At 39.8% G+C, this 1,153,433-nt stretch overlaps 2 protein-coding genes and 1 long non-coding RNA gene across 6 annotated transcripts; 2 read left to right on the top strand and 1 right to left on the bottom strand.

Annotated features, from left to right (window-relative positions):
• Nucleotides 1-222,569: 222,569 nt before the first annotated feature.
• CTNNA2 (catenin alpha 2) lies at nt 222,570-703,860 on the bottom strand. Of its 4 annotated transcripts, none has more exons than XM_063157887.1 (19): nt 703,763-703,860; nt 643,758-643,864; nt 602,430-602,625; nt 583,410-583,576; nt 579,581-579,700; nt 577,244-577,510; nt 560,230-560,433; nt 340,512-340,592; nt 324,223-324,375; nt 286,900-286,992; nt 286,481-286,637; nt 283,396-283,596; nt 268,742-268,893; nt 260,534-260,647; nt 257,184-257,365; nt 254,757-254,862; nt 251,644-251,778; nt 239,012-239,155; nt 222,570-223,743 (listed from the first exon to the last, which is right to left on the bottom strand). In XM_063157887.1, the coding sequence occupies exons 2-19, from the start codon at nt 643,857-643,859 to the stop codon at nt 223,456-223,458; spliced, it is 2,862 nt and encodes a 953-aa protein (XP_063013957.1). In that variant the 5' UTR covers nt 643,860-643,864; nt 703,763-703,860; the 3' UTR covers nt 222,570-223,455. The 4 variants fall into 4 exon arrangements, with proteins under 4 accessions (XP_063013957.1, XP_063013956.1, XP_063013958.1 ...); XM_063157886.1 differs by lacking the exon at nt 703,763-703,860 and adding an exon at nt 697,425-697,537; XM_063157888.1 differs by lacking the exons at nt 239,012-239,155; nt 703,763-703,860 and adding an exon at nt 697,425-697,468.
• LRRTM1 (leucine rich repeat transmembrane neuronal 1) lies at nt 380,949-383,754 on the top strand. The gene has a single exon (XM_063157891.1). It carries the CDS (start codon nt 381,853-381,855, stop codon nt 383,413-383,415), a length of 1,563 nt encoding a protein of 520 aa, XP_063013961.1. The 5' UTR covers nt 380,949-381,852; the 3' UTR covers nt 383,416-383,754.
• A 171-nt stretch (nt 703,861-704,031) lies between the features above and the next one.
• LOC134418900 (uncharacterized) lies at nt 704,032-713,688 on the top strand. Its single transcript, XR_010027872.1, has 2 exons — nt 704,032-704,131; nt 711,440-713,688. It is a non-coding gene; the product is annotated as an uncharacterized LOC134418900 (long non-coding RNA).
• The last annotated feature ends 439,745 nt before the right edge of the window (nt 713,689-1,153,433 follow it).

Below are 1,153,433 nucleotides of genomic sequence, written 5' to 3'. Positions count from 1 at the left end.
TCTAAAAGCATGGAGTCAGATTCATCTTTCCTTCCCTTGATGGGGGTCTCAGAAAATACTACACATATTCACATAGATTTATATATATATATATATATATATATATATATATATATATTTCACACTCTTCTGCAAAGCCACAGTGAAGAAAGATGCTGAGTTGTGGAAATGATCTTTCAGCTGTTTCAAGGACGAGAGATTCTCTTCAACACAAGTCTGTGCTCCTCATGCAGATGAGCCCGTGCCCTCCCCAGCAGAACCCTGCTTTCCTCCAGGGCTCTCATCTGTAGCAGCTCTCCACGAGATGAACACACACAAATGGACAAGGCTCTCCAAGGCACTGGTAAGAATTACATTTACCATGAGATAATGTGCCCCATGGTGATTATAGCTCTGTCTTTTAGGAGCAAGCTGGATGCACTTGCTGGCAAAAGTGGGCATAGACTCATAAAGGTTTCTATCACTAGAAATTAATTCTCTGGTATGACACCTCCTGCTTCAAATTAGAAGTAAACATTTAATGTTAAGGAGCAGCATATTCTTAACCTGATAGTTTTGCTTCTGTACCAAGTATATTCTGCTCCTTGGGGCTGTTTTTTAAATGGTGTTATTTGTTATTAGCTTCATAGCTGGCATTTTTAAAAGTCATATGTTAACATATGTGCTGCTAAATAATTCCTTATATGCACAGAATATATAGTTACATAAGGAATGTGATGTATAATACTTGGTGTAAGCACACACTTCTCCATCTGCAGTTCTTTCTACCTTTAATAGAAAAAAATCCCACAGAAAGTATAATATTTTAGCTCTTTAACCCATTTCTGATCTGTATTTAATCCCATTATAATACATTTTTACTGGAAAAATAAGATGATTAATACTTTGCTACAATTATTCCCTAATGTCATATTCCCTAACAAAATTCTTAGCCCATTATTTCTTTGAAAAAAATCACAGCTTTCCAATCTGTAAGTGTATTACTCAACTGGGACATGTTTTTTTTTGGCTGTATTTCTTCCTTTTCTTTCTTTTACTTGCAGGCAGAGAGGTGGAAGGCTGACAAGGAGCCAACTATAAATCATTCATTTTCAGAATGGTGTTTTGATCAACCTCTGGAACTGAGGAAATGATCATTGCAGCCTTTGGATGCGGTCTAAATTATGCCACAGGCTGTGGTTCCCTAAGTGACCATACAACACCTGCAAACTGCACATTCCTGCCATTATTTTCTTATTACTCTGATAATCCAATCTTTTCCAGTTTTCTCATATGGAAGGTGGTAGCTTGAAAGGCAGAAAGGGCAGAAGATCAGGATTTTAGACTTTTATTTCACGGGAATGAATTTCTGTGTTTTCCCAGTCCTGTTGTTAATAAAGCCATGGAAATTCTAAGTAATTTCTACCATATCCACAACAGGCTGTTTCACTGGGTTTTTCTCCATTCAGTAGATATTACTCCAGCACAACTGGGATAATGTGTCAGTGGGGATCCCTTCTTCTCCTTCCCTCAGCACAATTTCCTCAGGGACAGGATTGCCTTGAGCACCAGCAGCCAGCCAGGGATGCTGTAAGGAAAGCAGTGACTCGTGCTGTTATTGACCTTTGGGAAACTGTGCCTCTGGAAAAGCAGTGCCAAAGCCTATAGCAGCAAAAATGAGACTACACAAGGAGCTATAAAAACTTAGCTGGATCTTATCACATCCATGTGGAAGAGATAAGCACAGTCTCAGGCACTGAGGTACCTCAGAGAGCAAGATACAAGGGACACTGATTCCCACTGATGACTCAGGTAAGTCCACAGGAACCCTCTGGTTGTGATAAGTTGTTTTCTGGCTTTTTCATTAGGTATGTATTTATTATTTATTTATTATTTATTAAAAACCCCCATTTTTCCAGGTAGTGACACTGGCTTGGCAGGAATTTGTGCATAAGCCTGTTAAAAGTATGTGAACCTAATCTGTATAAAAAGCAGAAACCAGGTTTGCATGGTGTGGAGGCACCAGCTGCCACCAGTTCTGGTCATTAGGAGATATTTCTTCACCAAAAGGTTGCTCAGATGCTGAAACAGGCTGCCCTGGGCAGAGGAGTCACCATCCCTGGAGGGATTTAAAGGACATGCAGATGTGCCACTTCAGGACACGGTTTAGTGGTGGCCTTGGCAGTGCTGGACTTCATCTCAAGGGTTTTTTCTAAATGATTGTAGGACTCTGTGTTCCGTCCACTTGGGACCTCAGGTCCCCAACACCTCGACAAGAGATCCTGAGCACAGGGTGTGCATCCATCCTGCTGACATCCCCCTTGCTCCTGTTGTCTGGAGAAGGCTGAGGACAGGAGGCCCATGAGATGTACAGCTCTGCACGCGGTGAGTGACACAAACTTCAGCCTTGCCAGTCCTGGCACGTGTGCAGCAAGGGTAAGGAAAGCCTCTGAGGTGTCTAGAAACTTGTATTTGGAACTGAAATTCTTCAGGGATATGACATTGTCCCCAGAAATCCTCACTAGAACTGCCTGTGAATTTACTGAGTAAATCCAAGTCAGACTTCTGTAAGACCCCAACTGGATTTATAGAATCCATTGAAATAACTGACCCAGCCACAGCAAACGTCAAAATTTTAAAGATATGGTCAGAGAGAGATTCCATGTGATGCTTCTTTAGGTGGGGCAACCATCAGTTCAAAGGCCACAGCTCTGCCCATTGGGTTGGGATCATGGAGCGTGTGTATTCCTGGTGCCCAGGGTCAGTCAGTCCATCCCAGCATCAGTCAGTCCATCCCAGGGTCAGTCTGTCCATCCCAGGGTCTGTCAGTCACTGCCAGGACCACCCTTGGGGCTGGGGACAGAGGGGCTCAGGGCTCCTGGTGAGTTCCAGCTGCCCAGAGAGGCTTTGGGGACATTCCAACTGCCCAGAGAGGCTTTGGGGACGTTCCAGCTGCCCAGAGAGGCTTTGTGGTTGTTCCAGGTGCCCAGAGAGGCTTTGGGGATGTTCCAGGTGCCCAGAGAGGCTTTGGGGATGTTCCAGGTGCCCAGAGAGGCTTTGTGGTTGTTCCAGGTGCCCAGAGAGGCTTTGGGGATGTTCCAGGTGCCCAGAGAGGCTTTGGGGATGTTCCAGGTGCCCAGGGTTCTATGGCACACTCTTGCTGGGATGGGGCCTTGGGAGACTCTTGGTGTCTCTTGGTGTCTTGGGTGTCTCCTCTCCTTCTGTGGGGCACAGCCCAGCCAGGGAATGACCATCAGGGTGGCTTGGGCTGCCCACTTTGCCAGGAGAGCCCCAGGAACTCCTGCCCAGTGGTTTGTACCTGGGGTGATGATGTCCAGAGCTCCCTGAGAGGGTGGGCTGGGCTCTGGGACTCATCAGCTGGGTGATGAGGGTCTGTGACATCACAGAGGGTGGGTCACAGTGGGCTCTGTCCCTAAGGACAGCACCAGGCAGCCCCATGCAGCTGGACTGGGCTCATTCCTGTGTGCCCGTGCACGGGGAGGGCTGGGCTGGATGGGCACTGGGCAGATGCCCAGGGGGGTTCCCAACCCTGAGTGAGGGCTGAGCCCTTCAGAGCGGGGCAGGGCTCTGCCCTGGGGCTGGGGACAGTGGGAGCTAGGGCTCTCTGTGCTGCCTTTTGGGGCTGTCCCTGCTTTGCCAAGAGACCCCCTGGCACCTCCTGCAGTGGGTTTGGACTCGGTGCAGATGCCCAGAACCCACTGAGCAGGGGGTAGGGTTGAACTCTGGGATTTGTCAGCTCTGGTGGCTGTGACACTACAGGGACAGGTGACAGTGGGAGCCATCCCCAGGGACAGCACCAGGCAATCCCCCTGCAGCTGGGCTTGGGCAATTGGTGAGTGCAGGTGCACAGGCAAGGCTGGGATGGATGGGGATGGGGACAGATGCCCAGGGGGGGTGTCTAACTCAGAGTGAGCCCCTCAGGGCAGGGCAGGGTGCCACTCTCTGGGCTGGGGGACAGAAGGGCTCAGGGTTCCCAGTGGTGCCAGGGAGGCTTTGGGGATGTGCCAGGTGCCCCTGGTTCCATGGAATACTCCAGCATGGCAGGGATGGGGCTTCAGGAGACTGCTCAGGTGTCTTTTGCCCTTTCATGGGGCACAGCCCAGCCAGGGATGACCATCAGGGTGGCCTGGGCAGGATGGGCCCTGTGCTGTCTCCAGCCAGGGCCTGCAGTCCCTTCAAGCCTGTTATCTCTGTTGGATAAACCTTTCTTCCATCTCCTCCAGGCCATGGCTGTGACAATGATCCTTCTCCTGGTTGTGCTGGCCGTCCTGCCTGGGCAGATACAAGATCCACAGATTGATATGGCCGCGGTGCGGCAGATCCAGCAGCACGAGCAGTTTCTGAAGCAGGAGGTGATGAGGCTGCAGCAGGAGCTTGAGTGGATCAGGTCACCCCCACAAGAAGCTCCACTCCTCTCTGGGTTGCAGCTCTGCTTCTTGTGGGCTGCTGCAGTAACCCTGCTCGTGGAGTTCTGCTGGCTGAGCTGGCAAATTAAGCTTGCCCCCTGCAGCTGCCGTGTGCAGGACAGCTCTGGCAGCGAGGAAGGAAATGGCAATGAGGATGAGAAGCTCAAAGGACCATGCCAAAGGGTCAGGCTGTTTTCTGTGCCTGACTTATTGCCCATGCAGGAGCTGTCTGAAATATGCAAGGATGTGAAGAAGATGATGCGTGACGTCCTCCGTGTGTGCCGGCTGCTTTCCAAGGACTCTTTCATGCCAGAGATGTACCCAGCCACAGGGAAGAACGGCATCCATGAATCCTGGAGCATCTTTGAGGACCGAATCTTGTACCAGCTGCTCGTGTACCTGCAGCCACCCCCCAGGCACTCTTTCAAGCTGGAGCTCTACTATGAGACATATCTGCCAGAGAGGTGCTCCAACATCCGCGTGGTGCCGGAGTGCACCTGCTCGAGGACAGCAGAGAAAAGCCAATGTTTTGCCCACCCCTCCAAGAACAATGATTCCCACCACTCACCCCTGCTGCAGAACCTCTGCACGGGCTCCTACTTGGACGTGGAGGAGATCGCCTGCTGGGTGCAGAACCTGGTGCAGACGGCCTGGGAGCACCTGGCCCAGTGGCAGGACTGGCAGCTGACGGTGCTGCCCAGCTCCCACTCCTGCCGGCTGCTGCTGAGCGGCCCCTCCGACATGCAGCTCTGTGCTGTGCTGGTGTTTGCCGTGGAGCAGGGCAGCCCAGGCACCTTCCTCATCCTTCAGTAGGGGTGGCAGCGTCCCCAGGGCTGCTTTGGGCTGGGGCCGGCTGGGGACTGGGAGTAGACACAGACAGACAGACAGACAGACAGCTGAGCTCAGCTGCCCAAAGGGATCTGCTGAACATGGGATCGGAATATTGAAAGGGGAGGGAGAAGGAAGAGGAATGGGACACGTTTGGAGTTAAGGCATTTATCTCCCCATGACGGAGCCCATCTTTCCTGGAGATGGTGAACACCTGCCAGCCCATGGGCAGACAAATGCCATAACTCCAAACATCTCCTCAGAATCACAGTCACTCAAGTTGGAAAAGATCTCTGAGGCCCTGGAGTCCATCCTATGTCCCAACACCCCCATGGCACTAAGTGTCATGTCCAGTCTTTCCTTAACACCTCCAGGGAGAGTGTTAAATGCCTCAGCCTTTTCCTTACTTTTGGTGACTCTATTCCCTCCTGGGTCCAGTAAGGAATGCAGGTTTCCCTTCTTGGCCCTCCTATTGCCATTAATGTCTTCATAAAACAACTTTTCATTATCCTTGACAAAAGTGGCCAAATAAGTCCTGAGCTTTTGCCTCTCTGGTTTTGTTCCTACATGACCTAAACGCATCCATAAACACTTCCTGAGCTGCTTTTTCCAGAGCTGGTTCCCCTGCTGGGCTCCCAGCTGTGCCAGGAAGTGAAGTTCTCACCCAGCCACTCCAGGGCCCCCCAGGCTGCCCCTGCTGGGTTGAGTTTCCAGCAGGCATCCAGCAGTTTCCTCCTCCTCCCTTCTTTCTCACTCTTTATGAACAGATCCTGATGGAATATGGTACAGAACATCCCTTTGGGGTGCCCTAACCCTGACCTTGGGCTCAGCTGTGCTGTTTGTGTCTGCTCCCAACTACCCAAGCACCCTCCTGTGGTTCCAGCCCCAGCCAGAAATTAACACCACACAGCCCTTGCTCAATGCCCTTCTCTTCCCCCCTACCCTGGTGGAGTGGGGAGGAGAATCTCAAGTAAAACTTGTAGGTTTAGAGAAGTTTAAAAATTAATCACTTTGAGAAGCTTAGTAATGGAAAACAAAATCAAATGCCGTACTAGTGGTAAAAATAATAATAGTATTGATGATAAAACTGAAAAGGAAAAAAACCTCAAAAACATGCGATGCACAATACAAGTGCTCACTGCCTACTGACCAGCAATGCCAGAGCTGCCTTTCTGAACCAGATCAGGCCCTGTTCCAGATGATCCCCCCAGTTTATATGCTGGGCATGCCATTCTCTGGTGTGGAATGTCCCTTTGGCCAGTTCAGGTCATCTGTCCTGGCTGTGCTGCCTCCCAGTTCCTTTTCTGTGCCTTCCCACTGACAGAGTATGAGACCCAAAAGAAAAAAAAAACCAAAACATCCTTGACTTAGGATAAATAGGGCTTAGCAAAACCAAAACCATCAGTATTTTGTCAACATTTTTCTCCTTCTAAATCAAAACCACAGCACTGTACCAGCTACTGAGAAGAATTTAATCTATCCCAGGCAAACCAGGCCATCCCCAGCCCCCTCAGCAGCATGGCAGTGTGAGAAGCAGAAAAGGCCTTGATGCTGTGCAAGCACTGCTGAGCAATAAGAAAAACATCCCTGTATTATCAACACCCTTTTCAGCAGAAATCCCAATGCAGCCCCACTCTGGTCACTAAAGAAAATTAACTCAACCCCAGTCCAAACCAGTGCACTGAGAAACAAGTTTTGAACTATTTTCTATGGTAGAGAGAGAACAAAATTCAAGCGCCAAAGCCTGCTAGCTAGTTGCAGTAATAGTACAAAGGTCATTTTTCCAAATGGCCAAACTGCACCCCCAGGCTTTCAGAATTATGTGCTGTGTCATTATTAAGAAAAATCTCATTGCATTAAGAAGCAGCCATTGCTTTTTAAAAGACAGAGGCAGTGGGTTTAAAAAAAAAAAAAAAAACAAACCCAAGAAAGCCTTGCCACAAAACCAGTGTGAGCTGCATTTGAAAATAAAATTTGTAGTTCAAATTGAGATTTCTCTGGCTCCTGTTTCCACCAGCAGCCATCTCACTGAGGTCTGACAGGTGTTTGCAGGGTTGCTAGGCCCCTGGGTTAATTCAGTGCATGAGGAAAAGTGAGATTAAATTATTTCTGTAAGTAGAGTTTTGACAGATTAATTGAAAAGGTGAACTACTCTCCCCAAATAAAAATATATGAAATCAGACCTCAGACATCTTACAGTATGGGGAAGTGGACAGAGAATGCCCCAAGTCTCAGCTTAATATTAGCTGGAATATCAGACTTCAAACTTGACTCCAAGTCAAAAGGGAGGACCTGTGCCAGCAGCCATGCACCAATTCAGCCCTGAGAGTTGTGAATAAGCAGCACATTTCAGAGCATAGAAGCAATTTTCCTCAGGAGAACTACATCTAGACAGTCATAAATAAACAAGCTCTCATGGTTTAACATCACAATTCAGCAGATTTGCTCAAGCTCAGCAGCTGTGGGATCTAGATGCTGAGGTTTCCTGGTGGGCCATTTGAATTCTCTTTCCACAACTGTTTTTCCAAGTCCAGACAAGGGGCTGGCAGATTTTACTCTACGTTCGCAGTGGGATGACATGCCCAGAATATTTGTGCCACTGTTCATGTGAGGAGAATCAGCTTGATCACTTGTGATGATCTGTTTATAACCCCACTGGGGCAAAGCAGGGCTAGAGCAGAGCCAGTGGAAAGTGTGACTTCTCAAAACATGCCCAGTGCAGACTGGGCAGACTGGGCAACCTCCTCTGCATGTTGTTCCCACTGAGCTGCAGAGCTGGATTTACAGGGTCAGTGTTGGGCAGAGGGAATCTCATTTCCTGTGCATCCCTGGCTGTGTTCTGAAAGCAAAGCAAAACCTCCCACAGCAGAGGCCTCCAGTCCCCCTGGCCATGGCAGCAGCACTTCCAGAGCTGCTTTATTTGCTGCGCCCTGGGTGCTGACATGAAACATCCCAGCTCTGTCAAACTGAATGGATTTTTATTATATTAGCAAAGATTTTGTATCTGCAGAGGACCCTTCAGCTGTAAATCACAAACTGTACTCAGGTCACATCCCCTGTCCCTGAGCTGTGATGCCTCTACTAAATTTTGTTATCTCCAGGCTGATACATTCACTGTCACCTGCATGTGTCTCTCTGTGTGAGCTACTTCTTTCTGACCAAACACAATCAGTAAAAATAGAAATTTCTACTAATCCCATCTCTGTGGGACCACAGAAACCCCTGACATTTGTCTGTAAGCTCTATTGTACACCTGGCCAGAACAATTCAGATTCTCCAAAGACTTTGTGTGGGCCAGCTGTGTTCCCTCAGGACAGTCAGGGTGTGTCACTGACCTCTTCAGGTGTCAGTCAAAAGTCAGTCTTGGAGCTCAAGGCAGGGCTGGACATCTCATCCGCATCCCACAGCACCACTAATACTTTGTGATACAATAATACATTGTCTTATCTCTTGCACAAAATCTTTCCTTGTTCTAGGAAACTTGGCCTTAGTAATAAAGACAATAGGCAAGTCAGTGTCTCTGCTGATTGTCGATATTGATTAGATTTTGCAGAATCCACAAGAATTGAATCTTCTACCAGCTCGTCATGTTGCTGCAGCCACCCCCTGGTCACTCCTCCATCCTGGAGCAGCACTCAGAGAGGTGCTTTGACATCCCTGTGGTGCTGGAGCATCTGATGGGATGAGTTTTTTCCTTATTTTCTCCACTACTGGGTCAATGAGCTGCCTGAGGATCAGAGCTCACTGCTCCTAGAAACCCTCTGCACAGGCTCCTGCTCACACCTGGAGCCAATCTCCAGCTGGGTGCAAACCTGGCTATGTTCAGCCTGGCTGTGTTTGCCTCAGTGGTGCCTGATGATACTCCTGCTCCTCCTGAGCAGCCCCTCTGAGGAGCAGAGCTGCTCTGAGATGGTTTTGGCAGCCCCTCTGAGGAGCAGAGCTGCCCTGAGATGGTTTTGAGGCCCCTTTGAGGAGCAGAGCTGCTCTGAGATGTTTTGGAAGTCCCTCTGAGGAGCAGAGCTGCTCTGAGATGGATTTGGCCGTGCAGGAAGGCAGCACAGGCTGATCCCAGGGTAGGCAGCAGCCAGCTCCCCAAGTTTAACTGGGGGAGAGTCAGATTGGGAGGGGTTGAGGCTCATGTGGGTTTGTATTTTCACTTTGTGCTTCCCCAAGGCCTGGTTTACTCTAGGGTAGAGTTAGACTTCTATCATACTCAGTACGGAGCTACATATACTACATGTACCCAATGTACACATTTTTATGGTTTGAGTGAACTTTTTCTATGCCAATTGTGATTAAATGCTCATGAAAATTATGGAAGAGCTTAGAAACACCTCATTCTGTATATAGTTTTTGCTCATAGTTTCCATATTCTCAAAATCTTTTTTCAGGCAATCATATTTATAAGGCTTTCCTGTTTCATCTTACCCAACACATACCACAACCTACAACAACTGCAAAAAATTTGATTAAGCCTTTTGTTTCCAATTTGATGGTCATTTGTTTTACTGGCAAAAGATCTGGCACCTTTCAAACAACCTTTGATGATCACCTCCTCACCTGCTTGCCAAATAAGTGACCAGGTTAACGCTTCATTTGGTCCTTTTCACAGCAAAAAAAAATAAAGTAATTTAAAATTTGGTTGAGTGTCCATGAGCAATAGAATACAGGATATTTCCATTTAACAAGTAGGAGTGGCTTCTTAAAACAGTTAATCTTTCATACATGCTTTGTACTCACTTGTAGTCTCATTCTCACTTTTTATATTCGTTTTTTTTTTTGTTAAAGAAAAGGGAAAGCAAATATTTTTTATTTATTTTATATGCAGTGGTGATGTGAAGGAATCAGTAGTAACCAAAGTTGTACTTATAAAAATAGCTATTTAATAATCCTTGTTTTCCACTGTGTCTACTGTAAAGGAATATATTTACTGTAAAGAAATATATTTCAAGAAATATATTTCATCTATAAAGAGCAATTAACTTGTGCGATCACTGTGTACACTAAGACATTGATTCTCCTCAGTTCTGCATTGCTGTTAGACTCTGGCTGAATGTGTTAACTAACCCAGGACTGACACATTAGAGAGGAACAAAAAGTGTTTATTTCAGAGGAGTCTGAACCACTCAGTTTCCAAATTATTAGAGAAAGGATGCCCACTGTAAGGAACTGACACTCTTAGCTGTACATTTTATTTGATTGATTTTCATAGTAAGTCTCTTTGTAGTGTTCAGATTTCCCTTTTCCAGCAGAAGATGAGATAATTTAAGCCCAGATATGGCTTGATGTAGTTGCTATTCAACATATCAATTCACAAAATCTTATTTATTGTAGCTAAAAAAAACCTGGCAAAATAGATCTGTAATGAAAAAGAGTGTTAAATATTATGACTGTGAAATACTCTAATAAAAACTAAAAGGCCACAAAATATAAGGGTCAATGTGTGTCATTAATTTTATGTTCATCTGCTGTCTTGTATTGGTTAATTTTAGTAGGTAGGTCTAGCAGCTACTGACCAGAAATGAGCAGAATGAGTAGGAAATATAAATCTTATTTACTATGTAATCTTATTAAATTTATACATGTATGTGTGAGCTATAAACTCTCCCTCTCTTTTATATAGATATATACGTATATACGCACATATAGAAGTGCCAGAGTTTTCTCACTTGGAAATCTCCAAATCTGTCCTTTTGGGCAAGTTTAATGCCAAAAATCTTGTTCACTATTTCTTGGAAACTTCATCCAAAATCGGCCTCCTGCATGTGTCACAAATGAGTTTTGTGGAGTACTCACAACTCAGCCATCAGATATGGTGGGGATCTTAATGGTGAGAGAACAAAGGCCTTTCCTAATCATTCAAACCATTTCAAATCAACCAAAACGTTTAAGAATTGAAATATTTCTTACTTTCTGGTACAGGTTCAGGCACATCTTTTGAAGAAGGAGCAGGAGGAATAGGAAGAGTGGATGAGAGAAAACTCACCTGCCTTTATGGGGTACTATGCTGTAACAGGGCATGTAGGTTTCTAAATCCTACACATGTCTTAGGGCTGTAAGCATACAAGAGAGGGATTTGCTGAAATCTGAAACAAAAAAAAATAGTTAGGTCAGTTATGAGTTCAAGCTTCTGCAAGTTACACGAATAATTTCATCATTTCTTAGTGGTCTGGCAAAGAAAGACCAATGCATCCTGCCATGCTCCCTTATTGCCAAGTTACCACATCTCACTCAGAGGTCACAGCTTTTACTCCTCATGATTAAATTGCCTGGCATGTGTGAGTTAGAGCCTTTAAGTCATTAGTTTCTAAGCATATGCATTTTCTTGGTTCCTCCTCATTTGCTGCCCATCATTGTGCAATTGATTGTCTAAAAGCCTAATCAGTTGGTTTTCAACAATTTGCAACGGCCAATCAATCATGTCTGTGAAAAGTTAGCAGTTCTGTCTGGATCTAAGTAGGGTTTGGATTTTAATAGCTTTGACACAGCAAAAGAGATGCCATTTTTGGGCGGAAAAAGATACTGCACAACCACTGCTCCTCACTTGTTAGAGTCTTTAATTTTGCAATGCACTCTTATATTAAGCAATGAAAAGTGTGGGTCACCTTCCTGCTGCTCCATGAGATGTGACATTTTTGACTCATAGTAAGATTAGATAAGGTCTTACTGTGATACTACAGTTATTTTATGTATAAATGAATATATATATTCTTCTATATATGCATTATATATTAATATATATATTACATATTTATATGTAATATATTACATATATTACATAATAATATTTAATACATTACATATATTAAATATTTCCATCTGGAGCTGGATGGGGCAGCCCCTAAGCTCTCCTGACAGAGGATTCCCTGCAGGCCCTGCTGCCAACACCTTGCCATGGACACCAAATAAAAAAGATAACTAAATTCTACTAATTATTGCTAACTGCCAGTGGGGGAGAGGTTGATGGGAGTTGCAGATTCCTTCGTTAAGGATTTCACCTTTATCCATACCTACAAACCTGATCCAAATACACTTTGCAATGCCAAGAAAGAAATCTCATGGCTTGTGTAGAGAAATCAGATATATTCTGATATATCAGAATTATTTCAGATCAAAAAAATAAATATATTGCTCCTGAGCTGAGTTTGTGGTGAAACACAGGCTTTTCTTCTGAGGGATACGGGCTGTTGTTTCTAGTGTTGTAGGTTTGTACATTCTTGTTAACACAGTCGTGGCTACAAATATTTTTCTCTCATCTCCTGGAGAAAAGATGAGAGAAAATACAGCTCTGTTTTCTAAAAGATAAATCTGTAGCCTTTGTGCTCTGGAGAGGAGATCTTGCTCTGCTTGTTCATTAATCTACCAGGCATCATCACAACTGTGGGGAGTCCCAAGCAGAGTTTATTGGCTGTGCTCTGTTTGTGAGCGTGGTGAGAATTGCACATGGAAATTTCCAGCTGCTCTATTCAGGAAGAACAAGTCCTAAAAACAGTTTGTCTGTGCAATGAACAGAACCTAAATCATATTCTCCCTTAAAAAGCGTGACTTGACTCATTGCAGCCTCCAAGTAGGATTTTTGGAGGCTCCATTCATGGTTGTGTGGAAGATGAATGGTTTCTTTGGTGCACAGGAGCTGACTGGTTTCACAAGGTTCATTAAAGAATGGTTAAAGGATGGGGCATAAAAATGTGACTAAAAACAATAACCTAGGTTTCTAATATGGAACAAAACAAGTGTCATTTGGTCTGCCTTAGGTACTGAAGCTATTGAATGGTTTATCCGCAAGGAAACAAACAGGAATATGTTCTGTAGAGATTGTTTAAACTTCTTGGACTCAGGCTATTGTTTGTCATGCATTGTCTGCATTCCTTAGGGATGGATATTGCAATAGAAAAAACCCATACAGAAGTTTGTCAGGAGGTTCCTCGATGAGAACAACTACACAATGAAGTTTAATACTTCCACTCGTGGGACTTTAAAGCAGGCTTATTATTTTCTAGAGCTTAAACTGTTCAGGATAAAGTATCCTCCTTCAGACATCTGCTTCACAGTACATGTGATTTTTTAAGTTTCAATTAATACAGCTGAACCTTCTCCAATAACAGGATTCAGAGGAGTGAAAGATTTTTTTTTAAAGGTGTTTACAATCTAATCATATAGAAGTACCAAAAAAAGAGTAAAGCTAAGGCAGAAAGCAGTGAGAAAGGTAACCAAATATTACAAAGGCATGCAGAGTGATTAAGAAAAAGGTATAATTAGAATAAGAACAGATGTACCCTGAAAAAGGTATTTGAAGGGGAGGGAATGGAAGGAGAAAAATATATTGTCATGACCAGGGAAAAGTATGAACACAGAGAGTGTTAGGAAATGATGCACTGGGAGAAACTCCAGAATTGTTTCTCTTGGCCTTCTTTCTTTGTCAGTTAATATCAGTAAATGCTACCATCAAGTCATATTATTATTCTTTTTCTAGTCATTGGCCACGTGAGAGAAAACCACCTCCTACAGCTGTCACTGAGGCGGCTGAAGTGACAGATCTTTGCTTCTGTAGATCTGAGGTCCCCAGTCTGTCCGTCCAATGGCCCAAACTGGAACCTTTCTGATGCCTTGTGATGCAATACCACACACCAAAACCCCTTCAGATGTTCAATTATGAAAAACTCTTCCACAAGATATTCCCAAAGGCTGTAAATCCAAGCACTTGAAGTTCACTGAATGTCAGAACTGACAGCTGCCTTTGTGACCTGCTTGGAGTGCTCACACCATGGGAGTCTCTCAGCAAAAATTCCATGGCATTTTTCTCACAAGACACTTCTATTAGCTCAAAAGCTGTAAGGAATTCATGGCATGGATTGTCACAGTGAGGTGAAATGATAAAAGATATTGAGGGGCTGGAGCAGATCCAGAGAAGGGAACAGAGCTGGGGAAGGGTCTGGAGAACCAGGAGAGGCTGAGGGAGGTGGGAAAGGGACTCAGCCTGGAGAAAAGGAGGCTCAGAGGGAAATTTACCATTTTCTACAAATCCCTGAAAGGAAGGTGGAGCCAGGAACAGTGTCTTCTCTCAGTAAGAAGAAATAGGACTAGAAGAAATGGACTCAGGTTGTACCAGGAGAGGTTTAGTTTGGATTTTAGGAAAATCTTGTTCTCAGAAAGGGCTCTCAAGATCTGGAAGGCCAGTGGTGGAGTCACCATCCCTGCAGGGACTTAAAAGACATGTGGCCCTTGGGAACTGAGTTCAGTGGTGGCCTAGTTTTAGTGCTGGGTTAAGGGCTGGACTTAAAAGGTGATCATAAAAGTCTGTTCCAACTTAAACATTTTATGATTCTAATGCTTTTTTTTAAACTCATCACTAACTGTGTGGACTTAGTGCCTGAACAACAATAAAAACACCATTCATTTTTCCTAAGTTTTACACACCTTTAAAACCTTCATTCTTATTAAGATTGTTTCACTTAAGATTTTTTCACATTATTTTCACTTGTCGTTGTTTCTCATTATTTGCACTCTTTGTTTTCTTCTTTTATTCCTGTGGTCTCTTAGGTGTCTCACAGATCATTCAGTGTGGATAAGGAGAAATAATTGCAAGTGTTTGAGTTTCTGTGGCCTAATGAGTAAGTCTAAGACACCCAAGTGAAGTTTTTTCCAGTTTACTGAATACATTAAAAAGAAAAACTGCCCCAGAAAATGTATTATAGTGGTTTGCAAAGACAGTGTAAGCAAATATATAGCTCATGGTTGAGATGAATTTGATTTATGCAGTTATGTTGTTCAGCTGGTGGTGAATCCTTTCTCATTTTTAAAGGAGAATGCTGATGCTGTAGAACAGCTGTCCCTCATTCCTCACATTTCAGTCTATGATGATGACAAACAGGGTCAGGAACACAAGTTGTTCCCCTCTTTCCTAAATTCTGCAAAATTTCATAGCTAGTGTTCAAACAAATAATCTATTAAATTGTATGTTCTGCAAAGCATTTTTTTTAAATCCATTAATTACTATGACAAGATTTTATTTTTAAAAAAATAAAATATCAGAAACTTTCTGCAAATGGCATTTTTTTAAAAACAGATTTATGCATTTCCTTTCTCACTTGGACGTTTTATCCCTCATGTTGTTGCTACCTGTGATCTCTCCACCTCCCCTGCTGCTGCTCCTGTAGCTGCCCTGGTTCTCTGTGCTGCTGAAAAGGGAAACCAAAGCAAATGCAGAGCCCAAGTGCCTGTTCAGGGAGGTCAAACAGCAGACCCCACATGAGTCTGACCCTCTCTGACTCCAAGTTATCTTTCCTCCCCTTTTGGACAGTGAATCTCAGCTTGACTTCCACAGCTGGCCTTTCTCTGCGTGACAAACTGATATTTATTACCTTGTTAAAGGATAGACACAAGAGAAACAAAGGGGAGTTAGACCCAGTGCAGAAAAACAGATTTATATATCCTATGAACTGAAAGTGTTTAATGTGGTCAAGAGGACAGATGTGATAACTGGCATCTTGCAGTAAGAAAAACCAACAAAAAAAAATGAAAGCGCAAGTCTTGCTAGCAGGGATTGTTCTGGCTAACAAGAGATTATTCCCTACAAATAAAGAGTGGCACTGGTAGTCTATAAAAGCACACAAAATAATTACTGAGATTTTCATTACCCTTTTAATGTGGTCTCAGTAGTATGGGTGCTTTCCTGTTTTTGTTTCTCTTTCTCTCCTTTCCTACTCCTAATTTTATCTTCTTGAAATCTGGGCAATTTAGGGTTGGATGGGTTGGAGTTTGCTAAATCAGTGCTTTGTGAAATGCTTTATTTTGATTGAATTCTTGCCTTAAGTTTTGCCAAATTCCTGATCTTCTAAAGTTCACCAGTAAAGTTTGGTTTTTAACCTCTTGGGAACTTCTGCTGATTTCTCCTTTGCACCACCTCAGGGAAATGTAGTATCTTACATTAAATAAACATTTAAATAAACTTGCTGGGACCAGGGCTTTACACCTCTGTTCCAGGCAAGGTTAGGGAAGAGATCATCCTGAGTGCCAATACACATGGAGGACACCCAAGAGATCAAGTCCACCCAACCTGGACTTATGAGAAGCAGAATGGTCCTGTTTGACCAACTTAATCTCCCTCTGTGAAAAAGTGGCACATAGTAGATGAGGGAAGGGCTGGTGGATGTACCTTGGCTGATGGTTGTAATGCCTTAAGTTTAACTTTTCTAATTTCCAGATTCTGTGCTGCTTTTAGTGTGTGGGTCTGAGCTTCATGTTAAGTGTGGTAAGATCTCTTCACAGAGTACGAAGACAAAACAATTCCTTCTCCAGCTGGACACCAAGGACAAATGATCCAAATCTCAGCCCCAAGAGCAGAAACAATGGCAGAATGAAGAGAGAAAAACAAGGAGGATGGGACTTCATAACCTGAAGCTATAACTGGACAATTAACTCCAAGATGAAAATGGAGCAGAACTTAAAAAAAAGGAAGCGACCCCATGACCTCTTGTCCATTTTGTGACCATTTTGGTTCATCTTGGGTGCAGCCCTGGCTGGGCTCTTGTGCTGCCCAAGGTGCATCCATTGAGGCCTTCTAATAAATCCCTGCTTTATTCTTTAGCTCTGTCCAGCCTCTGTTCTAGGTCAGCCTTCTCAAGCTGTCAGTTGGACTGGGTGATCTTGAAGGTCTTTTCCAACCTTCACAATTCTGTGATTCTTTGTGCACCTATGAAAAACCTGTTTTTTTCACTCACAGTGCACTATGAGAACTTTCTTTAAACCAAAGAATTCCCAACAGGAAAGCAGCTGAAGCAGAACCCAGGAAATTTGGTTTTTTGCTTTGTGATACCATTGAATTTAGAGCAGTTCAAGGCTTTAATATCTTAAAATATCAAATATCTTGAGATATCTCTTTCTTGGCACTAGAAGAAACCTATATTATAGTAGATTGTAAAATTTATCTACCTAAAGTCAGAGGAATTCAAGAGGTCACCCAAGGCAGACTGGTTATTTCAATTAATGTATTTTTTAGAGCAAATCAGACACTCGTACTTCATCACCTGTGAAACACCTGTGAAGCTTTTTCAGGGTCTGTGACAGGTTAAGAAGAAAATCAAGGCCCATGTCTGTAAAGTCATACTAGGCACTACAACTTCCTTGGGAAATGTTTAACAGGACAAAATCTGAAAAAGTGTAATGCCATCTATATTGCCAGGACACTGAGTCCTAGTGTCATTAATCTGAAATATGAGTCAGCCTTCTACTACTATTTATGTTTCAATTTTTGTATTTATAAAATATCACAGAAAGACTTGACAAGAATCCAAAATACTTGACAGCAGGAAGCATACATACATATTCTCATTGGTTTTCTTTAAAGGGTTGTTCGGGGTTTTTTCACATTTTATTATTGGGAACTCCCTAATATTAAGTCCTATCTAAAATAGCCTGTGATCATTAAGAGTTCTTTGCTCTTAATTAATTTTCCAGAAGGCTCCACTGTTGATTTGCTCTTCATGACACAGGTATGAAATTATTTGGTTGGTGGGAAGTAAGACACCATGGAGCTGTTTCACAAAGCTTTTCTATCTGATTGAAAATATTCTGTTTATAGGGCTTGCCTTGAAACAACAAAATACTTAAAATTCAAAACCCATGGATGGGTTTGGGAATTCATTTTGTTATCTTCTTTTATTCATGTTGTTAAAGCAATCCAGGAATTGAGAAACGCATTAGCCTAACCCTGGGGAAATGCATGGATATGCTAAAGGCTGGAGGAAAGCAGAAGGCTGGATGGATAATGAATTCACTAAAGATTTTGTTTTTATCAACTCTATCTCAAAAGTTATTTCAAACCATGAGAAAGTAACCCTTTCATTGGGTTGAGCTCACAGACCAAACTGGCCAAGAGACCTGTTTATGTGCAAACCTGTCATCAGCTTTCTGCTCTGTGCTTTGAAACAGAGCAAAAAGGCCCTCAAAACAATGGTTTAATACTATTTTATCTGTGCTGGCTTGTCAGACAGGTGGCAACAAAGGAAAAGTCAGGCACTGATAGTCTGTAGCATTTTTTCAAGACTGTTGTGCTTGCGACACCAAGAGCTCCAAATTAATTTTTAACACTGTACAGAAGTGGGAGTCATAGTAGTCGTTCAAAGGGCCTGATAGTACATGTGAGACTCAGTGCTGAAAATTGGTCATGACCTTTCTTTTCATGTGTTGGATATCACTGAAGACAGAATTAAATGAGGGGAAAAAAACATCAAAAAAAACCCATCAAGGAACTTAGAAACCCACTTTCTGTGTGATTATGTAAGGCACCAAAATTGAATTTCTTTGGCATTTAATGTCGTTTCCTATTTTTACTATATTGGTTATTTGTCTCTAATGGTACTCTCCAGTTATATTTTCTGTGTAAACATCAATTTTTTACTATTAGAAGATATGCCAGAAGTTCAGATTATGCTGGCATGCATCTTTTATACTCTTTTCAGCTGAAAGAACAGCAGCATCATAGAAAACAATTAAAGCCCTGTTGTGGCCTGTTATGAAGTGACATGTATATAGGATCATTTATTCTGAACCAGAAAATAAATCTTTGATTTCAGGTCAGTTTGAGGCTTCCCAAAATTGTGGTGAAACAGCACCCACAGTAAAATTTTAAAGCATTCTTTCTTTCTAACTTCTTACTTGCATGTTTATTCTAAATATCCACACACAGAGGGAAAAAAAAAGAAAAAAAGGGATTATGTCCTAAAAAGGTGCTTCTTCTCTTCCACATGATTAAAAAGTGTTGGCTTCTGAAATCAGGTTTACATAGTTTGATGGAGTCATATTTGAGGCAAATTAACTGACTAAGCTTTATGATATGAGTTCTACCCAACAGGACATTTGGGGTATTTTTACTGCCTTTGATTTAATAAACCATCACCTGAAATCAATAAATATTTATAAAGATGGTGTTCAGGAAACATGGAATAGCAGTATCTTGACATGAATTGAAATAGCCTTTTTAAATAAAACCACAGGATTTTATTTAAAACCTATGTAAAATCTATTAATGGAACAAATACCTTTCTAGTTTGCAGTTCATTCAGATTTATGTGTCTCTTTTCTGGCTTGTTTCACAAAATAATCTTTTCTACTTTGTGACTTTCCTTCCAATCCCTCTATTACTAAGCACTATTTATTTTAAAGCTCCAAGCATTCAACAGCAAAGTAATTTGATTTGGTGAGGATATGTTTCCCTCTAATTTCATCATCACTTTCTGCTTGTGATAAAAATCAGCCCAGCACTTCCAGGAATAAGGTTCTGCAGAAAGCTGGTGAAATTGTGTCTCATGAAAATCAAGGGAAACATCAATTAAAAAATTAAATTAGGAGAGAATTTAATGAATTCTTCCCTGTGAGGGTGGGGAGGCCCTGGCACAGGGTGCCAGAGGAGCTGTGGATCCCTGGAAATGTCCAAGGCCAGGTTGGATGTTGGGGCTTTCAGGGACCTGGGATAGTAGAAGGTTTCCCTGCAGATGGCAAGAGGTGGAACGAGATGAGCTTCAAGGTCCCTTCCAACCCAAACCATTCTGTGATCCAGTTCTCACCCACTGGGTCCTGATTTCCCTTTTCCTGGTGGATTGAGGAGCAGTGGAGGAACAGACATGGTTCAGTTCCCTTTCCCTCTCTTCACAGCCATTGAGTTTTGCCCATTAGGGATGGCAGGATATGTGGAACAGATCTACTGATGTTTCTACTGCCAGATAATTCCCATAAGGATGTGGGAGGTCCTTATTTAAGGGAGCCTTGTGCTCTGGAATTCTTTATTCCTGTATGACACAGTAAAAAGGAGCAATGCTCCAAGGCTGCAGTTTCTTTTTGCACCAAGGAGTTTTTCTGCTGTATTTTTCCTAATCTCACATGGTCCTGCCACCAGAGCAGTCTTTCCAATACAAAAGACTGTGCCTTTATACCTCCTTACTAGAGACCCCTGTAGTGTCTTTGGATTTTTTTTTCCTTTTTTAAAACCCTTCTCTGAACCCTTAAACTCTTCACATATCACCTTGGTCCCTCTGTCCTACTTGAAGTGTTTCTGGATCTCAAGACCCTTTTTATTTCTCAGTCAGGAAGAAAAAAATCAGCATTCCTGGCTTGTTTCAGCTGCAGTAAAAGCCCAGTTAAGATTTAGTGACCAGCTATTACCACTTGTTTGACAGTAACTTAGCACAGCCATTACCATGAGCAGTATTTGGCTCATGCTCCCATAGATGTATCCAAGACTGCAACAGGCCCTTATTAACAGCCTCAGAAGGCTGACCAGAACTCATTAATGTGCATTCAGAGCACTCAATCCATCATGGTGGGGCAGAAATGCAAATTTTCTCCCTTGTTCTGTGGCATGTGCTTGGGTGAATATATCTAAAGCTTCTTCCAGAAGAGCAGCCATTCTCATTCTCGTGTAAAACTTGTCCCAGCTTTGCATCTGCAGTGACTTGGAGATGTAAGACCTTTAGCCCTGTAAAAAATACATTTTGCTGTGGAGGACAGAGTAGAAGAGGTTGAGAGAATTTGGTTTCTTTTGCCTCAGCAATTAAAGATATCATATTGCTGTCCTGAGCTGTCTGGAAGGAGAATATGGAGCCAGACTCTTGGATAAGCACAGGGAAAATACAAGAGACAACAAATCTCAATTGAAATGTAGGAAATTTCAATAAATATGAGAAAAAGATTTTTCTTCATAAAAGGCAATTAAAATATTTATCCTTTGAGATATTTCAGAGCTTGATTGGACAAGTGCTTGTGCAGCATTTGGAGCTTGCTTGATTCCATGATAAACTTCATGTGAGTTTGCTTCCTCTGCATGGCCTTTCTGTGTTGGAAAGTAATTATATCATTTTGAAAAACAAAAAACACCTCTGTAGCTGCTGTTGTGGAGAGTGCTGAGTTTACCTCACCTTTAGTGGGCCAGCACATTATGGGGCATATTTACTTCATGCAGTATATTACTTAAAAATATAAATGTAAAATATAATCTGTTTGTGTTTCCCATTAATACGTGATTTAGTAAAAATGAATTAATCTATTAATGGCAAAGCAGCTTTATAGAATTTTGATTTCCCTCCAAGTCTTTTAAAGGAGTCCTAATTTTAAGTTATTGCTCCAGCTTTCTAAAAAACCAACCAGTAAAATAATTTTTCACCTTTTCATTCTCTTGGTTAGTGTTATGCCAAAGTGCTTTGCAGAATATTTAATCAAATACAGAAACTTGTGTCAAGATTAATAGTTTACAATTTCCAATGCTCTAAGTACCATTATGTTAACAAACATTGAAATGTTAATTACAAGAATAAATTAGGCAACCTTAATATATATTTCACTATATTAAATGTAGGGATTTTTTTTTCAGAATTATAAAGCAAGGGACAAAAAGAGTGGACAAGAAATAATACACAAAAATCAAAGGCAACAGATATCAATAAATATCATCTGTTGCCTTGCAATTTAGGAAACTTCAAATTTCACCTACTGACTCTTGCATAAAACCTAAAACTAGTTGCTCAAATAAGACACAGATAGGTTAAAATGAAACAATAATTTATTTTCAATGTCTGTTGAAGCATTATTTCAAAGCCTCACATGACAAAAAAAAAGCAGCCATATCCCCAGGCAGATTCTTTCAGTGGTTAATTATTTTCACATTACATTTTAGAGGTTTGTTTTATGCTTGGATGTTTGTAGCTCTCCAGCAGAACAATGCAGGCACTTGTCCCACCATGGAAAATGAAATAATTCTGTCTCACTACCTTGTGCTGCAGAGCCCCATCCTTCAGGCTCTCACGTGGGAAGGGAGATCAAGGTTTAATATTCTCATCATGCTGAGAGTGCTCTGTTCATATAGTGGAGCATATTTTATTTTAGGGCACTCGCAGCCTTCCCTGTCAATGCCATTTATTTAGCCAGTGTGAGAGAACAAAGGAAAATAATTCCATAAATTAGGGATTAGGAACTAATCTGGAGTGCCAGGATTTGAGATCTAATTCCACTGAATATGAAAGTGGAACACTGTCCTTGGGATAACTCCAGAGAAAGGCACAATCACATCCCACAGGTTAACTGGGATACACTTGTGAGTAACGAGAGATCTGTGATTCAATCGCCACAGGTGGAGAGGAAAATTGAATTTCCTTGCCCTATCTGTTCTTTGAGTGCCTAAAACAGTGGTTTATTGACTAAAAAATGGGTGATGTTCCTTCCTTACCTGTGTCCAGTTGGTGCCCCCAGAATTTAAGCCAGGTCTAGGTTGCAAATTTCTCTCAGAACTCATTGTTTCCTTTTTGCAGGTGCTGAAAGAAAGGAAGAGCTGTTTTTCATCTTTCTCTGTTGAAATGTGGAAACTCTCAACAAGAAGCTGAAATTACAGTAAATGCAGCTCTTCAGCTGAAATTTAGACCAGGTTTGATAAAGAGTATTAAAAAGTCATGGAAGGGAAATAAAAACTTGATGATAACATGGCCTGGGAACGACTCTGCTATATTTTTATAGCATTTATATTTTATTATTAGTCAAGTGAGACATAGCAGATTTCAATGTGACTCCATGCTTTTTTTTATTTCTCTCCTTGATTTAATTTTAGCACAGTCCATTCAATTCCAATTTCATGCAAGTGTGAGGCAAAAGCTTTCTTTGCCCACAGTCTTGAAAGTGCAGATGTATTAACAGTTGCTGAATTAATAAAGACCTAAAATCTCATATACACATTGTGGTAATAATTTAAGAGAAGTCCTGTATAAATTGTGTGTAGTTCTTATTTATATATGACAAAAGGAGAACAACACCTCTTTTTTTCATATAATTTTATATTTTTTTAACATGCATTATAAATGTAAAATTTATTTCTGAGTTGCACAATTTTCTATTTCTATATTCTATTTACCAATCTCTCTTTTCTCATTAGCATGAACCTACACTAGAAGTTCAGTACATTTTCTTGGATTTTAAAATAAAATATGTTTCCAACAGAATTCATGTGCCCTATGGGACATGGGGAATATTTCTTTAATGGACTGGAACAACAATAAGTATTGAGAATAAATAATACAATCTGCTTTGCCTTGCTGTTGTTTAAGCTATTCCAAACTTAACAGAAGTATTCTGGACTGAGCATCCAGCAGGGCACTGTGCATGGAATTTACAAACAAGAAGGATTTCAAAGCTGTAGAGAAGCAAAGTAGAATATCTATGAGCTGTCAAGATATGGCAGATACTGAAGTAACCCAAATTTTAACTTAAAATATATTGATGCACACACAAATACACTTCTCTCTCTCTCTCCATAGATGCATATGTTATATATATATATATAGTGAAGTCAAACTGAATAGAATAATTCCGATTATTTCTCTCACCCTGACTTCTCTATAAAATATGCTAATGGGAATTGTAGCTCTGCTCTAGAATTCTGAAAGTTTTTGCCTTTTTTTTTTTTTAAGAACATTACACTTGGGGGTTTTGGGTACATTTGCAAAAGCCTTACTGCATTTTGAAAGAGGCCAGTTATTTTTTTCCTCATTGAGGTCCTGCTGTCATCAGTAAAAGACAGACAGCAAGACACAGATTATTGTATAATGTAAAAACTAAAATGTGGACTTCTCTTCAGAAATAAAAAAAAAATCACAAAAACCACCAAACCTTGGTTTCCATGTAATTTAAACCACTTACAGCCTTCTCCCAGTACCAAGTATAATACTAGATGCAATTATATTTTTCCTCTGACCTTTTCACTGATATGTAGTGACATTATCATTTTGACACATCAGGGTAGGATAATTAGAAAATTAAGTGGATTTTTTACAAGTAGGAACAATCTTAAATTGATTTAGGCAATGCAAGAGAGCTTTTTTCAGAATTGCAGAGACAGAAACTGACAGGGAAGTATCCTGTCTTGAGTGAAGACACAAACATAACATGTTTTCACATGAAAGAAGATAGGCAATTAGTTTCAGTGCTCCCAAATTATTATACAGCCACGAGGAAATGGGAAAAATACACACAGATTTCTTCTGTTGAATTGTTAAGTCTATCATATTCTCTTCCTATTTGCAAACCTGGGACCATATTCCTCCACACAGATGGAAGAGGTAATATGATACATTGAAAAAACAAACAAACAAACAAACAAAAACAAAAAAACCAGCAAAATCAGAACTTTCCCCAAAGAATTTGGGCAAAAGTTTCAGTGAATGTACATCAGTACCTTCATTTGGGTTAAACTTGAAATGTGAAGATTTCACATTTTGGAGGACTGAGAAGTTCTGTCGCCTTCCACGAGAAGGTTTTACCTACAGAAAAATCATAGAGAAGCTGAATGAAATAGGAGCTCTACCTCCTGTTGTGTCCTCAGCTTTGCTTGAGAGGCTCAGGGCAAATAACTCCAGTGAGATAAAAGAACTTCACAATGGTTCAACCTTCCTACAGTAAGGTCATATCAAGAGCAGTGGGGATTTATTTCTGTGTAACTGGGAAATCATGGAATGGTTTGGTCTGGAAGGGACCTTAAAGCTCATCCTGCCATGGCAGGGACACCTTCCATCATCCCAGGTTGCTCCAAGCCCCATCCAGCCTGGCCTTGGGCACTTCAGGGATCCAGGGGCAGCCACAGCTTCTCTGGGCACCCTGTGCCAGGGCTCAGCACCCTCACAGGGAACAATTCCTTCCCAATTTCCCTTCTACCCCTACTGTCTTTCAATTTGAAGCCATTTTCCCTTCTGTTATCACCACAGCGAACATGCAGACAAAAATGTGGGAGCCACAGGTGGATTAGTTTCCTACCTTTTCCCTTCATAATCCTTTGTTGCAGACATTTCTCCACAGAAATCTTTTCTTTCGGATTTCTGCGTCTTCTGGAGGCCAGAGGCTTCAGAAGACAAGGTAAACAATTATTATCAGCTGCTGGGGAATGCAACAGGGACACCTTGATTGGCTCATTTCCTATGTGTATAATTAAGGGCCAATCACCAGTGCAAGCTAGGGGACTGAGTCCTTGAACACAACTTTGTTGTAGATTCTTTTCTATCGATTCTTTTCTAGCCTAGCCTAGCTGCTCTGCAAACCTCTCTCTATATTCTATTAGTATAGTCATAATGTATTATATATAATATCTTAATAAATCAGCGTTCTGATCAAGATACAAGATTCACCGTCTCTCTATCACCAGCAGCGCCCACTCAGGTGCGGTAATAATCCTTTTTTCTTGAAATAGTGTGCAGTGATCCTAGTTATTTAGCCCAGTCAATTGACGTCTGATTTACATTGAGTAAAGTTTATTATAAGCAATTACTTCAAACATATTTTATTTCAAAATCAATATACTTCCATTTTTTTTCACAGCATACCCACCTTATGCAATTTCTATATAAAATGCTGAAATTAATATAATTCAAAATAAAAATACTTTATCTGATCATTAAATCAAATTTAACTGCGACTCAAAATACTTTTGTCTGTTTTGTTGAAGATAATAATATTGCACCAACACTCCAATTTGTTTCTCTACAGAATTTCTCTGTAGATTCCTGCATGGAAAATAATTTCTTTGAAAAGTTAAACAGCACAAAGCAACTCTAGACTTTCACAGTGAAGAAAGCTGTGATGGTCATGAACTGTCACACCATTTAAATTTAAAAAAATAGCATAGGGGTTTTTTTGTTTTTCCTTTTTCTTAGTTCAAAACTTGTTGCTTGTTTCATTTTTTTTTTTAATTTTGAAATATGTGTTTAAATAGAACTGTAACTGAGTTTCTTACTACGTTAAATATCTAACAATTGTTTTGTAATTTAAAATATGTGATTTATTGAAAAAAAGCTTGTCCACATAAAGGTTATTATTAATTTCCACATTCTTTCCCTGATGTTTATTACTGTCACTTACCTGTGGGTCACACACATCTAAGCAATACAAATCCTCAATCTCTACATGGGTTTCCTCTTCAGGCGCATTCTGCTTTTATATGTGGGCTCTTTATGAGGAGATGGGTTGATTTACCAGGCATTTATCTTCAGCTGTGCATAGTTTTCAGCAAATCCTGCTGCCTTTTAAATTCTCTGAATTTCTCCTTATCATGTCTTTTTGTGTTACGTAAAATAGTAAAAGGAAAATGGCCACAGTGGCTAAGCACACAGATCAGTGCCACCACATCACTCCATCCAATAAAGTACTTAATGATTTTCAAGCTGAGACAGAAATTACCATTTTTTGGGTTGTGTCTAGTGATATTAAGGGTATATGACTATGAAAATAAATATCACTCTACTGATAGCTACACTATTTATATGTATTAGTTCAGAGACCTATGGAAAGAAAAATAAAGTTGTTAAAACTCTGGGGAAATAATTTATCAGGTTGGTCCATCATCCTGAAATGTTGAAGAGCTGAATTATTTGATCCAGTATTCTTTGCATCAATGTTGAATGGAAACCTGTTCACCTTCTCCTGGGTTTCAGGGTGGCCACATGGCTTTCAACACAAGCTGCCTCATAAATAAGGGATCTCAGCTATCACAGTCTCCCAGGCACATCAAACCACCTGCCTCAGCTTGTTGAAACATCCCAAACCATGGTACGTTCAAAGAACATCCCCTCCCAGCCAAAACTTCAAATGGAAAGTAGCAAGAATTGATTGTCCTAGTGCTATTTCATTTTTCCAAGAGGCAGTTTTATTATTCTCATTATGTGGCACAACCCTTGAGGAAGAAAATCCCCAAAGAAGTTCATTACAGCATGATCATACCAAAAACTCCTCCACCTGCCTTTCCTACCTGACAGATTTAGGAAATATTGACTAATGCCTTAGAAATCATTCTTGATGTGAAATTCTTCTTAGAAATCCCCTTGTTTTCATGGACTCTTTGTACTATCAGGCTGTTAAAATCTCACTGCTCTCTTTTACTTCCTGCTGAGGGAGCTGGAGTTGTGTAGCCTGAATAAAAGGAGGCTCAGAGGAGACTTTATTGCTCTTTACAATTCCCTGAAAGGAGGTTGTACCCAAGTAGGTACTTTTCTCCCAGGTAACAAGAGGAAACTGCTTTAACCTACTCCAGGAGAGGTTTAGATTGGATATTGGGGGAAAAGTCTTCACAGAAATGCTTGTCAAGCACTGGGAAAGGTTGCCCAGGGAAGAAATGGAGTCAGCATCCCTGGAGGGATTTGAAAGCCATGTGGAAGTGGCATTTGGGGACGTGGGACAGTGGTGGGATTGGCAGTGCTGGGGGAATGGTTGGAATTAATGATCTTGGAGCTGTATTTCCAACCTCAGTTGTCACAGGCATCTTTTTATGGAAAATCCTTTCCTTAGGATTTTTCCTCCTGAGAAGCTGACAGGCCTCAGGAACAAAATGTAAACAATGGTTATCTGCTGCTGTGGAATGCAACAGGTGCATCTGGGATTGGTCTCATGTGGTTGTTTCTAATTAATGGCTGATCACAGCCCAGCTGGCTCAGACTCTCTGCCCAAGCCACAAACCTTTGTTATTCATTCCTTTCTATTCTATTCTTAGCCAGCCTTCTGAGATGAAACCTTTTCTTCTATTCTTTTAGTATAGTTTTAATGTAATATATATCATAAAATAATAAATCAAGCCTTCTGAAACATGGAGCCAGATCTTCGTCTCTTCCCTCATCCTAAGACCCCTGTGGCCACTGTCACACTCAGTGATTCTGTGGTTCTCTGATTGTGAGGTGTCATTCAAACATGATAAATCAGGGATGGAGCAGGCCACCAATCTGTATGCATTATACAAACATGAAGATTTTGGTTAAAATTTGGTGTGCTTTATGTAGGTACCTACTTTGCTTACAAATACCTTTAAGCAGTTGGATGCTGAATCCCAGGAACAATTTTCCAGTTAAGATCTTACTCCACCCATCATCTGCAAGGAGGGAGAAGAAGGCAGAACTCCTCATGCTGTGTGAACAGCTCTTAAAAATTCCTTTCTCTTCACCAACCGTGTTCAGAATCAAATTCCAAACTGGACAGAACAGAGTTAAGGTGGGAAAGTTGCACACAACCTAAAGGCAACATAAAGCTGCAGAAAATGGCTTGACCGAAATGCCTGAGAGATGAGGCAGAAACCGTTCAGCAAATTGGAAATTGTGAGTCATTAATGATGCATATTGTTCAATTTACAAATTAAATTAATTGTGTTAAAAGTTCATGGTTGTGAGTCAAGTAATTTTTCAGAGCATGCACATATTTCGAACCATTAAGGAATTTCTGTGGATGGAAAGTGAGCTGCTTTTGATGATTATGTCTCTTTCTTAAGAACCCTAAATTAAATTTTTAAAATGTCAGGCAAATTACCCGTGTGAGCATTTCTGAGGCACAAAACCCTTTTAAGGATGTTATTTCTTCATCTGGTGAGACCCACTATGCCTGAACATACAGCACACGCTGCAGCATCTGGCCTTTGAAGCATTAAAAGCTTCTGAAACATCTCAGAGGCTAAAGTCATTATGAGGTGTATTTTTAAATTAATCCAATAAATTAAGCAAGAGCTTATTAAATTCAAGTTACATTTATGGTTTTTTTTTTCTGTTCCATAGCTATGAAAGAAAGAAGAAAACACTGCTTATGTTCCTTGTTCTTTAACTGTTGCACTGCAATTGTTTAGATAGCAAGTATGTAGCTTACTCTTTTATCAGATTTATTTTTCTAGACACTAATTTGAGAGACTATATATACTAATACTAATACTAATACTAATACTAATACTAATACTAATACTAATACTAATACGAATACTAATAATTATTCTTAGTATTAGTATTAGTATTATTTTAATGACTTCTGGGTTTTTTGAAGAATAGTACAAAAGAAATATATTCTTTGAACATTTTATTATTTAATTTGTGTATTTACATTTTCTGCATGCAGAAAATAAACTACACAATAAAAGGTCTTACCTGAGAGGAATGTATGAATTAGTGATCTGTTTTTGTGTTACATTTCACTCTGTGATCCTGACTCCATTTAGGTGATGTGGTGATCTCAATTTAGAAGGCGGATTTTCATCTGGAAGCTGAAGAAAGCTTTTTCTCCAAGTTCATAATCATGTTCCTGCCTCTGCCAGAGGAATTTGTGAAATTTCTGGAAGGACTCAGGCCAAAATTGAGCTTGAAGCTGGGGAATTTTGCAGTTACATGATTGAGTGTCAGACACTGGGGAGAGGCAGGAAAGTTCCTTTACCAAGACACAGCACATAGGTCACCCCAGCTGTGTTTCTCTGTACCCCCAGGCCACAGTCTCTGGGGAAATTCTCTGGTAGAGAATTTGAAATATGGTTCTATTCCAACTTCATTACTACCAGGCTGATGATTCCTCCTCTTCCCAGACCCTATAAGCAGGAGACAAAGTGTAGGTTTTTATAACTAACAGGAACGGAGCTTCATCTAACAGGAATGGAGTAAGTTTCATGATAAAACATCAAGTTTCCATGATAAAATATAAGAAATACTTCAAACATCCCATTGAGAAGAGCACTAAGGCAGAGGAGTGCTTGTCAGAGGCATGAGGAGGAATAAGAGGAATAAGAAGGACATTTATGATGAATTTTAAACACAACCAGGATGAATTGGCTTTGAAACCCATTAAAACCTTTACACATATGGACACTTCCATGAAGTTGGTCAAGTTTCCTCAGCCTCCAGGACACCCTCTGGAAACAACACCCAACTTCCATGGGCTTATGGGCACTGACAGTAAGCAAATCTGTCCTGAAAGAAGTATTTTAATGCCTCTCAGTGGCTTTTCTTTTCCTTAAATGGAGAATCCCTGCCAGCCCTGTGACTGTGAGCAGCACTGGCCCATGAGCCATGAGATGACAGCATCCCATCCCATCCCATCCCATCCCATCCCATCCCATCCCATCCCATCCCATCCCATCCCATCCCATCCCATCCCATCGCATCCCATCGCATCCCATCGCATCCCATCCCATCCCATCCCATCCCATCCCATCCCATCCCATCCCATCCCATCCCATCCCATCCCATCCCATCCCATCCCATCCCTCTCCCCAAATCTGGCACTTCCCTCCCTCTGCTGAGGGACTGTTATTCCAAACCAGAGATCTCTGCTTTGCAGGGGTGACTCACAGCCTAGTGGAAGGCTATAAATATTCATTCCAAAAAATGCCAGAATCTGTCTGTCTCACCAGCCTGCTTCAAATTAAATTCTGCTGCTCGTGTTGAAGGAGAGAGTCTGGGATGGTGGGTAATGAAAGCTAAACAGGAGCAGATCTGAGCAGCCACTGCTGCCGTGACATCCTGACACAGAAACTAAGATGCTTCACCTTAAACACATCTTGGGAATCTTTCATGTGAAAAACCACAGTAGCATGTGCTAAAATACAGTGGTGTGAGCTGTCAGTGCACGAACTGGGGGCTAGGGAGCTATTTTTGATTAGGTATGACTAGCAAAAAGGACAGACACTGAGTTAATAATCAGTTCCAAGATTAAACACACCTCTCCCTCTTAGCTTCACAGTGGATGGCATGTTCATGTTTTATAAATTCTTGCTGTCTAGATCTCAGGAGGTGTGGGTTTTTTTTTTTTTTTATTTTATTTTCACCCTTGTCTGTTTTGAGTAACTTAAGGGGAAAAAAAACCTATTCTACTTCAAAAAACTCTTCATTCAAAAAGCAATAGCTGTAGGTAGACTTTATATATTACTACTTAAAAAATGGGAGTAATAACTACATTGTTTAGCAAGGTGTATGCATTCTGTGAATACTACGAAAGTGACAGTGATTGTCTTGTTGCTCTAGACACGCTCACAATACCTTGTTTTCCCTGGATCTGCATGAAATTTTCAGAAATCAGGATTTGGGATTATTAAAAGCTAAACTTAGCTCAACAAAGTGTCACAATGGTTCAGTAAACAGCAATTTAAATTAAAGTGCTTAGTAGCATCAGGTACCACTCCAGAAAGACAGAGGAATACTCTCAGCTCCACTTGGAAACCTCAGACTCCCTACAAACTCTTCAGTGGGCAACAGAATTTGGCACAAGGATTACTCTTTAATCTTTAGGAATTTCAATCAAATGCTGAGAAAAGTCCTACAAAATGCCAGTGTCATATTTGCCAACTCCTCTTAGATGGGCACAGTGTCTCTCTGGAATGAAACCTCTTTTCAGGCAGCAGAGTTGTTTGACAGCTTTATGAAATTTAGTAGCAGGATTCCAACTTGCTGTTTGAAATGCCTGGATCCACGAATGTCTGTGTGGGAGCAACGTGTGGGCTGGGTGATTACTACATGCAGTGTCTCCTGGAAGTGCTCTCAGAGGGGGTTAGAGAGCTCTTCAGATCACCCTGAAGTCGATTCTGATGTTCATTCAGTCTGAAGAGTTCCTCTTGTCAGTGGGTAAGTCAGCCAGGAGCTCAATAGCATTGTGGAAATACCAGCTTCAAGCGCCATGTGATATTTCCTAGGCTTCCTGAGGTTCTTTATCAGGCTGTTATGTGGGATATGAGAAGCTGTTAATGAACAAAGCTTCATTGCCTTCTGGAATAAGGCTCTGTTAGAGCCCTGGAGAAGAAGAAAAATGAAATTTTTGTTCTTCGTTATACTTCCATCTGTATGGGTGGATTTATGGAAACAATGGTTCTCAAAACTCATAGGACCAGAACTTAACTCCAATGGCTTCAGCTAAAAATCTACCTTATGCCAGTTAAACCTTGCTGTGATAAAATGTGGGAAAAAAGGTCCCTTCCCATCCAGACCATTCTGTGGTTCTGCTGCCCAGTCCCCCACTGTCTCTGCAAATCCCAGATAAAATTTAACCAGAAACTCTCCTGTTGCAATACTGCAAAAACCAGACACCATCCAAATTAACATCCCTTGTCATTTGATCAGTGCTCCTGTGATGTTTCCTAGACTTCCTCAGGTGCTTTCTCAGGCTGTAATGTGGGGTATGAGAAGCTGTTAATGAACAAAGCTTCATTGCCTTCAGGAATAAGGCTCTGTTAGAGCCCTGGAGAAGAAGAAAAATGGAATTTTTGTTCCGCATTGTACTTCAATCTGTATGGGTGGATTTATGGAAACAATGGTTCTCAAAACTCATAGGACCAGAATCTAGCTTCAATGGCTTCAGCTAAAATTTGCCGTATGCTAAGTAAACTTTGCTGTGATAAAATGTGGGAAAAAAGGTCCCTTTCCATCCAGACCATTCTGTGGTTCTGCTGCCCAGTCCCCCACTGTCCCTGCAAATTCCAGTGATAAAATTTAACCAGAAACTCTCCTGTTGCAATACTGCAAAAACCAGACACCATCCAAATTAATATCCCTTGTCATTTGATCAGTGCTCCTGTGATATTTCCTAGACTTCCTCAGGTGCTTTCTCAGGCTGTAATGTGGGATATGAGAAGCTGTTAATGAACAAAGCTTCATTGCCTTCAGGAATAAGGCTCTGTTAGAGTCCTGGAGAAGAAGAAAAATGGAATTTTTGTTCTGCATTGTACTTCCATCCATATGGGTGGATTTATGGAAACAATGGTTCTCAAAACTCATAGGACCAGAACCTAGCTTCAATGGCTTCAGCTAAAAATCTACCTTATGCCAGGTAAACCTTGCTGTGATAAAATGTGGGGGAAAAAAGGTCCTTTCCCATCCAGACCATTCTGTGGTTCTGCTGCTCCGTTCCCCACTGTCCCTGCAAATTCCAGTGCTAAAATTTAACCAGCAACACTCCTACTGCAATACTGCAAAAACTAGACACCATTAATATCCCTTGTCATTTGATCAGTGTTTTGCTTGAGGTTTCATGGAATTTCTCTTTGAAATGCTGTTCAAAGCATCACAGAACTGTGTGAGATGTCATCCATGGGATTTTATCTTTGCATGGGATAAAGTGTATTTCAGGCTGCTGCATCATGTCCCTGTGTGGGTTGTATTTTATAGCATTTTATCACACCATTCAATGTGTGTGTTTTGAGGTCATTTATGTAGACATTTCATCCAACACAAAGCTTGGCCTTTTAGCAGCAGGTAAAACTCTTCGGGGGAAATATTTCAGAGGGAAGGCTTGAACACAAGTGAAATTACAGGAATTCAACAGAGCACAAATGAGGGAGGAACCTGAGGACAGCACTAACCTCTCTGCTGCTGACAGCATTTATTTCATATATTTGTCTGTGGGAGAGATGAAGAAAAAAATTGTTCCTTGGTTGTTTTTCCAGCATAGAATCATAGAATCATTAGGCTTGGAAAAGACCTCCAAGATCATCAAATAGATGAGCTATATCCTGGTAAAATCTCATTGGGGACCATTTTGGTAACTGGCAGACAAAGCAACTTCTTGTCATCTATCAAGATTCATTAAAAAAAAAAAAAGAAAAAAAGAAAAAAAAAAAGAAAAAAATCTTTTTCTTTGGTCCCACTGATCAGGGATTTGCTCTGCCACCATAAAAAAGAAGTCTAGACAGCTTTACTTTTCCTCTGCAGGTCCCAGCTGCCATTGCCCCAGAAAGCCAATTTAACACAGTATGCAAAGCATTTTCCCAACCCCATTCTGCCCAGTTCCCAGTGGGAAAAAAGCCACAAAAGTGCTGTTTCAGAATCAATGGAGAAAAATGTTCACATTTTTATTCTTTGATTTTCTTGATAATATTTTCCCTCCGAAGCCCAACATCCCCAGGCAGCATCTGGCAACAGAGCTGCTGAGAATTCAGCTGAGGGATGGAGAGAGTTTGCCTTTTGGAAATCAACCCATAGGTGTCTGCTCTCCATCCCTGGATACACCTCAGGCCAGCAACACAAGCAGGTAAGCAAGATTGGAAACCACATTCATATCCCTTCAAACCCAAACCATTCCATGAATCTGTGGTAAAGATAAAGATTGAGGGGTGGAGAGTAATTTATATTAAAGATTAGGACTTTTACTGAAATGTGAGCAGTTATGTTCTTATGAGTGCTTAAAGTAAGGCATGCTGTAAAGGTATATTTCTATATAAACATAGAAGTGAACTTCTGTGGAGTTTAAAAAAACCATAAAAATAATTATGAAGTAGTTCATTAAACACTCAGGAATTATCTTCTTAAATTTTGATGGAATATTACATAAAAATTAGAGAAAGTAGTCTAACCATTGGTTTAATAAATATATGATTAAGATCACAAGAATGGTTCCCATGAAACTCTCTTGAAATATAATTAATTACTTTGCTGTATTGCGTAGAATATTAATGAAATTTTATTCCTCAGACATTATAATTTTCATGAAGATTCATAGAAATATTATCAAAAAGTCGAACAAAGAATAAAGAAGTAATCACAGACACAAAAAAAAAATACATGAAAGTCACTTTTTCATATGAAAAACATGTCCTTTAAGAGTACACTTCTTAAACTCATATAAAAATACTAAACCTGGATTTTCAAAGAACTTTTGAAAACACTTCTCTTCAAAAGAAATTTCGTTGTCATAGGATAAAAAGAGAAGTTGTCCTATGGATTAACTAGTGATTAACAAGTAGGGGAAAGGTAGGAAATAATTAAAACTTTTACAAAGAAGGAAAGTTGCCAACATATGTAATTTAGAAAAGATACAGAGAGTGAGCTGAGAAATGTTAGTGATTTTTCAAATTTAACCAAAGAAGTAAAGAGAGACTTGGCTGTAACACCAGCTGAAGGAGGTTGTGGGTATTAGTGACAAGAAAATAAAAAATTATGTTAGATGTTGATAGGAGCATTGGAGAAACATCTCAGAATCTCTTGATATAACTCTGAAAAAGTATTAATAAGTAGAAGTAAGCCAAAAAGCAAAATAATGCTGGGTTATTGGGAGAGAAATAGAAAACCAAAGGGGAAATACTTAAAGCCACGGTGTATCTTCTGAGAGTGGTCACATCTTGAGTACCACCCCTTTTTACATCAAGAACCATGAAGTAAAACTGAAAAAGGTGTAAAAAAAGGAAAGAAGCAAATGGCCAAAAGCATCAGAGTCTGTGTGAGAGATCAGAATGAGTTGCAGAATTCCAAAGGGAGCAATTTAAATTCTACAGGGAGGGATTTTACAAATCCAGCAAGTCCATCTTGGTCCATTTACTGATTTACATCCATCAGGAAGGGGTTGAACTTAGATGAAAATAAGGAAAAACTCCTTTTCAAATTGATACCTGAGAATTTCCCTGCTCCTCTGCATCAGTGACCCTCATCACTGAATTTCTTGATTATGCTCATCTTTATGGTTGCAAAACTCCTATCCTCAATGGAAATTTCTGCATCAGTTCCATGATCAAATTTGTTGCAGTTTTATTTTTACCTGGAGAACAAAATCCAAATAGATTTTAAGTATTTAGCACAAGTTATAGATCCAACATCTGGCCTTTATGGAGGGAGTTTGCAGAGCTATAACTTCTGCCCTCCACACAGTGTTATTAAAAAAAAAAAATGGAAACCAACCAAAAAAAACAACAGGATCACCTTGCAAAAAAATCTGTCACCACTGTTGAGGCTTCTCTGAGCCTGCAGAAAGCAGAAGGAAGGGTAATTGCTCAGCTGATGCAAAACGAGGCTCAAGGCTACAATTATTTAAACAGTGATGCCTGCTGGCCATGCCTTCAGCTACTGAGCAGGGCTGCTTCCCTCCCCTGCAGCAAGTAAACTTGCAAGGACTGATATATTTTGTACAAAAATGGATATTTTTCCTTCCAAATCCAGTGGCAGCTACGCATCTGATGAAAGAATGGGTTTGTTTGGAAGTCCTGCAAAGGCAGTAGAACATTTATTCATCATGAGAAACAAATCTGAGCATGATGTTTCAGTCTTTTAGATTATTCCCCAATTAAGGTTTTGGTAGGTTTTTCTGTGTGGGGAGATTTAACCATCCTTTAATCATCCCTGAGGATCTTCCTTGGATTCACTCCAGTATGTTTTGTCTCTCTTGTACTGGGAAGCCCAGCACGGACACGGAAATCCAGGTGCACCTCCCCATCCCTCCAAGAATCCCCTCCCATCACCTGCTGGGAATGCTCAATGTCTGAAGTGAACGCATCAATTTTTAAAAAGGCTTTGTGTTATTTTTTGGGATTCTAATGAATGTAGAATTTATAACCAGTTCTGGTTTGTTATCTAGGCGCACATCAACAACAAAAAGCACTGTTTTCTTCAAAAGAAAGATCCTTGTCAAATGTCTATGCTGAGAAAAAACAGCACCTAGATCTGAAAATCTATTCTAAAATGTTGTCCTAATTTGTTACTCTCCTTCCCCCATTCTCTTCCCAGTGAGCCTAACATATTTGTGCAATAAAAGTGCATCTTTTCAGAAATTCAAAAGCACAATTTTCATTCTTTGGAAGGAAAGGAAGGAAGATAAATAGCACAGCACTCAATGTGACAATGGGAACAGTAAGAAATGAAAGTAGAGCCAGAGTCGACATGAAAACATTTGATTTACAAACCTGCATCAAAATTATATACAGAAACAAAATGCTGGAAGTTTTGTATTCTTCATCTGCTGTCATCTGTGCTTATTTTGTGTTCTGCTACCACATCAGGGTTCTCACTGTGGAGTATCTAAACTCTTAATGTACAAAACAATAACTTGGATGATAAAGTCCATAAATTCTCTTTACTTTTATAATTACAATCAGTGATTCAATGGCTATTGAGAGGCAAAGGGCAGAAAATTCTATATCTTCATAAAATTTAAAAATAAAGAACGTAACTGTGCTCTCATGATCATCTAGACTGACCTTTCTGCATTGACTGAATCATTTCTCCCAGAGAGAGAATCCTGTAATGACTCCAAAAAGTCGAGGTTAAATGAGAAAATAGTATCTCAAAGTCCTGGGTTCCATCTAGATCTGTCAAAAAGACATCTAGTACAAACCACACAATTATGGGCTCCTTCTTACAAACAGGGAAATTCAGCCATTTGGAAACAAATGCCTAGGGTACATGGAAAAAATCATCCAAGAAGTAAATATTTTTCTAGATAACAAAATTTCTAAAGTCTAAAATGAGGTTAAGGGCATGCCTGAAAAATGGATTTTTAAAAACATATTTTTAAAAATTAATATTTGGGTTTCATCCTCTGTATCTACAGCAGGGTAATTGATTATCTCCTTCCACTGACTGGAACAGGATAATGAATGCCCAAGTGTATTGGCTCCTAAGATAAGGTGGAGGGAAAAGTTCTCCAGGATAATATGGAGATTTAAAAAAAAATATTTCACATCCATGTGAGGGGAAAAATACAATGTATGAGGTTAAATATTCAGGGAGCAAGCAGCTCTCTGATAAATGCATGCAGCCAGCTGAGCAATAAAAGCTTCAAGTAAAGAAGCATCCACAGAACAGTTTGGGTTTCCTTCAATAAGTAAGAGAATGGGAGAGTGGAATGACAGGAAAGGGACTGGAGCCCCTGCCATGGCTCTGGCACAGCCAGATCAGCACAAAGCTACTGTTTGACAAACAAATATTTTGAATTACCAGAAAGTGTATATATATTTATTTATAATTTCAGCAAATTTTGTGGGTCTTTTGCTAAATACATGTTCTTCTTAAGTCAATCTTCAAGCTGGATAAATAATATGAGATTTTTTAAATGTTAAGAGTTATAGGGTAGTGCAGCAGGAGTTATAGGGTAATTTGCAGAGATGCCTTAAAATTAACCCCAAGCTCTATCTGGAGTTGTTCGTTCATTTGCACTTCAGCCTTTAGTCCATGGGATTTTTTCTATTTTTTTTTTTATTTTATTTCATACAGCATTAAACTTAAATAGCAATGAAAATATTAAGGAAGCCTAAAGTGAGAAGTAGGTTTGTGTATAATCAGTTCCACTGAACACCTGTGAACTGTTGAGTTGAACTGGGTTACAACTGGGGCTGTGCTTGAAGAGAGGGAGAAATGTGTGTGAGGATGTTTAACTGAGTTTTTTGCCATGAATTTACAGTGCAGTAATGCTGGTTTTAGCCATGCCTGTGGCATTCACATTCTCTGAAAAAATTCCTTCGCCCAGGATTTTCTCCTGGGAAGCTGAAAAGCCTCAGAGAAAAGGAAAACAATTCTTATCTCATTTGCTTCTCCTGTGTTGTGCTCATGTGGAATGTGTTTGGAGATTGTTCACCCACAGGTGATTGTTCCATTGGATTCTGCTGGGAGTTGTTTTCACTCTTTGGCCAATCAGGGCCAAGCTGTGTCGGGACTCTGGAAAGAATCAGGAGTTTTCATTGTTATGTTTTTAGCATTCAGTAAGTATCCTTTCTGTATTCTTTAGCATAGTATAGTATAGTATCCTTTTATATAATATATAATAAAGTAATAATAATAATATAATGTATAATGAAGTAATATAATATAATATAATATAATATAATATAATATAATATAATATAATATAATATAATATAATATAATATAATATAATAATAGTAATATAATAATATGATATATAATAAAGTAATAAATTAGCCTTCTGAGAACATGGAGTCAGATTCATCATTCCTACCTTCGTCAGGGCACCCCACAAATACAATACATCCCCTCTGGTCCCATCTCCCACTTTCAGAGCAGCAGATTAGACCAGCCTGGGCAGCAGAATAAAGCACCTGGAGCAAGCTGGGATAGTGGGAGGTGTCCCTGCTCAGAGCAGGGGGTTGGAACAAGGTGGTCTTTGAGGTCCCTTCCAACCTAAACCATTCTGTGGTTCTGCTCCTCCTTTGGGCTGGACAGCATTTGTATGCCTCAGGTCACACAATCCACTTCTGGGCTGCTCAGCACAAAGAAAAATTACTTCATTTTGCAAGTATTTTTATATATAATCTTAGCACTAGAATAACTGTGTGCAAAAACCAGTGGTGGACACAACGTGAGCTTTAATAATGATCACAAGGCTTGCTGATCTGAATAGAACACTAAGGAAATGCCTGCCAGAGGCTTTCAGTGCATGATCTACATCCAAACCTGCAGAAAATTGATGAAGTCAATAAGAAAGGACCATCCTGAGAGAATGCTGAGAGGATACACCTACTGTGACCACACATCACAGGGACAGCACTTGCATGGCTCAGGTCACACAATCCACTTCTGGGCTCCTCAGCACAAGAACACAATTACTTCATTTTGCAAGCATTTTTTAATATAATCTTAGCACTAGAATAACTGCATGGAAAAATCAGTCCTACACACAATGTGAGCTTTAATAATTATCACAAGGCTTGCTGATCTGAGAAATCTAAGAGAATATGAGAAACTAATCAGGGCAAACTACAAAAATGCCCGCCAGAGGCTTTCAGTGCATGATCTTTGTCCAAACCTGCAGAAAATGGACAAAGGCAGTAAGAAAGGACCATCCTGATAGAATGCTGAGAGGATACACCTATTGTGACCACACATTCAGTTTTCAAAAGCCAAACCCCTCCTTTTCCTCAGACAAAAATCTGAGCGCCAATAAGATGAAATAAGAGCTCTTGGATTGTTGCAGAGATGTGCATTTTGTCTCACCATTTAACTCCTTGTGCTCAAAACCACGAGAGGTTTCATAACGAGCTGATTGCCAAATTATCCCACAGAGAGATGGGTTTTCTGAAATAGGCAGGCCCTGTGAGACATTTATGGAGAAAACTGACATGCAGTTTGCTGCAGTTTCACTTTCTAAAATCATCTGAGGTCTGACGCAGTGTATGCAGAGCAAAACTGCACAGTGCCTTTCAAGTATAGGAACATTGTCAAAATCTGCCAGTTTTAAAGTATAAAATACAGTGATCCTCTGGCAACTCGGTGAAGATCTAATATAGATGGAATTTAAATACAAGTGGGAGATAATAGGTATTCCTACTTTTGTTCAGAAATAAATTAAATCCTCACTTTGATTGTTCCTTCTGATTTGCTGCACTTTTTCCACTTTCTCTAAAATTTAACAGCCATTCAATTCAGATTCCTCCCTGTACTGAGATGAAATTGGCAGAGAACATGTTCTGATTATATTCTTAAGCTCAGTCATCATGGGTTAAAATTATCCATTTTTAGATTTACATCCCATGTTAATCAGGAACTTGATCTTGACAGATTTTGAACAAGCCAATCTAGAGGCAATTGGCTGTGTCTTAAACCATGCATGCTCACTTATCCAAATAAAAATCTGGCCTCTCAAGAGGCAGGGTCGTTAGAACACATCCTTTTTGAAGGTTGAAGGAAAAGCAAGGAGGGACAAAACAGTAAGGAGTTATTTTTAAATCTTAAAACTGCAAATACTGAATTGGAAACATTTTCATTGAGCGCAGTGCACTCTGTACCTTTGTACACGATGACTTCTTAGCTGAGCTCTGCCCTGTCTCCACATAGCAAGGCATTCCATGGACAAATAAAAACCACATTTGTATTATGGAATAGAACAGCAAAATTTCTGTTTATTTCATCAGGAAGAGAAAAAAAAGGTAGCTTTCCATTTGGAGATGCATATTGATAGTAGAGACAGCTTAAAGTAAAAAATTGAACGACACTTCAGTGAACTAATTTAATCCAGGGGAACATGTCCCTTGTCAGAGCCTCTCGTCTTTTTCATGAAGGGCACCAGTTCCATTTACAAGCCCAACTATGGCTTTATGAGAACTCCTGATGGAAGCATCTTGACTTGCTTTTCTGCCGGGATGCAGGGCACATTCATGGCATTTCTTCACACTCAAAGGAATTGAATTGAACTTTATCCCAATAGGAAGGGATTTACTTATTACTCAAATAGATTAGTGCATAGGAGGGATTATTTGGAGAAAAAAAAAAAAAACACACATAATTTACAAAGAAAATAACAGATAGTGACATTAATTGCTGAGCTCTGTTCTGCCTATTAAAAGTTGAATGAGGCAGCTTGACAGTTGATTTTGTTATGATACACATGGGATGTTTTTGGTGGTGGTTTTATTTCTAACATGCTCAGGGTCTGGTTGGTCTCATTTGGTTTGAACCTTTGTGCTGGGCAACAAGGTATCCCCAATCTGATGGCCAGAGCCACCACCACCAAATGTCAGCTGCCAATAACTAACACTTAAAAAATATAGAAATTACTGTTACCAGCAATGCTGTCTCTTTCTCTGATCACCAGGTTCTTTTCTCTCAACCTGTATTTTGATAAAAGGTCTTTAGAGACATGGTTAATTGAGTTTGAAAGGAAAGGATTGTATTTGAGAGCCCAGGGAATCATTCTCAGTCCCACATTCCTTCTTTGGTGGTGCACAGAGCAGTTTTCGGCTTTATTTTATGGACCTTCTTGGAAACAGCAAATTTTAGTAGCAACATGGCCTTAAGGAGATTTTCCCTCTGCCCAGTCACCTACGGAATGAAAAAAACAGATACAAAGGAGTAGAGGAATATGCAGGGTAACTAATGTAAAAATTCTAGTTTTGGTAGGATTATAATGATCTCCTAAATTCTCTGTGCCCATGGTTTCTTTCAGGCCTTCACCAAAATCCCATTCTGCTCAAATGTAGTGGTCAGAAAGACTGGACTTGAAATAGTAACTTTGACTTTAAAATAGAAAGAGCTTCCATTGAAAGGAATGGAGCTCCCATCAGCCTAATGCAGCTGTCCTCACTCTTCAGCAGAAGCTATTAGAAAGATTTCAATGAAAATCTTGCATTTAAAATGCCATGAAACCCTTAAAGGGAACAAAAAACCCACCAAAACCAAACATACAAATAAAAATTCACAGAGGAAAAACACTTTGGAAGAGAGCATTTCAAATTACTAAAGGATTATCTGCATGGGATGCAGCTAAATTATTTAGATGATAAAAGACAGTGATAATATTCCTATGAAGCTATTTTGATATTAAAATATGTCACCACAGTTGTTGTTTATCAGGAAGAATTTCTAAGTGATGATATGAGGAGATGTTTGCTGCAGGTTTTATTTCCTGTCTAAAATGCTTTTAAAGATATGGTTTTAAAATAAAAAGGGTTGTGAGGGAGTGAATAAAAACAATTTGAAAGTGAGTTTGTAAAATATTTATACTGGTTCACTTTCCCCCCCTAATTTTAAGTTACAGAATTCCACAGGATCACAGGATGGGTCAGGATGGAAGGGACCACAGAGACCCATCTGATCCAACCTCCCTGCCCAAGCAGGTTCGTCCTAAATCAGAATTTTATCCTTGTGTAAATCAGTCTTTCACAGCTGGAGGTCTCTCCCTAAGAAACATGAAGCATAAAATGATACCACAGCCAACTTAACCATTTTGAGCCTCATCCATTTTTTGGTGTTCTTGTTTCACCAAACCAAGAGGTTACTTCCACACAGGAATGATTATACAAGAATTTATACAGGCTATGGTTCATTGAATTAGAAAAAAACAAATCAAACAAAAAAACAAAAACCAACCAAAACCAAACCAAACCAAACCAAACCAATAAAAACCACCACCAAATAAAAAACAACAAACAAAAGAAACCCAAAAATACTTAAAGAAAAAAAAAAATAAAGAAAACAAACAAACGAACAAAATTTTAAAAAATTAAGAAATTACCAACAAACAGCAGCAAGAAAAACCACCAAAAACACCCAAAGAAAAATAACAAAACAACCCACCAAACAGAAAACCTAATTTTGGACTAGGACAGTGTTTCATCAAGTATTCAACTTCTTGCCTGCCCAACCTCAGCAGGCACAGACACAGAGACCCCTCTTCCTAGGTCTTTTTACTGCTATGTTCTCTTAAATGTGTGGATCTAAATAACATTTATTGAATAAATTTATCCAAAAGTTGAGCAGGGAAGGCCCATGTAGAGGAAAATCACTTTATCAGAGTTCCTGACTTGATGAGGGGTGTTCTGCATATGCCCTGAGTGCAGAAGCTCCAAAAGCAGGAACAAATGTTCTTGGATAAAAAAGACACAGCGCTCAAAATTTATCCTGCTCAGGTTTTCTTCCTGCAGTGTTTTTCATCTTAGCAGATCGTGTTCCCTCATGACTGGAAAGAGAATATTTTACCTGAAGGTCATTCCTATGTACATGATCCTACGTGACTTGAACTAATGAAAAACACCAATTTGCCTCACCTCTACCACATAGAAAGGGTTCACTGGGAGAAAAATTATGTGAATTCAGTTTTGATGTCTTATCCCCAGCGAGTTCACAGTGCAACCCCTCAGACAAATTGTGCTCTGCTTCCCTCAGAACAATATATCCCAGCAGGAAGCTCCAGTGTATTTCCGTCCGTTTGTCCCTCAGTCTCACCTTCCTGGTGCCAGTTCTCTTCATTCATGGCTAGATTTATTAGCGTTTTCTATTACCGTCTATATGGCAGATTATCTTTTGTCAAGTGGGCAGTTTGCCTTATCTCTCTCTATGAGTGATCACAATCACTCCTCCCCTGGGAGGGGACATCTGCTGATAACAGCTATTGAATGTCCGTGCATGGCTGATAAGAACTACAGCATCCCATTGGGAGATGTGAGCCCAGGGGGAGGAGCCAAGCATTCCTACCCAGATATAATCTGGAGATTCTGGAACACCAGCACGGCTTTCTGCACTGGATTTCCCAGAGGAACAGCAGCTGCCTCTTCCACTGGATCTTCAAAGGAAGAATACACCTTTCTACAGATCCCTGCTCCAACAGAACCACCCCTGACACTGCAGGAGGGCTGCAGCCACATTTCCAATGGGACTGCTGCCAACATCCTGACCCACAGGGTGTCAGGTTGGGTTCTGACTCTGTCAGTGTTGTTCTAGTGCACTGCATTGTTTATTTTATCCTTTTATTTTCTTCCCTATTAAAGAACTGTTATTTCCCGTTCTCATATGTTTTGCCTGAGAGTTCCTTAATTTAAAATTTATAGCAATTCAGAGGGGTGGGGAGGGTTTACATTCTCCATTTCAGGGGAAACTCCTGCCTTCTTTAGCAGACTCCTGGCTTTCCAAACCAAGACACCACATTTGAGCCATTCCTCACTAAAACCTCGATATCAACACTACAGCACTACAACATGGAGTTAAAAATCCAGGTGGTTCAGTTCTCCTACAGCTCCTTTGGTGTTGCCCTGTTCTTCTAAGTTCTTCTAAGCCTTCTGATGTTTACGTTCTTGTAATGAACTTTCTCACGTACTTTTATGTAAATAACTATTGTTTACATTCTTCTCTGGAGGAGGAGAAATTTGATGGACTGTTGTCTTGTCCAGTGTCATTGGAGAGGTGGCACTTTCATTCTCCAATCCACTGTCACTTTTGAAAATCTATAAATGTTGGAGTCAGAAAATAAACTTCCCTTCTCTTTTACCTTGGAGGTTCCAGTGTTGTTTTATTTTGTGTCCTATAACGACACTGTGGCATCTCACCAGCCAGCTCCATGCAGATTTCTTGTCCATAGAGACATTTAAATGAAGGTTTAGGCACCTGTGCCCCTCTCTGGACCTCCTCCTTCAGCAGGTACTCGTGGCCAGTGTGTCCCAACCATGGAAGAAGAAACGCTGATAAAGGACAGCTCATAATGACCTTGACTGAGATTTACAAGATTCTCTAAAAATGAATGGGGAGTTATCTATGGTGCAAGCCCTGAAATATATGTCCAAGCAATATCTGGTGACAAAAGTGCTAAATTCAACCTTTAGTCACTGTGTTTAGCAAATTGTGAGTTATTTACACATACCATTGCTGGGAACATGGGTTCCATTTGAATTGCCTTCGGTGCTCGGTGGATTTCTGCACTAATAACGCTCGGTATAATTTGTGCTGTCACCACCTGTAGTGTACTAATTTAATTTTGGTCCCATCCAAGCATCCATCTGCTCACAAACATCAGCTACAACAGCCTGAAGGCTCCTCTGCAGTGTGCCAAGCTCAGGTGTGTACATGAGTGTCCTGCAGCAGAGGCAAAATAACTGATGGAGAATATTTGTCTCTGCTGGGGTGAGATGGTCCCAGTGTCACTCTCTGAATGAATAAAACCTTACACGTGAAAAGCAAGTGAGAAAAGCGAGTTAAGTGACCTGTAAAATCACATATAGGATTCTGTTGATCCAAAAGACAAACTCTTGCATGATACCAAAAAATCTTAGCAAGAACAGTGTGCAATACCAACTGATTTGCACAGAAAATGCTGAATTACAGTGGAAAGTACAAGTCAGCTTCTTGCTTTGAAAGTAGAATTAAACAGAGTGCACAGGAAATGCTCTAAGCTCTCTTTCAAGAGAGACTTCTCAAAGAGACTCTCCTATGGATAAGTTCTAGAGTTTGCAATTATTATTCTGTTGGATGCTGCACAACCAAAACAGAAAAGCAGAATACAGTAAGAAAGGTCTCTGACACTAATAGAAAAAATGAGAGACATGCTCTGAAATTTAATTTATGTTCTGCAGCAGACAAGATAAAAGTAAAGCTATGAAACAAGACTGAGGGGTGGAAATTCAGAGATTGAAAATTACCCTGAAAAAACCTGTTCTTTTATTTGGTAGTAAATCCCTACCAAGCAGGAACTTTAAGCTTCTGCTAGACACATCAGAAAATATCTGAATTTGCAGCTATAAGTAGAGTACCATATCAGTATGCACACTATACTTGGTTTTATGTGTTTCTTATGTAAATGTGTTTCTGACTTTCTAAACAAAGCTGTAATCTTTCCCATTTTTTCCATAAAACCCTTTTACTTTGTGCTTTAAGCTTACACAATGTTTAAAGTGGAGTCAAGTGCATTTTACACTCACAGCGCAGCACTTCTGTAAAAACAAAGATTTCAAACAAGTCAGCATAGAAACAATCACTCCATGTCTTGTCTTCATATCTTAAGAACTGATATATTTTCTCATTAAAGTAAAAGAATCAGTTTGCCCATGGCTGTTAGCAGGCAGGAAAAGGAACACAGAGGTACAGCCAGGCATGTTCTGTGTCATTTTGGCCAGGGGCAAACCCAGAATGTCTCAGAAGATACTCAGGGGAAATGTAACAGGAATACAAAAGGCTCATCCTGGGCACAAAAAGTGCCACCAATTTTTGAATATTAACTGAATTGTCACTTTTTGATACATGCAGAGTTTTCACAGACACCTAGAGTGCCGAGACTTCTGAATTTTGAGTTCCAAGCATCCTTAACCTGCTGCAAAGCTGAGCACATTTCACAATCAACTTCCCAGATGATGACACGGGTTTATGACTCTGTTTAATGGGTTTAAATTAGTGCTACCCATGTTTTATCTGTCATCTTCCACTGATGGGAATTCCAGAGTGCTGTGAACTCCAACATTAGCATTCTCTGTCCAAATCTCCTTGCACGAAGCACTGAGTGTCTGTTTAACATTTATCATTTCTCCCTCTTCAGCAAAGCTGAACACAAACACTCTTCCCTTGACACCACTAAAATATCTAAATGCAGGACAGATTAAGCTCTGTTGGTTTTGTATTTTCCTTATAGAAGGTGAGTTCTTTCTCTGGGTTTGTTTGTTTGTATAAAGAAGCACTCTGGGCTCAATGGAACAGACTGTGAAATCCCAGCAAGATATAAGAGGATTTGTGTGTCAGCTTTAAAAGTTGACCCCATCATCTCCATAGAATTACAGAAAGTTTCCAGACTTAGCATGTGAAAACAAGTGAAACTGTAAACAAGCAAAAAAAGGGTATTAACCTCATAACAAACTGTTCACCTTCAGGGTTTTCTTAATGATCAACAGCACCCTTGAATTTTTTGGGTCCTTTGACAGATGACATCCTATGATAGATGACTTGATCTCACTCATATGCCAAATTACTTTTAATGTGATTAATAAATCTGTTCTGTCAGAGGTATGGTGAGCAGTTGAGGAGATGCCATTCCATAGGAACCAACAGGAATTCTCACTCTTATACAATATTTTGTGCAGGGATACGGCCTTGTTGGGAGAAATGTGTTCATCACTGATTTCAGCAGTCATCTCCCTTCCCACTTCAACCCCTGAAGCTCAGGGGGAATGAAGTTATGGAACAGAATATTCCATTTGGAGGGTCCTGTCCTGTCACCATGATATTTTCTCAAAAATCCTCTTTACCCTGGATTTTCTCCTAGGAAGCTGAGAGACCTAAGAAAAGAATGAAAACAATAATTATCTGATTGTTTCAGAATGTGGTCTGGAGATTGTTTACCCACAGGTGCATCTTTGATTGGTTCCATGTGAATTATTTTAACTTAATGACCGATCCCAGCCAGCTGTGTCAAACTCTGAGGAGTCAGTCACGAGTTTTCATTGTCATTCTTGTTTAGCCTTCTGATGTGTTCTTTCTTTCTTTCTTTCTTTCTTTCTTTCTTTCTTTCTTTCTTTCTTTCTTTCTTTCTTTCTTTCTTTCTTTCTTTCTTTCTTTCTTTCTTTCTTTCTTTCTTTCTTTCTTTCTTTCTTTCTTTCTTCCTTCCTTCCTTCCTTCCTTCCTTCCTTCCTTCCTTCCTTCCTTCCTTCCTTCCTTCCTTCCTTCCTTCCTTCCTTCCTTCCTTCCTTCCTTCCTTCCTTCCTTCCTTCCTTCCTTCCTTCCTTCCTTCCTTCCTTCCTTCCTTCCTTCCTTCCTTCCTTCCTTCCTTCCTTCCTTCCTTCCTTCCTTCCTTCCTTCCTTCCTTCCTTCCTTCCTTCCTTCCTTTTCTTATAGAATAATAAATCAGCCTTCTGAGAACATGGAGTCAGATTCTCATCTCTCACCTCATCCTGGGGACCCTCACAACACCACACTGTCCTGATCATCTGGTCCAACGGCCTGACCAGCTCAGGGCTGACCAAAAGTCAATGTTGTCAAGCATTTCCAAATGCATTTTCTTAAATGCTCCTTAAACACTGATGTCCTTTGGGGCACTGATCCCAAAGTTGGTGGTGGGATCAAACTTGGTCCCTGTTGGACCAGGGTCATAAGCTGGCCTCTTGTCTAATGGAGATTTCAATAATTTACTCCTAATTTACACCAGAGCAAATGATGTATGAATCTGCATCTCCAAAGCGTTATTTATTATTAGAGAACTTCCAATGCTAGCATAAATCTGCATTTTCAACTCTGGGAACTTTCGGGTTTGGCATTGCTATTAAATTAGCATTTGATTCCTGAATTCAGTCAGAGAAGATGTAATTTTCATCAGTGTCAGAATTCAAGGAGACAAAGTTATGCTTCCTATTGATGACTTAAATAATGGATAGTGTATATTTCCACAGTTATATATTTCCTAACATCAGATTCCTGAGTTCATCTGAAATGAGTATTGCACATTACCCCTTGGCTGAAAATGAGGGCACACAGATGTCAGGGTCTGAACAATGCTTGTAGTCATACAGTTCCCAAATGACCAATGGCCTTGGGAGCAAAAACTAAAAATCTTGTGTCTAATTCAAACATACCAAACTTTCTGAAAACTTAAATTTCTTGATTAATGTTTCCTGTTGTTATTTAATGAAAACATAAGTGTCCAACAAGCAGTGGCTCCTTCTGAGAACAGCGTTGCTATCGCAGTATTCACTGTTGCCATATTTCCAGATTCCTGCAGCAATCTCTTTGAAAGCAGAATTGAAGCCTTCGGTGGGTCTGTGCCACAGATTCAGGAAAAGCTGAATTATTTGAGCCAAATAGCTCTGCTAAGAGCCAGGTCCCCATCCCATGGCACTCGGATCTCAGCACTGCATTAACTGAGGGAAGTACAGTGACGGGATACTGCAGACTACAGGGAGAAATCATGACAGAAAATAATTCATGAGACTTCAAAAATTTGTTTCTGAAAATAGTCAGGAATGTACATTAGAAAGCAATTTTTCAGGGTCTACATGAAAGAACAAGTAGTTTTTCCCCTTCTCATGTCTTTGAGTGTCTGATATCCTGTCATTCAGAAAAACATGTATGATTTTTTTCTTCTTGTATTTAGGATATTAATGTATGTATAATGTAAATCTTCATTGAGATTTCCTTTTGTTTCTTTCATTGTTTCCATCCACAACAAGGACACCCAGAGTTATAACATATAAAAAGACAAAAAACACCTGGGCAAACAACACATATCCCCTATCTTTGCAACTGGCCTCTTATATATCCTATTCTTTATCATATATGACCTTGTTTTTTCAATTTTCTCCTCACAAATAGAATTAGTTTGACTTTAAATATGGCAATTTACCCTAGGAGCAGGAAATTACAATATTAATTTATTTTTTCTTTAGGGCTGGACAATTATTGTTATTATTATACTAATTCTCAGCAGTCCAGTGATAACTCTGAGAAATGGCATCTGGTATGAGAAGAATTCTGTTTTAAATATACATTATTCACGTGTGTCTCCCTTTAAAATTACCTGGCACAGAGCCAGGAAGATAAGGGTGACTGAAGAGTCATGCTTTAAGATGATATGCCATTGTAGCCCTTTGCTAGCTTTGTAATGAATGTTTTAATTAAAGAGCAGCATCAGGCAGGCCAACAGCTGGATCAGATTGAGCTGTGATTCCTAATTTTCACAATTTGGGCTCTTCAGGTCTGAGAGAATTGGAACATCCTTAGCCAATTATCTCTTGATATTCATTATTCTGCAGGTACATTATAAATATAACCTAATTTTTTATGGTACAGTAATATATAAAAGGGAAGAGGACTTTTCAGTTAATGTTAGACAGCAGTGTCCTTTTAAATAGAAAAATGCCAGATTTGTTAAAATAAACTATGAAATAATGAAGTAAAACATGACCTTAAAAAGACCTGTCCTCAGTGACATCTTGCAGTCATTTTTCTGCTAAAATGCAGACAGATATTTATTTTAAAAAGGACAATGCTGGCTCCAGAAGGCAAATTTGTTCTGATGCTTTGCTGTAAGAGTTTCAGATCTATGGTTGTCTCCTTTTATGGGCTTCAAAATTATATAGAAAAATAGGATAGCTGAAACATCCTTGATTTATCTCAATAAATTAACCATAATAATAATAGGTAAGGAATTTTTCTGATACTTGCACATAACTAGATAAAACTTTATTATTTTGATCCAACCTTTCATAATATCAAGAATTTTAGGGAGAAAGCTGGAGCAGAAACCCAAGATTTCAAGTCAAAACAGCTGATGATCTGATTTGGACCAACATGACATAAATATGTTTTTACCCCAAGTTATGAGAACAGTTTTTGATCCTTAGACAACATTGTTTTACCAGCGAAATGCAGAGACGTAATACAATGTACTCCATCCAGTCAGCTCAAATCTGCATGCTTTAAAAAAGCAAAAACAAGTTTGGATTCATGTCCTACATTCAATAGACCACCCTGAAGTTCCTGGAGCCTGTCAGTTTAACCCTTCAGAAATTTGAGCTTTCACTAGCATTTCTAAAAAAGAAGCAACAAGGCTTGTTAGTAATGTAGGTTAAAAGCATGTTCAAAGGGATGCAAGAGAGAAAAGAAGGATTTACCTCTTTCAATGTGTCAAAAAAATCTGAAAAATCCTCTTCCCTGCCCTGTCACCTATATTTTTCTACTCTGTTACCTCAAAGAAGGTGGTCAATTAGTGAAAAAAAAAAAAAAAATCAGTCTTGACAGGTAAAGGGTGAGCAGAAGGGAAGGGAAAACTTTCCAGTTGTGCTACACTGCTACAGGGTATGGGCGTTTCTGCTCTGTATGAGCAGAATTATGAGAAAAATAATAATGAGGAAAATAATAACACTGAGGAGACAAGATGAAATGGAAACCAGGGTGAGGAAAAGGTGGCTCAGGGGGGACGCTGTGGCTCTGCACAATTCCTGACAGCCAGGGGGTTCGGGCTCTGCTCCCAGGGAACAGGGACAGGAGGTTTAGGTTGGTTATCAGGGAGAAAATTCTTCACCAAAATGGTCATCAGCTCTGGGACAGGCTGCCTGTGGAAGCTGTGGAGTCCCCATCCCTGGAGGGCTGTAAATTCCATGTGGATGTGGCACTTGGGACATGGTTTAATGATGGCCCTGGAAGGGCTGGGGGGTCAGTTGGATCTGATGGTCTCAGAGGGCTTTTCCAACCTAAATGTGTCACAACGGGACACGAAATAAGCGACACTCACACGCTGAGATGTCCAAGGCAAAAAAGGCGCGTTTATTTCTGGACCTCAATATTTATAGACTTTCAAAAGTGGCCATGGATTGGAGGATGAAATTGCCACCTCTCCAGCCACACTGGTCAAACCATCAGTCCATCAATTCTCTCCTCCTTCAGAAAGGAATGCAAAACAATCATTATTTACGTGAAAAGTGTGTGGGAAACTCCATTACAAAAATGTAAATGTAAAGAAATTTAGAAGAACAGGGTGACATAAATGATTCTATTTTTCCGTAATAAAACCTTGGATTTTGTGCTCCTACCATATTGTGTGAATTTTGAATAGCTGCATGAGCCAGGTTTAGAAAACGTGCCCAGTGTTCTTCCTACATTGCAATTTATAGAATTAGTAGGCAAATTCTTCTTACCCAGCTCCTAAATTATGCATTTGTTACTAATTTCTAATAGATGTTTATCTCAGGAGTAGCTGCATTTTATATTATCATTAAAATCTCATTGAAAAATATCTCAGGAGACTTTGGGACAGAACAGGAGATATAAATGGAATTTCCTATTAATATTCCATTAAGTTAATAATATCTGTCTAAGTGAATCACAGTTGTATTTCCTGCCAGCTTTTAAATACAGATTATTTTACTTTGGTGTTTAAATTCCCATTGTGTACAGCTGTGCTAGTTTCTACGAGCTATTTTTTTTTAATTGTTTATCTTGTGTTCTTTTAAAATGTATTATAGATAAATTATTGAGCTGGAGGCAGAGGTATAAGAAACAGAAGATTCCAAGGCAAAATAATGAATTTGACATTGTGTCCAAAGCATAAGCACACGTCTCAGTGAACACCAGACTCTATCTGATTACACATTAATGCACTGCTGGCTGGTTGTTTATTTGCTTTGACAGTGGGTCCAGAGGAGCGCTCAATGAGCCTTAATTGTCTTAATTTTTACAGAACGGAGGGTTTTTCTGGGATTACATTTCTCATCAGCTTCCAGCCACATCTCTTCACACTGGTCACTTCACATTTGTACAGAATATGGGCTGCTTCATCAGAGACTCCACTGGGTTTGAAGAGGAGAATCATTTTAAAGGCTAATAAGCGGGGATCAAATTGTTTCCTCCTGTAAATAGAATTGAAATAAATATAGAATAGAAATAAGCATAGAATTGAAATAAACAGAAGTTTTGCATCATTTCCACGAATGCCTCCCATGCAAAACTACCACATTGTGATGGAAACTTGGAGAAGGTTGAGCTATTAAAGTTACCTCATTTTCTTGTGATTTTTAAAAATTATTGTCAGTATTATTGTTAGTATTGAAAACCTTCACTCTTGGTTTTCAGTGGGAACTATTCCTCTTTTTACAGATGTACAAGAAAAAAATCAAATCAGCCAGAGATTTGTCATGGGCCTATGGGCTACATGTCTCTGGTTTAGATACCCATGTAAGTCTGTTGGTATTTTTTATTGTTAAAATTGGAAGAACAGTAGCCCTGGTAGATTCATTTTGGATCAGCTGTACCAGTCTTCTTGCTATGATCTCATCATTCCCCTGGAATTTTCCTGATATCAATCTGGTTGTATCAAAGTAAGATCAAAATTAAAGCTAGCTAGGTTAACAAATCAAAGCCTAGAAAAGAAATTATAATAGAAGTTCATTGCATGAGGGGACCCTGAAATTGTGTCTGTTGTAAAATAAATGTAACGTGAAAAGCCAGAAGTCCTTATGGAAGGGGAAAAGTAGCTACCAATTGCTTGAGAAAGAATTGTAAGAAACGGTAAGAATTGAAAGAAATGGTAAGCAGATAGACGAATTGGGAGTGATGCCAGAGCAGAAGTGTTTAAGGAAACAGTGGTTGCTCTTCTTCCTCAAGCAGCTCATCAGTTCTGCGCCGTGGGTGTTCTCGTAGACCAGCAATGTCTTCATCATCCATGGATGCCACCGGGCTTTTTTCTTTTTCCTTCGCTCAGTGATCTCCAGCTGGAAACCCTGATGTTAAAAATGCAGAGCGCCGTGTAGCCATGAGTCACTGAAGTCAGAAACAGCAGGCTGAGCTTCCAAAGGAGCCCCAGCACAACCTGCAGATGGTGGGAGCTGCGCAGGCAGCGGGATCGCGGCTCCCGAGCAGCACTTCCCAGAGAAGGTGTATTGCTCTGCTTGGTGTCTCTGCTGAGTTTCCAGGGAAACTAATGGCTAAACTGAGTGTGCACAGGCTGTTCTCTGAGGTGGGGACATTATTTTCACAGGTTCACAGCTCCAGATAAAATTTCCCAAAGGACAGGTGAGCCAGAGCAGAAGAGCTTAGATGCTTGCGCTGGGATTTCAGTGGCTTGTGTTGGTGCAATTATCAGCTTTGCCAGCTCACCTGTGTCACAGCAGAATAATCTAAATATTTTGGTGCTACACTCTACTATCTGGCCTCTTCAAGAGATCCTTACATGTATTTATATATTTTATAAAGAGAGAGAAAAAGTTATGTCTGCTTGAAGAGCACTTTAGCATTGTAGAGGACAGATGAAGTGTTTAAGGACAGCATTATTGACAACTATTCTTCAGTTTTGTTGACAAGTAACATAAGCTCCACAGGCACATGTCTCTGCAGAAAATGCAGAATAGACATCACTCTGTTATTCTAGAAATTTTAAATCTTATTTGCATAACCAATATTTAAAAGAGATCATGAAGATCTCATGCAGAATAATTTGCTGTTGTTGAAGAATACATAGATAATTTCTCAGTCAGAAGATGTTTCCAGACAGTATATTTGTCCTAAAGCCTCATCTTTATCACAGCAATATAATTTTAAACTTTATTTTATAGCAATTCTGCCACTACACATTGGATAAAATCATTTAAAGGGCACTGCAGCAAAGTTCATCCTTTAGTCATCCTTTCTAAACAAGATACAACAACCATCAGGCTACACTGGTGTAATAAGACTGTTTGCTTGTTAACATAAAGAAACTTCAGTTATTCTGCATGAAATTAAAGTAGTTAATTCAGGGAAATCCAAAGATATTTACGTCCTGACACACAGGAATAGCTCATTTGCTGTGATTAGAAGAAACCTGAAGCAAGTAGGAGTTATGGCATTCAAGTCTCTGGGCAGTCAAAAATCATTAAATCCACACCCTGCATTTTTCTCCAGCACTCCTGGCTCTAGTGACAGGCATAACAAACCCCAGTTTGTGATTTAGAGGGGAAATAGGCATCTGGCAGATGGAAAAATCAGTTTCATCAAGAACAAGATGGGTTTGGGAACACTCCTAAGGAAATCTGCGACTCCTGGGGAACCTCTGCATCTCGAGACACGTTGCCTGAAGATCCTGAATTTAGGAGACACAAGGGAGAAATGTCCCAACCAGTTATTCTGCATGAAATTAAAGTAGTTAATTCAGGGAAATCCAAAGGTATTTACCTCCTGACACACAGGAACAGCTCATTTGCTGTGATTAGAAGAAACCTAAAGCAAGTAGGAGATGTGGCATTTAAGACCCTGGGCACTCAACAATCACTAAATCCACACCCTGCGTTTTGTTTCCATCACTCCTGGCACTGGTGACAGCTATAACAAACCCCAGTTTGTCTTTTGGAGGGGAAATAGGCATCTGGCAGATGGAAAAATCAGTTTCATCAAGAACAAGATGGGTTTGGAAACACTCCAAAGGAAATCTGAGACTCCTGGGGACCCTCTGCATCTCGAGACAATTGTCTGGAGATCCTGAGTTTAGGAGACACAAGGGAGAAATGTCCCAGGGAGATGTGGCTGGGAGTTCATGTCTTCAGTGCAGGAGTCAGACTTGGCACTTTAATTTCCTTTATGGATTCAACCCTAAATAGCTTCCTTTCATGATTAGGCTGTGCTGCTCACAGGAATCTTGTTGCAAAGCAGCAAATTTGACATCACATGCAGGTAGTAATCTACAGATGGGACTGTGTCTTCTTGTCAAAGATGCTGAACGCATTAATAATAAAAGAGACAGAGAGAGAGAAAATGTTCACTTATAATGAAAAAGCTAATTTAACTTCCTGCCAGAAAGGCCATAACATATGACATGAAATTAATGCCAGCAAAGAAGTAACTTCCAGTTGGTTTATGACTGATTTAGAATTAACATTGTCCTTCAGAATTAAAAAAAAAATAAATCAAAAAACCAAAACCAAACCAAACAAGACCCAGAACACAGAAAACTGTGTGAACTAAACTTTTCCCTATCTATAATTCACCCACCCTCCAGTCCTGCATTTGGGATTTTTTGATATTTTTGAGAAATATGAATATTTCTGAGACCTGTGTTTTTACTTACACTGTTTTAATTTATTTTTTTTTTCTGGGAGGGGGGAATTTTTGTTTGGTTGGTTTATTGTTTTTCTTTGTTTGGGGGGGGTTGTTTGTTTGCTTGATTTGTGGCTCCAATTTACTCTATGATATTACAGTATCACTGACCTTGAGTCTGTAGACCAAAATGTAGATCAGATAAGCAACTCTGTATTCAGAATATGAATATGATTAAGGTTAAATCAGACTCACAAAAGCCAAAGTAGAATGAGAACTTAACTTGCCAAGGGATGCACCATACTTGGCAACATGCTTAACAAAAAACCCATTAGATTAATCTGCTCAGAATATAAAATAATCATCAACAGCAACCACTGCTGAAAAGAATTGCTCTGGAACTGTGAATTTAAGCCAAAGTGAGTGAAGTCTAGATCAGATGTGTGACAGAGAGAGAAGAGATGGATATAATTTAATCACACTGTAAAGTCAATATCAGTCTGCAGGAACATTTGCTGTTTACTGCAATTTCCACAGGCCTCTTACAGATTTTCATTTTTAAATGGAGGCTTGCATAGGTTTTCTTCTGCATAAAAATTGTGAAGTAAAGGCTGCAAAGCATCATAGAAGCTCACAGGACAGCTAAATATAAGGATATACATATGCAGAACAAGTATGAGAATTTATGTTGCTATTCTAAAAACTTATGCAGGGCTAAGATTGGTGAATAGACACAGGGAAACTTTACCACAAGAGAAAGCAATGAAATAGGAAAATAAGGTTTTGGGCTTATTATTTTTTAAATTTATGGTCCATGAAATGCATTCAAGAGTTCAAGCCATATCTTCAGGTGATTTAAACTGGTAAAGTTCTAAGGAAAGGAAGAAATCTTTGCTGAATTCCAGTGTCTCAGGATCCTCCTCACACAGAGATGCCAAGTTTCAATCTCCACGTTGCTGCCACAGGTCACACACAGCAGGAGAAGCTGACTTTCCTGAAAAAATCAGATTATACAAGGAAGCTGATCTGAGCTGACATGATTTGATTTGGGTTAGAAGATTAATCCCAACTTCAGCTGCCAAGGGCTTTTAGATAAATAGCACTTAGCCCACTTACACTGAATGGATTTTTCTTTTTTTTTTTTTTTTTGGTAAGGAGGGAGTATTAATTAGAACAGCATGGAAGTGTAAGAAATCTGCAAAGACTTACGATTCCTGTGACAAAGGCTATGAAATATTGCTGCCTTCAGAGATTAGAGTGTCCATGTTCAGAATGGGATGTGCTCTGTGATCTGCTTAGCTGCTGTACTCGAGGCTCATCTGCTGAGGAAAAAAATATCAAAATCACCAAGGCGAAAACAAAATAGCCTGGCCTGCTTCAAAAGGAGGCACAAAAAAAAAACCTTTTGTGAGGACAAAAGGTTTGAAAGTATTTCAAATACCATCCCTGGCCTGAGGCTGAACAAAACCTTAATCCAAGGCAGGACAAGCATTGTGACAAGTGAACATTGCAGTGCATGGGTGACAGCAGCTCTGTGTTGTCAGCAGTCAGATGAGCTCCTTCCACGTGTGTTTCCATCTGGTGCGCCCTCTCTGAAGTATTTTTTGGTTTGGACATGTCATTGCTCAGGTTTCTTGTTAGAGCTGGTTGTTCCATAAGTATCAGAATGTTTGGGTAGCCTGTCCCCAGTTTAAAGCTGTGGCACAACCAGAATTCTGGTTTGCTAAAGCTCAGTGAACAACCCATTCATAAAATATTGGATAGGTAATGAATGTTCTCTGGGATTTCCAAATGAGGTTTTATCAAAACCCTGTTCCAATGGCTGGAAATTTGTGCAAAAAGGAGGGCATTGACACTCGGCTTCGAGTTCCCCAAATTCCTGGCCTGCTTCAAAAGCACTGTGAGGACAAAAGGTTTGAAATTATTTCAAATACATCCCTGGCCTGAGGCTGAACAAAACCTTAACCCAAGGCAGGACAAGCATTGTGACAAGTGAACATTGCAGTGCATGGGTGACAGCAGCTCTGTGTTGTCAGCAGTCAGATGAGCTCCTTCCACGTGTGTTTCCATCTGGTGTGCCCTCTCTGAGGTATTTTTTGTTTTGGACATGTCATTGCTCAGATTTCTTGTTAGAGCTGGTCGTTCCATAAGTAACACCCATTCATAAAATATTGGATGGGTAATGAATGTTCTCTGGGATTTCCAAATGAGGTTTTATTAAAACCCTGTTCCAATGGCTGGACATTTGTGCAAAAATGGGAGCATTGACACTCAGCTTTGTGTTTCCCAAATGTCAAGGGTTTCGTTTAAGGTACAAGAACTCCCTGTGGAAAATCACTGCAGACAGGTGGCTCAAGGACAGGCACCCATCCGAAATGTGTGTGATAGGTGGGCAGGTGTGGGGGCGTGGAAAATGTCCAGTAGAACTGGCAAACTTCTTCATAGATATTTTTAAATCCTACCTAATATCTGGACTTGGACACAGAGACTGGATCACCCACACTGAAATGATGCCATTTAACCAAGCTGAGGTAATGCTATGTATAAAGAAGCTTGACATCCATAAAAAAGTAAATTACTTCTTTTGAAATAAGAAATCCTGGAATCCATATATAGATGGGCAGAAGAGCAATCCTTTCCACCACAAATTATTCTGTGAGTTGAAGAGTTTAGACTCACTCTTGACTGTCCAGGCCTTACGAATTTTCCACAAACATGTGTGGTCCAGCTCTTAGGACATGTGGTTATTTAGGGAATTTGAACAGATCCTATCCCACTTGTTTGTGTTGTCTCCCTTTATTCCTATAATTGTCAAGGACAAAAAATTAATTTGTAAATTCAAGTTTTGCAGCTGCATGTGCTCCTTTTCTCTTGTTAATATTTAATTACTCCTACCACAACCTGTAGGAAAAAGGGAAGACTTCAATCCCATTTGTATTATTCAATGGCATAATTCTAGCAACAATTTTCTGGCTTATTTCATCTCAGTTTTAATTTTGTAGATACATCTCTATCCATCTAAATACACACAAAATATATATATATATATATATGCATATATACATATAGGTGTGTGTAATTGTGTGCATATATAAATATATAAAAATATAGACAATATATATTGATAAAAAAAATCTTGGGTAAGAAAAACACAATAGCATTTCCTTTCCAGAATCTTATTTTCAGTAGGTTATCCATTCACACTCATTCCCCTTACAGAATAAAATGTGAACTGTAACATCCCATAGTTTTCTGCTCAACTAAATTGGAGTTAGGTATTCCAATTTTTAATTGGAATTTCCATGTGAAAGAAATACTAACAAAATCTTTTCCCTTTATTTTCTTGTTACAGAAAACATATTCTCTGCATTTCTCCCCCTCAAGAACACAGATGTGGAACTAATAGTTAAGTTTTAAAGCACAAATAACTTTAAGGCCAACAAAATTAAGTTTTTGGAAATTGCTTTTGGAATGGCTGCTGAGTTATGACAGGCTCTGTCTGAAAGCTCTGTCAGACAGCCTCACACATTTTCCTTTTAAGATTGTTTATGATTAGAGCTCTGGGTGTAAATCAAGGAAAAGAGGTGACAATTTTCATTGGCTGGAGACTGAAAATAGTCAAGGTTCTCTGTGGTCCACCAAGATAAGTACATAGGTAAGAAAAGTATTAAACTGCATATTTTCCCTATTACCAGTGATTTGATGTTTTCAAGCAATAGAAGATAAATGAAAACAGAAATATGTGGTGTTCTTCACCATAAGAATAAGGCAGGAAATAACAAAAGTTTTACAGATCTCCTGTCTGATGTGTTTATAACAGTGTTCAGCTACTACCTGGTGTGCTTTTCATCAGGAAACTTCAAAGCACTCTTCAAAGCAGATAATATTTAGGGATATTTGGGAAAAATCCAGCTAAAACAAATTTTGATCAGGTTTTGCATAAGGAGGAAAACCAAAAGAACTTGATTTCCACCAGCCTTCCAAGGCATCGGGTAAGTTTTTCACATAAAGTACAAACTTCACCCCAGGTTTTTATGGTGTAACACAGGCACCACAACTGCCTGAAGCATTGTCTGAGAAGGAATTTGCAATTTGTTCACTCCTTTAAAACTGTTGTTGATCCAGCAAGACTGTAAGGAAATAAACTGATTTTTAATCAACCAAGACATGGGTGTGGTTAGGGGCTTTACAGGTTCACTTTTCACATCTCAGTCATTGATGTAGGGAAAGTTTGGAGGACTGTGATATTGTGAGGTCCCCAGGATGAGGTGAGAGATGAGAATTTGACTCCATAAGGCTGATATTATATTATATTATATTATATTATATTATATTATATTATATTATATTATATTATATTATATTATATTATATTATATTATATTATATTATATTATATTATATTATATTATATTATATTATATTATATTATATTATATTATATTATATTATATTATATTATATTATATTATATTATATTATATTATATTATATTATATTATATTATATTATATTACTATACTAAAGAAAGAGAAAGGATACATCAGAAGTCTAAACAAGAATGACAATGAAAGCTCATGACTGACTCCTCAGAGTCTGACACAGCTGGCTGTGATTGGTCATTAATTAAAAACAATTAATATGGAACCAATCAAAGATGCTTCTGTTGGTAAACGATCTCCAGACCACATTCTGAAGCAATCAGATAATTATTGTTTTCATTCTTTTCTGAGGCCTCTCATTTTCCCAGGAGAAGATCCTGGGCAAAGAAGATTTTTCAGAAAACATCTTGGTGACAGAGGACCTGTCACAAAACTGCTTAGAGGGGACAAGGAATGGCCACAATCAGGTCTCATGGGTAAGAATGGGATAAAACTCCTCCTTGAAGAGGCAAAATCATCTCAGTTCTTATTTGCCCAGAGCAGCTGTGGCTGCCCCATCCCTGGAAGTGTCCAAGGCCAGGCTGGACAGGGCTTGGAGCAGCCTGGGACAGTGGAAGGTGTCCCTGCCCATGGTACAGGGCTAGAATGAGATGATCTTTAAGGTCCCTTCCAACCCAAACAATTCCATGATTCTTGATATTCATGTAGCTCCAATGCATGGACAGTTCTTGTGGCAGGTTTATCCTGCAAGATGTGAAATTTCAAAGTTTCTTTGTTCAAAGTCTGAATATTGTATTGTTCATGTCAAGGAATTGAAAGGTGAAAAACAAACTAAAGCCATTCCCTAAGGTCCTTTCCAAAGCTTTTTTACTGACCCATGTGATGCCTGGAGAGGATTATTGCAAAGCAAAGAAACAACAATGAAAATCTTCTTTACAGGAAAGGTTTTCAATGCATAAAAGGTATTTTTTCTGTGTGTAATATGGATGCAGAATGCAGTGCTTGATGACCCCAGAGGTGGCCTCTTCTCCTAAGATAGATGACAGTGTCCCTTAAACTCGTCCTGGTGGAGTAGAGGAGTTTATTTCTGCTGAGCCCCTGCACTGCACAGAGGTGCCTTAGTGATGGTGGCTTCAGTGCTGACTGTGCTGCAATTAGAGACTCAACTCCAAAATCTCCATGTTCATTTCACAAATGTCAACAAACAGACATCATTGCACTGCATCTTTTAAGCCTGAGGGATCTGATTTTATGTTGTATCATTTTAAGTTTATGTCCATTTACTTCTCTGAAATCAGTGGAGTTAGAAATGGCATAAAGCTGGAGGAAGTAGTGGTGAGTCATGACTGATTTTCAAATAGAGGAGCCAAGTGTTTATGGTGGTTTCACAGTGAAGCCAGAATAAAAGGGGAGGTCCGGAGTGGGTTTTGATGTCTTGTGTGAGCCTGTAGCTCAGCTGGCATGAATCCGTGCAAACCAAACCCAAAATCCAACACGTGCACACATCCCAGCTAACAAAACCTGCTGACTTTTACATGGCTTTACCTGCAAGGTCACTGTCATTTGAAATATTTCCCCTTGTAAAGTGGTCACAAAAAATCTGCAAGTGTAAGTAATCTGGGAGAGTTTGCAGGGAGGAATAGCTGCACAGAGAGAATGCAATCAGAAAAGATCTGAGCAGGTAAAAAGAGAATACATCCAAACAAAACACCCTGAAAACAAAAGTAGTATTCTCCTCTCCTCTTTGTGATCTCACAAATTGATCAGGCAACTGCCCAGCTTCAAGCCTGAGCTCCTTCTGTGGATTGTTGTCTTTCTGAATTAGTGGCGAAGTCTCCAGCCTGGATTAATTGAATCCATACATTTAATGATGCACAGCCAAGCATGGCAGCACTCTGCAGAGCAGCCCAGAGGTGTTGGCCCCTTCTCAGTCCCACAGGTGGTGATTTAGGGATGAACACCAGCGAGCCCTGAGTCAATATCCCCCCAGTGAGTATTCCAGTGCTACCACATCACCTTGGAGGGATGGAATTCCAAGCCCTTTTTTACTCCTCTGAAATACAGGTGGGTGCTGGCCTCAGAGCACTGCAGTAAAGGAGTGCAAGTGGTGTGCCCTGCACTCAGTGAACACTCAGTGTGTTCTAAGGATTGTGCACTGCTTCACACCATAGCAGTAAATCTGGATCAATACAGTAAATCTGGATCAGAAGCCCTCCATGTTTTGGGGGGGGAAAAAAAAAGCCCATTTTTTTTCACATTTCCTGGTGGAAACTCTCTTGCATTCCTTCTCTCGTACATCCAAAGCACAGTGCGAATTTTAATAAACAAACAACTTACATGAAATTAATCTTTCCCTTCTACTTTATCTATAATTAGTGACGTAGGCTTGATCTTGGTTTTGCCATCCTAAGACTGAGAAATATTTTATAGATGTATTTTTACCATAGAACTCTTCTGTATCAATCTACTGTAATTGTTGTTTAAAGGCAAAAACCCAGGAGCAAATATTTTCTGAAGCCAGAGGAGAGCAGGGAAGAGATGTTTAGAGAATTGGGAACTGCCAAATTACAGCCCCACTGTTTTTCCCCTGGAAAAGATGCAATGCAAATTGTGGAGTCCAGCAAAGGAACAATCTGAAAGCTGTGAAGGCTGCAGGGATTGCTGGACAGCACCTGGAACAAAGAACTTTCTCATGTGAGCAAGGATTGGGGAAGCATTGAACAGAGTGGCCCTGGAATGTCCAAGAAATGGGCAGATGTGGTGCTTGGGGACAGGGTTGAGGGCTGGACCTGGCAGTGCTAAGTTGATGGTTGGACTCAAAGATCTTAGAGATCTTTCCCTAAAATATTCTATGATTTTATAAAAAATTGTCATTCATTCATGTAGTCTCATGGGAGAAAATAACATTACAGCAGGAGTTTTTTGGGGAACATAAATATATTGAGCTGGCAAATGTAGAACTGCGTGTCCAATATCTATTTTTTAAAGTACTTTCATAGTGGCAGCTTAAATTAATAACTAAAGCCCTTAAAACCCCCCACCATGACTATGCCAATTCTATGCTAATTCTCTAATACAAACATACCCAGACTGCTGATCCCACCATCTACTATAGATAATTAATTTAAATGTGTTGCAAAGTAAAAGTTTAGATCCACATTCCCTATGCAGCTAATCAAGAGAGAGATCTTACAAGGGAATGCTGCAATGCAGAACACCTAAGATTTGCTAATGTGAAGTAGTAGAGTGACCGAAATTCAAAAAGATCCTTTGGAAAGAGAAATCTGCTGTTGCACAGGCAAAAAATGAAGATATAGCACTACAGGGAAATGACTGGTAAATGAACACCGTATCCAGGGGCTGTATCTTTTGAACTTTGAACAGGAAGAAAAAAAAAAAATGGCATATCTCTATACTGCGAAAAATGGCAATGGCAAAAACTCAAGACAATATGAAGGTGCCAGAAGCCTCATAATTGAGTGGATTGTGTGTTCTTTTTTATAGGAATGTCACCATCATATTTTCTGAAAAATCCCTTTGCCCAGGATTTTCTCCTGGGAAGCTGAGAAGCCTCAGAGAAAAAGGAAAGCAAGAATTATCTCATTTGCTTCTCCTGTGTTTTGCTGCTTTGGAATGTGTTTGGAGATTGTTCACCCACAGGTGATTGTTCCATTGGATTCTGCTGGGAGTTGTTTTCACTCTTTGGCCAATCAGGGCCAAGCTGTGTCGGGACTCTGGAAAGAGTCAGGAGTTTTCATTATTATCTTTTTAGCATTCTGTAAGTATCCTTTCTGTATTCTTTACTATAGTTTAGTTTAGTATTCTTTTTTATGATATAGTATAATAAAATAATAAATTAGCCTTCTGAGAACATGGAGTCAGATTCATCATTCCTTCCATCACTGGGAATCTCTGAAAATACAACATAGGAACACTCAGAACAGAATCTCTCTCTTTTAATGTTTTCCTCCTCAGGAGGAAATGAGGCAGAGAGAGGCTTTTCATGGAGATGGACTGCTAAAGAAGATGCTGTGAAGGAAAGCAAAGTACTTGAGAATAAATTATATTGCACTTGCCGGCCTTGTTTTGATTTTGTTTATTTAAATTTTCAGATGGTTTCCTATTTTATCCCAGATCAGACAGAAATATGGAACTATACAGTTGTAAGGGCCAAAAAAGCAGGTTTTTGTATTCTTTAAAGTAGGTTCAGCTTGGTTTTTGTATAATCTTTTCATGATGATCTCCCATGTTGGAGCTCCCCAGCTTGCCTGGTCAATATATCCCAGTGTAGCCCTGACAGTCTTTTTGCTCCTGATGTTTGACCCAAATTTTCCATGCTAGAAATAAAGCAATCTGCTCTTGTCCCACCCTTCAAGGAGATAGAGAAGTGATAATTGCTTCTCTCTGCTGAATTATCTTCAGGATGGGGTCTGTAAAGCTGTGTTCTGTAAGCAACACTGGGCTGTGAATAAGTCCTGTAAACATCTAAAAGATAATATCAGACCAGAGACCAGGGCAATTCCCTTTTATTCTTTTTTTTTTCCTCTGCATATTTGAGCAATAATTCTATTTGCATTTTTGCTATTCAGGTGTTAAAACTGATGTCCTAAGATGTGCCTCAGTCAACAGAAAAAAAAAAAAAATTTACATGATTCTCACCTGTCTGCTCCCTTGGTTTTTATGATGTTACAACAACTTTCAATTTATTTCTCCCTCTGAGTTTAATATTTCCCATCTTATCTTATGCCAAATCTCTCCTGCCCTGTTGCTGCTGGTTCCTGCAGGGCTGTGAGGTCTCAGAGGGTGTACAATTTCTGTGTGAATACAGATTAAAATGCCAATGTGTGCATTCACCCCTAGTGCTTGGATTTCTCCCCCTTTATTTTCAAATTAGAATTTTGTTTGCTCACAGCTCCTGTAAAAGTGAGTAGAGTTGCAAATGCTGAAAGAATAATGCTTTCAGTTTCGTTCCAATTCTTTTCTTCAGTTTGTTTTTGTTTTGTCTAAGTTTGTTTTTGTTTTGCTTTATTTACCTTTCTAACTCCTCATCTACTGCAAAGAATTGGATATGGCACAATAAACTCCCCCATGTAACTCAAATCACATGAGCTCTGCAGTGCAAGATGTTACTTGCAGGGCTGAGGTAGAAATAGAAATGTCAGCCTTACTCTGGAACTTGCTGGTGTACACTAAAACCTGTCCTGCCTCCTCCCCTCATTACCAGGTAAATGAAATTGAGTGGGAAAACTGCTGGAATAGGCCAGGGAGAAAAAACAATTATCCAGGCTGGTGGTCACAACCTCACAAAAACACAGAGTGACTCAGCTCTGGGAAAAATGAAGGTACAGCAAGAGGAAATCGTCACAAATGCAGGGTCATGCTGGAGAAGCAAGATTTATCACTTGATCTGCGGGATTGGGGTGCCATGGTCAGGACACCTCATGCTGGTTCATGGATCAATCATTGCTGCACAGCCCAGGAGCAGCTGCAGATTCCCCAGGGCCAGAGCTGGGTATAAAGGATGGGAAATAAAGGACGTTTCACTCCACCTTCAGGAATGATTTCAACAAGAAGTTTCTTTAAACAGCACAACACCAATGTAGTGACAAACCTGACTGAAATTCCCTTTCAAGATTTTGAAAGACTGTTGGAATTTTTCCCTCTTCCTTTTCCAACAGGAAAAACCTACAGAAGCTTCTGTACAAGACTGTGCAAGTGCTTCCAGTGCAGCTGTCCCAAAGCACCTGATATACTGCCAGCAAATCTTTACGACTACATTATAAACTAATTGTTCTCCTGGCTGTGAGCAGGATGAGAAGAACATACTTTAGATGCAAATACTTTTAGTGTAATATTGAAAGTTCTCTCTCCGTTACCTGCAGCCACAGTAAATCTCTTTAAAATACATCCAGGCAGCAGGACTGTGTTCACTACATTCCTGCTCAGCCAGGTACTCCTTTTCCAAGGGAGGTGTCAGAGCAGGAGGCAGCACTTCTCAGCAAAGATTGCATAACTGAATCAGAAATATTAATTCATACATGCTTAGTTAAAATGGATGGTGCTGCAGTAAAGCATCTGTGTTGACAGATATCTCCTGCTCTCTGCAGCAACTGAATTAACAGATCCTCTCACAGTGTAACAGGAAGAACTACCTAAAAGCAGAGCTGAGGGTTAAAAGAGAATACAAGCTTCTGCTTTCAGTCCCAGTCACATTATTAACTGCAAAATCAAGCTGTGTTTTCATCTAGGTATTGGTCTGAGCTCCTCTCTGCTTACACTGCCAGGAACATGTGAAACACAGCAGCTTCCTGATGAGAAGATCACAGAGCAGAATAATGACAATTCCAGGAATGAACTGCCCCTCCTGTGCTGAAAGCTGCACCAGGCCCTGACCCCCCTGACTCCAGCAGCACCAGGAATATTGGCTGTGCAAATGAATATTGATCACACAAACAGCAACCAGGAGGTTTAGGTTCTGTCATGATTGAGGCACCATGCAGTGAGGAGAGGTGAGCACCAGAGAACACAAAGAGCTTTCCCAAGCAGGTGATGTTACTGCCTGATAAAACACTTGGGATGATGTGAGGATCAATACAGGACTCTCAGAAGGTTTAGTACACAGCTGGGTATTTATGTGAACACTAAAGGTCAGTGCTCTTCAGCCCAGAGACAGGCACAGCTCGTGCAAACACCACCCAGGAAAAATCCAGGAGCAGGAAAACAGAGGAACTGTGTGTGGGTCAGTCCTGCCCAGAGCTCACCACACACACAGCACCCAGTGGCCTCCTCCAAGGATAGAAGGAGGAAAGGTGTGGTATTTTTGGGGTCCCCAGATGGAGGAGGAATGAATCTGACTCCATGTTCTCAGAAGGCTAATATATTATATTATATTATATTATATTATATTATATTATATTATATTATATTATATTATATTATATTATATTATATTACATTACATTACATTACATTACATTACATTACATTACATTACATTACATTACATTACATTACATTACATTATATTATATTATATTATATTATATTATATTATATTAACTGAATAATAGAAAAAGGATACAAACAGAAGGCTTAACAAGATACTAATGAAAACCTCATTACTCTCTCCAGAGCCTCAACACAACTGGCTGTGGTTGGTCGTTAAGTAGAAACAATTCACATGTTGGATAAACAATCTCCAACCACATTCCAAAGCAGCAAAACACAGGAGAAGCAAATGAGATAATATGGTTTTCCTTTTTCACTGAGGCTTCTCAGCTTGCCCAGGAGAGGAATCCTGGGCAAAGAGGATTTTTCATAAACTGTGATGGTGGCAGCAAGGAAAGGAAGAAGGCAGGAAAGGCAGCAGCAATTCAGAGCAGCCCTGAGCAGCCCAGCTCTGCTTGGTTCCTCTTGCTCAGCTTCCCTGGCATCCAGAGATGCAGCAAAAGACTGAAAGGCAAAACTGCTGATTTTCAGAGCCCTGCCAACCACCAGAATTAGTAAAATCCTGGTGGGCCCATTATCTGCAGATACAAGAAACTTTATGGACTTAGGAGAAAGGTGGGTTTTGCTTTGTTCCAGAGGGGGAATTATGCTTTGTGAAGGCTGGCCTAGAACAGAGACTTCACAGAGTTAAAGGATAAAGCAGGGATTTATTTGAAGGCCTCAATGGATCTACCTTGGGCAGCACAAGAGTCCAGCCAGGGCTGCACCCAAGACGAAAAAAAATGGTCACAAAATGCACAACAGGTCACGGGGTCTCTCACTTTTAGAAGTTCTGCTCCATTTGCATCTTGCAGTTCATTGTCCAATTATAGTTCCTGGTTATGAAGCCCCATCCTTCTTGTTTTTCTCTCTCCAGCCCACGGTGTTTGTGCTCCTGGGCTGAGATTTGGATCATTTGTCCTTGGTCCCCAGCTGGAGCAGGAATTGTTTTGTCTCCCTGCTCTGTACACAGAGCTCACCATCCCCTCATATGAAGCCCAGACCAACACACTAAAGCAGCACAGAATGTGAAAAATATAAAAGATATAACCTGAGGTATCAGGAACAGGACAGACCAACAGAGCATTGAATGGACAGCCTTTCCCAGAAGTCATTTTTCTTCCTTCAACCAAGAACATCATCTGTTTTTTTTTTTTTCTCCTGCATTTCTCTGAAAAGCTGAACACATTCCAGTTAGTGTGGATCGTTGGTTAATCTTAAGGCTTCCATCAAGTGAGGAGTTATGAAAATTACACACTGGGGGAGTGGAGTGAGAATTTTGCTGGGGGATAAATAGTACATTTCATGGGTTGTGGAAGGAAAGGTAAACTACTAAGGAGAATATGAAGGCCTGAATAAGTTAGAGTAACTTAAATTGCAGACCCGTGTTTCTTTGCATATAATCCAACTATTGTGAAGTAGGCAAAAAAAATAAAATGTTTTGCTCTTGCTTTAATGTAAGGGCAAATTAAATTAAAAAAATTAAATTAATTATAAAAATTAAATAACAATAGCACCAAAAAATAAGCAAAATATGAAAATATATAAAATAATGCTTCACATGAGTGCATAATGCAGTCTACTTGTTCTTGCAGCTGTTTTAATAGATGTGGATCCAAAGAGCCCCCCTAAATGTCTTGGACTGTATAGGTAAGAAATCTGATTTTAAAATTAATTTTACAATTGTATTGTACAAGATTTATAATTGATAATGGACAAGAACAGGTATTCCTGACACTTGTCTAAGTTCTTTTTCTCTCTAGCTGGAACTAGAACTTAGGAACAGATTTTACTGTCTTGTTCAGCAATATCCTCTTTTGACTTTGAACATAAGAAAGGAGAAACCATAAGAAAGAAAAGCAAGAGAATTAACCAGACTTTCCAAAATCTAGGTCTAAAGAGAAGGACAGAAATAAAGACTGCAAAGTGAATATAGAATCTTGTCTACCTCATTAATGCTGTATTTTTTTCCAGTAGACAAAAATCAGAAATTATTTAAATAGCTTTGATCTAAATTGAAACAGAATCTCAAAATTTCTAAAAAACAAAAGCAAATAAAACAAACCCAAGGCAAAAAAAAAACCCTAAAAGTTTTTTCAAAAAATTAAAATTAGTGCAGGCATTTGTTATTTTTAGGAAGGGGAACAGTCTGCCTGGTGCACGGTAGCTCTTTAACTGGCTTAGGTAGAGTTCTTTGGAGTGAAAAACTTCCCTGCATAATGGGAATTACCCAGAAACCAGACAGCCCTGCCTTTGAATCATTTCCCTGCCTCATGCTTCAGAAACTGATGACAGCTTGAAATCCTGGGATACCTGGAATGACCTTTGAAAATTCATTCCTTGCAAGTCAAACAGATGGGCACAGAACACTTTGCTGTTTTGGAAAACATTAGTTTAAATCATTGCTTCAATAAAACATTGCCTTTATTGCAAATCCTGGTTTGCTATGAATATACACAGCACAACGTTCCAGATCAGCTCTGGCTTTAGCAGGAACTGCTCTGTTTTCTCCCATGTTTTCAAATTCCCACATAAGATGAAGAAAAGAGAAAAATTACCCAAAGCACGATGAAAGCTATTTAATGGTTTGCTAGGAGAACAGATATCTGTAGTCAGAAGATCAAATACCAACTGAGCTGGTTTAAAAATTAGGTTGCTGCGCTGCTTGGCGCAAGTCTACATTATCACATACAAGAAGTCTGCCATGAAATTGGCATTTCTGGAGTATTTCTGTAGCACCTACAGGCAATATTCATGAATGACACTTTCTTAAGGCGAAGCCTTAGCAAATATGTCCTTTGCCCAATTTAGAACTGAAGATGTGCAGCAAAGCTCTGCGCAGAATTGAAATTTCCAGCATGCCGCTTCACCCCCAGGCCCGGGCCTTGCTTCACTCCCTTCCCAAACACTCTCTGGAATCTGACGTGCAAAAGGTGAAGGGAGGCCCTATTAATCAAGCACAAAGTACATTAAAGCACCTAAATAACTTGTTTATACAAATGATGTGCCCCACTGTAAGTGATGAGGTCAGGAGCCCCATTTGTTGTGCGCTGCCATTTTATCGACGTGGCAGGAGGCAGCGGCAGCTGCAGTTCTGTCACGCTCTGCTTTCCTCCCCTCCCAAAAGCCATCACTCCTGGGCTGTCAGAGCCACTGAATATCCCAGAGCATGCTGCATGGCTGATAGAGCCCTGCCTGGGCCATTAATCATGCAGGGAGTTAAATTTCCTCCGTCAATATGGAAATTCTGCAAGGGCGAGAATGCGTTATCAATTTTTATTGAGGGAGTGACAGCAAGAAAAGTGGGTCAGTGTGAGGTTGCCTTCAAGCAGTCTCTTCAAAATTAAAATTGTACTGACTAGCTGAATTTCATAATGTGATTTAACTTCAAACTATTTTCCGTGTCCTGTTACATACCAGGTCTCAAGGACTGACCTTTTTTTTTTTTTTTTTCTAAAGTGCATCCCTTTTTATAAGTATAATATCACTTCAGGCAGAAGAAGGAGGATTTGAAACATTATCCCATGACAAGGTCATTGGCTATGGCAATAAAAAGAGATTTTCCAGGGTCTTGCCAGCTTTGGAAAACATTTTAGAAAAACAAATTTACTGACAGGGATATTTGGAAATCCCCCCAAACTATCAGTAGTTCATCAGGTTGTCCAACAGGTACAGAGATTAAAATAAAGCAATATGAAATATGTCAGGCATTGCAACCTAACATTCTTGCATTCATTAAGTGCAAGAATAAAAAAAAATAAAAGAAAAAGTTATGAAAACTCAAATCAGCTTCAATAACATCAAAATTCAACTTATAGAATTATGGATGATCAGTATTAACATAAAAAGATTTCTGAGGGAAGAGACCCCTTTGATCTAAAAGACAAAAGTATAATGAGACACTATAGATGGAAGCTGGAGGGAGATATATTCAGATCAGAAACAAGGGAAACATTTTAAGGATGAGTGAAATTAACCATTGGAACATTATCCCTGGGTGGACAGTGAATATTTCATCCCCTGGCATTCTTAAATCAGTAATTTTCTATAAGAATGCATTGACACATTTACAAATTGTTATGAGATTGATACAGGAATCACCGGGTAAGGAGGAAAATAAATGGGCAGGTGTAGAGTATTTGTTAGATATTTGTTCATAAATGCAATATAATATAATATAATATAATATAATATAATATAATATAATATAATATAATATAATATAATATAATATAATATAATATAATATAATATAATATAATATAATATAATATAATATAATATAATATAATTACATAATTATAGTATTATAATTATAGTATATATATATATATATATATATATTTATTCTATTATATAATGATCTCATTTTTTTTCCTTGTACAGTTTTCCTTCTTATAGTCATGACAACTGCCCATGTTTTTGGTTTGGGTTTTTTCCATTACTCCTTACCTACTGCAACAGAATAATTGTTTACTCTGATGAAGATATTTCCTCCTCAGTGAAGGAGATATGGTAAGGGGTACAGGATTTTTTTGTGGGGTTACTTTTCCATGACACCAAAAATAGCAACTTTCATTTAGTACTGGGGATGATAATACACAAACCTCAGAGGATGTAATTTTTGTTTCCAAGACAGAGCAGTAACTATTTTGTACGATGGGCTTGGGAGGTAGAGAAATGGTAAACAACATCTGCAGTAGTTAAAATTAAGGATATCATTCTAGCAGAATCACTTCCAAAAGTTGGATTTCTTCCTCAAAGAATGATTTAGTGGTGAAATTCTCTCCCACTGAATACCCTCTGCCTCTGTTCCTGTTGAGCATTTGAATAATCTCAGCATGCAACACTTTCATTTGCAGCCTGTGAAGTTACACATGGAAGAAAATTAATGTGTAACAAATAAAAAATTTATTTTAATTTTTATTCCTTCTGACATTCTCTCTAATTTTGAAATACTGGCCAACACTAAAGAAATCTCTCAAAAATAAAAGGACAATTTGACCCTATCTGTAGTCGATTTCCCCATGTACAAGGCTGCGTATATTTACATGAAAAAAATTGAAATTGGCTTCACTCAGATTGAGTGCTAGGAAAGAAAAACAATACATCATCCTTGATTTACTTATATATCTGATCAGAAATTCACCTGTCATGAAGAAAAAGAGGGTTTAATATTCCCTAAACATGACAGGAGACAAATGAGAACCAAAAGTGGAACTGCTTATTCTGGGGAGAACTTTTTATTTCACTTTTTTTCTTCCTTGCTCCTGTAAGCTGTTCTTGAACCTGAAGCAGCACTTGAGAGGGTCACAGGCTTGAACTGCTTTCTCTTTACATATTTCAGTTCATGTTCCTTTGAGTGGGAAAAAACCTGAATCTGCTGATCCCAGGGTTGAGCAGGCTTAGATTGATGCCTCCATTCTTTGTGCCAGCAAGTGACCTTAATTCACATATTCCATCCATTTTAATGTATGGTATTATTTACTGCACTGACTCAGTGTACTGCTTTTTAAATATTTATGAAAGCAGCCTTTACATACAGAGCCCTGATGTTTATCCTTTGGCTGCTGACAGGGAATGAGCAGTGCATGGTTTGAACAATGAGTTTGGATTATGCAGAATTTATTGCTTTTCTTTTTTATCTCTTTCATGCCACAGACAGAAGCTTTCATCTGTTATAAAGTACAATACTGTTTTCTCCACATGATAGCATTACTGCCTTACCAGATCTTTTTTTTTTTTTCCTAACCCACCCTGTCATTCCTGGCTTTTAATCTCCCTTTGTGCACCTACACATCCCTTTTTTTTTGTTAATAGAACACAAATATTTTACTGAATTCTTGATGTCCCATGTTCTACTCATATTTTAAGAGTGTCATGCTCTATTTGAGTGTCAGGATGAAGACATCTAGTGTAATCTCTTTTTCCTGTGAGTGCTTCTGACTTCTTTTTTCTCTGTATAATTCTGTCTTGCAAGGAGCCTTTTGCAAACTAATGTTCTTAAGAACACTGGAGATGAGAACAGCTCACCTGTGGCATTGCAGAGAAATGAAACAGGCAGTGGGTGAATGGCTGGGGAAGTGAGATATTAGAAAGAAAAAAAGAAGCAATCCAACCACAGTGAAGCAGTCAAAAGCTTATAGCTGGAATGAGGGATAATGAATTAAAAATGAGAAATGTGTGTTTCTTCGGAGTGAGGTAGATTCTGGTTGGAGCTTGAATTGACGGTTCTGAAGGATTTGTCTGTGAAAAGGGTGCTGAGACTGCAAAAGTGCAAGTTTGTCCTCATCACTGGGCATTTGATCTGCTCAGGGGAGGTTTTCTGCCTGCATTCAGTCTGCCCCTTGGGGCTTTGGGTCAGAACTGATCAATTAATTTCATATAAAATCACCTTCAATTTGTAATTGGGGTGGTTATTTACATCCTACTTCTGAGGTGATGCTAAACTTTGTTGTGGTACAAAGAAGTTGAAACAAAGTTAATAGAATAAGAATAAGAATAAGAATAAGAATAAGAATAAGAATAAGAATAAGAATAAGAATAAGGATAAGGATAAGAGTAAGAATAAGAATAAGAATAAGAATAAGAATAAGAATAAGAATAAGAATAAGAATAAGAATAAGAATAAGAATAAGAATAAGAATAAGAATAAGAATAAACAATAGTATATTTATTTAGGAGGAACTTCAGGAAGCAGCATCTCAGGTGATAGAAATTAAATGTGGGTCATGTTTGAAAACCACAATTTCAACTTCACCTTTTAAGTTTATTTGCCAGACTGGTGTTGGAAATTTCAACAGAATCTATTGCTGATAACACCTCAAGTTTTAACATTTCACCATAAAAACGTCCAAATGCCTGATATACTAAATAAAAATGTCAAAATGCCTGATATGCTAAAATAACTGTCTAAGTATGGAAACCAGGAGCATGGTGAAGCAGTGGCAATAATCTCAGGAGGACACCTACATCTTACAGTCTGAAACTGTGGATAATTATTTCATTTAATTTGCAGAACTGTGAGTTCTGCTGTTGCTCACCAGCGCTGTGACCATTTTCCAGATTCAACTGGTCCTTTCAAATCTCTTCCCATTGGGAAGACCTATAATTTTTACATGAGTCCTAAAAAAGCCCCAAATAATTTTCCTTGATCCTGCTGGATCACAGCTCTGCACAGTTGATTGTTCTGTTGGCAAAAGCATAAAAAAGACAAGCGGGAGAAACATATTTAAAACTAAAATCTTCAATTTGAAAAAGAACAATAGTTTTTCCATAAAATCTTGAATTAGAAAAAGAACAATAGTTTTTTTCCATTAAAAAAAACAATAATTTTTCCTGCAATTTGTAAAAAAATGTCAAGGGAAGTATATGCTGTTGTTTATTTTTATTTGTTTTGTTTTATTCCTTCTTTCTGTTTTGGTAGGAAAGGAATCAATGTAACAACACAAATTCATTTTATACTTCCATAAATTGTTCACAAACTTTAAGCCTAGAATTGAATATATCTTGCATTTAGGAGTTACTGGACTAATATTTCTGCATGTAAAGAGGTAGTGGATTAATTATTAACTAGTTTATGAGTAAAAATAATCAAAAGCAATAAACTGGTACTAAAAGGCCTATACAGCAGAAATTTTTGATACTTCTTATGCTTGTAAAACTTCCATCATCATGCAGATAATTTTTTATAATTTGCGTGGTTAGCTATTCACTCTGCAAGTGGACTCCTTTTTTGCAGCTAAAGGAACAAGGACATCTAGGAAAAAAAATATTTCAGGATCACAAATAAAATAAACTTAAGGTTTTCCCCTTTGATTCATGCACCTTTTGGTTTCTTTAACTTGGGGAATCCACAAACTTAATCCCAAAGATTTCTTCTGGTCTGCAGTATTTGATACTTTGAATATTTTTTTTGTCCTGTTTTGTTTGTTGACCTCCTATAATTAAAGCCCTGTAGTGAAACAATCACCTAAATTCCTCACAATTTCACAGTGTGTATTCCAGCTGTACCTGTCTTTACAAATACAAGTTCAAAACTATATTTATCCACAATCCTGTGAACATGTAAAGTGTCCACATAAATCATAGAGTACTACTAACTTTGACCAGTTTACCTAAAAATTAAGAATGTGTTTGCCAAAAAAATATTAGGAATATTAAGAAAGAAAATACTCAGCTTGTTGTATCCAAAGCCTATTCCATACAAAACTAAGGTTTGTTGACTAGAGGCTCAACATTAATAGATTGTGATCTTTCTGCTGGTAGTTTGGGGTAAATCTGAAAAAAGAATAAATAAAAAAATATTACATATATATATATATATATATATATATATATATATATATATATATAAAACAGGGTTAATTATAAATTTAGGTGGCATTGGAATATGGTATCATATTTAAAGTAGTATCTGCTTCAGACAGCTTTACTCTAAAATATTCTGTCAAGAGAAAAGAATGGGTAAAGCCTGAAAATTGAGCTCTTTTTTCACTGTATGACTGATAAGAAATGCCATCAACTGTGCAGGAAATCTTTGGAAACAAGGAATATTTTATGCAAAATCTAAGCATCATCAGAAATCATCATTACCTTGGCTGCCATAGTGAACAGTATTACTGCAGAAGCAACTATATAAAAAACCAAATAAATTTCCCTAAAGAAAAGACCCAAGCCTTGCAATTTCCCTGTCAAATGCAAGATTATCATCTACTCATAAATATCCTACAGGGAAGCCAAGGGATCTGAGTCTGGGCACGTTTTATGGATATGCACCATATGGATGGAGGGGAAATGTCTACATTGACAAAAGAAACCACTGAACAAACAAAACATTATCTCTGGGGTCCAAAGACAGACAAATTTACATAAGAAATGAGTCCTACAGTGTAAAAAGAAGGTTAATTCAGCATTTCAAAAGTTTATCCAAGAACACGATCAGTTCCATGAGCTAAAGTCTCCAAGATTAGAAGGTTTTTAAGTGATATTAGCAGGTTTAACCAGAAGATTTTAGGGAATTAATATAGGCAGCACTGAATAAATTCTATGAGCTGTGAATTCTAGATTGGATTTAGATTCTGTAAATGCAACAAAAATGGCTTCATGATAGTGGATGCTTTGACAAACCAGAGCCCTGCTCTTAAAGAAAATGACCCCAAAGTTATTTGCAAACATAAAATGCTTTGTAGCTCTTGCCAAATCTTTACCTAAGAGGTGTGTGTTCTTTGGATAGACTGCTTAACATTTCCTCACTGTGCTGTCTTCTACAATTCATAAATATGGACCCATAAACTATGGAAATATGGATAAATTAACCAAAAATTAATCTGAATCCATATCTGAATACACTCAGAATGAGAGGGCTCTATCTTTTCATGTTTGCTTATCAATAAGTGTGATTAAAAATATCAGTGAATCTGAGGAGGTTTGAAGGTCTAGTGATGCAAAGATGCAAAAACATTTGAGCCTCGTTGAACCTGCCCATAACTATCTGATCCATAATCTGGGTTGGAAACTTGATAAACAAGCTTTCCCAGGAGAGCTTCAGATTTCAGTTTCCTCACATATTTTTCAATGGCCTATTTAATATAATTTCCATGCTTAATATCTTTAATTCGTTTTCTTTTTGAACTTCATCCTTTGGGAGAATTTTTTTTTTTTTTTTTATATATACACACTAACAGATCAGTGTGTTTGGACATGGAAGTTTTATCTTTCCCTCTGTTGTTCCAGATGCACGACACAAAGATAAATAAATGTCATCTGAATCCCAAAGGACCATCTACTCTGGATTCTGCAGCTATCTTTGCTCCTGAAAGAAAGACAAATTAAGATTGCTAGAAGTGATATGAACAAAGAAAACAAAGGTTGGATAGCCTTGTCCACAGAACTGTGTGTGAGCTTTCAGCAACAATTTCAGGCACTCACAAAGCAGCACTTTGGCTTTGGAATTGAGTTTCCAGCTGCTTTTGTATTCTCAGGGATCCACAGGTTTGTTTCAGCCTGCCTTGAGCTTTGGTTGTGCTGCCAATCTTCTCTGTGGTTCATCCTGCCTTCATCCATCTTTCTCAGCAAAACAGAAATTCCTTGCTCAAACTTCCTGGTTCCTCTGCTTCTTGGTATTTTTGAATATGCCACACGAACTGTTTTCAGAGTTTTAAAAGCTTCAAGTTATTAGATGGTCCAGTCAGATTCTGATACATCACAGACCACTAAATGTCACCAAATTATCTCCTGACAGACAGCAATCACTTTTTATTCATGCTCTTGAATGACTTTGAGGATTTCAGGAGGCTGAGGAGTTGTCACAGTTTTTGTAGTTCACTGTAATTATTTTCCATGTTAAGGATTTGTGCTTTGTTTTGAATTTATATCAATCCATTTCTAAATTTCAACAATTATGCGTGATTAAAGGTCCTTTAGCACTTGGCATTTTCTTCAGAGAGAGTATTTATGTGCTCTAATGAAGTCAGTTCTCAATCTCCTTAGGAAAATCCAAATATTTATCACTCTCTGGCATTTCCTATGTCTTCAAAAGCCTTTCTTTGTGCCTGCTCTCTGCTCATTTCTTCTTCTTTTTAATATCCTTCTAAAATCACTGAGCATTCTCACTGAGAACACAGTATTCCAGTGCTGGGCTCACAGATATCACTGTTAACCTTCATTTTTAATGAATTAATCCCTGCTTTGTACATCAGGAATCACAGTCACACCATTGCACAGAAAGCTTGATTTTCTTGACTGCAGAATTCTTAGATCCTTATAGTTCCTTAAATCTCCAGCACTCACTCTCCATAACTGACTTTAATTGCTCCATGGTCTCTAATACTTTATCCAGCTGTGCTGACACGGGATTTGTTTGAGAGATCCAAAATTATCAAGTAAAACAAAGCTCTTTGTGTGACTGGTGCCTCCCTTTTCTATTTAATTGTACACAAATCCTTGGGTCATCTCCAGGTTCCACCAGGAGTAAATTCAGATTTGTCTCTGGGTGACTGAATGGCAAATTCCCCATCACTCAGGAGTATTTCCCCATCTCCATCTCAGTGTTTTCCTTCACCTCAATCTTTTTGACTGTGAATTTAACCTGAAAGACCTCCAGGAGTTCCTCCCCAGTCTGACAGGAGAACAGCACAAGGGATGAAGCATTTGTTGAGGTCTTTAGATAACACCAAAATGATGGATAACTTCACATTTGCATTTTTGTAACGATTAGGATGAATTTTGTCGTTTCCACTTGGCACTGCTCTGACGAACCAAACCCATCAAGAACTCTCCTGGATGAAGAAATGTGTGACATCAATAAATACCCAGAAGAACATTTTCTTCACCGTTGCAACTCTTAAAAGCTTGAGAGAGAAAACCACATCAGCAGCAGCTGCAAACATGGAATCATGACTCAGTTATGTTTCTCCTGAATTAAATTTACTTCCATTAAAAGTCCATCATTGCTGTATCATTGCAATCAGGCCCGGTAAAGATTTTTTTTTCTTTGTTCCATAATTTTATCATTTGCACCTCAGTCATCAGAACACACAAACGACCTTACAGATCTGCAAGTCACAGAGAGCATCTGGCAGCTTTGTGCTCAACCGCCCTTCACAGCAGGTATCATTCACAAAATGATATAAGCACACCTTGGGGCACTGCTGTTTGCACCAGCAGCTGCATCAATCTCTCTATAAGGAATACAGATTTTCATGGATTTTACTTGGCTGTAAAACTCACTTTCATACTGGCACTGCCTGACTGTCATGAAGTTTTTTAAACATATTTTAAAATAGAGAATAAAATTGACAGATTTCAAAGAAAAAGAACACCAGCTGTATGCAAGTATTGAAATCAGGCAAGTTCTTGAATTTCTTGAATTCAGTGCACAGCCTGAATTATAGGATATTTCATTATTTATTTTCTAGGCAAAGTGATAAATTCACAGAACAGTGTCGCAGACATTTTTTATGAAAAACCTTTTTTTTAGGATTTTTCCTCCTGAGAAGCTGAGAGGCCTCAGGAACAAAATGTAAACAATGATTATCTGCTGCTGTGGAATGCAACAGGTGCATCTGTGATTGGTCTCATGTGGTTGTTTCTAATTAATGGCCAATCTCAGTCAGCTGGCTCGGACAGAGAGCTGAGCCTCAAACCTTTGTTATCATTCTTTGCTATTCTATTCTTAGCCAGCCTTCTGATGAAATCCTTTCTTCTATTCTTTTAGTATAATTTTAATGTAATATTTATGATAAAATAATAAATCAGCCTTCTGAAACATGGAGTCAGATCCTCATCTCTTCCCTCATCCAAGACCCCTGTGAACACCGTCACACAACAGGATGGTTTGGGTTGAAAGGCAACTTAAATCTCATCCAAATCCAACCCTGTGCCATGGGCAAGGACACGTTCCACTGTCCCAGGCTGCTCCAAGCCCCATCCAACCCGGCCTTGGACACTCCAGAGATCCAGGGGCAGCCACAGCTGCTCTGGGACATTTATTCATATTTAATTATCAGTTGTTCTACAGTCACAGAGTAATTTTTCATTTGCTACAGCAGAGTGGCTCTCTTGACTCCCATGACATTGATTTGTCCAGCAAAATTGGGGTCCATCAGACTGAGCCTGAATTTGTTCCTGTAATTATGACACAGATTAGATCTGCCCTGGCTGTGATCTCAGCAGAGCCCTAAGAGCTGTTTGCTGGAGGTGTCTGTCACCAGCTCTTTATAATGTTATTTTTTTTTCACTTCTTATGGTTACCATGGTGTCTATGAATGCCAAACCCACCTGGTGTCATTTGGGACGCTCCAGGACACTGAGTGTGGCTTGCAGCCGCATTAGTCCAGAGGATGTGTGGCTTTTCCTCCGCCCTGTCTGAACCTGAGGAGATGCCCCAGCTCTGCTGCTGTGCTTGGAGAGGCTCCAGATCCCTGGTTTGCAACAACTGCCTCCAGACTCTCACAGGCATCCGCTTTTAGATGTGGCAGAATCTGCAAGCTGAGGCCCATTCCAAAACTTGAGTGTTTCACCTAAATCGAGAGAAGCACTAAACTGTACAGTGATAAAAGTAGCAGGAACTTTGGGCCTAATTCTGGTTATAGCCTGATTTTTGAGTCAAAAAGTGTTTTAGTGTTCATATTTCCCCACTGAATATGTGGAACAGGGGATATTCCAAATACAGATGACTGTTCATTGCTTAATTAAGAGCTCCACTTCCCAGTGGCAATGTGTTTGCACATTAATTCTGGTTGGAATAGCTAAAAAATAGTCACCACTAGATAGAAAACACAATATATTTGGGTCATTTTTGGTAAATGACCCATTTTCCTGGGACATTTCTGAATAATCTCAATCTTATTGTGACTAGTAAAAAAGGTTAAAAGAATTTACACTTAAAAATACCAGGATTGTGATTGGGATTTTTTTTGCATGAGCCTTTTTTCCAGGCTCCTCCATGGCTGGGGTTTTCCCCAGAAAGTCTTGATATAAATGAGCTTCAAAGTCACCTGTGAATAAAGAGATAAGAGACAAGGTTATTTTGGAGAGTTGAAAGTAGTGTATTGCTGTTCCCTATATAAAATCACAGTTCAGCAAATCAGGCTATTGGGGTCTGGGAGAAAAGTCTTTCTTTCCTTTCTCCCTATTTTCTTCTCACTTGCCTCTCTATAAAAACCCTCCAAAACTTCCCTGAAGTTAATGAAATGTCACCAGAGTAAAAGGAATCAATTTCAGGCCATTTATGTTGTCTCACATTTGATCTTTTTCTGGATGTTTTACTTGTCTTTGTCTTCCTTTCTTATTTCCCAGGAGAACAAAATAAGCAGGATCAGAGCCCAGTTCATCACTGGATTTTTTTACGCCAGCACAAAGCCATTTATTTCAGTGCTTTATGCAGGTGTGAAATTTGATTTATGATGTTTGGATGTGCACATCCACAAAGTGATAAGTTACAAAGGAAGCACATTAGAGGAAAGGTAATGAGATGAGAATCATGATGTTATTTTTCAACTTACAGTTTGTTAAAGATTTGTTTCTTATTAAATGCCTGAGAGACAGTGTATCAAATTTAAGGTTTCAGAATTGAAATATAGAAAGATCTCTAACTGTCATAACAACAGCAGATAAAGTATCAATAATTTCTGTTTTGAATGCAATCTGAAATTGAATTTCTTTCATTCTGTGACAAAGTTGATAACAAAGCAAAATGAAACATTCCAATAATGTACATCCCATATTTCTGAGAATAAATATTATTTCTTTGTTGAACAGCCTGGAAATTGTCACATTTCATATACAGAGACATTAAAGTATTAAAGTAAGCAGTGATTTGCAATCAGACTAGATTTGCAATCAACTAGAACTTCAAATTCAAATTACATTATTAATATGGTCCGTTGCCTCTGCCCGTTCCTTATGTTATTACCTACAAAGTTCCATTCTCTTTTGGTTTAGTTTATGCTGTTTTTGCTCATGTTCAAGTAGTTTAAAATGTGAGTTCAGCAATGTATTCCAGACACAACCTAGCTTTGGTGTTCCTCAGATGCAAAACTCCTCTGGAATGTTTTTGAATAATCTTTCTCTCTAAATTACGTACATACAAAATCCCTTCTCCTGGTGTTGGCTGTGCCAGTAGTTACTCCCAGCAGTACTCAAATTGTATCCAGAGGAAAACTCTGTTTGGTTTAAGAAAGACAGAAAAACTTAACCACAGATATAAGACATAGCTTTGATTAACTTCTGGAGATCAGGTCTGGTAAATATTTTAAAAATAATTATTTTTTTTAATTAAAATTAAATTTAAATGAATTAATTTTTAATAAATTAATTAAAGTTAATTGTTTCAAAGGAAAACACAAGTCTGGGGGAAAAAATGGAGGACATATTCTGAATAGGTTTTACCTTTAGAATCCAGTGTGGAGCAGAGAGTCAGGAAAAATGAACTTTTAAGCATCCTTGGTTTGGGTAGACTTTTGGTGAAGTGCTTTACTCTGTATTTGTAAGGGAAAAGACAAAACACAAGGTTTATAATTCTCATCACCAAAACATACTTGAATAATACAGAACAATCATCTGCAAAAAAAATAACCCCAACCTCAAAGGATTTGGAGAAATTATCTGGTGGCATCTGCTGTACTGCCACTGGCAAAAGGTGAATCATTTAGCATTCTGCCAATGCAAAGTCTGTGGAAAACTTTCTTTGAATATCTGTTTAGCTGGTGGATATGTTTTGTTCAATATTAAAAATATAGCAAACAAATTTAACCTTGTTGTTGTTGTTTGTTTGTTTGTTTCCCCTGCAGGGCAAATCACTGGTTCTTTATTTAATATATTCTGGCCCAAAAGGAACTTGGCATTTAAACATATACATAACTTTGAACACAAGCTTAAAGACAATGACTTCTCACATGCTTGGGTACCTTACTAGGCTGGGACCTACAGGCCTAGTCCAATTTCAAACTGTCTTTTCATTCATTTTAATGAATATTAGATTGGATGCTGTGTGAATTCATTTCACCATTGTCATCTCCCAGTATTTCTCCCCGGGGACTGAGTGCAAATATTTGAGATTCAGCATGTGTTGCTTATCACTTTCATTTAGAAAATATGCCATGTTTTCCATCTTCCTGCTCTTTGAATGGGTGAACACAGAAGAGCTTCCCACAGGATGCCTTTCAGATTTAAATCTCACCTTCTAGAGATGCTCTTATGAGGATTTGATTTTCATTTGCTGCGAACATTTGTGCCAGTAAAACTTGATTGTCTGGATGTGTGCAGAAAGTGAGCAGAAAAGATGTGAGAATTTGAAATCCTTTGCTGTTAAATCTCTTTTACATCTTTTACTGTGGCTGGGGAAGAGATGAGGGTTGGCTGCAAGAACCAGGCAGAGAATTTAATTTTGCCAGTCATATTTTTCAATGGATTAGCTGAAATTTCTCTAAAGCCTAGAGTGCTGAGTATTTTAGGAAGGCCAGTAGAGAAGAAAAATCTTTCAAGATCCTGGGATTCAGTTCAGAGTGACAACACAAATGGCAGCCAGTGCACACACACAAAAGGAATTGAGGGAACTAAATGACAGCTGACAGAAAATGTTTGAATATGCATTAAAGCTGGGAAAGTAGTAAGGCCATTTTCTGTTTAAACTCTCACATTGCACAGATGAGAATTGTTAAAGAGCTGCCACATTCAGCATCGGTGGCTCAATTTCAGTGGTGAGAAAAGTGCCTGTGAAGTGTTATAAGCACACACGAGTTGTATGCTAAATGGTTACATTTGTTGATAAAACTTGTGAGTAAATACATAAAAATGTTTTCAGAAGAAAAATTTCTCTCTAAGCTGGGATTAAATGAGATAGAGTTTATATTTATCCCTGGGCACAAACTTAACATACCACAAAATTCTATAGAAACAGTTACAAGCCTAAATAATCAGTTCACTTCAGAGACAGCCTTATAAATCATGTGGTGAGCATGTTTGTGTCTAAAAATGAAAGAAATTCCCTTCACACTTAAATAATTAGAAGGGCATAGATGGAGAGAAAAGACGAAGATCTGCTTCCATGGAAATAATATCCTAAAAGCTGGGTTATCAATCCAACAGGACAGATTCCCTAACACAAGAGCTACCTTTTAAATTAGCTCCTGTAAATTAACCAGCTCAAATAAACATTGGCAGGATCTTATCACCATAATGCACAATCAAGTCTACACTATTAAAATTCTACTGGAGAAAACTTAGTGTGAGATAAGGCAGACATGAATGATCATTTAACATTAATCCTGATGACAACCATTTCCACTTTGCTATTGAAATTCCCTCCTTCCTACATTTTCATTTCCAAATACAATGCAAACAACATGCTCCAATCCATCACTTCTACATCCACCATAATTTTTATTTAAAGCCCTGTATCTTAGATGTATAAGCCAATGAAGATAATTTATCTTCCCTCTTGCTTTCCAGTCTCACTGAAGGGAAGGAAAGGTGGAGTAAGGTAAGGTGGGACAGAGAGGTAACAGGTAAGAGATGGAGTTTTGGGGTGAGTTGCCAGTTTTAACACTGACTTTTGCATTCAGAATTCATTCAGGGGTGAATCACAAATGTTGGCAACACTCAAGGCTTGTCCCAAACCAGAGATGTGTTTGGCATCACCTGAATGTGATTATATTGTTACCATATCTAAGTCAGGATGAGCCACCTTGGTCATCTCTGCAAAATGATTCCGAGTTCGGGTTTGTCACAGAAACACAAAATGGTGCCAGGTTGTCATAGAAACACAAAAATCACGGAATGGTTTGGGTTTGAGGGGATCTGCAGACCACCCAGTTCCAGCTTCCCTGCCATTGCAGGGACACCTTCCACTGGAACAAGATCCCACTGCTCATGGTCCTGAATTCCCTTCACCCCTAAGTGTAGGGAATTAGGATTTTAGTCATCACAGGTTTTGGTCTTTTACTGAAAATGAGGACTTTATTCTGAAATCTCCCTCACAGATCAGTGTAATAGAACTGCTGAAAATTTTGCTTAGAGCATGATTTAGTAAAAATGAGAGTTTCTTTATTTTTTTTCTTTCTTTTTCCTGGAAAAAACAATCTAACACAGCTATTGCATTGAATAATTTTCTAAATGAAGACAGAATTTCATTCAATCTCCATCTGAAGATGCATCTGGGGATTTCAGAAGGTGAGCAAACAAATAAATGAGAAGAGAAGAAAATAAAGCCAACATTTTAATCAAAATTCACAGTGACAATAGAAAAATATATATTTGTAAAATGACTTGAAAATTATGCCAATATAACAGTGGCTCTGAAAGAAACATTAACTAAAAATTACAGTGAAAAAAAAGGGATAAAATGCAATCCTTATGCATGGAAGTAAGAACAAGGGCTCCATCAACTCCTGCAAATGCAAATCAAGACATTTAACATTTTGAAGAAGAGCAATATAATGCAGCAGGACAAATTTGTAGACAAGAACACATTTTGGGGACCTGATGGATTCCACCTGAAAAGCAATTCACTTATGCTAACCTCAAAAGAAATATTTAGAGTGATTCATGGCTCCATCTGGCTTCTCTGCATACAGAACAGGTACTGGCAGTCATGAACTTTTCATCTTAAAATATCAAGAGAACAAATCCCTGTCAGAGGCACTCTGAGTGTACCTAGGAGAGGAAAACTGTGTTGCTAACAGAATGCATTTACTGGCTGCAACCATGCTCCAGGAATTTAGATCCCAGGAATTTAGGTCTGACATTCTTAAGTTGTGTCAGAATAAAACCAGAATAAAAAATTCCTATAGCTAAGAAGAAGAATTTGGATAGGATTGTCATATGTATTGTAGCCAAACATAAGAACAAGAGTAGGGAACAAAGAGGCTGATTAAAGCAAATCCCCAGCACTCTTCAAATATTTACATTTTTAGTGATTGATAAACAAACACTCAGGAAGGTTTCACTTGTCAGAGTCGCACTGAGGTGCTTTGTGACAAAAGATGAGATAATTGTATTTTGTAATAGGCAAAATGCCATTAATACCCAATGAGGATGAGATGGATTTGATATGTCTGCATGAACAACTGCTATCATCTCCCTAAGCCCTCCAAAATGAACAGTGCTGAAAATCTCTTCTCCCCTTCTCTGCTGACCCATGCACAAGGAAGTCTTGCTGGCATGAAAATGGGAGAAAGACCAGATAAGACAGTTTTCACAAGGGATGGCCAAAAAAAAAAAAAATCCAAAAAAAGAGAAGTGTCCAAATCTTCAGTGGACAGTTAAGATCTGTGTCCTCACTGACTGTCTTTACTGAACACATGCCTTAAATGAAAAAACACTTGAACACCTCCCTGTCTGCCCGGTGTCTCTGTGATTCGGCATCCTGTGGCAGCATGGTCAGGCCATTGGCATCTGGGTCCTGATTAATCCCACCCCAAGCTGCCACCTTGTGTAACCCCTTCAGCCAGCCAGAAATATCGCTGGGCTTCTAATAAAAATATTACAATACTTTTTCCTCCAGGAGAGGCATGTGCTTTTCTATTCCATGTGATCAGATCGTTGGGAATGCAAGATAATTTGGTTTACAACCAGATTTTTTTTTCTTTCTCACTGCTCATTAATAGGTCTGTGCACACAAGGAAAATTTCCTCATTATTTTTTGTGCACATTTGCATCCTGCCTGTGTGTTCTTCTCATTTTTATGAAGTTAGGTCATTTCTTTCAGATAAAGTTGGTAAAAAGGCTTATATTACAAGTCTTTGCAATTCTTTTAAGAAGAGAATGTTTCAAAAGAAAATGGAAGTTTCTGTGGAACATAGTTTAAGAAAAGTGTTTCAGACTGACATATATTCTATTTTTTCAAAATGTAAATTGATTACATAACCAATTTACATAATATAAAATATAATATATAAATATATAATACATAAATATATGATATATAGATGTAAGTGTACTTATTTCATCTTTATATAATGTATATATATATATATATATATGTCAACATATATTTACATAAATAAAGAGCAAAAAGAAGAAAAGAAACTGAACTATTTTGCATAATAATGTCATGGGCTATGAAAATTGCATTTCAAAACTTCTTTATATCAGACCTGTCTATTCTAGGCCAAATATCCAGGATAGAGATAAGTTAATCTTGACTGCTGCACTTTTAAAAAAATTTAGTTATTCATGGCAAACTACTACTATCATGCTAATGCTACTAAATACTAGTAGTATTAGCTAAAATACTTCTAATTTTAGTAAAATTATCCCTTCTGCATTGAGCGAATTATCCCTTCTCAGTGCAGAAGGGATAAATTTACCACTAATTGTCATGAAAAAGAAAAAAAATTCTTTCTCTACTCTTGAGTAATATTAATGGCCATCTTGGCAAACTTTTACCCCTTCTACTTACACTCACGCCTTTTATTTTCTCCTTCCTATTATTCATTATTATTTTCTATTTTCAATCAACAGTCAAGAACATCTCTTAAGGGAAATAGTATTTTGTAAAGTACATACATATTTACATTTGGAGCCTCTTCTCTTAAGGTACATATTATTTTATAAAGTACGTGAATTTTTACAGAAAATTTACTTCAGTGTGTGGCTTTATGAAATAAAAGGAAAACAGGTCATGGAAAAAAAAAACAAGGAAAAAAAGGATTATTTAAATAGAAATAAATGAGATAACTTTCTAAATGAAGAAAAATGAATAAAATAACAAAGCAAAGCAGAACAAACTTTAAAAAAAAAAAAAAGCTAAACAAAAATTTGAAGGTAAGCTAAAATTTGGCAAGACAGAGTTGCGAAACTATTTAAAAATATCACAGGATTCTTTTCTGTGTGAGAGGTTCCTGCACCATCAGGGATGAACCTGTCTTGTGCCACCAATGTTCATTCTCACAGGAGGCACCACAGCAGGGAAAGGTGTTGAGGTGTTTGATGCCAGCGTGAGTAACCAAACTAACTACTGCAAGCAACATGTTCCCCTGTTAGATTTCTCACTGGGATCCATTAAACAGCAGTTAAACCACACTCTCCAAGAGTGAAGCCAAGACCTTGTCAGAAACACGTGGGGGGCACCTGACCCCAGCCACTTCTCAGGAGCATCATGATAGATGGTGATATTTGATATTTAAAACTAATCCATCATCCTGGGCAATACGCACTGAACAGAGAGAAGACAAAAAGAAGGTGAAAATTTCATATAAACCACAGAATTATTCCACCAATTCACAAATTAATGCTCAAGGTTTGAGGTAAAGTTAGAGATCTAAAGGTATTTGATTTACTGGCTCCATAATGGTGGAGAACGGTGAGGCTTAAAGTACAGACAGTCTGAAATCTTCATTTAGACAGCATTAAATAAACGCAGCCAAGTGCTATATTTAAGTATTAGACAAATATTTTAGTTTTCAGTGTCTCTTAGGGCTAGTAAAAATCATATCTGCAAAATCACGGAGAACATTCAATCAATTAAAGGCAGATTTGCAATCTCCATCAATAACATCTCCCTCTCCTTTATCTTCAGTTTTAGAGATTAAAGTTTCCCCTGTGGAAACAAAAAAAAAAAAAACTCTCCTCATCAGCCTCATGATAAATATTCTCCATCCATTGTTGGCTGCTCAGTTCTCCCATCAAACAGATTCTGTTGAAACATATTTCAAGTTGTTTTGAAATCAGCATGCAGACGTGGAATTAAAAAACCCCACATGCTGTTGTTCTTTGATCACCTCTCCATGGGCATTTTTCTAGGGTCACACAGAAGGTCTGACTTGGTGAGGCAGAAAAAAAAAAGAAACCATAAAAGGGATTCTATTCTGGCTGAGAGCACAGGAAGCTCCTGAGAGAACTGGTCTCATTTCCCCCTTTACTACAATCTGGCCTTCTTCCTGTAGGCAAATCCTTTAAATGAGACTTTCTAAAAGTGTTTTATTACCAACAACTGAGGACAGACACTTCAAAAATGGCAGGCTATAAACAGACAAAAATCCCCCAGCCTAGAGGTCTTTTGTAACTTTGATTCTTCAAGCTCAGTTTCTCATTCTTCTCTTTTGAAATCAGTTGAGGATAACTGGGTTTAATTCAAAACCACAGGCTGTCCCTATTTGTAAGATAAAGATAAGAAAATATACATCAGCCCTGGGCAAGGATGATATCATTAATGCTGGGAAAGCTGTGCAAGATTTGTGCACTAAAGCAACTACAGGTGTTCTTAATTCAGGTATGTATCCAAACCCATCTGATTCCCTAATCCCTAATTTAATCCTTAATCCTAAATGTCCCAGGGTGTTTATTTGAAACTCTGAGCTACTTCCAAGACCTTTGACATGGTTTCACACAACATCCTTGGTGCTAAACTGGAAAGATCCAGGTTTGAGGGATGGACTGATGGATAAGGAGTGGGCTGGATGGTGACACCCAAGGAACTGCAGTCAGTGGCTGCTACAAGTGGCAAATGGAGACTCTGAGGGTCATTCCTGAGACCAGATCTGTCCAATATCTTCATTAATGACAGGGCCAGTGAGAGCTAATTGCAGCCAGCTTGTGGTGGCACCAGGCTGTGTTCTGCAGAGGGAATTGCTGCCATCCAAAGGGACATGGACGGGCTGGAGGGGTGGAGAGGGTGAACACCCTGAAATTCAGCCAGCCCAAAAACAAGGTCCTGCACCTGCACCGAGGCAGCTCCAGGTGTCCAGATGGATTGGATGATGAAGGGATTGGGAGCAGCCCTGTGGAGAAGGAGTTGGGGATGTGGGTAGATGGAGAATTGGGCATGAGCAGCCCAGAAATCCACTTGTACTGTGGCCAGCAAGTTGAGAGAGGGGTTTGCTTGAAGAAGGCCTCAACTTTGGTTTTGAAGGTTCATTTTTATTAAGTTCTTAGAGGAAGGAGGGCTTTTGTAGATGGAGGACATTCTACTTGCTTCAAATGTCAGCTACTCTATATGTACGGAATTTGAACAGTGCCTGAAAAAATAATGCCAGGGCTCTGTTCTATTGTCATATAATTAGCATTATTTTTTACACAACAGGATTGCAAATAAAAGAAAAAAAAATCTATCCTATTAAAAAAGGATCCCTATATTTCTGTGTTTTTACCTGCTGAACGTTATGGTGAATTGCTCTAAAACAAGGAGTTCCATAACTTATTTGTTACCCTTCTCTCTGCTTTTATCCCCTCCTTTCATTTGCAATTAATTTACCTATAATAATTTAAAGATAACCCAATGAACAAAAATAGAAAAAACACCCCAGCTTTAATAACCTCAATAGGTTTATACCATGAAAGATCAAAATCATTAAGCAATATAAAATTGCACTATATATTATTAATGTATCTATAATTAATCCAGCCAAGCAGTGCTAACCAATGATAAAAGTTTTTCCACCACAACCCTTGCAAACAACAAAGGTTGCTCTGTTAATTAAAAGCAGCAAAGGGCTTTTTAAACTTTTCTTAAAATTCTTTAATCGAAACAGTGCAGCTCTGCCCTGATCACAAAGCAGGGTGTGTAGCAGAAGGTCTCACTGTGCTGTTTCTTTAGAGGGAATTTCTTAAGATGAGGTGTATTGTTTTTTGTTGCACAGGAACACAGCAATAAACTCCCAACCCATGAGCAGATTGCAATGCACCCAGCTATGGCCATTCATTCAAACCATAACAAGATCTGTATGGCCCTTCAGAGAGTTTTACAAAGAGAAATTCCAATATGAAAAGGCTTTAGTCTGTTTGTTTCTCTGATCTAAAGAAAAAAAATCTGAAAGGTTTAGACGTGCTGCAGTGATAAAACAAAAATATTGGCATTGTTTTGGGTGCGTTCTGATATTCCCTCTCCATTTTCCTGTTTGGCATCCATTTTTGGGATAAAAAGCTTATGTTATTGTTTTTCAGCAATTGTATCTAGTTTAACATATTCTCCTCTGCCCTGGGGAAGACATAGCTCGATATACCATTCATCTAGAAACAACACTGGTTGGCCTTACACAGCTTTGTATGTGAAATATTCAATTCCTTTCATCCAGCTCAAAAAATTGCCCACTAAGAATCATAAGATTAGAAGGAAATGCACTTGACAAAAAAAAAAAAAAAAAAAAAAGGAGCAAGGCCCCAAAACACAGAGACTTGAGAAATTATTTATAGAACTAGTTTTAAATTAAGTGTCCTCCATGTAGAACTAGATACCAATCTGGCTGCCAAGGTGGGATGCAGCCTTTTCTGTGCTTCCACACTTTAATATCCCTATGATGGTAATTAAAACAGAGTGAAACAGTAAGCTTTATAAATAAAAAGAAAGCAACATCTAAGTTGATTATATTTCCTCCTTTTATTGTGATTTTGACACAAATGAAGACAAGATATATTTTATTCATTTTCTATTTTCTCTTCAGGTTTTGTTTTATGGCCCTCAGGGATACAGGAGTGTGCATGTAAAGAAGTCCATAAATTAAACCAAACTGTGTTTATGGTAATACTACTACATCTTTACTATGTGTTAACTTAATGTGAGCAAACGACAATTTTCATGGTAGCTCATTTGCATTTCCAGCCCTGCAGTTTCACAGGTATTTTGAGATATCAGTACTTTGCTTCTGGAAACCACTACAGTAAATGGAAAATTAAAACAAAACCAAATTAACCTAACAAAAAAAAAAAAAGTAATAACAACAAGCTCTAAGTTCTCATCTCAATAATTTCCCTTCAAGTAATTTCCATAGACTCATAAAATCATAGAGAAGTTTGGGTTAAAAATGACCTTAAATATCATCTTGTTTTAACCCCATGATATGGACAGGGACATCTATTTTGTGCCATTCAGATACACTTTTGCAAACAGGTGGAGATGGGGACTCTGAATCTGTCTGCAGCCTGCTCATTATTGATTATCAAGACAGTTGGATTATGAAGAAAAGCCCTGGGTTTGGGTCCTTGTTCATGGAATTACAGTATTTTGAGCCTCAGACGTTAAAAGTTATAATTTTACATTCATAACAACAATGTGCTTCTCTCAGTGGGTCATTATAAAAAATTTTCAAAGAGAATCATCTGGTAAGAAAAAATTTTAAAAATATACTTTTTCCTCTTCTCCAGAGGTGTTTGTACCCTCTGGGTCAAGGATGTGGGCAGAAAGATTTTCTTTTATGTCTTTGGTTTGTTTGTTTTATGAGTGACCAGGACCAGCCTTTCACACCGACCTGTGGATCTAAGCTTTCATTCTGCACCTGCCTTCACTCTCCTTAGGGCCTGAGCAATTCCTTTCCAAAAGAGATAACTGCAGGTGACAAAAGCCTCACCAGAAGTTGTTCAGTGAAAGGTGCCACATAGAGCCCTTCACCCCCAAAATGTGTGGTGTCATCCAAATGTCTGAGTGATGCCCTAAACAGAATGATATTAGTGGTTAAGCTACAGCGATGGCAAAGGGCGAAGGAACCTTCCTGTGCCTTCTGCTGTTGGAAATTGTTCTCAACTCCAGGGGAGTTTCCAATAATGTTATATATGGGATCATGGAATACCCTGAGCTGGAAGGGACTTACAAGGATCATCCAGTCCAGCTCCTGGCCCTGCACAGACACCCCAACAATCCCATCCCATTCCTGAGTGCTGTCCAAATGCTCCTGGAGCTCTGGCAGCCTTGGGGTGTTGTATTTGCAGTGACCCCCGTGGCAGGGAGGAATGATGAATCTGACTACATGTTCTCAGAAGGCTAATTCATTACTTTATTATACTATATTCTATTAAAGAATACAGAAAGGATACTTACAGAATGCTAAAAAGACAATAAGGAAAACTCCTGAGTCTCTCCAGAGTCCTGACACAGCTTGGCCTGATTGGCCAAAGAGTGAAAACAACTCACAGCAGAGTCCAATGGAATCTGTGGGTGAACAATCTCCAAACACATTCCACATGAGCACAACACAGGAGAAGCAAATGAGATAAGAATTGTTTTCCTTTTCTCTGAGGCTTTTCAGCTTCCCAGGAGAAAAATCCTGGGTGAATGGATTTCATTAGAAAATTTGGATGCCGCATCGGGGCTGTGCCCAATCCCCCTGGGGGAAAAACGTTTTCCCTAACTTCCAACCTAAACCTCCCCTGGACACAACTTCAGGCCATTCCCTCAGCTCCTGTCACTAGAAATAAAATGAGAAAAAATCCTGCTTCTTCCATAGGTGCATTTCTCCTTCCTGAAATACTCTCAGATTTTCACAGGCATATTTTCCTACCAGAAATATTGCTATTATACCTCACTCCTCCTATAGAGATGATGGGAAGAAAAGCAAATGTTTCATCTCCTTATTATGCAGAAATTAATTGAGTGTAAGAAAATTCTATTGAATCCAGCTAAAAATACTGTGCTTTCAGTTGTCATCCCCAAGTCATATGCTTTTTAGGTTCTCGTGCAAGTGCAGGAGATTAGTACACACCCCATTTAATCTGATCACAATTGTCTGCCATTTTAATTAACCTTTATTGGCATGCCTATATTGCCAAGAAAATATACTTTGAGAAGCCCCATTAATAACACTATTATTTGTTAGGCTGAGGGGTTTTTTTCAATTTTACCCATCAAATTCTTTAGACAGATAATAAATCTGTGCAGTCTAGGTTTACTGGTAGGCTGTTTGTTTTGCTATGTTTTTTAACAACACATTTGAAAGTTAATTTTCTGAGAAAAGGATGCTTAAGAAAATAATTTTATCCTTACCTTACAGAGATAAAAACTGAGGCAGAGGTTATATGGTTTGCCCCTTGCTTTACAACTGGTTTAAATGCTGGGTTCAGTATGGGTGATAAAACAGATAACCCAGATAATTCAAATGCTTATTTAAATTTAAATTGAAATATTTATGAATATTGAAAAATTTATTTTATTTTTTAGAATTTCGATTGAAATATTCATACCCTCCCACTTCTCATCCTTGCTTGCCTCCCACTGATCTATCCCTACCTGATTGTGGCTCATGCAGGCTGGGGGCAAGGAGATGGTCCAGATCCTTTTATCCTCATCAGGAACATGTCAGTGAAGCCATTGAAGCACCATGTGGCAATGGAGCATTTATTTCCTTATTTCCTGCAGCTGATCACCACTGGCCTGAGCACTGGAGACCAGGGAAAAGTTACAGCTGAACTGACCCCTGTTCCTTGAACATTAGGTTAATCCTCTCTTTCCTGAGGCAGGCTCCTGTCCCGAGCCTGCCCACATTTCCTAACCCACAAAATAAGCTCCTGAAGGCAGTGTTTTGATGTGTTTTCCAAAATCTTCCAGAAATCACATTTTCTTCTTTTCTGCTATTTTTCTTCTTTGGCATTACACTCTGACTCCATATGCTGCTTCCTTCTACTATAAAGTTATTAAAGAAATCTCAGCAGAACCTCCCCCCACTCTTAATTGGATCCCTTCCACTTTCCTTGGGAAGACAGAGCACTAAAGATGATTTGTGGCTGATTAGTTGTTCTCAAAGGAGTTTGAATGAACCATCTTTACTATCACCTTGCTCTGCAAAAGCACAGACAAGCCAGCAAGAGCAACATTTGCCACTCTGCACCCACTTTAAAGAATTATCCTGGTTTCACTTTTTTAAAAAAATAATTATAGACCTAGTAGAACACATGTGTTGAATTGAGATTTTCCATTTGAATAATAAACACTGCCCTCCATGCAAGTGAAAATCACAGTTCTGGCCTTATGGGCTTCTCCTGCAACAGCCTTGTGAGGGAGAAATCACAGCACATCATAAATCCCATCCAATATTGAAACTCATGCAGAGATAACAAGGTGAGAATGAGTCCTGTTTGTTCTCAGTTATGCTATCACATTTATGGCTGCTTAGCCCTTGAAAAACAAGTAAAACATTTTGTATCTGCAGGCAGAAAAAAAGACATACTGTAAGAGAGAAATACCACAGTTACCTCTTTAGATTTTCAGACTTTTTTAGGTAATGTTGCTTATGAGCTGCTTTATTTTTATTTAACATGAAACAAGACATGAGGAAAAGTAGTAAAAATTTCAAACAGTAGTGAGAGTGAAGTTTTCCTTAATTGCAAATAAAGGGAAAATTGGAGATAACATGGTGAGAACTGAAGAGAAGAAGGAAGCAGTGAGAATTAACTTTGGACATTTAGGGTTCTAAATTTGGAAATTTGGAGTCTTTTGGACACTTATTGTTCTAAATGTCTTTTGTCAAAATTATTTCTACTTCACTGCTTGTGCTATAAGACACATCAAATAAATACTAATGGAAATGTATTGTTAGTTTCAAAAGAAGTTTGAATACCAAATCAGCAAAGTCCACTGATAAAGCACTGAATAACCCTAAATGTTTTTCCCATACAAACCAGGAGCTGTGTCCCATATGATAAGAGTAAAAGCAATGTTATCCTATTGATAAACAATAGGTTTGGTGGAATAAACTAAGCAATACTCCTCCCTAAAAAAGCTTTTCTTTTATTTTTTTCTTCCCTCTGCTCATTATCAAACTTATGGTCCAAACCATTCTCAGTTTTCCTTTGCCTGGACATCACCTAAAGAATGTATGTGTTTAATTTCATATGCTTATTTTGCTGCAATTCAAAGTACAGACAAAGAAACGAGCTGTGTTAAATAATTATCCTTCAGGGGGAATTAATTAAGGGCAGTAATTATGCTTCTTTGCCTCAATAATTCTGTGATTTTTTAAGTCCAGCTTGCCCCTGTCAAAGGGGATTTCAGGAAAATTCATATGCTATGGCTCTGGTGGTAAGGAAGTTGCCATCTGATTGTAAGGACTCCTTTTTATTTCTCCTCTAGAAGAGGAGAAGAAAATGATCATATGAAAATGATCAATGTTAACATATGATCATAAATTACCACTGGACAGAGACCTGTGAAATGGCTTCTGTATGTGGGTAGTTCATTAATTCTGTACCACCAAATAAAAGCAGTTGTGTTCTTTCAGAGCAGCTTTTGTGGAGTCTGTAGCATCATATTTCTGAATTTACAGACAGACAAAATAGTTTACAGGCAGTAAATTGTTTATGCATGGTCAAATAATGTATAAAACATTAAAGCAGGAACAGATTCCAGAATGTCTCGTTGCCATATCTGGGTTTTGACCACTGGATTGTGTATTTGGTGTTTGTGTATTTGAGTGGGAAGATTATCAAGGCCACAGAAGAAGCCAAAAGCTCACAAATTGGTTCACACATCCAATTGTCCTCTTTGAAAATCTGATTTTGCAGTCCTGCAGTGGTAGGAGTCTCCCAAATCCATGTAGGACACTGGCTCTGAAGCTCTTTAGGACTGCATGAAACTGAGATAATCAACCATATGCAGTACTGGGTAAATATCTTGCTGCGGAATTCCTTTTTGCATTCTTAATTCCAGAAGAAAAAAGTATTTTTGACTGGGCAAGGCCAGAGGACCCTTTTGGAATAGCAAGGACTGTTGAAATATTTCCTGGACAGACCATGACTCCATTATAGGATAGATATTCACTTGCTCAATTCCCTCTCCTTTTTCCTGACATTGTTTCATTTTCTGCCAAATACAGATTAAATTTTATGTGTCTGAGGAGTGATAGATGGTGACTTCAAGGCAAAAAAAAAAATATTTAGAAAAGCTTGCACTGTGTTCTACCCCGTTGATAATTATTGGCAGCCTCACGTGCAGCAAACTGAAGAACTGTTCATCTGTTCTAGAGATGACTTTAACAGTGATTTATTGAAGGATTGTTTTACTTCTGTGCATGCATGTCTCTAATTTATTGTTTAAGTAGATAAATGGAGAATAGAACCAAACTACATTTTTTTTTTAGTAACAACAAGTGGAGGAAAGGGGTAACTCAGTCTACAGGGAATTATTTCCCTTGTATTAAAAAAAACACACAAAATATCCTTATTTAATCAAACTTCAGTATTATTATACAAACTGGGAATCAGAACATTCAGAAATTCAGGTCAATTTTCTTCCTTGATCTTCCTGATATCTCACATTTTTTACCTGCTATAGCAGATCTCAATAAAAGTAAGGAAACTTCCTTAGGAGATTTTTTAACAGCAGTCAGGTCCAGAAATGTCACCTACAATGGGATAACTGCTGATATGAAAGGAAACCCTACCAAAGGTCTTTTCTGAGAGAAAAGATGTCCATATATACTCACATGAATATATATGCATACCCATACACACACTCACATTTTTGGGTGTGTAGAACACCAAACAGCTAGCAGTAATTCAAGCAGAGATTAAATGAGATCTCAGCAGGCAAGCAGGACAAGCTCCAACAAATAATTTCACTGGGCTCAAAGTTGAAGTTGTGTAGCCTTGGGCAAGGCATGATCACTGTTTTCATGGAACTGACCACTGGAAACATGTGGTTATGTTGATTTTCACAGCAGATGCCTGGCAGAAGCAGTAAGATGGGACAAAAATATTCCGTGGCTCTATTTCTGTGTGTTACCTGAAAGAAGATCCCAGCACACGGATCCTGGATCCATTCCCATCGGCGTTGCTCTGTGGCTGAGGGATGCTCTCCTGCTCTCGCCTGGCAGCAGGAGCCCAGCAGGACATTTCCCCTTTCCTGGGAGCCCCCACGGGTGGGTGCTGAGCAGAAATTTGGCCACTGCCACATTCTGAGTCCCTGCCCAGGCTGGTTCCACTCTAAAATTCTGCATGAGGCCTTGTGATAACTCCATGGTGCAGCATTCAGTTCAGTTTAGGATTATTCAGAGAGCTGATTGCCTTTAAACTACCAGCAGAGAAGGGCAGGAGTGGCAAAGAAAGAAATTACTATATTTCATATTTTCCATGCATACTAATGAATTATTTTAATTAAATCCAGATAAAGTTCCAGACACAAGTGTTGTGCTTCAAAATCTTTTATTTCAGAAGTGGTGACATGAATCCCTTTGATTTCTTCATCTCCTCCCCTTCTCCTGCTACCAAGCTGAAACAATTATATTAATTCACTGTGAATTTGTGATTAGTTTCACTGATTCTGAAACCCCATTGACTTTTTTGACAAAAAAAGCTTTTCAGCTATTCATCACATTCTACTGCAGAGCTGTGGGGTGGTAAACCACACCACAAAGGTGCACAATTTATTAGAAATGCTGGATCAGCATGACAAGAACCAACAGAACAGACCAGCCCATTGGCCTGGATTTGTCTGAACTGTCAAAGCAGTTCCTGCTCATTGAAACACAGAAAATATTTAAATATTCTCCTGCAGCCACTACTTGGCCATGGCTGATCTGGAAGACTTGGAGCCTCAAATTAAACTTATCAGAGGTGGGTTCAGGGTAACAAGTTCAGATAGGTGTCTTATTGTCTATGTGACACCAGAATGTGAAATCTCTTCTTGAGGAATCTGTTGGTATTCTTGGCATAACATGGAAGTCTGTAGCTTTTTATTTAGTCTCACTTGATGCCCGTTTCTCAAAAACCTTCAGTTATACCAAAGTCCCCTTGGTCACCATAACAAGACAGAGTCTGGAACAAAGCCATCCCCCCCTCAGCCTGCCATATACAGGGGCTGATAAAATGTTTTCTGTGATCTCCACTCTTCCAAACTCCAAAAATGGGTGATTAGAAGATAAAGGCCTCCAGAATACAAAGGAGGGTGGTACATGACAGTATCATTCATAATTTCTACTCTCTCACCAAAAAAAATGACACCCCCAGCCATATCATCAACTAAAATAGTGCAAATACAGATTCTTATCTGTCACCATCACATTTTCTGCAAAAATCCCCTTGCCCAGGATTCTTCTCCTGGGAAGTGAGAAGCCTCAGAGAAAAAGGAAAACCATATTATCTCATTTGCTTCTCCTGTGTTTTGCTGCTTTGGAATGTGGTTTGGATATTGTTTACCAACAGGTGATTGTTTCATTGGTTTCACGTGAATTGTTTTTACTTAATGACCAATCACCATCCAGCTGTGTCGGGACTCTGGAAGGAGTCACAAGATTTTCTTTATTATCTTTCAGCCTTCAGTCTGTATCTTTTCTGTATTCTTTAGTATAGTTTAGTATAGCATTCTTTAATATAATATCATAAAATAATAAATATGCCTTCTAAGAACATGGAGTCAGATTCATTCATTTCCCCCTCTGACGGGGGGCCCAGAAAATAACACACTTATTCACAAACATTAAGACTTTCATCAGACGTCAGAGACTTCTACAGATAGCCAAAGAACTCTTTCAGATCATGGCAAGCAGGACAAGTCATTCAGTTTGGCTCAGAGTGTGGAATTCTGAATTAGTCACAAAGATTGCTGTTCCTGGAAAGCAGATGCGAAAACCATGGATTCTTTCATGGTAAACCCCTTCCCAGCAAAAAATTATTTCCCACCCAGCCCAAGAAGATTTTGAGATTTTCTTCCTATAATATAAAATTGACCATTAGACAGCAAGGGTTCTTTGTCTTCTGCCTGCAGAAGATGAAGGTAAAGCAAGAAAACAGCAGTAAGTTCACATGGAATCAGGTTTTCTCAAGGACCAGGCACTTCTCTCAATCCCCCAGAACGAATGGAAGTTAAGGAAAGAATATAGCAATGCAAGAATTTCCATTTTCTTTCCCCAAAGATTCTAGAGGATTTATCTAGGAAGAGTTGCGTGTGTGGATTTCTTCAGCCCCTCTAACACAGACCCTTTGCTGTGTTTAGAGCTGAAGAAGTTGACTCCATTTCACCTGGCTGTGAAATAATTTAGCATTTAATCCTAGTTGCTTTCTAGTAGTGCTGGTTCCAAATCTGGCAGAGCACCAAGGTCTAGGGAGAGAATAAGGGAACAAATTATAATCTTAAGGGACTCTGGACATTAAAAGCCACACAATATGTCGTTTTTATTGCTGTTAATATTTGTGGCTATCACAGTGCCCTGAAATTCTAGGGATGGATTATGATCCCAGCACACTAAATACTAGTTTCTACAATAAAAATGGTACAAGATGACTAACTTCTCTTTAGGGAGAATAGATGCTGCATTATTCCTCAGGGAGCATTTTTCTTTCTGTTAGTAAAATTGACTGATAAACCACCAGCATCTTGATTTGGGATAGATGGACTGCTGAACCTTGTTTCCATTGTCAGAAGCTCTGGGAAATCCATTTTCATGTCAATGCAACAACACCTCAAGTCCCAGCTGGTTTCTCTATGTTCCTGTTATCTGGGACATTTCAGCTTCACAGCTCAGGAAACTGAAATATAGAAAGGAATTACTTGTCCAAGGTTACAGGGCAAGTTGTGGCAGGAACAGGAATAGAAAATGTAGGTGGCAAGGCACATCACCTTTCTGAAGAAACAGAGCAAAATTTCTTTTCATTCTCCACCTTTCCCTAATGTATTGTTACAGAGCAAATTCAAGGTAAAATGTCCTTTTAATTCAAGTTCTTTGTTTGATTTTTCTGAATTTAAAAGAAAAGACAACATTGTTAGATGCCATTTTTAGTTATAGATAATACTTTGTATTTCTTTTATTACAAAGGTAGAGAGGACTCAAAACAGTTATTTCTAATTACTGCTATAATTTTGCTTCCTTAGCAGAAAAACAATTCATCACATTGATGGAGAAGGAATTAAAAAACCTATTTGTTTTACCTGGAGTACAAAAATATACCACACCACAATAAAACTGAAAGTTCTGAATTCTTAAAATTTTGCAAAAGCCTGATTCTTAATTGGGAAATAATTAATTGCTTCTAGATTTCAATAATGCCATTCCCACTTTTCCATGCTAATGAATACTGCAGGAAGAGTATGTCACCAAAGTGTAATCAAAGCTGGTTTGGTTTGTGAATGATTGACAGGGTTTGTGGCATCCACATTCTCTGGGAAAATCCCTTTGCCAAAGATTTTTGTCCTGGGAAGCTGAAAAACCTCAGAGAAAAAGGAAAACAATTCTTATCTCATTTGCTTCTCCTGTGTTGTGCTCATGTGGAATGTGTTTGGAGATTGTTCACCCACAGGTGATTGTTCCATTGGATTCTGCTGGGAGTTGTTTTCACTCTTTGGCCAATCAGGGCCAAGCTGTGTCAGGACTCTGGAGAGAGTCAGGAGTTTTCATTATTATCTTTTTAGCATTCTGTCTGTATCCTTTCTGTATTCTTTACTATAGTTAAATTTAGTATTCTTTAATATAATATAGTATAATAAAATAATAAATTAGCCTTCTGAGAACATGGAGTCAGACTCATCATTCCTTCCTTCATGGGGGCACCCCACAAATACAATAAGGGGCAGAAGCAGAACCTGAGTGTTTTTTCAATCACCTCACACTAATTCTTCATTTAGACACTGAAGTGCACTGCACTAACAAAGCTAACACTCCCCCAGAAATTATATAAATGCAAATATACAATGCATCTCTCATTTCATGGCATTAATATGAGCCCGGCACATCAGCACAAAAATAAAAGCATGCGTAATCCAAAGTGGACTGCCACAAATTAACACAGTGGGACAGGAAGTACAAATTACATCATGTATTTGTGCCACCTGAGCGGTGTTTAACACTCCATTGGTAGGGGATGATCGACTGGCAGGCCTGTCAGAGGCACACAGGCTCATCAGAACCCTCATTAGCTGCACACTGGAGTGACTGGGGAGGGAAATCAATACCAGCTCAGCAGCAGGAGGAGAGCAGGGAACCTCCATCTGCAAATCCTCAGCCATGGCAACTGAGCTTTCTCGTGCAGCTGGTGCCTATTGAAGTAGAAGGGGTTTGAAATCACAGTAAAGATTTATAGGGCGAGATCCACGGCGAGGTTTTTGTTCTGGTTTTGCCCGGAATGGAGGCTATTGAGCCTTGAGTAATGATTAAAGAAAACTGAGCAGGTTGTATCACCAGGACAGTTCATTTTCCCTTATTAAATGGAAAGAATAAGTGTAAAAAGCACCAGAAGATTCAAGGAACAAAGCTGGTCAATCAGTTGATACAGTCTGGCCTGGGCAGGTCTAAATGAGAGGAATTAACAGGAAAAGATGAAGATATCTTCAAGAATCTGCTATACGCTGGCAAAGGAGATTTTTGGTAGAAATTAATGCTGTCACCCTGATTGTGCTGCCGTGAAGTACAGAGAGTTTGTCACTAGAATCTGTATTAAATTCTGAGCCTCTCTATGGAAAGCTACAGAACAGTCAAAATTTACTTTGTCCCCTCACTGACCCACAGTGAGTAAGAATCAGAATTACAGAAGCAGAGGTAAAATGACTTAACCTCTGAAAGGCCTTGTACTTCAGAGACCAAGGCTTGCCCTGTATCATACTCTTTTCTCCAGATAAAAGGGTTTATTGTTGGTATTACTCACTCTTTCTTCCTGGTCACACTGTGGTTTTTTATATAGCAGACAATTGGGAATTGGTTTTCCTCATTGGAAAACCAGGCCATGGTATTAAAAGCTTAATTCTCCCCTCATGATGCATAATTAAGAGTTGACCCATCAATAGTAACCTCCATTTTACTTTAAATGCCTTTTTTTTTAACTATCTTTGAATTTGAAGTTGAGTTGGTTATGATCATTAGATTATTTTAATATTAATGAAGTGATTACTCCTAGTTTATTTTATTTGTCATAAACCATTTCTAAAGGGAAAGGCAGATATGCCATTAGAAGTTCTAATATATCTGACTCTTCAATTCAAAATCAATCAATTTTTAGTTCTATATTTTTTATTTCACTTGGGATATTCACAAGGTCACATTTCCAATACTTAGAGTAGATGCTATCTATCTCCTACATTGCATTAAGAAGTGGAATAAGGGAGGTAGAAAAATGTATTTTTAATATGATAGGTACAATGCCTAGACCAAAAATAAAAAAAAAAAAAAAGAAAGAAGGAAGGAAAAGAAAACCTAACTGCATGAAAATGTGATCCAGAATTTTTAATTCTACAATTGTAGATTTGCCTGTGCACAGGAGATTTCATTGTTGCAGTTCACAGTCCATAAGTCCATAAGCTGTCAGTTCATTTTATACATCAGTTACCCATCTAACTATGTACAAAATGTTGTGAAATCTTGTATATCCATCCTGCATTATCCACTGAGCTGTGCAGACACGTTACACTCTGCTCTTTTTTGTGATTTCCTTGGCAAGTACAGACAAACACTGTTGAAAACAGGAAACACTTTAAAAAACACAGAATTTTCAGCTATTCTCCCATTACTTTCAGTGGGAATAAATCACCCAACTTGTCATATATGAAGACACAAAAAATCACATTTACACTATGCCTAAATATATTTAATTTTATACCTTAAAATACCTGGCTTCCTTTGAGGAGATCCCTCACAGCTTTTTTGCAAGATCAAGGTAAAAGATCAGGTAAAAAAAAATCGTACGCCTTGCTAAAAATAAGTGTTTTACTTTATTGTATTTTACTGTACTAAATCGTCATGAACTGCCAAAATTGACAGTTTCAGATTGCAGAATAATATCTTCATCCTCTAATTTTTAAAACTGAAGAACAGCTTGATGTATAACTGGGAGCTGGAAGAAGAAAAGATTGAAGGCAATTTTTGTATTAGTTTTGTGTGAGATGGGGATGTTCTGGCAAAAAAAGGTGTCTGATATTGTAACACAACAAGAATTTTCTCATTTTGAATACTTTTGGCAACACTTTTAAAATCTGGTAAGAAAATATTTGTTAGAAACCTTAACATCCTGTCAGAATATTTGTCGCTGTGAACTCAGGGGTGTGACTACTTTTGACTGAATGATTTTTATGCTACAGAGAACTGCGAAAAAGGAGATCCCCTCCTGTTACCCAGACAGAGATGCTGAGGGCTCATCTTTTCCCAGAGGCTTCGCAAAAGGGACAATTGAATTTTTACCAGTGTAAAAGGGGGAAAATCAATCAAGAGATTTTACTTAATAGCCTCATGAAATGCACAGTTTAGTATTCATTTTCTTGATGGGAGAGGATGGATGGTCGTTCAAATAACACATTTGCAAGAAGTGATTTGTCTTTCTGCAACTGCAAAGATTATTTTGTTGTAACACATTTGTTTTGCTTAGGACACGCAATAAAGCATAAATTGAAAAAAAAGAAAGCCAGTTAAGAGAAAAGTCTGATAAAGTTAAGTATAAATTTCTGGTCAAGGCTCTAAAAAGAATTTTGAAGGCTAGAAAAATTAAAATATTATGAATTCCTGATGAACTGCTTAATTAAAATCACCTCTTCATTGTCTTTGAGAAGTTGAATTCAGAGTTTTTAATCCAATGGAGCAATTTCTCTACCTTCACATATTTTTATCTCAGTTTTTATGAGTAAAAAGTAGGAGAATTTTCTTAATTATCTAAGAAAATGTTTATTTAAAGCATATTATTCCACCTAAATATTTTTAATTTATATTATTATATATTACCATATATTATGTTAATTTATTTCTAAAATTGCAAAACCAAAGGAAACCACAGAGCCATGATGTGACATTTAAATTATCATTATAATAATCTGTTACCAACACAGTCCCAGCTGCAACTCAGTAAAAAGTTACTTTATAACTCTAAAATATGGAAAAAAGTTTCAAATTAAACTTTCTTTTTCTTTAGAAAAGAAGAAAAACCTAAAAGATCAAGATTGTATTTTCTTAATTTAGACACATCAAAATGTGTAAAGATTAAATGATGTGACAGAAGCTGTGCAAGAAAAGTGATTGTGAATTTAAGTTAAAAAGAATTGTCTTAAATTTTCACTTTAATAGATGTAATTTGACATGTCAAATTCAGGAAAGTATGTATGCATAATGAAAGTTCATTAAAACATGTACATGCTCAAATTTGGTCTGGATATTGGTGAAATTTACCCTCTAATTTTAAATTAGATTATAGTTAGCCAAGGATTTCTGTAAATCCCTTCATTAATCTCACAGCTTCCTGGGACAGGCAGATTTCACAATTCAGAGTATGGGCACTAAACACAGGATGGTCAGTTTTGCTTTAGTTACTTGTTTTTATTGTGGTGTTTTCATCCATTTCAGGATGAAAACTTTGATTTTGGCTGCTTTATCCGTGAGGATGACTGAAACAAAGGATCAACTCTGAGACCTTTCCCTGTGCAGAGATTTCCCACGAGATGTTCCAGGCTCAGCTGGGATCTGGGGGTCACAGCTCCATTCTCTGATGTGTCTTCAAACCCAGGAAGCTTTTTTGGGGTATAATTCTGTGTTTAGGAAATCTCATCCTCCTCCAGCTCCTCCTCCAGGCCTCCCTCTGTCCCCCTTCAGCCCCCTGGGCTTTGTGTGAGGCAGGAGATCCATCCCTTTCCTGACCACCGAAATCTCTACTTGGAACTTACCTGGAGCCACTTTTGGTGAAAACAATGAAAATTTACCTCCAGCATCAACACAATGAGGCAGAAACAAAGATTTATGAAGACAAAGGTAAGAGGTATGTGGGGAGAGGGCAGAAGAAAAAGAAAAGAATTAATTATGAATAATCTAATTATCATCAGACTAAATTCCAAACATCTCTATTTCTCTCCTTGTGTCTGTCTGACATGTTGTCAACATTTCCTTTATTTCTGTGGCCAGCAACCTGTTCCCCTGCCCATTCCATGTGCCCAGGTTGTTGCATCAGGAAACATTATTTCCTTGGCAAAATGTTCTGGTTTTTATGTCCAATCCTTTTCTTAAATCTCCCTGGGGTTCCATTTAGATTAAAATCCTCCTTTCTCCCACCAAACAGTATTGATCCTTAATTTATTTAGGAGGCAGTTTCAGCACTCCTTCTTCCAGATATTGACTGCTCTTACTGCCTTGGAAATGATAATGGCCCTTCAGAAAAAAATAGGTGCTATCTCTTGCACTTGAGTAGGCATTAGAAAAATATTAACAGCTCTCCCCCACTTGGGAAGGCAAGGAGTAAATCTCATTTGGGAAGACTTTTCTGTACACTGAACCTTGTATCTCATATTAATGTGGAAAGTCCTAATGATACATCTACAGAATTGATGCTTGTAGCTCATTAGTGGCTGTTGGTTGAGACAGAAGTGAAAGCAAAAATATAAAATAGGTCTAAGTAAAGTTGACTGAACAGTCTTCTAAGGAAAATGAAATAAGCCAGGTCTCAGTTATTTGCATCAGGATCTGTACAAAAGGAAAGCTGTTACAATTGCAATTGCTAAAAAAAAAAAAAAAATCTGTTAAAATTGTAATGCTAGCATTTATCTGGCTGTGGTATCTGCTCAGACTCTGCCTCACAAGGCATAAATCCATTATCCTAAGAAAGAGCTCATAAGAGAACAGTAACATCTGCAGGTTTGCATGTTCTGTCAGAAATCTTAATTACATCCTACCGTGGTTATGAAAGACTCTCTCTCATGTATCACCTGGTTTAACTCTCTCAAACTCTCTGTTGCATTTCCCACAAAAAGCAGACATTATTCCTCAGACTCCAGGTAAGAGCCTGAAGTCCAAAAATGAAGAGGCAATCTGCAGCCCCACGCTGAGCACAGAGCCCTATCTGAACTGCAGCATGCAGCAGGGATTTAAGAAGAACATACAGTCCAGTCAATGATAAAATGTTTGTTGCTGCCTCCCTGGAAGTTGTAGAAAATCAATATCCCCATCAGTAGCAGGTCCACTGGCTCTAACAGGCTGAGCTTTGCAGCAGGCTTGGATTTCTTAAATTCAGTCTTCAGCCTGAGCAGGGAGGGAAATAAACGTGTCTGTGTGTGTGTCAGTGCCTTGTGTGTGTGCTTCTGAGGGAGAGGGATGTGCAGTGAGCTGGAAACCAATTAAATTGTAATGGTAGATAGGTGATGAAAAGGGCTCTGTAAAAGCAGGATAGTGCCAGAAGCTGGAGTTTATAAGGTACCTGGTATCCAGTGAATAATAATAACATTCAACATGTTCTGAAGTCATTTACTTGTAGGGAGAACTGGAGTAAGAAAAGCAAAGCTTAAAGAAAAAGTGAAGTTCAGGCAACAAACCTAGAGGAAAAAATGAAAAAGTGTCAGATCTGATGCTTTAAAAATACACCCAGTAGTACAAAAGAGCAGTTAATAATGAAAGGCTTGAGGATGACCTGTACTGACTGCCAAACCTCACAGAAAATAACCCTAAAATGTTAAATGGTTGTGATAAGGACTCTCATTGAGGAGATGGGAAGGAGGTGGGGAAAGGTATGAGTCATGTAACCACTTTCCCAACCCTCTTGCATTTATCATCAGCATCCTCAAAGGATACCCTGATCCTTAAAATCCAGCGTGGCCTTTAGGCAGATGCCAGTGGAAATATGGGGTGGTTGGCCTGGAATCCCAACTGTCCCCACCGTGCCCTTTGTGCTGCTGCACCTTCACTTCTCCCTTGCGCTGATGCATCAGGTTTTGGCTTTCCTATTTTTCACATTCTGTGCTGCTTTAGTGTGTGGGTCTGGATTTCACATGAGGGGATGGTGAGCTCTGTGCACAGAGCAGGGAGACAAAACAATCCCTGCTCCAGCTGGGCACCAAGGACAAATGATCCAAATCTCAGGCCCAAGAGCACAAACACCGTGGGCTGGAGAGAAGAAAACAAGCAGGATGGGACTGCCTGGGCTAAAGCTGGAACTGGACAATTAACCCCAATATGCAAATGGAGCAGAACTTATCAAAGTGAGGGACCTTATGACCAGGTGTCCATTTTTGTGACCATTTTGGTTCATCTTGGGTGCAGCCCTGGCTGGGCCCTTGTGCTGCCCAAGGTGCATCCATTGAGGCCTTCTAATAAATCCCTACTTTAGTTCTGCCTAGTCTCTGTTTTGGTAAGCCTTCTCAAGGCATCATTTCAGGGAGGGAAGGGCAGCTCCTCCTTGGGATGGAGTTCACCTTCCTGAGGCGACAACTTGAACAGTCCAGCCTGGGGGCTTGACCTCCAGCGGAGATGTCAATGGAGACATCAGTGCAGAGTCACCTCCAGAGGCTGAATGAGCTTATGGGAAGATCAATTCCCCCTGCTTTTCATGGTTTCTCTGTCTCCTTTGTGCACCTTCTGCTCTTGGTTTGCTCTAATCTCCACCTCCCCTTCCCCATTTGTAGCCCAGCCTAACTTTGACACCAGGAGAGCTGCAGCACCAGTCTGAGAGAGAAGCTTCACCTCTCAGACTACTAAACCCATCAACCAGGCATGACCACCACTTAATTTTCTAAGGAATAAATAAAAAAAGCACTCTTGGTATAGCCCCCAGAATTACAGAATAAGGAGAAGGGAGGAAGGAAGTTTTCCTCAGCATGTTCAATCTTCACCCTGTTGAAAACAGGATGCTCAGGGGAAATATTTAAAAACAGCTTCCAGCCTTGATCAGCCTCTGGCAAGAAGCTGAATAAAAAATGGAACCAGCACAGTCTCCCTAAGCATGGTTTGAGTATTGAAAAAAAAGCCAACAAGCTAAACATCCCCTTGAATGTTTCTGCAGCCACATCTCCAAGTTTGGGCAGAACAAACAGAACTCTGCACACAAGGTAATTTCTGAGAATTACTGAAGATTTTTGCCATTAGAACAATTATTTGGAAGAAAAGCCACATTTATGCACATGCTAAAATCAAGGCAAGAAAGAGCTCTCTGTATAGGGAGCAAATGGAGCTATAAGCAAACCAGTTGGAAACTATTGTTTTTATATAGCCAGAATAATTAACAGTGGTTTCAATTTTTGAATAAAGGAATAATTAGGAAAAGATAAGTCAGCATCCCTTAATTAGCCCTCTACAATGAGTAGCAAAGACAAGTGCAGTAGGTTGACTCTGGTCATATTGGAACAGGAACAGAATAAAACCACCTTGCTCTGAACATCCAATTTTACCTGTTGAAACCTCATTATTTCCTATAGGGTTGTATTGTCAAAGAGATAGAGTTAAACATTGAATTAAGCTCAAAGATATTTTCAAAATAGTGTGAAATAGTACACCATTTTGAAGCATTACCCTCTCCAGTTTTTTGTAAATAACAACAAATATTCAAGGCTTTCTTTTCCTTCCTTCCTTCCTTCCTTCCTTCCTTCCTTCCTTCCTTCCTTCCTTCCTTCCTTCCTTCCTTCCTTCCTTCCTTCCTTCCTTCCTTCCTTCCTTCCTTCCTTCCTTCCTTCCTTCCTTCCTTCCTTCCTTCCTTCCTTCCTTCCTTCCTTCCGACACTTCCTTCCGACACTTCCTTCCGACACTTCCTTCCGACACTTCCTTCCTTCCGACACTTCCTTCCTTCCTTCCGACACTTCCTTCCTTCCTTCCTTCCGACACTTCCTTCCTTCCTTCCTTCCTTCCTTCCTTCCTTCCTTCCTTCCTTCCTTCCTTCCTTCCTTCCTTCCTTCCTTCCTTCCTTCCTTCCTTCCTTCCTTCCTTCCTTCCTTCCTTCCTTCCTTCCTTCCTTCCTTCCTTCCTTCCTTCCTTCCTTCCTTCCTTCCTTCCTTCCTTCCTTCCTTCCTTCCGCCACTTCCTTCCGCCACTTCCTTCCGCCACTTCCTTCCGCCACTTCCTTCCGCCACTTCCTTCCGCCACTTCCTTCCGCCACTTCCTTCCGCCACTTCCTTCCGCCACTTCCTTCCGCCACTTCCTTCCGCCACTTCCTTCCGCCACTTCCTTCCTTCCTTCCGCCACTTCCTTCCTTCCTTCCGCCACTTCCTTCCTTCCGCCACTTCCGCCACTTCCGCCACTTCCTTCCTTCCGCCACTTCCTTCCTTCCGCCACTTCCGCCACTTCCTTCCTTCCTTCCTTCCGCCACTTCCTTCCTTCCCTTTCTTGTTCTTTCTTTTTCCTTCTCTCTCTCTCTTCCTTTTATTTCTCTATTAATTTCTTTCTCTCTTTGTCTTTCTCTTTCTCTCTTTTTATTGTGTCACAGCTTCTGTGTTGACAGATCTGCTTTGAGATCAAAGCTCCACTGATTTTTATTGGTTTTGTTCTGGTATTGATACCTCTCACATGACACGTGAGGGAAATCACTGCTACTGAAATCAGCCAGCTAAAAACCCAAATCCCTCAAACAGAAAGAAATTAGAAAGAGAAATGGCCTGTGGTGTTCCAGCAGTAGTGGAATGAGGATCAGGTGTCCAAGTTTAAATTTGGAGCACTTGCAATCAATAAAGGTGCTTCAGATTTGTGCCCGCGTGAGAGCAGCATTGCTTTGTGATATGAGCATAGAATTTAAGAATTGCCATATCCATGGGTCCTGCTGTGGTTTCACTGGAGGAGCTTCCACACAGAGCTGAACAGAAGCAATTAAAAGTGGTAGTGGCAGGTTATAACTGTTAAACACCTTCAGAAGTTTTTGTCTTTTTAGAATATTTTGTAGTAGTTTTCCCATTGGGATTTCCATTTAGACATCCTCGGTGGATTAAAGGCATAAACAATCCCATTTCACTCCCACAGGTTTGCAAGCTGAATACCTGTCAGCCTTAATGTGAAAATAGAGGAAAAGAGAAAAAATTTCCTTCTAAGTATAACAGAGATCCAGTTGGTAGCTCACAATTCAGCAATAACCACCCCATTCTGCATCTCTCAGTGGGAACTATGGAACTCAATAAGATTTCACCAAATTTATTATAATGGTAGAATTATTTGAATAAGTCTATCAGAACACCTGAAGAGACTGATGGAGTATAAATACCATTTCCATTAGGATGTAGGTACGAGTCAAGCTCACCTGCCAGCAAAAAAGCTCTCACACATCAGCCTGGGATGTAGCTGTGCTTGGGGCCTCCTGTTTGATTTTCCTGAAAGTCAGGCTCATTTCTCTTTGCACAATATGCAGGTTCCTTTCCTTTCCTTTCCTTTCCTTTCCTTTCCTTTCCTTTCCTTTCCTTTCCTTTCCTTTCCTTTCCTTTCCTTTCCTTTCCTTTCCTTTCCTTTCCTTTCCTTTCCTTTCCTTTCCTTTCCTTTCCTTTCCTTTCCTTTCCTTTCCTTTCCTTTCCTTTCCTTTCCTTTCCTTTCCTTTCCTTTCCTTTCCTTTCCTTTCCTTTCCTTTCCTTTCCTTTCCTTTCCTTTCCTTTCCTTTCCTTTCCTCCCTTTCCCTTAGCATATAGGTTATTTTTTATGCATTGTAAGGAACAGTTATCTATCCATGGAAAGAAAAGCATAATTCATGCAATTTGACTGATCATGACTTCAATATGGTTGGAATAAACTGCTGCAAGAGGCTGGCAAATTGCTGTTCCTTCATCAGCCCCTTTTTGCATAGAGCAACACAGGAAAATAATTCACTTCTCCTTAGCTGTAAATGTTCTCAATTCAGTCCTCCCTTCCTCTCTCTTACACAAAAATAACTAATTTAATAAAATACCAAAAAGCACAACAAAGAAGGGGGGAACTAATTTTGAAAATAACTTTCTTTTGAGAATTTTCAATGCTAAGACAATCTAAAGATCCAATGCAAAAAAGCTGTTTGAAATGGTGTCTGGATAGTTAACCCCAAGGTCTCAAGAATTCATTGATGTTTGAAAATTTCTCCTGAGCACAAAACCAAAACAAAATCAAAACAAAACCCAAAAGGAGAGATATTGCAGTCTGTTGTTGAAAAATCAATTGCTGCGGTCTGCTGTTGAAATGAAAAATGAGAAGACACTTTGAGGCAACTCTTAAATCTTCTCTACATCCCTGCTCTCCAGGAGACTTCCCTATCCTGCAGGAAAAACTGAGTTGTGTATTTCCAAATGTACCTCTGCATCCAAAATATATCAGAATATATTCTGGTGAATATATTCTGTGACCATTATCAGAATATATTCTGTGATCATTTTCCCAGGCATCTCAGATCATGCCAGCATTGTTTACATCCCAGCAGTCTGTCTGCTGTACTCATGGTTTGACAAGATCTAAGTTATTGGATAAAGGACAGGAGCTCATGAGGAATAATTTCTTTAATGACATCTCCTGATTAAGAACTTCATGTGAGATCTGCCTGTTACAAAGTTATTAATCCACCTAATGTTCTTTGTTCATTCTATGTATGGAAAGTTTCTTTTATTGAAATGACAGCCAGTCATACATCAAATGCTCTGAGAAAGCCATAGTTTCTCCATCACAAACAGACCTTTTTGGCTAGACCTGAAATTCTGTCAAATAAAACATGCTCTTGTTTTAAAAAAAAACTTCTTTGAAGCTATGCTGACATTAATCTTACGGTTCTTTTCTTCTAGTCCTTTGCTGCTGGTGTCTGCCTCCATATTTTAGTAGTTATGCTACTTCATCTAGAATAAATCAACGGATTGATACAGTTTATTTCCCCACATCATTCATTTTAGCCCTTTTCCATACTGAAATTAGTAATTTTCCAAACTCTGGAATTGAGACATGATTACTAACACTCATGGTCCAGAGGGCCCTTTGGGTAACTCCCTCAATGCTTATGACACATTGCCTTGGTTTGCTGATTTATGTCAGAACCCAGGACATCCCTCTGGCTGTCCTGAGGAGCCCAGACCCTGCCAGGGTGCTCAGAGACCCTGGCACAGAGCCCAAGACCCCTGTGGGTTTGATTATGACCCACGGAGCAAGTTACCAACCTTAGATGCAGATCTGCAAGCCACGAAAGTTTAAGGAGAATGACAGTGAATTTATCACGGGGTGGATTTATTTTGGCGTTTCTAGAATGAAAATTCAGGAGGCAAGATGGAGGGATCTGGGCATGTCCAGTCTTTCCTTCTCCTTCTTGGCCTCCATCTTCTGCTGTGATGGTGGCACTTTTGGATTGGTTTAGAGTAGAAGCTCACTGTCTAACATAGGTGATGGGTATTGGAGAGTAATTGTAAATATTGTACACGTAGCTTTTAGTATACAGACATAACACTGCCCTGGGGGCAGGCAGAGTGCCTGGAACTGTCCTGCTGAGCAGACCTCAGCTGGACAGGAGAAAATATTTTGTAGATAAGGAACAATAATCAACCTTGAGACTGAGAACTGAAGAGCCCTGACTGCTTCTTTGAGCATTGGGCTGGGAAAAGAGACTTTCTAACATTTCTTGGGGTCACTCTGAGTACCGAGAGGCCCCGAGAAAATTTATTAGGATTTGCAAGTTTTCTTTCCATCCTGAGGGCCAGGAAAGCTCAATCACCTTTCCCAGCAGGGACAGGCGGCCTGGAGCTGACACAGGATGAGGGACATGCAGACTGTTTCTCATTCTGACACTCCTTAAGGGGATATCAGTGGGTGCCTGCCCTTAGTGAGCATCCATTCCCCCTACATGAGCAGTGCCAGCTGTTTCTCCTCTTCCTCTTCCCAAACTTTACCTGAACAGCTTCTAGCACATCCCAAACCCTGCCCTTGCCATCAACATTTTCAGTTCATTTGCATCTGACAGAAGCTGCTGCCCCTTCAGTTGTCTTAATTTTCTTCACAAACTCCCTTTCCTGTGATCTCCAGACTTAGAGAAAGGCAAATCTGCTTTTAAAATGTCCTGTATCATAATTTTTTTAATGCTAATTCCTGTTGTAGTTCCCCACTTCTTTTGATTTCATTTGTAACATTCCTACATTTTTTGCTGGCCACAAATTCTTTGCACATAAACAAACCTGACCAGGCAATAATCATGGGTTAGCTGCAGAGCTGCTATATTTTAAATTAGTGATTAAATTTTTACTGAAAACAAAAAACTTTTCCCTAATATGAACTTTGCTGTGTTTCTGATGTTTTAAAACCTGAGTTGGCTTTGTCACTATGTCAAATTAAAACTCCTCAGCTAAAATTGCTCCATGTGACACAATTTTTGATGTAGTTGAGGTCATTCTCTATTGAGAATAAGAAGTCCACAATAAATTCCTCCCCAGCAATTTCATTACATGCAACTACAATGAATTAGTATTTAGAGTCCTGTAACTCTCAGTGGTCTGTGATTTATGAACATCTAGTACTGACCCAGCAATTTCCTTGCATTCTGATTTTTAACAATCACCAGCTCCATCAGATTTCCTTTCTGGGTATGGTGTTGGCAACAATGCACACAGGCTCGTTCTTGACAGGTAATTTGGGGTTACTTTTCACACATAAAGGATTTTCAGCTTGGATTTCATGCCTGAGAATTCAAACATGACTGACCTGTTTTAGCCTTCTCTGTCTTGTTTGTTTACAGGTCTCTTGACTTGGGAGAGATTTAAATTACCACATTAATACAATCTGTTTTCTCTATACTTGACCTAATATCCCTTGATCAAAACTCTGCATCTGGTGCCATTTAAATACTCTGGTTTTTATATCTCCCGAGCCCTTTCCTCTCTATACTTCAGGAAAACCTCTCCCAGGATAGGTTTTCTGGGAAATTCATGGATAGCCTGGATATTTTTAACTTTCATCTTTCTACCCAGATCAGTCAAGCTTTGCAGATTGTGAGGAGCGGTGCCAGATGCTGTGTCAGAGTCCAGCACAGATGGAGCCAAAGGTAGCCTGGTTTCAGTCCCACACTCCTGCCAGCCCCTGAGTCACGGTGTTTGCTGTCACTCCCAAAAGGGAATGAACAATCTTGATATCCTCCCAGCTTTACACCAAATCCCTTCCTCTTCTCCTAGCACCCCCTTTTCTGTGGCAAGTGCCACTTTGGATGCTCTGTTAGTGATGTCTGCACTTTTATTCTGCTTTGGGCTGGGGTTTGCCTCCATCAGCCACCAAAGAAAGACCTCTGTGCCAAGAGCACTGCCCACATCTCCTCATTAACAGAGCTGTGCCTTCAGATGGGGAAACAGGCTGAGAGTCACTGCAGCAACTGCTGGCACCAGAAGGGCTGGGAATGGATGATGTATGGATGGATGATGGATGGATGGATGGATGGATGGATGGATGGATGGATGGATGGATGGATGGATGGATGGATGGATGGATGGATGGATGGATGATGGATGGATGATGGATGGATGATGGATGGATGGATGGATGATGGATGGATGGATGGATGATGGATGGATGATGGATGATGGATGGATGATGGATGGATGGATGGATGGATGGATGGATGGATGGATGGATGGATGATGGATGGATGGATGGATGGATGATGGATGGATGGATGGATGGATGGATGGATGGATGGATGGATGGATGGATGGATGGATGGATGGATGTTCCATCTCCACTTCAAACCAGGACAATTTCTTAAGAAGTTCTCTATCAGAGCATAGCAAAGTGACAAGCAATGATCACATTTTCCATACCCTAATTCATGATGCTGTCTTGAGGTTTGTTCTTTCCTCCCAAAATTTGGAGCTCACTGGATGACTTACACAACCAGTGGTAGCAAAAAAAGCCTTTTACCCCCTGTTCAAACATCTAGTGTTAGATGAAATGGTGAAACCATGGATAAACAGGCCTCATATCTTCTGATTAGATTTTTAATAAGTCACAAATTTGCATCTTTTCTTAGCAAATTTAGACAAACTTGTTAAAATGAAAAGATTGTAAGTTAACTTTAAACCAAAGAAGAGAAATAGTTTTCAATTATGTCAACAGATTTATCTTGTACATTCCTTGCATCTGCTGAAGTGTTATATCTTTAATATAAAATAACTGCTTGGTCAGAGCTGGGCTTCATTTTCCTTGAATACAGGCTTTGGGAAACCAGTCATGTGTTCTGCTTAAAGCTTTTTACATTATTTGCAAAATTTTTCCTGTTAAGAAACCCATAACATCCACAGAAAGTGAAAGAAATACTGTTGGCTGGAAAACATTTTGAAACTTCTGCATTTTATGCAGCAAAGAAAAATGTCTTTAACAGCTGATACACTGGGCTCATAATTCAAACTGTCCCTCATTACAGACCTAAATTTATCTTCCATCCCACACAGATTTCTACTCTATCCCAATTTTCCTACTCAGAATTATTCACATCAGAAATGTGGGCCCATGAAATGCAGGGCAGCAAAAATGTTATTTATGCTAAAGTAACCAATCCCACTTCTTATTTCAGCTTTCTGCCTGTGGGTTTATTGTGTCCTCCCTCTCGGGGCCGAGTCCCACATGGTATCTCACATTTGCACCCCAGCACATGGAAAATGAGGTGTCTTTGCCTCTGAGAGCTTCAATTAATCCACCAGGGCTCAGCCATAAAGTACTATGAAGAGCTGGAGGCTTTATTGACCCCGAGCTCTCCGGATGCATTTTTTGCCATGTGAATTATTTAAAGTCCTTCATGAGTTTCCCTGGGGCCTTTTCAAAAGGAACTCACCTTCAAACATGCTCTGGCCAGCCCTCTCTGCTTAATCTGCTTTCTCTAAACAGCCTGAATTCTGGCAGCATCTTCCCACCTCTTGTGGGGTTTGTGAGGGTCTTCAGAGCAAGGTGAGAGATGACAATCTGACTCTATGTGTTTAGAATGCTAATTTATTATTTTATGACATTATATTACATTAAAGAATGCTATATATAAATTATATTAAATATAAAGGACACAGAAGGTTTAACAAGAATGAATAATAAAAACTGGTGACCGACTCCTGAGTCCAACACAGCTGATGGCGATTGGTCATTAAATAAAAACAATTCACATGAAACTAATTGAACATGCACCTGTTGGTAAACAATGTTCAGACTACATTCTAAAATAGCCAAACACAGGAGAAGCGAATCAGATAATTATTATTTACATTTTTCTCTGAGGTTTCTCAACTTCCTATGAGAAGAAATCCTGGCAAAGGGATTTTTCAGAAAATATCATGGTGACAACTTCTGGGAGGGGAGTGGAGCCCAACAGTCAAAATTTTCAGACCACTCTGCAGTTACAAGTAATTATTATATTCTAAATTACTGGCCTTTTTTTTTTCCAGGACAATAGAAAAGATAGTCTAATAATTATAATAGTTCTGATGCCCTGTCATACTTCTATGCACAAGATTTATCTTCATAAGGAATGTGACAAGTGATGTTATTTCAGAATTGCACATACATGGCTTTATACAGGCCCACAAGTTCAAGAATACTTGATTTTAGTTAATTTACATTAAACCTATTTAATAAAGCTATAATCATTCAGAAATTGCTTCAGAATAACAATAAGATTTTCATTTCACAGCCTTTTTCAAGAAAAATTTCTCCATGAAAATCAACTCAAAATTATATGGGGCACAGGAATTCATTATGAAAGAGTTCTGTTAATGGAGTCTGATGATTACTCCAAACAATACTTCTGGGAAACTTGGTCCCCAAAAGCTTTCAGCTGATGAATCCAAGAGTTCAGCCTGAATATTATCTGTAGGAAATACAACAAATAAAATACAACAAATACAACAATAAAAAAGCTAAAACAGCAGCAATAGACAAATGAATTATGGCTCTAATTCTTTTTTCCATCAGACTCCAGTGAAAGCTTTTTTGATTTTTTTCTGTTCCTGTAAGCTTAACCAACATTTTTGTTGCTGTTTATGGCTTATAAGGAAATCATCACAAATCATCACACATCAGCAAATTCAGAACACAGTAAAGAAACATCTCTACCCTGGTTTAGCATCTCTGTTTTTTCCTTTCCAGCTTCTTCACCTATATTTACAACATAGACTCTGAATAAACAATTTTATTGACTATGCATGACCTCTCTTTTTCCATCTCCCTTTCTTATTTTCAATTTCTGGCTCAGCCAGGAATTATTTAATGAGTTCATCCAAGTCTTACCAGGAAAACCTGCCCTGCCTTGTATTTTTTATGCACCACTGACAGTGACAGCCTTACTAAATAATAAGTATTGATAATAAGAACACCACCATTACCCCAGCTCTTTTCTTGATCTAACAACTGTGACACAAGCCACCAACAACATAAGAAACCACTTTATTCACCAAACAGTCCTGACATTAACTTCCCCAGCAACAAATAATTATCTAAATAATTTGTAAAATTGTCAAGCAGCAACCTGCTTTTTCTTCTGCAGCTGCCACCAATGTGATGGAATTTCCATTTGCAACACAATGAAATATTTAATTTGGAGTGTTCTGGATGCTTGTAAGATGCTGCTCTTACCCTGAAGGGAGGTCCTTACCTGATGCACTCTAAGATTTCTTTCTCCTTTGGAGTTAATTTTAGATAACATCAGATGAGGATCTAGCCTACAGAATTAGTATGGCTCAAACCCAACAATGAGAAACCTTCCTGTTGGATCAGAATTTAAAGATTTCCTTCTTCCCTTCCATGAATCCATAGCACACAAAAGTGCAATTCTGTAGGACAATGGTAGCTTCAGTGATAATGAAGGTGGATTTTTGAAATTCCAAGATTTTGTGGAATTCTATACTAGGGCCAAAGTAAAATTGCAAAGACAGGATCTGAAATACCCAAGCAAAGCAAGATCTCATTTCTTCCTAAATTGAGACAATATCATACTGCTGTCCCCAGAAACCAAGTTCAATTAAATCTATTGTGAGGAAATGACTTTCTACTGTATGTTTGCAGTAATTGACTTATTTTTCTCTTTAATTCAGATTCTGAGTCAGGAAAATAGATAAGTCTGATTCTTACTTCAATGCTGGAACTTTTATCGTAATTGAAGACAAAGAACCCCCATAATTTGGCAGGTTTGTATTTTTTATAAAAACCCCCAGCTTATAGATTGTTAGAATATTTCACACTGATGCTCAAAATAGTCTTTTCAGTTTTCTGAAAATCCTTTATAACTGTGAGGAAAAGTCAATCTCTCCTTTATACATTGCAATCAATTAACAGGTAGAAGATTTTTAAGTCTTTCTTTATTGTAGTTTCATGGACCACTAAGATTGTGAGACACTGACCAAACAGTTATTAGGACAAAAAAAACAGTGGGAAGATATTTCAAGTTCTAACATTTTTCTGACTGTTGGACTCTACACACATCTGCAGGAATTTATGGATTATTTTTCTAATAATATAGCTGTATCTGAGAAAGCTATCAGAGAAAGTGTCTGCTTGAAAGTATAGACAAATTTTTAAAAAAGTATTTCAGGGAGTGACTCAAAAGTCATAAATGTCACAACACCAAAGGCTTCATGGGGAATCATCAGTCAAAGTGAAAAAAAAATTTAAAATCAAATGATTCTACCCATGTCCTCAATATTTGCATCTTTTCCCCAAAAAATCCATCCTCACACAAACGCTCAGCAGCTCATAAGTGTTTCTAACTGAGGTCTCTTGAAGAGCAGGGATCATTATCAGAACTTTTCCACTTCTCTCTGTTCCCCTCACTCAAATGATCAGCAAAAGTAGGAACCCAGAAATCTTTTACAAACCTTTTCTTTCTAAAAATAACCAGAATTCAGTTTACCTCTTACAGAGAGAGGGGCAATAGTTATCAAAAATTATTTGCACCTAAATTACAAAGCAAATTTATTTGGCCCTCAGTGGCAGTAAGGACAATAATTTCACACTGATGGCAAAGGCAAAGCAAGATTGGTTCAGAGCTTACAGATGAAAAAACTCTGATTTTCCTTTGCTGCTGTGTTCTCCCCACTTCATGCCTGAAAAAGACACAGGAGCAATCTGGTTCATTTTTCTGCCTACATAGTGATATCATGTTCTGATAGTGAATACAGCAAATTCCACAACTGCTTTGGTTTGCATTTGCTTGAATTAAAAAAAAAAAAAAAAAAAAAAAAAAAAAAAAAAAAAAAAAAAAAAAAAAAACTAATCCAGGTAGTTCAATAAATAAGCATGTGAATTCAGTTTCTGAGCAAACAGGAAATCAGTTAATAAATTGAATTAATTCAACCTTCCTGCATCATTACATTGTAATGAAATCGGACAATAAAATTCCTACACAGTTACAAAAGTTTAATTTAATAAACAATGAATTCTGCCATGTTCTCAGTACTCTCAGGATCATTTATACATTGAAATTTTGCCCCAGCATTGCAAGTGGTGGTGTCTCATCCCACTCCCTTTTAGGACATATAGAGTCATAGTGTCTCAGAACCATGGAATTGTTTAGGCTGGAAAATATCTCTGAGAGCATCAAATCCAACCATCAACCCAACACTGCCAAGTCCACTGCTAATTTATTTCTCTAATCACCACATTTGTACATTTATTTTACATTTCCAGGGATAATACATAATTCACCTGTTTAACTCTTAAATAAAACATATTTTACAAACTTCCCTGCCTTTATTCAAACTCCCTGCCTTTATTCAGCTGTTCAGTGAGCTTCCATGAGCCTACACCACTTAATATCCCTAAAAGTGAAGCACTAAGACTGTATCTGGTGATAAATTTGCATATCAAAATGGAAATGTGAGTTCACATTGGAAAGGCACAATAAGAAGTGATCAGAAATTAAGAAGCCACACTGATAAAGCCAAAGCCTGAATCTCTCACTAAGAATTCACTATCAAATCACACTGAAAATACCTATTGAACAGCACATAATCTCATTAACTAAAAGTGAAAATTATACTTAATTCTTATTCTCTGAAGGTATGAGTTACAATAAATCCTACTGACATAGCAGTGCATGGGCCCAGGAGCTGGGATCTATTATAATCTACTTAACCTCTGAGAACCTAATTTCCACTTGAAATAATAATTAAAAAAAAAAATCTTAAATACATTGACCTCTAATACATGCAAAATGTTGGAATAAATCAAGTAGCAGTGTTAATAATTGACTCTTTACTAATGTGATGCTATGAAAGAAAAGAATTTAGTAAGCTTAATGCTATCCCTAATTTGAAGCTCTAATAGTCCATTTTTCATATTACTCCTCCTGCCAGCTTCCAAGGTAAATCTTTTTAAGCATTTTGGAGAGGGATTAAAGATGAAGTAAGAGAAAAGTAGTTGCAGTGCTGTGGTCTGAAGTGGAACATAATTCACCACTTTATGCCATATTTCCCACATCAGGCAATGGTATTTGGGATTTACAGTGATTTTTAGTGACAGAAACTAAAACTGAAGCTTCATTGCAGCAAATGTTATGAAAATAACATAACTTTAAATAGCAAAAGAGTGAAAGAAATCAAGCCACACTCTGTCCAGTTTTGAGGATGGAGTATGGAAAGCACAGACAGGAGAAAACTGTACCAAAGTCACACTAAAGTTGAGACAAAGCAGAAAGTGGAGACAGTATGTTCCAGTTGTTAATCAAGGTAAATACACACCCTTCTTCCCTCATCAGTTCAGTGCCTGATTTTCTGCACACCAAATGTAAAATCTGCCTACTCACAACCATTCCATTCCATTCCATTCCATTCCATTCCAAAGTTCCAAGAGCCACTGACAAAAGATAAACAAGCATATCTGTGAAGGAGGGAATTTTCAGCATAGTCAACAGTCAGAAATGAAACATTATACTGCATTTATTTCATGATTTTTATCATGTTAGATAGGAGAAAATATTTTTGGAGAAATCTCCTTTTTATTACACACACAATCAGGATAATTTTCAAGGTATTTAAGAAGGGATGGGGTCATCTACATTGGTTCTGCAACTGATTTAAATGTCAAAATGTGTTGGGATGCAGTCCCTGCGACATCCACGTGAATGTAACACTGCCAGGAGAAATTTGACAAGAAAAACATTTTCAACATGTAAATGTCAATAGAGGTTCCAATTGCTACATTTTCTGGCTGAATAGGAGCACAACATATGTAAAAACCAATACAGATGTATTCCACCATATCTACTTTTATATTCCAGGAATAGCAAAGTGAGGAATTAATTCCCTGCTCCCTGTGGGCAGGCAGGAGTTCAGCCATCCCCAGGAACACTGGGCTCCACCACACGTGGTGGTGGCAGAGTTGGGTTTCTCCCTCCTGGCAAAAAGTTATTTTATGGAGCCCAGTGCCCTAGTGCTGTAGTAATCCCTTTGTACCATTGGTATTTAGGGAACTGAAGCATTTTAGCTCCTAGTTTGATTTCAACCTCTTTAAAATTCAATGTTTTCAGCAAATGATCAAACTGTATCATGAACTAAAGTATATTTCAAATATAGATTTTTCCTGCATAAAGAAATAAGGTTTAGATTATTATTTTCTTTCCTGCATAAAGAAATAAGGTTTAGATTATTTTTAGATTATAATAAGGTTTATTTTTTGTTATTAGGTTTAGATTATTTTTAAGTGTACTGAGTCATTCTGCTCACAATAGCCACTTGTCACTCTTAATAAGCATTCCTGAAGACATAGCAAATCATTAACAGATTCATGATCTTTGACAAAGGATCACAACTTATTTTATATCAGCTGGGTAAACCTGCGACCCTGCTTTACTTGGAGCTAATTAATTCTGACTTTCCCTCAGTTATGCTGTTATGGAGATCCATGTTTTGGGTCTAATATCACAGGAAGAGCTGTCACAGCATTTTCCAGTTTAACTCTACTGAGTGAAAGTGGGCACTGGTGCATGGAAACAGAGACAATGATGGGGAGGTCTGGAGTGAGGATTTCCCAGAGAAACCATGGAAGTGTGAGACAATCACAGATTCATCAAAATGTTTAGGTTGGAAGGATCCTCCAAGATCAACCTCAAGACACCACTTAACCCTGTCCCCAGGTGCCCCATCTACACAGCTTTTAAATTCCTCCAGGGTTGGGGATACCATCACTGCCCTGGGCCACCTGTTCTGGGCTTGTCAGTGAAGACAACTTTCAGTGAAAGAAACCCTTTCAGTGAAGAAACCTTTCCTAGTATTCAACCTAAACCCCCCAGGTGCAACCTGAGGTTGGAAGGGCCCTCCAAAGATCACTGAGTTCAACCCTTAAGCCAATAGTGCCAAACACACCACTTTACCCTGTCCCCAGGTGCCACATCTACAGCAGAGCTTTTAAATTCCTCCAGGGATGGGGACTCCAGAACTTTCCTGGGCCACCTGTTCCAGGGCTTGTCCACCTTTTCAGTGAAGAAATTTTTCCTAATACTCAGCCTAACGCCTTCAGTTGCAATCTGAGTTTGGAAGGGCCCTCCGAGATCACTGAGTTCAACCCTTAAACCAATAGTGCCAAACACACCATTAAACATGGCATCAGGTACCACAACTACAGGGCTTTTAAATCCCTCCAGGGATGGGTGCTCCAGCATTTTCCGAGGCCACCTGTTCCAAAACCTGACCCCCCTTTCAGTGAAGAAACTTTTCCTAATATCCAACCTAAACCCTCCAGGTGCAAATTGAGGTGATTTCCTCCTACAACAGCATTGACAGACATCAGCACTCAAGCCCAGAGCCAAACAGGCAGACATGAAATGCAACAATTAACCATGAAACAGAGACATTCTCAATCAGGACCTGACCTGATGATCCTGCAGAGAATGACCTTCAGCATGGACAAGGCAATCGGGTCTGTGTGATTGTGGGCTTTGAATTGATGACTACTGATGCCATCTAACAGGTTAATATGTGCACATATTTTCAAAGGATTTGGCTTCCTGAGCTTCTCTAAAATAAAGGGTGTCCCCAAATTCCTTTTTTCAGCAATGCACAAAGTCATGGACTAATCCTCAGTTACTCATTCATGTAAAGGTCTGTTCCCCAACATGATTCTTTGCACTCAGAATAATTCCTACTGCCCAGTTGAGAATGTCTGTTCCTAATTAAATTAAATCTACCACTATATCTAAGACATAGGCTCTTTATAATTTTTTACCTCCCTGCTGTCTTTGAGGGCTGATAGATAAATAATTTTGATTTGATACTTATCACAACTTCCTAATAGTTTCATTAAAATTCTTTTCTTTGTCTGCCTTTTGTTTTAATGCTTTATGGGATTCAATTTCCTTTGCTAAAACATATGACCTGCAAAATTACAGTGGTGGAAAAGGGGAATTCAAAACCTGATTTCAGGTGATTTCACATTCATTTTCTTTTTTGAACTTGAAAGCTTGAGTGGATTAATGTAGATTCAAGTTTTTTAGAGCACTTAACACATTGCACAGAGAGCTTTGCCTTGCACCTGCCTCTTGAAACATTTGACTTTTTCCTGCTACATGTCCTAAATCTGTATTGTGATTAAACCCCAGCCAGCAGCAGCATCACACAGCACTCATTCCTCATCACTGAGGGAGAGAATTGGAAGGGTAAAAAGTCAAACCACAGTTACAGTCAGCTAAAAGAGATATAATCCATTGGCATCTTCCAGGGAAAAAGTGATTTGGAAACACAAATTCTATGAAGTATAAATCCAGTAATCTAGGAACAGATTGCTAATTACTTATACAAAAGAAATCAAGTCAGTCTTCATAAATCAGCTGCAACTGCAGCTGTTTAGGGAAATGAAATGACAATTCCACGCTCTACTGAGGACAACACAATATTATTTTAAAGAAATGCTGCTATAGACCTATGGGTAAATATTTGGGAGTTATTTCAGCTTGTAGTTAGAGCCACAGCCTCACTTTTCTCCTATGAGTGTACATAAGATGTTCATAAGATGTTACAGCTGCTGTTTCACAGTTATCCTTGCAGTACTGCAGTAAACTTTTATTATTACATATGTCATTACTTAATAATTCATAGGCAGACCTGTATCCTGTTACTTTTTAGGAGTTCTTATAATGAAATCCATTTGCTCTGCCTTGCTTGATCGATACTTCAGCACAGTCATACAAATCATTGACTTTTCTCCCAGAATCAAGGCCAACCACACTGAGAAAACTGAGCAGGTTGGTGCCAACCTTTTTTATCCTTTTTGAACAATCTATTCCTCTGACGACTTTCCCAAACCAGCTGGGCTGGTCATGAAAACAGGAGCTGGACTGGTCAAGGTTTGGAGGGCAGTGCTCCTTCCTTAACTTTTGGAAATGCCTCCACAGTGTTCTCATTGTAGCTGCTGGATGCCAGAACCACTGCAACGAGCAGGAAATGCTGAGTTCCAACGCAAGGTACATTCAGGGCCTTGCAGAAAACAGAGCAGAATCTCTGCTCTAAGACTGCAGTAGGTTTTCAAGATTTGGAAGCTGAAGTTGGAATTTTGTAGGATACAGACAGCAATGGAAGACAGAATGTGAAAATGTATGCCTTGAACACCAATTCTTTGTGAAAATTATCGCAGAAGAGATTCCTCAAAAGCATTGCAGACACTCTTTGTGCAGTCAGAGGGAGGAGTCTTTGCCAATGTCCATCCCAAAAGAACTGCCAAGCAAGGACATGAGGAGATGATGACTTTATAATGCAGAATGTTTTTATCTGCATTTCAGTAACTCAGTGATAATGTAAATTATATTAAAGTCTGCAGCAAGTGGATGAAATATAAAATGAGCCAATATTCCACAGATAAAGTCTCTAGATTAAATTAGCTCTGCTTGTTACTAATATAGATAGTAAAAATGGCTGATAAGGCATAGGAGAGGTGAGGAAAACGGGTCTAAAAAAGGAAAACAGATAGGTCTAAAAAAACATGAGAAACAACACAACAAGGGACAGGAATAAGATGCAAGAACATGAGAACCAAGACTCCCTTACAACAAAACAGGTCTTCTAAGAGTCATCTTAATGTGGTCCTAGTCATCACTGAAGAGCATCTAAGTCCAAAATCCCAGAAAGTTTTTCTTAGATAAGAGCTACAATGACCAGCTTAACATTTTAGTGGATTTTGTTTGCCTTTTTTCACTGGTTTTGAGAATAATTTATGAAAGAGCAAAACTGGGACTTGTGTGAGGGACAACACAAAACAAGGATCAAGGCACTGCACAGATCCAACTGTTAAAGAATTCTGTGCTGCTTGAGAAGTTTTGCCTCAGTCAAACAATGAAAATCAGCCATGAGATTGATTTAACCAGGAGTGTTGCTTCTCACCCTCAGAGTAAAACAGCTGGAGGATATTGATGAACCCCACCCGTTTCTGCACATATTTTATAAATATAATCTACTTCATCTGCTTCCACAGTTATTTTGGTGGGGTTTTATTCAAGATACTTTCTAGGTCTTTATTTGATTTTAGGCTGTTTTCCCAACCCAAGGAGTATCCAGCTCAGGAAATGCATTTTTCCTTCTCTGCATATGCATTTCAACGTTTGCATTTGTCATTTGCTAAATGCACTATGACACACCATGGCTGCAATTCCCTGAAGAATTCCTCCTATGATAAAGTGATTTGGAAAGCAGCTGATCAAGGCACTGGGCTTGTTAAGTTTCTAGTAATAGCTACATCCATAGCTCCAGGAAGGTAGCAGCAGATGTTAAAATGTGTTATTGCTGCTGGATAAGTACAGTTTGCAAAAATAATTTCCAGTAACAGGCTTCCAGCTTTCAGTTGCCAGGACGTTTATTCTGGTTATAAAATACATACATAATGCTTTTTTAAAAATACATTTGGTAAGCATGCAGCCATTCCAGAGTGCTTTGATCACTGTGTAGCCATCAGGATGAATTTCTGCTTAGTCCAGCTGCCAGAGGCCATGGGGACTGCCTAAAGAACAACGAGGCATAGCTGCATCTTAAACGAATCTGGTTTAAAATGAGGAGATACCAGGGGGAACAGTTCCTGTCCACGGCCTAATTGCACGTCCCCATTCACAACTCCTACAGTTAAGTCTGTGTTAATGGCAATCAGATGCTGCTGTCGAGTGTGACTGCAGGGTGTACCCAAAGTGACTCCAAAATTAGTGCACAGCTACTGCAAAACAGTTCCTGTCTTGGAGGATGAAATCTGAGGTATGAGGATTTATGTACTGCCATGCTCAATATTAGAAGCCCTAATTTTAGGGGAGTTCACCTTCGTTAGCCACATGAGGAATCTGCTTGGGCTGCCAATTGAGAAAACCCTTTTGATGGGCTCACCAAGGAGAACTTGAACAAAAGCAAGCAGAGCATCCTCGGCCGCGTGGGCAAACGCCTCCTCTGACTCACTGTGACACTCTGAAGCAAAACTAAAGCCTCATGCCATTTCACCACTGTTTCATTATCAAAAACTACAGGATACAGTAAATTTATTTAACAACTACTGCAAATTAGCAGAGCTATAATTAAGAGAGAGATACTTCAAACGTTGTCTCACCACAGGGTGAGTCCTTGTGCTGCTTCTTGATGTTGTTAGGTCAGAACCTGCTTCCTTTGGTTTTCTTCTTGACTTTCTTTTCTAATTATTGATTTTTTTATAGACTCCTAGTTATAACTGTGGAAAGAATTTCTCTGCTGAAATAGAGGCACTTTATAATGCACCTTTGTCAACCTTTATTTCTCACTTCTTGTGGTTTGGACTGTCATATCCCTTGCTCTTTTTTCTTCAGTTGTCTGTAGTTTTGTTATTTGTTTGGGGTTTCTTTACCCCTCAGTTTCCAGAGAACCATTCTCTGGCTATGTAAAAGTAGTTAGACAATTCAAGTTACTCTTTATTAGAGTGCAAGAAAAAAATCAAAGGTTTTTGAATTTTAAGTTTTTCTTCCTAGCTCTTTGCCTGCCAGGAATCTTTGCCTACACCTGGTTTACTTTAGGTCCTAGACTGGAAATAGTTGATCTTTTAAATCCAATCACTCTCCAGGACTTTAATATTGAAATAGAAGATTTTTTTTTTTGTCATTAGGCACCAACAGCACAAACCATTTACTAAAGGAAGGTCTTTGTGATCTACCTTTCCATATCACAACAGCAGATGGGCCTTTCTTTTAAAGAAAAGAATAATTAGGAACACAAGAGCTTTGAGGATCTGGTCATGCCAAGAAGCAGAATTTCAGAGGTTTGGGAAAATAACCAAATAACCATTGAAAAATAGAGTTTAAGAGCATCTGGGGTAAAGTGGCAGCTGAACTTGAGGATTGCAGTTTTGGTTTCAGATAGTCAGAACTGGAGGTGGGCTGGAACTTATGAATGAGGGAAAGAGAGCAGGAGGGAAAATAAATACATACTATTTATATATGCCTGTGGCATTAAATAATTGTGAGGAATATAGTAAGTGAATTCCATCCATCTGTCCCACAAACCACCATTAGTCAGTAGATTTTTTTATAAGTCTCTTATCAGAAAAGAGTGTTGAGACTTTCTCCCCCTTCTTTTTCCATTTCCCTTGTGGATCACACTAATGAATCACTATTTTTCCAGATATTCTCATTTCTTCTCCAAAGAGGCACTTCATACTTCTTAATTCCAATTTTAATTATCTCTTTAGGAAGAGGCTTCACTATGTGTGATTTATTGTACACAGGAATTAAAGAATAGATAAAGTGCACTACCTAATTCTTTCCTTCTTGAATTTTCCTGCACTGAATTGCAGAGTAGAAGGTGAAAATTGATAAGAATAGCCTTGCAATACATAAAAATTTGGTGCCAGCCACCCAATTTCTTAAAGTACAAATTGACTGTGGTTTTATGAAATAATACATTAAAAAAGTAAATTGGCAAATAACCAAAGGAAGACTAAATGTTAATAACCAGAGTAATGCATTGGTAGTCAATGTGCATATGCAAATAGCAAAAATACTGTATTGTAGTAACATACACTATATATTACTATATTCTCACCTACTTTTAGTCCAAAATCATTTCAAAGACAGAAATATATATAATTGACAATACTTACAATTCTAGGTCTGATAAGTAGGTACATCACTGCATATCTTTTTTTTTGCAATTGGCCTTAAACTGAAATACTAGATGGTTGTTCTACCATTTAGATGTTTTCAAGCAAATACACGTCTTATGTAGAAAACAGAGATTTTGATCAAAAAATAATTTTAGAAAATGAACTCAGAAAATAACTCTTGGCAATAAGTAAAATCTTATCTAGTTCCTAAAAATCTAACTAATGCATATTTCTGTCATGTGTTGATGCAGGCAGAGGAGATAATCTGATTATTTGACAATAAAAGTATCTTTTATCTGTAAATGATCACAGTTTAGCCACTTCATTAACTCCATGTTTTGAATATTTTACTAGAAAATTTTCTCCAAGCTATTGCTACACCAAAATTAAAAACTCGTACTTGACCTAGAATGTCTTTTAGGAAGTCATTAATTTTCAATCCAAAGATAAATGATAGAGTTGTTGTTCTGGTGACTAATTATGCTAATTGTTAAATTTGTGTGGTTTACAGTTTCTTACACTTCTTTTTTCTTCTGATGGACTAAAGTGCTCTTCACTTTTAGAAGTCTCAGAGGATGAATTAACACAGAACATCAGCAAGTCCTCTCTTAACCTTCATTTGCTGAGTTAAATGCTTGGATGTTTTATGTATTTATTCATTTATTAATGTAAGGCTGCTTTCCCAGAACAACTATAGCTTTTTCATTTTCTGAATCTTTTTCATTCAGCAGTGCTCATTCTTTACTACTTTATCTATAAGCAATAACAATTTTTTATTTTTAGTCAGTACTGCCTTGGTTTTGCACAGAGCATTGTATTTGCTATTTTAATGAGGACCTCATCCACTAAACATTATTGCTTATCTCATACAAAGACAAGAAGTATTTTGAAAGAACATACATCTTGAGTTTAGCCCACTTTTGTCTGGTTCACATCACAATTTGGAATATGTTCTCTGAAGTTTCAAAGCTCCCTAATGTAAAGCAACAAAAATATTTACGTAAACATGGAATTAAGGAAACAAAGAGTGAGATTCACTCACAGACCAACATGCTCAAACCTTAGCTGGGTGCTGGGGCTGGCAGACAAAATGCAGCATCTGGAAAAGACTTGTGGCCCTTTGGACATCTGAGGGCTTTTCCTGGGGAATGTGTGTGTGGGAAGCTGAATTACAGCACAGAATCATGGAATATCCTGAGCTGGGACACACAGGGACCGTCCAGTCCAACCCCGGTCCCTGCACAGACACCCCAACAATGCCAGCCTGGGCATCCCTGGCAGCGCTGTCCAAACTCTCCTGGAGCTCTGGCAGCCTCAGGGCTGTGCCCATTCCCTGGGCAGTGCCCACCACCCTCTGGGGAAAGAAGATTTTCGGTTTTTCCTGACTTTCCACATCAACCTCTGCTAGGACAGCTGCAGCCATTCCCTCAGATCCTATCACAGAACACCAAAGATCAGTCAGTGGAATCTGAAAAGCTCCAGAGCTCACAAAATCTCTTGTGAAAGAGCTGAAGTCCTGCACTGATGCTGCTGATTGATCTCCTGCTACAATAACACAAAATAAACTAAACTGGCAGATATGCCCACACTGGCCACTGGTTTAGGTGTCTAATCTTCAAGATGAACCCTTTTTAAACCAGCTAAATTACAAGGTAGATAAAAGAGACCTTTGCCTCCTGCGTTGCTGTGGAAAATAACCAAATAAAATGGTGTGTGAATAAGTAGACATTAATGCAGCTTTTTTTTTTTTTCCCTGCTTTGTGGTGTATTTGCTATTGTAACTTAAGGACCTGCTGCCCTAATTTTTCCTTGGAAGTTGCACAAATCTTTTTAGGTGGCACTGCCTTGTGCTTGTTACAAAACACTGCTGTTTCAGATTTGGGTATAATCTGCCAAGTATTTATGGCCCAAACTAAAACTTGCAGGCAAACTTTCCTTTTTAACTTTACCTTTTCCATTTTGTGCACAATGTGTAAGAAAGAGTTCCAAGGCAAGTGACACTGTTCTCCTTTAAACTGTTCTCCTTTAAATCCTAGAGCTATTCTTATCAGAGCGAATTGAGAGAACTGAAATTCTTTTGTATTTTTAAACTGTTCTTTAATTAGGAAAATGCTATAATTATGAAAATCTGAAGGGGAAAAGAAAAAGATTGGATTTTTATCATAGTTAACTAACTAAGCCCAGCTTGAAAATTTTACTCTGTGGTATTTTTGTACCTGCCTGCCTGTCTAGCAATAGAAAAATTACCTTCAATTGCTTTTTTTACAATACTCCAGAAACCATGGGTCCAAGACCTGATAGACATTATTTTTCATTCAGAGACTGAGCATTAAGTGACCAGAAAAGTGTAACCTGGCCTTCTGTGAGGTCCTCTGTACCCCACAGCAGGGCTGCACCTTATAGTAGCTTATCAGGTTCAAACCTTCATCAAGTAGTGTAAGCCACAGTGAGCAAAACATTGATTTGGTGATAATCAGAAGGCTGGAATGGTAAAATGTGTCAGGGCACAGAGCTCCTGACAGTTTATTTTCAAGCTTACTGGTTTCAACAAGGTATATAATTACTCACAGACCACAAAACCAGTTTAGGACATCAGAATTAGCCCCCATGTTCAGCTCCATTTATCAGTCCCACAGTTTAAAATGTTGGAATCCTGGATGAAATTTAGCACCAGGATAAAAAGGAAAGTAGATTTTTTTTAAAAAAGTGGATCATGGGTGAAGAAGGAAATCATATAGGAAACATATGCAAGAGGTTTGCTCTGCAGAAACAGGAGAGTGGGATTCTGTGTGAAAGAGGGATAGTTTCAACATTTTTCTCGGCCCTCCCACAAACCCAGAGGGAAAGCAGGATTGTAAGATGTGCCCAAGGTTCTGCAAATCTGTGAGTGTCTTTTTGAAAACAATACAGGCATCCAAGTACTGCTGTGCTCCAGACACTTGGTAGGGTTCCATGAAAGAATGAAATGTTGTGCAGATGGAAGATCACAGGAATCCCAGGGCTCCCAAAATTCATCCACCCAGAAAGAGCCACTGGCACCACGGCCACACCATAGCAGATGGCTACTCCGAAGCAAAAGTGCTGCACTTCCTACCTGAAACTGGTTCATTTACAAAATATGCAAAAACTAAGATCTACAGTACGTCATGAAGTTTTTAATGAACAGTAAAAACACTTTGTGTGCTGTGTCTGCTTCGCTGTAATTTTAAAGTTGAGTGCTGGGTTTAATAAAAACCCTGGAGAATCATTGTTGCCTGCTTTGAAATTGCTCAATATGGAAGCTTCTGTCCTGAATTCAAAAACTTTCCAATAGGCAACGTTTCTTAGTGAAATTGGTTAAAATTAAAGAAGTAGCAATTTCAGTCTTGAAGTGGTTCAAATCTGAGTGTAATCTTCGAAGAAGATATGTTGAGATAACCCTATGAAAAATTAAGTTGATTCAGTTTATGAACATACTGCATAATCTTTTTGGTCTTCTTTTTAAGCAGAACTTCCAAGCAGACAGTGAATTATTAATAAGTGATTAGTATAGGCCTCAGAGCCTGTCCAAATTCAGCACCAGCCTCAATATCTTATAGTTGAATGGTGAAATCTCTTAGGAAAATCTCATGCTCTTGATTCACAATGATCCTAAATGGAAAGCATTTGTTTTTTTTTCTTGGACTGTTCAAAAGCTGTGTTATCCTTCTCATAACTTATCCAGTTCCTACTACTGAGTATTAAGATATCAAGATGCTTCTCTTGTTTCAAAGACCCTTCCAGTGTCAGATATTTTCTCACTTGATCTAAGTCTTATACAGCTAATTGCACTGATATTATAAAACTCTCCAAGATTTTGAGCAATTTCTGGCACTCCATGAAATCTTCAGACTTGCACTTGCATTTGAGCACTACAAAATTTGCAATTTCAGGTTATATTATTGCCATGGTTTAACCCCAAGCCCCTCACAGCCCCTCACTCATTCCCCCACTATGGGGATTTTGAAGGAGTTTTGAATGAGTTAGAGATGGGAGCTCTGAGTTGGTTTTGATGATGTGGTTTATTTTCTTATTTTCTACATAGGAAAGTTTCCTTATTTTCTACATAGGTAGGTTTTTTTATTTTCTTATTTTCACAGAAGCGTGAGTTCAGCTCACATCATTACAGCATGGTTCAGAAGGACACAAGGCTTTAGTTACAAGACTTTTTAATGAGTTATTGACTAATAAAACACTGCTAATAAGGATATTTATGATTTTGACCTAATCTTTAAATATTAATCTTTAAATATTTTGTCTTATGGGGACAGGGGAGAGAAGCAGGAGGGTAAAAGCTACAAAACTCTTGGGTTGAGATAAATACAGTTTAGTAAAGCAAAGCCCACACCAGCCACTGGGAAAAAAAAAGCCAAAACAAGCAAAATTATCATAAAATAGATGGGTAGAATTAAATTTATAACTAGTCACAGGAGGACTGCAATGAACAGACAATCACCAATATATGGCAATACAGCAATTTTTTAAAACTACCTTTGAGGTCCAATGTCGAGCCAATTTTTAAGATGCTTTATGCCATGCTAAACTTAATTGCTCTAATTAGGCCATCAACTTAAAAATATTCAGTGTGTTACTGTCTGAAAAATGACTAAACAGCAGCATAAAATGAGAAAGAAGTTGCAGAGCACTTTATAGGGATGGAATCACAACAAGGCTGGCAGCCTCCAAAAAATATTTCATTTAATACAGCTCAAAACTCTTAAAATATGAAGCCCTTAGAAAGAGAATATTAGGTTACAAATGTGAAGCACCTCCTTCTAGGGCAGACCAGCATTCCAGTCATCAGCTCACAGTAATACTTCAAACACAAATATTACTGGACATGGGTCTTACTTTTATGCGCCAAGAGCAACCTATTATTCACAATTTCAGTTTTACTGACAGAACCACTCTAACTGCATTTCTCAGGTCTGTCATTCAGAGTGCTTAAAGATCACACTCTGAGCACTCAAGAATAAATCTATCTGGAGCTAGAAGATGAATTATATTACAAAGCTGGCATCAAGTTAAATTGTTCAAGCAGGGAAAAGAGGTTGGAAAAAAATGTTCACGGCAGAATACCCACAAGTCTGCAGGTACAAGGCACAAATATTGGCACTGCCTTCTCAGGTAGATTCCTTTTGCTCCATTTTTATGATGGAACTTGGAAAAACAAGAATAATTTTTCCATCTTGAGGCAGCATCCTGAAGTATACAAGAGGACCTCTGCCTCACCATGGAAAACATCATTTAGGAAAAATATAAAGCTGGGACATCTAAATGTAAAAGCACCACAAACCAACACAAACCAACCAAACAAAAACACTCAATAAAGCTGATTTCCATTTAATGTACAAAGAATTGAAAGGCAACACCATGAATATTCCCGCGGCTATTTGTAATGCAGGAGGTCAGAAATTTTGCACTTTTACTCATGACCAGCATTCAATTCCCAACTGTTCCCATCATTCCCTGTTGTCCTCAGGCATACAAGGATTCTGCTCACGAGGAAGAAAATGCAATTTCTGTGCACACTCTGCATTATCCAGGAAAGGGAAGCACACAGACACTGGGCACTAAACTGAAGTGGGCATCAGAGCTGCTGTGGGTTCCAGCTCACAAACCAGGCAGAACATTGGACAACCTAAGCCAAGCACAGCAGTCACAACATCCAACATCACCAAACAAGCACACATGAACTCTGTGTATCTTTTCATTTTTCACTTTACCATACACTTCATCCAAGCATCTCAAAACTCTTAAAATTATTTCTGAAATCTTGCAGAACCCCTGAGAAGTAAATTGCCATGACTTGCCACTTTACAGACCGATACACTGAAATTATCAAACAGCTCAGCACAGCACCAGAGCTGGGGAAAGAATTTCACACATCTAACACCTTCCCTTCAGTCCTGAATAAAAATGTCTTAAACTGCCTATAACAAGTACTCAGAGACACCCTGGCAGCTCTGAGAGACACATTTTTATTAAATTCTATTAAATTGCAAAAATAGATGTTTTGCATTAATTGATTTTCTTTCTTGCCATCCCTTCTAAGCAGCCAGTGAAGTGTTACAGTTCTCAGAACTGAGCAGGTAGAGACTCATCTCACCAAATATTTTTTATGTGGTATTAAACAGGACTTTTCAATACAGATTCACAGAAACAGTCAGAGAGTTCGTTGGGAAGGTAAATTCGGATAATCCTGAGAATCTTCCTGAAAAACAAGTATCCAGAAATATTTATGTCTCGAGAGATACTAATGTGAGCTTCCATATCTAATCAATTCCCACTCTTTTTTTTTTTTTTTTTCAGTGCAGAGGTTATGATCATTTTGCCGTAGAATTGTTAAATTTGGATGATCTGTAAGATAATCAGATCCAACCTTCAACCCAGCACCACCACCATGTTCCCCACTAAACCACATCCTTGAGTGCCATTTGCACATGGTATTTTTGAACACTTCCAGGAATTGTGACACCACCGCTGCCCTTGTCAGTCTGTACCCAATCTTTACAACTCTTCCTGTGGAAAAAAAAAAAAATTCTAATTTCTAATTTAAACCTTGCCTGGTGCAAGGTGTGACCATTTCCTTAGGTTTAGCGAATTTTCAGTGTCACACAGTGATATTTTGTCAAAGATGTTCACAGACATAATGTTTAAAATCTATTAAATTAATAAGTTTATTGATATGGAATGAAACTGGGATTAATTAATTAAACTGGGATTAATTAAACTGGGATACCTGCAAAATATTTCCACTAATTTAGCTCCTTTGAATTGTCTCAGTGTAGTGGCAGGGTATTTGGCCAACAGCCCTGCATTAACTTGGTACTGAGAAGTGAAACCTAAAAAGGAAGAATTCCACTGAGAGATGGAATTATTATTATTTATTCCTATTATTATTATTATTATTATTATTATTATTATTATTATTATTATTATTATTATTATTATTATTATTATCATTATTATTATTATTATTATTATTATGCTACACTTCAGGCAACAATGAGTTAATTCTGGCTTTCTGGATGCTGACTACAAATTGATGGAAACATAAAGAAATATTGGACCTAATTTGTTCATTGTTATCACCCCGTTTCATTTAATGGACATTAGTTCTTTAGGAAAGGGACATCCTCTTCCTGCATTCTGCAGGTGCACAGCCCAGATATCCATGTCTCTGACTGAATCTCTAGCATTAAAAACAGATCTCACCCTCCATTATAGTCAAAATGCTAAAAAAGCATTCAAGCAGGCACTCTATGTAGCCCACAAAGAGCATCTTTCAATGATTGGCAGTGGTGGTTTTGTTTTTTGGTTTTTTAAATTTACTCTGGATTTACTCTGGGGTGGTTTTTTTGTTTGTTTGTTTTTTGGGTTTTTTTTTTTTTTTTTTTTGGTGGTTTGGTGGCTTTCTATTCCTTAAGCTGCTGTTTGGGCAGATAAATAAGTTCAACAAAGATTAGATATTCATGAATTGAATGACAGTGAAGAAAAATTGGGGTTTTTGATCTAGAGCTTCTTGGCTTCCTGTGCTACTCTAGGTGTGAACGGTGCAGAACTCAACATCCTCTCAGGCTCATTCCAAAATACACAGCTGGGCTTTAACCCAGTTCTCAGCTCCAAAACAAAGAGGGTGAAAATGAGGGGGATTTTGGGAAGGAAATACTTAGTGAGATTATTTGCCTTTTTTTGTTTGTTTGTTTCCTTTTCCATGTGAGATTCTTGTTTTTATGGGACACCAGAAATGCAGTTTGTCATGTCTTAGCATGGACTGGGAATCAGTGAGATGTGTAAAATTGCTGGGCACAGATTATCCACTATGCACATTTCTGATTTAAGTTATGGTGAAAGCTGAGAGTTAAAGGGTGATATGGAGAGGTAGAATGTGCTTTAATCTTTCCTTCTTTAAAAAATTTCTTTCCCTATATCTCACATTTAATACTTACAAGGGAATTCTTCCCCTATTGTGATAGATTTATCTCATGAACGCAATTATGTATTCTGTCCTTGAGGCTGAAAGTGTTCTCAAAGAGTTCTTCCTGTTACTCAAAGAGAAAAAAATCAGTAGAAAGTGCAACACTTTTTACAGTTTATGAATCCAAATCAGCAGGTCTAACTGTCCATTGATCTACTGACAAGCCGTAATAAATATTTTAAAAATCGCATGTCCTGAAAAAAAAGCCCCAAACTTTTCAGAATTTTTCAGTCCTGAAGGGCATGATTTTTAATATTTTAAAATCTAGAGCAGTCCTTACTGTCTGCAGTAAGGCTCAGTGTTAAATTAGAACTGCACACCTAGAGACATTTTTGCTCTTGTATCAATAAGTATAAGAGGTAGCCAATTAGTTTGCAGCTGTGCCACTGCACTGATTTCATTGGATTTACAAGATAAAAAACCCAGTTAAAAAAAAAAAACAAAAAAAAAAAAAACTGTTAATATTAAGACAGAAATCTTCCATCTTGTTAATACACACACAGCCACACGAGTTGCAGACAACATTAATGTTTCAACAATTATTTTCATTCCGAGGGAAGGGGTTCCTCTCTCAAGATGCACTGAGCTACATCCTCTTCTTAATTGCTGCTTATCATCCATTCTCCTGCTCTTTCTCAGCCGGGGATAACAAGATCTGTGTGTCCCATCCTCACTGCCAGGGGAGCCTCACACCCTTTGAGAAGGAAGGTCTTCTCTTTATGCAGAGAGATGAGCTGACCTGCTCTCCACTGCTTAGACAAATTGTAGACAGTGTAAGTGACTCTAGAGGTCCTCAATCTGTCACAAAGCCAACGCAGTCCATGGCTAAACCTCCTTCCACACGCCTGCCAAATGTTTCTCCTCACATGCTGACCCACGCTCTATGGATCTTCTCATTTCCCATCTTTCGATCTTTTATTTTCGTTTCCTGTTCTGTCTCTGAATTTCTCTTCCTCTGTGCCCACTTACCATATGGTGTGTTCTTCCTGATCCTGCCATCAAGCAGAAATCCAGACTCCCATGATCAGAGCGTCCTCTTTGCTGTGTCAGCACAGCCCACAGAACCACAGGAGCGTTTGGGTTGGAAGGGACCTGTCAGCAACTCCAACACCCTGCAAGGGCACCTCCAAGGGACCTTGGGAACACCTTCAAACCAGAGGACAATAAGTTTAAATTTGATATTAGGGAAGAATTCTTCCCTGTGAGGGTGGTGAGGCCCTGGCACAGATTGCCCAGAGAAGCTGTGGCTGCTCCATCCCTGGCAGAGTCCAAGGCCAGGCTGGATGGGGCTTGGAGCAACCTGGTAGAGTGGAAGGTGTCCCTGAACATGGCAGGGCATGGAACAAGATGGTCTTTGATGTCCCTTCCAACCCAAACCATTCCATGATTCCATGAGCCTCAACTAGACTGATTTGCTCATAGCCCCGTCCAACCTGCCCTTGCATGTTTCCAGGGACGGGCCATCTAACACTTCCACAGACAACCTATTTTACCACCCTCATTGTAGAAAAATTCCTTCTTCCTTCTTGTATCTAATCATTGATGGTCTACAGGATCTCAAAGAACATCAAGACCTCAGCTCACAGCCCAGATAACTGTGTATCCATCCAGTAAATCTGTGTCGCCATGATATTTTATGAAAAATCCTTTTCCCATGATCTTTCTCCTGAGAAGCTGAGAGGCCTCAGAAACAAAATGTAAACAATGGTTATCTGCTGCTGTGGAATGCAACAGGTGCATCTGTGATTGGTCTCACCTGGTTGTTTCTAATTAATGGCCAATCACAGTTCAGCTGTCTCAGACTTTGGTCAATCACAAGATTTTATTATCATTCCTTTCTGTCCCTTGCTAGCCTTCTGATGAAATCCTTTCTTCTATTCTTTAGTGTAGTTTTAATATATAATTTTCTTTTAATATAATATATATAATAAAATAATAATTCAGCCTTCTGAAACCGGGAGTCAGGATTCTCATCTCTTCCCTCATTCTGGGATCCCTGTGAACACCACCACAAACCTGCCCAACAAAGGTGGAGAACCTTTCTCAGTTGTGGACCCCAACTGTTGAAATGGAAGAATTTGACACCATGAGCAGACCTTTATTAGCTTTCTGTGTTATGCAGGATTATTTCAATTTCTATTGTGGAGCACTGCTACTTTACGCAGCATGGTTTCTGACACCAAGTGGTCCAGAGACTACTTAAGCCTTCTGAAATATCTTCCAGACCATCCACAGTAGCCCATGGTTCATAACCATCTGTTGCAGAGACCCAGATCCTCATCACTTAAATTAAGGATATTTTTTTCAGCTATAACAATGATTGAGCTGCACTGAGTTGAAGATGACTTGACTAATGGACTCTTTAGAGAAGTGCAGCCACACAAAAGCCAGGCATAACTGGCAATCATGAAACATTCTGGTTGGCCCCCAAAAGTGGGGATAAGCCCCCATCCAGCTTCCCATGTCATCACCAAATTGGAAAGAAATAAGAAACAACCAACATCTGGCCCCCTATTTCCTCTTTGCCCCTGTGAACTTTTAAAATTATGATGTTGTCATATTAACGAGGAGAAAGTGTTTAATTTATTAATTCATCTTTAAAAATTATGGGTGAAGTTGTGTACCTAGTCATTACATCTTTTCCTAATTTGATGCATTAAGGAATGTTATATTTGGTGCCATCAAATGATCTCCCTTAATTATGACAATGGGTAATGATGGCCATTAAAGTAATGACATTTGTCACCATCAATAGTGACAAGGGTAATGAATAATGAATAAAATTTCAGCAGAGACACTATAGTCCTAAATTCCACTCAGCAACAGGCTAGAAAAACACAGAAACAAAATAGTTCCCTGAGGACCTAAAAAGTTTAAGGAAGACAGGAGAGAAGCTTTAAAATCCTGAAACACACTAGTCAAGAAAGTTATGGATTAATGATGTGGCATTAAAAAAACCCACTAAAACTTCAAAGCCTTGTGAGCAAATCCATCCTATTAGATCTGCAATAATGTCACCCCATATATTCTTTTCCTAAAGAAACACAAACTGGTTTTTAATGTGACTGCCCACAGCTGAATTATGGCATTCAGTTCTGGTCCCCACAACTCAAGAATGTTGTGGACGGGCTGGAGATGATCTGAAAAAAAGCCACAAAAATTTTCAAAGGGCTAGAAATACAAAGTTGTGTCTTTTTACCCTGGAGAGAAGGCGGCTCTGTGGACCCTCACCACAGAATTCCAGCACTTATAGGGTGACTACAAAGAGGGTGGAAGCTCTCAGGGAGCCCATGGAGAAGGCCAGGGACAACAGGCATGAGTTGTGCCAGAAGAGGATTCATCCAGGTATAAAAAAGAAATTCTTTACACTGGAACAACCTCCCCTGGAATGTTGTAGTGTTCCCCATCACTGGCACCTCTCAGAGGTGACTGAGCAGGGTGCTCAATAATCCCATGTAGGTTCCAAATGCTGGACCAGGTGATCTTTCAAGCTCCCTTCCAATCTGTCTGATGGATTGTTTTATGATTTCACCGAATCCCAGAGGTTGTTTCTATCCTGATCTTGAACAGAAAAAAAAACCCTGAATTAAGAATGCAGGCAAGTATTTTGAGACTAAGGAGAATTATCTTTTTGCCCACTTGCAAAAGTAAGAGTTAATCTGTCTCTGTGATGCTTCCTAGTCTTGCTCTTGCATATAAGCACAGTGGATTCTAAACACAAGAATATTTTATTTTCTTTCTGACATGAACATCCTGTGTATATGCAGAAAAATACAGCACATCAGTCTTGCATTTACACATTAAATTTCCATGAAAAGTGATGTAATGTGGCACAGAGAGTGTTTCTGCCAAGAGGCTCGAGGAAATGACTAGGGCAAAGACCAGCTCAGGCAGGCCTACAGTTCATACCATAAATACCACCAAGCCTGGTGTTATATGTTTGCTTTCTCCAAAAGAAAGGAGAACTTTATTTGTTCTCATTCTCTCTGACCAGATTGTTTCTCAAGCTACAGACCAAGCAGGGAGGAAATCTAACTGAAGTAAATCTAACTGAACTAATCAGTGATTCCAGCTGAACTGTCCTCATGCAAAACCTCTTCCATTACCTGCAGGACCTACTGCCCACTTTAAAATTGGCAAGGACAACACTTAAGGCTGCTCTGACATCTGCTTTTCTAGGACATGACATAGTTCTGCTGAAATGAATGAGAGTACATTTTATAATAAGTGTCTTGCTGGCTTTTAATGAAATGATGCATTATTAGCAAAGATTAAAAGAAGTAATTATGCACAGTGTGGTTGAATGATGGCTGTGGGGCCAGAGATGATAACTATGTCTGTGCATTTGAAAACTGAGCATTAAGAAAAGGAAGGGTTTTAATTTTTAAGGTGGCAGAGATGGGACAGACTTCATTAATAAAACAAAACAAAAAAAAAATCAAAAAAAGGAAACCACAGCTGGAAATTCACTGAAGGTAATTTTGGACTCGATATCAAATGGCAATTTGTCTGCAAACTAAATTCTTCAAAGTGATTGTGAAATCTCCATGAGTTTGACTACTGAAAGCACAATGAGAAAAAGTATATTAGAAGAACCCAATGAATTATTTCTTGAATATGGAAACCAGATTGCCTGGATGCATCCTAGACAAAATGGACAGCTGTGCCAGGAGAAAGGTCAAACTCTGGGCAGTGAGAATGATAATTTCTCCTAGTACTCTCATATGGATGTGATTTAGCTCTTACCATGTGGGGATCTACAGCCTCTGAGATGAAAAACATCACAGTCCAAGACCATAATTCCATTTTCCTGGCATACAAATCTCTGAAACTCAGGCTTCTTCAAGCACAGCTTTGATACCATTTAAAAATAACTGGTTTGGAGATAAAAATACTTAAAGCAGAGTTTAAATAGCAGCTGTGACCACCAAGTTATATCATCTATTAACTGTGCTAGCAGGGATCTATAACTGTATTGGAGTCAAAGAAAAATGCCCTCATGCAAAATAAATGGCATCAAAACTATGTTGAAGTGAAATCTTTAAGATCATAAATTTGAGCATGGAGAGAAAGATCTGAATAATTTGACAAGGTATGGATAAAGAGTTTCACTAATTTCAAAATGGAGTTTGCTAATTTTGTGTTTGCCTGCTTAAGAAGAGGACTTAGTGCAACATCCCAGGAAATACCTACCTACCCTACAACCCATGAGCATATTAAATGGAAAAAAAATGTTCACAACTGGAGCCTCAAAAGGAATGCAAGCTCAAAATAATCTTCTTGCATGGAGCACTTTTATCCCCATGTACTGCTGGGCAGCAGGATAAGAGCTGAAAGAGCATTTCAGTAAATGCTGCTCTCTTTGTCAAGGGTAGCAAAAGACTTCACTGGTGTTTTCTCATCCTCAGACTGTTGTTAGAGACAGGCATGAGTTAATGCTGGTACTCCCCCCTCCTCTCATTTCTCCTCCCTCCAGAAACCAGAAGTAAGGGGGAAATTGCTGATGCTACTGCTCCCAAGGCAGGCTCAGCCCATCAGGAAATCAAAACCGAGTCTATGATTAATGCGATCAATTAAAAAAAAGAGGAAAACTCCTTCAACTTCAAGAAAATCTTTCATTTTCCCCCATTATGAGTGTCTTATTCAGCTGAGGACAGTAAACAGTCCTATGTTCAGTGACAGATATTACATTCCAATGGACTGGAAATGTGATGAACTGTCCAGTTCTGTCCCTCAAAGGCTGCACTTTCACTGGAGTGAAACACTGCAAAAATGGCAACCAAACTGCCCGGATTTATGAGCAATCCAGAGGACACAGGGTATGGAACATGATCAAGACCATAAAACTCCTGAACTGCTTTAAAATATTGAACCTTTAGAACATTATGTTCACTAAATAAGACTTAGTTGACAAAAAAATGAACAGGTATGAACTCGGCATGGATTAGTCTGGAAATGATTTAGAGTTCAGTGAACAGTCCAGAGTACATATTCCCTGCTGATTTGGCTTCTGTGTGCAAACTGCCTGTGAATGAGAACTAGAAAAGAAGAAAAATGAAAATTAATTAGGCTAAAATTACTACTTTGCATTGTATTAAAGAAATTAAGAAGCTCAATAGAAGACAGATCAGAAAGGACCTAAAAACAAAAAATTTTATCAGGTTTGATGTGGAAAAGAAGAGCTCACAGACATGTGGTAAAAATGCATATTAGGATCAGAGGAATGAGGTAGGAAGCCTTCTTACTGGGAGCCTCAGATGTAAATTGTAGAGTAAAACAAACTTTGTCCAGGGCATGAGAAGAGGAGGATGTGGTAGTGAATATTCCAGACAATGAATATTCCAGATCATGAACCTTGCGAATATTACTTGCAATTTTCAATCAGCTCTAGTGCAAATGTCATGAGGTGCTTTTTCCTCTCCTAAGGTGTGGTGATGGTTTACTTTTCACAGTTCAAATCCTTCCTAAACTTGAAGAGCTTGTCAGTAAATACAGCTCTTTGGTCCTCTGCATGTTCAAAAAATATTATTCTTCCTAAAAGAACAAAGGCAGGCTTGTGGGCTCCTGTGTTTGGAAAATAAACACAGTGAAGTTTGGCTGACTTGTGGCTGCCCCATCCCTAGAAATATTCAAGACCAGGCTTAGAGGAACTTGGGATAGTTAAAAGTGCAGGAGAGGTTGGAACCAGATGGTTTTTAAGATCCCTTTGAACCCTAACACCCCTGTGGTGTTATAACTGTATTTTTCCTTTAGTATATATTGTAATACACTTAGCAGGTAAGAGATAAGAGGTCGTGAGCTTGTTTTCCTTTCTGTGGAGTCCACTTCCCCAACCAGAAAACTACAAACAAACCCAAAACCAACTATTTTATGGCTGAAGTCTCAAGATGAGAAATTAGCAAATTTGAAATCAGAACAGTGGCACCCATTGTTTTCTTTCTTATCAAGGTGTTTCCACAGTGAGACAGAGTGAGAATCTCAGTTTAATCTAACTCAGTCTCTTTCTAAATCCCCAGATCAAACACTCCCACATCGAATTTTTTTGTTATACATAAGAAGAGTTCAATAATCTTTAAGAATTTTGACTAAAAAACTAGCAGTTTAGTTAAAAAGTTTAAGAACAAAGTTGGTTCTTAATACAACAGGAATATTTCATCAGGCATTACTTACTTGTCTGATTTTGCTGCAGTTTCATTAAAAACTGAGTGTTAAAAGACAATTAAAGCTTATGCTGAAAACACAAAAATATAAAAAAAAAAAACCAAAACAAAAACCAATTCCCCCCAAAATCCAATAAACAAAATAAAATTATAAAGAAACATGACCTAAGCTGGCAAAGGGAAATATTCTTGATTGATGTAATTACACAAAAGACAGGAGTATTAATTATGAGCAAGACACCACATGTAAAAATCTTTTGTGTATTACATTCTGTGATGCGGCAGAATTCAGATAATTTGTTTTTTAATGATTAATGAAGTCAGAATCATTAGTATGTGGGGTTTTTTTTTCCCCTACAAAGAATGAAGCAGATGGATCTGTCAGGGCTTTATAAAGTTCAAATTAAAGATGAGGATTTTCCTCTCCACTGTTTGTCTTGATTCTATGGGGGAGGAGGAATTGAGAAGGAAGAATAACTGCTATTTCTTTGATCAAACCAATTTAGGATTCTGCATGAATTCTGAATAAATCCCTAGGTGTTTGGGGTGGGGTTTTTTTCTCTTTTTTTTTTTTTTAATCAGTTGGGTTTTCAAGCGGGTAAACTGCATTTTATTCCTTCTCCAGAAATTCATATTCTTATTTCTTAATAAGCCATTATCAACAGGATTTCAAGGGGGTTGCATTGCAATGGGGGCTTATTTCTCTGCACTTTTATTGTTACTAGAATTCAGTCTCTGACTCCAAGGAAATGCCTATAGGCAAAACTAAATCAATTAAATCCAACTTATCATCCTCCAGGGCCCTTCAGCAGACACATCACAGCACAGACATTTGGGATCTTTTCAGCTTATGCAACTGTTCAATCAGAGCAAAGAACCCAGACTGCTGCTGGGATTCCTAGAAGAGAAACACTTGCCCAAGAACATCATCCAGAGCATGTGTTTGATGTCCAGCCTTCTTCAGAGCTTCACAGAGGCTTTTCTCCTCCTTATCACATTTACTAACCATGACAATTGATATTCTTGATACACAATTGTCCCACAGTTGAGCTCCAGCCCTTGCCAGTTAAGACTCTCAGAATTCCAAATATTTCAGTCCAAGACAGGAGATCATCACATTTGCTCTATTTATATTTTTTCTAAATGTAAATAAGAGTTGTGTAAAGACTTAGTGCACATCCAGGCATGAAAACTGCTCACTCAGGCTAATACACCTTTATCAGACTCCCACTGTGTCCTAATTGTAAAGTGATTTTTTATAACTCCCAGGTTTAGCAGAGAGATGTGACAATTGATAGGTATCATTTGTCTGTCTCTGAGACTCTGGTGCCCACATGGCAAATCGGAGACGCAAAATCCAGGTGAAGTTCTCTGGCAATGCTGCCCCACAATGACACAACCTCACCCCAGGGCTGCTGCTGCTTCCTGGAGTTTCGAGAGTTCAAACTTAGAAATATCAAACCCCATGGACCCAAACCTTCCTGTGAGTACAGGCAAGCTGCAGGATTGCCCAAACTGTCTGGGAGCCAGAGAGAGGCATCATTGCACTAAAACACCTCACAGAAAGTCCAGTGATGACTTTTTCTATTACACAGAGAAAACATTCCCAGAAGAGAGAGCATGAACTCATGTTCCCCCCCTCTGTTGCAAGCTCATGGCTTGATTCCTCCAAAGAACCTTAAAATCTCTTTTGCACAGTGACACTGCTCAGCTTTGCTTGGATTTCATGGAATTTTTAACCTGTTCAGTCTAAGCTGAAGTGGCTGAAGTTCCAATGGGGTCAGGTGTGCAGTGCTCACTCCAGCTGTGGATTTGGCAGGCTTGGAGGGACAGGATCTCACAACTGATCTGAGCAGAAGGGAAATCCCACAAGAACCACGTAGAAAAACCTTCTATACTGGTTGTGAGTTTTGAGGATCACAACTGGGCAGCAAAACGCACACCAAGCCCATTTGTGCTTTCATGAATTTTGCCCCTCACCCCTAAGGCAAATGGTTATCTCTGGTCATTTGATATGGAGATGTTGAGTCCCTTTCTGTCACTGGTCATCAAACAGTCACCCTAACACACGCCTGAAATTAATTAAATTTACCTCAGATTAAGAAAATCCTATGTTACAATTAGAATGCTTTTCTGGACACTATCTGTTTAATCACACATCAGTCTGCCTGATTATAATTGAATGCTCCTAATTAATTTTCCACTGTCCACCACTCCATATTATTGTGAAAAAAGGCAAGCCTTTCCCAGCAGATTGCAAACAAGAATTGCATATTTTTTTCCTGAAAGAAATCATCTTAATGAAACTTGATACAAAATTTGAAGCAAAATATGAGCACGAAGATAATATCTGCATTTCTTATTGAAATAATGTGGAGATTTCAATGTCATTGCAAGCAGTTACCTAAAGAGTTAAGAGAGGCTTTACAGATTTCTCTGTCTGCAGTAACAGCCTCTGTGTTACAAGAGAAACAGAACTTGCTGTAAGAATATAAACCTCTAATAAGATGAGAGACTTTTACTAAGCCACTCATGCTTGAAGTCTATTGAAAAATAATCTTTGGTACAGTACTCCCAGAAAAGAAGTGAACTGAAATCAATATCCAGTAAAAAACAGATTAAGAGACCAAGCTAAAGAAATCAGAAGTTACTCAGCGGAACAGATATATATCTTAAAGATTATCATTGATCATGAAAGCATGGGGTCTTTCTAGCTCTGAGGAGAGAACAATTTCTAAGGGCAAGACCCTGTCTCCTCTTTCACTTTAGGTACAACCCCTGTAGCACAACAAATTTTAGATCTCGATATTTTAATTTAAAATACAGTGGGAAAAAAATAAAAGTTCAGATATCATCTGATCATGGGGAGAAAATCTAGTTTTGTACAAAAAGGAGCTTATTTTCACTAACACATTTAAATATGTCCTTGTTTTTCTATGAAAAAAAAGACAATTAATTTCTGAGATGAAAGATGATCATGCAGCCGGGAAATGAACATTCAGCAAACGTGAGGTTGTTGCCAATATCTTCAGAGACCTTTGACCAATTTAATTACTCCATAAAGCCATCCCTGACTCCCAAATGTCAATAGTGATAGTGTGCATCCTTCCCACTCAGCTGGCCAAGGCTTAGGACCTGTCATAAACTCCTTCTATGTAAATCAGCCCATAATTTCCAAATACAAAATGATCTGTATCACAACAGCCATTTTCCCCTCTCCTTTGCTGTATGTTAACAGAATCAATTTGCATCTAGGAATGCACTTCTTTAAACTTTTAATTACTATTATTATAAGAAGATGCAAGACCAAAAAGTTTAACAGTAGAGAAAAGCCAAATACCTTAACAAGAACTGCAGGTGGAATGTTTGATTTCACATCTGAATGATTAATCTCAGCAAATTAAACAAATCTATTTCAGTGAACAACATAGTAACTTATTTTCACTGTGACAAAATTCAAATCCTGGTCTACTCAGTACTCAAAAAATTATAGAGGGAAAATAATACCAGAAGGAATTAACAGGATGGATATTCTATTTTGTTCTTCATTAAAGTCTATTTAGTATTGAAAATGGTTTAATATTTCCAACATACATCCATAATTGTTTGAGTACTTATTCAGCAGAGAGTATCTCGCAACCTCAAAACACCAAACTTCAAAATGAATTCAAACACTCAGTCTAGTTTTATATTTTCACTGCTGTAAAAAGTTTTAAAACATATGTCACCAAATTTGCTTGGTTTTCTTGTCCTCTGGATTACTTTTTTCCTGATTTAGTGTTTTATTCCAATGCTTCATAAAAAAGTTTCACATTCTTAGGTGGGTTTCTCATTCTCCTTCACTATTCTTTCTTTTATCATTAGAAGAAGAAGTTTAAATATGTAAATACATAAGAGCATCCCAAAAGCAGACACCTTTGAAATCCTCCATCTGCCACAAAAACAGACTTTTTTCTTTCCAGGACTAATATTTAAGTTTGCAGTGGTGGTCACTGAATGGACAAGAGGCAATGGGTACTTATGGAAATACAGGAAATTCCATTTAAACATGAGAAAAATCAAATTTATTGTGGAGAAGATTGAATGCTAAAATAGGTTGCCCAGAGACATTTTAGGGTCTCCATTGCTGGCCTATTCCAGTCTCTATGATTCTGGGATTCTAAGGTTTACAATAAATGCTGAACCTTCCAAAATATAGTGATGTAAATATCTAATTGTTTGTTTGCTCACACTTGATCAGGTGGTCATAAGCATATTGCATCCTAAGCTTGCTTCTAATATCCCTCACAGGGAATCCCAGCTGTGCCATCCCATTGGACAAAGCCTCTAAGTTTTAAACAATTTTCCTGTGAAATCTTTCTTCTCCATCTGAAAAAAAAAAAAAAAAAAAAAAAAAGCCACAGCAAAAAAAATATTATATACAAAACCAGATTTTTCTTATTCCCCAGGTATTTGCAGATTTGTTTCTCTTATTCTCACTCCTCTCTCCAAGTGAAGATTTGGGGTTTGGGACTTTTTTCACTTTTTAAGTCTGTTATCCCAGAGGCACCACCACCATCACTGAAGGGCTCAACCTTGGACAGCAGTGGGTCTGGAATTCACCCTTTGGAAATGGGGGAAGTTTCCAAGAGCCTCTATCACCCCTGCTCCCAAATCCTGGCCACACAATCCCAATACAACCCATTTCTCACAACTTCTACAGCCTGGGACAAAGGAGGGCTGATCCTGTGATCTTCTACCTGTTGGCTTTTATTTTCCTCTTTCCCCCACCCTCTGTTCCCTCTGCTGTGGTATTTTTCACTGCAGAGCTTCAATTTTTTGTTCTTGGCCTCTCCCTTGATCAAGCACAACCTTCAGCCTGCATTTGTGCTTTCACAGTTTCCCCAGCTAGAGGCTTAAATTTGGGACAGCTTGTTGGAGTTCAAAGCCATAGAATTACCCACTCTGAAATGAGGGGAAATTATCCCCTTGCACTGACAGCTCCCCAGTTGTTTACTTCCATTTTTCCCTTGTGCTCTAGTGAGCAGGCACATTGTCTCCTGCTCCATCTCTTTTCAGGCTGGCACAACCCAAAAGGTCTCAGAAAAAGATGTTTTGTCTCAGTTCAACTTGGATTGCAGCTCTTCCCTCCCTTTTGGACCAGCAGACTGGAGAAAGAGGCCCACACCCATATTGTGCCTTAGCACAGAGAGAGGGCCAGGTTCCTTGTGCATCATCTTCAGCGTTGTCCTGGATTGCCAAACAAATTGTATTCTGTTTGCCATCTGTATGGAACTTGTCTTCTATTAACTGGGCAGTTTTCCTCATCTCTTCCACACCCAATCCTCCCTCCAGGGGGGAACATCTGCTGATAACAGCTATTGAATGTCACTGCATGGCTGATAAGAACTACAGCATCCCACTGGGAGATGTGAGCCCAGAGGGAGGAGCCAAGCATTCCTACCCAGATATAATCTGGAGATTCTGGAACACCAGCACGGCTTCTCCACTGAATTCCCCAGAGGAACAGCAGCTGCCTCTGCCCCTGGATCTTCAGAGGAAGAGACTGCACCTTTCTCCAGGACCCCTGCTCCAACAGAACCACCCCTGACACTGCAGGAGGGCTGAGCCACAATTCCAATGGAACTGCTGCCAACACCCTGACCCACAGGGTGTCAGGTTGGGTTCTGACTCTGTCAGTCTTGTTTTAGTTTACTGCATTGTTTATTTCATCTCTTCATTTTCTTCCCTAATCAAGAACTGTTATTTCCTGCTCCCATATTTTTGCCTGAGAGTCCCTTAATTTAAAATTGATAGCAATTCACAGGGACGGGGTTTACATTCTCCATTTCAGGGGAGGCTCCTGCCTTCCTTAGCATACACCTGTCTTTCCAAACCAAGACAATGGTGTAGTTTCTGAAGGACAGGCCAGATTGACCTGCTGCTCAAATCTGGGTGGTAATCACCAAAACAGACTTTGAAAGGCAAACATTAAAATTAAAAAGTTTCCAGACAATACACACTAAGGAAGTTGCATCCCATCCTTCTGTTTGGGTGTGTCCAAGCTCCTTGCTTTTTTGGCTAACTAGCTTTCAATTAAAATAGTGTGCATATTATTACTGATGTCAGAAAGCAAAACATTTTAGAGTTTGTCAGCAGGGGAGGAGCCCTGAATGGTGTTCAAGGAGGAGAGTGGAAAGGAGAGGTGTATACGACAGATGCATCCAGGAAGAGCTGTATGTGATCAGATTCTAAGTGTTTCTGCTTCAGTGCATAGCCATAAATGCCAGCTGAAAGTTAACTTTGTTGTTTATCAAAAGCACGTTAATAACTTAATTGAAAACCAAAGCGCTCTATTGATTGCAAATGTAAATTGGCAATGCTGTGGTCTCTGCCTGCCAGTCAATGACAGCAGCACGAGTCAGGGAGGCAAAAACAGAATGAGGGAGCTGATCACAGAAGGCATTGAAGGAGGACATAAATTCTAAATATCTTCATATTTCAGTATCAGCTGGCTCCCTTCAATACAACTTCCTGCAGCAGCTGATAAAGATTCAATCCCTACAGCCTGTTTCAATTTGAAGCTCGGATGAGACACACACAGACATCCCCACTGCCCCACCACAACCTCCATCAGGGGAGAGCAAGAAGCAGTGCAGGGTCACAGGGGACAGCCCCTCAGGGAGCACTGTCTGCACTGGCAGCTGCTGGGTGGGATCAAGGACTCCAGAACATCTCACTCTTCTCCCCAGCTGTACTTTTACTGACAAGAATGGCATAAAACTTTCAAAAAGTGACCGTATCCAGAGAAAATAGATGCAAGCAATTGGCAATATTTCAAGAGGGTGATCAAAAATCTTACTTTGGGGAGAGAGAGGGCAGCTTTCTTGTAAAGATGGGCTTTTCCGTACAGGATCTACAGCAAAATCCTTTTTAGTAAACATGAACAACTTAATATTGCTTGATTTTTGATACTGATAAAAATTCATTTAATATCAACAATGACTCACTCAGTGCTAGAGTCAACAAGCACTTAAAATCTGGGTTTATAATTCACCCCTCCCTGCCATTAAATTCCCAGCTATCAAACAGCACAACATTATTTTGTAATTTTTCTGTGAATGTCTTTCCATATTGTTTACAATAATAAGACTGAAATTCACTTGAACTCTACCAGTGTAGCCTGAGTAACTCCAAATTCAACCCCTATTATTATATTATTATGCAGAAAGGGTCATAAGTGTGATTTGATTGATGCTATTTGTTTCCTTCACACAAATGAGAGTTTCCCTCTGAGCACAGCAGATACTGGCTGGAACAATATTTTTATGGAGATAAAGCATCTTTTAAAGGAGAATTAAAGTAATTCATAAGGAGCTGAACTAGAAAATCCTGTGTTCCTCGGTATTGGAGTCCTACTGCTACATCTCCTACTGCTTTCCCTTATCATGTTCCCAAAATCTTTTCCTTCTTGCAATATGCAGTACAGGGAAAGCCACTGTGGTGCTGCAGCTGCCTTGTCACGGATCTGGACCATTCCCTGGGGAACTGAGCCTGGTTTAAAGCTGCCCATGCATCAGTCAGGATGTGCTGCTGGAAACACTGGCTGCCCAACCAAATCAGGTTGAGCTTATTTGGTTTGCTTCGGTTGGAAGCACTGGTTTGGGTTGTTTGCCTGTTCAGAATTCTCACAAAAATTTTTGACCTTTATCTCTCTCCATTTGCCACTTCTGACAAATGGAGCAACAACAGTCAGCAGATTCAAAAAGCATAAAGAGGAAATGAAGCATCAGGTACATAAAGCACTTGGTCTGATCAGCCTCACTTACACATAAAATTATTCTGCCCCCCACTTCTTCAAATTTGTTCATTTCCAACTCCATCAAAACTGCTAGGAGTAAGGCAAACATACTAATCTGATAATAAGTAATTTATATAAACATATAATCTGCTAATTTCAGACAGACTGGTAAGGTGAAGCCACATCAAATATCTAATACTAGGGGGGGGAAAAAGGCACATAAAGAAAAATGGTTTTGTTAGATAACAATAAAAATGTTAGACACAATAAAAATGCTGTAAAATCTCATAAATCTTAAAATGTCAAGTGACAAATTATTTTATAAATTACTATTTAAGTCAAGTAGTAGTTGACTTGATTTTTTTGAAGAAACTATAATTGAAGTACTTTGAAATTTTTTGCTGCCTATATAAAATAAAATAATTGCATAATTAGCACATAATTACTTTCAGGAGTGACTAATTTTGGATTCCACTAAGTAGGCATTAATTGCTATGCTGGCAACTGCAACACAAAAAGTCAGAAAGTGAAAACCTTCCCCTATCAAGGTCAGCATTTGCATTGTAAAACCATCAAAATAGTGTTAAATCAATGGATAGTCCAACATGCAGAGGCTGCAGGGCTCAGGGCAGTGGGATGGAAGGACAGCCAAGGCATTGCTGGCAGAATTCAAACTGACCTCACCCTCAAAGCTCTGGTTTTGCACCCAGTGAAGACAAATATTTCCAATGGCTTCACTGCTGCAGGATTAGGTGCATTGATCAATTATCAATTGGCTGGTGTTCATTAGCTCTGCAGAGTCCACTTTGAAACCTCTTCTCCCTCCTCTGTCATACCAAATTACTCCTATTGTTCAGTTTGAGGAGCTATAGACTCATAATAAACAAGTGTGAATAAAATTATTATTTTATTTCATAATCCAGGGCTCCATTCACTGAGTTGCACTTCATGATTTTTTGTGTTATTAAAATATTTGTGATCAAATTTTTTTTTTTTTAAAGAAAAAACACCAAATAACCCACACATGAAACAACTTCATTTAATTACCATTTTTGTCTCCTAGGACATCAGGAAACTTTAATATATTCCTAAAGCAAACTAAATATATTAACACTGCATCCATTGCTGGCAAGCCTTTCTTCAACTGGAGGTCAAACCCCATTTGATCTTTGAAACCTGTTCATACTTTTTTTGTTCCACTTTTGATATCAACATTTCTCATGAACCTGAAATCACCCAACATAGCTGAGATACTGACAATATCAAACATCCCAGTTTAGTCACCTCTTATTTCTATATCAGAAAAAAACCCCTACCAAATGGCTACCTTTTTTTGTTTAATGGTGCTGTACAGTGATTGTCCTTTTGCATTTAAACACATTTTAAATAAACCAATTTGTGTTCTTCTGAAATATTAGAAGGTCCGGTTTTAGATTTTTATCCTCGTCCTGCTCACATTAACATCAGTCTTGCAGGGCCTTTTTTACTATTTTTACTTCTGTCATTCCTACAGTTTCTGCTCTGCATCCCATTCATATTTCAGGGATCTCAAAGACACAATTAGCTGTAGTGGTCAGCCTTACACACAGGTGGCCCACAAGTCGCATAAATGGCTGTGGAATAATCTAAGCGTCTCAAAAAATCCTAAAAAGTAGATAACTGCTGGAAAAGTTTGCCTGTCTTTGGACAGGAACAACAGAAGGAACCAATGGGAGAAAAGCCTTTTTGCAATTCTTTCATGGAGTGTGACCTTCAGCGTACCCAGGCTGTGTGAGGGAAGGCAACTCCTGCCAACCAGATTAAATTGTCAGAGTGAATGAATTTAAAGCCGAGGTTTTAACTTTCTACCTATTTACATATCACATGGAGTTTAACGATTAGCAAATTAGACACAAATCATGTGCAAATCAATGCAAATTACCGGTTCACACACACAATGTAAACTTCATTTTTCATGTTGGGATGTAGCCAGTGCCTGGTTAACAAGCATATGGATTTCTGATCCGGGGTAAATGAGCTACTCCCCCCTCCTCCCCTCTGATTCCTCCACTTGGCACAAACCCACCACATTTCTCATTCAATCCACATAATTCACTCAATACTCTCCTCATGTCAGGCTTCGTGTAGGCAGGTAATAACTTCTAGAGTCATTAAATTAGGCCGTGTGCTTTCTCTAATTTGTGCTCCTTGGTTGGGGTTTTGTGGTCACTTACACTAATTAGAAATGCTCAGTTTATTAACACAAGATATATGCTTTGGAAAGCTCCTGGTGAATTCCAAGGTGTTTATAGATCCCTGCAACTTTCGTTGTCTTGACTTTTGAACTGTGTCATACGTAACTATTCTGAACTGAGCTGATGCAAGCCCTTTGATCTCATCCTATTAATTAAAACCCATTGCATTTGCTGCTTCTCCAACGTCTCTTATTTCAGACAGGATTTCCGTTTCCCTGAGAGAGATTGAACACAAACAGAATCACAGAATCAGGCAGCAGTTGTGAGCAGATGTTGGAACCCAGGACATTCCTCTGGCTGCCCTGGAGGACTCCAGACCCTGGCAGGGGCTCAGAGGTCTTGGCATGGAGTGACAAGCACCTGTGACTTTGATTTTAGCCCATGGAAACAATCACCAACTTTGTGTGGAGATTTACAAGCCACAAGAGTTTGAGTAGAATGATAGTTAATTTGTCACAGGGTGAAAAAGTAGAATTTTGGGGATTTAGAACAGGGGTTCAGGAGGCAAGATGGAGGAATCTGGGCATGTCCTGTCCTTCTTCTTGTTCTCCATGTTCTGCTGTGATGGTGGCACTTTTGGATTGGTTTAGAGTAGAGACAAGCTGCCTAAAATAGGTGATAGGTATTGGAAAATTTTTGCAAATAAAGTACATGTGGCTCTTAGTATAAAAAACTAACACCACCCCAAGGATGGTCAGAGTGCCTCAAACCAACCTGTCAAACAGATCTCAGCAGGTCAGAGAAAGAATGTGATGCATAAGAGAAAATAAACAACCTTGAAAACCAGGGCTGAGGAATCCTGACTTCTTCTGTCACAGGGCTGGGAAAAAAAGACTTTTGATACCTCAGGAGATATTTCAACCACAGAAACCCAAGAGCCAGAAGCAACCTCTGGAGGTCTGCTCTGCAAACTTCTGCTGAAAGCAGGGGCAGCCTCCAAGATAAATCAGATTCCATAGAGTCACAGAACCACAGAACGGTTTGGGTGGGAAGAGATCTCATAAATCATCTCATTCCAGCCCCTGCATGGGTACAGACATCTCCCACTATCCCAGGTTGCTCCAAGCCCCACCAACTTGCGCTTGAACATTTCCAGGGATGGGGCAGCCACAGCTTCTCTGGGCCACCAGTGCCAGGGCCTCATCACCTTCATTAGGAAGAATTTTTTCCTAATATCTCATTTAAACCCATTATCATCCAGTCTGAAGCCATTTCCTTTAGTCCTGTCTCTTTCTTGGGCAATTCTGAAGTCTGAAAAATCTGCAGGTTCTGTGATTCTGCTCCTTACCTGCTGAGCCTCTGCTCCTGTGCTGAAGGGAAAATGAATTCCCAAAACTCCAGGGTGAATTTCCACTGCAGGAACCTGTGGCCTTTGCCTCTTGACCTTTCCTTGTGCAACCCCAAGGCTCTCCTCTGTCTTCTCTCTGTGTCGCCGCAGGCAGTGGAAGGAAGCTTGCTCTAATTCCCCTTGCAGCTTCTCTCATTCCTGTGCTCCTGCCTCCGGCCCTCTCTGTTGTACTCACACAGATTTCTCATTTTTTGGAGGACTCCAAAAGATTTTCTATAGCCTCCTCAGTAGCTAAAATAGCCAACTAGCTTTGGTGTGCTGCTGTGAATTAGCCGTGAATTTTGAATAATGAACTTTTTATGCAACTAACAACAACAATTTTTCCCTCCTCTCAGAAATTCTGTGGAGCAGAGACTTTCCTTTAAGGCCAGGTGAAGAAAAGGACACCTGGAAAATTCTGTTTATCACCCTCAAGCTGATTTTGGACTGTTGGAGACAAGGAAGATCAAAACACACAAATCAAGGAAATGTGCCCACTGGCAACATATAATCCTTAAAACTCCAGTGTGCCTCACGGAAAATCCCACACAATGTGTGCATACAGCAAAAGTTGAACTAAAAACATTGCTGAAGTCACAGCATCCATTTAAACTGCCTCAGGCAGGAACATCTAGCTGGGAATGAGTGATTTTAGGCCCTATCAGATGTGAATAACATAAACAATCAAAGAAATATGTCTTCTCTGACATGACCCTTAATCACTGCAAAAATAAAAGAGAGAGACAGTGACCTTGATTAACATTGTGCTGCTGAATATGATGTGAGCGAACCCATTGATCATGGATTCCAGCAGCTGGGGACATACAGAGCCTTTGTTTTTATCCCTTCATTTAGCACCTACAGAATTTAAGGTATGATCAAAATAGAGGAGAGCATTATACAGGCTGCATCTGTAATCCTCTGCTCCCTGCTGAACACAAAGCTCTTACGTCTTTTGTATGAAATAAGAAAGAAATACTCCTGTAACCTGGGCTCAAGAGGAATTGCCAGTTAAGTTTCCATTTTAATGTGTGTGCAGGAGGACAGAGTTAAAATTCTGCAGGCAGTGTGTTGTTGACCATTATTTATGTAGCTTCTGCAGCATAAATAAGTTAAATGTGCTATTTTTATTATTATTATTTATTTTGGAGGATTTGGACCTTAAGAGTCACCTTTTCCTCAGAAAGGTGTTTTGTTCTGTAGCAGTACAGTCATCCCTACAACATATTAAATTAGATCTTTTTTTTCTTTTTTAAAATGTTAAAAGTAACATCTTTCCCATCAATATTTATTTTATTTTTTTAGGCTTGCTTATTTCACAGTTCATCCTTCTCCCATCTAAGCTGCTCTTTCCTTTGCTCCTTGCCTTGCTGCCCAAAGAAATTAATTCTGCTATGCCCATGGTTTTGCATGTATAAAACATCAGATACCAGCATTTTCTGACCTTCTGCTTCTCTCAGAATTCTGCTCATTACTCTGTGGCTTCAAACAACCAGGTATTCATAAATTTTAGACTTCACAACCATCCATCTGATGTTTCAAATGTTTTAAGAGGCTTAGTCAACAAACATCCAGCAAGATGAAATGCGCAGAGAGCAGCTACAGTCTGAATCCTGGACAAAAAACGTCTACAAATAATTACAGGCCTCTCTCATGAGCCCCAGACACATCCACACAGACTGAGGTTACAGTTCCATGCTAAATCCAGTATCATAGCTGGCATTTACAGCCCCAAAAGTTAAGGGCTCTGGGAAGGATGTGTGGCTGTAGCTGATTGCAAACTGCTGGGAATTATCTCAGCAATGTCACAATTCCCAAATTGTGCTCAGAATTTGTTTCACAGGAAGTAATTTACCAGGTTAAGGGCCCAGGTTCAGGTTGATATGTGGATGTACCCCGGTTCTCCAGGTCCTGAGGGTAGCAAAGAGGGGGCAGGTAATGTTTAATTGTTTAACAGTAATTAGGAAATCTTTTATAGTGAATTGGGAAGTGAACAGGGAGTTCCTTACAGGTTTGAGTACATGAGTTGCTATTGAAAGCCTGCCCTCCTACAGACATCCACTTCTGAAAACACCTCAGTGCTTTGGGTTTAGGAATTAACCTACATGGGCACTGCAGTGACAGAATTACTTCCTCAGCCAGGAGACTTCATTTACAGCCCTGCACTTGAGATTTTTGCCCCTGCTGCAGTATATCACAGAAACTCATTAAACGAGGCGGCTGTGAACCACTTGCTTTGTATCTAAAAATAAGTTCAGTGCCTTATTTCCACCATGGGATCAATCCAAGAGGGAGATGCTTTTCTTAAGGAATCCAAATGCACCATCATGAACACTGCATCTTTTTTCCTCAGAAACCATATGGATTCACAGAGCAAGTGAAAAGGTTTTGAGGTTTATCTTTTTTTCCCTTCCCTTTAGCTCTTAAGTCTGGGCATTGTAAAGGAGGGCTGAGCACTAAACTGAACCCACAAAGAGCTTAGAGCAGGAGCAGGTCTGTCTGCAGTGCCCCTATTGAATCAAAATAAGCTGACATAAGCTGGATGATGGGATGGCTGGTTTTGTGCTCTCAGAGCTTTTAAACCTCTGCTGAGCTCGAGTGGTGATCAGACTGAAGTTTAACAAAATAAAGCAGAAACAACTCTCTCTAGCTTTGGATGAATGCTCTTTATCACTGGCAAACTTAAGCCTTTCTTCTAGGTGTTCACTCTGTGCACTTTATCTGCTCCCAGGATTGCTCCATTGTGAAGAGGAGCACAAGTGTGATCCTGCTCTGAGCCACAGCTCCCTTGGGAGGATCTATCAGGCAAAGCTGCTGCTGTCTCAGCTTCTGCAGAAAATTCATTCCAAATATATATCCCATATAAAACACATTTGATTTTTTTAAAAAATACACCTCCCTCTCTCCAAGTAAATGCAGCTTCTGTTGCAGCTCAGATGTAGAGCCCTGGATCTGAAGCAGGGATAATCATGATCAGATTTACCAGAAGATGATGACCATGAGTAGGAATTCTATTCCAAATTTGCTACTTTTTCTTCATAGGTGTTTTTCTAATCTTTTCCACAGGCATCACCTCCAGACAGCTTTTGAGCCATGCAGTTATCTGTGCAGGACATTTGAATTCTATCTTTGCCTTGGTATGCATGGCATTCACTAACAGCCTGACACCAACAGGATGTGTGAGCACAAACATTTTTTTTCTTAGACCCCAAAACTCCAACATGGGTCTTTCGATGCAATTTGGTTTTTTCCAATTTCCTATCTTTCCTCAGAATAGAGGAGCAGGAAGGGAGTGATTGTGTGTTAGCAAACACCGAAACAAAATAAAACTGAGGAGGTAGTATTAGAAACAGATAATCATTTAGGTTGGAAAAGACATTTATGAACATTTCGTTCACCTGTTAACCTAATGCTGCTAGGGCCACCACTAACTGGTTAAGTGCCAGAACAGAGGTTCAAAGGTTTAAACCTTCATCATTGGAAAGTTTCAATGTTCAACTGACAAAATCCTGAATAATATGCTCTGACTTTGAGGTTAATCCTTTTTTTTTTTTAGGAGCCTTCACTACAGACCTTATATATGCCCTCACAACCCAATTTCTGTATGATTGCAGTACGTAGACAATAAAAAAAATTGTGAACCAAAAGTGGGATTAAATATGTGCAAATTAGATCCACAAACATAGTCAACAGCCTATTTAGACCTGTAGTTCACTCTGTGGACCATCCCTGCTGCCTGGCCTCAGGGGAGGTGGGCTGAGATACAGGACAGTGTCTGCAGGTGGTACTGTTTGGTTGTGCTGATATTTAGCAGAAGAAAGGAGCTGATGGCTTTGATTTAGGGTTTGTGATTTTACATAACTGACAAGCCAGGCAGAGTCTGTGGATGGGTGTTTCCCATCACAGTCAAATCAAAACAAATAATATGGTTAAGGCACCATACAAACTGTTTGGGATATTGTCATATCATTACATGGCTTCTATTTCTGACAAACATTACTTACATTTCAAAGCACTTTTTTCCCCCCAGCTTTCCATATGTCAGCTGCTATCAAAATACACTATTTAGAATTAAGTGGAAATAAAATTAAAATTACTATTTTCTCTAGTCTCTGATCTTCAAGTGCTCAAAGAAAATCCCAGACACTGTAATGCGTGCTAAATGTCCAGCTTTATCCATAAATCTAAGACCACTCTACTGCCTGCAAAGATTGTCCAAGCACAGGAGGATTCCAGCCTCAGCCTTGTAGCAAATAGCAAACCTGCACCTTTCCCAGGCATTGTTTCAGTCACTCAAAGCTCATCTAAAATAGAGAGCTCAAGACTGGGATAAAGATTCTCCCATTTCATATAAATGCTAAATATGACTGTCTCTTTGGAGGGGTACCAAGCTGTTCCATAGTGTCAATATGTGGTGCTAGAAAGCTAAAAATAAGAAATGAGAAGGAACAATACAGACTCTTAGACAAAGTGGCACTGTGGGAAAATCTGTCAGAGAAGCTTCTGGGTGACTGTTGAGGCTCTAATTAAGTTCAGAAGGTACAACCACAGAATGGTTTAGGTGGAAGGGACCTTAAAGCCCATCCAGTTCCAACTCCCTGCCATGTGCAGGGACTTTCCACTGTCCCAGGGTGCTCCAAGCCCCATCCAGCCTGGCTTTGGGCACTTGCAGGGATCCAGGGACAGCCACAGCTGCTCTGGGCACCCTGTGCCAGGGCCTCACCATCCTCGCATGGAACAATTTTTTCCTAATATCCAGGCTAAACCCCCTCTCAGTTTGAATCCATTCCCCTTGTCCAATCACTAGATGCCTTGTGTCTCTCTCCATTTTTACTGAGCTCTTTAGGGATTGGAAAGCTGCGGTGAGGCTAGCCCAGAGCCTTTTCTTCTCCAGGCTGAGCAATCCCAGCTCTCCCAGCCTTTCCCACCAGCAGAGCTGCTCCATCCCTCTGACCATCCTGATGCCTCCTTTGCATTGTCATCTTATTGCAGGGGTTCCATACTGTTGTCTCCTTATCACAAAGAGGTCCGTGCCTTCTTGGTGTTTCTCATGGTCACCTCCTCACAGCACTGACTCTCTTCCTTCTCACCCACCCACCCCACTTTTTTATAACATCTTCATCTCATTGCTTACAGCTGTGGCCTGTTAAAGTCAGGCCTGCTCCTAATCTTTGATAATTGGCCCAGCTGCAGCTCCTTAGGGGTAAGATTACTTTCTGCACTATCTTTATTTTCTTATATTCTCTTATATTCTATACCCCTACACCTTTGGACTTGCTCCAGCAGCTCCAGGTCCCTCCTGTGCTGGGTGCCAGGGCTGGAGCAGCCCTGCAGGTGGGGTCTCACCTGAGCAGAGGGGCAGAATCCCCCTGTTCCTGCTGCGGGACCAGCCCAGGACATGAAGGATTTCAGAGATGGGTCATGTCCAGCTCTCACCCATCAGCACCTCCCAGTCTTTCTCCCAGGGCTGCTCATGCCCTATCCTGGTACAAATAACTGGTCTGAGAAGTGACATGAGCACAGAATCACACACAGTCTTTGAAGTTTCATCAGAAATGCTCCTAAATGGCTGCTTAAAGCCAATTTCAGGTCATAAGGAAAAAGGCATCCATCCAGCATGCTTCCATTTCATCTAAATCCAAGTTCCAGGTTGAGCAAACACAAAAAGGAGAAAGTGCTGAAAGCATTGCAATATTAAAGAAGAAAAAAACCACAAACCTTTCTTGCATTAGCTGAAAGGATTTTTAAAGGAGTTCTCTTGACCTATTATGGAAAGTGGTTTCTGCCAGTTCAGGTGAGGGCAGTACAGTAGTGGGCACAGTGTTAGGAAAGAGAAATCACTCAGATTAATTAGCAATATAAATGCAGATTTCAACAGGTGAGTGACAAGCAATTGCTGAAGCTGGATGTACTTTCAGTCTTAAATTCAGATAGTGATGTGAGGCTATGAGACAGCCATAGCATGTTAATGTAAAAAGCTACTCAAAAAGTTAAGATGAAGGTTAAAGCCTGCTTTGAGCATGTACACTTCAGCTCCAAATTTATTGATGGATGTGAATGGAAGAACAGTTTACTCATACAATGGTTTTACAGACCCTGATCTCATGTGTAGGGAAAGGCATTAGTGCCAACCTCATGCTAATAGATTGCTGGGAAACAAGAACAAAGCAAAGGATGATCTGTGTTGCTGAGAGACTCAGAGTTTGATACCAGTGGGAAATTTGCTTCAGACAGGTTTACACCACGCAGTAAATAAAGCACTGAGTTTGCAAGATTGTGTGGATGCTAGCTCACTAGGAAAGTTTGGCCAACAAATCAGTTGTAACCTTGAGTTTGTCACCAGCCTCCCATCCATTATCCTATTCTTCCCCTTCTGCAGTAGCTCTTACATTACATATTATGTCTCCTATTTTCTACAAGAGATAACCCAGATCTCTCCAGTTTTCTTCAGAGCCAACATTTCTTGATCTCTCATCACACTTCCTGCTTCCTTCTATGTTTAGGTATAAATAATCATCTCCAGCTTTCATATTGGAGTTGATTATTTATACCTAAACATAGAATTTTGAACCTAAGTATGTCCTTTTTTTCCCCTTAATCCTTTTTTCTTAAGACTTTGGAACAATTAAATCCAGGTTTAAATGAATTGATTCAATCAGTCTTTGTTCTGAACCAGTTATTATGGTGCCAATATTAATGGTGTATGTTTATTTACATGGGTAATTACTGAAGCCTCAACACAAAATGCTTTCTGACCTTGCACTTTGGTCTAAAATACCTGATATTTTTTTTCAAAAATTACTTCTCCCCTCCAAAAATGTGATATTATCTTTGTAGGCTTTATATTTACCCTTATCCTATTGCACTGATCCAGCCAAATGGAGGTGTCTGAGTGGCCTCAGATCAGAAACAAAATCCAGGCAGAAAAAGGCTGTTAATTCACTGGGCTTTTCTTAGAGCTCCAGATTTTCAATATAGTTACAGCTGACCTTGAAACTTTGGATTTGTGGCTGAGGAGATAATGGCAGAAGTGCTGATAGACTAACTAGTGTTTTGGGATATGAATCTGGAGTTTACTCCCACTAGCAGTATATCATTCTGCAGCTGAGGTATTACTTATCCTGCTACTCTTACCCCTGTCAGCTCCAGGAGTTATCTCCCTCCATATCATTAAGGGAGAAAAACCCTGTAGAGTGGCATGAAAGAATTTACACTTTGGAACAAGGAGAAAAAAATATAAAAGGGAAGAGAAGGTAACACAATTTGTGTGCAAGCCATAAAGTGTGCGGCAGTGAGAAAGGATGAGTTTCAAAGAGAGGGAAAACAAAATGCAGTTACTTTATTACTGCAAGAGATTAAAACAATCCTAAAATCCTTCAATAGGGTGTGTGTTTGTGTATGAAATCCCACACAAACACACCCAAGTCCTTAGATGCTTTTTTTAAAATTTCAAAGTATTTCAATACTGATTACCTCACACATTTTCTCAAATAAAGGGTAAAAATAATAATTAAGGTTCTACTGTATGGAAACAGGTGATTTTAGCGGCAGCTGGTATGTTCAAAATCTTTAGAAAATACACCACTAACCCTTACCAAAATCTAAATTACTGCCTGCATTGAATCCCAATGATCTGTGTTCCTGGAAGAAAAGGGCAGATTTGTTCAAATGATGCTAAAGAATTGGAAGAATCCTGAAAATAAAATTTTGCAAGTTTTATTCAAATGATGCTAAATAATCCAAAGGATCCTCTAAGAAAAGGGACCGGTGATGGTAAGAGATCTGAACAGAGGCAAAAATCTTCAAAATTCAGCCTGAAGCAAATTTCAGTGGCTCTGGTCATATTCCAGATTACTGCAGTTGTTCAGTATTAATCTTTTCTGTTGTGTTATGTCTAATGCTTGTTTGAAGAAACAATATTGGAAAATGAAATTGAAAAAAAATGGACCGGGACACAGGAAATAAATTGCAAGTTGGACATCAAAATTACCAGGCAGGGCAATTCTAAAGCAGCCAATTTTCACACAGACCTTGGTGATTCAAGAGAACACACTCTTAATCAATAAGCCTGTATGACACACAGCCAAAGATATGTTTTGTACTTACAGACATTCTAAGAATGATTTGTAAATATTTTGGTACCAAGGTTTATTTTAAAACCCATAATATAATCCCAATATAGAGGAGGGAAGAATCAGAAACTTTCGAAATACTTCTTAAAATGAGATATGGGAAAAGAGTTGGTCTCAAATCCAGGGTCAGTTGGTCTCAAATTGTCCAAGTAGATCTTGATGCTCTGCTGCTTCTGAGAGCCTGCCCTGGGCATTCATGAGTGAGGACCAAATTCCCCACCCCAAACACACAGACAGAGAGGGAGGAATGGAGAACACAAAGTCTCACAGTCCCCACAAGAGATTTGGCTTGTGAAAGAATCCTGAAAATCATTACAGCAGTGATGAGCAGGTGACATTAATATAAATTTGAGTTTTCTATTTCAGTCTGGGGAGAGGGAAGGCACTCAGGAGAGCTGCAAGGGACTGGATGCTGCTGGGGAGGCGTGTGGTATTTGCTGGGTTCCCAGGAGGAATTGATGAATCTGACTCCATGTCCTTAGAAGGCTAATTTATTATTTTATGATATGATATTATATTAAAGAATACTATACTAAACGATACTAAAGAATAGAGAAAGGATACTTACAGAAGGTTTAACAAGATACTAATGAAGAACTTGTGACTGTCTAGAGTCCCAACACAGCTGGCTGTGATTGGTCATTAAGTAAAAACAATTCACATGTTGGATAAACAATCTCCAACCACATTCCCAAGCAGCAAAACAAGGAGAAGCAAATGAAATAATATTATTTTTTCTTTTCTCTGAGGCTTGTCATCTTCCCAGGAGAAGAAATCCTGGCAAAGGGATTTTTCAGAAAATACGATGGTGACAGAAGTGCTCAGCCACCACAGCTATTAAATGGATGTGTAACTTTGCCCACTTTCATTTAGAAAATGCCTTTTCCAGCTCACCTCTTGGAATCATTAACATAATTAATAATTGCTAGAAGCTGCCTCCTCTGCCCATGCTGGGAGTAGCAATTTCCTGGGTAGCTGCAGATCCCTTGTGTCAAAGTTCCATGGAATGGCGGGGTGAGGATGGAAAGTGAGGAATGTGCAGCCTTCTTTCACACACATAATGTTGTTGTGCTCATGATGCAATACTTTCTCCTGTCCTTTTCCTGGCTAAACCAAGGGAAACTGTATTCTACCCCATCCCTGCACATTCATTCTGTTCCTGTGGTCAAATAAGGGTTCAGACGTATCACAGCACCAATATTAACTGTATTGTACCAAGGCCAATTGGATGAGGCTGCTGGAGGTGGAATTACAGAAAATTCTGAGTTGTAAAGAACCATCAAGGATCATCAAAGTCCAGCTCCTGGCCCTGCACAGGGTCACTCCCAGAATCCCACCCTGTGCAGATAATATTCTCTCCTCACAAAACAGCTGCTTTGCCAGTGACCTGGCTGGTTAGTCAGCCCCCAAATGCCTCAGGTTTTACTTTTTGCTTTGCAGGGTGGCCTTGGGCAATTATTTTCCACTTGCCTAAACTTCCCTTTCTCCCCCTACAAAGGATGTGCAAGTGATCTGCTTCTATCAAGTGCTCCAAGAGATTAAGATATTCTTTAACTTTGGAAGCCAAGTACTCACTTAACTGATTCTTATCTCCCCAGGCAAATTTTCCTTTGCTGTTAAGAAAAAACAATAATCTGGAAAGGCACCAACAAAGAGCTTTCATTAGTGTGGAATAAAGATTGTCCTTATAATCTTCCAAGACTGTTGGAAGTAGTACTCTGCCAGCTAAAGAACACAAATTATATGGCAATAATATCTTGCCTGCACTTTCTGAGGAGATCAAACACTTTGTGCTTGCAGATTATGCACTTTTTATGGAGAATCACAAAATAGTTTGGGATGGAAGAGGCGTTAAAAACCATCTAGTCCAACCCACCTGGAAAAAGCAGGGAAAGAGGTGGGGTCTTCTAGGGAAGAGAACTCGCAATAATTATTGCTTACTATTTTGTCTTGGTTTATAAAAGACAGGAGTCTGCCAAGGAAGGCAGGAGCCTCCCCTGAAATGGAGAATGTAAACCCTCCCCACTCCTCTGAATTGCTATAAATTTTAAATTAAGGAGTTCTCAGGCAAAAATATGGGAACAGGAAATAACAGTTCTTTAATAGGGAAAGGAAAAAAATAAAATGATAAAATAAATAATGCAGTACACTAGAATAGAGTCAGAACCCAACCTGACACCTTCTGGGTCAAGGTGTTGGCAGCAGTCCCATTGGAACTGTGGCTCAGCCCTCCTGCAGTGTCAGGGGTGGTTCTGCTGGAACAGGGATCCTGTAGAGAAGGATGTATTCTTCCTCTGAAGATCCAGTGGGAGAAGAGGCAGCTGCTGTTCCTCTGGGGAATCCCGTGGAGAAGCCGTGCTGGTGTCTCAAAACCTCTGGATTATATCTGGGTAGGAATGCTTGGCTCCTCCCTCTGGGCTCACATCTCCCAATGGGATGCTGCAGTTCTTATCAGCCATGCAGTGACATTCAATAGCTGTTATCAGCAGATGTGCCCTCCTGAGGGAGGAGTGAGTGTGGTCACTCAAAGAGAGAGATAAGGCAAACTGCCCACTTGACAAAGGTAATCTGCCATACAGATGGCAATTGAAAACATCTTGCATTGCAATCTTCAACATATTTAAATGCCATTTTCCTTGGAAAGGCAGCAGCTGTCCTGCCACAGCCTGAGTCCCTGGCTTTCTCCTGGCATCACCTCCACACCTCTTATACAGCTCCCTGCTATTCCATGCTGTGCCCTCCTGCCCAACCCTGCAGCTCTGGACTGTAAAAGTGCCATGTTTTACAGCTGACAGTGAAGATGGCAATGCTCAGGAAATAAATTCTGAGCCCTCTGATATCAACAGGCACCTTCAATCCCATGAGGAGAGCAGAGCAGCCCCAGCAGCTGCTGGCACAGCTCTCCTGACCTCACACTGCCCCAGCTGCCAATGGCCAATGGTGCAAGGCAGGAGCACTTTGGTGACATCAGGAACAATTCCTGGTTTGGGTGGGAAAATCTGCATTGCATTGTTATTTATCTGTTGGGTATTTTCTCTTTTTTAAACCTGTGTGTCACTGCTGATGCTCTGGGAAGGCAAGCAGAGTAATCTGAGCTCCATCTAATGAACTTGTGCTAATGAAAAAAAGAGCTGGGCTGTGCTGTGGTCTGTTAAATTTAAGTTTTTAAATTTTTTTTTCTGATAACAGCAATGGTATTAAAACAGACCCTTTGTACTAAGAAAATGGAATTCATAGCTATAATCAGAATTTTATTCTCATTGGTGAGCTAGAAAGAGAACACAGTCTATAATATCATATTGTTGGTGCGCTTCCACATTCATTGCTTATTTATTTCCCAGGAGCTTAAAACATTTTTACTTTAATCAGTAAAGAAGCAGCAATTTCCCATAATATCTTTCAGATCATACAATGTCTATATTGAGGCTATCACGTGTTGTTTTTTCATCTGTGGTGGTTTTGTTTCTTTTGGAGGGGTGGAGGGTGTGAAGAGGGAGAAGAGACAGCATTTGAGAAAGAATTGTATAACTGAGACTACACCCTCAAGCTCTCAGTCAGAAACTGCCAGGCAACAAATTCTGCATCCAAGACATTCAATTTTAAATGAAGAGGTAATCTCTGGGTTTATTTTAAAAGGAGGAAATAAAAAATGGGGCAGGGATTAAAAAAAGAAGAAAAAAAAAAATGGTAGTTACTCCAACTTAAATATTGACCAATTCTATGATTTAAGGTATCCTATTCCTGCTTCAGCCTGGTCATGTGCTCCTGAGGGGATTTCTGTGAAACCTGGTACATAATCATCAGCAATTTATCTTCATCTGTCAGAAACCATCCAAGTCTCATCCATACCACGAGTGTCCTTCCTGTGGCTCTGTCTGTCGGTGACAATTGTCACATTCTGGAGCTTCAGGCAGCACAAAGTCTTCACTGGTGCTGTGTCTAATGGATTCACACACTCTGCATTCACATTAATATTTACTGCTAATTATTGTTGCCAATACAGAGCAAATAAACCAAGTATGAGGATTTGTTTGGGTTTTTGAGTGAGCCTAACATCCCACAGCAATATCTTTAAGCTGCAATGCATCCCATGAAGTTTTATCAGACTTGTGCCACACAGCATAAGGGAAATAAATGCCAAAGGCATTAAAAATATAGGTTCTTGCCGTTCTTTGAAAAAATGGCTCTGTGATCACATTGTAGCATAGAATGTAACTTTGTATTTCAAATATTTTTGTTCCTGTCTGTGTATGAGTGCATTGATAAGATAATGAAACATAGAAATAAGATATTACTGAACAGCTTTCCTGTGTGCAGCTATGCCAGTTGCAAAAAGCACTATCAGCAGGAGGAATAAAGCAGCCAAAAATCAAAGTTTAGGAAGGCTTAGGAAGATTATTGCATTACCTCCAGTGCAGAGGAGATACAGATCTTAAACATATTCCAAATCTATTCAGGCTTTAAAATAGTTTGGAATAGTTTTCATCAATTTTATTGAGAGCCCATATATAAACACATATTGTAAATAACAGGGATTCTGAGAAGCATAAAATTCCTAAGAGTGCACTGTTATTTCCCTGGGCTGAATCAGCTCTACCTAACTTGGGTTTGGTTAGAGCCACCTCAGGGAAAACAGGGGATGGAAATTGTGCAGGATCCTCCAGCGAGTTCCTGTCATGCCTGGCTGGCAGGGACCACAGCCCTGCAGCACAGCAGATCCTGATGGAAGCTTTGGAGCACGGCCATTCCATCAGACACAGAGCACACTGTCTGGCATGAGATGTTATTGTGTTTGCAGGGATGCCCTGACAAGGCAGGAATGATGAATCTGACTCCATGTTCTCAGAAGGCTAATTTTATTATTTTATGATAATATATTATATTAAAGAATACTATAAGGATACAGAAAGGATACTTACAGAAGGCTAAAAAGATAATAATGAAAACTCCTGACTCTTTCCAGAGTCCCAACACAGCTTGGCCCTGATTGGCCAAAGAGTGAAAACAACTCACAGCAGAATCCAATGGAACAATCACCTGTGGGTGAACAATCTCCAAACACATTCCACATGAGCACAGCACAGGAGAAGCAAATGAGATAAGAATTGTTTTCATTTTTCTCTGAGGTGTCTCAGGTTCCCAGGAGAAAAATCCTGGGCAAAGGGATTTTTTCAGAGAATGTGAATGCCACAAGATGCTGTGCTGGCTAGAGTAGGATGTGGACACTGCCAGGAGGTGATTTGGATCAAAGATACAGCCAATCACTTAAAGTAAGCTCAAGAAGGGGAGATAAACAAGTCAAACCAATTTTAAAGAACAAAAAAAACAAGGTAGGACTAGGGGGATTTGCTTTAAAGTGAAAGAGGAAGGATTTAGATTTGATATTGGAAATAAATTATTTATTTTGAAGGTAGTGAGGCCCTGGCAGAGGTTGCCCAGAGAAGCTGTGGCTGCCCCATCTCTGGAAGTGTCCAAGGCCAGGTTGGATGGGGCCTGGAGCCACCTGGGCTACTGGAAGGTGTGCCTGCCCATAGAGAAGATGGTCTTCAAGATCCCTCCCAAGCTCAGCCATCCTATGACTCTAGGATATTATCATCTTAAAGCATCTTGAATCATTCATATTATCAAATATTTCCTGCCAAATTCAACGAAGTTTCATTACTAGCTTTCAATCAATTAGCTTTTCCCTTCATGTGTCATTTTGCCCCACTTGAGTCCCCAAATCCTGCAGAAACCATCATGTGGTTAATAGTTGACTTGCCACCAGGCAGAGGACACGATGTCAAATATGTGTCATGGATCCTCATACAGATCCACCTACCAGCTCACCCCAGAAACACTTCGAGAGCAAATTTCACTTGCATTGAGTTTATGGATGCAAGATTGGCTGTTGAATGCATTACTGCAGTAGAAAAACAAATGATCACAACAGAACAATGATTTTTCCTCTCTCCGAAAGGAGCACTGCAGAAATCCATTCCTGCTGAAGTACATCTCATCCTGAGAGGTTCACAAATAGCAGGTTTTATTCTTGACACTCACTGGTGGCAGGGTGGTTAGTTTTTAGATTTCATCTTTCCAGCAAGGTCATTTTCCCTAGTGAATCAGCACTTTGGCATCTCATTTTCTCTCTGAAATGGGGCAAACAACGCCTAGCATAGCAGGAACACAGGAACACAGGAACACAGAAATTTTGGGAGATGAGAGACAAGAAAAGGGTCAGACAACTTCCTTTGTGCCAAGGAAATAAAGCCACTGACTGATGGCTTTATTTGGATGTAGGGCAGACAGCTTGCAGTGGGTCCATTAGAAGTGCCTTGATCTTAATTACATTGACTTTTAAAAGCTTTGATTAATTATGACAGAGAGCAAAGGTTTCCAGCAGAGAGAGGACTGTATCAGAAAACAGCCCCTGATGTTGACCAGACCAGGTCAGTGTTTGAAGCATTTTATGTCCCATAACAAACTGGACACAAAGCTGTTTCTAGCAGGATTATAGATGTTAAGAAACGTTTATATTGCTCAAAGAGATAAATGATTGCAGAAGACTAGCAATTTCTTTATTTATTTGAATTGGTGGAACCAAATGAAAGGAAAGAGAAAAATAACAGTTTGAGAGGGTTTTGAAAGCAAATCAGAAAATGTATTTATTGTAGAGATGGAATTTTTTTTCCCAAATTGAACTAAAAAAAGCTTAATTTCTAAAAAAAATTGTAAAATTCATTCACCATGTGAATTACAAGGTCTTGAGAGCCTGTGTAAACAGAGTCAGATGCTTTGCATCGTCCCACTTCATTTCCATCGAAACCCTCAGTGGCTTTCTCAGGTTGGTGCAGCAATTTCCTGATATCTATGGCACTATCATGAAAAATGATGTGCTCGCCTGAGTTGCATAAGGAACAAATTTGCATTCAGTCCCCCAAAGAGCCATCAAAGGTTGACATGTCCTTGAAAGCATCACTTAAAGTGGGGATTCATTGAAAACGAGCTGATAGTGGAGCTTCCCAATGGCTCTGGGAAGGCAGCAGAGGAAAATTGAATTGCCCTGTGCCGGGGCTGCTGTGTCACCAGAGCTCTGGGTGCCAGCTGGGTGACAGGGTTGGAGTGGCTGCACAAAGGCACAGGACACAGGGCTCTCTGCCTCCTTTTCTACACCTTTAATTCAGCCATGGCAGCAATTCCCAGGGCTGCTCTATCAGGGCATGTCCGTTAACATTTCCAGTCCTGCTACTAATGACAAGAATAGGTGACAGATTTAAGAGAGTGAGATTCTGCCTCTGGACTGATTTTGCAGTGCTGATATTTGTGGCTTCTTAAATCTCAGTGTTGCAGACATTCCCAGCTTCCTTGAGTTCAAAGCTTTTTTTGAACCCCTGACAATTTCTGGCATTGTTTTTCTCCTTAATATTTATATCCCTCCTTTTTTTTATCTCACAACAGTAATTATTTTTCTTTTAAAAGCCTCCTGGAAATATATATCCTATTTATTTTCCTGATAATCAAATTATTTCAAAATGTATCAAATTATCTTCATTTTTTTTTTATATTTAGTTTTTAGCATTACCATTTGAGCTAGATCGTACTGTAACATGTAGAATTATTTTCAATACTGAAATTTAAGTCTATTTGAATGAGCTTTATATGATATTTTTCTTTGTCACCTATGCTGTTACCCCATCAACCTTCAGACTAAAGCTTAGAGGGAATAGATTGTAGTAGTGATAACACACATTTCTAGATAACTCCGCTTGAATTTCAAGATCTGATTAAATCTGAAAAACTCCCCAGTTTCAAAAATACTGGTGAGATATGTGTAACAAAGACTCAGGAAAGAAGATATGATCAAATTAATCGAAATTGAAAAAAAATTAATATAATTTGCAAATGAAGTGACTACAACTAAATTAACTGAGATGAAATGAAGCACAGTGAAAAGGACAGCAACTTGTCAAAATTATTCACATGAAATCCCAAAATCAGAAAAGAAAGATAAATAAAGAGACAGGAGGAGAGATTGGAGGAATTAAATGCAACAAAAGAAAGAGAAAATTTTGGAACAAAGTCAAAAAAAGAAAAGTGAATGGGATGACGTGAAATGCACAGAAATGGACAAAACTTCACCCAATTAATCTTCATTGAAATCACAAAATTTTATTTCCTTTCCTGAAAGGAAGAATTTGAAATCAGAGAACAAAGTGGGAAAACACTCTGGAAAGGATATAGGATAAAATCAAATGCAATAAAAAAAAACAACTTCTAAATGGAGTGACTACACCAAATGTACTGAGATGAAAAGAGGTCAAGTGGGGATGAAAGCAGCACCTCAGGAGAGCATGCATCAGCAGTGCTGAGGGTCAGGCAATATAACACAAGAGACACAGAGAAAATTCAGGAGTCACCTCATGATGTATTGCTTTCCTCAGTGCCTTCAGAATGGGGCTCTGTCACCAGCACTACAGTGACATTACAGTGATATATTGGTGCTGCAGCTTCCCCACCCACCCCTCCAACTCCCTCTTCACATCTGACACGACTCTAGGTACAAAATGCAATTTCTCCTAAACTGATCCTGGTCACTGGGATGTCCCTTCTGAGAGTTCAAGCTCAGAAATTCAGGTAATTGCCCTCCCTGGATTTTAGGGCCAAGCAGTCATGGGGGCATTTCAGAAAAAATCTGGAATTTCATTTCACAAAAATGAAACATAAATGGTTCCTTGGTGGGAACCACACCTTCAAAACCTTTTAAGCTGTTGCCCTCAGAGGAGGGGTCCAAATAACAATTTTCCACATGTACAAGGGCAACAAAGCTTAGGGGAGCAGCATCAGCATATAAGCGCACAACCTGTGTGTTTTCCAAATGCTGATTACAGGGAATTAAGGAACCCTGGCAATGACAGTGTGGGCAATCAAAGTGGAAAGCACCACAAAAAAAAAAAACAACTCTAATAATCATCACCTGAAAAAGCGTATTCCCTACTTCAAGTCATGGTCCCACACAAAGCATTAAACAGAAAGCTGATGTTATATTTACTGCCTTCACAGAAACACCTGCGCAGAGAGTGAACCTCAGGGAAGAGCACACAGCAAGTTAAAAGTAACTTGAGCACGTGCAAGGACATCTGAGTGAAGGAGGAACTCAAACTTCTCTGCAATTAGACCTTCCCCTCACTGCACATATTTTTATCCCTGACATGAATGCATTTTCTGAAAGTTACGAGGTCCAAATTCTCATCTATAGTCTTAATTATAGCGAAAAAAAATTACAGCTTAACTGCAAACATCAAAATTCATTTCAACAAGTTCAAGTTAAAAAATATGAAAGTTTAATTACATATATTTGATTTAATAGTTGGATAAAAAAACCTTCCTCTTTCCTGTTTTTCCTTGTATAGACCTTTGCCATCACAACACCCACCATCCAATCTTCTCTTCCCCTTCCTTTAACCAGGGAATAGAATGGGCAATTTTTAATTTATTTTTGTTTTACAGGCCTGTCCATGCTGATGGCCCCAGTGTTTATTTTGCCCTGGCTGTAACATGGTTGTTACGTACTGCAGTTATGTGCAATAAATTGAACCTGTTGTAATAAACAAACCAACTTTCCATCCTTTGGGCAAATTTGCACAACCTCTACTGCCTTCTCCCCATAGGTTCATGTCACAGACATCTTTTATGAAAAATCCTTTCCTTAGGATTTTTCCTCCTGAGAAGTTGAGAGGCCTCAGGAACAAAATGTAAACAATGGTTATCTGCTGCTGTGGAATGCAACAGGTGCATCTGTGATTGGTCTCATGTGGTTGTTTCTAATTAATGACCAATCACAGTCAGCTGTGTCTCTGTCTGAGACACAAGCTTTTGTTATCATTCCTTCTTTTTCTATTCTTCGCTAGTCTTCTGATGAAATCCTTTCTTCTATTCTTTTAGTATAGTTTTAATATAATATATATCATAAAATAATAAATCAATCCTTCTGAAACTTGGAGTCAGATCCTCGTCTCTTCCCTCATCCGCAGACCCCTGTGAACACTGTCACAGGTTCACATCAGAAAATAAAAATCAAAGCACTAAAGGACGTCAGGTCCTCAGGTGCAACCGAGACAGAAATTCTCCAGTGGTTGTGGAAAGGGCAGACAGCTTTTCCTGCTGGCAATAATCCTTAAATTACTGCCTTAATTAAGCATTTAGAGATTTTACTCAGGGATGTGAGGATGTGTTTCACATAGAGCTGTGCTGCAGTTGTAGCAGAGGAGTCTCCTCCTGGCTCCCTGTGTTGTGGGCACCTTCATCCCCAGCCTCCTCCTCATGGTTGGGGTTTGATTTGTTGATGTCTCCGTCCCCAAAAGTTCTCACCCCTCACCGGAGTGAGTCCAGAGGAACCCACCAAGGGCACCAGGGGGATGGAGCAGCTCTGCTGGGAGGAAAGGCTGGGAGAATTGGGATTGTTCACTCTGGAGGAGAGAAAGCTTTGGGGTGACCTCACTGTGGCCTTCAGTGAGGCCTGAAGGGAACCCACAGGAAAATGGGGAGAGGCCTTACAAGGGCCTGGAGTGACAGAACAAGAGGGAATGGATTCAGACTGAAAGAGAATGGAGTTAGATTGGATGTTAGGAAAAAAATTGTTCCCTGTGAGGGTGGGGAGGCCTGGCACAGGGTGCCCAGAGAAGCTGTGGCTGTTCCTGGATCCCTGGAAGTGCCCAAGGCCAGGCTGGACAGGGCTTGGAGCACCCTGGGATAGTGGGAGGTGTCCCTGCCCATGGTATGCGTGGATGACCCTAAAGCTCCCTTCCAACCCAGGCCACTCCATGATTCCATGATCCATGCCCCACTTTCCTCCATTTCTGGAGCAAATAAAACCCTAACACTTCAGAATTCTTTTTCCTTTTTTATGAAGTTTCTTTGGTGACTTTTTGCCCTCATCTCATCTGTCTTGAGCCTCTCTCTTGCTAACCTCTATGACAGTTCTCTAAAAACTTATTATGTCCCCATCAATCCCTCCCTTCACTGTGACACTTTGTGGCCACTGTAATAAAGACTGCAAAAGTGACCAGGGCAGAGGACAAATCCACACCAACAGTTCCTTGGGGTTTATAGGAAGGACATAAATAAACCAAGAATAAATGGAGTCTTCTCAGCTGAAATAGTGAAAAACTACCTTGTCCTCTGAGATTCAAACATTTGGTAACATTGGTTTTATTTTTATATATTCCTTTAATTAATAATCAAATTAAGCAAAAGGGACATCTTTTTTTGCTTTGGATTTGCACAGGAATTAGCCCAGTGAAGTCTGAAATTGATGTCCTTCTGTACAACAAATGTTGATTACAGCCTCTCCTCTCTAGAAGTAATTTATTTATATTTTTCCACATGATCATTAGTGAAATATTATTGAACTCATAAAAAAAATCATAGAAAAATTAAGTTCTGCTAATGATGACAGAGAGATTCAGATCTTTCTGTTTTGTATCTCACAACTCCACTGGAATCTGCCAAACATTCGATGTAATACCTCATGAAATTGTATTTACACACCAGCAGGTATATCTATGCCATGTAATCTGAGAAAAGAGGGAAAACAGAAAAAAATTATTAAACAGGAGTGCAGCAGGAGGAGCAGTGAGGCCTCTAATAGCTCTAAGAACCTGGCTCACACTGGATCTTAGAACTACTCAAGGTTTTCAAGTGCTAATGAAATTTCCCCGCTAGAATTCATTCTTTTCAACTGGCAGGGACCAGGGAAATTTTCATAAAAGTTTCTTCCTTGTGTTGTTTACAGCTACTTTTAGATCTTTCACATGGCTTTCAAATTTCAGAAAGAAGGTGGAGGGTAAACAAATATTTTTAAACTAGGTGTGATTTTTTTTTCCTTTTCTCTTTAGTCAGCTTTGTTAAATATATTCACTACATAAGCTTGAAAGAAAAAAAGGGAAAAAATTATAAGTTCTGCTGAAATATACAAACTTAGAGGGGTTTGAAAACACCCAGCAGAGCAAGAACATAAAAAAGAATTTTATAGCATTTGTGAAATGATAAAATCTAAATTTGCAGATTTGTTTTTAGGTTTGTATAGCTGTGGAAGAGGATTTTTTTTTAAAGATCTTTTAAAGTAATTCACGTCACAATCAGTGTCTTGACTTGTGCCATCTTTGAACTCAGGGAATGTAAGGAATGGCATCTTCAGATCTCAACTCCTGTTTTACCAGTCATGCTGCACACATTGCTTTGATCTCAACCAAATTTAGCTGAACTTTCCAGCAAAACCAGGACAAAACTCATCCAATTGCAGGAAAATTTTAGCCTCCTCAACCTAATTAAGGAAGAGGCAGAGAAAATCAACCTCTTGGAGAAATATTTGGGTAAATACTGACACCAAATAGTCAGTAGAAATTATTGGGCTGTAGCCAGTCCTTTTCTTAGCAAAACCCTCTCTAAACAGTTGAAATCAATTAAATATTTTGTTATTTTTTATATTGAGGGAAGTGTTTCATCACTAGTGAATTTCTTTTATGACACCTTGTTCTTATCTACAGGGTATCCACCTATCTTTGTTTCTGTAACTGAACTTTCCTACAAAGTTCATTGCCTTTCAATTTTTCCCTTCTATCAGTGTAAATTTCCTTCAGAAATGCTCCTTATCTCTTCCAACTCTCCTTTCTGTATATACAAGTGGCTTATTCTTCTGTTTTGGGGTTACTTTCTTGCCTCCTGGAACTCCTTTAAAAACCTTGTCTGGAAATTCGTAGGATGAGGAGAACTCAGCTGCAGTTTCTCTCCATTAAAAACCACCCAACCAAACAAAAAAACCAAACAAAACAAAAGCAAAAACAAAACCAAAACCAAAAACAAACAAAAAAAAAACAAACAAAAAAAAGAAACCAAGCAAGCAAAACTCCCTGCATTTACTCCTAATCACAAGTAATTTTGAAAACATAACAGGAAAATCACACAGCCTTACTCTGTCTTTCTCAGGGCAGCCCACTGCAGGTCAGGGTTGCCCAAACAATGAAAATCTGCTCATAAAAAATCCTTTGTCACCATCACCGGGTTTAATTCCATAAGCCCTACACATTTCTCATCCATGGGAGCTCCCATCTCACTTTCAGACCATGATCTTAAAAGGATTTATCAGCATTGGGAGATTTGTTGTCAGTATTCCCACTCCCCTGTAAATTGCTGGCTTTGGAGAGCAATGTGGGACCTTGACACTGATCCTTCTCTCCCTTCAATTGTCAGAAATTAGTTTAATTTGGTGGAATTGCATTAGTGGGAAACCAGATAATGGTCCTAACTCAATAAAGAACATTATTTGTTTACTTTTAATCTGGCAGTCCCACTGAAGTTAGCCAGCCTTGAGTATGTTCCAGAATAGCAATGCTTTTTTGAGTGAGGATTGGAATATAAAGGTGTTCAGCCTGAATATTTCCTCTCTAATCTAATACAGAAGCATATGTTCATAATTTAGGAGCCTGTGATATAGGACAGAGAGAGAAACACTTGGCATGAATAACTTCACTGATAAACCTGTTATAGAGGGCTTAAAAACTGAGAATCATATAAAATGGCCAAATTCCCAGGCACTGTCAAAGGGGGAGCAATGAAAAAGCAGATTCCAAGTTAAGAGCATCGTGTAGAATTTGTAGATACTCACACTGCATTTGGACTGCTGGTCATACACACACACAGGTGTCCCCTGCAGCAGGATTTAAATGGTTTATTCAGCAGCTGCCCCTTGATCCCCCCTCTCCCTTCTCTCATGTGCAAACGAGTCTCACTCGACTCCCAGACCCCACAGCAACTCCTGCATTTGGCTTTGATCTTTCTGATCAGTTGTCAACCTGCACATGCCCTGCTCTCTCCAGAATCTGAGCAAAAACAGAAGTCTGAAGAAAATCTCAGTCTTCATCAGTTATTCCTGATCAGTTTTGAATTCCTCTAACTTTATGCCAAAATTAAGGGACAATAATTATTGTTACCAAGACCCCCACGGACAGGAGCTTCCACCCCCAGGCTGGTTGGTCTGTCTTGAACAAAAAGACTCATGGTAATTCCATAAAATCTTCAACTCACATGAAGAACCTAATTTTAAACCTTCTCAGCTAAACACAGCTGACTGGCTTATCTCTATAACTACTAAGACTGTAATAAATTGATAGTAATTTACATGGGTGTCCAAATAATGGGGTGTAATGAAGAGATTAGAACGATGTAAAAAATGTTACATCTTATTTTGACTGAATATAGTCTCAAGACAAATTACCAAATTAAGAGAAAAATATTTTGATTGCATTCTATGTGATCAAGATTTTGTCTGCTTTGGAAATGGCAAGCAGTTAAACTATATCACTGAAAAGATAATTTGTGAAGGAGCTCTGAAATAATATGCACAAAAAAAAACCCCCAAAAGCCTTCAAAGAAGATGAAAGATCTTTCAGGTCTGTTTTTGAAGCAGAGAAAAAACAAGAATATATTTATACAGCTGATAGAAAAGCAAAAAGGCGTGATGGTTTAGAAGTTAAAATCAATGTTTTTTGGTTTTTTTTAATAGCAAGTGTTTAAAAGCACGACTGAGTCTTTAACATAGCAGAAGTTTTAATTTCTTTTAGGATAAGTGGAAGGCCAAGTGGGCTTGGCCTTGAAACTTTTACGTCAGGTTAAGTTCTGTGCACCTCAACAGGTTTTGCTCTATGACCTTCAGGCCTTATGCCCTCCGTCTCTTAATTCCCTGTTTCTAAAATAGGGGAAATGTTTTTTTTTTTCTGCTTCCCAGGATTTCTGGGAGGATCAATACATTAAGGATGCAAGACATTCAGATGTGGAGGTGATGGGAACTGTACAGCCCCGAGATGGATGGCTGCTGAGTGGAAGCCAAACCCTCAGTTTCCAGAATCTCAGAGAGATTTATATTCTGGTCCTTACACAGGGGAGAGCTGCATAAAGAAAATGTGACCTTGAGATTCTGTGTCTCCTGTTTTGCTTGCCTCAGTGCCCAGTAAGAAAACCCTGTAGACTGACCCAAACCTGCTCAATTTCCTGCCTCATTTTGGGGTCCCAATAAGTGATCAGACTCCTGCACTGGCCAATGCCCTCTTGCACTGTTGGTTAAAAGGGAAGGAAAAGTGTCATCCTTTTAAGAGAGTCTTGTACCTTGCCCTGATGTGATGGCTGAGACCAGAACCCCAAGTGCAATTTGGTGACATTCCAGGTCTATAAAAGACTGACAATCCCACCCAGGAGAGAGCTGTGTCACTTACACATTAAAGTGTCACTCTTCATATGTCAGTGACTGTCTCATGCCTTTGCCTCTCAGTTCCTTAAGAGATACAAAAAACACATTTCAAGAGAAATTCTCTCTTTTCTTCCATCCCATCCACCTGATGCATCAAGACATTGCAGCAAAGACCACTGCAAATGCAGACAAATGGAATAAACTTGTGACAAAATGGAGATGGATATGGTCCTCCTTGGTTTAGCTTTTTCACAGCATTTCAAAATGTTAAAGCAAGTCTAGCAATACAACCTACCAAATTCAAAACATGTCTGATGCAAGATAAAATCAACAAAAAAAAAATCTCTTTAGAATTAGAGAGCTATTGTGGCTGAGTAAGGATTCAGAAAGCAGAATCCAGATCAGTGTTTCCTAAACAGATCAAGTGGAGGGCAGGGATGCAAAAATCTGTACTTGGAAATCAATAAATATGGCAAGAAGCAGCAAACAAGAACAAATCAGAGAGGGCAAGGTGCTAGAAGTCCAGGTTTTATACTCCCCGTTTTAACATGAAGAGGGATTAGGAAGTGTTATTACTTCCCTTCTGTTCAGGCACAGAACACAGCTAAAATAGAAGAGAGGATTATTTTTTAGCACTGAATGAACAGAAGCTATGGAAACTGAGAAGAAGTAGGGTACAGCATTCATTTTTGGTCCTAATTAAACACTTTCCAATCTCACACTGAGGGCAAAGTTCATCTGGCTTGACAGAAATACTGCCAGACAAAAGAGAAAAGGAAGGAACCTAAATGGCTGAAATCTCAGCTAATACAGCAGGAGTGATTGTGAGATTCATGTTCTTCATACAACAGCAAAGGAATTCAGTGTTTATTGATTCACTTGACCAAGAATTATGTTACACTCAAAACAAATAAGATATCAGGGAAAGCAGTGCATTATTTCCTGCTAGTCATGCATAAGCAGTGCAAGTGTTCTCACAAAGCTTAATGTAACTTAAGCACAAAAATAATAAAGAAAATATTTTATTGTTTGGATAGCCAGTTTGACACTAGACCATGTATAAAACAAAAACCATATAAATTGAAAGAATTACCAAAGTCACAACAATCAGACAATGGGCTCCAGTGTACACTATATTTTCTAATTATAGAAGTTTATGTTAATTCTCTTCTGTTTCTTTCCAAAGAGAGGAGAATTCTCGATCTCCTTCTGAATTCTTCAGTGCTTATTACTATAGTAACCAAATGCTTCAAAAACATTAATTAATTTTCAAAATATCTCTGTGGAAAATGAAATCCAACTGGACATGGTCCTGGACAAATGTTTTAAGGGGGCCTTTGTTGAGCAGGTGGTTGGACCAGACGATCTCCAGAGGTCTCTTCCAACCTCAGCCATGCTGAGATTTTGTGAAAAATAACATTGTCCTCATTTTATTGAAAGGGAGAAGAGGTAGAGGGTTATTAAGACTGCTGTTTTCTGCATCTCCCTTTCAAAACACATTTGTATAATATTTTAGGCATATTCGCATTTGTCTCTTCAAAGAAAAGCTCTTCCCATCTTTAGTTTAGTGTTTTTGCAGATGAGATACAGACTTTTCCTTGAATATCAAAGAACTGACAGCCCAGTACTGAACCAGCACTTCAGGATCAATCAGTCCCAGATCTTTTATTTTTCTCTCCTGCTTGCTCATGATCAGGATCATCTTTATTTGTTGATCTCCAAACCTCAAGCTATGAACCTATCAAGCTGCTTTCACAAGATCGTTTTCCCTAAATTAGCATGCCTACATTTGTATTTAGTGTAGGGAGGGGAGACAGACCCTTCTGTGGCTGTCCTTCCTTCTCCAAAATCTGCTCCAAAATATTTGGCTCAGAGAATTCAACAAGAATATAAACCAGCTCAAAACCAGACTGAATCTTGTAAATTTACAAAAAACCTGAACAGAGAGATTTACAACAAGGACAGTCAGGAAACAACATGATTGAGTCTGATGCAGACATAAGAAGTTTAATTCACCAGGCATTTAACTCCAGCAGCCTCAGAGCAGTCTTTTCCACATTTAAGTTTAGCTGACTCTAAATTAGGAGGAGATTTTGTACCAGCTGAGCTTTGAAGGTAAAGAGAGGCTTTGAGGTTTTGAGTTTTTGCCTAGAGCTTGGATTCTCTACCTGGAATTTTAGGGGCTTCAGGAACTTTTTCTTGCCTGACTGTCACAATAGGACACGAAATAAAATGACACACACACTGGAACCTGCAAGGTAAAAAAGAAGGGAAGTTTATTTTCTGACTCCAGCATTTTTAGATATTCAAAAGTGGCAGTGGATTGGAGGATGAAAGTGCCACCTCTCCAATGACACTGGACAAACCAACAATCCATCAAATTTCTTCTCCTCCAGAGAAGAATGTAAACCAATAATTATTTACATAAAAGCGCGTGAGAAACTTCATTACAAGAATGCAAACATCAGAAGGCTAGAAGGACTTAGAAGAACTTAGAGGAACTTAGTGGAACTTAGAAGAATGGAGGGGCAACACCTGACATCCAGCTGAAATAAACCCAGCTGGTATTGCACCAAGAAATTCAGGGATTTCAGTAGATTCTGCCTGGAAAAAGCCTCCAGCCAAGAGTGGGAGCCACAAACCCAGCAGCAAACCCTGTGCAAAGCAAGTTCCAGTGCTGGGCTGGCTTTTTCCAGCTAGGAGGAGCTTTGCAGGTAGCTGGGTCTCAGTGCCATTCAGCTGCAGTCTTTTGGCAGGCAGCAAACACAGCAAATCAGCCCCACTGAGTGCAAATCATAAAACAAAACCTCAGAAACATCAGAGATCAGCTATCACAAACTTCTAATTTTGTTATTTATATCAACAACAATAGCCAAATAATCATATACTTGGGAGCCTAGCAGGCACACTAGTGGGTTTTACAAAAATTATGCTGGTGCCAGACTGAAAATACAAAAGTAACAGAGAGGAAGAGTTGAATTTTCTCCTGCTTAAAGATTTATTTTTCTTTCTTGAACTTTCCATAAACTTCCTGGTGATCATCCAACACTATTCCTTGGTTACAACCATGTCAGCTTCCGGCAGGTTTGCCAACTTCACTGGGAGCTGAAGGGCAATTTCAGCTACTTGAACACTTCTATTCAGGTGCTGCTCTCGGCTGAGGCAGGCAGGCAATGTCTGTGCAAACAATGTGGTAGAATTCAGCAACTGTAGTAGAGACAGCTGAGAAGATCCTCAATATTGTCTCAAAATGCAATTTTTAGTAATAGTGCCAGCAGATTAATTAAATTTGAGGGGAATCTCAGAAGCATGACCAAGTGGAGTAGATGTGGTTGCAGTAGGAGGAGAGAAATATAGAGTAAAATTCTATCTTTGGGTTGTTTTAACCCAAACTGTGTGGAACGTGCAGGAGAGTCCCTCTGGCACCTTTTCTTCCTGCATTGTCACAGGTGAACAAAAACATGAAGAGGGGTGCAGTGAAAATCAGCATTAAAGGAGGTAAATATCTGATTCCTTTGCAGAGTGGAGCATGCACTGTTGGCTGGCTTTTCTTTCTCCCATGTTCTCATTCCTTTTTCATTGAGGCCGCCCCGTGTCTGTCTCACACTCCTCAGGGAATGCTGCTCAGTTCACGTTAATTCATTTTCCTTGAAGTTATTCCTCTGCCAAAAATGTCATTTTTGCGCCTTTAGCCTTTGCTCTTAACCATAACCAGCCCTTCTCTACTCACACTCTGCTCATTATTCTTATTTAGGTGAAAATTCCTCAGTGCAAGTTTTGTGGGTGTCTCTGGGTTTGTCCAATATTCAGCTCCAGTTACCATGCATTTAATGGCAATTACAACAAATACACAAGCCATAAAAGGGGTGTGTATGTCAGGTTTGAAAGTAAGAACAGTCCTAAAAGAAAAGTCTTCAGGCTTTTCCAATCTTGAAAAGAAATTCAGCATAGAATTTTATACATTAATTAGGACAGAAATAAATATTTGAAGTAGGATTCCCCTTTTGTTTTTCTTTTTTTTTTTCACATTAGTCATGATGATAAAAAATCTTTTTTCTTTTTACTGTGCAAAATTAGAGTTAAACTCAGGCTAAGCCTGTTTACTTTCTTGAAATCTCATAGAAATATGGGACACTGCAAAGGCTTGAGGCTCAAAACTTTAAAAAGGCAAAAATTTTCAGAAATTGCAAAGAAAGTGAGTGTAGCTTCCACAGATTAAAAATTGAAATTAATCATGTGAATCAAGATAATTTGTTTGTACCATCTTGATGTCATGTGTGTGTTCTATGATTACATTCTAGAAAACCCTTTGGAGACAGGCTAACTTTATTATTCCCATTTTATAAGGAAGATTAAGATACAGAAAGAAGGGTCTGACATCATTTTAAAAATCTGCAGTAAGGTCAAAAATTGACACATTCCTACTGTTCCAAACACAAAATTGTGCTTCCAGTACAAATTGCTAGACATGAACCTTTTTTATAAAATACTAATTGATTATAAACTACTGTGGATGTTGCTTTTAATGTGATACAGATGCTTGGATACACCAGGTTTCATATCTTTCATAAAACAGATGAGCAGGTGTAAAGAACTTCATAAGAATATTTAATATCTTACCTATTATGAAAGTTTTTCGTGCAGATTTTCATATAGCGAAGCTAAGGATGAAAAGAGATTTAATTTTCTTTCTCCTCTAATGTGCCATTATAATTTATTTAATTGTGCAAACATATATGCAGAAATATAATATATATGACTGTGAAAAAGAACTCTGTGGCATCATAGAATATTAATGTACCCTGCAGCTTTTTTATTACTTAGCTCTGAATTGTACCTGGAGAGGCACTGAGATTACTGATGCAGAAAGCAGCATTTTCTCGAGGTAGGTCTATTGTTTTATGGTCCAGCAGCATGTCACCAGGTGCAGGGCATTCCTGCCATCTGCAACAGTGTTTTGTCCTTATATAAAATCTGTTCACAGCTCTGGTACAAATAACAAAATACTACTCCCATTTAGGGTTTTGTGTGGCGGCCACAGCTGAGTCCAAAGCGCAGGATAGGAGTTTATTCAGGTTATTTGCACTGCTGAGATCTTCCAGGTCTCCTTTTAGCTACTTCATGTGACTGTTCACAGGGATCTGAGGATGAGGGAAGAGAGGTAGATCTGACTCCATATTTCAGAAGGCTTGATTTATTACTTTATGATATATATTGAATTAAAACTATACTAAAAAGAATAGAAGAAAAATTTCTCATCAGAAGGCTGGCTAAGAATAGAAAAGAATGAATCAACAAAGGCTTGTGGCTTGGACAGAGAGAGAGCCAGCTCTACTGTGATTGGCCATTAATTCCAAATATCCACACAAGACCAATCCCAGATGCACCTGTTGCATTCCACAGCAGCAGATAACCATTGTTTACATTTTGTTCCTGAGGCCTCTCAGCTTCTCAGGAGGAAAAATCCTAAGGAAAGATTTTTAATGAAAAGATGTCTGCGACAACTTCATGTACTGAAAATTCCCAAATAAATCTCAGTATGATATCAGTTTAACCACCACAGTATTTTAGAGCAGGCTCCTAGCTGTGTGAGCTGAAACTGGGGAGGTTGAGACAATCATCTCCTCCTGTTGCTGTTGTGAGAAGTGAGAGTAGGAGACATCAGAAGATTCATCAACCCATATGTGTCAGATCTGCTGAAGTTTTGTAATGGATTGGGCTTGGCAGAGATCCTCCTCTTGGTTTGCACTTGGAGAGGTGAAGTATCAGCTCTGCTGCTTGGCAGAGAACAGGAGCACTCATGGGCAAAGAAAAAAGGAAGGAAATTTCCCAAAGTGGAGGAGACAAGATATATGTGTGTCATTTCTGCGTTTTGCCCTGCTTAGTTGCTGCACAGAAAAATGGATGGAGGAAAAGGATTACCAAGAAAAGCTTCTCCTTCAGGCTGGGGACACAGGGCAGTGTCTCTCCTGGAGTCTGCAGCTGAGCAGATATTCCAGAGACCCCTCTTGCTGCTGGAATATTGGGTGTAGGACCAGCACAGCAATTTGGTATCAAGAGCCATAAGTAGATCAAAGTGCACTCAGGAAGGAAAAGGAAATATTTAAGTCTTTAGACTTAAGAGCTTTAAATAGTGAATAGATAAGTATTAGGGAATGTATATATAAATCCTCCACATTTGCTAAGGAGCTTTCCTTGATGCCATGCATAAAATAACTGCCTACTGTACAATATTCTGCATTATCTGCCAGCCACCAACAAGCACAAGATGCTGAAGGAAATGAAACTTCAGTTGCAGACTGATGAGAATTCCTGCTTTTCAATGAATAGTCTGATGGAAAGATGTGTTCCATAAAGAGCAATTTAAATAATACAGTCCTTGAATTTTAGTCACAGGTATTCAAGTACCCATATTTTAACATTGTGGTCTCAACCAGGTGAAGACTGAACAGAAGTATAGAACCCACATAGGGTTATAAAATAATCCTATTTTCTGAAGTTTGGGATTAAAGAAGAAAGATCTGCTTATATCTTGAGCTGAGAAATTATTATTCCATTCAAGTAATCTGAATAGAAGGGTGCAATTTTAATTATTATAAGAGGATGTAAATGCAGCAAAATTGAAGAGTTGCTTATTCACAAAATTATTGTGCCATTCTTCTACAAATAAAATGAGGCAAAATGTATTTTGTGGTTTGAAAGTTTAGGCAATACTAATGCAGTCAGTATATTTCTGATGTGTATCTCATTCCATAGTCAAGTGAGTTCCAATCAACTTTCTCACAGAACCTGCACGTACAAATTTTAACTGGCAAATTAGATAGATGTCATCTGTTGGCTCTTTTGGGAAATAAGAAATCCCTCTACAAGCTCATCAAATTAGTTTCCAGCAATTGTATGAAATGATATTAAGTGATACCAGGCTATGTTTTATTTATTTGAAAGTCTGCATTGGGAGCTGATGAGTTCAAACCCAACAAAACAATCCCAAGGGTGATTTTTATGAAAATGTCTGTTTCAAACCACGGAGTGAATGTGACACTTCTGAGTGACTTGGGCATGGGCACCACTCACACATAACCTCTGCCACTCAAATTAGGGTTTGCATTCCAGCTGAACCACAGGAAACAGAGAGACCTGGAGGCACCACCAGGTGTAGCCTCCTCTCCTGGGTGGGGAACACCAAATTCCATCTGAAACCAGCTAATAAGGGAGATTCCCACCCCCCTGTAAGAAATAACAAGGGGTTGTTTCAGCAGGGGAAAGAAATTAAAATGGAGAACTAAATATTGGCTTTCTCATCGTGGTCCTTTCAGATCATCCTGAAGTTTTTACTGCCATTGTCTGCACACTTACAGACCTTGCCAGTGAGTTTTTGTACCATAGAGAACCACTTGGAAAACTCCTGAATTCTTCACTGCAAATTGGTCAAAACCTGGCATTTTTGCCACCTCAGTCAGAATCCTTGACTATCTGAACAGAGCAAAAGTTTTCAAGTCTCACATGCAAACCTAATGCATTTTACCAAATTCCATGATTGTAAGATACACAAACACACTTGCTAAATCAAAGTTATCTATTCCAGAAATAATTATATGACATTAGAAGTTATTTTTGTGTAGAGATGGAGTGAAATTGGAGTTCTGTGTGGGAATGGCATTGGAGAAATTGGAGAATGGCAGCAATCCGTTATAAATGAGAAGGAAACTCCACAAATAAAGACACAAAATCTAGACGAGGTAAACAAACTGTTTTCCAGTGGTGTGACTAAACCTCTTGGGAACTGAAAAGGATTGATTTATTTTGTGGCCATGTAACTAAAATTAATTTTTTTTACCACTTTCCATATGTTAAACATTCTCTTAAAATTAACTGTTAATTATTAATATAAATTTGTTTTGATTTTTATGCCAATTAGGGATTTTTTACAGACTTTTATAAACTTATTTAAAAGTACTTGGTTTCAAGTACTTTTCAATCTGGACTCAAAATTACTTCAGTTTTAGCCTATCTGTAATATTCATTAAGGCAAAACAAATGAAGTTAAAAAAACCCCACCTAATCATATTCCTAATAAATTCTTGTGGGTTTTCCTAAAGCAAATATAGCAGAATCATAAAATGCTTTGGGGTTGGAAGGGGCCTTAAGGATCATCTGGTTCCATCCCCCTGCCATGGGCAGGGATGGCACCCACTGGACCAAGCTGCTGATCTTCCACACCCAGCTGGCATTTCCAGAGATGGGGTAAATTTGGTGCCATGCAGGCAGTGGGAAAGGCAGGGACCTCCAAATGACAAATTGCAGCTGACATGGGGAGCCCAGACCTTCTACATGGGTCAGAGCAGCTTGAGGGGATGCTCTTACTCCATGGAACAGGGACAGCAGAAGGAGGAATCTCTCTCACATGCTGCATTTCAAAATTCTCTCTGTACTGATCTAAGAAGACACATTCAGGCAATTGTTTTTCAGGGTTTAAATAACATCTCTCTGTTTTTCAGGGTTCATCTCTCTGTACATGCTGGAACCCTGGATGCTGAGAATTTTAAATTTTAATTCTACCCCTCAGCAGCCGGGCTGCTGGACCATTTCAGCACCTGACACCACTCATGGCCCCAAGTGAGAGCCAAGGAACAGCTGTGCCTCTTGCACCACCCATAAGAGCCAGGATTCCCTGAGGGTTTGCAGGTGAGGAATGTCCATCTGCAATCCTGCCCCCTCAGGACCCTGAGTGCAGGGAACTGTCCACAGGGCTGGGCTCAAAGGTGATACCTTGAGTTTTAAGTTTCTCTGTTCTGCTTTTTTTTATATTAAGTGTCACTGGGATCTTTTCAAACAGGGGTGAAGACAAAACAATCCTGTTGCAGCTGGACACTCAAGGACAGCTCTTCAAACTTCAGGCCCAAAGCACAAACAACATGAAAAGAGGAGGGTGGGCAAGCAAGCAAGGATGATGAAACTTCATAATTTGAAGCTATTAATTGGGCAGTTAACTCCTATATGCAAATGGACAAAAACTTATAAGAATGTGAGAGCTTGTGACCAAGTTCTCTTTTCTTCCCATCTTGGAGCCATTGAGGCAGAGCAATGACTGTGGCTGTAGTGCTGGGGTGGGGCCTTTGAAGGCACTTCAATAAATATCAATAAATATCCACTTTATTCCTCTGAACTCCCTCTAGCCCTATGCAAATGGACTAAAGCCTTTAAAAATGTGAGAAATTGTGACCAAGCTCTCCTTTACTTCCATCTTGGAGCCATCTGGGCGGAGCCACAGCTGTGGCTCTGGTACTGCCAGGGTGTGGCCTTTGAAGGCCCAGCAATAAATATCAATAAATATCTATAAATATCCACTTTATTGCTCTTAACTCCCTCTAGCCCTGTGCAAGTGGACTAAAACCTATAAAAATGTGATCCAGGGGCTCATGACCAAGCCCTCTTTTGCTTCCATTTTGGAGCCTTCTAGGCAGAGCCATGACTGTGGCTCTGGTACTGCTGGGGTGTGGCCTTTGCAGGCCCAGCAACAAATATCAATAAATATCCACTTTATTCCTCTGAACTCCCTCTAGCCCTGTGCAATTGTACTAAAACCCATAAAAATGTGATCCAGGGGCTCATGACTAAACCCCATGTGCTTCCATCTTGGAGCCATGTGGGCAGAGCCACAGCTGTGGCTCTGGTACTGCCAGGGTGTGGCCTTTGAAAGCATTTCAATAAATATCAATAAATATCCACTTTATTCCTCTGAACTCCCTCTAGCCCTATGCAAATGGACTAAAACCTATAAAAATGTGAGATCTCGTGACTAAACCCTCTAGTGTTTTCATATTGGAGCCATCCTGGCAGAGCCACAATTGTGGCTCTGGTACTGCTGAGGTGTGGCCTTTGAAGGCCCTTCAATAAATATCAGTAAAATATCAATAAATATCAATAAATATCAATAAATATCCACTTTATTCCTCTTAACTCCCTCTGTTCCAGCCCGTTAAGGCATCAAAGGGACAGAGAGGAGGGGAAGGTGAGAGAGGGGGCAGGAAGGGGAGGGAGAACCCACCGGTGTCACGAGAGAAACACCCAGTGGGTTGTGTTCATCTTCCAAGACTTCACTTCACTTGTTCTACTTCTACTTTATGCCATTCCCACACAGAAAAATGATATTCACTGTGAACATAATGAATGCATGTTGAGAGCTAAGTATAAGTAAACATAGGAAGGGTTTGGGTTTTTTTTTTCTAAAGATACAGCAAAAATCACACAAACAGTGCAATAACTGGGAAAACAAGAGCTATAAGAGGAAATTCTAAAATACAGCTAATCCAAATGTTGCTATTTTTTGCAAAAATATTGGGCGTACAGCACATAAAGAGAGTTCCTCAAATAACTTCAATGCTTTTCTGACAGAATATTCTAAAGGGGGAGTGACAAATAAACCACCTTTAAAATAGTATTTATCTGGGACAACTGATAATAAGTAGCAGAAAATACAATCTTCCTGTTACCAAATTATGTTACTGTAGCCTAAATTCTTCCCAGAGATGTGACTGCTGAAGCTACAACGCTTTGTTTTAAAACATCTAATCTGTGTGTATAGCTATTAATTATTTTGTAGGAAATTACAGATGTATGTTGACTCTTCTATTCAATAGCCTGTGATATATAATCCATCTATACATGGTTGAATAAATCACCAAATTCCAACTTTAATGAAAATATGTAGATATACATGTAAATATGTGTATAAAACATATTGTATAGATAGAATACTGGTTGCTAAATAGAGATTTAGTTCAGAGACAGATTTGATATTTTAGTCTTATCCTCCTGCATAAGGCCTAGGAAGATAAATTCGATGCCATCTTCAGCTGGATTTAGAAAGACTCAAAGAATTGTTCTGGCATAACCCTTAAAGCTTAACTGTGTGTAACAACTTCATATTCTTCACTTTGGCAAAAGCTACTTCTGCTTGCATGGATTTAGTGACACAGCAAAATGTCACTGCTTCTTCTGCTTGTGTAAAGATCCAACATCTCAGAGAGAAAATGTGGCTGTGATGGAGTCAGAATGAATTTTGCAGTATTTAAGTTTTATTCCTTGCATTTTCAAGTTAGGGCTGAAGACAAATGGCTGAGGCTTCTGACTAAGCCCTGGCTCGAGGGAAAAAGAGAAAGAAACACTGATAGAATTTGCAAATCCTTCAGAACATTATACCTTAGGCAGAGAAAGGAGTGGGTCCATTGGTAGAAAGATTCATTTTAGGAAACAGGTTTAAGCTCATTGAAGCACACTGGAATTTTTCTATTGATTTATTTTAATGGTTTAAAATTGTTTAAATGGCTTAAAATGATTTCTCTTATATAAGTTTTGGGTTCAATGGTATGATCTTAAAAAATTCCTGACTATGTTTGACCCCAGAGGCGTGAAAAGATACATCACATTTCTCAAACAATTTCACTAAGGAAAAAACTGTGCACATCAGAAAGGCCAAAACATTTTCGTTTGACATACTCAGAGCAAACTTCCTCACTTTTGCATGGTGAGATGATATCCCTTTCCACTACACCCACAATCAGCATGAATCAGTTTAAAAGAGGCTATACACACAACCAGATTTTTGGAGGGGTCAACTGAAAGGGGAACAGTTTGGGATTTTTGCATATCTCCATGCATGGGCTGCATATTCAGCTGACACTGAGCAGCACGTTCAGCAGGAGAAAGAAGTTAAAAATGGAGAAGAAAGGAAGGAGAGGAAGGAAGGAAGGAAGGAAGGAAGGAAGGAAGGAAGGAAGGAAGGAAGGAAGGAAGGAAGGAAGGAAGGAAGGAAGGAAGGAAGGAAGGAAGGAAGGAAGGAAGGAAGGAAGGAAGGAAGGAAGGAAGGAAGGAAGGAAGGAAGGAAGGAAGGAAGGAAGGAAGGAAGGAAGGAAGGAAGGAAGGAAGGAAGGAAGGAAGGAAGGAAATGACTTTCTGATCAAGTTCCTTCCAGATCATTCCTGAAATACACTGAAGCTTTCAGTGCCATTGTCTATACAGTACTTGCCTGCTTTGTCCTTTGTCATTAAAGGGGTAAATCAATCATCACAGATCCTGAATTCACTGAAAAAAATATTGGTTAGTGGAGCTGTGCCAGCTCAGGAAAAAATGGCCCATTGACTTCTCCCTCTCAGTGACAAAGGGAAATGTTCTTTCAGTAAAAGGCAGAATTGATGGCCTTTTCTTGTTGATTATGAAGGTCAAAAGGCTGAAGGAAAAATACAGCAACTGGACAGAGAAAAACTATCTTGGCTGAAGAGCCCATGAACTGCCAGTGGCACCAAATGTTTTGTTTCATTTGCATTGACACCCTCAGTGAGATTCACTGACCACCCCTCCAGCCTTATTCACCCCATACCCATAAAAATGTAACAATGGTGCTCACTCTGGCTACAAATACAATTCTTGAGAGCCTCATTCTGATCCTTTGGATCAATAAAACACCCACAGCTCATTTCCATACACCAGGGCAGAGGTGCAGGAGCAGGAGGCATTTCCCAGTCTGACAAGCTGGGATTAACTGCTGTGTAGAGTCACAGAATGGTTTGGGTTGGAAGGGACCCTAAATCTCATCTCATTCCCACACCCTGCCAAGGCAGGTACTCCTTCCACTATCCCAGGTTGTTCCAAGCCCTGTCCATCCTGGCCTTGGGCACTTCCAGGGATCCAGGGGCAGCCACAGCTTCTCTGGGCCTCCCTACCCTCACAGGGAACAATTCCTTCCTTACATCCAATCTAAATCTACCCTCCTCTTCTTAAAGCCCTTGCTCCTTGTCCTCTCACATAACTATGAACTGTTGTTCATTGTCCTTCTGGTACACTGAGATAAATTAATTGGGCTTCCCTGTTCCCCACTGAAGCAGGCAGCCCATCTCACAGAGCAGCAGCTCACACATGCTGGTAGCCCATCTAAGACTGTATATTTTTAAATATATGTTGTAGAGCTTTTATCGGTAGTTTCCTTTCACATCCAGCTGTTTGGTCTCTCTCCAGTGCTAGTCCTGTGCAGAAAGCCCTGTTCCATCCCAGCCAGGCTTCCTGGGAGCACAGAAACCAATCTTCTTAGGCAAATCAGTTTATGTGCAACTCTAAGCATGTGCTAATTTGAGCTGATTTATTGATGCCAGCATCCTGCCCAGTGTGTGTGACAGCAGCTGCCCTGCTTTAAAGGATTCAGGATCTGCCAGTGGGGGTAAACCACTCTGCATCCTGACATCCCTTCCCTCTTCCAGGCTTTTCTTCTGTGCCAGTTCTTGGGCTCCCTCATCTCAGGGACCACAAATGTGTCTGGCCTGGAGCTGGTTCCCCTGCGGAGCTTGGAAATCCTGTTGGCTTGGAAATCCTCATCTCCCAACCCCCAGCACCCACAGAGGGTCAGGCACAACTGAGCCCCTCGTGTCTGAACAACTTTTCTATTCATTTTCCTCCCCTTGGGAGTTCACGGCTTGACTAAGAGCTTATCTTTCATCTGGATGAAAAGAATTCCATCTGAATTTAGCAGCTTTTCTTACATCCAGCTTGTACTAGGGGGTTTGATCCAAAAACCTATGGCAGCTTTTCCAGTTTTCTCAAAGTGATTTGGGTTGGGCTTTTAGCAACAGGATTCTCTTCTGATGGACATAATTGTCCCACAGAGGCTGAGAAGGTGCACACAGCCAAATCCTCACAGGCTGTCCCTGCCACTCACAAGTTAAGCTAGGTGGCCCTGTGAGTACATCTAAGAGAATGACAAGTGTGATGCATCATTTCTTGCAAGTGCTGTGATACTGCAGCCTACAGAAGGGTCATTTGATTCACCCCAGGTGAAAAAACCCAGTCACTGATTGTGTGTTCTGATTTGGTGTGTTCTGATTTGGTGTGTTCTGACCCAGTAATTTCTTTCAGTAACCTCTTGATTCCACTAGTCTGCAGGAATCCCTCAGTAGAAACCAAGGATTTATTCAGCTCATGCCATTCAGCCTTATTGTAAAATCCATCAGTATTTATGAATATTGTCCTGGAGATAAAGAGTCTCTGAAAGTTACTGCATGATTAACAGGTAAGCCTTGATTCAAAGACAATTTTTAAAGAGAGCTTACACATTCAAACACATTTCTTTACACCAAAATACTTCAGGAAGATCAGTTGGCCGCTGGTTTTCTTGGCACATGAAGCCAAAGAGAGAAAAGCACATTAAACTTTCTATTCATGCACAGGATGGCTTCCAATCTTAACATTTGAATGCTGCAGCCCACAGCTCTGCATCATGGAATAATCACAGAATGGTTTGGGTTGGAAGGGTCCTTAAAGCTCACCCAGTTCCACCCCCTGCCATGGCAGGGACCCCTTCCACCAGCCCAGGTGGCTCCAAGCCCTGTCCAGCCTGGCCTTGGGCACTTCCAGGGATCCAGGGGCAGCCACAGCTGCTCTGGGCACCCTGTGCCAGGGCTGAGCAACCTGACAGTAAAGATTTCTTCCCAATCTACCTTCTTTCATTTTAAGCTGAAACCTTATATAGGAAGCCCTGAGGGAGCTGGGGGTGCTCAGCCTGCAGAAAAGGAGACTCAGGGCTGCCCCCATCACTCTGCGCAGCTGCTGAAAGGTGCCTGTGCTCAGCTGGGGCTGGGCTCTGTCTGCAGCAGCACTGACACACCCAGAGCACACAGCCTCGAGCTGCACCAGGGGAAATACAGGGTGGAGAGCAGGGAAAAGTTTTTCCCAGAAAGGTGATAAAGTTCTGGAATGTTCTGCCTGGGGAGGTGGTGGAGTCCCCATCCCTGGGTGTGTTTAACAAAGCCTGGATGTGGCACTGGGTGCCAGGGTTTGGTTGAGGTGCTGGGGCTGGGTTGGACTCGATAATATTGAAGGTCTCTTCCAACCTGGTCATTCTGTGAATTCTTTGAATCAATGACTTCTGTACTCAGTCAATTTATTAAAGATTATGATACCCATTAGAATAAAAGGAACCACATAAACATAACTTATTTTTAAAGAAGAAATTATTTTTCTTTCAAATTAATTCTTATTTCTTAAAAAAAAAAATTAAAAGCAGTGAGAACTATATTAGATTATTCAGCCACAGGATTAGTTGATCAAGATTATAGATGTTCAGTCCTTTGAATGGCACACATTTCCCTTGGGTTTACTTTCTTCTGTATTTGCTTCATAACTGAAATCTACCTTGGAAGAGACCCTGGCCCTAGAGAACACTTGGCAATGTTCTTGGTGGGAAGGTGTAATATATCAAATATTAGTAAGTAATGACATTAATTCCTTCAACAAGTTGAAAAGGGGAACCCAAATCAAAGAGCAACCACGGCTTCTTCCAAGAGGAGGAGAGCTGAGTGTGCTGAGGACATCTGAAAATCAATCCTGCCATATCCAACTTGGCAGAGCTCTCTATCAAATCATACTTCCCATTGCATGGTACCTTCAGGCTCCTGGGATTCTTTATTGAATCAAAGGAATTCTGACTGGATCTTTGTGGGTGTCTGTCCAGTGGGGCACAGCTGAAGAGATTTGTCAGGAGTATCTGCATCTTGCTGTATGACAGAAGGAGCAACATTAAACCACCTGACAAACATGGATATCTCCCTGCTCTTTTACATCTTTCTAGATCCCCATTTCTATCTCCAGGCACCCAAAACTGTTGATATTTCAGGTCATTTGCAATTGCAAATAGAAAACAACAATAATTGAGAATATCTCTGTGTGCTGTAACTACAAAGACACAGGCACAGACCTAAATTCCATTAATCCTCAAGTTTAGGTCACCCAGACCAACCATAACATAAATTGCATGGCACAAACCCTGCTGGGCTGTTTATCTGGGAAGCAGAAATACAGTTTCTGGCCCAAAGAAGAAGACAAAAAAAGATAAAAAATATTATCACGGTAAAAAAAACACAGCAAAAAACCCCAAAGCAAAGCAAACCAAGCTTCAAAAGTATCTTAAAAGTAGATGAAAACATTGCCAATTTGCAATTATATAATATGTCGTGCAAAATGCAAATAATGCTGAAGAAAAACTGCTTTGGCACGAGTCATTAAAGAGCCACAGCCTTATGAACCAGAGCCAGGGCTCTTCTTGCAGGCAAGAACAATTTCAGATTTTCCTGGCCATCCTTTTCCAAAACAAATAGCTGTGAAATTCCTATTTCCGTGACTTCAGATACTGTTGGATCTATATTAACAGTAAAAAGTCATTTTTGTATTTTCTTTTACAGATGCTGAACCTTATGAAAATCCCTTAAAAGAGCAAACTACAAAGTGTTGATTCCATCTTTCCAATATATCAGCTGGTAGAGCTCTTCCAACCTGAGTAAGCATGTAAAAGCTAAGCCATGCCAAGTAGTAGCTGGCACAGTTTTCTACCCTCCAGAGCAGGAATTAAACAAGGACTAAGTTTTTGAACTCCTCAAGTTTCCAGTTGTGCTGCAACTCTGCTTGCTGGGCAGACAAACTTTGCTTGGCCCCTCAAAAATATTTAAAACCGCTTCCATCAACTGTCCCCATGGTTTGATGAGTGGTGTTTAAAGGGTCTTTTGTAAAGATTAGTGCTATTTAAAGGTCTTTTACAAACTTAAAAAATATATATCTTCTTGTCAAATTGAGATGAAATTCATACAAACCCACCGGTTTTATTGCACATTCCCAATACTCTGTGGCATTGCACTGTGAAGAATACAGACAGCTCTCTGTGCTAGCTGGTAAATAATAACTCTGAAAACTGAAAAATCAGTCTTAGGAAAGCTCAAGTCCGATCTTAAAAAAGGAAACCCTCACCTACACTTGAATCTACATTCAGAGGGTGAGACATTCCCCAAATGTCGAGATGTCGACACCAAATACTTCGAGTTTTGCACTGAAACGTTGAGAAACTCAGTTAAAATCATGGCAGAGAAGGAAGAGTTAAGTGCAGCTCAATAAATATCAATATCCCCAGCAGGAGGAAAGTAGGACCAAGCATCACCTTGCCCAACAGCAGCTCCTGATCCCAGAATGGCTCAATTTCAGTCAGAGCTGCTGGTGACGCAAATTAATAAGGAGATGAATGAGTTGGCTGCTGTTAAAGGGTTGGCTTATTTGTCAGCATGAATGCCTCATAAGATTAAAAGATCTCATCCCCACTAAAGGCAGGAACTTTGTTATTATGAGTTACAGAAAACACATGAGATCCCTTTCATTTTAATATAATACTCTGTTAATTCAAAATGAAGGATTTGGTTGATACACACACAGTTCAGCTTTTGATGTGCTGTTGAACATTATCTTCTGCTGTTGCTCATTTCTTCTTTTGTTGTGGAAAGAATAAATCCTGTATATTTGCTCAACCCTGCTCATCTTTATAGTCTTCTCTTTTTTGTTTGATTTTTTGTTGTTTTCTTTTTGTTTGTTTGTTCTGGTTTTGATTTTTTTTTGTTTTAGGGGGTTTTTGGTTTTTTTTTTTTTTTTTTTGGAGGATTTTTTGTATATTTGGGTTTTATGTTTGTTTGGTTTTGGTTTTTTTAATTCTATCACATGTATTTATAGTGAATATTAAAAAAAAAATCTTACTCCCTCTGCCCAAAGCTTTCATTTGGTCTCATGACTCTGTTTCCTGTCTTGAATTAACATCAAACAGTTTGTCTGCAAAGACAGTGGCTCATGAAAATCACTTGGAGTAATTTCAATTTCACACTGATCACACAGATCTGAAGCCTCTCCAAGCAGAGATTTTCATCATAACAGAAAATTTGGGCTCCTGTTGGGGTTGTTGAGATTTCAGCTCTGTCTCTTGTTAGTTCTTGGAATAGATGTGTCATGGGAGCTTACCTACGAAATTGAATTGATTGCAACAACGATTCAGGATTAAACAAGATTATTGCATTTCCTTCCAAGTAACTTTTTTTTTTCCTTTTTTCCATTTTTATTTTTTTCCTGTCTTTGCTTGTACTTTGAACAGTATAAAATCAGTTCCTGGTTTTGTCCCACCTTCCCTCTCCTTCTTTTGCCCTTTCCTGATGTTGTTTTTCTGTTATTAATTCTCTTGCAGGTGCACCTGGAGTCCTCAATCAAGACCATGGGAGTGGTGATGACAGGCAGAGCACAGGTTGTGAAGCATCCCCACAGCTCTCCAATTCAAAACCAAAGGCACAAAAAATGCAGCAGAAAGACAAAAAGGCATTTCTGGAAATCTGTGAATGTGTCTCAGCTCTTCTGAATTTTCTGGTCATGCTCTGTTCATGTTTTTTTTTACTGTATTATTGTCCATACACCGATTTGAAAATGTCTTCTGCAGATTGTGAGATCACTGGCAGAGATGAAACCTGGTTCTTTGCATATTTGGAGCCATTGTAGGAATAAAAATCATTAGTTATACATAGAAAAAATAACTAAATTTTGTGATAAGAAAATATTTACTCCTTTCAACTACTCTGTAAAACTTTATTCAATACATGATTGTGAAGTCATTCTTCACAGATTTTCTTCATCATGGAAGAATATTAAATGTTTTAGGTGTTATGTACATAAATTAAATGTTTCTTCAGATTTTTCAGAAGTACTTTTGGTTAGCCTAAAACTGTTTGGATATGTGTTCAAAAAGACACATGTTGCATACTGTGGTAATGAATGATCTGGAAAAGATTCTGTCACCAGAAGGATGAAATTTTTTAAGCAATCTTAATGATGCTATTTCTTAGAAAAAAAGGAGGACCCTGGATATCATGCATGAATATTAATTTCTCTTCTGAATAGACTTATAGGTCTAGCATATAAGTTAGGTGTAACTTCCACGGCCTGTCCATGGCAGAAGGCAAATCTTGGTGACCTCCAGTGGTCTCTCCCAGCCTGAGTGACTTGGAGTCTTGGATGTTGAATTTATTCTTCTGCTCCTGCTCTTACTCAGAAAATAAAATTCTCTCCAGTTTTTTTCTAGCTTAGAACTTAATGCACACTGCCAGGATGCAGAATAAATGCCTCATTTTCCTTGAGAGGATTCAAAACCTTCTCTTTCTCCAGGAGAATGCACTGCAACATATTATGAATTTGCCAGGGTAAAATGTGCAAAGGATATCCCTGACCTCTTCCTTTTGGGTTTGTTTCATTTCATATAATGCAATTAAAGATTAGACTGGAGGGAGAGGGAGGAAGAGAGTGAGGGTGAGTTTAAATCTCTAGCCTAGGTGGTTCATGACTTCATCTGGGAAAATTCTGATTTGTGTTTTCTGCTCCGAGGAATGTTACTGTATTTTATACAGCATAGAGATAAATATAAAGAGAATAAGAAGAATTTATTCTAATTTAAATCCTCAGACTTTTTCTCACACCTCTACTGTTTTTTTTTTAATGAAATATGGCTAAATTCAGCCCCAATCACACTATAAAGCCAAATCTTATCCTTCCTGATATCCCTAATTTAGAATATCTGTCTACAAATATTCTGTTACATGTTTTTAGATATGTGCTCTTCTTCTCCTTCATATTACCAGAATAATTTTCCAGCAACAATATCCTTAACCAGCAACCAATTTTCAAAAAGCATCTCAGCATTATCTGATTTCCTATTGAGAGACTGTTGTGGTACTTAATAATGAGGTGAGCAGAAATATATTTTAATATGTATTTGTTACATATAACATCAAATATTGACATTTCCATCCTTTAAAGATTAAAGAAAAATAGATGAAATCAGGAAGGAGATGCATCAACTCAGGCTGCAGACTGGGAGATATTTGTCCTATAAAAAACAGCAGAAAACACACAGGGAGCCAAACGTTGTTTCCAAGGGGGAAAGTAAGCAGCTCTTAAAATGCTGGCACAAAGCTCTCTTCTTTTTAATTTTCACACTCCTCTCATCTTTTAGAAAATATTGCACTAGGAAATGCTGGACTTACTTAAAAAAACATTGCAGTAGTGCTAATCCTGGCCTCCTTAGCTGCAGAAAGGCTGGAAAAAGCAAAACTCTTCTCACAAGATGGAACATGCTTTACTCATCTATTTGCTCATCAAGCTTAATTTATCCTTCAGTGGAAGAGTTGATGCAAAGTTCACTTTCATCTCAAAACAATCTTGACAGGCAGGAAAAATCACAATAATTTTTTTTTTAATTTTCCTGCTTCTCATCTAAGATAAAACATTTTGATGATTTTGTCATCATACTTTAAGTCCTTATTTTATTTAAATGTTAGTTCCTCACTTGCTTTTGCATTCCCTAATATTCTCTGTCCTAATGCATGCAGATTAGGACTCACATTTCCTAACTTTGTAAACCTTCACACCCTGAGCAAGACACCCCAGGGGCCTTTTAATTTTTTCTGTCAAAGGTAAAAATAACTATTTTAGAGTTTGATCTTCTTGCCCAAAGGTAGTTTTCTGATTTAGGATGCAACCAGCAGCACCCTACAGTCACTTGCTTCTTTCCTTGTACTAAAAGAGGAGCCTTCGGTGACTCACTGTGATAATTTAAATATCTGCACTGTAGAGTTTGGTCAGGCAACCTCATCCCTGACATCAGGCTTGGACAATGCTCAGGTCATTCAACAAAAAATTGGAGAATATCTGATTGTATCAATAGCTTCCTTTTCCCAAAATCCCCTAGGTTTATTTTTGAGGAGGACCAAATCCCTGCAGAACCGACCCCAGTGATGCCAGCAATTGTTCACCTCCCCCAGGAACACGAGACAACAGCAGCCCCCACCTGCCCACAGTGCACAGGAATATCCAGAACCTTCCACCAGAGGACAAACCAACAAACCAGCCCCCAGCACAGCACAGGGAGGGAATTCTCTTCAGAGCCTCCCGTTTTCCCCAATGTTATTTATTACTCCTCATTTTACAGCAGCTCACTTGGAGGATGTAGCTCCCTCAATTTGTTTTACACAGACATTTAATTTATTTCCTCCTATCTCCACTTCTTTCCACCAAAACAAACCCTCAGGTGGCACTTGGGGACACGGGTTTGTGGAGGACTCAGGTTAATGGTTGGATTTAATTCCTTTAGAGGACTTTTCCAGCCTAAATGAATCTATGATTGGATGTGTCTCATGTTTAAAAGCCTGGCTGTAAGAATTTGAGGGTTTATTTCAATTTTTTCCTCCCTGTGTACTCCTTGTATCCAACAAAAAGCTGAGCAGAACAGTCTGCTGTCCTCAAGGCTTAATCCTGTTCCATTGCTGCAGCACAAGGGTAGGATTTTCATTATTATGCAGAACACAAAGCAAACATAGGAGTTCTTTCTGTGGTCAAAAGCTGGAGCCACAAATTGCAGGGGAATGCAAAGAGTGACTGTTCAATGGAAACTTGAAGCTGTAATAGCAGGTCACAAAACTTCTTCCAGCATACCTAGAATTTTGTTGTCACACAAAATTGCCCAAACAATTATGACACTGTCAGGACAAGTGGTGTGGTCGGAGGAGGACAGAAAATTTAGTGGTTTTTGCTTTTCCACTCATGTCAGTCATTGATTTTTTTTTCTTCCCCACTTATCAGCTTCTCTCTAGTGACCTATTTATTAGATAAACAAGATTCCTCTCCTTTAACTTTTTTTTTTTCTTTTAATTGCCTGTGATTATTAGAGAAGCACTTGTTTCCAGTCACTGTTTGAGCAGTCTCTCAGCTAAACACTGTGTTTAACCCTCTTTATATTACAGTAATTTTACATGTCAGAAATGCCAATAAAACACAAACAGGTAGCTACAAGCTTCTGTCTAATTTATCACATGCTGTATCCACACTGCAAAAGGTGTTTTTCCCTGTGAGGGCTGAAAACTGGGAAGCTGATGACATTTAAAGAGGAGCTTGTGTTGTCTGGGAGGTATGTGCTTCCAAATTGGAAATGTTGGTAACTGAGACCTCTGAAGACATGCAGGAGTTTATGTGCCCATAGATTGTCAGCTTCCATTACAAAACGTTTTTGTTATATCTAAAAGTACCTAAATTCAGCGGATAATCCCTTCAGGATCTCATCTAAAAGACCCATTCTAATCTTTGAGCCAGCAAAGATATTATTAGATTTTTCAACCCAATCTGAAGCCCTATCTTAGGTGATTTAAACATCTTTATAGGCACAATTCCTAGAAATTAAATATCAAATTGTTTGCATGGTCAAGTGATTTGCACAGTTCAGAGACAGGAGCTGTGAGGTGTAGAAGATCTTTTGGAAGAGTGCGAAAGGCTAAGGGGTATCAAGAGTCCCTGGGGCTGTTGGAGAGAAGGGAAACATTGCTGGGAGGGGGAGATTTGACCACTGCATCCTGCTTTTCACACCACCTGCCCACATGTCCCTGCAGCAGTGTTCAATCAGGAATTTTACACTGCTCATCCTCTCAAAAACTCCACCTGCATGAACTGCACCTCAGGGAGCTCCTCCAGACCTCCTGACACCACTGGTGAGTTATGACCCAAAGCCTTGGCCAAGTCTCCATAAATTGTCCTCAAGATCCTGGTGATAAACATCCCCAGTTTAAACTATCACAGCCCAAGAAATATAAAAATAACAGAAAAAACAACAATAACAGCAATAATATTATTGCTGTTACACAGGGTGTACTTCCCCTGAGGACATGCTGATGTCTCCCAGCCACCCTCCTTCAGCATCTCTGAACTGTGACATTTTACTCCCTCATTCACAAATAAATTAAGAATCAGCACCGTGCACAGGAAGTGAAAAGCAGCTCTGCTGAGAAGAGATTCCTCTGTGAAATTTCCCTGCCAACTCACAACTGCAACCCAAACACTGATAGCGCTGGTAGACAGCAGTGCCATGGCCTGGCTAGATAAACTAACATTAAATGGAAACCAGTGGCTTGAACCTAATGGGACTTGGAGTCACTGCTTAACTGGCAGAGGCCCTCAGCAGCCTGAAGATTGAACTGGAGCACTGATATTGATTCCTTAAAATGAATACCAGCAATAAAAAAATAAAATAAAAAAAAAAAGTGTACAAGCAACGAGACAGGATAGGAAGCGGGGGTGGAGCAGATGGGGGATATGGTGGAGAGAGACCATCTTGAGCAAGAACAGGCAGTTCTGAGGAAGGGGAATGCTAAATTATCCATCTTCAGCCAGTCTGTGATGTCTGATAGATGTTTCCTGAGAGTTATGCAACTCAGTAATTGCTGTTATTTTTTTTTTTTTTTGGTTCCACGCTGATTTCTATTAAACCATTCAACAAATGCGAATTTCAGAGCCGCTTGTCCAATTAGTCACGACACTTCACGGGTATCTCTGCTAGTGAGCAGAGCCTTCAGCCTTTGCTCATCCTCAGCAAAGCTTTGACCTCCTAAAACAAGGCCTGGTGCTTCCCAGGGTAAAGCTGCTTGGATCTGCCTTTGACATTTCACCATGCACAAGCAATTTGCTTAGTGTTGGGGTCAATTTCAAAAAAGATGGGTCCAGTAGGTGATACTCGTCAGAGAAAATGGGCAAATTATCCACCAATCTAATTTTTGGCAGATGAAACAAACATCTTTGTTTATAACACTTAGAGAAATAATATATTTTCAGGGAAAGGGAAATAAGAAATTAGTACTTTTCTACTTTAACTAATTTAGATGTGGCTGTTACCAATATGCTGCATTTCTTCTGAATGCTGAAAAAATCCCTTGCTAATTCTAACTGCCAAAAAACCTCTTCCCAAAACCCTCTTTTTGTCAGATTCTTGAAAGCAAAATATTTTTTTTAAAAGAACTGTTCAATAGAACATTTTAAAACAGCACTATGAAGTCTGATAGTAGCATGCAATTCAATCTTTTTTTGCAGGTAGACATTGCGCACAAGAATGATGACTTAATTGGCATAAAGAGAATGTCTAATCTATTCTAAGTTTTAATAATTCCTAGTTTATTGAATTGAGCAGTGAACATTAATTTCTTTATTCTACTTTTATGATGCATGATACTGTAGAAATGGCATTTTATGGTATTTCAATTTCTGCCGTCTGTACTGTTTGTAATGTATCTGACCTCAATTTATTTATCTGTAAAACAAAAGGAATGGTTCTGCTTCTTTTTTCCTTTTCCTAAAGAGTAATATTCCACTGATGAGAGTGTTATATAGGAATCACTGTTAGAGAATTTTCTGTACATTTGCATTTTAATTATGAAAATATCACCATGATTGTTTGCAATTATTCCAGGACAGGATTATTTTCACAAGCATGTTGGATACACAAAATAGCAGGGATGTGAAGTACACCTTCCTTCACAAAAACTCCTCAACATCAGCTCCAGTAGTTGATCACAGGATAAAGTTTATGCCCCTCCATCACTGCCACACTCAGATTTGTTCCTTTTCACACCACAAGAATGTGGAAGCTGTCCCTGCCCATGGCAAGGGGTGGGAACTGGACGATTTTTAAAGTCCCTTCCAACCCAACCCATTCCATGATTCTGTGAAGAATGACCTGAGACAGAAACTTGCATTTCTTAGGGACACAAATCCAGGGGCTCAGCTTTACACAGAACTTGTTAATACATAAACTTTGTGTCTGCATTGATGTTTTGCCCTGGGATTTCATGGAAACCTGCACACTAAAATAGACAAAGACTTGGAGTTCGGTCAGTGTCTCCTTCCAGGGTTCAAAATGTTGGAAATTGTGTTTTCTTGAGTAAAATGCTTCGTTCAGTTTTTTTTCCTCTTTCTTTCCAGTTGAAAGAAGAAATTCTGAATAACATTCAAACCATTTTAGTAAGAAAAAGTAATTTCTTTTCCCAGGGTAACACAATTCTCTAGAGCAAGCTTTCACCATAACATTTCGTGGAAAAGGTGGTCCAATTTCACAGTTATCTGATTTCTTGGGGTTCAGGACAGACAGAAAGATAATTGCTTGTGTTTCACACCTCATCCACAGAGCAGGAAGGACAGTGCTCGCTTAATCAGCTGCCTTTTAACACTCATCTTTCAGTTTAGTGGCCTGTCCTGTATTTACTCTGCCCTAGCCAACTCCAGCTTCAAAAACAAAATATTAATTTCTTCCTGAACCTTCTAGTGTGCTCATCACTTCAAAAACCAGCTACTTCTTAAATATTAATTAAATTAGCCTTTCTGGGAGGCAGCATGTGTCCGTTCTACTAAGGGGGAGCTGAAACACAAAGAGATTAAAATTGAGTAAATACAAATAATAAGGATTATCTGGCCTGAAACACCTAGAATATTTTTTTTTAGGGTATTTATCCCTATATCTTGGATAGTTTTTTTTTTCCAAGCACAGACTCAGTGGCTTTGGCTGCTACTACAGGAGCTCAGACTCTTGCCAGTCACCACGTGGGATGTGAAGGTGAGAGACCTGGAGGTGAGGGATGCTCAGCTGATGAACATCTGTGCAAAGTTTGGTTTAAATGACTTGCTGGGCATCACCTGATTGAAGGCAGAGAAAGAAATCTCATTTATTCCCTGCCTCACCATGAGGATGTGCCCCCTTCCTGCTGTCCATGGGCTGGCTCAGCCCAGCTGCTGACAGAAAGAGAGGATAAAGTCTGACAGACAACCTCCTCTGAACGCAGCCATGGTGTATTCCCAGAATTCCATCATACTTGTGGATTAAAACAGAATATTGCTGAAAAAAAAATTTATGTGCTTAAGTAATTAAAAATTGTCCCATAGTTTAGACTAACATGACAACAGAAATTTGGCTGTGCAGGTAGCAGAGAGTCAGATATTTTAACTACACGTTTTGCCTGATTTTGCCATGGTAAAGATGGGCTGTCAGTAATGCTCTGTCTGCCCTGTGATTTCCTCCTTGGCAGTCACTCATCACACTCCATTTCCCCCAGAAATATTGCTCAGCTGACAGGCTCTGCCATCCTTCCATTGTCCTATTTACTTTTCTTTGAACAATATTTAATTTGGGGAGTTGGCAGAGTGTGGACACCTATGAGCAAATCATCCTAAACTGCCTTCATCACCACCAGTGAGAAAGAGGCATTTCCCAGGGCTCAGTTAACTTCACATATTTCATGATTATGTGTGAGGATGTAATGAACTGGAGCTCAGCTGCACCCAGCAGTGTCATCTTTGACTGCAAGATTTACGTGTCCCCATTAGCCCAGATGAATGTGGGTGATTTGCAATCCTGGAAAAAAAAAAAAAATCTGAAAACACAGCAATCCCCTGTGTCCCTGCATCCACATCCTTCAAATGGAGAGAGTGGTGGTATTTAGATAAACCAATATTTAGATAAACCAAGTAACTACAGGCACATCAGCCTGACAGTGGTTATGAGGAAAATAATGGTTGACACAAGATATAGCAGATAAAGACCTAAAACAAGATGCTATAAATCACATTTTCTTTTGAAAGTGATCCTATCAAGCTAATTTACTGCCTCCTTTCAGGAAATTGCACATTATTAAAGTGTATGGTGTCACTTTTGCAAACTGAGATTGCTACAAGGCATTTTTTATGCCATCACACACCATTTGGGCTAAAACAAAAAAAAAAAAATCAGAATAATCTCTAACTCACAGTAAGAATACATAACAAGAAATAGAACAAGGGGAAACAGCATCAGCTTCTGCCAGAGGTTGGATATTTGGGAAAAAAATAGGTTTATGTTGGATATTTGGGAAAAATCCTTCACAGAAAGGGTTGGCATTGGCACAGCTGCCCAGGGCAGTGCTGGAGTCCCCATCCCTGGAGAGATTTAAAGTTGTGTGGATGTGGGGATGTGGCACTTGGGGACAGGGGTCAGTGGTGGCCTTGGCAGTGCTGGGGAATGGTTGGAGTTGATGATCTCACAGAGCTTTTCCAACCTCAAGAATTCTATCACCTTGTGATTCAAATGGGACGGAATTAGTTCACACTTTTTTTTCTCAGCTGGTTCAGAAGGACACAGCATAGGAAATGTTACTCTTGAAAGGATGTACTTTGGCAGAAAGGCCAGCATCCAAAAGAGAGGCCTTTTTAAACCGGTACATTGGGCAGGTGTGCCACATTCACATTCTCTGGAAAAATCCCTTTGCTCAGGGTTTCTCTCCTGGGAGCTGAGGAGCCTCAGAGAAAAGGAAAACAATTCTTATCTCATTTGCTTCTCCTGTGCTGTGCTCATGTGGAATGTGTTTGGAGATTGTTCACCCACAGGTGATTGTTCCATTGGATTCTGCTGGGAGTTGTTTTCACTCTTTGGCCAATCAGGGCCAAGCTGTGTCAGGACTCATAAAATAATAAAATTAGCCTTCTGAGAACATGGAGTCAGATTCATCATTCCTCCCTGCCACAGGGGTCCCAGAAAATACAATACAAGGTGTTCTAGTATTCAAAACCTGGTGAGTCCTGCCTAAAATACTGAGTGAAGAATGCAGAAACCATCCTGTTTTAAAAATCCTACCAGGAAATAACTTAAAAGACCTTAAAAGATTGACTACTGATGACAGTGTAGCTATTCTGGCTTAAATCAGATGATGATGTCCTTTGTGGAGAAGTCTCTGATTCTCTTCAAAACACACCTGGCTGTAACTATATTTTGTTAATATTTTTTCCTCACAGAAAAAATGTTTGTTTGTTTTCCAAAGAAAGATTTGTTTGATTTAAAGTTTGACAACAGGAAGATCAGTTACTCAGTGTAACCCATGAAAGCCTCAGTATATATTTTTCTTATTGTGAGTGGATATAAATATAACATTTTGGGAAACTCTAGTTATTGGACTTTCCTCCCTAAATTATATGATCTAGTTATTGGACTTTCCTCTCTAAATTATTTGCTAAGAAAATATTTATGAAATATTGTAACAAATACTTTTCCTCTCAAAGTAAATACTGACAATTTCCTAGCCAAGTCTGCTTGAAAATGTTCTAATTCAAAGCAGGTACTGTTTTAAAAACATTTGTCTTGTATTTATTTAAGGTGGAACTGACAGGAGAGAGGGAGGATTTTATTTAAGGAAACAGCATCAAAATAAAGAATTTTGCTGTCAGGTATAGAGAGATATAATAGAAAAATGTGGAGCACAGAAATATTTCCAGCCTTGGATATGTTCTATAAACTGAACCCTTCACCTCTAGCTCTTAAAATATTATGGCGAATTTATTCTTCATTTCTATGACAGAGGTGTTCACATGGCGCATCATTTGAATAATATCTTGTCCTTCTTCAGAAAAATTATCATCCAGGCTCTGTCCAACAGGGCCAGAGCTGGTCAGACAGAGGCCAGAGCTGCCAGGGGCTGTTTTGGGCCTGGAGCATCACAAGTCATCTCTAACTGTGCTGGGAACACAGGAGCCTCCTCAGTTTGCACTGAAGTGTTTTAAAATACAGAAACCTGATGGTTGCCAGGCTTCATTTTCTCCACCTGTCTGCATTTCCCCCCTGTTTGACATTTAACAGTGTTGATGTCAAGGTGCTCTGTGTTTCAGGAGTTATTCTTAAATGTTCCAACTTGAGCACAGACAGGAGCTCATTGGTAACACAGATCTCTGATTTCCTTCTTATTTTTATGCTCAGAGCCATCAGCCCTGTGCCTTGTACTTGTGGCATGCTTGAGAAAGTTTAAATGCCTGCAGCAAGGCCTCAGAGTGGAATCAGGAGTCTTGGTGGAGCCACAGTGAAATAATAAAAAGATACACACCAGAACAGTTGTAGCCAATATTAAACACTCAGCCATCCATTATTGATGAAATCTGCTCCTTGTGCCTGCATGAGAATGCCTTTCAGGATCTTAATAAGGCTTTGTCAAATAAATCCAGCTTCCTGCAGTCTGTGTGCTTCAGAAGCTTTAACTTGTTTAATGTTTGGGTATTTTTTTAGCTTATCCAAACTCACTGACTCAAATAATCACAGCCTGAGCTGTGAACACAGGACCATATTCACAGAACCAGCAAATCATGGAATGGTTTGGGTTGGAAGGGACCTTAAAGATCACTTTGTTTTACCCCTGCCATGGGCAGGGACATTTTCCACCATCCCAGGCTGCTCCCAGCCCTGTCCAGCCTGGCCTTGGACACTTCCAGGGATCCAGGGGCAGCCACAGCTGCTCTGGGCAATCTCTGTCTCACCACCCTCCCAGTCAAGAGTTTCCACAGAATATCCAATCTAAATACGCCCTGTTTCAGCCAAAGCCATTCCCTCTTTCCCTGTCACTCCATGCCCTTGCCCAAAGTCCCTCTCCAGCTCTCTCAGAGCCCCTTTGGGCACTGGAAGCTGCTGGAAGCTCTTCCCAGAACCTTCTCTTCCCCTTCTTCTTTGCTTCAAAAGATGATCTCACAAATTGGTGTGTACAAGCCTAAAAATTGTAAAAAAAATAAATAAATGTGTGAATATATATACACATTGACAAAATTATGGATTAATCTGGCCCAGATTCTGCATTACTCCAGTTAAATTCCAGTGATTTCCCCTTTCCTCTGAAAAGGAGCACAGCGACGGGCCTGAGTCACTTCTCAAGCAGTTCCACATTTGAAGAACCCAAAAGGCGCCAGGCTCGCGGAGCTGGTGATGCTTTAAAGGCACTCACTGAACACTCACTGCCAGTGAAAAAGGCAGAGCAAGCACTTGGAACCCGCTCTGCACGCCAGGGATCTGTGCCATGGAGTCCTCCAGCTTCTCCCACCCAGCAGCTCCCACCCCCTCACTGAGGGCTCCCTTGGCACCATCTCTGTGAGCCACCAGGGCGCTGCAGCTCCTTCCACAGCCAGCCATTCCAGGGGCCGGGCATTCCCAGGGTCCCTGTCCATGGTGCTGAAGGAAATCTGGGCTGGCAGTTTCAATTTTACACCATAAAGATAAAATAAACAAAAAAAAAAAAAAAAAACCCAAAAAACACAACCCACAACCCCCCCCCCCACCCCCGAAAAGTCAAACAAAAAAAAAAAAAAAAACCAAAAACCAAAAAAACCCAAAAAACCCCCCAAAACCAAGCAAACAAAACCAAAAACAACAAAATTTTTTTTAAAAACCCCAAACCAAAAAAAAAAAAAAAAACAAAAACCAAACCCAAACCCCAAAACCAACCCCAAAAATAATCCATTGAAACAACAGCAGCATTCCAAAGAGGTAATCAGCTGCCATTGATTGATTTTAGATTGGTTGAAGTAAAGAAAGAGTAAAGAAAGATTTTCCTTCCCTTCTTTTAAACAAAGCAAAACAAAAAGACCCTGTGGAAAGCATGTTCTTACTAGTACAAATTTCAACTGGGGTCAAATCACTACTGCTGCAGAAAAGAGATGTGCAAGAACAAAATATTTATTCAATATCAGTGCATTGTAAGCTAAGCTAACTTATGACTGAAGGGTCATTTTGGCAAAATAATTCTAATCAATTATAATAGAGGATATTCTGAATTGTCTCCTGTTTCATTTCTGCACATCAGGAATATAAAGTCACTTTAATGTTACTGCACAGGGCAAGAACCCACAGTTCTGAGGCATTGGTATTACAAAATGATACATGTTTTCTTACCAGAACCTCAGACAAAGATAATTACAATAAAACATATTTGGGACAATTTAAAAAAAAATATTAATTTAAACTCCTGATAAAATTCTTCACAAGGGGCCTTACCACTGGTGATATGACTCACTGCTTCACTATTATCCATATTTTACTGGTGTCTAATCTGCCAATATATGGATTTTAATACAGAATTAACTGCAGATAGAAGATTTTGCATAGCATACTTATGAAGTTCCTATTCATTGATATACATTTATGACCTCAGGAGTGAAGCTCCTGCAATTCCTGCACCACTTATTGTCGAGTTTAAATTGGTTTCTGAAGCTTCCACGGGGAGAGAGCTTCTGTGCTCAAGTGGCCTCCTACAGACACGGTGCCAGATCAGGCAGGTTAATGAGACAGGCAGCCAGAAGTGAGAATAAAGAGAATAAAGGCAGAGCAAACAGGTTAACAAACCCTCACTGAGCCCTGTGCTGCTCCTGGGCCCTCCCCAGCCCCAGCCCTCGGGGCACTGCAGGCAGAGATTTCATCTCAATCAGGAGGCAGGAAAACTTCTACATCTGATCATGGAAATCAACCCCAAAAATCCCTCATTCAGTGCAGAATTTCTGAATATCTGAGTAATTTCTCTCAGTATATCTGAGAGATCAGGTAAACTCATCTCCCCCACTTGATCCCAAAAATCAATCCCAAAATTCCCCCACTGAGTGCAGAATTTCTGGGTGTTTTGTAGAGGTCAGATATGTTGCATTGCAGCAAATGCATGATATTCTTACAAGATAAACTCATCCCCCTCACTTGATCCCAAAAATCAACGCCAAAACTCAGTGTAGAATTCCTGAGTATTTTGTAGAGGACTTGAGTATTTTGTAGAGAATTGCTGAGTAAACCATTCAGTAGAGAATTTCTGAGAATTTTGAAGAGGCCAGATAAACTCAGCTCCCCCACCCCATCCCAAAAATCAACCCCCAAACATCTCCATTCAGTGGAGAATGTCTGGGTATTTTGTAGAGGTCAGATATGTTGCATTGCACTAAATGCATGATATTCTTACAAGACAAACTCATCTCCTCCACTTGATCCCAAAACAACTCCCCCATTCAGTGCAGAATTTCTGAGAATCTGAGTAATTTCTCTGTGTTCATCGGAGAGATCAGGTAAACTCAGCTTCCCCACTTGATCCCAAAAATCAGCCCCCAAACACCTCCATTCAGTGGAGAATTTCTGTTTTTGGAAGAGATCAGGTAAACTCAGCTCCATTACTTGATCTCAAAAATCAATCCCAAAATTCCCCCATTGAGTGCAGAATTTCTGGGTAATTTGTAGACATCAGATATGTTGTATTGCAGCAAATGCATGATATTTGTACAAGATAAACTCATCTCCCCCCCTTGATCCCAAAAATCAACCCCAAAACTCAGTGCAGAATTCCTGAGTATTTTGTAGAGGTCTTGAGTATTTTGTAGAATTCCTGAGTATTTTGTAGAGAATTCCTGAGTAAACCAGTCAGTGGAGAATTTCTGAGTATTTTGTAGAGGTCAGATATGTTGTATTCACTAAATGCATGTTATTCTTACAAAATAAACTCATCTTCCCTACTTGATCCCAAAAATCAACCCCAAAACTCCCTCATTCAGTGCAGAATTTCTGGTTATTTTGTAGAGGTCAGATAAACTTAGCTCCTCTACTTGATCCCAAAATACCACCCCAAAACTCCCCCATTCAGTGGAGAAGTTCTGGGTGTTTTGAAGAGGTCAGACAAACTCAACTCCCTCATTTCCTTTGCAGCCATGGTCTGGTTTCCTTCTCCACATCTGCCACCAGTTCCCACATCTGCCACACTTCTGTTTATTTTTTAAAGCATTTTGGGAAAAGATTACTTGTACCTCCAAATGCAACCTGACCCATGGAATTATGCTAAATTCCCAAATAGTCCCTTTTATGCACTAGATGCAGTAAAGAACCCAACCAAACAACCCATAGAACAATCCAGTTTTATCCTACACAGTGCACGCACTTTGCACTGTGGTCTGCAAGCAAGTTTTGGGAGTCTCACAAAGGCACAAATTTATAAGTGGAGAAATTCAAGTGCCTGTAACGAACATACTGGCACTTCAGGGTCTATCTATGAGAATTGAAAGCCCAGGGAAAAAAAGGATTTCCAGGCAAAGGAAGCTGTTGCTAAGAGGGCAATGCTGAGTGCTTGGTTCCCACAGTAACACTCGTGCCACGCATGGCACAATTTCAGTTCAGACAACACACAAGTCCCCATAACATAAAACATGGAAATTAATCTCTCTCATCAAAGCCTACTCTGAGAAATCATACTTTGACAGAAGTAAATAAATCTAAATTTTCCCCCTCCCCCCAAGCCCAACAGAGCCAAAGTGAGGGAGGGCAACAGTCCTGTTTCAAACTTGAAGTAGCTGGGAAAAGTGTCCCAAAAGTGTATGGAATTTTATTTGCTCCTACTCTCCATTGCTGGCCCACAGTGTGGAGCCCCTGAGGTGCTTTCCTGGGCTCTCCCAGCCCAATTTCTCCCTGCAGCCAGGCAGCAAACTGAGCTCAGGGTTTAACAAAGGCCTCAGGTCACTGCTGGGTGCAGCCTGACAGGATAAAGCAGAGCCAGCTGTCAGCCCTTCTCTCAGGTGTTAAGAAAATTAATCCACAAGTGCCAGAGGTTTATGTCCAAAAAAGACAGAGAGGAGTCCTTTGTGGCTTTATTTGAATAAAGGAGAGGCCGTGGGGCATTGCTCTGGGATCTCTCCAATTTTTGGAGGACACAGCCTCCTTTTTATCCCAATTTCCCATCTGCATTTCCCTTCTCTCTTTCCCCATTAGCTGAGGTCCTAGAGAGGTACAGACTGCCCAGAACACCTGATACTGAAGATTTCCCTCTAATGTATAACCCTCCCTTTTAATTTTTAATTCTTATAGAATTTAAGGGTTTTTCTTCCCCCATTGTTTCTTTCATCTCTCAATGTCTAATTTCATTTATCAGCAAACCTAAAGTTTATTTGCAAAAGCAAATATCTTCTTCCATTCATCAATCAGTGGGATCCTTCCCATTGTTCCTTTTATCTCCCAGTGCTGGTTTTATCTACCAGCAGACCCACAGCTTGCTTGTAAAGCCAAATTTGCCATTCCTCTCAAAGGAAAATCCCCACAGAGTGGGTCATCCAGAAGGAACATTTTGCTTCTGACAAATAATGCCTTGGAGATGGTCTGGGATGGACAATCCTAATCCTCACAGCTGAGACACAAAGCTGCACAGCCCCACCCTACAGCACCTGGGGCAGAGGCTCCCCAGCCAGCTTGGAATTGCCTGGGAAAAGTGGTGGAAAAGGAGATGATCCCTGGAGAAGGGGAAATTGGGCTCCAGAACAGAGCCATGATGGGGAAACACAAGGAGGGAGCACAGAGTGCAGGGAAGGGAATCTGAGAGGTGCAGGCAGTGAAGCAAATGGGAAGGGAGCTGCTCTGAGGAGAGTTTCCAGTCAGAAAGCCGTCAGTGATGGATGGAAAACAAGCCTGGATTCAAGGAACCGGCTGGGATTGAACAGCTACCTTTGTCCACTGCACTTATTGGGGTTTTTATCCTTATCCTGTGTCGCGGACATCTTTTTATGAAAATCCTTTCTTTAGGATTTTTTCCTCCTGAGAAGCTGAGAAGCCTCAGGGACAAAATGTAAACATTGATTATCTGCTGCTGTGGAATGCAACAGGTGGATTTTTGATTAGCCCATCTGAGATATTTGTAATTAATGGCCAATCACAGCCCTGCTAGCTCGGCTCTCTGTCCAAGACATAAACCTTTGTTATTCATTCCTTTCTATTCTTAGCTTAGCCAGCCTTCTGAGAATCTTTTCTTCAATTCTTTTAGTATAGTTTTAATGTAATATAGATCATAAATAATAAATCAAGCCTTCTGAAATATGGAGTCAAATCCTCGTCTCTTCCCTCATCCAAAGACCCTTGTGACCACCGTCACAATCCTGTTTCCTCACTACATTTGTGCATTTTAGTTCAGAAAAATTATGGCATAATGAATCTTGACTTTTACAGTTCTTTTAATCTCCTTATAAAAGATTACAGTAGAGAAAAGTAGTGTGTTTCCTGTGTTGAAACCCCAGATAACTTTTCCAGCCATTGTAAAATGCTGCTTATCAGGGATTTACCTGCTCAGAAAAGTTCTGTGGGGCCATTTTGCAGCTCCTGGTTTCAGCTGCAGCTCAGGCACGGCCAGTTTGGTTATCTCCCAGTCATGTTCTGTGGCACAGGACAGATAACATCTCAAAAAACAACACGGGCAATCCAGAAGCCTGGACCCATCTGAATAGTCTGAGGTGAGGAGCAATGAGAACTCTGAAACCATTAAAGGCTTTGTGAGATGGATGCACTCAGCCCAAATTTCCTCTGGCAGAAATGTGTGATAAAGGATAAAGCTGTTTGACATTTCCTCTCTTCCAGGACACTAAAAACCTTCCTGATGCCATCACAGTGGGGAATTATAAGATACCCACCCAATGAGGTTAATATAAATAATGATGCTTCCTCCTGAACACAAAATGCTGAGGAGGTGTAAGAAAAAAAAAAATCATAAAATAATCAGTACCAAATTATTTCTTTAAGCAAGAACAGAGCTTTCAATATCTTGGCTGCAAATCTAAAATCCCACAGCTTTGGAAGGAATAAGAAGACAGAGAAAGCAGAAAATAAAAGAGCAAGGTGCTCTGTAGGATTGAATTAATAATGTAGAAAACCTCCCAAGTAAGAAACGCCAATCCTGAAAGGAAAAATAAAATGTCACTGCAATCTAAAATACTTCATCAATAATAGATGCAATTGACTCGGAATGAGATCTGTTGGCTCGGTTTTTTTGCTGTAGAAGTGCTGTAAATGCAGGTTACCTCCTGCGAGCTGCCCTTGTCACACACTAGAGAGAGATTCTGCTGCTCAGCTCCAACAACCTGAGGGGCCTCTGCAGCTCCTGCCAACACCCCTGAGCCCCAAAGTAAAATAAAATAAAATAGAATAAAATAAAATGAAATAAAATAACATAACATAAAATAAAATAAAATAAAATAAAATAAAATAAAATATAATTAAAAATTACAAAAATAAAAAATTAAAAATCATATAAAATTAAACTAAAAAATAAAAATAAAAAATGAAAAAAAACCCCCCAAAAATTAAATAAAAAAATTAGAAAAAGAAAAAATAAAAATATAAAAAATAAATAAAACAAATAAAATAAAAATTAATATAAAATAAAATAAGAAACAATTTAAAAATTAAAAAATTAAAAAAAAAAATGAAAAAAAAATTAAAAAAAGAAAAAATAAAAATATAAAAAATAAATTAAAAAATAAAATAAAAATTAATATAAAATAAAAAACAATTTAAAAATTAAAAAATAAAAATAAAAAATTTAAAAAATGAAAATAATAAAAGAAAAAATATTAAATAAAATAAATTAAAAAAATAAAATAAAAAATACAAACCATTAAAAAAAATTTAAAAATAAATAAATAATAAAATAAATAAATAAAGCATAAAATAAAAAATAAAATAAATAAAACATAAAATAAAAAATAAAATAAAAATAAAATAAAAATAAAATAATAAAATAAAATTTAAAAACCAAAATAAAATAAAAAATTAAAGAATAAAATTAAATAAAATTAAATTTTAAAAAATTAAAATAAAATAAAAAAGTAAAATAAGTAAAATCTTTTAAAAATTCAAAAATAGAAAAAATAAATAAAATAAAATAAAATAAAATAAAATAAAATAAAATAAAATAACATAACATAAAATAAAACAGATGAATGTGAATCCCTCCCTTGGAAAGACCCTTACCTTGCCCACATCCTCACAGCCAGGCACCTCCCTCCTCTGATCTGCGGAAGCCCCAGGGGAACAATTGAACGGAATGGGAGGCTCAGCTCCCCATAAATCTCTGGATTTATCTGAGCCCAGGCCCAGGGGAGCCAAGGCCAGCGTGCCCTCTGCAGTGGGACATTCCCACGTCAGCGGCAGCCTTGCCGTGTCTCCTTTGAGGTTTAATTGATGCCCTCTTTGTTAATCAGCTGCACCAGAGCAATGAGCCGTGATGGGGAGGGCATTGTCAGGAGACAAGTTAGAATGCCCAACACACGATTGCTAGACAAGTTAGAATGCCCAGCACATGATGCTCTACAGGTCAATTAACAAACCATATTCTCAGGCAGAGGTTTTTGGGAGTAAAACCAGGATAAATTATAAATTACAGGTTTTAGAGCTGCCCTGGTAATTTTCTCTCTCTTTCTCTGCCCCCCCACCAAGTTTGGAAGGCATTTGAGAAGGAGACTAGGGGGAAAAAAAGTAATTTAAGGAGTTTTTCTTCACATTTTTATAAAACCAAGGCAGTAGTTTCTGAAATGGAAACAAACACCAAGCTTTCACAGTTATATTTGAGTCTGAAAGCAGATTTGTGCTCCGTCTTTCCACAGTGAGGGAAGGGACTAAAAGATCCTTGTGCCTGGCTGTGCACAATTAAATGACTCGGGACAGGAGTCAAACTAATTTATAAATCCTCCCAGATTCAGTCTGGCCAATACAATCCCAGTGTGAAAACCTTTATCCATGAAATCATATAGGATTTCAATCAGGATACATATACTGTTTAATTTCAGACTGAGACTTGAAAATTTCCCAAAATCTGAAAGATGTAACAGTTTTTCTGTGAAGGATGGTGACCACAGAGTCCAGCCCTTTCAGGAGGGGAGTTGCAGGTATTTATTTTGGTACAATATTTGTAGATTTGATATCTGGAAATATCAAGTGACAACTAAATATATATCAGGGTGCTCTTTTTTTTTTTTTTTCTTTTTTTAATCTTTCTGAGTGGTTTCTATTGACTTCTGCTTTACTGGAAAAAAAAAAAAGAAACAAAACAAAACCACAAACACTACAGATCATTCAATTTTTCATAAAATTAAAATCAAATCAAATAAAACCTTAGGAATCAGGCAATAAAAATTAGCTGAGGAAATTGATGGTGATAAGGAGGATGCAGTAACAAGATATGTCTCAAAATGTAATCCAGAACAGTTCAAACAATACTTTTCCTGATGAAATATCTCTAGAATATTAACAGAGATTACTAGTTTAAATGTGAGTATCTGTGTAGATGTAGACTTAGACTAATTCAGTTCTATTTTTCTAACCATCAGCCTGTTTGAGGAGGTTCAGTGAGAGTCTCCAATATTTGTGTTTTATTCAGGGGACACAGTGGCCACAGTAGTTTAGGTCTCTTTAAGTCTGAAAATTTATATAAAACTTTTACAGACATGTAAATTTAAAAAAAAAAAAATATTTTCTTCTTTTATTTACAGCATATATTAACACAAACTGGGATGGGCAACCCTTCATCCTTGTGCTGGATAAGCACCACATGCTCCTCTGACTGCAATTTCACCATGAAAAGTCCTTAGGATGATAAAAAGGGGTGAAGAGAGACATTGAATATCAAATGTTTCCTCGATTCTTCCATAAAATCTATTAAAATTTAAATTATAAAGTCTCCATATACTTTTACATCTCTCTAAAATTTAACATCAAATAATTTTTGTTGAAATAAATACATATCAAAGTTATTTTAACCTATTTCTTCACATATTTCCAAGGAATTAGTCATAGAACTTCAAGATGGCAATACCTGACTATGCCTTGTTTTATTTCAGGATTTGTTTTTTGAAGCTCCTTTCCAGAATGTTTTCCAGTGCAAAAGTCTTTTTCTCCTCCTCCTCCTCCCAAAGATCCTAATTTGAAAATTTTCAAGGTACAAAGTGTAATTGCTTTCACACAAATTCTGTCACAGAGATATAGACTATAACACATTTTCATGATTTTTTTAAAAGCAAAAAGTTTTTTAAAGGATTGATTTGTGCAAAAAAAATCAAACCCCAACCCTAGAATTTTAGTGAAATAGCAATGCAAGTCCCCTTCAATCAGGAGAGATTCTTCCTCCAGGCTGAGGTGATAGAAGTTTACTCCAAAAAGAGAAAGAAAAGGTAGAAGTGGATAATTCAAAACAGAAAATAGGATATAAAGAAGTAAAGAAAAAGAAAAGGCAATCTGGAAGGGCTTATCCAATGCAGTTTTTGTGACTCCAGGAAATAGCTGTGATTTATGAACTTCTATCACTCCTTCCCCCAGACAAGTCTTTCATGTGTCCATGCAAAATAGGAGCTCAGATATAAACTGGTTTTTCCCCACAATCACTTTACAAAGTCACTGTTGTAGGTAAAAGGAAAAAGAAAGATTATTTCTAGGAGCAGCAGAAGCTCTTGAAGATGCACACCCTGAGAAAAGCAGAAATCTCTTCCTGTGGGCTGTGGCTCATGTTCAGTGCACAATAAAGCTGATGTGTGAGATACCTGCAGCTCACCCTGTGCCCTCAGGCAGGGAACTTTCCCACTGATCCACACAAACACAAACCTGTGTTTAAACTGCTCCCAGTGACAGGCAGCTCCCACAGTGTGTGGGGGATTTTTGAGACATCACTTCCAGCAAAGGGAGATCACAAATCTTTGCCCTTTGCTCCTCAAATACAGAAAATTGTGTGAGCAGCCAAGTCAGGTTAGATCAGGGCACTGGGGAAAGCTGGAGGAGCTTTTCTTCCCAGGATAAATAAATGACCCAGTGAAAACCCCAGAGGCGTTTGAGCCCCCAGCTGTGCCCTGTGCAGATCCACAGCTCTGTCTGAAGGAACAGATGAACCTCAGATGCACGTGGGCTTCACCTAACTCTGCGACAAAATCCAGTGACCCTAATTTATTCCACAATTACGGAACAAATAATGGATCTTCCAGGGCCTAACTAATGATGGAATTTGTGTATGACAAGCAGCAGAGGGGGCCTGGGAGATCCTGCAGGTTCCAGGCTGAGTAAAGCTCAGTGCAAGCTGAGGAAACCAGGGCCTAGTGTTCAACAGAGCCAGACTGGGCTTCCACACAGCCAAAACCCAATCAAAACCAAATATTAACCCACTAAAAACTGTGTCTGGGTTCATATATATATATATATATATATATATAGGTAAAATAATAGATTTATTTAGGTTGGCAAAGATCATCGAGTCCAACCATTCCCCCAGCACAGCCAAGGCCACCACTAACCCACATCCCCAGATGCCACATGCACACAGTTTTCGAACTTTTCCAAGCATGGTGAGCCCACCACTTCCCTGAGCAGCCCCTTCTAATTCCTGACAACTCTTTCAATGAATATTTTTTCCCCAGTATCAAACCTGACCCTCCCCTGGCCCAGCCTGAGGCCGTTCCCTCTGCTCCTGTCCCTGTTCCCTGGGATAAGATCCCAAATCCCCCCGGCTGTCCCCTCAGAGCCACAAGGGCCCCCTGAGCCTCCTTTGCTCCAGGCTGAGCCCCTGCCCGGCTCCCTCAGCCCCTCCAGACCCTTCCCAACTCCACTCCCTTGTCTGCACACGCTCCAGCTCCTCAGTGTCTGCCTTGGAACGAAGGAACCAATTTTATGTATTTATACATAAATGCACATACACAGACATATATATATATAAATTCAGGCATTGGGATCTGCAGAGATCTCAAAAAACTCATCCCATCCCATCCAAAGGTCTTGTGTGACATTCATGCAACATTCCAGCTAAATAAATGCAACAGCTTCTTCCTGGGGTGTAGATTTCTGCTTGTCAGATTTTTGGTCATTTCTCTGTATCCTGGAAATTTTTGTGCAGGCACACCTAGGGTACACATAATTAAAAACAGTCACAGTTATAAAAAAATAGTCAAATAGGTTATGAGAGATTAAGATTTAAAAGTGGATTTTTGTTTTCATTTATCCTCCTGCTAAGCATCCAATTCTATGGTTCACTGAGGAAACGGAACCATAAAGATAATTTAATATGAACTCCTCAAAATGCAGGCCAAAGAACCTTTTTTTTTTTTTTTTTTTAATAATTTCTGCATGAAATACTTCAGGAAAAAAAATAATAGATCAAACACATCCCCCAAGCAGAGTCATTACCTCTGAATATTCTAGGAGGCTTTGGAAACCCTGCTTTATCTCTCTTCCTTGTGTTTAATTTTTAGTGAGCAGGGATGAAGCAGGTAAGTACAAACATTTCACATTCTGCAGTGATTCCACTCTTTTCAAGCCCATTATTATTCAGGACTTACCAAACAACACTGGAACTTTCAAATTTTGCCCAAAGGGGGAAGATTAGATTGGGTACCAGCTACTCACCTATGACACCTCACCTAACATTATCAAAAGGAGGAAACATTCCTCAAGTAATTAAATATTTATTCCTTTAAAGGTATAACTAGAGCACGAAAATACATTTCTACCTCCCACAGCTTTTATCAAGCTGTCAAGTTCTCCATAACTTGGTGTTAACTGAGTCATAAAGGGAAAAATATCTAAAGCAGGGGAAATGTGTGAACCCTTGCTTGAGGATGCACTTGGTCATTCAGTGAGAAACAGAAATAAAATCTTGGTTATTCCTGATTTCTGCAGGTGCAGCTCAGCAGGAAATCAGGGTGTGCTCAACTTCCAAAGAGGTGCCTGAATTCCTTCCAGGATGATGTGGGATAATGCTCCTGCCCTTGGACACAGCTTCAGACCTGACCTTTCCCTTCTGGGCAAGCTCCTGATGAAGTTTCAACCAAAAAGTTTATCCTTTGTGTCTCTTCCAGCTTCCTTCCTTCTCCACACACATATTCATCATCTGAAAAATTAAATGAACAGCCCAGTCTGGTCTGACGAGTTGTTTATAAAAACAACCGAGTGTATTTATAAAATGAGTGAAAGGAGTTACATTGACTTATTTCCATCACAAGCCTTTAATTCAGATTCATACCAGGGGGTTCATTTAAAAAACCCCAAACTTACTAAATTTTTGCTTGAAAATCTGACTGAAAACTGCATTTTTATATAGAGAAATGTCATTTTAAGTCCATAAATATCCATCCTCTGTATTAAAATTGAGTTTCAGAGAGACACAGGAACCTTGCTTTGGCCAGCTGTCTTTGAGATACAGAACAAAGCACCAGATATAAAAATATCCACATTGTATTTTTGTTTTCATGGGACTGTTTCCCTCTGGGTTTCCACACCTTGGTCCACCTCTTTCTAAGGTGTAAAAGAACCAAACTATAGATCAGCATTTCGGACTCTGAGGGCAGTGTAGCAGGAAATTACTGGATCAAAGTGAATCTCTGCAGATGCTTTATTCCCCACTCCCTTATTGTCTAAGCATTTCATTTGTTCAGATTTAAACATATGAAAACTATCCTTCCTATGGAGCCAGGCACTTAAATTTATTTAACTGAGTTTATTTAAGTGAGTTCAATAATGAGATTGAGATCAGTGGGAATGAAGGATTAAAAAGTGCAATGTCTGAGTAATGGACTAAGTTATTTTGCTACACCTCAAACCTTTATTCCTTTGCATTAACGACCTGCTCAGTAGCTCCTTGACCTAAAATACAGATTTAGCTATGATAACTCTTCACTTTCAGATTCTCATTTTAATAAATAAACAAGTAAGGGGGAAAAAAACTTAGTAAAATTATTTTGAAAGTTATCTACAGGCTTTCTGTGTTCTCTGACTTTTTAATTCAGGAACTGTCTCCTTGCTGAAGATGTGCATTATAAACTGAAATACCTTCATGGTAATTTTCTCATGGTTTATAAAAATGGGAAGTTTATCAAATGGGAAGTTTATCAAAATGGAAAGCCAAAAATTTTCTCTAGCCTTCTTATGGCCACAGGTGAAAAGCTACAGACATTTCTGACTGACTTTGGTACCTTGGGTGTCCAATTCTCACAGAGAAAATACAATGCCTGGCATATGAATAACAGGAAGAGTGACCACAGAATTTAAAACCACACCAGAAACTGTCCCCAGCTCAGGGAGGCCTCTCTGACCTTCATGTTTGTCTTCAAAACAAGACATTTGCTGTATATTTATCAGCTGGAAGCAAATTATTTAAAAATAATTAAGTTCTGTCATTAAGAAATATATAAATATATTCACTTCTCTTGCATTTCAGGTACAACTTGAGTATTTTCTAGGTTGTCGGTACACAGGAAGATGTGTGTCACCCACACATTTTGGTTGAGAACCAAGGTGATAGTCATGAGAAAGGGCTGCAGATTTCTGAGCAAAGGTGTGGAGTTCCCTTTTTTCAATGGAGGAATGTCTCTAGAGAACATTTCCAAAATCCACATTATTTTTTTATGCCTACCCTTTATACTACACTCAAAATTCTTACAGATCTGTAAGATTTGCAAGATTTCAAGATGGAAAGTCTGTGGGATGAATTTTTGATTGGTGCAGTTAATGGAATTATCATTGTGGCAATTATGACATTGTTAAAAAGAATTTCACAATTTATTTTTTTAAAGATTTTTATTTAAATATTGAACTTGATGTTTAACAGTTCACTTTGTAACACTGGATTTTTGAGTTCTAAGTGATTACTTTTTGCTTATTTAGATTTAGTGCTTATTTTTGCTTATTTAGGTTCATAGAATCATGGAATGGTTTGGGTTGGAAGGCACCTTAAAGAACATATAGTTCAAAACTGTTGGTGCCTTACCTGATTTAGTCTCTCCCTGCATGACAGCAATTCCAGATTTTGTAATGATTCTCACGTTTCCATGTACTTTTCCACCACTTGTTTCAGATGAGTGGATAAAAATTGCACGAACAATTCAAGCACAGGCATCCAATATTTTCCTCTGTCAAACCTGTCCCCATCCTGTTGACTTTACTGCAAGAGCTGGGCACTGAACTGGCACATCCTGGTTGGGTCCTGGCCCATTTTTTCATGTGCATTACTTTATCATTTATCAACACTATTATTGTGTGACCATGAAGGTATTTAGAGAATAAATGGACAAAAGGCAAACAATCCATCCCAAAGTAGGACTCTAATGGCCATGGACTAATTTGCCCAAAATCACTCTGGATTTTTCCTTCACTGACTGATTTTCCTGGAGCATTTCACAGACACAGTGGCTTTTCTGAGTGAGTGGCTGGTCCCAGACTCCTTCCACTCTTTTCTTTATCCATGGAGCCCCCAGAACTGCAGAGTCCTCATGTTCACAGGTTCCATCAGACTCCGTGCTTTCCTCTAAACTTTTCCAAATTTGAGATGCCTTTTAGAGCAACAGCACCATTTTAAAGCAACCATTGAGTTAATCCATCAGAATTTCAGAGGAAACACTTCTGAAGAAGAGCAATTACTTTCCTTCATGGTAAATTGCCTATTTTCCTTTTTCATACAGCCTGCCAGGACATTTTTACTTGTCTGTTATTTGCTATTTTTGTCTTTAGACTCTGTATCTGCCTTTTGTCTCTGTAGCCTTATTTGTAAAGATCCCAATTACTTTTAGGGGGTTAATTGTTACCACAAGCAATGTCAGCCTATGTCAGACTCCAGGGCTTTGTAGGGAAAGCTCTGCAAGGACTTCCCCACATCTCAAATATTTTGGTCATGCCTACACTCTCCAGCTCTGACTGGGGAGCTGCTTTTATTACACAGCACAACTAAAGAAAGCAAAAATAGTAATTTCCTAAAAGACCTCTGAGAGTACATTTCTTTACATAGACTGTGTAGGAGGGCAATAGAACAAAATTTGGTGCTTTGCTATTCTGAGGAATAATCAGCGTATCTGAGACAACATCCGAACATCTCTCAAAAACTCTGCAAGGGCTGCACTTGTCACTGTTGCTGGAACTCAGTGTTTATCACAGTGTTTCAAATCCTCTGTGAGGCCACAAATGTTCCCTTAACTAGATTATCTAATTACAAGGAAAATTAATAGATGCTCATTGTTTTCTTTGATATATACACCCAGACTTTTTGATAATGATAATAACAGGCTCTGTAATTAAGTAACTGTTGGTGTCAAAAGGCAATAAAAGTAGATATTTGTGCAGTGGACTTTGTACAGGTCTGTAAAGCATGGCACAATAGGTGATTCCAAGGTTGTGAAGTGCCAAACTTAGAGGTGAATAAATTGAATTCTCTTTATGATTGTTCTGTGGTCTTGCATTTAAACAAATAATTTCATGGAACATGACACATATGTCTCATATGTATTGAGGGTTAAATCTGTCTCAGATTTAAACTCTGGTTTTGTCTCACTGACCATGTTTGGCTTATTCTGGTTATTACAAAATGAGAAAATTCACAAAAATTAAGAATAAGAAATGAAGCACATAGCAGAATTAGTAACTCTATACATCAACTATGATTCAGGAGATACCTGTGAGTCACAGACATCTTTTATGAAAAATCCTTTCCTGGGGATTTTTCCTTCTGAGAAGCTGGGAGGCCTCAGGAACAAAATGTAACCAATGATTATCTGCTGCTGTGGAATGCAACAGGTGCATCTGTGATTGGTCTCGTGTGGTTGTTTGTAATTAATGGCCAATCACAGTCAGCTGGCTCGGACAGAGAGTCAGAGACACAAACCTTTCTTATCATTCTTGCTTATTCTAAGCCAGACTTCTGATGAAATCCTTTCTTCTATTCTTTTAGTGTAGTTTTAATGTAATACATATCATAAAATAATAAATCATGCCTTCTGAAACATGGAGTCAGATCCTCGTCTCTTCCCTCATCCTCAGACCCCTGTGTCCACCATCATTCCTGTGCATTAAAGGAGACGAGCCAGACTGAGGATTCCAAGGTTAAATGAGTTTATTGAGTTAGTGGTTACAATGGTATGTCAGATACCTGTAATCCAAGCTACACCTACATATTTGCCTCTAAATTCTCACACTGTCAGTTTCCGTGTCTCTAAACATTCCACCACCAGGTCTTCTATTACTAATATAATAATAATAATAATAATCAGAATAATAATCATAATATAAAAGGCAATGTCAATCACCATATTGTGCTTCATACTCCACCATAAGGAATTCAATTGGCAAAAGTAAACCTCTGGTCATATTAATGGGATTAATTGAAATGTGAGCAGTCATAACACTACTGGAATATAAAGAACAAAATCTGGTTCAAAAGAAGCATTTTTAAGATGAATTAGTTTGAATCTGTTTTAAAAATTCACATACTATAATGAAGATGACTTAAAAGTTATATCATTTAATTATTGGGCCACACATTGAAGCATATTGGCTAGTACATTTTTGCACTGCAACAGAAGCAATACAAGCTTTATGGTCTACCATTACAATTCCTTTTTTTTTTTTTTATTTTTCACTTAATATACCTGCCAACCTAATGTTTCTTGCATGCATAAAAATTTCGGGGTTTAGACTTGAATTTATCATTTATTCCACACGTATACCCCCGTGACGCAAATTCTTTGGCCAATTTAATGCTATAATTTAGTTTAAAAAGGAAGCTTGGAGTTAAGTCCACTTCACATCAGAAGGCAATGCCCTGAATTTTGGGCACTGCAGAGAGAGTTATTTACTGGAACAGAGTCTCAGGTCGCATGCAAATTGTCACTTTGTCCCCCCCACCCCATGCCAGACGCACACAAGTCGGCAGGTACGCATACAAAAAAGAATATAAAACCCTCCTGGTAAAGCTCAGTGGTTTAGAATGAATCCATAGCTTTAAATTCACTTAAGGCCTGTACAGGGGAAATATGTTTCTTCTGGGACCCTCTCCTCACTCTTGTCTGATATTCTTCTGGTTTTTCTCTCTTTACTAGAGGTTTCTTCTCGGGGGCCTTCATCTTCCAAGATACAACTGGAGAGTTCACTGCAGCAGTGCCATAGACCTTCTGGTATTTAGTAGAAGCCACATATGATGCTTTCACTGTAAGGACCACAGCGTTCATCAGGTTTTTAGCTGCCTGGATGAGAGAAGTGGCACTGTCCAGCTGCAAAAACAGAAAACAAAATGAAATATAGCAAGGTTACTCCAAAACAAAATACAGCAAGGTCATTCCGCGGCTGGATCACTGGGACATTTCCTCACTGGAGCCTGGATCCTCCCAGATCTCATTAAAGATGGAACAAATCCACTTCCTCAGGGTACCCGGGAGTATCCAGCACTGGCAACATCATGCACTGAACAGTAAAGGTAAGACTGCGGTACCTCACATTAAAATTTTAATAAGCTAAAGGAAAACCTTGTCTTGTCTGGGTTTTCTTTTTTTGTCTGTTTGTGAGTTTTTTGGTTGTTGATTCTTCTTCCACAGTTTAAGAAGTTTTCTGTTTTCTCACAAACCCCCCTTTACTTCTTACTTAAACCTTTAAAAATTTACTGTTACACGTCAGCTGCAAAACAGGTCAACGGGGATTTTTCCCAAGTGTTCCAGTTTGTTCTAATTATTCCTGTTAGCCCAGGATAACACCCCCAGTGATGTCTACAGCAACAGTGTGAGGCCAGCACTGAGCTTGTTAAAGAATCCCATCTGAAAAGATGAAAGGAGCTTCTGAAAGCCCTACAGAAATGAAAAGATGAGACAGTTAACTGCGGGTTTTGGCAGCTCCTGCAATGTGTGAGTTTCTCCTGGTCTCGAGGAACGTTACTTTGTGGTTACCAGGCTTTTTGTGCCTTTGTGCTTCTCCCGTGCACGAACCTGCCTGAGGTTCCTGGGTGTCCTCAGGATGTAAGAGCCCTCAAGGACTTGCTGAGCTTCAAAACACTGGGACTTCCAGTCAGCAAGCTTCCATCACACACTGAAGGGAAGCACACACCCCTGGCCAAAATGTTCAAAAGGATTTCAACATATAATGGGGACTTCCGAGGCAATGCCTCAATGATCCACAACGTGAATCAGGTACTTGCCAGATCCAAGTGGATATTCTGAAAGTAATAAATCCCAAAAATATGCTCCTAAGGACTGTAGCAAGCCAGGTTACTACTTATGATGTTAAATTATCCCTTTCCTAAAATACTCAAGAGTGGAATACATATTTTTTGTGATAAAGATATACCATGGAAGCTTACTCAAGCCTTTCCCAGACTGTAGGAATGATATGGAATATAGTATTACCTTTATTTACCTCTTTGATTCCACCCTACATGTTCAGTAAATTTTTAGCTATTTTTAATTAGTACAAATGGCCTGTGTCACTCCAAACCTTTCCTGCTCCCTGTTTTGGGAGCACATGGCTGAGTAATATAAATGCTAAGCAAGGTAAGCAGGACAAACAGTCACAGGGCAATAACAAAAGCCACACCATACTTCACCTCAAGCATTTTGCATCATTAACAGAAGAGTTCAGGAGAAATCTCCTTCTGAAGGGTCAGTGACTGATGTGAACAAAAATAGACATTACAGAAATCCTGTATTTGAAACCACATTAATCTATACTTACCTGGGGTGTTTTATTTCCTCTGCTCTGGCCTTAAACTCATTATAGTTCATCAAACACATAAACAGCTACATACAGTGAGGTGAAAACAAAGAAAAAAGCATTTTTATGACATTCACGCACGTGGTGCCATTCCCTGAAATGCACAGTTAATTGCCTGCCCCAAGTAAATATTTTTCCCTGGGACTAATTTGTATTTCTGTTAGTAAAAGAAACGAAGTTAAAAGATGGAAAATTACATTACATGGCAGAAACATGACTGTTCAATAGGGAGTAATGAAATATAATCCAGCCTAGTGTTATTCTATAACCACACTGCTGCATGATTTATAAGGCAATCTGTATGTTTGTTGGCAAATACCAGATCACACTCTATTAAATTAGGATATTCTAATTTACTACAGAGATCTACAATCAAGCATTATTCATTGTTAAATGATTCTTTTTGAAACACTGGTGGATTGATATTGAATATAAAGTGATACCATCAAATAGTGTTTACTTCATAATCAGTGTGGATAAACGGACTGGATTGAGCCTCTATTGCACAGTGCTGAATGAATTCTGGTTGCTGAAGGTTTCCAACAGCTTCACATTTTACACTACAAGTAGCTGTTTTACATATATTAAGAAACAGAATAATTAAAGAAAGCATTTTAAATTGAGGGGGCACCAAAATTAGATGTTTAAACCCATACACAGTTCAAGCCACACCTCTGAAACAGCAATCAGTAATTTTATGGACTGTAGTCATGAGGGCATGCAGAATCTTCCATTCTTCACAATCAGATGCAGGCTGCAATGACACCTTTTTGGAAACCAGGGTTTGTATTTTGATGCCATTTTAACTCTCTTCAGTTTCAATATGCTGTTAAGAGTAGATAGCAACTCCCTGTTTTCACCATTAATAATCACATTTTAAGATGCAGATACTCAGTCTTTAATCCTAACATCCACTTATCCTGCAAAACACTTCCAAATCTTGGAACCAGAAAAGAGACATAAAACCCCACCAGAGGCTGTGAGTGTTCTCCAAAATCTGCTGGTGGTCATTCCATGCATCCAATTTGGCCACCTAAGCACTTCCCATGATTTTCTTACAGCCTCCAGCTCCTTGCTTGTGTTACGGCTCAGCAAAGAAGAATTAAACTGAATGAGCATCATCCCAATTAACATTTAGATCTTCCCACACCACTGTGCTGCTCCAGCTTGAAGCTGTGCTTTGCCACACAAAGCTGGAATGAGGCAGCAGTGAATCAAGGCCTCAGTGTGTTAATTCCTTACAAAATCTGGGCACGGAAACCTGTGCACTTTTCCAAATGTTATGTTAATTTAAAAAAAAAAAATCACAAGAAGGAAAATTACCATCTCAAATAAAAGCACCACTAGGAAAATTACTTCACAGTACAGAAGGCAACCTTTACTCCCTGCAATACCCAAAGAATTATAGATATAATGATGGATTTTGGCCCTAACAGCCAACAGAGTCTTTGACTTGCTGCAAGAAGTAATGGTGTTCTGCTACTTAGACCTCTTTAAAAATATGTTTGCCTGATTTTAGGAAAAAAAAAAATTCTCTCTACCATAAATGATAAACTTAGGTGACTGTCCCACAAAACTCAGTAAATGCTGAGGAAAATTCAAATTTCATAAAGAACCTAAGAATAACTGCACTGCACCTGGTAACTTAGAATTATTAAGGTTGGAAAAGATCTGCCAAGAATATAATTCCAGGGTTTTCTTCCCCCTAGAAAAGATCCTTCAGGTTTTGAGGAGTTTTTGAGCTGCTTATCAGCTGTTCTGCAATTTTCCTGCGCTATTTGAAGAATTTTCCAGAATCTTGAAATAATCAAGATTTATCACTTCTTTTACACATAATCTAAGTAAAATAACCAGCAATTGCACTAACAAAATAGCTGAAGAAATTGGAGGGAATAAAGCTGGAAATTTTTGTCCTTAACTGTAAAGCAATGAAAAGAGATGTTCTCCCTGCATTGTCACACTGCTGTAATGGGGAAGAATTATAATTTAGGTTTTAGAAAGGAGAAAATCTAACCTCCAGAGATGTCTTCATACTTATAAAATAAATATCCATAAAAATTAAGGGAAATTGAGAAAAAACCCCAAACCAATCTGTATTTCCAATGAGTAAGTACAGATTACTTATTGGAATCTGTACTTCCAATAAGTAAGTAAGACTTACTCCAAAGAGTAAGTCTTTAAAACTACAGAATGGGTAGTTTTAAAAGTGCTGGTTGTTTAAGAATATTTTATGTTATTACTGCTGACTTTAATAAACCTTGAAAAGAGGGTGAAGACATCAAAAGAATTGTAGATAGTTTCCAGTCTCCAAAAATTTGAGCAATGAAAATAAAATGACCTGTGAAATTACAGGCCAGCTCAGCTGACAGCACTCCCAAATGAAATGATGCAATGTCTGTGGCAGACTCCAAAAATAGAGGAAAGAAATGCAGTTAGTGGTAAACAAAGGGCTGTGTGGGCTAAAATATTTTCAAAGTGACCTACATCATATTTTGGTATGATTAAACTTTGAGTTGCTTAAAATAGTGCTGTGGGTATAATTGGATCTTTGAAAGGTCTTTTGCTTAGTAATACATGACAGTTTGATTAAAAACTCAGTTGACACAAAACTAACAAGACACGCACACAGAAGGATTCCAGATTCTCCAGCAGCTGTTTCCAGAAGTAGATATTCACACATACACACACAAAAATTAAAATATCAGTGATCAGCAGTGAATTTCACAGTGGGGTCTTGGAGAAACCATTTGGATGCTTCACAATATTAATATTCCTACTAAAATCTTGGAAAGGAAGTCAATCATTTGATGAAATTTGCAGATAACAATTGGGAAAGTGTCAAGTCATTAGATTGATGTCTAATTAGCTGCTAAAAGCCACAAATGTAGATTTAATTCTGGCCAGATCTACAGCAGATGATACCTAATTACACAATAAAGGACTTTATTCTCTGCAGGATCCCAGGCAATCACTCCTTGAGTACACAAAAAGGAGGAGAATGATTAAATAGGTTCAATTATCACATTCAGTTTATTGTCTGTCCACAGTCATGGGATACTGAGTCCTCTTCTCAATGCAAGAGTAATATTGAGGAACTGGGTAAAAACTTGAAAAAACTCAGTAACAAAAAACATCTTTAATGGGAAAGACTCAGCCAGCTCTGTTTTTTCCCACTTTCAAGTGAATGACTAAAAAAGTGAGTTTTCACTGACTGAAATCAGCAAGTACATGGTAACAAAGCTGATTATATTTCAAGTTCCAAAAGTGAGACAAAGATAAAACAAAACTTAAAGGCTGAGAGGCGAAGCCGGTCATTTTAGTTATTAATTACCTGAAATTATTTATTTAGCAGTTATATTAATTAATCAAAAGAACTCATGAAAGATTGATTCTATTTCTTGGAATTGTAAAATCAATATTGGATGGTTTTGCTTAATATGTATTAACTAGTGGACATTTTTAGTGCACATCAATTCAGGGAGCCTGGGCATCAGTTATGCAGGAAGGCTGATAACAGCCCCTACTGATCTTGAAAGGTAGGAAAATAAAAAATTAGCATGAGGAGCTACTGATAAATAAAGTTTGTCTGATTCACTTCGTACAGATTGGGAGGAGAAAATATAATTTATTTTACTCATTGAAATAAAACCTGTAGCTCCTCAAATACTCTTGGATAAGACTTGATTTGTACACCTTTAGCAGGTGACTTATGCACTGCCAAGCCCTTAAGGATTCTGTGAATTCTGGGTGAATTCCTTCTTTCTTCTCTCCAAATGAAATTCACACTTTTCTGGACAAGGAACAGTTGCTCTTATCCCACCACAAAGGTCAGCCAACAGTCTTCAGAGAAAATAAGGCTACAATTATGCAATTATGAACCTGGATGGTAAATCAGGAGTATGGATTTCTCAGCTTGCATTCTTGTGCAACAGAACATTTTCCTCTCAGCTGCGCTTAACAGTAAATCCATACCTGCGAGAGGTACGCCAGAAAAAGATCTTATTTATAAAATTATATCTTACATTTCTGTGGCACATTTCATGCATAAAACATGACCCTGTTAGAGAGAGCCAATGCAAGAATGGCCTGTTTGCTGTTCAGATGCTCCCTTCCCTTTGGAAGGAGACATCTGCTCTTTATCAGCACCACGAGGGGCTGTTTCAGTCGGGCACTTGAAAATCTCACAGGGCTCTTGCTAGCTGCAGTCCATTTGGAGAAAACTATCCTAAATACTTGAAAACCTCCCTCTCTCTCAAAAGAAGTCTTTGTCTGGAATGCAATGTGCTCATAATAATGTTAAAAATGGATCTGTAGCCACACAGAGAAAATTGTACTGTACTTGTCCTTTCCTAGCTATTTGTTTTCACATTTGACTGCAATTAACTTACTCCTTTATACATGATGAATATTTAATTCATTCTGGGGATAGTTGTGTTTTATAGGTGCCCAATCCACTGAATAACCACCCTCATCTGCATTTTTTCAATTACAGGTAAAAAACCCAGGGGATTCCCCAGCCGATTTGGTTGTATTAAACAAAGGCTGCCACATCCAAGGACAGCAGAAAGCACAAAAATACAGCAATAACTGTGGATATCTTCTCTCTTCTATGGACTATACTCACTTTAAAACACATTATCAACTGCTGTACGCTAATTTGCAAAAGCAAAAGCAAATAAAAATACTCCCAGAACTGACATTCCCAGTAAAAGGTAAACAGCCATAATAGAAATGCATTTCTACATTTGCTTTACTTATTCCAATTAAATATTTTAGTATTTCAGAAGCAAAAGGATAAATGGCAAAATGATATCCTAATTCATTTGCTTTGAGAAGAACACTTAATGGGAAAGCTCATATTTTAACAACTGAAATGGTGAAATGACAAAAAGACAATTGGAAACACCTGAAAGTTAACTAATTACCTAATTAGCTAATTATTTTTCTGGAAAATAATTATTGCTAGTGTCTCTCTAGCCTGCAGGTCTCAAAGGTGGAAAACACATTATTGAATTTTTCATAGATACTATTTTTTTTTTTAACAAATGCATTTACAGTGAACAAATTATTTCTCCAATACTATTGTTATGAAAAAAATTACAATAATTCATCTAGTTACCAAATATAACATAGGTTATTTCCTCAGTATTTAACATTTAATTAATATCTTGCTGCATTCATTTCAGAATTTAATGGGGGAAATTATTTTGACCCACAACAAAATCTTTCAGAAACATTTAATTTTCTTTTTCTACTCATTATCTGCCATTTCACAGGAGAAAAAAGCTGACAAACCAGTACCACAATTCTTACCACTCACCAGAACCTCTGTAAGGACAAGCAATCCTATACAGCATTGAATTTTTAAAATTCAATTGCTTTAGCAGTCTTTTTCCTGCTACAGCACTGTCTCAGAGCTTTCAGAGTCTGCTGCTGAATTAAAGCATTTCACAACAATCTGCATGCCAAAATATCTGGAAAAACACTATAGAGGACAAGGAAGAAATCCTCAGTGAATAAAGCTAAAGGAGTTTTGTAGATGGGGACAGAAAATTTGGTTGTTTATACCACACGTTCTCTTTGCTAAGGATGAAAGTAGAGGATGAAACACTTTCTACATCAACTCACAACTGAGAAACAAGGGAATGAGTCTCCTGCCAGGATGATTGATAACATTTTTCTTCCAAATCTTCCTCATTCTGCAGAGAAGAATGTTTGGAGGAAGATGGCAAGGGTGGAATGTCCTGGACAAAGAGCAGGAGTGTCCAATGACCATCACAACTCCAACGCTCCCCGAAGCAAACTTGGCACAACCACATTTACATCCTCAAAATTCTGCCCCATGGAATTTTCTCTGAGTCTTTGGATGATTTAACAGGAAATAGAATTCTGTATGACTGATTTAAACCTAATGTTCAACAAGATAAAAAGTCTGCAGCAAGATGAAGTCCAAACTCTATGTGATGGGAGAGGCAAACTCCAGCTATAACTGAATTTTTTATATTGCCTTGAGGATTCCTGAAGAAAATTAAGAGTAGGAAGTCTGTTAAAACTCAGTATCAAGCCCAATAACAAAGCAATTTACACCAATTTGCACAGGGATTCACATGCTTGAAGTCTACCCAAGACACAACATGGTCTGAACCTGAGGTCACAGAAAAGCAAGGGCAGGTCTCTGTCAAAAACATCAGTACACATTTCCATTACACATCCAATTGCAGCTAAATCTGAACAAAAAGAGGAAATAAATGATCTCTGACTAATCTGTGCTAGATCTCCCTGCTCCCAACTGGAGTTCTGACTTGTAATTTGAAGATAGAAATATATTTTAAAAGCCCAAAATAATCTAATGCTCTTTCAATCTGAGTTTAAGGAGCAAATCTTTTTGTTCTTTATCTACCGAACAGGTACAATAAAAAGAAAAAAACCTTTCTTTTTAACACTCTTACCTGAAATGAGTCCAAATCATGTCTGGTTGCCTGGAAATTGTACTCAGTGATAAAATGTAGGAGTCTTTGGATACAAAAAAAATCAATAAAGCACAGAAAGACTCTATGCTTTACATGAGTAAATGTGTTATCTCCTGCTATTCCTCCTGATTCTGTCTCAAAGAAAACAAAATGAAAAGCAGCACCAAGCAGGACTTAAGACTACAATGCTGAGAAATGTGCTATTTCCCCAAATTCTTTTTTAATTTGTACCAGTGTCAGACTGATATCTGTATGTGATTTATCTCCACATCTTCAGCAGTGAGGATCTGCCAGTTTTTGAGGCAAATCTGCTCCTCCAGCTCCTTTTCTGTCTCTAAAATCATGATTGCCAGGTCAGAACAGGGACACTTTGAAGATAAGTGCTCCATGGGCACAGCTGTTTTTTCTCAGGAAAAAGCTTGGAAGCAATGCATTAAACACATCAGAATAAATAAAATAAAATAAAATCTAGCTGTAGAATGGAAGATGATACCAGGACAACTACTCCTTCCTTACTAAAGTTTGCCTGTTGTTTTTCATTTGTATTTTACGTCTTGTAGAAGCAGACAAAGGTTTCAGCCATTCGAGATATTGACCATTTTTGAGGTGCTAAAAGGATTTTACTCCCTTGGAGCTGAGGGTCCTTCCAGTGTTGATCAACTCAATCAGTGAAAACATTCCTATCTCTGTTGGGTTCCCTGGGCACTCTCTAGGACTTTACAACAGTGTGCAAAGAAATTTAAAAAAATAAAATAAAAAAAAAAATCAAAGCTCCACCAAAGTCTTCAAGGGGAATCTCTATTTCAGTCAGACAGAGATGGCTTAATCATATATAACAAAACATTTAAATGGAAATTCTACAATTTTATACCAAATAAATTATTAATTGTTAATTGTTCTATTTATTTGGCCAAGTCAATCAATGGTTAAACAACATTCAGTAAGTAATGAGAGTTCCCCACTAGAAGGATTTTTTTTCCCTGGTCAATTACTGAACAAACAATTTGTAAATGCATCTGTTCATTACATTTTTAACTTTAGCTAACACTAAATGTCATTAAAAACCATTAAAACAGGTAGTAATTACCTGTTCTTAGTGCAAGCAAATGAAACCAGAACAGAACAAAAACATTTGTAAAGGCCATTGCAATTCACAGGGAAAGAACAAGTAAAGATGACAGCAAATTGAGAATAAATTGGAATGAATAAAATCTTGCTCTGAATTCTAAGAGCTCATTTTTATTACTCATGTTTCATTATGCAAATATACTTTAAGGATGAAAAGAACCTTTTGAGGTCATCTAGTGCAATGTCCTGTTGAAAATTTGAATTACATGAGGTTGTTCTGGATTTTGCTGAAATTCAGGTATGTCCAAGGATGGATAATTTCACATCTCTGGGCTACAGAACTCCACCCTGCACTTGAATTTCACTAGCCTCCGGTTAAAACATTTTTACCTTATCTCTAATTAGTATTTCCCATGTGAAAACTTTTTTTTTACTGTTTTTCCTGTCCCGATGTCCATGCAACTCTGCCAGGTCTGGATCTGGTTCTTCCGAACCCTCCTCAGAGGCAATGGCAGGCAACAATATTTCCTCTGAGCCTTCTTTGTACACATGCAAATGTATCTATGATCTGTGCAGATGATGTTGGCAATCTCATTTTCACTGCTAAAAGAGCAGGTGTCCTATCCAAACGGGGGGAAAAAAAAGAGTAATTGTAGAAAAGGAGGGAAAAAATCTTTTTTTGACCAATTTTTAATAGCTCACTGAAATTGCTGAAGTACAGTATGACTCTCTTCAGAAAATACTTGTGTTAGGGATTACAAATTTCAAATTTTCCTGGAGTCTCTTTTCCTTTGCAGTTCTGTATTTCAGGCAGCATTTTCCCTCAGTAACAAATGCAGAGGTACTGATACCCTCAATGGCTCAAATAATCCAAATGATTCCTGTGCTTTGCACCTCAGGACAACCATCCCTCCACAAAACAAATTAATTCAACCACATCTCCAGATAATCCAGAATTTACGTAAAGGAGATGAAGGTATAGACTTCAGAAGTATGGTGAAATGAAAAGGCATTTGCAGAGGCTTTTTTCATATAAATTTCTTATTTAGTGTACATTATTTCTTAAATAGTGTACATTAATCACGATTAGCCACACACTTGACTGATGCACTTAGTTGGCATCAGAAAAATTCAAACTGCGTGTCTTTAAATATTAGTAATGGCTGGTGTCACTTGAAGCCCCAGAATTTTTTCAGATGCCTCTCATTGAGCAATTTCCCTTGGAATGAAAGCAGGAAAAACAGGGCTGTTCCTAAAATCCATTGATTTGGTGTGTTTGGTGACTGAGTCAAAGTGTTCAGAGTTCTCATTTCCACAAATTGAGTCTTGCACCTCATCTACCTAATTCCAGGTTCTGGACCAAAAGGTTTCAGATTCCTTTTCTGCTTGGTGAAGAAGACCACGGAACACTCGAGATCTTTCATGGGTTCTTTCTTTACAGAGATAGGCCAGAGCACCTCGCCTTTAAAACTCAGTTTAGAGAACTTAAATTGCATTAGAATCCTAAAAATAATACAGTGAATCTAGGCAGGTGCTCAACATCTGCAAAGAAAAATTAGCTGTCCTTGGATTTGGCCTAGCGGTCCAAGAATTCAAACAACTTAATGAATGTTTTTGTGACTGTTTTTCTTAATTCTCTTTTGGTCCCCTAAAGTGTCAAATGGGCAAAAAACACAAACTGCAAGACATACAAATCTTTCCAACATCCAGAACCCAAAGAGATCAGGGGACCAAGACAGAAAATTTAAAATGCTCCTTAATAAGCAATTTGAACATTTCTGTTCAGGAAAAAATTAGGCATCAGCTCAGTTCACAGAAAGTTGAATTTACTTCTATAACAATATAAACCCTCAAAAGAAGCCCAAGGATAAACTTTCTTACTCTGTACACACAGTTTATTCACCTGCTTATTTTTTAAGGTATTACCAATCTAGGCAGCTGTCAGTGTCTACGGGGAATAAGAATCTCTGCCCTCTGGAAATGGCTCTGGAGTTCCACACTAAGGAAGGCTGGAGTGAAAATCTCAGATGCAGATGTTTACACTTGGCTAGATGAGTCACTATCCACACAGCAATGGAGATGAGAGCAAAAACCTCTTCATAATTCAATTAAAATCTTTCTGAATAATAAAATAATCAGTTTCCATCACACCAGGGACCTCCTCTCATCTTTATGCACAGCTTGAGTGGGGCAGCCTCCCACTGGTACTGCAGGATTTCTTTCTAATTCCGTCTTTTTCAAAACATACTTAACTTGGGTGAAGTCTTTCTCCTGTTGTTTTTTTTGGGGGGGGATGGCAGTATTTGTGGTTCACTTGTTTTTTGGGGGTTTTTTTGTTGGTTTTGGTGTTATTTTAATTTGGCCATCCAAAGTGGAAATTGGAATATCAAATGCAAACACTGGTCTTGAACATTAACTAAGTATTTTAGTAGTATACTATTTTAAAAATAGTAAACTAACTAAAAGGTTTAAGTTTCGTTTTTTTACATTTTAAATAGAAAAAATGTTATAAAGAAAAAATAAGTATTCTAAAAATATATTTTAATTCTCACCACTTTTTTTCTTTTAGTTACTATTAATAAAATTTTCTTTATACGATTCTAAAATTTTAAACCTACTTTAGCTATCTCTCAAATAGAAATAAGTACATAAGTAATTAACCAACACTAAAACCCACCACACTCATCAAGACATTAATTAAGAGATCTCCAAATTCAAAAAAACCTTAAATTAACAAACATTTGCATCATGAAGGAGTATGTATTGTTTGAAACCTATCATGATTCTATAGATCCTTTCTGCCTCGAGCGTGGCTCAGCATTATTTGTAGAAGGGAAATAATGGCAATATTTATTTCTGTTTTCAGTTTTACCAGGGTACACAATGTGTTTGCTTTGAGACATTTAGATGGGACTGATAAAAATCCAAGGGATTATTGATTAAAGAGAATCATTATTGATTGTCTTTGAGTGCAATTATCCCAGGATCAGAATGTCCAGGGTGTTGAGGCAGCCCTGGTTTCCTCCATCACCACACCCAATTCAAGTGTAAATGTGCGTAAATTTGTGTTGTAAATTCTAACAAGATGAGGTTGAGGTTTAAAAGGACTCAAATCAACACGAGGAGTCCTCCAGAATGCTGTGCACTGTCACTGTGACTTCTGCTGAAACAAGATTAAATCCACACGATTTGTGCTGAGGCAATGGTGCTAAACCAGCCCGAAACTGCAGGAAGAGAGGGCAGGGGGAGAAGCATCTCCGTGCCAGCTGACATGGTTTGGGAACAGATGGAGCATTTCACAGCTCTCCCTCACTTCTCACAGAGAAAAAGAAGGTAAGAACCAACCCACAAAGTTTTAATTCAGCTTGTAAGATAAACCAAGCCTGGCAAACAGAGAAAAATTGGGAATTTCAAATAGCTGCTTTAATCGTACTGAAAAAAATGCTTGATCCCTGTAGATGATCTCACATCATTAAACTATTGCTCACCTTTTGCCATTCTGGCTGAGGAATATATCTTTCATCTAAATGCTGATCTCCTTAAATATATAGGTGTAAATAGCCTAGTTATTATACTGGGTTTGTTTTGAGATCATTTTACACAACGTGCTTGCAAGTATAAATTTTTTTAAGAATGATGCATCAAAAATTAACTTTCAGTTTGCTAATAATTTATGAAGATTTAACTCACTCGAATTAGCATGAATTGGAAGAAATTTCTCAGATATTTGACTTAAAAGTTTTCATATTAAACACTAAATAAAATCAGCTGAAATCTAGGCCTTATAACATTTTAATTTAATGTAATGTACATGTAAATAATATTAAACAAACTTCATAATTTAGTGAGGACACATTTAAGCCAAGGCTGTAAATGTAGGAATCTGTGCACTTTGGACATTTTAATATTTTTTTTTTTTAAATCATAGCTGCCGGTAAAATAATTTAACAGGGGAATTAGCTCAGTAAATGTAACATGAGTTTATTTATTCTCCCAAAGTTAAGCTATTCAGCCAAACTCACAGCCTGGGGTTACCTGGACCAAAATTTGTTACTAGAATTGGCACGGACAGATTTCAGGTTAATTATTGCAACAGTTCATGTAATGTGGAATATCTTCCCCACTATACAGAAGTCAGCCAACTGCTAATTTGCTCATCTCACAAGACAACTTTAGAATGCAAATTTCTCTGGATTCAAAGTAATCCAGTGACATCTCTATTCCACTGATATCCCCTCAGAGCTGATCACTGTCTCTAATTCACCATCCTTACTGAATGACACCAATTCTGACTTTCTTTTCCCAATAATTACACCGGTCTTAAAAAGAGCTTCTCCAGGCCACCAAAATGCTTTTGTATCATTCAAGTGAGATTAGGGCACTGTACAGTTGCTCTTTGTGTTTTATCAATTCTGTGCAAAAACTGAAGTCTCCTGCATTATGCAAGAATAATTATGTGAGAAGGCAATTTGATAAACTCATCAGCAAAGGATGTGCTCAGGATCTAAATTAAATTTTACCTCCAAGCATTTGCCTCTGAAAAGAACAAACTTCAAATCATCTTTAAGAGCAGCAATTCCCATGAAGTTTTCCCAGTGAAACATTAGAGATTGACTAACCTGTTCTTTCCTTTTACTTTCCTGAAAAGATTAAAGTTTGCTGGGGAAGCTAAATTTGCCAGGCAAGTTCATGGCTTTGCAAAGGAAGATTTGAAGATTTCAGTGTCTGGTTTGCTAAAGGAATAAGCAGTAGTAATAAAACACCTTGTGCACATTATTCAAAGCTAGAAAAGCCTGTCAGGGAGACATTTTTATATTCTTTGTCATTATTTTTTCTCTTTGACAGGGAGGGAAACAACCATTTGTGAAAGTTTTGGTAGGTAGCTTTATAAACAAGACTCTTACCCTCCCTGAACTCCATTTAGCTGTCCTGTCCTTGGATACAAAGAGCATCCCTGAGTCATCAGGGAGGAATATCTGTGCATCACTATGGACCAATTCCCAGCAATGCCACTGACCAGAAGACGAAATGGTCTGCACCCTCACCCAATGGCTCACAGCCACCCAGTCACCTGAAAATAAAAGTATTTCACCAATCAGCCTATGAACCCCCTCTGCTAAAAATGCTGGGGCTGCACTCTCCTCCTGTGATTTATCCAGGACACGGTGCTGCCTTTTAGTGCCTCTCCCTGGGGTGTGACCAGACCCCACACAAAGCTGGTAAAGAGCTTTAAATGAACAAGAACAGCAAGATTTGCAGTATCCCTAGGGCCCAGAATCTACATATGATCCTTCTTCTGCCCTTTAGTATGAGAGCTCTGACATCTTGACAGCTTTAATAGAAACCCAGGAGGCAGAACAAGAAAGGAAGATCTTCGTAGTCCATCTTGTCTTTTTTAATATGCTGAGGGATATTAAAACAGTGAAGCAGTAATACTTGGGGCTGAGGGAAATGGGTAACAAGACAATGCTTTAAAGTAAAATTGTAACATTTAGGTAGTGAGACAAAAAACACACCAAGAAATTCAGTCAGCAGCATCCCTGCCCATCTCAAGTTCTTATCAAAGAAAAAAAAAAATCAAATGCTTTGATTTATAATTTCAAAGGCTAAGCCTGAGTTACATCTCTTCTGGGTTTTCTGCTTAATGTTATGTGTTCCACAATTTACCTTTGAATTTTATTTCATCTATGAAAAAAGTTTTATAATTGGCTTATTGTCAATACATACCTTCATATATATTCCGGATAAAGTGAATAAAAACAGTAATAGAGAATATTAAAAAAAATAGAAATCCTGTCCCATATAAACAGCCATTATCCACAGTAAATAATGATAAATATATAAATAACACCATCTATCTTTAATCATAAAGAACTTCAGGAAAATTATGGCCCAGCACCATAATTAAATACTGTAATTAAATTAATGGAAGTTCAGCAACTGAGTTCAGGGGGACCAGAGGCTGCCTTTGCACAGGGCAAGAAAAACATTGAAGGATCAGTTTAACCATCAGCCAATGGACCACCTGTGCAGGGAAATTGCTTTGCACTCTGGGACTTCTGGACAGGGAGGAAACGCTTCTCCACAGGTGGCTGAGACAACACATGCAATTAACTCTGTGAGTCCTGTGGTTAATTAAAATAAAAAAAAAAAAGAGAAACTATCAAACAAATCCCCCATTCTCATGTGTCTTCCCTCCACCCCCAGAGCTGCAGAGACAAAGATGAGACAGGAGGTTACTCACCGTTGAGGAGTCACCGCTTCCCGTCTCAAGCGTAGCTCCCTCAGCACAGGTGGGTGGGTGGGTGGAAAGTTGACTAGCCCTGCCCCCATCTATGACATCACACTCTACCTCATAAAAGGTAGTGAAAGTGCTCTGAACTCCAGTCTGATTTCCGAGAGATACAGAAAAGAGATAGTGAGAGAGAGAGCAAGAGAAATATTGTGCCGTAGCGTAGAGCGAGGAGAGAGGGAACGTGTGCTGAAGGAGCTATGCTTGGCCAAGGACACAGGGCCTCCTCCACGGTGAGCAACCCCACTGGCTGGGGTTCCTCTCACTCCTTCCCACAGCACAGGCCTTGCTCATTCAAAAGGGGGACTTTTGTGGCACCTTTTGATGACAACCAGTGAGGACAGAAAGCTCTATCCCAATTAAATGCTGGCTGACATCAGATCGGGCATGAATTTGGTCGATAGATTCCTCGTTTCATGTGTGGTTTTGTACAGCCAAACTGCACAAAAACATCCACACCAGTGCAAGCCGCTAAAATTTCAGTGATTGCAACAGGAATTATACTTGTGTTGCCCCATGTGGGATAAACATCCAATTCACACCTGTGGATTGACCCTTGAGTAGAGTAATCCAGAGGGTTGGGCCTCCTACACCAATGCATGAGGGAGGGCAGGAACAGAAGTATGGTTTTCTTGCACTGAAAATGAGAACTGACAAACCGTGCTGAAAGAACAAGTGAGGGAAGTATAAAAATTCTGGGCATATATTTATTTACAGAGCACACTTTCAAGTTCCAGATAATAGCAATAAAATTGCAAAGAGGTGATGTTTTTAAAAATACACATTTTTAGACAATGACAGCTGTACAGGCTGAGACACACTTTTTTTTTTTTCAAACAACATCCCAAGGACTGATACTGGAGGACTTAAAATGGGATATTCAGTCTACTTTATTGTAAATTATATTTTTATCATCCAAATTCTTGAAAAGCAGGTTTGGGAGTAAATATAATTGCTTATATTATCCACTGGGATTTTCTTAATAACTTAACTGTAGACTAAAATTGAAAAATAGTTTTTTTACTGCTGCTACACCTAACTCCATTAAATAAAACTGGTTAGAGAATGGGGGACTTATTCAGTGCCAGTAAAGACTGCTAGTGTAAGAGCCTGCCTTTTGGAAGAGGAAATATAAATACTCCCTAAATGTCTTTTGAGGGTATGTATTATAAGCACATAGAGTTAATATTGATGCTTTCCCTCAGGCTTTTTGGTGCTACAAGGTTCATGTGAATTATAATCTAATAATGATTAGTATTTCTGTCTTAATAATGATTAACGTGTATTCTCTGCTCTGTCAGTGTGTTCTTTGTTTTTGCCTCCTTTCTCTGACTGAAAAAAGGAAGTGTGTGACTCATGTCTAGTACCAGTCACTCCACCTGACAACAGAGTCAAGCATTTTCCTTCTTAACCTTCAAAACTTTTATCATCGTGGTTATCCTGCAGTATCTGCAGATGTTGCTTTAAAGCAGTGCGTTTGTGGGATTAAAAACTCAACAAAAATGGGTGCCCAGTGGGCGAAATGAAGAGTTATTGTGGCTGTTAGAGATGAGATGTAACTGCAGGAACACAATGCAAAACTAGGCTGCAGCTGAGGAATGCTAAATGTGACAGTGCTGTTCATAATTTAACTGTTTTCTCTGTACATCATCTTTTGATTACAAACTATTTGCATGTTTTGAAGACAGGAGGAAAACCTCCTCTGGTCCCCTGTATTGCATTGACTCCTTATTAATATTTATGTTTAATGGCCTGATAAAGAGAAAAGAAAAATCCAAATTTTAAAGGCTTTTATGGTAAAAAGTACCAAGTAGTATTCAGTGAATTCATAACTTAGGTAACCTATGGCTTGACTACTGCACCACAGTTGTTTTTGCCAAATAAAGTAGGAACATATTTCAAACTCCTATGGCCACCAGTCCTGATGGAGTCTATGTGAGGTTGCTCCATCTGATAAAGAGAAGGATGTTCAGAGGATATAACCTTAAATATCAGAAAAATTACACATGTAACAGCAGTTCTAAGATCTTGTAAAGAGAGAGTTTAGAGAGATAAAGACGTAAATTGTCTTTTATTGGGATGAAACATATGGAAAAGGCAGAATTAAATCCTGGAAGACTGAGTATGGCAAAGGACATTCTCCAGTAAAAAGAGAAGAAATATGGAGAAATATGGAAAATTCCAATAATGTGATATAAACAGTTCAATAGATTGGGTGGCAGATTATACCCCAGATGGTATTTTGGGGCTAATACTACTTAAATCTGAAATCTTGTTTTGACCTACTTAGTGAGATATCTGTAGCTGATAAAGGGAATATAAAGTGAAGAACAAAGTTAAGAGCTGTGCACATAGACCTAAACACAGTACTGAATAAAAGCAGAGAAAGAATACACCTCATGAAATTATTTTAAAAAGTATATACATTCAAGAAAGTGCATAAATCTTCCAAATGTTTCAAGGAACACAAGATTATTAAATGAATGCATGGAAATGCAAAGAGACAGTAAGTGAAAATTTTAATATCAAATATTTTCTTAAGGGATGTAAGTTAAGCCTAGCAACATAAGAAAAATATATAAATGCTGGTCAAGGAATTGATTTAATCACTTGCACCCAGCACCAGAAATCAGCTTAAAGTAGGGGTCCATGTTTAGCCTGACATCAAAGATCTGATGGAAAAAATCCCAATGTTCTTTCTTTCTTGCTCAAAAGGATGAACACGTGGTGGGAAAGGCAGGCACCGCAAAAGTACCTCTGGGTGCTGTCTGGGGAGTTTGAGAAAATCAACCCTGCAGAAGCATCACCCAGACTGGCACAGACACAGAAGGTAAAAAAGGATGGATTGTAAGGAATTGGAAAGAAAGCTGGAAAAGGCCATGTAAAAATGCCAAAGTGACACATATCATAAAAGTCTGAGAGCTTTACACAGACACACCTCTGACCCAAAGAGGGCCAGCTGCTCTGGGGCATCAGCATGATGGATAAGGGGGAAAATCCTTTTTGTACATTATCTGTCAGAGTAAAGGAATGATGAAATATGGAACATCCCACCTGACACTGAGTAAAGCTGTAACTTCTCTAACTTTTTGACAATGGAAATGTTGAATCCAGTTGCAGGTATAAAAAGGGGATGAAAATGTTTCTGCAGTCTTTTGGTTCAGATATTGATGCTCTAATCCTGTTTTACAGAATTCTAATTTGGTCTTTGATGAGATTTAGCACACATTACTTGCATATTTCATCTCAGTTTCCAGACACGCTATCACCTACCTGGGAACCCAGTTCACAAGGTTTTGATGAGGTATTAGTCAGAATCAGAAAGAACTGATGTTAAAGGAAAGCTTTTTGGGAATATCTAACAGTAAGAGGTTAGGATTGATTTTTCTGGTACTGGATAGTTTCTTTTACTTTGATTTCATATCAATGTCTTAATTACATTATAAAAAACAAACCCTTTTTGTTGAAGCAGCTGCTTATCAGCCATGTAAGATTAGATGTGATAACAGAACTATTCTTCCTGTGCTTCTATGAGGTACATAAATAATAAATGTAATAATGATATCACCCAAGTGTGGAAGAAAATATTTCAGAGGTTAAAGACAGAGGGATACTTTTAACCCTCCTCACTCAGTTAACTCTCTTCCTAAAGGCCATTATGACCTCCCTCGTTTAATGGAAACACATCTCTTTTGTGGATTTTATGAAAAACTTTGTTGTAAGCTGTTCTGTTCAGTATTTGCAGTTGATTTTGCTCAGGTTGGAAAAACCTGCTGATGTTTTCCCTTGAGTGCACATCTTCCTGTCGGTGAATAGTTCTTTGTATGTGTTACTTGTCTGCAACTCTGGTTGTCAAGAAACACAATTACAGTCAAAGTCAGTGATGAGTCTCAACTTTAGCTGTTATTCTTTTAATATCTGCAAAAGCACCATCTGATAGCACTTTTTAAAGTGGGATTTAGTGTCACCACTTTCCAACTCAAGGAGTTAAATAATTGCAAGAGCTACAAAGTGTACTTCTGTATAAGAAACACAACACAAAATCTCCTATTTTGAGTTAAATCTGTCATTATGGAAATTCAGTCCCCTGTAATTCCATGTGCAAGAAACAAACCTCATTTTCATTTATGGCTTTGGGATGAACCTATTAGCAAATCTGTGCTGTGCATTAGGAACTGAGAATGCCCCAGGGGAAAGGAATTCTTATTTAATACAAAATGGTGATGCTTGGTCCCAAACCATCTCTGTAAAGGCAATAAGATGGGAAAACAAGAGAACATAAAATAGCACCAAAGCCCTCTCTTTCTTTATAGTAATTCTTACAGGAATAGTCCTTTGGGACCACATCTTAGGGTGTGTTAGAATGGTCTTTGAGCCCTGCTAATTATTGTAGGGCTGCTGTAATTTGTGTATCACAAAGCCATTAAATTCCCATTTTCTTCCCAGCACATTCAGCATGGCCTGGAATAGGAAAACAGGCTGAAGTGAAGCTGTAACCACTGTAGCATGTGAGCCTTGAATTTTTGAGTGGCTACTACTTTTAAAGCAAATGCTGTATGCAACGAAGCACATACAATACTATTTCCTTCAATTCTCCAAGCTTTTTCAATGGTCATATTTGGTTCAAGTCTCAGTCTTGACTCTGTAACATTTGACATTGTTTTCATATTGTTTGGGGTGAGAAATGCTTTTCTTTGCAGAAAATTGTTCTAATGAGAAATTTCAGTAAATTTAATCTACACAAAAGCATGGCTATTAGTCACTTGATAAAGCACAAGAGCATGTTGCCCAGAGCCAAAATGCTTCTCAACAAGGATAAAAGTCTGACCTGTCTAAATTTAAACATACTGAATGCAGACATATAGATGGTGTGCGTGCTTCTTGTCTCCATGAATATATTATAATGAAGACAAGCGCAGTGTAATTTTGCTTTGCAAATTAAATTCTAGATAACATCTTTCCATTTATGCAGGATATATCGTTTCATATTTATGTGTGTTTACACATGCATTCATACAAACTGAGGTATTTTCGTAGCCCTAAACATAGCCCTAAATATAAAAATTGGAGCTTCAAAAGAAGTGGGATTATTGCACAACAAATATTTTCTTGTTGGATTTTTCAGTTGTGTCTTGAGCTTTGTTCACCTGCTTTTCCTGACATAAACTCTGTCTGCCACCATCCACCTTCTTTGAAGGAACAGCCATACACTAAGAAAAACAGATTAACCTTTCCAGAGGCTTCTGCACAGCTTTTCCTGTCTGTGGATCACAGTTATGATCCCCCTGATGCCCAAAGCTCAGGGTGTGCACTATCATCCAATCCAGCACCTTTGGCAAAGGCAAACCCTGTGAACTCCCTGACTCAGGAGCAAGATCCTGCAGGATCTTTCACATGGCTGAATCAAAACTCAGTAAAACTGTCACTTAAAAGAGAACTCTGGAGGACTCTTGTATAACTTTTAACTTGAAATGAGCTGATTATCAACATTAGATCTTATCAGCTGCTACACTGTCTGCTCCAGGCTTGGATCCCTCCAAGGAAGCCAAGCATAAACCCTCTGAGCTCCTGGTCCATGCTCCCTTTACTGGGAAGCTACAAATAATGAACTAAATTCCTATTATTGTCAAATATTTGGGAGAGGCATTGCACACAGCTTTAAAGTCACTACAGGTACATCTATTTGTCTCTTTTATTTTTTTTATTCATCTTTAAGATGTTTCATAGGATAATTAGGAATTCTTCATTGTTTTAACTTTGAGAAAGCCCTAAGAGCTTCTGTAAAATACATCATATGTAATGAATAGATGACCATGAGGGATTTTATCAGCACTCATTTTGATTAACCTGCATAACTCACTGGTGCCTTTGTCCTTTAGGAGTAGTAAATAGATTCAGTGTCAGGATGATAAATTTTTTATGTTACCACATCATCAGGTAGTCCCTTCATGGACAGTGTACTGAGGGACATTCTGTGCCAGCAGGAGTTGTAGACTCCTAAATTAGTCAGCTCAAACAAATTTGTTCCAGATAAAGGTTTATCCAAACCTGTATAAGTATATATGCTTAACATAGCCATATATTTTGGAACTGAACGCACTTCCTATGGCTGCATTTCACCCTCACACACATCAGTCTGTCTGCATACATTCAAACACTTACGCAGAGTTTACTTAAATATGTCCCCAACCCAAACTGTCCAGCTAAAACATATTTCTGTATTTTTCATGTTTGGTATATCTCCTAAACCAGATGACATGAGCTACTTGAATATACCCTATAGATCAAGGTCTCACTTTCACAAGCCAGCCCCAGCCTTCCTGTCCTGGAAGCTGTCTTTTCATAATGCCAAAATAAAGACCCTGAGTTTTTTATTTCCTCTACTTGCTTCTTCTATTAGGGAGGTAGAAATTATTGTGGAATTAACACACTTTATGGTCCTGACTTTATCTCAGTCCTTTCCCAACACTGCAATTCTTTGATTTCATACTCTTATCTTGTTTTTGGGTTGGCTTTCTTCCCCTGAATGTTTCATATCTCCTATTTCTTTAGCTTACTTCCTTATTATTTCCTAAGTGCTGTTCTTTACCCTCTGCTTCCACAGAATCACAGGATCAACTAGGTTGGAAAAGACCTCTGAGCTCATTGAGTCCATCCCATGGCCCAGCACCACCATGGCACTGAGTGCCTTGTCCAGTCTTTCCTTAAACACCTCCAGGGACTGTGACTCCACCACCTCCCTGAGCAGCCCATTCCAGTGTCTAATCACCTTTTCTTAATGTCCAACCTAAACCTCCTCTGCCACAGTTTAAGACTGTGTCCTCATACTGTGGCTGGTTGCCTGGGAGGTGAAGACAATCCCCTCCCTCCCCTGCTGCCCATGGTGCTCTGGATGCAGCTCGTGGAATGCGTGGTTTCTGGGCTGCCAGTGCACATTGCTGGGTCATGTGGAGCTTTTCATCAACCAACACCTCCAAGCTCTTCTCAGGTCTGCTCTCAGCCCATTCTCCTCCCAGCCTGTGTTTATGTCAGGGATTGCCCTGACCCAGCTGCAGGACCCTTCACCTGGCCTTGCTGAACACCATGAGCTCCTTGCAGACCCCCCTGTCCAGCCTGTCCAGGCCCCTCTGATGCCATCCCTCCCTCCAGCGTGCCAGTGGCACCACACAGCTCAGTGCTGTCACAAAACAAGTGCTGAGGGTGCCCCTGATCCCAGAGTCGATGTCAGTGACAAAGATGTTAAACAGGGCCAGTCCCACCACCAGCCCTGAGGAACACACTCATCCTGGTGTCCACTTGGACAGCGAGCCCTTCACTACAACTCTTGGAGTGTGACCAAGCATCCAGCTCCTTATCCACTTCTCTACAGTTCAGAGACAAGGATATGTGAGCCAGTTGTTCCATTTCTATGATAAATTGATAGCAAATCTCATTTTGTCACTAGCTGACTAACCTTTCTGCACTCCTGATAATCTTGACGAGAAGGAACCCAAGAGTTTTGTCAATTTACCAACTCTCCCTTCAGGAACCTTCCTTTCATATAATCTTCAATTCTTGCCTGGTTCAGGAGTATGAAATTGGTCTGCTTACCAAACTCCTAATCAACACTTTTCCCATTCTCTTAAGCATTTTAAATGCAAAGGTTGTCTCTGGTTGCCAACTTTAAAACAAAGGAAAACACCCCAGAAAGGCTTTCTGTTTCAGGGAATTGAAACACCCCATCAGTGGCTCTTACATAAGTGCTTGTAATCCAAATTCAATGAGAGATGGCCTTGCTCACTTTTAATAACAGGTGAACTTCAAACGACCTGATTTTTCTTTGAGTCTATAGAATTAATATGGAGTAACTTGATATTTTACTGCCCGCATGATACCAACTTGCTTTTACAGTATGAGGTAGTTTAGAGTGATTCAGCCTTAATTAAAAGTAGGATATTTAAGCCAATTTTATTGGATGTAAGAATTGATACGAAAACTGCTGGTGAGCTCATCTGAACTGCTGGATGCTCACTGTTATTCTCTGATAAATAATGAGGCTCATTCATATTTGATGAGGACTGACTCTTTCTGGTTATCTTACTCTTATCACTGATCACAAGTAAACATGTAATTATTTTGCAGTATATGCAGTATTTGTTCATCCTTTTATGTATCCGCCCTCCCAGTGCAGATGTTTTGTCAGTTTTCATCATATCCCACTCAAAACTAATGGGATGGCTCCAGCCCCTTCCCCGTCCTGTTCCTGCTAAATTCCTCATTTCAATTCCTCATTTCAATTCACCAAGCAATAACTCCTTGATAAACTCACAATCTCACCTACACTGCCTTGTATCTTCAACAGAATATAGGAATCCTTCTCTGGGTATCACAGTTGAGCCTATTAAGATAAACAGGACTTGGAAAATAACTGGGAACTGGATCCAGCTGAAGTGTATGTTTGGGGTGTGCTTTAGCTATTGATTCCACACTTTTGGACAGTGTTCAAAGGCACGTGGCTGCTACTCTGGATGACGCTGCACATCTGTCTGGTTCAGAAGTTTAAGACTCTGGCAAATTTTCTGATAATACAGCTGATTTTATCTGTCGGGCTCTAAATCAAACCTGAACGTGATAAGGAGCTGCCTTGGATAAGGGATTTTCTTAAATTCTGCTCAATTTAATCCTACAGGAAAAACTGTGGCAAATCTACTAACATAAACAAGAACTTTAAAAAATGCAAGCTCACAGCCTAAATGGATAGTTGGTAAATGAGCTGATCAGCTTCTGAGCAACAGTAAAGAGAACAAGTGGATATTTACTCTAGGATAGGAAATGAATACATAGAGTTGTTTTATTGTCATTCTCTTGCTAACAAGAGGCAGACAGAAATGCTAGAAAAATAAAGCAGCCCTAGAGTTAGAAGTCTAATTTTTTTATCTAAATAAGAAAAATCATTAAAAGCAACTGAGCAAAAGTAGCTCCCACAAAAAGGCAAGGCCATCAGCAAGAGTTAAGTATATGTAAATGGGATTTACTTCACTGAGAGCAGTGTACTCTCAGCACCTCAGAGGAATCATTCCAATACAATACTGCAAGTGATTATGAAGCAAATATGCATTACCTTAAATAAACCAAAGCAAGAGACAAAGCAAATTATTTTGAAGTGCTTTTACTCTGTAACTTCATTAAAGGAGGTTGTTTATTCTCAGAGGGGAACTAGAAATTGAATATTGAACTCTAAAATTACAGAAATGTAAATCTGTTTATGGACCAAGGTCAAAGAGAGTTCTATTATGAACAAGGCTATCATCTACACAGTTATAAATATTTAAAAATATTTTTTAATTTTTGGTAATAATTTCTTTTTGCTTTTATCTAACATCCTCCTCACCACTTTTGCTTATTTTCTCCCCTGCAATATTTTTTTGGGTTTCCAGGACTCCTCACCGAAGAACTGGTATCAAGGTTTTTCCCTATTTTACTTTTCAAAACTCCATTGGAATCAGGAATTAAGAGTCTCATTTTGGAGCATAAAAGGCCAAGTCAACAGAAGGTCTAAATTGTCCTTGTACTCTAAATATTAATGTGGGATTAACTGATGTGTGCTAACTCCCTATTGCCAGGTCTTACTTAACTGGTAAAAATAACTCTGCTATCTGCATGGAGGGAGTCTGATGGGAAAGATCAAAGGAGAAAAAGCAGAGGAGAAAAGGAATGGGAGGAAGAAAAGGGAAAACAACAGTGGGTTCTTTACTGAAATAATTCACAATTCAGGACTGTGACATTTTCTTACTTTTTGATCTGTTTTCCTATTTGCAGCAAAGTCACTGATGCCAAAAAGGACCCTTCATATGCTATGCTAGAATCATACCAATCTATAGAGGAAAAAAGCAAACAAGATCAGCTTTATGCTTATTTTCAGAGGTAAACCATACTGAATTACTGAATCTTGGGGGGGAAAAAAGGAAATAGAAGTTTCATCAAAAGACATACGGCACATTAAATGTTATGTACACAGTGTTTTTGAAGTTGTTGCAACATATTTTTCTCTAACAAAACTGCAAGAACTGTGTGGTGGCTTTCATCTGTCTTTTAGCTTTTAATTGGTTTTATGTCTCTTTCCTTTATACATAACTATGCATACACCCACACAAAGATTCAAACATACATATGCATACATTCATTCCATTTATAAATATTGATTAATATTCTTAATAATGAAAAAAATCAAGCAGAGATCCTACTCCCCATAATAGTTCTGAATTGCAAGTCATCTTTTGGATCGCTCTGCATTGTCTGGTGGTTCTTTGTAAACACTGTAGTAAGTTACAATATTGAAACAATTGTCATGGTGCTTGATATTTACATCAAAACACTTCAATATAGCACAATCACAGAAATTTACTTCTGCACTCATAGGTTGGGAAGCTTGAGTTCTGGATTCTCTAGTACTTCTTAAAACGTACTGTATGCAAGTTGCCAAATAATGGTATTTCATTTTAGTACAAATAAAATACTGCTTATTTGTAATTGGCTATCCAAGAGAGAATGAAGAAGAAGATGGAAGCAGAAGCAGCAAGTAGACAAGCAGATGTGGATGTGCACTTGGATACCAGACCTCTGGATAGCAAAGGAGCATACAGTACCCAGCACCCTGAGGATCAACAGCTCAGAAAACACCGCCAGGAAAGCTCTGCACTGACTGGGGCACGTCAGAGCACAAGATAATGCTCTCGCAAAGGGATGCACAGGAGTCCAGCTCACTACACCTCCTCCTGCTCAGAGCACCAGCAGAAGAAGCAAGCGGGGCAATCTTCACATTTTCAGTTTTGCCGAGTCTTTGGAACAGACCCAAATAATTTCCGTGGTTGAAGCTCATTTTGCCTTTGAGACTGACTGTGAAAAACCCCACCAAACAGAAACACAATGGTGATGGAGCCTGGGAAGCAGCCAACAATGCCAGACTGGAATGATGAACTCAAGCAGTTTGGCCACTGATAATTCCACAACGGATGGGGATGTTCCAGGAACGAGGAGATGCGCAAGGCTCACAATGGCTTATTCAGCATCCACAAACACTGAATAAAGAGACTCCAAAAAAGAAACACACACAACCACAAAAGCCAAGCCAGGAGAAGCACTGATTCGGGGGGTTGTTTCAGAGAGATGAACATGACAACTCAATGGTAATGAAAGGCTGGACCCGGATGGAAGGAGGTAAGAAAAGATCATGGCAATTATGATGCAGCATAGCTGTCAGTGATACAAGGACAGATCACGCCGCTGCTGTCAGGAAAATGGAAGAGGATTTTTCATTGCTGTGGGAAGATCAAGGCATTAAAATTACATACGTACATACGTCAAGAAGTGAAGACCAATTGCAGGACAGATACAGGAACCTTTAAGCAGCTCCTTTTAGGATTGTGTATATGACTTCAGAATGTCTGATCCAAGAAAGCCTGGCAATTGTTTAAGACCTTCTATAGTGCTTTGCAAAGAAAAAAAAAATAAAGTTATGTGACTGAGAACACTTTCTGTGACTTCTGGTATGTTTGAGGAAGGCCAGTGATGCCACTGGGGAATCTCATGGATGGAATGAAGGGCACAAGTTTGTTCTAATAATCTTCGTACTTGATTGGGCTTAAACAATGAAAGGGTGCTTTTTCAAAACCATGTTTGGAAACAATTTGTTTTGAGCATCTTGGGTCTCACGAATCACTATTGTTTTGAAACCACTCAGGAGAGTGGAATATGTTACAAATTTACATTCATATGGTCTGTACTTGAGTTAGAGGATAACAAAAGTGTCATGGGGCTAAACTAGTGTCAAAGAAAAAAATAAAAAATCACAAAGAGCAGTCATTGCTTCTTTGTGGTTCTAGCATACTCCCAGAGGCTCAAAGGCCAACACAGGAGGAGGAAAAACATATTTAAAAAATGTAAAAAACTCATTGCTTACAATATTACTGCTGCCTGTCTTTATTTCTGCAAAAGGTTGTATGTGAGAAGGTTGAAGTGTTCATAACTGGGTGTTATTAGAGTATATAATCACTGTGTTTCCAATAGGACTTGAAAACAGCATTTATATCAAAATTTAAAGTATTTTGCTGGCCTTCCAGAGTCGTTTGCTAAACCTAGTGTGCATTGGAACCTGAGTGAATGAATCCCATTAGTCATCACCATCTTAACAATATGCACATCATAGAGAGTTGGCTTCTGCACAGAGGAAGGAAATTACCAGTACTAACAAAGGAAAGAAGATTTATAACGAGCAAATACACAAAAGCTCCAAATAATTCTAATATTCACGGCTTGGCAATGACTTTCTAGGCTATGAAATTACTTTTCTTTTGGAGGAATGAAGATTCTACAAGGTTAGTATAAACAAAGGGTAATTGGAAAATCAAATTGCTCTACACAAGTTATTGTAAGGCCTGGAATAATGGTCATAGAATTAAAAAAAAAAAAAAAAAAAAAAAACCAAAAAAAACCCCAAACTTGTTTATGATTCAGTGTATTTTTGTTTTGTTCATTATTGCAATCAAAACTTCTCCCTTTCAAGTGCTACATGGGAAACAAGTGGCTAAACACAAATCCCAGCTTACCCCTGACACAATGAGCTCTCCTCCCAGGTTCTGAACTTCTGCCTTCACTTTGCTGCAGATGTTGAGCTGGTGGCAGTACAGGGCAATGCGCTGCAGGTAGGCCAGCAGATCCTGCTTGCAGGCTGAGTCTGGGCACTGCAGACAACACAAACACTGATCAGATGGAGCTGGGTTCATGAGATTAGAGACAGGTAATCAGACAGTGGCAGTGTGTGTGTATTAGGCGGATCTATTCCACTCTGCCTTTACATGAGGTACTAGATAAAATGTGAAAACTCAAATTCTACCTTTCATTTAACTCAAGATTTATGAATTGCAACCTAAAGATGCACTCTACCTTTCTGAAAAAGGAGAAACCTCTTTATCAGCATTATGAAAATAATAATTTTAAATTATGCTCTGCAATTATTTATGGAATTGTACTGAACACCCAAAAGGTCAGGTTTAACTTGAAACTCCAGGTTGCCTGTTGGATATCCAAGTTAACATCCAGTATAGACCAGTTAATGTCCAGATAAACCCAGTTCTGAGTGGTTACCCCCAATGCCAACTCCTGTGTGCCTGGCAGCCCCCCTGGCATTTGTGCAGACATCCAGGGGATTAGATCAGGTGTGCTGGATGGTGTGAGGGTTTCACAATCAATAGAACTAGAAAGGGCCCCAGTACAATTTATTCATAGTCTCTGGGACTCTTAATAGAAACTGCATCGTCCCTCACAATATCAACAGCATAACAAGCAACAGCCTTGTAGTTAATATTCCAAGTCTTGCCTCAGGAGAGCAGACCTCAGTAATTCACTCTGATGGAACAGAGCTAAAAGGGCCCACTGCTAGCAGCATGTCTCCAATAAATACTCTTTGGGGCTACCCAGCAAAGTCTGACTGACAATCCTCCTGCATAGCTTGGGGACAAAGATTCCAAATATACCTTTTTATCACCTTACAGAGTTTTATGCTCAATTAAAAAAATAAATATTATCAGAGCATTCCAAGCAAAACTGATAGAATTAAATGCACATGAGTCAACAACATCACAGCTCCAACCTTGAGATCACTGCTCTGGCCCCAGCAGCTGGCAGGGAATGTGCTCATGGTGAAGAAGTTGGAAATATTGTTGTCTATAACCTCAAATGGAGTCACTTGGCTTTTTTCTTGCCCTTTAACAATAAACAAAGCTGGAGCTTCACTATAGAGTCCTCCTCAGACAGTTGCCACACCTTTCAGGCATTAATCCCTAAAAGAACTCTTCTCCCTACGATGCCAATTGAATATAAAAATATTTACTCAGTTCTTGAAGTCTCTGAACTGAAAGGAGTGAATTTAAAGCAATACTTCTAAAGAGTAGTCAAGGCTTTACATATAAATACCTTGGAGTGAAAAAAATCTAAGGGCTCTTTCATTGGAACAATAATTAAAAATGCAGCTGTCCACAAAAAGTTTATATTGCTCAAGGGTCCCCAGAGTTCTGTGAAATATCATTAAAGTGCAAGCATTAAAACAAATACTTCATTCTCAAAATAATTTAACTGGTTATTATTAGGGTTACAGTCCTCTGAAATTTAAAATATGACTCAAGTCAAGGCACTCTTAGCATAACAAGTCTCCTTCTGTTTCTTTCTTTAAAATATTCCACCTCTGCAAACACTGCAGACCAGGAATTTCATCAGCTGACAGATGGATTTCTTCTTCCTGGTGTTAAAATGAACAGATGCTACATTTGAAGGACTGGAATGGGTTAACTACAGGAAAAATGCTTGCTGCTGCTGAAGAAGACCTAAACCCAACATTTCTGAGGCTACAGAAAAATGGAAGCTTTGGGGTTTTTTTGCCACTCTGGCCCATATTCCATGGCAAGGTGTTTCACACTACCACACTCTCACTTGAAGAAGAAAATGACATTCTTATTTTGAAGAGAAAGATTAGAGGCAAGGAAGTTATCAGTTCCCACTTCCAGCAAATTTTCTCTTGATGACAATGAAATGAAAGAAACCATAGGAAAGTTACAAAGAGAAAAACATTTAAGTTTAATTTGTCTGAATCCTAAATTAGCTATGTAGGACCTGGATTTGAATTCGGCTCTTTATTTTTAATACATTGCTCCCTCTTGCTTTCCTGATGAATAAATAAATAAATCTGAAAATATACATACAGCAAGGTCCTCTGTCCAGCTGTGACATGAATTTGGAAAAAGAGCTGAGGACACAGACCCCCCAACATGCACAACACACTGAGGCAAACCAGAAAATAGGGAGTCAGAGAATCTTGGAGGAGTAAAGAGTCAGATCAAGGGAAAAATGCTGGAAGAATGAGCTGAAAAGAATCCAAAGATTCTTACTTGAAGAAGAAAATGACATTCTTATTTTGAAGAGAAATACTAGAGGCAAGGAAGTTACGTGTTCCTACTTCCAGCAAATTTTCTCTTGATGACAGTGAAATGAAACAAAGTATAGGTAATGTTCAAAGGGAAAAAACAGTGAAGTTTAATTTGTTTAAATCTAAAACTAACTTTGTAAGGCCTGGATTTAAATTTGGCACTTGGCTTTTAATACATTTCTTCCTCTTGCTCTCCAGATGAATAGATAAATCTGAAAATATATATACAGCAAGGTCCTCTGTCCAGCTGTGACATGAATTTGGTAAAGGAGTGAGGACACAGACCCCACAACATGCACAACACACTGAGGCAAACCAGAAAATAGGGAGTCAGAGAACCTTGGAGGAGTAAAGAGCCAGATCAAGGGAAAATTGCTGGAAGAATGAGCTGAAAAGAATCCAAACATTCCTAAACACTTAGCAAGGGAAACGGAGCATCCAAATCCTTACTGCTTTTTGAACAGCAAAGCCATTTTGGAGGTGATGATCTCACAGATCTTTTCCAGCCTGAAGGAGTCTCTAGCTAATTCTATCAGGCCCAGAATTGAGGCCATTTCTGAAATTTGGAGAAATTCATTTATGAATTTCCTGCTCTGCAAAATGCTGATGGGTCTAGAAGAACCAATGGGAAGAGCAGGATCCAAGACTCTCAACGGGTAATTTTCTGGTAAAACAGACTTTTCCTACAAAAGGCAACTCATCCATAGAGGTTCCATCGTGTTCCAGCTTGTTTTGGGGTACCTGATCAGCTACTGCCCGTGCCAGTTTGTCCATCCTGGATCCTGCCTCTGCAATCTTCTTGGCTGCATTAATGACATCAGATGTGTTCTTCAGGGGGCCTTTCCCTCTGTGGAACACAGGACAATTACCCACAATCTCAACAAATCATGGAAAGCAACACTTTTAGTGACTTTGTTTACTGCTCATTTTTAAAATAGTAACACAAATGTCTTCTTAATTTATTACGAATTTGCCTTTTAAGTACTTTATAGTACAGCTTGATTAAGAAATCTTTCTGCTGTATTTCCTCTCCCTTACAAAATGCCTCACTGGCAATTTAGTCTGATGGTGCCTTCAAGCACATGAGCTGTACTTAATAGTATATGCATTTTTTAAGGGCTCATTAAGCCGATGTTGATCCTGGAATACACAACTATTTCAAAATGATGTGATTCCCAAGCCAGTGCTAAATGTTCAGCCCATCATGTCTAAGGCAAGAATGTCACATTTTAGAAAACTTCTTTTTAGAAGATTTTTTGTTGGAAAATAAAGAGAGGTGAAGCGTAATCATTGTGTTACGTTGAATGTTATACTTAAAACATGTATAATTAGCTTTAGGCCTGATCTTTCACCATATTTTTAAGATGATGTGCAAAATTCTGGTTTTAGTCATTAAAGCTACCAAAATGCATTAAGACAGAAGGTCTCTACAGACTTCTGTGAGTTTTCATCAGACTCAAAACTTTAAACCTGGTTGTACCAGTAAAATTGCTGCTGCTCCTGAGAAAGTCTCAACTTTCTCAGGAAGTGAGTTCATTTTCCATTTTTTTTTAATGTGGAAAATGACAATATGGTCGAACTTTTTTTTTTTTTTTTTTTTTTTTTTTTAATTGAAGAGAAAGCATTTTTTCTAAGCACAACACTGCATTATTTTTGGAATTTTTTAAAAATCTATAATGGCAAGAATTACATGCTGAAACATATTTCCATTTTAATCTTCTTTCCAGACTTTCATTACCACTTTAAACAGATGAAATACAAGTATCCCACTTCTGATGAACTTAAACTGCAGCAAAAGTACTTCTTGGTGACCTCATGTGCTTCTACATTAATTACATGAGCAGTTCTGACTGTCACAAACTCCATGCATTTGAAAAATTATTTTGTTCTAACACTGCTGAGGTTACAGCCAACCAAAAAGGTGTGAAAGGCTTGTTTCTGTTTTAATGGAATATATTAAACAACTTGTTGAATCTGATGCAGAGAGAGGGGCACTTTGATTTTTTTTTTTATTTACTTCAAATGTGTCAGTAATCTTTATCTCAGTCTCAAATTAGTTTTGTTCTTTTGATGCTAGAAAATACCATTATCAAACTGCCAATTTCATGCTCAATGTATCAAAGGTTGTCCAGGAGGTTGCAGAAATTGTGCACATTCTGGGCTGTTGCTTCAAAACATAATTTCTTCCTTCCATGATACAATGACAATGTTTGGGCAGTTTTCACCCTATGTTTTGTAGACAGAAGGATCAGAGACACCAAGACAATACAAATAGAAAAGTAACACAGAATTCTGTAAAATATCCTCTGCATCCATTTCCACCTCTTGCCACTACCCCAGGTTGCTGCAAGCCCCAACCAACTGAGCTTGAGCACTTCCAGGGATGGGGCAACACAAAGAGATGAATAAATGAATGTTTGATTTTAATCCTGGAAAAAAAAACAAAACAGGAAGATTTTCATCCTGTTTTGTGTAATCACATTTTGATAAATACCATTTAAACTTTTGAACCCACTTAAAAGATAAACACTGAACAAAATTTAATTTACTACAGTGATCTGGAATTCAAAGAATCTTGTCAACCTTTCTCCCTGGAGTGATTAACAACATGACCATAGTAAGTGACAATAATTCTGTTTTTATTGTATCATTAATGAATGGCCTCTGCAATTAGAGAAGAATAAGGCATCAATAGAGAAAAGAAATAAAAGCAAAAAAAAGAAATCATTACTGACAGACTCCCACAAAGCATTAGATCAAACCAGCTTCATTTCATTTGGGATTTTTTTTTTTAAGGAAGCTCAATGTTTAAATGATATAAATAGTTTTGCCATTATTTTTGATTGACACAAATTGTGCTGAAATGTTGAAAGTTCAGAGAGGCACATGCACTTAGATGGGTACTAAAGGAAATGTCACTGGAGTGTCTGTAAGGTCACAGACCAACTTTACAAAACGATCTGCAAATAAAAGAGACTTGCAAATAGCACAAAATCTTCATGTCATTAATCCCACTTGGACAAACACCCCGGGCAGTGTGTATGATGAGCATTCCTTGGTTTTCCATCCCCAAAACCACAGCAAATCATCTCAAAAGGGTACAAAGCAAGCAGAAAATGCGAGACGTGGCCCATCTGAGCTGCTCAGCTGGGGCTGTTCTGCCCTTACCTGGTGAAATCTGTCATTTCCATCATGATCATGCACATCTGCTTGGCCAGCACGATGATGTCATTGCCACTGTCGTCCCACTTGGCCACCTCTGCATCCAGCTTGCTCTTCTCTTGGTGGAAAATCTCCACCTGCTCAGCAATCTTTGCCTTCTCCTCCTGGGGCAGCTGGGCCATGATAGCCTGGAGAAAATACAGGAGTTGGGCATGAAAGAAAGGAAGGTACAAAATGGATCTTTCCAGCGGTCCCACCCAACAGCTTGAGTTACTTTTTATGGGAGCTGAAGATACCAAGTAAAATCCTGTAGGCATTTGATTTCTGTCAGGACATGTAAAAGCACATTCACAGCACGTTTATGCCTCTTCTTGCACTTCCAAGATGATAAAATTTCTATTTATGATGTCGTGATTATTCACCAGTTGACAAAGGAGAACTAAATCCCAATTTTGGGGAAGAATAAAACAAGTGACATTTATGGGAAAAGGCAGACTGAATTGCTGTGTCACCCCTAGTCTCATCCTCTGTCAGAAACAGAGGATTTCAGATTTACACAACACTAAAATGAGCTATGACACACAAGACAATACATTTGAAGTGAATTGTAACAAGTGTATCTTTAATGATATTTAGTGTTCCAATTTTCTCTTGGAAGAAATGCAAAAAGGCACTGGACAGGTTGGTACTGATCTGCCTCAGCATGAACAAAGCACAAAGTTCCTGCTCCCCTCCAAAAACACCCTAAAAATTATAATAATTACTTCTGAGGATCAAATGGACACTTTGAATAATGATTTCCAAGTTAAGCTTTTATTTGGCTCTAGGGGATCTGAAGACCACATTATGCATTTAATGGGGTGTGACACATATTTAAGTTTCATTACATTTTTTTCTTGTTTATGTCACTTTCAATCAGCTGAAGTCTTTTTCTACATATTCTTAAAATGCTCTTGGCTTTTAAAAATTCGTAATTGACCTTTTCCCAAACTGAAATTAAAAAGGGTTATAAACAGTAGATCAGAAAATGAGAAATTTGCAAGTTAATCAAATTAAAATTCAAGATGAGTTTTAATTAGGTCTTATCAATGTAACTCAGCAGTTTCAAATGTGAGCATAATAGTCTTTTTACAAAAAAATGCAGTGTAAGTCAAGCTAATAAATAAATATATAAAATGCACATAAAACAACAGAACTGAGGAATTAATTGAAATTAGGAGAATATGATAGGAGTAGTGAAATTTGGGAAGTTTATCTGTGTGACTTGCCTGTGGGTTCTTCAAGTGGCTGCTTCACCTGCACACTCTTTAAACTGGTAAACAGTGCTTTAATAATTCTGTTCCAGCTGCTGATGTGCTTTCAAAGCAGCCATATCCTACAGCAAATGCAGCCTGTAAATTCCACTTTTATTTCTACTGAAGACCAACGCAAGAATTTCTGCTAAAACACTACCAGCCTTATGGAGTAAGCATATTAAACAAATCCATTACATGGCATGAATAAAAGTATTTTGCATCTTTTCCACAGGAAAGGTTCAGACAAAATTCTATTCTGCTCAGAACTCCAGACTGGGGACTGGGCAGCTTCTGCTTAGCATTGTTTCCCTTTTAGGTTTTTATGATTTGTTGTTTCCTGTGCCATATTGCAATCTGTGTTATTCAGGATCTGTCTTTATGATATATTATGTTTATACAGCGTGTAGCTGATCAAAGCAGAAGGATTTAAGCACAGCAGTAATAATAACCACAATAAATGTAGTAGAATTTAAGAATTCCTAAATCCCCAGGTGAACTCGATTCTTAGTAAGAAAAATTACTGCAGTCTTTACTTGGGTTTTAGATCAAGAAAGGATGACATGCTACCCGGTCCTAAATGTAACCAAAAAGATGAGAAAGGCTGTGAAATCTGACAAAATAGTCTGTACTGTATCTCATTTCTGTTATACCTGAGATTTGCTTTAATAGTCAATACTTTGAATATCTCAAAAGGAGTTTATGCCCTTTAAAATATCAAAATCACAAAAGATATTCAACTACATCGAGAACAGTTCTGCCACCAGTCTCACAGTAAGGAATTCAGGTATCTTTTGCCTTAGGGATGTCATGATAAAACTCCCGTTTTTCTAATGGTGTGGGTAATTTACCATCTATATTCAATATTCAGGGAAATAATTTTAAGACAAAAAGAAATCTCTGCCCATTTTACTGGATCCATGCCTTGCATTTCTCCCACACCTCTGAGTAAGCTCCTTTCAGATTTTTGTTACTCCACTGTTTCTTTTCAGAGTGTAAAACCCATGTGTCAAGCCCCAACCCACAGCAGCTGAAAATTCTGTCCTGGTCCTCTGAGCTTTCACAGCATCTTTGCCTGCTGCTCTTTAGGTTCTCAGCCCTACAAATCCTCTTCCAGACTCCAAGGTAAGAAATCCCCATTCCAGTTATCAACTTTTGCTGGTGTTTGAGTGTGCTGGGAGGATGCTTCTTATTTAGTCCATAGCTTCACTTCTAGCACAACAGAACAAATCAGACTTGTGTGAAACACCAATGAAAATCATTCAGATAATTCCCAGTTTGCTGCTGGTTCTCTCCTGGAAAATGTTAAAATGCTTTTTTTTAAAAAAGCTCTTTTTTCAAATCAAATATATTGTCATGACGCATAAAATTATAGTCTGATTATTTTTTTTTAAATAATCTGAGCTGAGAAGACTATTCAGTAAAAAGCAAACATTCATCAGAGGGTGGCATAATCCTGAGTGTTAACAGGAATATTCCTGAGTGTTAACAGACTGCACTTCCCCAGCACCTGTGACCCCTGAAGCACTCATCAGCTTAATTTGCAATCCCCATGCACAGGCTGAGGTCGCAAATCACAGTGACTGGAGTTTATCATGATGTAATTACCCTGGTAAAATTACATTGACTCAGTAGCAAATGTCTTCAATTACAATTAAATTACAGGGACTACTCAGTAGCTTAAACAGATCTTCTTGACAGGTTTGCACACTGGGAAACATGACTAATGTAAGATTTCTCTGGATACAGCACATGGTGCACTGATGGGATTTTTTTTTTTTTTTTTTTTTTTTTTTTTAATTTGCTGACTACTCCCACATTTTCATCACATTCCAAACCTGCAAAACCTCCTCTTACAGCACTAGCTGGAGCAAGCAGCTGATAGCAGGCAGCACAAAAGCCTCAAGACCATTCAATAAATGCTACTCAGACAGGTTCGACGTGAGAAAAACCTTCAGCAGCTCTGTCAGCTTGGTGCCATCCCTTCTTAAACAACCCTGAGGGCTGTGAATCGCGTTCTGAGGCAGGGATCTCACTGGTCACACAGGTGGGGCTCGTACTCACCCTGGCGCTCTGGCCGGCAATGAGCTGGTCATCCTCGGTCTGGACGCTCGTGCGGCTGCGCACGTCGTAATCCTCCTGCTCGAAGTCTGAGTCGTCCTCCAGCTCCTCAGGGGTCTGCAGGGACACACGAAAGCCACAGAGAGGAGATGACCGGCTGAAAAAGGACGCAGAGCAAGTCCCCTGCACAGTGAGCTCTTATTTCATTGACTGCCAGCCCAGGAAATGCTGTTCTGTTCTCCTCTGAAATGAATTTGTCTGCCCCAGCAGTCAGGGACTGAAATTGAATTGTCTTAAAAATTAAATTGTTTCAACCCTAGTTTTCTTTACAAATGGCATTTGTCATTACCTTGCCACAACTTTTCTTGCTGCAATATCTCTTAACACTGTTAACATGATGAATGCAGTTCCAGGAACAAATATCCTTTGGAAACACTAACAACTGGAATGCAGTATTTTAAAATAATGTTATTTCATATATAAATGGTCGCTAACACTATTATATTACTGGAAACTACATGTAATCTTCAAAAGAGAAAGTAAATACCTGGGAAAAAGCAACTAACATCGTAGAAGAAAAATTTATCAAAGCAAATAAAATATTTCCCATTGAAAGAAATTGTAAATTATGTCAAGTGGTTTTGAAACAAACATGAAATTTATAATCTGTGTAATGTTGGTTCACATGGTCCTTTTCATGCACAGAGCTTTGGAATTTGACTCATACTCCTGCTGAGACATTGATGTCTTCAATGCTGATGCTACAGATGAAGAGAAAGTTTCTTGGAAGATTTACTAAATCAAGTTACGTATTTTCAGGCTTCAGATTGTTTAAAATGTTGGAAGGAGGGAGAAAAAAATAATTGATGGATCTGTTCATTTGGGGTTTTTCACCATCTAGCAAAAAGTTTTGAGAAAAAAAAGTCCTTATTTATATTCAGAGAGACAGTCTCCTTAAAGTCAGTATTAGTATGATATTTAATATAGAGGGTGCAAAAAAGTGGAATCTTTAGAAAGAAGATTATATTCCATTTTATGGTTGAATAGCATCTGGTAAAATAGCCTAAGTTCTGTGGGTACCAGTCATGACAAAGGTATGAAGAAAAAAAAAAAAAAAAGAAAAAGAAAACCACAGTAACTGTGGAGAAATCCTCACTTTCCTGGACACCCATCACCCCCAGTGACAACCTGGAAGGCCAAGGCACTACAGAAGAAATCATCCAGGCTGGCATTTGGCGCTGGGAGGCAATGTCAAGTTTCCCAGCAGAGGTGCTAATCACTGCCAGTTGTCATTACAGCTCTGTCTGGGGCTGCTCACTCACCAGGAGCGGCTCCAAACCCTCTAACAGAACACAGAGGAACCTTCTGGTGGTATTTCTGTTCCAGCCTGGCTCCCAACACCAAGTGCACACCCCTGTTTGTAGCTGCACAGTGAAGTGCACAGGATGGGGAGGGTAAAACACAGACATCCTGGTGGGACTGTGAGAGCATGAATTAAATATGGGCTTTGGCGCTGAGCTGGAGGAAGAAATAACCAGGTGTGACAGTGTGGTAATGAACTTGCACCTCTGAAGAGAGGCATGCACAGAGAGAGTGTCTAACAGGACAGGTGTTGGAGAATTTTGCTCAGAAATGGCTTATAGAGTTTTGTTCAGACATGCCATAATCATATACAGCTGATGGAAAAGTAAAAGGCAGCTGTGAGGAGCAAATTCTCAAAGCCTGTTCCTGTAAACAACAAAATTCTCAGGCACGTTTATGTAAACAGCAGAGGTTCTCAGGTTGTTTTTTAATAACAAGTAAATATCTTGTCCTTGGATAAGTTTTGGGAAAGCAAAAGTGACAAACATGGAGGCCTTGAGAACCATTCATAGCAGGGTGAGAAAACAAATCTTGGTTTCAATAACAAGCCACAGGTATTGAAAACAAAAGGAGGGATTAATGTGTAATCTGTGACCTATGATGAGCTCGGGTTTTGCAATATGTATGAGCTTAATTAACACTATTATAAAATGTGCATGATGGATTAATAAATTGGAGTTCAGTGCTGATCAGAGGATGGGTCGTCTCCCTTCGCTTTCTACAGACAGGCAGGAGAAGTTCAGATGAAAAATGAATTTACCTTCTCTCTACTGTCACAGGTGAAATAGAAGGATTGGTACCCATCCAATGGTCTTGTTTTCCAATCACCTTTAATCTCTTTGTTTTCTCTGCTCAGCTGCCCGAGGGCAGAATGAGACCTTCAAATCTGTCATAAACAGGCCAGGTACAAAGAGAATCCTACAACTCCCTGAGCAAAGAGTGCTCTCTATCACAAGGCTCAGCTGTTCAGAACAAGAACAGGGTGCAGAGCTTCAATGAACCAGCTGGCTCTTCCCCATCCTCCAAGTCCACTCAACAAGTTTCACTGGTCATTGTAAAGCCAGTACCCTTTCACACCCCAAATATACTCCTCTTAGATTCTTCTGTCTCCACTTTTATAAATAAGATTATAAAACATAATGTGCAGTCCTTTCCAAGTCCTTTCATAGTCAAACTTGAAGTAAAGATGTAATATTCAAAATATTACATCTAAACACGGTAACCAGTAAGGACATGAGGCTGCCTCTTAAAAAGAAAATATATTCTGAAAATTTGATACAAGGACTTATTCTTGAAGAAATATCCAGAAAAAAATGCATTGCTGTTACTGACATTCATGATCTTGAAATCTGTGGCCTTTAAAATACTGAAATTTAATGGGTATAAATGTTGAACTTGGAGAAAATGTAGTGCAAACCAAAAGGGCAAGTAATGCAACTGTTAGCAATATACTACAAGCATAAGACATCTTCCTATTCCCCTCTGTACAAGTGAGATCTAATTCAAAGTGATCTTTCAGATTCACTCTTTTCATGTTTTCAAGTGTGGTGAATTTTAAACTCTCATTTTCTTCCCCAAACAGCTGCATTTTGCATTAGGGTGAAGAAGTGGGGTTACCTTTTATCTGTTTTCTGCCATTTTGAGCATTTGCATGCTTTTCACCACTGCACCTTTGCTTTGTCTCAGCTGATCCCCTGGAGATGCAGCCCATATAAAATAAAGTCTCCCTTTTGTTTAGACACAAAGGTACCAAAAAAAAAAATTATATTGAATTTGACTTAAAGGACAACTCTTAGCAAGGCCTTCTAATACACCAGAATGACTCTAATTTTTGTGCACAACTAACAGGACCTTGATATTTAAAACCTTGTTTCCAAGACAACAGAGTCTGAGATTCCATTTCTCTGAGCTGGAAGATAGAAAGATGGATTCTGTCTTGCAGACACCTGGATTTATGGTCACACAAACATAGGAATCACAGATCTGAGGCTGGAGACAGCTTCCAAACAGAGCTGACAGCCACCAGTGGCAGAGGAAGCTCAAGTAATATTCAAAACTAATGGATTTTATGCACTGATTGATTTCAGCAGGAAAATGGACCATTTTCATCATTTTTAATCTGTTTTGTAGCACAAGCCATAAGAGTTCCCAAGATTTTTTTTCAAATACAGTATCTCTACTACACACAACATTCATCTAACTCAGAGGAAGTTTTCCAGTGAAGAAGAATCTTTCAGATCCTTTCAGAATCCCAGAAAAATCACACAATAAATATATGCTTTCCTTATTTGAGATGCATGTTTTATTTCTAATATGAATGTGGTGACTTTCAACTTCCAGGCATTGGAACATTGGAATATATATATATATATATATATATATATATATATATATATATTTAATATCTCTCTGGCTGTTTGATTGAAGAGCTTGCTGTGAACAAAATATCTTCCATCTATGTAATTTTTTAAATCTTTTGTGACTGCAGTATGAATACGTGAATTATACAAGTATAAGGAATAAAATGGCATATATAAGCAGATTTATGAATGCTATTTGTTTCATATTTCACCAACTCAAATGTACTTGATGAAGATAGAAACCCCACTTTGCTATGCACTTAAAAATTGTAAGATGCAATTACAAGAATTTCAGCACTGTGAACACCAAGTCAAGCTAACCTTGTAATGAGAGCAAAGACTGGAGAGATGAAAAGATACTCCTCTATTTTTTACAATGAAAATTCCTTCTAATTCTAAAAGACAAGGAGAAAAAAAAAACCCAGACTTTACAAGGTGCTTTTAAATCCAACTCCATGCTATTCTGTACATTGTTTTTGTACCACTGCAAGCAGCACCTGAGTGCCTCAATCAGAGACCCTCTCTCACTGCAGGTCTTCAGTTGTTTGGTGATTTACAGCAAAATCTAACACTTCAAAATCAATCTGAGGAGCAGCAGGCACTCAGTGGAAACACTAGACCTCACAACACCCTTTGGAGATAGGATGTTTCAAAAGATGATGGGATTCTGCACCAAATCTGGTTTTACAGAGGACACAAAATGCTGCAGCAATTTGGATTTTACACCAATGGCTGCCCCAGAGGTGATGGTGGCTAAGTCTGGCAGAGGAGAAGAGCATTAATACACCCAACAGTTGAGCATTAATACACTCCACAGTCATTTTTGCTGAGGTTTTTCTCCCAAGGACTGAAAATCCCTTAATGACATAGTAGAGTAGAAATGGAGGTAATAATAGAATGAAATATCCTGAATTGGAAGGAGCTCACAAGGACCATCAAAGACCAGCTCCTGGTCCTGCACAGGACATCCCCAAGAGTCACAGCTTCTTCCTGAGAATATTATCCAAATGCTGAATTCTGAATTATCCTGAATTCTGTCAGGCTTGGTGTGAGAGACTGAAATGGTTAATGGCTTAAAGACTGTTAAAAAAGGACTTGGCCATTATGGCAAAATTATATAAAGAAGCTGTGAGCACCAAAGCCCTGTTCCAATGTGCCTCCTGAGGGGAACTGGGCTGTGAGTTAAGCCACCTGATGTTTTCAACTCTTAATCTGTCTGTCACTCTTTTTCTCTCCCACCCTGCCCTTCTTTTTCTTCCTCTCTCTCTCTACTTCACACTACTGTTAAATAAAATCCAGCTTCAGCATATGGTCTTGTTTGCACCTTAACACAGGCAGAGGCATCTCTCTAACAATTTTAATAACCAGAACTCAGCACCTGGTGCAGTGACCACTTCCCTGGGGACCCTAATCCAGTGTCCAACCACCCTCTGGGTGAGGAACCTTTCCCTGATATCCAACCTAAACCTCTCCTGACAGAGCTCCAGCCATTCCCTCATTCCTAAGATGCTCCCAGAGGGCATCTCCAGGCATCCCCCCAGAGAATCAAGTTCACAGATGTTTAAAGTCTACTCTGTAACATGAACTAAACATGGCAAGAGGGAACACCTGGACGTTGGCTCCAACAGTGCACTCCTGATCCAAACAAATGTAATGCTCAGTTGATGTAGATGCCTCTAAATAAGAGGTTGCTAATGGCAAAGGCCATGTTTAATACCAGTAAATAAGAGTAAATTTGCCTTGGAGATTGATAAGAATGAGAAAAGTTGCCATTGTGAGTCCTTCTGACTGTAGAGAGGGTTTCTGGCCAATAACTGAGGGAATTTCATAGGCAGCTTTGAAAACACAAAGTGCAATTTCATCCCTACGCAGTAATAGGGAAGGTGTTGGAATGAAGTTATTATTTTCCTATTTTATTTCTAGGTTCTATAATTATACTCTTAAATTCATTTATACTACTTCTTAACTTGTGAAAGAGATCTTTTTCTTCTGTATAGATAATAATAATTCTCTTCAATGAAAAACTGAGTCTTCTTTCTCCTCCAAAGGGACAATAAATTCTCCCCTTTTGAGGGAAAAAGAGAAGAACAGAGACTATCCACCCTTTCTTTCAGCTTACTAAAAGTAATAACACCAACCAAAATTAATTTCAAAAGTGGTTTTATTTACTCTCTGGAATGAGGGGACTCAGATAAATTCAATCTTTCACAACTTGCACTCAATCACTGCCTGAAAATAATTGTGTCAGATGCTCTAAAAAGTTTGCAAGATTGGATTTTTTTTCCTTTTTTTGCAATTCTGAAAAAGTTTTATCACCTGAATTAAAGGGTGCATAATATTTGACAGATTATTAGATGAAAATATTCTAAAGGCTTTTATAGCCTCACCCCTTAATTATACATCCCATTTCAGTGTGAGATGTTCAGATGGAAATGTTAAAGAGTATCTCAAAGTGAAACTAATTTTGTTTTCTACAGCAAATAAGGTTCTGATTCAGCAAACTCTGGTCTGTGTAAGCTTATATATGTGGATTTTTCCAGTTAACTCACATGGATAATGAGTCCATTTATGTGCTTTAGTTCTCTGCCTGGGTGAGGAGTATTACACTGAGCTCCATAAATAAGTTAATTGTCTGAAGGCAAAAATAAATCTTCCTAATCTGGGCAAACAGAATTCATTAACTCAGATCATACAACGGGTGGAAAGTCATAGTGATATAATGGCAAAAGTAACTTGGGATTTTCCTAAGGAGACTGAGAATCCTGAGTGCTGATCAGCTCTCCAGGTACACAGAACTGTCAGGCAGTGACAAAGGAAGTGATCAGGCCTTCAAAATTCAAGATTTAATCTTAAAAACCTCTCACCAGGATGGACATCTCACGGCAAACTCTTGGGGATAACTTTGATGGGTAGAGGGTTGCTGGAAGATGGAGCTCTGTGTAGAGGACGGAAAATCCTGGGTTTGTAGGAGATCCCACCTGATGATTGAGTCTGTGCCACAATCACAGTTTGAAATGACTAGAAAAGATTAAAGTGTGCTAGGCAGTTGTTCTTGTCCTAAGAAAATTTGGAAATTGTTGTTACTAAGGAACGGGAAAATCAAAGGGAAAACAGATGCAGATCTTTCATTTCCCAGAATTGTAGAATGCTGGAATGGTTTGGGTTGTAAGGGACCTTTAAGTTCATCCAGTACCACCCCTGCCATGTTCAGGGACAACTTCCACCATCCCAGGGTGCTCCAAGCCCTGTCCAGCCTGGCCTTGGGCACTGCCAGGGACCCAGGGGCAGCCACAGCTGCTCTGGGCACCCTGTGCCAGGGCTCAGCACCCTCACAGGGAAGGAATTCAAGCAAAGATTTCCCTCCCCTTCCCCTTCCCTTCCCTGCCAATCCTCTGACACTGCACACCCAGAGAACAGGATGGCTTTGCCCCCACCACAAGCCAGGACAATAATTCACACCACCTGGGATAAGCACTGGGTATGAGAATGGAATTTATGTTTGGCAGTTATAAAATTAAGCCTGTCAAAAGCTTTTTCTGTAAATGTTAATACATAGTGGCAGATGACTAAAATGGAGCTATTTTGGAGTGTTCCAACTGCCTGAAGTCTTACATCAGTGCCATAATACACTCACAAGCACAAGTGCACACTACCTGTTTGCTCAAAGGGATCAGTTGACATTTCAGCCCTGTTATTCGCCTCAACAGATTCCTCTGTGATTTTCTCCATAGCTTTACATGTACATGGCTTTTATTAGGGCAGATTCAAGGCAATTTGGGTTTCAAATAACAGTTTCAGTTGCTGAAGAGATGTCCAAACCAGGTTTGGTTTGCTGTTTTTCTTTTTTAAATCTTTGTCTGCTGACTAAAGTGAAAAGTAACACACACCTACTATCACAATAATGATGTTGTTATGTGGTGTCTTTTATTTGTTTATTTATTTTATTAAAAGATGTCTAAAAAAATTGAATCAACTGGTTAGTCAACACTGAAATGACACATTTTTTACCTTGGTAAACATTCAAAACCATCCCTGCAGCAGCAAGATAATTTATTCATTTAGATTTTAACCAGACCTACCTCACATCCCAGGCAGCATACATACATTGGGAAAAAACCCCAAATAAACAAAAAATCCCCACAAACTTCGAAGAGCTTGGCAAATTAATCCTATTACTATGGAAACAGTAATGGAGTTTGCATCTATTGGCAGTCATGATCAAATCTTCTAGCTGATTAACATACTAATTGTGATTCATCCACTAAATAACCTCTTTATTTACTAATTCTTTTGCTGTCGGATATACACTTCTGTTTCACGGATGTTTCAATGTCAAGCTTTTCAATGCCAGCCTGGCGCATGTTTCAATGTCAATCCTTTCTGCCTCACTACGACACGAGGCTGATTCCAAGGAGCTTCTGCATTCCTGTTATCCACGAGCCCTCCCTGTAAACCCCAAAACTTTTCAGTCCCCGGGTGTTAGGCATACCCTGATCATGAGGACGGCTTTCCTGATGTCCCGGACGCCGTCGTAGACCAGGCGGGAGGCGTCGATGAACTCGTTCTCCTCGAAGGGCTGGGGCACGTTGGCACTCAGGGCTTCGATGGCCACCTCCACTTGCTCAGCAAAACGTGGCATCACTGCGTTGGACACAAGGAGAGGCAGCAGGGTCAGATTTGTGTTCTCTCCCATGAACAATTTGCTCTGGGGCATGGGTGGTTTCCAGGAGGCACGGCACACACTGTGCTGGAAATTCCACAGGGAGTTCATGGATGGGTTTGGACCCACCCTGCATGTGGGCGGCTCTGGCATTTTATCTGACAGCATGGAAATAACCATCCCTGTATCCATCCCTATATTCTCTCCTCCAACTGTGCAACAAAAATTAGAAAACTTCCTTCCAAACCTGTGATTTACTAACTTTTAAAAGGCTGCAAGACACCTGAGCAGGCAGTGAAGTTCATTTAACAGCTTTACAACCTGTAAAGAGCACAGCAAATATTTGTATCAAGTGATCAAAACAAACTGTAGCCATTATGCCTGCTAATTTACATAATTTACACTCTAGCTCATACTAATAATAATTTTATAAGAGATGAAATGGAAAATCAAGGATATACTTTTGTGAAGACACCTAAATGAACCTTCTGTTTCTTCACTATCACCATGTATATAACACAAAACATAGCCACAGATATTGGCTAAAAATATTATAAACTGTGGTATGAACTTATTTAATATACAATCAAAAGCTATTATTTACTTTGGTAAATGGTTTCAGAGCATTGCTTGAAGTAGCAAGAGACTTTTCTTCAAATTTCATAGAAGATTCCTTTGAAGGCATAATCACTTTCTGCACCTTGTGTTTGCAGGAAAATAATTCTTCCCTAAATCAGTCCTCTAATAACTCAAATCCAGATCCTACAAACATGAACATCAGGTCCCACTGATTATACTGCATTCCTGGACTTGTTTACTCATCTTAAAAATTTAACAATAATATTGAAGGACTATGCTCATAGAGGACAAACATAATCAATGTTTCATTAGAAACCTAGATAAAAAGATGCAGTTGAATTAATTCTTAAGAATTTAGGGAGCTAGGGTCAAGTTTATGATTTATAGAGAGCCATCTTTTCAACATATTCATATTACTTTTATTCTAGCATTTAGGTATCCAGATCATGTATCACTGACTTTATTATTTTGGCAATATAATTAGAAGAACAGGAAATTATGATTCCCACAACAGTTATTGCCTTTTTTGTTGGTTAAAATATTACCTTTTTTGCCCATCTTTTCCCTAAACCCTGTTTTTAGTACACTTAATGGTAACCCGACCCCAGCTGATGAATACAAAGGGGAATTTTCAGTGTTTTTTTCATCAAGAGCAGGGACATTCTTTCCCAGGAACTTCTACTGTGATAGGAAATGCTATTTTCTTCTTAACTAAATGTTCTTAAATTTATTTTACAGAATCTGACTTAAAGTAAAACCACAAAAACACATGATTTAAGAACAGTTTACATTCTGAAGAAGTGGCAGCAACCATGAGCTCAATCTTTCTGTTTCTGGCATTTAAATATTACGCACTGGATGCAAATGAGGAAACCTTTAAAGGGATCCAGGGATTCAAATATAGTTTATACATCACTAAATATATATGTGTACATATATCTGTTCATACAGACAGATGAAAGAACAGATTTGTGTTTTCCATGCCGATAATGTTCAGTAAGTTCCTGGGATACACTGGAGAAACAGGAAAAACTGATAGCAACAAAAGACTTTAAAAAAGTAAACATTAACAAAACATTGCCAGGCAGAGGGGAAACATTTTAATTACAAAGGAGTTTAAGAGAGATGAAAGTTTTGGAAAGAGTATTTAATAAATGCATATATCAAATTACCTTAATTAATAGAACACTTGAAAGTGTAGTAGGAGACTAATATGATTGCATAAGGAAGTCTCAAGCCTGAATATCAAAAAGCAATCATTAAAAATACAATCTAAACAAGTAAACCTAAAGAATAAAAGGGAATTTATTCAGAGTTGTTGCGATAAAACAAGTAACACTAGAGATGCAATAATGAAAACAATTTAAAAAAAGGAGGTAAACAACCCTAATATTTAGGATTAAATTAAATTAACCTTAAATTTCAGATTATAATTTCTTTACTAGCAGAGGTGGTCAGGTATTTGATATAATTGATAGTAGGTGCAACAGGCCTGAATTAGGAATGGGCAGTTTGAAGAACATCTACATAAGCATAAGGAAATTTATCTTTTACATATGTGTTCAAGTTAACAGAATATAGTAAAATTTACCCTACAGTTTTTAAGAAAAAAATGAAATAAATTTCTCAACCTTTTTCAGTGAACTCAAGAAAAACATTAGTGGTGGAAATTCCAGGGATTTGGGAAAAAAAAAAAAAAAGAAGCATCTGTCTATTTTAGATGAAGGTATATAATCTTAATATAAACGTTCTTGCAAAGGTAGAGAAGAGAAGAAGGAAGATTTACAATATATTCAACATAGTTTTAGTACCCAGAAATAAAATCAAACTTGACATGGAGCAATTAATGTTTAATTATCTGTAAATAATCAGCAGATGCTGGACAGGCAACAGATTTGTGGCGATAAGCTGCACCAAGCTTTTAGAATATTTCCCTTGACAGGGCAGAGATGGGGGGAGCAGGTACAACACAGCTGGGTTTGTCATGGCCACGTGTGACATTCTCAGAACAAAACAAGGGAAATTTAAATTAACATGGTTGTAAGGTGGAAAGTTACACTTTATTCATATTCCTGAACACGAGGTATTAATGCCTGACCACATTTATTGGCTGTGGAAGCTTCTCTGATCTGTTCTGATTTTGCAGACCTGGCTATAATTTAGCCCCTAATTTAAAATATGACATGTAAACATTATCTGCTGTTTCAAAATGGGAATAGATATTAAAATACTTTATGACTGCTTGCTTGCCAATGATATTATTACATCAGTGCTCACTTTTGATTGGGCAAGCAAGGAAAACCCACCTTTAATAGGGGGCTGTTACTTATTGCTTCTTTAAGCATATGTTACCATTTAATGCAGGAAGTTTTTGAAAATTGAGAAATTTACTATTCTCCAGTTAAGCTTATTGAGCTTCATGAAAAAAAAACAAAACAAAAAACCTCCAGTCTTTCTTCTCTATTATCTACCACACAAAGAAAGATATTCCTGTGTCAAAGGTGAAAGAACCACAAGTAAAATTCAGGCAAAGGCGTTCCTTAGAATCTGGAGTTAAAACTTGCAAATGTATCAGACAGAGAAAGATTCATTTATTATGCACAGAGAAATTGGCTATAAATTTTAGATTCAGCAGCAAATCAATACTTCTGGGGCAAAATTAAACATTGGTTTCTTAGTTTGAGCTGTGGCCTTGAAAACAGCCACACATATGCTTAGACTGAAAAATGTGGTCCATTAAAATCTCTCAGCCTAACTACATGAATTAATTAGGCACCTGCATAAATGTTGACACAATCAGGTCCCAAGTTAATAACAATACTTCTAATTCACTGACTTTGTCATTCCAACAAAATAAAGATTTGAAAGCCTTTCTGTAGATGAGTTTCCAATGGCACTGAAAGCAAGACCAATGCCAACAAAATCTAGGTTGAAAGGCTGCTGGAGAAAAATTTGGAATCAGAAAAGTTGAAATTATTTCCATTTTATCAACTGATCAATTCTTTTGAATTATACTTTTTTTTTCCTTTTGGCTGATGTTTAATAGAAACCCAGCATATCACCATGTGTGAATTCATGCCTTGATCAAACTTGTATTTTTTTTTTTGTGAACCCCTTTGTCCCACAAAGAAAATATTTTCTCTAAAGCTCTTTTTTTCTCCCACCCACACATATCTCCTACATATTAAAGTTATCAAGTAATTACCTGTTTCCTAAAAATATATTTCCTGCTGACTTCTTCTCCTACGGCAATCAGTTTGTACTGTGATTTTTGTACTTAGAAACATCACTGCAAACTTTGTTTAGTGATATGGGAACAATAAGATCCCTGATAGACAGAGAAATACTAGGTTACATAATAAAATTATTGAGATAGAAATTAAAAAAATGTTTGGGCGTTCTTGTTCGTAGCATTAGAACAAAAAGTTTCATTAATATGCAAGATTAAATGAATGCCTTGCTGATTTATTGTACTTTTATGGCCTTATTATTTAGGAACTTGAATTCCTCAGAATCTTAAGTAGATGTGAATGTTCAGAAATGTGGAAAGGGATAATTAAGACGCAAAAAAAGCAATAAAGGTCAAGGACCCTTCAGGTGCACAGTTTCTAATTCTGAGTAGCATCAATGGGAGTGAGGAAATTTGTCTAGTTTTGTCTCACATCATACAACTCAAAGTTTTAAATCTTTCTTTATACCAGACAGAGAATAGTAGATGCTTCCATGAGAAAATTAATCACACCAATCCTACCTTAAAGACTCCGGTTCAGCAGGATAAAATTCTGATTTTTCTCTGTCACTGAACAGAGAGGGAGGTGTTTGGCTGTCGCCCTGATTTTTTAAGATTTTCTAAGCCTTCTGATGTTGACATCCTTGTAGCGAACTTTCTCACACACTTTCTGTAAATAACTCATTATTTTGCATTCCTTTATGGAGGAGGAGAGAGTTGATGGACTGTTGGTTGTCCAGTGTCATTGGAGAGGTGCCACTGTCACCCTCCAATTCACTGTCACTTTTGGAAAACTATAAATGTTGGAGTCAGAAAATAAACTTCCCTTTTTTCTTCACCTTAAGAACAGCGATGTGAGCTTGTGTTCTTTTGTGTCCTATAGCAACATTTGGCTTAGACCAGATTTCTGCTTTAGACAACCAAGTTTAGGCACAAACCAACCCCATTTGCACCAAATCCTGGCACATTTTTGGCTCTGAATCAGGCTGAGCACAACGTGGCTCCTTTCCATCCCAATCTCACTGGAACTGAAGGGTTCCCTGCAATATCACCTCAATTTTTGAAAAGCACCAGCAGAGCTATTTCTTAGAGCTTCATTTTGAAAAGACAAACACCTACTTGAGTCTTTTTAGAATCCAAGGATTTGGATCCAAGGGAAGAGCCCTTCTCAAAGTCCAGGGGTTCCTCCTCAGAGCCAGACTGTCCTCAGACAAATCAGATATTTGAGCAGCAGAGAAGTGACTGCTCTCCTGTACCCACTGCACCAACTGTGCCCTCAAACCTTTGTATTTGCTTAGGCATTTCTATCCATCCTTAAGAAAACTGATTTTCCCTATGCCATGTTGATAGAGATACATCATTTAAGGTGCAAATCACCTTATCTATGTAGCCCTTAAATGGCTTTAAAAATCCGGTCAGTTGTGGGTAAGATTATTCAAGAATGACACGGCAGTCTAAAGGTTTGCTAAAAGTTTCAGGATCCCTGAAAATGTCTGTGCTTCTCCTAAACATCATAGTTGTTTGCGTCACATAAATCAAGAAAATTATCTGGAATGACAGGCAGGATTTTAAACTTAAAATTATCAGGGGAGACTAAAAAGAAAGAAAAACTAAGAATGATCCATTATACTACAAAAAAAATGCTCTGAGAAAAAAAGCTCAGCCATTATCCAGATTTAAGAGGTATTAGTATTAAACATTCACAAAGTTACAGCTTAAACATTTCAGGCCACTGGATGAAATTTCTTCTGTTAGTTTTTGTGTTTGTGTGGCTTGTTTCTTATTTTCTTTTTGTTTTGTTTTAATTTTTTAATTTACTTAACTGAAGAAAGAATTCAGTCTACTGGGAACTTCAAGTATTTAAACTAGGTATTTTAAAGATCATTCCTAAGGGATATCTGACATCCTCTGTCAAAGACAGCACAGTTTCTCTGTTCCATTTGACAGATGAATAAGGAATGAAATATGATACCTTATTTAGCTCAAAGTGTTTGTCAAAGTCTGTTTCTAAAAGAACTGCACATTCCTTATCAGAAGATTCTAAATACTTCACAGAATGTTTTTAAGTCCTGATCTCATATAACTCACATTTCAGTCATGACTATTATATTGCTAATTGAAAAGAAAAAGCTTTATAAAAGTCTACTGAAACATTACATAACATATCATCATCAGAAACGTTTGGGTTGGAAAAGATCCCTCAGCTCATGGAGTCCAACCCTTAACCCAGCCCTGCCAAGGCCACCACTGCCCATGTCCCCAGGTGCCCCATCCACGTGGCTTCTAAATCCCTCCAGGGATGGGGACTCCAACACTGCCCTGGGCAGCTGTGCCAGGGTTTGATAACCCTTTCCATGATGGAATTTTCCCAATATCCAATCTAAAGCTCCCCTGGCCCAGCCTGAGGCCGTTCCCTCTCCTCCTGTCCCTGTTCCCTGGGAGCAGAGCCCGACCCCCCGGCTGTCCCCTCAGAGCCACAAGGGCCCCCCTGATCCCCCTTTGCTCCAGGCTGAGCCCCTTCCCAGCTCCCTCAGCCCTTCCTGGTGCTCCAGACCCTTCCCCAGCTCTGTTTTGGGTAACAAACCCTGTGTCTCACTCTGGTGAAATGGTTAAAAGCCAGCTGTAAAATAATGAATATCCACATCTATAGCAGTTTGCAGTGAACACAAGACTTTCAGGAAGAATCAGCCTTCACTGCCAAACAATGATCTAGCCACAGCCAATAAAAACAAAATTCTCAGGCTTCCTTGAATGTATGGCCAAGTCCTGACCCTCTGGCCCACCTAAGTCTTCTGGCACTTCCCAGAAAGCTCCAACTTTATCTGTGGGTTTTTGCAACCCAGCGGATTCATGTGGGAATGGAAGAAATGGATTTTCCCATGTGCGGCCCAGGTGAGATGGACATTACAGAAATCAATGGCACGTCTGGAGCTCTGTTACCATGTGTTGGGAGACAGGGGGACACAAACTAAAGGGGAAAACTCATCTTCAAACTTTGTTCTGACTGAACTGCATTGACAGAAAGATAAATGCCAGGGCAGGGGCCAGGTAAGTGCTGTTTGCATCCTGGCCACCACTAATTAAGGACAGGTCCATCCCAAAGTGGACAAAGGAGGGTAACAAATGTCATTTGTGTCTCACCAGTTTCAGTCTCACTCTCCCCTCTCCCTGTGCACGACTACACACAGTGACCACCTCCAAAATATTATTCCTGCCAAACAGAACCCTTCAAGGTAATATTTCAAATGAAAGCAAGCTCTTCAGAAAATTCCCTCAAGAAAGCAGTTTCGTGCTGTTGGACACCAAGTAGATTATGTAAAAAGCAAACCACCCTTCCTGGCTCAGCTAGAAATTTGTGTATGAATATGTAGGTGTGTGTAGGCAAGGGGATGCAAGGAATACCAGTGCTTTTATTTTAAAACATTATTGTACAGTTCACACTTGTATTCACAAAACATTCTGTTGGGGTTCGTGGAACGATATTGACTCCATTTCTCTGCCTATATTTTGTAGACCTGGTAAATTTCTTCCTACTTCTACCACCACCCTCCTTATTTTAAAAAATGGCTTTTAAGAGCACGAAATGTTTTTGAGAACAGATTTGAAGAGTGACTAAATAATACTGGTTTATGAAAATGGGCATTTCTATTATATTAACCCACTGGTCATCATAGAAAGTGTCTGGCACATCCAAAATAGATAACCCTGTGTTTTTTAAACTCTCATTGAGTTGATTCACAGCTAAATCTTGAATTTTCTTTGATTATGTAATCCTTATATTGACCTTCCATTTCTGGATGACCTTTAGGTTTTGGAGAACAAAGTGGAAATATCTCCTTGGGGTTTTCAGGGAATATCCTCCTGTAAGCACAGCCCAACATCTTCAGCACTGATGTGAGGCTGTTGAGCATGGAAAGAAATATGATTTCTCAGCTGCCCATTACAATGCCACTGTTTTTCTGAGACAATGAATTAGCTCAGAACCTTTCTGTCCATGCAGATAATATAGATGTAAGTGTTCCATTTTAATTAAATTTAAAATTAAATTAAAATTAAATTAAATTAATTTATATTAATTAATTTAGAGAAATTAAATAAATAATATTTATTTATTTAAATAAATTAAATAAAAATTTAAATTTAAATAAAGAAGAAATTAAATAAAAATATATTTTAGAGAAATTAAATAAAAATATATTTTAGTCTTGTCTTTTTCTCCCAACCATCCCAACCAGCATTTTCCTTTTAGAAAATTTTGCTGCTGCCTATTCCCCTGGTAATGAATGTACAACAACCACGGTGCTGGCCCTGAAGTGACACAAGATTTCCCTTTCTGCTTGCTGAGAAATGATCACTTGTGCTCTGCCTTGTCACCAGCTCTTAATCCATCAAAGGCTTTAACACTCACCCCATGGTTACCTGGTTGCCAAACACCTGTGGGTGCAGCATGTAAGGGAAAGCCTTTGAAAATCTACATCAATTATGTTATATTCTCCTTTAGCACTCTATTCCATTTTTAAAAGCGGAGAGAAAAAGAACTAGCATTTCAGCTTTGAGCTACATGGTGATTTATTCATCTCTAATGTCTCATTTAATTGCTTTATAATGCATTTTATATGATTTCTTAGTGCATGCCTCTGTATATTGATCAGAGTTTCTCTAGTTAAAAATTCTTTGGATCAAACCAACAATCTGGGATGTTCTCTGGTCCTTTTGTAAAATATCTTTTCTTTAATAATGCATTATATTTTTCTTTTGTTGGTGGCACCTTGACCTTTGCATTTCAGTTTAGCAAAACTTTAAAGAAAATGCTACAGTACTTTGCAGAATAAAAGTCATAATTTGATCAGAACTCCTGGATAAATGATTTCATGTACTCAGGATGATGGTACCCATAAGTTTTACTATAACTACCTGAACTCCCATAAAACATGAATTTAGCATCATTTATTTTTTAAATAGGCTCCATTTCACATCTTTTAGCTCTCCCTCAGATTCAATATGGGATTTTTTTTTGATTACAGCTATGCTTAAATTCATCTTCTTGCTCCTACATTTTGTTTCCCTTCATATCACTGCTGAAAAATCCATCTTTTCCACATTTTAGTATTAGGTTTGATAACATCACTGAGCTGCCTTTTGCTAGTGATAAATATCTTTGAAGTTTGCCCTACTCACACTGATAAAACTCTCACAAGGCTTATTGCTGAATTGCCAGTAGTGCTGATTTTCAACTTCAACCCATTCTGATAAAGACAAAATAAAACAAAATTGTGTCAAAACAGAAGTCGGAGTGACCTACTTAAAACCAGTGAGTTACAAAGTTACTGGGATATTTTTAAAACATGCTAAATAGCTGAAACTCCAATTTCTGGTGTGAATCAGAAGATTTCAAATTTCCAGTGTCCTTCACAGGAGTAACCCAAGTAGTATGGTACTTGCTCTTCCAGGATGGTTTCCAGACAGCCCAGTGCAAACTGGAGCAAAACAACAACAAAAAAATTTGTTGGGAAGTTTTCACTGCCTTTCCCAGGCAATTCTGGTCTTACTTGTTCTGCTCTTATCCCTTTCATTTCCCGTTCACTTACTTTCATCACAACCCTGCAATTTCTAATCCATTTTTCCCAGCTTAAATCCAGCTCTTGGCCTTTAAATAATGTCACGGCTTTTTCTCCTTCCTGACCCTGAAAAATCTTGGAAAATAGGATCTGGCCTCATTGCCTGTTCCTTGATTTCAATTCTTTGTATTTGTTTAGAAGCACAGGCTTCTTGCCTTCAGTTTTTACAGATTTTGAAGTAACTTCTGAGTACACTTCAGTCTCCTCCTTGCTGAAGGCAATGGGAAAGTCTCAGCTGGCCTTGGTCACTTTGGGTACTGAGCTTGATGAGGAACCTCACTATTCAAACTAATTCTGAGCAGAATTATATAATTGTAATTCTGCTCTGTTTCCCCTTACTTCCTTCCCTTTCTTTTTGCCTTTATCCTTGTGTTTAACTTTTTCTTTCTTCTCTTTTCCCTTCCACCCTTCTCTCCTTTTTCCCCTCCATGGACAACTTGTAACAGGATGATTTCACAGCTTTCCACAAATCTGAATAGGAATATAACACTTAACAGAGGCACCCTAAAATAACTCAACCAAACAAAAAAAAAAAAAACAAAAAACCAAAAAACAACAAACCAAAAACCCACAAAGAAACAACTAAAAGCCATTGCAAAGCCAACCAATCAACAAAAACAAAGTCAACCTTGAAGTTCTGGTTTACACCTGCATGAGTAACATCAACTCAAATCTATGAGTTTGGTGTTTGTTCCCAGCAAGCCCCATCAGCTCTGTGGTTTTATAGGTTTCATTGTGGATTTTTAAGAAAATCAGCAAGCAAAACCTAAGTTTTTGTTATGGTTTGTAAAGGAAAATAAAAGACCTCTATTTTAAAAGGACTTTAACCAGTCTGTCACTCCCTAAAACTGCTGCCAGAGAAAAGAACACAGCCTCTATCAAGTACTTGGCTTTAAAGGCATTTTGTTAGAGAGGCACAGGCAGCAAAGCACTGAAACACTAAAAACTCCACCCTATATATTCCAATGGCTGTAAATTAAAACAACAAACTAATAAACCTTGGAGGTGAGACTGGCTATTGAAGCAATGTTTGCAGTTTCCATTTCTCAGAAACTATCAACATCATTGTCATGAGAGATTAATTTTCTCCCCCCTAAATAAAACCAAACCAAACCAAACTAAACCATTAGCAACGTGCTTGTCTTTCCAAAACACTGCATCCATATTTCTCCACTGTGGATCCAACCCAATACTCACAGAAATCTGTGGAAGAACAGGTTTAACAGAGGTTTTCCTTTTCTGAGTGGACAATTAAAAGCAAATAATAATTTTTTAGAAAAAGGTAATCTTCTTATTTCTTTTCCATCATCATTTAACTAAATTTTTCCCAGCTTCCAAAGGCACCTAAATTAAAATTAAATTAAGGTCAGCTAAAAAAAGAAAAACCAAACAAACAAAAAGAAAGAAGGAATAAAGATGAAAACAGTGAGATGTCCATGATTGTGCTTCTCATAAAGATTTTGATGTGCACATGTGTGGGTGGAACCTGAATCCAAACCAATCCAAATCAATCACTGTGGTATTCACATGCCCTCTGAACAGAGAGAAGCTGTGAGAGAAGCAGAGAAAAGAATGATCAAAACAATTCTTATCTCATTTGCTGCTCCTGTGCTTGTGCTCATGTGGAATGTGTTCTGGAGATTGTTCACCCAAGGGTTGCTTGATTGGATTCTGGTGGAATTGTTTATGTTAATTAGCCAGTCAAGTCCAAGCTGTGTCCTGACTGTTGGGAGGCAGTCACGAGTTTTCTTTTAGTATTATTTGTAGTATATTATAATTTAGTATAATAAAGTAATTAATTAGCCTTCTGATATCATGGAGTTTTGTGCATCATTCTTCCCTGCCTCGGGGGATCCTGGTAAATCTGATAAATCCCTGCCATCATTCCTGAGCGTTCGATTAAATCTGGGCAGGAACTCGAGGTGAGGAACTGAAAGAATATTGAAATAAATGCATGGATCCATAAATACCCAGATCAGGGAATCACTGAGATTGGAAAATCCCTCTCAGACCATGGAGTCCAACCCATGTGCTCCCTGTACCTGTCCCCAAGTGCCACAGCCATGGGGTTCTGAACACTTCCAAGGATGGGGATTCCAGAATGGCTCAGGGGGACTAAATTCCATTTTAACCACTTTATTCTAAGGCGATGAAATGAGTCAGTTAATTCTACTTTTAATCATACAGAAATCATAATCAATGCCTTTGTAAATGGCCTGAAAAGCTGCAGATAGAAAGTGTGCTCTAATATTAATGATCCACATTCACAACTGGCAGAAATTGTTTAAGCTTCATCAGCTTCATTGAATTTGAGCCCATTATGTCCCCTGAACTACTGCTACACAATTTGTTCATGATGCAAAGCTCTTAATATTGTAAACATAATATTTTAATTTTTTTTTAATACTCACAAGTTTATTTGCACTTTATAAAATAAAAAATAAGTAAAATCTTTGACTTGGAGGAAGAGGGACTTGTTAACAATTATTGAAGACCAACATTAACACATTGATGTTGTCAAGATGCACTCAGTCCAGAGTTTATAGCACTTAGTTATAATTCAAATTATATCAAAAAGTGAATTAAATATGGAACATAAGTATTTTCTGTGCATATTATTGATCTATATAATGGCACTTTATACCTGTCTGTGAAAAACAATTAATGATAAAATTTACAGAATGTTTGGTCATAAAGTTTAGCTAAATATAAAGCTCAGACATACATTTTGTTTTGTTTAAAATAGAAATCTTAATGGTAGGAAGAATTCTTCATAGCTCCTCTTCAACCAAAAAACAGCTTTAACAGAAGAGTGCAACAAAATATTTTACCATGTCAAACTGGCAAGATTATTTTCCTTCTGTGAATTCATAAAACCAGCTCAGAAACTTTTAAAAAGGAGCTAAATTTACAGTACTTATTCCACTGATCTCTTGTTGGGTAGTAAAAACAGGCTGACATTAAGCTGGGGGCTACAATACCACGAGTAATATTTAATCATCCCCAAATCAGTTTTTAGCTTATTTTGTTGATTCCTGTTCTCAAAGTGAACACAGAGACTGCAGAGCTAGAACAGTTTTGCTTTTCCATCTCAGAGGGCAATTCTTGGGCTTTTGGTTCAAAAGTCAGATTTGAAGTGTCCTGAACTGGTGTAATTTTCATTTGTCCCTTCTAAAATAATCTAAAAAAAATCAACCTCAGATGACCAAGTGCGAAGAGGCAGAGGAGGACCAGCTCAGACACCTCCAGACACCCACAATTTGTGCCCCTTTATCCCACCAGGGCACCTGATCAGTGCGTGGAGACCCAGTCTGTGAAGTCAATGAAATCGGGAGCATGATTCACCCCAACCCAGCCAAACCTGCTGCTTCAGATGAGAGCAGCCCTGCCTGCACTGAATTACTGAGAGCACTGATATAAAGGGCTTTAAAATGACCAGCACAGACCTAATCACCCACTCTGAGACGAATCCAATCCCTGCTCTGGCAAGGCAAAATCAGATTGAAAAAAGAAAAAAGAATATTTCTTCTCGCTCTATCAATCTTGCAGACTTTTCTACTTTTATATAATCTATGTATTTTTATTCAATCTAGCAGAATTTTATATTTTTTCAATCAGGTGGTGCATTTTCAGTTGCTTATATGTATTTTTCAATGAAAAGTTGTTTTGTTTAGCAACACTCCAGTCATCAGCAAGTACATTCACCTGCACAGACCAAAGAGTAATGTTTGCAGTGATTTTCTGCAGATGTATAATGCATAATCAATCAGCTCAGAAGAAAAGGCTGTGTATTATTTATTCAAATCATAGAAACTTTGATGTAGTGGCCTAGTCTTGATGTGTTACTGAATTTCTTCTCTTATATGGCTCCTGTCAGTGTGACTTCTGCAACAGCACTGAGTGGAGAATAAAAAACACACTCCCAGCCATGAATTTATTTGTTTGTATCTTCTTTTCAAGGACAGATCTCAAAGAACCACCTGAAAGTTTTAAATGACTAAATAAGAGTATTTCAATAACTCTTTCAGCATTGCACCAAACTCCCCTGTCACTATAGGACACAAAATAAAACAATATCAACATGCAGCTTTCTCAAGGTAAAAAAAAGAGTTTTTGATTTTTGACTCTAACATTTATAGATTTTTAAAAGTGACAGTGGATTGGAGGGTGAAAGTGCCACCTCTCCAATGACACTGGAAAAACTAACAGTCTATTAAATTTCTCTTCTTCCATAAAAGAATGTAAAACAATAAGTTATTTACTTAAAGTGTGTGAGAAAGTTTGTTGCAAGAATGTAAACGTTAGAAAGCTTAGAAAAATGTAAAAAAATCGGGTGACACTTGTTGAGAAGGATGAAAGTTTCACAAAAAAGTGTCACAGATATGTGTGCTTAGCAGAAAGATTTTTAAATGTAGAATCTGATGAAGGAATGGAGATGGAAGCAAGTTTTGATATAGAAGAAAAGAATTGCTGAGCCAGTCTCACTGGATAACCAAGGAGGCAAAGGGTGTGTTAGTGAGAAGGGGTTTTTATGGCTTAGAGCAAAGGATAAACCCACCCCAAACAAGAAGATGTTTGTACCAAGCAGAAAGAGAGCACAGGCAAACAAGGCAGCAAAGTTGCAAGTAGAAAAAAGGTCTCAGAATTTTCCACTGCAAGAAAACTGGAAAACAACTTCTAGCTTAAACTGTAATGCACTGACTTTTAGTGATTGGAGAACAGTGACATGAATATGGTAATTACAGTAGCTATGATAGGCTAGAGATAAAAGTTAAGGCATAGATTGGTTCTACTGTATGAAGATGCTCAGCAAAGAAAAGTCTATAATGCATTGTGACCAAAAGAAAAGTCTATAATGCACTGTAACCAAAATAAAAGTATATAATGCAATGTAACCTAAACTCAGGGTCTGCAGGGCTGCCTGCAGCTGGAGCTGACAGCTGTGGGCACAGCTCTGTCACCCACAGGACTGCTGTGACACCTTGGATGGAATAAACTGCATTCTGGAGAGCCCCTGGAGTCCCCTGTCCCTCATTTCAGCTCTTACAGACACTCACCAGTTTCAGAGAGCAGTTTGGTAGCTTCCAGCACCTTCTCAGTGTACACGCCGGTCTCGTAGTTCTCCATCTCGGCGTTGATGATGTGGATGACTCTGGCTGCGCGGCCCCGGATGGCGCCCGCCGTCCTGTCCAGCGTGTCCACGTCCCCCTCTTGCAGGGCAATCACACACTTGTTCACATCCTCCAGGATGTGGTTCTCTGCAATTCAGGTTAAAAATACACCTGGTTCAATTGCACTCTTCCTCACAGCAAAGCTTACACATTTGGGCAAATGTCAGTATATTAAAAAATGGGTATCTACCTTTATCCGGGCTGTAAAACAAAAGCTCTTCTGTGATATTGTCACATAACAGTAAAAATCTATGTGATATTTATCTTTAGTAGGGACTGGGGTGTTTGTCCCAACCTGTAATTCCTTAAAAACCACTCACAATAATTTCAAACATCACACTGAATGTTATCATAATGAAATTGTGATTAAAATGAATGCAAAAGGGAAAGCAGTCAAATCTTCTGTAGATTCTCTAATAAGCACTTGGGCAATTTTCTGAAGGTGAATTTACACTCTCTCATAAATGTTTATTACATTTGGCTCATTTTTGCCTAAGTAAGTCAGGAAAAAAAAATCACATTGAAAAGACAACAGAAAATATCCTTTGTAGATAGCACAAAACCTGGGCATGAGCAGTTCACCTCCCTCACTCCATCTATGCCAGAGAATAAACTGGGAATTTCTAATAACACACCCTTATAATTATATGGGACTGCATAATCTGAAGCAAGAGATGACAACAGTGACTGCTCAGAGGAGGTGATACCAAGCACCCTAATTGGATTCTTGGGAGATGCATTGTTATTTTTCTGGCTCTGGATCAGGCCATCTCCTCTCATGTGCTACGGCATCAGAATTTATGTAGTTTTCTCACATACAAATTATATGAAAGCACGAAGAAGACTCTGACTAGGTCAGATATTATTCTCTGCAGTCAGTAGAGTCAAAAATAATTTTACTAAGACAATGACTGAATTTCACATTTGACCAAACTCAATCTGAGAAACTCAGTGACTCTAAACAGCAACTTGATTTTCTGCTAGAGACACATCTGACACAAAAAGGAAATGCTGTTCTTTGTAGTAGTAGTAAAACAGGATTAATCAGTTCACCAACTGTTTTTTGTTAATTATCCTTTGCCACTAGAAAGAATGACTCACTAATCTTCACAGTTATAAATTCTGAGGTTGGATCATTTGAGGGTTTCAGAAGTGTTTTACATGATGTCGCATTTTACACTGCAACAACTTTGGATGGAAACTGAAAGTCCCCTGAGCTGTGAATTTGAATAACTTGCAAGGCAAAATTCTTTGTTTAAAACACTCCCTACTCAGAATAAAGAAGCAGTGCCTTGTTAAAATTTTTCTTTGCTGTTTCCATTTCACCATCACAAATTTGCTCTTAACATGGCACAAATAAATTTTGCCTAACAAGAAGCAATATATGAATTAGTACAGTGCATTTGGAATATGAAATAACTTCTTGAAATTATGGTCAGCTTTCTTCAGGTAGCCTCCAGATTATTAAAATATACCATCAAATGTGACGGTCAATATGAAGAGGAAGAGGTGCCATTTTAGGAGGTACATTTAACCAGATAGTGGCATTTTGAATGCTTCACTGGTTTAACATCCAGAAATAAAAAATACTCTGTGTAAGCTGAGGCTTCCAAGCTTTACAGCAAGAGCAACAGGATTTCTATTTCCTCATGTTTAACAGAGATGTCTGTGCAGAGAATTAGGAAAAAGGAATCTGCACTTTACAGAAATAATAATTCTCAGCTGCCTTGGAAAGTTTGGATCTAAGGCAAAACTCTGTTTGAAGGAATTAAGATTTGAGAAAAAGAAAAGAAAAACCCCATCATCCATCCAAATTACTTCTAGTTTATGGATACAAGCACTTGGAATAAGCAAAGTCCACAAACAAAGAAGAAAATGGACATTTGAGTCAAATTTCCAACTCTGGCACATGGGCTGGATCTGCAGTTTACAGCCTGGTCATCCTTTTCTCTCAGAACTAGTTCTGCCAGACAGAGTTTGTCAGCTTCAAATCTCAAATAAAAATCAATGTGCTCCCATATTCTGAAGTGCCCTACTGTTCTGAGAGCTCATTTTCATTTTCTTGCAATGCCTTGCAGGAAACACTTGCAGGGCTGTTGAACAGAGGAGTGTAATTAACTAAACCAAATAATTTCTCTGTTAATAAGGGTAACAGGATACAACCAAACAAGATAAAGAGGGCAAGAAAAGAAAGGATTATTTTAAATTATAAATATTGTTTTTCTTTCAATATTTTTTCCTCATAAACGTCTTTTAGAAAATTTAAGAAATACCAAGGAAAATAACATTTTGGCCAGACTGTCTCATGAAGTTTGGCTCTTCTGAGACATTTGAGTAAGCAAAGCCCTCTTGGCACACTCTATGTCCTTACTCACAACACTGAAATTCACACTTCTAAGCAAAATAGGAAAATGAGTTTTCTGCAGCAGAAATTAACCCAAACCATGCACCACTTTGCCACTACAGCATTCACTGGGTATGATCACATTATAACAACCCACTCTGCCACAAGCTGGAGCACTTTACCAGGAGGATGGAGGAACGACTGTGACCCCGGGTCAGTATTCTTCTCTTCTCCATCCCTTCTTTACCCTCCCCGCCCAGACCATCCTGTGATTCTGTAAAGTTCTCCTTTCACACAACTCCACAAGGATTCCAACAATTTCTACAAATACTCTCAGCCTGTAACAGGTCTGGAACACATTTTTAGAAGGTGGGCAAAACCCTGCCTTGTGCCTGATTTGGAACAAATATTCTCTAGGAATAGAAACACAAATAGGTGCAAGTTTCTGGGGGGTGAAGAAGGATTGCTACCAGGGATTAATTAACACGGCGTGGTTGGTCCTACCGAGTACAGAAGTTCAGCATTCCAATGCACATAGACTAATGGACTAATGATGCTTTAGTAATTACAGCTTTTATCTGCTCTGACCCAATGCTTCCATTTAGCAGTGTATTTTTGGAAAAGTACCTGAAACAGAGAGGAAATCATCCACTGAAGTGATGTCGTCGACGGCCTCAGTGAGAACTCGCACCTGTTTCTCCCACTGGTCCTTGAACACGTCCATGTTGTCCTGGGCTACTTTGCTCTGGGGTCTGGCAGCCAATGTCAGTGCAGCATTAATTACCTGTTAATCAAAGCCATTTGTTAGAGGAGGAGTGGTAATTTTTATCTTTTTTTTCCACAGGAAAGAGCAAATAGATTATGGGCTGTGTTAAAAATACAGCGTGCCACCCATTTGGTATGAAGGGTCTCAAGATATGGGTGTGTATTTCACAGTTCATGGAAATCAGGCAAAAATCTCATGACAAAGACAAGGCTATGCTCTTCTAATACTTTTAAGTCCTAAAGGACTCCTCAAGTAGGTTTTAGCAGGAATCTTCACTCACCTGTGGGCACAGACTATCAATCTGTGTGGCTGCCATACGGACTAACTTCACTCCTTCCTCATTATTGGAGATTGAACAGGCCAGATTTGCAACCTGCAATGAAATCACAAAACCATCAGGATGAGAACCAAGTTTTAGGCAAGTGAGCCATTTTATACCTTTCTCTGTTCTTATTAAGCTTTGCCTGAAATGAAAGGGTTTTCTACAAGAGGAATAATACATCTTCTGTGCTGGTGAACAGAAACCCTTGTAGATTATTTCCTTACTAGCAAACTGAACTACCCATCTTCTTTAGATTGTTCTCAGAATCTTCCTTCACTGTCAAGTGTTTCAAATCCTCCTCTATAGCTCAAAAATTATCTGCTGAGAAGTTATATAGGAATATAGAATATCCAGATATTTATCTGTAAATTTTCTCTTCTCAAGTTTCTTTTTCCTCTTATGAACTACATTCATTATTAATACAGGCAATCAGGCTTATCCATACACTCTGAGCTTGGCAAAAGGAGGGGGTTTTGATGTCCTAACACATAGAATCATACTTTTCAACCCATAATCAAAACTTATACCTTCACTGAGAGTGGGAAGTTACATATCTCTCAAATATCTTCATTGTTTCTGTGCATATTAAAATAATTTTAATTTTCATGTGGACTTCTTTATTTCTATGTGTTTTTCTGCCCTGCAGTAAAATATCCATTAGTAACAGTAAAGTAACTTAGAGATGTGAAATAACTCTGTTGAAACCTTGTTCTGTAATATACATCTGAAGATCTCATTCAAAGATCTTTAAATCCACATTTACTTGCCCTGGCACAGCTTTGGGAAGTGTGAAGCTCTAAGACTGAAGGCTATTTGGATAAGATAAAGACTTGGAGAGACATCTGAATGAGACCTAGAAATCAGACCACGTCTCCAGACACAGCAGAGCTGCATCTCTGTGGCTTGGATTCAAGTGGAGGGGCATGTTCTCCCAGATTTTACAAAAAATCCATTCCCAAATCTTTGTGCCAACTCCGTGAATGTGCCCTGGATTTTCCAAACAGAAATTCATGTCCCAGTGCACACTGTGATATTTAAATCACCAAGGTACATTTTGGGATGGGGGAACACAGGATATTTTTTAATCATCCAAAATTATAGCTCTTTATTCTACTCTGCATTAAAACAAACCTATAAAATTTTAAATATGCTTCCTTGATGTTATTCACTGTGCCTGAAGGCACAGCTATCAGTTGGAAATGATTCATGAATTAGTTCAAATGCCCCCATCTTCCCAATTTTCCTCCAGTCTCCCCTTGTGGTATTAATCTGTTCTCATCTGCAGTGCACACCCTGCCTTAGCCCTGATCCATCTGTTCTGCACAGATCCCATTTCACTTCCAGTTCTGAGCAGCGTGGTTTGCATAAATCAGAGCGCCAAAGCCCAGGCAAGGGAAGAACCCAAGGCTTCAAAGAGTCTTGCAGGCATTTCCTAGTCAAGATTTTATCATAATGTTGTGATTTTTATTTTCATTTCATGACGAGACAAATGAGTTGGTCTGTTTGTTAACAGCCTTACAGCCCTCCTGTCAAAAACCTTCTCCTGAGATGACATCTTCCAATTAGTTTACCATTTTCTGTAGTCACTTCTTTGCACACATCAAACAAAACCCTTTCATCTTCACCAGAAACAAGAACTAAGCAGGATAATATTTAGAATTCATTAACATGAGTGGAAATTACAGACTTTAAAAACTAGTAAATGATATTAAGTTTAGCAAGAGCCACCTTCCTGTATTAGAACTAAGTGGCTTTTCAGACTGCCCTCACATTTTGTGATTAACACAATGAGGATTTGTCCCAAGGCTTCAGATGTAACATTTACATTTTTGCAGATAGAAATATGTGATGAAGGTTCCTGGGAGTCATGAAATAGCCATCAAACGATAAAGGAGGTTTTGAGTTCCTCTGGAAGGGAGCAATGCAGATAATAATCAGCAAAAATAAAACTTATTTCTTCTCTGGGTCTGTTAATTACTCTTTAAATAGAATCTGATAGAAAATATTTGGATCTTGCAAAGTGCTCTGTTTTTCCAAGAAAGATACAGACACAATCAGAGATATATTTTTCCCTTTTTTGTAAAATAGACTTCAGTACATTGTTTTTGGTGTTACCATCAACACAAGAGTACAAATGTAATTATTGCTCCACTAAATATATATCAAAGAGCATTACAGTTATCTGTTTAAAAGAAATAATGCTACACATCATGTATAATCCTAAGTTTGATAGTTTCTGTGGTATTTTTCAAGCCTTGCATAAATCCAGCCCTGCATCATCAGCAGTCAGGCAGCAATTCCATTGCACAATCCAGCAGGGAGTGTGCCAGCCTGCACCACAGCAAGATCTGATTATGTCAAACAAACACAGAGATAAGCAATTTCCACAATGGCAGATGCAATCTGGATAAAATTGAATTCAGCACTACAAACCTATGACTTTACCTAAAACTTAATTTTTAAAAGATGGCAAGAAATAGCCTTTACTTGCTCCAGCCTGAGTTTCACTGCATAAGCATGGATCTGTGAAATAACACAAGCTTTAGGTACTCAATCACCAGATACCTCACTTTTTAATTAGTTTGATTGACTTTGTTATCAAATAAACAGTCACCATCAATTATTATTCTTGCCACAGCAAGGTCCACATGCATGCTATTACTTGACAGAAACTACAAGGTAATTCCCTTTGCTTAAGCTGATTATAAATTCAGCAACTTCAGATATTTTTCCTACCTAAAACTACGAATAAAAATATTAATATACAATTGCACCCCACTTAGCTGAGATATCTGGATGCATTCCCAAACTGATCCCTTTGGACAATGGATAAAAAAAGGGAAAACCCTTCCAGGGGCTGTTCCAGGTGCCTGCTTGGCTCATCCTCTAGATGTGTCTGGTTTGTTACAGCTGCCCCTGGTGGTTGTTGAAAAAGGTATTAGCGAAATAAAAGGTGTTTTACTGGTGAATTATAACTTGATTGGCATGGGTGTATTTAATAGAACAGGTTTTGTGAAGAACAGAGACACTTTTGAGCACGGGAATTTTATTAATGTGGCACTCCTGGGCTGGATGGATCAGAGAGCTTGGAAAGGAAAATAAAAACGCTGTGTATTAGTGCAGCTGCCAATTTAGCAGAACTTTGATTTGAAGCCTTTACCTTTGCACCTCAAATGCTCTGACTCCACCAAAGCATTGAAGGGGAAGTTTCCTGAGAGGCGATGGAAGCAACCAGGTAGTTAATTTATTTTTCTTTTCTTTTACTGTTTGCTAAGTTCCTTGAGAACTCAGTGAGTGCCTAAACAGAATTTAGGATTGTATTGAGATCAATGTGAACTGGCTGAAGAGTATTTATATCAAGGAACACATTTTAAATACCAAAATCAATGAACTGTGAATCATTCTCCAAAACACATGGAGAACTTAATAACAGTGAAACTGCTGTGTAGATGAACATTATTGTCCAGAATTTCAGGTCTGCTAAGCTGCTCTTTTACCATAAAAACAATTGCTGAACACCTCAAACCTGCCCTACAAGAGCACAGAGAGGTAATGAGCAAGAAGATAAACAGCCAGCTCCAGTGATGCTGTATTTTTATGTAATCACCAAATCCACTGAACCACTCCTCAGACTGGGGATGTGAAAAAGCAGGAACCAACTCCTCCATATGAATTTCTATCAGTGGCACTGACAGCCCAAGATGCATTTCTGCACTGTGCCATTATCTGTCTTAAATCATGCAAGGAGTTCCGTTAGTTTCAGTTATTTAAAATACACACAGGACCAGTTCCTATAAAATTTATCTGTCTGTATTATTTTTGTATTTCAGCCTCAGTTTCCTGCTGGATAACAGATTAGGGTGGGGAATGATTTTGTTTCTAATGAAATTTTTTATTACTCTTTGTGATGATCTTAGGACAGGAAAATTTAATTTCTGCCACAAAATTGCACTTCAAACTACAAAAGCAATCAAGGATCTTTCATATCAATTTACTTCATTTTTACACTGATTAAAATCAGGTGTAGCTACCTTTTATTGTGGCTTTAAATGAGACTATTTCCATTTGTGACTTGAGTCCTTTGTATTATTAAAGGTAACCATGACTATCAAGATCTATTGTGCTCTTCTGACTACCAAAACCCATTGTCTTCTGTTTCAAAATTAAATTCAAAGATTTAACATGGCCATTTGGAATTCAGCCTAAGTGAAAAGGTCCAAAAGAAAAATCTATAGCTTTGAGCAAAAATATAAAAAAGGGAGCAGTATAAGCTACAGCAAAAGAGCAAAAGCAACACAAAAGCTGCCGAATATCCTATTTCTTAGCATTTTCCTTTTATTCTTTTTTTCTCACCATAAATTGCTTCGAGGAAATAATACGGAAAAGGCTCTGTTCAGCTTCCCCAACCATTTAACCATTCAAAGGTAGAAAATGGAATCTATTTCTATCTCAGTTTCTTCATTTTCCATATTTTTGTAAACATTTAAGATTTCTTGTTAAATAGCTTTATTCACATTTTTATATTTATGTAATTTATGTTTTCACTACAATTAACCAGTGGATGTAATATGACAAAAAAAATGCAAGAAATTATTCTTTATTTAGGAAAATGCAGAGTAATTTACACAAACCCAAGCCACTGCCAAACTGATATGCCTACCCCACATTTGAGAAGCTGAAACTTTTTGAGTGATTCAGCTTGAGTTGAAGGTGGCTTAAGGCAGAGACTTCTGCAGCACTCACAGGGGACTAAAGCCAAGCAAATAATCAATTACCATGTTCAGCTGATGAGACGTAATTTGCTGAGCTGTGGTATCTCAACTATTTGTAATTATTTATCCATTCACTTAGTAATTTATCCAGATATTGCTTCAATCTCTGAATCCTTAAAAATTCTGACATATATTAATGGCGGTACCGCTGTAGGCAGCCCAGTGATATTCATGGAGCCACAAATAAGAGATTTTTTTTCTAAAGGAGAGCAGAGTTGAAGCCAAGTTACCCAAGATCTTCACCTTATTTATCCTCGCTGCACTCACTCAAGCATCCTATGATGAGCAAAACTCTATTTATCACTGGACAGGATGTTTTTGCCCATACACAAGCGAGTGCCAAAAAAATCAAAATGCCACTGAGAGTACACATTGCAGCAGATTCCTGTTCCTCACCATGCTCTGCAGTGCCAGCTTGTAGTGCCATGGAAATATTAGACTGTGGCTTCTCCCTCCCAGCCTATTCCATATGGCATGGGGGGAGCCATACTGGATAATACGGCCAATTTCCCCTCTTTTATATCAACCAGTCACTTCTCTAGATAAGAGATGGATTTTTAAGTTCAGCTGTACATATATTCCACATCTGTTAAATAATCTAACTGCATGCAAAGCAGTAAAAAAAGGCATCTCCTTTATAAATTAATAATGACCCGATTTAACAAGTTTGATGTTTGCTTTGAAAATTTCTAGCACCAAACCCTGAACATATTTACCATGAACTGCTCAGCCATTTACAATGTGTATCTAAGGAGATTGGCACCAGCAGGGTGTCAGAAAGCTACAGAGCACGTCAAGCACAACAGCTGAATTTATTTCATGTCTTATGTGCTGCCCACTGAACCTATGAAAACCTCTTTTCACTCTCAAAAGGTCAACAGCATTTTCTCTCTGTACTTACTACAGGAATGAGGCTTTTCCACACACTCCAACTCCTTTCAGACTTGCTCAGTGTGTATCAGATTTAGTTGGAAGAGCTTTAAAAGGTTTCTGCTTTTGGAAATATTCCAAGCACCTCAGACTTCAATGAATTCAGCAGGTCTTCGTCTGAGATTTCTGAAGGAAACCTGAGAGGGTTGGAAGCCTCGTGTGTACAGAAAACTCAACTCTAAATGAAAAGTTCCTAATTTTAGACTATTTCAATGAAGTGCTGTTAAATCATTCTGAATTTCCTTCATTTTCCAGGACCTTTCTTGTGCATGCCACAGTTATGACCTATAGGATGGAATAAAAGGGAGATCTAAAATCAAGTACCTTGAAAAGTCCTTCCACTTAACTATTTTCATAACTGAAAAGAAACCAACATTGGCTCATGTTCAATTATAGAGCTGCCAGTGAAGAACAGAAGAAAAAGGTATCATATTATATTTATCTTTTACTTTTCATATCAGACAATAATAATGATTTCAGATAGAAATAAAAAAAATCATACAAGTAAATACCATCTCTTATTTTCTTTCCTTTTTCTTTATATATGAAATTTGACCACAAAACTCTGTCTTCTTGAAACAGGGCAAGTTTTTACACCATATTGGTGAGCCTCAAGTGTGATAAATGTGCCTGATTGCAAACTCCTTACTGTGTATAAAGACCTTATAGAAGAAGATGGGACAATCTCTGATTTTAAACAATCTTTCAAGGTCATTGTGATTTCTCATTGTAAATTCTCTATGGAAAACCGGAGAAAGCAAATTGATTAAAGAAAATAATCAGGTGATTTTCTCAGGGCATTTCTCCAATGTAAACCTGAGGAAAATCATTCTGGAAGTTACTTCAGTTTCACATTTTGTTTTTTGTTAATTTCTTTTTCCATTTCATTCAGGGTTTCAGTTTTACTTTATTTTAATTTGTAAAATTATTCAAGCAATGCTGTTGGACACTTGCAGCAGACACTGCCCAGAAATATCAACTGCATCCTCAGCTGGAACCAATGGCCCTGACAGCAACTGCCCCTGCTCCTACCTGAAGATCCACTCTCACAATGAAAAATCCAGGCCCACATCTGTCAGGAATTCTCTGTTCCACTGAATCTCCAAATAGCTTGCAATTCAGGGACTTTAAAGAAGTGGGTGTGGATGTTAATCCCCAGAGCTGAAACCAGTGGAAATTCTTTGTGCTATGTCACTGTCATATTTTCTGAAAAATCTCCTTTCCCAGGATTTCTCTCCTGGGAAGCTGGGAAGCCTCAGAGAAAAAGGAAAACAATATTATCTCATTTACCTCTCTTGTGTTTTGCTTCTTTGGAATGTGGTTGGAGATTGTTTATCCAACCTGTGAATTGTTTTTACTTATTGGCCAATCAGGGTTCAAGTTGTGTTGGACTCTGAAGACAGAGTCACAAATTTTTGAGTAGTATCTTTTAGCCTTCTGTCTGCATCCTTTCTGTATTCTTTAGTATTGCTTTAGTATAGCATTCTTTAATGTAATACAGTAGCATAAAACAATAAAATTAGCCTTCTAAGAACATGCAGTCAGATTCATCATTTCCTCCCTTCGATGGGGGTCTCAGAAAATACCACAGTGCTCTGACTGAAAACTCCCTCAGGAATTATGGATGATCCTCCCTTGTTTGCTTAAGGGTGTGTTTGTGAGCCATTCAGCTGGAATAGAACTAAATGACAGAAGCAGTGGGGAGCCCAGAGATGAGGGCAGCAGGAAAGGGGTTCCCTCCTGAGGTTCACTCCCCCAGGAGCTGGGAAGGCAGCAGGGCACTCAGCATCCTCCCTTCAATGATTTGCTGACTACCTTGACATAATTTCTGAATTTTCCCTCTATTCATGTGCACCCACTACTGAAGAAATAAACAGCAAACAGCTGGAGTAAGCCAAGAAGAAGAGCACGACTTAGTTAAGACCAGATTTGTATTTTAATTTTAACTGGCCTTGAGCAATGTAGCATTGCAGATTGATAGAATGCAGCGAGTCTTTCTCCTACAAGAAAGCAGCTTGTAAAGATGCAGGGGATCTGCTCCCTGCTGTTCATCTATCCAGGTGGATCATGGAATAGATAACCTGCTCTAAACTGTGTCAGTCACATGACTGCTGAGTCTAGATAGTCTAGCTAAAAGTGATTAATTTCATTTATTGACTTTGTGAGTTACAGGTAAAACTGCATTTTACATCACATTTTACATCACACCTTTGTTTCCTTTCAACGAAAGCAAAGGTAAAATGCCCAACTACAACAATTCCTTCTGTAGAGGTCAGAGACCAGAGACCCATCTCAGTGCTTTTTCACCTCTGTTAGCAGGACTGGGTTCCTTTTCTATTTAATTTGATAACAGGTAAAGGATTTCAGACACTATTCCACCATTACTGGTCTATTCACAGTGAAACACCAGTGAACAAAGAATGCAGAGGTATACAACAAAAATGATGGCACTGGCTCTGAAATGTCAGGGACACATTGTCACACACAACAGAACCTTTCTGCAACAGTAAGTGTTAAGTTCCAAAGTGTGAAAAATGGCCAAAACAATTTCTTAGTCTGGTACATCAACAAAACTCAAAAAGTTTTGTGTATTAATCCTTTCTGGTCAATTTGCAGCCAAGGCCTCTGCTACTAAAACTCATCATGAATTATGAGCAATGGATCCTGAAATATCCAAGGAGCAAGAGGGCAGCCGGTGTCCTACAGAAAGAAGATTTACAACTCTGCAATGTGTGTGAGTCGATCCCATAAAGCAATTTTGACAACATACCCCTGGCAGTGCTGTAATTAATAGATATTAATAGCAAGCAGTTACCAAAGCAATCCATCTATCTAATAACAGTCCACTATTTTGGCAAAGTGCTCAGTGACCCTGGGACATGGACGCATGCCTGACTAGGCTGTGATAATTAAATGTTAGTTACATTATCAGGGAGCTGTATTTTGACAGCTGTTGAAGACAAAGAGGGGACTGTGTTGGAACTCAGAAAAGTTCAAGACATTAACAGAAGCTCTGAAGGCATTAACAGTGTGATATCAGATACCCCAGGGTATAAACAAAGCACAAATTATAATCACTGATCCCTACAGAAACATAACTTGCAGGTTGGATAGAACCAACTTTATTGAGCTGACCAGTGCGGATGGAGCTGAACTTGGCAGGGGATGCAAAGAACAAGAAGGGCTTGTGGAGGTGCATCAGCCAGAAAAGGAAGGTCACAGAAAGTGCATCCCCCCTGAGAAGCAGGACTGGCAACAGTTTGAACAGAAGAAATTGAGGTACTCAACAACTTTTTTGCCTCGATGTTCAATAGCAACCTCTCTTCCCAGAGGAGGGACTGGGGGAGCAAAGTCCCTCCTGCTGACAGAGAAACGAGGCTGGAGACCAGCTGAGGAACCCAAATGAGCACAAGTCCATGGGATCCAAGGAGATGCAGCCCAGTGTCACCATGATGTTTTATGAAAAATCCCTTCACCAGGATTTTTCTCCTGAGAAGCTGAGAAACCTCAGAAAAGAAATGCAAACAGCAATTATCTGATTGCTTGGAATGTGGTCTGGAGGCTGCTCACCCACAGGTGAATCTTTGATTGGTTCATTGTGAATTGTTTTTTATTAATGACCAATCCCTGTCCACCTGTGTTGGACTCTCTGGTCAGTCATGGGGTTTTATTATTCATTCTTGTCTAACCTTCTGATGCATCTTTTTCTTTAGTGTAGTTTTAGTGAATAACTTCCATGATATGATATGATATGATATGATATGATATGATATGATATGATATGATATGATGTAATGTAATGTAATGTAATGTAATGTAATGTAATATAATATAATATAATATAATATAATATAATATAATATAATATAATATAATATAATATAATATAATATAATATAATATAATATAATATAATATAATATTATGAGCTTTTTGAGAATTTGGAGTCAAATTTTCATCTCTCACCTCATCGTGGGCAACCTCACAACACCACAACACCCCGGAGTGCTGAGGGAATTGGCTGATGCAGTTCCCAAGGCACTTGCCATCATATTCAACGAGTCATGGCAGTCAGGGCAAGTCCCAGGTTGCTGCCCAGGCAAAAGGGAAACACTACTCCCATCTTTAAAAAGTGGTATTTTAAAGGCTCACAAAATCCCATTCAGAGGAAGAATGATTTTACATGAATCCAATTTTTGTCCATGAATAATTTACGAAATGTTTTTACAATCATTTAGTAATAGCTCAACAGGAATGCAAACCTAAGTCATCTGCCCAGAGCCAGAATGTGTAGACAAGGCAACAGAACTGGATGTTCCCTTCCCATTCCTCCTGTCAGCTTTAACCCTGGCATGGAGAGAGCTCATATTGGCTCAAAGCATCAGTTAGTTTACTTGCCTGCTTAGCAGCCCTTTTTTCTGCTAATAAATTGCTTTTTCTTTTGGAAAAGTGATATTTATGCTAATAATCCTTACAATAAGAATGTCTGACACCAAAAAACAAACACCCAGAATACTTTGCAGAAAAACTGTATGTTGATATGAGCTATTTTCCATGTTTTGTACTATAAAAAATTCATCAATCCATTATTCCTGACTTTTTGTCATGTCATGTCCATCCTTTTGGTATAACCAGAAAAACAGATTTCTTAAATATAGTTATTTACCACCAGCAGCATTTATACCAGTAAGGTAAGCACAGACCTGAGCACCTGCACACACTCATCCCCCTTTTTTCAACTAAAAATATAATCTTAGGCAGAGTTTTACCCTAAATTACCTCTTCTATATCACACATGGTCTCTCTCATATCTATTAAAAAGATGTTGGTCAAAAAGATGGCACTGAGAAACCTCAATGTGTTCTTAAAGATATGACAATGGCTGAGAAAAACTGCTTTTGCATTAAGGTCTCTCTCCTCAGCTATAATGGGGAATACATTAAAAAATCCCCACAGTAATAATTATTCAATGTACTGGGATACATATCCTCAAATTATCATTTCTCCTAATTTAAGAACGTATTCTTAAGGAGTTTTGCATAGAATTTTGGTTTTGTATAGTAAACATGGAAATTTTCATCTTAGTTGTGAATTCAATCATGTTTATTTGACTAAAACCTGTCTGAACCAGTCTTACATTTTTGTCCCAGTTGTCACATGTTTGCAGTTATGTGTATGAAAGCTGATTACCTTTGCAAAAGATCATCATTAGCTGAAATCATCCAAATCCATTTAAAAAACCCCCAGATTATTTATTGTGTATTACAGTGATGGTTTTTTACTTTTTTTTGTGGCTCCTCAAAAAATAAAATAAGTCATGTGAATGCAGCTAACAAACAACTAGTTTTTAATAATGAGATTTTATATCAAGAGCTCTTCATGTGACTTTCAGCACTAAACAAAGAATGGAAACAAACATATATTTAAGAAATCAACACTGATATCAAAATTCTAACCAGAACTGCAGACGCCTTTAATTCACTGCGCTTTGATTAATATTCTCCTGGCATGCAGAGATGACAATAATAAGTTAATTGTCTCTGCTGTTAGTTTTAAAGGCAATAGCACTGCGAATTTGGGACTTTTGGAAATTGCCATTTGAAATCCAAGGGCCAGCAGGTCCATGATGAAGTTGCAGAGAGTCTCTACAACAGTCCTCCTTAGTAATTTTTTTAAGGTTTTGAATAATTTAATTCAAAGGAACAGAGAAGCCTCAGTGAAAATTAAATTCAATGAAAAATTAAAATTTAACAAAATTAAATTTCATTGAAAACAGGCAACTGTTTTGAGGACACAAACCTTATTATCCTCATGATGCCTCACTGAGGACAGAGTTTTTAACTCATGGCCCACACTGGGGAATCTGAGGAGCTGAGAAATTTCTTAAAATCTGTGGGAAAAGCTTCACTTGGATGTGACACTTGAGCACAAACTACAAATCTCTGAGAAACCGTGATTCATCCTGACTGGTGTTTACAGAGCTGCCTCTCCGAGAGAAGAAAATCCTTTTTCCAAAAACCCACAGCAAGAACTGCACACCTGAAGAACCTCTGGCCGGGAAACCAAAGGAGAGTTTGGGTACATGAGGACAGACTTGGAGTTGGAAGATGTTCCAGTTTGCTTCCACAGGGCCTCCTGACCATTGGGATGATCTGAAATTTATATTTTTAACATGAGCCTGGATATCTGGAACCCCTCGCTGGGCCAAGGAGTAGCTCCAGCCCTTTGGTTTCAGGTTTCTGTAAGAACCTTTTAGTAAATCACCTCTAAAATTAGCCCCAGGTGAAGGAATGATGAGAGTACATTTCCCCCCTGTGTTATAGGGAAGCTATCTTTCATCATATTACAGGTCATTATTCAGTTTTCCAGGAACAGTTTTTAGATTAAATGATTTCTAAGATGTCAACCTGGAAGAGGAAAAAAAATGAAGGGGAAAAAAAAGAAAATGCAAGGACATATACAATAAAATGGAGCATTATTAAATCTTCTCTCGTTCTGCTTTGATAATTGATAATTTCACTCAATAATATGTCCAGGTAAGGTGATGGATGCTACCTGTATTAATTTTTTTTAACCCACAGGTTGCCCATCTGCGAAGCAAGTGAGGAATAACCCTCTGTCCTTCTTTTGGAGCAGGCAAATCAATTTATTTCAATGTTGGGAACACTGTGGCTAAGTCCGATCAGTTTTTACGGAAACCACAGAACATCCACGTCTCTGCACTGACATTAATATAATCCTGCCACAAGTTATGGAAATTGGAGCTGAAAGGAAAGCTGGCAGATGATGCTCCTGTCTGAACCACTGCTGGCAGGTGTTTGCCTCACTTAGAGCCTGCACTGATAGCAGTTGTATGGATTTCTGAACATGGAACATTTAATTAGGGAAAACAAACAGCAGCAGTGTGTGATGAGGTCAGATTTACTGCACCAACTGCGAGGAGTGTGCTCCACTCTGTGCTCAGGGCCCATTCAAATGGGTATGAAGAGATTGAGCAATGACAGCGACAGGAAAATAAAAAAAACTCAGCTCAATAAACATCTCTGCACATTTCTCCTTTGCAGACTCTCTGTGAGCTAAACTAAATCTGGTCTGTTCAAATTTGTGAGTGAAGAGAACAAGGAAAAATCCCATTTACCTACTGTACAGTATATTTGTATCTATTAGGACTATTTTTGCTTATAGTAAATTCACGCAACTTTAGGACCTTAAAAAAACCCCAACAATCCAAAAAACCCTTAAAATGGAATATACCAAGAAGATACCACCAGTGGAGATCACATTTTAAGCTAAAAAAAGTTTTGAAACCTCTTCATACTTTCTTTTTTGCATGCGCATTTCTGTGCTTGGAACATGACCCAAAGGATTATTGGTTGAGTCTAAAAATTAATCTTTTAAATTAAATTGCTACATGTTACCCAGGTTCTTACAGTATCTTTATGCACTTGGAAGATCAAAGAAAAAATAAAACTAAAACATATCTTTGAAGGATTTTTCTTTTTCTCAGAGAACATCTTTGTATCATCAGAACAGGTGACATGCCCTGATGTGTTTGATGTGTTATTGCTGTCTCCACTCAGATGCCTGTAATAGCTCAGACTCCCCAAACAATGCAAAAATAATGATGAAAGTTTGATCACTACTCATGTTATCTAAAGTGGATTGCAGTCAACTCAATTCTGAAAACCAATCCCTGTTCTTAGAGTGAGGAACAGCAATAGAAGCCCTGAACATATTAAAAGAGTAAGCAAATTTTAAATATGAATTCTTTAGGTTACGTGTGTGGGAGCAAGAGATAAAAGGAGGTCAAATGCAACTAGAAATAAACAATTCAGCACTTCCACAGTAAAGGTTCTATTCATTGTCTCACTCAATAATTCTCAATCCAGACACAAACCCCATCCACACAAAACGATGGAGCCTCTTCACTCAATCCGTCCCCTGGGACAAAGCTGGAGATCCTCAGCTCAGGTGGAACAGAAAAACTGCAGTGATTTACCTCAGCCCCGGCTCCTAGAACACACTCTGGTCTGTGAATTGCAGCTTTGAATAAAATGAATTCCACAATCAATCCAACAACCAACAACACAAATGGTTTCTGTGCTTTCACTTCTCCATCCGCACAATGGCATTCCAGAATGTTCAAGACACTCTATGTAGAAGTGTCTCTGTAGTGCCACTCCATGTATTGAAACGAATAGTAAAATAATATTTTCTAAATGTGACAATTGATCACCAAAGCTTTTCTTTCACTGGCATGAACAGGGCATGATTTGCTGGCCAAAGAGTATGTCATAGTCTGTATAAAAATGTATATACCCTTGCTACCATAAATAATGGGTAATGTATTACAGAAATTCATCAATCCTACATCCTTTTATTCTTCTAAACTTAACTCTTTTAATGGTTAATGTGCCATGTACTCACTGAACAGCCATCAGCACACATTTGCACTACCACAAACTGGAATTTATTCATCTAGCAGCATAGAGGGATTTGTTAGTTATTGGGGGTCAGTGAACACAGCTTTATAAACTGATATTGAACAGGAGGAACTGCATTAGAATGAAGTCAGAATAACAATCAGCCAAAGAGTCAGGTGAGTATTTTTTGCTTCAGCTCTTAAATACACTTTTTTTCCTTACTGTCAGGAAGCTAATTATATATATATATATATATATGAGTGTGTGTATTTAAAATCTTTACTTTCTTGCCATTACTATTTTGTTTAGCTCTTTAAAGCCCTTGACAGCTGCTGTGCATCAGGGGTTCCTCCCAGTAACTACAGGTCCCGAAAGGCAGCAGGTGCTCCAACCTCTCACTGCTAAAAGCTTTAATCCTAACTTTTTCCTCTGTCTTTCTCCAAAAATATGTTTCTGATATATCAAATTATTGATTCTTTCTGTGTGTTTTGTATTACAGGATCACCTGCCACAGGAGAATGAATCCTGATTTATGCTGGTGTGAGTGACAGGGGAAATGAGCTCAGTGGTTTTGGGGTAACAGCTGTGGAAAATGTTTATTTGTGGAAGCTCAAGGAAATCAATTCCATTTCTGAGGCAATGGAAATAGAACTTAGCCTAGGCAACTCCCACCTGAGAAGCCACCTTTTCTGAGGGATTGACAGACCAATTGTCTGCAGGATATTAACACCAACATTACACTGCAGTCTTAAGAAGCTCATCAAGAAATGAGGTAAAATCACCAGAACTGAGTGCTGACACAAAAGTGATATCCGAAAAATATCCTAACACATATACCAATAGTTATGCAGCCATTCACGAGTATTTAAATATTAAAACCTAAAAACAAAAAGTATTTTCCAGTTTATCAATTGAGGTCAAAAATTCCTCAATTTTTGTTTCCTAGCTGTCAAAACCCAGTATAAATAAAGGCAAATGGGCTTGTGCTGAGGATATTTGAACATTTGAAATTTGATGCTGAGAAAACACTGGTGTATTTAAGATCAGCATTACTCATTTCAGAAGTTCACAGAGGAACAGCTGATTTTCACATTCTGTTATTCCCAGTTTAGACAAGCATTCAATTTGAGAAGGGAGCACAGAGGTGATTTAAATTTAATATCTCGATCTCATTTCAAGAGAAAGGCTTAAACGCAAACACGGTCAAGTTGAAAGTCTTAATGTTCTACTTGAATTCACATGATTTATGGCAGGGGAAAATAAAAACCCTGCAGTGTTTCAACAGCCTGAGAAATACTGGTTTCATCTACATGGACTAGAGGAACCCAAATTCAAACTGCAGACACTCAAAGTAACATTTGACACTCAAAGTTACATTTAACACTCCAGCTGAGATTCGACACTGGCATTCAAACAAACATTCCAGCCAGGAATAAATCTGCCTTTGAAAAATCCTAAATATGAAATAGGGCAGGTACTGCATTCATCTCCATACAGATAAATAATATATATATATATAATTAGGCATACAGGACTGAACTCGTGCTCTTACCCTGGATTTACACACTGCAATTGAAGCCCATCCTCAGTCCTCAGTCAAATGCCAAATATGCTGCTGAGAGGGCTCAAGTGGAAGCTCTTTCTCCTAAGAAATGCTGTTCAAATTGGAATTTAGATGCCCAAATATGCTGGGGAAAGCTTCTCAGGTATTTTGAAGCATTTTTATCCATTTCCAGAATCACTCATTGGCTTTAGCGAGCTATTCTTCATGTTAGAAGTGCACTCATGTATTAACCAAAATTCCATTTTTCCTTTAATAAATGACTCTTTTCCTCGAGGCATTGTAGCCTCTACTGCCCAGTTCTCTATATATTCACATCAGAATATGCAAGGTGAGTGTGTAAGGGCAAAATGTGACAATCTTGTGCTTTTTCCTCAGCGAGAGACCTGCACTCATAGTGATGATATTGCTTTGCTGACCAAAGTCTTTATATGACACCACAGATTTCCATAAAACTCCCTAAATAAGGGTGAAAACAGAACAAATGCCAACACCACGAGCTTCAAGCAGCTCCCTGAGAGTTTTTTATAAGCTGTCTAATCCTTACTTACAGGAAGTAAATTTATTAAATTAAATAACTAAACATTTATTAAACAGCTAAATAAACTCTCTCATTTTGTTTGCTCTGAGGGAAAAAAACTTTCCTTTATACACTGGATAAGCCAATTAGAAAAGAATTCCCACCCAAGCCCAGTAAGAAGTACCCTATCCAACTCATGAGGATTTTGGAGTTGATGTTTCTTTTCTGGACTGCAGGCTGTTTTCAAACTAGGAGAATAATCCTCCTTAATATTTACTGATAGCCCAGCTGCTGCTATCAAGCAGTTTTCTGCTTTTAACAAGTTAAAACCTCATGTCCACTGTAAAAAGGTAGATAATAATCTGCCTGGTCTGAACTGGGAGAGCATTTTAACTTGGCAGTGATGTCTCTATCTGCATTAGTCTGTTAACAAAATAAAACAAAAAAACAATCTCACTATGATGACCCAGAGACAATAAGAATTGGAATATTTTTCCTGCTGCTGCACAATTTTTTCCAAGCTAATTCCACATTACAGGAGGTAATGAAGGGCAATGTAATTCCAAAAGAGAGGCTCATCTTCTGTCTGTGATACTATAAATTTGAAACTCAGTTCCTCTAAGTGATTAAAAAATTGTGTGCCCAAAATGCATTCATTTTTCTGCAACTTCACCCAGTCAACAAAACCCCCACAATTATTTTTACTCAGGCTCTCGGGTTACTAATGCTTTCTGCAGCCAAAGGAACACTTGGGTTTTTCACTCTGCCTGAGCAGTAAAATCTGGCTCCAGCAGATCAGAGCAATTTGTAGGAAACCAAATTCACAGAGTCTCAATCTGCTTTTCTCTCACAGCACAAACGAGAGAGCCAAGGGAAAAACCTCTGTACCAAAGGGTCTCAGCTGGTGACATTTTCCAGCAGGTAAAAGTCTTTGTTCTCTCCCATTCCACCTCCCCAATAGCAGTGGTGTCTCCTTGATTTTGGAATTTGGTGGGAAGAAGAGTTAGTATTTATCCATCCTTGTACAACGACCTAATTTTTAAACATCTTGAACTATTTCCATGCTTTGCCTGCACAAACAGCTTTAACCTCTGCAGACAGGCTCCAGAGCACTTTTCAATTATCCCCACTGCCTTTTGTAGCAAAGTTTAAACACTATGCAGAAAAACCTTTGAAATTTAATGAAAATCAGCAAAGGTTTTGTTCCAAACCCAAACACAATCAATTGCACATAATTCTGAACCTCCTTCAAAGGGTGTTTGAAATAAAACAGCCATTCCTTTGGCAAAACTCAGGCTAAAGCAGATAAAAGTGCTAAAGCAAGGGAATTCTAGTTCCTGAAAATCAAAGCAATCCTATCTAACCATTTATGTCTTAAAAAGGAGAATGTGTCAGCATTTGCGAAATGGTGTATTTCTTCAACAGTGAGCAAAATTTATTTAAAGAGAGTAATTACACACAATCCTTTATGCTGATAGTATATGATCCTGCTTTAAACTGCTATAGAGTTCAGAAATTCTAACACATCTACTTTTTCTAATAGTATTAGCTTATTTTTGTAAAAAACAAAGTAACACTATGTTTCTTCAACCTACATAAAACACAGGATTTCCTTTCTATCTGAAATCATAGATCACATGTCTCAGTCTGGAAAGAATGACAGGTGGAAAGAATGACAGAATTGTTTGGGTTGGAAGGGACCTTAAAGGGACCAATTTCCACTCTCCCCAGCCCTGTCCAGCCTGGCCTTGGGCACTGCCAGGGATCCAGGGGCAGCCACAGCTGCTCTGGGCCCCCTGTGCCAGGGCCTGCCAACTCTCATAGGGAAAATAAGCACAGAAAACTGAAAATGAAAATTTATTTCCTTCACTCCTGGGCAAATGCGGCTCTCTAAGCACACACACACACACACACAAAAAAAAAAAATTGCATAAAGAAATAACCAAGATCATAATGTCAACCTGCTATTGCATTTTCCCCCTAATGCATGCATGAAATACTTATCAGGATCAACTTTATTTTCTCCATTATTCATAGGCTTTTTTTTTATCAATCTCTCAATTAATTATTTTTTTTTTTTTTACCCAGAACAGTCTGGTGGTTTTTATACCAGAGTTTATGAGCTGTTTACAAAAGAACCCTGACATTTCCACATTTCAGCTTAGGGAAGGAAGTGAAGAATATATCAGCTAAACAAAACTGAGGGGGATGAGTAAAACAGTTCCAACAGCAATTAGTCAGGGCATTATGTTTGATATTACACACTACTGCAGGAAACACGACCAAGTTTCTAAAATATGCAAGAATTCCCACACAATTTCAAAAGATGTTACTAATACAGTAATTTATCCTGTGTTTTTCCTCCAGATCATTATTGTAATTGAGGTAGAAAATATATATGGCTGAGGGTTGCAATTGATTATAAACATACATGACAAATTCAGGAAAATTTTTTCATGACAAGAGAATAAAAACAAAGAAATTGTGCCAGACATATGATCTGAATATGAAATATGTGCCAAAAATATATCTATTTAAATAATTTTTGTTTTCTGTCTGGTGGTTGCAAAGAAAAATAATCACCAAAAAATTGTGTCAGGTTGATATCAAGTAAATTCCTATTGGCCAAATCCAATATGTTACAAATATATTGACATAAAAGTGTATTTCTTACCAGGAAAGCATTCATAGGAGATATTTCACACAGCTTCTCTCAAGTCCCAGGTTCCAGAATAATTCAAATCTATATTTATACAATATGCATTTCTGTATTTAACATTCCCAATGTAGATTTGTTTAGAGGTGTCAGGAGATTTTTTGTGCAGTTTTATGGATTCATTCAGCAGCTTCTGAGTTGCTCCCTCTGTTATTTTTGCATAAACCCACTGCTTTTACCTGCCAGCTTTACCCTTTATTATCAAGGCTCTATTCTTAGTGTTTAGGTTAGCATCTAACATCAACCCAAACATTTAATGAGCTGTCTTATTTTTCAGTGCTATTTTCATTGAAAATTTCAGCCTATTTTTCATGGAACTGACATTCTGGTGCACCATCCTGCCAGTTTTCAGCCCCATATAATCTCATGCTGTAAATGCAGGTATATTTATCAAACCATTATCATCAATTACCTGAGAGCTCCAGCTTCTGAGATATTTTATGAATTCCTGAGATTTTTCAGGGCACTGACATGACAAAATACATGGCAGTATGTTGTAAAATGGTTAAAACAGCATAACCAAAAAATGAGGTGGGGGGGAAAAAAAATCAGATTAAATACCACCTGCTAGTGCCCTTATCATGATCATTCTGCCTGTGCACATTTCAACAAACAGTTTTCTGGGAAGAAACTTTCCTTTTCAAGGGCAGAATCACAAGAGTCTCCAGGCACAAAGTGATTTCCACAAATGATTAAACACTATCCCTTCAGATTATCCATGGGCTCCCAGTAGATCTTCCCTTAAAGTGTAACTCACTCCTGTAACAAGGGATGTAAAAAACTGCTTTAGAAAGAGATATTATCCTATACCTGCATTGTTAAATAAGAGAATTCCATTGAATTATCTCAGCTCTTGCATGAGCTCTCTGATCCTCCTTTATTCAGAATTACAGATATATCTGCAAGGCCAAAAGGCTTGGACTTAATTCACTGAGGAACTTCCAAAGAAACCCGGATTTCCTCGATGCCCATCAGACCAAGTGACTGCAGAGCAGGGAAAAGATTAAGCAGAAATAGAAATTCTATTGCCTGATCAATCAGAAGGAATTATAACAATCCTGACAGGTTACAAGCACAGATAATAATCTATTGTAAGACTCATATTTGTGGGAGCAGCTTTAAAACCTAAATAAACCAGATCAGAACTAAAGCATCAAGACAGGAGTAGATAAAGATGTTGAAGAAATAGTGATAATTTAAGAAAATATAATGAATTGTTAATGCAAACCATTGAAAAACTTCAGTGTGTGTAAAAAGAGGAGCAGAAACTGAGAGGCACAAAGAGTTCCCAGGAAGTTTGAGGAAATAGAACATTATAAATGTTTTATAAATGCATCCAAGGTAAGTGCTTGGGAGGAAAAAAGAACCTCACATTCTGGTAGGATTTTCAAAACAAAATTTAAAAGATTCGTGGTCATTTTAGGAATAAAATTCTGGAATGGCTTTCCAATTGCTCTTTGATGTCGAGCTTGAAATTTTCTGGATTTCACAGATTAGAAACTGGCATGGAATTAGAAATTAGATTATTGAATATTTAGAGAATTTGAATGATTATTTACATTGTCACACTTTGTTTGCCTGACATTCAGCCTATTATAATCAGGGTTTTAATTGCCTCCTGTTTAGGATTTTGGTTTGTTTGTTTGCTGTTTCAGTCTTGTTTGTCTCTACAGGCAGCCTCCTCCACCCTCCTAGCAAGGATTCTGCTCTGCTGCTAAGTGCAGCATCTCATATATCCTATGAGAAAAATTTAATTATTTCAAATTTTAATTCTGCCCTGTCTTCTACCACAAGGAAAGGCTCTCTTAGACATCAAGATGAAAAAATAATAATGATAATTATCATAAGCATGACAGAGTTCCAGAATGAGGCACAAACATGAAATTTAATTTAACCAGAAGAACTTCTTGGAGATGATTATTTATATAACAAAGATGTATTCTTCACTTTGTAATAAAGTTGCTTATGAAATAAAAGTAGAGTTTCAAGTCACAGAACAGTTCCTTTATTTCTCTATCCTCCACGCCTTCTATGAATCATCTCAATAAAGACTAAATAAGTCTTGTAAGATTCAGATTTCCATTTCTTTATGCACACAAATATAGCTGGGCTTTTTTTATTTTCAAATCTGTATTACAACAAAAAATGTCACGCTTAGACAAGACATGGAGAATAACACACAAGAGCTTGGTTTTATTTCTTATATTACTGAAGAAAAGTTCACACAGGAAGAATGAAAACAAGTATAAAAACCAGTGCAGAAAAAGCTGTAGTGAAAAGGATCAGTGAGTAAAAAAAATAGATTTCTGCCTCCCTACTATAATAACTTCAATTGAAAGCATCTGTATTATTTAGTTGCATAAAGTTGTTTTTGTCCTTTTTTTAAAGACTGAAAAGCAAAGATGCCATCTAAACTAGACTTAATAGTGTGCTTACATCTGACAAAGGAAAATCAGTTTTCCAAGGTCTTTGTAATCAGATCATGCTATTTGCTTGTATCTGTAACTGTGTGTGTAACATTTGTAGTTGGTATAATTGAAGAAATCAGAATAAAAGCCCTTGTACAAAGCACATGATAATTTCCTAGCAGCCCAAAGGAAGCAAGCATTCAAAAATGTTGCTACCTCAGTTTGTTTTTTTTAAAATAAAAGTATTTTAAAATACAAGCATTTAAAATACAACAGATTTTGCTCAACTTTAAAGAATGTGTCAAACATCTTTAAAAATATGATTCAGTGATTATATATATATCTATATATATATCTATATCTCTATATATCTATATTTAATATTCAAGCTCCCAATCAGTGTTAGCTGAGTGCATTCACACTCCCACCCAACAAATGGGACAGGAGCCAAAAGGATGGAGCCTAAATTCATCTATGAAAAATGAATCTAGGACGTGGAAAGGTGTAATAATAATCATCTCTAAAGACAAAGAAGTGTTGAAAAAGGGTAAGAAAATGTTAATGAGACCTTTGTCCCTCCCTCAGAAGCCAAGGGTACTTTTTAACTGCTTTTAGTAACTCCTGCCTTTTACATTTTACTAGATATATACACTTCTAGTGTTTATTTTTCTGGAGGGGATTGCATCCCTCAGTTTTGCAATGGAGTATCCGAGTTCCTCCTGGAATTCTCTGTTAGGAAATAAAGATTTAGAGCTGGTAGCTATTGGTCTTACAATCAGCCTAAAAAAGGAGGGTAAATCCCAAAGAAATTGGGGGCATCAGGAGCTGAAAACAACAGAACAGTGAGACCAAAGAGAAAACCTGCCTGAAATGGCAGCAACAATTTTCAGGTGCCAATGTTCCAAGCCCTGGTTGTCCCCAGTCTCTTTCCAATGACAGTGAAAACAAAACTTTAGAATCTCTTAATAATAAAATCCATGTGCACTCCTAACAATGTTGTTTTCACTTCCTCCTCTGGGTTGGAAGAAAATCTAAGTTTTCCAGGCATTTCATCCCTATGGTTCTCACTAAAATCAATGGAAATCTCTTCCAATCCCACAAAACCTCTATAAAAACCTCCCTCCTCAGCTATTCCAACTGCAGCTGGCACTTGTTAGCTTGGTCTAGAGCATAAGAAGTTCTTGGAAGTTTATTTTATGGTAATAAAACCAGTTTAGCTATTTAAATGCTGCGAGTAGAGGTCAGCCAAGATGCAGCATGTCCCATCTGTTGTGTTACAGCTACATGCCAACAGAGCTCTCCACGCAGACAAGATGGAAACAGGAGCATCTCTGACAGACACTGCAAACTAAAATAAGCTTGGGGAGCTCAGGCAGGTGAAGATCCAGCTGACCACGGGCAGTGGCCCCAGGATGTTATTCCTTTGCTGCAGCTTTAAAGAAAATATCAGATAACAAAACTTGAGCCCTGCATGAGGTGGGAAATGCTGATGCTCCCCTAAGGCACACGAGCCACTGGTTGACTCACTTGCAAAGAGACTTGATATGTTGGTGTTATTACAAGGGAAGGATTTGATGTAAATGAAGCATTTCAAGCTCTCACCAGAAGGCAATTACATGCACACAACATCCCCTCTGCAAGAAACTGAAGGCAGATTTCGAAGAACACCACAGGAAAGAGCAGCATCCTCTGTGGGAAAAGCTTTTGCCACAGACATGAATTTTGTTATTCCAGAGGTTTCACCATATGCAACACATCATGAGCTGTCTGAAAGACATGTTTATGCCCATAATTGTCTAGGATCCACATATCCAGAGTTGGAAGGGACCCACAAGAATCATCAAACCCAACCCCTGGCTCAGCACAGACACCCCAACAATCCCAGCCTGGGCATCCTTGGGAGCGGTGTCCAAACCCTCCTGGAGCTCTGGCAGATTTGGGGCTGTGCCCATTCCCTGGGGAGCCTGGGCAGTGCCAGCACCCTCTGGGGGAAGAGCCTTCCCTGATATCCAGCATAAATCCCCCTGATGCTCCAGCCCTTCCCGGGGTCCTGTCCCTGTCACAGAGAGCAGAGATTGGAGCTGCAGACCCTGATGGGGTCTGACCCATCTCCTCCAGACACAACAGACCAGGTGATAGCAGCTGCTCCTCATCCAGCTTCTCTTCCAGAGCCTTCTCCACCTCCACAGCTCTTCCCCTGGATGATTTCTAACAGCTTTCTACCTTAAATATCAGAAAGCATCCAAGGGAGAGCTGCAAAGAGGGCAGATCCCTACAAAGATGCCCAAGGGAGAAGGGGATCTTCAGTCAATGCATCCCATGTACTTTGCCTGATTCCTCTACTTTGGGATGACAATAAACACCTTCTAAAATTCCATCTCCTCACCGTGCTGTCCCAGAGGGTACAGACAATAGCCATCTAAAAGGTTACAGGCAAAATTTGGGCAAAATTAACTTTGTCTTGTATGTTAGCAAGGTTCTAGCTATTTAAAATTAATCCTGGAAGTCTACTATGTTTACTTTTACTGGCTTAAATATAGTAAAGAGTAGGCTGCATCTAATGGTTTCTAAATGCTTAAAGTTTTGTGCTCACTTGTATCTAGACTACTATTTTAAGTGACATGCAAATAACAAGTCAACCAAAAGTCAAAAGATATTATGGATAAAATGCAGAAATTGGAACAAGGAATCTGAAAATCTCACTGATAGAACTCACAATATCAGATCCTTTTTCCCTATCTGCCACAGGTTCACTAATAGGATATTGCTTACAAAGTGGAGATCATATTAATGATTAAATTAAAAAAGCATTCTTAGTTTAAAAAAAAACAACAACAAAAACAACAAACCAACAAAACAAAAACAAAACCCAAAAAACAAACCAAACCAACCAAACAAAAATCCAACCAATTAACCAAACAAAAAAGCCCAACGAAAAAACCAAAAAAAAAAAAAAAAACCCAAAAAACCCAGAAGGAAACACTCCAAACCCCCAAAACTGATTCAAGACAGACATTTGGTGCTCTTGAGCACTAAAAAGTGTTTTAGGCAAGAAGCATCACCCAAAGAGAACCTGAGCTGTTGTTCTAACTTCAGCCAAGGCCTGGATTTAGTCCTGGTTGATGAACAGTGACATTGTGTCTGTGAAAATGGACGAAGATTTATCATTTTATCCCAACTAAACATTTTGTTTTACATGTTCACCTACAGCATGCAAAATGCCAAAGTTATTTGTGTCAAATATTAAAAAAAAAGGAAAGAATAAAAATTGCTATTCTGCTTTGAAGCTGTTGGAAAGAATTCTCCTCTACAAGAGAAAAGACTTTATGAAAGCAGGTAACAACAAAGAATGGGATTGGACTCAGCAAAAACACTGGGGAAGGATTTTTTTGTGTTTCTAACTGTGATGCATAAAAAAGATGAATCATTCTGATGATCGCTACCAATTTTGGGTATGTTTGGGTAACACATTTCAAAAATAGGGACAGAAATGCAAGTTTCTCAGCAGAATTCTGAGTTTTATTAGAAATAAAACTCAAAAAAAAGATGGTTTATGGCCATGATATGGATGAGAAAGAAGGTAACTTCTGCAGCAAAAGGCAAAGACAGAAAGCTGTAAGGTAAGACCAAGGTAAAACTGCACTTGCACATTTGCTCTCCAGAGCTCCTGCTGCTGCCTGGCTTTTTGCCATCTCATTCTCTGTGCACATTTCAGATGGGAAAACTGCTACCAACGACTTTCAGAAATGAAAATATATGGTGTGACTCAGGACTGCCTCTCCAATGCAAAAAGGGTTGGAAAAGGGGAAAAAAAAGATAGATTTTTACCTGGGGTGGAAGGGGACATAATGAATACTAGAATATTATAGTACATTTGAAAGATTCATTAACCTCAATTTTTAATTGAGCAGACAGTAAATAAAGGACTGACTGAAAATAATCAGATTAAATTAATGATTTATGGTCTTAAAGCTTTTATCTGTTAGGCTTTTGAAAATCATCTGTCAGAAATGAGTGTAATTAATACCTACATTGATGTAGAACCTTCTGCATAATGCTGCCAGTGATTTGTTCCTCCTATTTATTTATTTACCAGGATCCACTGAAATGGGCAGAGGCTACAGAAATACTGAGGTATTTTTGTGCAAGCCAAGGTACAAAATTTCATCTGCTCTTGCATAGACTGGGAATGTGAAGCGTTGCAGCTTCCTGTTTGTGATATTTAAGTGTTTTACTTTCTTTAAACCAGTGGGTGTTATGATAATTCAGTGATTAGCTGGAATACCATGCATGATTAGAGGTTTAATATTAATAGTGATTGTATTACAATATATAATATTGTATATAAAAATATGTATGTATGTATGTATGTATAATATATATAATACTGTATTATAATTAATGTAATACAATATTGTAAGAACTGTGGTCAGTAGCAGCTATTCCTATCTACATTTCAATTTTTAGAATATAAACCAACAAAATCACCAAACACTTTTGTTCAAAGGGATTTCCTTTGACACTGTTGTCACCTGAGAGGGGTCCCACAAAGCCTCAGTGATTTTCCTCTCCTGAATAAACTCCACAACTATATTAGGATCCCAATAAGAATAATAATCCCAGTGAGGACTGAGTCAAATAAAATTTCATTATTGCTTCTTTTTCATTTCCCCCTTTTCCTATTTAAAAATCTTTGTTTCATTGTTAATACACAATGCTGAATGCCTCCATGCTCCTTCTGACACTGCAGCAGGAACAATTCCTGTAACAATAAAGTACCCATGGCACTTTCAGCCATGTCACAAATGTGGTTTCAGACCCTATGGCTGCTCTTGGCTGTTTCCTTGGCCATGATAAATCCAAATCTTGATATTTCCAAGTGCCCTGAAGATCTGAACAGTACAAACTGTGTTTTGGGAAGGCAACAGCTCATGTGCTGCACGCTCTGCATAGCTACAATCAAAAACTGTCCTTGTTTCATTACAACTAAAAGAAAACCTGGAGCCCATGGATTGGTGCCCCAAAGGGCAGGAATATGAAATTACAGAGTAGGAGGAGACAGCAGCACCTCCATTCCTGGCTCTGTGATCAAAGGTTCTCACCACAAAGCAGTGGCTCTGTCACCCAGATACAATGACCCAGATTGGGGTGATTCAGTTACTCATCCTTCACAAGCAAGACCTGAATCCTCCAAACCTCTGGGCTGCAGGAAGTGCAGCTCTTGATAAAATCTGGACTTGCCCTCCCTTCTCTATCTCGTGCTTTTTCAAGCATAACATATTGTAAGGAGATTAAGGCTTACAGAACCACTTCTCCTCAACTTTTGAAGTCTTGGGAGCACTTCAGGATCATGAAAACAGGAGTTTTATAACCTGTGTACTGGGAAACTAAACTTACTGTTGAGATTATGCTTTCATGCTAAAATCCTTTTTAAAGCTACTTAAAAGTTCCTTAAGAAGTTGTCCTCAGGCTGAAGTTGCTGCTGCCTGCTCTGAGGCCATAAGAAAAACTTCCTGGGACTTTGAAGAAAATCCACTTAATTGTTTTATTTGATTTTCAGAAGGCCAAGCCTGGAAATAAAGCAGTGAAACCAATGATTTTTTTCAGGCTAAGTGATGGAGTCAGTCCTCCTTTATTGCCATCAATATTTCATAAAATATTTTCTAGTGAAGTCTGATCCACACACTTGTTCAAATGTTATTCTAGAAGAATAGTGAGGTGGTTTGTTTTATCTTTGAAAATTTAATTATTGTAAAAAATAATTTTTAAGCAATAGGAAGATTTGTTATTAGGTTTATGGCATTTTACTCAGTAATATCTAGATATTTTCTAAATGAGCTTGCTGCTCTTTTATTTCCTGAGGCTTTCCAAAATGTCTTCTCCTTCATAACCGAGCTCAACTTTTCACCTAGGATAATTCTGACTAAGAATACTTCCTTTCTGGATCCATATCTATGTGACATGATGAGTTTTCTTCTTGAATCCATGGGTTGTCAATAAGTTAAAACAAAAAATATGAGAAAAAAATATCTAGCCCCATATGTGCTTGACATCCAGCAGCAGCATTGCAAGCAGGTATGAATAAATCCACTGAAAATTCACCCTCAAACCTGTTCTTGCCCCAGGAGCTCTCCCAGATCACTATTCCTCACAGCCTGATCTGTGTCCATCCATATCATCATCCTGATTTCTCCTAAAATTTCCCTCATGCAATTCTGTAGCAAAAGCTTCCAGCAAGAGATGAATATTTTGTCCAAATAACAACTGTCCTGGGGGAAACAAAGACATGGTTTATCTGATTCCACTGCTTATCTTCAGGATCTGCTTTGACAGAAAAAGAGTTTAAAGCTGCCCAGGCCTCTCCAGGCTGAGAATATTGGTGTCGAAACACAACAACATCAGTTACTGAACCAATCCAAAATGGCAAAAGGCGCTTTTTATTCCTGAAAACACCTGGAATTCTAGGAAAGCACACAAAAGAAGCAATGTGGGATATGCCTAGGACTGGTTTACCATAACCACATTGCTTGTTAGCATCCCCCTAATGGGACAGAGGGGAAAAACCAGGGTAAAATCCACTGTGACCCACACATTGCATCAGCTGAAGCAACAGAGACACTCCAGTGCAATTCCAGTGTCCCTTGATACTGGGATTTAGATGCGTATTTTTTTCTGGATTAATAAATTAACAAATCAGTTTTATTACTCTGTAATAAATTACTCTGTATTTGAATATTTGACATGTGTATTTTGCTTGCAAAATCTTTCTACATAAAAACTGCTGCAACTTTTGTTCAAGATCATGACATTTCTAGATAAAGGATTGCAATTTCTTCTTCTGCATCAGTTCAAAACTCCACCATTTAACATGCTGTTCTGTGCTCAAATCTTTGACATGCATTTTCTCTGAATATCTACTCATTTTTAAGCAGGTCTGAATGCTCTCCAATATTTCTGACTCACTATTTCCTTGTAATTTTTTTTTTCAGTTTCCTCAGAAGTATTTACAGCTTTTACTAAACTTTCTGACTTTTTTATGTAGTTCTCCCCTTCAATTTCTGACCTGAAATGGCTCAATTGTTAATGACAAATTCCCTTACTCTACAGTAATTAGAGCTATTTCTTTAATTTCCTATTTTGTTGAGACCTTGGCAAAACATTTTAGATTCCTGTATTTCATCCTTTTACTCCCCACCATTCCCATTATTTCCCTTACACTTTGTGCTCTAAGACAGGCTATTTAATTAAGCTCTTACACTGTAAGATGCTCATGTAAAAGCACGGGGCTAATATTTAATGATTGAAATACAACCCTGCTAATACATCACAGAACAAAGGCCAAGATGCTAAACTTTTTACAGAGTAATAAAATGTTAACCTGTTTTCAGTAGCAAAAATTTATCCAACACACAGGTTTGAGGAGACACATTGAGGTACCCATTTAAAGAGGCACAAGAGAAAACATCAGTTCTGGTTAGGGCACAAATAAAACACTGTACCAAACAGGATATGAGAATAAAAAATAAAGAATGAGGTCAATTAGGTGGGGCTGTATAGAAAAAAATCCTTTCAGAACATCCAACATGCCAGATGTTTTAAAGCACCATGGTACACTAAGGTTACAAATTCAAACAACTGGTTTGGAGGAGCTAAATCCTTAATTTATGCAATCAGTTCATTAACAAAATACCAAGTGCTCTTGATTGTATTATTAACAAGTTATAAATCACAGAGACTGGGCTGTGATCAGATTGTACGGGATTGTAGGCATAAATGGATACTAGAGCTTGTAGGAGTCCTGTTATTTTGGGAAAATATGAATCACACAGCACAGAGCATGATCAGACTGAAGTGAGTCCCCTGCTCAGAGGGTGTTATTCACTACAAGAATATTTTTAAAATATTAGTGATTAAAAATTGAGTAATTTGATTTTATCTATTTTAAAGAGGCATAAAATAAGCACAGTTAAAAGTTAATTATAAAAAAAATCAGGTAACTGGAAAATATTGGGAATTTATTACCAATAAATTTTGCTGCAAGGAGATAACCAAGTATTTCTCATGAAAATAAGTAATACAGAACAGATAGAAATGTAAGAGGATTACAAAAAAGTATGAAGAAGTGGCTGCATCACGTTTTTGTTGATAGGAAATCCTCCAGCATTGTTTTCAATGAATAAAACCACATGATAAGTCATTTGTTAACAAATAATGACCTCTAGGAAATCAGATAACAGAACCAGCCCAGCACTGGCTTTATGTTTACAGTCCCAAAGCTAAAAATGCTTTCAAGTTGGCATGGGAGATTCTGCAGCAATTTCCCAGTTAGTATTTTTTAAAATTTAACTTTTAATCTTGTACTCTCCTGGGAAGGAAGAAAACCATCACCATTGCCCACAAGTTCTTAACTTCATGTAGCATTTGATTCTTATTTACATTACAGAAATATGTGTGAACAAATAAAATTATCCTTCAACCCTTTTGGTGTTGCTGTGAAATGTAAGAGTGCAGCAGTCTAAGAAAAAAGGGACAAATGAATAGGAAGTGATTATTCAAGGCAATGGCAATAGTCTCACTGCCTCTGGTGTGATTGATTGCTTACTCAGGTGTTGATAGGAAGAAATTTTGGGGACAGAGTTATATTGCCAAAGTAGCCATGAGATAAGGAAGCTCCTGCCCCTTCCAGCCATCCTAGGTTCCTTGGTTTCACTGGAAATCTGCCAAGGGCAGATGTTGAGGGATCAGCATCTGCAGCCAAGTTCTCCATGTCCAATCGTTTCATTTCCCCCTATTTCTGTGTCAGCAATGCAGTTTAGAGATCACAGGCTCTGCCGCTGCTCCCTCACCAAGCCTTGGGGATGGAGCCTCACATCCTGAAGGCGCTGCTGGCTTTTGGACAAAACCAGCGTTGACCATGAGTATTTACCTCCTTCGATACTCACTGAGTATTTACCTCCTTTAATAACCTCTCTTCTTCAGAGACAGGAACAGCAGAGGCTCTGAAAGCCACAAAGCAGCACCTGTTTCTGTGCCTCACCTTGTCTAAGGGCCTTTGATTCCATTTCAGCATTAACTGAGACACCAGAAGATGAAGCTGGCATGGATCCCAGTGGAATACCAATATCCAGTGGTTAAAGTCAGTAAAAAAAGCAGGATAAAGAGTTCACCCATTACCAGAAAGTTCTACCCTGAAAAAACTGGAGCTCATTTTGCCTCAAAGGAGGACAAACAGACATGAGATCTGGCTGCAGGAAGGACTCAGGAACTTCACCCACAGAGTCCAAACTTCTCATTGTCTCACTGCAAATAAGTGGATTGTGGCTTTAGCTATGTCAGTGCACTCCTGGTGTTTACCAGGAATTAGGAACATCTGCTGCACACACAGGGAAGAAAGGTCTGGGATGGAAATTAAAACTGAACAGATGAAACACTAGGACACAAAGGTAGCTCACAGCTTTAATTTCAAATAAAATCTCTCAACTTGAATGAAGAGCTTGAATTAAACTAATCTATGACCTTCTTAACACTCCTTGATTAGAAGCAAGGATTACCACTTTCTAAATTGTACTTCTTATCTAGCTTAAATGTCAGCTAAAAGAAAAAAGCAGAGTAAAAACTGATCTGTCTGTAAGAGTAAACCCAGGGATGTGCACATTTTTCAGGATGCAAGCTGGATGCAGAAGCTATGACAGAATATTGACACTTTTCCTCCATCATCAGAAGCCAACAGCTAGGTGTGTACTCTGATGAAGCAGCAGTGTGCACTTAAACAAAGAATAGAACATGTCAAGTATGTGTGAAAACACCAGCAGGAACAGTCTTTGTTCCTTGAACTGAAGTTGCAGAAATAAATGAGCCAATTTTTTTTGTTTAGGCCTCTTCCTCTGGGTTCTGTCTTAAATTAAAAGCTGTCAGTATATGGATTCATACAATATTTACAGAAGCACAAAGAAAACACTGTCAGCATTCCTTGTGAAGGCCACCACCTGGAAGGGGAACTCCCAGCACTGCATTGACCTCAGGTACATTGCAGAGTTACACAGATGATCCCCACTCCCTAGGAGAAGGTCTAGTTTTGCATCTCTTATCAAGCAAATAACAAATGCAAAACTAGACTTTCTGGTTTTCTGAGAGTTCTTTTTGGTTTTCTGAAAGTTATTTCTGGAAAGAAAAAATACTGTTTGGATATTAGTTCTGTTAATGCTGATGTAAATTGAGATTAAAGCCATTGTCGTAAAACCTTTCACAATTTTGCTCCTTTTCTCTCATTACCAATTGAGCTAAGAAGGGGTCACTGAGCAGGGCCAGCTGCTTATTTTGTGTGCATTGCTGACACTTACAATGGATTTTTCTCCTCTCCTGTCTTCAGCATGTAAACCTGTTCTCACATTTATGATGGGAAAGATTTCAATCAGTCTGAATTAGGGAGCTCCAAATAATTCAATTCTTAAAAAATGAAAGCTAGCCTGAATTGTGTCTCATAAAGAAGTTCAAACTATTTTCTGCTTTTGTTTTTTTTTTTTTTTTGTAAAATTAAAAACCCCATGCCCCTAACTGCCCAAAAGCAACCCCATTATCCTCTTCAAAGTGGCAATTACATGGGGGAAATTATTAAAGGGTCCTGAAAACTTAATGGATAGAGAGACTATAAACCAAAACCAGAATGGAGCTGTTAGATTTCATCTGCTACAAATTACCACCCAACCTTTTGATATTATTTATGTTCTTGCATTACATCCCCTTTAAATCACCATAAACCATTGCCTAACTCAGTTCTTCCACTGGCCTGGTGTTCTTAAAAGGCAACTTTGATTATTTGTTTTGTCTCCAGAAATCTTTTCATTTTGTATGAGGTGAAACAGACAGATCCATGTGGGCTCCACAAAACTCTTCACAAAAAAATCAATTAATGCAAAAGTAATAAGGGACTTTTGAAAAGGTGATCTTTAAGTGCTTTAAATATGGTGCTTCATCAGTTCATACTGAAGAAGAAAACACCTCTTCAGTCAGATTTTGTTGGAAATAAGAATAAAGCAACTGAGTTTAACTCTTGTAAATGTTCACTGACCACCAAAAAGCTGAAGTATTTCCATCAAAGCATTAAAACTCCTCAAAGTGAAACAACTAGTAGAAATATCTTTTTATACCCATCCTTTTGAGAATGGAAAGTCTGATCAAATCCACTATAATTTGAATTCCAACTGAACAGACTGCTACAATGGCTCTTAAGAATTTACTGGATGTTGAATTTCATCAACCAGGAAAACCTGTTAGATTTAATAATTGAATTTTTCTAGAAATAGTCCAGGGGACCAACAGTTAAACCATAGAACCTCTAGTAAACAGAACAATGCAAATTAATTATTAGCCTCCATATAGTGCTTTAATAGATGCATTGAATAAATCTGAGCTGATTTATCAGTCAGGTGCCTTTGTGTGGTAGATATTAGAATTATCTGTCATTAACCTTATGCTACTAATGAAGGTGCTTGGGTAGAAAAGTAAAATGACTTTCTAAGGTTACATCTGAAGTTGGCATTACAACTCAGGAATTTACTTTCAGTCATTGGAAACAATTTCTTAAAAAACATAAAGGAATTCATGAGGTAAAGATCATGACCGGGAAAGGCACCATCATTTCTCTAACCTCAGTTTCAGAAGGCAGAAAAAAAATGAGAAATGGCTGTGAAAAAACATTGCAAGGAAAAGAGTTACCCATCCAAGCCTGAACTGGTACCATCTAAATTCTGTTTTATTATATTATTATGATTTACCCCTAGAATCTGTCTGACAATTTGATTTATTTTGTATGATTTACATTATAGTTAAGGGACACCTCACTCTGTGTTTCCAACAAAACCCATAGACAAATCTAGTTGTCAGTGAATGTCTCAAAAAATGACAATCCATCTTTGTTGTTATTAATGTTATGGTAAGAGGTAGGGAAGGGAAAATATCATATAATGAAAATGGCTTTTGAGAGAAGATTTAAATATTCTGCAATATGGACTATAAAAGAAACTTAACCTCCTTAAGGCTCAAGCTGACAAAATATATTTTTAAAAATGTATTGGCTATGCAGAGAAAATTCTGCCATTTGTATTCAACAAATATCAAGAAGTGCAATTTTTTTTTCCCTCAGGATGGAAAAATGCAGGTTTCACATAAAGAAATATTAAAACACGTATTATTTTTTCCTGACCTTTTGACAGGCTGTCTATTGAGCTTGGTAGGACATCCAAAAAATTCAGATTCAGATTTCAAAATTAATGATTAATACTACAGAATTTTCACAGCATTGAAGTGGCAGTGCCAAATTCCTCTACCATGAGCAAGTGCAACTCCACGCGTTTCAGCAGAGCTGTGTTTGCACATCTTAGCAAGCAATGCTGGCCCCGTGCCTGGGAAAGCATCTTACATTTCACAGTCACTTGATTATGGCTCATCTTTAATCCACACTTTACTATTTGCAAGATACTTGACCCACAAAACCAGAGAAGTCCATCTGCTAAGGTTCCATTGTGCATCAGTAAGTAAAAATGATGAAACTATTTGAAGTGCAAAAATCTTGTACAAAAGGGACATAAATATATTCCAAGTACATATTTGCTTCTGCAGACTGATGAACTTGAAATTTGGGGTTAAAAATTTCACTCGCACTAGAAATTTGTTTTTCAAGATGCTTTTTACCTGAAGCAGAAATAGTTCTTACTATTAAAAGGGCAAGATCCACCTGAAAGAACCCATCCTTGGAAAAAAGTAAGAATGCACCCACAAGCCAGTACCAGCTGTCACAAATATACAGAATTCAATTAAGAATCTGCTTTTAATAGTCTGAAACAGCCTAAATGGAATAAAAATATTAGGTATTAGCCCTGAGACATCTATTGATACCAACATCGTTCCTTTTTGGTGGGGTACAAGATAACTACATGTCAAAAATCATTAACCAGCCTCCAGTTTGGTCTAAAATACAAATCTAATGTAATGTTAGCCTTGTAAAACCAACATAATTGAAACATTTTTTGTTTCATGGATTCACAGAATGCCCTGGGCTGAAAGGGGCTTTAAATTCCATCCAGTTCTACCCCTGCCATGGGCTGGGACACCTTCCACTAGCCCAGGTTGCTCCAAACCATGCCCAAACTGGCATTTCCAGGGATGGGGCAGCTTTTATGGGGGCAGCAGGGTCTCACCATGCTCACAGTAAAGAATTTCCTCCTAAGAATAAACCTAAATTCTCCCTCTGACAGTTTAACAGCATTACAGTTCTTTCTTCTTCCCATTAAAGTTGTGGGTTTTTCTGGCAGGGAGTTTTTGGCTCTTTTTTTTTAACTACACCCCTAAAAGGTATTTTTCCTCCTTTTATGCCATTACCTCTTATAATATTTTTAAAATATCCACTTAGCTATTTTTAACTTTTTTAATAATGCTATTAAACCTGTCATTGCAGCACTTTTCTGCAAATCTGTGGAGGATGTGAGTGCTATAACACTAACCCCACATATGTTCACTGCACATAAGCCTACAACTCCACTGCCACTATAATATAACTATGAACAAACACTGTGGAGGGGTTTTCCATTTGTTTGGGGTTTATTTTCCCTCTCTTTATACACCTACCAGCTATTTCTTCTTTTCATTGCCACAGCTCCAGTCACAAGGAGGCAGCAATAAATCTTTGCATCTACACAGGGGCTGGGAGGGAAGGTTGCTGACGGCCCTGTGAATCCTCTTGCAGACAACAGCAATAAAAATTACTGGATTAAGCATTGTACAGAAATTTTAGACCCCCAAGACCTCCCTTTAGGCACCTACAAGTTCAGTACTATAGGAAACACCTGATTTCCAGGGCAGAATGAGGTACCTTGACTCCCTGTTTGGTACGTGGCAAGAATGAGATGCTCTAGAACATGTGAAAACACAAAAACACGCATCCACTGTAAAAAAACATCCAGACACTTATTTTATCAGGGAACTATCCAGATTTAGTCAACATTAGCCAAGGAACCCTTATTCATTGCCTCAGCTCAGGCTCTACAGATTAGGATGAGTCCTGATTTAACAGAAGACATTCAGATGTAGCTCAGTACCTGTCAGATCAGTAGTTCCCTAATTGCATTTCCCTTTGCTAAACAGCAGATTTTGTGACAAGAAAATATGTTGCAAAGGGGCTACAAAGCCTTCAAAACATTGCTAGTGCAGAAAAATGCCACACAATGTTATGGAGCAAATCACCGAGTTATATTTTTCTTTAAAAACACAAGCACCTTTCATAGTTCTCGGAGGGCAAACCAAAATGAACATTATAATAATTTTATTAAATGTCCATTCCATGAGTATTCAAGGTTTCAATCATTATACTTTATACTCCTCATGGTAGAATAAAGCTATTTCAATATCATCCCTGAAGACTTGTAATTATCACTGGTCGACTTTACAGTGTGTCTCTTCAGAAAGAGAAGGTACTATATATATATATATATTTATTTATGAACTACAGACTTTTCAAGACCATATCTGTTCTTCAGGCTGTGCCTTCTCTGTAGGTCCTTTTCCCAATTTCAGCTCAGACTGACAATTAAGTCTAGAGCAGTCCTTGGCCAGGACCAGACTGTGAAGCACTGATTTGGCTTTTTACTTAATGGACATTCAGCTCAATCGTGCTGTTAGTGAAGCTGAACTGAAAATTTAATTCTTGCTGCTCATGCCTTTTGACAAAGTGCTGCAAACACCATTTCTAACATGCTCAATTGCTTTAATGAACCACTAAAACACAGCACGTTCCTCTGCCCCTCATCCAAACATTTCCGGGGCCATCACCGGTGTAAAGTTGACCAAAACTCCTGAAATAAGACCTCAAACATTTCTCCCAGTCTGTAACTTTTCCTGCCTCTCCTGGAGGTGCCAGAAGGAAACCTGGCTGTGTCAATAAGGTCACTTACTGTCGGAACCCAGGACATCCCTCTGGCTGTCCTGGATGCCTCGAGCCCCTGCCAGGGGGCTCAGAGACCCTGGCACAGAGTCCAACACCCCTGTGCCTTTGATGTTGACGCACAGAAAAAAATTACCAACCTTATACGAAGAATTGCAAGGCACAAAAGTTTAAATAAAATGATGGGTAGTTTGTCGCAAGGTGAAAAGTAGAATTTTGGAGTTTCTAGAATAGAGGCTCGAAGTCTCAAGATAAATAAAAATTTGGGTGTGTTTTGTCCTTCTCCCCTCCTTCCTAGCCTCCATCTTCTAAGTGATGATGGCACTTTTGGATTAGTTTAAAGTAGGAATCCACTGTCTAACATAAGTGATAGGTATTGAGAAATTATTGTAAATTATATACATGTAGTTCTTAGTATAAAAAATAACACTGCCTCTGAAGGCAGTCAGAGTATCTGAATCCAACCTGCCAGACAAACCTTGGCAGGTCAGAGAAAAAAATATTCTAGATAACAGAAAAATAAAGAACCTTGAATGTAGCTATGATGTTTTCTGAAAAATCCCTTTGCTAGGATTTTTTTCTTCTGAGAAGCCTCAGAGGAAAAGAAAAACAATAATTATCAGCTGCGGAATGCAACAGGTGCATCTTTGATTGGTCCATGTTGGTTGTTTCTAATTAATGGCCAATCACAGTCACTCTGAGAATCACGAACTTTTGTTGTCATTCTTTTCTATTCCTTTCAGGCCTTCTGATGAAATCTTTTCTTCTATTCTTTTAGTATAGTTTTAATATTATGTACACATATCATAAAATAATAAACCAGCCTTCTGAAACATGGAATCAAGCTTCTCGTCTCTTCCCTCGCTCTGGGGGAAGAGGGAAGTGAACACCACCACACTTGAGAACCAAAACAAAAAAAAATCCTAACTCCTCCTTCAGTTGCCAGGCTGGGGAAAAAAAAACCTCTCTGGCACATCTCAAGGTCAGCCAAAACCACAAAGACACCAAGCACTCACCTCCACCAGCTTGTTGGCGTGTTCACGGAAGACCTGAGCGTATTCCTTCACTTCCTTCTCGTTGCCGCTTTTGGCGGCCTCGATGAGAACCAGCAGAGGGACGTTGGTCTCCAGGAATGAGTCTGAGATGTGATCCATCACTGCCTTCCGGAGCTGGGACAGAGGACAGCACAGCAGTAAATAAATGACATTTATCAGCACACCCTCCTACTTTTCATGTCGAAGCACTGATGTGCTTCGTCTCGCGGTGTTGTGTGCGAATTTGGATTTTTTTTGCTTTCTTTTCTTCAATATTTGCAGCAAGCAAAATTAAAAACTTGAGGGCCCAGGCTCTGCAAAGCCCTCCTGGGATTTGTGCTGACATACACCTAATCCTACTGGCCTGAATGGATCTGTACAGAATGATGGTGATAACTCATGTAAGACACAGCAAATTGATGAGAATTGAAAGCTCCACACTACTTGAAAAAACAGTTCAGCTCACTAAAAAGGCAAATATGGATTAAGGAGCTTAACTCCAAGCAACCATTAAAAAATATTAGCCTGAATATTTCTAAGCCTTCTCTAATTCCCCCAGTGAATAGTATTCCATGCAATAATTAATATTTTGTGTAGCAGATGCCTTGTGCTTTGTATTCCCATTTGAATAGCTCCAAGAAGTATAAACAGAAAACCTTTTTAGCATTTTCCAGGAAGATTAGAAAACATATTCCAATTTATTCTAAAGGAAGAAAGAAACACTTTACAAGTTACTGAAGATTTAACACCTGTTAGTCCATATAAACATCTATTTGAAGCAATATTACTGTAAGAATGATGTCACTAACTTCTTTTCCACCTTGCTAATGACCACTAATTAATGTCAAACTTCTCCAAAATTTGAAAGACAGCCAGAAAAATGACTGAAATCTTAAATAATTCTTCCTGGAAGCTTAATTGCTCCGCGGGATTGTGGATCAGAAACATCTTGATTATGTTTTCTGCAGCTTTTGGGTTGTTAAGAATGAAAAACTGTGGACTCAAACAGAAGCTGGGAGCTATTCAGCCTGGAGCCTTGGGTGCCCATTAGTCTCCTTAAATCATGCATTTTTAGTTGGATGAAGCACCCAGAGAGGTAATTTTCTCTATTCTGAGCCCAGACAAGAAAGCTTTAGTTAGACAAGGTGCCATCAAAACACCCAATCACACTGAAAACTGGCCTATTGTCAGACATTGCAAATACACAATCCAAGATGCATTTGCTGTTTGATGACAGCAATTCTCAGCTCTATTTGAATAAGGAGAAAGCTAACTTTGAATATTTTTCTTTCATTCCCTGAGTGGCGCAGTAAAAACAAGCAAAGCAAAATAGCATATATGTGCTTGTAGGAGGTATTAATTTTATTTCCATCACAACTGAAGCAGTCAACGTATTAAGCAGTTCTCAATTCTCCTTAAAAATTAATTCTACTCAGATTCAACCTGGAAAGTTTTTTTTTTTCACTTTCAAAATGATTAAAGGCATTCAGAATAGCAAACTCAGTAACACATACAAACAGGGGGAGGAAAGAAGACAAAAAGAAGAAAAGAATCATCTATCAGAGACCTGCCAACAGTTAGGAAGCTGGTGTGTGTTTGCTAACACCTATTACATTTCCATCTTGTACTCTTTATTTTTTCTCCCATCAATCTGCTGCTCTCCACTTGCTGACTCTTATTTTATTCTTACATTAAAAGCTCTTTCAGACCATGCTTTGGGTCTATTTGCACAGCATCTCACACAATGGGACCCCAATCCATGAAGAGTTTTCAGAGGTACCATCTCAATATAAATAACAATATTGTTCCAAATACATCAAAACATTGCAAGAAAAAAGAAGAAAAGATGTTCTAAGATGCTGAATGTCAGAGAATAGTGCAGCAGCACAGCACCCTGCATGCTATGGTTGATAGATTTCCAGTCAGTATTTATAAAAACTTTTTAACTTAAGAATTCAGAGACATGGTGGGATTCTTGGGGTTGCTGTGTGAAGGACAACCAGAAGTTGGACTCTGTAATCCTTGTGGGTCCCTTCCAACTCAGGATATTCTGTGATTCCCTGTTAATTCAGTAGTTTCACCTACAGCCAGCATTAAGAGAGAAGTATTGCCAGAAAAGATGCATCATAAATTTGCATAATTCTCCTCTGCAGACATCCATTCCCCAGGGCTTGCTGGCAAACTCCAGATCAGGTGCCTGATTTGTGTACCCACAGTTAGACTTTGATGCCCATTGTATCAAAAAAGGCCAAATGGTAGCACTTCCAAAAAAACACACCAAGCTTTTAAAAATCCAAGGTGGCTTCCAGCTCATTCTCAGTGAAAGATCCCTAAAAATTTCCACTTGCTCAAGTTCAGGATGTGCCAGTGAAAACTACTGTCCACTGCACTAAAAAACCTTTACTTTAAATGCTAAATGAACACCAAACCTTTCCTGTTTGTGTCCTGCCATAAGGAGGGATCTGTTCCAAAGGCTTGTATTTATTCAGTGAACAAGAATTCAATTTTTAATCCAAGGTAATGTGCTGTTATGGATCAGGTTATAACAATATGCCCCATGGAATTGTAACAGCAGTCTCAGGATGTTCAAGTAAGCAGCTTATTTTCATCAGTGTCAAATATCTTCAGCTTACAACCACATACCAGAAATCAATAAAAAGGACAGCAAGAGCATCAGCTAACCAGCAATTTGGGGTTTACCATAGTAAATATACAGTAGAGCTCTTTCTGAATCAAAAGGAATGAATAAAATGGATATCTGGTTTCTAATGGTAACTGTGTGTTGTACTCTGAGGTTCATAACTGCAGCAGCTGAAAAAAAAAAGAAACTGAATTCTGCCTGTCACAGGTTTAATAAATACAAAATTAATACATTCTATTTTTCTTGTGCTGTGTTAATCATAGATGTCAGAAGAATATTTCTGGCCCCTCTTGTAAACAGGCACTATAATTTCTTCCGGAATTTGTTATCTGAGTTTTAGGACGTCCTTGCATTGAAGTTGAAAGGTAGAGTTAACAGGTTTTCTGTACGTAGGAGACCACAAATTTTGCCATCCTTCACCACAAGCTGTAAAGAAGGACTTGACAAAATCATTTGTTAAATGTGACAGCAGTATGAAGGCAAGACATTCATCCTGGAGCTCAAATGGATACATGACAAGGTAATATTAATGGCACCAGACACGACATTTAAAAGGACTGGCTCACCATTGCCAGTCTGTTTGATCCAATTAAGGCTATTCATCAAGGCAAACAGCTACTGGGAAAGCAATCCCGTGTGTTCCTGTGCATGCTGCAACAAAGTGCAGCCCAAGTGATGCCTTGTGCACCCAGAGATTTCAGCTTCACCCAGGCAATGCCAGCCCAGAAGGGAAAGGGAGAAGCTGTGACTTGAATCTGGAAGCAGCAAAAGCCTGTCATGTTTTATTCCAAAACCAGCACCAGGGCTTTGCTCATGCACCTGTATTAACAAATGCCTCTGCAATGCCTTAATTTATGCTGAGTTCTGATGTAAATATTATGACACACACTATTACTTGTAAGACAACGCTTTTAGGTTCTTTCCCCCCACAGGATTTTTAATTTAGAGATTAATTCAAAGCACAGATTCCACCACGTGAAACTTCATTTATTAGAGGAGGAAGCATATTAAATTAAGGTCTTGCTTAATTCATTTTGTCAGAGAGAAAACTTTATTGATGTACATAAAGCTAACAGATAAATAAATTTGCCACACCAACAAAAAATATAGAAGGAAAACATCAAGACCTGGAAATATTTCTGAAAGCATGAATGGTGCACAGGCAGATTTTATGCCTTTCCAGTTCAGTCAATTCCATCAGTTTATGGTGCACAGTCAAGTTGCTGCTTTTGATAGCATCATGCTCTACTGTTCTAAGCACTGTTTAGGGCACTTTTATCATTGTCAGTTCACAGCCATAATCGAGCTCAAAGAGGTTAAATGCCCACCAAAACGATGTTTACCATGGCTATATAACAATTTTAGAACGAAAATGTCTCAGTGCTACTTACAGTCTAGTAGAGAATTAAATGTCTAATCCTGCCACTGGAAGGTAAAGCCACAGCAGGAGATTAATGACTCCAGCAGATTGTTAAACTTTATAAAGCCTGGCAGTGCAGAGCTGCCTGTAACAAAAGTTTACCAAGGAGCACCTCATTCACCACTTTCCATTTAATGGGTGTTGCTACCCAGCTCCAGTTTGCACCTGCAGAGAGCTCCCGAACAGGCATTAATTCAGTTGAAAGGGATGAAAATAAAGCCTCCTCCACTGCAGCTAAGGTGTGTCACCTCCAATATGCTGTGAAATTGAGTTCTGGAGAATAAGGCAGTGACCATTAGAGGCTGCTGCAGTTTGGTGCTAAAGAGAAAAGTCTCAGTCAGTTCCGCAGAGTGTGTCACAAAGGATGTGACCAAAGAATGGTAACTTGGGGCATGGGAACAGCAACACCACCAGTTCTGTCTTGGCAGATTAAACAGCAAAAAGACTGATATTTAGAATATGTATCACACTTGCATACTCAAATCACAGATCTATGGAATAGATTAAAAAAAGTAAGATTTGAGACAAAGATAAATCAGGAAGAAGCACTGTTATAAAGACAGGTAATTCTTACTAGCATCATGAAATGGCCTGGATCTTAAAGACCATCCAGTTCCAACCTCTCTGCCATGGGCAGGGACAACTTCCACTGTCCCAGGCTGCTCCCAACCCTGTCCAGCCTGGCCTTGGGCATTCCAGGGATCCAGGGGCAGCCACAGCTGCTCTGGGCACCCTGTGCCAGGGCCTGCCCACCCTCACAGGAAACAATTTCTTCCTAAAATCTAATCTAATCTAATCTAATCTAATCTAATCTAATCTAATCTAATCTAATCTAATCTAATCTAATCTAATCCTCCTCTCTTTTAGTTTCAACTTCTCAATATATTTTCCATGTGTGAGCTTTCCTCTCTCCATAGAGAAGCTGCCATAATCAGGAAAAGATTTGGGGTGAATTTGCTAACAGAAAGCAAGTTGAAGTGACAATTTTTTGACCAAAAATTTGGAAGAGTATAAGAAGCACAAACAAAGAACATTCCTCCTAGTCATGGGCCACTACAAAGGATTCCTCAAAATGGTTCATGGCCCAAAGCATGGAAGGACCCAGTTACCAAGTGCTGAGGTACTTAATCCACATTTATTTAAATTTGTTTCTTTGCTGGGGTTTTTTTTGAGGGCCTAAGGTGGGTGGTTTATCAATTTTCATGACAGAAAAATTTTATACTGCCTTTTCAAAAAAATATTTTTCAGCAAGGGCAAGCCTCAGTCTTGCTAGCAATATTAGTGCAGTTACATAAAAGTAGAGAAAAAAAAATACGTTTGGGGGAATGATAACCACAAAACCCCCCAAACATGTGAGGATTATCAGGGTATGAACTCTGTCTTTCATGTCTGGATAGAACAACAAAGACCCAACTCTGATGGCAGTGCTGGGATTCTATTAAATATTTATTATTTCTAAAAATAAAGAATTATACAGTGGATTAACAGGTAGAGGACAGGACAGAGATTCCCATCAAAAATGTGGGAAAATCAGAGATACAGGTAGGAACTGAGCAGACAGTGAAAAGCATTAGGGAAGTCAAAATAACCCAGAAGTGAAAAGACAGTGATTAACTTTTGCATTCTCTATGACCTGAGAGGGGAGAATTGTGATAAAGTGAATGTGGGAGGATGAAATTGCAGAACGGGAAATTGCATGTAGGAACAAAGAAAGGGAAAAAAAAAACCCTATAGGTTATGCCAGAAGAGAAAAAAGGGACAAGACTTTGAAAAATAACCTTGTGAAAACTGAAGAGGACTGAAAAGTATCGAAAACATCACCAAAACTGCAAATCTAAAGGGTCTGATGTAAAACAGGTGGGACAAAGAAGAGGGCAATGAGGAAGAATAGAGATAATGGATTAAAAATGCAAAGATTAAAGTAAAAACCACAATCTATTGTGTAGTTTCATTTACAAATCTCAGGCCCTGTTGAAATGATACTTAAATGAAGCAGAGCTTTGGAGCTTTATGGTTTTTTAATCAAATACATTATATAAATAAATAAAATGGCGGAAAAGCTGGTTTGGGGAGATTAAACAGCTATTTGGTCAAGATGGGAAGGAAATTTTCTACAAATACTCTTAATGAAGTTATCCTCACTGTGAGCAGTCAGATCCAGTAAGCCTCACGGGTTTAATACGAGAAATGTCACACATGCCACACTTGCAGAGTAAATATTGCCTTCAGCTTCTCCAAGACCTGGAGACTGAGCCCAGCGGAAGCTGGTGACAGCTCTTGGGCAGACCTGTCTGTGCAAGGGCCAGACAATGGCTGAAACAAGATTAAAAATTGATTGTGTGCTGCAAAAATGGATTTCTCATCATCCTGCCCAAGAGTCACTCAAAGTCACCAGTGGATCCCGCCCCATGGACAGAGATGATTGATATCTGATACTATCAATTATCACCCATGCCTTTCAAAAAGCCCTTCCAGCAGTGAGATCAGTCTGGGGTTTGTTCTTGGTTGGGTTTTTTTGTCTTTTTTCTCATTTCACTTATCCTTTGTTTTGTTCTCCATTGCAGTAATTTTTACACAGTAAGAACTGCAAACAAACCTTTTGTATCTGGTTGCTTAATTAGAAGTAGAACATAACAGTAAAGATATTTCATAACACTTAGAAACAGAGTTAGTGAACAAAATTAATGTCAATTAAGAAACAAATGCAATATTGAAATCCCACTTGGCAATTAAACTCCATGTACTTTGCCACTGCTCATAAGCCATTAGGAAGATGGAATTTGAGAAGTCTTTGGAAAAGAATTATGTTTTCCTCCATGTTTACAGTGCTCCCTACCTCATGCTACTGCACCAACATTTGCAGCTATTTTTATGAACCCAAACTTCTGTAAGTGCCTTTAGCAGATGTGACTACAGGTCATTCTTGAGATGATACTACAGAACAGTGAAGGCTTCTTTATGCAAAAATATTATCTACAGAAGTCTCTTGAAATACATTTCTGGTGGGGTTTTTTTCTTTTTTTTTGGTCTAGCTTGTGGATATTTTTATTTATAATGTAGCAACATTACACACTTCCACTGAGCTTCTCCAACATTTACGGTGGTTTTTAATGAAATAGTATTTTAAAAACTCTACACTCATTCCTCTGCAGTGATTACAGAGGCAGGCATCTTCTAAACACAAAGATTTGATGGAACATCTGAGGTTTTATGAGGGCTCAGTATTTGAGGAATAATACACAAATTATGTCCAGTAATCTCTTCCAATGCAATAGAGCTGTCACTGAGTTCTGCCTCCTAATTCTTCTCAAGGCACTTTGAAAGGCCAACCCTCTGCTCACTGAAGGTGACTTCAGTTAAAAAAATAAAATAAAATAATAAAATCAGGTCCCTATTTCAAAAAGCAAAAGCACCCATGGTTACTACATTGAAGCTTTTGCATGAAAAAAATAATCCATCATGAATATTATGTTGCAGCTCAAAATTTCCTTTGTTTGATGAAACTTACACACTGCAGCCTTACCCAAAACTGCCTGATATGGGCATGGTTTCCTGAAATATGGCACCATATGTGCATCAGTAAACATTATGTGTAGAGTAAATTAAACCAAGCCTTATAATTAGGCAGTAAGGAAATTACTGCAGACCTGAAAGAGTAAATCAGCAGTATTAAAGCACTCTCCATTTCCTCTGGAGCACTTCAGAGCACCATAAAAACCTCAATGTCACAGTGATAAACACCTAGAAGTGCATTTTGAGGGAGACAAAGACACCAAAATCCTTATTAATTGTAATTCAAATAACGGGGCATTTTCCTTAATTCTTTAGATCAGATTTTGGAAATTTTTACTAAAAGTCCTTTCCCGTAAGGTAAGTACACCAGTTATTCTACCAAATGGGAGCAGACAAAAAGTGGAAGTATTGATCAGCATGCCAGGGGCTCCCAGCTCTTTCAGACCATGTTGGTGACATTCAGAGTGTCCCTAATCCTGGGGCCATAAATTCACTGGAAGCTGTAGGAGCAGAGGGCTTGGGGCATTGCTACCTCTGCCTTCTAAGCCAGCATCACCCCAGAGTCCAGCCTAACACCTCTGTGCCTAGAAAACAGCTACAAATCTAGAAAAGTACTACAAACAATGCAGTGCAACGCTATTAAATGATCACAAGGCATAAACATGTAGCCCTGGCACAGAAATAAATCTGTATTAGCATTTAATACAGATTTGGGAAGCCAGCTTCCACATTTTCATATTCAAGAGCGCTGGAGTCACTGCAGGTGAAAATCAAACCTATTGAGCAACAAGGGAAAGGGGCTGGGTTTCTCACAAGCAAGAGCTGATGCCACAGGTGGCCTTAGGTTCAAAGAGGTTTAGGTTAATTTGTGGCTGACTCCCTTTAAAAAATGCCAGCATTTTGTCAAGATGCATTTTCATGCAACAGAATGGGGCAATCTCAGCATTAGCACTGCACTTCCCCTTGGAAACAGCCAGAAACTCCCCCTGGGTAATACAGCACAGACTCCTGTGGATCATCTGGTTAAATGTGACCTTGCTTCAACCCTGCCTTTGCAAAAGAAATCTTAATAAACATTCCTGCCAGACTAAATTCTGAAGTTACAGCCTCCTTGGATATTCTGCTGCTATTTCACACTTGCATGAAATTCTGCATTTTCAGAACACTGCAGCAACTCTTACAAACTCTCAGTGTTATGTGAGCTAGGGAAGGTCTGTGACTATTTCATTCTCCGTTTTCTTGCCTTATTTAAATTATACAGGTATTGAATTTTTTTTAAAAAGCCCCCTTCAGGATTTATAACTTTACCCAATGTCCTTTTGTACATCAGAGAAGGAGAACACAGTTCCCCAGCCCCCCAGAAATGCACTGATTGCTGCACCGTGGGCTCTATGGACAGCTGGAAAGCCAAAGCACTCCTCACACAAACCCCCCTTTAGGGTGACCCAGTATGAAATCAGATTGTTCATGGCTCCCTATGCATTAAAGAGCTTTTACAAGACACATCCTGGAATCCCCAAATCACCCTCCAGAGATGAAATCTCCTGTGACTGTCAGGGAGGCTGAAGGAAAGCCACTTCTTTATATCTCCAGCTGATTTCTACAACTGACATCAGCTGGTCAGAATGTTCAGGGTTCTCTCTTTCCTCTTCCCCCTGGCCCCTCAAGTACGACTTTTTTATTTCTTTGGGTGTGCTCTTCATTGCCTTTGGGAAGCTGAAGGAAGTTTGTTGTATTTGTAACAAATTGTTGTATTTGTGTATGTAAGTTGTAAACTTAATGTATATTAAGTTTGATTAGAATTGGGTTCCCATTTTCCACTAAAGTTTGGGTGTTTTTTTTCTTTTTGAGCCATTACGCTTCCCTTGGGCTTGTATCTTAATATTCAGATACTGTGCACCTCCTAATGCTGGCACAACACAAGTGAGACAGCTTCACCTTCAGAAGAAACTTTATTTTCTGAGCTTCAGATCATTCTTCTAAAACTGGACAGCATGTCTTGCTTATCCTCACAGGATTGCTATCCTCACAGTCAGTTAATCATGATTTAGAGCACCAAGATTTAATTTCTAGGTGCTGCTGGCCCTTCCTACAGTATTTAAAGTCATCTGGTCTGGGTGTGAGACAGCTTTGCTGCAATAACAGGATGATAAGATTTCTTCTTTTCTGTGTTTTCCTCAAAGCATTTATATTCTGTAAAGAGGCAACCTATGTATATCTTTGAGTAGAGAGATTTAATCCACAGACTGAAAACTTATATAAGTGTCTATCTATAATATAATTGACATTGTATGGGTTAGCTGTGATAAAATCTGTTCCAACAGAACACATTCTTTCAGTTTTAGGTGTCCCATCAGTCTAATTCCATGAGTTAATATTCATGCTTTTTATTCTGAGAGTCCTCCTAGAGTCTACACCAATTTTTGGCAGGCTTCAACGTGCTAAACTTTTTTTTTACCCTAAATAGCATTCATAAACAGTGATACAAGTTAATCTACGTGGAAGTGAGTAACAGAAAGAGCAAACTGAGACACTGCTGCTCAAGGAACAGAGAGAGATGATAAATAAGCCTAAGAACATGCTGAAGCCTGGGATGCAGCTCAAACTGGAGTAACCCATATTAAATAAAGGACAGAAAATTGCAAGTCCTTTCAGAGACCTATGAAGTTGATAAAAGCTGAGTATGATCAAGATGTTGTCCCCAAGGTCTCTGTTTTACCAAATTTGCACAAATAAATTACAGGAGGTATTTGTCTCATCAAACTTGAGGGTTTTTCAAGCTTGACTTGCAGCTTAATACAGCTACTGAAACAGTATAATCTAATTAAAAGTATTTAGTGATCATTGTGGGTGCCTTCAAACTCAGGATATTCTGGGACTAAAAGGTAATATGATAATTGCAGATTGAAGGGAGGAATGTTAGAGAATATGGCTGATAACAGGCTGATGAAAATCATGCCCAGAGTCCACCAAGTGCCTTACAAAGGAATTTGCAAGAGCCCATCTTAGCACAGGGGAATGTAAATGACTGATCAAATATAGATAAGGGTCATGTGAAGGGATGTACTTACTGCATTATACATGAAGAATTCATTAGAGGTGTAAAAAGGGCAAATATGACCTGGATTTTTTTTTTTTTTTCATTTTGGCTTCTGCAGAGTGTGTGCCTGGTAGAAAGACAGCACAGCATGGTCACTATTAATATTAATTCATGCTTAAATGGCCAAACCTGATCCTGAGTACCTCAAAGTGTGTCCCCATTGCTAGGACACTGACAGTGGCTGTTGGGAAAAGCAAAGACTGAAAAGAAGCAATCAAAATCCTAACCCATCAAAAAGAGGGAAAACTCATCTCAACCAAATCAGAAATCTTGGAAAAACCTCTCTTACAGCTATCAGCCTACCAAGGAGCTCTCATTAAATCAGCAGTAACAAGGACAAACCCCAGATTCACCCAAAATCTTTGTGGGAAATCATATAGAAAAACAAGCTCTGTGACACTGTGGAAATCATACCAAGGGTTTATTTATGAATAGCAACCTGCCATGGTTATACAATACCAATGTTAGTGCAGTACCAGATAGCACAGGAGAGCAGAACCATACTCTGGGCTTTACATTCTGGACTGGTGTTCTGATGGAATGATGCTCATCACAGAAAATCTGCCCCTTTTTTTTTCAAACACATATTAATCAGTTGGCCAATTTTAAAACCATCTGACAGAGAGAAAATGTCTTGAAGATGGTGAATAGCTGGAGTTTGATGGAAAATTGTCTGGGTAGGAGAAGAGTGATCCAAATCAGTGTACTGGGGAGTAAATTTGTTTTGTGAAGTCAGAAGCTGGCTGGCTGTGGAAACCCAGGGCACCACAGGGAATATTTCTGTGTCTGCTCTGGGGTGCCCTGACCCCCAGGGCAGCTCTGACTCTGACCCTCATCCACGCAGAAAGTTTCCCAGACCTCAAGCTAGACTGGAATCCACAAAAGTGTGAAATAGATATTAATATTTATTTATAGGTAAATATTTGTATTTGCAATGCTAGGCTAAAAATAAATTAATAATTTTCAAAATTAAAATGGGAAGCTACTGGAAAAAATCCACACTAGGCTTTACAAAGCTCTCAGGCTTCTTTAAAAAAAAATTTAAAAAAATAAATTTCTGGATAATTTCTGGACATTTTCCAGTTTTTAAGAAAATTATAATTTTCTGCATAGAATTTTTTTCATGCAGTATTTCTAAGCAGCTTTAGTAATAACATAAATCTCAGTCTGTCAGAGTTGGATGAATCCTCCTTAACAGCTGTATGAGAGTATAATTTCCAGTATAAACTGAGAATTGGTGGTGGAAAGAAATCTTATTTCACCACCAAGTCCAATTCCTTCCACTTGGAGGCACAGGAAACCTTGAATGGGCAAAAATGGAATAATCCAGGCAGTAATGGCAGCACAGATGGGTGGTACTTAAGGCAAAACAAATTATTTTGGTTCTTCCACCATGAGTTCTGAGCTGTGCCCCCAGGGCTGTGACCAAACCCTCTGGTGTGTCCTTCCTGCCTCTCTCAGTGTCACCTCAGAGCTGCAAGGTTTGAATTTCAGGTGTGCCTGCTGCTTTGGGGTTACCTGTGGCATTTGAACTCTTGGGTTGGTGTTTCTCTTTCCTCCTATGCAGGAAAAACTAACAAAAGGATTGGAAAAAGAAGTGGAATTGCAACAGGATTCCAAAAGAACGGGAATCAACCAGCACCTGCTGCTGGCCTGGTTTGCTGTACCACCTGCCTTTGTTACCTTTTGGGTTTTGTCTCATTTTTTTAACTGCAGGCTTGCATACCAGTGGGAAAAAGAGATCCCCAATCCTGCCAACGGGCACAACTTCTTATCAGATCCAGTGCTTTCTCCAGCTTGTTCAAATGAAAGGCTGATTCAGCCTGAAGAAGAGAAGGCTTCAGATCTTCTAGCACCTTCCATTGCCTAAAGGTGCTACAAGAGAGCTGGACTTGTGGAAAGGGCATGGAGTGACAGGACTTCGACATTTGTAAATGGCTTTACACTCCCAGAGTGCACTGTTACAGAATCACAGAAATTTCAGGGTTGGAAGGGTCCTCTGGAGATGATCCAGTCCAACCCCCTGTCAAGGCAGCGTCACCTGGAGCAGGTGACACAGGAATGTGTCCAGGTGGGTTTGGAATGTCTCCAGAGAGGGAGACTCCAGGGCCTCCCTGGGCAGCTGTTCCAGTGCTCTGCCACCCTCAGCATAAAGAAATTCTTCCTCACGTTGAGGAGAAGCTTCTTGTGTTTTAGTTTATGGCCTTTAATCCTTGTTCTGTCATTGGGCACTACTAAAACAAGTCTGGCACCATCCTGTGATACCTGCCTCAGAAATATTTATATGGATTGATGAGATCCTTCTTAGTCTCTTTTCCAGACTAAACAAGTTCAACTTCTAGGCTATCTCCTCATAAGGGGGATGCTCCAGACCCTTCATCATCTTTGTGGCCTCTGCTGGACCTTTTCCAGTAGCTCCTTGTTTAAATTGCACTGAAGAGCCTGGGTTGGATTTTAGGAAGAAAATCTATACTGAGAGGGTGGTGAGACCCTGGCACAGGGTGCCCAGAGCAGCTGTGGCTGCCCCTGGATCCCTGCAAGTGTCCAAGGCCAGGCTGGACAGGGCTTGGAGCCACCTGGGACAGTGCAAGGTGTCCCTGCTGGATAGGGATGGGTTTTAGGGTCCCTTCCAACCAAACCAGGCTGTGATTTCATGAAAATCCAGTAAGGAATGGCAGCAGGAAGCCATGGGCTGGTGAGGTGTATCTGCTTCCAAGAACCTGCTCAGTCTGACTCAGCTTGATGTTCTCACTGGCAGTTTATAGTAAGACATATAATTAAATCTCTATAATAGTTTCCCAATTCCCAGGAGAGTTTAAATGATAAGTTTAAAAGATGTAATTCCATCAGAAAAAGAAATATTGAAGTGACTGTGAATTGTGAGGAGGAATTTAAGCACTGTGTGTTCCATCCACAATCATTACCCATGTCTGCATGTTATGCAGATAATGAAATCAAATCTCCCAGACAAAGAGCTAAGTGACCTGGGGAGAAAATGAAAAATCAGTCTTAGATGGGTGAATACTGAAGACTTGCAAGGGAGCCTGACTACGAATTGGGGAAAAAAAAAAAACAAACTATTTATCTATATTTGTATTTTTCATCATCAAAACACCTCTTGTAGGTTATTGTAGCCATGATATTTTCTGAAAAATCCTTTCCTTAGGATTTTTTTCTCCTGAGAAGCTGAGAGGCCTCAGGAACAAAATGTGAACAATGGTTATCTGCTGCTGTGGAATGCAACAGCTGCATCTGTGATTGGGCTCATGTGGTTGTTTCCAATTAATGGCCAATCACAGTCAGCTGGCTCCAACTCCCTGTGCAAGACACAAGCCTGTGTTATCATTCCTTCTTTTTCAATTCTTAGCCAGCCTTGTGATGAAATCTTTTCTTCTATTCTTTCAGTACAGTTTTAATATAATATATGTCATAAAAAAATAAATCAAGCCTTCTGAAACACGGAGTCAGATCCTCGGCTCTTCCCTCATCCTGACCCTGTGAACATGGTCACATGTTATCTAGTTTTATGGGTTAACTTTAAACATCCAAAGTCTGAAAAGCAAGGTTTAAAAGGGATTAATTAAGACAAAAGGCATGATGATATTCAAAGTTGGTTGTCTCTGCAATGATTATGCCCAGAATAGAAAGACTGAAATAGTGGGACACTGTAATCTCCACTGCAGCTCATGTCCTCTCAATATTCAGGCCTCTCTCCTCAGCCATCAAACCAAGCCCTCAGCGACACCCTCACATCCTGGGATTTAGCAGGGAGAGCACAGCAGGTCTGGGCAGCCACACTCAGGTACTCTGATGATTATATTCATGTGATGAAGCAGAGCATTGATCATGATTCACAGTCAGGATGCACATTGTTGAAAGCAGGCTCTATCTACCTCTATGTTTGTGCAAAAGCCAGCACAATTATGATTTAATCTTGATTAGTTTACTAGCAACTGCCACAATTTAATAAACATTATACCTACGTGATTAACTTCCATAAATATCAGAAACTGCACTAAAAGCTTCATCTCCAAGCAGGAAAATACAATATCTGCGCTTCACTTTACCCACATCCAGAATTCCAACCTCTCTGAGGATGAACATTCCATGAGGGCGAATACACATGAGAAGCACACAGCTTATTAAGACAGGTGCCGTTTTTATATCACGTTTCAGAGCAAATTTGGCTTTAGGGATGAGTAATTCAGGCAACTGCTGAGAGCCTCACACAGAACTCACTCATGTGTTAGTCTGCTACTTCCTTGAAGCAGTGAGAACAGAGGTGGGAGGCAACACATGGTCCCAGCTCCACTGCAGAGCTGAGGATCCCACAAATTTGGAGGTCAGAACAGCAGAGATCTCTCTTCTGTCATTAGCTGAGCAGCAGATGTGATGCCAGGCTCTATATAGGAGACTCAGTGATTCATATTGTCTCTAGGTCCACTGCAATGGGTTTATTTGGCAAAATAAGCTCTGACAAGATGATCTTCAAACACGTCTGCTAAAGGTTAGGAAGGAAGAGCTGAAATGAGCTGAGTTTCAGCAGTGCAGAGCACTGATTTCAAAATTCCTACAGGGGCCACTCTCTCCAAAATTATCGTGCTGCAAATAGGTACCTGAAGATACATTTAAATCTTTACTTGGTTTGGCAGTTTTCTGGATTTGGGATCATTTTCACAGAGGCCAGGTAGAATTTTCATCATCATCATTATTATTATTAAATTTTTTTTTAAAAAAAAAGCAGAACTGGCATCATCTCAAAAGGAGAAAAAAGACCTAAGAAGAGGCAATCTGTCCTGGCTCAACTTGAAGGTGTAAAGAGAAACCTCTCCCTTTTGGTTGCCAATCTCCTTTCACTTCTTTTCCATCTCAAGCTTTTTGAACTAACCTTTCTTTCTTATCACAAAACACAGTGATAAATGTAAGAGGAGAAAGCCAAGATGTATGGTTTAAACTAGGTTTTGCAGTTATTCATAAAATCATTGGATGGTTTGGGCTAGACGGGGCATTTAAAGGTCACCTGGTTTATTTCCCCGTGCCAGGGGCAGGGCCATCCTCAACGAGACCAGGCTGCTCAGACCCATCCAATCTGGCCTCGAGTGTTTACAGGGATGGGACATCACCCCTCTGGCAAAATTGTTATTTATTATGACTTTCTGTATATTCACAGGATCTTTATTTAATACAGAACCTTGGAAGTTCTCTTTGAATATATTTTACTCTTACAATTTTTCATATTCTGCTCTTCTTTCCTGTTACTTTAGTGAGAGTATTCAAATAAAACACAAATAAGCACATATGCCAGTGTTTTTATGACTGGGGTTTTGAGCTGCCAAGGCAGGGAAGGTCTGGACAATCTGCCTCCCCTCCCACATGGAAAGACCATTGGGGGTTGCACTTGGAATGCATTTCCTTCTCCCTTTTTTTTTGTCATGGGAAATGTTGCTACTTTCCTTAAAGTCATGTGCAATGTAGGGCCATGTTTAAATGAGGACACCAATTCTTTACACCTCCTCATGTGGAGAAACCGCTCTGAAGTTGGAAAGCAATGATTTCCTTGGGAAAAATCAGGAAATATTATCAAAAGCAGGGCTCACCTGTCTCCGAAGGTCTCGTGTTTTCTTGGTCATCTTGTCAATGGCAATGTTGAGTGGGTCTCCCTTCTCCTTCCTTCCAGTCTGTTAAAAACACAAAATTTTAGAGTTAGAGAAAAATCCTCCAGGCAATATAAACTTAAAAAATAATGATAAGGATTCATCAAAGGAAATTATTGCAGCTGTTTTGTTTGCTACCATCAAATTGTTATTTCCAAAGAAATGTTTTTAACACGTTTATGTGCAGGAGGCAGAGAAGATTATTTTAGAACAATCCCAAAGTGATAAGAACAAAGATTAAGGTGACTCACCAGAGAGTTCAGAACTTTTCCACCAATAAATTATGTGCATATATTATAGCTAATACTCAAAAAAATCTGGCAAGACCTTTCACTGTAAAATGAATATTAAGAGTTGCTAATCTCCATCCTGCCAAGCACTGGGAATGTTAAACATGATAATAAGCAGCAACACAGCTTGAGGACAGAAGGAAAATGGTCCCTACGCCTGTAACAGGAATCATATTGGCAGACATTAGGTTCAGTATAAAGAAGAATTCCACTTAAAACACTTTCCTGCAGGAAGTCTGAAAGCAAAACTCCTCACCAAGATTAAAAAGGGGGAAAAAAGCCTTTTGTGTCTCATAAGCAATGGGGGAAAAATATGGCTTGCAGGTTCAATGGCACAAAAAGCATTAAGTGACTTTGTTAGCTGTATTACCTTTCTCTTAAGAGAAAACTACTTCTCTAAAAATTTGTCACATCTTTTGCACATTGAACTCAGTTTGAAAGCTTTTCATCAAGAATCAAAATGATCTTCCATTCTTTCTGGCACTACTCTTTTCCTTCCCAAGGCTGTTTTCAAATGCTTCTATTTAGAATTGTTCCTTGCATATGATTAAGGGCGATTTTCTCCCTCCAGCTGAGCCTAATAGCACACGTTTCTGGGAGCTATTGAGAAGGCACTTTTGGGGTGGGATGGGGATTAAAGACAACCTTTCAATGATACCCTCTCACATGTACAGCACAGTTATCAGCCCTACATTGGCAAGGGGCCTCTGTTCCAGTCTTTGCTTTAGGCATTCAATCCAGGGAACGCCTGCTTTCTGTTACTGCCTGTAATTCTAATTATGACACGAGGCCAAAGCTTTTATGATCATTTAAAAATCTGTAAAAACCATCCCCTTCCTTTTATTTAGAAATTCAAACATAACAATATCAAGTGCCACCAGAATTTAATACAAAACATAAATTTACCTCTTAGCTTTCTAAAAAGGATCCATTACAAACTCTGGAGTTAATCACACAAATTGACACCAGAAAACAGGGAGAGAAAGCATTTGCTATCACATCTGTGTCACCCACTGATATTTTATCTCACTTTTCTTGTGTTCATCCTTTGACTGATGAACCTTCTTCTGGTCCCCAGCTGAAGAACCTCATCTCTTTAGCCTGAGCAATGCCAGCACAGGCTTTTGGTTTTAGATGTCCCAAACTCAGTCCCTGGTATTTTGTTCAAGACAGCAGGTGCCATAAGTGCACACAATCGAGCCTGTTTTTCCAGCTGAAGTTTCACAATAAAGCTGAGGCAGAAAAGTTTGGCTCAGGAAGCCTCTCCTGATGCTGGAATGGGCCAGCAGGGACTGCCAGATCAGCCAGCCTCAGCCAGGGTCTGGTTTGTGAGACTACAGAGTTACAGTCTAAGAAAACTTAGAAAAAAAAGAAAATTACTCCAGCTGTGTGCTGTGCAGTTGCAGAACCAAGTTTCCTTGGTGACATTCATGTTCTGGGATGCTCTATTTTCCCAGTCAAACAATTCAATTAATCTAATATTCTTTAAATTCTTCTCATTGTTTAAGCTTTAATGGACCGGCTTAGAAAGATCCATAACCACAGAAGACATGTTAAGATTTATTTTTATTTTTTTTTAGGGCAAAGATAACCTGTGTTTGGCACTTTCTCTTACCTTTTTTAAATAAAATCAGGGAATAATTTGGTAAACAGGCCAAAATTCCTGTGAGATTAGCCCAATAAGAACTAACACCAAGACACTTAAGTCTACACAGTGATGGTATTTTAAAACAAGTGGTTCACAATTCCCCTTCACTGACCTCATGCAGGGCACATATATTTGGTATTCACCACCAACATGGTGAGGTCAAGGAATTAATGCTTGGCACCCACTTAGGGGGTCAGAAAGTTGTCCTTGAGCAGGAACTTGGGAATCCTTCCAGGGCAGTCAGCAATGGGATACAGCAACACTAAATAAATTAAGCGTTTGATGAACTGCACCATTTAGAGGAAAAGACTCCTGGGTATTGGAAAAAAAAGGAGAAATTTTGGGATGGACCTCAAAGCTGGTAATTTCATTCCTAATCTGGGTGTTTTGTATGTCTCATAGGTGGGAACTCTCACTGAGAGCAAGCCCATGGCAGCCTAAATCCAGCACCCCTCCTAAAGCTCCCTTCAAATTTATCTGATAACTTTTCATCTCCACTTTTAAATAAACAGTGTTTATATATAAACAGTGGCCCTTAAGGTCCTTCCTATTGTGAAACACAAAACAACTGGGAACCCTTCTGTGACCCTTAGGCCACACAACACAAACTGTCCACATCCATCTGGCCAGTCCCTTGTCCCTGCAAAGCAGAGCAAAGCCTGTTCCACATTTCTGTGTGCAAATGCCCAAATTGTGCCTCAATGCTGCCTGAGATGCTAAATGGGATGTGCTGGAAAACTAAACCAAAACAAGAGATCCAGCTGAGCTCGCTCAATGGCAGTATTTTATAAACTCACACAAATATGGCTGAAATCTCCCATTCTGCACCATTTTTACTTATGCAGGGATTTTAACTGACTTTCACCTGTTACTTATAAAATGGCCTTTTAGTCTGTATACAAACTCCCTTCTTCAGCATATGATTTCAAAGAAATTTGTTTAGTAAATCACATTATTGAAAAATAACTAGCATGGCATGTGATGCTACATAGCTTCAGGCAGGTCTGTCAAACACCATCTGCTCTGTGCTGAAAATATAAGTTTATTAAAGTTTATTTATTTAAGTCCTTAAATACTCTTATTTTATTGTTGCTCTGTGATAAATTTTTGGCCTTCATTCCTAGAAGGGATAGAAAGGAATTTATTGGTTTCCTGAAAAAATGAAAAAGCTTGATATTGAGCCATTTGCCATTTCTCTGTTAATCTTTCTCTGCAAAGAGAAGAAAGATACTTTGGGATGAAAAGGAAGTAAAAATTGCTGCTGGCATTGGGTTAAAAGGAGAAGGAGGAGAAATGCACAGAATTACTTGAATGCCAAAATATCTGTATTCAAGTTCCTAAGGACAGAATTACATCTATGCATGGTGTGATGAGGAGAACTTTGCAACAGGAGAATGTATTAATCAAGTCCCTGATTTCTTGTGACCACGAACAGCATTTACATACTCGAGATATTTTCAAACAATTTTCTCAGTCTGAGTTGCTTCCATTCCAATTTCCTTAGAGCTTTTCCCTGCCCATCTGATTTATTTTCAGTTCAGGATGAGCCAATTCCCACAGGCTCTGACCAGGGGCTGTGCTGGCTGTAGATTGCCCCAGATGAGGAGAGGATCTTCCACTGCATTTCTACCCCGAGGCTGCAGGCCCCTCCATGTCAGATCCAGCTCCCTGAATATAATATTCAAGAGTTTTGAAGCCTGATTTGCCACCTGGCATGAGAAGTTGTGTGGTTTCTCAACACAACCATGTCTGGTGGTGGAAGAATTTAAGGTACTGACTGTTCTGCTACTCCAGAAAATGCCCACAGCCTCAACCAGTGCCAACAGTATTACCTGAACAACAAAGAAAGAACACAGAAATTTATATCAAACAAGAGCAAGATGCACTGAAGGACAGTGAGAAATTTCAGTATCTACTGAATGCTAGAAAAATCCCTGCTAAGGTACAGCACTGGTTTTCCTTTTTACAAAGACCTTTCCCTCTCCTTCCATTTTTCCTTTTTACACTTTAAACTGTTAGAATAAAGTATTAAACTCCCAAAATACGTATCACAACTATTAAGGACATTTACATCCCACAATTTGCTCATTACAGAACTCTTTTTATCAGCATGAGGTACTTAACAGAACATTTTTCTAACCCTAGAGAATTCACAGAACCAAGACAAGGACAGTCAGGCCAATCAGCCCAGGGACTCCTCAGTGCATTTCAGATGAGATATGCTCAGCCTTGGAAGAAGGTGCTCCAGACTGGAACTGTGTTGTTGGTTTTTCATAATTCCAGATATACCACTAATGAGGAAATCACAGAGCTCAAATTTCAGTGGATGAAATAGATGAAATTCCTACTACCAAAATTATTATGGTAAGGACAGATGTTATTGTAATGAATATCTTTGCATTGAAAAGTTAGGATCACCTAGAGACATTGGAGAAGCAAAGCCAATCCTTTGAGCATGTTATTCGTAAAAAAATCCCAGATGAACAAGGCTGACAATGGTAAACTATAAAAGGGAATGCAATGCCAAGAAATACACAAAAAGTGGGGCAACTGCAGGCTACAAAAAAATATCACAGACAAAACTCCAAAGTGTATCACAACTAAAGGAGTGATTGCTAGAGAACATTATTTTCCTTTAAAGTTAGCAATTTAGAAGCTCAGGGTTTCAATTAAACAGCAACAATATTAACAACAATACATCTATTTAAGATGTTTTGGAACCACCATTTTCAGACATTCCTCTTTTTTCTCTGCTGCTTCAGATGTAAGCCAAAATATCTGGGAGAGTCAATCTCCTCAAACATCAAGAGTGTTGCATGTCCAAGACACCTGCACTATTGTTTCAAGTAATTTGGCCTCCAGGAGACAGCTGGAAAGATTATCTATTGATCCAAAAGCTACCAAACACTGATCTATTTTTATATTTTCATCATCCCCTAGGTAGAGGGCTCCATTATTTACAGGTTATTCAGAACTTCAATATCACAATGTTTTATTAAGGTGTAAATTGCTGCTCAAAAAGATATCTGTCCTAATATTTTATTTTAAATGTTGAACATCACTCCTTTAAAACTATGCCAATGTTCAGCAGCCCTTTTAAAAGTGATGAAGACAAGCTTAGTACCAAAAGGAAAAATATTTTGAACAACAGGCTGCTGCATCAGTGCTTTTAAGCAGAAATCCAGGTTTAAACATACCAATACATAGACCTCTTCTGATAAAAGACAATTTATTTTGGGTCAGGAAAAGGCTAAACAATATATTCCAGGAGAAGTAGAGACTAAATTTCACTGTAAGTTATAAATTCTAGAAACTTTCTAAGGAGATGGGTCAGGAAAACAAGTTCACAAAATCTGTGTGGTTCCTCTAGAGATGAGTTGAAGAAGACTTCTTAAAATAGTAAGTTTAAGGAAAGATTGAGTGTTAAGAAGTCTCTTGGGAATGTGGTATGAACATGAATTACTTACTGTTGTACTCAGTTCAGTGATTTTATATTTTTATTTGTATAAATTATTTTGGTTTTAGAATTTCTTCTAAGGAAGTGCATTGGGGGTTCTGCAGTTACCCATTTTCCAGCTTCAATTTTGCTGTGGAAACCCCTCCTGTGGAACTGAAAGTTGTGCATTCCCATGTCCTCTTAATAACTCATTTATCTCATCAGGAGAAAGAGAAAGAAAGATAATTTTGTACAGAAAAGGCTGCATAGTAATGTCTTTAGAACTTTGTTTAGGTGGTAGCAAAGGAGAAAGGCTGAGTTACCATAGAGAAAGGGAAATACAGAAATCATGGAATCACAGTATGGTTTGGGTAGGAAGGAACATTAAAACTCATCCAGTTCCACCCCCTGCCATGGGCAGGGACACCCTCAACCAGCCGAGGTTGTTCCAGGCCCCATCCTGTTGTCATCTTACTGCAGGGGTTTCCATGCTGTTGTCTCCTCTCACAAAAGTTCCATACCTTCTTGGTGTTTTCTCATGGGCACCTCCTCACAGCACTGACTCTTTCTCCCGCACAAATCAGCCAACAGACTCCACTTTCCCTCTCACCCAGCCACCTCACTCTTTTATAGCATCTTCGTCTCACTGGTTACAGCTGTGGCCTGTTAAAGTCAGGCCCATTCCTAATCTTTGATAATTGGCCCAGCTGCAACTCCTTAAGGGTGAGATTACTTGCTGCACTATCTTTATTTTCTTATATTCTACACCCCCTACACCATCCAACCTGGCCTTGGGCACTTCCAGAGATCCAGGGGCAGCCACAGCTTCTCTGGGCACCCTGTGCCAGGGCCTTGCCACCTTCACAGGGGATAATTTCATCCTAATATCTGATCTAAACCTCTTCTCTATCACTGTGAGGCCATTTTCCCTTGTCCTATCTCTCCACCACTTGTAAATATTCTCCTGCAGCTTCCCTCCAGGCACTGGAAGGCCACAGTGAGGTCACCCCAAACCTTTGTCTTCTCCAGGGCAAAAAATCCCAAATCTCTTGGCCTTTCCCTCCCTCTGATCACCCTCGTGCCTCCTCTGGCCTTGCTCCAGCATCTCCCTCTGGTGCTGGGGCAGCTCTGCAGGTGGGGTCTCACAGAATCCCCCCTTTCCTGCTGCCCACCCTGCTCTGGATGCAGAGAAATCCCGTCATGGCCACTGAATTACAGCCCCTTCCTTCCACAGAAATGCTCAGTTCTAAAATGCCACTCACTAAATAAGCTGCTCATAAATGTATGATACAGACTATAAGTTCTCTTTAAATAAAACAATTGCTCTCAGCAGTGTTTAATTACCTTGTGACCAGTGAATCTATCTAGTTCCAGGGGAGTGTGAATAATTACAGCTATGCAGAAAGCTGGGGAAGCCACATCCTTGCAATCTCAGACAGTAAATAAAGTCAATAAAAATAAAATGAACCATGAGCTGGACACAGTATCAGTGCCTGAGGTGTGCAAATCTTATCCTTGGCCTGCATCCAAGCAAGTTTTATCTAGGTCTGTTCATAATTAAAACTAAGTATGTAATAAAATAAAGAAATAATAAAAACTGTACCCATTAATGGTTGAAGAAGATTCTCTTGTTATATTTTATGTGTGGTTTTTTATGCAGGCCACATCACCACAATTTCTGAATGCCTTCAAGCGTTGAATTAGTGAACTATGGTTTAATATCAGCCATGTGCAGTTTATTCTTTTAACCTCTCCAAAGTGGGAAAACTTGTGTGTAGGGGAGTATTTTACTTTGGTCTGTGTCATTATTTATCTTGTTTTGCATAATTCACTTCTGTAGCTACTCCTTGTCTTTTGGCAATAACCAAAGATTTCCAAAAACATCATCAATGGCAGCAGTTGGATTTGAAATTCCAGTTAGGATTAGGGCTTGATCATCCTGGTTCCCAGGTGGCAGCTGCTACTATTGACTGATATTTACTCATAATCATGTACTGCCATCTAAACTTAAAAAAAAAAAAAACAAACTGGCTGAAGAATTTACATTTAAAATTATTAGAGGCTGCATAAAATAAAAAAGAGAACTTTTTCACTCTTGAGAATGAAGGCAGCAACATTTTCGGTTTGGCGATTTTTTTTTTTTCAGCTGTAGAGGATACACTGAATAGTTTTGTATTTCTGTGCATTTTTGAACAAGGGTTTCCAACATCACTGTGGTGAGGACATATTCCTGCTTTTCTAGCTGGAATTCATTCTATTCCTTCTTTCTAGCCAATACTGGATTTTATAATATTCTGAGGCACTGAAAATTCAGAAAAGGCATCTGGTGAGACCTTCCTAAGTGAAAAACCTTGTGTAACTTCCAAATCTCATTGATTTTTATCTCATAAAATACATGCATTGTTTGGAGGGTTTTTCGACAGGGGGTGAAAGCCATGCAGCAATAAGAAATTCTTCCCCCTGGCAAGAATATCCTGCCATCATTAAGAGGTGTGCCATTTAATTAAATTCAGATTATAATGTAGCACTCTGTCATTCCAGAAAGCCGTGATAGTGCTCAGGGTAGGACCATCCCATTTAATTTTACCATTCTGAAATACTGAATCAAATCCAGTTATTTTAGCTCCTTCTACGTTCAAGATATAGTGACAGGCAATTTTAGAGCACCCATCTGTCTTGCATATTTATTTTAATACAGAGTTTATCATCACAGGGGATTGCTTCTCTCCATTGACAGTGGAAGGGAGCTTAAAGCACTTGATGATTAATTCTTAGAAGAATACTGAGTTACATGAGATAAACTGCTGTTTTATAGCTGCAATGAGTGTCCAGCCCTCCTAAAGATCAGGCTGGAGATTTTATCTTGGATAAACGTGTGACTTGCATGATTTTCTTCCAGAGAATTAAAAAATATAGCATTATAAAGGTGTGTTTTTAAAAATTCTGCACAATACATTCTTGTCCTCCGAGGATGCGATATTTAAATAAAAATCACCCTTTTCCCACTGTGTGAAAGAAAATAACTTCATAATTTAGTTTCAACATTGAATCTTAACACTTTCAGGTCCTTTCCAAGCTGGCAGCCTGTCACAAGAGAGACAATACTGATCCTCAGGGATCAATATTGGGCTCAATAGTGTTTAATATTTTCAAATAGGCCAAAGAGAAGTGGGTGGGATGAAAAGGTCCAGAAAGGGCCCAGGATGATCTGGGAATGCCATGAGAGGAAAGGCTGAGGGAAGCGGGTCACAGAAACATCTCAACTTAATGAAGAAAACCAAAAAACCCCTCCAGTTATACCTGTATTTCTCTAATCAGATGGTGACATCACCCTAATTTGGAGCTGAAGTTTGCTGATAAGGGAGGAACAAGGGAATGCAGCTGCAGGAGCCAAGACTGATACCCTGAGAGCGGATTTCTGATACGTCCTGTGTCACTGCCATATTTTCTGAGAAACCCCTTTGCCAGGATTTCTTCTCCTGGGAAGATGAGAAGCCTCAGCTTCGCCATGTTTTGCTGCTCTGGAATGTGGCCTGGAGATTGTTTATCCAAACGTGTGAATTGTTTTTAATTAATGACCAATCACCATCAGCTGTGTCGGACTCTGAGTGGTCAGTCACGAGTTTTTATTATTTATTCTTGTCCAGCCTTCTGATGTATCCTTTCACTTTCTTTAGTATAGTTTCAGTATAGCATGAATGGAATGGAATGGAATGGAATGGAATGGAATGGAATGGAATAGAATAGAATAGAATAATAGATCAGCCTTCTGAGAACATGGAGTCAGATTCTCATCTCTCACCTCATCCTGGGTACTCTCACAACACCACAGTCCTGGAAAAACCTCTGGCAGTGTGTGTGTAATGGGATTTCTGTCCCTGGGAATGAATGCAGGAGTGTTGGCATGCAAGTCAGCCTCTCATCCTCCTTTCTGTCCCTCTGTCCTTGGGAGCTGATGTCTGTGAAGCTTCCCCTCACTCTTTCCCATTTCAGGGGTGATTTTATAGCAATATGTGCTAGAATTTTAATAGGGCAGAATATTTCTTGCACTTAAAGAACATCTTTTCCTTTGCAATGCCTACTCAAAGAGGAAAACATCAGGGTTTTCATAGAAGAAACTGCACATTTCTATTCAGAAGATGCTGGTACAGAAAATTGATGCTGTTACGCTTAAATGCTTACAAAAAATAGAATTTTTGAAGAAAGAAATGTGAATGATGTAAACTGTTATAAAAACATCAGCCTCACTGAAGCCACACTAATTTACACCAGCTGAGAATCTCCCCACTCATCATTTAAGCAAAATCTTGCAGATGTTTCCATTTAGAAGGTCAGAAATGTTTACTCTAGAATTCAAAATTATTCTAATTTCTTCACAGACTTCTACTTGCAAAGGGTCCACTACAAACTCCTCATTTAACCACCAACTGCTTTGCAGCTGTAAATTGCAATCTGCTTTTAAATTGCTCCTGGATGCCTCCTCTTAATCTAAAATAATGAGAAAAAGGAGATAGTACACAATTTTCTCTTTCCATTCAGATATCAAAGCCCTTAGTGAAAGACTATGCAAATAAAAAATGTCAAAATTTACCTACTTAAACACAGGCTTTTGAGAAAAGTCTGTTCCATTATTTTAAGCATAATAATGTTCCTGAGTCATATACAGTTATTAACAAAACCTTGTGTCACGCATTTTGTTAAAATTCTGTCAGTGAAAAAGTTGATGCAATACAGGCAACTAAAAAAGAGGAGGGGTAGAGAAGCAGAGAACGTCTTACAACATGTGATGAACAATAATTCATGCATCTAAACTCTGAAATATATTGACTAAATCTTTGGTATGTCACAGATTAGTGGAAATACTTGTCAGAGCTCTTAGAGGAGGTGATCTCCATGTCTGGTATTTCTGTCAGTTTTATGTTTTATTCTCTTTTAAACAGCACCTGTAGCTCTTCTCTCCCTGGCTGGTTTTACACTAAAGGGTGCATTAGGAGTCACAGGAATTAAATGCAGGATTTCCTGAGATGCCTCAGCATTCCTTGAAATCATCCTTTCAGTATTTTCCAGCTCTCTCTTGGAGGAACAGTGGACTCACATAACACAGTTTGATTAAAAACAAAGGATTTTTTGTTTGTTTAGGTATTTAAGAAAAAGGCTCCATTTGGTAACAACATTTGTCTGCAATCTTGGCTTCCATAGCATGGACCTTTATGCATTATTTTTTAGCAAAGAAGCTTTTTAACCAAATCAGCAAATCTGACAAATGAAGTGACCACTGGAGGTTCATCAAAGCGTTCACATTTACAGGTATAAATTGAATTTTTCTCATGAAAATATTAAAGCTCCAACTCTGCCTTTCTATTTAGGCGCAGAATTACTGTTCAGGGCACAAAGACAAGTTTTACACAGAATTCAACCCCCCCAAATGTCTCCTGTCTGTGCCCTGGAAGCACAGAACTCTTTTGGCTGCACTTCCAGTGCTTTGATTAACAAATATCACTGAAAAATAGGATTTCAACCGGTTGGCTGCATCTGTCACTATGCAACAGACCTCTGGATGAGATGTGTATTGACTATTACATCTGCATTTCTTTCCTTTTAATTGCATTGTGCTTATATTCCTTGGGTGATCCATGAGGAAACAAGTGTTGTTTATGTCCAGTCAAAAATGTGATCATCAAGGCAGGCAGCTGAAAGTCAATGTCAACTCAATATTTCTGCTTATAACAAAGGACTGAATGTATCATCCAATGAATTATTTTCTTGGTTTTCCCTTATCTTGCCAGTTTCCTCCAGACTACCCAGGGAGGGTTTTTTCTCTGTGCATTCTCTTTAATAATCCAACTTCCTCTGAACACTTTATCACAGTACACAGTGAGACAAAATTTGGCATAATTTTGGGTGATGTTTCTTGGATCCAGTGAAACCACTGCTGCTTTCCAGTGCTGGACCCCACTTGGCACCTCCACAATTACCTGGGGATGTCTCAGACTTTCTGAGATCAGTGATGTGTGCTTGGCAAGGAGGGTTTTTTCTCTCTGACACCGTCCTGTGAAAACCTCACCTTCAAGCAAACAATGAGTGTGGGTTTTAATTGCAAATGTACCTAACTTCAGCTCTTGTTTGGAATGAATGGAGACAGAGCAAAGAAAAGAGCTCAATCCTCATTATGGTAATTAAGCTTTCACTTTGAGTGCAGGCTTCTTTGTGTCCACGTGCTCCTTTGTAGGACATCACAACTGTGAAGCAACAGGGATGAAATAAAAGAAAATAAAACTAGGGGAAAAAAAAAGACTTTTTAAACTCCAACCCAACTTCCAAAAGAGTTCAAGAGCAAAGATCAGCTCTGTTTTCACAGAGCAAATCCGTGGTCTATTCCTGCCACTGCCTCAGATCAATGTGTTAAGTGATACCATTCGAATTACTTGTCAGTTTAATCAGAGGAAGTGAAACACAATTACAGGGCATTAGTGGAAAAGCCAGCACAAAATAACAGAATGTCCATGTGGGATATCTGCAGCAAAAGCCTGTTGAAAATAACTCTGTGACATTTTCATCAACAGTCTTTTTTACAGAAAAAGAAACCTTTTGGAAATGCTATTACAAACTAATTAGGCATAAAATAATGCTTTACTTCTACAGACTGATTAGAGGCCTTATTTCCTCTTGTAGATATCAGAAATATTTTTGGCTTTTGTTTTGTTATTAGAATAAAATTAAATACATAAAGACCTTTACTGAAGTGATAACTGGTGCATTTACAAAGCCTCTCTGTGCTCTCTCCCAAGCCAGCAGGAGCTTTGCCATTATTTCCACTGAATGATTGGAGCATTCATTTGTCATGGACACTTCAAATTTCCATTGAATAAAAGATTTTCTTTTGGAATCCTCAAGCAGATGACTTGGATTAAGTGGGTGAAATGGGAGCAGGGAAGGGTAGGCATGACTCCTTCTCCTGCTGAAGGCAGGGCTGCAAATTTGGTGGATTCCGAAGGACAAAGAAATGCAAACCTGCCCTGAAATCCCTGCCTGGAGTCCCCGGGTGGGATATGCTGGGCTGGGCACTGTGCCTAGAGCCCCTCTGACTCTTTCACCCCAATCCACACCACAGCTCAGTTTCACTGGAATAGGTAAAAAGGTGCTCAGTTCAGAGGTGTAAAGAAAATAAGGATTTGTGAATCCCCATGATAGGAAAGTAGACTGAAGCCCTACATGATCCTAAACCATTAAAATTAAAATATAGGAGGTAGAATAACCTCTATGTGTGTTAGATTTTTTCCCCCCCTTTTTTTTTTTTTTTCTAATTTTAAAACCCCTATCAATGCATGCCTTCAGGACAGAACTGAAAAGAGCTGGAAAAAGCCTTCTCCTTCCAGACCTAATTGGATTTTTAAGATCCAAAAGAGATGGGGCCCAGACTTTACTCAGCACAGTGAGTCTCCTGGAATAAAGTGACTTCACTTTTTCACTTTTTTCAAGAGCCACAATGCATAGCCCAGGTCTAGGTGCCCCTATGGTAAAATCACTTAAAATGATCATCTTGTAATTCTGAGCTCAGAGACTCTGAGGTCTTTAATTGGATTTGGCCCTTTATCTTCTATATTCATGAGATAGTAATTAATTTGACCATCCCTGCCTGGTCCACAGGGTAATTGAATGAAAAGCTCTGCACAGCACATAAATGCCTTCAAAAAGAGTTATTACTATGACTGTGCAGTGTGACAAGTTAACTCTGCCCCCTTGGTAATGATGGCATTGAAATTCCCAAGGAAAGTGCCACTGGAGCCCATCTCACAGCTAATGGGAAAGGAAGAAAGTGAATATTCAACATGCAAAACCACTGCACAGTTGATACTCTGCCCTTTAAAATAGTGACAATTAAAATGTTATCCTATTTTTCCAAGTTTCCGTGCCACACCTTCATCTTCTGGCACTACTAAAACCCTGAAAATACCTCAGAAGGGGTCAAAAGCAATTTAGTTCTTTTGGTAGATTGCCACAAAGACTTCTTGTAAGAAATGAAGTGGAAAAAATGTTAAGGAATGTTAAATGAAATCACAGCAGACTGAAACCTGTGGTTCCAGTGCAAGACCTGAAATAAATGTGAACCAGATGCTAATTGGCACCACCTTCACTCTGATGCTCATAAATGAAACGAACGAGGCTTCAGAGGTGCCAGAGGAAGACCAGCCATCCAAAGAACATTAAAACAGGCTTGCATTTGGTTTGTCAGCTCCAAAGTTATTTATATCCTTCCAAGTCATCTAGGATCCTTCTGAAAATTCATCCAATGAGACACATGTGTACATTTTTAAAAGGAATGAAAGGCTGTGGAATTGAAATTCCTAAATCACGCTGGATGTGCCTTCCATTAGCAATCAGATTGGCTGTGCAGGTGAACTCCAGATCTGGGGCTGTACTGAGCTGCTCTCTGCAGGAGATTTTCCCCTGAGGATTGGGTAATGGTTTGTATGGAGACAAACAGGGTTGTTTGCAAGTCTCAGTGCAAATCATGCACTGCCACAGCCAGCTGCAGCTGTTTGGAACCCCTCTTAATGACAAATGCTTGCAAAACTAATTGCACGTGGTAAAAGTGCTGACTGACCACCACATCTGGTTTGATCCTTTTCCTCCCAGAAAACCTGAAGTTACAAATTGTCGCAGACATCTCTTATGGAAAATCCTTTCCTTAGGATTTTTCCTCCTGAGAAGTTGAGAGGCCTCAGGAAGAAAATGTAAACAATGGTTATCTGCTGCTGTGGAATGCAACAGGTGCATCTGGGATTGGGCTCATGTTGGATGTTTGTAATTAATGGCCAATCACAGTCAGCTGGCTCAGACAGAGAGCGGAGCCACAAACCTCTGTTATTATTCCATTCTATTCTAAGCCAGCCTTCTGATGAAACCTTTTCTTCTATTCTTTTAGTATAGTTTTAATGTAATATATATGATAAAATAATAAATCAAGCCTTCTGAAACATGGAGTCAGATTCTCGTCTCTTCCCTCATCCAAAACCCCTGTGAACACCGTTACAACAAACCAAACTTATTTTTAATATATAAGGATATCAAGCATTTTAATTAGGGTTATTCCAATAATTCAGCTTAATTCAGCTTTTAATTCAATCTTCTGTGATTTCAATATCAATCTCTGTATTAATACAATGCAGGATCCCACACTCCCAGCTTATTGCTCTATTCTTATATGCCACAACCTTTAATCCCACTGGCATTATCTTTGTTATCATAATTGAATAAATGACTACTATAAAGATGAGTTGATGAGTTATTTCACTCAAACAAGAAAAACTGAGGAACTTCTGCATATTCCACTTGGTCGTGATGTGCACCAAGAGGAGAACAACTGAATCCACAGTCTATGGGAACTTTACTTCTAATTCCCACTCCTGGTATCTAACATAACCACATTTTAGTGAAGTTTTCCTCACTATGGCAATTAGTGTTAAGGGTGAGTCAATTCCATGATGATCAAACACCTAAAGAAATAATAAAAAAAAAACAAACTAAAGCTCAGCAGGAGAAGCTCTGTGGCTTTCCACACCACATGATGCTTTTCACTTCAAAACTACCAAGTAAATTACTGAGAAAAAGTTACTGTGAATAAAATGGGCTGCACTGTGTTAAGTAATTATTTCTAAAGTGTGAAACGGGTAGGAAGTATCTCATCTCAAAGTAGTGCCATGATGCATATTACCTCTCCAGTATAAAGTGAACAGTCTTTTTTTTTTCCTCCTTTTTTCTTTATCTCGCAGGAGCAATCACAGGAATGAAAACTTTATTTTTCTAATGATTTTGTATGTGGGAGAGAAGTGTAAAGACTCAACCTGTGAAACTCTGCTGTGCTCCACTATTTGTATTGTGTTAGGATTTCGAGGAGAATGTTTAGAGGCTCATGAGCTGTCAGGAAATCACAGAATGATTAAGGTTGGAAAAGACCTCTAAAGTCGAGTCCAACAGTTCACTGCCATGCTCACCACTACAAACTCAGTAAATTATGAATATATTTGGGTGGTATTTCTCATTTAAGGAATTCAGGATAGTGTGATCTGTGTCAAAGACCAGCATTTCTGTGAGTGTTGAGAAATGCACCTCAGGGAAAATTTGATTTTGGAACAATGCAGGACACTGCTTGCATTGTTTGTCTTTCAATCCGGTCGTGCCACACACTCATTTTGCCCCTCAGTCCTGAAACCAGTGGTAAAAGAAAATCATTTTAATTGAAAATTTACCTCACAGCATATGGCTAGGGAAATGCCCTTCTTGCTTCTGAGAGAACAGAGGGGATTCTTGCCATTAATTAACACCTAGATGCATAACAACAGGCTGCAAGAAGAAAAGGCTGGGGTTTTTATTGTTTTTAAGTTTTTTTAACAACTATTATTAAAAGTTCCAAGGGTTGAGGAAAAGAAAGGGGAAAAACATGTAAAAATCAGAGGAGCTTTCCCCAAGACAAAAGGTGACACAAATTGGTTGTAATGACCTGGCTAAATACTGCTGTCTATTTAAAGAATAATTACACAGACATTAAAATATTTATGCAGCATTCATGTGAAATTCAGTCCCAGATCAAAATCAAGAGATAGCAGAGATTAAATAAGAGAATCCTAGCTCAGACTTAATAGCTGAGAAGCAGGATTATTTGTCCTTAATATTTTTCCTTAATCATCTGTTTTAGCAACATCCAATATAGTCTTTTACTTTCTTTTGTTCATACACATAAAAGATTCATTGCAAAAAGATCAGAAAGGGTCATTTCCTGAGATTAAATATCACATGGATATCCAAATTTTTCTTTGCAGGGCTGTGACTCCTGAACACTCAGAGCCATTCAGTGACTGCCTAAGACAAAGAGCAGAAGTGCATGCACGGAGTGTAAACTCATTCTGGCATCAGTCCTGGAACTGTCTTTGAGGTCTGACCTTCAGCAGAACTCCACAGAACACAGACGGGCTGGCCGGGGCTGGCCACAGGAAAGTGTTTAACAAGTCAGTGTTGCACAGCAGTTAAAATGGTGCAGAACAGGACTCCAAACAGAGCAAGTGAGCTCTGCTGAGGTATCTGTGTGTTCATGGCTTGCTCTCTGGCATCAGCAGGGGATGGACAAAACACTCGAGTATTAAGAGAGTTTGGGAGTTATATGTTGTTAATTTTGATTTTTAATAATTTATTATTAAATTTTTTCAAGAATAACTTTTATAATTCAATAATTTAATGTTTAAAATATTTTTATAAATGTGCATACTTCCAAATACAGTAATTGTTCGGTGGGGTTAGCCTGCATTTAGAGGTAAAATGCCAAGTCATTTTGGATGCTGCCCTGTGATGCAGGAAAATGACACAAAGTCATCAGGAAAGGCCACTTTGTCACATTCCCTGATGGCTGCATTCCTGCTGGGCATGGACAGGGAGTGGACAACCTCAAATCCTCAAATCCATGACCGCATCAGACTGATAAATTTAATTTTAATTTAATCAGACATAAATTTAATCTCACATGCTCATGCAAAACAAAAGGAATGAGTTTGTTTTGTTTATAAAGTTAATATTTCATCAGCTTCTCTTTACACAGAGATCTGTCTTTAAAAAAATAATTGCCTTAAGTGCACAACTGTGTGTACACATTTGCAGATATTTTTAAACTCAAAAATGAGATTTCTTTTCTTAGATTGCTAAATCAAGAGAAGAGTGCCCATCAATCATTTAATATAGCTAAATTCTGGTAAAGAGTGCTTTTTGAAAAAACAAAATGAGGCTGGAGAACGACTGCCTATGCCAGCATTCACTTTGACTGATGAACTTCAGAGCACTTTATTACAGAATTTTCTAGGTTGGAAGAGACCTTTATTACAACAAATAGCATCTCCTAGTGAAATTCTCTCCTTCTAATATCATTCTGCTCTACTAAAACGTGGTTTTGACATCAGAAACAAATTGCAACAGCGTGCAGAAGAATGAGTTGTTGCCTCTGAAAGCTATTTCCAAAATACCACATAACTTCAAATTTTATCAAGACAAAAAGAAAGCTGGGTGACACATATTTATTCATTTGTGTGTATGTAATGCTTTTGTAATTCCAATACACCATGTTTTACCGTCAAACCATTAAAATAAATCAAAATAATCATTTTTTCTTGACTGGTATCATTAATATTTTCAATGCTAAGAAAGACAGGGCCCAATATTATGGACTGTGTTAAATATCTTAATTCAACTGCCATTTTTCATTTATTGTCACTGCCCTCCTCAGCTGGGCAGGATAAGGTCAAGATAAATTCAGGGAGACATCCCTCACCAGTTATTGTCATGGGCAAAAGAGACTCAACTGGGAGGAACTAGTTTAATTTATTACCAAGCAAATCAGAGTAGGGCAATCAGAAATAAAATCAAATCTCAAAACACCCTCCCTGCACCCACAGAAATTATTCAGAGCAGTAAAAACTGATGTGGAAAAGTATTTTCTTCTGAATACAGAATTTTACAAAAACTTTTGGCTTCGTATCCTCATGACTTCTGCCTTAAATTGACTTTTGAATTATATTGACTTAACTAGTTTTGGTATGGCTGCTGATATTTTTTTATTATAAGACAAGCATTATTAGAATTGGTTATTTCTGTAAACCTTGAACCCAGTGAGTTAAATGTGCCCATGATTCTTCCCTTCTGTAATAAATCCTAATAACCCAACTGGATTTATAACAGCCTATTATACAGCACATTCATGAATATAGAGCAATTTTCAGTTTCCTGGACTAGAAATCATGATCATGTCTAATCTCCTGTGCCTGACAATAAGTTTATGATGTTTAGTGGAAAAGCTCACTGACTTCAGAGGTCACTGAAAAAGAGCACAAACTATTTTACACAGCACAGTTTTTAGGAAAAAAAAACCAAAAAAAAAAAAACAAAAAAAAAACCCCAAAATGAAACAACAACAACAAAACACCAAGAAAACCCCAAAAACCCCAACCAAACAAAAAAAACACCTTGTAGAAGGAATATAAAACAAATTCTCCTATTGCTTTTTGTGTTGCTCTACACCACATGGATTTTTTTGGGCCTTTTTATTCCACAAATGTTATTCTGAAATAAATACATAAACTCAGAGATTTATTTTTTTCTTTTCTCAAGTATTTTGGGAATTTCAAAGGTCACATTTTGAGGTTGGATGCCTCATCTCTGGGCAGGCCCCATTCAAGGTTGGACAGAGGTTTGATGTAGTGAAAGATTTCCTGACTCACAGCAGAGGGATGGGAACAGATGATCTTTAAAGGTCCATTCTATGATTCATTTGGATTCTGAAGTGTATTTTTGATTCAGTTTGGGATTTTTATTTTTTTCCTAAGCAGAGTAATTGAAGCTACTCAAAACCTGCCCTGGGTATTACCAGGATGAGAATTAATTCACCAGTCTAAGAAACAAAATTTAGATTTCTGAAAATGTCCCAGATTTTCTCTCTGCATTCTCCCACTCTGTGGAGTGGATTTGAGATCCTGGTTGAGCTCTGCTGGGAGAAGATGCACAACAGTGGCTGGGTCAGCTGGGGAGTTCAGGGAATTGGAATGAGAATTTGGGCTCAGATCTGATCCCTCACCTCCAAACACCTTTGTGTTCAGATTCCACCTAAACTGTAAATAAAACCTGCAACTTTGTGATTTCCTGCACTGATACACACTGTAAAAACTATTACTTTTTAAATTAATGCCTTGTATTGAATTGAGCATTGTAAAACCAGCATTTAAATACAACAATCCTTTTAAAAGAATGCATGGAAAATGAACAGAACTGCTTACAGAGGGTGAAATCCTCTGTTTTGTAAATTTGATCTGCAAATATTTATTTTCAAAAGCCAATAACCTAAACATTCTTCTGCCCAAGTCTTTATTTAAATGTCAATTACTATAGCACCAGAGAGCATTCCTACAGCTAAATGATGCTTCAACCAGCTTGCATTGATAAATGTTCTATGACCACTACAGACTATCTATAAAATACTTTTTATTCCATCCATTTGCAGGACTTGCATTGAACTAGCAAAGCAGTGGAAGGGGAATAAACCCTCTAGTGATTCCTAGAATGCACGTTATAAATATAGTACGGCGATTTTAACAAATTTTTATATTTACTATATTTTCAAAATTCCTGTTTGAGAGCCCTTGTGGGCTGATTCCCCTCTTTACATCTCTTTCAGGTGGCATTAACCCCCTGCACTGAACTTAATAAAGAAAAAATCCAGAGATGCAATAATGGCAATATCAAGAGTTTCAAATAGATACATAAACCCAAAAGTATGCTGCTTTAAAATAAAACATTTTTAAGGCATTTTTATGGGGTTTTTATGTATTAAGCTACTGTGCTTCAAATATCTCCATTAGAAATTTCCTTTATTCAAACAAAATCAGGAACACTTTGTGTGAAACGAACATACGAGAGCTTAAAACTGAAATGTTTGGTGATGTGGAAACAGAAGAGCTACAGCTACAGCAACCACAAAACATAAATAATATTTACCATCCTCCTACTTCACCATCAAAGCCCTTCCCCGTTCTGGGGCAGTTGCCACCCACTCCCTCTGTATCACTTCAGCAAGGCTGCAAACACCGCCCGACGTTTCTTTCATGTTCCACAAACACATGCAAATCCTTGTGCATATGTATGAGCACAGAGACACGCCTCCAGAATGGATCCCAGCTCCCTCCATCAAGGTCAGCATCCTCCAAATGGCTGCTCCCGAGCCAAGGAGTCTGATTGGAATGGGCATTGAAGATTTGGAATAATATGGTCACAGAGGATCCTTTCAGCCTGTAGGGTTCAGTCCTTCGTATCTCCAGTTTTAGAAATATTTTCTAATTTTTCCCTTGACCACCGGTTCAAGGTTTTCTCCTCTGAGTGGCAGTTCTGATGTTTATTGCTGAATTTCTGTCCATTTAAACAATCTCAAACGGACTGCCTGGGCTCATGTTGTTTTCTCACAACAGAATCACAATTCTTTTTGCGTTCCTTTCTTTTGCCTCTTTCCATACACCCACTAAACAACCTGGCTTTCCTCTGACAGGCTGTCAGGGCTCTGCAGAACCCCTGTGTGTGCTCAGGAATCTGCTCTGCTTCCAGAACTGTGCTTTTGTTCCCTGGGCTGAGGTGTACCCACGGCTCAAGACATTTTCTTTGCCTGCTGCTTCATCCAAGTCATCCTCATTCACCCATGAAATAATTTCTGGACTTGAGACACCTGAAGAGCCCGTGAGGCTCCTGTGCTCCAGCTTTGTTAAGCTGGAAATGCAGCCCCTCAAAATATCCCACTTAAATTCTCTCCTCTGCCTTGTTCCATTTCTCCTTTGCTTCCATTTCTCTACTTCAATGCTGCCCCAAATTTTTGTACTAATTGACTTTTCAGCCTTCACTCTCTTCTGCCACACAGGATCAACACAAAGACTTATTTTGAACAGTGGGATTGAGTGTTGTGCCCTCACAGAGACACATGAATATCAAATCTGGAAAAGATAAAAAAAAAATAAAAAAGAAACAACAAAAGGGAATATTTCACAAGCCTAGGAAAAAATAAAAAATTGAAATTCTGTATATTCTCTTTTTTTACCAGTGACTTAGCACAGTGATAAGTACAACAGCTAATTGTATTTGTGCAAACTCAATAAAAGGAATTGAAACACAAAACATTGCAAACTAAATGAAATAATAGCATCAGTCATCTCTGAAATCATTATCGTACTTGAAAAACATAATAAAATTCAAGTGCATGAGACTTTCCTGGAAATTTCCCACACACTTTCTGAAGACATCTGTTCAAAGCAGAAATGTAGGGTAAATTTCTGGAGAGGGAAGAAAAGAACAACAACAAAAAAAGCTGAAATCTTCCCGATTTCCCCTATAGATTACACGATGCAGAGCAATTTCTTTGGGGCATTTTGTGACCTTTTCCGCTTGTCTGAGCCTCTCCAGTGCTCTGGGGTGCTCCAAGAGAAGCCCTCAATCAGCTCTGGGAAGCTTCTCATGAGGAACAGAATGGACTTTTGGCTTTCTGTGTCTACAGACCCATCTTTAACTCATTCACCCCATTTAAATCCAGTGCTGGTGATGAAGGGACACCCCCAACACCCACAGGAATCTTTTGCTGATGCTCTGTCAACAAATTTCCTGTCAGTGCTGATATTGCACTGATCAAAACCCCATTAACCACTGCCACACTCACAAACACAAGCAAGAATTCAATTTAAATGTCATTTTAAATTCCAACTATTAAACTTTGTCACTGTTACTACCCTCATTTTTTTTCCTTACTCCAGGGCTACTGAGCATCTTTATGTTCACAGATTTTAATTTTAATTGCACACTCAACTACCCTAAATTATTAGGCAATGTACCAAGGTAGTGGCAAATTTGCATTATGGTGTTTTCTCCATATGCTAAGCAGGTTAAACTATATCACCCATATGGTAAATTCCTCTCTGCTGTGAGTAGAACCAGTGAATATGCTCTTTGTATGCCTGTAACAGACTGCAGAACTGTTCAGATCTGCTGACAGCTTCAGCAGACCTTGAGGAACCAGCACCACTTGTACTGGGCACATTTCTCTAAATATTAAATCACTGGACATATATATTTGTATAACTTCTGTCTCAAAACTAACATTCCCACCTGTTCCATCAAATACTTGAAACTTCCTCACAATATCAATACATGTAAATTTATGGGGTTTTCCCCCTGCTTTTTTCCAATATTGTATTTTTCCATATCTGCTTTAACTGACTACTTCTGAATCAGTTCTGCCTCTATTTTCTCTCCTCTCTCTCTACTCACCATTTCAACCTCATAAATTCCCAGCCAGTACTTCCCTGCCTTTCAAATCCACATATAGTTCTTAGCTTTCCATTTGTAATCCATCCTTTAACACAGCCCCTCACAAAGAGCCTTGACCAGCTCAGCTTTTCTGGCCACACAAATATCTGAGATTCACACGAGAGGAGAAAGGGTTGCAAGAGCTGTCAGAGGTTCCTGCCTTAAAATTGCAAGTTCAAATTGCAAGTCCAAGTTTCAAGTAAAATCTTGTCCAGTGCCAGCTCTGAGATTCCATTCTGGCAAAATGATCTGGAAACCAAAATATGGGACAAGGAACAGAGATCATAGGGAGAAAATATTGAGGAGGGAACTCATACCCCGCAAGGAAAGAAGCTCATGTCCTAAAACCATATTAATGCACAGGGTAAAATGGCTCTTTGGGGGTGATGGTGCCAAAACCTCATCCCAGCCAGGCTTTCCCCATGTCTGTGACACAGGTGGGTCCAGGCAAACAAAATATTTCTAAAGGTTATATTAAAAATATTCACTCCTTTATCTCTAATTCATGAGACAAAAAGAGAAATGCTCTGCATTAAGTGTTTCAAGGGATACACAGATCCCAAAGGCACTAGGATTGGGATCTGCCTTTGGGATTTTTCTGCAAATGCTTCTGCACAGCTGATGCTCAGGTGCAGATAAAAACCAACATCAGCTTGTGTGGCCATGTCCTGCTGCAACCCCAAACCAAAGCAGGGCTCATGTCCTGCAGGAAGGGGTAGCAGCCAGATAAAACGAGAAGATCATAATTAGTAACAGAGATAATAGATTTTACCACCTTGGGGAAAAAAATCCCCACAGCATTTAATAAGGAACATGAGATTTGAAGCTGCACTGAGGGAAATTTCATATTATAAAGAACATTTAAACACTGTAACATGATTCAGCAGAATGCTTCCACAGAGATTTCAAGGCTGTGGCATCAAAGATGGAGCAGAACAGCTCTGAATCCACCTGCTGCCAGCCCTTTCCAGAGCCCACAGAGGGAATATCTGCCTGGAAAACAGCACAACTGATCTGGGTCACCAGGAGCTGGGGACAGGAGGCACCTGAGAGCCTGGGTGCCACCAGCCCGTGTGTGACAGTGACCCCTTCAGAGGGGCAGGTCACACAAAACAAATCCTGAGATACAGATAAAGGAACGAGAAATAGAAAAGAATAAGCCAGCTCTGGATAAACTCGCTCATTTTTCTTTCCATGCCTCACTAAGGTATTACAACCTGGTGGGCATGAAAACCAAATTTCTGTGTGGGGCTGAGCTGAGCAGGATTTTTTGTGCAACAAGAGACAGAAGAAAAGGGTTGGATGCCCATGGTGTCGGTTTATGATTTCTGAAGCAAAAAATCTCTGCTTCAGCACAGGAACCCTGTGTGGTGTTTGTTCTCTTTAGCCTCTGTTTACCTTTTCTATTTATAAGCAGGAATATTTCATGCAGGTGTTTTGAAGATAAATGACATAAAGAAAAATACTGGAATTGCAAAAATACTGTTGCCCTGGAATCTGCAGATATACTTTAGATAGCTGGAAGTGCCTAGAGTATTGGACAGGTGTCAAATAAATTGTAAGAAACATTTTAATAGATCATTCCACATAAGCCAATGTTTCATGGAAATGCAGTTTAGATAATAAAAAAAAAAATCCTATCAGTTTGCCATTTATTGTGTGTGTATGGGCTTGTAAATAACCATTCTAGCAAACCAAACCAAAGCAAACCTCTTTGGGTATATTTCCAGGAGAATAACACTATGGAAAAAAAATAACAGGAGTCTTACTTCAGCTCAGAAAACCAAAGGTGCAAAAGGGTCACTTCATTGAATATATTCTGCATGTGAAATGGCCACTAACAGGGATGAAAAAGGCAGGCAATACACCCAACTTAATGCACATAATATATTCCAGGCCTTCACTGCAATAGTTAATGCCTTTGAGAGTCCTCAGGGGCACAGCTGTCCAGCTCCATCAATTTTTACACATAATGCAGGTAATCAGTGATTCAAATGTTACACTGAGCTCATAGAGACAGAATAGATTAATGTAGATTCATGTAGGAAGTCTCACAGAAGCTCTACAGCCAGACATGAGAAGGTGTATTTATTTAAAATAGCAGAATCTTATTTCATATTAAAATAAAATTTAGGAAAATCCATAATTCAGCACAAAGTGATTGGTGCATTTAAGTGAATGCTTACAATTCCCAGGCTCTGTGGGAAAGGCTGTTACACAATGAAATGGTGGAGATGGGAGCTGCAGTTGTGTGGGCACCTGTGGGATCAGAGCAAAGATGAAGAAAATCCCTTTTATTGTGAGTTCTTGCAAATTTCCTTATTTAAATTACAGAGTTTATTCATACTCTGCAGACTTTCTGGGCAGGCAGAGGAATGAAATATGCATTGCACTCTTATGCATGTTACCTAAACACTCTTTCCTTCTCATTACAGGACTCGGCTCAGCTCTAGGGGAGGAGAAAATTTATTTTGTTCTTCCTGTGTCCTGCTCATGAGCCTCAGATGGCACCAAGGCACAGTCAGGTAACTTCAACTCAGGCAAAAATTGAGAGGAGAAAAGGAAATCTTAGTAGGCAAGTTCTTCCATCACCACTGTTTGAGGCAGATTGAAACTTTACACAGTTTCATTAACATAATATAATTATCCATGCTATATAATGAGCTTTTAACCTACAGAAATTCACTTGGAAATGACACAGAAAGGTTTTTTCCTGGGTCCATCTATGTTTCATATCATCATTAATGACCTGGGTGATAGCACATGGAATACGCTTATTAAATTTGGAGGTGACACCGAGCTGAGAAGCACTGAAAGTGCGCAGGAGAGCAGAAAAAAACCTCCAAAGTGATTCTGACAAATTGCACTTATGTTCTCAAAAAGGGGGGAAAAAAAAAAGAGATGCAATTCCAACAGGGTCACATGCAAGATGTTCACTCAGTCAGGAATAAGAGCTATAAAAACCAGAGCAGCTCCATAGGAAATCTGCAGAAGAGGCTCCACGGGCTCTTGCACATCACAGGAGGATCACGAGCCACCAGTGTCACCCAGCTGCCACAAAGGCAGGTGCCCTTTGTGGAAAAGCCAGCAGCAGCCAGGAGAGCCTGTCCCCCCTGCCAGCAAGGTCTCAGCTTCAATACCTTTGTTTTGGGGCTGTGTAGTCAGAAAATGTGGAAAGTCTTGGAGGGCTCCAAAAGCAGCAGCAAAGATCAGCACAGGACTGCACCAACAGGAGAGGCCTGGGTGCATGGGCTGGGTAAACTCCTGGAATGTGAGAAGTGAATCACAGAATTACAGATTACAGGCTATCCTGAGTAGGGAGGGACCCACAGGGATGGCTGAATCCAGCTCCTGGCCCTGCACAGACACCCCAATAATCCCACCCTGTGCACCCCTGAGATGTCCAAGGGGCGTCCAAACCCTCCTGGAGCTCTGTGCCCATTCCCTGGGGAGCCTGGGCAGTGCCAGCACCCTCTGGGGGAGGAACCTTTTCCTTGAGAAGTCCTCAGAGCCTTCAGGAGGAGCTGATGTGTCAGGAATGACCAAATGAACATTCCCTTAGAGCAAAGACATGGACCAGCTGATTTTTTAAATCCATTGCACTTCCGTGGACGAAGAAGTCTAGCAATAAAGCAAGGATATAGCTTGCCCAGCTATAACTGATAGAAAGAATCAAGTAAAATGGAGCTGAAAAACTTTTAACTCTTACTCAGAGGTGTTTATTTTTCTTTAAGGGGACTGAGTTAAATGGGAACCTCCAAGTAAAGCATTCTTTATAAAGAGGCTCCAAAATATGGTCAGGGCTGAGACTGAAAGCTTTAAAGGCAATGCAGAAGTCCCCATCCCACCATTTTGGTGAGAATCCACCTCAGCTCCAGAGGATCCACAGATCAGAACACATTCTTAAACTCTGTCTATTCTCCATAGTCTAAAACCACTCAGCACTGAAGTAAAACTTTAGACTTCAAGTAAAATATTTTAAAAATTAAAATAAAATAAGCCCCTAGAATAGCTCCACTGTTGTATTCTATCTTTACTGGTTAAAGTGGAAGGTAAATGTTGGAAGTTTCTGCAAAAGATGATGTCCGACATACTGACTAAGACTCCATTTTTTTCCTTAGGAATTAAGTGCAACATTGGACAAATGAATCTTGTGGATTTGGTTTAGTAGTGGCCTTGGTGCATCATCTTAAAGGGCTTTTCCAACCTAAATGATTCTGTGATCCTACACTTAGTGCACATATCAATATTTTTCTGTTTCTTGATATTTTGATTAAGCTGAGTGGATTACACATTTCATATGAGGGTGTTTTTTAATTCCCACTCTGTGAAATGTTTCAGCTTTATAAACTGTCAAGCAAAACTTAACTACACACAGATTTTACTCTGTTAGCCTTGACATGATGTTATCCAAACTGGCATTCTCTAAAATTCCAATAGAAAATCTTGCAAAAGAAAATTGCAAGAAAGTAAATACATTTTTACAGTCTCCTGTAGCTGCTAAACGACTCTATTCTGTTTTGTAGAGAAACATCTGGAAAATTGACTTCAGAAAGAAAAGTAAGGAGTGTGATGTATGTATAGAAAAGTGGATTTTTTTTTTTTTGACTTCTGCAGTTGTTAGGCTAGAAATAAACCATGGAAATGGCTATGGGGGAAATTTCCCTGTATATATAAAAGTAATTATTTATATTTAATATTAATACAGACACAGCAGTTAGAGTGCAATATCCATTGTAACACCCACCACTGCTCCAGATTTTGATGGGCCCTCTTAGGTAATGTCACATTTGCAATCTCTGAGCGCAGCACTCAGGGAAAATCCAGTCAGGAGGAAACAATGAGGATGTGAATGTGCTTGTGAGCCATCCAAGGAACTGTCCTTGACAAGCACAAAGGAAAGCCAAACACCTGTCTGCCTATTATCCACTAGCAATCTCTTTTAATATCAAACATCTTTGCATTTCAATGGACACCTCAGTCTGTACAGCACTGAAAGAGAACAAACACTCCCAAACTACTGCATTTGTAAATGCCACATGATCATGTTTTAAAACCAGACCAGCAAAGGGAAAACATGCAATTTTGGTTTGAGCTCATAAATTAAAGATCTTATTCTAAGTCAAAATTTTATTATATCTGCTCATCAACATGAGAAGATTTTACAAACTAAAAAAAAAAAAAAAAAAAAAAAAAAAAAACCAAAAAAAAAAAAAAAAACTTTTTTAATTTATTGAGTCACTGACTTCAGAAATACTTGCCCATATGAGTAAGAGAGAAATTTTAAGGAAGGAATTTTTTGCAAAGGTGTGTGGTGGTTTTGGCTGGGAGAGAGTTAATTTTCCAGAGTTTTGGATTTGGATCTAGAGTTCTGGAGTTTCTAGAGTTTTAGGATGAGAATCGTGTTGATAACACACTGATGTTTTAGTTATTGCTCAGCAGTGTTTATTCTACATCAAGACCTTTCCAGTGTCCCATGCCCTGCCAGAGAGCAAACACATAAAAACCTGGGGCTGAGCAGGGCCAGGAGAGCTGACCTGAGGTGGCCAAAGGGATTTCCCATCCATGGGACACCATCCCAGGGAATAAACTGGGGAGAGGTGGCTGGAGGGGCCAATCACTGCTTGGGGATGGGCTGGGCTTTGGCCAGTGGGTGACAAGCAATTGCAATGTGCATAAATTGTTTTGTCCATTACTACTACTACTACTACTACTACTACTACTACTATTATTATTATTATTATTATTATTATTATTATTATTATTATTATTATTATTATTATTATTATTATTATTATTTCTACCCTTACTGTCTTAATAAACTGTCTTTACCTCAACCCCCAAAGTTTAATATTTTTCCCCAATTCTCTTTCCCATTCCAGCCAGCAGGAGTGGGGAAGGTGACAGCGAGTGGCTTGTGGTGCTCAGTTTCTGGCTGGGGTTAAACCCCAACAGCTCTTTGGGGACTGTTTTTCCTTTGCAGGTCGAGGTTGATTTTCCATTCCACATCCTCATGTCCTCTCCTTGGTCATGTGGGGCAGCCTGTGAATGTTGTGGACATTTCTCCTCTCTCCTGAGTAAAGAGATTTTTACTCCCAACAGCTGAGATACAGGTGGGGAGTAAATTGAGAGCAGGATGGGGTGGGCAGGCCCTGGCACAGGGTGCCCAGAGAAGCTGTGGCTGCCCCTGGATCCCTGGAAATGTTCAAGGATAGACTGGATGGGACTTGGAGCAACCTGGGCTGGTGGAAGGTGTCCCTGCCCATGGCAGGGGTTGGAATGAGATGGATTTTAAGGTCCCTTCCAACTCAAACCACTCTGTGATTCCATGATGTGCAATATCTGGATGGTTCATGAGCAAGACTTGCAGGAAGCATTGGTATTTAGTACCCCTCTCGTAAACACTGTGCTCACACCAGGAGCTGTAGGATTTGGATGGCTTTTACCAGTACTTAATTCTGCTGTGCTCTGTATTTTAATCAGAAACAACTGGTAATGACCTTCCCCAATGCACGAGATCTTCAGGACACGTTCCTAAATCCCATCCTCACTGATGCAGGTGGCATTCAAAGGGGCTTTAGCAGTGAAGAAAATAGAATCATACAGTTCAGGTGCAGGGAAAGATGCACAAATGTATGCTCTGCACTCCCTAACAGGAGCAACAAGGTCTTCCCAATCCTGGAACAGAATTTTTGATCGAGTGCCTGGTGGCGAATTTGAAATACTAGCCTGGGGGCCCTGATGAGACATAATTCCTTCCAGAACAAATCCAGCGTCCACATCCATTCCTCTAAAGTCATTATTGACCCAAGGGAAAATGCTGGCCTTAAGCAAGTTTTAATAAAGACTCTGGTGGAGTCGTTTCTGCAGCACTAAATGCGATAATGAGAAACAAGCCACTTAGCTCCAATAGAGCCAGGACCTGTATATAACCTGAAAGTCAGTTTGCTGAGGTTCTTGGGATTCCTTCCAGCGATGAAACACGCATCCAAAAGAGATCTAATTACCTTGCACACTAATTTGTTACATAAAAATCAGTCAGGCTTAAATGGACCAATATTCTGCTTGTCCTATATGAGTGTAATTTATTTTAATACTGTTTCTGTGAAGTAAAAATATCCATAGACTAATCAAGTCTGGGTTGAAAATCAAGGTTTTTACTAAACCAATAAAAGTGTGAACATATAAATCTGGCCTTAAATATTGCTCTACTTCAGAACTTTTCTTCAGTTTATTTTAAACAAGAAATGTTTGCATTTATGACCGCAGGACTTAATATAAAATAGCAAATTTTCCTACAGACTCTGGCAGATTGAGAGTTTCTTATGGGATTACTGAAAGTTCTCTATGCATGAAGTAGGTAAAAAAATCCTTGATAAGTAGCATGCATTAGTTTTAAGTTAGATTTGTAGGGTTTTTTTTTTTTTAAACTGTCCTTCACTCTATCCCTTTCTAACCATCAACCTCAAAATAAAACCTTGCTAGACACAGTGGAAGTGATTTGAAAATTAAACTACAGTCTTGCTAGAGAGAGATGGAGAAAGGACCCTTTGTGTGACTGTTGTGATCCTCAGCCTCCATCCCAGGCAGAGCAAGCACAATCTTTTGTGCCTGTGCTTGATGTCTGGCATTCACTCACAGAGAGATGCTTTGTTTTTTGGCTTCAAATTCTACAATCAAGTATTGAAGTTGTGAAAGTCAGCAGGGGAAAAACCAGAAATAGGCTCCTCTGCCCTGGTGCTCTGGTGGTACAATTGATGGGAGGGAATAGGAGCGCAACGGAGAGAGGCTGAGTGTGGCAGTGCTTTGGGCAGGAGGGAAACTGGAGAATATTCCCATGAATAAACCACGCAGAGAACCCCTGGGCCAGCTCCTGCCCTCACCCAAAACAAGCTGTATCCAGGTATTTCATTATGAAATTCACAAATTTACAAAGTTTTACAGGTCTGATCAAGCTTTACTATGAGCAGGAAAAATAAATAATTTGGCATTAATCAGGGGGAGATACAATTCCCAGCCAGACTGTCAAACCTAAAGCCAGTGTGCTGCACTTGCAGCCAACCCCTTCCTTTATTTCACACAAAAACAAGTCCCGGGTACTAATCCTCTTTATGAAAATTCCTAAAATATTTTCTAAAGTTACAGGGGAATCAGAGTGTAACACAATCCTCCTGCTTTATGATCCAGGAGAATTGGCACTTACAGGTTTTTTTTGTTTTTTAACCATCCTTTAGGTACTGTTTGAGTTGAAATCAGATACTGCGTGGTAATTTCAATAAAAGTAATATTGCCTCATGTTTCTGTGAAACTCACAGCTATTTATAGGAACGAGATGCAGGGGTGGGGGCACAGCAAATATTCCTGGTTTGAATGGAGATGAAATGTCAGGAAGACTGGAGTTGCCATCTACTGGAATGTGCAACGAATGACAACTGCCATGCAAAAATCCTGAATTTCCAGCATTAGTCACAGGAACAGTCCAGGTACTGCAAGGCTCCAGGACAAAAAAAAAAAAATACACACAAAAAAAACCCCGATCAAATATTATAAAGTAAATCTCCAAAGACAAAGAATTATTCTCCACTCAGCTTTTGAGAAGTCAGAAGATGCACAAGGAGGCTGTGTCAGACTAATTTTATTTGCCTGTGTCTTTATCCCCATTCAGCAATAGATTATATTTATCACTCCTCATCAGAACACTGATAATTGCACTTGCCAGCTTCAAAAGCACAAAAGAATGTCAGAATCTGAAAAGGAGAGAATTATAAATTCTTCAAGTATGGGCATCTAATCACCACTGCATTTTTCAACCACCACTTTTTAATACAAGATAATATTTAGGAATGTCTTCAGCTGATGAAACACAGAAAAACATAACACAAATCTTCTTAGAGCTGCTTATCATCAGACAGTCAGTCCACATTAATTTTGCTGTTCCAATAAAGTGTGGTAAGTTCATATCAGAAAAAAAAAAAAAAAAAAGAAGTATTCAAGTATTCACTCCTGTGCTTGTAGGTGATCTAAAGCAGAATTTTTGTTTCATACATCTAGATCTTGCAAAAGAGCGATTATTTAGCTAGGAAAGTATATACAGGAAGTCTTTACAGCTGGACAGACAGACAAACCAGACCTCTCCAGGGCAGTTCAGAGGAGAAAAGAAAACAGAAATGTCCTGAAAGTGCTATGACTGAAATGACACCAGAAGAGGAGGAGACTTGATGCTGACAGCAGCTGCAGCCCAGAAATTCAAGGTATTTGCAGATATCAACAGATCATGTCCCACCTCACAGCACCAAACCTATACACCAGGATTTTCTGCAAGCAGTTTAATATTTTCTCATGTTTAGTGAGGATGTTTATTAGTCTCTTAATAAATGGAGAGTATGAAGCGACTGCAGAGAAGTATCTGACATGTGAACTGTGTTATTATGATTAATGGAGTTCACACATAAAGGGTTATTTCTCTGGAAAACGTCAGATTGAATAATTACTGGAATTACTCCCAAAGGGCTTTAGAAAATGTTCTGCCCAGTTTCAAGTCACGTTCTTATCACGGTTTTCTTTTGACTAGAGGGTGATCTTTAATTGCAGATTTAAGTAAAACAAGTACTGTAAGCAATTCATTAAACATTATGAAAAATGATGTATTTCTCTAACAGTCCTTGAAAGCAGCTTTCACTTTTTACCCTCATCTTTAGGCAATATAGAAAAATCAAATCGATAAATAAAATGGCTTTCTTCTGCCTTTGAAACAAAAAGCACATTGTCCCTGTTTCCCTGCACCAGACTAGGTATAGAATATGCTAGAATTGATATATAGGAATATTACTGGCAATATTATTAAGATAAGTAGGGAAGAGACGATAGCATTATTTGGTCTCTTGGATTTCTTAAATCTAATCAGTATTTAATGGATACAACGGTGCCAGAAAATCCAGACAGACCGAGAACACAGCTCAGAAGCTTCTGAACGTGTTTCAGGGAAGCATCCCAAGGTCAGCACTACTTTGCAGCGCTGCAGATGCTTCCAACAGGCTCCACGCTCCTGCAGGGTGAGGACCAAGGAAAAGCAGCACAGACCAAAGGATAAAGGGATTTTCTTTGGGCTGAAGGTAAAGAAGCCAACACCACCCAACTTCATCCCACTGGCACTAGGGAAGCTTCTTCCCACTAAGTTTTCAATGTGTTCTGCTGCTCATTGCTCTCATAATCCTGATGAGAACAGCTTCAGGTGAACTCTGCTGGCCTGATGTCGATGCATGGGCCAAGCTCAGCTGCACCATAGGCTGCAGAAACCTCATTGTACAAATCCCATACCTGGGAGCAGTAATGCACTGAATTCTTGTCCAACAGTTGCCCTGAACACCAGAACTGTGTCATTGTGATATTCATCATGGTGTGGAGCCAGGCTGGGAGAGCTGGGGGTGCTCACCTGGAGCAGAGAAGGCTCCAGGCTGACCTCAGAGCTCCTGCACCTAAAGGGGCTCCAGGAGAGCTGGAGAGGGACTGGGGACAAGGTGTGGAGTGCCAGGCCAAGGGATGTGGCTTCCCACTGCCAGAGGGCGGGGTTGGATGGGATATTGGGAATGAATCCTTGACTATGGGGGACAGGTTGTCCGGGGAAGCTGTGGCTGCTCCATCCCTGGAAGTGCCCAAGGCCAGGTTGGACAGGGCTGGGAGCAACCTGGGATGCTGGAAGATGTCCCTGCCCATGGCAGGAAGCTGGAATGAGATGAGCTCTTTAAGGTCCTTTTCAACCCAAAATGCCTGTGATTCTCTGACACAGCAGAGGACAGTCCATGCTGGGCATTATGCAGGGACATAGGAAGAGACAATCCCTGAAATTAAGAACCGGAAACAGTAACACCCAACAAATCAACAACAACTGCAGATGTAAGAAGAAACAGGGCACAAAACAAGTAAAACAAGTGAGGTGCAATTAAAAGAAGCAAAGTGCGGGTCTGGACCTGCTTCCAGGATGGATTTTTGGCAGGTCTGGCACTCACTATTGTGCATTGCTGATCCACCTTTTGTCCCCTGCCTGCCATGGGTACAGAACATCCCCAGCCAGCGTTCACAGACCACACCAAGCATGAAGGGGAATCAGTCAGGAGTTTCACACCAAAAGTTTCCCAAACTTTTAGGATTGCTGCAAGGAATATTACTGATGCAATCATGAAAAGTGGGTATTTGTCCACAGCCATGTGTGCATCACACAGCATCCACTTAAACACAAACACCTTTTCATGGACAAAAACACCTGAATAATGGGGAAAAAACTACAATATATCTTGAACCATAAGCATTTTACAGATACTGACCTTTGGTTTTGATTTAGAGGCTCTAACTAATAAAGCTTGGCTTTGCACCAAATCTGAAGAAGAAAATCAAGTACACTCTTGTCAAATCATAATTAATTTGCACTACAAAAAAAAAGAGCAGAACTAAGCCAAGCATTCTTTAAAACTGGTCTCTAGAATTCAAAACACTCCATAAAATGTCCTGTATCTTGAAAAACAGGGTGATATTTTCCTGCCTTTTCAAGTTGATTACGCATCTTTCCACTCATTTAAAATATAAATTGAGTTTTAGGAAACAATAAGCTCTTCATTTTACAGGAATATTAAAGATTCAAAAGTACAGCAGTAGGAGAGGGAATGTGATTATGAAACACAGCTGAAGTGAACCCTAGAACTTTGTTAATGTTTGCCCTCCAAATCTGCTGTTTCACCATTAAAAACATGGCAGGGTTACTTACATTCATGCTACTAAGCAGATTTTGAGAATGTATTTAGCATATTCTTTCTAAAACCTTGGGAAATTCAGGATCTTTGGATTTGTTACTAGAATTTGGTATGCCTCTATATATTTATTTAAAGCAATGGAGTAACACAAACTTTTGATTACTTTGTATGTTTCTTCATTCTAAGACATGAAAAGTCTTCAAAATATATTGAAACCAAACCAAACAAGAGTCAGAAATGCATATTTCAAAGATTGCCATTGGAACTCACACAATTAAATTAGCTGTTGAGCAAAGCTGAGTTTCTAAGATTACACATACACCACACACAAACCTCCTCCACCATATAAACTCTTCAGTAATGCCTTGAGTATTTTTAAGTTGGTTTAAAAAAAGAAGGTCAGGTTATTCTCTCTTTTTTAAGAAGGCATGACTATCTTTTGTTATGTCTTTAAATATGTCCTTCTGAGACTCCTGACCCATGACTATTTCTCTTAGACATTACATCAGTTGCAAATAAAACGTAATGAAACCATAAATATTGCAGGTAGTCAACAAACCATCGTCTTTAGCCTTGCAAAAATCACAATGACTTTTCTCTGAAATATGAGTCTTCAACCTGGTTTCTGCATTATTAATTCTGTCTATGAGCTAATGATCCAGAGGCCCTCTAATCTCCCTGTAAGATGCAATACACATGCAGGATCTCAATGTATTTTATTCTGAGTTTTCCCTTCAGAATATGGAAATCATTGACTGGACAGGGCTTGGAGCAACGTGGAATAGTGGAAGGTGTCCCTGCCCACAGCAGGGAATGGAAGGAGATGGTCTTTGAGGTCCTTTCCAGCCCAAGCTATTCTCCGATTTTATGATTCTATTTTTCTATGGAGTCAGTTCAAATGGTGCTCTATGGAATGGGAGAGGACTCAAAAAAAGTCTTATTCAATTTCAAAATACCAGCAGCAACTTCATAACTAACCTGTGTTTCTAGAAATAATGTATCTACAAAGGCCAGCATGAAGTTTTTTTGTCTTTTCTGATGTTGCTTTAGAATACATTTGGAAATAAGTACAAGAAATGGATTAAGAACAACTGGTTGTCTAATGCTGAGAACAGATTTTCTGTTCTAGGAAAAATTTCCAAGAGCAGTTCATCCACTTGTAAAAAGACTTTCCAGAAGACTGCCAGGGACAGCTTTTAACTTGTTCATCCTTGCTTTTAATAACTGATTTCATAAATTCCTCTCTATTCTCCACATGTCCTGCACTTTGGAAATCTAAAAAGTGTTCACTGCCCCTCAAGGTGTTGCCATTGGTGAAAAGAAGGAAGGATTTTGCATCAGGAAGGTTATCCCAATGTATGACCAATGGCTTCTCTACAGCATGGTGCTACCTGCATCCCCAGGTGAGACCTCACAATTTCCCAAACAACACAAGTTATTCTGGAAAAGGACAAAAAATATTGGTAAAACATGATGGTTTAGGACCACAACCAGTTTGGCTAAAGGGAGGATTTTTCACAGCCCTAAATAATCCTCTATTGTGTCACTTAATCCAACCTCTTGGTAAGTGTGAGTAAATACACCACCAACCAACAAACCAACCAACCAACCAACCAACCAACCAACCAACCAACCAACCAACCAACCAACCAACCAGCCAATTGACCAGCCCCAGGTGAAACAGCTGGGAGAAGCAACATCCATGGAAGAACAGAACCCTTCAGTCAATATGAGTCTCAAAGCACAAATAAAATACTGCTTAGCACCAGAGTTAATAAAAAATAACCCTCACAGATGAACTATTAACAGTAGCAGAGGAGACAGTAGATGTATTCAGGAATGTGGATAAGCTGTGGCCCTCTCTGCTTCTAAGAGAATTGGAAATTAATTACAGTTCATTTGCTGGTACCTCCAGAAATGATGGGAAGGTCTTGAGATCAACCTTTGTGGTGTCTCACTTAGCACTTCTGAAGGTGGAATTAACTGATTTCCAAACAAATATGACCAACTAAAACCTCCGTGCTTGCTAATAATTGCACTCCACACCTGCTTCCTCCATTACTTCCTATGACATTTTCAGAGATATAAATTAGCAAGGGTTAATCAAAACCCAAGGTTTAAATTTTCACTTTTCCTGCAAACCAGGAGTTCCACCAGCCTGGTAACGTGACAGTAACACAGCAGCCTTTGCCTAGCCAGGACGTTGCATGATCTTCATGTGTTGATTAATCATAAAAGGATCATTTTACTTCTTGTCTTTCTCCCATTACCCCTGGAACCAGTCACTCTGGCAAGAGTTTTGCCATCACGACCAGACATCAAAGCTATTTTCACAAATACTTAAGAAAGTCAATCCTTTTTTAGCTTATTCAAGTAGTCTATCAGTCATGGATGGAAAAAAGAGTTACTTTTTCATACTCTGGATATGTTGTCCTAAAACCTGACATTTCTGCCCTGCTCTGACAATTCTGCACATGGGTCTCTTCTGTCATGGACCTTCTAGAGCAATGCATGACCACCTGCAAGTGAATGTGGTTGATGAGGATGGAATAACTGCAATGAGACAGAGAAATGTTTATCACCTTGTCAAAAACAAGAAGGTCATTTACATAAGAATGTCTATGATTTAAAGGGAGCCACAAATCCAATGTGCCTGTCAGGTACCGTAAGAATTTAATGACATCTGGAGCCAGCACGATTATTTTGGTCAAAATCTTGTATAATGTTACTCATTTTTATATCTACTAAAACAGACATGTTATAGAATTGGACTTCTTATCAGCTGAAATCATAAATTTTATACAGAATGGGCAGCCAATAAATGTTCAGGATGACCAAGACAGAAATTCAAGAGAAATAACAGATGTAGTTTGCTTTACCTTAGGTCATATCTTTTTCCCCCTTTTCTGCTTTTAAATGTTTCTTTTATGCAAAATGTCATGGTTCAGCACACTTGAAAATTAAAGAAAGACTACCAAAGATCAAGGTTTGAGTCCTTCCATTCATGAAAGGAAATTAAAATCATCACTAAGAGCATCACTTTTTATTATTCTGATATAAACCACTCAGAAAATGCCAAAAGGAAGAAGTACACTCAGTATTTAATAGGTTGTTTTGCCTTTTCATATTTTGGTGGAGAATTTATGAAAAGATGTGTGTATGAAGAGTTGGATATCAGCAGCCACATTCTGATCTCAGGCACTCTGTCCCAACTCCATCTGTCCTGGATTGCAAATTAAAGTAAGGTAAATATACAGGCAGAAACAGTAAAGGAATATCCAAGGAATTAGCAAAAATTAAATGATTCTGGGGTGAGTTAAATTATATGGGACATTTAATGGTTGGACTGGATCATCTTAAAGGTCTTTTCCAATCTTGATGATTCTATGATTAATCTGAACACAATATTAAAAATGTGTAGAGCAAATACATTGAACTACATTGAAATAAAATGAAATACATTGTTTTTCCTTTCCAGATTAAACAGTTTTGACCATTGCTGCCACTGAATTATCCTTGTCATGACTACATGAAGAGGCTTCCCACCTAAACTTTCTAAAACTTTATTCATGTTGTTCTTCTGTAACCTACTTCACATTGATTTAATCAAGCTCCTTTAAACACGTACAGTTTTGCCATTCTTAAAATGTTTTATAATAGCACATTTAATAAAGCTAATTTAAATCTGCTAATTTATAGAGACTTGCCAGAGGCTTTGAAACTTCAGAAAATGTGTAAACTTAACAGTTTGGCTGTGATAACAGCTCAGACAGTGGAAATTAAGCCCTTTGCATTACAATCATCTTCAAAGTGAATTCCTGGTTTGATTGAAAAAAGGGTACATTGCAAAAATGCAGTAGGACACCAATTTACAAAAGATATTTCAGATGCCCCAGTTCTTGAATTTGGTCACTACTGTGCCTCAGCATCAGAGCCTCAAACATACACTGTGAGATCTCTCATCTTAAGACTACCTGGATTCTTTTCTACAACCAAATTTTGGATAAGAGCAGAGTTTCTTCTTCAACAGCCCTCCGTTAGGGCTCTGAGAGAGTGCACTTAGGGCCATTAATTCTGGGTCCCTAATTCTGGCTGTCAGTCTTCCAGCTGCTGCTATACAGGTTTGCTACTGTCTGCTCTAATTCCTGCCTTTGAAAACCAAATGATAATGGATTATATGCCAGAGTGGGAACAGGCACATTGGTTGGGATCCAAGCTGTATCCCAGGTGATAACAAGGAGGAGCAGTGGAAAAAAAAAAATAAAAATATTCAGCTCTTCAGTGATGTATCAGGGAGCTTCATCTCTACTAGAAGAAGTCTTTATACATAGCATTTAAATGGTAACTAAGTGATCCTTATCATCATCTGATTTGCAGAAAATGGTAGCTTTCCTTGAAGATATAATTGAAATTTTCAGGGCTGCTGTTGCAGACCTCTCTCTAAATTTTTACATGGGAGAAGGCATTAAGGCTTCACCCAAAAAAAGACTTGTAGTGTTGCAGATTTTTAAGGGACACAACCTCATTGCTTTGAAGCTTTTTTCAGTATCTGTTAAGTTCAAGCCATCCTTTAATTTTTTTTCCCTGCTAATTGCACCAAAATATTCATCAAGGCAATCTGGAATATATTCTTGGGTGGGTTTTTTTAGTCTCTCCTGCTCCAATGCTTTTTCTGTCAGTTCTGTCACTGCTTTCCCTCCTGCTTTTGTGTACCGAGAAACAGAATTAAGGTGTACTGCAACCAGTGGACACTTGCATAAACAGCCTGCTTTGAATAAAACTGCATGATCTGGGGAGAGGAAAACCACCTTCAGCTCTCCTGCCCAAATGCTAAAACATAGATGAGGTTCATTTACTATTAAAGCATCACATTTTTGCTTTGAGACCACTTTGAAATGTTGTGAAGAGCAGAAAAATGTAAATAAATCAAACAGGGAGCATAAAAGCACATTGATCCCCAGGTTCTGATACCACAATTTAAATGGCTTATATTTGTAATTTATTTAAGACTGTTTCTGGCAAATCCATTAGTAATCAATTTCCTTCACACATTTTTATTTTTATGCACAAGAGCTTTAAGTTTGCCAGGACTTCTGCAAAGCAACTTTTACTGCATCAAATTACTGCATTCCTTGATCTCTCCCAGCACACACTCACAGCAGCCACACTCAAACACAATGTTTAGCTCTGCAACAGACACCACCAAAACAAGGAATTTCTTTTAAATTAACACAGTGTGAAAAAAGAAAGCAAACACAGTGGTTTTGCCCTGTCCCTCCAGCATTCTGCATCCGATGTCCACTTAAAACCAGCACGATCCTCTGCAATCCTTGCATCCTGAAATCCGTGTGGAACTTCTTCATTGGGTATTGATGCAGAATTGGGAGCTGTCAGCTCCGATTGCTCTCACCAGCACAGGGGCTTGAGATTCTATTTCATAATAGGAAAAGATGGCCAGCGTTTTCCTGACAGAAATACCATGCATTTTTCAGTCAGTAAAAATTACAGAGCTCATTGATGATGCCTTTCCCATAGAGAACGAGGACTGAAAATTACCCAGCAAAGATTTTTTGTTTCTTGGAACACGGAACAAAAATCAGCACGATCTGCTAAACTTATTAACTAATGGGGTTTGAAACCCCCTCTTTGCATGCTGCTGACACACTCACAGCAACCTATGCATTGATCTTATTCAAAAAGCACAGTAATCTTTATGCTGCTAGGATTTGAGTTCTGTGTGCCGTAGCATACACCGCAAAGAAAAAGGAAAAAAAAAAAAAAAAGCCTTTAGGAAAGGCATGTGCTGAACACACAAAATACGCAGGATGGAAAAAGACCAAATGTAATTAAAGCTTATATGAAATGAGACATTCCTATTTGCAGAGCTCTGGCTGCATTTCTATGAGAAAGAATGCACAGAATTTCAAATCATGCTCTATTTAGACAATGTCAGAAGAAAAAAAAACACATTTCCCCCCCACACACACCCCTCAATCCCCCACCCAAAGACCAAAAGGCAAATCTCATCATCGGAATTAGAGAGAAAAAGCAATCCAAAAAGACTGGTTTACATATTCCTTCCCAAACCAAGTAATCGAGTCTCTCCCTCTCCCGGCTAATAGCTTATAAATTCAGACTTTAAACAAAAGCATCCGAGGAAAAAAAAACAAGAAGAAAGAATCCTAATTCTCAAGCTTCCTACTTAGCACTGCCTCGCTTTTGATGATTTGTGCGGCTGTGTGTGCGTGCCTGTTTGAGAAATGGCGAGATAGGCTTAAAGTATTTTCCATTTCATCAAAGAGCATATATTACTTTCCTGGTTCGCTCCGATGTTGGTTTTATGCCCACCCCTTTTCAATCTGCCCATGTCTGAGATGCACAGTGCAGGCGTACAATCATGAGCAGCTTACGACACTCAGTGAACACTGGGTGCCTCTGCATGCTCTAGCAACATACTGCTCAGCTGAAGGGAAGGGATTCTTGCTGTCTCTCTCTGCTCTAAGCATCACCTAACAAGCAAAGCGAACAAAGAATGGGAAATAAAGCGACCCTTAGCCGGTCTGTGAATGAATGGTAACCTCTCTCTGGAGTAAAGGTTGTGCCGGTCCATGGTCGTTGCAAATGATGGACATTAAACAGATTGACAAATCCTGTGGAGTCGTTAGTAAAGAGTTTGGAGTTTTTTTCACGCCACAGTGTTAACTGCAGTGGAAAGGACAGAGGGAGAAGGAGAAGATCAAGCTCATGTACATAGTTCTGAAACTTGCAGGTCCTAGGAGGCAGCTCAAAAGCTAGCTGGACAAGCCTTTCGCTCGTTGAGCAGAAGCGAAGTGAGACATTGTGAGCTTGCCAGCCTTGCACAACATTGAAAGGGACTGAATTTGTAGCACAGAGGGGTCTTTTTTAGCTCTGCATATAATTAGTCCAAACACAAAGGAAGCAACTGAATGGAGGTTGTCACTCTCTGGAAAAGGGTGGGTAAGACACTTTTTAATTAAATTCTTTCATGAAGAAAGATTTTTTTTTTCCTTTGCTGCAGCATTTAAAATGAACAAAATCACTATCATTTTACCTTTGAATGTCTGTGAACTTTAATGCTGCACAGCTCCTGCATGCTATAAAGTGAAATATTTGCCTCTGTGTTTGTTCTGTTTGCTGTTTTGCTTTGGTTTTCGGGCTTTGTTTCGTTGGTTTGCCTTTTTTTTTTTTTTCTCTCTCCCTTAAATAAAATATGATGTAGAATTTGAAAAGACTCAATGGACATTCTCAAGCCTATTTGGAAATATTCTTGCTAATGGATTTCCTTCTTATTGGTCTCTGTTTAAACTGGCTGCTGAGGAAGCCCCCGGGGTTGATATTGTGTACGCTGGGTATCTTTTCTAAAATGCTTCCAGCTGTGAATAGTGGGTGTCCACAGCTCTGTCGGTGTGAGGGCAGGCTTTTGTACTGTGAATCACTGAATCTCACAGAGATGCCTCGCAACCTGTCGGGCATGATGGGCTTGTCTCTGCGGTACAACAGCCTTTCAGAGCTGCATGATGGACAGTTCACAGGGTTAATGCAGCTCACGTGGCTCTATCTGGATCACAATCACATTTGCTCAGTGGAGGGGAATGCCTTTCAAAAATTGCGGCGAGTTAAAGAGCTCACCCTGAGTTCCAACAAAATAACCCAACTGCCCAACACCACTTTCCGCCCCATGCCAAACTTGCGCAGTGTGGATTTATCATACAACAACCTGCAGTCTTTGGAGCCTGACCTGTTCCACGGGCTGAGAAAACTGACAACTTTGCACATGCGGTCGAACGCCATCAAGTTCGTGCCGGTGAGAATTTTTCAGGACTGTCGCAGCCTGAAGTTTCTAGACATAGGATACAATCAGTTAAAGAGCCTGGCTCGAAACTCTTTTGCTGGCTTGTTCAAACTCACTGAGCTGCACCTCGAGCACAATGACTTGGTGAAAGTGAATTTAGCCCATTTTCCCAGGCTCATCTCCCTGCACTCCCTCTGCTTGCGAAGGAATAAAGTTACCATCGTAGTAAACACTTTGGACTGGATATGGCAACTCGAAAAGATGGATCTCTCCGGCAACGAAATCGAATACATCGAACCTCACGTTTTCGAAAGTGTACCTCATCTCAAATCCCTGCAGCTGGACTCCAACCGGCTGACCTACATCGACTCCCGAGTCCTCGACTCCTGGAAGTCCCTCACGAGCATCAGCCTCTCCGCCAACGCCTGGGACTGCAGCCGGAACGTCTGCGCCCTGGCCTCCTGGCTCAGCAACTTCCAGGGTCGCTACGACAGCAACCTGCTCTGTGCCACCCCCGAGTACGCCCAGGGAGAGGATGTTTTGGACGCCGTGTACGCCTTCCACTTGTGCGAGGACGCCGACCCCACGAGCGTCAACACCTTCTCCCCGGTGACCAACAACAGCGAGCAGACGCTGGGCTATGGCTCGGCCACCGCCACCTACGACGCGCCCGACGGCGACGAGGACCGGACCACGTACGCCGTCACCATCACCATGCCCGGCGAGAACTCCGAGAACGCCGTGCAGATTCACAAGGTGGTGACGGGCACCATGGCACTGATTTTTTCCTTCCTCATCGTGGTTTTGGTGTTGTACGTCTCCTGGAAGTGCTTCCCGGCCGGCTTAAGGCAACTAAGACAGTGCTTTGTCACACAGCGCAGGAAGCAGAAGCAGAAACAGACCATGCACCAAATGGCTGCCATGTCAGCCCAGGAGTATTATGTTGATTACAAACCCAACCACATTGAGGGAGCCCTGGTGATCATTAATGAGTACGGATCTTGCTCCTGTCACCAGCAGCCAGCGAGGGAATGCGAGGTGTGATTTTCCTTTGGGATTTAAACAGTGTGCAACCAAATAACAGCGTGCAGGCAGACGGTGGCACGGGGTGGGAGGGGGGGTGCTGGGCTGTGCTGGTGATTTCTGACGTGCACCCCTGCCCAAATTGTTTAAGAGGGGCTGTCCAAAAGACTTGATATTTTAGCTTTATCGTGTCTTAAAAACCTTCAGGACAGCCAATCTTAAGGTTTCATATGCTAATACTCCCTTTGAAGATCTGTCAATATTCAGGAATATCTGAGAGTGTAAAAAAAAGGTACCAATTATTGATCTTTTGTAAACTAAGAAAACTGTTTAAAATAAAAAAAAATAGCATTTACAGTTTTTACAGACTGGTGTATATTACATGAATGGTTCCCTGTATACAAAATGCAACAGTTTAACCTCTCTCTTCCTGCTGAGTGTTGAAATGAAAAGTAGAGGAGCAAAGAAGCCACGTAAAATAGAAAGCTTAAAATGACCCAGGTGGCTTCCCATTGTAATTAGCACACATTCACGTACATCATGTTGCTGAAGATATGAAGCATGACACTGGAATTCTATTTTTGTTAATGTGCTACCTGTAACTGGATGTCAGTACAACAAGGAGCCAGAGCACCTCAGAAAGGCTGAAGTTTTGACTGTGTCACTAGGACAGGATTTCTGAGGATTTTTTTAAGTACAGCTCTCTTGTTAGTTGCTGTAAGGTCCATAAAAACTGCATTATAACCCCTAAAAGTATTTTGTATCAAAACCGATGATATTGTGAGGACTTTCTAACAAAAAACAACCAACAAAACCCCAACAAGTGAAACACTGCCAAAATGTGCTCATCCAAATTTTCTTTAATATTAAAAATCAAACAAAAAAAATGCTAAATTTAAAGGGTTTTACTTGCATTTGCCACTTCTATGCTTGTTTTGAGCTATGCCAAGAGCAAATACCCCCTCATTTTGTGCTCTGTGGTGCCATGGTGAAGAGCAAAAGCCATTATTTGGGTCTCAGTGGTGAAACTCAAGAGCAAAACCACTGTCAGGGTAGGACAGGGAGTTTTCAGAGCACCCCTCTGGGTCCTGTAGAGAAGTGCTGGCAAAGCCCAGCTCGTGTCCCTCCCTTCCCCTAACAAAACAACCCCAAAACCTCTGCAGAGGCTGGAGGCAGATGCACCCTCCTCACCAAGGACTGAAAAATGGCATTGATGGATTTAAGCAGTGATTTCATGATGTAGAATCCCACAGCTGTTTTATCTGACTGCCCTTAAATAAAGGCTTCCTTTCCTTGTATTTTGGATTTTTCATTCCAGAATGTGAACAAGCAAACGATTGATCTTTTCAGCAGCTCCTCTCGCACTAATTGACGATGAGGGAGTTTTATAACATCAGGCAGAGCATCTTGAAATTTTCTTCCTACAGCATTACATGTGAATAAAATGTGATGGATAATGAACTGGGTGACATTTCTATGCTTTGTACATGTTTCTCTATCCTCAGGTTACCACCAAGAGAGGAGCAATTCCAAAATTTTACATGTCTTTTAATGTAACACAGTTTTTTGGTTTTTTTTCCTTTTTCATTGCATTAAAGTGCTATCTACTCTTACAAGGGTACAGCAGGCTTATAAAGCAGAAAAACAGGCACAGAAGAAATAATTTGTTTTCTTGCACAGCAGGTTTTAGCCATTAATTTAAAATGTAAAGAGTGAATTTTGTGTTTCTTTTCTGACTGAAACTATTTTTAAGGAGTCAGAACTTATTTTCCTCTATTTGGTACATTTCATAGCATGTATTATAAAACATGAAAATAACCTATTAATCAAAATTTTTCCTCAGTGAGACTATAATATCATCTGTGAAAGCAATGAGACTATGTACTGGGAGAGGACAGTGTCACAGAAAATTTAATGAAAATCAACTGCTTATTTTTTTCCTAAAGCCACTGCAAATTCACCCCCAGCTTTCAAACAAGCAAGCACTGTTAAACCCAGGCTTTTCTCTCTTTAAACAAATGCACATTTCTCTCTCTGTGCCTCAAGCCCACAAGGGCCTGATCTATCCTGAAACTCCCAAGTGACCTGAGGGGTTGAGTGTGCATGTACAAACCCAGCAGGAGGGGCAGAGGGAAGGTACAGAACCCCTCCTCTCTTTGGGTTCCTGACCATGCTTGAAGCAAAAGAACTTTATGCCATGCTAACTGTGGGCCCAGCTATATTTATTTTCCCCATTAAACCTTTCTTTGAAATCAATAAGGAATTTAAGTGTGAAAAACTGGCTCTCTAACTTTGGACTGGGCTGCGTGCTCCCCAAGCCCCCAGGCAGCACTTGGGTACAGCCACTTGCCAGGAAGCTTCCAAAATCAGCCAAGGTTGTTAAAGTACTGTCTGCATATGGTAAAACAAAACATGAACTGGCTTTATTTTGATAATGACCCCTTGTTGGCATTAGGAAATGTGTTGGTGCAGTCATGGTTTGGCCCCTGTGAACCTCAGACAAGCCTGGTACCAACAATCAATCATCCCGTGGTTGTATTTCTGTGTATTTTTAGCAGTTTTGTGGGTTGTATTTGAAACACACGAGTGACTGCACCCCTCTGGAGTCATCCCTGCTGTTTATTGGTGTTAGCAACCTCCAGCTACGTTTGCAAAGATTTGAGCAATTCAGCCTTTGGAATTTATTCACCTCTGTGCTCCATGCATCTGGCACTGACAGCCCAAGTAAATGGAACAGAGAATTTTCCTTTGAAGGTGCAGTGGTTTCTTGAGTGAGAGCAGATTTGGGCTTTGCCTGTTGCCACTTCTCCTGGAGAGAGGTGGTGGCCACCAAAGGCTTGGCACCCTGAGCAGGATGATGGATGGATCCCTCCATGGAGAGCACAGCACTTATTAAAGGATGGATTTCAAAATCCTCCTGCAGAAATCTCCTCTAGAAGGGTAATCCCTTCTAGAGACAAGCTCCTGGTGATCCCCAGAGGATTTCTGGAGATCTTGACACCCTCTGAATATTTACTGGAGAAAAGAGGGTGTCACTGCTGTTACATGGCATGAAGACACTCCACAGGGTGCCCACATCCAGGCTGAAAATTTACACACAATATGTGTGGGTAATAAAGAAATAAAAGAGCCTGTATGTCATTTCAATCCAGCTATTGCAAATCCAGTTATTCATCCTGCTCCAGGCTACTTGCATTGGTGTATATGAGAGTTATTATATTTGTACTGCATTTAGAGTAACTGCAGGGACAGATTTTCCCCAATTCTTTCTTCCAAATTTCATGTTCAACAACTGCCCAGAGATAAGTTATTCCCTCTCTTTGATGCCCTTATTCTGGCCTATTAAATGGCTCCAAAAGGACAAAAAAAAAAAAAAAAAAAAAAAAAGAAAAAGGAAAAAAGGATGCTTTTGGGGTGAGCTGTGAACAGTGTTTTGTCCATGAACTGCTTGGGGAATATCAAAGGAAGGGAAATATTTTAAACATTCCCTTTTTGATGTTCCACTTAATAGGACTAATCTCCCTTTTATAATTAAGTAATTAACATTATTTTTTTATATTTAACTGCCTTTTTGTACATAAAACAGAGTGAAAGGCAAGCAGAAGCACTACCTTTCCTGAGCTGGTTAGCAGTACCAGTGTTACAGACCTCTAATATGCATTTTCTTGCTGCTAACATCAATACCCACTCACAGTGCACCCAGTGCTGAAGGAACTGTTGCTGTGTATGCTTTGAATGTATATAAGGGATGATTTATTTTCCTTTCTGCCTTTTTTCCCTTCCTTTCTGTATTACTTAAAAAAAAAATGGTATGAAACCACAGAATCGATGCTAATGTACCACATTCTGTTTCTGGGCTGAAAATATAAAATACAAAGAAATTTTGTTCAAGGTGCCAATTCCCTCCTTTGCCATGTCTGGGTGCTGCAGGGGGTGAGCCCAAGGGAGGAGCCATTCCTTGTGGTCACAGCAAGGATGCTCTGGACAGGCTGATCCAGCTCCCTGCCTACCTGTGCCACAGAAAGTCCATGAACCATCCCTAAGGGTATTTTTGTATGCTTTAATACATTCTGTATGTTTTCATGGCTAAGGCATTGAGGGGTAGTTGAAACTAGTCTATTTGATAATTCTGTTCAGTGCTGATAGAAAACCCCAAACAACTCTCATTTGCTTTTGAGATGGACTGCATTTGTTCCTTGTGTGAGTCTCATTCTGCATTAACAGCAAAAGGACTCTCTGAGTCCCCCTTCCTCCCCCCTCCAGCTTCTACAGTGGTATTCAGAATGGCAAAAAGGGAGTGTTTAATGAGGAAGCTCATTTCTAGTGCTATTATAATAATAATAGCAGTGATAATAATGAAATTAAGAGGAGACAAAAGATAAGAGGAAAGACTGGAGTAATGGCAACCAAACTCAGGGTGTTTCTGGATTCCTCTGCCTTTCCTTTTGTAAAGATGGTTAACCTAAAGAAGCAGCACAGATGAAAAACCAAGACTGAGGGTGGGTGGAGAAAGCAGTTTTAAAAAACTGTGCAAGCAGGGATGAAACAGCTTCTGCAAAGGAGGGTACACCACTAAATAGCTCCATGCAGCAGGAGGGAGCAAGGGAAGGGGTGAAGGGACAGCATGAAAGGGAAGATGGGAGCCGGTGAGAAGGCAAGGGGGGCACTGTGCACACACGGGAAATGAGATTTTTCCGCGCCTTGCCCTGCCACGTTGGGGCTGTGGCAAGGACAGCGGCAGGGGATTGATGTCAGGAAGATGCCCAGCATCTCTCAGCATCTCTGCCCGTGTCCCTTTCCCAGCGGGGCAGGAGGGAGCGCGGCCCGGCCGGACCCGCCGCCCCACACGCGTGCCCGCAGCGCCGGCACTGCCTGCGCCACCTCCCGTCCCCGGGAGCGCCGTGTGCCCTCATGCATCCACCGCACTCTGCCGCCAGCTGTAAGGGCTGCGTTTCTTAGCTATCCTGATCACAGTTCACCACTGGAAAAGCAGGCATTTCTCTTTTTTTTTTTTTTTTTTTTTTTTTTTTTTTTTTTTTAAGAAGCCCTCACCCAGAGGGATGGGTGATCATCTTGAGCTACTGCGGATTCTCCTGCTAATTATATCCACACTCAGAGCCAGCTTTCACATTCACAGCTCTAATGACAAACAGATCCGAGATATTTTTGCTGTGTTCCATTTACCATTATGCACCAAGGTTATGCTTTTCCTTGACCTGCCCAACCCAGGCTAATATTAACAAATTGAGCATTTATGCCAGTTCCTTTCCAAGCATGAAGTTGATTAGGAATTTAGGAAATGCTGGTGATTTAAAGATTAACCTTTCATATAATTACTGACATAAACCAGAGCTATTAAGGTATTAGAAACAACTATTCAGAGCATATTCTACATTAAAAACCAAATCACATTTAGAGCCATGCGAAAGACTTTCCATACCAGCCAATTTTTTTTTTTATTTTTTTTTTTTTTTTTTTAACAGCAGAAGAAAAACCTGGTGAAAGGAAAGGAGTAAGCACAGCCTACCTCTAAAGTTATGGGGAGGAAAGCAAAGCTATAAAAATAATACAGAAACCAAGCAACAGTCTTCTGCTGGCAAGACACAGCTTGTAATTGGGTGGGTGGGTGGCTGTGAAGAGCTGAGATGAATGCTGCAGAGCACTGTAATTTTATTGCACCCTGTCTGCTCTAAAGTGAACACACTTGCAATGAGATCTGTATTTCTGTGAGAACAGTGCAATTGGATTTTTGGGGGTTTTTAGTTTTGTCTTGTTGGGTTTTTTCTGTTTTTTTTTTTTTTTTTTTTTTTTTTTTGTTTGGTTTTTTTTGGGTTTCTTTTTTTTTTTAATTAAGATCACGTCACTTGTTGGCATTCAGGCACAATTCTTGAGGCTTTAAAGCAATTACTGTTCTTATTCCCTTTGCTGGGGTGATAGCTGGGGGGGACAGTCAAAGGGAAGAGGCTGCACTGAAAGGAGTTTGAGCTGCAAGTCCCAGATTTGCATCACAAGAGAAGAAATTCAGTTGAAAATAAACACCAGCTTTTCACCTTTCTCCCCATCTCTCCCTTTCCTAAAAACCCAAATATGTAAATATGATAAAAATCAGGGATAGGTGGCAGTGCTAAAGGATTAATACATTAATACTGTGCACATCTGAGCTTGGCAAACAGCACCTACTATTCTGCTAAGGCACTTTTATTTTAAATGATTTCCCTGCTCTCATGTTCTGCACATCCTCACCATACACAGTCACTTCTGCCAGAAAATGTCTTTCAGCATGGGTGCTATGGGAACATGACCAATTCCCTTCCATTTCTGAGCTAACAAAGACTAAATCCAAGATTTCAAAGGCAATAGGTAAGTAGAGAAATCTACTTCATCACTGAATTATCACTTTTAGCACAGCAGATTTCTCTGACTGATGTGATTAGACACTAAGCCCAGTTATTCATTTATTACCGACTTTATTTGCCCTTTTTGCTGATGTGCCTTTCTCCTGAGAGCAAAACAGAGCACAGCACTAGAGAGAGGGCTGAAAATGTTTTTGGTAAAATCTAAGATTTATAAAAATATGCATGGACACATCAAACTGATTTAAGGGCTGATTCAATGAAAAAAAAATGCAGCTTATGTACAGCAGATCTTCCTGCAGTAGCACACCTCTGTACCCTAGTGGTTACTGTCAGCTATGAGCAAACATCCTCCGAGAGCTGGGGGATGCAACCTGAAAACAGATTTCTAAATACCTTCCAAAATATATATTTTTCCTCTAATTTTTAACCTTTCTTACCCCTTCTCACATTTTTCATTCCCAGAGCCTCACAGGCAGGGTGAACCAAAAAACACGAGGGGGAGGAGGAAGAGGACAGCTCGGAAAATCCCAAACTAAGCTGCAAGACCAGTCCACAGCTTTTGAATTCCTGAGGTTTTGAGCCTTTTCACAACTGTCAGCCCTTTGAAACGTGTCTGCTACCAACCCTCTTTGCAGGATGAGAGCTAAAGCGAGCTCCCAAGGGTAAACCTGGATCTGTCTTTGTGGTCCAGTGCCTCTCTGACAGCCTGGCTTGCTTAGAGAGCCTGGTAAATATTAAAGAATGTTAATAATAATGAGATAAACCACCTAGGGATTTTTTACCCACTCTTCTTTTTTCTTTTTTTTTAAACTTGGCTCCATATTAAAGCTTATCATGACAGAAAATTTACTTATCTGATCCACATTACTTCCCAATGCAATTCTTTTTTCTTCCACAGCAAACAAATTTGTGGCTGCTGCTCAAAGGTTTGCTGTCCTCATGCTAAAGAGGCTGCTGGATGTCAAATGTTTACCTTAATTCCATGTAAATGTCACTCCATATTGGGCATTTTGTGTTTCTTTACCAGCAAATTCAGCTGCCTCCACCTTCACAAACCTTCCCCCTGCACCAAAACTCCCTTTCCAAACAGCCCAGAACCCTCTGCTCCTGTCAGAGCAAATTCCCAAACAACAACTGGATGCCATGAATTTCTTATGTAATTGCTGCAGTCTAATAAATTGGATGTGCATCCCATGGCCTGGGAGATGAAGAAATCCTGGAGAGAGCAAACAAGCAGGAGGAATGCAGCTGACATTGTCTCTCTGGGGAAAACCCACAAAACAAAATCCCTGTGTGGGACAGGGCTTGGGGAAGGTGGAGGGCACAGAGCACCAGCTGAAAAAAAGGGGGATTACATGGGATAGAGGAAATCACTCTAAAAAATAGAGGGGAGACCTGTAAAGGGGACAGTGCCCCTATGAGATGAACCATAAAGAGATTTAGGTGGTAACCAACACAGATGATCCTCACCAGGTGATGACGAAGCTCTGTGGTGATTTTTGATAAAAAACCAAACCTATATAAACCTACATCTGCAGTGGGAAACAGAAATCCACAAAGTCCCAGGGAGCTGAAACCAGGGCTTATTCCTCTGTCCATCTTTGCTTTGTCATGATTGGCTTTTTGATCAATGATTTTAAAGTTTTTGCTTTTCTTATTGCTGTCGTGCCCCATGGAGATTGTGCTTTGGCCTCATGGGGAATATGCCAAGACAAAAGTTGTTTTCTTGATGGGTGGCACTTCTATACTGAAGCAAACCTTTCCATATTGCTTTGTGTGCCTATTTCTCTGATTCTAGCAACTGTTGGGAATTAAATTAGGTAATTCCCTAGCTGGCAGAATGAAGAACTTCCCAAAAAGTTCCCTGAGTAGTTTTATGAAGTTACACTGAGTATCTTTCCTAATAAGAGTTGAAAACTCTTTTTTTCCCCCTGGTTCTCTTTTCCCACCATGTAGGATGCTCCAGCCCCAATCTGTCATTTTTCATTAGCACAGGAGTCAAGCTATGGCTATTAATGAAAACTCTTAATGAGGATTTGATGAACAAGTCCTGGAAAATCAAACTTGAAACAAACAAGCTAAAATCTGTGTCAGATCTATTTTTTCTATGCTAGAAATTGGGAAATGAAGGCCTGTATAAAGCACTAGGGAATTTAAAACAACAAATCATATTTGGACTTTTGAAGAGCTTTTGACAAGATATTCAGTTTCCCATAAATAAGACAAGCTCCATTGTCATAGAAAACTAGGTAGGATCTCAAAAATACAGTGGCTTTTTATTCATACAGGGAAAAAATGGAGCACAGTGTGGTCCCAGGGTCGAGGCTGCTGAATCATCTCAGCTATGATCAGGAAATAGATGGCATTTTTCAAATGACAGATTATTTATGTTGTGAAAAAGAAGGGAAATGGTGTGGATGTGCAAAGGGCGAATGGCTGAAGCTTATATAAGCTTTGATGGATGAAATTCTGAATTGTCAAATACAAAGCAAAAGACAAGATCTAAGGGGAACTGTTCATCTGTGCCTCGCTGATGTAAGCTAGAGGCAACAATTGGACAACTGTCTTCCAGGGGATTGCATTAAAATCTCTGCCCAGTGTGCAGAGAGGGGGGAAAAAAGAGGAAAAAAGGAAAGTGGAATAACATCTCTAATGGAACAGCTCTCAAGAAATTAAATAGTGTGATATAAAACACTCAGAAAATTCTGTTAACGCGAAGTTAGAAAAGGATCTAGGTAAGGATAAATCCCTGCCAGGTGAGAGGATGGATGGTTTGGGGAAGTTTGCCAGGAGGGAGGTGAAGGAACCGGACCTGCAGGAGCGGCAAGAGAGCAAAACGTGGATCCACTCCCCCTCTAGCGGCCGGAACCCACCGGCTGCTGCTGCAGAGCGCTCCCAACACGCCCGTCCTTTCCATTCCCCCTTCCATTTGATGTCACTTCACCCTATATCATTATTTTCTATTCCTCATTAAAGTGCCTGCTGCACTCCTGTGTTGTTTCTTGTCATTACTCAGTGCACAAGCTGTTGTGCAGATGGGTTTTTTATTTTTTGCTGCCTGCTTGCAAGAAGAGGATGCAGAGTGTGACAGGGGCCACGCACACCCTGGCATCAGGAACAATCATAAAATTTAAAAAATAACATTTGGAAGTCACTGTGCACGACATCACTGATGCAAAAAAAAAAAAAAAAAGGCATTAAAAACAAGGAACAGTTGTACAGAAATGGGAACATGGAACTAATTTGGTACATACATCCCTAAACTTCATAGATTAAAAAAGATACAATTTTAGGAACAGCATCTGGGACAGAGAATATCATGCAGTGGAAATGGTTTTCTTTAAATTTCTTACTCATGGACCAGTCACTGAATTTCAGTGTTTCCAACCAACCTGCACACCTGGGGAAACTGAGGCTGGGTGAATCCTTCACATCCCCACATCCTGAACACACACAGGTTATCCCTGGTCACTTACTCCCGCCTCTGTCCTATGTAGGACATGCATAGAACTGGAAGAATCACAATTTTTACAATTTTTTCAGAATAATTCAATATAACAGACTGTGGCATTCACATTCTGTGAACACGATTCCTTCACCTGGGATTTTTCTCCTGGGAAGCTGAAAAGCCTCAGAGAAAAGGGAAAACAATTCTTATCTCATTTGCTTCTCCTATGTTGTGCTCATGTGGAATGTGTTTGGAGATTGTTCACCCACAGGTGATTGTTCCATTGCATTCTGCTGGGAGTTGTTTTCACTCTTTGGCCAATCAGGGCCAAGCTGTGTCAGAACTCTGGAAAGAGTCAGGAGTTTTCATTATTATCTTTTTATCCTTCTGTAAGTATCCTTTCTGTATTCTTTAGTATAGTTTAGCATAGCATTCTTTAATATCATATAGTGTAAGACAGCAATAAATTAGCCTTCAGATAAGATGGAGTCAGATGGATTCTCTCCCCTGTCTCTGCATTTACAACACCAGACCATTTTCTGCTGCTGTTTGGTAACAATCTACCCTGGAACACTTTGTGGACAGAGGAGAGGAGATGCTGAGCTGGATGCAGAGAGGGGCTGGGAGCAGTGAGCGGGAGCTCAGCCCTGTCTCTGGCTGAGGTAACACCAAACACTTTGTCAGAACTGGGTGTTTTGTTAAAATTGCACAATCTAGCCCAAAAAAAGAAGAAGAAAACAGAAGAAACCTGGAGCAGAACTGAACATCCTTCAGTTGCATCTACTGCACCTTCAAGCTAATTGATTCCAGTGTAAGCTAATTGATTCCAGTGTGCCAGGCTGGGCTTGTAGGGCAGATGGGAAGTCACAAGGAGTTGTATTTGCCTCTTGTAAAAATCTTTCCATCACTTCAATTTTCTCAATTCCTGCTTCAAATGCCACCTTCAGCAGTGATTTTAAGGATGCAGCAGGTAAATTTATGTATTTGATAGGGAGAAATATTAACCCTTTCTAAGGTGATTTGCTAAGAAATTGCCTAAGAATGTATTTTTAATTAAGGCATGTAAGACACTCTTGTATGCATTTTAATAATTAAAGCAGGGCTGCGGCCCTTCTATAAATTATTCTGAAATTACCTGTTGACTATCTGAGATGGTGCCTTTTTGTGTCCTATTATGGCTCAGATGGAGTTCAGAGCATCCTAATTTAATTTGAATAATTAATTTGTTTAACTGAAACTGAAGAATAAAAATCACAAACAAGGCACATTTTGACTTCTCACATGTTAAATCTGAAGAGCAAACCCAAGTCTTGATAATGTGAGCTTGTTAAAAATAGCCAGACAACAGATTATTCCAAAGATTTGTATATAATGATGCAAGCAATTTGCTCTTCCATTACCAAATTAATTCAAATTTCTGTACATGGCAGATATTATTTGCTAAGTCTCTTCCGTGTGTACTCTGTGCTTCCAGAGGATTAAAGAAGGAATTTTGTCACTGAAAGAATAGGAAAACAGATTTGCAGATGTAGCAATCTCATAAAACCCTGAGCTCAGAAAAACCATTTCCAATGGCACCAAGAAGGAAAAATCATTTCCCAAATTGTCCCAAGCCTCTTCCTACAGAGATTAAAAGGACAATGATGCACCTCCTACGTGACTCCTTTCAACTGCCTGCAGGAACAGGCCAGCTCCCATTCCCTTCCCCTGATTAGGCTCAGGATTATTCCATGCCTGTCTCTTGGTTCCTATATTTGTCATCTTAGGCATTTTTTTGCAAGGTGAACACAAGTTATTTTATTCAGAGGTGTGAAAAAATTAAAAAAAAAAAAAAAAGAACTGGTCCTTGCTGCATTAGTCAGGTTTCCATCACTACGAAGTAAAGCATCAATTGGGATGAAAACTCTAGAAATCACTTTTTTTTTTTTAATTCTTGCCAACTACATAATTATGCCTCAAATGATTTTGTGCCAGGTGGTTTGGCTAACAGATGGAATGGTATATTTGTTCACTCTTCGTAAACCAAGCTCCTTTCAAAAGCTTGTGAGCCAAAAGTATCTAAATTATTGATTGGCAGTTATATATGCCTAATAAGTAATTAAACTAGCTACAAATTACAGTGACTCCTGTGAGCATTTTTAAAAAAATCATATAGAAAAGATGTGATTTCCAGTAACATTTTTAAATCGTGGCAGATAAAAATACTGGTGTGAAATGATGCACTACAGACAAAGGAGCTTTGGTAGGAAGCACCTCAGAAATGTCTAAAGGAGGACAGTTTGCATAACAGAGATCCATGTGCTGAGAGAGGGACCTGGGAGAACCTCAGGAGGTTCAGCGAGGCCAAGTGCAGGGTTCTGGCCCAGAAGGAGCCAACCCCAGGCACAAACACCAGGCCGGGTGCAGAATGGACGAGAGCATGAAGGACATGCTGGGGGGTGAGAGCTGCACGTGCCCCAGCCCAGAACCCACTGTGGGCAGCGGAGAAAGGGGATTCTGCCCCATCCCTGCTCAGGTGGGACCCCACCTGCAGAACCACCCCAGCCCCAGGGTCGAACAGGAGAAGGAGCTGGAGCTGCTGGAGCCAGTCCAGAGGAGGCCATGGAGCTGCTGCAGGGCTGGAGCCAGGCTGGGAGAGCTGGGGGTGCTCACCTGGAGAAGAAAAGGCTCCAGGGAGAGCTCAGAGCCCCTTCCAGGGCCTAAAGGGGCTCCAGGAGAGCTGGAGAGGGACTGGAGACAGGGGATGGAGGGACAGGACACAGGGAATGGCTCCCACTGCCAGAGGGCAGGGATGGATGGAATATTGGGAAGGAATTGCTCCCTGTGAGGGTGGTGAGGCCCTGGCACCTGTGGCTGCCCCTGGATCCCTGGAAGTGTCCAAGGCCAGGCTGGATGGGGCTTGGAGCACCCTGGGCTGGTGGAAGGTGTCCCTGCCCACAGACAGGGCTGGAACAAGATGGGCTTTAAGGTCCCTTCCCACCCAAACCATTCTGTGATTTCATGGTAAGACTGAAAGTTGTTCCAAAGGCTTACTTAGCCAACCAGAGCTTGTGAGCAGATCCAACTGCTTCTGAGCAGTCAGGTTCTCAAGACCATCCCAGAAAACACATCCTAAATATAACCCCACTCTGGAGGGAGAAATTAAACTGAAATCAAACCATGAGGTTTGATATCCATTAACTCCATTGGCAGTTATCTGGGGCTCATTCATCTCTTGCCTGCACATCCCAGAAGGAAATTCAGAAACCTTTGTCATGCATGGAATGGCCGGGAGTCCATTTCATCAGGAGGTGACACAATGACTGGGAATGTGCTGAACACACAGAGAAGGCACAGAGTAAATCCAGCCTGGCTTGGAGCACACGTGCCGATCAGCTGTGCTGAGGAGGCACAGCAGGGTTTGATGAACAGCACATGTCAGCAGGTATTTTCAAGCTGGAAACAGCCTGGATTGTCTCCTCCATAAAGGTACAAGAACTCTGTGACAGAGCTGACCCTGTCCCATTAAACATTTCCCTGAACATCTGCCAACGTCACTGATTTCCCAGCCTGTGTTATGATTCTCATCATAATCCCACCAAACTGAGGGCAAAACCAGATCCATCTCCCACCCAACCCTCCCATGGGAAAATAGCAATTAATTAAAAAAAAAAAAAAGGCAAAAAATGAGAAAAGCTTTTTCTCATAGTATATTAATATCTGCACTATTGCTATCACAGAGCTGTGCCAGAAACATTGATTTAATAGGCACTGCAAAGCAATTACCATGCAAATAATATTAGCCAGCAATTTATTATTTTTTTAGTGAAGTCCTTGTTTTGGCTAGCAGACCACAGTAACAGATTCCAATAAAACTGGGTAATTGAAAGAAATTGCAAGTGTCTAAATAGCTGTGACACCAAACATATGAAGCAGCAGTTCTCAGCCTGGCCTATTGGTCTGCTTGTGATTTCAAATATGGACAACCTGGGGAGCCAACAAAGGAACAGCCTACACAGCAAAAAGAGAGCACTGAAGCAACCAGAAGCAAAGATACTGAGGAAAACGCTCTTCATAGTGACATTAGCAAGGAGGACAATGAGGAATAATGTAGAGAGCTTTAAGCCTCTTAGAGAACAGCATTCCTGCCTCAAATCCTTCCTTTTTCCCTGATTTTCTTCATAAGAAACATTTTAATTTTTTTAGTAAGTCTATAGTTTTTAAAGCAATATCTGCTCATCTATTTATAGCACAGGATTGGAGACTTGCTCAGATGAACTGAAATGTTAAAGTCCATGTTCGGCTTCAGAAGTTGCCCATTGATCAGAGCAATAGGATTTTACCTAAATCACTTTGTGTTCTTCCTGTGCCTACCAGAAAACAAACAAAGTTTCTTAGCTCACACCAGAGTGCTGTGACATTCACAAAATTAAGGAAACTTCCCATTGCAAGACCTAAAATATTTAATTCCCATTGAAAAGAGATACTGACAGCTGTGTACTTGGAGACATAATAAGATGGCTAACAATTAAATTATGCCTCCTAGGAAATCTGGGACAGGAAAACATGTCACAGACAAGTCTGTCATCCCTGGAAAGACCTTTGAAGATCATCATGTATGCATGCACTTTCTGAGCAGGGCCAGCAGAAGCCAGAAAGGTCACTGGAAAGCTGGTAGAAAATGCCAGTAGCAAAATAGATGAACAATTTTTACAAAAAAACTTTCAGAGTGTTTGAGACAGCAAAAAGCTGATCATATTTTCAGCACTCAGTTTATCACTACAGGACTGATTTAAGAAGCAAGGGAAGGGTAAATGGGAAGATCCTGTGCTGTGTAAAGCAGGTTTACGTACAAACTCAGCCTGTTACTGAATCCATCCTAATGTAAGTGAACAAACATAAATGTATCATCAAGCACATGCCTCCTTTGAAATAAATACCAGTCTCTTAATGTCGTTACATCTCTAATAATCTTAATTATCTTAATTAGTAGTAATCTCTTAATTATGTTAATCTTATCTTACAAGGATACCTATGCTGACATGATAACTGAATTAATACTTCAGCATTTTACAGTCAAAATCTGCCTCATTTCCTCAACAGTTCTTCAGGCAGAATGGCAGCTGACATGACAAAATCAGGCAGGAACACATTTGGCATTTGCCACAAACCTATATCAAGATGCACAGTCTTGACTCTGTAGCTTTGCCAAGGAGTAGGAGGATCCACAGGCAAGGATCCCAGTTTTAGACACCAGAGTTTTAAATACAGTAGAGGTGGGTAATAAAGCACCAATTCTCCACACCTGAATTCAGTGCTCGGTGTCAAAGCCTGCATGGATTTTCACAAACTGGTGGCTCACAGTGCTGGGCTGGTTCTGTCACTGCTCTTTCAGATGTGACACTTTTTGGCAGAGCACAAACCCAGGGTCACTGAGGAGAAGGTGCCACTGGCATTGCTGTTCCCATCTAAGTGAACAGTGGGATGTCTCCCAATCCAAACATGGATCAAGTTTTTCCCACAGAATGGAGGTTGGCCTAGAACTGCTGCGGCAATAAAGTCTAAACCCACAAAATCTGTAGGTGAGTTGGTTTCACCCCTCACCACAGAAGCCCTGGAGGAAGCCAAGCTAATTGAGCATAAACTGCAATCTTCCCATTCCATGTAGGCTTTCACAGCCAAAAAATTATTTCTAGACCTCTCCTAGGTCTAGAAGTTGGTAGCTCAGCTCAGTTAATTTCCAAGTCTGAGTTTACCACGGGAATCTAAAAGACTGACAAGGACACCAGGATCACAGAGGAACCAGAACCTCTTTGGTTATGGAGCTTTTCCTTTGCCTCCTTCCACAGATGGGAGCTCAGCATGGCTGATGCTGATTAAACTGGAGCACGTCTGGAGAGATCTGGAGACAGATTTTTGGGTTTTTTCCTCAGACACATCACTCCATCAAAGGCTTGGCTAGATCTCACACCAATCTCTAATTCCCAGCTATCAATGCAGTGCTCCTGAATAACCTTGTTGTCTTCTTTCACTGTCAAGGGCCACCTTTGATTATTAGACAGCTAATAAAACACAAACACTGGTGATCAGACCATTTCCTTAGAACTCTGTGAAAAAGGTTAGAGATTTGAAACATATCAATGCTATCAGAGAAGGAAAAAAAAAATTGTTTTACTTCTGCCATGGTAACTAAGAGACGTGATTCTCAGATCACAGTCTGGTTCATCCAGAAGGTTTCTACTCCTCTAGTGATGTTACAGCCTTCATTTTTCTGGAAGTTTCTGCTAAATTTGTGTATTCAGCTGGCTGACTTCAGATTTTTCAAAGATAAGTGAAGATTCTCCAGAATTATGCTGGCAAGGGAGTGTCAGCTCCCCCCAGATATCTGGAGGATTCCTGGGAGTGTGAAGCCAGAGCTCTGGACACATTTCCTTGCATGGATAGAAAATGAGAGGTCCCACATTCCTGAGTCTTTTGTGACGGTGTTCACAGGGGTTCTTGGATGAGGGAAGAGACGAGGATCTGACTCCGTGTTTTAGTGGGATTGATTTATTATGATGTATATTACATCAAAACTATACTAAAAGAATAGAAGAAAGGATTTCATCAGAAGGCTGGCTAAGAATAGAAAAAGAAGGAATGATAACAAAGGTTTGTGGCTCGGCTCTCTGTCCAAGCCAGCTGACTGTGATTGGCCATTAATTAGAAACAACCACATGAGACCAATCACAGATGCACCTGTTGCATTCCACAGCAGCAGATAATCAATATTTACATTTTGTTCCTGAGGCCTCTCAGCTTCTCAGGAGGAAACATCCTAAAGAAAAGGATTTTTCATAAAAGATGTCTGCGACAGTCTTTAGCCACACAAGGACACACCCAGTAAAGGGAGCATCCTGCTGATTGTGACTTTGAGCAGCGACCTCCAGAAGCAGCCACAATTTCAGCAGTGAATTCCACTAAAACAACTGAAATCACCTCCAGCAAGGCCCTTTAGCTCTGATTGTGCAATACAAGTTTCCCCAGCAAGGCTCACCAACTGTTGCACTCCAAATTCACACCCCACTTCAGAGAAATTTCCTAAAGTAGGTAAATAATGTCTTTTTGAAAATAGAGATTTGCCTGATGTCAGAAAAAAAGAACTCCTTGTAATAAGGCACTGCCACCAGCATATCAAATGGCTGAATTAGAGCTAATTTAATACTTTCAGTCCAGGCTGGTGTCACCAGCCCCTAGAACTGCATCAGATGATATCCACAGGATAAGAAACTCTATTCCAGGCAAGAGTGGCTCTGAAAAACAATACAAGATTTTCAAGTCTTTCTTAAGGGAAACTGTTCAATCATCTTATCTTCTATGTGGAGTAAGATAAGAAGCAATCAGCTCAATTTGGAATAAAAGAGATTTGTATTCCATATTAGAAAGCATTTGCTAACTGTAAATATAGTTCAGCACAGAAGATGGAGAAAGTTCTGTTTGTGCCCAGAATTTCAGCATTTTAATCCTTTATTGCAACTGAACTGAATTAAGACTCTTCCAAATAACTGTCAATATTATCTTGCTTTTTAGGAACTGGAATATTTTGCATTCTGCTATGAAAAATTAAGACCTTCTTATGTAATCTCATAATATTTTCTTAATTTAAAGAAACCTGCACACACAAATATTTGAGTGAAATATAGATGTGCATGCATGTGTATTCACAAGTTTCTGACAGCACACAAACTGCCACATAATTAAATCATTAAATTGAATTAAGGGAATTTTCAGGGAACACCTAACCTTGGCAATAAAGCTGGTGTGTAGAAATCCCTGTGCTGGGATTCTGAGGGGTGAAATTCCTGCAGGTCTGTGGGCAGCTGCAGGGAGATGCTCACTGCAAGGTTTGATGGAAGAGTTGGTGTCACTCAGAGGGGCACAGACTCACATTTTTTCCTTGGAAGTGCATCCATATATTGTCACTAATTCACTTTGGATAGACTGAACACTGCTGCTCTTCAAGGTAATGGAAATTCCTGTTGATTGACAGCACAGACAGACCATTGCTTAGTGATTTTGAAAATAAAGTGTAATTGGAGACTGAAACAAGGACATGCTGTCAGCTTTATTCTATTTCCTTGTTTTATATGTAACATAAAGGTAGAGTAGGGCAGAGCTGTAAATCCCTGAGTTTATTTTATTAAGCTCCTAGTTTATAAATTGGACTGTTTTTGATCCCTGCTTTTCTTCAGTTGCTTTCATTCCAAGATTTTTTGTTATTTCAGTTTAAAGAAAGAAGACTGCCAGAAGCAAGAATGGGCATCACTAACTCAGATTGTTCATATTCAGAGCAGGACTAAAATTTGAACAATTCCAAATGGGTTTGACAGCAGGGATAAGGAACAGCTTAATTCAGCAGTGTCTTTATAATTTCATTTCTAAAATATTGCATACAAGTCTATTAAACATTGTTATTCAGAAGCTAAAATGACAGAATAGAATAATGGAAAGCATTTTAAGAATCTATTTAGCTTACTTGCCTGCAAAAAGTCAAAATCAATTGTATCATTCTTGACAAATGTGGCTATTATCAACACCCGCCACTGATAAGGATTTTGCAGCATCCTCAGGCAAAATCCTTCTGTGCTTTACTCTCATTACTCCTATTACACTGTCCTTAATTCTAATCTAAACCTTTCCTGCTGCAATGTTATTCTAGAACTATTTTTTCTCATCCAGCAGCAAAATGAAACCTGTTTATTCTATTCCACTTTGCAGCAGCATTTTTTGTCATCCGGGACCTGGAGGAAAAATGGGTGCAATTTTCACTTCTCCAGACAAAACACCAGTTCACTCAATCTCCTCTCATAGATCTGATTTTTTTTTCAAGGTCTTTGATCATTATTTTTATGTTCCTTTTCAATCAGACTTTATCTCTCTTGAAGTCTGTACCCCAGATTGACACAGCATTCAGCAGTGCTCTTCCCAGTGTGCTGGGGTGATGTCTCCTGCTTAGAATATCTTAGAAAACCTTAGAAAATCTGGCTGGCCCAGGAGCAGGTTATGGTGCACTGTAATTCACTGATTCCCAAAGAATCACTGCACACTGGATTTGTCATCCCTTTTTATAAAATGCTTATTTTGGTGGGTAAAAAATGAGGGAAGAAGATCAAGGTAAGATGTTTAAGGATGATAAGAGGATGATATGAGCAGCTCTGCTGTGAGGATGGGGGTGTTCACCTGGTGAAGAGAATATTCCAAAGAGAGCTCAGAGCCCCTTGCAGGGCCTGAAGGGGCTCCAGGAGAGCTGAGAGGGACTGGGGACAAGGGATGGAGGGACAGGACACAGGGAATGGCTCCCACTGCCACAGGGTGGTTTATTTGGTACACTGGGGAGAAATTCTTCCCTGTGAGGGTGAGGAGCCCTGGCACAGTCTTCCAGTTTTCCTAGAGAAGCTGTGGCTGCCCCTGGATCCCTGGAAGTGCCCAAGACCAGGCTGGATGGGGCTTGGAGCAACCTGGGATAGAGGAAGGTGTCCCTGCCCATGGCAGGGGTTGGAATGATTTGAGCTTTGTGGTCTTTCCAACTCAAACCAAATAATTCTGTGATTTATGATTTTGCTTTCTTATGAGTAAATATTGAAGCTCTGCATATCCACACTTACCAGTAATTAAAAAAAAAATTTCTCACTGTAATCTGTGTTTTGTTTAATATCTCAGTTGCATTCATACAATTCAGTTCTGGCAATACTGTGTATACATGAAACCACATTCTTTTAAGGCACCACTTATCTTTGGGTGAAACAGCTCATTCATCTAAATTGATCACACATAAATACATTCTGCACTAGCAGAGCTGTTCATTTATATTCCTATTTCAGCCAGACATTTAACCAGAAATAGCCTTATCCAGAAATCCAGGTTTTTAAAGTGACCTAAACTGGGAATAAGCCATTAAATATAAAATAATAAGTCCTTCTTCTCACAACCTGCAGTCTGGAAATGCACCATATTGGAAAACACTTGGGAATTATTTGAAGGAAATTTTGTTTCAGAAAATAATTTACCCATCAGAACAATTGCATACTGGGCAAGACACTACTAAGCAATTCTATTTTATGAGTATTTTGAGGGAGTTTTTTTGTCATTTGAAGTGGTTTCATTTTCTGCTCCCTCCCAGGGAATGGCAGCTCTCCTGGCAGTGCTGCAGTGCTTCCTCTGGATGAGGCCCAAGTAAGCTGACATTTGAGAGACATCACAGAGGTGACAGGAACTATATTAACTTTTATGAAAAGCCAAAGCTGACTCCAGAATACCTCAAACAAAATCAATCATTCCGTTTTGTGTAAAACAGGGTTAAATTACATCCCAAATATTATGTTAAGCTCTGATCGTTCTTGTAGGTTTTCATTAAACATTTTTAATAAAATAAAAATACAACAAAGAACATATCAGGAAGAATGCTTTAATGAGAATATGAATATTCAGATGGGAGATGTGAAAGTTAAAGCTCTGTAATGACCTGATTCAAAGGTCAGTGAAGCAAACAAAGAGACTTTGCATATCACAAGATCACAGAATGGTTTGGGCTGGAAGGGACCACCAAGCCCATCTCATCCCAACCCCTGCCATGGGCAGGGACATCTTCCACCATCCCAGGGTGCTCCCAGCCCTGTCCATCCTGGCCTTGGGCATTCCAGGGATCCAGGGGCAGCCCCAGCTGCTCTGGGCACCCTGTGCCAGGGCCTCACCACCCTCACAGGGAAGAATTCCTTCCCAATATCCCATCCATCCCTGCCCTCTGGCAGTGGGAGCCATTCCCTGTGTCCTGTCCCTCCATCCCTTGTCCCCAGTCCCTCTCCAGCTCTCCTGGAGCCCCTTCAGGCCCTGCAAGGGGCTCTGAGCTCTTTCTGGAGCCTTCTCCAGGTGAGCACACCCAGCCTGGCTCCAGAGAAGATTTGCTGTAGACCTGATATTCACCAGCCAAGGATCAGCCCCTAATTGTCAACACACACAAAGGTTTCTCACACAAATTTCTGATTTTTATCACAATCTCCGTGTGGTTTTCCTTGCCCTCTGCACTAAACAGCTGTGTGCACACCAATCTCCCTTTTCTTGTCTCCAAGGCTCACAGCTTTGGGCTGTTCTTTCTTATGCACCTTCCCATGCAAACAGCTTCTTCCTCCACACCTTTCTTGCCTGAATTGTTTTGTTCCATCCTGTCCTGTCTGTTTGCAGCCCTGGCACCAGCTTCTCTTCCTTGTCTCTCTCTCTCAGCTCCAGCTTTATCCCCTTCCACAGTATCACAAATAAAAAACATCTTCATGGCACCAGTCCACAAAGGGTCTCCCAATATCTATGGCCTGTGGCTACAGACCTGAATTTATCATTAATTTCTCCATATCTAGCCACATCCTCTTTTTTAAATTTTTATCTATTATAAGTTTTTTTTCTTCTCTTTCTGCTAATTTCATGCACACATTTCCTGCAAGTGCACTGCATCCTCAAGGCTCACTTTTACTCAAAGCACGTATTAAGCTAGAATCCCTTCCAAATATACTGAATTTCTAAGTTTAGCTGTAATATCAGGTTTTCAGACATTTGCTCCAGTTTCTGCTTGGGCTGTAATCTCTCTGGGACACGCTTTGTGTCTTCATTTGCATTCTGAATGCAACATTTTATAAATTATTTTTTTTAAATGTGAATTTTGTTGTTGTTGTTGTCACTTGTGACTTTAGCATTAAAGCTGTATCACAGTTAGCATTTGGAAAAATCTTTAGGAGGTTTCTGTTCAGTCCTAAATCAGGGAAAAATTGCCTGGACTGAATGAAATCTCTGACTAAACCCAGACTGACGTAATACTTCGATCTGTGAACACTGGAACTTTTCCATGACGTAAATGGATCCAGAGAAATAATCTAGAGACATATTATTAACAAGAACATTTATATATATATATATATGTATATGATTTAATGCTAAAGATTGTCTGATTGGAGGTACTTTGATACTTTTTTTGTACATGTGTGTGAGCAACCACAACCTGATATGTCCTGAACTTTACTGCTTTGGCATTACACTTATTCCCAAAAATTATTCTCATGTGGAAGCAGACAGAAATGTTGATTAGAACACATTAGCAACTTTATTTGGTACATTCAGGATTAAATATATCTTTTTTTTATGAAATTCTTTTTTAACTGTCTCATTTTCAGACTCCAGAGCAAGGACTGCCAAGAGCTTGAATGCAATCAATTTCTTTGTGAGTCTACATGAGTAACTTGGATAAACCATTCTTGTATTTCACATGGACACTCCAGCACTGTTAAAAGCAGCAGTTCATCTCTTCATTCCAATGCAATCCCCAGCTGAATTAATGAATTCACTGCCTGGCCTTGAATCTTTCGTGTTTGATTTAGCACAGGCAGGGGAAGTCCCATAGATAATCTCCCCCTGGCACCTCTCTCTCCCCTTCCATATTTAAGTGTATATATAAGAATATAAATACGATATAAATAGATGGATATGTATATTCATGCTGACTGATATTTCTGTTCCAGCCATGCTATCACTATGAGTGAGATAAGACTAATCCTAAGAATTTCTTGAATTGCTTGTAGTACATCTACAATAATTTAATACCATCAAGTAGTTAATACTTATCAGCATCTTCCGGAGCCCTTAGAACTAATTTTAAGAGCAGAGAGTGTGCCCACCCTACTAAAAATACAGATGCAGTAAAGAGAGAGAGCCTTTAGGAGAAAATAAGTTTCTATTATAAGGACAGAGACAAAACACTTGCTTTAGTCCCTCATTAGTTATCTATTTTAATGGAAGTGCTGCTGTTGTTTTGCCTTTAGCAGACACTGAGCCTTGGTGGAGGCCCAGCAGTGATCCCCAGTCAGGAGTGGCAGAGATCCCAAAGAGATTTCAGCCCTATCAGATAATAATGCTGCTGCTGAAAGCCCCTTCAGCGGGATCTTCAGATGGCTCTGCTAAAACGTTTCTCTTTCTGACTTGCCAGCAGCCAAACTAACAAGACTTCAGCGACAAATGATCTGTTTAACCCTCCAGAAAGGAATCCCAGCTTGGTTTTTAGGAGTGTTTCCATTTTTATGTCTGAACGACCGGACAAAGACACATCACCTTTCGACGAAAGTGAATGCAATCTCAAAGTTTGGAGAAGCATCTCAAAAATATCATTTCATCACAGTGTTTTTGTCTTTTTGTTTGATGGCTTTTGGGAAAAAAAGAAGTTATATACAGAATACAATAACAATCTGATCTACAGCAAGATTGCCTTAAATTCCTGAGAGGCTATTTCCCTAATTAAGCAGAACAAACTAATTATGTGTGGTTTTACCTTTCAGAGGTGGAGTCTGGAAACACCACACGTGCCTCAGATTTTAAATGTCATTAATGAGTTGATGCAATGACAGAGTCAGAGAGAACAGGTGTAGCTGGGACTTTTGGAGGTTATTTAATATTTCACTTTGTGTCATTGTGTCATGACCCTGTGCCATCTGAATGACCTTTTTTTTTTCAATATCAGACTTTTCAACAAAGTGAGTTTTGTTCTATTGCTAAGTTTATCTCAAAAAATGGTGAAGTTTTATTTGGTAAGAGATGCCCTCCTGTAAGGAAGTCTTGACTAAAGCAGTTAATTTTCACAGATGCATAAAAAAAATCAAACCAAATCTGCAAAGTCATTTTGTACTTGTACAGCTCTCAGAGAAGGCAACAATATCTCACTGATTTAAACATCAGATATACTTCTTCCAGTACAAGGACATTATTTTTATCTAAAAGCAAACTGGTCAAGGGAGTTTTATTGGCTATGTTCACTGAGCTGGAGAAAGTCCACGTTTGTCTTGACCCTCTTGGTCAAGACATTGTGGATTTTCAGCTTTAACCCTCCTTGTACTCATTTCAATCTCTCACAAACCACTGGAACTAAGAGTTACATAATCAGCTTCAACAATCTCTCTCTTTTTTCCCCATATCCATCTTTTCAAACACCTACATACATATCACATCCTCCTGAGTTGCTCCAACTCCAATGTCTGAACTAATTCTTCATGACAAGATGTCAATGTCGAGCATTATTGAGCCTTAAACAGAGGCAGTGATTGCCAAATGAAATATTCCAGCATCTTCCCAAGCAAACTGTTGAGAGCTGATTGAAGGGAGGGGCTGATTCAGCTGCACTTACCTACTTTTCCAAAAATAGCTTTTTAACCTCTTTTTTCTGTAACATTGCTTTCTGTTTCTCTGCTCTGAAGGGTGAAACAGTTCATTGCTCTGAGGGCTCATATGAGAATTAAGTTCAATTTTCATCACTGGAGCAGAAAAAGCTGTGAAGCCAAGGCACAGCAAAGACACTCTTGCCAAATAATGTGTGGTCTGCTCTCCTTTCTTTCACAATGTAATGGGAATGAGACAATGGTGCAGCTCAAAGGAAATTCTCATGGGCTCTTGAAAAAATAAATACAAAATTGTCTTTAAATTTTGAATCAAACATACTTCAACAACCACTGTTAAGGTGGGTGACTCATAAAGAGATGGTATTACACTAGCAGGGAAACAAAATTGCAAAAAAAATGGAATTACTTTTTTAAATTACTGTAATATATTGCTAAACCATCTTTATATACACACATCTTAAGAAAATAATGACAAAAATTCAAGCCAGGCCACAGAAGTGGAAATCTGGCATAATTAATATTCTTTTTGACAACTGTGAAATTCCTGGTTTCAGTTTGTAATTCAGCTGAGCTGATGACAGATTTCTCCACATCATCACTGATTTATGAGCTCATCTTGTCAACTTTTCCCCCCTTCCCACACTATGTACACAAGTTGAGGCAGTTTTTAATCCTCAGAACAAAGGACAGCATTTCAAGAAAAAAAACTATTAAATCATGCATATCCATAACTGCCTTTTGAAATTAAGCAGATTTTGTCTGCATGCCACAGCTCAAGTACTCTAAGGAAAGGACATAAACAGAAATCAAAGCTAGAAGAACAGCAGATGATCAGAGTCTGAATGTCTCAAACAGCTTCTCTTTTTCTCCCAGGGTTTTGGATTTTAGTTTGGTTTTTAGCTTTGTAAAAATGTATTTAATTTATTGGTTGTTGGTTTTCTATTAGATGGAACCTGATAATTTGCTCATATTCTTCTTTAATAGAAGGACTTTCTTGAGAAGTGAGTTGTTGGATCATTAATTAGCACACTGCTGCTAAGAATATTATTAATAAGATGAGCAATAATTCATCTAACATTGATATCATCCAAAGAGGAGAAATGCCCAATGAGTATCTATTTAGGTATCTATAAAAGATTAGCTGATAATGGAATATTTCCCTTTCCAGAGTTAAGAAGATATTAAAGAGTAACTCCAAAAGAAGCTGGAGATTTGAATCAGAATGTTTAATTGGTTTGTGTTAGAGAATATTAACAGATCTAGATGGTCAGTGCTCTGGGCTGGAAGTGGAAAAAGTACAGAAAGAAAAATGGCCATAAAAATGCATTTCAGAATTCAAACCAAACAAAAGGAGAAAAGAAGATATATAGTTATTTTGAGGCTGAAATTTTTACAACTTTTCATTTTAGGCAGAGAAACCTCACTGAGTATATAAACATTTCAAAAAATCCAGCATTTAAACTTCTCAAAATAAAACTTATCACCCAGTTTTTCTTGTCTGTCCTTCCCCTTTTACAACTGCAATCATCTTTTTGCCCTCACCCCTGCAATTCCAAGGATAAGGCTTGGAAGACAAGAGTGCAGCCATGCAATTATGGCACTTTTATTATCAGGAAGTCTGTCCTTGCATGGAGCTGCAGCACAGGCAGGTAGGAGAGCCTGGCTGATTCTCCTGATTAGCTGAATAATCAGGCAGTTGTTTCTCCAAATGACCTTGCCTGTTATGATACAGTTTATTATTATCAGCTTCCTTACACTGCCTGCTCTCTAAACACTCCTCTCTCTATTGTAATCTCCTCCGTGACTCAGGAGAATATATTTTCTCCTTTACTTTTCTTCCACTGAAATTGTCAACATCTCTCACTGTGCTTCCTCTTTGACCTCCTGGATCAAGGTAATTGAATGCTTACCTCTTGTTTTTAAATGATACCATTTAATGTTTCATTTCAAGAATATTTCACGCCACATATGATACACACAAGTTTCTGTAACCCTGCCAGGGAAGGAAATTTCTACAGAAACACCAGGGTCAGTTCATGTTTCCAGTTCACTCATCAAACATCACATTAATTCATTCAGCCTGAAATTCATACAGGAATTTATTAATTGCATTCAGGGGTCAAGCTCTACAGAAACCTTGTAGGAAGGATATTGTGTAAGAGTTTCTTGGGTACATGCTCCAGGAACAGTGGTGTGGGAAATTCAATGACTTCAAACAACCACATTTGCAAGAAAAAGGGTATTTAATTTGAATAACTACCAAGTCCATCACTTGTATGTGCTTCTTTTTGCTCTTGGTCCTACAGAGAGAATTCCGTTTACCTGTCTCAAATGCTAGGAAAAAAATAAATCAGTGCAAGTAGTTTTGTTGATGCAATTTATGGAGCTAGTTTAGAAAAAACAGAGAATGTCAGCAAAGGGAACTATTTTTATCACAGTCTATTGTTTAACAACCCTTCACGGTCAACAAATTTAGTGCACCTATAAAATGCAAGGCAGCTGTAGGGGATGAACCAGCAGTTTAAAAATACTAAAGAGCCAAAAATTATCCAAGCCCCATCTCCCTGATCCACTGATACTGCAGGGAAGTGAAGTGTACATACAGCTTTTACAAAAAGTCATCAGAGTTTTAAAAATGGACAATTTTAGGATGCAATTAAAGCAATTATTAAAATTAGGACAGTGAGTGAGTGTCCAGAGCTGCAAGCTGAGTTGCTGTGCTCAGAAATAAGCAGAGAAGTCCTCACAAGCCTGAGGTGAAGTCCACAGAAGAATATTGTGACATGTAAAAGAACCAAATTCACATTTAATGAAACTTTTAACTGAAAATTTATAATGGTCAAAGCTTCCAAAAGATAAAATTTAATTTAAACAATATTGCAGGGGGGTTGATCTTGTTTTTGTTTGATTTGCATCCTGATGGCATGGGAAACCATTGATCATTGGGCTCACTCTCCAGTTTGCTGGGGGAAAAAAGCAATTGCTTGAAGAAGCCTTGAATTTTTTCCCTGTTTCATGAGGTTTCATCGAGCCACCAAGTATCTGGCTCTGTATTGACTATTTTTGTCTTCCTGCTTCCATGCCTGCTGCTGTCAAGCCCACATCCCTTCTCTCCCCCACTGAAATCTCCATCACCAGCTCTGCCCTCCAACCTCCCTACCTGCTCCTCTTCCCAGCACTCTTGCAGGATTTCATCTCCTCCCCTGGAGTCCAGGATCCAGCTCAAAGATTTGGGCATTGACAAATATTTCTGTGAAAAGCTTGCTAAAAAGCTCAAGGAAAAGAAAAATCACAACAAGGAGCTGGAAGCCTGTTCCAAGGAGCAATGAAGGAGAGCCTTTCCCCACCTGGCTGAAAACCTCCAAGGCAGCACAGGGCAGGCTCTATTAATGCTTGGCTGAGTAATATTCAGCTTAGAAATCTGCTGTGTGTAGCAGCCAATAAATATTTGATCTGTGCTCTTACACTGTGGCTATAGGACTTGCAAAGACTCCCTGTACTCAGCAAAAGGTGCCCAAAAAAAGGGATGCACGGGGCTAAATTTTCCTGATTTGACCAGTGATAGAGCTGGTGACCCCTGAGCTTACATCACTGCAAGAACAACCCAATCCCAGCCAAAAATCTCACCATTGCAAAGAAAAATCACAGCCATTGTCAGCATATTGCAGCAGCTTCCTAAGTACTGAGTGTATTTATGCAGGTTAACAATTCAATTTTATGTTATGAATGCTGCTTTATCTTCCATTTTGTGCTGGAACCTTCAAGAGAGAAGCATTTCTGCTTCAGCCACAGCACTGAACGTGGAGGACAATCAGAGTCTGTGAGGTGGCTGATTTTTCATTCAAATGGAAACAGCACGGCACAAATAGTTGGCCACTACCCCAAAAAAAATCCATCCTGCCAGGCTGTTTTACAACCCTCCACTTCAGGAGATGGATCACCTGGTTCCTTTCCCTGCTTTTTTTTTTGAGAAATTTTCAACTAACACTCTGTTATTGCCAGGATTCAGGAGCAATTTTTAATAGTCTGTTTTTCACTTGGAGCGTTTGGTATTTTCCTAAGGAGATGAAATTTCTTAGAAGGTGCTCAAAAACACATCTTTGAGTAGGTGGCCTATGAATTCTCCTCCTGTGGATAGTTTTGAAGTCAGCCAAGAAAAAGTGGCTGTGGTTGTGGGTTGTTCTTCCTCTGAGGATAGATTAAATTCAGGACAAAACATGATCAGTGGGAAAAGTAAAAAAGGAACCCCTCACTTGCTAAATGCCCTGCCATAGCCTGATGGCCATAGTCTAATGCTATTTATTCATAGAATCCACTTTTTTCCCATTGGAAGAGCTTATCAAAGTGGCAAAAGCCATTTAAACCTGACAGAAAACACAGCAGACATGAAGCATTTCTGAACAATCACATCCAGGTAACTCTTCCCACATCTTCCCTTTGGCTGAATGTGGGATTTCTACATACTGGACCTTATTATCTCTGCATTTCAGAGACCTTTGATGTCTCTGTTCACATTTTGCAAAGAAACTTTTGTTTTCAGTTCCGAGGGTCACTCTAAGATGAAAAAGCCCTTGTTGATAATCAAAAGCCCAAAGTTTTCTGTGTCTCTGGGTCTTTGACTTCAAAATGCCTACCAAAAAATCAGTGCAAAAGGAACAGCATGGAATTTCATAGAATCAAAGGATTTCTGAGGTAATTTATCCAGATAATCTCTAACAATATGGAGAGAGTGTTAATCAGGAATATTACCTATTAGCAAGTGCCAAATTTACACATGCATCAGCTTTGTGTAAATTCATCTCATAACTTGAGTTATGAAGTCATCCCGCTCTTTCAAAAAGATTTTTCTTTGTCTTTTATTCCACAAGAAAAGCAAGTTCTTTCTCCTAAGGATAGATTTTCCATATATATATATATATCAGAATATTTCAGTTCATAGCATGCATCAACAAGTGGATATATCAAAGGAAAAAAGAAATATCTTTGCTGAGGGGTTGGAATAGATGATGTTCAGGATAAGAATTCAGGAAAGGGTCTGTGTGAGCTGGTAGCTGATGTTAGATTGAGATGGGTTTCTCTAAATCAAGGAGCCCTTTCCAGCTCCTGCTTTCTGATCCTGGGGTCTGATGGTGGTTTAAAGGAGAATATTTTATACAAGCTAATAATAATATCCTTACCAATACTGCAAAATTTTTCTGTGAGACTGCAGAACTGTCTGCATTCCTGCTTCCCTGTGCTCATAGCTCCTGCAAACCTTCACACTCCTCAGGTTTGTTTCTGTCAAAAAGATATTTCCGCTTCTTTGGATGGAAGAAAGAGCTCCAATACAAGCAGGGGAAATAATTACAAAATAAAATGAGAACAAAGCTGGAAAATCAGTGTAACACAGATCTGCATTTATGGCTGAAATCAGCCTGGTGTGAACACAGCAGGGACACAGCACCAAAGTCCCCTGAATGTACCAACCACAGCTTTGGAAATAAACTGAAATCACACCTGGCAGGAAAAAGAGGCGCCTCCTTCACCCTTTTTGCAGTGCTATGGAATATTCTGTCGTTCCAAACTGCTCCTGAGCTAATTTCACAGTTAGTGCCACAAAGCAAACACCTTTCAGAAACGTGAATAAATGAATTACTTGAATTCATTCATTAAAAGGGAGAAATAGTTCTGCCATAAACCCATTACTCACTGCTGCTTACATAATTTTTCCAGACCTGTTCATGCTGCTCTGTGTCTCAAGCTCACAGGTGACAACAGAGCTCCTCCAGGAAGATAAACTGATCCACAGACACACATTTTTTTCCACACTAATCTTCTCCTTCAAAGAGCACATAAACAGCAGCACCGGGAACTCCTACATAAATCACACAACTCAATAACTTTTCCACCTGCATATTTTTCTAATCCTGTCCTAAAAGGTGCTGGGATTCTCTAGAACAGAAAAAGGAAGCTCTTTGTCTCTGCAGATAAATAGCAAACAGAAAATAAAATACCCCAGAGAAAGTCAATATTTGGGCTTTTTTTCTTTTTAAATAAGAAAATCCTGATTCATCAGTATTGGGCAATTTTGTCAAGATTTTACTTCCCTTTCCTGAGCTCACTTTCTGAAATGAGGAAGACAGACAAAAAATAATTCCAACAGACAAAAGGCAGAATAAATTATTTCCCTTGTTACAAACCAGTGAATGTCTAACTGTGTATGCAAAGTGAAAGTTGCAGTGGGAGACACTAATTCCACACTTTTATTGTTTTGATTGCCAGGTTCAAATTCCTGCATCAATTCCTGTTCTCCTGCTATTCTGTGGTAAAAGGCTGGTGTGGGTCTGTGTTTCAAATACCTTCTGCATTCCACAAAAAACCTTCATAGCAAAAGAAATTGCTTTTGTAACCCTCATTTTCAGTAATTTTTTCTCATATATAAACACAAAAGCACACGCATGTGTAAATAAACACAAATTTGCCTACAAGGGCAACAGGGAAATAAAAGGCATAACTGAAAGCCACAGAGCAACGTGTGGAATTATGACTTGATTGAAACAGATTATTTCCATTATTGGAGACAGCACTCTATTAATATTAATTTAAGGCTAAATAACTGCAATGCTTAATTATTTGATTAATCAGGCAGCAGGCTCTTCTTGGATCCTCTCAATAAACTCTTACAGACCATTGAGGCTGAGGTCTCCTGTGGCTGAGAAGCTGGGACAGCAAATCATGCAGAGACATGGGTTTTTCTCCTCAAGGCTGACAACACACATTTTGAGAAGAGGGGGAGAAGAAATTCTGAGCAAGCCAGGCCATAAAATTGTACAATTATATGCAGTTATGAACAAAAAACTCCCTTTTCCCCTTTTTTTTTAGTAAGTTATATACATTTTGAAGTCTAGACATTTTGACATCAGACACAAATATTAAAGCCTTCACATGATATACCTGAGCTGAGATTATGTGTAACCCAACCAGAATCTGACTCAATTGATTTTTAAGACCCTTAGAGCCTTTCAAACTCCCCACCTGATCCATTTAACTCTGCCTGCTGCCAGGTACCAAAGGGATTATGGCTTTGCACCTGCTAGAAGTAATTGATTTAGGATGAGAGAAGTCTAATTCTAAGCACAGAAGTGATAACCAGATGGGGATGCATTCCTCAAAGAAGTCCAAGCCCTCTGTGTGAATAAACAATGATCTAGAGAAAATTAAACCTGGGATTTTCACTCTGAAGGCTGCTGAGAAAGATGCTCAGCCATGGCAGTGAAACATCAGTGGTATCAATGCCATTCTCAAAAGAATTGTGAAAACCTGAGGATTGTGGAGGGAAGTCTTCTCTCCATCCTCAGGCTTCCCAAACTGTTCACCTGAGCCCTGATCAAGCAGACACCAGCAGCTATTTTTTAGGCTAAGCAGCAGAATGAGCAATTAGAACAGAAAATTCAATATGAAGCGCATGGTGTGACAGCCCCACTGCCAGGAGCTTCCTGGTGCCGCCACAGAAACCATCACTGGAGGGGCTGGGGAAGATCACCAGATGTACAAGCCTTGTTTCATTGCCAAACAAGTAAAAACAACAGCTGAAAACAAATTAACCTATTAGCATTGACTGAATGGGGAAGGAATTAAAAAATAAATTAGTCCCTCCAAATCAGAAGAATTGGGAGGAAAATTCATTAGCAAAATTTCTGCAAAGGCTCAGGGTTTATAAAAGCTTCAGACCCTTTTCACTTCAGAAGCCTCTTAAGAAAGTGATATTCTACAGTGCCTTTTTACTTATTTTTGTATTTCCAAACTGAATGTGATTATGTCTTAGAGGAAATTATTTCTATAATAAATCATCAGACATCACCAATCTAAGAAACTGCTTTGACCACCTATGTCAAATGAACTGAGCTTTAAAGGTTAAATTGAGTTTTCTATTGTGGTTACAGACTGGTATAAACTCTGAGGAAAAAAAACCAGCCTATATAATTTCTATCATCATTAAAATGTCATGACATTCAGTCCTTAAGCTACAAAGAGCATTCTGAAAATTAAAAGGAAAAGAGATTTTGAAATAAATGACATGACCTTCAGTTCTTTACCACTGAACAGAAATTAAGGTGAAATTACCTGCTCCTAACACCCAGATTGCATTTACATTTCACCAAAAAAAGAAAAAAAAAATACTGAAAGCATTTACATGAATTCCAGAAGAATTTGATCCCCTAAATTCTTGGATATCTAAAAGTTTGGATGATAATATAGCATCCTTATGAGAATCTTGTGTGTAATACCAACATTCTTTTACAAAGCTCTTTGAAATCTGAAACACCACTGCAGAAAATCACCCCATTTTTCATACATCTGTGACCTTCAGTAACTCAACCACTAAAATGTCAGAAATAAACATTTCCCACCTATTATCAGTAAGAAAGGTGAGCACAGGTGTGGGAATTTACAGCCTCGATGGTGGCTGAGAGCAGATTGCAAACTCCCATCCCACTGAGCTATTGGGGCATCAAGGCTTGAAATCAAACACTGGTCCCATGGTCCACACACCATTTTTCTTTCCAGCATATCATTTGATCAGACTGCAGGAATGTGACCTGGAAAACTGGGAAACCCTGAATCATAAATTATCCCACACCTCTGCTAGCAGTCTGGGCAAGCTGGGAAGTTTCACTTTTAATCCAGTTTAAGGCACATTGGCGCCCCTGAGCCTTGTGCTGGTGCTCAGCCTGAGCTGGGTGACTTCACAATTGTGTTTTCTCAATATGAAATAGTAACAAAAAGTAATAAAAATGGTAATGAGGTAAATTAAGTGCAAGAAGTTAAATGATGCTGATCATATCATAACTCTGTGTCAGCTATCTTGTGCACAACATCCACACTGAGTTAAGGGAAGGAGGAGGTGTCAGCTGTTCTTTGTATTGAATGTGACAGTTTTGAAACCTAAAAAATCTCCTCAGATAATGAATTCACAATATAAATTCAAAAAGAAAACATTTTAAAGGGGTGTGGAATATCTTTTGTTCAGATGGGAAGAGAAAAAGCTTCCAATATACCCAAATACGTGTCAAAAAGAAAACAGACTAGATTACTGGTGATAGTAACCTGTTTTCTTTCTTGCTCTGTGTTTCTCATGTATTTTCCCAGGAGCTGGAGTGGGCTTGAATTTCCAGGTATCTGAATTGTAGAAAACAGCCAGATTCCTGGCACTGATATAATTCCCCTTCTGGTAAAGTCACAGAGAAGCAAAATGAGACGCTGAAGCTCCACGTCCCACTGCTGATTCCCCTGTGCCTTTGTCCAAGCTCACACCAGCCAAAGGAGTACACAAACACCAAAAAGCTTCAAATCCTCACTGCAAAGCTTAAGGTAAGCTCCCTTGGATTTCTAAAAATGCAGAGCACCTCAGTGCTCCCAAGTGACAAGGTGTCTCAAACTGGAAAGCCAAAAAAGAGAAAAGAGAGGGGGGAAAAAAAGAAGGACAAACAAAAGGAAAAATAAAGAGAAATTATTTACTTCCATGGATAGTGGAAGTATCTGGCCATGAAGCATAGAGTGCTTCAATACACTATAAGCATTTTTGTCATTTCACATCAAGCCTTTACCAGCTTCACCTTGACAGACAGAAAATGTACATTTTACAGCAATAAACTGCAAATTCCTGCTTTCCAGCTTTACTCTAAAATATGTATTATTGATAATTTAAGCACTATACATCTTGCACTGGGTATTTTCTCGATTGTTCACCTAGACTGGTTCATTACTGACATAAATATTGGCACAGAGAGTGCTGGGATACAATGCAGTGTGTGCTGAGATGATGTATCTACTCTAAATTTCAATTATATGTATCCCAGTGTGCATATGTGTATATATATAAATAAAATTAAAAATTAATATGTTAATATATAGTATTAAAATAATAAAAAGGATATATAAAATAATAACTAAAATAATATATAACATATACATGAATAAAAATAACAAAAATACAAAAATTATATATATATTCATATATATACAATTAGAACTTTTTCTTGCCTCTTTTTCACACTGCAGTCACTTTCAACTCATGTTCCTTTCCCTCAGCTCTATGTATCTCACTGCACCCTGGTTTATCCACTTGCACTGTTAATATTCCTCCCACACCTGCATTTCCTGACCTGTGGGGGCAGAGGTATCAGCACAGAGTTCAGCACAAAGACGTGGTGCTGGCTTCTGTCACATTTGAATTTATTTGCTTTCAAGAGCAGTGCAGTGGTTCTCAAATAGAGTTAATTCTGGTTTATTTTTTTCATGGTTGGATGAGACTTGACTTCACATTGATGACTTCTCTCCACCAGAAGCAGCCTAGATTGCCTTGGAATTGCCTACCCCTTGTTTTCCTTGCACTAACTTTTATTACACCTGCCTGGCTCTAACATTGGCCCCTTTTGCCACCATCCTGCTCTACTTTTTTGGTTCTCCACTCCAACTAACACCTGCCCTGCTGCTGGAGGCCTGGAGTGGCTGCATTTGGTGTCTGACCCATCACAGCCTCAGCCTCCTTCTTTCCCAATGCCCAGAACATTCTGAGGGCTGAAGCATCAACCCACTGTCCATCTCTTGCCTCCTCTGCTGTATTGGGCTGCCAAAACAACCTCACAGGCTCTTAGTAGGTTCTGTCTCCTTTTTATTGCTTCTCTTTTCTGCATTTCTGTTACTCTCATATTGCTGTTTCTCTGTTGTTCTGGAATACCCATCCTTGATGATATTCAAGTTTCCCTAGTTAAAACCTGGGAGCAATCTGGTCTAAGATGACCACAGGCTTGGAACAGAGACTTTCACAGGTCCTTTCCACTCTAACTTTTCTGTGCTTGTCTCACAACTAAATGGGAAGGAGGATCTGAATTGTTCATTCTGTCTTGATGCTGGGTATTACCCATGAAATCTTTACAGCACCATCAAATCTACCAAACTTTGCTCTGTATTTTCTTGACTTCCCTTCTTTTGTATGGAACTCTGACTTTTTTTTCCCCTTTGCCACCAACACCCTTTGTTACTTTATGTGTACTGAGATGAAGTAATCCTGTACCCAGATTCCATGAACAGCCCTCTGTCATTGCCATTTGGAACTATTTCATTTGCTCAGATCTGCTTTTCTCAGCAAATGATTCACAATTCCCATGAACTACTCCTGCTACTAATTACAGATTCATTAACTTTTTCAAAGCTACTCCCAAATACCACAGCTCTAACACTGCAGCGTCTTCTCTTTCAATTTTTTATTCCATACAAGAGAAAACGTAGAGAGCTCTTGAACAATGATCACAATCCATTGAGGGCATGAATCATCAAAACATACATAACTCCTTACCTTAGTGCCTATATAACTTCTCGAGCTATTTCCTCCTCAAAATAAGGTTAGAAATTCTTAATTCCTAACTTGCAATTTCTGTTATCACTATAAACCCAGCTTTTTTATGCTGGTGGTGTTATCATTATATAGCAAGAGTTCCATTGCCATTACATTGCAAGGGTTCCACATTGCTGGAGTTTTTTACCTCCTTGATGTTTCTTGTAGGCAGCTCCTCCAGGCACTGACTCTCCCTTGTCCTCACAGCAGCCAAGTGACTCCAGATCCCCTCAACCAACCAACCCACTCTTTTATAACACTCTTCTGATTGGCTACAGCTGTGGCTTGTTAACATCAGACCTGTTCCCAATCTTTAGTAATTAACACAGCTGCAACTCTTTAGGGGGTAAGATTACTTTCTACACTACCTTTATTTACTTATATCTATCCCCCTACAGGTGGGATGGTGACTCTGGTTGCAGCACCTATGGAAATTTATTCCAAATTTTGGACTCACCAGGCAGTGATCACTGAGAAGCGCTGGTTTTAGGTAACAGCATTTAGGAGACTCTGTACTGGTACAGAAAAAGTCTTGCTTCGTGCTGGGGCACTGGCAGAGATTCTGCAACTGCAGGCTGTCTTCAAGACTGACCTCCCCTTATCTCCTCCAAACATTTATTTCCTACACCTGACCATGTCTCCAGCTTTAAGAGACACCAGTGTAAATGCAGAATTTTACAGATGTAAAAAGATTGCACAAGGAACGTTGGAGAGCCAAGATTCCCAAATATATTTACTTCAGAGTATTTGAATTAAGAAAAAGTCTGGTCTTTAGGGAAAACCAGAGATGTTTTGTCCAGGGAGGCTGTGGTTGCCCCATCCCTGAAGGTGTTCAAGGTGAGGTTGGACAGGGTTTGGAGCAACCTGGTCTAGTGGAAGGTGTCCTTGCCCATGGCAGGAGGTTGGAAATGGTTGGTCTTAAAGTTCCATTTCAATCCAAACTATTCTGGAATTCTCTGATAAGACCCCTCTTTTTTTTTTTTTTTTTTTTTTTTTTTGTTGGTTTTTTTTGTTGGTTTTTTTTGTTTGTTTGTTTGGCTGTTTTTTGGGTTTTTTTTTTTTGTTTGTTTGTTTGTTTGTTTGTTTTTTGTCTTCATTAATAGAGTTTTTAATGAAGTCCTATAAATAATTCCACTGAGAAGCACAGCTGGAATGCAGCTTTCCCAAAGCACCACAGAGAAAATGAGGATTAACTGAAAGTCTTGAATCACTTTTCTTTACCATAGAAAGAGAAATGTGAAGCTCTCCCCTAAAGGAAAATTTTATGAAAACCAGAGTGCATTACCAGCGTGGCCCCAGCTGCTCTTGGATTAAAATATGGATCTGCAGTTGCAGAAATTAGAATCACCCAGAACTCTGCTGAAATTGATGTCACGATGCTGAAAGGGACGTATGGAGGATGTATGATGCTATAAAGGACGCAACCTCAGAACCAGATGGTCTGATCAAAACCCTCCCTATGTCTGAGAAGAGTCTTACTGATTTTTATAGGATTTGAATGATTTCTTACTGTAATAGAACTTCCTTTGTTGCTGGAAGATATTCTCCATTATTCTGCATTTATAAGTTCAAAGCATATCTTGGTAATTTCCATTAAAAAAACCCCAAACCTTCAGTTACAACTTTCTGCTGATTTATTCCACTTTAATTTCATAGAGATCATTCAGAAATAAACCCAACTTACTGCATCAGATCTTTTTTCCCCAAACATCTTCCTAATACCCAAAAATGATCAAGGATGCAAACTCTGTAACAGAGTCGGCTACTTTCAGTACCTGACTGTTGAGAAATATTTTAACAGGTAGGGTTCATGTTACAAGTCATAAATAAAATATTTCTTTTCAAAAATGTTTAACAGCAACAGTGGAAAAATCACCAGTGAACATCATCTTTTTCCTTGCATCAACAAGAACATGTGGCACAGAATCAGAGTAATAAATGCAGATTTCAGTAACCTGATGAGTTAGTTTAAGAATATTTCTGGAATAGTCAAGTGAAGTTAAATCTTCTCTACTGAAATTAAACAATCACAATCAAAGTGATGATTTTAAAATATCCCTGAATTGAGGGCATTCCTGAGGGTATTTCATCTCTAAGTAATACTTTCAACATAAAAATAAAAATTTACCAATTAAAAGAAATCTAAATTTTTTTTCCGTTATGGTGAAAAGATAGAGAAAACAGGAATGCAAGGAAATATGGATTAAAAAAAAAAGAGTAAATACACTGAGGGTTTAAAAATAAGACTCAATAGCTGTTTTCACATTGTTTTCCTGCATAGGTATTACTACAAAATGTAGGTTCCTATCACCAAAGGGGTATCAGGGGCAGCCAAAGGTGACACAGAGACCCCCTCATCAGAAGGCATGAAAAGACACTTTATTATTAGAAATCTACTCTTCTTACAGAAACAATGGTGGACCTAAGGCCTGATGGGCCTTTAGGAATCTTCTCTCACACTTTTGGTGAACTATGAACAGCACACTCTGGAGAATCATATCTATAAACAATGGTTACAGAAAGAGAGATAATGATTGTTTGAATCCTTTTCTCTAAGTTTCCCACAGCTTCTACTCAACTTCCCACGATTTTCCTGGGAGAACCATGTCTCTCTCTGTTCCGAGGATAAGTGATTCCACGGGTTCCCTCTGCTTTGTTTTTTTTAAAACTGTCCTCCTGAAGTGTGTTCCTTGCTTCCTCACATATTCCAGTTTTCACTCTTCAGCCTCTCATCCCATTCTCTCCCCTCTCTTTTCCTTTTCGAGTGGTTTTGCCCTTGAGCCCCAACCTCTACAGCAGGGCTGGTCCCCTGCTCCATTTAATGGGATCACTGCTGCTGGAAAGGGATGGGAGCACAGGGAGCCCTGGCCTCAGATACAGCTCCAGACTGGGGCTCATTTCCCACTTACATCCAATTCTGAAATCCAGTTTATTTTACAGAATGTGGAGTGTGGCATTCACAGGATTCCATCACCCAGGGTTTTTCTCCTGGGAAGCTGAAAGGCAGCAAGAGAGACCTCAAAGAAAAGGAAAACAATTCTTATCTCATTTGCTTCTCCTGTGTTGTGCTCATGTGGAATGTGTTTGGAGATTGTTCACCCACAGGTGATTGTTCCATTGGATTCTGCTGGGAGTTGTTTTCACTCTTTGGCCAATCAGGGCCAAGCTGTGTTGGGACTCTGGAGAGAGTCAGGAGTTTTCATTATTATCTTTTTAGCCTTCTATCTGTATCCTTTCTGTATTCTTTAGTATAGTATAGTATAGTATAGCATTCTTTAATATAATATAGTATCATAAAGTAATAAATTAGCCTTCTGATAAGATGGAGTCCTCCTCATCATCCTCTCCCCTCTTTGGGTTTGCCTGCATTTATAATAGTGGAGCACAATCCAAAATTGCTGCTGGCATTTCCTGACCACTGTACCAAGATTTCTCAACACCTGTGGGTTTTACAGAACATCACAACAGGGTTTTTATCTTGCCTGTATCAAACAAAAGTAAGGCACACCAGCAGCTTGGTATTAACACCCAAAGAGCCAGCCCTGCCTAAAGATGCACAGCTGAAAGTAAAGATAAATTGATTCAAGTCCTTCCAAGCTTTCGCAGCAGACTCTGAGCGCCAATTTGGTAAATAAAGTATTTAAGCCCTCAGTGCTATGCGGGCTGCTGTAAGATTAATATTTGAAAGTCTTTGGCAGTGCAAAAAAGGTCTTTAATTTATTTTCACTCTAGGAATCATGGTCAGCATCAGCACAGGAAGCTAGCTCTCTGGTTGTTCTTTTAATATCAACGTTTTTGTGGTATTTCCATCTCTTGATTTTGCTTATTCACTGCACAAGGGGCCCTGAAGCACTGACTCGAGGAAGGTCTGTCCTCAGCACACACTGAATAAACTTGGATCTCACCACTGGGCTCAGATTTATTTGCAGGGGTGACAGCTGAGTTAGCATGTCCCAGGAATTTGGAATTTAACTTGGCTGGGATTCAGGGCCAGCGAAATGAGCTCACCTGAGCCCAGCCAGGGGAGGGTCAGCAAATGTGTCACCCACCAAGCATTGTGACATCCAGGCTGCATAAACCCCTCAGGAATATGATGCTAATGTCAGTGAAGTTGGGAAGACTGGAGAGGACTGAATGCAAACCCCTAGTTTTAGATTTTGCCAGCTTGTGGGACAAGGAGATTGCTCTCTCTGTTGGATGTCAAACACCAAACTCACTCCTGCTGCAGCTGGTGCACGGCACACTCACATACACCCACTCATAGTACACAGAAATGCAGACTTTTCTGTGCCAGTCCACAGAACTCTCCACATCACAGCTGCTTTAAGTATATGGCAACTTCAAAATCAGACACGTTCTAATGAAGAAAATGTTTATGGCTGCCTCTTCTTCGGGAGAGATGGGATAAGTGAACAGTTCCAGAAATTATCCCCGGGGTCCCAGCAGGACTTCAAAAAGGCTATCATATTCTATCATTGCTAATTACACAGGGTTGGAGCACCAAATCCTCACCTGGAATATATAAATGGGTATTTCCAAATTGATGTAGTAGAGTCCATCAGGTAGTTTGGGCCCTCATGCAGTTAATGAACAAGGCCATTCAGGGCAGAGATGGAATTATTGGCTGCCACAGGTGCTCTGAGTGTTCCCAAGTTAGGAACTGAACTTGCTATCTGTGTCCCTTGGTGAGGGTCTGTAGTGACAGAGTTCCCAGGCAGGTGCACAATAGAGCTGCTCTACTGTAAAATCCAGGCCTTTTTAAGCAGCTAGCCCATTCTCATGTTTTTAAATTATAACAAACATAATTCAACCAACCACCACACACCATGATGTGAACACACAATGGTTATATAATTTGTTTTTCTATCCCTACTTCAGCTGAGTCTCTTTCTGACAGTCCTGTTCTACGTAGCCAAAGTCAGGCCTGAGCCATGGTTTCACAAGGCCTCTCTTTGATAAAGCCTTTCTTATCTGTAACACCTCAGTTCTGTCCATGAAGGTTTGTGTAACACAGCTTCTCTGACTCTGAATGCAAACCAGAACACTTTGGGCTGGAAAGGACATCAAAGCCCATCCAGTTTCCATCCCCTGCCATGGGCAGGGACACCTTCCACTATCCCAGGCTGCTTCAAGCGCCGTCCAACCTGGCCTGGAACATTTCCAGGGATGGAGAAAATGGCAACTTGAACTGCTCTTTTGCATTGCTTGCTGATCTGAATGGCTTTAAGCAGCTTTGGAAGCTCATGTTTGTACTGAACACAGTATTTAGGCGGTGCGACCACCACAAAGCAGAGACCACTGCAGCACTCACTTTGCTCTGGTGCACGTGTATGTGTTTATCTAATAACTCCAAGTCACTGTGACTCCATCACCCTGAATCCCTGACCATAAATGCCACTCCAGGGGACAGAAAAGCCTCAAGCTTGGGCACAGATCCCTGTCAGCAGTGAGCAGAACTGCTCTGCAAGTCCCATCTGCTGGGAGGTCAAGGCTTCATTATCAGAACGAGTAAATGAGAAATTAAAATGGACTCTGGCCAATTCAGCACATCTGCCGTGGAGCAACATCAACCACTGGAGCTTTCAGGGGAGATGGGCTATTAAATGGAGTTTCTCCAGAGACAGAGAAGGTGTGAAAGGCACAGCAGAGCTGCAGCTGCCTCTTGCTGGGACAAACCCACCTGATCCCATCCTCAGGAGCAGCCTTGGATGTGTCACAGCTCCCTGTGCTCTCTGAGGTGACAGTGCTCCCATGGCTCTCATGTCCTCAAATGGAGACATAACTAAAGCAACACAGAACTTCCTGGCTCATCCCTGCTCACCTGGCACTAACACCCAAATTATAAATTTCTGACAATTTCTTCAATGTGGCTCATGAACAGGTGAGTACCAGAGAGCTGCCTTCTACCTGTACTTAAAAAAAAAAAATAATAACAAACCCAGAGAGTTTAATTTCCAATATGAACCCAAATCACCTTGTAAACACAAACCAGCATTGTCCACAAAGCTAAGCACGTTGTGCTGGTGAGAATCTGATGCTGAAAATGGTGGTTTAGTGATTTATTATGTTAATTTTATTCAATAAGATTAGGTACTGAACTGTATTTTTACCAGGAAGTCAAGTTTGTTTGTAAAACACCTTTTTCATTACCCCTGAGCTACCTACAGAAAGGAGAAAAACATTTTTCATATTTTTCTTTCCAGGTGTTTTGATGCACCAAAAAATCAATGCTTTGGGTTCTCATTAAATGCATGACTCAAAAGAAACCCTAAAAAAGTGTGCTGGTTGTTTTTTCTTTTTAAATACAACAAAAAAACCCCACACATATTCTTTTTTTTTTTTTTTTCAGGAAAAATTGCTTTTATTTTTCCATAGTAGAGGTTGGTTCAGTAATTCTCATGTAAAATTTGAAGGGACCCATCAGAATCATCAAGCACAGCTCCTGGTCCTACCCAGGAAACCCCACATGGCCATGTGCCATGCAAAGACAAACCTACATTTTTAATAACCAATAATAATGTACTTATAATTCTAAATCCTAAAGCCTCAGAAAGCATAAAATAAATATTTGCAAATTAATTAATTAAAGGCCAAAAAAGGCTTTTGCTTCCTCTTCTTACTCTCACATTGTGACTAACTCTTTTTTACCAGGATGAACAATTCAGCAATGGTACAAAATTCTCCTATCTGTAAATACAACAAGAGGAACAGTGAGATGCAACAGCTCCAGGAAGTTTTTTATTTTTTTTTTTTATTTAACTCGAAGGATGACCAGTTTTTTAGGCTCAGGTCCATTCCTGCAGTAGTTGGTGCCAAACTCCACTAGGTGTCGTCTACCACTGTATTTCTACTGGGAATATGAAAACGCTGGCACTGAAGACACCTCACATTAATATTTCTATATATTAGTCCTTCCTTCTGTTCAGCTCTCTGGATGAATCTATAAATTTCTATTCTATATATTACTTACGCACGTATCTTATTATTACAGCCACTGTCACTACTCTTAATTAAGCTTCTTTTCTAAGAAAATATACTTCCTGGCAGGCATGGAAAGCTGCCACGTCCTCAGGAAAAATGAAATAAAAATCATCAAACTAATTCCAAAGGAAAACGAAACCTGTTTTACATGACATCCCTCATGCCTGAATGCTGCTGTTTTTGGATGAACACACAATTTCTGAGATAAAGCCAGAAACAATCAGTCAAGGAACCCAGATGAGGCTGTGTCAGGGAGGGTTGGGGTTCAGAGGGTGCTGGCACTGCCCAGCTCCCCAGGGAATGGGCACAGCCCAGAGGCTGCCAGAGCTCCAGGAGAGTTTGTAAAGCACTCCCAGGGACAGGGTGGGGTTTTTGGGGTGTCTGTGCAGGGCCAGGAGCTGGACAGTCCTTGTGGGTCCCTCCCAGCACAGGATATTCCATGATTCTGTAACAAAAACCTCCAGTGGTTCTGAGAGCTCACTGAATATCCTGGACATACCCAGAGCACCATCAAACCTGCATTGCTGAGATTCTGGCATTCCTTGGGAAGAGCTGGAGAAGTTGGGTGGTACCAAACCCACAATTGTCCCAAACTATTCCAGAGATCTGACTCTCTTAAGACAGCCTTTGCAACCCATCCCGTACAACTCAAATCTACCTCTTGTGATAAATGAGTAATGCGATGATTGACTCTCACAATTAATGGACAAATATCATGCATATAGGTTAAGAAAAGTTTATAGATTTATAGTTATGTTGTACGCCCTCACGTGGTTATCAAGGTGTCACAGACATCTTTTATGGAAAATCCTTTCCTTAGGATTTTTCTCCTGAGAAGCTGACAGGCCTCAGGAACAAAATGTAAACAATGATTATCTGCTCCTGTGGGATGCAACAGGTGCATCTGGGATTGGTCTCATGTGGTTGTTTCTAATTAATGGCCAATCACAGTCAGCTGGCTCAGACAGAGAGCTGAGCCACAAACCTTTGTTATCATTCTTTGCTATTCTAATCTTAGCCAGCCTTCTGAGGAAATCCTTTCTTCCATTCTTTTAGTATAGTTTTAATGTAATATATATCATAAAATAATAAATCAGCCTTCTGAAACACGGAGTCAGATCCTCATCTCTTCCCTCATCCAAGAACCCCTGTGAACACGGTCACATCAAGGGACAGCTGGGGTTGGGACATCTGGGAGGGCTGGCTTGTCACTCTGGAACATCTGACCTCAGTCAGGATTTGAGGAAGAGATCTCCACCACTGGACAGCAAAGAAGGGGCTGATGGACAGAACTTTCTGAGGAGTTAAAAAAGGGAAAACCTCTATTGTGACGGGGCTGAGCACATGGCGGGGAAAATCTTTTTTGCTCCCAGCCCAGTAATCTTTTTTCTTTATTCAGTCTTCTGTTGTATTTTTGATAAGGTTTAATAAACCTTCCTTAACTATGAAAAGTGAGTAGCTATTTCTCACACTCTGATCATTATAAATGCAAATCAAACATTCATCTGAGATTCCAAACCAGAAAATAACAAGACAAATGCTGTTTTCAAATGCACAGTGGAGTTCATGTAACATCAGTGTAAAAAGGTATCGTGGTTGCTGTCTGAGACACTGATACTGAAATGTAAAAAAACAAAAAAATCCTATCACTCCTTTTCAAGGCTGATAAACCCCAAATAAAAGGACTGAGAGAAAATTGCTGCCAGTGCATTCAGCAGTACAGGGCTGTCTGTGCAAGGAATGGGACCCAGAGAGACTTGCTGTGTTTACAAGAGTAAATAAAACCAGAAGGATGGAGTATTTTCAACAGCCAATACCTCTAGAAGAAAAGAGCAGCAAAAACTGACCTGAGTTAGAGAGCAATTCTGCCCAAGAGCAATTAGATGTTACAATCAATTAATTTCAGTTAATGCAGAAAAGATAAATAACCATTAAAAAGGCTAAGGTTGATGAAATGACTTCTCAGTTGGGAGTATGAACAACTGTTTTTAAGGTGGACACTTCTCTGCTTATCAAACATACATCATACAATTCCTGTTGGAAGAGGTTAAAAAAAAAAAAACGGCTTTCCGAAGCAACTGAGATAATATTACTTTTTGATTAACTTTGTAATGTAACCCTGAAAATGAAAATGTATCACAAATTAAATTTGATTTTACATTTTAGTTTATTATGCTTCAACATTTTACTTTCTCAAGACTATTCTCTACCTCAAAGAAACAACATATCATAATGTAATAAATATTTATCTCTGATAAGGAACCAGATAGCACTGGCCAAGTGCTAATTTTCATTCCTTCTTACCTCATTACTTAAAATGTTTCCAAGCTCAGGCCCATAGCTAGAATTTTTTAAATGCTGGTTTAAAATACTGCAGAATTATTACTTATTTTATTTTGCACAGTGTTCATGCTACACATTGGACATGGGTGGCAGGGGTTGGAATGAGTTGGGCTTTCAAGTCCTTCCAGCCCAAGCCATTCTGTGATTCTATGGTTCTACATTTTTTCTGTGGGGGTTCATAAAAGAGCTAGACTGGAAAATTTCCCAGAATTTCTGACTTCAAGGTGACTTTTGGGAATCATATTTAGCAAACTAACCTGAGTTAACTGGTAAAAACAAACCAAAAAATCTGACAAAAAAAATGAAAGAGGAAAGCTCTCTCTGTAGAGATTTTGTAGTTTTTTGTAACTTCATCCATGTAATCAATGTTTAACTCCACAGAAAATGTTTCCTTTATTATTAACAAAGATGGTGCAGCCTGGGTCACTTGCCCCATGTGAGTCTCTACTGTATCTCTGTTCCTACAGTTTCTCTTTACCTTTCCTAACGACTTCCTTCATTCCAATCTTTATATCAATGACCATAAAATGTTGGCGTATTGGACAAATAATGCAGTGTCACATCATTTCCAGTTCCATGTGGTGGCTTTGCAATTGGCTTCTCTCAACAGCCACTGAGTGGAAATCTTTACCCAGCCCACAGATCCCTGAGCACCTAAAGCAGCCTAAATTCCCACTATTATGGGAAACTTTTCCTCCCTCACCTCCCATGTACATTTATTTACAATATTTCCTTCTAAGCAGTGATTTATAAAAGATGCAGTAGTTAGGCTCTGAACAATAACACTGTCATTTCAGCAGGAGCAGTCAAGTCAGTCCTAAAAAACAAATTTTTTCCCACAATATCTCTGCACAAACCCCTCAGGATAGGGAACCCCCCTGTAATTAACAGCTGATCTTTTCTCATCCTGCCTTTTTTCACTCAGTTAATTCGCTGTTAGCATTAACAGAAATTTCCCAACTTACTAAATACCTTGCTATTTCCCAGCCAAACCCCCCAAAACACAAGTTCCTCCCTCTTCAAGAGGCATTTGGAAAATGGATGTGAGAAGAGCCCAGTCTCCCAAGAGACTGCAGGAGCACACAGAGATCTGTAACCAACTCAAGCAAACTGCTGAAAATTCAAATTATGAGACAAATCTAATGCTCCCAGATACAAACAAAGATTTATTCTTGGCAGGTTGGTTTTCCATGCCCTGCCCTTTAAGTGCAGAATTCACATCATATCAAAAATTGAGACTGTGTATTTTTGCAAAATCCAGAAAAGCATATCTAGCACTAAATGCTACACATTGATTGTGAAATGGAAGAGAAAGGGTGACTTGAGAGCTGGTTTTAATAAAGAAATGTTTCCACAAACTCTTACATCAGGATGATCCTTTTTGAGTCCGGTCTAACTCAGGATGTTCTACGACTCCATGTCAGCCAGGTTTTATGGTATTTTAACAAGCATCACCAGGCACACAAAGGGTTCACAAATGTGCTTTTCTAACGTGGAGCAGAAAGGATGGAGCTTCACCAGAAGGGAGGATTTCAGATCAACATGAGACATTGATCTTGCATGGCCAAGACCTGCTCATGGGTGAATTTTCAGACACTTTGTACAGTGTCCACCAGGGTAATGATCAAGGTGCAAGAATTATTTACACTCCCTTCTTCCTTTTTGAACCCAAATCCTTCATGGATAATGCTGCGACTGGACCAGACCTGGAGGAACAGGTTAAAAAAAATGACAAAAACCCCAACACAAACCATTTTGTGGTTCTACACTTCTATGCTTTCTTATAAATATTTTCCATATCCAATGCCAGGGATGTAAATGCAGAATTTCTGCCTTGTCCTGAAGAGACCACTGTGTCAGCATTGTAACTACTGGCCTCAAAGACTTGGCAGCTTCAGTTGCATAAATAGTTCAAACAGTCATTACTTCAGGGTTTTTGTCTGTGTAATGATAAGGAGATAATGGACATTTGGTCCAGGAAATGTTCAGAGTTGCACAATGGATCACAGCCCTGCGTGCCTGCTCACATGAAAATATCCCTTTTATCTTTGTACATAAATACACAGCAACCTTTGCAAAGTCTCCAAATTACTTCATTTTCTTGGGAGAAAGGAACTGTAATTGGGTGGGCTGTGCAAGCTCATCCTTCCTCCTGCTAGTTAAGCCATGGGCATTCATCTTTCCACAAAGAGCCCAAATTGTTCCCGTCTGCACTTGAATGTTTTGTTGTCTCATTTTAACTGACCCATCAGACCATAAACAGCGGCACAAGGCCCTCACATCTATTAACTGATGTCATTAGGAGTCCTTTCTCATTTATTGTAAAGGACTAATACCTCCTAGAGAAGAACTGAAAGTCTCATGAGCAGCCACTCTGAGGCAATGCTGATTAAATATAATTCCTCATTAAAAGATACCAAGCAGCTGGGCTTGGCTTTTTTGAGTATATAGACATTTCCTATTGAGGTCCAAACAAATAAACAAAGTTTCCTTTGTGGTTTTCTTTATCCTCCATTATTCCCCTCACAGAGCAGGCTTCTGGCTCACTGTGAAGAACAGCACAATTATATCCATGTGACTCTTTAAATTTCACCTACATCTCCCAAATAAAAAATATTATTTCCAATATAACTGCTGCCAGAAAACATTCATCAGCTGAAGGCTGTGAAACTTCAATTAACAGGTGACCTGTAGGCAGCATTGCCTGGCTGCTGGCCGTGAGCACACATAAAGCAGCACATTAAAACCACTGCTACATTAAACAGCTTCACAGGGCACCGAGCACCTGAAGACACTTTGTTCTCTTTCTGCCTTCACAAAGGAGATTGTCCCTTCACCGGTCCTGCAGGACACAAATGGTTCTTAGGGAAAGGCTCTGATTGCAGAACACAGGAGGACGTTAATAATGGGATCTGGTCCTTTAGCGATCCGTCGCTGTCTGTGTATTTAACAAGGAATTGTACAGCCTGGATATCCAGTAATAAGGTCATTCCACTTGCCTGGCATTATTAACGCCATAATCTGCTGCTGGCTGAATGGAGGTGGTTCAAAGGGTGCAGCAGGGATGTGCAGGAGGGCTGGGAGGTGACGGAGCCCGATGGCTGCGAAGCCGTCTCGAGCTGTGCTATCAGAGGGGACACGGGGGCACAGAACAACTCTGAGATATCTGTGGGAGCCTGAAATGCCTCCTGTAAGATGAACTGCCAAATGCCAGGCACACTTTTAAATGTTCTGGCTTAGACTTTTGTTCAGGGGAACCACACAGCAAGTGGAAAATCTTGAAATGCATTCAAGAACCTGATTAAATGACACCGTGTGACTATTCTGTTGGACCCAGCAGGGCTGGTATCTGTCAACCAGGCAGTTTATGGAGCTCTTTCACAGAAACAAATCATACCTCAGCAACTATTCACAAATTCTGATTCCACAGGTGATGGGATGTGTCTCTAAAGCCTTTCAGAAGCATATCAAGAACCTCCTTCCTGACTATGTTACTAATTTTTCTAATTTAAAACAAGCAACAAGATAATTTTTGGCAACATTTGGAAAAGCAGACTTTTTTCTTGACTGCTAATGATGCAAATGATAAAAACAATCTTGGATCTAATTTACCCTCCACAGAGGACTCTTGCACAGAAATTGTATTGACTCAGCTGACAACAGAATTTACTCCCAGTTAATAAATAAAAGCCTCTGTATGATATAATCAATGAAACAAACAAGTTGCAGCACTTCTGTATCTCTCTTCATCCACGGCTCTGTTTTAACAGCTTTCCAAGTAAGTCTGCCAGACTCTTCTGTGTTAAGGTCTTTTTCTTTTTTTTTTTTTTTTTTGCTTCAATAAGCATTTGATGGATTATGGACACAGTGAAATCCTATATATCAACGAGATTTTTGTTTTCTCTGGTCTTCTCAACTTTCTTACACCTTCCCTGCCCTGCAAACTTCCCAAGAATTATGGGTAGCTGGGTCAGCAGGTCAGCTACCTCCTTTCAGCATCCAGAAACTACACCCTGGAATATCAGAGAATAAAGGAATGTGAGGGGTCAGCTTTCCCAGGGCTTGCTTCTGCAGGAAGAGCAGAAATAGGGAAGATCTCAAAAACGCCAGGTTTATGTGGTTTACACCTTGTTTTCCTAATAAGCACCTTCAGTTGCATTCACTATCTCTTAGCAGAGGTGTTTTAAGTAATAACAAAAAGAACCATCCCAAATGTGAATGTCCTTTCCTGTGACCAGGCTGGGACTAAGCCATTCTCATAGCAAGTTGTCTAAATTTATCTGGTTGGGGCCAGCAGGTGTGAAATCATAAATCATTGAGGTCAGAAAATAAGATCACTGAGTCCAGCCATTAACCCAACACCACCGTGTTCACCCCTAAAACAACTTCCCACCTCCACCTTTTGAACAGTTCCAGGGATGGCAATTCCACCCCTATCCTGGGCAGGCTGTTCCAATGCCTGACCACTCCTTCCATGAATACATTTTTTCCTAACTTCTAATCTAAACCTACCCTGCTACAGCTTGAGCCCATTCCCCTTGGTCCTGTCACGAAGGGCAGAAAATTTCACATCAATATTCAATGGGAGGAAAACAAACAACAACCAACCAAACAAACAAACAAACAAAACACATAATAATTTTAAAATACTGATTTAAATTAATTGGCTTAAAATGCAGTGACACAGAAGAATCCATTGTTACTCCAGCAGAAATCAATAAGTAAGAACAATTTCCTGGTCTTGTCAGTCATCACAGCTGCTCTGAACATGTTTTCAGCCTGACTCTTATGTAGCACAACTGCACCTAAGGACTCCTTGACTCCCAAAGTTTCATCCTGCTCCTGTTAACATCAACACAACTTAGAAACCCACCATAATTTGACACCAAAAAGATAACACCCAAGGATATTGAAAACAGTAACTCTGCAACAAATTCCTTGAATAAAATTCATTTATTTGAATGACTCCTGGTAAATTAGCTCTGGGGGGAGGCGGGTTAGCATTGACAAACACACATCAGCATACATCTACGTACAGGAGTAAACCAAAAAGGGCCCTACTGAATAGCTCTAAGCAGATTTGAGGCACTGATAACCCAAGTGCATTCCCTGAGTCATTTTATATGTTCAGTTGGAACATTCTGGATGCTTATTTTGATGAATTGACTCAAAAGCAAAAGCCTGCATATGGATAGACTCATCCCATATGTCTTGCAGACTTCAGATGAACTGCAAATAGTGTGTCCTTCTGACCCAGTTTCATCTGAAGTTTTACCCTTCTCTACAGCAGGAAAAGACTCTGACTCTCCCTGTGATGGTGGATAGAGATTTATTTCCATCATTCAATACTTGGGCATTGAAGCTGAAAAAATTCCGAACACCAATAAACTCCTAAGTGAGAATAATAAACCCAGAGGAAAACTGATCAAGGCTCAGTGAAATGTTCTCATCAGAGCTGCAGGGGAAAGGTACAGATGTGCTGGAGGTACTGGATCCAGCCTCAGCATGGGCTGATCCCCCAGCATGGGCAGCAGGGAAGGGGGGATTCTGCCCCTCTGCCTCACTCAGGTAAGACCCAACATGCAGAGCTGCCTCCAGCCTGGGGGACAACATTAGAAGGACCTGCAGAGAGCCCAGAGGAGGCCACAGAGATGCTGCAAGGGCTGGAGCCAAACTGGGAGAGCTGGGGGTGCTCACCTGGAAAAGAGAGGGCTCCAGGGAGAGCTCAGAGCCCCTGCCAGAGCCTAAAAGGGCTCTAGGAGAGCTGGAGAGGGACTGGGGACAAGGGATGGAGGGACAGGACAAGGGGGAATATCTTCCCACTGCTAGAGAGCAGGGAGAGATGGGATATTGGGAAGGAATTGTTCCCTGTGCTGAGCCCTGGCACAGGTGCCCAGAGCAGCTGTGGCTGCCCCTGGATCCCTGGAAGTGCCCAAAGCCAGGCTGGATGGGGCATGGAGCAATCTAAGAGAGTGGAAGATGTCCCTGCCCATGGCAGTGGGGTGGAAGAAAATGTTCTTTAAGATCTTTTTCAACCCAAACCGTTCTGTGATTCCAAGATTCTGCCTCAACTGCTCTGAGCTGGTTAACACACAAAGCCAGTCTAAACCAGAACAAAGGCAGGGGGAACAGACAAGACCCTCAGCTGCAGCTCAATTTGTCACACTTTAAGTCACTGAACACATGGGATGACTTGAAAGGTTCTTGTCTCTTTTCCACTTACTTAAGAAAGCTGAGGCTATGACAGGGTTTTTTTTGGGGGGAGATGAAGTTGGGTGAGATACATTATTCATCACCTTTCAAAGTAGCACTGACTTTATCACCAGACATAATGCAAGTGGAAATTTATGTCGTATGTTATGCCAAAGGTCAGATTACACATAATCAGAATGGCCCTTTTGACTTTAAAATCCATAATGGTTACAGATTAGGAGCAGGTCCCTTGAAGGCAGCACAGTTACACGGATGGGAAACTGATGTGAAATGAAAGTCATTCATGACAACTTGGTTATATTTCTTTTTAATAATGGATGTCAATAAAGAAAGCTCAGTTCATTTTTAAATGACTGAACTTTTGAAGCGATCTGCTAATGGCTCCTGTGACATTGACAAAACCTGAACAACATTTATCAGGTACATAAAGCTGAGAACATGGGCTGTACCTTGCACCAGAGGAATTTTCCCTAAGCTATCCTATGCTTGCTGGAATCTTTAAGACAAAATGGCTTTTTTACATAATAAATATTACTACTGTCTCACGAGATATGAAATTCTTCCACTTCCCAACAAACCAGTATTTTTTATCTGCATAGAAGAGTGTGGTTTGAGTTCTGTCTGGAAAAAAAGCACTTTAATAAAATGTAATAACTTCAAAAGAGTGTGATAGGCAAAAGGTGAATGACATCAGATTTACACAATTTTAAATAAAGATTGTCTGACCATGGTTTAATTTCTACCCTGTTCAGTTTCAACGTTTTCACTGGGATTTGCCAGATGGATGCACCTAAATATGCAAAATGGGGTATAACTGTGAACAGGACCAGAATTTAATGGCAAAAGAGATCTATCACAATAGAACCAAAGAACATATTTTCCTAAAATGTGTACTATAAACCCTTCATATTTTGGCATCTTCAGGATTCTCATTTCAATATGGCCTTGCTGTGGCTGCCACATCCCTGCAAGTGTCCAAGGCCAGGCTGGGCAGGGCTTGGAGCAACCTGGGACAGTGAAAAGTGGCAGGGGTAGAACTGGTTAAAGTTCTTTAAAGCCCCTTCCAGCCCAAACAATTCTATGATTCTGTGATTGTTCTCCCCGTTCATAACAATAAAACAGCTCCTCTGTCCTTATTATATGATTTTTTAATGGCAGTTTCCCACTGACAGAATAGAATTATGTACTTTAATCATATGCTGACATTTTTATTAATATACTGACACAAAGAAACAAAATAATAATGCAACAGGTAAATTATTATTTAGCATGGCTGAGATGGGTAGTACTGCACAGTGGGTAAAAGAAGCCAGATGCTACAGCTAAAACTTCATCTGAAGTATCATTAATATAATTTCATTTCTCTGTAATTTGCTTACCTGAGGACTAGCAAGAATTTACTTTAAAAACAACTTGGACTCTCAGAAGAATTTCTAAACTTAAAATTAAACTGGACCAGTCATCAGCCTGCAGTAGTTTGCTCAGGGATTATGGAACATTTTAAAGAAACCCACCCTATAATTAAGTTATGGCCTAAATTCTTAGTGCAGAAGTTACAGAAGTTCTTTCTTTAAAGAAACCCACCCTACAATTAAGTTATTGCCTAAATTCTTAGTGCAAAAGTTACAAGTAAAACCCACAGCAGGAAGAGAACACAACATCTTCCAACCATCCATATTGTGCTGGCTCCTCCTAACCAAATGGGTTATAGAGAATGAGGCAGCTCCAAAATGTTTAACAGACAAAAATCCTTGTTAATCTTTCTGACAAGGAAAAAAATTCTTACTGCACCCCAAATCTGCTGACTTGAACATCCTTAAGCAGGTGAACTTAATCTCAGAAGGAGCATCCTGTCTGTGACACATCTCTAGGTGAGATTCCTCAATAATTCATAGCAAGGCAAAAAGAGTCAGAGAAATAAGGAAACCAAAGCAGGAAGAGGAATAAAGTCTTAATGATCATGAAAAGCCCTGGATTATGAGATGAATATTGTACAAACACACTCCAAATCTTAGTTATAGCCAAAGGTTTTAGTTTCAAGATAAATGTTTTCTGGAAATAAAAAGTCTTCTTACTTTTTCATCATAACCACTGCTAGAAAAATGTGTAAATAAATAACTATAGTTTTCTTAAAATTTTGATCAAATTTATTCAGATTTAGGTTCTGTTTCTCTTCCATTTCCTATCAAAATTTTCTTAATCAATTGTACAAGATTTTTTGCCTGTCTTTCTCTCCACAATTGCCACATGTGGAATTTTAAGATTCACCTACTGCACCCAGACACATCACCAGGCAAGGGTAGATGAGCAAGATATAATTAAGCTTTTTAAGACTTGAACATTACCACCACATCAGTAAAATTTTGTGATTGATTCATTAACAGAAGCTCTTCAAGAAACTATCTGGCAACAAGGAAAAAAGCCCTCATAGATCTGTATCCTGTTAAAAGATCAAAGACAGTCAATTTTGCCAATGAGGGGAAGTTATGAGCAGAATCCCACAGGGATCTGCTTTGGTTCTTTGCTCATCTTTATGTCTCTAATTGATCTAGAGCTGGTGAAGGAGCGAAATCTGCTTATATACCAAAATATTCAGCACAGTTAAAACTAGATAGGTATTAAAGGGTTGCATCACCCTAACAGTAGATTCACAACAATATTTCCTATTTTAGCAATTCATTCAGGCAGGAAATCTTGTGTTAGTTTGAGTTGTTCTGTAAAAGCACATTTATAAATGAACAGAAGGAATTCTTTTGAAAGGCTCAGAGAACAACACAGAGACCATGACCCATTAAGGTGTGGGGGGCACCTGTGCCTGCAGTGCCACAGCTGAGCCAAAGAACAGAAAATACAGACAAAAGTAATAAAGGTAGGAAAATTCTTCCATTCAAAATGAGCTATGTGGAGAAAGAAGAAAAAAAAAAAAAAAAAGGCAGACCCATACATTTATAAATTTAATGGAAAAGGTGACTAGAAGGTAATTATTCATTGCTCTCATTATACAAGACCTTGGGGAGAACTGCATTGAGTGATTAGACAGAGGAAAATAAATACTTTGTAACGCACAAATATTTGTCATAGATATCTTGGAGCCATATATTAAAGAACTCCAAAAGCAGTTTAACAAATTCAAGAATTATTACCTGAGAATGTCAAAGACGCAACTTTTATCTCAGAATAGCCTTGAATGGATACGAGAAGGATATCTCAGAACTTATTGATGGCTTCAGGAGCTGTTACCAGCTACTCTCAAAAGCAGCTTGGAGATCTTTGATCTCTCTACCTCTGCAGGTACAACTCCATCCTCAGTTTGTGGTGGACATCCTCACTTCACTCTCACATTTCCCAACATCTCCAGCTGCTCTCCACAATGCACCCATCACTCCAAAGCACAGAATCCTGGACTCACAGAATGGTTTTGGTTGGAAGGCACCTTGGAGAACATCTAATTCCAGCCCCTGTCCTGGGCAGGGACACTTCCACTAATCCAGGTTGCTCTGTGCCATCCACAAAACCTCTTCCCACCCAACTCTCTTACTCTGTGATGGGGTCCATCCATCCAAACCTTTTCACACAACCCTGAGTGTCACCATAATATTTTCTGAAAATCCCTTCACCAGGATTTCTCCTCCTGGGAAGGTGAAAGGCCTCAGGAAAGAATCAAAACAATAATAATCTGATTGCTTTGGAATGTGGTCTGGAGATCGTTTACTGACAGGTGCATCTTTGATTGGCTCCATGTTAATTGTTTTTAATTAATGACCAATCACAGCCAGCTGTGTCAGACTGAGGAGTCAGTCATGAGCTTTCATTGTCATTCTCTTTTAGCCTTCTGATGTATCCTTTATCTTTCTTTAGTATTGTTTTAGTACAGTATATATAATATAATATAATATAATATAATATAATATTATATATTATATGTAATATAATATATAATATATATTATATTATATTATATTATATTATATTATATTATATTATATTATATTATATTATATTATATTATATTATATTATATTATATTATATTATATTATATTATATTCAGCCTTCTGAGAACATGGAGTCAAATTCTCATCTCTCACCTCATCCTGAGGACCTCACAACACAACCCTGAGCTCTTCCCACACTCCTTCCTCACATCCCTTAACCTAGAGAGACCTTTTTGGCTGTCACAGCTCCTTCTGTTCTGTTTGATGAGGCTCCAGACTGTGCACTGACAGCTACCAGGGCTGGCTCCTCTCTGATGCTGAGTTCTCCTACAAGTTTCACTATCCCTGGAGAAGCAGAGCCCTTGCAGCTGCTTCACAAGGATCAAACCCGGCAAAACCCCTCAGACACAAAGCTGTTCTCACAAACTGACATGATTCTGATTTTCAGAATATTTGCTTCTCTTCTCAATTCTCTTTTTTTTTTTTTTTTTTTTTTTTTTTTTTTTTTTTTTTTTTTGAGGGGGGAAGCATCCTGCATCATTTACCAGCACAAAGTGCTCTTCTGGGGTGTGAATGCTTAGTATCTTTAACAATCAAGCAATTTATTCAAATGTCTAAAAATGGATATAATAGAAAATTATTTCCTTTGTGTCAGTTTTAAAAGTAAAAAAAAAAAATACACTGAGATTCAAAGTGAGACTCAATGGTTTCTGTACTGTCATATCTTATCTCAGAGTGGCTTAAATAAAACCCTTGAGAACTCCACCACGAGCCTATCAATGGGTTAGGGTTTTGTGTTAAAAATGCTTCTTCTCCAGAAGGCACAAATAATTGCTGGGAGAACAACCAGAGATCTCATCCAAAGGCATCCTACTGAATTCATCATACCTGGATCAAGCCCAAGGTTTGTATTACAGCTTAATGTATTTTTATACTGGCACTGTAATGAATTCCAACAAAAATAAAGCTCTAAAATGTTAAAGGGGGAAGAACAGGTTACACTGCTAAATCTAAGGAAACTTCGAAATGGAAGTGCTTCCTACACTCAGAGCATCAATCCTGCTCTTCTATTCCTGTCTACAACAACAGAAAAGTCCTACTAGGTATAAAAATCTCCTCCTGATGCTGTCTCCTTTTCAATGCATACAAGAAAAACTGCACTCCCTAAACATATTTCCCTTCACAAACTGGTATTTAAGTAACAATTTCATCTCCTCTTCTGCTCCTTGTTTAACTCCTGCATCTCCTTTCTCCAGCTCTGAACATTTAAAGAGCTTTATAACACTTTAATTAAATTAAAGTGAATCTGTTTATTCCGTGCAATAATTTGAGAAATAATCTATCAGTGGAGCTCACACTTCTCTTTTAGGGATAAATCTGATTTTTAACTCCCATTACTGAAGTCAGACTCAGAGGTATCCAAATCACCAGGACTGTTATTCCTTCAGGCATTTTCTTAGAGTAGGTAAAGAAAAATGTTTTGATGGTTTTGGTTTAAGGTGGAAACCTTTACCTACAAACATAAACTATCACCAGATCAAAAAAAAAAACCTAATCCAAAATTATGTTTGTCAAGTAATTCTTGGTGACTTTGTATTTTGCACTTTCAAAACTTGCCAGGGAAATACTGTATTTGTAGGGTGCCCAGATGAAGGAAGGAATGATGAACCTGACTCCGTGTTCTCAGAAGGCTAATTTATTATTTTATGATACTATATTATATTAAAGAATACTAAACTACACCATACTAAAGAATACAGAAAGGCTACAGACAGAATGCTAAAAAGATAATAATGCAAACTCCTGACTCTTTCCAGAGTCCTGACACAGCTTGGCCCTGATTGGCCAAAGAGTGAAAACAACTCCCAGCAGAATCCAATGGAACAATCACCTGTGGGTGAACAATCTCCAAACACATTCCACATGAGCACAACACAGGAGAAGCAAATGAGATAAGAATTGTTTTCCTTTTCTCTGAGGCTCCTCAGGTTCACAGGAGAAAAACCCTGGGCAAAGGGATTTTTCCAGAGAATGTGAATGCCACAGGGAAGAAGTGGTAAGCACATTTCAAGAAAGTTATCAAGATATTATGGTCGAGAACATGAGGGATTTTTCAATCAGAGAAGAAAAAGCAGTAAAATCTCATTTCCTCACAAAAGTTGAGTCAGCCAGGATCATGAATCTTGAATGTGAAAATTGCTGTTTGTTTTGGGTTTTTTTCCTGAAAACTGTTAGAATTGAGGTGCTATTGTTGGCTTGGAATGTTTTTGGTGCTGTACACCATGAATTTTAGAGTGGAATGTTGTCAGGGTGATGAAGGACTGCAGGAATAAAAGATTAAGGGCAAGAGGGGGTGAACTCATCGATATTTGTACTTCTGGAGGACCCAAGCATTGGCCACAAGGTCCTGCAGCATCACTGTCTGGTCCTTAATGTAAGCAGCATTGTTTATTTTTTTCCTTGCTCGGTGAAAAATGGTGGCAATTACATAAAACTGCAGAGCTACCAAGAATTTAATTTTGTGCTTTAACAATACAGAAATTAGGCACCGGCACAGCTTTTCTAAATGAGATTTGCTTCATTTCCCTGTCTCCTAGACAGAATGCTCCTTCCTTCCAGAATAAAATACACCAAAAATTATAACAGCCCAAGGGAATCCCCTTGACCACAGATCCCCTCCAGATTTTGGCTCATGGACAGAGAAATGTTGGGAGGCTCCAGATAGCAACCTGAAGGAAACTCAAGGCCCATATTTGTCCTCAAACATTTCTTCTTTCCCTTCCCCCAAATTTAAACAGAATCATTTTTTTCACCTTACCCTAGGTCTGCTAATTCCTTCTAGGCTAAAAACTAAGTTTGTTCAGATGTAGGTTAAACATTTTTCAGCTGCTGAGTTAATGCAGATCCCAGCAGGATCTGTGTCCTGGCTGGTAAATGCAGCAAACTGAGCCCTGTGCAAAGACTCAGTGGGTATCAGCACCCTGAGAGCAACTCAAAGCTTGATCAGTAATGTCAGCATGCCAAATCATGCTCTGCTTCATTGCTAGACACAGAAGGAGAAATATTTCAGTGGAATAGGATTTGTAAATAAGGATTTAAGCATTAGAATTGGGTTGGGTTTGGAGGGGGACTATTATTTTGGCTTCTAACTTGGCCAAAGCTATTACATGCTAAGTATGACAAATGCACTGAAAAGTTACTGAGAAAATAAAAAAAAAAAGGGAAACATACTTTAATGTCAATATTGCACTAGATTTTAATTTCTGGTGTCACAATAAAATCAGCTGAAATGCCTACCCTTCCTCCAATAATTTATCTTCCAGGGGTTTGGTTTTTTTTTTTTTTTTTTTGCAACCAGTATTAATGCCCCTTGCTGATCCAATGTCATTGATATCAGTATTTATTGCAGTTTTTGATTAGCTCTCTGCTACTATAATTCACGGAAAACAAGGCACAGCATAAATAAGGAATGCTGTAAATCTCCAGAGAAAGCAGAAGCAATCAGGTTCCTATCAAGGCTTGCAGTTTAGGCCCAGTTCTAATAACACACTTTATTGGGCACTTGGGCTAAGCCCGTCTATGCATTTCAGGTAGGTGCAGAATTTTGTGCTTTATCACATTTTACCCAAACTTCGAGGTGCGTGAACAGAAGAAAAAAGTGGGTATTGTTTGTGATGATGTGCATATTTCAGATGGTCCATCCCTGGAAGTGTCCAAGGCCAGGCTGGAAGGAGCTCTGAGCAGCCTGGCCTAGTGAAAGGTGTCTGTGCCCATGGCAGGGGTTGGACTAAATGAGCTTTAAATGTCCCTTCCACCCCAAACCACTCTGTGGTTCTGTGATTGCATAGCAAACATCTCCCTTTACATTATCTGGAGCAATCTGGGACTGTGATATCTCTTGGAGACTGTTCACACTGTCCCAGTGGCCAAAGGACACCCACTCCCCAAGAGAAATCTCAATCAGAGCTCTCTGAGAGGGCAGCAGCAATGTAAACTAATAAATCTCCTGTCAAATCAAGCGAGAGAGAAACCCAAACCTCACAGGTTTTGGCAGAGCCTACAGGTTCTGTAGCGCAAAACTAAAACAAAACAGAACAAAACAAATCAAAATGAAAGAACACCTACTGCAGCTTCAAGCTTTTAAACAGAGTGGGTTTGTGGTGGGGTTAAAACTTCTCTGAAGATGGGCATTTGTCCCAAGCTGTGTCAAGGTGAGCACCAAAAAGAGTTTTAAAAGCAGCACCAGTGCTTCTCCACCCTCATGGAGGTTTACCAGGTTTTTCAGACTCTTGTGCCTGCTTCAGATGCCAAACCCATCTTGTTTTTCCATCAGCGAGCTTGACATGATACTTTAATTATTTCTTAGGAAGCAGGCATAAAAATATAGGGTTAACATAGTGACAGAATTATGATGTGAGTTATGCAAAACTTAATCCTCTCTTAAAATACATGCTTGCAAATTATCAAGGAAATCTACACCTAATTTAATTTAACATATTTATTTATTTATTCATTTATGGGCAGAAAAAAGGGGTGGTTGCTAGATTTATAAATCTATAAACCCTAAAATTATTCTAGCATTTTTGCCTTGTACATATTGGACATAAAGTTCTACAGAAGTTTGAAGGAAGATAACTTGCAATACAAGGCTCTTCCCACTTCTAACACTGGTAATACTTGGCACACTGATTTCTGGAAAATGTAACAGAGTGAGAATTCACTTAACCCAAACCCTAATATAAAGAACTTGGTTTATGAGGAAGACAACATAAATTGTAGGGATGAAAAGATCAGAAGCCAATATGTGAGGCTGATTAAAAATTCCACAGAAGTCAGTTTTATATCATAATGGAGAATCTGCAAGCAAATTTCCATTGCAAATGTCATTTATCTATAAATATTAATGCATAAATATTAACTAAAGCTATTTCGTACAGCTACATTAATAGAACTTGCATATTCACGATGTAAATAAAACAGTTTACTATTTTTAATTTTATTACTTGTAAAACAAGATTTCTGGGCACATTTTATGTAACTAAATTATATAATTAACAAAATAAAATTATGGCTCTGTGTGCATAGCATGGAAGAAGAGAATCATCATCCCAGGTGTACTTACACTTTGCAGGAAGAATTGTGACCATATTAAAGATAACAGTAAAACGTAAATTTCAATGAGCAATATTATACTGCTTTCCACATATACAATTAAGAATGCTCTGGAGATAACTATAATACTCTAACACAAGTTATTACTATAATCATGCTACTGGTTGAAAGCCATTCAAAAAAAAAAAACCCTGAAACCTTCCAAGCTGTGCCAAGTGATGCCTGTTTGAAGGTGGAATGTGCTCCCAAGATAAAAGGCAGATCATCTTTAGTTGGCAGATTGTAAAAGATCACAGTAGGAGAAAAATCCTGATTTTCTAGGAAAACTGAATAAATGATCTGAAATGGATTTTTATTCATCTTGCAAAACATTGTCAAGAGGTGGAGCAGGGGGTTGGAACTGGATGGTCTTTAAGGTCCTTTCCACCCCAAACCAGTCTGTGGTTATATGGCCCAAACTGGCAATGCTCCACTGAAGCAAGTAAGGGTGAATGAAAATGAAGTTGTCAAGTAAATTTGGGGAGGAAATTCACAAAAAAAGAGAGAATCCAATCAGGGCCTGAAGGAGCACAAAATTGATTTTACCCAATCTCAGCCATCCCAAAGTTGTGCCTGTAAACTACATCAGACAGAGAGAAATGCATGTTCAGATTCCTCCCAAGCTAACACAGCACCTAGGACAGTCTATGAAATTATCCTCTTGCCTCCTTTTGCTGGCAACATGGAGAACATTGAAAAGAAATGCTTAATTTTAATTGTCTAAACAGTGGGTGAAGTGCAGGAAGGGCAGGCCTTGACTTTGTACCTGCAGGGGCTCAGCATGGCTGAATCAGCACTGGGGGGTAAATGAAGAAAAATGGGCTCCATAGAGATTTCCATGACTTTTCTTCATGCATATAAAGACTAACATAGATAAATTTAATCCCTACCTTGCTCCTGAAGTAACACAGAAAATGCTCTTTTTTTGGGGATATCCTGCTCTGAAAGTTGAGAATTGTGGTAACTGAATTATGAAAAACATATGAGGCGATCCCTTGGAATTGATTTGCTGCCCATCTGCATTGTCTCACCCTTCACATGAGACTGAAAAGAGAATAAAAGTTTTTAAAACACCTCTCAGTTTCCCCATCTATGGGTCAGAAAAGAGCTTAATCCAACATGGATGTCCCCATTCCTGGAAGTTGTAAAGGCCAGGTTGGATGGAGCTCTGAGGAACCTGGGACAGTGTGTGGTGTTTGGGAGGGTCCCCAGGACAACGGAAGAGGTGAATCCGACTTCATGTCTCAGAAGGCTGATTTATTATTATATTATTTTATATTCAAAGAATGCTATACTAAGCTATACTAAAGAAAGAGAAAGGATGCATCAGAAGGCTTAACAAGAACGAGTAATAAAAACCCCTGACTCCTTCCAGAGTCCTGACACAGCTGCCCATGATTGGCTCTTAGGTAAAAACAATTCACATGTTTGGATAAACAATCTCCAGACCACATTCCAGAGCAGCAAAACACGGAGAAGCTGAGGCTTCTCATCTTCCCAGCAGAAGAAATCCTGGCAAAAGTATTTTTCAGAAAATATCATGGTGACAACAGTGGGAGGTGTCCCTGCCCATGGCAAGGGTGGGACCAGAAGGTCTTTAAGGTCCCTTCCAACCCAAACCATTCTGGGATTCTGTGATACTTTTGAACTGCACCTGGAGACAAAGTCTGGGTGAAACACATTCTGGTAGTCAAGATATAAATGCATAAGTGAATAAATTGTATTAATTTTCATAATCTAAGAATACACAGAGAATTTTTCTAGATGATTATGAGGCACTGGTATCACATGTAACCTAATATTTTCCTGTGATTTAATAACTTTTATTTTCTTAATTATAAGCAGGAAAAAAATATTGTATTACATATGCAAAATTGTGCATAATGAACTATCTGCAAACCAGCATAGCTTAGCTCTCCCTAAATATAGAGTATATTTCTCATGAAAAACTAATAAAATATCAAGAAGAGAATTCTGTACTGGTGGCTCCAGCATTAACAGGTGCTCACATCTCTGTTCCCAAACCTTGGAGATGACACAGTCAGTTGAATCACTTCCCCCTGCAAATCCTCTATACATACATTAAATATAAAATATAATACATAATGTACAAACTGATTTTTCTGTAGTATTAATTCATTTTTTCCCAGAAATATCTGCCAGTTTTATGAACCAGAGCATGTTCTGAGAAGAGCAGAGACTCCCTGGAAATGTGATTCAGGTATTTCCATATGCTCTGTGCTTGTCACAGCTTTGCAAGGGAGGTTCTAATAAAGAATTTCCCAGTGCCTACACAAGCAACCCCTTCCAAGATGCACAAAGCCTAAAGTCACAGCCTTGGCCATTTTATAATTCAAATAATCTCAATGCAGAAATGTCTGTGAAATAAATAACAACATTTGATTAAGAAGTCAAAAAAAAAAATGCAGTGGCAGCAAACTGCATCCAATATTCTGTTTAGGAAAGCACATAAATGAAGGTTTTGCCTTAGGGCAGGAAATGTAATTTTCTTTCAGTATAGAGCATTTAGCATCACAGGATTCAAATCTAGCTGATAAACATGTCTAGCCAAATAAAAGTCTTTTCCAATAAATCTGAGCACTTTTAATCAACGTGCTTATCACAACTAAATATTTATTTACTAATTAAAATCTAAAACACAGGGCTTTTAAGATTAAGGGAATCAAGCCAGAAGGTTTGCATTTGTTGAATCTGAGTCCTGTGCTGTTTGCAGCCTGAGGTTTCTGGCTGGGAACCATTCTCCACACTTTTCCATACCTATGTGGGCTTGAACGTGACCCTACTCAAAAGAGACCACAAAAATCCCTCTGAGCTAAATCACTTTATAGAAGGGTGATAGCAGCTCTGAAAATACATAATTCAGAAAATTCACATTCAGGAAGGTGCAGGGGACACATCCTAATTGTCACAAAAACTCTGCAGTGTCACCCCAACCTCCACCATGCCCTGGGGAGCCCAACCACAACTCCCACACCCCTGAGAGACAACTCCCATAGTTGTGCTGAAAGCTTCTGCTCCTTTAAGTCTAGGCCAGGCTTAAGGGCAGATAAACCCATGAACAACTGGAGTTTATAAAAGCTGACATGGCAAAAATCTTCTAAATTCAATTTAGCAAATATTGTTCCATTTGGGGATGGAATCTTGTCTGCCCAAGATGCCAATATCAACTGAAATGTTGCAATTTAGGTTTCTTTATGAGGATCAAATCTCACCTCACTGGCTCTACAGCAATCACTATCACTGTATTTTTCAGCAATTTTATTTTCCTCTTACACTTTGTCACTGGAGACATTAAATAAAATGGTTAGATAAAAAAATAATACTGAAAGATTTTTTTAAAATATACTACTAAGGTATCTTCAGTGTTTTTCCCCTTCCCTCTTTCCAGTTTTGCAGCACAGTGAGAACATGGCCTTGCTCATAACTCTGAATGGCTCTGGCAAGCACTGCTGTTACCTGATGATTTTATTTTTATAGCAAAAAGATGCTCTTAAATTAATTCATCACTTTTTAAAAATTTTTCTTGGATAATTCCAGCTGGTCCCAAGCTCATTGAGCACATCTTGAATCAGTCTCAAACAACCTCAAGTTCTGCTGGTGTTTTTCCCCGTTGAAGGGTTGTTGCTCAGCCCATTCAGTTATGTAAAGAAAAACCCAGAACTTGGTGGACAATCTGATGGACAGCCAGGGTATCAAGAATTAAACCAACAAGTTTTATTACAATAAAACAAGTGACAGGTGAACCTCAGTTTTGCTAGAACCTCACCAACTAAGCAATTTGAAACTGTGTTATCTTTGATTTTCTACTCAATCTGCTAAATCCTGACATTTCCCAATGATTTATCTGCTACTTCAGAACTGGATGATTCCATTTGAGATAACAAATCTTATGAATGGTGCATAACACACTCAAAACTACAGAGAAGAGACCTGAGCAACTCTGCTGTGGTGGAATTCTCCTTGAGGCTCCATGGAATTTTCTCTTCATCATTCCTGCTTACACCCAGATACCCTCAATTAATTACTGCATATTCCATGTAGAAGAAACAGCAAGTAAGAAAAGGATCATCTTTTGAGAAGCACATTTATTAGCCAGGGCAAAAATCACCTTATGCAGGGTTGATTCACAAATACACAAAGAGGAGGATTTATAGACAAGCAGGGCAGTCTTTCTAAATATTTCCTTAATTATGGAAACACAGAGAAATACAGAGAGAGAGAGGTGTGAGGGTATCACACACAACCACTCTGAGGTTGTGCCAGCACCAGCTGCTTTGCCTGATGAAACATTAAGGCAGTTGGTAGATATGAACAGTCCTCTCAAATAAATCCCATTACTCAGTTTAAAAGTTTAAAACCAGGTACACATTTAACATCACTATGGCAGGAAACTGGAAATGCTCCTGGAACAACACATTTTTGCACAGTCTACATGGCTCACTAATGATACACAGCTATGCCCCTCCAGCTCTACACATATTTATTTTTAAACAATTATCTAATTTTGACACTAAACTATTCATTAACCATGCAATTCAAACCTAACCTAAACTCGCCTGCTTTGTTTGAAGTGTCCTCCCTCTGCTTCTGATTCATTCCTTCACAAATTTTCCTTGTCAAAAAATCCCCCATGCCTGCACTCTTTCTGATTTAACAGATTGGACAGGGGGGAGATCTCCTCTTTACTGCCATGGAATTATTGAATTTATCAGCAGCATATTCAGGAAAGAAACCCCAGGAAAAAAAAAACAACCCTCCCTGGAATGGGCTACTCACAGTCCTTTGCAAAGGGAACACCACTACAGGGGCTCAGGAACTGCGCTGGCACTAAAACTAACACAGATCACACACAGAATCACACATACAAACAACATTTTCATTTTAAACAATTAAATTAGGCTGCTACGATTCCGAATTAAAATTTTAATACCAGTAATATAAGTATTCAAAGCACCCATCATTTTAAGCCAGCAATTAAAAGAAGTGGGAAAAAAAAAAAAAAGAAAAGAAAAGAAACCCCAAACATTTTCCAGAATGTCATTTGAAATAAATTAATCTCTGTGCTGAAATGGAAATTTATTAAGTTTGTCAAGTGTTTTAATGAGACCTTCTTGTTAGAGCTCACACAGAATCGATGTCTGAAGGGAAGTCCAGCTCATCAAGCTGCAGCAGCAAAATTTACTGACATATTCTCCCTCTAATAATGTATTATCTTGACTTATTCTTGATATGACTTGTCTGGTCCTAACAGTAAATACAACCATAAAGCAATGAGAAGTCCCAGCAGGATGATGACACTAATTGCACTGCCTTGACTTGAATTCAAATTGCTGAGCAGTAAATGAGATTACTAGCCTAAAGATAATCTTAATTTAAATGTGCAGCTGCATTTATCTCATCTCAGATACAATTTTCCAAAGTGCTTAAAAAAAATAATACCAGGCAGGCATCGAAGAGGAACCTTTATTTCTGAAGGTTTTCAAGATAATTAAGTATCCTCATGTGTTTTGTTCTTTGGCCATATTTTATAACAAGCAGTAATTTGCAGATCAGAAGAGAAAAAATGAGGGAATTTCTTCAATTGTTGCAACTTTTTCTGCCTTTGATACTGTCTTCTAATTTTTGTTTTCCAGCATAGAATGTCTTTGATGAATAGAGAACCAAAGAGTTAAAACAGATGAAGTTTCAGACCCATGACTTATGGATAGTCCATCCTGAGTCATGTAATTTTCTTGCAAGCATTGTAAAACAATAGAAAACCTTCAGAAAATTATTTTAGAATATTAATTAATTTACCAATTCTAAAAAGAAACTAACGTGCCAGGTATTTTCAATTAAGGGATTATGCTGACAAGCTTAATTAGAGGAATCACAAACAGAAATTGTTTTTTCAGTGTATTTGCTCGTGTGTCTGTCCCCAGAATAAATGAGATTTCTCTGGAAATATTTTTCTTTTTCTTAAATTCAGAAACTATGTGGAATACATGCAGTTAGTAGGGGCTCCTACACTCTGTTGAGATTTGCAAGCCAAGACTGATTGCAGATTCTTGGGAAAGAGGGAGGATCCTGACTGGCACAATGCAAAGTCTCAAAATAAAAAAAAAAACAAACAACAAAATTCAAACCTACCCCAAAGACATTTGAGATGAAAACTTTGGAATGGAGTCATAATTTTAAAATGAAGATTTTTACCAGATATGAGATCAGCATCTTGGTGAAAATATCTCATGCCTTCCTCTTCTAAATCTCCTAACTCTTTATTACCCTTAAGTAATATTTCTTACTAGTTATGATAATTCAGAGAGTTTAGGGAGTATTTTCTACACCCCAGAATTCTTCAAGCAGCTTCCCAGAGCAAAGTGGATCAGGATTTCTTGTATTTCCATTTGGAGCAGGAAATACAATTTCCAACTGCAAAGGCTCTGTACATCCCAGCACCTGGGGCTCAGGCAGTGCATTAGAAAATTTAAGGAGTGTTAAGGTTACCATCACTTGAGTTCTCTTCTCCCCCAAGTAAATTTACACCTGAATTTTATGTCTGTTAATGCAACTGGGTTTTTTTTGCTCACAGTAAACATCAGCTTGAAGAGCAGAAACCAGGAGTGAGCAAATAAAGGAGGAATGTAGCAATTCTTAACAAAACCCCCCAACATTTTGATCTGAGCATAGAAATACATTTGCAATAGAGATATGTCCTCTGATAGATGTGTAAGGTGCCTGTAGCTATGTCTAACAAGGTCTCAGAATACAAATCCCTCCTCCTGCTCCCACATTTGAATGCTTCTGCATGCAGCCCTGCTTGCCTCAACAGGAGGATTTGTATTGATCTTCATTTAAAAGGCAATTCCTTTTATAATTGATAATTTTTCATCCCTTCCTACCTCCAGGCTGGCATTTACCAACGAAGCCCAGCAGCCTGTGCAAGTGCTGGAATGGAAAGGTCAAGGACAAGAAGGAGCTTTTGTGAATTGCAGCTTTCCCCCCATGCTCCTTCCCAAGGTGCTTTTTGAATTAACAAATTCTGTTGATGCTGAGCAGATGTAAAAGAACAAAAAAAGGATCTGGTTTGTGTCTGAGTTACATGAAATGAAACATTTTGTTCCACCTGGCTCCTGTTGTGGCCATCCCCCGTGCTGGCCTTGGCTTTGCCACCTCCCAGCAGCTCTGAAAAGCTCAGTCCTGTCAAGCTGCAAAAAGCAAATGCCAACTGTATTGTGATAAACGTCCCAAGATGGATAAATCAAGGTCTGCAGAAAAAGGATTCTGTTCCATTCCCAACCTCGATGGTGAAAATGGCTGGAGGATTAATCAATGAGAACTCCTCCTGTTTTTCAAAGGTACACAAGCACTGAGGCAGACTGAGCCCACCCTGCCTTACAAAGTAATAATAAATCCATTTATGTCACTCCTTCTAGAAGGACCCAGCTTCTATCCACAAGGATCAATCAATTTATGGTCTAGACATACCATTTAAAAATTACCTTTCCTCTGGGAAGATGCATGTTGGTAAAAGCAAAATGAACTCATATTTTTCCAGTATAATATTCAGTTATTAGCACTTTTTGCCTTTTTTTTTTTTCTACTAGAAACTATATTTGTTAAACATAATCCTTATTTTTTAACTCTCTGGATATATGATATCCAATGATGTTTTCTAACTAAATGTAAACAATCTCTTAATTCAGCAGAACTGCACAATATCCTATGATTTATTAATGCTGGTGACTTTAAAGTCCTCCAATTTTTCTAATGATCCCATTACAGCTGTTCTAATAATTTTAAAAACAATTGTTTGAAAGGAACTCTCAGATATATTAAGAATTCTGTGTATTGCTGACATAAAACTGATATTATCTGTTTACATCTATCATGTAACTGATGATTAATCTCAGCATCTATGGAATTTTATATAGGAAAGCTTGCATGCACTCATGTTTTTATTTTCCTTATGTTTCCATTGCTATTATACACTTCTGAGGCATGTTCCTTCTTGCTCTTAATTGTGATGGAATTTTTCCATGGTCTATTCATTTCAGGTTTCTTGTTGTTGCTGTTGTTCCTGTTTTTAATAATTCCTTTTCAAAAATTCCTGGAATTTTAGCATTATGTGTTTAGAAGACAACTTCCATTTAGAGATTTAGCTCATGCTCTTCGAGTAATTCCTTCATGACTATTTGTAAATATAAACTCTGTGGTGAATCAAGTCCATGACTCATCCAATTAATAAGCATCAAGTGTCTTATAAAAAAGAACTTAATTCAAGCCCCAGTTTTTCAGCCTGACCTCCTGTACCAGCAATGTTAACAAGAGGCAGCTGAGGGTTTCTAGAAAGAAGACTGACAAAGGGAAGGGTGGAGGAGGAATTGTAAACCACAAACACAAATCTAGAAATCTTCCCTTAAAAAAAAAAAATTCAATACTGGATAGTCTGGTATTCTTTTCTTTTAGGAAGTTATGGATGCTCTGCTGAGTATTTTGGTCCTTACAGCTTTGAAGGAGTGACATAAAATGTGATTACACATATCCACTTTTGCCTTCAGTGCTAGATACCTATCCTGTTTCTCCTCTTTGCAATTCCTGAAGTACCATGTGCTTGTATGGTTCAGCACAATCAGCTCTGGGTCATATCTAATGTTTTCTTCCATGGGAAAAAAGAGGAAAATGAAACATTAACATGTTCATTTGCATATGAAAAATCTGCAGATAGATTAAGGGTTGGTTTAATTTCATTTAAATATAACCAGGTAGAAATGAGACATCCAGCCCAAGCATTTATCCAGGCTGACTTTACATGGGAGGGAAGGCAGCTTCCTTAGAGGATACAGCCCCAGGCAAATACTCTGGATTAGGACATAGTTCTGATGAACAAGATCAGATTTGACCCTTGCATTTGAGCCAATCTGAGTTCAGAGTCAGATTCTGTTCTCCATGGTTTTCCTACATGACATGGCAAAGGCAGAATCCCCAGAGATTGGTCTCATGAGTCCCTTCACCACAGGAACATTCCCTGGTTGACTCAAAAGTTTTCATTTTCAGATGATGCATCCATCACACAGGAGAAACTCAATTCAGTTACCAAAAAATGCCATTTTATGGGCACCACAATTGATCCACATGGGTATTTCACAGAACATCTGCCCAGAGAAATGAAATTCCCAGAGTCATACACTCACAGGCCATGGGGTATTGAGTATTTAAATTGTCTGGAGCTGGTAGCACCCCACATTCTGGAATTTGTGGAGACTGAGCAGAAAATGTAAAAAAACAAGTTCCAGTTCCCTAAATGATAACCAATATCTAGAAAGATTAGAAAAGTTTGGAAAAAATTGGAGCTTTAATGGAAAATATATACAAGGGTTTTTTTTTTTTTTTCAATGTTAAGACTATGCCTACATATCCCTCATCAAGAACTGCAGAAAAATGGAATTTTGTATCCTTTCCTTGCTCATAGAATCTCTCCCACTCCTGTTCCTTCTTCCCTGACCCTATCTATGCCTGCTCTAAAATTCTGGTTTGAAGAACTCCTTCCTGTCTTTACCCCAAATCTTTCTAAATACAGTAGAAGTCTTCCCTGTCCACAGACTAAAGTGTTCCCAAATTGTTTTTTACAGCACTACTTTTTATATATAAAAAAGGTATGTTATGGTACTTTAAAAAGTAACTTTTAAAAGAAAAAAAAGTGTTTCTTGTTTAAGAAAGTCCATTATTCCATTTGAGGAGCGAAACAGCATTCTCATGGTAAGTAATAAAAAAAGCACCATGACTTAGCAGATGCATAGTAGGAATTACAGCTGAGTCTTTCAAGTTGCAGAAGAAAATGTTCAAAACCTGTTGATTTTGATTATAATAACTCAAAGAATTCCATCCCTTTAGATGCAACCATAAAGTCAGACAGGTTATTTAAAAAAAACACAAAGAAAAACAATGTTCAAGTGGGTGATTTGCTGAAGTGAAGCAGAGGTAGGCTTGGCTCAAGAGAAAAATAAAAGGATTCCATCAGTTCTTGCACTTCTGCAATATGCTCTTGGATACTTGAAATTATCTGACACATATATTCTGATCCTGACAAATTAAGAGATCCTTTCTGGAGAGTAAAGGCAGGCCTGAAGAAAGAACATCAAAAATAACATTACATGACTTTGTTTTGTGCATTGCTGGAGGAAAAAGCCCCCATCAAACAGAGCCTTCACAGCATCTGTACAAACACACTCTGCCCTGGGGCTACAGAAGGCAAGAGCTGCTTTACCTCCCCTTTTACTTCAATTTTCCAGCTTTATTCTGCCTTTTTTTTTTTTTTTTTTTTTGCCTAAAAGATTTTTACAAGCTCAGCCTCCTGCTGACTGATGTAACAGCATTTCCTTTGTATTTTATTTTCTCATCTCCTTCTGTGACTTCACAAACCCAGCTACTACTGGTGTTTTCCTGAGTCAGCCAATCCTGATGAACATGAGATGGAGCAAATGTTCCTCTACCACATCTCCTCTCATTTCACGCCATTTCATCCCTCACTTCACTTCCCTGTGAGTGAAATGGTCCATCAGCACTTGCTGAATACAGCAACCATCTCAGGAAGGGCTGAAATCTCTTTTTAAAGAGAATTTACATGCTACAAATTATTTTAGCAAAGTATACTTAGTGAGGAAGAAGAAGCACCCCAACTTCCTTGGTAAGGAGTAAACAGCAATAATAATGAACAATAAAAGAGCAGAGTTGAAAATGCAGGACTTAAAATGGCACAAGACAAGATCTGAGCAGCTTGAGGTCAATGAAGTTGGCAATTTAAAAAATAAAAATTGAAAAAGACAGACGACTTGCTGGACTTGGGATATGGCACCAGACTTCTGGAACAAAGATAGTGCTGCTCAATTAAACTGCTTTTCTATCTGATGGGGCTACTTGAGTAGCAAAAAAGTTATTAAATGGGACATCAGCAAAAAGTCTTCTTTACTGCAGCCCAGCTCTTCATAATTAGACTGATAAACCCCCTTGACTCAGGGGCTGCTCAGAGCATGGGTTCTTTAGAGCAGAATTCATCCTTTAGGATCTGGTGATATCTACTGCAATGCGCCTCCAAAGCATTTCTGAGAATTCCAACTAACATCCCTATTTTCACCACATTCTAATTTGCTTAATTATTTTTTAATCCACACTTTTGCCCTAATGTAACTCATATTCTTCAGTTCTTGTACATTTTCCAAACGTTGTTGTATCTTTTTGAAATTGCTACAGCCTTTTAAAGGATGGTTGCACTGTGGCAATAACCAAAAAACAGTGCTGGTGAAATATTTTGTTTGCTTTGAAGAGAAAAGGGATGGATAAGCTCATCATTATTTAAAAAGAAAGTGTATCTTAGGAGGCACATGTAGATATTCTTCTGCTGCTGTTTTACACCTAAGAAGAAGAAAAGAGAAAGGGAAAGGCACAAAAACAGGGGGAAGGAAAAAAAGACAATGACAAAGAGAAAGAGAAAGTTAAATGAAATAAATACCAAGGAGATGACTGAAAGTGGAAGGAAAGCATGTGAATCTCCAAATATCACTTGGAAAAGAAATATAATCTTCACTCACTTTTTGCTAGACTACCCTTGCTCAGTTTCTTTTTACCTTTTCCGTGGAAAAAACCTCAAGCTTTTCTTGTTTTGGAAAGTATGTCCTCACAACTTAATATCCCCACCTCGGTTTTGCATGATGTTGACTTTAATTTTTCCCCCAGGTTCTCTTGAGACTTGTCAGAAGATAAGAGGAAACAGTATCAATCCCTTTATTAAGGTCATTTACCCACCCTCCTGATATTCATTTTGCCAACTGTTTTCTTAATAACCCTAACACTTTTATAATTTCCACTGGTACTCTGAAATTTATCCAAGAATTAGCAGCCATCAAGATGTCCCCAAGCTAAGCTGTTTTACTTGGCCAAACTATGAGTTTCAGAAAATCATTATTTGAGTCCTTTGCTGCAGGAGCTTGCCACAAGCATGCTGCTAAAACCTTTCAGGTTTATCACAAGGACTGTAATTTTCTACTGACTTGATTTGATTAGACTTTGCTTTTCAAAATACTTACTGGTGGCCCAAAACTAAACAAACTGGAAGCAGAAATATATTTTTAAGACACAAGCAGTGTCTTAGAAGCCAGGGATGCTCTAAGGATTGTATGGAACTGGAATCCCACTTCAGAAAATTGAATAAATAAATAAATAATAAAGAAATCTGGATATAGAGAGAACAATCCTGAACAAATATCACATTGGCCATCATGTAGACATTTAGAAATGTCATTTTTTTTAGGAAAATCAAGCTCCAACTGAATTATCAAATACTTTCAGTGTCCATGAGGTATGTGGAGTACTCTCATGATGAGCAAACACTGGAAAAGTGAGCAGGGATCTTTGATGGCTGATAAAACCCAAATTTAGCCAAAATTTTGGATATCAATGCTGCCCATGGGAAAGGTTACAAAAGGAAAATTCCAATCAGCTCGTGTTGTCCTGTTGTCAGAGAGCCTGCCCACACTGCAGAGCAAAGAGGACACATCCAGAAATCGGGTTTCCTCCAGGGTCAGATCTAACTCACAGCACACACCTGGAAATTCTCAGAGCATTCTCAGGGGTGAGATCAGTCTGAACACCAAGAAAAGGCTGCACACCTTGACAATGGCACATAAAGAAAATTTAGGCAAATTATTTAGCATCAAAACTGAAGAAAGGACCCTGAAGCTCACCCAGAAGAGTTCTTGTATTTTTCCTTTCCTGCTGCCTATTCCTGTTTCCAACTATAGCTTTCAACTCGTGCAATTAATGAAATAAGGAGCCTAAAGAAGGAGAATCACTCATTATATAACAGGGATTTATCTTGGAACATAAGTCACTGATCAGTGCTTATAATCAAAGGCTGAAATAAGTTTAATTAAAAGTTATGCTGAGGCATCCTTTATCTTCAGCCATTCACTTCAGAGTTTTCTAGGTCTGAATTTTGGGGTCCTCCCTGTTCCCCTCCCTCCATTTCATCCTCCATCACACCCATTTTTCACAACCAAAAACTTCAGTCTTACAGAGGAGTGAACTAAAAAAATTCCTTCCTAGCTTATATTTTTTAATTATTGAATTAATTAATATCATTTAACATGATCATGCTAAAAATAATGGCACTGCTTCAAATTCATAAAAGCAGAACTATTTGATTAAAAACTAAAGATTTTTGGTTTATTCTGTTCAGTATGTATTTTCAGCTTAAGTAGGCAACTTTCAAAAAAAAAAACAACAAATGAAATATCAGACACTATGGAGAACTAAGAAAACTGCTATTAAACTACTAAACTCACCTAAAAAATAAAATAGAAAAAAATATTATTTTAGGTCAAAGGCAAAGACTGGATGTGTAAAATACAGCATTTAAAGTGAAAATGGCAAATTTTAGATTTACATTCATTTATCTAAGGGGGAGGCTAGACCAGCTTCATAGGTGCATCTTTTCTGTTGGAAAAAGAATTCAAAATACAACAAAACCTTCCCAAAAAAGCCAACAATTCAATTCAAGCATTCAAAATACAACAAAACCTTCCCAAAAAAAAGCCAAATTCTGCTCAGCACATACATGGAGAAGGGATGGATGATCTATACACCAGAAACCAGAATCAGTGTTTGCACAGAGCAAGTTAAGCTTTACAAACTCCTGGTTAGTCAATTCTTTCTCCTGCAAGGTACAATTTTTCAGCACCACATTTTTTTTTCATGTCCTTCCTCCCACATAATAAATCAGGAATATTTTCTGGTATTTTCCAAGGACAACAGATATAATATTTACACTGCTTTTTAATAATGCTGAAAGGTAACTTAAGCAGTAAATATACAGCTTTTCTGCTAAATCTTCCTATTTTCTGCTAATTTCCCTATTTTTTAATATACATTTCTGTACCTTATATATATTTTTAAAGAAGCTATCGATTTCCTCACACACATACAGTGATATTTATATCCATTTATGTTTAAATATCTGTTGAAAGATAACAACCCAACTTTGAAATATTTATCTTATAAAATACAGACGCTTGAGAAAATACTATTTTGTTAAGATATTAAAGGATCTTAAATTTTGGCATATCATTCCCTGCGTAAATCCTACGGATGGGAAAAGTTTTCACACAGTCACTCAGTTTGGTCTTGGCTGTGAATTTTCAGGGACTGTCACCCCTCACTGCAGTTGATTATGCAAAATGAAACAAAATTACACATTTCAAATGATGCTTTTTAGATGCAGTTTTGAGTGAGTTCTCACCAAAACTAAGACAGGTCAGTTGTGAAATCCTTGAGCCCCGTTAGCCTGTAAAATCTGTTATTTTTCCCTAGCATTTGGAAAACCTTTTCTTTTTCCCCTCCAAACCAATGCTAGTGAACTTTTAACACTCTGAAATGCCTGAAAGGTTTGGATTCCACGGGTGGATTACAATTCCTGACAATTCACAAAGTGCTGAACGACTGCTGTGACTCAGGAATACTGAACAATCTTATGGCAAAGGACTTTCCCTAAAGATACAGAACACTAAACCTTCATAATAAAGCTGGGTTGGGTGAAACATGAAAACACAGGGCTGCTGTGAGAATATTTAGCAACACATTTTGGAAGAATGGTCAAGAGTTCCTCGTGATTATAGTGAAGAGGGTGAGGCAGTAAAACCTGGAAGCTTCTTGGAGGTAAAAAGGAATAAATGGGGGGAAAGGATGGCAACGTCTATGATATCTGTGTTTCCAGGAAGGGTCTGGAGCAGCTGAGGGAGCTGGGAAGGGGCTCAGCCTGGAGCAAAGGAGGCTCAGGGGGGCCCTTGTGGCTCTGAGGGGACAGCCGGGGGGTCGGGCTCTGCTCCCAGGGACAGGGACAGGAGGAGAGGGAACGGCCTCAGGCTGGGCCAGGGGAGGCTTAGATTGGATATTTGGGGAAATTTCTTCACCCACAGGATGGTCAGGCATTGGCACAGCTGCCCAGAGCAGTGTTGGAGTCCCCATCCCTGGGGAATTTAAAAACCATGTGGATGTGGCACTTGGGGACGTGGTCAGTGGTGGCCTTGGCACCAATCAGGCTCAATGATCTCAAAGATCTTTTCCAACCATGATTCTGTGCTTCTAAGGCAAGTATAAAACCATTAATAAATGTTTTGATGACCACAACAAATGGCAGCCATTAAGACAACTACAAATTCATCTTTTGTTTTCTTTCTGTTTTAAAAGCACCTTCTCATTTTTAATGCCAAAGTGCCTTTGTAAAATACTGGTCATTGCAGTAGCCACCCTTCAGCTGCAGAGTGTCACAGAATCACAGAAATTAAAGGCTGGAAGAGACCTGTAAGATCATCAAGTCCAACCCATGTTCTAACAATTCAACTAGATCATGGCAGCAAGTGCCACATCAAGTTAAGTGCAGGAATTTAGCACAAGAGGTGTTTGCTTAAAGAAAAGATAAAGTATTCTTGGCAAGAAGAGGGGGAGCTAAAAGCTGATTTCTTCTTTCTTTCCCCCCCAAAAAAAGCAAAAAATGGTTTTTCTGTAAAGCATCAGTCTGAATGTGACCCTGTGAATGAGAAAGTTGTTCCGAATTGGGTTTTTATCTTAAATAGTGCTACAGATTTTATATCTTTTTCAAAATCAAGTTGTGAGTGCAATTAAGACACTCCACTGATGAACAGACGACTTGCTGGACTTGGGATATGGCACCAGACTTCTGGAACAAAGATAATGGGAAATCCCATTTGGGTTGAAAGGTTATTGGAAGCAGCAGCTTTTAATGGACAAGGCATTAGACATGGTGAAATAACTTGAGATTCGTTGCTATAGACTTCTGTGACTTTGAGGAAAATAACAGACAGTACTTATTTTCCCTATCTGCAAAATTCAAAAGTGATACTTTTTTATCCTTTGTCATGTATTTTGACATCTCTAGATAAAAGGCAAAGACAGATAAGTAATATTAAATTCTTTATTTGTGATGAATGCAATTATCTTCATCCATATACTTTTTATGGCCTTTTAAAAAAATTGAGTAGTTACATGGAGTTTCAAAATCCAACTTTATATTATGCCAAGTGATATTATTTTAGAAAAAGAAAGCATAGATCATTATACTTGACGGATCCAAAGGATAATTTAACCCATCACAAATAGGTGTCTTAAGTAATTTCTGACTTTTTTTTCCTCTGTGTGTCTCTCCATTGACTGACTAAAGAAGGATGATTATCTTACATTATGTGCAAAACTTTTCCACAGCTGCAAGAACCCCATAAACACAGTAAAACAGGATTTGGGATGTAAACTGAATTTTGGAGTTGTGAATTATGGAACTGTAGTGTTTGTATGCAAGCTGGAAGCTGAACACATCAGAACGCAGATGAATTAATCTTATCTACATGAGCACAACTATTAATGTGATGACAGAGACAGGTGAAATTTGGTGCTAAAAAATCATATTTTTTGGTGTTACCAAAATATAAAAATCATATTTTTAACTGAAGGGGTATAAAAAGCACACTGGAGATTACAAGGTAGAGTCTCTGTGTATTTGAAGAGTTTATTGCCAAAATTTTACTTTAGCTATGGGTTATTCCTCTTAGCTATGGGTTATTCCTCCATCCAGTTGTCTGGTGGATTTAGTGATCACTGAGCCACTGCTCAAGGGATTTCTGTGGAATCAATGTGACAACCACCTTATTATCAGGGATGAGAAGTCAGACTGATGTAATTATTTATGAGTTCGGTTTACACTGACTCAAAAATTCCCATTGCTTCATGTTTTTAGTTAAGTTTACAAAACTTCAACAAAAACACACTTTTTTGATTTATACCATTAGGACTTCTATCCAGCACATTCCAGTGCCTAAAGGGGCTCCAGGAGAGCTGGAGAGGGACTTAGGACAAGGAATGGAGGGGGCAGGGATGGATGGGATATTGGAAGGAATTATTCCCTGCGAGGGTAGGGAGGGATGAGCAGAAGGTGCTCAGAGAAGCTGTGCCTGCCCCTGGATTCCTGGAAGTGTCCAAGACCAGGCTGGATAAAGTTCTGAGCAACCTGGGATGGTGGAAGGTGTCCCTGCCCATGGCAGGGGGTGAAGCTGAATGGTGTTCAAGGTCTCTCCCAACCCAAACCGTTCTGATTCTGTGACTTCTCTTTAAAACTTTAAAATCTGAATTAATCCAGCTGCATATAAGCCAGTACTCATAGCAATTTCCTCACTATTTAGCCCCAACTCACTTCAGAAAAACAAAATAAAGTGTTCAAGAGAATTATCTGCATGTAAAACCTACACACTAATATGTGCATATAGGCTCCTTTATAAATAAACCATACTGTTCCCCTCAGTTACAAAAATACATAATTGCCCAAGCTTAGATATCTCCCCTTTGGAGCTGAAAAGCTGATATAAATAGTTTTCTTCATACACTTCAGCTACTCAAAATAAGAAAGACATTTTAATATTGCAAAAGTAGCTAAAGCCAATATTTGTTCTGCAGCAAGAGCTTGTGTTGTTTTCTTCTCCACAATATTTGGAGCTGTTATAGAGACATTGCTATATTAAACCTAATGGATTTCAAATTAATTCAGCATTTATATTCTGATCATATTTTCCATCTTATATCTGAAAGGATGCATTCAGCTGATAATAACAGGCTACAGGAAACAATACTGATTATTTGGAATTAAAATGGCCAAGTTGAAGCTGTTTGATGCTGGAAGGAGCCTATCAATGCCTTAATTTGCCAGGTGCAGCCAAGTCATTGACACAAGGACCAAGGAGGTGACAAGTCAAGGTTAAGAGTAGCAGGATTGGGTGTTTGGTGATGGTCCTGACTTCCTCATCCATTCCTTTGCCTAGAAGAGCATCTGGAAAAGCTCTGGCTTCTTCCTGCTATTTTTTTAATTATACCAATCCCAAGAGAGTAACAGGAACAATCTCATCTCAGAGCTGTGGGGTAACTCAGTGTCATGTACAATCAATAAATTATAAGGGGACACAACGAGACACAGCAGATCTAAATGCTAAAATCACACAGGAAATGATGCTGAAATCACACAGGAAATGCAATAAATGGCACATAGCAGCACTGCAGGTATCTCTTTACGTGCAAGTAAAGAATGATGTACAACATGAATTAATTTGCAACGTGAGCTTGGAGCCCAGAAAGCCTCAATGTGCCTCAGGCTGATCCCCCAGTGTGGGCACCATGGGAGGGGGATTCTGCCCCTCTACCCCACCTGCAGAGCTGCTCCAGCCATGGGGCCAACAGCAGGAGGAGCTGGAGCTGGTGGAGCCAGTCCAGAGGAGGCCAAGGAGCTGCTCCAGGGCTGGAGCCAAGCTGGGAGAGCTGGGGGTGCTCACCTGGAGAGGAGAAGGCTCCAGGGAGAGCTCAGAGCCCCTTGCAGGGCCTAAAGGGGCTCCAGGAGAGCTGGAGAGGGACTGGGGACAAGGGATGGAGGGACAGGACACAGGGAATGGCTCTCACTGCCAGAGAGCAGAATTAGATGAGATATTGAGAAGGAATTCTTCCCTGTCAAGGTGGTGAGGCTCTGGCACAGGGTGCCCAGAGAAGCTGTGGCTGCCCCTGGATCTCTGGAAGTGTCCAAGGCCAGGCTGGATTGGGCTTGGAGCAACTTAGGATAGTGGAAGTTGTCCCTTCCCATGGCAGGTGTGGAACAAAATGAGCTTTAATCTTACAACTCAAACCACTCTGATTCTCTCCAGAAGCAGAAATGATGTTTCTCTGCTCTTTCAGGGCTGAGTTCAGTGCAATACCCACCCCTCAGCCTCCTGGCAGCTCCCCCATGCACACAGCCCAGGACAAGCTACAGATTTCTGGCTGCAAGTGCAGCATTGATTTTCCATCCTTCCTTGGGCCCAGCAGCACTTAATCTATAGGCAAATGCTGCTGCCAGCAATACCCAAAAAAAGGCAATTTATGAGCCCTTGTTCTTCATCTCCATCACCAACCCCATCAGAAAGGTGATCTGTAGAGATTCACATTTGTTAGAGACTGGAAGGTATATTTTCACAAGGAAGGACAGATGTGGCTGCACTACTCACTGTGTTTAGCAATTTTACTGAAAACACACAATAGTGACAACTGCCAAGGGAAAATGATGCCCACACTGGGATCTTTCTGTGGGCTTACACAGCACTCAGTAATTGGCACAATCTCATTTTCAAGTCACAAGGAGGTTTTGACATCACTTGCCCTGGCAACCATTATCTGTCCATTAGATGGGAACAGAAAAGCTGAATCACAGAACTATCAAACCCAGTCCTTGCTACTGCAGAGTCACAGCTTTGAGCTTCTACAGCTTTTTCATGAATTTTAGTTGCTTTGCAGTCCCTATTATCTGCCTTTGACCAATTATCTGTAATAGATTGCACCACTGCCTGTTTTCATATTTGTGATGTACTGCTGGATATTTTTCAACAGGTAAAAAATATATTTATCTGCCTAAATCAAAATACTAATAACCACAAATGTTACATTATTATGATAAAACAATTTAAAGCTATGCTTCATACATCAACTGCCATAGAAATTTCCATAGCTTTTTTGTTCTCCCTACAGAATAAATTTTCACAATTCTTGCCCGTAGGTATAAAAGATTTGAAAGTTTCCACTTCAGAAATTGTAGTGATCTCCTATTGCTTTGGGGTTTTTCTCCACCACAAAAAATTTGTAGTCTTCTCCAGTGATGAAGATTGTGGATGGTTTTATCATGCAGCCAAGCAAATAACCAGAGTTTGGCCAAGCAGCCCAAAGTCATTTTTCAAGTTCTGCAGCTGTCTGCCACAGAGAGGTGATAGAACCTGGAGACTTCACTTTAATTAATCTCTCTTTTCCCTCATCTACTCTCCATTCAAAGTGGGTAAAGAAATGACCTCATCCATGACTGTAGAGATTGTTTTGAAGTTTTAATAATAATTCACTAATAATTAACTGTCTCAAATCTGCCCAAATGCAAACCAGATATTCTATAACCAGATAAGAAAAAAAGAAAAATAAAAAAAACCCACCATTCCTCCAGAATGTAAAGCATAATAACTTTACCTTTGAAGTTGTTCCTGCTCCACAAGAGAAATCTCTTACCCAATAAAATGTCATACATTCATGCCTGTAAATAAATACCTGTGTAGCAGTGAAAGTCAGCAATAATACAGTATTTTGTACTGGAACCTACACCTGGTCTAACAAATCATCTCCCTGGGCTCATTTCAATCACCTGAGTATGATCCTTACCACACCTGCTTTACTTTAGGATTAATAATGTTTACAGCTTCCCTCTGAGGCTCATCTGAGAGCAGCAAACAGCCCCCAGTGCCCATGGGCTGGTCCTGCTCCAGGTGCAAGCAATGATCCTTTACCACAATGACAATTTTCTAGGTCAAAATAAAACAAAGTAATGTGTGATTCAGGCCTGTGCTAACCAAGTGAAACACCTCAAACTGTTCCCAGCTCCTCCCCAGCAGCCAGCAAGGGCTGACTTTCAATTATTGCCTACCACTGTAACTGGATCCAGACAAAAATCTTAAAGGGACAACAAAAAATCTATGCAGGTAAACTTTAACAGAATTAATTTTCCAGTGAGTTATACAGCCTAAAACTCATGGGTAGATTTTAGCTGAGGAGCTTGGATTTTTTTCTGTGATTTTTTTCCTGTCTAAACCTGTGAGTTTGTGCCATCCTGCTGGGCAGGAAACCATCACCTTCCAGGAAGCTCAGCATTGATTTCCCAGCCTGAACCTGCAGGGACAGCACCATCCCTGGGACAGAGGTAAAACTCCTCACTACAGGAAATAAATGAGGTTTTATTGCTCAGCTTCAAACTCCAGAGGAAAGAGCCAAGCACAGAAAATAACACAAATGCCTATGTTCAATTAAAAAGATGACTAAAGAATATATAAAGATATAGATAAACACAAACAGAATAAAGCTATAGATACAGGAAGATGAGGAAGCAGATCCAGAGATGAGTGTCAAGGAAATGAAACATTAATAATGTAATGCCTGTCTTGCAGACAAAGGTATTTTTACTCTGAAAAAAGATTAGAGGAAGGATAAATAGTTCACAGCAGCTGTTTGATGTATCACTAAATATGCATTACTGGAAGATACTTCACTATAGTGGCAGTGAAATGGAAGAAGAAGGTGATGAGAGCAAGAAAATGTAGGAATTTCAACAGCTGGACCTTTTAAAAAAATTATATTTCAAATTTGATTTTATGAGTATAATTTACATTAAAAATAGTTATCCATGAGGGCATTGGTTTCAAAATTCTCAAATATAACAGATCCATAAAGAATTATAATTTGAAAATAAATTTTAAAAAAGAAAAGTCAACTAGCCCACCTGGTTTTCAACAAGGAGCCACAACTGCCAAAAGTAAAAGAAACTGGTTGGAAAAAATATATATGCTTACGCCATGCAGTAGATAGTAAAGAAATTTCGGTTTACAAATCTGAGAAAAAAAGAATCTGAATCTGGATGGAGCAAATCACAACCACTGGAATGAGGCCCTGACATCTCCCAGGAGCTCCTTCACCTTCCCTACCATCGCTTCCGTTTTATTTCTTTTTTCTTTTCCCTTTTTATTTTACTTTTTTAAAAACTGCAAGAAAAGAAACCAGGAGATGATTGCAGCTGATTTGAGGTGGGAGCCAGGCTGTGGATCCGCTGGAGCTGAATTTGTCACTGTCCCCTGGGCTGCTTTTCTGTTCTGACCTTTCTCGTGCATCCAGGATTTCCATGGCATTGCTGTGCCTCAGGCAGAACTGCTGCCCTTCCCTCTGGCACACAAACCCCTCATGCCAAGCCCAAAGCCAGACTCCAGGCTGACTTTACTGAAATAAACACCTTATTCCACCTGGGTATCAAGAGTTTACATTCTGTTGGCAGTTCAGACACTGGTGAGTGGGGGGAAAAGGACGAAACTCCTGGCTCAGTTTTCCCCTGAAGTTGTTTAAATTATGATGAAGCTGTTTTTTCTACCCAGACACTTTCCTGTGTGTCTTATACAGCATAATACAAACTCATTCAAAAAGAGATTATTCTTGTTTTTCTTAATCTGGACTCCTAAATGAAGTCCTCCTGCAGTTAACTCTATTTTAAATTATTTTTCTAATGCACCATAGGATTCATCTACATGAGAACACTGTTTCAATTTAACCATTCACAATTTGATTTAGTTGAATGCAACCTTGCTTTATTTCCATTTATCTTGTTACAGTTCCAGCTAATGGGGAATTGACTGAAGTTCTGGCTCAGCTGCACAGAAGCAAACAGCTGTAGAGATTTAAGATGCTCCTGCTCTCCAGCTGCTCATTCTGTCCCTCTGCCAGACCTTACTGTCCCTGAAATTTGGCAGAAGTGGGTCTGTCCTATAGCCTCAAGCACTGCTGCTGACATTTGTCCTGGTGCAAAGGAATTTTCACATCTTTTCCCTCTCAAATCTACTAAAGATGCAACAACCTTCAGAGAAGGGGCACAACAGAGCATGGACAGTGTCACATTTGAAGGTGACTTTGCTCATCTCCTGCTGAACAGCACTGGGTCACATGGAGGGCACCTTACCAAAACTGTCCTTTCACTGACACAAGAAAAACACCCTGCACTGTGATATCCCAAAGGTTTTCAAGTATTTTGCATAACTAATAGATTTTTCCAGTCCACTTCAATTCCTTTATGTCATGGAAATTTCATGAATTTTGAAGCATCTTGTAGGTCCCTTCCAACTCAGGATATTCTGTGACCTGCCAGGTTTGTTTCACAGAATTACAGCACAGTTTGGGGTGGAAGGGATCTAAAAAATCATCCTGCCATGGACAGGGACACCTTCCACTGTCCCAGGGTGCTTCAAGCCCCCTCCACCTCTCGGGTAGCTGGCTGGTAATTGCTGCTCCAAGATGTGCAGGATGTCTCTGTTTCAGCCCATGTGGCTGAAGAACGAGTCTGGACTTTTCAGTTTTCAGTCTTCAGGTTGTTTCTTATTTCTTATCTATAAAATTTTCTTTCTGCCCAGCCAAGATCTGCTCAGCAGGGCAGCCACAGGCACTCTGACCGCCCCCGGGGCAGTGTTGTCTTTTTATACTAAAAATTATGTATAACATATTTACACTTAATTCCCAATACCCATCACCTATGTTAGACAGTGCACTTCTACTCTAAACCAATCCCAAAGTGCCAACATCACAGCAGAAAATGGAGAACAAGAAGAAGAAGAACAAAGGCTAGACACACTCAACATCTTCCATCTTGTCCCCATAATTCCTATACCAAAAATGTTAAAATCTACATTTTCACTCTGTGATAATTTTATTATTATACCATTTAAACCTCCGTGACTTTCAGGTCTTAATACAAAGCTGGCAACTTGCTCTAGGGGTCAAAATTAAATCCCCAGGTGTTTTGGGCTGTGTGCCAGGGCCTCCGAGCCCTCCGGCAGGGTCTTCAGCAACTCTGCACATCCAAAGGGATGTGCTGAGTTCCAAGATCCAGCCTGGCCTTGGGCATTCCAGGGATCCAGGGGCAGCCACAGCTTCTCTGGGCTCCCTGTGCCAGGGCCTCACCACCCTCACAGGGAACAATTCACAGAATCACAGAATCACAGAATTTTCAAGACTGGAAGAGACCTATAAGATCATCTAGTCCAGCCGATGTTCTAACCGTTCAGCTAGATCATGGCAGCAAGTGCCACATCCAGTCTTTTTTTAAATTCTTCAAGGGATGATGCCTCCACCACCTCACTGGGTAAATTATTCCAGTTTCTGACCACTCTTTCTGTGAAGTAGTTCCTTCTTACTTCTAACTTACATCTACCTTGACGCAACTTGAGACTGTGTCCTCTTGTTCTATCCGTTGTCGCCCGGAGAAAGACGCCGACCCCCAGCTCACTACAGCCACCCTTCAGGAAGTTCCTTCCCAATATCCCATCCATCCCTGCCCTCTGGCAGTGGGAGCCATTCCCTGTGTCCTGTCCCTCCATCCCTTGTCCCCAGTCCCTCTCCAGCTCTCCTGGAGCCCCTTCAGGCCCTGCAAGGGGCTCTGAGCTCTCCCTGGAGCCCTTTCCTCTCCAGGTGAGCACCCCCAGCTCTCCCAGCCTGGCTCCAGCCCTGCAGCAGCTCCTTGGCCTCCTCTGGGCTCTCTGCAGCAGCTCCAGCTCCTCCTGCTGTTGGCCCCAGGGCTGGGGTGGCTCGGCAGGTGGGCTCTCACCTGAAGGGGCAGAGGGGATCTTTTCCAAGATCCAGCAGTTAAACACTTAACACGGAACCATTAAATGAGTTCCCTTTCAGGTTTCCAAAGAGGATTTGTCTTTGTTTGAGCTCCCCTGGGAAGGGAGAGCAGGGTAATGGAGCTCCTCCATCCCTGAGCAGCTGCTTTTCAGAACTAATCCTTAAAACAGAGCAAAGCCAGAGGGTTTCCACCTCCAGCACAGGTCAAGTCCAGGACTAGTTTGTATTTCTGCGTCCTTCCTTGCTCAAGATTGAAACCCAGAACACACCAACAGAGGGAAAAGTTTTAGACTACTCTGCCTGCCCTTCACAAATGTTCATGTATGAGGAGTATTTTTAGAAAATGAATGTGTATCTTTCCCAAGTTGCCACTTTGCCATCAGATCTCCCAAAAGACGGTTCATGGCACAGTACAGGTGATGGCTCATGCATGCCAAGTGTGTTCTCCAAAACCATCCTCCCACCATTTCAGGGCTCGTGATGTCATAGAAACTACTGAAACTTCTGCCTGGGAGCCCATCTGCCACAGCTCCACCTAAAATTGTTTGAGTGGCTCTTTAGAGAAAACAACACTGAATGTGAGAGGTTGTACCATTTAACAATCTCATTTTTTAATAGATATGGCAACAGTTTGGGCAAAGTCGTGAGGAAAGTGGAACAGAACTTCCAAACTGCCTAAATATTTTCATCCTGGTTCTCACAGGTAAATCCTTTTAAATGCACCCAATCATTGTGGTTTGATATGCTGTTAACCACTCCTTTCCAAAATCTCCTGATACTACAGCACAATTCAGGCTTGATTTGATTCTATTTCTATTTTTGTCTTTATCTTTCTCCCTTAGATCTCAAAGGTTATTTCATACACTACAAAACACCAAGTAATTACAGCCATCTGACTGCACTGGGGCCCTGGCATCCCTTCACACTGGATTCTTGAAAACATTTGCTCTCTGAGGACTATTATTCTTCAGGTTTTGCAAAATTATTTATTGCCTGGAGTTTTTTCTTAACTGATTAGCTGACAAAACTATATTGTGCAGAAAGAAAAAAAATCACTTCTGTTTTCACCTATTTGTTTTTAAAATAAAACACCTTGAACTTTAATAAAGGTGTTTATTACTACAATTCTACTCTTAAAAGTCCAAAAGCTAAACCAGAAATTCTTCAGAAGAATCTCAACATCTCTAATGTTTTATATTCTGGCACTGCAGGTTTGTTTATATTAATAGCAGGAGGTTTTGGGGTTTTTTTAGCTAAATAAATTTAATTTTTATTTTTAGTAAAGATGTTTAAGACAGCAGCATTTTGTGATGCTAAGAGGAAGAAATGTTGAGCTTATATCTTCTCACTTCAGGAATAAACAGTGTATTCAAAGGACTTTTATCTGGCCTTTCTCTCATTGCGAGGTTTATTACCTGACATAAAATTCATCACTTCTTTCCTGCTGACATTAGACTAAAAGTCATGAGAGACTCTTTTCTTGCTTTTATCCACCTTCCAGACAAGAAAGACTTCTGGCAGTAGCCAAAATATCTAATGGAAAGCTCTTCACTTGGTTAGCTGTGGCACCTCAGCATAAGGTAAAATATCACATTCTGTGTTTCTGCACTGAATAAAATCCCAGCCCAACATCTGGGCTGGAAGAAAGCTGGAGCATCACACAGTGAAATACACAGGGACACAAAGGTGCAGATCTTTTGCCTGGGTGCATAAATCCTGTTTTTTACCTGCCTGACTCACACCCAAAAAAGAACCCTTTGGTAAGGTCCATCTGCATAATCCCAAGTTACACAGACAGGTACCTGGGGGAGAAAAAGCAAAAAAAACCTTTTTATAATGTAAGTGGAACCAATGTTACTCTTGCATTAAGTCAAAACAACACTCTGATTATGATGGGTGAAGTATTTAATAATCCAGTAAAAATGCTAAAATGCCAAGGATATATGTAGTTATTATGTAGGATATTATGTCTGAATATATCTCTATTCTCTATTTATATATATATATATATATACACACATCTATACATATATGTATATATATATCTATATTTTATCTATCTATATATATCTGTATGTATCTATATATGTATGTATATATCTAAATATATCTATGTCTGTATATATCTCTATATATATATATATGCATATATATATACACATATATATGGATATATATAGATAACTACAGCTATATATAGATATGTAAAAGAATGTGAAATCATGCTGAAAACTCAGGTTTTCAAACAATGTCTCACCATACATTCCTCTTGTAAAGCCAAAAAAATATAAACCAGCCTCTGAGAGAAATGTCAGGAATAATTTGAGTGTGATATCACAAAAAGGTGAAGAAATAATCCCATTTCTTTGGCACATCCATGTCTGCAGAACTTTATTCCTCCTTCCGTTTCCCTGGTGTTTTTCCCCCTGCAGGAACCAGAGCTGTGCATGGATCACCAGCAATCCCACAGAGAGAGGGATCTCCCCACACCTTCCTACCATGACAGCCTAAATGGGGCTTCAGGTAGAAGGAAAATGGAAACTGTTTATGAACAACACCACAGAGAAAAGCAAGTTCTGTAAAGCTTTATATAAACCAGAGGAGTGAATTGAAAATTTAACATGAAAGGCGATTTCCCAAGAAAGCTGAAACAATTCCATGAGTGGCTGGAGGGAGGAAATAGTCTGTTTAGTGGATTAAAAGACTGACAAATATTTCTGAGGAATCTGAAGATGGACAGCAGTAGATAAATGCTCAGTGCTGTTCCAAGGAGTCAGTTATTTCCAAACCAGTAAATACGACAATCAGGTATTAGGTTAGAGACTTTATTTGCCTCATAACTACTTTGAGTGGTTTCATAAAAACTTTTTCTGCAGGACCAAGGTATTCAGATATTGAAGCCCAAACCTCATCCCAGTTCCCTTTATGTCCTGATCTGCCATTACTGAGTTTCTTCCCACTTCAAGTGGATGTGGAGGAGAGGGGGAAAGAAACCACAAGGAAGGAGGATGGGCTCTTTAGCATCTGTCCACAAGTCATCTTCCCACCAACATCCCTGAATTTTTCCCTGAAACTGAAAACTTATTGCATTCCACAGAGTTAAGGAATCTTTTCTTCCTTTTGTCCAAGGAGGCAGAATCTGATCTGCAAAGCACTTAATTATAGCATGTAATAATCTGCTTTTCCTGAACACAGAGAGAACAGATTAGACATCAATAATTTTTTTAACCTTGATTATTAAGGGAAAAATATAAACGCATTCAAAATGATAAATTCTGATTGAAAGGGAAATAAACATTACAAATCATGTGTCTTTCTCCGGGCAACAACAGATAGAACAAGAGGACACAGTCTCAAGCTGCGTCAAGCGAGATGTAAGTTAGAATTAAGAAGGAAGTATTTTACAGAAAGAGTGGTCAGATACTGGAATCATCTACCCAGTGAGGTGGTGGAGTCATCATCCCTCGAAGAGTTCAAAAAAAGACTGGATGTGGCACTTGCTGCCATGATCTAGCTGAACTGTTAGAGCATGGGTTGGACTTGATGATCTTATAGGTCTCTTCCAGCCTTGAATTTCTGTGATTCTGTGATTCCTTGATTCTGTTTTTATGTTTTGGTGCAGCATTTCAGCCATCTGCAAAACACCTCATAGCCTCACTTTAATCTGACTTTCTACCTCGCTGCAGGTTGACATCTATTGACGTCAAACTTTAAAAATGCTTCAATCAAGATCTCTATAATCCTCATAACTAAAATGTCTTTGTTCTGTTTTATGATCAAACATTTCTGAAAACAGAGCCACCAGTCCCGGCAAGCACTCCGGATGCTCAGAGGTGAGTTAAGGCACAATAAAAAACTCAGTAATCTCCCAAATCTCCCCGGAGAACGCGTTTGTTTATCACCGTGCCTGCAGACTCTCACACTGCAAATGTGCCGGCAACCATTTCCAGCAGACATGAATATCATTTGAAAAGTTTAAAGATGCACAGAAAAAGCAATCAACAGCTTCAATAAGAAATCTCAGGGAAAAAGTAAAATGATTTGGTAAACATGAATGATTGATAAGTTCTTCAGTGGAAAAAATAGGTAGAAATCAAGAAGCAATGACCTTTTGTACCCATCCTTTAAGCAGCAGGTTTTAGAAACTTTTGTATTGCCTATAAAATTAGCTAGAAGATAAATCTCACTATGGTGATTTGCTCTTTATAAGTCCAAAGCCACTGTTCTGAATTCTCACTGTATAATTACTTCAATACAGATAAAGCATGAGTCATCTGTTCTACTCTAACCTTTGCATTTAAATTTGAATTTTATTCCTGCTTATCTTTTTTCCTAAATTGATATTACTGTCTACTATGTTTATTAAAAACAACTTAAAGCCACACTGGATGTCAAATTGCACTGAGGCACCATTTGTTGTGTTATTTTAATTAACATGTCTCAGGGAGATTACAATTCTAATCATTTCTATTAAACTATGTCAAAGTTTTCTTCCTCTTAGATGTCAGATTTTGTTTCCTGTTTCAAGTTATGCCTTAACAACACAGAAGGCTTTCGGTAAATGCTCTGCACACCCAGGTAGGAAACTCAGAGGCACTGTCCTGTTTCTCTGATAACAGCAGAACCCTGGGTGATAAGGCAGTGTCCTTAGCAGGTTCCCAAATCTGTTTTCTCTGGATCTCTTCCTCCTTTCCCACCCTCAGTGAGACAAAATGTCTAAAACCTAGGAAATACATTCCCAGAATGAGATCAGTCAGAATCCCCTTCTCTCGTTAATAAGCAGGCCCTGGGGCAGGACTGTAATTGAAGGGAAATGAAAAAGCAAGTCTATCACATCTGGATGACAAGAGTTTAAGGTTAAATCATTGGGATCTCCACATATTTGCCCATGATTTATCAGAATCCCTGTATGGCACAGTGGGGCAGCCAGCTGGATCTCAGGTATTTACATGGATGAGTTTCTGTGCACACAGAAAAGGTTTAGTTCATCCAGTAAAATAGGGCATCCCCAAAGAAGAGAAATTATTAGCATCTGACTCCATTAATTCAGAATTAATGAAAAATGAAAAACTGCTTTATTAAACTATATTATATTGCATTATACTCTACTATAGCTATACTACAAAGAATACTAAAGAATAATATACTGTATAAAGATACATACTAAAGAAAACTCATGATGTCTCCCAACAGTCAGGACACAGCTTTTTCCAACTGGCCAAGAAACAAAACAACCCTCAGCAGAATCCAATTGACAAATCACTTCAGGTAAAAAATTTTCCTAACACATTCCACATGTGCAAAACAACAGGCGCAGCAAGTAGAGATAAGAATTGTTTTTCCTCTTCTTCTCTCTGTACTTCTCAGGAAAAAATCCTGAGAGAGAATTATGTCTCTCTGTTCAGAGAATGTGAATGCCACAAGTTCATACCTTGTTTGGGTGAATTTCTTACAGTTTGGCCCCAGTTATCCAACAGGAAGGAAGAAAATACTCCCCTCTTTAGGCTTAAGGCGGTTGCAATTACTTTTAAAAGATTTTTTTTTCCCTCTTTCTCCCTTTTTGGTGACCCAACCATGGGATCTGTTCTCCTCAGCCATTACGGAACTGCAGAGTGACACTTTCTGCCAATGTGAATAAACAACAGGACAGCATTTACTCAGCATTTTGAATGGGATTCCCTCTGTTTTTAAGGACTCTTTTCCATGATGGAGAGGAGCTGGAAGGTTCAGGGCCCATCGGAGCTGCCAGGGGGCCCTGCAGGGAGCTGACTCTGGAGAAGGTTCTGCAGATCTCTTGCAGAGAGAGCAGGCAGAGACATGTCAGTCTCAAAGACTCCCACACTGAGACACTACAGGAATACCTGCTGGTTTTGGTTTTTGTTTTTTTTTTAATGTCCCTTTTCTTAATTAAAAGATGAGTGGCCAATTTATTACCATCAAGATACTTTCACAGTCTGAAAGATTATGAGAGTCTTTCAGCTCTTAGTTTCTGGACAGCAGGATGTACTGACATAGACAACTTCACTACTGCCAATTAAACTCAACACTGCTGTCTACCTTTCCTTTGGAAATCTAAATAGAATTAATTGAGTCTGGATTGCCTTCTTTCTCTACCTTACATATAAAAAAAATTAAGATAAAGATTTGGTACTACAGTCAGTCTTAAGATGTATCATGTAATTAATCTGCCATTGTGGAAAAGCAGAACTTTCTCTGCAGATTTTAATTTGGGTCTTGATTGTAAGTAAATATCAGGATCTTTGAACAGAAGAGATTGAAGTCTTACATATGAAAAAAAAAATCATGAAGTCTTTACACAAAGCTCAAGTGCTTTGTCTCTGCTTTTGTTCCACAATGCAAGACTACAAGAAAAAAATCAATTATTGTGCTTCAATCAAATATATTTAACAAATTCCTTTCATTCTACCCATCTCTTCATTCTCACTTAAAAGCATGGTGTATTTCTGCCATCTTAATCACTTTTCACAATTCTTTGCTCATCCTACAACCTTTTTTCTACTGTTTGTTGAATTTTCTTACATATTTTGATCCAAATTACCTGAGTCCTACCATAATTTTCAGGATGTTAGATACCCTTCCATAATTATTTGGCAATGGCATAACTCTTTGCATAGTTCTCCATACCACAGTGTTTCTAACCTGCAGAAATCAGCAGCAGAGATTTCCCTGTGCTTCACCTGAGGAGGGTGTCACGTTATTTTGCAGTTTCTAACACACCTGTGGATTTTATTCCACTCATTTTCTCTAATTTTTTTTTTCTTTCCTTGACATTTGAATGGGGTTTGTCCCTTTCTCTTTTCTGGTACAAAAAAAAAAAAAAAAAAAAAAAAAAAAAAGTGGTTTGGATTTCAGAGTCCCTCAGTGCATGTTCAGAATGCCTATTTTGAATATAGAGCCCACCTCGGCAGGAGGATTTGCAGGAGCTCTCTAGCTTAAAAACTTACAAGAAGAAACAAAAAATCAGCTCAAATGCACCAGATTTTTTTCAGCTGATGCTCCTTTAACATTCACATTTGCTCACAGACCACTCCAGTCCTTGAGCAAGATATTTTCAAGCTTGGGAGGCTCTCCCAAGTGCAAGGCTCTTTTCACTCCTCTCTATTTAAACCCCTCCACACCAATGGCAAAAAAAAAAAAAAAAAAAAAAAGTGAAAGCAGAGGTTTCATCCCATAGGTCGATGCTGGTCCTGCTAGAAACTGCAGCCTCTCTGGCTCAGCGTGCACAGAGATTGCTGAGCTCAAACATTTCCCATCCCCACCTGCAGAGGTTTCCTCCAAACCCACTGAACAGCCTGTTCTCAATCTGTGTTCAAGAGCTGAAGCGACACCAAGCTGGGCTGGAGGAAGGGCTCCCCCTCCCTCAGACCCTGCCATGGCCCCAAAGGAGACCACAACCCAAATTCCTGGACATCCTGAAGCCAGTTGGTGCTGGGAAGGTTGGACCCAGTGATTGCAATGGTGCCACTGAAAGAAGATTTTGGGACAGCTGAGTGACACATCCTTCCCATCCTTGTTTGCCTCAAGCCCCACCAGCCTGAAGGAGCCAAGCAGAAAGGACAACAAGCACAAAATCAGGCAAAATGCTTTCACTGTCCGAATCTCACCACACAACCTGGCCTGGCTTTTGTCTCCCTGGCACAGGAGGGCACTCGAGCAAGAGGAAAAGGAAATGGATAAATGTGCTCTGAGATCTGTTCTCCTGGGAATTCATTGTTAAAAACTATTTAAGAGTTCCTAACATCCTTTTCAGACCCTTGTCGGGGAGTATTTCTCAGGTGAAGAGTGCTCCTTTTCCTCAATTAGAGTCTGGATTTAGAAGCACACCCTATCTCCCACCTCAGCATCGGAACTCCTGAGCACAACTTGGCCTAAAGCCGACGGAGTGAAGGAGTGTTTGAAGCACTTCATGGAATTGTGACAGCTTTCCCAGAATAACCTCTTCACTAACTGGGAGAGACAGAATTAGTTTTTCTAAGAACTGAACTGTCCCAATTTTAGCCCAGATTTTGCTAAAACACAGTGTTAAGAAAGAGTTCACATTTGACCAACAACTAAATCTTGCATTTCAGAAAACGTTAAGGTAGAAAGAAGAGAGGAAAAAAAAGGAAAAACATAAAAATCCCCAGACTAAAAAATAAACAAAAAAAAGCTTTCAATTCCAAGCATTCAAGACAAAACCCAAAGGAGACATTAAGCAAAGCCTGAAAAGGTTTCTGTTTAAAATCCATTTCCAGGAGAGCTGAATGGGAACAGAAGAGATGGAAAAGCTGAGGATGAAGAATTCACCCAGGCAAATTCTTTTCTGTCCTTATCCCTCAATTTAGCCTTCAGTGAATTTGCCCACATAGTCTTTCCCAAATCTTGGGAAGTGGTGGAACTATAACACAGTGGGATTCATAACTAAGAAAAATATTTTGATTTTTTTGTGAATGTCACTACTGATCCTGAAGCAGTTTCCAGATTGATGGCACTGACCTGCACCCAAAAGGTACATATGGATTTTGGCACCATTTCAACATCAAATTTTTGCAAAGGAAGTTAGAGCACTTTGCTAACAGTGGCAGAGTTTGGCAGAGCCCTGTAATTAATGTCTTGTTGCTTTTCCCTTTTGTCAAAGTAGTCAAAATAATGTCATATGGAATGATTTATTTTTGTTTGTTTGGCAGCTCTCCAGCATTTCAATAGCAGGAAGGCTGCTGTGCTCAGTGTTGATTTGTCCCAGCACATTATATTTGTACAACTTCAACCCTGTAGAACACAGCCAGGCAAGGGAATAACACAAAAGTTTTTTTAATATTCTGCCTTCGCAACAAACAAACAACCCAGAAGAGTGTATTTCAATTTTTGCCTGGGGATTAACATACAAATGTTCTGAAAATTAAGGATATAATTATGTGAAGTCAATTACAATTTTCAATTACTTATTTCCTAAGGCTTTATGCTCAGCAATGTTGGACATTCTGGGCTTGCAGCTCCTCTCAGTCCTGTTTATCATCTACAAACAAAGAAACACCGCAGCCAAATGACTCAGAATAAAAGGGTTGTAAATATTTTGGAGGTAAGCAGAAGTGAACAGAGTTGTGTCTCAGCTTCACAAAGTATTTGGGGTGGTTTTAGGACTCCTGACCCCACAAAGCTTTTGTTATGCTGGTGATAACAACAGAGAGCTGAGGACACAGATGGGTTGTTTTAGGGCTTAATTGCAATAAAAAATAAAGTTACTGATTAATAAAACCGATATGTGTGAGTGTGTATGAGCCTTTGTCAAATCTTATTCACAGTTTATAAGTAATAAAGAAGTGAGAGTCAATTAACTGCACCAAAGGCAATCACAAGCCCATGAATTCTTTTTACTGTATTGAGTTACAGCTTTGCATACTAATGGATCATAATCATTGCACTTTTCCCCCTAGAAGTTTCCTCTGCAATGTGATAATTATATAAATTGCAGCTTTTTTTTTTTTTTTTTTTTTTTTTTTTTTTTTTTTTTTTAGTGGCTATTGGGAAAAAGTACACATGAATTTTAAAAGAATCATTGTTTTCTTGCTTTTAGGAGAATCTCACATCTGTACACCCCTGCATCACACCTTCAGAGGAAACACTTTTGGGAATTATCTGCTGTTTCCATTACTGGAGGAGTCAATTCCAATATTTTGCAGAATTAGGAGAGTCAACAGTAGAGACAAACTAGGGGTAAGGTGACGGGATGGGGAAGGGATCCTCAGATAAAGCATTGAGTCTCTTCAGGATATCTGAAAACTTCTTGGAGAAAGGACAAAGGGGAAATGCAACCACATTGGAGATATGGGGAACATCCTGTGAGAGAAGATTCTTTGTTTATTCTTCAAAATAATTTAGAGAAAAAGATGGGTAATTACACATTAAGCACAGCATGAGTAATGTCAGTTTGGAGAGGACCTTGGCAGGCAGGCAGAGAAACTTTTGGGGAAGAATTCTATTGTATTCTGCAATTAAATGAGTATAAAGAATAGGGTCATTTTTAGGTGTCCTGTAGGTAATTCTGTGGTTCTTTAAAAAGATGATGAAAGGGTAAATCTGAACTGACAGAAGCCTTAAACCATTTCATCTGGATTTTTAAGTTCTGTGACAGCAAATCAGCTTTCATTTCCAGGTTCCATAAAACAAAGTTTCCTATCTATTTGCTACATGACTACAAACAGCAAAGTATTTAAATTATGCGAGGCTACAAGAATTGCCATGATTCTCAAGCAAATTACTGAACACCCTTAGAAAATCCCTTGAATATCTCTATGTACTAATGACCAAAGTCATTGTCAGTGTTATTCCTGCTATTCACCCATTACAGTTCAGTTGTGAAATCTAAAATGTGCTTGATAAAATGAGATTTTCATCAGTTACCTACTGCCAGCTAGAAAAGCAGAAAATAGAGAAAATGGCCATTTCTATTTCATATTGCTTAATATCCATCACTTTAATGGAAATGAGATAAAGTAGATAATGGCAGTAAGAATTGTATTAGCAGCACAGACATATATTACATATTTCTCAGAGGTACCACTGTTGTAGCATTTACATTGTTAATATTAAAATGTCTTGAGCAGCACAATCCAATGTAACCAATATTATAAATATTACCTTTAATATAAAAGACTTGAATGAGCTTTTAACCTTGAATTTGATACAGTGTTGAAAATAACTTTAATACTTGCATGGCCTAGCTACTTGTGAATAGCTAAGTACTCTCCCCCTCAAATAAATCTTTCTCCAAAGCAAAACTTGGTTGCACTATTCTTAGCTGTAATTTCCACTGCACATTAAGTGATCATAGACCTTTTCTGTACTTCTTTTAAGTATAACTCACAAGCAGAAATGTCAAATTAGATGAGACTTTTGAAGCTAATGTTAAATACAAATAAAGACTTTAAGTTATGTTCCATTTTGCAGATGTTTCATTAAAGATGAGTGTACAGGAAGGTTATACCCATGTTCTTATATCCCGAGTCAAAGTTGGACTGTGGTTTAAAATGGTTTTTGAAACTGAATATTAAAAAAAGAAAAAAGGCAAAAAAAAGGGCAAGCAACAGGGTCAGGAATGAGGCAAAAATGGGAATTCTGAGCACAAAATAGTAATGTCAGGCTTAGGAAAAAGGAGACTGTTGGCTCCAGTCTGCAGAATGCTGCAGAATGTCCAAGGAAGAAATGGCAGGGCAGAGCTTGGGCAAGGGAGAAACTGAAAAATCAGACAAGACTAAGAAGATAGTACAATCACACATCCAGGCTGGCAGTCAGGAAATTTGATTATGCAGAAAAAAATTGGACAGAATCTAAAGCACAAATCTGAATGTCTCTCACTGTGAAGAGCTGGATAACCAGGAGGTTTAAATGTGAGACACAGGTTAGAAATGAGGAGTGTGAAGCTCAGCTGTTTAATCTAGGCACCACTGGTAAGAATTTGTTTTAAGTCAGGCAATCATCAGGTGCAAATGGTACTGGAGGGAAGATCTATTACTCTAAATAAGTTTAAACTACCTGTGAGTAAGGCAAAGTGCAATACCAGGAGTGTTGGGCAAGCACAGAATGGAAATAATTGATGGGATTGAGTAAGGCAGAGAGTTTTCATCTGGAACATTTCTTGTCATTTATGTTCCAAAAAGAGGAGTCTGAATGAGCAAAACAGGAAAAAAATAGGAGTTAGGACAGCTTCAAAAAAGAAGCTAAACCAGCTGGGATTGTGCAGTTGTAGCAAAAGGAAGGCTGGGAGGGGCCATTGTAAAACTGCTCTGATGAAAGATACAGAATGGAATGGTGCAGACTAAGATTTAATATGAAGAACCTGGTTGGCAGAAAATTAATCCTGTGTGAATTGACAAGGAATGAATGCAATCTCAAAAATATAAAATTTCTGACAGTAACAAGACTGGGCTTCTGAAACGGCCCATCATGAAGTGTCAGGACAAAAATAACCTTTAATTTTAGTGACAATCTTCATGGATTTGCAAGCAGGATTAAAAGACAAGGCTGCATTATTGGGGGTCTGGTGGTGAGAAATGTCAGAGACTTCTTTTTGGCTTCATTTCTTCTCTCATAAATTTATATTTAAGGACAGATGAATTGATTCCCAGTGTGGGGCTTTCACTCCCTAAGCTGAGGCACAAACTCTCCTCTCTGTGGTGCACAAGGAACAACAGAAAAGTCCACTATTAAAAACACAAGTTCTGTTTTATTTTTCATAAAATGATGGAGTAATACCACAACCAGGAAAAGAAAAATACTCAACTTCAGACCTCCCAAGATGACACTAAAAAGTTAAGCAGCACTTAGTCTTCTTTAAGGTGTCAATTCTGCTCAGCGCAACTCTACGGCGCTTAATGCAGATGGATGGGCTGAGCAGACTCTGCAAAGACAAGGTTTCCTTCTTTACATCCAATCCAAAAGCTTTTAACATCTCTCTGTCAGGAATGATTTGACTGCTTATCAATTGCATCCCCCTACTACTGCAAAACTTATAATGAGAGAGGATCACAGGGAAGAAAAACCACGTTTGGAAAACTGACAGTAAAATGAAACGCTGTCAATCTGATGGGCTGCAGAGCTGGGCTCTACATTAACCTCACTGTGCTCATTAAAGCTCTCAGCCAATTAAAACAGCAGCCGGGCTCTGTCTGAGTGCTGCCACACTTTGGTGCTGCCAACAAGTTCATTTGTGGGGTCTCTCTGTTGGCCTCATAGAGAACAAGCTCTGGGACAGCCAAGGTCTCATGGTTTGCAACACAGATCAACTCCCAAAATAAAAATTGCCTCTCTTCACCTTTGATACAGAGGATGTGCAGTGCCTGTATGTAAGAAACAAGTCAAACTTTTTTCCTGGTTTTATTCCTGATTTATGTACAGTCTGAGGTTTCATACAATTCCTAAAGCATAGGATTTCTATGGATAAAACCACTCTGCTCTAAAAAGGAAAGATCTGGAATAGGACTCACTTCTTTCTTATATTAATAAAGAAGACATATAAAGTTCATCATTTATCCTGGTGTTCTTGAAAGAAGGAAGAAAATCAGTTTTACCCACAAACAATATATTTATCAACATACTAAAATGAGAATAATTGAATCAGCTTGCATACATATCTATAGGAACAATCAAACTGATCCCCAGGGTGAGAGCCACCATTTCCCAAATGCTTCTATTCTATGTGTCACTAAAATTAGAATTCTCCTCACATCCTCTCCATTTAGCCCATAGTTTTCATAATGGCTCTAATAAATAGCAATAATACTGGATATTTTCAAAGAACAAACTGGTGGCTTTATTCTCATTTCACAACACAGCCTAAGCAAAAGCAAAAATAAAATAAATGCCAGACATGCAGGGAAGACTGGGAGCAGTTCCATTAAAGTCAATAGTTATACATAAAAATACATAAAACGAGGAAAGAAGAAGAACAAATGTCTTTAGATAATGCATGAGAATCACAGTATGAACCCTCAGCAGAGATTCATCTACAAAGAGAAGTTAGTCAGGAGAATTGATTTTTAACTTGCTATTTCAAGCTGAAGGGAGAAAGAATAAAAATTTTCAGAGCAGCAGCACTGTCTGAAGAACTCTTTTGTGCTTAAACAGAAAGTCCTAAACAATTTTAAAACTCAAAGTATGGAAATTAGCATCACAATCCATGGCTTCTACTGCTTTCATCTGTGGTTGGAGCTTGTTATTTAGCAGGACCATCAATTTGGCATCTCCTGTGACCAAAGCATTGCTTTAAACAGTAAGTCTCATTAGCCAAAGTATTTGCATTATTTTCAAAAGCTTTAAAATATTGTATTTTTTTTCAAAATTTAACAAGCTGTAAGCATCTTTGATTTCCATCCCTGAATCAACTCAATTTAGCTGAAAGGAGGGGGGGAAAAAAGAGGTTTCTTTTGTCAAGAAAACTTCTTTTGTAAGAAGTTTTATTTTAAGAGAGGTTTTATGGAAATTTTGTGGTTTAACCTCAGCCTGCAAAAAGTACCATGGGACTGTCCTGCCCCACAGGGATGGGGAGGAGGAGCCCAAAAATGGAAAACCCAAGGCTTGGGATGGGAGCAGATGAAGAATTGGAATAAAATAAAAAATATTGTTGTTATTATTGATCCTACTAATAATAATTGATGGTGAAGATGTGATGAAGAGAGAGAGGCACAAACCCCAAGAAACACAAGTGATGCCCAATGCAGTGGCTCCGCACTCACTGCCCAGTCCCTCCCAGCACACTCCCCCAGTTTATAAACTGGGATGATGTTCTGTGACAAGGAATATCCCTCTGGCCATGCTGCCCCCCTTTGTTTCTTTTACTTTTCCAAAATCTTGGAGCAATGAATTTTAAATGTTTTTATTTTTCTGGAGAAAAGCCAGTTTAGCAAGGGAACTATTGCTTCATTGTCTCTCAGCTCCAGGTAACTCACCTGCATGGAAACCCTGGATTCTCTTTCCTCAATCCACAGAATGCAACTCAAGGCACAGGCGCCCAATTTTGTGGTTTTTATTTTTGTGGGTTTTTGTTTTTGTTTTTGTTTTTGTTTGGTGGGCTTTTTATGTGGGTGGGGTTTTTGTTTTGTTTTGTTTTTGTTTTGTTTTGGTTTTTTGGGGGGGTTGGGTTTCTTGATTTTGGGGTTTTTTTTTTTTTATTTTTTACTTTTCATTACTGACCCCTCAGATGTTTTAATTTATTTTGGGTCCATTCTTCATTCCAAGCCTGTTGGTAGAAGAGGAGGAAGTAAAAAGGTTTGGCAGCATGCTGAGTTCCAGTACTGAACCTTTAAGGTGTATATTCAATTCTAAGAACCAGGAAACTCAAGGAGTGGTTACATGGTAAATCCAATCAGTTTAATAAATATATTCCAGCTTTATGATGCCACAGATGCTCATTAAAGAGTTGTTTGTTTTTAAGTAAGATTTATTTAAATAATACATCCGCCGAATCAATAAAATGCCACCTCTGGCTGCATTTTTTACTCAGCTCTCACCTAGCCGTTCAAAATATTCAATAGATTTATAGTGAACTTCATTGTCCCCAGCTGCTGCTGGGTTTTACATCCTTTCACACCTAATCCTCACCATCTGCACATTCAAGATTAGACATGATCCCTCGTGGACCTTGCTGCGTGCGAGCATCCAGCTCAGTGGCTCAGACAAATTTCCCTCATCACTCAAACCACATCCTGTGCACCCACAATTACCTCACAGCGTCACAGAGAGGCTCCCTGGAGCCACAGAAATACATTCCTATTACTTGGCAATTATTCAGCACCTGGGAGGATTATGCTTTTAAATTACTCATAGACTGTTAGCACATAGATGCTACAGGTTTTCAGGGATGTTGAAAATGAGTACCTATGGTTATTGTCTGTTTATCACCTTATTAACACAGGGCCTGCCTAATTACACTGGTTTGAGAGTTTAGAATAGGAGTCTGATTGGTCAAAACAATCTGTGTACAAAGTACCTTCTAAAGGTCAGTTCTAAAACACTCATTATGGTTTTGGCATTTCAGATTTTTTTTTTTTTTTTTTTTTTTTTTTTTTGGTAATCATTCAAAATCTTAGTCCTGGAGCTATTTGAGCAGAAAAACAAACAATGCATTGGGACAACTCTAAATACTTTAGCCAATGTGTGCTGTATAATTCACCTTTCACATCATTCAAAGACACTTCCACAGCTTTCATCAACATTGCAGAGTTTACAGCTCCATTCTTGGCTACAAGGCCTTTGAAGTCACTGCAATCTCTGGCTGAAAAGTCAAATATTAAGCTGACATATCAGCCGTTAACTGCATTAAATCCTGCTGCCTAATTTGTTGTTTTGGAGGTTTTTAAGTTATTTTTCTAAGGAAGAGACCCTAACATCCTCTTTCAGGGGAGAATTAAAGCCTGAAGGATGCAGGCCAGCATCACCTCCATGTGATCTATGACAGTGCAGATATGGAGCTGCTTTGGTGTGGGGCAATTCAGGAAACAGAGACCTGGGGTTACCAAATCAGGGCATGTCTGAGTTCTACTGAACATGTGCAACTCAGCTGAAGTGGACAGAAATGATGGTGACACTGCTCCAAACCAGGGGAGTGACGTAAATTCAGATGACCAGCACAGAGCCACTGTAACTGAGTGTGACAGCAGCAGCTCATCCTGGGAGTTCATGGCATGCTCCACAGCCCAGATGCCTTGGATTGGGAAAAGGGTTTTACATGGGACCAAATTCATTCCATGCATGTGGATCTGAGGGATGAAAACAATTCCGACTCCTCTGTTTAGATATTCTTTTAATTCTTCTGTCTTTGCTGTAATTTATTTTTGCTTCACCAGAGTCCAAAGTGTGTCTTGGATGGGGAGTTAAAATGCAGCCTGTGTCTTATGAACAAGGTACTATTTAAATTAGAAATTAAATAATGCTAAAAAAAAAAGCCTATGGGAGTTGTCCCAGTCACGAGGTAAAATGAGCAATATTTTAATTTAATATAACAGCTCTCTTCCTCTCTAAAAATTCTGCCTCTTGAAGAAGTTCAATCTATGGAACAGAAATACCAATTTTGTCCTAATGTATTTTCCTTGCTATTTACATAATAATGAATAGTTTTAAACAAAAGGGGAAAAAAAGTTGCAATTTGTGTCCTGGAAAAACACCTCTATTTTTGGAAAAGCAATGAGCATGATTATCTTCCATTGAAGCACAAGAATAATAGGTATTAATGGTGGCACTTCTCCTAATTTCATAACCCATCTTCCCAGCTGAATGAAGCAGGGTTTATTCAGTGAGCCTCAGTGAAATCAAACATTTGAACACCACAAGGTGCTCAGCACTGTACAGCACAGCCTAACACTGCAAATACTGGATTTTAGCTTAGTGCTGGACAATGGATTAGCTGTACTAGCAGTCCTCAGTAACAAATACTCTTTAAAACAAAATTAGCCTTTAGAAAGAGTATTTCAAAACAATCAGTGAACCCCGAGAGCTTGGGGAAATACAACGCAAAGTCTGCAATAATAAATCCTGTAACTGCATTTTATTGTCTTCAGTGATTTTTCCATGGATCTCCTATCCTCTAATTTTAGAAAACAATTGTCTCACTCATCAGTTTTTTTGACTATAAAAGGGTCATTCCTAGGAACATGAAATATGGATGTCCCCCCCTCATGTACAGACAGAGTCCTTTATTCTCTCTTAGGAGTAACAAGTAACCATAAGAAAGAAATGATCATTGGCACAAAATTCCTGGCTCATAGACCTGAAATTTAACAGGAATTGTTGTAACAGATGGGAGCCTTACTGTTCTTTGACCCCCACAAAATGGGTCAGTTCATGATGTTTTCCAAAGCCAAGGTGCATCTGTTCAGTAGCTGCTGCTGAACATTCACCTGCAGGCACCTGGAGCTGCAGAGCCCCACTCACACCCAGCTGGGCAAAACTTTCTGCCAACCTCGTGCTGGATTCCTGCCAGCAGGCTGGAAACTGGTTCCTGAAATGGATTTGCAATTGGGAAGACAAGGCCACTGTTTTCACACACACATCCATCTGCTGAAGGCCAAGGAACTGTTCTTGAAATGAGAAAAAATACCTGGGCATGACTATTCCTTCCCAAAGGCATTTGGAGATGGGGAAGGGGAATGGACCTGGCTAAAGGAGGTGAAAATCTGCAGCTGATGAGAAGTTACTGAGACAGGATTTCTGCTGGGACGACGGCAGATGATGGTGTAATTAAATATTTACCTTAATGAGGGGTAACAAGGGAGTGTCCATAAGCAAAACTCGTATTTGCTCCTGCCTGCTTGGCCCTGCAGCCCTCACAGAGCTCTGATAACAATGTGTGTGTGTGAGTTAAATGTAATTATACACACACACACTTCACCCACACGCCAGTTTTCATATGGTGACATTAACATCCCTTACAAATTAATTAGACCTAACAAGACACCCATAATTAAGACTTCTGAGGTTTATTATTTCTCTTTTACTATTGGGAAACAGACCCAAGGAGATTAAGTGCCTTATCTAAGTAAATGAATCTCTAAATTACAGTGGGAACACAGTCCAGGGGCCTTGATTCCAAACAAATTGACTACTTAAGCACTGAAGGCTTTGTGCATGGGAATTAAACAAATTGTCTGAGTTTAGTTGCCAGTGTATCCTTTTCTGGATGAAAAAAATATTTCTGCAACTAGATATTAGCCAAGTTGTGAATCTTTACCTTAAAAAATTAAATAAATCCAACACCTGTCTGAACTTTTAATTGTGAGTGTTTACTTTCAGATGACTTTCAGCAACACATTGTCCATTTATGTTCATCTCTGTGAGATGCAGGAACAGAGCCTTTACCAAGTCACTGCTCTAATTATTGAAATGTTTTTGCAGATTGAGAAAGACATTAGATAAATCATATTTTCTATCATCAGGCTGTCTGATCAATTAAGAGAGGAGCACATACAAGTATTGAGGCATCATCTGGTTATTTTTTAACCTTCAGCTATACAGGACTTTGTAAAAAGCAATGAAATTTTAGGGAATGCTTCCCCTTCTGGATCACAAATAAACACTAATAAAAGTTCTGAAACACAATCTTGAGGTGGCCTTCATTTTCAAAGTCCATTTCTAACAACTACAGAATAAAGTATGGGAAAAATGCTTTAAAAAATGTTATCATTAATGAAACTTGCAGGAGTAGAGATGACCTGAAAGACCATCAGTTTAATGCAAAGTGGCAGCTCCTATATTCCTAATGTAAAGAAGCCATATAACAACCTACAGTCAAATCCATTAGCAAAGCTAATGACCTACTGAACTCAAATCACATTTTTTACTCTCTGTTTAATTATAAAATAACTGAATAATTGCAATTTAAGATCATCTGCAGGCAGTCCCTTATAAAACTTCATTATGAGTGAGCTTTAAGGAGCCCTTGTGACACAGAGTGGCATAGGAAATGTCACCTCACCTTTGCACGCCATTCCAACTTGAAAGAGAAGCAGACACTTATCTTTTTAGGCTTGAAATCCCTCATTATTGATCCACAGAACATTAATACGTTTCATGGCTTGTTTGTTCCCTAAAAATAGTAACTAGATTGTGTTCAAGTGCCACTTTTTAAGGAAAAAACAAAACACAGTAAAGTGGGACAAGCCTCAGTGCGCAGGTAGGTCAAGGCTGCCCAAACCCACTTTGGAAAAGCCAAAATAAATGATTCTCCAAAATCTCCACACATCATTTGCCTTATCTCTCAGTCCTGGGAACCTGGGAATCCTAAAATTGCAATTTGACTGAGCTCTTGTCATTCTCTGTCACTTATATCTCAAATTTTCCCTTGTGGCAGGCAGGTCATGGCTCAGTGTCTCCTTGGTCTCTATCAGTACTTCCTGCAGCAAAACCCAACATGATAAAATACACAATAAGTGCCTGTAGCAATCATTCCAGAAAAAAAAAAATTGAATTTATACAATAAGCAGTGATACCAGCAAACTACTTATGTTTTGGGGTTTTGGTTTTGTTTTTCTTTTTTTTTAATTTGGTGTAACTGGCCTGTTTTTTCCCTGCCACTAAAGGAGTAGAAGCTGGCACTCCACAACCACCTTGCTCCTTTCTTCTTGCCCATTTTTATTTGGTTGTAATTTTCTGCTCTGCTGGAACTGCTCTCAAACCAGCCTGGCTGGAGATACAAACACAGAGAAACTCCAGAACAACCTCCACCAGCAGTACCAAGAAACAGAATCATTTAGACATGTTCCAAGTACAGCAACAAACACAAGTACACAAGTATAGCTTGTCAAACACAGCAGAAGATGAGAAGGGAATGAGCCTTCAAGACACCTGAACCAAAAAAAGATGAAAGCTGGTCAAACACTGTTATTAGAAAGAATTGAAAATATCAATCACACAGGAATCTCTGGATAGGTGATGCCTTTTCCCGCTCCTAAAAATGACAGATAAAAGGAAATATCCACAAAGCAGAATTGTATTTACTCATCTCTCCAGCCCTGCATTGCAAAGGAATGCCTGGAAGTGCTCTGCTCTCTCTCCTGATCTATTCAGACCCTTGGAAAGGCTCCACAAGCATCTGCAGACATCAGGAATTATCAACCACTCCAGCCCCCTGCTCCCCTCCTGCTCCACTTCTGGGCAAAAAAGCCATGAGTGGCAAACAAAAAATGAGAATTAACAAACTAGAAATCCTTAACTGCTGAAATCATGAAGGGCAGAGTGAACTTAGTGTGATAGCCAAGGGAATATTAACAAACACTGTTATGTGACATATAAAATACAAAAATTTCCTGGCTGGGGCAATACTGGTTTTAAAGCTGTTTCCATCTGTGCAGCTCTCAGTGCTGCTTTCTGGTTCATAAAGAGATCATTTTACACTAAGCCCCCAAACTATTTTTCACAGATTTTTACAGTCTCTTATGGAAAAGCAGGGCCAAGAACTATCTTTCTTCTCTGCCTGATAATAAGCCCAGTTCTGAGCAATATCCCATGCACTTAATTTTTACCCCCCATACTTGAAACAAAAAGCTTCCAGAGCTGAAGATTTGCAAACAATGCGTGACATTCTTCTCACCTACATCTCACCTCCTCCTTTCAGTCTCCTGCATCATTTCTCTTTTTCTATCTTTGTTTAATTGCACCATCTATATTTCTTATATATATCTACCCCCCTTTACTTCTCCCTTTTTCCTCTAGCAAACTACTTTGACATTCTCCATCAGCTTTCTCCTCTCACCCAGCAGGTGGGTGCTTGGATTCTGCAGATATAGGGACCAAACCTCTTGGTCAATTTTATCAAGAACATTAAGGGAAAAAAAAATTAAGTGACAGAAGAAATAACCACACTTTACCAAAAAGTAGAATACATTGGTTTTAGGTTGAATAATGATGCTCACACCAAGATCAAAAGCACAGTGAGTCACAGGACTGCAGATCCTCCTGTTCAAGAATAAATGTTGGAAACTAAATCCTTGAACTTCCCAAACTAATTAACAAACAAAAGTCCCAACATTTTTCATAGTGGACCAAAAGGATGTAGGAAAATACAACAGGGGAGATGATTTAAGTGATGTCAGCTTTTCAAAACAACCCTTCACTCCATGATCTAGAGCTTTGACACTCCCTGTCTGAAAATTCAACTTATACTGACATTTTCTTCTTTCTCTGCAGTTCAGTTTAGCCATGAATCACCTGTTCTGCTGCTCCTGGGTGCAAGCTGCTGCTCACAATGTGACATCCCTGCCACTGTGCACTGAACACATTGCAGGGCTTGCTCCTGCTGATTGCAAATGGGACACAGGGATCTCTCAGATAAAACTATTTATTATGGGATCACAATGCATTTATACCTTGGTGGCCAGCCTTGCCTACCTAGCAATAAATATTTTAGGAATAAGCAACTCCAATACAGAGGATGAAAATCTGGGATGGAGAATTCCCATCTCCTGAAAATCACAGAATTGTCTCTCAGTGAACCCATAATTCTGCCAAAACACTGAGGGGATCTACCAGGTGATTTCAGCATTTCTAATTCTTATTTATTCTCCCAGTTCTCCACGCTTGAGTTTTTAAGCAACTTTGGGGATATTTGTCCCAATTCCTGTATTAGGAGTTACTTGAAAAAATTCATATGAAATTTGAAACTTTGCCTCAGTTTCCCAGCTCCACCTGACTGCAGCAACAACCATCAGCTCATCTGCAGGGCACAGCTGTTTTCATCACCCAGGCATCACCAACGACCACCTCACTTTATAAGAGATCAAATTACATGAAATAAATATACCTAGAGATTTAAAAAGGCTGGCTGAGAGATATTAAAAACAGATAAATACTCCAAACAAAAAAAATCTCAACAGTTTGGGGTTTTTTCTGTCTTGTGGGGAGAAAAAAGTTAAGACAATCAAGAGAATACTAAAATTATTTTGCTTATGAAGAGAAAATATACATGTGAATCACAAAGTTAACAGTGGCTGACTTTGCCTTTTTTTATTTCCAAATAATTCCACACTTGGGAAATTTAGGTGTGATTTTTTTTTCAATTTCCCCCCCAACCTCTAATTAAAAGTCACATTAAAAAAAATAAAAAAACCCTCATTCACTGATAAATATATGGAAACTTTAATAGTTACCATAATAAGTGTGCTAAATGTAGATACAAAATTAAATGCTATAAGTAGAGCTATTTATCATCCTGCTTTTACTTTCCCATTCACATATCTTATATACATATATATTTTTTTCTTTGGAGGGGTTTATATTTCACAATTCTAACTCCCATCCTAACAAACACATTTTTTTTTCCCTGTGTGCTAAAGAGCAGGAATGTTACACTTTATCATTCCACAATTCAGGAAGCAACACAACATTTGGGACAACAAAATCGTGACCTACACGTCTGTCTAAAATAACAATATCACAGTTTTGAGGGCTGAAGGAATCCAGTTCCACACCCACATCCTTTTATACTATGACTGTTCTTAAAGAACATCATTTCCCTGTCCCAGAGGCAGCTTCCCAAGTGCTGATGGCAGAGCCCTCACTCTGCAGACACCACACAAATACCACAGCTTCACTTTTTGACATTAATGGGTTTTCTCTAACATATGATGGAGAAAATGCCTCATTTCTCCCCATCATCTCCCAGAGAGATGCTAAGTGTCTTCAGTCAGCTGTGACTGAAGCCACCATGTGTGACAACATTCTCACAGCTTTGAAAGGAACAGGGAAAAATTTCCATAGTCTGGAGAAAGCAACAGCTTCTTGTATGCAAGGAAAAGAACCTGCCAGCTAATAAGAAAAATATTGTTATTTACTTTGACATTAGGAAACTGAGAATCAGACAGAACTTTAGCAATGTCATGAGGGATCAGAACACAGGGAAAGCAGTGAGGTTCAAACCCAACAGTCACAACCATCATCAGGCCTTGATGCTGCTCATCCATAGGGAAGTGGGAGCAAACCACCTGGAAGAAGACATTAGGACACGCTGGATGTGTTAACCCATCCCATTCCTGACATTCCAGGAGATTCCACACCTGGTGGGCCAGGCACAGTCTCTGCTGCCAGGAGGGAGGTGCTGACAGCAAATTAAAAGCTGCTACCAACATGAAATCACAATTAATGATTACATGATTATTCATTACAATTAATGATTACAGGAAACGACCCTGCCTTGGCACACACATTCCAACTCCATCCACGATGCTCCCTTTCCCCTTCACAGGACACAGAATTCAGGAGGAACACCTTCCAATTCCAGATTTTGAGATAAGAGATTTACCTATCTCACAAGGATCTGGTGGCTTCCCCAGTTCATTTTCAAAATGCAGATATTATTGAGCAGCCTGCTCCAGTGGGAGGTGTCCCTGCCCATGGCAGAGGGGCTGCAAGGAGATGATCTCTGAGGTCCCTTCCAGCCCAAAGCATTCAGCAACTCCATGATATCATTTATCTGTTATCTCACAATCAGGCACAGTCTCTGCTGCCAGGAGGGAGGTGGTGAAAGCAAATTAAAAGCTGCTACCAACATGAAATCACAGTTAATGGTTACATGATTATTCATTACAATTAGTGGCTACAGGACACGACCCTGCCTTGGCACACCAACTCCAACTCCATCCACGATGCTCCCTTTCCCCTTCACATGACACAGTCTTCGAATTCAGGAGAAACACCTTCAAATTCCAGATTTTGGGGTAAGAGATTTACCTATCTCACAAGGATCTGGTGGCTTCCCCAGTTCATTTTCAAAATGCAGATATTATTGAGCAGCCTGCTCCAGTGGGAGGTGTCCCTGCCCATGGCAGAGGGGCTGCAAGGAGATGATCTCTGAGGTCCCTTCCAGCCCAAAGCATTCAGCAACTCCATGATATCATTTATCTGTTATCTCACAACTAGAAAGAAACAAGTGCACTCCAGTGCATAAGTGCTGTAGCTCCAGCTCATTCTCACATTGCTTGTTGTGGTTTTATTTAGTTAAGAAATTTGCATGAAACATTCAGATGACACATGATACATATGTGCAGACACTTCAGTATTTTTTTACCCCATTCCTGCTGTTGTTGAGTGAAATGATGGCATCTATCACAAAAACAGAGAAGACTGTTACAACTCTACTACTGAGAGGCAGAATGTGAATAAATGATCCTGAATGGAGAGGTTTTTTTAAATGCTGCTTGTGTTGTGACAAACAAGGCTTCGACTTGGGCTTCAGGCTGCACCAGAAAGCCAGGGCAGATCCCTACCAGTTATTCATTAAGCCAATTTTCTCGTGCACAATAAGCTATTAAGGTCACAATGAATATCCTATAATAGCAATTGAAGAAAATAGAAGAAATACACACCACAGTCAGGGCCTTTACTGTAGTACATTAAACTTGTTTTCTACTCCATAGGGTATCCACAATTTTATGTCTTTCCTCCACAATGAACTTTATAAGCAAGCTAGAGGATTTATCCTGATTTCACTCTCTATCTCCAGATTAAGAAGTCAGAAAAACCAGAGCATGTGCTGCAGCACATTATCTTCTTACAAACAAATCTCTAGCAATTTCAGGAAGAATATAGATTCTCACAGAATTCAGTTAACCTCTTGGGTAAAACTGTATTTCTAAGTATAACTCCATGAATTTGTAGACAACAAACAGGCAGTATAATTTAGTGTTGGCACAAAAATATTTTACTGGGCCGACATAGCTCACAGCACTAACTCTCTGAAGTGCTCAGCAATTCAGGAAGGAAAGATTGAGAGAATGCTGGAATTAATTTACTCTACCACCAGAGATGGGCTCCAGCTCTATAGATGGGATATGAAGTTCAGTTGCTTTCAATCCACACATATAATTACATTCCATTTTTTGTTAAACAGACACTGCAGAATGGGTTTTGTTTGTGGGTGCTTTTGTCCTTTTCTCATTTGTCTTGGCTCACAGGAAAACAGAAGTATTATGGGAGACAGTTACAAGGTATTTTTTCCCCCAAACAAACCTTTATAACATAAAAATACAGCATAAAAATACAGCATAAAAATACAGCACAGCTTTTGTTGAGTGGATAGAAGGATCTAAAATCTTCAGGTTTCAGGTACTATTTTAGAAACACAAATTTTTTTCTCAGCTTTAACTTCTTTAACTTCTGGTGGCATTCACAGAATCACAGAATCACCTCCTAAATCACTGCAATACAGGAGCAAAGCCCCAACATTTGTTTGACACTGCCTGGATGAATTCTCATCTCTTCAGTGGCTTTTGCTGTGCTCCATTTTCTGATGGCAATAAGATTTGAATCTGTGCTAACAGGTGACTGTACAGTGAGGTTACAGCATCCAGGTAGGAACAAAGCGAGGGCTGCTCCAAGTCAGCTCCTCAAAGGCAACACCCCAAATCCAATTATGGCAATGCAGAATCCTCCTTCATGGGATTTACCCTGCTCTTTACAGGTCATTCCAAAATACCCCCTTCCTTTCTCTACTGTTTTAATTTAAGTGGTTTTTATTTTTTTCTTTACTAATTTTCAAAATTTAGCTAGGAGAATCAGGGAGGGATTAGCCAGCCAGTGTTAAAGAAACCGAATAGAGGCTTTTGGTGCAATTTTCACTGACTCTATCAAATCATGCATTTTTATCATTTATTTAGTTCAAACTCAACATCTGATGCATGGTTGCCTTTGATTCAGAGTGACAAGAAAAAACTTTACTGTTAAAGATTAATCATGTTCTTCTGTTCCCACTCTCCTTCTGCTCTTAGATTTAGGAGGATGCACTCAGCTGTAGTTTTATTTTCACATTATGAAAAAATCTGGTTTAGATTCCATGCATTTGTAATTTATTCTTCCACATTACTTACTCAATAGTAATGTAAGTAATGCATGTAATAAACACACATTTCATTCATTCCTTTTGCACTAATAAATGGTGAGTACTCTCAAAAAGTCCCTCTGCTTATCCATGATTCTAAAATGTGTAGTTTGACTGTTTCTCTTTGTGCTTCCCACCTTTGAAACGTCCTTATGGTCATTACCTCTCAATTTAGCATCACTTGGAAAAACTCTAACTCTGTTTTTGGCACAGGGATCACTGCTACTTCCCCTCTCCCAACTGTTCCAAGGCCCAGCTCCCACCATCACCACACTAAGAAAATGCATGTGCTGCACACCTCACCCATCACCCAATCCTCCTGATACCAAGAAATGATATTTTTCTCTTTTTCCCTAGAAATGTTCAAGTCCACAGGGCTTGGAGCAGCCTGGTTTAGTGGAAGGTGTCCAGGGGTTGGAACTGGGTGATCTTTACAAGTCCTTTCCAGACCAAACTATTCCATGGTTCTGTGATTCTCTCTTTTACTTTTGATGTTCATCTTCATTTTGTATAAAGCCTGCTGTGTCAGGAGCAGATCTGTCATTCCAAAACTTACCATGCATTTATCAAATCACACTCATTAATAACAAAAAAAGGAATAAACCCATTTTTTTGTCTTTAATAATCTCATTCATTTCTTATCTGAAGTTTAACAAAGCCATATTTTCACAGTAAGTAGCAATCCTTCCCACAGGACTGTCATCAATGTCTACAGAATTGTAGCTTTTATTTTAAATGGTATTTAAAAGAGCTTCTGTCATTTCTAGTTGCAAAGATAACTGCTGAAACATGAAAGCAAGAATATCAATGCTGTAGCTGCCTCCTAAGCCTGACAGATGCAGTGCCTCTTCTGCTGCTCAGAACAAGACACTGAGCAGCCATGGTGAAATTAAAACAAAAAAAAACCAAAAAAACAAAAACAAAAACAAAAACAAAAACCTAAAATTGATTTTTAAAAAAGCCACATAAGCAACTTTTCTCACTTTCTGAGAATGACTCCCCTCCACTTTGTGTTGCACCAAAGAAACTTGTGTGAAAACTCCTGTCTTCCCTGCTTGTCAAATTTGGCAGGATTTGATGATAAAAAGAGACAATTAGGAAGAAGTGTAATAGAAAAATATTCCTTCGAACACAAGTACAGGGTCCTGCACAAAGGAGAGGAGAGCTAAAGATGGGATCAGAGGGGGGAAGGTGAAGGAGGACAGATCACCCAGCTTCACTCTATGTTCACTGTTCTCTGGCAAAGTTATTTTTTCCCTTTCTGCACTCCAATCATGAGAAGCCCATTTCCCCATCCATGATTTTTCAGCTGCAAGGACCTAGCAGGGCCCCAGCCTGAAGGATGGGACCACATTTGTGCCAACTCTACACAGGGCACTGCAATCCCTCTGCCCGTGAGGGATGCCATGGCTGGCACACCAAAGGGTAAATTTCTCTGTGATAACACAATCTGCCCCATTCCAAGAGCAGTAGCTCATCTGAAACTTAAATCAAATTCTAAAACCATTTATTAAAAAAAAAAAAAAAAAGCCACATTCTCTTTCAACATAGAGGTAATCAAATATCTGGGCTGAATTTAATGGGTTTTATTTGATTCAATTACTACTGGGAGGACAAAGGTATTGGTGAGCTCAGAGCACTGAAGCAGTGCAATACACAAAAATACTGTGCATCACCAAAATCCTGCCATTCAAGGGGTTAATTGCAATGCTAGAATGAAACATATAACACTAATCACCATTTATTGTCAATTGTTTGCAAATGTGCAGATAAACAAAGTAAATGGATGTGACATATCCCTTTCGATAAACTAAATATAGGAATTGGACAAATTATTTATACATTAAGTGAATAAATTAAATAGAAAAGTTTAAAATACAATCCATCTTTAAAGAGTGAAGAAACTTCATTTCTGACTAAAGGAATTGGCAGCACTGGAATTTGAACTGAGAAAGCCTCAGTTCTACAATTACATCAACCTTTACTGCAGCTGCAGAGTTAAGTTATTGCCCTGGGATTGACTAAACCTTTCCCTGGAAATGACCAGAGCATTCTGAGCTGAAGGATGATATTTTTATGGACTGCTGGTTGCTTTTAATTCCTTTATAGCACATTAAAATATAGTCACTCTTTTAGCCATTTTAACTTTGTTTGGCACAAATGGTTGCACTTGAAATTCATCGACTTAAATGGTCCATGGAAGATGTCATTAAGAATTGCTGTAGCAGATTTTTTTTTTTAACTTGCAATGCATTTAATTATTAATGTCCTTCTATCATTTATGCCCCATTGTTTTTCAGATTTTCCACATCTTTCACCTTACCTGTTCAAGGAGTTACAGAAGCCAGAACAAAGAATTCCAGATACAAAGACATTCAGAGTTATCACCAGACCTTGCAATAGTCCTGAGTGTCTGCACAATGAGTTTTGGTGATTATATCCAAATATCCAAGGTTAGGCTCAATAACACACTGAGGGCAGCACTGTCATTTACACAAGACAATCTGGAGATAGGCTCATACACCAATGAGAATATTTATCATGCATATATATATATATATATATATGTGCATTATTTTTTTTTATTTGTTTCTAATTTAGGATGACTTCTGAAAATAATTGTATTTTTGTTTCTTTGGTCTACAGTATAACTTGAGGAATACAGGTTAGCTCACTGATTTTCAGTAACAAGAGGGCCTGTAACCTTCACAGACTATTAATTTTCCTAAGTTTTCCTTGAACAACTCCAGTGTTGTTAAGATTTAAATCTGTCATCTGGAAACGGCGATCTCCTTTCTGTAAAATCCAACATCAGAGTGACAGGCAGGGCTTGCCTTTGACATAAAAAAGGAAAAATTATCCCATAAAACTACCCTCATTCATCTAGCTTGTCTTTATTTCTGTATTTGTTTTTATGTATGTTAAAACACTCACTTCTTTTGTAACATTGCTGAAGTAGTCAAGGACAATCTGCTTTTCTGTACAAAAATAGAATTGTAAGAAGAAAAACCACTAAACCAAGAGTTATTTATTTATCTTTCTTGGACTCATTACCTATTAGCTATTCCTTTCAATCATTACCTATGATTTTTACTGTTTTGTAAATAAAATGGGACAAACCTCTTCCCTCTGGTTCTAATTTTCCAGGTGTACACCAAAAATTAAATTATTTTTTCGCATCTTGGAGTAATTTATCCCAATCCCCAATAAAAGCAGCCCCAAGAACGGGGCTGAGCCTCACCACCATCACCTCCAATTTCCAAAGGGAACAGCTGGAGCATGGAAGTGGATCTGGAGAGGTGGAAAAAGCTGTAAGAGGAAGCAACTGAATTGAAGGAACAGCAAAATTGAAAATATTGGAGCTCTCAAGGTGACTGAGAGCCAGGGAATTTCAGGTTAAAGGGCTGCTGCAGAGGTGCCCATAATTTTCTAAAGCTTAAGTCAGTGCTACATAAATCAGTACAGAAGAAAATACTTTTGGAAAAAATAAAACCCAGCAAACCAAACCCCAAAAGATTATTTTGGGGGAAGGGAAGGGAAGGGAAGGGAAGGGAAGGGAAGGGAAGGGAAGGGAAGGGAAGGGAAGGGAAGGGAAGGGAAGGGAAGGGAAGGGAAGGGAAGGGAAGGGAAGGGAAGGGAAGGGAAGGGAAGGGAAGGGAAGGGAAGGGAAGGGAAGGGAAGGGAAGGGAAGGGAAGGGAAGGGAAGGGAAGGGAAGGGAAGGGAACAGCTAGGAGCCCAAAATTCTGTATTCCTATGAAATAAAATCATTTATCTTAAGGTATATAATACATATGCTCAGTAGCAAAACAAAAGGGTTTATTACATTTGTGAAGACTAACAAGAAAATAACATTATTTCTCTAAGACTTGGGTTTTCTGTGAGTGCTGATTTATACAGATTTACACGGCCTGTGTTCAGATCAAAGATACATTGACTGAGTCTCATCTCACCAATTTCTTTCCTAATCTTTGTGGAAAATTATCTGACAGGAGGTCATGGAGCCCAGAGCTCCTGGTACCTAAGAATGTGTTCCTCCCTTTCCTGGCCATGCTCTAAACCAATCCTAATCACCACAAAATATCAATTTAGCACTTTCCAGGAGAGCATTAAATGGCACAACTCAGCTTTAATGCCAAAAAGCACAAACACAATATAAAACCAGAGGTTCAGTGTTGTAAACTCCTCATAGCCTTGGACACCATTTCTGGACATAAAGGGGGCTCAAACACACTGAAATATCTCCTTTGAACTTTTTAAGCTCTTTATAATTTGTTTCTGATGCTGCTTAATAACCCAAAGAATGGAATAACCCAAAGAAAGGAACCCATTGACTCACTAAAGAAAAAAATCATATTAAAAAAGAAACAAAGGAGTAAATACATCTGCAAACACTTTTCATTGCACATCCCTGTACTTTTATGTCTTTCAATAAAGGTGTGTTTTCTATGGGAAAAAGTTGATTTAACAGTAAAGTTAAAATTTCAGGAACAACAAACTGAATTTGCTTCAATTATGATATTAAGGAAGCATAAATGTCTCTGTTTTGAACAACACATATATGGAACTTAAGTAATGAAAGCATTTTTAATGTATCCTGACAAAAATTTGGATTTAGTTAGCAAAAACTTAAGAGAGAGTAGCAGTACCCAGTTATCCCCAAGAGTGCAGAACCCTGCCCATCATGTGCCTTTTTCATACCTGCACAAAAATATGGAAATAAAACTTGTCCCCTGGCTTTAAACAAATGCATTTGCATTTTCAGTCTCCTCTTCCTTTACAAGCCGTGATTTAGCTCAGGCTGGGGAAGCATTCTAGGCAAAAATCACTTCACACTTGTGCCATGGATAAATTTTCCTCCTAGACACCTCCTGTTGCCTGGGCTGTTCTATGTTTTCAGAAAGTCGTGGGAATCTTATTAGAAACTGTTTTCCAAGGAATCTGTGCAATTCACTGGGCAGATTGCATTGTAGGAGAAAAGAAAGTCTAGTTCACCAGGTTTCCTCCAGAGCTGGGAATACAGAAGCAGCAGCTTCCATGGGTGTACATATATATATATATGTATATATATATATATTTTTAGGATTGATAATTCAGTATGAGCAGAACAGAATGTATTTTCTATATAGGAAGCAAAAAAAAAATCAAAACAAAAGTATGGAATAGCCAAGAATAGTCCTAAAATTTCTGCACAGCAACAGAGGAACCAAAGCTTTCAAAGTCAAATAAGAACAACTTTTACATTTTTTCTTCTTATGCATTTTTCTTCTCATGCATTCAATGCTTTGTTCAGAGTTACAGTAACAATTACCACAACAATAACGAGCTTTGCTAAGACCATTCATTACAATTTTATAGGAAAAAAAAATAAAACACTAGTGCTTCATGTCCTCAGTAAAGAGCAGGTAAACTCTATTGCTGGGATTTCTTCAATAAGTAATCCACACTGAATTATCAACACAAAATGATAGACAGCAATCCAGATGACTGACAGAGCCTTTTCTTCCAATTTTTAATTTCCAAAATTTCACTCATTTGGGCCATTATTTCTCTGTTACCTCCATTTAACTTTTCTGCCTACATTTGGTAATAAAAAATTACTACAATGTGATTATTTAGATTATTATATATAACATACAAACACACACACAATTATATATATATAGATAGAGAGAGATAGATATATCTATATATACACACACACTACTAATTCATTACTTGACCTAACTGAACTCTTGTGTCACAGATTAATCTGTAACAAAATATTCCCAGGGGGTTTAAAATCTCCCTGAATAATACTCATTATACAATACTCACTATAAATGTAAAATTAACAAGGAAAGTTGCTTAAATATTCCCTCCTATTTCCCAGAGACTGGAAATTAACATTTTGAAAGTGGATGCAAATTAATTTTGGTATCTTATGGTCTTTAGCAATAAATAAGTGATATTGTTTCTCAAAATTGCTAACAAATTAAACTGCTGGTGTATTCTGAATTTTGCTACAGCATCTGCCTAATACAGTAAATACTTCAACTATATCATTGATAAAATTCTGTTATTCAGGTTAACAGGTCAGAAATTGTTACAAATATTGCTCACAAGTGTGTGCACACAGAATATGAAAACTCCACATTTAGACAACACCTGTAGGAACTGTGACACAAATACACCTAGACAAATGATAATATAACTAAATAACTAACTAAATGGAAGAGTAAATGCTGGGTCAAATCCTCCAAGAAAGAAAAAAATATCAAACTAGGGAAAGAAGAAAGTGAGATTTTCATTTTTTGATCCTAGGTCTTCAAGTTGTACAGATCTTTAAGAAATGTTACAAATTGCAGTAGAATAAACTTAATAAATGATTTTATATTCTAAAACAGGAAGACTAATGGGCACAATGGTTTCTTGTTAAATTAATGGGCAGTTAATAACTCTAATTGTACAATATTCCTACTTTGGGAATCCAGCATGATCTCCAAAGACAGTAAGAAATTAAATCCAAATGAAGGACATGACTAACTTCAGACTCACTGGGAACAACCAAGCATCTTTCCTTTTTTTATTCTGTTTTTGAGGTGCCACTGGCATCAGGGATTTTCTATGTGCTGAGTTCTCCCAGTTCTACAAAAAGTCCAGTTCTAGCTCAGTCTTTTGCATTTCCAAGGGACAAGAGGCAGAACAGCTGCTGCACCACTTGGACTGAAAATCATCTCTACTCCATAACCATTTCAAGCTAATTTAACTTTCTCATTATACTTGAAATATATAAAATACAAGCAAGCCAGGCTATGAGATCACCAACTAATCCCTTTTCCTGCTGCACAAACATGAACACATCTCCATTTTTCTCAATTTCTCCCCTATAGTTTCTTGTTGCTGCTGAAATGTGTTTCTGGTGGGGGGAATCATATGATAGTTCACATTTTTGGTCAAAAAGTGAGATTATTTTCACTGCCAGGAAGATCACTTGAGGATATATGAATACTGTATTTTTTGCCTCACTGACCTATTGATCTGGTATGAATCAACAATGACAAACACCAAATTTCCTGTTCCCTTCTCAAAAAATTACAGTTCAAATTATGTAACACAGGGAACATCTCAATTTAGAATTACATGAGAATATCAGAAAAGAGAATTTGGGAAATGTGATTTATCTTCTCCCATTGATATTATCAGGAGTTCTTTAAAGCAAAGCATTACAGAACGTTTCCTTTCTATTGATTCAACTCCTAATCCAAAGGTAACTGTTGGGGTTTGTACATTCTGATCCAACCAGGGTGTTCTAATCAAGCCCATTTTGTGTGTGGGTGTGTGGGAGGGGGCACAAGGAGTGTGCTTGGGGCTGCCTTTATTGAAAGGAAGGCTGAGAAGTTTTCTGGTGAAAGACTCTGTTGATAAATGGTGGTTAGGAGAAGAAAACTGGTTATTCAATGAACAAAGTGGTGTGTAATTTATTTTACTTCGTTAGATGCTGAATTCTTCAAACACTGCTAGGAATTAGAAAGGTTTGAAACCAATTATTGTAAGTACATTTAATCACAGCTTTGAAGTTACTTTCAACATAGCATGTTCCTTTTGATTAAATTATATCTTTCTGCCATTCCACCAAAAGTACCCAGTTCAAGGACAGAAGAAAAAAAGAAACAAAAAACCCAAACCTTTCAAAAGTCATCAATAAAAACAACAATAATTTTGCTGTTTTTTTCTGAAATATTTCCACAACCTCCTATTGCTACAAGAGTACCAGTTCCTGCAGAAACTTGAATACAATTTTGAATGCATAAAAATTATCACAAAATTAAACAATTATGTCATTATATATGGTACAATTAATTCCAAGCAGAGAAGCAGAACAGCAGAGAGCAGAAAGATGAACTAAAAATGCACTTGCAAGGTGCATAGATTTTTTTTTTTTTTGAGCAGAGATTAAAGGAGTTCAATAGACTCTCTCTCTCACCTTGCTTCTTTGTATGTACAGTACTGGTAATTCAAGCTCTCTGTTATGTGATATTTCTCTTTATCATGATAAATGATGGCTGAAAGGAGCAATTTTGGTTCAAGCCTGCCTCCTGCTTGAAAGAAAACTTTGGTTCAGTGATTTAAGCAAGGCAAAGCACCATGAATCTCATCCCTATTCCTGACTTGGACAGGAGCAACTGGAAATGGGATCAGTCCAATGAAAGAGCTGTGATTTAATTCTAAATCACAAACACAGCTCAAGATCTCAGTGATCCCCAGTCACCTCCTCTATTCTCAAATGTGCATCTTGTAATTCCGTGGTTTCACTGGATTTCAATTCCTCTGTAAAGCTCTGAGTGAAAAGAAAGAATGTTTTAATGCTCTTCTGAGTATTTTTTCTATTTTCCTTTGAAGTGTAAAGCACCAATACATTAATGCAGGACTGTGCATTACTTTAAGTCCCAGCCCTGGAAGTGTTCCAGGCCAGGCTGGATGGGGTTGGAGCAGCCTGGGATGCTGGAAGGGTCCCTGCCCATAGGGGGTGGAAGTCAATGATATTTAAGGTCCTTTCATGTTCTCTCACAAATAACCAACACACTAAAGGAGAGCAAAGCACTTTTACTTCTGTTCTTTGTTAGGATTATTAACTGGCTGCCCAGCTTGTAATAATAAAATAGTAAATTACCTTATGGCAGAAATTAATATATTTGATAACATAATGTTTTGCTTTTGTTTTTTGCATTTCCATTTCTACAGCATGGACTCTTCATTGCCTTTGGCTGAAGGGTTGGGAAGGGTAACTGGGTAAGATTTATTTTGTAACTCTGCAGAGAAGTGTTACAACCTTAAATAGCCAAAAAAGTCCCACAGAAACAGAGAAACAAAAGTAGATCTCAGTGGGCTAATTTGTCTTAGCTTTGTAATAGAAAATATTACCAAAGCTGTTTATGTGGATCACCAGAACTAAAACCAAGAGGAAAGAAGTGGGAAAAGGCAAAGAGTGGCCTGGAGTCAGGAGCTTGTGAGGGCAGTTAGAAATTTCTAGAGAAAAAGTAGGTTAAGGAGGCAAAATAAGCAGCAATACTTCAGCTGATCAAATAGAGATGTAGCAGTATAGAAATAATGAGATATCAAAGGGAAATAAAGGAACATGTACTGAATATTATCATCAACACTGGAGAACAAAAGAATGAGTGAACACCTCTTTCTTCTTCAACTCCAAAGCATAATATTCAACAAATAATTGCAGCCTATCCCCAAAATGTCACCCAAGTAAAAGGAAAACAAAACAACACCTTAATGGCACAAAGCAGCGGTTCTGCTTGTTCTTTTTACTTTCTGTCTTAATGACATATTCCATCAGTTCTGAATTTGTCAGAAACAGTGATTAGAGGAGAAAAAAAAGATCTCTTTTGTTATCGTCTACCCTAAACTTCAAAGCAGCAGGGACAGTGAGTGAAACACAACTCTATCAAAGTGAGCACTTCTAATCCTTAAGTTTGATATTTATAAATTTACAAGGCTTTCCTAGTCATGCTGCTCAGGACTATCACAGAAAAAGCACATCACAGGAACTGTAAATATTCTGAGGCACCTTGTTCTGTTTTGCCTCAATCTCAAGGTTCAGTGCACACAGCCTATCGAGAGTTGGGGGAAAACCAAAATCCCAAAATATTTTCCCTGCTTGTCTCAACAGACAAAGATTCATTAAATGTTATTAGGTATCACTCACTCACTTGGTGACATTCATTAATTTCAAGCATTGGTCAAATCTACATTTTAAGCAGGGAATTTTCTTTAGAACATCCCACATCTCTGCTCACCCTGGCTGTCCCTGTTACCATCATGCTCAGCTCATCTTTGAACATCCAGATCACCAGGATCTGGAATCATGGCTCAATCTGTTTTCCACAGGATCTTGATGAACCACTCCAAGCTTCCCAATCAATAAATAAATAAATTTCCATTGTGTAACTGAACTATTGGATAATTTCTAAGCAAACTGAAAGACTTCCTAATATTCAAGCAGCCTGAAACTGGAGAAGATTTTGTACTAAGTTTCTGTGGCAAATAGGAATATCTCTGCTGCAAATATCAAAACCTAATTGCTAATTAAAAAGCAATTTGAAGTCTGTTTGTTGTGGGCCTCATAATTAGGAATTTTATTTTAATAAAATTGTAATTCTTAAGCCTTTGATACTTGTAACTTCTAAACCAGCAACACATGTTTTTTGTTGATGGCTTTTATTTATCCATGCTCAGCTTTTAGACCAGCAGTCTTGATGTAAAATATGCCACACTACACAGATTTGCATTATATGGGTTTCTGATTTCTTTTTCAGTTAGCTACATCTTTTTTACATTTTACAATGTCAGCTCCTTAAATGGACCAGCTTTCGATAGCTAAATGCAGTGATTGTGTATTTCTAAATCACAGTCAGATTGAACACAAAACAGAATTTAGGAAATTTATGGTTATACCTGAACATTTTTCTTAAATATTTTCTCTTCATTTTGCTTTGTTTCCTTTGGATTACTGTGCAGAGCAACAGGACAAACTTTCTGGACAGACTTTACAGGAGTCTTGCACTCTTAGAGCTTGTGATGCTGTCATTGAAACACTTCTGCACGAGGTAACAAAAAATTGCAGACAGAGCTGTAATTATGCAAATGTGTAAACTCAGTGACAATGCACTAGCAGGGTCCAAAATAATTCCAGAGACAAAGAGGAAGGGAACAGCAGGAAGCAGAACTCCCTTTGGGTTGTAATCTACAGCCAAATAAATGACAATTTATAAACAACACAATAAAGGCTTTAATAGCTGGGGTAATTTTCAATGTATACATATCAATGCATGGAAAAAATACAAGAAGAGCCCCAAAACCCATAACCCATGACACTTTTAAAGATATATATAGATATATAGATTATATATATATATATATATATATATATATATATATATATATATATATATATATAGTTTTTCCTATATTATTATCAGCAAATACTACTACTACTACTAATAGCAATAATAATAACAATAATAATAATATTGCTCTTACATACTCAAAATTTTCTAAATTATTCTGATCTGAATATTTCCACAATTCCTTACTAATTACAAGGCTTCCTGCAATATTTTGCAGATTCTAAGTCAGCACTGTTGTATCTAGAGGTTTAATTTCCTACCATAAATCTGGACTGCAAATCTGCATGATCTTCCAGAGAACTGTCAATACATAACTAAAAGTAAAGGGAGAAACTTCTACTAAAAAAAAAAAAAAAAGATAAAAAAGAAGACCATGCAAAATATTTAAATTCTTATTAGAGGAGGAATTAATTTTAAAATATTTTTGTTAATCTATCACACACTTTGACATTCAATTTGCTTTACAAAATGGCATCATGTAGAGCTGCCAAAGAAAAGTCACCATGCTAGGAAGCTTGTCAGTTCAGTCTTTTACTCACATTGGGAAGAAAACCATCTTTAAAATATTAAATACTGCTGTGGGTTTTAGTCCCTCAGTAACTTCATGGCTGTGACCTTCATAAAAGACTTGGCAATCTCACAGTCATAGAACTCATCCAGGATATTAAGGAGAGCCATTGAAGGTCAGCACCGAATTGTCCTGATTAAATTCAAAATATAAAATCAGATTTTCACTGTGCATTTTCTTGCCCTTTCATATTTTAAATTCTCTTTGGTAATTAAAGAATACAAAAAATGCCTTAACAGTGAGATTATCCTTTGGTGACCACTGCAGGTAGTTTATAATGTGGCTTATTTTATAACACTGATGTTCTGAATCAGTGTGCAATGACAAGGGAAAGGAGAAAAAGAACAATCACCAAAACATGATAAAACTATTCATCCTGCTCCTAATTCATCATCTGGCAGATGTCAAACTGACCATGACCAGGCACCTACAGCAAATTGTTTGAGGGAAAATTAGGTAAGTGATGGAAAAATAAAGGAGATTTGGAAAGAATCAAAAGAAACACAAATATTTTAAATTCCTAGTTCCATTAGGCTTTACCTCAATCCAGCAATATCAGAGAAGGCATTGTGGGTGAGGAGTGGTTTCAAACCCACAAATGTGTCCCACAGCCACCCTTAGGGCTGTCATGGAGCCGCTCTCACAGCAGCCTCAGGAACCAAAATCCTCAGTGGGACCAGCCAGTGTGGGATCACCCCGCTGCAAGGAGCCACGGGATGGTTTGGGCTGGAAAGGACCTCAGAGAACATCCAGTAACCCCTGCCATGGGCAGGGACACCTTCCACCAGCCCAGGCTGCTCCAAGCCCCGTCCAGCCTGGCCTGGGGCACTGCCAGGGATCCAGGGGCAGCCACAGCACCTCTGGGCACCCTGGGCCAGGGCCTGCCCATCCTCACAGGCAATAATTTCTTCCTAATATCTAATCTAAATCTACCGTATTCCACTTTAGTGAATCAGCAGCCCAGTGGTTAAGCAGAAAAAAATCTAAACCTTGAAAACCATAAATAATAGTTACTCGTGTTACAATAATTTTAAATTATTATGGTCAAATTTACAGTACAATTGTGCAACAAGTACCATCCTTTATGAAGAGTAATGAGATGTTTTCATCCTAACACCTAATTGTCACTCTGTAGGTATCTGCAGTCTAGGCTGAGACCAAAATGCCAACTGAGACAGCAAGAAAAATCTAATTTGTCTCCCACACAACAAAAAAAAAATCAAAGTGAAAACGATCAACATCCCCTGGGTAAGAGCTGATGCTTTATGATCGTTCCTAACATGGGTTTTGCAGTATATTTCAAAAAAAAAAGAAAAATCAGAAATAAGCCAATAGCTACTGTTCATTCTCCTCATCATTATTTATATTGATGGATGCTTTCTCAACTCTCCCAGGCAGGGAAGAATCACACCCTTCACTGCAGAGAACCAGCACTCTGCAGATTGACAAAGCCTCCTATTTCTGCAGAAAACACAAAATACTTCCCCCAGCAAACATTCCAACATCGTCACCGTGCCCTCTCTCTCCCAGATGGGCTGTTTGTAGCAGAGAAGGGACAGGAGGAAGGAATTCCAGCAAAGCACAAACCATGGTGTTTGTGGGACAATAAACACCACCCCAGGCAGCACACGCAGCCCTCCTGCTCTAGAATATTCAGTGTTTTCAGAACTGATTTTGCCATTATTTCTAGGACATGTTTCTGAGGGGGAAAGAATCACAGGGAACCTGTGCTCACTGTTGTCAATAGACTTTGTGCATGAAGAAGAACATATTGATCTGCACTTTCAGTCTGGCCTGGTAGTTAATATCTAACTCCTAGCTGTGACTGTTTAGCTACATCATCTAATAATGACCAGTGATTTAAGGTAACTTACTCCTCAATTTTAGGACTAATGTAAAAAAAAAAAAAAAAGAAAAGTCAGTATGTCATTTATTACACTTTGCAGGTTAGACTCAAAATTCATCTCACCTCAGACAACTCTTCTGCTTCCAAGAGCTCCATCCAGAGCAGCAACCAAGCTGTACACACACCAAAAGCCGTTTGTGCATCCTAAAAATACTCCCATGATCCCAACACACTTTGTCTCACAGAGCTAACTTAAAGAATGCTTTTGTGGCATCCCCTGCAAAGCCAAATCATTCAAAATACACCCAACTCTGATGTCACTGGAGTCAGTGTATTTGGGTGAGCCTGTCAGAGCTCTCCTTATCTCCATTTCCTCAGCCTCCTTACTCACCTCATGGGCTACACACAAAGAATTCCCAGTTTTCCCAAGGTGGAATTGGCCAAGGGACCTGCAGAAGAGACTCAAACCCACACAAGTGGATTGCTGATCACATGTCTCCCAAAAAGGGATGGTCAGCGGTGCCCAATGTCTCCAACAAGAGTCATTTGTGGAAGAAAAATAAAGTCTTGTGATATTGTAAGTGGGGATAGAGGCTGCAACTGTCTAGGGCACAACTTCATTTCTTGGGAAATGCAAACCACCTTGGGAATGCTCCATAATGAGCTCAAGCAAGAGACAGGCCAGCAAAGTAGTACTAAAAATAATATTTTCAGTAGTATTAAAAATTATATTTTCAGAGCCCTGACATCCTTTGACAATTTAGGAACTACCCAGCTTCATTTCTGAGGCTGCTGAAGTACTCTGAAACTTACTTTTTAACAAGAGAACTTCAGGATTATCGTGGGATGTCTTGAGCTGCTTCACATCTCACCACCCAAGCTGATCAACCATTTAAAGACACAACAAGTAATATGATATAAAATCAAATATTCAAATATGTTGTGTCTTATCTACTATAATAAAATAACTTGATTCATTAGTCCAAAGCTGTTTTTCTTTTTCAAAGCACAGCCTGAAAGTACAAAATAACATCAGGTCACTCTTCAGATTTTCATCCTGTACTGTGTGCTGCTCTCAGAAGGAAATTATAATGCTTTAAAAAGGAATGTAAGGAAAAGCCTAGAATTATGTCTAACACAAACCCTGCTCCAGAACAAACAGCCCATGACAGGGCTTTTCTTCAGATTTTAGCTCTACCTCATTAACAGGAAAAGTTCAACTAATTGAAAAGTCAAACTTCCCACTTTCCTTGCTTTTTACTTACAGCCCTTCTAATGAATTTCTGCACTTTTACAACATTTCTATCTGCATTACTTAAAATGGCAAAATGATGTCTGTGATTGGACAAGTGTCTTCCCTAATACACCATAAGGTGAGATGTCTCATAGTTTGACAACATTTAACAAGATCTGCTCATTTCTGCAAATCCCCTGTTGCCCAAGCCCTTGATTAGACAGTGTTTCTGTGAAATCCAGCTATCTAATTAGCTTGTTTGATTATTTGAAATAAAATTAAGTCTCCAAAATTGTTAAATCACCGTGTACTTTTCCATCACATTGATTTGCTGCAAGTGGAGAAAAGCTGAGTACTTCTTCACCTGAACACTTCTCATCACACAAAATGACAAATCCATGGCTCTGCACCAGTTTGCCCAAGTTAAAACACCAGGAGTGGTGAAGAGTGGTCCAGACCCTGTTTATGGAAAGGGGTTGAAGGAGATTCCTGTCCCATTTGGATTAGGGACAGGCTGGAGCCAGGATCACCTCCACCCTCAGCTCTCTGCACTTCCACATCACAGAGGTGAACACTGCAGGGATGGTGACTCCACCACTTCCCTGGGGAGCCTGTTCCAATGCTCCGCCACCCTCTCAGCAAAGAAATTTTTCTAAAATCCAACCTGCACCTCTCCTGGATCACCCTGAGGCGATTTCCCCTTGTTGTCTCCATGTTTATCTTCATGCATGCCTGAAACTCAAGGCACTACATCATGTAATCAGTGGCAGAGCTCTCATCCCTTGATGGCATCTGCTTAGCAACCACAGAACACCCCAGGGAATTCCACTCCCATGACAGAATATTTCCATTCTTAACAAAAGGGGGATAAAAGATAGTCTGTTCCACATAATCCCATTTTGCTCCTCCATATTAAAATTCTGTTGGACTCACTCCTACTCATGATTAATCTCATTACTCTTCAATTGATTTGGAAAGACCAGAAACTCATTTTACACTACCCATAATTATTTCTGTAACACCAGCCAAAGCAAATTACCTTAATACATAACAAATCAACATGTGACTGCTCACATTAAAGGTTCCTCCTCTCAAAAAAGAACACACAGATTAAGGAAATGTAAGGAGCTCACCTAACACTGCAAATGAATGTAGGAGAAACTGAGGGAATGCATGTCAAACCCACAAACTTATTTTCCCCATCATCACATCCCATTAAACTGCTGGATGTAACTTTATTACTCTTCCTCATTTTTTTCTCAAGCATCCACTTCGTATTTTGATCCCCTGTTTGTTGTTAAAATGGCAGTAATGTTTTATAGAAATAGCCTAAAATTAAGACATTGTGTTTATCGCTGCAAGTTTTCAATTCCTTCCTTGACATTCTTTTCCAACATTACAATGAAACCTCTGGGAAAATCTAATTTAAAGAGTCATTATCAAGTTGTATTAAAAACAAATAAAACCGACCCACCCTCATTTGTCACAATTATTCAGCTGGAGCTAGCTCTCAGCCAAAGGTCACTCAAACATTACAAACTGGGTGACATCAGCATAAACTTTGCTGTTGTATTTCAGTGCTGCTGCTGGTGGCTGTGACTAACAACAATAACAAAGTAGACCCCCTTAACACTCCAGTCTAGGACCATTTTCTCTAATTTTAAGGTAATTTAAAGAAAATTAATTACCAAAATGCTTGGCTGTAAACAAGGTCTTGGAAGGTTGCCCATGGGAGGGGTGGAGTCATCATTTCTGGAAGTGTTCAGAAAAAAAAAAAGCAGAATTGGAACTGCACAACATGACTTAGTGGCCATGGTGGTATTTGGTCAAGGCTGGGCTTGATCATGGAGGTCTCTTCCAACCTTAAGGACTCTGTAGGGATTCGAATCTGATCTTGTTCTTTTCAGCTTTGAGAAGATGCAAAGCAGTTCTGGAACTGTCCACCTAAATTTAACACACTGTACTGCATGACTTATCACAACATCTGCCTTCAAATATATTATTCAGCTGAATATGAGCACTGCCTCCACATTCTTTTAATCAACTTATTAAATTGCACCAAGTTTCTAAACATTGTATGTAAAACGACAGGTTAAAAGGATAATCATATACACATTGTAGGACCAGAGTATTCTCTTTTTAAGAGCAAAATGACAAAGCTAAATATATATTGGAGGGCTTAGCATCTCTTCAGAGATGAGTAGATGCAGCAGTTCAGGTTCTAAATGAAGAAAATGGTCAGTAAGAGATGGTTATTTGGAAGCTTGGCCAACAATCAATAAATTAAGGGATCTAAAATAGGATAATCAGGTTGGACATTTAAAATGAACAACAATAATTACTATTTCATACAGTATCTAATTAAATTCAGAAACTCATTGTTGCGGGGAAGCTCAAACATATGAGTGGGTTCAATAAGTCTTTAGCAAAAGGAGTGGATTATGGGTCCACAGATGGCTATAAAAGCAGCGATTCACATGCTAATTTCAACTCAGGAAGTTTTTAAATCACAGCCTGTGGAAGCTTGGAAGGTTCAGCAGGGAAAAGCTCACTCCACACTTTCCATGCTCCTGGAACTCTTTGTTAAACAGCTCTTACTGGACAGGGAGCTGAAGGTCTGGTCTGACCCACTCCGATAGCTGTGTCCTGCACTTACTCATTCCTTGCATGAATTAGTCTCTTAAAAATAAATCTGCCTAAAAATAAATTGTCCTTTTTTATCTATTTAAATATAGATCTATTTTATATCTATCTTTATGTATTTTATATCTAGTTAAATTGGCCTGTTTTTATCTCTGGAGATAGCAGGGAAGCCAGTATTTTGTGCTTAGCTTGAAAGGTAGATACAAACTTCAGTATTTCCCCAAAATTTTCAAGCACAGCCTTGTTTATCTCTATGGAACACTCTGGGCTCATGTGCTGCTGTATTGTAAGAGACCTCAAGATCATTTGAGATGGAAATACATTTCTAAATGTTGGAACTGACAGGAAAATATCTGCAGGTGGTGCTGGTAAAAGTTCTCACAAAAACATATTTGTTTAAGGAATTGAACCATTATATCAACGAAATAGGTTTTTTTTTCCAAAAGACAATAACAATCAAAATGCAATGTACTATAAGTAAATTTTTAATATTGTAAAATTTCAGTACTCTATCTGTGTGATTAAATTCCCTGGTTAAGATGGCAAAATAATTACTCATCAAGCCCAGCAAAGTGCTTTTTTCTGCATGCATACTCCTGTGACAAAGTACAGTATTTCATTTAATTTTGGAGAAGATTACCACCTACCAGAAAAGGGATATAAAATGCAGTAAATCAAATTACAAGCAATAACACTGACTTTGGGGGTTTTTATTTAGTATTTTCATATTTTATTTTAGTTTTGTAGTGACAGCTTGTTTAAATGCAATTGTGTTCTTTGAACATAATAACAACAACACCTGGCACTTAGAAATTCAAATTATGTGTGAATTCTTTTGAAAATAACAATGATTTGATTCCCAGGCATCAAGTGGAAGCTACCAGTCACAACATGACAGAGAAGAGAAAAATGTTTACCAAAAGGAACAGAGTTATGGTACTTGACTCCAAAACTGGGATGGGGTAGAGATTCACATTCCCAGGTGTTTCCTTACGGATAAAACTCCATAGAACAACAATTTGGGAACTCCTTTCTCATTCTTTTTTCTCAAGGTCCTCTCCTCTCACACAGCTTTCCACCATTTCTTTTTCTCAGCTCTAACACATGAGTCTTGTTTTACACCCAAGAATAACATGACTTTTATTTTGTGGTCAGTTTGCCACAGTAATGTTGAGCCTGTTCTATCATTTCTTTGGTGCCGGGACTTTATCACTTCAAAGGCACAAGGAAATTCTTTAGGATTGATATGACTTTTCAAGTTAATTTTGAGATTGGCAACTTTGAGACTTGGAGATTGGCAACTTTGAGACTTGACACTCTCAGTAAGTTTGATGTATACTAGAAAAATTACAGAGGGAAGTTAGCTCTTATCCCATATATAAGAATTTAGCTGACAAAAACTCAATAATATGAGCAAGAGATTTCCCAAGTGCCAGCTCAACTCAACAAATAATTGCATGGTGATTAGTACCAATAAATCATTCACACTGCTTCAAAAATATTACAATATTTAAAATGGTGATGAATAAAGAAAGTAGAGACAAAAATTGTTATTAAGTTCTGCTCCATTCTGCTGTTTGCTTTGAATGATAAAATTGTGATTACGGATCACAATGTGATGTTTGATTAGAAGTATGTAATATCACATGGTAGAAAACTTAGAGTTTAAGGTGTTAGAATATAGTAATATGTGAAGCTAAAATACAGATTTTAGGCTGCCATTAATTGTTCTTCTTCACCTTCTTCATGAGTTAAGGTAATATTTTTGTAATTAGACAGGAAAGTTTACATTACAAGACACAAGTATTTAGTTATTGAGTTAAAAATAATTTGTGTCATTTCTTAATTAAATAGTTTAACTTTAAAAAACCTTGTAGAAAAAATTAGTTGACCATCTTGTACCTCGTTAGTGAAACACTACAGAACTCACACCTTGCAAGATTGTGCTTAGATAGAAAATAATAAACATCTAAGTCTAAACATGAAATATTATCTCAAGAACTTCAATCTTGACCTTAACAGAAGTAGAAAAAAAAGCTGAAAAAACAACACTGGGGAAAACCAAAGAATGAAAAAATATGAAGAACAGGCAATTTAAAAGACAAAAGGGGAAAAAAATATAGTCAAAGCACAACATAAGTAATAAACATCAGGTTCTGAAAACAAGAAAGAAAAGAATGAACTCAAACAAAACAAGTTGTTTCAGTGAAGAAAAGAACATAGCTAAGCTTTTCATTTTGAATGTGAAATACATACAAACAATAGAATGTGCATCCTGCTCTTTCAACACTTTCAAAAATACCTATTAAAAAAACCTTGAACAAGATACAAGCTGCTCTTGTGAAATCTGAAGCTTCATTTTGAAGACATAGCAAAGACAAAAGCAGAATGTGTTGAAATGCATTACTTGTCTTCTCCTGAACACTGTAATTGTGCTTACTCTGTATTCCTGCATGCAACATTGAATCCCTCAGTCTGCTGCCAGGTTTTCATTCCATATTGTGCATTATCGAAGTGTAAAACTGCTGAATGCGCCCCAGCACCATTTTAATCATTATTATAGACAACGTTCCAAGCTGATGTAATCAAATGCCTTTAATTATAGCAATCAAATACATTATCAGTTTACTACTGCTAACCCATATCGGGTACACAGAACAGCCTGGAATAGCAGGGTCTGCTATTTACACATGGCTTGGTTCAACCTCATGGCAAAATACCTCCTTCAGTCTAGGTGCAAATATTTTCACAGAATCATGGAATGGCAGGTTGGAAGGGGCCTCAAGGATCATCTGGTCCCGCCTTTCTTGACCAAAGCACAGTCTAGACAAGATGGCCCAGAAACCTGCAGCTGTACCTTCAATTTGTCCAGCACTGGGGAATCTACCACTTCACTGGTGCGACAGATGAATAATGCAATGTTTGACTCTCACAATTAAAAGGCAAATATTATGTATAGATGTTTAGAGAAGTTTTATAGACTCATAGTTGTGTTTTGCATCCCTTGCATTGTTAGCAGGGGGTGACCTGGGTTTGGGACATTTGGGAGGGTCAGCTTTTACTACAGCAGTACTGGACCTCCAACCAAGATTTAAGGAAGTGACCTCCACCATTGGACAGCAAAGGAGTTGACGGACAAAACTTTGGGAGGGGCTGAAGGGTTGAAAGGCAAAACAGAATCACAGAATGATGAGGTTGGAAGAGACCTCTAAGATCATCGAGTCCAACCCATGCCCTCACACCTCAACCAGCACCAAGTGCCATGGCCAGGCTTTTTTTAAACACATCCAGGGATGGTGATTCTACCACCTCCCTGGGAAGAGCATTCCAGTACTTTATTATTCTTTTGGTGAAAAATTTCTTCCTAATATCCAACCTGTACCTTCCCTGACAAAGCTTGAGGCTGTGTCCTCTGGTTCTGTCAGAGACCAACCCCACCTGTCTGCAACCTCCCTTCAGGGAGTTGTAGAGAGCCATAAGGTCACTTTTGAGCCTCCTCTTTTCCAGACTAAACAGCCCCAGCTCCTTCAAACTTTCTTCATAGGGTTTGTTTTCCAAGCCCTTCACCCGCCTCGTTGCCTCCTCTGGACGTGCTCAAGCGTCACAACATCCTTCCTAAACTGAGGGGCCAGAACTGGACACAGTGCTCAAGATGTGATCTCACCAGCACCAGCACAGGGGAAGAATGACCTCCCTGCTCCTGCTGGCCACACCATTCCTAATGCAGGCCAGGATGCCAAAACCTCCATTGTGTGGATGGGCACATAGTGGGAAAAATCCTTTGCTCCCAGTACTGTAATAATATTTTCTCTATTTTTTGATAAGGTTTTAATAAACCTTTTAATTTTTTTGTGAGTGAGTACCATTTCTCACCTGGGGAGATTATTCCAATGGCTGACTGTTCCTGATGGGAAAAAATTCTCCCCTTGTGTCTAGCTGGAATCTCCCCAATCAGCGAATAAAGAAACTCCACTACCCCTCATCTTTTTCACCAGCACTTTGGACCCTCTTCCACAGGGTCAAGTCCACCTCACTGATCCAGTCAGCCCAGTGCCAAAAAACTCCTCTCACCTCTTCTAGGCACGTGGATTCCACCCCTGCAGTATCTCTCTACTGATTAGCTTAGAATAAAAATTGCTTTAATAGAAATGTATGCTTTATATACATTTCATCAAAAAAAAAAGAGATGGGTTGTTTTATGGAAAATTCACAAAAGAAAGTGATTTATTTATTGCAGATTCCCATTATGGACAGGGGGAAGCACTCCTGGAGAGGACTAAAGTTGCCCAAAGAGTTCACCTTGTGACAGAGTGAGAGGACAAGGCCTTGAGCAACCCCATCATACACTGAAGGCAGTTTTGCTTCAATCAGACTTGATCAGATGCCATCCCCAGGTTCCTTCCATCAAAAGATATTCTCTGATTCTGCATTAGCACAGTAATGGCAATCTTAAACTTCAGTTCTGTGCGCTAATGTTGGGAAAAAAACTCAAATGCTACGATGCCACTGAGAATAAAATTCACAGTGAGAACTACTAAGACGTCATTAAGTTTCCTTGTTACATACATTGAGTTTCATTATCCAAATAAATTACAATTTCTTACTAATCAGACAATCTTTGCAGCACAATACAACAAGAAGTTGCCACAGTTACGCAAGTGAATCAGTTTGAGGGGGCCCTGAGAGTTGTCATGATATTAGGCATTCTATTTGGGGAAGTAATTATCCACACACGATGCAAATGATCAATCACTGTGAAGTTAGTAACAAATGTGGGGTTTACATGGCTCATTACTATCCACGATACAGAGACACACACACTACAGAAAGTTTCTTTGTCACCGACAATCACAAACACTGCAATATGTGTTTTCCTTGACTTAAACACATAGGAGTTCTGTGGAAGAAGAAGACAACATCCTCTTCTTTTATCCCAAAACAGTGTGAGGAGTCAGGATTCTTTTGTCGGTATAAGGTTATAAAAGGAAATACTAAAATACTTCAGGTTTTCTGTGCTGCTCTCAGAAAACCTGAAGCATTGGGAAGGTAAGTGCTCCCTCAGCCAGCAGGGAATAACAGCCAGGCCTGGCAGGAAAACTCCAAATGTAGGGTGACATAAGCAATGGAATATTCTCAGGATAAGATCAGCACCCAGCGCTGGGCACTTTTTGCACTTCAAAGCCAGGAAGGGATTCATTGACAATACTGACATCAAAGGCTGAGTCACTGAGGGGACTCGCTCACTGCCAAGGAGCTTTAAATACTTTCCCCTGCTGCACTAAGCTCTGAGGCTGCACAGTTTGGGAGATCACAGGTCAGGAAAAGGCCGGAATTTAAACAGCTTGGGACAAATCTTGGGATAGCAGCACCTGAATCTAAAAGCAGCAAGGTCACTGCAGGAGCAGCGTTTACTTCCCAGCATAGCCAAACCCTTCTCTTTAGAGATTATCTTGTTTGTTATTAAAGTAGTTGCCTAATTACAGAGAGGCAGCTGTATTTCCCTGTAATGACCCTGATTAAGGATGTGAATTGACCTCAATTGACTACTGATTTTTGCAATTACCTTTTAAGTGTGATAATGGGTATGTAAATGTTGCATCTGAACACAAAGTACCTCTTCCAGGTACAGAATGAGTTTGTCCATCAGGCATTAGATTCATGTTTTTCTTGGGATGGTTTTCTAGTGGTTTTTGCCCACTGCTGGCTGTATGAACATTAGTAAGCAGCAAAGTAGCACAGCACCAGGAGAAACTGAGACAAAAGTAAGATTTTACAAGGCTTGTGAAATCCTGAATCGAGTAAACAAGAATTGTCTAGGTCTGAGTCAGAAGAATTATAAAACAGGGTATTTGAAATACTAACTACTTTTTTTTTGAGCAGTTAAAATTTGTCCAAATAAAAGTAAATATAGCAGCAAGTTCATAATTAATATTATCAGAAGAAATATCAGCACCTTATTACTTATGAGTTGGACATCTATAGACCTTACTAAAAATTGCTTAGAACTGTCCTTAAAAAGGCAAATTAGTCCTTCAAAGCCCTCAAAAAACCCAGAAAATCCTATTTTAGATCCATGTTCCAAAGCTGGATTCAGATTTGTATGCTGGGAAAAATTAGATATTGATTCTGGGCTTCTTTTCTCACATCCAAGAAGGGACAGTGCTGAAGATATTACCTAATGTGTACTTGATAGAAAATTACAAAAGCAACGATGAAAGATAGTAGCCAAAAATATAATTTTGTGAATTCAATGGCTTATGAAAGAATGAGCGCTACACCTCAAGGCAGGATTTTTGTGCTAAAAGGCAAAGTCTATCAACATAAAAACTTGGCATTTCCAAGCTATCATTTGGCATTTCTTAATTCCCAGGTGACACACTGTATCTCAGAATGCTGTCAGCTGAAATATGTGAAATGAAAAGCCTAGGACCAGGACATCTAAACATGTACTTGGAAAAGAAAGAAACAGAAGTGTCACATTTTTTTTATAAATACCACAAGACAAATGAAATAGGAAATGAAGTTAAATAAAGGGTCACATAAATAAAGCCTCTGCAACCACAGGACTACCAGCAACCAAGCAGGAGCAGTACAAGCTTCCAATTTTAGAAAAAAATCACCCTGAGAAGGGAGAGTGAACCAGAGATCAGCAGTAGAGAGAAATTCCTTCCAGATTTCTCAGGTGGAGCTGTTTTGGCTATAAAGCATCGTTGACTTCAAAACACAGAAGAGGAAATCAGATAATATCAGAGTATTCATGAAGAACGCAAGAGCTGATCACTCGGCATCTCACAGAATGACAGAATGGTTTGGATGGGAAGGGACAATCAAAGCTCATCCAGTTCCACCCCCTGCCATGGGCAGGGACATTTTCCACCGTCCCAGGTTGCTCCAAGCCCTGTCCAGCCTGGCCTTGGGCACTGCCAGGGATCCAGGGGCAGCCACAGCTGCTCTGGGCACCCTGTGCCTATTTCTCTTTGGTAGAAGAAAGCAGGACACAAACTGCATCGAAATGCACCAAGGAACAATCCAAATGCTGAGAAATTGTATACTTAATACATATTTTAGGCTTTCAAATATTTTCCTCACTAGCTATTTCCTCTAGTGTTTGTTAACTTGCTATTTGCTAAAGCACTGCAATATTTGCAGTGTGTCAGAATCCTCATTAATCACCTGCTAAAAGCACCGAGCCAATCAGAATGTGAGGCACCCACCAGAAGGGAGCTCTGAACTGTGGTGCTGTCACCTCCCTCTGTAATAAACTGCTGTCATCATCATTACTCCTAACATCGACCCACTGTCCATGTTTTACAACACACTGGTAAAACACCAGCCTTTAAAACTGCCATCTTTTTAGGAGATTATTTCTTCAAGATCCAATTAAAAGAAAAAAGAAAAGATAGAAGAAATTCAGTAAGTTAATAAATGAGTTTCTCAAATTCAAAACTGTTGTTTTTCTCTGCTCAGTAGGACTAGCTCCTATAAAGAGAAACTCATATTTACCCAGTAAGGTATCTCTTTAAATCTTGTTTTAACAAGCTGCATTGACACACAGGAGATTCATATGCAGCATATCAAAATAAGAATTCCTCCCTTTTGCTCTTTGTGTGTGTGTGTTTGATATAAAAATTAAGGGAAAAAAATCCTCCTTAAGCTTTAAAGAGGATGATTCACCACAAAGATTTAATTCATTGAAAGGAAAAGACTACAATGCATTTTGAAATAAAAGCAAGAATACTAACACCAAATCTCAGTTCTACAGAGAAATAGAATTAATGCAACACACAGCTCAATATCCATAGGTTACTTATATTATTCACAACTTAGTAGCAGCCTACACTCCCATCATAAATGGCAATAAAGCTTTTCTTCATGAGAGCATCTCCTTTCATCTCCAACTAAGAATGTAAAAATATACTACCCTACCTAAAATATGAATTGCATCACTTCTAAAAATATACTGGTATCTATATGTGTCCCTTCACTGGAGGAATTTTTAGCACTATAACCAGGCAGTATCCCAACAGCTCTTTCAAGAATTAGCAGGAAGAAGAAAGGGGCTAAAATATCTGTTTCACTTGGGTCAGGCAGCCTCACGTAGCATCCCATGGTTTCTGCAGGCTGCCAGGCAACAACACTGTCTGGCAATTCTTATCTGCACTTCCTAAATTTCTGAAATTCAAGGAGCAGAACGGCAAAAAACGTGCATTAATGAGCCCAGCATTCCCACTTGGGTTCTTTGCTCCCCTATTCCCCCCACTGGCTCCCTACTCTAAATCACTGCGCTCGATTTCTGCAGCAGTGCATTTAAACTCTTGGAGTAAAAACAAAACAACAAAGAAAAGGAAAACAGGTTAAAATGCATGAACTCGGCTCAGTACTCATGATTTACTAGTAGTAAATCAGGGAGTATAGCCCAAAGGAATGTTAACAGGTATTCACTGCTTTCAGAAGAACTTTACATGATTTGAATATTGCTTAGCAACACCGACTCTATTTAAAGGGCTGTGACAATAACATATGTATGAGTAGGTCCAGAAAATAGCAGCTTCATGACATCCATAGCAGTGCTTTATCCAAAATTCTTCTGCTTTATGTCCTTGCTCTCTCAAGGAGCAGGTTCTCATTCCAGAGCCCAAACATGACTTAAAGGATCAAAGCAAGTAGAAGACTTAGAGAATGTCACACAGACCACACACTTTTGGCTTCTAAACGCTTAAAGCCACAGTCCTAACAAATAAATTATCATTAAACTTATTTTTTATTCTTTGGCAGAAGAAATTCCTACACTACCAAGTTCTGCCCTGTGCTTATGAAACACCAGAACATCTTTTAAAATGGATAAATTGAAGGTTTGTTTAACAGACGAAATAGACAGGAAAAAACAGATGCAGTGGGAGTTCTGTTGCTGTATCAGATAATGAAGAGGGGACTGGAGAGGTGACACAGAGATGTTCACTCCATCCTAATCCTCTCAACATCCTACTTCATTCCCACACAGCACTGGACCATGCAAACAAGGTACCAGTTTCTCAAAATAAAATAGTGGCAGCGAGTCATGTAAGATCTACTTATTAAAAACACAACAGGGAACAGGATTTTGTACGAAGTATTGCCTTTATCAGCTTAATGCAGTGGAATTGCTGCTGGAGTTAAACCACACCGTGGGATTGAGGAGCGCAGCAACAACGACAAAAATGACCCACGTATTTTACTGTGGAATATGATAGCAGACATCACAATAGGATAAGTCAGGCGTAGAGCGGAGATTTGGGGGCATTATTCTGTCCAAGAGGCAAATCGCAGGCACGATAGGGATGAGTTTTGCATTAGAAGCCATTTGCGGTGCGGGGATTCAGGCACCCTCCGAAGCCCCAAACCGCGCGGCAGCGCTGCCACCTGCTGGAACCCGGCCGCGCACAGCCAGGAAACATCAGCGATGCTGGATGGAGAAAAACATCAGCGATGCTGGATGGAGAAAAACATCAGCGATGCTGGATGGAGAAAAACATCAGCGATGCTGGATGGAGAAAAACAACAGGGGAAATTGGGGTATTTATAGCGGGAGCATGCAGATAAAACCGGATTAGATTCACGCACCCGAGAAAAGAGCATCAATGCACTCTCAGAGTCCTTCAGACCAAATCACATTTAAGGATCCCGACTTCAGCGACTTCTCTGCACTTGTCAGGAAGGACTCTTTTATTTTCCAAAGGGTTTGGGCAGTAGTCCAAGACACACAAAAAAAGATATAAGAGCAAACAGAACACATGCTAGCCCAGAAACATTCAACCTACTGTAATGCTGTAAATATCCACCATTACCAGAGTTATAATACCATGAAATCATCAGAAAAGACATTAACTGAAGTGAGTTTTTTCGGTATTTCTACTGAATGGAAAGAATATTCTTATTTTTACACAAATTGAACAGACTAACCTGCATTTCAGGCCTAAAAAGTAGAGCTTTTCCAAGTAAGACACAATTTCTGAATAAATTGATATATGAATATTGCCTCATAAGTAAATCACTGCCACTTGCCTTTTTTCTTTACTGCTCTGTATCTCCTTCCTTATCTCTACCTTTATATCTTCCTACAATTCCTATTACTTTTAATGTTTCCATGGCAATGACAGCAAAAGAAAAGATTAAATATGCTTTGTGTATTTCTTTCTTTTTTTACACAAAATTTTGGAAGATGGCAAAGGGAAAGAAATACCACATATCCCTCAGAGAGTGAAGAGTCAGGCCAATAACTCATTATGCAATCACGAGGATTTACCAATTAGCAGCTATTTGTATGCTCATCTTCATATACATTTAAACTGAGAACAGCTCTAAAGACAATCTGTTAAAAAAACAAAGGGAGTGAAAGTAAGAAAGTATAATCCAATAGAGAATGAAAGTTAAAGTATTTAAATAGAACTGCTAAGGGTTATTGGATACTTTCCACATAACATCCAAAGTTATTCTGCATTTCTATTCTGCAGTCTTTATATTAAGGCAAAAAGTTGCAGATCTACAGTTCAGAATAAATGGATCTTTGCATCTGGAATTAAAGTTAAGTAGGGGAGCCTATGCAACAGCTGCATTTTTTAACCCTACTCAAAGCAGAGGGCTCTCCTTTAATAGTTCACTTGTTGGAGGAAGAATTCTGCAACTCAGCTGCAATCCTCACATCTCAAAAACCTGCCAGATACACTAAAAACATAACTGAGACCATTTCTTGTAGAAATACTTTAAAATGTAACAAGGAAGAATTCATTCTATTTTTAAAGCACTCTCTTGAAGCACCCATGGATCAATAACAGACATTTCCACCTCTTTCATGGTAACAAAACACCCTGTGGATGTTCAGTACAACCCTTAAAAATACTCAGAGGTGCCTGTGCCAATGTCGTTTAAAGAGAGAATGCCCCACTAGGGGAACTCAAAATACAATGTTTTGGTACTTGCAGCTGTGGGATTCAGGAAATCTGAGCTTTTCTCTCCTTCTGCCCCACATTCCTTCCATTTTGGTCAATGTATTTCCTCTGAAAATGGAGCCTGGGAGACATCCAAAGTATTTGTCAATTAGGTAAAAGTGAATAAATTGTTCTGATGTTTTTTTCCAACTTTTTTTTGGGAGAAAACAATTTCCTAAACTAGGACGCTGACTCTAAAATGGTTGTGTCAAGGTTATGTTTAACAAGGAAAGGTTAACTGGATTATCCAAAAAATTTTAGGAATTTATATGATATTACTTAACTTCTAAACACAATCCAGCTTTTAGTCTTACAATAAACACAAACATCCAAATCACTACAGTGGTTCCTTTTTAATTTTATTTTAAAATGGTTTAGACCAAAGCTGATTGAACTCTGCCTCAGGCTTTTCTTCTAGATATCCATTTTAAATTCCTTTGGTCTCTTTTATAGACAGCTGAAATTGCTGCAGGACTTTTCATTTCTTGCTTTCGTATTCAAAGTCTGCTAAATGCTGGTTTACTGATATTTAGAGATCTGCTCTATTTTCAGAGGAAAGAGATATTTATATTTCCCAGGGAGTTCAAGTACTGAATATATGACAAGGCTCTGCAGTATCTACAAGGATGTGAACCCCAGAAATTCCAGTTCCATGAGTCAGATGAAATACTTCCCTGAAGCACTGCTAACTTGGTCATGTAGATATTGCATGCAAAAAGAATCTAAACCATCCTTCAAAAATTCAGATGGGTTGGAAATTGTATAAAAAATTGGCTTTTTCATTCGTTTTCAGAATATAGATCTTAACTCAAAATGTTCAAATATCTTTGGGGATATTTTTTCCTCTTTACCTCCAGTCCATAAAGGATCCATCACCACCTTAGGCAATGTGAAATGCTCCAAAGCTTTACTCTGAAATCAGACTGATCAACAGGTTCATGTGTGATGTGTTTGAAATTTCAAGATTCTCGCAAATTTACCATCATTTTTTCAGATATTTGGGTCTCTACAGACAATGATTAACCCTTAAATTACACTTAGAACCTCAGGGAGTTTATAAAAATGATGACCAAAATGAAAGTTTTCCTGTCCTGCAGTTCAGATGAGATGTTTAAAGCAGCTCTTTATAAGAAAGCAATAAATGATGGAAAAGTGGACATTACTTATAACTGCTTTCCATTCCCTGTCTGCAAGTGCTTACACAATTAACCTTTTGACATGAAGATCTCTTATTAATAAGAAATCTGGAATGTGTGTGCCAAGGAGTTTGGAAGTTAATATGATGTATTACTTGACTTGTGTCCAGAAAAATAAGCACACTGGCCTGTTATTGCCTATCTAATCACCTATTTTGTGTTCAAAACAGAGTTCCTATAATTTGAGTAATCCATCTTGATAGAATATTTTGTGATTAATTCATGTTTTCTCCCATTAAATCATCAGCCAAGGGACAATACCTACTTTTATACAGGATAAAAATGATATAAGGATATACTGAGTTCTATTTCAGCAGGTAATACATGATTTCATGTATTGTTCTTCATCACTAAAGTACATCATCCTTCCTTCTCACGTTTGGAGGGGTTTTTCTTCACTTTAATTGTCTGTGAAGGTTATTGCAATTTACAGAGTCAGATAGCTTAATTTTGAAAGCTTTCAGGCCTCCTGGGTCTCTATGTGAGCTTTCTGCAGAAGGAACCACACCCTTCTCTCACTATTTGGAAATCTTCACTGTTACAAAATACAATAAGGAGTTTGGATGGAGCCTTTTTCCTCTAGAAACATATGACAGAATAAATTTTCACTAAAAAAAACTGTTTTCTCCAGAAGCTGTTTATTCCCAAAATAAAGCACATCCCTTCAGAAGATGTATTTCTTCAGAATAAGAAGAAATGTTCCTTTCCTTTCCTTTCCTTTCCTTTCCTTTCCTTTCCTTTCCTTTCCTTTCCTTTCCTTTCCTTTCCTTTCCTTTCCTTTCCTTTCCTTTCCTTTCCTTTCCTTTCCTTTCCTTTCCTTTCCTTTCCTTTCCTTTCCTTTCCTTTCCTTTCCTTTCCTTTCCTTTCCTTTCCTTCCCTTCCCTTCCCTTCCCTTCCCTTCCCTTCCCTTCCCTTCCCTTCCCTTCCCTTCCCTTCCCCTTCCCCTTCCCCTTCCCCTTTCCCTTTCCCTTCCCCTTCCCCTTTCCCTTTTCCTTTCCCTTTATTGTTTATTAACTTAACTTCTCTAAGTCTAAGACTGTTTAGTCCCCAAAATCTCCTTTTTTTCACCCAAGAGCCCCTGCAACACAGATCCCTCACCCATCTGGTTACTCAGAGGTTTGTGATACTCATTTCTCTCCATTTCCTTGCTGCTCAGTCTTTCACTTACCCAAGTCCATCCCTTCTCTTTTATATAAAGGTTAATTTTAAAACCCTATTTTCCACCACAATGTGACTTTGTTCCTCACCTGCCAACACATCATTGTACCAAATTCCAAAGAGACAAACAGCCCAGAGATCTTTTAGGGCTGGTGCAGCTGCTGGGACCATTTCCCAAAAAAGCTGCAGGGCACAGAAATCCATTTTCCTGAGGAAAGGAGTAACAGCTGGGCGGGAGAAAAGGGAAAATCCTCATGAACAGCCAGAGCAGAGCTCAGCCCAGAAAGCTCTAAGGGCTGCAATTCCCACCTAACGCCATCGGGGTGGCAGCAGTGATGGGGAGGGATGGGAAGATAATCATGATGGATCATTTCACCCAGAAAGGTCAGCAAAATGCTAAGAGGAAACTCTGGCAGTGAAAAGCATGCATTTGGTCCTTCTTAGGTTATTGTAGGACCTGAACCACGGCTGGTTTGATGGTATTGATCGGTATTTTTCAACCTCAATGATTCTGATTTCCCACAGAATTTTCCAAATAGGGAAAAAATTGTGCAATAAAATGTGGTTAATGTAAAGACACTTGCAAATATATTGTCCATAACTGTAAACTCTCATAGTCTCACATTTAACCAAGGTTTAAAAGTAAAAATAAAACAAAAGCAACCAAAAAAAACCAAGCTAAAGACCAGGTGGGAAAATATATCAATAAACTAAATAAAAGAAAAGATTTAGAGAAGCCCATATAATTCAGAAAGAAATTGATAATGCAAAACTACACACAGGTTTAAACAGCTATTTTTGAAAACCATGTGAAGGTTTTCAATTAGAAATCAGTCTTGATTATATTTGTAACAGCTTGATCTGCCTATTTAAAATAAATATACTCCAATTACTTTCTCAAATGTTCTTCTCCTACTCTTAAATGATACAAGCTCATTTAACAACTGGTAGTCAAACATGTTCCAAACTGCAGAGGATTATTGTGAAGAAAAAATAATTCTGCCATTCTATAAAAAGTGGCTGGCAATTAGTGATTTCAGTTGGCCTTTTCTCCACAGTGTCTAGCAGAATGTTATATTTAAGCCTTATTAAAATGTACAGAGATTCTAAAATCTTAAATATAGATTTCCTTGTTAATTCTCTGTAAAAGTCAAATAGATAAAACATTAATGTGGAATCAATCTTAGACAATAGAGACGGAATGGCCATATTGGGTAAAAAATAAATCATTGTATTAATATACCAATATGGTCTGTAAAACCATTTGATTTTTCCAGAACAGTACCCTGTTGAACACTAGGCTTAAACTCTATTTTTACCTAAGAATAGCTTGAAACCTAAGAGGGTCAAGGGTAAATGAAAATGAACACTTTTAGAGTATATTTATATCTATTAAAATTAAACTGTCGGTTTTTTCCTCATCCGAATTTGAACTATCAGCTCCTCGTGTATCGTTTTCACACACTAGAAAATCCCTGCTTTCTTTGTCAGAAATATTCTACCCATAATTGATGGCTTGGAGAACAGATAGAGGATCAAAACTATTACTGAGATTCTTTACATTATGTTCTCCTCTCATTTTGCCATCAATCTCATCATTTATTTGTATAAAACTAGGACAATAAAGTTTAATTGTTTTGCTTTTTCATCAAACTGAAAAGGATCATCAGATCCTGATTTTGTTATTCAATATTAACAAGATATCAGTGTATCACAGAATGCCATATGTTTTTTACTAGCTTTTATCAAAATAAAGGTGAGCTGGGCTATAGCTTTAGCCATGTCCAGCACAAATTCTCTTCAAAGTTTTCCCTTTGGCAAGAGGAATCAGTGATGGCACAAAACCTCAGAGGAACTTTGTGACCATCTTTCTGTGTGTTTCCAGGAGAAGAATGTTTACATGGGTGAAAAAAATCTACAAGAAACCCCAACTCCCAGCAATGACCTACAGCCAGATTTTTTGGGGCCATGCAGGGGCAGTAAAAGTGTGGTTCACATTCTGGCCTGCGTCTTGCTTGCCCTTGCTACACACTAAAAGAGGATTTAAATAGAATCATAAAATCATTTAGGTTGGAAAAACCCTTCAGGATGATGGAGTTAACCCAGCACAGCCAAGGCCACCCCTAAGCCATGTCCCCACGTGCTACATCTACACATAAGAGCCCTTTCCATGGTGAAGTTCCTTTAGATTCTACAACCTCTACAGGCAGTGTGGAATAACTAAGCAAAGACCAGATCCAACTAAAGAATCACACTGTATTTTAATTTCTAGATAGTTGAAAAGAAAGAAGAAATATGTAGGTATCTTGCACCGCTTTTTGCTGTACTATATTTTAAGATCTATATTATTTTTCAGCTCAGTTTCTGCAGGCTACTGAAGTCAGTCTCTTCCTTACCCCTCCTGCACCAATGGTTGGGCTTCCCATTCCCTTCCCCCTTTATTGCCTCTCCCACCACCATGTCCAACTGTAATATTGTAAATGCACGGTGAGTTGTGTGGCAGGGAAGAACGATGCACCTGTCTCCACATTCTCAGAAAGCTAATTTATTACTTTATAATACTATATTATATTAAAGAATACTATACTATACTAAAGAATACAGAAAGGATACTTACAGAAGGCTAAAAGATAATAATGAAAACTCCTGAGTCTCTCCAGAGTCCTGACACAGCTTGGCCCTGATTGGCCAAAGAGTGAAAACAACTCCCAGCAGAATCCAATGGAACAATCACCTGTGGGTGAACAATCTCCAAACACATTCCACATGAGCACAACACAGGAGAAGCAAATGAGATAAGAATTGTTTTCATTTTTCTCTGAGGCCTCTTGCTGCCTTCCAGCTTCCCAGGAGAAAAACCCTGGGTGAAGAAATGCTGTTCAGAGAATGTGAATGCCACATTGTAACATAAATATTAAAATAGAGAAAAAAACAGAGCAGAGCGAGAGGCTGTGGCCCTCAGCAGTGAAGCACAGATTGCATTGTGGAATGGGTCATTTCCATGGCACACCAAAACAAGGATGCAATGCAATCTCTGGCGAAGACAAAAAGAAATATTTTGTGAAAGTTGCCATTTCCTCCCTTGACTTTGCCAAAGCTGAACAATTGCAATAGCTACAGGGTCTCTCACTGACTATATGGCAAACACAGAAAATTAGAAGCACTCCAACTGTAAAGAGTGGAATAATAATATTAAAAATTAATGCAATTAAACTATGTACTCCTGACTATCAAACACAGGCACAATCATTTGCCTTCTGTACATGCTGAGCTTAAAGGTTGGAAAAATGCTCTTTTTGGGAAGAATTTCATCAAGAAAAGACAATCTTTGTCTCTTAAAAAAGAAGACAGGCTACATGCACTAAAAAATTAATGCAGGAGGCAAGCCTGCAAGTCAGTGTGGTGAAAGCATTTGCAGAATAATGATAATATTTACTGCCTTTCCAAATTTTTATGCTGTGCATAAAACTTTCCAACTATTTCAAAGAATAACTCAGAGACAGGTTACAGAACAAAGCTGCTGGTATGTCTGTGTTTCCTTTTGAGAATGTGTTCATATTAATAAATATCAGTGAGATTAAATCAAAATAACAGGTATGGGGAATTGAGCATGGATTTTCTGAATCACTGGAGATTGCTACCATAGTTATTTATAGGAGCACTAAACAAATCTGCAATTATATTAAAATATAGGTGAAGCCTACATTAAAGCAGAGGAGGTGTAATGAAGATTAAAGAGAAAATACACTTACAACAAACAGATAAAGACAAAAATTACCATTTCCCACTGAACAGGGAAAAATCTTTTATAATTCATTAAGAAGAATTAAGTGAAAAGCAGGTGTACACATTAGAAATTATTCACAGCTTTAAAGATGTCAACAGCAGAATGTGCATTTAGATCACATTTTGTGATGTTCAAGCCTAAAAAAATAGGCATGAAATTCCACTCTGTGTTTTGAACAAAGATTATAATCTCTCATACAGGAAATTAAGAGACAAATATTTATCTGTATGTTTGTTTCTACTTATTTACGCATTACTCAGACAAATTTACTTCAGAAACAACCAACAAATATATCTAAAGAAATGAATATTTTTTGTCCAATCCTGTCCTGCAGAAAATGGAAAAACACAACTTATTTTCAGTTATCTTGTCCCTGTGGTTGCAACCCACAAATGTCCTTGGAAGAGCTGTGGCTGACGCTTCCCAAAGCAGGTGAGAGCCCTGATTTCCCCACATGCCCTGTGGAAAATGGGGCTATAACAGATCCAGTCTGCTCTGATTTGAGAACTCACCTTTCTCTAATAAAAGAGCCACAGCTGCTGTTTTAAAAAAGTTCTCCAGGTAAGGAAACTTCAGGGAGACATTACCTGCAGCAAGGACTAATTAAACTGAATTGATTTCCTCCCAAATGTTTCTCACTACTTATGGTTTAAGAACATGGCTGCACAGAAGACAAGGAAAACCCAAAAAAATGTATATTTAAATGGCAATTATTTTCTATTCCCCAGCTGGTTCTGGCAGTTATTTTAAAATGCCAGAGAATTCACTGCACTTTGATGAAGGCACTTGTTATTTTTTTAGTTGTGAACGAGACAATTCCAGGGCACAAAGTTCAAAAGACAGCATTCACAGAAGGCAATAATTAGACTCAACTACACTAAGATGTTGTTGAAATTGAACAGCTCTGTCTGGTTGTTGTAGGGTCAGAAATTTAATGTTGCACCATTTGGTGTAATGGCTCTGGTAACTGCTTGCTTATTTTCACACCTACAGTGGAAAGTAATTAAAGTCAAATCCTTTTACATGTAATTAGATGGCAAGACTCATTTAAATTGAATGCAAGAAAAAGAAGAAACGTAAAGGATCAGAAAAATGAAGGAAGCATCAGATTTTATAATTAGCAGGTCAGTACCTTCTCTAGTCTGAATTTATTCAGAAAAGAAAATGATTTAGTGAATGCCTGAGATTTACATCCTTTTAGATTTTATTTTTCCTTCAAAACATCAAAAATACAAAAGAAAGAAATGAATGTGATTTGCGAATTTTTAATAGAGCTTTTATATTCTACTCTTAGGAAGTAATTGTATTAAAATGAAAGTATAAAAATGTACATCATCTTATTTGGTACCACTTAGTATTTGGAGAAGAGAAGGTTTTGGGGTGACTCCATTGGTGCCTCCCAGTACCTGAAGGGAGCAAGCAAGGGAGATGGAGAGAGACGATTCACAAGGGATGGAGGGACAGGACACAGGGAATGGCTCCCACTGCCAGAGGGCCGGGATGGATGGGATATTGGGAAGGAATTCTTCCCTGTGAGGGTGGGGAGGCCCTGGCACAGAGATGTGGCTGCCCCTGGATCCCTGGAAGTGTCTAAGGCCGGGTTGGAGCCACCTAGGACAGTGGAAGGTATAAAATAAAATAATTACAATTAAAAAAAAATGAATTACAATAAAAAAATAAAACCATTGCAATGCTGATGGTTCCAACTATAAGGGGAAGGAATGTGATGTTCTTTAAGATCCCTTCCAACCCAAACCAGTCTGTGATTCCATAGTTCCACTCCATCCCTTTGGGGTAATGGTAAATCCTGCAGCACAAACGGGTTGTGGAGCACAGACTCTTTTCTGCATTTGCAGGAATTTTCCTTTAACTACTGAATTAAATTTCACAACCTTCCTGGACCTCTGAAGAGGTGAAAGCTCACTCTGAGATTAGAAAGGGAATCAGCATGATTTGACAAGCCATTTGATGTATTTGCCTGTAATAACTCTGGCTTTGCAACCTTCAGGGGGACAGAAAGCTGACAGCCAGAGAAAGGACACAAAGAACAGAGTTCTGTGACTGCAAGCCAGTTTTTAATAAAAGGCACCAAGGATTTTTATGAGGGGAAAAAATATACACATTTCTAAGCTTTTTTTAAACCTTTCTCATCTGGAAAACAGAACTTCTGATTGTGAGATATACCTAGTTATCAATATAAAAACTTGTAATAGTTTGAGCATAAAGTAGTTAAAAAGTCCTGCACATGAAGATAATTGGAGTATCTGATGCACAAATCAATATTATTTATCTACTGGAGGTGGTTTGACTTCAAAATCACATAAAATTGGAGAAAGTCTTAGAGAACTAGGACTTTGCAGTCTTTGCAGAAAGAGTCTTTGATTTGTTTTATCCTGCAAATGCCACTTCACCATGAAAACTTTCAAATCTATTTCTTTTTTTTTCCTTTTTATCCTTAATTTAAGTCATGAGTCTTACAGCTTCTTTGAGATTCTTGGCTTGATCATCTCAAGTAATTTCACTTTTTTGCCCTTAGAAGTCATCTCAGAAAGGCCTCAGCCTTCCCATTGTGCAAACACTGAAGATGCCAGTGCAGAAATGTAGAAATCCCTCTAAAACTCCACATATCCTACTGTCTAACACTAAAGTATTTTATCCTGGAACAATTGGGAAAACTAATTAAGCAGTGAGGCATATAAGAAAAGTGAGCAACACAACCCAATACAGCCATTACAAAAATCTGAATATTTCTGGATGCAATTTATTTACACATTTTCCACTCCATTAATTTCAAATGAAAATGTACTTATCAAGTCACTGAAAATCTTCCTCCTTAAATATGCAAATATATCTTCTGGCATTTCCCAATATTGAGTCACACAAGCTGTACATAAACAATAAACTCCAACTTGTTAAACAGCAAGCTTTTCCTCAATGCACTATAGAAATGAAGATTTATCAATTACATATTCTCAACTATTTTCCATCTATTGAGACTTAAAATTCCATACATAAGCTTGGCTAAAAACTGATGTTAGTACTGGGGAGAAATTCCTGAGTTAGCAGAGGAAACATTAGGTATTCTTAGGAATATAAACTTTGATCAATGTGGCAGCTGCTTAACTAGAAAGGTTTCTACATATTTAAGGGAAGGTCATTTATTTCATTTAAATGGCTTTTAACAATGCTAGAATTTTAGTAGCATCTTCATATACCTGGGATAAAAGCATAATAATCTGGGGAAAAAAATAAAAGAATTGAAATGCTGATGGATTTCAACTATAAGTAGTGTAGATTTAACTTTTGACAGTATCCAAGATGCACAAGGTAAATTTTTTATACAAAATCCCAAGTCCCTGTCTTGAAAAGTCTCCCATAGAAAGCCACAGGCTTCTTTAAACCTGCTCATAGAACTCCGCTACTTCTGGGGCTATTCATCAGGATTAATACTGCAAAACCAGATAATCAATCTTAGGAATCTTAAATGGATAAAATTAGTTAGAAACAAGAGTCAAAGCATAATGTGAGGTAAGAGAAACAATTTCAAGAACTATTAATCACTGTGAAATAAATATTTAAGGATTATTAAATAGTTAATCTTATATTTTTAAAAACACAGTTCCCTCTCTCAGATGTAGGCATGGCTATGTTACTGAGAATTGAGGAAATTACTAATAAATTATTATCTGAACAAAAAAGGCAATGGACAATCCTATAAAAGACTGAGTCAAGCAGAATGGCAGTAAAAGACCACATATAACACACCAGGGTTAACCCAGTGTCACAAAGAAATAACAATTTCTACCTAGCTTGCAGTAAAAAGTTTACAGAGAAACGCATTTAGAAAGAAACATTTGGAGAGATACTGGAGAAATCCCAAATTTATCATACATAGACCAGGAAAACCTGGAGTTGTCGGTCCTGCTCTGAGCAGAGGGCTTGAACTACAGGATGTCCAAGGGCCCTTCCAATCCCAACAATTCTGTGACAGCAGTGAAGAATGAAGAATTAATTTAACTCACGCTGGAAAACCAACATTGATGTTCTGGGGATTTTTTGTTTGAGCTGATGTGAGAAACACTGAGGTCCAAAATGAGCTCTTTGGAAATGAGAACACTGATTATGACATCCAGAATCCAAAATTGTTGAAAACTGGGTTTCAGGAGATATCCCTCATTTTTATGCTGTTGAGATCCACTTAAGCAGTCATGGTAAACTCCTTTCCACTGCATTAAAAGAAACCACCAGCACTGGATTTTCTGCAGTTCTTGGTTTGCAAAGCCAGGATCTGACCTGGTTTCACAGCCCTGTGTTCTCCCTCTGCTCTCAGGTTTGCCTAGAGACACAATTCAGAGTAGAACAATAGATTTAGAAGCAATCTTTTGTTCTCTCATGACATGACTGTCACAGAAATGCTCACATCAGTGTTTATCCTTGCACTGACAAAACCCTGAAGGAAATTTAAAAAATATGAGATGAGTTTAAGCTGTGGTTATCTATTTTGCTAAGTTTAGTCAATCAATGCAAAGCCACCTAAACAAAACCCCAGGAATGTCTATATTTTAGTAGTTCACAGAGGAAGAACAACATTATTTGCAAGGACTATTCCTCCTTAGTGAGTGGTTTCAGTAAAACTCAACATTCATTAAAATTTATTCATCTCCCTTGGCCTTTATTCGCTGCTTCATGTTTCTAATGAACCTAATGTAGCAAGTGATGTAATCAGACAAAACCATGTAAGAGCTCTTTCTGCCACTATAGGCACAATCATATTTAATTAAGAATTTATCATTAGCTGAAGGTATTAGTTAACTGTTACAGGCCCACTATATTGTCTAGCTCAGAGAAGCAGCTTCCTCATTAACAAACAAGTGCTTGGATCTAATTGTTGCCTCTTTAATCAGCTTGGTGCATTAGTGCCTCATTAACAGGGCCTCACAGAACAAAATTATTGCTTTGATACCACTGGAAAGGATTTTTAAAAAACCATAATAAATTCTTGGAGGCTCCATCCAGCATCCCCTCACAAAGGAGCAGGTGTAAATACCCTTTAATGACTACCTGGAAAGAGTGAGTGGAATTACATTGCAAGGAGTGAAGCCTGGATAGAAGTCTCAACGTGGATCCATTTTCCTTAGTGAATTGCACACTTCCCTTGCAGACAGCTATTGAAACAGCTCAGGGATGGAGGGATAATGTCCAGCACCTACTAATTTTGTTTTCTATTCCTACAGATATTCTACATGCATATTTCATTTTGATCCTATATATCTAAGCTGACAGCACTCCTTTATTTTCTAGGCATTACACTATTGAATAAAATAAATGTAATAACCACTAATTCTGTGTTTGCTTCGCATTTTTTCCTGGGCAGCTTTTTTTTTCTTTAATTTTGCAAGAAATCAATGCACATTTTGGATCCCCTTGCTTTGTTCCCTTCATTTCATGAATATTCCTTCCATAACTTCATAGATCAGCATAGGATTACCATGGATTCGGGAGATCTGTTGGGAATCATGTCTGTTAGTCTGTTTGTTTAGCAGAGGGTCCCTAAAATGTTCATTGTTTCATACCTAGAAGAAAAAATGTTGCCTAATTAATATTAACAAGCAATGTAAGACGTTCAGAAGATGTTTCCTTTGTTTTCATCATATGAATCTGAATATCAGCAGGAAAAAATCCAGCTACCTGCACTCAATCCTTCAAGTGATTTTGACTTGGAGATTCAGTGAGTCAGAGTTTCTATCTTTATGTACAGAAATTTATTAGGTCCTACAGCTTGGCAGGACAGAACAAGAGATGTAAAGCAATCTCATACTGCTTTCAGGAGAATTTTCAATAAATAAATTGTGCAAGATAATGCTGTGGGAACAAAAAAATCAAGCTGAAGGAATGTCTTCTATAAAAGCTATTTTGTCTGAATAACAATACTTTAAAAATAGGTCTTTTTTTCAGAGACAAACTGATTTTTCACTGGAGAATAGGTCAGAAATACAAGTGCAATAAAATATTATTTCAGCTTTTTCTAACACTCTGCAATGAGCAATTTGATCCATTATTGCCATTTTGAAAAAGGGAGTAGTTCATATTTAAAAGAAATGATTTTAAGTATTTTCTTTTTAGACAATAAAATAGAGACAGGCTTGTTTTCCTTCCACCTCCAAGAGACAATCATCCCAATGTGAAGGAAAACTACTTTGTATTTTTAAGAAATTCTGGTAAAAAATGCAGAAATTTTAGATTTCCTTGCAAAAACAATCTTTAGTTTCCAGTTTATGCTCATGTACTCACTGTCAAAAAGATGGAACTCAAGTTATTTGTAAGACAAAAGAAACAAGACAGCCCTCAGCGAATGTGAAATTTAAGAAAATATCCAGCAGTAATACAGAATGTCAAAGGTCTGTCACTGGGGATCACAGGAGCATTTATTTGAGTGCCTGCAAGAAATGCACATTGTCAGTGCAACGTGAGCACTGCTGCTCTGGAGGGTGCAATGAGCTGAAAATCCACCAGGATAACAGGGTTGTGTGTACTGGGAATCAGGGAATCCCAGACTGGTTTGGGATAGGAGGCACCTAATGATGTGTCTTGGGCTGGAAATGTAAGATGTGGGTGGGTTTGTGTATTTTGTTATCATCTGTCAGAGGTGGGGCAGTTATCTTCCGTTCATTGGGCAGGTTTCTTTATCTCTTCCACAGCCAATCCTCCCTCCAGGAGATCTCTGCTGCTCATGGGCCATTAATTATTAATTATCTTCTGTTCATGGCCAGTGAGTGTCCCTGCATGGCTGATCCAATCCCACCATCCCATGGGGAGATGCTCCGCCCAGGGGAGGAGCCAAGCATTCCTGCCTGGATCCAATCTGAGGTTTGGGACACTCCAGCAGCCTTTGCCCCCTGCATTGCCAGAGGAGCAGCTTTCTGCTGCCCTGCATGGCCAGAGGGAGCCCAGGCCCATCTGCAGCAGCCCTGGAGCTGCAGAGGAAAACTCCCCCCTTGTGCAGGATCCCTGCTGCAGCAGAGCCACACTCCAGCTTTTTTATTAATATTCACAAAGTCACTTGTTTTTTCAGAATGCAGCAGGAGTTAAAACACAAGAAAACACAAAACAATTTTTGGGACAGTCAAGCTGAATTCAAAAATCTCTCTGAACAAAAAAAAACCAAATTTTTATGGGACAAGAAAACAAAGTTTCTCAAATATAAATCCCCCAGCGTTTGAAAATTAGACCTAACCTTCCTGGTTACCAATTTTGGAGATTTAGAAGTTTAGTGTCCAGGTCAATTTTTCTGCTGAACCTGATAAGAACAGCTTTCCCTTGTTCTTGAATTCAACAGTTTAAGATTGAAAAAGAAGCCATTCTGTCCAACTTTTCATACATTTCAAAGATAAACACAACAAGCATTTTTAATTAAAGCTTTAAAATTAAACCACAGGTGTTCTTCATTAAAATATGGCAGTTTGTGTCTCCTACTAAAATAAAAATAAAACTTTAAAGTAAGTGCTGAATTATTGTTGTGATGTGGAGCAATGGTTTTCTTCTTTCTCCAATGCAACACAAAGCTTTGAATTCGCCTTTTCACCTGACACACTCTCTTTTTTTTTTCTTCCCCAAATCCTCTTTAATCTCCACTCCTTTGCTGTTTAAGCAGTGCTTTTCCAGACATGGATTTTTATTTTGTTATTTAATAACTATGGAAGCATTAACTTGTGTCTATCTTAATACCATTGATCTCTGCCTGTCTGAATATTGGCATTTAAAGCCATGATGCTGCTGTTTATTGATTTGCAGCATTGAGTGGATTCTGTCACTAAGTACAAACAATCTACATGGCCCATCATACTTTTAAAAATAAATACAGTGAAACTAATATTTTCTATCTTGTTTTCCAAAATGTGCTGTTTACATGTTTACTTGGGTTTATGGTGTTTTTTGTAAAGTGTTCTCCCTGAAAAATACATGCAACTCAGCATAAAATAAAATAAATAATTTTCCATACTAGTAAATGACAAGCCACTCCCCCTCAGAATCTTTCTGTTGTTGTCTCCTAAACAAGACATATCAGCTGCAGCATCTACTGACAAGCTAAACTTAAGGAATCTAAAAAGTTCAGAAAATAGCCCAAAAATGTCTATACAATGTTTTGAAGACAGAAAAAGATTAAGGCAGTGAGGAGCTGGGAAAAACAAGGAAAATAAGCACTGAATTCCCTGCCCACTTTATGCTTAGAGTTGCTCTTTCCATCTATAATATCAGCCTAATTTTTCAGTAAGTGCTGCTGATTATACCAACATAAAAAAGAAGTGTGAAGAAACAGGACTTCTATTTAATTTGTTTTTCACATAAACATGCAAATGTTTGATTATTCATTTCTTTTATCTTTGCCTAGCAGTGGGAAATCCTTATCAGTAGAGAACAGCACCCAAATTACAGCATGTGTTTGCCTTTTCCACAGTTCCATTCTATGGCAGTGAACTCCAGATCTTCCCATTAATGACTGCAGAAGGCCAAGATTTCATCTACAAGCTCAACTGTAATAAAGAACTGCAGGCTAAGATGGTCAGCAACACAGGTCATTTTTCATAGGTACATGAAAAAATAAATAAATTCCACATAAATCTATCCACCCTCCTGTCAGTGAGTTGCAGAGAGCACCAAGGTCCCCCCTGAGTCTCTTTTTCTCCAGGCTGAGCCCCTCAGCTGCTCCTTATCAGACTCGTGCTCCAGACACCTTAAAATCATAATTAAATTGATAGAAGAAAGGCAAAAACACAAAAATAATAAAAAAAAAATGCTTTAAATAGAAGAGACTTTAAGCCATTGCTGCTTGACTGGTCAGGGAAAGTGGTCAAAGATATTGGGATGAGAGTGATGTTGGTAACAAACTGATGTTTTAGTTTTTACTGAGCAGCATTTGCACTGAGTGATGGATGTTCCAGCTCCTCACACTGCCCTGCCAGAGCTGGCTGGGGGCACAAGGGGACAAGAGGGGACCCAGGCAGGACAGGCTGACCCCAAGTGTCCAAAGGGAAATTCCAGACCCCAGGGCATCCCTGAGCAGGAAAACCAGGGGAAGTCAACCAGGGCACTGTGACTGCTGCTCAGGGACTGGCTGGGCATTGATCAGTGCTGGTGAAACACCCCCCTGAGCATCACTGCTTTTGTAAATTCTTTATCATCATTATCATTATTATCACTATTATTATCCCTTCCATTTCTGTCCTGTTAAACTAACTTTATCTTAACTCGTCATTTTTATTTTTTTTTCCAATTCTGTCCCTCATCCTACTAGAGAGGAGTGGGGATGTTATAAACTTTGGGATGTTATAAACCACAACAACATCCTGTCCCTCCTGGGTTCTGTAATTCCCTTTGGAGAACAGAGGAAAGGCAGGAGGCTCCTGCAGCTTCTGGTACAAACACCTCACCATCACCTTGTACAGCAGAAGAGGACCAGAAAGACAGAAAATGGCTCAGAGATCCCTTTTATCATTCTCTTGCTCTGCCAAATCACTGATTAGCTACTTTCAGACAATACCAGAAGATTTTGTTGCCAAGGTGACCTCATTTCTGAGAACCCAGATCTCTTCCCGGGTGATTACATTTCCATGCTAGAGCCCTGAAGGAAAAAAAAAAATCCTCAGTGCTTGTATTTATTTTAATCTCTGCACTCATCTCTAATTTTTAAAGAAGAAATTAGTTACACATTAAAAAAATTGAGTTAGTGGCTCCTTAAAGACAGGCAGAATCTAAATGTCCCGCTAAATTTATAATGGGCAGGCAGATATTTCCAAATTTGTGTGGCATAAAGACAAGACTGTGAGCAAGAGATCAGTCATGTCCTGAATGTCACCCTCTGAGTCTTCCCCTCGGTGAAGGCAGGGAACAAAGGAACAATTCCCCTGACTTCCCATCATTTCAATTTATCTATTGAATAACAGCATCATTGTGCCTTCAACACTCATCTGAAGTGCTCACAAGACTGGATAACAATTAGTGTCTTAACACAGAGTGAGAAGCATGAGACACTGAGATCCACTTAAGAAAACTTGATTTTCCACAAAGCCCAAGGAAAAAAAGAAGCAAACAGAGATTTGGAGATTTCTCTTATCACACTGAATATGGATTTAAAAGGTTCTCCCAGAATCTAGAGCATAATATTCATTTTATCTTTATGAGTATTTAAAACTCTGTGGAACACTCATTTTTTTAATAACAATTAAGAACTCAACACATAGAGAAAAAAAAGAAGACTAAAATATTTTAACAAATAAGCCGATTGAACTGGAAACTACCCCCAAACACATACACAAATTTTACTGGATTAAATTGGTCTCAACACACCAGTGAAAGGTACTTTCAAACCTAAAATAGCTGGGTTCCTGGTTAGCACATGAACTGCACACAGGGAGGGTGGGATTCAGATCCTCTCTGACTTTTCCCCCTCCTGGCCACACATTTCAGGGGTGAGAGGCAGAGGGGAATGAAATCCCAATTCTTCTGATCAGCCACACCCTCACCCTCTTAAAAAAGAAAAGTGAGTGGAACAGTGAAGCATAGGAGCCTCTGCTTAAGGCCTGGAGGGGCAAAAAAATTCTTTTGGGAATGAAAACAGACTTTATGAACACAGAAAATTCTTACTCCTAAGCATTATTTGAAAAGCAAATGTTCTACAAACATGGTTCCAGTTGAATGTTATCAGAGTGGCTTGTCACACAGGACAAAAGCAGCATAACTGCATTATTTCCATTATACATCTCTGCATGTATTTTAAAATGTTTAAAATTCAAAATTCTTCTTACCCTTGCATGGAACAAGAGACATCTCAGAATCTTCAACAGAGGATCAACTGCTAAAGAAGGTTTCAAGATTTTTTTTGTTCCTAAATGAAACTTCACAATACTAATATTTAAATTATTAACTACTAAGAGTGTTTTCTTTATTAATTAAATGCATACCAATAATAAAGAAGTTTATAAATGCTAACACCACAATACAAAGTTATATTACTGTGGTTTTCTCTATGAAAATAAAAATGGTGACAGTCTAATGACATGCATGATTGAATAGTACAATATAATTAAATTACCTTCAGCAAAATATTTTAAATATTCAAATGTGAATTGGTTTCTTCACCAAAATGACACTCTTGCCAATGCCACCTAAGTATCACAGCCAGACATCCAGACTAGATGAGGCTCTTTAAAAGCCACTAATTTTAAACTGGAATCTTGTTAAAAACATTTATTTTTTTTAAAGGCTTATATCACAAAAATGAATAGGTAAAGAAAAGCCTCATAAATCACATTTTCATGGTTTGTACACAGCTTATGTGACACAAAATGTGTTTTAATTTGATTAACTGAAAACACAGCTCACAAGTGCTGATGCTGTGCCAGAATTCCAAGAACATTCAAGAAAAACAAGCAACAGAAACCTGAAGGGGAGTCCTTGACTCATAACTTAGCCCAACCACAAATTCAAATCACTGTTTTACATATTTGCTCAACAAATACCAGCACTGAGAAACCTGCAGCATTCACTGGGAGTCTCCATTTATTCTCTAAACCAGAGGCCCCTCATTAGTCTTTTACTTCATGAAAGATTTGCAGAACATCATTTCAGGCAGAATATGCATAAATCAACCTCGCTATTGGAAATGAGAAGTGGCAAAGGATTTATATAAAGGCAAGCATCCTGAAGTTATAATGACACAGGTAACAGAAGTTAATAACATGCTACTTTCTTGGCTTGCAGCCATCAAGCTTCAATTTTAGCTAATTTATTTGCAAACTGCAATCCTGTGTTTGGGCAGGAACACAGATCTATTGATAACTTAGAAGTAATTACAAATTGACATAGTGAAGTGTGCTTGAGATTAATTTACACATATTTTATTTCTTAACATGCAAACCCAATTTTTTTTGAAAAGAAGTTACAGAAGAAATGTAACTCAGGTTGAAAAAGCTCCAAAAATCTAAAAAATAAAATCTAATAAAAAATTCTTTAAAAGCCTAATAAGCACATTAAAAATTATTTATTATTGCATATTTTGACCATTTTTGTTCTTTTCCTTTGTAAATTATTTAAAATAGAAAAATAAATTCCCAGGTAGGTGATGAATACAAGTGGAGGTGAATGCAAGACCATTAAGCTCCAATACATAAGTTCTAGTCATGCTATCTTTGAGTTAACACATGATAAATATTAATTACCAATTTTTAACACTACATTTTAATTATTGGTATGCTACAGAAAGATTCAAATTTTTGAGGAGCACAGAATACAATGACAAGCTACCACATCTAGTTCTGCCTGGAAATTCCTGGTTGGCTTCAGCAATTGAAATCTCTCTGATAAAACACATACAGTCATAATATGGAAAAAGAGAGAGTAATTTAATTTGGTGAAGAAAAACATGATTTTCAAGTGAAAACCACAGAAAGAGGATATTTTATTGATTTTTTTATTAATCTTATGCATATTATCCTGATTTACACCTTACTTGCAAAATTTAGGGCTCTCTCAAAGAACCAATGCACGTTTCTTTACTGAATTTACTTCAAAAAGTTCTAGAACAGAGTTAACAGCCGGTGTAGTAAAGACCATTTTAAATTTTCCTAATTCCAGAAAAAAAGCAAGATACTGACACTGTGCCACTTCTCTATTATATTAAGCAGCTAAAAATTTCAAACTTTTAGCTTAAAAATTTCCACAGGCATACGGGGGTTGACTGGGAGTTATGCATCCCTTCACCCTATCCTTCTACAAGAAATCATTATCTATTTTTAACTAATATTCTGGTTTTCTGCTTCTCCACTACCTGGCAGGAGTATCAGTTCCATCCCACTCTGCAAAATGCCAGGAATACAAACTTCTGTCAGCTGGAAATAGACAGTTGCTCAGGATGTCAGACAGGCTGTCACTGTGCCCAAACTCTCTTAAAAATCATAGAATCATAAAATAACTCAGTGTGGAAGGGACTTCAGAGGTCACCAAGCCCAATCACCTGCTCCAAGCTGGGAGGCCAAAACAGAGCTCAAAGCTTTATCTAACAAGAAGGTCTTGAAAAACTCCCCAGATGGAGACTGAACCTGTTCCAATGCCTGACTCTGCTCTTGGAGGAGAACTGAAAATCTTGCTGAATGCTCAATCCCTTCACTGCTGCAAAGTTTCCAATATTTCCTTAGACCTCCCTGCTAGGAGTTCCCTGGAAGTTACAAGTGTAAGTTCGGAGCTCAGGAAGGAAACCACCAACTGGAAGGTGGACCCTTCCCACAGATGTAAAGATTTCCTCGGGGGCTGTCCTGGATCCTCCTCCTCCATTTCATGAGTGAAATCAAAGCCACTTTAGCTGCAACAGCCCCTTTTGTCAGGACAGCAAAGCAAACAATGTTTACGGGCAAATAAACTCACAGCTGTCCTTCAGACAACAAAAATAACAGGGAAACTCAAATCCTGAGTTCCACTCTCTCTCCCTCCACAGTAAAGCATTTTAAAAGAACTCACTGAAAATCACAGAATTCCAGAATTTGGGTTTGAAGGAACCTTAAGGATGACCCAGTCCCACCCCTGCCATGGGCAGGGATACCTTCCCCCAGCCAGGGTGCTCCAAGCCCTGTCCAAGCTGGTCTTGGACACTTCCAGGGATCCAGGGGCAGCCACAGCTTCTGTCTCTGCCAGGGCCTCACCACTGTCACAGGAAATAATTTCTCCTCTCTCCAGCCTTCCTGTACGCCCCCTCTAGGTACTGGAATTTCTTTTAAGTTTAAAAAAGGACAGGAAAAACCCATGTTTTCCCAATAGGCATGACCCACTTCTGCACCTTTATTTATTTAACAAAATAAATACACCATGATAGGAAGAAATACTAGTTCTAGAAGCTAAAGAGAACTGAAAATATTTACAAGTCCTCAAAACCCAAAATAATTAGGATACAAGGAAAATAACAAAAATGAGACCATCATACAGCAAAACCAGATCAGGTTTATAACTTTTTTCAACAATGTTTTTTACCATCCCTCTCAGAGAAATGGGATCACAGGTGCCAGACACACTTTAATATCATAAAGTGACAGGTGAAGGTTGCATTTCATATCCCAGTGTCAGGCCCCTTCTGCTCCCTTCCAGCTGAGGTCCTCAGGCATTATGTTCCAGGTAAATCTTGTCAGTTATGTGTCAGGAAATTTGGAAAGGAGACAGGGAAATGAAAATGACTCCAGTAAGGGTAATACAGACATCAAGATCGAAATGAAAATGGTAAGAATTGTTCTGAATTCTTAATAACTTCTTTGAAAAGGTTATTTAGCAGCTCTGGCTTTAGGTCCTTCTTCCACAAAGAAGAAATGAATGAAGTAAAATGGGTAAATTTTAGTACTTTACTTTCCCAAAACATACTCAAAATACCATGAGAAATATCCTGTCTTGCCTCTCTTTTGATAAAGGTTTGCAGCTCCCAGAAAGCTGGAAAAAAATGCAGACAACCTGAAGCAAAGAACTGAGCACATAACCATTCATATATCTGGTGTGATAGTCCAATCTTTTAGTAAACCAGGAGTAAATAACTATTCCTTCTGCATTAGGCTGTGATAGAACTTTTCCCCTTTGGATTCACAACAGCCAGTTACAACAACCCTTAGCAAAATGCCATGAATCCAATGAGCCATAATTAACACCTTTGCAAAAGCCTTTGGTATCAGCAAAATGATGAAAGCAAAATTTGCAACTCAAGTGAGGATTTGGATGTCCAGATTTAAATAATGAACTACTTTCACCTGGTATTCAGAAAAAAGGTCAGTAAGGAAGCCAAGGGTCTCTCCTCCCCATGTTGACCACAAAAGAGATGGCTTTTGGTCAAGGGTAAATACTTTTTCAAAGAAAAGCAATGAGGAACCTGAGGAAAGACAGCCATTATTATTTAAAAAAAAAACAATTAAACAAGAAAAGAAATGTCTCCAGCTCTCAGATTGTTGATGTTTTAGTGATTGAAATTAACAGAATTAATTTCCTATCCAATGTAATTCTAAAATGTGAAAAATTTCCAAGTCTTGAAAAATCCAGGTAAACTGTTTCTGTGCCCAGATTTATATTTTCCAAACAAAGGGTTGTTTTGTGTTTTGGGGACTCTCTTTTGATGTCTTTCACCACAAATGTGAAGCTATTTAAGAAACTTTGTTAAGTATTTTGCAGAATACAAATTTCACAATGGAGATGTACTTATTTTGAGAACATCTTGTTGTGGATCCAGGAGAGATCTGGTTGTTAGCCGATATATAAGAAGCATTGCCACAACAAATACCTACTTTTTATTTATAGCTCCTTGTAATAGAACATTAGAAAACTAGAAAACAGGTTTGTCTTCTATTCTTGGTGGACATCACTGCTTTATTACTGAAGATAGATTTAATTTCATTTCCATCAGCTAGTGTTGCACTTCAGTTATTATGGCTCCAATGGGTGTAATGAAATGTCACTGCTCTGCAAGGCGAGAGTCAGGAACAACATTATAAAATCAATACCATGGTCAGGCTATTTTGGTATTCATAAGACTTATGGGTTACTTTATACAACTCGTGTGCTAACTGTGTTAAGGTCTCTTTCCTTACATCCTCTAGTTTTCAATTTTCTGTGATATTGAAAAACATCAAGAGCTCAACACAAATTCTCCACATTTGGCTCTATCCAGCACTAGCTCCTTACAGAAAGTTTTATAGCTACTGCCTTTTATAATAGGCAAGACCAAAGATGCAGAAAACAGCAAGTTTAACTCGATTTAAGCCCTCTGTATTGCTGAAAGCTCCCTCCCTTCTTTCATTAGGTTCTTCTTTGGGTTCAATATTTCCAGTCAAACAGGGACTCAAGCAGTGCTTGAATGGTCCTGAAAATGGTCCAGCCTGCACAAGGCTCCATCTGAAACCAAGCCATAATGTCTCCTTCAGCAAGCTCCCCATGCTCAAAGCTGGAAATCTGGAATAGCTGAGCTCTGCTGATGATCAAGCACTACAGTCAGGGACACAGTCAAAGCTTGGAAGAGAGGATGCCCAGCTCAAGCATTGCAGCTGGGCAGCAAAAATGTTCCCACTTACACACAGACAGTGGAAATGTTTTGCTTCTTAAGCTCCAAAATGTGTAAACTGGCAGGTTCTTCTCTGCCAAGGCAAAAATTATTCAAGATATGCCTGAAAAAATAGCAGCCTTAGGTCAGTAACTATTATTAGTAGCTATGATATGCATAATTGAAGTCACATACTCATTATCCAATGAGCCCAAGAATACTGCTTGAAGTACATGTACTTGCTACCTCTATTAATGCAGATGTTAGAGCAATGTATTTCACTGAACCAGAACTGCTTCTTCTCTTCCAGAACTATAAGTTAACAAAGAAAACAGCCATGGTGAACGGACCTCAGGCTGGAAGGAAGCAAACTAACATGGCTGTACAGCCTGGAGAAGAGAAGGCTCCAGGGAGAACCATCCAGCACCTTCCAATGCCTAAAGGGGCTCCAAGAGAGCTGGAGAGGAACTTGGGACATGGACCTGGAAGGACAGGACAAGAGGAAATGGCTTTAAAATGAAAGAGTGGAAGTTTAGATTAGCTTTTAGGAAGAAATTCTTGCCTGCAAGCATGGTGAGGCCCTGGCACAGGGTGCCCAGAGAAGCTGTGGCTGCCCCTGGATCCCTGGAATGTCCAAGGCCAGGTTGGAGGGAGCTTGGAGAAACCTGGGACAGTGGAAGGTGTCCCTGCCCGTGGCAGGGGGAGGAATGAGATGGCATTTAAGGTCCTTCCATCCCAAACCATTTGGATTGAATGGTCTGTGAGTCTGACTCTGTGCTGCTGCCAGGGAGAGGGAACTGCAGGGACATGGCACCAGTCATTACTGGAATGCACACACAGACAAATCCAAGCCAAAGAGCTCCTGCCAGCAGAGCTCAACCAGTCCCAGCTTATTACTCTCCTTGTTTCTCCCTATCAATATTAATATCATGTCTGCTGCATTTTAATAATGTCATAGAAAAAAAGATTGGTGTGCCTCACTGTCAATTTGGGAGAAAAGGCAGAGGCCATGTTTTGACATAAAAGACATGAACAGCAGAGAAACCTCTTAATTGCTGTGCTTTCTTCCTCCTTGTTTTCTAAGATCCACCCTGTGATGAACATACAATTATAATCAAAGCCCATTAAAGAAGTATTGCTCCTTTTCTTTCATCAACAAAATAAAAAAATTACACCAGGCAGTGAGAAGTTATTGCAATGACTGGAATGCCGAGGGTCTTCTAAATCTATTTTAGGATGTTTTGAAAAGATACTTATTTTTTAAGCACAGTCAGGCTGTAAAGCTGCACCTCACAGCATCACTCTGCTGTGCCTCAGCTCTGGGCAAGCATCTCAGTACCCAGACACCTGTACTATCAGCTAAATGTTAATGTATTCTGTCAAAACCAGATTACCTTCCCCACTAAATTATTCAATGTCATTATCCGACTCGGCCATCTGCAATCCTAATGCCTTGTGTTCAGAAACTCAGAGCTCCTGCTGTATTATTTTTGTTTTACATTCCTACATAAATCCGTGCAACTCAATATGTTACAGCGAATCCACAAAATCAAATGCAATCTGCTGGGCTGTAAAACACCAGTTACTGAAAATCGAAGGGTTTATTATAGTAACAATTCAAGGAGTCACTGAGCAGTCTGGGTGGGCTGAAGGTCGAACCACATGCTAAGGAATGAGTTAGATAACCCATGCTGCACAAGGTATGTGTTTGCTAAACATAGCATGGCCTTGAACCCATTTGTGTATTTCATATCTAATAAAAATCCGAACAGTTGGTCTGATTGGATTTTAAGTGATGCAAATTTGGAAATCAAATAGGCAGACTCCCTTTAGACTTGGTCTATTTAAACCATAATTGTAAAGAACTGCAAATTACATTTACGACGCCGTGGAATTCACAAGGGATTCGGTAAGAATTTTACCGTAGGAGAAGAATTCATCATTTTAAATTTGTTATTAACAAATCCAAATGTACACAGCGTGTGATGCTCTCTCGTTTTGTTATTTCCACTTTGCTTACATGGCAGTACAAGTGTAACCACTCTTCAGTGAATGGAATGCTCTTTAGTTTTCATAGTCATTTAATTATATGCTTTGACAAAACCCAGTTATATTATTGTCATTCTGTTAGTCTGGCAACACTAAGCAAAGAGATAAAATACCACTTACATTTCCCAGACTGCAGATTAAGGTGTGATTTGGAGACCAGATTCCCATTTTCAATTATAAATCAGAAGTTTCATCGTCACAAATAAATTTTAAAAGCAATGATGGACTTGAATAACTTTCTTCCTGCCACCTAATACTCAGGGAGAGACCTCATTTGCCTTTGGTTAATAGAGACAGAAGCTGAAAATGTGACATGCACACCCTCTAGCCAACACATTGCTAATTGGGAACACACAGAAACAGGATAAAAGAGAAAAAACTTCTTTTTCCCCATTATTATCCACCAGAATATCACCCATGTCCTAATTCTACAGGCAGGAGATTTATGAGCGTGGGCAAATCACAACAGTGTTAACATTTCTGTGCACTTTTACATCCAAAATTCATTTACTCTGCTCATGATCTGACACTGTTTTTATTTCTCCTCTCTGGAGGGAGTGTATTTTAGCACTCATTCTGACCTGTCTTAGAGATAAACTCTTTCACTGAAGTAAAGCTTTACTGCACATTTTATAATATTTTGTGAGAAGGAAAAGTGCATTGGCAGCATCTTCATTTCTACCACACAGCGCAGCCACCCTGAAGGTGCTGCACAAGGTGTGGGGTTTTTGTTATCAGGTTTGTTTAAAAAGCACACAGGGAGAGTACAGGATTCCAGACCATGCCTGCTCCAGATCTTCACAGCTAATTTGAGGCAGATTTTCCCCAGTAGGAATTCCCTCTGCTTTGGAAGCTACTGGTGCTAATGAGAGGCAAATATGGCAGGAAATTTGTAGCAGGTGGAAAATAAAGAGATCATATCTCAATGTATTAGGCTTGATACATTTAAAAATGATGCAGCACATTCTCTTTTGGTTTAGTATTTGGGAAGTAAATGCAGGTTAAAGTGCATCATGCCTACAAAATTTGGTTCAAAAAGGTTTTACCAAAGCACAGAAGTTTTCACAACTCTCCTTTAATAACTGACTCCATTTCTCCCCTTCCCAACTCCTCCTGGACTAAGCATCTTGCCAAACTCAGGAGAGGAAAGCAAGAGTTAAAAATAAAAGGACGACTGGGTCAAAATGATGCAAAAATAGCTATTCCAGAGGCTTGTGTAAATCTCTTAAAATCTTAATGCTCTACAGGCTGTTTAAGTAAGGATCTGGATTATTCACTTTTAAACAGTAAATATCACCTTTGGTTCAGGAACTCCCTGAACCATAAATTGCTGGAGGCTAAGATAATAAATTTTGCAAAGAGGAATCACAATCACAGCATGTTGGCCAGGTTCTTATATTCTTCTTGAGTCATCCCCCGTGACTATTACCAGAGATAAGATACTAGGCCAGATAAAGCTTTATTCTGAGCCCTTTTATGTGCTTATTCCCCCAAATATAACCACCTTCTTTGAAGATAAGACCAATTCTCAGTGCTAAGAACCTATACACAATTATCTAACACCACTGAGACAAACTCCCAGAAGATATGAGCAAATCACCATGTGAAGTTATTTAATTCACAGTAACAGCCAATCTGCTGCATCCACACCTCTGAAATGTGGGACTGCTGAAAGGACTGTGGCCATTCATTGGCACAATGTGCTTGAAACACTTTCAAACCATCTTGATGATATTGCCCTTCACAAGCTGCCCTCCTTTAAATTCTGTTCTCTTTTGGGTTGTTGTCTGCATAGGTTTTTATGTCATTTCCAAGCTTCTTTTGAGTATGATCTAGTCATGGTAAGAGAAAACCATTCCAAGAAAATAATCCAGGGCACTTAAAATTCAAGGGTAGCAATTTTGAGGGTAGCAATCTTGGAGGTATCCACAAGCACCTGGTTCCTCACTTACATGCCTGAGGGATATGAACCCAGTCTCAAATGAGCAACCACATCTCACCCTAAGCACATGAAGCATCCTAAATTCATAAACACAAGCAAAAATTCGATAGAAAATTTATATTAGAAAGAAAATAATAGAATCACAAAGTCTTTTGGGTTGGAGAAGACCTTAAAGCCCATCCAATTCCACCTCCTGCCATGGGCAGGGACACCTTGCACTAGCCCAGGTTGCTCCAAGCCCTGTCCAGTCTGGCCTTGGACACTTCCAGAAATGGGATAAATCATTCCTGTACTCTCACCTGTGCAAAATCATTGTAGTTTTGCACTTCCTGTGTATTTTTATACATGCTCAGAGATGAGGCAATGAGTTTAATTATCCACTGAAATAAAATCAAATAATAGGCAAAGACTGTCACAATAACTTTCTACCCGCGAGAGTTTCTAGGGAGGATGAAATCCAACAGATACACTACAAAATAGGAAAAACATTAGAAATTGATATGAAACTCTAAGAAACTGTCCCTCTAGCTCCTGTCTGTAAGACACAAAGTAAAAGCCCAGAAAAGCAAAGCTATTTACCTAAAAGTCTAAATCACCCTAATGCAGTTAGACTACTGTGGGCTTGGCCATCTGGCTTAGAGGCTCATTAGTAAAGAAATGACCCCTTCACATAAAACACAGCTGGGTCATTCCAAGCTAATGAGCCTTCAAGTTTTATTGTTTTGTACACACAAGTGGATGTAAATCTGCTTGGGAAGTCTGGCCTTACACATCAGGCACACCTTTAATTGATTCTCTCACTTCTTTATTTAGTTACAGTGAAAGGACAGGAAAGAAAATAGAAAGAAATTTTTTTTTAAGCCTTTGTGTTTCTGATCCAACATGTATTTCAGTAGTTAAATCCTGATATTAAAATAGTTGAGATTTTTTTGTTGTTGTTGTTTTCTTTTTAAATCGGATTTCATAATTCCAATTAGAATTCACCCTGACAAAATAATTGAACATTTGGAATAATTAATAATTGAGCATTTGGAAGGATGATGGAGAGTGACAACTCCCCAGGCAGAACACACCAGGAGGGATCAGAGCCCATAAAATCCAGGACCTGACTCTCACAACAAACACATTGAAGTTTTAAGTCTTGTGAGTTAACCTTACTGCCTTTCCTGGGGGTATTGAGGCACTGAAATCAGGCACCCTACATTCCCAAGTGAATCCCTTACAAATACATGTAAGAATGAACAACATTCCCTGACATCCATGGGATTTGGCTCATCCTATAAGCAGAAATCAAAAATACTGCATGAAGCACAAGATTTCATGCTTACCTACCCAGTCAGAAGAATAAGACATAATTTTCTACTGAATGAGTGGATTTATGACAGACATCAACAACAAAAAAATTCCTCCTCTCACTTCCTTTCTTTATTTTTTCCTGTTTTCCTTTTTTTTTTTTTTAATTTATATAGGAATTTTTTAAAAAGTAAAGGTTGGTGTTTACTCTTATGGACTAATATGGTGTGCTAGCCATGACACTGACCTGTGTTCCATCTTAGATCACAAATTATTCACATTAAAGTTTGCCTTGCAAGGCCTTTAGTCATTAGACTATTGCTCAGCTTCAAGCAACAAAGAAAAATGTGTTAAAAATAATATAATGGAATAACAAATGAGTTCAAGTGCTTGAATTTTATAACTGTTAAAGAATTCTAATAATCTGATTGCATCCCTGTGGAGGACAAAAAGAAGTTACAAGAAAAAAATGTCATTCATCCAATAAAAATAAAAATTCCACAGCAAAATCATCATAAGGTATTTCACAGAGAAAAGAAATACACAAGCAAATGCTTTGGCCATTTGACATCACAGCAGCTTCTGTTCTGCTCTGTCAGAAACAAACCACCCAGCACTCAAAAATCTCAGGAAATTCCCTGGGTGAATGGTCTCACAGCTTGGGAGAACTCAGCTTTGGGCTTTTTGTCTCCTTTCCCTCCTAAATGCCATAATAAAATCCAAGCCATGTGATTTTCTGCAGCATCCTGGGTGCAAGGGGCTCCAGGTGTGGGGTTCTGTCCCATTCTGTCCCTTCCCAGCCAGAGCTCAGCCAGGGTTTGGTGCAACAGCTCAAGAGCACCAAAGGTTTCATGGCATTAACAGTCTGGGTAATTCTACCTTCTCTACTTGCTCAGCTTAGCCTTAAAACCCAGTGAAAGTGTAATCCATCTGATCCCAGGATGGAGGGCATCCCTGGCACTGCCTCACAGCAGCCACATCATTCCACAGCATGTACTTCAGAGCACATCCCAAAGAGCTCAGCCACGGGCCACTTACAGCCACACAGGGATCTCAGTAAACAGAAATATAAAAATTTCATTGCAACTTTAATGTATAATTACAGTCATGTTGCATCTGTCTATGGTGTCATTCTCTTTGGGTTGTTCTTTTTAAATAGACGCTAGAACTGGACAAGGCAGCAAAGATCTAACAAATATATAAATTATAGGTGTGTGTATATATATATATATATATATATATATATAAAAAATATAGGTATCATGAAAATGTGAAGTCAGTATGTTACCCAAAACTTAAACACTATTTACTTTATAAAGCAGATAAGCTTAAAGCTTTGGTACAGAATCACAGAATAGTTTGGGCTGGATGGATTAATAATGATCATAGAGTTTCAACTCCTTCATGTGGACAGGGAGACAAATTAATTGACAAATTATAGACAAATTAGTTTCATAAAATGTTTCTTTTCATTCTGTTGTACCCAAAATATTGTAAACAGCTGCAATACCTGTTAAAAGAAAAAGTTCTGAAAAAGTTTCCAAATACTATGAAGATTGAATCAATACTTCAAATTCAAAAAATAATCCAATCCAAAAAGAAAATTGCTTATTCCTTCAGCTCAGTCATCTTAAAAAAAAAAAAAAGAAAAAAGAATCAATCCGCCTACTCTTACTAAGCAAGTTTTCAGGGAACTGATTACTGCAGAGACCTTTTTTGTCTTTCATTCCTCAAGTGAAAATATAAAAACCAACTTCATGTGCTCCCAACATCTGGCTAATACACAACTCTGGAAAAAGCAACAAGTTACTGTGTCACAAAACACGATGCCCTTGCATTTCTTATGCACTCTGGAAGTGTAAAATCATTTCCCAGATCAAATATCAGACCTCACCAAACACTGATATATGTGGTTTCATATTATCATGAATTTCATTGCTGTAGAACTTGGAAATGATTCTGTATAAGAATCCACATGTTCTCAAGTGTTCATGGTGTTCATGTACCCATAGCTGAAATAATTCACCAAAAAATGCAAGTAGAACCTCATTTCTTAACACCTGATTTCTATCTGACAGCTCATCCACTTAATACTCATTTTATTGAAATACTTTTTTTTCTCCAAACAACCTTTTGAATCTATTTGTTTCTGAAGAGCCCACAGCTACTTGAAAGGAAACATCTTTTCTTTGTGTACTGTTACATTTTCTTGGATTACAGATGTACCACATCAGCATGCAGATCTTAAGTGATGCACAAAACATTTCTGATGTGCAAGCATGCCCTCTTCTGGATATCCAGCGCCATCATTTCAGCTGAAAATTCCCTAAATTACAGCAAATTCCTCCAACACTGCCTTGCAGAGCGTTCCTCGCATTTGTAAAAGCATTTCTGGTGTAAACAAATAAAAATAATCCCAACCAGTGCAGGATAAACTGCAGGTTTACACAGAACTGACACATTTTCTGTACTTTGGATTGCTAATGGCACTGTAAATACTGCAGTGACATTTCTGATAGGAGAAGAGCTTTGACCTTTCCTGAGGTGAAGTGAATCCTATCAAAATGCTGATCTAACCATGTGTCATTTTTATCTGAGTTTTCAGTGCAACAGACAAACCAAAGCCATTCAGAATTTGCCCAGTTATAGTAAAAGTTCAGTCCAACTGCTGAGAAGATTCAGGTAGTTTTTAAAGAAAATAAATCAAAAAGAGAGAAATCCCATGGCTTTCAAAATACATTTTGCACCCCTTTCAACAGTCAAACACTTCATTTATACAATCACTGAAGGATTTTATTGTGCAACAGAAGATGTTTTGTAGCCTCCAAGGAAACACAGATTTTTGATGTGTTTTTCTGAAAGCTCACTAATTGCAGTAGGCCCATGCTTCTTTTATTTTGATTCATCCCCAGTAGCTCCATAAATGCATTGGGAATATTTTTTTTGCATCCAAAAGAATATAACACCCAACAATGTTAATCTGGATTGTGTAAATACTGAAAGTAAGATTTGGATACCAAAAACCAGATACACAGAGCTAATAATCATATTACAGGTATAGTATAAAAAGCATTATAAACTTCTCCCATATTGATATTGACTTGCAGACATGGGAAAACAACAAATTAATAGCCCATAAATGCTAACTTCAGTAGAAATAAAATTAGAGAGGTTATGAATTGCACTATATAGACAAGATTGATAGAGGACTTTTTTCAGGGGGACAAACAGCTTTAACAAGATCATTTTCAGACAGACTGCATCTGAAATTGAGGCAATGCTTTCCAGCATATTAAAAGCACTGGAGCAGAAGTCATCACTTCTGTAAGAACACCCTTTAGAAAAAACAAAACAACTGACTAATTAATGCAAAATTAAATGAGTTGAACATGAAAACCATTGCATGAAAATGCAACTTTGAGGGGGTTGGTGTGCTTTGACTTTGATTGTTTTGGGTTTTTTTTGTGAAGAAACAACACATTTTCATTTTCTCTGAATACACTAAGTTTAAAATTATCAAATACTCTCAAAAGGTACCAACAGTACAGTCAGACCCTCTGTATGCATACATACATATATGAGATAAAACAATGAGGAAAAACAAAAATATTTCTCAAGAAAAGCAAGTTCCCTGACTATTGATAAAATTTGGGTCTACTTACTGAAGAATTTATTCCCTATAGCACTATAGCATAGTTGCCCTATAGCAACTATAGCACATCAGAAATTAATACAATATTTTATAGGAAGGCAGTTTGGGTTGTTGGTCAAAAACAATGAAAAATCATCAAAATTATATCCCACACCATTTTGACTTTTGTGCCATTCATTCTGCCATGTGTTGGTTTTCTCCCAGGTTCCAGTTAAACAGGCAAACACTGCAATTATACAATTTATGCAGAATTTTAATGTGGAAATGGCAAGGCACAAACTTTGATGAATTAAGACTGATATGACCTCAATTTGAATGTTGAGTAGGAGAGGCCCAGGCAGACTAAGCCCTACAGGAACTGAGAAAATCAGGTTTGATTTTACTGTCAGTCTAGAAAAATTCCATGCTGATTTGGAGGGAAGTATCTTGTTAGAAACATCACTCAACCTAATACAGCAATTCAGCCTTCCACTCCATAAACCTCCTCTGCTTTATTTACATTTTAACATGACATACAACACTTCTATAATGACATATCATGGTCTGCCTTTGAAGACAAAGAGCAAAAAGGAGGCAAAACATTCTCTGGTTGATAGCAGCAAGGAGCATCCAGCACTGTGGTCTAAAACCACCATTTCCTGCCACAAATATTAGAACCACCGAGTCAGAGAAGCAGTGAGACAGCTGGTGATGGGTGAGATAAGGAAAGAGGGGAGCCCTGTGAGGCATGAACTGTCTCCTTGTCCTTATCTGAGGACTTACCTGTGATAACTCCCCTGCCCAGGAGGTCCTGGGACATTCACATATCGTGTTCCCTCTGCTGAGGGGCCATGATGGGCCATGATGGGCAGCTGTATGGAATTAGAAGGCATCAAAGACTCCTGAACTGTCCCCTGATCCACAACATTCCATCCTCCAGGTGTCCCTGATCCACAACATTCCATCACCAAGGTGTCCCCTGATCCAAACCATTCCATCCTCCAGGTGTCCCCTGATCTATACCATTCCATCCTCCAGGTGTCCCTGATCCACAACACAACATCACCCAGCTCAAGTTCCCCACCCCAGGGCCCCAGGGGAACTTCACCTGGGTACCTGGGTGCTCCTACCTGAATCTGAGTGAATAGAAACCAAATAACCAAATAAATGTGGTGGTTTGGAGGTTTCTTCCATCATTTGATGGGTCTATTTTGACCAACTACCGTCAAAATTGCACTGAACAAGTCTCGTTGTGAAGCCTTTGGGTGATGAGATAGTTTTATTCTTGTCCTTTCTTTCAGTTTTATTCTTGTCCTTTCTTTCTCGTGCATTTTCTTAGGTGATATTTGTGCTCTTATATTACAAAAGCTAACAGCCAAAATGCCTGCATATCTGTTTTCCTTTGCAACCAAATTATTCTACAATGAACCCCACATGTGTATATTTACAAAAAGCACTCATTCAGGGTCATTTCACTCTAATCCACCCCAAAAGATTTATTAACAAGAACCTGGGCTACTTTCCCCTTTTAGACTAGATTGTAACAGGTAGTTGTAAAGAGCATATTACTTCAATAAATCTAAAAATCTACTCATCCCAACAGGGATATGTAAATTTGCAATCAGCAGAACCTGAATTCATGAGAATTTTTAAGGATATTTGTCATTTCCAAGCAATGAAGTTTCATTTTCTCGGAGCTTTTTTATTTATTTCTGATTGTAAACACCAGTGTGGTTCTCTGAATCTGATAAGAAAAACACAACAAACTCTGAATATGGAATTACAAAACCAGGAAATTCATGAATGAATAAATAAATCAAAACTAGCTTGTGGAATTGTAAATAATGCAGCATTTCTATAAATCTACTGAAAAATAATGGACATGCCTTATGATGGGGGCCTGACATCATCAAAACAGAAGAGACAGAAGGTTCCTGGAAAGGTGTCTCAAGTCACACTGCAGGTTGCATACTTATACAGTGATTTATGCACAATTGTGAGCAGTCAAGGCACTCAGGAGGGATCCATAAGTGCAAAAATCTTAAACTGACCAAGAAGCAATGCAGAGAACATTTGGGAACCTATCCTATTCCTCCAATAGTAACTACTGTGTTTCTGCTTGTTTCTTTCAAGTACACAAACACAAAACTGCTCTAAAAGAGCCAAGTGAACAGTAAAATAGCTCATCTCCACCTTGAAATACAGGGGAAAGCTCTAAACAAGCTGCTGTCCTCTAAAAATTATTTGGCCAGCCATGAAATTGAGAATGGTACGGATGGAAAAACTGCCCTGCTGTGCCAGTCACGGCTGCATCAGTCGATGCTGCTGCTCCAGCAGTCAATCTCTTGTCACTCATCCCTGATTCCTCATCTCAGGACAGCTCTGGACATTCCTCTGTCTCATAACTGTAATTTACTGCTCACTGTCACCCAGATTAACCTCCAGAGCTGAAATGTACACACCAATTATTGCTGATCTTAAATATGAATTGAGATGAAGCTGTTAAATGTGACAGCTGGCAGTATCTTGAGAGTTTATAGATTTTTCAGTTGCTATCATGTTTTTCATTCTCCAATCAAGCACAATAACCAGCTGTCTGCTAAGGACATTTCATCTCCATGTACTGCAGCACTCTGTTTTTCCTTTGAGCCATTCCAATTTTTTACTGGCATATTTGTGAAGAGAAGCTGCCAGCAGCTTTGTGCTTTCTCATTTGTTTTTCTGCTATTTCCTCTTTTGAAGAAATAACATTTTCTTCTTTATAAGAAACACGAATTAGAACCTATAGCAACTTAGGAGTAAGCAGGTATCAAGGGCTGGTAGTAACTTTAGAGAGTAAGATTTCAAAAAGCAAACATTACCCCCATGGTAAAGTAGGGTTTTCCTAGAGCACATTACATAGGATTGCGTCCAGATTATTCTGGAATATTTCCAGTGAGGGACATTCCACAGCCTCTCTGGGAAATCTAGTTCTCACATGTGATCTTCACATCTAAACATTAACTCATCAGTACTAATACAAGACTCCATTAAGAATTGCTCATACCACTCAGACACAGAAATATCTGTCCCAAAAAAGCAATTATAATAAAAAAAGAAAAGCTCCTCTGGAATGTCAGCAAGGACTGGGAGCAGGAACACTGGATAAGAGGCAAAGCAAGGCAGGAGAATGCAAGTTGGCTTAATAAAGAGCCCAAAGGCTTTAGAGGAGAAAATCATATTTGAACCAGCTGGGAAATGCCTTTTCAAATGCAGATTTGAATTAATGCCAAGCCAGTACTGGAGTGATTACAGAGGTCTTTAACACTCATGGCTTACTCACTTGTCAACTGCTTTCCAAATTTATCATTGATACACCCCAGCAACACAACATTCAGTCTGTCTCTGGCACTGGCTCTCATGATGTCAGAGGGAATTCAAAGCATTCTTTTTTACGCATATTTTTCTTAAGATATAATTTCCTCCCTTTCTTATGTTAATCAGACATCAACCCAGCAGCACCCAGAGTGTTGCTAGAAAGGGTGCCCAGCACTGGGTTGAGTTTGGCAGTGCATTTCTGAGCCAGGAGTTTAAGAGCTGGGACTCCCAGGTTCCTGGTATTTTTGGTCCCTGACAGCCTGCAATATAAATCATGAAGGATCCAGGAGAGAAAAGCAGCAGGAAACCAGACCCCAATCAGAGCTAACCATCCGTTAAATAAGGCTTTCATTTAGACAAATGGAAAACAATTGCATTAAGAGTTTCTGTGGAGCTGCATTTAGGTCTTCTCTGTAGGACAGAAGTCTGGAAATGTAATTTTATTTTGAAATAAATTATGGGATTTATCACACGTACATAAGAAGCTGAAAAATACTCTATCAATTTTCTCTGAGACACTGGCAAAAAATAGTCATATGACACAGCAAACTGAGAACTCTCTTGTCTTTGCTTCCCAAAAGTAACAGATTCTAAAGTTCAGTTGAGTTCACGAGAGAAAGAATAGATATCAAGCTGGGAAAAGATTTTGTCAAAGTTACAGATTAGGCAAATGAAGAATATGCATATTTCTGAATATACAAAGAATAATGAAGCAGTTTATAGCTCATCTCCACAGCAATTCTTGCAGAGAACTCCCAGGGACCTCCCTTCCACAGGGTTTAGGTACTGTGAGACTCTGGTCAATGCAGTAACTATACAAATATATACTTATTCACAGAACTCATAAAGAGCCTAGGGACTAATTAAAACCATTATTAGACAGGTAGGAAATGGAGCAAATCAACATTTATCTGAGAAGAAGGAAGCAGAAACCATAACACATCTTTTATAACACTAAATAATACAGCTGCAGAAGCAGCACCATTTTCCCTTACCTAAGTAAAAATCTCTCCTCTCCTTCCTTCTACCAACCTTTTATTTTCAGATATTTCTTTGGATGCCAAAATTTTGAAAGCATCTACTTTTTCTTCAACTCATAGCCTTTTCCTTCAGCTCTTGAAGGTTTGTAGGAAGCATTCCTCTGAACCCAAATCATAGAAGTAGATGAATGAAAAGGAACTATTTTAAGCTGGAGAAGGACTGAACTAACATTGACTGAACAGCACATTTCCAACACCCTGCCCTTCATCTGCATCCTTTAAATATCACCAAAGTATTTACTTTGCTGTATGCTCATTTGATCAACACTCATCCCAAAAAAAGTCATCATTTTTCAGCTATCATCTAACAGAAGAAACCCCAGAACATGAATGACTGATTAATTTCACAATCTCTAAAGCAAGAGCAGGATTGCAGTAGTTTAAATCCACACAGGCAGAAGATGTTAAAGATGTCCATCTCTGCAAAATCAACCTTGATCTGACTTAGGACTGTGCCATGTTTGGTGTGTCCCATTCACTTTTACCCTTTTGAAACTCATGAAAGCTTTAAAGCCCTTTCCAAGTGAGATCTCTTGTTATACTGAACATACTTTTGAGAACCCAAGAAAAACAATCCACAGGTTTCAAGGAAATAAGTTTTGTACCAAAGCAAATTCTGCCATGGCAGAATGGATGAAATTCAACCCTTAGATAACAGGAGCTGCCTACAAGCTCAGGATCTGACTTTCTGTCCTGGCTCTGGGATTTAATTAATTTATCACAGAAGTCTAGAGATATTTAACTTACCCCTGCCCATATTAGATTATAACAGTTGTCATCTCAGTGGCTCTTCAGGCTCTGTTGGCTCTATTGATCTCATCTCCAGTATTGATCTGGTCTCTGACAATTATAACTGGAGCTTAAGCAACAGAGGCTCAAATGATTCAATGAAGGAAGGACTCTGGCAATCTGTCCATTCCTAGAGCACACATGACATGGAAGTTGGCTGGCAGCTACAAACTGACCCATGGAGGATTCAAATTCCTTGGAGGGGCAGATTGAGGAGTCAATGCTCAAAGAAGCATTGGAATTTTTTAACCTGGTATCTTAAAATGGCATCCACCCTTAAAGAACTGAATTGACACCCCCTACTTTACCTGTCCCCATGTACAAAAAAAATTAAATTTAGGCATAGCAATATCTAATCATAATCCCATCCCTTATAACTGCTAACATCAGTTTGGAAGTTATCATTGTAAAATTCTACCACATCAGATCTAGTTAAATCAGAAGTTCTGCATTTTATATAAATTAAGTATATATTCAGGTTTTATAATGTTTACTCAATAGATATAAAAAAAGTCTTACTTAAGTTGACTACATTTCAGTATACATTGACTACATTCAGTATAAGGCGGAAAAATAAATAAATTACAGGGGTTGTGCAACTCAGACTACGACGGACACAAAAAGGGGGAAAAAACTAAATAAAAACCATACTGTGGAAACCATAAAAACAGCTGCTCACACCATTATGTGTTTAAGTAAAAATGATGAAATTATATTAGCAACCTTCAGAGTGGTCATAAATGCCTGCAGGAATTTAAAGGTTTCCTCCCTCTGTAAAGGCAGTCAGAAATAAAGTAAGAATGTATCTGGTCCAAGGGCAAATTGCATCATTACCAAAACTCTGTGTACTGAAAAAGAGGCACCACAATAAAATGAGAAGCCACCACTCATCAATTCTTAAAGTTTTTTCAGAAGACCTTTAAGGATTAGACCAGTATTGCTTCTACAAAGCAAGATTTTGTAGGAAGAAACTCAGCAAGTTCTTTTCCACCACAGCCTCAAAATCTGATATTTAATGTTCTCTTTTATAACTTCTAACCCCTAACACAGCAGCAAAACTTCACATTCATTCATGCTTTCACAAGAACCTGTCAACCATCATTTCAAAAATCTAAGAGGCAAATAATGCTTTTCAATTCAGTCAAACAGCTATTCCTTGAGATGACTCCATTACACGAAACAGTATCTTTGAAAAGCAACATTTAAGCCTGAACTGTAAAATGAAGCGAATAAAGGTCTGAAGTTTGCACTACTGATCACTCTCACAACTGTAACAGAACCAATGAAAATAACAATGTTAAAGGTCTATCCTTGAACACCCTCTTCAGCATTACTTTGATGATGATTCCAGCAAAATGGGATCAAAATGTGTCATCTGATACTCTGAGAGCAACCAAAGAAACAGCAAAGTAGAGGATGCTCAGTTTGACACATCTTGGCAAATACTGTAATTTTAAAACAGGTTTTTAATGCTGCTTTGGTCTTTTTCCCACATCCTCAAAAGGACATGGCAATAGAATATCTGAGATTTAATACACAACACTGGGTGGAGAGAATTTCCTGGGACAAGTTCTGTTTGTGCAGAACAAAGGTTATGCACTGCCAGTTCACATCATGTTGAACAATCCAACACCTCTGGAAACCTTACCCAGAGAGTTGATTTTAAGATTGTGTGAACAGCACTAGTGCTGAACTCATGGCAACTGAGTATTTCATTGCTCCACCAGAAAGTGAAACCTTCAGTGGTTTAATCCACACACCAAAAACTCAATCTCTTGTAAATATCTATGGGTAACATCCTAAAAATCAAACACAATGACCATCCCAAAGGGGCAAGCATGCTGAAAATTACCCATATTCCTGTTCAATAAGAAAATCATTCTTGGGCCATTTCACATTTATATTACTCACCATTGTTTTCATTTAAAAAAGTATTCTACTTCCAAAGGAACTGCTAGTTATCACATAAGAAGAAGCTTTAATGCCAAATTCGTGGGGAGCACCGAGATCACATTCAGATTACTCATTATTGTTTTCATTTTAAAAAGTATTCTACTTCCAAAGGCTAGTTATCCCATGAGAAGAAACTTTCATGCCAAATTCACGGGGAGCACTGAGTTCCTTGGCAGGTACAACACCACCCCCCACGAGCTTCTGATCATACCCAACTCTTGTCAAACATCGGCAACGCATTCAAAACTTCAACAACTCAACCAGCTCGGCACAAAGCCGCCTCACAACATGTGAGATACATTAAAGCAGCCGCAGCCTTGGGGGGCCGAGGTGCCCTTGGTCACTTACGTTGTTCATGTACTCGGAGAGCAGGTCCTGCAGGGCCTGGCGCACGGCGTTGCACTCGGCCACGATGCGCTCGCGGCGGTCGTCGCGCGTGCACGAGGAGTCGGCCATGAGCGCCGCCCCGCTGATGATGCTCTCCAGCCGCTCCTCCAGCGACGGCCGGAACCGCGCCTCGCTGAACGTCATCGGGTCCAGGATGATCTTGTTCTGGAAGGAAAAGGAAAACGGGAAAATGGGAAAATGGTGAGCGGTTGTCGTGGGTTGACAGCCTTTATCCCAATATCGTGTGTTGTGTCTGGCAGCTGGGCCTTTTCTCTCTTCCCCCCCCTCCGGCCGTCTTGCTGTGGCGGGGCGGGGAAGAGAGGAGGGAGTGTTTGACCAGGCCTTTTTTTGGCTTTTGGCTGCTTGGCTTGGCTAGCCGCTTGCTTGCTTGCTTTCTGCGCTGTTTTTTTTTCCTTTTCTTTTGTTCCCTCTTTCTTACCCTTCCCTGAAGATACTGGACCGGCTCCGGACCTGACCTGAGACGTCCAGGACACCCGGAGCTTGCGAGAGAAGCTTGGCGCCCTCACAACACAGTCTGTTTTCTTTTCTTTTCTTGTGTTGGGGAGTGTTCTTTTGTTACTTGTCAATAAATAGGTTTTGTTTTCCACTTTGCTCCTCCGAGAAATTCCTTCCCAAACCTGGTGTTGGGGGAGGGGTGGTTGGAGGTTTGTTTTGTTTTGGGGGACTCCCTTTTGGAGATTTCCCCTAATTTTGTCCTAAACCAGGACAGCAGTCGCGTGTTTTTGGCATTTTCAGTGCCTTTGGAGAGGTTTTTCTAGTCTTTCCTAGAAAAATTTATCATAGAATACCAGGTTGGACAAGGTCACAAGGATTATGAAAACTTTCTTGGAGCAATTACCTACCACATTCCTGAAAAAGCTAATATTAGAGAAATCTCTGTGTGTGTGTGTGTGTGTGTTTGTGTATATATTCACAACCTTGGTACCCAGAGAAGCTGTGGCTGCCCCTGGATCCCTGGAAGAGTCCAAGGCCAGGCTGGACAGGGTTTGAAGCAACCTGCCATAGTGGAAGAGTTTTTAGTCTTTCCTATAAATAATTTATCACAGACTCCCAGGTTGGAAGGGATCGCAAGGATTATCAAAACTTTCTTGGAGCAATTATTTACCAAATTCCTGAAAAAGTAAATATTAGAGAAATATACATACACATTTAAAAAAATAAAATAAAATAAATTAGTATGTTTTATTTTAATATATATATGTATGTATGCATGTATATAAATATATATACACATATATTTATATAAAAATTCATAACCATTGTCTCCAGAGAAGCTGTGGCTGCCCCTGGATCCCTGGAAGTCTCCAAAGACAGGCTGGACAGGGCTTGAAGCAACCTGAGATAGTGGAAGGTGTCCCTGGCCATTTCAGAGTCTTGGAACAAGATGATCTTTAAGGTCCCTTCCAACCCAAACCATTCCATGCTAAAGCAGTTATTATTTCTCCACAAATATTCTGAATGTTTCTTGGCTCTTCAGGACATTTATATGCAAGATATAATTTTTTTTATTCCTGAAGATAGAGTGGGATGTTCTCTGTTAATAATTTCATTTTGATTATTTTAATAAGCAGCCTACACTGCTGAAATGTTACTATATTCCCTCAATATTACACGAATTTAAAAAATTGAGGAAGTTAAGACTGTAAGGAAATCATTACTAGACAATGACACACAAAACTACTAAATCTCTGACTTCCATTCTGTAGAGCATCTTTTAACAGCGTTTTTTGGTTTTTTGCCAGGAAAAAGTGCTGGATTAGTTAACTAAAAAGGGAGCACTATATGAAGACAGTCTGGAAACACCTTCAGTTTGTCAAATAGTCATCTGGTTAGCAAAATATCATTATTCTACTAGAAAAAAAATTGATTTTCAAAGACTCTTTTCTGATAAAGAAAGGTTAATTCCAAATTACAATCACTACTAAATACTTGTGTACTGTATCTATCAAACTTATTACTAAATATCAAATAGGTTTAAACCACATTGATTCTACTCTTCTCACAGTAAAACTTCATGTGAGTTTATGAGTTTTGAGTCACTTCTGGATTATATTTTGACCTGCTTTTCTCATTTTGCAGTTCAAGGTAAGAAATACAAAAGCAATAATCACCTGCTCTCGCTCTCAGGCACATTTACAACACCGTGTAATTCAGGAACCTTTTTTTGGAATCATGGAAAGAAGTCTCCTAATTGCATATGGACTAAAAATGCCCTTTAAGCTGTGCACTTGTTATTTGAGCTTTAAAAAAGAAAATAATCATGAAATAGGAATGAAAAATGTAAAAGCATTCTGATTTCTAATAATCACACCTATTTTAAAGCACATAAGATTTGTTAATGAGCCATTTTAATTTTCACAATGTTCTGATAACTTTATGATTAGTCTATTTCTTCAATATCCAAGAGCAATCAGCAAGTGCAAGCCAAACAATACAAGTAATTTGAAAAATAAAAAAAAAACCAACAAAACCAGCACAGTGTATCAAAATGTACATTAAAATTTAGGAACGTGAACACATGATCAACATGTGCCTTTAGCACTGAAAATTGTTTCTGTTTATTATTAATCAGAAAATGCTCAAATGGATTTATTCAAACCTAAAGACAAACTCCACTTGAATAGTTTCTTAATTTTAGCAGGACAAGGCTCTTAGAAAAGATCTTATTTCTCAATAACACTTCCAGTTCACACACAGACGCCATAACTCTCACTATTATACAGAGAAAGGAACCTCTGAGAAATCTCTAACTTCACTGAATCCTCAGCAGTTAAACAGTAATAAACACAAGGAATTTATGAAAATCCACTATTTAATAAAAGGAAAAATAGAAGAATTTTAACCCGATAACATATTGTTCCAGCTCCAGGAGCTGCTGACTTGGCAGAAAAAATGCTGCATTAGCCAGAATGTGAAATAATGTCTCACATGTATCTTCTGGGGTCTGTGTTTCACAGCAGTAAGCAGAGCAGTTTTACAAGCACCTAAATTAGAAATGACTTCTCCAAGAGTTAGGCCTGTGCATATTTATGTAATGGAGCTTTTGAGCCAAAGGGTAATGCTTGGGATTTTAAGAAATCAGCTGTATAAATTCATTTTCACAACCTCATATTTCAGGTGGCAGTAGCAGGACTATGACTGCACCAAATGAACTATATAAGCCACTTATGGAATTAGCAAGAAAAAACTATTGAAAAGAATAGCTGCTTGTTTCAGATCCCTAACCAATCCTCCCAGAAATGCCTCCCTTTCCCTCCTCTTCCTCACAGCCATAGGTGCAAGGTTCTCTACATACACGGAAACTTTCAGACAGATCTTACACCTCTCAGCAAGTCATCAATCACATTTAGCTCCTTATATTTGAAGACCCTGCACTCAAGTTCTTCTGTGAGATCCAAAACCAACCTGGCATGGAAGTATGCATGGGCAGATCTATTTGCATATGCAAATGCCATGGACCTGCACAGGCACGGGGGACCTGGGGGTGGCCTGATGGAGCAGCTCTGGGAGAAGGACCTGGATGCCTTCATGGACAACAAGCTGTCCCTGAGCCAGCAGTGCATCCTGGTAGCCAAGAACACCAATGGCATCTGGGGTGCTTTAGGTAGAGCATTTGCAGCAGGGCAGGGAGGGGATCCTGCCCCTCTGCTCAACCTTGTGAGGTCACATTTGGAGAACCCCGTGCAGTTCTGGGCTCCTTAGAACAGGAAAGACCTGGAGCTCCTGGAGCAGAGTAAGTGGAATCTGCAAAGGTGATGAAGGGACTGAAGCATCTCCTGGCCCAGAGAAGGCTGAGGCAGCTGGGGCTGTTCAGCCTGGAGAGGAGCCCCAGCTGAGAAGGGCCCTAAGCCCTGGCTGTCCCTGGCTGTCCCTGGGTGTCCCTGGCTGTCCTTGGGTGTTCCTGAGTGTCCCTGGCTGTCCCTGGGTGCAGGGAAGGGCAGAGCAGGCCCCAGGCTCAGCTCCAGGGCCCAGCAATGGCACCAGAGGAAGGGGCAGGGACTGAGCCCAGGGAGTTCCACCTGGACATGAGGAAGAACTTTACTGAGAGCACCGAACAGATTGTCCAGAGAGACTGTGGAATCTCCTCACTGGAGATATTCCAGAGATATCTGGACACAACCCTGTGCCCTGTGCTGTGGATGGCCCTGCCTGAGCAGGGAGCTGGGACCAGGCGACCTCTGTGGTCTCTTCCAGCCTGACCCATCCTGGGATTCTGTGCATTCTTCCATACTTTTTGAGCCTTGAAGATGAACAACCTGCAGATCAAAGATGAACGATCTACAGATCAAATATCTCCAGTATGTCTATATCCTGAAAGCCAACTCAACATTTTCACAAGCAGATATGTTGTACTCCATTAATAAATTCAAGAATTTCTTTACAGACTACATACAAATAGTATTTAGATTTTAAATAATAAATTGTGCAGCACAGAGGATGCATAATTAACTCAAGGCAGCTTTTCTCACTTTGAACTGTAAAACAGGAATATACTTCTGTGGTATTTGTAAATAAGGAGAAATATTTATGATGATCGAAATTTGGCTCATTAAAAATAAAAGTCACTCAGTTGTACTCAATATTTTTTCATCCATATCCCATAAAACTTTTTATTTATAATTCATTTTTAGGCTTAAATATTATTAAATATTTGTTTGGGATATCCGTTCATGATAATTCAGAATTACAGAGTAATTTAGATTGGAATCAACTCCGGAAAGTTATACTTTAAATATTTCTTTAAAACACAGACAACTTTAGCATCAAGCCAGGTTGCTCAAGGGTTCATCCAGTCAAGATCAGAATTCCATTTTGGAGATTTTCCGAACCTCTCTGTCTACTGTTTGAATGCCTGATCAACTTCAAGGGTGATCACCCATGGGTGACTTTTATCCTTCCCAATATCCAGAATTTTCTCAGAATCACCTTGGGCCAGTTGCACCTCATCCCAACACTATGAACCTCAGTTTTGCTTAAAATATAAAAAAAAATGATGTAGCTACTTTCTGATGGGTGGTTATAAATAAAAGACGGTCTAGATGTTTATTTTAAACTCTTTCTCAAATATGTCACAAGGAAAACAGGTTTTGGAATTTTGGGAAAAAGGAGACAGGATGAGAGCCAGCTCCATGACAGCTCCTGATGTTCAGTAATCAAAGAAATGCAATTTCTTGCTTACAAAAGCTATTATTGTTCTTCAAAGAGAACCTGGTGCCAAAATTCAACTTCAGACTATGGTATTGACACCTATAAAACTATTACACATATATTAACAAGGAAATAATGTACTTTTCAAAAGCAGAAAAAATAGCTGGCAGGCTAAATAGATTTCTTTAAAAGTTGCAATTTCCCATCACTTCTTAAAAGCCACTTAATGAAAGATAATGTAAATGAACTGGAACACTTTACATTTCTAATTAGTTAACTAAGATTAGAGCCATAAATCAAGGACTGATACCATAATTCACTCCTTATAATTAAGTGTTTCAAACCTCTTTATAAATGTTCAGATGACTGTAAACATACATCATTTTTGGCTGCAGTTGCTGAAACAAAATCCAAGAAAATTAATTTTAACATGATTGAAGATTTGTTTGAAAACCGGCAAAACTTGTGATATAATCTTCTTTAAATATAGTTAACTATTTTCTCTTCAACTCTTCTTTTTTCCTTAAATTATACCAAGGTGTGTTTACAGAGAAGTTGCCATGTTGTAATAAATATTAGAGACTTTTGAAAATAAACCTCTTCATACTAAGTACTGCTCTAACCTAAACCAACTTTGTCTTGTTCAGAAGGCAATAAACCATCTCATACACTAATAAACTAGAGGACACCACTTCAGAAATGTAAAATAATGGAAAAATTTTTCATACTTCAACTAAAATATTGAAACTAGCCATATACCCTACATAAATGTATTGTATAATCAGAGAGCACATCATTATTGAAACTTTGTGAGATCAATCTGCATTAGAATCTCATTTTCAACCATGCCAAAAAACCTCTCACAGTCTTTATTAGAAATATAATGGAAAGAAAAAGCAAAATGTTACATTAATAATTTAAAACAATTTTGCAATTCCAAAAACCCTAGAATTACTGTATCATTGCCTGCATTTTCCAATTAAATGGCTTCATTATTATGTGAAATTGCCTTATTGCTCATGAAAAATCTGCTCATCCTCTGGTTTCTGCACATAGAAAGTCTTCAGGAAATTTCAGCATCCTCTGCCTCATTTATTTGTTAAACACATTAATTCATCTGCTTAGAATGTGAAACCTTCAGGGCAGAGACCATTTCCTAACATGGTTCTTAAAGATTTAGAATCACAGAATGGTCAAGGTTGGGAATGACCTCTAAGACCATCAACCATAAACCCACCACCACGTTCACCAAGAGCGACATTGCCCTGGTTTAGGGCAAATTTGGGAGGAAGCCTCCAAAGGGGACCCTCTAGAAAGCAAATTCAAGCAGCTTCTCTCCTCATGGGTTCAAGGACATAAATCTGCTTTGAGAAAAGTGGAAAAAACTGTTTATTTAACAAGCAAAGTGTCCACAAACATGGAAAATGAATAGCATTAAACAATGGAATCTCTCATTGTTCTGAACAGGTGGCAAATTCAGAGAGAGTCCTTGTTGTGGGGTGTAGCTCAGCTCACTCAGTCTCTTATTATTTCCTCCTGTGCTGGAAAATGTCATGCCCTGGGCCTCAGTGGGCCACAGCTTTGAACTTTTGGTGGTTTTTTTGGTTTTCAGTTCAGGGCAAGGCTGATAAGTTTCAAGAAAAAGAAAAGCTACAGTCTGGGGAACATTTTGCTTCATCTAGTTAAAAAAACTAACTAAAAGCAAAGGAAAGCTATGTCCTGCTGTCTGTGCTGCAGACAATGGAGCTCATGAGAAGGAATGCAGGGGAACCTGGTGCAGTTTCTGCAAACAAACTGCACACTTCAAGGTGCAGAACTTAATAGCCAGCATAAACAGAACAATGGGGGATACACTAAATTCACAGTATTCACAGAATGACCAGGTTGGAAGAGACCTTCAAGATCATCGAGTCCAACCCAGCCCCAGCACCTCAACCAAACCCTGGCACCCAGTGCCACATCCAGGCTTTGTTAAACACACCCAGGGATGAGGACTCAACCACCTCCCTGGGCAGAACTTTATCACCCTTTCTGTGAAAAACTTTTCCCTGATACCCACCCTGTATTTCCCTTGGCGCAGCTCGAGGCTGTGTGCTCTGGGTGTGTCAGTGCTGCTGCAGACAGAGCCCAGCCCCAGCTGAGCACAGGCACCTTTCAGCAGCTGTGCAGTGATGGGGGCAGCCCTGAGTCTCCTTTTCTCCAGGCTGAGCACCCCCAGCTCCCTCAGGGCTTCCTCACAGGGTTTGTGTTCCCAGCCCCTCTCCAGCCTCGTTGTCTCCTCTGGATGGGCTCAAACATCTCAAAGTCCCTCCCAAACTGAGGGGCCAGAACTGGGCACAGCACTCAGGGTGTGACCTCACCAATGCCAAGTACAGGGGAAAAATGACCTCCCTGCTCCTGCTGGCCACATACAAGCATCAAATGTCACCCCAGGATGTACATCCACGGGGTTTTTAACACTTCCTGAGACAGTGAATACACAACTGCCCTTAGCACAAGGAAAATGCAACTTTCAAGGAAAATTCCACTGCAAAGTGCGATAGATATTTTAGATAAACAATGCCACAACCACAAGGCAGCAGGAAAAACTGCCTTTGAGTAGAAGGAAGCATATGATATACTGAGGAACCTAGTTTTTCTGAGTAACTTGGAGACAAGACCATATAAATAAGAGTGTTTGATGAATTTCTTTGTCTGAAGCACCCACACTACTGCAAAAATAAATGCTGTGTGCTCACATGTTGGATTTCTGCACCTTTGTCCATGTCTCCTGCAATGCTAATAAGGCTTCTGATCTCCTTTTTAGCAATAAATCAAATGTTCCTACCTGCCACAATGCTGTGTTACACAAACACACCATACAGCTGGAAGAGTGTGACTGTGCAATGCTAAACTGCAGCTTTCAATGAGCTGCTCCGGAGTGATGAAACAACACAGAAATAATTCACAGGGGCTCCAGGAGAGCTGGAGAGGGATTTGGACAAGGGCATGGAGTTACAGGACAGGGGGAATGGCTGGGTTAGATGGGGTATTGGGAAGAAATTCTTTACTGTGAGGGTGTTGGTGGCTTCCCTATCCCTGGAAGTGTCTAAGGCCAGGTTGGACAGGGCTTGGAGTAACCTGGGATACTGAAAGGTGTCCCTGCCCATGGCAGAGGGTGGAACAAGATGGTCTTTCAGTTCCTTTCCAAGCCAAACCAGCTGTGATGCTCTGACCTTCCCCTCTGGCACAGCAGGCTGGATGCACCCACAGCAGCTTCACGAGCACCCCTCAGGCAGGAGGGCACAACCACCAGCAGAAGCAGCAGCTCCACCTTCCCAGCCCCCTCTCCTGACTGCTCTCCAAATGTACCCGGAGATGCTGCTTCTCTGAAAGAGTGGAGGTGTTCACTTCTCACATACCTCAGCTACAGAAGCATCTCAGAGGTGCTAAATAAACACAGGCAAAATAGTAGCAAGTGTAGTCTAATTAGAACATTTCACTAAGTGCTCTTTTTGAGCTATTATAAGTAACCTGAAAGAAACTTTATTATGTTTTTGATTTAGCACTTCAGATATTCATACTTACATTAACAAGAAATTAAGAAACCTGCAAGAATTTGAATAATAATGCAATAACTGTTGTGACCGTGTTCACAAGGATCTTAGGATGAGGGAAGAGACGAGGATCTGATTCCATGTTTCAGAAGGCTTGATTTATTATTTTATGATGTATATTATAATAAAACTCTACTAAAAGAATAGAAGAAAGGATTTCATCAGAAGGCTGGCTAAGAATAGAAAAAGAAGGAATGATAACAAAAGCTTGTTCTCTGACAGAGAGTTGGAGCCAGCTGACTGTGACTGGCCATTAATTAGAAACAACCACATGAGCCCAATCCCAGATGCACCTGTTGCATTCCACAGCAGCAGATAATCAATGTTTGCATTTTGTTCCTGAGGCCTCTCAGCTTCTCAGGAGCAAAAATCCTAAAGAAAAGGATTTTTCAGGAAATATCATGGCTACAAACTGTACTGCTACAAAAACACATTTCCTTAAAGAAATGACAATTAGGTGTTTAAAGTGTGTTTCTTTTCTGTGTTTTTAGTATGTCTAACAAATTTGTGCTTGAGGGTTGATTACAAAAATTCCTTTGCAAATAAAGTGGCCTGCTGCAAACAGGTTACATGTATTTTGATAGGGAAGCACAGGCAGCAGTTGGTGTGTTGGCAAAAGGCTCTTTCGACCACCAAAATAAGTGGTAGCAAAATTCTATTATAAACTCCAAACAGGCAGGTTTGATTGTTTGATTGCTAAATCTTTCCACAATACTATTTACTATTTACTATCCAAGAGCATTTCAGAGGGAAAAAAAATTATAGACATGGAAAAGATAAACCATAAACCCACTAGATGGTGCTCCTATACAGCAAATAGAGCTCAGCAGCACCATTCCTACTGCTAAAGGGGAATGAGAGCAATGAGATCCTAATCCAGTTACCCAGGGTGCTTCCCTTCACAGAGATCACATTTTTGCCATGCATTTGCTTCCAAAATCCTGAATTCCAAAATTCCAGTGCCATCCTTTGTATTCTGGAGCTGACCCTTTCTTCAGTAATATATAAACAAGCCCATACATACACAGAAGGGCTTGTAATGGGACATGCAGCAATAACTGAAAGGAGAAGTTTGTTTGGCCCCTCAGCATCATCAGGACCCCAAAATTTACTCTGATTGTTCCTCATTTGAGACATCAGTTCAGCGTCCTCAGACACAGCTCTGCAAACAGGTGAAGCTTTTGGGTTTAGTGTAAATGCAACATTTTGCTGTTGGTTATTGTTTTCTTAATATCCAAAGCATGGCCAGTGTGATGTTTCCCCACTCAGAGGAGACCTGAGGAGTGCAGAAAGTGCCAAAGCATCTCACAATTGCGTAGAAGTTTTAGAAACATTGAGGGACAGCCTGGCTGCCTTCACACAGGAAATGGTTGGCTTGAGACTTTTGCAGTGTAAAAGCTACTTCAGCTGCACTAAGGACAAAAAAATAATAAAAAAAAAAATCCAACGGTATTTTGGGGCTCCTGACACAAGAAATTTGTGGATTTGGGGGAGTGAGTCTAGATGAGACCCACAAAGTTGATCAGAGGGCTGGAGCCCCTCTGTTCTGGAGCCAGGTTGGGAGAGCTGGGAGTGCTCACCTGGAGAAGGCTCAGAGCCCCTTGCAGGGCCTAAAGGGGCTCCAGGAGAGCTGGAGAGGGACTGTAGACAAGGGATGGAGGGACAGGACACAGGGAATGGCTCCCACTGCCACAGGGCAGGGATGGATGGGATATTGGGAAGGAATTGTTCCTTCCCAATACAGAAAGGGTGATGGAGGGACAGGACAAGGGAGAATGTCAGGTTGGACAGGGCTTGGAGAAACCTGTGACAGTGGAAAGTGTTCCTGCTCATGGCAGGGGGTTTAAATGAGTTTATCTTTAATGTCCATTCCTACCCAAACCATTCTGAGATTCTTCCATATTTCATCCAAATCCATACCTGAGTTTATCTGAATTTGCAGCACACTTTCCCCAGTGTATTCCTAGTTAAATTCAATACAGAGCTGCTATTATACAGAAATTGCCATTTGCCTGGGCAAGAGCTACTCAAGCTCAACAAGTCTGGTTTCAAATTGCTGTCATATGTGCAAGAATATTTTTGCAATTGTTTCTTATGAATTTGAGTGGCGAAACAAACACATTTCAATTCTCCTTTCAAAGCTCACATTTTGTCCTGTTCTCTGCAGCATCACAAATCACTTCTCTGAAGAACACATTTACAAGCAAATTGCAATTCCATAAATGTTCTGCAAAAATCCATTCTCAGATCATCTAGCAGTTATTTGTCCAAAAAGGAACATTTTAAAGGTAGTCACTTAATGACACAGCATTTTTTCTGTCTGCTACATTCCTGCCACATTTTGACAGCTCCTGATTTTATTACCAAAAAAAAAGCAGTCTTTGCCATTGCTATACCCAGACACTTTGTCTTTTCAGTCTATCTGTAATGTTTTCCCCTCATTACACACTTATTAGATCTTTCACTCCATTTAAAGTGCACTGCATTCTCTAGCCATGCAAAATATTCCTTAAGGAGCATTAATGTATTCACAAAATATGATAGCCCATTTATTAATTATGAGCTGCATTGAACAGCCTGGAGGACAGTGACCAGTGTCACCAGAGACTTTCTCATCTCATGCAGTCATCTCCAAGATAGTTGACTTGCTCTGTTCAACAATTCATTAAAGATTGAGTTACTCTGCCTGTAATTTCTCAATTCAAATGCTGCTCATGACAAAAAAAGTACTATTTCAGTACCCTGGGACCTATCCCAAATACATAAGTACCTCAAGTACTAAAAATCATTTTAACCACCTCTTTTAATTCCGAATCATATTAAATCATAGAACCATGCCTGAGTTGGAAGGGATCCACATGGATCAACCAGTCCAAGTCCAGGCCCTTCCCAGGACAACACCAGGAGTCTCACCCTGTGCCTGAGAGCATTGTCCAAATGCTACCTGAACTCTGTGACCACTTCTCTTCCTTTTCCTTTAAATGCCTTTATAAACCAAATTATTTTCATACTCAGAAGTCAGAGAGTAAAGGAGTGACCCACAGGCTCAGCAGCTGAAGATGTAACAAGGACCAACACTGCAACTTTAAAGACAAAATTTAGAGAAACAATAAATCCAACATTAAAAAAGATAAAAAATTCTAAAACATCAGATAAAACAACATCAGCACAGGGCTTGTCTGTTTGGATTAACATATATGAACACTAAGCACTATATATTTCTTTTAACAAGCCATCTCATCAGTTCTTTCTGGAGCAATACAGAAAACAACAGATATCTGCTTTCGGCATCAGTGGAGGAAAGGGGTTTTGGTCCTTTTTTCCTTTAGATATCTTCTCCTCCCCTCTCTAAATCAGAGGATTTATAAATTCTATTTAATTTTATTGCAAATAATTCAAGCCCTGCTTCAAACACAGGAATAATCCTTTTATGGAGTTATGGTGCATGCATAGTAAACAACTTTATATTTACAACACCATTACACCCACCCTCCTAGCACTGTACAAGAATGATTGATCTCATTTTTCATATCCAAATCTAAAGGAAATTATTTAGAATTGCTTAAAATGTAAACCACTGTAGGTCTGAACCCCCTAGAATCTGAATTTCCACTGTGATTAGCACTTCTGAGGTGTTGTCAGCACATCCCACTGACACAGCTCCACTCCTCGGGGCTCAGGAATTGCAATCCCAGTCCATATTCTGAGAGCAGGCACCCTCCTACTCACCAGAGATCCCAAGTGCCCAGTAAATCCTATTTTTGCCTGTCACTGCCTCCTCTCTATTCCATGATGGAGAACACATTCCCCGACAATCTGTGTGCAGCCCCTGCTGTGCCACAGACTATCATGGAATGGCAGAATTGTTTGGACTGGAAAAGCTCTCCTGGGTCATCCAGTCCAACTCCAGCCCTGCCAAGGCCACCAACAACCCCTGTCCCCAAGTGCCACATGCCCATGGCTTTTAAATTCCCCCAGGCTTGGGGAATCCAACACTGCCCTGGGCAGCTGTGCCAGGGCTGGACAAGCCTTTGGGTGAAGGAAACATCTCTGATATCCAATCTAAACTTCCCTGGCACAGCTGAGGCTGTTTCCCCTGTTCCCTGGAGCAGAGCCCGACCCCCCTGGCTGTCCCCTCCTGTCAGGAGCTGTGCAGAGCCACAAGGTCCCCCTGAGCCTCCTTTGCTCCAGGCTGAGCCCCTTCCCAGCTCCCTCAGCCTCTCCTGGTGCTCCAGACCCTTCCCTGAACAAAATTATTCCTTTCTTTATTTCTAGATATAAATATATATTTTTACATCCACATATATTTTTACCCCTTTGCAGTTACCAAACACACACCAGTATCGATGTCATCTATCTTCATCTCAGTTGTATTCCAGCACAGTTTCCTGGTCTTTCTCATTGCATTTCTTCTCACTCAATAGTTTCATTCTCTTTTTGTCTACCTCCCCAGCACACTCCAGTTTGATGTGGAGGTCCTGTCTCTGCTGCACACCACGAGGGCTGTGGGGAGGACACCAGATAAATCCATCCCACAGTTTAACACGTGCCAGCAAAGCAGTCCCTCCATAACCAGAAGAGATGAGAGCTTACCAGATCAAAACTGCCATTTCTTGAGTGAAAACAGAGCCTTTTCAGAGTTCAAAGTAAGTTCTTCAAATATTTATCTATGCAATTTGCATAAATTTGGCTAAATATCAATAGGGGGAAATAAACTGTGCAGCCCCATTTTCATTAAGGACTCAGATATTTCATAAAATATATGACAAATTTTAATAATAAATTACTAGTAAGACCAGGAACACCTATTTTTAAATTATCTAAGAGTAAAGCAGAAACATGGAAGTGAAAGGACAAAGCAACAAGGCATTAAACACATTCTTTTGTCATCAATCAACTTCAAATAGGACTTGAAAGGAAAAATCTACTAAGGAACAGATTTGTGAGCTCTCCTTATTTCTACATAAATTATCTCTGGGAAGCAATAAATGACAACTATCTTCAAAACTTTGCTGCTAATAACTCACAGGTGACTCTACACAACCCCCCAGTGAATAGAGGGAGACAATTATCAAAAGACCTAGTTAAACACAATGGCTGCGCTTCAAATAGGTAGAATAATTATTTCTATTCCATGTGATGATATTTTGACTGAGAAAATGTTCAAATTATTCACACTGCAGTTATTTGAAGCTCTAAGCCACAGAACACTGATTCCAAAATCTGAAATAATGAGGGCTGAGAAGTGTTAAAATAATGGAAAAAAATGTAAACTTATTTTTAATACAGAGTCATCATCTTGGCAGATAATGCATGGTTTAGTAAGCACTTCCCACCAAATATAAAATTATTATTATGATTGAGACTGTAAAATAAATATTCTGTAAAATGATTTTCATTAGAATATACAAAGTTCCTTTCCCTTGCAGAAGTAATACAGTGCCACCATAAAAAGGAATGGTTTTTTTCTCCACCACCTTTTAACTCATGACACGGTTTCACTAGTCTGCTAATATTGCTTGTAAAACATAAAGGTAAATTCACAATCATCCCACCATCACCAGCTATAAATTTTGACTTTCCCTAGAGGTTAGGGAATATCATCTTTTTCCCTGGAGGCTAGGGAATATCATCTTTAATGCACCATTAGGTGTGAATAAATCTCCTTCAACAGCTAAGCAGTGACTTAGAAAATGAGTAATACAATTGTTTCAGGCTCTGTGTCCTCATAAGTCCAAGTTTTCATTTAGTTTCCTAAAATACGAAAGAGAGAATTCCCCAAAAAGGCTGGTTTTCCACACATAATTACGAACAGAACACGCTACTATGGCTAGACATCTCCCACACACATGCATGGCTCCTGCACCATCACTGAAAGTGGAAAAGACTTTACCTGAGGAGAAAAAGGATGAATATTCTTATACAGGCAGGGGACAATATCTGATGTCTTGCACAGTCTTCACTACATTTATTTTCACTAAGCCAAACAACTCTCTTTGCATTGAACAACAGCCTTTTTTCCAGAAGGCAGCAGCAGCATCATCAGTTTGGGACTGAGAAGTCACATGTTTTCTGTCCCTGTTTGTCAGACCTTTGCTGTCCATAATGTGCAAAGTCCCACACAAAACCTGGAGCACAGTCAGACCACACAGGGCTATCATTCCCAGGATCTTACCAACCAGGGACCTGAAAACCCTGAGGAATTCCTTAAATCTTAATGCACAGTAATTGTGCAGGAAAAAACACAGATGTAAGAATAGATGGAGGGGACAAGCCCAGTCAAACATGCTGTGAGATGAATCACCTGCACTGCACCTCCACTTCCAGCCCTAAATGCAGCAGGACTGAGCAGCTCCTGATGTGACAGATGCTGGGATTGCAACCTTGTGTCTTAATCAAAGTGAAAAGGACACCATTCCCCAGTAATAACTTCAACAAGTCTTTGCCTTAAGTCAAAATGAAAGATGAAATTATTGTCAGAGACTGTCTGCAATAACCTTTTTGTTCACTGCCTGAAGTACAATCCTCACATGTGAGATAGGGAGAAAGCATCAGACAGGACTGCTAATGAAATTAACAGCTAAACAATTAGCTGTCAGGAAAGTTGCTTAAGTGAAACTGTATCTAGTGCTGGAGGCTGCAGGACTTTGCCCACAGCTGAACTGACTGCTATCAACTCTGTTTGAAAGTGCTTTCTCCATGCCTTTGATCAACATAATTCAAGATTCAAGTTGAATGTTAATGTTTCCAGGACACTGAGCTCCATCACCATTTTCATTTTTTTTTGTCTTGTCTTCCTGACTTGCTAGACAAACATGATTTTACCACTCAAGCAACCTCAGATCTTGGTCACGTAACTGAACTGCCAGATTAATCAGACTTTGCATTTTCTATAGCCATGTAGTGAGATTTGTCAAGGATCCTAAGGATTTCAATAAGTTATTTTTCTCACTATCCCAGCCACTGCATATGAGCATGAATAACCCCTTGTAATTCCAGTTCATTAGCAGCAAACAATTATTCCTGACCAAAAACAACACAAATCAATGTCTGCCTTTTGCCTCTGTGTGGGATTCACATTCTCTGAACCTGAGAGAAGCAGAGGAAAGAATTATCAAAACAATTCTTGTCTAATTCACTGCTCCTGTGTTGTACCAAAGTAGAATGCAATATGGAGACTGTTTACCCAAAGAAATGGTGTTTTGTTTCCTTGGCCTATCAGGGCCAAGCACATGTCCAAACTGTCATTCAGCAGACAGTCAAAGATTCTGGGCAGTTGAGTTAAGTGCTTGTGCAGATTCAGTTTAAATGTAGTGTAATATAGTATAAAATAATATAGTAATAAGTATAATAAAGTAATTAATTAGCCTTCTTATATCCATAAAGTCAGATGTGTCATTCCTCCCTGCATCAGCGGCGTGATTTTACTCTGCCTCTGCAGTCTGAGGAAATGGATGTGAACGAAAAGGGGAATTTGAGTCCTGTGTAAGAACAACTTAGTTAAAAGCTCTATAGATTGTGTGGAGAAACACCTCATTCTCCACACCCTGTTGCAGTGTGATGTCACAGTGAGATGTCATGGTTTGCCTCATACCCCGGGTTTCTCCCAGAAGATTCCTTCCCCAGGCATGTCAATCACTCTCCTTTCCACATCCTGACCCCTGCCCAGCACTGTCTGTCAATCCTGGCATTCCAGAAGGGCATTGAGTGATTGGCAGAATTCAAAAGATGCCTCCACCCTTGGGGGACGTTGGGTCATCCAAGTGTCCTTTGTCCCCTGAGACCTCCCATTCCGTACCTTGTTGGTGATCCCCATAATTTTTCCCTCCCCCTCTTCCCTGGGAAAAAGGGCAAGCAAATCACGTGAGAGAGATTTTCACATGAGTGAAAATTGGAGTTCTGTTGGAGCTGTTGCTGGATTCAGAGGCCTATGGGCCAGAATAAAGCTCTGGATCCAAACCCTCCAGCAGAACCAAGTCCTTTCCTTCACCATCGCCTTAAAGCTTCTCCAACAGAGGAAAACCTGATCTCCTGCATGCCTGTACTTGCCTCCAAGTGCTCAGCTGTAACACCCAGCCAGCCAAAAGTGTCTCTGGGGTAAAACACCAGATCTGTCACTTTTTGGCTCAGCACCAAGGGCCAGACAAGCTCAGGCACGTCCCACCCAGCTATCTTGGTAATTATTCCAATAACACCCAACTGATACTCACATCAAACTCATTCAAAGCAGCAGCAAGCTCTCCTATGCCAGTGTGGCCCTTGTTCTCATCGGTGGGCGAGGTGGCCTGGGCAGCATTGGAGATGCCAGCAATGGCCTCCTGCACCTGCTTGAAGACGTAGTCCCTGTTGGCCCTCGTGGCCGCCACGTCGGGGTGGCGCAGGAAGGCCTGCGAGGCCGTGTACAACATGGTGGCGTTCTTCTTCAGAGCCCCGCGCGCCGCGGCCATCTCGTCCCTGCAGTGAGGATCCTTCAGCTCCTGCATGAGAGCACACAGCTGTTAGAGTTGGAAATTAAAGGCTGGAATTGTGTCAGAATGCATTGCCTTGAGCATCCGGACATGGACACCTCGCAGTGGTTTGGCAGAGATGGAATCCATGGCAGAACTGACCATAAATCACTGAAAGAATTCTCCTCCTGCCCAAGGGAGTCCTCCTGTGTCACTACAGCTGTTACATTCTCCTCTCAATATCTTACCTAAGAGTCACTTCTCTTTTGCAAAAACCCATTAGAAATGTACATAAAACATTCAAAATTACTCTTCCCAAACTGGATTCTTTCTGCTGATTCCATGATGGCAGCAATCCTGTTGCAGCAAGTGCCTTGTTTTTCTAATTACCACACCCATGTCCTTTATAAAATTATCATAAGGTAGACCTTTAAAAAAAATCAAATTAGAAGTATTACATAAATGAACACCACAGAATCATAGGAATTAACAGGTAAATCACAAGAAATGGAAAAGAGCTTTGAGATCATCCAGTCTCACCTATGACGTAATACCATATGGTTTTATTTCTTAAAAACCTACTAAATATGCCTCTCAATATTTCTATTTTGGTTCCCTTCATATTTTGCTCTATTGCTCATATAATTTAGAATTTTTTTTGATTTAGAATATGACAGATACTTTCTTTTGTTGCCTCTGACAACAAGAATCAGATACTGCACAATATGTTATCATTATTATTATTATTATTCCCTGACTTTTTTTCAGTTATAGTGTATATCATGTTGTTCTTGAAAGCCTCACAAACATTAAGACAGTCCTCATAATTCATTAGAAATAAAAAAAATATTATTACTTCTACTTTAAAACTATGAACAAACCAGTCTGGAGAGCTGAATAGTTTATTTATCTCCACACATGGAATCCATTGCCAACACTGAAAAAGGACCCAGATATTCTGGATTTAAAGGTTCTACCCACTGATTAATTTCAACCACATGCAGCTGACAGGTAACAGTCTTCAGAGAGAATTGTTGGCATATTCTTGGGTCTTCAATGAGAACTTAAGAGACACAGACATCCATTAACTTTCACATTTTCCTCTTTTTCCCATATTTGCAGCTCTATTTCCACAGGGGAAGTGTCTGAATGTACTGAAGAGCATTCTCCATATAGTGCCTAGATTTTACATTTTCATTTATTTGCCTTAGTCAGATGGTTTGCTTTCTGTAGTTCTGCAAGGAGCAGGGAGATGAGCTTGATGATCCTTACAGGTCTCCGCCAACTTGAGATATTCAATGATTCAATTTCAGTATAACTCTAAAAAGACTATTTTTCATAAAAAAGCCCCACAATCATGATTCAGAAGAAAATTGTCATTACTGCAATTCAGAAAATAAGGTAAATAGGTGGATGAATATGGAAAGCCAGCTTTCCAAATCCAGCGTTCAATGCAGTACAAAGATGGCACATTCTTGAATTATTGGTGGTATTCAAATATAATTGAAGTTGGAAAGACCTTATACAACTCTACAGAGTCTTGAAAAGAGCAGGGTTCAGGGGAAAGCTATCTTTATTGCAAAGTTGTACAATAACCAGCCTTGAATAAATGTTATCATGACTTTCTGGTCTCTTTTTCAGCTGCCTTAGCAATGAATAAATGGATAAATGAATAATTTTTTAAAAAATCCGGAAATTATTAATAATGGTTTTAAGCACAAAGTAGATTTCTGTTCCTCCTGAACTTGAATTATACTGAACTAGCAAAGAGCTCGTGCTTTACCAGCTGTAAGAGTGACCTGAAATCTGCATAGGTTAGAATTAAATGGGAATAATCATCAAATTAAAACTATCCTTAATCTCCTGAATCACTTCCCTCTTCACCCTTCAATCTGTTATTAATTGAGGCCTCTTGGAAGGTACTTTTAAAGAAATGGCACTACTGAAAAACATCATCACATTCAAAACTAATCAGTGTAATTAAATTATAGGCCATGACATAGCAATTAGTGGTTCACTGTACATTTCAAACCAGACTTGGACATAAAACAGGAGAACTTCAGAATGAAGATGGACTTTTCCAGCCACTCCTGTACTCACCTGTTGTCGCCTCGCAGCGACATAGTTCAGTTTAACCATTTCCTTCCCAAATTCCTTAAAGCGATTGGCTAAATCTTGCTCATTGGTCGCATTTTTCACAGCTTCTAGTGCCTCCTCTACCTACAACACAATAAATCAGCTCTGTCAGCATTTGAATCCACTCCGTGACAAAGTCTGTGAAAGTCTGTGACTGTTCCACCCAATACTCTGTCTTACATGGACCAATTCAGGTTTCACATCCATCACTGTACAGAAGCTTTCTGAGAGTCCCATGAACTTTAATTAGGTTTTTATTTGAGCAGCTGTCACTCTGCATTACTGTCCATTTACTGTGCTCTGGGATCATGTAAAGATAATGCCAAAGATATCACTGTTTTAATTTCCCCACCCACACTAATCTGATCAAATATTTAATATCTGTGGGGTTCAAAACAAATACATGAGTATGTTCTTAATGTGCATTGTGGGAAAACAAAGAAAGTTATCACTTCTGGACAAGAAATATTTAAAACGGAAATTCAAACTTACCATTAAGGTTTGAATTTACCCTGATAAATCCAAAACACTATCTTTGTGAATCAAATGATAGCTTCAACCCAGAATATTTGCATTATTTCTTTTTTCCTCAGCTGTGAGCTTGCTTTCTTTAGTTATTTAACACTGAGAAAAGAATCTACCCAAAACCCCACACCTGCACTTATGCAGTCATGCTGTAGCTAACAGGCAAAATTATAAAACCCTAGTTACACCAACAAGTTGATCCACCAAATGTATTGTGAACCTTTATCTTATGCAAAGCAAGAAAAATATCTGAAGGGATAAAATGTTCTTTTCATGCAATAAGTAAAGGAAGCATTACTGCGACTAGATGGAAATTCAAAGTTGTACTTCTCTTCCTTGCAAGATAAAAATGCAATTCCAAGCAAAAACATTGAGAACTGAAAAGATGTTACTGATGCTTTTTGCTAAAAGCTGTTGTTCAGCTAAAAGCTGCAGTTCATAAGAACATGCATAACAAGTTTTCCCCTCAAAAGGCAAGGGCTTATTGGCATGGGGAAATAGAGGGGTTTGCAGCCCTCCAGACACTGCTGGGAATTGATAAATTCAGCAGTAGCTGGTGTCTAACAGCTTAGAAAGACACAATTATGTGCAGAACCTGTCTTTTTATTGCTTGAGTTGCTCTGTGTTTTCCTACCACTGAGAGAGTATATTTTCATTTTGAGCTTTTATCTACTTAATGCAGATTTACAAGTTACAGGGCAGCAGAGTAGCAAACTCATACATTTCTATTGGAAAATGCATCATTCAGGAACATAAATTCATAGCTGTTATGCTGGAAATTATAAACCAAGTTCTGCCAATTTACAAGCTACAATCTTATTCGGAATCCAAGTTCTCTCTTCTTTTACTCTTAAGGAGAACAGAGTTTTAAAAAAATGAACTGACTGCCTTACCATGAACACAAATTGCAAAAGCACCAATGTATCAAATAACTTGCTCTTGCAGAACTTCTTGCAAAATATACCCATTTTCCATTTTTATCAGGAAAATACCTCAAAGTTTCATCTTTATTATGTTTGTAATGCCAAGCACAGGCATGACAAAGTGAAATACATTTTTCTAAGTCCTGCTCCATATTAAATAGAAATCCTGAAAATTTTGTCAGAGATTCTACTCTGATAATCAGATCTGAAAGGATGCTGATTGTACTCTATCATATCAGTCAGACCACAGATTCCAAAATGAAAAAATCAGTTATGAGAAATACTAGAAAGGACAGGAGCACAAGCTCCTTTTAATGATATTTTTATTATTCCAATTTCTTTTTTACAAATTCATACTGGAGCAAATTCTCCATCCTTGAGACAACACTCAACTTCAACTGATCTGTTCCTGTGATTAACTAGCCTGGAGTTAATTACAATAGATCTATAATCCTCTGTGTGCATGACCACATACTATAATGGTACATGGCTTTTTAACGTGTTACAAAAGCTTCTGCAATAACATCTATTTCTAATTTTAGCAGTATAAAAGATATGCAATGACCAAGAGTCCTTCCAGAAAGCACCTGCATATATTCCCTCTAAAACACTAATTAAAATGCACCATTTCCTGGGAAGCCTTTGACATGCTTTCAGAGAAAACTGATTACAGCACAATTCAGCATAAATCAGGCTTCATTACTCTGACATGCAGAATTATTTTAGTTCATTAATTTTATGGGTAACTTACACAAGTCTTTGAAGGTTACCTTTGAGTCAATAGAATAGCTTTTCTCCATCAATTTTGTATAGGATAACCATTTTTCCCTCTAGTAATTCATTTGTCTAAAAGCAGTTAGCACTGTAAAGTGGTAAAATAGGGATATTTACATGTTCAATCCTCAGAAATAAATTATCCTTTTTAACATGAAAATAAAAGTGACAATTAAGGTTGAATGTTGAATTTTGTGAAAAAAAACAGAGATGATTCTACAAAAACTGAATTTGTAATACTATTAGATAAATGCAGAGATTACAAATCACACTGACAGACACAGCCCTTGTAAATCTGGGATGCAAACTGTGCAAGTAAATACAGCCACTTACAAACCAGCACTGGGCATTTGTATTTTACACAACAGAGTACTCTGCTGCAAAAGAAATCTCAGATGGGAGAACAGAATTTCTAATTGCCCATGAAAGAGCTTGAATACAAATTTTCATCATAATGTTCAGAAAAAACCTGTTGTTTATGATATTCAAGTGTTGGTCTTGCTAGGAAAGGACAATTTGAATTACAGTTAGATGGAGCATTATAGAGAGGAAAAATTTAAAGCATACTGGAGAGAGACACTGCTTACATTGCACATAACCAGAGCCATGTGCTGACAATTCTGAGAGCAGCATTTTATCCACTAAAGCAGAGCTCACTAGAACTTGTGCTGAAAAATCCCCCTCTTTCCTTATGAAAACTGTTTTCCAGCTATTCAGGTTATCTGCACACTTTGCAAGTTGAAGGGTTCTGTTTTTCCAGAACATGAGATTGTTGAACAGTTAAACTGTCAAAAAGACAAATTAAAAAAGAAAGGAAAAAACCAACTTTTTGAACAATTGCTAAAAAGAAGCAACCCTCCATCTCCTCTGTTAAACTCACACATGGACTCTGCAGGCTTTAAATATTCTGTATATGATTTTCTGAACAATTCTATTTTGTTTCAGAGGTTTTCGATGATTTGCTTCTGCAATAAAAATGTAACAGTGCAACAGCTAGGGACGGTGGAAAAATGAATTTCCTACTTTCAACTGAAAACCTTTTTAATACTCCTGTATAAAAATGTGAATGGTAGCAGCCAAAAGAGAATATAAATCTGGTAATCATTATTTCCTCTTTAATCTTTGATTACACATCTGTACTATTGTCTCTCTCCAAATTAAACATTCGATCTTTAGATATATTCAGAAGTTACAAAGAGAAAAAAAAGAAGAGTAGATAACTATAGTACCCAAACTGTGACAGAAAGTCAAAATACTGGCAAAGTATGTGGGATAAGATGTGAGAGGAGCAAATGCTTCAGTACAGGTCAGAGAGCTGTTTAACAGCAGAATAAGTCCAGTCACTGAAAACAGCTCACAAATTTTGCTTTAAGTGTTCAAATATTAATTTCTGCAGAATTGGAAAATGAATGAGACTAATGCAGAAATGTGTTAACTCCTACCTCTGATCAGCACTTCAAGAGAACCAAGCAGAGAGTAAGGAATATGGACAGCCACCTTCCTAAGTGATTTATTCCGTTTTTCCATGCCCAAAGCACACAAACCCAAGAGAGAAGGTGAGAAACACCTACGATTTTGAGGTGCGAGAGGAGCCGCATGACGTCGGCCATGTCAGCCAGGATGAGCAGGCGGGTGACGGCCGAGAGCAGGGCGCGGGCGGCGCGCACCATGGTGCCCCTCTTCACCGACGAGCAGGGGTCGTCCGCGAACTCCGACGAGGCGATGCGCATCGTCTCTCCTGGGAGAGGAACACAGACAGTGCCCGGGTTAGTGTTCAGCCTTGTGGGTTTTATCTTTCTACAAAGTAGATAAACTAAGTGCTGCTGGGAAAAAAAAAAAAATCAGAGAACTACAAAACCCTTGGATTGGAAGGGGACTTAAAGCCCATCCAGATGCACTCCAGGGAGACCTTCCGCTGTCCCAGGGCAATCCAAGCCCCTCTAACTTCTCCTTGGACTTTTCCAGGAATCCAGGGGCAGCCACAGCTTCCCTGAGCAACCTTTCCAGGGCCTCCCTGTTGCCACCATAGTGCAAGAGTTCTATTGTCATGACATGGCAAGGGTTCCATATTGCACCTCCTTGATGTTTCTTGCAGGCAGCTCCTCCAGGCACTGACTCCTCCTCATCCTCACTGACTCCAGCTCCCCTCAGCCAACCAGTGCACTCTATTATAGCCAACCCACTCTTCTGATTGGCTACAGCTGTGGCCTGTTCAAATCAGGCCTGTTCCCAGTCTCTAATAATTGACTCAGCTGCAACTCCTTAATAGGGTAACATTACTTTCTATACTACCTTTGATTTCTTATATTGTATCCCCCTACACCTCCCCACCCTCACAGGCAAGAATTCCTTCTCAATATCCCATCTAACCCTGCACCTGGCAGTTGAAGCCATTCCCTCTTGTCCTGCCACTCCATGCTGTGTCTCAAGTCCCTCTCCAGATCTCCTGGAGTCCCTTTAGGCACTGGAAGGTCTCTCTCAAGCCTCCTCTTTTCCAGACTCTTTTCCCCACCTCTCCCAGCCTGGCTATGATTCACAGATTTTATATTAACCCAATATTTGCTGTAATTAAAAAAAAAAAAAAAAATCCAGTTTGTCTCCAGTGCAGAATCTCAAAAAGAAAGTACTCCTAATGTCCTAATGTGAAATCAAAGCATATTTACATTGCTTTTAAGACTATTACAACAACATTAAAAAAAATCCCATAAGGCAAAACTTCCCATAAGACAATGCAAATAGTGGGGGAGAGATTTGAGACAGCCACAGTGATTAATTCCCAGCAGCACTATTTTCCTTATTATATTTACCATTAGGACTGTGTTTTCAAATTATAATTTTCAAGTAGAGTATCTTGGATGATAAGCTGATAATATAAAATTTTAAAATACAATTCAAGTAGTTTATTTCTAAAGCTATATATTCCTCTTAGCTTTCCATAGGGTTGGCAAAACTCTCTACAAACTTCTTAAGAGTCAATTAACAAATAATCATTGCTAGATAAAAGGAGAACAAACTAAATTTCTAAACATACTTAAATGCTATGTTGCTCAGCATCACAGAGCTGAAATTCAAGGTAAAAAAGAAAAAGTATCCAAAGGAGGACCACAGTTTGCTGTTCCTACCTTCCCATGCATTTTTCCTGTGTGCCAAAAATCACTGAAACTAGGAGCAAGGAACTCTGATGCCACAAAGATTTTTTTCTAACACATACTTTAATTCAAACAGTTGTTTGAAAATTTATTCACAACTTTTGGCTGAGAGTGTGCTAAAAATTGGGAATAAAACTTCACTGTTATTGTTATTATTATGAGTGAGTGACTCAAATATTTCATATAAGAAGAGATATTGAGAGTGACCACAGAAGAGTTGAGAGCCCAGAATGTGAGCAAGGCTTGGATGCGAGTTTCCTAACTGGGAATTTGATCCCAGTGCAGGACTGGCTTCATCTAACCCAAGTAACATTGTAAGGCATCATCTTCTCTCCAATTATTTATGGAGGGAAACCAACAATCCCAGAGTAAATCAAGAGTTTGCTCCAAAATGCACTCTTGGAGCATACTGAGCTGATTGAACCCAAGGGGACACAAACAACCACAGGAAATCCCAGCAAGGTTTTTCCCTTATTTAGGCTCTAAGTAGGATTCAGATGAGATGGAAGTGATTCCAAGCATCCAGCAGCAAAACGCCTCTAAGTGAAAGTACTGAATTTTAGAGAAATCCAAGCTGAAGTGGCAGCCAAAGCAAGCTTTTGATTTTTGAATCAGAAGCCTGAAAATTGTTTAACTTCCATTTTGGTACTGAAGAGATTTTACCATTTTCTGCCAAATTAGCAGTGTGCAGCTTCCAATAAATATTTATATTGGACTATGAAAGAAAGAAGTAATATTTGATAATTGAATATTGGCCAGTGGCACCAGGAAAGCAAGAAGAAAATTTTTCTTCTTAGATTTGAATATCCAAGGAGATATCCCTTGCAAAAAGATTTAAAAATCAACACTCAATGGCAGAGGGAAAATGCACAGATGGTCAAATGGAAACAGAAACAAACAAAACCAAAAAACCTTAGAAGAAGATGGATTAGATGGTTAGTCTTAGCTCACATCAGGTGAAATAAAACTCCAAAATAATGAAGTAAAAATTGTTAAAACATAATCAAATAAGCAAACCAAAAAAGTACAAAAGTTCACAGCAGGTTGTTTAAAACTTAACAAAATCTCATAGTTCATAATTTAGAAACTAATAACCAAAGAAACTAGTAGTTATGGGGAGGAAGGCTCATCTCTCTCAGTGGCAATTAACGTATTTTAATCCTTTTACAGCACTGGTATCAAACTACTCTTAGGCTAAAGGTATCAGTGGAGCTTCAGCTAGGCCAATTATTCTTTAGAGAAACATTTTTATCTGGAAAAAGTCAACCCTCCATTTAGTTATCCATTTATTTCCAAATGCATTTCAAGTTGTTCTGTAATCTGTATTAAATTACTTTTAGTGAAAATTGGGTCGACACAAGAAACACAGACATCTGAAGCCATCAGGTCTGCTTCCTTGCCACTGCAGTCAGTCAAGTGATAATCTAATTAATAATAATCTTAATATGATAATAGCTACACTCATAAATTTATCAAGCTTCCATCTTAGAAACAGCTCAGGAACTCAACCCCAATTAATCCTATATGAAGAAACTCACTCCAAAATGAACTCCAGGATCTGACAGGTTCCTTTCATTAGAGACACTTTAATGCCACACTGCTTGTATTTGTAGATAATTTAAATCCATTTCTTCTCATGACCCATGTGTCCTTCAGTTTCACTGTGTTCTTCTTCCACTCTTGTCCCTACTGTCCCTTTTTGGCTTTGTCATTTTTGTGAGGAGTCCTGACAGACTAAAGGCAGTACTTCAGTTCCTTCTAATGGCACACAGTATCATTTCTATCATCATTGCAGCAGCCCCATGAAACAATTCTGCTTTTGGAGTACAGATAATAAGAATTGCAGGTTTTTAGGACCACTTGCAGCTATGAGAAATACTCATGGAATCCCAGAATATCCTGGGATGGAATTCTAGGGATCACTGAGTGCAGCTCCTGGCCCTACACAGGACACCCCAACAATCCCACCATGTCCCCAGAGCTAAACAACTGCAAACATCTATCAACAGATGATTGCAAAGGCCACCAAGAAAAGCTACTGGAATTTCATGAGCAGACTTAAGGCAAAACATCTACCTGAGAGAAAAGCATTAAACAAGGATTTCAATGGTTAACAGACAGAGGAAATATTTTTTTCCAAAGCCTTGAAGTGTATGAAGAGCCAGAAGATGGGCACTGAGTAGCAATGCAGAGAATAGCTGTGATCAGTAGGGGATGCTGACAATACACCAAACACCTGGAAATAATTACCAGAACAATGACAAATTGATTGGATGCACCACTCCTGAGCAGTTCCCAAATGGAAGAAGTTAATAAAGCTACAGCCTAATTAATCCATTTCTTTCAGATTTCTCCTTTTGTTCTACATGTCCATGATTAAAAAGACAGAACAACTGATCCATGACATAATGGAAGTATTTTAGAGTGCTCTCCTTGTAATTAGAGCAAATGCATTGTTATGAAGCTATTATAAATTATAATAATATATAGATTGAAACTGAGTAGCAGATTCCACACAAAAGAGTGAGAATAATACTAAATGATAATATGATAAATTTGAACAACTTATAATTGTTAATAAGGTGTATTTAAATCATGTAAGCAGGTTTTAATCCTTTCAAAATGGATGTTGTCTTAAGAAACAAAAGCAAACCCTTCAGGATGCAAAGATCTGCAATTTTATCCCCCTTGGATGTGTCTGGAAATTCACCAAATAGAGTAGGATCACTCACTTTCCATGCTACTATATAGATGAACAGTCAAATTTTAGGAATGATGACCTTAATCTGGTCCTGGATGGTGGGTTTCTCACTGTCTATATTCCTCCTACCTTATTAATCACATTTATTATTTACCACATCTCTTAAAACATGGTATTTTGTTTACAGTATTTTAAAAACCATTCTCCATAATCGAATATGTTCATTTCAGTATTAACCTCTGATAACCTCCAATATTATCAGAATGTGGGTGGGAAATGTTTTGGAGACCACTGTAATCCTGCATACTTATTAAATACAAACATGCATTAAAAAGTCTATTCAGAATTCTAAAAGCCTTACACAAATGGCTGTTTAGTCTTCCTTTTCCTTTAAACCTTTTTCCTAAATCTTTACAACTGTGTCCCCTAAACTCATGTCCTCTTCCACTTGCAGCTGGGACTTTGTTCTCCATCTGTGAGAGGATGACCACTGTTCTCATCGTTTTAATGGATTTCAAGGCCAGAAAAGGCAATGTCTGATCAAGCCCAAACTTTTCCTGTCACATTTCAACTCCTGGAGCTGTCTCTCTCTGGAACTGATTGTACAGACAATCCAGTTCACTTGCACTTGACTCACTCTGCATTTGATATTTAGACAGAGCGATGGAAGATGAATCACTCTGAATTTTAAAGTACAATGGATGGATATCCTTAAATCTAGTAGGTATTTTAGATTCAATGTTCTCTCTTAGATCCAAGAACACACCACATCATTCACTTCATGGACCATTAAGATATGTAATTTTAATTAACCCAACTACTTCTTTCCTGAGGGTCTGAAAATAGCAAGAATACAGAACTTTTAGGTATTTAGCCAATATCTATGACAATGTAAGACAATTTATCCACTAATGTTATGTTTTAGAAAGAACTTTTTTAATTAATAGTTAGATTAATAGTGCATTTGGAACATCACTGATACACTTAAGTACAATAAAAACCCAATTAAATTTCAATTCAAAACTAAATTATTTGGGATGTGAGGATACATTAGCATCTCTAATCCCTCTTTGTCTGCAACTCAGTTACTCCAAGGATTAACATCCTTCAGGGACACACAAAACTGATCTGCCTTCACTGAACTGAAGAGCTCAGGGAACATCAACATGAACATTTGAGATGCTCAGCACTGTGTCTGGGAACACAAAACCACACTGGACCTCTTGAGATATCAATAAATACAGAGGCAAATTTCAAAACTCAAGCAAACTGAGTTATAATGTTGCTTTATTTGTATCCTTGTAAAGATCACACTGCTGAACTACAATGTTTGACAAAGCATGGAATCACAGAGAGGTTTGGGATGGAAGGGACATAAACCCCTTTTTGTTCCACCTCCTGCCATGGGCAGGGACACCTTCCCCTGTCCCAGGGCGCTCCAGGCCCCATCTTAACTTCTCCTTGGGCATTCCAGGGATCCAGGGGCAGCCACAGCTTCTCTGGGCACCCTGTGCCAGGGCTCCTCACCCTGAGAGAGAAAAATTTTTCCCCAATATCCCATCTACATCTACTCTAAACTAAAATCTCTTTCTCCCTTGTCCTATCAACAAGTACAAATTTTCCCACAACTCTTATGTTCATACTAAAAATTTGAAATCTCTAACTTAAAATAAGTATCTTCATCTTTACCCAAATGCTGCAAGTTTGCATCAAGAAGCACATTCAAAATAAGTAGAATAGTTCATCACCTAAACAAGAAACTGCAGTGGAAAATGTTAGGAAAAGCTGCTGTCTTTCTGGTGAACTGTGCATGGCACATTTATTAAAATCATTATTGTAAAAAAGGACTAAAAGGAATGGAACTGACAAAGAAAAATCTGTAAGTCCTAGTGATTAACATCTTGAGTTTAATAATTTAATGGGTTTCTGCAAAATAATTTATTAATTTAAATAGAATTGTCATTAATAAATTTAACATATCAGGTATAGAAGAGAACAACACTTGAAAAGCACTCAAAATTCATGGAAAAGGAAGCACACCAAGAAAACAACATTCAGCATTAGGCAAACAGATTCAACCATTCTGGATATTATTTTCATTCTGGGCCCTGAAGAGGCTCACAAAAACTGTAGAGGAAAGCAAGTTCAAGGGCAAATTCTATCTGTGCCCAAGGCACCGTGAACCAAGTTCAAAATCATAATTAGAATCAGTTCCATCACTCTCTATCATCACATGAAAAGAAAATCCCCAATAAAGAGTTTATTTGAAATTGATATTTTTTGAGATAAGCTTCAGTTCAAAGGGTTTATATTTTCCAGCAAGATGTGTTTTCATACCAAAATTTATCAAAAAATCCCAGTGATCTGTGAAAAAGAGGGAGCAGCAAGTTGATAATGTCAGCACGTGGGAAGCACTGTGAGGAGGGGGAAGGAGTGATGATGAGACTGATCAGTCTGGTGGATTTTCAGCTCCCTGTTAGCTTTGATGGTCATTTTTGTGTTTCTGCTAATTCATGCTTTTCCTTACACTAGATCCCACCTGAATGTCTTGAAGCAGTAAGAGAAAGAGGGAACACTGCTTAATCTAGGGAACAAACATGGCTAAAAGTAAAAAAAACCTTCCCACAACCCCAGCTGGAATTAGTAGGACAGGCATGTTAATGCTGGACAGCTGAGGGGTTTGCAGCCAGGAAAGAAAAATAACAGGAAACATTTAAATACAAAAATTTAGAAAGATACTCCTGTAGGAGAGAGAATGAGAAATGAGAAAAGCAGACATGGGAGAGTCATCAGCACAGGGAAAATCTACAGTATAGACTTACAATAAGAAAAAGATGATAAAAAAAGACAACATAAAATACAGAGAGCATCTGCAGGTTTACACAGAGAAACAGACTGAAAGTACAAAAACATTTTTAAAAAATTATTTCAATTCTTCTATTAGTTCACATAATCTGCACACACTGTTTATAATAACCTATATTTGAGATTTGATGCAGTTATTTTTCTTGCCATAAAACCAAAGATTCTAAAATCACGCTCAAAGCCTCAGCTTACATAAAGATTACTTTCCAAAATGGAGAACTATGTTTAAAAATTAATTTTTGATGACTAAAAAAAACAATTTTGACTTGGCAACATTTTAGTAACCTAAGAATTTATTGCCAGTTTCAATGGGAATTCACATACATGCAGTGACACCTATGTGTTAATACAAGAGCTCCTTTATATAACTGTACTCATTGCCTGAATGTTTAAAAACTGCAAGAGCTTCTGTGCAGAGATAATGAGATAACTGAGCCTCATGGTGTGAATTTACATTCCAGGGCAGAGATCAAAACACAAAACTAATCTATAGCCCTCCATCAACACCCAGAAAGGCAGATTGCTGTTGTGCACAGGAAAATGCACATAAACAAGACATGATTATCATTAGGTTTGTAATGAGAACAGAAAGAAATGATCACCAGCCTGAGCCTGTATAGGTAATAGAAAAAAATAAAAGATGGTTGAGTGTTAGGACTGTCCTTTATAAATACCTGGGCATGGCAGAAGGGAGGCTGAGGGGAATCAAGGCTGGAGAGGGCTCTGAGCAACCTGGGCTAGTGGAAGGTGTCCCTGCCATGGCAGAGTTGGAACTAAACGAGCTTTAAGGTCCCTTTCATCCCAAACCATTCCATGATTCCATGATGTCCATCCATTACTGGATGCAGAGCAAAACTCAGTCACAAAGGATGAGGAAAATGCTGAGGTACTGAATTCCTTCTTTGCCTCAGTCTCACACAGTAAGAGGAGCTGTCCTTCCGGTACCCAGCGCTCTGAGTTGAAGGGCAGAGATGGGAACAGAATGAAAGAATGAAGCCTCCAAAAGTGGTTCTACCCCTGTTGTTAATGAGTTTGTAGAATCCTTTTTTATTGGTTTTCAATGGCAGCAGCCAGGTTTCAGTTCTAGCTGGGCTTTGGTCATTGCCATATTCTCCCTGAATGACCTCCAAATGTCCCTGTAGCTTTCCTGAGCTGCCCATCCCTTGTCCCTTTTCATAAAAGTCACTGACACTCCTTTTTTACCCAAGTTCCACCCAAATTCTCTGTTCAGACAGGTAAGTGTTGAATAAATAAAATAAGGAGAGATTTAAAACCATAAAGTCCACCACAAACAGGTGAAAGGAAATAGAGGTGACGTTTTCTGAAGAAAAACATATTTCATTGCATACTGTAGAAATCACATAGTATGAACAGAGTTTAACAAGTGACTTATCTACAACTAAAACACCAAAAAAAAGAGCACAGATCTCAAAGTAAATTGAAACAATTATAGCTGAATGAAATTTGCAAACATCCAAAATCAAAATCAGTGGAGAACCTACAATTTTATTTTTAGTAGATATGAAAATAATTCCATCAGCTATACAGAACAGGCTCCTTTTCCCATGTTCATATATGAACAGCAGCTGAAATATCTCACAGATCTAAAGTCTAAAGAGAATTTGTCTCTGATAAAGGGATTAAAACAGAAAGAACAAGATAGCTGGAGATCAGAATGCTATAATTTGACACTTCTCAGAGGAAATCAGAGCCTGTTATTTGATTATAACATTTTATATTCCCTCACTCTGTAAAGTATTACTGGCCTTTGTAGTATGTGAAAAATGTACTTCAGAAAAAGACGTGTTCAAAATGGTAAATGGAAAGGCAATAAATTAAAGCCTTTTATATACTGACTAAGCATCTTTTAGGACTCAGATATTAGAAAGTATATTTCAAATTTTCATGCTGTCATTTTTAATACTTCTCTTATCGAATACCGCTTTCTAAAACCATATCCAAAATTAAAGCCCAATCTGTATGGGAGAAAGCAGCTTTTATACAACTTTTGAAGTTGGATGACTGCCATGGAAAATGCAGTCAAAAAATAAAGAACACAGAACAAAATGTACTGTAGGCAAATAGGAGGATTGAGCAGGGGGGGAAGGAAGACCCTTAGTGCCCCAAGGACTGCTTGTATCTTTCTCATTAAATGCCACTGGGTAAACACAGAATCATGGAATAATTTGGGTTGGAATTGACCTTACAGCTCATCTTTTTCCATCCCCTCCCATGGACAGGGGCACCTTCCACTAGACCAGGTTGCTCCAAGCTCCATCCAGCTTGGCCTCGAACGCTTCCATTGATAGGGCAGTGTCTTGGTTTAAGACCATTTATAAAGTTGGACGCTCCAAAAGAAGCCACCTCCGCTTAATTCCGACTAATCCCTTGCCACCAGTAAGGAAAGATTATGAGTAAATATAAGTGAAAAAATAACTGTTTACTGACAAATAGAGCAGCAACAGACAAAAAACAACTGTAAATAACTAGTAAATAACTGCTAGATACAAAACTACCCAATCTCACAAACCTCAGAGACAGAAAGAGAGACCCAAAATGTTGGAATGGGCCTTCCCAAAATGGCGCCCGCGTGGCTGAGGGACAAAGGGAAGATGGCGCCACACCCGTCCCTTCCAAAAGGGTGACTGCGGGTCCCAGGAACAAAGAGACAAGATGGCAGCAACCTATACCAAAAAGGCAGGAGCCCAAGAGTAATTTTAGAGGCAGATAAAAATTTTACAGCTTACAGGGGGGTCTGTACAGGCACATGGCAGCCTCCCCTCAGGACTACAGTAAATACAGTGCAACCCCAACGAGGGGGAGAGAAATGATGAAGAGGACTCCATCTTACCAGAAGGCTAATAATTACTTCATTATACTATATTTTTCTATATTATATTACACTATATTACATTAAATATAAACTGAATCTGCTAAGCACTTAACTGCACAGAATCTCCTGACTATCAGTCGACAGTCCTGACACACACACACTTGACCCTCATAGGCCAAGGAAACAAAACACCATCACTCTGGGTAAACAATCTCCATATTGCATTCTATTTTGGCACAACACAGGCACAGCAAATGAGATAAGAATTGTTTTGATCATTCTGTTCTCTGCTTCTTTCAGGTCCAGAGGTCCCACACAGGACCTTGCTGGCTTGTCTTGCTGCCCCAAGAGTTTGTAAAATTCACCTCTAAACAGTTTCTAATTGTGAAATGCATCTTTACCAGTGGCTACAGTCGCAAACCATTAACAAGCACCTCTGAAGAGAAGCTTCTGCCTTCACAAAAGCTGCCATGAAAGGAAGGACTTCTGCTCCCACAGCTTCTCTGGGCAACCTGTGCCAGGGCCTCACCACCCTCACAGGGAGGATTTTCTCCTCATTTCTAATCTAAACATGTCCTCGTTCAGTTTAATGCCATTCCCCCTTTTAACTGAGCAGAAATAATCCTGGTAGCATGGATCCAAACCCAAGATCCTCCTCCCACATTAGATGAATTACAGCAGTATTTACAGTTACATTCTAAACACAGAAAACATCACTTTTAAAAACTGAATTCAATTGCACAATTTACTCCACAGAATGAAATTTTATTGTAAAAGTTTGTTAGCCATTCTTTATTTTGTATGTGCATGTGTAATCACCACAAAGCCGTTCTTGCAATTTTCCAGCTAGTTTTTGAAAGACTGAAAATTCACTGTTCAGTGACAGAAGCATAAAGCAATGACCAAATCTTAAGCTCATCTCCTAGACTCGTTATCCCTTCAGTATGCCACTTCCCAATTTAAGCATCCCAGACAAAGCCTCTGTACCATCCTGATCTCCCACCAGTTTCCCTATCCTTCATCAGACAGCTGGTGAAACTCTCAGTTCCTTTGCCCAGCTCAAAACTTCCATCACTGACCTACACAGTCATCTGAGATCACACCTGTGCCAGGCAAAAAGGAATTTCCTTCCAAATACTTTTGATCTGACAGACTAAAATAACTGATTTTCCCATTCAAAGATGACTCAAACCTTTCCTTTTTTATTTCCTCCTTTTTTATTTCCTCCTTTTTTTTCTTTTTTTTTTTTTTTATGCTGAAGAAAAAAAAATTCCAGCTCAAAATTTCTGCCTAATGAATCAACAGTGATTTCATTTCCAGCACTCAGCTGGGACTCAGAGGAAGTTTCAGTAACACATAGATCAGAACAGCTTCAAAGAGAGAGGTCGAGATGCTCACCCTGTGGTGCTTTGTAGCTTCACAGAACCATTCTGAGGGGTCAGGGACTTCAGCTCCAATCTCCACATTGAATTACGCACAGAGGGGACACAAATACAAATTTCATGCATGGAGGAAATCTCCTTGCAGAACGTTGCTCATGGTTAGCTCAAAACTTAATTGAAAAGGCTGTACATTAAATGCTGCTGAGGATTACTCAGTGTGGATTAAGCCTATCCAGTTTGGGAATTACTGCTGGAAGACAGAACGAGGCAAGATAACAGCCCATGGTAACCATCCCAGTTTGTAAGATCTTTTTGCTTGTAATAATTTTCTTAATTTAAATCCTAGTGAAGCTATTCTCCAAATTTGACCTGAATCCAGAAATTTCATGCATACTAATGGGTGGTGGAGTTAAATATTTACTGCAAAACATGGCCTAGTTACAGTCCTTTGATAGTGATTTTTTTTTTCTTTTAACTGTGCTGAATTTCTGTAATACTTTCTCAAATAAAACCTTTCCTAACAGAAATATTTATTCTAAAAGAACAAGCAGTAATTTTAAGATTTGATTTTAATGCTCAAATGAAATATTTCTGGAGGAAACACTACTTCCCTATCTTTTAGTTTCTGAGCATTTTATTTTTGACAACTGTCAGAAGTTGGCATGTTAAAGAAATTTTATTCTGATTTCATCCTGATATAAAGCTGCAATAGTATAAAATCTTCCAGAAAGACAATGTAAATAAATATAGGATAAGAAAATTGCCAAATGCATTAATTTATATTACTTTTCAAACTTATATCACTGCTTTTGCAAAATCTGTCACAAACTGGCATGTTCAGGCAATATATCAAAACCAACTACCCTTTATAACAAACATACCCAAGAGATGAAAGTCACTTTAATAAATTTAAACTAACATGAGCTTAAACAAAACACTGAAAAGTGAAATGAATATCAGAAGAACTCCAGCCAAGACTAAACAGAAATAAATCTTTTGGAAATAGTGCAGAGAACACAGAAGAAGTGAAGATCCTTGGACAGCCAGCTGGCTTTACCAAGAACTAGTATCATCAGCAGTTCTCCCCAAAAGCTTAAATCCAATGTGTAAAGAAAGTCATAAAATGATGGAATGGTTTGGGTTGGAAGGGACCTTAAAAGACTGTCTAGTTCCAACCCCCCTGCCATGCCCTGTATGTGTTTCATTTTTTCTTCTCTTTTAGTTTTCTTCTTAAAGATCAATCCTGATCAGGAACAGAATGGAGGAGGACAAGACATTAGTGCTGTTGGGTTTGTTTCACAGAAATATAAAACAGTTTGAGTTAGAAGGGATTTTGAAGGTTACCTAGTCCACCCCTTGCAATGAGCAAGGTCATCTTAACTACACAAGGTTGTTCACAGCCCCATCCAACCTGACCTTGAATATTTCCAGTGATGCAGTGAGCACTGTTGTCATATATAACACAAGAGTTCCATTGTCATTACATTGCAAGGGTTCTATATTGCTGGAATTTTTTACCTCCTTGATGTTTCTTGTAGGCAGCTCCTCCAGGCACTGACTCTTGTCCTCACAGCAGCCAAGTGACTCCAGATCCCCTCAACCAACCAACCCACTCTTTTATAACACTTTTATGATTGGCTACAGCTGTGGCTTGTTAAAATCACGCCTGCTCCTGATCCTTAATAATTGGCTCAGCTGCAACTCTTTAGGGGGTAAGATTACTTTCTATACTGCCTTTATTTACTCATGTTCTATCCCCCTACAAAGCATGACCTCTTTGGGCAGACAGTTCCAGTGTCTCACAGAATCATAGAACATGAGTGTTGAGAGGTTGACGTGTGGTCAGCCATAAATATAAAGTATATACATGTACATTATATATGTATTATATACATCAGCTGTGTATGTGTGCTTGTATAGTGGGTATTTTTGCCCCCGACAAAGGAAAGGAATGATGAGGAGGACTCCATCTTATCAGAAGGGTAATTAATTACTTTATTATACTATATTATTCTATACTACGTTACATCTAAATTATTCTATATTACATTACATCTAAACTGAATCTGCCAAGCATTCCACTGCACAACATCTCATGACTGTCAGCCCACAGTCCCAACACACACCTGGATTCCATTGGTCAGTGAATCAAAACACTCACACCAGAGTCCAATTATCAATTTCCTTCAGGTGAACAATCTTCCACAATGCATTCCACTTATGAACAAACACAGAAGCAGTAAATGAGATAAGAATTGTTTTTTCTTTCTCTGAGGTTCAGAGAATGTGAAGCCCAAAAATATTCTTGGGAAGAATTGTGCCTTGATTTCCTCTGTGAAGAGAAATCTGGCGACATGCTTGTGTGCACGTACTGGAAATACAGCATCAGTCTCGTTCCTGCTTCAAACTGGGGCCACGGAGCTGCAGCAGCCTCACTCCTGGTTTTGGGAACCCCTGACCCTACTTTCCTGCATAGCAACTCTTGGAGATGCTCTACAACATCTGCTTTTTCCTCATAAGTGTTTTAAATCATTTCAGAGTAGGAATTTTGATGTCTTTCTGCAGCTCAATTCTCAGACAGCTGAAAGATAATTAATGGATGGAAAAGAGTCTGAAAGAGCCAGCATTAGCATGGAATGGTACTTAGGGGCCCAGATTTCCCAAGAGGAGCATTGCAAACATGAATAACAATTGAAGTCACTTCCCTACATAACAAGCAATTCAAAATAGAAAAGAAAAAATTTTTATTAACAAGGTAAGAGTTTTCAGGCCATGGCTCCAGTGATTTGCTGAATAGAAAACTTCAAATCTTTGTGCTAAAAGCTTTCAGCCCAGGCATGAGCCACCAGCCAGACAAAAAGCAACTTGCAGGGCACCTCATGACAGGTATTATTGGAAAAAAGAGAATATGTTTATTGTACACAGGTTCTTTCAGAAGTGCAGACAAGATTCATTCTCCCATCAAGCAGGACTGCCCACATTCCCCACTTCACCTTTCAGGATGAATAGAAGAATTCAAGTTTGTCTAAAAAACCTGGTTTTCAGTAATTTCTTTCCACAGACACTTTTTCCTGTATCAAGAACTAGAACATGCTAACTGGTGTAAGCAAAAAGAAGTTCTCATATACTTCAGTGAAAAGGTTATAAATAAGAATAAGGAGAGCATTTATTTAAATTAAAAGATCAGGGGGTTTTTTTTTGGTCTAAAAAACCAGGTTATCTAGATTCTAGATTATCTAGATTTCTCTAGAAACCATCTTTCATAGAATTTAGTTCTAGTTTTAAAATTTCATTCAGAAAAATTTCAAAACTAGATGGTTAAAGGCATTAGAGCACTAAAAGTATGACTTTTAGTGTGTTCTGTCAGAGAGGAAAAAAAAAGCCAAAAAAGTTAAAGTCACTTTCATGTCTCAGAGATGTTCATCCACAATGTCAAGATAGTCACAGAGTACACAGATCACATTCTTTTTCACAATATCCATAAATCTGCATGAACAAAAAATTAAGTCTACCTCAACTTTACCCTGTCTTCAAACACAAAAAACATCAATAGGTATTTTCTGTCCCTTGATGAATTTCATATTATGGCGTGAAATTTTATCTACCATGCTTGAAAAGCAAAAAAAATTTAAAACACAACAACCAGCAGCTGGACTGCATCATGTTTCTAACGCAAGTTTCAGCTACATGCTAGAAAACTTCCAGGAAAATTACATTAAATCAGCCAGTCACCAGCACATACCCACAGACAGACAATGCCAAAGCCATTTACCAGATAGAATAAATTTACACGAGTATAGCCCATTTGCTTGTGTTGCTTCTGCAGCATCCCAGACTGTGTCCTAACACATTAAATCAAACCAGAGCCCAGTGGAACTGCAGTTTGTGAAAGATTTTTGTGTCAATCATGGCCTGAATTTCTCCTCCACAGGGAATTTCCTTGCTCTCTACTGATCAATAAAAGACCAGTTGCATTTAGACACCTATGCATATGTAATTACAACATATGCTGTATTTTAATTCCTCTGAGTTCATCTTCACTTCCCTGCACTTTTCAGGGTTTGTAGTTTCACTCTTTATGGTCATGGAATCATGGAATGGTTTGGGTTGGAAGGGACCTTACAGATCATCTGGTTCCAACACCTGTCTGCTTTTCCTTGATTTATATTCCTTAATATAAAAAGGCATGAATGATAAACCTCCACATTTCCCAGGTTTTCTTTGTCCCCCATCCAGGAGATCTTTTACACAACTCTCACAGTATCAGAATAAACACCCACACAGCAAAGAATTTAATGGCCCAGCAACTGGATAATCTCACTTAGGTGGTTTTGAAGTGTAAGTGTTCCTATTATGGAATCATTATGGGATACAGGGATGAACTTTAGGCATCATTTCTTTTGTGTTGGGAAGGATGAAAGTCTGACAAGAATGTCTCACAGATATGTATGCTTGGCAGAAAAATTTTTGAATGTAGAGTCTGATGAAGGAATAGAGATGGAAGCAAGTTTTGATATAGAAGAAAAGAATTGCTGAGCCAGTCTCACTGGGTAACCAAGGAGGCAAAGGGTGTGTTAGTTAGCAGGGGTTTTTATGGCTTAGAGCAAAGGATAAACCCACCCCAAACAAGAAGATGTTTTTGCCAAACAGAAAGAAAGCACAGGCAAACAAGGCAGCAAATGTGGCAAGTAGAAAAAAGGTCTCAGAATTCTCCACTGCAAGAAAACTGAAAAACAACTTCTAGCTTAAACTGTAATGCACTGACTTTAGTGATTGGAGAACAGTGACATGAATATGGTAATTACAGTAGTTATGTTAGGCTAGAGATAAAAGTTAAAGTATAGATTGGTTCTACTGTATGAAGATGCTCAGCAAAGAAAAGTCTATAATGCATTGTAACCTAAACTCAGGGTCTCCAGGGCTGCCTGCAGCTGGAGCTGACAGCTGTGGGCACAGCTCTGTCACACACAGCCCTGGACTGCTGTGACACCTTGGATACAATAAACTGCATTTTTGAAAGCCCCTGCAGTCCCACATCCCTCATTTAGGTTCTTACATTTTGGTTTTTGCTCTTTGAGTTTTTAGAACCGGTTTCATAAATCAAACCAGTTTATCACCAAAGTTTTCTACAGCCAACAGAAATTATCCTTCCACACTACAGAAGGAACGAGAACCTCAACACCATGGACATTCTCATTCATTGCAAAGCATTTTGCACTGATACAGAGCATTTTTTCCACACCCATCAATGCAAAGCAGGTGTCCCTGGAGTGAATTGCTGCCTTTAGTAGGACACAACACTACCCAGTGAGGCAGGGCAGGAAATGAGGAGAACACCAAGAGCCAGCTGTAAGTGCCGCAGACATTTTTAGGTTGACGATGTAATTATCCCAGCTGGAACCCTGCCAGGAAATCAGCCAGGAAAACACAGCCTCAGTTCATTAATCCAGCTCTTTATGCCACCCAGCTAAACATATCATTTCACATCACACCAGGGCTGCTCTCATTTACACGGCTTGTGGGTGCTAATAATGGTGTGTGGTGTCTCCTGCTCTCCTCATTATGGGATCGTGTTGAACAGGCCCCAAAAAAAGCTGCTCCACTTTTCTGACAGGCTTTTTTCCCAGCCTGGAGTGTTGACAAGAGATGAATGTGTGTGTCATTCTGTGTAATTCTGTTTAAGATCTTTTTCCTCCTCTCTGCTTCTTCATTGTTGTTTGGGTTGGTTTTTTCTAAATATAAGTTAAGAGAAGTAAAAGTCTTTTTGTCATGTAAAAAGACAGAAATTCAGTCTAGATAAAGAGTGTGCAAGTTTAGCTTGATGTCTCTAACTCAGGAGAAGGCTCCCGAGGAGAAGCTGAGTCAGCATCAACAACCAAAAGGAAAATGTTAATAAATTCAGAGAGCACATGGGCACTCATGTCACCACTGAAGATGCTGAACTACAACTTGACATGACACAAAATAAGTCATGTAAGCAACAGAAACTAAAGTAGTTGAGAAGTGAAAATTAATGCCAGAACAGCCAGCATCAGCATTAAAAATCTAAAAAAAACCCACCCAACCAAAACCATCACAACAACAAACACCCAGCAGAAAAAATAACCAATAAAACCCCACTAGACTACTGGAATATCATTGTACATAGAGCATACAGCAAATACTTAACTTATTCTGATGTACTGACAATTGAATGTTTAAGAAAACCCAAACCACACAGAACATGAAAACAGAGTGGAGAGGAGGAAAAAATACCCTCAGGAGAGAAGAGACTGGAGTATTCACTAATCAGTGCTTATATACACAAAATTTAACCCTGCATTCTCTTATGATCACTTCAGTCCAATTTTTGCAAGATAAAAAAAAAACCATAGTATGAGTTCTGGGGTAGTAACTCACTGATTATCAGTATTTTACACCAAAATCCTTTAGACTCCTTTTAAAATCTCAGTTGAAGATCTCTCAGTCTTTTTCTAAAACCCAGTGCTGATGATACTGGCAGATGGTATCTTTAGATGTAGGAGTTACAACAGAATAAACCTGAAAGGTACTTAATTCTGCTGCAATAAAAATAATTACAAAGTCAATAAAACTGAAACATTTTGTTATATGCCTATACATAGGCATTTATTGAAAACATATTTTTCCCCTACCACACAGGTAAATTTGGAAGCACCTCATACCCATTTTATCTTTCAAAAAAAAATTGTCAGACCTTGTGAGTATCCATTTATCGCCAACACCCAGAAAATAATTGTCTTAATATTGTTATTATACTTGTATTTTTAGGCTTTGATACTATTTTTTTATATATTTGAAATCACAAGTACATCTATACTGCTCTTTTATCTGGTTGATAATTGTTAGATTGTTCAGAAATATACGTACCATAATCCTAGTGCTACATTTGCAGGCTTTAAACCACTGCTCAGATTCAGCCAAGTGAAAAAAATCACATCATTTTCATCGATCACACAGCAGAATAAAAACCAGGCTGAAAATGGAACAGTAAGCTTTGGCACTGGGCAAAGCTCTACTCCCATCAAGCATTTTTTCCTGTTGGGACCCTGAGAATTTCAGACTTTCTGTGCTGCCACGCTCTGAACCCCAAGAGAACACTGCATTGACCTGAGGCTGTGGAGAAGCTTCCAAAATGGAATGATGGAACTGGGATTGTGGGTGTGGAGCTTGAATAGAAGTGTGTAATATCACATGGTGGGAAACTTAGAGTTTAAGTTTTTAGAATATAGCAATATATATAAAGCAAGATGGAGGTTGTAGGGCAGAGGCTGGTCCTTCTTCTTTAGGTACTTCTTCACCTTCTTCTTCACCTTCTTCTCCATGGGTTTGGGTGGTTTTGTGAAATTGGATAAAACAGTCCACACTGCAGGCATGGGTGGTTGGTTATTGGGAAAAAAGTAAAAATAATTTAGGTATCATTTCTTAATTGGACAGTTTATCCTTGAAAGACCTTGTAGAGAGAGAGAGATGGGGCTCCATTTTTACCTTGTTAATGAAGTGCTGTGGAACTCACACTCTGTGAGACTGTGACATAGATAAGAACTAATAAAGATCTGAGTCCCAACAAGAAACACCATCTCACACATTTAATCCCAACCCTGGCAGAAAAGAAGAAAAAAAATCCACATTTTCCCACATACCTTGTTTTCGAACATCATCTACAGCAGCAACCAACTCCTCCTTGAGATCCTGGCTCTCTTTAGCAATTTGGTCTCCTTTTTCCAAGAAGTTCTGAGTGGCCTGCTCCACTGAGGCAGCCAGAACATGAGCTTTCTTCGAGCGCCCTTTCTTCTTGCCAGACGGTCCCTTATTGCTCGTGTTCACCAGCGTCGTTACCTTTGGGCAGGAAAAACAAGCTTTTGTCAGTTTGAACAATTCTCTATTTATAGGAACACCTAATTCAATCTTCACACTATTTTCTGTGCCCTGGCAGGGATGTAGTGGCCACATGTTTTGAATAGATAAAATTGGAAGTATAAAATCCAGCGGCACGTCCCCCAAAAGAGGGTTTTCCTTTTAACCTCTCCTCAGTCTGGGCTAAGCAAATCAAAGCCAAGCAGCAAAAAGAAAAAGATAAGAACCAGGCATGGCAGGGCTGTGCTGCCAAAGCATCGTTTTTGTTACTTGTTTTCATTTTTTAAAAATGAAGACACTGATAAAATGGAATCTGAACACACAAGGGTCAGAAACCACTCAAGAAGCAATTGTCCCTTGAGATAATGTACTGGCAGTGACATGCAAGTGGTGACAAAAACATTGTGGCCATTTTCCAGACATGAAAGGTACAAAGAGCTCCCCCTGCAAAGATTACACAGGTTAAAACTCTTTGCCTTAGTGCTGTTTCACTGTATTCCTAATATTTTGTTATAAAACCACAGCAGGCAGCGAAATGATCCTACCAGTATTTAAACAGAGGGAAACTGCTTCCATGTTTGCAGAATCTCCTGAAGGAATTCTTTATTGAGCTGTCAATAAACTGATTAGAAGGCTTAAAATCACAGCCCAGTGTGTACATCCCACAGCTGAGTGCTGGGCAAAGAGGGAATCCTGCATCACTCCAGCAGTACCAGGCTGCTGCAGTGTAAAACTGGAATACTGAATTTGGTATCATCAGGTGTTAAATGCACAAAAAAAATGAGCAGGGATGCAGTTCTCCCTAACCAGGATACAAACCAGGGCACCTGTAGTGTTGTATCAGTGTTCTAAGCCACAAATTCGCTGTAGGAAAATAAATGCCTTTGTAATAAAGACATTTCACTAAAAACCAAAAGATTCTAAAACAAGTATGAAAATTAACTGTCCTCTCATCCCTGTTACCAGAAGATTGACAAGGTCTGTGATACAGTTTTGACTAAAAAGCCTCTTTGCGTTACTTTATTTTCTTTCAGCCAGTTTTTTTTTTTTTTTTTTTCCAAATCACATCCTAAAACTACAGACTGTGGAAGAATAAATATGTGTACCTACATCTCTATATATAATCAGGGCTTGAAAATACCATATACATGGATGTATTGGGAGAAAAAAAAAGTAATCCAGGGTCTCCTTTCAGGAAGGAGTCTGCTTGGCGACTGGAATGCAACATTCATCCATCATATGGTTTGGGGTTTTTTCCCACTGTTTAAATCTACAAATAATATTTTCTTTATTAGCTTTCCCTTGCAAATACTCCTCATGAAATTTCCTGAAGATCCTTTCATAGTTGATCATTGTCATTGGCATCTAGCTCGGGACACCTACAGAAATGCAAGTAATTCTAACCCACCACCAAACCATAAGAAAAGTTTATCAGAACTTCCCAATGTGGAAATAATTATAAATTGAGACAAAATATTTAGTAATATTTTCCTTAGGGCCTTTTTGAAATAAAAGAACTGCTTTTTGTTATGCCGGTTAATATGCAGAAATAGATAAAAATCACTTAAATTGTCTGCAAGTGCTCAAAATCTTCTCAGTTTATAACTTCTGTGTAGAGCAGATGAACATGTGCAGGTCCTAGGCATGAAGAGGATCCAGCACTGGAACTTTTGCTAATGCTCTCAGCTGCTGAGCCCACAACTAACACAGTCCATAGCAAAATCCAAATTACCACAGAAGATGAAGACTTTTTATACCACTTCTCATAACCCACATGTAGAATACAGCATTCCCAAAGTCAATCCTCTTTTTCAAAAGGAAATACTGGTGCATTCTGTTTGAGCCCACTTCATAAATGTTTTGCTGCCCTTTTTTTTTTCTTATCTGTTTTGTTTCTACCATTAAAAAATAAGTTTCCATCATGTCAAAAGGTGGGACTCAAATATAATCATGGAAGAGCGCCAGCTAGAGAACACAAGATCATAAACAGTGCTAGAGACTTTGTTTGGCTCTGTGATTTGTAAACTTGAAGCAAAGGCTTTAAAATTTTAAACAAAATCTACTGTCATGAAATATAAAAAAAAAAAAAAAAGAAGCAACATCTTACTACCCTCTGATCAACAGCATCCAGATGAGACAAGGAGAGAAATCTCCATGTGGGGCTAGGATGTTCCCCTGGAAAATTAATTTCTGGATTCCAGTCCCCGCACCAACAGGTTGGGTTCTGGGTAATACAGAGATCTCATAGGAAGAAAGCAACTCATAAAAACTGGAATATTGCCATTTTACCCACCTTGTGTCAGCTTCTTTAAATTACATTAAATTGCAAGTTAACAGGCTAAAATACCAATCTCTTCCAAAATTAGAATTCCTGTTTCACAAAGTCAGCTGTACTGGGACAGAGCAAAGGGGAAGGAAGGCTTCTGATACCAGTGACAGAAAAATCCATGGCATCCAAGCTTCCTTCCTATTTTTAAAAATCCAATAACCTATGAATTTATATAAATTGCATGAAAAAAATGAAGCAAAAATAATAATAACCTTTTATCTTATTAAAATAGCTTGGTTTTTCAGCAGGGCTTTCAAGCTAACTGGTTTATTTTAAATATCTTGCCCCACCTAAAGTGGTACAAAGGAAAGAATGTCTCTGTCAGCTTCTGTTACTAATTAATGCAGAAGTCACCCAAAATTCTGTACAATTATCAAATATATCACTTGATAATTACCATAAGCTCATTTGGCAGCCTTGTAATGATCCTGGCTTTGTGATCACACTAGGGAACCTTGCTCTCTTATTTTATTAAAGAAGCTTCACACAGTCCTAGCACAGATCTCTGCTGGAATTAACAGAACTTCACTAATTAATAGTTCAGCCCCATCCTGAATTAAGTCCTCCTTACCCAGCCCCAGCAGCACAGAAGGAAGGTGAAGATGTCTTTGCTAAAAGCAGAAAATTCTATTAGCATGGATTTCCCCGTGGCAGAGGTCAGGTGTGGGCAGGGAATGGCAGAAGTGAAAGGGGACAGAGCTGGATCACACACTCATCAAACAATCCCCTGTCAGCAGCTCCAGCTCACACAAGGACATTCCTGGCTCTCTGAATTCAACTGGCTTCCCTACAGATTTCTGAAAGGGGTGGGCCATGAGTTTCAGAGTTGGAATTCTGCCCCTCTGCCTTCTCTTTGCTCAGTATCTGCTCAAAATGCATGAGTTACCCAAGACTTTCCATAACCGCGTTAAAGACAAGCACATATTGACAACTCTTGAGGCAAATATTATAGACCTTTTTTTTCTCCCTTTTTTAAAATTTTTAATTATCTTGCTAACCCTTATGGTTTCTCTCTGGTCCCATCCCACAGGACAGATGCCTTGGTGTTGTGTTTTCAGCACAGATTGGGTGAAGAAAGGATTGAGAGCAGCCCTTTGGAGAAAGGCTCGAGGACACTGGAGGCATATGGCACAGGGACTGGACCAGGTGAACTTTAAAGGTCTCTTCCAGCACAAATCATTTGATGATTCTGTGATTCTACACATTTAAATATCAATGACAGAGGCTGTTGGGAGTTTTTCCGAGAGTGGACAGCATTTATACATTTCCTTGTTTTTTAATAAAGCAAAGCAGGCAAATCAAATACAGCTCTGCAAACATGAAAACAATTCAGACAAATACTTGGCTCTGCTTGCGGCAGTTGCAGTCAATGTAAAAGAGTTTCTCTGAAGGATAACTAATTATTTACAAAAAAAAAAATTAAAATTCACTATTTCCCCCTATGCCCCTTTTTTCAAGTAAGTATTATTTGTTCTTCCTAGTGGCATTTTTTGGATGTGAACAGCTACGAGTTACTTCTCTCCTCTCATGCACTCGTAGGTCACCAAGGTGCTGGAAACACTCAATGACCTGAGCAAAGACAGCCCTGACATTTCAGTGGAATGCCTTTTTCTTTTCTGGGTATCAGCTGCCCTTCCACTCCACTGCACCCTCTCACTGGCTGTACAACAGTCACCCCCTGAGCACTCAAAATCCTGCTGCTTCCAAAAGAGGTTTGTTGCATCAAAGGAAAAAAAAACATAAATCATTACAACTGTCTGAAAACACAAAACCTCTTTTTCCAAACCGTCTCATGGTTGTGTTTGCTTTTTTTTTTTGTTGTTTGTTTGTTCGTTGTTTCTGGCAGAAAAGACCTTTCAGAACACCTGGAGAGAGAAGCAGATTGTGTTGGGGGTTACATGGGAAGATCTAATTTGATTCCCTGCTCCACACGAGGTGGAGAACAGACCTGAGCGCTGTGTTTGTGACCTTCCCTTGGACCATCCAGCAGCACAGCAAACAGGGATGGGATTCTGCCACACAAATTCCTGGCTCTGCACACCAAAGACTTAAGTTATGGTGTGGCTCTCTGCAGCAGCTCATTAGCTGATCCCACTCCAACTGCAAGGTGTTATTGAGCAAAGTACAGGAGAAAATGCTTTCAACAACTACTTTTCATTCGCATACAAAACAGAAAACAGCTAAATTGGATTTTTTCCATATTTCTGCAGAGAAGAAGATAACTTGCTGGGGTTTTTTCCCATATTTGTGCTTATTTTCTAGTGCCACACAAAAAGAAGGGTATTTTTTCCCTATTACACCAATATGTGTGAACACAGATGTTCTGCTGAGCACGATTCAGTCTGTAACATAACTCCATTTTTTGATAATAACTGTTCTTCAATTTTCCCTATCAACTTGAGTAATTTGCCACTGTCCTTACCCCATAAATCATAACAGCTTACATAATTAACTCTTGTAATTATCTCCGCACGATTAGCACCAGCTGTCTACCTAATTCATAGAACTCAAATTCTCTTTCTATTCCGTGTGGATACTTGGATTCTCATTGATGAGCAGAACTTTGCCCATCCACGCTGAATTCCAGCGGTTTAACCCAGCTTTTTGCACTCCTTCCAGCTCCCCTCAGTGTTTGCAAACACCTGGGGGTGAGAGGCATTCAGGAATCAGCAGGCTTCTCTCCCTAATGCAGAAATTATTGGCTGGGGTGCTACAAAACGCCAGTGCCACACCTCCCTTTTGGCTGGGAAGCACCCAGATAACTGAGGCAACACTGATTACAGCCAGGATGTTTTATATTTTAATCCTCAGTGTAGCTCGAGCGCAGCGAGCAGCCCTGATTCACATTTCTGCTGCCAAACACTGATTCCTGAGCAAATCTGCATATTTATATTCTGCCCACATGATGCACCTTTAGGATGTAATTTGGAGATAGCAACACCATTGCTGCTAATTTTTATTTTTCTTATCAGTGCTCCCACCAAGGGAAGAGGTTTACATCCTGGCTAATGTGATTGAATATTATGTAAGGCACTTTTAAAGTTCTTCAGCAAGTATTAATTCTCAGTGGGATTTCTGACTACTTGTTATGCTATCAAAAAGAATAAAAAATAAATAAACCACCTCACACTTACTTTCCTCCTACAAATCTTCACGAAAAACCATCAAAAATGTCTACAACAGACACACAAGCCTGAAATATGTTTTCACAAAACATATTGTTAAGAAAAAGAAGACTACAAAAACAGAATTAAATGAAGAATCATGGTTATGTTCCTCCTACAAATCTTGATGAAAAATGAAGGCACCAAAACCTGCAGCAGGTTTTCACTGACTCTCCCATAACTGAAACAAGAATCAATTTAAATTAAGCTAATAAAATGTCTCCCATAATACAATTTGTCTCTAATTTGTAATAAATTAGATGCAAAGGTTATTAAATTCTCCTTCTGTGACAAATTTCTCCTGTTAATTGGCACTAAAGAACTGTGATGCTATTTAGAAGCCAAATACGAATTCCAGGAATTACCTGGTAGACAGGAAAATCAGATTATGCTAATATTCCAGTCATGAAGGACAGAAGATTTCCATTCCTCAGGTTTCCCAAGGATTCACTTGCTCCTTACATTACCTTGAGGTTCCTCACACCATCCCATTGTCAACTGGTAATTCCAGGAGTTCACCATCTCTTGGAACGGGCAGCACAAGCAGCAACATCCATTACTGTCCCCTCTCTGTGCTGGCAGGATTGCAGAACCTCACTTTTAAGAACTAAATAACCCCATTCCTGAGCACGTGTTTCCAGTATCTTGTTAGGATTTGGGCAATTCCAGCTTTTGCCAAGAGAGAAATGCTGAAGCAGGTGTTTAATTGGAGCAACTGCACATTCTCTGGCAAAACCATTGGCTTAATTTGACTCCTAAAAAATTTGTTCAATGCTTTCAAATGCAAGAAAATGATGAAAGTCAGATTTTAAGATGCTCCTCTCGATGTGCAATTCACTGTGGGTTTTCTACCTGCACAAAAGGGCTTGGTCCCAGGCAAGTCCAACAGCCAAAGACAGCACAGAATCTACACATTCCCATAATTTCATTTTTTATGTTACACCAAAGCACATCAGGCTGTACCATTTCAAAAATTCATATCTGTGCCTTGTGTTAAACATGAATTTTCGCTCTTCTCTTTCTTCATTATGCATAAGAGTATTTCATAATCCCACTAAGATGAAAAGAGGAACAAGAATTCCTCCCCTTAAAATGGCCTAGTTGTGGCAGGTGACCACCTGAGGGGCCATAGCATTGTCCTGGGGGTAAGAAATGTGGGTTTGAAATTCCTCAGGCTCAGAGAGAAGAGAACCAGGTCTTCTTCCTTCAGGGGTGACCACATTTACACCTGGGATAGTTTATAAGAAGGCTGGCTGCAACACCAGCATGCTTGGGATTGAGGAATGAAGCCCATGAAGAAGAATGAGCCATTTCTTAACCCTGAAGGAAGATTTCAAGCTAAGTCCAAGCAAACTTGTGCTCTATTAATCACCATTTGATGGAAGCTCCCCTCTGCTCAGAGTCCAGCATGTAAACTCTGGAAAGGGATGGGATTTCAGAAAGCTCCCTTTCACATCTCTCCCACAACATCCTCCAAATCTCACTCCTCAGCTTCTCTCTTCTCTTCTCCATGTGTTGAAAAGGAGAACTAATCATGCAACTTCTGTTTATGGATATCACTCCCAGAGCTGGGTGCCTAAACGGACTTGGCACCTCCAAACCTTCCAGTCTTCCAAAGCTCTAAATCAAGGATCCTTCTGGGTTTTATATAGCAGAGAATGAATTTTAATTGGAGCAACATTTGGCAAATCCTTCCTGCTTGCGATCCTGTCACTATCTTCCTTCTGTTTCTCATTGTTTAAGCGAGACAACATCACGTATCCATGTGGGAACTCAAAATGCTGAAACCACCAAAGGCAAAGTTCTGTGGCTCCACATGATCATCTCTGTGTGACTCTGCAGGGGTTTAACAGACCACAATGCACAAAACACTCCCTGAAAGAGTAAAACATGAAGTTTATCCTACCCCAGCTAAACCAGGAAACTGGAATCTACCTGATAATCAGTAAATACACATTAAATAGAGTGACCTCAAAGCAGCCAGGAATGTCAAATTCCAGTGCTGTGTTAAATGATCTTGGCAACCACTGAGCAGTAATTGAGGATGAAGTAATTTTTTGCATTCAGTAACTTTAGTTAATTTCTCATAGTTAATAAGTTATTACTACTGCAAGCCCCTGCTGACATCTGTTATTTTCCTTGTTAATTAAAACAGTAAATGTCACTGATGCCACCCATAAGTGCGTGTTTTTCTCCAGTTTTGCCAACTTTTAATTTTGAGAAAAACTTTGTTGCACTACTTTTGCATGTAGAAGGAAAGCCATCATCATCTCCAGTTTGCTGTCAGGATAGGAAGCCCCCCAAAAAACCTGCCCACAATCTATGTCAATGAAATAAAAAGTACAAATCAAAGTATAAAGCAACACCCCATAACTCTAATAACTCCAATTCCTTCCAAAACTGAATACAGCACTGGTAGTCAAGCTTACAAACACATCACATGGAATATGTGAGATATGTAGGCAATACCTATGCATTAATATCACAAAATTAAGTCTCAAAGGGTATCAAAAATAAAAAAAAAACTGTATTATGTGGGAGAAAATTATTTGTATTATGTATTATTGTGGGAGAAAATCAACAAGCAAGTTTTCATTTCCATACTCAGTTATCACCATTATCAATCAGAAACAAAGCTACCTTGGCCTAAATATTATTAAGTGGATGTTCAAAATCTCAAAAAGAAAAAAAAAAACAAAAACAAAAACAAAAAACAAAAACAAAACCAAAAAACAAAACCAAAAAAAACTAAACAAACAAACAAAAAAAACCCACCAAGACAAGGAAAACTCACACATCTATAGTTGAATTAGAACCAAATGCAAGTGTATTTACACTCATCTCAAAGTACCAAATCACTTAAGAGCTGTAAATCAAAAAAAAAGCCAAAATCCATCGTGGCATCACACTGCCTCCCATTCCACCAGCAGCATTTATTTCTCCTGGTTCTTTAGCAGAACAGAAAATAAATCCAAAGGGTCTCAGACTGATCCAAGGAAGATATTGCATTTAACCACATGAGGGCACACCACACTAGAGTAACAGAAAAACTCCTGTGAAATCCCTGGGTTCATTGTACTTGTGTTGTTTTATTGGATCTACAGGAGAGCACGAGCCTTGGCACTGCAAACAGCACACGCCTGACAAAGGGAAATTCTTAGCTGGTATTTAATGCACTATTTTCTTGCCACTTCTTGTTGGTTTAAAAATCTGCTAGCAATGTTAAAAGCAGCAGTATTTTAAGATGTAGTTATCAAAGGAACTCAACCACAGAGCAGGCTGCAAGTTGTACTGCTAGGGGAAAAAATGAAGGAAAAAGAAAAAGTGAGATAGCAATTGCTTTAGTGAGGTTCTACAGCTTTTCACAACTAATTCTGGGGTTGTGGACTCTCCATCCCTTCAAGTATCCAGGGCCAGGCTGGAGGGAGCTTGGAGCAACCTGGGATAGTGGAAGGTGTCCCTGCCTCTGGCAGGGGTGGAACTGGATGATTTCAATATTCCTTCCAACTCAAACCATTCTAGAATTACACTGAGGGACTAAAACATCTACAAGTTTTATTTCCTACCTTACTAGATACCACATCTGGAATAGAAACTTCAATATTATCTTTCTTTAGGTTTTTTCTCCAATGACTCGGACATTGTACGAGGAGAAATAACACAAAAGGATTTAAAAAATCCTGGACTGGATACCAAAATAAGATAGCAGGTAACTACAAAAGCAGGTAGAACAATATTGAAGCTTCTCACAGGCAGCTGATCTCCCCAGGCTGGAGAGAGGAGTTGCTTCCTCAGGGCAATGTTATTGCTTGTGAACTGCCCTAAACAGCACTGAAAACAATCTCATACATCACTAAATACCAAAGGCAAACGATTCCCAGGAGTTTCTGTTTCCGTTAATGTAAAGCACTGTAAGTGAGGGAAGTAAAGTATTTCAGACATATGTGGTGAGTTAGTGCTCTGGTTTCTCTGTAACAACTAATATATCTTTTTTTAATGAAAACCTTGCCCATAAAGAACAGCAGAAAACAGAAGCAAGCAAACTTCCACTCTATATATACATAGATAAAATCAAAATTCCCCCAGAACTGATACTACTTAATTTTCTAGGGGGTCTATTCTGAATATTAAGAATAATAATGAAATTAACTTCTTCTTCATGCCATTCCATTGCACTCAGGTTTATGTTATGAACAGCACAGAGTGTCCTGGTGAGACTGCAAATCCATAGCACCTAAGAATTCCCACACAGGAAAGCAGAAGAGAGTATTCCCTGCAGGGTGCTTTATTTAGGTTGTTTATTTTGCACATTTCACACACTGTATAAAATCACCATCGCCAACGTAAAATTCTCAAATTAGCACAGAATCACAGAATATCCTCAGCTGGAAGGGACCCACAAGGATCATCCAGGCCAGCTCCTGGCTCTGCACAGCCACCCCAACAATCCCACCCTGGGCATCCTTGGGAGTGTTGTCCAAACCCTCCTGGAGCTCTGGCAGATTTGGGGCTGTGCCCATTCCCTGGGGAGCCTGGGCAGTGCCAGCACCCTCTGGGGGAAGAGCCTTGCCCTGAAACCCACCCTAAACCCTCCCTGGGGCAGCTCCAGCCACTCCCTTGGGCTGTGTCGCTGTCACAGGGAGCAGAGACTGGAGCTGCAGACCCTGACTCTTCCCCAGCATAACAAGCCTCAGTCACTCCTCATATGGCCCCCCTAGAGCCTTCAACATCTTCATAGCTGTTACACTCATCATCAGAACTCCATTTAGGCTGGGAGGGACTCTGGATACCAAGCCCAGCTCCTCCACTAAGCAGGGCCACATTCAAAGTAGGATAAGGATTTGTTCCAGTACCGCAACGTCTGGTTTATTCACAAGTGTCACTGCCATATTTTCTGAAAAATCCTCTTGCCCAGGACTCTTCTCCTGGGAAGCTGAGAAGCCTCAGAGAAAAAGGAAAATAAATTCTTATCTCATTTGCTTCTCCTGTGTTTTGCTGCTTTGGAATGTGTTTGGAGATTGTTCATCCAACAGGTGATTGTTTCATTGGTTTCATGTGGATTGTTTTGGCTTATTGGCCAATCAGGGCCAAGCTGTGCTGGGACTCTGGAAAGAGTCACAAGTTTTTCTTTAGGATCTTTGTAGCTTTCTGTAAGTATCCTTTCTGTATTGCATAGTATAGTACAGTATTCTTTAATATAATATATTATCATAAAGTAATAAATTAGCCTTCTGAGAACATGGAGTCAGATTCATAATTCCTTCATCTGGGAACCCTGTGAATACAAGACATGAGCCCCAAAAAGGACTCAGCACTGCTGATGTGGTCTTAGAACAATTGCTGAGAGGGGAATTCTTGCATCCCTTCACTCTCTATTATTTCTATGTTAAACCCACCAGAACAGGTCCATGTTGATGTGGCTCTCCAGTCCCATGCTCTGAATTTTCCCCAGACTCTGACATTCTCCCTGCAGGGCAGTGCTCAGTCACCCTCCACCCAGCCCACACCACAGCACCAGGTGCCTCCATCCCCTGCAGGACCCTGCACTGGCTTCTGCTGAGCTTCCCTTGGTTCTGCAAGCTGAGATACTCCTCATACCAGCCCTACTTCTTGAGTGTATCAACCTTCCTCCCAAATTGGTGTTGTCTGGAAATTTATTGAGAGTGTATTTCACCCCAGTGCCCAGTCCAACGACAAGACATCAAACAAGGTCAGCTTGACCCCAAGCCCTGCAGAATTCCCTTGCAATTGGTGGCCATCAATTTCCTCCCCCTTATCATTGAAGTCCAGAAGTCCAGCCAATTTTTGACCTCCTCTGTAGTCCCCATATCCCCTGAACATTGTAGAGAGACTGAGAAGACAGAGCCTGTATTTCATCTACAGTCAGAAAGCAAAGCCTATATTTCATCTATGTTTCTCTCTATTGTGTACCTTTTCACAGCAATACAGGAAAAAAAAGCTATCCTAAAAAAACACCACCAGAAAAAGAACAGAATTTTGTTGTTACAAACAACTTGTGTGAGAGATTTGATGGAGTCTGTGGAAAGGCTCCTTAGGATCTTTTTTGGTTGTTTATCTTTTTTCCTTAATAGCAACAGACTGAGCTTTCAAGTCATTACTATACAGCTAAAATGAGACTCAAAGCTGTCTTTTGATGGTCATGCACAGGGTGTATCTGCCATTGGAGATCAACCACAGGGTGGATCTGCCATTGGAGATCAACCACCTCATCCACTTAGGCTGGGGGGTTTTACATCACTTTCCAGTAGAGCATAGTTCATGAATTCCAAGGGTATGGTGCTAAGCTGGCACACAAACACAGAGTCACAGAATCATGGAATGGTTTGGGATGGAAGGCACTTTAAAGACCATCTGGTTCCAAGTCCCCTGTCATGGGCAGGGAACACCTCCCACTATCCCAGTTTGCTCCAAGCCCTGTCCAACCTGGCCTGGGACACTTCCACGGATCCAGGGGCTTCTCTGGGAAATCTGTGCCAGGATCTCACAGGAAATAATGTCTTCCCAATATCTAACCTAAATTTCATCTTTTTCAGGCCAACACATTACTTCTTGTCCTAGCACTACAGTTCCTGATGAAGAATCCCACTCTGGATTCCCTGTAGTCCCTTGGATACTGGAAGGTGCTGTGAGGTCTCCACACCATCTTCTCCTCTCCAGCCCCAATTCTCTCACCCTGTCCTCAGAGAGGAGGTCCTCTTGTCCTCTTCTCAACTTGGTGGCCTGCTCTGGACTTGCCCCAACAGTTCCATGCCCTTCCCATACTGAGGGCACCCAAAATGTACCCAGCACAGCCAGTGGGGTCTCACAAGAGCAGAGCAAAGGGGGACAATCACCTCCCTCGACCTGCTGGCCACAATCCTTTGGATGCACATTTAGTTTGGAATTTCATCACTGGCGACCTGCCAAGGCAGAACAGATGCTAATTCAAACAGCCTGTTGTTCAGAGACAGAATTCCAGACACGGCAAAAGAGAACATTTCCAGAAACCTCCTTTGGTCAAACTTGAAGTAAGCACTGGCTCTCTCCCAGGCTTCTCCAGAAACTGATCCATCTCTGTCCTCCTCCTGCTGTTCTAGATATTTTGTCAGAAGAACAGAGAGCAGCAACATCATCCCACGCAGAACTAACAGCAGCCACTTCTGTCCCACACACTCCACAGACAGATCTGGTTGAGGAGACATCAACTTTCCTTTTTTTCCCCCTTTGTTTGTTTCAACAGAACCATGAGCAATACACGAAATTATGCCACTGCATATGGCACCTAAACCTTCCTGATCACCCCAGCACCAGGCATTTGGATGCCTACCTGATCCCTGGATTTGGGATTGTGGTTTTCTCCCCCATGGCAAAGTTCAGGCTGCTTTTCCCCTCCTGCTGCAAATTAAATACTCCTTCTAACCCACTGTCCCTTGCCATTGCCACCATCAGCACTGATTTTCTGAACAGCAGCACAATCCCAGAAACTCTGGATTAAACTTAACCCTGCAGGGAGGGAAACAACAAAATCACAAAATTTGAAGGGCTATAACCTCAACTGGCAGTGACAGCCAGGAAAAGTCTTAGAAATGTAAAAGAAAAGAATATGATATATATTCCCAGCACTAAGTGGCAATTGGCAGAACAGAACAGCAGATGCCAAGGAGAAGTTGGTGTGTCTGAAACACAAAGTGACATTAAATTGTTTTTCAGCTCATTCTGACTAAAGCAAAGAGACACAAAATAAGCTTTTTACTAAAACCCAAACGCATTAATTAACACTAAATATATGGACTTCAGGCTGTATTTACAAGAATAAGCTATTTAACAGAGATGTCATCCTTAACAGCATATAATTCCATATTACATTTTAAAAACAATTATCTCAGTAGGCTATTACTGCTAAAAATTAAAAAGGAAAAGAACAGATCTTTTCAGTCAGCTTCTTAACAAGCACATCTAAACTGTTTTCTTTAATTATTAAAAGGAAAGCCTTTAAAAAAATGCCAAAATTCTCCCACACAACTGTTAAGGGTACACAAAGCCCTGTAACACAAATTTCCTTTCCCACAAAATACTGCTCAGGCAAAGAATGGTTGTTCTTCACAAATGCTACTTAGAAATGTTGAAAACCACCCAACATTAAGTCTTTGGGGATGCAGTTTAATTTTTTTGCCTTTAGAGCAATGCATAAAATCAGTAGAAATCTGTACATCTATAAGTAGCAAAAAAAAAAAAAAAAAAACAAACCCTGCAAGGATTGACTCACAAAAAGTCCAAAAAAATTTGCAAAGAAATCCAGCTGAATGTACAGTATGAGAAGTTTTAGGCAGTTACCTCAGGGAATGTAACAGCTGGTAAAAATACCATCCATACTATAACCTAGGAGACTCCAGAGACTGGGAACAGGAAAATTAAGATTAGTATCTACGAGTGGTTTGGTATGTATCACAGTAAAAACAGGAAAAAAAGGATTAAAAGAACAAGCATTTAGTCAAACTAAACATAAAAATTCTTCCAGTCTGCCACTTGAAAGCTTGCACATTAGGCTAAGTACTGCTCCTACTGCTGCTTCAAGGAGTGTATTTACACTTGGGTTGGGTATTGTTTGTGTTCTTTTATCTTAGATATAATGAACCTCTTTTTATTAATCGTGCCAATTGATTAAAGTTTCATTTAAATATGAATGCATCTCCTGCACTGCTTCTAGATAAATTCTCTTTTTGGCTATTTGCTGTAAATTATATGAATATAATTATCAAGGAAGGAAGAAAACACCTGATTTTCTTTCTTCCTTTCTTTTTTCTTTTTGGGTTTTTTGGGGTGGTTTTTTTTTTTTTTTTGGTGTTATTTTTTTTGTTTTGTTTTTGTTTTGTTATAAAGAATACAATTCTGAGTCCTTAGAGAAAACATTCCATTGTAATTTTAAAGGGAATTATATTTCTATAGAGTAAAAGATTAAGCTAGGTATGTTTTGGAGTGAGTTAAAAGAAGGCAGTTTGCTGTTAAATCACTTTAGAAGATACTTCTACATCACTGAAAAAAACCTTCACTAAGATTTATATATCAAATTCTATAATTTGTTATTTATGGGGATTATCCACCAGGATGACAGAATGATGAGTAATTGAAACCAATACTTTCTTTAATGCAAACGTACGAAGTTTTGGAGGTGCCACCAGGATAAGAGAGACACAAAATAAAGTTATTTATTTGATTATTACAAAACTGTACTGGAAAGATTCCCTGCATCTCCTCTCCCACAAGAACAGGGTTTTTTCTGATCTGCAGCCACAACAAGGATCTTTTTTAGGCAGCAGCACTGGCCCATCATGAACAGCAGTCAAGGATTTGCAGCTGCTGGTTCTGCTCCACCTGCAGCCACAGCCACACCAGATTTCCATTTGGCTCAGATAAATTGTCTTATTCACCCAACTGAGGGAGTCAAACTTGTGCAAAGCCCACCATGGCCAATAACTGTGAATTTAAAACCAAGACCAAGCTGCTCAAATGATTTCAGACACACGATAATACAGTGCTAGCAGAAAATTAAGAGCCATTGTGCAAAGGTTGTTTGCATCACCTCAGTGTTTAGATGCGGTTTAGGATTTAGCTGTCAAAATTATGATCTTGCACTTTTTCCACTCAATATGTAAATATTGGACTTCCTCAAGGCAATTCTCTTTGGGACTCCTGACATTTAAAACAAAACAATGGCAGAAGGAGCAAATGAACTTTCTTACTTTAATGCAGGACAGCACATTCAGACTCTATTTCTATTTATTGAAACACTCCATTTAAAAATTCCATCAGGATTGTACTGCAAGCTGGTTTTGCTCTCTTGTTCCAGTTATTTACTTTCTCCTAATACTTTTTGCATCAAGTTATAATTCTCATTAAAAACTAAATGTTTTAATTCTCATTAAAAAATGAACAGCCAAACCTTTCCTATAGACACAAGTTTTGATGACAGTGCTAACTAAAAGGAGTTTCCTACAAACCGAAAAATAAATGTCAGTCTTACAAATTACACTTATTTGTTACTATTTATTAAGTAAACAATTAAGTATTTCAAACGCCTATTTTTAAGTTTTGAAGGACTTTTTAAAGTAAACTGGTTTTGCAATAAATCTTAGGCCAAATAAATGTGATTTGTTGTGCTGACAAACTTGGAAAAGTGAGAAGAGGCTTTAGAGGAAGGTGTGGGAGTGGGATATAGAACAGCACATGCCTGACAAAGGTTGTTGGGGTGTTTGAGGTTTTTTTGGATTGCTTTTAATATTGCACTGGAAGAAAAAAATAAGAAATACATCCTGTGGAAAACCCTTTTTAAAAGTTTCATCAGTTTTACATGATACAAGGAAGAGAAGAGACTGCTCAGTGCATACATTTCGGATAAATAAAATCATCAGCACTCTGAAATTTAATTTTGAGATTCCTGAAATCTGTGGAAACCAAGAATCTGCATTTTTGATATAAACTGCTAAATAAATTTTTATTAAATTTGGTTAGTCAGATTGTTTCTGAAACAGGAAAATACCATCTCCAGAAAACAAAAATATATTGATTTATGCTGAATAGTTCAATGTTAATCCACAACTTCAAGAGAAACTTGGATGAACAATCCCTGCACTCATCCCAGCAGAGTCACACAGGTCTGCAACAGAGGGGCAGTGCCCAAAACCACATCCACAGAATTACAAAATTATTAATTTGTGAAGGAATTGCTTTTAGCTGACAAGAAACTCTCTAAAGCTTAAAAACTATCTTAACAAACATCTTGAAAATATCAGCAATTAAGAAGGATGAGTCTAAAAAGAACAAGTGACTTTTTTGGATGTAGTTATATGAAATTAAGGATAGGACTGCACATATTGAATAGCAGGAAATGTTTGTTTTCAGGAACACAAACAGATCACTGTGCCACACAAGAATAATTATAAATATTTACATTTCTTAGATGTCATTTTCTCTTTTCTAATCTTCCTCTATGTATTGTTGTTATTGTTGATTTTAATAATTTCAAACATTTGTACCTATGACTGTGAATACAAATTAATTAAAATAAAATCAGGAGGAAAGGTTCCATTCCTAAGCAACTAAATTAACCCAGGTCAGCACCAAATGATTTAATGCAGAATTAGACAAGCAGAAATTGCTTCAATTAATATATTCAGATTTCCAGAAGAATTAGAAGCTGGTCAGTACTGGAATTACCATTGATATGTTTATTCTCTCCCAAAGGCTTTCTTGGGAATTCAGATTTCATAGAAAATGTTCTAGATTTTTTTTTTTTTTTAATAATGCTGACTATTGATTAGGTGAGACAAAACTAAATTAAATGGTAATAAATCATAATATAGCATGAAAACAAGGGGCAAACAACAAACCTTGCCTCTAAATGAGGCAGGATCTGCCTTTAAGTGACAGATGTTGTTTTACAAACACAATTCACACACAGAACACCTTCAATATTCCCCATATGTGTCACCACCAAGCAAACTTGAGATCTAAATAACCTGATGTTTTCCCACACAGGCAAGTGCAGGTGGATGTAGTATGTTCGTGAGGCTTCAATATTCCCTTTTATCCAGAAATGAAACAGGAGTCACAGAAAGGACATTAAGCGAGACAACCTCAGACAATTACCATAGAAACCCACTTACATCTGTTAAATATTTTTGGCCAGCAGACGAATTCAAGTCATTAAGTATTTATGCTCCCTTAAATACAATCTGTTAGAAACGGGAAAATGATTTCATTTTATGCCCAAGCAAAGGTTTTCACACCTGTTACTTTCTGAAAGCCCCAAATATTTCCTGCTTAGCCACAGAGGCTCTGAAGGCTGTGGTTCCCCTGCTGCTCCAACATCCCTGATAAACTTTCAGCCCCAGCAGAGGCTGGGAAGGGACTGAAGCACCAAGAGGGGCTCGAATCCATCAATAATGAATCCAGTTTTCATCAAGCTCATGACGCTCCTGCCTGAGGAATGAATCCCAACTCTGCCCTGCTCTGACCTGGGGCACAGCTTGCACTCACAGATAAAGTCCCCATGGAAAACCCTGTTGCCACAAAAAAAAAGCAGCTGATTTCTCTCCAGCTGATCAATCCCCTGATTTTTAGGAAGGTGTTAGGTTCCTTATTAGTCTCAAAAGTTGAGCAGCCAGCTCAGGGGGAAGCCAGAACTTCCTCACCAAGAATATTTAGGCTAAGTGGAAAGGAATGATTTGTTAGGAGAATAAGAAGTCTGAGTGCTGACCTGAAACTATGCAGTCTCTAAAAATAATAAAAAGGAAAACCTACACATATACACACTCCAGAGGAGCACATTCCCTCATTCTGTTTAACACACAGGAAAAAAATCATCCTTTCAGAGATAGCAGAAAAAACTCCCAGAAAAATCCAAAACACCACAAAGACTCCCCCAATACTTATTTAAAGTTGCATTTCTCATTGTTTCTGATTATCAGTCTGTGTGTGAAAACAGTGTGGTTGTTTACTCTTGACCCAGGCCTTGATCTCAATCCCACAACTTAATAAAAATCTTACAGCTTTTTTAGACTAGCACAATCTGACAATCTTTTTATTAACAAAAAATGTCTTGAGAACTGAAATGGGAGAAAGGTCAAAAAAAAGTATCATAACCTTTCCTGCTTGCTCTATGAAAAAAAATCTTAATATTATGCCTTGTGTTTGTTCACATCTTTTTTTTTTTTTTTTTTTTTCTTTTCAGGAAATTGCTCAGACTGTAATCATAACCTTTCCCAAAGCCCAGAATAATATAACTCAATAATAAATGTAATTAAAATGTAACAGCTAAGATCCCTGGACTCAAGATCTCACATACAGAGAACCTCTGCCCATCAAAGGTCTCCATCAGTTTCTTTACTTTCTCTTGAGCCTGTGATAGAGATCTTGGAAGTGAAATACTTCAGCCTTCAAATTCAGCTGAAGGATAATAAATAAAAGGACATAGGAATAAAAGGACAGAGGAAAGAGACCCAAGACCTCAAGAACAGTTCTGGCATTTGATATATGAATAAAGTGGAAAGGAAACAGATGGCACAGTATGCATAAAATCCACTATTATGCTAATGAAATTAATCAAACTAAAGCTGACCACAAAGCAGCACAGAGGACACTTGCTGCTCTTAGGGATAAAATGGGAGACAAACTTCAGTGCTAAAATTTAAAGTTAGCACAGAGAGGAAAAAACAAGGATATACATAAAGATATTGTTATTCCAAAGGCATGCTGTGATGTGATTGCCACTGTTCAGAAAGGCAAGGAATGAAATTTAGCAAAACAAAAAGACAAAACATTCTGGCAAAAAAAAAAAAAAAACCAAACCCAAATCATTCTGGCACCATATGCATGGAAAGGGTGTAAAAATATTTGATCTATCTCACACCAAAACAGAACCAGCTGCACCTCCCTGTCCTTCCTGGCACAGCAGAACTCTGGTTTTTCAGACCTTGAAATGACCCCAAGCTGCACCAGGGCAGGTTTAGATCAGGGACCAGGAAAATGCCTCTCACAGAAAGGGTTGTCCAGCATTGCAACACACTGTGCAGGGCAGGGGTGGAGTTGCCATGCCTGGGAGTGCTCAGAAAACCTGTGGATGTGGCACCTGGGGACACAGCTTGGTGGGGAACCTGGTGGTGCTGTGCTGGTTGTTGGGCTTGGTTGTCTCAGAGGTCTTTCCCAGCTTTAATGGTTCTGTGATTCTGTGAGTACCATCCACTGCACGACCTCCTTGGGAAATCTATTTCAATCCCTCCCCAGTCTTGCTGCAAGAGAGCTTCTCCCAATATCAATTTGCAATCTTCTGAGTTGGAAATTAACTCCATTATTTCTCTTCCTACCCACTCCTGCCACAGAAAACAAATTGTCCCATTGCCTCCTTGTGTATTTGAGAACTGCTACTTTCCACTTCACTCACCTCTCCTTAGAATAACTGCTCCATTCTGTCCCATCTTTCACAGAAAGTCATGTTTTCAAGGTTTCTAATCTTAGTTATCACTCTTACCCAGACACCCTGTAACTCAAATCTTTGCTCAATGCGGGGTTTAAACTGGGCATTGTATCAAATCCTGGAGGGACAGACACTGAGCTCTGCTCTCTGTGACAGGGACAGGACCCAGGGAAGGGCTGGAGCTGGGTCATTTCTGTGGGATATCAGGGAAGGTTCTTCCCCAGGGAATGGGCACAGCCCTGAGGCTGCCAGAGCTCCGGGAGAGTCTGGACAACATTCCCAGGGATAGGTTGGGATTGCTGGGGTGTCTGTGCAGGGCCAGGAGCTGGACTGGATAATCCTTGTGTGTCCCTCCATGCTCAGGATATTCCCTGAATCTTTCCCCTTACTTGACCAGCACAGCCCCACCAGGGCTGAAAAGCATGGCAGGAATATTTTTCAGGATGGATTAGCTCTGATGCACAGCTGATTTAGTGTTCAGTAAATCACAACACTCTTGCCATGCTCATCCATGAGGCATTCTACAATTCCTTGCCCCCTCTGTGATGGCAGGTCACTGATGTGTATTTATGCAGTTAATTACACTTGGCCAAAGGCAGGGCTTTCTAATTGTCTGCACTAAATGAGATTCTACATTTTCAGATTATCATTTGCACTTTGCCAAGGTTATGTTGACTCCTCACTCTGTCTCCCAGCAGGCTTCCAGCCCCAGCTCAAGCTTGGTGTTGAAGGCATTTCTCCTTTCCATCATCTGGACCTTTGGTTAAAACACTGAAAAAATCAGAATTCCATTCAGCTGACACACTTTTATTGACAGTAAATCTCAGTCCACAGCAGCTGCACCTAAACCATGGCTTCCCCCTGACAATGTCACTTCAGGCAGTATTAAGTTTTAAACAAGTCAAGGCACACAACACCAGGCTCTCCTTATTCATTCAAGTTTCATCCCTGATACAGGAGGTGACTGCAAAAATCCTCGTTTCTTACAACCTGTACAAACACCACAAAAAGTACTGATGAGAATTAGCTGATAATTAAATCACTGCCTCAAAAACGGGCAGTGGAACTGAAACAAAAAACTGAGAGAGGAGTGATTGGAGAGAACAAACCTCCCTCCCTGCACACCCCCTTCGTGAAACCTTCACCAATTTTGTGTTCTACCTCCTTTTTTGCCCAAATCTGAGGCTGAGGAAGTCTTGGCTCTTGCCAATCAGTGATTCAAGGGTGAGTGATCTCTGAAAATTTACCAAGCCAAGCCATCTCCCACAGCCACCTGTCAGAACCCAGGACATCCCTCTGTCTGTCCTGAGCAGCCCAGACCCTGCCAGGGGGCTCAGAGACCCTGGCACAGAGCCCAAAAATGCCCCTGTGGGTTTGACTATGACCCATGGAGCAAGTTACCCACCTTAGATGAAGATCTGCAAGCCATGACAAATTAAGTAGAATGATAGTGAATTTATCACAGGGTGAAAAAGTAGATTTTGGGGTTTTTAGAATGGGGGTTCAGGGGGGCAAGATGGAGGGATCTGGGCATGTCCAGCCTTTCTCCTTCTTCTTCTTGGCCTCAATCTTCTGCTGTGATGGTGGCACTTTTGGATTGGTTTAGAGTAGAAGCTCACTGTCTAACATAGGTGATAGGTATTGGGAAGTTATTGTAAATATTGTACATTTAGTTTTTAGTACAAAGACATAACACCACCCCGGGGGAGGCAGAGTGCCTCTGTCTGACCTGCTGAACGGACCTTGGCAGGGCAGGAGAAAGAATTCTATAGATAAGAAACAATGAACAACCTCGAGACCAAGAAATGAAGAGCCCTGACTCTTTCTTCAAGTGCCGGGCTGGGAAAAGAGACTTTCTAACTTTTCTTGGGGTCACTCTGAGCAGCCAGAGATCCCAACAGCCACCTGCTCCTGGACACTGCTAAAGACAGCAAACAGAGCAACCCCCAGCTCAGCCAGGCAGCCCTTCCCAGCATCAGATCCCAGCAAAGCACCCATCCTTCAGGGGCTTTGCTGCTTTTTAACAGGACTCTGCTGTCGCAGACAACTTCTATAAAAAAAAAAATCCTTTCCTTAGGATTTTTTCTTCCTGAGAAGCTGAGAGGCCTCAGGAACAAAATGTAAACATTGATTATCTGCTGCTGTGGAATGCAACAGGTGCATCTGTGATTGGTCTCATGTGGTTGTTTCTAATTAATGCCCAATCACAGCCCAGCTGGCTTGCACACAGAGCCTGAGCCACAAACCTTTGTTCTCATTCTTTTCTATTCTATTCTTAGCCAGCCTTCTGATGAAATCCTTTCTTCTATTTTTTTTAGTATATTTTTAATGTAATACATATCATAAAATAATAAATCAAGCCTTCTGAAATACAGAGTCAGATCTCCATCTCTTCCCTCAACCTGAGACCCCTGTGGACACGGTCACACTCTGCCTCTGAAAAGCAAAGGAATTAACATGACTTTTGCCTCTGCTGCCTGGATGCAGCAGCTGATAATTCCTAATGGGTTATCCTCTTGGAAGGCTGGAAGAAAATTTCAACAGAAATTTCAAAATTTTAAAATTTCCATTTAAGCCATACAAAGATTATTTCTTGGCTAACCAAGTACTAAAAAACATATTCAGTCCCAACTGAAAAATCTGTGTAAGAATTGCCTAGAAACTGGGTTGTTCAAGTCCATGGATATGGCCCAAAATCTGCCCAGATCTCCCCATGCTGAAAGCAGAGATGTGTTAGGGCAGCTGAGTGAGTGACAGAAAACATTCCTCATGTGCACTGCCAGGGTACGGCACAAATCATTTTAATTTTCTTTTTGTAGTTTCTTCATAGTTAAGGCCATGATGTGTAATTTTTATTCTAACATCTAAAAAAACACCAGAATTTTAAATGTTGAGTATCTCCTTTAGCAAAATACAGGTTTTTTTAAAGGTTTTATCTATAATGCTCCTTCACAAAGAAAAGTACTTCTGTTTATTCAATCTTTGAACAATTTGATTTTACATTTATGTGCAGGAATCTGTATCTAAAAGCATACGTGATTTAAAATAAATCTAGGGATACTTGTGGAATCTACAATGTAAAACTTTTATCAGCCCTAATGCCTTTTAAAAATGTATTTTACAGGCAATTTCCTGTCACACATTAACAGCAAAGTTAACATAAATGTTTAAAATATTTTTACTCAACTAAAAAAAGAATTAAGATTGCGTCACCTAAGAAAAAATGTCTCTTTAGTAGAGCTACAAACATCAGTCCATGACAGTCCCATTGATTGCACAGGTTAAAAAAAAAAGATCCTATTTTTCTTTTCTATTTTTTTCTGGGTTTTTGTTTTTCTTTTTTCCTTTTTATTTATTTCTCTTTTAACTGGTACTTGTTCATGACAAGCACCAGCTAAAAAGAAACAGAGGACTGAAAGTTCCAGTTCTTACCAAGGAGGAATTTCAAGGAAAACCCAGCACAGCATTTAAATATATCCTTAGCACTTAACAAGTACTTGCAGTAAAATTAGCAGGAGTTTGAATTGTTTTCATAAATCAAGTGAATAAAAATGAACCAGTAAATCCCAGAGTCATGCAGCAGAATTAGAAGATACCACGCTATAAATGCCACAGTGTTTCTCACAGCAAAACTTGTAAGGATGAGAAAGTAAAAAAATTAATTCCTCTCAGCTCATAAACAAATAAGTAGAGAATATTAGACTTGAGACAATCTGCTGTTAATACTCTGCTTTCAAGTATTTATGGATTTGCATGAAATTAGATCTCCCCTCTTGCTCCAGTTTCCCACTCTGGCTGTTGATATTACACCACATTTTTGTGAAGAGGCTCATTAACAGTGGTTTTACCATTTCTGGGCCAGTGTCATGGAAAAATGTTTTTTTTGCCAGTGTTCTGCAGGCTGTTTGCTGAGCAGACCCAGTGTCCCCATGTCCTGCATGGCAGAGCTGCAGCTCAGGAAGGCACCAGAGGGAGCAGAGGCTGCCCAAGGTGGCATCGGCTGCTTTGGCTTCTCATTCCTCCTTGAACCTTTCCAAAACGTGGCCAGGTGATTTCCACACCTCGCTCCTTCAGAAAGCTCAAAAGGAGCAAGTCAAAAGCTCACAGGATCTTTCCTCAACATCTCAGTTTTCCCCCCATATTAAAAAAAAAAAAAAAATCATAATTTCACTCTCCTATGCCTGACTATAAAAAAAAAAAACCCATCGCTTTGAGTAATGCAGATTTTAAATCAGCGGTGTTTGTACAACTAAAGAATCAGAGAACCACAGAATGGTTTGAGTTGGACAGGACCTTGCAGGCCATCCAGTTCCAACTCCATTCCATGGCAGGGACACCTTCCATCAGCCCAGGGTGCCCCAAGTCCAGCCCAGCCTTGGGCATTCCAGGGATCCAGGGGCAGCCACAGCTGCTCTGGGCACCCTGTGCCAGGGCCTCACTAAAAATAACAACACAATGCCTGCAAACCTTCCAATTTTAGTTCTGTTTACAAATATTCCTATTTTGGATGAGTTGATAAAGTAAAAGTTGGGAAAAAAAATGAGCTGAAAAAGTAAAAGTAAAGTTGGGTAAAAAGAATGTATTTTTATCATTTCCCGCTGCAGGGAAACCATGCCAGGAAAAAAACAAACACAAGCAAAAAACCTATGGAGCAAACAAAAATGTTTTACAGACATTTTCTTTCAAAGCATCCTGGTGCATCATCCCTGCAGTACCACAGCACCTCAAACAAGTGTCACAAAACAGCAATCTCTCTTCTGAGCTCCAAAACTTTCCAATTGCCTGCGGCGCTCTCCAAATACTTGAGGTTTTTGTTATTTTTCCTCTTTCATCAAGTCAGACGGCTGCTCAGCTGTCTCATCCAGCAATGTTTTATTCCAATCAGCTGCTTGAGAAGCAAGGCAAAGGCAGGTCAGGTTCTCATCATGAGCACATTTTGCTGATCTTTCACACACATCTGGTAAGAGACTCGGGGACAGCGTTGTTGTCATAAAAATTTACCTTGGGAGGAGAAGTCTGCAAGCAGTTTCTTTGTTTTGGATGAAACGCTCACACTAAATCAGACAAGGCTGTTCTGTGAGCACTCATTCCATGAGCATTTCAGCCCCTGAAGGTTGTGATTTCCCAGATTTCCATCATTTTCTCCCCAGTACACCCAGTTCCCATCTCTCCAGCTGCAGAAGGGCTCCCTGTCCTCCCTATCCATGGGAATAGCTGCCTTCTGCTTTCCTGTGTGGAATAACTTACATATAAAAAATAAAAGTGTGTTCTAAATAAATAAATAGCAAACAGAAATCAACAGTGAACCATCATTTGCATCTCCAAGCAGAAGCAATTTTACAATATTAACTGTGCTGGGGGATACAATAAAATCAAAAGTCTTACATGGGGGAAAAATATTCAAAACATATTTTCCAAACTTATTTAGAAGCAGCATCAAAGAATCTGATTCAGTAAAACTTTGTTTTCCCTTCGTCCTTCCCCATCTTTTTTTTGGTGTGTGTGTGGATGGATCACCCTCCTCTAAAACAACTCCTGTACAAGGGAAAATATTTGAGTAATGTGTGAATCTTGCCAGAAAATAATTGAGCATTCAGGTCTAAGGTGGTTAATCAGACTTGATCAATATGGTCAACAGAATGTGTTGACCTGATCAATATGGAGAATGTAATGCTAACTTTATTATATATATATATACCTTGTATTGAGACAGAATCTCAACCAAATCCAAAATCTATTAAACCTAAATCTGGGCTAAGTCTCAGAAACAACTGAAATACAGATATTTAGTTACTTCAAAAGAAAATGTGTCAAACCAGAGTAAAACACAATAAAAATGCCTCAGATCATGTTTTTTTATGTAAAGTTCTTCAGTAACCTCTATGAGATTTACTAAAGTAAGACTGCAATAAATACATCCACAAGGATAAGCAACATCATAAAAATCCCATGAAAAGTAAAAATGAGTTGTGCAGGAGTATAAAATGAAATTACAAATTTTAATAACGGCTTTATGAATATCAAATTTCCCACATATTCTCAGTGGACAAAAGTGGGGCTTAATGACTCCAGCAAAAAGCACATTTTGATGCCACAATTAAGTTTTTGATAGTTCCACCCTACAGAAATGGAAATTCTGGAAACCCAGCACAGGCTTCCCTGCTGGACTTCAGTGAAATGAGATGCTGATTGCACACCCTCATTTTCTGGCTCAATAAGCTCCTTGCAGAGTGCTCAGGAGCTGTGGTGACAAATCCATCACCCCACAGAGTGCACAGTGACAGCCCCACCCCAGCACAGCCTCCTGCAAGTTTAGAGCAGCCACCAACGGGGAAATCAATAGGAAAATGTTCTGTACAGTTCTGGGCAGTGAGATGGAGAAAAGGGACATAAAAATGATTTATTGCATTCAATTTTACACCTTCCTTTGACAGCTCAGCATTCTGATGGCCACATCAGTAACAGACACATTAGAAGAGCTCCTGACTCACCGCAGCCGAGTTGACTCATCCCCAGTGTGCTTTACCTTTGTATCTGCCAGCAATTCAGTGTGAAATTTGCAACCAAACCTCCCAGCTCCCCGGAACAATTGTAACACGACTGATTTTCCAAGGAAGACTTCTTTAAACAAGCCTCATGAAACTCAATATGCAAGCGCCCAACGAGTCCAGGCCCAACAGGCTGTACACCCGAAACGATTTTCCCTAAAACAGGTAATTCCAAACTCATAAATGCAACCCTGCTGATTTCTGCCCTTTCCTGCAGTAAAAACACGCAAATTCAAAAGCTGTGTCGGAGTCAAGGGTAAGGAAAAACCTGGAAGCAGATGTTACCATGGGAGCCTTAGGGAGCACTGACACAAGCACTGTAAAAGCAAGGACCTGCTTAAGGAGTTTGGCAGAGAAAATCCAGGACCACCACAGAGTGTGGCCTCAAGAAAGGCACAACAACCTCTGGGTTAAAAAGACAGTGATTTTTTAATTTCTTTTTTAAAGCAAAGATTCTGAGAATAATTTAAGAATACCCAAGTCTTATATCCAGGAAAAATAAGGAGGAAGAAAAAAAAAAAAGAGAAGAAATTATCACAGGTCCTAGACTGATGATCTAATAACTAGAATTATTTAATTTTTTTTGGGGGGGGACCAAGGGAGGTATTTGAAAGAATAGACAAAAATGGTCAAATGGGAGCAGTAAGACAATCCTTCATAAAGTCACTACAGGAAGCTAAAATCTGAATTTGAACTTCTCACACCCTCACCTCCAGTGTTCAAAAACTGCTTTCCTTCACAAAATTCCATTCCATAAAGAATGAGACCTTTAATATTTTCTGTCATTTTCTTTCCAGTTCAAAAATATTTAATTGCACTTTCTTGACAATTCCTAAGTTTTATAGGTATTTTGGAACAGGATGGGGCCTGGGGACAAACCCAAGTGATTGGTGAGAGCAAAGGGCTGGAGGGAGCTCAGGAGGATGAGGATGTTACTTAAAGAAGTAAACTTAAAGATGGAACTTAAAGATCCTTTGGGTTCCCTGTCCCAGCAGTTTTGTAGCAAAGGTTGCACAAGATTTTGGAAGGATTTATCTCACTTCAGGCAAATCACCTTTAGCAAAATTACTGTTAATGAAAAGGAACGCTCATAAACGTCTTCATTTATTCCTAGTTTTTGACAAAATTGGTTTCTAATTTCTCTGCTGACAAAAATATGTATAAAGCCATTATTTGATTATACACAAAACTCCCACAGCTCAGTACAAACTTATATTCCAGGCTTTCCATCTCATTTCCAGGAAGATGGAAAATAAAAGATCAGTGGAAGCTTAATGTCTTTGCTGGCTCATCCAGGGCTGGTGCTGGGTTGTAAAACCAAAACAGTCACAAAAGAAAGAAAATAAACAAAAAGTGCTGGAATCAAACAACCAAAGACCAAAAAAAAAAACCAAAAAAAAAAACCAAAAAAAACCAAAAAAACAAAAAAAAAAAACCACAAAAAGCCACAAAATGCCCACAGCCAGCACCCTCGCAGACCGTAAAGTCTTCTGAGAAAACTGCAGGGCCAATCACTTGAAAAAAGAACACAATTTTGTAACTTGATTGTATCAATTTTACTCTTGGACACTTTAAGTTCAATAAAAAAGGCTGAGAAGTGTGCAGAACAAATGCATTACTAACCTCTCATTAAAGATGTAGAAAATATTATGCAGTGATCTGCTACAATGAGCTCAAAATTTCAGACTTCAGTTTTAAAGTGCTTAGTAACTTCTGTTCAGTAAAATTTAAACACCTGGAAAAGCTCTAGGATGATGATCACAATGATCATTTCCACTCTTGCAGCTTGTCTACTGCTAGAAGAAAATTAATTTTTTAAGAGACCAAATCCCCTAAAGTCCAGTACAACTGCTGAAATTTTCACCAGTGTCAAAAACCATCCTCCCCACCTTTTCCTTAATGAAAACCTAATGCTGCTTTCTACCCAATATTCAAAACAACTAAAATGTAAAGAGAGAGATGGACTCACAGAATGCCCTTAGAGAGGGTAAAAAAAATCTGACAGACAACCAAGGTGGAAACACAGGAAAGCCCCTTACAAAGACACTGAAATCTCTAGAATATGAAAATAGAAAATAATGTTCGTACTTCCTTCTTGTTGGCCAAGCAAACCAGCAAGGAAATAGAAACTTCTGTCTCCAGAGCTGTCTGCCACTCAGGGATGGGGACAGATGCAGCTCACAGCCTGGATTTTCTTCTTCTCTACTCAAACACAAGCACAATTGTGATAATTCACTTGTGGGGAATTTTGGAAGGAATTTGAGATGGTACTTCTGAATTGTTTTTTATAATTGAGTTCATTTTCTTAATTTTTACACAAGTAGGAAGGATGAGTTTGGCTCAAATTGTTATAGTATACTTTAGAAGGTTACAAGACTTTTAGTTACATGATTTTTAAGGATTTACTGACTAATAAAACACTGCTAACAAGGATATTTATGTTTTTGACTAAATCTTTAAATACTTTGTCTTATGGACTTATGGTACAGTGTCAGCTTTTTTAGTTAATCACGTTGTGGCACACAAACTTACAGTACTGCATTCTAATCTCTTTGTTTACTTTTGTACCTATTTTACTAATTTTTTAATATCTTAAACTCTAAACTTTCTTTTAATTAGCTAAACTTTTCTCTGCTTTGAACTACAAACCTACATTCTTGCTTCTAGCACCTAAGTTTGATAGACTTTTCCAAGGTCTCAGATCAAATCTTGAGTTTAATTCTATGCTTTGGCTTGCAGGCCCAAAGTTCTGAGAGTTCTCTTCATTTTGGATTCCAACACAAAATTAAATTGACTTTCAGGAGCTCTTGAGAGTTGCAGTAACAGCATTAAAAAATATTCTGTGGGTGAGAAGGGTCATGTGTAAAGTCATGGCAGTGATTCCTGGCTGGAAATAAATGATGTGACCCTGATACATCCTGAACATACAAGCTGGGTTCATGTGAATTCAGAAACTCCAAAATGAATATAACTCTTTGCCAGTGGATTTAATCATCATATCAGTGGCTCAAAAAGAAATGCTCATTTTAACAGGGCATGGACCATTATAAAATCAACTCACTGATCACAGTGAGCACAACACCAAGGATACACCTGCCTGTTTCCAGCTACTCTAACCAGAATTTCAGTTGTGTCAGACAGGAACTGCTCAAATAAAAAACATTTACTTTTCCAAGAAGGGTAAAACCACTGCCACAAAATGTTCATCCACCACATTCCAACAGTCAACAACATCACACTGCACATACATGAAAACACTGAGTCACTCAGCCTAAAAAGAAACAAAAAATGCAAATATTACAGGCTATGGAAGCATTCATAAAGATCTTACGAGGTGGAACATGGGAATGAAGCAGATTTAAACAATATATACCAAAAAGACAGAAAAGGAAGAAGAAAAAGTAGATAGATATCTGTCTATATCTATTTTAATATCTATAGATACAGATATTATAGTAGATATGGATAGATATCTATCTTCTCTTTCTTATGCCTTATATGCATGCATTTCCCTCACATTTTTCCATCCTTGCCAGGAAAGTATAAATGTGCCTGCCAATTAAAGTATTTCAAGCAGAGTAGTAAAAGCTCAATCACTCCACACTAAGGGTGTAGATGTGTGTAATTCCCTGGGAAAAAGCTGAATACATTAATACATCTTCCCTGGAAACAACTCCACATCCAGAAGCCATTCAGCACGCTGGGTTCATTATGTTTTTACATGAACACCTTCCAAAGGAAGTATTTATTATTAGCATAAGCAGATACAATACATTTTCATTACCAGGGAGCAAGATGAAATGAATCAGAAAAATTAATTCCTGTTGCAAATCTCCTTTCTCCAAAACCCTTCTCTGAAAATTTACAGATTAATTGTTGGTACAAGGAGATAAGGATTTAGAGAAAGAAAGTGCAGAGGTGTCAGCTTTGTCCAGTGGTGAGTCCAGCCTGGAGCTGGATGGAATTGGCTAAATGGGCATGGGAAAGCTTCCAGCAGCTTCTCACTGAACCCACTGTTAGGAAGGATGAAAGTTTGACAAGAAAGTCTCACAGATATGTGTGTGCTTAGCAGAAAGATTTTTGAATGTAGAATCTGATGAAGGAATAGAGATGGAAGCTAGCTTTGATAGAGAAGAAAAGAATTGCTGAGCCAGTCTCACTGGATAACCAAGGAGGCAGAGGGTGTGTTAGTTAGAAGGGGTTTTTATGGCTTAGAGCAAAGGATAAACCCACCCCAAACAAGAAGATGTTTCTGCCAAGCAGAAAGAGAGCACAGGCAAACAAGGCAGCAAATGTTGCAAGTAGAAAAAAGGTCTCAGAATTTTCCACTGCAAGAAAACTGAAAAAGCTTAAACTGTGATGTACTGACTTTGAGAGATTGGAGAACAGTGACATGAATATGGTAATTACAGTAGTTATGTTAGGCTAGAGATAAAAGTTAAGGTATAGATTGGTTCTACTGTATGAAGATGCTCAGCAAAGAAAAGTCTATAATGCATTGTGAGCAAAAGAAAAGTCTATAATGCATTGTAACCTAAACTCAGGGTCTGCAGGGCTGCCTGCAGCTGGAGCTGACAGCTGTGGGCACAGCTCTGTCACCCACAGCCCTGGGCTGCTGTGACACCTTGGATACAATAAACTGCATTTTGGAGAGCCCCTGGAGTCCTGCATCCCTCATTTAGGCTCATACATTCTGTAGCGCCCTCCCTACCAAAACCTGGCATGAAAACCCAATATTTTGGTTTATCCTTTTCCACACCACCAGTTAAGTGACAATTAAGCTGAAGTACAAGTTCTTAAGCGAAAATTAATAAGTTTAAAATGTTATGTATACTCAATTCTGTCTATTTTCATCCTGAAAACAGGTTTATAAAGAACAACACACAAATTAAATGTCAAGGTTACTTTGTGATGATTATGCTTTTTTTTTTGGCTTCCATCTTCCTTTTAGTCATGAAGGAAGAGAGGAAATTTGTGCTTTGTTCCACACTGACCCAAGAAACAGAATGAGAATTGAAATTCTAGCACTGACTTCATTTAGGATATTAAAGAGACTTATTTAAAAAAACAGATATCTACAAAAAGGAAAATTTCTACTCAGCAGAGAAATATTCCTTGTGTATTCATCAAAGGTCATCTGCACATTATTGAATTAATCTGTGTTGGATAAGCTAAGCAAGAGTTATATATCCTTAATACCCTCATAATAAATTAGTAAAAGATTTAAAGATTCATCAATGAGGACCAAAGCACTACAGGAGTACAGAGAAATAGACGAAATAAGAGAGAAACTCCAATATATAAAGGGGAAAATATTAATCATCCCATTGAAAGAGACAAGTAGAAGAGGATATTTCTTCTCAATCTGAGTATTTGCTGCTCATACACATAATATTCAAGAACACCAGCCTCTGATAAGCTTATGAGAAAAGATCCTGAAAATTAATTTACCAAAGAGGAAAATAAATATGGTAATTTACACCATGTGCTTAAGGCACAGTTACACCATTTTCTTAAGGCAAAACTTCATCTAAATTTCTTTGGCTGAAAATCAAGGTCATCTTTAAAATACATCAAAAGCTCAGATCTCTCTAGTTACCAAAAAAAAAAAAAATATTTTCATAAAACAGTCAAAATTACCAGAAAGTCTACTTGGATCCAATAAAGATTGCACATTCAATGGAATCAATATTCCAAAGAAATTAACAAAGGAAACAAACAGAAATCAAATCCAAAATATCCATGTACCCATGGCCTGAGTCTTTTGAACTGCAAATAAATCACTCAGTGTTCAGAAATACACATTGAAGGGCAATGGAACAGAAACTGCCACTGCTTCTCAGAACATGGATCATTGGAATTAGGTTAATTAACACCTCAAAGCAAAATCTTGTAATTAGGGTATTATTTTTGTAATTAGGATTATTTTCTAGCTGTTCTAACTTTTGCAGACTGATGACACACGCAGTTAATGAAGTTAATGAAAAAGAAGAAAGTGAGTAAGATTTTCAGATCACTCTGAAGAATGAAGCTCAGATGGATTGCAAACTTCAATATCCAAATTGCTCCCCAAGTCATTAGAAATATACATATTTAATCACAGAGGTGCTGCTCTAGTTTCTCTTTTCCCTAGCAAATCTGATCGATGACAGAAAATAAGGGAGGGAGGGATTGCTCCCTCTGTGATTCAGAAAGAGAGAAGACCCATTACTGCAGGGTTTTGTTCTTCCAGTAATTATTTTCCCAGTTTTATGACTCCTAAAGCACCTCACAGAGTTATTAAGGTTGGAAAAGACCTTTAAGATCAACAAGCCCAACCATTACCTGAGGGCAACTGAACCACAGCCTCAAGTGCCACATCCACATTTTTTGACCACTTCCAGAGATGGCGACTCCGTTCCCTTCACAACTCTTGCCATGAAGAGATTTTCCCAAATATTCATTCTAAACCTCCCCTGGTTTAGATTGGCCATTCCCTTCACAATTCTTTCCATGAAGAGATTTTCCCAAATATTCATTCTGAACCCCCCCGGTTTAGATTGGCCGTTCCCTCTCCTCCTATTCCTGTCCCCCGGCTGTCCCCTCAGAGCCACAAGGGCCCCCCTGATCCCCCTTTGCTCCAGGCTGAGCCCCTTCCCAGCTCCCTCAGCCTCTCCTGGGGCTCCAGACCCTTCCCCAGCTCTGTTCCCTTCCCTGGGCTCTCTCCAGCCCCTCCAGGTCTCTCTTGCCATGAGGGGCCCAAACTGACCCCCAAGATCTGAAATGCCTCATGAGGGCCACACTTCAAAAATCCATCCAGTTCCTCATCAAAGATTCAGGTAGCGCTGGTTTTCCCATCTTTCCAGCTTGTATGTAATTTACCCTTTGTTTACATTTTATATTCACTAATCATTTTGTTTTCAAGGGAGAGGATTTTGTAGGATTAATACAAAACCTTCACTGCACGACAACATCTTGCTGATACACAAATATACACTGGTAAAGCCATAATAGCCCTTAACTTACTAAGTTACTACTTGTCCTGCAAATCCTACTCCAAAATCCCTGATGAGGCTGTTTCGTGTTTGGATGTTCTATTTTCAGGGTGTGAATCCCATATTCTAGTTTAGTTTAGATCAGAATCATAAAATGTTATTTGCACAGTAAGTGGTACCAGAAATAGTCTCAAAATCTATACTGGCAGCAAATTTAAGACAATTTCTTTTTAATTGATAAGCTTTTGCATAGATGAAATGCATCCAAAGTCTTTAGGCTTCCATTAAAAGACAAAACCACAATAATTCACATAATTCTTCTCTGATCTCATTCCAATTTGTCAACAGCTCTTTTGAGAAGGGGAAATCCTTCCAATAATAATCTCATTAACAAATACTATGTTACAACAATAAAAATGCTTAAATAAAATTTACTTCACACCCAGCAGCTGATGCACTTGAGGATCATTTTATCATGTTATGATGAGCTCACATTCAGTTGGATATTTGAAAATCCATTTTGAAGTTGCTGCTTAACAAACCATACCAAGACCCTGCTCATACAGTATGTGACTAAAGTTTTTTCTTTAAATACATTTAATTCACATTTAGTGATAATAAAAACATGTTTTTAAAGTTCCCCCTGTGTTAAAGCACTACATTTGTATGACAAAAATATCCTTGACTTAGAACCATTCCAGTTACATAAATTATTATATTAGCACTTGCATCTGCTGCAGTAATTCTGCAGTCTTTAATTTAACCACTGGGAAAAAAAAATGTGTCAAAGACTTTGAGTAAATTTTATGTTATCAACAAGGATTTCTTTATCAGCCAAAATGAAAATCCATTTCTGATTTTGTATCAATGCCACTGCCTTTCAGTTATGCAACCATCTTTTAAAACATAAGGTGATATACCTGTCCTGCTTTAATCAGCTTTTTCAACATAAAAGAAAATTAATATAATTTGCTAATATATTTGTTAACCCTGAGAAATTTTGGAAGTGGCAGGCAGTTCACAAGATGTTTTGAAAAAAACCCCAAAACATAGAACTGCCTTTCAAGCAAACTGGGAAAAAATCATCTAGAAATGCAACCAAAGCCAATTTTCCCTCAAAACCTTTAGATGCTCCCGTTCTGCAGGGATGACCCAAATTAAATCAACAGGATTGTTAAGAACCTGCTGAGTTGTGGATTTGGGGACATGAAAAAGACTCATCCCTGTTTCACTAGACCTCTCTACACATCTTCAAGGACACAAGCAGAAGAAGAACACTTCAATAATTAGACTGATCCTCTTGATTAGAGTTTGGAAATCCCAGGCAAGAACATTTTCTGAAAAGCTTCCCATGAAAGCTGCCAGAAAACCATCTGCAGGAATAGAACTGGGTTAGAGAGCTGTCTAGACAAGTTCCAAAGATGCTATTTCAGGATAGAGGATGGAGACAGGATCAGGGACCTCCCTGGGCTCCAGCAATGAAGCTGCTCACACTAATTATTCCCTACAACTGCAGGGAAGAGTCAGCCAGGCTGGACAGGGCTCAGAGCAGCCTGGGACAGTGGAAGGTGTCCCTGCCCATGGCAGGGGGTTGGACCAAGATGATCTTTCATGTCCCTTCCAACCAAACCATTCTGCAAATAAAATTATTTTGTCCGTATCACAATAAAGACAAAAACACTTTCCGATAACCCCGAGCTGCTAATAATTGCCTAACGACGAAGAAAATTGAGGAGTTATCAAATGCATGGAGAATCCAGCATGTCATACAAAGAATTACAAATTAGAGCAGGTTCATTCTAGCCATGAGCTTCTTCAGTCACAGCTTATTGCACACCCAAGATGCTCCCAGCACAATCTGCATTTCCAGCTACGACACACCAGTGACAAATTTTCTCACCATCTTTCCACGCTGGCTTGTGCAGCAGGAGAGGAGAAAAGGCAGCCATCATATTGCCTTGCTCTGAGTTAAGAGCCATCATTCCATAAAGCAGAACATGGGAGTGATGGATGAGACCTAAATCCCTCTGAGTCCTCGTTCTCCCCCTTGCAAATGCCAAGATGCACAAAATCCAAAGTGCAAACATAAACACCTCTGAACAGCGAGTAAAATGAGAGACACACACTGACAAGGTCCAGATCTTACAGGACACTGCATACCAAAAATACCCTGTAGCTTTCAAGCACGGGAGAGTACAAATAGAAATGACAAAGTTTAGCTAAAGGTTCTCCTAGACAGCACAAAAAGTCTCCACACTGAGAGGATCCCAGCTAGGGCTGGCACAAATGTTACTGAAACAATGGCAAACAAGAAACAGGCATGTGAAGAGTGCAGTAGATGCCTCTCTAATGGTTAAAAAAACATCCTGAAGTAAAAAGGCAGCTGGCAGTTCTCAGCTCAGGAATTATTTTAAGCAATACATAGTAGAGACTCAGGACAAGAGCAAACGGCACAAGTGGCACAAGTTGTGCCATGGGAGGTTTAGATTGGATATCAAGGGAATTTTCTTCACTGGAAGGTTGGTCAAGCACAAGAACAGGCTGCCCAGGGCAGTGATGGAGTCTCCATCCCTGGCATGATTTAAAAATTGTGTGGATGTGGCACTTGGGGACAGGGTCAGTGGTGGCCTTGGCAGTGCTGGGGAACAGTTGGACTCAATTATCTTAGAGGGTTTTTTCCACTTAAACAATCGTATACTTCTATAATGCTGGAGAAAGAAAGGAGGATTCTCTTCCTAGTCAAGATAATAACTTCATAGAAATGTTTGAAATTCAGCTTCAGAGAGAAAAAAGTTCCATATTCCTCTTGTGGTATGATTTGACTTTGTCTCCCCAACACGGATCAGTCATCAGCCAATCCATGCATAGTCCAATCTCCCACACCTCCTGAAACACCACAGATTTGGGACTGCTCTGACAGAAAGAGCCTAAACAAGAATTAATTTCTACTACTGGGAGAATAGTCAAGTTCAGGTAAAAAAAAAAAAAAAAAAAAAAAAGAATACTGACCTAATATTAACCTTATTATACAACTGAATTGAACATGAGTAATGAAAAAATAACCCTTTATAATTCACTTTCCCTTAGGTCTGTCTTGAAGGCAACTTCAGCTGAATCCAGCTATCAAATAAATTGCTGGAGAACTCAGTGAGGTTACTGAAACAAGTGCAACAGGTATCAGGCATGAAGTGTTCCATCACCCACCTTCTCCCCAACTTGTCTGAAATATGCAAAGACATTCACCCTACAAAAGTAAAGCTGTTGTTCAAATGCAGCTGACAAGATTAATAAATAACGTCTTTCTCATGGAAAAAAGCACACCAGATTTAGGGTTCAAATACAATAAAACCAAGGTTCACCAAATGTAAGTAATATCCAATTAACTGGAATTGTTGGGAATAGAGTTATGTTTATATATTTAGGCAACATAGAAATTTATATATTTAGGCAATATAGAAATTTACCTATTTCCCAAACAAAGAGTACAAGAGATTGGATTAGTCCTAAGTTCATGAATAATAACATCAGCCATGATTATTTTAAACTTCTACATAAACAACACAAAATGAAACTAGTTGTGATTTAATCCAATGACTTACTTATTTCATAGGTATAGGCAATTAATGTTACTGAGTGATACTATTATTTTTAAAAATGGAAAATCATTAATCCCTTATTTTAGTCTGCCTTATGACAGACAGTTGCTTCCTTTAAGATGCTGTAACTGGCATTTAAATTTACTGGGGAAAACCCACAAAACATGCACTGCAATCAGAACTGTCTCTCTCCAGCAAATCCAGAAGGACCAAAGTGTGTCACACTGAAGGAAAACAGAATCAGTCACAAACAACCTGCAACAGGAACACTCACCATTATTTGTGCTGTTGTTAAAACTCTGGAATAATAACTAACAGCCCAAAAATGTAAAGATCCTAAAAGGCACAACTGCTGCATGGTTCTGGTAATAAAGGCACAGTTGTAAACAGCCACATAGGCTGAATATTTAAAATTCCTAGGCAAAACTAATGAAAAGAACCAGAGATTGACATTAGAAAATTTAAATCTTAGCAACAGAGGAAATCTCATCTTCTCATCTTTAAAAACATGACAGCTCCTTCATATTTTCATCTGCTTGTACATACATGATTATTTTTTGGTATTTTTCAACAAACAATTGCAGGGATGTTGGTGGTTTATAGTTGGCAATTATTTCTTTTCTCTTCTTAACATATATATATTGCATTCATATTCATATTTAAATACCACTCAAAACCAACAGCAACCAAAAAAATCCCCTGACTCCTTATGGATAACCTCCAAAAATCTTATTTTTCAGCTATACATAAAATATCACATAATTGCAGTTAAAACCTTCCTAAAAATGTAATTCTTTTCTCTTAGGAAAACCACCCACAGTCTAACAAATAAAATTGCAACCCACTTGGTAACTCTGCAGGAAGGTGAGAGTAATAGGCATCAACCCTTTAGAATACATTTTAGTTGTATATTTCCGTATAAACATGTAATAGAATTAGAAATTATTAGACTCATAGTAAAATAAAAGGTCAGAAAACAAAGCTAGCTACAAAGACAATTACCTTATGCTTTTAGCTAATTGCGACACTAAAGCCAAAGGAAATAAACACATTTCAATTAGTAATTTCAACCCAGAGGAGAACAGAAATTCTAATGATTTCTTTCCAGCACATATTTCTTAGAAAATCTCAGTAATGGCAAGTTAATAAATGACATGACAGGCCCTGCCTGCTCCTCTTCCACCATGACAACAAGCACTGGGAACGGGGTACCCCAGCCAGTTCCAATCCTCTCACATCTCTGACAGCCACACCAACTTTTAATTAGTTTGCTAGTTCAGGGCTTCCTAGAATAAATGCAGTTCTGTCATTTCTAATGCATTCTCATGATCAGTTAATGGATTTTTGGATTTCTTTTTTTTTTTTTTTTTGCCTGCAGCTCAGACAACCTTCTTGTCTTCTAATTTCTTCTAAATCAGTTCCTAGGTTATCCATATTTTCTCATCTGGAACACTAATGAGCTTGTCTAAAATTCACTTTTAATGCACCATTCTCCTACCCTGACTCACTGAGGTGTTCTTTGTCAAACCCACAAATCACATTCCTGCATTACTCTCCAAACTATCAGGAGAGACCTGTGGTGTTTGTGAGGGTCCCCAGGATGAGGGGAGAGATGAGAATCTGACTAGAATGCTATACTAAACTATACTAAAAGGAAGAGAAAGGAGACATCAGAAGGCTTCACAAGAATGAAGAATAAAAACCCATGACTGACTCAGAGTCTGACACAGCTGGCTCTGATTGGCCATTAAGAAAAAACAATTCACATGGAACCAAACATTCACCCGTTGGTAAGCAAAGTCCAAGCCACATTCCAAAGCAGCAAACACAGGAGCAGCAATCAAATAATTATTGTTTTCATTCCTCTCAGCTTCCCAGGAGAAAATCCTGGGCAAAGAGGATTTTTCAGAAACTATAATGTTGACAGAGACCAGTGGATGTGCATGATCTGCAAATCTGTCAGTCGTGTGCCTACACATACACTGAGTTCAGGGTCTAAGTTCACAGATACAGAGGACTAAATTAGCACTTTTGGAGCCCTAAAACTTGTGTACAACAGTTTCCAGTTTTTCTAGCATTGTCCAAAATCATACACAGCACAGAGAACAAGAAGGTATTTTGATTATTCAAATGCAAATGCCAAAATGAAACATGAATTTGTCCTGCTGGTGCTGGAAATCACAGGATGAGAAACATTTTGGCTGTAGGGGGCTCAAGGTTTAATCTGCTCCAAACTGCTGTCCAAAATTCCTCTACACCTCCCTGAAAGGAGGTTGTGCCAAGGTGGGGATTGGCCTCTTCCTCCAGACAAGCAGCAAAAGAATGAGAGGACATGGCCTGGAGCTGTGGCCAGGTGGGAAATCAGGAGGAGTTTCCTCACTGAAAGGGTGAGGAATAATTCAGATTGGAACTGCCCAGGGAGGTCTGGAGTCCCCATCCCTGGAGGCTTCCAAGGAATGGCCGGATGTGGCACTCAGTGCTCTGGGCTGGGGACAAGGTGGGGACAGGGCACAGGTTGGACTCGATCTTGGAGGGCTTTTCCAATCTGAATTATTCCATGGAAGTAGGACTGCCTCCAAAGGCTGCCCAGGAACTTTTGTGAAAGTTCTGCTGCATTTTGTGGCCAAACCTCTCTCTTCTATCCAGTGACATGTTTCAATGACTTATGGAAGAACTTCCCACCTCCAAGACCTCCTTGTTAAGCAGCTCATTTGAATCCACAAGTGCTCTTCAGAGCTCAAACTGAGTGAGATTAAATACCTATACATTTATCTATTTATTTATTTGCCAAGATAAAGTTTCAAATTAGATGTTCTCTCAGGAAGGAAATTGCTTTGAAACTTTTTAAGGAGATCCCAATCTTTTTGCACGTGCCATCTTGTGGAGGCTGCCACAGCACAGGCAAACCAGAGATTATTCATGACCTGAGCAGACTGCAAATGCTATTTCAGGCAAAGGAAAAAAAAAAAAAAAAGAAAAAAAAAGCACCTTTAAAACTGGGATGATCCTTAACTTATCTGAGAAAAAACAGAAAGAGCAGCTGAACAAGCCTCAGCTAGAAATGCAACAGATAAAGGCAATCTGAAGGTAACACATTTTTCATCACTTGGAGCTTTCGTGATTACATTTGTGTGGCTCATATAAAACAGGTTTTAGCCAAACATACTCCACTGGAATCAAAGTAGAGGGAAAAAAAGCAAATCTACTTATTTCCCTAATACAAGAAATCAAATCACATGTTCAAAAAGGAGGTTTTTATTTTATTTATTCATTTTATCTAGAAGCCTATGAAAAGAAGAAATCAGAATGGAAATATTCATGTAAGTTGAATAAAACAATAGCCTAACATTTGTCTACCCTCTCTTGACAGCATTTTATTTTCCCGAGTCTTCTTGACACACTGCTAAAATAGAAACACATTGTTGCTCTTCAAAATACAATCTTGGGAACATGAGTTTTTATCATTGAAGAAATCCAAGTCCTGTAGCTCAGCTTGTAATTTCTTGATTTGCATTTGCTCAAGCGTGCTATCAAACAGAGGTGTAGCAGAGCCCAAAGCTAACCCAGCCCCTGGTGAAAATGTGAATCTTCAATGGAACTCCTGGGCTGATGTTTTCTCTTCTCTGGGTAAAGCAGGGGAAAATAAAGCAAAAGAAGAACAGGAAATTCCTCACAGAGGACACAATAACTTGGGTTTCACAACAGGGTTTGGTACAGAGCAGCTTCACTTGCTGATGCTGATCAGTACCAGAATAACAAAGAACTGGCTACCTCATTTTCACATGGTTTCACAGTGAATTCAGAATTTTAGTCAGTCTTTCATACCAAGAACAAAATTATCAGGGTTTATAAAGGAAGTTAAATACCATGTTATCACCATGTGGAACAAAAGAACAAACTCTCTGCCTTGAATCTGTAAAGTCATTAGAGTTAGAGACTTTCATGTCCAGAATAATTTGTAGAGAAGTAACAAGTTTTTTCAAAAACAAAGAAAAACAACCAGCTTTGGAAAGTGAAAGTGACTCACTGAAAGAGCAGAGAAACCATAGAGAGACATCATTTGGGGGGAATTAAAGAAGCAGCTTTCCCTTATTAACAGCAACTCAGAAACAAAAAGGCACCAGGCCTCTACAAACACTCCATAAAAACCAGTTTTAATAGTTTCTGTAATTTGGATGGTTGGTTTTGGTTTGTTTTCATTTTGAGGCTGTCTTTCATGGTGAAATAACAAGCCAGAAGCATGTCTCAGTCAGACCCCTATCTCAGACTGACTGTTTGTTAAATTTCTAAATTGCTTTATAAGACAGACATAAGCAAATAGTTGTTGCTACTGTATTCCTGCTCACATTTTGAGACTATAAATTATTTAGAACAAGAGCCTCTAAACATGTTTGAGCAAAGCTTTCCAACAGAGATCACGAACAAAAACCACTCATATTTTTATTATCAAATACTATTAAGATAATTATGTAAAGAGAGTAAATACAGCATCAGGCTGAAGGAAGAAACAAAACAAACCAAAGACACTTGCCTGGGTAACAAGTGGCTCCAATAGCCTCTCTACTGTGAGAGTCCTGATTTCCAAACTTTTGGGGTCCCATTTCAGAATGATAGGTGATGTTGCAGAAGTCATACTCCCTGGAACAGATAAAATCACACAGCATGAGAATTATTACTTCAATATCCACACACTGCAGAGCATTTATTTAAAGAATAAATATATATAGCCACATATTAAATACTTCTCCATAGCATTGCTGGTGTTCCTGTGCTCCCAAGAACTCCCAGGAGCATCACTGCCATATCCTATAGGTGTTATTAGATGTTTATATTCCAAATTATTCCTGTATCTCCAGAACCACAGCAGATGGGTATGTCCTGAAGGGACCACATCCCATGGAGGGCACAAGCAGGAGCAGGTTTATCCTGAAGGACTTTATCCCACAAAGAGACCCCAAAATGGAGCAGGGGAAAAGAGTGAGGAAGTTTCATGAACTTACTACAACCCCCATATTCCCCTGCACCACCCAGCATGAGAGGCAAGGAACTGGAAGAGTCAGAAGTGGAATAAAACAAATTCAACAACTCTGTTCAGATTTTTGAATCAAACTTCCCCCACAGTATTCAGCATCTCTTAATTCTTCATCAAGAAGAGGAGTACTCATTTAAAGACAAAACAGATTCTCCAGACCACCTTAGGCTTAAAAGCTTAAACAAAGCCCAAAATGAAGACAACAGCAAACTGCTGTCATTTCATTCACCATTTCAGGTTTTCATGTAATTTTCTTAACAGTTGAATTCATTTTGGAAATTCCAGACACAGAGAAGTCCAGCTGTCAGGCTGTAAGAGATATCCAGTGCACCTCACTGAGCTGCAAAGTGATTTAAGTATTTGGTGACAAGCAAAGCCACATGTAAATTAACCTGTCCACCAAACCCAAAAAGACAGAAAAATCAAATGAAAAAAAATGTTCACTTCAAATAATTCAGATTATTTATTATTTTATATTTATTTCAAAATTAAAATGAAAAATTAGAAGTCCTGTAAACCATGAGATCTCTTAACAGGTAAAGACAAACCAGTAATATCATACTGGATATCATGTGAGATTCAAGTCAGGCCCCTCTGCATACAATATCCCAAAAGTCTTAAATTGTTTTCTTCAGAAAGCAATTTTAGTACTTTTAACTTGGCAACTTTGGCATTTCATCTTAGCATTTTTAATCAATAAGCTAATTTCAGTACTAAAACTTACAAATAAATAAATGAATTAATCACCATCATAATAAAGGGAACAAAATCAAAAGAAACTCATCTATTGCTCCTTGAATCACAATCCACTTCATGAATTCAGCAAGGCACTTACTCAGGATTTAGCAGCATTATCCAGTATATACAAAATAAATTCTACTGCTCTACTCAGGAGAGTGTCTGGAGGAATCACTATCAATCAATATAAACAGGCTGGTGAGTCTCTGCAGAAGATTCTCACTGGGTTTAAATACTTGCTCAAAAAGAGAGGCATATCTGAACTCCCTGATCAATATATTTATAAATCACATATAAAACCATCATTAGCCTCCTCTCACTTGCAAACATTTGGTAACAGAATTATCAGATAATATCTAGTGAGTGCTAAAATCACTATTATTCAGTTTCCAGTCTTCCACAGAAACCCATTAGGTTTCATGTTTTACGGTGCTGAAAACACCCAGGCGTGATTAAAGCAAATTGTGAGACAGTTTCTAGTTGCTGTAAACATGGGTGATGGGGGAGCTATCATTTTTCCAACAGATAATATTCAATTATCTTTCAGAGCCTGTTTCTTTTTTATATAAAGTTGGTTGCCACTCCAGTTGGTCCCTGGAATTAAAAAAATAAACTTGAAGTAGACAATTATTCTAATTGATTAATTATGAGTTAGGATATTTTCAAATGTGTCACAGTCTTTTCACTAAGCACACTTCTCCTCACCAACTATTAACAGGAGCACTCAAACTTGTCATAATTCAAAAACAAATTCAAAGCTGTGCCATAGTCCAGAGCCTACAAAAGCAAATTCACTTCAGTGGATGGCAGTCATGCAGATTATACTAAAAATGGGTGATCACTTGTTACAGCCAGAATATGGCCAGAATATAACCTTTACTAAAAAATAAAACAAATATCCCTCAGAACTCAAAATAAAAGGATGATTCTATTCTAATTTTTATTACTTTTTCTTTTACTTATTATTAATAAATTTTTCTTTATACCCTTTTAAAATGTTAAACCTACTTTATTTTTCCTAATCCTACCTCTCAACAAAAAATAGACTAACAATTAGTGAACACTAAATCCACCACAGCGGCTTCAAATATAAAAAGGGAACACACAAGAAAAAATCTTATTAAAAACTTGTGGCAGTTTTTCATTTGCAGTCAAATCTACACCACAACAGCAAATAAGAAAAAAGTAAAATTAATGTATTTTTCTCAACAATCCTTCAGTTGCTGTCACAACAGCAATTTTAAATGACAAGACTAAAGAGAAGTTACCTGCCCAAGTGTTTATGTAAGAATAGATGGAGTGTTTCTTCCTTGCAATTTCTGCACTGAACTTCCTACACCAAACAGGCAAACAGGGACTGCTCAGTTGGATAAAGGACAGGATGCTCAGAGTATTTTATGACTATTTGACCAAATATTCCCCAGAAGTAGCTTTAAGTACTCCACTGAAAGGAAATATAATTTAATAGTGCTGTAATACTACTGCCATAGAAGTATACAGACATTGCAGTCCTAATCCTGAAACTATCTCCAGACTTCCTTCAAGAATATATTTCAGGAATTCTTTTGCCTGTGTTTCTTCTTCCTTGAGCATGTGCCAAAATGTCTCTCTTGTTCTAAGCTTTTAGCTTTTCCTAAATACAGCAGCACAGAAATGTCGCTATCCAGCTCAGTAATGTTCAGTGTGAGCATTTGTTTAGCCAGTCTGTCTCCAAAGCCTATCTGTAAAGAAAATCAGTATTTACTTTAGCAAATACTAACAAGTATTTACTTGGACAAGTGGAACAAGCGGAGCCAAAATCCACATCTGTCACCGTCACATTTTCTGGAAAAATCCCTTTGCCCAGGATTTTTCTCCTGGGAAGCTGAAAAGCCTCAGAGAAAAAATGAAAACAGTTCTTATCTCATTTGCTTCTCCTGTGTTGTGCTCACATGTGGAATGTGTTTGGAGATTGTTTCTGACGTTCATTGGTTTCATGTGAATTGTTTTGATTTAATGACCAATCAGGGTCAAGCTGTGTCAGGACTCTGGAAGGAGTCACGAATTTTCATTATTATCTTTTTCGCCTTCTGTAAGTATCCTTTCTGTATTCTTTAGTATAGTTTAGTATAGCATTCTTTTATATAATATAGTACCATAAAATAATAAATTACCCTTCTAAGAACACACAGTCAGATTCACCATTCCTGCCCTTATCTGGGAACCCCGCAAATACAAGACACAGCAGCAGAATTCTCCATTATAAAACAGTCCCCAGAATTGTAACCCCACACCACCCTTGCCACCAGCCTCTTCACACAGCATAATTTTACTTTTTGGAACATCCTACGAACCCAAAATGTTCAGCATGTGGAATTGTTTGTCTGTCACACTACAACTCCCTGGTTTTCCTCCACAACAGATCCACTCTCCCTGTGACTCACACAGAGATTTCTGAGGGTCAAAGCTGCTCACGAGTGACTGCAGCTCATTTCTGTGCTGCAACTCCAACTTGAGAGTAAAAATATTTAAAATCTACATCGGCAAAAGCAACGTTTGCTGAAGCAAAGTGATAATTTTTTTAGAAATATAAACATTGCCAGTCTTGAGCAGACCTCCAGCTGTTAGTCCAGCTCACATCTGCAATGCAGACACAAAAGACAGATGGTAAACATTTCATCCAGAATAAAGTAAAAACCCTTTCCACCTGACTCATAGCAAAGCTGTAGGATTAATCAGCTGGCAGGAGTAAATTGGCAATGCTGGCAGATCAAGTCTGTACTTCCAACACACTACTTGCTACTGCAAGGCAAAAAATTATATTTATTAGTGGAAGAAAGATGTCCAGCAAGGTTGAGAAGCAGTAAGGTGAGAGGAGTCAAAAGGCTAAACAGAAATAATTTAGCAAAATAGTAATAATCTGTCCAAATAGTAAAGTTAAAAGACTAATTTTTTACTCAATAATAATACTCAATATTTAATACCTAATGCTTAAGGCATTTACATGGAGGAGTGAAGAAAATCTGCATTACATCTGATTCTCCATCAGTCACCACTCCGGATTGCAATCCCCATGTCCAGATCAATGGGGCAATTCCACAAATGCTTTAAACCCATCTGATCCCCCAGCTCAGCTCCTCCTGCAGGCTTCCAACCTCCTCCCTTGGTGAATTCCACCAGGAGCAGAACCTGCCTGGACAATAATTCACCCTGCCATGCTCACAGCAGCACAGGGAACAACCAAAGCCCTGAGAAGAGCAGCACAGGTGGAGGGCAGGGCAGCCTCTCCAGACACAAACTGGTTTAAGATGAGTTAAAAACACAGCCTGCACTTCCTTGGTTCTCATCTGAAGATTGAGAGCCACGTCAAAACAAACACCTCTCTGCACAGAGACAGACTTCTGCCAGGAATATGGAATTCCTTCCAGCAGGATACACAAGCCCTTGAGACAGACAGAGAGAAAAAACAACAAAAAAAACAACTGACTGATTTCACAGACATTTGCTTCACTGGGAGGTGGAAATCTAAACACATGAATGGTTATACCCTTGAGTCTGCCTACAGAGAATAACAGCGTTTAGAGATGCACGAGCTGGCTCTGGATTAGCTCAGGCACAGGGCAGGCAGAAGCACAGGACAAACCAGCCCAGAAATCAGAAATCCTACAAACACACACAGCCCTGGAGAGCCCAGCCCTGGCTGACCTGGCTGGCAGAGAGCTGCACTGATATATTTATATACATAAACCTACATATCCATAGCCAAGATCCTGTTCCCTGACATTTATCTGCAGTGCTGAGCAATGCAGCTGCACCTCTGCTCTGACCTGAGCAGCAGAAAGGGAAGCTGCAAGAGCTCTGATCCTCAAGGGAGCCTGGTTTCCAGCACAATTCCCAATCCATTTGCTCATTCTCTGCCTCCATTCAGACAAGAATACAAATAGAGACAGAAGGACAAAAAGCAGCAGCACATAACAATTACAGGGAAAGGAAATAAAGCAAAAATGCTAAGAGGACAGAGACTTACTATGAGGAGTAAAAGTGCAGTGGGAAAGTGAATGGAGAACATGCCTTTCAGCAGATAAAAAGGTCTTATCATTAGTCAATGACAGCCCAGCACAGCCTCCAGCAGATCTGGCTGAAACAATCAGAGCTCAAGTGGGAACTTCCCATCACCTTGCTTAAAAAAATGGAGGAAGGAAAAAACTAATAAACAGAGCAGGATGGTTTGGAGGAGTATAAGGAGCGTCTGTCTCCACACTTGAACAACAACTTCTTCACATACTCATTTATTTTGTTTAAAGAATGTGACTCCTCTCTTCTTTCACAACTTAGGTGGGGAAGAAACAAGCCAAACTAAACCTTTAGGCCCCACTCCCAAGCCTAACCACACAGAATTTTTTTAATTGGAGCTTTTCTGGGCTCTCAGCTTCCCTTTGGATTCACAGCCCTCCCCCCTTCTTCTAACCGTCCACAGCAGGGCGAGATTCTGCTTTGGCCTCAACAACACCACATTCTTAAATGGAAGCAGCCCATGATGCAAACTCAGATTTCTAAGCAATAAACCACCAAGGAAGGAGGGAAAAGGGCTTTACCTGCTGTTATTATAGAGCAAAAGTTCTATTGTCATTACACTACAAGGGTTCCACATTGCTGGAGTTTTGTACCTCCCTGATGTTTCTTGTAGCCAGCTCCTCCAGGCGCTGCCTCTCCCTTGTCCTCACAGCAGCCAAGTGACTCCAGATCCCCTCAGCCAACCAACCCACTCTTTTATAACACTCTTCTGATTGGCTACAGGTGTGGCCTGTTAACATCAGGCCTGCTCCTGATCCTTAATAATTGGCTCAGCTGCAACTCCTTAATGGGGTAAGATTACATTCTATACTGCCTTTATTTACTTATGTTCTATCCTCCTACAATTCTCACTTTTCCTTTTAATTACAGAATTGCAGCATTTCTAGAAGGACATGTTCAAATAAATTAACATTGTGACACTTTCATGTATTTCATTCAGAACTAATAGTTATACAGATGTTCAGACAACATATAGTACATGTTTATATATTTCTAAGTGTTAGTTCAGTTTTGCAGCTTCCTCAGTTTACAAAGTACTTATCTTCAAGATCTTTTATACTCATAGTTAAAAAACATTAATAGCTATAATTGATATATTTTACCAATAGTTTAGTATTCAAGTCCTGTTTCCCCAAATCCACGGGGTTATATACCTTGGTCCCAAATCCACAGGGTCATACAGTTTAGTATTTGAGTCCTTTACCCCAGTCACATCGGGGTCACCATTTGTTGCCATTTTACTGCAAGAGTTCCATTGTCATTACATTGCAAGGGTTCCACATTGCTGGAGTTTTGTACCCCCTTGATGTTTCTTGTAGGCATCTCCTCCAGGCACTGACTCTTCCTTATCCTCACAGCAGCCAACTGAGTCCAGTTCCCCTCAGCCAACCAACCCACTCTTTTATAACACTCTTCTTACTGGTTACAGTTGTGGCCTGTTAACATCAGGCCTGCTCCTAATCCTTAATAATTGGCTCAGCTGCAACTCTTTAGGGTTAAGATTACTTTCTACACTACCTTTATTTACTTATGTTCTATCCCCCTACACTTTTCAAGGTGAGGATTACTGTAGTAACAGAGCCAGTGGGACAGAGACCATGCAGAGCCCCAACACAAGAACTGGCTAAAAAAGGCAATGATGGAGGGATTGACATTTTTCAGTCACATTAACCAACTCAGTCTTGGAGACAACAGACCTGCATCAGGTGTGAGGCCTTCAGAAATCAAGGAGGCCCTGAAAATCTCCCAGGGAAGGTGCAAACACCAGTGTAAGGAGTAAAAAACATGTCCCATCCCCACCTACCTGCCTGACCCTCTGCTGCCTCTGCTTTGACCAGAAAGTGAGAAAGGACCTCAAAATTCTGTGCAAACCTTAACTGCATGCAGCTTTTATCTACTCTTTGTCCTAGGAAAATAATTCTGCTTTAAGGGCTCACACACCTACAGCTGAGTCTGAGTGTCTATTTGGGCTCTCCCATCATTCAGCACTCAGGTGAAGTTTATTATTTAGAAGATCTTCACTCCAGGGGGATGTTATATCCAATATCAAATCCTTAAAACACCTAAATTTCTAATGGTTGCTTCTCCATGAAAAGCCTGGTGATTTAGGGAGTGCTATTCCTAGGAAGGATGAAAAATAGGATTGTTGGCATTTCTTTGCTTTAATAAATATTCCAAGTGGAACCACATGAAAAGTAATTTACTCCAATAAGAGTAAGCAATCAAAGTGCTTGAAAGCTGCTTTGAACAGCCATACATAAAATTCCTATATTCAAATAATTCATCTTGCATTATTTATACAAGCATGGTTTTTTTCCACTGAGCAACTTTTACAGTAAAAGTAGGGGAGTTTCCCTAAAAGCTCAGTGAAATAGAAGATTTTAAGGAATCTGTACCACAAGGCAGCCAGGCACCAGCAAAAGGCTGTCCTGTCTGTTCTGTACAACCACAGATTTTCCCCCAGATTGCTCTGTATTCACACAGCTCCTCAACACCTCCTAATAAAAGTTCTCTCACAGCTCTGGACGTGATCAAAGCCCCTGAGCTCAGTGCTGCTGAGAGGCTGGTTCATGTCAGGTCATGCTGCAAGCCCAGGAAAACCAAATCATTTTAAATCAGGTCCTCAGTGCAGATCCTGCACTCTCCTCTCTATCCATCACATTTCCCCCCAAATGATGCAAATTTCTACATACAGCAAAGTAGTATCTGTAAAAGACACATAAATTACTGTAGATATGCTAAATTTAGAGAAATTACCTTCCTTTTTAGTAATAAAACTGTAAGTTTGGAAACTTTTTTTTCTGCTTTCACTTAAGGTAACATTACCTTGCAGGAAAAAAAAATCCAAACAAACATTTCTTCACTTCTTCTATTTCACTTCCTACTTTTCTTCATTGTACGAACTTGGCATTGGTAACACCAGCTCACATTTTACAAAGGCAGAGAAGTACTGAGAATCTTTGGTTTAAATTAACACATTTGCTCCCCTTACAACAATAGAATTAGCATCTCAAGTTCCAACAGCGCTTCAAAAAGAGTTCTTGAACTTAATCCTAACCATGACTTTGCAAGCTTCTGTTCCTGCATGTAGGGGTCATCCTTTCACCAAAAGAATCCCATTTACAATTCCTCATCCTTGGAAACTACAATTAACCTTACCTCAGTATTACCCTGCAGCTGCTCTTCACTTCTCTGAGAGAGAATTCTTTATTCCAGGCAGATCAACCACTGCAGCCTCCAAATGAAACAATTGACAGATTTTCCTATGGAGAGTCAAAGCTTCAGGGGGTTTTGAGCTTTTTTTAGTGTGCTTGGCTTTTTCAGGAGGCTGTTTCCCTGCTGGTTTCACTAGAATGGCAAGGCTGTAGCAGCATCTCTACACACATTTCCCTTTCATTAAGTTTTAAATTATCCAATTATTCATCATTTTAATTAAGGGGTTTTTTTCTTCTGTTGTTCCTACAGGTGCAACACTGTTTTCCTGCACTGAACAGAATCTTTGCTTATGTGAACTACAGACATAACCAGCCCAAAGATTGCACAATTTCACTGGATGAGAACAGTCTCCCCTTGCCCTTGGAAAGTCCACAAGCCTCCACACTATGGAGAAGGAGCTGTGCCATTTTCCAACTCCATCATTAACACATTAAACAGGACTGGCTTCAAACAAGGCCCACTGGAGGCACAGCTGACATTTTCCTCAGCAATTAATATCTGGGGTCATTAACCACCTCTCTGAACATTCCCACCAACTTCCAGCTGTCACATCATCCTGTATCTGATCTGTCCAGCTGCTCATCAACTGCAGAAACTCCTAAAATTCTCAGAGAAATTTATCATCTAACCCTGTGTTCATTAAATCTGCTCTTCCTTAAAACATTTTACAGAAAGTTGCTCTATCCTTAGAAAAATCTGTTCGGAATAGGCCTCATTCTGAGACAAGGCACAGGTACCACTCCATAATTATGACCAATCCAAAATAAGGACAAAGTAAAAATCTGCATCAATAGAACTAAATGTCAAGAATAAGAACTGAAACTGCTTAATTCTGCTTGGTCACTTGTTATTGAAAACTTTCCTGATGTTATTTTTATGCTGATGGATGTTTTAAATAAGGCACAATGCATGATAATATCCAAAACTTTTACTGGATGTTTTAAATAAGGCACAATGCATGATAATATCCAAAAAGTTTTATCTTCCCCAGTTGTGCATTCACAGGATTTGCTGTAGTTCTGTTAGTTGGGAAAACCTACAATACAATGTGGTATAAGAACTGCATCACATTATATTCTCAACTGAATTCACTGAATTAAAGATAATAAATGTTTCCTATTCAGAAAAGTCCTTCATTCAAAAGGAAGGTATGCGGACAATCAGGGAACATGCACAATTTCTAATGTAAAAGATGCCATCTTTAAAGAATGTAACTTCCAAAGGAGAAAAAAAAATAAAATAAAGTTTTTCCCAAAACTTATGCACAACTTTGGAAAAATGTCATGGAAAGAGAGAGATAAGGCTTCTAACACCTGACCTCTCTCTTATTTTTCCTGAGTGTGCAGAGTACTGAAGACAATCCAGAAAAGGAGAATTATGTGAGACCAAGGCTGATAATTCAACATTAAACTCTTAAAAAACACTTGAACATGTAACAAAGTATTACATGGGGGGTAACAATATTAAATTTGGTATCACAGACTTACAGATTTGTATTTATGAGAATTTTAAATACCATAAAAACAAAACATAACCAATTATTGTAACAGATTCCCCAGTAAAGGAAAAGTGAACGAAAGCTGAAATTTCACTGGTTTTTCGTAGAAATAATCAGCTTTTAAAATATTTTTAAATAGGGAAAAAATATGTATGAGGAACAGGGACCTGAGATGGATTTTTCATCCCTGCTCATTTTAAATTCAGGACTTTACTGTCTCCAAGATAAGGAATACTTCAAGCAGAACTGACTTCATTAGAAGATACAGTGCATGATATGGAGGTGATTACACTAATCACATCTCTTCCTTCCTGCAGGACACTGTCAACAAAAAACCAAAAAAAAACAAAAAAAAAAAAAAAAAAGGCAAAGGATGGGATCTGGCTTCATTTCAAAAAGTCCTGTACAGCCACACAAACACCCTGAAGGTCATTTTGCAGTCCCAAAAAACAACCAGGTTTCCAGAAAAGTCAATTCACACGCTCCAAGCAGGAACTAAACTGCTTTTATCCAGCTGAATTCCAGACCCCTTGAACTCCAGCAGTGAACACCCCACAATCTACAGCACTACCTTCCATTAAGATAAGGAGCATATAGATTTAAGAGCTCCCACTAATTATAAATGTGCTGGAATGGGTCAGACAGGCCAGTGACATGGGGAGATTTATGCTCCATGGCAACACAATTCATGGAGCAGGAAAGGCACTGGAACTGCCTGGTACAATCCACTGTTTGTTTAAAACTACCCATAAAACACAGAGAAATGTTTGGTCATAGAATGGTCATAGAATTTTAAGCAATATTTCTCCAAATAAAGGGATTACTTTCAGAGCTAGAGATGATATAATCACAGAATCACAAAATGGTTTGGGTTGGAAGGGTCCTTAAAGCTCATTTTGTCCCACCCTCTGCCATGGGCAGGGACATTCCCACTAGCCCAGGTTGCTCAAAACCCCCTCCAACCTGGCCTTGAACACCTTTCCAGACAGAAAAATCCCAATCTAGTGGCAGCTGGTATTTCCATTACACACACACAGCAGTAGAATAAAAACTCCCCATCACGGTCGTTAATTTCCTAACCACCAATATTTTAAAGTTTCCTCTTTTACGTTTTCCTATGAACAAACCCAGTTTTCAAGGCAGTAAGTTTCTTTGATTTGGCTCACATCCCTGCCTTTAATAACTCCAGAGCATGCTGCCAGCCACCACAACCATGCATGAATGTTCCTGGGCTTTAGTGGGGTATTTGCAGCAGAATGAAAGAAAACCAAGCAGATAATTCAATAGTGACAAGTGTCATCACAGTTTCTCTTCATTGCACAGGCATGGAAAGTATCCAAAATCACCATTTGTCCCTGATCAAGGGATGTTCAGCCTTTAAGCCTGAGTTCTTTTTTGTTTTGTCCCCTGCATCCCACCAGGCAGTCAATAGGTGATTCTGCTGCCCTCACTAATCCATGGCATCCTATCACTCCCTCTGCTGCCACGTACAAAGCACTCTAAGCTTATCCCTCGTGGCTGTTTTGTTGTTGTTCACTTGGTTTTAACCACATGTTTACATCCCACTCCTTAAATTCCCCATTTGTCCTCGCTAATTCCTCTGTGCCATCCTATTTCTTCAAAAATAATTCTTATCACTGTGGCTCCAGCTTTCTGCTGTCTGCGAGCAGACTGACGGGGCTGTTTCTCATCCACTCTATTCCATTAATGCTCCACTTTGCAACCGAAAATCTAATTTATCAACATCAGCCTGTACTTTTTGATTTCTGTGTAGTACTTAGAACTAAACATGTTTTTCCCCACCTATTCCATAAAGAAATCCATCATCCCAAGGACATGGGAGAGGTTTTTTTATCCCAGATGTAATTGTGTTGTCCTCTTAGCTTCAATTTGCTTTCCAAGCCACCATGACCTGCAAAACCTTCAGAACATAAATAACTTTTCAATGATGCTGTGCTTTACAAAGGCCCAGCATTGTATCTTATAAAAGATATGTTTAGATGCCTCAGATTTGTGTTAATCAACATCTGAAATAGGGAGAGGGAAAAAAAAAACAAACAAAACCAAACCAAAGAACCAACCAGAAAAACAAAAAACCAAACCAAAACAAAACAAAAAAACCCCTACAACCCAAAAAACAAATCCCAAGGAAAAAAACTTACTGGCAAACCAAATTTGGATTTTTTTAGTGTTTATCAGTCAACTGTCATACACAAAGATGTGTTAATTCTACCAGCTAGAACTTCTATGGTCACTGTTCTAGAAATTTTGGGAATTTTTTTTTTTTTTTTAAATTTAGCTGCTGATGCTTCTGGTGTGACCACAAGTGAAGACAAGACAGTTCAATAAATCAGTGTCAGCCTAGACTACATCTGCAACTGGTACCTGAAAGAATTTCTCAGATTGATCACTGAGACTTTAATTGGGCCCTGTATCAACCCCTAATTTGAGCCACATCTACTCACAGCTTTTCTTTCACCTAGGTGAACCAAAAACACTACAAGAGCTTTGAATTAGTAAAACCAGAACTTATTAGAACACAGCTTGGCCATTACAATAAAGAAAATTTAGGAAGAGAGAATCAAAATGAAAGGGATTTATGAACAAATGTAATTTCCTTTCAGGGTTGAGCTCTTCCTTTGGCTTTGCTCTCAGCTCCAGCACTTTGGGGAGGTTTGCTGGGTAGCATCACATTTTGCCATGTCTTTGGCAGCCTCAGAAATTCCATTTCCACCCTGTTATAACATTGGCAGGGCACCTGTTTGGGTACCTATTCATGGCTCTTCAGAAGGCATCAGGTTATGGGAATGCTACAGGTTCCATTCTCACTTCTGTATCTCAATACAGAAAAAGAAACACAAAAAGAATTCAAACTATACAGAAAGAACTCAAACTACAGATAGCCCAACATTTATTATTTTCCTTTACTTTGATGTCATTTCCCTCTCCTCTTATGTTTCCAGGAAACCTAGTTACTGACAATAAGTTAACTGATTTCAGGACTGAGCACATTACTGAAATGCAAAATGCCAGCCCTCACAATTTGATCATTTACCTGTTCCTCCCTTCTTTCCTTCCAAACAAACAAGAACCATGCAGCAGGACTGCTTTGAAGTTCTTACAATGGCAGTGAAAAAAGACAGATTAAATTTAAGTTTGATAGATGCAAAGTGATAAAAACCAGGAAGGACCAGGATCCTGCCTGCATACATAAAGATGGACTCTGAATTGGTTATTAAACCCAGGAATGCAATCTGTGAATTATAATAGCTTTCTGTAAATGCCAGCTTAACACAGAGCAGCAAAAAAAATACGGTGAGGAATTATTCTAAAAGGGAACAAGAACAAACCAGAAAACACCATTATGCCAATATAAATCCATATCATTAATATAATTTAGCCATCACTTTCCTGCAAAGAATATTGCAGAACAGAGGAATACAGTGGCAACAAGGGCACTCAAGGACTTCAAGGAAAAACTACAGAGATTAAAAAGTCTTCACAGTGCAGAACAAAAGAATACCTAAAATCATAGAAACATTAAATATCCTGAACTGGGAGGGACACACAAGGATCACCAAAGTCCAAATGCTGGTGTAGCACAGGTCAATCCCAACAATCCCACCCTGGGTATCCCTGGAGTGGTGTCCAAACTCTCCTGGAGCTTTGGCAGCCTTGGGGCTGTGCCCATTCCCTGGGGAGCCTGGGCAGTGCCCAGCACCCTCTGGGGGAAGAGCCTTTTCCTAAACAATAACAATAATAATAATAATCTTCTTCTTTTGTGTAATGGATAAAATTATACAATGTTTTGCTTTAGTCTTTCCCAATGGGAAAAAAAATAATAAAACCCTTTTGGCGTTATCCGGAAAGGTTTGGGAACTCCCTGTCATAGTGCACTACAGATGTGAGAAATTTACACATCAGCTCATAAAATGCTTTAGTTCATTCATGAAAAGGAAGAGAAAGGGGGAAAACCGACAGAAAAGACAAAAACTCCTAACAGACTGCCCTAAAGGTGCTGAGCTGAGGGCTGCCTGAGGCTTGAGAGAGGGCCAGGACACCTATCAGGGAGTGCTTTCCTACACTTTTACTCAGAGGCATCAACCACTTCATCCCCTCGTTAAACGGAGTGTAAAGCTGTTGTCACCCCAGTCTGCTGCCTGCTCTGGGATGGAGAGCAAGACAAACCACTTGGAGACAATCTCCAGCAGATAAGGAAACCTCCAGGGTACAAAGGATTGGGCCAGCTCTTAGGAGTGAGACAAATCTACTCGTTTTCCACTTCCCCTGTGATAAAGCAAGCAGGGCACGTGGTGCCAGGCTCTAAGAGCAGGAATGGCTTTGCCCTGACAGGGAGGATCAGGAACCAAGGAATTCGGTGGATCTGAGGGGAAACACGGAGATGACAGCTCCAGTTTGCCTTTCGAGCATCAGCAGCTTCATTTGCTAAAAGAGGCACACGGAGGAACCATTCAGCTTCACATAGAGGCACTCATGAAAATTACTTTTTATCATAGACCCACGATGTTCCTGGAAGTGAGGAATCACCACTGAGAAGGGCAGGCATGGAAGAAAACTCAAGGGTTGAACTGGTGGTGACATTTCCTTCGCTATCTACACGGCAGTGGCACAGTGGTTCTGCTGTCAGTGTTCTCACATCCTGACAAGAGGGAGGCTCAGACCGCTCTCCAGGGGCTGCTGGTGCCAAAAGGGATAGAAAACACAGCAAAAAAACAGATTCTAAACATTATATATGATCTATTTATCAGGCAGAAAGAGAAGCCTTTTTTGTCTGCTAACACAGAGTCAATAAGGCTGGAGAAGACCCCCAAGATCAGCAAGTCCAACCTCTGAGTATCACCATTCCCACTTATTTTTATCTCCACTATTAATGAAGGGATGGGACCACCACTAAGAATCATTTATTGCTCAGATAAACATCAGCCCCAGAGGCTGTGAGATTTTAGAGGAGCAAACAGTTTGCCACAGCTCAAAGTAGCCACAAGTGCTTCATTACAAGGCAATAGAGAACTTTCTAACCCAATGGAGACAGCAGCTACAGGGTTTATTTTGCTTTTCTGATCCATCACTTTTACTCACTCCTAATGCACTGTGGATATTTTATCCAATGAGCTGCTATCTCACATGCACAGATGAAATATATGTTATATATATTGTAACTTCTAAGATCTCAGCTTGCTCTATACAACCACACCCCTACATTATAAACCCTTCTCTATCTTATCAATACAGTTTCTCACTTATTTAAGGCACATTCTTACTTACAACTATAGAAACATAAGTTTATGATTTTTCTACTTAATGTCTGTGTCTTTTATTTTTACATCAATCAAAGCTTCTCCCAAGGCTGCAGATCAAACCCTCCTGTGCCTGTGGAAGTTTCTATCTTTCCATTTCCCACACCCACTAAACCACATTAAGCACCACATATATTCATTTTTTTGAACACTTCCAGGGATGGTGACCCCACCACCACCCTGGGCAGCCCCTCCAATGCTTGGCCACTCTTTCAGTGAAGGATTTTCTCCTGCTATCCAACCTGAACCTCCCCTGGTGTAACTTGAGGCTGTTTCCCACTGTCCCCTTCTCTGCCCTTGTAAAAACCACCTTTAAGTCCCTTTCAGTTTGATCAGCTCCTTACTGTCATTTTAATTTCACAGGAAAATAAAAAATCACATTAAATCAAGCATTCCCAATTTTTTTCTGCACCTTTTCACTTCCCCAGCCCCTCAACAGTTCCCACATTCCCAAAAGCAGAAATACACATTTAAATCCTCTACACTACTTTTAATCAATGATGATCTTGCACAATTACTTAATTGTAAGATAGAAGCTAATGAGGAAATTCAAAGGAAAGTGAACTCATTTCAAGAAATAGAATTCCATTTAACAGCACTTAATTACTTCCTCAGATCACAGAAATGAAATCAAACATTCCTACCAGCAATTATTTTTTTTTAGTATAATCAGAACAAACTCAACTGAAACCAGATATTAATAAGAAAATACTTGCCTTCTGAAACTTTAATTCCAAACATATAAAATACACTATAATCAAAAATATATCAATAAAATATAACTATTCTATTTGTACCATCACAAAAACCCATCCCTAAACTCTCACAGAGGGTAAAAAATTAATTATGTAGGAGATCATAGTATGAAACCCCAGGTACTGAACTTCCATTACTTTGATTTTCCTTGTTAGATAGAAATTTGGGACCGTCACCACAGGCCTGGCCTCATGAGGAAACTTTTGAGCAAGGATTGGTAATAAATGACAAAATTTTGGAAGAAAAATCTAGTTCTACACAATTCCACCAGTCTATTGCAAGTAAGCAAAGTGAATTAAAATAATACCTGAGGTAATCTTGCAACAAAATGTTTCACAACAATGAGCACATTTAATCAAATCCATAAATGAATCTCACCTATTAATATATGCCAAATCCAAGCCATGTCATACAGTTCATAACTGAATTACACAAAATGCTAATCCCAGAATTTCACTGTTTTCTTGCCTACTTCTGTGTGGCAAAATTTGTTTGCACAAACACAGGTTTGAAGACTACAACAAAATGGGGTCATTTAAATTAAGGTAGTGTTTGCTAAAAATTGCAATCCTGGAAATCAGATTTATGGGTCTGAGGCTTTTGCCAGGAATATCACAGCAATATGTGTGTGCATTATTTTTAACTAAGACAACACAGCTTATTATTTTCCTTACAAAAATAACAATGAAAATTAAAATTTATAAAGGGCTGAATGTTTTATTTGGATTGCCACTGAGCTATCACGCTCAAAGCCTACATTCAAGTAGACCAAATAATGCCATTATTGTAAATATTTCTGGTTATCAGACACATTGGCAGCACTTATTTGGCATCATTTATGCCACGTCCTGGGCCTTTTGTTTGGAACCATCCCAAGACAAAGGCAGCGCTCTGAGGATGGGATAACCCAAAGGGAGCAGATCTTCAGCATTCATCTTCACTCACATCTGCACCTCCTACACAACTCTCTTCAGATGGGGAGCCACAAACTTGTCTCTCCCCATTAATATTTTTGATGCTCTGCATTCCCTCTCAAAACATGGCATTCACAAGAAGAAAGCATGAAATCAGAAGAGATTACTTTGTGGAATTAATTTTGGCCCTGCCATCAGTGAGACAAGTGGATAAGAGGAGGGGAAAAATGATGATTTCTTAAATGTTCTTGATACAATCAGTGTTCTCATCACCACTGCTGTTCCTTACTCTTATTCAGAGTTATCCATCCATCATCCACTGTTCCATTCTCTCAGAATGCCTCAAGATAATATTTCATTTTACCAGCCAGAGGAATGCAAAGTAGCTCAGTTATCCTGGGCAGATAAAAGCCAGACCCGGTGTGGACCCAGCCGCTCTGAGTTCCATTAAAATAAACTTAATTAATTTAAATGTAACATTTTCAGGAGCAGCTTTGTACACAGTTGACCTTGCTCCCTGAAACAATCTTCTGCACTGTCCTGTCTGAATCACTGATATTGTCTCCTTTGTCACTTCACTGCACTGTGGCTGTGATTTTTCCTTTTCATATCCTGTCCTTATCAGTTGCAAAACTACAAACACATCTCATAAATTACACTGTCTCAACGGTATAATTTTGTACTGTTGTTGTAAACTGCAGCTTCAAATTACAGCTGAAAACGTATGGAAATCCACACTTATATACTAAATATTTAATTTGCCTTCTTGGAAGATAATTTAAATATATTTATATGGCTGAAAAATTGTTGTTGATTTAGGAATTTTGAATTTTTTTCTTTATTCTTACTCTCCCCAAATGCAAAATAAACATATAAAGAAGTACAGGTACTTTTAAGTGAAGTAGGAAATTAGAGTTATTCCTTTACTTAAAAAGAACAGAAAAGCATTTATAGTTCTTCGTGAAATTAAAAAGAACCATTTGGCAAGTTACTCTAAATTTCCATGTCCATCACAAAAGAACATAATATATGGATAAACATTATTAGGAACACCAAAGTGTAGAAGCCAGTTTTCTAACACAGGAGACAATACAAATTCCATGGTTAAACAGGAAGAAACCTTAACTTTTTTATCAGCATTTATACACCTTCTACCTCCTTCTCACAAGTAATAATTGCTGAAGTGTTTAAATAAAGAATTGCACATAACTGGTTTGAAATAATATATATATTATATGAATATATACATATTCATGCATAATCCTGCATTTTGCATGCAAAACCAGAAACTCCCTACGACCGCTAGATGAGGAAATTCCAAATTCATTTCAATTCTGTGCCAAAGTCTATTTCAGTTCATAGTTTGGGACGTTCCAGGCATTACCTGCCTTTCCCCGTGCCCACTCCCAACATTCCAGTCCCACAGGATTCCCAGCCAGGACTGAGAGTGCCCGGCCCATGTCCAAGCTCACCTCAAGGATCCCTCAGAGTTTCCCACTCCCACAGTCCAGGGCTGAAATGGGATTTGTCCCAGGGTTGTTTTTTAATGTAGCTCAGAGCCAGCCCAGCACTGCACGCTGCTGATCCCACAGCAGGCTGCAGCATCCAGCCTGAGCCCCAAAATCTGAATCATGGCTCCTGCTTACAAGAACCTGATGAGTTTTTCATGCATTTATTTGCCTGCAAGTTACCATTTCCTATTATGCAACATTAGGCATGAGTGGTTAATTAGTTTTTCCCATATGCCAGCACATACGTAAATTCCAATTATTAGCAGTGTTAGCTTACACAAATTACCTTTAAATCCAATATTTGCATATCTTCTGGTCTGCACAGCCTCCTCCAGAAAACAGCATTTATGTTGTGGAAGGTTTTATTAGTTCTTTGAAGAGATCTGTGTTTCCTGATATTTAACCGAGTATTTAAATTGTCATTTGCGTCACCAAGGTCTCCTTCAGCTGAAACACTTCCCAGTGTGAGCCAGGCTCACACACAGTAACTGAAGGGCTCAATAATTCTGTTTCAAATGTAACATTACTCCTGCTCAGTGCACCACTAAAACTCATGAACCTGAGAGTGCTGGATGGAACTTCCAGATAAGGCTGAATGACATTTTCAATTTCATTAAAACAAAAAAAAGAAAAAAAGGCAGAGCATTCTCCCACTCAAATCACTGAAATCTCCATTTACTAAACTCCCATTCTTTCCTCCTTTATCAGGAAAATAAGGAACTATATTTGATTAATGACTCCACCACCATTCACAGTGAAATCCTCTGGGCACAGAATACACATTTTTTTTCCTACCAGTGCCACACTTTGATTTTTAAAGCAGCAATTTTTCCTGTAACCTAGGTAGAAACTCCACAGGTAATCAGGGCAGTTTGTACATGATTAAATACTCAACTAGATTATAAGCAAAATACAGAGCCAGGTTCTCAAATGAATATATACTTTGGAAGGTAAAATGGGAAGGGAAAAGTTAAAATACACCAGCAACTCTCAAAAAGCTAAAAAAGCAAAGTTCCCATTGACAGCCACATTATGATCAAGATTTTTCATGAAAGATGTTGAGGGAGAAAAAAAAGAAAAGCTAAATTTCACAAAACAATAAGCAGAACAAATCGAGGTAAAATATATATACTTCATTTAGGACTCTGGTATTATTAAGCACTTCAGCTTTGCTTCATGCTGTGTAACTCCCACAGAAACTTCCAAGTCATTTTCTTGTACTGCAGAAAAATGCATTAATTTGTCCCTTTTTATTTTTTTTCTGAGGTTGCTTTTGTTTGGTTTGGGGGTTTTTGCAGGGGGTGTTATTGGGTTTTATTGTTTTTCTTGTTGGTCTGGGGGTTTTGGGGGGTTAATTTTGGTTTGGGTTTTTTGGTTTATTTTCCAAGTTGTTGGGTTTTTTGGTTTGGTTTTTGTTTTTGCTCCTGTTGTTTTCCTTTACCATGTATGGAAACCTAACACTTGGGTATTAAGGAGACATCTGAACAAGGTTTTGGACAGAAAGAGTTTCGGTATCTGCCATGAATACACAGATGTTTACTCATGCCAAAATGTGAGAATGGCATTCCCTCTGTAACACAAAAGGAGCAATCATCTGAAGAAGGGACCACACAGAAATCAACCTTGTACCCAAGGAAACAGAACAGCAAAGCGCCTCATTTTTCACACCACATCACACAAGCAGCTACAAATTGTAAAGGAAGTATGCTAAAAGGACTACTTTCCACTAAAAGAGAAAGAATATGATTTTACAAGCCCAATATTATGTTTTCATTCATAAAATCTGGGAACAGGGCCAGACCTGACTGCATACATTCCATCTGACCTTTCAGGAACATTTATTTCAGTGCAGAACCTCCACACCAATACACAAACTTTTAATTCCACCACTAATGGCAGTCACAGATAGCACCTCCCAGTGAAGCTGGAGTTATTTATAAAATCCTTCAGGGATCATAAATCCCATAAATTATCTATCCCACAGATCACACCAGCGAGCCTGGCTGTCTGCAGGAAGTGACAGTTCTGGATGCCAGTGATGCAATTCACTAAATTGTGTTGATTAACAGGAAATCTTGCAATCATGGTGGTGACTGCTCCAAGGAAGCAGCTCCACTTTTTGATGACTCTTCAGCTCAAAGGTGCCCAAATTTCTCAGCCAAAAGAACATTAGCTTAGCCTGTTAATACAAGGTGGCTCCAACCTTCGTGGATGGAAGTCATGGCAGCCAGAAATTAAATAAATTGTGGTGATTGCAGAGTTTACAACTCTGCAGTGCCCACGTGAAAAGATGCAGCCCAGGATTCCTCATCCTAGCCAAGGCCAGAAGCTTGCAGGGTGTGACAGTGTTCGCAGCGGTTTTCAGATGAGGGAAGAGACGAGGATGTTGACTCCATGTTACAGAAGGCTTGATTTATTATTTTATGATATATGTATTACATTAAAACTACACAAAGAGAATAGAAGAAAAAATTCTCATCAGAAGGCTGGCTAAGAATAGAAAAGAATGAATCAACAAAGGTCTGTGGCTCGGACAGAGAGAGAGAGAGAGCCAGCTCTGCCATGACTGGCCATTAATTCCAAATATCCACATGAGCCCAATCACAGATGCACCTGTTGCATCCCACAGCAGCAGATAATCAATGTTTACATTTTGTTTCTGAGGCTTCTCAGCTTCTCGGGAGAAAAATTCCTAAAGAAGGATTTTTAATGAAAAGATGTCTTTGACAGCAGGGAGCTGTTAAAGTTAATATCAGAACAACCCCTACACCCCACACTCACCTTCTCTTCTCCTCAGGAACCTTTTAAGAGCCAGCCCTACCACAGATAATCTTCTTTCTGGGGTGTGTTACACTGGAGTAGAAGACACTGAATTTTGTTTCAAATCCTCTCCTCAGCCTTAATTTTTAATAATAATTTCAAGATGCCACCTCATCTGTGCCATCCTCTTTCTTTGCAACAGACAAACAGCATTTCCAGCTTGTCAAAGGACAGAATAAATAAATTTGGTTTGTGAGACATTAGATGGTATGATTTCAGCTATACAGGTACTGTGTTATGCAAGAAAGGAGAGCATAAATTTTTATTTAGAATAAAAGTTTGGTGTACTCAAAGAGGACTTGGTTGCTGAAGTGACTGGCAGCTCATTAATTAAAAAAATAAAGGAGGACTCTATTATCATTGCTTTTCATTATACATCAGATTTTTTAAAGAACCAGCACTTTTCCACAGAAAAAGTGGAGGCTGTGCCTCTGACCCAGGTGCAGCACCCTACATTTGGCATTGCTGAATTCATGAGTTTCTCAATGCCCAAGTTATTTGCAGTAACTGAAACAATTCACACAATTTATTATTTGTTTGAGTCGTGCAATCTCAGCAGATTCATTAAAAACCTTGCCAAAATAAATTTCAAAAGCTACTTAAACATTATATGAATTTCAAAGCCAAACTAGATTCTAATTGGATTTTTTTCAGACTTTTTATCATGAACCTAATGAAAAACCTGATACTCGAGGTTCATACATTCTCATTCTTCAGATTACTTGAAATAACTTCAGTTTTCTTTTTAGGCTATACTTACTGGTACTGCAGTCAATCCAGCACATTTAAGTTACAATGATGACCCCGAGTGCTGCAGATTGAGATAGGATTCACCAGCACCCTGGCAATTCAGGAGTGTCAGACACGAGAGGATCTCACAAGAGCAGAGATTTCTGTCTGCCCTTACAGACCATGATACAGGCTCCAAACCTGCTTTAGTGAAAGCAGATGTAATTTCCTCTATTGCCTTCAATTGCTAAAAGATTTGACTTCCTATTATATGAGATTGACGATGACTTCGTGGTGCTTAAAAGCACCAAAAATTCTCAAATGTGATTTAGCCCCCAGTCTTTTTGAAAGGCAGCTATTTTTTTCCAGTTTCCCATTTCCTTTTTATTACAGGCACATATTATTCCTTTATTAACAACCTCTGGAGAATACTTCTAAATTTGGTGCAGCAGATAACTTGTCCCAATTCTTTCTTCTCTAAGTAGTTTTCACAAACTTTTCTACAACTACCTTTTCCCATCAACACAGCATTTCAAAGACATTTTGCTTTATCTTGACACTTTCTGATCATCATAATTGCATTTTTGCTGGTCAAACATACAGTGAGGCCCAGTGCATTTAAATGTTTGGAAATAAAATTAATGATAAAATAAAAAAACGGGAAGGCGAATTTGGATTCCTTTTGGTTCCCTTTATAATATCAAGCCAATGAAGTGTGACAGACTTAGCAGAACTGAACTTTATCCTCAGTCAGAAATAAAACCACTGGCCATAAAGCCAACATCCAACCTGGCCTGCTTATTCTCTTCAGCCAAATTTTCCTATTTTCCTATTACACCACAAACTCTGAAGCACAGAGACAATTCGTGAGCAGAATCCCTAAAGCCAAAAGGGATGGGACAGTGCTAAGTGACCCAGGATGGGATGATTATTCCAAGTATTTGCACTAAAAGGTTGACTCCTATTTTTCAGACTTTTCTCTGTAATCTCTTCTGTTATTTAAATGCCTCATTGCATACACAACAAAAACCCAGTGGGAAAAGAAAAAAGGAATTTCCATAGCAACTATTCCAAGGAACACAGTTCAGTCATTTGTACCATAAAATTTTATGGACTTTGACCAAGGCTTTTCTTTATCTATTTTTTTAGAAATCTGGCTTAATCTATGTTCAAATGGAAATATTAATATCAGGCAGGAAGAATTTCATAGGAACTTATTATTAAAAACTAAACTTCACCAGATGAATGATGCCTAGAGGAACTGTATTCTAAAGACATTACAAGCAAGAATTTGTTTTAATATTTGAAACATCTACAGTGAGATCACATAAAAATAGAATTTACACAGATTTTTAAATCAAAAAATTATATTCCAGAGCAAAAAGATGCAGAAGCAAAGAATAGTTGAGTGCAATGCGGTTTTTTAATTTCTTTTTCCATTTAGATTTTTTTTAAGGTTTGGAGTAGATTAATTTTATAAAATCTTTGGGGATTTGCACATTTTGCTCTCTCACAACAAGATATTACTATGAGTGCACTGTGTAGGGTATAATCACTCTTTTGGATGAACAAGTACAAACTATCAGCTCCAAACATTTCAGAAGAGATTTTGATTCTATTGTGCAAATCTTTACTATAATCTTAGTCTCAAAATATGGGATATTTAATCTTGTAACATCAGAGATGACAAGATGCATGATATTCCAGAATAAACCCATTTAAGTGAGATTATCTACTTAAGATACACCTGGCTATATTCCTGCTTATTACAAAATATATTGGTATTGCTTTTCTTGACAGGAAAAAGGGAAAATTTTCTCTATTCTCAAGAGAAAATTCCTATCCAACAGTGCAAAATCTCATTGCCTCTTCCTACCAGGGAACTCCCCCATATAGAAACAAAGGCTCATTCCCAGAATAATTTTCCTTACACAAGAAAATTCAGGCTAAATTGGTAACCCAGGGTGGAGATGAGAACCAGAAGAATGCAGACACTTCACAAGCAATTTTTTGTTTGCCTGTTTTTACACGACCTACTTGTCCTCCTGTTGAAGCCACCAGAATCATGTCAAAAACTTAATTATTCCTGGGTAAATTCATTCTTTGCTGCAATACTGAACTTTGCTGAAGCAGTCCACAGTAAAGTATTTATCAGTATTTATCCTGTATTTATCGGTGTTTTTATCTGTTACCAACAGAGCTCCAAATTAGCCCCACTCAGAGCAGAATGCCGCATGAAATAGTGGCTGGAAACAGAACAGACACTATCTTAAGCCCATTTTCTCATTATTCTTTATATATTCATTATATATATTCATTATATATATTCATTATATATATATTCATATTCATTATATATTCAATATATAAGATTTCAGATGATAGATCTGAAAAAATAATAATTAAGGATATGTAAACAATGTGACTGAAGCTACCTCCAATTCCATAACAGCCAGACTAAGAAATTCTTGGGTTTAAGGCACTAAAGGTTATTGATGGATGAGGTTTTTTTATTAAATTCATTAATAGATAATGGCACTCAAATGCAGAGACTTCAAAGCAGCCAATGTTTCAGCAACATCTGAGAAACAGTTAATGGCAAAAGGAAATGTCTTCAATCAAAAGCAAGACAAAGAGTGTTTGTATAACTGAATGGCCACAGAATCTGTTAAGTGATTAAAAGCACACAGAAAAGTCTGTTTACTGGTACAGAAATAATCCTCACAGGTACTGGGTAGGACAGACAGGTGACAAAGAGCTCAACCTTTAAATTAGGTCAGCTCATCCTTATGAAAGCTCACACACATTTAAAGGGGATGTGTTAAAAACAACAGAAAATTCATTGTAAGCTTCAAGAGAAAAGGTGTGGTGGAAAGGGGAAAAGGAGAGTGCAATATGTTCATCTAAGATGGATCACAAAGTCATTGAAAAATCAAAATTACGGACTGAAGGGAGTACAGAAGCTTTACAAAAAGCAGAGAGAAAATCAGGGCATTGAGAAGAGGATTCTCCAAGGTGTCCCTCTGCTTCTTCAACCCCTAAAGAATTAAAATAAAATATCACAGAACCAGGAAAACCAAATATATTCCAATTTATTAAAGTCAAAAGGCCTTTACCTGTAAATTATTCACACTGAAAGGTCTATAAATAATGGTGACATCAAGAAAAAAAAGGAAAATCAGAATGTGAAAAGCCTAAGTAGAGAAAGCACAACTCAGGTTCTTTTTAATAATATAACCTCTCAAAATTTATCAATTACAGGGAGGTGTTAATACCCATCAAAATTGAACAAAATTCTACTCACTAGAACTTCCAAATCCTCCCAATACCTGGAGCAGCAGTAGCACCACTGAGGTCTCCACTAAAACCAAACCTCAAAGCAGGAAAGGCCAAAAAGCTCATTTGATTATGCAAAACATCCAATTTAATCAAGCAGTCAGTCGATTACTCTAGGGAGAGAGGTCACTTAAAAATAACACAAAACAGGAATAAATATTGACTCCTGAAAGGAGTGGGGAGAAAAGGCAGGACCAAAGAAAAATCTGCCTAAAAATGCTTTAAAAATGGGCTTTTCTCCAGCTTCCAAAACTTCTCCAGGGGCAACTGAAATATGGCTGGTTCTGTCATTTTCACTCAGACATCTACACACAAAAAAACCAAAAATCTGCCCATGGGCAAGTGGCAGCTGCAAGAGCATTTGCTCCACCTTCCTCATTTTTGCACAACACAGCTCTGGAGTGAAACCTGGCTTCGCATTCCTCAGACACTATTTCAAAATAATATAAAATAATATAATATTTAAGATCATCTTGGTAATTTATTTCTGTTAGTAAGTTACTAATATGATCTCAAATTGAGCCTCAAAAATCAGAATCAGTGAGACAGGATGTGTCACTCAGTGTCCTTGACACCTGTTCTATAAAATGAATTATTAAACCTGCCCAGATCTGTTCCACTGCAGCAAATTAACCAGATCCTGTTAATTTGAAGAAAAAATCACATCAGAGATCAACAGCAGTGTTTGTTCTCTTATAGCACTTATGGGTTTTAATCTCATCAGGTTTAGAACTTCTGATCAATACAATGAACTTCAGCTCACCAACATGAAAATTAATGAGCAAAACTGATTTAAATTGCAAGGTTCATCAATTCATAATGAAGCTGAAGAGAAAACCTCTTTATGATTTCCTTTTTGCAAGCTTTTGGAAATCTTATGGAGGAACACTTTTCAAAATCATGTTTTATTGTTTGGTTGGTTTTTTAATAAGTAATAGATGAAATTTTAAGCCAATCCTCAGTTTATTTATTACAGAGAGAGGCAGGGTAAAAATGTCCTTTATTCTCTGCAGGAGCTCTCGAGGTCAGAACTTCATCTGCATTTTTTAGTGCTATGCATATACTCTAAATCACAGTTGGATTTATGTTCCAGTTTTAGAATTTATATCACATCTATGCCATGTCTAATTCAACACCTTCATTCAAGGTTCAGGCTCTAAATGATATTTGAAAATCCTGGAAAGTTCTGTTTCTTTTATTCATTTGAGCATTTAAAGAAAAAAAAATCACCATAATAACCAGAAATCTCCCACTTCTAAAATTGAATGGATATGATAATATACATTCATACCCAAAAAATAAATAAAATCATTTACAGCTACAGATAACATTTGTTACACAGATTTAAACAGTAAGAAAAAGAATGCATCCACCCTGCATATATATGGTCTTAAAATAATAACTATTTAAATGTCAATTTTCTCTATGGTAATTAAATTCTCCATCCAAAAGTTAAACATAAAAAAAAAAATCAAGTCTATCAAATAATATTATCCAGGACTCTTTAAATGCAAATTATTCTAAAAATTTAAAAATTAAGGAATGGGATTTAAACAGCTCATAAGCAGGCAGACAAAGGTGAAGACAAAGGAAATGTAGACTGTAACATTATGTCAGTCTGTCAAGTATTGACTTCTAATTTTAATTTTAATGTTAGTATTTTCCATAGATATGATGCTTACAATAAATTGTTTTTACAGTGATAGATGAAAAGTAATGTCTCAACCTGAATATTGTGGCCCTTTTATTCCCCTTTTATTAGGAATGTAAATGACAGATTGTATTTAAATGTAAATCAACTAGTTTTAGAGGTCACTGATCAAGAGGAATGATTTGCCTTTAGAAAAGTAACTGATGAGGAAAAAATGGAACAAACTTCAATTTATTTTTTTTTTCTAATCACAATTCTTTAATATGAATGAGAAATGCAACAAGGAAACCACAAAAAACTGAGATACAGGATGCCTTTCATATGGTGATCTGCATTTAAAAACTGTGGAAAAAAACTCTTGGAAAGATCATTTGTGATTACAACAGACACACATTTAAAAACATTGTTTAAGGGGTAAGAATCCTGCATTGTCAAAAAAATAAGCCATAAAACCTGATGGGTCTTTTCCCCCTCTAATTCCTTCAATTTTGGGCCTTGTGAATCACACATTGCCCCACAGCAAAGCAGAGCAAGGAGTGTTTAAGACACAGCTCTACTGCCTAAAACATCAGCAAAAAAACCCCAGAGAAGTGCTGATGGCCTTTCAAATTTAGGTTCTGGCTGCAAGCAGTGTGTGTTTATGTTACACAGATTTGCCTGTGCCCTTCTACACTACCTAATAATCAAAAATAAAAGCACAGAGGTATCAGTTACTTCCCTTTCCATACAAATGGGTTATCATGTTCCTCATCAAATACAGAACAAATAGTCTGTGTTTGGAAGAATATTACTAATCTAAACAAAGTGAAATTAAAAAGTTTTATCCACTGTGTGTTATCTGGAAATGCAGGGTGAGAAAGAAAGATACAGTGAAATAATAATGACTCTATAACCACTCAGTGACAGGGCAAGGCTTCTTTATTATTCTTTAACTACCTAAGAGTATCTCTATTAAATGCAGCTTTGAGATTTTCAAGGAAAAGAATTATGTGTACAATTTATTTCTGTTCTGTCCAAACATTATTCAGCAGTCTAGTGTCTATAGCTATTTTCAACCTTTATTTTTCTTTCAAAAAAAAAAAAAACTTTACAACACTAAAATGTAGCTGTAAAGCAGTAACTTGAAGCCATTCTGGATTTAAACAAGCTTAAATGGAACAGAATTTCTTGGAAGAGGGAGCTGAGACAAAGATGAACAAAATATTCCAACTGGGCAGTTCAGCATCTTTGTCATGTACAATGTCTCCAGAGGAAAGGTGGGATAAATTATCTCCCTGACGGCCTTTCAGTCCTTGGAAATTTGCTTCTTAGGGTGACATTTGTGCTTTGCCTCCTGTGGATTGTGGTTGCTCTGCACGGGAATCACAAAAATCACAGAATTATTTAGGCTGGAAAGACTTCCACGATCATGGAGTCCAACCTGTGACCAGTCCCCAGCAAAGCCCTGAGTGCCACATCCAGGCCTTCCCTGCACACCTCCACGGATGGGGATGTCAGCACTTCTCTGCAAAGTCCTTTCCAATGCTTAACAACTTTTCCATGAGGGAATTATTCCTGATGTCCAACCTGCCCCTCCCCTGGCCCAGCCTGAGGCCGTTCCCTTTTCTCCTGTCCCTGTTCCTGGGAGCAGAGTCCGACCCCCGGCTGTCCCCTCAGAGCCACAAGGTCCCCCCTGATCCCCCTTTGCTCCAGGCTGAGCCCCTTCCCAGCTCCCTCAGCCTCTCCTGGTGCTCCAGACCCTTTCCCCATGTCCATTCCCTTCCCTGGGCTCTCTCCAGCCCCTCCAGGTCTCCCCTTCCATGAGGGACCAGAACTGGACACAGCACTCAAGGTGTGGCCTCACCAATGCCCAGCACAGGGGGACAATCCCTGCCCTGGTCACTGATGTTTCAGAGCAAGGAGGGGACAGATTTTAACAGGAATAATTCAGTGAATTCCTAAAGCAGAATGTGAGGGAAGGAGAAAAGGACTGATCAACCCAACTCCCAACAGTAAGAGATTCAACAACTCCAGGGCTGAAGCAGAAAAATCCCTCTGGCCTAAAATGGTGGGGGTGGGGATGATGTCCTTCAGGCAGCTTTGTCAGTAGATTCAGGTAGGGGGGGAAGTCATTTTTTGGGATCTGAAAACTGAGCTGGACTTGAGGGACAAATGTGTCAGCACAGGCAGGTCCCACTGGGTAATAATTGACATAAGACTCCATGTGTAAGATTTTCTTATAAAGAAACCCATACTTTAACAGAGAGTTGCAATACAGCTTGACCTTATTGGTCCTCCAATCAAACACCATCACCATTGGCTAATTAAGAAACTACTTGTTTGTTTTATCGTTTGTTTGGTAAACAAATCTCCATAACACATTCTACATGTTCACAATACCAGGTGCAAGTTAAGGCATGAATTGTTTCTCATCCTTTTCTCTGATCTTCTCCTATCCTTTCCCAGAATGGTGGCTGGGAAAGTTGTCTGTTTCTCTCTGTGGGCAGAGAGCTGCTGCCACACAAATGTGGTTGGAAATGTAATTTCTGCCTCATGGAAAAATTATCCAACCAACTTTCAGCCTAAGCACCTTCACTTCCTGGGTCAGAGATTGTCAACTCAGCACTTCTTATTAAACAAACATATGATTTCTCAAAACCTCCATTTTCCTTATCTCCTAATTTAATAAAACATCTCAAAGCTACATTTCTATGTTGTAGAAATGACAAATTTTCCAAATATGTGCTGGAAAAGAGCATGGATTTCTGGAGCAGGTTGCACTCCAGAGCATCTGAACCCAGCAGCCATCAAGCATGGGTTGTTAACCATCATGTTGCCACAGTAACATAAACCACATGCCCAATATCCCATTTCTGAAACTTGGAATAATCAGCACTAAAAGAGTGATAATTATTTTTTTCCTTAATACATGAAAGCCAATGAGCATCTAAAAACTTTATATTCTATAGAACTGCCAATCTTTTCAATAAACAGACCAAAGGAGGAAAGAGGATTTATCTGTCAGAGGATAAATCACTTAAAGTGCCTGACAAAAAACCAAGGCTTTTCATTTTAATACTGATAATTACATAAATTAAATAATGCTGGCAGTGGTATGATGATAATTATACACACAGAAAAAAAGGAGCAGATTAAGCAATTTATTTAGAAAAGCTGTCTCATGAAAATACATACTTTAAATTTGTATATTTTTTAGACAGGAAATGGTGATATAGCTTTATAAAGATCATGTGATTATCATCCATTTCTCTTAGAGAACAGAATTTCTGACATCCAGATTTCTGATCTACACTCTCCAAGAGCATCACCTTCATATCCAGTCAAATAACAAAATTTAACACAACCAATTTTGGCTATAGCCCAAAACTTAATCCAAAGAAATAAAACCAAAAAACACATTGAAAGCCATTTCTTTTTCTTAGAGCAGACCCAGTTGGATGTGTTGCTCAGAAATCTAATTAGAGCTGCAACTGAAATTATTTTCTTTTATTCTAGTTGATAGTCCAAGTTTACTACACACTGGCATCCCATGTTGAGCAGTAACATCATGGTGAAAACCTGTCTGCTCATCTTGTCCCCCATTTCCTCCATTCCCAGGACTTTTGCCATATGAGAAGATGCTCCAGGGCTGGTGGAGCCAGGCTGGGAGAGCTGGGGGTGCTCACCTGGAGAAGAAAAGGCTCCAGGGAGCTCCTTCCAGAGCCTAAAGGGGCTCCAGGAGAGCTGGAGAGGGACTGGGGACAAGGGACGGAGGGACAGGATACAGGGAATGGCTTCAAACTGGAAGAGGGAAGGTTTAGATTTTATTTTAGGAACAAATTTCTAAATGGGTCATGAGGCATTAGACCAGAGAGCCCAGAGAAGCTGTGGCTGCCCCTGGATCCCTGGAAGTGTCCAAGGCCAGGCTGGACAGGGCTTGGAGCAACCTGGGCTGGTGGGAAGTGTCCCTGTCCATGGCAGGAGGTGGAACTGGATGTTCTGCAAGATCCTTTCCAACCCAAACCATTCCATGATTCCGTGTCCACTCCAACCCAAACCATTCCATGATTCCACGTCCATTCCAACCCAAACTATTCCATGATTCCATGTCCATTCCAACCCAAACCATTCCATGTCCTCTCCAACCCAAACCATTCCCTGATTCCATGTCCATTCCAACCCAAACCATTCCATGATTCCATGTCCTCTCCAACCCCAACCATTCCATGATTCCATGTCCATTCCAACCCAAACTATTCCCTGATTCCATGTCCTCTCCAACCCAAACCATTCCATGATTCCACGTCCTCTCCAACCCAAACAATTCCCTGATTCCATGTCCTTTCCAACCCAAACCATTCCATGATTCCATGTCCTTTCCAACCCAAACCATTCCATGATTCCATGTCCATTCCAACCCAAACCATTCCATGATTACATGTCCTCTCCAACCCAAACCATTCCATGATTCCAGGTCCACTCCAACCCAAACCATTCCATGATTCCATGACCCATCAACATTTCTTCCTTCACTCCACTGCAGTGCTGTGCTACTCCAACATCTCCATTTCCTGCATCTAAGAAATGCTCAAAAAACCAGTGCTTTGCTGTTCTGTAGATGTGGGAGGCCTTCTGCTCCTGCCCCACTTCCCTGAACACCCCCTTCACCCTAGAGGCACCCCAAAAGCTGCATCTCCTGAGCTGCTCCCATTGCTCACCTCAAGGACAGCAGCACGTGAACCACAAACGGTGCCTGAGCTGTGGCAATGAAACACAGGCACCAAACAGGTTAACTGCAAACTCCAGCCTCTGGTTTCTTACTTTATTCTGGTGTGAACAAATTAACAAACTGCTATTAGCCTCAGTCAGAACTGAATTGCAGGAGGAAGAGCTGGGAGGAAATTTCAGGTGCCACTGAACTGGAACTTATCTAATGAACTTGCTGGTTTGAATTCCTGGCTACATGAAGCGCTATTACTCTAAAGGCTTAGAGGGATCTATTATAACAATTAAGGGGTGGGGGAAAAAAAAACCACCCTTTTTTTAAATTCCAAATTTAAAAAATTTAATACATCTGATGCAATTATTTCTTGTATGGAATAACAGGCCCAGGCTTTTCCTCTGTCAATCCCACAGTTCAAATTCACCACAAATTCGCCATTAAATCCATGGTTGGGCTCAGTGATCTCAGAGGTCTTGACCAACCTCAGCAGTTCAATAATTCCACGAAGGAAATCAAGAAATCACTGTCTCTAGAACTGTCTTTCTATTCCAGCTTTGCATTTGCAGGTCCCAGCTGAGATTTCTCAATCATTTAAGATTTCATGCCACATAAAGTTTGCTGTACAAACAGGAAATTCAGCATTTAGGCAAATCAGCAGTTCTTTTCAACCCAGTAATTATTTCTTTTATAAACAGAGAAGTTCACAACAATATTATGCAAATTATCTCTCTAGTTTTTTGGTCATTTGCTTATTTTTTTGTAAATCATGAGCAAACTGTTGACTTTTAAAGTGTTTGAGAAAAGTTTTTAATATCACAACTGCACCATGGAAGAGCTTGACTATACTTTTATTGTCCTATAAATGGAAAACTAACTCTTTTAAATTCACTAATTCATATCATTATTCTAAAATATGATAATTTCTTAAAACACAAATTTTTTTGTGTTTTAAGAAACACAAAAAATGCCTACAGAGGCATTTTCAGTCCTGCTTAACATTTGAATTCTTCTACCTTTGTTGAATCCCTGCAATGAGTAAGTTCCATCATACAAAAATGTTCTGCTTGAAATCTTTCCTGAAATTATACCTAGGGCATCCCAGCCTAAGGGAGGGGAGGGTTTAATATCAAATGTTAATGTAATATGTTCCACCTCATGATTTTCTGTGCCAATTTCCATGTATAATTTAGAGTTTCTTCAAAAGCATGCATGAGGGCAGAAATTAACAGATTTAATGATGATTGATATTTTTGTCCAGCTTTTGATTAACAATGAATGCAGCAATAAAAAACTGAAGTAAAATACTGAAATTATCAAATACTGTTTGAATACATCTCCATTCAAACTGTGATTTTATTGTGACTTCAGCCTTAATCCACACAGAAAGACTGTTTAGCCTTGCAGGTAACTTGTAGAAAACTCTTCAGTAAATTTTCACTTGTTCCAAAGTATCAATACAGAGCTTATTCAGCCAATATTTGCCTCCCAAAATCAACAGAACTATGTTCACTGCTACAAAAAAAAAAAAAAACAGAAGTGAGATATAAGAGTATCTGCACCCCTAAATCAAATGTGGAACAACTGCCCAAGACTTACATCAACATTCAGGTGACCAAAATAACCACTCCAAATAATGTCTTATTGCTTTACCTTTCTTTCACCAAGACTAACAAGCACTGAGCAAATCCAATGCTTTAACTGCCTGCTACGAGCACAAAAATCTCCCTGATACAATCCATTATCCACCTGCCTGCAGAAAATCAGCTTAAATGTTCCTAAGACTCCTCAGAAGAAAGATTTTCATACTGTTCAAGCTGGCAGTCCATTACTTGAAATAAAATATTTTCCCCAAGCATTTCTGTTTCCTACAGAAGAAAGAATTAAAAAGCAAAGAAGGAAAAAAAAGAGGTAACGTGATGGAAATTGCAATTACCACAAGGATAAAGGGAGCACAAAAATAGTTCAGCCACAAAATCTGATTATTTGGTAAATTGAGATTATTCATGAAAACCAACGCAATATAAAAAAAAACCTGAAGTAAAACAAAACAGAAAGAACAAAACTAACTGCTTCTGAAGGGAGTGGGAATAGTGTGGAAAGGAGAGAATAAAGGTTTTAAAGGTCATATGGAAAGCAACGGAACTGCCATGGTGCATTCAGTTTGGATACTCAGCTTTTAGAGCAGCTACCAAGAAACAAGAGGCACAGAAGGAAGTCATGTGGCCTCTAAACTTTCTATCTAGAGAATCACACTCCCAGTCAAAAATGAAATTATTATCTCTGTCCCGTTACACAGGTATTATTTTTGGATTTCCTCTTATGTTCTTCAATCCAACCTACACTTAAATCTTCCAAGATACTGCTCTTGTGACATTGTGACTCATCCTATACCTGGAGCAATGCTTCCCCCTCCTCTTCTTGATGCTATCACCCTGCACCTCACTGTCTGCACTCTGCTAACAGCAATCTTCTTCCAGCACATGCACTCAGAAAACTACTACAAAGGCACTTCAGTTTTTTGTAAAGTCAGTGCTTTCTCAAACTTCTCCCAAGAACTAAATCACCTCTCTGCATCACTCTGCTCACCTTCACTTTTAAAGCTTTTCAAAACTTCACTCAGACACCCACTGGGCTGCAGTTTAATGAGCCTTCCCTGCTGCAGCACTGATGGCTTCAGCAGCATCCACCTGCTCCTCACCACCTCTTCCCATCCACATGCTCTGCTCCCAGTTCTGCTCACGCAAGGACTTGTTCAGGTGCAGAACAAACTGAGTGAAACCAAGAAAAAAAAATATCCATGTTTGGAGTAAGTATTTCTAAAATGAAAGTTAATTTAGGGCACATCAGCTGTGCACATATGACAGAGCACAGCTCAGGAGCTGGAACAAGATGAGAATCATCAACAGGAGCTGCTTGACTTAGCCCTGGAGCTAAGGAATTACTCAAAATAAGCTTTCTGCAACAGGACATTGAGTTCAGCTCCAAACATCCCAAAAAGCAGCTGACCAAACTGCTAAACAGGTAACACTGCACCCTCTCAAGGGCTGGGCTTGACACCCATTGTATTCACAGGGATGGCCTGACAAAGGCAGGAATAAATCTGACTCCATGTTCTCTGAAGGCTAATTTATTACTTTATTATACTATATTATATTAAAGAATACTATACTAAACTATACTAAAGAATACAGAAAGGACACTTACAGAAGGCTAAAAAGATAATAATGAAAACTCCTGACTCTCTCCAGAGTCCCGACACAGCTTGGCCCTGACTGGCCAAAGAGTGAAAACAATTCACATGAAACCAATGGAACAATCACCTGTGGGTGAACAATCTCCAAACACATTCCACATGAGCACAACACAGGAGAAGCAAATGAGATAAGAATTGTTTTCCTTTTCTCTGAGGCTTCTCAGTTTCCCAGGAGAAGAATCCTGGGTGAAGGGATTTTTTCACAGAATGTGAATGGCACAGACACCTTCAAGGAAACTCTTCCAAAAATCCCTTCCCTTATTGCTTCCTCTCAGCCTCCTCCCAGGGCTTGGCTTGGCTGCACCATGAAAGGAAGCCCAGCAGTGGCTGGGATTGGGATGGGTTGGTATCACAAAGCTTTGCCTAACTCTGTGTTTGCACTCCATCTGCAAAAATCCAGCTTTCACCTGGAACAGAAGGGCTGAGTCTGGTTTTGCCAGGTGTTTGCACTGCACCTGGCACAAACAGAATGGGAATGCTCAGAACAAAGACTCAGACCCAAAGGTACTGCAGTGACACCTCAGCCTCCCCTTCTCTCTCAAAGAGTCATAAACACCATTACAGAAACCATCACTACCCACATGACAACAGCAAGGTGAAGTTCTCTTGTTTTCCATCTCCCTCTTTTTTCTTGAAACAGAAATTCAGTCTGGAAGTGCTGATACAATGTTCATCAAATCCCAGGCTGGTTTGGGTTGGAAAGAACCCTAAAGATCATCCAGCTCCCCCCCCACCATGGGCAGGGACATCTTCCACTGTCCCAGGGTGCTCCAAGCCCCATCCAACCTGGCCTTGGACACTTCCACAGATTCTCTGAGAAACCTGTTCCAGGGCCTCCCCACCCTCACAGGGAACAATTCCTGCCCAAAATCCCATCCATCCCTGCCCTCTGGCAGTGGGAGCCATTCCCTGGGTCCTGTCCCTCCATCCCTTGTCCCCAGTCCCTGTCCAGCTCCCCTGGAGCCCCTTCAGGCACTGGAAGGGAGCTGTGAGTTTTCCCTGGAGTTTTCTCTTCTCCAGGTGAGCTCCCCCAGCTCTCCCAGCCTGGCTCCAGAGCAGAAGGGCTCCAGCCTCAGAGCGTTTTCTCACATGGCAAAACTCCTGGGATGAGATGAAACAGAGGAATAAAAACCAGGGAGCTCCTGCAGCATGATACAGAGAACACTGATGTGACATTTCCTCCTCTCTGAAAGTGTCTGGAAGTTTCAGTGCAATTTTTACAAACCACCTGTGTTCTGGAGCAGGTGGAAATGCTGTTTGGAGAGCATTTTTCTGCAAATGGGATTTGATTAGTACACGAACCTTCCATGTAATGTTCTTATAATGAGTAAATGAGTAGGTGATATAAACCTCTGGAAAAGCAAAGACTGTAATGAAAACCTTATTATCCTTTTTACAGTAAGGCTGAACAGGAACTGATGCTATGTTTAAAATGATCATGGTTTTATTCCCACCCCCAGGCAAACCTGCATAAACTCAATGAGCAGTGTGATTTCATTAAATATATGTATAATGAACAATTTTCTTGTCCTTTGAAAACAACTGATTTGAAGGAAGACTGAGGCATTACGACTGACAGCTGGGTTCTGCAGCCTTTTCAATCTGCACAGGATTTCCTATGACATACTGAAGGTGAAAGAATCACAAACGCAGAGAAAAGAGAGGAAAAACAGCCTTAATAGGCTGGGAGCACATGAATTTTAAACAGCTGAGAGGCTTTGTGGAGTTGGTGGGAAGTCTGCTACGCTGAAAAAGCTGTTCAAACATCCCCTCTGCTGAGCCTGGAAGAGGATGCTCAGGACACCCATGGACTTCAAAGAAACCTGGAGCTGTCATGGATTAGAAACTGCCCTGACCCCATCCATTTGTACCCAAAGCAGGCCAGCAGTTGTCTTGGGAAAGCACTCTAGGAAAAGGCAGAGGGAAAATATTTGGATTTCCAGATACAAATCTCTGCTCTTGGGAAGGAGAGAGCAGCAGGGTGTGAGACAAATACACAGAAGTTACTCAGCTTGCTTGGTTTAGTCCCAACTCCACAGAGGAAAGAAACCTGGCTGACCTCTAAAACTTAGAACAATCCCTACACCAGGAAAAAAAAATAGCATTTAAATGTGGAATTTTCCTATATCTCTTAAATAATGAGGTCTGAAGAACAGTGTTTGATCCTTTAAATATCCATCATTCTAGAACTGTACTTTTTCACCTATAACCACACATTTACAGGCTATCCAGGTCCAGTGAGAGAGAGCCTGTGTCAGGAATTTCACTGGGAATCCTCCAAATTCACTCATCTGGAAAAGCAGCAGCCAGACCCATACAGTGAGATGACATAAATCTGAGATTCCTCTGGTTCTGCACTGCCACATCCTCTAAGTGGCCCTTTTTAAAATTAATATGGAAATTTTAAAGATTACCTGTTCTAAAAATAACTGAAATTTTAAACACAAAAAAAAAATTCTAACTTATTGCATGAGGTTCAGTGCAGGGCATTTTAAAGATTTTAAAGTATTTTTTTTCACTGGTGCTATGGTGTTATTCTCAGAAGGAAACTGATTTCACCACTAATGGATCTGAGAAGAATCTGAAGAAGCAATACAGAAGGGAATAGTACCAACACAGAGAAAAAAAAATAGAGAGAGAGATATTTAACAGAAAATCCAAGACAAAATGGTACAGTAACTGCAGAGTTGTATTTTGAATTGTTTGCAACCTGCCCGAGCAATTACCATCACTCTGTGCTCTGACCACAGAGGAAACCAACACATCTAATCTGGTTTTCAGTCTTCACAAAACCTCTCCACTCTGACTCTTACTGGAACTGAAAATCCCCCAAGTCAAGGAGAAAGACAGAAAATGCATTTTCTTCTTTACCAACATTAAAACTAGCAGTAACTTCTTGCATAAATACATAAAAAGCTGCATTCTGATGGGATTAATTAACAAGTGATTAGTATTTGCAGGCTAAAGGAAATATGAGAAGTAAATAGGTGACAATGAAATGCCAGTCCTTCAAAAAAAAGCAATTTTTCTAACATCAGATTAATTTTTCCACAGGGGAACTTTTCATATACAGTTTTCATCTTGATAGTGAATCTTTGATCAGTGTCTCTGAAATAAAAATAATCTCTGGGAAGATTAAGAAAAACAAAGGAATCCAGATAAACTCGAAAGAGGCAATGAAACTTTAAGGCTATCAGGTAAATAAATTATTACAGGCTCCTTGGTGGAACACAAAGAGTTTTCATATAGGATTAGGATGGAAAATGATAGGGTTTAAAAACAAAACAAAACAAAACGAAAAAAGGAAAAAGAAGGGAAAAGAAAGGAAAAGAAAGGAAAAGAAAGGGGAAAAGAAGGGGAAAAAAAAGGGGGGGGGAAGGAGGAAAAAGGGAAAAATGGGGGAAAAGTGAAAAAAGGGGAAAAAAGGAAAAAAAGGGGGAAAAGGAAAAAAAGGGGACAAAAGGGAAAACAGAGCAAAAAAGGGAAAAAAGGGGAAAAAGGAAAAAAAGGAAGAAAAGGAAGAAAAGGGAAAAAAGGAAAAAAGAAAAAAGGGGAAAAGGAATTTAAAAGGATAAAAACGGAAAAACGGGAAAAAAGGGAAAAAGAGGGAAAAAAGGGGAAAAAAGGGAAAAAGGGGAAAAAAGGAAAAAAGGGGAAAAAAGGAAAAAAGAAAAAAGAAAAAGGGAAAAAGGAATTTAAGAGGATAAAAAGGGGAAAAGGGAAAAAAGAAAAAAACAAAAAAAGGGAAAAAAGGGGGTAAAAAGGGGGAAAAAAGGGGAAAAAAGGAAAAAAAGGAAAAAAGGGAAAAAAAGGAAAAAAGAGAAAAAGGAATTTAAAAGGATACAAAGGGGAAAACGGCAAAAAAGGGAAAAAGGGGGGGAAAGGAAAAAAAGGAAAAAAAAGGAGAAAAGAAAAAGAAAAAGGGAAAATGGAATTTAAGAGGATAAAAAGGGGAAAAAGGGAAAAAAAAGGGGGGAAAAGGGGAAAAAAAGGAGAAAAAAGGGGAAAAAGGAAAAAAAGGAAAAAGGGAAGAGAAGGAAAAAAGGGGAAAAAAGAAAAAAAGAAAAAAGGGAAAAAGGAATTTAAAAGGATAAAAAGGGGAAAAAGGGAAAAAAGAAAAAAAGGAAAAAATGGAAAAGGGGAAAAAAAGGAGAAAAAAGGGTAAAAAAGGAAAAAAAGGAAAAAATGGAAGAAAAGGAAAAAAAGGAAAAAATAAAAAAGGGAAAAAGGAATTTAAAAGGATAAAAAGGGAAAAAAGGGAAAAAAAGGGAAAAAGGGGGAAAAAGGAAAAAAAGGGAAAAAAAAGGAAAGAAGAAAAAAGAAAAAGGGAAAAAGGAATTTAAGAGGATAAAAAGGGGAAAAGGGAAAAAAGAAAAAAGGAAAAATGGAAAAAAGGGAAAAAAAGGGAGGAAAAAGGGGAAAAAAAGGAGAAAAAAAGGAAAAAAAGGAAAAAAGAGAAGAAAAGGAAAAAAAGGGAAAAAAAGGAAAAAAGAAAAAAGGGAAAAAGGAATTTAAAAGTATAAAAAGGAAAAAACAGGAAAAAAGGGAAAAAAGGGGAAAAAGGGAAAAAGTGGAAAAAAGGAAAAAAGAAGAAAGAAAAAGGGAAAAAGGAATTTAAGAGGATAAAAAGGGGAAAAGGGAAAAAAGAAAAAAGGAAAAAAGGGAAAAAAGGGGGGAAAAAAAGGGGAAAAAAGGGGAAAAAAAGGAAAAAAAGGGAAGAAAAGGAAAAAAAGGAAAAAAGAAAAAAGAAAAAGGGAAAAAGGAATTTAAGAGGATATAAAGGGAAAAAGGGAAAAAGAAAAAAATGAAAAAATGAAAAAAGGGAAAAAAGGGGGGGAAAGAGGGAAAAAAGAGGGAAAAAAGGGGGGGGAAAGGGAAAAAAAGGGGAAAAAAGGAAAAAAGAAAAAAGGGAAAAAAGAATTTAAAAGGATAAAAAGGGAAAAACGGGAAAAAAGGGAAAAAAGGGGATAAAAGGGGAAAAGGGGAAAAAAGGGAAAAAAGGAAAAAAAGGAAAAAAGAAAAAGGGAAAAAGGAATTTAAGAGGATAAAAAGGGGAAAAAGGGGGAAAAAAAGGAAAAAAGGGGGGGAAAAAAAGGGAAAAAAGGGAAAAAAAAAAAGAAACTGGCACCTTCTCAAAGGAAGTAATATATTAAGTAGTGCTACAAACTGGCAAAAGGCAGGCAGTGGCAATGTCAATGCAGGATCTAATCAATGCTCTATGAAACCTGACCCCTGAGGCAGGGCAACAATGCATGGTGAGCTAGAAAATAATTCAATTTTAGTGACATGATATCACTCATTGTATCTGTTTCCTGTAAAACACCTTTAACCAACATTTCAGTCTCAGCCATCTTTTCTGGAAGCTTCCCTGAGAACAAGGATGCTCAGACTCTCCCTATTTTTTCTTCTGGGCCTCAACCTCTCTGCGTTTTACCTTTCCTACCTCCTTTTGCTGCTGGCTGCCAACTCTCTGCAACACTTCTTGCTTCCAAAGCACTTGAAAAAGATTCATAATTGCTTTTCACATCTTGAACGTTTCTGCAGAAATATTTTTGGCCTCCCATGTAACGTTCTGGGCTTTGAATACTTGCACATTGTGATACTTTTTTTAAAAACTTGTCTTATCTAAAAGCAGCTTTTGCTGCTGTCCTGAGTCCTCATTGCCTTTCCCTTATTTTCTATTTTAATGAGAATTATTTATTTTCCTTACTTCCTTGAAATGGTTGGGCTCTATGATTTCCCAGGTCTCTTCCAACCTAAATGATTCTATGACTCTGTGAAGTTTCTCAAGAACAAAATCCCAAAGTGCTCTTTTTAATTGCCTTTTAATCATATCTCCCTGCATGTGTAGCTCTCTTTGGAGATTAAACACTACCACAGTGAATTTGCCTTTTTCCCCCACCTCCTACAAGGCTTTGAACCCAAATTTCTGTGATCGCTGTTTCAGATGTTTTCCACAGTAGCAGTTTTAGTCCCAAACCCGTTCAGAACCAAGTTCTTCCTCTCCTGTGATCCCTGGCTACACTTCAGTGAAGTTGTCTTCAGACAAATTCTGCCTCATCCTCTCTGAGCTTTTCCTACTTCGTTGCAGAACTTCAGTCCATGCAGTATAATTATACTGCCTGTTAAATTAACTCCTTTATCTAATTGGATTCTGAGCTTTCTGGAGAGTAAAGCACAGCCTCACATCTCCCCTCTATAACTTCCCTCTATCACCAGCCCCCAGAAGGAATTCCTGCCACCACTCTAGGAAAAGAAAAGGAGGCCAAGAGTGAAGTGAAAGAGAAAAGTAAATCATTTCTAATGATTAATAGAAATAAATAAATAAAGCAGAACACTCCATCATAAATCTCCCTGTTCAGATTGCTGATATTATCAAGCTCAGTGACCAGGGGCAAAAATGGGTAATGAAAATGCATTTTTCACCAGCGCATAAAATGAAGAACAACATGGGAATAACATGGGGAAAAGTAATTCTACCTTACATGTTAAATGGTTGGCTTGAAGATAGCAACTGATCCCAGAGCCCTCTGAAAAAGTAAAGCTCTGCACAGCTTTGTTCAGGAAAAAAATGCAAAATCCTGGTATGTCACTATCTATTATACATCTACATTCTTAATGCCTCATGTCCTTGCACCTCCACAAAGGTCTGGCAGAACCAGAAGATGGATCTGTAGAGTCTCCATGATAGGAGACATGGAATGCTTTCCATATGAAGAGAGTCTAAACACACTTGATTATTCAATTTTCAAATAAATCCCAGAGAAGAAATATGATTATCTCCAAGCTTCTCTCATCAAACCTGGCCTTGGACATTCACATTCCTGGGATGAGAGAACCTTGGAGAAAGGTTTGGAACAACCTGGGACAGTGGGAGGTGTCCCTGCCCATGGCAGGGGGTGGGACTGGGTGATTTTAAGGTCCCTTCCAACCCAAACCATTCCACGATTCTGTGTGAAGACAGATGGCACAGAGCTCACAACATCTCCTATGGCACAAGAACTCAAATGCACCTCAAATTCTTCACCCATCAGATTCCAAACCACCCAACAGGGCAACATTTGTCCCCTCAGATTGGTGGAAGCAATTGCAGCAGGATGTTTCAGAAGTGAAGGGAACATGAAGGAGGGAATCCATGAAACAATAACATTTCTGTCCTTAATTGAAAACTCTGGTCCAGTTGCAGCCCTGAGACTCAGGGAGTCCATTTGCAGCTGGTTCTTGGAGCTGGATGGAAAATCCAGGGATCCATCACACCACACACATCCTCTTGTATCCAACCACCACCACAGAAAGAAGGACAGATTTCATTATTCACTTCCCCTGTGATCAGCATGTTTAGTATTTTCTGAGTTGGAGAAACCTTTGTACAGCACGGGGCAGAGTCTGGCATTCCAGAGATGTCATCAGACTAACCCACAATTCTGCTAAAATCCTACACTTGCTCTAACACATAAAAGCCAAGGAACTTCATCAAACTTTCAGTTTTCAGTTCACTTTCAAACTTTTTAGGCATCCACGTGTTTGTGTTTAGGTTTAGGAATCAAAGCTCCTGAAACAGAGCCAAAGGAGGCACTCCCAAAAATTTTTCAAAACATCTCAGACAGATATTCCCACCCATATTAAATTCAATTCATCCCAGTATTTGCTGATTTACAAATGTATAAGACAGCACTTCCCAACTTTAATTAAAACCTTCCTCACACATCTGTTAAAAGCAAAAATAAACTCAAAAAAAAAAAAAAAAAACAAACCCAAACAAGCCCAAAAAGCAGCAATAATAAACTACATGCTCCACTTCCCAAAGCTGGATTTCATTCACAAATCTATCAGGTTTTATTCTCCACACAAGATGACTCACTGCATGTTCACTCCCTTCAATCTTCAAACATTTTGTTAATATATGCAGGAAACAAAGCTGCAATGGTTTGCTTATGAAAAGGGAGGTTTTTCTATAAACCTAGAGTTTGCAAAGGTGCAAGAATCTGCCTTGTACAGAAAAGAATATTTAGTATACAGCAGAATATTTAAGTAACAGAGACATTCTTTCAGTGAGATTTATCCATTATTTATACATAATAAGACAGAAATAATGAAATAACAGAGAACTAATGATAATAATGGGGAATTATTCTACATGGAAGACAAATAATCAGGTAAATTTGGCCCAAAGCTGGAGGGAATTATCAGCCAAATATTGGTAGGGATTGCCTGAGATTACCATTTCTTTACCTAAGAAATGAGCAGAAAGGCACAAAGCCCCAAAAGCTCACTTTCAGTCTGAATTTTATGATGATACACTACTCTTGGTCAAAATGTAATGGAGAAAGCGAGAAGGCTGAAAACAGTAAAAACCAGAATTTACTCTCACTCTTTCATCAGCCTGTTTGTATGGTATTTGACAGCAAGCCACCCTAGCAGCCCCTAGAGTAAGAACATCACAAATCTTAGTTTTATTGCCCTTTTCATAAAAAAGTTCTTCAAAAGCTCATGTTTCATCAGTCTTCTAACCCCAGATTTTTTGACTTTGATGGTAAGTTTTAAACAGACAGGTATTTTCAACTTCTTTTCTTGTTGTGCTTTCCACTTGCACATCATAACACCTAACCTCTCCACAGAATTCCTTCTACTCGTTTTTATTTCTCAATGCAAGGCAGAAAAGTGCCTCCACTGCTTTTCTCCACTCCCCATTCTGTGCATGGCAGATATCTCTATTTCCTTTGTTTGATTTGAAATCAAAGAGAGTTGTAAGAAGCTAGACAGCTCCTCACAATAGCAGAGGAAACATACTGAGAGCTCTGTTTTTCTCAAACACAAGACCTATCATTTTACCTCATCTAGAGAAGAAATAAACTCTACAATTCCTTTAAATCAGGCCATAGGCTACAGCCCATATTATCAATCACAGCCATTACTCAAATCCAAACTGTTCCAACATCCACGGGCCTCCTCTGTTAATAAAAGCAGCAAGACAATTTTTCAAACTGAAATACTGTGCAACAGTAGCAAGAAAACAGAGCAAATTAAAAATAACCAAGTAAAATGAACAAAATAATTCTGTAGGTCCCACCATCCTCTGCTAACTGATGAGGCTGTGACTCTTCTTCCTCCCAGATCTTCAACAAACTAAACATTTACTTCCAGGGACAGGGTTAATCAAAACCTGATGACAAAGGGCTCGTTTTCTTTACCTCTGAATTTCCCCCAATCTGAGACAGGTGCCACACAAGTCTTGGTGAAAATAGAGAACTGTTGTGCTGTGGGGAAAACTCACTTTTTTCCCTTAAAACCAGCTCAAACCATGTAATCATTTAAAGGGGAAAAAAAAAAAAAAATTACCGAGGTGTTTCTGGTTTGTCACCTCCTGGATTTAAATGGAAGTAGAAATACGGGCTCTTTGATCATTACAGAATGTTTATGAAGCTGCTCAGAAATAATTCACAGTGCTGGCCTGTGACAGCAAAGCAGCACAAAGGGAGACAGTGATTTAATTTCCAGCACCTCAGCGAGCCCTGGGTGGGTGCTGGTACTACAAAAGAGGAGAATCATCCTTGCAGAAGAGGCTCCTCCAAGCTCCCCCCTAAAACCAGGGTAGATTTGGGCAGAAGGGCTGCAAAACCCAGGAGTCAGGGATAAAATGTGACATTCTTTCTAGAGGACAGGGAGCTGTTGCTTAGAAACTGTTTACAGACAAATCCTGCTGGTGTACCTAAAAAAAAAAGAAATAAATTAGGTCATTCTTGGCTGTAGGTAGGAGAGATTTTATTGATATAAACCCCCTCCACGTCTCTCCTCACTGTCAATAATTAACAATGCTTTAGGAAGGCTGCTTGGATGCTCTTTTAACCAACAACTGCACACTCCCAGTGACAGAATTGCCCATTTGGAAACAATCTGGTGGGCAAATTGACATCAGAGTTCCCTCAGGAGGCTGAGCCCAGGCTCCAGGCATGGACTTAGGATGGGACTGGCACCAAAAGTGAGATCAAAACAGGGTGGGGGCAAAGTGCAATTAATCTTCTTAGTTGCTGTTAGAAAAAAAAAAATTAAGGAAAAAACATGAAAATATCACCAGGCCAAAGGGAAAAAAAAAAAATTGGTTCTACTTTTTAACCACCTGATGAAACCGGGTCTGCTAAAAATGAAAGGGGAAAGGCCACAACACCTCTTTGATGCCACGGGAGAACAAAGTCTGCCTTGAAGAACAAAAGGTGAGGCTGGAATTGGATCACTTCATTAAGGGAGATACTAAAAGGAGTTCCTAAGTACCTAAAACAAAGTTGCAAGCAAGCACTCATTGCTCACAGAGAAAACAAATTCCCTTCAGAGCAGATGGGAAAGAAAAATTATATCAATCCAGAGCCAGTTTTCTCCTCCACATAAATAATCCACGCTTGAACAATTTTTCCTCATATAAATAACTACATTTATAAGAAGCCTCAAGTAAGAAGGCTCTTATATCATTATTCACTTAAAAACCACTCCAAAAATTCAGACAAATCACCGCTTTCTAAGTAAAAGAAAATAAAATGCACAGCTTGTGGTAATAAACAGCTCATTGTCATCATCCCAGAGAAAGGCATTTTTTTTCTCTTCACTTAAAAACAAACGTAGCACAGGCTTGTTTTCTTATATTGAGCAAATCACATGAAATGAATACAAATATCAAAACATGGAACCTAATGTGGAGAAAGGACAAATGTCACAGAGATAACCTCAAAAAACAAAGTTGGTAGTGTCATCGTTATATTTTCTGAAAAATCCTCTTTGCTCAGGATTTTTCTCCTGGGAAGCTGAGAAGCCTCAGGGAAGAATGAAAACAATAATTATCTCATTTTTCTCTCCTGTTTTGCTGCTTTGGAACGTGGTTGGAGATTGTTTTATCCAACAGGTGCATGTTTCATTGGTTTCATGTGAATTGTTTTTATTTTTACTTAATGACCAATCACAGCCAGCTGTGTCAGGACTCTGGCAAGGGTCATGAGTTTTCATTATCATTCTTTGTAACCTTCTGTCTGTATCCTCTCTCTATTGTTTAGTATAGTTTTAGTATAACATAATATAGTACAATATAATATAGTAAAATACAGTATAATATAGTATAATATAGTATAATATAATAAAATATAGTATACTATAGTATCATATAATATAGTATAGTATAATATAGTATAATATAATATAGTAAAATATAGTATGATATGATATGATATGATATGATATGATATGATATGATATGATATGATATGATGATATGATATGATAATAAATTAGCCTTCTAAGAACATGGAGTCAGATTCATCAATTCCTCCTTCATCAGGGGACCCAGCAAATTCCACACTGGTAGAACTTGTGCAGAACTTGTGTAGTACAAGCACCTCTGGCTGAAACTTCAGAGGCAGATCTCAAATTCATCCACAAAGCCCCACATTCTGTGTAGTGTCAGCAGAAGGTCACCACACCATCCTTAGGGCCAGAAAAACAAGGATCAGGAGGGGCTGTGTAATTTAATCAAAGTTATTTCATTCTGAGGACAGCCACCAGCCTGTGTTGTGACACCCTGAGTGACAAGGACTCCCTCAGGATGACTTTACAGGTGCAGTTAACGTGGAAGACACAAGTTTGGGGTTATTTCGAGGGTTATCACAACCTTAAATGGGTTCAAAGTCTGGGGAAAATTGTTTAACTCCTTCATTCAATGCATGGCTACCCATCCCACTGCCCCATACCAGAAACACAGACAAAAACAGCCAGGAATAAAGGAATCTTAACAACCACATCTTTTATTATTTGCAAATTCATCCAGAAATACACTTTGGATTAAAGCAATGCTAATTATTTAAAAAATTAAAGATAACCTGGCCCATTTCCCAAAGGCCCCCAAAGCCACACGGGAGACTTGTGAAGCGTGGAGGAGAGGCCAACCTGATTTTTATTCATGTGTTGCTGAGCTTATCTACATGGGAAACAGAATTATGCTCTATTTAGCCCTCTGTCAGGTTGTTCAGGTTCTAAAATAACTGTTAATGAAATCACAAGCCTTCAACACAAACAGCAGCAACAAAAATAGCACCAGGACAGAAAACATTGGACCGCAGCAACTCTGAGCCACAGTGGAGCATGAAAGCATCTCCCAACATTCAGCTGGCTTGAAATAAAACACAAGGAATAATAGATTGCATTTTACTGAGGCCTCACTACTCACATTTTGTAACAACCTTCACAGAAACGCAGCTCTTAAAAATTAATTTTTTCCTCTGGGTTAAGAACCTAACTTAGCAAAAACTAATTCAGCATGGGAAGTGCTCATTACTTTGACACATAAGATATCTGGGAATCACCGAGGCACAATAATTTATCATAATAAAAAACAGCATTTCATATTTTTTAACTTTTTTCACAATATTGTGCAGAACTCAATTTTAACCCATTCAAATGGTTTTAGCTTTAAAAATATTACTGGCACATAATTTTCTCTCCATTATTTAGAAATATATAAGCATCTACTTTTTTGGTCTGAAGTTAAGGAATGACTCTCAACAAAATTATTTCTTTAAAATAATAAAATCATTTCTTAAAATGTTTCATAAAATATTTCCTAAAATAATAAAATAATAGGATCGCACGGTGGTTGGGGTTGGAAGGAGCCTTTAAAGATCATTTAGTTCCAAACCTCCTGCCATGGGCAGGGACACCTTTCAGTAAAAGTGAGTTTTTGCTTTGCATTTTCATGAGAGGACCTTGATAAATACGATTAAAAACCCAATACCTTCTTTAATGCTGATTAAACATGTGCAAGGACTGTCAGGGGTGGTATGGTATCACTGCTGGGACAGAAGAAATCCAAGTGATTACACATCTCCACCAAATCCATCTGTTTTATTTAGTGGGATCCAAAAATGAAAACACAACAGTTTCTCCCAGACACCAAAATTTTCCTTGGAGGAACAAATAATGAAACCTTTCTAACATGCTGACTGTGATCATGCCCTTGACAGATCTTGCACCTCCTTGCGATGTTTTCCACAGAACTCTGTGTTTAGAAACATGCCCAGAGTTAATTCAGATTAATCACACAGAACATAAGATACACACGTCTGTAATACCCAGAATTTAATAAATTTTAAGTTCTATTTTCACTTTGGCAAAATGCTGTTTCTCTCATGAAATTTCCCCGTTATTTCATGTACCCTGCCCCACTAAAGACTGACCCTGAGTTGTGGTTCCTCCCAGGGCATCTTTCCACCCACATCAGCACCTTTGGGGAGAAATGCAGTGAAATTTATCAAGTAACTCAGTGCTCTGGTAAGGCTGGGATTATTTCTGGCACTGAGTTACAACCCAGAATGTTGAACAGAATCAGAGCTGCAGGAGCCCCATGCCCTAAGTGAAGAGCAAAGCTGAGCACTGCCAGGTCTCTCTGTCATATTTAGGGAATTAAATCCACCTGTAATGTTTTCTTCTAGTGGCCCAACATGACAACAGAAGCTTCTCACTTCAGAGGAAAAGCAGGCTTTGGATTCAACAACAACACAAAAAATAACTCATTAAAATGAAAGGTTGAGCAGTATGTATTGTGTATTTGCAGCAGCTCAGAAATCAGATGCAAAGAAGAGCTGATGTACCAGACACTTATTGCTAATTTTTTTTATTGTTAAAATAGAAAAAAACCTCCTGCTCACATAAACCATTTGCTTTCTAAAGCATGTAACAGACACAATCAGTGCTCATGACTGCTCTACAAGGTAACACAGAAAAACATTTGAGTTTTCCAGAGATAGAAGCAATTTATGCATCACTGTAACAGCACACAGAACTGGCTCCAGCTCCACTTAAAACACACAGAAACAATCCCCAGCCAAAGGCAGAACCAGCTCCAGAAATGTTGGGTAAGAGCTTTGCAACACTGATGAAAATTCTGTAATTAATTTCAGAGGATGAAGGATTTAATCTTGCCTAATCTGAATACCCAAAATAGTCCCTTAAACAAGACAGCCAGAAAACATCTGCAACACTGGAAGAGGCTCCTGGTAAAATAAATCTTTCCACTCAGTCCTTGTTAAGTGTTCCTCATGTTTTGCACATTTCTTGAAACTGGAGAAATGGATTTCAGATTCAAGGCACTGAATTTACTGCAAAAAGAGGATTAAGTGAAGACCAGAGTTTAAATTCAACATGGGTGCTTTAGTTTTATTTTAATACATAAAGGAGTTTTACCTGCTCAGACACAGGACTTTCTTTTTTTGTATTTATTTATTTTCCTCTTAATAAAAGGACCTCTAAGTACCTGAAGCTGTTAAAGTGCTGCTGTGCTGTACCTGTCCCACAGCAGCTGTGCTTTGCTGTGTTTCCCATACCTGAGCATTGCAGCACTTCCATTCCAATTTCCAATTAAACCAAGGTGGAAATTATTAAAACCACGTTTCTTTAAAGAGTGATTTCAAAATTCTTTCCTCATTTACATGATCTTGCTTTCACCCCAATGAAAACCAAGTTATTAACGAAAAACAGCAATGAAAGAGAAACAGCCGAACCAGCCCAGCCAAGGGGAGAGTGTAGAAAGTCACTCAAAAATTTTGGAGGCACAATCAGTCTGTGCAATTCTCAGCAGTGATTTCAAGCACACCTGAAGTGTTTCAACTCCAGTGTCTTATTTTATAGAATGACAGAATATCCTGAGCTGGATATCATTCCCCAAAGTGTCCACACATCCAAGATTTGGCCTTGATACACTTCCTACGGCATTTCTCTGGGCAATGTGGTTTTCAGTCCTTCCTTAAAGGTTCCTTTTGTGTAATCAAACACTGATTTCCCTCATCCACCCATGTCCTCATCATTCCACAGCCCATCTCACTCTGGTGCAAGAAATATTTAATTACTGTGGATTATCTGCCAAGGGTTAACCAGGAAAAGCTTTAGACATCACAAATCCTGCAGCACCCCGAGGGTGGCACAAAACTTTTTTTCTGGAGACTGTGGCAACAGAACAGACTCTCACCCCACCTTTAATGTGTTTATGGTTCAGAGAGAGCAAAATAAAGAGATCCCCATTTTTACACCATTTTGGAAAACTATGGATATTAAAAATACCCATCTCTAGTGTTTCCTCTTCCTCCTGACTGATCTTTTTATGAAAAACCAGCCAAGAAGCTGTTCTTGGGCTAAGTAATTTTTTGTTTCTTTTGGCTGACTGTCAACCACCCAGCAAAAATAAACTCATTAAGCTGACAAGAGACCTGAACACACTCATGTTGTCAGTGCATCTCAGCATCACTCTTGTGAACCCAAAAGCAATAAAAAAATTAAAATAAAGTTAAGCTGACTCCACCCTTAGGATGCAACCAAGTTTGCAAGGATCTGTCAGTCCAAAGTCAGTGTCTGGCAGCATCTGAGCTAAAGGGGATGTGCAGCTTCAGCACATGTCAAGCCAAAACAGTTCTAAAACTAGCAGCAAAAAAGGAGAGCACGGAGTGTGGAGCCTCCAAAAAAGCATCTCTGCCACAATTAGAGCTCTCAACCTAATTGTGTTTGCAAGCCTACTATTTTTGCCTCCAATCCACACTGCTCTCCCTGTGTTCAATCTGTCCAGCTAGCTGGGATTTTTCCTTTGCTGCCACCACATTTGTAGCTTGCTGAGCAGATCCCCAGCTTAAGGCTCACACGGAGCCTTGCAATCACTGAGGTTTCTACTTAAAAGCAAAAGGGAAAAAAAGTTACCATGGCTACTACAGTCACTCAGCTTTCTCAACTTCTTCGAGACATTAATTCTGAAGGCTTTTTGGCTATGTTTGCACAAAATGTATGCTTCCATACTACTCTGTCATGTAAATTAGGCTGTGCTGCAGTGTTTGAGATCACCTGGGACCATTCAATACCTTTGGCTGGCGCTCCAAGAAGACTCCACAAGCAGCAAGGTGATAGTTTCACTGAGCACATTAAGGAAATTATAATTAAATATATTAAATATAATTTAAAACAATAATGAAATGTTGTTTCTTACCCAGCCAAGCGAAGGTAAATATCTGAACACAGACATTCTCTAGTTCTTGGGCTGAATTTGTAAACAAAATTGGCAGTAAGCACAGAATTAGAACAAAGCAAACCACAAAGTACTTGCAGAAAATACTTTGGAAATGCACTTAGATTATTCAGAAGGTTAAGGAAAACATACAGAGAATGATAAAATGTGTGTAAGATTTGATGCTGGTCTACATCCAAACCCTGCATCAGTAGAAGACAATCCTGCCCAGGATTTGTGTCCCCACTGTTTTTTAGCACCTGAGCACTTCCTCCACTCTCACCTGCATCCCCTGGGCTCAGGCCTGAATGCAAGGATTGGAATTTGAGTGTGAAATAAAAAAAAAAAAAAACAACTTTGTTCAAGGATGCAAAAGTGTGTGAGAGCATGGAGGGATTCAGTTTGCTGCCTCAGCCACACACACAGAATTCTCCCTGAGCCACGCGAGGAAAATTAAATCACAGGATAGAAACAGCTCTCCTCTTTCCTTTTCTCCACCTCCCTGCTCTTGCTGGGTATCAGATGTGACCCAGAAACAACACTTCAGCAAGGCCAAGAGTCCAAAACGCACTGAATAGAATTCAGCTTGAATTTTGGGGGCAGCGTGGGCCACCCGTGCGAGGCAAGGAAGAGCTCAGCAGACCCTGCGGGCTCCCAGCAGCGCTCCTGCTGAGCAGGACATTTGTCACAGCATTTTCATCCCGATCCTCCCCCTGCTCCACCTCGTCCTCCTTCACTCACAGCCTTCCTGAGGATTTCTTGTTCTTAGAAGTATTTCTGGGAGCATCCAAGCCCTGGGAATGGAGATGACGGAGATAATAGAGACGTTTAAAATTAGACTAAGCAGCTGTAGTTCTGAATTTGCATTTCTGACTTGATTATAGTACGCACTGAAGACTAGCTGCACAAGAATTAGGAAGGAGTTCATGTGCTGCAATAAAAATATGTGAGTCTCTTTCACTTGACCCCATTAAGGGGGAAAAATAAAAAAAGATAACAAATGGCACTTTTATGGAAGTTGTTTCTTTGCTATTCTATAACTTCATTTTAAAGAGTCACCCGTGGATTTTAATTGCAAGAATTAAAGTAATCAGCTTTCCTGTATTTTACAATATATTTTCCTTATATTTTACTATTCTCCTGATTACTCTGGATTTTTCTGCTTTCATATTTTAGAAATTATCCATTTTATACCTTTCCTTATAAGTCTCTACAGTCTCTTATCTGAACGGTCAACATTTGAAACCATGGGATAACAATTTATAAAGCACTTTGACAAATTCTTTATCAAAACCAAGCACAGATGACACAATTTTACTTAAATATTCTGTCACAATAAAAAAAAATGTTAGAATCAATCCTGTTCTCTTCTTGTAAAAAATAAAATAACCATTTTCATAGTATGATTGTTTTACAGATATGCAGAAGAAAAAAATAGTATTTGGGTTCTATATTCAAAGTTTCTCCACAAATATCACGAAGAATTAACCACGAGTAACTTATCACAGCTGGTAATTTTATATCTGGAAGGAAGCCTGATAACAACATTCAAGAAAGTTAGTATTTAATGACAGAGGATATCACACCTATTTTCTGTTGATTTATGTTCATTCATTTACTTAAAAATATTAATTTACAGAACCCTCTGCATTAAAGTTACAGAAAAGCATTGAAGAAGAAATTTCACTATCCCAAGAAGTACAACTAAATGTTTTTCTAGAGATAGCAAAGGAGAAAAAAAATACCTAATTACATAAGAACAAGTCCCTCACATTATCTGTTTGCAAAGAGTTCTTATGTTTCCTTTTGAAAGAGTTTATTCATTTTTCTTTGTGTGGATCCTCTGGAAAGGACACAACTATTGCCACTGACATGATGGCACTGCAACAGAACTAAAACCAGTGCTGACCAACAGTTTACAACATTTTTTAAGTGCTTTACTCCACAGTCTAACTTGAAAGTTCAGTCTCTAGGAAGAAGTCCTTTGGAGTTTCTTTTGATGCTTGAAAAGACATAGAGAGCTGATAAAAGTGGTTTTGTCAGCTCTGCACAGGATGGACACAGCTTCTGTGTTTAAAGCATAAGGAATATTTCCAATTGATGCTTTCCTTACAAGAACAACTGAGAGAACTGAGAGATTCAGCTGCTCCTGCTGTGCTGAATGGGCTTTAATGGAGAAATGCCACAAAAATGAAATATGCAGGAGTGAGTGGGTTTTGTTAGTAAATAACAGCATATTAAAAATTAAGCTTGATTAGTTGTAGAAAAGGGCAAAGTGAATAATCCATTTAGAAGCTTTAAGTAACTTAAAAGCTTAAGCCCCATTTACAGAAGTCACCTGGGCAACTGGGAGCCTCCCCTGACCAAAACCACTTCCACTTTTTGTGTTCAGAATTTAAGTTCCACTTACACTCAAATTGCCTTCCATTTGAATATTCCTGTCTGCATTAAGCACATTGTAACATATGCTTGTTGCTTTTTTAATACAAAGCTTCAAAGAAAAGGACAAGTCCACAGGAGAAAGAAATGTCACACCATAATGACTGTTAACACCAGTAAAAACAGCAGAGTGGAGTATCTACAAAAACATCTTTAAAATACTCTGAACACAGAAATTCTTTTGTGTAACTACAAAATCTACTGGTTTTCTTACCTCTCAAATGCAACCCCTGAGAGATGGTTTTAATGTTACAGGATTCAGCTTCCCTTAACTGAGCAATTCTCATTACTTAAGAAGCCTGAAAACTTGGGCAGTCTCTGCTGCAACGTTGAAAATGTCTCTCCACTGTTCTCTGTAGCAGAATACTAATGCAGGGGCTGATGTGGCTGAAAAGCACAGCTAGACAAAAAATATTCCAAAGGAGGAAAAAAAAAAGAAGAAAAAAAAAAAAAGCCTGGCTATCAGAAAATGCTGATTCAGCAGAGTTGAAGTACTCCAAGGAAAGGTGTGCTTTGCCCACACAACCAAAGAAAAACTAGAGAAAAGCTTTCCTCCTGCCCCTTAAAAGGTCAAAATGCTTTGTCTGATGACAGCACAAGACATCTGAAACAATAAAATGCGTAGGGGGGTGGGGGGAGTCCTGCTAGGGGAAAGATTGTTCCTTTTGCTGGCAATTTTAAAATTCACCTGTTTGTTTATTGCCAAAACAAAAAATTATTCAAAACACAAGGAACACAAAAATCCTGCCTTGCAACCAACTGTACTGGTAACTGATGGTCACAGCAGTTTATTTCCCCAGAGCAGCTGACCTTTTGTTGGATAAATATGACTTGAACCTATGCCAGTGTTTGGAAACATTCAGGAAAGTCTTTCTGTAACCAACCAGTGCTTGGAACCAGATATCACTGCTCACTCCATGTGTGATGCTGAGGAGACCATGGGAAAACTGAGATGTGGAGCTCTTATCCAGAAACCTGATACAAAATTCATTTACAGCTGCGGAGTGCTGAGCCTGCCCAACCAAAGACTTGATATAACAGTGTTATCACTCTGGGATATATTTAGATGTACCATGGATCCCTCTAAGACAGTAAGAAGCAATGCAATAACTTAAAATCAGAATAGAATCATGGCATGGTTTGGGTTGGAAGGGACTTATTTAAAGACTAGTTTGTACCACCTCCTGCCATGGGCAGGGACACCTTCCACTGTCCCAGGTTGCTCCAAGTCCTGTCCAACCTGGCCTTGGGCATTGCAGGGATCCAGGGGCAGCCACAGCTGCTCTGGGCACCCTGTGCCAGGGCCTCATCATCCTCACAGGGATGAATTTCTCTGTATTTCTAACCTAAATTTCCCCTCCTTCAGTTTGAACGCATCACTCATCCCGTCACTGCAGTTCCTGATGAAGAATCCCACTCTGCATTTCCTGCAGCCCCTTCAGACACTGGGAGGAGCTGTGAGGTCTCCACACAACCTTCTCCTCTCCAGACTGAACAATCCCAGCTTTCCCAGCCTGTCTCCATGGGGAAGATGCTCTCTGGTCCCCTTAGCAACTTCTTGGCTCTCCTCTGGGCTTGCTCCAACAATTCCATATCCTTCTTATACTGGGGGCACCAGAACTTAGAGCGATGTTAACAGTGCTTAACAGAACTTACAGTGGCTGCCATACCAACCACTTTTTTATATAAAAAAAAAAAAAAACTGGTTTCTGTTTTTTGTTGTCACTTCAACCTTTTTTTTTTTACAGTAGTCTTTAAAAAAATCCTGTCTTTTATCCTTTCTAGCGCTGCTCAGGGCGGGCTGGACTCAGTTTGCTCCCAGCCAGGTTCAGGTGTTGTGGATCCAGCTGGAGCATCTCCCCCATCAGTACTGGAGCTCCAGAGAGGTGTGAGAGCCTCAGCTGCCCCTGCTCCCTTGGAAAGCTGTGCCCCGGCAATGTTCTCACAGCACTCAATCCCAACAAATGTAACAAATGCAGTGTTTATACGAAATCAACAAGTTTACCTTAGTCAGGAGTAGCTCTCACCCTCCTGTGAAATACAACTTTCTTTTGGTAACTTTCATCTTCCCGTTCTGGTCTTTTTCACATCTCCACCTTGCATCTCACCTAAAGCAGCTCTGAGGGAGCAATTCCTACAGACCTGAGCCACAAAACCTCCCATCAAGTTATGTCCTAAGCATGCCACTCTACTAACAGGTTAGTGCTGCTACTCTTCATTTCTGCACACTGCCCTTCTCATTTCCAACTGCATATTGTGTTATTTATTTACTTCTGCTTCCCTGTGAGTGAGGCACAGAGCAGCTGTGGCTGCCCCTGGATCCCTGGAAGTGTCCAAGGCCAGGCTGGACATTGATCTTGGAGCAGCTGGGATAATGAAGGTCCCTGCCCATGGCAGGGGATTGGACTGGATGAGCTTTAAGGTCTCTTTCAACCCAAACCATTCTGTGATATTTTTTTCATTATTTCTGTATAGCTGCCCTTCATCTTTCCATGGCCATTTGATATTATATCTAAATCCAAAATATTCCTTTGCTTTATACACCTGTGAACAAACTGTGGAACAAGTGGATAAAGAGTTCAGCTTTCTTTAGCCAAGCCTTAGAATAAACCGTATTAAAAGCAAAGCCCACTCACCTAAAACGTAACAAAACATCTTTCTGTTGTTCTAGAAAGGCAAAAAAAAAAATAATCTCATGCTGGTGTGTTCAGACAGCATGTAATACCTGCAAGGCATTGTCATAACTACTACAATTTGGCCACAAAACAGATTTCAATAAATACTGTGGTTATAATTCATATGTAACAAGAGGAAAAGTGTTAAGGGACGAAAAAAATCATACTTTTTGAAAGAGTAGGTGTAAAAAACTAATAGGTGAGGATGAAGACATTTCTTGGCAGTAGGAAAAAAAAAAAAGCAAAGGGGAACTGCAGGAACAAAAGAAATCTCAGCTGTCACACAGGTGTGGTGCTAAACAAGGACTCTGAGCTACACCAATAGTGCAAAAGGGCAGATGCACTCACAAAGTAATTCTGCATGTGCAAAGAAGTTGATGATTCCCTGGTACCTCATGAGAACATTAATTCTTTTTCCATCTCAGTGTAAATACCATGTTAAAACAGTGTTACTCTGCAGTAAATATTATTGGTCAGCAGGACCAAAGATCACCATGGAGAAGCACTCCCAGAAGTGTCCAAGGAGTTCTCTGTCCTTCCAGCACAGATTTTCAGGAATTTTGAAAATCCTGGGGTAATTCCAGCAGTCTGAATAAACATTTAGGTTACAAATATGCTGTGGCTGTAACCATAGTAAGGTTAGAACAATGGCAGTTCTGAATAAAACAATAATTTAAGAGAAATTATAGGGGGCTCAATTGATACCTCAGAACTCTGTAACAAATAGTCGGAAGTAAAATAATGAAAGCTGACTTTCTAAAATGATTGCTACTTCCAATTGGCAGAAATATCTGTCTGCCTGTATAAACTTCTCTGGCATTAGTGCAGTGTTCTGTGGGAGCCTGACAACCAAACAGAGCCAATTAAACTGGTGAAGAACTGGTTAAGTGACACCTCAAAAAGAAAAAAGAGCAGCTTGTGAGAAGAACTCATCACAACATAACCCAGATTATCATGGAGATCCACAAAGGAGAGCCACTACCACAAAACACCTTTTCAATTATTTGTAAGTCTACACCATAAATCATGACATAATTTGCACAAGTATAAATTGATAGAGTGCTACATAACTGAGATAAATCAGTTCCAAAAAGCCATCAGGAGTGTTGGGTATAATCAATCAATGCTAGAAACAAAATATTATTTAAAAAAAGCCACGTACAAAGTTGCAAAGCTGCAATCAGGAAAACTCATGCCAGTCTAGGGAATGATGAACTCGTTGTGGAAAGAAACAGTCCTGCAAAGGGGTTTGCCACAGTGAGAGAACCCAGAGAAAAGGAGATCAAAATGCAGGGCTGCAAATGAAGGTTTAACATGTAAATGTGATGCAGAGGCAGGAGAGTAACACCAGAGAGGTAATATTTAAACACACAAAACATTCCTGAGACAAAGCTCTGGCGTGCTGCATCCAGCTCACGTTTTCATAAAAATGCTGAAAAAGTGGGTTTGAAAAAAAAAACAATCCCCAGAAACTGAGTTGTGAGGAAAATGCATGCAGTGACAAATTTAAAGAATTTCAGCTCACTTGGTTTTTCAAGTAGAAAAGAGAGGGAATACTGGGTTACAGCAGATAAATACTTCCATGGTAAGAAAATACTTTGAGTTCTTCAGCACAGTGGAGAAAGGCACATCATTAACCAGTCACTGGAAGCTGAAGCCAAATAACTTAATAAACAGCAGATCCTCTACCTCTCACTGTCTTCCAATCAAAATTCCAATTTTTCTGGAAAACATGCTTCAGCCAAATGCACGTTACTGCATTCAGGAGTAACTGGGTGAAATCCAACTGACTACAGCAGTCAGGGGTCAGAGCAGGAGATCTAATTGCTTCCTTTGGCTTCCGAGCCTCAGTCTACAAATACTCCTGGTTTTCAGTGCTTCAAAGGCATTTCAGTAGTACCATGCATGCTCAACATTAATATTAAAAGAGCTCTCAGCAAATCTGCATGAATTACAGTTGTATTTCCATGTAAGGGCTCGAGTGACACTGGAGCTTTCCTGTTGAGGCTTCTGTCACCAGCAGAGCCTATTAATGGAATTACAGCTCCCTTGCACCCAGCTGAGGTGGTGTTTCTGTAAACAAGCTTCTACACAATTGAGTGCAGAACTTCACCCTTCATGTCAGTACTTTTTCTCCTCTAGAAAGAATCCCGTTTGACCTGGAGTATGAAAAGGCTGATACAATGCACTGTATCAATCACAGGTAAGAAAGGAAAACCAGCAGCATTGTAATAGCCACAAAGCCAGGAAAATCTGGTGTTCACATCAGCAGCATCCTTTAAGCCTGCCCGTGTTTATGCTCCTCATCCACCTGGCGCTCCAAAACACACCAGCACTCACAGCAGTCTTGACAAATCCAACCTTTTTCAGGAATACGTGCCAAGGTAATGGACAACACACACGTTAGATATCCAGGCTCACAGAGTTGTGCTGTAGCATCAGCTGCTGTGCTATCTGTCAATTTCTAAAACAACACGGGAGCTGAAACGTTTCTATCCTGGTGAAGAATGAACTAACTTCAAATTCAGCAAGCAGAAGTTTGAAAAGGCTGGAATTGTCCGAAGCACCGCCTGCAACCAAATCAACGCTCGACAGGAGAGAGCCACAACCACCAAGTGACAGAGAAAAAAGAACCTTAGAAGAACAACCCAGGCATCACACACAGCCAGCGAGACACCAGGGAGGGCACTCACCCCTCCAACCTCCAGAGAAGGGAGTGCCTGCTAAAACCCGCTGTAAATACGTATAAAAGTTTCTTTCCCAATGCCCTGGCACTCGGATATCCCGCCGAGCATCCCCGACGCCACCTCCCAGACGGGCACGGCAGCCAGGCAAGCCTGGCACTCCCCATCACCACCGCCACCGCGGCCGAGAAAAACTTCTCCCACCCCAAGGAGCCCCACAAGGAGACGCTTGGGCTGCCGTCGCTTTTCAGCCAGCATCCCCGGGGCTCCTCGCAAAGACAAAGCCACGCTTTAAACTTTCGCTGTTCGCCAGCGGAGCGGATCCTCTGCCGGGAGCTGGCACCTCTCGGGATGTGCAGCGGGGACTCGGGAAGGTCTCAGAGCCAGGGAGAGGCGTGGAGGGAAGGGATGGGGATGGAGATGGGGATGGGGATGGAGGAGGTGCCCGCAGCCCCCTCCCCGCTGCCCGCGACCCTTCCCCGCACACAATCGGAGCGGCGGCGACCGCAGAGCGCAGGGACGCACAGGGCGATGGATAAAAGGGAGGAAGGAGCCTCCTCCAACGCCTGAAGAAAGGAGAATAATTTCAAACAATGCCCATCAAAAAAAAAAAAAAAAAAAAAAAAGACAAGATAATACGGAGCCAGGTTTCACCTCGAAGTGATGGCGGGTAAATAGATGAATAAGTGGAACAACACACCTTTGACCCTCTCTTTTCTTCCCTAAATATAATCCCTCTCTTCCCACAATACACGCACCACAAAATGACCATTAATTCACATCTATTCTTTACAGGAGGGGGGGGATTATCTCTGTGACCGACTCTGTCTCTTTCCCTCTCCCGGTCTTTCACTGCGCGAGAATTGAAATTGCATTAAAAAAAAAAAAAAAAAAAAAAAAAAAAGGAAAACCGGAGGGGGGGGGTGGGGGGGAAGGCAAGATTATTATATCTGGAGGGTGCGAAATGTGGGCACGGGAAGAGGGAGCCTGGGGGATGGGGAGGAGTAGAGAAAGGTGGCTAAGGAGAGAAGAAAGGAAAGGAGGACCAGGAAGCGCAGGGAAGGATGAGGGGAAGGCGAGATAAGGGGGAAGGAGGATAAGGAAAGAAGGATGAAAGGAAGGAGGTCGGGAGGAAGGATGAAAGGGAGGAAGGGATGAGGGGAAGAAAGGAGGATGCTTTGCCCTGGCCTCACCTCAGCTCGGTGGGTGGGGGTGGGAGAATCTCTCGCCGCCGCCGCCGCCGCCTCCTCCTCCGCCACCTCCTCCTCCTCCCCAGCAGCGCCGGTCACTGACGGGCCGGGTGTGCGGCGCGGCTCCCTCGCCCGGTCCCCGCCTCCCCGCTCGCCTCGCTCCCTCCTCCCGCCGCCGGCCCGAGCCGCGCTCGCTCGGCTCTGAGCGGAGCCGGGCGCTGCCGCCGCGGCCGCCCCGCCACAGCCACGGGGGGAGGAGGCGGCAGCGCGCCTGCGCCGCCGGGCGCTGCCGACGAGGGAGGGAGGGATGGACCCGCCGCTTTCCCGGCTCCGGGGCCGGCCGTGAGTACGGAGCGGGCACGGCTGCGGCAGGTGGGGGGCTGAGAGCGGGGCACGGGCGCTGCGGGAGCGGGGGACGCGGCCCCGGGGCGGGCGGTGCGGAGCGGGAGGCGCAGGGGCGGCGGGAGGCACGGGAGGGATGGAGAGGCTGTTTACGAGAGCGGGCTGTGACAGCACGAAGGGAATGGGTTCACAGTGAATGAGAGTGCGTTTGGATTAGATAACAGGGAGAAATCCCTCTGTATTAGGGCGGTGAGGCCCTGGCACAGGATGCCCAGGGTAGCTGTGGTTGCGCCATCCCTGGAAGTGCCCGAGGCCGGGTTGGACCGGCTCGGAGCGAGCTGGCACTGTGGGAGCTGTCCCTGCCCAAGGATCGAGATGGGCTCCGGGGTGCCCTTCCAGCCCAAACCACGCCGCGATTCTCTGCAGGCAGTGCCGGCAGCGGGGGCTCTCCGGGCACAGCCGGGTGGCCCGGGCACAGCCCCGGGAGCTGTGGCAGCAGGGACGGGGAGCTGGGAGCGCTCTCTGGGTGCGCCCCCGTCATGGGCCCGAGCGCTGCCTCAGGCAGGGGCAAGGAGGAGCGGTGGGGTGTGGATGGACCGTCAGGACTGATCGCAGGAGCCTCGGTTCTCCTGTTCCCTTCAGCTACAGAAACTCTGTGTGTGTCTTTCTTCCTTGGGTGTTCGGCAGCTCTACCTGACAGGAGGGTGTAGGGTCCCAGGGAGCCAGCCGCAGGATGACAGGTCACAGCCTTAAGCTGCTCCAGGGACGTTCAGGTTGGACTTTAGGAGGGATTTCTTCACAGAAAGGGTGGTTGGACATTGGGATGGGTTATCCAGAGAGGTGATGGAGTCATTCATCCCTGGGGATGTTTAAGAAAAGACTGGACGTGGCACTCGGTGATGTTGGGTCATTGGTTGGACTCTATAATCTCAGAGGTCTTTTCCAGCCTAATTGATTTTTTGATTTGCTGATTCCGTGCACCAAATACCGGGGTTTGGTCCTCTCTGCAGAGCCTTGCACTTTCATTTCTCCCTTGCTCATCCTACCAACCTTATTTCTTCTTTTTCGCTATGCTGGCAGCACCTTCTGCTGTCTGTCTTGGCCAGAACGTGCTGCCACCATCCTGCTCCAAACCCCTGTGGTGGAGGAAGATCCCTGTGGAGCGTGGGTGTCACCAGGGGATTTTGCCATTCCCATACGAATCCCACTGACGTTCTGTCATTCCAGGCATCCTTTGCACCTCTTGTGGCATTCATCTGCTTCCCTGGCTTCTACAGAGAAACTCACAAGGAGGGGAGGGGGAGGAGTCCTCCCATGCTTTTATACCTTTTCTTGACAGTTTTAGGCTTGCAGAGATCTTGCCAAAACAATTTCCCTGCCTCAGCCTGTATGGGAATGATGCTAGTGGTACAGGTGCCTGATGGGCCTCAAGTAGAGGCAGCAGTTTCCAGTCTTTTTCTTGTCTTTTCCCATATAAAAATACAGTCAGGATCATTTAAATATGAATTTAAATGTGACCAGATGCTGCATGGCACATACTTGGTGCAGCCGTGTAGCTGGAAGTAGTGTAGTCAGTAGTGTATAGAAATACTTGGAATTATTATAGTTAACATAATTAATTAATATATAATATAATTCCATAATATAATATAAGTTATATTTTATATAACATATATATATTATGTATAATATATTATTATAATTAATATAATTAATATAATTATTATTACAGTGTCAGGTGTGAACAGAGACCATGCTAGGCTGACCTTCCCTTTATGAAGAGATGCAAATTCTTGGTGCAAGGCAAATTGGGGGCTTAGTTTGTGCTTTACTAGGTTTGCAGTTGGCACCAAATTATTTTTCTAGATGCTGTTACTTTCCTTCCCACCCCGTTAATGGGAGGTGTGTGATATTAGGAAACTGTTACCTACAGACCTTCTGTTTCTTGCCTATATTTTTGTAATCCAAATGTTTTGGATTGCTGGTTCCTCTAGGTAGGGGCAGTGCCTTCCTTTGGATGTGGCTGATGCATTGTGAATATTAATGGCAGCAAGGAAAGTTCCCAAACAGAACATGGTAAATTACCTACTGCTTTATCACCCTGCATTACTTTGCTAATTGAATGTCAGCGAAATGTTCCTCCAGGCATCCGACTGAAATGAGCAGGAGCTATAGTGTACATGTAAGACCACAAATAATAAATAAGCATGATAATAAAAAATAGCATTTCTCCCCTTCACCAGTAGCAAGGCTTCAAATGCGTCTCTTGTAAATTTGAACCTAAGGACTCATTCAGCCGGTTTCGTATGTTTTTGTTTAAAGTGTGCCAATTTCAGAAATAAATGAGGTTACTTACCTAGTCCAGATTGCTTTTATGTGAGACAGAAGACATGGATTGCTGGACTGTTGCTAAGAGATATCACAGAATTCCATGAAGAAATCTGAAGATCTGGAAGCGCTCTATGAACTTACTTGTTTCATGGTCCTGAAGGAAGCTCTGTCATTTCTTTCTTTCCTTTAGGTTATTAAGTGGTTTTTGAAATCACCCTTCTTTTTATCACTATCTCAAAGAAAAAGAAGAAAACTGAATTTGATACCACTAAAAACTTTGTTTACTAAAAACTGAGGTAAGCTGCTAAGCTGCTTAGTGAGTGAACGTAGCTCACACCAGGCAGGGGAGGCAGCTGACAGCTCCAAACAAATGCTTTTGACTCCATGGCATCTCCCACTGCCAACGTCCAGGTACAGAGAGAGAAGAAACATCACCAAACCATTGGAGACATTGGGGACTTGGACTAGCAAGACAGACAAAAGGACCGTTCTGCCTAAGGGAAATATGCATGGATGCTTTTTTTTTTGCCTTTTTTTTAGTTCTGTGTCAACTGTGGAACTGCCTGTCAGGATCTGGAACCCATTTTTAGGTGGGTTTTGTGCAAGATGAACCCTCTGCTTGTGCCCATTGACCTCCTGTAGGTGAATCAGTCCTTAGCTGTGGAGAAGGCCATCAGGGAAGGAGTGGGATCATGGATGGAACTCTGTAAGGACAGAGGGACCAACCAGAAGGAGGATGCACAGGAGAATTCCTGTTGTCTTGTGAGCTCTGGGGACACTTCACAGGATAAACATTGGGGTTCTCTAAGTGCATTCCTCTTGGAAGAACTCAAAGCTGTTTGGTCCTTGGGATAACAAGGAAAGGAAGTCAAGGAAAGGTTAATTTCTCTGCTCAAGGAACTGCTTTGGTAATTGTGGCTTTACAGGCAGATTGTTGGCTCCAAGGGTATCTGTCACACAGCAAATTTCAGCACACAGCAGTCTGGTTTTCAAATGTTAATCTGTAGTTTGCTGATGTCAGACAGATCTGAACTTCTTTTTTTTCCCATTTTTTTTCTTGAATAACATCATTAGAAAGGAGGGACCTTGACATGATGTAGTGTAGTGTAAATAATTTTCTTCTGCCTACCGTTAAAATCCAGCAAATACAAATTTTCTCCATAAAATTACATGTGACGTGTTCTCTGACAAAGTTACTTTGATAGTGAGGACAACAGCCCAAAACTTTTATCTTTTCCAGCATGCCAGAAGAATTTACATTGAGGATAGATCTAAAATTAAACTGAGCATGTTTATAAATATAATCACAATATTATTTCTTCATGCTGATTCTAGCTTTTTGTCTTTTTTTTTTTATGTAAAAATAGTTTGTCTCATTTTTTCCCTCACAATTTGTTTACCTGGACATTTAGCTTTTGCTGTAATATCTGTCACATAATTTATCTCTTTTTTCCCTCTGTTTTCTTGGTATTGTACAATACTTAGATGCAAGGAAAATACATCTTCTTCAGTTAGACTAAACATTTGACATGTTCTCAGTCTTACAATAGCTTAGTCTGCTTCTTGAAGTATTACAAACTGGTTTTATCTCTACATTTCACTCTTGTAGACCATAGCAGGAATTTTCCCCCTTTCCCCAGCATAAAGTCTCAGCACTGTGTCTGTGTACACACAAAAAAACCCTCCACAGTTTTACTCATCTTTTCTGTTGTAGAACTTTCTTCTGCACCAAGAGAGACCATTGCTTGCTTCAAGAACTTTTTTGAGTTCTTACATCTTCTGTTATTATCTCAATACCTCTGTGTCTAAATGGGCTTTTAAAACCACCTGATCCTGAATGCATTTTCCTATTTGTACAGCATTTGTGCTTTAGTGGAAAAGAGAATTTTGGAGAACAGGGAAACTAAGACTAGTGAGGGCTTTTAAGGAAAATAATCATTTAAATGATATCTAAGTGAGAGAAATTGAGGAGGATCTATCTCGCAGGCAATTCAGACAGACTGAAACCTGCAGGTGGAACTTGGAATACTTGAAGCTTCTTTTAGGCCCAGTGATGTTTAATGACAAACTCACTTGTTGCTTTAATTTAGATAATTGGCTGCCTGTGCTGAAGGGAGGTTGTCAGCAGCTCCCAATAGGTCTTTCAGTGCCTTGTATAATAAAACATTTTGTTTTGGACTTGACTGAGTGGGCATAAATAACCAGGGACTGACTAACATCACTCCCTGTCCCTGAACACATTTGCGTATCTGAATTTCAGTTTGGGTGTGTCATTTTTGACAATGTATTGCTCAAGTAAATGTGTCAAAAATATTTCCTGCACTGAATATTTCCTACTGTGCTGGGTGTTCCATGAGCAGCCCAGTGAAGCCTTCCCAGGCTGCACGATATTTAAATTGGGTATTTTATGGAGAGTCACTTTTCACTGTCTCATTTTCTGGAAAAATCCCTTCGCCAGGATTTCTCTCCTGAGAAGCCTCAGAGAAAAATGAAAACAATATTATCTCATTTGCTTCTCCTGTGTTTTGCTGCTTTGGAAAGTGGTTGTTTATCCAACATGTGCATTGTTTTGACTTAATTACCAATCACAGTCCAGCTGTGTTGGGGCTCTGGCGAGAGTCACAAGTTTTTATTGTTATCTTGTTAAGTTTTCTGTAAGTATCCATTCTCTATTCTTTAGTATAATATAATATAATATAATATAATATAATATAATATAATATAATATAATATAATATAATATAATATAATATAATATAATATAATATAATATAATATAATATAATATAATATAATATAATATAATATAATATAATATAATATAATAATAAATTAGCCTTCTAAGAACATGAAGTCAGATTCATCTTTCCTCCCCACGATGGGGGACCCCAAAAACACCACAGTCACTTGCAATTGGGCTGTGCCACAGAGGCCTCTGCCACCCCTTGCTCTGGCTCAAAAGCACCTGCCAGGCAGACCATCCTGGTGCTTAGCCTGCCTCAGACCCCTGAAGGGACTTGCAGGCAAGCAGCAGATGCAGTTTGTTTGGAAAAAAACCCCACAGGGGGTCTGTCTGTTAATGCCAGAGAGGATGGGGCAGATACCTTCACTGCTTTCAGAAAGCTGGATTTAAAAATTCAGAAGAAACACAGAGAGTACACCTGCTGTTTGCTGGTGTTGGGCTTAGATCAATGCCCACCATAGCAGGCTGTTAAAAGGCTTTTTCCTTAAATAGTTTCTTCTGAAAACCATAGGAACAGGCTTTAAATTTTGTCAAAATTTTCCTTTGAACTTCAGTTGATGCCACCAATTATCAGAGCAGGGGGTTGTGTGTTAGTGGAGATCATCTGTCACCTTTAATTGCAAGGACACTTTGCAGTAGATTCACTGGGTCTCTGTATTTCAAAGGAGGATAGAGAAAGAGGGATTTAGAAGTTTTGCATATATTCAGAAAATGTGATATAAAATTTGAAATATTCAGTTCAAATGCCATAACTCCTTTTTCTCACATTTATAAAATGAATATATTTCTGCCTCAAAGACTGAGACTCAGGGAAATGTATCTTCTCTGCTCTTCTTCAACAACTAACTTGACTTCTTTAAAGCTGCCTCCATTTCTCTTACCTCAAACTTTCTTAATTGTACAAATATCTGAAAAAAATAATTTTCTTTCCTCCAAACCCCTTGTTCAGACAAGCAGCTCTTAGGCAGAGAGTTCTGTTTCCCACATTGACCACCACCTTGGAGCTGTTTGTCTCCCATCTGTTGTTTGTAAACACTTCACGCCTCGTGCTGCTGATGTTGTTAGCTCCTTGGAAAACAACTTCTATTTTCTTATGTTTGCACACTGCATCAAAACAACAGGAAATCTGTCCATGCCTGGGGAGCCCACGCAACGCCAGGATCGGTTTTTTTCTCGCTGGGCATCTCAATTAAGGAAACTTGTCAGAGGTAAACAGTGATGATTTAGCTGTAATTCAGTGTGGTTCATCTGTGCACAGAATTTGTGTTCTGGGAGTCCTGGCCAGGAGGAAGAGCAAGGAGATGGAGACACCAGAGGAGGAGGGAGCTGGGCTGAGTGTGTGAGAGAAGGGACAGGAGGTGGCAGAGGAACGAGGCAGAAGGTCAACGGATTAAGAACTACAGGATGGATTTTTGGCTCGTGCCTTTGCAGAACTAGTTAAAAGTTGTCTTCTGGAACTTCCCTGTCCCTAGAATCCCTTTCTTTTCCCAGCCAAAGAAAAGCATAGGGAGAAGGATTGATAACCAGATCTTAATTTAAGATCTGGGTATCAATTTTTAAGATCACAAATTAAGATTGACTTCAGAACTGTCAGTCTGAGGGGCAGAGGGGTTTCTGTGCTGCCATGGCTGCACATCCAGGTCAGGATGTCCAGTTCTGCTCTTGAAGAAATCAGCCGATGGATTTGCTTCACTTCAGGGAAGTTACTGCCCTCAAACCTTCTGCTTTTTCCACGATTACATCTTGTTGTGCTTTCTACACATTGTTGGGAAGGAAAGCTGTCCAGAACTTGCTCATCACGGTGAAAATTGCTGGATTCCTCAGAGTGCCAGTACTGTTTTTCCATGTCCTGATTATTGGGCTAAATTTTGATCCTTTCTCAGGCCTTACTATGCAATCTCCTGTTGCCTTTGGGAGATTTATAGAGGCAACAGATTTATATAAATCTTTATAAATTAGATTTATATAATGTTGCATGTTGGTAGTCTAGAACAAGAAACTTGGGTTTAAAAACTTTTCCTCTTGTTTATAGTTTCTGTTTGCTCTACATTAATGGTTCTCTGTGCTTAATCAAGGGTTAAAGCAGATGGTTGTGATGTATTGTTTCCTAATGAGAAGAAATGCAATCAAATGTATTTTCTATCTTTTGAGCACAAAGCAGTGACCAAGATTTTTTTTTACTTACAATAACATTTACAGGAATTATTTCCCATGTCTTAATGAATGTAAAGACCTTTCTAATTCCTTTTTTTTTCTCTTGACAGAAGCCCAAGACAATGCATCCTTCCAGTAACTCCTGTAAAAATGCACAAGAGACCTTGAACAGAAACATGGCCTGAAGAAAGTTAATGAAGTTGTTAATAGTCTGTGTCACAAATGAGAAGACTGTGGATGGTTCTGGTTTCTTCCTTCAGGCCTTGATGAGTCATGAAATTGATAGAAAGCTAATTTTTCTAATGGAGCAGGTTCTGTGAGTAAAAGAAGAGGAAAAATCAAGGAAAAACCTAAAATACAGACATCTGGTGACAAGAGCTACTACTGGTGGTGACCAGTGTGTTGTAAGCTGGAATTTTCATGAATCTTAATGGATGTTTTGACCTAATTTACAGAGTCTTCCTTGTTAATTAACTTTTTTAGAAAGGTCAAACCCTTTTTTCCAGTAAAGGTCATGTACTTCAACTAAGAAATCTTTTCTCATTTACAGAATAATACAGCAACACAAAATGCAGGTGTTTTTCATTCTGAATATGTCAATGGATCATGAGCAATATGCATGGAGTATTTCGCACCCCTTTGCCCTGTCCTCATTAAATAATTCCTTTTTGTGTTTGTGTATGTGAGTGATCCCAGGGTTTTACAATTATTCAGGCTCATCCACTGGAGCCTGGAGATGGAGGTAATTCCACACAGAAGGAAAATGACATTCCAAGAACCCACATGGACCTAAGAATTGTGAGAGAAGTGTGAGAATAATGCTCCTTGTAAAACAAGGGTGCAACATTTAGATAAAAACCTCAATTTCAGTATCAGAAATGCTGTGAGCATTTCAGTTCATTGAAATGTTCATTGAATTATGCAGCTTTTTTGCTTCTGAAAGTGGTTGTGCCTCTTGGTCAGGTCAAGTGGTACCTAAGGGCTCACTGGCCTTACATAAAGCGCACTGTCTTGGTTTGGAAAGCCAGGTGTGTGCTAAGGAAGGCAGGAGCTTCCCCTGGAATGGAGAAAAGGAACCCCTCACCCCCCAGATTGCTGTAAATTTTAAATTAAGGGACTCTCAGGCAGCAAAAGTTATTGGAGTAGGAATAACAGTTCTTTAATAGGGAAGAAAATAAAAGGATAAAATAAACAGTGCAGTACACCAGAACAACACTGCCAGAGTCAGAACCCAACCTGACACCCTGTGGGTCAGGGTGTTGGCAGCAGTCCCATTGGAATTGTGGCTCAGCCCTCCTGCAGTGCCAGCTGTGGTTCTGTTGGAGCAGGGATCCTGGAGAAAGGTGCAGTCTCTTCCTCTGAAGATCCAGGGGCAGAGGCAGCTGCTGTTCCTCTGGGGAATCCAGTGGAGAAGCCGTGCTGGTGTTCCAGAATCTCCAGATTATATCTGGGTAGGAATGCTTGGCTCCTCCCCCTGGGCTCACATCTCCCAATGGGATGCTGTAGTTCTTATCAGCCATGCAGTGACATTCCATAGCTGTTATCAGCAATGTCCCCTCCCGAGGGAGGAGTGATTGTGATCACTCATAGAGAGAGATAAGGCAAACTGCCCACTTGACCAAAGATAATCTGCCATACAGATGGTAACCGAATACATCTTGCTTTGCAATCTGGAGCACACACCTAAAACAGGAATGGCACTGCTGGAATATTGAGATTTTCAAATCATTCTTCCTATTTAAGTAACAGCTGAATGAACTGCCCCCTAAAAAAGCCCCATAAAACCTAAAGAAAGAAATCAGAAAAGACTTTTTTATTGAGTTGGTGAACCTGCTCAGAAATACTGAAGGGACACAGCAAACCAGTGTGGTCACAGGACTTGCACTAATGTGGAGAGAAAAAACTACCAATATCCTAATTGGGGAATTTCTCTGACAGGAAACTAGGATCCATTCCACTTCATGATTTCTTCATGCAAACCACATAAAATATTTTATAAAACCTGAGTGATTTCCATAGCAGATTTTTGGCAATTTAAAGCAAAACATTTTGCTGTGACAGTTCCTACAAATCTTTTAGCTTTGTTTTGTATAATAAATATATCAAAATGAAGCCATTTCTGTCCAAACAAAAATTTTCCAGGCTTTTAAAAAATATTTTTTATTTGCCATAGTTAAGATGAAGACTGATTTCAAATGCTGTAACTTAGATCTGCATAACCATAAACCCACAAGGACATAGCTTTAATATCTTATAAATAAGTAATGTCATTAGATACAGTATTCTTATTTTAATTGACTCTGTTTGCTACTCTGTATAACAGTGATTGAAAAATAAAAGTCATTTAACATTGGTGAAACCTTTTCTAGTGGTTTCTGAACTGGAAGTCCACAAGCACCAGCCATTGGCAAAAATGTTATTGATTTTGGGGTTTGTTTCAGTAGTGAAATCTAAGTGGATACAGGGAATTTCATCTGTCCTTTGTAAATAAGAATCAGGTGAAATCTGAAAGACATAAAAATAGCACAGATTTATCATGCAGACATCATTAATGAAACCTCACATAAGGAACTTATTTCATTTTCTGCAGACCACTGTAAGTAAGAAAAGTGTCTTTTTATGGGGGATATTTACCAAGTTGGCAGTTCAGTCTTTTCCTTCAGAGATATTGAAAGGACTGGAAATCTTCAGATTTAGGATTTTTTACATCAGGAAAAAAGATGTTTAAGTTGGAAAAGGAGTTGGCAAAGATAGAATTTATTTGTGTGAGGCAATTCAGCTGCTGAATTACAATTCAAGCAATTTCTTAAATTTAAATTCATATATATTCCTCCCTTAAATTAACCCAGATGTGTCCTATACATGAGTTAATGGTTTAATCACAGAATATCAACTGATGGCATCTCCTCAGAGGGGCTGAAATGTGTTCCTTTTGCTGTAGTCTCTCAAAAAGTGATTCAAGAACTACAACATGGCATCAATAAATACTTGAATTTTGTCAGGAAAGTAGAAATCATTTGATTAGTGGCAGTTTATTTTCTGGTGATGTGAAGTTGCTGAGAAAAAAGGAAAAGCGAACATCCCAAAGCGAGAAACAAGCAGAAACCACACTGAAATAAAAGCAACAGAGGGTAAAATATTCTGAAAAAGCGTCTGGAAAAGAGCTGATTTAAGATCAAGGAGAGGAGGAACTGCAGGAGCCAGTGGTACCTACATTTTTTCAGCACATGGTGAAAGGCTTTATGCTCAAAGAAACAGAACACAGACTTTTCTCTTGGTCTTTTCTAGCCCAAGCCATGGAGCTGCCTCAGTTACAGAAAGCAGCTGGGAATGGAAGAGAAAGGTGCTCAGCAGAACCGTGACGAGATGTCACAGAGCCCTGTGAAAAGTGATTCTGATCATGAAATTTTAGGAAAAACTCCTGGTTTGTTGGTTTTTTATATATTCAAGCTCTAGCTAACTTCACTCTTCCCTTCCACCCACACACGCTGACATTAATACAACTTTGGCAATTGAGTTGAAGGACCGAGATACACATATTTTATGCTTTTATTTTAATGCTTCAATGTTTTTGTTTTTTTTTTTCCTTAGCAGGTTATAAATGCATATGGGTTTGGGAGAGTTTGGAGTAATAGGGAGCAAAGTGGAAAGTGCTTCTGGGAAATTGCTTATTTATATAAAGCTGATGAGAAAACAAGTGTTTTATGGGGAGCCCTGACTCTCTTAAAGGATATTTGGCTCGAGGACAGGGTACTTGCTGGAGCACAAATTTAGGTGTGGCTGTTACTGCACTGCTTTCTGCTGGGAGTGGAAAAACAACATGTATCGGATGCTTTTTATTATATTTTTAATTATATATATATATATATATATATATATATATATATACATATTTATTATATATATATTCTATATAATGTATATATATTATATATATATACATTATATATATTATTTCATTTATTTATTATATTTATATATTCTTCTCTCTAAATGCCAGCATGTCCTGGTAGTATACAGACTGATTCTGTGCCCAGATTTCTGCTGTCACTGCGCTATCAGACAATGAGCTGGGTTCTAGACATGGAAAATACATTTAAAACTGGGAGTCAGCTTGTGTAGCACAACTGCTTTCAAGGCCCAACAGGTGTAAATGTACCAGGAAAAAAGACATGAGTGCTAAGAACATCAGAAACTGCTGCACCAGGTGTGATCACATTTGAGGGAGCAGGGTCATAGAAATCATAAGAGCAAATGACAAAACAAAGATGTTTCAGAAGATGTGGAAAGAATCAACAAAAAAAGCAAAATTTACCATTTGTTGTCTGATTTTCTGAAGGTGAGTGGCCAATACAGAGCATCCAAAAAGGTGCTCAACTCTCTTACTGATAATATCTCAACTTACCCAACAGCAAAATGCTGTCAGAGTAGTTCAAACCTGTGATTTATTTGATATTGTAAATGCTTTTAAAATCTTGCTAATGATTTAAGAAAAAGACATGGAAACAAGAAGAAAAAATGAGCATTATCTAAAGTCAGTGTGGGTGTGGTGCCTTGACCCATTTAGACTATTAAGAAATATGCTGCATTAAAGTATTGAATATATTTTTTCATTATGTATTGAGTGGCCAAAAATATCTTAAGAGCCTTTTAAGGTAATGTATAATAACATCTCTTCCCCAAAAGTGGGTCAAGGCTTACGTAGTCTGCATTTCCAACGTGGGTCCCTCCTAAGAGGAAAATCCCAAAGGTACAGAAGGAGCTAACACAGCAAAAGGGCCCAAATCTTATATTTTGTGATATCCTTTGACCTTGGTCTGCCTAAACTCAGAGCAACAGCCACAGGATGTGGTCTAATACATATTAATGGCAAATTATCTTGAAATATTTTTCTTTGGTGCTGCAGAAGTGCAATAATTTGATGATTTTGTGTACTGGCTCATTTTTTTTTTTTTTTTTTGCCTCCTGATAAAAACTCCCTGTTTCCCATTAAAAGAGCAAGAGGAGGTGAGAGGAGGGAGGCTCCAGGTTACTGCCCACAGCACAGGGTGGTGTAAGAATAAAGGAATAACATTCTCTGAATGTGACATTACAAAGCACCTCATGGGATTAACAGGGGTGAAAGGGGAAGGAGTGAGCACAAGTTGCCTCAAGATCCTCCACTTGCTCAGTTAAGACTTTAATTCTTGTGCCTGTTATAAGTTGCAGGGAATTATAAAACTGTAAATTAGAAGGCAATTTGATGAGTTACACCTGCATGGACATCAGATATAGGTTGAAACTATAAAAGTAAGATATTGAGCAAATAAGCTTAAATAATACCCTGTTATGCATCTTACATCTCCCTTCTTGGACGTTTTTTGCGATGTTATTTCCAAACACAAAGTTTCTGGAGTGTTTCCTCAGTAGGCAAATATTCGGGTATTCCAAGACATTCTAATAAACTGAGGACATTTTTTTTCTCTGTAAGGTGACAGTGGTTATCTCTTGAAAAATTGCCTAATCTCTTCCATGTTTTATCTCCAGATTCCCTCTGAAAACTGTATCATTAGAAATTGTAATGAAACTCAAAAAAGTGACCAGAATAGTAATTGACAGAAGACTTGGCACATTCAAAATGGGACTTGGATGCTCAGATATATAAATGTGGTGGAACAGAGCTGAACCACCCTTCATGTGGGTTCAGAGCAGCCCTGGTACGTGTGAGGTTGTGTAAAACACCCATTAAATGTGCCTCATCTGGGGAGACAAAGGGGAAGCATTTTAATGAGTCAATCTAAATTGCTGAAGTAAATGACCATCATGGCAGAGACTTGGAAAATTATGTGTGCTTAGATGTGGGACTGCAGCACAGCAGAGGAGGTGCTGGCTCTGGCTGCCACACAGACCTCCTGCATGCTGGCTCAGATGTGCCTTCCGAGCCTTCTGTGCCTTTCCGTTTCATCCTAGAACCACTTCAGTGTCAGGAAAATGGAAATTAGAGATGCCATCTTCCAGTGCTGAAGGGAAAAGTGGATTGCAGACCAGCAGAGTACATTTTCAGGCAATAAATGGTTTCCAAGCCCTTCATTTCTTATGCCAAACAGGAGATCTGGGCACTGCTTATCCTCTCCTCCTGCTCAGCAAACAAGAAGGTTCCAGCAAATTCCATAAAATTAGGTTCCTAATTTCCACTCTTTGAGTTAGTCTATAGCAATATCACTCTGTCAGGAACTCTGTCTTTCAATCAGGTATCAACCCAAATTCTTTATTACCTCTTCTCTTGCCAAATTCATCTTTGTCCTATAAGGTCAAAACCCTTTCCCAGACAAAACCCTATGCTAATGAGAATGAGACATCATGTTTTGCACCACAAATTTAAAGAGAGGCAAGAAAAACCTTTCAGCTATAGACTTTTCTGTACTAACAAGAATAGACTCAAAATTATTTAAGTATGAGAGACTAAAACAGAAAAGGTATTGCAGCTTTTCTGGGAAGGCTCATTTTAATGGACCTCCATATTCAGTTATGCACAGAATAAGCTCCTCTATGAATAGCATTAAAAGACTCACCTTTCTGTGCATTTCTGTCCTATATTTTCTATACATTCTCCTCAAAATCTTAAAGTATCTCCAGCTTTTATTGTGCCAGGTTTTTGACCCCCTCACTGCAAGAAATGAGCACATGATACACAAAGCTTGGCTTTGCCAGTTGTCCTGCTAATACACATATGCTGTCAGACCAGCTGGCTCCTGGCAAACACCAGAGGTAAATGTCAGGTTCTTCCCTGTCCTTTGCTATGAGGAGAGCACAAAGCTACCCCTGAACAGCACAGTGCAACAGCAACAGAGTCCACTGACTCAGTTTTGTTTCAATAATCTCCAGTATAGGAAAAAAAAAATAACTAAAAAAGGGTCAGGCACATAGAGGGAAAGAAGGAAGCACGTTGCTTTTAATCTCTGATGAGAAATTTAAATTTTGTAGTTTTCATTTAAGTTCTCCCATCTTAATCTAAGTGGTGTTATACAACTGATGAACTGTATTAAGAGCAATTTTTTTTCTTCTATCAATAAAAGAATTATTTATTTCTTACCAATGAGAAATGAAGGGCCAGATCATCAGATGAGAGAGAGCTGGGTTCTCCATTCAAGTAAGATTTATAACTGGCACTTGGTGGTTCTGGTCTGCATATCTGCTTGTGTAAAGGGAAAATAAATCCTCCTACCTGATTTTGTCATGAGTATCTTGTTAGAGATCAAATTGACCTCCTCCTCCTCCACCATTCATATTTGGGAGTTTTTAGCCAGATCAGGTCCATCAGCAAAGTGAGAGGGTTGTGGAATAGTGGGGGAATTGTGCTGTGACATTTCTGGGGGGTCATGCACAGCTGTGAGATGAGCCAGGATGGATGATACTCCCAAAGTCATCATGGCTCAAGCTGAGTCAAGGGAAATACAGGTTGGATAATAGGAAAAAGTTTTTCACAGAAAGGTGATAAAGTTCTGGAATTTTCTGCCTGAGGAGGTGGTGCAGTCCCCATCCCTGGGTGTGTTTAACAAAGCCTGGATGTGGCACTGGGTGCCAGGGTTTAGTTGAGGTGCTGGGGCTGGGTTGGACTCGATGATCTTAAAGGTCTCTTCCAACCTGGTTGTTCTGTGAACTCTGTGAATTCTGTGGTTCATAAATCTGGGGGGGAAAAGTGTGGAAAATGTTTGCTGTAGGAATAAAAAAAAAATGAGGAATGTTCTTGCTCCCGTGGACTGGCCAGGCTGGACAAAACATCCAGGCTCAATGTGGCTGTTGAGCAGCCAGTGACACCACATGAAAAGAGCTTTAGCAAGGGAACAAAAGCGACACTGTTTTATCTTTACTGCTGATTAAAGTCTGTAACTACTGTAGCTACAAAATTTATGCACATTTTAAACAAAAGCCTGCACCATGCCACAAGCAAGAAAAACAAGTCACAGGGTGCAAGGCAAAGCTTTCCTCTGAGGCACTGGTGGTTAACCAGTCCCTCTCCCACAGTGGCTGCAGTGTCATCTGAGCTGGGGACTCGCTGCCCTGTGCCAAGAAGCTGCCATAATACAGCTTTAACCCTTCCCTGGATTCATCTGAGCCACCAGAAACACCAAACTGGGGCAGAGAGAAGGGGTTTTAAATGATACTGCCTCCAGTGAAAGATGGATTCATCCCAAAATACCCCATACCCCCTCCAAACAGTAAAAAAACCAAACCTGGATATTACAGCGACCTGAGGAGGTCACTGGGGTGAGAGAAGTGGAGAATCTTGTTTGATGATCAGAAGGCTGGATTTATTGATATATGATATATAATACATTATAACTATACTAAAAAGAATAAGGAGAGAGGTTGCAGATGCTTGCTAAGCTAAGAATAGAATAGAAAAGAATCTATAACAAAGTTGTGTCCAGGGACTCTGTCCCCAGCTTGCTCCTGTGATTGGCCCTTAATTAAAAACATGGAACATGAACCAATCACAGGTGCATCCTATTGCATTTCACAGCAGCTGATAACAATTGTTTACATTCTTCTTCTGGGGCCTTTGCTTCCCAGAAGATGCACAAATCCCAAAGAAAGGATTTCTATGAAAAAATGTCTGCGACACCTGGAAGGCCAGACATTAAAAAAAAATCAAACAGAAAAACATCAATGACATCCTGTTAAAGAAAGGATTTAATACATAAAAAAAAAAAATACCAGTCATAGTTCTAAACAGGTACTACATAACAGATAAGGAGGTCTGGAGGAACTCTGGAGGGGTTTGCTCAGTGTTAAATGATGATGAAACATCTGTACATTCCATCCATCACTGATTATGGGAAAGAACATTTGATTTGGCAAATTACAGAGAGGCTTAACCCTTCAGCTTTTACAGAGGGGGAAAAAAAGAACAGGTTATACAGCCTTGGAAATATTCAATTTTTCTTTTGTGTACACAGAAGGAAATTTATGTACAGCTTTTTTGTGTGTACAAGGCTGTTTCTCAACAGCTAGTCATTAAAAATATCAGTTGTTCTCCTACCATGAAGAGCTTTCAAATATACCAAGGAAATGTGTTTTATTTTACAAAGAAAATTGTTTAATTAAACACATAAATGCAGATTCAGATCCTACATATGAAAGGCTTGAGATTTCACATTGCCAAACTCAAACCTGTTTTTAGAGCTGTGGTCTCAACTTCAATTCCAAACGATTTTGCCTTCCTAAAGTTGATGCAGAACAAATAACACTGACCCTCAATGAATTTTTTCTATCTTGATCCATTTCATATTGCTCTGTTCATGTTTATTAACCCTTCAAAAAGCACCTTTCTTCACTGGGTTTCTACCAAAGCAATTAGAGGATAACATCTGGCCACAAAACCCCTGCTAGAACAGGCGCCTACAAAGGGCCACCTAATTTGAGGAGTTTTCAGTCTCATCCACAAAATAACAACAATCCTGAATTTTAGGCTGTCATAGAATTGTGGAATAGTTTAGTTTGGAAGGGACCATAAAGACCAGCTAAATTCAACCCCATGCCATGGCAGGGACAACTTCCATCATCCCAGGTTGCTCCAAGCCCCATCCAACCTGGCCATTGACGCTTCCAGTGATCCAGGGGCAGCCACAGCTGCTCTGGGCACCCTGTGCCAGGGCCTGCCCACCCTCACAGCCAAAAATTTCTTCCCAATATCCCATCTAACCCTGCCCTGTGTCACTTTAAGTTATCCCAGAGCCAAATCTTTGAACATGAGCCAAAAGTCAGTCCTAGCCCAAATATCACTGTGTCTCTAGAAGCTGCTGCCTTAAATCTCTTCAAGATCCAAAGCCTGATTGCTCTTTGCTCAGGCTGACACTGTTGCTTGCAATTCCCTTTCAATCTGAAAATAGGCCACGATGCAGGGCAAGGTTGTAGCAAAGGCATTTTGGGGAGCCTCAGAAGAGTATCCCCTCAAAGCAATTGCCAGCTGTTTTTTTCCAATTCTACTGTGTTCAAACTTCAGTACAAAAGTTCTTTTGAGAGCTTGAGTCAAGGTCTAACATTTCCAAAATGCACAGCAAAGCAAGAAATGTCACTCACTCAAGCCATCACTGAAATGTTTCTAATTACACCCCTGGCTAATTACATTACAGTGTCGCTTTTAAGTAGTGGTTTTAAAAGTACAACCCTTGGCTTAAAATTGTTTCCTCATTTTTAGGCAATTCTTCCTATCAGCTTGAACCAACAGTGTTTAATCAGGTGATAAGTTTTCACACAGATTTGCTGGTTATAGTCCCAAACCTGCAAAGTGCTGCAGGATCAGAGGGGGAAGGGATAATAAAAATATTTTTAAAAAATGGACTGGATCATTCAGCTAGGAATAATTAGTGCAGTTATTTTATATGATATCCTAAGGATATACTGAAACTCACTGTCCTTTGTGTGGTACAAGAAAAGGACATTGCAGATCCCAACTGAAAATAGACCAGAAATTTGAGACCAGCATTTCTGCCACTGAATGGGACATTTCCATGCAGCTGGAAGCCCTAAGTCTCCAAAAATTGTCATATAATTCATTTGAGAAGCACTGGAGACACAGCTAATGCTGTGCCATTATCTTTTGCTTCTTCAATAATTTGGCTCTGATGGCATGAAGAAGCCAAACACCCCTGGAAGTGCCAAGGCCAGGCTGGACAGGGCTTGGAGTAACCTGGGCTAGTGGAAGGTGTCCCTGCCCATGGCAGGGGGTGGAACAAGATGATTTTTCAGTTCCCTTCCAACCCAAGCCATTCTTTGATTCCATCATAGCTTAAAATTCAGGATCCTTGTCATTTTGTTGATACAGGACTGAAAACTCCCAAAATTAAGTGGCCCTTTGTAGTTGCCTGTTCTGGTGGCACAGCCACGACCAGTTCTGTTTGGTTTTCTCTCCCACCCTCATCTCCCAACAGCAGCCACGTGCAGCCAACTCAATATTCCTCAAGGGTTTGGGAGCTATTCAAAACACACCAAACATACCAAAAGGTGATTTTTTCCTGTCCAAACCCTCTCCAACATTTTTCAGGCCCTTGAAGTGACACCTTAACTAATTTTTCTGATGTTTAACATCTTGCTAAAGGTCTGAACTAATGGGCACAGATAATTCCTTGAAGGAATACATCTTCTCTTGCCAACATTCTTGGCAAAATTTATGTCCTTGTTAATAGTTTTGTACTTAGACATTAAACAACCCCTAAGTGCTCCCACTTGGCTGTATAAATAAGGTTTTTATTCATGTGAATATTTCTGTTCAGCATATTTGTTGAGAGATACCTGACCCAAGTTTAAATCTGGAAAGGACAGGAAAAGTAGAAAATTTCCATCCTTTCCTGGCATTTGGTTTGGACTATGAATAAAAAATCCACATTAAGGTCCAAACATTGTTGTGGCAGGTGTTGCACAAACATTAAAGGGAGGCATCATTGGCCAGAAAACTTCATAGATTCAAACAAAAACACATCAAATTGGACATAAAGTCTGAATTTGCACATAAATGAACATAGTAAAGTATTAAAACATTTTGTGGTTCATTTATGCCTCTGAGTGTAGGAAATTTTTCTATCAAATCTTTTTGATGAAAATAAAAAGCTGAATCATATCAAGCAAAATATATGCATAATGTTTCAAAAAAAAAAGGAGAATGCTGAAAAGGATCATTTCAAACTAAAAGTAGTGTTTAAAAAGTCAGTTTCTTTACAGTAAAAGATAGAGTTTAAGAAAAAATTCTAATTACTTTGTTTAAGGTCAAACAAATACTCTTTCAAGTCAAAATCATTTAATCTTTCATTTTTTGCCAGGCTGACTAGAAATGAAAGTAAAATGAATTATCACAAGAAAATATTTCAGTCCATGGACAATAACAAAAATGAAATGAGGTAATTAGGCATTTCTAGTATTTTTGTTGCTGTTAATGCAGGGGAGAGGTTGGAAGTAAACAAGCAGCAAATGGAAAACGTGAGTAGGTTACATGAGAAAAAAAGAGCTGCAAACCAGGATTTAAAGAAAGATAAAGTAGAAGATGTTTGAATTTTAATATGATACTTTTACATTTGATGAGCAGTCCAAGGGACAGTGTGGAGATCCAGGATAAATTGTCAGATGAACAGAAAAGTTTGAGAATGATGGGAAAGGCTGGAGTCCTAATGGGTTAATGGATCAAAAATCTGGAGCTGAGAACTGCTGGGGTGTGAGCACAAAGCCAAGAAGCCACTCCTTGCTGGAGAGGTGCACTGGAGGCTCAGCTGAGCCATCCTGGTTTGGGGCAACTTCCCCCAAATTTAGGGTTGGGCTCCTCTCAAAACCAGAGTGTGACAGGACAAGAGAAATGGCCTCACATTGTACCAGCAGGTTTAGTTTGGATATTGGGGAAAATTTCTTCACCCAAAGGGTTTTCCAGCCCTGGCACAGCTGCCCAGGGCAGTGTTGGAATCCCCATCCCTGGAAGGGTTTAAAAGCCAGGTGGACGTGGCACTTGGAGACATGAGAAAAAAGAGGTGTAAATCAGGATTTAAAGAAAGATAAGATAATAGATGTTTGAATTTCAATATGATACTTTTACATTTGATGAGCAGTCCAAGGGACAGTGTGGAGATCCAGGATAAATTGTTTGAGAATGATGGGAAAGCTTGGAGTCCTAATGAGTTAATGGATCAAAAATCTGGAGCTGAGAACTGCTGGGGTGTGAGCACAAAGCCAAGAAGCCACTCCTGGCTGGAGAGGTGCACTGGAGGCTCAGCTGAGCCATCCTGGTTTGGGGCAACTTTCCCCAAATTTAGGGTTGGGCTCTTCTCAAAACCAGAGTGTGACAGAATGGCCTCAGATTGTGCCAGGGGAGGTTTAGTTTGGATATTGGGGAAAATCTCTTCACCCAAAGGGTTTTCCAGCCCTGGCACAGCTGCCCAGGGCAGTTTGGAGTCCCCATCCCTGGAGGGATCCAAAGCCATGTGGATGTGGCACTTGGGGACATGGTCAGTGGTGGCCTTGGCAGGGCTGGGGGAATGGTTGGACTCCATGATCTTAGAGGGATTTTCCAACTTTAGTGATTCTATATGAGAAGTATCAATACAAAATATCATGGATATAAAGATGCCTCATTTGTTTTCCTCATTTTCTCATCCCTTATTACTGTCAAAAGCCCCAGAAGCATTAAACCACCCTGGGTGGTACATGAGGCACAAAGTCTCAGCTCACTTTTCAAAGTAGTTCTTATTTTCCAGAGCAGAGAAAAAGTTTAAAACCCTTAATTCCAGGATTGGTTCTGTGCTACCTGAAATCTACAGTGCGATCTGTCTGTTATTTCCCATTACCACACCTCTGTGGAAAAATCCTCATTGAAGAGGCTGTTTTACTTCCTCTATTTCAGATATACAATATTTGACCTTGTTTTGCTGCTGTGTGGACAAAGATTATAGTGTTCAGAAGCCACGCTCACCCCTGGATAATTTGCTTGTCTTTACTGCAGTAAATTTGTATATTGATCTTTATTACAGTATCATCTAACAGGATGTTTAGCATCCACACTCTGTCGTGCAGGGCTCTGCACAGCTATGAGGCAAGAATGCAGAGTAGGTATTATACTGCACAGGAAACAATATATTTCTATTTCACACATGTAATTTAGGTTTATATGCAATAAAGAATTATATGTGCCTGAAGAAGGAATTTTCCTGATATCCAATTTACTGTGAAACACTCAGAAAATATTTCTCCTGGTGGGTGGGGTGGTTTTTTCCAATTGTCCTTCCATGATTTCTTTTTCCTCCCTTACATTAATTTTGTTGGCAAATTTCTCAGAATTTCACTGAGATTAATTTTTCTGCCTATTACACCACTCTACTTCTTTTTTTTTTTTTTATTAATAACCTCACACTTGTTAGCATTTGGAAGGATATCATAATAGCAGAGCAGCCATGCTGTTTTCATTGGCCATTTCAATGAAGAAAAATAGGCTGTGTGTGACATAATAAATAGACATAGAAGAAAAATTAAGTCCTATTTCTCAGAAGAACATCCAAAAGTGAGCCTATATATATAGGCTTAAGTCATCTAAATGACTTGATGCATATTTTTATTTTAGTATCTGCAGGAAGATGGATCCCAGCCCATTAAAACTAAAATTTCCAGAAAGACAGGCACTCTGATGTATCATCTGTCAAGGTAAAGAGGACTGAGAACCTCTAGCTGACTGATATGATGGATTTTCACTTTCCTACTTACTTCAAGAAGGAAGAAAGTGTGGAGCTGAACAGCTGGTAACATTTGCTAAAAGATTATGGTGCTGAGATTCTGATTTAAATTTGACTTTTTGGTCGTAAACACATGAACAACACATGAAATGTTCTTATTCCTTAACATATTTTCACTTGAAAAGAGCGATTCAGCTGCTTCCTCTGTAAAACCTATATAGGATGAAAGAGCAAAGAGGTCTCCAGCTGAAAAAGGAAAGGAGATGTATTTCCTGGAAAAGGAAGTCATGTAAGAGGCTCAAAGCTTTCTTTAGGGTAGCTGCTACCACCTTCTGTAAGACTGTTGAAACACATGTAAATGAGAACTTTAAAAGTATATATATAGAAATATTTGGCTGTATAATGAGACTCTTCCTTACATTGTCCCCTTTAGGCTTAGAGGTACAAAAGACTTTGCTGGTGTACAATTTTGAGGAGAACCACATGAAAATATCTCTGGCTACTCCACCATATGATGTAAATTTGGAAATATTTTAGCAATGATGTGAAACAAGCCCACAAGCTGTCACAAATACTGTCAGCACTTCTTGTACCTGCAAATAAAGAGAATATCCCATGGTATTTGCAGCCTTTGCCCAATCAGGATGTAAACTCTATGAGTTATTTCGGCAAATTTCAGAGGAAAATATTGCCTCACTAAAGCCAGACCAGGACCTCCAAACCTGTTCAGTTAAAAGAAAATAAATAAATCATTAAAGTCATAATGTTTTCCAAGCTTTTTCATCAGATGTTGTCTATCAAAAAGCCATCTAGAAGTGTAAAGCTGAAGCAGCATGTGAGACTCTGATTAAAATAAATTATAGAATCATTTTGTGGAAAAGACATCTAAGACAATAGAGGAAGACTATTTTAGTGGTTTTCTGAGAGGAGTCTATAAACAAAATGTGAACAAAATCCATCATAACTCTGTAAAACCTAAATAAAATCTGGATTATAAATGGGGTAAGTGATCAGACTGCACCCCTACATCATTCATCAACAAGAGCTTTCACTGATAAAAAATAATATCAATGAAAATCTGATTTCACAGAATGTTCTGAACCCCTTGGTGAGGTGGCCTGATTTAAGCTGCAGAAACTTCAATAAAACCAGGGAAATCATACAAATAGGAGCAGAAAATATGTCAGATATTTCAGATATGAAACCGCGCCTTGCAAAGTAGTGAGTCCAAAAGAATGTTGGATTTCTAGATGTCTGGAAAACCTTTTTTACAGCCAAAGACTGAACAATATTGATTTGTTTAGCTTATCTGAGGAAAGATTATGATTAAGTCACCTCCTAATCTGTAAGTAGGAACATGGAGAGAAGACTTCTGATAATGGAAAGCTCTTTAATCTGTCTGACAAGCATGGCAAAAGCCAATGGACAAAATCACTTAAATCATTTTGGAAACGAAACACACATTTTGAAACCATGGGGGTTCTGTATAACAAATTACTACACCAGTTTATTGATTCCCCATCATTTTGAGTCTTTGGGGTTTTTCTGGAAGAGTCCTAATGTTGTCAAATGTTACAGCCTTGATGCAAGAAGTGTTCTGTGAAAGTGCATGAACTGCACCAAATTCAAATTAAGTGAACATGTTGGTGTCTTCTGAGTTTATAACCTGTAAATCTTCAATATTAGGCCATAGTTATGCATGTCTGTAGCTTCTGAGATAAGTTGTATCATCCTTTGAGGAAAAATAAAGTTGATAGTTAAAAATTCTATTATTTTCTTTTCATTTAATGACATCTCCCAGTCTAGCTGGCTGGTTTGTGCCTGTTGGAAAGGAGAGTTGGTGCTATTTAACACTTCCAAAACATATGGCTCTGGGCTACATTTTGTACACCACAGCTCACAGATTCCAAGAATTAATGTCTTGTGTCCATCATTCTCCCACACACATCACTTGGTATTTTTGGGTTTTTTTTTGGTTGTCCCTGATATTTTTTAAGAAATCCAGAAAACTTCCTAGACAGCAGCAGGACCTAAATACTGTTATAATCTTAATTTCTGTGATGTGTTGGGTTGTCTCTGCATCTATTACTGCAGCTGAAGTTTTGGATTTGATTTTAAAAGTTTCAAGTGGGACCAGTCTCTGTGGGAATATAACAGGATATTGCTAAATATATATATTGGCAGATTAGTTTATTGAGCAAGTGGGAATGATTTGACAGCATTTTCTAATACCTGTAAATTATAGTTGTTTTGTTCAGTAAAAAAAATATTAAGATGGGCTGATTTAACACAGCAAAGTAAATACAGATACCAAGCTATAAAGGGGGTGTGTGGAGGGTGTTGTAAGTTGTGCTCATCAAGCACTGGAAGACCTGAGCAGAGGATTTTTAGCAGAAATGTTGAGGGAGGGCATATCACTCCTAGTAAATAGAATTGGTGAGAAGTGATTTTTGACAAATAATGCAGGAACTGGCAGTAATTTTAACAAACAGTTCTGCTGGCTGGGAGTGACTCACTGCAGCACAGTAAAGACTTTGTTGTTAAAAGTACTTACACTCACATTAGGAGCCTGAAATCATCCCAGACATAATGGCCCACTTTGAAAGAGCAGGAAACATTAAACAGATTGTCCAATCCAGAGAAAATAATCATAGGAAAATTTATTGAAAGGCAGCTCACCAAATAGCATATCCTGCAGCTCAATCCAGTGGGTTTTGCTCTCCTCATACCAAGACTCCAGCCTGTGATTTCAACTCAACAGCATGACTCTGTAAAACAGGTCTTTGCAAGACTGTAAAACTAGGAGAGATTTTGGGGCAAGGACTGCATAAAGATAGAAGCAACAATAAAACCCTTGTTCTGTAAAGAGGAGGGAAACCAGTGCAGCAGCAGCAGCAGCATGATTCATCCTCCTTAACTTCAGCCATCCAAAAGGTAGGTGTGGAATCAAAGTTAGTCACTCCTTTTCTGTCACTTGTGGAGGAAGATGTATGCTGCCTGCTTCAGAGAACTACTTTGGGAACTGCTATTTAGGAAGACTTCCCTCTCTCCACTGCCATGGAGGATACCCAGGGGAGCAGCCAGCAGAAAACATCTTCCAACCTTAATCTAGGATCGCTCTGTCTCTAAATTGCCAAGAGAAGCTGTGGCTGTACCATCCCTGGAAATGTCCAAGGCCAGGTTGGAGGGGGCTTGGAGCAACCTGGGATAGTGGAAGGTGTTGGGGGTTGGAATGAGATGATTTTTAAGGTCTCTTACAACCCAAACCATCCTGTGATTCTCAGCAGTCCCACTCTGCTGGAACCAAGGCTCTGTAATTCACTCTCTCCAAGGTGTGTGCACAAAGGAGTGTTGGTTTCAGTGCATACACAAGGTGTAGTAAAATAACTAAATAGAAGAGAAATCAGGAGTTGAGCAAAGTAAAATTAACCACAAGACCTCAAGAATCACACCTGGCATCTTCAGCCCATAGCAACAAACCCCCAAATGCCCCACATTCCTAATCTCGGTGAATTGAGGCAAGGTAAAAAATTCTGCTCAAATGAGATGAATTAACCAATATATTGTCCCAGTTGCTGAGGGTTCAAGGGAAAAAAGAAGTAAAAATTAGCAATGAAAGTATAAAAAAGGAATGAAAGAGAAGTTCAGATTGGCATTGCATTAGATAGTAAAGGAGCAGGAAAATTATGGCAGCACTGAGACATCCCTGGGGGTGGTTAAAAACCACATATGTGGCACTTGGGATGTGGTTTAGTGTTGGCCTGGGCAGTGCTGTTGGACTTGGTGATCTTAGAATGCTTTTCCAACCTAAATGATTCTGTGATTTCCCTTTTTAACAGCTCTCTGCTTCAGAATGAATTACTGCAGGGTTTGTATTGATTTACAATTATTAGACAGTTATTGTAATTTATGTTGATAAAGCAATAAGGGAGCACTGAAAATATTTATTAAATATGAGAAACTTTGTGGCATTTAGACATTAATCAAAGTTGATCATCTACAATATATGTGCTAATAAACCATTAGTGAATATTTAACCTGCAAACATGATGAAAAAAGCTGATAGATTACCTCCTTCAGGAACAGAGGGACTTTGTGGGAGGGAATTTTGAATGATTTAAATTGTGACACAGCACAGGATTTAGGAGTGGGAAGCAATTATACTGTGAGATTTTCTTTTTTATTGCTGAGTTCCTGATAAAAAGAGTGATGGAACTAATTTTGTTTCTTGTTGATTTAAACATTAGCAATCCTGGGGTTTGCAAAAACATTAAAGATAGTTTTAAGGATGAGTCAGATATTCTATTGTATAATGGAATCATGGGCCTTCTTTGAAAATGAAATAATAAAATAATATGAAATAAAATAATATGCATAATAAAAAAAGAATAGCCCCAAGTACCTCAGGCTTCTCAGCACTTTGTTGCAGAAGTCAGAGAAAGAAGCATTAGGGGTCAGTTTAGCATTTGCCTAGGAGACCTGATTAATTGGAGATTAAATGATTGTTTGTTCAGCAAATGGTGCAGAAGACTGGGCATGCTTCCCTGACCAGCTGAGCCAGGCTTTGCTAGGCACATCTCCAGGCTAGGGGACGATTCTCCTGCTCGCCCTGTCCTTGGAAAGGTGGAGGGATGCTGGAAGGGACACTGCCTGGAAAGGAGTTAATCCATTAACACCTCCTGGTTGATTAATTTTCTGCTTCGACTCATTTAAATTCTCATTCTGCTGATTGTTTCCTTTCAGGGAAGGCATTTGTGGAAAGGTTATCAGCTTCTTGGAAGGACACAGCAAAGCCTCCAAGCACAAACCTAGCTCACTTTTCCAAATAAACAGCTGCAGACAAATCCTGGCTTCATTGATGGGAATGGAATTTTTCAGAGAATTGCAGAAGGGTTGGGGTTGGAAGGAACCTCTAAGATCATTCAGTCCAATCACTCCACTCAAACAGGTTTTGAATATCTCCAAAGAAGAAGAATCCACAACCTCTCCAGGCAGTCTCCTCCAGTGCTGTCACTCTCACAGGATAAAATGATTTTCCTCATATTTAGGTGAAACGTGCTCACTGCCCATGGTCCCCTTGCCGAGCACCGCAGAAAAGAGTCTGGCCCCTTCCTCTTGACACCCACCATTAAGATATTTGTCTGCATGGATAAATCCCCTCTCAGTTGTCTCTTCTTGTGGCTGAACAGCCCCAGCTCCCTCAGCCTTCCACTGTAAGGGAGATGCTCCAGTCCCCTCTTCATCATTGTAGCCTCCACTGGACCATCTCCAGGAGGCTCCAAGTCCCTCCTGTCCTGAGGAGGCCAGAATTGCAGATAGCACTTCAGATGTGGAATCTGAAGGGAGCAGAGGGACAGGATCATCTCCCTTAGCCTCCTGGAAATTCTCTAAGAAATCCCAGGATCCTGTTGGCCTTATTGGCACTGCTTGTCATGGACACTTCTTGTCCACCACAGCCCCACATCCTTCTCCTCAGAGCTGCTCCATCAGGTCACCCCCAGCCTGATCTGGTGCCTGAGGTTGTTCCCCTGCAAGGTGCAGGACCCTGCATTTGCATTTCAGAACTTTGCTAAAATTCAGGACTTTTTTTTTTTTTGTTGTTCTAACAAAGGAATGAAGCACCAATTACTTTTCAGGTAACTTTCCACTGGCAATAAAAATGAAAAAGTACCAGATGTTTGTTGGATATTTTCTTAGTTCTTGAAATATCACAGAATTCTAGAATGGTTTGGCTTGGAAGAGACCTTGAAGATCTTCCAATCCCCCTGCCATGGGCAGGGATATCTTCCACTATCCCAAACTGCTCCAGGCCCTGTCTGACCTGGCCTTGGGCACTTCCAGGGATCCAGGGGCAGCCACAGCTTCTCTGTGCACCCTGTGCCAGGGCTCACCACCCTCACAGGGAAGGATTTCTGGTGCTCAGAGTTATTCTTCCCCAGGTGCAGGACTCTGCATTTGCCTTTCTTGAGATTCATGTGTTTTCTCTTTACCCAACTCTCCAACCTGTCCAAGGTCCTGCTGAATGGCCCCACAACCTCCAGGTGGATCAGCCACTCCTTCCAGCTCTGTATCATGAGCAAACCTTTTCAGGGGCCACTGTCCCTTCATCCAGCTCCCTGCTGAATAATAAGAACAGGACTGAACCCAGCACTGGCCCCTGGGGCACACCACTGCCTACAGGCCTCCAGCTGGACTCTGCTGTCGTAGACATCTCTTATGGAAAATCCTTTCCTTAGGATTTTTCCTCCTGAGAAGCTGACAGGCCTCAGGAACAAAATGTAAACAATGATTATCTGCTGCTGTGGAATGCAACAGGTGCATCTGTGATTGGTCTCATGGGGTTGTTTCTAATTAATGGCCAATCACAGCCAGCTGGCTCAGACAGAGAGCCGAGCCACAAACCTTTGTTATCATTCCTTTTTTTTACATTCTTAGCCAGCCTTCTGATGAAATCCTTTCTTCTATTCTTTTAGTATAGTTTTAATATAATATATATAATAAAATAATAAATCAAGCCTTCTGAAACATGGAGTCAGATCCTCATCTCTTCCCTCATCCTAAGACCCCTGTGAACACTGTCACACTCTGCCATTGGTCACAACTCTTGGGCTCAATGAAAGTGGTCAGCAAAGACCAAAATGTTTCAGCTCTGAGCAATGCGTGTGTTAGAAGCAGTAAAAATTGGTTGCTTTTCAATTAGGACAGGGGAAAGGAGGAAATGGGCCATAACTCACCATGTTCAGCGTTGGTGGGACACGCAAGGACAATCCAACTGCAGTAGAAAAACTGCTTTCAGCAGGAGAGCATAAAATGAGGTGTGAAACATGAGGCTTTGTAGACAGGGAGCCTCACTACACAGAAGTTGGTTATAATTATCAGAGGAAATGATAACATTATGGCAGAGACCAAGGACATGCATAATGCATTATGAGAAAGATTAGTCTGAACTGCAAGGGCTTCCCTTAAACTATCCTAATTTAAGGTCATTCAAAACTTCCCCCAACCCCTTATTTAGAGTGGCTGCAAAAGTACACCAAGTGCTAAAAATTTCCTCTCTAAAGTTTTGATCTGTGAGCCATTAATATTTCCCTTAATTTAGCTGGTGTGCTATTTACAAATCAGAATCGCCTGCCTACGGAAATGGATTTGTTGGAGGTAGTTATTCCATTACATGGGATGATTATTTTGCTGTTCCCCACCACTCCACCAGTTTACACCACCAGACTATTCTGCTTACTCACAGGAATGAGTCTTCACAAGGATTTTTACTTCCCAATCACAATATTGATACAAAATACTTTCCATTCTTCCTAGGTATTCATGGCACATGCTGTAACAATCCATCTGTTACCAACACCCTGCTCTGCAGAATGTTTAAACTGTGAGAATTAGGAGTAATAATGGGTAAGACTTCTTTATTTAACTATACCTGTGATTTGCTTAGCACAGTGGGCACGGGAGGAAGCAGAAAATAGCTTGACTGATGTGTAGAGTTTGAATTTTTAATATTTTTGACTATTATTTTTAATATTATCAGCTGTGCTGCCCCAGGAGTAAATGTAATAATAACATAGCCAAGCATAGCTGTTAGCAGAGCTCTGGTCTTAAAATACTTAAATAGAGATGTTCTGCAATAGTTTCTCTGAGGATTTCTCATAGGTGTAATCAGTGACAGAGGCACAACCTGTCTTTATCACATCCTGTCAGCAGCTCTGACATTTCCCAGGACTTTTCCCCTACCACATTTGTATCCATGATTCATCTGACTGTGCCACTTGGACATTCACAGATTTCCTTCTGTTTGCTCAATACAAAGTAAAAGTGATGAAATTCTCTTTTACTTCACACTATTTAATAAATCCATTTATACACCAGCGAAAAGCTACAAAAAAATTATTCTTTTTATCCACAAGACCCACATATCCAGAGCTTCCATTTGTGTCCTAGATAGACTGGAGGGTGGTAGTGAGGAAAAAAAAAACCCTGTAGGTATATCCAGCAATTTTCTCCTTGGCAGCATTTAAAGAGGAAACAAAAGAAGTTAATTCAGTGCATGCTTCAATGTGGTAAATTTTAGACAGAAATGCTGCTTGCCCCCAACATTTTTACGAGTTCCAGGTGGAAGTTCTACAGCCTCAACGATTCTGCAATATCTGGAGACAGCACAACCCATCAAAAGTGGAGGAATCATCCCCATCCTTCCCGTCCGCTGCCAGCAGAATACACAGCCAGCAAATTCCCAAAGTCTCCCTCAGGCATTTCTCTGTTGGATTCACATAACATGTCAAAGGAATGATTTTTCTCTTTGATTACTGCAGTAAAATAAAAAGCACTGAAAAAGCAGCATCTGAGAACCTTACCTTGCAGTTACATGAAAAATCCAGCTCCCTGTAAGGAAAGGTAATGAGGAGGGAGTCACGGTCGTTACTCCTCGTTACAGCACTTTGGAGTAACAATGCCATTTGGAGACCCTTGCTGCAGGAAAGCCAGGAAAAGCAAGTCAGCAATCAACTCCACAGGCCAATAGACCAAGATATATCAACTCCAACTTTAGTGCATTTGGACTCTAAAGTTCCCTGTGTTGGCTGAAATGCAAAGGCTGGAGCACAACAATATTTTTCTGTCCTGTTGGCTTTTTCTACCTCTTTCCACCAGGCAGTGACACTTAGTAGTTAAAGCAGGAAATGGAATTCTGGCTCTAAAGGTCTAAAATTGAGTTATTGTCTCAATATAGATATGAGAAATAAAGACATATGTACAGCTTTAAGGTACAGGTGCTTAAGTTTTACTAAATCAATTTAGAATTAAACAACTAAGCATATTTCAAAAGCTTACAGATCCCTTTCAAGTTCTAGTCCTGCCTTTTTTCCCCCCTTCTTTTAGATTTCTGAGACAACAAGAAACATCTGTGGGCTTTTTTAATGCTTTACTTTCAGCCCTGCCAATTATGTGCTGTTCTAATTAGAGTCAATGAGAGGTGTGGGCTCCTACTTCCCCTCTTAAAACATCATCAAATGAAACAGAGCATTTTATTCCAGACTTTTCACTTGATTCAGCGCATCACAGATGTGGCAGTGAAGTTGTGAACATATTTTTTGAAGCCCTGAGAAGGAGAGAAGGTGGAGCTGTTCTTGTGCATTAAGAGCTACAATCATTTGATTACTCTGGTTTCACAACAGGTCTAAGTGGAACAAGCACAAACTGACCCAGAGAGCACAGTGACCTCCCAAACAGTGCAGGCTTGGCTATGCAAGGCTGTAACTACCAAAAAATATTATTTAAGAACTCAAGATAACATCAACTCACGAACATTGTATTTAGCATATTTTCAATACAGCAGGAGGATATTTGAGGTTAAGGTCTCAGTATCTCCTGTTCAACACTCACTGTTTCCCTTTCCACCCCCTCTACCCATTCCTGCTACTAGACTTGGCTGGCTTCACACCACACTGAATTGGCAATTTTTTCCTCTTTGCATTAGAGAACAAATTCAAAAAACAGCCATGTGTATCATGGAAAGAAAGGCAGGGAGGGGATTTAAATCAGCTGGGAAGTTCTGGGGTAGGAAATGCTTGTTTATAACAAAGGGAAGCTAATGGGTCTTACTGAGTAGCACAATGTTCAACTCTGCTTTCTCACCACTATTCCCCCTCACACAGGGCTGCAGTTACACATTTGTCTGGGGAAGGATAATGAAGAAACTGTGAGTAGAAAACAAAGAGCTTGTTACCAGTCAAAGATTAGCCCATGTTGTAGCCCAGACATTTCCCTGCAAGCAATATAGCCAGCAGAGCATAAAACTACATTTTACTGTTCAAGGTGCATTCAAATACAGTGGTGATAGCAGAAAAATACACAACTTTTAACAAGACAGCAAAATAACTTGGATTTCCTATTTGGCCAGGAGATTAATTTCCTCACAACTTGCCAGATATTCAGGAAGAAAGCAGATTTCTGCTTAGAGCTGTTTGTCCCATCAAAGCCCAATGGCTTGACTCGTGTCAAAAAATTGGGAAGGCAATCCCAATTTAGATACCAGGTGCCTGATTTGGAGATCAACGATTAACTTGAGAAAATCCATTGTCCTGGCTTTCAAACAGCAGTGAAATTACATCTGGAGGAAGATCAGACTTGTGCTGTACCCTGCAAAGGGCCAGAAATGTCAGTCACCTGTCACACACGATGCTGGTATTTATCACAGGGTATCAGTAGAAGTGAGAAAGTGGTAAAATATAATTCAGGATATAAGAGAATTGATTCTGTATGGCTTCAAGATGTTTTCTAATTAATTATTCAGAAGAAAAAAAAAACCCAAAAACAAGTGCTGGTTCCCAATGGAAATAGAGAACAAAGTTATTTAATGAGCTGCCATAAAACACAAACAAGTTCAGTTGGCATTATGCAGATAAGCTCAAAGAACTTTTTCAAGATTATAGTTTAAAAAGGGGACATATTTCAGAAGTTCTAACAACATTACCTCACCATCCAGCTGTTTATATTGTACTTCCAGCTCCTTTGAAAAGACGCCAAAATAAAGTAAATTTGAATATTATCTACAGAGAACTTCTCTATGGAATAATCACCAGACTGCTTTTCATTATACCACAATTATATCATCAGCATCTAATGATCAGAATGCAGAGCAGCTGATTATTTTCATAATGCAATTACTTCATTACATCTTAGAAAACTCAGCTGCATGCAAACAGTTCTCTCCAAATAACCCATTTGTCTGATTTATCATCTGATGGGATCTCCTCTCTCTCTCTTGCCCCCTTTTAAATGTTCACCTGTTTTCCCTGTGCTTCCTGTCTAACTTGGTCATTGCAGCATTAATCACTCAGGAGGAAAGAGGAAGATGGGCTCTTTCTCAAAATATACTGAGAGATCCACATTTTCCAAGCGAGGCAAATGAAATTGTTCCCAGGGATTTGCCCTTGCCACTTTTTGTGTGTCCAAACCTCGAGGTATGAATATAAATCAGGAATTTGTGCAGGGGTTTATTAGCTGACAAATGCAGGTGGCTGACCCTGGTACACACACCCAGGCACTTGAGTGTCTGGTGGGTTTTTTTTAGGCAGGCATTTCCAAATAGCTGATTTTAACCCTCTGCTCCTCACTGTCGAGAGGAATCTCTAAGGCTTTTCCTAATAACTGCTGTCTTTCATGTATATTTTAAAATAACTTTAATCCTAGTGGAGCTAACCAGATAAAAACAAAAAAATTATAAAAGGCTGCAGTGTTTGATTGTTCAGCAGGATTGTTTATACAGAAATGCTGGAATAAAAATAATTAGCACTTCTAGGGACTTCTAGCTGAAGATCTGAAACTTTGTTTGTGGAAAAAAAAAAATGAGTTAGGTTTACATTTAGTCCATGCCTTTTGCAAAACTCAGCGACTCAAAGAAGAAATGTGAAGGCCACTGTACTGCTTTTTTTTTGTGTGTGTGTTTTTTTTTGTGGTGCTTTTCTTAATTTCACAAATCCCAAACAAGAAGGCCAAGATCACACCTCCAGACTCCTAATCCCTCTCCCCAACAGATAGCCATGGATCAATTACATGCTCAGAAAGGGAGAACTTAACTTACAAAAGAAAATATTTCAGGCAAATCTACTGAGGCCTAGACATAAGAAGAATGATATTTAATTGAAAGAGAATCTGAATTAAATGCCCATATGAGAAACAGACTTATGAGATTGTAAAAGAAAAATTATTGTAGCAATTATGATGGTAATAACAATGCTATTACAGATAGGATTCCTGTTGTAAAGGTTTCTGTCATTTTGGGCAAGTAATTTATTCATTTTCATTTCTGTAGACTGGTATGTTGATAATCAGCTTTACTCCAAAGGGTTTTTCTGCAATTTGGAAGGGGAGGAAATTCGTAAAATTGCAGCTCCTTATGCTTGAAATCTAATTACAGCTCTAGAATCCCCTCTGTCTAACATTTTACTTCACAGTGGTCCAAGTCACGTGTATCACAGCTGGGTTTCTCTGCAACTGTTACACCTCTGCAATTTAATTTTCTTATGTAGGTGATGAACAGCAAGTTTAGGCTTGATTTTTAAACAGAACTTTCCAAATGAGCATCTCACTAAACCTGGAGCCAGGGCACGATCATGTCCCTAACCTGGAGCCAGGACATAAGCACATCCCTAAACCTGGATCAGCAAGACACGAGCATGTCCCTAAACCTGGAGCCAGGACATGAGCATCTCCCTAACCTGGAGCCAGGACACAAGCATCTCCCTAAACCTGGATCAGCAGGACACGAGCATGTCCCTAAACCTGGAGCCAGGACACAAACATGTCCCTAACCTGGATCAGTAGGACATGAGCATCTCCCTAAAAGTGGATCAGTAGGACATGAGCATGTCCCTAAACCTGGAGCCAGGACATGAGCATGTCCCTAAACCTGGAGCCAGGACATGAGCATGTCCCTAAACCTGGATCAGCAGGACATGAATATCTCCCTGAACCTGGAGCCAGGACATGAGCATCTCACTAAACCTGGATCAGCAGGACACGAATATCTCACTAAACCTAGATCAACAGGACCTGAGCATCTTCCTAAACTTGGAGCCAAGACATGAGCACGTCCCTAAACCTGGAGCCAGGACACAAACATGTCCCTAAACCTGGATCCAGGACATGAGCATCTCCCTGACCTGGAGCCAGGACACAAACATGTCCCTAAATCTGGAACCAGGATACAAGCATGTCCATAAACCTGGATCAACAGGACACGAGCATCTCCCTAAACTTGTATCAACAGGGCACAAACATCTCCCTAAACCTGGATCAGCAGGAAATGAGCATCTCCCTAAACCTGGAGCCAGGCTGCCCCTGGGAAAGCAGCAGCAAGATGCTGGCTCCTCCCTCCTTGTACCAGCAAGGAGGTTTGGTAAATACAGAATGAAATTCTTCAGGATTCTCCTTCTCGGGATTCTCCTTCTCAACTGCTCTTATTCCCAGCAGCTCTGGGAGCCTGTTAGCTGAACGCTTTCCCAATTTCTTCAGGACTTTAAGCCAAGCCATTTTCACTTAGTCATATTTTACACTGTTTTTTAAGCACATCTTTCACCAAAACATTGGCTGAATTTGTAACAAACCCCCTAAATCTGTGGCAAATAAAGCATTTAAACTATCATCTTGGAAAAATCTAAGTAAAAACCACCTTGTTATGAACCCTTTGAAGAACTTTAGGGAAACAAAAAAGTCTTTTGGATTTTCCAAAAAAAGCTTGGCAAACAATTTGCTGCAATGTGATATCTTCACATCCTTAATAGAGAAATAAAAAACCTTATTTGTGCCCCTCATTAGGTGCTTGTTGTTCGTTGTGCATGTCACACTGGTAGAGTACAAGGGAGATATTACCCTGTGCACATCTTTCTTTTCACTCAGCTGGACTTCTGCCACTGGTTTCAAAGAGAACATGTTATCTCATAATTAGAGAAAGCCCAGGAAAAACAGAAAAATAGGTCATAATGTTCAAAACAACTGTGATTCAATGCTTCTGGCCAGTTATTTTCCTACACTGTGATTAATTTAAGTTAATTTAATTTAGCTTGTTTTAATAATTGCATAACTTTTATCTGGATGCCCATGCCAGATGGCTCAACCAGCCTGAAAACAGGAAGATGCTGTAATTGTGGCAGCCTAATAACATTTATTTACTACAAGCCTGACTGTCTGTGACACTCATCAATATTGTTCTTTGCACTATATTGCTCCAGTTCACTTCACTTTTAGCCACACAATCTTTTGCCTCTCCTAAATTCTCTGAGAAAATTTGGGTTTTTAATGCACTTTTCCCCTTTTGTGCTTCTTGTGAGAACTCAAAGTGCTCCAGTTCTGGGTTCTGCCTCTTTGCCTCTGCAAATCATCAGGTTAAACTGTGTCAGCCTCCTAATGATGATTCCTTGGTGATTCCTGAATAATGCAACAATTATCTCATAACATTTGGACAATTAATATATCTTCATGTTGTTAGTTCCTTGATCCAAAATTGAGGAAATATTCTGCCTCCAATTTGTTAAAAAAAAAAAAATTTCTTTTTAAAGCTGAAAAATGAGTAACTTACTGCTTTCAACCCAGCAGCATTTCCTTTGGTTTGTTTCTGCTTATTTAATTTCCGTTTGCTCACAGTTAGGAAGCAGCAAGTAATTTTTAATCTCAGATTTAACATGAGCAATTTCCAATATTTGTTCTCTCTAACCTGTGAGTCTCATTTGACCTCATGCAACCCAAAATTCCTGGCAAAACTCTTGTATGACTTATTCAGCAATGAGGCAAATAAGGTGAAATTTTCTCTGAATTAGATAATTTGTAGGGAAACATCTGAATTTTGAAGCCATTTTGGTACATTCAGGTTAGATTCTTTTCTTTACTACTCCTTTACAATTACCAGACTGAAGATCACCTGCTCTGACAGCTGATCCATCTATCAAGCCATGTAGAAAAAATATGGATTTTCTTGAAAAATCCACTTCTGCTGCTGGTTTGTTGCTGTAATGGAGAAAGAGATTGTTGTAAATACACACCCTTGAGTATGTTGATGCAAAACTTTTATTTCCCATCAATATTAATTTATTTGGGGCATTTGCTTCTGCCATGCCCATTTGTGTTATGCTAAAAAAAAACCACAAATACTTTTGTGAGACAGCAACAAGTCCTGTAGAAACATCTCTTTTTCTCACTTTTTACAGAAACAATGTGCCATTTTTATGAAGCTTTTTAGGTAATGGGGACTGTTTTTATTGCTGAACTGAACCAAATATTTTCCTTAGGAGAAGTAAAAATCAATTGACTTGAGGAGAGATTTCATTAAAAGGGACCAAACCCTATTTTCAGTGAAAACAAATCAGTGGGAAATTTGCTATGCATGACCAGGGACCCACATTCTAATTACAATTAATCAGTTATCCCATGTATTTGGCTGCTCTTTTCCTGTTCTCAAATAATTTGCAAATCACACTGAATTTCTTGCATGCTTATTTCTTGTCTGGAATTGTTCAATACTAATTTAAGTGAACCCATTTCAGCTCATGACGTGTTCATGCACTATTTATTTAGATTTAAGGAGTATTTTTTCTTTTTCTGAATGAGACATGGTATTCTTCTTCCCTGAATAGATGTCTGAAATACCAAAGTGGGGATGATTGAAAAAGAAATGATCACAATTTTTTTGGAACTCTCATTTTGTTTATTGAACAAATAATATGTGTTCAGGTTTTCATTTTCCTTCCCCATTATACAGTAAAAGCCATGGGGAAAAGAAAGATGGGGAAAAATAAAGAAGACAATAGTCAAAAATACTGGTGTGCTTTTTGTTCTGTTTGAAAAACCAATGACTGCAAAATGCTGGCCAAAGAGAAAAATAAGATTTCTTGAGAAATGATGGTTCCCTTAAAAAATGAAATAAAAAAATCAATGATGTCTCATAGGAGGATGTTGAATAAGAGGTGGAAAATAACAATAGTATAATATTATGTATGTAAGAATATAGGTGCAGAACTGAACACTGGGCAAATACCTGATTCTACAGAGTTCAGTACAAAACAAGAGCTGAACAACCATTCTGAGTGTAAATGAACATTTCTGAATGCTGATTTTACAGCAGTCAGAGAGGTCCTGACTCACTTTCTGGGGAAGGGATAAATTAGGACGTAAACTCAAACTCATTGCTGGAAAAATTCCCCTTGATGCGAATGGACTTTGGGTCAAGAAAGGGAATAATGAGTTGGAAAATGAAAAGAAGCAATAGAGTGGTAAGGAACTGTCAGGGCAAGTGTGATGGCAAGACTTGGACCCTTTTTGTTTAGGCATAAATCCCAAATTTCTCCCCACAGCTGGAACAGGTGCATGGATGTTTTCCAGAGAATGAAGCACAGACCTTTGGGTTTACATTCTAACAGGGGCAATTCCTCTCCTCACCTCCACTTTGCTGTAGCATCTTTTTTGATCCATCACCTCCATTCCTGGCAGTTCACAGTTTTTAAAGTCATTCAGGAAAATTTACAAATGAACTTTCCCAACACGCTAGATAAGAAACTCCATTTAATTTGTCTTTATGGTGTCCCAGGATTATTAATTATCTTCTGGAAGTGCTCTGTGTATCTCAGACTTCTTTTTACTGAATTTTTTAGTGTTACCTCTTTGTTGCCTGACAGTGCACCTGCTTTTAATTTTATGCAGATGATATACAATTATATCTTCAGAGGGATTCAAATGACAATGTTTCCCTGACTTTTAGTGCTGCATTTCTGACATAAAGCTGTGGTTTACTACAGGTTTTAACAAAGCTAAAATCAATTAATCATATACCTTGAATTACATCGGCTTAGGCATTATAAAAGACAAAAAATTGAGAGCTGGGGCCTCTTCATTCTAAATTGGGCCAGTATCAGGAAAAGATTGCATGAATATTTTAATTTTAAGTGCTTTTAAATCACTATGATATTTTCTTTTCAACAATTCCCATTCTCACAGATAACTGTAGCAGCAGAATTTTGAAAATCAACTTAGAAATTTATAACAACCTCATTAGAAGCTTAATTTTGCAACTCACAGTCATCTAAAAAGTATAACATGATGTCTTTGAGCACCACTGGCTCTTTGAATAAAGAATCATTACAATCAAAAGTTGGCTAATGAGCCATAGAAAATATTAAGCTACAGATACAAATAGTGTTTCCTGAAGAGCTTGTAACATGGATAATTCAAGAAACAGGAACAGGTAGAATTAAAAACAAATACAATTATTTTTATATTCTTTTAAACTTCTTTATTTCTTTTTACCATTTTAGAAAATACCCAAGTATTTTCTGCATGTTGGTGGCCCAGGACTATGTACAATCCTTGTCATGTACGTGTAGAGCTATGCCCAAATTCCTGTGTGTGAAATATTTACTTTTTGGGACTTCTGCTGCTCAGAGTGACCCTGAGATGTGTTAGAAAGTCTCTTTTCCCAGCCTGGTGGTCAAAGAAGGAGTCAGAGCTCTTCAAGGTTGTTTATTGTTTCTTATCTATAAAATTCTTTCTCTGGCCTGCCAAGATCTGTCCAGCAGGTTGGGTTGAGGCACACCGACCACTCTCAGGGTGGTGTTATCTTTTTATGCTAAATTTATTTACAATAATTTTCCAATACCTATCACCTCTGTTAGACAGTGAGCTTCTACTCTAAACCAATCCAAAAGTGCCACCATCACAGCAGAAGATGGAGGCCAAGTAGAAGAAGGAGAAAGGCTGGACACGCCCAGATTCCTCCATCTTGCCTCCTGAACCCCCATTCTAAAAACCCCAAAAATCTATTTTTCAACCCATGACAAACTAATTATTATTCTACTTAGACTTTCATGGCTTGCAGATCCTCATATAAGGTTGGTAATTTTTTCCATGGGTCAAAATCAAAGTCGCAGGTGTCCTGGGCACTGTGCCAAGATCTCTGAGCCCCCTGACCGGGGTTTGAGCCATCCAGGACAGCCAGAGGGATGTCCTGAATTCCAACATTTACTCACTGAATACAATATTACTACTACTTCTTCCAGAGCAGAAATGCAGCAATTCTCAAAATACTCCCTAATCCTGTCCTCTTGCCACGTGTGACCATGCCCACCCCACCAGAACCATGGGCAGGTTGTCAGAGTGCTCTGCCACACCATAAATGTTGCATTTCCACTGCTCATCTCCACCTTGGGAAGGAGAGATAAATGCATGCGCCAAGCTAATCTTGGATTTCCACAAACTATTTTGGAATGATGTGATTAAAGACGGCAATCCAGGCAAAACTGCAGCAAAGTTTTTGTCATTTAATAGCTCTGCAGTGTCCTTAGTAATAATAAAGGAAATTGTGTTATTAAGAGCATGTGTAGGTTGCTAAAAGGCATCCATTCCTGTCACAGAAAAACAAATTTACTGGCAAACCTGCTGAACTGTTTTTTGTTTTGCATTCTTAATTCCTTTTTTATTAGGTAGCGTTATTAGGAAAAAATAATCATCTTTCCTGGCTACTCTGGACATGAGAGAGGGATTCCTCTACTGCATTCAAATTAAACACAAATATTCACAGAATATTGGTTTTGGGTTGGAAGAGACCCCTAAGATCATCCAGTCCCACTCCCAGGGAGACCTTCCACTGTCCCACGTTGCTCCAAGCCCCATCCAGCCTGGCCTTGGGCACTGCCAGGGATCCAGGGGCAGCCACAGCTGCTCTGGGCACCCTGTGCCAGGGCCTCATCATCCTCACAGGGAAGAATTTCTTTCTCTACAAGATCTCACAGCCCACACAGACTCCACAGGATTGATCCAAGGGTTCTAGTTCAGGGCCTTGTCCTCCAGCAGAAGGTGGCTGATGAAATCAGGTGCCTGTGGAGCACTGAGCACTAATTCTGTCCTGTGTGTTACATCAGTGCTTATGATTTATTCTATTTAGCCAAGAAGGACATGCACAGACAAAGGCTTTAGGAAGATCTGGCTCAGAAGAAGAGGGAAATGGTTATTTCATTATCCAATGGCCTCATCATTTCATGCCTGTTGGTAAAAATGCAGCAAACCTCTGGGCTGAGTGATTACTAAATTATACTTTCCACATCTGCCCTTCCATTACACCCTCTATCCACTCATCGCAGAGTGTAACTGAGGCTTTGCAGCTATTTATTATAATTTTCAGTGGAGCACAGTTGACCTTGTGTTTGTAGACAACTTCTTTTGACCCGTCCACTTTAAAGAAAAAAACACCTCCAATCAGTTTATAACGGTGGAACAGAGGGAGGAATATAATGATATTGATGAAATGGATATAAGACTACTGAGACTGCATTTTAATTCAGTCCTGGTGCTGTTTGCATCTAATAAAATTCCTCTCAGGGAATTTTTTTAAGCTGACCTCTTCAAAGTAAATCACAGCATGATTCACTGTATAGCCAGTTTTCATAATCACAGTGTGTGAGATAAAGCAGAGCTGCAGTCAGGCATGCAGCTACAGGACAATTGCAAACCATCATCCTGCTGGGAACGAGCAGAGAAATTCAATTAAAGCTCCACTTTTGATGAAGAATTGGTGAGGATTCATTGCAGTTGCAATGAAAAGGAAGTGGCACTCAGGATTTCAGCACCCAGGTCCTGGCACTGCCACCAGCCCTCTAAAGGTGGCCTTGTATGGAAAGACCATTTTTCCATGGTTCCTCTGCAGCTGGGGATTTCTGGGATGCTCTGTGGTCACTGCTTCATTACTAAGTGTCTTGGTTTGAAAAGACAGGTGTCTGCTAAGGAAGGCAGGAGCCTCCCCTGAAATGGAAAATGTAAACCCTTCCCTCTGAATTATTATAAATTTTAAATTAAGGGGCACTCAGGCAAAGATATGGAAATAGGAATAACCGTTCTTTATTAGGGAAATTAAAAATACAAATGCAATAGTACAAACAGAAACAAACCACTGCCAGAGTGAGAGCAGTCCCTGCCCCTGTGTGTCAGGGGGTGTCCCAGCCCCATCCCAGGGGGGCTCAGCCCTCCTGCAGTGCCAGCTGTGGCTCTGCTGCAGCAGGGATCCTGCACAAGGGGGGAGTTTTCCTCTGCAGCTCCAGGGCTGCTGCAGATGGGCCTGGGCTCCCTCTGGCCATGCAGGGCAGCAGAAAGCTGCTCCTCTGGCAATGCAGGGGGCAAAGGCTGCTGGGGTGTCCCAAACCTCAGATTGGATCCAGGTAGGAATGCTTGGCTCCTCCCCTGGGCGGAGCATCTCCCCATGGGATGGTGGAATTGGATCAGCCATGCAGGGACACTCACTGGCCATGGACAGAAGATAATTAATGATTAATGGCCCATGAACAGCAGAGATCTCCTGGAGGGAGGATTGGTTGTGGAAGTGATAAAGAAAACTGCCCGATGAACAGAAGAGAACTGCCCCACCTCTGACAGATGGGAATAGAATACATACCCCCATTTCCAACCTAAACCACTAAGTAATGTAAGAACAGTTCTATGGAGTGAAGCATTTAGCCCACTTTGTGTTTTTTTTAGGTATTTTCATAGTGGAGTAACACCAGTCCTTCAAAAACACAGTGCAGCAGCTTCTCCAAAGCCAGTTCCATGATGGGAACCAATATGACACATCTCACTCCAAATTTAATAATTTTCCAAACCTCTCCTGCAGCCTGACCTGAGAGAATCAGCTGATACCATCCATGGGTTATGAAGTTTCCCACCCCGTGGCAATACTTCAGTGATGTGCAAAGTGATGATCTGCTTTTGGATTCTACAAAGTCTGGGTGAACCCCACACTGGTGATCTGGGAAGAAGACATGAGTTTTAATGCTGAGTTTTACACCGTGAGATGATTTGCAATAAAACTACTTCAAAGAAGAAACAGCTTTAAAATCCTCCTTAACTTAAGCTCTTCTTCCTTCTCCCCAGCCTTAATGCAGCTTTATTTACTTTTAGATAGGGATTCACTTATAGGATAGTACTGAATGGTTGTCTCAGCCAGGCTCTTTTGAAACTCTATTTGCCTACTGCATGTGGCCTGTTATGAAGTTTAAGACATCTTTTAGAGGGAGAAAAATCAACAGCAGTTGCTGATATTTATAGCCATAAGGTCCTAATTTCCTCAGATTCAGGGATCAAAATGCAGAGGGAGAAAATGCTGAAATAGTAGAGTCATTTATAAATTTTATAGCAGCAAATATGAGACAGAAAACAGCCTCTTACCCATGTGTGCTTTGAGTACAGGCAAAGCAAACAGAATATTAACACAATATTTTTCTAGTGAAAATGAATAGACAAAAAGAAAGAAGCAGACACAGATCTTCTTCTTCCTCATGCTATTCAGACCCTGCTGAGGTATCACTGCTCTCCTGGATGGGAGTGGCTGAATTCTGTTCCTTGCATCACTGTCTCCTCACTGGGTAGCTTGAATTGATTACAGCTGGGGCTGCTAGGATCTACCAGTTTGCTCCCCATTAAAAGCAGATTTTTTTCCACTGAGACACTGTGGGAAATACATATGTAGGCCTGTGGGAGTGGAGTCAAACTCCAGAAAAAGAAATGAAAACAACCTCATAGTTATTTATGCAATAGATCCTAGTGAGTCTGGAGTCATGGATTGGACTGAATAACTTTTTTATTTTTTGGTTCACATCTCTGCTTCAGTTCCTGCTGCCTCATGTCTAGTTATCTACATCTCTGACAGGTAGTAAAGATGTTTGATTCATCCTTTTTGCTGTTCAATGTGTGGAGAAAATGCTGGCAGACCAGGATATTTCCCTGAAACTCTCCTGCAGAGGCCAAATTTAACTGTCCTCATATTCTATCAATTTCCCTCTCACTCTGATCCCCTCTAGCCATGGAAAAGAGTCACAGCACTGTAAAATTATAAATTATAACAGTGCCCAGGCTGCCCCAGAACCAACAGGTGGAAAAGATAAATTTATTCCTCTAAGGTGAGGTTTTATCTTAAAATAATTCACATGGAAAAGAAAGAGAAGAAAAATCATGACGACTATCAGGAGCCAGTGTAACTTCCAAAACTCTGAGATCACAATCTTTAGTACTACACACTCATAGGGATCCTGAAATATTTCAGATTATCTGCCATATGCTCCTTGTCAAAGTCGCTGTGCACCACTAAGCTTTCATTAGAAGCAGAATTTCTTTTATTGTGAGTTTTTAACAGTTTTGCTTTGAATTTAGAAATCTTTAAATGCAATCAGCACAGATGCCTTTCTTTTACTCAGGTTTTCTTATCACCAATCCTTCTTTGTACTCTTCTTTATTGCATCTCAAAGGAACAGCATGGTTGGCAGCCACTAGCTGTGACTGTGTTCAGGGCAGGACTGGTTAGCAGGGAGAACTTCTTTCAGTGTGGAAAATAAATAAATTCCCACATGCATTGCAGTGCCTGCCAGAAATCATCTTTCTATTTACAACTGAATGACCTGAATTACCTTTTTACACATACAGATGAACCAGGTCTCTGAAGGTAGTCAGAAGTCCACTGCTCCATTTTAGATGCTGATCTCTGAAGCAGAATAGCAAGAAAGTCCAGAATTGTGTACAGTGGAAAATTCAGGTTTCAAAATGTGTTTTCCAGGCTGATGTAGAACAGAAATGAAGTTTTCCAAATGCATTTTTTGGTGACAAATACAAAAGAACCTTTTGCTTTCCTTAGAGCACACACAGAGTCTGGAGCCCTGTTGTGAGGTGTGGGGAGGCTGGATTCAAATTCCTCCTGCTTGTCTGTTGAAATTATAGAAAAAAAAGAAGTAATCCTGGGTATTCACCTTCTCAGAGTCTCCTGGATTTTTCTGTCATTACTCTTTATTGAGCCTTTTCTTGGGGAAAAGTGAGAAAAATTGCATTTGATGGGAGTATTTTTTCACTAAATAAATGTACTCCTTGGGTATAGTTTTCATTTGGACAAATGATCCTGGGTCTTGTGCACATCTGTGAGTGAAGGTGCCTCTTTTCCCAACCTCTTTGTGCACAGTCTCTGCTCCCTGCTCACCCAAGGTGTCACTTTGGGCTTGTGCTGGCACAGGGGCACCTCCAGCCTCAGCCAGTGGCAGGGCTGACCCCTCTCACACTCCCCAGCCAGCCTCCCAAAGGCTGTAGGGTGACACAGTATGGATAAAGGAAGGTAATGTAGCCTGTAATCTTATCCCCCCAATGAATTGCAGCTGGACCCTAGTACTAAAGACTAGGAGCAGGCTGGATGATAACAGGCAACACCTGTAGCAAATAAGAACAAGTGGCATAAAAGAGTGGATGATGGGAATGGGAGTTAGAAGAGTCTGATGGCTGCTGCAAGGACTAGGAACAGCTCGTGCTTAGAGGAGCTGTCTGTGACAAACATTGAGGAGGTATGTGACTCTGAGGCTACAAAATCCTTGCATATAATGATAGTAGAACTGTTGTAACATAGGATAACAAATGGTGATCCCAACGTGATTTGGGAGGATAAAGAACTTGACTACTAAACTATATTGATCTGACGTGATTTGGGACCTGTGGATTTAAATACTAAGCTATATGACTGATGTGCTTTGGGATGTGATATGGGACCTGTGGATTTAAATACTAAACTATTTACTGATGTGTTTCAGGATGTCATTCAGGAAGTGACCTTGTGATTTGAAAAAAAAAAAAGGACTTGAATACTGTACTATATTGACCCCATGGAATTGGGACTAAACTCTATTGCCCTGTGGATTCGGGATGACCTGTGCATTTGGGACTAAACCATATAACCCTATGGATTTGGGGAAACATGATTGACAAATGTATTGGTGTTTGTTGAATATGAGTATAAAGGACCTTAAAGAAAAGTGCTTTATAAAGCTATAGAACTGAACTGACATTTAGAAATATATATCTGTACAATAATATGCCGTTTGAACCTTTCTATAACTCATAGTTCTAAATGAAATGTATAAATATGTCATAATGTTATATATGTACTTCTGGAAATGCTGCAACTCTGTGGTTAAAAGAAAAAGGGGAAATTGTAGGGGGACACAGTATGGATAAATGAAGGTAATGTAGAATGTAGTCTTATTCCCCAATGAGTTGCAGATGGACCCTGTTACTAAAGATTAGGAGCAGGCCAGATGATAACAGGCAACACCTGTGGCAAATAAGAACAAGTGGTATAAAAGAGTGGATGATGGGAACTGGCGTGAGAGGGCTGCTGCAAGGACTAAGAGCAGTCACTGCTTAGAGGAGCTGCCTGCGACAAACATCGAGGTGGTATGTAACTCTGAGGATACAGAATCCTTGCATATAATGATAATAGAACTGTTGTAATATATAAGACAACAAATGGCGACCCTGACGGGATTTGGGAGGATAAAGGACTTGACTACTAAACTATATTGATCTGATGTGATTTGGGACCTGTGGATTTAAATACTAAACTACATGACTGACGTGATTCAGAACATGATTCAGGAAATGACCTTGTGATTTGAAAAAAAAAAAAAAGGACTTGAATACTAAACTATATTGACCCTGTGGATTCAGGACTAAACTTTATTGCTCTGTGGATTTGGGATGACCCATGGATTTGGGATTAAAGACCATATTGCCCCATGGATTTGGGATGACCTGTGGATTTGGGACTAAACCACATAACCCTGTGGATTCGGGGAAGCTGGATGGCTGCTGCAAGGACCAAGAACAGTCAGTGCTTAGAGGAGCTACCTGCGACAAACATTGAGGAGGGACACAACTCTGAGGCTACAGAACCCTTGCATATAATGATAATAGAACTGTTGTAATATATAAGACTACACCCACCCACTCTGTGCTTCCAGAAAATGCATCCCCAAACCTCAGAAACCTCATTAAAATTTCAAATATCCACCAGATAACTGCTATCATCTGTAAATTCCCCAGCCAGCTCCCTTCCGACAGGGTTTGATATGGTGTAATGCAAAATGCATATTTATCCTTGTTTTTATAACATTTTTTTATTGCCTCCCATCATCAGGCCATACCCTGGAACTGATGAGATTGCAGCTGGTTGGGGCATGCATCACCTAAATTTTATAGAATGCCTTCTACTCTTGATTTTCAATTGTCACAACCCACCAAAGATGTGCTGTTTCACAGCTTGGGGCTCTAAGTCACAGGAGATAAAGTGCATATTGGAAGAGTAAATTGAGTTTTTTGCTTTAAATGGAAGAAAAGTCATAGTTAGGGTAGAGAAGAAATAATAAATCTATTTTCTGGAACAAATAGCAGCTCTCATGGTTTCCAGCAATAAAAGCAGGAAGAAAAGCCTAAAGACATGAACATTTAAACAAACAAGTTGAAGATCTAAAAGAAATGACAATGGGAGCTCTGAAAACTGCTGCCAACATTCAAAAAGAAAAAAAAATCCCTCTTTTATTTGTTTGGGTTGTTTTTGTACAGGAAGGAGGTAGGGATAGAGAAAGCGTTTTAAATAAGAGTTTCCTAACCACATGGATTGAGGTAGGAAACTGTGTTTTCATACTGGTTGCATGAAGCGAAACTGTTATTTTAAAAAATTTTAAAGAGGAAGCTGTTAAAGAAATAACAGGGGGTGTAGAGGAATAATAAAACAACAGCAGATCCTCTGAACTGTGAGGCTTTGGGGAAGAATAAACAACCAATCCTCTGTCCCTGGTGGATGTTTCCCTGCTGGATGGGTTTTGTGTGGCCAGGTTTTGGTGGTGAGGAAGATACAGGGGTTTCTGCTGTGGGAATCTGCTGCAATATCCATGGAGCCAAATCCAGGAGGAGCAGCCCTGCAGCCCCCAGGTCAGTGCCAGTGCAGGAGTTGAATTTGCTTTCTTTGTGATGGAGTTTGGTGGGGGATCTCCCTCTGTGCTTATCTCGACCCATGAACCCTTTTTTAGATTTTGTCTCCCCTGTGCAGCTCTGCAGGGCAGTGGCAAATTGGCTTTGGTGGGTGCCTGGTCAACCACCAAATCTCCCATAAAAAAAAAAGCTCAGGATGTTGCCCAAATCCCTTTTTGGGTCCTTCTGTACTCATTAGTGTTCAGGGACCCAACTACAGCAAGAGGAATGTTCACATTTCCCTTGGGGCTGCAGGAGCTTTGCTGTGCTTTATAACCCAGTTTATCTCCTTCCTCGCTCTCCTGTGAGAGCCAGAAATCCACCTGCAATTTCTGTCTTGGATCTATCACAGAAATAGTTTGGGTAGGAAGGACTTTAAAACCCATTTTTTCCAGCCTTTGCCGTGGGCAGGGACACCTTCCACTATCCCAGGTTGCTCCAATCCAAGGATGATCCAACCCAGGATGGGGCAGATCTCCCTTCCTCACTTAAAAGCTTGAGGAATGGAAGCCTAACCATATTGTAGCTTCTTACTTTGCCTCCTTTTTTCTTTCTTTGTTTAATTTATGATCCCTTGGCAAGTTTATGGCAAACCATCCAGCAGAGGTTCAGCAGAGAGATCTCTGCAGAGACAGGGCCTGCAGCAAAACTGAAAGCAAGGCATAAATATGTTACTTATTTTTCACATCTAATGTATTCTCTTAAAATCTCTGCACTTTATTTGGAAGCTGAGCAACATGGAGCAGATTCCAGTGTAATATTTCATTAACTCTGTTGGAGTGACACCACTCTGTTGGTGTGCTGTGTTATTTAATACTCAGCCACAGACTCCACTGAGATGTGGAGCCAGATGCCAGCATTCTTGCTAGAAAAAAAAACAATATTCATGTTAAGAATTCACATCACCATTCAATTATTAATTGTGCCTTAATTGGCTGTCATAAATTCATTTGCCCTTTGATCTACAACAATGATTCTTTGGGGTTGTTATGACTGGCTGCAAGCATGAGTAATGACTTTGACTTCAATGCAAAGATGTTAGAATAGTGTTGCTGCTGCAGCTGAGGTGACTGAAAGAAATTGAGTTGTGGAGATGGTGGGAAGGTGAAGAAATCACAGATTTCCAGCATTTCAAAGCATGAATATTTCACACCAAAGAAGAATTAGACCAGCCTGCGAGTATAGTGACTTCTCAAACAGCTATTCTTGCAAAGAAAATTAATAGAAAATAATTAATTTGGCCTTTCAGTATCTAAACAGGGTTCAAGGGAGTTGGAGAGGGACTTGGGACAAGGGATGGAGGGATGGGGCAAAGGGGGAGTGGCTTCCAATTAACAGAGGGCAGAATTAGGTGGGATATTAGGAAAAAATTCTTTCCCTGTGAAGGTGGGGAGGCCCTGGCACAGGGCACCCAGAGAAGCTGTGGCTGCCCCTGCATCCCTGGAAGTGTCCAAGGTCAGGTTGGATGGGGCTTGGAAAAACCAGGGATAGTGGAAAGTGTCCCTACCCAAAGCAGGGAGTTGGAATGAGATGAGCTTTGTGTCTGCTTCCAAGACAAACAATTTTATAATTCCTTAAAATGATAAGATTCTATGATAAAGAAAATAAACAAATAAAAATTAGATCAGAATGAAAGAGCAAAAAGGTGCTGCCTGTAAAAGAGTCAGGTCCTGTTTCTCAACATCTCAGATAAACCGGGAGGCTGCTCTCGGGCTGAGCCATAAATCTGAGCTGGCTTAGTGCAAAGTGATACCAGCACACAACACAAATCTGTCAGGCAATAAAAAAAGCTTTTCAAAAGCTTTTCTGAGTGCATGGGCACAGCCCCCTGGAGCTGGGGAGGAATCTCTGCAGAGGGGTCTGTGCCTGCATTCCGTGTCCCGGCGCGGGCGTCTGGCAGCAAAGTCTCACATCCCTCCCTGCCACTCCTGCACCTCAGGAGACACAAACTCCTCCACAGAACACCCTGGAACAAGCACAGACACTTGCACAAAATGCCAAAAGTCACGAAACTACACGGAGGTGCATGAGGAGGAGTATTTTTAGCTCTAGTGGATAGCTCTGCATATATAATCTGTAGAAGGATGTTTTTCCTCTGAGATCTCTGGTAGGTTTTCTGTGGTATTTGCTGGGTTCCCAGGATGAAGGAGGAATTGAGAATCTGACTCCATGTTCTTAGAAGGCTCATTTATTATTTTATGATATATATTATATTAAAGAATGCTATACTAAAACTGTACTAAAGAATAGAGAATGGATACTTACAGAAGGCTTAACAAGATACTAATGAAAAACTCGTGACTCTCTCCAGAGTCCTGACACAGCTGGACCATGATTGGTCATTAAGTAAAAACAATTCACATGAAACCAATGCAACAACCACCTGTTGGATAAACAATCTCCAAATCACATTCCAAAGCAGCAAAACAGGGAGAAGCCATGAGATAATATTAATTTTCTTTTTCTCTGAGGCTTCTCAGCTTCCCAGGAGAAGAAATCCTGGCAAAGGGATTTTTTCAGAAAATATAACAGTGATAGTTTTGCCCTGGAAAATGCATGTAATGAACAGAGTGTGTCCCAGGCCAGTACAGGAACCAGCTGCTGACTTCTGCACGAGCAAGTTGGCGGCAGATTTGATCCAGGTCAGCAGTCAGAGCAAGAACATCCAACTGCATTATGTAACTTGGCAAACTCCTTCCCTTTCCAGGCTCCTGCATATTCAATGTACCTCACTCCCTGCAGCTTGGAAGCACAGGCTTTGAGGGAATAGATTTGGATTTCCTACATCCTGCTCTAAAATAACCTCCCCCCATCCCCATGTCCCACACATTGATTTTTAAGATGATCTTTTTGTGCACTACAGGTTTTTGCCTCACATGGATCCCAGCAGGCTGAGGGCAGGATGATACCTGGCTCCCTTTGCAAGGAGGAAACTTCTCTCAGGCTTGCTGCTGCAAACATTGCTCTCCATCTCCAAGGAAACAGGCAGGGAGAGTCACTTTCATCGCCCAGCTGCTTCCAGAGATTCCCAGGGATGCTGGGGCTCCCTCTCTCTAAGGCAACGAACTGGGATTTTTGCATTTTTTCACTGCTGTTGCTCCCAAGCTGTTGGGTGACCTTGGGGTTAGTCATTTCCCCTCTCACTTTTGAGCATTTTGAATTTGTAACTCATTCAGGAGCCCTGCTTTCTGGTTTTTTTGTTCTTTTGTTGCAGGTTTTCTTTTTTTGTAGGGTTTCTTAATCACTATTTTTCTTATATTACTTTTTAAAAACTTCAAACCACTGAGATTTTATTGGGTTCTCGACATCTTCTCTACTTCTTGCAAAGTGAAGAAGAGAAAATAATAAACTCTTTAATGACTGCTATGGGCATCTTCAGATGTCCATAGTGTACTGGTGTACTAAGGGAATGACTAAATCTGACTATCAGAGGAATTAAAGAAAGAAGGAAACTCCATCCTGCTACAGGATTTCTCTTTCTTGTAACAAATTGTGGAAAAGTTCTCAATTTTTCTGCATCTGTGTGTTGGGGTGGGGAAGGATGGTTTAAAATTTCATCTTTAATCACAGAATGGCTTGAAGTGGAATGGACCTAAAATATAATTTTATGTCCCTGCTCATAGCAGGCACAGCCTGGCACAGGAAGGATTCAGAGCTATTTTCCTCCCAAGACATCTCACCCTGTGTGTTTGGCAGCTCCTGGCTCCAGCCAAACCACCCACCTGCCTGGCCCCCTGCCATGCACTCAAATAAACTGCACTCACCACTCTCACACCTCCAAGTGTCGAGAGGCTCCTCTCTTGGCAAAGGCAGAGTGAGGAATTTATGCCTGAGCACTGCTGAGTGACAGCAGAAAAACCTCTGCAGAAGCACAAACAAAGCAGCAGCAAGGAATCCCTCCCTGATGCTGATCTATTATTCCAGTCCCATGAGGAAGGCAGATGTCAGACAGCCCAAATCTATTTCTGGCTCACAGTTTCACCTTTTAAAACCTTGATTCTCCATGCAGAAGGTGGAGATGATCCTCAGATCCAGAGGATGCAAAGAGAATTAAAAGTGCTTGAAAGGAGCTTGCTACAGTGACAAATATTTGCAGTAATGAAAAGGTACCTACAATATTGGTGACATTTTGGGTGGATACTGAATTAATCACCTGTTAGGACACCTCTTCCCATTCAGCCCTTTGTTCTCTGTAAAACCACAGAATCATTTAGGTTGGAAAAACACTCTAGGATCATCCAGCTCAACCATTACCCCAGCACTGCTAAGGCCACCCCTAACTCCTGTCCCTATGTGTGGTATTTTTGGGGTCCCCAGACAAAGGAAGGAAATGATGAATCTGACTCTATGTTCTTAGAAGGCTAAGTTATTATTATAATATGATATTACATTACAGAATACTAAACTAGACTATACCAAAGAATAGAGAAAGGATACTTACAGAAGGATTAACAAGATACTAATGAAAAACTTGTGACTCCAGAGTCCTGACACAGCTGGACCATGATTGGTCATTAAGTAAAAACAATTCACATGAAACCAACGAAACAATCACCTGTTGCATAAGCAATCTCCTAAACACATTCCAAAGCAGCAAAAAACAGGAGAAGCAAATGAGATAATATTGTTTTCATTTTTCTCTGAGGCTTCTCAGCTTCCCAGGAGAAGAATCCTGGGCAAAGAGGATTTTTCAGAAAATATGGCAGTGACAACCAAGCGCCACATCCATACGGTGTTTAAATCCCTCCAGGGATGGGAACTCCACCACTCCCTTGGACACTCTGTGCCAGGGCTTTAAAATTCTTTCTGTGAAGAAATGTTCCCCAGTACTCAATCTAAACCTCTCCTGGTTCACTTCTACTCAAGGGTGCATTGGATGTCTAGGAATCCATTTTCACATTTCCCTGCTATCTGTGACTGCCTCAGGTTTTGGGCACATGTTGTCTTTACTGGGTTATGAATATCTTCAGGCTTTACTGATTTCAATCAGTCTGTTGGCACTGAGCACCTTTGGAAACTGGCAGACTTGTCAGTGTTTCATGGCATCCAGAGCCAGGAGGTTTTTCTAGATTTTTACAGATTTAATGATTCAGTCAAGGAAACATAGAAGGGGTTTTATATAAGGCAAGAAAAAGAATCCAGAGTCCAAGTCTCCTGATTTAAACTCAGAATCATAGAACTGGAGAATGGCCAGGTTTGACAGGGAAAAGTAGGGGTTTGTTAAAGCTTTCCAGGGAAATGGCACTTTTATTACTTTATTTAATGAAGAGACAGCATATTTACATTACCAGTAGTAATACTTTTCAAATGAAAATGAAGCCATGAATGCACATCCTTCTCTCCCTGAAATTCCCTTCATTCAAGGCAAGCTTTACATAACCTAACATTTCTATACCACTGATATCAGACTTTATTCTTTAGTAATTACTGGAAGTGCACACAGCCACTCAGCATTAGTGCTGTTTCATCTCTCTGAAGGATTGAGATCTCCATGTCTGGGATAAGCTGAATTCTTTGCCTTTGATTCATTGAAACTCCAAACATTTTACACACAGAGCAAGCACAATAATTTTTTAAAAGTGCTTTTTTTCTCACCAAAGCTTCAGAGTCAGTGGTGAGGACAGCCCCAGGAACAGGCCGTGTGGAGCACTCACCATGGCAGCAGCTCACATTAGCATCCTGTGGTCAGTGCCTTTTGCTTTATTATCCTCTCCTTGGTTTATCCTCACATGGCCTCCTCATGGGAGGGTCTGGGCTGCAGCTCGCCCACCAGCAGCTGAAAGCTGTTCATCTCCCCCAAACCCTCCATGCTTCAACCTTGCAGTGTTTGGAGAACTGGGGGGTGTGGCATTCACATTTTCTGAAAAATCCCTTTGCCCAGGATTCTTCTCCTGGGAAGCTGAGAAACCTCAGAGAAAAGGAAAACAATTCTTATCTCATTTGCTTCTCCTGTGTTGTGCTCATGTGGAATGTGTTTGGAGATTGTTCACCCACAGGTGATTGTTCCATTGCATTCTGCTGTGAGTTGTTTTCACTCTTTGGCCAATCGGGGCCAAGCTGTGTCGGGACTCTGGAAAGAGTCAGGAGTTTTCATTATTATCTTTTTAACCTTCTGTAAGTATCCTTTCTGTATTGTAAGTATCCTTTCTGTATTCTTCAGTACAGCTTAGTATAGTATTCTTTAATATGATATAGTATTATAAAATAATAAATTAGCCTTCTGAGAACATGGAGTCAGATTCATCATTCCTTCCTTCGTCTGGGGGGGGATCACAAATACAATAGGGGCATGGGCAGTCATCATGAAAAATGGGATTTTGTGTGGTTGTGCAAACGAATTTGAGTCAACTCCTATTTATTTGTCTTCATGTTGCGTCAAGCTCCCTTTGTGTGCAATATGAAATTTTGGTGCTTTTTTTCAGGCTCTCATTCCCATATCTCCATATGGGGCTGATTTTAGGGGGTTGATTTCCAGGCTAAAGCACAGGGAGGGAGAGGGGCTGGGTGACACCTGGATGTGCTCCCTTTGTCCCCTTGAGCCTCGTGGGCTGCCCTGGGAGCCCAGCTCTGCCTCTGCCAGCTGCAGATTTTCCAGCCTTCAACAGATTTGTAGCAATCAGCAGTTCCCAGTTTCCAGAGGGACACAGCTACATGTTTCTGGTTCGCTGCTGGTTTTTCTCATCTGAAAGCTCTTCTCCACAGAATGAAAAAAAAAAAAAAAAAAAAAAAGAAAAAATAATAAGAAAAAAAAAGCCAGGGCAAAACCTCACAGACTTCAAGAACTTCCTTTTTTCTCAGTTTCCCCTGAGCCTGTCCAATGTTCATCAGCCTGTTATCACTTCTGCCCAGCATGGTGAGCCCTCTCTGAAAAATAAGACCAAAACCAGCTGAAATAAAGCATAGGGAAAAAAGGAAAAACGGCAAAAAACCCAGACTGACTCTCCTTCCTAAAAAATGATGTTATGAAATGTTAAGAGAAGCTCAGATGTCCCAAAAGCTTTAAACCAGACTGGGTTTGTATCTCTTTATATTTCCTTGTGGATATAACATCTTTGTTGAAAAATGGTTGGTTTAAAACAAACCCACAAACTCTTCTGAGGGGCTAAAAATAAACTTTGAAATTATTGACTTTTGCAATGTGGCCTATATTTTTAATGCAAATATTTTTAGTGCAAATACAAGGCTATTTTATTACATCAAATTTCATGGCACTGCAAACACTGGAGGAGGTGAGAAGTAAAAAAAAAAAATGGGCATATTTATTCCACATAGCAAAATGGAAACCATTTCAATTTTCAGGAGAATAGTTTTCCTGTGGTTTCACCTGTTACACTTAGATATGTCAAATGATTGTAACATATATGTTCTGACACATTTGAGGAATTACAAAGAATTAATCAGAAGTCTGAGCTGCCAGGTTATGTAATGCAGGAAGGGAAGGAATTGAGGTCAGACAAAATCTGATACTTGTACAATATTAAAATTATCCAAATAAAAACAACACTTCTGATTTGCTAATTTTTAACAGTCCTGGGGTATACAAGTTAAAAGAACAAGTGTATTCAGGAAGAAATAATAAACCCCCTATGGCAGCTGTCAGAACACAAAAGGCAAAATAAAATGCTTTTTTTACAGGTATTTAAAGCCACAAGCATCAGTTGGAGCTTGATGTGACTTGCAGATAAAAAGAAAATCTGTGAGTCGTAAATATGCACAGGAGGAGGAAAATCACAGACACACCACAGGGATGGCATTGAAGCCCTCTCCACTCCAGGCATTCCAGCTAATTGCTCACTGTGGCAAAGCCCACATCCAATATTCAGTGTCTGGCACAGGAGCTGAGATGCTGCTGCTGCTGATCCCTGATGCAGATGATGGAGAGAAGGTCCTTAAAAAGGATAGAAGCTCAGGATCTGGGTGAAATTAAAGAACACAGCTGATAAATTATGATTCATGCAATGCATACAGTTATTACTTGCCTAAAAGCAGCTCAAAAATGCTTCTCCTGCTACAGATCCACCTGTCCTGCAACAAGAATTTTAACACCTGGCTTTGATTTAAGCTGGAATAGAGTGAAGGGATGTGAAGGGGTCCCAAATACAAGCATCTTCACAGGACACCCAAGGATAGACTGTGCTCTCCACCTTGAAATGCAGTGACTTAGGGAATGGTACACCCATCCTTGAGGTGAGAGTGCTGCTCTGAAATCCATCCTCAGCCTGAGAGCCCTCATCTCTTCCAAGAGAACAAGAAAATATTCAGCCCCTGACACACAGGCATCATTTATAGGGTCATGAAGGAATAGTTTAGGTGAGGTATTTGAATAGTTTAGATGAGGTATTTGCCACTGGGCTGTTTTGAAGCTGCTGCTCTTTCCAGCCAAAGAACAAATCAGGGCACCAAGAAACCCCATAATATATATTAAAAAAAATCAGTTTACTGCCAATTTTTGCTGACAGATAAGAGAAAAAGGTAATTCTGCATTTTCTCCATCTTACCTGGACAGCTCAAGCACATTCTATGACTGCTAAATTACAGGAACTGTCCCAGGAAGCAACTGAAAACCAGAGACCTCCCTGTGCTGAAGCACCAGGCTACAGAGAGACATATTTATGCCATTTTTGCCTCCTGTACACATGCATCAAATAGTAGCATTAAGAATTGAAGTACAAAGTACCCAGAATAGCCCACAGTGGCAAAAGATCAAATTTCTCTTCTGCAAGGTGAAATGAGTGGGCTGAAACCCTTTCAGAATGAAAAAGGAGGGGAAGCTGAGCCTCCTGCTTTCATGCTGAGCTCTCCAGCCACCACCAAATGACATGAAAGGTGCTGAGTGTCACTTTGAATAGACAGCAGTGAACTCCAATCACAGCTTTCAAAGAGAAGGAAGCAATTTCAGAGCATCCTTTTATGCAAGGACAGGTTAAATGTTTGTACAGTCTGCATGCAAGGGCTGGGTGTGCTGGATGGGTTGTTCTGACTTTTTATGAATAGTCCTGAGGCCCTAAGGCTGAACTGGCCAGAAGAGCCAGAACATCACAGTGAGATAACCAATGGAATGGGGTTTAGAGAGAACCAAACTCCCATTTAAAATGGGTAAAACAGGTTCTGGAACAATCTCAACAGTGTGGAATAACCTCCAGATGTTTTTCAGTGGGCATGGATATTTTTTTTAATTTTGTGTTACACCTCCTCTTCTGTGCACAATGACTTTGCCCATTTGCCATGCCCTAATGACCTGGCCAGAAGAGCCAGAAAATTACAGTGAGATAACCAATGGAATGGGGTTTAGAGAGGACCAAAATCCCCTTTAAGATGGGTAAAACAGGCTCTATAACAATCCCAACAGTGTGGAATAACCTGTGATAGTGTTCGCAGGGGTCTTAGGAGGAGGGAAGAGATGAGAATGTTGACTCCATGTTTCAGAAGGCTGATTTATTATTTTATGATATATATTATATTAAAACTATACTAAAAGAATAGAAGAAAGGATTTCATCAGAAAATTAGGTAAGAATAGAGAAAGAATGGAAACAAAGGCTTGTGCCTGACTGAGACAGTCTGAGCCAGCTGACTGTGATTGGCCATTAATTAGAAACAACCACATGAGACCAATCCCAGATGCACCTGTTGCATTCCACAGCAGCAGATAATCATTGTTGACATTTTGTTCCTGAGGCCTGTCAGCTTCTCAGGAGGAAAAATTCTAAGGAAAGGATTTTTCAGAAAATGTGTCTGTGACAATAACCCCCAGATGTTTTTCAGTGGGCATGGCCATTTTTAAAATTTTGAGTTACACCTCCTCTTCTGTGCAGTGTGTGGAGCACAATCACTTCGCCCATTTGCCATGTTTGAGTGATTGGTAGATTTTGCTGCCCATTTGTTTAACGTTTACTCTGCTGAGGGAAACTCACATTGCCTTAGACACTGTTCTGTGTCAGATTCACCAGGGCACTGCTGGCATATCATTATCTCAGATTGCAATGTAACACCAAACTGCTTTGCCTTAATCATGTTCTATCTTTCAAGGGGCAAAGGTTCCCATTTTCTCATTTTTTTTCCAACTATATGAGGCTCAAAAAATATCAATTTAACAGTGCCCCCTGAAAATACAAGTCAACATAATGCCTTGTTTCAGAAATAGAAGGTAAGAAAGAAGATTTTTGCCTCAGAAAAATGGTTCCAAGAAGCATACAGAATAAACAATGACCATATACCCTTATGACCATATACAATGCATATAAACAGTGACCATATACACTTCCTAAAGTGGTTCCATGGGAGCCCTTTGAAATGAGCAGAATTAATTGCAGCATTGTGCAGCAGAGTTGGACAAATTGGGGAGTAAGAATTTGGACATTCCCGCAAATGGCAGGCTGAGCAGTTTGTTGCTGAAATCTCTGTGTTTTGTTCAAGAATGTTCAGGTGGATGCACTGATGTTTATCACAATGTGGGCACAAAACAAAAGCTGCCCAGGGCTGCTGTAAGCATGCCAGAACAGTCTCAATGGGACTGCTCTCACAAACATTTTGGAAAGCTCTCTTTTCAAAAAAAATCTCTTTGCTAGTGCATTGTGTCATGTTGTGGCCGTGCCTCACCCTTGCATGTGATTTGATTTGATTTGATTTAGTGGGTCAGTGGAAATGATTTGGGGACACGTGGGAGCTGTCCCCTGCCTGCATCACGGGGTGGTCAGAGGGAAATATGGAAATATCATGGTGCTTTGAGGAGGATCCCACAGAATTGCTCATTTGTGCTCCTCATGCTGCAGGCTGGGTACATTTAAAGCCTGGAGGGTGGCTCAGTTTGCAAATAATGCCTGAGTCACCACTTAGATGGAAATAGAGGGGGGGGGGGAAAGGATTTTTTATTTTAGAAAGATGTCATGTGAGAATGGTGACACATCCTACACAGATAGACCATGGATAGAAACATAGAATCATAGCTTGGGTTGGAAGGGACCTTAAAGATCATCTAGTTCCAGCTAATAATAATCATCAGCTCTACTCTCTGAAGAAAATAGGTCCAGAAGTAGAAAAATCTGCCAACTAAAGATAACTTGGAATGAGAGCAGGGGAGAAGATGACACCTCACCACTATATCCTTTAAGGACATGGTTAAATCAGTCATTTTCAGAGACAATTAAAACACACTCCATTTGTCCTCAAACTTTCCTCAAATTGTCCTCAAAACAAAGTCGTCCTCTGCCTCCATGATGGATCCTACAACGAGAACCATCTATGGTTTACCAGACAGGATTTCAGGAGATGGGAGGTGCAGGTGGATTCAGATGGAGAAGGGAGCAGAGCTTTCAAGCTGAACCAAGACAGGCAGTGAAGGATAATTCCCTTTTGAGGAGTCAGCTCTGGATGCCTCCTGGAGCAGGGAATGCTTCCCTAACTGTTGGGAAGGATGGAAGTTTGACAAGAAAGTCTCACAGATATGTGTGCTTAGCAGAAAGATTTTTGAAGGTAGAATCTGATGGAGGAATAGAGATGGAAGCAAGTTTTGATATAGAAGAAAAGAATTGCTGAGCCAGTCTCACTGGATAACCAAGGAGGCAGAGGGTGTGTTAGTGAGAAGGGGTTTTTATGGCTTAGAGCAAAGGATAAACCCACCCCAAACAAGAAGATGTTTTTACCAAGCAGAAAGAGAGCACAGGCAAACAAGGCAGCAAAGTTGCAAGTAGAAAAAAGGTCTCAGAATTTTCCACTACAAGAAAACTGAAAAACAACTTCTAGCTTAAACTGTAATGCACTGACTTTTAGTGATTGGAGAACAGTGACATGAATATGGTAATTACAGTAGTTATGATAGGCTAGAGATAAAAGTTAAGGTATAGATTGGTTCTGCTGTATGAAGATGCTCAGCAGAGAAAAGTCTATAATGCACTGTGACCAAAAGAAAAGTCTATAATGCATTGTAACCTAAACTCAGGGTCTGCAGGGCTGCCTGCTGCTGGAGCTGACAGCTGTGGGCACAGCTCTGTCACCCATGACCCTGGACTGCTGTGACACCTTGGATACAATAAACTGCATTTTGGAGAGCCCCTGGAGTCCCACATCCCTTATTTCGGCTCTTACACCCAACCCCTTCATGGCTGTGGCAGCTCAGTGGATGTCACCTCTCAAGAGCGAGAACTGAGGCGTGTACAAATGGATGGCCAAGTTTGTCATCTTGAAATTAAAACCAAAGGTGTGAAGATTGTTTTCAAAAGCAATGGGATTTATATTGGTCACTTGATCAGGAAGGAAGATAAAAAAAGATTATATTGAGGAGCTTAAGGAACATGTTTACTCTTACTATAACCTGCATAACCTATATATTTATATATATTTATATATTTGTATATATTTGTATAATTCTATATTTCTATATTTATAAAATATTTATATATATATTTATATAATTTAATATATATTAATATATACATATAATTTTTTTACTATATTTTGGCAGCACAACAAGGTTACAGTACTAATTTATAGTGATTAATGAACAAAAGTAAATAATTTTCCCTACCCACAAACATCACAGCTGGATACGACAATATATAAGGATGGCATTCAGATTTACTGTTCCCTTTTTTTAAGTACTTACAGCAGCAATCAGGATTTCCAAGAGTTTAGGGGGGAAAAAAGTGATTACAATAAAGAAATCTCCAGCCACAAACTGATTTGCAGCCTCCCTTATTTCCTTCCTTCTTTCTTCCCTTTCCCTTCTGTGAGGCAAAAGGAAATTGGAAATGAGTCCCACTAAGCCAGCATTGAGGGATGTTATGTGAAGAATTAATGGCAGTTTTCTGGTTTGTCACATTAATAAACCAGCGGGCACAGAAACATCTCCAGGACATCAGAGACCAGAGGAGAAAGGGTGCAGAGGTTAAAATATATATTTTTTTGGCTCATACATTATCAAAATAGGAGGAGGAGAGGAGTTTTCCAGCCATAAAACTTTGAAATTGTTCTAACAGAGCAAAGCCCTGACTCCCTGTGTCCTGGTGCTCTTTAATTCATTAATTATTCCCTCTCAAGGACCCACGGTGTGTAGGGATGAGGCAAACCCTGCTTGGAGTGCAGGATTTTGCTGGTGACTTCTTCACCCATACTTGAGCTCAAAAATATCACACAGGATGGATGGATGGAAGTTAGGCAAAAGAAATATGCAAAATTTCAGAGGAAAAAAATCAGAAAAACTATTTTAAAAATTATTTTTAGATGATACCAGCTGCCAAATGTTGTTTTTTACGCCATATACTGGCAAGTGAACAGCAAACCCAGGCCCACAGGGAAAGCTGTGCCTTACTAAGCCTCTTGGAAAGTAATGTTTGGCTGTCATGCAATTAAGTTTATTTGAATTAATCAGCTTCTTGAACTGTCTGGGCAAATGTTCACCCTGGAGACAGTTGATCTGTAGCAGTTTTCAGTGGTGCATAACAAAATTACCCTAAAAATCGAACTGGAGGCCTGGGTAAACATCCACCTGTAGGTGATTTCCCCTGAGTTATGGAAATTCCTTTCCGCAGCACTCACTGGCCTTAAAGTCACCTTGGTTGGAAGAGACCTCAGGAGATTCTAAGCCAAATTTTCTGCTAAGAGCAAGGGCAGCTGAGAGGGCTCAAGGCTTTATTGACCCCCTCAGCTTTTCAGGGATGATATTCACTCATAGCCAGGCTCTGTGTTTGTTGCGTGCACAAAATAAAAGATGTGTGGTATTCACATTCTTTGAAAAAATTCTTTTGCCCAGGATTTTCTCCTGGGAAGCTGAGATACTTCAGAGAAAAATGAAAACAATAATTATCTGATTTGCTTCTCCTACATTGTGCTCATGTGGAATGTGTTTGGAGATTGTTCACCCACAGGTGATTGTTTCATTGGATTCTGCTGTGAGTTGTTTTCAGTCTTTGGCCAATCAGGGCCAAACTGTGTCAAGATTCTGGAAAGTCACGAGTTTTCGTTATTATCTTTTTAGCATTAAGTAAGTTTCCTTTCTGTATTCTTTAGTTAGTATAATATAGTATTCTTTATTATAATAAAGTATTATAAAATAATAAATTAATCTTCTAAGAACATAAAGTCAGATACATCATTCCTGCCTTTGTCTGGGAATTCCCTGCAAATACAATAAATGTGTTCATATAAATTGCTTTCAGTTTACCTTTTTTACCTGTATTTGCAATAAGAGCATGCAAAAGACCAGTGAGTGCAGTTTAGCTGATAAATGGCTCTGCTTTAACCACAGCAGTGTCAGTGCCTGCAATATTTCCACAGGGACCTACCTGTACAAACAATATTTAAATGAAGAGGCTGCTGACCCAGATTGCAGCCTCTAGATGCTACTGGAAAAATAGGAAACGAGCGCCACAATAATTGAAGTAAATAATTGAGCATCCTACAGGTTAGAATGAGGTTCTTGCAGTGTTCTTATTCCCTGCAAATTAATTTTGTCCTATTTTAGCATGACAGCAGAGTAGCTTTAATTTTTTTCACCACATAAATAGTACAAAATAGGTTTTATTGGTGCCACAGTCCTTTTTTTGCAGGGAGATGGTCTTGTAACCATTGGATGCACCAAAGGACAACTCTACTGCTCAGCTACATCTGTGGACATGGAGGGATTAAATTTCTGCAAGCAGAGCTGGCAGCAGTGTATTTCTGCAGTGTGCACATTTTCAAGACAAGATAGGTCTCTCTGAAGAAAGAAAACAAAGTATTACCCAGGGGTGTTTGGGACATTTCTAAGAAATTGCCTTTTCTTTGATGAAATGCAGTTTCATCAAAACATATTTTTTTTTTATTATTTTTCTTGAAGCAAACTAGATATCAGTTTTCTCAGAAAAGGCGTTTGGGTGCAGACAGGATTTCTTGTAGAATTGAGAAGAGATGGGGATAAGGGACACAGAGCCACCATCCCCTATTTCAAAGAGACTGGAGGCTCTGAATTTTGTATTCCCAACACAAACACCTAAATTGGAGTGGTCTAGGTGCCACAAGGAAGCAACATGTGCCACCCCTTGCTTTCCTTGCTCCACAGTTTTTGTTGGAACCAGCTTGCAAAGGGAGCTCAAGAGGCACCTGAGCTCCAACCACGTCCCCTTGAGAAAGTGGCTGAACCATTCAGGGGCTGAGATTCTGAAATGTTTTGGAAATTTCTTGGATTTTTTTTTTTCAAAACATGTTAGAACCTTCCTTCCTTCCTTCCTTCCTTCCTTCCTTCCTTCCTTCCTTCCTTCCTTCCTTCCTTCCTTCCTTCCTTCCTTCCTTCCTTCCTTCCTTCCTTCCTTCCTTCCTTCCTTCCTTCCTTCCTTCCTTCCTTCCTTCCTTCCTTCCTTCCTTCCTTCCTTCCTTCCTTCCTTCCTTCCTTCCTTCCTTCCTTCCTTCCTTCCTTCCTTCCTTCCTTCCTTCCTTCCTTCCTTCCTTCCTTCCTTCCTTCCTTCCTTCCTTCCTTCCTTCCTTCCTTCCTTCCTTCCTTCCTTCCTTCCTTCCTTCCTTCCTTCCTTCCTTTTCCCTCTCTCTTTCTCCCTTTCCTTTCCTCCCTTCTTTCCCTCACTTTATCCCACAATTAATGTTTTATTTGGGTTTTTCTCCACACACAGACATATTATTTTTCAAATCCCACTTTTTTTTTTTTTTTTTTTTTTTTTTTTTTGCCAAGACAGAAGAGCTGCTCCATGCCCTGCTCTGATATTAACTGCTTGGTTCCTCAGGTTTGATCCCATTGTTGCTCCCTGCACATAAATCTTGTTTAGTCAATAGGATTTGCCTGCCTGAAGGAATGCATGATCAACTGCATAGAGAAGCATAAAATAGATTTTTCTGTTTCACATCCTTAAAATGTTTTTTTTGTTGGGAAATAATTCCCAAAGCTATTTCTGGCTAATATTTCTTTTCCTTCAATTGACTATTTTCTTACACTTTTGGCTTGCTGAAGGATATGAACTGGATTCTCATTTATCAAGTTTTTTGGTCTAAATTTTACTTTTCCTTCTATTTTCTGAGTTTGCTGTACTTTAACATTTATTTCAACATTTTATTTGAACACTTTGGCTCGATTCTTTCTCTCTCAAGAAGTTTGAATCCTTGATTCAGACAGGCTGAGCAGTCCAGCACACATTGAAGAAATCTGGCAATATTCTAGAAATCCTTAGAGTATTGCAATATGAGATGGAATATTGCAGGCAAACAGGAGAACCCACAGTGTAAAACCCTCAGAAGTCTCTAATGACTATGAAATAGATTCAATAACCTGGCCAGAGGGGATGCTTCCTCCAAACATCCTTTTCTGTCACTTGCTTGGTTATGTCACTTCTTAGGGCATCTATCTATCTCTAAGTTTGAATGTTGACAATTATTTTGATAGTGTTTAAGCACTTGAGCTGAGAGTTTGCAGGAATATGTTGCATATGTTAATTATTCTTTTTTAAAAATTTCAGAATTTGACTTCTATCAGTTCATCTTTTGGACAGTGGCCAATACCATAACTTATGCAGCAGGAGAGGGAAAAATTAGATTTTATATTTATCTCTATTTCATTGCTTATTTCAATGTTGCCCTCACAGTTTTTTCCTGAATCCTTTCTCTTCACCATAAATTAATTCACATTAGATGACAGTGCTCAAGATGTCTGCACACCTCTGACTTAGGCCATGGCTTTATACTATTCCCAGCCTTAAAACCTTTCCCCTTTCTGAATAAATCTTGGCATTTTGTTTTCTTCTTGATCCCTGCTGCGCACTCAGCAGATGTTTTCATGGAGTGGTCTTCAGTGACAGCAAGATCTTTTTTTTTTGAATAATTACAGTTAATTTATAACTCAGCTATGCATATGAGCAGCTGAATTGTCCTTTCCAGCATGTGTCTCCTCAAATTTGTCTGCAGTGAATTTCATCTGTCATGAATGTTGTGCAGCGAGTTCAGTCTGGCCATCTAGAATTCTCCAAAGTCTTATTTAGTCTTGGCCAATCTAAATTATGTCACATAAAATGCATTTTTCCTGGAACAAAAAAAAAAAAACTTAAAAAAATTGTTGCTGAAGGCCTTGTTCCAGATTATTTATGATTTTTTTGATACTTGTCTCAGCTGCTGCTTGGATTTTGCAAGATATTTTTCATATCAAAAAGAAAATAGAAGCCATCCTCCAAGGAGTTCAGTTTTGAGGCAAGGGATCCACAATATAACTGAAATATTCAAGGTGATCATTAACTACAATTTGCTAAAATCAAATAGTTTTTTAAAGCATAACTACATAATTTTTGATGACATTTGGTAATAAATCCCCAACTGTTGATAGTTACACTTCAGGTTACTCAGTGTCCCTGTAGGAACATTACAGAGCTTCATTCTTTTATGGGTTCCTTTGACAATTATCCATTAAATGTGACTATCAAGCCTCACTCTTTTTTATCTTTTTACCAATTTTTAACCCCAGGCAGAACCTTACCCCATGATAGATGATTTTCTTAAGCAGCTTTGTGAAAGGAATGCCGTTAAAAGCTTTTTAATAAATAATGTTAACTGCTTCTCCTCTCACCACTCCTTTACCAACATCCTCAGGCTCAGACCCAGCAGTCAATCCCTATTGAGCAGAACATTTTGTCGCGAGCTAAAAACTAAACACACATCCCAGAGTTTGGTGGGGGCGTATTGTATTTGTGGGGGTCCTAGACAAAAGAAGGAATGATGAATCTGATTTCATGTTCATAGAAGAGTAATTTATTATTTTATAGTGCTATATTATATTAAAGAATACCATATACACTATACTAAAGAATACAGAAAGGATACTTACAGAAGGCTAAAAAGATAATAATGAAAACTCCTGACTCTTTCCAGAGTCCCACACAGCTTGGCCCTGATTGGCCAATAAGTCAAAACAATTCACATGAAACCAATGACACAATCTCCCAAGCAATCAATAGTTGGTAAACAATCTCCAAACACATTCTAAAGCAGCAAAACACAGGAGAAGCAAATCAGATAATTATTGTTTTCCTTTTTATCTGAGGCTTCTCAACTTCCCAGGAAAAGAATCCTGGGCAAAGGGATTTTTCCAGAAAATATGACTGTGACAGAGGAGAGCTGGATTTCACCATGTTTCCAGCTTTGCTGAACAGGTGATTTGCAGAGCAGATTAAGCTGAGCAGGGACTTGGACATCCAAAGTATTCTTTATTATGTTATCTTAATCTCTCAGCCTTCTGCCTTCATCTTTTTTTTTTCATCCCAGCCACCTGCTGTGTGTGTAATCCATGGATTGGAATTCTCCTGGGATGTGGAGCACTTTGTAACCTGCCTGCCCCTTTGTACAAGGCAACACCCACCCCCACTTGTTTTCCTAAAGAAATACTGTAGATGTGTGCAGTAGTAGTAGCCTTTCCAGTTGTTGAATATTACAGTACAAGACGTTTTCCATCACCATCTGTATGGCAGATTATCTTTTGTCAAGTGGGCAGTTTGCCTTATCTCTCTCTTTGAGTGACCACAATCACTCCTCCCTCAGGAGGGCACATCTACTGATAACAGCCATTGAATGTCAGTGCATGGCTGATAAGAACTACAGCATCCCATTGGGAGATGTGAGCTCAGAGGGAGGAGCCAAGCATTCCTACCTGGATATAATTCAGAGGTTTTGAGACACCAGAACGGCTTCTCCACTGGATTCCCCAGAGGAACAGCAGCTGCCTCTCCTTCCACTGGATCTTCAGAGGAAGAACACATCCTTCTCTACAGATCCCCTTGCTCCAACAGAACCACCCCTGACACTGCAGGAGGGCTGAGCCACAATTCCAATGGCACTGCCACCAACACCCTGACCCACAGGGTGTCAGGCTGGGTTCTGACTCTGTCAGTGTTGTTTTAGTGTACTGTATTGTTTATTTTATCCTTTTATTTTTTTTCCTTTTCCCTATTAAAGAACTGTTATTTCCTGCTTCCATATTTTTGCCTGAGAGCCCATTAATTTAAAATTTATAGCAATTTGGAGGAGTGGGGAGGGTTTACATTCTCCATTTCAGGGGAGGCTCCTGCCGTCCTTAGCAGACTCCTGTCTTTCCAAACCAAGACACCAGTAGTTTGGAATGTCAGAGAACTTTCCTGAGTGGTTGGGTGCTGTTTGTGAGGGTAACATTGGCAGACTGGGAGGGATGGGGCTGTTCAGCCTGGAGAAGAGAATATTCCAGGGAGATTTTCCAGGACCTAAAAAGATTTCAAAAGAGCTGGAGAGGGACTTTGGACAGGAGATGGAGAGATAGAGAGGACACAGGGAATAGTTCCCACTGCCAGAGGGCAGGGATGGATGGGATATTGGGAAGGAATTGTTCCCTGGGAGGGTGTTGAGATCCTGGCACAGGGTGCACAGAGAAGCTGTGGCTGCCCCTGGATCCCTGGAAGTGTCCAAGGCCGGGTTGGACACTGGGGTTTGGAGTACCCTGGGATAATGGAAGGTGTCCCTGCTCAGTGCAGGACCTGTAAGTTGATGATCTCTGATGTCTCCTTGTCTGGCATTCTGTGAATATCCTCATGGAACTGAGATTCCCACATTCCAGCCTTGCATAGCCCTGCTGAAAAAGTGACCATCCATTTTGCCTCGAAGCAGGATGGAAACTGTTCATTTTTCTGTAGCTAATTCCCAATGAGAGCAGGTTTCAATGTGTCACTTGTGCCTGCAATCTAACGTTCATGGCAGCCCACAGAGCACCCAAACAGCTTTTAGCTGCAGTTCTGTTTTCTTCCTTCTTTGCTCAATTTATGCCAGACCAATATTCTGCAAAGTATTTCAGTATCTGGCAGCACAGAAGATTGATGTAGATCAGGCTTCTCAGTTTCCCCCATCACCAACTTGGCAATGACAGCCAAAGAGAGGAGCCTTTTACAGCACTGAATGAAGAATAAATCTATACAAATTTAATTAACCTCTGCAGAGCTTGTTGAATCCTAACCAAGTTTAGTCACAGTTCTGTAAGTTTGGAAGTGCTTGGCATATTTTTGACTCTTGTACAATAGTTTGAGCTGGCTATATATACAAATCAAATTTGTAAAATGAAATTAATAGTTGCTCTTATTGGGGTTTACTGGGGTAGGAATTGCCACCTACACATACAAGCAAAAAACCCACTTCTGCTATAAATACAGCTTTTATGTATTTTTCTGGAATTCAGATAACTAAAAAAGAGGAAAGCCAAAATCAACCAAGGTGACATGAATCAATGGATGGAAACAAAATAGCAACATTCTTTATTTTTATTCTGGCTGGGTTTAACATGGCTGGTGCTCTTTGGGTCCCAAAGATGTCAATGTGAGTTATGTCAGCTCATGCTGAAAGAGTGGATTGAAAATTAGTTGTCTGGATTAATCCACCCCACCTCCTCTGTTTCAAGAGGATTGAGTTAAAAACTTCATTCCAGCACTAAGGAGCCCTCAGTGCTACCTTTGTTATTTATTGTTGTTCAAGGCTGTCACTCCTCCACCTCGGGGTCACTTCCCAAGGCCCCAAAGTGGGGTGGGCAGGATGTGTTTTGGCATTGAAGGATTGGCTCTGAGAATTTCAGGAGGGAATTGTGTTGGAGGGAAGTCTGAGGAAGGAATAAAACCATGCTGGATTAGGCAGCAAGGCTTTGCTGAGCTGCTGAGGGAAGCCAGGAGGCAGCTCCTTGCAGTGAGGACACACAGACAGGTGTCACAGACATCTTTGATGAAAAATCCTTTCCTTAGGATTTTTCCTCCTGAGAAGCTGACAGGCCTCAGGAACAAAATGTAAACAATGGTTATCTGCTGCTGTGGAATGCAACAGGTGCATCTGGGATTGGTCTCATGTGGTTGTTTCTAATTAATGGCCAATCACAGCCCAGCTGGCTTGGACTGTCTGTCTGAGCCACAAACCTTTGTTATCATTCTTTCTTTTTCTATTTTCAGCTAGCCTTCTGAAGAAATCCTTTCTTCTATTCTTTTAGTATAGTTTTAATATAATATATATCATAAAATAATAAATCAGCCTTCTGAAACATGGAGTCAGATCCTCATCTCTTCCCTCATCCTCGGACCCCTGTGAACACAGCCACAGACAGGCACAAAAAACCAAATCCTTCTTTTCCACACACATTCTGATCCCTTGCCCAAGCTCTAAGTGAAATACAACTATTTTTGCTGCCTTGGTGACTCTTTTTAACAAAGTGGAAAGGAGTTATTGCACCTGCTGGTCTTCCTCTGCACTTAAATCCTTGTCCAGGTGTTTCTATCCTTTCCTAGAAATCCACAGGAAGACTCTTCACCTGTTTGACTTTATTTCTGAGAGTCAGACAGCAAAATAAAATGCTTTAAAGAAGTGTCATGAGGAAGCCAGGTGTGACAAAGAGCCAGAGCTTTAAACAGGATCTCTTAGTCTGGCTGGCCCTTAGTGCCAGCCCAGGTTCTGGCTTTATACCAAAAAGAGGGATTTCCATGGGATAACACTGCAGGAACCACAGAGGGGATCCATCGCTCATTGCCCATCCAGTGTTGTCATCCCAAGGGGAAAAACAAGGTTCTTTTCCATTAGAAAACACTTTAAAAACATTGTTGTCACCTCTCTCCTCAGGAGTTTAAGGGAACAAAATATTTATACTTGTGAAGGTGGTCTGAGTGGACAAACCCCTGAATGAAAATCAGGCCCTGAGGGTTTCACACTCAGTTTCTGGGTCTGCCACCCACCTTCGGCATCTGCCTCTCCACTCTCATTCTGGATCTCTCTCTCAAACAATGTATTTATCTCTTCATCTTTTTGCTTTTCTGAAGACATTTTAGCTCCTCTTACTGATTCCTTTGAGTAAGATTTAAAGAGTAAAATAAGAATATATTAGAGCTGTAGGGTTTTCTTTTCTGAATTTTCACCTTTAAAAATATCACATGTTCTGTCTTTCTTTTTAAACAAATTTTCCATTTTTTTATTTCCAGTACCTGAAAGGAGCTTACAAGAAAGCTGAAGGAAGACATTCTATAAGGGCATGGGGTGACAGGACAACAAGGAATGACTGCAAACTGAAAGAGTAGATTTAGATGGGATGTTGGGCAGAAATTCTCCCCTGCGAGGGTGCTGAGCCCTGGCACAGGGTGCCCAGAGGAGCTGTGGCTGCCCCTGGATCCCTGGCAGTGTCCAAGGCCAGGTTGGACAGGGCTTGGAGCAACCTGGGACAGTGGGAGATGTCCCTGCCTATAACAGGAGGTGAAACAAGATGATCTCTAAGGTCCTCTCCAACAGAAACCATTCTTTGGTTCTGTGTTTCCACGCTTTTTACTAAGATTCATCACAACTTTACTATTTTTAAAAATTTAATATAAAGCATATTATTTTGCCACTCATGAACTCACTTGTTTTCTCCAAAGGGATGTAAGCTCAGAATATCTAAAAGCCCTTGTAAATCTCCAGAGTAAATATCATGGTCAAAAAGTTCATTTCTTTGCCACCCTGTGACTTTCTGCCATATAGTGAAAGGTCAAATGTGCAGCAGATTTACTGAGGCCAGGACAGTATCCTCATAAATTTTGCCTCCCTCCTGTAAAGGGCCAGATACCTGCCTTATTTTTCTATTTTTCACACCTCCATAAAAATATATAAATGTACTAAAAGACAGGTAGACTTTATGTCCTCTAATTAATAATATCCTTGAAAACAGAAACAAAAGCAACCTCACAGCCCTTTTAAAGGGAAGCACTTCACTGCACATATTTGTCTTGGTGCAGAGACAGGAGAGGAAGAAATGAGATAAATAATGATGATATGATGCTCTGTGTGGAAAGTATTCAGATGCTGTGGAGATGATCTTGACTTTGATATAAAAGACTCCAAAGCAGAAGAAAAGTGATCTTGGACAAGTCCCAAAATTTCAAGTCTACTTGCGAAGCACAGACAACACTTGTTCCCCCTTTTAACTTTAAAACACTGATTTCTGGAGCTGCTGCTCACATCACACAGAGCTCCTCTTCTCTGTCTGATCAGAAATGGAAAACTCTCAGTGCTGAAATATCTTCTTTCAGCTCATCAGCTGGCAGAAGCCATCCATTGTCCATTACACACCCCTTTGCACCAGCTGAGCTCCTGACCACAGATGTGTTTTCCTGGCAGTGAGTGGGAAATGAGCATTCAAGTGGAGCAGTAACAGCTCTCTATCAATTATTCATGAGAAGAAGAAGAAGAAAGAAGAAAAAGATGAAAAAGAAGAAAAAGGAAAGAAGAAGAAGGAGGAAGAAGAAGAAGAAGAAGAAGAAGAAGAAGAAGACGAAGAAGAAGAAAAGACGAAGAAGAAAAAGAAAAAGAAAAAGAAAAAGAAGACAAAGAAAAAGAAGAAGAAAAGGAAGAAGAAAAAAGAATAAAGAAAGAAAAAGACAAAAAAGAAGAAAAATATGAAAAAGAAGAAGAAAGAAATAAAAAGAAAAAGAAGAAGAAAAGAAAGAAGAAAAAGAAGAAAAAGTGGAAAAAGAAGAAGAAGAAGAAAAGGAGGGAAAAGAAGAAGAAAACTAAAAGAAAAAGATAAAAAAAAGAACAAAGAAAGAAAAAGAAGAAAAAGAGAAAAAAGAAGAAGAAAAGGAAGAAGAAAAAGAAGAATAAAGAAAGAAAAAGAAAAAGAAAAAAAGAAAAAGAAAGGGAAGAAGAAAAAATAATAAAGAAAGAAAAAGAAAAAAGTAAAAGAAAAAGAAAAAAGAATAAAGAAAGAAAAAGAAAAAGACAAAAAAGAAGAAGAAAAAGAGGAATAAAGAAAGTAAAAGAAAAAGAGAGAAAAAGAAAAAGCTACATTGTCCTATTCATAGAATGTTTTAACTTTGGATACCTGTGTGGCACAGGGAGGCAGGAGTGTCCACACTGCATTTCTCCTGATTAGGGGAAACAGATTCAGCATGGCTCAGAGCCTTTGGTGACTCACTTTTCATTCCATACGTGCACTCATGTGCTTCACTCACCCTTAGTCCAGCTGGAAAGGATGTGGAGAGAGGAGAAATCCAAGCTAATGTTTGAAAACCCTTGAATGTAGGATAAGCTAAACCAGTGTTTTCTGTAATTGGAGGACAACACAGGTTATGTGTCATAGTTTGGGACCAAGAGGCAAAAACTGGCTCTGTAATGGAGCTGGAGATCTTTGCTTTGCAATGACAAAATTCCTCCACTTGCTTACAAACTCTTTGTGTCATTAGATACTTGATTTTCAGCTTGCATGGAAACACTACTGCTCATGGTGCTTCCAAATAAAACAAGATCTCAGGCAAGAAAAATTCCTTCTTTGGGCCAAATAGAGAAAAAGCCTCAAAAACCTGACATGATTTTGTGTAAAATAATACAGTGGCTGCTTGAAGCCAGTCAGAGATTTCAGTAGTCAGAAGGGAAGAAAAACCCTAAAAGTTAAAATGTAGGCGAGGAGGGCATGAAAATGCAATTTATCACCTGCTTATGAGGTTTGTTACATGAACATCAACACCAGGTGGGTTTTTTGCATATATTCCTCATCTTTTCCAGCAAAACATCATCAGCCTTCACAGTAGCTCAGTGCACCAGGATACTGGCACTTCCCAATATATCAAATATAGACCCTCACATTCTGCAGTAATGGTCATTACTCTGGGCTATTGTGCAAATAGGTCTGAATGGATCTTTTAAAATTCCACTTTAAACATTAGCAGGAAATGAGGGATGTGTGATCTAGTTGCAGGAAGAGCTGGGGAAAGGAAAATATATTATCCAAATATGCATTTAGCTCAGAAGGGGAACAGAATACTCCCAACCCTTGTGAGCAATACCACGAGATTAACTCACTGCAGGCTGTCAAGGGCTTGTCAATGTATAATGTTTAATTATATATATCTTATGTTATAATTACACCTCGTTAGAAGCTTGGCTGGTTCCATTGTCAAGGCATGCTAATAATTGCCATTTCTAGATAAACCACAACCAAACACAAAATACCTATTAGGATGATTATCTTTGTAAGTAGAAAAGAATTAGGCTTAAATTAGGTTTGTTTCCTTTTTTTTAAGGCAGCTAATTATTTAATTTTCTTCTGCTTACTTTACCAAGGTTTTGTTGAGGATAAACATATTTCCTATCCTGGCTTTTAGCCAGCAAAAGGAAGAAGATGGAGGGTAAAGAAGGAGAGAACCTTATTCATTGATTTGTAGCCTTCATTGCATAAAGGCATAATAATTATGTATTCCTTTGTTCTGCATTCCTCAGGTAAGAAAAATAATCATTCCTAAGAAACAGGATTGCCACACCTGGTGACAGAGATCCAGTACAACCACTGCTGTTAGCTGGCTCTCATTAATAACTACAAGATTCCTGTCCGAACCTAATTAATTTAATTTTCCATATGTTGGAACTTCTCCCAGTTTCCTTTTGTTACTCAAAGTGCCATAACTTGGGATTCATAGGTTGTTTTCTAGTGCTTCTTAGTCACTTTTTAAAGAAGAAAAGCACTTTTATTCTTAGACCCTTTATTTAGAAATGTAGTGTTTCGCTTCCATTCCACAAGTAAGTGGTGGAGAGAGGCTGATCCTTAGCTCAGGTGTTCTTCCCTCCTGCTCTGAAATAGTCTTAGGAGAAAATGAAAATAAAATTTCCATTTACAAAGTGGAATATTACTATTCATTACTCCTTTCTTTATTAATAGTATGGGGGCCCTTTAGGTGTGTTAGATCTTGTGTAAAGTCACAAAGACTCATCTGGTCCTCAGTGGAAGTTATTGAAACATTCCATTTTTCTTGGGTTTTTGCTTCATAGGAATTGCACTGTTTGGCACCAGACACAGACCTGGTGCGTATTCTAGCTGGAATTCTCATCACAAAGTCTCTCACACCTGTCCAAATGCTACTGAGAGCCTAAAATAGAAGCACCAAGGTCACATCTGTTCTGCACACAGAGAGGAATGGGTGGGAACTTCAAGGCAATGGAATTTCTCATTATTGTGGTGGCTACCAGTGGGAACTCTGCCTGTCAGCAGGGCATCACAATCAAAAAAATCCTCAAAAACCCCCTCACCATATGTGGGTTTATCTAAGCCATCTCCTTACAGACGAGTCATGGATGAAGAAGTGGAAATTATCAATGGCAACATTTTGGCTTCATCACTGGAGTTTTTGGAATGATTTGCTGCATAATTTTTAAAAGGTAGCAAGGTGCAGCTCCTCCACTTGTCTGGAGCTTTTCCACTGGCAGGATGGTGCCTGGATAGCGTAGTAATGGTCAGCTGAAAGGGGATTAATTAGTATTGACTCTATGATTACAGGAGGTATATTATATTATATTATATTATATTATATTATATTATATTATATTATATTATATTATATTATATTATATTATATTATATTATATTATATTATATTATATTATATTATATTATATTATATTATATTATATTATATTCATATAATCATATCATATTATGAAGTTCACAACTCTTACATAGATAGGCTGATACAGTTTTGCCCTAACTGGTTAATCTGTCTAAACACTAGGTAGTGTCTAATTAAGAAACAACTCTTTGGCAAACAATCTCCATAACACATTCTACATGTGCACAACAACAGATGCAGCAAGTGGAGATGATAACTGTTTCTCATTCTTTTCTCTGAGCTTTCTCACAGCTTCCCAGGAAAATCCTGGGAGTGAGCTGTCGCTCTCTGTTCAGAGGATATGTGATTACTACACCTGGAAACCAGTACTGCTGAGTGACTGGGAGCCAGCAGCTCAATGGGGACAAGGGAAAGCTTAAAGCAATGCCTCAGGTGGGGTCATTGCATGGCTCTCGTGTGGGGATTAAATATATGGAATATAAATGGGAACCAGGCCATAGCAGGTGTAAGGTGGGATATTGTATTTGTGGGGTGTCCAGATGAAGGAGGGAATGATGAATCTGATTCCATGTTCTCAGAAGGCTAATTTATCATTTTATGATACTATATTATAATTAGGAATACTATACTAAACTATACTAAAGAATACAGAAAGGATACTTACTGAATATTAAAAAGATAATAATGAAAACTTGTGACTCTTTCCAGAGCCTTGACACAGCTTGGCCCTGATTGGCCAAAGAGTCAAAACAGTTCACCTGAAACCAGTGAAACAATCACCTGTGGGTAAACAATCTCCAAACACATTCCAAAGCAGCAAAACACAGGAGAAGCAAATCAGATAATTATTGTTTTCCTTTTTCTCCGAGGCTTTTCAGCTTCCCAGGACAAAAATCCTGGGCAAAGGGATTTTTCCAGAAAATATGAGTGTGACAGTGGGACAGAAGAAGAAGGAATGGTGCCTGAGATTTATTTTAATTGGATCCTCCCTGTTTGTTTACTTAACAGAATATTGGACATGAAAGCTCAGTCTCTGTAGAAATGTTGGGAGACCCAAGTGAGTGGGGGTGGCAGAAGAAGGAGGGATCTCAGACTTGGTCAAATCCATCCCTGTTGTATTTCTCCCCTCCTTTGCACTCTGTAAAAGCACACTCAGGTTTTCCTCAGGAAAAATTCCCCAAATTTAGGCCCCAAATTCACAGAAATGAAGATGTAACTATGATTTGCAGTGAGTCTTGTCCTTTAACAATCAGATTTGATGATCTCAAAGGTCTTTTCCAACCTTAATCCATGACTCCAAGATGCTGCAGCCACACCACAACAGGGCAGCTCTTGTGTCTCAGATCTTGGCGTGGCTTTGCTGTCCTCCCCTGAATTCCTGCAACATCAAAACCTCGTTTGCCAGGAAGGAAAATATCAGGAAGTGATAGAGCAGGACAAACCCTCAGGAGGATAGAGAGCTGCAGGATAAATTTGGGGGCAGCATGGGCCTGCTTTGCCAACAAACAGCCACTTTTTATGAGACAGTCCTATTAAATAATGATGACTCACTCTCCAGACAGTAATTTATTTATATGCCTTCTTTAATGGTTTGCAAATCACTGCTTTAAAAAATGTCCAGCTGGAAGACAGGGAGGCTTGGGAGACAGGGAATCAGCTTGATAGAGAATCAGATTAAATAAAAATGACATGGAATTTGACAGCCAGGACACGTGGTTGGAAATAAAAAGCACAACCATCCCCCAAGCAGAAGTGCAGCCTCATTGCTGGGACTGGTTGCTGTAGTTGAGATTCCAGGTTTTTACTGGATCCAGCAGGACAAAAACATTGAGGAAAATGGGAGGAGGAAATGAGACGTTGGCTGATATTTAGTGACAGCATTTCTTCCAGTCTGAAACATTGATGAGCTTACATTTTCTCAGGCCAGAAGGGATTACTTTGATATCATAGTCTGAATTGGAAAACATAAAAAGAAATGCTTTGCCTTGTAAGAACAGACCAGTAGAACCAGTAAGAGACAGAAGATACTTTTAAATTATAATTAATATTGGAGAAATGGGTATGGTTAACACACAGAAAATGAGCATATCAACCACAGGGGAGGTTTCAGTGCAGGTTGTAGCAGGTATGACAGCCAGGGCTTGGTATCTGGACTGGCAGGAAGGTAAGGACAAGTGGAACAGGCAAGGCTAAAATTCCTGTTTCATTTCTAATTCTGCCACCAAGGATGCCCATGCCTGTGTGTCTTCAGTCCCCCAGGAGCGTGTGGAGGGTAATGCCCTCCTCATAAGGTCCATTCAGTGTCATGGGTAGTGATGCCTTAAGTTTCAGCTTTCATATTTTTCCGATCCTATGCCACCTTTTTGTGGAGCTCTGAGCTTCATAATAAGTGTTAGCAAGTTCTCTCCACAGGGTTGTTAGACAAAACTATGCCTTTCAAACTTGAGAAACAAGGACAGCCATTACAGCCTCAGGCCCAAAAAGCACAAACAACTGTGAATGGAAGAGAGCAGACAGGGAGGAGGGGACTTCATAACCTAAAGCTGTAATTGGGCAATTAACTCCAATATGTAAATGGACCAGAACTTATAAAAGTGAGACACCCCCTGACCAGTTGTCCATTTTCTTGACCATTTTGGGTCCATCTTGGGTGCAGCCCTGGCTGGGCTCTTGTGCTGCCCAAGGTGCATCCGTTGAGGCCTTTTAATAAATCCCTACTTTATTTTTAACTCTGCCTAGTTTTTTTCCAGATCAGCCTCTCAAGGCAGCAGTACAAACTGCTTTATAGAGGGCCAATGTGGGGATTACAAAGAGTCTGACTCAGTTTTAAAGGTGATGGAACTGAGTTTTAAACATATTAATGGTGCATTTTAAAATCCCCCCTCAACTGCAATTCAAATCTAAGCTTTTTTGGTGATGGTCTCTGCCACTGTCCCAGGCAGCTCCTCCATTCCCCTCATGCCTGTGAATCCTGGACATTTGTGCAGCAGCTCTGCAGCCTGGAACAGCTCAGCTCCTCTTGGCATTTTGCTTTGAGATGTTTATTAACTGCAATAGAAGCTGGGATTTTTGACCCTACTTCCATATCTGAGCACCTTCCTTAATCTGTGCCTGGGCGCAGAACCTGCATTCTGAGCTACGCTCCCTGTCTGGAGCTGGTGCTTAAAGCCCACATGGGAATTTTATTGTTTGCTGGACAGCAGGAACTTGGCCAACTCCCTTAGAATCACAGATTCACTTAGTCTGGAAAATACTTTTAAGAACATAAAGTCCAGTTTTCACTAGCACTGCCAAAGCCACCACTAACCCCTGTCCCCAAGTGCCACGTCCACATGGCTTTTAAATACCTCCAAGGATAGGAAATCCACCACTGCCCTGGGCAGCTGTGCTGGGGCTGGACAACCCTTTCTGTGAAGAAATTTTCCAAATATTTTCCCTGGCAAAATCTGAGGCCTTGTCCTGTTCCTTGTTACTTGGGAGAAGAGACTCCTTGTTACGATCTCAGGGAGTTGCAAAGAGCCATGAGAGGCTCCCCAGTCCTCCTTTTCTCCAGGCTCAGCCCCTTTCCCAGCTCCCTCAGCTGCTCCTCACTCTCTTTAGAGGATAAATTACAGCTGTTCTGACAACCTGGCCAAACACCAGGGCTGTCTGTTGCCCCTCCTTTGAGGGGGCAGATGTTTCACTGCAGATTCGAACAGAGCCGGCCCCAGCCCGCCCTGCCCAAGCTCTCAGCTGGCTGGACGTGAGCCAGCCCTGTCAGGAACCACAGAGCTCCAGGCCATGCATGGCTGCTCTCCTGCAGATGCACTAATGTGGTTATGCAACTTCTGGTGGGGAGCAGTGAGAGGAGCTCAGGCCCTGGTGTGTGTTGACATCACCTCAGTTTCTCCTCCAGTGTTCACACATTGATGTTTCCCTTTGTCTGGGGTTTCCAGAAAGCTCCTGAGATGCTTCAGTCTGAGAAATCTGAATTCCTGTTTGTTATCCCCCTCCCAACCACTGACATTGAAATCCCCTTGCCTTGGTTCACATTCTCTGCATGTTCATTTTTTTAGGGGTATCCTCAGCTCCTCTGAAAATTCAGAGGTCCTTTCATGGGAAGCCAAATGCAAATGGAAATAATGACTCATCATTAAGAGAATTCTCCTAATTCCAGGATATTAAAGGAGCACAGACTGCTGTAATTTCCACAAATTAATGTTTTCCATGTTTTTTCACTTGTCAGGGTAACACATCGGTTAAAAAAACATTTTTTGATAAATCCAGAGACAAAAAAACAATTGATGCTGTGGATCTGGGCCACAACCTGCTTCCAGGTGACCACCTTGTCCCTGGGTAAGTGGTTGTCCTGATGGAAATCATTGCCTATCTTTGCCTTTGCAAAACTTGCCACCTTATGTTAGGAAGCTGTGTGCTTTTAAGTGTAAAATGAATGCACCTCTGGAATTAGCTCATGCTGTCCATTGGCTGTAGAAGGGGCACAGGTACTTGGCTTTCACTAAACACCTGCCCTAAATATCTGTGAAGTGACTTTGAGCTTTAGATTTTGGCAGGCATTGGTGACTTTTGCTGCTGGACACAGATGTGACACAGCGCTCTGATGTGCCACTGAATTCAGGCTTTTTTTATTACCATTAACATTTGATTAAATACTGTTGTTCCAAAAATACATCAAAATGAGGAGCAAATCCAATGATCTTTTAATATAATTTTTTTGTTCCTGTGACTCTAAACCTGTGTTTATTTGTGCTGAGTTTTTGCTATGAATTTCAGGGACAGAGAAGCAACCACTGTGGAAAATGCTGTGTAAAACCTGTTTTACACATTGGTTAAGTGAGATCTCTGTCAGGTCTGTGTTTCTTCCATGCAGTGATCCATCCCAGACCGCAGCATAACTCGATTAATGCTGCATTTCTTCTGAACAATTTCCATCAGCAATTCACATCAGTTGGCTGCAAAGTGTTCCATCAATAAATCCTCACCCAATTCCTGATTTACTAAGTAGAGAAACATCTGGATTTGGGGCTCAGGTGTATATTTCATGGAAGGCAGGGCAGCGTGTGGAGGCACAGCTCCATCAGGAAGGGCTGCGTGCGCTGCAGCTGGGGTGAGATTCCCCTGGGAGATCTGGGATAATGCTGGTGACAGCGCCCTTGGAAAGTGCCTGGATGGAGATGGGGGTGTGTGGAGGGGCTGGCTCCTCCTCCCTGCTGCCTTTTTGTGCAAATTCACACACCCAGCACCACACAGGGCCCAAAAAATAGTGACCTTTCAAGGTGCAATCCAATCTCTCTCATTACAATTATTGCACCATGTGCTGTTATCCTCAATTTTCTGCTTTTCTGCCTGCTCCTATCTTTTTATTTTCTCCCTGCTGTTCTTCTCTGTGCCTGGATGGCTGTGGAGAGCATTCAGTTCCACTTAGTTGTGATTTCAGGGAAATCCTTCCTGACGTGCAGGAGCAGCATGGCTGGGGATTTTGTTCCCTGTCCTTTTTCTGAAGTGCGTGCATTCCCTTGCACGCTGCTCTGCACACAGGCTTTGCTCCTCAAGACACAGGAAGGAATATTGTTTTGGTCTCCAGACACTTTGCAATGCCACAAGCTCTTTGTGCAACACATTTAAAATTTAGCAGTGAGGAAAATGAGGAGATGTGTAGGATGGACTATGCAACGCAGCAAGGAGTTCTGGTGATTTTCCATCTTAAATATGAGCTCCAGTATAATTTAATTATTATTTTTCTATTCCCTCCCCTTAGCTCAAGGTTTCATATCAACATTACAGCACCATTCAATTCCTGCTTGCTGAGACAGCTTTCATTTGGGGTCAGAGTCAGGAATTCAGTGATTTTCTCCTCTGTAAAACCACAGTGAAGAGGGAATTGCACTTCTTCAGCCTTGGCTCTTTTTCCTGGGCTCTCTTCTAGATTTTTTTCTCAAGAAACTTACACTTGAGGAGCCCGATGGATATCTGCTAATACATTCTTGGTATATGTCTTAAAATTTAAACAAGATAAGTAGATTTAAAAATGGCTCATTGATAAATTAAATTATCTCTTCCATTGGAATGAGCTGTTTTAAAAAGTAGAAATTATACTGTGGGACCTGATGTGGTGGATAATGATAAAGGAGAGACCTGACTTATAAAAGTCCCAGTGTATCAGCACAGATTGATGCTGTTGAGAAGGTGTTCTTGACCTGATATTGATAATTGCTGCAACATTCAGTAGAAATTTATCTTCCCTTCTCCCCTGCCAAGCAAATTAAAGTATTATTTTCATCCACATCCATGGAACTGGTTGGTTTTATTTTCACTCTGATAGATATTTTTTCACAGCTCTGAGCTCTGTTTAAACAAAGCCTAATAAAACCCTGAATAGCTGTAAATTCTTTAATTTATCAGGTTACTTACACGCTTTCAGTCCCTGCCTTCATCTTCCGCTTTCTTATTATCTACCTGGAGTCTTCTGTGTGCAAAACTTGGTTTAAAGATATGCAGTTTCAGGCAGAAGGATTATGACACTTTTACCCTCATTCTACCAGTCCAGCCCTCATCCTGAGCACAGTGACATCTCCAGCTTTTAGAAAGGGTCTTTTCCTGAATTTTTTTTGTATTGTCAGTTATCATTTAACTGAAGGGACAGAAAGGACATAAAACTCTATGGAAAAGCAGAATAGAAGCTGATTTCCAAGATTTCACAAATCATTTCATCTTGTTAGGAAAAAAAAGATATTATTTATTTTTATAAAATAATATAAATTGGTTTGACTGGGAAATAAGACAGGAGTCTCAGCAGGTTTATGTTGCTGGTTTATGGTTTGTGTTGCTGTGATAATCTGAAGATTTTCAGCATAATGGGATGTGTCTCCCATAGACAACCAATAAGTTTTTGGCAAATCACAGAATCCTTAAGGCTGGAAAAGACCCTCAGGATCATCAAGTCCAACCTTTGACCAAGTACCACCCATCCCACTAAACCATATTGTGAAGTCCCACACTTTTAACTCACTTTTTAGCCAACCCCAGGGATGGTGACTCCACCACTGCCCTGGGCAGCTGTGCCAGTACTTGGCCACTCTTTTAATTAAGAATTTTTTTCTAATATCCAACATAAACCCCACCCCTGGCAGAACTTGAGAACATTTGACCTTGCCCTGTGAAATGGCTCATTAGGTGACATCCTATTAGGAAAAATTACTTTCTGTTCCCTGTTTGACCCACGCTGACTCTTCCTTATATCACAAATCAAGGTAGAATCTCTCTTTCTTCACTCACATCTCACTTTAATTTCTTTCTTCTAGCAAACAATAATGTAATATTTTCTGTTTAATATCTTTGTTGAACAGGGCTGGCTAGAAGAGTGTGCACAGCTCCAGATGAGACAACAGCTGCTTTGGAAGGCACAATTAACATTTCCTGATGGCTCCTTGAAGCATTCAGCCTGAAGCCTCCAGAAGCACATTTGTCTTTTTGATGGCTTTGCCATGTCAGTGCCTCACAGCCATCCCCTGACTGACCAACACATCCTGTCATGTTTTCCTCTCAGCTGTTTGCGCTGGAGAAATTGAAGCTTTACTAGATTAATAGTCCTAATCTCCAAATGTGTGACCTTATCACTTCAAAGTGTTAAATCTCATCTCATTTCTGTTATTCCAGTTCCCATTCAATTATTTCAGCAGACTGAGTGCCTCTGTGTCAGTGATGCCTCTTGTCATCAGTTTAATTAGTGTACTCTCGGTTTTGCCAAGTTTATTAGTGAAAGCATTATCAAGACCATTGTCAGCACCCAATACTTGTAATTATCCTCAGAAAATCACTTTTCTTCTTCAGCCCAGTCCACTGACATCCTCTTACTGCCTCTCATCCTCTTACTTACCTTGCAGCTACAGTTCCTCCCTTGTTCTTCCACTGAGCTTTCTCTGGAACAACTTATTAAAAATTTCACTCATATTTAAATGAGCTAATCTAACATCTGAACCAGCAGTTTCCAGGAGATGAATGTCTGTGACAACAAAGAGCTCGTTTCCATATCAGTGACAAAGAAGGAAATGCTTTTCCCTTTGTGATATCAAGATCCCTAACTGGTGACATGTGCCACACAGAGCTCCATCCCCTTGGAAAGGCAGCTTTGAGGACGAGGTTGGATGACACATGTCTTATCTCTGAGGTTCTTCAAAAGGAACTTCTTCCATGATAAAAGAGAATCAGACTTGAGAGACAAGGAAAGGAGGAGGGCTCCAATTCGTGGCTATGAGAACAGATTTCCAGAAGGGCTGCACAATCTCCAGGCTGGACAAAGCCTTGTGTGACTTGGTCTGACCTCAGAGTTGATCTTGCTTTGAGCAGAGGCTCCTGATAGTCCTTCCAACCTGAATTTTCATAGCACCCTGTGATCCCACACATCATTTTACACCATCTTTCTAAAACTGTTATCTGATCTCCAGGGCATCCACAGCACCAGCAGAGAGAAAGAGTTCTCCAAAGGCAAAGCTTCCTCCATAAAGACTCAGTTAAAATTCATTGACCGCCACTGGGGGTTTTTGGATAGATATGTTTTCTTATTTGCAGACCTGAGAATGTGATAGAAAGGAAAAGTGTATGAGTACCTGCTGTTGTTTTTACAGGAGGTTTGTTCATAGTTTTTAAATTTTTTTTTCTATTTTCCACACTATAATTTGACATGAAAAGCTCCTTTCACTACCCTGCCTAGAATTGTTACGAAAAAGCTTTCTGCGTGTACATGTTCAGAGAGCATAAAATAAAGTGGCCTGAATTGCTGGGAACAAACCTCAAGTTCCTCACAGACACCCAGAACAAACCACTGTGTGCTCATAACACACCACAGTGTCTGCACTCCTTCCCAGCCCATAAACTCTGACATGGAGGGAAAACATGGAAAAATATCACCATGGGACAGGGGATTGCTGAGGCTGTGATTGCCTGGGGCTAAGGGCTGAAATTTCTTCATGAAACACTGAGACAACTTTTTTTTCCTTCTGTCCTGAGGGCAATATTTCACTCTGCAGCTCCTCAAAACAAAAGGCCAAGGAAATATTACAAGTCCCCCAGTGATTTTTTTTTTTTTTTTGCCACACAAACCCATAGAGCCCCCATGGTGTTATTCCATTTCCTTTTAAACACCAGCTACTAATGAATAACGGGCAGGTTGAATGTGTTTCATATATGGAGTAGAAAATAACTAAAGAACAAAATGCTTAGGCTGTAAAGCCAAATAAGTAAAACTCAGGAAATGCCACAGTTTAAGCTGTTCATGCAACTTGACCTTGACTTTGTTGTGGCTGGGCTCTGGGTTGCAGTTATTGCATTTTATTTTCCAAAGGCACATGTTGCAATTAGGCTGTTTTATTCTGCTTCTCTCTATCCCCACTAAGAAGTATCACATTTCCAAGAAAGCTCTGCTTATTTTCACTTTGAGTCCTCAAGCCTTCTTGTCCCTCTCGTTCTCAACTTCTGCCCTTCCCCAAAAAATGAAATAAAATTAAATAAATCAATCAACCAACCAATGGAAGTAGGGATAAAGTACCCCTTGCATTTTTACTTTTGCTGTGAGATGAGGAGAGCTCAGGGGTGTTGCTGATTTCAATGTGGCCCTTGTGTGAGAAAGCTCTGTTTGGAATTAAGTGGAAGGTGGCAGTAGAAATCTTTATATTAGTACACAGGTCCTCTGGAAAAAAAAAAGTAGTGATCTCCATTGGAAAAAAAGCAGTGTTTTCCACTGAAAAAAGTAGTGTTCTCCATCTCCATTGGAAAAAACACAGTGTTTTCCGTTGGAAAAAAGCAGGGTTCTCCATTGGAAAAAAGCAGTGTTTTCCATTGGAAAAAAACAGGGTTCTTCATTGAAAAAAACAGTGATCTCCATCTCCACTGGAAAAAATAGTGTTCTGCATTGGGTAACAAGCAGTGTTCTTCATTGGAAAAAAGCAGGGTTCTCCTTTGGAAAAAAAAGCAGTGTTCTCTATCTCCTTGGAAAAAATGAATGTTTTCCATTGGAAAAAAAAGCAGTGTCCTTCAATGGAAAAAACTCAGTGATCTCCATTGGGGGATTCCTGGGTTCTGGTGTTGCTGGGAGGGATTCAGAACTCCAGCAGTGGGTGCTGCTCCAGAGGCTGTGGTAAAAATCTCCTGAGGTTGCAAAGGCTTTCTGACACTGGGAGAGACAGGAATGGACCAAGCCACTGAGTCCCAGCCCAGCTCCTTAACTGGAGGAACATTCTGCCAATTTTCCCTTCTTCATTCCTACGCGGAATGATAGAAACATAAAGTCATGGAATGGTTTGTGTTGGATGGGAGCTGAAGGAAAATCCACTTCTGTGGTGGTGCTCACAGGGGTCTCAGGATGAGAATCTTCACTCTATGTTTCAGAAGACTGATTTATTATTTTATTTTATATATATATATATATATATATATATAAAATATTTAAACTATACTAAAAGAATAGAAGAAAGGATTTCATCAAAAATCTTGAAAGAAAAAGAATGGAATCATAACAAAAGCTTGTGACTCTCAGAGAGTCCAAGACAGATGGACTGTGATTGGCCATTAATTAAAAACAGCCACATAGACCAATCACAGATCCACCAGTTGCATTCCACAGCAGCAGATAATCATTCTTTTTCTTTTCTTCTGAAGCCTCTCAGCTTCTCAAGAGAAAAATCCTAGTAAAAGGATTTTTCATAAAATATTGTAAATGCACACTTCCAACCCCAGCCACAGGCTTCCCCTCTCCCAGGTTTTGCAGAGCTCTGTCCAACCTGGCCTTGGACACTTCCAGGGATGGGGAATCCACAAACATCAAACACTGGGATTACCCCAGGGATGGGGATGATACAAATGCACTGAGAAATCATCTTACCCTTCTCATCAGACAGTTTATGAACCTCTTGTGAAACTACCTCTCTTAGATTTTTGAAAACAACATTTCTCTCTCCATTAGTTTTCTTTCTTGGCCTTGCAAACCCATATGGAGGGAATTAATTTTACACAGTTATTGTCTGTCAGTTACTACTTTATGCGTCAAGAGGTTTATTTGGAAAATTAGGGTGCTGCTCCTTCAAGCATTAAGCAGATGTTCACTGCTCACAGTCAAGGCAGCCCCCTGAAATCCATTAAATTATTTGTGTGTGGGAGGCTAAACAAACCTGCCTGCATTTGCAGGAGCAGGGACCTCTTAGCTAAAAATAATGCATGTTTTGGATAAAAGTCCAAGATTTCCAGTTAAGACAGCTGGTCCAGAACTTGTCATAGAGATACTGTTTGCTCTTTTTTTTTTAATTTTTATTATTTTTATTCAGTGATCTCCAATTAACCCTATAAAGGAAAAAGGGCAGCAGACAGACCCAGACACTGAAATAGCAATGGTAATTTGTCTGCTTGTGTTCATATAACCCCAGCATATGGTGGCTCACCCTCCAAAATGTTCTCCGCCCCCAATCTGATTAAAATTGACTGAGAAGAGCTATGATTTTTTTTTGTTGGCATCACATATTAAAAGGTGACTGATCTATCATATCCTAGCACAAACCTTTGCCTGATGCCTGAGTCACACATTTCTCCAGGCTGACAGAATTGTTATTATTCTTACACTTTTGGACACATGTGACCACATTGTAGAGCACAGTGATGCTCCAATATGTTAGGAATTTGAACTACCTGCAGTTTTTTATGTCATTTTGGACCCATTTCCATGCTGAGCATAGACCCATTTAAATTGTTCCTATTAGTGACTACCAGTCGTTTTCAGACACTTGAATTCAAGAGCATTTGCTTTTTTTCAATTAGTTTTTAGAAATAAGCAAAGAAAGAAAGCTTTTTGTGGGTTTTTGTTTTTTTTTTTTTTTTTTTTTGTTTTTTTTTTTTTTTTTTTTTTTTGTTCAAATATGACCAAAATCAAAATCACAATCACAGATTTGTTTGGGCTGGGAGGGACCTTAAATACCACATAGTCTCTCTCCCTGCAATGGGCCAGGACCCTTTTTACTAGGATTTTCACATTTTAAAATAATATTTAATATAACCTTTTTTTTTCTGATGGAAACAGGGTGGAAATGGAGCAGATCCCAAATGATGAGAAGAATCTGACTGTCTCTCAAAAGTGATTCAAAGCACTTAAGTGCTTTGTGCCTCAGTTTCCTCATTTGCAGACTACAAATATTAATGGCAGGGGTTTGGAGACATCCAAGCAAAGGCCAAATTTGTATTTAAGCAGGAGAGGAGACTCATGTAACCCCATCTGTGGCTCAATATCCTTTGGAGGTGGGTGAGGAGAGCACAGAGCCTTCCCTCCCCACTCAGGAAGGGCTCAGCACCCTGAGCCAAGCCCACCCCTCCTGCACTGCCAGTTCTGGTTTTGGTTTTACCCAGAAGAAAATTTCTAATTTCTGATTTTACCCAGGAAATTTCTAATTTCCTTGATTAGTGCAGCTGAAATGCAGCTGGGAGCCCCTTCTGCTCCCCTCAAGCCTTGACAGCACTGAAATCTCTGCTGGTCAGGTTTTTCCAGCCTAATGGTCCCTGTTGAAATCACCTCTTGACTTCTGGCAGTGACAAGGGCTTTGTAAATCCTTTGTTCCAGGGATCCAAACAGAACACACTTCCCCAAACCTTTATATTTCTAACAAAGGTCTTCACATCTCTGCAAAATTCAGCTCCTTCCACAACAAGCTGCACATTCTAATTCTTCATGAACATCAAGTTTCTGGCCCTGGACTGGAATTGCAGATGTAGAAACAATTGCAGCAACAAAGAAAACTCCAAAACAAAACCAGAAAGAAAGGAAAAATAAAGACCATTGTCTTTTCAATGCAGGCTTATTAGACATCTACCCATGCTAAATGATTATAGAGTGAGTGAGTCCTCTTAAATCAAGTGCCATTTTTCTCAGGTATTCAGTTGTAGGAGATTACAGTAAGAAAATGATGGCATAATTTGGCTGTTTGGGCCTGAATGCTGTTTAATGCCTTTGAAATGAAGGAGGTAGTGAAAGAAGGATTTTGGGAGGGGAAAAAAAAGAAAACAAAAGGAAAAACTGATTAATATTCTCATGACAAAATAGCTTCCTTCAGGGGACAGCAAACTGGGTTGATGTACTGGGTGTACCAGAAGCTGAAAAGATTTGTGGAGCTTGGGAATTCAATTGCTGCTTTTTCTGGAGTGATTTTCATATCCTTCTTCTCCCCCACCCCTAGTCAGGAAATCAAGTTCATCCAGGGGTTTGGAAACTGAGGTGCTGCCTGCTGAAGCAATTTGTGCTGTAATATTTGTAAAATCCAAGTTGGATGGGGCTTGGAAAAACCTGGGACAGCGGAAGGCCCTGAGCATGGCAGGGGGTGACCTGGATGGTCTTTAAGGTCCCTTCCAACCCAAACCGTTCTGTCATTCTATGATTAAATTTTTGATGTGAAGGAGAAAATCTTTCCAAGAACATCTCTGCATATTTCTATTTATCTTAATCTGTTCCTCACAGTCAGTTGACCTGAAATCAGGGGCTTGATTCTGTACAACAGACAAAGAAAGGAACACTCAGTTAGGCAAAGCACTGCAAATGAGGTGTCAGGGACCAAGGGGGAGGCTCAGGCAGTGGATTGTCGGAGTGTTGGGGGGTAGGATGGTCAGGACAGACGGAGAGCAGAGATCTCTGCAGCCAGGTCAGGGGCTTGGGGTTCATTGCCAAGGGCCTGGGAGCAGGGCCCTGCTGGGAGCTGCCAGCCACAGCCCAGAGCAGGCCTGAGAGAAGAGAGGGGTAGGGAGGATGAGAGGGTGAGAGAGTAAAAGAGAGTAAAAGGGGTAAGAGAGTAAGAGGGGCAAGAGCTAAGAGAGTGAGGTTCCTGTTACAATACCATAAATCTTCTTCTGTGTTGAATATTCTAATTCTCACTAACCAATCTAGTCAAAGATACAAATCCTGTAGCATTTACACAGAGTCTATAAGAATCATTACATTACCACACTGTGTTACCATTTTAAACCCTAAAAACTCCTCTTTGGGCCCCTTCTGCCAAGCTGGTGGGGTTTGCTCTGCCCCTTGGAGTTGTCTGCAAGCAGAGGGTGTTGTTCCATCAATAGGGGATTACCTTTAGTCCAGCCATACCATTGTTTCCCAGTTGTTCAGTAACTGAGGGATCTCAAAGCTTGCTTTCATTTCAATCTCACTTATAGTTTCTGTATTTCAAAATCTTTTGCCAGGCAATCATATTTGTAAGGCCTTCTTGTTTCATCTTCCCCAACAGTGGATGATCTTGCTTTGGAGACATTTGAACTCCTTTGGGTTCTCCTGGAGAACTTCAGAGGCCTCAGTCTGTAACCTGGCACAGCAAACTGAATTGAGGTGTTAAGGATGGAAGATCACCTTGAGGTTCTTTGACTTCTTGGTTTGCTGTCTCTTTGCTGAGGGGTTCAGGCAATGTCAGACCAGACTTCTTCCTCTGCAATGACAAAACTCATAGAAGAGAAAAATGAAATATTTTCCTGCTTGTGCTTTGTTTTTATTGCCCTTTTTGTTTTTCCCTCTAAAAGAAGAATAAAGCTTTGAAAGGAAAAAAAACAAAAAACAAACCTCCAAGCCAGAACACTGTAGAAGCTGATACATATCCTTAAGTCACCCTTGGGTCAAATTTTAAACCTTCCCTGCAGGTGGTGACCCTTTCCTGAGCCTCCACCTTGCAGTCTCATCCTTTTACAACCAGCTCTTCCCCCTTGAACCTAAAATTTTTATTTCAAACCTTTACCCATTAAAGATAAGAAATGAAAAGGCAAAATCAAAGTGAGTTATTCTTGTGAAATGACAAATGTGATTAGTGGTATTGTAAAGAAGAGGTGGTGGAGCTGCAGTTTTGATCTCTCCCTACTTTGGGAACCACACACACATTGAACAGCAGACTCTAAGATCTCATGCTCTTGGGCAATGGGCTTTGCCTTTTGAAGTGCTTCCTTTTTTTCCCTCTTTTCCCTCTTCTCTCTCTCTATTTTTTCTTTTCCTTTTTGTGGGCTGGAAAACCAGAGAAAACCTAACTTAGGTTTTTTCAGTCTGTAACTGATTTCTGAGCAGGGATGGTCCCCACAGTTTACAATGTGGCCACCAGGATCAGGATGTGTGTTTTGAGCTGTTGGTTTTATGTTGAGCATGGTGATAACTCTTCCCTAAGTCCCAAGGTGCTTTGTGGATATAAAAGGGCAAGCCCTGCTTCACAGCTGGGATGTCTGAGGTGCAGGGAGGTTAAGAAACCACTTAATTTAGGGCAGTAACTAATGGAGTTAGGAGTGAATATTCACATCTCCAGGCTCCCATGCACTTATTTTGGAAATGAAGTAAAAAAAATATATAAAATGCACGAGGAAACAATAGAATCATAAAATATCCCAGCCACCACCACCAGCTCCATCTGCCAGCCCTGCTCAGTGCAGAATAAAACCACTTTTTTCTTATTGCTCCCTGGAGTGCTGTTTGTCATCAGCCTTGCTGAGCTTTTCTCCTGTTTTTCTCAGTGTTAATCACAATGGTGGTGGCTCTAAACTGTATTTGAGGGGCTAAAATCTGTGCTTTGCAGCAAGTTTCTGCTCACAGCATTTGCTTGAACTCTGTGTGAAATTCTCTCAAAGAAAGCTGATCAATGCAAGTGGTTATTAACTAATTAGTAAAGACTTCAGTTGTTAATCAAGAAATCTGCCTGAATCGAGGCCAGTGCAGGATGGAGTCACAGCATCAGGTCCTGTTCTTGTGGGGAGAGGAAATGAGAGGAGCTCCTCTGATTTGAGGTGTTTACAGGGCTCTGAGTTAATTCTAGAGCATCCCTTAAGAGAGGAAGAAATGCTCCTACAACAAATCACTCATCTCACCACCCTCAGACACCTAAAATCCACACTGTGATTGTCTGCATTGTGAATTCCTGTCAGAGCCATTCAAATTGCCAACTCACATGTGGACACTGGCCCTGCCTAAACTCAAAATTTAGAAGGAAAGTGAGTTCCAAATGAAAGTATTTTATTTGCACAGCTGGATGTGGCAATCAGTGCTGTGGTTTAGTTGTTATGGTGGTGTTTGACCAAAGGTTGGAGTCAATGCTTTTGGAGATCTTTTCCAACATTAAGGGTTCTGTGATTCTCTGATTTATTTCTTGGTTTCTTAAAAGTATATTCCTTTCTCTGACTTTATGTAATTTCTACATGTCTTTACATTTGGATGGAGAAACAATGACAAGAAATAAAGGCTGAGGAGAGAAAAGGGTTAGATTGAACATAAAAAGATCATCTGGTCCAAGTCCTGGCCCTGCACAGGACAGTCTAAAAAATCAGATAAAGTCTCAGACCTTGGTGTATTTCAAATTTCATTTTGGTGCAGAGGGTCCAAAGCATATAAAATGGAAATCAGTAAGGCAGCACTGCACAGGAGTGCAAATGATGATGACGATGGCAAAATCCTGTAATTACTGACTCTCAAGGAAAAAAAAAAAACTGATTAACCTAGTAATTACCAATTATCTGCATGACAGTTATCTCCTAGAGACCCTATACTGGACCCACAGGCCAGGCCCTGTCCATGTTGATAAAAACAAGGTCTGTACCTTGAAAACCTTATTCAGTCTGATACCAGAATGAGAACTGGCTGAAGAAACCAGGTTTTCACCACAAAACAGGCAGTTTTGTGGCCTTTTTGCTGTTTATTGCTGTGAATGAGGGTCTGCTGTTGAAGGTAGGAGCTTGGTGTTTTGTGTTTCCTTCTGCATGTTTTATTTTGCTATTTATTTTATTTTGGTTTTCTCCTTGATTCCAACAAAGTGGAACAGATCAAACCCACAGTTTTATACGGACAAATTCTCAGCAGAATTTCAGCAACAGGATACAAGTTAAGTACACCTTACAGAGCCCCTATTTAGACTAAAAGTTAAAAATAAGGCAGCAAAAGTGCTGGTGTCCAGAGCTCACTGTTTCCACCATCAACCTCCCTGTTTTATAGGATTTATAAATCAGCTTTGAAAAGTTTCTCCAGGCTAAATTTTGGCAGAGAAGGTCACAGGCAAGACTTGGTTTACTAAAACTCATTAAAAATGGTTTGATGTTTTAAATTACACTGAAGCGAGAGAGGAAAAATTCTATTTCTGTGGCTTTCAGCATTTCCTCCCCCAGCATCCCATCCAATTTGAATTAAAATCTGTCTGAGTAACTATGCTATGGTACCACTTTCTTTTCTTGTGGTGTTGCCATCAAGTCTTTCTGTGGGTAAAGCAGTCCCTTTCTAATATCCAGAATGTGCAGCTCAGCTGCTGAACACAGTTGGAAAACATTTCCATTTCAGAAGTTGGGTTTTTTAGCTTTGAAAACTTTGTAAAATCTGTGGCAGTTTAATTCATAGGAGACCAGCTGAACACCCATCTATTTCTCTCTGCTGACCTCAGTGGACAGGGAGAAGCAGTGTAAAAAACAAAAGTAACTCCTTTTATTTTGTTTTTCATTGCAGTTTTGATATGGGTGGCTGGAAATGGGAAAGGCAGATGGGATTTTGCTAAACACAAAGGGACCCAAGTGGAAAGACTCCACCATGAATATTCCCAGTGAAAGGCTCTATATTAATTATTGCCACTCAGAGCAGGGATTTGGAGACCTTGCAGGGGCAGTAATTAGGAAGTGCTGGAGCCAGAAGGGGTCTTAGGAATCATTAGGATGAGAATAGAGATCCAAAGCACCACCACAACCCTCATCTCTTGTGCCTCCTGAGACTTATGTTATCTCAGAATGGATAATGTACCTCAAAAAGAAGGGGAAAGCCACACAAAGGTGGCAAAGATGGCCAGAGGTGTGTAACAACTTCTGCAATAAGGAAAAATCCTATAAAATTGTTCCTTTAGCTTAGAAACAACCAGGATGGACATGATCAGACACACAGAAAACAATGAGAGACATTGAAAAAGTGAGCAGGGAATCATTACTCTTCCTTTCTTGAAATACAGAGAATAGGGGACATCCAATTCAATTATCAGGCAAGCAGCTCAAAACAAACAAAGTGAAACAGCACTTCATATGGAGCCTAATTAAATTACCCCAGAAAGCTGTGGAAATTTAAATGATTGTGCTCAAAACCTGACAAGACTTTTGCAAGGAGTACATATAAGTTTGGAACCATTAACTGCAGTGGCAAGTCCTTATGCCACTGTCTGCCTGAAGGATTTAATAGGGAAAAGATTTCCCTATAAATGTCTTCTTAGTTATCCACCTTCCCTGAAGATCTGCCACTGGATAGTATCAGAGGTAAGGAATTAGCTTTGATGAATTTTCTATCTCACTCCACACAGTTGTTTATAGATTCTGTTCTCGCTTTATTTTTGGGTTTATAAATTCCAGCCCTGGAAAAAATGTGTTTGATTAATTAAGTTTTATAGCCTGTGGGAGGGGAAGTCTGTTCTGAAAAGCTTAAGAAAGAACATAAATCTGCAAAAGAATGCCCAGCTGAGAGAGAGACTGTAGAGATGGGGAGGGTCAATTTTCAGCAATAATTGTGGCTGGATGCATCCAGTTATTTATCCACCTCACCCTCATCCTGCATCTTTTCAGGGAGATTCCACATCCACCCCTAAATGTGCAACTGTCCTTGCTGCTGTATGGGATAATGAATGTGAGCAGCTGGGGCATTCCTGAAATAAAATAAAGCATCACATCTCTTTATGTTGGCTTTGGGAGCAGGACGGAGCCCAGGGTCACACATTTCATAACCCATTATGCTGCTGGAAACCAGAAGCAGTTTATTCATCAGGTATGACAAGGCATTGAATTGTCTCCCTGATTTTTTAAGATTTTCTAAGCCTTTTGATGCTTACATTCTTGTAATGAACTTTCTCACACACTTTCTGTAAATGACATTGTTTTGCATCCTTTTATGAAGGAGGAGGAGGAATTTGATGGACTGTTGGTTGTCCAGTGTCATTGGAGAGGTGGCACTGTCACCCTCCAATCCACTGTCACTTTAGGAAATCTTGGAAATTTTGGAAATGTTGGAAATTAAAAAGCCTCTTTTTACCTTGGAAAGAGTCCTCCTTGTGTTGTTTTGTGTCCTGAATTTATTTTCAGGGATGAGCATTGGTAATGCCACAGCTCCAGGATTCTTGTGATCATCGAGGAATCGCTGTTTTCACTCAGGAAAAGGAAATTTAAGGATGAGATTCAACCTGCTGAGCAGATGGAAATCCTGATATCACAGGATCACAGGATGGTTTGGGTTGGAAGGGACCTTTGAGACCATCGAGTTTCACCCCTTGCCATGGGCAGGCACACCTTGCACTATCCCAGGTTGCTCCAAGCCTCTCCAACCTGGCCTTGGACACCTCCAGGGATGGGGCAGCCACAGCTTTTCCTTATCCCAAGTCCCTCCCCAGCTCTCCTGGAACCCCTTTAGGCTCTGGAAGGGGCTCTGAGCTCTCCCTGGTGCCTTCCCTTCTCCAGGTGAACATTCCCAACTCTCCCAGTCTGGCTCCAGCTTTAGAGCAGCTCCATGGTCTCCTCTGGTCTCACTCCAGCAGCTCCATGTCATGGGATGCTCAATCTGGGATTCCTCACAGTCAATGAAATCATGAAATCAGTGAGTCCTTACAGATTCCACCTCCTGAGGCTGCTGGAGCAGTTTTCTCTCTAGGCAATGACTAAGCCAGATCTCAGCTAGACCTCAAAATCCCAGAGAGATGGAGATAGCAGAAATAAAAGCTACTTTAAAATTTATTTATTTATTTCCAATAAAAGGCTGGTAAAAAATAGCCAGGAAGATAAAACACAATTTAAATAACCAGGAAAGGTAACAAGACATAGAACTAATCATAAATCTCTTGAGTTTTTTTAAATTTTGAAGCCATTTAGCTTTGTCCAACACACCTGACTACCTCTGGGAAGGCATATCAGGAAAAAGAAAGTCCCTATAAAAAGAGAAGCTCAGAAGTGCTGGGAATTAATTGTTTGTGGCAGTTTGCCTGTTCCTCACACTGTGTTAACAAGAGACTCTTGTTCCAGAGCACAGGTACCTTGGGAGTTTCTTTATTGGTTCAAAGGGTTTACTGAGACCAAGTTATGAGTTGTTCTTTGAGTCCCACCCCAGGTTATTGCTTTTTCTTAGAACACCAAATTGTGTAACATAACGAAGTTTTTGAAATAATCTCTGCTCCCACCTAGGAAGGAACTGCTGTTCTCATAGTAACTGAAGAGAAGCCTGAAGAAATAAGCTGGCAATTACATCAATTCTCAGACATACATAGAAGGAATATCAAGTTTATCTGTTCTAGAAACTTCCTGCAGTAGGGGCCAAGCTTTGGGCTGGTAATACCTTCAGAAAGTGTTTATCTTTCTAAACATTCCTCAGACATTCTTTTAAAATATTTTTCAATAGGTAGATCATTAGCAACAATTTCTGAAGGCTTGGATTAAATGTGGAGGCAAATAGGAGAACATCCAAATCCCTGCTGTGATTCAGCAGTTTTGGCTTTGTTAAAATGCCCCTGTCCAATCTTTTAGAGGACCAAGGTAGATGCACTTTATCAACACAGGACTTTATCTGTGAGATGTTATCACCTGCTTAACTTAATGCATTGAAAGTAGTCAGGTTCATGAATTTAATCTTCAGAGATAGTGAGCTTTCCTTCTGAAAATCCTGCTTTTACATAAAATCAAGAGTAGTCTTAAAGAATATCAATTCCCTGTTAAGGTTTGTTTTACTGTTAAGGTTTTTAAAAACTTATTTTCCCATGAGGAGAAATCGCCACCAAACCTGCTCTAAGATCCTCACTGACATGTACCATATTTTGAAACTGGTTACCATAATCAAGATCAGCATTTGAATACAATCTTGAGAGACAAAAGGAGCTGTTCAACCCACCTGAAATGCCTTGTTCTTCTGAGCAATTAAATTTTACTTCAGAGGCTTATTTTTTTTCTCTAAGGAACAGCCAGATAGTACACATAAAACTCAAGCAACTTTTTTTTTTTTTCAACAGAAATTCTCATTAGAAAAATTGGTTTAGACCAGTTCTACAAAACATTCTTCTAAAAATGAACATTTGAACATGTTTCTTGATGTGGATTTGGCTTCTTATTTAAGAGTACAAACTTAAATTGCTTTAAAAAAAAAAAAAAAAGAGCCCTTCAACACATCAGAATTTCAAACCATTTTGTGAGAGCTTTGGGTGGACGCTGTCAGGCACTTTGCTGGTTGCATTTAGACCAGAGTGAAGAGCTTTAACATGGTGTTGACAACACTGGCTTAAGCCTGTTTGCTTTTGTTCTAAATACTACTGGGCTTTTTTGCCCTAAACCATTGCAAAGTCAAAGTAATGAATGGGCAGACATGACCATTTTATGGCCTTTTGTTTTTGCAGAGAGAGAGAAGAGTATTATCTGCCTGTATTGTGTGCAATAGTTGCTGTGCACCCAAGCAATAATTATTAAAAGATGCAGCCAAATATCAATATGACCTGAAATGCTTCACTGCATCCTGATGCAGCTCGTGCCCTATAAACAACATTTATGAAGAAGATTGAAGAATCCAAGTGGTGCTTTGTGAGTGTTCCCCAGGGAAAGTTCATTCCTGGCTGGAAGTGCTGGGATCACACCCAGCCAGGGTGAAACTCCTCACCATGGAGGTGTTTGACCCCTCAGAATTACCCAGGGGATGCCTCTGAGGAGAGTGGGACATAGAACAGGGAACCAAAACATCTTCACAGCCCCAAAATGGCTGCACAGCACCCCACTTGTCTGTGGGATGTGCAAACAGCAATCTGACCTGTGGCAAAGTTAGTGCCTGGTACAGGAATTAACAATTTTCATCTTTACCTCATTGGTAGACAACTCAATGCCCTCCAGTTGGAATTGGGGATCCTGTAAGGTTAATGCACATCTGGTGACTCTGTGCTGGCCAAGAGGGCTCTGGAAACTCCCTGAGGACCACCCAGTGCCTGTAGATCATGGGCTGGAAACCAGAGGCAGTCACCCAAACCTGGTGAATAATCCAGGATGGAAATCAAAATGAAGTTTCCAAATTCAAGAAGTCCACAGCTGTGTATCCAAGAGAAGAAATGGCTCAGATCCTACTTGGCTTCCAAGCTTCACTGATTTATGAATGAGATGGTAAAAGCCCTAAGAATTTAATTTTAGGACTACTTTACATACTTCTGGTATGTATCCTTGGGAAAAAAAATGTGGTCAGCATGAGAAGCCATTTAAAATTTAGCTGTAATTTTTGATCATTTAACAGTCTAAAAATTATTTTTCAAGCTGCTGGTCATTTGTATGGGGAAAATATTCGATAAAACCAGAAACTTTGTGCAAGGTCCCACATTTGGAGCTGCTTCATAGTTAAAATTGGTGGATATATGGCAGCAATCTGGAGCTCCTGGATTTCCATACTGAGCATATGGGCACATGAAATAATTCTGATGATTTTAGAAAGTGTTGGTCACTGCACTGATTCTATTCATGAGTTCCCCAGTTTTTTCCATAAAGGTCTTCAGTGTATCCAACACCACAATTGTCATTTGTAGGGTGTATTTAGCAGTTTTATGCCCTGAGATATTTGAATACAGTCCACAATAGGTCTGGCTGAAATTACAAAATGCTGACTTTAACAAACTCAAGATATGTTGGAAGATTATGTGAAAGATTGAAAGCACCAGAACTAATTTTCATTGAGAAATCTCCACCTATTATCTGAGACAGAGTGGCTGAACATGCTTTGTCTTAGTGTCACTTATATTTTGAGGTAAAACCAGATTATCTGAAATAATTCTGAGTGTGATTTACATAACCCATTCAATTGCACACATGAAGTGACTTGATAATGGCATGGCCAGGGTCACATTCCTTAACTTCCTTTAGATCCATTAAAAAAAATATGTGAATTTGTCCATAAAATCATAGGACCAAGGAATTATAGAATATCCTGAGTTGGTAGGGACCCACAGGGATCATTGAGCCCAGCTCCTGTAGCTTTGCAATTCCTTTTCAACATATTAATTGTTGAAACAATTGTTGAAAGTCAATTTAGTTAAGCAAGCCCATTTTCAACATATGTAATGCATTATTTTCAGGCCATCCCTCTGCTGGCTTGAGCCCTGCTGCAGTTTTAAATTCAAACAGCCTGGAAAGAGGCTTTTTGCCTGAATCCTTTTTCTGTTGAAGGCAATGGCAGAAGTCTGCTCACTTCAAGGGGAATAAGATCTGGCACTGGTGAAGATGTTTGGCTGAAGTGCCTTTGCCTGAACATCACTTTCTTGGGATGTGATCCCCGTTTTGCAGAGAGTTTGGATCTCTTCTTAAGGATATGTCCCTTCTTAGGTACAATGTGCAAATTTTATGCTTCCATTATGTGCCTAAATTGTTCATGATGACAGCCAAGCCCAGCTCTGCTTCACAGAACTAACTTCTCTTACTTTTTACTGACTAAACTGGAGCTGAGGCACACAGAGGTGCCACACAAGGCCTGGAAAACCTATGTTACCTTTGACTGATGCAATGCAGTGCAGTGCAACACTTTTAATTTTGAGCTGGAAAGGGTGATTCCCATTTTCTTTAAATATCAAACATTCCTGTTTAGCCTTTAGGACATATTTCTGCTTCACCAGAGGCAAGTTCTTTTCCTTCCCTTCTTCTACCTGTGCTAAGCAGCAGGAAAAAACAAAGTCTTTCTTCAAAGATTCTCCCTTTATCCTCTTGGCATGAACACAAGCAGGAAGCAGGAAATTGCTTCCTTGCAAAATATCTGATAAACTGGCACTTAGAGCCTGACAGTGGAAAGACACAGCTTTTTATTTCCTTGGACTGAGGTGGAAATTAAAGTTATGTTAGCTGTCTCCTGGGGTATTGATCACAGCCCTGCTGCCTTTTGAAGGCTGCTGATGTGCACTTCTTGCACAGATGACCTCAGTGAGAAGTGTCCTCAAGCAGAGGGCCCGTGCAGCCAGCAAGGGTTGCTGGATTCCTGTGGAGGGAGCTGTGGATTGCAGCCTGCAGGCTGGGTCTTGGGTTTCTGTGGTTGACAGGGCTTCTGAGGTATTAAAAATTCTTTTTTCCCAGCCCTATGACCAAAGAAGATGTTGAGATTTGTCAGTTCTGCTTTTCAAGTTTGTTTATTTTCTCTCATCTAATACATTCTTTCTGACCTGCTGAGGTCTGTCCAGCAGGTTGGGTTGAGGCACACTGACCGCCCTCAGGGTGGTGTTAACTTTTTATACTAAGAACGACGTGTACTTCATTTACAATAATTTCCCAATACCTATCACCTATGTTAGACAGTTTGTCTCTACTCTAAACCAATCCAAAAGTGCCACCATCACAGCAGAAGATGGAGGACAAGAAGAAGAAGAGGAAGAAGAAAGACAGGACATGACCAGATTCCTCCATCTTGCCTCTTGAACCCCCATTCTAAAAACCCCAAAATTCTACATTTCACCCTGTGACAAATTCACTATCATTCTATTCAAACCCTCGTGGCTTGTAACTCTTCACACAAAGTTGGCAACTTTTCCCATGGGCTAATGGTCTGGAGTCCTCCAGGGCAGCCAGAGGAATATTCTGGGTTCCAACAGCTGGGATGTTTAGAAAAGGGTAAGGAAGGCAGGTGGATTTTCATTCTGCTTTTCCTTTCTTTTTCTTGATCCTATTAATTATCTTTGTCAAAATTTCTGGAGAAAATAATGAATTAAGTGAGTTAATTGATTTGCTGCTCTTTATGTCTACAGCAATGCAGCCCATGGAGGTTTGTCCTCAGCCATGGAAGAGACAGGTTGAAATGCAGACAAAATGCTTACCTGGCTGTGGGATGTCACAGGAACACGTGACAAGAGTGGGACTGATGGAAGGGGTCTCCACAGGAGGGCTTGTTCTTCTTTCCCCAGGAAAGGACAAATTATTTACATACAATTTCAGGCAGATTTGATCTCCTTCATTCTACAAAAGTACCCTGCAGTGGTGTTTTAATTCTATCCCTCAATGCTGGTGTCCTACAGACACTCTTGTGTGGTGTTTGTGCATTCCCAGGATGAGGTGAGAGATGAGGAATCTGACTCCATGTTCTCAGAAGGCTGATATATATTATATTATATTATATTATATTATATTATATTATATTATATTATATTATATTATATTATATTATATTATATTATATTATATTATATTATATTATATTATATTATATTATATTATATTATATTATATTATATTATATTATATTATATTATATTATATTATAATATTATATTATATTATATTATATTATAATATTATATTATATTATATTATACTAAAGAAAGAGAAAGGATACAGACAGAAGGCTTAACAAGAATAAATAATAAAAACTTGTGACTGACTCCTCCGAGTCAGACACAGCTGATCGTGATTGATCATTAAGTTAAAACAATTCACAGGAAACCAATCAGACAATCACCTGTTGGTAAACAATCTCCAGACCACATTCCAAAGCAGCCAAACACAGGAGAAGCAAATCAGATAATTATTATTTATATTTTTCTCTGAGGCTTCTCAACTTCCCAGGAGAAGAAATCCTGGTGAAGAGATTTTTTCAGAAAATATCATGGTGACACTCTTGGTCTCAGCCTCCACTTCCTTCAGCTCCACAGCTCACTCACTCAACAATTTGATCACTCTCCCTCCTCCTTTCTGGATTCCCTCCAACTGGACCATATTTTCTTTCAGCTGTGGTGTCCATGACTGGACACAGTGCTCAGTGGAGCTGCAAGTCCAGTTTATGCCTCCCTGAGGGTTTTTGTCTCTGCAAGAGCCTTCCTCATCTCAAAGTCCTTCACTAATCCCAGGGTTCCAGCCAAGAGCCAAAGTGTTTGCTTAGAGAGCAGCAGGATGCAAATGTTTAAACAGCTTCGATCTGGATGAAGAGAAATGTGTTTATTACTTTTTTTTGAAGTGTTGGGTCACTAGGACAGCTGAATAGAGGGGTCACTTAAACTGGCATTAATCAGATCAGAATCCCTCACTCAGGTGCAAACCTGGCCTCTCTGCCCACGGCCTTTTGGGAGGCACAGGGATATATTCCCTGCCTTGGTGTAGGGATCTGCAACCTGCTGAGGTGTGAAATGAGGGGCTGCTCTCAGAGATGGGCTCACCATGTTGGGTATAATAATGTCAAACGTGTGCTGAACACCTCAGAATCCATCAGAGGGTTTGGTTTGGAACAGCTCCTTGGGGCTGGTCAACAGGTAGAGATTTATTAATGTTTCCCTATCCAGCTTCAGCCTTTTGTTTTTCATTTGTTTTCTGGTCTATTTGTCATTTAAAACAAAGTTTTGTCAAAATTAAAAGCACTGACCAGATTTCAGTCTTACTTGCTAAAAGTTTTACTGTATCTAGTCATAATTTTTCAGGCTAATGTGTAAATAGAAAAAAACAAATAAATTGAAAGGGACAAAAAGAACCCAAAAAAACCCAAAACAGGGAGACTTTAGAGAGGAAATAACAGAATTTTGTGAGATTTTTTTTTGCATTTTACTGCACTATTTGAGCTGTCTCCATGTGACTGACACTCACCTTGCATCTCCAGTGTGTATGGCAGGCTGCAGGCTCGAAGCTGAATCCTGCCTAATAGTTCCAATTTCTGTGTGCTCAGGACTGATGGAATCAGAATTCAGAGAAGGCAAATGCTTGTTCAAAGATAAAATTTCCCTACTTCCCATAACTGAGAATTTCTAATCCGAGCATTTTTATTTAAGCCGTTATGTGCAAATATTCAAGGAGATGATTTCAAGAGCAACGACTCTGTGGGGGCTGTGTCTCTAAAAATGCCCAACAAATCCCTCACTCATAAGCTGCTGATTTATGGGCAGTTGATATCAGATTAATCAATAAATTCTCTGCAATTCTATTCCTTGTTTGAAAACCAGGGCTGATTTGACTTACACCTAAATTTAAACCTATGTTTGACAATAATAATAATAATATCTGTATCAGTCATACACATGTCCAGATCAGCTGCCCATGTCATGGAAAGGACAATGTCTTGTCAAGGGAAGAATTTAAAAGCTCCAGATCAGTTTATGAATTTGTATAACACTTTGGGAAGCGTGCCAGAGCTGTAATGCAAGCCTGGCCTTTTATGAAGCCCACTGAATTGTGTTATTAACCTTGGAGTAAAAGAAGAGAGGACCATTTTCAAATGTTATTTTGATAATTATCATGCACAGGCAATAGAAAGCAAACAGCAACCTTCCCCTGGACACCTACTCCTCATTTGCACATTCTAATTACTTACATTTGCATACACATATGAAAACACGGTGCTTTCCCCATTAGTGCTGATCACATTCCTCATTAAGTAAGTAAATACCCCCAAAATACCAACACAGTTGTAGCTGAATTTGACATTATTTTACACGGACTAACAGCCAGTGCATTCTTCTAGTTTTTGGTTATCTTGGATAGTAATTTTAAAGAAAAAAAACAACAACTACAAGGTTTGAAACTGGAAATAAATGAATCTGTGTGTCTTGGTTTGAAAAGAGAGGTGACTGCTAAGGAAGGCAGGATCCTTCCTTGAAATGGAAAATGTAAACCCCCTTCCTCTGAATTATAATTCTGAAGTTAAGGGGCTCTCAGGCAAAGATATGGGAATAGGAATAACAGTTCTTTATTAAGAAAAATAAAATAAAAATAAAAATGCAGTAATACAAACCAACACTGCCAGAGTCAGACCATGCCCTGCCCCCTGTGTGTCAGGGAGGTGTCCCAGCCCCATCCCAGGGGGGCTCAGCCCTCCTGCAGTGCCAGCTGTGGCTCTGCTGCAGCAGGGATCCTGCACAAGGGGGGAGTTTTCCTCTGCAGCTCCAGGGCTGCTGCAGATGGGCCTGGGCTCCCTCTGGCCATGCAGGGCAGCAGAAAGCTGCTCCTCTGGCAATGCAGGGGGCAAAGGCTGCTGGGGTGTCCCAAACCTCAGATTGGATCCAGGTAGGAATGCTTGGCTCCTCCCCTGGGCGGAGCATCTCCCCATGGGATGGTGGAATTGGATCAGCCCTGCAGGGACACTCACTGGCCATGGACAGAAGATAATTAATAATTAATGGCCCGTTAACAGCAGAGATCTCCTGGAGGGAGGATTGGGTGGGGAAGAGATAAAGAAAACTGCCCGATGAACAGCAGATAACTGCCCCACCTCTGACAGATGGGAATGGAATACACACCCCATGCCACACCTTGCATTTGCAACCTAAGACCCTGTGAATCCTGAATGCAGCTCTGGGCAGCCCTTGAATCACTGCAGCATCACCACGGGCTCAGAAGAGCCCTCTGCAACAAACACAGAGAGAGTTTGGAGGGGAGGGTGGGAATAAACACATTACAGTCCTGCCTGGAGCTTAGGATGGGTGTTGCATAATTGTAGGTGCTATTTTGTGGGTGGTATTTTGGTGGACCTGGTTAGGGAGCATGGAGATTGGTTTTTAAAAAGTGCTGTGAAATCATCCAGGCCACCACTGGAGCCTCATGCTGGCATAAAACCTCAGCTCAGAATATTAGGCATGAATTGGTCATGACACCGGGATGAATATTTAGCTTAAACCCAGAGTTTACATTACAACAGTAATACCTAAATCACAGAACTGTAGTTTAGCTTGGGTTGTAAGAGATCTTAAAAACCAACTAGCTCCAACCTCCAAATGTGCTGCATGCTGTGGCATAGCTCAGTCCTGGGCTGGTTTGGATTCTCAAAGACATGAGCTCTACAGCAATCCCACTGTTCTCCTGCCCTGCCTTGAGCTTCCATCTGCTCTGCATCAGCAGAGCAAAGCCAAGCAGGCACAGAATGCTGATTCCTGCTCTGGGAGCACATTCCTGCTTCCAGGTGTGCTGCTGCAAGTAGAGGAGTGCTGGCATAAAGATGTCCATTTGCTGAAACCCTTCAGTATTTCAGTGAAGAGAGGGACAAGCTCATTTTTCCTCAAGGAAAAGCTGTCAGTGGGGAAGCTGAGAGGTGCCCTCCAAACTTGGTGGTGTTTATAGGATGCTTTAATCATCTACAAGAGACAGAGAGCAGGGGAAAAGGGGAATTTGCAGGTAACTCCTGTGGTTTCCAAGGCAGGAGAAATTTTGACAAAAGGAACCTTCCAAGCTGTATGAACAACAGAGGGAATTCAATGTTGAGATGCAAAAATAATGCATAGTGTCTTGAAATACTCAAACATTTATTTTATACAGCTGGCTATGGAAATTCTACATTGTTTCAGCTCTAGTAGATCTGTGAGTCATTATAAATAACTTAATGAAAGTGTTTACTGTGGAGGCAAGGTCAGTGGAACAGAATTGTAAGTGTGCAATGAAAACCACAATGGGGAATAATAAAGAAAATGATGCAAACCTGTGTAAATCAAAATGCTTTTTCACCTTGAATGCCATGTGCAATTCCAGGCACCTAAACTCAAAAATGGACACAGGAGAAATGGAATTGATTCTGTGATTTGTAGCAACAACTATTCAAAAATGAGATCATTCATCTTAGAGAGGAAAAAATTATCCACACCATTATAAGTGTATAAACAAATGAGCTATAGAGATGATGTAGCTGCAGAGCTCTGTTTAGCACTTTCTGAAGTTTTTAGAACAAATACTATTTCCTGAAATAGAAAGGCAACATTTTTTTTTTTTTTTAAACAGGAAAGAGGAGTAATTCTTGCAGTAAAATCATAATTAGCCTTTGGACTGCATTGCTGCATGGTATTGTAGTGATCATAAAAGCTTAAAGATGCTGTTCAATAGCAGGCAAAACCCTGGGATTCCTGGGGTTTGTGTCCTCTTTCCTGGCCTCATTGCCACCTCTCCCACCTGCTGGACTAAGGAGGTGGCCTATGTCCCAGGCAGGACACACACACTGATGAGTTAATAGTATTTCTTTGAGGAATGAGATTAACATGTTAAAACCTTCCCTCTTTCTTCTTTCTTCCTAAAGGCTGGTGGAGCTTGACAGCTCAGAGACTCCTCTGGTTGAAACTCAGAAAGATGTTCAAAAGGGAAAGAGATAGAAAGGTTATCAGATCAAAAGAAATGAGGATAAAAGAGCCCTGCTTGTCCCTAGAGAAATGTAATTTGCTCTAGGCTGCAGTTCAATTTTCATCCTGGAGCAGCTTCTAAGGAGCCTGATCCCAGAATGCCACCAGGCCTGGGGAATTGCAAAGGATGCTGTGAGTGTTCCCAGGCTTGGCTGAGCACTGAGGTTGGGCAGTGTTGGAGCCAGGAATGTGCCACTGGTGAGGGTGGCTCTTCCCTTCCTCCTGCCCAGCTCCCAAGGCAGCAGCAGGGGCAGGACGGGGCTGGGGAGAGGCAGGGCTGGATGCAGGGCAGCAGGAGCTGTGCTGGGGGAGAGCCAGGGCTGAAACCCAAATTTGACACAGCAGAACTTGAGAAAGTTGCAGAGCAGCTTGATCAGGAAACTTTGCCAGTCTATTTCTGTTTGCAGGAAAGGTCGTGTGTCAAGCAAGGCTTTTTACTTCCTCCCTAGCTGCAAGAGCTACATTCCCTAGTAATTGTGGATATTTACTTTATACTCAGATAAGCCTTTTGTTTTCTCTGACATTTTCCCTGAGAAATAAGGATGTCTTGTTTCTGATACTCCTTTTTCAGCTTGCAGCACTAAAAGAGCAGATGCTGCTTCAAGAGAGTGAAGAGTGAGTACTTCCAACCCAACATCACCTACCTGGCATCAAACAAAACTGTGTGCAGGAGTAAAAGGCCTCCAAGAGACATTTTGTTGTCCCTACACACCTCTTCTGTACAAACATAGTTTGGAAAATAAAATGCCTTCTGCCATCACATGCAGCTAGAGATTCTTCAAAGTCAGGAAGTGCAACAAAAAGCAGAATTTTTTGAGCAGCATCCTGTGCAAATAGCCCAGATTTTATCTGTACCCTGCTGTTGCTGCTGCCAGAGAGCAGTGGTGGAAATATTCAGTGGTACATTTTGATCTCTGCATCCTCTGTTTTGCCTCAAACACTTTTCCATTAGTGCTCCTGAAGCCTACGGTGAAACAAACTCCGGAGATGACTCTGCAAGGCCAGGTTGTAACTTCTTGATCTGCCTTCACTTTTGGGAGCCAGCAAAAGATCAGCTGCTCAGGTTTTTAGAAGGAGACACTCTGGGGCTCCAGAAAGAACAGATTCCATGAAAAATCCCACTTGTTACCACTGGGATAAATTTAGAGGTGTCTCTGCTCTTCCTGAGCAATATCTGTAAACTCACTGAGACATTCCTTTTGTGGGATGCACATGAAAAACCCCATAGAGATGAATGAGGTTTCTAAGAGGTCAGGCCTATTTGCACCTCATTCAAGGGAGACAAAGTAGCAAAACTTTCAAGTGGGAGGTGTAGAAACGCACCCTCAAAATTCTATTTTTTTTTTTTTTTGTAGTTTTAGGAAATGTATGTGTGTGCCAAAGTATCTCCTTGTTCTTCTGATGTTTTTATCAGATCCATGCAAAATGCAGTTGGTTCCAGCCTTGAAATGCAAATTTGTCTTACACTGCTCTTGCTGCCAGTAGGAAGACTAAAAATACATATGTAATGATGTTCCTGGAACATTTTCAAATGCCTTTAGATGATGATTCCATTTTTTTCCCCCTGCTATCCAAAATAGTGTTAATTTTGCAGGCTCATTTCGGCCAAAATGTATGGACTTGTACTAAAATTCAAAATTCCTCTGAGGATAAAATAACTCAGCTATTAGAAGAACTTTGCCAAATAGGTAAGTCACCAAAACAGAGCCTGAAACAAAAAAAAAAACAAAATTAGGTTTTGCCAATTTATAATACATACATCTGGTTTTGTGATTTTCTTGTTACTTTCAACATTCTTTGCAATATTAGAATCCCAAAGCAGCCCACAAGCCTGGTAATTCAAGAAGGTTTATAATTGAGGCAGGTCTATTTAATTTTGTTAACAGAGAAAAATGAGAGAAGCAACAAAAAAGAAGCATAATCATCATAACCAAAGGCAGTTGTTACAAAGGCCTCTGACTAATGCCAACAGCAATTTTTGAAAGTGGGGACATTTTAAGGCTGATGCCTAAAAATACGGGTTTAGGAAAGCATACATAAGTGACTATTTAAAGTGTCAGAGTCAGGGAAATATTCCTGCTAAAACCATATTTTAAAACTGTCCCGAGTGGAGGCAGAATTAGATTGACTTTAACATAAAATACTTTAAAGAGACTCCATGCTCCTGTGTGTTTTGAATGAGCATTCAGACCTCCTGAAAAACAGGAATTTTAGAGATTTTGATCATGTAAGTGTAAAAGGACAAGATGGGACATTTTGAGTTGGCTTCAATGTCAAATCTTTAAATACAGATGTACTTGTGGGATCCATTTGTTAAACACAGATGTTCTTGTGGGATCCATCTTGTTGAACTCCAAGCCTCCAGTGTGGATATTTCTGTTGGATTTGGATGTCCACTTTGCCTCCAGGCAATGGAGAGAAGAAGAAGAGATGAATCATCTGATCCTGGAGCAGTTTTCTAAGCCTGGTCACATGAATCTTCCCCTCCAAGGGCACATTCCTCTCCCAGGAGTGTGGGATGGGTGTTGGCACCACAGATGTCTGAAATTTGAAGTTACATCTTGTCCTGGATGCTAAAATCCAGGCACCATCCTGTGAACATTTTGCTTCAGCCTTTCTCCTTCCCTTCACCACCTTTAACATATGATACAGCAATGTCCCTTTAATGATTTCTTTTCCACAGGGCTCAGAGGTGGAAGAGATTTATGCTGCTTGGTAAATTTAACTTCAAACTCAGCGCAATAAAGAATCTGAAGGTGCACTTAAGAGTTATAAAAAAATCTTGGCTCTCAAACCATAAAATTTCCACAGTGTGGGTATTTCAGGTGTCTTATTGCTGAATGTGCTCAAAGTAGCCTGAATGGGCATTGATGATGGGAAATCACTACCAGGAAGGTGGTAAATCAATGTGTTGTCTGGATAGCAGGGTGAGGTTAAATATCACAAGCAATGATATCAGAAAGTGTTTTGAGAGATGACCACATAGGAAATTCTGGAGAAAGAGGCTTTAAGGTAAAGCTAATAAAAGATAACGTGGCTAAGCTGGAGTGATTCAAGGTGAAATTCAATTCCCAGAAAATTCTTGGTGCTTTGACGAGAGCACATTTTGCTATCATATCTACAGCTCCTGAACAGGCATGGAAGTATCAGTCAGACTTAGAATGAAATATAGTTTGATAATTAGCTGCAGAAAAGGATTTGAAATGATACAGAGCATCAAGAAAGAAAGTAAATAACTAAAATGCTTGGCAAAATTACGTGTGCTTAATGAGAATCAGCTTCATTTAAAATTGCTGTAGAGACTTAAGGTCATTTCAGTCATCAGACAGTGATGATTTATTCCCTAGAAACTAACAGGCACACTCCAAACCTAAATAGAAATGAAGGATTTGCAGCATATTACAATATTCTATATTGGCACTGAGCTAGAAGCCTTCCTGAATGAAAGCAAATGACTTTTTGTAGCTGTAGCATGGTAATTGCTTGAAGAACAGCAACAAAAATCCCAACAAAAAAAAAAAAAAACCCAGCAAGCTATTTCTGAAATACAATGCAGAGACAAAATAAGAAATGGAATTGAATGAGAAAAATATATCTGCCGAGGACAAAATCAGACAGCAGGGAGAATTTATAGCCCTGTGCTAATTTCCTACTATCAGACACTGAGCTGGATGGGAAAATGACAGGGAAGAACCTTATCTAATAGATGTGGCACAAGTGATGGGTTTGAAAGATGGCAATCTTCATCTGAGCCGATAACAAAGATTCATATTCATAGAGCCAAATGTTAAACTTTCTCATGAAAATGAAGCGTTTGCACCTAATATATTTAGAAATTAGAATCAGGAAGACTTTCTCTTCCCATCTCATCCCCTATAGCTTTTTTGGAATAAACTAAATGGCTTTACTGTGCTCGGGAAATCAGGTAAGTGCCTGCTGAGCCTGTTTGCTCATTTACTCCCATCACCAGCTAAAAGACTTGTAAATGTGTTTGTAAACAGTGAGTTATGGGGTTCTGAGTTTGCTGTGCTGCAGGATAATGCAGGTCACGTAGTCCTGTACATTTACTGCTGCAGGTTTTCAAACCAAACACGAGCAGGGTTTGTGAGGGGAAGGGGAGGCTGCACAGGGATGGGGCCAGTGCTTCACTGCCTGACAGTCTGCCCTTTAAAATACAGAGTAGCAGGGAATGAAGCAGCTTTACCAGGATTTAAACCTCAGCTTTTTGCTTAACTGCATAAATCTAATTTGGTCTGGTTTGCTTAAGCGCCTGAAAAGCTCAGGAACACCAAGGGGATGCCTGAGCTGCTGCTTTAGGGTCTCTTGGACTCTGTGTTGCATTAGGGTCAGCCTTGGCATCATCTTCAATATTTCCTATCTTAATCTGTGGCAGTGTGTGCCTGAAAGTTCCTAGCAGACCTAAAATCAGGGCAGTCAAAACTGAATTTTTATTCCTGTCCCCACCAAAATCCACTCACTTTAGTTCTTCAGACACAGGCAATTTGTGTGCTTCTCTCTGCTGGGTGGGCTTGGCTTGACTCTGACTCATCTCTGAGAACTCCTGGCACAGCCAGATCTGAGCTATATTTAATTTTGAGTGATGCAATGACTTCAGCATTGAGGAACTCTCTTGGTCAGGTCATTCTCCTCTCACACCCTCATTTGCTCTTTCCCCTGACAGCCTCTTCTTCATCCATGTAAATCTGAAACGATTTGCTGAAATGACTGTTCCTGTAGTTCATCATTTAAGGGAATAGGGCACTTTTCCCTTTTTTTTTTCCATTTCTTCATTGGAAATCTGCACAGAATTCAGCACAAAACATTTGTGCATTTTCACAGGCCCCCACAGCCTTGACCAACCCTTCTGATGGACTCCTGGTTTCCTTGTGCTTCCCAGTCTAAGAATCTGTGTGTATTGCAGAAACGTCATGGTTTAATTATCAAATATTGATGGCCAAAGCTGCAGGAGAAACATACCCCCTGCTTGTCTAAGGGATGGATGTCTGAAGTGCTTGGTAAGACCATTTAACACTGAAATATTTACAGTGTAAAAGGAAAGCCCTGCGAGCAATGCTGTGATGAGAGAATTGAATGCTAACACATTACTTTATATAGTAAAGAATTATAAATGCAGCCACGAAAAACAAAACCAGATAATGGCCTGGAGTCTGGGCCTGATGCAACCTTATTTGGGTTGTTATTAAATCCCATCACCATGTCTATTAGGGCACAAAGAACTGCAGCTCGGGACTGAGCTGAACTCACCTGCCTGCTGCCTTTCACATAAATATAGATGATGAAATCAATTATACAAGAACCAGACTCCTTGCTGGCTCATTTCTCTCCTAGCAAGGAATCACAGAAGTTTCCAGAAGTTCAGTTCTTCCTAAACTCCTCAGAAGCTGGGACAACACATTACCTAAAGGAGATTGCAGACCTCCAGCATGTCTGAAACCATGAATAATATAATATAATATAATATAATATAATATAATATAATATAATATAATATAATATAATATAATATAATATAATATAATATAATATAATATAATATAATATAATATAATATAATATAATATAAATATATTCACTCACCTGGGGTGTGTGATTACTTCTGCACTGACATATTGCTTGAAGCATCCTGCTGTCTTAATTACAGACCAATCCTTGCACTTATAAGGATATCATACATTTATTTTGCAATGTGAATATCGCTATATATATTTTTTCCCCTGATTTGTGAGGAAAATATTCCAACTAAGTATTACTTCCTGCTGGTTAGCTGGTGTCTTAATGGTGAGAAAAGGTGGGAAAGGAAGGGAAAAAAGGTTGTTTCAGGTAAGATGAAGGCTGAGATTGGTGTGATATATTTGGCCGTGAACTGGTTAAAAGACAGGAGTGCAGAGCCTCCTGACAAGGCAGTGAAACAGATGGACAACTTTGCCCAAACTAGGACTCCTCTCAAAGAGGGAAGTGCTGGAGAATCTGTGCTGAGAGAGATATAAATGAATATTCCAGGAAACCGGTAGGATTTGGGCTGAATCTTTAGCTGGTGCAAAGTGGAGCTCATGGAACACTGAACTGAGGGTTGGACCTGTTGGACTTTTCTTATCTCTCCACTAAATGAAGTGGTGGAGACAAAAAAACAGTGTTGCCCCTACCCAGGTGTGTGAACAGCAAAGTGTCTGCAGAGATAAGGGGAGATTAGGGAGAGGATATTCCATATGGAGGATATGCAGCAAGACAAACCAGGACACCACAGAATGCTTTGCAAATGTATTCCCAGCCTCAAATAAAACATTTTTTTTTTTTGCTAAAAGAAACATTTCAAGAAGATAACCCAAAGCCAGACTGGCTGCAAATCACTGAGGTAACCACAGGGCAGCCTGTTAGAAATGCTGGGGTCACCTTCACCCCTCCTTGGGCAAGGCAGGGCAGCTCTTTCCACCCCTAGACTGGACGTGCAGCTGGCAGCCAGTTTTTGTGCTTCCACTGCACTCAAGGCACGCAGAAACATTCCCTCCCATGCCATACAGTCTTTTATTGCTGCTGGGCTGCTAAAGGATTATCCTTAATTCAGGTGATTTGCAGAGAATTCCAGTAACAGTCTCTCACTGAGCCCTGTGCAAGAGATAATGATGAAAATGTATTTCAGACTGGAAAAAAGCTTCCTATCTTTTCCCCAGTCAAAAGTAATTCCACAGCAGCAAGGTACTGTACTCTGAGATGGATTTTAATCTGCCTTACACCAGTTGAAATTAGAGAAACTTCAGGTGGAATCAGTAGAGTTGTGGTAACATAAATCAAACCCTTTTTCAGCTCTGCATGAAGGGAGAGATTTTCATTTTTTTTTCCCCCAAATAAAGGAGGATTGAAAGGCAGAGTTCTCTTTCCCTACATATCCTTTCCTTGAATGTACTGATGAATTTCAGGTAGAATGAGTTAAGACAGGGCTGTGCACAAAGGGGATCAAGTAATGTTGACAAGAAGTAGCTGGTGACAACAGCAGTTAATACCAAGGAGGCTGAGAGAGGATTTAGTGGTTATGGCACTATTACACAGGCTGCTGGAGATAAGGCAGCAAGGAGGCAGCAGGAACAGAGTCAGCAAAAGACAAAAGGAATGAAAGGAGCAGCTTAGTCATTAGGAGAGCAAAGCCACTTGGAGGTGTTTGTGCCCTTCACCCATGGGCTTGGCTGTGGTGGCAGCACAGAAGGCTGTGCCACAACAGGAGAATGGAGCCCTGCAGGTGGGAAAGGTATTTATTTATAATGTTCTATACAGCCAGGCATTACATGGCCCCCTCACCAGCATTTTGCCCAGTTTGCTTGGCGCTCTCACCATACCAGTGCATTCACTGGTGAAGGATTTGTCTCCTGTCCCCATGGTGGTGCCCACAGGGAGCAGCCCTGTGCCTCTGCCACTCTCTTTCCACTCCTGATATCACACAGAGGCTTTGTGCTGTAATTTACTCCTCCAGCCTGTGTCAGGAGATTGCTTTTCATAAGGTCAGTGGCATTTTCAAAGAGCAAAGCAACAGATTTTTGCAGGATGCAGCTGCCACGTCCTGAGCGGGCGCCCAGATGCCATCGCCAGCCAGGCAGCAAGGTGACAGGAACATTGATGTACTGACATGGAGCAGGAAAAAAAAAGAATTTCTAAGTGCTTTTGAACTGCTTGGAGCTCTCCTTTAGCCAACAGATTCAAAGAACTGGAGACAACAAGCACAAAACTGTGCTGAATAGGGATGAAAGAAGCATGGACTCAATGCTTTCACCCAGCTGAATGCATCAAGCTGCAGCTCTGTGACAACCCCCTGGTCCTGGCACTTGGGAACTGCAGACAAAATGCCCTGGCCCTGCTGACCAGCTCACACTCACAGAGGGGACAGGCTGCCAGCCCCAGGCATCTGTTCTGCCCAGAGGACTGATAATTTTCATCTCTCTTTTTAACCACCCAGAGGCCAAGACCTCCCTGGAGTTCGGTATTTATCTGCACTAAAGAGTAAAGTTTTACTTTTTAATAAGGAAAAGCAGGTGGAGGCTGCAAAGCTATGCCTTTTATCAACAGAACATCTTTTTTTCCTATTTACTTGTTTGTTTAAGTGTGAGTATTTAGGGAGTACCAAGAAAGAGGTGCTCATCCAGCTGTCTTTTGGACACAGAACAATTTGGAAGATTTTACCTTGCAAGAACAAATACTCACCTCTTGTAACTGAGTAAGAGTATTCTTTACCTTCATTACAAATAACTGTCTTTCAGCACAGAGATTTCAAATGTACAACAGCAAGAGTAACACTGAAAGAGGTTTAAAAGAGGGGAGAATAACCCGGTTTAGCAGAGAGAGGAAAACAGCCTTCACCTCCTTTTTGTCTCCAGTGCCAACTGCCCCAAAACCTGTTCTGGCAGCTGGGGACCAGCAAGCCAAATCTGGGCACGTGGATTTCCACTAAAAACCTTTGATCCTCATCCCTTGCGCTGGTCAGGGTGTAGCCATCACTGTGGCCATGCAGGTTTTCAGGATTGTGGCCACAGTGACCCTGGGGCTGTTCCTGCTGGCAGCAAGCTGCAGAGCAGCCCCAGCAGAGCTGAGGATGAGGCTCCTGGATGTGGTCATGCAATGGTTTACATTTGGCACGAGTTCCCCTCAGCTCTGAGCAAAGCTGTGCCAGGAGAGTGGTGGGAGCTGCACTGCATTTAAATGAGAGCCTGAAAAGAGCTCGGAGCTGCTCAGATGGCAAAGACATCTGCATCAACATCCTCAGCCCAGGGATATGAAAGGCACACATCTCCAAGTGCCAGGGCACGGTGTTAAGTTCACCAATGGCGTGCAAAAATCAAGACAATACAGTCTTGGCTACTGATCTGTTGAATCTGTTACCAAAAAAGAACCTTAAAATAAAAACTACCCCAAGAAACCATTCAGCACAGATGACTTCAATGAGACTCTCCCCATCTCCTGCAGCAAGTTCATTTCCCACAGAGAATAATTGACAGAGAATGGCAGTTGCAACCCTTGTGTGTGTGAGAGAGACAGAGAGACTGTCTCTGTATCTCAAAGCGTATTTTTATGAGGTTCTGGAAAGAAGCTGGTCTGGGATAATTGTTGCTGGAGACACTGAGAGGCACTGAAAGCACCAGCAGGCATTTTTGACTAAACCCAAGAAATTCGTAAAATGTAAGACACAGTGTGAAAGGAGGAGGGGAAAAAGAGAAGAAAAGAAAAAAGAAAGCCCACTAACCTCCCCCAAACCCAAACTCTGCAGTTGTGAAGCCAAAGGAGCCCTCTGAAGACAGACAGTAAAGTCGACTCCCTGCAACGGAGAGTTCTTGCAATCAGAGAACACACAAGTGAGAATTTTTTTTTTCTTTCCTCATGACCTGGAAAAAAAGTCTTTGATATTCTGGAGGGAATTAGGGAAAAAAAAATTTGAAAGTGAGTGAACTTCACTAACAGCCTTCTCCCCATCCCTGCCCCTTGGCAAAAGGATATTTTCTGACAGAATGCTCTCCTGTTTGAAAATGCTTTTTGCCTGCTATTAATTATTTTTCTGGAAGTTTTCTATCTCCTTTCTGAAGGCTTATCTGTCTGATTTATTCATATTTCTTAATGTCTGGAGTTTTACCTTATAGACAACAGCAAAATTAATTGTGTGGCTGGGAAAGGGGCCTGGAAATGTGTGGTGCTTGGGAAGGCCAGCACAGGCAGAAGATCTCTAGTAATATGTTAAATCTATAATACATTACAATACAATATTTTAAAAGTAACAACTTGAGTCAGTAATGCATTTTGCCCAATTGCTTCTGGTAGGTTATAACTTAGCTGGAAAATTCAGGAGTAAGTAACTAACAGGAGTTCTCTTAGCAAGGAGAGAGATACCTCAGCCCTCAGATATTTTTCTGTGCCTCCAAAAGCTACCAAAAAGGAGATATATCCATATCCACAAAAACCTTTGCCTTAGCTTATGAAATATAGGTAGATTTAAAATCTTTCCTCTGCAGCACTTAGCAAGTGAGCTTTATATGCAATATGGGGAGCAGAGCAGCACTTTTCCTACATGGATTAGCACACAGGAAATTTTCTTTTCTTTTCTTTTTAATTATTCTTCCCATATATAATTATGTTTGAGGTCCCCTTTCATGCTGTGAGTGGGTAGAGGACACCCTGAGAGTGGGAATGCCTCACTCCACAGATTGTGAGTGGTTCCTCAGCAGTGCTGCCTCACAGCAGATTTTTGGATAACACATGGAAACAATTCAAACTGGCATCAGCTGCTAAAGTGGCTACAGCTGCCCATTAAAAAGTAATTGCTTTTCACTGCCATTTAAAAAAAAATTTCATTTGATTTTTCATCTTTGCTCTACAGTTGAGACTCTTTTATGCACCTGTCAGTATCATGATGTTGCCTGAAGAATGAAATTTCCTCCAAGCATCTGTTTCAGCTGATTGAATATTCTCTTACTGTATAAGATGAGTCCATTGTCTGATGAATGCATGGGATTTAATTTTTGAACAACATATCAGGGACTCCTAAGCTTGTGTATGCAAATTCTTTTCCTCTGTGAAAGAGCCATCATCTTTACGTGTTGATGGATCGCTTTCAAGGGACATGGCAGATAATTAATTTATTACTTATATATTTGGTTGAAAATATAAAAGGGAGATTTAACAGAGAGAACAATTAAGAAGATGTGAAAAGTTTACAGAATTAGGAGTGCTGGCAGTGCAGATTGGGTTTCCTCACAAAGAGCCTTTGTCAGGCACACATTGATATTCTAGGTAAGTCCAGACACTTCTAGGGTTTTTTTGTTGTGGCTTTTTATTCATGGTTTACTTTAGATTATCTTTTCTCCTTTTTTCCTTTTTTTTATTTTTTTTTGGTTGTCTGAGGTTTTACAGTAGCTGCTCTGAGATGTACAAATTACAGAGCTAAACACAAAATGAAGTGGAAATGGGAAATTAGTTTACTGTGCAGTACACTCTGGCTGATGGATGGCTACAGTTCACTTTCAGCTTGCTTTGAAAACAATTCTGCTTTAAAAGTAATCTTTGTGAGCTGACTTTCCTTTTCACTCTCCCAGAAAAGAAAGAACAAAAAACCATAAAAAGGCTTGTTCTTAACTTGAATTGACTCGACATCATTACTTTGAGATAAAACCCGGGCTCAGACAAGGCAGTTTGGCACTTCAGCCCAGGTTGCCACTGTAAATTAGAGCTTTCCTGAGGAGACAGCCCCAGGCTGGTGTAAATCAGGAGCAGCAGCCCAGGGGCTGGGAGAGCACCTCTGATCCAGACAAACCCAGGGAACAGCAGAGCAAAGGAGGTTGCTGTGGCTACAGAGGGAAAAAAAAACCAAACACCTCAACTTTTCCAGGAGTTTTCCCACAAATCAACAGTGTCCAGTGCTGGTGGGTTTAGCAAACCTGCTTCAAGCTGGCATTTAAATGTGAATGGCTGGGCAGAAGACCTGGCATCAAACAGCCTCACCAGGCTCAGATTATTTTGGTTGCAGCCTCTTTGCCTGCCCACCCAGTGCCAGAAACTTTGGGTACTATGGTCCCAAAATGGCCAGAGCCAAAGCAGCTGCATCCTGGCTGAGGAATTCAAGGGTTAATGCGCTGCTTAGTGCTACAGAAAATGCTCTGTATTAATGCAAAGCTGCTGCCTACCCTGCCCTCAGTGAGCCCCTTCACAACTGGATAACCAATTCTGTCTCTCAAGGCTGTTTGATAAAGCTTTACACCCATCCTGCATGTCCATGAGGTGACACAGCTGCAGGGCTATGAAAAAATATTCTGCAGTAAAAGCAGCTAAGAACAGTTCCTTGGGGCTCTCCAAAACCAGATTTATTTTATTTCTTTTTAGATCACCACAAGTATCAGCATTCCAATATCAACCTCGTGCATTGTGGAACGATGCAAAAATTTCCTTTTGAGATTTAAGTGCTGTGGGCAGGTTATGGATCTGTTTTTTATTAAAACAATAGGGATTTTTCTTCATATGCTGATTCATTCAGTTTTCTTTCTGGTTTCATAGAAGAGAAAGTGCCAGAGACCATTACAGGCCAGCTGCCTGGAGGGCTCAAGGCAGGTTGTGGTTGCTGTGGGGAGTGTAAGGGGCTCTTTAGCCACATGGTGAATAATCCTGTATAAAATTGGAATAATAAACTGATTTTGGTTGGAAGGAGCCTTAAAGAACATCTCATTCCACACCCCTGATGTGGTCAGGGACACCTCCCCCTAGACCAGCTTATAGCTGAATGCCTATTTCCTCTGTTTGATGCTTAAAACAACATTTTTAGGTGATTGCTTAACAATCTTACCACTGATAACAACAGTGACAGCAGCACAAACTCCTACACCAAAACCTTCATACCTGCTCACAGATTTTTATCCAAATCCTTTGCCATAACCACATGATCCACCCTCCACCTCAAAAAAATCCCCAGGCTGAAAAGGATGCTCAGGTCCTCACTGCCAAATTGTTCCTCCTAGAAATAAATAAATGCTGCTCTGGGAGGTTACAACAGAGCTCCTGGTAAATGAAACTGGGAAAATCAAGGAATGGCAGCAGATTGTTCCCAACCAGGGGCAGTTTATCACTGGATGTGACAAGGGGACTGCTGGCAGGCAGTGTGTATCCACAGGGGAGGTGAGGTAATGCAGGCAGGAGCATTAAGTTTCCATGGGGTCACGTTTTCATAGCTGATGGCACAAAATGCAATTAGAGAGGGAGAAAAATTAGATTTAGTGACTTCTCATCTATAAACACAGGAGCTGGAGCTGCATTTCAAAGCAGTGCACAGTGAGATGGAAATGACTGAGTGGCTGCTTCGTTTGAGAGACCTGCTCCTCTAGTCTTTGGCCAAGATAAGGAATCAAGGGCAGTTATCTCAGTGTGGAGGAGATTGAAGATTAGAGATCTCTTTTAAAATATTCATAGAATGCTTGAAGCATTCCATCAATGGATAGCAGCAGTCCCTGGATAAGATTTCATTCTGCAATACAGATGATTTTATATTCTGATTGAGGACCAGGAAGGGAAGATGGTTGATCCTTTGTACCTCCTTTGTACTCCTCCTCCTCCAACTTGTGTCTGAAATGAATGTTTTTTCCTACAAAATTATTACATCATCCACTTCATTAAGTGATGACCTTACCCAACCTTTTTAATGTCCAACACCTATGTGGCAACTGGCTTTATTCTTCAGTTTTAGTAGGAAATAAATGATTTCCATTTTATCTTGCTCTATGACTTTGAGAAGCTGGTGTCTCCAAGTTGGTAATCTGCAAAACTCTGCTCTAACCTCTGAATTTCTAGGAGCTGCAGCAATGATTCTTAACCTGTGTTTGGATTTCTAGGAGCTACAGCAATGATCCTTTCTGACAATGATGAGAAAAATGTTTATTTTTGTCTAAAATCATGTTCAAGGAAGGAGTAATTTGGTTATATGATGCAATACCTATTTTTATATGGCTCTATTTTCAAAAAATGTTGTTCTCATCATGCTTAAATGAAAACGAACATTAAAACTTAAACATCCAAGCCCATTAATGTTTCTTTGTTCTTTAATGGAACAGAGGGAGAATCTGACAGTCCTTGTCAATCCTCTGGTTGGCTTCCTTGAGAAATGAGATTATATAAAGTATTTCTATCAGGGTTTAAGTTATGTCTCAAATAATAGTTGTGAGGTTGTGTTATCTGAAAGGAGAGGGAAAATAATTGCTTTAACCTCGAGTAGAAACCATTACATTGGGGATGTTTAATGGGACTTTAACCACATAAGAGTTAAATGTTTGATTCCAGTGCTCTGTCTGTAGGAGCAGGAAATTAAGGAATAGTTTTACAAGGCTATTCATCTTACCTCAAGATAGATAACCAAACCAGGAGCCTGGATCCTACCTATTTCCAGTGAAAGAGTTACTTAATGAAGTATGACTTAATTAGTTGGTATTTGACGTCCGGCTGTGGGATAAATCCTACCAAAGTGAACATTTTGAAAAGCCAGGTTGAAACCACATCACAAGGAATATTCACATAGACTGGAAGACATGGATAAATCAGACCACTTTCCCTCCTTTGCAGACATCATCACTCACAAATCATCTTTAATGTGGGTTATAAAAATAATTAATGGCCCAATTATAACTTATTTTTTCCCCACAGTACTTCAAACACCTAATGTGTGTAGGCATGCTCAGCACATCCCAGAAAGTGCCTGTTTGCATCTGGAGGAGCCTGGAGATCTTTGAAAATCTGCTTCTGAGGGGATTTGAAAATGTTTGTTGCCTTTTTTTTTATATGAACTTTCCTGCTGTTATGTTCATTCCTTACAATAATGAAATGCAGCGTGGTAGAACGAGGGAGAGATTCTCTCCAAATAGGTTTGGAAGCTGCACAGCAGCACTCACAAATTGCTTTTTGACTGGAATGATTCAACATCAGAGAGTTGTTAGCTACAGCCATAGATGCACAGATCTGGTTTGTTAAAGGGTGGCTTTGCCAAACAAATCAACATCTTGTAGTGTTGCAAGGAAGCTGAGGCTTGGAGTTCTTATTCAACAAGAAGAGGCTGCTGGTAAATCCCATAGCATTGCTTTTGTTTTTAAATAAACTGTGGTGTGAATTCAACATAAAAGCAGACATGGAGCATGTTGTCTGATATTTTGGCTTGGGTTCTAATCAACAGTGTTTACTCAAGTGAAACGTGGTGATAAATGCTCTGAATCAGAAGCATGTTGTGATGTGCTGCAAAACCCTCAGTGTTAAATTGGCTTTTCCCCCTCCTGACTGAAACTCTTTCATTGTTTGAATAGAGACAACAAAAACCAATTTCTTCAAGGAACCTTGTAAGTCAAACTCTGCATGTATCAAAGCCTATTTTATGAGCCTTAAGCTTCTATAACATAACTTGTAAAAGGCAAATTATTTAAAGAAGATTCAAATTGAAAACCCCAAGTTTGATTTTGGCTTTTGGAGTTTTTTTTTACTTCTGTCTCCAATAAACTCTCATCCTTATGATTTTCTTCATAATTTTTTCCAATTTCATTTATGCAAGTGAGAATTGAGAATGCCAGCACAGAGAAGTGTGAAGAAAAGAAGCCTTTGTATAAGACTTGTTTAGATTTTTCTTGATTGCTGCTGTGAATATTTAGAAGAATCATTTCAGCACTGCTGCATTTCATTGTTTGGGCCTCTGGGCAAACCTACCTTCCTTCCTGCCCGCTGTCCTTTGTGGCATTCATATTCTCTGAAAAATCCCTTCACCCAGGATTTTCTCCTGGGAAGCTGAGAAGCCTCAGGGAAAAGGAAAACAATTCTTATCTCATTTGCTTCTGCTGTGTTGTGCTCATGTGGAATGTGTTTGGAGATTGTTTACCCACAGGTGATTGTTCCATTGGATTCTGTGAGTTGTTTTCACTCTTTGGCCAATCAGGGCCAAGCTGTGTCGGGACTCTGGAAAGAGTCAGGAGTTTTCATTATTATTATCTTTTGAACATTCTGTAAGTATCATTTCTGCATTCTTTAGTATAGTTTAGTATTCTTTAATATAATATAGTATTACAAAATAATAAATCAGCCTTCTGAGAACATGGAGTCAGATGCATCATTCCTACCTTTGTCAAGGCTTCCCTGCAAATACAATAGTCCTTTCCTCCTACTTCCCTTCCTCATCCTTAAACCCTGTAAATGCATAAGAAACAAACTTCTCCCAGGAAAGCAGCAGAAACACAAATCCTGCAGGACACACTTCCCCAAGAAGGCACAGCCTCCCCAATCAAGCCAGGATCCAAGGAAGGATGAGCCCCTGGTGAAAGCACCCAGGGAGGCTCTGGGACCACTGTTCTGAGCAGCAAAGCACAAATTCAGAAGTGCTCCATTCTTCCCGTGACATTTATGACCAGATTTTCCAGCTTAGTTCACTACCTTGTGCCCAATGTCCCGAGGAAAATCAAAGCCTTTGAAGCCATTTTCCTTGATGATTTTCACTCCAGTCCATATGTTAGAGATCCCTGCAGACCCCAAGCCTGCCCAAAGGATGCATCAGGATGAAGACAAAACCTTAACAAGAGGAATTTGAACTTCTTTCCTACACAGTCATCGAGGTCTTTGGAAAACCTGGTCTTGAATCTCAATTTTCCATCACACAGATGGAGAATTATCTTTTCCTCTACTTGTTGTACACTCTGTTTGCTTAAAATCCTTTAGGATGGTCTTTGGTGAAGCACAATGGGACCTTAATCCTGGTAAAGTTCATGGATTCTTCAATAATTCAGATAGTGCAGAATCACCTCAGTTCCCACAAATGAGTATCGTGCATATAATGTATTGATTTTTTCCCCCACTAAGTGAGCTTCCCCTTTCTTTTCTCCTTTTTCCTCTGATCTTTTTCATAGATAAAGGAGATACAGATTTATGAGGTCAGAGGCCTAAGAGAGAAAGAGCAATTTAACTGCGCAGCAGTGAAAAAAGAGCACAAAAATATCAATCTGCAAAGGAAGAAAATTCAAAAGATAAATAAGAAGCTGAAGAAAGACCATATTTGAAAGAAAATTCCCCTTTAAAGGAGATGAAAGATGAAAGGCAAATGATCTTTAACATCAAAAAGCACTACCCAAACAGAAGTCCAAGATGATTTTGTTCTAAAGTAGTAAAGGGGAGAAACAATAAGACTTAATAAAAAAGATGGAGAGAAAGATTGAGGGAATTTTAACTCAACAGAAAATTAAGAAACAGAAATGTAAAGCAAGTGAGAACTAACAGGAAAGGAAGAGCATTTGTAGGCTCAGAAGGCCCCACAGCAGAATGTTATTTTCAAAGGACACATCTTTAGTTCCTTGAAGCTTGATGGGAGTACCTGGTATGGAAATTTCAGGTGTTTTTTGACAGATCGGCTCTGTGATTTTAACTCAAATCTGTCTTTCCCATCAAAGCTTTGTCCTCACTTCCCCCCTCCCATTCTTCACCAAAATGATGAAGCCTCATGGTCCATTCCTGGCCAAGGAAATCCAGAGAGCAGCATCCGTGCAGGAAATGCATTCTCACAGCAGAGCTCATTTCAGTGGCGACCCCACACAAGCAGCTGCTTGGCAATAGACTGAAATCCATTTAAAAATGCCAGCTTGAAAGAGCAGCTGAAGGAAAGCTGGGCACACTCTCCTGAAATATAGGCCAGGGGGTAGCTGGGTGCATTTTTTCTTTGAATTTAAAGTGAAGAATCCTACTCAGTGACCTTCCCAGCTAAACCTGTGTGTGACAGAATGCATAGAAACCTAGAGGTAAAATAAATGCATTGCAGCCCCCCTCTCCACATAGAAAAATATAGGAATTATATAATTCAAAGCAATTTTCAAGGCAATTTTCTATCTCTGCTATCATTCACAGTAGGAGTAAACGTCCCAGCAGTGGGTAAATGATAATCCTTACCAATCTTTGGCAAAAAAATAAAGTAAAAACAAAAAACTCCAATTTTCTTTTGTAAACTGTTGGCCAAAGACTTTGATTTACTCTCATGTAGGCATGAAAAGTGAAGACCAGCCTGTAATCTGTGAAGTACAGAAAATGAATGTTAAAGAATGCACGATGGGTCCCAGTTAGGATGAAATATTAATAATATGAGTAGGGTTGTGGATATTGCAAGCCTGCTGCCATCTAATTAGAGTACATTGCCTCCTAGCAGAGTTATAATACAAATGGTTCTCCTGCATATTCCCAAATTCTCTGCTTCCCACATACCCAAAGTGCCAGTGAAAATTCAGCATATATTGTTGTTTTGACCTAAAAAAAAAAAAAGTCCTTTATTTTTTGTTCCATGGTGAAGATGAGCTCTCACAGGAATTCAAAATACAACTTTCAGAGTTCCTTTTTTTTCTCTGCTGCATAAGGTGATTGAAAATAAGTGTTGAAAACAGTTTTGCTTAGAATTTTTTAGAGTTGGTGTCTTTCCAAACATCCTGAAAAGCAGAACCTCTGGACATGTTCAGACCTGGGTTTCTAGCAAATATGTCCCTAGACCTGTGTCTTCCAGGATGCTCTAAATGTTTGGAATTTGGGTAGATGTCTTGTCACATTCAAAGCCATCTCAAGTTTTGCTTGACTCACACAAGCACTCCTCTTATGGTTATTTATAACAATTTTAGATCTTTCAGGAATAAATTCTTCCCTGTGAGGGTGATGAGGCCCTGGTACCCAGAGCAGCTGTGGCTGCCTCTGGATCCCTGGAAGGGTCCAAGGCCAGGCTGGAGAGGGCTTGGAGCAACCTGGGACAGTGGAAGGTGTCCCTGCCATGGCAGGGGTTGAACAAGATGAGCTGTCACCTGAAGATGCCCATTTCTCAGAACAGCAGTGTACAGGTGAGAATTTTTTTTTTTTTCCTGATCTTTTCAATAAAGAGATAAAAAGTTGGGGGGAATTTGGCTGTTCTGCAGGGTAAAGAACTGAAAGCTGCGAGCTCACCCCCAGGTATGGGATTGTGTCTGAAAAGAGAAGGGTCTGGGCGCTTGAAGTCAAAGCTTGTAGGTGTAGAAGAAGGGATCACAAGTGACCTCACCCCTGATCACAAGTCACAGCTGTACTAATTACCAAAGAACAGCCTTGCCCTTAATGGGAGACAGCTGTGACTAATAAAGATAAGTGTGATAAGAGGGGTGGGTTGGGCAGTCAGGGAGAGCCTGGAGGAAGGGGACCTAGAAGAGGTGAAGGAGCTCTGAAGAAGGAACAATCCAGAGAGACATAAAGAAGAACAAAACAAGGAAGAGAGTTTCTGCTGTAGAGCATCTGCTGTGAGATCAGTCTGGATCTGATGGAGTTGGAGCCTGCAGTTCACAGTTGAGCTAGGTAAAAACCTGTGGTCAGAGGCAGCAAGGAAATAGAGTCATATTCCAGCAGGAATAGTCAGCAGTCAGTCTGTCAGAGAAGCCAACAGTAAAAACTTGCTGTATTCAGAGTCAGGATGGCTGAACTGTAAAGAAGAATAAACCAGGACCCTTTGAGAGCCTGTCTTGGCTCATTTCTACCCCTAATGAGAGGTCTGCTGCAACACCTGAGACTAGGACAGGCTATCTGAAGGCAATCAATAAAGAAGGAATAATCTACCTATTGTGTAGATTATCTGGGCTGCAGCACAAGGGAAAAGGAGAGCAAAGGCCACCTCCACCTACAAACTGGAGAGGTAATGGACACTCCCTTACCTGGGTCTATGCTTTACAGGCACAAGAGTAATTTGTAATATAGTCCACCTTGAACTGGGATTTGATGGCGATACCTTTAGGTTTTCAGTTTTTCTGTTCTTTGGTGTGCAGCTTTTAGCTTTATATTAAGTGTCAATAGGATCTTTTCACAGGGAGGTGAAGACAAAACAATCCTGTTCCAGCTGGAGACTCAAAGACAAGCTCTTCAAACTTCAGGCCCAAAGCTTAAACAACATGAAAAGAGGAGGATGGGCAAGCAAGGAGGATGAAACTTCATAATTTGAAGCTATTAATTGGAGAGTTAACTCTTATATGCAAATGGACTAAAACTTATAAATGTGAGAGCTTGTGATGAAGCCCTCTTTTGCTTCCACCTTGGAGCCATTGAGGCAGAGCAATGACTGTGGCTCTGGTACTGCCAGGGTGTGGCCTTTGAAGGCCCTTCAATAAATATCAATAAATATCCACGTTATTCTTCTTAATGCCCTCTTGCCTCTGTTCCAGCTCCTTAAGGCATCAATGGGATAATGATCTGCCAACTTGATCATCTTTTTGAGAGCATCATAAATGAAGATGAAGCTGATTAGGGAGGAAAAGCCTTCTTTGGTGAAGTACTTGACCAGGTAGCTGGCATCAATGGTCACAAGAATGAGACACTGGAGGGCTGACCAGAGGCAGAGCTCCAGGTGGTCCAAATAATTATCCCTGCATCAGAAGATCACACTTTTAATATTGACAACAAATGGTGTTTAAAAGCCATGAGTAAGTCTCAAAGATATAGCAAAGCTGGCTGATAAATAATGCCTTAAAACTGGACATTTACTTTTCTGCCCTGAAGATGCATTTGGGTTACATTTGCAAGTTCTCCTTCTCACCAGAGATTTTTCTCCTTTCCTCAATGCCACATTTACCATGCCTTGGTTTCACCTGCTGGTATCAAGTGTCAGCACCTCAGCTGTGTCGACCTACACAGGGCATGGTGTGACCCAGGAGGAGTCACTTTATCACTGTAAAATCATAATTACTGCAGTCAAAGCTTCCTGCACATCTGTCAGTGCAGACCTTGCATCAGAATTTTTTTCAGAAGATCATTTTCCTGTCATCACCTCACCTGAGTGTTTCACACAGGGCTGCCTTCTCCTTCACAAGGTATGGCAGGGAATGTTTCAGGCCTTGCCAGATGGCCACTACTTCAGGACTGGGAATACTTAGGTGATAGTTTCACAGTTAATTCCATGTTTCTGTTGTGTGTTTCCAACCACCCCTGTCAGACAATCACTTTCTCCCTCTTTAAAAGGAGCATTCAATTAATTTAAAACAAGAAACTAGACTGCAGCTTCACTACAAAGTCTGAATGTATGTAATAATAAATCACAAGCATATTTTGGTTTGCATCTTCCATCTAAGGATGCAAAGAGTTTCACAAGAAATCTTGTGTTTGAAGCAATGCTCATGAAATTGTTAACTTGAAAAGGCAGCTCTGAAAAAGAAACTGCTGGGGATTTGCCTATGATGAATGTAGGGCAAGATCAGCCAGGGAGATTTCACAGTATTTCTCCCATGATCTATTAAATGTGGTTGTCATGTCCCATCTGACACAATCTCATTTCCAACTGACTTTGTTGGGGATAGTCAGCGCTTCTCATGGAATTGAAGGCAGACTCAGCCCCTGGCACTGACTGCACCTTCCACGAAAGCACCAGGCTTTGACTGAAGACCTGACATGGATCACAGCCTACTCTCACCAGTACAGAATTGTGTCAGGTGAATGAACAAGAATTTCCTCTTAAGAAACTCTTAAGAGGAACAAGAACAAGAATTTCCTCTTAAGAAAGATTATTAGGCTAAAATTGTTTTGGTAAGAAATAAAACAAAATATTTGCAGATGATCAGCTGAGGTGTGTGGCACAAAGAACTCCAAAGACAGATCTTGTCCAAAGTGTCCCAAAACTTTTGGCACTTACAGGAAAACACCCAAATATCTGGATTTCAGTTTTGTTTTCCCATGGTCAGGGACTCTCTGATTCCTATGGTGACAAGTAATAGCTCACTTGTTATCCTTGCTATCCATGGGAACACTTTACAGCAAAAAGTGTGGCTTTGCTCATTAGCATCCCAGTCATGAGAGTCATCCTTATCCTCTTTGTCATCCTAATAAGGGTATTTGAACAGGTGTCTTCTCCAGAAGGACATGACAAATCTCCATCCCTTACAGATACAAAATTCATTAGACATTTCTTTTCCTTTCAGTAATCCATTTACCTTTTGTCACAGACCAGCAGTTTTTAATACTTGGTTTCCTACAGCTCTTTATCTTCTCTCAGACTGGAGAGGAGTACATGCCTGTCTGATCCAGCAGAAGCTGCTCTCTCCAGTGAACTGGAAGAAATATGGCTAAATCAGAATTCAGCTGAAAAATAGGACTTCTATAGCTGCTGCAACACTGATTTTTGTATTGTTGGGAAGACCTAAGATGCTGTTTTGTTTTGGTGCTGCATTGTTTTGTATAAGATGAACCAGACAACTGTTTCTTTGCTACCTCTGCTCAGACTTTTCTTACCTCTTCCTACAAGGTGCCAAATTAACTCACAATTAACAAAAATTGTGAATTTTCAGACATAAGCTGCTCCAGGTGATGGCCCATTTTTGGCAGAAATCCTTCTTTTTTCTTGACTAGGTGATGAAGTTCCTAATATTGTCACTTTAGCAAATGCCCTCAGTCAAATAGTCTGGGGGTTGTGGGGGAACCCCTTTTTTACTTTGGGCTATTTTAGCTGTTTATGTGTAGTCCAGAATACCAAAAATCAGACCCCAAGTTCCCATATGTACAGACCATGGTGTAGGGATTGGGCAATCATTCAGTCTGTAGGGCTGAGTTACTGATGATGAAGAACAACCAAAGCAGTTGAAGGACACAGCAGTAGGTGCAGGAGCTAAAAGTACCTGATCTCACTGTCCAGCCCTTCTTCCTTCCAAGACACTGTTCCTCCCCAAAAAGCAGAGTTTGGAGTAAAGTTGAGTGTGGGAAGAAGGGAGGGTCGGAGGGAAGGTGTTTTAAGATTTGGCTTTCCATCTTATTGTCCCCACTCTGATCTGATTGGCAATAAATCAAACCTCTCTCCCCAGTCAGATTTTCTCTCCCCTGTCCAGCTGAGGAGAGAAGTGACACAGTGGCTTTGGTGAGCACCTGACATCCAACCAGGGTCAACCTGTCACAGAAAAAACACTGGAAAAAGAAATCTCACACTCCAGCATCACTCATGAGTCGTTCCCCAGTCTCCTTGACTATCCTGTGTGTGTTTATCCACTTAACCCCAGGATTTTGGTTTTTAATTTCCTTTTTCGAAATTTGTGATTTCACTTAGGAGTATGATGGAATCAGCCTTTTTCCAGTGTTACCAAGATGGAAGAAGTTACAGCTCAAGCACATAGTTTATGATGGGAAAAAAATAAAAAAAAAGCTGAATTTGCTAAGCCATGTGGGAGAAATGGGCTTTAATAAGGACGTAGACCCAAGCCTGCCAATTCCCTGCTTGAATTTCTCTCAATGTCAGCAAAGCACATTTGTGTTGAACTTTCTCAATTGCCTCGAGTTCAGCCCAGGATTAGCCTTTGCACTAATCTTCAAAATTGGGAATGACCTTAACATTTCCTGCAAGGTGAGCTCAGACACAAATACGGGAATCATTTGAATGCCATAAATTACCTCCACTCTCCTCTGTGTGTGTGTGTGCATGTATAAGTGAATAAACAAGTCCTTATGTTTTCTCCTTGTAAAGAGCCTGTGGAAGGTTTTTTTTCAGTGCTAGGCTGACAAATTGAGTGTTTAATTTCCTAGAGATGCAATCAAATTCTGCCTGCTTCTAAATCCCCCTCCTCCTCTTCAGCTTCCTCTCCCTCACTTCACGTTGTCTCCAAGTGAACAACACATTTCTGTCCTCTGCATCCAATTATGTCTATGGTGAATTTTGAAGCAGGAGAATGTAAAATATATGAACAATGAGCAAAGAATTCAGTAAGGCTTTCCATGGCCTAAAGTAAACCGACCAGTTTGTTACTGCATCCAAGCTTCGACCTCACGTGAGCAAACAAACTGATTCCTCAAAAATGGGAATCTATTAATGCACAAAAACCTCAATAAAAAGTTATGACCCTTATCTTAACCCTCTCAGATCTGGTCCTACCAGGCCTCCCATGCCAGGGCTCTGCAAAAATTTTATTATTATAATTGTAAGCACAACACATTCCTAGCCATTCCTAGTTCTAGAGCAGTTCCCAAAGTGGAAGGAATATATCTGATAAGTCAAAGAATCAGTCTCAAATTCCTCTGTGTATATAAAATTATGTTTAATTTCTACTTCTGCCAAAAAGCATTTAATCATGTGCTTAACTCTGAGTCCCATCAAAGGCAATTACTGTCAGGAGGACACAATTTGGTATTTTTGTATGCAGCTCATCTACAGATTAAATATTGAGGTAAGTACTTGCTTAACATTTTCAGGAGCACTCAAATACCAACAAATTCTGGATTCAAATACATTTGATGGACACAGACTTGGTTTTTTGACTTACAAGCTAGTTAGACAAAACAGTCTCTGTGAACTTGTATTAAAATATGTTCAATATATTTTAAAGTCATCATAGATAACTGCAATAATTTATAAATGTCAGATTAGTCAAGGCAAGAACTAAATCAGATGTGTGCAACAACCTATAAGGACTATGGTGGAACAAGTGACTTTGAAGCTAAGCCTATCTATATTCAATTTTAAAATGTAGTTTTTAAACTGTTACAGCAAAATAACCTGTTCATCTCAAGTTTATATTAAAAAAAATATTGTAACAGTTGTTTCTTATAGTGAACCAAATTACAAACTGCTGATAGTCCTAAGAGAACTACAAGAGGATTAGGAGTGAATAATGAGCTGGATTCATCTTGGCTCTGTTGAGGTCAATGGCTTTCCAAGGAAAGTTTCTTACATGGAATTGCATATGCTTGATCCTCCTGTCATACTCAACACATTTACATGTTCAGAGATGGGCTGGAAAGAGCCTGGAGTAAAAGTCTGGTGAGAAGCAGCTGAGGGGGCTCAGTCTGGAGAAAAAGTGGCTGCAGGGAGATATTATCCATTTCTACAGCTCCCTCACAGGAACAAGTGGGGGGGTCAGGCTCTGATCCCAGGCAACAAGGGACAGGACAAGGGGAAATGGCCTCAAGTTGGGCCAGAAAAGGTTTAGACTGGATACTGGGGACAATTTCTTCACCCAAAGGTCATCCATCCATGGCACAGGTTGTCCAAGGCAGTGTGGTGGTGTCCCCATCCCTGAGGGAATTTAGGAGCTGTGTGGATGTGACACCTGGGGACACAGGTTAGTGGTGGCCTTGGCAGTGCTGGGGGAATGGTTGGGCTTGATCGTGAAGGTATTTTTCAATATAAATGATTCTATTCTTCTAATTCCTTACTATTTGTCTTAGCACCATGAAGCTGCAGTGCCAGAAGATGATTATCCTGTGTTGGACAATCACACTGAAAAGGGAAGATCTTCCCTGAAGGATTTAAATGTAAAAAGAGATGAAAAACAAATGAACACAATTACCCTGGGAAACAGAGGAAAAGAAAGGGATAGAACTGTTCAGTATTACAGGACACAGCCTCAGGAGGAGTTTTCAGAGAACAGAAACACATCTGGGAACACATGTACCTGTCACAGTTACATTTGCCCTGACAGCATCGAGCCTTCCTGTCTGTCTAAAGGGTAGGAAAACATAACCTGTGGAGCATCCCTCTTCCTCTTTTCCAGCTGCTCATGGAGCTTAGGTTTTTAGCTTAAGCCAGATGCTGGGCATGTCTAAGCACACCTAAGACAGCAAAAACTAGGAAAGGTGAGCCCCAAGAGATGGGAATTTGAATGAGAGCCTCAAAGTCAGGTAGAAAAGGTTGGTATTTTGCTTGTTTTTATTTTAAGGTATGCTAAGAAAACTTTTCCCTGCCCTCAACCATGATCCCTTGCCTGAAGGATGACACAGGCTGTCTGAATTTGTGGATGAGCACAAGAATGGCAAAAGAGAATGAAGATAGCCCAGAGGGATCGCAGGGAAGGATTATAAACTCAGTTCTGACCTTGCTGAGCTTGAATTGGTACATAATCACAAAGAAGATGATGTGAGTTTGCCTGGAGGGAGACTGGAGTAGAGAGATCAATCTCTGAGCTTCCTGCTTAGAAAGGATGAACATTTTTTCCTGAGATTTACCTACAGGTGATTGACAGATCAAGATCAAAAAAAGACCAAGGAAACGGCCTTATAAAATACAGAAAATATTTACCAGATGGGAGGAGGAGGAGGTAGGGTGGAAACAAGAGTCTGAATTCGTTATTTGATTCTGGGCTTGCTTAATGACACCATGGTTACAGCTAAACTTGCTCTGGTGTAATCTCTTTTTGTCATTGCAGAGGGGTTCAGAGGGGCTCTGATGCAGCTCCAGCAGGAAGATATTGGGAAATCTTCATGGAAATCCAGGTGGTTTCCAAATGGTGTAATCCTTGTTCTTTGAAAGCAGAAGGTGCTCAGATTAAAAACACATTCATCTGTTGAGTGAAGTGTTTGCTTTCATTCTTGGAGGCTGCTTCTCTACTGCCAAATTAAAAGGGGAGGGGGAAAAGGGAGAGTTCAGTTCTGCAGACCTGAACTGCCTTTTTGAGGTTTGATATGAGGTCACCTAAATGTATTCTGGAACACAAAGCCTGCTGAGGCAGCTTTAGAAAACTGTACAAGTTGGAAATAAGTTCACACGTTCTCCATACAATGTCCCAGGAGCAGCCCCATTCCCAGACCACTCCTAAACAACCAGTAATGATAAAAGAGCACCATGGACATGTCAGTGATTAAACAGCTTGGGCAGCCATGGATTAGCACTTTAACCAAATTCCCTGCTGCATTTGATGTCAAACAGCTCAAGAAGCTGGAGGGGCACTCCCTGGCATTGGTCTGCTCTTATTATTTATTCCCTGAGGAACAATGAGAGCAAAATCCTCTCACACAGAAAACTTAAAAAATCCACAACCCAGAATTTGTGTGAATCAAATTCTCTAGTGAGAGTCACATCTTTTTTCTGACTCACCCCACTTAAAGGCATTTAAATGAGAGGACTATATTAAGACTTAAGTGATCTTAGGTTTTCTCCATAGTAAAAAGAAGGAAGCAAAAGAAATTAATTATTTAGAAAGTTTAGATTCACCCTTCAAGAAGCATTTTTTCCATCCGATATTTGTATATTTGTTCAGTATTTAGTCAAACTGTAATACAATATATAATTGCAAAATAATGACATTTCTGCCTATTACACCAGTGATTACTGTTCTCCAGCTGTCAATCAACACCACTTATAAAACACTGATTGCTAAATAACTCAGAAGTTGGGATAAAAAACTACCAACCCATAAGGCAAAACTTCCTATCTGTCAGAAGTAGGGAATAGAAGTTGGTTTTCACATTCACAAGCACTGCTAACCTAAGAACAACCAAAGAAAAGAAGCTCATCGTTATATAGGAGGTGTTGGCTAAATGCTAGGAAAGGGAAAAAGCATCCAATGCAGAGAGGAAAAATTGTTAATTTAGTTCTAGGTCATGGAATAGGAATGAAAACTTAAGTAAAGGCAATAACAGCACAACTAATGCATTTATAAAAAAAGATAAAACAATATTAGCAGAGGTTGTTTGCAGAGAAGCTGGATTTTACTGTTGTAGGAAACTTGAGAAAGGGGAAAATGAAATCCCAGCAAATACAGAGAAAAAAGAGGAACACAAATGAATGAGGAAAAGGTTCTACCTGGTCAGGTGGTCCCACTGCTGCTTTCCTCTTGAGGGAACCACTGGCACTGTAGGCAGGAGGAGGTGATTTGTATTCCAGTGAGCAGAGGTGAAGGCATCTTCTCCACATTCTCCACCTGGCAGCAAGGGCAGTGTCTCTCCTGTTTCACAAAAGTGGATCAGAACAGCAGCATCCCAGTTTCCACGGGCCAGCGGTAAGTTTGTGGTTTTGGAGTTTGCAGGCACAGAACCCAACCCTACAGCAGCTGCAGCCTCCTCGCCATCCCTTTTTGCGCTCGCCCCAGACCTTGCACTTACACCTCATCAGGACACACAGCTGCTGGCCCCACTTGTGTCCATCCCAGGGGTGATGGAAGGAATGGGAATCTGTGCCAGGGGCAGCTCCTTGCTCCTGATGAGCTGGGCAGTCTTAATCACTGACTGATTAATTAATGCCTGGAGGTGTTTACCCAACACCACCTCCAGCGAGATCAGGGTTAATAACAGATCTGTCACCTTGCAGCTCCTGTAAAAGCCTCTCAAATGGCATTTTTCATATTTTTAGTATGGTTTTTTAATACTCCCAGTCTTATCAGTCTAGGAATGCTTGATCTATGGATTTTTATTTGTGTGTACTTAGAAATAAACATCCACAAACACAAGCACACACCCATGTATGCAGAAGAGAGGCATTGGGCACTTTAGGTCACTGGAAATTTGCTTTGCTGCCATCAATCCCATCCTTTTCCATGTGGTGTCATTTCCTGGCTTGTTTTATCAATACAGAGCAATCACAGATGATGGATAGGATAGGATAGGATAGGATAGGATAGGATAGGATAGGATAGGATAGGATAGGATAGGATAGGATAGGATAGGATAGGATAGGATAGGATAGGATAGGATAGGATAGGATAGGATAGGATAGGATAGGATAGGATAGGATAGGATAGGATAGGATATCCTGGGATGGAAGGGACCCACAAGGACCAGCAATCCAGCTCCTGGCCCTGCACAGAACACCCCAACAATCCCACCCTGTGCCTGTCCAAGCATTTCCTGAGCTCTGCCTCTCTGGGGAACCTGTTCAGTGCCCAATCACCCTCTGGGGGAAGAACCTTTTCCTAATATCCATCCTAAATCTTCTTTTCATGCCATTTCCCTGAGTTCTGCCATTGTTCACAGAGAGCAGAGATCGGTGCTGCCCCTCATGAGGATGCTGAAGACCACAATGAGTCTCTCCCTTCAGTTTCCTTTTTCTCCAGTTTGAACAAACCTCCTATGGGCTCTCCTCTAGACCCTTCACCATTTTTGTGGCCTTCCTTTGGGTTTTATAGCTTTATAGCCTTAATTCTGATCATATCCTTATGACATGTCTCAGGAAAATCTAGATGGTGGTCAAAATCTGCCTGGTTTCTAACTGCATCAGCATCCTGAGCTGTGTCCCTACATGATATTGCATAAAATATCAATGTTTCTGACAAATCTGGTAATGCCAGTTGGAAATAAAGGCAGAAACATGAGGCTGGGGGTGAAGGAGACAGAGTGGCTGCAGTAGCTCTAGTTTGGCTGAGCTAAAACCCCATGGGACTGTGTCTGATAAAATCCCTTCGCCCAGGATTTTTCTCCTGGGAACCTGAGGAGCCTCAGAGAAAAGGAAAACAATTCTTATCTCATTTGCTTCTCCCGTGTTGTGCTCATGTGGAATGTGTTTGGAGATTGTTTACCCACAGGTGATTGTTCCATTGGATTCTGCTGGGAGTTGTTTTCACTTTTTCACTCTTTGGCCAATCGGGGCCAAGCTGTGTCAGGGCTCTGGAAAGAGTCACGAGTTTTGATTATTATTTTTTTTAACATTTAGTAAGTATCCTTTCTGTATTCTTTATTATAGTATAGTATTCTTTAATATATTATAGTATCATAAATTAATAAATTAGCCTTCTGAGAACATGGAGTCAGATTCATCATTCCTCCCTGCCACGAGGGTCCCTGCAAATACAATAGGACTGCATTTAGGGTTGTACAGTGATTTTCAGGGATCCTCACACACACACATGGCCAAAAGCACGTGTGGAAACAAATGTGGCAGAAAACCTTGCGCAGACAGAAAAAGTGCTGTTTATAAAATCTTCAGGGAATGACTGTACCTTGTCTGTCTGTAAAGTTTCTAGCACACAATGGCAGCCAAAGAAAAAAAAAGAAATAAATTAAAAGATTAGCAGGCCTCTGGAACAGAGGAGGTTGGCAAGGGAAACATTCCCAACGTGAAAAATTTCACATGTGGAAATGAGGTGTGAGCCCTGCCATCAATTTGAGCCGTGGCTGATGGAACACAGCGAACGTGCTGGGGTGAAGGCAGCACAGACAGCAGCAGATGATTCACAGCCACATGGTTCTCATCCTATTAAATGGAAATGAGGCATCCACAGCCCAGGCTGCAGCTCAGGGGAGGATTGTGGCTGTGGCCATGAAATAGCAACGGGTGAGGGATTTTCCAATTATTCAAACAGCAGTGAGTGAGAAGGGCTGCCCTCCAGCTCAGAGATGCCGCCAGTGCTGTGGCCACAGTCACACTTCCACGGGAGCTATTTACAAAGTTTTATAAGCCCCCTCACTTCAGCACACATTTAACCCTTAACTTTAGGGCTATGGGATACAGGGACTCATCTAGACCCATGAAAACCTCTCCCTCCCCAGGAAAAATGTTGCATCATACTGGAAAAACCCACACTATGTGTCTTCTGGTTGAGGTCCAGCCTTCCAGAACCAGTGAAAAGTTCATCAAAATCAAGGGCAGTGCTTCTAGTCTTCCATCATCTTTGGATCGGGCTCCTAATGAAACCATCTGTTCCAATGTATCTTCAGGTGGTGGTGTTTGAGGGTCCCCAGGATGAGGGGAGAGAGAGATGAGGATCTGACTCCATGGTTCAGAAGGCTGATTTATTATTTTATGATATATATTATATTAAAAGAAAATTATATAGTAAAACTATACTAAAGAAAAAGGGTACATCAGAAAGCTAAACAAGAATGAATAATAAAATCTTGTGACTGACCAGAGAGTCTGACACAGCTGGACTGGGATTGGTCATTAATTAAAAACAATTCACATGAGACCAATCAAAGATGCACCTGTTGGTAAGCAACTTCCAGACCACATTCCAAGCAATCAGATAATTATTGTTTACATTTCTTTTCTGAGGCTTCTCAGCTTTTCAGGAGAAAAACCCTGGTGAAAGCATTTTCATAAAATATCACAGTGACATCTTCACAATGGGAAAAACAGCTCCAGAGGAATTTTGAAATCATTGCTTCTCTTTGCCTTTTGTTTTTTGTCCTTCACCATCTGCCCTGCTTTCTTCAAGTGAGAAATAAGAAGTTTTTAGGTGCCACAGAAAGAGATGACAGGTGAGGCACAGCTCATAAGGTGCGGAAGGTGTGGACATGGATCACTCCCTGTTCCTACCAGCATGAGTAAATCTGTGATGGCACTGGAGCAATGAGTGTGGCCTGAAGCTATTCCTGAGGTGATAAATTCTCAACAGGAGTGTGGGTACAAACACACAAAGGTAATTGCAGATATCGCAAACTCACCTTTTCATTTTCCTCATCCTGCCAGGTACTGAGCAGCGCTGAGTCAGTTTTCTGTGAATTTTGCTCTCTCTTCCTTAGGAAGTTGCTGCCAAAGCACAGGTACCTTCAACCAACAAAAACAAGCATCTTCTACAGAAATAGGAGAGCTACACAAAATCAAATTAAATAGGCTTTAAAAAAAATAGAAAGGAAACACCTCCCACGAAGCTTGACCATCCTCAGCTCAAAATTCATATAATCAGGAGAAACACTGAGATTCTCTTTTCACAGCTTGTTCTGTTCATCTGTCTCAAGTGTGGCAAAAGGAATTGCTGAGGATTTGTTGCTGCTCTTTCCCTCTCTGTCTGTTCTGCCACCTTCACTGATTGAATCATACATTTTTTTTTGTCCCCAAAGGGAAACAGTTCAATTTAGGCTCAAGGCTTGACTCAAAGCCAGCAGAAGTCATTCAGTAGGGGAAAAGATTTTCAGCCTTTTCTTTTAATCCACCTTCACAGACCACGTAGGACTGCCCTGCCAGGCCATCAGTGTGTAATCTACACAGGGATGCATGGATACTGAAATACAGGTACTGAAATAGCATTTCTGTAGCTTTTTGTATAACTTTTTGTGTTTGCAGCCAATGAGAAAACATCCCACCTATTTGAAATCAATATCTAAGGCTGGGATCAATGGTGCTTCCACAGGTGCCAAAATTCTTTTCCATCGACTGCTGAGAACCCAGACAATGACCTTAGGTCAGGCACTGAGCTTTTAAATGCATCTACATAAATGAGTAGTCTTTGCTGTAAACTCTCAAGGCTTTCTGCTGCTTTCAGTAGTCAAAGGAGAGCTTTCCTCTCCTCTGATACTCTCAGCAGGACAGCCTGTGAATCAATCTGCATACTGCTTCACAGACAAAAATGATAATTTTTTTCCTGCATTCAGCAGGAGGGGCTGTAAGTGTTGTCCTCTTTGCTTTTCTTCCCCTCGAGCAGCAATAGGTAAGGCAGTGAGATCTTAGCAGAGAGGAAATGAAGTTCAGGAGCACTCAGTAGAATGTCCTGTCGTGTCATGTGGGAGGGATGAAAAGTTAAACTCTCCCCCGCGGTGGAGATAAAAATTTGTCAGGTTCTGGTATGGATGAACATCCCTGTTACCAGGGACATCATTTTCAAATGCTGTGCTGCTGCTCCAGGTAATTCTTAAATCACACAGGCTGTTGGAATGATTAAGGTACATAATGTGAACTCAGAGACTCATGGTTATTCTCACAGACAGCAAAAATATGATCTTATTTTTATTTCTGCATTAGTGGTCAAAAAATAAGTTAGGATTGTGATAAGAAAATGTGATTTGTGGGTTGGATTTCCCTTCTGGCTCTTTTACGCTCACCTGGAGTAGTGCCTAAAATGTCAGTAGAGCTGTAGGATTTCCACAGTTCCCCTGAGTGTGGGTAAAACTCAGACAAAGCATTGCAAGCACATCACAGAAAATAATCTGACTGGGGTCTCACTGCTGTGGAGAGCAGGAGCCTTATCCACTGCCTCAGGTGGGTGTGAGGAAGCCCTTGAGCACCTCATTTCAGAAGCAATCAGATCCTTTCCAGGCTGCTGAGTGGAGAAGAAAATATTTTTGCAGCCTGGTTGGTTGGAATAGTGGATGAAAGGTTTTTAAGGTGCTTTTAGTGTATAAACCTGGCTCAGATCTGCCCAAGTCACCTCTGAGCCCCGCTGTCCCACCAGTACACTTGTTTTCTGTTTTCTGTGATCCTCTCTTATGTCTGCCAGCCTGCTCTCCACTGCTGTACACTAAAATAACCTTTCTTCAAGGCTGATAATAAAATAAATGTGAGTGTAACAATGCAAAGAAAGTTGCATTAACCCTCCCCAAATTCTCCTTGTCAACTTTCTGCAGCCAACTTGAAAAGCATAACAAAGTTAATATGCTGTCAACACTCAGCTCTGCAAACCCAGCTGGGATCTGAAGATAACAGATCAAAACCTGTCACTGGAATGGGGGCACAGTGCTGCTGGTGAACAAGCTGTCCTAATATTTACAGGTTGTTTTAAACAATAACAATGTCCTGATTCCCCTGCTGATACAATCCCTTGGCTCTGAGGGTGCGTTGCAAATATCCTGGATATTGGCCCAGTGTCTCCATCCGATACAAAGCTGCTGCTGCTGGTGGCTGGCTGCAATATTGGATGATGGATGGCCCTCAACTGCTGGATGTGGCAGGAAGATGCATGAAGCCGTGGGAGATAAGAAGGTCACAGGCAGAGCTCGCTGGATAAATGCTTCCTCGAGCATCTCTGCTGGCTGATATCAGTCACTGGTCCCAAGGGGAAAAGAGCATTTATGAAAGTCACAGACACAAGTGCCTTCAGAACAAAACATCCCACAGAAAGGCTTTGATATAAAAGTGTTTACACTTTTAGGGGGTTTAGGATTTTAATTTACTGCTCTGGTCAGGGTAAAAATGAGCTGCTGGAGGTTTAAATGCTTGCTAAGTGTTCCTTTACCTTCCCTTAAATAAAATATCTAAATATATTCATTGTGGCTTCTATCTACTCATTTGAGCTCAGCCAGTGATGTTTTCACTGCAGCCAGTAACAGATATACAGGTACTGAGTTGGGTAAGTGTAGCATTCACATTCTCTGAACACAGAGACATAATTTTCTCCCTCAGGGATTTTTTTTTCCTGGAGAAGCACAGAAAGAAGAAAGAGAAAATAATCATCTCTACTTGCTACTCCTGTTGGTTTTGCACATGTGGAATGTATTAGGAAGATTGTTTACCTGAAGTGATTTGTCAATTAGATTCTGCTAAATATTGTTTTATTTCCTTAGCCAATCACTGTTCTAGCTGTCAGGGACACTGTCACGAGTTTTCTTTAATATTCTTTGTAGTATAGTATTTCTTTAATATAATGTAGTATAATGCAATATAATATAGTTTAATAAAGCAATTGTTCAGCCTTCTGAATCAATGGAATCAGATACCAATAATTTCCTTCATCGGGGGCACCCTGATTTTACTATAGGTAAGTCCCTAAGTGCATTAGAACCTTGAAAAAGTAGAAATGCCTTTCATCTGTCTGTAATTCATGGCTAAAAAATCTGAATAAGATTAAACCCAAAAGGCACAACTGGTAATTTTTTTTTTCCTGTGTGTTAAAGCAAAAAATGCCACAGCAGGACAAGGGGCTGGACATGCCCTGGGCTGGTCCCCCAGCAGGAAAGGGGGGATTCTGATCCCCAGCAGGAATGGGGGGATTCTGATCCCCAGTAGTTAAGGAGGGATTCTGATCCCCAGCAGAAAAGGGGGGATTCTGAACCCCTTAGCAGAAAAGGGGGAATTCTGATCCCCAGCAGGAACGGGGGGATTCTGATCCTGAGAATGAAAGGTGAGATTCTGATCCCCAGAAGGAAAAGGGAGATTCTGATCCCCCAGCAGGAACGGGGGGATTCTGCCCCTCTGCCCTGCTCAGGTGAGACCCCACCTGCAGAGCTGCCCAGCCCAGGCACCCAGCACAGGAGGGACCTTGAGATGCTGGAGCAAGTCCAGAGGAGACACCAGGATGATCAGAGCGATGGAGAAGAGAAGGCTCTGGAGTGACCTCATTGTGGTCTCCAGTGCCTGAAGGGACCCCACAGGAAATTTGGAGAGACACCATTGACAAGGGTCTGGAGTGACTGGACATTGGGGAATGGCCTCACACTGACAGAGAGTAGGTTTAGATGAGGTATTAAAAAATAATTCTCCCCTTCTGAGGGTGCTGGGGCCCCGACACAGGGTACCCAGAGCAGCTGTGGCTGCCCCTGGATCCCTGGAAGTGCCCAAGGCCAGGCTGGACAAGTCCTGGAGCAACCTGGGACAGTGGAAGGTGTCCCTGCCCATGGCAGGGGTGCGACTGGATCTTTAAGACCCACCCCAAACCATTCCACAGTTCTGTGATTCTCGACAATAAATGTGCTGCATTGCAAGTATCTTGAAAGTCATGGCAGTAAGAGGGCTTTTGGACTGATTATTCTTTATAAATAAGTGCCTCAGAAGTGCACTCTTTGCAAGAAGGACTGTACTCAAGAGCATTAACAAGGCCTAAGCAGATATGAATATCACTGCAATTTCCTTTTTCTGGGGTTTAGTATAGTCCAGATGTCAACAGCTGACGAAATGGAAGACCCAAAAGCTCAAAAGTGTTAAGAAATCAAGACATCTTGACAAATAGATACCTGCTTGTCCAATATAACCATGACTCAGTGAAAAAAATTTAATTCATTGCTTAAGTAAGATTGAACATCCTTAGAGGACATTTTGGGAGTACACTTCAACAATCCATGAAATACATTCAGGAACACAGCTGCAGGGAAGGAATAAAGTGTAGGCAATTATACAGAGGCTTGAAAAAGATACAAACTGGGCAAATTGTATGAATGTAATTGAATAAAAGCCTCCATTTTCATCAAATTATTCACTACGTACTAGCAAGGTACTTAAAAAATAAAAAAGGATTTTTTAAAAATGAATGTTTGGGTTTGGATTTAGGCAACAGAAATGAGGTACCTTAGTCTGTGTATCTAAACACTTCGTGAATTTTCGGTGCAATTAGCATATGGAGATCCCAGAAACAGCACTGGAATTTAAGGGTCTTCAACAGCATGGAAAAAAGGGATCATTTTATCTGCGTGCTAAATACAGGAGTGGTGCCAATCTTGGTGCATCGCTGTTGCAAAGTTTGGCCTCGGGTCATAATTGCTAATGCAAAATGCAATCCAAGATTAAACCCACCCCAAACAATGGGGTTTAATGACAAAGATAAGGAGCTGCTTGATCTAAACTCTCAGAGGCTCATCATTCTGAAAATGCACTGGCTTGGACACTTCACTGTGAAAGAAGGTGCAATTAGGTCTGCCTGTTTTGAAATCCTTATCTTAATGAATGTAGGAGTTAATATATGACTACAAATGAGAAAAGAGGGCAACAGCTCTCAAGAGTTGAGCAACAGTTTTGCCTCTACTTTTTTAGTCTAAAGGATGGTGATAAAGCAGGGGCCAGAGTGAAATGAAAAGAGAAAGTCACAAGAGTTTGTTAAATAGAAACTTAATGCAGAGATAGATCTGATTGGTCACCATATGAAACACAGGCTGAAGTGCAGGGCAAAGCTTGCTTTGAAAGACAAAAAACATACTGAAATGATGTCAAACTTTACCTTTAGTGAGTTTTATCTGACATCCAGGATCTGTGCTGCCTTTAAGGTTGCAGTGTCAAATCTCTTTGACTCTGTCATCCCAAGGATTTTCCCCGACTGCAGCCAACAGAGCAGCTCAGTCTTGCAGTAGAAATGGAATAAAAGGAAACCCAGATAAAAAGACAGGTAAGAAAGGATGAAACAAAAAAAAAAGCAGAGAAGGACTGAGGTGAGGGGTGACCTTTTCCACGTTTTCCACGTTCCCAGGACTGCAACACTGCAGGGTAGCAGCCAGATCCTCAACTGCTGTTGAGCTGATAGAGGGAGACCCAGATTCAGCTTCCCAGACTTCACAAGGAATCCCAAATGGAGGATCCCTCTATAACTGGTGGAGACTGAGAGGAATGGCAGATTTGTCTTTACAAATGGTCTGCTGGAAGATAAAACCAGCCCTGGGAGATAAAAGAAACAATGGGAAGGATTCCACTGATTGATGAATGGAAGAAGATATTTGCTTTTACTAATAAATTTTAGGTTTCCTGAAAAATTAAATTAGACATTGAAAGATGGAAGAAACAATGGGAAAGAAAACTCCTAAATTTGGTAAGAATTAAAAGTTAAAAGGGAGGGTTATACAATAGAGGGAAATCTTTGGTATCAGGCTTATTGGGAAGTCTGAACCTCTCAAGTACCTCAGAAATGGGGAAAGAGAGAAGGGAAATGCAGATGGGAAATTAGGATAAAAAGGAGGCTGTGTCCTCCAAAAATTGGAGAGATCCCAGGGGAATGCCCCATGGTCGCTCTTTTATTCAAATAAAGTTAAAGGACTCCTCTGTCTCCTTTTTGGACATAAACCTCTGATGTTTGTGGATTAATTTTCCTAACATCCCACAGCCTAAAAGACAGGGAGATACTTGTAAAAGAAGAGGCACTTTTCTTCTTTTGCTGGTTTCAGAGCAGAAGTTTATTCATGTTTGCAGAGTTCAGCGTCAATTTTTGAGGCATCGATCATGGATTTCTGAATATGGGTCGTTGTCAATCCTGAGATAACCTGGAAGGGACTCAGAGGCTTTCAAGGCAGGGTTGAGGGCTCTTTTATAATCTCCAATCTGTCTACTAAGGGCTAAAGTATCAAAACCAGCTACGAGAGATGACAATCAGATTATTTTAAAAGGTAGAAAGGAAAACTCAGGGAACTACAGACCAGCGAGCCTCACCTGTGTGCAGGGAAAATCATGGAGCAGATCCTCATGGATGCCGCATTGGGCATGTGCAAGACAAAGAAGTGATTTGAGACAGCCCGGAGGGCATCACCAAACTGTGCTTGACCAGACTGGTGACTTCAACAGTCAACAAGGAAACACCAATTGGCTTCATCCATCTGTGCATAGAAATCAGCCTGAAAATTAATTTTAGACTAACAAATCCATGTTTTTTTTAATATAAATTCCCAAGTGGATTTCTCTTTTTTTTTTTTTTCCTGCTGGGAAACGATGACAAATGGTACAAGAAAATTAAGATTAGTATCAGGGGTGAATGCAGGCAGTTTTGTGCCTTTTGAAATTCTGGTGAGATTTCACAGATCTCAGGTCAGGCTTCTTTCAGAGCACTGTGCTTAGGAGAATAAAACCCTACTGTGTGTCTTGAAAGGGTAGAGCAGAGTGCAATTAGGCTTATCTGGAATAAAAGGGATAGGTATTAAAAATGTCAGAGATATTGTGTTGCACTGCATTGTTTGGTGATTGAGTGGTTAATTCTATGGGAGGACTATAATTCTGATGTCAACATGAGAATTATATGGATCCAGCCTGGTGGAAGAGATCACAGATGTGTGAGAGATATTTTGGTTTTGACTGTAAAATGAATGGTTTAAAGGGAAAGGGAACACACTCAAACACCTTTCAAGTGATCAGTGACATTTCAGCTTTCATTTTAACCAAAATGCTCTATGTTTGGATGCTGTAAATATTACTGTTCGGTAGAATAGATGCTTAAAACAAAACATATAATGCCGTCTTTTAGGAATGGTGTTTCAGTCCTGGTCCCCATAAAACCCACCCCAAACACCAGCAGTCCAATAAATAAACAAAACCCAAACCACTGATAAAATAAATCCATCCATGGGAATTTAAAATTCTTTCCTCGTCAAAGAGCACAAGGAATGCCAGGATTTCTGGAAGCCACAAATTATATTCAGAGCATAGCATGTCCTGAAATTCAGCCTTCTTCAAGGTGTCTCTAGCTGAGCACCTGAAGCGCCTCCAATAATTAATTGCTTTTCCAAAACCTGGAGGAGGACCCAGATTCCAGGAATTGCTCCGGGTCAGAAGAGCAACATTTGGTCCATTGATGAGATTTCTTTCTCTTGTCACACTCTTCTGAGGTGCATGAGAGAGAGGAAATGCACAATTTTCAGAGTGAGAGTGGAGCTTATGCTGAGCTTGGAAAGCTTCCAGCAGTGTTTTAGATGCTGCTGCAGTACAGAGAAGCCCAGCAGTAACAAACCTTGTTTGCCATTAGATGTATTTTCTAAAATAAATGTGGAGGTAAAATTGTCAGCAAATTGGACCATCTGAGGCTTTTTACTTTCCTCCTGATTTATAGCTATAACACCCCTGCAAATTCTAAGCTAGTATCAAATCCCTGCAGAATCTTTATCCTTCTTAAGCCAAATAATTGTCTTCTGCAGGAATACAAATTTTCCTGTGCCTCTAGGCTTGCAGTCTTTGATAGAAATTTCTTTTGGATGCTAATTTATTTGCTTATGTTACAGAGAGAAAAATCTGTTTGCTACCAGTTTCTGGTAGGGGGAAGAAATATAAAACTACACCATCAGTGTGTATTCCAGAAACATGATGAAAACTAGGAACAGGAGAAGGAAATTATGGATAAATGGTCCTCCTGAATATATCAGATTCCCCCAAATATTGGTGTTATTCACTCTAAGTGGCCAAAGGGGCTACAGAGGACACTGAAAATTAAAAGCTTGGCATGGATCACTCAGGGGATCAGATTTATTCTGTTGCAGCTCTCCAGAAATTTGGCACCTTTCAAAGTGGTTATTTGGACCCTCAAAAGCTGGTGTGGGGACAGGAACACATCTGGAGGATTTGCTGCTCATCCTAAGGCAGAGGTCTGTGATAGGAGGATAATTTTTCTTCAGAAAAATCGATCCAGCTCATACAGTTCTCATTTCCAGCCAGTTTTTCCTTCAGCTTTAGTAACTTAAATATTATTTTCCATGAAGAAGCTGTTGGAGGGCCAAAAGCCCACTTGAAGCTCAGCTTACAGGAATTAGAAGGACTTCAGGTGTTTCCAGACTTTTCCCTCCTGCTTGTTGGGTACCTCCTCAGTTTTAAAGGCTTCTAAAGCAGCGTCCTCCTCTTTCCTTTTCTTCTACAATCTCATAGAAATAACTTGTCTGGTAGGGCAATGGGTTTCACAGCTTTGGTTGGCTCCTTTATTTTTCTGTGTGTGGAGGTAAATTTAATTGTTCTTTGCGTCAGTAAAGATGATCAGTGCAAATCTGGGGTGCTAATTGGCACGTCTCTAATTACCTTCTTCTGCCTTGGGCTGATTCCCCCAGTGTGGGCACCATGGGAGGGGGATTCTGCCTCTCTGCCCCCTCAGGTGAGACCCCACCTGCAGAGCCACCCCAGCCCTGGGGACAACCGCAGGAGGAGCTGGAGCTGCTGCAGAGAGCCCAGAGGAGGCCATGGAGCTGCTCCAGGGCTGGAGCCAGGCTGCGAGAGCTGGGGGTGCTCACCTGGAGAGGAAAGGGCTCCAGGGAGAGCTCAGAGCCCCTTGCAGGGCCTGAAGGGGCTCCAGGAGAGCTGGAGAGGGACTGGGGACAAGGGATGGAGGGACAGGACACAGGGAATGGCTCCCACTGCCAGAGGACAGGGATGGATGGCATATTGGGCAGGAATTGTTCCCTGTGAGGGTGGTGAGGCTCTGGCACAGGGTGCCCAGAGCAGCTGTGGCTGCCCCTGGATCCCTGGCAGTGCCCAAGGCCAGGTTGGATGGGGCTTGGAGCCACCTGGGACAGTGGAAGGTGTCCCTGCCCATGGTAGGGGGTGGCACTGGATGGGCTTTAAGATCCTCTCCTCCTCAAACCATACCGTGATTCTTTGGTCCAGACAGAATCTCTGACACAGATTCTGTGTCACATTTTCCTGTGACGCATTCTATGACACTTTTGCATGACTGACAAGATGCAGATTTATGGAGCGTCCTTACATTGATTATTTAAAAGGATTTTTAAGCTCAGGTGTTTTCTCACAGATGTTGTCAAATCTGTCTTGAAGCAACCTCAATTCCACTGACACAGGGAGCAGAACTCTAAACCCCCAAGGACCTCCTGACAAAGGGTAAATGAAACCCTTCAAGTCCCCTCTGTGAATTCACTCCAAGACAGTGACACTGACATCCTTGTTCCTGCCTGAGTGGGAAAGGAATTTGCCTAACCTGAAAAAGAGGTGCTAAAAAAACCCCCAAAACCAAAACAAACAATCAAACAAAAACCCATACCAAACTAAAGCCAAGCCAAAAACCCTAATTTCTTTTACTGACATTGCTAAACTACTATAAGAAGTAAAATATCTGTATCAGCAGGAACCAAATCCTTAAAACTAACTAGATGTCTGACTCATAATGCTCCATTTAGGGATTGTCTCTTGATCCCTTTGGAAAATAAGCTTATATTTTAAAACATGTGATTTCCTCTCTTATTAAAAAAAAACCAAACCAACCCAAAACCAAACTTCCTCTGGTGTTTATGCACCTTGTTCTGAGTAAATAAAAGAGTTACAGACTTAAAATCTTCATCCTACAGAGCTTTTTGTGTTGCTTTTCTTGTTGCTTTTACCCACCTTTGGACTTAATTACCAAGACTTCATTGTTCATGTGCAGAAGTTTTGGAAACAAGTCATTGTTCCTGCAGCTCTGCAGTCTGTGGGAAATCATATTTCTGAAGCTGCATGGGTCTCAACAAAGCAGGATTTCAAAATCTTTATTAACCATAGGTAGCTGCTGCTCCAGTAACCCTATTGAGTTCTCCTTGTCTCTTGCTAAGCAACAAAACAATTAACTTGATCGATGTCTTGGTAAATTTAAGTCAAATTTTCAGCAGTTAGTTACAGAAAAAAAGGTAACAACATTACACTTAAGGCTGTGCAGTTTTCATTTCAGGAGAAGTGATAATGTTTCCTGCAAAACCTGGATGCTTTGAATTACATCATTAATTTGAAATGGTTATTGTAATCTCTGCAATGATTAAAGTTTCTAGGGCAATTTGAAGGTAAAAGAGAAACCTCAGTGCTGTTAAGGCAGAAAAAATTATTAAATGAATAGTTGAAGTGAAAATCAGAGAGTTAAAGCAGATTGTGGACCTTGTTCTGTGCTGATTCCCTTCCCCAGTAGTAAGGGGAAGTTTTCCCACAGTGCCTTCATTTATAGCAACACCTTTTCAGATGCATTATAATCCAACACTTATTGTTCAAATTCTCCAGCACTTTAAAATTAAAAATCATGTGATTCCACAGTTTCTCCCTTTTGTGAATAAGTCACAAAGCAGGATTTTATCTCTGGGATTTTCCTGTCAATGCACACCACGCAATGGGGCATTTGCTGCTATTCTGATTTTGCAGCAAGTCTGATTGAAAAATCCTGGTTCATTTCTGAACTGAAAGCAGGAATTAAGGTTTTATCTGTCCTTTTTTTTTTTTTTTTTTTTTTTTTTTTTTGTTTAAAACAGGTCTCAGCTGGAAACTAAGATATGTATTCTCACTCTTTTAAAAATTAAACCAATAATTTGGACAGGTGGCATGTTATATAAATCACACATTGCATAGTTGCTTGCTTTAAACAAATATTACCAAAAAAATAATTTCCTCTTGGTAAGTGACTGTGAATTGATCTATGCTGCTGTGCTTACAGACCATCATATCCTGAAAGAATTTCTTGCCATTTTATTGAAATAATCTTGGGGTTGAACTGCTTGAACTGCTTGAACTGCTACAGCTGCAGTTAGTCTTTTCATATGAGTTGGTTTTGGTCCTTCAGAGATCAAAATTGGTGGTTACCAAAAATTTGGCTTTTCAAGAAAAATGCAGTTACTCCTGTGTGGCTGTTGCAGTAGAAGCCTCATTTCTTGGGGATATCCAGGCACTTTCTCATTGCTGCAGCACAAACCTATAATTTGGGTTTATGCTTTATGCAGCACAGATGCAGTGAACAGAGTTACATCAAAGCAGCAACCTAATGCAGAGGAAAAGCTCTTTACCTCTGCAAGTCATTGTTCCTCAGAGAGAGGGATGTTGTAAAACACATCCTGAGTTAGAATCAATGCTGGTTAGAGTTTAACTCCTCTTGAAGCATCCTGAAAAAAGAGGCACTGTGGTATTTTCAGGGTCCCCAGGACGAAGGAGGAATTGAGAATCTGACTCCATGTTCTTAGAAGACAAATTTATTATTATATTATATTATATTATATTATATTATATTATATTATATTATATTATATTATATTATATTATATTATATTATATTATATTATATTATATTATGCTATACTAAAACTATACTAAAGAATACAGACAGGATCTTACAGAAGGCTTAAAAAGATACTAATGAAAAACTCATGACCTGTTCCAGAGTCCCAACACAGCTGGACTGTGATTGGTCATTAAGTAAAAACAATTCACATGTTGGATAAACAATCTCCAACCACATTCCAAAGCAGCAAAACACAGGAGACGCAATCAGATAATTATTGTTTTCATTTTTCTCTGAGGCTTCTCAGCTTCCCAGGAGAAGAAATTCTGGTGAAGGGATTTTTCCAGAAAACATCACAGTGACAAGGTACCACAAATACAGCTGAAAAAAATGTCTGTTTGCTTTCTCTCACACCAATAGGCTTTTCTCTGGTGGCCAGTGAGAGGAGTCCAGGGAACAGCTGGAGCTGGGTCAGGGGGATTTATGCTGGATATCAGGAAAGGTTCTTCCCCCAGAGGGTGCTCGCACTGCCCAGGCTCCACAGGGAATGGAAACAGCCCTGAGGCTGCCAGAGCTCCAGGAGAGTTTGGACAACACTCCCAAGGATGCCCAGGGTGGGATTGTTGGGGCATCTGTGCAGGGACAGGAGTTGGATCAATGATCCTGGTGGTTCCCTTCCAATTTTGGAGTTTCTAATTTTCTGTGACCTTAATGGTGCTGCCCTGTTGAGTGTGTTGGACCACAGAGCAGCTCCTGACAACCCCAAATTCTGGGCCTCCGTTTCAGATGAGAGACTGCCTCCAATTCACACCCCATTTCCCATGCAGGCATTGGGCAATGCTGTCAGACAACACCAAAATTCCCTTTTCTAGAAAGAGCACTTTATGGAGAGGTTGGAGCTGGTTTTCCACACCTGCATAATGACTCACTTTTGTGTCTTCTTCCAGCTTTCTCCCTACCTGTTCTACAAGGCTTGCCATGATTTTGACTTTGGTCTGCCAGCAAAATATGATTACATTCTGTTAATTATTTGATAATCACTGTTCTTTCCTCCATCTCAGTGAAGTGCACTTGCTTCTGACAACGCTATTGCAGGGAAGAAAAGCTGGTGTTTCACAGGGGAAGGCAAACCAGGACTGAATTCACAGCAAATATTGAACTCTTAAAGGAGGGCTTGTAAGAAACACTGAAAGTGTGGGGTGGCTGGTTGTGGGTTCTCAAGGTCAGGATTGAAGGCCCTTGAGAGGGTACTTCATGCTCAGACTCAGGTGTTTATTATTTCTTATCAGTGTAACAGCCTTATAACAATGAGTTCTGCACCTTTTCATAAGCAAGGCACAAAATGGCCAACAATCTCTTGTTCCAAGGTCTTTTAACACTAAAATATCCAATTAAGAGCTGACACCTGGATTATTTTCCCTTTTAACCCAATAACTGATCCCAAAGAGCCTGCAATGCAGATTTTCTGCCCAATTACAAAGCATCACCTAAGTCCAACTCAACTTTTTCATATGAATCTCTTGAGAATCACCAGCTTTGGAAAGGACCTCCATGATTATTGAGTCCAGCTTTTGACAGAACACCACCTTGTCACCCAGAAGAAGGAGGAAGAAGAAGGTAATGAAGAACAACTTGCCTCCACCCTAAAACCTCCATCTTGCTTCATATTTATTTCTATATTCTAAAACCCCAAACTCTAAGTTTTCCACCCTGTGATATTACACACTTCTAACCAACTCCACACCCATAATCCCAGTGCTATCAATCAATTTGGGAAATCTTCTCCACAGCCTCAGGTCAATGCAGTGTTCTCCTGTGGGTCTGTGCCTTTCAGCACAGAAAGTTTAATATTCTCAGCATCCAGGGTTCCAACAGCTGGTGCCAGTGTAGAGCTCTCAAAAATACATAAAACTAAATACCTAAGGCTTTAAACTAGGACAATCAGAATTCCCAAATACTTACCTAGAAAGAAATAAAACAGATTTAAAATATCTACCTGTGGGCTTTTTGATCTATGGTTCAGCAAGGATTCCCTCTTTGTTTATTGTATTGAGACATAGATATAAATCTAATACAGGGAGTGCCAGGAGCTGACCCTGGCTGAGGATCAGTCCCAAAGTCCTTGCTTGAGAATACAAATTAATATAATAGAGATGGGCTTTATTTCTTTGTGTGATATTTTTTTCTCCCCCCTAGATCTTAATGAAAAAATATTCTCCCATTAACTGGAAGAATGGGAATGACTTCTTCAGTCATGTTTGTATTTATTATTAGCTTCAAAAGAAGAAAAAGCTACCTGATCTTATGTCGACAAACCCAGCTCTGCTCCTCCCTCCATCCTCTCCTGGCTTTTGCAACTCAGTCAATCCCAAAAGTGATTTGAAGGGGAGGAGGTAGGAGACTCAGAGAGAGAATTCAATATCCACGGGGTGGTGAAGGGAATTAGCACTCTCTGAATTGAAAAGCCAGGAAGAACTGACATTAGACAATTTATCTGGTGGCAGCTGGCCAGCCTCACAGGCAGTGCCCCACTGGCTGGCAGGCACCTCTGAAACTGGGATAACACACCTTGTTTCTCACCCAGCAAGACACTGAGAGTCTCAGAGGGAGAGCTGGAATTGATGCTGTGAGGGCACAGACCTGTAACAAAGCTGGGTTTTAACCTCCTCTGCTCACAGAATGACTTCCTTCATCCTTGCTTCATTATGCTCCCAGGAGCCACATCCATTTCATTCCACAAAAATTACTGAATTTACTCAAGAGAAACCGGGTGAAATTTGGAAAACTTAAATTAGATGACTCCAGAAGACTCTCTGGCTTTAAATTCTGTGAAGCTGTTAAAAATACACAGATCAAAAAGGATGAATAAAGTGAATTCCTATGTGGCCTGTGGCAGTGGATGGTAGAAATGGACTGTTTGGCTGGCCATGTTCATCCAGATGTGAATCAAGGCCATGCGACTTTTAGAGCCAGTGATAAATACACAACTGAGATTACATTTTAATATTCCTGATCAGTGTATGACACCTGACACTGCCTAGAGAAGTCGTGGCAAAGTTGGGCTCGATGGGGTTGAGATCAACCTGGTCTAGTGGAACTAAATCAGGTTTGAGGTCTCTCCCAACCCTAATAATTCCATGATTCTACCATCCGATTTCAGAAAAGGCGGCTGTTAAATATAGTGAATCCACAGGATAATATCAGTCACCATGAAATTAATTGCTCAACTCTAATATTTCCTTTCCTTTCATGAATGTAGTTAACAACAATGGGATTTTAAGTGGAATGAATGAAACTGTTACAAGAGGGAGCACCTGGGAAAGGAAAATAAGACAAGTTGGCCAACACACTCTTGTGCTTTAGCTTTTCACCTTTGGAGATTTGACTTCCAATGTCTTTTAGAGCCCAGCAGGGAAGAGGAGGCAGAAGAAAAATGGGAAAATTCAAGGTTGCTGGCCAGGTTTTTGCATAACGTACATCCCTTGAGTAGTTTTTGCTCCTAAAGAGCAATCCTACCAGAGATGTCTGATTCCAATGTGTCTTCCCAATGACAGCTTTACCCTGCTGGTCACTGATGGGGGAGAGAGGAGGATCAGGGTCTCTGTACACAGCCCCCCGTGAGGTGCCCAGGCAGGACAGAGCATATCAAAGAGGATTGTGCCTGACACAGCTCTTTTTTAAAGGGATGTTTGGTTTCTCAGAGAAGTGGGAACCTTGCCTAATCCATAATGACCCAAATCGTTTCGCAATGCGTCCTTCTAAGCGAGTTTGCCCACGTAGTTTCTCACTGACAAAATCCCTTGATTTTCTAGGGGTGTAGGAAAAGATTAGTGCACAAAAGACCATCTGTCTCCAGGCTGCTGACAGGCTAAAAGATGGACTTTTCCCTTTCTGTGGAGCAGGTTGAAACCCTCCCAATCTGGAGGCAGCGAGCGTTGGTTATCTCAGTGAAACACCAGCCTGCAACAAGCATTTCCTTCCCTTGATTTGCTGTCCTGGGATAATCCCCTGGCTGCTCCACGGGCTGACCTGTGTGTGAGCTCCTGGAGCTGCCCACACCCGAGGGACACAGGCTCATCCATCAGGTATTGATGGTTTGGCTCCAGGATTGGATATAATCAGGTCTTTCTGCCAGGCACACAAGGCTTCCGTCAGGAAAGCTTTCCACCCTGATTACTGATAAACTCTTCTGGGAAAGGAGGGAGACTTTCCCACCTGTCAGAGGTAGCAAAAGGACATTATTTCCTGTGTTGTGGCCAGTGCTGTGCAGTGAGAAGCAAAAAACTGAGTCTCATTATTGCTCACACCAGTGTAGCATTTGGGGCCTGGGGCTTTTTCATACTGTCTGCTTTGCAAACTCAAAATAATAACCACTTCCCTTCCTGGGGGATTGCAGCATGAATAGGTGAGACAGGTAAATAAAATAAAGACTTTTATTCCCATTTCAGGCATGGAAGACAGGCATGGAGAGACTGAGCAATCTGCCCAGAGCACCATGGGGTGCAAGGTCAGAGGTGGGAGATATTCAAGCCTTTCCCAATTTCTTTGCTATTTCTCTGCAACTTTCCAGTTGGGTTCGTTCACATTCTGTCACCCCAGGTATGTGCTGACACACAGAATAGAACCACATTTGATAGTTTTTAGCCTTTTCAGTAGGTACAGGAAGCATAATCTGCTGTCATGGATCACTCCATCCTTGCTTTTAGGTGTCTCATAAAAAATATAGTTACTTCCCCATTACACATCACACATGCAGTGGGCTAGTTTAATATCAAGTTAATATTTAATAGTTTCCAAAATGTTATGCTATCCTCAGGGAAAGATGCTTTCTGAATGTAAAATGTAATCTCACATTTGGTGGATTTGAGTTTTGCACATGTCATTGGATCAGTTGCTGCTATTACCAGATAGGCTTATCTAGATTCTGACAGAGCTAAAAAATTGCATGTGTGTAACTTTGGGTTGTGGTCTGTGTATCCTACCAGCCACATTCAGCTGCTTCATTCTGGGGGGATTTTATTTTTCTTGGAAAGGAGATTTGGTTTCCTGCCTTCTCCCCTCCCTGCATGGCTTTTGGTTATCAGAATTCTCATTCCCCCATCCATAAAGCATGGATAATAAAACAGGGCTGTCTGTAGTGTGAAATTGAAACTCCTGGCAGCAAAACACAAACACTGTAGCACTGACATTCCTGGTGGGCCATTGAAGGTGAGAGGGGTGTTACAATACCTTCCTTTTGGTCCATGTGTTTTAAGGAAGAGGAAAGCTTCAGCCATAAAGTGTTTAATGTAAAATTGTTTTAACCAGCAAAAGGAAGGCAAGACCAGGAGAGAAGTTGTAAGCCAGGAGAAATGTTCATGTCCTTTCTAAGTGGACAAAGGACAGAGACTCCAGTGCTGCATTTTGGGGTTTTTTTGTTTGGTTATTTTGTTGTTGTTTTGTCATTGTTGTTGTTTTTGGTAGGGTTTTTTATGTTGTTGTTGTCGTGGGGTTTTTGGTTTTTTGGGATTTTTTGGTGGGTTTTTTTGTTTGTTTGTTTGGTTGTTTTTTTTGTTTGTTTGTTTTTTTTCTGGGGTTTCACACAGTTGTCAGAGCTTGTAAGAAAATCTACCTTAAATCGTCTTTCCTGAGAGAAGGTAACTTTAGCTCTCACCAAAGAACTTCCAGGCTCTCCAAGAGAGAGTTTTAATAACACTTTCTATTTCCACCATGCATGAAACGCACAATCACAGAATGGTTTGGGCTGAAAGGGACCTCACACATCATTAATTCCAAGCCCCAGCAGTGGGCAGGGACACCTTCCAGCACAACACCAATCTCCACACCAGCTGCCCCAGCTCAGGGCTGTGCCATGTCTGTGACATGCTTGGCAAAGCAGCAGAGTCACAAGGTTTTGCTCTTGGTGCTTTTTCCTACAACTGCTCAAGCTCAAACTTGCCATCGAGGTTTTCCAGCTCTTTGGCCGTTTCTGCCCAGTTTGCCAGTAGCAGGAGGCTGTGAGAATGACTGTGCTGCATCAGATGGAGAGTCCTCCCTGCCCAGCATCCTTTTTCAGACAGCAATCAGCTCTGGATGCCTGGGAAGAGCTTGGGAGCAGGTGCACACGTCATCCTGCTTCCTCAGAGGGTTCATTCAGTCTGTGAGCTGGTGGCTTACAGCTGTGCTAAATGACAGCTGGTGTTTTCACATTTAGCTCTCAACTTTTTCCTATGAATCTCTTGAGAACCTTTGGAAAGGATCTCCATGACCATTGAGTCCAACTTTTGACAGAACCAGAGGTTTTGACCTTGTCACCCAGACCAGAGCATTGAGAGCATGTGCAGCCATTTCTTGAGCACCTCCTGTGTCACCACCCTGGTTTTTTAAGATTTTCTAAGCCTTCTGACGTTGACATTCTTGTAGTGAACTTTCTCACACACTTTCTGTAAATAACTAATTGTTTTGCATTCCTTTATGGAGGAGGAGAGAGTTGATGGACTGTTGGTTGTCCAGTGTCATTGGAGAGGGGGCACTGCCACCCTCCAATCCACAGTCACTCTTGGAAAATTCTAAATGACGGAGTCAGAAAATAAAATTCCCTTTTTTCTTCACCTTGAGAACAGCGGTGTGTTCTTTTGTGTCCTATAGCAACACCTCCAGGGATGCACTGCCCTGATCAGCCCATTCCCTGACCACCCTTTCAGCAAAAAAATTCTATCTCTTGTTCAATCCAAACCTCTCCTGGTACAGATTGAGGCCTTTTCTTCTTTTCCTCTCACTGGCTGCCTGGAGAAGAGGCTGATCCTCACCTGGCTTTATTTCAGGGACTTGTAGATGGTGGTAAAGTCTCCCCTGAGCTTCCTTTTCTCCAGGCTAAACAAACCCAGCACCCTCAGCTGTTCCAAACCATTTTCCCTCTCTGTTCCCTTCTCTGGACATGCTCCAGTTCCTCAATTTCCTTCTTGTTCTGAGGGCCCAAAAACTACTCAAAGCACTCAAAGTGTGACCTCAGCAGTGCCCAGCACAGGGGATGGGCACTGCCCTGGTCCTGGGGCTGCACCACTGCTGGCACAGGCCAGGTGATGGGGCATTCACATTCTCTGAAAAATCCCTTTGCCCAGGATTCTTCTCCTGGGAAGCTGAGAAACCTCAGAGAAAAGGAAAACAATTCTTATCTCATTTGCTTCTCCTGTGTTGTGCTCACATGTGGAATGTGTTTGGAGATTGTTCACCCACAGGTGATTGTTCCATTGGATTCTGCTGGGAGTTGTTTTCACTCTTTGGCCAATCAGGGCCAAGCTATGTCGGGATTCTGGAGTGAGTCAGGAGTTTTCATTATTATCTTTTTAACCCTCTTTAATTATCCTTTCTCTATTCTTTAGTATAGTATAGTTTAGTATTATTTAATATAATATAGTATCATAAAAAAATAAATTAGCCTTCTGAGAACCTGGAGTCAGATTCATCATTCCTTCCTTCCTCTGGGCACCCCACAAATACAATAAGGTGCCATTGGCCACCTGGTCACAGCTGGTGAATGTTGAGCCACTTCCAACCAGCACCCCCAGGTCCTTTTCTTCCAGGCCATTTTCTACGCACTCTGTCCCAAGGGTTTGGTTTTTCTCTGCACTGATGTAAATTAGGGTTGGCCCATTATGTCCTGTGCTCACTCAGGCTGGCTACTTCACAAGAACTTTTTAAATGTTTATTTAAACACGTGTAGAGATTTTCTGCTGTGCAGGGGATATAGATTTGTTAAAAAAGGCTTTGTTTCATCCTGAGAAAGCCATGCTTCTTTACAGAGAAGCAAATCCAGACTCCTGCAGTCTGGAAGCTGAGATGGTGAGTTTTAAATGCCAGCTGACAAGAGTGTAGAAAGAAGTAGATTTCATTTCTCATACTTGGATTGTTTGCCTGCTTCATAACCTCCCTGCTAGGGGTAGTTCAAACCCACTCCAGACACTTTTGCTGCCCACTGTATTTCTGCAAGATTTTGCACTGCCACATTCCCCAAGGGTTGTGCTTCCGCCACTCTTATTTCAAATGGTAAATTTTGTGATTGCTGTGGATCTGGCAGAAGCAGGGTGAGGTATGTCCAGTCTTGTGTCTCTGCATCCGCCCAAGATGGGCAGCTGCAGCTCTAACGTGGTCCTGCCTTCCTTGCCAGCAGATTAGGGAAGGATTATGAAAGAGAAGGACACCAAGGGGATCATCATTCCATGTCTGCACTGCAGCAATCCTCTCCAGCTGGCATCAGCCTCCGTTTGCTCTACGCTTTACGTGTGGGATCGACAAGGGAGATGCACAGAGAGAATCCAGGAAAGCCTGGAAGTAGAAGTCAAATTTTCTGGCACTTTTGATTCTTTTATATTCAGTGTAGTGTGAGTCTGGAAGACAACTGCAGTACACATGGGAAGGCTGGATTGAGGATTTGGGCACTGCCCAGCTTTTGTGTTTCTGCTCCACCACAGACTCCCCATGGCCTTAGGCAAGGCATTAATGGCCAGTCTGGAGTAGAAAGGTCAGCCTTGTGAAGGGTAACCTACAACAGAGACTAGACAGAGTTAAAGAATAAAGCAGGGATTTATTAGGAGGCGTCAATGCATTCACCTTGGGCAGCACAAGAGCCCAGCCAGGGCTGCACCCAAGATGAACCAAAATGATCACAAATTGCCCAACCTGTCATGGGGTCTCTCACTTTGATCAGTTCTGCCCCATTTGTATATTGGAGTTCATTGTCCAGTTCCAGCTTTAGCCCATGCAGTCCCACCCTGCTTGTTTTTCTCTCTCCAGCCCACGGTGTTTGTGCTCTTGGGCTGAGATTTGGATCATTTGTCCTTGGTGCCCAGCTGGAGCAGAAATTGTTTTGTCTCCCTGCTCTGTGCACAGAGCTCACCATCCCCTCATATGAAACCCAGACCCACACACTAAAGCAGCACAGAATGTGAAAAATAGAAAAGTCAAAACCTGAGGCATCAGGTGTGAACACACCAAGCACAGAAGCTCAGTGAGAGGGACCACCAGGTGAGTTTTGATGTCTCCACAGACACTACAAACCAATACAGAGACAACTTGTGACTGGGCAGGGTGAAAGCTGGTATGGACTTCTCAAAGTTGGCTACTTTAAATTAACATGGCATAAATATGGATATTTCCACATCAGACTCCATTGCAAGGCACAAGACAGAGCAGAGGATGGAAAACAGGTTCCTAGATCATAAGTTATGATCATGAAAATTAGTTCTACAGCCCAGCCCTGTGCAGAATGGAGCAGTCACACATTCCATGGCCCAGATCTGATGCCACCCAGTCTCCAGTGTCCCATATATGCAGCCAGTGTCCTCACCACTAGGATCTTCCAGCCCACCTCTGGAAACTCCAGACAGAAATTCAATATCCACGGGGATGGAGGGAAAGTTTTTTTGACTAAACATAAATGTAAAATATAAAATCTTTGGAATTGTGGCGTTATTGTCTTGAAGGTTAGCACAGATATCAGAAAAACCCCCACTAATGTTCATGAGTTATCTCTCTTTTTCTGGCTGAAATCCCTTTCCAAAGAATTCGGGTCTTTGTGGAAGTGAAGCTGTTGTGTCAGGTGACAGCAAGTGGCATGTTTTAAACCCACTGCACTGAACATGTTAAAGTCCTGGAATTTGTCTGAGGGTTAGAGTGAAAAGGTATTTTCCCTGGGTATGTGCTTCCTGGGAAAAATCTTCAGGAAGTGAGACAGTGAACCACCTCCTGGAGCAGAGGAGAAATGCACAGCATGCAACGCTTAAAGCTCATCAGAGAGCAGGGCACCTGCACCAGGCAAGGCATTACACAAATGGACACGAGATGAGCTAAAAGGTCATTTTTATCCTCCATCTTATACATGGACCCAGAAGGAAACATGCTAACAGCAAGGCCAGCTCCTGCTACCAATTATTCAGAAAGGTAAGAGTCCAGATTGTGCCACAGAGAACCACTTAGACCTTCTCATCAAAATATGAGTGTGGCAAAGTGAATGCTCCGGGAGGTCAAATGCATTTCCACTCAGGGTAGGATCACTTCCAAGAGCCCGAATGAAGGATTAACAAAGATGACTTGACATTTACCTGGATTCATGTGCAGCTAATAGGGCTGATAAAAGTGCTCCATGAATAATGCATATTGGGTAATTCACAGATGGAAAGATTCATCTTCTTCCATGAGCAGAAGGAATGGGGGAGGGTGGAACATCAGACAGAAAAGATTGGTCTTTAGATCCATAATATCTTTATCAGTGGAAAGAGAGGTCAAGGTTTCCTGGTTTAGTATCTTAAGTGCTTCCATTAAGGAAGCAATTTTAATTACTTAGAAGGTCACAGCCCCTCTCTTTGTTTTGAGGGGTTTTTTTAGGGGGAAGGGGAAGGTGGGATTTAGAGTAATTAGCAAAATGCAGCTGATTTCTTTGGGGGTGGGACATGGAGGGGCTGAGCACAGTGTCACAAAGGCACAGAACAGCTGAGCTCAGAAGGAACCTCTGGAGATTGTCTGCTCAAAAACACATGACCACAGAAACACCAACTACAGCAAAACTCCAGGCAAGCATCCAGGAAAGCTGGGTTTGAAAATCTCTGAGAATGAAAACTCCACAGTTCAATCGCCCTGACAGGAAAAATGTTTTTTTGTGGTGGTGTTCACAGGGGTCCCAGGACGAGGGAAGAGATGAGAATCTTGACTCCATGTTTCAGAAGGCTGATTATTATTTTATGATATATATTATATTAAAAGAAAATGATATATTAAAACTGTACTAAAAGAATAGAAGAAACGATTTCATCAGATGGCTGGCAACGAAAGGAATGGAATGATAAAAAAATCTTGTGTCTCACCAGAGAGTCTGAGACAGCTGGACTGTGATTGGCCATTAATTAGAAACAACCACATGAGACCAATCACAGATGCACCTGTTGCATTCCACAGCAGTAGATAATCATTGTTTACATTTTGTTCCTGAGGCCTCTCAGCTTCTCAGAAGAAAAAATCCTAACAAAAGGAATTTTCATGGAATATGTCCATGACAGTTTTTTACCTTGTATTTAAATTGCTTCTTGTATTTCCATTTACGAGCATTGTCTTTTGTCCTGTTACTAGACATCACCTGGTCCTTCTCCTTTACTCAGCCCTCAGGTATTTAAACACCTTGAAAAGATCCCTCACAAAGATAAATCAAATAAAATCAAATCAGTCTCAAATCTCTCAGCCTTTCTTCACTGAGAGAAACTCCAATCCTCATTCACCTTTGAGCCCCTGAGCCAATGTTACTGTGACCTGTTTGTGGCAGTATTTTCACCACGGATGCAGTGATTCCTTGTGTTCCCAGGGAAAGGTGAATGCTTGGGGGAACTTTTTCATGCCCCAGACTGCAGCTGACAGGAACAACCACCCACTCTGTCCTGCAGTTCATGGAAGGGGTGACACAATGATTACCTGTCATCGTTCAACTGGTGTTCTTCAAAATCCAGCCTGTGAAATCTCTTGGAAGAGAGGCTTAGAGAAAAGATGTCCTGCCTGGAGCCAGGATTAATGAGGTTGAATCCTACTGGTGGCCACAGAACTGATTCAGTTTAGAGAGCACTGCTGTGGGGTTTTGTTCATTACTGTGATGGGACCACAAATCAAGCACAACTTTCCCAAGGATGTACCTGGATAATTCAGTAATATCTCCTTGAAGACCACAGTGCCCTTTAAATTCAAAACTCTGGGTTTTACACAGAGTAGAACAATTACATTTTTAATTAGGACAACTCAAAGCAATTTGGTGAAGCAGAGGAAGAAAGAGAAGACACTGTGTCCTTGCTTCTCCTTTTGATTTCTGTCAGCCCAGTGGTTTTCTGGGTTTCAGCAAGTTCTAAAAGGCTGCGTTGCTCTCTCCAGCAGTCTCCCAGTCTTGGCCTGTGGTTTCCCAGATCCTTGCTAAGCTCTCTGCCTGTATCCTCCTGTGCCTGCCCTATCCTTCAGCCCTAAAACCTCCTTGAGAGGAGGCTGAGACCAATTAAGACCAAGACAAATTAAGACTGAGACCAATTAAGCCTGGAACAGCTTCCCAGGGCAATGGTGACAGCATCAAGCCAGACGCAGCTCAAGAAGGGTTTGGACAATGCTTTCTGGCACAGGGTGAGATTCTTGGGGTGTCCTGTACAGGGCCAGGAGTTGGACTCGATGATCCCGATGGGTCCTTTCCAACCCAGAATATTTCTATGTTTTTATGATTCTTAGTCCCAAAGGAATGACTCCCTGTCCCTGTGCAGATTCCCATCTGTCCCAGTCACTTTCCAAAGGCATGTGGCATATGACACATGTTTAAAAAACCAGATATCCTTCACCATAATCAATCAGTTGAAAAGTCTCTATCCTGTTGGTGCAACAGGGCAGAAGGAAGTTCCCCTGGCCATCAAAATTCTCCTTTCCCCACAGTTAAAATTAATCTGTACTTCAATGCAGTGTCCTTGAACCTTGAAGAATATAAGCTTCATTTCCCTCTAAATTAGAGCTGGATTTTAGTCTGAAGTTGCATTTAAATGAAGGGCAAAATTCCTCCTGCTTTCGACAGAAGGAAAATTTCCTCGCTTGAGTTGAATTTTACCCAGTCAAGAGTTCACACTTGTCTTGGTAAATAGGAAAAGACATCCCCAAGCTGGTGAGAGGGATTCTGACCAAACCCCCTGTGGCTGCACAGAAGGGTGAAGTCTTCAGGGACACAAAGCCAGGAGATCTGCCTCCAACTCTGCATCTGCAGGGACAGGACCTGGGCGTGCCTTGACTTCAGTGGCACAGCGTGCACAGAGCTCCCATCATCACAGCTGTCCTCTGCCACCACCATGGGACCTCAAAGAGTGACACCACTGCCAAGAATGGAGATTTTAGAGCTCCCTAAAGGGGCTCAGCTCAGCCTGGGCTGTGCCCACAGACTGGTCCTGAGCAGGCGACACCAGTGTCACTGAGAAAGGGAGAAAACCCCAAGGAACAGCAAACACTGACAATCCACGTTCTGCCAAATCCTCTGGACTGTGTGGCTTCTAAAGCAGGATATTTAGTGAGGGGCTGGGCTCCTTTATGTGATGATTTGTAGCACTTCAGTCAGAAGTTTGGGCTCTTTGTACACTCACACACTGTGTGAGACTGAGCCTGTCTCGGTGTGTGACAGGCACTGGCAGCCACATCTCCTCCGGGACATATTTGTGGAATATCAACTATTTAGTGCCATCTTGTTCACTCAGTGGGCAAGCCAGAAATGACTGTGGAACAAACCCAAAACAAGCCTTTCCTCCCTTGGAGGAGCTGATGCCAATGCATCTCTTACCTTGCCAGGCATGAGCCAGGTGAAATCACAACCTGAATGTCCTGTGGAGCCTGATCCTTGCTCTCTGTTGGATGTGTAGCATCACAAGTGAGGTTTCCTTGCTGCTCTGATACTGCATCCAAGGCAAGGATTATTTTTTTTTCTGTAAATTGTGGCTGGACTTTCACAAGAGGTTGAGTCTGAGGTGCTTCTGAGTACGTTCGACTGAATGCAAAGGGATCTGAGATTCAGCCACCAGAGTGGAGAGAGGAATGGCAGAAATAAATAAATGAAATAAATGAAATAAATGAGACCACAGGAACCTCACTTCATGCCAAGTGAAAAAAAAAAAAAAAAAGCCTTGCTGAATAAAAAAATTTAAATATTTGCAATTCAGAGTACCAGGAGAAAAGCAAATAAGAAATAAAGGACCATACTCCCTAACTAGAGAAAAGGAGGTATTTCATCGTCCCAGCTGCCAAAACATGGACCCTGGGTAGGAGGCACAGATTTCACCCCTGATTTTGCTTTAGTGTGTAGAAAAGCCAAATCTCCACATCCTTTAATCCTTTTCTTATTGGCTGTAAGGGATATAATTATTTCTGCTTTTGCTTTCCCAGCTTGCTTGTCCATTCTGGGCGCAGCTGTTTGGGGACAGGAGTCCCCCCTCCTGTGTGTGAGTGCCCCTCCAGGTGCTTGGGTTCAGGGACTATTGAACACAGAATGTGACCCCTCTGCTAAGAGGATTTCAGGGAGAAAATACCACTCCAGAACTCACCTGAGGCTGCAATCTCTGAAACAAGCAGCTCATCCATGTAAAGCAAAGGCTCCAGGCTCCAGGGAACAATGACATGGAGGTAGAGACAAGTCTGAGCTGGGCTCACTGAATCTCTGCTTCATTTCACTAAGGCAGGGGAGAAGAATGAGTTTTAGCAAGCAGGACAATTAATAATCAAGCCTCATGTCAGGTGAAAGTGTAATTAGCAATGCCAGATGGAAGTGCATCCACAGGAGGCATGGAAAGCTCCCTCTCCCTTGGAATATTCCACATTGCAGCCACACCAGGTCCTCCTCCAGGAAAGCAGGGGCTGAAACCTCCTCAAGCAGAAGATGGAATTGCATTTAGGTTTATATTCATGGACTAACACCACAAGCCCTCGGCAATTGTTTAGCATGACCTGCTGTGATTATTTTGTAATGCTTATGCTCCTCTCCCCCTCTGTTTTCTATTTATGCTGCAGATATTAGTGAGTTGTCTAAAATCCTGAGTAGTTTTGGGGAAAACCTATATGGTGCTATCTGTTGGTAAATTAGCCTCTCACCCTTCCATTTCTTATCCAGTTCTCAAGTTTCTTCCATGGAGGAAACATCCAAGTTATTGTAAAAGTAATTTTATTTTATTTTAAAACAACACTTTAGTAAACAAGCTGCCTCACTGCAGGCTGCTCACTTCCATACTGAGGAGGAGGAATAATAATTCTATAATAATAACTCTAGTACAATGCTTCCCTTGAAACACCCCCAGGAGGCTCCCTTTATCTGGGAAAGGTATTGGAATATTCACACCTAATCACCAGGACACAGAAATACAGCTCTTTAAAGGGGGAAATCAATTTCCCCTTTGCATTTGAAATACTAACAATGTACTTTGCTGGAGCTAAGCTGTTGGATAAGATCATACATCCAGTGCTGATGATCAGCCTGAAAGGGAGGGGGCAAAAGGTGACAGTGGGGCTTAGTGATAGAAGTAACTAAAGAGAAATTTATTAATAAAAGGGAAAAAAGGAAATTTTTAGATGGTTCCCACTACTCAGTTCAGTTCCACACCAGTATAAAACCCCAACAGTGTTGGTCCCTGAGGTTAAAGGTCTGTTTGCCATCCCTTGTGACATTTACAGGGCTTTTTGCTGTTAGCAATATCCATTGGGATCTGTGGCACAGACAAATCCTCAACACTTACCTGGAATTCTGGTCTCTTTTCCCTCTACTGTACCCCCTCCATTACTTGCTTTTGTGAGTTACATTGGTGGCAGCAGTTCTGTCCCCCGAGATCACATTAGGGACTTCCAAATAAATTAATCTGATGGAAAATTGCATTGTCAACCAAACTTAATTTTTTTTTTCATGAAAAGCATTTCCTTCCTGTAGGGAAGTCACAATGTCTGCTTAAAAAAACTCCAAACAAACCCCCAAACTTAAACACTTTCATCTTAAATCTTTCATTTTATGGCATGAGAAAATCTATAGGGGTGGAGTTCTTTTGTTTGCTTGTTTAAGAAATAAAACATTACCCTACTCAATGAGACTTCGTGAAGGAAAATACATGTGGATTAGATATTAGGAAGAAATCATTCCCACAGGGTGCCCAGAGAGGCTGTGGCTGCCCCTGGATCCCTGGAAGTGCCCAAGGCCAGGCTGGACAGGGCTTGGAGCAGCCTTGGGAGAGTGGAAGGTGTCCCTGTTGTTGAATAATATTTAAGATCCCTTCCAAACCAAATCAGTCTTCTTTCTCTCTTTCTTTCTTTCTTTCTTTCTTTCTTTCTTTCTTTCTTTCTTTCTTTCTTTCTTTCTTTCTTTCTTTCTTTCTTTCTTTCTTTCTTTCTTTCTTTCTTTCTTTCTTTCTTTCTTTTCTTTCTTTTCTTTCTTTCTTTCTTTCTTTCTTTCTTTCTTTCTTTCTTTCTTTCTTTCTTTCTTTCTTTCTTTCTTTCTTTCTTTCCTTCCTTCCTTCCTTCCTTCCTTCCTTCCTTCCTTCCTTCCTTCCTTCCTTCCTTCCTTCCTTCCTTCCTTCCTTCCTTCCTTCCTTCCTTCCTTCCTTCCTTCCTTCCTTCCTTCCTTCCTTCCTTCCTTCCTTCCTTCCTTCCTTCCTTCCTTCCTTCCTTCCTTCCTTCCTTCCTTCCTTCCTTCCTTCCTTCCTTCCTTCCTTCCTTCCTTCCTTCCTTCCTTCCTTCCTTCCTTCCTTCCTTCCTTCCTTCCTTCCTTCCTTCCTTCCTTCCTTCCTTCCTTCCCTCTTTTCTTTTCTGTTCTGTTTTCTTTTCCTTTCTTTTCCTTCTTTCTTTCCCTCTGTTTCTTTTTTTCCCCTTCATTCCATCTCTTCCCTATTCCAAACGCAGTGCAAAAAAATCCAGCTCTGGGAAAACATGGAGAAATCTGGCATTCACTGTTTTTGTAACCCCAAACAGAAACCATATTAAAACCTGAAGTTTAGTGAGTCTATGGATGCATGCATGGATAGCTGTGATTTATTGGATGTGTCAGGGGTTCATTTCATCTTTAAATAGGAAAACCATGAGGTGTGACTTGATGACTTATTAAAAAAATGTCACACTACCTAGGAAGAGTGACACCATAAAATACTTACACACACAATTCCTGAGAGGGGCTTGTCAGAAGGATATCCCAGCTTACCATTTAATGGGAAAAAATAATTATTCACGGATTGTTAGTTTTGCTTTTTACAAACAATGAGTCCAGTTAATTTTGTCATATCACTGGCTTGTGTTTGCAAGCTTCAATCACTCCTTTAAACCAGCCCAGCCCTCCCAGGGCACATGGAGTGAAAAGGCATCATTTTAATGGGCTTGTAGCTAATTAAAATGTGTGACATTCAGAATGTGGCTGGAACGTGTCATAAAAAAGTAATGACAGGACAATACATCATGTCATGGACAAGTGGCTAAATGTGAGTTGTGCTGGCAAATACCATGGTGAAAAATCAGCTCGAATCAGGCTCCTCCAAGCATTCAGGAATATCTATTTGTTGCATGCTTCATCCAGAAGTGGTGGATGGGTTCTCACTAGGGATAAGTTTCGTGACCTGTTTTGCAATTTTCCAAGGTTCTGTCTTTGATGTCCTGGTGTGGATTGACATCTGTCCTCACAGGGGGGTGGCTGGCTGGCTGCTGTCAGGGACAGTGTGGCAAACAATGTTTGATTCCCAGGGGCAGCACTGCAGGGAACAGCAAAGATTTGTGGGTTTTGCCTGATATTGTGTGTTCTGGGCTGCTTGGTCTCCTTCAGTGCACCTGCTAAGGAAATGAACAAATTCCACTATCCCAGATTGCTCCAAGCCCTGTCCAGCCTGGCCATGGACACTTTCAGGGATCCAGGAGCAGCCACAGCTGCTCTGGGCACCCTGTGCCGCGGCCTCCCTGTGGCATTCACATTCTCTGATAAAATCCCCTTACCCAGGGTTTTTCTCCTGGGAAGCTGGGAAACCTGAATAAAAGGAAAACAATTCTTATCTCATTTGCTTCTCCTGTGTTGTGCTCATGTGGAATGTGTTTGGAGATTGTTCACCCACAGGTGATTGTTCCATTGGATTCTGCTGTGAGTTGTTTTCACTCTTTGGCCAATCAGGGCCAAGCTGTGTCAGGACTCTGGAAAGAGTCAGGAGTTTTCATTATTATCTTTTTAGCCTTCTGTAAGTATCCTTTCTGTATTCTTTAGCATAGTTTAATACTCTTTAATTAATATAGTATAATAAAGTAATAAATTAGCCTTCTGAGAACATGGAGTCAGATTCATCATTCTTGCCTTCGTTGGGGCATTTCCCAGCAAATACATGCCCACCCTCACAGGGAACAATTCCTTCCCAACATCCCATCTAAACCTCCTTCTTTCAGTTTAAAAGTGTTCTCCTTTGTCATATAACTCCACACCCTTTCCAAATGTCCCTCTCCAGGTCTCCTGTACCCTTTAGGCACTGAAGGTGCTGGAAGCTCTCCCTGGAGTCTTCTCCGGGCTGAACAATCCCAATTGTCACTGCCTTTCCTTATAGGAGACATACTCCATCCCTCTGGTCCTTAGAAGAGCAGTTTCAAACAGCAGCCTGGCTTTCAGAAGGCAGCTCACCAATAAAACCCAGCCTGAATCAGAAAGTTTCCAGAAAATATAATATGGAAATGATGGTTGGATGGGCCAGTTTGGATTGTGTTTGCACAACCTGTACTAATGGAAGGTGTCCCTGCCCATAGCGTGGGCTGTAACTAGAAGGTTTTTAAGGTCTCTTCCAACTCAAACCGTTCTGTTCTATAACTGAGGATCCCAAATAGATGATGAAAGGAAATATTGCTGTATGGGCTGATAAAGTGAAATGTTTTTGTGTCCTAGCCTTCTTCCTTTCTGCCTTTCAAAGTATTTCTATTTATTGCAGATAATTAATTCTTTTTCTTTCTTAGCTATGAGCCTTGGCTCACACTACTAAAGAGCCTAAAAAGGCTCTGTTGCATTTAAAATCTTGTTAGAATTAACCTCAGATTCTTAACTTAGAAGTCAAAATGGACTCCATGCTGAACACAGCAATTCCTTTTTAAAAAGGGAATTAAGAATATCTATTTGTCTGCTTTTCAAGGAGACTAATGTTAGAGAAGGGAAAAAAGGGGATAAAGAAAGGAAACAAAATGTACCAGTACTGTTAGATTTATTGCTTATATTATAATTTCTTTGGCTTATGTAAATTTAACTGAAATTTTTCAGACCATTAATCCATAACACCAACTATAGCCCTCTTTGTTCTTAATTAAAAACGGATGGATTGATAGAAGAGGGATGAGATTTTCAGAAGTACTCAATGCTGACCAAACTCTGCTTTGATGAAGTCAGTGCTGAAAACTCTCCCAGAATCTATTGAGAACAGAGCAGAGCAGAGCTGAGCATGTCTGAAACCCCTTCCAGAGTGAAGTGTGGTGAGGGATCATTTCTGAGAGCATTGCCAGGGGTTCAGCATTGTGTTTTCCATGAAATTCTTTTTTTTTTTTTTTCTTAAAACTGGTTTGAGCTGTTTAAAATCTACATCCCAAATAGGTTTTTTTGACTTTAACTCTTGAGATGCTGTGGCTAGGTTCAGAAATTTGGAGTAGCTCGCAGAAAAGGGCATTAAAAGCACACATAAGATATTTGGGAGACTCCATAAGTAGCAGTGTTTGAAAGCTGAAATGAGACAAATAAATGGGGCAGAAATGGATTTTGAAAGTCTCATTGTGTTTATTACTTGCAACTGACACAAGTTCTGAAGGTCAGTCATAGTTATAACACCTCTGTCCTCTGGTGAAAACCAGAAAGCAAAAAAGAACCAGACACAACAGATGAGTCCTGGTGCAGAGCTGGGAGAGACGAACCACCCTGCAGCATCAGGAAAGAGAATTCATGGTTTAGAACACAATGGTTTAGGTTGGAAGAGACCTTCAAACACACCAACACATCCCATTCCTCCCCATGCCATGGGCAGGGACACCTTCCACTATCCCAGGTGGCTCCAAGCCCTGTCCAACCTGGCCTTGGACACTTCCAGGGATCCAGGGGCAGCCACAGCTCCTCTGGGCACCCTGTGCCAGGGCCTCCCTGTGGCATTCACATTCTCTGATAAAATCCCTTCGCCCAGGATTCTTCTCCTGGGAAGCTGAGACGCCTCAGAGAAAAGGAAAACAATTCTTATCTCATTTGCTTCTCCTGTGTTGTGCTCATGTGGAATGTGTTTGGAGATTGTTCACCCACAGGTGATTGTTCCATTGGATTCTGCTGGGAGTTGTTTTCACTCTTTGGCCAATCAGGGCCAAGCTGTGTTGGGACTCTGGAAAGAGTCACGAGTTTTCATTACTGTCTTTTTAGCATTCAGTAAGTATCTTTTCTGTATTCTTTAGTATATTACAGTATTTTTTAATATAATATAGTATAATAAAGTAATAAATTAGCCTTCTGAGAACATGAAGTCAGATTCATCATTCCTTCCTTTGTCAGAACATTCCCAGCAAATACAATACCTCCCCACTCTCCCAGGAAACAACTTTTTTTCCTAACACTCACTCTAAATCTAAACACTTCAACCAAAGTCTTAAAACATCTTAAAATTCCAAAATTACCCTTTATTCAAAACATCAGGGCTGGTGTGGCAAAGTTTCAAGCCAAGCTTGAATTTTTTTACTGTTGAGGCCCATTTTGTTTATCCTTGTCAGGTGGAAAGACAAAATGTGCTACAGAGGCTCATTTCTGAAGGGATCAGATGGAGAACAGGACATAAAGTGACAGAGCTGACCTGGTGGCTGTGTCTCTAACTGGCCCAATGCCTGTGAAAACATACGGTCCCTTTGCCACCACAGAGGCTGGAGGAGAGGCAGTTTAATGGGGCTCTGCACACAAGTTTTAGAGCCTTTCATAGCACAGATATAAATGATACATTTCATCTTTATGCCACCCTTCTAAATCACTAAAAAGTAAATTCAGTTAATGCTGAAAGACAGAAGCCCTGAACTGCTGCTTTGCTTTGCTATTTATAGTGTCAGGACCAGCTCTGGCTTAATCTTCTGGGTGTCATTCAATATATTTCTGACCCAACCAGGTAGAACAGAAGACTTTGGCTGTATTTCCAGGCTCTCAGAGGTTTTAAGACAATCCCACAGTTTTTGCTGCAAGTAGTTTTTGCAGTGTACTGATTAATAATCTCAGGGAGAGTGTAATTGTCCACAGGAAAACATCAGCTGCAGACCAGAAAAGAAAATCCCCCCTAAAATTTAAAAAAACACTCAAACAACCAAAAGCACCAAAAAAAAACCAAAAAAAAAAACAAAAAAAAAAAAAAAAAAAAAACAAAAAAACAAAAAAAAAACCCAAACCCACAGAAAAAAAAAAACTTTTAGAAAAGGGACATATTGACTTCATTTTCCCAGCAGATGTCTTTGCTGAAGCCTCTCCCTTCCCTGGCTCCATTTGTGCCATGTTAATTGTCATAACTACGCCCTGTAGCTCCTTGGTAGGAGAATTGTCACAATTAGCCTGTGACTTTGCACCAGCTGTCTTGGCATAGACAAGACAACGTGCTTTGGACTCTGAACACCTGCAAACCCATTCCATGGTGGATGTTTGAATGCTCAAACCAAACAGATGTTGCATTTCAGGCTTGTTCTCTTGGGGGGGCTGGGGGGAGAGAGGTGCAAAAATGTCTGTATGATGGGATGCCATAATTTTCCCTTTTTGAGGTTTATTCTGAGCATTCTCTTCCAATGTGCTGATGGAGGGATGGCCCCAGCAGTTATCTGGAGATGACACAATTTGTAGGATTCCATATATTGATAGCTCTGAGTAGCTAAATAGAATGGGGGCAGGGGGTGAAAGAGAAAAATAAACCTCCACATTTATTTTGATTTATTTTTAATTACTCCCTTTCCAGGGCTCTGAAAGGACAGTTTGGTTTGGTTGGTGCACTTCTGGACGAGTGTGAGCTGGGAGCTGGCAGGCAGCACTTTGGCAGTTTTACCCTAGTGAGTTTAATAACCCAACGAGAATTGCCCAGAAGAGTGGGATCAGATTCATGGAACGAGCCATGAGTGCATTTCTGTTCCCCACTAACTGCTCAGTGGGATTATTCAAGAGATTTAAATGTGGGTGGCATCAATTTGAAATGCAGATGGTGTATCTTATTAAACACCATTTCAGCTATTTGTAGTGCTCAGCACAGTATTTGCCCTGAATTTAAATAACGATGTACAGTATTTGTTAAAAAACATGCTTGGGCATGTTTTGTTTAATTAGTGGCTTGAAATTTCCTAGCATATGGCTTGTCATTTGCTAAAAAGATATGCAATTATGAAGTTCCTTGAAGTTTTACTATTTAAAAGCAAAATTAACTCGGTGTGTTCAGCAGTTAATGGCAGGCCATTAAATATAGTATTTACTAAACAAAAGACATATAGGAGCAGCTGAGTGTGCCTGTGCCATCTGTACCTCGAGCCCTGCACATCTTTTGGTTCACAGGAGGTAGACTGGACCCACTCTGCTCCCTCAGTTCATTACCAGAGTTTTCTGCACTTCAGTGCAAATGACATCGTGTCTGGTTATTATCTTTAAAGGCCTGGGTGCCGCTTTAGAAGCATCAATTTAATTTTTATACTTCAGGAAAGCAAGCACACCATCTGCTTAGAAATCCCAGCACTTTCTGAAGAGCAGCAGATATTTCGTTTCCTGTCAGGTTTGGAATGGCCTTTTAAAGTTTTTGAAACTTTTCAGTTGCCTGCCTGTTCATTTTTGATTAGGAAATGGAAATGAGAGTCTGGAAGACTGAAGGATGATACATGTTGTTTTTTTTTTTCTCCCCATAACTTACCTGCTCAGCTTCTACTCCTCATCACGACAGATGAGTAATTCAGTGTCTGCTTCCCTCCACCAGCTCAGCTCGAGCCAGTTCCTCCATCCAACACCTCCATCACTCCCCAGTCCCAGCAGAGCTGATGGAAAGGCTTGCCTCAGGCATCTCCACCACCCCTCATTGCAGGCAGTATTATGCACTCAAATGAGTCACAGATTGGAGGATTCTCATTTTTTTCTCCTGAGAGCGGCTTATCTGGGGAAGGAAAGCGGAGAGGGAAGCAATGGAGCCTGATGAAGAAGTGAGAAGGGAATGACCCCCCAGCCTGACACATTCCTTTCCTTCACAAGTCTGATTTCATGGCTTTATCACACGCTGCACTTCTTCGGGCACAGACAGCAGGATTCATCTCGGTGCATTATAGACATCCACACAAGAGCCAGGCCCTCCCAGGCTGAGAATTTATGCAAGAAATAGGCTTTTTTTAGGGTTTTACCTCTTCTATACATTTCCCTCTTGAAGAGGCAAATGACAGCCCTGAAAGCCTCATTTCTGGTCATTAACTATGAGGGGAGTGTAGATATCTACATTGAGATACAGACTCACAGTGAAGATCTCACAAAACTCATGGTTGAAATCTTCGGCAATCACTGAAAAATCACTGTGAATTTCAGGAAATTCAGGGGTTTGCTTTGTTTCCTTTCTTATCACCACCATATCTTTGTTCAGTAAGAACAAGATGTTCAACTCATCAGAGGGACAACCAAAGTTATGATCCTTTTCAGGGTGAGCTGTCAAGCAGATGAAAAGAGAAGCAAAACAAACAAGAGGGAAAAGGGTGGGAAATCAGAAGCATTAATCCATATTTCTGTTTCTTTCTGGGTGGTATTTATCTTCTCACCTTAGCCAGGGTTGCCAACACTTTTGCTTATATTTTACCCATTTTTCATCTCACTGGCCTGACCACAGTATCCCACCATCCCACTGATCTGCTTCACTCCCTCCCACCGTGACTTTTTCAGACAGAACTCCTGCCTTTACCACAGTTATTCCTCCTGCTCACTCCTCGCTCTGCCTGCTCCACTCCTTTCCCTGATCACTGCTGATTTCCTGCCCCAGCTCTGTTATTTTTTACATGACTGTCTGATCTCTCTGTCTACTGAACAACTCCCCTGACTCCCAGCTCCCTGCTAATGAAGATGGAGAGAGATTTACCTCTTCACTCGTAGAACCCTGGGCAATATCACGTAGCAAAAGGAATTATTATACAAAAATAGGTCCATAATGTGCTCACTCTTTCTTCTTCTGTGACTGACAGTGACTTCCTCAAGGGGAATGTTTCTTTTGTTATCCACCTTCAGCTCTTATTTCCCTGCCTGGTGATCAATTGGTTTTTGTGGGGCAGGAATGCTCTGCACAAATGGGAAAGGAAGGGGAAAGGGAAAGGGAAAAGGGAAAGGGAAAGGGGAAAGGGGAAAGGGAAAGGGAAAGGGAAAGGGAAAGGGAAAGGGAAAGGGAAAGGGAAAGGGGAAGGGAAAGGGAAAAGGGAAAGGGGAAAGGAAAGGGGAAAAGAGAAAGGGGAAAGGGGAAAGGAAAGGGGAAAGGGGAAAGGGGAAACGGGAAAGGGGAAAAGGGGAAAGGGGAAAGGGGAAAGGGGAAAGGGAAAAGGAAAGGGACACCTTCTGCCAGACCAGATTGTTTATTTAATGAATTGTCTTTGGATTGGTGCTTCTTTTTGACTTTTTAAGGCCTTCAAGGTGCTGCATTTTTGGTCCAGACATGATGAGTTGAAATACTGTTTGATCCCCTGAGTGGATGCTCCTTGCTGGACAAAAAGGACATTTTTTTCTGCAAAGAATTGAAAGGGAAGAAATGAAAGAATGCCTGAAGTAATTCATTCTTTTTTGGCAATAAACTGTCATTCCAGCAGCAAAATAAGTCCACACATATCAGAAGAAACCAATGAGACTTGATAGCAAAGCATTAGAGGCATGATGGAGGGAGGGAATCACACAAACTTTTAAAAATACGAACACATTCTAAATAAATATGAAAATATGACTTTTCATCCCTACCCTCACACATTCAAATGGGAATCACTGTGGTTCAATTTTGACTTTTTCAGGTGCCCCAAAGTCTAAAACAATGTTTATGACATCCAGTTAAGGGCAACTCCAAAAATACATTGAATATTCAGAAGAAATTACAATAAGGATTCCCCACAAGGAGCTCGTTCCTCCAGGTTGTTGAGAACCAATGCTTGGGGTCTCTGTGTTTGGGGATGTCATTTCCCAAGAAAAAGACATGAAAGACACCTTGACAAGTTGTCATTAAAGATATCATGGCAATAGCTGTGAGTGCAGGAATTCCTGCTCTGTTGCCCTGGCAAAATTCGCATTCAGATGATTACACTTTGCCTGCTTACACTCAGGCTGCATTTTCAATTCCATGTGTCATTGTCCTTGTCTTCCCATCTTAAATTATTGTACAGTGCTGCTGTGCATTATTAAACAGTTGCCACATTTCATCCCAGTGGATCTTGCATTTAAATGATGGATTTACAAAGATTCTGCTGCTTTGTTAAGCTTGCCTGTACAGCTGGTTGAAGGTTTACCTCAAGAAAAAAAAGTTTTCCATCAAAGAAAACTTGAAAAATCACTGGGTTTCATTAAACGTTCTCAAAATCTTTTCCTTCTTTCATTTTTTCCCCCAAATTTTCTGTTTTTTTGAATTGAAAATTAAATTAAATAGAGGTATATAAGAGAAACGCTGTTACAAATCAATGCTATTATTAACAAAAAAGCAAATTTTTCCAATTAAACACTGAAAATCATTCCAACAGTACTTTAGCCATCTGCTTTCTGGATATTGCAGTGAAATAAAAAAATGAAAGAAAGAAAGAAGGAATCTATTTCAAGCAACTGAGAATGAAAACAATGGCTGAGCCGCAAATATCACAGCAGAAATCTTTCAATTGTTACCAGCAAGTCCTTTTTGTGCATCATCCTTTGAAACTTGAAAATTTCAGAAAGAAAAACTGCCTTTAATTCGGTTCCTTAGTACTTGTATCCATAAAATGAAACCCAAGTGTAATTTGTTTCTTAGATTAGAAGCTCAATGAGACAGGGATCACTGCTCCATGAAATTAAGCACGTTGCGTGTAGGCTGAGGGAACATTCCTGAAAACACAAAGTATTAGGATGTGTCCCAAGGAGGATGCAGGGGCTGTCTGGGGGGGTTTCAAGAAATGGAGAACTTAGTAACAGGCAATGATATAAGATAAAAATATTAGAGGATGGTTGAAATCTCTCACAGAGCTATTTTCTGAAAAATCTTTTGCTAGGATTTTTTCTCCTGAGAAGCCGAGAAGCCTCAGAGGAAAAGAAAAACAATAGTTATTTGCTGCAGTGGAATAAACAGATGCATCTTTGATTGGTCCATGTGAGTTGTTTCCACTTGATGACCAATCACAGGTCCATCTGTGTTGGGAATCTGGTCAGTCACAAGATTTTATTATCATTCCTTTCCTTTCTAGCCTTCTGATGAAATATTTTCTTCTATACTTTTAGTACAGTTTTAATATCTTATTTTAGTAGAATATATATCATAAAATAATGAATCAGCCTTCTGAAACATGGAGTCAAGATTCTCACCTCTTCCCTCGTCCTGGGACTCCTGTGAACACCACCACAGGAATGAGATATTGAGGAGAGGAGTTGCCTGTTGATATTCAAGACCAGGTTGGATGGGCTTGGAGGAACCTGGGATAGTGGAAGATGTCCCTGCTCATGGCAGGGGGTTGGAGCTCAAAGTTCTTGAAGTTCCCTTCCAATCCAAACTGTCCTGTGGGTCTGTGCCACGATTCCATGGCAGCTGTTGTGCTTCAGCTACTGTTCGGTGGCAAACGAAGAACTGAGATTGATGGGCCCAGTCAGGGAAACCATCACAGCGTCTGTGTGCTGTGCTATCTTGGGGATAAAACAATCCCCACATGCAAAATTAGAGCACTCAACACCCTTGGAAGAGAACTCAGGCTATTTTAAGACCTGTGGAAAGATGTCTAAGGATGCAGATTCCCTAGAAAATTTAAAAAGCTCTAAAGCATCTCCATTTATTTATAGACAGTTTCACAAAGTCAGCTGCTATAAGGCAGTGAAATCTGTGTTGTGGAGTCCTTTTAGAATCAATGCATTTCTCAGGATCACAGTTCTGACTGGGTGAGTTCTGAACTCCACACTCAAATGTAAATATTTTTTATGGCTTAAAGCACTGGCTGCAGAGGCAGCCCTAGGCAAACACTGATGTGCAGGTTGAGTAGGTAATTTTGGAAAGCAAGAGCAAGCCAAGATGTGCCAGCCTTTGGAAAGACATTGCCACATCCTACTCTTGGGAAAAATTTTTTTGTGTTGTTGTAAGTCTACAGTCTTATTGTCTGACCATAAATAATTTCCAGCTCTGAGAACAGATGGGATTCTGCCTCATGGATTTCATAGTTTGTTGTGGCTATTAGGAAGATTTCAGGAGATATTAAAGTGTTTTTAAAGTAAAGAGATTAAGTGTTACTGATATTAAAAAAAAAGAGAGACCTCCCATCACCACCTGTGCTGGATCCAGCCTATGTTTTAAAGGAAAGCTTAGATTGCTATCAAATAATCTGCTTTAATGGGCTGGTACTCCCAGGGGAACATGAACACAACGAAGTTGGAAGAAAGCACCACTATTCTTCAAAAGTACCACTTTTTTTTCCACATCAAACTAGATTAAGGGAAGTTGCCTCACAAATTAAAGACAGCCTTAAAGCTGTTTGTAGCTTGTGTGATGGACAAACCAGCAAGTAGGAGTCTTCTGGATGACTTTGAAGGGACTGATCCCTTTTTCATCCCAGTTCAGTAAGCAAGGCAGCATCTACATAAGTGGAATCTTCAAGGATTTTAAAGTGTTTAAGGTGAGGTTTATTGTATTTGCAGGGAGGAACAATGAATCTGACTCCATGTTCTCAGAAGGCTAATTTATTATTAATTATGATACTATATTATATTAAAGAATACTGTACTTTACTATAATAAAGAATGCAGAAAGGATACTTAGAGAAGGCTAAAAAGATAATAATGAAAACTCGTGAGTCTCTCCAGAGTCCCAACACAGCTTGGCCCTGATTGGCCAAAGAGTGAAAACAACTCACAGCAGAATCCAATGGAACAATCACCTGTGGGTGAACAATCTCCAAACACATTCCACATGAGCACAACACAGGAGAAGCAAATGAGATAAGAATTGTTTTCCTTTTCTCTGAGGCTTCTCAGCTTCCCAGGAGAAGACTCCTGAGCAAATGGATTTTTTCAGAGAATGTGAATGTGACAGAGGTTGAATGGGGCTTGGAGCAGCTGGATGCGGTGGAAGTTCTTGGATGGTTTTCCAACCCCAACCATCCTGTTATTCTGGATAAATGGACAAGGGTTTTGTGATAGCCCAGTTTAGAGGTCACTAATATGTGGCTAAATGAGACCGAATTCTTAATGGATAGCAGGAATTGCATGGGTGAATTCCAACTGTGCAGCTCATTTTATTTTCAGACAATTCCATGAGCATCAAGTAATTAATCCTTAAAGAACTTTAAAGCAGACAGCTGGAAAGGACAGTAAGGCAGACATGCCAGTAAATATTTAGTTTCGTCTTCTTCCTTTTGGTTTGTTTGGTTTTATTTTTTTGGGGGGTTTCTTTTTTTTTCTCATGGTCTGTATTTATGGAGTAATTCCACAGGTGGGTTTATTGGTATCAGCTTGTTAGAAGAGGAAACAACTGTGACATGGTAGATAAGACACATTTTCAAAAAATAATCCTAGAGGTGATGTAACACTGTGAGCAGAAATCACCTCTTTCAGTGGCACATTGCAGAGAACAAGTGAAACAGCAAAATGTGCAGTGACACAGATGCTCAGGGGACTCTTGCTTTATCTCTAACCACAAAGGCAAGACTATCCCTTCTGTGCCAGAGGAGGGGCTGCCATGGCAGAGAACAGCCACATTAAAGCCTCCCAGCCCTGAGTTCCTCTGCTCCTGTTTCCGCCCACTCACCCCTCAGGCCAGGCTGAGGTGCAAAGCCTCTGACCTGGCACTCAGACCCACCAAGGAATTCTTGTCGGGGCAATATGAGGCTGGATTTTGGCTCTCTATTGTAAATGCAGGGCTACCGACAAAGGAAGGAATGATGAGGAGGACTCTAACTTAGTAAAAGGTTAATTTATTACTTTAATTTACTAAACTATATTAAATCTTTGGTTTCTATGGTTGAGATGACCCCCAAGGTATTCGAAAGTCTTTTCTTTCCCAGCCCTGCAGCCAAAGAAGAAGTCGAGATTCCTTGGCTCTGCTTTTCAAGACTGTTTATTTTTCCTTATCTAATACATTCTTTCTCTGACCTGCTGAGATCTGTCCAGCAGGTTGGCTTGAAGCACAGTCTCTGCCCTTGGGGTGGTATTAGCTTTTTATACTAAAAACTATGTGTACTTTATTTACAGGAATTTTCCAATACCTATCACCTACGTTAGACAGTTTGTCTCTACTCTAAACCAATCCAGAAGTGCTACCATTCCAGCAGAAGATGGAGGACAAGAAGAAGAAGGACAGGACATGCCCAGATTCCTCCATCTTGCTTCTTGAACCCCCATTCTAAAAACCCCAAAATTCTACTTTTTCACCCTGTGACAAATTAGCTGTCATTGTACTCAAACTCTTGTGGCTTGTAACTCTTCACACAAAGTTGGTAACTTTTTCCACAGGTTAAGATCAAAGGCACAGGTGTTTGTGACTCTGTGCCAAGGTCTCTGAGCCCCTGCCAGGGTCTCGAGTCCTCCAGGGCAGCCAGAGGAATGACCTGGGTTCTGACAATTAAAGAATACTATACTATACTATACTATACTATACTATACTATACTATACTATACTATACTATACTATAGAATGCAGAAAGGACACTTACAGAATGCTAGAAAGATAATAATGAAAACTCCTGACTCTTTCCAGAGTCCTGACACAGCTTGGCCCCAATTGGCCAAAGAGTGAAAACAACTCACAGCAGAATCCAATGAAACAATCATCTGTGGGTGAACAATCTCCAAACACATTCCACATGAGGACAACACAGGAGAAGCAAATGAGATAAGAATTGTTTTCCTTTTCTCTGAGGTCTCTCGCTGCCTTCCATCTTCCCAGGAGAAAAACCTTGGGTGAAAATATCATGTTCAGAGAATGTGAATGCCACAGCTATCCTCACCCCCACCTGTGTCAAGGGGCTCAGGCACACTCTGTGAGCCCAGCCTGATAGATTTTCTACCCTGAATTGTGCCCTGGCCATCTTCCAGCCAGGCCACTGGGGACTATGATGTTGTTAAATCTGATTCTTCCCTTGCAGGGTCAGAATTGATCAACACAAAGCTTATTTTTGGCAGCACAAAGGAAATGTTTATTGGCCAATTCCTGTAGCAGTAGGAGATGTGAGTAAATCTCCCTTTGCCCTCACAAAGGTCAGCTTTTCAAATTACCCTCATCCTTGTACTGCACCAGGCCATGAGAAAAGATGTTGAGCACCTTTGTCACACTGAGGAGAGGGAGGGCTGTGGTTAACTCAGCACCTTTCAGAAGCCATTTTTCAGGGCCCTCTCATTCCACTTGAGCCAGGATTCAGTTCATGCTCCAGCTTAAGAAGGAATTCTGCCTATTTCTGCTGGTTTTGCTTCAGCAGAAATGTGAAACCAATCCTCTGGCTGTATTTCAGCTTGGATAATTACATTTTGCTCACATAAATTACTATATTAGTTTCAAAGAGGGGAAATTACTCTCTGCTAGCTCTTCCAAATCTATTTGGTAGTGTTAGCAGGGAAGATGAAACTGGCCAACCCACCAGAGAGGTGGCTGTGTTCTGATGGGGGATGAAATTCCCCTTGTAGGGAACGTGTTTTTTGCAGGGAACTTCAGTCCATGCCCAGCCTACATGAAAGATGGAGAGCTACTAGCTCCTGTCTGAGCCTCACAGCTCTCAGCCTGTGATGTATCTCCTTCAGCCTGACTCTCATGTATCAGACTGGCTCTCTGACAGCTCTTCTGGGATGGCTTAATAAAGCCCTATTAAATCCTCATTTTCCCATTGTAAGCTGGCTGGATTTTGAATTTCTGTCCTCTATCACCAGCCCCCTTCCTTCAGGATCCACTGGGCGTTGTTTCCTGCTGTCACCCAGGTTAGCTGCAAGGCTGCTTGGCTCTGCATCCAGTACATCTTCAGGAGCCAGGATTTTCCAGACAAGATAAAAATCTTGTTGGTGACCTAAACACCCAGTTCTGCATCCCAGTGTCACAGCATCCATCCTTGCCTCTGCCTGGCACAAACTGCAGCTCCCAAATGATTCCCTACTGCTTTGAATCATCCTTCTAGAGCCTGCTGTGGGAAATGTGCTTTAACTTATCTTCACCCTTCTATTTTTCTCAGGCAAGCTGTTTTTTCCCCTCTGCATCACATCCAGTATACTTATATCTTGGGCATTAAATCCATCATAAGTTTCATCTTTTTTATTCTTTCCTACCCTTCTTAAATTTCTTCAGGGTTCTCATCTATCACATCACTCATTCCAGCCTTGATGTTTCCATTGTCCTCACTTTTGGTGTCACTCTCATGCCTGAAACGTCCTAATTTTTCTCATCTTTTAAGTATGAGACCCAAAATGACATCCTGCCTGAGTAAGGGAATCAGCAGCATTATCTTTATGATTATTCATTAAACAGAAGTTTTAGGACAGCTAATGCATATGCATAAAGTTATTGTTCCCAAAGTCTGATTGTTCAAACACTTGTTCTGTGAATTGTTGCTGCAGGAGGAAATCTCCCCAGTGTTTGAGAAGCACAGCAAAATACAAGCAGGATGAGAAGGTTTTGAAGTGCAATGGGCAAGATTTTCTTGCAAAACTCATTATATTTGGAGGTGTTGAACTCATTCATTTGGTCAGACCTGGTATTTTACAAAGGTTTATGCACATCGAATCTGAATATTGCCAGTGCTCCCACATATTGGGAGGTGCAGGAGGAAAAGGACTGGCCTGAACCATTGCAGGGGCTGGACTTTCTTTGGGAAAGAATTTTAGGTAATTCTACTTATCAGCTGTGAACTCACCTCATCTTGGCTGCTGAAAGGATTATTATTATTTTAAATCTTAGCTTTTTCAATTTCTTGAGGTTGCAGCAGTTTTAATGTATTGAGGGTTTCTGACCTTGCACTGTTATTGAAACAGAGATGAAGAGCCCAACACTGCAAAAAAAGGCACAAATACATTCCCTGAATATCTTTATAAAAGATATGAAATTAAAGAAATATTGTATCAAAATTTCCCATTTAAAAAAACTGTGTTGCATTTTTTTAAATGGGAAATTTAATGAATGAACTCAATTTCAAAAGCTGTGGATGTTGACTATTTCAGACAGTGGAAGATCTTCCTCACCAGTCATTTTATCAGCTGCTAATGTACACAGTGTTTGCCATTTTCTTCTTTTGAATATCCCTCTATGATTATTATTTTTTTCACTAAATAGTTAAATATCTTTTTTTCATCACTTTGTGCATCTGTTCTCTCTCAGTTCTCTCATGGGTGAAGTTATTATTATTATGTATATATTATTACATATTTATGTAATAATGGGAATGGAACAAACACCAGGATGTAAGAAGAAACAGGGGTGCTGGACATGAACAGAAATTCAAAATATTTGCCCTAAATTACAGCAAGAATTTGGGCTCCTGTAATCCAAGAGAGCTTTGTTAAGGCTACCTTCTTGTTAAGCCTTAGGCAAAAGCCACCTGGAAAGGAAAATTTGAGTTTCATAAATGATCCTGAAGCCATGAAAAATTTTAAATCTTGAATGGCAAAGTGGATGCATTGCTTTATTTTTTCCCTTACTGCAATTTTTGTCCTGCAGAACTTAAATATTCCCAACTTTTCATTCCAAATTCACTGAGGTAGTCTGATCGCACCAAGGCTACCTGTGTTTCTCCAAAATCCAAATGTGCTTCCCACTGGCCCCCAGGACAAAGGGAATCTGCACATTCTCCTGTGTGGAAAAGAGTTGGGCAGGAGCTGGGATCTTGTAACCCGGACAGCAGTGCTGCCAAATGGGCTGGGAAATTTGGGTTTTGGTCAAAGGACTTGCAGTTCTGGTGTGCCTTCCCCATGAAAAAAAGGCCAGATTAACTTTCGTGGTGTTGGGAAGCCTGGGAGCATCTGATCCTGAAGAATCCACACTCAGAGCTTCCTCAGAAACCACCCAGCAGTCAAGGAGCCCAAGTTCATGACTATTTGTAGGCACAATTTTCTTGGTGTTCACTGAAAATAGATCCTCTACCTGAAGTTTCAGCTCTGCAATTACTAATGGAGAAGCATTTTGCTCTGAGAACTCCTAATTTTAGTTAAAGTTCCTCCAGGGCTTCAGGGCTGCTCACCAAGGCACAGCTTTTCCACTGGGCTGTTGGTTCTTTAATTTTTTCCTGTTTCTGTTAGGGTTGGGATTGAAAGTGCTTGAGATGGTATTTCATGTTCAAACTCAGATGTTTACTATTTCTTATCTATATTACAGTCTCACAAGGTCTGAGTTTTATAGTATTTTACTAACAAGTTACAAAATGGCCTCAAATATTTACAAAGTCTTTTAAGGAAAACTATCTAATTAAGAAATGATACTTAAATTATTTTTACTTTTAACTTAATAACTAATTACTCGTATCCTACAATGTAGATTTTTCTGTCTAATTACAAAATACTACTCAAACCTATGAAGAAAGTGAAGAAAAACTAACTGCTACCTCAAAACTTTTATCTTAGCTTTGTATATATTACTATATTCTAGAACTTGAAACTCCAAGTTTTCTACTGCGTGATATTACACATTTCTATTCAAATTACAAATTTATAATCTCAGTTCCATTATTCAATTTTAGGAGCCTTCTCCACAGCCTCAAGTAAAATATAGTGTTCTTCTGGGGGTCAGTGCCTTTCAGCACAGAAAGCCCAAAACTCTCAACATCCAGAATTCCAGCACTGGAATTACAGGGACAAAAGGGAAATGTTGACTTCTTATTTTTCACTGGGAAATTTCCCCTTTCTACATCACTGAGATACACCCACAGACCTGCAGAGAAATGTTTTCCTCTTCCAAAATAAATTACATTAAAATCCCATAGCACGTTACAGGAGCCAATTTTGATATTACCTTTGAAATACTGGGATTCGTATTTTAAGAATTCTTGCCTTGTCACCAGTCCCAACCTGAGGAAATGCCAAATGGACATGAGCTCAGGTGTGCTGGGAAGGAGGGCTGGGGTGTGATAGCTGTGCTGTGTGGAGTGTCAAATCTGAGGAAATGCAGCCACACAATGTGACAGCAGGGATTAGACTCCATAAAAATTTCAGTGTTGTCCTTGAGAGAGGAGTCCTGGAACAACTGCGTTGCGTAACAGCACCATCACTTATTAAGTGTATCTTGTAATTGGTTAGGAAGCCATTAATGGCAATTTGCTTCAAACCCAAACAGCTGGCTCTGTGCCCCTCTAGGTAACAACAAATACAAGAGCAGGAGGAACAGGAATAATTCAAATCCACAATATATCCTGTTGCTGTTCTAAATCCTAAGGTATTAACTTTTAATGTATATTTCAATGACAAACCAGTCCTGACACCTTTTCTGTTTAAATATGTAACCACTGATTCTGGGAAAAAAGAAGTGGATTTAGTTATTTGCTTATTTCTTTTATTTTATCAGTGCAGCACTAGTTTATTTTGGTGTAATCACTCTCATTCATGTCTAAAAAAAACCCTCAAGAATTGTGTTCTTAAGAGCATCACCATCATAAATCAGGGTAGCTGCACTGACTTTAAAAATGCTGCCATGATTTATTTGATTTGTAGCAGCTGTGGATACAACCCACCATTCTTGGGTGCTTGGTACCAGCACAACCCATCGCTGAACTTTTCTAGAAGATTTTGATCAATACAAAAAAACCAAAAAAATTACTTTTTAATTTTTTTTCCATGACAAGGATTTCTACTTCTCTTTTAAGATTCTAAGCCTGCAAAGTACTCAAACCCAACCTTCCTGCAATTTTCAAGGGCCTCTCATGGAGTTCAGTGGGAAACTGAGGCTCTTGACCCCCTGCAGGACAGGACCTAAGCGTTGGGAGGAAATTACCTGGCATCTTGTACAACCTGCTAATGTGCTTGTGCATTCATGCACAGTAATTGATCTTACAAGCTCCTGAGTGTTCACTGGACTTGCCATTATACCATGAATATTTTATAGCTGCACCACTGTAATAACAGTAATTACATTTGCCCTTTTGCAGAACCTTTTATATAAGGGTTTCAAGGCGGTTTATGGATGGTAATTAAGCCCCATGGTCTTCTTGTGGAGTAAGAATTATTATTACCCTTCTGCAAATGGGGAAGCTGAGGTACAGAAAATTCTGAACTTGACCTTGCCCAAGGTCATATCTCAAATGGCTGCTAGGATGAGGAGATGAATTCAAGGATTCCTTCTCCAGGGTTGCTGTAGTTATTTATTTGACTTGGATTATGCCTCTGACTGAAGACAAACTTTTAAAGTTGAAACTATTGTCGATATTTTACTATATGTCAATATTTTCCTATTATTTGCAGTATCGCACGTTTTTTCTGTTGTGAAGAGTTGCTGTGCCTCCCATCACATCAGAAGGTGCTCACTGAGAGGATTTTGAGGTGCTGCACCCGCAGACCCTCATCCAACACAAAGATGCCAGTGGGACCTGTCACTAAGGATTAACCCAGGCTTGTAGGTACCAACACAAAACCATTAATGCCATCCACAGCGCAAAGCCCGTGTTTGAAAGGCACTTTTCTCTCAATTGCCTTGATAATAGTGAAACAAAGTCCCAAGGTAGATTGTAAAGTCACTGCCTGTCGTTGAGATGGATGGAAATGACTGGCTGTGATTGCTGCTTTGATAAACTTATTTACTACCGGAGTGCCAGCCTTTGGCTGGGCTGTAAAAAAGGGTGTAATTATTATATAATGATTGTATAATGAAAAACACCTATTTACTGAAGGGAAAATGAGCACATTTCCTGAGAGGCACCGCATTTCCTAAGTGGGGTGCAGGCTCACAGTCAGAGCAGGGCAGCATTTGGGGAGGCAAAATTCCAGCGCAAAATTCCCGAGCAGCGAGCCCACAAGCACAGCAGAAGGGAGCTGTGGTATTTTTATCTCAGTGGCAGCTCAGAGGGAACATGAAGTGTCTCCACTTTTCCAGCTTCAGATTTAATGTGACTGGAGCCACATGTGGGATTTCCCTGCAGCTGGGGAGCAGATGGTGCCAGGTTATGCAATGTGGGATGTGGGGACAGCCAGCCAATGTCCCGACCTGCTGCTCCCCGTGGCACTGAGATGCTCTGGGAGAGGACAACCCTCAGAAAAAGACACATAAATATAAAATGTTCTCCAAAAGTACAGAATCCTGGCTTGACAGAAGTAACTGGGAAATTATCACTTAATTCTGCCTGTTCAGAACGTCCTTCAGGGAGTTCAGAGATACCTTTGGCACTTAGGAAGACACTGTAATTACTGTAAATGATGTAAAATCCTTTAAGCTATGAGAGATTCGACCAGTCTGATCAATACCTTGCAATAACAAGGTTTAGCTTGGTAAGAACTGTTGTGCAGTAATAACATTGCTTATGATTTATTCTGCTTAGCTTCCAAGTTTTCAGTCCAACAAACCTGTGTATTTGAACTAAACAGAGTGCTGGTGGGCTGAGTCTTGTGGATTTTGTCACAAGGAAGGAACGTGCTCTTGGCCTGGCTGGAGGTTGAAAGGGAATGAGGAGGGTGACAGCACATCCAAGATAAGCAGGGATAAAATAAGATCCCCATAACCACAGAGAAAGTGCAGACAACACACATTGAGAAAGGAGTTATTCCCTTTGCACAAGTTTGCCATCCTCTTTTTTTGTTTTTTTTCACTTTTCTTCCTTGTGGGATCTATGCATGGCTCCTACCCCAAACAACAGTGGGGTTTCCTGTTCCTCTGCACAGCTGCTGAAAGGTGCCTGTGCTCAGCTGGGGCTGGGCTCTGTCTGCAGCAGCACTGACACAACCAGAGCACACAGCCTCGAGCTGCACCAAGGGAAATACAGGCTGGATAGCAGGGAAAAGTTTTTCACAGAAAGGTGATAAAGTTCTGGAATGTTCTGCCTGGGGAGGTGGTGCAGTCCCCATCCCTGGGTGTGTTTAACAAAGCCTGGATGTGGCACTGGGTGCCAGGGTTTGGTTGAGGTGCTGGGGCTGGGTTGGACTCGAAGATCTTGAAGGTTTCTTCCAACCTGGTCATTCTGGGAATTCTGTATGAGCAGCAGCTTTCCTTTTATTCTTTAAAAGAGGATAATTCATGGGAAAAACATCCAAAGGAAACTACTTGCCCTGTCTTTGGCTATAACTATTCATCTGAAATAAAACATTGGACATGGCAACATCCACTGAGTAATGATCCACAGATTGCAGACAGCAGCTCTCTGCACTGTGTGTTCTGAACAGAACTATATTTTAAGTTCAAGCTCTGATTTGCAAACACCTTAAAATGCCTGGAAATTTCACTGCTGACTTTTTCTTATTCATTTCAGCTCCTGTGCCTCAGCACCTCTCAGATTTGATGCATTGAGAATCATTAGTAAGTAAAGCACTTTGGATCTATGCTTCTAAGTTTATGTTTCTGAACACAAGCAAAACCTCATACCCATTAGTTATTTACTGAGCTGGAGACTGCTAAAATATATCTTGAGGAAGTTCAGAGTTTTTTTTTATTTCAGCTCATCTTATTGGGGTTTTTGTTAATGGAAGTTTCAGCAGGTGAGGAGCTCTTTTATTTTTACATGCACTATATTGCACTTTAAATGCCATTTCAGTAAAAGCTTTTTATGAACAAAACACTTGAAAGCAAATGTGAATTGCCCGAAGCATTTTTCCCCATTGTCTGTGATTAGGCTGTTCCCTGAAATCAAAGATTTGATGGACTTTTGTATTTTTTGCATCACAGATTTTTATCCCATGCATGCAACAAATGAAAACCATGAATTGGAGTGGACGTGGCATTTTGAAAACCACAAAGCACTTGATTTATTCAAATTATGTTTACATAGGGATTATTTCACCCACCAGTGAAATGCAGCTGCCTCTGGCTTGGAAAACGTCAGTCTTTAAAAAGAAACATTGCTAAGTGAAAAGAACTTTATCTCATATAAAACTTGAGGAGGAATGTAGGCTTGCAGAATGTAATTACTCATTTGGATCTTAGCCCAGACACCAAAGCTATCATTGCCTCTTTAGCAAGAGGAACTTGGAATCTTAAGTGGTTGCACATAATGAAAGCCTTGATTCTGCAACCTTTTTGGAAAATAAAATTACTATTAGTAGTACAACGCTTCCCAAATATTTGGATGTAATTGCACTTATGATTTACACCACACTTTGAACAAGAGATCTCCAGAGGGTCTGTAAAAGTAAAGGTGGCTTTGATTTCCAGAACAGCCCTGTTCACTGCTGCTGGATCTCCACCTTTCAGAGCCTGAAAAATGTTGTCACAAGGGAAATAAGTGACTCTGTTCTGGCTCCTGCATCCATGCAGAACTTCTCAGTGTTCCAAAAGGGAGGTTTCCTGCACGGATCCCTGGCAGCTGCAGTCTCAGGACTTCTGCGGCTCAGAGAGACCCCAAGATGTGTTAGAAAATCTCATTTCCCAGCCTGGCTGTCAAAGAAGGAGTCAGAGCTCTTCATTTCTCAGTCTCAAGGTTGTTTATTGTTTCTTGTCTATAACATCCTTTCTCTGGCCTGCTGAGGTGTGCTCAGCAGGTCAGACAGAGGCACTCTGGCCGCCCTCAGAGGCAGTGTTATCTTTTTATACTAAAAACTACCTGTACAGTAACTTCCCAATACCTATCACCTATGTTAGACATTGAGCTTCTACCTTAAACCAATCCAAAAGTGCCACCATCACAGCAGAAGATGAAGGCCAAGAAGAAGAAGGAGAAAGGCTGGACACGCCCAGATCCCTCCATCTTGCCTCTGGAACTCCATTCTAAAAACCCCAAAAATCTATTTTTCACCCCATGACGAACTAATTATTATTATACTTAGACTTTCATGACTTGCAGATCCTCATATAAGGTTGGGTAATTTTTTCCACAGGTCATAATCAAAATCACAGGTGTCTTGAGGTCTGTGCCAAGGTCTCTGAGCCCCCTGGCAGGGGTTTGGGCAACCCAGGAGAGCCAGAGGGATGTCCTGAATTCTGACACTGCAGCTGCAGGGATGTGGCCACTCAGTAATGACTGTGACAGCAGGAGCTGCTCTGAAGGATTGGTTCACCTCCCAGCCTATTGATTGTGGGGTTTGTAACAGCATTTTTAGCACTGGTGTCAAAAACCTGGATGGGTTTGTGATAAAACTTCCGTGATTTTTAAAAGCAGTGAGATTCCAGAGTGGGCACATCCATTTTCTCTGTGATGTCCAACATCTGTGCAATCATTTCCACCCACAGCAAAATTGGTGAGGGTGTTCCAGCAATAAAGCTGTTATATTTTTCCTTCTGTATCCTTGGCATTTTCATCAATTTCCCCAAAGGATTCTCTGTCTTCCCTTCCCAGATTTTGAGCTATTGCCAGACTGTCATCTGAAGATCTGTGTTATTTTAATGTTGTCTTGGTAAAATATCTGTCCCAAAATTGGAGGAGAAGAGAAACATCATCGAAATGGTACTAAAATCCATATTTTACATACTATGGTCATCTCATAAAACCTATTGGAAAGATAGGAAGAGAGTTATGGAGAAAAGAATGGAAGTTTGTAAGGAATGACACATAAATGAAAAAAAATAAGGGTGTGGAGGTTTTCATATTTTTCTTAAACAGGAGTTTTGTCTGTCTTAAACTGACAAGATTTTTGGTCAGTGTTGCCTTACAAGATGTTAGAGAGTCTGTTATGTAAAATCTCTAACAATAATTAAAACCAAAATAATTCCTCGCAGTTTATGACCAGAGAATCATATAATAATGACTAATACAACTAAAGAATCATAAAATTAAAGAGTCATGGAATAGTTTGTGTTGGAAGGGAACATAAAAACCATCTCGTTCCAACCTAGTCATGGACAGCTGGCTCTAGGTGACCTTGCCTGAGGAGGGAAGTTGGACAAGACCTCCAGACCTTTCAAAGTCAATCTTTCTGATTCTGTGATGCAGTAATTCTGTGACTCTAAATAACTTTCAGCCTTATGAAACTGAAGATCTTCAAAATAAGATCAGAGATGTAAAAACATCTGGCTTTACAGATTCCCCCCATCTGCCAGAAGTACAAGTTCTTCTAAGACCAGTTGGTCTGAAAATTCCCTTTTCAAAGTTTCAAATGCTTTTTCCACCTGGTTTAAAATATCCTAAACCAAAAGGATTCTAATTACACATTGCCCCAGAGAAGGAAAATTGCAGGTTTTCTGCATCCTGCTGTTGGATTTTGTGCTGCCCATCAGAGAGGGGGCAAGAGGTAGCAGCAGGTCAGCATGTGGTGGAGCAGAGAGCAGCAGGTGAGGAAGGATGATAGAGGAGTCTGAGAAATTGCTGGTAATTGTGGTCCAGCCCTTCAAGAATTCCTATTACGGGGCAAAACTAAACACAATTTGTTTTTCAGTAGTCTGTGAGCCTCTCATGTAATGAGAGAAACTTTGGGTTGTTTCCCTCTGCTCTGTGTGTGTTTGTGGCCACATTGCAGAGGGAGAAAGGATCTATTTGTTTCCTTGCAAATTGATATTTGAAATCTTATCCCCTTTTAACAAACTCATTCATCTTCACAGTACCTTTGCTACCAGGCAATTTCTACAAATTAAGCTGAACATTCGATCTGTGTTGTTTTTAATGATCTTTCTTGCCAATATTTATAATGTGCCTTGAAAGCTGAGGCAGACCATGGGCTAGATATTTAATATTAATTAATTTGTCACTCCCCAGAACACGCACATGCTGAGGAAACGAGTAAACATGTTTAATTCTGCCAGAGGGGTTGGAGGCACTTGTAAATTACTAATTCATTTTAAAGGTGTCCCTTCCTCCCTTTCTTTGGAGATTCATTTCTTCGTGCTCTCCCCTCCTTTTTAATTGCTCCAATCTCACTTCTGCAACCTGAATTTCACCTCCCTTTTGCCCACACTCCCATTGCCTCTGATTCTTCCCAGCAAGATTAATAAAACTTTTTCTAATTGCTATCAGTGTCTATTCAGTAGCACCCAATGGGGCAGGGAGCTTTGGAAAGCAAAGAGAGGGTTTTGGAGAAAAGTATCCCAAAAAAAACCAGAGGACACAGAGGTGACTATAATTTTAAAAATTCGTGTTATTTCTATACTGTGCTAAATGTCATTCAAGAAAGGCCAAGAAATGTTCTGCCATTGATATATTGTGAGTCAAGGCTAATATAACAGATAGAATATATCAATATTAACAACAGATAAGGCAAAAGAAACCCTATGACACAGTTTTGGTCTGTGTGACAAGGAAACTATAAAAGTATTATGGAGCCAAAGATGATCAGAAAATCAACTTTTCCTTCTCTTTTCTGTAACAGAACTTAAATCTTGCCTTCAGGACATCACTAGCTTTGGGTCTGCTCTCTGTCCTCGCAGGATTTATTTGTTCTCAGAGCATGTAGGGTTGAGTTGAAGCATGGTGGCTTTTATGCAGAGATATGTCAGGTGATAAATTAAATGTCCAGTGCAGTGGTGATTATTCACAGATTTTCCCTGCCTCCTGCGTTTGTTTTCTGTTTCTCTTTTCCAAAGCAAAATGTCACACTACTGGGGTTGTGTCTCGGTGGAAATCAAAGAGGTTGAGGAACATTTTGTCCCCTCTCAGCAGCTTTTTGGAGGTGGTGTTGGTTGGATTTGCTGCACCCTTGAACTGTCTCAAGCTCAGTTCTGGTGATTTTCCTATAAGAATGTCAGAAAAATTTGTGTATCAGAAATGTTTGTTTTGCTGTCAAATGTTATGTAAAAACCATTAGTCTGAATTAAATTCCTTATTTTAGATTGGCTTTTTTCTGCTTTTATCCTTTTCCAGTAGATCACTATACCCATGTAGTCTTAAATATTTCCTAAAGCTCTTCCTTAGGCTAAAATAGCCCTTCCTATATTTTTCCCCTCTCCAGCTGCCTTATGCCTTATGTAATTCCTTCCTTATCATCTCAAGTTAGTACATTTTAAATGTCTAGTTCCCCCTTTCTGGATTAATGTGGGATAAACTAAATCATGGCTGCTGTTGAGAATAGCACAATGCCACTGATGGAATTAATAAGGAAGGAATGAAAATATGATTTCAAAGTCTGCCCAGCTCTGTCCTAGAAAGTCCTTCAGATGGGCGTGAACTGGGTTTAAGAGGTGTTAACATATCCCAATAAACCCAAGCAGATTTCACTGAGTCTGCATTTCCTGAACTCCCTGTTACCTCACCTCCAGCTTATTGGTGACACGCCAGCAGATTGATTTGCAAAATTTCTCTCTTTATGACATTCTATAAACTACTTTATGGGACAAAAGACAGATATATCCCTGTCTTAGCAGAGCTTCCAAATTGCAGCTTAATTAAAGTGCTGTGAGACACAAAGGGAAGACAAGGGCACAAGATAAAAATCAGGGGGTTGTATTCTTGCACAATGGATTCCCATTACCCTAAACAGAACCCTACCAGGGGATGGATGTCCCTCAGCAAGATATCTTTTATGACACTGTAAATACAGCAAGGAAATGCTCGAGTTTTCATTCTGTTGGACAGGGAGAAGGGAAGGTCAGACAGAAAAGGAGAAGGGAGAGCCTTTAGGGAATAAAAGGGTCCTTGGTATAGAGTGAAAAAGAAGGTCCTTGGTACAGGGTGACCCTCATTGGGCAGATTCCTGGCAAAAAGGCAGCAAAGCTGTGTGGTGGGAGCCAGAGTAAGGCAGTGAAAAGGCAAGGTGAAAATCTCTGGGTGTGCCAGCAGAAGGACCAAGTCACCTCCCCAGAGCTGCAGGTTCTGCATCCCCCGGGAGCTCACTGTCGTGGGGAGCTGTGTCACAGACATCTTTTAATGAAAATCCTTTCCTTAGGATTTCTTCCTCCTGAGAAGCTGAGAGGCCTCAGGAACAAAATGTAAACGTTGATTATCTGCTGCTGTGGAATGCAACAGGTGCATCTGTGATTGGCCCATCTTGGATGTTTATAATTAACGGCCAATCACAGCCCAGCTGGCTCAGACTCTCAGCCTGAGTCACAAACCTTTGTTATTCATTTCTTTCTATTCTTAGCCAGCCTTCTGAGATGAAACCTTCGCTTCTATTCTTTTAGTATAGTTTTAATGTAACATATATTATAAAATAATAAATCAAGCTTTCTGAAACATGGAGTCAAATCCTCGTCTCTTCCTTCAACATAAGACCCCTGTGAACACGGTCACAAAGCTGCTCTTTGTGTTGGTTGGGTCCTGCTCTTTTTATCTTTCTTTAGGTTTTGGAAGTGGTGCAGAACCTATTACACAACAAGCACAGAGAGAGAAGGGTGATAAGCCCTGTGGTAAAGGCATGTGTATGTCATTACACTTGGAAAATGTGATGCAGTCACAGCCAAACTGAAGGCTCTCGGACTCAGCAGCAAAGCACACATTTATTTCAAACTGGCCTTAAACAATTAAGAGAGATAAGAAACACATTTGGGGACATGAAAAAACCAGTATTTGGCTACTTTTTAGAAATCTGATTGTGTTTAGGCAAATTTAAACTGCCAATAACTGTTAAAGCTGTTAAGTTTGTTTATTCAGAATGACAATGAAGGAAGATAATAATCCTGTCTTAGGAAGAGGTAGAACAAGTCATGCCCAGAAACAAGCCTGAATAATGATTTTAATCATAGAATCATAGTTGGAAGGATCTCACAAAGATCTTGAGTCTGACTCCTGGTCCTGCAAAGGACAATCCCAGCAATCCCACCCTGTGCCTTAGAGCATTGTCCAAATGAGCTCCTTGATCTCTGTCAGGCTTGGTGCTGTGATCACTGCCATGGGGAGCCTGTTCAGTGCCTCTCAGAATCTCTGCTGGTCAGAGTGACCCCAGGATGTGTTATAAAGTCTCTTTTCCCAGCCTGGCAGTCAAAGAAGGAGTCAGGATTCTTCTGTTTTCCTTCTCAAGGTTGTTCATTGTTTCTTATCTGTAAAATTCTTTCTCTGACCTGCTGAGATCTGTGCAGCAGTTGAGGCACACTGATTGCCCTCAGGGCAGTGTTATCTTTTTATGCTAAAAACTACATGTACTTTATTTACAATAACTTCCCAATACCTATCACCTATGTTAGACAGTGAGCTTCTACCTTAACCCAATCCAAAAGTGCCACCATCACAGCAGAAGATGGAGGCCAAGAAGAAGAAGGAGAAAGGTTGGACACACCCAGATTCCTCCATCTTGCCTCCTGAACCCTCATTTTAAAAACCCCAAAATTTTACTTTTTCACCCTCTGTTAAATTCAATAACATTCTACTTAAACTCTCCTGACTTGTAATTCTTTATATAAAGGTGATGATTTGCTCCATGGGTCAAAATCAGAGTCACAGGTGTCTGGGCTCTGTGTTAAGGTTTCTGAGCCCCCTGGCAGGGGTTTGAGCTAACCAGGACTGCCAGAGGGATGTCCTGAATTCCAACAAGCGCCCAACCACCCTCTGGGGGAAGGAGCAGTTTAAAGTGAAGGGATTGATTAAAAAGAAGGAAAAGATGAACCTTGACTGATGTAAAGCAGGGTGCTTTAGAGCAATTAAGTAAATGCAAAAAGCTCTTTCCTGTGAGGGTGGGCAGGCCCTGGCACAGGGTGCCCAGAGCAGCTGTGGCTGTCCCAGGATCCCTGGAAGTGCCCAAGGCCAGGCTGGACAGGGCTTGGAGCAGCCTGGGACAGTGGAAATTATAAACTGAAACTTTGGGTGGAAAGTTTGGGGCACCGACTGTTTGGATTCAACAGCGAGGATTTTACACCATGAAATATTAGAGAAATGAAGCAGTCCAGTCTTTTCAGAGGGATGTATCCTACAAAGTCATCCTGAACAAGCATACCCTGCTGGTTTAATTCCCAGCCTCTTATGAATAGCTGGAATATTCTTAGCCAAACAGAATTATGCAGCAAAGCCACCCCAAAAGCTGTTCAAACCAGTGTGTTTTATTGTGCAACTGAGATGGACTGAGAATCCAACTGGTGGCTGTCAGGGAGCTGCCAGTGAGTGATAATTCAGTGCTTTTAGTCACATCCACATTCACATTACTTGGAAAATAACAGAGGGAAAAACAATATGAAAAAAGCCAGAGGGGTTTTTGCTGAATTTTATTGAACTAAAAAATGGAGCTATGAAAAGCAGTTGGTCAGGCAATAAGATGTATGCACAGGAAATTTTCAGCTTCAATAGGAGGATAATTGAAAACTGCCAAAGTTTAACATTAGTCTATTAGTAGTGGTTGAGCCTTAATATTAGAGCTCCAGATGGGGAAAAAAATGAAAGGCTTTCCTCCTCCTTGTGGTATGTGTTGCACTGCAAGGAAAGAAAGTACCTAGAGCAACACATAATTACCTAATACCAGAAAATGGTCTTTTTTTAAAATCAGCAGCTTGTGTTGAGATCCCTAAGTGGCTGTCTCCTGGGCATTGTTCTTTAAGCACTATTAATTGCAGCTAATGGTATTAATTGCCTTTTGCATTTGTCTGTCAAACGTGGAAAGAGCTATATATTGCAAATTCTGTCTCTTCCTGATTGTCTTTTTCAGAAATAAGGTTGGGGAAGACTGAGGAAAAGAGGCTCAGAGATATCCCAGCCCTGTGTGAGGAAAAATCTCACAAATCTCCCCAAGGAGAGCTGTAGCATTTGTGCTCAGACTTTGTAATAATAACAGGGTTTGGTTTAATGTTTTATGGAGGGATCTTTTAAATTGGATCAAAATTCTGCCTTAAGTCTTCATTAAAAAGACATCTACCCCCCACCATGCCTAATTCTTCCCATGGAGCCGCAGATTCTGCTGATTTTGTCTTAGGGATAACAAAGCATCAGATCTGCTCTTGGACAGCTCTCATTTCACATGGATCTAAACCCTGGCATGTGCTGCAGTGTGAGTGATGCAGACCCTGTCCCACACAGCAGCTGGGAGCAGAGCACAGGTTCCTCTGATGTATCTGCATGTGACCATCCACAGCCTCGTGCTGGGAGCCTTGCCCACAGAACAAGGTCTGTCACAGGACTGTGTCTCCAAAATATCTGTTATTATAGCTCAGGAGTCTGTAAATGCCAAAGACACAAACCATCTCCCATTATCTTTTTGCAACTGGGACAAGAAAAGCAGCGTGAGTTATTGTATTTTCAGAAACCCCCGTGGCAGGGAGGAATGATGCATCTCACTCCATGTTCTCAGAAGGCTATATTATATTATATTATATTATATTATATTATATTATATTATATTATATTATATTATATTATATTATATTATATTATATTATATTATATTATATTATATTATATTATATTATATTATATTATATTATATTATATTATATTATATTATATTATATTATATTACATTGTATTATATTATGCTATATTATGCTATATTATGCTATATTATGCTATATTATGCTATATTGTGCTATATTGTGCTATACTAAAGAACACAGTAAATATACTTCCTGCTAAAAAGATAATAATGAAAACTCGTGACTCTCTCCAGAGTCCTGACACAGCTTGGCCCTGATTGGCCAAAGAGTGAAAACAACTCCCAGCAGAATCCAATGGAACAATCACCTGTGGGTGAACAATCTCCAAACACATTCCACATGAGCACAACACAGGAGAAGCAAATGAGATAAGAATTGTTTTCCTTTTCCTCTGAGGCTTCTCAGCTTCCCAGGAGAAAAATCCTGGGTGATGGGATTTTTCCAGAGAATGTGAATGCTACAATGATTTATCTGGGTTCTATACACACTGAGCCTGACAAAAATCTGCTCCAGAGGTTCTGCTTCCAGTTGCTCTGTCCTGGACTGCACAGGGCACAGGGGGAGCATTTTACAACCACAGGAACAAAATTCCACAGGTTGTTCCTCAATGTGCTGTCATTAATGAATACAAAGATCAATGGGTTTCATGTAGGATTAAATAGGATGCCCTACAAAAACCTCAATGCTCTCAGGCACAGGGTGGGCTTGTTGGGGTGTCCTGGGCAGGATTGGATAAACCTAAAGGATCCCTTCCAACTGCAGATATTCTGTGATTCCATGGTGATAATCAAGCTGCACTGGATCACACAAGGGGCAGAGGCAGAGCCTGATCTTCTAAACCCTTTTTTACTCCCATTTGTCAATGTGGGAGTTTGTCCATGCAGACAGACAGACACCAAGAGAGCAGACAGCAAATATTCGGTGTATCAAGATTATTGTCTCCCTTCACTTGTATTTGCAGTGGACTTTCAAGTTAAAAATTCAAAACGTAGATGTTTAAACATTTTAAAATGTTAAAATGTTACAAATTTAGCAAGTTTAGATCAAGCTGTATATTTCCTTTAAGTCATGCTACTGTATCAGGGTGTTTGATGACAAATTTGGAGCAGCAATCAATGATTTCCAAGACATAATTGGAACAGTTCAATTAGCAAAAATAGGCACTTGAGCACCTACCTTAAAGAATTTATGTCAGCTTAGAAATGAAGAATATAGAAATCCTCAGTGACTGCTGAAAAATGTGGTCAAACATAACTCTATAGTCAGGGGATTTACTTTCTGAAAAGTCTAGACCTTCCTATAATGTAATGCAACATTTAAAAAGCCACTGTGCTCTCTTGAATCCATGTTTTTACTTGCTTTTTGGATTGTTGGTAACATCCCTGTGGGACTCAAAACCCCCAGGGAGAAACTGGTTTCTGTGTGACCATTTCAGTGCAGGGTTTCAGCTGAACCTGCCACAATGGAAACGCACAAAGTCAGAGCAGCTCGTTCTCAGATCAGAGAGGAACTGACACAGTGGAAACTCAAGCTGTGCTGATTACAGATCTTTATCCAACCTGGAAATTAAAAATCTGCTCTCATTTGTAGCAGTACTGATCCAGCAAGTGCTTCCTGCACAAGGCCTGACATGAAAAATTATTTTAATAAGTACTGAAGATGTGTTTCAAGATTTTCTAAGGGAAAGTGTAAGCCATGATAAGTCTGGTACAGAGAAAGAAAGAAAGAGAGAGAGAGGGAAAAAGATGGAAAGGGAAGGGAAGGGAAGGGAAGGGAAGGGAAGGGAAGGGAAGGGAAGGGAAGGGAAGGGAAGGGAAGGGAAGGGAAGGGAAGGGAAGGGAAGGAAGGGAAGGGAAGGGAAGGGAAGGGAAGGGAAGGGAAGGGAAGGGGAAAAGGGAGAGAGGGAGAGAAAAAGAAGGAGAGAAAGAAGGAAAGAAGGAAAGGGAGGGAGGGAGGGAGGGAGGGAGGGAGGGAGGGAGGGAGGGAGGGAGGGAGGGAGGGAGGGAGGGAGGAAGGAAGGAAGGAAGGAAGGAAGGAAGGAAGGAAGGAAGGAAGGAAGGAAGGAAGGAAGGAAGGAAGGAAGGAAGGAAGGAAGGAAGGAAGGAAGGAAGGAAGGAAGGAAGGAAGGAAGGAAGGAAGGAAGGAAGGAAGGAAGGAAGGAAGGAAGGAAGGAAGGAAGGAAGGAAGGAAGGAAGGAAGGAAGGAAGGAAGGAAGGAAGGAAGGAAGGAAGGAAGGAAGGAAGGAAGGAAGGAAGGAAGGAAGGAAGGAAGGAAGGAAGGAAGGAAGGAAGGAAGGAAGGAAGGAAGGAAGGAAGGAAGGAAGGAAGGAAGGAAGGAAGGAAGGAAGGAAGGAAGGAAGGAAGGAAGGAAGGAAGGAAGGAAGGAAGGAAGGAAGGAAGGAAGGAAGGAAGGAAGGAAGGAAGGAAGGAAGGAAGGAAGGAAGGAAGGAAGGAAGGAAGATAAATCAGAGGTGGATTGTTGAACTCATTTAGCAGCCAAGCACTCCTAAGCCAGCAGCTCTCTGTTATCAATGAGAGCTGTGCTCCAGGCAGAATTTCCTTGGCACATTATTGACCTTTAAAATTACATCCTACTCCCAAATATTGCTCCATGCTGCTATCTTTTTTTTATAATTGGATTTCTTACAGCATTTGTTTATCAGTCTACTCTTCTGTGTTTACCTGCAGCTTTTCAGAAGCAATTACAGAGGATGGACATAACTCAGAAGAACAGGTGTAGCACAGAGACAAGAGAGGCTAAGGAATAAAAGGGGATGGGAGTAGGTCTGGAAGAAGGAAATAGTAATAGAAATGATCTAGAGGAATCCTGTCACTTCTCATTAGGATTTGACAGCACTGCAGCATAAAATATGCACAAACTGGCCACCCTTGATCAGAGCAGATGTCAGGTGCACAATCTGTAAAATAACACTGAGAGACGCTGGTTCCACAAGGCCAGAAATGACCCTTTGATCGACTCAGACCTCAGAGTTAACCTCAACCCCTCTTTTAGCAGGTGAAGTTGGTAAAAGCTGTGTTTAAGTGCAAAGTGGAAGGGCCCAGAGGTGGTACAAGGGATCATCCTGCTGCAGCCAAGCAGGGATTCTGTGTGATTTCAGGCACCGCTGATAAATTGGTAAATCAGTCTTCCTTGCCTTGAATAGTACAGTAAACACAAATAGAATCTAATTTCCTCTTGATGTGGCTTTCTTCAAAGGATTTTCATTCTGGAAAGGTTCCCAGGACTTGGCTATCCCAATAAAAGCATCATTGTTCCTGCTCCTGTTAACATTTGACAACAGATTTTTCCTGATTTTCATTCAGAGTGAAAAATAATTAATCTCCCTGTATGAACTGTTCAAGCAATAGATCCATGAGTAACAACAAGTGGGAGAGAGCACTGTGCTGCTTTCCAGGGACTTTTGCACTGTCTCATGGAGTAGAAAAATACTCTAATAAATACAATAAGATGAAGAAAAATTGAAATATTGCAAAAAAAAAAAAAAAAAAGTGGAGTCATAGAAGTTTTTGGGTAGAAAAGTGTCACTGACATATTTTATGAAAAATCCTTTTGCCAAGATTTTTTCTCCTGAGAAGCTGGAAAGCTTCAGCTTCTCCATGTTTTGCTGCTTTGGAATGTGATTTGGAGAATTGTTTACCCAGCATGTGAAATTGTTTTTAATTAATGACCAATCACAGATCCAGCTGTGTCAAGGCTGTGAACAGTCACAAGATTTTACTTTTTATTCCTTTCTTGCCTTCTGATGTCTCCTTGCTCTTTCTTTATTATAGTTTAATATATCATTTTCTTTTCATATAATATATATAATAAAATAATAAATCAGCCTTCTGAAACATGGAGTCAAGATTCTCCACAGCACATTTGGTGACCCCGAGTGAGGAACACCCTGCAGAAAAGGACCTCAAAGTTCTTCTGGTTCCACCCCCCTGCCATGGGAAGTGACATATTCCATTAAACTGGATTCCTCCAAGCCCCATCCAGCCTGACCTTGAACATTCCAAGGTGGTAAAATTGTCCTTGAGTCTCCTTTGCCTTGATATGTGAGCTTTCTGATTTGTCAGGTGTGCTCTTGCTGTCTCAGTGCACGGGGCTGACACAGCCACTCTGAATTTCTGCAGGCTCCTGTCAGGCAGTGGAACAGCAGCACCAGGAATAAAGGGCCTTCCCTTATTCCTTTATTCATAATTAAAATTATGAGCAGCTTCAGATTGACAGCTGAGCAAGCAATGAGCAAAGTCACCCAGGCTAAAGGATGTGTGGTTGCCACAATGTCAAAATCAGCTTTGACTCCAAGAAAGTCCCTGGGAATTTCTTGGAAGAAGCTGGATTATGTCCTTTGTGAGCACTGGTGAGCTCCATGTTCCTCTAATTGTCTTGGTTTGGAAAGACAGGAGTCTCCTAAGGACGGCAGGAGCCTCCCCTGAAATGGAGAATGTGAACCCTCCCCACCCCTCTGAATTGCTATAAATTTTAAATTAAGGGGCTCTCAGGCAAAAATATGGGAGCAGGAAATAACTGTTCTTTAACAGGGAAAAGAAAAAAAAAGGATAAGATGTAGTACACTAGAACAACACTGACAGAGTCAGAACCCAACCTGACACCCTGTGGGTCAGGCTGTTGGTGGCAGTCCCATTGGAATTGTGGCTCAGCCCTCCTGCAGTGTCAGGGCTGGTTCTGCTGGAGCAGGGATCCTGTAGAGAAGGATGGATTCTTCCTCTGAAGATCCAGTGGAAGGAGAGGCAGCTGCCGTTCCTCTGGGAAATCCCGTGGAGAAGCCGTGCTGGTGTCTCAAAACCTCTGGATTATATCTGGGTAGGAATGCTTGGCTCCTCCCTCTGGGTTCACATCTCCCAATGGGATGCTGTAGTTCTTATCAGCCATGCACTGACATTCAATGGCTGTTATCAGCAGATGTTCCCTCCTGAGGGAGGAGTGATTGTGATCACTCAAAGAGAGAGATAAGGCAAACTGCCCACTTGACAAAAGATAATCTGCCATAGAGATGGCAATTGAAAGCATCTTGCATTGCAATCTTCAACACTAATGAAGACAAAACCCAAGGAAAAAAAATGCAATTGAATATAAGGGGCATTTAAACCCCCGGATCTCCTACACATTTTCTACTTTGTGTTGTCCCCGTCTCAAGGTTTAGTCTGTTGGACTTCCACTGCCATGCGCAGGAAAAATTAGGGACAAGTTACACAAGGATCAGATGCTGCTTGGCTGAATCCCAGAGCTGTTTCCAGAGCCATCCCTTGATTTGTGGAGCACTGTTAGCATAAGCCATCCTCTCCACCTGTGAAGATGAATGAAATAGCCCCTCTCTGTCTCACAAAAGTATTATAAACCCATTATAAAGATTACAAGGTGCTTGGAGACCAGGAAGGTGTAAGAATTATTAACAGATTATTGTGTAGGAGTTGCACTGAGACCCCTGAGCTCATTTTCATGCAGACCTACAGTTATTTGTCAACAGCTAATGATTTTTTACCTTCATCTGCGCAAATTAAACTCAAAGGTGTGGTCTAGAGCACATTTCCCGTTATATCTCAGTCAGATCCATTCAAATCCAGGGTTATCCCAGCCCTGGAATCATGTTTTCCAATGCATGTGCTCAAACAGGGCAGGTTCAGATGGAGAAGGTTGCCCAAGGAAGTTGTGGAGTCACTGATGCTGGAAATGTTCAAAAGAAGTGTAAATGTGGCACCTGGGGACATGGTTTAGTGGTGGCCTTGGCAGTGCTGAGGGAATGGTTGGGCTCAGTGATCTTTGAGGGCTTTTCCAGCGTTAATTATTCTATGATTCTATGAATAAGCTACTTTTGGGAGAAGGAATATTTATTTTTCCTGAACTTGTAATCAGATTTTCCCGTGGATCAGCAGGGAGCCACAGAGTATAATGGAAACATTTGCATATACTTTAATAGGTTTTGTGTTGGATCTATAGCATTGTGGGATAACAGAGTGTATTATTATTTCTTCATCTAATAATCCCACACAGCAATGGCCTTACACATATCCCATTGCTTCCCAAGGATAAAAATACCTCCTTGATCAATTTTGCCTCCCTGTTAAATTATTCTGTCAATTATTCAATAATTTTTTTTTTCTTATGCTTACTGACATCACAAACACCATTTCCATTTATTTTCAAATATCTCTGTAGAATTTCTGAAGAATTCAAATCCTCTTTATCACAACAGACCACCATGGAAAATAGGTGTGTGTGTGTGTTTGTGTCTTCGTGTGTCCTATCAGGAATTTGGCTCATTTCCCTCTGATACCATCAATGTGTGTGGTTTAGGACTCAGAGAGCTGCATTTTTCCATGGCTTCATTAACCATGTCAGACCTTCAGTTGAATGTAATTGCAAGTGCCAGTCTGAAGAATTTCATTTTGTGACCATCATCATTAGGCAGAACTGCTGGGGGTAGAGGAAACCCACAGAGCAAAACACCAGAGTGGGAGCAGCTATTGCTTTCTCATTTGGTAGCAGGAATTACTCATCAGATCATATTTATTTTTCTCCTTCAAGCACATTTTCACTTAGTTCTCCATGCAAGGGAATTAAAAATTCAGGGAAAGAGTATCTGAGAAATCCTTCACCCTGCACACATTTAAGAACAGCACTTTACACTGATGCGAACAGTGAGGAGAGCAGCAAGCTGGAAATTCACTTTAGAGCTGTGGGCAGTGTTTGACTCATCCCCTGGCCTAAATGGCTCTTGAATAGCCAAGTGCATGGCAGCTGCTTTGGTTGGGGTCCAGGACAGCAGGAGCCTCACTGTGCTCCACAAAAAGTCCTTCTCTCTTCCCACACGGCCCCAGCTCTCCTTTCTGACATGGTCCAACTCTCAGCATGCTAAGCTCAGATTTGCTGGTTTGGCTGTGAAAAGGGGTTTAAAGTTAATGTAGATAAATAAAATGCCCCTTAGGCTTGATGCCCACCCCAAAATAATAAGATCAGGGCAACCTCATCCAACCTGGCCTTGAACACTTCCTGGGATGGGGCATCCCCAACTTCTCTGGGAAACCTGTGCCAGGGATGAATTTCTTCCTATAAGCTAATTTAAATCCACCCTTTTTCAGATTAAAACCACTACATCTTGTCCTGCAAGTACCAGATCTGGGTGCTGGACAGGGTCATTGAAGCTTTCACTGAACTCTTGTGATATCATAGAATTGTGGCATATTTTCTGTGCTGGGAAATCTCAGAAAAAGCAGCCACTCATTCTTCAAGGCCAGGTTGGATGGAGCTTGCAGCGTCCTGGGATAGTGAAAGGTGTCCCTGCCCATGGCAGAGGGGTAGAATGAGATGATCTTGAAAGCCCCTTCCAACCCAAACCATTCTGGTATCCTATGATTCCTTCTGGATCTTAATTTCTTTTGTGAAATTAGAGTTTTCTTTGGATCACACTAAACAAAACATTTCAACCCCTCAGGAAAACACACCCTGATCATTTAGGGCTCTTTACTCAGTGAAGGCAAGGTTGAGTGAGAAGAAATACTAACATGTCCTTTCTTACTCAGCTCTGTTTCTCCCTTACACCCTGGTGGTTTTAGAGTGCTCTCAGAGGTGAAAGTTTGAATCCCTTCGAGCAGAGAATTAAATTGAACCTGGAGAAGTGCTGCAGCAATTCCACTTTGGGTTCAAGGGGGTTGTTTGTAGGGTTCTTTTCTCTGCTCAAGTGCTTTGATCTCCTATTCACACTGCAAACCTGTGAGATTGCTCTCTGCTTTCCTGCTCCAGGAGAACAACTCCCAGACCTGGATTCAGCACACACTCCTGGGTGTTTTGTGTAAACCACTCAGGCCCTCAGGCAGAGTCACAAGAAGAATGTTTACAAGTAATTTGGAGATTCAGATGAGAATTAAATGTGAAACAGGTACTGGCAATCATGCTCTTCCCCTCCAGATAAGTAATTTGCTCACAAGCATGAACAGAGAATTGGGATATTTAGAAAATTTTCAGGTTAAAATATTCCTAAATGTCTGTGGGTTTGGGGTGTTTGTGACAGCTGAGGAATAGGACATTTTTCTACCCCTCACAATTATCCAGCCCTCAATTTAATTTGTCTCCTTGTTTTGTTCTACCCATGGCAGTGTTACAGACTTCAGAATTTTGTGAAAGTCCCAGAGATGCACTGGAAGGGATTCCTGAATCACAGAGCTCGTTATTTCTCTGTCTTTGCCTTAACAAAGAACCACTTTCCACCAGAAGGAATTTACAGGCCAACTTTCAAACTTTGACTGTGACCTTTAATATAAAAAAAAAGGTGCAGACAGAGTTTGTCTTTGAAATGGGAACATAAAAAGTAGAGCAAGGGGCAAAAGGGCTTCAGATATTACAAGTGAGCTGCAGCTGAAGGTGGAAATGAAAGGGAATGACTTGAAGAAAGTATGAGATGTCTGAAGAGAGCAGAGTCCAATATAAACAGCTTTTCCAAGTGCACTCAATCCTCATTAACATGCTCTGGGGCGTTGTTCCTCCCCTGTGATGGGTTTGAAGAAGGGTTTGAAAATTTACTATTGCTTCTAGCAGGTAGGCTTAATTCCCCATCTAAAGCTCACTAAAGCCAAGGAAAAAAAAGGCTCTTGTTGAGGTTGGTGGACCTTGGCTCAGTCTCTCTGACATTTAGCTGAGGTAGCTGAAACTTGTTCCCCTCGAGCCATGCAGAGGTTCTGTGGAACTGAGCTTTCCCTCTCTGTGTGAGGTATAATAGGCCAGAGTTGAACACATTAATGAAAAGGGAGGTCAGAAATTTGTCTTCCTTGTTAGCTCTGTGTCCTGCTGCTCACACACTCCCTCCTGGCCGTGGGGTGGAGGAGAGAATTGGGAAGAAAAATAAATTTGTGGATTGAGATAAAGATGGTATAACAGGACAGAAAAAAGGAAAATAAAAATAAAATAATAATAATAATAATAATAGTAGTAGTAGTAGTAGTAGTAGTAATAGTAGTCATGGACATATTTTCTGAAAAATCCTTTAGTTAGGATTTTTCCTCCTGAGAAGCTGAGAGGCCTCAAAAATGAAATTTAAACAATAATTACCTGCTGCTGTGGAATGCAACAGGTGGATCTGTGATTGGTCTCATGTGGTTGTTTTTAACTAATGGCCAATCACAGTTCGGTTGTCTCGGACTCTCTGGTCCATCACAAGATTTTATTATCATTCCATTCCTTTGTATTCCTTTCAAGCCTTCTAATGAAATCCTTTCTTCTATTCTTTAGTATAGTTTTAGTAAATAATTTTCTTTTAATATATTATATATCATAAAATAATAAATCAGGCTACTGAAACATGGAGTCAAGATTCTCATCTCTTCCCATGCTGGGGTTGCCTGCAAATTCCACTAATAATAGAAACACCAACACCAACACCAATAGTAGTAGTAGTAGTAGTAGTAGTAGTAGTAGTAATAATAATAATAATAATAATAATAATAATAATAATAATAATAATAATAATAATAATAATAATAATATCTATACTAGTGATGCACAATGCATTTCCTCAGACTGATGCTCGCCCAGTTCCCAACCAGAGGTCCCAGACCAGCTTTCCCCAGTTTATAAAAGCACCCTATGATGCCATACGGGCTGGATTATCCCTTTGGATCAGCCTGCCCTGGCTGGGTCCCCTCCCTTTTCAGCTTTTTGTGCCCCCAGCCAGCTCTGGTAGGGCAGAGGGAGAAGCTGAAAGGTGTTTGACTCAGTGCAAATAGTGCTCAGCAGCAGCTAAAAATCTGTGTGTTATCAACATCATTGTCACACTGAATCCAAAAAACAGCACTGTCCCAGCTACTGGGAGGACAATTAACTCTATCCCAGCCAGGGCACACTGAAAAGCCTCAAAATTTATTAAACACTCTAGAAGACTTAGAGGCAAAATCACAAAATATTGGGGAATATGTGTATGGAATATGTATATGTATATGGAATATGTATATGTATATGGAATATGTATATGTATATGCATATTTATATGTGTATGTGAAAACCAAACAATTGGAAACAATTTATGTTTTTTCTTTGTGGTTAAGAAAAAATCAGAAAGAAAGGGAAAAAGGCAAATATTTGCAAGATGCACTGCAGGAGATCAGCACCTGGCCTGGCAGAGCAGCATCCAGGGCTCTGGAAATGGATTCTCAAAAGCAGCATCCTGAGCTAAAACCCATCAGATTCCGCATGCAGGAAAAGGCAGAAGGCAACAGTTTACTTTAATTTCCCCCCATTCCTCAAGGTATATTTCTTGTAGGGAAATCATTCCTATTTAGGACTGATAAACATTATCTGTTCTCCCAAAAGCAGGAACTTTCTTTGTAGAGCTTGGCACAGGGTTATTCCAGGTTTCCTCTGCACAGTAGGTTGTTTCCACTTTGTATTTACAAGCCAGCTCTGTTATCAGAGCACCTGCAGGAAACAGAGCAGATCAAGTGCTTCTCTTTTCCCATCACCTGGATTCCAAACCCTGTCCTCAAGGACAGAATCATATCCTGCAAGGTAAAGGAGGAGCTCCTCATTCATTTTGCTGGAAGTTTTCACTGTTCAGACACAAAGTGAGTGTAGATTACACAGAAAAGGTGAAAAGAGGAGATAACTGTGATGTGAAGCCATTAGGATTCTCCTTGAGAAGAGGGTTAGGGTCTGAATTCAGGCTGGGGACAAAGATACCGACCTCCTCTTCAAGGACTAGATCATGGAATAAAAGAATGGATCAGGATTTTTAGCAAACATAAAGTTCATCCAGTTCTGTTGCTGCGGTGTTGTGAGGGTCTCCAGGAGAAGGTGACAGATGAGGATTGACTCCAAGTTCTCAGAAGGCCGATGCATTATATTATATTATATTATATTATATTATATTATATTATATTATATTATATTATATATCACATCAGTCATATTTTAATGGTATACTAAAACTATAATAAAGAAAGAGAAAGGAGACATCAGAAAGCTAGAAAAGAATGATAGTAAAAACCTGTGATAGACTCAGAGTCTGACACAGCTGGACTGCGATTGGTCATTAATTAAAAACAATTAACATGGAACCAATCAAAGATGCACCTGTTGGTGAGCAACCTCCAGACCACATTCCAAGCAATCAGATAATCATTGTTTTCATTTATTTTCTGAGGCTTCTCAGCTTCTCAGGAGAAAAATCCTGGCAAAAGGATTTTTCATAAAATATCACAGTGACAAAGTTCCAACCCCTGCCATGGGCAGGGACACCTTCCACTATCCCAGGTTGCTCCATGCCCTGTCCAGCTTGGCCTTGGACATTTCCAGGGATCCAGGGGCAGCCACAGCTTCTCTGGGCACCCTGAGCCAGGACTCCTCACCCTCACAGCAGATGCATAGTGTAAATGCAAAATGTATAAAGTAAATGTTAAATTAAGTATAGATATATATTATAAACAATTTTTCAATTGTATAACCTTAAAAACAACTGCTAGAAGAGGGTCACCCACTTTTCACATGATAACATGGACTTTTCACTGATTACCTTCAGGTGGTGTTGCCTTTTTCTGTCTCTCTGGTCCCCCCCCCCCCATCTCTGAAGTCAATAGCCAAAATTCCCAATATCTCTTCCTCTTCTCTCCTTTTCATCCAGGCAGTGTGATTTGGGTTTGAGACCATGCAAGGTGGGACAGGACACTCAACCTCACTCTCCCAGGCCCTTGCTGAGAGCTCCAGACCAGGTAAAGGCAGGGAAGGGTTCACAGCACCCCCAGGCATGGCAGAACAGAAACATTTTCCCTCCCTGTGAGGGAAAAACACAGGAGTGCCCGTGTTTTTATGAGGAAATGATTTAAAAACCCTGAAAGAAATCAACAGATGCCTTGCGATGGACCTGCAGTTTGGCCTCTGCCTGCACCCACCGCAACCCACAACATTTGCTGTGTTCAGAGCTCTGTTTCAGACATTTCCCACTGAAGTTTTCTGTAGGTTATCTTTCTTAAGAGAGCTAAATATCCATATCCTCAATTGCTTCCAAAGCACTCTTTCCAGATCATTATGCTGAAGATTGTTTTCCTGTGTGGAGTTAAAGGAAGGCTGTTACTACTACCTACAGAGCTTGCTCTACCTTGACAGCAATTGTGCCAGTGATTTTTAACTCAAAGGATTCACCTTTTCAACTTTTTATTGCTTTTTTTAGTACTTCTTCAGTGCAATCCTGAGGATAAAATTGGTTTTTATGAACATTGGAATAGAAGAAGAAATGGTGTTAAGTTTGAAAGCCCGATTTTTATTCCATTACCTCAGTTTAAGCCATGTAGTATCACCTTCACTGATGTAAAATGCCAAGCTCCAAACAGAGGAGCAGCAGAGCTGTTGAGATGTTTTACACAAACCTTGCCAACCCTCACTACCAGCTGAAAACCAGATGCTATTTTCCCATATCCAGACAACTTGAATTTCTCCCCTCTGCCCAAGAAAAGCAAATATAAAGGTGTCTTTCCCAGAGCTGGACTAAGCCTTGTAAAGAAAATCATCATCTCGACATTATGCCATAACCAATTGAGCTCATTCTGTGTTCTGACCTTTTCCTGGAGTCTGGGCCATGGAAATCAGATATTATACCCTGCAAGAAGCAGCTGCATCCCTTCCTACATGACTTTTGAATGTCCTGAAAAAACAGAGACTTCACATAGTTGGTTCAGTCAGTCTTCTACCCCCTTTGGCATACATAAAAATATGGGAACCAAAGAAGAAATATTTTAGTTCTAAAGCTCACACATGACAAGACAAAGCATTTCTGGACAGCACAAACATTTCCAAGGGTTGAGAAGGTGGGGAAGGGAGCAACAGGCTGCAGGACCAGGTGGTTTGTTATTGTATTTGCGTTGCTCCCAGATAGAGGCAGGAATGATGAATCTGACTCTGTGTTTTCAGAAGGATAATTTAGTACTTTATGATACTATATTATAATAAAGAATACTATACTATACTAAAGAATACAGAAAGGATACTTACAGAAGGCTAAAAAGATAATAATGAAAACTCCTGACTCTTTCCTGAGTCCCCATACAGCTTGGCCCTGATTGGCCAAAGAGTGAAAAGAACTCACAGCAGAATCCAATGGAACAATCACCTGTGGGTAAACAATCTCCAAACATTCCACATGAGCAAAACACAGGAGAAGCAAATGAGATAAGAATTGTTTTCCTTTTCCTCTGAGGCTTTTCAGCTTCCCAGGAGAAAAATCCTGGGTGAAAGAATTTTTCCAGAGAAAGTTAATGTGACAGTTTTGTTACTTTATACAAAGGGGAATTGATGTTTTAGGTGCTGGGGACACAGGTAAGGAGCCACTGGAATAAGGTGAAAGACTGAAAATAAAGGTGCATCTTCTCTGTCAAGGCATAAAGGAATTCAAAAGGCATCCAAAGAGAACACATTTAGCACCAAGTGGAGTCCAGCTCCCTCCCAGATTTGTCCCTGCAATACATCCCATGCTGTGAACCCATGGACATGTTTGGAATATACCAGTAGCCTTCAAAGCTGTTTTTGAGGTAAACACTGTTATTTATGTCCCCAGCTGTGCCAGGGTGATTTCTTCCTATTATTTTTTATTGCAGTGCTAGAGATACATAACAGCTGCTGCACCCAGCCTAATTTTCAGCATGTTGAGCAATGGGATTTCTCTCAGTTTCCTTGTGAGGATCTTCTGCAGCCTCACAGATCAATCTGTGTTGGAGCATCTTTCTTGAGCCCTGCTTCCCTGTGTTCATCCCATCACTTGTGAAATTCTGCACAGACCTTTTCATCAGGAGAATGGCTGTTCCCAGGATAAATTTTCATGTTCTGCTCCTCGCTCAGACTAAAGGGTTTTATCTTTTCAAACAGGGAATTTCACAGTTATGGAGTCAACATATTTTAAACCTCCATGATATATTTATAGGCCTCCTTGCTATACATTGGCACTTTTCCTTAAAAGTTTTTTAAATTCTCCCTAGCCTAGAGATTTACAACAAGTTCACAGATCTTCTAACCTTGTTTTATTTATAAATTCAGATATCAAAACCCTACTGCCATAAGGAGGAATGGGTTTGAGGAATTCATCACAAGAATATTATTTTGTGTGCAAATTCTGCTTTGTTCTGGTTTGTCAATCTCCCCTTCAAGGTATTCTTAGCAGAAGTTTTCTGTGTGTAATTGGGTGATGAAGGTAGTCAATTAAGAATCCCTGAAAAGTGTTTCTTTATTGACTAACAGCCTGCAGAATTGCATGTTCTACCTTCCTGAGAAGCAAGGCTCTTCATCATGATTAATTACTGTCAAATCTCCATAGGTTTGTAACAGCAAGATAGAAGATATCTACCATAAATCACCAAATAAAGTATTTATTAGAGAAAATAACAAGAGGAACATTTCAACTGTCCTGATGAATCACATGCAGGTCTTTCTGGCTCAAGTGCCTTCTCTGAGCAGTAATAGAACCTTTTTTTTTTTTTTTTTTGGTTCCTTTTTTTCTCTCCCTGGAATATTTCCTAGCAGATCTGTTGAAAAAGGGATCTTCCCTTGTACCATTCTTCTACATTTTCCTGTTCTGTCTGGAGCAATGCTTGAAATAATGTGTCAGATTTAGATGTCTGCTATCCACAAAGCATGAAGGCAAGCTTGAAAGGATTTGGAAAGGAGCTACAGGAGGAGAACCAGAGAGAAATATCTAAAAAAATTTTGATTTATTTTCAAAGCTTGTGTAGACAATCTGAGCTAAGAAAAATGCAAGCTCATTCCTTGATTTTTACTGCCAGCTAAGAGGGCTGTAGTGTAGAAACAGTGACAAAGTCATTCATAGGTGAAATTTGAGAAATCATGTCTATTTTTTCTATATAATTATTAAACACAAAGCACTCAGCTTTAAATTGAAGCCTTTCAGCCTTGTAGGTACTTCTTTAGAGCATAGGCAAAACTAGAAATTTACTATTGTATTTTCTATGTCTCTCAAAAACACACAATGGACAATCCTTTTTCCACCTTTTAACTGAGTGACATCTTTACTTATCTAAAATCAAGGGCGACAATTAAAGGCAGACAATTTAAGGGAAGAGCAAGGTCATGATTGAAGAGGTGCAGCAACAATTAATTTAATGGGAAGGAACTGTGCAAGTTTTTAAGAAATTACTTTATTGGGGAGGTGTCCTGTGTTGCAAGATGTGGGTGGGTTTGTGTATTTTGTTATCATCTGTTAGAGGTGGGGAAGTTATCTTCTGTTCACTGGGCAGTTTTCTTTATCTCTGCCACAACCAATCCTCCCTCCAGGAGATCTCTGCTGTTCATGGGCCATTAATTATTAATTATCTTCTGTCCATGGCCAGTGAGTGTCCCTGCAGGGCTGATCCAATTCCACCATCCCATGGGGAGATGCTCCGCCCAGGGGAGGAGCCAAGCATTCCTACCTGGATCCAATCTGAGCTTTGGGACACCCCAGCAGCCTTTGCCCCCTGCATTGCCAGAGGAGCAGCTTTCTGCTGCCCTGCATGGCCAGAGGGAGCCCAGGCCCATCTGCAGCAGCCCTGGAGCTGCAGAGGAAAACTCCCCCCTTGTGCAGGATCCCTGCTGCAGCAGAGCCACAGCTGGCACTGCAGGAGGGCTGAGCCCCCATGGGATGGGGCTGGGACACCACCCTGACACACAGGGGGCAGGGCATGGTCTGACTCTGGCAATGTTTTTTTGGGTTTTTTTTTTGTTTGTACTATTGCATTTTTAATTTCCCTAATAAAGAACTGTTATTCCTATTCCCATCTCTTTGCCTGAGTGCCCCTTAATTTCATTATAATAATTGAGAGGGAGGGGGTTTACATTTTGCATTTCAAGGGAGGCTCCTGCCTTCCTTAGCAGACACCTGTCTTTTCAAACCAAGACAGGAGGCAGCTGAATATCTGTCTTTAATCCCTTTCTCTTCAGTCCTGAATGGCTTTGAAACAGGAAACACTGGTAATGTTGATGAGGGAAATCTGCTCCACAAGGCTACCCAGAAAGACACAGCTCCACAGAACCCTTTTGCTAAGACAATAGAGACTCAGAAACCCAAAAGATTGATTATTTAAGTGCCAAAAGCAGCAGTGGAGATCACCAATTGGTTTCTCAATAGAATAAAATGCTTAGAAGGTAAAGTATCTCCTTTTCTCTGCTGTGCCACCACAGACACCCACATAGTGAGAAACATCTTTGAATCCAGACTTCACAAAGCAGATCAGCAGGTTCCATGTGAGAAACCAGCCAGTGCTTGTGCTTATTCCCTGCTGAAAAACCTGTCCAGCTGTTGAGAATTAAAAAAAACACCGGGGTTTTCATTTCACACCCTGGTGCCAGCTTTAAGCTCCAATTCCCAGGTGAAGAAATAATCCTGGTGTTCCAGATCCATTGCAAGGGGTCTGCAGCAGTGGAAAAAGGGGTTCTGCAGCAGTGGAAAAAGGGGTTTGACAGCATTTTGGACTGCCATATTTGCACTCTCATAGCCAGCAGAGGGAGCCTCACTCTCATCTGAAACAAGTGGAAATTTGCTTTTCTTTGTGCCCACTATTTAGCTGGGACAAGGGCAATCCTGAGGTAAGGAGGTGAGAATTAGAAATGGTAAATTATTATAGAACAAGGGAGAAAACCATAACATGGGGGAATGGGAGAGGTTAAATGACAGAGAAATGTGTCAAAATGAAGACCAGAAACATGACAATGAACATTTTAGTCTTAGTTTTAATTGAATCTTGTAAATTTACTCTTTATCTAATATTACATAACAGTTGCAAACATTTGAAGAATCAATTCTTCGCAGTCAATGCAAAACAAATGAATATACTACTGCATTTTCTTTCCTAAAAAAGAGAATATTTTCTGATTCCTGTTAAAAATTATATATTTTGCAGCTTTTATACAGGACCATAGTTTGTTCCTGTTGAATGCAGGGCGTCCTCTTTCTTGGGAGGTGTTGACCAGCTCTAGAAACAATGAGAAACATTTGCTTCTGTATGAATGAAAAGTTATTATGAATTTTCTAGGCTGGTGGGTTTGCAAAATGCAAAATACACATTATATCAAAACAGAAGAGATGGAGTGGGAATCACTCTGACGTGTGACACACAATTAACAACGTTTGCAAATTTGCATTTATGAATAAAATTCCAATTGAAAGAGATATTCAGCAGGCAGTGATGAGGTTTAGAGGACACAGCCAAGGTATGTTCATACAACAGAAACCAGTGAAGCATAGGTGCTGAACAAAAACATGAGCAGGGATAAACACATTTCTTAATGAAAAAGTCAGAAAAATCCTGCCATGTGGAGCACTTTCATCATCACCTCTGTGTGCTTTTGAAAGGACTGAACCCTGGCAGCAGGACTGGGTGTTGGATCACTGTGATATTTTGAGGTTCCCCAGAAAGAGGAGGAATGATGAATCTGACTCTAGGTTCTTAGAAGGCTAATTTATTATTTTATGATATTATATTATATTAAAGAATACTATACTAAAACTATACTAAAGAGGAGAGAAAAGACACTGATGAAAACTTGTGACTCTTTCCAGGCCCTTGACACAGTTGGACTGTGATTGTTCATTAAGTCAAAACAATTTTATGATTTTAAATATTATGTTATGTTATGTTATGTTATGTTATGTTATGTTATGTTATGTTACGTTATCTATACTAAAGAGTAAAGATACTAATGAAAAACTTGCGACTCTTTCCAGAGCCTCGACACAGCCTGACTGTGATTGGTCATTAAGTCAAAACAATTCACATGAAACCAATGAAACAATGTCCAAATCACATTGCAAAGCAGCAAAACACAGGAGAAGCAAATGAGATAATATTGTTTTCATTTTTCTCTGAGGCTTCTCAGTTTCCCAGGAGAAGAAATCCTTGCAAAGGGATTTTTTCAGAAAATATGATGGGGACAGCAAACACTGCTCTGCTCAGGTGAATTATGAACCATGAACAGGTTTCTCATACCTCTCCCTATGCCTGCTCCTCCCCAGCCTCACTCTTTGTCAAACCATCCTGCTTGGAGATGGGCATGAAGGAGGGGATTCAAGCCCAGCTGACATTTGAATGTGCTGGAAAATGTTGGTGGCTTTTTTTTTTACCTTTTCCCTTTTTTCTAATTTGGTGACCCTCCAATGTTTTTCCCTGCAATATTTCATCCAGACAGGTTTGGCTTTATGGCAGCCTCAGGCATCCATACATGCAGGTGTTCCTAAGTAATCCTTGGAAGTACCAAGCATGAGCATTAAGGTTTTGCCTCAGGTGAATTTGAGGAATATTTGAATTGGGCAAGAAACATTTTACATTACGCAGTAATGTAAAATATCCATAAACTATAAAAATGTGCTGGAGCACACAGGGTGCAAGTTTTTCCAACCCAAGCCTACAAATGAGGTACCTACAATTTTTCTAGAAAAAAAAAAATGAAGACTAAGCAAACCTTTGCCAGCCTGAAATGTGTTTCAAGAGGGTTGGTAAAGCAAAAAAAAAAAAAAAAAGATGAGCAAAAAATGGTAATTGCAGGAAAAATGCCAAAAGCCAGCTATCTATGAAAAGTAGCCTTGCAGGTTAGCACAGGAATCAATTGTTAGCACCTCCTGCCCAGGCACATATTGATAAATTGGAGGTAAAGGATAAATTTGAGATAAAGACAAGGAGAAAAATGATTAGTAGGAAGAAGGGACTGACAGCTGAGAGAAGAGCAGAATTAATGAGGTAGAGCTTGGCTAAAGGAGAGCTCAGGAAAGATGCATAAATCTGCCTGTCTGTAAGCTGAATACCAAACCGATACCAAAGGCAGGCTTCTTTGGGTCAGATCATAGCAAAATTGGGGGATCTGGGAAGGAAAATGGGGAAGAGTTTACTAGAAAAGGAGAAGGGTGGAAATGAAGATTCCCATCCATTTTATTGCCTCTGATCTGTATCAGACCCCTTGCTCCAAAGTGCTGCATTTGAAACCTCTCAGTTCACTGCTTTTAAATGCCATGTTTTGACTTTATCCCATTTCAAATGATGCTTTGAGATTTCATGTTGTTACACTTTACTGTTTACAAAACACTTTTGTGTTTCTGAGCTGTTTTGTTTGACCCGAAACATGTCATGGAGAAGGGCTTTTTATATGGTAAGAAAAACCAAATGTGTTTCCTTCCAATCAACCTTGAATAATTCCCCTCCCCTCAGTTTGGCAACATAACAAAACAAAAAAAAAATCAATTATTCACAGAACTCTACTCCTGAGGGCACAATTAAGAATAATTGGAAGAAATTAAGCAAGAGAGAATGCTGGTTTCGATAGCAGGGACAGCTTTTCCCCTGGTGAGAAGCACAGGAGATCCTGAAAGTCACCGAGTATTGCTTGTGAGATTCTCAGTGTCATTCCAGCATCCCATGGGAGCTGCCAGCAGAGTTAGGGCACTACTAAACACCCTGAGAGCACAGTTTAAAATAAAAACTGGTCATAACTGTTTGGAAATTTTCTTTGGGCCACCAGGCATCCAGGTTGTGCTGTCCAAAAAAAGGGAGGTGACATCCCAAAATCATCTCACTCCCTGTCCCTATCTTGTACCACGGCTCTGGGCAGCAGCTTGTTTGACACAACCTATGCAGGGCTCTAAGTTCTTTTTTTGCAGAATCATTGCTGTAACAATTCAGACAGAATTTTGGATGGGTTTAAAAGAGTATTTGTATTTGAACAGCTTCAGGGTGGGAGGGGTGCAGGGAGACTGGGGTCAGATTGTAATTAAAGCATAGAATTATGGTATAGCATATATACGTCCAACAGCAGCAGTATATATAGCATAAAACTGCAATTAATCCATCTAACTCCAACCACTGGGGATTGGAACAATGGCAACTGTTGGGACCCTCCTTTGAGGGTGGAACTTGGTGAACTTTGAGGAGCTTTCCAACCCAAAGCATTCCATGATGCCATGACCCACTCTGACATCCACATGTCATGGCTACCTGAGTTTTACTTCTGTAACTTTCCTTTCCTTTCCTTTCCTTTCCTTTCCTTTCCTTTCCTTTCCTTTCCTTTCCTTTCCTTTCCTTTCCTTTCCTTTCCTTTCCTTTCCTTTCCTTTCCTTTCCTTTCCTTTCCTTTCCTTTCCTTTCCTTTCCTTTCCTTTCCTTTCCTTTCCTTTCCTTTCCTTTCCTTTCCTTTCCTTTCCTTTCCTTTCCTTTCCTTTCCTTTCCTTTCCTTTCCTTTCCTTTCCTTTCCTTTCCTTTCCTTTCCTCCCACTTTCCCTCTTCCCCTTATCCAAAATCCACCCCTGTGTGTTTATACTGGAAGATAAGGGACTACCTAATAAAAATTTCCATGCCAAGTGTGTGATTTACTGATAAAACTTTAAATTTTTGCAGAACTTCTGACTATTGTTGCTCCTTTTAAACCATGGGCATGTGCAAATCTTGGCTGCTCCCTTCCCCTTAGGGCTGGGACACCACAGGAGGGTGTATTGATATTTTGTAGGGTTTTGTTTTTAGCTGGGAAGCTGTGCAATATAAAAGTGAGCATTTTAGGAAAGACTGCTACATTTAGCACCAGGTTTTCCAGGCAGAACAGTAACATAAACAACAAAATTGAGGTTCTGTGCCAAGACCCATTTTCCATACACAGTTCTGATTTGCATTAATTACATTTACAGCCTTTACCAAGGGAATCCCATGGAAGGTTTTCCATTATTTTGTGTGGGAGTGACAGATTCAGGGTGTCCAGCCTCACTCAATATTATCTCCCACATTGTCCCTCCATCTCCTGGAGTTCCAGTGCAGTGAAATGATTTATTAACATTCACAGCAACTCATCAGCTGCTCCTCAGCCAGATCCATCAGAGTCTCCTGAAAGCTGGCTGATCATGAAAAGGGGGAACTTTGGTAGGTTTGGTTCTTTATTCCTTGATTTATTAAACTTATAAACAGTGTTTTCATCACTAAAAATATGGAATAGCCTCTTGGAATTTTCCAGGGTGAAAGTGTTTGGGGAGCGCTCTTGATGTTCAGTGATATTGCTCATAATGGTTACCTCTGTCTCCTGCTAAGGTTTCTACTACTAATAGCAATTCTTTTTGCTCTAAATATATTTTAAATTTTCTGTTGCACTGCTTGCAGTGTTTTACCCTCATGTCTCATCAGCTTCTCTTGTCAGTTAATCTCAGAATTGCTTGATCATAGAAGTTTCCCTTCTTCCCTTCCCTAATTTCTTAAATTTTTCATTTTTCCTCATTTTTATTCTGACTTTATTTTTTTTTTTTTGTTTTGGTTTTTTTTTTCCTATTTCTGCTTTTCATTCTCTCACTGAGAGGAGTGTTCAGTTTATTCCTATTTCATCTTGACTTGGTGGATTTTTTGGACTTTGAATCTATATGCTAAAAGAAAACCTGATTTTTCCATCTCTGTTTTTTTATTCCTGCCTCTGTTGGCTCATCATTTTCTTCAGCACTGGGAAATCACCCTGTTGAATGACCAAGTGAAAATATTGCTGCTTAGGCCTGTCCTCTATTTATCCTGCACATAATCAGGTTGTGACCACTGGTGCCTTAGCAACCATCATTTTCTAGTCCAGTGATTAATTCAGTTTCAGTCATCATACCCAGATCCCCAAAAGAGTTATCTTGCATTCTGTGTGGCACATTTTCTTTGAAAATTCAGGGTATTCTGGTGGAAGCAGGCTGGATGATAATAAATTAACAGCAGAGGAGCAGACACCAAGAAAGAAACTCACTATATGTTTAAATCAGCACTTCACAGAGGAAATAAAAATGGGGAGCAATGGGGAGGTTTTAAACTCTCACAAAGGGTGCTTGGAATGGAGGCCAAGCGACCCAGCAGAAATACAGCAAAAACAAATCAAATCTTCTCAACTGGCCCACACATCAGTTCAGGGAGGTGCACAAAAACACTTTAGCAAGTGAGAGATATTTAATAAAGATGGTCCCAAAACAGCTGGAAAGCCTTTTGAGTTCAGCAAGCTACTGGGATGTGAATGTGTATTTATTTGGTCTGCCTCTAAGTATTTCCAAAGAGCAAACATTTAAGAGTCCATTCTAAGACAAAATCCATCTGTTTCTGCAACAGTTTTAAAGAACAGTTTACTTTCTCTAAAATTAACTTGTCTGACACATTGTCATGCTTGGTTACCACAGCAACAGCAGCAACAGCCATGCCACAGGATATTAATTTCATCTGAATTTTTACCACCTAACTTTTTGCTTGTACGTGTGTAGATGTGTGTGTATGCAACTCAGAGTTCTGCATCAAGCTCCCAGCCAGCTGAAAGTGCCCTGTTTTTGCAGACAGGCCTCAATAAAAATGCTCATACCAATATTACAGTCTTGAGATTTACTTTTTTACCCAGATGCAACCAGCAGTGCTCTCAGTTCTCTATAAACAGAACATGCAAGGTTTTTTTCCTGCTGAACCCCCAGATTCCCTGGGTTTCACACCCCAGTCCTGACACCCCCAGAGCACTTTGAGCAAGGGCAGGGGCCTGAGGAGGCGGGAAAATATTTTTGTGACACCACAGCAGCGCAGATTGGACCTAAGGGCATTTTTACAGTTTTCCCATTTCCCTCTTTCCCCATTGGAAAATTTCAGAATGGAATTAGTTTTAATGGTGTCTGATTTATAACAGGAGCTCAGGGGCTTTAACCATTGTACCATCACCATTATAACAGTGCAGGGAAACTGTGGATTTCAACAATCTGCCTTAAAAATATGTGTGAGATCTTTCCTTGTCCTCCCTTCCCCCTGTAAATTCACCATCTGCCATCCACAGCAAAGCAAACCCAGACTGATCTCCTGGTCATTTTACAGAGCTGGGATTGCAATGCAGGCAAAGCAGGGGGGGAAAAAATCTGCCATCATTTGTAAAACCTTGCAAAGGTGAGCTTAAAATTGCATTTAAGATGACAGAGAAGTAAAGGGTATATTCAGCTTTGATCTTTCAAAGCTGTCATTCTGTTGGGTGGCCCTAGAAAGCCTCAACCTGCGGGAACAGGAGTTAAAATGAAAAAAATCAATAAGAAGAAATTATGCTGGCAGTATCAGAATAGATAATTATTTGAAAGATCACTTCCTTGCCCAGGAAAAGTGCAAACCAAAGGAAGAATCACTTGGGCAACCCAAGGAGCCCACCACAGGAGAAGTGAGGAGACCTGGAAAAGCTCCTTAGATCCCATGAAACACCATCCATCAAACCCTGGAGAGCCTGTCAGGAAAAGGGGTTGTGAATTAATACCTTCTGCATAATTTGCAGAGTGACATTAAATACATGCTTTTATAGCTTGCATATTCTAATGGATGTTTCTTCCTAAGTCACGTGCATTTGTTGTGAGTTGAATCAAATTTTATCAACATGGTAATGCAGGCTACCAAAATGAAAAATAAAAGAAAAACAAAAGTTTTTTTGCTCCATTTTCTGATCAAAACTCTGTCTGCAACAAAATTACTGAAAAACCCCACCCTTCCAGAGGGTTTATCCTATTTTCCAGTCCTTTGAATGATGCCCAGGAGGAAGATTGGCCTTAGACATCAACCGGGACACCCCCAAAATGCAGAACAAGTGTAAAACGGAATAAATCCTGTTCTACTAACGAGCCAACACAAGAGGGTGGTAGAATCATGTCCAGAAACCTTTGGCTGTCATGGAAACATCTGAGGCTGGGGAGCTGCGGCTCCGATGTGCATCCATGGATTTGTACCTGCCACAGGGCTCAGAGGCACCCTGAGCTCTCCATCAGCATCCCAGGTGGGAGGAGAGATGGGAGTCGGGATGTTGGGAAGGATGAAAGGTTGACAAGAAAGTCTCACAGATATGTGTGCTTAGCAGAAAGATTTTTGAATGTAGAATCTGAAGAAGGAATAGAGATGGAAGCAAGTTTTGATCTAGAAGAAAAGAATTGCTGAGTCAGTCTCACTGGATAACCAAGGAGGCAAAGGGTGTGTTAGTGAGAAGGGGTTTTTATGGCTTAGAGCAAAGGATAAACCCACCCCAAACAAGAAGATGTTTTTACCAAGCAGAAAGAGAGCACAGGCAAACAAGTCAGCAAATGTTGCAAGTAGAAAAAAGGTTTCAGAATTTTCCACTGCAAGAAAAGTGGAAAACAACTTCTAGCTTAAACTGTAATGCACTGACTTTTAGTGATTGGAGAACAGTGACATGAATATGGTAATTACAGTAGTTATGACAGGCTAGAGATAAAAGTTAAGGTATAGATTGGTTCTACTGTATGAAGACGCTCAGCAAAGAAAAGTATAGAATGCATTGTGAGCAAAAGAAAAGTATAGAATGCATTGTAACCTAAACTCAGGGTGTCCAGGCCTGCCTGCAGCTGGAGCTGACAGCTGTAGACAAAGCCCTGTCCCCCATGACCCTGGACTGCTGTGACACCTTGTATGTGATAAACTGCATTTTGGAGAGCCCCTGGAGTCCCACATCCCTCATTTCAGCTCTTACAATGTACGAAGCACACACCAAACGCTCTCCTTCAGGGAGGAAAGGATGATGCTCTGCCTGAGTGGGGACCAGGCAGAGCAGGGCAAACCACCAGGTAATGAATAAAAGGGAAAAAGAAGCACAAGCAAGGTGTTACAGAAGTGCTCCACATCACTTGTAGGAGGTGGAGCACTCCTTTAAAATGAGGGATGCCCACTTCCAGCTGCAGGTGGGTTAGGAAGGATCTCCCTGGGATGCTCTAAATGACAATCTGGGTGCTCTCTGCCACTGGGGCTGGCAATACCCATGGTTCTTGCTCCAAAATATGCATTTGGTCCCTCCTGAAACCAGACTGGAGCAAGACCAGGAGTTCAAATGTCCCAGGCAGCTGCTGTTACAGCTGGATGCCCTGAGTGCGTTTCCCTGCTCCAGAAACCAGGGAGAAATTGTTTGTTAACATCTCCTACATCCCAGCTGTGCTGAGAGCCCTGTTTTGAAATGCTGTCCAGTTCCCCTTGGAATTAAATATTGTCCTTTCAAATCCCAGTTGTGGGCACAAGACTTTCCTGTACTGTGAATGGTGGGTGCCTTATGCCAGGGAGATAATTCTTGCATGTCCCAAAGAATGTCACGTTGCCACTGGAGACAGAAACAATGTTGGGTCACCTCAAATTGGGTTGAATTTTAATATAGCAGGGAATTTTAATATATTAGGGAGAGGTTGGGTGCTGGGGTTAAAGTGTGTAGTCAGTGCTGTTTTCCTAAAAAAACAAATTCTGCTTGATCTATGTGAGGAAAGGCTGGCAGAAGGGAACACAATTCCACTGCTGACAGCAGAACTCCCCTGTCCTGCACAGCCTGGGATGAGCCCATCAACCTTTCCCACATCCCAAATCAGAAGAACACTTCAAAATGCAGTTTTAATTTTATACTTGAGAACTTTTTCCAGCTGGGTGCCTGTCTCCATAGTTTTCTCTTTTCAACTTAAGCAGTAGAAGAGCTGCAAATCGATTTTATCAGGATTTAATTAAATTTGTGCTGTGACCTGCAATGCAGTGTAATCCTCACGAGTGACATCTCTGATTGCTGAGCATGGACATGAGGGTTTGTTACTGGGACCTTCTTGCAATCAACAGGGCCCAGCCTGAATTTCTAATTTATTCAGGATAGTCCTGGGCAGATGAAATTACTTCTCTGCCTGCAGCCTGTCCACTTCAATCTGAGCACATGGGGCAGATTAATGTATTCAGAATAATGTCATATTATAATAATAGAAATAATTCAGAATAATGTAATAATGTACTCAGAACCCCCAAAAATCTGCACCAATCTTAGAGTTCAGACTGGGACTCCCAAGGGAAGTTCTTCAGCGTCAGGACCAACATTACTCTCCATGGCAGCATCTCCCTCCCCTCTGAAAACTCAGGGACAAATCAATGGATGTTGTGAATTCTCTGGAATGGAGATTTTGATTCTGCAGTGCAAGCCATTGACTCCTGACTGTTTGCAACAGTAATTAGCTTAATTACCATCACTGGAGCATTAAGCAGACACTTTAAATTTCAACATAAGGATTTAAAAAAAAAAATTTGTATTATAACCGTATTCAAACATGACAGGCATTCAGCACCATTCACCTTGATGTGAAAGGAGCAGCCAGGCTGATTTCAATGCCAAACTCACGGAATTCTTGTCCTTACACTTTTTTCTTTTCACTTATTTTTCAGAACTCAGTCCGGTGCACAATTGTCTGCACTTCCTTTGGGAGGAAGCTTCATTTCCAGAGGGGAAAAGGAGATTCTAATCACTGTGCTCACCCTGGAGTGCTGAGGATATTTCCAATCCCCTGAGCCACTGGAGACATTTGGCAACTTGAAAAGCAAGGCTGGGGCCCTGGGGTGGATTCCATAGTCTGTGGGAAGATTTGTAGGGTCCAGGAAAAGGCTTTTCCAGCCTGAACACTTCTGGGATTCTGTAAATCCACGTGGGACTCAGCTGCCCCTGGCTTACACAGCTCACTGAAACTCATCAAGGGGTGCTGTTGCTGCAGTTTAAATTTTAGTGCCAAACTAAATTTAAATTTAGTTATTTAATTAATTGAATTTAGTGCCAAAGTCAGCATCAGGATTTGTAGGGTCACTGGAGATGGATGGGCACGTCCTGGCAGGGAAGGGTTGTTTCATCCTAAAGCTTTTCCCATGGAGCACCTTTGGATTTGTTACAGCTACAGAGGGAACTTATATTACATTAATGTAATTTATATTGCTGGTATTCAACCAAAAAGAGAGACATAAGAATAAGAAACTCTGCAAATGAACATGAATACATTGCATGATTCAGTTCAATGATTTATTAATATTCATAAATAACTTTAAAAATTTGTCATGTCTCCTGTAGATCATTGATTTCACCCTAATCCCTACAAAGCATTTGGAATTTCCATAGCATTCCAAGGGGAAAATATGATATTGGAAAGCTGAAAGATGCTTTCCAGCAGAGCTTCTACTCTTAGTCCCTGCTAACCAAAGAGAATCTGATTTAGAAAGGTGTCTATAAATTGGAAACTGGCAAGGAGGTTTAAATGGTACCTAAAGCAAACATTTTCAAATTGTAATTCTGGATTATCTGCTTCAATATGGATTTCACTGCTCAGTTTCAGGCATTTCATTTTGAAAGCATTAACTGAAATGTAGAAAACCCAGTCCTAAGCACAGTTAATGAAGAATAAAAAAATTCCACTGAATAATTCACAAACATTTTATGTACTGAATAAGGAAAAAACAATTTGAGCAGTGCAAAGTAAAGCAAAAAGTTTTAAAAAGTATTACATGAGAAGTCAATAAAAACACCCAGTATTTATCCACAACAGTTTAATTTTATAGAATTTTTAATCAAAATAAGCTCTTATATCATTCTGTATATAAAGGCATTGAAAATTAAAATTATATTGGGACATAAATGTTTACCTTGATGTTGGGACATTTTTAATCTATTTCCAGCTTGTCCCTGGAAATAGACATTGGCTAATAATTAATGCCTTTGTGCTTTAGCTTCTCTAGCTCTGAAATCAAAATAATGAGGTTTCTGACTTATCCATTTGAAATTTTGTTTATCATAATGTTTAAAGGATTTCAGTATTTCCATGTAGAAAAGTGAAATATTTTCACTATCACTGTGAAAACAATATAAGTCCATCACATTGCAGTTGAAATATGGGTCTCCTCCAGCCAGGTCTCACCAGCTCTTGGAGATCTATTTCACACCCAAGAGAGCTCAGCTACCTTAGATGGCATAAAATCAGCAGGATGGCTTCTGTAGTAGTGCTGGAAACAAAAAGGTTTTAATTAAAAAGCAAAATAACAAACTCTTTACAGGAAAAACCAAGCCAGGTGCAAGAGATTCTCTTCCTATAAAACACCTCACAAAACTTATTAGGCTTTTTTGTTCTTTTTCTAGTAAATTGCTCAAGCAGGACTTTTTGGCTTCTGTCTAATTAGCTATCTTTAAGTTTGAGGTGAAATCCCCCAAGTCCTGTGAGATGTTTTTTCACCTAATTGAGGAGAGAAACTTCTGAGCTTATTCCCTTTTCAAGGACACAAAGCATAAATTTGTCACTCCATCAACCGCGGACACATTCCCATATGCAGTCAGTGTGAAAATCTCTCCAAGAGTCACCAGCTGAGGCAGAAGGCTGTGCTCTCACCATCCTCACATTCCCATCCTGGATATTGCACAGCAGGGACACACCCAGCTGTTCTCCATGAAAATGGCTTCGATTCAATCCAAAGATCCCCAACAAAGATCACCCAGTTTCAAGGCAGGTTTTTCCCTCCACATGTGTTGTTTTTATCACCACAGTAGGTCAGCACAAGAAAGGACTTTCCTTGAAAACAGCCTCTGAGCAAGGCATGTGATATAGGTGGACTGGCACTGGGAATTTGGATCAATAAGGAGCTCTTGGATTGGGAAAAGAAATTTGTCTCTGTTCTGCTGTAGATTAGGAGAGTGAGATATTGATTTTTGCTCTCAGCACAGTATTGACCTAAGAGGGAATTGCACCTGATGACAGAGTGCAGTGGGGCTCAGGCCTCTCTTTGCATGACATGCAATCTCCAGCGAGCTGTGGAACATGAATGGAAAAATGGGCAACGATCACTAAAAAAAATAAAATAAAATAAAATATCAGCAATAGAAAGATGTCTGGTAACAAATGCCATTTCTCCAGAGCATCACTCATCCTCATCCATCTGAGCAACATCCCCCTCCAGAACTAATCCTGCAATTACAGGAATGTTTGCTTAGCTAAACACAAAATGCCTCTCGAGTGCAGCAGAGGATTGCTGGGCTTATACTTTCAACAAAGAGAAAGTGCAGCAACTTGGCCAAGCACAATAATCTCCTGATGGATACATTCAGCAAACAATAGGCTTCTGCTTGGTGTTTGCTGTCAGCCTCAGGGCACCAGCTCCATGGGGCTGAGGCTTCAGGCTCAGAAAATTGAGATTAAATAAACTCAGCTGTGACTTCTTACATCCCTTTTCTTCCTTAATGCTGGAATAATGAAGGGAGCAGATAAATTGCTAAGGAGCTGCCTCTTTGAAGACTTTCTAGTGCCAGGAGGCTCCAAAGATTTTGGGAGAGAAGAATTGTAGATATGAGACAAGAATTAGGTGATTCGACCCATGAGGAGAGAGATCACAGGGAAGGAGATAACATGGGATGGCAGACTCATGTTTTTCATGGCAATAGCTGTTGCATTTTTAACACTTTCTATAAAAATAGGCTTTCATTTGTTTGTTTGTTTGCTTGTTTGTCATAAATAAATAATACTTCTAGTTTTTTCACCTTTTTCCTACAAAAGCAAGTTTTGGCACTATTTTGAAACGCTGCTCTCATCTCTCGCCAAGGTTTGTGGTGTGTTATGCTCTTATTCCTTTCAAAAACATGGGGAAAATTGACCCAAAAATAGATAGATTTGCATTTCTAAAATGCCACCAATGAAACAGTGGCAAACACCTGTTTTATGAAACGTGGAAAAAAATTAAAAGCTCATTAATTCCTTTTGTTTTGTGGAAGTCTTGTGGGAAAATGAAGCAGTTCAAGGGTTAGATATATGCACAACCATCTCTCAAAAAGGAGACAAATCTCTTCTCTCTGGCAGGAATCCCTGAATTTTACCACATGGAGTCAGAATCGTGGAATCATTAAGGTTAGAAAAGACTCTTGGGATCAACTCCAAGTATCTGTTTAATACAACCACCAAACATCTCCTGGGTTTGTTTCTAGGTGTAAATGTTGGGGTCAGGCTCAGGCAGGAAGGTTTTCCTTCTTCCACCTTTTATCTGCTCTTCAAGACATCTCCTGAATACATCAGATCTCAATTTCTTTCTTGTATCTGTGGAAATTTCCTTTGGGGTCTCTCCACCTTGACCATGGTACATTTGCCCTCCATCAGAAACCATGTCAGAGCTTGCTGAGAGATCTTTTCCTGAGATTTTGCCTTTTTTTTTATTAAAGATTATACTGCCTATATCTCCTATCCTGGGCAGAGGGGCAAAGGGTGGTTTGAGAGGCCTCAACCACCTTGAATGTTTATGATTTATCACTACTCTTAAGCAGAGTTGAACTTTAAGCCCCCTTCAAATAATTGATAGAGCCAGACAGGGTTAATAATTTCTAATCAACCATGATTAGCATAAAAAATGGGATATTGAGATTTTATAAGTCACTCACTGTGTATTAGCAGATGAGAAATACTCAATGTTGAATCCATGCAGAAAAAAAATTGTAGAATTTTTTTGGAGTTAGCTGAAAAAATCAGCAAGATCCATATGCGGTCTTTGCTCAAGGTCAGTGTCTATAAAATTCTGATTAACTGAAAATGGGGAACTTTTGGTTCTGGAGATCCTAATTCCAACTACCTTTGGTTTAGAACGACCAAGAAGGGAAGAAGAGGTTCCTCTTTCCTTAACAGCTAATGAATCAATAAATATAGAGAAAATTGCATTACTTGACCTAAATTAGGTTTAGAGAGTCAATTGTCTTACAAAGTACACCTCAGCCTAGTATATATTATAAATATTAGGGTCAAGTCCCATCCAATCATGGGAAGTTCTGATATACCTGTTATAACAGGCCTCTACATTTTTGGCTCTTCAGTTGCAATCTATAATCAACATAAAAGTTTATAGACTTATTTCTTCCAATATATGAAGGAGAGTTCACAAATATGAGTTATGAACCCGAAATTCCCTATCCACTAAAAGGAACACAGCCTGGTGGATTTTCCCATGAGTGACCAAAAAAAATCCATCTTTCTTTGTGACCCTTATTTATTGCTGTCTGAATATATTTGACACATTGTGTGAAATAATCATATTTGGAGACTCTAAAAGACTTTGAGAAAATGGGCAAAAATTGAGGTTTTTTAGTTGTGTTTGTGAATGAGAGCCCAGCACTCATACAGCACAAAGCTAAAATCACAGCACTTCACTTCCTCCCTAAGCTTGCTGAGAAAGCAAATCCAGGAATCTCCAACACCTCAATTGCTGCTTCACTGAGCTCCACAAAACTTTTATTTTATTTTTTTGGACCAATAAACAGAAAATGCGACACGTCTGAAAACTTTGACACAGAGGGGCTGCTAGAAAAGACAGCTAAAATGCCACTTGTCTCTAAAGAGGCCTGATGGGAGAGGGAAAAGGAGCATTTTAGGATGGTGTGTACATATGGAAGGTTCCCATCAGTGTGGATATTTCCCAGAATTGCTCCTGCAGCAGTCAAAGACTTTGACGTAAGCTGAAGGAGCAATAAGTTGGGGTGAGAACATTGCTGATCCAAAAAATGACAACTTATTATTATCTATGGCCTAAAAACTTTAGTCTTTCCTTAGTCAAAACTCTGGAGTTTTAAACTCATATTTTTATATAGATGCAGTCACAAGAGCTTGCTTTTTTTTTTTTTTTTTTTTTTTTTTTTAGTGGATTAGACTCTAGTGGTTCTCAAATTTTAGTCAAACTAAATAATTTTTATGTTAAACTGGGCAGGTGCACCGTATTAAAGCACTCACTCCATGCTGCAGCTGGGCTTTTATGTGCTGGTTTTTCTTTTTCATTTCCCACCTGCAAAAGTCCGTCAGGTGAGCTTGACCCCAAGTTTGATTGCCAGCCATAGACACAAAATGCACATTGCTTTTTATTGCAGTTTAGCCTGAAGTATCTGGGTATTAAATTCCACTGGAAATCTGAGACATGGCTCATAAAATGTCATGAAACACCTTTTATACCCAAGTGCCAGCCACTATCCATTTCACGTGACAGCCTCTTCCCAAAGGGGTTCTGCAAGGAAAAGATAACCATGCAGCCAGGAGCTGCTTTAATACACATGCGTTTATTTAAATGTCACTGGTTTTAATAATCCAGTTATTCATTGATCTTGCCACCTTGTGGGTGACATCCTGTCCCATGGCATGGGGTAGAATCCAGATGATGTTTAAAGTCCCTTCCAACCTAAACCATTCTGTGATTCAGTGGTTAAAATGGGAGCTTCCTAAATTTTCCCACAAGAACAGTGTTTCTACAATTTTTACATCATCTTGGTAATTGTGAAATTCTGTTTCCCAAAATGTTAATAGTTTTGTTAGCAAAGATTAAAAAAAAAAATTTATTGGTACTTGGTAAAATTTTCCTTGTTAAAATCTTACAACTCAGTGACTCATTCCTATAAATCATATTTCTCAGTTTTCATTAAATCGTTGTGTTTTACGAGAAAATTATTCTGATTTTTAGTACACTGTTCTGACCTCTTCTGTCTATGCAACATCAGAAAGCTGAAACACTATTTGATATAGGAACAAGGACATAATCTTAACCTGGCTCACATATTCTCTCAGTTTTAAAGAAATCTTCATGTTTCTGTTCTCAGCCTTTTGTAAGCCAAACAGTCCTCAAGATGGAGGCTCACGGCAATTTCAAGCTGGAAGCTGGGACATCTAAGGAAAACATATGGAGGAAGTAATGAGGTTTGGTAGTTGTACACATTTTATAACATTTAACTTCACCCCTAGGGCTGAAATTTTACAGATTCATCTGGGTCCTATTTCAAGTTCCAAAATTAGGCCAATACAGTTTTTCAGCGCATCCTTCAGATCAGCCCTCTCAGAAATCCCCCTCTCTCTTTGGTCCAGCTCAGCTAGAGTAAGATAGAGCTCTGAAGAGGAGAAATTTTTCAAAATTCTGTTTTGAGCTGGTTCATCTGTGATTTCTCAGTGACAATCTGTGAATTTGGGCGCTTCTCTGCAGAGTTCCGCATGAGCCCCATGTGCTGCCAATTTCCTGCAATTGTCTGCTCTCAAGGGCTGCTGCAGCTGCCTGTGTTCACCCAATTGATGAAGAGGAAGATCCTGAAGTCCTGTTTTTTTCATCCATTCCAACAGACCTTGGATCAGGTCTTGATGGCTCCCAAACAAAGGGGAACATAAAGAAAGCAGCCTTGTGCAAAGATATTTGGGTAGGGGAAGGAGGGGAGGGAAGAGAGAGAAAGAGGGAAGAGGAAAACAACCTCTTCTTTAATAGGGATAAAAGATGAACTTTTGAAACTTTCCTGACTCCTCTAAGTTGTCAAAATCATTTCAGGTATGTGCTTGAATATGTTGCAGCTGAAAAACTGCTATTCTGCTATTGCTTGACCCCATCAAGACCTCTGCTGAGCTCCTGTCATGTTTGAAAAACTCTTCTTCGAAATGTCCTCAGTAACAAGCCTGATAGTATTTGGAAATAATTGGGTTCCATGTCACCTTTTACTTTTTCCTAAAAGCCATGTAGTTTTCTCCTTATTTCACTTATCCGTGGGCATTTTTTGCTGTCATGAATCACAGGAGAAACTCTATTTAATTTTTTTTTTTTTATTCTTACCTGCAAATAAATTCTGCTATTGCAGGCAAGTATTCTATAAAATAGTCATTGGAAAAATCATCTGAAAAACACCTCAAATGTTATCCCACTCATAGAATCACAGAATGGTTTGGGTTGGAAAAGATCTTAAAGACCACCCAGTTCCAACACTGACCATGGGCAGGGACATCTTCCACTGTCCCAGGTTGCTCCAAGCCCTGTCCAGCCTGGCCTTGGGCACTTCCAGGGATCCAGGGGCAGCCACAGCTTCTCTGGGCACCCTGTGCCAGAGCCTCACCACCCCGTGCATAAAGAACTCCTTCTTTTAAGTTCTACTTAATTTCTTGACTAAATTAATGACATCATGAGTTTTGTTTTTAGTTTATAAAATGTTACTTCCCATTTGGAAAAGGGGAAAATTTCGGGAAACAAAGTCTGAGGAAAAGTGCTTGTTGCAGAGGTCTTTAGCCCAGTACAGGGCTGAATATTGCTGTTCCCAGGAGCATTCTCCCTAAAAGTCAAGACAGAGGTGGATAAAGTAACTGATGGGAGAGCTCTAAATTAATGGGGAGGGTAATTTCTGCAGGACCTTCCACCCACTGTAGCTCATTCCCCCCACATCCCATCAGTGAGCATCGCACTATTTTATTTATCATATTAATAAAATAGCATCCAATAGGTTTTCCAAGCCACTGGAGTATCCTAAGCTGATAGATCCATGCTCCTTGTTGCAGCTGTTTACTTTACTTGCAACTAGAACCAGCCCTCTGAAATAACAACTTGTGGTTAATCCAATGTCTTAAGAGCAAAACCTCCACAGAGTTGAATGGGATTGGAGTTGACTTTATTTTTTTTCACATAACAGTGGTCTCCTGTTGTAAATTATCAGTCCCAGCAGTGGAGGAAGCCAGCCTGACAAACCAGACATTCACCTTGTTTTTCCCTCCCGTTGCCCCAGCACTGGTTTTGCAAATTTTACAGGGAATTGTCTTCTTATCATTTTCAGCAGAAATTACAAGCTGGTCTTTTTCCACATCATTAATATCATTCCTGCCCCTGGCAGGGTGTGCTGAGCAGAACGAACTATCCCTTAGCCTGGAATTGCAGGATGTAAGCTTTCTCACATTTTGGCCAATGCAAGAGGGGCTGGTGTTTATCCCAACCCATTCCATAATGCCCTAAATTGTAGCCTCAGCTCTCTTCATAGAGACCAGGCACGCACAACTTCCCAAGGATATTTCCTGGGAATCACAGCCAAGAAACTCAGAGAAAGAGAAAACAATTGTTATCTCTATTCTCTGCTCCTGTTTTTCTTGCACATGTGGAATGTGTTAGGGACATTGTGTACCTGAAGAGATTCAGTTTGGTAATTGGATTCTGGTGATGGATGCTTTATATTAATTGGCCTATTAATATAGACAGGTTTTTTTTCCTTTTCCTTCTTTCCTTATTTTGTGTTTTGTTCCTGCCTTTATTTCTTTTTCTTCTGGTTCAGGACCTTCAAAATTTATGCAACCTTTATGTAAATCACTTTAGAAATTTATTTGATTACTTGTTCTTGGTGGCTGGTGAAATTTGCCAAGGATTTCTGGTGAGCAGATTTGTGGGTGTCTCTGTGGGTGTGTGGAAAAGGAAAGGGAGAGTTTTGCATTGCAGACAGTGCAAGCAGGACCAAGCCAGACTTCTGATTTGCATAAAGAAAAAAAAAAAAAACAGCATAAAGGAAATATCTGCTCTTCTGAGTGCAAAAATTTAGTGAAGAAAATGAAGGAAGTTTTCTTTGTTGGGACTGTGGATGAAAATGGAAACTTACTCTAGGCTTTAACTGATGCTTAGTAAATTATCCTAGAGTTTCTTTGAATAATTGCTCTGAGTTACTCAAACTTACAGCACCATGGCTGTTAGAATTACCAAACCTGTGCAACATTCCCCCAAGAGTTCAATTTCATCTCCATTTCCCTAAAGAATAAACTGAAGCCTAATGATGCTGGATGTCTTATGGGTTGGAACAAGATGATCTTTAAGGTTCCTTTCAGCCCAAACTTTTTGTGATTCTATGATTTTTATGACTTGGGAAGAAAAGCATGCAGTTGAGAATAAAACTCAATGAATGCCATGATCCATTCAATAACCAAAAATTAATATTTAAGATGATGAAAGAGGGGAAAAATAACCACTTTATCCTAATGTACAAGCCTGTCTGTATGTCCACTGTAAATATTTATCCCAATATGACTGCCTTTCCATCAGGATAGGTCTTATTTAGCAGAAGGAAGAGAATAGGATTAATATTGGTACTCACATTCGTTTGAAGGAGCCTCCACCATCTGTGAAATTAATGTGACAAAACAACATTTTCACACGTCATTTATTTTTAATTTCTTTCCTGGTGTTTTTTTTCTTTTTTTTTTAATAGTCTAATTAAAGAAAAGATTGTGAAGGAGAAGAGCAGGAGGGGAAGAAATCTTAATTCAGGACTTGAAAGCACCATATTGCAATTTGGGATGAGAAGAGGGAAAGATGAATTTGCATCTTGATGCCTTTCATATTTATTCAGTTAGAAAAGTGTTTATGGAATGCTTTAGGCACAGAACGTTACAAGCATGATCAGAATTTCAGCCACTCAAAAATACCAGTGAAAACATGTTCTCTCCTTAAATGGAGGAAGTTCAGAAGCCAGAGTGCCCCCAGGTCAAATGCTACAGCTTTGGTCCAAAAAGCAGCAAAACCTTTTTTGTAATCCTGTGACAGTGGCAGGACCCCAGGAACAGCTGGAGCTGGTTCAGGGAGATTTATGTTGGATATCGGGAAAATTTCTTCCCCCAGAGGGTGCTGGCACTGCCCAGGCTCCCCAGGGAATGGGCACAGCCCCAAATCTGCCAGAGCTCCAGGAGAGTTTGGACACCGCTCCCAGGGATGCCCAGGCTGGGATTGTTGGGGTGTCTGTGCTGAGCCAGGACTCGATGATCTTTGTGGGTCCCTTCCAACTTGAGATATTTTACAATTCCATTAAATGTTTTCTTCCCAAAATGATTTTAACATATACCCTTAGTTTAATACATTGAAGCTAAAAATTAATTAATATATGTTGCTAGAACAACGTGTTTCGTTTCTCCAACTGAACAACTGAATCAGAACAGGGAAATCAAAAAAGCTGATACAAAATATAAGGGAAGACTAACCAGAGACACAAAATTCTGTTCTTGGCAGCTCCAACATTCATTACTAGCAAGTGATAAACAAGAAAACTTTCCATTATGCTTCCACATAAAGTGGGAGATGTCAACACTTAATGCCAAGAGGTCACAATGTTTAATGTCTTTTTTGCTTCATCCTTCACTAAAATAATTATTTTTGGTCAGATACACTGATAAAACCTGCACAGGGCAAAAAGGCCAAGTTGGATAAGGCAAGAGGTAACAAAAGCATATAAAACACAGATGGGTGTGGTGGGAGGTATCAAAAACTCACATATAACTTCATATTGTTTAATTACCTTTATGGGGACAACTGATTTTAGTAACTCCCAAACAGGTCGTTATTCTTCTATAGAGTGGAAACCTTAATGAAGAAAACTGCAAACAAAAAAACTCAAACCAAACCCCCCAAAACCCACAAACAAACAAAAAACCACCACACAAAAAAAACCCAAAACAAAACAAACCCCCCCAAACCCCAAAACTTATTGACGATATTTTGAAAGCCCTCAAAGTTCAGCACTAAGGAATCATCATCATCCCCAGGATGAACACACTGAGGAAACCAGGAGTTAACATGAAACTATTCAGTAACAAGAAATGTTTCAGGCCAGCCTATTTTCCTTTCAAGACACAATTTTAAGGGGAAAAGCTGTTGATGTCAACTCCTTTCTTTCATGAACACTTTGTTTTTATTTTCATGCTAACACTTTTTGTGTTATCATAGAGAACATCCTTGTGGTGAGATGTGGAAGCATTAGCAGAGTGTCCAGAGGGTGCAAGTGCTCTACAGAGAGATCAGAAAAAACCTGAAAAAATGTTCCCAGGTTCAGTTCACACAGAGCCACATCATTGAAACTCTCTTGAGTTTGGTGCTATTACAGTTACTCTCACCCTGATTAATAAAATACTATGATTTTAGGGTTATAGACAAACTAAAATTTTGCAGTACTGGAGAGGATAAGTAGAATTCTGAGTATTATTAATAAAGATGGGAACCATGGTGCTATTTATTACAAACAAGTGCAGCTTCCTGTATTTAGACAGTGGTAATCTGCTTTATAAATGCAGAATAAGGAAAACTGGTTCAAGAGCAAATCTACTGAAAAGAGCTTTATTGAACTTCAAAGTGAAAACTATTAACAAAACCTTAAAGTGAAACAAAAGAATCACATTTCTGGAGAAGGACAAACATTATCCTGGGCAGCAAACTGCTAATAATTTATATATATATTATATAAAATATTAGCATATAAGCTCCAAAATATACATATATATATATATATATATATATATAGTATTAGTGGTATACTATTATACTTTGATTCAATATACACAGTGATACGGCAAGCTATTAAGAATAATTTCCAGCTAGCAGATCCCTGAGGATAAGAGATAAACTAAATTATCCTTTAAGATCCCTTTGCATTCTTATTTTTTTATTCCTACTACAGGACCTCTTTGAATTTGACTTTCTATTTCTGCCTTATAGGAGAGCAGAAATTTGGTTTTTCTTGTTGTTGTTTGTTTGTCTTGGTTTTGGGGTTGTTTTGGTTTGGGGTTTTGTTGGGTGGGGTTTTGAACATATATTTTTTTTTTCCCCCATGATTCTGATTCTGGGGATCATTTTAGACAGAAAATTGTCATATATGTGTGTATATATATATATATATATATATATATGATATAGATTATATAAGATAACATATATATTCTATATATGGTATATAATATATAATATATAATGTATATTATATAATACATAATACATAATATGTAATATATATTATATATTATATACTATATATTATATATTACACAATATATATTATATATTACACAATATATATTTTTATATATTATATATTTTATATATTTTTTAAAATATATATATATTAAATAAAAATGAGCACTGCACCACTCTGCTGCTCTTTTACAAGCCCACATTGCTTCTTCCAATTACGAGGGAAATTATTGTTGTAACTCCTTTTGGACCTAATCATTAGCCCATTACTTCAGACATTCTTTCACTTTCCTACTTGTTAAGTTGTGCTGTATTTCCCCGGGGCTTGCAGTACATCCATAAATGCCAGCAATTTGACACGGGGATGCATTGTTAGAGCAGCAGGAGAGGCAGGGCAGTTCCACAACCAGCACATTTCATCCCACAGGCACTGTGGGGCACAAATAATGGCTGTTTCATTCCTATTTCCTTGTAGAAACCAGATTGCAGATGCTTTACTTGCACTTTGGAATGTTTGTCCCCATGGGCCGAGGCATTTAGAAATCTGGCACTTTGATGTTGGGGTGATATTTCTCGCAGGCTCCTCAGGAAAGCTGGCATCATGTTTTGTGACATATCTTGCAGACAGCATTTTCTTTTCGATTGCTCACCCAAATGTTCCCTGCCTGTTGTACACAATACAAATTAATATCACAAGCTGCTGATATACCCTGCTGCTAAAATGCAATTTGTTCTTTGTGTTTCTCCTGTGAAAAGCTGCTGAGGTTCATTTCTAATGCTCAAATTAGAGAAGAAACTCAGAAATGAGGTTTGCAATTAGGCAAGGAATTCGATAAACATCAAAGAATTCATGACTGCTGCTTTTTAAAACCAAAGATCAAAATAAATTCCAGAATGTATATGAGTTTGAATAGCCATTTATGCAGTGAATAAAGAATAAGAGAAATGTTTGACTTCAGAAGAGCTCCAATTGCCAAAACAAAAGTTATGCTAAATGTGTAAAATTTTAATTATGTGGCAAATATTGCCTAATGTCATCACCATGAAAAGAATGGATAGAAGTGAAGATACAACCATTTCAACTGAAAAGAAACCCAAACAGATGCACAAAATAGTTTTCATATTTTGAAGGCAAGAAAGTGACTGAAATTTTGAGAGAAATGTAGATTAAAAAAAATTAATTATATCTTACAAGATTACTGTGAGTCAACAAGAACACTTTGTTTTTAAGCTGAAACTGAAGAAGCCTTAACCCGATTTGCATATTTGGAATTGTTCTGCTACTTTTTATTTCAGCCACAGCAAGGGGATATTTTTGAGAATTCTCCACACTTTATTACTAGACACAAAACAAGAAAGCAAACACACAAAACAAATATTTGCTCCCCAGGTGACAAAACTATATCTGTTGACTCCATGTCAGAAAAAAACACACTAAGAGAACTGAGCACAATTCATAATTATCTAATTTATTACTTGTCCTGACTTTTGCTGACCAGGGAGTTCCAGCAGGCCTTTTGAAGCCTGTGAGATTTTAAAAGATAATTACTGCAAGCTCTGCTTCCCTATTTTTCAGTTGAGCAATTTTTCCATGGAGAGGTTTGCAGGGATGTGAAGCTCCAGCTCCAAATTCACCAGGGGCAGATGTGAGCTGTGGTGCCTCTGAAAACCTTTTGCTCAGGTGGGAGGGTGGGCAAGTCCTGTGTGTATTTTAAGATGAAAAAGGGCTGTGCCTCAGTGACCATCAGGTCTCTCCAGGCATTCCCAAGCCACTGGAGCTGTGATGGAGAGTGTCAGGCTCATAATTCCACGTGGCATCATTCAGGGATTTGCACAGGAATGTATTTTAGTTTTATGTGCATCACATAAAGCTCTGTTCTGCCTCCAGCCTCAGCAGTCAGAGGGAGCTGGGCATTTTCCCCTTCATCTGAATTAAGCAATAAATTTATCTTTTACCCAGGGGCCTCAGTTTGGCTTCTAGCAGGAACATGCTCCCAGGTCTCTGATATATTCCTTATAACATTAATATTTAATAAGCTACATCAAGGTCTAGATTTTCTCTACAATTCAGCTTCAGATGTTTCTCCCAGGCAGCAGGAGACTCCACTACAAGTCCCTTTTCCAACTAATATTTAGTTAGTTCTTGCTGGAAGGGGAAAGACCAAGAGATCCCCATTTCCCAGCAATGTGCATCTCATGGACTGAGGCGTAGACACAGCAGGTAGGAAATATTAGCTCAAGTTTTCACCCTTTTTCTCAGCTACAGGAGGCAAAAACAAACCAAACTCTGCACCAGCTGAAGGATTTGAAGAGAAATATATTTTGGTTTTATGTGGATCACATAAAGCTCTGTGCTGCCTCCAGCCTCCATCCCCTGCAGGCTCCTGTCCAGCCCCACAACTCAGCAATAAATTTATCTTTTACCCAGGGACCTCAGCTTGACCTCAAGCAGGAACACGCTCCCAGGTCTCTGATATATTCCTTATAACATTAAGTATTTATTAAGCTAAATCAAGGTCTAGATTTTCTCTGCAATTCAGCTTCAGATGTTTCTCCTAGGCAGCAGGAGACTCCACTACAAACTAATATTTAGTTACTTCTTGCTGGAAGGGGAAAGACCAAGAGATCCCCATTTCACAGCAATGTGCATCTCATGAGCTAAGGTGCAGACACAGTGGGTAGGAAACATTAGCACAAGTTTTCATCCTTTTTCTCAGCTACAGGAGGTAAAAACAAACCAACCTCTGCACCATCTTCAGGATTTGAAGTGCTGCCTCTGCAACAAAATCTTTAGAGATGACAGTGCAGGAAATTTTAGGGATTTTTTAGTACAAAGCCCTTTGGAGGATTTTGACACCGGCCACCTTCTCTCCCAGCAGTGCCAGCAGCAGCAGCTCAGGCACTTAACTCAGGTTTGTGGAATCTCTCAGAAAATTGGAGGCCTAATGGGCAGTGCTGAGTTTAACTCTGCTTTGTCAATCTCACAGAAAACATTTGTCCTCAGACACTTTTCCCCTGGGAGAGCTCAGCAGTTCTCATTTCCAGCACGTGGCAGCAAAGAGAAGCCTGCAAGTTTCCTTAAACCAAGAAATAATGGCAAAGAGCTTCACTTCTGCCACTTGTTTCCTGAGACAAACTAACCTGGGCTTTGTGCTGAACACATCAGCCTCGCAACCCTTCCTGGGCTCCCAGTCCCACTGCACAGAGACATGGAATAAGCATTCTGCTTCCAAGGATTTATATTCCCAGGAGGAACAAGACAAAGATGGTTTTGTTATAACACATAGCAGTGCCCACAGAAGCTATACACAGCACCACTAGGAAAAGCAGGAGTGATACTCAGTGGTATCTACAGATTTTTTTTTTGCAGCAAAAATACATGTGTGACCAGAATATTTTGAATATGCAGAACAGGGGATGGAAGTGTCAGAGCAAAGAGAAAGATGGAGAAGGATTATTTACAAAACACATAATGACAGGACAACGGGGAGTGCATTCACATTGCCCGAGGGCAGGGATGGATGGGATATTGGGAAGGAATTCTTCCCAGTGAGGGTGGACAGGCCCTGGCACAGGGTGCCCAGAGGAGCTGTGGCTGCCCCTGGATCCCTGGAAGTGTCCAAGGCCAGGCTGGACAGGGCTTGGAGCAGCCTGGGACGGTGGAAGATGTCCCTGCCCATGGCAGGGATGTGTATTGGATGGATTTTTAGTTCCCTTCCAACCCAGTCCATTATTATGTAGTTTTATTGAAATATAATAGAGAACAGTAACTTTTCCAAGATCCTGGATGCCCACCAACATGGATGAATCACTTCCTTCTTCCACTGCAGGACAAGATGTGCCGCAGACAGCACTGTGATTAGAAATGGGCAGAGTGGGAGACAAGAGGTGGAAGGTGGGAAGTCAAACACAAACTTGTCAAACTCACAAACTTGTAAACAAGGCAACGTCCAGAATCTGGTGACCGGTCCCAACTGCACAGACAATAAGGCAAATTAGTAAGATTGATGCTTGAGTTCTCTTCCTGCTCAAACTCCATGGCAAAACTCAATATTCATAGAATCACAGAATCATTAAAATTGGGAAATCTTTCTAAGATCATCCAGTCCAACCATTCCCTCAGCACTGCCAAGGCCACCACTGACCATGTCCCCAAGTGCCACATCCACACGGCTTTAAGTCCTTCCAGGGATGGGGACCCCAACACTGCCCTGGAGTGTTGGAGTCCCCATCCTGGTGACTTTTCCATAAAAAAAATAGAAAAGTCCATTTCCATAAAGAAATTTTTCCCAGTATCCAATCTAAGTATGCCCTGGTGCAACTTGGAAACACAGAGACTGGACTTCTGTTGATTTATTCAGTTTGGGAGGGTAAGGATACAAAGAAATAATTTTACAAAGAAGCAGCTAGCTTTTTATAATTTTTTTTTAAGTTGTTCAGAACAATTTCCCAGCTGGTAGCTGTAAGTGGCGACTTTGTAGCTATTAAAATGACTCACCAGCACAGGAAAAGCACGGTTTTTAGAAGGGAGATTGCAACCTGGCCAGCAGCACTTGTGAAGAAACTCTGTAATAAAAAACAGATTAGCTGGACAATTTATCAGTAAATAAATTCTTTTTCCACAAAAGAGTCCTTGTCAAGCTGTATGACCAGCATATTCAATTACCTTCCAGAGTAAATATAAACCACTTTTACAAGATTCTTTGCCAGAAATAAAAGAAAGAGGAAGATAGAACTGAATAGAAAATGGTGCCCTTGTCATTCCAGCCTCAGTCTCCCAGACTCCTTTATAGTGCTTTTCTGAACTCATTTCACTGGAAGTTCTAATCTTCTATTTTATTAAATATAAATGGGCTTCTAATAATGAGAGCAACATGGAAATCGCAGATGCTCAGAACTTGGGTGTGATTCATCCACTTGGGAATATCAAGGCTGGTTTCACTCCCACTCACAAATCAAATGTCTTTTCCAGTACCCAAATGAACCAGGGTGCCCCACAGTGGCCAAAGCCCCCATACCCTTCCTAGCAGACACGACTTTGTGTCAGAAAATACCATCAGAGATGAAATATTGCTGATTTTCCAGTGTTTCCAGGAGAAGAAACATGGTGTAAGCATGTTTTGTGAGCTGTAAAATGCATTTTGGGGAAGAAGGTTCTGGGGATTTAGGAAGAGTTCTTTGATTGATTAGGAGCAAAAGTTTGGGAAAACATTGATGGGAAAGTCAGCATTTTAAATAACTCCCAAGGAAAAAAAATCATAGAATCATGGACTGGTTTGGGCTCAAAGGGACATCAAAATTCATCCAGTTCTACCCCTGCCATGGGCAGGGACACCTTCCACTATCCCAGGCTGCTCCAAGCCCCATCCAACCTGGTCTTGGACACTTCCAGGGCAGACACAGCTTTTCTGGGCACCCTGAGGACCTCCCCACCCTCACAGCCAGGAATTTGTTTCAATATCCCATCCAATCCTGCCCTCCTTCAGCTTAAGGTTGATGGGTTGCTTTCCCTCACCAATGTTTGCTGAAGTTTGTAGTAATTACATATCCTCTGAACAGAGAGAGACGTGGTTCTCCCAGGAAAATCTTGGGAAGCTGTGTAGAAGCTGTGGGAAACCTAAAGGAAAGAATTCAAACAATCATTATCTCTCTATAACCATTGTTTACGGATATGGTTCTCCAGAGTGTGCTATGCATAGTTCACCAAAAGTGTGAGAGAAGATTCTAAAGGCCAATCAGGCCTTAGGTCCACCATTGTTTCTATAAGAACTGTAGATTTCTAATAATAAATTGTCTTTTCATGCCTTCTGATGATGGAGTCTTTGTGTCACCTTTGGCTGCCCCTGATACACTTTTGGTGATAGAAGTTCATTTTCTGACCATCCTTGCTTGACCACATCCTTAAAAGTGCTTTAAAAGTGACTGCTTGCCTCTGTTTTGCAGTTTTAGGATTCTTTCCTGGTCCTACTGTTTGATTTTGTCATTGAAACCATGTTCACACCATAGAAAAGCCACTTGAAACTCTTAAATGAAACACTGATGGCAGCCTGAAGCGTGTGAATGTTTTAGTACCTTTCTGTGAAACAAAAAACCCCACCAAGAGACAGAATCACTTTCCAAAGCCTCTTGTTTAAAAAAGGAACAGGAGTAGTACTTGAAACTTAGCACCTCGATAGAAGATTTTTTACATTTCTCACCTTTAAGTCCTCTAGGTCCTCCTTTAGGTTAAGAAAAACAATCTTTACTGTCTGGATCATATCTGAATCTTGGTCTCCCAAAAGCCACAAGTGTGAGGTAAACCAATGAGAACCAATGAGAAAAGATTTTCTGAGAGATTAATTTTTGTAGAGATTTACAGAGAGTTTGCAAAGATGGCGATTCACCCTTAACTTTGACTTTATGGGTTTATTATAACGTTTATTTTCACTGGATAGAGGGGAAAATAAAGATGGAAGGAAGGAAATGATTGAACTTGCGAAAATACATCTATATTTTGTCTACAAGTGTTTGTCAAGGATCTGGTTTTGATTAGGTTCCTCTGAGATTCTCTGATAGATATCCAGGTTTGGGCTTTAAAAAATAAACATACAAAACTGAAACTGTACCAGAACCCAGTTCTTGGCTGGCATTACCATACAGCAATTTCTTCATGCAGGCACATCAGAATTTCCCCAGAAATACTAATTTTTCAGTCATAGAAATGAACAAATACTCTGCAAACTCATTTGTTTTAATTGTTTGGCTCATCCCCAGCAGCAGCAATGCAATACTGACAGTGTGTCCTCCCCCTGTCATGGACACAACCAGTGCTGTATTTGAGCCAAGAGGGGAAATATGAGCACATTTTGGCAAAATTAAAAGCCTTGAAATGACTGTAAAGGAAAGCCTTGTGGTAGAGATATTAGAGTTTCACAAGTAGAACAGACAGCCTGCATGAATTTGGGCTGGGTTGACTTTTTTCTGTGACCAAGCTACAAGAAAATATTTTAGGTCAGCAGCACTCTGAGCTGAAAGATTCGCCTCAGGCTAGAGGTTTCAATTTCTTTCCAAGGAGTTCTTTACTCTGGGAATGACAACGATGTTTGAAAGTAAATGAGCAAGTGAGCAAGTAAATCTCCTTGGAGGGCTTTTCCCTCAGCTGATATCTAAGAAATCTTGTTCTCTTTGGATTGAACATAGAGGACAGTGCTTAACATGCTCCAAGCACAGGGGAGAGCTACAGAATTCTTGACCCACGTTTAGAAGAAATCAATACGTTGGATGAAAATTTCTATTGTCTTATATGTCAAAAGTTCTCTTATCATTATGTTGTCTTATATATCAAGAGTTCTATTATCATTATAGTGCAAGGATTCCATATCACCAGTTTCATACCTCCTCAGTGTTTCTCAAAGGCTGCTCCCCTAAGCACTGACTGTTCCTGGCCCTTGCAGCAGTCATCTAACCCCAGATCCCACCAATCCACTCTTTTATAACACTTTTTCTTATTTGCTGCAGGTGTGGCCTGTTAACATTAGGCCTGCTCCTAATCTTTAGTAATTGGTTCAGCTGCAACTCATTGGGGGATATGATTACATTCTATACCACCTTCATTTACCCATACTATGTCCCCCTACAAATTTCTTTGTGAAAAGTAGCTGGATTGAGAATAAAAACAAGCCCAATTTGGCAGATCTAAGGACCTGTGTAAGGTTTACTGCAGAGTGAGGACTTTCCTTTCTGTGAGCTGATGGGGCTGTGGGGCAGTTTTAGGGGTATGTGAAGGTGTGGTGTCTTCACCCTACCCTTAAAATGCTCCAGTTGAGGGTACCTCATGGAGGTTTCTCACTACTCAGCACTGGTGACATCTCCCTGCTTGGCCAGTTTGGGATCCCAAGCACAAGAGCAACAAGAACATGTGAGAGAGGATCCTGTGAAGGCCCCTGAAGGTGATTAAAGGCTTGGAGCATCACATGAGTAGATACTAAGTCAATTAGGTCTGTTTATCCTCCAGGAGGGAAGATCTTACCAACAGGAATTGTAGCTGATGAGTACCTGGTGTGGAGACCCAGATTTTACTCTGGTGGTGCCCATTGAATGGACAAGAAGCAATGGCAGAAATTGAAATACATTAAATTCCATATAAATACAAAAAAGACTTTTCCTGTCTTGAAGTTGCATGGACACGCCATAGCAGCCTTTAAGTCTTTGGAGAAGGACACTTCATCAGGAACTGTAGTGACAGGAAAAGGGGAAATGCCTTCAAAGTGAAAGACAATAGATTTAGATTAGATATTAAAAAATTCTTTCCTGTGAGGGTGGGCAGGCTCTGGCACAGGTGCCCAGAGAAGCTGTGGTTGCCCCTGGATCCCTGGAAGTGTCCAAGGCCAGGTTGGACAACCTGGGACAGTGGAAGGTGTCCCTGCCCATGGAAGAAGGGGGTCAAAACTGGGTGCTCTTCAAAGTCCCTTCCAACCCAAACCATTCCATGATTTTGTGAATAATAACAGAAACCACAGAGAAGCGCATTCCAGCTTTTTGTACAACAATCCAGCTCCTCTGAAGCCTGCTAGGATGTGGCCAAAGCATTGTCACAGCTGTCCTTGCAGCAAGGAGGGAACACACACCACACCACAAAGGATGGAGCAGGGGACCTTGTGAGCAGACTTTCAACATGCAGACACTGACAATGAAGCTACAAGGTTTTAATCACTGTTTTACGTGTGTCACGCACGCCACTCTCTTATTTTGGGAACAGCTTATTACTCTGTCTGGTCTGCTGCAAATGCTAATGCATGTAGATACTAATCAAGATTCCTGCTCTGCTTTCCTGCCTCACCTAATTGGATTGCATTAGAGCTCGTTTGGGAGTTTGCACTCGGAATCACAAGTGGAGTTGGATCACATCTCCCAGAATCACAAATGGAATTGAATCACATTTCCCAGAATCACAAGTGGAGTTGGATCACATCTTCAAGAATCACATGTGGAATTGGATCACATCTCCTAGAATCACAAACGGGATTGGATCGCTATTGTATTTGCGTTCCCCCCAGATGAAGGCAGGAATGATGCATCTGACTCCATGTTCTCAGAAGGCTGATTTATTATTTCATGATACTATATTATATTAAAGAATACTGTACTATACTGTACTGAAGAATACAGAAAGGACACTTACAGGAGGCTAAAAAGAAAATAATGAAAACTCCTGAGTCTCTCCAGAGTCCTGACACAGCTTGGCCCTGATTGGCCAAAGAGTGAAAACAACTCACAGCAGAATCCAATGGAACAATCACCTGTGGGTGAACAATCTGCAAACACATTCCACATGAGCACAACACAGGAGAAGCACATGAGATAAGAATTGTTTTCCTTTTCTCTGAGGTTTCTCAGCTTCCCAGGAGAAAAACCCTGGGTGAAGGATTTTTTTCAGAGCATGTGAATGCCATAGGAAATGAACCTCAGGAGCTCTCCAAAGAGCCAACTTGAACCCACCCATGGGATGTGCAGAAGTTGTGAGCACAGCAAGAAGATGAAGAAGCTTGAGAACAAATTGACTTTTAAGGTGAAAAAACAATCTCTATGTGGCATGTACTAATTTTAAAGGGAAAGGTGAGTATTAAAGAGGGAAAAGAGGTACTGGAAGGGAGATTCTTTGCAAGAAGTGAAGATGTAAAAACCCCAATATGATAATTGCCACTGTCCTGGTGGTTATAGTTATATTTCACATACTCAAACTCAGAGACTGCACAGTAAAAATCTCCTTGGATATCTTGTAAATCAACTCCCTTGTTTATTACAAACACAGCCCAGATTGGGAATCAGCAAGAGCAGTGATGAAAGAATTACTTTTGCTCCTCTGAGAAGCCTGGCAGCTTTCCCTTTGCTAATGCTTCCTCTCTGTGTCTCTGAATAGTTCAGCCCTATTTGCTCCAATCTTCATTGTGGGTGCTCAGTGTCTGAATTATCCCTGCCAGCCTGACAGTGAGCAATAGGTCTCTAAAAATGCCTCAAAGGCCATTTTAAATGTGACAAAATGGGCTGTAACAAATAGGTAAATGCAGAAACCTCATGGGATTTATATATAAAAGCTCCCGAAGAGGAAACGATTTGCTGTCTGCTTTCAGCTGTTCTGTTAAAACATCTTTTGCTTCAACACTCTTCATGGATACAATGCTAGTACACTTTCTTCTGGGGAGATGTAGCTTTTCTCACATGAATGTCTATCACCTCAGGGATAAGACACTACTCAGGTCAAGAAACATTCCAGGAAAAAAAAGAGTCCCATATGGGAGCAGTTTCAGACACTTTATTCTTTACCAAGGCCTTGCAGAGCCTTGTGGAAGATCCTTCCACATGTCAATCATCTCCAAAATCCCAGCTTCTGAATGAGATGTATCATAAAATCTCTGGTAATGGTGGGAAATGGTAAAACAGAGGAAGGAAAAAGGAAAAATCAAAGGAAAAATCTTCTGTGGTTCAAAGTACTTCTGTCTACGTAAACTGAACTATAATCTGTATGTGCTAACTTACATGTGAAATTTTATTCCATATTTATGAGTGCTGAGGGTTGACAACCATCTACATGAGATGACAGAACAATGTCTTAAATCACTGTTTTCTCAGCAAGCAGCTTCTTGGGACTGGAAAGAAATGAAGAAATAATGCTTTAGGATCAAAAAAAGCCCCGTTGGATAGATGGTTGCCAAAGACTTCATTTTCTGATGACTATCTTTTTCTGTCTCTGCTGGAACAGAAGTTGATGAGCTTTGTTGAGGCACATTTTATGGCTGGGTTGTTTTTTTTGTGACCATCACACACAATCTCTGTGTGCTGCCTGAACTCCCTGCCAAGGCTGGGAGGGGATGAGGCTGCCCTGGGTGGGATTCTCACCTCGGTGTCATTGGAATTTCTTATCAGAGGAGAGGAGAGTGTGTTATCAACGTGTGAGGCTGTGCCACTCTCCCTACCACAGCGAGGGGCACCTCAGAGACACTTTTAGCACAGAAAACTTCACAGGAAGTGAATTTGGCAATCAACCTGGCAGCTTTCACTCCAGTGAAACCATTATTTCAATCAGCCACATAATGTCTTTTTTTTTTTCCCAAAGTAGACACTGCAGGGTGTAGCCTGAGATGTCCAGATTTTATTTCATAACTGCTCTGCTTTATATTTCATTTGTTTTAGCTTTTCTCTCAGCTCTGCCAGCTATTGGGAAGCTTTATTATTATTTTTACAGCTTTCCAAATGCATTGCAGGGTTATAACAAGCATTTTTAATGTCTTGAGGCAGTTCCCTCCTGCCTGTTGCAAAACTGCTTTGAGTAATGTGGTTATTCAAAAAAATAAATACATCTCTGTGCAATGCATCTAAATGCGATCCTCTCTGAAAATGAGTTTAAATTCTATACCACATCTTTGGCTCAGAGGTTTTGGGGGATTTTTTTTAATCCCTCTCTCTCGAGTCTTTCAGTCGCAGCTGAACTTTCCAGGAATAAAATTTCCAAGAGTCTTATACATGATATGATGAAATTCTGCAACAGAAATGACACAAACTTTTATCCACTTCCTGGAGTCAGATTATTTCAAGAAATAGGTTCTGCTCAAAGCACCATCTTGTTCCTCTGCTCTGAGTGTTCCTGAAGCAGCCACGGCTTTCATCACTTCACTTTTAAGGAGCCTTATGCTGTTTCTCTGCATGCTGAATTACAGGCAGTGGGGACCTGTGAGTCTGGATTACTTTCATTCTCAGAATCATTATCAGGAGGGGAGTAGAAGAAAATCTTGTTAAGAAATAACATCCTCTGCTTTTCTGTGTAACCACATTTATGTTTAAAAAATGAAATCTTTAAAGGCACCTGCTTGGTGAGACCTTCTGAAATTAATAAAAAAGGACAGAGAAGGCAAAATCTCTTTAGAGGTTCTCTGATGCACCCACTGAATTTAATGACTGAAAGCCTTTCTTTCAATCACAAACACCTTAAAAACAGATAATAAAATAGATGCAGAACACATTCAGTGTAAAGAAAGATGTCCTAAGGAAAAGATTCCAGTTGGCTGACTGTCCTCTTTTAATTCTTGTGTCATTGAGACTCAGCTGCTGCACACCACAGACCAAGCATCCTTCTCTGGGGCACCTTTGGGAAGTTTGGCTGCAGCAGAGCCCTGCCAGCCATAAGAGATTGTGATGTTGATAGGGAACAGCACCTTGAGCTCACCCTCCAGTGCAGGAACAGTCCAAATTGGCACCTCAAGGACTCACAGAATCATTAAGGTTGGGAAAGACGTCTGAGATCACCAAGTCCAGCTGTCAACCCAACAGCATCACCATGTCCATCACTAAATCCCGTCCTCATGTGCCATATTCTCATATCTGGGGCTACTTTTCAATGCTTTTGGGATGGTGACTCCAGCACTGCCCTGGGAACCTTCTTCCAGTGTTTAACAACCCTTTCCATGAAGAAATTTTTTTCTGTTATCAATCTAAACCTCCCCTGATGCAACTTGGTGCTACGTCACCATCACATTTTCTGAAAAAATCCCTTGCCTAGGATTTTTCTCCTGGGAAGCTGAGAAGCCTCAGAGAAAAAGGAAAACAATAATTATCTCATTTGCTTCTCCTGTGTTTTGCTGCTTTGGAATGTGGTTCGGAGAGTGATTCTCCAACAGGTGACTGTTTCATTGGTTTCATGTGAATTGTTTTTCCTTATTTTTATTTTCCTTTATTTTATGCTTTATAATTACAGCCCAGCTGTGTCAGGACTCTGAAGAAAGAGTTTCTCATTATTATCTTTTAACCTTCTGTCTGTATCCTTTCTCTATTCTTTAGTAGAGTTTAGCATAGCATTCTTTAATATAAAATAGCAACATAAAATAATAAATTAGCCTTCTAAGAACATGGAGTCAGATTCATCATTTCCTCCCTTCGATGAGGGTCTTCAAAAATACCACAAGGCTGCTTCCTCCTGTCCTGTCCCAGGGAGACTCTGGGCCTGAATAAAGTGTCTGTGGGTCTGTCTGTCTTGGTTTGGGCAGAAAGAGGGTGATGGGCAGTTACAAAAGGATGGAAAGTTGTGCAGGGGAAGTAAATGGGGTTTGGGTGGCTTGACTCAGCAGCTCCTCTGTGTTACAGCTCTGCCCACACAGCAGCTAAAACCATTTCTCAGGGAAGGGCCAGTGAATTCATTTCCAACATCTTTTCTAAGAAAGATAACCAAGCTGGCTTGGGGAAAGCAGGCACAGGTACCAGGAGATATTTCACAGAGCTTTGGGACAGACTTGTAGCTGCTGAGGAAGTTGATTTTACCTGCTAGAGGAGGGAAGATGCTAACACAAAATTGTGCATGTGGGCATTTTGCGTTTCTTTAGCAAACCTCATCTTCCAGCAAGGGTTGCTCAGGAAATCTTTTCCACAGTGTGATGATATCTGACAGAAAATTGTAGCTGCTGATGGAGAAAATGGTATGTGCTTAACCAAAAAGGACTTATCCATCTGCTCCTCACTACTAAAAATATCTGATTATAATGGGAAAGGTCTAAAAATTTTCTTTAGTTTTCAATTAAACACTTCACTGCACAAAGCACTACACAAGATTTTATTTGGGCTCCTGCTCAACATGTCAGAACAACATGATCTTTCAGGCTCCTTCCAATCCAAACCAGCCAATGATTTTATGAACTCTTTTTTTCTGTTTACCAATGTACAGACACTTGTTTTAAAAGTCACTAACTGTCAAAATAGAAATTAAAAAGAAAATCTCTTGGAGACAAAGTTCATCCACAACTCAAATGAAAACAACTTTTAGTAGCCCTTAATGACAAGAAATGAATTGAAAAATTAAAACCATGAGGGTAATATGAAGGTCAACATGAAACTTCACACTGAAATGCTGTTCCAGTGTTTAGAGAAGAGTGAGCTGTGAAAATATATTGCTTTTGGCCCACAGAGTCAGACAATCATGGGACAAGAATGATCCAGCAGAGGTTTTTAATGGAGCTCTGGGATTGCTGGGATGGGGCTCTGGGAATTCAGTCTCTTCTGTGTGATTAATAAACCCCCAGTTAATGGGCAGAAGGGACCAGCAGATCAATCATGGTGACATCTTGCAGAGCAAAGCTCATGAGAGCTCACCCACTTGTCCTGCACTGCTTCCAGAAAAACATCCAGTCCTGATCCATGGAGAGCCAAAGATGGAAATTCTGCTGACTCCTTTGGGACCTTGTTTGACTCTTAAAAATCTCTGTCCTTCCAGCCACTGGAATACCCCTAGTTTAACTTTTCCAGCTCTTGTTTCTCACTAATATTTTCCCTGCCAACCTAAAAAACTACTCTGTATTTGTGGTTATCTCCCCACAGAAAAAGTAACCTTGCTGTAATTATTATCTAATAGTAATTATAATTTATTAGTGTTCTAAGTAATGCTGATAATCAAGTTTTCTTCCTCATGTTTCTTATTAATAAGTGTTTATCAGTTACTCACAGCCCCCCAAAACTTTTTGCAGCTCATTTCTTTATTTCTCCAGGATTGTCCTGGGAGATTTTGCATAATGTGGACAGGATACCAGCCCAGTAATGATCCAAATGTATACACTCACTAGATGTTGACAAATTTCAGTTTCTTGTTTGAAGGGTTTTTTCATGTCATGTCCTTTCATGACAAAATGGTAAATTTTTCACATGCTGTGTTGTAATGAGTGTTACATTGCCCATTTTACTATTTCTTTACTTTCTGATTTCATGTGGCCAAATGTTGTGTCTGACATGCAAAAACCTAATTAAATCAAATAAACTACTGCATTATTTCAATTCAACGGGTTATTTGAAGAAGTTATGAGATGCATTGCATTGCATCTGTGCTGCTGCACCAGGCAATTTTTCTAAAGGAAGTCAGTTCTGGTTCAGTCCTCTGCCTTCTACCTTGGCTGTTCAACCTGAATTTACTGATCCCATCATCTTCCTCAAGGAGAGGAGGCTGCTGTGCTTTCTGATTTAGAGCCCACTCCTCACCCTGCAATCACAGCTCTCACTCTAAGAGTCTGTCACACTGCTGATGGCCTGAACCATGGAACTTTTTGTGCAAATTCACACCAGAGTTTAAACACTCCCTGGCTGGGAATGTGATTGATAGCCCAGCCATAGACTGTCACATTCACATTCTCTGAAAAAATCCCTTAGCCCAGGATTTTTCTCCTGGAAAGCTGAGAAACCTCAAAGAAAAGGTAAACAATTCTTAGCTCATTCGCTTCTCCTGTGTTGTGCTCATGTGGAATGTGTTTGGAGATTGTTCACCCACAGGTGATTGTTCCATTGCATTCTGCTGTGAGTTGTTTTCACTCTTTGGCCAATCAGGGCCAAGCTGTGTCAGGACTCAGGAAAGAGTCAGGAGTTTTCATTATTATCTTTTTAGCCTCCTGTTAATAGTCTTGCTGTAATCTTTAGTATAATATAATATAGCATTTTTAAATATATTGTAGTATAATAAAGTAATAAATTAGCCTTCTGATAAGATGGGGTCAGATTCATCATTTCTGCCTTTGTCAGGACATTCCCTGCAAATATAATAATAGATGTCTGTCATGGCTGAACTCTAGCCAACAACTAAGAACCACACAGGCCCTTGGTCACCCCATCCCTTCTCCATTCCCTGGTGGGGAGGAGGATCAGAAAAAGAACAAAACCCCCATAGGTTGAGATAGGAACAGTTTAATAATTTAAATAATAATTATAATGATAAAGGAAGGATGAGGAAGAGAAAAAGAAGGAAGACAAGAAGAAGTGGAAGAAGATGAAGATGAAGATGAAGATGAAGATGAAGATGAGGAAGAGGAAGATGGAAAGAAGAAGAAGAAGGAAAGAATAGGAAAAGGAAGAAAGAAGAACAACCAGAAGATGAAGAGGAAGAGGAAGAAAGAAGAACAAGAAGAGGAAGAAAGAAAAAGAAGAAAAAGAAGTACAAGAAGAACAAGAAGAAGAAGAACAAGAACAAGAACAAAAAAAAAAAAAAGAGAAGAAAGAAGAAGAAAAGAAGAAGAGGAAGAAGAACAAGAAAAAGAAGAAAGGAACAAGATCCAAGAGAAGCAAGTGATGCCCAATACAATTGTTCACCACCAGCCCTTCTCCCAGCAGTGATTGTCCCTTTGTCCCCTCCTGGTCCAGTCTTCCAGGTTAAGTATTTGGAATGATGTTCTATGGACTGGAATAATCCCTTGGCCAATTTATCCAGCTGTCCTGGCCATGCTTCCTCCCAGAGCATGAAAAACCACAAAGTCCTTGATGTAGATTAAGCATGACTTCACAAGAACTAAAACATCAATGTGTTATCAACATTATTTCTATACTGAATTCAAAACACAGCACTGTGCCAGCTACTGGGAAGAAAATTATCTCTATGCTGGCCAAAAGCAGGACAATGTCCCACAGAGCCTCCTCCTTGGCCTGCTCTGTCTCCCAGAAATGGTCTCACTTGTTGTAAGAAATGCACTGTTCTCACTTTTGCTTTGTCAGCACCTGGCTAAAAATTATGAGTAATATTTTATACAGATGCATTCTGTCTGTCTGCATTTTGTGTAAATGAGGCAATCTGAATCTGATTCCTTCCCCTCTGCAATTTTCTCATGGGATTCATCAAATCCCATTGTGTTCTCTCTGAAGACACTTCTCTCTTAAGTGCTGTGAGTCAATGGCAAAAAGGTGACAGTCGGGGGAAGATCAGAGAGAGCAACACCCACAAGTTTGGTAACTGTCTGTAGAGAGGAAAAAATGAACTAAAGAAGTTTCAAAATATGAGATAGACCTTTTATTTATTAAAAAATTGTTATAAAGTGTGTATTTGTGATACACACACTGTAATCAGAGAGGAGATGTTGCTACTTGCAACAAAACCCTCCCAATGATTTATAGAGAATCCCAGAGTTACAGAATGTTTTGGGTGGGAAGGGACATAGAGATCATCTCATTCCATTCCCTGCCATGACAGGGACACCTTCCACTATCCCAGGGTGCCCCAAGGATGTCCAAGCTGGCCTTGGACACTTCCAGGGATCCAGGGACAGCCACAGTTGCTCTGTGCCAGTGCCTCCTTACCCTCACAGGGAAGAATTTATTTCATATATGTAGCCTAAATTTCCCCTCTTTCAGTTTGCAAGTAGCATTTTATTATTTTATTCCTCCTTGCAAGTAGGATTTTATTTCCTTAATAAAATCACTCCTATTATGTATGGTAACAATGAAGAAAAACCTACTACATTTTCCTTTTTGAATTTGTGATAGGATTTTTTCATTGAGAGGTTTTCATGAAGAATTTCCAAAACCATTTAACCACCCAAATCTGTTGTACTCTGAAGTTGCACCATCTGTTTTTTTTTCCAGCGTGATCTTGATGTGCTCAATGTAAGCAGTTCAGACACTGAGCTCTGCATATTTAGTTTGGTCACATCTCTAGAGTTATTTACCCTCTTGTTTTCTCACCCTTTTTGCCCTAAAGCCCTTCAAAAGGCCCCATTACTCAAATAATTACTTTCACTAAACCATTCATGCACATGACACTGGATCATGTGTCTGCATTGGACTAAATTAAGGCTTTTGGCATCGAGCCCCTGCCCAAAAGAATTCCCTGTGTCTGCATCTTGTTACAGGCTGCATCCTCTCCAAATGCCAGGCTCAGCTCACAATTTTACAACCCTTTTGAGCAAACACAATGGAATATGGCTATTTTGCAGAATTTTGCTATAAATCTGGAGAAAAAAAAAAAAATTGTCCTTTGGAGGTTTACTGGTCATGGAAACTCACAGGGTTGCTCACCCACATGAAAAAAAAAAATTGTTTTCCCAGAACTGTTGAATACATTTTAATTTTTGCATGTTGTTGGCTTTCACTATAAAAAAGAATTCTATTTTTTTTTAATCATGGGACTATTTAAGCAACTGAAAGACATGGAACCAAAGGTGATTTAAACCAAAATAGAAATCCCAATGTATACTACTTCATGGTTATTTAAAACAGGTTAATTTAAAACCTGAATAGATTAAAATGTCCTTCTGCAAATGGTTGAAATCCCTGGTGGGGCAAAGATAACCCAGCTGGGCTTGGTATTTTTTATTTTTTGTGTTCAAGGGGTCCTTGCTCAGTCTCTTGCAGGAAAGTGGGTGGTTAATGCGGTCAGACAAACACATTTGTTGGTCAGAAGCAGTCACATTGTCAGAGCATTTGGAAACTTAGAAATTCTCAGCCTTAGGTCTTATCCTGTCCTAATAAGAATGATATTTAGGGGAGATTTAATGAAGTAATTAGGTGTCCCAGAGGTGGAGATTTTTATTAGCGGGGCCGTGGTTGGCTTTTAGTGCAAACCTCATCTTTGGGCTCCCAGGTTCAAATGGGATTTCAGAGCCAGGTTTGCTCCAGTTGGACTAGAAATGAGCTGTGAAGGACAACAGTGGCAATGGAAGCCCAGCTCACACAGAATCATGGAATATCCTGAGTTCCACAAGGATAATCAAGTCCAACTCCTGCACTGGGCAGCCCCAAGAGTACAGGAGTAGGATGGAGAGATGCTTTCTCTCAGAAAGGAGACAAGGATATTCATTATTCAGGGGGACGATGTTTAGTCTCAGGATACTTCACATTATGGGCAAATTTAATCAGATTATCAGTTTAAAGACTTGCACTTAATCATCCAGACCATCAAAATAGTTTAACTGGATGGTCACAAAAAGAAAGAAGGACTGAAAGAGATTAGCTGAGACAGCAGGAACATCTTCAGCCTCAGAGGTTTCTCAGAGCAGACAGAATGGGTTTACACAAAGTTGTGCCTCTCCTGAAGCAGGAGGATGGATAAATTGACCTTCCAAGGTCCCTTCAAGCCCTCTCAACTCCAGTTTAATAATTCCTGTACATAAAATAGGAATGGATTAATTCAAATGCAGTAATGACAGGGTCTGAGGTGGGAGCTGAGAACAACAGGTCTGCCAGGATTGCTGCAAGGCTGCTTTCTTTTCCTGCATTTTGGGTTGAAAGGATTTACTCAGGCTATTAAACAAGAAGCTCTTTGCATGTTCCATTGCTTGGTGGCAAATTTAATTTCCTGAAGTTTGTAGAAACATGCATTGAAATTAAGGAGCAACCAGAAGCAGATCTTCTTCCTCTGCCCTAAAGGTTATGGGGCAACATGAGAAAAAGGCAGATGAACCAAAAAGTGCCTGGTCACAGGGAGAATAAATAATTCAGCCACCTTCCAGCATTTGATTCACTCCATGCTTGAAGAAAAATGTTATTAATTCTGATATAATGTAATTGTCCTTTCAGGGTCACATTTACAAACCCCTAAGAGCTGTTTTCAGCTGCAGCACACATTTGTTCTGCCCAGGTCAATCTCTTTTCCAATTATCACCCTCCAGATCCCTTTGCAAACAAAATCAGTGCATGCAACTGGCTGTGAGACTTTGGGGAACAACAAGCAGAATGAGGTCCTGATGAAAAGGTCACTCCTGATCCATACCTGACATCTCTCTCACTCTGTTCTGAAGCTGCTGTGAAGGGTTTCAAACTAAGACAGACCTGTGTGCAAAGTCTGACCCTTTATTTTGAGTGATATAGGTGACAGGTAAAGAAATGGGAGGAAATTAAAAATCTCAGCAATTTTGAAGTTTATTTGCCAGCAGAAAGGCTGAATTTGTGTTATTTTTTTAAGGATTAATGTCAGCAGATTGACAGAAATCAATTTAAATATTTTTAATTCCACATAGACCTTGACCTTTTTCCCTGTTGCTGGTATCCAGGCATACTTCCTGGGAACCTGAGAGATTTTAGTAGGATATACCCTCATCCTTGGAAGGGTTCAAGGCCAGGTTGGACAGAGCTTGGAGCAACCTGGTAGAATGGAAATTGTCCCTGCCCATGGCAGAGGGTTGGAACAAAATTATCCTTTACGTTCCTTCCAACCCAAACCAGTCTGTGATTCTATATTTGGAAGGGAGGGGGAAAAAAAAGAAAAAAAAATTAAAAGAAAGAAAAAAAGAGCAGAGATTAAATAGATTAAAGATGCCTGAGGAACAAAATGATAACTTTCCCTGAGAAAGCATCTCTGACAATTTTACGTCAAGTGCAACAAATATCCTAAGCCAGTAAAGAACTGTTTATGTTTTCAGGACTCCCTTGTGTCTTCCTTATGATAACTCATATTTTTTCTGCCTGAAAGACAGCACAAGGACAATAAGATACATATAACCCTTGCTCACCAGAATAAGTCAGTGAAAATTTTGGGGGTGATCTATGTTGTTTTTCAAGAATGGGATGTCTATACAGGAAATATGAAATGAGGCATGAAGATAAGCAATAATTTTTAATCACAGACACAGTGCTTAATGGAACATACCATTGAAAACAAACAAAACGAGAGGGTGGAAGATTTGTTGTTGAGGATCCAAGCCCAGTGATTGAATTTTGATTATTCTGGAATTTTTTTCCTTTCAACAGAGAAGGATTGAGCATTGATAAAATGTTTCATGGAGACATCTGAACATAACCAAATGCAGGGTTTTGATGAGATTTATCTCTGTTCCCTTTAGCCGTCTCTTTTTATTGAAATCTGAGGAGTTGTGGACCTGAGCAGCTCGGCCACAGGTGTGTCATGATCTTAGACAAGACAGGCAAAACCAAAGAATCCCAGAAAGGTTTGGGGTTGGACAGGACCTCAAAGATTATCCAGTTCCAAACCTGCCATGGGCAGGGACACCTTCCAATATCCCAGGTTGCTCCAAGCCCCATCCAGCCTGGCCTTGGGCACTTCCAGGGATCCAGGGGCAGCCACAGCCTCTCTGGGCACCCTGTGCCAGGGCTCAGCACCCCCAAGGGGAAAATTCCTGCCCAATATCCCATCCAACCCTGCCCTCTGCAAGGGTGAAGCAATTACTTGTGTCATGTCCCTTGTCCAAAGACCCTTCTCCAATTCTTCTGGACCCCCTTTCGTTCCTGGAAGGGGCTCTGAGCTCTCCCTGGAGCCTTCTCCAGGTGAGCACCCCCAGCTCTCCCAGCCTGGCTCCAGCCCTTAGAACATCTCCATGGCCTCCTCTGGACCCTCTCCAGCAGCTCCACATCCTCCTGCTGTTGGGGATCTGCAGCTCTGCAGGTACCCCAGCCCATCACTCCCACTGACTGAACCATTGCAGCCCTTTCCACACCACCCTTGGGCGCTCACCATGCACTGGAGCGTGGCTCCACACACTTTTGGGACCTGATTAACTGTCCTTTCCCCCAGAGGTCTCTTCTGAAGCTCTTGGAAATGAGGAAAGCACTGCCAGTTCTCACTCTCTGTTTTTGTAGCGGGGTGCTGACTCCACTCCCCAGTGACCCTAGAAGGGCCAAAGGCCAGAAGTCACCATTTTCCCTGCTGAGCTCAGATCTGGAGGCATCTAAAGAGAAAGATCCAGGGAGCTTATCACATCTCTTACTGAAGATTTATTATTTGCAGAGATGTATGCCCCGTTCAAGAATTCTGACTTGGCTTTCCCCGCTGTGAGCTGTGCTGGTGGAAGGGGGAGGCACTGTTAACCCAGGGAGGGCTGCAGCTGTGAGCACCAGGGGAAAGATACCAGCCCAAGTTTCTACAAATGTTACATGGAAAAAGCTCTTTACTTGTGTTTACTGAAAGGCTTTAGCTGGGATTATCACTGAGCTCAGTCCATTCCTGCATGAGCTGAAGGACAGGATCTCATGAGCACTGGCCATAAAAGATGCACATCCTTAATCCCTGGACTCAGAGATGGATGTGGACTGCTCACTAAGCAACTATTCACTCCTCTGAGAGTTCTTAAATGTTAAAATGTCCACATTTGAATCCACTTCCTGCAAGAACAGCTTCAGTTACTGGTAGCTGAGGGAAGAAAAAGTAAACAGCTTAAGGTCCCTCGAAAATCTATTGCTTGTCTTTCCCTGCACTGCAAAAACAAGTGTTAAAGCACAGGGTGAAGCCACTGAAATGTGTTTTCAGTAACACCAGAGGGGGCAGAGCCAGGAAGGGACAAGGTCATTTTGGGATGTTAATGAGCTTCTTGCTTGACCCTGTCTGTGACCCAGAGCGAGTTTGTGTTTTTCATTTATTTCATTTATTTCACCTCTTACTTGGTCTCACAATCCCACAGTGCCAACCAGCCTCTATGGAAATATTGAGCTCTCTCCTGATATTAATTGCTCTGCAGTGTGCAAGATTCCACACAAGGAATATGTGTTTCCATGAGTAATGGGTGGGAAAGGGAGCATCCTCTGCCTTCACAGAATCATGGAATGGTTTGGGTTGGAAGGGACCTTAAAAACCATCCTGTTCCAACCCCTTCCATGAGGCACCTTTCACTGGACCTGGTTGCTCCAAGCCCCATTGTGATTTAGTGGGACAGTTCATATTTCTGAGGTGAATTATGTCTGAGTGATGGATTAAGAGGCAGGTGTGTCAGTGTTCACAGGGTTCCCAGGAGGAGGGAAGAGACAAGGATCTGATTCCATGTTTCAGAAGGCTGATTTATTATTTTATGATATGTATTATATTAAAATTATGCTAAAAGAATAGAAGAAAGTATTTCATCAGAAGGCCAGCTAAGAATAGAAAAGGAATGATAACAAAGGCTTGTGACTGACTGAGACAGTCTGGACAGCTGGGCTGTGATTGGCCATTAATTAGAAACAACCACATGAGACCAATCACAGATGCACCTGTTGCATTCCACAGCAGCAGATAATCGTTGTTTACATTTTGTTCCTGAGGCCTCTCAGCTTCTCAGGAGAAAAAATCCTAAGGAAAGGCTAAAATGAGTCTGTGACAGGCAGGAACTTGCTTTCTTCTGAATCTGTCCATGTACAAATGAGCCAGAACCACCATCCCCTCTGCTGCCTTCAATTTTTTGCCTAAAAAACTGGAGCCAATACCACAAGCAGCTTTAAAGCTGTGCATATCTCCTTTAAATATCCAGAAGTCATGGGAAGTTACACTTAATGAGACCCTTATTGTACAACAGGTTCTCTCTGGATGGGCAGAAAAGAAGAGTGAGTTTGGGGACACACAACAGCCTGGCAGTGGGGGACAGGCGTGGGCATTTTCCCTGCTGGGATGGAGAGGGGAGGTGCATTCCTCTAACCCTCACAAGTCTCAAATCTTATGACACTGCCCAAACTTGGAGAGTATTGGACATTAAATACCTTCCACAATTTGCATGAAAACTGGGGTGGAATATTGCCATATCCATGCTGCTGGCTTGGATTATTTTACAGCTTTGTGGCCTCTGGCTCGGGGCATCATCCCACTGTGCTGAGCTGTAAAAATACAAAATGAAAGGATTCCCTTCTTTCCCAGTCTAACCACATGACAATAAACAGCAGGCAAGTTGAGAAGGAGAGGCACCATGAGGGGATTGCTCAGCATGTAAGTAAGACTGTCACCATCATATTTTCTGAAAAACCTCTTTGCCCAGGATTTTCTCCTGGGAAGATGAGAAGCCTCAGAGAAAAAGGAAAACAATGTTATCTCATTTGCTTCTCCTGTGTTTTGCTGGTTTGGAGATTGGTTACCAACAGGTGCATGTTTGATTGGTTTCATGTGAATTGTTTTGACTTAATGACCAATCACCATCAAGCTGTGTCAGGACTCTAGAAGAGCGAGTCATGAATTTTTATTATTATCTTTTAGCCTTCTGTCTGTATCCTTTCTTCTGTCTGTATTCTTTAGTATAGTTTTAGTATAGCATTCTTTAATGTAATATAGATCATAAAATAATAAATTAGCCTTCTGATAAGATGGAGTCAGATTCATCATTTCCTCCCTTCAATGGGGGTCTCTGAAAATACCACAGAAGACAAATGGATCATTTCATTTAACAGCAAAGGGGAAAAGGCACACACGAGAAGGGACATGCTCAGATGAACTTTCCCAAGGCCAGCAAAGTGTGGGAGGGGAAAATTCTGCAGATGTGACAATCTGCAACCTTCATACTTCATAACAGCCAGGACATGGAATCAGGAGAGCTGTAGCTCTCTAGCAGAGATGACAAAATAATTCAGAAAGATTACCTAAAAGCACCACAAGTTTCCGATATGACCTGGGTTGACACTAAAGTCCACATAAAATCCCACAGCTTTTGTCACTTGTCACTGTTTACAGCATTTCCAGACAATGGAAACAGCTGTAAAAGATTTAACAGGGCACAAGGCTCATCAGAGACTCTCCCCCAGGTGTTTTGCCTTCCTTTATCCAATCTGAGACTTCTGACAACTGAGCCACCTCATTTAAAGGTGCTTGAGGGGGGTTTAAAGCCTCTGCTGTCAGCTCCCCATGTGCTGCTCCCAGGGACTGCTGGGCTGAGGTGCCTCAGATAACACATAAAAGTTTCCAAGGGATTAAGGGGGAGGAAAATTCGCTGAAGGGTTCCAAAGGGAAGATTAGTCATTGTGAGTAAAATGTGTTTAGTGTGAAATAATATTGGGCATAGGTAGAGAAAGTAAGAGGTAACTGAGTGAGGTTCTTGTAGTGTTTTGGGTGCCTTCGATTCTGTATCAAATGAAACACATGATAGTCCTAAGAGGCAGTTATTTTTCTTTTAGATGTGTTATCTAAACCCAATATTAAATACAAACCAAAAGCACTCTGAGGTGTGGGGTATTGGGAAAATGGAAATAAGGAGCTTCAGTTTTGAAAATGATGCTATAAATCAATTAGCTAAAAAAAAGTACCCAAAAAGGATTAAACCTAACAAGTTCCAAGGGAAGTGAACAAGCCCACTGCTTGCTGTTGGGAGATGTTTTCTTGGTGTAAGGTGTCTTTTAGGTCACCAGGTCTGCATAGGTAAATCAGGGAACTGCTCTTGTTAGCAGCATGCTTCTCCTGCATAGAACCTTAAACAGCAAAAGGCTGGTGAAATATGGAGGGATTTTAAAAAAGATTGAAAAATAAGGACATCCCTTAATTGAAAATCAAGGCCATGTGGTTAATCTGGTTACAGCACACCCTCTTCCCATCACAAAGAATCATGTCTGGGTGAATCTGTTCTATCCAAACTGAGTGGCCAGGTGTGCATTTCACAGCTGGGCTAAAGGAGTCTAAAGGAGGTTAGAAAGTGCTGTAGTTAATTTTTAAAATTTTAATTGATGTAAGAGAAAGGTGCAGCCTCTACTTGGAAATGGCTCTTTTCGCATCACAGGCTTGCTGGTGGGTCTCTCTTTCACCTGCATGAAATTTTATGGTCCCTGAACAGAAGAGTCTCTCAAGCACAAGTAAGGAAACAGAGGATTCATGATAATTTGGGTTTCTCTTTTTAGAAAAAGAAGAGAATGTTGTATGAAAGGCTCAAAGGTGCAAAAAGAGAGAACTGCACATGGCTCTGTTTATGGAGAAGGCTGCTTCCTATCCTGCTGCAAACTCCTGGGTGTTTAATGGAGCACAACAAGATGATAAGAAACATTTCTGGGTTAAATCATGAGGAGTGACCTGGGCGAAACAAGACCTAAGGATTTTATCAATTTTTGCAACTAGACCTGCTGGAGCCAGATGGGTGTTGGTCACTTGTCCTGAGGAAAGAACTTCAAGAGCCAGGGGAGGTTTAGGTTGGATATTAGGGAGAAGTTCTTCATGGAAAGGGTTGACTGCTCAGGGCAGATGTGGAATTACCATTCCTGGAGGGATTTAAAAGCTGTGTGGGTGTGTTGCTTGGGGATGTGATTTAGTGGCAGTGCTGAGTTAAGAGTTGGACTTGATATTCCTGAAGGTCTTTTCCATACTTAATGATTCTGTGGTTCTTTAACTCTGTGTTCCACAAACCTTTGACATCCAAAGACTCAAACAATACTAAGCAAAATGAATTAATTTTAAGGTATATTCCTCAGACAAGCACTTCCACTGCCACTTGTGTCCTTGGGAAAAATCCTCCTCCCAAGCCTCTAATCGCATCTTTGATGTGTCAGGGTGAGTCTTTGTAAACACATGAAAATTTCCTGTGCTAAATTGCTCAGGGAGGTGTCACTCCCAGACACTCTGGCTGCTTCTGAGTGCTTTGCAAACATCAGATGATTCTGAAAGGCCTCAGGGTAACTTCTCTGGGCTGGAAAGCTGCATTTTGGAATGCATTTTGGAATGCTGTGGTTTCCTGAGTGAATGGATTTGTGCAGCAGGTGTCAGCACAGCACAATATTTCATTTCTCCTGGGATCAAGTCTCAATAATTTGGTTCTGGTTACTCAGCTGTTAAATCTCTTCCTGACATGTGTGTAATGCAGCCTGTGCCTGCCCCTTTTTTGCTGTAATTTCTTTCATTAGTGCTCAGTTGTGTTTTTCTCTGCTTGCTGAGATGGTTCCTTGCCTTATTAGGCTGTGCAACCGCTTGATAATTTTTTTTCCATCCTTTAGTGTTGCAGTAAAAAGACTGAAAAGAAATTATTGCTGTGCCATATAATGCATGATAAATGTTTCAAAGACATTTAGGAACGTGACTCAGCTCTTAGATGACATTTTAGTTATCAGTGTTCTAATCCTTGCAGCTTTAGGTCCAGATTTTAAGGCGTTTAGGCAACTGATCTGCAGTAAATTAAAAAATAAGAAGAGCTAGGTCCTAGATAAACTATCTTTGATTCAGATTTTCATCTGTGAGCTCTCAGATTGTGCTGAATACTAAAGCCAGACTTGCCTCTACACTTTGAGAAAACCAGGCAGGAGGAAAAGGAAAAGGAGAGAGACCATGTGGAAAACAGAAGACAAGGTATCAAATCTCTTCTCTGATCAATTCTGGGAGATGGTTTTTAAATCCCAGAAAAGAACTATGAGTCTCAGACCATCCTGCAAACACATCTCTTAAAATCTTCACCCGAAGTAATTCCATTTTGGATAAATAAATACTCATTGGAAGAAGTTTTGGATAAATAAATACTCATTTGACCTTGTGCCTTTGCCAAGACATTGGGAAAATACAATGACCAAACAGTAACTCATCTTCTGGCTTCTTGGTTCTTAGGTGTGTTGGAAACTGAATTATTTGCACAAAACAAAGCAATTTCTGTGCAATTAATTTATCCAAGCCTCACATTTGCAGCAGCATCTTTGCAGGAAACCTACAGTTTTTCTGCTTCCAATCAAAGAAAAAGAGGTTTTCCAAATCCTAGAGTCCCCTAATAGTGGGGCAAAGCCAGATAAGGGCTCTGTGTAAAGATCTAATCCCAGATTTCCTCTTGATTGCCTTTGGAAAACCCCAGAAGCTAAATCTGCCTAGGGAACCTGGGATGTCACTGAAGTTTTATGATGATTGTGTTTGTGCCCACTGGCAGACAGAAAATTAGGTACTGCAGGAATATAAACAACAATGGGGTCATGTGGGGGGAAAAAGTGAGATTTGGAAGTCTTGGCTGCACCTGAGCATCAGGCATCCAAAGAGCTGCTGATTCTCCCTCCCTCTGCTGTCTCCACTCACACCAGGAGCAGTTTTTGCATCAATGCCTTGGACTCGACATTGTGATCTCCTGACTCTGGACTGGTGACCCAAAGAATGATTTTCTGCACGTAATCTGAGCAGATTTTGTTAATTTTCAGCCTTGTTGTTCCCATTGCAAGGAGAATTGGGCTTTTCTTTTATTGGGAGGGATTTTGCAGGGATCACCTGCGCAGTGCTGCTTTCTCTTCCCAGGAGAAATTTCCTCTCCTTTTTCTGGGTCCTGGTGACCACATCCAGCAGTCTCCCCATAAACCCCCAAATTGCTGCAGTGACGGGTTGGAAAATGAGGAAAGCAGAAATATCTTGATCTTTTTGAAGTATCTTCCAAGTTAAATCAGGAAGGAGCTAGAGCTGTTCTCTTTGGTATGCTCATGGCTAAATGAACTTAATAAATTCCCTTTTTTGATCAGCTAGAAAAACAACTTGGAACTGACCAGATCCAAAATCCACTGAGCCACATGGGATGATTTTATAGCTGTTAGTGAACTTTGGGCAAGAATTTGAGAATGCAAAATTCAACCATTTGCAAGGAGTGTAATTAAACAGGGGAGAGAAATTGATGTTTAGAACTACTGTAAAACATTTATTTTGACATTTTGTAATGTTGTTTCTTGCAAATTTACCTCTCAATGAGATTATAAAATGTTTCCCAGTTTTGCCTAAAAAACTTGTAGCAATTTTTGGTTGGTGGAAATGGTCTGATAAATTTTGGCTGAACTTTGGAGCAGAGTTATGGGGAAATTGAGGACTTATTTTTTAATTTTCATTCCTCTGAGAACACTACATTTTTTTTCTAAAGACAGGGGAATGAGATGCTGCATATCCTTTGGAGATGTTTTTTTTTTAAACACTGTTCATTTATGAGATCCTGTGTAAGGGGCTGGGAAATTATTCAAGTGCTTTCCTACAAGATACCTGCAGATACTCCCACAAGTAATCCTAAACGTTCTTAGAGTAATTGAATGCAGGACAATGTCCTAATAGGTTCCCTTACTACAGAAGTCACCAGGTGTTTTTTTTTGTTGTCACTTCCAGCCCTTCCCAGCACCCACCTTTTCATCTGCCCTGGATACAAATCTGTTTATTCTGCAGGATTTAAGTGGCAGGGGATTTCTTTTTGTGTTTCTCCACCAATCACTACAGAGGGGCTTTGATGCCTTTTTGTGGCTTCTGGGATTCCCTCAAATGACTGTGTAAATAAAAAAAAATCATACAATAAGCAAAAGAATGAGAATGTTCATGAAAGCATATTCAAATCAAGAGAAGTGGTAAAGTGGTTCTCTTGCCAACCAATTGTGGACCCAGAAATCCCAAATATTCAGAGCATAGAAATTACAGGAATATCCTGGCTTGCTGTGGGCTATTTTCTGGGCATGCAGGCAGCTGTGGGTGTGATCTTGTCCACAAACACATCAAACAAGTTTCTTCTACTAGCACATAAGTTCCCCAACTTTAAAAATAAATATTTATTAAGGCTGTTTTGCTGTATTTCTAGCAGGTTGTGCAGGTGTTTTATCTCGAGGATTCCAAAATGCTGTTATCCCTTATCAGGTTCTTTTACAGAGTGGTTGCACAGCTCCAACACTCTGGTTTGTAAATGATAAATCCCATCACTTGGCATTCACACAGGTGCAAACACTGCAGCCTGCTTTTCCTGGCAGGGAGGGTGAGCAGTGAGAGGAGCTGGCATCTGGCTTAGTGCATCCTTGGTCTCCCTCTTCTGGCCCAGCTGGAAGGAGCTGAGCATCCAGGATGAGCTGCAGCTCAGCATCCCCTCCTGCCAGGAGCTGAAGGGACACTGGGGAGAGCAGGTCAGGAAGGTTTTTTCCAGGATGTGGCTGCAAGTTCCAGCACACAGAAGACAGCAGTGGGAATTTGCTGCCCTGCTCTCGTTTTTTAGTGCATCAGCTACAAACTTTAAGAAAATCATCAATATCTCTTTACTGCACACATGGAGTGGGGGGAAGGGATAAAGGAGATTTGGAAATATGAGTGGGGAAATATGCCCAGGTTGTGACTCAGGATGTTCTGTTCCTGCTGAGCTCTGGCTCTCATGTTTTACCTGCTGGAAGGTATTAAGGGTTTAGAAATTATGAAACTCAGTTACTAAGCTGAAATACCATTAAAATATCCACAAATAGGAGGTTTTTGTGCATTTTTATACGGGTGCAAGTTTTGTCTCAGCAGAGCTAGGGCAGTGACTGTCCACTGTGCTGGGCATTGCAGAGCAATGGAATTTTGGGGTCAGTTTGGGGCCACTCAGGACAGGACATTGAGGGGCTGGAGAGAGTCCAGGGAAGGGAACAGAGCTGGGGAAGGGTCTGGAGCACCAGGAGAGGCTGAGGGAGCTGGGAAGGGGCTCAGCCTGGAGAAAAGGGGGATCAGGGGGGACCTTGTGGCTCTGCACAACCACTTGAAAGGCTCTAGCCAGGTGGGGCTTGGTCTCTCTTCCCAGGTAACAGGACAAGAGGAAACAGCCTCAACTTGTGCCAAAGGAGCTTTAGGTTGTATATCAGGAAAAATTTCTTCACCTAAAGGGTTGTTCAGCCCTGGCACAGCTGCCCAGAGCAATGCTGAAATCCCCATCCCTGGAGGGATTTAAAAGCCATGTGGATGGGGCACTTGGGGACATGGCCAGTGGTGGCCTTGGCAGTGCTGGGTTAGGGGTTGGACTCTGATTTTAGAGTTTTTTTCCAACCCAAATGATTCCACGAGTCTCTAAGTCACCCTGTGAGCAAGATCAGGTGGTAATTTGAGTTTCTTCTAAAGGGATTTTGATGTGAAGAGCACATTTTGTATTCCTTCTCTTTGCCTTTGGCTTTCTGAGCCTTCCTGCCACAAACTGGCCGGCAAGTAGTTTTGTTTTTCCTTCTTATAAAAAAAAAAGTGGTGGTTACAGCTGTTAATATCTGACTTTGAAAAATGCACTATCAGACTTCTGTATTTCACAATACCGGGGTTTTGTGTATTTTGAAGCTGGGCATTAAACTGTGAGTAACAGCATCACCCACTTGAATTGGCTTCATTTTCCCCACACCTGGCTTACATATGTGGCACAATATGTGACATTTAGAAGGAAATTTGGCAAGAGAAAAAATGGGTGTTAGATGGAAGTGTAAGCTCTGAGACACGGGCAGAGACCACAGGAGAAATTGTTTATTTCTTGTGAAACTGAAATACAGGGAATTATAACCCACTCTTTGGCTGTGTATGGTCTTGTTTCTCACACTTTTGGGACTTTTAACCTGAAATTTTATGCAAGAAACCTCTGCCTATATATGTAAAAACAATACTAGAAAAGATGGATTTGTTTTTGCTGTGCTGTTTGTTGCTGCCTTTGATTTTTCTTCACTGTGTCTCCTCACTTATGATTTATGTGTGAAGTCAAAACAAGAAGTCTGAACTTTGGAAAAGAGCTTGTTCTGGTTATGTTGGGGTGGGAATTGCCCATCTTTTTTTTCTGTCTTTGCACCATTTCCTTTGGAGAGATGGGAAAAGTCCTAGGAGGAACTGCAGCTCAGCTCAACACTTGTTCAACTTTTTTAATGCCAGGATTGGCAATAAAATTTAAAATAATAGTAATTTATATATAAATAATAATTAATAATAAATAATTATTATTATTGATAAATAAATAAATAAATAATATTTAATAATAATAATAATGACAAATAAAAGAAGACTAGTCTTAATCTTGTCAAGATTAAGAATCTTAAAATGATATCATCTTAAACCTGACAAGGTGCAAGCCACCAGTTCCTACAAGCTGTTGCCCATTGGTGCTTAAATATCAGGACTTGCCCAACTCTTTAATTCTTTTACTCAGATAAATGGATTTCTCTTTGCTGCAGCACAGATTAAAGTTGGCAATATTATATATTAGAAATATAGAGTGAAAAAAATAATATATTAGAAATATAGGGGGGAAAATAACTGTAGCAAGATTGAAAATGGATCCCACTTTGTTAGGGAAGGGGAAAGTTGGCTTTAACACAAAATCTCTTTAAGCTGAGGATTTAGGAGCAGAGGGATGCAAATTATGTGTAAATTTACAGGAGCAGATGTGTGAGGATGCCCAGCCATGTGATGTGGCAGTTTTTGTGCTGTTTCTTGGGATTTTTTAGGTCTAATCAGTGCAGCACTAAGTGCCTGAGCTAACCCTAGAGGGCTCTCACGACTCAGGAACAGAAAGGATGGGACTATCAGAGGAGAGACTTCAATCTCTCAATTTTCTCCTTTCTCAAGAAAATAACTGCTTTATGCTTATGTATGTGCATTGGCAAGGGTGCAACATTTGTGTTTGAAACAGAATTAGAAAATATTTGGGGTTTTACTTTGCCCTCTCCTTCATACAGGGAGAGAATTTTGTCACTAAGCAGGATTTTAAAAACATTTGTCATATCTGTTAACAATTTCAAATAAGCCATTAAATGTCAGCTGATGAGCTTCAATTCTTGGAGCTTCTTGTGAGAATTATGAAAATAATTATGAATTGGAAAATATAGAAGTAATATACCTTCCCTTCATTCAGAAGGCCCTGGTGCTTAAACAAACAGTGAAATATGAGATCTGTGATAACATTCTCCCCTGTGAGGGTGGTGAGAAGCCCAGAGAAGCTGTGGCTGCCCCTGGATCCCTGGAAGTGTTCAATAATCCTCAGGTTTTTTTTCTCCCTCACAAACATACCTTTAAAACAAAAATGTACTTTGAGGAATTTTTTTAATATATATTATTAAAAAAAAATATATATACACATATATTTTTAATACATCTACTCCTTTGAACATCTGGGGCCAAGTTCAGGTCCTGTTAATCATATTTACCCAATCCATAACATTCCCTTATCACAGTTTCATGTGCTGGGTAATTTTTCCACATTTACTGGCTAAAACTGTAATTAAACCCTTGAACTTAAAAGTGAAAGTGCTCTGATTAAGGAAATACTTCCGCAGCATTAAGAGAACACTTTACATTAAGGATTTTCAAGTGAGTATTTCTACACTAATGATTTTAATCCTAATGAGGACTTGATGTTCTGCTCCTCCAGAAGAAAAAGCCCTGGTCTCAGCACTAAACTGATGCAAGCTTTTATTTTTCCTGACATTCTAATTATATATGAGAACAAAAACAAGACAGCACTGCTGGCATGTCAGATGGAAATTTTTTTTAAAGTGGAGAATGGCAAGAAAACTGGTTGTAGCCAAACCGGAAAATCCCACATTATTATTCAGGATTTGTTTGTCTGGCTTTCAAAAAGCAGGAAGGGATTAATGGCAGGCATATTACCTTTTTCAGCTATTTTGGCTGATTGGAAAGCATGTTAATAAGATGGCTAAAAGATGAAAGATAACCTGGCTTGGGTGCCAGTGTACTCAAACCAAACTAAAGTGTAAAACACAAATAAAAAAATAAAACTTATCTACCAGAGGGACAGATTTTAGGTTTTTTTTCCCTGAAGCATGACTAATTCCTCAAGAAGTAAAGCTTTTTATATTTTAGTGTCTGGTATAAAATACTCATTTTTCGTTTGCCTTTTGAAATGTTCACCCTCAGTTTTTATTCAAGCATTGGAAGTGGTGCAGCACTCACATCAACAAAGGGAAAAATTTTTCCCTCTGTGGCAACTTTCTCTCATATAACAAAAAATGTAATTCAGAAAAGAGTAGGAGAAAGTGGATATTTATATCTTAATGTTATTTGAACAAAACAAATTATTCTCTTGCTGCTGGAGGTCGGGGAGTTGAGCCCTACTTTGATATCCACTGGGGTGTATCTCAACATTCCTAGTAAAGAGAGCATTCCCATGCAACATTTGATTTAAAATCAAATAACAGCTAGGATGGGAAAGGACAAGCAGTCATAGTAATCTCCTGAAAAGGAGAAAGGAGTTTTGCTGGTTAGGAATTATTATTCCACAGTTTAGGAAGGACAGACTGGCAGAAGGAGATGATTCATGCACAGCTTTGCAAAACTAAAGGTTTGGTTTGTACTTTTTAAAAGCATCAAATTCTGCAAGTTTCCACCATGCAGTGGAAAAAAAAAAGTAACTAAAATTAAGCTAAAATCTTGCAAGTTAAAGCATGTAACCTATAGCTCCTTCCTTCTAAAAGAGGCGCTGGGGAATGCTGAAATGTTTGGGCATTTACTTCTTTTCCTTCTAGTCCACAGTATGCTACCTCCTACCCTCTAATTCTGTCTACCTTCCTGCAAAATAAGCCACAAACACATCCACTAGATAAAAATGAGAAGGACTTTTTGTAAAATTAAATTTTAATTTCTAAGGGGCCCAACTAAATATGCTGTGCAAGTCTTCTTTCAGGCCCAAAGTACTACAGTATTACTGAATTAACTGTGGAATCTCAAATTCAACATCTTTTCCTTGAAGCTATTAGTGTTTTACTGCCTGAAATCCAGCTGTGAGAGAAAAATCCTCCTCATCCTTGTAAAGGCAGAAGAGATTTGGAAGGAGTGTGCTGTACATGTAGAATAACTATCTTTAAAAAAAGAAGTACAGGATGTTCAGTGCAGGCTCTGTGCTTCATTGCATGACTCAATAACTCTTCGTTGAACAGACAAAGACTTTTCAGATGCTTGTAATAATGTGCATTGCAGGAAAATAAAAAAAAAAGAAGAAAGTCTGATAGATTTTGAGTCTTTGCGTCAAAGGGTGAGCTGAGTAACAATTAAGTAAATGTGGATTTATTTGGTTCTGATTTTTCTTTAAAAAGACTGTTTCAGGCAAGGCAAACAGAACATAATTTCTTTCATTGGCGTTTCCTGAAGCACATAAAGCACGTCTGAGAAAATTAAGGAGAAAAAAGAACCCAATGTCCCCTCCTCATCTTATAATTTTTCCACCTTTAAGAAAGCTAAATAGGATAGAAAGAGGCTGCTGGAAAATGCCAGGCTGGGAAACTTCAGCCCAAACTGGTTACAGCTCTTATTTTAGACAGCCTTTGGACGTTGTAAGATTCTTTCAGCAAGGCTGGGCTGAGAAGGGCACAGGGCAGATGTCTGGGGATGTTTCTAACCCAGGGCAAGAACTGTGTCCCTCAGGGCAGGGCATGATCCTGTCCTTGGTGCTCCCAGGGGTGGCAGGGGGTGTGCCAGGTGTCCCTGGCTCCATGGAATGTTCCAGCATGGCAGGGACAGGGCTTTGGGAGACTCTGTGTTGTATTCACATTCTGTGAAAAAATCCCTTCACCCAGGATTCTTCTCCTGGGAAGCTGAGAAGCCTCAGAAAAAGGAAAACAATTCTTATCTCATTTGCTTCTCCTGTGTTGTGCTCATGTGGAATGTGTTTGAGATTGTTCACCCACAGGTGATTGTTCCATTGGATTCTGCTGGGAGTTGTTTTCACTCTTTGGCCAATCAGGGCTGTATTGAGACTCTGGAGGGAGTCATGAGTTTTCATTATTATCTTTTTAGCCTTCTCTAAGTATCCTTTCTGTATTCTTTAGCATAGTTTAGTATGGCATTCTTTATATAATTTAGTATCATAAAATAATACATTAGCCTTCTGAGAACATGGAGTCAGATTCATCATTCCTCCCTGCCATGAGGGTTCCTGCAAACACAAAACTCTGCTTGGGTGTTTCTTGCCCTTTCATGGGGATGGCCCTCAGGGTGGCCTGGGCAGGATGGGCCCTGTGCTGTCTCCAGCTGGGATCTGTGGCCCTTTCAAGCCTGTTATCTCTGTTGGATAAACCTTTCTCCTACCTCCTCCAGGCCATGGCTGTGACAATCATCCTCTCCTGGCTGTGCTGGCCATCCTGTGGGCAGACACTGGATCCACAGATTGATATGGCTGTGGCCCAGCAGATGTGGCAGTGTGAGGAATTTCTGCAGCTGGAGGTGTTGTGGCTGTGGCAGGAGGTTGGGCCCTGGAAAAAGTTTTCCTCCACTCAGTGTTTTACTGGGTTTTTTGGGCTGCTGTGGCAGCTGTGATCCTTGAATTCTGCGCGCAAAAGCAGCTCCTGCCTTGAGCAGGACAACTGCAGCAGTGAAGAGGATGAGGAGGAGGATGAAGAACTCAATGGAGCACAAAATGCTGCCAGGCCTTTGGCTTGGCCCGCCCTGTTTCCAGTGCAGGAACTGCCTGACCGGAGCAGGAATCTGAAGCAGCTCCTGGGTGACTTCTTGATCAGCCAAGACTGTTCAGAGCACTCTAATGCCAAAGATTTCCACACACACTGGGATGAATGATGGCATCCATGAATCCTGAAGAGTCCACAAGAATTGAATCTTCTACCAGCTGCTCGTGTGTCTGCAGCCACCCGCTGGTCACTCCTCCATCCTGGAGCAGCACCCAGAGAGGGGCTCTGACATCACTGTGGTTCTGGAGTGCTCCATGGATGATGGGATGAGTTTTTCCTTGTGTTTTCCCCACTCCTGGGCCAATGAGCTGCCTGAGGATCAGAGCTCACTGCTCCTAGAAACCCTCTGCACAGGCTCCTGCTCACACCTGGAGCCAATCTCCAGCTGGGTGCAAACCTGGCTATGTTCAGCCTGGCTGTGTTTGCCTCAGTGGTGCCTGATGATACTCCTGCTCCTCATGAGCAGCCCCTCTGAGGAGCAGAGCTGCTCTGAGATGGTTTTGGCAGCCCCTCTGAGGAGCAGAGCTGCTCTGAGATGGTTTTGGCAGCCCCTCTGAGGAGCAGAGCTGCTCTGAGATGGTTTTGGAAGCCCCTTTGAGGAGCAGAGCTGCTCTGAGATGGTTTTGGCAGTGCAGGAAGGCAGCACAGGCTGATCCCAGGGTAGGTACCAGCCAGCTCCCCAGGGTGCTGGTTTAACTAGGGGAGATTCAGACTCAGAAGGGCTGAGGCTCATCTGGGTTTGTATTTTCATTGGTGCCTAAAACTTGAAAATAGAGATATTATTGTGAGCAGTGCTTGATACAGTGGCAGGGTCGTTTCTGCTCAGCTGGTGTCACCTCCAGGCTCATCCACATCAGTGTCCCAGCAGTGATGGGAGCTGAGGGGTGATGGAAAAGCTGAGGGGATTTGGGGGGCTGAAAGGGATGTGCTACATACAGCACCAGGGGTAAGAAGAGGAGAAAACCACATGTGCTGTAGCATGAAGCTGTTACTAAACAACAGCTCAGTCAGCTTTGGAATGAAAACAGAAAATACACATTAAGTCAATCAGAAACAAATTTGGTCAAGAATAATGGAAAACAAGTTCCTGGGGCTGTGTCTGGTGATCCCAGGTCTGGTGTGGTGGTTTTCCACAGCACCAAGGCATGGTCAGGAGTGGCACGAAGTGTTCACATGAATCACAGCTCCTCCGTGCCTGTGGGAGCCACACTGATCAACTCCAGGGGTTGGGTTTTCTGGGGACAAGTGATCAGGTTTCAGAGCACTCTGTGGAAATGAATTTTTAAGGGCGTTGCTTTGGTCCCTTGCAATGTGAAATGATGCAGGTTGCTTTTTTTTCTCTCTCTCGCTTTTAACATAACAACAATTTTTGCCTTCGGGGACCTGCTTTAATTAACAGCATTCTCTGGTTGCACATCAAAGAGCTGGGGAATGAAAATGAGTTAAAACCTGGGCTTTTGGACCCTAGGAGTTTCTCCATCCTACTAAAATTGCAGGATATGAAAATTATTTTTCTTCCTTCTACCAATAAAATATTTAGATGGATTCAGCTAAATCTGTTTTCTTGTTTTGAAAAGAGCATTAACAAGTGTTTGAAAAGCACCTTGAGTACTGTGTGCAGGCACTTTGAGTCTTCTGTTCACTTTTGGCCAATCACTTGAAGACCTTGAGGGGCTGGAGCATGTCCAGAGATGGGTCTGGAACAGAAGTCCTGTGAAGAGGAGCTGGGGTTGTTTAGCTGGGAGAAATTCTCAGGGGACACTATTCTCTTAAAAATGCTCTAGAAAATGGGCAAGTACAAAGAACTTCTTCCTGTCTTTCTCCTGCCATTTTTCAAAAATTCACAATTGTGGAACATTCAGGAGTATCTGCTTTCCTGTGGCTGCTGAAAGCAAGAGTAGGAGGGCAGAAGGACTCAGCTGGTGTTTATTTGTAGAACATGAGTGAAACTCTGGGTGCCACAACTCTCTCTGGAAATGTAATGTTAATTGTAGTAATTTCACTTGAGCTTTTGTAAGCCCAAGATTTTTATTATTTGAAACAAGATTTTTCATGGTTTGACACCCCACCCCTGTAAGTGTCCCAGGCCAGGTTGGATGGAGCTGGGAATCCAGCTGGGATAGTGGAAGGTGTCCCTGTGTGGAGGTGTTCATAGGGATCCCAGGAAGAGGGAAGAGATGAGAATCTGACTCCATGTTTTATAAGGCTGATTTATTATTTTATAATATATATTATATGAAAAGAAAATTATATATTAAAACTATACTAAAAGAATAGAAGAAAATATTTCATCAGAAGGCCAGCAAGGAATAGAATTGGAATGGAATGATAATAAAATCTTGTGACTGACCAGACAGTCCAAGCCTGTTGGACTGGGATTGGCTGTTAATCAGAAACAACCACATGAGACCAATCACAGATGCACCTGTTGCATTCCACAGCAGCAGATAATCATTGTTTACATTTTGTTCCTGAGGCCTCCAGCTTCTCAGGAGAAAAATCCTGGCAAAGGGATTTTTCAGAAAATATCATGGCTACATCCCTGCCCATGTCATGGGGTAGGAACTGAATGGTCCTTAAGGTCCCTCCCAACCCAAACCATTCCATGATCCCATTTTTCTTCAGGACCAAATTATTTCCTTACCTTTCCTTGTCCTTTCCCCAGTTTTAGACCCTGTAGGTGCCCAACCAGAAAGGTCTCATTGAAGAATTCAGCAAGCTCTGAAGCTCTCTGAGGTGCCTACTCCGCTTCCTCTGACAATGTGAGGCAGGTCCTTCCCAACAATTTTCTTCCATGTATTTGCTAGAGGAGGGATTGGAATTTTCACAAACACAACCGAGGACATTTGACCAAATTTAAGAAAAATGTTAGCAAAGTTATCCTTTAAGCCCCTTCAAGATACTTCATATCTTGAAGTTTTTTTCCTTGCTGTTCTCTGTTAGATGCTGACATCTTATGCTGACACTGTTTTTAACATTCTGACCCTTCAAAAGCTGGACTTTGATAATAACAAGAATTTTTCATTCTTTCCTGGGCAGAAGGAATTTTACTTGATTAAGAACAAGAGCATAAGGAAAATTCCTTCTGGCCTCAAATTCCATGAATATCTCTATTTTCCATGCTCATTTTTTATATAACTCACAAACATCATTACAAGCCTGTCAGAGGAAACGGGTCACTGCAGTTTATAAGTAGCTTAAAGCACGCAGCAAGCATGTCACTGATACTGAGGTGCTGAGAAAAGCCATCAAAGTAATATTTCCAGGATATTTTTAAGTGGTCACACTTCTAATTTGCATCCTACAAGCATTAATTCTGTGGAACTCGGAGGAATGTCTTGCCTTTTTTTTTTTTTTTTTTTGCTTTTTTTTTCCCCATACTGTGCAAGCAATTGAAGTTCCTTTAGCTTAAACTGAGAAATTAAAGCCTTACTTTACCAGGAGCTTTTTTGTGTTATTCCAAGAAGCCAGAAGCTCATTGCACCACAAGATTTGTCCAGAAATCACAGAAATATTTGTGCCACTCAGCCTGAAAGGACCTGAGTCCTTTACATGTCTCCTTGGGGATAACCAATGCATGAAACCCCTCTGCAAATCAATTACTTGCTCACAGAAATTTAGAGCATCCAGAGAATCCTTTGTGCAGTTTGTCTCCCAGTATGATGCAAAATCCAATGGATCTATGACTAAAATGCTCACAAATATAAAATTGCTGCATCTCAAGGCAAACACATTCTTTCCTCCAAAGAATGAGTATCTTTAAATTCAAATTATTCTAATCCTAATCTCATTTTTAAAAATTACTCCTTTTTTGTTACGATGTCGCTGCAGTCAAAAGTAGTCACCACCAGCCAGAGGGATGAGGAGTAACAACCTCTTTTATTTTGGCCTTCTGCCTTTTCAAAAATTCTGGGGTGATTATGTGATATTCTGAGAACTGGACAGCCTGAACTTTTTATTACTTTGTGACCTCTGGCCTGAAACATTCACCTGAACAATTAAAGTGCCAAAACTAACTACTATATCATGGATATTTCCAGATCCCTACATTGTTTCAAAGAAAAATTTCTTCTATTCCACCAACCCATATATTTTTGAGCATAAGATAAACCTGAATTTCACTCCCAGGTTTTTACAAATTGATTTCCCATTTTGTCCCCACATTTTACTCTCACTTGGTGGTGATCTGTCCTTCACCAAATGCAGGTAACATCACTGGCCTGTCTCAAGAACCAGCCAGTTATTGATCTTTGGAGTTGGGCCATCTCAGTGACACTCTAAAACTTGCTAAACACTGCTCTGCAAAAAGCCAGAGCAGAAAAGCAAGAATTGCAATCTCAGTTTAGTTTGACCAGTTCCTTATAGGTAAAAATTTCTACAGTTTGTTTTTTTTGTTAGGGATTTTTAATTTTTTTTTTTAATCCAATATTACGGTAGCTTGGTCTTTGGGTAGTTTAATCATAATTTAAAATTCAGTGTAAATACATGCAATTTCTTGAAAATGTTAGCAAGGATGAAACTCCTTCTGCTCTGCCACTCTGATGTCCCACAGTGATAGGATGCCTAAGAACACAGAATAGTTACACACCTGGAAGCAGTTAATCTCCTTCCAGGTAGTAGAGAAGCTGAAACCCACATTTTACTCCCTCACCTTGTATTTCAGTCCTTTATTATTATGGGCTTCAATTCATAAGAGATTGGTGAATAAAGCAGAGCTGGGCCACTCATTATGGCTCTGGTATATATATGTGTATACATATCAGGACTATATGTTTTCATTTACAGAGTCCAACATCTCAAACAGAAAGGAAAAACTACCTCAGAACATAGATTTTTCTCCATCAGAAGCAGTCAGAATTTCACATTTTCCTTAACATTTGGTTTGAGCCAGGAGCAATATGAAAGAACACCTGAAATCCTGCACTCTACAGTGCAAATAAATTGTAAAACCTGTTAATACTGTTTGGATGTTGCTATTTTTACAAATTCCTCACTTGTAATCCATAGAGGAGCAAGTTTGTCATCAATTAATCCTTTGTATAAACTTCATAGCTTGCATGAGTGAAACAGGATGTGAGTCAAAGCAGGCAGTGATTCTGGGAGTGCTGTTCATTACAATTATCATGCCTTTAGCAGCTTTGCCAGCTCTTGCAGAATTGTTTGATGTTCCACTTTAGAACTTGAGCAACTTCTGGTTATTTATCAAATGAGATTCTGGGCTGGAAGGGAAAAAAAAGAATGGCAAATTTTCTAGCTCAGAGCTTGAGTGCTTGCTGAAAATCTCACTGCTTCCAAAAGGTTGAAAAGGATCTTCAAGGACTCACATCTTGATAAGAACAAGAAATTCTTTAAGAATAATGCAGTTTTCTGAAAATATAACTAAAATCCAAGCAGAATCTGGAGAATCTAAGATTTTCTGCAGGGACACTTTTCCAATTATTGTTAACATTAGTCCAGATCCAGTTGTTATGTAATTTTCTCATGTCAAGCAACATTTATTTCAGAAATGGTCTGCCCCTCCTCTATGTGTGACTCATTTTTCACTGCTTCCACCATTTCCACTTCAAAATCTGGAATCCTGCATGCTCCATCCTCAATTCTTATATAGGTGAGTGGTCTAATTTTGTTTTTCATGATGTAAATATTAAAAACCCTTTATTTAAAGAACTTCAGCCTTGTTCAATTGCAATAGGTGTTGTAACCAACCTACATCTGTAATTTCCCTTAAGGGCAGATGTCCTTAGTGCAACCAAGTACCTAAGAATCCAGAAGAGGAAAAAAAAATTTGGACTGAATTATTATGAAATAGACTATTTTAACTCATGTCCTTTCTCTCTGTTACACCTACCTGCTCTCTGCTGTGCTCTCATTCTTCTTTTAAGTACAAAATCTCTTTTTCAACTTATAATTTTCTGTAAGGTCCCTTTCCCTTGCAGAACAGCACAACCTCATTGGGATACCACCATGTTTTCTGTGATTTTGGACCATTTTGAAGGAAAGAAAATACAAAAAGCAGATGAGAAATGGCACAGTAAGCTTTAAGGATGACAACTGAGAAGAGTGGTGAATTCCCCATGTGAAAATGGGATGCTTTTATGGAAGGTAAATTTCAAGCTAAAGCCAGGCAGGACAACAATGGGTGAAATTATCTGGGAAATCCTGTACCAGAGATCAAGCAGGAAGATAAATTTGCTCCCATTTCCTTCATCTCTGACTTGCACCTATGAATTCCAATGGTAGGAATCACCACCTGCATAATCTTCATCATGTGTTCACTGCTCTGAAAATATTTGCAGCAGCAGCCCAGCTTTGTTTCACTGCTCTTCTGCAGATTTCAAATGTGCCACTTCCTGTGTTGCTTATGGCATCTGAGATCACTGGAATGACAGAAATAACCTGTTTCATATATATTTGTGGAATCCTGTGGAAAGCTGTGGGATTTTTGGCCTGATGGCTCCTAAGTCGTGCTGAAATCAGGTTTTGGGGGAGGAGCAGAGTTATCCTAAACTGCTGGAGGGACTTGCTGAGAACTTATCCCAAATTTCCAGGGGTGGAATGAAAGAAAACAGCCTCAACTATTGTATTTGCTGGGAATGTGTTGGAACCCAGGACATTCCTCTGACTGCCCTGGAGGACTCCAGACCCTGGCAGGGGCTCACAGACCTTGGCATGGAGTCACAAACACCTGTGCCTTTGATCTTAGCCCATGGAAACAATTACCAACTTTGTGTGAAGAGTTACAAGCCACAAGGGTTTGAATAGAATGATAGTGACTTTGTCACAGGGTGAAAATGTAGAATTTTGGGTTTTTTAGAATGGGGGTTCAAGAGGCAAGATGGAGGAATCTGGGCATGTCCTGTCTTTCTCCTTCTTCTTCTTGTCCTCCATCTTCTGCTGTGATGGTGGCACTTTTGGATTAGTTTAGAGTAGAGACAAACTGTCTAACATAGGTGATAGGTGTTGGAAAATTATTGTAAATAAAGTACATGTAGTTTCTAGTATAGAAAATAACACAGCCCTGAGGGCAGTCAGTGTGCCTCAAACCAACCTGCCAGAAGGATCTCAGCAAGTCAGAAAGACAATGTATTAGATAACAGCAAATAAAAAAACCTTGAGAACCAGAGCCAAGGAATCCTGACTTCTTCTTTGGTCTTGGGGCTGGGAAAAAGAGACTTTCTAACACCTCAGGGTCATCTCGACACCAGAGACATCATCAGGGTTGCCCCCAGATGAAGGAAGGAATGATGAATCTGACTCCATCTTATCAGAAGGCTAATTTATTATTTTATAATACTATATTTTATTAAAGAATACTATACTATACTAAAGAATACAGAAAGAATGCAGAAAGGATACAGACAGAATGCTAAAAAGATAATAATGAAAACTCCTGACTCTCTCCAGAGTCCTGACACAGCTTGGCCCTGATTGGCCAAAGAGTGAAAACAACTCACAGCAGAATCCAATGGAACAATCACCTGTGGGTGAACAATCTCCAACCACATTCCACATGAGGACAACACAGGAGAAGCAAATGAGATAAGAATTGTTTTCATTTTTTCTCTGAGGCTTGTCAGCTTCCCAGGAGAAAAACCCTGGGCAAAGGGATTTTTTCAGAGAACATGAATGCCACACTCAGCTTTCATTTTTATTGCATCAGTGCTGTGTTTCATCAAGGGCAGTGCGTGACCTTTCCTTTTGGCAGCACTGCAAAGTGTCCCCAGAGAGCTGCATCCAAAAAGCTCCAGCGTTTTATTCCGTGTGCACAGAAGTGGAGTGTTCTTGTCTGGGGGCTGCTACAATTAATTAAGCTAAAGGAAATTTGGTTTGGATGTTTGGTTCATTGGTTTTCACAGCTGAAGTGAAGGATAAAATCAGCTTTTTTATGATTTGTTAGAGGGGAAAAAAATTCATTCATTTTCTTTTTATTAAATTAAACTTCCACACCAGCTGATTAAAGTAATGGGTTGTTACCATGTGATCCTTTATCCCTACTCCTTCATGCTTGTACACCAAAGAAAACTCGTTACAGATGGAGAAAAAAAAAAAGATAAATATCATAGTCATTTTCCAATAACAATTCCTTTTTCCCCATGTGGCTGCTTTTCTTCAGAAGGCATCTGCTCACCAAAAATAAACATGAGGATATTAAATATATTTTTTCCTGTAAGTCATATGAGACCTGATCATCTACTAAAATTGAAACTTGTCTGGGAGATATTCAATCACAATTCAAAGTCTTACCAGAAGTGCAGAAAACAAGCAGAAAGAAGGCATTTCTTTTCCTGAATTCAGAAATTGTTTGACAAGAACTACCTGCCTTAATTTCTTATATTCACAGAAAATGCACTGGTTTCTTTCCCAGGGTCTCTTTCTCTCACGACATTCAAATGTATTTGGTTTTATTGAAGAGCTGTTGAAGGGCCATGAGCAGTGATGAAGTGGCAACCACAGAATATTAAATATTAGTGGTCTGAATAACATCTTTATATGGATGGATATGAAAAAAAATCCACTTTTATTATATATTTCTATGTCATATATATATATATATATATATATATATATATATATATAAGATGTTTTACCTTCAACCATGATGCACATTTGAGATGTGGATTGTCCTCATCCTGTGTTATGTATATGTAACTTGTTGGACATCATGGCACAGATTAATCTCAATTTTAAGCAAATATGTCTAAATACACAGTCAAATACAGGCAATTTGGGGTTTGGGTAGCCTGGGAATGCTTTGGAAAAGCCTTTCCCTTCCATCTGTTAAGGTAATTGAAGTTTGTGTAATGGTGGATTCTACCAATTTGTGAATCAAATTTATGAGAAAAAGAATCTTTAAAATGTAGAAAGTAATTTTTTGTAATAAATCAGAATTTTAAAAAAAAAAAGTGTCATAAGGCAAATAGCTTCATCCTTCACATTTAAATTTCATATCTGCAAAAAAGCATTGCTTCAATTATGGTATTTAATTATTCAAATTAAGGCTTGTTACACCTGCACCTTCCAAAGGTATGAAAAATTGGTGTGTTCATATCTAATGAAATATGCATTTCTGAGCTTTGCTAATGTTGCAAGAGATGCTAATTTTGTTAAAGTGTTAACTGTTTCTTTGCTTTTAGGGATTTGGGGCTTGCAGCTGATGGAACTGGATACTTTGCTGGCCTCAAGCTACCTCCAGGGGCCAATGCTATAAGTGTTTGATTTGTATGTAAGACCAAAATATGGTTTTTGTTTGGACTCTTCAACCCTCATAAAACCATAGAATTCATCCCCAAACAGGGTTGTACAACCTGGGGTGACAGATCCTACACTGCCTCAACAAGGAATTTTATTTTCATTGATTGAATCCCATTGTGCAATTAAAAAACATAATCCAAGGAAAGCTTTGCATTTCTACAGCAGTCTACCTAAAGAGCTCACAGTTTCTTTATCAAATGACATCCAATAATTTTAGATGCTGTATTTAGTGGACTGGCTTCAATCTGACAATTATCACCAATTAACAGCAGCAAACTCAATTCAAAATCAACATGAAAACCAGCAGGTTGGTCATGCAGACACATCTTTCTAAGACATGTTAAGATTTCCTGGCTGGAAACTGAATCTAGGAAAATCCAGGCCTATAATTAAGTCTGAATATTTCTTACAGTTGTTTCAATTAACCATAGGAGCATCTTAGTAAGGACTGTGTGAAATTTGTTGTCACTTGAAGTCTTTAATTGAATCTTGTGGCTCCAAGTAAATCACAGGCTGTGGGCTTGTTGAAGGGAGACATAGAATAAAGGACTGCAGTTTGTGTTATTTAAATAACAGATGGGATAATTGCATTTTGTATCCTGTGAAACATGCCAGCAAAAAAGTTCAAATATAATTAAACTTTTGAATTGAAATAATTGAATTAGTTGAATTAATAAATCAATACTGAAAAATTGCCAAGATGACAGATCGCTTCCTCTTTAGTCTGAGGGCAAAGCAAACCCCAGCCTGTATCAAACATATTTCCAGGGCAGCAGAGGTCATGAAAGTGAGCACATATCTCCATGTCTTTAATGCGAGCGCTATTCCACAAGCCCTAATCACTCACTGTGTCAGAAATCTGTTAAAAGCAACCGGAACTGCTCTTTATCTCATCCAATACCATCAAAAAAAAAAAAAAAAAAAAAACAAACCCAAAGTAAAACAACAACAAAAAAAAACCAACAACAACAAACCCAAAAACAAACCCAAAAACACAAAACAAAAAAAACAAACAAACAAACAAAAAAACCCACACCAAAACCAACCCCAAGTGATTTGCTGAAATTTATCCCAGTTGGTTCTGAAATAGCAGAACAGTTTGCAAAGGCAAGCCACTATGATCCAGCAGCTTCTGAAAACACAAGGTCTAATTAATTTGTGTCATTCATTAGCTCCCTCTGTCACCAGTCATCCCTGATGTGAAGGTTTGTGCCCCTCTAAACCTCTGCTCACCTTTGCTGACCATTCTTTCATGAGTTCAATCAGAAGGTAACCATGGCAATCCTTTTAATTTTATTTTTCATCCGATCCTGCCACAATTCAAAGGTCTTTCTACTCAATAATTTTCCTGATCACAGACAGACCACAGAACACTACCTTCATTTTGTGACCATTTTAAAATAGAAATTACCAATAATCTTGTGGATTGGTACCTTTTCATTCAAGTGGATTTTCCCCTGATTGCTATTAGAGGATTTTTTTTTCAGGGTCATTGTCCCACAGTACATTTGGGTTGAACTATTCTGGTCTTTGTGGAATGCAATCTACCCACATTAGGTCATTAAGGAGTTACAATAATTATTTTGCAAACATTGAAATGTATTTTTTTTATCAAATACAGTAGATTTCCTGAAAGAAGGCAAACAAGGAATGGTATTGGGAAGAAATTGAAGTGTTCCACAGCTGATCTCATCTCAGAAAGTGATTCATTATCAAACTCACTGAAGAACACGTAATTTCATGCCAAGTAGCTGCAAACAAGGGCAAAGAGCCCTTCCAAATTAACGAAAGTATATTAATAAAAATGTTTTTAATAGATCCTTTGAAATGTCATCAACAGCACTTGGGAAAGAGGGAAAGACGCTTTAGTAGGAACCTGCTCTGAAAGACACAGAACAGAAGAATAATGGTTATTGTAACCAAGGGATGCCTTGAAAAAGGCAGGAATGATGCATCTGACTCCATCTTATCAGAAGGCTAATTTATTAATGTATTACACTATATTATATTAAGGAATACTATACTAAACTATACTAAAGAATCCAGAAAGGATACTTACAGAATGCTAAAAAGATAATAATGAAAACTCATGACTCTTTCCAGAGTCCTGACACAGCTTGGCCCTGATTGGCCAAAGAGTCAAAACAATTCACAGCAAAATCCAATAGAACAATCACCTGTGGGTGAACAATCTCCAAACACATTCCACATGAGCACAACACAGAAGAAGCAAATGAGAAAATAATTGTTTTCCTTTTCTTTGAGGTTTCTCAGCTTCCCAGGAGAAAAATCCTGGGCAAAGAAATTTTTTCAGAGAACTTGAATGCCACAAATGGTGATGCTCAGGTCTCTGAGATGCTCCATAACACACTAAGGAACCATTTGGGGGGGTGACAAAAATGTCTGCAGCTTTTGTAGTGCTGGAATAAAATCCCGTTTCTCCTGCATTTTCAGCATTTCTGAGTGACAGACTGCAAGCATGTGGCTTTTGCAGAAGCAGCAGCAGATCTGGAGAAAATGACATTGCCAGACATTTCTTTCACTTTTTCTGCCAATTAAGGCAAAATGGGTCTTGTGGAGCACGAGGACACCTTTCCAAGCATCACCGAAGGGGTATCAGGGACAGCCAAAGGTGACACAGAGACTCCATCATCAGAAGGCATGAAAAGACACTTTATTATTAGAAATCTACTCTTCTTATAGAAACAATGGTGGACCTAAGGCCTGATTGGCCTTTAAGAATCTTCTCTCACACTTTTGGTGAACTATGAACAGCACACTCTGGAGAACCATATCTATAAACAATGGTTACAGAAAGAGAGATAATTGTGGGATCTCAGCACCTCAGGACTGAGGTGCAGAGAGAGACCGAGACCACCCTTGGGGGGCTCGGGAGTCCTGGAATGTTGCCAGAAGTGTCTGGTGACAGGACTTTGATCCTACACAGGAGATGACACCTGTATGAGGACTGGGAGGATTTCACTGGGTGAATGGTGAAGGGATAAGTTAATTAAGGTGTAGAACACAGGGTTTAGGATTTCTGTACAGGGGGGTCTAGAGAAGTAAGATGGAGGAATTGGGGCGTGTCCTGTCCTTCTTCTTCTTCTTCTTGGCCTCCATCTTCTGTGGTGATGGTGGCACTTTGGGATTGGTCTTTACTAAAAGTGCACCGGTTAATAAGAGTAGAAGGTATTGGAGAAAAATCATAAATATTGTACACGTAACTTCGGGTATAAAGATAAGTGACCGCCCCGGGGGCTCGGGAGTGTGCCCATGGCTGACTGCTGTGCAGACCTCTGTCGGGCTGAAAGAAAATCTTTTAGATAAACAATTAATAAACACTGAGACCGAAACAAGATCAGAAGTCTCTCCTCGTCCTTTGAAGCGCCGGGCTGTCCAAGGCCACCCTGGGCCTTTCCAGGCCACCTAAACAGCCGAGAAACCGACAAGTGGCGTCCCTGGGTGGGCACTCCCCACCAACCCTTTCGGGGGGGGGGGTCAGCCCTGAAGAGCTGAAGCTCAAGAGCTGAAGAGCAAAGAGGGCAGCTCCAATCTAGGACGAGTTCTCAGGAGAGCACTGATAGCTCCTGAGGAGAGAAGCCTGAAGAAAAAAGAAAAAGAAGAAAAGAAAAAAAAAAAAAACAGCCAGAAGCGTCTGCAAAAAACAGCAGTCACTGAGAATTACATCTCTCAGCTTCTACCGAAGACAGTTCGTAGCAGAGCAGCCCGGATCGGAACCGGAAGGCGCCTCCGGATCCTTCTCCTGTGACCTGCTGGACAGAGACGGGAGGCTTCGGACAGCTCTGACGACAGATTCGGTGAGAAGGTCAAAATATAAGAACATAATTGCACACACTCTCCCAAGAACAGCGGGAAATTTTGTCCGCCTTACAAGGCGTGGCTCAAGCACACACAGAAGCGATCCCAAAGAAAGAATTAAAACAGCTATTGTTGTGGGCAAGGCTTAATTACCCACTGGCCGAAACATGCCTGCTATTCGAAGTGGGGTTTTGGCAGGAAATCAATAGGCACTGATATTTCTTAACGACAAAAAAGACGAGACAGCGTTAAAGCTGCTCTCGCCGGCAAGGGTAATGCTGGAAAAGCATACCGGTTCAGTCGAAAAGACTGGGAGAGCAACGAAAAGTTGCTCTGCATCCTCAGCAGAAGGGTGGGGGAGCAAAGCTCCGGAAAAAAAAATTATTTCTGGCCTTAAGAAGCCAGGGGGAAAGGGCTCTCGAAGAAAGAGAGCAGGAAAAATATTAAAGCCCCGGTCCCAAAACCCAGAAACCCCAGGAAACTCCTAAAGCGTCCTGAAACTCCGGAGAGTACAGGGGAGTCAGGATCGGAGGGGGGGGGTGAAGGGGGACAGAGAAGGGATCGGGGGGGGGGCGCTTCCTCGCGGGGGCACGGCGCGGTAGCGGCGGAGCCGGCGGGGAGCGCGGGAGAAGAGATACCGGGAGACACATGTCCCGGTGCAGCTTTTGTCAGCACGGCGCCGGGGGGTGGCGGCCGCTCCGGCCGGCAGAATAGCGGAGACGCGCGCGGCGGGCAGAACTCGCAAAAACCCGCGGACAAATTCGGCTCGAATTGCGGGGCGGGGCGGGCCCGGGTGCCGGCGGGGGGCGGGCCGTACACACCGGCGGGAGGAATGGACACAGAGACAGAGTCAGGGGCAGACCGAGGGAGGAGACCTGGGAGGTGGAACTAGGGGGGGAGAGTGACGTCAGCCCAGGAGAGACGGGGAGAGGCTCGGAAAGCACGCATGCGCAGAGTAGAGCGCGGGCGGGGGCGGGCCCGTGACGTCTCGGGCGAGGAGGGGCCGTGCTCGGGTTCCTATGTCCCAGCGGCTCCACACCCTCTTCAGACTTGGTACCTCTGGATGAAAACCCTCGGAGTCCCAGTCCCTTCCCTTCAAGGGAGACGTTCTGATGTCCAAGCTCCATTTCCAGCTGAATTAAAAGCCAGACAGACACGGTCTCAAACGAGATCACGAACACGGCAGTTGACAGGATGAGGGTGCTTGACAGATTCTTGAAAAGGTGGGGTGTCAGACACACGTTTGGTATTCCACATTCGCCCACAGGTCAGGCGATCATTGAAAGAACACATCACACCCTGAAATCCCTTCTGGACCGGCAAAGAAGGGGTGAGCCAGAGGCAACACCTCACATGAGATTAAATAAGGCATTGTATGTGCTGAATTTCCTAAATAGCTCATCCTCAGAACCCAATCCACCAATCATGAGACATTTCTTAAACAGCACACAGGCAAAGCTAAGGGAAAATCCTTTAGTTTTGATCAGAAACCCAGAGACAGGACAAATAGAAGGTCCTTTCAAGCTAATCACTTGGGGCAAGGGTTTCGCTTGTATCTCCACAGATCGAGGTCTAAAGTGGGTGTCGGCGCGGCACGTGAAGCCATTCCGAACGCGAGAACACGAGAACGTTGATCCAAGGAACAAAGAGACGAGTACTCAGACGGAGGTCGAGACTCAGACTGCACAGAACGATTCAAAAGAAAAATAAGAAGAGACTAAAGACTTTGGGGGAATTTTTCTCTAGAGCCTTGAATGAAAAATAGAATGATAATTTCACGCAGAAGCGGAATTATGGGTTTCATGATGCTTATGTGCATCATTCTTTCATTTGTTGCAGTAAGCAATGGGGGTAATTTACCTATTACTCAACCAAGACAAAACGTATGGGAGACTTTAGCTCAGGCAGCAAATTTAGATAGCATCTGCCTGACACATTCAAGGCCAGGAAAACCATTTTCAGCATGCATGGTTGGATTGCCAGTGGATGAATGGCCAGTTCCAGGGCACTCCGCAGTTAACATTTCACAGGTCATTAAAGATCCTGAGAGAGAGTGGTGTGCTTGGACACGTCTACTTCCTGTGGCTTCTACAGAACCTCAGGAATTGGAGATTTTTGGGTCCATGACAATGGAACTCTGCATGCAGTTTGAGGCTCCAAATGTCACAAAGGTGAAAACTGTCGATGTGACTCCCGTTCATGAATTTTATAAAAATGCGTCAGCATGGTGTAAATATACAGAAAAAACTACCAAAGGATCGGTCCAAGTTCCAGTGCAATTGCCACGGGGTTTGTTTTTAATTTGCGGTGACAGAATTTGGCACGGCATTCCTGCTAATGCCACGGGAGGTCCATGCAGCATTGGGGAAATTTCAATGCTATCACCTGATTTGAACATGTTAAGGGAAAGAAAACGCAGAGAAAAAAGATCAATACAGCAGTATGCGGCAGATTGCAATGATAAAATATTTTCTTGGGACAAGAAAGCGAGTATTGCTACAGCAATCTTCTCACCTCAAGCAGCATCAGGGGTGGCCTTGACTCAAGTCGACCGCATGGGTTGTTGGTTAAGCAAACATGCGCGGTCTGTGTCTGTCGCATTGGATGACATGTTAAAAGACATCAGTGGTGTAAGGCAGGCGACTCTTCAAAACAGAGCGGCGATCGATTATCTATTGCTCGCTCATGGACATGGTTGTGAAGAGTTTGAAGGGATGTGCTGCATGAATCTCTCAGATCATTCAAGGTCAATTCATGAAAGTATCAAAAATATAAAAGACAGCATAAATAAGCTTGGTGAGATCACAGGATCATGGATCGATCAGCTGGTAGACTTCTTTGACATCTCTCCCATTTGGAGAGGAATTTTAAGAATAGGGTTCTATGTTTTAATAGTTCTCCTAGTCCTCATACTTGTTATCCCATGCATATTTGCATGTTTAAAACACGCTATGAATCGGATAGCGAAAGAAGTTTTCCTAGTGCAAACAGAAGGGGGAGATGTGGGATCTCAGCACCTCAGGACTGAGGTGCAGAGAGAGACCGAGACCACCCTTGGGGGGCTCGGGAGTCCTGGAATGTTGCCAGAAGTGTCTGGTGACAGGACTTTGATCCTACACAGGAGATGACACCTGTATGAGGACTGGGAGGATTTCACTGGGTGAATGGTGAAGGGATAAGTTAATTAAGGTGTAGAACACAGGGTTTAGGATTTCTGTACAGGGGGGTCTAGAGAAGTAAGATGGAGGAATTGGGGCGTGTCCTGTCCTTCTTCTTCTTCTTCTTGGCCTCCATCTTCTGTGGTGATGGTGGCACTTTGGGATTGGTCTTTACTAAAAGTGCACCGGTTAATAAGAGTAGAAGGTATTGGAGAAAAATCATAAATATTGTACACGTAACTTCGGGTATAAAGATAAGTGACCGCCCCGGGGGCTCGGGAGTGTGCCCATGGCTGACTGCTGTGCAGACCTCTGTCGGGCTGAAAGAAAATCTTTTAGATAAACAATTAATAAACACTGAGACCGAAACAAGATCAGAAGTCTCTCCTCGTCCTTTGAAGCGCCGGGCTGTCCAAGGCCACCCTGGGCCTTTCCAGGCCACCTAAACAGCCGAGAAACCGACAGATAATGATTGTTTGAATTCTTTTGTCTAAGTTTTTTACAGCTTCTACACAGCTTCCCAGGATTTTCCTGGGAGAACCATGTCTCTCTCTGTTCAGAGGCCATGTAATTACTACATCCAAGGAATTACAAGAGTTGGCTTGAGGAGAGAAACCCTCCCTGGTGCATGGAAGACCATCCTTCCTGTCCAAGCAGCACCAGAAAATCACTTTACCCTGAAATAAATGGAGTTTTCCACGGCTGCAGAGCTCATTAGATCAACACAGACAATCTGGGTCCCTCATGGGGTATCAGAACTGTAGAAGCCTTCACACCGACAATATCCAAACTCTTCAACCTTTGATGTGTCCCCAAGGCCTGGTTTTCTTCAGTAAATTGATTTGACTGTCACAGGAAGAAAGGTGGAATAAAAATTAAAGTGAAAAGGAGTGACAGCTCATTCATTGCTACCTGACTTGTAGGATTAATATGATGTGAGTCTGGTTGGATGAGAATTAACATTTTAAGGAAAAAGAGTATTTTAATGAAATGGGAGCATCTGCTGCTCTGTTACTTTGGAGACGTGAGGTTAAAAATATGAAGTACAGACTGGAGAAGAAGGATTATCCTGACCAGTTTTCTGGGGGATTTTTGGGCTGTTGAAGATGTAACAGAGCAACAGAAAATATGACAGAACCACAAACAGTGGAGAAGAACAAACTATATTTGCATGTAGTGCTCATTTGCTTGGCAAACCACAGGGTTATTTTCTGAGGACTTAATACCACAGCCCCAAAATGAGGAACACTGAGTAGTAAAAAAAGCACTAAGTGAGGGAATAAAAAGTGCTAATATCCGGTCAAACACAGATAAAATCCTTAGGCTGCTCCATATGTGCTTTGAATCATGAAGAAATCTGAATTATGCAAGGTCAACACTGTAAATTTGTGCTGTAAACACCTGCTCACTCCCAGCCTGGACTGATCCTGGGGTTGCCCAAGGTGTTGTAGCCATTCCCTGCAGGATGTTTGCCACCAGATCTGGGCGTACATTGGAGCTCTTTGGCTCAGCTAATTTCATTCACTCACCTAACTCGATGATCTCAGAAGTCTTTTCCAGCCTTAATGATTCTGTGATCTCAGGAACGTTGAGGCTCAGCATTTTTTCCTGAAAGGAATCAGGGAAAATCACCCCAGGCTGGAGTGTCACACATATCCTTGGGCTTGCATCTCTTGGGCCAGGCTGAAAATTGTGCAAATTCAGGCTGAAATTCAGGTGTTTCACAGTGCTGCACTGGGAAGAAAGAGCCAGGCACTGTCATCATATTTTCTGAAAAATCCCTTTGCCAGGATTTTTTCTCCTGGGAAGCTTCAGCTTCTCCATGTTTTGCTGCTTTGGAGAATTATTTACTTAGCATGTGAATTGTATTTACTTAATGGCCAATCACAGCCAGCTGTGTCAGACTCTCTGAGTCTATCATGGATTTTTATTGTTTATTCTTGTCTAGCCTTCTGATGTCTCATTTTTCTTTCTTTATTATAGTCTTAAAATATAATATAATAAATATAATATAATATAATATAATATAATATAATATAATATAATATAATATAATATAATATAATATAATATAATATAATATAATATAATATAATATAATATAAATATACCATAAAATAGTAAATCAGCCTTCTGAGAGCTTGGAGTCAAATTCTCATCTCTGACCTCATCCTGGGGACCCTCACAACACCACAACAGTCACAATTTTACACCTGGCAGCACCACCACTCTCTATTTCAGCACCAGCTGTGCTGTAAACAACACTAGAGTTCCCAACACAAGCTCTTCAGGCTTCTTGTGAGTTACTCTGATTTTTCAACCAATTAATCTGATCTGATCATTACTGAAACATGTTCAGAGTGAAGATGCCTGGTTGTAAGACAAAAGCAAAGAAAAAAGGAAAACAAAAACAAAGAAAAAATGTGTGAGGGAATTTTGGTTTTACACAAAATTACATCAGTTACCAGCCTTCCCTCAGTGGTGGCAGCATCAATTTTGTTGTTGCCGGTCCTTAAGCTTTACACTTTAAACATTTAAAATTTTAAAAGTTTTCCAGCTTTATCATTCTTGTGTTCACTGTAGACAGCTGCTTCCTCCCCTTGGTGTTCTTCCAGACATTTCAGCTGAAGCGGGAGGAGTTTGACCACACTTAAGTGCAGCAAAGCTCCAGCTTGAGAAAAAATGCATGCTGGAATGGGCTGGTGCGGATTAATTTTAAAATTCTCATCTATTTAAAGCTCACTGCCTGAGGCAGGCACCTGTGGGCAGCAAGGGCTTCTAGAAAGGGCCTGGGACCACTGTCTGAGGACTCCATGCAGGAAGAAAAACAAATTTCTCAGTCTGGGGACTGCCCTGGTTCCTGCTGGGCGAGAAGGCAGAAGAATCTCTCCTTTGAAACAAACCACAAGGGTCTGCCTGTGGTGTGTGCTGGAGGAAAAGCTGCTTCTTTTTCCAGAGGGATTCCTCTGTGTGAGCTGAAACCTCACAGCCACATCCCCTGGAATCACCCAAAGAGGCCAAAAGAGTTACAGTAATTTCAGGATTATTTTTAGAGAAAAAAAAAAAAATTAGAAAAAGATAAAGCAAAGGTGGTGGCAGAAGGACCTGGGGATATTAACTCCTATCTTCAGAGGTCACCTCATCACAGCGCTGCCGAAATTAAAATAACTGCCTAAATTAACTTTTGACTTCACAGAGGGTGTAATTTGGGTAGGTTTAAGTGAGAGGGGGTGGAATGACCTTACTTGGAACTGCAGAGCTCTGGTGAGATGTGGCAGCTCAGAGCTGCAGCCCCGTGCTGGGCCGTTTGTACAGCTGTGTGCCTCTGATGGGAGAGCTGGGCCACCACTGGGCCAGGAGGGGGGAAATATTCCGGAGGTCAGAGTGCTCACCCTGTCAGATAAAAAAGGAGCGCTAGTGCTGGCAGTAAAGCAGTCATGTTTTCACAAGTGCATGGGATAAATTGGATTAATTATGAAAAGAATGTATGGTTTTCATAAAGAATCTGAAAGTTATTTATAAAGCCTCTAGAACCTGCTGATTTTTCAATTTTGATACCCTTAAAGCTAGAATCATTGTGTGTGGCCTCCAGAAATGAGTTAGTCCATCGTTTAGTCCCAAGGTAGGAGCAGGTATATTTTTGACTTTATCAGGCACTTTGTCCAACCTGTTTCCAAAATACTCCATTAACAGAGTTTTAGCAATGTCCCAGACAATTAATGTCAACACTTCACTACCTCTGCTTTTGGAAACTTCTCATTTTTTAAAAAAAATTTTATTGTTTTTGTAAATTTATATGTCTCACTTCTTTTTCTGCACACCACAAAGATGGAACCAGATTTCTTCCTTGTTTTTGCTGGAACAATTTCTGTATGTGAAAATATATGGAATATATACCTGTGAATGAAATGGGGGCGTCAGCTGTGGATGTCTCCTCTGTGACACATTGCAGAGAGCTCCTGATGCCCCAGGAGTAGCAAAAGAATAACTTTGTTGTGCAGCACTAGATTTTTCTTTTCCCCTCTGAACGTTGATGGGTAAGGCCAAAAGGCAAGTATGATATTAAGGACTTGTGACAAATGGTGTTAATGGGAACTTTCCCTTTATTTTTCTGGGAACTGACTCCATTTTTAAATTGCAGCTGATACAGTAATAAAAGAAATTGCAAGGAATCCGTTCCCTGGATTGATTATAGTATTTTTTTTTTTGCAGTGAGATCTTTAAAGGTGATACAACAAGGCAGCTAAACCATTCTCCCAATGCCCACTGAGGTGCAAGAAGGGAAAAATAAAAGGCAGAGATGATGTTTAGCAGCTCATAGGCAGCACTTTTATCCTCCTGTGCCCTGCCAGGAGCCAGGTCCCAACAGCATCAACTGCTTTGGGGTCAAGGTCAGCAGCAACTGAGCTGCTGAACCTACAGTTTGAAACAAGCTGCTCTGAGGGGAATTTATTTGGTTCCTCTAAGGCAGGACAAGTTGGTGGTCAGGCAGGAATTGCTGCTGGTGATCATTAGATGGCAGCCTTCCTTTAGCTTAGGGAGGGAAGGCTCTGAATTTGCTGCATAAAAAGACGTTAAAGCCAGATTCCTCCCACCTGTTGTCACTGGCAAGTTTTCATATTAGCTGCTAAGTTGACCCACCACCCACACTGAGCTCACCTCAGCCACCCAAACCTTCCCTGGCAGAGCAATCCTGACCTTTTCCTACCTCCAGCTCATGCCTGACTCACAGAGATGCTGAGCAGTGAAAAGGGAGCACCTTCCTCCCTCTGCAGACACCTCCACACCAGCCTGGGCTGGAGGGATTCGTGCTCAGAGACCCAATCCCTGCACTGGGATATCAGGTGGTTTGGCAGGACTGACAGGATTTGGGAAAGGGAGAGAGTCCTGGATTGTGCTGCAACATTCAGTGTCATATTCAAGGAGCATAAAAATCATCTTAGTGATCTTGGCTTGATGCCTTTTCATTCCTCATCAAACTCATGTTTTCAGGCCATGATTTTTTTTTAATAAATGCCTTTAGGGTGCCCATGCTGATGAATTCTTTTTTCATTCTTTTTTAACAATAAGAAAAGAAATCTCTTTTCATCAGCAGAAGATTTAGCTGTATAGGAAGTTCTTTTAATTGATTTTGGCATTCATCATGCATTGAATTGACTGCTTAGCCAGGTCATGATTTTTAGTGACAAATTGGAGGAATTTTAGGGGGTGTCTCTTCTATTTTCTGCTTTGAAAGGCAAGTTGCAAGTCAGCCTTAACATTCTTCCAGATTTCAGTGAACTTGCTTAATAGAACTTACATGAAATAAAACAATCTCTCCACACTCCATGAACCAATAACGCTTTGCTCAAGACACAGAGAAATCTTGTAATAAATTGCTATGGAACTGATTAGGATGGGATCAAATTACACCTAAAATACACCTCCAGCTTCATGGCACTCAGAAATGAAACAGAATTAATGGCATCTGAGGTGAGGAATCCATGCTGATTAGAAACCCAACTGGTGTGTTTGCTAAATTCATCAGTGCACCTGATAGCACGTTAAAACCAATAAAGCAGCTGACATTTACAGGTTGAAAATGTAATAAAACGCAGCATTTCAGTAACTCACAGTTTAGCAATTCTCAAATTGATGCTCCTGCCACGGTAAATTACGTGGAATCATTTAATTTCTCCCAGCACCTGCTCTGCAGTTTATTTGCAGACGTTTTGCCACGTGGAAGTGGAGCTCTCATTCATCCCTGCTCCCAGTGGTGGCTGTGTGAATCCAGCTCACAAGGATGAAAAGGAAAGGGAAGCTGGCTGAGCCACCCTCACCTCTGCTGCTGTTGCTGCTTTTATGATGTTTGTACTCAAGTGTTGGGACCCTAGATGCTGAGAATTTTAAACTTTCTGTGCTGAAAGGCACAGACCCACAAGAGAATACTATTTTTGACCTGAGGCCATGGAGAAGGTGCAGTAAATCATGGCACCCCCGAGGAAAGGAGAAAATGATGCAGCTGACTCCATTGCTATCAGAAGGCTAATTAATCACTTTATTAGATTATATAATTCTATATTATATTACACTGAATCTGCACAAGCACCCAACTCAACTCAACTGAACAGAATCTCGTGACTGTCCTGACAGTCCCAACACACACAAACCTGGATTCACTGGGTCAATTAATCAAAACACACCAGAATCCAATTATCAATTCTCTTCAGGTGAACAATCTTCCATGATGCATTCCACTTGTTCCAAAACACAGGAGCAATAAATGAGCTAAGAATTGTTTTTTCTTTCTCTGAGGTTCAGAGAATGTGAATCCCAGAAATATCCTTGGGAAGTTGTGCCTTGCTTTTCTCTGTGAAGAGAAATGCAGCTACAAGAAGGCTTCCAAAATTGATTGATAGCACTGGGATTATGGGTGTGGAGTTTGATTGGAAGTGTGTAATACCACATGGTGAAAAACTTAGGGTTGAAGGTTTTAGAATATTGTAATTTCTATAAAGCTAAGATGGAGGTTTTAACTCTCCTTTTTGACCTTCTTCATGCGTTTGGGTGGTTTTGTGTAATTGGATTAAAAAGTCCACATTGCGGGCACGGGTAGTTGGTTATTGGGTTAAAAGTAAAAATAATTGAGGTGTCATGTCTTAATTGGATAGCTTAGCCTTAAAAGACCTTGTAGAGAAAGATAGTGAGCCATTTTGCAGCTTGTTAGTAGAATGTTGTAGAACTCACTGCTTGTGAGACTGTAATATAGATAAGAAATTATAAACATCTGAGTTTGAACACGAAATGCCATCTTGAGTGCTTCAACCCCCACCTTGACAGAGGCAGGAAAGAAGGCAAGAACCAGCTCAGAGGTCCCTGTTGTGCTTGGCATTGCACTGAGAGGAGCACACAGGGTTTATCATTTAAGTAGAAATGTTTCAGTCAGGATGGAAGGGGAGTTATAACACACAGCAGCTGATTTACTCTCATTCCTGCCTGACACTTTTTAGGGAAGTTTTTTGACTGTGTGGACAAGCAGAAAGTGAGAAACAACAGGAGGTTAAAGGATCAGGTAGAGTAAAAGGGAAGGAGGGACATACAGGGAGAAGGGAGAATTGTGGAAGGAAGGGAAGAAACAGGGAAAAAGCAGAAAAATGTAATTGTGTACTACAGACAGCTCCTTGCAGCCAGAGGTCTCAACTCAGACGGATTAAAAAAAATTAGCAATTTCTCCACAGTGCCTTATTTAGGGATCCTGTTCACTTGCATTTGCAATAGTAGAGAGATGGAGATGGAGGCCAAAAATATCAATCTTTAGAGTTTCTTCTCTGCCTCCAGTGAGGATGGACCAGTTCTGGAGGGACAGGGACTGGTCCACCAGACACAGGTGCCTCAGATGGGTATCTAAATTCAAATGGGACTGATCCAGGTTTTGCTGTTTCCAAAGGATGTGTGGTTTGGCTGGAGAGCTCCCCAACATCATCCCACACCCATTGAGTTATTGGGAGGAGGATTGGCCTAACTAAACACTTTACAACTTTATTTTTCACATGAGCCTTTGCTTTGCCTGCTGCTATTTCTGCCAGCTGGAGAATTTGGAATTTTCTTTCTCTAGTTCCATTTCATCCCCCACTGGCACATGGTGGAGTCTAGTGGAGGTTGGAGAGTGTCCTGGTGTATCCTGGCTAATCTGCTCTTCCTCCAGCATCAGCTGCAATTTAAATGGAGTCAGTTCCCAGAAAAAGAAAAGGGAAAGTTCCCCGTTAACACCATTTGTCACAAGTCCTTAATATCAAACTTGCCTTTTAGCCTTACCCATCAAGATTCAGAGGGGAAAAGAAAACACAAACAAAAAACATTCTGAATAAATGAGATTTGACAGAACTTTCCTCAAGAACAATGGCTTCAAAACTGGCTGGAAGAAATGCTTTTAAAAATAGACCAAATTGATCTGTTGCCTTTGAAAAAAATCAATCTTAAGAAGAAAGAAAGAAAAATTCTATTATTCCCTTTCCAGCTTCTCATAATCATTTTTGAAGTCTGGGTTTCACCAAGGAAGCCTTTTCAGCTTGTTTTTTTAAAAGAGTTAAAGAATTCATCCATTCATTTGTCCTCTTTCTTTTTCCTTCTTTGGTATGGCAGCATGATACAAAACACCTTTCCTGTACGTATGGAAATAAAGGATGTAAATCCAGGTTCCAAGACAATAAAAATATCATCACTATTGATGAAATTAGGCATATTCCTACTGCTGCTGAACAGATTATCAGAGTTGCTTTCATTTATTTACACATAATTTATTTTTTAATCTCTCTCTGGCTAAACCACACCAGAGACGGTGATATATAAAATAAAAGTCAATTAACAATCACTTCCCTGTGAATCCTGGTAAGCTCAAAGATGTAGGCAATGCTCCAACTCCAAAATGCCCTCAACAGGACTGATGGATTCATCCATCTGCTGATTTTGCACACCCAAATATTTGATCTAATGTTCACTCAAATCAATGAGAAGAGGGTTGTTGGATGTAATGGGCTCTGTATAAGATTTGTAATTTTAATTTACTGCTAAATGCATATGCCACGTCCCAAAAGAGACAAAAGAAGAGACAAGAGAGGTTTCTCATTCCTCACCAGCTCACTGGGATGTACAAATGCAAGGCTTTTGGAGGACGCACACTGACATGCATTGGTAGATTATCATGAGAAACTGATAATTGCATCCCAGCTAATTAGTTGCTCAGAAAATAATCACCACTTGGCACCAAAGATGCTTCGTGCCTGACTTCAGGTTCATGAGGGATGTGGCTTGGCCAAGCTCTCCAACTCAGAGCTAGTGACTTTTTTGGGAATTTTGCCACCCTGAAGCCTTGGGGAAGCGTTGTAAACCAGGTTATGAGCTGTGGCAGTGTGACCATGATATTTTCTGAAAAATCCTCTTTGCCCAGGATCTTCTCCTGGGAAGCTGAGAGGCCTCAGAAAGAAATGAAAACAATAATTATCTGAGATTGCTTGGGAATGTGGTCTGTATATTGTTTATCCAACAGGTGCATCTTTGATTGATCCCATGTGAATTGTTTTTAATTAATGACCAATCACCATCAGTGTCAGTGTCACCATCAATGTGTCAGACTCTGAGGGGTCAGTCATGAGCTTTCATCATCATTCTTGTTTAGCTTTCTGATGTATCCTTTCTCTATAGTTTAGTATATAATATTATAACATAACATAACATAACATATATCAGCCTTCTGAGAACATGGAGTTAAAATCTCATCTCTCACCTCATCCTGGGGAACCTCACTACACCACAGACATGGACACTCATCTCGTCTAGTAGCTTTGGGAACAATATCTGTGTCAATATTTTTGTGTCAAAATCTGTGTTTCACACAAAACTGCACAAAAGAACTTCAGCATAGACCTTTGCGTGAGGAAATGTAGGAAATACTCTCTCCTGAGAAAGCCTTTTCCTAGACACAGAATGTGGAACTTGCTTTAAATCCTAAATCATCCAGGGGATGATTTATCCTAAATCCTAAATCATCCATCATAAATTCAGGGATTTGTACCATTTTTTTTTCTGGTATAAATCTGCTAATTTGTTATTTGACTCCTACATTTAAACAAAACTCTCTGTAGTTTAACCTACACTTTTCTCAACGTTTGTTTGCATTAAGTGACAAGTGTAACAAGCCCTACAATATATCCCAATGTAATTGTTGCATTAATCACCAGCTGAATACTTTAATTATCAAATGATTGCATGACAAGGAAGCCTTCCAGACAACACAGAGCTAGATTTATCTGTGCTGTGTGCTGCTACAAGTGCTCACAACTTGGGTTGGGGTTTCTAAGTCTTTAGGATCATTGCTAAGGTACTCCTGGCTCTTTTCTCCTTTCCCTTTTCCCAGATTCTTTCCCCAGAGTACTTTGGTACACATTTTACACTCTCACTTATCTCCATTTTCCTCTGTGATTATTTAGGATGATTACCCCAGAAATAAAGGGACAGAAGAAGGGTTTTGCCATAGAATAGGTTTATTTCTTTGAGATAACCCTTGACAGTTGCATCTTCTGAGTAAAAACCCAAATTTCTGGATCATCCAGAGTGAGTGGGTGGGAATTGATGGATTCAGAGCATGCAAATTCTGATTTTAGATGCATTCAGCCAGTCCTTTATGTTCCTGACAGGACATAAAAACACAAATACTGAAACAAGCTGAGAGCAGCTTCACAATGCTGAAGACCTCAAACATTTTGGGTTTTATCAGTAGGGATAAGAGTTCAAACTTGCAAACATAATGGAAATAAAACAGTGTTTTAAAAAATAATTTTAAATACTTAACTTATCAGGAAAACTATTGAAATATTCAAAAAGCTTGAATCAAGACACATTTAGGAGAATTCTGTGATTTAAAAAAAATTAATGGACTTGTCCAAATCAAAATTACTACCCTATGAACTTTGGAAAAATTTGATATCTTTTTTTGATTGTTGGCAGTAACTGGTCAGCATCTTCACACTGTAACATCTTCACTGCAAACCCTGCAAAGTCTGGTGTCACCATGCCCTGACATCATATAAATTATATATTATATATAAACACTATATAAATTATACACATTTTAAATATTAAGAAAATTTCCCTCTGGGAAAGGAAAAAGAAGTAAGTTGAATATGGCTGTAAATTTATTATTTCAGGGTACTAAAACTTCATACTAAACTTTATGCATTATTGAGATTTTAATATAATTTACTTTAAAGAAATAACTCACTGTATTCACTGGGGTTGTGTTCAGTAATAACAATGTTCAGAGAACATAATTCCTCCTTGACCAGAAAGGAACTTCATCAAATATTCAACATAAATTCCTACAATGCAAATATTTAGTTATTTTATATAGTCTTGCAAATATTTAATTATTTTATATAGTCTTGTAATTGCAAAGTAATCATTTGGTTCAATATAAATTTCCTCCATTCTAATATTTAACTGTAATTAAAAAAAGTTCAGGCAAAACTTGTAATAAGTATTTGAAACATGAACAGGATTTTAACTAGACGTGATTTCTTGACAGCTCTAGTAAACATATTGTCCCTGGTAACATTTTTAACTGATTTAAATGAATTCACTATGTGCAGTTTGGAGTTTGATGCATTGAATGAACCAGAAGGCTTTACATGAAGTTAACGTAGCAGCAGGAATATAACCAGACATGAAGACATTACCTGTTGATTAATATCCTCTCTAACTCCATGCCCTCAATGTGATTTTTTTCCCCATTTTATTGACTTAAGAGACTGCAGTTCTGCCACTGGGTCCCAGATACTCTCAGAGATGATTTCACAAAAACCCTCCAGTTATGCTGAGAACATCATCAAGCTTTCATTTGTCTGCATGAAAGATTGAGTAAAAAACTAATTTCCCCACGGAGAGCAAAAGGCAAGTTGAATTGAGAAAAGGGAAAAAAGGAATCAAGGCCACCCCCACAAAATGTCAGAATCAAAACTTAAAATAAAAATCAAAGTATGTAGCCCACACTTCAAAATACTTAAGCAAAAAGATTGGTTAATTGGCTCCTGAATAGTGAGCATTGATTCACATCCACTGAATAATGGATAATAAAGGCAGGTTTGTAACAGGGAAAAGCCGGGCAAGCTCCAAGGCACTAACATGAAATCCCAGGGAATATCCTGCAGGTTAAATTGGTAAGGTAGAAAAGTTTCTTTTTGATAGGATGAGAAAAATGTAAGCGGGGAGATGAAGACAATACAAATTACTATGCCAAGCTATGAGGAATACAGTCCAAACCAAAGGAAAACATTTGTATAAATGCTCTTTGAGCTCTGTCAGGTTTGGGACCATGACAGCTTCCCTGGGAAGCATCTTCCACTGCCCAGCCACCCTCTGGGTGAAGAAACTTTTGCTGATACCCAACTTAAACCTTCCCTGATGAATCTCCAGCCCTTCCCTCATGAAATAAACACTGGCAGGATATCTTTCTCCTTTTTAATGCCTTTATCAAAAGTAGTCATCTCAGGTGGGGAGAACCGATGGGTCACACGCAGCTGCTGCTCCCAGGAGTGGCACGGAGGAGGAGGAGGAGGAGGAAGAGTGGAGCTTTGTCCACTGGTCTGTGGGCAGAGCTGGGGGTTCCATCCTCATGAGAACATCAGGACAGTCCCCATGTTTCATTTTGACATTCAAGGTCCTCTGTCCAGCCGACACCTTTTAGGTTAGGGAGAGGGATAAAAAGGCTCTTAGTGGATACTGGATTCTGTTCCTCACATCTAGACGTCACTTTGATTTGTCAATTTTGTGCTGGCTTGTTGTTTTAGGAGTTTTTGGCTAGGTTTGGTGAGGGGTTTCTCCCGTTGCAAGCTGGATCCGATGTCATTTCCATGCCGACTCGATGTCCTTTCCTCTTCACCGTGTGGGTGCCATCCTCCAGGGAGCAGCAGGGTGTCACTCGACAAAAGGGGGAATTCTTAACCATCAACGACAGGTAGTTAGCAAAAAGGACAGGTGATTACAATAACAAACAGTTAGAACTCCACCCTGGCAGCAACTGGCCCAACCTGTGAACTCTGCAACCTTTCCAAAAATGGGCAGCTTTTCTACTCATAACTCCTCAGGTCCTGTCACTGGTCACCAGGGAGCAGAGATCACTCTTGCAATAATGCTCCCACTTCACACACAGCACCTAAGACACCAAAATCAACCTGAGTGCTCAACCTTGCTAAAATCCTTTCAAAAATAGCAGCAGAACTGCCCAGCACAGAATCAGTCAAAATGTGTTTGATAGATGAGATAAGAAGCCAAAGACACCCAAATTTCTCTGCCTCCTGAGCTGCTGAACGCTTCTCTTATTTCCTTCTGAGCCTCCCAGATTGCAATCAGTGGGATACTTTGGGCTGTTCTCCTTGACTGTGATGTATTTTCAGAATTATTTTAAGGCTGTCTGTACTTGCTATTGTTAGGGGCTGGTTTTCACTATGCAGATGTATTTAAATGTATTCATCCTCCCCCACCTTTCTGTGTAGTGACTGTCGGCTGTGTCTGCACAACCTGCCAATTACAGTAACTTCCAGAACAATACCAGCCTAATTGATCGGCAGAGTAAATGAAGGAGCAAGGAGATGATCAATGCTGGAAAACGAGTCCACACCATCCAGAGTGGTCATTGGGTGTTCTACTCCCTTAAGGACTTCAAAGCAGCTATTTGAAATTCAAATTAAAATGCATGAAGTATGTGATCCTGCCTGCTTCACTCAGGATAGGACAGAGTGGAGGATTTTAAATCATTCAGGATTTTAGAGCCTAATTCTCTTGTATTTGAACTAAGGTCCTAAGTTCTATGAGGGAGGATCTTACAGAGAAGGATTACTCACAATATTTTGTTTCAGCTGTGTAGCTCCATATTGCCTTCAAGGGCAGACAGTGTCCAAGCACAGCAGCACAGTCCTCAGGCTTGATACAAATCTAGATATTTTCATAGTTTTGAGTCTCATTTCCATATTTCTATGTAGCAGATTGTATGTACTCAAATACTCCAGCTATGGAAACGCTTATCTTACCCATGAAAAAGCATGAGATAAAAAGATAATTCCCAAAAATGAACCTCAGATGGCAGACTGAACCTTTTCTTGTCTTTGGGATGATGAGCAGTTAAATTCTACCCTCAGTAACATCTGCCTCCTCTATCCTTGCTATGGTCATGGGTTGATTTCTTGGGCTGCAAGAAGCAAATAAAGTCCTGGACAAAAGATTTCTGGAACCTTTGTGTCGTGGGTAGTGTCTAAAATTTGAGGCAAATACCATCTTCAAGCCTAAAGCAGAGGCTTAGATTGTGGATCTGTCTCAGTTTGTCTGGGGGATCCAGGCAGTGTTACTGTTACACACATTCTGTGATTTTCCTTTACTTCAATTACACTTTGAGTTTTTTAGGGCATTTTATTGAAAAAAAGTCTGTGACAAAGACTTCAGGACATTAAAAAACTGCTTTTCTGTAATATTTACATGAGATTCTGGGAGCTGATATTTCTCATAGAGGGTGTACCTCTCTTCTCCACAGCAAGTTTCTATTCCAGAACATACATAGTTATATAAATTATCATGAACAAACACTGCAGTGTTGATGTCGCAGTGAGCCATCCTGCCACGTCCCTGTTGAAGGCACTGCTGAGCGTCAGGGGAACATAGTGATTTTAGGAATTGAGTAAAATATTTCTAGGAGAAAAAGCACAGAAATGTCCATCTCTTTTGAACCAAAAGGGAAAGAACTAATAAAAAAACTGGCAGAAACATCACTTTAATTTTATCTCATGGAATCCCCCATACTGGAAAGTGTTTCATGCCCAGCTGCAGCTCATGGAAATTCATCTAAACGTTGCTTTACAACTCAGTTTTATTTTCCCAGAGCTTTACCCCAAACAAGACATAGATTGTTGAGCCTGAAAGGACCCAAAGAACAACATGGTCATGGTAAAGCTACTCCAGATCTTGAGGAAAATAAAATATATACATATGGGAAGTACAGGGAGGTAAAAGTGACAAAGAGAAGTACAACAAGGAAAAGCTCTTAGTTTGTGAATAGAAAATATAAATATTATACAGAAATTTACATACTGGAATAACGATTTTACTAGCTATTTGAGGTACTCAATAGCTACAGAATAAGATTTTTAATTCATTAATAAAAATCATCATCATCATCAATTTTTTATATTCTTTTTGTCCAGAAAATCACTGAGCACTTTACAAAGGAGGTCAACACAATTAGCACTATTTTAAGTTCTAAAATCCACCTGACAGAGGATTTTAAGCAGAAATCCCTCTAGAGCCTGCTCTTGAATTTTGCTCATGATGTTTTCTTGCTTTGACCACCAGCAAGATTTGCAAGTCTGAGCAGCCTGGCAAAATTGTACCAGGTGATGTTTTTCCCTTTTAATATGTGAGTGACATTATTTTTTTCTCTCCAATGACTCATCAGAGCAGAACCAGGGAAAACAACTTTGCTTTTACACATTTCTAGAGCAAGACAACAAGGCTGCTTTAAGATTTTCCTTGGAGGGCTTTTCCTTCCATGTAATACTGAGTGGCACCCTGTTCTCCAGTCTGAAGTGCTTCCACCTACACTGGGATCATTCCTTGACCTTGTAACAGCCTTCACCCACACCTTACCTAGAAATAAGTGTGAGTGAGATCATCCTAAGGCATGGTGACTGTAATTCAAGCATGAAAGCACAGTGAAATCCAGTTATTTCCCTCCATCTTTAGCTGTGATAATTGGGATATTTTTAGTCAACTAAAACCAGGTTCATCATTACAATGTAATGAAGAAGAATTTACAAAAAAATTTTTTTAGAGTCTTGAAGTGGCCATCAGCATCCTTCAGTCTTTTCAAGGGCTGTGTCAAGATAAAAGAATTTGCTTGATGAGTGGAGCAATCACTCTGAATTTCTTCAACCAACACTGGGAAGGAAATAAAACCAACCGCAAGCAAGCAAACCAAAGACCAATTTAAAAAAAATCCTTTAGTAGATTTTTCTCACTGATTGACCATGGTAAATGATTGCTTTAAATATCAAATCGCAAATAAGCTTAGAAGGCTGGAGGAGAAATTGTTCTGTACCTCCTGCAACTCCCTTCACCCATCACATCCAGGGGTGGGTGCTCCTTTGGCCTTATATATATTTAGGTACAGTGAGGAGAAACACTGAGAATGAATAATTTTATTTTATTCTCTGTGTCAGGTCACAACTTGAGTCAAACCCACTAAACCATGAAATTTTATACATGGCCATATAAAACAAGAGACATTAATTCACATTTGTTTCAATCTCTACTTTTCAACCAAACTTCAGCTCAAAGAGGAATAACCCACATTTCCAACATGTTTTGAATTATGAGGAAGTGCTAGCATTCCACAAGTAAAAACCCACCAGATAAAACCATTATTAATCTAATTTTGACCAGGACTTACCTAGTCTCAATGAAATTAGACATCTCTATGAACTTTAAACCAGAATATTTTGGAAAGCCTGAAAACTATAGTGGAAAAGATTTAGAAGCCAGAACATTTTTTCAAAGAGCAGAAAATAGAATTTATTGTGTATTTTCCAAATTTTATCATGGTCTAACATAGTCATAGAATGGTTTGTGTTGGAAGAGACCTTAAAAACCATCTTGTCATTGGCAGAGACACCTTCCATAGACCTGGTTGCTCCAAGCCCCATCCAGCCTGGAACACTTATAGGAAAGTGGAGATTTCCTACTCCTTGTTGGTAGGAAATATGAGTATGATGCCTCAGGTTTTAGCTTTTACATTTTTCACATTCTGTGCTGCTTTAGTGTGCACTTCTGAGCTTCATATCAGGGCATGGTGAGCTCTGTGCACAGAGCAGGGGAGACAAAACAATCCCTGCTCCAGCTGGGCACCAAGGACAAATGATCCAAATCTCAGCCCAAGAGCACAAACCCCGTGGGCTGGAGAGAGAAAAACAAGCAGGGTGGGACTGCATGGGCTAAAGCTGGAATGGGACAATGAACTGCAAGGTGCAAATGGAGCAGAACTGATCAAAGTGAGAGACCCTGTGATCGGGTGACCATTTTGTGACCATCTTGGGTTAATTTTGTGACTATTTTGGTTCATCTTGGGTGCAGCCCTGGCTGGGCTCTTGTGCTGCCCAAGGTGGATCCACTGAGGCCTTTAAATAGATCCTCATTTTATTCTTTAACTCTTATCTAACCTCTTATCTAACTCTTATCTAAGCTAACAGGGTTGAACACAGTTGTGCCAGCACAGGTTTGCCTGGAGTCTGGATCAGATCCCAATTCTGCAACAAGGGATGTGTCCCTTGACTGTGATTCCTTTAACAAATTTCACCTAAAGCAGCAACTTAGAAAAAAACTCCCAAATCTCATCTCTGTAGCGTAAGACAGGATTGTCATTGTAAACAAGAGGTAACAGCCTAGGGGCAAAGGAGACAATAACACCCCAAATAGCACATGCCATGAACTTGGGGATATTTTGAAATCAATTTATCCACCAGCTCCATACCCTGACACATCACATATGCTTCCAGGTATCCTGAGATGCCACTGCCTGTCCCAGCTTTCACACCAGCTCCAAACTCCATTATTTTGCTCATCCACTGAAAAAGCAGAGTGTGGAAGAGAGCTCCCAGCAGATGGAATTGACAGAGCAAATATAAATAAAATTCCCTGGCAGAAATCAAACTCTCATTCCCCATCGTTCACTGCAGAGGGTGCTGTCTGCCCACATTCCTGGTCCCTAGGAAAAGGGGGAAAGAGAGTTGTGAACTATTTAAAAGTTTAAAAGGCCTGTTAAGGGGTATTACCCAAATGCTCTAAAGTCTTCCACAATTAAAAGACATAAAGTCACATTTCAGAGTCACGACAAAGTCACAGCGGCTATTGTCATAGCCAGAGTGGAATTCTGAACAAGCACAAAGCAATGTGGTTTAAATGCAAAAAAAAAAAAAAAAAACAAAAAAAAAAAAAAAAAAAAAACACCAAAACAAACAAAAAAAAAAAAAAAAAAAAAAACAACAAAAAACCAAAAACAACAACCAAAAAAAAAAAAAAACAAAACACACACAAAAAAAACAACAAAAAACCCCAACATTTTCCTTCCTGCTTTTAATGAAGTTTAAGTCTTTCTGAATTCATTCATGTAGGCAGTGATGCTTCAGTATAAACAGTAACTCCCTCCTGGTAAAATCACAAAGTTCTAGGGATCTGCTTTCATACTGAAACTCTGGAAAACAGTTGAAATATCAGAATTTGTTATGAAACAAGAAAAGTGAGGGTCAAAGATGGTCAGCCCTGTCCTGTCCTTTGCACCTTTGTGGGGATGTCAAGGCAGATCTTGATTTCAGCTGAAGCCAGTCTTCGATAGCGCTAAAAAATAAATTTTTTTTCCCCAAAACTAGAATAGTTTATCTGTTGTCCTGCTTAACCTATAATAGTGTTGTTTAAAATAAAGATGTGCATCTTTGGTATGCAGGGAAGAAGCCATATTTACTCTCATCACTTCCCTTCAGAGGTTATGCTTTTTCAATTTCCAGTTTTCAATTTTCCAGTTTCCTTCTCTGAGCAGAAACAGAAGGATCGTGGAGACAGCAAAAGGGATTTCAAGGCAGAGATGGGTTACAGCTGATTTTGGGAGGACAGGAGCTGCACCCCTCGGAAACAACCAGTGAGCACGGCTGCCATAGCAGTGGCGTAGATATTTTTGCCCCTTCCCTCATGCTGGATGTGTCCAAGTGCTAAAACAGACTCTCCAAAGCAACCCTCAGGGTTCAGGGACCACTCCTGTGCTTTGCCTACAGGCACCTTGTCTATTCTCATTGCTGTAAAAAAGGTGTGTTAGAATGAAACACAGGGAATATGGGGCTGGGGGAATTTTGGGAATGAAATCCTTTCATTCCCAAAATGGTGTGATAAGAGTTATGCATGGCAGAATCCTTCTCCATCATGAAATCTTCAATGAAAATTTGGACTTTTTGTTCCTAATCTTGCAGCATTTCAAAGCTTTCTCCTGGAGCCAAGTCTGAGTGCTGTTGAAGTGGTTTCACTGTGTGAGAGGAGAGCAGGGACACAGTGAGGGGCACAAGGTTTAAAACCCAGAACAGTCTTAAAAATCATGACAGCTAAAATTAGGGAGGGGAGGGAAAATAAGCAGTTCTGACTGTTATTATCCCCAGTCTGAGTCTTTTCCTAACAATTCCTTTTTCCTTGAATTCTGCCTGCATGAATCTAGGGATTGGAAATATCAAGGCTTGACTGAGAAAAAAAAAAATTAACTCTTGTCGACAGTTCTAAGTCAGGTATTTGTTTACCTTCCACATAATAAATTTGCCTTGATTGCTTAAGGAAAGCTCATGAAATTTGAGTTGAATTGGGTGAAGATCCTATTGCTTCTATCCCATTGAAGAATCTTTTGCCTCAATTATATTTTCATTGCATTAGGCCAGTGAAAGTGAAGTCACAAAGACTTGGAACCAGTTCTAAGCAATACAATTTATATATTCAATGATAATATGAGTTCATGGAGTTGTTTAAAAGCATTCCCTCAATGAAGAGACATAAATCTGTAGTAATCATATTCTCTGAGAGAGAGACATGGTTCTCCCAAGATTTTCCTGGGAAACTGTGAGAAACTTAGAGAAAAGGATTCAAACCATTATTATCTCTCTTTCTGCAACTGTCGTTTATAGATATGGTTCTCCAGAGCGTGCTGTTCATAGTTCACCAATAGTGTGAGAGAAGATTCCCAAAGGCCAACCAGGTTTTAAGTCCACCATTGTTTCTATGTGAACTACAGTTTTCTAATAATAAATTGTCTTTTCATGCCTTGTGGTGATGGAGTCTCTGTATCACCTTTGCCTATCCCCAATACCCCTTCAGTAATAAATCTAATTAAATCAACTAATCTTTGGAAATCTTCTTTAAAACCTCAAGTTTCTGGAGATATTTCCCATAAACCAAGGGCCAAGGGGCACTTTTGGGTGTGCATAGAGCTGACAGACCCCAGGCATTCCATGGACACCCAAAAGCCACCCCAGAAGCAGCTGCTGTGCAAACACAGCCATGAGGGGATGCACCAGGACACCTCAGACATGAGGAGCAGGTGACTCACAACCCACTCCAGGGTGCCCAGGATTTGAAATTAACCTGCAAAAAGCAAGACAGAATTCAGGTAATAAATTCCTTTGATCTGAGCTGTTTCAAGGGTCAATTAACCTTAAATTTAAAGGATAGGCACTAGAACATTTAGTCAGCTGAACTCTTAGAAAATTATAACTTCAGGGAAATTTTTGAGAGGGTAGAGAAGGAAGTACAGTGATATTCTCAATTTCAGAGAATTAAAAAATTAATTAATTAAATAACTGGTATTTTAGTGAAACTGCTTATCACCAAACAGCTCTTTTCCCAGTAAAGGTGAATTCTACAATAGTAGAATTACACATGGCAACTTTCCGCATATCACAAACTATTACTATCTTTAAATTTGCCCTAACTCCTTTATTTAATATTTATTATTATGCCAATAATAGCAACTTTACTATCCTCTTCTTAATTTTTTTTAATTTATATGGAGTACATATTTTCTATTAAACTCTGCCTCTGCCTTTCATGTCAACAAAATTCACCAATATCAACTCACCATCAAGGACTCACATATATCAGCACTAAATTCCTCAAATGTCACAGAAAATTGTTCACATTAAAAACACTCTGAGTGTTGCAGTGCTCTAATTTTTACACCATATTTCATGTAAAGAAATACTGTGTAGATAGTACCATAAAATATTCCCTGTTCAGCATTACATTTCTACAATTAATTATAGAATTCAAGCCTGACAAGATCCTGGAAGATTTCCCTGGTCACTGGCTCACATATCAAGATTCAAATCTGCAGCAAGTGTAGAGAAAATACACCAAATATCTGCTATGACACTCAGCCATACAGGAGTTAATTGATGCATTCAACTGTATTTTATACTAATTTTGAGTGGGGAGAAAGAATATGCATATTTACATCTGTGCAAATGTTTCTGAGTCACAGAGCAGAGATCCAGGATGAGATGGAAAGAGCAGAGACCCTCTGACCCCTTCACTGACCTCACTAACAAGAATTAGCTGATGTGTGAAAATCAGGGAACAGGAGCATTTGTAGGTGTTATTAACAGGGTGACTCTCCACCATCACTCTACACATGATAAATTCCTTTTTACTATTGTGAGATGTAATTCTGCATTGTGGCATTTTCAGTTGCTGTTACCTTCTCTTCTGCCTTTGAGCTGAGCTTCACAGAGGCAGCAAATATCAGCTATGGACACAAGGGTGAAAATTTTGAAGCTTCAGGGAAGCGCAGTTGAACTTCATGATAATTTATCTCCTTTTTTTCTAGATAACAAAGTCAAATAGAATCTAAAATTTCATGGGGTAAATTGTGTTAATGTGAGATACTGATGGAAAGAGATACTGTGAGGATAGAAGCCATTGACTCCTCATGGTTTCCCTGTCCTCCTGCCCCACAGCTTGTGCTCCAAAATAATTAATTCATTATATCATTAATTCAGTGCAGGTAGTTGGGTGTGTAAGATCCATACCTGCTTTTGCAGAGAACTGGCCATAAATACATTCATTACCTGGCTTCCATGGGATTTCTGAAATCTCATAATAATGCAGAAGAGTTTCTGAGCTGCTGCACTGTCTGATCCAGATTCTTCTGGAATTCATGGGGGAAATCCCTCAGGTCTTTTCCTTGTTCTTGGGAATTGCATTGAGTCTCTCCCACTTTGCAGACCTTTTTCTGAATACACCTAAATGTTCATTTAAATATCTCCTTGTTAGCACTGTACAGTGGAAGGTTTTAGTTTCATGTCCTGTCAGATTTAATTACAAACTTCATGTTTTCCTTCACTATGTGTGCCTCTGCTGATGTTTAACCAATCTCTTTTTATTCAGGGAGGAGTAAGGTTTACACAAAAGCTCTGATTATGGTAGAGATAATTGCATCTCAGTTTTTGGAGGCTAATTCTACTTGGGCATCTATCCCTACATGCTCACAATCACTGCCACCATCTCCACAAAGCCACTGCCAAAACAATACCAATGGCTAAATAACAGTAAAGTCACCAAAAATGTGATTTTTCGAGGTGCAAAATGACCTTTTGTGTTCTCCTCCTTCTCCCAGCCTGCAGGGGTTGCAGTAAGTCCATCACACGCTGTCTCTGCAGCTCTTTCCTCCTTAGGGGAGGACTCCTCACACTCTTCCCCTGCTCCAGCCTGGGGTTCATCCCACAGTCCTTCATGAACTTCTCCAACACAGGTCCTTCACCTGGGGTTCAGACCTCCAGGAGCTGCTTCAGGGTGGGTCCCTTCCCACTGGGTGCAACCTTTAGGAACAGGTATGTTCCTAAATGGAATCTCCATGGGGTCACAAATCCTGCCAGAAAATCTGCTCCACAGTGGGCTCCTCCATGGGCTGCAGGTGGATCTCTGCTCTCCATGGAGCTCCCTGGGCTGCAGGGGCACAGCTGCCCCTCCATGGGCTGCACCAGGGGCTGCAGGAACCTCAGATCTGACACCTGGAGCAGCCCCTGCCCCTCTTGCCCTGCCCTGGGTGTGGAAACCCAGGGCACTGGGAATATATTGCTGTCTGCTCTGGGGTGCCCTGACCCCCAGGGCAGCACTGACTCTGACCCTCATTCATGGAGAAAGTTTCCCAGACTTTAAGATAGACTGGAATCCACAAAAGTGTGAAATAGATTATAGAGAGCAGTGTAGGTGTATCACTGGGTGAGAAATCGAGGTTTTGGGATTTTTAGTGTGTTGTGGATGGCAGCAAGATGGAGGGCACAGGGTGTCATCCTGGGTTTCTCCTTCATGCTTCTTCTTCCTCCTTCTCCATGGGTTTGGGTGGCATTTTGTAATTGGGCAGAAAAGTCTGCACTGTGAGCTCTGTGGGATCAGTTATTGGGTTAAAAGGGAAAATAATCCAGGTGTCAGCTCTTAACTGGATAGTTTAGTCTGAAAAGACCTTGGAACAAGAGATTGTTGGCCATTTTGTGCCTTCTAATTAAAAGCTGCTGAACTCACAATAGTGAGACTGTTTTACTGATAAGAAATAATAAACACTGTCTCAAATGCCTTCAATCCAGACCCAGAGAAACCAACAACTGGTACCCCCACATTGGGGGCTGCAGGGCTACTCCTCTCACACCTTCTCACTGCAGCTGTGCAGGTTTTCCCTCCCCCTTACACACATCATCCCAGAGGCATCACTGCTGAGCTCAGCCTTATCCAGCTGGGTCTGTCTTAAATCTGGCTGGAATTGGGTCAATGGACACGGTGGGAGCTTCCAGCAGCTTCCCACAGAAAACACCCCTGTACCAAAGCCTTGCCATGCAAACCCAATGCACATTTTAGTTCCTCTTCTTAAATTGTTGCACACTTGGTCTGACCAGGAGTTATAAGTAGCTCACTACATGTTTGTTCTGTTTTGCTTCCAGATGCATTCAGGAAGCAAATATCCTTTTAAAGCTAAAGTCTTTCATTTTTGAACTGAACTCTACTTTTTATCCCCTTTTAAATAATCACAGTGGCACTTCCAAGATCTTTGTCACTTTTTTTTCTTTTGTTTACTTTGCCTGTCTTTGATTTATTCTGGGTTGCTGCCTGACATTTTATGCTATATTGGTGCATGATGTGAGCTCCTCCACTGCTCCTTCAGCACAGACGACACTCAGTGCTTCCACCTTACTGACACAAAGTGACAAATTGCTTCATGTGGAAGCACAGAAAACACAGAAAAAAAACTGCTTCAATTACTTTTTCCCATGTTCAAAAGATATTTTTTTTATGTTTGGACACAATGGCAAAAGGGCCAGTGGCCTTGAGTCAGCTGAAATTCTGTTTTCCTTCTATGCCTGTCAGTATGATTGGATTTCCTTTTTCTTTTTCAGTCTTACATTTTATTTTAGTCTGTGTTGATTTCCTCCAGCACATTGGCAAGGAGGGAAGGAAGGAGGGAAGGAAGTGGCAGAAGGAAGGAAGGAAGTGTCGGAAGGAAGGAAGTGTCGGAAGGAAGTGTCGGAAGGAAGTGTCGGAAGGAAGTGTCGGAAGGAAGTGTCGGAAGGAAGTGTCGGAAGGAAGGAAGGAAGTGTCGGAAGGAAGTGTCGGAAGGAAGTGTCGGAAGGAAGTGTCGGAAGGAAGTGTCGGAAGGAAGGAAGGAAGGAAGGAAGGAAGGAAGGAAGGAAGGAAGGAAGGAAGGAAGGAAGGAAGGAAGGAAGGAAGGAAGGAAGGAAGGAAGGAAGGAAGGAAGGAAGGAAGGAAGGAAGTGTTGGAAGGAAGGAAGGAAGTGTTGGAAGGAAGGAAGGAAGGAAGGAAGGAAGGAAGGAAGGAAGGAAGGAAGGAAGGAAGGAAGGAAGGAAGGAAGGAAGGAAGGAAGGAAGGAAGGAAGGAAGGAAGGAAGGAAGGAAGGAAGGAAGGAAGGAAGGAAGGAAGGAAGGAAGGAAGGAAGGAAGGAAGGAAGGAAGGAAGGAAGGAAGGAAGGAAGTGTCGGAAGGAAGTGTCGGAAGGAAGGAAGGAAGGAAGGAAGGAAGGAAGGAAGGAAGGAAGGAAGGAAGGAAGGAAGGAAGGAAGGAAGGAAGGAAGGAAGGAAGGAAGGAAGGAAGGAAGGAAGGAAGGAAGGAAGGAAGGAAGGAAGGAAGGAAGGAAGGAAGGAAGGAAGGAAGGAAGGAAGGAAGGAAGGAAGGAAGGAAGGAAGGAAGGAAGGAAGTGTCGGAAGGAAGTGTCGGAAGGAAGTGTCGGAAGGAAGTGTCGGAAGGAAGTGTCGGAAGGAAGGAAGGAAGTGTCGGAAGGAAGGAAGGAAGGAAGGAAGGAAGGAAGGAAGGAAGGAAGGAAGGAAGGAAGGAAGGAAGGAAGGAAGGAAGGAAGGAAGGAAGGAAGGAAGGAAGGAAGGAAGGAAGGAAGGAAGGAAGGAAGGAAGGAAGGAAGGAAGGAAGGAAGGAAGGAAGGAAGGAAGGAAGGAAGGAAGGAAGGAAGGAAGGAAGGAAGGAAGGAAGTGTCGGAAGGAAGGAAGTGTCGGAAGGAAGGAAGGAAGGAAGGAAGGAAGGAAGGAAGGAAGGAAGGAAGGAAGGAAGGAAGGAAGGAAGGAAGGAAGGAAGGAAGGAAGGAAGGAAGGAAGGAAGGAAGGAAGGAAGGAAGGAAGGAAGGAAGGAAGGAAGGAAGGAAGGAAGGAAGGAAGGAAGGAAGGAAGGAAGGAAGGAAGGAAGGAAGGAAGGAAGGAAGGAAGGAAGGAAGGAAGGAAGGAAGGAAGGAAGGAAGGAAGGAAGTGTCGGAAGGAAGTGTCGGAAGGAAGTGTCGGAAGGAAGTGTCGGAAGGAAGTGTCGGAAGGAAGTGTCGGAAGGAAGGAAGGAAGGAAGGAAGGAAGGAAGGAAGGAAGGAAGGAAGGAAGGAAGGAAGGAAGGAAGGAAGGAAGGAAGGAAGGAAGGAAGGAAGGAAGGAAGGAAGGAAGGAAGGAAGGAAGGAAGGAAGGAAGGAAGGAAGGAAGGAAGGAAGGAAGGAAGGAAGGAAGGAAGGAAGGAAGGAAGGAAGGAAGGAAGGAAGGAAGGAAGGAAGGAAGTGTTGGAAGGAAGGAAGGAAGGAAGGAAGGAAGGAAGGAAGGAAGGAAGGAAGGAAGGAAGGAAGGAAGGAAGGAAGGAAGGAAGGAAGGAAGGAAGGAAGGAAGGAAGGAAGGAAGGAAGGATCTGATGATCATGCTTTATTTAGTAAAATTTGCACATTACAGAATACTCTGATGTGGACAGCACTGTCAAAAAGACAGTACTTGCTGGGGAATTACAAGGTGTATTTACAGCACACAAATTTAGGTCATTGCTTGAATGTATTTAGGTGAAATATGGTAAAATACATATCATATTTACATTTGGTTGGCTGGATTTTTCCCTTCTGAAGTGAGTTTAGAACTTTTCTCTCCCTGCTTGCACCAGCATATTTCAAGAAAACTTCCAGTTTCAGAGCTGCTTTAAATTAGTCTTGTCTTACTCCAGAGGGACAATCATTATTCTTTTTTCTTTTCTAATTTTTCTTCCAGAATGAAGAAATTTTGCTTTGCTGAGTAAGATGAAAAGGAAGAGCAAAGCAGTTCAACACCAGCCCTCTGTGTTTTCAGATTTTGAGATTTCACCTTCACATTTGAAGACCACATTTGGTTTTAATATATTTCCACATTTTATATTTATATTTTATAATTTGTTGCCACTGTGAATTTACACTCACCTGAGTATATTAAACAGAAATTTAATTTATGGAATTTCAGGATTAAAATAAAACCATCCTCCCCTGATTAAAGCTCAGTGTTTAAAAGAGTGGTCAGGGCAAAATTCAAACAGATTCAGTGCTTTAAGGCTGATCAGTGTTCTCTCTTTTCAACCTCACTTGTCTGGACTGAAGAGAGCTGAAATTGCCCTCGTAGCACCATGCTCACTAGGACTGACTTAATAGTGAAAAAATGAAGGCTTTGAACTTGCAGGGTCAGTAGTGGTGGTTTTTGATGTGGTGTAGAAGCTTTTTGCTCAGAAATGACTAAGAAGGAGCTGTGTACATGAAGAGATCACAGAGCCACTGACTCCTTCGGGCCTGTGCTCAGAGAATTCCTGGATTTGGAGGCACTGCTGAGCCAGGAAAACACATGGATGTCCCTTAGCTGTGCTCACCAGTGCCCAGAGGAGAACAAGGTGCAGAATGACAGAAACACAGAATAATTTGTGTTGGAAAAACCTCCAAGATCCTCGAGTCCAACCTGTGGCTGATCACCAGTTGGAGCAGAGCACCGCATGCCACATCCAGGCCTTGCTTGGACACCTCTGGGGATGGTGATCCCACCACCTCCCTGGGCAGCCCCTTTCAATGTCTGACCACCCTTTCCATGGACAAACTCCTCCTGATGTCCCCCCTGAGCCTCCCCTGGCCCAGCCTGAGGCCGTTCCCTCTCCTCCTGTCCCTGTCCCTGGGAGCAGAGCCCGACTCCCCGGCTGTCCCCTCAGAGCCACAAGGGCCTCCCTGAGCCTCCTTTGCTCCAGGCTGAGCCCCTTCCCAGCTCCCTCAGCCTCTCCTGGTGCTCCAGACCCTTCCCCAGCTCTGTTCCCTTCCCTGGACAGCTCCATCTCGTCAATGTCCTTCATGAGCTGAGAGGCCCAAAACTGGACACAGCCCTCGAGGTGTGGCCTCACCAGTGCCCAGCACAGGGACAAAATCACTGCCCTGGACTGTGAAGTTCTGTAATGAACTGTGAAGTTGTCACATCAGACAGGAAATTCAAACACACCAAACTCTGTTGAAACAAAAAGTTTAATTTATTATTTTTTTTAAATACGTGGGACAAAATGTTCTGAGAAAAACTCCCAAATAATTTTGCCATCAAATCTTATTGTTCCATACTGGAACAACAAAACACAGGAAAGATCCAGCCTTGGATAAGGAAGGGAGAGACTCAGCTGGTTTTTTTTTGTACACTAAATGTCTTCAAAAGGCTTGGGCTAAATTAACTTCACTTTAGGACACTTGCAGAGCTAACAGACATTAGAAGTTATTTTTTACTCCTTATGGGTGATGATTGAGCTTTCAAAGATGTTAAAAGCTGCTATAAAACTGGAGAGAACCATCCATGCAAGTATAATGATAAAAGTTTCTACAGGCAGCGCTTCACCTCCATCCTACCTAAAAACCAGGTTTTGCTAGGAAAACAGTTTTGGCAGAAATCTAGTTTTGTATGTGACTAAACTAACATCCACTGTTGTTGTTGTGTCACTTGGTGCAGCTCAGGTGCAGAAATAAACAAGTTGTCAATAAATTATTTGATCTTTAGTCTTTGCAGTACTTAATGAAGCCTCAGTGTATCTGGTCCTCTGGGCTCCCAAAGCAAACTGGGGCCTCTCAGGAGGAAGGAAAAAGCAAGAAGAAATCCCTCGAAGCTGTCATGGCAAAGTTCAGCTATGCAGGTGCACAGCAGCAGGTGCAGACCCTGAACAGGAAGGAATCCTGCCTGTCTTGATTTGAAAAGACAGGTGTGTGCTAAGGAAGGCAGGAGCCTCCCCTGAAATGGAAAATGTAAATCACCTCCCTCCAAATAATTATAAATTTGAAATTAAGGGGCTCTCAGGCAAAGGTATGGGAATAGGAATAACAGTTCTTTATTAGGAAAGAAAAGAAAAGTAAAATAAAAATGCAGTAATACAAACCAACCCTGCCAGAGTCAGACCATGCCCTGTCCCCTGTGTGCCAGGGTGGTGTCCCAGCCCATCCCATGGGGGCTCAGCCCTCCTGCAGTGCCAGCTGTGGCTCTGCTGCAGCAGGGATCCTGCACAAGGGGGGAGTTTTCCTCTGCAGCTCCAGGGCTGCTGCAGATGGGCCTGGGCTCCCTCTGGCCATGCAGGGCAGCAGAAAGCTGCTCCTCTGGCAATGCAGGGGGCAAAGGCTGCTGGGGTGTCCCAAAGCTCAGATTGGATCCAGGTAGGAATGCTTGGCTCCTCCCCTGGGCGGAGCATCTCCCCATGGGATGGTGGAATTTGATCAGCCCTGCAGGGACACTCACTGGCCATGGACAGAAGATAATTAATAATTAATGGCCCATGAACAGCAGAGATCTCCTGGAGGGAGGATTGGTTGTGAAAGAGATAAAGAAAAAACTGCCCAATGAACAGCAGATAACTGCCCCACCTCTGACAGATGGGAATGGAATACACATCCCCAGCCTCACCTTGGTAATCTAAGACACTGCCATGTGCTTGGATATTAGATATTTATCTGTTGATTTTTGACAGAAGCACACACTGATGGAAAAGAGTGATCTGCTGATAAGCTTGTAAAACAGTCAGTGCTGTCGTGTTATGAAAATGAGGCAGGTATTCAAAAAGAATAATGGAGTTTCTTTTACTTTCCTGAGCATGTATTTGTTATTTTCTCTTAGAAACACAATTTGGACAACCCCACATGGGTTTTTTAAAGATGTATCTTTAAATCCCTTACTGCGTGGACCATAACAATATGAAGTTATTTTACATATCATTACTGATTGAGCACGGTGCAAATTTAAAAGCAGATATTCTGAAGAACCATCTAACACTCACTCACTTCAGCCAGAACTCTTTCAAAAGACCATGATTCATCAGGGAACAGAACAATTTCCATGTCTAAAGCTCTTTTTTTTTTTTTTTATTGTGTCTCTAAGTACCTCACAATCAGTAGAGAACTGTCATTTTCCAGCCCACTTTATGTCATGAGCTAAGTGACTAACCTGTTCAAAGTGTTTAGTGTCAGCTTGGAAAACAGAAAAATCCAGACAAAAGGAGAAAATTAGCATCCTGAGGAGTACAATAAAGCTCATACAAAGATGAAGATTCAAATAATCTCCATTCTAATCTTCTGAAAAATACCCAAAGGCCTATGAGAAAGGAATTTCTCTAAATTTTTGGCTGATGATATATCTGAAGCTGTTTTCCCTAAACAGAAAGTTTTATCACACTAGAAAAGTTGGCTTTTAGAATGTGTGAAACTTTTGAAGAGCCTTTGGAGCATTGTGTGTGAAGAGTCAGAAATGAAACAGAAGATGAAATGCAGGCTTAGTGTGGGTAGATAATGACAAAGTAACTTGATACCTTTCCCTGAAAAATTAAGATTTTCATTGAAAAGTATTACAAATTCAAATCTGCGAGTGTGGGTAGGGTACAGCAGCTGCTGCAGTGCCATGGGGACACAGCCAGAACTCTGCTGAGGGGACACCAGGAAAAGGGGAGGTGACATCAGGCAGCAGACAAAGAACTCACTGGCAGAGATCCCCAGGAAATAGGACTCAGGCCTCAGCTCATGTCATGGTTTCTGTTATGAACTGGCACAAAATGATGATCCCATATAATTCAATTTCCCAATGAAAAGCTAGAGGGCATCTTCTATTAACAGAAAAATCAGGACTTTATATCCTAAAAGCTGCATGACCTCGAAGACTGGAATTAAAAAAAGCTGAAAGGAATATAAAGGGAAAAAAAGTAAGATTACATATTTGGAGACACTTCTGCGGTGAGCTGGAACACAGCAGTTGGAAATGGGTGAGAAAGAGGAGCAGCGGTGCAGCACAGCTGCTAACAGGGTGAGGGGGAAATGCTGGGCTGATGCCAACAAGGAGGAAGCTGAATGCAACAGCCAGAAACTGCTTCCAATAGACTCAAGGAAAATTGTTGGCCTGGAATGAGAAATGGAAGAGATCTCACTTGAAATGCAGTGCTCACATCTTTCTGTTCATGGCCAACAAAGATTGAGCCCTGAGGAGGTGGAAGGAAAGACTGTCTTGGTCAGTGAGTGAGAGCCCTCTTTGGGATGTGTTGGAACCCCAGGTAATGAGAATTTTGGGCTTTCTGTGCTGAAAGGCACAGACGCTCAAGAAAACACTACATTTGACCTGAAGCCATAGAGAAGGCTTTCAAAACTGAATGGTAAAACTGAGATTATGAGTGTCTGGTTTGAATAGAATATAACAATGTGTTTGGATAGAATGAGTGAAGCAAAAGCAGCCTTGGTATTCCAAGTAAAAGGCCAAGGAGAGCTGGGATTGTCCTCTGCCAGTACCCCAGTGGAACAAACTCCAGGGATAGAAAAGATCTTTTGAAACTGAAAAAACAAATTTAGAACAAGAGCATCTGATTTGAACTGTCAATGAGTGCCTTTGAGCTGATAGCAAAAAGATTTATGGGCCATTCACTTAAGAGTTGGACTTGATGATCACTGCAGGTCCCTTCCAACTCAGAATATTCTGTGATTCTGTGATTTCACACTTCAGGACTGGTGGAGCCTTGGAATAGCATTTAATAGAAGAAAAAAGAAATAAAAGTGGTTTTGTAACAGCTGCCATGTGGGATTCAACTTCAGTTTCCATCTCTCACAAGAACAGAGGATGCTCTTTCTGAGCAAAGTACTATTCTCTATTTTGGGTTAAATTACCTCCTGGCTAAGTGCTCATCTCTGAATCTGCACAGCAATGCAATGATGATTTCTTTTCTGGCAGATGACAGCATGGAAAATAATGGCACCTCTGCAAATCTTCTTTTACCCTCTCAGAGTAGGACATGATGAGAAAAGACTCCTCTCTTGAGCCTGGGAGATGGATGGAGATGCTGATGGGTATGTGGCACATCATGATGAGAGCTCCTCTCTAAACTGCTCAAGTTCAAATATTTACACCATTGACCAGCTCAAAAACACCTGAAATGTGCTGCTCTACTTTGAGCATCTTGCAATTCAGACCTTTTTCTTTAAAAAAGAATAGTATTGGTTGCATATGATCTCTTAACCACTGGAAAAAATCCACCAATATATTATTTCACTTACGCTCATCTCTGGGTTGCCTAATATTGCAACTGGGTTTTATTCATAAAACTAAAGTTTTATTCATAAAACTTCTTTTTCAATTCTGTTAATATGATTAAATGAAATTAATAAAAAAGGGAAATGGATTTTTGTTCAAGATCATTGGCCTGAATTTCCAGAAATACTGCTCTTTACAGAGTTGCTTCCCCTAACTTTAACTTCTTCCTCTTCTTTGTTTAAATGAAATTTCTCACTTCAGCTTTCAGTGTGCAGCACATAAATGTCCTGTGTGATGTGACCTTGAAGCTTCACTGATGGAAGGAACAAAACCTGGTGCTCTCCAGGGGAGATCATCTGGGAGAAATATTGGAGATTATCACAAGCACAATGTGTATTTTATCTCATTACTACTTTTAAACGTGGACAATGACACAGAATTAATTTGGACTCTTCTCAGCTGGTGAGCAGATTGTGGATATAGTGTGCTCTGATACCTTCCCAACCAAATTTATTTTGCCTCCTTTGCTCCTCCTCTATTTTCCTGGAGCTGCCCAAGTCACATCACTTGTTTTTTAAGCAGCACTGATGTTGCAAGCACCTGGGAAAAGTGCAATTTACCCTTGCCAGACATTGCTGGGATGCTCTTCTGAAACCACCACTTTTTTCATCATTATTTCCTCATTTAACAATCTCAAAGCCTTCCTCTTGTGCCCACACCTGATGGGAAAAGTCAGAATTCTTTGAGGCAGTAGAGCAATGTAGAGCAATGCTGAGTGTATTTATTGACAAAATAGTGACTTGTGGAGCAAAATTTTTTATTTTGGGTTATTTTTATGAGGTAATGAGGTAAAAAGCCCAAAGATAATGAGGTAAAATTCTGGCTAACTGATGGGGTTTTTGGGTTGTAAGAAAGTAAAAAACCTCAGCAAACATGATCCTACTTCCATCTTTCCCTCCATCTTTGGAGGAGGGCGTGGCATAATTTCTGGCTGACTTCAGCAGAGCAAGAACCCTTCCTTGTCACTGTTATTCCAGGTGAGACTTTCTAACAGCTTTGTTTTAGCAGGATGACACTGAGAGGAATGTTGTTTATGGTGGGTGTAAAAAAATGCAGGATTTAGTTGGAGTGAAACCAGAGAGATGGGGCCTATTTCACTGGGGCTTTTTAAGGGATAACTCATTTGGACCTAGTTTCAAAGACAAGTTTTAATTAAAAGCACATTGTGCAGATTTGTAAGAAAGTGGCTAACTGGTAGAAGGTCAGCTATCTTGTAAGCAGCAAGTCATGGGAAAATTGTGCTATTATGGGTTACATAAGCATAACAAAGCTTTCATCTATAATTACTATTAAATTCATCCTCTTTGAATAGGCTCCACAGCTCTGCTGGCCTTCAGGGCTTTAGCTAACACAGGGTTTAACTTTTTGCTGGTGAAAGATACTTCCCAATCAGCAAAGAATATAATGAGACCTGATTCCATCCTTTCAGTGGGCAGAGGAGAGAACAAAGGCAAAACAACACAGAGAGAGCTGGGGCAAAAATTGCAGCGGATAAAATTCAGCTGGTGTTCCAGAACAGAGCAAATTTAACCCCAGAAAGTCTTTGTTCATTTATGTAACCTTGAGGAAGGACAAGTCCTGAGATGACAGCTGATAAAAAGGGACATCACTTGTCATCTGCCAAGAGTAGACAGGTCTTGGGCAGAATGTTGTATTCAGAGAGAGGGGAATGATTGCTTATCACAGCTGTTCCAGAAATTGTGCCAGGGAATGGATTCATCCCCAGGTTCAGAGGTTGGAATCAAGATCAGCACCACAGACATCAAGATCAGCACCACAGACATCATCTACGTTGGCTGTAGAGAGCAAGGGAACAAGCAGAGGGCTAAAGTCTGGCAGATGGAACAAGTATCACCAAAAGTCAACACAAATCTTTCAGTGTGTCACGGAGCTCCTGGAGCGGGGCCAGTGGAGGCTGCAAAGGTGATGAAGGGACTGAAGCACCTCCCAGGAAAGGCTGAGGGAGCTGGGGCTGTTCAGCCTGGAGAGAAGGCCCAACTGAGAGGGGCCTCAGCCCTGGGTATCCCTGGGTGTCCCTGGCTGTCCCTGGCTGTCCCTGGGTGTCCCTGGCTGTCCCTGTGTGTCCCTGGCTGTCCCTGGGTGCAGGGAAGTTCAGAGCAGGCCCCAGTCTCTGCTCCAGGGCCCAGCAATGGCACCAGAGGAAGGGGCAGGGACTGAGCCCAGGGAGTTCCACCTGGACATGAGGAAGAATTTCTTCACTGAGAGCACTGAGCAGATTGTCCAGAGAGGCTGTGGAGTCTCCTCACTGGGGATATTCCCGATCCATCTGGACTCAACCCTGTGCCCTGTGCTCTGCCTGAGCAGGGAGCTGGGACCAGGTGACCTCTGTGGTCCCTTCCATCCTGACCATTCTGTAATTCTGTAATTCTGTATATGCTGCTGCAAACATTCTAAATACAAAGATGGACTTCTAGCTTTAGTTATTTCCACGTTGCATTGTTATAACCAAGAGCAGGAGAGCTCCTGTCCGTGTTTAGGTATATGCAGGGCTAATTTTTGATGTCCTTCACTGAGCTACATTTGCTTTGGTTCTGCTCAATTCATTCAGCTGTATAAATGTCCACAGAAAAATATCTAGCATTAATGAATTAACATCTAGCATGAAAGAATTAACCTCTAGCATTAATGTATTAACATCTAGCCTGCTTGAAGCTGGACATGGCCTCTGATCTTGTCTTAAAGATCACTGGTGGTGGCTTTTCCTTTCAAACTCTTTTCCTTTCAAACTGATAAATGCCCAAGTAAGTCAAATTAGTCAAAACAAGTTACATCTGAAATCTTAACATTACTTCCCATCCAAACTGAAACATTACCCTGCTGACTGGACATGAAAAATGCAGTCTCAGGTTTATTTAAAGGAATTTGCACTCAAAGAAAACCTCATTAGCTCAGGTGTAGAGAAATGCTGAGTAAATTTACTGACAAAGTAGTGACTTGTGGAGCAAAGTTCTTTATTTGTGGTTACTGGTATGCCCCAAGCTAATGAGGTAAAATTCTGGCTAACTGATGGTTCTTATGGGTTGTAATAAATCTAAAATATTTTCTTTACCACAGCATGACATTGAGACATTGCTTCTTGAAATTATTTGGCCCTATAAATCTGCTAATTATTTCTATTTTACCAGTTAGGATAGTGCAGATTGTATTGTAAGTTTTGAAGAAAATGTCACCTAAAGAACAGCAAGTGCCCTAAATTTTGTTGCTGGTACATGACCAAGTAACTCATGATTGTGCCTTTATGATGCTGTCTGGACCACTCAATTTCTCTAGAGAGGTTCTTCAGCTTTTATGCTAAAAACACACTCAGGTTCTCCCTTCTTCATATGATTTCTCAGGCAATATTATTTCAATTTATATAGATATTTATTTTCATTGAAGCTCCTTTATTTCCCTGGATATTTTCTAGCTCTTTTCATAGAGTACACACAAAGAATTATTTCTCTTCCTTTATTACACAGCACAGAGCCAAAGATCTGCTTATCTTCTTTATTACATGAATTATAAAATATTTAACGATACTTTTTCCCCCTTAAATATTTCAGTAGATACATAGACTAAGTGATGTGCAAATTCTCCTTCTGGGGAGACAGACTTGTGCTTAACTTTACAGATAAATGGAAGGGGACCACCTGTGCATACATTTTTAAGGCTGGAAACTTAATGTGCCATAGAAGAATAGCTGCCATAGCCACTTTTCAAGGAACAAGACATGGAAGTGTGTTTTCCCAACAGGTCTATTTTCCTTATCACCTGCTGCCATTTGCCTTGAGGAGTAAAAAATGACTCCTTGAAAATGCATTCCAAGATTAAGAATTCAATGCTCATGATGTGCTGCATGTGAGTTTTCCTCATATGGGAAAACAGCATGAAAACACACAAACATCTGGGTAAACATCTGCTGGCTTTCACTGCAGCTAATTCACCCACCATCTCCCTCATCCTGGCCTTTTCTCTCCCAGTTTCCACTGCTTGAACAAACAGGTGATCTGTGGTTGAATGTCAATGCATAATAGTCCACATTATCTTTCCCAACTTTATTTATTCCCTTCAGTTTCTCTTCCTCTTTTTCCATATTAAGATTGCTGTGTTTATTTTTACCTGTAACCCAAGGAGTTAATTCAGAATATTCACCTGCAGAGTCCATTTTTTCATGTCTTTAATTCTCTTCCAAATAACAGAGTTTGGCTTTCAGCTTTGGAAGTGCCTGTACAGTGATTCTTGCAAGTTTATAGCATGGGAATGGGATTATATTTTTCTATCAAATATTACAACAACAGGATTTTCTAGACATGGATTTGAACAAGATGGAATAGGAAATGGCAAGACAGTATACGGGTCTTCAGTACTTCTAGTAATTTCTGCCTTTCTTACCCACACTTACAATGTATGGCTTGGGAAAAGAAAATATATTTGCTTGAAGAGTATATTTATATTTACAAAAAATGGCTTGAGGGTGCCTGCCTTTCAATAAGACCTGAATGTACATAAAAGATATTTCTACTTCTTAATTAGGATCCTTGAAAATTCAGGCTAAATATGTGAGTGAACACTGCTCATAGCTCGAGGGTTAGAGGGCATCTTACAAGAAATATAAATTTATAATTGCAGAAGGTCTTGAAATTGGAAAGCAAAATTGAAAACATGATTGTGCAAATATTAGCACAATTCAGAATGATCAAATTAATCCAGTTCAGCTGGTCATGATTTCCAAGGGTTTAAAGCTGACTAGACCAGAAAGATTAAATAAAATTGAAATAATGTTTCTGCTTTATACCTGCTTAAAGTAATCCAGGACATCAGACTTAAAGAAGGTAAGGATTTTAGGTGATGAGTCTGTGTATGTGTGAGGCAAAAGAGGATCCTGAAACAACAGCACTAAAGCTGCTTTGAGGATTCTTCCTGATGTTTGTGCTATGTACCTCTGGAGTCAAAGTAAATACAAATTAATTGCCATCTCTGCTTCCATTTGGGGAGTTGTTTCCAACTTCTTCACCTTCTTGTTTGCATCTGGGTATCCTTTTGTCCTGGTTTTGATGTTAACAACTTTACATAGAGAGCTTTTCTTTTCAAAAGGACCATTTGATCATCTAAGTATTGTATTTGCAGGGATGCCCCAACGAAGGCAAGAATGATGAATCTGACTCCATGTGCTCAGAAGGCTAATTTATTACTTTATTATACTATATTATAATAAAGAATGCTATACTAAACCATACTAAAGAATACAGAAAGGATATAGACAGAAGACTAAAAAGATAATAATGAAAACTCCTGACTCTTTCCAGAGTCCCCAACACAGTTTGGCCCTGAGTGGCCAAAGAGTGAAAACAACTCCCAGCAGAATCCAATGGAACAATCACCTGTGGGTGAACAATCTCCAAACACATTCCACATGAGCACAACACAGGAGAAGCAAATGAGATAAGAATTGTTTTCCTTTTCTCTGAGGTTTCTCAGCTTCCCAGGAGAAAAACCCATGGTGAAAGTATTTTATCAGAGAATGTGAATGCCAACATCTAAGTCAGATGAATTTTTCCTGTGACCATGAGAGATAAAACTTGTATGTCAGTGTGTTGGATCTCCACTGTTCTGGATCTGAAGGATCTCCTTCTCTCAGCCAGCAATTAACCAAAACCCACATGTCAACATCCATCTGACAGTCCTGGGGCAGGGGCTTTGCTTCAATGTGCTCAAAAGTCTCATGAAACCATCATGAGATATCCCTTGGACACAAGTGCATAAAGAGATCCCATGGTTTTCTTCTTTTCTCCTGAATTGTTCTTGACTAATATCTGTCTTCCCCAAATACAGCCAGTCTCCATCTGAAGTTGGTACAGCTGCTGTTTTCCTCGTTCCAGTTGCTGTTACAATAGATGCTCCAATTCTTCTCTCAGTTTGTCTCGAGTTTATCCAGATCTTCTCTTGTTCATCAAAAAGTATTTTATTTCCTTATAGTACATCCCAGTGCAGGAACTTACACACTTTAAAAAGCAAATATCCATCTTCTCCTCTGATAAACTCTGATTTTTATCCCCTTCTGACTGTGAGACCTTTAAAATAATTTAGTGCTTCTTTTCTGAACCATCTGCTTTTTTTTTCTCCCCCAAAACTTTCTGATGCAGAAAAACTTCATGTAACAGAACTCTCAGAGGCAGTAGCCTTGAGAAAGTCAATCCAGTATTCAGAGTCAAATTAAGAAAGTTCTAAGTTGTTTTTATTGCAGGAGAATCTGCAAGACAGATTGCTGTAAACATAATACAGAAGTTCTTGTAGAGAAAACAGATTCAGCTTTGGGAAAGGCTGTTGGTTTTGCTGCCAGAGATGAGATTCCAGATGATAAAAGAACAAAAAAATTGTTAATAATGATAGTAATAGTAATAAAAAGTCCCCAGTTGTGCTGTCCCAAATCTACAAGAAAGGTTTACTTTTAAAATAAAAAGAAATATCCAAGTTAGACATGTGAAGAAATGAAAAACTACAGAAGGTGTACCCAACAGTTAATGGAATCAAAATCCAAAGTGAAGAGATAAAGCAAAAATAAAGGACCTTAAGGTTGCAAGCTGGCTTCAAGCTGAAGCTTGAACTGCAGTTCAAAGTGGAAAATGTGGATTTATGTCAAGAGGCCACAGATTAAGATCTGCCACCTGCCCTGAAGACTTTACACTCAGAGTAAATCAAAATGAGTTTCTCTCTGGGGATTGCTGAGTGCCCCTAGAAGGAGCCTTATGATCATAAAAAATGCCTTGGGGTATTTTGAATAAACTTTTTTGTTTAGAAATAAATGACCCGAACTCTGTTTTCTGTTATCCTGCAATAAACCCATTGCAACTGTCCTGATAAAAACTTGGCTCGGGTGCCATTGCTGTATCTAAAACACCAACAAACTCTGGTGATTCCAGATTGTAGCAAAAATTGTAGAAAAAATAATCCTGACATAGTAAATCTGGGAAGATTAACTAGAGACTCCTTAAATTTTTGGCCTAACAGTTTCAATTTCTGGACAAAAATAAAATAGCACAGAAATACAGAAACTAGGGCAAAATTTCCAGCTGAACACATGATTTGTGTGAACCTTCTTGTGTCCCCAGCTGATAAGAAATAACAACATTTTGTCTCTGAATCTAGGTCGTAGATAAAGGTATTAACATCCCCCTTCCAGTGCTGTGGAAACCTTTCCCAATTTTCCCAAAATCCTACTGCAATGGATAATGGAAGCAAGGAACAGAGGCTCAACATCAAAACCATCTTTACGCTAAGTGAAGCATCAAAAATACAACCACCAAAAGGAAAACCAGAAAGGACTTAAAATCATAATTTAAAAAGGGGGAAAAAGGGAAAAACCCAATAATTATCAGAAAAAAACCATTAGAAAATAATAGATTGATATATATTTATGTATGTACTATATATAAAATAATATATGATAATATGATACATATTATATATATGTATATAAATAAAATAGATATAATTTTAGAAAATAATAAATTATTTTCATTAAGCTATGCTGTGGCCATCTGAGCCAGGCACTGCAAAATTGAGCAATGGGGAGGCTGAAGGGAAAGTTTGAAATTATTTAAAGTTCTCATTGTCCCTCAAAAGACAGGACTTCAGATCATTTTTGTAAAAATTGACTTTCTTCCCAATCCAGGGAATATGAATATGTGTTCCTGAGGAGTGAGGAGAGATAATCAATAAAGTGAGAAAGATGCAAACAGACAATGCCAACAGGTGGCTTGGTCACACACGCTGATCTCTGAGGCATTAAAGCTGAAAGGTAGAAAAAGTGTTTTCTGGAGATTTATTTTGTGCACAGCATTATTCTCACTAGGGCCCTGTTCATTTCCTGACACAAGAGGCAGTGTCCCATGTGCACACTTGGCTCTTCCTGCCCATCCAAGCACTAAAATGGAAAATTCTTAAATTAAAATATTAATGCACTTCAAAAAAAATAGAAACTTAGAGAAGTTTCAACAGGTATTTTCTGCTCCATTTTCCTATCTCATCATGGGCAAGGAAAGTAATTTCTAGAAGATACCATTACTCAGAGCATTCAGATACACAGTTCAAGAAAATTTCATGGAATCACAGAATGGTTTGGGTTGGAAGGGACCTTAAAACCATCCAGTTCTACCATGGCAGGGAGAAAGCCTCAAATTTTTTTTTCAAACTTTGCTCAAATCCTCATCCAACCAAAACACATCCAATTTAAACCCATGAGGAAAATTTCTTTCCTATGTGTTTGTTGCAAAGTTAAAATTTGGGCTGGAAATTGCCTCTCTTTAGTGTATTTTTCAAAGCCTTTGAGGAATGTGGTAAATGATGGGGAAAGATCACAGTGCAGGTGGGCAGGGATGTATGAAGGGGGTTTGGGATGAGGAACAAGACATGGGAGATGCCATTTGTTCACAGTTGGGAGTGTTTGAGGAGGTGATCCAAATGAAAAACAAGTATCCAAAATGGAAATTAGAATTTTGCACATCAGTGACTTGTGAAAAAAATGGGTGTCAGTGTGTGGCTGTTTAAATGCAACTCCAAATTACAAACCCCAAAGCCTTAAATACTTCTAAACTAGAGTTTAATCACCTTACACAAGGTTAATATGATGGGATTCCCTTTGCTGTACCCACATGACAAAATCCCCTGAGTGGCTCTGTGCCCAAAGAGCCCCTCCTGAGGAAGCACAGGAAAGAAAAGGGCACTGCAAATTTAAACTGAAAAATCCAAAAAGTTGGTTGTGCCACTTTAAAATAACACATCATTTAGCCTCTGCATGACATGGGCTTTGAGTGTTTTGCAGCAGTGGATGTCTGATAAACAAAAGCAGAATTATTGCTGAATAATTTGAGTAAGTAAATGAAACCCTTATTATGACTGTGGTACCCAGAGTGTGCTCTCGCTGTAGGATTTCATCCAGAAAGTCTGCAAACAAAGCACTGAGAATTAGCTACGGCCAGATGAGAGCAAAACAGCAACAAATGAAGGCCAGGGAAATGGGAAGATGAAAGCTTCATGGCAGCACGACTGCCCTACTTCTCTGAGCCAGCTCATCTTCAAAGCAAACTGAAACCACATGAACCTGGGAGCAGAATCCACCCTGAGCTCTGCTGCTCCTCCTCGGAGAGATGAGAGGATCCATCAGCCTCCTTCTTCTGGCAAGGGCTGGCTCTTCTCACCTGGGGGTATTGGAAGGGTTTCAGCACACTGGACCTCTCCGTGCCCCCACAAGACCAGTGTCTGTTTTGTTCTGTGGCTGATAAACCAAAGCGTGGGGAGGTCAATTGACTCCTGGCAGCAAAGCTCCTCATTCCTGCAGAATGTAATCCCTCTTCCAGTACTCGCTGTCCTGGAAAGTTAGCCAGGAAGATATAAATTTAAATATTTAATAGAACTAAATATTTAATCCGTCTCAACACCCACCTCTTCTCTGCTCTATTCCATTTCTTCACTCCTCCTCTGTTTCAATGTGTTCATTTTGCCTCTTCCTTTACCCCCTCAGGTGGTTGGTCTCCCTGCAGCCCCTGGTTGTACTATTTTTACCCTTTTATTCATTCTGCTGCTGCTTTCTTGCCTCTTTTATCCATCATCCAGGAGTGTGCAATGTTTTCTATCACACACTGACTTGTTGAACAGAAATTCTTGAGAAACAAAGCCCCTCATCTAGGTATTCCTCCCTTCATCCTGGTATTGTATTTACTGGGTCCTGACAAAGGAAGGAATGATGAATCTGACTCCATGTTCTCAGAAGGCTAATTTATTATTTTATGATACTATAGTATATTAAAGAATGCTATACTAAACCAGACTAAAGAATACAGAAAGGATACTTACTGAATGCTAAAAAGATAATAATGAAAACTCGTGAGTCTCTCCAGAGTCCCAACACAGCTTGGCCCTGATTGGCCAAAGAGTGAAAACAACTCACAGCAGAATCCAATGGAACAATCACCTGTGTGTGAACAATCTCCAAACACATTCCACATGAGCACAACACAGGAGAAGCAAATGAGATAAGAATTGTTTTCCTTTTCTCTGAGGCTTCTGAGCTTCCCAGGAGAAGAATCCTGGGCGAAGAGATTTTTCAGAAAACGTGAATGCAACATCCTGGTTTCCAATTTTGGAACTTATTTGATCCCTACTTGGGTCAGTGCTGTATAAGGTCATTTCACAAGAAATGACCACATCTCATGCATTGGAATGAGTATGCCCAGAGAAGCTGTGGCTGCCCCTGGATCCCTGGAAGTGTCCAAGGCCAGGTTGGACACCCTTGGAGAACCCTGGGATAGTGGAAGGTGTCCTGCCCATGGCGGGGTGGGAGTGGATTATTTCTGAGGTCCCTTCCAGCCCAAACCATTCCCTGTCTCCATCAATTGGGTGTCCCCAATATCACCACAACACTTGCAGGACAGCTACCAATCCTGTGCCAGTGGAGACATGAGCAGAGTTTTGAAAAGGGCTGGAGAGCTTCTGCTACTTGAGATCCTCTTCTGCAAACTATCAACTCCATCTCTGCTGGTGCCCAGTGATGTTAAAGGCTGCTCTGGAAATCACCACTCTCCCTCTCCCCTGCTGGGCCAATCAGATGAACAAAGAATGAGAAGGAATGGAAAAGCTCATCCAAATTCCAGAGCAGGCAGGAGAGGGAATAAATTTAGAATCATGGAATGGTTTGGGTTGGAAAGGACCTTAAAGATCATTTCACACAATCTTCACCCCAACATGACTGTACACAGCTGACAGGTCACACAAGTAAAGTATTACTGGAAGAAGGAACGTGTCAGTGTCCTCAGGAAAGCAAGGAAAAAGACCCTGACACAAAGATGATCAGAAAGTTAAAACTTGCTGATTTTTGTAACACTTGGGAAACAGTTAAACTCTCACCATTTCACATTTATTATCATTTTTCAGTCGAGTTCTGAACACACCTTACAGAAAAGGGCTGGTTGGTTGTCACTAACATGACAGTGTCTGTACTTACTCCTCTTTTATTCCTCTATAATTTTGAAGCTGTAGATTTGTGTCAATAATCTATTTGTTCAGGAACTTTCTGCTTTCTAACCTCCATCTATGTTGTCACCCACCCAGAGACAAACTAAGGCAGAAGAGTCAAATCCCATATATTGTTCTGCTGCAGCATTTCACACACCTGTCCTGGATAATTGGATATTAGTCACCTGTTTCAATTCCCTGGACTTCTACGTGGAAACACAGTGAATAGCAATGGACAAAGACTTTTTCCTCATTTCCAGTTAAATCAGTCTATCCACATCTGAACAGGAGTGTTTGTATGAAGAACAATTGTTCCTTAACCCCCTGACTTAACAAAACAGTCATCTACACAAAGGAGTGAAACAGCAGAATACCAAAAACAAGCAAGTTTGACCTGAGCACCTGTTAGGAATAAATGTTCTTTTGGCTATTTGCAATCAAGGCATGCAAAACACTCTTATTTGTCCCAGATTTTGTGTCAAAGAGAAACACAAGCAGGCTTCACTGGAAACTTCAAAGACATTTCCAGTGACACAGGGGTTGGATTTATGGCCCAAAGATTTGCTTAGCTTTTCCACAGAAGCAGGCAGTTTATAAAACAATCCAAAATCAACTCTGGAGCTCCAAGACACAGGACAAAATAACTTTTTCCTGAGTCAGGGTAGTGTGCAGGGTAAAGCACCAGGCATATGCTGCCCACTGGCATCAACAATAAGGGAAATTCTTAAGCCCACTGAAGCCTGTCAATGTGTTTTTATTTCAGAGCCTGATATGACTGTGTAGTCAAACATTACTTCTCTTGGACTTTGGGAAACTTCCCTTCATCTTCATGTATAAAATACAAGTTTCTTCCAGCATGGTTGGCATTTTTGATCCTGGTTTCCACAGTGCTGGGCACCTCTTGTTTCTGAGTAGGCTGCTCAAGTCCTGCAGCCCTGCAGGTGATTGTTCCCACTACTCCCATTCCTGATTCAAAGGGACTTTCACAGAAAAGTTCTTCTTTCATCTCAGTGCAATCAGTCGGGAGCAATTGTGCTGGGAGGAATTTTAAAAGCCAGGTTGGAATCAGCATGTGTGTGAGAAATCACGGGAGATGACAGGCAATGGCCAAAAAATAAATCAAGTGAACTTTATTTTGCTCTAAATAGTAGGACACTAGAGGGAGTGTCTGTCCTTTTCCTTCCAAAGACTTCTCGGAAGACTCAAGTGAAATAGTTTCCTGCAAGCAGTGAGTGAAATGCAGCTGATATTCAATCACACAGAATCACTGGAGGTGCACAGGCACAGCACTGAGTCACCACACTGCCTTAGCACCCTGACCTCTGCTCTGCTGGCTGCTCCCACAGCCCCTCTCCTTCCCTGTTTTCTATCCCCTGGTAGGACTGGAACCTGCTCCCTTCTCACTCTTCTGTGCTCTGCTGAGCTCCTCTTTCCCCCTTAAATAATTGTAACAACAAGCTCAAGCTCTACTGAATTCTTCAGGTCGGCTGATAATCCAAAATAAGTCTCTAAATCGAAACATGATAAACAGATGGAAAATTTTTAGCTTTATAGTTACGGTTGGCAAGTAACAGTTTTGCAAATATTAAGGAAAGATGAGAATATATATTTAGATATATTTTAGGTACATATATTTCTAAGTCTGATTTTTTTCTATATTATACAATAACATGCAAAGTATCCAAGTAGGATCCAAAGAAAAATAAACCTGTTGAGACTGAGGATGTGTTTCAGGGCATGTTACCTGCATTTACCCCCAGCATGACTAAAAGTGAGGGTGAAGCAGATATTTATCTCCAAGTCATTAGGGGTCAAATAGGTCTTTGAGGTCCTCTTTGTTGGGCAAACAACATTCAGAGCCAAGCCCATTAACAGAAAGGGAGAAAAGGGAATTTCAGCCTCCCTCTGGTATCACAGGGGCCGTAGAGCTACAGCAAAGGAACTCGGAGATAAGAGGAAACTTCTTAACAAGCACATGCCAGTAATTTGGGAGGCTAATTGGTGTAGAAAGCAACATCCCGAAAGTTCCTGGAGAGATTAGATGGAAATTAATTAAAATGATTTAAAACACTTTGGAAAACCAGCTATGAGAAGTGACAGTCTTGGATAGGACCATAAAATAACTGATTAAGTGGAAATAAATGCAATTGGATTTGGACAACTGAAACATAGAGAGCCAAAAGGGGATGGATTAGAAAGTGATTAGGCTAATCTTGAAGGGCTAGTGAAATGAGAGGAACTTTCCAATCCTTAAATGCTGTCATTATATTTGTTAATGTGGACAATATTTGGTTTTGAAGAAGTGGAACATAAAAAAGAGGTGCACAAACTAATAAATTATTTAGCAAATGAAGTCAAACCACTCCTGTATGCCCCCTTCCATGCACCAAGGAGAAGAAGGAAAGCAAAACATTTAGGAGAAAACAGATAAGTGGAAATACTCCCTTAGAACAACTCACAATATCTTGAGCTCCCACATTTTTGCAGAATTCCAAGAAGGATTAGAAATTCCTACTGACATTACAAGCAGGAAAATTACTGCAACATGTTGGGGAAAAAGATGTAGGAGAGGCCCTTAAAGGTTAGATAAATCACTCTCCAGAGTTAGGAACAGCTACATCTGTCTTCCCCTCCTAGATTGCCTTATCCCAGAAAGAGTTCCTCAGTTTCTGTGCAACAAAGCTCAGCCTGTTCTTCTGTACAGCTCCATGTTGCAGCTTTCACCATCCTTGTGTTAGGAAAACTAATCCACAAACATCAGAGGTTTATGTCCAAAAAACAAGACAGAGGAATCCTTTCTGACTTTATTCAAATAAAGGAGAGGCCATGGGGCATTACCCTGGGGTCTCTCCAATTTTTGGAGGCTGCAGCCTCCTTTTTATCCCAATTTCCTGGCTGCATTTCCCTTCTCTCTTTCCCCATTGGCTGAGGTCATTGAGAGGTACAGACTTTCCAAAATGCCTGATACTGAAGATTGCCCTCTAATGTATAACCCTCCTTTTTAGTTCTTATGGAATTTAGAGGTTTTTCTTCCCCATTGTTTCTTTCATCTCTCAATGTCTAATTTCATTTATCAGCAAACCTAAAGTTTATTTGGAAAAGCAAGTATCTTCTTCAATTCATCAACCAGTGGAATCCTTCCCATTGTTCCTTTTATCTCCCAGTGCTGGTTTTATCTACCAGCAGACCATTTGTGAAGACAAATCTGCTATTCTTCTCACTTGTGTTATAGATGGATAATGAGATGATTTGCTCTCACAAGGGATGACTATTGTGTGAATATTAAGGAAAGCTTTAGTGATGTATGGTTATGTTATTGTGGTTTAGATGTCCTCTGCTCTCCCCACAGTTCCCTTTCCCCCTGTATTGCTGCCATCACACAGCCTGGGCTGTCCAGGACAGGTACAGAGAAGCTGCACAGGTGTCCCTGGCATGGGGCAGTGGGAATGGAAAAGCTTGGGGGTGCTCAGGGGGTGAGGCAGGGCAACACCTGACCCCAATCCAGTTACAGGAAAGCAGTTTGCACTGATAAATGGCACAGAAGAGCTGAATGACAGACTCTGGGAGGGGCCAGGGCTGGCTGATGCAACCCCAGGGGTATAAAAGGACTGAGCATCCACCTTGAAGATGAACTGGTCATATGGCATCTACAAGGGCACTTCCCAGTGCTGTGAATTTTTCCTTATGTAGTCCTGCCTTGGGGAAGAAGTATTCAGCAGTCTAAGGGGGGTTTGGTACCACTCAAGATGTTTCAGGGCCTATTGGACATCTGCATGGAGCAGGCAGATGTGCACAGACTGTGGGATTCCTGTGCCATCCTGAGCTGTTAAAAAAGTTCCTAAAAATATGTTTGGCTTCTTGATCTTGGTTTTTCAGTAAATTCTAACCCTTTTTCCTATATGAACCTGTACTAAAGCACAAGGGTTTTCATGACCCTGTTATAGAGAAATTGTTTCAGAACCCCAGAAATTTGGGAGCTATGAGCCTTCTAATTTATTTTCAACTTTACGTAAGGTCATGGAAAATGCCATCACCTTTTGCACTGCTGCCAACACGTTCTTTAGCACCAATTGATCCTTTTATATTCTCTTCTGTTTTCCTGAAAAGTATAAAGAGAGAAATTTTATCCTTGACCTCATTGTCAGGTAACTAAAATATTTTGCTTTCCTCTCAAGAAACGTTCTATATTCATGGTACTTTACAAACGCTTGCATATTCCCATAGGGATTTCACCCCATTCCCATTTTACCAGTACCTCAGTTCTGGAATCTTTGTCCCATGTTTAATGTCCCTGCCTTTTCTGTCTTAGTCCTGCTTCCCCTTTCTGCTGCCTGTGGTGCTGAGGATGGATCCCAGGACATGGGGAATTTCCTGGGCTGTGGCTGCACATTGCTGGGTCATGGGGAGCTTCTCACCGGCCAAAACCCCCAAATCCTTCTCTTCAGGAGAAATCCCTTCTCCCCAAAACCTGTATTTGCACTTGGGATTGCCCTGACCCAGGTGCTGGCCCCTGCTCTTGCAATAAATTACAGCTCATGAAGGCAGAATGGGCCTTGGGTTTTTGTGATGTCAAAATGGCTCTCAAGGTATTAGAAAGTCTTTTTTCCCAGCCACGCGCTCAAAAAAGAAGTCGAGATTCCTCAGCTCTGGTTTTCAAGGTTGCTTATTTTATCTATGACATTCTTTCTCTGACCTGCTGTGATCTGTCTGGCATGTTGGTTTGGGGCACACTGACCACCCTTGGGGCGGTGTTAGTTTTTTATACTAAAAACTATGTGTACTTTATTTACAATAATTTTCCAATACCTATCACCTATGTCAGACAGTTTGTCTCTACTCTAAACCAACCCAAAAGTGCCACCATCACAGCAGAAGATGGAGGACAAGAAGGAGGAAGAGAAGAAAGACAGGACATGGCAAGATTTGTCCATCTTGCTTCTTGAACCCCAATTTTAAATCCCCAAAATTCTACTTTTTCACCCAGTGACAAATTAACTATCATTCTACTCAAACTCTTGTGGCTTGTAAATCTTCGCTCAAAGTTGGTAATTGTTTCCAAGGGTTAAAATCAAAGGCACAGGTGTTTGTGACTCTGTGCCAAGGTCTCTGAGCCCCTGCCAGGGTCTGCAGTCCTCCAGGGCAGCCAGAGGAATGTCCTGGGTTCCAAAAAATGGGAATGATGCTTCCAACCTAGGCAAGCATTAGCATTATTCTGCAGCATTAGGTGCTTACAACACTTCACTCCTGCTTATCCTTCTCCTTGCTTGAAACAGAAACAAGCCTTGTGGCAGGCTGGCAGGTGGTCCACACAAAAACTTCCCTAGTTTCTTCTACCAAAAAAAAAATTATATTAAAAATATCAAAGTGGCAGCCTGAGGGGGCAAACCACCTACTGCATCTTCTCACTTCCTTCCTCATCTGAACACAGCAGGTTTTGACACAGCCCAGAGGAACGTTGTTTTCCCAGCAGAAGAGCAAACAAGGACAGATGGGGGATAAAGTGAATAATCAGAAAAACAGAGCAGTAACAGGGTTAGTATCTACCTGCTGGTTACTTCACATCTTCACCAGGATGTGCATCTGTAAAGCAGTGAATCTGCCAGCCAGGAACAAAACCGTGGAGTTTCATCAGTGCTCATTTGCAAACTCTCTACCCCAGCACAGAGACTTCTCTGGAATTATTTATAACCTGTAAAGTCAAACAGCAGATTCCAGAACAGTGATCTCACCTGAATATTTTTCCAAATACCTTTGATCAGAAATGCTTGTGCCATTGGTCCATTGGTAAACACAAGCTTCCATGAAAACTGAGCATTGTTTTTTTCCCTCTCGATGACTTTGGACTCACAGATATTTGAGCACACATTCTTTGATTGTTGTCAGGTTTTTATTTCAAAGACCTGTGGATGTGGCACTTGGGGACATGGGTTAGTGGTGGCCTTGGAATGGTTTGGCTTGATGATGTTAGAGATTATAAATAAAACTCCACCATGTAAATCACAGTGGATGTTGTCTTATGATTCAAAGTGTTTGAGTTTATAATGAGAAAGAAAGCAATAAAATTTGCACAGGCAAAGGAAGTTTCATACACACCTATGCTGATGCCTCTAGAATAAAGTTTTCACCAAATAATTTATGCATGAAACCTCATCACATCGAGAGGAACCAGCACACCTTTGGAAGGCAGCATTCACTCTTTCAGAATTTTTAGATACACAATTCAATCCAAACAGCACCTTGTGGACAAAAAGACTCTCTGCTTCATGGATTATACAGAAGGATAAGGCCTTGAAATTAAAACAGAGATTTTTAATATTTGAGCTAAAAAATAATTCATTTTTTGAATGTCAGAAATATTAAGTTCTTAGTCTGCATGCATAACAATTGCCAGACCATGTTCACATTATTTTTTCAGTAATATTTGTCATGTAAACACAGTCAACTTTATTAGTTTTTGTGAAAAGTCTTAATCCTTCCATCCCCTTTAAATGAACTAAGCTATAGTTCATTTTAGTAGACAAGTGCAAGCACTCTTGTGCTATAAACCTGTGTGTCTATCAGAAATCAAAGGTGATGTGATTAAAATATTTCATTTTCACTTCCTAATCTGACCATTGCCAGGAAATGACAAAGCAGATTTATGTAAGTATAGAACACAGTCACAGAATTTTCTTAGATCAGTTTGCTGGAATGCTATTTCTTCTACTTAAACTCTTGAATTTAGAAAAACACCACTTCCCATGCTAAATTCTGAATTTCCTGAGGGAAAGTTACCAAATGTAAATACATTCCAGTGAAGTTTCAAGTTGCTTGGCACTTATCAAATTTAATTATTTTGCCTGAATTATCTTTCTTCAGCTTAAATTTTTATTACCAAGATAAAAATCAGTCATTTATACTGAATATATTAATTAAAAAGAATAAAAGAAAAACTCTTTTCTTGAACTGATTGAAATTTTGAAGATAAACATACAAGTGCTTTGTTCTAATGAGATAAATATTTTTTAATATTTTTTAACAGCTATGGTTAGTGTTCATTAATCACATTTTTTCCTGCATTTTTAACAGAACTTTACAGCTTTCCTAGAAAATATAAGTCAACATTTACTGTAGAAGAAGAAATCAAGCAATGAATTGAAGAAAAAAGTGAATGTTCTTACAAGCTGAAAACTTTGTAGTAAAGAAAGTGGATGTTTTCCATCACCTGTGGAGGACATCATGTTTCTAAGATAACCTGTGATTTAATAGGAATGGGACAGGACAGGAATATTCTCTCTGGGATGTTTATGAAGAATATATTGAAAGAAAAATTACTTATCCTCCTTGGCCACCAAATCATCTTGTCTGCAAGGCAGTAAAATTGAAATACAAACCAAAACAATTTTAATAGGCATTGCCTGAAAAGGTACAAATCTGGGACTTTTCAGCTCAGAAGTTCAATTTCTCTGCACTGACTGAAAACAAGGCAATTAATTCAGGAATACGGAAATTGGCTTTGTTCCTTCTCTTCATACAACTGCCTTGAAAAATGCAATTCTGGGGTTTGTTGTCTGTGCATTTCTTCTTTTGGCTTCCTAAGGCACTCCCAGAAAGAACAGTTGCTCATGCAATTATTTACTGATGTTCCTGACAGTCTGTCAGCCTCCTTCCACCACAGAAACTCATGGGGTGTCTGCAGATTGAGGGCTGAGCCCAGGCTGGGGCTGGGGACACTGGGATTGGCAATGAATGATCAGCCTTGGTCTTGGGTAAATGAGTTGTCCAAGTCCTCAAGTAACTTGTAGCTGGAATGGTTTTTCAGCGTCCTTAGAGAAAAATGTTGCCTTAAATTAGTGTCACAAAGATAGTTACTGTGCAGGAAAATCAAACTGCTTTTTGGGGCTGAAAGAGAATGGAAAAGGTCAGGAGGTAGCACCTGAGAAATCTCCTGAAAGTTCTTTTACTGGCAGCTGTCAGGGAACTGTTTATCTGAGAACTTACTGTAGTTAAGGATTTATTGGTTTTGTTTATCTGAAAATTTATTATTTCTGAAAATTTATTATTCTTGTTTATCTGAGAAATTATTCTTTAGATGGGGGTCTGAATCAGCTGAAATACATCTGCCTCCAAATGTCATGACAGACATTTTTGCTTATATTTAATTGCTCCTACAAGCCCACACAGCAACATTTTAAAGCAGGGCTGAGATCAAGAAGTTCTTGGTTTAAAAATTTCCTCTTGTCATCATCAGCTGATGACCCTGAAGAAGAAAAATGCCCAGAGTGCACATGCAGGATGCTGTTGATCAATATCCAGAGACACAGGGGCAATTCATCCCCCCAAGGAAACTGGCTGAGATGGATGGGATGAATTAGTTCCCAATTCTGCCTCTCTCTCTCTGCTGAAACTGAGGGAAGTTTATGAGAATAACTTGTACCAGACAACCAAATTTCAAGCCAGGAGAACTCTACTCAGCTCCCATTAAAAGCCATGGGTAAGTGAATTGTAGCACTGATACCTGACAAAGATGTAAAGCCTAATATTTGACAAAGTGCTTTTCAAAATGCATGAAAACACATCTATTACCACAACGTAAACAAAGACCTGTTAAATGAAGAAAGAAAATGTTCTGTCCATGGTAGAACAGATACACACCACAAACTTGACTATCATAATTTTACAAAACCTGAGAAGAAGCTGCCTGGTAAATCAAAGCAAAGTTTTGTTGTGAGGAAATGAAGAATTCAAGGTCACAGTGTGGAACTCAGGGCCATTTGGGCTTGGAATCATCCAAAATGCTGCATCCCATGTACCAAGGTGATGTGACCAGCAAGACACATTGAACTGGGGCACTGCTGAACATTTCAAATTCCCTCCCTCCCATCTCTCTATGGGCTTCTTTTCTGCCATCCTTGAAATTCTACTCAATGCCAGGGTTAAACTGCCAAAGATATATTTGTAAAGGACCTGGAAACACCAGTCACACTGCTCAGGATGCAGTCAGAATATTACATTTTAAAGTATTTCACTTTTTATTGGGTTTTAATGTTCTTATTTTGATGTTCTGATCCTGTGGACTGTGCAGAGTTGAGCGCCAGACCCATTTTTATTGACAGCAGGGATGTGCACGACAGGGGAGTGGTACAGCAGCAGATAATCAGGTATAAAAAGGGTACTTGGATGGCTGCATTCTGCCATTGTTGAGTTGCCAATCAAAACCCACATTATTATTCAAAAATAGCTTGTTACATCCATGGAGATGGAACTCGCCTGTCAATCTGGAGTGTTTGTAGACACAGCCTCAGACCAAGGTCTAAAAATGGTTTGACTGACAATTGTACCCTGCAGTGAGAGCAGAATCCTCTCCTCCCAGTTTTAATTACATGCCTCTTGTAAATAAATGTAGTTTAAAAATATTAACTAAGATGCAGCTGTGTTTAACTATGATTTTTTTTTTCCTCTGATCTTCCAGAGTGTTCCTCAGTATTTGTGCAAGGCTTTGAAGCACTGCATGACATGGTAAGTGTTATTGCTATGCTGTCTGCTGCTCATGGAAATTACAGCACAGCTAAAAGAAGCCAGAGAATTTCCACTGTAACCCAGGAGTGTTAGATGCTGAAAACTTCCAGAAAACAAAAGCGTTTTAAGAGGGAAACTTTTCCTGTCACTCTCCAAGTTGAGCAATTTGAAAGGAAAATAAGATCCACCTTTTCTCACTTGGCATTTCCATTCCAGCTCGTTCTCTGACTTCCACTCTTCTCATGTTGAGTCAAAATAACTTTCACAATCCTGAGTGCAACTGAAAAGTCCCAGCTCTGAAAGCCTTGTACTTGATAATTCAAGGACAATGAGTCAATTGAGTTTAGGCTGGAAAGGAGAATTTCTGCTAATTCTATGCAGTGTGTGTTGTGCTGTACTAACCAACGAGATATAATCAAAGGTTATTTTAATCAGGATGGGTTATGAGGTTAAAGGACTTTTTTATCTTTCACTAAGTTGGAAACTAAATTTTCATTACACTTTTTGTCAAGGAGACCAGCTACATTTTTAAGAACTTTTCCCAAAAAGACTCTAAATATTTTTTCATTTTTTTCCCAAGTTGTCTGCCTTGAACTTTTTACATTTCTGTTTTTACAATTGCCATATGGGTTCAGTTATGATAATTTGTGTAGGGTGCTTAGGTATTTTTATACATCGTTTTTATGCCTTTTAAAACAGGCAGATGGAGTTGAGCTGAAGTTTGTAGAGCTGTAAACAAGTGGGTATAAACCTGGAGGGGTGTGAAAGGCTGTGCTAACAGTGCTCCATGTTATTTGTTTAATAGCAAGAAAACATCAAATCTCTTAAAATTATATTGGCATCAGGAATTGCTGAGTACTGTAAGAAGGAACACAACCAAACTACTGAGGTTCATTGTACCAAACAACCCTCCCAGACACAACAGGAGCCCCTGCTCTCCAAAAGCTGCCTTGCAGAGGGGATAAACACAAAGGAGTGAATGAATAATCAGACAGGAATGGACAAGGAAAGCAATGAGCCCCCAATAAATTTGCTGGATTAGCCAAACTAACAATTCTGTTAACATTTCCAATGTGCTCAGAGGGAAGATATTAAATGTGACCAATTAACTTTTTCTTTGTTCCATCAGGAGAGCAAAAAGTAGATGCCGGTTGGAGATGCTAAAAAAATAGGTTGTCCAAAAGGACCTTTTTCAGATCAGAAACAGGCAGAGGACATGTCTTGGTTCGAAAACACAGGTATCTACTAAGGAAGGTAGGAGCCCTGCTTGAAATGGAAAATGTAACCCCCCCCCCCCCCTCAAGTATTATAATTTTGAAATTAAGAGGCTCTCAGGCAAAGATATGGGCATAGGAATAACAGTTCTTTACTAGGAAAATAAAATTTTTAAAAAAAGCAAATGCAATAGTACAAAAAAAAAAATCCAGAAACAAAATGACTGATAGAGTGAGAACAGGCCCTGTCCCCCTGTGTGTCAGGGGGTGTCCCAGCCCCATCCCATGGGGGCTCAGCCCTCCTGCAGTGCCAGCTGTGGCTCTGCTGCAGCAGGGATCCTGCACAAGGGGGGAGTTTTCCTCTGCAGCTCCAGGGCTGCTGCAGATGGGCCTGGGCTCCCTCTGGCAATGCAGGGCAGCAGAAAGCTGCTCCTCTGGCAATGCAGGGGGCAAAGGCTGCTGGGGTGTCCCAAAGCTCAGATTGGATCCAGGTAGGAATGCTTGGCTCCTCCCCTGGGCGGAGCATCTCCCCATGGGATGCTGGGATTGGATCAGCCATGCAGGGACACTCACTGGCCATGAACAGAAGATAATTAATAATTAATGGCCCATGAACAGCAGAGATCTCCTGGAGGGAGGATTGGCTGTAGAAGAGATAAAGAAAACTGTCCAATGAACAGAAGATAACTGTCCCACCTCTAAGAGATGGCAAATAACATAAATACATATTTTACAACCCAGGACAGAACACTGAGAGCCCTCACCACAGCCTCAGGCTGTGTCTAGATTTCTCTCCACCGTCACCCATCAGGGAGAGAGCTGTTTGCTTACAGAAAGGGAGATAATGACTGAGTGATGCTTATTATCCATATTTAATAGGTTAAATAGGGAAAATAGGGGTAATTAACCATGCACCTAAACTCCTCCAGAAAAAGCAGTAAAGCATGGGAAATACCCAAATCTGCAGATGCAAGGGAAATGAATGTTATATCACAACTGTTGCTTGATTTCTCTCATTATTAGTCCTCCAATTATGATAGGATGAAGTTATTAATTAACATTCAATCTGGGAATTGTATGAGAGAAGGGAGAAGAGAGGAGGATTCTCTGCACAGCACATCCTGCAGGGCACAGTCCCAGTCAGGATCTCCAGACAATAAACCAATGTATAAATAAATGGTTATTTCAAGTACCTAAAGCTGTTGGTGTGATTTATATCACTACCCTTTATCAAGTGCTTACTAAATGCCATAGCCTTTTAATACAATTTCTTGCACTCTTGTGTCAATTTTTGGAGTGGTTTAGGGCACTGAAATTCATTATAGATAGGACTACAGTGACATTTGGTTTAATTAATTTCTCTGTTATGTCACAGCTTGAAAGAGAAGCAATCAGATATTACTAAAATATGAGAGCACTCTGCTTTTTTCATAGTTTGGAAGAATCTTCAATTTGCTTATGGAACTACCTTGGAAGTTGATGTGTAAAAGCAAAATAGTTCTCCACTCCTCAAGGGTCATTGAGATTGGATTTTTTTCATTCTTTCTTATGGCAGAAGCTAGTGTTGATAAAGTTCTTGTGTTGCTGGTGGCAGGACCTCTTTATTCCTGTTTTAATCAGGTACAGTGGAATTCCTGTCTTACAAGGGCACTTCCTTGGGATGGTTAGTAAAAAAAATTATCATAATTCCCAAAGAGGAATATTAGGTTTAGCTTCTTTGATGACTGATCCCATGTCCAAAGAATCAGGGATAAAAGTTAAAGCAATTTTATCTAGTCCCAGAGTGGTTAAATCCCAGCTCTTCAGTGGAATTCCTTGTGCAGAATCCCTCTGGTTCAATGATCCACTCAAGCTTAGGTGGGCATTATGGCTTTTCAGGACAGGGGCTGGACTCACTTTTCAGGCAATTTAGAGGCCTTTGGAAATGGGAAACCCACCTTCAACCTTGAAAATCCTGTAATTGCAGGTTGGACTCTGGAGAGGGATTCACCAACCTGGGTGTGCAAAATAAACAGAAAGAAACTGGGGGCAATTTGGGCACATTTTAAGGTAACAATGAAGGGTGCATCAATGGGACTGGACACCGTCAGTGAGACCTGAGCAAAGATCCCAATAAAATGCAAGTGGCTGTTTAAGTGGATTGTAATTTTGAAGTCAATTTCATTTTAAAAAATAGTCAAAATAAACAAAAATATTTGCACCAAGACAGAGACCTGAGACTGTGTATGGCAATCCCTGAAAACCCCAACTCACAGGAGACACTGAGATGCTGTGGTATTTTCTGGGCTCCCCGTGGCAGGAAGGAATGATAAATCTGAATCCATGTTCTTAGAATTATTATGTTATGTTATGTTATGTTATCCTATACTAAAACTATACTAAAGAATAGAGAATGGATACTTACAGAAGGCTCAACATGATACTAAGTAAAAACTGGTGACTGACTCCTCAGAGTCTGACACAGCCTGACTGTGATTGGTCATTAAGTAAAAACAATTCACATGTTGGATAGACAATCTCCTACTACATTCCAAAGCAACAAAACACAGGAGAAGCAAATCAGATAATATTGTTTTCATTTTTCTCTGAGGCTTCTCAGCTTCACAGGAGAAGAAATCCTGGCAAAGGGATTTTTTCTGAAAATATGACAGTGACAAGATGCTGCTGCCAGGGGCTGGTTTGCATTTATCCCAGTGATTTTTTAGTACAGCAGTCAAGAAAACCCAATATCTCCTTCTCCTTGCCACAAGCAGGCATATTCCTGCTTGTCAGGGGTTTATATTGAACAGCAAAAATTAGCAGGTGGGCTCAAGGAGAAAAGCTTTAAATCGTGCTGATAAATGGCAGCTATTGCTTGGATGGGAAGTAATTAAGACCTTGATGATAGGTTTAGCTCAGGAGCCTGAGGAAACAGAAATAACACCCAGTATTTGCAGTCATTAGGCACGGGAGGATCTTGCCAATTAAAATCCTGCAGTGAAGGGAAGGCATGAAGCACTTTCAGGGTGATGATTCACACAAACCAATAATGAAGAATTTTTCATGCCTTCACAACTGGATTTCTTCTCACCTGATCCCCAAATAATAACATCAGACTCAATTTAAGTTGAATCAAAATATCCTGGGGATTTAAAAATTCCCATTCTTTTAAAAACACGCCTGGACAAAAAGTTCAATTGTCAGTGTTAAGTTAAAGCATCCCAAAAAGGAAAATTATGTTGATGGATATTTTTTGGGACCACAAGGGTAGGTTTTGGTGTGGTTTAGACCACACTGTCAAACCTATGTGATAGAATGGGCCAGTCTGATGTTACTGCAAACACAAAATCATATTTAAAATTGAAAAAAAGGGAAAAAAAGGAGTAATCAAAGGAAGGGGTCAAAAATAAAAATTAAAACAAAAAAAGTTTCTTGCAGCATAAAATCCTTGCAAAAAAATATAAAATGAATATCTGCCAAGTGGAGGTCATTTTACACAGCACAAGACTTTATTTCAGATACTTCGATTATTGTAAACAATATTTCACATAGGAAAATCTTCCTGTGCCTTAGGACTAACTATCCCAAGTTTGTCCTAAAAAAAAAAAAATGCCTTTATGCTTTGTTTCCCTTACTGCCCAGAAGGAAACTTCTATGGAGCTCCTAAACAGTAATGCAAAAATGAAAAAGAAAAGTGCAGTAACTTGTATTTTAGATCATTATTTAAGAAAAATACTATTTTTTTTCCTCCCAGCTTTACTCCACCTCTGTAAAAACAGATTAATTGAATGTACTATCATTAGGTTAATAGTATTATTCTTCTCAAATGCTCTGGTTTAGTTGACAAGGTGGGGTTTGGTTAAAGGTTGGACCCAATGATCCTGGAGGTCTTTTCCTATCTAAATGATTCTATAATTCAGTTTGTAACACAAGCACTCACATTATGTGTCTCCACCTGAGTTTTACTGGGATGAAATTGACTTCAAAATGAAAATCCACTTTAAAAGCCACCTGCATTTTATAGGGATCTTTGCTCAGGTCTCACTAACAGTGTTCTGTCCCACTAATGCACCATTAGTCATTAGTGTCTTAAAATGTACCCAAATCACACCCTAAATACAATAATTATGTAGAAATAATTGTGTTACATGGGCATTTCTGCAATTGCAGGAAGAGTTTTTGTGGAAATCTCTTTTCCCCATGCACTGATGAAGACAATCAACTGCCCATCACCCTTTCCCTAATTATTATCTGCTGCCATTGCATTTGGCTGCTCATCACTGAAGCCCAAAGCACTAAAAAATTTAAGTGTTCTACCACTTTTTGCCATAAACATCCAGAGAAAATGTGAAGGTAGTCTTTTTTCCTGTTTAGTATTTAAGGAAAATGACCCTAACATTCTGCACTCTGCTTCTTTGCAATGCAGTTTTAGAGAATTAACCAACTGCCCTCTGCTTGTTTTACAGCAGGATATAAAAAGTAATATTCTGTTTTTATCTGCAGCTTTAAATTGTAGAGAGAAAAAAAAAACAGCAAAAAAACCCACCTAAATATATTATAATCAAGAGATAATCCAAAAGGCTTCATTTAAACAGATTTTTAAGACACTGCAGCAATCTAAAGGTTATATAAACTTCAGCTAAGCTTCTTAATATAGATGTTTAAGCATTATGGAGATTTGATTTTTAACTTAGTGGTGGTCAAAAAGGCCCTCAGCCAGCAAAGATATGAGTTAAATTTGAATGCTAAGCAGAGATTTTTGGTTCATAAAGCCACCATAAAGAACAGATATTTTTGTAGCTAACATGAGTCACCCAAACTTAAGACTTTGGGCATACATTTCTTTCAAAATATCCATGTTTCTGGGGGGAAAAAATAATTAAAAGTAGATTAGCATGTTCTCAGAAAGAAAATACATTCAGAAAATGCAGAGTGCCATAGAGGGAAGGATATTACTCATTCTTTTCTGACCTACAGGATTTAATCTTTCCTTATTAAAATTAAAAAAAAAAAAAAAATCAGTAGACCAGAGCCTCTCTGCTATCTGCCACATCATAAAGCCTTTGTGAATAATTTGGTTTAAATAAACATCCACCAAAACATTGGAAGTGGAGAGGTTTCCTCCTCATTGCAGAGGCAAGAGCATTCAATAACCTGTGAGTGCCCTGGTCAGGAAGACCAAACTTCAGAGATATTAATTAGCAGAACAACAGCTTGTTTGTTTCTCACTGGGGATCTGTTCTTTAGAGGGGCTCTGAGAGCTCACAGCACAAAAAGGATATTGTGAAAAAGCAGAAGCCAAAGGCAGCAGCTTTCAGGAGCAGAGCAGGGTATTTCAGCAGGGATGAGCACAACAGGAGGGTGAGGGACTTACCCTGATCACAGGCTCTGAGCAGGGGGTGCAGATGTGGAGGTGTAAATGTGGAGGAGATTTACACCAGCTTTGCTCCTAACAGCCACCCCCTTGCCAGTCCCAACACTCCAAGAATTAACAGGAGAAGAGGAGCACCAGGAGCTGAGGACTGACACCAGCCTTGCTGTGCCACCCCTCCCCAGCTGAGTTTTCCTCTTTGATCTTATTTAAACTGCATCCTCAGAGGGAATCAATTGTCTGTGATCATTGCCAAATGAAAGCACTTAGAGCTGTTACTACTGAAAATACATTTATTAATGTTTAGGGACCTCCCCAAGAAGCTTCTGGCTTCTACAGGATTTCAAATGTAGGGAAAATAATAATTTTTAAAGAACAAGAAGTTTACATCTGCTCTTGTTTTCTTTCAACTAGAAATGTTCCTTCCACAGTGATTTGTGCCATTTATTTGCATAAGGAATCAGATTTCACTTTTTGCCAGCTTTGTGCTGCTAAAATTGCTGTTTATCCCTTTGCAGCTCCTGCTGCAGGAGTACTGTCTTGTATCAGTCTGGTAAATAATATACTTAATTTCTTTGTGTGCCAAGTGGAACACAAAGTCAGTGTGGGGTAGCATGTAGAGCTATCAAAAGAGCTCCCTGAAAAAGATTTTGATGAGATTTTACATTTTCTCTCAAAATGCCATTTAGCTTTATGAGAATCCTGGATTGTAGCTTTTCAGGGTAATGAATAAAAGACATGACTCATGGCTATTTTTTCCTCTTTTCTTTTCTTTTCTTTTCTTTTTTTCTTTTTCTTTTTCTTTTTCTTTTTTTTTTTTTTTTTTTTAATGCAGTTACTTAAAATATTATGTGTTTGTGAGAACTTTATTTAATCCAACAGAGCCCAGGACAGTAAATCAATGTTAATCAGGTAATACACCCAGGGGAAATTGGAGCCATTGTCCCATTAGGCACAATTATTTGTTACATTTATGAGCTCATCCAGTTAATTAATTATCATAAAACTCACAGTGTGTCAGAGTGAGATCCTCTAAGGGTTTCTCTCATGTTTACAAAGCATCTAAAGTGTTTTCCGTTTCACAGCAAGGGTGCGAATGTCATGAAGTGCTTCCAATCCTCTCTGGCTACACAAAATACACAAAATACTGTTTCAAACAGGTATCAAGAGATGGGATTGAGCCAGAGAAATGAGTTTCTACAAAGCAATTAGGTATGAATTTTCCACCGGTTAGTTACTTGCAATATGTGTTCTTGTACATAGTTTTTAATCAAAAAAAGGTGGGCCATAATTTGGTTACCAGGCTCTGCAGGACTCAGAAATTTCATTTGAGTTTTCCTCAGGACTGTACCTGCTGCAAAGGCATCCAAAGATGTACAAAGGGATCTAAGGAGCTGTAAATCCACATCCTGCAGAGCTTATTTTGTGGGAAGAAAAAAATCTGATGGATAAAAGAAGATGGAAAAGCAAGTCCAGGTGTAATCCTGCCTGCGTTCCAGGAAAGCCTGGACCTGGCTCAAACACCTCTGCATCCCCCATCAAAAGGCTTCAAAACTGCATCCAAATAAAACTTTTGTATTCACAATTTGCATGAGTTCCTAGGAGATTTCGAGACCAAACAACAGCTTGAATTATGTTCTCACCAGAGGCTCTGCTGTTGTTGCGTGAAGATTCTGCTCCTTCTGAGTGCTTCAACTCTTCACTGGGTTTGTAGGATTTGCACATCATTGAACCAGAACCTTGTTTCCTGTGCAATCAACAAATTCATGCCTTTTTTACATATATTAATTGTGTCTAACTGCTCTGGGCTTTTACTGTGGGAAACAGCAGCTGAGAATTTTTCTACTTTGGGGCAAAAGCTGAAATAAAACCCACTAATTCTTCATACGAAAGGAAAATGTTTGATACGTTGAACTCTGAGTTCAGCAATAGGAGGGGGGAAGCAAAGAAAACCCAAATAGATAAGACAGAAATAACTCAATTATAATCATACAGTTGGTATATTCATCTTTGAAGGGCTTGCTGACAGGTTTATTTAGACAAGAACTCTGAGCAGCAGAAAGCAGAGTAGCCCTGACATGAGTTGCAGGTTTCTCTCTCAGAATTTTGGTACAGAGAAGTGGGAGGAGCTGAGATTTGGTTAATGGCAGCCCAAATGTCCTTCTCTTCCCACCCAAATAGCTGGAAAAGGGTTTAATGAGTCCTGAGGAGCTGCAAGATGTGGAAGATTAGGGCACTGACTGTGATGAGAAGGTCAGGAGTGCTGCTGCCAAAGCTCCTGCTTCCATGTGCCACCACCTCCACCTTCCCTTACTGTGGCGTTGTGAGGGTCCCAGGATGAGGTGAGAGATGAGAATTTGACTCCGTGTTCTCAGAAGGCTGATTTATCATTACATGATATTATATTAAAAGAAATTATATATAAAAACTATACTAAAAAAAAGAAAAAGGATACATCAGCAAGCTAGAAAAGAACGAATAATAAAAACCCGTGACTGACCAGAGAGTCTGACACAGCTGGACTGGGATTGGTCATTAATTAAAAACAATTCACACAGAACCAATCAAAGATGCACCTGTTGGTAAGCAACCTCCAGACCAAATTCCAAAGCAATCACATAATTATTGTTTATATTTCTTTTCTGAGGCTTCTCAGGAGAAAAATCCTGGGCAAAGAAGATTTTTCAGAAAATATCATGGTGACAACTTACCTAGGGAAGGGCTCCCAAAATTGCTAAGGCAGCTTTGGAGCTGTCGCTTTGCAGCTGCTCCCAAATACGTCAAACCAAGCTTAAATAGTCAGGTTTCAGCAGTTGTCCAAAACGTCAAATCTTATGACTTCCTACTGAACTAATTTTCAATCTATTGTGTTTTCATTTCATTCTTCCTAAAAAGAACAAAGCCTTCTGTGCGGGAAGAGTACATTCTGTTGCTGTTACCTGGTTTTTCAGTCTGATTCCAGGACTTTCTCCTTTATTTTAGCTTTTCCTTTTCTTTTTTTTTTTCTGGACAGTTCTCCATCCTAACTTTCTCAGTGCATTGCAAGCACATCTTGGTTTAATTTACTATTTGTTTGATTTTGGTAAATAGTACAGGGGAAGTTGTCTAAAGTGATGTGAAATAAGTTTTGAAAACAATTGCAGTATTTAGAATGATAATTGGATTGGCCAGAGATGAGTCATAAGTAATGAAATGCAAGTTATAAAAATTTGATGCTATCTTGTTTGGCCGAAACAGTTTTATTCCTTCAGGCCAAACAGAGTCAATAATTATGTCTCCTACCTTCTATTTTTATGATTTTTTTGGTAATTTTTTTAATATAATGGGATTATGCATCATTCTAAAAGGGAAACATGGTTGTTATGAGCTTGCTCTAAAAACATAGCTATTTTTGGTTATGATCTCATGATTATTCTGATTCCAGTCAAAGTCAATTCATTGCCTCTTTATGCATTATTACATTAATATCACCTGTAAGATTTATGGAAAGTAGCAGTGAAGTAATAAATATGACCCTTCTGCTATCAATCAACCTTCACAAGGGACAATACAAAAACATAACTTGCTTTTACAAACGCCAAAATGAGAAGTTTCAAAACCAGACTTGAGAATATACAGGAAAAAACACGGAGCAGACAAGAACAAGAGGAAGTGGTCTCAAATTGGAGAGGCTTAGATTAAATTTAGGAAATAATTCTTCACTGGGAGGTAGGAACAAGCTGTTTAGGGAAGTGGTAGAATCACCAAACCCTGGAACGGTTCAAAGTATGTGGCTGTGGCACTTGGGAATGTGGTTTTGTGGTGAACATGGTGCTGCTGAGGTAATGGTTGGACTCAGTGACCTTTCCCAAGCTATTGATTCAAAGAATCTACAAAATAAATGGAGGGAGAAGCCCCAGCTCTGTGGTGCACAGAAATATTTGTATCAGGGATCCAGCTGTGAACACGGTGCTGCTGAGTTAATGGTTGGACTCAGTTGTCACCAAAATATTTTCTGAAAAATCCCTTCACCAGGATTTTTCCTCCTGGGCAGCTGAGAGGTCTCAAAAAGAAGGAAAACAATAATTATTTGAGATTGCTTGGAAATATGATCTGGAGATCGTTTACCAACAGGTGCATCTTTGATTGGCTCCATGTGAATTGTTTTTAATTAATGACCAATCCAAGTCTAGCTGTGTCGGACTCTGAGAATGTGATATTTTCTTCTTTTTAAGTTTGGCAGAGCACAAAAAACAAGCAACAGAAAGGTGAAAAATTTCCATCTGATAAAAGTATTACACCAACAAAAAAGAAGTATATTCAAGGTTGATGCAGCCACTGCTGTGGAGTTGATATTTTACTTCACACAGGAACTCAGATGTCTGACAGCAGAGAATCTAGACAATAGATAACTTTTCCTTCAAACCAACAAAAAGACTAGACTTTTTATCAAGGAAGATTTTCCTTACCTTACAACAGAATTGTGGGTTTATGAAAAGGAGAAATTTGGATGCTGTTCCAGATTGCAAGGGAAGATGTATTCTATTATCATCTGGATGACAGTTGTCTTTTATCAAGTGGGCAGTTTGCCTTATCTCTTCCACAATCACTCCTCCCTCAGAAGGGGACATTGCTGATAACAGACTATTGAATGTCAGCGCATGGCTGATAAGAACTACAGCATCCCATTGGGAGATGTGAGCCCAGGGGGAGGAGCCAACCATTCCTACCTGGATATAATCTGGGGATTCTGGAATACCAGCACAGCTTCCCCACTGGATTCCCAGAGGAACAGCAGCTGCCTCTTCAGGATCTGGATCTTCAGAGGAAGAATACATCCTTCCCTACAGATCCCCCTTGCTCCAGCAGAACCACCTCTGACGCTCTAGGTTGGGTTGCAGCCACAATTCCAATGGGACTGCCACCAACACCCTGACCCACAGGGTGTCAGGTTGTGTTCTGACTATGTCAGTGTTGTTTTGACTTACTGCATTGTTTATTTTATCCTTTTATTTTCTTCCTTATTAAAGAACCGTTATTTCCTGCTGCCATATTTTTGCCTGAGAGCCCCTTAATTTAAAATTTCTAGCAATTTGGAGGGGTGAGAAAAGTTTACATTCTTCATAGGAGAGGCTCTTGCCTTCCTTAGCAGACATCTGTCTTTCCAAACCGAGACAGATGCAGTTTCAGCTTCACACATGATGTGCAGAAGCTCCTGGTGCATTTTTGTCTGTGGCTTGCAGGACACACATTTAGTTCCAAGCTGAAGCCATTGCATTTCCATATCCCCTGTGGCGAGTCCTGTGGGAAATGGAGCTATGTGAATTCATGCTTCTGGGAATTTTTTTGTACTTCTTGGAACATTTTAAATTTCATATTCCTGGAAAGTGAGGTTGTTACAGCAAACCACAATGATAAGGGCAGATTTATGAAGAGACAGTGCTATACCTCCTTCTTAATACCCTTAGAGGCCAAATTCTTCTCAATGTGCTTATTCAGCTCATGAGGACCAGCACTGGCATATAGAGTAATTCAGTAATTATGCAGGGGTGGTTTAGCTGCATTTCCCACTGGATTAATTTTCTGTAATTTCCAGGAAACCATGGGTTCAATACAAATGGACTTGCAAGACCTCAGCAATGACGTGGTTTGTCTCTCCAGATGAACTGAGGCAGCATTTGGCTGATAAGAACCTGCCAAGAGGGATTAATGTTTTCATTAATGGATAATCAATTGCTTCCCTCTTCCAGACATGAACATGAACACAGAATCAAAGCCCCACTATTCCACTGTGCTTTGACAACATGGTGATGAATGAGACAGATTTCAGCTATTTTGCAGCATTTTGGAGAGTTATTGCTTGACAACAGGGAGTTAAACCCTGCACTTCCCAAGCTTAATGCACAGATTCTCCTGCAAGCAAGAGACAAAATCATCCTGTGAAAACAGTTTAGGGGTTGATTTGCATTAAACAATTCTGAGCATGTTCATGTAGTTTACAACTAGCATCAATCACAGGGAAAAGATCAGCTATTGAAATGCTTGGGAAAGCTTCCACATGGAAAGCGTCTTGCAGAGTTATTGTACAGACAGACAATATGAAATTTATTTGGTTTGTGTCTTCCAAGAGACTGTCTTTGATTAGTCTTCGCTGAAAGTCACAGGACTTGAGCCTCAGATCTGGACATTCTGACCACTGGGAAAGGTTTAATCTTGTACTGGTAAATCCTTCCTTGAGTAGAAATGAATTATGTCCTGGAAATGTCCATTTCTCTCCACTGTGCAATGATCATCCAAGCCCGGACACATCCTAACACATCACAGACATGAGGAGTTTGATGAGATGAATCACAGCCCACAGATCAGAAAGATGAGTTACCACAGCAACCCTCACCCAACTTATCTTTGTATTGATAAATCAATACTTATTTACTAAAACAATTACTAATATTAGACTATATTTTAATGTCAGCATATTAATGCTATTTTATAATTAAATGTAGTGTATTATTTGTGACACATATTTTTGCTGCAATTTGTAATGCTAATTATCTATATTTATTAATTTAAGAAGTATTGACTACTTAAATAATATAATTGTTTTTGTGGGAACAGCCCCTTAGTCTTGTAAGTTTCTTAACTCCTAAAATGTCGTGTTCCAGAGAAATTCATTACTCTCTGTTTTACAATAGTCTGAGATCACAGATTAATTGTCCAATATCAGAGCTATCCACAGCAAGAGCCACAACTTTGGTAAAAGGCGCAACACATGGGATAGAGGGATAATGAAATCAAGGTTGCAGTCTGTCCAACAGTGCTGGGATCCATCATTCCAAATAGGAAAGCCAGGATGCATCAACTTCACAGAGATAAAGGGAAAAGAACAAACTATTTCATGTGGCATTGGCCAGAGAAATAGCACTTGGAAAATACTGATGTGAGATGAAGAGCTCTGTTAAGTGAATATCAACCAGCATAAGGACAATTTAAAATAAATTAATAAAATACTTTGACTGTCATCAGAAAATGAGGGAAACTCATCCAGATAAAATGTTATATACTGATCTACAAGGTGCCTTGATTGTCAAACATCTTCAGTTCCAGTGTTCAAGATTCCCTGAATATATACAAAATACTCAGTCAGAAATATGTGTATCGAACACAACCATCTGCAATATCATAAACATTACCTCTCCTCACTCTGTTGAAAGAAGTAAAAACAGATTAATGTAATTGGAAAGACATTTTCCATAAATTGAATGCTGGCACACTGGGTGTTATCAAGATAAATTCTCTGCTCAGAGGAGCTCTCCCTGTTCTGCCCACTGATTGCCCTGAGCGGAGAGGAAACATTGTGAGATATCCAAGAGGTAATTGGCAAATTCATCTGGAGTGAAAAATGCTCTGGAGCTCAGAGGAGAGATCAACCCTCAGCCCTTCCCTCCTGACTCTTCCCAGTCCTCCCATGAACACCCAGGTGGGAACGAGCAGGAATCAATGCTGCCTGCCTGGGTGGGAGCAAAGTCCCATCAATTCTCCGTGGGGTCAAGGAAAGTTGAGGCAGTTCAATATCCCTTGGAATCAACACCTCCAAATGAGGGATAAAGACCTCTCTTTCCAGCCAGCACTGATGCTGTACCTATTTTCAGCCCCATTTTCTTGATTTGCTCAAGTTATTGCTGCAGTTAAGGACACGAATCGGGGAATGGCAGACAAAGGAAAAGCAGCTTCAGGATTGCCATTGTGTTTGTATTTACCATTATGAGTGACTCACCTCAAGGGTGGGCAAGAGTAAATAAACAGAGCTATATAAAGAAAAATCTGCAGTTCACCCAAGGCTTCCAAAGTGTAACGAGATTGTTGATACTTGGTATTTTCAAGGTAAGTTAGGACTTATCATGGAAAATAATATTAACAGGGCTTGCTCCTTTTCATATCCAAAAGGAATTTAAAAATTTGGATTACTTCTGCAGATGAAAAGCAAAGATGGGAGTGTCAAGCAGAAACAAAATTTTGAACTGGGACAGTTCTGGAAATCTCAGGCTGCAGGGCATTTTCTGAGGAAGGTTTCAATTAACAGAGACATTGACAGGAGTCAAGGCCATGCACTGGAGATGTAAGATGATAAATTCATGCCACAAGCTGTAGTTCTGTCAGAACTTTGCTTAATGTGTCTGACTCTTCACCACACTGTGAATGACTACAGATATTAATGGATTTTCTCCCCCAGAAAAAAACCTTAAAGACCTTCAGGCAATGGAGAAAGGTCTGTGGTGCAGACCTAGGACACCTGACTGAAAAGATAATTTTCCTTTGTGTAGAGACTGCTGGAAGGAAACTTGGCCATGGCATCTCTGATTAATATAAAAACTCTTCTTCTTGAAAGAAGCAAGAGTCCACGTTCAGATCTCCATTTTTGGACACAGAGGTCTATAAATACAGAGGTAATTGTGGATACACAGCATGAAATAGCTTTCAGCTCAAAGTGAACCCCACCAGTACATTCCTTCCACTGGCCCTGCTTCCATAACTTCTCTGGATAACAGAAAAGAAACTTGATGTGGGCTTGGAAAATGTCTTGGAGGGAACCAGTTGTTCAGTTCCAACATTCTGCCCTGAAGGCACTGAAATAATGTCAGAAATAACTGATTTTGCTGACAAAAATAAAGTAGGCGCCAAAACATACCAGTAGAGCAGTGAAATGCAAATGTTGGGAACAGAGCTGAAGAAAAAACTAAGCATGATTCACTCTAGATTATTTATAAATAATAATTTTTAATTGTTTCAGTCAGCATCAAGAATAATTTATTTAGTCGCTCATTATACTTTTCTTTTCAATTATAGGAACAGAGACACTAATATAACATAGTAGACGTGCTCTTAAAACTCTGTGTTTAGGTAAGAGTTTCCTCACTGACCCCAAATTAAGGTTTCTAAAAGTAAGAAATAGCTTTTTCCCACTAAATCTGCTATTAAATTGGGAAACTTGGATGACTGTGCAAGGTTTGTACAAATAAATTGTCTGTTTGTTTTGCTGGTGGAAGAACATGATCCAGACTTAGAAGCAGGGTGGCCCCTTGTAAAGGAGGACCCTGGGCTCCAGGGTGTCCTTCAGACCTCTGAGCTCTGTTACAAGTTGGGAAGGCCATTTCAGAAATGGATTTTGCTGGTAAATCTTTACCATACCTCTCTTGGAAGCTGTAGAGAATTCCCATCTCACCTCTCAGTGGGTTTAAGGTTACCTCAAGGGCATTTCTGATCCTGCAATGAATCATGTGTGGCCTGGGCACCACCATGATTCCAGCTGTGGAGGTGTTGGTTTCTTTCACAGGGGTCTCAAGGCATTTATTTGGGTTTTGGTTGTGGCCACAGCTCTCTTCACAGAGAGCAGCAGGCAAAACTCTCTCCCAAGATTTTTCCTGGGAAAGGCAACGAGAAGTTCAGAGAAAAAGAGAAAACAATTCTTATCTCTATTCACTGCTCCTGTTGTTTAGCACATGTAGAATGTGTTATAAAAATTGTTTGCCCAGAGTGATTTGTTAATTAGACAACAATGAAAGTTGTTTTAACCAGTTAAATCCACGTATGTCATGACTGTCTAGAGACAATCACAAGTTTTTCTTTAGTATCTTTGTAGTATACTATCTCTTTAATATAGTTTTAGTATTGTATATTGTATATTGTATATTGTATATTGTATATTGTATATTGTATATTGTATATTGTATATTGTGTATTTCATATTATATATTATGTATATTATATATTGTATATTGTATAATATTGTATAACTTAATAAAGCATTTATTCAACCTCCTGAATCATGGAGTCAGAGCACATTATTCCCTGGCTGAGGGATCACCTGTTTTTACAATATTAAGTTGAACTTCTGTAGCTTTGAGAAAGCTGCTGGTTGCTCTGCTTGTGGTGCCTCTAGATGTCCAAAAACAAATGTGGGAGCTGCTGTGGGTAGGGGTGTTCATTATCACATCAACAGAGATGAAGTTGCACCTTCACTGCCAGGTGAGGGTTTGAATTCACAGAGTTGAAGCTAAGCAGTGCTTAGGTGTTGATTTACTCTTTGGCTTAAGTCAAAGAAATAGGAATGTGGGAAATAGTAAAGGTAAAAAGATTTCCAGAAAGCTGTAAAAGCAGGCCTAAGAAACCGAAAGAACAGAGAACTAGCTGAAGCTGCAAAGTCTGAAAGTAGAAAAAGTTACAATGGTATAGCAAGCTAGGACTTTAATCAATAGCTTGAGATTTCTATCTTGGCTAAGACAGACCTTAAGACTGCAGGAAAATATGCTTAGCAAGATAGAAGAAGGTTTTAAGATTAATAATGGTGTATTGTGTATTGTCAATAGAAAGAAGACAAGCAAGCATTGTGTGAAGCAGGTATACATGCACTTTTAGAAATTGGCTAAAACAATTGTCTATAAGCTTTAGCAATGTGCTATAGGCTAGAAAGTTTTTTAAATGTTCTGTAACAAATAAATCTTTGCTGCTACTGCATGTGAGCTTTGCCATCTTCCTCTTGTTTCAGTCATGTAATGAGGCTGATGCTGCAAATAAATCTCCAGGAATGCACCCCAGCAATCCTGTCCTTTTTGTAAAAAGAAACCTCCCCAACATGAGGAATGAGCCAGCTGGGTGTTCAGGTGGACAGCACACCCCCAGGGCAGGTGTGACAATGCAGGACAGGCACAGGCTGGTGTTGTATTTGCTGGGTGCCCTGTGGCAGGAAGGAATGAATCTGACTCCATGTTCTCAGAAGGCTAATTTATTCTTTTAAGATACTGTATTATATTAAATAATAAACTATACTATACTAAAGAATACAGAAAGGATACTTAAAGAGGGTTACAAAGATAATAATGAAAACTCCTGAGTCACTCTAGAGTCTTGACATAGCTTGGCCCCAATTGGCCAATGAGTGAAAACAACTCAAAGCAGAAATCAATGAAACAATCACCTGTGGGTAAACAATCTCCAAACACGTTCCACAGGAGCACAACACAGGAGAAGCAAATGAGATAAGAATTGTTTTCCTTTTCTCTGAGGCTTCCCAGGAGAAAAATCCTGGCCAAAGGGACTTTTCCAGAGAATGTGAATGCCACAGCTGGCACAGCTGGCACTTTCTTCACTTCCAGCTTCACAAATCGTCTCTTCACCCTCACCAGACCTCAACTGAGTAATAACAGAACCCTAGAATGATTTGCATTCAAAATGACCTTAAAACTCCTCTCTTCCACCTCCTGCCATGGGCAGGGACACCTTCCACTAGATCCGGTTGCTCCAAGCCCCATCCAACCTGGCCTTGAATTCAATCCTTCCTGCTTTCCTCCTTCAGCTGTCCAACAGCTGGAGCATCTCCACAAAGTCCCTGAGCCCCACCTTTACCCCTCTGCAGGAATTCCAGCAGTGAGTCCCTCTGCCCTCATTGTGTCCACTCCTGTCTCTCCTCAGTGCAGCCCACACTCCACATCAAGCCAGCAGAATTGCTGCTCAGCAAGGTGTGATTCCGGAGTAGGATAATACAGTAGGTGTTAAAGACAGCCCCATTTTGCACTGGGAGAAAATGGAAAGCCAGTTGTTCTTCACACAGCAGCCTTAATAGGAGCAGAAAATTAACAGGTCTGTCTGTCAGCAAAAACCTGATAAACAACCGGTGCTACCCACAGATTTCTGTTTTTAGGCCTCCCTTGTGATTAAGGTGGAGGCATACTACAGAAGAAAGCACAGATATAAAGACACACTTTTAACAACCAATACTGACTAAACACCAAAAAGTTGATATTTCCTTTGAGAAACACATTGCTGTGATTGGAATGCTACATCCAATCAGAAATTCATATTTTAACATTCAGGAAAGTCATACAAATCATTCAAGAGGAGGAAAGCATGCCCTACACTGAGAGAGCCCATTGGTGTAATTGCTGCCTCTCCTCTACCAAAACCTTGCCACACAAACTCAACGCACCACTTAAACCCTTCACCCTATTCATTTGGGATTTTCATACTGAGATTGAATTAGAAGGAAAGGTCACTAAGAATTGCTTTACATTGTGCTTGACACACTTCAGAACACATCTCAGTTTAAGCCTACCATTGCCTAATCAATATTGAATCAAAGGCTGAATAATTTCTTCAATCCACATTTTAAAATTAACCTTAGCTATCAGCTAAGCTCTTTGGACTAGAGATGGAACAAAATATGCCTGCATTTGCCCTCAAAACGTTTAGGGTCCTTTCTGCCGAGCATTAAGATGAAGATAATATTGAATATTCATGCTTCAGAGTTCTGTGTCTCCTGGGGGAGTTGAGCTTGAGTTGAGGATTTGAATTTCCCTTGGCAGCACCTGGGGCAGATGCATTTGTGTGTGCGTGTGCCTTGCTTTGGCTGGGTTTCATTCCCCCAGCTGGAGGCAGGGCAGGAGCAGCACAGGTCAGTGTGCACCGAGGCAGGAGGGAACAGCTCCTGCTCAGAAATTCCACTTACACCTGTGCTCACAGCAGGCACCAGGCTGGGAGTCAGGGATACTGTTGGGGGAAGATGAAACGGGAGAGCCTTGTAAATATGATTGCCTGGCAAAAGATTTTGAGAATATAGAAACTATAAGGGAGATTGAAATGAACACACCCCCTATAGCAAGCCCTACCACCACAACCAACCCCATCCCAAGGCCATAACCAACAACACCCCAGTTGGCCCAGGCTTCTGGGTAGGGATCCGCCGCCAGCGACACTGAATAAACAAATCCTACCAACATCCCCCCTAAATAAACCATAACAAGCACCAAAGACATGAAGGAAACCCCCAAACTTACCAGCCAACCACACCCTGCAAGCTTTGAGATCCCTCAGTTACTGAACAACTGGAAAACAATGGTATGGCTGGACTAAAGGTAATCCATTTTGATGGAACAACACCCTCTGCTTGCAGACAGGGGCAAGGGGCAGAGCAGACCCTACAGCTTGGCAGAAGGGGCCCAAAGAGGAGTTTTTAGGGTTTAAAATGTAACACAGTGTGGTAATGTAATGATTCTTACAGGCTGTATGTAAATGCTATGAGATTTGTATATTGTACTAGATCGGTTAGTGAGAATTAGAATATTCAACACAGAAGAAGATTTATTGTATTGTAACAGGAACCTCGCTCTCTCACTCTCTCATCCTCTCATCCTCTCTCTCTCTCTCACCCTCTCTCCCACTGTCTCTCTTCTCTCAGGCCTGCTCTGGGCTGTGGCTGCAGCTCCCAGCAGGGCCCTGCTCCCAGGCCCTTGGCAATGAACCCCAAGTTCCTGACCTGGCTGCAGAGATCTCTGCTCTCCGTCTGTCCTGACCATCCTACCCCCCAACACTGCTATAGGATACATCACAGGGATTGCTGCGATCCACTCCTGGAGCCTTTTTTACCTGCTCAGGCCCCACCTGGCATCCCCCACCAGCATTGTTCTAAGCTGCAGGCCCAGTGTTCTTCCACACCCACAGCACCTTGTGAGGAATGAAATGAGAAACATCTCATGCTACCAGACCAGCAGGGTCCTGGAGATCATGGGGCAGGGCAAGAACTTGTTTATTTCTTCACAGAATCACAGTGTTATTGAGGTTGGGAAAGCCCTCCAAGACCATCGAGTCCAACCTGTGGCTGATCTCCACCTTTGTCACCAGCCCAGAGCACTGAGTGCCATGTCCAGGCATTTCTGGGACACCTCCAGGGATGGGGACTCCAACACCTCTCTGGGTAGCCACTTCCAATGCCTGATCATGCTTTTCATGCAGAAATTTCTCATGATGCCCAACCTGAGTGTCCCCTGGCACAGCCTGAGGTCGTTTCCTCTTGTCCTCTCACTTGTTCCTGGGAAAAGAAGCTGACTCCCATCTTGCTCCCCTACAACTCTGCTTTGGACAGCAGCGTTGTTATGATGTTTTGCACCTATGTAAAAGATTACCCAATAGACCTCATGTTATTCATTATAAATTTTGGTTCATATTGGCAATTCTCCAATACTAGGAAAAAAAAAACCTAAAAACCCACATTCCATGCCTTTGAGCAGATCTAAACATTTCAGCCTAGTAGTGAGTTGGTGTTTTCATTGGTGTTGTCACTTTGCACAGTCTCTGAGACACCACAGGAGGCTTCAGGCAGAGGTTCCGGTGCTCTTCTCATCCTTCCCTTTGGGAATTCAGCACAGAATAGGGAGTAGAACCATTATCTCCAAGGATTTTGGTTTCCTCCAAAACTCTCCCTTTGCCTGACGTGTCCATATTCCCTGCCTAACATATGTTGCTAAACTATGAGTGGGCTGCTAAAAACATTCTTTACTGTTCCTTTCATTTATGCATACCTACAATGCATTTGATTTTACCTAAAATATCTCTTTCTAGGCTGCAGATTTAATATTTGTTGCCTGGGTAGGTGAACTGATGAGCAAAAAAGCATTGGATTATTTGCTTATTTAAAACATTTATGTCAGATGAGCTGCAATATTTATACAGACACCATATTTAGTGCATTTTAGGTAATTTTCAAATAGCATTCTTCTCTCAAAGAAAAACTTCTCGCTAAGTGACAATTAACTCCAAAGAAAATTTAGGATTTAATTCTATCCTTAGTCACTAGACAACTCAATACATCTTTATATCCACTAAACATTGAGTGTTTGAGGGTGAAGCTTTGCACCACCTCAGGTTAATCAATTACCAAGTCCATCTTGCTTTTTTTACATTTTAAAACCTTGTAACCTCTGCACTAATGAGAATTTCACTGTTATTTAACTGAAAAAAGGTGATGCATAGCTTCCCTGTAAGTTAAACAGACATGGCACAGCAGAAGATGCAGACAGGGTGTGAGGATGAATATGTATATGCTACTTAATTCACAGACACCTAAATGTGGATCTGCAGATTGAAGGGAAGAATTGTCCTGTCAAAAAACCCACCAAAATTATCCACCAGTTTTTAATGAGCACAAGAAGATTACTTTGATATCCTGCTGTATATGACTGATAGAACCGTGATCCAAAGCAGAAACCTTTAATCCTTGCTCACTCTCAGCGCACATGGACACACCAGAGGGCAGAGCCTTCTCCTCTCTGATACACAGAGGAAAATGTTCTTGCCATCAGGATGTTAACCCAGGACAGGGGAATCTTGCTTTTAATTCACTCCTCAATCCCAGTAAAGCACCTGGTAGGTTACTAAGCACCAGCTTCATTACTCTCTTGAAACCAACAGAGAAAAAAATCTCCCTTCTGTCTTCAAGAGCTGTTGCCATGATAAATGTTTTTAAAGTTGCAAGTAGTTTTGTAACAGATATTCCCTACAGTGATTTCTGACAAATCTGCTGAAGATGAGGGTAGATGCAGGACAACCATTCATAATAAATACACCTGTTCATCCAGAAATACCTTTTTAAATTCTGCTATAAACCCAGAAGTCATCATAAAACTCATCCCTGAAATTTATCAAGTTGGAAAGCATTCACAGAGCTCTGCAGGCAGACAGAATATGTAAGTACAAAAAGAAGGTTTCTTCCTAAATACAGAACTAAATGGTCAGAAGCAGCATGAACTTACCCTCATCTTTTTGTTTTCAATGATGTTCAAAAGGAGAACATGAAAAATTAAGCGATATAGATCTTTTTTCAACAGCAGGTTCTCAGTTTTCCTATAAAATTAATATATTCTCTCAAATGCTCTTCAAATACTTTTATTAATGGGGAAGTTTTTCTGACTGTATTGATTTCTGAGGCAAAATCTCTTGGGATTTCTTCAGTAACTCCAAAAAACAAGAATCAATGTGATGGGTGAATTGGCTGAATCCTAACCAGGAATCAATGTCTTGCTCTTCTGAAATGGAAGAGTAGCAAGGCAAGATTTGCATTTAAATCCTTCTGTTGTAGTCTGTTTTACCAAATTTCCTTTTATTTTAATTTTCAGAAGAGCCTTAATAATATAAGTGGTTGATGTTTGCTTTGCAGCCTTACTGATATTTCCACAGGTTTCTCAAAATGAAGGAAAATGCCCAAGCAAGTCCCATTTCCTATTCAGAGCACTTAAAATCTGAGGGGATTTTGACATCACCATGGCAGTGACCAAACACTACAACACGTACTGGGAGAACCCTGAAGATGCTCAAAATTTGACTGGTTCTGGCCATGAGCTGCCAAGTGTGCAAATTTCAAGTTCTTCCTCCTTTGAGCAGGCTTGAGTAGAGAGCTCCAGACTTCCTTCCCACCCCAAATCCTGCAGTAATTCAGGAATTTGGGCACACCTGGCCTTCAGGACCAGCCTTGTGCCAAGAGCCCTTTGATAAAGACCCCAAATCTCCTGAGGTGCTGGTGAGTGGCTCTTTGTAGTGGCAGCTGAAAGCAGAGGGTGATGGACGTGCACAGCCCAGGGATCAGGAAAACTTCCACCAAATGCTTGGGGCAGGATGGTTTTCCTCACTGCCAGAGTTTCCTTTCAGTGTTGGGAAGAGTTTCTGCTGTGGAGGTACCTGTGGAGTCAAAACACATTAATCAAACCTGAGGAAAGCAGATTTTATCCCAGCACCTCGTCATCTTTGTGCTTCATTGCCCCAAGCCTGTTGTTAATGTCACCTCTAAAATCCCATTAAAAATGAACCCCTTCAGGGCATGGGGTTAGGTCTCTTCAGAGCTAACCAAGCACCCTTTAGACTGCTGTACAAATACTCCTATCAGACCTTTAATGAAAAGTTAATAAATTCCAAAATTGTCCTCTGTGGAGCAAAAGGGGAGCAAAGGCAGCAGCCACTTAAAGCAAATCATAATTCACAACCTGAAAATATGCAACATTAAGCAAAGCCGTATTTTAAATAGCAAGAATTACTTTGCAGGGCTGGAGAGGTTATAAACCACTTCTATTTGTATTTCAGGAGCACTTACAGTGCTTTGTTTTGAAAGCTTTATATTATCTTGTAAAATCAGCTCAGAGAAAGACATTGTTTTGTCATTGTCACCGCAGTGATGGCACCAACTTGTCTGTCTCTGGGCTTTGTTCTCTTTATTGAGAAACAAAGATCCCACATAATTTATTCTTTCTCCTCCTACAGGCACTGAGTGGGGTGCAGCTCTGCCAAATGGGAATGGCAATTGCTCTAAAGAAATTAGAAGCTCTCAAAAAGCATCCCAGAAATATTCTTCTGACAAAGCAGGACCTTACCCTGCCCCAAATTCCCTCTCATCTCTGGTGCTTTGCTTTGAAGCCTGCAAGTGGAGGCTTCTCAAGCATCCTGAAAATTCTGGATACCTGCAGGAGGAGTGTTCAGTGATCCCGAGCTTGCACACCTTTGGTTGTTTTCTTTAAAAATCAAAGTGTGCTGAAGAGAGCAGCTGACACAGAGCTGTGGATCTGGCTGTGACTGCTGGCAAGCTCCTTTGGTCCTGCATTCTTAAAATAATGACCAACTGCAGCCTTTGCATCTTGTGTATGAGTTGTAATTGATTCATGTGCTTCTCTGTCACCTTGGCAAACTTTTAATCCAAGGTCAAAGCTATTTTATTATGATTATCTTCAGTCTCCAATACCTTCCAAGTGTTCAGAGCTCTCCTGGGGAGAAGAGCTAAAATACAATTTCTAAAAGTTCATAAAATTGCCTATGAAAATAAACAGTAAGAATTAATCTTCTGTCACAAAATATTCCTTTTAATCCACTGGTGTCCTGGAGGACAGGAAGAGGTTTCTGGAGGAGGGGTTGTCCTCATGGCCACAGCTCACAGGAACCTTTTGAACTTTGCTGTCTTGAAAATATCCAAACTCCTTCTAGCCAAGGTCAAAGCACGCAAATCCACTTATTTTCCCCTTTCTCTTCTGTAGCAAACAGCATAAAAATTTCATCAGTTCTATCCCCTTTTAGCTTGGCCTTCTAGAAATAATGTTTAAAAATTCCAACCCCCTTCAGCTTTGCATTTTATCAATTGTATTACCCAAGGGAGGGATTGATGATGACCCAGCCTGGGGAAAATGAGGAGCGCAGGGATGTTTTCTGCACTTCAGAGAGCTCCTTAAATTGGCAGCCCTGGGACATGGATTTCCAAAATGCCATCCGTTGGAGAAGACCAAGTTAATCCGACAGATTTGGAAAGTCTCGTATCAGCTGGGACATCATCTGTAATATCCCTGACAAAAATACCTCCCACTCAGCACAGAGCTTGGCATGGGTCAGTAGGAATTGCTTTTTTTGGGCCAGAAGAAATCTGACAGATTTTCAGCTTAAAAAAAAAAAAAAAAATATGTGCAAACAACTCAAGTTTGTTGGTTCTGGAATATCAAACTTGAAACCTCCCAGTTTCAAACAAATGTGTTTTCAAACAAACATAATAAAGATTCATTTTTAACTTCTGTTTTTGGGGGGGTGTTTTGTATTTCAGTAGCTTTACATTTGAAGAAATTTGGACTTCAGGCCTGGAAAGTGGGTACTTAGAGTACTTAAATCACCAAATCCAGTGTGCCAGATGGAATTCACAGGAACTGGAACCTTCCCCTTCCAAAATCAGTTCAGCTGGCAAGATGTGACAGTGAGGAAAGATGTGCCTGAAGGAAAAGAACCTTTTCCTGGGGAGGGTGAAAGTCACTGTTCAGCACTGGAGGAAATGGTAACAGCTCAATGGGGTCTTACACTGGTGTCAGGGTTTCAAAGATGGGGTGAGGATGGAGGGAAGGACACTGGACAGCAGATTGAAGACAACCAGCCACAGAGCAGGAACTTTATTGCTTCCAACAAAATTCCCTGGAGACTTTAAAGGATTTCTATGCTTTATCTTATCCCAATTCTTAAAAGCAAAAGTTATGGACAGACTGGAAACTCTGCCTCCTGATTCAGACACACAGCCATTAAAGGCTGCACTGTTTTGGAATAATAAGACCACAGAATGGTTTGGGTTGGGAGGAACCTTAAAGATCATCTTGTTCCACCTCCTACCACGGGCAGGACACCTTCCACTAGCCCAGGTTGCTCTAAGCCCTGTACAGCCTCACCTTGGACACTTTCAGGGATCCAGGGGCAGCCACAGCTTCTCTGGGCACCCTGTGCCAGGGTCTCATCACCCTCAAAGGGAAGAATTTCTTCCTAGTAACTATTCCAAACCTATTCCTTTCCAGTTTAAAGCCCTTCCCTGTGTCCTGTCCCTCCATCCCTTGTCCCAAGTCCCTCTCCAGTTCTCCTGAAGCCCCTTCAGGCCCTGGTAGGAGCCCTAAGCTCTTCCTGGAGCCTTCTCTGCTTCAGGCAAACAGATCCAGGTCTCTCAATCTTTTCTCACAGGACATCTGTCATGTTCCATCCTTCTAATAATTTCTGTGGCACTTCTTTGGACCTGATGCAACTAAAAGAAGAACATGGACACCCTGCTCACAGCCATGGGGACACCAGCTCTGTGTCCCCTTGACTAGAGACACCTTTTGCAATCCAGCCCAGCTATAGCTGGTGGTTCAGAGTTTGCTGCTCTAATCTTGTCTTGGGCTGAGGGTGTGTATTCTATTCCCATCTGTCAGAGGTGGGGCAGTTATCTTCTGTTCACTGGGCAGTTTTCTTTATCTCTCCCACAATGAATCCTCCCTCCAGGAGATCTCTGCTGTTCATGGACCATTAATTATTAATTATCTTCTGTCCATGGCCACTGAGTGTCCCTGCATGGCTGATCCAATTCCATCATCCCATGGGGAGATGCTCCGCCCAGGGGAGGAGCCAAGCATTCCTACCTGGATCCAATCTGAGCTTTGGGACACCCCAGCAGCCTTTGCCCCCTGCATTGCCAGAGGAGCAGCTTTCTGCTGCCCTGCATGGCCAGAGGGAGCCCAGGCCCATCTGCAGCAGCCCTGGAGCTGCAGAGGAAAACTCCCCCCTTGTGCAGGATCCCTGCTGCAGCAGAGCCACAGCTGGCACTGCAGGAGGGCTGAGCCCCCATGGGATGGGGCTGGGACACCACCCTGGCACACAGGGGGCAGGGACGGCTCTCACTCTGGCCGTGTTGTTTTGTATCACTGCATTTTTATTTTATTCTTATTTTCTTCCTTAATAAAGAACTGTTACTCCTATTCCCATATCTTTGCCTGAGAGCCCCTTGATTTCAAATTTATAATAATTTAGAGAGAGAGAGTTTACGTTTTCCATTTCAAAAGAGGCTCCTGCCTTCCTCAGGTCTCTTTTCAAACCAAGACACATCTACAGAGATGCAGAGCCTGCAGTGCCATGTGCAGCCATTTCTGGCTGGTTTCTGGGCTGCTCCACAGGTGCTCTTTCATCTGAGGAAATGAAGCAGCTCCACAGCCCTCTCTCTTCTCTCTGACCTGGAGCTGCTGCAGCATCATGAGAGCTGAAGGTCACAGAGCCTTTGGGCTTATGGGTGGGCAGATGTGCAGCCAGTACACATCTTTTTGAGCTTCTGGGTGCTCTGGGGGCTTTGCTGGATGCTTCAGAGGAAAGATCAGAGAGAAAGCAACACCAACACCACATTAAAGTAAAACCTGTGCTCACTTAAAGGTCAGCAGTGCATTAACGCTCCCAAAGCTACTCAGAAATGTCTCTCACTGATAGACACATTATTGATGCACTCAGGGGAGGGCTCCAGTGCCCTTCCTTAAGTTGTGTCTGTGCCTAGGATGATGGGAAATATACTCAATGGACAGAATTGAGCTATTATCTTTAATTCTTCCTTTAAAAAAGAAAAAAAAAAAACAAAAGGGAAAAAGAAAGATTGCTGGATGTCTTTGAGCCAGAGCCACCTAATTCGTGCAGACAGTCTCCATGGCAGGGCAGCATCCTGGGAAGATTGCAAAGCTTCTTCCTGACCTTTTTCAGCCTTCCTCTTCCCTATCTTTTAATCTCAGACTCCAAACATCTCCCGATCCCAATCTATCCCCCTTGGATACACACTTTGTTCTATATCTGACTACTACAGACATTCTATTTCAATATTCACTTGCTTGGAATAAAATTCTTCAGTTCTTTCAGGTTTTCCTCACTGGGCATGTTTTTTTAGGAACTACTCTGTGTCTTAAAAAAGTAATTTTCTCCAAGATAAGAGCTTCTGTATGTGTTGTTTTCCCTGTAGACACCTAAATAGCACCACAGAGCACAACCTCTTAATGCTGACTTCCTTTCAGAAACTGTTCTATCTAATTAGTGGCTCACCAGAGACCTTCCTAAGCCAGACATCCATCCAAGGAAAAATTGCTTATGATTGCTACGGACTGAAAAACCCAGAAAGCCACAAGAAGAAAGCAAATTTTCTGGCTAATAATGTGTCCTCACGAGACCAAGTCTAGCTCCATTCTCTGAAACCACTGGAAAGGCACTGAATTAAGCTTGGAAACTGAAGGGAGCTCATCTGGAAGTGACTGGAGGAGGAAAGGAAGGGGTCTGGTCAGCAGAGGTTTTTACGAAGAGTTTCCATCCCTTAAAGAACAGTGTATGATCTCCCTATTTAACCTTCTCAGCTCTACAGGTCTGAAATTTGCCATATTTGCACATAACTTGCTGAATACTGAGCATTATTTTGGCGATCCTGGTGTGGCTCCTCCTTGATTTCTGGAGGAGTTTCGTGACTCCACAAGACTCTGAAATGCAGGAAGGACCCAGAATGGTAACAGCACTGCTTGTACTGTGTAGTTTTGGTTGATTTTTTCACTGTGTTCTTTTTCCAACTGAAAAGATACTAATTAGCCTCTCTTTTCTATGTGTGCTCTTTGCATTCACTTAAGGAAAGAAACATCATCAGCTACAACTTCATCAGCTCTTCCCCAGCTTCTCACTTCTCAGCCTGCTTGTTATTTCCTACCTCATTAGCCTTTAACCTGAAGATAAAAGTGTTTATTGATTTATTTGTTTATTTGATTATAGAAGGCAAATTATTTCTGAACCTGGTTTTGTAATTGCTAAAAGATCTGTGACAAAAAAAAAAAAAAAAAAAAAGGGAGATTAGTATAAGTGTCCTTTCCAAAAAACAGGGGATCTTCACAATGGAAAAATCCCAAATTAGCAGCATTTCTCCACAGTGGAAAAGTGTGTGAGTGCTGACCCTGCCATGAGTCAGAGTGTCTGAATGGGCATTAATCACAGAGAGGGGGTATTGACTGACTTCAGTCACGCTGCATAATTCATCAGTGTGAGCAGCTTATCATGCACTGCCCCTGCACAGCACAGCACCTCCTGCACCCTGCTCACACAACCTGAGATTTCATCATTTCGGAGCCTGAGGGCAGTTCTGGCCACCGTGTTCCTTCCCATTGCAACAGGTGAAGGACATGGGCACAAGGATCTGCTGTGGCCCAGGTGAGGAAAAGTGAACCATGAAATGTAAGTAATTGGAATATTTATGGTCATAAATCCATGAAGTTAGTTAGGCTGGAATAAAAGCAACAATTTTAGAGTTTTTCTATGAAGCACAAACTAACTTTGGCTTGACAAAGTGGAATTAAATTAATGCTGGAATGTCCTTTTTTTGTTATATGCTCCAGCGTTACATTATTTTGTCAAGACAGAGTTTCTTTATTGAAGAAGTCTTTAACAAAAGGAGCCAGAGTCTACAACAGCAGCCCAGATTTATGGACTGAACTGAGAGGTCCTTGAATTTATTTACATTAGTCTTCCTTGTAAAATCACTGGAAGAAGTCAGGCATCTCCAGAGACTTTGCTTGGAGAAGGGGCCAAATAAATCACCTGCCAGAGGGCTTTTCTGTAGGGATAAAAAAAAAAAAAAAAAAAAAAAAAAAAGGAGATCAGCTTCCAAATTTAGGCATCTAATTTTGGACCTGGAAGGTGAAAACCAAATCATTTTCCTTGTTGGTTTCCCAGAGTAACTTATCACTCTGCAATGAGTTTCATGGCTCCCTGCAGAGCATTCAGGTAGTTAAAGCTGAGGGCAGCCGGATGAAGATGAAAAGTTTAGGCACTGGGAAGAAAAGCGAGCAAGGTACTGAAAGCAGAGCATGAATGAAGATATTCAGGTCTTTACTGCCTTTAAACTGACAAGTACAACTCAAGAAAGTAATAGGAAAGTCCTTAATTCACACCAACTTTCTGGCTGGCCTGATTTTCTCTGATTTTCCTTCAAATGTGAAGAGAAGGAGTCAAAGAATGTTTTTAAAGATGAAGTGTGGATGAGGTACGTGACCTCCTGCTGCAGCAGTTGTTTTCCAGCACACAAAGTCAGAGTTGCAGTGACACTGGTCAGGTGAAGCCTAAGAGCAGCCTGAAGTTGAACTCACGGATAATTGGGTAAGAAAACAGGGACAGGGATAAAACAGGGCTTGCATGAAGGTCAGTCAGTGTCATTGAATTGAACAGTAGTTATTAAAAGTCCTCTTTAGTCATCCTTGAGTTAAATTCCTCTCTGACTCCAGTGGCAAGCTCCAAGTCTCACATATATGTGAGTAGGTATGTAGAGCATATTTATTTTAATATTTCTGGACAGACTTCAAGGGACCCAGTGTTGTCTACACAGGCACACTCAGACCTCAGAGCCTTTGGATTTGCCATCACTAACACTCCATTTTCTTCCTTCCAATCCATACCCAGCATCATTGCAATGAAGGTGGTAATGTTGCACACTCCTGCTCAAAAACTGAATTAAAAAAGGGAAGCTTTCAGACCAACAAGAAGCCTTTTCAACCTGGGTACAATCCACAACACATGAAAAGTAGGAAATACAGTCACTTTTTAACAGGCCAGGGTTTGTGTACTGGAAGAATTTCTTTGAGTTTTCAAGCAGTGTCAATACTCTGCAGCCTGCTTCAAATGCCCATTCCTGTAGGCTGTGTTTGAGATAGGAAACAGAATTAATGATGTGACAATATCAAATATTTGCTGTGCCGTGCTAAGGAGACCTCTAACTTCACACAGTAGTGCTGACTTAGCCCATAGTGGCAGCAAGAGCAAGTTACAATAATCTCAGACTTGTTTTTAAACTTGGAATTTCTTTTGGAATAGGAGTGTAGCCTGAGGCAGTTTTATGCTCTGGTTCACTCATTTTCTTAAACCATATGTTATATCTCAGTTTATTTTACAAGTTGTGGATTTTTCTAACCATATGAGAGACTCATGCAGAAAAGATTGTACAGACTATGAAAGACAAAAACATATTTCTGCATAACAGTGAAGTGAAAAAAACCAACAAAATTAAATCACATTTGCAAGAAGCATATGGAACAGATGAGGAGAGATTTCTATGTTCCTTGTACACAATCAGTGTGACTTTAGTCTTGTGTCTTCATGGTCTTGAACAAAACCTTTCAGCAAGATACACTCCAGTGAAGATGGAAACAGCCTGAGTGATCCCAAGCACAAAATGCCAAAAGGGAGCTGTGTTTGCTTCTGCTCTCTCCCACTTAATGAGCAGATTTCCACAGCTACCACGTGCCCCAATGCTCATCCCAAAGCTTCCCTGAGTGAAGAGACAATTAAGGCAACAGCTGAGTGCTACAGTGTGTGATGTTCTTATTCTAAAATGGAGATCTGGAGAGAGTTTATGCACAGGGGAAGATAAACTCAAGATTTTTTATTATTATTATATATATATAATTTTTTGTTGTTATTGTTGTTTTTTAAATAAACTTGTGTCCTGTTTGTAGCATCTTGAAGCTGCTGATGGGAAATTTCCTCCTGTCCTGATGGTTTTCCTAGTGAATATTCAGGTAATAACTCCCAGCCCAGTTCTCAGAGAGAACATGCTACCAGACACAGGAATTCCAGGCTGGAGCCATGAATTCAATACCAGAGCAATTAAACAGATAGGATTGCTGAAAGTCTTCAAATCTGTTCAATATATATCATAAATTCCAGTTAACCATCAATCCCTCTTGATGCCAATCCTGAACAACAAACAAGATCTTGTCCAAGCAGATCCATGACTCTGCCTGAATTTCACAGAATCCCAGATGGGTCTGGCTGGAAGGCACCACAGAGGTCACCTGCTCCCAGCTCCCTGCTCAGGCAGAGCACAGGGCACAGGGTTGTATCCAGAAAGCTCTGGAATATCCCCAGTGAGGAGACTCCACAGCCTCTCTGGACAATCTGCTCAGTGCTCTCAGTGAAGAAGTCCATCCTCATGTTCCTCATGCTTTTTTGAAACCATCCCTGGATGCGTTTAAAAAAAGCCTGGATGTGGCACTTGATACCATGGTTTAGTTGACGTGTTGGGGCATGGGTTGGACTCGATGATCTTGAAGGTCTCTTCCAACCTGGAAGTGGTTCTGTGAATTCTGTGAATTCTGTGAATTCAGGTGGAACTCCCTGGGCTCAGTCCCTGCCCCTTCCTCTGGTGCCATTGCTGGGCCCTGGAGCAGAGCCCGGGGCCTGCTCTGGCCTTCCCTGCACCCAGGGACAGCCAGGGACACACAGGGACAGCCAGGGACACCCAGGGACAGACAGGGACAGCCAGGGACACCCAGGGACAGCCAGGGACACTCAGGAACACCCAGGGACAGCCAGGGTTGAGGCCCCCTCTCATCTGGGGCTCCTCTCCAGGCTGAACAGCCCCAGTTCCCTCAGCCTTCCCCGGGCAGGGGGATGCTTCAATCCCTTCATCACCTTTGCAGCTTCCACTGGCCCCACTCCAGGAGCTCCAGGAGTTTTTCTCTGAGAGTTCCCTTACCCACTAAAGGCTGTGGAGCTGCCCATGGTCTCTGCTCTCATGAAGGGATGTTCTCAAGGGGTCACTTTTGGGGCCATGTTGCTCTTGTAGGCTTTTCTATGAGTTTAGCTGACGGACAGAAGTGACGTCTGCAGATGACAGCACGAGATCTCCAAAATCTGCCAGCAAATTCTGCATTTTACCGTTTTCTACTCTGAAGGATGTTCTGCATGTCTGTCTAATTATAGCAAAAACTGTACAGATTGTGTCAGAACTGCCCACTATTATCCAGGCTGTACCAGCCACAGCTGACAAAATATGCACATCCCCTAATTAGGAACATTTTAGAACTGACTTACTTAAATTAAGAAAACCTCCCAGTCTTCACTTTTTGACAAGTTACTCTGAGATTCTCGGAGGAGGAGGAGAAGGACAGCAGGAATGTTTTAAATTTCTTCCCTCATTTCCTACCTCTACAGAGCACTAAAATAAATTACAATGTGCAAACAATACGTCAGAAAGAAAGGCTTTGGCTTGACAGATTGCAGGGCACAGCATTAAATATAATTGTGTTGTTCTGGAGATCTGAAGTACAGAATGTAACACACTTTAAATGCTTTGTTATTCTTGAGATCTCCAAATGTTTGGACACCCCAGGTGATAGCTTAATTCCTTCACCCATTGATGTCGCTTTGTAAGAGAGCAGAACACAGCTTTGCTAATGGTACAGGAGGACTTCTAGCTTGATTTTCCCAAATTCCAGTCTGTGCTGGGGATAATGTGAAGAAAGGCAGCAATTCCATCTGGATTCCATATCTACATATTACAGCTCACTGTCATTTTGTGGTGACAAGTGCGTTTTGTGAGGTAGACACTTTTCCAAGCACCTGCAATTCTGCTCTCCAACCCTAGTTTGAAAGTCTTTACTTCCAACCAGCTGCAGCTTGATGAAGAAGGAGCAAATTCTGCACCTAAGAGGATCCTAAGCAATCCCAGGCTCCTTGTGTGTGTTTTCTAATACACCAGGGCCAAAACCGAAATTGAATAATTGAGCTCTGTTGTGAAAATGCATATTTTATGATTGGCTTTTTGCAAATATTAAAATGAATATTCTGTGTGTTTTGTTAGAAAGTTATGCTGTATTAATTTTCTTAAGTAGTGTGTTAAATATAGTTTTAGGTTATAACATAAGGTTAAAATAGAAACTATGCTATGTAACATAATTTTTTTAAAAAAAGTACTCACACCAGATAGCAGCCACAGGACACCTGAATCTTCAGAGAAAGAGAATTTATTGCTCCATTATCAGAAGAAAAGAACTTCTTCCTGCTTCACTCAGCTCTGAAGAGCTGTCAGGATTAAGAGGAAGAGTTGACACTGACCAGACAGAATCCTGTGTTTGAATGGAATTGATGCATCATGTATGAGGTGTATGAATATGCAACAGGTTGTTGTTTTTAAGGGTTAATCCTCTGTTAATGTGGGTCCTTTTTTGGGCTTATTTTGCCCAGAAAGAGGTACCCAGACTGTCTGCAACTCTTTGTTTTTATTGTCTCATATTGTCCTAAATCCTAATTGTCCAAATTTTTATTACTCTAATTGTGTTACTATTTTTATAACCATTTTAATTACTATTAAACTTTCAAAATTCCAAAAACAAGTGATTGGTGAAGATCCTAAGTGCAGGTGTCATGTCTAAGAAGTGATGGGAGGGCAAGAAAGGGAAGAGAGAGTTATTCACCTCAAAAAACAAAGCAGAGATTCCACTCTGGATCTCAGGTCATCACTCAGTGGATGGTGAGAAATTGAGCTGTGCATCACTTGTTTTGTATATATTAAGTATTTTACAATTATTATTACTATTACTATCATAATTAGCTACTTTCATCCAAAGATTTTCATTCAAGATGGTATTAATCAAAATCTCCAGTCAAATTGATCAATGTCAAAATACAGTCAAAGAGATCTCAAATTGGAATTCTGGTTAAGGTTTTTACTGAAGGGCTCTAGTCAGCTGTTACTGGGAATAAAAGTCAGGCTCAAAAAAAATACAAAAAATCCAAGTATCCTATGATATACACACAGAATTTGGCATGATTATTGCTTATTGAGGAGAAAAGCTATTTTTTAAAGAAAAAAAGTCACACACACACATATATATGTATGTATATTTTTGTGGTAACCCTAATAAACAATAATTAATTGATCTGACAAGAGAAATTCTAAACTAAGTACTGTCTGAAATTCATTATCAATAATGCTTTTTCATTATATTTTCCAGGAGCTTGATCTGTAAAAACTGAATATGGCTAACAAAAAAATAATCTGGGAGGTGCAAGGTTAAAGGATTTTGATTTGCAAGCAGGTCAATGTGTGTGGGGAAAAAACTGTGAAAATTCAATATCTTTTTGATAACATTTTTACTGTTAAAGCAATTCATAAACCTTTATGAAAACCACTTTGAAACCAAGGTGAAGAAATCTGTTTCTGAGGTGGATCAGAGTCCATCTCTGTTAAAATCAGTGAAAGAAGAACTTAGGAAAAAAAAAACATTTTTATTAATAATGTGTTTAGTGAACCTGGTGTTTGGAGAAAGGGAGAACAGTGGTGAAACACCAAGACTCCTTTTGTAAAACATGATACATGTAAAATATTTCTAGTCACAGACCAAGTGTTAGAACATCAAATACTTCTATTTCATCATTGGTTCAATAAAACTTATTGATTCCCTGCAGATGGCAGCTGTTGTTCTCTAAGCTGGCAAATTACAAAACTTCTTTCTCTATTATCATTCTTTCTTCATACCTTAAATAATTTAGAAACTGCAAAATTACCTTTATGTAGTCTCAAACACTTTTTGAGAAATAAAAGGAATTTCATTTCTCTTCATGTACTTAAGATACTCCTTACTCAAGGAGCCACATCTCAGTTCTTGCCCTGCTGTTTTCAGATGCAATGTCAAGCTTTCCTCCAGTTTCATTTATTCATTATTCTAAGCATTAACTGGTAAATGAGTTTTGGAGCTCAGAGTATGCTGCCCACTAATTTCATGAGTGTCCTGATTTTCAGTATTTCTCAGTCTTGCACGGAGTGATGATTTTAATACCCATACTACAACCACTGAAAGGTGATAAAGTCTTTTAGTCATTATTCTAGACAGTTGTTTGTTGTGGGGATTTTTTGTCTGAAGAGAAGGAGCACAGCCTGAAGTACCAAAATGAAATGTTTAATGGATTTTATCTCACCCATGTAATATCAAGCCATAAATAGTTATGAAAATACCTCCTTGAAGTGTGGAATATTGTGACGCCCAAAGCTGGTGGTGCTTCAATTGTTCAAAATGTCAAACACAGTTTTTCTGCTCATTTGCACCTCAAAGCACAGCTCAGGGAGATAAATATTTCCTTTTGGGTTTGGGTGTCTCTTTCCCAGGCACTCATGAGCACTGCTAATTAAACTGTGAAGGTTTTCACAACTGCTACTAACGAGCAAGTGGAGGAGGAGTGGTTTGCAGGACAATTTGCCTTGTGAGCTGCAGAGAAGAATTAAGGCTTTTTTATTTCAGTTGTTCCTGAACTAGTGAAGCAACTCCTCTTTCAGCTGAGCTGAGGGACATTGGAGCAGGAGCAGCTTCTCCTTGGGTAAAAACATGAACAATCTGGGTTCTCCCTCCATTGTAACCTCCCCGGTTTTTGGGAAGGTGGAAGCTGCCTGAGCTGATGCAGTCCTGTCCCTCCTGGCTCTCATGGATTTCCCAGCCTTCATTACCTTCTGTGCTGCACACAGCAGGCCAGTGTGGGTTGTGTCACCTCCGAGTGACGAAATTGGGAACTTCTGGTCAAAATCCTGCTGCTTCTTCTCATGGAATCACAGAATGGGTTGGGTTGGAAGGGATGTTAAAGACCATCCAGTTCCATCCCCTTGCCATGGGCAGGGACACCTTCCATTCTTCCAGGTGGCTCCAAGCCCTGTCCAAGCTGGTCTTGGACACTTCCAGGGATCCAGGGGCAGCCACAGCTTCTCTGGGCACCCTGTGCCAGGGCCTCACTAGCCTAGGTTTTAATTTCTTGATACATTCCAAATACAATGGTCAGAGGCCCTGAGGAAAAAAAAAAAATTAGCCCTTCCCTACAGTGAAAAAGATTGATGAATTATTTTTTCCACTGTAGCTTCAGGGTTCCTTCCACAAGCATAGGGAGGAAATCATCTCATCAATGGTTTATCTCATCCAATGGGTTATGGATTTCCTGAGGGTCAGGGGTGTACTAATCATATTCAGTATTATACTAAGGACTAAACACATTTAAAGTTATGCTGTGAGAGGCACAATCCTTAATGCAAAGAGGTGATATAGACACACAGAGAAAAGAAAGGATCAACATTGTAAATGGGATAAGCAATGAATGGCAGTAGGAGTCACATTGGTCCATTTAGGAAGCGAGAGGACACTGAGAGCAAGGATGTGCTCAGAGAGAGCACGGCTCTGTGATCTCACAACTGCCTGCACCAATTTTCCAGTCAAATGTTTCATTTTCAGAGCTGAAGGATATCTCACACTGAGACAATCAGGGCCTTGACAGAAGCCAGGGCTGTATCTTGACTTGAGATGGCAGCAGCTGTCCAAAGCTGTGCTCACCCTGCTCTGAGCTGCAAGATCAGAGCTGCTTTGTCAGCCCTCTGAGCAATTTACACTTCCAAGGTAGGGTTTGAGCTCAGGGACTTCATATTGGATTGGCTGAACGTCAGTTCCAATCACCCCTGCCCATTGTGTTCCCTCCCTCAGTGCCAGCACTCACTGTGGTGTCAGCCATGGATAATTGATCCCTTCTGTTTCAACTCCAGCTTGGTTGCTCGGAAGTGCAGCAGTGAAATCTTGTGAAAATGAGTGTTATCTGGGAGAGCAGGGTTTAGGGGAGGCAGTGCCACTTCCTGAAAATGGCAGGACCTCAGTGAAAATGTCAGGAGGCTTCTGCAGAGTATTGCACAATTTCTCCAAGAAGGCTGAATTTAAAGTCTCTGTTTGGAACCGAGTCCTTTGTTGGGGATGGTTTTGGGGTCACTCACTCACAAATACAGGTAGACACACAAATTACAAGCTTAGGGCTTCTACATCTTGCAAAAAAAAACCTCAACAGGAATAAAGATTCTTTCCTAGGATTTCTGACAACCTGCCACTGCTCAGCATGCCAAACAGCCCTTCTCTGGGGAAAATTGGTTTGCAATGCTGAAATTTGCAATGAACTCCAGTAAATGCTATGTAACAGAGTAGTTTAAAGTGTGGCAAATATTTCAGGAGAGCTTTCACAGGCTCCTCTGTGCTCACAGGCAATTACCAGTTTATAACTCTTCCTAACAGAGATCCCTGTGGTCGTAATTGCTGGTTTTCAGGATCAGAGAATCCCAAACATCTCCCTGATTTGCCCAGTGCCATCATCCTATAATTATGTTAATAGAAAAGACTATTTTTTCATTGTCATAATGAACATCTGCAGATTACAGTGGTGGGTTTCTTCTTCAATGTAAAATACATGGGATGGTACCATAGAAAAATATGTTTTTTTGAAGTCTAGAGTGAGACATTTGACCCCTCTTCCTGTCCAGCAACATAAATGGATTAAAAGAATTTAAAGGATTATTTCATAAGATTAATGATTATAGTCTACTGAAAGTGTCCTAAATTATGATGGCTTTAATTTATAAACTTATATTTGTTCTTCCTTTTCACAATTTATTTTTGTCTCAGCTGGCTGAATGGTACTTTAAACACGTAAGGAAACATTGAGCTTGTGTAACCTGTTCTCATCACACATGGATCACTGGAAGTTACTGAAGGCAAAAAAAACAGCTCAACACCTCAAAACTCTGCTTAAAAAAAAAAGGAAAAAAAAAACAAAAAACAAACAGAGTCTCCAGATGGAATTAATTTAGTCTAACCTTTATATTTTTCTTTCCAGTGTGAGCTAGACACCCAAGACTCTCCTAAGCATTCAAAGAGAACTGGGCAATTTTAAATCATGACTCACCAGACCTCCTTTGCACACCTGCATCAGGAGCTGACTCATCTTCCAGACTCATTTGGGGAGACTCACTTGGTTCCCAGCAGATGGCCAGGAATCCTGGAGTGATTAGCTCTGCTGAAGACGTTTGCACTGCTCGTGTTCACACACAGCCTGTGTCCTTCCTTCAGCAGGAGACTGACTGCAAAGCTGACATTCCCACCATCCAGATTGTCATGTTTTGTGAGAAAGGCTGAGAAAAAGACAGCTGAGAGACTAAGACAAGAAATGTCTCTTTTTTAAAAATATTTTTATATTGTCTATTTATATTGACCCTTCTGGTCACTTGTAAATAAAACGTCTTTCCTCCAGAAATGAAGTGAAAGTTCGTCCATATAAACATTCCTCTCCCTCCTGCGGAGCCAATCCAGTTTATAGAAAACATTTTCAATGACAAATAATTGAACTGTTGTTCTTGGTGGTCAACTTGGGTAGACAAAAACTCCTCAGAAAGGAATAAATAGGTTGGTATCAGAATCCTCAGTCTGTGTTGCATTAGTTTTAAACACTAGAAAAGACCACTAGCAACTACTCTTCTCCAATTAAATTTACTCTAAAATTATCAACTAGCTCTGTTGAGAATTTATACTGAGCTTCTCCCACAATATCCACTGAAATCTGATTATAGAAAACCAATATCAAAGTGAACAAAGTCTATTTGGAGACCAAGTAGATGTAAAAAATGGATAAGGAATATTTTGCTATTTCTTGGATCAAACTTGAAGCAGGAGGTCCAGGTGACTCTGCAAGCTCTGTCTACTGTGCACAGCACACATTTTATGAAAAATAAAACAGGACTTCCATAGCATTATCAGCAAATTAGGTCAAATTTTATCCAAATATTTGCAAGAGATCCTCGGTTCTGAGATTCAGGTGTTAGTTTAGAAGGCATGGAACTGAAGTTGTGGGAGTTTCAATGCACTTGGACATTTTCTCAGCTTTGCTGATGGACTGAATTCCATGTTCACAGAGGCAAAACTAGAACACACTAGGAAAAAAAGAGATGGTTCTCGTGTTAGATGGACAGTTCAGATAATAAGGGCAGGGAAAAAATGGGTGAGAGTGTCTCAGAACTGCTAATCTACTTTAACTCAGTTACTGAAATGGTGTCACGAACACAGCTCTAACAAAATCTTTTAACCAATGTCACCTCTTCAATCATCTACTGTGACACTGTAGAGTTTTTCTCCTCTGCAAACATGTAAGATGGTGGCACTTCCCATTTTCCAGAAGTGTCTTTAACAAATGACAGGAAGACAGACATTTCTATCAAAATACTGATCAGACATGCTGATGTCCCAGATGCCAGAACAAATCCGAGAGTTGTTTCAAGTCCTTGGCATCTGTGACCACAGATTTGGTGTCACAAGCAGCATATTCACACATTTACTGCTGGGCTCCTCAATTCTAACTTCTCCACATTTGAAAAACATCATATAATCATGCCACCTTTTAACCTCAGTTCTAAAAACTCGGTTCTAAAAACTCAGAGGAACCTCAGTTCCTATGTTTTCCAAAACCATGTGATTTTGGAAATCATGTGATCATCCCATCCCAGAATCACAGAATGGTTTGGGTTGGAAGGGACCATGAAGCTCATCTCATTCCAACCCCTTCCATGGGCAGGGACACCTTCCACTGGACCAGGTTGCTCAGAGTTCCATCCAACCTGGTCTTGAAGACTCAATCTGGTCCCTGAAACACCCCTATTAGTCTCTAGGCAGAAATTAAGGGGAGGTTTACACACCCTCTAAACCTCCCCTTATGACTTGATATGATCGCCCTGTGATCATCATTGATTTGTCAAAAGAATAGCCCAAACCATTCTGTGATTCTATTGTTATGTGATTAAAAATCAGCTGAAAATGCTGAAGGTGGTCTTTTGTGAGGGAACAGAGAGAGCTGCAACCAGGAATGGGTGCTGGGGATGGCAGATAGCAGGAAGCCATAAAAATTGGCAAGTGTCACACATCTTCTGAAAAACAAAGAGTTCCTGTCAGAGTTCTTTTTTCATTTTGAACGTTTCTTTTCAAGCAATGCTGAGCTGAAATGCGAAGGAATTGGTGAATTTGTCTGAGGAGAGATGTGAGTGCACAGGGACGAGAAGCTGTTACTGTTGTCTGATCAAACAAATTCTGGATGTCAAAGATACAGAAGCCTGGAATGGCATCACGAGATAGCCTAAAGCTTTGGGAATCAGACAAAACTCAAAATTAATGCAGGGACTCCCAAAAGCCATTTTGTGAAAAGGAGACAGAATAAATACATCCACTGCTCAAGTCTGTGTGATTCCTTTAGTCCTGGCCTTTGGATCTGCTTTATGAACAGTGATGCCAACAAGGAGCACTGTGCACTCTGAAAGTCACAGAAAACAGAGAAAGGGTGTTTGGTGCTAGGATACCAGGGTTTTTTTTGTTGTTATAATGCCATCATGCCTGGGGTTCTGGAACTCTTGAAGCTGTTCATCTTCCTTTGCTATTTCTGTGTACAAGCACTTAGGAGAATTAATGGTGTTATTTCCTGTAATAACCTGTGGACCTGAGAGTTGCTCTGACTTAATCACGCTCGTGTGTTGCCCACATGGTTTTTTAGGATGTGGAGACTTTGAAAAGCCTTAATAAAAGGAGCCAGAGCCTTTGATGAGTCACAGCTGGTTACTCATAGGTGGGATTAACTCCCAAGGGGTTGGTTTCCCCCTTGCAGACCTGCCCTTCAAAATTCCCAGAAGTTGTCGTGCTTTCTCCCATGCTGCCCTCCAGAGCAGGAAGAACTCTGTAGATATCCCCACAATCACCTTGTTGTCCCCTAAATCAAACTCAAAATGCCCAGAGAAGAAGGAAACAAACTCAGCAGGGAGAGTCCATTGCAGCATTACAATTTTGTCAATATGAATATTCTCGTGCTGCTACTGTTGATTCTTTTCCAACATGTTCTGCTTTGTTTTAAGGAAGTTTTCCAGGACAAGGACAGTCACATACACTGACATTTTATATACTGCCCTGCAAAACAGCACCTAAAGCTCATCTTAGACATGAATAGCACCAGGCAAAGCATTGCTTTAGTGTAACACCAATAAATTGTGAGCATATGTGAGGTTTATAGACAATAATTAAATCTGGATTATGTACAGGGGCTGTATCAGACATTGCACTAAATGGAGAATAACTCTTGCCTCTGATAATGGCTTTAGCAGCTGCTTGGAACTGATCAAAGGATTCTGAATTCAAACAGTGGCTCAGAAGGGTGTAATTGGTTCCAGAACCATCTGCAAACACTCGAGGAAAGGATTTGCCAGTGTTGTCAGCAGTGGCCAGGCAGGTTGGGAGATTGGGCCAGAGACAGCTGAGCCACTGGGGCAAATAAGCCTTTTCACATTGTCTTCAAATAAGAGAGTTTCTCACAAAATTTCAAGCTAAATTTAAAATTTATATTGTTTGCCAGGGGCTTCTTAAACAGGGACCTTTTGTAGGGGTGGAGATCCTTTCAACTGGAGGATCAGATAAATTACTTGCACATAACCCACATCTAGATCAACGTTTTTTAAGAAGTGAAAATGTTTGCACAAAAATGGCGGCCTCTGTTGCTAGAGAAAATAGCTTATTCATATCAAAACCATATGGCCAAATATCCTTCTTCGAAATGTTATTCTGAAGAGATTTTTAAAAAATTCCAAAATCAACATTTTACATTTTGAGATTAAAATCAACAGTATACAATCAATGCCATTGCCTCTGAAAAGAGTTTCTTCATTATCAGATGAAGAAAGTTATGAGCTAGAATTGAAATTCAGAGAAAGTCATAACATTTCAAGGCCTAAGGTTATTTTCAAGCAGCAATGTAATTGAGAACTCAGGAATCAAATCTAAAATTAAGGCAAATTATGGGAGAAATTGGTAAAAATTCAGGACTGAGACATCTTAAAAAAACTTGTTTTAAGAGGACACTTAGAGCAGTCTTAACATGTTTATTCAATATATTCTGACCATAGTCATGACTCTTCACAGCTTTAAAGGGTACTAATACCCTGGAAAAATTGTGCTGAATAAATAAAATATATTGATAAATATATTTTATAATATATAAATAAAATATATTGATTTAGAGGCCAATCAGTCAACAGTCTTCCAATAGTTGTGTGGCTCCTTTCTAAGAGGTTGGCAAAGACAAGCTCCATCAACTTCTGACAAAGATGGGTTCTGGTGCTCTCCAGCTGCTCAGAAAAGAAAGATCTTACAGTTCATTCTGCAACATGCCAAGAAAAAAGCCAAGAGCTTCAGGTTGTGTGGGTTTTGACATATTAATATATGAAAGTGTCTCCTGGCTGTTGGAAGGAAAAGGTTTTGACCAACAGATAATCACTGCCATTAAAAATGCCCATCAAAATGTCAGAATCAATCTAGAATGGTGAAAGGAAAGGAGAGGGTGTAAAGTGACCCCATCTCTAAAGATGACTCAGAACCAGCATTTTTTGATCTGGCAGGAAAATAGTGGCAGTGGCTGTCAGCAGGGAAGAGCACTGCTGTGGAAATCTCAGATTGCTTGGATTTATCGAGCTTGACAATTGAAGGTTTGAATTTCATCACGGCAACTGTTGTTTCTTTTTGCTGCTTGACTGGCCTTAAGACCCTTAAGTGTTCAGTGAGCTGCAGATTTTACATGAAATCACTTAAAACAGATGTCTGCAGCTTCCAGAAGGCAGCCAGGGAAGGTTTGGGCATGAGAGCCCAGGAAAGGCTGGAAAACAGCTGAAAATCCAGCTGATCCTGAGCTGAAACAAGAAGAGTTTTGGAAAAAAAATGAGACATGCTTGACAAAAATACCTTCAGAGACTCATGAAATTTCTGGATTTCTGGAAATTTCTGAAGTTCTTGCTGGCTCTTGAGGTCACAAGACCAAGAATGACCCAGCTGATCATTGACATCAAAAAATGCTTCTCTCCACCCTCATCACCAATAATTAAAAAGTGATGAACATAACACTTCCTTGAGAGACACAAACCCATTTCCATGTGCCAGTCCTGGAGATGGAGAGGTGTGAGTGATGAAACCTCCTAAATTTACTCTTAATGTGAGTGTGCCATCCCAGTCTGGTGACACTGTGATCCACCATTCCTCTCGGGGCAGAGAGGAAATGCCACAAAAAATATGGAGAAGCTGCTTCTGACTGCTGGAGACATTGGGATGGAGAAATGTTATTTCTATTTCTACCCAAATAGAGTCAGACAATGGGATTCATTTTAAGAACAGCCTTATCAACACCTGGGCCAGGGAACATTACTAGAAATTTCTAAAGCATCAGCGTGTGCTAACAGTTCTTTTGACTTACACCAGTTTTCCCAAGGCCTGTAAACAAAGAAATAGTTCAAAAAGTAAACCGAACTATGAAGACAAAGTTGCAAAATGGGACATTTTGAAAATTACCCAATTGGCATTGATTTGGTTACTAATTATGCCACTTGAGAGGCAATTGCTGATAGTCCTTTGACTTTGGGTAATGTGAGTCCTGCCAAGGATTTGTGGATTCTAGAGCAATTCATAGACAGCAAATTTCACACCTGGCATGTTTTAGGCACCTGCCAGGTTTTGAAGGGTGCCTGTATCAAAAAAAAAACAACCAACTGTTCACCAAGAAACCAAAAAATCTGTGCAGGCAGACTATCAAAACCTTCAGGTCAAGGATGAACACAAAGAACTCAAAACTTGCCTTGATATTTGCAAAGGAAAAACTGATCCAGGGTTGGACTTTGCTTTCTGCTTTGAGGGCAAATCTACTGAAGTCTGGGATGTTGATTATAGATAGGAAATGTCATGTAGAGGGACTATATACATTATAATAAGCTAAAGTTTATTTCTCTTTAAACCACCAATTTTAATACTTTTAGTTACATAATTATTGCCTGATTCCACTGTGAGTCACACTTAAATTCTTTTAAAATCTGTTGTTTTCATGTTAATATCTTGTATTTCTAAGTGCACTTTACTGGTTTTATTTTGCTTAAATTTGGAATGACGCATCCTTATCAGCTTTTCACTGCTTTTCTAATTGTTTCTTATCCTTTCAGCCTTCATGCTATCACAATTTTTTTTTTTTGTCTGAGAATTAATAACATTTGATGAGTTAATCTTGTTTTAGGCTTCAATCAAAAAAGATTAGATCATTACACAAAGTTATTGATGCCCAACACAGCTACAACACAACTAGGGGGAAACGGTGCCAGAAATCTTGTCACAGCTAAAGGCAAGGTCAGGATGGGTCAAGATATTGGTGACTCATTTTTGGCAGAAATTACTTTCTTTAGTTTTTAAAAATCAACAGTTCAAGGCCAAACAAAAAAGCAGATTGACTACAAATTCACTTCTGTAGCTGATGTTTCCCACTTAAGAGAGCTTTGCATCAACCTATTTCATTTTTCCAACTTTTTTATAGATTTCCTGTATGTGAAGTGACTCTTTTCTCCCTCACACACACAAAAAAAAGGGCTCAGAGTTTCTAGGATTTTAGGAAAAAGTTCCTTCATATTAATCTAAAACAGGCATGTTTTGGGAATGGATTTTACAGCTTTTCTTCCTGTAAACTGCTTTACTTTCTCTTATTTGCAGCAAGAAAGAAAAGAGAAATCAGAAGAGCAGAGAGCTGAAGGCAATCCTTCAAGTTCCTTTTAGTACTTTCTGTAAGACAGGAGAAGAAAGCAGAGGTGGAAATAAAGCCAAAAATCTCCATAGGGGATCCATCAGCCAGCTTCCCTCTGCCTCTGCCTCTCCTCTCACCTGAAAGCCCTGATGTGGCTTTACCTGAAGCACCAAGGAAAGGTCAATAAATCCCAGCACTGAGGCTGGAGGGCTGCTCAAAGGAGCCCTGAAATTGTTGGTATTTCTTCTCTGTTGGTTTTGACCACAGACAATGCAGAGGGAACTTGTTTAGATCAATATCTACAAAAAAGAAAAGTGGTTTTGAGCTGTTGGAGTTTCGCTCTGAGATTGTCTCTACTTTCACTTACTGAAGTTTTTATCCCCACACACACAGGAGGATTGAGGAGTGTGAGAGGTCTGAGTGGAGAAAAGCAACACAATTTACCAAAAACAGCCACGGGGGGTTATGGTTGAGCCATGGGAAGTGGATTGTGGGATCAGAGAATTTCAGAAGCACAGGAGGAGTTTTAAGGGACCTAAAGATCATCCACAGGCAGGAACTCCTTCCACCATCCCAGGTTGCTCCAAGCCCTGTCCAGCCTGGTCTTGGACAATTCCAGGGATCCAGGGGCAGCCACAGCTTCTCTGGGCACCCTGTGCCAGAGCCTCACTATTAGGAGGAATATATTTTGTATTTGCAAATGCTAGCAGAAGAAGTTTTGAAGATTTTTACAAGTTTCCAAACTGCTCTGTGCTTTTATGCAAAAAAAACCCAAAAAAACAAAAAAACAAAACAAAAAAAAAAAAAAACAACTGTATTCCTGAGCCAACAGAATCTATGAAAGTTAACTCAGGGAAAACTCACCTTTCATAATCAGCTCCATGAGATGTAGAATAATTGATTCTATTAAAAAAAAAAATAGACACATGTGACAGTGTTCACCGGGGTTTTCTGATGAGGGAAGAGACGAGGATCTGACTCCATGTTTCAGAAGGCTTGATTTATTATTTTATGATATATATTACATTAAAACTATACTAAAAGAATAGAAGAAAAGGTTTCATCTCAGAAGGCTGGCTAAGCTAAGAATAGAAAAGAATGAATAACAAAGGTTTTTGGCTTGGACAGAGGGAGAGCCAGCTGGACTGTGATAGGCCATTAATTAGAAACAACCACATGAGACCAATCACAGATGCACCTGTTGCATTCCACAGCAGCAGATAATCATTGTTTACATTTTGTTCCTGAGGCCTCCAAGCTTCTCAGGAGGAAAAAAAATTCCCAAGGAAAAGATTTTCATGGAAAGATGTCTGCGACAGACATTCTAGAAAGGGGGTGTGTGTGTGTGTAGGGCTACATTAAACTGCTGATTGCACCTGAAATACAAGAACAAAACTTCTGGATTTCAGCAGCTGTTCGCTCCAGATCAAGATAAATCAAGTCAAACTGGAGGAGTCTTTCAGAAGGGCTGGGAGGAGGGAGCTGGAACAGAAATCTCAGCATGGGAAGAACAAGGAGGATTTTGTGTATTAATTGATGAGCTGAATGGAAGGTCTGATTGCCATCCATAAATGCATTGGGGTAGAATTGAAATCACCAGTGAAATTAAGACATGGAAGGGACAAGAACAAACATGACCAGTAATATATTTAGGTTGGAAATTAGAAAGGTTTTTGCCATTTCAGAGCAATGTAGCTCTGGAGCAGCATCCCTCTAGGACTTGCAAAAGCAATTAGTTTGCTAAAGGTAATAAACTAGGAGGTCTCACAAATCCCATGAGAATTTTGGAAGATGATAGGCATAACATTCAGAATGATCTGGAGAAATTAAAGATATGGTCTGAATTAAATAGGATGCTGTTCAATGTAGGAAATTAAAAGGTACTGCTTCTAAATGGGAATAATCAACTGCATGGAAACAAGATTAAAAAAATTCCCTTCTACAAAGTTCTGTAGAAAACACACATGGAGAGAAGAGTGGGTACAAGAAATCAAGAGTCATCCTGGAGAGCACACTCAGGAGGGTTTTGCATCAATCTGTTTCATCTTCCCAACTTTCATGCAGAATTTCTGTGCATGAAGTGACTCTTTTCTCCCTCAACACTTTTCCCAGAAAGAAAGGCCCAGACCTTTTAAGCCTTTTTCAAAAATTTCCTTCATATCAATATAAAACAGACATACTTTCAGAATGGATTTTACAGCTTTTCTTCCTGTAAACTGCTTTACTTTCTCTCATTTGCAGCAAGAAAGAAAAGAGAAATCAGAAGAGCAGAGAGCTGAAGGGAATCCTTCAAATTCCTTTTAAAACTTACTATAAAACAAGAGAATAAAGTGGAAATAAAGCCAAAAATCTCCATAGGGGATCCATCAGCCAGCTTCCCTCTGCCTCTGCCTCTCCTCTCACCTGAAAGCCCTGATGTGGCTTTACCTGAAGCACCAAGGAAAGGTCAATAAATCCCAGCACTGAGGCTGGAGGGCTGCTCAAAGGAGCCCTGAAATTGTTGGTATTTCTTCTCTGTTGGTTTTGACCACAGACAATGCAGAGGGAACTTGTTTAGATCAATATCTACAAAAGGAAAAGTGGTTTTGAGCTGTTGGAGTTTTGCTCTGAGGTTGTCTCTACTTTCACTTATTGAAGTTTTGAATTCTTCTTTAAATACTTCTTGCCAAGTTTAAATACTTCATGCCAAGTTTAAATGCTTTTTACCAAGGTGCCTCCACCACTGATGTTAGTGAAGGGTGTGAGGAGAAACACATCATGCTTTTCTCAAACATTGGGAATGTCCCAGCCTCCTCTCCCAAAACCCGATGTACAGAAATACATGGGCAGTTCAAAGCCTAAAAAAAGGCAATAAGAATGGTGAGAATTCTGGAAAAGAGCTTCTAAATTAATATCCACAGGAACACAGTGCAGTTTGGTTTCAGGAAAAACTGCATTGTTTCAAATAAATGAAGTTAGTGAAAGTTTAGAGGGAAAAAACCCTGATTTTTTTACCTCTTATTTTTGTCATGAGTTCTGCCTAATTTAATTTATTTGAGTTTGGTGCCAAGCAAATATTTTAGCTCTACTCAAAACAAAGTTGCAATGTTTCTTAAGCAAGTTATAAATCTGATGGACATATTTCTTAGAAGTAAGACACATCAAGAGTCAAATCTGGAGTAATGTATCAAACTTCATACACATCAAAAATATCATAAAAGCAACATTTAATAGATTCCCAGGAGCTAAAAATTCATCATTAATGAAATTATGTGCTGGTATTGATTATACAACAAAACAAAAATAAAATATTTCCCTTTTTCCCAGGCTGGTCTACAAATAGAAGCAGCCCTGGAGCTTTTACAGATAATTCTACACAGTCAGAAGCAGTTATCTAGATTTTTCTGTCATTTCTAATTAATAATATCATGTCGTGGACATAAGAATTTCCAAGGCATGGTGACTAATTACCACATGGCAAAACATGTGCAATTGATCTTTTAAAATGCTCTGCTAATTGCAAACCTGCCACTTGAGGGTGTTCTAAATATTGATTTCTTGTGTAAAGTCTCACTCAGCTTTTCCATATGGACATTTCAGCGTTGCTCATTATCGTGGTGCTCAAGTTTATGAGGACATCAACTTATTTCAAGGGATATGAGACAGTTAGGAAGGGAATTGGGCACTGAAGTAGCCTGATTTAAAAAGAAAAAAAAAAAAACCAAAAGAACAAAAAAAAAAAACAAACCAAAAAACTGTTTCTAACATATGACAATGTGAAAGCCTGGAGGTTATTGAATCTCTGATAATATAAGTAAATTTGAAGCAAGTGGTGCCGGTTTTCAGTGTGCAACTGTGAATATGTAAATCTCGCTACTTCTGCTGTTTCTGGGTTTTTTGCCAAGGAAGCAGATCACTGCAAATAAAACCCAAACCAACGACAACAACAAAAAGAACCCAACAAGAATAAAAGAGAACCAGGATGAGATCACCTCATGTGCAGATGATTTGTCTCTACAGAACAGTTTGGGTTGGAGGGGACATTAAAGCCCATCCAGTTCCACCCCTGCCATGGGCAGGGACATCTCCCACTGTCCCAGGGTGCTCCAAGCCCTGTCCAACCTGGCCTTGGGCATTCCAGGGATCCAGGGGCAGCCACAGCTGCTCTGGGCACCCTGTGCCAGGGCCTCACCACCCTCAAAGGGAAGAATTTCCTCTTGCACCTTTTCCAGTCACCACTCTTTACCCAAAATAAAGGCAGAACTGGGAGGAGAGGTGGTGCCCCTGTGGAAAGCACAGGGATGTGTGTCGAAGGTGGCATCAGGGAGGGCAGAGCTCCTGATTTAAGTTCAAACTCCTCATTTAAGTTCATTTAAGTTCATTGCTCTGCACAGTGAAAAAGTAGCAGAGGTGGCTGGAGTAGAGGAGAAATCCAGCCCAGCCTCTGCAGATGCAAATGCATAGAGAACAGCGAGAGGATTGAGAGATAATAGGATTAGAATGACTCAGACTTGTAGAGTTTATTAAAACTTTATATTCCACCCACATGTAAGGGAGAACAGCTCTTTCACTGGGGGGCCAGAGCTCTTGCACTAGTAGAGATCAAATATCTTTTCTGTGTGTGTTTTTTTCTGCAAAACTTTTGGGATTTAGGTCAAAGCAAAAAACAAAACTAAAGTCCTCAGTATCATCCGTTTCCCTATTTTTCCTTATCTGTTTATAACACTTCTTGAAAAGCATCTTTGCTAATGCCTACAAATGCACTCAAAGCTTTAAGAAGGTGAATGAGGAGAGTCCATCCCAGTTTGTATTCGAGTCAATGCAAGGCAGAGGTTTGGTGACTGCTGTGGGGAACATGCCCCAGTGAGGAAGGACAAGTTAAGGCATCTGTGGAATCTTTGCTTCTTTTTTGCCGGGGTTGGGATTAAATGGGTGAGATGAAATTTCTTGTTGGGACTCAGATCTTTATTTGTTCTTATCTATGTCACAGTCTCACAAACCCTGAGTTCTGCAGCACTCCAACAAACTAAAAATGGAGCCCCATCTCTCTCTCTACAAGGCCTTTTAGGGATAAACTGTTCAATTAAAGAAGTGACACCTGAATTATTTTTATTTTTAACCCAATAACCAACCACCCAATGCAGACTTTTTATCAATTCACACAAAACCACCCAAACCCATGAAGAAGAAGGTGAAGAGGAAGGACCAATCTCTGCCCCAAAACCTCCATCTTGCTTTATATATATTGCTATATTCTAAAACCTTAAACTCTAAGTTTTCCATCATATGATATTACACACTTCTATTCAAACTCCACACCCACAATCCCAGTTTTATCATTCCATTTTGGAAGCTTCTCCACAGCCTCAGGTCAATGCAGTGTTCTCTTGGGGGTCAGAGTCGGGCAGCACAGAAAGTCTGAAATTCTCAGCAGCCAGGGTTCCAACAGCCATCTTTAGGTGGCTTTGCAAGAGCTGAACAACCAAAACCACTCACTTTTGTACAATAAGCCCAGTTCTCTGTATTTGAATATTTTCAGCAAGTGTTTAGTCTTGAAATCCTCTTGAAATCCTCAAAATCCTCTTGAAATCCTTACATGTGCAATCCATCACAACCCATCAAGGTTTATTCCAATCATTGCTCAACACTTTGAGTTCAAATTACTGGGGTTGGGTTTGGAACAGGCAGAAAACTGAAATCTTCCTCATTGCAGGAGAAAACACATTTGAAAGCTCATTTTAAAGGAGAATAATAAAGTTATCCTGGAAGACAGCTCCTGAGAGGCAACAATCCCCATAAGATTATTGATGAAACTTCAGCTACCTTGCATCAAAAATCAGCTGATAAGTTCAAACTGAAATATATCTGTGTCAATCAAATGGACCTGAAATGCATGGGTTTAGTATTCATTCTAGAGCTTGGAGATTTTGGTTAGAAAAGTGGAAATTTCTAGTAAAAGCATATTTTCAACTATCTGACATTGAAGAGGGGAGGTATAAACCGCAAGGAAAATTCTTTGCCAAATCTTAACTTTCTAACCTAAAAATGGACTAGGATAAATATTCTAGTACTGGTTCTTGACAAACTTTTCTCCTGTCATAGGAGGAGAAGAAGTAGCTGCAAGTATTTCCTTTTCATCAATGCCTGCCTGGTTTTGTGGAAAAGGAAGAGAAATGACAACTCACTTCAGGAAATACTTTTTATACACTTCACCTCTCACTTGTGGGGAAAGAAAAGAAAAAAAAACAAAAAGAAGGTTTAGAATCTAAGTCCTAAGTTTTTTCTTTCCTTCTCTCTCTGGTTTGTGTATTTTGTGTCTTTTTTCCTTTGTTGGTTATGTTGGGATTTTTAGGAAGGAATAGTTCATAGAGCACAAAAAATATTCAGAGTGCATCATTCTTGGAATATTCAGTTCTTTACTATGTGATCTTTTCCTTGCTCAGGGCTACAGAGGCATCTTTGGTGGGTCTCAAACACACACTTTAGTGTAATTTATAATAAAGAGCAAAAAAGCACAAGTCTGCAGGCTATAAGAAAAGAATTCCTAGATTTATCTGGGTTTCTCAACATGTTTCTTCATTAATCTCCTCAAAAGGATACTGTGCTAACTGCACTTGTGTACTAAATGCTTTAATGGGGGTTTTATTACACTATTAAGTTTAATAACATGCTTCTATATAAAATAAATACATAGGCTGGAAAACAAGTGATCCCTCAGCTTTGGAACAGGCTTTGATTTCAAGTTCAAGTGCTCAAGATTTTAGGTTGAAGACTGGAGTGATGGTGAGGAGTGTTACTGATTAAATGAGCCACCTTTCAAACCTGACGGGGGTTTTTAAATCAAGCAGCACAGAAGTTAAATAGAAATGGTTCCAAAATATGTTTGTAATGTAGTACAATTTAACCTTGTTATTCATAGTTGGGAAGGTTAACATTTAATTATGATTAATAATGAAATTATAATTTATTATTATATTATCATAACATGATATTATTAATAATATTATACTATTATTATTAATCATAATTATAAATAATTAATAATGTAATTAAATTTATCATTTAATTATAACTAAAAATCTTTGATAATCCATCCCTGCATGCTCCCGGCACCAGCTATGGATGTAGGGGACATGAGCAATACGTGAACTGGATTTCTGGTAAAAAAAATTAATTTGTCCAGGCTTTATTCCTCCATGGGTTTCAATGGTGTGTTGTAGACCTTGTCCAAGAAAAAAGTAAATCATACAGGAAATATTGACTTTGGTGAAACATGAGTCCAAAACACAGCAACAGCCACTGCCCACAGATTATCGCTGACCTTGGGCAGGCAAATGGATGAAGAAATAAGGTAAAAATGAAGTGTTGAGGCTTCATCTAATTGAAGCTTCATTTACATACCAATCTAAAGGATGAATTGCAAAAAGAAGGTGAAACTCTGGTGTGTAACATGCTCCAGAAGGTGTCTGTGGGGAGTGCAGGGTACTTGTCTGATTATAGCAGTGTATGTTCGACCAGCTGCAATATTAATAATGCCAAAAAACCCCATCAGATAATCTGTATAGAAAAATATCTGGTTTCCCTGCTCACAAAACTTTCTTTCAAAAGGTCATGTGAGATGATTAATCATTTTTAGGACCTTTTTTTCCTTTGAGAAAAGAATAACATTTCTCACCAGCTGCCTTTCAATTCCTCCAGAAGTGCTGTGAGATAACTGAGATAGAATCACACCACTCTATTATTATTTATACATTCCTTACGCTCTTTAATTTCATCTGAAGCATCTCACACGTATCTTCAGAAACCTGAGTCATTTCTGCAGCTGCTTCTGAGATTTATACCTTTCCTGACACTAACAGCCTAATTTTGCCTCCATGAGAAATAAGACATAGAAACCAATCTCCAAAATTTTATCTCATCTCTGGGTTTGGACACGTTGGGATTTCAGAGTCTTTTCTCATCCTGCCTTTAAGACACCATTTTGTACAGATACTTAAGGAATCAGTAAAAAACTACTCTTAAAAAACTCCTGGTTGGTGGGAGGGGAAGGGATTCAAGAGAATGGCAAGGCTGTGCTTTAAAAAGAGAATCAGAAATACCTCTCCCAAACTCCCTCAGCTTCCGTTTCTGGAAATGGTGGGATTAAATTATTAAACATTTCACAAGCACGTCATAGAGAGGTGATAAAAATATGGTCACTGGGGAACTGTCAAGAAGAAATTCTGTTAAAGCACATTATTTCCTTCCCTGACTGATGATTTAGCCTACATAAATGGAGAGGAAGAAGGGGAAACAGGTCTTAAAAGTTTCATAATGCTCTGGTATGACGTTCTCCGCAAAAAATTAGGGAATATGGCTTTACTCATAAATCAGAAAATTGTTCCCTAAATCCTTAGAGCAGAAGAAGAGGACATTCTTTTGGGAGGATGTTTCAGATGGAATGGAATCTGTTCTGCTTCAATATTTTCATTTGTGATTTCACTATGGAGGTAGAAAGTGATCTGATAGCATTTCTAGCTAATGGGCTAGAAAAAAACTCAAAATACTCTGGAAAACAGAATTGGAATTTTGGCTTGGTAACTTCAACAGAACTTCTAAAATCCTTGTGGAATCATTCAACTGAAGAAAATACCAAGTGGTTTAAGAATTAATCAAGAGGAATTCTGAAAAAAAAAAAAGGGCCTTTAGAGGGGTCTCCTCCCCACACTTTGGGGCTGAACACAGACAAAGTAGGATTAGCATGGATTCTCATGGAAAAAGTTGAATTCTGGACTATATTATATAGGGTCTGGACTATATTAGTATGAGGTCACTGGTTTTCTCTATTTGTACAGCAACGTCCTCACCTGGAATTCTGCCTTCAGGTTTGGGCACTGCAATTACAATTCTGGTCATAGCTGAGTGAGTTTTCAGAGAACTGCACCGAAAATGAGAAGAGGTTTAAGAGCATGCCTTGGAGAGAAAGGTTTAGAAAAACTGAATTTTTTTAGTCCAGAAAAGAGGGGATTGAGGGGAGAGTTTTTGGGGGCTGATAGATGAAGTATTGTCCAACACATTGGAAGCAGATTCATCCCTTCTCCTACCTTTCTCAGAGGTGACAGCAGCCTAGGAGAACACTTGATGTTCCTCCAAACTTTATGTGTGTTTGAGAAAATAGAGACAAGGGAACAGTGAATAACAAATTCTGCATGTCCCTGCCCTGCCTGTACTTTTTGGTGTGATGTTATCAGACAGATGAGCACAGCACAAGCATGAATCCATCAGGGTGAAAACAGCCAAGGTCTCTGTTATTCTAGAGTCAGCTTTTCCAGAAACACAGTTTTGGATTTTTAGCGCTCATCAGCTCTCCATTTAGCATTTCCTTTGAAAGGAGCACACACTCTGCCATGTTGTGGAAGGCAAAATGTCACCCAGGATCACTGTGATCTGCCCAGACCTTGCTGGCCTTTGAAAACCTGGGCATTTTCCCTTTAGTGCTTGATGTGGGAAGAGTTCAGATGTCTAAGATGAAGAGGGGGCATAGCTATTTCTGCAATTTAAATGTTAAAGGCACATTAACACCTCCACAAATTATGTCAGGGTTTTTATTTTCTCTGAGACACCTGCCTGAAATGGAGGGAAATATTCAACGTGAGTCAAACTATTCATTCAGCACTTTCAGTCCTTGAAACATTTTCGTTTCATCCTCCTTTTCCATGAGCCCATGCTTTTTCTTTCTCTAAGAGAATTTCTTAGGACATCCCACATATGATCAGTTTAAGTTTATAATCAACACACAACTCATCAGTGCTTCAATTCTCCTAAAATACTTGTAAATGCTTGACCTTACTCTCTTTAGTGCAGTTTTACATAATGTTTTCTGTTTACATAAGAAGTACTACATTTAAGAAAAGAAAAGTGACAGTGATGCAAGCCAAGTCTTCAATGGGTTGTTTTTTTTTGGGGGGGGGGAAAGATTCTTCTGTAACAAGACCTTTGCTCAGATATTTGTGTTCTGTACAGGCAAATTTTGCTTGACTGAAGGAGAGGGAGCTAAGGCATGTCAAAATCTAGGAATCATTTTAAGTGTGCTCAGGGCAGAACCAACACACTTTTACTTTATATCTCTGCCAATTCCCAGTGGCAAACTCTCTGCTGAAGGTGAGGTGTCTAGTAGAGAAACAGAAAATGATCCAGAAAACAGAAAACACATGTTTGGGATGACAAACATGAAAAAAAAAACACACAACATTCTGTTTTCTCTTCATTATTCAAAACAACCTAAAATATTCATAGTTTCCCTCATGGAATTTGCCTTTTCTACCTGCTGCTGTAGAGCTCTGCTGGGGCTGTTCCTGACCCCTTCACTTTTCCAGCCGTGGGAGCAATTGCAGCATTTTGTGGTTCAATGCTGCCCCTGAATGCTCTGGAGAGAGCCCCCCACATTTATTTTCAGCAGCTCAGCCCCTGCACTAAGCAGAAAATCAAAAAATCGCCACCATTCCAGCAGTGCCTTTGCAAGTCCTCATTTTTCTCTTTTTTTTTTTTTTTTTTTTTTTTTTTTTTTTTTTTTTTTTTGTTTATTTTTTTAAAGAATGCTCAGCTGCTGGCTGCAAATGAGGGCTTCTGGGTCTCATGGAGGCTGCTCCCGTCCTGCTGTCTAATTTATGGGGTCAGAAGAGAGCCACAGCCACTGCTGGAGGTGGGGTGGATGTTGGGGAGCAGGAGCTGAGACACCTGACTGAGATTGGAGCAAAGAGGAACATCCTGCACCAAACCACCATGTCAAAGAAAACCTGATGAGAAATGAGGAGCATCTAAACTTTGAAATGCAATATCTCCTGACACTGTTGGATTTCCACCAGCAAATTTCTAATTTAGAAAGAAAACTATCATCAGATGCAAGTGTTTGCAAGGCTGTCAAATCCTTTCGTGCCAGTGGCTCTCCAGCAGCCTGTCAGTCACAATGACCTTGGGTTTTGAGCTGCTTGGAGTTTCTTTTCCAATAACATTTTCCCTGATTTTGAAATTTAAGATGCACAAAGAAGTCTATTATGAAGAAACACGAGTTCCTCTCGCCAGAGAACAGTTTTGTTGTTCCATTTTGCCAGAGGCTCTGGAGAAGGGAATGGGGGGCCACAGCGTGTTTATTCATGCAGATCAAACTGCATAAATGCAATTATTAGAATGCATTTTGCCATTATTCTTCTGCCCTGCAGAAATATTTTATGGCATGGCCAGATTCCTTCCAAAGCTCTTGGGAGCTCTTTTCCAGTGTGGGCTCTGCAGTTGCACATACACTTTTACTGATTGTACTTAAAAAGAAAAATATCCCTCTAATACACCAGGAGCTGTTCTCCAAAATAGGGCCTGAATTTCCAAGTGGGCAAGAAATTGAATGTGAGTCCTGTAAATGTGACCTTTGTGGCCATAAATGCCCATCTCCATCCTTGCCAATAAGACAGGTCCAGGGGGGATTTTTTCCACTTACCCAGAACTTTTGATGCATTCTTTCCCTCACTTTTTTGGTGTAATTGATCAGGGTTGTTCTGAAGAACACTCATATTTCTACTGCTCTGTTGCCTATTTTACCCTTCACACCATAATGCCAAATTTTGTTTGCTTCTCAGGGAATAACACACTTCCTGAACTTGTCTCTGTGCTTGTAACTCCTTTATGCTGTACAAGCCACCCAAAGTATCTTCAGAAATTCTTCATTTGTGTTTAAATGAAATCCAGATTTTTACTTTAAAATCTCTCCCACCACGCATCTTCAATTTTTTTACTGTTTTGTTAGCTCTTGATTTTTTTTCCTATATTTTCTTGAGATTTCCAGAGATGCTCCATTTCTCTTTAAATAATTTCTACCGTGACAGGCTATAAATTTTGTCCTGGGATCTCTGCCTTCTCGAACTCCAAGCAACGTATCTGCATTTCAAATGCGCTCAGCACAGTATCTAAATGCCAGCAAGGCATTTAACCTTGTCATTTTACCTGAAATTAGGTATTCAAATCCTTCCTCTTTGAGTTTTGCTATTTTGATTTATTAGTGAAACCCTCAGGTTGCAAGTTTCCATTTTCAGGGTTGGCTCTGAAGGTGTTTTAAAAGCGCTGCAGATGGAAAGGGGAATTCTCTGCCCTAGTAAGAGTTTGCTAGAGATTATCCATACGCCAAATCAATTTGTATTTGGGCCAGACCTGATTTAAAAGGTTCACTCCATTATTTTAGAGGTGCATTTAAAAAGCCCTTCACTCATTTATCTTATTGCTTTGGAAGCAAGATACATTATAGGTTCTCCAGCCCTCTGGCTGGATCCTTAAAGAGATAAAATGTTCTGTTACACCCTAAAAAATCCTGACAGGCACAGCACTGACAGGCACTGAGTGCCTGCAACCAAAGGTGCCACAAATCTCGAATGACATGAGGAACAAGGAAGTTTTTTTTCCTTTTATTTTTCCTTCTTTTTACAGATTTTGTGATCCCATATGCAGAGAAGGGAAACATTTCCCCCTTGCCAAACTGCACCCATGCTGTCAAGGCCCCAGAGGATGCTAATATATAAATAAACCCCTGGCCATTTGTTTGAAATGTTTTTTTCTGCTTCTCTTCCTCGTTGCTTACCAGGCTTCCCTACATTTGTTTATTCACTGGAATGCTGCAAATTCTTGTACAATTCCTATTTTACACAAGAACTTTTAAAAGTCTGTCACCACAGCAAGTCTTTCCCCATAGAGAGACCATTTCTTCTGTGACATTGAGAAATCCCTCAGAAGATAAACCTGTCCTACAATTTGTGTAGCTCTTTGGAGCCTAACAACTGGATTTACTTCAATACCCTTAAATTGACATATTTTTATTGTCATATTGACATAAATTCCTTCTAGTTCAAAAAGGATGTTGAATCTTTCTACCTAAATCTTGAACATCGTTTTAGGGAATTCTCTTCATTTGATGAAGTTCTTTTATTAACAGAAAGGAGCAAGTTTTGCCCATTTTGATAGAGTTCAGGTATCTCTGGTGAAGAACTTGGACTCAGAAGAGATTCAGCCTAAATTACTAAAAAAAATATTCAAGGCACTCATTGAGACAGCCACTGCAAAACACAAATGCTGTTCCCCCCAGCCTTGAAAGCTTTGCTAGACAATTTCTGTCAACTCAAGAGAATCTAAACTTCATCTCACTGAAAACACATGAAGCCTGACATGGTCAAAGGCCAAAGTTTCTCACTTGTGCTTGGGAGAATGGATAAGTTGAGTATTCTGTTTCCACACTTTTTTAATATCTCTAGTCTGCACATTATGTCCATCAAAGGGGTCTTGGGAGAGACATCACTCACAGAAATGTGAATATTACTGGAAATGCCATTCACAGGAGGCCTGACTTTGCCTTCCTGTGAAGTCATAAAGGTATAACAAATAAAAAAGGTACAGTCACAATCTAAATGATTGCAACATCTTTGCCAAATATGACCCAAAGGGCTTTTGGCAAGGGGGCATCATTTTCTTAAGTGGTTGATAGTGCCCAGGGGAGCCTTTCTTTATTTCTAACGCTGAGACCTTGCCACCTGAATACAGAAGTGAAAGGAAAAAAGCAAAAGAAAAGTTTCTGTAGGATTTTATTTTACCTACTTCGCCCCTTGATGTCCAGTGTAGCAAAATCTCTGAAATCACAGAATCAGTAGAAAAACCCTTTAAGATCATCAGTCCCAACCATTCCCCCAGCACTGCCAAGGCCACCACTGACCATGTCCCCAAGTGCCACATCCACACAGCTTTTAAATCCCTCCAGGGATGGGGATTTCACCCCTGCCCTGGGCAGCTGTGCCAGTGCTCCCAGTCTCACAGCAACATCAGCTGTGAAATCTAAAATACCCTTGCAGTTTCAGTAATTGTGATCTCAAGGGAGCCAAAGCCAAAAGTCTACAGCATCATTTGAAGCTATGTGTGTCCAATGGGGCATGGAGGCATTTAAACCCAACAAAGAATGGATCCTCACTCTGCTGCCTGTCCAGAAGCCCAAGTGTGTATTTGCTTATTTATTTTCAGGATCCTCTTTGTGGTCTTTTCAACAGCTTTGGACTTTTATACCTTTCCCAGCCACATTTTGTATGGACCATCACAGAGCCTAGGAAGGAAATTTTCATCTCCTGCATCACCACAGATTCCCCACTGTCGGCACCCACTCCTGCAGCTGATCCATCCCAGCCAGAGTTTCTCTAGGCTGGGCAGAACAGGCTGATCTGAGTCTTTATGTCACTCTGCACTTGTGCCAAAGCAAATCAGGACTTTGGCTGGGTCCTTGATGGCCCTCAATAATCTCTTCTTGCTCATTCCCAGTGTGTGCAAACAAGTCTGTACAGAGAGAAGCCTGAAACTGAAATCTCTGGATCATGAGCCCATTACCAGAGTGTTTTGTCTCCTTTTAGGGTGAGAATGAAAAGCTTCAGGAGCCTCCATAATTTGTTTGGTTTTTTTTTTCTGCAGCAGCAACACAAGGATTTCACCCAAAGGATTGCCTTTTCCTCCTGTTCTTACCTGATCCAGTGTGCTTGGTTTGATCCAGAGTTGGGTTTTTTTCTGGAACAGAGGACAGAAAGGGATGATGTGGTTTTGATACAGATATATTTGGATCTATTTAATATTTTCAGTTATCTCCAGCCAGGCTCCTCCTCAAAATCACACACACATATGTTGTACATATCCTTTATTGTGAGTATTTATTTCTGCCATTCTTTGCAAAAGTCAAAGATCCTCAGCAGGAAAATACCTGTAGAGCAAAGAGAGATAAGGAAAACAAAAATTAGATCAAAGGAGGATTAAAGTTAGTGATGCTAAAAAGCTTTTGAAAGCCAGCACAGAAAGTGCATGTGAACAAAAGAACAATACATAAAGCTACCAGCATGCTCAGGGTGTTAGCTCTTAGTCACTTATTTCTCCTGCATTATTTGTCAAAAAAATAATACTTCTTCAAACTTCTTCCCCCTGTTTAAATCCCAGTCACACACACTTCTGCTGCACGCCCAGATTGATTATTCACTCCATTGTCATTGCCTGTTGTTCACTGAATTCTGACCTTTCCTTTTAATTCAAGGAAATTCCCGCTACAGACTAGAAAAAAATAATCCCCTGTTCTAAGAGATGACTCATTTCTTTGCTGCCACATCAGCTTGCATGGCATATTTAACTTTGAAATATTACTGGAGAAAAGAAAGATGTGGATCAAAAGGTCGTTGGTAAGTAATGTTTTAGGAAGGAACAGGTGAATTCCATGGGAGTAAAGTTAAAAAGGGGATGTGAAAAGGTTCCCTGATAAAAATTGAAAGGGTCAGCAGTAAGAAATGATAGGTTGTCTTTAGGGAAGATCACAAAGCAGACAAACGAATTTGAATGCATTAAATTAAGAGAACTAGTAAGATGATCAATATTCTCCCAAACCCAAAGAGATCCATGCCAAGCTCAAACCCTTTGGACAACAGCACTGCTCTAAGTGGCCTGAGGAAGATTATGAAACTCAGCCACAAGTCAGGCAGGAAATGCACCAAGAACAATGAAGAAAAAAATGGGATCAACACTGAAAGCTCTTATTTTAAAAAATCTTTTTCAATATGTGAGGAACAACTCACCCCTCCCCTGCTCAGATGTTGATTGCTCTGAGCACTACCTGGAATGCATGGAAGATGATGAGCTTCTAAAAGCAAGGAAATGATAATGAGCATTCATCAGAAATACACCTCTCTGACACTGGAAAGAAAAAGAAGGAGAATTTGTTCCTAGGACTGAATTTCTTTCTTATTTCCAAGAACCTGGATGTGGAGAAAGGAGGAGGTTTGTTTGTTGCATGCGGGCTCTGTCTTATCAAACTCACAAAATTATGAAATGTCAATGTTGAGGTGTGATTGTGACCCCAGAGAGAAGTTTAGGACTGTGGTCATATTGGGAAGTGTGAAGATGAATTAGCCATGCCACTGTTTGGAGCACTCAGATAAAAACCCATAAAATGTATTTGAGTGATTTTTCCCACCCAACAGCAGAAGGACAATGTCTGTCTGGAAAAGAGAGAACACAAAATGATCTTAAAAATGCCCCCTGTACAATCCACAGTGGAAAAATGGGTGGGAAGCCATCACTGAGGAAAGGTGATGGAGTTTTAAAATATGGTTTTTAAATGTGACTGGATCAGAGACAAGTGTGATATTCCTTCTAAATCAATGCTCTTAACATTGCAATGAGTTATGGGTACAGAGGGATCTCAGTCTTCTTTTCCCCCCCCGGTATCTTTTAGGCATTTAATCATGAAGAAGAAAAAGTTTCATAAAGCTGATACTCCCTCAAAATTCCCTTTTCAAGCCTATTCCCAAACTGCAGTCCACAATTTCAGCTCTTCCACAAAGAAAAAACACATATTCAAAATAAAATCACAGAATCCTAAAAGGACTTGGGGTTGAAGGGACCTTAAAGAGACATCATTTCACCCCTCTGCCATGGGCTGGGACACCTTCCACTATCCCAGGTTGCTCCAAGCCCCATCCAACCTGGCCTTGGACACTTCCAGGGATCCAGGGGCAGCCACAGCTTCTCTTGTCTCTTTTGACACCAAAAATTCCCCTCTGACAATGGTTGTTCAGTGACCATATTTAATTCATTAAAACAACCAAAAGAACTTGAAACTCCTAAAGATGAAATTGGAGATCCATTATAACTCAATCACCAAACAGAAACAGCCACAAATAGAAGAAAAAAAAAAAAAAAGAAAAAAAAATTTTAATTCCATGTAAAAAATCTGCTTTGGTTTAAAGTGTTTGCCTGCTGAGATTTAGAGGTGCCATTCAAGCTTCTTTACAAGATTAGGTATAATGTAGGCAATACTTTGACAATTTACTGCACAATATATTAAAATAGTGAGTTAAAACTCATTAACTCAGCTACACAGGCAAAAAAGGTGGGTCCCAACAGCTTTGACTTGACAAAATCTGCACTTTTTCAGCACAGACCCTTAATTTATCAGGCAATTATCTGTGTAGCAAGGCTGGGATAGCAGTGTTATTGCTGAAAAGTTCAGTCCGGATAATCCATATCACACACAGCCACATCACAAGCAGGAAGGAAGCTCCACCCTTCCCAATAAAACACCTCAAACTGAGGCCATGAGGACACCCAGGACAGCTGAACTGAGATTTGGGCAGACCAAGAGCACAACCCCAGGCAGCTGTGGAGAGTTTTTGTCTGTTGGCTGTTGCTGTTCATCTCTTCACCCCCTCATGTTTGCTCTGTAGACTTGGCAATTTCTGCTGTTTCAAAAGAGTTTTGCTTAATTAATTAATGTTTGCAAAGGAGGGGATGTGGCAAATGCTGTTATAACTCTCTGAAAACTGCCTGATTAAGATGCAAAGCACAGGCAAACAGCTGTCAGAACAAACTCCTGTGCTGTCAATGCCCTGACAATGCAGAAGACAGCTCTGGATACAAATTCATCAGCAATTAGTTCTTCCTTGAGTCACAAAATAAATTCTAAAAAGTGTCTCAATGAAATGATTCCCTGCATCTGTTTTTTGTTGCCAGATCATTCAGTAAAGGCCCTGTATTGCTTCCCTGGTAGTTTCATCTCTTCTGAGCAAGCAGTTAGCCAAAGTCAGTGAGATTATCACAGAGATAATTAATTTATCAGATACTTGCTGCTGTTAACATTTTCTTGTTGGAAGAGATTCTGGGTGAGTCTCTTTCACTAAGATACAAAGCATCAGATGGACCAAACTGACATAAAATCATTGTCTCCCACTGAATTCAGACGCATGCTGACACCAGCAGAACTGGCCCATTTTGTTTCCCAGCACCAATTAAGAAACTGAAAAACTCTCATCATTTACTGGATCATAAAACTTTTCCTTTCTTCACTTTTTTCCCCGTTATTACCTAAAAATGTCTTGATTCACAACACCAACAGCATTCTAAACTGCTTTGTTTTCTGCAGCTGCCCCATGCTGAAATCCCAGGGTGAGCTGCTGGGGAGTTCTGACTGACAGACTTTTGGATCTTTGTTAAATTGCTGTGAATGGAAATCACAGGAGAACACAGCTTGAAGAACCTGAGCTGACACATGACCAATGAAATAACAACCATTTTTCCAAACTTAAAAGACTTTTTCAGAAGAAAAGTTAATCTTTGCAAGATTCCTTATGACCTTGGGTTAAATTAGCCCTGTTTCCATGGGAAGCTCATTCTTTAGGCTCAGCCATTGCTGGCTGCCTTTACATTTATTTACAATAGCACCTGGAGCCTTCCACTGAGTTCCCATTATGTTTAAGTGCTGCAGCACCTCATTGTAACGAATAAAATACTTGAAAGGACGCAGAACAATATCAGAAAAATGTGTTTAAGAATAATCAGTGAGCCCATTCTAAAGGCAAATAGATTTTATGAAGGATATGTATAGACAGATACCTAAATACTTTTATACATTAGTGAAGGAGAGCCTCTTTCTCTTCAAAATTATTTTCTGATGCTGTGATTGTAGTGCTTTTCTTACTTCTTGCCTTGAATACATGAACAGACTTATTTTTCTTTTCATTTGATTCCACTGAGCATAAGTGGATTTAACCCTTCTGACAATTCAGGACCAATCTTCTCCAGGACAGAAGATAAAGTTGGGGTATTTTTTTATACAGGTAGATTCAAAACCCATGAACCTGAAAGAATTTGGGTTCTGGGTTTTCCACAGCTGCTTTCCATACTACCAGACCAGATTTCCAGCTAACTCCCTCTGGGACAGTAATATCTTCAATCTCATCTTAATTTCTAATTTTAAATTCCTTTCTGCTGTTGTCCCAAATGTGTCCAAGGCACCTGTGTACACAAGTGTGAATAAATTCAGCCCTAAAAGCAAAGAAAACTAAATAATTGGTTTACAGAAAGATCTGTAACTAAGACCACAACATGGTCTTGTAAAAAATCTCACTCCATCTTTCTTGTAGGCTCTCTCCAGGTACTCAAAAATAGGGAAAAGGAGAAAATAGAATCACACAGGCTGAGCTTTTTTGAGCTTTTTTGACTTCCATTTCCAGTAACACACCTGAAAAAAAACCCACCAAATTATCCCTAAAGATCTGGGAGACAAATAAGCCACTGAATTGTATTTTTGTAAGGAGAATGTCAAGGCTCCTTTTTCTCTGCAACATGTTAATGTAGAGATGACACAAGAAAAATGCAATATTTAATTTTTGGAAAGATTGCTGTGAAGACAGAATCTTTTTGTAGCTATCGGGTAATGTAAAACAAAAAATGGAGAATGGAAGATTTGGTCAAACAACAGGTAAAAAACTACGGAGTGAACATATTAAAGCAGCTAAAAGGAAAAAAATTTGTGTTTATCAGCAGAAGATTTTAATAGCAAACATCTAGAAACTCAACTGTGGTGCAAATAGAGGTGACCTTGGAGGAGGAGAGGGATGGTTCCTTATGGGTGCTTATAGCTTCAGCTCTGGGGGCAATAATGAAATATATTAAATGAATATAAGAAATCTGAATATGAATATAAGAAATCTGAATATGAAAGATATGAAATTAAATACAAGAAATCTTCAAAATGGTAGCATTCAATCAGGCTTTATTGGATCTATCAAATGTTTTCCTGCTTGCTACCACCAGTTAAACAACAGCAGCTCCAATTCCTCATCCCCCTTCCCTGTTAAAACACGCACAGGATATTTTTCATTTTAAAATGAGCCTCACACAACTTCAAAATACAAATCTATACACCCTGCCCTGGCTCTGCCAGCAGCTTAGATGGAGATGTCAAGGTTTGGGATATCAGCAAGAGCTGACGCAAATCCTATCTCCTGCTGGGAAATACAGGAGAGGATGTGAGGGACAAAACGGGAATAAAACGTCAGGAGCAGGTAGAGGAGACTGAAAATAGTTTGAGGCTGGAAGGCAGATTAGAGCAGAAAAAGGAGCTGTTATTTTACCTCTCATAAAAAATACAAAAGGGCTTCCTGAAGTATATTACAGAATCACACGGGGTTCAGAAATTGGTTATGAGAATGATCAGGGCACTGGAATAAAAATTTCATAAAAAGAGATTGAAAGATTGTGGGGTTGTTTACAGAAGAAGTCAATGAATACAAGGAGTTATGATGAAAATATATTAAATTTTGAGAAGTTAAAGGAAAGAGCTGCTTATTCTTCATTTGGCTGTATCTAAAATCTCAAAAAGAAACGTCCCTAAAGTTGTCCAGTTTATAAATTTCATTAATGGAATTGCTGCTGCTTGAAATAGGTAAAGCAGTTATGAATTACTTATGACTGCTGAAGTCTGGTATTGAGGATATATATATATGAAAATAAATATATATTATATTATATATATTTGATATATGAAATAAATGAAAATTAAATTAATTGTATATATAAAAAATAAAACGTAGACACTAAATTAGAAATACAAATAAATATAATAAATACAAATAAAATTACAAATGCAAAATACAAAACCAAATAAATCTAATATAAATACAAATAAATATAAACACTGAAATATAAAAATAATATAGAACATTAATTTTATATATTATATGAAAATAAATATTAAATTATATATCTAATATAAATACAAATAAATATAAACACTGAAATATAATATAGGACATTAATTTTATATATTATATGAAAATAAATATTAAATATTGGTCAACTATAATGATAATTACAGCAATAATTGCTCTGTTTTACCTCAGAAAAATATTTTTTCAAAGAAATAAGGCTAAATTTACTTCTCTGTGTAATACTTGAAATGCAGCTCACAGTTATCCCCATTTCAGAGGATTTCTGGGGTATCCTTGCACAAAATTCAGGATGGTTCGCTGTGAGCAGATGACCATAATGGACAAATTAAAATGTCATTTGCTTTTTGCTTTTTCCTTGTGCTATTACCACTGTGTGAAACTCTCCTGGCCAAGTTCAGCATCAGTTTGCTCTTGATGCAGCGTCTTCTTTTGCAACACATTTTATTACTCCAGGATTCTCCTTGGTGAAGGAAATTATAATAATTTCATCTATTTATATTCTTCCTCTGATCATACTCATAGAATAAACCACCAGAAAAAAATTTGTTCAGGTATTCAAAATGAAAATGAATTTAAAATTGCAGGTGCATAGGGCTCCTTTCTATTCCAGAAAAATCACCTTTCATGGGATGGAAATCTTTCCAAGCTCCTGTTTCTCTCACTAGCTGGCCAAGGGTCCCAGTGCTTTGTCTTCTCTACTTGTGCCATATTTCCATTGTTCACTTCAGGTAGTTTAAGCTAAAATCAGATTAACTGATCACAGCAGCCCCAGAAGCCTTTCATAACAGCAAATGTAATGGTGAAATCCAGATTTTCTTCCCTCTCCCTGTTCTTCTGCACCTGGGATGTGAAACTTTTGCAGTGGAAGGGCGCTCTGTATTAGAACTAAATTACCAAAACAGAAGCATCTGGTTTTCCTCAGTTGTCTGGTCAGATTAAATAATTCTGGTTTGAAATTACTTCAGGGATTTGTAGCCAAAAGTTACATCATGGGCTTGTAATCTGATTTCTCACAACACCTGAACACCAGGTCTAAAACAAGTGCACAGGAATGCAGAATAAACAATTTTTACAAATTATTTTCCTGAAGTGACCACGTAAGAAAAGCTATTAATAATCCAACAACTTTCTCTACTAATGTGATAAGGAACTTTAGGCCCAAACCATGAATTGAAAATATCTGATTATGCTGATATTTAATAATACTTAAAACATTATTTATAACAGGCTGGAAAATTACACCATGTAAATGAAGTGTGTTTAATTGTATGCAATAGAAAAGTAAAAGAAATCTCTCTTTTAAAGAAAATTGTGTCTTTTCCAATTGAGTTGGAAATCCTCATGTCAGCCTAGAACTTAAAATATTTCAAAAATTTTGCTGCTTTTATTTCTCCTTGCTGTGCCTCAAGCAAGAATTGTCCACTAAATGTCTTGGAAAGAAGTGAAAATTATGAGTTGCCTTTTACATGCACTAATTATTGGGCCTCACTTTGATGACCTCAGAAGAAATTTTTCAACCAATAAAATTTTAATTTCTCTTTTTATTTTATTTAGCCTAAGTTGTTTTCCTTCTCCCTCGTGCCCAAATTCACAAGTACCAAGGGAGCCCAGCTATGTTATTAAACTCTAAAAGTACCTGTTCCTTTATTAAAAAACAAAAAAAATCTCTTGAATGAAAATTGCTTGGCACCAGCAGATATTAAAACTCATTAAAACATGAAAATAAAGAACAAGCCAACCCTCAAAAGCTCTTTTTTCCCCTTATTTTCATTTCAATATGGCCTCTCCTAAATACATGCAAAAAGCTTAAATACATTACAGAAGGATTATTGACTCAGAAGGACTCATTTATAAATAAAGTCTCACTGGGAGGAGCTCCACTAATTGGCAATTTAGTCAGGTCATTATCTATGTAGAAAGAGAATATCTGCAGGTATAAAAGCAGTAGCTTTGTTTAAGGTTTTTATAGGACTGAAATATTGTTCATGAAATAAAAAAAAATCAATTATTTTTAATGTTAATGTTGGCTTTTCATTTTTTTTTCAGAACTTTTTGCACCTAAGTTTTTAATTTTAATTGCAGAGATATTTATGACAAAACCTACACCTCTGATTGCCTGCAGAGTATGAAATAGGACAAAGCTTAGGTATTTCCAGCTGGTGTTAAATTCTTTAGGGACTCCCAGGTTTTTACATAAAGATCTTGGGAGATAAAGCAGGAAGAAAATTGGTGTCCTGACTTTTGAATCCTTAGCTTTGTCCTGACTAATTTTAATAATAATTTAATATTATTTTTTCCTTTTTGTGCTGGTCATAATGTTCTTGTGTGGCTGCTGTAGTAGAGAAATCACTGAAATCCTAATTTAGAAATTATGTCTCTAAGCTGTGAGGGCAAAACCTGCCGCACCTTTTCTCATCTCTTCTTGGTAAGGTGAAAGAAAAGGTGCAAAGATAACTTTCCCTTATGGGCATAAAGGAAAATACTGAATTTCAGGTAGTTTTAGATAAAAAAGTTGGTTTTTTCATGCACCTGACCTGCTGCAGGTCCCTCCATCAACCCCTTTGGTACCTGTGTGCCTTCCTTGATCATCTCTCAGGTGGCATCAAAGGGAGATTAGACATAAACATTTTGCTAATCTGAATTTTAAAAAAATGCTTTGGAGCATTTCCTTCCCCAGGGGTAAGGAAAGCTGTTCAGGCAGGCTGGTTTGCTTTTTGGAAATACAAATGGCACTGAACTCCTCTTCAAGACACCTCCCAGTGGTTTAAAACTCTGATATGAATTTGCGTATGCATTGCACTGTCTAAGTACTGAGAAAATCCCCTTAAGCATCAGACTGGGGTGCAAATTGAACAGAATTTGGAGAAATGTTGATTTATTTTTTTTTCCCTTCAAGGCTCAATTGAACACCACTAAACACACTGGTGGATATAATTAAAGTAGTCATCATCCTAACATTTAGCTTAAAAATTCACATTCCACCCTGACTTTAAAAGATAAACATATCAGAAAAATTGTAAATAACATTGTTGGTAACCTGTATGAGATGAAAAGGTGGTTTTCCTCAGTATAAATGACAGTTAGGAAAAAGGAAAAGTAAGTTTCTTGCTTACTGGCTCCAGGTGGTGAACTTGGCAGTGTCCTGACCCTTAAATGAGATCAAATATTGATGTGTGTTGGAGGACCCTGAGCCTGCACAAAGCAAAACACAGCATCTGAAAATATTTTCTTATCAAATTTATGTGGAGATTTGAGGAAAAAATACCAATTTGCTGATTTGGTGCTTTGGTGTGCAGAGGGTAATTCAACTTTAGGCTCCTGGGCACTGCTGTTAAAGGCCAGTGGGTCAGCAACAGGGTACTGCAAAATTCAGTTTTGTATGGAGTTCAGCCCCTGGTCCCAAGCCTTTCATGAGTGTGTGTTCTACCAAGACCTGGGAGGAGCTGCCCCATCTTCTGCTTTAATAAGTATTCATATTCCAGCCTGCATTATTGCTCATATTGTTCTGGTTCTCAGCTTCTTTTTCTGCCTCTGTCAAGGTCAGAAAATTGAAGGCTCTTGAGATGGTGTTTTGTGTTCAGGCTTAGATTTATTATTTTTTATTCATACTACAAGTTGTGAGTCCTACAGCATTCTACTAACAGGCCACAAAGTGGCTAAGTATCTTTTGTTACAAGGTCTTTTAAGGCTAAACTATCCAATTAAGAAATGACACCTAAATTATTTTTACTTTTAACCCAATAACTAATCACTTCTGTTCCTCAATGTGGACTTTTCTGTCTGATTACAAAACACCACCAAACCCATGGAGAAGAAGGTCAAGAAGAAGGACCAGCCTCTGCCCTAAAACCTCCATCTTGCTCTATATATATTACTGTATTCTAAAACCTTAAACTCTAAGTTTTCCACCCAATGATATTACACACTTCTAATCAAACCACACGCCCATAATCCCAGGGCTATCAATCAGTTTTGGAAACCTTCTCCACAGCTCAGATCAAATATAGAATTTTCTTGTGGGTCTGTGCCCTTCAGCACAGGAAGTTTAAAAATCTCAGCATCCAGGACTCCAACAGCATTCCTGTTGTTCATATTTGGCTTAAAATAATCTTAGGAATTGAATACAGAGGTTGGAGTAAGGTTAATTCTCATCAAGGCTTTAACTGGTCACTAATTCATCTGAATGGAGTATTCCCCAAGGACTACTGGCTTGTTGAACTGCAGGAAATACTTTTTTTAAAATTTATTTCCAAAGTGCTTTGACTCCTTCAGGCAAATCTCCATTTGGAGTTACTGATGGGATTGAAGGCAAAATTGGCCACCTTTGCTCTGGGATCTTCCTAATTGCTGCCTCTCCATGGTGGGCAGAGCCCTTTTTTGTTTCCATGTCAGCACAGCTCCCAAAAGAAGGTGCAGTTGGCCACAATTCTTAGAAGAAGGGGAAAAGAGGGTAGGCAAACAGATAGTTTGGATAAAGAGGATGTCATCATTTGGGATTCTAGAGCAATCCACTTGCTAGGCAATTTCCCTTGACCTGAGATTCGTTAATAGATCACGTCCAATTTCTCTTCCTCAGCTGCTCATCCCTAGGAGAAATAGGCTGGATTTTTGCTTGCAATATTTTCTTTATGGATAAAATAAATTATCTTAAAATTCTTGACCTTCCTGCAAACCTTGAGCTGTGGGGGTGCGAGTATTTATCTTTCTGTGCTTCTTTTGATGCTTCCTTCTCATTCTGCATCTGATGACTTCTAAGTTGAGCACCAATCCCACAACACTGCCCATCCAGCTGTGGGCAGTCCCAAACATCTGCCTGACCTTTGTGCCACATGCAGGCTGCTGTGACATGAGCACTGCAAAGGGCTAAGGGAATTTTTTGACCCTCTATCGCTTCTCGTTCTGGCTGGGTTTCCACCCAGAGAAGTTTTAAAATACCTCACGTACCTGGCAGCTCTCTGTCGTGCAGCTTTGAGCAAAGATTACCCGAGAAGTAAGTCCTTGTCTGCCTTGTTGATGTGCTCCTGGAGAACATGATGTATTTTGTGTGGGGAACAATGCCCTGACCCTCTTTGCCCTGACAGAAACACCGCAGGCAGCGTGCCGAGCGCGCATTCCCGTCATGTTTATTTCAATCCTCCTCAGCCTCACAGCTCTCGCTGAAATTTATCACATTGCAGGTCATGGGCACAGTTTCTTCAAGAGGGGGAAATGTGAGGTTACTGCTGAGGCTTTTGGGAAGTCCTCCATGGTTTTTAGTGGAAGGGTATTTGTCGCAGACATATTTTTGTGAAAATCCTTCTCTTTAGGATTTTCCCTTCTGAGAAGCTGAAGCCTCGGGAACAAAATGTAAACAATGGTTATCTGCTGCTGTGGAATGCATCAGGTGTGTCTGTGATTGGGCCATCTTGAATGTTTACAATTATTGGCCAAACTCAGACCAGATAGCTTGGACTGTCCAAGCCACAGACCTTTGTTATTCATTCCTTTCTATTCTTAACCAGCCTTCTGAGGAAACTTTCCTTCTATTTCTTTTTAGTATAGTTATAATGTAATATATATATATATATAATAAAATAATAAATCAAGCCTTCTGAACATAGAGTCAACATTCTCATCTCTCCCCTCATCCAAGAACCCTTGTGTGTGTCACAGGTATTCACTGAGCTGCTGCTGACACGACGGCTGTCAGCTGTAGCACCAAGGGATGTTTTCAGGCATAACAAACTTGTCTGCATTGTCTCAAAGACCTTCTTGAATTTTTTTTTCCCCCCACAGTTGCAACGTTATGGGCGAATAATGCACAGGGAGGGTTTCCAGTGCACACCAATGCATGAAAACTTTCAAGGACACTCTTAAAAGCCCCAGTATTTTTCTTACCACAGATCTTCGCAAGAGACCTGGTTTCCACCACTTTTTCTTTCTTTGTGAAGGTCATAGAAATAGAGAATGTTTTGGGTTTGGTGGAACCTTAAACATCTTATATTCCAACCCTACCGTGGGCAGAGACAGCTTCCACCATCCAAGGGTGCTCCAAGCCCCGTCCAACCAGGCCTTGGACACTTGCAGGGATCCAGGAGCAGCCACAGCTTCTCTGGGCACCCTGTGCCAGGGCCTCACCACCCTCACAGGGAAGAATTTCTTACTGAGATTCAGCAGTGCTCTACCACAACCTTTTTAAGAATGTCACCATCTGGATTTACACCATAAAACCACAGGAGATTTCTCAGTGCTTCAATATTGGTGCATTTTTGCAGCCTTCTTGCTGTGCTTCTAAGAGAGGGTGAACCACTGTCAGGCAGCTCAGGATGATCCAGCGCAAGTTTTGACTCCTGGAACTCCAGTTCTAATGTTGGGTTGTTCCAGAATTTCAGAATTCACAATTATGACTCCACAATTAAATTACTGACAAATAAGTAAAGATGAAGTGAGGGTCCTGGGGTCAGAACATAAAAGAATTCCACATTTTTATCCCATAATATTCTGCCACTAAAATTGAGGGTCAGAACATAAATCAAAAGAATTCCACATTTTTATCCCTTAATATTCTGCCACTTTCAAACATATTGCTTGTTTCTAATATGAAAGGCTGGCAACAACATCACCCCCTTTGTCCCAAATCTTCATTCACACGTGTTTTGAGATTCTTTTTTTTTCCCAAATCATGAAGATCTGAGTGATTCTTTTCCTTGCACCCTCTGGTGGCTGCAGGTTCCCCTCTGATCAGTGGAGAGCAGCCCCCTGACAAAAGCTGGAGTTGCTGGGTCACTGCTGTCCTTTCTTTAGTTATAAACACTCCAAGGAGCTCTTGGGTCAGAGCTAGGGTCAAGAGGGGAAAGAAATTCAAGGCTACATCCACAGGACTAAGTTCAATCTGACCTGATCTCCTTTAGAAATGTATTTGGGAAGCCTGCGAGTCACAATAAAGGACCTAAAATATAATCAAGATGTATCTTCTTCCCCCAGCTACAGCCCAATTTTATGAAGACTAGGAATGGAAGTTGCATCAGCTTCAGAGTTTGTTTGTACAGCCTTCACTCAGGGCATTTTTCTTAGCTCCAGTGAGATGTTCTTTGCTTTTAAACAAGAATACAACTGGTTTGGACTTTTAAACACTCCACATACAAAGGGGAATTTGCTGGGTGTGAATCTCAGCTGTAAATTGCTGTGCCAGCACCTTAAACAACAAATAAACATACACTTTCTTATTTTTACTTCATGAAAGTGACAATCTGAAATGGCTCTGTCTATCCTGCAGCACTTAAAATTCCTCTATGGTCAGCTGCAAGAAGAGGTATGGGAATATTGTGCTAGGGAAAGACTGTGGGGGTTAAAAGTCAGCTTTGCCTTTGCAAGGCAGAGCTCAGCAGGGCTTAACTTCATCTGTTATCCAGAGGGACTCTGTGGCCCAGGCTGGACCCTGCTGCAGTCAGGCAGTCTGGGGGCCTGAGCTCTTTGTGTTTTCAACAACCCTGCCAGGGTTAGGATGGATCTCAGGAACTCTGTGTGCAGATCTCCATCCATGCCCACACCAGCATCACTCTGCCCTCGGGTTCTCCTCACCAATTATGAATTACGTTGATACAAAACTGGGGGGTGGCCCAGAGGGTTGTGTGACCCTTCAGAGGAACCTTAATAGGTCCTGAAATTCAATTTTCCAGGCTGAGCCCCTTTCCCAGCTCCTTCAGCCCCTCCTGGTGATCCAGACCCTTCCCCAGCTCTGTTCCCTTCCCTGGACACTTCTCCAGCTCCTCAAAGTCTTGTTGTGAGAGACCCAAAAGTGAACATGTTAAACTCTGCAGCTTCCCTTGCAAATAAAGGTTTCACATCTGCCTTTATTGTTCCCACTTTTGGTCTATTCCTGGGTTCCTGGTAGAATTTCTACCAGGCAGAGCAGATGTCAATGTTTATTTCACTCCAAGCAGAGAAATTCTTGACTTGCTCCTGTATGAATATCTCAGAAATAGATATGTTTATTATTTTTATGGCCCACATTAAGGGAACAGGCAAAGTTGAAAGTTAAAAACATATGGAGTTTCTTGTGTTATTGCAATAAAAATCCAACGAGCTGTGAATTTCTTTTCACATATGTGGGGGTATTTCTACTGTTCAGTTTTCAGCTTTATTTTGACAGAATAAAAAGTATTCAGAATTTTCCTTCCCCAAGAAGAGATGGGCATTGTCAGAGGGCAAATCCAGAGGAGGCCACCAAGTTGGAGCAGCTCTGCTGTGAGGAAAGCTTGGGAGAATTGGGATTGTTCAGCCTGGAGAAGAGAAAGTTCTGAGGTGACCTTATTGTGGCCTTCCAGTGCCTGAAGGAATCCTGCAGGAAACAGGGAGAGGGACATTTTACAAGGGTCTGGAGTGAGAGGAGAAGGGGATAGAGCGTCCCACTGCCAGAGGATGGATGGGCTGGATGGGAAATTGGCCAGGAATTGTTCCCTGTGAGGGTGGGCAGGCCCTGGCACAGGGTGCCCAGAGAAGCTGTGGCTGCCCCTGGATCCCTGGAAGTGCCCAAGGCCAGGTGGGTTGGGGCTTGGAGCAACCTGGGATAGTGAAAGGTGTCCCTGCACATGGCAAGGTTGGAACAAAATGGTCTTTAAGGTCCCTCCCAACCTAAACAATCCCTTGATGTTTCTGGTGGGGTTTATTTTTTGCATCCCACTCTAACTGTGAGTTCCACAGAAACTCTCATGGAGCTATGGACACATCTGCATCTATCATTGGGCTCATTATCCTGGGCAGGAGAGGGACACTGGTGAGACACCTCTGGTGAGTGGGGGCACACAGAGATTCCCCCTCGGCAGGACAATGAGAAAACAGGTTGTCCTTTCCTCTAAACACCCCACAACAACTTTTATGCACTCCCAACCTTTTCCATCCCACCCCCAAAGCCTCTTTGTCCCTGCATCCCCTAAGAAGTTCCACACCCCAAACGCCTGATATCTTCCTCAGCACAGTGGAGAAAGGGCTTTTTTTGGACGACTGGCTCTGCTGGGTTTCACAAGGTCAGTGATCTAATCCCTCTCCTCATCCCAGTCACTGAGGTCTGCTCTTTCCCAGCTCAGTGGGAGCCTCCACCTGGCATCCTCCCCCATCCTTGCCTTTTAGGGCCGTTTAGTTTGAGTCACCTCTGCTCAGCGCACACACAGTCCATGAGCAAACAGCTATTCATTAAAGGACGCGCTTGTTCTGTGTGCAGGTTGTAAACACTGTCAAAAACAATTTCCTAATGCACATTCAGAGGTGGGTGGAATAAAGATTTCCTGGGCAAATCTTAATGTTGCTTATTACTGATTTTTTTTTTTTCCTACAGCCCTCATTGTACATGAAAATTTTCTCTTTCTGCTCAAACACATTAGCTGGTCATGCAGGGCTCCTAGGTGTGATTTTTTTTTACCTTTTTTATAAATGCCAGCAATCTTTCCTTATTTCAAAAGCTTTAGTTATCTCTCAGGGAGGGGAGGGATGGTATTTCTTGGAGCAGGAAGGAACCTGAAAGCCTATTGACTGAGAGCTATTCAAAGGTTTTCTTTTTAAAAGCTGAATAATCAGATATATATGCCTGAATCCTAAGAACAGAATTAGCTTGTAATTCAACACTAGTTTTTCATTAGTTTTGGCAATATAGTTTAATTCTAAAAAAGAAAGGGAAAAAAAATAAGCCATTCCTGTTGTATGCATGACTTTATCACTGAGCCAGCAGGGTTTTCTCTCAATCTGTTTGTCAGAAGAAAAAAGAAAACAACAACAAAAGAATCCCATCAGCAAAACCTGACAAGTTTGGGGGTTTTTTTCCCCAGTGGCCAAAAAATATGCAAATTTATTAACAAGCCAGAGAATGAATAAAACTGTAAATATTTGACAAACCACTGTGTTCCATTAGATCAGTCAGAACACCTTCCAGCTTTTCCTATTTTCGGACTTGTTGCCTCTGGTTTTGCTCAAATGGTTACAGTTATTTTCCCTTGTCCTCCTGTAAATATGCACACCCAGGGTGGCAATAAGTTCCCCAGCTCTCAGCAGTGGCGATGTATTCAACAGCTCTGAGCACAAAAGTGATTTAAACCTCACCTGTTGGGTCCTTTACACAAATACTCATTCCTGAGACTTCCTGATAGGCAGAAACACTCCTAAACCTTCAGTTGGTGAAATTTATTTATTTTTCACTCTTCATGCAGCTGAGCAAGTGGAGCTGGAGCAGCCACTCGCTGGCAAAGCCAAACTTTTGTTCCCAGTCGTGATAAATGGGGCACTTAACCTTTCAGGAGAAATGTGCTTCACTCTGGACAGCCTCCCTGGGAACAGGGCTGCTGGTTCCTTTTAGTTCGAGCTGATTGAGGAAACATCAGCACACAGAAAGCAGTTTTACCCTCTTCAGTGAAAATTACTTGGCTGGCCTTGATGTCAGGGCAGAGACCATGGGATAACTCAGGTTGGGAATCACTGATCCAAGCACCTGCACAAAGTAGAGCCAACACTGAATTTAGATCAGGCTCTTCAGGACTTTATTTTGTGTGGTCTTGAAAGCCCTCAAGGATGGAGACCATGAAATATTTCTGAAAAACAACTTCTTCTGCATTAATTCATGATTGCAAGTGCCATAAAATGGATGTTACTAGTCTGTATCAGCATATTAAAAAGGCCCCAAGGTCATACAAGTGCATGTTTCACTGCCATCAACTTTTAAACCACTAAGTCAATGATAATGAGTAGTGTAAATGGTTGTTATTTTCCTTCTTAAAGGTTTATTTATTAAATATTTAAATGGAATTAAAATCCCAAATTCCTGAAAAAGAATTTTTGTTGGTTTTGCTCAGCAGAGTGTTAATACATTCATTTCTCTTCTGCTAACATTTCTGTGTGCAAGTGCTTGAATCAGAGGTAAATGTTTTCTCAATAAATCATGATGAGTGATGCCTGAACTGGTGAATAAATATTCAATACTAATTCAGTACAAGAATATCTGTGCAACTTGCTCTAGGTGACCCTGCCTTGGCAGGGGAGATGCATTAAATGATCTTGAGAGTCCCTTCCAACCCCAACTATTCTGTGAATATATTCTTGTATTTCAGAAAAATGAGAGGGCCTTGTTCATTAATTTAATTTTACTTCCAATGAGGTTTATAAATAGAAACCTCGTTAGACAAATGAGCTGGTATGAGAAGCTTTAGCAATATCGCAAAATGTCAGTGTGAGATCCTTGATTAGATGGCAAAAGGATCATTAAGTACAGTTACAGTATAATTTTAAAAAACCTAATTACCACTCTACATGAATCCTTTTTGCATGAATGGAGGAGATTATGCCATATCTCCAAAGTGGTTTGGGATTTATATTGAGGTTATTTTTTTTTTTTTGCATATGTTTACAGGATCTAGCACAGCAGTTTTTATCTCTGCCATTTCTTTAGGCTTTGAGCTGCTCTCATCAGCAGTGCAAGGTCACCTTCTCCAAACTGCTTTTCACAGAGGGCAGGAAACACAATGGTTTGAGATAAAGCAGGAAAAAACATCCCAGGGTTTTCAGCCCTAGCATCCATCCCTGTGATGAAACCATGGCACATAACCAAGTCCATAAACAGAGAAAACTCCCTCCTGATCTACAAAAACAGGTAAGGTTTGTGTCCCAGCTGTTCTTTCAACAAATTGTTTGGAGCCTTACTCATTAAGCTGCCACAAAAGCTTTTACACTTGTTCTGGATGAATTGCCCCAGAAATTATTTTATTCTCTCTTGTACTTTCCCCTTAACCTAATCTTTTTATTCCTGATATTTTTCACTGGAAGTGACATATGTCATGTACTTAACAGTAGAACTTTTTGGTTCTCTCTCAGTAAGTTCTACAACCTTAAATCTAATGAAGAGAGTGGGGTTTTTTTAAGCTTGGAGGGATGAATTGCCCTGTGAGTATCCTCATATTTTCCTGCTCTTACCAGTGCTAGAAGAATCTTAGGTTGTTCAAATAAGTTCAACCTGGGTGGAAATAAATAAAGGGAAGTGAAAGACCCTTGTCACTAACACACCAGCTCCTCTGGCTCCTTGTCAGGTTTCCTGAATGCAGAATAAATCAAGCAGCCTTCAGAGCTTCACACCAGATCTCATCATGGAGCTGCAAACCTACATTTCTCGGAGGGCATTTCTACAAATTCTTACTTTTACTGCAGGGTGACTTGCTAGGAATAAGCACCAACCCTTCAACCCTTAGCCTGTACTTTCAGAAGCACCTTTCAAAGCTTTGCGTGCCTTTCCATGGCCTCTCCAGCACAGAAAGATACTCAGGTGTTCTATGATGAGGAGACGGCTCCCTGATATCTCTCCTTAAGTCAGAGCAGCTCTAAGGTTGCTCTAAACACCTTCCAGTGGTGAGTTCAAAGTTAAATCACAGTCAGTGTCCCCTCTCTTCTATGTCTGCAGGGGCTTCTGAGCATCTAAAATCTTATTTATGAAATGCAGAAGTCCATGCTGGGCCCCAGAGTGCACACAGCCATTGCAGTTTGGGAATGCACAAAAGGCCATGGCCTGGATATGCACAAAAGGCCAAGGCCTAGATATGCTTGAAGTCATTAACAAACCAGCTCCTCTGGCTCCTTGTGTCAGGCAATTCACTCTTTGCTTGATTTATTCTACATTTAGGAGTCTTCAGAGCTTTAGACCAGGTCTCATCATGGAGCTGCAAACCTACATTTCTCTGAGGGCATTTCTACAAATTCTTACTTTTACTGCAGGATGACTTGCTAGAAATAAGCACCAACCCTTCAACCCTTGGCCTGCACTTTCAGAAGCACCTTCCAAGGCTTTGTGTGCGTTTCCATGCCCTCTCCAGCACAACACCCTCCCCAGGTGTTCCATGGTGAGGAGAAAGCTCCCTGACAACTCTCCTGTAAGGTCGCTCTAAACAACACCTTCCAGTGGTGCAGGTCCAAAGTTAAACCATAACTGGTGTCCCCTTTTTTTCTGCAGGGGCTTCTGAGCATCGAAAACCTTATTTATGAAATGCAGAAGTCCATGTTGGGCCCCAGAGTGCACACAGCCATTGCAGTTTGGGAATGCACAAAAGGCAAAGGCCTTGCTTAAGGTGTTCCTCATGCATTGCCACAGAATCGTGGAAGGGTTTGGGTTGGAAGGGACTGAAAGAACATCGAATTCCAACCCCCTGCCATAGGCAGGAAGACCTTTCACTGCCCCACTTTGCATTATTCAAAGGAACAACTTGTTTGGAAGCAGGACTGTAAGGAGACTAACTGTGTCTCACAAGGACAGAGAAAACATGGGATAACTGCAGGAAAGAACAAGACTTAAGATCGTGCTAAATTCTGTATCAGCTGTCACAGTGCAGGGTGGGGACACTCAGAATCAGAGGCCATTTCCATACATCTTCCTTAGCAATATTTGAACAGGACTTATATTAGGAAATAATAGTTTTATTTTGTTTAGAGGAAGGTGGTTGCTCTTTCTTCCAGCATTACTCAAAGAAAAAAAGTCAATGTAAACGAGAAGCTCTCCTGCTAATTAACCTCTCTTCATGAGAGAGGTGAGAAAATTAAAAAGCCAATGTAAACACACAGAAATAAGGTGCACCAATACCAAAGGTATTAATGTGATTAAAAGTGATGCTTTTGTGTTGATCAGCAACAGTGTTTAAATAATGAAGTTGCTCACTGGACTGAACTTTCAATTGATAGGAACAGGTAGATCTGCTCAAATAAACAACTGGTTCTACAAAAGCTTCTGCTGGTGCAAAACCCTTCATTTTTTGGTGTCACTGCTCAGGTATTTCCACTCAATAAACTGGTTCCATGTTCAAGCATATTGAATTCTTGATGCAATTGAGCACAGCAGTGAACAGGAAGAGATATTGGAGTTAAGCAAAACAGGCCAATTCTTCTTCTTGTGACACAAAATGTGTCAGCAGGAAAATGATGAGTTGCATGTGAGAGAAGACTTGACTGCTTTCATTTTCCTGTCTTGTGCTCTGTGATGGTTTGGGCATTACTTTTCCTTTTATATCAGTGTGCTGGCCAGGGATGTGATGCCCCAAGGCAATCATCCTCAGGGGTGGGCACTGGCCAGCTCACACAGCAGAGATGAGAAAGGTGGAGAATAACCTTAGGAAATGTGGAAAATACTGTGAGAAATAACAGCAGTGGAGGCTGAATGTGCTCAGGTTAAAAACACAGAGAGAAATGCAGGTTCAAATCATAGAAGCAGAGAACTTCCTTAGCTTTCAACATATGCATGATTGTTTCACCCAAAGACTTAAAAGAACTCCAGACTATTCCCCCATATATGATCATGAAATATAATCAGAATGTTTTTTTTCACAAAATCACATGAAACTTTGTGAGAGGACTAGATAAATCGTTTCTTTCATCTTAAGTGATGAAATACAACCATAAGTGATGAAATTTGACCATTACAGTGGTCAAATCCCCTTGATGGGAAGGGATGGCCCAGATTCTTTGATTTTTCCAGAGTGTTCTAAACACCAGGTGATTCCCCATATGACTGTGATATCAGAACCAATATTCTGGTTCAATAAACCATATGATAAGTACAACAAAAAAAAATAAAACAACTAAAAATGTTCTCTAATAAAAATATCATAAATCCAGGGGTTTTTCCTTTTCGGGTCTTCCACCGCATTGCCATGTTGTAGGGAGCTGGTGAGGAAGATGGGATTTTCTGCTAATTAAGACATTGAGGAGCTGGAGCTGTCCAAAGAATGGAACAGAGCTGGGGAAGGGTCTGGAGCCCCAGGAGAGGCTGAGGGAGCTGGGAAGGGGCTCAGCCTGGAGCAAAGGGGGATCAAGGGGGACCTTGTGGCTCTGAGGGGACAGCCGGGGGTGTCGGGCTCTGCTCCCAGGGAACAGGGACAGGAGGAGAGGGAACGGCCTCAGGCTGGGCCAGGGGAGGGGCAGGTTGGATATTTAGGGAAATTTCCTCACCAAAAGTGCTCTCCAACCCAGGCACAGCTGCTCAGGGCAGTGGTGGAGTGCACATTCCTGGAGGGATCCAAAAGCCACGTGGATGTGGCACTTGGGGACATGGGCAGTGGTGGCCTTGGCAGTGCTGGGGGAATGGTTGGACTCAGCAATGTTAAAGATCCTTTCCAACCTGAATGATTCCATGAATTATCCGTACTTTTATTCAAGGAAGCCTGTATACTCCCTTTCATCTGAATACTGCCTACCGCCTTCTCTTCCAACTTAGTGAGATCAGCAGCTCCTTTATAACCCTTACATGTTTTTCAGCTTAATATTGACTGTCTGCATTCATCATAATTTCTCTTAATTAAACTTTTAGCAATATTCTGCCTTCAGAAAACGATGAGTAATAATCAACATGTCAAAACTACTTGTATTTATCACTGGAGATGCATCATGGTCCTCAAAATGCTATAAACATATCATAAATTTATGGGTCCAAAATTTTGTTGCTGCCACCTCCATACTCTTCACAAATAAAAAAGAATTTGTGAAAAAGAAATAAGAGAAAACAAATAACAGAAAAGATAAATTTCAACAATATCTCTTTGGAAAACTGAAACCCTTCAAGATAAGGGGAAAATACAAAGGCTGATTTGAGATACATCCCCAGGAGAGGAGAGGAGAGGAAGCCTTGATTGACCTCAAATACCCAGATGTATGTGAGTCTAAAAGTATGAAATTATTCACAGGAAAACTGCACATGGGTGAATCCTCTCAACCCAAAACTGCTCAAACAATGATCTTAATGGAGAACGAGCTTATTTAATGTATAAATTCATCTCTGGAGAACGAGCTTTTCCCCTCTGTCAGCTTCTCCCATTTTCTTGACATGGTGCTGACTGTAAATGAAATTTTCTTGACAGGAATTCATGATGGCATCAGTAGCTTCAGGAGACCTTGGCTTGACAGGAGCTGTGGAGATGCTCCTCTGGGTGGCCCTGGATTTCCCCTATGCCCTTGAGGGCAGAGCCCTAAAAGACTCATCATTTTTAGTTCATACACTCCTTGTCAATGCAGACAAAAAATTGCTGTTATTGGAGGCTCGAGACATTTATGTAACTCCATAGGAGAGAGATGTCAATGAATTCTAAGTGCATCTGACTATAAATTGGTCAATATACTGCTGGAAAACACAGTGGGGGAAAAGAGGGGGGAAAATATTCAGCCTCAGATGCGTGATATGGAATATAAGCATGCTAAAAATGTTCTGTCCTGTGCCTGTATTGTTCTGGCTCGATGGGAAACTGTCATGGATTTGTTTTCTTATTGATACAGAATGCCAAACTCTCAAAATATCTGCCAGCATCTCTTAGAGGCTTGTGTAGCATCAAAGTTATATTGTGTCTGACATATTCTTCAGCTGGGAACACTCAGAAATAGGATGGAAAATGCCTCTTCCTTGCTGTGGGTTTTGATTTCCATTAATAAAAGTTCCTCTGTGTGTGACACACGGAAATAATAACAATCCAGAATAAAATATCTAATATTACAGTAAGCAAAAAACAGCACATTTTTCCTGTTCTTGGCTGTTGTTTTAGAAAAGTGGTGGATTTTTTTCCCAGTGGCTTTCACATTTCATTCTGTTCATTGTGGTACATGGTACAAATTCCAATAAAATAAATATAAATATATGTACCTGATATAAAATATCAAGTATTAGGATACTGGGGGCTGGGTTATGAAGGACTTGTCCACAGATATTATTTTTTAAGACTGCAAGCTGCAGTGAAAGTTGTCAGTATTCATAAAATTTAAATAAAGGTCATGTATTCTGCTCAACAGAGAAAAAATATACAAGTAAATACATATTATTCAATTCTTTTGGCTTGTTTACACTAGTCTTTACTCCTACTGTGAATATGTTTCCTTTGGATTAAATAGAAGGAAGAAGAAAAGAGAAAAACAAGTTTTAAAACAGAAATTTGGGGGTTTCTTGCAACACTTACTATATTTCTTTTTTGCTGTAATTGGCTCCCAAAATGAATTCAGTCACCAGCAGCACAGTTAGGAGGAAATCCATCAGTTGGTGGAATAATGGGGATACTTTTCTAGTGGTGATGCTGCAGCTCTGGCAACAGAAAAGTAATTTTTTTTTCAGTAGGAAAGAAGTTGGATTTCCCCCTGTGGCTGTTGAAATTGAGCTTATAGGTAAATTTGTTTTCACAGAAGCAACCTCTCTTGTCTCCTGCTATTGAGGCACCGTCTGCTGGCGTCACGGAGTGGTCACTGCTGAGCACTGGAGTCTGCCTGCAGAATATTTATAACTGTGCCTACTTCACCGGGGGAAAAAAGTACTTTCCCAATAACTTACTGGCTGATTATTTATGATATGTTGCTCAAAATCATAGAAATAAAGTGCTGGAAGAGAGCTCCAGAGCATGTTTAGTGTGAGCAAATATCAGTCAAATTCAGAGGGTGATTTTTTTGAGAATTAATTGGACCCCACGTCATGGGCTCATAGTCCCTTCAGACAGATGTGGGATCATGGAATCCCAGAATGATTTGGGTTGGAAAAATCCTCTAAGATCATCAATCCCAACCTTTATCCCAGCACTGCCAAGGCCACCACTGACCATGTCCCCAAGTGCCACATACACACAGCTTTTATATCCCTTCAGGGATGGGGACTCCAACACTGCCCTGGGCAGCTGTGCCAGGGTTTGATAACCCTTTCCATGATGGAATTTTCCCAATATCCAATCTAAAGCTCCCCTGGCCCAGCCTGAGGCCGTCCCCTCTCCTCCTGTCCCTGTCCCCCTGGCTGTCCCCTCCTGTCAGGAGCTGTGCAGAGCCACAAGGTCCCCCCTGATCCCCCTTTGCTCCAGGCTGAGCCCCTTCCCAGCTCCCTCATGCCAGCAAATATCTGGGTTTTGGAGCATGTAAACAAAGAAGCCTTCTGATTTTTAGCGCAGAGTGGCTCTGTTGCTGCTCCTATTTCTAATTATGCATTGGTCAGAAGGGTTTGGTCAAACAAATCTTAATTGTATGTGGTTCCAGAATGAAATTTGGGTATCTCTCTCTTCTTTTAACAACTTCAAGCAACATAACCTGTCATACCCATGCCTGGTACCTGATACAGCTGGCCAGCATCACCATGGAGTGAGATATAGCAGAATATTCCTAATCCTGGGACATTTCTTGGAGAATCCTCAAACTGCTGGATGCCAGGGGTAACCTGCAGGCTTGGCTGCATTGGGGACAGCACAGGTGTGTGAGGCTGGGGGCAGAAAACATCCCAGGCTTTGAGAAAATCTTGATTTTATGAGCTTCCCCATGCTGGCCTGGTGAATGCAGGACTTGTCTTTCAGTCCCTGAGTGCTGCTGAGTCAGGATTTGGGAAGGTTACCCTGGAAGGAAACAGCAACACTCACACGACACTCATCTCTGAGCAGATGGCTAAGAGGTGTAAGCAGCATCTTTATTCTGTTATCTGAGCTAACAAAAACACCCTGCAGCAAAAACAAATATCTGCTGTTCAGAAATCCAAACCACTCATTTTTTGCAAATTAATTTTTTTAACCTTTTTATTCCCAGCACTTCCCAAAGGAAAAGCACCTCGTGCTGTCATTGTAAACGGTTCCCACACACTCAACAACAAACTAACAAGCCCGCTGATAATTTCCTTTGCAACTGAGCTTTCCTGGGACAAGTTTGCTGCTGTGGAAAAGGGCTCAAGGGAATGATTAAAAATGTTCAGTTGAGAGCTGGTTCAAGAGGCCAGTGGCTGCCTTGACAGCTGGAATGTGCTGGAATTTTGGTTTACCAAAAGGCATCCAAGCTCTTCTTTGACCCTCTGGGATTGCACTCTCGCTGGTGGCTGCTCCAGGGATTGTTCCAATATTTAGAAGTCCCTTTGCCTTGTTCATCCAACACTGAAAATTTGGAAGACCACAACAGGAAAATGTATTAACAGTGAATAGCACCAGAGGGGATTATAAAAAGAGCCTTTCAGCAAACAAAGCAGTTTTTTGATGAGAAGTAGTATGGCAGAATTTTGGGTCATGAGTCAGTCTAATTTTAATAATCTGATTGGAGACGATGTGTCCTATCCTCTGGGATGGGAGAAGCAGATTTGAATGAATAGGGATTAACTCCAAAGGGAACCTGTGCTCACATTCCAAGGACAGAAGGCATCCAAATTCAGCATTGTCTTTGATACCACCAGCTGTCATTAATGAGAATAAAGTTTTAATTCCTATGGAAAACCAGTTTTCCATATAAATTTAATTGCCTGCCAGATTTTCATGCCCAGCCAAGAGTGTATGATTTGCAGGGGAAACTGTAACATGGGTCTGTGGAGGAGGGGGCCAAATACCAATGTAAATAAATATTTTCCTTCTCTAGGACAAGCAGTGCAGCTCAAAAGAGACACTTTCCATAGTTAAAGGCATGGGTGATACCAGAGCCTTTAAGATTTCTCTTAGAGAGATCTCAAAAGGAATTCTGGCAAAGTAGGGACTGAATAATGTCTGGCAGCAAACCCAGGTATCTTCTCTGGGTTTTCAATGGAGAAAGTTAATTAAAGGGAGGACGAGGTGGAAAAAAAGCTTGTAACAAAGTAGCGTTTGAGAGACTTGGCTGCTGGAGCCAAGGCTGCAGCCAGCTCATAAACAGCTATAAAAACACCCCCCAGTACACTGTAACTGACTGGAAAATCCTAATGAAACACTAAAAGCCACAAAACAAACATGGCACGGGACGAGGAAACAGAGGGCAGCTTCACACTTGTGTGTTTTCTACAGGAGCCACAGTTTATAGGGTATTCCTTTGCAATGAAAGCTGGGGCTGAGCAAGAGCCAGGGCTCAGAGGTGGTGTAGGATTGTGTTTGCTGGGAATGTCCCAACAAAGGGAGGAATGATGCATCTGACTCCATGTTCTCTGAAGGCTAATTTATTATTTTATGATACTATATTATATTAAAGAATACTATACTAGACTAAAGAATACAGAAAGGATACTTACAGAAGGCTAAAAAGATAATAATGAAAACTCCTGACTCTTTCCAGAGTCCCAACACAGCTTGGCCCTGATTGGCCAAAGAGTGAAAACAACTCACAGCAGAATGCAATGGAACAATCACCTGTGGGTAAACAATCTCCAAACACATTCCACATGAGCACAACACAGGAGAAGCAAATGAGATAAGAATTGTTTTCCTTTTGTCTGAGGTTTCTCAGCTTCCCAGGAGAAAAATCCTGGGCAAAGAGATTTTTCAGAGAATGTGAATGCCACAGTGTAGGAAATGCAAGGTGAGGATGTGGAGGCTGCCTGGTGCATCAAGTCATACATTTATCCTTCTGCTCTCTACAAGCTGACCTATCTCTCATGTCAATCTCGTAGAATTATTCAGAAATGAGAGGAACAGCGGATTTGTCTTTACAAACAAGCTGTCGGTCTGCTGGAAGGTAAAACTAGCATTGAGAGACAAAAGAAACAATGGGAAGGATTTCACTGATTGATGAATGGAAAAATTATAATTGCCTTTGCAAACAAATTTTAGGTTTGCTGATAAATGAAATTGGATATTGAAAGATGAAAGAAACAATGAGGAAAAACCATAAATTCCATAAGAATTAAAAAATAAAAGGGAGAGTTATACATTAGAGGAGAATCTTTGGTATCAGATGTTCTGGGCAGTCTGTATCTCTCAAGTAGCTCAGCCAATGGGGAAAGAGAGAAGGGAAATGCAGCCAGGAAATTGGGATAAAAAGGAGGCTGCATCCTCCAAAATTTTGAGAGACCCCAGGGGAATGCCCCTTTTATTCCCTTTTCTGGAATAAAGTTACAGGACTCCTCTGTCTCCTTTTTGTACATGAGCCTCTGGTATTTGTGGCTTAATTTTTCTGACAGAAATAAGGCAGTTTGTGCTTATTACTCAACCAACAACCAGGTTTTTACCCTCACCAAAAAACCCTGCCCCTTGCTAATACCAGCTGTTGAAGCACTGAAGGTAACCCTCTAACCCCTGTGTGTGCAGCTGTAAACTCACCACCAGATCCTCAAGTTCATGCTAAGCCCACTCCTTATCTTCCCCACTTCTCCTCCCTTTATCTCTTCTGGTTCTTTGGCCAGTGAAAGCAGCAGAACCACTCAGGGCAGAGATGATAAGGAGAACACTGCTGCCTGAGCACACGCATCAATTTTGAGAGGGCCTAAAATCTCCAAGTCTGGTGGTTTGTGAAGGCATGGGGTTGGCCAACAGGAAAGGGGACTTGTGTGGAACTGGAATCCTGTTTGGTTGGAATTGAGGCTCCTTTCCCTAACAGGATGCTCCACTGGCCCCTGCCACTGATGCCTTCCCAGCCTCTGCGCTCATGGATGCTCAAGTGGGAAGTTTCTCACATTTCCCACATTCCTTTCAACAGCTTTTTCCAGGTGAGTTATCACAGCTGAGCCTCCTCCCTGGCCAAAATCCCTTCAGCAGCAGTACTTCTCTGCAAGCAAATTCTTGGAAATTTATTTCCTTGGAAACAGGCTGTCTTGCTTCTCCTGTAAGGACTCTTGTACTCATTTGATAAGGCCAGGGGACAAATCTACCCCACTGACACCTGGGCTGGTGCACATTCTTTAGCACTGACATATTGCATTTGAGGGGTGCCCTGTGACAGGAAGGAATGATGAATCTGACTCCATGTTCTCACAAGGCTAATTTAGTATTTTAATAATTTTTTTATTATTTTAATTTATTATTTTATGATACTATATTATATTAAAGAATGCTACATTAGCTATACTAAAGAATAGAGAAAGGATACTTACAGAGGGCTAAAAAGATAATAATGAAAACTCCTGACTCTTTCCAGAGTCCCAACACAGTTTGACCTTGATTGGCCAATGAGTCAAAACATAAAGCCAATGAAACAATCAACTGTGGGTAAACTATGTCCAAACCACATTCCAAAGGAGCAAAACACAGGGAAAGCAAATGAGATAATTATTGTTTTCCTTTTTCTCTGAGGCTCCTCAGCTTCCCAGGAGAAAATCCTAGGCGAAGGGATTTTTCAGAAAATACAAATGCCACTAACAGGTTAAAGTGACTCCTGTGTCTCATACACCTGGAGCAGGAAAAGAATTCTCTCCATGTTCAGCTTCACTGGTGTCCCTGTATGCGATGCCCAGAGAAGCTGTGGATTCCCCATCCCTGGAAGTGTCCAAGGCCAGATGGTTTGGGACTCTGAGCCACCTGCTCTGGTGGAAGGTGTCCATGCTCATGGCAGGGAGCTGGAACTGAATAATCTTGAAGGTCCCTTTCAATCCAAACCATTCTCTGATTCTACAATTCTGTGACTTTAGTTTTTCTAACTAAAGGCTGTTTGCATCACTTAAAAGAGTTCAGCCACTCAGATGCAGTGTGGAATTTTTTCAGGGTATCTACCACAATTACCATATTCCAGGGTCATCAGCCAAAAATAAGCACAGTGTTTATTTTAGGGCTGTGTTTAAAAAGGGAGCTGAAACTGAGATTGATTCTGTAAAGCAGTCTGAAAAACAATAATCCATCTTAGCTGCTACTGCAACCTGCTCCTCAGTGCTTTTTTAAGCTTAGTAGAGACATGAATGGAGAAATTTTCACCCAATAATGTGACTTATTCCAAGAGCAGATGCACAACAGGAAACAATTAACATGCTGTGGATCTTACTACTGCCTATGGCACTGCAGTGAAAAATGTAGCTGTCCAAACAGCTTTTATTTTTATCAACAATTAATTTGTGCCCAGAAAGAATTGAGACGAACTTGCAGAAAAATTCTCAGAAGGGCTATAAGGAAACAGAGAAAAAATTTGAGGAGGCAGGGCCTGAGAACATTTGGTCAGGATGTAATCCCAAGTGTACATTTGAAGTGAACACCTAAATATTTATAGAGGGAATTTTTAGTAATTCTATATAACTTCAGGAAGAAAATGATGCTCTGAATTAGTAAAGATTTCCTACATAACAAATTAGTTCTTTTTGTCAATTCATTATATCATAAACAGCACAGTTTAACTTCTATTTTCAGGGATGCAACATCAAAAATTCAGATGAATCAGAGGAGTATCAAACTTGTAGGTCCTTCTTGCTGCTGAATTAGCTGTTAATGTAGATAATGTGGACAGAATCTTAATTTTCAAAGTCCTTGCTTACTTTGGGATTACAGCAAAGGGTATGTAAATGCACAGAGATATTTTGGCAGGAAAAAAAATGAGAATAAAACTATTTCACAGAAACACTTATGTTATTAATGTCTGAAAATGCAATGATAGTATGTCATGTAGGACAGTGGGAGAGATGAAATGCATTCTCTCTTTTGTGTCTAAGAGACAAAAACCCCCACAGCATCTGTAGAACTCAGTGCAATTCTTTTAGGGGCAAGACCAGGCAAGACAAGAAAATGGAATTGATTTTTGGTGTGTTTGAGTTTATGCACTATGATCTGTGTTCTTGGAAGCACTGCACTCTTTACATTCTCAATTCTCAGGAACTGCAACACTTCAGGCCTCCTCTTGTTGCAGCATGGCAGGGTGGCAGAAATGATTCAGAGGATTCCACACCCTCTGACTCTAAAAATTTTGCAGCCTTTCTGCTCTCTCCTTGGAGCCTGGAATAAGCAGATGGATTGGAGATTTTTTAGTTTAATGTGGGAGAGTTACAGAAGCAAAGAGGAGCTGCAGAGCTGCTCATTTGCCATCTACCAGCTGGATCACACCCAGTTTTGAGGTACAGCCCTTTACAACTTTCCCAATCATGTCCCTAATTAAATTACAACCCAAAAAAATTCAGGGCAGTCTCTGAATGTCATTTGAATGTATGGCAGACTTGGAAAGGTAAAACTAAGCAGCTTTGGGTTTGGCCTGAGGCTGCTGAAAGGGTAGTGGGTCATTTGTGCCAAGATTCGTTCTGAAAATTCTGCATTCAGATGCTCTGAAAAAATTCCTTCACCCAGGATTTTTATCCTGGGAAGCCAAGAAGCCTCAGAGAAAAAGGAAAACAATTCTTATCTCATTTGCTTCTCCTGTGTTGTGCTCATGTGGAATGTGCTTGGAGATTGTTCACACACAGGTGATTGTTCCATTGCATTCTGCTGTGAGTTGTTTTCACTCTTTGGCCAATCAGGGCCAAGCTGTGTCGGGACTCTGGAAAGAGTCAGGAGTTTTCATTATTATCTTTTTAGCCTCCTGTAAATATCCTTTCTGTATTCTTTAGTATAATACAGTATTCTTTAATATAATGTAGTATAATAAAGTAATCAATTAGCCTTCTGAGAACATGGAGTCAGATGCATCGTTCCTGCCTTCATCAGGGCATTCCCTGTGAATACAATAGAAAGTCACAGTTTTTTTCCTCATTCTCAACCACCACAAAACAAAGAGATCCTCAGAAACCTGTTGATATTTTGGGAGTGTTGTGATCTGCCTGCTTGGAGGGATGGGACTAGAAAGGTACCTTGTGGTGGCTCATGCCAAAGGAACTCAGACCTCCAACCTGTTTGTTTGGGGTTGTCTGAAATTGAGCACAGTCCATCCTTGAGCACAGTCCATCCTGGGGAAAGACTTCACACAGTGCCCTTCCTGCTGTGTGATGGGGCATGGATGCCCTGTGGAGCTCCTGATCCATCTCACTTATTGAACACTGCAGCCCTGGATGACGCCCCTGCCTTCACACACCTGCAGGGCCAGGAGGCCAAGCTCTGGAAGAGGTGTCACAGCACATTCCCTGCAATGAGACCAAAATAGAAAACTGATGTTTGAGCCCCCAAGATTCCTGCAAAGCCAGAGGGGACCATCTCCAGAAGCTTCTTCCAATTCTTACATAGTTCCACACATTAAAGTCATGTAAAAATCCACAATCTGTTTATTTCCTGCCAGCACTTGGAGAATTAACATTAAGAGCAGCTTTTTGTTTTCTAACTTCTTTTCCCATTTACCTCTCATAATAGCATGAGTAGGAAGAAAAATGCTCCTTCACTCTCTCCAGCGACAGCAGTTCCTGGGTACTCACCCAGTGGAGTGTCACGACTGATGCCCAAAATGATGTTCATTGTGGTAAGGGAGGGAATTAGGCAAGGATTTGGGGAGGAGAGGGAATACAGACAGCACCAAGAGGAGCCGAGATTCTCTCTGTAGGTAAACTATCACATTACAGATCTTGGCAATACAAAATACTTTCACTGAGAAGGAATGGTCTGAGGTCTCAGAACAATTCAATATTCCCACTCAATTTTTCCTCTTGTTGCCTAGCAAGAGTGGAATCTGCTGTTAATTGAGCCTCTGACAAATGACCGAGGCAAAAACAAGCTGATTTGAGGCCAATTACCAGCCACGGGGTGCTCATGACTTTGGGTCATTTCATGAGGTATTTTTAAGCTGACCACACATTCACAGGCAGGATGCTTTAAATAAAATCATAAGAAACTGGATGTAGGTTTCTTTGAGGGCATTTGGGACCTTTCCAGTAGGGTTGGCTTGTGAACTGTGACCAAAAACATTTGTGCAATCTGACATCCCCTAGCTGGTGGCCTCCCATCCAAATCCAGAGGGAAATGGAATAGTTCAATACACTGATAGCAACAAACAGGAAATGTGGTGCCTGTGCATGCTTCTCCATCTAATCAGAATGAGGGGGTTTGGGAACCTTTTTTGGGCTGTTTTTAATGGAACAGACCATCTTGTGGTGGAATTAGGCTTGAGTGTGGGCAGGAAATCCATGTCATTAACATTTGTGCATAGCCATTTGGAAATTGTATGTTCTGTCACATTCTTCACCGGGTCGTTGTTCTCTGAGGCAGCCTCTGAGTGTACCAGAGGTTTCTCAGAGCTCAAAACGTGGAACCACAGCTCCAAAGTGGTTGTTCTCATTGGAAAACAATGGCTTAGAGAAGGCCTGAATGCTTCTGGAAACAGCTGATATTCTGTGCACAGGATTGTTGGGAAAAGGGTTAACATGGTGATGTGAAAAATGTGTGGTGGAGGGGAGGAATTGTAAGTACAGAGATAATTTGGTTTGGTGCAGTCTGGGGTAAAGCCCACCCCACAGATTCCTCTCCATGCTGCTTCAGTGAACTGGCTGTGCATCATCTGCTTTAATTATAAATCCCACAAGGCATATTTGGTTTATGTAGCAGACACACCTTGGAAGGAGAGGAACCATATATCAGGATTTATATTCAGGAATACTTCATTATCCTCTAGATTGGGCTGTTCAATCATTCTGATCACCATCTCAAACAATTGGTGTCTGAGAGTCCTGTTTGACTCAAAGATCCTCTACATGGGTAAGGACAGGTTTACATTGAGCAGCACATAAAGGTAAAAAAACCAGCCACTCTAAATAAATACTCTTTTCTAATAAGCACTAAATTAAATGGAATTAGAAGACATAAATATGTAAATTATACTTTTAACCTTCTGCAGAGCTCATGATAAATGAAGCCATCAGTTTCTACACAAAAGCAAATTTCTGCTAAGGAAAACAGTTACAAACAAAAATTTCTTAAGAGATTAATTTTTGCTTCTGCTTTTTTTTTGTAAGCCTAAATTATTATGTTCACTGTCCAGAGTTCACAGGCTAGAGCAAAGAAGTTTAATGGTGAATGGTACACACTGAAAAACACAATTCTGCATGCAAAGTCACGTTTTCTGATGTGATTTTACATCCATAAATTTTGTTGGTAAATTTGTCTATCACCACTGGCCTATGGGCACAGACTGAAATGCAGAATGTTCCATCTCAAAAAATTGGGAACATTTTTTTGGTCTAAGGACGATCAAGAACTGCTGCAGGTTTCCCAGTGAGTCTGTGGAGTTTCCATCCCTAGAAATACTAAAAATCCCAACAGCTTTTACACTCAGTCCTCTGCAACCAGCTTTGGGTGACCCTGCTGGAGCAGAAGGTTGGACCAGAGATCTCCAGAGATCCCTTCCAAACTCAACTGCTCAGTGACTCTGTGAATTCTCTTGAACATGGGAAAATCATCAATCCTCAGTGCTCTTCCTTCTCAAATCAAAGCTTAGCAACACTACCCAGAAATGTCTTTGAGAACTGCAGGATACAAAAAGTATTTTGTTTGAAAGATCAGGGTGGGTATTTTGTTCACCACCTCCGAATGCACTTAACTGTGAACTTCAGTCTGCCTAACACAACATCATCTGCCAAGACTGAGCAGTGAAGTGGAAAATTAGCAGCTCCTGCAAGCTGTCCCACTCCTTTCCTGTAGCTAAGTGATTCTTTGGGTGTCCTGAAGTGTTTGGTACCCTTGCAGATGTCAAGGGGCGACCACAGAAGAAAACTTCAATAAAAAGATTTTAATTTCTCCTCTTGTTAGCAAGAATGAAACTTGCAGACAGGATGAGTCCATTTTTCTATTATAACGTGTTGGAATTCCAGTGAAATGCCCTCTGTTTGCAAATATGTTCAAAATGCCACAAAAGGTTGTGAAATGACGAGGCCATGATTCATCCCCCTGTCACCCCAGCTCTAACAAACTGCGTCATTCTGCTCCAATCACAGAGGTTTGGGAGGATGAGAAACAGATGAGAGCAATTAGATTTAGAAACACCATTAACTAATATAATGTAAAGGCAGGGAGTGAACAGTGAAGCAGAGGGTTTTACAGCAAGTGAAATAAGAAATTTTGAAAAAAGAAAAATGGCAGCTTCACATTTGGCTTGCTTTTCTTCTTTTGAGCATTTTTGTAAAGGGAAAGTCCAGACTTTAAATGAGCAGCACATAGCTCCCAGAAATACATTCAACACTCATCACATAATTGTTTTCACTCTGTCTCTTCTCAGAAAGGTAAAAAAAGGAGCCAGCATTTGAAGACTGGGATAGTCTAAGTGAGAGATAACAGTACTGAAGGCAGAGATGTAAAGAAATCAGGAACATAGAACAGAACAGTTGCCTGACAGAGAGAAAAAGGACCCTTGATCAAGGGGGCTTAAAGACACAGCTGAATAATAAATTAATGATTCTCACAGCCAGCTGAAGAAATGTTATCACCCTTCAGATCACACTGCAGCAAATGTGAAACTGAGAATGTGCTTTCTTATCTCAGAGTCTCTGGGGACTGTATATTCCAGGTACCTGATAAAGAGAGTTTCCTCTGCTGGAGAACTGCTGCAAGGCTGCACTGCAAGGCTGAATGAATATTAAAATTCACTAATAGCCTTGGCTTTTTTTATTTTTTTTCCTTTATTTTTGGAACAAGAGTAGAATTTTTGCCAGCAAAGGGTGCGGATCCACTCTTTTTATAAACGCTAATGGCCAATCCATTTAATGATGTAATAAGATGAGGATTTGGGCAACTTTGGACACCTACAGCTATTCAAACTTCTGCTCTTTATTTTATATCAACAGGACTGTTGAGGGGAGGAGGGAGAGAAATTGGCCTTGGGGGGGTAATGGTTTTGCCACAGAACTAAAAGATCTACAGATATATGGAATTAATGGAAAAAAATGGTCCTTATAGTTAAACAGGATACTTGAAGCTTCACTATTTTGTATCCGTTTTCACAGAATTCACAGAATGACAGAATTATTTTTACTCTTCCTATCAAATTTGATGCACTATTAGTGTTGCATGTACTTGCTCATGTTCCTAAAATTAATCAGCTCTCCTGAGTGCTCACTCAGATTCCTGCCCTTTTCCCAGATAATTCGCTCTGAGCAAAGAAGGTGGGACACAAACTGCATTTCTGTAAATCTCTGTAGTACACTGATGCTGGAAATGACCAGGCCTTACTGGTCATAATGGTTCCCACTGTCTCCCATAACTTTTTCAGAGAAAGGTGCAAGTTGGCATCCCTGAATTGAAAGATCCTCCCCTTCTGTGGTGGATGCTCCATCCCTGGGAGTGTTCAAGGCCAAGCTGGATGGGGCTTGGAGCAATCTGGGGTAGTGGGAGGTGTCCCTGCCCAGGGCAGGGGTTTGGAATTACAATCAATATTATTAGAATTATGTGACTCCTGAGCATAGGGACATAGGTAAGCTCTGGATTGTGCCAGACAGGGCTCCTGAAGCATCCTAAAGGAACTCTGAAGCCGTGGGACAGTCCTGAAAATTCAGTGGAAAGTACTTTTTTCATTAAAATCTTCATTTTGAAGCCTCTTCTTAGATTTTTTTGGCATGTGGGTACAGCCAAGGGTACATCTTGATTTGAGTCCCAGTGGTGATTAATGCCACTTTATCCCTTTCGAAGCTTGAGAATATAAGAGGGAAAAGGAGATCAGCATCTCTCCTCCTACCCTGTTTTCAATTCCAGTAGACAATCCCACGCAGCAGAGAGAGTTTAATTGTCAGTAAATCTGTCCCCAAAGGTGTTGGAATCTTTGATGCTGAGAATTTTAAACTTTCTGTGCTTAAAGGCCCAGACTTCCAAGAGAACACTGCATCTGACCTAAGGGTGTAATTATTGATTAATAACACTAAAATTATAAGTGTGTAGTTAGATAAAAGTGTGCAATATCACAAGGTAAAAAACTTAAAGTTTGAAGTTTTAGAATATAGAAATAAATATGAAGCAAAATAGAAGTTTTAAAGGAGAGACAAGTTGTTCCTTACCTTCTTCTTCCTTCTTCTTCACCTTCTTCTTCCTCCTTCTTCATAAGTTTAAATGATGTTTTGTAATTAGACTGAAAAGTCCACATTATGAACTTCAAAAGATCAGTTATTAAGTTAAAAAACAAAATAATCTAAGTATCATTTCTTAATAAGTTTAGTCTTAAAAAACCTTCTACACAAAAAATAGTTAGCCATTTTTTGTACCTTACTAATAAAAAACTACAAAACTCATAGTTATGAAACTATTTCACTAATAAAAAATAATAAACACCTAAGTCCAAACATAAACTACCTCCTCAAGTACCTTCAATCCCAACCTAAAAAACCCACACAGAGGGAGCTCAGCAGTCATCCAAACCCACACCAGCCTTCCCTGTTTGGAAGCCTTTAGCTGAGGAACATGTACAGCCCATTTACTGCCCCCAAAACCTGAATTTGGAGCAAACTCTGTGACTACAGCGTGTTAAATACTATGAGCCAAGATATGAGGAGGAAAAGATGGATGAAAAATTATTAAAAGATGGCCTCTGTGTAGAAGTATTAATTTAAGTGATACCAAAGAGCAATAATCCAAAGAACATGAAAGCTTGTAATGTATAAAAACCAATATTTACTCCAGGAGTAATAACTGAGCTCCTCACATGAGTAACTACAGCATCTATAATGCAATTGGTGATGCAAAATTGCTCAAGAAACTCCATTAAACTACAGAAAATTTGCTAGAAGGGACAATAGAATTAAGGATGACAATAAATTGGAGAACGAGTGAGCCGAGGATGTGGAAAAGTCCTTTTGCACAAATCAGCAGCTGCAGGAGAAAGACACTGAAGATAAATGGGGCAATAAAAGGAGAAGCTATCAGGATTTCTTCTGTGTCCTGCTCTTTGAGAAAAGACCATTACTCCAGAGACAGATTTGAGCAAGCAGGTGAGAAATATAAAAATGATTATTAGGCTCGTGGACCAAGAGGTTGATTTGAGTGCAAGTGATGGTAACTGCTGAGAGCAAGTGGAAACAACTTAACCTCCATGAGAAATACATTGAAGCCATAATAATTACATGAAGTGATTTTATTCTCTTCAATTAACACCTCCAGGCTTTGGTGAAATGCCCAAGAATTTCTGTGGTTACTGATGTTATTTTTTTTTTTTCCCTCTGGCATTCAGTCTCCTGGCTGCATTGCCTATTGAATAGGGTTATTTTTCATTTTATATTTTTATTATTATTTTAATTCAAACCTTTGATATTTAGCTAAGGAAATGGTCTTGCAGAAGATTATTGTTGTCTTTAGGGGGTGGTGGTGTTTATATATCTATATCTATATCTATATCTATATATCTATATCTATATCTATATCTATATCTATATCTATATCTATATCTATATCTATATCTATATCTATATCTATATCTATATCTATATCTATATCTATATCTATATCTACCTATCTATACAGATATATAGATATATTTAATTTCCCTTCAATTTATAGTGCCCCATTACAAACCTTTTTGGGGTTTTTTAGTTTTTTAGTTAGAAAAGAAAAACAACAGGAAAATTTTGTGGAACATATTTTCTGTCCTTGCTGCTTTTGAAGATTTTACTTGTTCAATTTTCTAGTCCTGTGCTTTGTATCTCTTATGTTGGAGATCAAAGAAACAGGAGAGATTTTGAATCCAAATAATACACAGTGAATGGTAGGACTGTCTTGTCTGAACACAATTCTCTGTAATTTTTTGCTCTCAGTGTAAGACTCTTTGATAACATGATGCCATCCTATTGATGTTTTGTTCTTTAGCTTCGTCCTTGATCCTGTGCCTGTAACACCTGCAGGGTGGTTGTTCCAGAACTGGGGCTTTAGCCATCCTTCCAGGTTTCACAGTGAAAAGAGACCCCCTGCCCTGAAATGGTGATTATGGAAGGATGTTTTGGTAATTCTCACTTTCTATTTCCATCTCCCAGCTCAGGAATATTGACAAGGATGGAATATTGAAAGATTGGTCCATACAGTACCTCTGGATATGCACAGCATGTGCTCTGTAATGTCCAACCAGGATTCATTGGAACGGTTCCACTGATTGAGGTTAAATACCAGCAAGAGGGAGCTTAATTTTCCAGATTTCCAGAGCTCTTTGCTGCTCATCTGGAAGCTCATCTGATGTCTTGATTTCCGTGGGGGTGTGCTAATTTCCTGCCTGTATTTAATGACTCCATCAGGTTCTGAACCCACACAGCAGACCCTGAAAAAGGACTTTACACCATCACTTTTTGAGGAGGAGTCTATATCTCCTCTAATGACTGTGTCCTAATTAGCTCTTGTAATGACAACCAAAGATTTGACACTCTGTGATGTAAAACAAGTTTTAGTCCGAGTTAAAAGTACATGGTGTCCTTTCCTTGAAGATGGGAGTGTGGGGAGATGCATTATTGATGAGGATTTCTATATCAGTCCAGGTTGATTCTCCTTGGGACAGTCTTTTATTTCTATGAAAAATGAAAGCTGGTCTTGTGAATACTAACCTGCATTTCCTATGGAGATAGGAAATGGGCACATAATTTATGGGCAGGACACAGGAATATCTGCATTTTGAGTGGCTGTGTTGTTCAGGAGGAATTCAAGACCTTTAGAGTTCCCTTTCAATTAGCATTTCCACAGTTGCTATTTAATGATGTCAATATGGAAGGTATGGAATGACTGTGTGTGCAGAAAAGCCCTCAGTCACATTTGATCATTTGACTTCTTCCAGCAGAATGAGTCAAGGCTAACACTAACTTTGGAGTGCTATTTGGTAGTTAATGTAATGTCAATTCTTAATCAAATATACAAAAATGCTCTGTTGTGTATTCAGTAAATATCCTCTATAATACTTTAGTCCATATTATTTACAGATTTCTCAAGAAAAACACCATATAATACTTGTTTGTACTCCCTCATTGCTGCTGTGCTCTCCCGAGCACTGGCTGATTCACAAAGGTAGGTAAAATATCTTTATTGCCAAGCTCAGCTCTGTTTCACAAGGATGCAATACCTGTGAAATATTCACTGATCACTCTAGGCCCAGCGTTTTATCCAGTCCCATCTGTTCTCCAGCTTTCATGAAACCCTTTTAATCTCAGAAAAATATGTTTCTTATGGCAGTCCCTCCTTTCCTTGGTGATTATTCTCCTCCAGGTGCTCTGTGGCAGCATCCAGAGCTCCCAGTATCTCCCACAGCCAATTACTGTGCCAGGGAGGAGTTGCTGCACTGTCAGGAAGCACTTTGGGGATGACAGTGCTCCCTCTCATCCAGTGTCTCAGCGGTGACTCCAGCTGCCCGCGATGACAATGAGCTGCAGCATCAGGCACAGGACCAGTCCATGGAGGCACTGCCAGGCCTCCAGGGGCTCATTGTGGCTTTTGTGCTGTAGATTACTGCCAGGGAATAACCAACAGGAGGAGTTTATGGATCAGATGCGCTGTTTATCTGCTTGTTAAAGGCCAGGCTGCACAGTTTTCTTGTGAAGGGTTCAATCTGCTTGGCACAATCAGAAATACCCAGCAGAGACAAAGAAAAAGCCACTCACTACAGAGGCATGGCTTGGATGGAGCAGGGACAAGGATGATCCCTGTTACCTTTGATGGAGCAGTGGATGCCCTCAGAGGCAAACAGATCGGCATCCCTGATCACCACCACCACATTTATGGCTAACTTTGTCAGCATCCTCCCTGAAATCAATAGAGAAATAGCTTGTAAGAAATCCCTTCTATCTCAAAATAGGTGGAGCAGAAATAAACCTCCTCTTACTGCAGACCACAGTTTAGAAATATTAAAGTTGAGAAATATTAAAGTTAAAATCTAGATTTGTTTGATCCAAGGCGAATCTGGGCCTTTGGCAGTGTAGCTGGATGGTCACTGCTGTACTGCTGAAAATTCCTCTGGATTCATAAAACTGTTAAAGTAAAAATCTTTCAAGGCATAGAGCGAGGGAGAAGAACCTTGCAAAATCCTTCTCCAAACCCCACACTCCTTCCAAAATCCACAAGAGAATTGATTAGTTAAACACTTCCTCATGATTGTAGCAGGTTTTGCAAGGATAAGAACCTTTCTTTCTACACACCAGAAAATAAAAGCTAATGAGCTCCTCTAAAGGGCACTGGGAGCCACTTTGGATATTTTCCAGGATAGTCCTGCTATTATACCTCAAAAGAGGGAATTTGCAAGTCCCAGAAGTGATAGTCCAGATATGGTTAAAAAAGTGGAGCTGAACAGTAGGAGTGAGTGGCTTTCATAAAGGAGGGAAACAACAAAAGGATTGTGCAGGAAACTGCACTGCTGAATACATGCATTAGAGACCCAAGAGAAGTGTATTAATGGTGAGGCTGACAAAATTTTCTGAATCTATTTCAGAGCAATAAGTACAAAAACCACTTGTGAAGAATTGGAAAAACACGCTGCAAGATTGAGTGAGAAATAAAAGCACAGAATAAATTCACTACGGATAAATGTGAAGTGAAGGGGGAGATGAGTGTAAAGGTGGATGCCTGAAAACAAATCTGATGGGCTTTCATCAAACCATTATGACTCGAGTGAGAGCTTGATAGGGTGGCAACAGTTCCATGAAAGCCTCACTGCAGAGCTCAACAGCAATCAAAAAAAATGCTAAATTGAATGCTAAGACTCATTAGGAAAGAAATGGAAAGGAAAATAGATCATTATGGCACTATATACTCATGGTCCTCCCAGACTCTGAGCTCCATGAGGCATTTGGCCACTCAGTGTGCTAAAGGGATTGTTATAAATAGAAAAATCACTGAGACTGACAATGAGTACAATTAAAGACATGGAGGGACTTCCATACAAAGTGCAGCTGCATTGGCTGGGTCTCTCTGTCCTGGAAAAGAACCTGAATTCAGGGATTGGACAGAGGTCTACAGAACCATGGACAAAGAGGAGTAGGGAATTACTTATTTTCTCATCAAATTCAAGGCCTGATCCAGCAGGTGCTCAGGTGGAAAAGACAGTTTTCCTACAGGAACTCCTTGGCAAAGGATAGAATTTAGGACTCAAGAGACAACAAATCTATCATGAATGATTAAATTAGCTCCACAAGGGAACAACCGCTTCCACAAAGATATAGATTGGATGGCTCAGCTAGATTTATCTCCCTTCACCCTTCTTTTTGTGGCTCAGTATAGAAGTCACCAGACAGGACAACAAAAGCCAGCAAAGATCTTGTGAGAACAACAAAGGAAGGAAATTTTGTTGTGCCATGTGCTGTCCAAGGTTTTAATGCGATGCCACCGGAGCAGGTCCAAAATGAAGGAATTTTGTTTCGAACATCATTCCAGAGTGAGAAATTCCTCAGATCACTCGGATCAGCCCGGCTGCTGTGGCTGCCCAGTGAGTTATCTCATTGGAGGGGAGGCTCTCCACCTCTCACAACCCCCAGCTTTGACTGCAGCCCTCTCTGCTCCTGACTGCAGAGTTTGATGATGCTCCCTGGCATCTCTTAATTGGCTCCATCTTTCTCTTGATGGCTGGCTCTGTACAGAAGACGATTTTTTTTATTTGATGCTCGTTTCTGTAAATTTAAGCTGATGTATTCAGTTGTGAGTGCGGGCAGCTCCTGCCCAGCCTCCAGTTCCTTCCAGAGGGCTGAGCAGAGCCAGGAGAAAAAATTGTATTAAACTGTTTATTAATAATTAATTAATTCCCTGTCCAACAGTGGGGTTTGGCAGACACTTAGAGAAATGTACAGAAATGAGGGAAGCTTGGTTCTTCTGCCAGGAATCCTACCCTAGCGTTTGGTGACTCATGAATTTCAAACAAAATCTTTGTATTCAACAATCTTCAAAGACTTTGCCTTCCACTGATTTTGGAATCCATGGATTTCTCAAAGCCAGCAATCCATTTTCAGGTTATCTCCACACTAGTGGCCACACCAGCATTAACCCTAATCTTTCATCCCCATTTTAAAATTCTAGATTTAATATTCAACATTTTCCCTTCTGTATTTTCTGCAACTTGAAAGACAAACTTATCCAGCTCAGTAGTTCCTCACACAGAAGCTGTTCTGCAGGCTTCACCTCTGATTTTTGCTCCTGGACATTGGGGAAAATAAGTTTGGGAAAAGCAAATTACCTTGAGAGACAGAGAGCTTAGCTCACTGAATTTATTGCATCTCAGCTGGTCTGGTGTACAGCAGTGTGACCATGTTTAGCCTAAGGCAAGTGCAAGGCAAAGTATTTCACATACTTAGTTTAGTTTGGGTTTTGGTAATGTTTGGAAAGAGTGGAGGTTTTGGTTTGTGGTTCAGGTTTTTTGGGTTTTTATTTTGTGGGATTTTTGTGTGTGTGAGTATTTTTTTGTTTGTTTGGTTGGTTGGTTTTGTTTTTCTTTTTCTAATTAAGGCTTGGAACTCCATTTAATTTTGATACTGGCTCCTAAATTTAACTTTTTGTCACTTTATGACAATCTTCATTTTTCTCCTGCAATGCTCTTTCACTCTATCAGAGACTGAAAACTGTATTGAATATTTTTTCTTTTCATTCATTTAAGCAGCTTGTCTGTATTTCCAAGGTTATTTTGCTTTTTACTGTCTGCTTTTTACATGGCAGTACTTCTTTGCATTGCAAGATTAACACAACTTTATAATATTACAGTGTCAAGGAAAGAAGAAATTGCTGAACCCTGTGACTACAAAAGAGAAAATATCAAGTGCAGTAATTAGAATCATTATGAATGGGAAAACTAATATCCATCTCATCAAAAATTTTCTAATAAATTATGATTCGGTATTTTTTAAAGCACTAAATAAACATTTAAAATACTAAATTAATATTTCCTAGGTTCTTCTTCTCTCTCCACTTGCTTTTGTGAATATTGGAGAAGGGTGGGAATGTTTGATTAAGGGGATCCTAATAATACATAAGTAACCAAATTAATGATGTGTTAGAGATTATGACACTTTATTTAAATTCATTTTTATTGGTGTAGCAGGACATTCTCCTGACAACCTCCATAATCATACGTGCCTGTTGGGATCAAGTTTTTTCATTAATTAATTAGAAACAAAAGTGTCTAAAAGCACAGAGCTTGGGCCTTACTTTTGTGTGTATTCTATAGGATGCAGGGATTTTTATCTGAGCATCTGGAGGCATTGAAAAGATCAGATCTCAACCTACAGAGAGAAGAAAAAACTTTCTTGAAGGACAAGTGAGAGTCCAAGAAGTATCTCAAGCTGATAAGACTGAGAAAGATATTAAGAAAGATATTAAGACAGAAATACATGTAAAACTAAATTTGTAACAAGGCTGCCAAAACCTACAAAGAGGATGACCAGCAAAGTGAAGGACAGGGCTGGGTGACAGCACAAAAAATATGGAGAGTGTGACAGGAGCATTTGACATTTCCCTCTGGTCAGTGTACAAGGATCAGCCCTTTCCATGCCCTCAGTGACTCCAAGGAGTTTCCTCCTCTTGAACAGCTCTCCAGGGAGCACGAAAAGTGTTTTATGTGATCCTGCCTTATCCAAAAGGGGATCTGCTCCTCTTGAACCTTCCCTCTGGACTGCCAGAGCGCTCTGGCCGTGGCACTGGGAGCAAAAAATAGGAGCAACCAGTGAGTGGGGAGTGTTTGAAGCCTTGGGAAGCCACAGAGATACCTGTAGCCTGGCAGAGGGGTTTTTGAAGTATGAAAGGGCAAGCAGAGCTCCTTAGGTTCACTGAGAGGTGAGGTTTGGCTCATTTTATTTAAAAAGCATGATTTTTTTAAAGGTCTTTCAGTATTATCAACATTTATTCATCTTGGGCCTTTTTCTTTTTTCCTTTCTTGTGGGATTTAATCCAGCATAAGGTGGGTGGCATGGAGAAGAAAGATGGTGTGAGGAATAGAGGGAGGTTCTGACAGCCTTTAAGAAACACTGGGGAGAAAAATAATCCCTATTCAGAAAACCTTTTGTATCCTAAAAAATGAAGTTCTAGCTCTGACATCACATCACATCACATTTAAAGAGACAGGGCAGGTAATTGAATCGTTTGAATTTTGTGTTCCTTTGGGAAAGAAGAAAAGTAACAGAAACTCACCATCATCACAAGGTGATGGATCCCATGGATGGCCCTTTCCCCATTTCACTGTGGGAGGAGGGCAGGTCTCCAGTTTATCAGCAGTGTTGCACATCAGGGAGCAGCACACATCCCCCTTTGGCAGAAAATTAACGCCAACTCCTTCTGCAGATGGGAACAGCCTCTCGGTCCTGGCAAGAATAAAATTATTTTTATTTTTCCTACAAACCCCTGTTTTCTCTCTTCTACCCCCCTCTGGCCTCTTTCCACTTGACTGACAAATTATTTCTGAGATTTTCTGGGGTTTTTTGACAAAAAACAGATTTCAGAGCCTCCACACTTGCCCAGCTGCACTGAGGATGAAGAGATGATGGGGACATGAACATCCTATGTTCAGTCTTCCAGGCTACCAGCTCCCACCCTTGGAGAGGACAAAATGACCCTGAAGAATAAGGTGTAAATTAAAATGTTTTGAGATTTACTCTATTCCAATTGTAACTCTTCCATTTTTGATTTTTCTCCTTTTTTCAGGGAATCCTCCTTTGGACCATGCAAAATGTAGATACAGTCAGGGTGAAGGGCAAGGCAAGGGAGATTTTCTAAGCTTTAATCAAGAAGACAACAACATGGAATTTTATAAATAACTGATGAAATTTTCATAGAAGTTCTTCATGACGTCTTGCATAGATAAATGAAAGCCTGAGAAAAAGTGGGTTTTGAGACAGAATGTACCAACTACAGAGCTCAAAGCCTGGAAGAGACCTCTAAGGTCATCAAGTCCAACTGTTAAATGTTAAGGGCTGTTGTAAGAGACACTTCTGGCTCCCACCATCCAGCCATGCTGCTCCTGTCAGCCTTGTCCTATGCAATCCTGGCTAAAACTTGCAGTGAGTCACACAAATTAATCAGAAATGCATAAAGGTCATGCACAGAGGGGGAGAGTTTTATTGATTCCTGTTGCCACACAATTTTTATACCGTTTCTAGTGCTTCCAGTCCAGATGTGAGTGTGGAGAAGGGGACAATGGAAACGGTGCATTCCCAATTTAGGCATTTCTGACTGACTTATTTTTTCAAGTACCTCTCCCTGATATTTCTCTGAAATTCATTGTTGAGATTTTATCCTCATCACCAGTTGAGGTTGCAGTTATTAAATTGAACAAGCATGGTCCTTAGTTGATGGAAATAAGCACACCCCACAAAAAAATGGGTCACTCCAGATTCCAAGGCCTGGGTTATGCAGGAATCCCACCCAGTAATGCCTGCAATAAGCCAAATAAACACCAGCTAACAGAGGTTTGTGACCTTACGAACATCTGCATGGCATTGTATTTAGACAAGTAATCAGAGGGCTGATTTCAAGAAACCAACTTTGAAATTTTGTGGTTTCTTCAAAGAGAAGAAGTGAAAGGAATGATTAGGCACATACTGGACCATTTTGATTGTGAATCACACAGCTATGTGTTGCTTCCCATACCCTGCTAGGCCATAGGATATACCAATTTTCTATTTATTGCAGCCATAAATAAAGTCGTTTTCAGGAGATGGAGCAACAAATCCAATCATTGGAAAACCCTTCCTGGCAATGGTTATTCATTACAAGCCCAAACCTATTCTCAGCAGTCTTTTACACCTTTTGCTCACATAGTTTGGCTAATTCACCTTCCAGGAAAAGTGATTGATTTGCTCTTAAGTGACCCATTTCCTCCTGAGAGGTGTTGGAGAGCCCTTATCAGTCAGACTCCTTGTCTTTGCTTTAGTGTAACTTGGCTTGGCTCCTGTCTGCCTTTCTCTGGGTTAGAGGGTGCAGCTCCTCAGCTTTCACACTGCCTGGCCCGAGGAGATGGATTTAGAGCAATCTGGCACAACCTCTGTCTTAATGGAAAAGCGAGTGCCAGAGTGTCTTTCATGTTTTGGACTGAACTTCACACCCCTTGCAATTTAGGAGACACAACCCTGAGAGTCCTGAGGGCAAGCTAAGGGACCTGAAGCCACCTTCAGAATCTGTGGTGAGAGGGAAGAGCCCCATCCCACCCTCTGGGCTGATGTTCCCCTCCACATCTCCAATTTAACGCAGACCAAGCTCTGCTTTCAGTACTTATATGGTCCCTGCTGCTGTGAGATGGGTTCCTTGTTCTGATGGAAATTTTTAGTACTCCTAGAAAATGGTGCCAGCTGGAATATTCACCCTCTGTGTGTCCAGCAAGCAGCATTTTCCATTTCCTCAGTAAAAATCCTCTTGGCTACAGCGAGTGCTGCAGGAACCCACACGCGCTCATGCAAACGAAGAATGACGCAGATTGGGATCTTGCAGGTTGGAGCTGCAGATTTGAGGACAAGGAACAAAATTGGATGCTTCAGAACATGAGGCTCATCTCCTCCAGGTGTCAGCCAGGTCACCATATCTCAGCTCTGTGACGTTACAGAGCAATAATAGATGTGCTCTGTGCAGGCAGGGCTGTGCCAGCAGCACTCATCCCTTTATCAGGCAACTGCTTTTCTTGGTGCAGGCTCATGGATTTCCAATAGTATCTGTGAAAACAATCTTGTTTTGGAAAAACTTTCGGAGTGATAGGTTGGAGGCTTTCTGCACGTAACACTGGGCCAGTTCTCAGCTGTTGGCAGAAATAACTAATGGCATTATTTGCATATATTTTTAATTCACGGCGTCTCGTTTCCTGTTTCCTTTTTTAGAAAAACAAAAGACCCTGACTGACGTCCAGATTCTCAAACCTTTGTTACTGAATAAATACTGATTTACACTAGTTAAGAAAATAGCACATGGGTTTGGAGGGGAGGTTTATGATTTTGGCTTTCTGGGTAAAACACATTTTGTCCAAAAACCATCCTGGGGGTGAGATATATCCATACTAATAGTCACACTCAGGAATTATATTTCATTGGTATTCCTCACTGTGCTGTCCCTGTCCTCTTGCACATGAATGCAAAGGACCTGGAAAATGTCCAGTATTTGAAGCTTGGTATTCACTGGTGGAGCTGATGACCCACAGGGGCAAAACTGGAATCCAGGGCAATGACACTCATAACCAAGATATCTTTTTCAGCATAATCTGTTTTTTCCTGAGGCGGACACTCTCCTAATTCTGCAGAATACACAACACTTCTTAGATTTTTCCCAGTTTTTCACAAGCTTCCCAGATGTCGGAGACCTGAGACAGCTTGAGCCAGACATATAAACCCAGATGAATGTCATCAGGAGATGAAGTCTCTCCATCATCATCTACTGCTAGAACTTTGCACTTACAGCTCTGGACCAGGCAAGAATTTTGTCTACACCTCCCCATGGGTTTGTGCCCACACCAGTTCATTAAATGTGACCTCAGGGTAGAGCCCAGCTCTGTTGTGCAAAGGCACAGAGACAGGCTGAGAGCTGGGGTTGTTCTGCCTGGAGAAGAGAAAGGTTCCAGGAAGATGTTACTGTGGCATCGCAGGACTTAAAGAGGACCTATAAAAAACAGGGAGATATTTTTTTATATACTGGCAAACAGCAACAGAAGAAGGGGGAATGATTTTAAACAAAAAGAGATTTACATTAAATGTTAGGAAAAACAGTCTTCCCTGTGAGGGTGCCCAGAGAAGCTGTGGCTGCCCCTGGATCCCTGGAAATATCCAAGACCAGGTTGGACAGGGCTTGGAGCAACTTGGGATAGTGGAAGGTGTCCCTGCACATGGCAGGATGGTTGGAACTGGATGGTCTCTAAAGTTTCTTCCAACACAAACCATTCTGTGATAGTTTAAGGATCTCTTTATCACTGCAGGATGCTATAAGTTGTCAGAAAGGAAAGGTGCAATGGGGCAGTGAGATTGATCTGCTTCTGCAGACTGAAGGATATCCCCCAGAAAATCAGTGTGAGCATCACAGCTCTGCTCAGATACCTGCTCAGCCATGCTTGTTTCTCAGTGTAGGTAGCAGCCCCCAAAATTGCACAAGGGCTATAAACTTTTACTCCAAAAACTTGAGGCAGTAACTTGCTGAGCAGTCTTGTCTCTGTCAGCAGCAATGATTGTGCCATGAATGCCAGCAAGTTTGGCTCTCCAGGATGTTATCTGCAGTAAAGGAGAACTTGGAGTGCTGTTTCATTTGCTAGAAAAAGCTTCAAGCCACAGCAAAGAAGGGAGGGTTTTTTTTTATGGGTCTAAACCAAATTCCTACCTGGCAACTGCTGCTGTACAGAGAGTTCTGCTCATTTTCCCTGTCAAAGACTTTGCCTCACCCACTTCCCTCACCTCAAAATCAGCTTCAGGAATGGTTTGCAAGCAACTCTGTGAGAAAGTTTCAGTGTTCTTGAGTGTTTTTTTTTTTTTAATATAGGATCATAGAATGCTTTGGTTTGGAAAGGTCCATTCAATTAGGTCAGGTTACTCAGAGCCCTGTCCAAGCTGACCTTGAAGATTTCCAAGGATGGGGCAGCCTGTGCCAGTGTTTTATCACCTCATTGTTAAAAAATTTCATCCTTATGTCTCGTCTGAACCTAACCTCTTTTAGTTTAAAACATTTGTGCTATTGCAGTAGACCCTGCTAAAATTCCATCCTCATCTTTTCTGTTTCCCCTTTAGGTACTGGAAAGGACTCCTAAGGTCTCACCAGACCCTTCCCTGCTCCAAGATGCACACCACAAACATTCTCAGCCTGTCTCCATAGCACTCACAGCATCCTCATGGCCTCCTCTGGAGTCATTCCAAGAGGTCCTTGTCTTTTCCATGCTGAATATGAGCATTAACTCTTTTATCTAACTGCAAACTGACCCAGTGTATTCACAGGTTATGATGGGCCAAGAAGATTCAGCTCTCCCCATGCTCAGCACAGCTCTCCAGAGACTTGCACATACTGGGAATTCTGTGGATGAGAAGGGATGGGGCAACACTGCTTTATTCTGTAGATGCATTTTGCCAGGCCTTGACCTTTCAGATTCCTCTTCAATGTCTCCTCCTTGCCAGAAAAGAAAAGAGTTAACATTTTGCTCCTGCTTCTCATCTGAGCAGCATAGGTTTTACCAGGGCATGAAAACCATAATCTCTGTCGCTTCCTTCCTTTAACCTTTAAAGGAAGTTTTGTCTTTCCATGAGCTCTGCTTCTGCTCTGTAATTTGAACTTGCTGTGAGGAACCTGGTATTTTAAAACCAATATAGATTTCTGATCAGAGATGCTGATGCTTGAAAGGACCGGTGTCACCAAGCCTTCTCCCTGCCTCAGCTAGTGTTATTTCCTGAGGTTTAAATGGATTGTTCCTTTTTTTGGTTTTCTCATTGATCTGTCTCATTCCATATTTCAGTATTTTTCTCAGTCAAGGGTGTATATATTATCTCTCTCTTTTACTCCAACAGAAAAAAAATCCTCTGAGTGCATGAGCTCTGCACTGATCTCAGACCAAGATATCCTGCTCTTATTTTCCACTCTGCTCTCACAGCTTAGTGTGAAGCAGTTGGGATGAGAGATGACAATCTCTCTCAGGAGAACACTTATTTGTTCAGCTCCATGTGATTTTGTGGTATTTAACATATTCTTACAGCATGTGACCAGCACCACACAATTAAGGAGCTCAGGGATGTTTGGAATTTTTTCCAATTTGCACTTCCAGCTGTCTACAAGTTTCAGAAAACCCTTATAAGATCTTTGCTTATATACATTACATGCTAAGATACTGTACTTTGATTTGATTGCAGAAATCTTACCCTGTGAGAGATGGTACAACACACCCTAAAACGTGAGGGTAACCCAGGTTCTTGTTAATAAATCCCTTAGAGTGGATTAGAGAAATAACACTGAATGACCACTGTCTGTAAATACACACATACGGGGTTTATTGCAGAACAATTTGGTTGCACAGGAAGACTGCTATGAAGCCATTTTGGTTGTTGTTATCTATAGTAAATGGCAACATAAAAGCACAAAAATATCACTTTACAAAATGTACAAAAAAGATAAGAAAAGGAGCAAAAAGATCTCACCACCCACAAGATCCACAATGAGACTTAGAATAATTTCACTGTCCCTTGGCCATAGACTGAACCCATCAGATGGTGACAAAGAACCCAGAAAAAAAACACATCTCTTGGGTTTATATTCACTCAGGTTCAGGTGGGAACACCCAGGTACCTCCCCTGGGGTGGGGAACTTCAGCTGGGTGATGTTGTGTTGTGGATCAGGGGGACCTGGATGATGGAATGTTGTGGATCAGGGGACACTTTTGATGCCTTCTAATTCCATACAGCTGCCCATCACATCTGGCCCCATCATGGCCCCTCAGCAGAGTGAGCACCTTCAGGCCATCTGTGAATGCCCCAGGACCTCCTCCTCCCCAGGGGAGTTACCACAGCTGAGTTCTCTGATAAGGACAAGGAGACAGTTCCTGCCTCACAGGGCTCCCCTCTGTCCTTATCTCATCCATCACCAGCTGTAGCCTAAGCTGGGCTGTGTTCACCCTCAGGTACTCTGCACAGCAGCAGCTTTCCTCTGATTGTTTGAGCCATCAGTATCCCAGTCTCTCTTCCAGGATCACTTCTGGATACATTTTTCTCCCTAGACCTGGGATTGGACAATAATTATCCCCTTTATCTTGTCCTCAGTTCTTGTCACAGCCCAAATTCCAGTTAGGAGCCATATTTGGGGAGGGGTGGTCACTGATGAGCAGTTATTTCTTTGCAGTTTGCTTTACAGCAGGCAAAACTCCTCTGATAATTTTAGCATTGTTGAAGCCATGAAAACATCAACTATTCGGTGTCCCTCTGGAGATGGTGCTTAATTGCTAAATGTTCCTTCCAAAGGGATAACCCTCCTGCTCCTCAGCAAATCCAGCAGCCAGTGGAGAGGAACCAGGCATGGACTAGATCTCTCCTGTCTCCTGCTCAGAAAGTGCCTACAAAAGCTCGAACTCTTCAGTACAAAGACTTGTCTTGGTTTGGAAAAGTAGGTGTTTGTTAAGGAAGGTAGGAGCTTTTTTTGAAATGGAAAAATGTAAACTTTTTCTCTCTGAATTGTTATAAATTTGAAATTAAGAGGGAGTCCTTGGGCAAAGATATGGGAGCAGGAAATAACAGCTCTTTACTAGGGAAGAAAATAAAAAGATAAAATAATGCAGTACATCAAAACAAGACTGACAGAGTCAGAACCCAACCTGACACCCTGTGGGTCAGGGTGTTGGCAGCAGTCCCATTGGAATTGTGGCTGCAGCCCTCCTGCAGTGCCAGGTGTGGTCCTGTTGGAACAGGGATCCTGGAGAAAAGGGTGGAGTCTTCCTCTGAAGATCCAGTGGAAGAGGCAGCTGCTGTTCCTCTGGGGAATCCAGTGGAGAAGCCGTGCTGGTGTTCCAGAATCTCCAGATTATACCCAGGTAGGAATGCTTGGCTCCTCCCCCTGGGCTCACATCTCCCAATGGGATGCTCTAGTTCTTATCAGCCATGCAGGGACATTCAATAGCTGTTATCAGCAGATATCTCCCTGGAGGGAGGAGTGGGTGTGGAAGAGATAAGGAAAACTGCCCAATGAACAGAAGACAGCTGCCATGCAGATGGCAAATAGAATACAATTTGCTTGGCAATCCAAGACAAGATTGTGTTTGAAAGACTAACGAGTGGCAGCTTTCCTAAATGAGTGATAATATTTTAATGGAAGGAAGACAGAAGAATAATCCAATCAGGAAAATGTGACGGTTTGGCTGACAAGCAGATATTTCTGGGGTAAGTACATGGGATTGCTGAAGGAGTGAAGTCTGGCAGGGCAACAGGGATGTGACTCTCAGAGCAACAAAAAACTTGTGGTGACATAGTTCTCACCCTCCAGTTCTTTTCTAGGAGTTTATTCTATTGAACAGGGCCCTTTCTCAGACCAGACTGCATTTGGATTCTTGGAAATTTGACAAAAATATCTCCTGAGAACTGGCCTGTTTCCTCTCTTTCCAAGCTGACCTTTTAATGAGGTCTCATTTTGCTTCCATAAGCTGAGAACAGAGTGTACGAGACTAGCACAAAATGTGCATTGTCTTTCTAGGATTTTACATCTGGTTTATTCTTCTGCACATTTCCACTTTCCAGGGAAACAAATCCTAGGACAGTTTTATTTGCCCTACAATGAGGGATGCTGTTCTTTGAGCAACCAATAGCATGAATGTATTTACCCTTAAAACCACCTCTGTTCTCAGAGGTCCTAAAACAACCACTTTTTCACTGTAATTTCTTTCATAACTTAAAACAACTCTTCCACTTAAAATGGTTTTAGCGATTTGGTTGGAATTTTTTTCCTCAAACAAATAAAGGGGTTGTTAGCATTGCTTGTGTTCCTGAAATAAGGACTAAAAAAACCCTTTTTATCTGACTACTATCAAAATAATATCACATTCTGTGGGATTTTTTTCCAATGCAAGGCCTAATCCTTGTCTTATTCTAAGGATAAGCCAGAATGTGTCCAGCCTTGGATGTGTGATGCTGAGTTAGTTTTATGTTACACCAACCCCATCATGGTTGTGTTTGCTGGAGATCCAATTTCAAGCACATCACACTCCAACCTAACACAGAACAAGAGGAAATGGCCTCATTTTGTGGCAGGGGATATTTAGATTGGCTGTCAGGGAAAATTTCTTTATGGAAAGGGTTGTCCAACACTGGAACAGCTGCACAGTGGTGGAGTCCCCATACATGGAGGGATTTTAAAGACATGTGGATATGGCACTTGGGGACATGGGTCAGTGGTGGCCTTGACAGTGCTGGGGAACAGTGGGGCTTGATGATCTTAAAACTCTTTTCCAACCCAAATGATTCTGTGATCTACCAGAGGATCACAGTTCACAGTCCTGCAGGTGAAAATTTGATCTTTATCCTACTGGATGTTTAATTGAAAATCTCTGAGCCAACATTTAGATATTTTCCAGCAGTTCCTTGCAGCTTAGATGGAAAAGACAAGGGATAGAAAATAACTGCTTGATGGGAGACAGGGATTCATGCACCTGCTGCTGAGATAAGTGACAGAGAACGAAGTGTTCACACTCCCAAAAATCGTGATAAAGCACAGCTGGGCACTTGTAAGGGTTTGAAAAATGGAAGTGATAATATTTCGTGGATGTGCTTGCACATAATCCTTGTTTCTTGGACCATTTCTTAAATGGTGTTTTGGTCTGTAGGTCTCAGCAACAACTTTAACTGATCAAAATACATTCACCCACAGAAGAAAATAAATAGCTTGGTACAACAGGATGGTGGCCTTGGGTATTCCAGGGTGAAGCAGCAAACAAATTGTGAGTTTCTCCTGTAATTCCTCCCAGTCTTTACCATTGCAAAAAGGTTGACTCAGCCTGTCAGGTCAAAGGGGATGGGACATGATAACAACAGGCACTAGAGTGAGAGTTCCTAGGTTTGGGAGACTTTTATTATATAAATGTCATATTTTTAAGAGCAAACCAGAAAAGTGGATAGACTCTAGTCATAATGGATGTCTCAGGCAGAACCTCAAGGACTTTTGGAAGTCACAAGGCTGACACTGAAGGCAGAACTTGTTGGGCTGCTCAGGGCAGGGACTGGGAAGCCTGAGGATTTCTGAAGGCAGCTGGCACATCTCAGTTGTGAGAGAAAAACAGAACCCAAAAAAATGAAGAGCTCAGCTCTGGACAAATACAACTTCAGGGTGACTCTGCAGACTGGATTCTGGTGTTGTCTCATGTCAACAGCTCATTCTTGCTCTGTATAAAGTCCCTGAGATGGTAAAATACGAGGGACTGATGCTCTGCATCTTCTGGCTGCTCCAGATAAGGATCACAGCTTAAGAGAGTTGGTACTGAGTTACTAAATTTAGAGATGCAAAAGTTATTCCTTGTACATATATTTTACTACTTCTGTGATGCACTTAAAATAACAAGTTTATGATCCATGTTTTTCTGTGGAAGAAATTAAATCACATTTCTAAGGAATTCCCTTCTTCTTCCATGAGCCTCTTACAGATTATTTACTGCAGGATCTAGAGAGACTCATTTGATTTTGTAACATATGTTCCTATGGACTTTAATTTTACTCTGAATTTCTTCATTCTGGTGAAAAAGGGTGTCAATTTACATATGTGAAAACTGCTTCTTCAGCCTCTTCTTCCTTTCCTCACTTGAAGCTCATTGATTTTCTCTGGACAGCTCCTCTGGGAGCTGCAGAGAGATCAATATTTGAAGAAATGGTGAGGCAGCTGTAACCTCACTAAATCTATCCAAAAGAAATAATTCAATATTAACTCAGATGATTTCCTCTTGTGGTTGAATCAAATGGACATTTAATAGAACTATCAGTATTTTCATATATAAGTTAAAAATAAAGGTAAACACATGAAAGGGCACCATGTTAGCATGACACACTGAGGCCAAAATTAATTAAAGCAATGACCTCTGGGCCAGACTGGTGGCTGTGTGCAAGGAAAACTCTGTTAAGCTCACTGTTCAAAGGTTCCATTTCAATTAATTCACTTTCAATTTAAAGCATGATGAGGCTGCTGCTCCAGCCTTCATTTTGGAAATTTTCTGTGGTTATAGGGCCACAGGAACATGAGGAGGTCACTGCTGAACTGATGACTTTGGGGCATGCATAACTTCAGGGACGTTAGGAAAAGGACTGGAGAAGCCAAACAATGATCCTGAGACGTGACCCCATCCCCTGAAGAGCCCCTTTTTTGATATATTTCAAAACTCATAATAAATATTTATAACATGGATCAGGCACCTACAGATTTCTATTTATTACTGTCAGAAACAAGAGATATACTGATTTAATCATCACTGCAAGGTCTTTTGTCCTTCCACCATCCCATCCCGACTGTGAATTTGCCTCAATGGATAAACCCTCTTGTACTGGTGGCTGTGAGCTCATGACCTGTTTCTCTTTCCACTCTCTCTCACTGGAAATGTAAAATTTCACTCAAAAAATATATCTTTCATGAATTTGATATGAAAATACCTGGCAAAAGCTGCCTGGCACCCTGTGGCTCAACCACAAGGAGTAGGAAAACTTGTTTTAGTAGTAAATCAACAACATCAAAAGAAACTGTTCTGTTTTGCAGGTTTGACATTCAAGGCACTGAACAGTAAATATGATTTGGCCAGGCCATAGATTACAGTTTTCCATTCCCCTCCGCACTCAGCACAAGAACAAGGACACTGACTTTTGATTAACAGCAGTAAAGACACAAAGAGAATTCTTCTGTGAGATGACAGCAAAAAACCCCAGGATTTCCAAGTTTAAAAAGTCAGAGGTTTATGGAGGAGGTAGTTTCCATTTGGGAGGGAGAAAGTCATTGAATTTTTAATTATTTTCTTTTTTTTTTTTTTGTCATACACAAAAGTACTGGTAAAGAAACTAAGTACTGGTAAAGAAACTACTGAGGTTTTGCCTCTTCCTGACAAGGAATGTTTAAAATTAATATTCATGTTGGGCTATAATGATGAAGTCTTTCAAAGCCAAGTACACTTACATTTAAAGTTAAGGATTTGGCTTCTAGAATCTGCTTTCTGGCACTCAGACTTCTGCTGGCGTCACCCAGTCCTTCCTTCTCCCAACAAATATCTAATATGTTGGCTTTAAATCTGGTAATTTAAAAAATACATAAATATATATTTAAGTTGCTTAAATGTTTTCCAAAGGTTATCTTACCTTTTATGGAATTAGTGACATTTCATTCCACTATAACATTAATCCAAGATCACAAAATGATAATGGGAAGGGGTCAAGAAGAGCAAACATACCAGCAAAATGCAAAAAAGAATATAAATCCCCAAATAAAAAATAACTAAAATACAATAATATCAATTATTTTAAACGTGGAATTTGATATCCAACCTGAAGAAGTAAGCCTTGGCATTTTGTTGCTCGGCTAAAATTGATCTGAGTGCCAACAGAAATGCCAGCTGTGGGTTTTAATGTAAAAGGCTTTGTCAAAGGGATATTTTTGATACTTTTCTCCTTTCAATGAATCAATAGATTCCCTCTTGGTGTCCCTTCCTGCCTGTCCTGGCACACTGCTGTTGACTGAGTGCAAAAGGAAGGGCTAAGGCTGATTCATATCTGAAGACTTGTGCTGTAATGCACACATTGGTGTCTGCATTGCCAAGAGGAGATTTATTTTTGTTCTGAATCATGCAAAGGCAGAATATTCTACTTTAGTTGTATGACTCTTGCCTTAAACCATGAGGTTTTCTTCTCACCATTTTTCACCTTTAGGGCATGGTTATTTCAACAAAATTCTCTTTCCCAGCGGTTTCCAGGGTCAAAACTCTTCCCTCCAGATGTTCTGCTCACAGTCAGCACAGACAAATGATCTGCTCCAAGTCCTTTCTTTGCCCAGCAGATGGGAATGCATAAATTATTGGCACCACCTATTGGTGAAAAAGGCGAATTATACAGGATTTGCGGGTTAGTTTAAATATCTTCAGTAAATATGGCTTCAAACATTGGCCCTGCTTTGATTTATTTAATGATGTGACCCAGCAAGGCCACTCAAGCTTTGCATTTCCCTGTGCCAGAGACAAATTTGAGTTCAGGGGTGATTTGGGATTTATTTGGCAAGGAGTCATGCAACAAAGGAGGAGACAGGGCACGAACACACAGGTGGAGCAGGTCCCCTGAGTCCCACGTTCTTTTAAGTTTGTTTTTTTTTAATGCAAGCAAAGATGAAAAGGATTTTTCCACTCCAAGCAGCAGCCACAGCTGGTCCATGAGTCACAAATCAAAGTGGTTGCCTTTGGCTCTTGTGACCAGGAAAGGAGGTGTGTGGTACAGGACTTGCTGAGACAGGTGCAGAACGATGGGAATTTCATGAGCAAAACCCAGGGAATCCTGGTGTCTACGTGAAAGATGGTGATGTGAAAGGAACTGCAAAGATCGAACCCATGATTTGGAGGCAGAAGCACTTTTAATTCCTGTGCTCATCCTGATGCTTGTGTCTGTGGGAATGTTCTTTGACTGTGGAACAAGGCTGAGTTGAGATTTCTGTGGTGGCCCTCAAAGACAGAAGGTGGTGGGAGGGATCTGGAAACAGTGTAGGTGTTTTGAATAATTCCCTACCAAGAAGTTTTCACTTGAATTATCCATTGTTAGGCTGGAAGTGGTGGAAAACCTTTGGGCCAGGAGACAGGTTGGTTCTTTGTGGTTACTGATGAATAGAATGATTGCATTCTCACTGAATAAAAGAGAGGGGAAAGAGAGAATGCCATTTTGCTTCAGCCTGCTTTTTCTTTTTTTGAAATCCCAAAGAGTGATTTTGTGTTGATATTAGCCCTAAGTTATCTGCTGAGATGGATTTTTAGCTCTTGGTGTGCTAAACTGTGCATTCAGGAAAGAGCACTGGACTCTGGCTCAGCATGAACTAATTGAAATGTGGAAGGGATCTGATGGATACTTTGGTAATATTGCAGCTATCCTCCAAAGTTTCTTTGAGGGTTTTTTTTTTCCTTTTTCCTTTCCTAGACTTGGAAAAACTCTTCTCCAAATTCTCCCACATGAATGATATCTATTTGTTATTCTGGATGTCAGGGTTATTTGCTGTTATTACCTTGCCCAGCAGGATGGGCTCTTGTGCTCCATTTTTTTTTTTTTTTGGAAATATTAGAAATAAGTGAGAACTCTTGATAGACACAGACTGAAACTTTCTGAAATGTATGAAGCAGTGCTTG

The sequence above is a fragment of the Melospiza melodia genome, chromosome 5 (assembly GCF_035770615.1).
Source record: "Melospiza melodia melodia isolate bMelMel2 chromosome 5, bMelMel2.pri, whole genome shotgun sequence".
Lineage (NCBI taxonomy): Eukaryota > Metazoa > Chordata > Aves > Passeriformes > Passerellidae > Melospiza > Melospiza melodia.
Note: the sequence above shows the minus strand (reverse complement) of the source record. Positions and strands in the feature narration are given on the sequence as shown.

Coding starts and splice junctions, on each gene's coding strand:
- LRRTM1 (XM_063157891.1), top strand. CDS start 381,853: ATGGATTTCCTTCTTATTGGTCTCTGTTTAAACTGGCTGCTGAGGAAG.
- CTNNA2 (XM_063157886.1), bottom strand. CDS start 697,497: ATGAGAATTGCTCAGTTAAGGGAAGCTGAATCCTGTAACATTAAAACC. Junction 286,638..286,899: donor TTGATAGTCTGTGCCCACAG/GTGAGTGAAGAT, acceptor TTTGATTAACAG/GTAATTAATGCTGCACTGAC. Junction 260,648..268,741: donor AAGCCGTCCTCATGATCAGG/GTATGCCTAACA, acceptor GTGTCCCTGCAG/ACCCCTGAGGAGCTGGAGGA.